Source organism: Barbus barbus (genome assembly GCF_936440315.1).
Source record: "Barbus barbus genome assembly, chromosome: 47".
In the NCBI taxonomy this organism is placed as follows: domain Eukaryota; kingdom Metazoa; phylum Chordata; class Actinopteri; order Cypriniformes; family Cyprinidae; genus Barbus; species Barbus barbus.
The window spans coordinates 8,077,243-8,896,728 of record NC_136725.1 but is presented as its reverse complement, the minus strand read 5'-3'; the positions used below and the strand labels follow the sequence as shown (position 1 = coordinate 8,896,728).

The 819,486-nt window shown below is 37.1% G+C and overlaps 7 protein-coding genes and 1 long non-coding RNA gene across 22 annotated transcripts; 3 read left to right on the top strand and 5 right to left on the bottom strand.

The window, feature by feature from the left end:
* The first annotated feature begins 18,249 nt into the window (after nt 1–18,249).
* LOC306865430 (opioid-binding protein/cell adhesion molecule homolog) lies at nt 18,250–365,276 on the top strand. 12 transcript variants are annotated; one of them, XR_013783863.1, is made up of 11 exons: nt 18,267–18,564; nt 259,744–259,834; nt 312,766–312,998; nt 333,718–333,843; nt 341,632–341,763; nt 342,361–342,481; nt 343,075–343,226; nt 343,514–343,549; nt 352,080–352,188; nt 353,244–353,312; nt 364,397–365,276. XR_013783863.1 is itself a non-coding variant. In XM_079410016.1 (10 exons), exons 1-10 carry the CDS (start codon nt 18,504–18,506, stop codon nt 349,587–349,589), a joined length of 1,131 nt encoding a protein of 376 aa, XP_079266142.1. In that variant the 5' UTR covers nt 18,267–18,503; the 3' UTR covers nt 349,590–349,730. The 12 variants fall into 12 exon arrangements, 9 of the variants coding, with proteins under 9 accessions (XP_079266144.1, XP_079266142.1, XP_079266145.1 ...); XM_079410016.1 differs by lacking the exons at nt 352,080–352,188; nt 353,244–353,312; nt 364,397–365,276 and adding exons at nt 349,090–349,167; nt 349,489–349,730; XM_079410018.1 differs by lacking the exons at nt 352,080–352,188; nt 353,244–353,312; nt 364,397–365,276 and adding an exon at nt 349,489–351,594 and having other exon boundaries at nt 18,250–18,564.
* LOC306865934 lies at nt 146,880–149,481 on the bottom strand. Its single transcript, XR_013783907.1, has 3 exons — nt 149,401–149,481; nt 148,551–148,642; nt 146,880–147,555 (listed from the first exon to the last, which is right to left on the bottom strand). It is a non-coding gene; the product is annotated as an uncharacterized lncRNA (long non-coding RNA).
* Nucleotides 357,976–512,929, bottom strand: LOC306865432 (opioid-binding protein/cell adhesion molecule-like). Of its 2 annotated transcripts, XM_079410027.1 has the most exons (8): nt 512,661–512,929; nt 431,395–431,470; nt 402,200–402,432; nt 385,351–385,488; nt 359,586–359,720; nt 359,380–359,500; nt 358,806–358,957; nt 357,976–358,531 (listed from the first exon to the last, which is right to left on the bottom strand). In XM_079410027.1, the coding sequence occupies exons 1-8, from the start codon at nt 512,719–512,721 to the stop codon at nt 358,428–358,430; spliced, it is 1,020 nt and encodes a 339-aa protein (XP_079266153.1). In that variant the 5' UTR covers nt 512,722–512,929; the 3' UTR covers nt 357,976–358,427. The 2 variants fall into 2 exon arrangements, with proteins under 2 accessions (XP_079266153.1, XP_079266152.1); XM_079410026.1 differs by lacking the exon at nt 512,661–512,929 and having other exon boundaries at nt 431,395–431,922.
* Nucleotides 512,930–558,623: 45,694 nt separating this feature from the next.
* Nucleotides 558,624–565,122, bottom strand: LOC306865359 (pannexin-3-like). Of its 2 annotated transcripts, XM_079409917.1 has the most exons (6): nt 565,056–565,122; nt 563,842–564,033; nt 561,858–562,000; nt 560,467–560,681; nt 559,651–560,384; nt 558,624–559,077 (listed from the first exon to the last, which is right to left on the bottom strand). In XM_079409917.1, the coding sequence occupies exons 2-6, from the start codon at nt 564,023–564,025 to the stop codon at nt 559,019–559,021; spliced, it is 1,335 nt and encodes a 444-aa protein (XP_079266043.1). In that variant the 5' UTR covers nt 564,026–564,033; nt 565,056–565,122; the 3' UTR covers nt 558,624–559,018. The 2 variants fall into 2 exon arrangements, with proteins under 2 accessions (XP_079266043.1, XP_079266042.1); XM_079409916.1 differs by lacking the exon at nt 558,624–559,077 and having other exon boundaries at nt 559,400–560,384.
* A 6,337-nt stretch (nt 565,123–571,459) lies between these two features.
* On the bottom strand, nt 571,460–641,436 carry LOC306866106 (homeobox protein PKNOX2-like). Its single transcript, XM_079411127.1, has 12 exons — nt 641,413–641,436; nt 627,274–627,345; nt 594,737–594,845; nt 592,496–592,632; nt 580,085–580,256; nt 578,763–578,948; nt 577,555–577,690; nt 577,054–577,151; nt 574,966–575,085; nt 574,308–574,384; nt 573,962–574,140; nt 571,460–572,771 (listed from the first exon to the last, which is right to left on the bottom strand). The coding sequence occupies exons 3-12, from the start codon at nt 594,821–594,823 to the stop codon at nt 572,527–572,529; spliced, it is 1,437 nt and encodes a 478-aa protein (XP_079267253.1). The 5' UTR covers nt 594,824–594,845; nt 627,274–627,345; nt 641,413–641,436; the 3' UTR covers nt 571,460–572,526.
* Nucleotides 641,437–642,270: 834 nt separating this feature from the next.
* On the top strand, nt 642,271–646,401 carry LOC306865402 (transmembrane protein 218). Of its 2 annotated transcripts, XM_079409978.1 has the most exons (5): nt 642,271–642,299; nt 642,393–642,431; nt 642,726–642,859; nt 642,950–643,052; nt 645,157–646,357. In XM_079409978.1, exons 3-5 carry the CDS (start codon nt 642,750–642,752, stop codon nt 645,289–645,291), a joined length of 348 nt encoding a protein of 115 aa, XP_079266104.1. In that variant the 5' UTR covers nt 642,271–642,299; nt 642,393–642,431; nt 642,726–642,749; the 3' UTR covers nt 645,292–646,357. The 2 variants fall into 2 exon arrangements, with proteins under 2 accessions (XP_079266104.1, XP_079266103.1); XM_079409977.1 differs by having other exon boundaries at nt 642,271–642,431; nt 642,661–642,859; nt 645,157–646,401.
* A 7,016-nt stretch (nt 646,402–653,417) lies between these two features.
* Nucleotides 653,418–666,455, top strand: LOC306865647 (roundabout homolog 4-like). Its single transcript, XM_079410376.1, has 19 exons — nt 653,418–653,704; nt 655,141–655,467; nt 656,948–657,105; nt 657,323–657,443; nt 657,525–657,663; nt 657,844–657,971; nt 658,869–658,984; nt 659,085–659,316; nt 660,484–660,605; nt 660,906–661,077; nt 661,164–661,349; nt 661,434–661,476; nt 661,873–661,988; nt 662,220–662,540; nt 662,618–662,725; nt 662,819–662,957; nt 663,375–663,629; nt 663,712–664,043; nt 665,543–666,455. The coding sequence occupies exons 1-19, from the start codon at nt 653,647–653,649 to the stop codon at nt 665,761–665,763; spliced, it is 3,294 nt and encodes a 1,097-aa protein (XP_079266502.1). The 5' UTR covers nt 653,418–653,646; the 3' UTR covers nt 665,764–666,455.
* A 4,482-nt stretch (nt 666,456–670,937) lies between these two features.
* Nucleotides 670,938–747,406, bottom strand: LOC306865646 (roundabout homolog 2-like). Its single transcript, XM_079410375.1, has 27 exons — nt 746,842–747,406; nt 729,926–730,252; nt 710,928–711,085; nt 709,812–709,932; nt 709,572–709,710; nt 709,066–709,193; nt 697,595–697,719; nt 694,926–695,097; nt 691,944–692,149; nt 688,088–688,169; nt 687,594–687,762; nt 684,044–684,210; nt 682,690–682,811; nt 682,359–682,575; nt 682,000–682,124; nt 678,700–678,877; nt 678,227–678,454; nt 678,065–678,104; nt 677,819–677,958; nt 677,427–677,702; nt 676,894–677,038; nt 675,047–675,268; nt 674,184–674,368; nt 673,908–674,012; nt 673,643–673,816; nt 673,276–673,418; nt 670,938–671,713 (listed from the first exon to the last, which is right to left on the bottom strand). The coding sequence occupies exons 1-27, from the start codon at nt 746,903–746,905 to the stop codon at nt 671,702–671,704; spliced, it is 4,170 nt and encodes a 1,389-aa protein (XP_079266501.1). The 5' UTR covers nt 746,906–747,406; the 3' UTR covers nt 670,938–671,701.
* Between the last annotated feature and the right edge of the window lie 72,080 nt (nt 747,407–819,486).

The following is an 819,486-nucleotide window of genomic DNA, read 5'->3' as shown; positions in this document are numbered from 1 at the left end:
TGAAGTTTTGAAGTCAACCAGGACTCTTCCTAGAGCTGGACTCCAGGCCAAACTGAACAATTGATGGAGAAGGGCTTTGGGTTGAGTGGTAGAGTGGTGACCAAGAACCTGATGTTCACTCTAGTTGAACTCCATGATCATATATGCAGATGGGAGAAACCTACAGAAGGACAAACATCACTGCATCTGGGGTTTATGGCGGTGTGGCCAAACTCAATCCTCTCCTCAGTGAAGACACATGAAAACACACTTGGAATTTGCAAAAAAGCACCTAAAGGACCCTTAGACTGTGAGAAACGAGATTCTCTGGTTTGATGAACCTCAATTCCAAGCATCATGTTTGAAGGAAACCAGCTCTGCTCATCACCTGCAGAGTGCCATGCCAAAAGTAAAGTGTGCTGGTAGCAACCTCATGCTGTGGGGCTGTTTTTCAGCGGCAGGGACAGAGGGACTCATCAGAATAGAAGAAAAGCTCAGTGCACCAAAATATTGAGATAGCCTTAATGAAAACCCAGTCCAGAGCATTCAGAACCTCAGACTGGGCAGAAGGTTTACCTTCCAACAGGACAGTGACCCTAAGCACACAGAAAGAGAGGCTTATAGACAACTCTGTGAATGTCCTTGAGTGGCCCAGCCACAGTCTGGGCTTGAATGCAATCAAATATTTCTGGAGAAACCTGAAAATGTGCATCTGCCTCCATCCAACCTGACAGAGCTTGAGACGTGAAATAATTGCCAAATTCTGATGTGTAAAGCTTGTTGTATTATACCCAAAAAACTTGAGGCTGTAAAGATGCTTCAGCTAAGTACTGAGTTAAGGGAATGAAGTCAAGTCTGTTCAAGTCAGGTCTTTTGGATTATGTTTTGTCTTTGTGTAAATAAACTGTACTTGGGTTCTCACTTCAACTCGCCTTCAGTTGACCATTCATTACAAAAAGAAAAGCAACCATCATTGCATTTACAGTTTGTACATGTGTGCCCTTTATTGTCTCCAGCTTTCCACCGTTCTATATGAGAGAATTAAAATAATAACAACAAAAATAATTTTAAAAAGTCACTTATGAATTGCCTAACACTGATGATGACTAACTTATTCCCCATTTGTAAGCGTCACCTACTGTTACCGGCTAATTAAGAGCCCATTTTCCACTAATCTACAACCCAAGTCTCTGTCAGTTACGAAACGACGGCTGTTAAAGCACAAATGTGCCACTTTACCACGAGTCTGGGCAAGCAGACGTTAATTAGCCTGTTCATAGAGCAATTTCTCATCAGCCCCCGCCCCACCGCCCCCACAATCCTCTGAGTCGCATGGGCTGCACTTCCTTATTACACACCTATTGACTCTCAGTTCAATAGAGAAAAAAAAACTTCTTAATGGACTCTGAAAGAGGAGTCATTTACAAATGATGACTGCATTATTAAATTGAAGTGCCTACATGGAAGTTTAAATGTAAGTGGAAGTGCATTTTAACCTGTCATTTGGAGATGCTATTCAGCCTATTCATGTCAGGGTCATACAGGCCTCACTACTAATAAACCCACGGCGGAGCAAATGAAACCCTGTTATTTGGCTTTATTGCAAATTGACACATAATTACAGAAAAGATAAGGAATCCTCACTCATTAATTCTCAGTAATATGTATATTCTAGATCTATCGGTAACGAGCAACTGCAAAGTTATCTTTCAAGTGAGCCGAGCTGCAGTTAAGCTATTTTTTAATAGCAAGAAATCCAATGTTTTTCAAGCGGCCCCTAGTTATGCTCATTTTTTAAATAAATAATATGTATACGTCTCACTCTAGCATATCTAAACCTTGTAAACTGCTATTTCCAACAACCACAATTTACTACAAATTATGATTTGGCGATTAAAGCATTTATAAACCGACAGGGAGGCAAACGTTGGCAGTGGTAAATGCACGAGGATGGAAGTTTCTTGCAGCCCTATTGAGCTACTCAGCACGGCTTTAAAAGCAGATAATGAAGAAATGGAAAATGGAGCACAAATTGACCCTTTCACAGCGTGCTCCAAACATTTGTATGGGTACCTGCGGAGGCCATCCCACTTCCCATCAATAAAATAATTTAAGAACACATTATACTCCTTTAAAAGGTCCCATTTGTCTGACCAGGTGATTTTTAAAAGAGCCTTCGGATTAGAGACACCCTGCCTCAGGTACTTTTAAATCAGAACACAATCAATATGACTTAGCCAAAGCTTTGTTTAAATGAATATTATAAAAGAAATGCAGGTGATTTCGCCAGAATTTGCTCCCTTTTGAATTTCAAGTCAATAGAAAAAAGAGTGGTAATAGACTTTTTTTTCCCCCTGGAGATATTTTATTCATGCGCTGAGGTGAAAGTCGCCCTTTTTTTTTTTACAGGAACATCTTGTAATTTCTTGTAATTGAAAATGCAATAGACAAATACACAACAAACGGGTCAAACATATGAGTATTTCTTGTCTTCATCTTGCCTTACAAGACAAACTCTCCATCTGTAATGCATGAGATTTCTTCTCGATAATTTTTTTTGCAAGTTCTGGATTGTAAGAGCTGAAAAAGGCACACAAATCAAAGATAAATGGACATCAATAGCCTGTTTTTCATTCCGGATGTGATTCTGACAGGTGGCAGGGTTTGGAAGTGTGTATTCGAGCGAGTGTGTGCGGATGTGCGAGTGTGTATGTCCAAAGCCGGGCTCTGGGCTGAGCTACGCACTAGTGATTTGGCATGTTAGTGAGTGTGTTGTGCCTAATCAGACAGAGGGGCCACGGTAATGGAGAGAATACAAGTGGAATCACAGAAACACACATAGAGGCAGGGCGACAGTAATACAACTAATTCCTCCTCTGTCTCAGCTGCCGCGCAGAACAAAATGGGGTCAAGAAAAGGTGCAGGCAGCTTCAAATGAACAGCTGTTCTCTGCTAACTGCATGGAGCGGCAAGATGGTGGCATACCAAAGCACCGCCGTCAGCCCCTCCCTCGCGCATCAATGCAAAAGTATGTATGTTCAAATAAGGCCAGGACCTCTGCATATCTCTCCAATTCTATACTTAATCATTTCTGACGCCTGCCCATCATCACCAGGTATGTGTCTGGAAACACTCAATATAGGCAGACAAAGATATGCAGTCAGATTGCTTTTGGTTGCCCATGTTGTTTGGTTGGGAGGGGGGTTATATCAGCAATTGCCTATTACAACGCTCCTCGTAGGCAAATAAGGAACCGGCCTGCGCATAGGAGAATCTTGGAATGGGGATACGATATCTAAGTCCTAGCAATCATAAGACAGACAGAGTTTAATGGAGTAATGAAACTGTGAGATTTGTGAGATTCAAAAGAACAATGCAGCCCATGTCATGCTCCTGTTTGAGGGATATGAGGGTTCGTGTTCATGAAATTGATCGCTACACATATTTTATATTGATGTTGTAGTTATGGTACATAGGGGCAGTGGAGAAAGATGGAATGGACTTTTTATTTATTTATTTTTAAAGAGACAAAATGTGCTTTAAAAACATATTTTAACATAATTAAATCTTTTTTACATTTTTTTTAATGATTTATTATACAACAAACTATGTATCCTTTTACTGTCTCTCTCTCTCTTTGAATGTGAGATATATATATAGAGTATATAAAATAATCTTTGATCAGATTTCTATACCTATCTGCATAAAAATATGAAAATGATAAAAATTAGAACATGTATAAACATATTTAAACACTTAAATATTTAACAGCATAAGCCTATATATGTATTTATAGGTGTGTTGTTAAATATTTAAAAATATTAAACTCATTTATTATACATTGTTATTATATTATAATTACATTGACATATTTAATGTCACACACACACACACACACACACACACACATGATATATTTTAGACATTTAAAAATGGACTCCATAATATATATAATATATATATATATATATATATATATATATATATATATATATATATATATATATATATATATATATATATATATATATATTACATAAACATTTACACACATATTTATGTACAAATAAGGCTGGATTGACAGAATAGCAACCATTATTGCATTTACAGTGTATGTATGTGTGGTTGAGCACATAGATTGCACAGGAAGCATATTTGTCTGCAAATACAAGAACCAGAAATCTTACATTTAATTTCTCCAATCTCATGTGCCCCCGCACATATAATTTGTCAATAGTTTATAGATTTTCCATAAAGTACAACAAACTTGACCCTTTCTCTTGGCAAATCAATTAGGCGCAGTCAGCCACTTAACGCAGAGGCTCTCTCATGTATGTCTCCAGTTTTGAGAGCGGAGCTCCATGCAAATATAATGTAAGACAGGGATGCATTAAGCCCTCCCCATCAGTCGCAATAATGGATTAAAGTCCGCAGTCGCTCCGCAGTTTGCCAGTCAATGTTCTTTATTTTCAGCATCAACCCAATTTCATCTTCTTCTGCTGCCTTTGGAAGCAGTCGATTTGCTGTCAATTGCCATCTCAGGCAGCGGCATTAATGCGCGCCCACAAAAGGATGACACACCGCATTATCACCTCACTTGCTTTCAAATTAGAGTGGACCACTGCCTCGGCGCAGCTTGTGACTGGTTAACACTATCAGCTATTTGTTGTGATTGGCCCTAATTCGCGGTGTCTAAAGATTTCATCAGGCATTTGATGAGTGAAATAAACCACTGCCCACAGGGAAATTGCTCTGATTAATAGAATTAGACATTGGAGGGGAATCAATACGAGAGAGGCGGTCACGTGGGGACGGGCCGAGCTGCCCATCATTTTGCCTGCCATTGGCTTGGGCTGCCCAGCACATGACACTTTCCCATTAACAGGCTCAGTGTGAGACTCAAGAAAGCGGGGATTAGCAGTCGGCTGATGCTAAGGAAAGCGCCAATCTGTTCGGATAAATGGCCGGACCATATGGGCCCCGTTGGACGTGGATTACTTCAATGGCCTCGATGCGATTCTTCTCCATGGAAAGTAGGGGAGCGATAGCAAACTATACTCTTCATGTGTCTTTTCATTTAAGGAGCGGCCTGTTCCTCCTCCATACATTTTTAACCACTTAAGTGCACTCAGAGGGGCATCGCCTCCTCCGCCGCACCTCTGCCCCCGACCGCACCACCCCTTCCACCCCCTTTGTGTCCAATCCCACTCTTTTACATTAAGAGCTTCTGTCGGCTGGTGACTTGCGTGAACCCCTTCGTCCATACGATTCAGCCATTACCGCGGGGCTATCGGGAACATCTAGTGTCCTTGTGAGAGGGGGACAGAAATAAACCCAGGCCCACTCTCTGCGGACACCCATAATGCCTCTATTCACTCTTTAATTCTCTTCCCATCTGCTTTCCCCAGATGCCTGTTGCCGAGATAGAACAGCTCATAAAAATGTAAATGAATTCTATTAGATTTAAGTGGTTGTTTGTAAATATAAGCCTGTTTGGCGTCACTGGTGTCAATTAGGTAGTGTGAGCGCATTCTTCTGCAGATGTTTAACTTAGCATGATGGATTCATTCAAACGGATGTTGTTTTTAGTCCTCTGGGTGCCCTGACCTAAAACCGAAAACTCAGAAGCTATAGAAACCTGGCTGATAATAGCAAAGCTATAGATGAGTTTTCAAAATTCGTTAAAAGAATTGCTATTACATGCAATTATAATAAAATCTATATCTTCTGAACAAAATTATAAAAATAACTACTAATAATATTCAAGGTAAACATGATTTCCATTAGAACACCTGCTTAACTTATAAAATGAATGCCCTCTGGTGGCACGAAATGGTAGTAAATTAAAGGCTAAACTCATAATGCAATGTATCATGCACAAGGTACATAGGCTATAATACATAAAAAAGCATCTACTATCGGTGTATTATTGTCATGCCAGTGGTCACATTTATTACTGGAATTTAAAATAAAGGTTTCTATCTTCATATATTTAATGTAATTTATTCAAGATTTGCTGTTCTAGAAACATTTTTATCATTGTTGAAAACAGATTTGCAGCTTAATATTTTTGTGGAAACTGTGATTTTTTCAGGATTCGATGTTTAATAGCACAATGTAACTTACATTTTTTAATGGTTCTGTAATTCTATGTAATTAAGTAGCTTCGATATTTTGGTAAATATTTAGGTCAGGTAAATTTTAGGATTTCTATCATTAATTATGAAACATTGGTTTAGTTGGATAACATTGGTTAAATATTTGTACTAATTTTTCATGATTCTTCTTTTAAGATATTTTGCTAATTTGGGTGAGAACATTATAGAATTATCTGTAACATTCTGGAATATTCTGTAAATTCTTTTTCTAGAACATTCCAAAACATTGTGGTACTAGTCATAAAAGACAAAAATCATCCAACGTACACTTCTTAAGTTGTGGACGACTGGCTTTTGGTAACTATTTATTTTACACTGTTGTTATTGTTTATGTAATTTTTAGTAATAACACATTAGCTTGTATAAGTTGTCAACATATTTGTTTAGTTTGCATTAGCACTGTTAATGATACACAAAAAGTAATCTGATTTTCGTATTCAGCGTGTCAAACTTCATAAAGAAACATTAAAAATAAAAGCCAAACAAAACTTTTATAAAAATTAGTTTCACAGTGTACTTCAAAGGAAGAGAAAATCTGAAAAACCTTTTTGTAACATTACATTTTTTTTTAATTAAAGCACTAACTTTTTTTTTTGTCCAAAGTCACTTTCACTACTCTCCTCCAAAAGCTGATTTATGCTCTTTGTTTCTCCGTTTCTTCGTTTACAGCAGCTAAACGTCTGTAAAATCCCTTTAGCTTATTTACAGTGTGACGAGGATTTGGACATCTGTGTGAAACGTTGTAAAACAGTAAGTTTGAGGTGAGGGTTTGAAGACACTGGCCTCTAGTGGTTATAAAATGAAGTGTTAAATTATGGCCAAGGCTCATTTCAATCAATTACAGAAAAATTATTATAATTTTGCTTACATTATAGTCAATGTTGATGTTTCTTTTTTTTCTAGGCTGTCAGATCAAATGACAGCAAGGGCTTATTAAAAATGCTAATACTCTGAAAAATCAAAGTCATGAGGGCTTGTAATAAGCAGTTCAGTAGGTGACGGGCCACAGGCGGTCAGATAGACAGTTTGTTTAATGCGTATCCGTGCTAGACATAGAGGCGCCCAGAAAGCTAGACATCTCACCCCTCAGCTGTCTCTCTTCTAGATCAACCGTCTGTATCCGTAAGACCTCTCACCCCTTACCATTCCCTCTGCATCACCCTCTAAATGAAGCTACAGCACCTTGTGTCCCGTATCCCAATTACACATTGGCTTCTGGTTGAATCCGCCGTGTCCACTCTGCTAATCTGAAATTAATGGGTAAAATCTGCATGGGATGGGGAGCTGCACTGTGAGATAAAACAGCAGGTGCTTTGGAGTAACGGTTAGAAAAACGAGTACGAATTAATCACTAAAGATTTGTTCCTCTCGCTTTCATCTTTAGTAGATCTGGAGTCTTGCGGTCTTATGGTCTTAACAGCACACACTCTCTCTTTCTCTCTCTCTCACACACACACACACACACACACACACACACTAGAAATGAATCTAGTGAGATGAGTAGAGAGGAAGCTGAGCTGCTTAGCTTTTGGCCTGCGATTATATGAGATGATTGAAGAATATTACCTTGTTATCCAGTAACTCCACCAAACTGCGAGTAAAAATTATATACTGAGATATTTCGCCTTGATTGATGAGCAAGCTTCTCTCGCTATCAGCTCAGTGATAAATAGGACTGGTGAAATTTGGGAATTATTGAGGATCCTTTTGAAGGGTATTATAACCAGCATCCCTGAGGGGAGTCTTTGTGTTTGTTGAAGAGCCAGTTTTGGCAATGTAAAATCGTTGAGAAGCATGATAACTCTGCCACCTCTTCGCTCGTTCTTCCTCTTTCTCTTTGTTGTTTTCTCTTGCTCGTTCTCTGAGCAAAGGCCCCCTGCTGCTGGAGAGAGATGGTCTCAGCATGATATCACTCAAACAAAAACTTTCAAGCCTTCTCTTTCTTTCTCTCTCTCTCTCTCTCTCTCTCACACACACACACATCATGGTCTGACAGGAGTGTTGCACACCCTGTGAGCTCTGGCACTACTTCAGTCTCATCCATTTAGCCTTGTGATTGCTCTGTGTATGTTCGAAAATCATTTAACTACCTGGCCAAAAACATTCACTAACACCAGACACCAAAACTGCTCCTTTCAGACAGTTTTATGGGTAGCCTTGGGTCAGTTAGACTTCCTCGAATTATGTAAGTGTCTCTGAGTAGATGGCAAATAGCAAGGACAAGAACTCTTATTTTTCTGCAGTTCACCACAGTTGCGCAAAATTCAGACTTGAAGAATTGGCTCTCTTTCAATTGATGAGTGATCTATCTATCTATCTATCTATCTATCTATCTATCTATCTATCTATCTATCTATCTATCTATCTATCTATCTATCTATCTATCTATCTATCTATCTATCTATCTATCTATCTATCTATGACCTAAAAATCTCAAACTTAACTTTTAAACAAGGCTTTATTAAGTCACCATTCAAAAAACCTTTCAAATTAAAAACTACAGTTATGCACAATTCTGCCACATAGGATAAAAAAAGTCATACTTTGAAAAACCATGACATAAATACTCAAGATACTAAAGAGATTTTTATCTTCTCAAAATCATGACTTTTCACCTTTTTATTCATTTTATTTTTATTTTGTTTTTGTCATATTTTTGATATACTTTTTATCTCAATGTCACCTTTTAGTTTTTGTATTATAATTTTGATGTTTTATCTCATAATACTGATTTGATATGCCATAATATATGACTTTTTTATTTAATACTTTTATGAATTATTATAACCATGATTTACCAAAGCATTTTTTATTATTATTATTCTTTCTCAAATACAAATTCAAATTGTGATTTTACAACCTGTTTATACCTGAATTCAAATTCAGTTTAAAATCTGGATTTTAATGGGAATTTACAAGCCATTCTAAATTCTAAATAGCACACAACCTGGCATTCCAGTTAAACTGTCCTGTGTTGTGTCTAAATTTAGTTTGTCATTTTCTGTGATTTTTGTAAAGTACAAATCTTTCAGGTTATAAAATTGAATAATTTAACAAAAAATTATACCAATATCCTACATATGTTTCATTCTTCTAAAGGGTGACTAAACAGACTGAGAGCAGCATGTTCCCCATGTTTCCTGTAAATGACTGCCTATGAGTCATGCTGCTCAGGGTAAGAGACAGGGAATTATAGTCCAAATGATTTCATGCCTTTGCTTGAGTCATTGTGTCCTTCACATGCATATAGAATTGAGTGTTCAAGTTAAGCTGCAATGCTCATGGGTAACATACAAAAACCTTAGCTGAACAGAAACTAGCACAGTTTGCGGTCTTTCTTTCACAAAAGAAACAAAGAAAACAAAAATAACAATTGAAATAACCATTCTTCTCCCCCAAGTTATGTTGTCTGCCATTTTGGAGAGTACCCAAGAACGTATTTGACATAATCAGCATTGTTTACGTTCGGGGGGAAAGTGCGCGCATGAACGAAAGCTATGTAATAAGCGTTGTTTAAGCTTACATGAAATCGTGCGTATCCATTGTGACTAAAACGGCAGACGACGTAACTCGGGGGAGAGAATGGTTAAGTAAATTGTTATTTTTGTTTTCTTTGCTCAAAAAAAAAAGGATTCTCGTTGCATCGCAAAACTGAAGTTGAGCCACTCATGTCACATGGACTGTTTTACCGATGTATTTACTACATTTCTGGACCTGATAACATTTCAGTTGCGTTGGTGTCTATGGAGGATCAGATAGCTCTCTGATTTCATCAATAATATCTTAATTTGGGTTCCAAAGATGAACAAAGGTCTTACGGGTTCGGAACGACATAAGCTTGAGTAATTAATGACAGAATTTTCATTTTGGGGTGAACTAACCCTTTAAGGGTGAGTAAATGATGACAGTTTTCACTTTTTGGGTGTACTATCCCTTTAAGGCGCCATAGAAAGAAGATTGTGAGTCATACAATCCAAAAATCGGACATTCTTCCAAACTGAGATACCTGACCAGGTTATCAAACCAATATACAACTGTAAATAGTGATGTATTGGCCCTATTTTCCAATCTAGTTTCTTTAAACATATACTTAATTACTTTACTTACTTTTGTCATTTAGCAGACGCTTTTGTCCAAAGCGACTTACAAATAAGAAAAAGTAACTAAAACTAAAAAGTTACAACTCTATAAATACTATCTACCCACATATTTAAGAAAATAAAGAAATTAAATAATAGAAAGATGATCAAAAATGTGCTGAGCTGCCAACTGCCAGGGCTGCTGTACATACAGGTACATCTAAAAAAATGTGAATATCGTGAAAAAGATCAATATTTTTTGTCACTCATTTCAGAAAGTGAAAACCATATATTATATAGATTTATTACACAGAGTGAAATATTTCAAGTCTTTATTTCTTGCAATTTGGATGATTATGGCTTACAGATCATGAAAACCCAAAATGATCAGATAAATAAAATAATCAGAAAATTAGAATATTACATAAGATCAATAAAAAGGATATTTTAAACAGAAATGTCAGGCTTCTGAAAAGTATGTTCATTTCTATGCACTCAATACTTGGTTGGGCCTCCTTTTGCATGAATTACTGCATCAATGCGGCGTGGCATGGAGGCAATCAGCCTGTGGCACTGCTCCGGTGTAATGGAAGCCCAGGTTGCTTTGATAGCGGCCTTCAGGTCATCTGCATTGTTGGGTCTGGTGTCTCTCATCTTCCTCTTGACAATAACCCATAGATTCTCTATGGGGTTCAGGTCAGGCGAGTTTGCTGGCCAATCAAGCACAGTAACATTGAACCAGCTTTTGGTACCTTTGGCAGTGTGGGCAGGTGCCAAGTCCTGCTGGAAAATGAAATCCGTATCTCCATAAAGCTTGTCAGCAGAAGGAAGTATGAAGTGCTCTAAAATTTCCTGGTAGATGGCTGCGTTGACTGTGGACTTCATAAAACACAGTGGACCAACACCAGCAGATGACACGGCAGCCCAAATCATCACTGACTGTGGAAACTTTTCAGAAAGTGAAACCCATATATTACTCTGTAAACAGCCACTCCTTTCAGTAATGACCCTCTGTGACTTACCCTCTTTGTGGAGGGCGTCAATGTTCGTCTTCTGGATCATTGCCAAGTCAGCAGTCTTCCCCGTTATTGTGGTTTAAAAGAACAAGAGATACCCAGAATTTATACTGTAGGGATGGTCATTAATTGATACTCAAATATAAATATTCTAATATTTTGAGATACTGATTTTTGACTGTAAGCTCCAATCATCAAAATTAAAACAAAAAAAACTATTGAAATGTTTTACTTTACATGTAATGAATCTAAAATATATGAAAGTTTCACTTTTTGAAATGTTACAAGAAAAAAAACTAACTTTTTCATGATATTCTAATTGTTTTGAGATGTACCTGTATATCCATCAATCATCTGCACCTGCTCTGTGGATGTGATTCCTATAAATAACCACCAGGAGACAGCCTTGTGCCATGTCTACCTATAAAGTCTAGAACATCGCTGAACAAGTCTACATGCAATAAAATATAGTAGTATATTATATCACACAAGTAATGACGAGGAACAGAACTATATAGGAACACCATAAATATAAAAATATACTGTTATATTTACCACTATGCAACCATGCACAAGGTCTTTTTTATGATTAAAATATATTCTTTTACACACATGGACTTGATTTAAAGAGAAAAAAAAAATCAAACAACCTCAAGGAAAACAACCTTTCTTGAGACTTACTTCATAATATTTTCTGACATTCATATGAGACTCTCTCTCTTTCTATTTTTTTTAAATAATTATTTACATGAAGGCAACCTCACATTTTCATTTTGGCTAGTCTGCACAATCAGGTCAAGGGTTGCCATGCTAGCATACTGTTTTCAATATTAATAATGGTTTGCATACAAAACTGGTTATAATAAGTCAGTATAAATACAGTATGTGCTCAGATTTAATTCATTTGGCCTTTTGCAGTGACTCACTCACTAAGGTAAGATGAATTCTCAGAGCTCACTTTGTTTTGAATATTGAACTCAATATTTTTTGCCTCCGAAAGGTCATTCGTAAAATCTTAATAAAACAGCCAATTTTGACAGCAAAATATAATCACCTTCCATTTTTCTCAAGCAAACGGCTGCACCACCCCGTTCAATCTGTGTCCTGAATCTCATTCGGAATCACCCTCCCTCTATCTTTCAGGATTTATGTGGACGTTGCTATAATATACAGCCTCTATTATACGTCCCCAGCTGATTATCATGGCAAAGTCCGGTGCAAATACATGCCAGAAGTGTTGCCTCATCCATCCCCTTTCTCGTGGAATCATTTACCATGAAAATGATTAATACCTTATAAGCCTCCCGAGAGCGCAAGCACAGTACCCATCAACTTGTCTAACAGGAATTAAACATTCATCAAAATTCAGAACACCTCCTTGTCATACAGAGCTGAGCCTTAGTGATGGAACAGCACAGGGGATCTCTGCGGTGAAGGAAGTTTAATGTATGCAAGACTATATTACTTTACTTTCAAGCATCTGAGAAAAGCATGTTGATTAAGGATCAGCTTTTATGATTAGAAAGAAGAAAAGGAGAGAAACTTGTTTTTAGATCAGGCCCCCCAAGAGCTGAAATCCCATCAAACATTCTGGCTTCTCCTGCTCTTTCATCTATGTTTCCCACCTGGAGGCCTGTAATTCCACTGCAGATACAAAACTGGAACAGATATTAACTGCAATGCATCTCCAATGCAGAATCTCCCATTCTCAGTGTCTCTCCAAGTTTTCCAACACTCCCTAAAAAAAGATATTAAGATAGTCCAATATCAGAACATCCCAGTCATTTTTAAATTAAAACGAAGGGCAAAATTTGCTCTTAGACTAGTAATGAGATGCATTAAGATCTAGAGTCATTAAAACTAGCAAAAGGAGACAGAAAAAGCATTTTAAAAAACATTGTAACATCACATGAACCTCAATTGTTTATCATATTGTACCAAAGTAAACAAAAATGTCCTGAAAACCAGACATTGACATTTATAAATAATATTACGAAGAGCTCCAACAATATGGTTTTCTTTTTTATATACAACATACTTCAATAGGACAATGTTGGCCTCTTGAATGTTGAGGTTTTTATGCTCTTACAGCTAATGTATGGCAAAAAAACACATTGTGTTCGGCACATCATATTTCTACTTCTCCCTGTTCTCTTTAACCCCATCAGAACTGATTTATGGCTCATTTTTGGGTCATGATCCATTGAGAACTACTGGGTTGTATATTGCATCATATGTAGACAAGATGGAAAAAATATGTTGTTAACCGTTTTGTCTCATAGGAACTACACTTTCAAAAGTAGCTCTATTGGATTTTTAATAGTAGTACGTGAGCTTTTTTAATGTTTTGTCTTGCCGTTTTTTTCTCTCTCTATCGTTTTCTCTCTGTTTTTCTGTGTCCTCAGGGAATTCTGAATTTCTGACAGAAAGATCCATTACCTCATTATTCATAATGTGTTGAAATACAATTTCACAGCTGTTTGTTTTGTTAGTGGGATTAGCTTTGGCATTAATATTGAAACTATCAATATAGACGGCATTTGGTACACATTCTTCCACTAATATGGTAGAACCATAATTCCATTCATTACGGGATATTAGATATGAAGCAGAATATATTGTAAACATGTTCTCTGTGGAACAACATAATCACATGAATACTAATCTATCTATCTCAGGGCTGCCAAGTTTTGAGTTCAACTTGGAGTGAGAATTCCCATGGCATTTTTCTGTTAATCTATTAATCTTTCCATTCTATTATAGCAGTTATATATGCATGCACATCAATTTTGACAAATTATATTTTTCTGCAGTTTCCTGTAGTGTGTTTTGGGACATATTCCATTAAGATTTAGTTGTTTTACCACCAGCCACCAATAGAAGGTAACAAATTACCAGTAGGGACCACTATAGTTTCCATTAGAATTCCCATTATAAATAGTAGACCATTACAAATTCTGTTTATCTGTGCTGACTATTTTTCTACCCAACCACTGGGTTGAGCCTGTAGGGTCATATACTGATTTCTGACAGAACCTACAAATGATTGTAATTTGGTAAAAAAAAAAAAAACAGTAGACAGCATAATTAGGTTTCTTTACTTTTAGAACATTTTTTTACGTCGTTAGCGTATGATAAATTAAAATGTAGATATTTATTGATGGCACAGCCATTCAAAAGCACAGCTTACGATTGCTGTTCAACTGCCCTGACAGACAAAATAAAGCCATGAAGCTTATTTGATGGAGCTGTAGCACATCTGAGAAGAATTCGCTGACTAATGTATTTGTCAGTCTCTCTGGCTAATGCACTTCAGGCTGTCCTCATGTCAGCCGAGACAGCAGTGATTTAAAGGTTCACAGAGTGAGCAAGGTGACTCTCTGAGTTTCAAGTGTCCCAGTACTGGACTCTCAAATGGCCTGGTACTTGAAACACTTTCCTTCATAGAGTTCCCTCCCAGCTTATACACTTACTCTTCTAGAGTCTTTCATTTCTCTAAGAGTGCTCTGGTCTTATAGTCTGCTCTATCAAATGCCAAAAGTGCAGGACAGACTCATCTGGAGGACTGAGATTCTCAGAGCGTTCTAACAATTCAGTTTGGTTGCTGTAGATTAACTGAGTCTGCCTGATGTCTGGTTATATCGAGCAACAGCTTTCCCTAGGGCAACAATACACGGATATATGCTGCCATTCTGCAGTGCCAGAAAGAAACCAATTTATTTGAACTGATATAACCACAACAAGCAGGGCTGAAACGAAAATCAACCAAGTTTGATTAGTACTAGAGTTATTTGAACAAACCTCAAGCCTTAGTATTAAACTAAACTTGCGATGTCTGTGCCTCAAATTCATGAGGTTTGTTGAGGGTGATCAGACTTACAATTTTCACTGAAATTGGGTGAAAAAATCCAGTAGCATTGAGTAGGGACTGTAAACATAAAAACAACCCAGAACTCCCTAGAATCATAGCAACAACTTAATATCCAAGCAGCCAGATTTACATCGTTTCTGAATCTCCATGCAGAATATACATTGTTTGCACAATCGATATGTTTTGTTTGCCATTCAATTTTGGTTCTGGCTCAAATGATCATTTACCTGTAACAAAGATTTGCTACTCATTCTGACTGGCTGAAGCTTATCAAGGTTGCAAGCAATGTATTTGTGTCAGAGATGTCAATGAATATAATCATCTTTATGCCATGGCTGGACGTACTCAGTTAAGCAGGATTGTCAAATAATCAATTTTTCCCGCACACTTAATTTTCTGCCAAATGATTTAAAGCAATTCCAACTCTGAATTGCTTAATGTCTTTTTTTTATTATTCATATGACATAAAGAGTTTCATTGACATTGGAGATGATGAGCAGTTTCACTTGACTGAGCTGGTAAATTATTTTTCACATTCGCATTCAAAGCCAAATTTAACGGCAAGTCACCTGCTGAGGTCTTCAAGGAGGAATAACGGAAAGCCAATATTACATGATTAATTTATGTTCACCTTTTGAACACCAGACGCAGTTACAACAGAATGCAGCAATCATAAAATATTTATTTGCTTTGTCAACCTGTTTCTGAAGTGGTGCTCCACACCTAAAAAAAACAATTAATTATAGTGCATCTCTAAAGGGGATGCTGTCCTTTTTTAGAGTGTTTTGCTGACATGAGGAAGTGTGTGCATGTTTTTAGATTGTATTAATGGCTCTTGGAAGTAGGCCAACATTTGTTCAATACACCAATTGGCAGGAGAAACTCATGTAATGTTTTTAATAACCTTCTGATGTCTCTCATAGGCCCAGTTCCTCAGATCATTAAAAGTACTTAGGAGAGACCAGGAAATTTTGCAAGTTGTAACATGGTCAGTTTAACCAATTAGAAATGAGCTACAAGGGTTTCTGAGTAAAAATGGATTTGAATGACCATATAACCATTTAACATTTGAATTGTAATTTATCATTAAGTGTAGTGTGTGTATACATACTCATACACAGAATCTAAAAAATTATTTGATCCCCTGCTGATTTTGTACGTTTGCCCACTGACAAAGAAATTATCTGTCTATAATTTTAATGATTTATTTGAACAGTGAGAGACAGAATAACAACAAAAATAATCCAGAAAAATGCATTTCAAAAAAGTTATAAATTGATTTGCATTTTAATGAGACAAATTAATATTTGATCCCCTATCAATCAGCAAGATTTCTGGCTCCCAGGTGTCTTTTATACAGGTAAGGAGCTGAGATTAGGAGCACTCTCGTTACCTGTATAAAAGACACCTGTCCACAGAAACAATCAATCAATCAGATTCCAAACTCTCCACCATAGCCAAGACCAAAGAGCTGTCCAAGGATGTCAGGGACAAGACTGTAGACCTACACAAGGCTGGAATGGGCTACAAGACCATCGCCAAGCAGCTTGGTGAGAAGGTGACAACAGTTGGTGCGATTATTCACAAATGGAAGAAACACAAAATAACTGTCAATCTCCCTCGGACTGGGGCTCCATGCAAGATCTCACCTCGTGGAGTTTTAATGATCATGAGAACAGTGAGGAATCAGCCCAGAACTACACGGGAGGATCTTGTCAATGATCTCAAGGCAGCTGGGACCATAGTCACCAAGAAAACAACTGGTAACACACTACGCCGTGAAGGACTGAAATCCTGCAGTGCCCGCAAGGTCCCTCTGCTCAAGAAAGCACATGTACAGGCCCGTCTGAAGTTTGCCAATGATTCAGAGGAGAACTGGGTGAAAGTGTTGTGGTCAGATGAAACCAAAATCCAGCTCTTTGGCATCAATAAATTAATTCGCCGTGTTTGGAGGAGGAGGAATGCTGCCTATGACCCCAAGAACACCATCCCCACCGTCAAACATGGAGGTGGAAACATTATGCTTTGGAGGTGTTTTTCTGCTAAGGGGACAGGACAACTGCACTGCATCAAAGGGACGATGGACGGGGCCATTGCCAGGCCCAGGGCACTGAAGCCAGCCAGGGCATTGGGCATTGGGCATTGGAAATGGGTCGTGGATGGGTTTTCCAGCATGACAATGGCCCAAAACACATGGCCAAGGCAATAAAGGAGTGGCTCAAGAAGAAGCACATTAAAGGTCCTGGAGTGGCCTAGCCAGTCTCCAGACCTTAATCTCATAGAAAATCTGTGGAGGGAGCTGAAGGTTCGAGTTGCCAAACGTCAGCCTCAAAACCTTAATGACTTGGAGAGGATCTGCAAAGAGGAGTGGGATAAAATCCCTCCTAAGATATGCACAAACCTGGTGGCCAACTACAAGAAACGTCTGACCTCTGTGATTGCCAACAAGGGTTTTGTCACCAAGTACTAAGTCATGTTTTGCAAAGGGGTCAAATACTTACTTGACTCATTAAAATGCAAATCAATTTACATTTTTTTTAAAAAATGCATTCTTTGTTGTCATTCTGTCTCTGTTCAAATAAACCTACCATTAAAGTTATAGACTGATCATATCTTTGTCAGCGGGCAAACGAGCAAAATCAGCAGGTGATCAAATTTTTTATGGAATAATCTTTTTCCCCACTGTACACACACACACACGTGTGTGTGTGTGTGTGCGTGTGTGTACAGTGGGGAAAAAGATTATTCCATAAAAATGGTAAACAAAGAATTTTGTGTGTAGGCGTGTGTATGCATGTATGTATATATGCCTACACACAAAATTCTTTGTTTACCATTTTTACTTTTAAATTAAAGCTACTTTAATCTACTCCAATTTGTAGCAGACATATATTGGAATATGCTATTAAAGTTGCAGACACATGGTGCAAGAAAACGGAGGTACAGACACTGAAATGAAATGTTCTAACGAACTTGGGAAATAGTGGGGTAAATTAATTTTCTAGGGACATGCAGGAAAATTAAAACCATTGCTAAATAACTCAACAACAGATTATTAAATGACTAAGCAATAAGACAAACGGCCTGAGGATATGCAGCGAATTCAAGATTTGGAAACTAACCCAAGCATTGCACTTCAAATGCACAGTCACATTTCTTGAGCAAATGAAAACAGCGGGTTCTTGTAATCCTGTGGAAGCCTATCCAAACAGCTCCATAAGCAATACCTCACCGAAGGAGGGACTTCTCAGCGCCTGCGTAGGTGAGTGAGTAAGTGCTTCACAGTTACTTCGAGCCTGGGACTACACTTCCACTTATTCCTCCGGATTTTCAAACTGGTATTTGCAAGAAGGGAAACAAACACGCAGATCTCACGCGCACTCGATCCGCTCCAGACGCCATGAAGAATCCCGTGTACTGGGTCGTCCTGGCTGGAATATCCATCGCTTTGATTCAACAAGGTAAGATGCATATTTTCGGGAGCTTTAAATATTATCCGGAAAGTGTTTTTTTTTTTTTTTAGAAGGAAACATCATTGGCTTTGAGCGGAGATTGTTGTACGCGTCTCTTGTTGGATGCGCTCACAATCATTGAAGCGTTTTATGCGGTTTCAAACTGTTACAATGGGCATAATTATGTTTGGCTTTTTATGCATTTTCAGCATTTTAGACGCAGGACTAGTGGTTTGACTTTATATTCGCGTTTGAAAGTTTTGTGAAAAGCGCACTGGCGATGGCGAGAGGACGCGGTTCTTCCAAACGCGTGCACTTGTTTTACATCTGCGTGACTGCGCAACAGTGTAATGAGTGAGTTTGGAGAGCAGCTCCCATCTTAGTTTCTGATCAACTGGTTTAAGTTGGTTACAGAGATAGACTGTGTTTTGTTTAGCTGAGTTAAGACGGCTTAATCTGCTGAGGCAATGAACCCGTGCTTAACATTTCCCCTGTCAGAAGGACGCGTTAGTTGTCTATCTTGCTTGTTACGAGTGAGATGTGTTTTGCTGTTGATGCATGATTTAATGGAGAAGTGATAATAATCATTTGATAGTCAATACGAGGGAAACATCATTAAAAATGTAAAATTCTGTCATTAATTTGCCTACTTACCAGTGGCGCCTGGTGAAATAATTGAGGTGGGGCTGGGGCACACTGGCACAGCAAACAATTTCACAATAACAATTCACAATAGATCAAAGCAATATGATTTATTGCAATGCAGACAAAGTTAACGAACATCTGATTACCTGTTTATTCATTAAATCATCTCCGATCAGTTATTTTACCAGTCTCAGTTAAATTTTGGATACTTCCATGACTGATACAAATCTGAGGATAGCCATGTACAAAAAAATCAATGTGGTGAAAAAAACCTGCATGTTTTTTTTTTTTTTTTTACTTGTACAGGAATTTTGCTCTTCTCTCCTTTTGATAGACAAACTTCTCAACTACTTTCTTATTGAAGTCAGGAATGTCTTTGAGCAGTTTCTTCTCAATAGAAAGCATTGCCAGAGCATTAAGGCGATCATGGGTCATTGTATTTCTTAGGAAAGTTTTGATCCTCTTCAAAGTAGAAAAGCACCTCTCTGACTCTGCTGTTGTCATAGGCGTGGTGATTATGATCTTGAGAAGACTGTCAGTCTCTGTGAAAGTACTTTGAAGATTGTTCTCAATGAAAAACTGGTACAGAGGAACTGCACCACTGCCAACCCTAAACTCAGGGTTCTCATAGATGAGGGACAGTTCTGTTTTGAGCTTGGCCTTGTTCAGCATGGGGTATGCCTCCACTGTTGTTTCATGTGCTGATTCAGGAAACGTCACACTGTGTTGTGGAAACAAATCTCCATGCAGCAATGTTGCACTAACGAGGTGCTGGGTGAAGGAAAACCGCTCCTTGGAATGAATCAGGATGGTATCACATACCTGTAAAACATTTTTATCAAAGTGATTCTGAGTGAACATAACATGCACATTATATTATTACTAATGTTTAAACTCCAGCATTCCTCATTGCACTTCTCCTGATCTTGAACTTGTTATTGGTTTCCTAAACAAAACAAGGTCTACAGTAGCATTTCAATAAATAAACCACCTATTTTCTGCTACATGTAAGGATATTATGTACTCAATTATTTTCCCATTTGTATGGATGACAGAAACGTCATCATGCTACTTGTGACTGATCAGCACTTTTTTGGTACTGTACATGACATGGCCCATCTGTTTTATAACTGTGATCTATACGTTTTATATACTGAGGCCAGCTACATAGCTTTCGTAGATTAGTCTTAAAAGTTAGTGATGTAATTATTTTCTTCTACAGTTCCTATCTTTTTTAGTCAGTTAAATTAAAAGTAGACTCAAGTTTACTGTTTGGCTGACTGCTAGTTGGTCAAGCTAGTGCTTAATATCTTAATACAGTGGCTAGGTTTATGCTACTGGACTGGTCTGATATAAAGTCCTTTTATTTCTCACCAAAAGATGTTATATCCACTTGCCCACAGAGGCAAGATAATGGCATGTGTTATACTATGTTATACTATAGTCACAAAATAACACATTTACAAAGAGTCACTGCAAGAATGCTTATGAACAAAAATTTATTTACATTTATGGAATAATTATTTACAATATAACACCCATACTAAACCTCAAACATTATGGATCTTGTTTTTGGGAAAACATAATACTTTTCACTCTCTTTCCTTGTTGGTATTTAATCATCTGTTTCTTTATAATTATAATCTATATGCCATCTTTTGTGTGTGTGTGTGTTTTACCTCTGTAGCTAGCCTCTGTTGTTCTCCTGGTCCCAGTGTCCTCAGTCACTTGTTGGGCTGGTGCTGCTGGTCAGATGATGCACTGTCCACAAACAGAAAGGGAATTGAGTCCCTGGTCCAAAAGATGTTAATAAATAATAATTAAAATAAATAAATAGATGTGCTCTATGGCAATCATTCATTTTGATGGCAAGGCACAATTAAGATTTCACAGACAACGAATCTTTCTAACAACAGCTTTATCACCCAATAGTAAAGGGTATTTACCTGATTGCTTGAATGTTGTTTGTGAATCCCTGGACAGCTGCTTTAATGTAAACAGGGTCGATGTTCCTCTTCTGCAGCTGGTTGAATAGCATGTCTACATTTGGCATGATCTTGTGAAACAATGCCAGGAAAAAACAGAAAGCCTCGTCTTCAAGCATCCTCACAAAACCCCCTGACTCTCTGACAGTTGAGGAATCAAAGTTCCCTGAGTCTCTGATGATCTGAAAACATTTTAAAAGGTCATCCTTGTGTTCGTACACAGTGTTTACAGCACGACTTGTTCCACTGTGTTATAGAGGCCCTGGGAAGTCTGTGCGCAACCACTTGGTCAAGCATGGCGATTCGCTTGGGTGACCTGGAGAAGGCGGCAGAAAATCCACCAAGGTCATAAAAAAAAGTGCCGATTCTGGGGATGTGTGATGTCGCCTGCTGCATGATGAGGTTCAGTTGATGCGCGTATAGCAGTGAACGTAGTGAGCATTTTTGCAGACGTCCATTATCTTACGCTGCACTCCGCCGGTGCTTCCTCTCATCACAGTAGCCCCGTCATAAGTTTGGGCAATTACTTCGTTTTTTTTGTCCATTTGGTAGAATGGTACTTAGACTGTCCAGAAGTGCTGTAGCAATGGAGTCGGCGTTTGTGTTCTGGATTTTAAAGAACCCAAAAAAGCGCTCTTGTATGTTACCATTGGAATCGATGTAACGTAGCACCAGCTGACAGCGGGAGGAAACGCCAGTCGTCTCGTCAGCTTGAATGGCGATGAAATCAGCGGCAGTTACTTCCTCCAGAATGTAATCCTTTACCACTGATAGCATGGAGTCCAACAGCTTGTTTTGTAACGTCTTTGATGTTCCCTTAAAAACGGTTGCTGTCTTAAGCTGCTCCTCTAGCACATTGTCTAGCGAGGCAACAAAATCCACTAAACCCCTAAAAATGCCAGGGTTGTCTGACGAGTCAGTCTTATCGTGCCCACGCAAGGCCATCTCAAAATCCGCACAAAACTTAACACAAGCAATTATCTTGGATAAAATATACCTGTTTTTATCCACCTCCTCGTTGTGTTTTCTTATCGCAACCCTGTGGCCGTCGTCTAACCGAGTAACAATGTTTACTCTTCCCAAAATGGCTAGTTTGACGGAATTATCCATGTGTGCCCTGGTGTTCTCATGTTTTCTTACTTTCTCGGACAGGTGCTTCATATCTCTCACTCCCGCAACTGTCCATGCTGGATCTGCCCCAGTTGCTTTAAACAGCAAGCACAGGAAACAAAATAAGGCATTAGCAGAGACGCATCCACATAGCCAGGCCTTTTTGGTGTACCAACGGGAAGAGTAGCTTTGCGTGTACTTCTTCCGTTTTTCGCTTGTCTGCTGTCTGATTAAGAGGTCAGGCTGATCTGGACCCAGCTCCTTTACCTTCAGTTTTTCTGCCAAATTTCTCCTCTCAAACGGACATTGGAGTAGAGATTGTACAGAGTTAGGTTCGTGTCCGGAATTACTAACACCTGAGTCCACCATTGTCACATAATTGAAAATTGCGCCACTACAGACCAGCCTTGATTTTAGCAGCTTGGGGCGACAGAAAAATCGCCCATTTCAGTTAAGATTTGAGGACGCTGATTGGCTAAATTTTATGTCACATCTTGAATATATTTATATCTTGAATCAGCATTTGACTAAATTCTACAAAGACCCGCCTCCTGTGGACGATTTCTCTATTGCCCCTCAGCTGAAATTGAGACATGCTGACAGGCAGAGAGGTCATATGGTGAAAACATTTTTCACAGAAGCTTTTCTAATATATCACATCATACAAATATACATTTAAATAAATTATATAATTATTATTTTGTGTGTGTGGTTCAGGGAGGGCGGCGCCCTGTATTAATGGCACCTGTTGAACAATGAACTCGTTATCAGTCTAAAAGACACTTGTCCACAACCTCAAACAGTCACACTCCAAACTCCACTATGGCCAAGACCAAAGAGCTGTCGAAGGACACCAGAAACAAAATTGTAGACCTGCACCAGGCTGGGAAGACTGAATCTGCAATAGGCAAGCAGCTTGGTGTGAAGAAATCAACTGTGGGAGCAATTATTAGAAAATGGAAGACATACAAGTCCACTGATAATCTCCCTCGATCTGGGGCTCCACGCAAGATCTCACCCGTGGGGTCAAAATGATCACAAGAACGGTGAGCAAAACTTACAGAGAATTGAAATTGTTACTCTCAGACCCTTGGTGCATACAGTTAACATTAAACACGTTCAAATACAGATAATACAGTTTAAACATGTACATACAACTATACAGCTATACAAATGAGGTCAGAGTTCAGAGTTGCATGGGGTAAAAGAGGGGAGGGGAGGGGGGGCAAGGACGGGAGGGAGTTCAGCTTCCTGACAGCCTGATGTATGAAGCTGTCCTTCAGTCTGCTGGTCCTCGCCTGGAGACTCCGCAGTCTCCTCCCTGATGGCAGCAGACTGAAGAAGCTGTGTGTCGGGTGGGTGGGATCACCTGCAATGCGGAGGGCTTTGCGGGTGAGACGGGTGCTGTAAATGTCCTGGAGGGAGGGGAGAGAGACACCAACGATCTTCTCAGCTGCTCTCACCATGCGTTGAAGTGACTTGCGGCAGGATGCGTTGCAAGCGCCATACCACACAGTGATGCAGCTAGTTAGGATGCTCTCGATGGTGCCTCTGTAGAAGGTGCACATGATGGGGGCAGGGGCTCTAGCTCTTCTCAGTTTGTGGAGGAAGTAGAGACGCTGCTGTGCTTTCTTGGCCAGTGCTACAATGTTGTTAGTCCAGGAGAGGTCCTCTGTGTGTGATGTAAGGCAACACGGAGTTTCAGCTCCCTCCATAGATTTTCTATTGGGTTCAGGTCTGGAGACTGGCTAGGCCACTCCAGGACCTTGAAATGCTTCTTACGGAGCCACTCCTTAGTGCCCTTTCTGTGTGTTTGGGGTCATTGTCATGCTGGAAGACCCAGCCACGACCCATCGGCAATGCTCTTACTGAGGGAAGGAGGTTGTTGCCCAAAATCTCGCGATACATGGCCCCATCCATCCTCCCCTCAATACGGTGCAGTCATCCTGTCCCCTTTGCAGAAAAGCACCCCTAAACCATGGTTTCCATCCCCATGCTTCACGGTTGGGATGGCGTTCTTGGGATTGTACTCATCCTTCTTCCTCCAAACACGGCGAGTGGAGTTTATACTAAAAACTTATATTTTGGTTTTATCTGACCACATGACCTTGCGCACGATGCAGGATTTTAATCCATGACGGTTACTAATGGTAACAGTTGAGACTGTGGTCCCAGCTCTCTTCAGGTCATTGACCAGGTCCTCCCGTGTAGTTCTAAGCTGATCCCTCACCTTTCTCAGGATCATTGATACTCCACGAGGCGAGATCTTGCATGGAGCCCCACTCCGAGGGAGATTGACAGTCATCTTGAATTTCTTCCATTTTCTAATAATTGAGTGTGTGAACAGGTCTTTTATACAGGTAACAAGTTCAAACAGGTGCAATTAATACAGGTAATGAGTGGAGGATAGGAGGGCTTCTTAAAGACAAACTAACAGGTCTGTGAGAGCCAGAATTCTTGCTGGTTGGTAGGTGATCAAATACTTATTTGATGCAATAAAATGGAAGTTAATTATTTAAAAATCATACAATGTGATTTTCTGGATTTTTTAAAATATTCTGTCTCTCACAGTTGAGGTGTACCTACGATGAAAATTACAGATCTCTCCATTCTTTGTAAGTGGGAAAACTTGAAAAATCGTCAGTGTATCAAATACTTATTTGCCCCACTGTATATGAAAAACAGTGGCCAGCACAGTCTTACATTTTTGTTTTTCCAAAAAGAAAGACAATCAGTTGACATGAGGGTAAGACAACAGAATTTTCATTTGTACATGTAGGTGCAGTATCCCTTTAATATTGATTGGTCTGGCCCACAATGATGTGTTCAAGGATATCTTTTTTTAATGTAAGTGGTGACTTTGAGGGAAAATGAAAATCAAAAAGGGACAAGCACTCTTTTCAGACTGGTTCTCAAGTGCTCGTAACAGAATTCACATACTCCACATCTGACCGTGACATGTCCCTCTTCAAAAAATGTTATGTATCCAAAGCAAATACACATACTTGTCCGAATAGCCCCCACTGTCTGCACAAGCATCTTCCACTAGTGTAGAATTAGACTCGTTGTGTTTAATGGAGGTTGTCAGGGGTTAAGTGTTTTTTTTTTTTTTTTTTTTTCTTTGGGACAGAGGGAGGGAGAGAGAACATGTCGTATGTTGCCAGTAAGTTTCCAGGAAGCTACAGACTCCCCTGCAGTGTCCAAGCCAACATCCCTCCAGGCCTGAACTGTCCATTGAACCCCCTGTCACTTTTCTAACTCTCTCTCAGCCTAGGCATGAATTATATGTCATTAAATTGAAATTTGGTGCCACAGCTGTGGTCCAGCTTCACACAGTGAGAATAGAGTACAGTGATTTAACAGTGAGAGCTTCCTTTTGAAATAGACTTCAGGATCATTGCTCAAGAAGAATCCAACTCATGAAGTTTAATCAGTGGTTGACACCACAGAGCATGAGGAGTAGACATCTTTACAATGAAAACAGACTCTGCAATAGTTGTAATTCAGAGAAATAGAAGTCTAGGGCTGGATGATATATTTGAAGTGATTTCGCTGACCATATGAAATTAATCAACATAATGAATGTCAAGGGGATTTTTCTTTGGCCATTAAGTTTCCGTATGTTGTCATTACACAAGTTAATCTGCATTTGTAACTGTAATTTTGTGGGAAAAATGACAACTTATAGCAGCCACATTCTTATAAACTATTCTATTTTATATACAGTATGGTTGTGTGTTCACTGAAATGTCCAACAAGAAGTGCCCTTTTTAACCAGGTGATGCACCAATTTAACAACAACAACAAAAAAAGTATGCAATGTTGGGCACTACACACACTTAACAATCACACTGTTTTCAGAGGAAGGGGTTATCAGGCTATTTATAGTTAAATGCCTTTTTTAACCATTTGTTATTGTAAAATTTAAATGCAAATTATTAAATATTTAATATTTTTAATACTAAATGTCATTGGTAAATTTCATTTTTTTAATTTAATTTAATTTAAATTAAATTATTTTTTTTTTCTAGTAAAAATGCTGTGGAATTTTTTTTTAAACTAGATTTTTAAAATCTGCATGGCAATAATGGCAATTTGGTTCAAGTGGTTCTTCTGACTAAAAAATATATTTTTTAATAGTGCTGTCAAAAAGGTGCTGAAAAAACAACAAAAAAACCCAAACATGCTCTTTAGTCTGAAGACACCCATTATAATGATATCAAATGCAGCTTCATCTATCCATAGTGATACAGTCCTGCTGAGTCTCAGCATGATGCGTTATTACGCAAATTAGACACATTAGGTGTTGATGACGACACAAAGTGGTGCTGATTTTAGCTAAGTTGCAAAATTACCTTTTTGCTAATTTGATCAAAAGGACAAGAGGACTCTCACATTTCCTCAAGTGGTAAAATGAAATGCTAGTGTGTGTTGTCATTATTTTGACATAGCCTTTAGGGCCAAAATTACCTCTCCATTTGTCTTTGTGCTTTTCACTTGCAATTACTTGGAGGGAATGGAATTTTGTGTTTATTGAAATGTTTTCTTTAATAAGTACACAAAACGACTCATTCAGACAAACTAATTTGGAAATCTCCACATCTGCAGGGAGTGCTGTGAAGCTACAGTGATTTTGGTTGTGATTAAGAATAAAACTTGGATTATAAAATGTATAATAGTCATGCGTCAAAACAATTTCCCATCTGGTGTTGGGTTTTGCATGCTTCCCATCATGGTTTTGGATTTTGCAAGTAAGTCATGCCTAAAAATTTAGCTGGCAGTGGCTATTAACTATTAAGTAGCTTTGGAGATAATTTCAGACCCTCTGACTTTTCCATAAGCATTAAAAATTCACAAGTAATGAAAAATATTACAACGTTGCCTTCATATACACTATATTGCCAAAAGTATTGGGTCATCCCCTTTTAATGAACATGACTACTTTAGTAATTTCTATGAGTATTTCTATGAGTACAAATCTTAATTTAAGCATATAATGATATTCTTGGGAGTTGTGTGCTTCTAATTTTATAACAGTTTGGACAGGACCCTTTTCTATTCTAACATGACAGTGCCTCTGTGTATAAGGCACGGTTCAAAAAGACATGATTGATTGAGTCAGTGTGGAAGAACTTGACTGGTCTTTCGAAATGCCATACGGCTGGAACATACATGCTCTTTCTCTTGAAGCATTAATAAACCTGTCAAACTCATCTCTGCTGCAATCACAGAAAGGCAGAAATTTTTTAACGCTGTCTGAGAAGCTGCACTGCAAGTTGTGTTCTGTGTGTAAATGTGTATGTGACAAAAAAACGAATCTTGACAACTTCGACTACATCTGGGTCTTATTAGTGTGGTTCTAGAGACTTCACAGGCAGAGGTCACAAATGGCTTCAAACCTAAATTATGAGATATGCCAGCACTGTTTTTTTTTCAAATGAAAATGTGACTAAAGTTATATATAACAACAAATATATGAAAATGATCCTTGTACGTATTAGTAACTGTTGATCTTGTTTAATTAATTGCACTGTTGTACACTAAATCCCTGTAATCTTTGGGTAAAGTTAAAGTGGATATTAACCATATTCAGCACATTCTTGTTGGGATTTACAAAAAAACAACTCTACTTTTCTTTTTTGGCTCAGAGGGCAACTATTTTTCTTATTCAAGACTTCTTTCACCAAAAACAGTGAGAATTAAATTTTACAAGACCATTTTCCACATTCTCTCTGACCTTAAACACCTTTTTTTTTGTCATTGTGCCTTTTAAGACTTCTTTGTAAATGCAGCATTTAATAGCATTTAATATTTGTGTTTCTTGCGGGTTTCGTTGGCTTGGCTAATCCTTGAATAATGGCATCTTTGCAAAGCCTGCATTGCTTTCTGGGATTGTGTGAAATTGAGTAACACTGTAAAAGTAGCAAAACAGAACTGAATTAATTTCTGTGGAATAGAAACAGTTTGAAACTCTTCAAAACTATGATTCAGCGGTTTGTTTGTCACTTCTCAAAAAACGATCACAGTTAACCTTCATTACATTACAGTATTTCCCATAGTACAGTGAACTCATTTGAAATAAATTTGAATTTGTTCATGAAATGACTCCTACTAGTGGTGTTGAAGATCAGTGTTGAGTGTGTTCTTCATCTAACAGATGGTGGATAGAGTGATTGAGCAGCACATGTTGAGAGACTAATCCTTCTGTTTTTGATTAGTATGTGGCCTCTATGAGGAGTGAAGAGGTAGAGTAAAGCTTGGACATTTCAATTAGAGCTATCAGGGATTGTGCCGTTACCCCACACAAACCCTGATTAAAAAAGCTCTGCTAATCTATCAGAGTGCTGCTACTCCGCTTTTAAGGAATAATGGGCGTTACTTGTCAATACAAAAGTCTTCCAACCGAAAATGGCATGTATTGGACCAATCAGCCTTTCTCTGTCAGTGTAAGCCAAAATGACTTTGAGCAGTATTATGAAACTAGCTAAGGTGGTTTTATATTACATTGCATTTAGAGAATTTTCATCATTATAGTTTCCAAACCTCCACCTCCTTGAGGTTTGCAAGTACACTGTCAACATATTGTCATAACATTTACATTCTCTGAATAAAATTTCAAATGCTTGAATTGAAATGAAAAGAAGCAACAAGCGTTTAAGGCTGAAATTACAGTTGACTCTGCATTCATTGAATAGATTTCCGGCACAAGTTTGCTTTGCTCGTTGAATTTCATGGAGGCTTATAGAAAGCTTGTTATAATTAATGTTAAATGCATGACTGGAAATCTTAATGGCCTTTTTGGGTCACTGTTGAAATTAAATTTCTCATTAATCATAGGCTCGGTTATCTGTTTTCTCCTCTTACAGATACTGCCTTATGCGGACAAATAGTTTGAAATTTCTTCCTCACACCGCAATTAAAGAAACATCCATCCTTATAGATATACAACATTCTCACCCAGAATAAATAATGCATTGATCAAACTCAAACCTAGTATACAAAGTCATGTACACCACAGAAATCCAGTGATTTATAGTCATCGTTTTGTGCAGAGAATTCTGTTAAATTCCCTGGTCGTTCCGCTTGTTTCTGTTGTATTTTCCATTAGCATTGGAAATGAGTAATTTCCACAGGCTATCAAATCACAATAACCTCTTTAGCAAGCTATGGAAATATTCTTCCCTTGAGAAGTTTTGTTATAAGTGGACCCTGCGTGGTTCAACATCTCGCCAGAGGTTGGAGGAATTCATCTCGTTGAAATCGATGATGTCAGCTCTCTTGTCATGCTCGTCAAACAAGATTTGTGACCCGAATCTTGTCAATATAAATATTTCACAGATTCGTAGGTCCTTTTTTGCCTCCTTAATAACATTATATTAAGTTAGGACCGATAATAGCTCATCTCATTAAAACTTGACACTTAATCAAGCAATGTTTGCAATCGCTCATTTGCATGTCCCAGCAGAATTAGAAGTAGTGGTTGCATATTTATCAGGATGCTTTAATAGGGATGCAAGCGTTCAGAGCACAAGATATAGAGCTCAGTAACTTGAATTTTAGACGAATATTGTTTTTTAAATCTTGATGTAAATGCGGTTTTCCCTCCAGGTTTTATTGGCTTTTTTTTTTTTGCACTAATGTCCAGGTCTATCTCGTTGTTTTTGCATTAGATTTTTTTCTTCTTCAGTATAACAGTATCTAGATTGCAGTGGCCACATTTGGACCATTTCAGATAACTTTGCCATGTCATTGAATAACCTGCATACTAATCTTTTGATTCACTGCAGTAGTCATGGTGCTGTTCAAGTCACTGACTACTTAATCTTCAGGTCAGCCACTAAATTATAAAATGAAATGCTAATACCTGTGGGTATAACCTTGGAAATTCAATATTCCCTCTGATATGAGCTAAGGTAGAGGTTTATGTAAGGAATGCTCAAGAGTATGTCTGCTACAGCTGTAATATAATAATGCTTCTCTTAGGTACTCACCTTGTATCCTGCTGTCTAGGTTTTATATCCTGTCTGCTGTGCACGAGGAGATTAAAGCATCGCAACACCGAGAGAGACAACAATGAGAAAATACGAGTTGTTATTTTCAGAAATTCTCATTTTCTCTGTCCTCTACAGTACAAGAAAAAAAAAAAGTCACATTTTAGCTGAGATGACAGAATTGCTGGTCAAAGCTGACTTTAAATTCTCAGACTGTAGTTGATTTTGAAATGTTTCTACTAGGGCTGCAATGGCTGCTTGATAAAACCAGGAATAATTGATGAAAATAATAAACAGTGAATTTATTGTCGATTACTTTGATCATTGCACTTTGTGAAGTTTTGACAATAAAATTAGTGCTGTCAAAATTAGCGCGTTAACGCAGGTGATTTCATTTTTTCAGTTTAACGCGTTAAAAATATTTAACGGCGTTAACACAGGGACGGGGCTAGTGTTGGTCACCCCACTCACAACTGCTGCCTCGGTCTCTTTTTTCTTGCTAATTTAGTCACAGAACGTCTTTACGAGCATTTCAAATAGGAGATGTTTCAGACGCGTGCTTCAACTTCACTTCAGCGTCGGCGTGAGTCAAAGGAGCGCGGAAACTGTAGCCTACTGTACTGAACAAAGGCGCTGCCGCACGTTGTAGCCTTTGTCATTTCATATCAAAGCGCGAAAGAAACGATGTGCATGCAATGTCGTGGTCAGTTAAGTCATGAAGGTGATTAAAACTGCCTTAAAACTGTGCTTGCGTGAAATATATGAGTCACATTTAAGAACATGTCTCTGAAATGGTTTTCAAAACTGTCCTGCACTTTCTCACTCATCTAACACACTCGTCAGATCATTAATAGAGACTTTAAGACCTGAAGTGGGTCAGAAAATGTAAAGTGAGTTGAGAGAAAACACGATGCGTGTCAGATCCGCCTCGGCAGCTCTTAAAGAAAAAGCAGGCAAAATAACCTATTAACCCAGCTGCTGTGATGTCTGTTCATCAAAGAACAAAAAAAAAGGAAATCAATAACTTTATAGCTTTAAGGACTCATCTGTATTTAATTTAGAATTTAGTGTTTGATAACTTTATTCAATTTCTGTATATTTCCTACTTGCTGAAGGGCATAGGTATAGCTAAATATGACATTGGTTATACTGTGTTTATGAGAAAATTGTTTAAAGTTCACTTAAATTAGAAGTTATTTTTATTAAAGTCTAATAAATATTAAAATTGATGGCTCTCAATTATACTGTAATGTTGAATGGCAATAGTCAATGGTTAAATATTAGGGAAAAAATAATTATTTTATAGAGACATCAATATTGGTGTCAGTGATACTGGCCTTCATTCATTAAAAAGATGCCATTAATCAAAATATACCATCTTTATGTTGTTTCTACATTAATTTGAAGATTAAATGTGAAATTAAATAGTAGTAGAAATTAAATGTGCAATATAAAAGTAGATTTAAAAAGTTTAATGTTAGGTGGGATTAATCGCGATTAATTTCAGGAAAAAATTGTGATTAATTAGTTAATTTTTTTAATTGATTGACAGCACTAAATAAAATACTTCCTTTAATTGTACTGTTATGCTCTTATCAGCATTTGACAAAAATAGTGCATTCTAAAGTGAGCGAGTGATTAAATGACGCTATTGTTGTTAAATTCAAACACAGCAGGTGGTCATGTAAATTTTTAAATGCTTTTAAAGTCGGCGCGCTATCTATTTTCTAATTGATCTTATTATGGACAATTCATAGACTTTCTTATTCTTTTCTTTTTTTCTTTTTATTGTTTAAAGATTAAAGATATTTTTAATATATATTTTGACCTATTTGACCTGATGCCAGATGCCAGACTATTTTTTTAATTTTGTTTAATTTTGGTAGTCTGATCACTTTATTATATTTTTAAGTAATAAGTTAAATAAGATATAAATCACACCAGATGGAGAGATTTTTATATTTAATTATTATTTACATATAGTTTCGTTTCCAGTTTTCTCAAACTTTTTACTTTGCATCTGGATGGTCATTAGTTGGTCTCTTGCACTTGTTAATTGCAACCTCACATACAGTGTGTCTCTAGTGGCCTAAACTGAACCACAGATCTCGGCCAGGTACATCACAGCCATCAGCAAAACATTCTTTAGCTGTTTCATTTAGTTTTTTCCTCTCTAATGTCTTTGTTCAAAGGATACCTGGAGCTGTTCTTTGATGGGTAAAAAATGACCTGCTGTATTCTTGAAAGTGGCATTCCAAAGGTGCTGGAATGCAGCTCATTAACTGTAGCTAGAGAGACGTTTGAAACTATGATTGCTGTTGATTACTGTGGTGGGCTGTGTAGAGTGATATTAAGATGTGAGAGAGGATCTGAAAATCATTTCATGTGGAATATATTCATAATGGAGCGCTCCGATATGCAGCCAGTCCATAACATCTCATTGCCTTCTCATCAAATTCAGTATTGTTGGGACAATGTCTTGTTATAGCTCTCGGAGAGCCGTATACATCAGGATTTAGTCGAGTGCCTTATTTCAGTAGCCTTTTCTGTCTGCAGTGATTATTCTTGTACGGTTATTGCAAATAAGCTTTAGGAACTGCAAGCTCAGCCTGTGCTTCTATTAGAAATGAGGAAGTTATTCTCACAAGAGGTTCGGAGGGAACATAGATCAGTGCTTATTGGTCCGTACATGGTTTTCGACAAAAGACAAGCCCCCGTTATGGCATCAATAATCCCACACCATACAGTGGGACGTACTTAGTTTAAAATAAAATCTAAATTAGGAAATCCCAGTAGCAATACTAGAAATGATTCACTCCATGGCCTGTTTGTATACTCTCTATTGAGCTTTAAAATCACTCACATATTTTATCTTTCCCACCAGATGGTGAGATTTCCAATTATTTATTTATTTATTTTTTTTCCACCAGTTTTCTCATCTTTTTGCTTTGCAGCTGAATAGTGTAGCTTCATAATGTGTGTATTTGTATGCACAGGTATTATAAGCGCTTTCATTTCATGTTTACCTTAGTATGCATGAGTTGATTGCTTTGGTTTCATCTCATTTCAAATAGTATTTTATCATTTTGCGTGATTTGTAGTCCGTTCCAGTAAAACTGTAATTAAAATTAAAATACCAATTGTAGATCAATCCTCTACTGTAAACTGACCTCATTGTTTATGTTTGGCTGTAGCTCTGAGATTGATGCATAAATATTATGGCGATGCCAATCTATAAAGATTAATTTGGTTGGTGTGGGTCTCGGAGAAGGCAAAGTTATACATTCAAGGGAGCATTTGGGAAGCCGCATTTAAATGCATGACTTTTCAGACTATTTTTTTATGGGAAATGAAATAGATTTCCTTCCAAACTTTTATTGGGTCATATTGAGGCTCTGCTTAAACGCCTCACGCAAATAAATAGAAGGCGACAAAGATTTCTCCCTCTTGCAAATGGTATTTACGGGACGTGGTGTTAAACAATTTGCAAAGTCGTTCAAAGGTGACGTATATTGGATTGATTTTTGTCTGTCCTTGGATAGAGATGTGCGATTAGCACCAGGAATAACAAGTATCCTCTAGATGAATTTGATCTCTGAGTGATTTTAATCAGGAAATGTAATGTTAGGTTTACGTAGAGATTAAAAGGGGAGGCTTGAATAGAAATAGGCGAGTGCAGCCTTTCCTCAGGTGAGCTGACAACCAGGTGCAAGTGGTAAGTCTCCTTTGCCAGCATGACTCCTCAGACAAGACAAGACAAGGAAAAACAGCACCCACGTATAACCAAGCCATGTTTTTCCGACACCTTAACTCATTCACGTAGGAGTGAGGGAGCGCCTGGTAGACACACTTTGTTCAGCAACATCCTGCACAAGCCTTGCTTATCTTACAATTCTGTATTTTTATCCTTTTTCAAAGAGTTGCATACATTCATGTTATGTCATGATACATAACAAGCTCCTATGGATTTGAGCCATAAACTTGTTTTCTGTTGTCCTAGGGATAGAAGTCGTATGATGAAAAACTTGTCGCAGTATGGCTGTGCTGCAGGATGCCGGTTTCTGTGGGAGAGTTAGAGAACAAAATAGGTTCCCCTGAGTGACTTGTATTCCCCCAAACAGGAAGAACCTCAGTTGAAAACTTCCACAGAATTTTCTTCCATTTTATCAGAATAACCAGTTAGAAGTCACTTGCTGTTGGTGCTAGTATGAAGAGATGCCTACACTCTTAAAAATAAAGTTCTTTATTGGCATCTATGGTTCGATGAAGAACTGTTAACATTCCACTGCACAAAAGATTCTTTATAGTGGTAAAAGGTTCTTCAGGTAATTAAAGGGGTCATCGGGTGCCTATTTTCCACAAGTTGATAGGATCCTTTAGGGTCTTAATGAAAAGTCTATAACATACTTTGGTTAAGATCTCTCAATGGTAGTGTAAAAAAAAAATCTAATTTTTTACCCTGTAAAATCAGCTGTTTTCAGCAAGCCATTCTAGTCCATGTTGCTTTAAATGGTAATGAGCTCTGCTGACCCCGCCCCTCTCTTCTGTGGGGTGACAAGCAGATTGCAAACTTTAGCCGCAAAACTTGCTAACTAGTACACTATTAGGAAAGACGATTTGCAAAGATTCATTAACCCTTTTACTCACTTCTTCTGTAGATAAAGCTGGATCACGAATGATTCGCGCGAACATAGATGCATTTAGGCAGATCGGGATCGGCACATTCCCTTCAAAACAAAATTAACGTTAATCCTCTGAGTCCTCAGCAGCAGATGTTGGGAGTAAATGACGACTGCTATATTCATTATTACATCCAACAACAAAACACCTCAATTGCTTAATCGGAGACATTCTTGTCTTCCCCTGCACCAGTCGACACAATTGCGGACAGCTCTCAGCTCACTCAGGGCGGGTCTAAGGTAAGACGGTCTTGTCAATCAACTATCGTGGGAGCGGCCTGTGCAGAACTACATCATAAAGACAGGAATCTCAGAACAGCCTGATTTGAAAAAGGGAATTTTAAAGGCAGCAGCTATTTGCATTAAGTATAAATAGCAATAGATGCTATTTACACCGAGTGAAAATAGCTGTATTTTTTAGCGATATGCTATTTACACTAAGTGCAAATAGCTATAGATTCTATTTACACTGTTAAAATAGCAAGGTTTTCTGCTATTTATGCTACTTATTGAAAATAGTGTCAATTATCTGCACCTCAGTTTTGCAGTACATTATAAAACCGTACACAATAATAACGTATTGAGAGTAAATTATAGTTTTAATTCAAATTATTAAATGGATGCCACCTTATTAGGACAATAAATCCCTCCCTACACCTACTTTTATTTTCAAATTTTTGATTTATTTCCATAATTTTTATTGAAAATAAATGCCTTTATGATGCAATATGAGATTTAAAAAGGGAGAAAAAAGTTCGGCAAAAGGCGGGCTCGAAATCGTGTCAATCGCGTCAAAAAGCAAGCGCTTTACCATCTACGCCACTGAAATTGATGCTGAACAAGTGTCATTTTTTTTAGTGTTGACTGACCCAATCACACGTCAGTGGGCGGAGTTAGTGTAAATAGCCTTTGCCAACAAGGCGGGCTATTTGCACTGTGTAAATAGACACTCCGAATTTTAAAATGGGGACTTAAAAAAAAAAAAAAAAAAACACTGGGTGGATTTTTATCACTATAGGATGGATTCAAATAACTTGTAAAGTGAGTTTAGCATCCGTTGACCCCTTTAAAATGTTCATCACACTATAAGACAAAAGGTTTTAAAACATGGCATTGCTTACTGGTTCCAGTCATTAAAGAGAGAGTTCACCCAAAAATGAAAATTTGTCATTTACTCATCCTTGTTTTTTTTTTTTCATTTTTTTAATTTTTTCATGTTTTTTTTTGTATGACTCACTTTCCTCTGTGGATCACAATTTATTATTTATTATTATTATTATTATTATTTTTTTTTATTTTTTGCCAATCACAGTTTTTGGGGGATCTATTTCTGCTATCTAAGCATCTAATTTTCAGTTTTTCTTTTAGCTGCACTAGTTTGCTTGGAGAGATTTGAAAATTGTAATCAAGATGTCATGGTTTTGAAATAGGTATTTTCTACAAAGCCTCTACAGTCAGTAAACAAAAGCTCCTCAGGGCAAGACAATGCAGTAGTGAAGACACCAATTTGTTTCTCAGTTTAAGGAGAAACACTTGTTAGTCTTGAAAAAGTCATGAAATTATGGAATATTTTCACAGCTGATCTGGCTAATACTAATACTTATTTTTGTTTAATTAAGATTAATAAATCAGAGTTGGTCCCTCAAATTTTTATCACAGTTTTGTTCACTTGGAGGACATGGCATACCTTGCCGTAAGCATGCAGAAACAGGCATGCTGTCAATAATCAATTAGCCTGCCAGCACCTCCGCATGAGCGCCTGAAGGAGTCAGCTCGAAGTGTTCACCTTCTCTCTCATTCACGAGTCGGTAATTTCAGCCTTGCTGTTTTCTTTTATTAGATAAAGGCCATAGGCTGTTGTGCTCTTTGTTTAATCTAAGGGAAAAGTTGGAGGAGAATTGTGCCATTCTGAGTTTAGCTGTGTTTTTAAGTTAATTGTACTGTAGTTGACATTTACCGAAGACCAATAAGGATAAAATTAATGTTAAATAAAGTGTATGGGACTTTTAAGTAATATTCATGTTTTATACAATCTCTATTAACGGCATCCATGGCACAACGTTTGTTTAATATTCTTCCATTGTAAGTGCATTTGTCATGTATTTTACAAGTGTTGACTCAATTTTCCTAGTCAATTGGCGGTCACAGCTGCTGTTGATAGAGCTTAAAGGTTATTTGTGTTATTTTCTGCATTATTAGAATCACCAAATGGAGACTGCAAACTTCTTCCTAAACACTGGTCCCCACCCAACTCTATTGGTTGATAAACGGATAGCCACGGCCCAAACTAACACCACTGGTTGAGTCAATGCTGCTGTTGTTGGGCAGGTTGGAATGACGTTTGATAGCACCAGAAAATCAGCCATTTTTACACTTCTATCAATATACAAATGGAAAGTTGTTTTTGCTTTTAGGTTTGAATGGCAAAGTATTTTATTTTTTTTCTTATCCAAGTATTTTATCCATATTTGATGTGCTCTATGTATGTGTGTTGATCAATGTTTGCGTGTGAATAACAACCTAAATGAAGTCTGTGGTGTAAGACTTAACTCGATTTCTTTTAAAATCTCTTTTTGAACATTTTGAAGCACTATTGGGTGAATGGATTTTCAGTGGAGGGGCGGAAATGTTGGTTTCATTAAAAATATTATGACCAGTTTTTTGAAGATGAATGAAAGTCTTTGGGTTTGGAATGACATGAGGGTGAGTAACTGATGACATTTGAGGTGATTTTAGGTGAACTAACCCTTTATTGATCAAACTAAAGTTTTTGACCTTCATTGAAAGTAGATAATGGACAGGAATTAATAAAAAAACAGGACTCTGAAAAGACATAGTTGAACTTGAACTCGCAATGTGTTGGAGCAGGTGTGCTATCCAATATGTCTCAACTCTGATGTGGCCCTAACGTTTTCTGTCAACATCTTTCTTTACAGTTTAGAAGCAATAGTCTTCCTGCAATGTTTGGACTGCACCTCAGTGTTTGGAGTAGCAGTGTCATATTGTCCTCTGGGGTAAGGTGAGTTTATTTTAGAAGTTCTGGACAATGCCTGCAAGGATAGAAAGGTCATGGAAAAGACTAAACGCCCTTATCTTGTTTAAAGTGTTTTGTGCTTTTGCTGGTCACACAAGGTTCCTCACACATGTATATAGAAAATAAGTACATTCATAATGAATGTTGTGCAGTTTTGCTACAGTATGTCAAAAATAACTTAATTTCTGAAATGTTGCCTATCGGTGACTTTGCTGTAAATAGCATAGAGAAAAATTAGCTGACTATGAATGCAAGAGACATAAGCTGTCCAAATGTTTGCTATACAGACAAAATACAGGAATAGAAACAGCCCTGTTGATGGCTGTCTGCATTGCAAAATGTCCCTCTTGCCTTTGTTTGGAAGGTCATTTCTATAAAGCAGCTTGCCGCCTTTGTATATTGTCCCTTTCCAATGTGAAGGATAAACCGAAAGGAATTTGGAGGGCTTATGGCACGGGTGGATGCTCATTAACATTCCTCCGTCATAATATTGAGAGCAGTTTCACCATTCTTGTGTAATAGAAAGTAGTTATCTGCCACTGGGGTTTGTTTGGCGATCCGTTCACAAATTAGCTGCCAAACACATTGTAAACTTCATATCAATCTAGATGGCCGTTAGAAAATGAATGACCATCGGGTTGTAGGTGAAGCAATAATTCACCTTAAAGACCCTGCACCTAATCCTGAATACAAATCAGCAGGCTTTTGGATTGTGATGGCGAGATCGTAAGAAAAAGGTTAGTTACTCTTTTTTTTTTTTTTTTTTTTTTTTTTTTGTAGGGCATATCATGGTCCTGGTGAACACAGATTCACTATAAATTCACTTCCAGTTATGACAAGCTCCAAGTATGTCAGGGAAAACTTGAGAATGTGAGTGTATTCCGTCGACACAGTTTGGTGATGAACTGATGGAGTTTTGACTCAGCGATGATGAAGTGGAGGGGCTGAAAGCATGATGGGTTTTCCACAGGACAGCGCTGAAGCAGTTTTTACAGCTTGTTTGAATAAATTTAGACTTAACTCAAGCTTTCTGCCAGTAAACAGGTCCTTAGGGTTCTTTAGGTTTAGAATGCTTCAACAGTTCTTCACAACTGTTAAATGAAAGACTCCTTCAACAATTAAATTAATGTCCAGAGATTTGTTAACTTTTCTATGCAAAGGGGAACTCGTGTACACTGACAAGTGAACTCAAAATAGATGCAGCAGTGTGTATTATTCTTCATACAGAAAGAAGAAAAAAGTTGAATTCTTAAGAGATTTGCAAGCGACTTTGAACTAGACTTGCAGTTAATTTTGTTTCTTGTTTAAGCTGAAAGAGAAGAAAAATTATTTGATAAATTCTTCCTCCAGCCTTGAAATCTCTCTCTCTCTTTCTTTTTTTTTTGTGAGTGAAGGTGTAACTGGTTGGTATGGCCAAGTTAGGCCTTACAGTGAATTCTTCATCCAGGGAAAAAAACATCTTTCTATGTTGATGACAATTCAGTAGCTGCCTTGTATCATGCAACATTTATTCAAGAAACATCACACGCTTTATAATATTTTCATTTTACTTTCATTTCACATCCCAGGTCTCAACGGCATCTTAATTGCTATGGGAATGCTAACGGTTCTCCAGTTATTATAGACCTCCTTGGTGGAATCCATTACTAGTGAAGTCATGCTAAGGCTTGAAATTCTCTATTCTTGTGGTTTATGAAAGCCAGGACAGTCACTTCAAAAACAATTAGCCTCTAATTGCTTTGACAGCTTGTGCTCATTAAGTTGTGATTTACAGGAGATGTGGCTCTGCAACGTCACCTGTAGTATAACAATTACATTTCAGCCTTAACGGCGAGAGACACTCCATGACTTATAATCATTTAGTAATTTTCCTTGCCTTTATTTGATGAACGAGTCACATTTAACCTTGTCCTCGGTTTTCAGACGAATACCGTAAAGACATAGCGCTGTGTTTATTAAGCTGTAGTGAAATGTTGGTTTGCCCTTCGATCAGCTCATTAAGTAAACTATTTAGTCTCGACATCCACTTGACTGGCTTTTGTGTTGCCGTGTCACAACATAGAGAGATGATCATTAATTAATAAGAAGAAACCTCACAGTTTCAGTATGGCTGCATGAATTTCCACACATCCAGGCATCCAGCAAGCAGGACAGGTGAGACAGACTGCAGGATAATCACTCATTCTGACAGTTGAGGATTCGTGCTGACGTGAGAGATTACGTCACACACCCCCCCCCCCCCACACACACACACTCCTCTTCCAGCTCACCCTAAATTAGCGTTGCAAATGGGCGAGTGGAGTTTGTCTGCGGTGGGAGGTGGCAGATTTAATCCGGTTAGGAGACACGCACAGGTGGACTGTAATCTAATCTGAGCTTTTCTTGAAGAATACACTCTTGTCCTCTTCACTCTATCGCTCCTCAAAAAGATATTTGGCTGCATATTTCATGAAACTCTTTAAAAAAAAAAAATGCAGCAGAACTTTGAAGTATGTACCATGACTGTGAGTAACACAAAACCCACAGGGACAAATATATGGATATGCATTAGTTATTCATATAGCATAAAGCATATTTCCAGCCCACTATGCTGTGATTAGTTTATTCTGAGTATACCGACACAATGTAATCACTGTGATTATGTCTCTTCGGCCTTTTATTCATAAAGCATCAGCTGCTGAGAGTAATGGCTTTACATAAGCTGCCTCTTTACTGGCTTGTATGTGACCTTTGGTTGTTGACATTTCGATGACGATGCTCTCTTTCAACCCACAGTCATCTGAAAGTATAACCAATATAATTTGCTGTTCTTCTCTGCTGGATTTATAGAAGATGTTGCATGTATCCAATGTAAGGATGTACAAAACTAAACAACATCGTATATAGAAAGAAAAACAAAAACTATTTGATCCATATTTATTATAAAAATGTACAATTTGATATACAGAGACAATTTGAGCTGTATTTATATATAAATGCAACACATAGATAGATGGATATAAAGTAGATATACATGTGTGTAATTTCAGTACTTAACTTTATTTCAGGTAATTGCTATTAAAAATTTAATTTATTTAATGTTTTCATCAGATATTTATATTTTATTTTATTTCATCTTATTGCAATTACCAATAAAGAAGCAAATAAAGAAACAAATTGTATTAATTAACAATAACAACACTAATGTATGTACTAAAAAAACAATTATTGTCAGTGTAATTATACATAAACCAATGTAAGCTTACCTCACCTTGCCCATTTTTTTTCCTGCTTGTATGAGGGCACTCCAGGGCAGTGTTATGCATGTATATGTGTGTGTGTGAGGCATTGAGACCAGAAAACACTGCTGCGAGGAGGTGACTGCATTACTGCGATAACAGGTGTATTGCTGATGGCAAAGCTGATCTAGAAATACAGTGGAGATATGACAGCCTGCCTGAGTGTGTGTGGTGGAATAGACGCTTGATATTTGAGAGCAACAGCAGGGATTCTGAATTTCAATACATGAGCATTGACTTTCCCTCAAGACCCCAGGTGTAGAGTAAAATGATTCCAAGCTGGCATTAGATTAATATTCAGCAGCGGCTCTTTGTTTGTGCAATAAATGTTTGCATGACATCAAACAAAGAAAACACAATAAATATAAATAAACAACAGAACAGCTATCGCCATTGCGGCGTCATTGATACTGCTTTGACATGCATTCATAGTGGTACGTTTTTGTGCTCTACTGAGCTGCAGTATATGAACAGCAAGAGAGGTTTGTGTTTCTGTTGTCCTCAGGAGATTTTTAAATTGACATTCTCATCTCACATTAATAACAGCTGAATACACTTACAAGTACATTAGAAGTAACTCACTGCATTTTGAAACGGTATAGACTTTAGGGCTTGACGCTTGCCCCCCCCCCCCCCCCCCCAAGGTTTTAAAAAACTGTAGTTTACTTTAGTTAAACTTTAATTTAATAAAATACAGAACACTAGATGTTTAAATTGCTTCAAGCATGCTTAAATGCTGATACCAGTAAAATCTATATGAAGACTTAAGATGCGAAAACCTGTCTGTCTGAGATTATTTTTTTCTTTTAAATGAATATTTTTATCTTCTATGTTTAGGTTCAGTAAATTCACTTTAATGGATAAGAAAAGCTTAGTCAATTAGTCAGTTTTTTTAATGCCTTATTTTCATAAATGTCCAATGATGTTTTATAGGAGCCTGATTAAAAAAGCTCATTTGAAAGAAAAATCTCAGACAGACTTAGTTTTTTCATCTGAAAGGGATATTTCAACCAAAAATGAAAATTCTGTCATTAATTACTGACCCTCATGTCGTTCCAAACCCGTAAGATCTTCATTTATCTTCAGAACACATACTAAGATATTTTTTCATGAAATACGAGAGCTTTCTGACCCTGCATAAACCGCAACGCAACTACCACATTCAAGACCCAGAAAGGAAGTAAGTACATCGCTAAAGGGTTACTCCAACCCAAAATTAAAATGACCCCAATGTCGTTCCAAACCCGTAAAAGCTTCGTTCGTCTTCGGAACACCATTAAGATGTTTTGGATTAAACCCGGTAGGCTTGTGACTGTCCCATTGACTGCCAAACAATTAACACGGTCAAGGCCTAGAAAAGTATGAAAGACATCGTCAAAATTTGGTGTGATTACTATTGACAGTATCATCTATCAGTGTGCCAAATTTTACAACTTTCCCGCAATCGGTTCTATGGGCTGCCATTGACTTTGCGGCGGAGGAAGAATAATAATAATAATAGGAATTCTAACAATAACAATAGGTGCCTAAGCTAATGACTTTATTAAAATAATGACTTTATTCAACAATTTCTTCTTTTACGTGTCAGTCGACACACGTTCACAAGAGTGCAACACTGCATGTAAGTGATGCTGCTGATGTAGGAGAAAATACATATTGCAGGACTAATTATAAAATCTGAAATGCATCAAGACTCTTATTTTCTAATGCCTTTACAATTGCTGGATGTTTATTCAAATAGAAAAAGGAGATAAAATATGTAATCTTACAGCCATCCAAAACATATTACAATATAAAAATAAAGTAAACACTGTAATAATTCATTAAAAGTCAGCTGAAAGCGATCGCTTGGCATAAATGTGTAGCATTCATTGGATTCATTGTAATGCTCACATTTGTTTAATGAAATCATAGCCTTTTGAAGTTTAAAGGGCTCATCGGATGCCCATTTTGCACAAGTTGATTATGATTCTTTAGGGTCTTAATTAAAAGTCCATGGTTCATGTTGCTTTAAATGCTAATGAGTCTGCTGACCCCCCCCCCCTTCCGTGGGGTGACGAGTAGACTGTAAACTTCAGCCGCGAAACTGGCTAACTAGCACATTATTAGGAAAAGCGATTTGCAAAGATTCACAAAAAAACCTTACACTCACTTCTTCTGTAGATGAAGCTGGATCACGAGTGATTCGCGCGAATATAGACACATTTAGGCAGATCAGGGATCGGCGCATTCCCTTTAAAGCGAAAATAACATTAATCCTCTGCATCTTCAGTGGCTTAGATGTCGGGAGTAACTGATGACTGCTATATTCATTATTACATTCAACAACAAAATGCCTCAATCGCTTAATTGGAGACATCTTGTCTTCCCCTGCACCGGAAGTTGACACAATGGCGGTTGGACTCTTTACAGCTCACTCAGTTCACTCAGGGCGGGTCTAAGGTAAGATGGCCTTGTCAGTCAACTGTCGTGGGAGGGCCCTGTACAGAACTATGTCATTCTGAGAGGGCTCTCAGAACATCCTGATTTGAGAGTGTATTTTAAAATAGGGATTTAAAAAAAAAACACACTGGGTGGATTTTTATCATTATGGGATGTATGTGCACACACACTTCCAACACACATTTATGTTCAAACAACTTGAAAAGTCAAATTTGCATCAGACGACCCCTTTAATAATAACATTAGGCTAATTGTTTTGCAGTTCCTGTTTTTCATTTACAAATTTAAGAACTCATTATTAAATTGCTGGTATACAAATTCCATAACACATATTAGCACACATGCTCCTGAATACATTTTGCAGTTAACACACACCTATTTTTAGCAACAAATGCAACTTGTCTCTGTCAAGTCCTGGACTTGAAGAGACTTGGTATACACTAGACTAGCTGGAGAATGTGTTTTAAAAAAAATAAGCCTCATCGACATGCATAGACGCATCAAAGGAATGAGAAGAATTTTGTCATTCACTCGTCCTCATGTTGTTCCAAACCTGTTCGACTTTCTTTCTTTAGTGGAAATCAATAGGAGAAATGTTTTTTCCTATTTTTCCATGCAGTTACATTTAATGGAGACCGAAGCTTTCAGTTTTCAAAAGGATTGTAAGAGCACCATATGTCTTGTGTGCTATAGTCTTCTGAAGCCAGTAGCTTTGTGTGAGAAACAGACCGAAGTTTAGTCATTGATATTTATTATTTTTTATGCTGTTAAACGTTTTGGGACACTTTGTGTGGAGGCGAGAGTCTGTAAGGGTTTATTTGTTTAATATATAATATTTAGACAGCTTACCGAGACAGAGAATGACAGAATCACTTCCCTGGAGACTTTGTCTCTCCTGTTTTCATATTCTTCAGGAGTAGACGGGTAAAATGAAGACAAGAACATCCTCTGCGAGTTACACTCAAGAAATACATCTTGTCTGAATATATTCCCCTGTCTGACCTTAGAGGTCCACTGACAGAAAGCATATTTTTGCTATCCATCTTGCCCTCAAACCCAATAAAAGGAAAAAAGTTGTGGTACCAAACTTGTGATTACCAAACGTGACCAATTATCTGGAGATTAAAGGAATTTTCAGGGTTAAATATAACAAGTTCTGTTAACATCATCTATCAGTTACCACAGAAAATAATTTTCACTCAGTTTTAAAATGTGTCATAAAATGTGTGAAGTAAAACTCAATGGAAATCATTGTGTTATCATACAGTACCACATTTGTGATAAAATATACAATTCATTTAAAAGTGTTTTAACAAAAGCTCAAGCTCCATATTTCTTTTAAACCTTTTGGAAGATCTTATGCCACAGACTTCCATTGCAAGTGTATTACTGTAAATCGATGTATTTTTCGGTGGTAATCAACAACATTGAAATCAATTTGTCAATAAAGCTCAAGTTGTATTTAACATGGAGTATGCTTTTATTATATGCAAGCAAAATATTTGCAGGTTTTCCTCAGAATGTCAACTAATTCACATTTTTCACCAGTTGTTAAATGCTCACATAATCTTTGGTATACTGTATATTCTATATTTGAAAGCATAAATGTTCATCTAATCAGCTTTACCCCATGCAAGATTTGATTTCTTCATCTTGAGATGTGATGTGTCGGCCATCAGGAGAGTTCTGAGATCTTTAGGTTACTGCAACTTAATTGGCTTACTACTTTGTGCAGCATAGATTGGATATCATCATGTAGGAGAGTAACTAGAGATACTTGTACTCCTTTGACACAGCAGATGCTGAACTAGTTCATTCAGTTGTTCTAGATGAGCTGTGATATTCTCTAAATGCTTGAAAGATGGTTCTCCATTTTTCTCACATAATGAAAGATACAGCATTCCTCTCAGGATCAGCAGGACCCCTGTGGAGAGAGTATGTGGTTCATATATCAGAAAATTTTCATGGACATTTAACACAAACCACTTAATCAAGAAGGGCACAACACCACATACATTATATGCAGTAATGTTTAGAAGGTTGGGGCCAGGAAGATTTTTAGGTTCCAGTTTATTTTAGGTACCTTTAACTACGTATGTACTTAAGTCAAACAATTTATGTACTATTTGTGTTCATGTCGAATTAAGGTGGGATATGTTAAACGTGCCATAGAATAGAAAACTGTATTTGGCATAGTTGAATAATAAGAGTTCTGTACATGGAAATGACATACCGTGAGCCTCAAACACCATTGTTTCCTCCTCCTTATGTAAATCTCGTGAATAAAAAAGACAGAACATAACACCGACTGTGATGTTACAGTCAGGATCACTAAAAGTTACACCCCCAACATTTGCATATACCCACCCATGTTCTAGGCCAGCCTCCAGCCGAACATCAGAAGTTCTGCAGGTATTGTGAAGAAACAAGCGGGGACAACAGCGAAAATGGTGGATCATGGAAATATATGTTATGTTCTAGGCTGTGCAGGGGATGTGATGTGCAGGGATGGGTTGGTGTCTGTATTCAGAAAGGCACGGAAAGCAAATAACGCGTTCTAATAAAATAACGCGAGCCACTAAAGGGACATGGTTCGCTCCTTGCCTGTTACATTACAGTACATAAGATTTCACTTACCACATAAACAGGGTAAGGAGAGATGACTGAGGGTGATGGCGAATTATTTACAGATCCTAAGCACCACTGACAAGCATCTGATCTTGTAAAATGTGTGGTAAGTACTGCCACTCCATAGTATAAACCGAGTTTGTGTGATTGCGAATCTCAAAAGCGAAAGTGAAGGTAAAAGCAATTGTACATTTGAAAGCAGTTTCAGTGCCCTGCATATTAATACCGGCTCCCTGATGCCCGCATTTTATATACAGTATAATTACCCGACGATATAACCGCGAGAGAAAGTATTGAAATATACATTTTCCTTCCTGCTGTATGAGCTACTGAAATGAGCCGCACTGTGAAACAGCCAATCAGAACAGAGCTCAACATTATTATTCATGACCCTTCCAAATAAGCCAATAACAGACCATTTCATTCTAGGGAGAAATCCTAGGGTTGTAAATGCATATGTAAAACCGTTTCTGGAGAATTTTTGCCCTTACCTAAGCCACATGCCTTCTATATAGATATCAGAGAACAATTTAAAATATTGTATCAATGCATTCTATCGCACCTTTAAAGGGATAGTTCGCCCAAAAATGAAAGTTCTGTCATTAATAATACACCCTCATGTCGTTCCAAACCTGTAAGATCTTTGCTTATCTTCTGAACAAAAATTAAGATATTTTGATAAAATTCAAGAGTTTTTGACCCTGCATAGACGTTCAAGACCCAGAAAGGTAGTAAGGACATCATTAAAATAGTCAATGTGGCATCAGTTGTTCATTTTATAAATTTAATAATTTTATAAAGCTTTGAGAATACTTTTTTCTCAAAAAAACAAAAATGACTTTTTTTCTTTTCCGTGTCAGTCTTTGACACATAATGCACATAAAAATGACTAATATACATAAAAATAACATTTTACAAATACACTAATATACAGCCTGTGGTTGGGCTATATAGCAAGTATGCCAGTATATTTATGAAAAAATATTTAAAAAATACTACTGTTTTTTTGGGGGGGTTTTTTTACATGGATTTTTGACAATATTCTGTTTATATCATAAAACTAAAGTACTTTCCCCCCAATAATCATTTAATTCCATCAACATTTTTTCAGTCTATTTCTTTAATAAAACATGAAAAAGACAATGTAGTGACCTCTTTTGAGGATGCAAACAAATGCAGTCATTTAGAAGCAATTAACAATACATGCTGTGACTCATTTGCTCATTCCACCTATGGCACTTTTGACTCTTGAAACTGGAGTACCATGAAATCTCTTGAGGAAAAACTGATCAGAGCTCTGACTGAAATCTTTTACTAATCTTGCAACTAAAGTGCGCATTGAGGTAATATAGCCCATTGATAAGATTTGTGCCTTTTCACATGCTCAGTTCATGTGTTCAGACAACAGAGAATCGTAGATAGCTGTTTGGTTGCTTTTTCATAAGACAATTCTTTGATCATTATGATTTTGGTAACCCTCAGTGGCTCATTGCTGTTTAAACTAGCCATATTGGGGATTTGTTGGATTTGAAAGTAGTGATTAAACCATTGTAGACACAGAAAGAGCAGCATTAAATTCCTCTCCCCTGTTATAAGCTGCACACCTGGCCCGTTGAAGAACGTCCTAAATACATTTTTGTTTGCCTCTGTGAGGGAATTAATTTGTAGGGTATTGTTTCGGTTGCTGTATGGGGAAATTGAGAGGTTGAGGATGTGCTGTAGGTTTGTGGTTCCACTCCCTCAGAGAAAGGAGAAAGGTTGGTGATTACCTGGCTCCATGCTGTTGCACATGGCTGTGCCTAGATCAGCCTGGCCAAGGGGCTTCTTGCTGCCAAACTGCAAATCAGTATTCTCCTCTGCTACGTTATGGCATTCACCTTCCCTACTGTGTTTCAGCACACGCGTCACACAGGGAACCAACGCCAACCAATTCTTTCTTTCTTACAGATTATGATCTCTATTAGAATGTCTAAAGGATATATTAGCTGTTCAAAAATGAACCCACATTCAACAACAACTTTAGATCATTGCAAGGATGTTTTGGTTGTTCTTTTGGATTTTATGGTTTGTTTTCTTAAATCCAGCCTGCAAATAAATGTTCTCTTGCAGACTTTTAATGTTATCATGTGATTTTTCTAAGGGGTTAAGTAGTAGCTGTAAATATTGGACTAGACTTTTCTTTAATGCAGAGAAATTATGTAATATAATATAATTGCAAATATAAAATATTGTATTTGTCTCTGTTATTATAATATTATACATTTTAATAAAATAGAAAAAATAAAGTACAATACAAAGAAAATAAATAAATGCATAAATATAATATAATAATAAATATAACAGATATATTTTTATTACCATATAATATACACTCTATATACACTCCCATTCAATAAAAAAAAGAATACTAATTTCACACAAAAAAACTGTTTCAAATAAGTGCTTGTCTTTTAAACTTTCATCAACGAATACTGAAAAAATATATTCCAGTTTCCACAAAAAATTTAAGTTTTCAACATTGATAAGAAATGTTTCTCATATTAGAGTGATTTCTGAAAGATCACGTGGCACTGAAGATATAATGTTGAAGTAATAATGCTGAAAATTCAGCTTTGACATCACAGGAATAAATTACATCTTAAAATGTATTGAAATAGAAAACAGTTATTTTTTATTGTAATAACATTTCACAATATTTCTATTTTTACTGTATTATTGATCAAACAAATGTAGCCTTGGTGAGCATAAGAGACTTCTTTCAAAAACAAAGAAATCATACGCAAACTTTCGAAAGGTACTGTGTATACAAATATAAAATGTAAATGTTTCGACTGTGCACAAAGTAAGGGTTGATATGTTTAGTTCTGCTTTCAAATTATGCATCTTGATTTCAAAGTGATTACTATTCTGTGCTCAATAGGATGCCAATTTGTTGCTGAAACTTTGCTCTGACTTCATTGCCATAGCTTAATGTTTTCTTTTTCATAATTAGAAAAGCTTAATGCTTTCTTTTTCAGAATGCAGAAACAATTATAAAGCCCCTCGGCAGCCTTGATTGTTTCCTGTCACCCCTGGCTCGTCATGCTAATTTTTACACAGAACATGATGAACTCCCAGTATTCACTAAGGGCAAGAGCCCCCACTTATCGTGCGTTTCCAAATCATCAGGAGTTCAGTTGTATGTATAATGGATGTCCTCTTTCCTGCTGCGTTCAGGTTGGCATCAGCGACAGTGATTTTACCATAAGAACTCCACTCGTTGCTATGAGTGTCTCATTTCCTGGACTTGTTACAAGTTGTTCTGGGGAGTAAAGTGCGTCATGCAGTGAGTTGCTGTCAGGGTTTTTCTAAATGAGTTTTCATTTGGCAACTGTCTTGGATGTCATATGGTGTTACTTATGGTAAATTTAGTTTTTTGGTGCTGGTCAGAGATTTTTTTTTTTTAAATCTGGTGTTTTGGTTTGGTTTGGTTGCACTATCCAGTCTGCCATAGGTTGGGTGTACTGTACTGCACATAAGAGACTACTTTCACAAACAAACTTTTAAAGGGTAGTGTATGTATTGTAAGTATGACTTAATGAACATGAGAATTTTTATAAAAAACATACCAAAGTATGTTTTAAAATTTGGGAAAGCAGAATATTGAAATTCTGACTGATACGATAAGCTGAGTATTATTTTCATGTAATGTTCTTTTTTTTTTTTTTAAGTGTGATTTTAAATTTCCCATATATGGTCTTGACATACAATGAATCCCATTTTCCAGTGAGCAAATTTGTCCAGTGCTTTTCTTTGTGAACAAATCGATTCTCAGGCCTCCAGTTGGAGCATTAAATGTGCTCTTTCACTCTCTCTTTCTAATTTATAAAATGAAGTGAACAACATCAGTCCAGCTCCTGTGTTTTGACCCTTCACTATACCCAATAACAGGACTTTCTCATTCTCTCCACTTCTCCCTCTCACTCTCCTCCAATCTGCAGTTGTATTTTGTCTCCGTCCAGGATTGCTCTGTATTTGGGGAGCTCTCGTGAAGAAGGGCTAATTTTCTCACTCAGACGGCTCTCATCTCAGCGCAGTGAAAGGTGCTGTTCTAGCACAGCCTCCATGATAGGAGCAGGTCTGCCTCCTCTAAGAGCCTGTTATTAATGTAAAGGTCAGTGCAGGAAAGGAGACAGGTGGTGTAGAGGACAAACCGTGTGCTTGCTATACTTCACATTACCGAAAGATAAAGTCAGAGATGAAAGTCTGGCTTTCTCCCTTAATCCTCAGATCGCTCAACCTGAGTTTACTGTATAGAATGATTTTTCCAAGACATCTAAAAAAAATAGCCTGTTGGGCATTACGGATACCAGCCACGTTCTTATAACTTACTTTTTGTCTGCTCTGAGACGCCGCAGCAGACCCAGTTTGTACGTGAACCGGCGTTATCTGGAAACTCCTTATTTGCATAATGCCTTCCGAACTTCTGATAAGTGAGGGACCTTTTTGTCTTTAATTGTTCACAGGATCATAGTATTAGGAAAATCCCTTCGAGGATGTGATGTTAGTGAATGAATGGCTGGATTATATGTCTGTTTTATTTGTCTTGGAGAGAAATCACCTACCGTGTCGGTTAGAAATATGTTTTTCATATCATACCCTTTTGTGCATTTTGACCTCATTTTAGATGCAAATTTACCACAACTTAGCTTCAGTTTTTTGAGTCTGAAACTTAAAACAAGGTTAACTTTGAACAAGGTCATGTAAAATGCTTTCACTCTCACCATGTATGCTTGCTCATTTTAACCCAATAAAAGCTTTGCTGAATATCCACTATATGCTTATTTTAATATAGTTCACCCAAAAATGACAAATTTTTGTTCTAAATCTTTGACTTTGTGTCTTGTGTGGAACACAAAAAATACAATTGTAATCAGTGAAATTATATTATTATATATATATAAAAAAAATAATTTTGGATAATTTAAGTAAAGCTGATGTAAAATACAATATGAAATGAAATAAAAAAAACATTTTACAATATTGCCTTGACATCTAACTGAAGATAAAGTTGAAGCACTAAAATGACTAAAATTGAAAATTAAATCTATATAGAAATAAAAGAAATTGAACATGACATAAGTCATTAGTCACGGCTGACACGGTCATAGCCGTGTGTTATCATGAATAAAATACACCTGTTGACCTATCAGAATTGAGGACTGGAACTAACCATTTTATAAACTAAAATAAATGCTACATGAATAATGCTGGAATAACACTGCAGAAAGTGGTCTATATGCCTTTTTCTGAGTCAAATAAAGTCATATAATAGCCTTTTGAGTGGAACAGACTGACCTTTATGTTATGTTATGTTCTGTATGATCTGAAAATATGCCTTAGCTGTCCTTAGTGTATTTATGAAAGTTCACAAAAGAAGTAACAATGACTATTTTGATACTGACAGGCTTTTATCAAATGATTAATTGAAAAGAGACTCAAAAGGATGGTTTGTTCATGTGTATGTGGTTATATGAACTACTTTAATGGTACTTTTAATGGTTCTTGTACGTCAGTTCTGAAGCTACAAGGACATTCTTCAGAATTAGTTCTTTTATATTTTACAGAAGAAAGAAAATCAGGTTTGGAATGACATTATGGTGAGTAAATGATAAGTTTTCATTTTTGGTTGACAAATGCCAGGCAACAATATTTCTAAGCACATCTATTTGCACTTTTTGAATCTGAATCAAAGTATTTATAAAGCCCATAATTATGCACTTACCTTTTATATAAATAATTTTCCTTTTAACATGTGTGACGCTTTCTCTCCCAAAAGCCACATGTAGTCCCTGAAAAGTCAAGTGTTATTTAAAGAGCACAGAGCAAGACGTTAGATCAGTTTGGCAGTCAGACTTTGATCAGGGGAGTTTGCGCTAATGGTTGCTGAGGTTACTACATGCTTGATGACAACGTAATGTCAGTCCCCACAGCATTACAGGCAAGGTGTCTAGATCACACTGAGCTCTCTTGACTACCTACGCATTTTAATTTTTCCTTCAGAAAGTTTTTTTTTTCTTCTAGTTCTGAGGATCTAAAACTGTGAATTAGTGTTGGATGGTGTTTTTGAAAATCTTTTTTTTTTTTTTTTTTCATTGAAAACATATGCTTAGGTTGTATTTGCAATAATAATAACTGCTGTACTCTATTTATGTGACTCATAAAGTCTGGGCTTTCACAGTGTGCCATGGTAGTGATCATTTTAGTCATGCAGATTAGATCACACTACTGTATACACAGAAAGCCCTAATTCAGTCATGTATTCCCGTCTCTTTTGATAGAAACTGGCCCACATTCAGCTTCAGTCAAAAAGCTGCTATGTTTTTATTCTTTGAACTGTTCATGCTTTCTCATGTTATAATTCCTCTATTATTTAGCTTTTAGTGCAGTTTTGTGTTGTATTTTGCTATTAGTGCAGCTGCAGTGTTTGTACAGGCTTTTTTCCACAAATGAATCCCCATTGTGATTGGAACGGTCATTGTCAATGCGATTAGCACATACTTAATTAAATCCCTATCAATTATAGAAGTTTTTGGCCATTATTTTGCCTCAGAATGTATGTAATTATTTCAGGGATTCTCATTAGCTACAATCTACAACATTGTCAAAATTATTAAATGATTACCTAAAAATCAACCTTTTTATCATTGTGATTATCTCACGAATCAACACGAAATGATTTGTATTACTATTTAATATTTTGAGATTCTGAAAATATTTCTTATAAACAGAGTTGGTGAAATATCATCATATTGCTGGATAGTCTCAAATCACCAGGCCGCAGAAGATCATAAAGCTTTGTTATCTATCTTACCATTAGTAATGGGCAATTATAGACGAACGCCCCTCATTAATCCTTCACAACCCTGGAAATGTTAATTTCATTTAGTGGCATCCCTACAGTGTCCAAACAAACTGAGCCATTGCTCTGTGAGAGTTAACCATCCCGCTGGACCTGTACATTAGCCTTTTGCGTTTTCACCAAACGGCCCGCCTGTTGGCAGACATGGGAAGGTACGACTGCCAAGTAAACACATTAACAAAATAATTCTGGGTTAATTGTCATGCACGGTGTCACTTTGGGCTGTTGCTGTGAGACTATTTGTGGGTATGTTTGTGAGAGAGAGCAAGAGCGACAGACACGGCATCATTGCTGTGCTGGATTGAGTATTCCTCCATGTTTACCAGTCAAGCTTTTTTGAATGGACTAGAAAAATAAGATGTTTTTCAAGATAATTCAGTTGAAAAAGGAGTGGAGCTTGTTGTTCGATACCGATTCAATGTTTCTTATTGTTTGCTGTGTGTGTATATTTTAGACGTTTTACAAAATGTTTAAAATGCCAAGAAGTCATTCTTACAACTACAGTTGCTTTTATAGTGCTTTTACTAAAATGCCACTACTCTCTTCAAGAACAAATACAGTTATTTGATGTTTGAATGTTTATGAATTTATGAATTGTTAATTGACATCAGGTTTGTAACATGATTAGCTATAAAAGGGTCTTAGAGAGGCAGAGTCTCTCAGAATTAAAGATGGGCAGAGGCTCTCCAATCTGTGAAAGAGTGCTTAAAAAGATTGTGGAATACTTTAGAAACAACGTTCCTCAATGTAAAATTGCAAAGGTTTAGCAAATCTCATCATCTACAGTGCATAACATCATAACAACAAAATCTCTGTGCGTAAGGGACAAGGCAGAAGACCTTTGTTGGATGCCTGTGGTCTTCGGGCACTCAGACAACACTGCATCACTCATCGGCATGATTCTGTCATTGACATTACTAAATGGGCCCAGGAATACTTCCAGAAACCACTGTCGGTAAAAATCCGCTGTGCCATCTACAAATGCCAACTAAAGCTCTATCATGCAAAAAGGAAGCCATATGTGAACATGGTCCAGAAGCGCCATCATGTCCTGTGGGCCAAGGCTCATTTAAAATGGACTGTTTCAAAGTGGAAAAGTGTTCTATGGTCAAACGATTCCAAATTTGGCATTCTTGTTGAAAATCACGGACGCCGTGTCCTCCAGGCTAAAGAGGAGGGAGACCTTCCAGAGTGTTATCAGCGTTCAGTTCAAAAGCCAGCATCTCTGATGGTATGGGGGTGTATAAGTGCATACGGTATGGACAGCTTACATGTTTTGGAAGGCATTATGAATGCTGAAAGGTATATAAAGGATTTAGAACAACATATGCTCCCCTCCAGACGACGTCTATTTCAGGGAAGGCCTTGTGCATTTTAGCAGTACAATGCAAAACCACATACTGCAGCTATTACAACAGCATGGCTTCTTAGTAGAAGAGTCCGGGTGCTGAATTGGCCTGCCTGCAGTCCAGATCTTTCACCTATAGAGAACATTTGGTGCATCATTAAATTAAAAATTTGTCAAAGATGACCATGAACTCTTCAGCAGCTGGAAACCTATATCAGGCAAGAATGGGACCAAATTCCAACATCAAAATTCCAGAGATTCATAAATTCAATACTCAGACGTCTTCAAACTGTTTTGAAAAGAGGAGGAGATGCTACATCATGGTATACATGCCCCCATCCCAACTATTTTGAGATCTGTAGCAGGCATCACATTTGAAATGAGCTCATATTGTGCATAAAATTGTAAAATGTTTCAGTTTAAACATTTGCTATCTATGTTCTATTGTGAATAAAATATTGGCTCATGTGATTTGAAATTCTTTTAGTTTTCATTTTATTCAATTTTAAAAAATGTCCCAACATTTCTGGAATTCGGGTTACATTAGATTGGATTAGATTAGATTATAGCAAAAACTGCTGTCAGCTGTTTTTCTTTTTGAAAACTACAACCCCAATTCATGAGAAGTTGAGGCATTTTGTAAAATGCAATAAAATCAAGAATCTGTGACTTGTTCATTCTCTTTAATTTAATTGACAAAAGTACGAAGAAAAGGTTTCACTGACCAATGTAAATGTATTTTTTTAAATATGAACAAATTTTGTTTTTGATGGCTGCAACACATTCCAAAAAAGTTGGGACAGAGGCAAAATAAAAGTGAAAAGGTTATAGAATATCAACATTAAACTGTTTTGAAACAGTTTCAATTGTTTTGAAACCGTAAGCAGGTGAATGGGTACTGAGGGTACCATGTTTGGGTAAAAAAAGGAGCATCTGGATCTCAGTCTTGGCAAGCAAAGCTGGATCATAGCTCATCATTTTGTGCCAAATTTCATGAGAGAAGTGTCAAAGAAATAAAAAATCACATTTTGCAATGCAAAATTGCAAAGAATTTAGGTCTTTCGCCAAGTACCTCACATAATATTGTGAAAAGATTCAGGGAATTCAGAGAAATCACAGTACATGTAGGGCAAAGCAGGAAACATCAGCTGAATGTGCTTGACCTTTGAGCCCTCAGATGGCATTGCAAAAGAAACCATCCTGCTGCGGTGTTAAATATAGCCACATGGGCTCAGGAGTACTTCAGAAAACCACTGTCATTTTCCACAGTCTGCTGCTGGATCAATAAATGCAACTTGAATATCTGTTACTCTAGGAGAAAGCTATACATCAATTCTATGCAGCGATGCTGCCGGGTTCTCTGGGCCAGAGCACATCTCAGATAGTCAAAAAGACAGTGAAAATGTGTGCTGTACTCAGAAGAGTCCACATTTCAATTTGTTTCCAGGAAAAATGGATTTCGCGTTCTCAGTCCCAAAGATCAAAGGGACCATCCAGACTTTCATTAGTGACAGAAGTAAAAGCAAACGTCTGTCATAGTATGGGGGTGCAGCAGAGCAAACCGCATGGGTGACTGACATATGTGCGAAGGTACTATTGACATGGAGGCATATATTGGGATTGTACAGAGATATACAGTCAGGCCCGTAAATATTGGGACATCGACACAATTCTAACATATTTGGCTCTATACACCACCACAATGGAAAAGAACAAGATGTGCTTTAACTGCAGACTGTCAGCTTTAATTTGAGGGTATTTACATCCAAATCAGGTGAACGGTGTAGGAATTACAACAGTTTGCATATGTGCCTCCCACTTGTTAAGGGACCAAAAGTAATGGGACAGAATAATAATCATAAATCAAACTTTCACTTTTTAATACTTGGTTGCAAATCCTTTGCAGTCAATTACAGCCTGAAGTCTGGAACGCATAGACATCACCAGACGCTGGGTTTCATCCCTGGTGATGCTCTGCCAGGCCTCTAGTGCAACCGTCTTCAGTTCCTGCTTGTTCTTGGGGCATTTTCCCTTCAGTTTTGTCTTCAGCAAGTGAAATACATGCTCAATCGGATTCAGGTCAAGTGATTGACTTGGCCATTGCATAACAGTCCACTTCTTTCCCTTCAAAAACTCTTTGCTTGCTTTTGCAGTATGCTTTGGGTCATTGTCCATCTGGACTGTGAAGCGCCGTCCAGTGAGTTCTGAAGCATTTGGCTGAATATGAGCAGATAATATTGCCCGAAACACTTCAGAATTCATCCTGCTGCTTTTGTCAGCAGTCACATCATCAATAAATACAAGAGAACCAGTTCCACTGGCAGCCATACATGCCCACGCCATGACACTACCACCACCATGCTTCACTAATGAGGTGGTATGCTTAGGATCATGAGCAGTTCCTTTCCTTCTCCATACTCTTCTCTTCCCATCACTCTGGTACAAGTTGATCTTGGTCTCATCTGTCTATAGGATGTTGTTCCAGAACTGTGAAGGCTTTTTTAGATGTCGTTTGGCAAACTCTAATCTGGCCTTCCTGTCTTTGAGGCTCACCAATGGTTTACATCTTGTGGTGAACCCTCTGTATTCACTCTGGTGAAGGCTTCTCTTGATTGTTGACTTTGACACACATACACCTACCTCCTGGAGAGTGTTCTTGATCTGGCTGTTGTGAAGGGTGTTTTCTTCACCAGGGAAAGAATTATTCGGTCATTGACCACAGTTGTTTTCCGTGGTCTTCCGGGTCTTTTGGTGTTGCTGAGCTCACCGGTGCGTACCTTCTTTTTAAGAATGTTCCAAACAGGTGTTTTGGCCACACCTAATGTTTTTGCTATCTCTCTGATGGGTTTGTTTTGTTTTTTCAGCCTAATGATGGCTTGCTTCACTGATAGTGACCGCTCTTTGGATCTCATCTTGACAGTTGACAGCAACAGATTCCAAATGCAAATAGCACACTTGAAATGAACTCTGGACCTTTTATCTGCTCATTGTAATTGGGATAATGAGGGAATAACACACACCTGGCCATGGAACAGCTGAGAAGCCAATTGTCCCATTACTTTTGGTCCCTTAACAAGTGGGAGGCACATATGCAAACTGTTGTAATTCCTACACCGTTCACCTGATTTGGATGTAAATACCCTCAAATTAAAGCTGACAGTCTGCAGTTAAAGCACATCTTGTTCGTTTAATTTGAAATCCATTGTGGTGGTGTATAGAGCCAAAAATGTTAGAATTGTGTCGATGTCCCAATATTTATGGACCTGACTGTATATACTGCCATCAAGATGATGTCTTTCATGGGAAGTCCTTGGTTTTTATATCAAGACAATGCCAGCTCTTTCTGCATGTTCAACAACAGGATGTTTTCGTAGACAGAGTAAATGTGCTAGACTGACCAGCAGATCGGTCTCCTATTGAAAATGTATGACCAATCATGAAAAGGAGAATCGGACAACGATGGTCACGGACTGCTGAACTTCTGAAGTCATTTATCAAGCGGGACTGGACAAACATTTTGCTGGCAATGCTTTAACAATTAGTATCCTCTATTGCCAAACAATGAAACATTGCAATTAAAAGGAAGGTTGATGTGACAGAGTGTTAAACATGCCTCTTTCCCAACTTTTTTTGGAGTGTGTTGCAGCCATCAAAATCAAAATTTGTTCATAATAAATTCATCAATCAAAATACATTTATGTTGGTCAGTGAAAACGTTGGAAATCTTTTCTTTGTACTTTTGTGAATTAAGTAAAAGTTAAAGAGAATGAACAAATCGCAGTTTCTTGATTTTACTGCATTTTACAAAATGTCCCAACTTCTCTGGAATGGGGGTGGTAGTGTGTTCCATAGATCAAAATAGCCTTTTCATATCACATATCATATCATATCATATATCAATCTCATATCATATCAATCTCACATCATATGCTTTCAGCTGTTTTTTTTTTATCTAGTGTGTTCCATAGATATTTTTATTCAGTGTATAAATAGAAGTCAATGTATGTCATCATGTATGCCAATGCTAGAACAAAACTTATATGCTTGATAAGTAATTTGCAAAACCTTGATACTTCTATGCTCTTCGTGCAATCGCAATAAATCTTAATGTTTAAAATGTCCACTATTTGGACAGTCCTGAGCACACAAAGCCTTTTAAGTGACGTTTTATTTTCCAAGGTGTCTCTCCTGAGGAGTATGAATTACTTGCAGGTTTATAAAGACATTGGTGAACTTACTATGCTGTGGCAACTGCTGCGCAATCTGGCTGGCTGGTGATTGAGAGTCCTGATCACCAGTTTTATTGGGGATGGTACATGCAGACGTTTGATGGACAATGGCCTTGTTTCCCCTCCTCCAACTGAAAGCCGCAATTGTTGATATTGGTTTTTGCCCTCTGAAACGGAGGGGTTCGATGATGTATTATTCTTGGGTGTGTGAAACACAGCAGGCAGTCTGTCAGAACACAACAGAGTTGGATGATGTTGGATTTACTGAAGACTTTAGGTATACATGTGTGGTTTCTGAAATGTGTCAGACAAGAGAAATAAACTCAATGGTATGAATATACAGAAGTTCCACAATAAACATTAACCCACTGGTCAGCAAACAATAGAAATATAACAACACTATATTACTATATAACATGGGCGCTTATGCTCTAAATGTCCACAAGAGGGGGCAATCCGCACGTAAACGCTGCATGAGGGCAGCTTACATGCCTGAACATGTCCTAAGCAGATGATCGCTACGTGAAACAGGAACCGTTGCGCAACTCGGATGCAATAACACAATGTACAGCATATACATATAAACATCTCACATCCAAGATGTCTCAGAAATACTTTTGAATAGACTAAATCAAGCAGGTGATACGGGTAGTACGATGCTAATCGGCTACTACTTAATCGATACAAGAATAACAGCCACTCATACATTGTTAACAGAAAATATAGACAGCGATCACTTACTTCACATGTACGCACACTGTAACCCAGTATAAACTTGAAGTCAACGTCTTACAGAAACACTGAACTAAATAGAATGAAGCTGCTGAACTCTCCGTCTTCTCATGTGCTCTGCGTCTATCTCTACCTACGATTTTTAGCTCCGCCTCCTCTTGTGACATCGCTGCCATGCTGTAACTTTGTGATTGGTCAAAATCGTCCGGGACACAGACACAACCGAGCCTTTTGTACAGCCGCCCCCGAATTCAGAATCTGAATTCGCTCATCTCACAAAGGGTCTATATTTTGTCTTAGTCGTCCTCAGGTAGGGCTGGAAGCTGGATGAGACGGGCCACAACTCGTGTGTAGGTCTTCCCCTTCACATCTGCATTGGCTGTCCGGACTTGACCATCGGCGCCTGGGAACACCTGAGTGATTCTGCCAACTGGCCAAAGGGCACGGGGAAATTGGGGGTCGATGATCAAGACTACATCTCCGATTTCCAAAGTCTTTTTCTCTGTTTTCCACTTCTGGCGGACTTGGAGATCTGGTAAGTAGTACTTCAGAAAATGTCTCCAAAAGTGCTCTGCAAGCAGTTGGCTATGGCGCCAGCGTCGCCGACTCAGGATCTCTGACTCTTGGTATATGACTTGAGGTAATGATGCGTCTCGGCGGCCAATCAGGAAACAGTACGGGGTGATCGGATCAAGGTCAGCAACATCAGAGGAGGTATACCCAAGAGGCTTTGAATTAAGGATGCCTTCCACCTCAATCAAGACTGTCCTCAACACTTCCTCAGTAACAGTCTGGGCTCCGATGGTCACCCTGAGGCCTGCTTTGATAAAGCAGATCTCTCTCTCCCAGCAGCCGCCGAAGTGAGGGGCGCTTGGCGGGTTGTATGTAAACTTGATCTGCTGATTGGCAAGGTGGCTCTGCAGCTCAACTTGAAGGGCAGCGAAGGCATCATTCAGTTCACGTTCTCCTCCCTTAAAATTGGTGCCTTGGTCACACAATAATTCATACGGTTTGCCTCGTCTGGCAATAAACCGTCATAGAGCCATCAGGAAATAGTCAGAATCAATACTGGTGAGAAGATCTAGATAGGTTGCCCTTGTGGTCATACACTTTAAGATGATGCCCCACCTCTTCTCGTTACGTCGGCCGATCTTAATGAGGAAGGGACCGAAGCAGTCCATGCCGGTTGAGTAGAAAGCTGGACGGAAGTATCTCTGTCTGGTGAGGGGTAGATCAGCCATGAGAGGGATTTCTGGCTGGCCTCTCCACCTCCTACACTCTGTACACTGGCGCTGGTGTCGACGGACAGCTTCACGCCCTCGTAGTATCCAGTACGTTCTCCTGATTTCTGCAAACAACCGCTCTGTACCCGGATGACGCAGCCTCTCATCATAATCCTTTATTATTAGTGCTGTGGTTGGATGTCGGGGGTCGAGGACAACTGGATGCACAGCATCTTCTTCCAGTACCTCACAGTGGTGTAAACGTCCTCCAACTCGAATAAGTCCAGTAGCAGAGTCAAGCTCCGGGGAGAGTGTGATCAGTCTGCTCGCGGATGATACTGGGTTCCCAGACTTCAGAAGACATAGTTCGTCGGGAAAGGAATCAGTTTGGGCTTGACAGAGGACTGCATGTTGAACATCCCTTTGGAGGTCAAAACTGGAGGTGTAGGCCGCCCCATGAAGCTCCTGCCCATAGGCATTCAGGCACTCTGCCAGCGTGTCATAGTGCTGCAGCTTAGCTGAGGGTGTAATAGTGGTGAATAACCCAGACAAGGATGACGGTCTTAGTTCGCAGCTTGGCACTTCAAGCGGAAAAGGAGGCTGCTCAGGCCAACTCTCTGAGGGTAGCTTAAGAAATGCCGGCCCCTGGCTCCACCGGATTTCTTTGGAGAGATCTCGTAGAGGCTTGCCACGAGTGATGTCGTCTGCTGGGTTGTCTGAAGATCTGACATAGCGCCAGTCAGCAGATGCTGTCATCTCCTGGATGTCCGCTACTCTTGTTCCCACAAACACCTTGTAACGACATGAATTAGATGTTAACCACGTGAGCACAGTGGTGGAGTCCGACCAGAGTGTAGTGGAGCCGATGGGAATTGTAAGCTCCGTGGTCAGAAGCTGAGATAACTACGCTCCACTGAGGGCGGCACATAACTCTAGGCGTGGTATGGATTGTTGCTTACGTGGGCAACTTGGGACCTGGCGGCGATGAAGGCCACCTCGACTTGACCCTCTTTGCGCTCTGTCCGCAGGTAAGCCACTGAACCATATGCCTGCTCCGAGGCGTCACAGAAGACGTGGATGTCGTATTTACAGAATTGGAGGTCTTGGGGTGATCGAGAGTAGCACCTGGGCAGAGATACCTCCTCTATTCCACTCAACTCCCTCTCCCACTCATGCCATGATGCAAGTAGATCCTTAGGCAACTGTGGATCGTCCCAGTCACGCTTCTTGTCCCACAGACGTTGTACTAGTATCTTAGCCCTTGTGGTGTAAGGGATAAGATAGCCAAGAGGATCATATTGGCTCGCTAGTACTCTGTAGATCTGACGCATCGTTACTGAGGAAGAGCGTCTGGCTCTGTGCTTGTACCGGAGGGTGTCAGACTGAAAATGCCACTGCAGTCCAAGTGTAGGCTCGTGGACATCTTGTTGGCCTTGATTGAGCCAGAGGTCACAGGTACTGGATCTGGATTCAGTGGTGAGGTGATTAATTGCAGATGGACAATTGCTGGCCCATTGTCGAAGCTCAAAACCTCCAGTGGCTAGAAGTGCTCGAAGTCAATCAACTAAGTCTTTGGCCTCTTGGGGGGAGTGAAGACTGTGCAAGCAATTGTCGACATAAAATGATCTCTCAATTACCTCTCTGAATTGGTCTCGCGGCTGACTATGATCCATGACGTGTCTCTGCAGGGCATACGTGGCACAGCAGGGGCTGCACGTGGTGCCAAAGGGGAGCACCTGCCACTGGTACACGTCAGGGGGTCGCTCAAGCTCCAAATCTCGCCACAGGAAACGGAGCAAGGGCATGTCACCGGGGAGCAATCTCTCATGTGCTCTGCGTCTATCTCTACCTACGATTTTTAGCTCCGCCGCCTCGTCCGGGACACAGACACAACCGAGCCTTTTGTACACCCTCAATGCATTCGTTCATTAATTATTCATCTATGTATGGTAAATCAACCAAGCTCTTTTCAGAACACATTAGCAGGGACTCTCTGCAGAGCCCAGCAACAGTGAAAAAGCATGATGATTCACAGAAATACTTATTAAAGGGTAGAACTAATGGTGGGGGATGGCAACCTTTTTGACACAGTACCATTTAGATTTTTTCTTGTTAATCACTGTGGCACACGATCTCTTCCCTTAATGATGAGATTTTGAGTCTCTGTCATTGAGTTTTGAAGGTTGAATTTTTCATTTTGAGAGTCAATGAAATGTTTAGTTTTTTTTTTTAGTCATGTTCTATTAATTTATTAAAATATCAGGACTGTACAACTGTAATGATATTATAATGAGGAATAAATGATTTTTAAGCTTATGTACTGCTTTAATAATTATTATTATAATTAATAATAATAACTTAATTAAATATTATTAATTAGCAAATTAATTGTTGTTGTTGTAAGATATTTAACATGTATAAACAATTGTCCCTTATTTCCCTTAATTATTAGTGCTGTCAAATGATTAATCGCATCCAAAATAAAAGTTTTTGTTTACATAATATTAGTGTGTACTGTGTATATTTATTAATACAATAAATATAATGCAAAAATCATATATTAATAAATATAAATACAAACAAATGTAAGAAAAATGTTGTTTGTATTAATATTTATATATAATATAAAAATAATATAAATATAAATTATATACATGTAAATATTTTCAAAATATATACTGTATGTGTGTGTATTTATATATACATAATAAATAAACATAGTAAACATACATATAAATTGATGTAAACAAACTTTGCGATTTAATCGCGATTAATCATTTGACAGCACTAGTAATTATATTTGTGTTACTATTATTTCAACTGCTTTAACATTTAATAAAACGAATAATAATAATAATAATAATGTAGTAATTTTGAAGTTAATACATTTTTGTTTTGGTCAAATGTTATAAACAAATATTATTATTTATAAAATATATAAAATATATTTTAAATATTTTTTGCTGGATGCGTATACAATTATATTTTTAGAATACATTTTCATGGATTTCATGAGTTTAATTGGTTGCCATTTCTAATTTATACTTATTTTTTTTAACTTATTTAATATAATTTTTTTTCATTTTGTGCATTCTTTTTTGTCATTGACCCTTAAAGCATTGTCAGGGATAACGTCTCCCAATTTGTACAAAGTATAAATCTGAATGTAAGAAAATCTGAGAAAACTATATTACTGCCATGTGCTCAAGTGCATCGCGTGATATTTTCCTCATTTGGCTGCATGGATGGTTTATCCACGCTGTGCAATTCACTTGAATTGTTCGCCTCCTCATAAAGCTCATAACTACATAAACGGGCTGCGTGAGGTTGAGGAAGGATTGCTGTAAAAGGCAATTTGGCATGCAGGCACAAGGAACGTCAACGTTTCGACAATAAACACCTAAATAAAACAAATGCATTTAGGATGTCGCTCTGATCACTTGTATGCCGATCTATAGGAATGGTAAGATTAAAAGCACATTTCCACTTTCTTTGCCTAATTTATTCATTTCCAACTTAGCAATTGGCTCCACATCCTGATCCCTTCGGTACATGTAACCCAAGCCCAGAGGCCCATGTGCGTCAAGATGTTTATTCGAAGGATGCTTTACCAAAAACGGAGGATGTTATCTAAAAGACAGGAGACAAGCCTAGAGGCAGGAGTGCTTATTTTTGCCAAATTACCATGCAGAATGAGCCACACTTGGCTGCAGGCTGAGTCACGGCAAAATTATATTAGCTTATTACGCAGATGCATCGAGTCTGACAGTCTAAATGTAGAGGAGAGCACCTCAGATGCCTAGCAGTTCTGGGACAGAGTTAAGAATCAGTGACTGCCAATCATGGGTCATGGAGGTGCAGAGAGGTGTCAGGAATGATGCTGCGGGTGCATTAAGAGCGAGTAGTGAGCGAAGAGCTGCTTCCCAGTCAGGAAATCCATTTTGGGATAAGTGCTCTCTTGGGAAAAGCTCCGAAAAATCAGCCCGTACCTGGACCTGTAATTGAAATTAAGTTAGCAGAAAGAGGTTGAGTTTGAGACTAAATCAACTTGAATTTTTTGCACTAGGAGTCAATGAGATGATTAAAAAACATGAAAAATCATGAAAAAAATATCAGGACTCATGTTATTATAACAAAGACGAAATGTACTTTTCAAAACGAATTTAGTATTTTCGCTTTATTCTATTTGTTTGTATTAATAATATTTATTATTATTATTATTATTATTATTATTATTAACAACAAATAAATAAATATATTAATGATTAAAACAGCAACAAAACTATTATTATTAATAATAATAATAATATAAATATTTATTAAAACTGGCATTATAGAGATTCAAATGTTTATATTTTTCCTCAAACTGCTTAAATTAATAATACAAATATGAATAACTAATAAATTATTATTATTATTATTATTATTATTATTTAAAAATGGGCATTATAGAGATTCAAATGTTCATAATTTTCCCTCAAACTGCTTCAATGAATAATAATAATAATAATAACAACAAAACAGCTCATTATTATTATTATTATTATTATTATTATTATATCATTAATTAATATTAATATAATTGCATTAGAGATTCAAATGTATTTTCCCTCAAGCTGCTTCAGTGAATATTATTATTATTACTTTTATTATTTTAACATTATTATTATTATTATTATTATTATTATTCTTGTTACTGTTTGTCAAATTATTAACAGTTTGAAAACTTTTTTAGTATTCCTTTTTTTTACACAAGTTAATAATGATTAAGATGTATACTCTCACAGCAGAAAGTGGTCAGGTTTGAAACTTGATCAAAAGTGGTAACTTTTTTTGAGCAAACCTTTACGAGAATCACTGTGTTATGTATCATTGTCATGTATATGTTTCATCCCTTCATCTTTGGGCGTGCCCTCTGTATTCTTTGATTCGGACTGAATGCAGGCAGAGGATCACCTGTTTGCTGAAGTGATATAAAGCCGCTATATCGTGATGAGGTCTGCTCCTTGTTCTAGAACAGCCGTCACAGCTCCCTGTGTGTGTGAACCGACACTTCTCTGCTCTGCAGTTGACCTTGTGGAAATTGGTGTCCGGGCCCTCTGGAGACATCTCGTCTTCGGTCACGTCTTCGGTCACCCTCGCTGCATATCATCTCTCTCTGCTGATTCTGTCACTTGCTGCCTGTCTGCCATGGGCAATTTTTGTACACCGGGCCCCATCTCATGTGAATGAGCAGTCATCTCGTGTTGTCTCTACAGTCGCCTCAAACGTTGTGGCTTTTGACAGGAAAAACCTGTGACCTTCTGAAATGACACATTCAGTACTAGAAGTCTTTCTGTTGAGTATATATGCTGTTTGATATAAGATAAGAGGTAATAATGTCGAGTTTTGCCTACGTTGTCAGGACCAGATGTCCCCACAAGGATAGTAAAACCTGTGATGTGTTCTAAAACTTAGCGAGCTGCCTGCAGCTTTTTAAAGTATAGACGTTCTCCTGACACAAAGGATTTTCCAGGCGGTCTGTAACTTAATTATGCTGCCTCCTCAGGTACTTCATTTTTTTTGCCAAATTCTAATTCAAATTCCCAACCTGGTCTGACTGTTCTGTTTTAAACGGCTAAACGCCAGTTGGCCAGGATAAAGCATACACACGTGTTTGTTTGTTCATTCGGCTACTGCGTCTGTGTACTTATGTTCATTTGCTTCACCAACTGTAACCTCCCATGGCACATTTAGTTCCACAATGGACAGGGACTTTTGCAAGGTTGACCACAGGATTAGGTCTGGCCTGAAGTTAGTTGTAATAATCTCACGTGGAAAAGCTAAGCTTCCGTTCTAAATCAACCTGCATGTTCCTGTCCCTGGCAGCGTCCAACAGGATCGATTACATTTTTGTAATTTGCTTCACTGGAAGTTGTCCAGTGAAGCCAATGATGAAAAATGACTTTTTAGACCAGAGAAATTATAATACATTTTCCCTTGGTGTTTTTAGACTATTCAATATGACAGTAAAATTTGATTTATTATTATTAAATAAATTATATTAAATCAAATATTAAACAAAATAATTGCAACAATATTATCGTACTGTAAAATAAAAACATTTTATTTTATAGTACAATACTAATTTTGACATCTTAAACATATGCTTGATTCAGAGTGAAGTGCGGCACTGTGTTTATTTGCACGCATACAGCTCATGATATGGTATTTCAGCATTTCAGAGCAGCTTGATTCGCATTAAGCGATATTGTGATAACAACGGTTTTATTTGATATTGTGCAGCCCTTGTATTTTATTAGAGTATTGATAGTTTAGCAACATGCCAACAGCATGTATTTACATCAACTGCAAATAAAGTTTCACATGTAGATCGATTAGTTGTATGTAGAAAGTTAAAAGTCACTTGCAAGGTTCCAAGACAGTTATCATGAAAACTTTTACAGTAAGTCACTTTTCCACTGTCTCCGATGTATCGCCCTCTAGTGGCAGACACAGAACTTTCGAAATAGTCATGAAGCAACATTACCTTCTCATTCATGATGATGAAATTAACAAATAATAAATGCATGAATAAATTTACACAAAACAAATAACCCTCAATACGGCTGAAAGAAATACGTAGTATGTTTTCTAGGGGTAATAAATACTGATTTCATGAGTATAAAATCATTATTAATCATAATTATTATATGTAATAGTGTTTAAAAAATAAGGTTTTAGTAGAAAATACTGTTTATTCTCACCCTGCTTTCATAGTTTTGATTAGAATGTATCACATCTGGTCTAGCAACAGAAGTTCAAATATTTTGGTGGATCCAAAATGCCTGCACACTCAGCTCTCCAATTACTTTGCGTTGGATATGAATGACTTCCAGTCTGTCATTTGTCGGAGATGCCTATGTTGGCAGCTCACAAGGTTTTGGAACGGAGCTGTAAAATCAGCTGAATTGTGCAGTCAACCCAACAGTATCTGGAAGAATGGCTTAGTTAGCATACCAAATAAGGTCTAAATGCAATTATAAAAATGCAAAAAGGGTCTTTTAGGGGTAGGGTTAGAAAATATCATAGTCTCTCATGGTGATAAAAACAAGTGCATGTGTAATACAAAACAAAGTTGTCCCATGTGTCGGGTAAGGAGATTAAGATCTCGTGTTTTATGAATTAGTGTGTCAGAAGTAAAGCTGAGAGCTGTGGGAATATGGTCATGTACACTGATTATCATACTGAAATATAAATGAAGAGACAATGGCTGTTTGTTTGCCTATTCGCCTAGTGTAATTAGAACAGCACAGAATGAAGGACTTGAGCAATGAAGAACCATTGTACTGTAATTCCTCAAGGGTTCTGTTCATTGTTTTTGGGGTTGATTAATTTGAGCCTCTATAACGAAGGAATTTGAGTCATTAACAAGCCATAATTGAGGCCAACCATGAACATGCCATTTTAAAGATCAAAACATTATCATTTACTCGCGTTCATGTCACTCCAAAGTTCTCTGGTCCTTATGATGAAAGTGAATGGACAAATGCTGCAAGTTCCAAAAAAGACAAAACACCATAAAGTAGTCTTATGACTGACATGAAAGGGAGTAAATAATGCCTTTTTTTTTTTTTGTCAACTATCCAAACAACAATGACAGAGCGTCCTGGCAAATGCTTTGGGCAGTGGCGTCTGAATCAAATTATCTTAAACTTGACATCTATTTTGTTGTTTTCCTCGTTGCCTTTCAATTTTTCAGCCAAACGCTTTTCTGTGAATTGATATTGATAGGTAAACCTTCAGCACAGATTTGACATGAAAGCTCGGCTGCATTCTGCCTCAACTGCATGCTGGGCTCAGATCATGTAAAGAAACGTGGCACCGCAGGTAGGGAAAGCAATTTCACAGCTCAAAAAAGTAGATTGTTTGGCCCATTGTATGAAAGCCATCATGCTGACTAACAGTAACCACTGAAAAATACATCACGATAGAGGTTGTCTTTAACTGGATGAATAAGGCTCATTTGGAATTTTTTAAAATACAATTAGTATGCTATATCTTACGACTAGATAAACCGCTTTCTTTAACAGTTGTACCAGTTATACTGCTGTTGTTGAACCGAAGATGATGCACGCTTACTTTTCCAGTCCTTGTTCAGGTCAGGAACAATCTTTTCAGCTCAGTCTTGAGATATAAGAGTGATTCGTAAGATTCTTTAAATGTATTTCTTATTTCCTGGTATCTGTTACACTCTAAAAAAATGTGCTATATAGCACTAAAAGTGGTTCTTTGCTTGTAATCATAGAGGAAACACTTTTGGTGCTATATAGCACCATATCTTTAAAGGTGCTATACAGCACCTTTGTCAAATGGAGAATCATATACTGCATAGTTGTTCTTCAACAAAAATGGTGCTAAACAGCACCAACAATGGTTCTTTGGCTCGTAAAGAACCTTTAAAAGGGGCTTAACAGGTTCTTTGTACGGCTATATAGCCCCTCAGTCATACCAAAGAACCGGTGAAGAACCACTGAAGCACCAAGATTTGGCACCAAATGTGATGATTACGAGCCAAAGAACCACTTTTAGTGCTATGAAGCACCATTTTTTTTAGTGTATTTCTTAAATCCATGATTTGAATTTGATTTAATTTAAAGCTCTGTGATGTCAGTGGTGATTTTTACTGTTGTTGTTCGACCTGAACCTTCACACATTACTATAAAAATTCTGACTGCCAATATATGATTTTGAAGTAGAAAATATGTTTGGAGCTCAGTACACATTCTCAATCAGCAAGGTTTGTGGCTTAATGTTGATTGCCATAGGAAATCTTTTAGATTTGTCACTCAGTTCAGCATTTTGCAACAAATTCTGTTGATGAAGATAAACTTGAACCTGGAGCATTCCTAAACAAAACTGCTTAAAAATCAGATAAACTTGTTATTGTACATTTGTAACTGCATCAGGCCCCAGTGTTACTTTTTGCTGACATTAAATGTTGCTCGCTCACTGTAAACATCATCATCTCTCTGTTCTCTTGGGGTAAATTATAGGTCTAGCCTCTTTCTCTACCAGCTGCCCTCTGGGAAAAACAGTAACCAGGGCCCATGAAAAAAAGTGCAGCAGTAATGTTTACACATAGTGGGGTTAGTGAATAGTTAGTATGAATTCCATTTCTTTGGTTTAGAAGAAATGTATATATTGTTTTCATTTGCAATCATTACAATTATTTTATTTATTTATTTTTTTTGTAAAATAATTAAGTAGATTAATTCAGCTTTAAAAAAGCCATGCAAAATGTCACACTTTTTTTTGTTGTGCAACCACACAACTTTTTACAGTGTGTCAGCGCTCATTTTTTTATGCCTCTTAGCATGACGGGAAAGTGAAGAATTGAGAAAAGTGGGTTATAACAGGAGCATGTCAGAGCATGTGCTCTACTCACCAAGACATGTCTGCTGACTTTTGCCTTTTTTTTTTAGAAAGATGTTAGAGAAGTGACAAAAAACTTTCAATCTTAAATATTAAGGCAGAAGAAAATGGGACACAAAAGGAATTGTTTCTCACAGATGTTTCACATCTCGCATGCTAACCACTAAACCACGATTCCAAATGTGACCCTGGACCACAAAACCAGTCTTAATTCGCTGGGGTTTATTTGTAGCAATAGCCAAAAATACACTGTATGGGTCAAAATTATCCATTTTTCTTTTATGCCAAAAATCATTAGGATATTAAGTAAAGATCATGTTCCATGAAGATACTGTGTAAATTTCTTACTGTAAATATATCAAAACTTAATTTTTGATTAGTAATATGCATTGCTAAGAACTTCATTTGGGCAACTTTAAAAGCAATTTTCTCAATATTTAGATTTTTTTTGCACCGTCAGATTCCAGATTTTCAAATAGTTGTATCTCAGCCAAATATTTTCCTATCCTAACAAAGCATATATCAATGAAAAGCTCAGTTATTCAGCTTTCAGATGATGGATACATCTCAATTCCAAATTGGCAAATCAAGTGTCCAATTTGACACTTAAGACTGGTTTTGTGGTCCAGGGTCACAAATGGGGATTCATTTTTGACCTTTACAGCGCATGTATACAATATCTGAAGTTAGAAGACTAAAATACTTTGAGAGAATATTGTATCTTATCAAGGTGTGGAGACACAATTAGGGAACAAAAGAAAATATAGCTGCGAGCAGCGATGACGGGCCCAAGCCGTCAGCATACGCCACCCCGGTGGCATCGATAAAACGGTGCCCAGCGAGCACACGCATCACAGTAACCTTCTGGCAGTTTGGTTTTAAGGGATACGGCAATTAAAGGGTTAATCCAAACCATCAACTCTGTGAAACACACACACACACAGAACATATAAAACTTTAAATTCTGTGAAAATTTATTTTTCATTGGTAGTTGATGTTAGTTAATGCATTTACTAATGCTAACAAATGAGAAATTATTATAGTTACCAAAGCTTTTAATGATTTATAAGCATTTTTTAATGATTTATTTTTCCATTAACTAACATGAATAATTTTTTCTAACACAAATTAATAAAGTAAAAAATATATTGTTAATATTTAATGTTATTTGTGAATTAACCAATGTTAAAAAACAACATTATTTAACTGTTGTTAATTTACATCATTAATAAATATATACCATTTAATGTTGATCAAAATCAATTCCAAAATGTGTTAATATATTATTAAATTTTAAAGTTTTATCTTTTGAACATGACTATTTTTCTAATATAAAAAATATTTTGTTCATTGTTAGTTCATTGTAAGTTCATACTTACAATGAAGAATTAACATGCTGTAAAAAATATATTTCATTGTTAGTTCATGTTAATTAATGCATTCCCTACTGTTAACAAATGAGACTTAATTATAAAGTGTTATCAAAACCTTTAATGCTTTATAAGCATTTTTTAAGGATTTTATTGAGATGTTTAAACAGACCCTCTCTCTCTCTCTCTCCCTCTCTCTCTCCCCCTCCACACTCACTGAACTCACACAGTCAGTCACCCACCCAGTCACCTACCGCAAACATTAGAAGCACAGAGACAGGAGAACTCTGATAGTTTTTAAATTTTCTCCTCCGCATAGTGTATTGTAAATTCATGAAATTAATCACATATCCTCAGACTGTATTGTTCTGTGTATGTAATTTTTTATGAAGTGTTTGGAAGCTGCTCTTAAAAGAAAAAAAGAAAAGAAAAGTTTTCTCTTTTTTACTGTAACTTTAATAAATTGCCATTAAATCATCGTTCAAGATATCCTAAATCCGTCCGCAATTTAGCATCTTCAGTATTTTGGCATCATAAGAAAAAATGTTTGGTGTGATTTACGTGTTTCTGTTTGGAGGAGTATGAATTTGTTTACAGCCTGTTTAAAAACAAAACCCACATTAAAATAAATATAGCCGACTTCCTGTTGGTCGTAGCTAATGACTGTAAATTAGAAAGTTGTCCGAATTAATAAGAACAATTTATGTACCGAGTTTGGTGTCTGTAGCTATCATTATATATATATAAACATTAATAATTATATACCATTTAATGTTGATCAATATTAATTCCAAAATGTGTTAATATATTATTACATTTTAAAGTTTATCTTTTGAACATGACTATTTTTCTAACATTAAAAAGATTAATAAATGCTTTAAAAAAATTGTTCTTTGTTAGTTCATACTATCATGGAAGAATTAACATGCTGTAAAAATATATTTTTCATTGTTAGTTCACGTTAATTAATGCATTTCCTAATGTTAAGAATTGAGACCTTATTTAATGATTTATAAGCATTTTTTAAAGATTTTAAAAAACAGACCCTCTCTCTCTTTCTCTCTCTCACCCAGCTCCTCAATCCACACAGTCACTCACACAGTCACTCACACCCCACCCCACCCCCACCCCTCACTCAGATGCAGGCTGGCAGGGAGCTCTCACTCAGCAGTCTAAGAGCTCTCTGATAGTTTTTAAATTTTCTCCTAAGCATAGTGTATTGTAAATTCATGAAATTAATCACATATCCTCAGACTGTATTGTTCTGTGTATGTAATTTTTTATGAAGTGTTTGGAAGCTGCTCTTAAAAGATAAAAAAAATATATATATATATTTTTTACTGTAACTTTAATAAATTGCCATTAAATCATCGTTCAAGATATCCTAAATCCGTCCGCAATTTAGCATCTTCAGTATTTTGGCATCATGATAAAAAATGTTTGGTGTGATTTCCGTGTTTCTGCTTGGAGGAGTATTAATTTGTTTACAGCCCGTTTTTAAAAAAAACCCACATTAAAATAAATATAGCCGACTTCCTGTTGGTCGTAGCTAATGACTGTAAATTAGAAAGTTGTCCGGATTAATTAGAACAATTTATGTACCGAGTTTGGTGTCTGTAGCTAAAACTAACCCCCTCATTTTTGACAAAAGGTGGCGCTATAGAGTGTCTCTTCCACGCCCGTTTATGAGCTTTTTCCAGTGTCTAACTATCATTAATACTGATATGTGTGTTGAGTTTCATGACATTCTAAACATGTTATCTGCCTCAAAATCACCAGAAACGAATTTTCAACTTTGACACGTTGCCATGGCAACATAATTTTAGATATCAATATTCCCTTCACAGTTTTACATCGGCCGTGTTTTGACATTATTCTGGTGAAGTTTGAAGCAAATCGAGGTAAAAGAAGATGCTGAATTCAAAGCATTTTGAAAACGACACACTTCCTGCAGCCAGTTGGTGGCGCTATAACTTTCAGTCATAATAGTCACATCTATCCGATCGGCATCATACAACGAACAAATCACTGAAGTTTGATCTACATCATACAATGTATGTGGACGTTATTAGGCATTTCCTGGGTCTCATTTTTCGCCATAACTTCATCGCCTCGCCACGGGCAAACCGTTCGACATATCAAAAATATCTTCGCAATTTAGCGTCCCCAATGTCTTGAGATCATGTTCACCTAGTTTGGTGGCAATCGTATGGAAATCCTCAGAGGAGTATATCAAATTCCAGAGCATGCGCTTTTTAAACAGCCCTGAATAGCCGACTTCCTGTTGGGCGGAGCCTAAGACATGCTGTGCGGAAGTTGTTCAGCTCAATGAGTTCTATATGTGTACCGAGTTTCATATGAATACGTGCAAGTATGTGTGAGCTATACATCAAGTTTTCTGACAATTTTCCAGGGGGCGCCGTAGAGCCCCTGTGCCACGCCCGGGTCCCAGCCTCAGCGGCGTCCTAATGGCCGCAGGTTCCAATGTGCGTGCCAATTTTCGAGAGTTTTCGGGCACGTTAAGGCCCCCAAAAGTGCCCGGATGATTGAAATAAAAAAAAAAAAAAATAAAAAAAAATAAATAAATAAATAAATATAGCTGCGAGCAGCGATGACGGGCCCAAGCCGTCAGCATACGCCATCCCGGTGGCATCGATAAAACGGTGCCCAGCGAGCACACACATTACAGTAACCCTCTGGCAGTTTGGTTTTAAGGGATACGGCAATTAAAGGGTTATTCCAAACCATCAACTCTGTGAAACACACACACACAGAACAACATATAAAACTTTAAATTCTGTGAAAATATATTTTTCATTGGTAGTTGATGTTAGTTAATGCATTTACTAATGTTAACAAATGAGAAATTATTATAGTTACCAAAGGTTTTAATGATTTATAAGCATTTTTTAATGATTTATTTTTCCATTAACTAACATGAATAATTTATTCTAACACAAATGAATAAAGTAAAACATATATTGTTAATATTTAATGTTATTTGTGAATTAACCAATGTTAAAAACAACATTATTTAACTGTTGTTAATTTACATCATTAATAAATATATACCATTTAATGTTTATCAAAATCAATTCCAAAATGTGTTAATATATTATTACATTTTAAAGTTTTATCTTTTGAACATGACTATTTTTCTAATATTAAAAATATTTTGTTCATTGTAAGTTCATACTATCAATGAAGAATTAACATGCTGTAAAAAATATATTTTTCATTGTTAGTTCATGTTAATTAATGCATTCCCTACTGTTAACCAAAGAGACTTAATTATAAAGTGTTATCAAAACCTTTAATGCTTTATAAGCATTTTTTAAGGATTTTATTGAGAAGTTTAAACAGACCCTCTCTCTCTCTCTCTCTCTCTCTCCCCCTCCACACTCACTGAACTCACACAGTCAGTCACCCACCCAGTCACCCACCGCACACATTAGAAGCACAGAGACAGGAGAACTCTGATAGTTTTAATTTTCTGCTCTCCATAGTGTATTGTAAATTCATGAAATTAATCACATATCTCAGACTGTCTTGTTCTGTGTATGTAATTTTTTATGAAGTGTTTGGAAGCTGCTCTTTAAAGATAAAAAAAAAAAGTGTTCTTTTTTACTGTAACTTTAATAAATTGCCATTAAATCACCGTTCAAGATATCCTAAATCAGTCCGCAATGTAGCATCTTCAGTATCTTGGAAGCATGTGAAAAAATGTTTGGTGTGAATTTTTGGTTTCTGCTTGAAGGAGTATGAATTTGTTTACAGCCCGTTTAAAAAAAAAAAAAACACATAAAAAAAAAAAATAGCCGATTTCCTGTTGGTCGTAGCTAATGACTGTAAATTAGAAAGTTGTCCGGATTAATAAGAACAATTTATGTACCGAGTTTGGTGTCTGTAGCTATCATTATATATATATATATATATATATATATATATATATATATATATATATATATATATATATATAATCATTAATAATTATATACCATTTAATGTTGATCAATATTAATTCCAAAATGTGTTTATATATTATTACATTTTAAAGTTTATCTTTTGAACATGACTAATTTTCTAACATTAAAAAGATTAATAAATGCTTTAAAAAAATTGTTCTTTGTTAGTTCATACTATCATGGAAGAATTAACATGCTGTAAAAATATATTTTTCATTGTTAGTTCACGTTAATTAATGCATTTCCTAATGTTAAGAATTGAGACCTTATTATAAAGTGTTATCAAAATCTTTAATGATTTATAAGCATTTTTTAAAGATTTAAAAAAACAGACCCTCTCTCTCTCTTTCTCTCTCTCACCCACTGGCTCAATCCACACAGTCACTCACACAGTCACTCACACCCCACCCCACCCCCACCCCTCACTCAGCTGCAGGCTGACAGGGATCTCTCACTCAGAAGCAGTCTAAGTCTAACTCTCTGATAGTTTTCAAATTTTCTCCTCTGCATAGTGTATTGTAAATTCATAAAATTAATCACATATCCTCAGACTGTATTGTTCTGTGTATGTAATTTTTTATGAAGTGTTTGGAAGCTGCTCTTAAAAGATAAAAAAAAAAAAGAAATGATCTTTTTTACTGTAACTTTAATAAATTGCCATTAAATCATCGTTCAAGATATCCTAAATCCGTCCGCAATTTAGCATCTTCAGTATTTTGGCATCATGATAAAAAATGTTTGGTGTGATTTCCGTGTTTCTGCTTGGAGGAGTATTAATTTGTTTACAGCCCGTTTTTAAAAAAAACCCACATTAAAATAAATATAGCCGACTTCCTGTTGGTCGTAGCTAATGACTGTAAATTAGAAAGTTGTCCGGATTAATTAGAACAATTTATGTACCGAGTTTGGGGTCTGTAGCTAAAACTAACCCCCTCATTTTTGACAAAAGGTGGCGCTATAGAGTGCCTCTTCCACGCCCGTATATGAGCTTTTTCCAGTGTCTAACTATCATTAATACTCATATGTGTGTTGAGTTTCATGACATTCTAAACATGTTATCTGCCTCAAAATCACCAGAAACGAATTTTCAACTTTGACACGTTGCCATGGCAACATAATTTTAGATATCAATCTTCCCTTCACAGTTTTACATCGGCCGTGTTTTGACATTATTCTGGTGAAGTTTGAAGCAAATCGAGTAAAAATAAGATGCTGAATTCAAAGCATTTTGAAAACGACACACTTCCTGCAGCCAGTTGGTGGCGCTATAACTTTCAGTCATAATAGTCACATCTATCCGATCGGCATCATACAAAGAACAAATCACTGAAGTTTGATCTACATCATACAATGTATGTGGACGTTATTAGGCATTTCCTGGGTCTCATTTTTCGCCATAACTTCATCGCCTCGCCACGGGCAAACCGTTCGACATATCAAAAATATCTTCGCAATTTAGCGTCCCCAATGTCCTGAGATCATGTTCACCGAGTTTGGTGGCAATCGTATGGAAATCCTCAGAGGAGTATATCAAATTCCAGAGCATGCGCTTTTTAAACAGCCCTGAATAGCCGACTTCCTGTTGGGCGGAGCCTAAGACATGCTGCGTGAAAGTTGTTCAGCTCAATGAGTTCTATATGTGTACCGAGTTTCATATGAATACGTGCAAGTATGTGTGAGCTATACATCAAGTTTTCTGACAATTTTCCAGGGGGCGCCGTAGAGCCCCTGTGCCACGCCCGGGTCCCAGCCTCAGCGGCGTCCTAATGGCCGCAGGTTCCAATGTGCGTGCCAATTTTCGAGAGTTTTCGGGCACGTTAAGGCCCCCAAAAGTGCCCGGATGATTGAAAAAAAAAAAAAAATAAATAAAAAAAAAAAAAAAATAAATAAATATAGCTGCAAGCAGCGATGACGGGCCCAAGCCGTCAGCATACGCCACCCCGGTGGCATCGATAAAACGGTGCCCAGCGAGCACACGCATCACAGTAACCCTCTGGCAGTTTGGTTTTAAGGGATACGGCAATTAAAGGGTTAATCCAAACCATCAACTCTGTGAAACACACACACACACAGAACAACATATAAAACTTTAAATTCTGTGAAAATATATTTTTCATTGGTAGTTCATGTTAGTTAATGCATTTACAAATGCTAACAAATGAGAAATTATTATAGTTACCAAAGGTTTTAATGATTTATAAGCATTTTTTAATGATTTATTTTTCCATTAACTAACATTAATAATTTTTTCTAACACAAATGAATAAAGTAAAAAATATATTGTTAATATTTAATGTTATTTGTGAATTAACCAATGTTAAAAAACAACATTATTTAACTGTTGTTAATTTACATCATTAATAAATATATACCATTTAATGTTGATCAAAATCAATTCCAAAATGTGTTAATATATTATTACATTTTAATGTTTTATCTTTTGAACATGACTATTTTTCTAATATTACAAATATTTTGTTCATTGTTAGTTCATTGTAAGTTCATACTATCAATGAAGAATTAACATGCTGTAAAAAATATATTTTTCATTGTTAGTTCATGTTAATTAATGCCTTCCCTACTGTTAACAAATGAGACTTAATTATAAAGTGTTATCAAAACCTTTAATGCTTTATAAGCATTTTTTAAGGATTTTATTGAGATGTTTAAACAGACCCCCTCTCTCTCTCTCTCCCCCTCCACACTCACTGAACTCACACAGTCAGTCACTCACCCAGTCACCTACCGCACACATTAGAAGCACAGAGACAGGAGATCTCTGATAGTTTTAAAATGTTCTCCTCCGCGTAGTGTATTGTAAATTCATGAATTAATCACATATCCTCAGACTGTCTTGTTCTGTGTATGTAATTTTTTATGAAGTGTTTGGAAGCTGCTCTTAAAAGAAAAAAAAAAAAAAAGTTTTCTCTTTTTTACTGTAACTTTAATAAATTGCCATTAAAACGCAGTTCAAGATATCCTAAATCTGTCTGCAATTAGCATCTTCAGTATTTTGGCATCGTGAGAAAAAATATTTGGTGTGATTTCCGTGTTTCTGATTGGAGGAGTATGAATTTGTTTACAGCGCGTTTAAAAAAAAAAAAAACCCACATTAAAATAAATATAGCCGACTTCCTGTTGGTCGTAGCTAATGACTGTAAATTAGAAAGTTGTCCGGATTAATAAGAACAATTTATGTACCGAGTTTGGTGTCTGTAGCTATCATTATATATATATATATATATATATATATATATATAAAATCATTAATAATTATATACCATTTAATATTGATCAATATTAATTCCAAAATGTGTTAATATATTATTAAATTTTAAAGTTTATCTTTTGAACATGACTATTTTTCTAACATTAAAAAGATTAATAAATGCTTTAAAAAAAATTGTTCTTTGTTAGTTCATACTATCATGGAAGAATTAACATGCTGTAAAAATATATTTTTCATTGTTAGTTCAGTTAATTAATGCATTTCCTAATGTTAAGAAATGAGACCTTATTATAAAGTGTTATAAAAATCTTTAATGATTTATAAGCATTTTTTTAAGATTTTAAAAAACAGACCCTCTCTCTCTCTTTCTCTCTCTCACCCACTGCCTCAATCCACACAGTCACTGACAGCCCACCCCACCCCCACCCCTCAATCAGAGGCAGACTGGCAGGAGCTCTCACTCAGCAGTTTAATAACTCTCTGATAGTTTTTTAATTTTCTGCTCTCCATAGTGTATTGTAAATTCATGAAATTAATCACATATCCTCAGACTGTATTGTTATGTGCATGTAATTTTTTATGAAGTGTTTGGAAGCTGCTCTTAAAAGATAAAAAAAAAAAAAAAATCTATTTTTTACAGTAACTTTAATAAATTGCCATTAAATCATCGTTCAAGATATCCTAAATCCGTCCGCAATTTAGCATCTTCAGTATTTTGGCATCATGAGAAAAAATGTTTGGTGTGATTTACGTGTTTCTGTTTGGAGGAGTATGAATTTGTTTACAGCCTGTTTTAAAAAAAAACCCACTTTAAAATAAATATAGCCGACTTCCTGTTGGTCGTAGCTAATGACTGTAAATTAGAAAGTTGTCCGGATTAATAAGAACAATTTATGTACCGAGTTTGGTGTCTGTAGCTAAAACTAACCCCCCCATTTTTGACAAAAGGTGGCGCTATAGAGTGCCTCTTCCACGCCCGTTTATGAGCTTTTTCCAGTGTCTAACTATCATTAATACTGATATGTGTGTTGAGTTTCATGACATTCTAAACATGTTATCTGCCTCAAAATCACCAGAAACGAATTTTCAACTTTGACACGTTGCCATGGCAACATCATTTTAGATATCAATATTCCCTTCACAGTTTTACATCGGCCGTGTTTTGACATTATTCTGGTGAAGTTTGAAGCAAATCGAGTAAAAATAAGATGCTGAATTCAAAGCATTTTGAAAATGACACACTTCCTGCAGCCAGTTGGTGGCGCTATAACTTTCAGTCATAATAGTCACATCTATCCGATCGGCATCATACAACGAACAAACCACTGAAGTTTGATCTACATCATACAATGTATGTGGACGTTATTAGGCATTTCCTGGGTCTCATTTTTCGCCATAACTTCATCGCCTCGCCACGGGCAAACCGTTCGACATATCAAAAATATCTTCGCAATTTAGCGTCCCCAATGTCTTGAGATCATGTTCACCGAGTTTGGTGGCAATCGTATGGAAATCCCCAGAGGAGTATATCAAATTCCAGAGCATGCTCTTTTTAAACAGCCCTGAATAGCCGACTTCCTGTTGGGCGGAGCCTAAGACATGCAGCGTGAAAGTTGTTCGGCTCAATGAGTTCTATATGTGTACCGAGTTTCATATGAATACGTGCAAGTATGTGTGAGCTATACATCAAGCTTTCTGACAATCTTCCAGGGGGCGCCGTAGAGCCCCTGTGCCACGCCCGGGTCCCAGCGTCTGTGGCGTCCTAATGGCCGCAGGTTCCAATGTGCGTGCCAATTTTCAAGAGTTTTCGGGCACGTTAAGGCCCCCAAAAGTACCCGGATAGTCGAAATAAAAAATAATAAAAAAAAAAAAAAAAAAAATATAGCTGCGAGCAGCGATGACGGGCCCAAGCCGTCAGCATACGCCATCCCGGTGGCATCGATAAAACGGTGCCCAGCGAGCACACACATTACAGTAACCCTCTGGCAGTTTGGTTTTAAGGGATACGGCAATTAAAGGGTTATTCCAAACCATCAACTCTGTGAAACACACACACACAGAACAACATATAAAACTTTAAATTCTGTGAAAATATATTTTTCATTGGTAGTTGATGTTAGTTAATGCATTTACTAATGCTAACAAATGAGAAATTATTATAGTTACCAAAGGTTTTAATGATTTATAAGCATTTTTTAATGATTTATTTTTCCATTAACTAACATGAATAATTTATTCTAACACAAATGAATAAAGTAAAACATATATTGTTAATATTTAATGTTATTTGTGAATTAACCAATGTTAAAAACAACATTATTTAACTGTTGTTAATTTACATCATTAATAAATATATACCATTTAATGTTTATCAAAATCAATTCCAAAATGTGTTAATATATTATTACATTTTAAAGTTTTATCTTTTGAACATGACTATTTTTCTAATATTAAAAATATTTTGTTCATTGTAAGTTCATACTATCAATGAAGAATTAACATGCTGTAAAAAATATATTTTTCATTGTTAGTTCATGTTAATTAATGCATTCCCTACTGTTAACAAAAGAGACTTAATTATAAAGTGTTATCAAAACCTTTAATGCTTTATAAGCATTTTTTAAGGATTTTATTGAGAAGTTTAAACAGACCCTCTCTCTCTCTCTCTCTCTCTCTCCCCCTCCACACTCACTGAACTCACACAGTCAGTCACCCACCCAGTCACCCACCGCACACATTAGAAGCACAGAGACAGGAGAACTCTGATAGTTTTAATTTTCTGCTCTCCATAGTGTATTGTAAATTCATGAAATTAATCACATATCTCAGACTGTCTTGTTCTGTGTATGTAATTTTTTATGAAGTGTTTGGAAGCTGCTCTTTAAAGATAAAAAAAAAAAGTGTTCTTTTTTACTGTAACTTTAATAAATTGCCATTAAATCACCGTTCAAGATATCCTAAATCAGTCCGCAATGTAGCATCTTCAGTATCTTGGAAGCATGTGAAAAAATGTTTGGTGTGAATTTTTGGTTTCTGCTTGAAGGAGTATGAATTTGTTTACAGCCCGTTTAAAAAAAAAAAAAACACATAAAAAAAAAAAATAGCCGATTTCCTGTTGGTCGTAGCTAATGACTGTAAATTAGAAAGTTGTCCGGATTAATAAGAACAATTTATGTACCGAGTTTGGTGTCTGTAGCTATCATTATATATATATATATATATATATATATATATATATATATATATATATATATATAATCATTAATAATTATATACCATTTAATGTTGATCAATATTAATTCCAAAATGTGTTTATATATTATTACATTTTAAAGTTTATCTTTTGAACATGACTAATTTTCTAACATTAAAAAGATTAATAAATGCTTTAAAAAAATTGTTCTTTGTTAGTTCATACTATCATGGAAGAATTAACATGCTGTAAAAATATATTTTTCATTGTTAGTTCACGTTAATTAATGCATTTCCTAATGTTAAGAATTGAGACCTTATTATAAAGTGTTATCAAAATCTTTAATGATTTATAAGCATTTTTTAAAGATTTAAAAAAACAGACCCTCTCTCTCTCTTTCTCTCTCTCACCCACTGGCTCAATCCACACAGTCACTCACACAGTCACTCACACCCCACCCCACCCCCACCCCTCACTCAGCTGCAGGCTGACAGGGATCTCTCACTCAGAAGCAGTCTAAGTCTAACTCTCTGATAGTTTTCAAATTTTCTCCTCTGCATAGTGTATTGTAAATTCATAAAATTAATCACATATCCTCAGACTGTATTGTTCTGTGTATGTAATTTTTTATGAAGTGTTTGGAAGCTGCTCTTAAAAGATAAAAAAAAAAAAGAAATGATCTTTTTTACTGTAACTTTAATAAATTGCCATTAAATCATCGTTCAAGATATCCTAAATCCGTCCGCAATTTAGCATCTTCAGTATTTTGGCATCATGATAAAAAATGTTTGGTGTGATTTCCGTGTTTCTGCTTGGAGGAGTATTAATTTGTTTACAGCCCGTTTTTAAAAAAAACCCACATTAAAATAAATATAGCCGACTTCCTGTTGGTCGTAGCTAATGACTGTAAATTAGAAAGTTGTCCGGATTAATTAGAACAATTTATGTACCGAGTTTGGGGTCTGTAGCTAAAACTAACCCCCTCATTTTTGACAAAAGGTGGCGCTATAGAGTGCCTCTTCCACGCCCGTATATGAGCTTTTTCCAGTGTCTAACTATCATTAATACTCATATGTGTGTTGAGTTTCATGACATTCTAAACATGTTATCTGCCTCAAAATCACCAGAAACGAATTTTCAACTTTGACACGTTGCCATGGCAACATAATTTTAGATATCAATCTTCCCTTCACAGTTTTACATCGGCCGTGTTTTGACATTATTCTGGTGAAGTTTGAAGCAAATCGAGTAAAAATAAGATGCTGAATTCAAAGCATTTTGAAAACGACACACTTCCTGCAGCCAGTTGGTGGCGCTATAACTTTCAGTCATAATAGTCACATCTATCCGATCGGCATCATACAAAGAACAAATCACTGAAGTTTGATCTACATCATACAATGTATGTGGACGTTATTAGGCATTTCCTGGGTCTCATTTTTCGCCATAACTTCATCGCCTCGCCACGGGCAAACCGTTCGACATATCAAAAATATCTTCGCAATTTAGCGTCCCCAATGTCCTGAGATCATGTTCACCGAGTTTGGTGGCAATCGTATGGAAATCCTCAGAGGAGTATATCAAATTCCAGAGCATGCGCTTTTTAAACAGCCCTGAATAGCCGACTTCCTGTTGGGCGGAGCCTAAGACATGCTGCGTGAAAGTTGTTCAGCTCAATGAGTTCTATATGTGTACCGAGTTTCATATGAATACGTGCAAGTATGTGTGAGCTATACATCAAGTTTTCTGACAATTTTCCAGGGGGCGCCGTAGAGCCCCTGTGCCACGCCCGGGTCCCAGCCTCAGCGGCGTCCTAATGGCCGCAGGTTCCAATGTGCGTGCCAATTTTCGAGAGTTTTCGGGCACGTTAAGGCCCCCAAAAGTGCCCGGATGATTGAAATAAAAAAAAAAAAAATAAAAAATAAATATAGCTGCAAGCAGCGATGACGGGCCCAAGCCGTCAGCATACGCCACCCCGGTGGCATCGATAAAACGGTGCCCAGCGAGCACACGCATCACAGTAACCCTCTGGCAGTTTGGTTTTAAGGGATACGGCAATTAAAGGGTTAATCCAAACCATCAACTCTGTGAAACACACACACACAGAACAACATATAAAACTTTAAATTCTGTGAAAATATATTTTTCATTGGTAGTTGATGTTAGTTAATGCATTTACTAATGCTAACAAATGAGAAATTATTATAGTTACCAAAGGTTTTAATGATTTATAAGCATTTTTTAATGATTTATTTTTCCATTAACTAACATTAATAATTTTTTCTAACACAAATGAATAAAGTAAAAAATATATTGTTAATATTTAATGTTATTTGTGAATTAACCAATGTTAAAAAACAACATTATTTAACTGTTGTTAATTTACATCATTAATAAATATATACCATTTAATGTTTATCAAAATCAATTCCAAAATGTGTTAATATATTATTACATTTTAATGTTTTATCTTTTGAACATGACTATTTTTCTAATATTACAAATATTTTGTTCATTGTTAGTTGGTTGTAAGTTCATACTATCAATGAAGAATTAACATGCTGTAAAAAATATATTTTTCATTGTTAGTTCATGTTAATTAATGCATTCCCTACTGTTAACAAATGAGACTTAATTATAAAGTGTTATCAAAACCTTTAATGCTTTATAAGCATTTTTTAAGGATTTTATTGAGAAGTTTAAACAGACCCTCTCTCTATCTCTCTCTCTCTCTCTCTCTCTCCCCCTCTACACTCACTGAACTCACACAGTCAGTCACTCACCCAGTCACCTACCGCACACATTAGAAGCAGTGACAGGAGATCTCTAAGTTTGAAATTTTTCTCCTAAGCATAGTGTATTGTAAATTCATGAAATTAAGCACATATCCTTACACTGTATTGTTCTGTGTATGTAATTTTTTATGAAGTGTTTGGAAGCTGCTCTTAAAAGATAAAAAAAAAAGTTCTCTTTTTTCTGTAACTTTAATAAATTGCCATTAAAACACCGTTCAAGATATCCTAAATCCGTCCGCAATTTAGCATCTTCAGTATTTTAGGATCATGATAAAAAATGTTTGGTGTGATTTCCGTGTTTCTGTTTGGAGGAGTATGAATTTGTTTACAGCTCGTTTAAAAAAAAAAAAACACATTAAAATAAATATAGCCGACTTCCTGTTGGTCGTAGCTAATGACTGTAAATTAGAAAGTTGTCCGGATTAATAAGAACAATTTATGTACCGAGTTTGGTGTCTGTAGCTATCATTATATATATATATATATATATATATATATATATATATATATATATATATATATATATATATATATATATATATATATATATATATATATATATATATATATATAAACATTAATAATTATATACCATTTAATGTTGATCAATATTAATTCCAAAATGTGTTAATATATTATTAAATTTTAAAGTTTATCTTTTGAACATGACTATTTTTCTAACATTAAAAAGATTAATAAATGCTTTAAAAAAAAATTGCTCTTTGTTATTTCATACTATCATGGAAGAGTTAACATGCTGTAAAAATATATTTTTCATTGTTAGTTCACGTTAATTAATGCATTTCCTAATGTTAAGAAATGAGACCTTATTATAAAGTGTTATCAAAATCTTTAATGATTTATAAGCATTTTTTTAAGATTTTAAAAAACAGACCCTCTCTCTCTTTCTCTCTCTCACCCACTGCCTCAATCCACACAGTCACTCACACAGTCACTGACACCCCACCCCACCCCTCACTCAGCAGCAGTGACAGGGAGCTCTCACTCAGATGCAGGCTGGCAGGGAGCTCTCACTCAAAAGCAGATCTGATAGTTTTTAAATTTTCTCCTCCGCATAGTGTATTGTAAATTCATGAAATTAATCCCATAACCTCAGACTGTATTGTTCTGTGTATGTAATTTCTTATGAAGTGTTTGGAAGCTGCTCTTAAAAGATAAAAAAAAAAAAGTTTTTTCTTGTTTACTGTAACTTTAATAAATTTCCATTAAATCATCGTTCAAGATATCCTAAATCCGTCCGCAATTTAGCATCATCAGTATTTTGGCATCATGAGAAAAAATGTTTGGTGTGATTTCCGTGTTTCTGTTTGGAGGAGTATGAATTTGTTTACAGCCCGTTTAAAAAAAAAACCCACATTAAAATAAATATAGCCGACGTCCTGTTGGTCGTAGCTAATGACTGTAAATTAGAAAGTTGTCCGGATTAATAAGAACAATTTATGTACCGAGTTTGGTGTCTGTAGCTAAAACTAACCCCCCCATTTTTGACAAAAGGTGGCGCTATAGAGTGCCTCTTCCACGCCCGTTTATGAGCTTTTTCCAGTTTCTAACTATCATTAAAATGGATATGTGTGTTGAGTTTCATGACATTCTAAACATGTTATCTGCCTCAAAATCACCAGAAACGAATTTTCAACTTTGACACGTTGCCATGGCAACACAATTTTAGATTTCAATATTCCCTTCACAGTTTTACATCGGCCGTGTTTTGACATTATTCTGGTGAAGTTTGAAGCAAATCGAGTAAAAATAAGATGCTGAATTCAAAGCATTTTGAAAACGACACACTTCCTGCAGCCAGTTGGTGGCGCTATAACTTTCAGTCATAATAGTCACATCTATCCGATCGGCATCATACAACGAACAAATCTCTGAAGTTTGATCTACATCATACAATGTATGTGGACGTTATTAGGCATTTCCTGGGTCTCATTTTTCGCCATAACTTCATCGCCTCGCCACGGGCAAACCGTTCGACATATCAAAAATATCTTCGCAATTTAGCGTCCCCAATGTCTTGAGATCATGTTCACCGAGTTTGGTGGCAATCGTATGGAAATCCTCAGAGGAGTATATCAAATTCCAGAGCATGTGCTTTTTAAACAGCCCTGAATAGCCGACTTCCTGTTGGGCGGAGCCTAAGACATGCAGCGTGAAAGTTGTTCGGCTCAATGAGTTCTATATATGTACCGAGTTTCATATGAATATGTGCAAGTATGTGTGAGCTATACATAAAGTTTTCTGACAATTTTCCAGGGGGCGCCGTAGAGCCCCTGTGCCACGCCCGGGTCCCAGCCTCAGCGGCGTCCTAATGGCCGCAGGTTCCAATGTGCGTGCCAATTTTCAAGAGTTTTCGGGCACGTTAAGGCCCCCAAAAGTGCCCGGATGATTGAAATAAAAAAAAAAAAAAAAAAAAAAAAAAAAAAAAAAAATAAATAAATATAGCTGCGAGCAGCGATGACGGGCCCAAGCCGTCAGCATATGCCACCCCGGTGGCATCGATAAAACGGTGCCCAGCGAGCACAAGCATCACAGTAACCCTCTGGCAGTTTGGTTTTAAGGGATACGGCAATTAAAGGGTTAATCCAAACCATCAACTCTGTGAAACACACACACACAGAACATATAAAACTTTAAGTTCTGTGAAAATATATTTTTCATTGGTAGTTGATGTTAGTTAATGCATTTACTAATGCTAACAAATGAGAAATTATTATAGTTACCAAAGCTTTTAATGATTTATAAGCATTTTTTAATGATTTATTTTTCCATTAACTAACATGAATAATTTTTTCTAACACAAATTAATAAAGTAAAAAATATATTGTTAATATTTAATGTTATTTGTGAATTAACCAATGTTAAAAAACAACATTATTTAACTGTTGTTAATTTACATCATTAATAAATATATACCATTTAATGTTGATCAAAATCAATTCCAAAATGTGTTAATATATTATTAAATTTTAAAGTTTTATCTTTTGAACATGACTATTTTTCTAATATAAAAAATATTTTGTTCATTGTTAGTTCATTGTAAGTTCATACTATCAATGAAGAATTAACATGCTGTAAAAAATATATTTCATTGTTAGTTCATGTTAATTAATGCATTCCCTACTGTTAACAAATGAGACTTAATTATAAAGTGTTATCAAAACCTTTAATGCTTTATAAGCATTTTTTAAGGATTTTATTGAGATGTTTAAACAGACCCTCTCTCTCTCTCCCTCTCTCTCTCCCCCTCCACACTCACTGAACTCACACAGTCAGTCACCCACCCAGTCACCTACCGCAAACATTAGAAGCACAGAGACAGGAGAACTCTGATAGTTTTTAAATTTTCTCCTCCGCATAGTGTATTGTAAATTCATGAAATTAATCACATATCCTCAGACTGTATTGTTCTGTGTATGTAATTTTTTATGAAGTGTTTGGAAGCTGCTCTTAAAAGAAAAAAAGAAAAGAAAAGTTTTCTCTCTTTTACTGTAACTTTAATAAATTGCCATTAAATCATCGTTCAAGATATCCTAAATCCGTCCGCAATTTAGCATCTTCAGTATTTTGGCATCATAAGAAAAAATGTTTGGTGTGATTTCCGTGTTTCTGTTTGGAGGAGCATGAATTTGTTTACAGCCTGTTTAAAAACAAAACCCACATTAAAATAAATATAGCCGACTTCCTGTTGGTCGTAGCTAATGACTGTAAATTAGAAAGTTGTCCGGATTAATAAGAACAATTTATGTACCGAGTTTGGTGTCTGTAGCTATCATTATATATATATAAACATTAATAATTATATACCATTTAATGTTGATCAATATTAATTCCAAAATGTGTTAATATATTATTACATTTGAAAGTTTATCTTTTGAACATGACTATTTTTCTAACATTAAAAAGATTAATAAATGCTTTAAAAAATTTGTTCTTTGTTAGTTCATACTATCATGGAAGAATTAACATGATGTAAAAATATATTTTTCATTGTTAGTTCACGTTAATTAATGCATTTCCTAATGTTAAGAATTGAGACCTTATTTAATGATTTATAAGCATTTTTTAAAGATTTTAAAAAACAGACCCTCTCTCTCTTTCTCTCTCTCACCCAGCTCCTCAATCCACACAGTCACTCACACAGTCACTCACACCCCACCCCACCCCACCCCTCACTCAGAAGCAGTCTAAGAGCTCTCTGATAGTTTTTAAATTTTCTCCTAAGCATAGTGTATTGTAAATTCATGAAATTAATCACATATCCTCAGACTGTATTGTTCTGTGTATGTAATTTTTTATGAAGTGTTTGGAAGCTGCTCTTAAAAGATAAAAAAAAAAAAAAATTATCTTTTTTACTGTAACTTTAATAAATTGCCATTAAATCATCGTTCAAGATATCCTAAATCCGTCCGCAATTTAGCATCTTCAGTATTTTGGCATCATGATAAAAAATGTTTGGTGTGATTTCCGTGTTTCTGCTTGGAGGAGTATTAATTTGTTTACAGCCCGTTTTTAAAAAAAACCCACATTAAAATAAATATAGCCGACTTCCTGTTGGTCGTAGCTAATGACTGTAAATTAGAAAATTGTCCGGATTAATAAGAACAATTTATGTACCGAGTTTGGTGTCTGTAGCTAAAACTAACCCCCTCATTTTTGACAAAAGGTGGCGCTATAGAGTGTCTCTTCCACGCCCGTTTATGAGCTTTTTCCAGTGTCTAACTATCATTAATACTGATATGTGTGTTGAGTTTCATGACATTCTAAACATGTTATCTGCCTCAAAATCACCAGAAACGAATTTTCAACTTTGACACGTTGCCATGGCAACATAATTTTAGATATCAATATTCCCTTCACAGTTTTACATCGGCCGTGTTTTGACATTATTCTGGTGAAGTTTGAAGCAAATCGAGGTAAAAGAAGATGCTGAATTCAAAGCATTTTGAAAACGACACACTTCCTGCAGCCAGTTGGTGGCGCTATAACTTTCAGTCATAATAGTCACATCTATCCGATCGGCATCATACAACGAACAAATCACTGAAGTTTGATATACATCATACAATGTATGTGGACGTTATTAGGCATTTCCTGGGTCTCATTTTTCGCCATAACTTCATCGCCTCGCCACGGGCAAACCGTTCGACATATCAAAAATATCTTCGCAATTTAGCGTCCCCAATGTCTTGAGATCATGTTCACCTAGTTTGGTGGCAATCGTATGGAAATCCTCAGAGGAGTATATCAAATTCCAGAGCATGCGCTTTTTAAACAGCCCTGAATAGCCGACTTCCTGTTGGGCGGAGCCTATGACATGCTGCGCGGAAGTTGTTCGGCTCAATGAGTTCTATATGTGTACCGAGTTTCATATGAATACGTGCAAGTATGTGTGAGCTATACATCAAGCTTTCTGACAATTTTCCAGGGGGCGCCGTAGAGCCCCTGTGCCACGCCCGGGTCCCAGCCTCAGCGGCGTCCTAATGGCCGCAGGTTCCAACGTGCGTGCCAATTTTCGAGAGTTTTCGGGCACGTTAAGGCCCCCAAAAGTGCCCGGATGATTGAAATAAAAAAAAAAAAAAAAAAAAAAAAAAAAAAAAAAAATATAGCTGCGAGCAGCGATGACGGGCCCAAGCCGTCAGCATACGCCACCCCGGTGGCATCGATAAAACGGTGCCCAGCGAGCACAAGCATCACAGTAACCCTCTGGCAGTTTGGTTTTAAGGGATACGGCAATTAAAGGGTTAATCCAAACCATCAACTCTGTGAAACACACACACACAGAACAACATATAAAACTTTAAATTCTGTGAAAATATATTTTTCATTGGTAGTTGATGTTAGTTAATGCATTTACTAATGCTAACAAATGAGAAATTATTATAGTTACCAAAGGTTTTAATGATTTATTTTTCCATTAACTAACATGAATAATTTTTTCTAACACAAATGAATAAAGTAAAAAATATATTGTTAATATTTAATGTTATTTGTGCATTCACCAATGTTAAAAAACAACATTATTTAACTGTTGTTAGTTAACATCATTAATAAATATATACCATTTAATGTTGATCAAAATCAATTCCAAAATGTGTTAATATATTATTACATTTTAAAGTTTTATCTTTTGAACATGACTATTTTTCTAATATTAAAAATATTTTGTTCATTGTTAGTTCATTGTAAGTTCATACTATCAATGAAGAATTAACATGCTGTAAAAAATATATTTTTCATTGTTAGTTCATGTTAATTAATGCATTCCCTACTATTAACAAATGAGACTTAATTATAAAGTGTTATCAAAACCTTTAATGCTTTATAAGCATTTTTTAAGGATTTTATTGAGAAGTTTAAACAGACCCTCTCTCTCTCTCTCTCTCTCTTTCTCTCTCTCTCTCTCTCTCTCTCTCCCCCTCCACACTCACTGGACTCACACAGTCAGTCACCCACCGCACACATTAGGAGCGCAGTGACAGCAGATCTCTGATAGTTTTAATTTTCTGCTCTCCATAGTGTATTGTAAATTCATGAAATTAATCACATATCCTCAGACGGTCTTGTTCTGTGTATGTAATTTTTTATGAAGTGTTTGGAAGCTGCTCTTTAAAGATAAAAAAAAAAAAAGTGTTCTTTTTTTACTGTAACTTTAATAAATTGCCATTAAATCACCGTTCAAGATTTCCTAAATCGGTCCGCAATGAAGCATCTTCAGTATCTTGGAAGCATGTGAAAAAATGTTTGGTGTGAATTTTTGGTTTCTGCTTGAAGGAGTATGAATTTGTTTACAGCCCGTTTAAAAAAAAAAAAAACGCATTAAAAAAAAATAGCCGATTTCCTGTTGGTCGTAGCTAATGACTGTAAATTAGAAAGTTGTCCGGATTAATAAGAACAATTTATGTACCGAGTTTGGTGTCTGTAGCTATCATTATATATATATATAATCATTAATAATTATATACCATTTAATGTTGATCAATATTAATCCAAAATGTGTTTATATATTATTAAATTTTAAAGTTTATCTTTTGAACATGACTATTTTTCTAACATTAAAAAGATTAATAAATGCTTTAAAAAAATTGTTCTTTGTTAGTTCATACTATCATGGAAGAATTAACATGCTGTAAAAATATATTTTTCATTGTTAGTTCACGTTAATTAATGCATTTCCTAATGTTAAGAATTGAGACCTTATTATAAAGTGTTATCAAAATCTTTAATGATTTATAAGCATTTTTTAAAGATTTTAAAAAACAGACCCTCTCTCTCTTTCTCTCTCTCACCCACTGCCTCAATCCACACAGTCACTCACACAGTCACTCACACCCCACCCCCACCCCTCACTCAGCTGCAGGCTGACAGGACCTCTCACTCAGAGGCAGGCTGGCAGGGAGCTCTAACTCAAAAGCAGCTCTGATAGTTTTTTAATTTTCTCCTCTGCATAGTGTATTGTAAATTCATGAAATTAATCACATATCCTCAGACTGTATTGTTCTGTGTATGTAATTTTTTATGAAGTGTTTGGAAGCTGCTCTTAAAAGATAAAAAAAAAAAAAATTATCTTTTTTACTGTAACTTTAATAAATTGCCATTAAATCATCGTTCAAGATATCCTAAATCCGTCCGCAATTTAGCATCTTCAGTATTTTGGCATCATGATAAAAAATGTTTGGTGTGATTTCCGTGTTTCTGCTTGGAGGAGTATTAATTTGTTTACAGCCCGTTTTTAAAAAAAACCCACATTAAAATAAATATAGCCGACTTCCTGTTGGTCGTAGCTAATGACTGTAAATTAGAAAGTTGTCCGGATTAATTAGAACAATTTATGTACCGAGTTTGGGGTCTGTAGCTAAAACTAACCCCCTCATTTTTGACAAAAGGTGGCGCTATAGAGTGCCTCTTCCACGCCCGTTTATGAGCTTTTTCCAGTGTCTAACTATCATTAATACTCATATGTGTGTTGAGTTTCATGACATTCTAAACATGTTATCTGCCTCAAAATCACCAGAAACGAATTTTCAACTTTGACACGTTGCCATGGCAACATAATTTTAGATATCAATATTCCCTTCACAGTTTTACATCGGCCGTGTTTTGACATTATTCTGGTGAAGTTTGAAGCAAATCGAGTAAAAATAAGATGCTGAATTCAAAGCATTTTGAAAACGACACACTTCCTGCAGCCAGTTGGTGGCGCTATAACTTTCAGTCATAATAGTCACATCTATCCGATCGGCATCATACAACGAACAAATCACTGGAGTTTGATCTACATCATACAATGTATGTGGACGTTATTAGGCATTTCCTGGGTCTCATTTTTCGCCATAACTTCATCGCCTCGCCACGGGCAAACCGTTCGACATATCAAAAATATCTTCGCAATTTAGCATCCCCAATGTCTTGAGATCATGTTCACCGAGTTTGGTGGCAATCGTATGGAAATCCTCAGAGGAGTATATCAAATTCCAGAACATGCGCTTTTTAAACAGCCCTGAATAGCCGACTTCCTATTGGGCGGAGCCTATGAAATGCTGCACGGAAGTTGTTCGGCTCAATGAGTTCTATATGTGTACCGAGTTTCATATGAATACGTGCAAGTATGTGTGAGCTATACATCAAGCTTTCTGACAATTTTCCAGGGGGCGCCGTAGAGCCCCTGTGCCCCGCCCGGGTCCCAGCCTCAGCCGCGTCCTAATGGCCGCAGGTTCCAACGTGCGTGCCAATTTTCAAGAGTTTTCGGGCACGTTAAGGCCCCCAAAAGTACCCGGATAGTCGAAATAAAAAATAATAAAAAAAAAAATAATAATCCTTAGAAGAACAATAGGGCCCTGCGCCTTACTGGCTTGGGCCCTAATAATAATATAGCTGCAAGCAGCGATGACGGGCCCAAGCCGCCAGTGCATACGCCACCCCGGTGGCATCGAAAAACGGTGCCCAGCGAGCACAAGCATCACAGTAACCCTCTGGCAGTTTGGTTTTAAGGGATACGGCAATTAAAGGGTTAATCCAAACCATCAACTCTGTGAAACACACAGAACAACATATAAAACTTTAAATTCTGTCAAAATATATTTTTCATTGGTAGTTGATGTTAGTTAATGCATTTACTAATGTTAACAAATGAGAAATTATTAGTTACCAAAGCTTTTAATGATTTATAAGCATTTTTTAATGATTTATTTTTCCATTAACTAACATGAATAATTTTTACTAACACAAATAAATAAAGTAAAAAATATATTGTTAATATTTAATGTTATTTGTGAATTAACCAATGTTAAAAAACAACATTATTTAACTGTTGTTAATTTACATCATTAATAATTATATACCATTTAATGGTGATCAATATTAAAAAAATTTAAAGTTTTATCTTTTGAGCATGACTATTTTTCTAATATTAAAAATATTTTGTTCATTGTTAGTTCATTGTAAGTTCATACTTTCAATGAAGAATTAACATGCTGTAAAAAATATATTTTTCATTGTTAGTTCATGTTAATTAATGCATTCCCTACTGTTAACAAATGAGACTTAATTATAAAGTGTTATCAAAACCTGTAATGCTTTATAAGCATTTTTTAAGGATTTTATTGAGAAGTTTAAACAGACTCACTCTCTCTCTCTCTCTCTCTCTCTCTCTCTCTCTCTCTCTCTCTCTATCTATCTATCTCTCTCTCTCTCCCCCTCCACACTCACTGAACTCACACAGTCAGTCACTCACCCAGTCACCTACCGCACACATTAGGAGCACAGTGACAGGAGATCTCTAAGTTTTAAATTTTTCTCCTAAGCATAGTGTATTGTAAATTCATGAAATTAAGCACATATCCTTACACTGTATTGTTCTGTGTATGTAATTTTTTATGAAGTGTTTGGAAGCTGCTCTTAAAAGATAAAAAAAAAAAGTTTTCTCTTTTTTCTGTAACTTTAATAAATTGCCATTAAAACACCGTTAAAGATATCCTAAATCCGTCCGCAATTTAGCATCTTCAGTATTTTGGCATCATGACAAAAAATGTTTGGTGTGATTTCCGTGTTTCTGTTTGGAGGAGTATGAATTTGTTTACAGCTCGTTTTTAAAAAAAAAACACATTAAAATAAATATAGCCGACTTCCTGTTGGTCGTAGCTAATGACTGTAAATTAGAAAGTTGTCCGGATTAATAAGAACAATTTATGTACCGAGTTTGGTGTCTGTAGCTATCATTATATATATATATATATATATATATATATATATATATATATATATATATATATATATATATATATATATATATATATATATATATATAATCATTAATAATTATATACCATTTAATGTTGATCAATATTAATTCCAAAATGTGTTAATATATTATTAAATTTTAAAGTTTATCTTTTGAACATGACTATTTTTCTAACATTAAAAACATTAATAAATGCTTTTAAAAAAAATGTTCTTTGTTAGTTCATACTATCATGGAAGAATTAACATGCTGTAAAAATATATTTTTCATTGTTAGTTCATGTTAAATAATGCATTTCCTAATGTTAAGAAATGAGACCTTATTATAAAGTGTTATCAAAATCTTTATTGATTTATAAGCATTTTTTTAAGATTTTAAAAAACAGACCCTCTCTCTCTCTTTCTCTCTCTCACCCACTGGCTCAATCCACACAGTCACTCACACAGTCACTGACAGCCCACCCCACCCCCACCCCTCACTCAGCTGCAGTGACAGGGAGCTCTCACTCAGAAGCAGCTCTGATAGTTTTAAAATTTTCTCCTCTGCATAGTGTATTGTAAATTCATGAAATTAATCACATATCGTCAGACTGTATTGTTCTGTGTATGTAATTTTTTATGAAGTGTTTGGAAGCTGCTCTTAAAAAAAAAAAAAAAAAAAAAGAATTCTCTTTTTTACTGTAACTTTAATAAATTGCCATTAAATCATCGTTCAAGATATCCTAAATCCGTCCGCAATTTAGCATCTTCAGTATTTTGGCATCATGAGAAAAAATGTTTGGTGTGATTTCCGTGTTTCTGTTTGGAGGAGTATGAATTTGTTTACAGCCTGTTTTTTAAAAAAACCCACATTAAAATAAATATAGCCGACTTCCTGTTGGTCGTAGCTAATGACTGTAAATTAGAAAGTTGTCCGGATTAATAAGAACAATTTATGTACCGAGTTTGGTGTCTGTAGCTAAAACTAACCCCCCCATTTTTGACAAAAGGTGGCGCTATAGAGTGCCTCTTCCACGCCCGTTTATGAGCTTTTTCCAGTGTCTAACTATCATTAATACTCATATGTGTGTTGAGTTTCATGACATTCTAAACATGTTATCTGCCTCAAAATCACCAGAAGCGAATTTTCAACTTTGACACGTTGCCATGGTAACATAATTTTAGATATCAATATTCCCTTCACAGTTTTACATCGGCCGTGTTTTGACATTATTCTGGTGAAGTTTGAAGCAAATCGAGTAAAAATAAGATGCTGAATTCAAAGCATTTTGAAAACGACACACTTCCTGCAGCCAGTTGGTGGCGCTATAACTTTCAGTCATAATAGTCACATCTATCCGATCGGCATCATACAATGAACAAATCACTGAAGTTTGATCTACATCATACAATGTATGTGGACGTTATTAGGCATTTCCTGGGTCTCATTTTTCGCCATAACTTCATCGCCTCGCCACGGGCAAACCGTTCGACATATCAAAAATATCTTCGCAATTTAGCGTCCCCAATGTCTTGAGATCATGTTCACCGAGTTTGGTGGCAATCGTATGGAAATCCTCAGAGGAGTATATCAAATTCCAGAGCATGCGCTTTTTAAACAGCCCTGAATAGCCGACTTCCTGTTGGGCGGAGCCTAAGACATGCTGCGCGGAAGTTGTTCGGCTCAATGAGTTCTATATGTGTACCGAGTTTCATATGAATACGTGCAAGTATGTGTGAGCTATACATCAAGCTTTCTGACAATTTTGCAGGGGGCGCCGTAGAGCCCCTGTGCCACGCCCGGGTCCCAGCCTCAGCGGCGTCCTAATGGCCGCAGGTTCCAATGTGTGTGCCAATTTTCAAGAGTTTTCGGGCACGTTAAGGCCCCCAAAAGTACCCGGATAGTCGAAATAAAAAATAATAAAAAAAAAAAAAATAATAATCCTTAGGGGAACAATAGGGCCCTGCGCCTTACTGGCTTGGGCCCTAATAATCCTTAGAAGAACAATAGGGCCCTGCGCCTTACTGGCTTGGGCCCTAATAATCCTTAGAAGAACAATAGGGCCCTGCGCCTTACTGGCTTGGGCCCTAATAATCCTTAGAAGAACAATAGGGCCCTGCGCCTTACTGGCTTGGGCCCTAATAATCCTTAGAAGAACAATAGGGCCCTGCGCCTTACTGGCTTGGGCCCTAACCAGTGTAAGTGCACGCTTCTGATATGTCATAACGTAAAATAATTTTAGTTATTGTTTGAAATCACTGCCTACATTATGAGAGAGGCTATAAAATTGCAAGTCTGCAGAATAATTGCAAAGCATGATGTAACTAGAAAAGTATATGTCATGTGATTGACCTCACAGAATAGTGTTTCAGACTGAAACGCAGGCAAGACGAATGAATGCTTTTACCCGACCTTTGACTCCCTTCCTTTCTCCTTATCTGTTCTCCTGAAAATAAAGTGATACATCAGTGTCCTCCATGAAGTGTAATTATATCTGTGGGTAGAGAAACATGGTGATAAACATTCTCATTCCATATCGCACGGTCAGGTTGTGCTGTATTTCAGCCCAGAGTTCTGACATGAGCATAATACCGTATGGAACAATGGCATCATTGCATTTGGCTTTGAACATGCTGTTCTCAGCAAGACACCTTGATGTTATTGATGGATTCTGTCTGTAATGATCTCGAATGGTGACATTCATTGCAGCTCTGACAAAATGAAGCCGTGGCATGCATATTTGCGTTCCTCTTGCAAGTACATATCATTTTGATTATGGCCCATAAATTCTACAATTTTTTTTTTTTGAATGAATCTGTCTATAATTGCTCTGTCACAGTATAATCTCTCTCTTTATTCTAGTCCAGAAGGATTTGTGATGACTCTTTTCTGCTCTTGAAGGCACATCCCCGTGAATCGAAATTATGCTTCATGTGCCTTCAAAACGGAGTCTGCATTTGGTATCTGTCACGAATCCGGCCTTGAACTTCCGTTTACTCACCACCAAAGATCACTCGCTCACCACATTGACTCTTGCACTACACTACTGTTGCATGTCACCCCTGGACTGCATTTCCTATCATCCATTGCACTGATCACAGCTGTCACCAATCACACATTGCACTGATTACACAGCTGATCTCAACAGACACAAGTCTTGGACTTCCTCTCTGTCATCGCCGAGTATTGTATGCACGTATCGCCTCTGGCTTGCTTAGTTGGGGACAATTCATTTCCAGCGATATCGTTGACCTGATTGCAATTTTCTTTTTTCATTTTACACTATTGACACACTATTTCCTTTTTTTTTGGATATTGTGCAGTTGCTTTGAAACAATTTACATTGTTAAAAGCGCTATATAAATAAAGGTGACTTGACTTGACTTGACTTATCGCTATCCTAGCTGATGGCCACCTTACGGAGCCTTTCGTGGTTTTCAAAGTCATAGCCTTGCCTTGCCTGTTTTGATTCTAGCCTGTGTATCTTGGTTTAACCCTTTGCCCTACTGTTTCGGATTGTGTTTGCCCCTGCCTAGATTATTGGCAGGGGCAAACACGTGTACCTGGATTATCTCTCTTTGCCTTGCCCTGTTGGATACTGTTCGCCGATGGAAGACCCACGCTTGTCTAAGGAATACTCTCTCTTGCCTCGTCTATGTCTGTTTGCTGTGTATCGACCAATGCTTGTTTATGACCACTCCTTTTAATAAAGCTTTGCAGCTGGATCCGCATGCCTCACACTTCTGACACTCCGTTACAGTATCGACTGTGAAAAGAAAGGGATTCATAGAAAGAAGCGCTCAGAGGCGTCACCGCACCACGGGACACAACACACACTTCTAAATAAATCTTCTTGGAGATGACAATCTTGAATTATCAGTTGTTATGTCCAGCAGCTTCTGTGTCAGTTAGGGGTTCGTGAATGATTTTTCCCAGCTAAATGCGCATTGTCAATGCAGATTACTAAATTATGTTGATGTTCCCTTTACACATATTAACCAGAGGCCTCTGGCAAATCATTTAATTGGCTATGAAGCAGGCATTCGATCTAGGTTCGTGTTCAATAAATTCATATTTCATAAACCATTTGTATTGCAGGTTCTCTAGAGTCTGCAGTACAAGACAGTCCAGACAGCAACCCATTACAAATCTGTGCCAAAGTTCTGCTATTCCCTTCTGGGCCAGGCCCAATAATGCCATGTAATTTCCGATACAAGGCAGAGACATGAAACTGAATTAGTAATTGTTAAATAGCCAGATCATGTATAGTAACTTCATCTTTACAAAATGAGTGTTGAGCAGTGATTTGAGCAGTGCATTTTTATCATGCTGTTTGAATTTTTATTTATTCCACTCGCTTTTACATATCAAAAAACAGCTTTCTGAAGATGATGTATTTTATTGAGCCAGATAAAGTGTTCTTAGCAGGTGGCAGCATAATAATGTCGAGAAATGGTTGTGGAGGATGGGAATGTGATTTTGTCAGAATACAATTTTCAAATGGGCATCAATGGAAAATAATTTAGTCAATAGCCACCTAAATTATATAGTTATCTAACCAGTTAATTTGTTTTAATAATATATAAGATATCATGACACACAGTAACATTGATGATTAAAACTCTCCAAGCTTCATCACTTGTGTCCTTTCTCTGTAGATCCTTCTTGGTATTTCAGATGTGTACTGTCCTGGCTTTGGTTGATCTTTCTTTCAAAGTGCAATTTGCATTCAGGAGGGGTTTGTGAGATGAAGAACAATGCTTTGTAGAATGTATCATAATAACACATCACCTTTTCCTTTCTTTCAGTCCCAGTGGCTTTAGAAACGCGTGGCGGTGTATTAAATTCATGAATCATCATTACAAGCTTGAGGGTTCTAAGCATCATTAGTATTCGGTTTGTGAAGATGTATTGTCCACGATTCGCTCTGTCTTTGCTTTCCATCCTCCAAATGTGCTGTGAGGATCCGGTCTCTACTAGTGAAATGCATTTATTATATTCCAAGGCCCAGATGTAGTTCTCTGCTTTATCTGTATAAAATACTCTATAAGGTGTTAAAGGAATAGTTCAGCCAAGAAATTAAAAGTCTGACATTTACTCACCTTCATGTCACTCTAAACCTGTGTGAGTTGAATCACAAAAGCAGACTTGTGAATATTGGTAGTCACTCTTTCTATACAGACAGAATGAATGGAAACAAACGATCTCAAGCTTTAAAAAGGACAAAAGCACTATAAAAGTGGTTTATATGACTTGTGCACTTTTATATACATCTTCTGAAGCTTTGGTTGAGGAACAGACTGAAATATAAGGTGTTCACTAAAATCTTCCACTTCAGTATGCTATTAACCTGCTATGTCATTTTAGAAACTTGACAGCCTCATTCACTGTCAGTATAATAGAAAAAATGGGCATTGTATACGTACATAAAACCCACTGTGAGAAATGCATACAGGTTTGAAAAACATGAGCATTAACATCTGCTCAAGCTCCCTAGCTTAGGAATTGCTGGTCTAGAGTAAGAGGAAAGAAAAGTATTTGAACACAGCATTTTAAAAAATGGCCATTCTAATGCATATTCTCTTGCTCAGCTACAATTAACCTCATTTTCCAGGTAGATGTGTTCGTCTTTGAGCATGTCAGTCATGGTTGTTTCAGTGTATTAAGCTCGACTCGAGTATCTGGAAAAGGTCAACACCGATAGAGAGAACGGTTCAGCTGGAATATGATGGCACTGACCTCAATCCTTCAGCCGGGCCGTAGTGTGATTGGAGGATAGAAAAGGCTAAAGAATTGATTAATTTTCCATCAATGGAAGGAATCTTGGTTCTTCACAGGTTCACAATACATTCCTTTTTCTAATATTGAAGGAAGAAAGTTTAAGCCTCTTAAAGCCATGTAGAATAATAATTCAGTGTGTTTTAGCGCAAGGACATGCATTAAGAACTTAAATTCACCTGTGAAATCTGGTTTTATAGATTCATTGGATAGTTATTTGTTTGTGTTATTGTGACGCAAATATCACTCCTGTCTGTTCTTTCAGTTTTATGTCCTTCATTCATTATTTACAATGTTCATTTTCTGTACTGTTTGTGTACAGCATAAAAGCATAAAAGCTAATATTATGCTTGTCAATTCTTTGGCATGCTTGTCAAGCCACAGTGGAACACACTGTATTCCTTTTGATTTTCTATTTCAAAAGGCATGGGAGTAAGCCTTTTGCCGCCTTTGACTATGAAATAAAGGAGAACTGGTCTCATTTTTCAGCACTTTCATGCTTTGCTATTTTCTAATAATCTGTTGGGGGGAGAGCATACGTATCACCAAATCACTGAAGCAGGGACTGATTCCTTTAGAAAAAATAAAAATACAAAAATCTGATCTCCTGTAGATAGTTCTGGTTGTCTGAGATATCAGATCAGGCAAGAATATTTCACTTTTCGTGCAGACTTTCTAAGAAATAACATTTCATTTTAAAGATTAAAGTAGACATAGCCTTAGCAAATCTCAAGAGCTACTCTCCTCATTCTGTATTTTTTGGAAATCAACTCTTAGAGTCTAGTTGATCACGGTGTCTAAAAAGGCTGGTTGATGATAAGTTCAGTGACACTTTTTTTTTTATAGGATACTTAACTGAAGTTCAAGATCTTCCTAAGTCAAGCCTTGCAAATGACATTTACCTTGGCAAATCTCAAGAAGATCCCAGCTCTCTCCATACTGTATTTTTTGTAAACTAATGATTTGTTCATCGGGGGGTCTTTATCAGTCTATAAAGACTGGTGGGAATTAGTTTGGTGAATTATTATTTAATTTTTTTTTTTAAAAACTTGGTTCATCCGTTGGGATACAGAAGTCCAGTATCTTCCTAAGCGAAGTCACACTTTCCGAATAACCTTTACAGTACCATGGCAAATCTCAAGAAGCGCTCTCCCAATAATGTATTTTTGGTAAACAACCTTTAGAATCTAATAGCCATTAGAGTCTAGTTCCTTAGATACTTATTAAGCTGAAGCTCAAGAGCTTTCGAAGCAAAGCCAAACTTTCCAATTTATGTTCCAAATGACATTTGCTGTTGAAGATGTCAAGAACCACTTCTCCCATACTGTATCTTTGGAAACCAATCCTTAGTCTAGTCCTGGTAGGAACTGGTTTGGCGGCCTTCTTTTGACTTGGTTTGGCTGTTAGAATGCTGAAGTTTAAGATCTTCCTAAGCAAAGTCAAGCTTTCCAAATGACATTTGCCATGACAAATCTGAAGAACCGCTCTCTCCATAATGTATTTTTGGAAATGAACCCTTATAGCATGCAGGGATCTCCAACCCTGCTCCTGGAGAGCTGCCATCTTGCAGACTTCAGTTCAAACCCTGCTCCAACACACCTGCCTGTAGTTACCCAGGTGTGTTTGATTGGAGTTGGAGTGGAAATCTGCAGGACAGTAGCTCTCTAGGAGCAGGGTTGGAGACCCCTGCCTTACAGAATGTAGTTCATCATGGTGTCATTGGTCTAAAAAAGCTGGTCAGAGTTGGTTTGCTGACTTTCTTTTGACTTGATTTGCCTTTAGGATGGTGATGTTCAGGATCTTCCTAAGCATAATCAGACTTTAAGTTACATGTTCCAAATTACATTTGCTATGGAAAATCTCAAGAACTGCTTTTCCAATACAATATTTTTGGAAACCAAAAATAGTCATCAGTTTAAAAAGGCTGATCAGAATTAGTTTTTATTTATTTTTTTTTATTTTTTTTCTGACTTGATTTGCCAATTAGGATGCTGAAGTTCAAGATTGTCCTAAGTAAAGTCAACCTTTCCAAATTACATTTGCCATGGCAACTCTTAAGTACCGTTCTCCCCATAATGTATTTTTGGAAACCAACCTTTATAGCAGGCATCTCCAACCCTGCTACTGGAGAGCTACCATCCTGCAGACTTCAGTTAAACCCTGCTCCATCACACTTGCCTGTAATTATCAAGTTGCCCTTTTACCCAGGTGTGTTTAATTGAGGTTGGAACTGAAATCTGCAGGATGGTAGCTCTCCAGGAGCAGGGTTGGAGACCCTTGCTTTACAGAATCTAGTTCATTATGGTGTCAAATGTCTAAAAAGGTTTGTTGGAATTTGCCTGTTAGGATGATAATAAATTCAAGCTTACCAAATTACATGTTCCAAATTACATTTGCTGCAGAAAATCTCAAGAACTGCTCTCCCTATACAGTACTTTTGTAAACCGACCTTTATAGTCTAGTTCATCACTATGTCATTCATCTAAAAAGGCTGGTCAGAATTAATTTGGCTTTTTTTTTTACTCTCTTCGAATATTAGGATGCTGAAGTTCAAGATCTTCCTATGCAAAGTCAAGCTTTCCAAATGACATGTTTACGTGAGGTTCAGTCGGAGGCCCTTAGGAAATTAATTTCAAGTTTATTCCAGCAGCTGTCCATATTATTATGGCTTACTCTTCCCACTCAGACCCAATCGTTCTTTAGAGAGAGCGGAGCGGGGCTTTCATAGCAAGCCCCACTAATGGCACAGAAAGCAGCAGTCTGTCTGATTACCATTGATTCCCTGGCAAATTCTTTGTTTGCTTTCATAGTGGCAACGCCCAAAAATGCCTCAGAGATTGAAATTGCAGGTCCTATCGTGGGTGGGTGGCTTTGTTGGTGAGTACCGACAAGCTGATAATAAAGAGACTGTCCTAGTCCTCACACACAGTTACCTGTGACTGCCCGCATCGAGTGGAGAAATACATTATTAAACTCAACACTTACAAACAAGTTAGAAAAAGCCAGGCCGTTTTTCTCATTCAAGGAGAAATGTTACTAAGGAGCTATTTTCCTCTATTGGATAATAGCTTTGCCTTAGAGGGGATTTGAGAGCTGTGCTGACATTATGTGCCCTTTCATAAGAGGATGTCTGGTGTGTATCACTAGACGGAATACCAAATTATAATGTAATGAATCAAAGTCGTGTTATGGCATATAACTTTGTGTACAATAACACAGTCCAGTGTGATTATTGTTCTGGGCATTTTATGGATTTGTTCACCAACATGAATTTCTTGTGTATGTTTGAGTATGAAAGTACATGTATATCTGTTTTCTCTGTTTGTCTATCCATTTGTTCATCTGTCTGTCCATTGTCGTACTTGACATTGTTCAGGGTGTTGTAGTTAGACAAGTTTCATCACTGACACACATTTCTCAAGCTTGTAGCATACTCACGGTTGCATCCCTAGAGTGCTAATATTTTAAAGCTGGAATGGAGGTTGGCACTTTGTCAGTGTGTGAAGCCTTCGACTTATAAAGCACACTGAACTTTCTTTAAGTTGTAAATAATTAAGAAGATGTCTCTGCCAAATCACTTCAAAGTACTGTATTTTGCTTTTTAACTTGAAGTCAATTATACATTTTAAAATCCCCTGGAACGAACTCTATGACTCGGTCCTTGATAGTCTGGGAATTCTGGAGTATCAAAAAATGTTCAAAGTTATCTTTTTAAGTACAGCATGTAAGCCTCATTTTGAGGCTTCTAGATTGGAAAGCGAATAGCAGGATACTCATAGATGATTGCATAATTTTCAGGAGCAACACTATAATTAGCATTATTAGAGCTTAATTAGGCCACTCAACAGACATGCAATGTCAAAACAGCAATGAGACAAAATAGCACATTGCTTTCGGACTCTAATATGAAACATCAAAAGGGCCTTTGAAACGTACCGTCGGAGATAGTGAAGATTTTGGATTCCTTGAGGTTCATCTCATTATTTTTTTTTTCGCCACATACTAGTCTTATCTGTCTATCATCATTTTCACAAATCACTAGACTTTGCTGGATAAATGCAATGTGTCATGATCACCCGAATAATTTGCAGACCTCATTAGTATCCTCTCAGAGATAACAGCCGGTTATAACAAGCTCCGTCACAGGAATGATTAAATGTGTTTGCAAATATTTCCACCTCTGAGCAGTCACAACAGTGTGTTTAGTCATGGGATTTATCCAATCACAAACCTCATGTAAATTCAAGGATTTGGTTATTCACATGGATGGGAACAACAGCTTTTCTTGTCACATTTGAAACGGGATAATTGCTGAGTTGCATTTGTAAATTCTATGCAAATATAGATCTTTGTTTTTAGAAATACCAGCGCGTTGCGTTCATAAAAATGTATTGCTGTCTCTGTGACCATTTAATTAAGAATTCCTCTACTCCAGCAAAGTTTAGATGAGTCAATAACTGTTATAACAACTTTCATTTAACTGTTGGAATGAGAAATTTAAATAAAGAAAGACAATGTTACATGGGTGTTGGTAGGGTGTTCCGACTTGATTTTTTGGAAATGGTGTTAAGACTGGTCTGTAGGCTGCTGTTAGAGCATTTCCATGACAGTCTTTGTTGTTGCTATGGCATTAAGTGCTTGCTCGGGGATTTGTGGTTCAAGAACATCGCTTAGTGGTTGCTGGAGTGTTTTGTGTAGTTGCTAGGCAATTGCTGGGTGTTTTGTAAGTGTAAATGTCATTAAAAGTAAATGTCAGTGTTGCTATGGTGGTCTTTGTTATGGCTAGGGTGTTGTCAGGCAGTTGTTACTAGGGCTGTGCAATTAATCAAATTCGATTATCATGCGCATCTAGTCAGTAAAACCGGTTTCTTGATTAGTAGTTAATCGCATCACCTGCTTCCAAATGGAGCGGGAATTATTACACAGAAGCGTAGTTCACTGACAAGCTAGGCAATTTCGTGCTCATAATCGAAGGCAATTCGTCTGCGATTATGAACGCGATATTGCCCATCTTGTCGGTGTACTACGGCTCTGTGTAGTAATTCCCGCTCCATTCGGAAGCAGGTGATGGCGATTTACTGCCAATCACTGAACCGGCTTTACTGACGAGATGCGCATGATAATCGAATTTGATTTAATTGCACAGCCCTAGTTGTTACTATAGCTTTGTTTTCATTATCCTTCAAATTGCACAAATTTAAAGTGCGAATTGAAAACATGCCCAATGGAAACGCATCAATTTTGCTAAAAATTTTTACGCTCGCAATTCGAAAAAGGAATATTTTATAAAACTGCATTGGTTTTTTTCACAATTACAGGTCACCTGGCGTACATAAAAATCACACGATCATTCTTTAATGTACTATAATCTCTAAGAAACACATCATACGTGGCCTCTCTCAAGTATAAGGGGCTTTATTGCTTGGATAACCCCTTATTTACACTGCACTACAAAATTTTATTATTATTATGTGTCTTAGCTGATTAGGTTTTATTAGGTGACTGGTGTTGCAGTGGTAGCTTTGTAGTTGCTGTAGAAATTCTTGGCGGATGCTAGATTCTTTATGGTTGCAAGTGTGCCGCTTGATGGTTGCTAAGGTGTTTTTATGTTGCTATGCTGTTGCTAAATTGCTGCTTATTGAATGTCTTCTTCTCCACCAAGGGTTTCATGGTTGAGTTCTTCCTGAGTCAATAAGTAAAGTAACCCTAAACAAAGCTCTGGTTTCTTTCTCTAATCCAGTTTAGTGTGCACAATGTGGAACTTTTGAGCTTCTGACACTTGGCATGAGAACCGCAGGTCTTGTCAGAACCCACCCAGAGACGTATTTAAAGTTGTGCTTTCTCCTCAGATTGAAGCTGGAGCAATTTCCTCCACCCTGCAGGAGAAGCTGGGGACTATGATTGATGTTATTCTCCAGTATGGCAGATTTTGATGAGTTACACAATCTTAAATGAAAAGTTTGGGGTGCAAAAATATAAAGGAGAGGAAAACGAGTACTAAATTAAAAGAAACCACAGAATGCCAAAGTGCTTCGGGTGTCTTGGGATTAAATTCAGTTCTCGGACTACGCTGGATCTTCGGCTGTTATGGAGGAAAGGACCTGCTTCCTAAATGCCATTTTGTGGGACATAAAGAACATTCTTTTATATGTAAATGAGTATGTAAAATACCGCATAGACCTACATAATATGAGTCGTAGGTCAAGTGTTTGAAAGGTTTTTACCCCATGTTTTACCCCAGTATAAACTTTTAGGACATTTATGCTTTATATTTCATTTAATATACCTACTTGAAAAATGCATACTCAATAGCTACTCAAATCTGACATGCTGAAAGCATGTTGTACCAAACTCCCTTTTACATCTGCATATATTGCAGTCCTCATAATTCAATGCATATCACCCAGTGGCACTAAAACAATTCTTAGTTAAGTAATTTTTGCTGCTTTTAGTCAACTTTCTCAGAGTTACTTGGAGTGGGAAAAAAAGACATGTTCTTATAGAGCGGTTGATTAATATTCCTGTCAGATTCATGCAGAACATTGTGAAAGACTGTGAATATGCATAGTTCAATCACTGTGTGAAATTTCATTTATACATGTAAGCTTTTTGGAAGTTATCTCCCTCAAACGTAATTAACCACCATTTGTCCCATCCAAAATTAGGATAAAAATCTATTGATTGTCACTTTGAAATGTTAAATTTAATTCCATTGTCTACAGTAAATTGCATTAACAGTCCAGCTTGCCAATTATGATCCATGTGCAACCTACCACTCAACTTGAAAATGTTATTTTCTCCGGCAGAAACATGTTTAATGCATCCTGATTGATTTACATTCACTTCAAGGCTCCAGTAATTTATAATTTTTTATTCTGAGCTCATCTCCATTTTCCTAATAACATCCAGGGTTTTTTTTTTTTTTTGGTCAATCATGGCGTGAGTGGCAGAATCCTTATGCAGCACATATATCTGCAGGCCACAATGTTTTCATAATCATATGCCTGATTTTATAACTTTTCTGTTTAAAACCTTCCAGCTTTGTCAAGATCTGCTCCCTGGATGCAAAATTATTTATGGAGAGATATTATATTATATTATTCAGAGATTCCTTACTTAACATAAATCCTTCCAGGAATCAGCAATTGCATTGACTGTATTACAATGCTGTTGCGTCATACTGAATATCAGGATGTGCTTTATGTTCACTCTTAATAATGAAACGGTTCTGCCAAACAAATATTAAAATAAACACAATAAATAAATGAGTGAGTGAACATGAAAATCCATGAACTGTTACAATAGGAAGTTGAAGTAGAGAAGTAGAGCTGCTCTTCCTGCATATTTTATGAGCAAAAATTCCCTTGAGGAAGTCTAAACAGCACAGATGTTCACAAGTAATATAAGGCGTGTGCTCGCTCATTTATCTTGCACAGACAAAATGGCAGTGTCCAACCGTTCACTTGCGATCACAGCTTAAGGGGCCGTTTGATTTCCTTGAGGTCTCGCAGTGGCATTTTTCAATAGGGTGTACGGGGACATGGTCTCAGAGTGCTCATTTCCTCTCCTTCTCCCTTGGATTGTGCTGGATGATGAACAACAGCCTTGCTCCGATATCCCCTCCAGCACAAGCCAGTTCTTCAAAGTTCTTCAACAGTTGTCCAGAACCACAAAACAAGAAGTCATCCACTTAGGTGGGCTGAGCAATAAATGTACATGACATGGTGATGTCTGCTGAGGAAAAAGCAGAGAAATAATGAATTAAGATTCAAATGGCAACTTGACGCTTTGTACAAATTATTCCCATCACTGCCATAAATTGCTCTAAAGTGAGAGAGATTCTCCAGCGTACACATTACAGCTGATGTATAAGTGGGGTGAAAGAAGAAAAAGGCTGCATAAATATCAACAGCGTGTTTAATCCCTCATGCCCATTTCGTTTGCTGTGAAATTCTCGTTCGCAACACACTGAAGCGTTTCTAATCCATCAATACTTAGGGTTTTCAAAGGAAGGTCCCTGAAGGTTCACCAGGGGGTCCTTGGAGAAGATACATAAAACATGGATTTGCCTTATATTATCTGGGTTTTCAACCAGGGTTTCACAGATCAGGAAATTACCTTCAGGGGGTCCATGGAGAAGATACAGAGAAAGCAAAGAGACTTTGTAAGTAATGATTTTTAAATACTTAAATACTGTAGTGACTTTAATGTTTTTAATGGAAGTTACTGTAGAATAGTGTTATCAAGAAAATCTAGCTATACTTGGGTGATAATGTATACATTATTGCTCAAACGTTTGGGTTTACATTTACATGCGTTCACATTTAGTTATTTAGTAGACGCTTTTATCCAAAGTGACTTTAAGCGACAATAGAAGCAATCAAAACCAACAAAAGAGCAACAATATGTAAGCGCTATAGACGCGATGGTTTAGTAGTTTTATTTATTTTATATTTTTTACTTATAATTATGTAACAAAAGATTTCTATTTTTAAAGGTCCCATGGCATGAAAATGTCACTTTATGAGGTTTTTTAACATTAATATGAGTTCCCCTAGCCTGCCCCCAGTGGCTAGAAATGGCGATAGGTGTAAACCAAGCCCTGGGTATCCTGCTTCGCCTTTTGAGAAAATAAAAGCTCAGATGGCCCAATCTGGAATCTTCCCCTTATGTCGTCATACGGGGAAAGGTTACCTCCCCTTTCTCTGCTTTGCCCGCCCATGAGAAAATGAGCTACGACCATGCGAGGAGAGCGAGAGACATCATGGCTTGCAAATGAGCGAAGCATTGTTTTTTGGCACTTCAGATCTGTTCTACTCTATGAACTGTAACATACTGTAATATAACTGAATGCCCAATGAAGCTGTTCACATTTACATATTTTCTGTTGTCATACATAAAACAAGTATAAATAGTAAACACGACCCATTAATAATACATGTTAACCCTGAATCACTCTCACTATACTCCTTAAATCCTGATTTATAATCGCAACATCATCTGATAAAGTCAATATACATCTAACTTACACTAAAAAGCGACTATATGCAGTGGTTTTGGCTATATTACTGTTTTGCGTCTGAGTAATAAACTGCGCATATTAACAGACAAATTATGTTCATATATAAAAGTCCAAACAGTCAGTAAGCGACAAGTGCTTGGAAACGCTGTTTTGTAAATGATTTATTGATGAGTCTGCTGCTTTAAGGCAAACTGAAAGCACTGCTTGTCTGCCGCTCGCTGCTCAGAACAGACGCGGAGAGAGGCGACACTGCGCTGGGAGAGTCAGACCACGCGCTCGCAGGGCAGTACTGGAGACATCTTTCAACTGAATCATAGCTAAGGTTTTTAAAAAAAATAAAAAATGTCGCTAGGTTTGTTAGTATGTACCAGTTATGGGGAAAAAAGCCACCAAAAGTTACTCTGAAAGTTACTAAATATTGTTCTAAAGTCGTCCTCGTGTGTGTGTGTGAGACGCGGGAGCTGATGGCAGCGGGCGGTGGATATTGTTGCGGCCCGCTCAGGTAAAGTCTATGTGTGGGAAACACTGACTGTATCCAGACACAATATTTTAAACTAACCATTAGGAGACGTCCTGCTGTAGCTGCTGAGTTGCAACTTCTTCATCTGGTGCTTCTCCATCCGGATCAGATTCTGGGTCAAACTGAAAAGCTTGAACGACTGCGTGTCTACGAGCCATTGCGATACATCCACTGTCAACATTAGCGCATGCTACCGTGGCCGCAAGCTGCAGGCCACACACCCACCCTCCACCTTGCCCCGCCTCTCTCCTCCTCATTAGCATTTAAAGCTACAGACACAGAAATGGCTCGTCCTAAGGAAAGCTCATTGTGGGACTGGCTCGTAGTGGCTGAAATGCTGCACCAAGGCTGAATTTCAGGAAGGAGACTTCAGATACAGTACTAGGGACCACTTAGGCCTATATAAAAGCATCCAAAAAACAGCATGTCATGGGACCTTTAATAAATGCTAAAATGCTAAAAAAAAATGTCAAGGTTAGGTTTTGCACAATATTTCACCTCAGTCAGCTCCAGAGATCCTTGGACAGCCGCCTTGTGCTGTGCCCTTTCTCTCCATCCTCATTTTATGTATATGCCTTAAGCGCTCGGGACACCGAAAGCAAAGAATACTTAATAAGACTTATTAACACTTAAGCTTCATTACAGTCATTTAATCTTTACTGACAGTCTTTACTGCTTATTGGATTCTTGTTTGATTTTCTTGCAATTTGAGTACATATTGGATAAGATGCCAGCATTGTAGCATTAGCATTAGCGATCCATCTCATCAGGACAGTGTGACAGATTAATGGCCAATCATGGCCAGGTCTTATGGGGCATTTTCTTGTTCAAATAAGAATGTGTGGGGTCAAGAAGTGGGAACGAGCATCCCTCTTCCTGCTTGTCTGATAGATTGACTGCTTGACACCGTCCTGACCTCTCTCTCTCTCTCTCTCTCTCTCTCTCTCTCTCTCTCGCTCTCTCTCTCTCTCTCTCTCTCTCTCTCTCTCTCTCTCTCTCTCTGATAGAGATCATCCATTTCTCTACATCCCATCTCTAAACGCCGTGTTCACTGAACAGTGCTAACACAGGGAATATTGTCCGCTTTCCAATTAAACTGTGAAGAAAGAGCTTTACTCGACCTCAACCCATTCTTGGTTTGAAGAGTGGCAGTGGGCTACTCATTGGGTCAGAATAAATATCAGTAGTAGCAGTCACTCTCTGACAGAACACAGACATGCTTTAGCGCTCCTGAATGCCCTCTGGTTTTCAACCTTTTTTTTTGTTGACTTTGATATTGATTTTTCATTGTTTCATTTTTGAGTGTTAAATTATTAACTGTCAAATTGCATTATGTATTCAATTGGCCTACCATTGCTCATTCTTAACCTTAAGAGTAAACTTTGTGCCATGGATATGAATGATAGCTCAAACTGTGCATTTTGTTTAGGTGACACGTAACAGTACTTTTTGAAGTGACAGACTTGCAATTATCACCTTGTGGAAGAATAAAAAAAATCACATTCACTTATATAGCAAGATACACTCGAGCGATAGAGACCAGAATATCATGGAAAATTGAGGGTGGACTTTCTTTTGATTTGGGCCAGTATTAAACCACCTTAGCACCACATAGCAATACCCTGGCATTGCAACAATCACTCATAATTTTTTAGGAATGCATTATATAGGGGAAAGCGGGGTGATTTGAGCCTGCGAGAAGTTGAGCCACCCCTTGATTCTAGGCAACCTTACACAAAATTGGCTATATGACCACAAATATATAATGAGTTTTTCATTTTACTCACCCTGTGAAGGAGAGAGGCCCAAGGGATAATTTATAACTACATTCATATTCAAAAAAGTTTTTTTTTGTTCTTTTTTTTTTTTTTTTTTTTTTTTCAAAGTATTTTTTATTTTTTATTTTTTATTTTCAAGGACTCTTTGAAATGCTTCTTGTGTCTGAACATTTACAAAACAAATATGAAAAATGTCACACATGTTTGTGCTTTAGTAAGTTATAATATGTATACTGGCTATACTGTTAGCTCTAAACTGCTGGATGATGCAAATCTGTTAAAATGGTAGGTGTGGGGTATGATTATATTTTTTATGATTTTTTATGATTATAAAGTATTACTTTACTGTGTTTCATTGTTATATTTAATTAATTTTAGACCAAATATTTTTTTATTTTGTTCTTTGTTTTGGACTTGAATTTGTCAAAAAAAATTTAAACAGGCCTTAAATTGGCCATTGAGATTATGATGAAATTACAACTCCCTGCATTTTATAACTCCCAATTATAACTCCCTGTATTTCCCTGCAACATTTATAAGTGGCATATTGAGTATATTAGCCCAGTTCTGTACAATCACTTGGCATTCATCCCTCCATCCATCCATACCTCCATCCCTCCCAATTCTTCAATTTGAACTTCATTTTGTTCTGATTTTTTTTTAATAAATTAAAAAAATGCCTTCAAAGTTGCGAACGCTATCTTTAAATAAAACTTAAGAAGTCATGGATCCATCCATCCACTCTATTATCCAGACCTCTTTGTCCTTATTTGAGCTGGAGCCTAACCCAGCGTCTTGGACGTCACAAGGCTCACACGTAGATTTTAAGAAGTCATTTTTTATTGAATTTCTCTTCCTTTGATATAACATGAAAATGTTCAGTGTTACTTCACCATAATAAGTGCCAGAGTTTAAATACATTGCTCAACTTGCCCTCGCCCTAGGGTCAATTTACCCCTCACTGGGGGCAAGTTGAGCCAAGAGACCAGACGGAAAGCCATATTTTGAAAGCAGTTTAATTTAGATTCAAAGTGATTATTTCTAAAGATGCACCACATCCTGCAATTTAGGTACATATCTAAGTTGGAGTCATTACTGTCATGTGCACACTTTAAACATACCATAAGTAAAAACTGGCTCAAAAGTAAAAAAAAAGAAAGAAATGTTTTTTGAATTATTGAATGGAATAATATATATTTTTATCTAAAAGGATTTTTTTTTTTCATTTTTAATGTTTTATTTTGACTGACTGAATTAAGAAGTGTATAGTTAATATTTTAGTTTTATATTAAATGTTAAGTTTATAGTGTAACAGTTTATTTCATGATCTCCTCACTGAAAGTGTTTAAAGGAATGCTACTTTTGACTTGAAATATCCAGCTCACCACAGTGGGATATTTTAAAATAGCACACATATATATTCTCAGAATAACTACTTCCATTAGTCCAGCGAGGATAGCTAACCCCAAAACACGTCAAGAGCTCTTATTTTAATGCCAGTCATGTGGAGACAAGTGGATCCGAGGACAAGATTAAAACGTGACATTCGTTAACAAAAGCCATCCTCCTCAAGTACTCAGAGACGGTCAAGCGCAAAATAACTTTGAGTTCTACGGCTTTTCATAAGCCTTTGTGCTGATAGCTAAGGTTTTGTAAATATATAATGCATCAGTTGTTTTGAAAGATTAGGCACTTACTGCAGTCTTACCGCTGAGTAATGATTCAGTTACCGTGGGGAGGTTGTGAACTGCGCTTCACCCTACGACAACCTCGAATTCCGTCTCATCCTCAGAAGCCATTAACTTTAATAAACGATTGCAGAGCGGTATTTCTTGGCTTGAGTCACCTGTATGTTCACATTCGTTCAGACTTGACGTATCTGAATAGGTAAAATGTTACTTTTTAACCACATTGCTTCACTAGGTGCTATTTTTTACACAAGCCATTTATATAGTCAAAACTTCTTCAGTGTTTTGTCACCCAGTGATTCATTCACAACTCTGACTTTGTCCTTCTGCCAGAACTGCCCTCCACAAACTGTGAATCATTTGGACATAGCTATCAGCGCAAAAGCACAGCGGGCGAAAAGCTGCACCTGGCCAGACTGAAACTTTTAAATCACTTTTATCGCCCTTCCTCGCACTCCCTCGCTGCGGCGGCCGTCTCCGCCTCTGTGAATCGGAATCCGGGTGTGCGGAAGATCTCCACATGGCTACTTGCAGATTGTAACAGATGACGCAGCTCACGAGCTGCATGTGGTGCCAGATGCACTGCTCCAGTCCCTCCATAACAGGCCCATTAGCCGGTGATTTAAGTCTCTGCTGGCTAATCTGTCATAACAACTGGCGCTGCCTCCTGCCTCATGAGAGGCACTGGTGCAGTTCCATTTTTGAGGCTCACGATTGGCTCATTTTCTATGGGTCCTGGGGCGCCAGGTCCATGAGGAACTTAATGGTCTTACAATGATTTTTAACAGCATAGAGGTTGGCAATTTAGCCCACACAGTGGTCCTGACAAGAGAGAATATATAAACTCTCGAATTGCTGACCTTCTGTTTACAGAGACTAACAGCCATCATAACTGCTAAGCCTTGATTTGTTCTTTTTTTTTTTTTTTTTTCCCAGACAAGATTTCTTGTATTGTAAGCTATAAAAAGGTATTACATTCTATAAAACTGCTGTGATTTTAGGTCTGATGTGATTAAGATTAATAAATGAGGGTGGATTCAGAGAGGCAGGGGCAGGTGCATATAATAGCCAGTGCTAAACTCACAGACAGGCAATGGATGGGGCAGCTGTCACTCACGGTGACATGTGACAGACTCCACTGCCGCCCACCTTAAATATAACATGGTGCACAGCTACACGGATGAGGCTGTCACTACTCTGATTGATAACATAATCTGAATCTAAGGCCACTTTCAGTGAAACATAGATTCAAAAACATTATAAACTATCAGAGATGTTTTATAAATGAATTGTTTTTAATGTTTTTAAAAAAAATACATTTCTTGTGCTCACCAAGTTTGCATTTAATTGATAGTGAAAAAGGAATATTATAAAATATTTCTATCTATCTATCTATCTATCTATCTATCTATCTATCTATCTATCTATCTATCTATCTATCTATCTATCTATCTATCTATCTATCTATCTATCTATCTATCTATCTATCTATCTTCATCATCATCGGCTATAATATTCAGATTCATGCTAGAACATGAAGTAATTTATTTTATCATAATAATTATTACTATTTTTTTTGTATTTATTATATTCACTAAGATTTTAATTTATAACAACTCTGTAACACTTTAGAATAGGGAACACTTATTCACTACTAACTACGACTTTTCCCTCAAATTCCTAAGTTGCTGCTTATTAATTAATTAGTAAGGTAGTTGTAAAGTTTATTTATTGGGTAGGATTGGGGATTTAGAATAAGGTCATGTAGAATAAGGCATTAATATGTGCTTAATTACTAGTAATATATGACTAATATTCTAGTAATATGCATGCTAATAAGTAACTAGTTAAGAGACCCTAAAAGTGTTACCAACAATTCTTATAATGTGCTTTTTGTGTTGTATTTTTTTAGGCTGGTCATTGCTAATCAAGAATGAATAATGCGACTGGCTGTTTTAACTGAATGGCGTGATTTATGTTCCTAAAGCCGCCGTATCGACTGTTTTGATTTTTTTTTTTCCTTTTATATTTCAGCAAGTTCTCTCTACTCCTGACATTGTCTCTGCTGATAACTGATCTGTGAGCTACCTGTACAGCCTCTCCCTAATTACCAGATATTTTCAGCTCTGCGTCCTCCTTTAATTGGCACTTTATTCACGAAACACTGTTTGTCGAAGTCACGTTTGAATTCCAAACCTATTGGAAGAAATGTTTACAGTGATTCTTCACTTGGCACTGCAGCAAGCTGTCACCCGCCGTTTGAGGATATATAATCTGTTACTTTCATCTTTAGACACTCGGAACAGCTATAACACCGATACGCTGTGTCTGGCGCTGCTCTGTGCGTTTTGTGACGAGCATGTGACACGTTTTCCCTCTCAGAGTTTTTGATATGTGCATGAGAAAGTGCTTCCACTACAGTCAGTGTAGATACTGGAGCAGGTAAACTCTCGCTTTCTGTCTCTCAGTCTCTCTCCCTTCCCCCCTCTGCCGCATTTCATTTGTCACGGCCTAAACTTATCTCACAGACGTGCTGAAATGCAGTGGGCTGCGTGCTGATAACCCTGCCAGCGCCGATGCTGCAGGCTGCTCCTCGCAGAGGGGAACCATCTGATACTTAATCGAACCTGACTCCACCATGCCCTTTGTGTCTTCTCTATTAATCACATAGTCTATATATAGACATCTCAAATTTGAATATAATCAGATCGAAATCATTCAGAATTTAGCCATGGCCTGGAGTTGCAGATTGCTTTGAACCGTCCTTGCTGCTGGCATACTCTATCATTACATGCCACAATAGTCAAAACTTATTTGATAGCACAGAAACACTCTCTCCTGTTGAATACAAACCAAGTGTTTGCAAATAGCCACATATACTCACTCACTGTGGTGACTTTTGTAAATGGAAACTGAAGTCTGAGACATTGAATATTAAAATATAACTGTGATAATTATAAAAATAAATGTTGAGAACCAAATCAGCATATTAAAATTATTGCTGAAGGATCATATGATTCTGAAGACTGGAGTAATGATGCTGAAAATTCAGCTTCGCCTTAACAGGAATAAATTACTATAAAAAATATTTTTAAATAAATTAAAAAATATACTTTGACTTTGAAATAAAAAACATTTTAAATTATAGTACTATTTTATTGCACTACTATTTATTGCATAACTTTTGATCAAATAAATGCATCCTTCAAAAACATTTAAAAAATCTTGTGTATGTACAGTATGTTTATGTATTTGATAGTTATTGTGCATACTACTTTGGTGTGCATGTTTACTAAATGCCTGTAGTATTTAAAACATTTTATTTTATTTTTATTTTATTTTTTTTACACACAATGAAATTTTATTATTTTTAGAATCAGAAATGTGTTGGTTATTGGCCTTAATGTGAAAATACTATTCAGAATTTCAGTGTATCCCTAAAATTGACTCGACATTTGATCTGAATGCCAAAAAAAAATAAAAAAAAATGTCAGGCTTATGAACAGCAAAATATAAAAATATAATATGAAATTAGTAAGAAAACTGCTAACAAAGTACGGTTTAACTGGAACCCAGGGAGCAGGGGAGCCCCCTCATAATGTTATGAGCAAATTATTATTATTTTTTTAATTAAAAATGGTTAAGCTTGCAATTATATTATGCCTAATAAGCCATTTTATTTCTTTTTTAATATAGTCTTCTGACGCAAGTTGACTCTTAATCTGTCTGCTCAATCAAGGATCATATCAAAACAAAAGCTTCATTAGACTTTCATGTACCATCCAACTCTTTAATAGGAATTAAGCAATGCATTTGCATTCATTGAGCCTTCACACTGGATGAGCTATTATGCCGTTATAGTGCATTTCCTCCCCAGGTAGCTGGTGGGATGAGCTAGAAAATGATGTAGCTCTTGGGCTTGGCATTACTCTTGCTCACACAACTGAATTAGATAGATTGAGTGATCCATCACAGAGCTCTGCTTCTCATAACCAAACTAATAAAGACGTTTTTAGGGGGCAGTTCAGGGACATGACATGCCCGTAATACAATGTTTGACAAATAGCATTCATATTTTTCCACAATTAGCTTGTTCCACATTGCTGTCAGAAGGAGGGTGTTTTAATTTTCTCTTTTCAACCGTTTTGTTGCTGAAATATTGCAGCATGGCGTTTTGGAAGAGTTATCTGCATTTCTAATAAGTGTGGGAGTTTTCCTGCATTTTGACAGCTGAGAATTGTAGGCAGGTCATAAACTTGACATCCTAAGCCTGTCGCTTTTGCAAAGTCTTATGAAAAAATATTGTTTTAGATTATAGTATGCATATTTTTGAATATTTTAATGTCTGAGCAGAAACTTCAACTTCCACTGGTAAAGTAATGGCTATTTAATCACTACGTTGCATTACGTATGCAGAATACAGCATATTGTATATACAGTATTATACAATTACACACGTGTGTGTGAATTGTGGATAACCATAACCATGTACCATAGCTGCCATTACTTTTCTTTGAACACTTCTGTTAATAAAAACCATTTTGCTTTTGCTCTTATTTTTTCCAGACATTACAGTGACTTTTTTAGATGTTAAAGCACCTCACTAATGTTTTCTATCTATATCAAATTTACAGCTCTGCCTTTTTTGCCATTATTACCTCCCCAGTACTAGCTTAATGTTCGGTGGTCTATCGCTCCCAGTTTGCGGTGATAACATCTTTTCCAGCCTCCTAATGCCACTGTCTCTCCGATTCATTTATTTGGCGCCAGACTGATTTTTAAGCCATTTCCATTAAGACACTGAGGGCAAACTGAAGATTTAGGAAAAAGGTTTGTTTGCTTTGTATTGTGCAAACAATCTATATAGAATAATGGCAGTTTTATCTCTGTTAACTATGATCGAGTACATTCTGTTTTTAAAAAGTGCTGCTTAGATGTACTGAATGATTGTCATATTCATGTACCATAGTATTTACACTTAATGGTTTAGCCATTCATTGGCTTTCTATCAACTCTGTACTTTGCATGCAGTATTTATGTTTAAAAAAAAAAACACTAAGATTTGGGCTTGAACCAATGAGAAGTGCTTTCCATTTTTGTATGCAATATCTATCCGACAGTCAGTAATTAGACTGCGTGTGGTTCGTCTGAGACTGTAACGTCTCATAGTTTTTCCACAAACATTATGACGCTTCTTGAACTGTACAGTCAAGAATCGTCACGACGCAACTGTTGTCATCAGCTAGACTAATGAAAAATGCTATTTACCGAAAGCTCGTGTTGTTTGGAGACAAGTGGCTATTTTCTGTAGTGCTTTTGGAGTCAGCTTTTGGAACACACTCTCACACGGCTGGACTACCAATTTGTCCACAGCAATCTCCTCATGGGGCTGATGCCAAAATGACCTTAGAGTATAATACATTCTCTCTCTCTCTCTCTCTCTCGCTCTCTCGCTCTCTCGCTCTCGCGCTGCTTCGTCTTCCCAGTTTGATAAAAGCAGTTTGGGAGGGTTGTCACTGTTTCACAGGCCTGCCTGAGGAAGACAGGTGACAAATAGACCTGCCCCATGGCACAGGATGTCCCACTGAGTGGATTGTTCTCTACAACTTAATGAAACTATCCATACACATCAAAGTGAAGTTCAGATTATGATTTCATGTCTAGCAACAGTCTGGTACAATTTAGAAAGGAAAAGTTATGTCATTATCATTCAATCATTGTCATATTTTTAAATTAATGTATTAAATTATACCTCATAAAATATAAATTTTAATGTTTTGATATTACTTTGATATTTATATCAGTCCAAATTATAACATTTATTGCTATGATCAAAAACACAATTGTTTTTAAGTATTATTAAGTTACTATTTGTTTGTTTTGAACAGTGTAGTAACATTGCAGAATTCTGCTATTTATTTAGTTTTAGGGCCAGATTTACTAAACAGGGCAAATTAGCGTGAGAGCGCAATACCAAAACAGCACCGATGGGCGTGGAAATTTCTGCGGATGATTTACTGACAACGCGTAAATTAAAGAACATAGACGCAACATTTCATTTCCATAATGACCAACGCAATATACCAAGTGCAACGCAAATTAGCATAAGGATATGTTCAGATTCAGATAATGTGGTGTTCTGGCATTCCAAATAAATTAATACATGTGGACAAAATCCTCTTTGTTCTACCACAAGCTTTCTGTTATCTGCAGTGCCTCCTCCTAGCAACAACAAATGCAGCCATTTCGAGCGCAAAATAGTTTCAGACATGCTTTTTTTGAGTGTTAAATAATGGCGCAAATACCAGTAATTTGACGAGCGCAAACATTAGTAAATCACGCTGCGTGATTCATTTTAATACTCTCCTCCCTTAAATTGTGTGTCTGAAAGGGACACTCTTACAAATGCGTTTTCAATAAGGTCAGGTGCAAAAATAACTGTCCACGCTGTCAGTCCTCTGTCTTGTGTGTCATGTGTTCCCGCCTCTTGTTTCCTTATTTGGTTTGTTTCCTGTCCTTCTTTAGTGTGATTTATTAGTTAATTATTGTCCAGCCGTGTTTGTCTAATTATGTATGATTATGCTGTGTATTTATAGTCCTGTCTGTTCAGTTTGATTTGGTCTGGTCTATTTGTTACTCCCTGGTGTTCCTGTCTGTGTCTGCCTTGCCTTGTCTTGCCCTGCCTTGATGTCTGAAGTAAAGACTGTTATTTTGAAGTTACATCCTCGTCTGTGTGTTCCTCGTTCCTCCCTGCTGTGTGCACCGTGACAGAAGACCAGACCTAAACAGTAAGCGGCACCCACTCACCTCGTTTTGTTTTTGTTTGTTTTTTGAAAGTTTTTGTTTTGTTCCTGTCTGTTTTGTCCCCTGCGGCAAGGAAGTCGCCACTCGTAATCCCGCATAGCCCACTGCAAGTCGGCGTGGGAGTTCGGCGGGATCACCGCGAGTGCCACGAGTCCGCTGGCCACGAGTCAAGCAAGCCCGCCAATTGCGGCTGTCCCAAGCCAGCCGCTCACCCAGCCCGCCGTTCGCGGGATATCACGCCACGGGAGATTTGGTCTACTCGTTACTCCCCGGTGTTCCTGTCTGTGTCTGGCTTTTCAGCGCTAATTCTTCACTGTGTGTCTTTAAATCCTGACTGTACAATTCTAACGCCAAAAGATGGTTTGCGCTGGGGCAAGCTGTTAGTAAATCTGGCCCTTACACTATTAAAATTGTATATAGATCATAAAACATGGAAAATTTAATTAAAAATATATTGTACCTTTCCAGAGTCATGTCGTTCAGCAGTATGGAACTGGTTTAAATCCTTCTGTCTGATACTGCAGAGAAGTTGAAAGAATTTGAAATGGGAGATGTTTCAAAATGAGAGGCTTGGGAGGCATTGGAGAGTGTCTTGAGACGGACTGGAGGCAGACAGCCTGCAAAAGGATCAGACGCTGTCAACTTAGAAATTAATGGCCTGTATTTCATGTATGCCACTCGCGAATTCTTTCATCTACCCAAAGGAATTCAGATTCTCATCAATATCTACGATCTGAGAAATCACAAATTTTGACATAGCCATCTTTTATCTATAAACACATCTGTATCTGGGTCTTCTATAGCTTCTGTATCCTAATTATTCCTTTTCATTTTTTGCAGTAGGATGTTACATAGATGGAAATGAGGACGCTTACATTTACAGTAATGCACCATTTTATATAACTTCCATCCATCACACACACAACACAACACACTTTTCATAAAGTACTGCAGTATCATATGAAACAGATTTCAGATAGGTGCTGTCATTCTCAATTTCACATTTATGCTGCTTTTTTGTTCTTGTCTCTTGAAGGAATACATTTTTTTTTTTTTTTTTTTTAAAGTCAAAATTAAAATCTTGTCACCATTTACTCACTGTCATGGTTTTTTTCTGAGAAGCAAAAAAGGACATTCGACAGATTGTCCAACCCATATTTTTTCCCCATAAATATAAAGTGAATGAAAACTGGGATTGTTCAGCTTCAGAAATGACAAATAGCACATTTGAAAATGGTTCATACTTGTGCTGTACAAGTCTACAGAAACATTTTTATGAGTGTTGTGAAGCAGTGATAAAACTTAGTTTTCAGAATATCAGTGACTTCATTAACAGTTAATATGAAATTAAAATCGATTCAATTTATGGTCTTAATACATTCCTAGTCTTTTTTGTTTTTTGTTTTGTTCTACTACCTCATTTGACTGATATGTGTGTGTGTGTGTGTAATATATATATATAATTTGAATCAAGCCAGTTCATTTAGAGGTTACCGTTTTTGTCAGAGAACTTCTCACATGCCCAACACTGAAGGATAAATACAGATTAAGTGCTTCTGTAATGGATTTAGAACATCAAAATTGTCAGTTGAACAGCTCATGCTTTTCATAGGTAATAGAATGGATTGATTATTAATGTCTTTTCTTTTGTCCAGGCCTGTAGACTTTATTGGAATCATACTGCGTATGTAATACCCTTAAATCCCGGCGTGATTATCAGTCATACTAGATTAGAAGTGAAGACACATCGTCCCAGTCAGTTCATGGGTGCCTGTGGCAGCTAGTATAAGTGTAAATGTCTACAGCTTTGATTTGTCTCAGTATCTGAATGCTTTTTGCCTTTTGGACAGTGTCCAATACAGGACTCTCTTCATTTAGTTCAGCTAAGTAAGACGCATTATGTGTACCAAAGAGTAGCAACGCTCATCTGTTTGGCCTGTGCTTCAAAGCATGTGTGCGTTTGGTGTCATTATTATTCTGCAGTGTAATTCTGCTAGAGTTCTTGCAGTCATCTTGGTGTAATTTGTGCTCTGACTCTGTTGTCATTCTCTGTTTGCAGGATACTCGTCCTTGACTGCTGTCAGTATGAGGTCACTTTCCCCACAGGGGACTGACCTGACACTATCCTCCAGTGTTTGCACACCAATATCGCATCTGTTTCACATACTCTGAATAGTTACCCTTCAGATTCCAAGGCTGATAGCTACACTGTCACCCTCATTGATTTTCTTTTTTTTGGGGCACAAGGGTCGGTTCAATCCCAGTGGGACTGAAGCGGTCAGAACGATTGTGTCTGTGTGATTGTCTTTATATAACATTAAAGAGAAGACAAGTCCATTTTTATTCTTTACAGTTGTGGAGCAGTGATTGGTCTGTTCAGTACTTAGAATGTCATTGACTCCAATAAAGTCAATATGGAATTGAAAATTGAAATAGTCTTAATACGCATTCCTGGTCTTTTTGTGAATGGGTAATTATTCTAAACTTCATCATGCACATTATACTAAAGAAAATTTCCACTGAAATTTGGATTTAAGTTGAGTCATGATCACCAGTCTAGACTAGTCAGTTCAAACTGTCACTATAAAAAAAGGATAAATATTGTCCTATTTCCATGGTGTGTATGTTTAGTTTTTTAAAAAGTATGAGCGGTTTGGTGCATTGTGACCTAGTTTTCATAAAAGCTCACGTCACTCACTGCCCCAACCTCCGAATCACCTTTAATTGTTTTCTCACTTTTCCCGGTGAGTTAACACGGGCAAAACTTCCTCAAAATATGCCGTCAGATGACAATTTCATGCACTGCAAATTTTCTCGAAGGAATATTATCAACCTTAAACTGTCCCATGACGATTTCCACAGTGCATATTGTGTTTTGATATCTGCCACTCCTAAACTCTATCTGTCCATCAATGTGCAAAAGTAGGGTATTTTTAACCCATAAACTGGGCCTAGACTGTCGCTGATGTCAGCTCAATATCTCACACCGACAGTAATGATGACAATGTCTTGTCACAACAGTGTGTCAAGCATAAGAATTTCATAAACCCTTTAAATCAGTCTCTTTTTTTGCCCTAAGGCCTAATGCTCTGTTTGCCGGAAGGCTTTTACGCTGTGCCTCAAATGATGTGGCACTGGGCATTAGTGCATCTGTACAAATTGTGTGCAATTGTGCTTAGCTTGCTGGATTTTATTGCATCCTTCCCTGTGCATTTAAGCATAAATACCAGTTCTGTCTTTTGTGCTTTTTTGTGCACAATTAAGCTTTGATTTAAAAGCATTCCTGTAGGACCTGTGGATGTGGTGTTTCTTTAAGATGACACTCAATGCACACTTGTTGCCCTAATTACTCAATTGAAACAGTCCTAATTGTCTAACAATAAGGACCCATTGAGAAACGAATGAGCCTTTAGTAGCAGCTTAGAGGACAGCATTGTGTCACAGTGGTTTTGCTGACAGTGGCTCACTCTGTCTAACAGCAAATGCTACTTGTCACTTGTCAAATGCATGGTCAGGGACGTTTAAGAGGAAAACAACAGTGCATCATTATGTGCATGGCTTGTGGGCTGAGTAATACCCATTTCGCTTAAAATACTCTCACTTTACCTCGTCATGACTCACAGATCACCTTTTGTGACAGTAGAAGTGCTCAGAAAATGTACTGTTGATTTCTTAAAAGAAGAGAGTCTGGACACACAAAAAGGTGCACTGAGGTATTTGGATGCACAGTAGTATTTGGCTACCTTTGCATTACTCAAAAAGCATTTTCCTGTCATCTTTTTCCCAATTGGACTTGGTTGGATTCTGTGATCTTATGCAAAACAATATTTTAATTATTGTTTTTAAACTGCTATTTCAAAAAAGTGAACTGTTTATATGAATGTCGGGGTAATTATAAATCCGCAGACTAAATGCGGATTTCAATCATTTAAACACATTATAAAAGTAGACTTAAATATATATTTCCTTATTAGTTAGTCTTGAATGGACAGCTGGATGTGACAACATATGTTTAGAACTATTAATTTGAGCACTGAACTCATAAATGCCTTTTTCTTTGTAGTTATTATTCTTTGTAGCCATTGTATCTCACATAATTTGTTTTGAAATCATAAAATGGGACACAATTTGCAAGTAATATTTTCCATTTTAAACTAATTGAGGATGCATGGTTGTTGAGGTTTTTTTCTATTTTCGGACATATAAATATTTGTTGTGAACTTTAGCACTTTAGCCTTTATTTAGCACCTAAAATTTAAACATGCAAATTAACAATGGTATGGTTCACATACCATTTTAATTTCATAACGTCTCTAGGTGGAGACTTAATTGTATCAGTTGTTTAATCAGGGTCAACTGTTTTCATGTTGACTGAAAACTATAACAGTTTGATCGAGTTAAAAATGGTTTATTTGGATAGATGTGCTTTAACGTCTCATGATTTCTCATGATGTCTCATTATGATAGGCTTGTGCTTAGAATTAAGCAGATTTTTCTCTTGGTAACTTGACCTTTGCAAGGCAGGCACTAATACACACAAAACACAGAAGGCTTTTTAGCTTGTGTGCCATATATGTGGTGTGAGAGAGAAAAGGTGTACTTTTCTTTCTGTTGACAGGTCCAATGCGTGCTAAATTGGTTAAGACATCTATCCAAGGCCAAACCAAGAGTTTCAGACGCTTTCGAAGACTCAAATGTATTTTTTCTTAGTCCTTCAAGGTTTTCAAGCAAAAAAATTGCTGGAGCTGCAGTTTAACTTTTTTGCTTTTGAAAAGGATGGCACCATATCAGACACTCTATTTAGCACATAGTGTTCCATTTTCTGTAGATATTGAAGGGATAGTTCACCCAGTATTTCTGCCAGTATTTACACCCTCATGTCGATTCCAAACCTGTTTGAGTTTCTTATTTCTTGTAAACACAAATGTTTATTTTGGAACACATTTCATTACATGGACAAATAGTTAAAAACAATGATAGAATTTGATTATAATCTTTATATTTATATATATTTAAAATGTGTATATATAGTTTCAGCCCCATTGATTTTCATTTTATGGACATTAATTTTAATTAATTTAAGTATTATCTATACTAATTTAACTAAATAAATAGAATATATTTCTTGAATAAATAATAGAGAAAGAAATTAATATAATATTTAATAAATACAAATTATAAAATGTGTGTGTATATAATATAATATAATATGTGACCCTGGACCACAAAACAAGGGTCAATTTTTCGAAATTGGGATTTATACATCATCTGAAAGCTGAAAATCAGCTTTCCATTGATGTATGGTTTGTTATGATTGGACAATATTTGATCTAGATACAACTATTTGAAAATCTGGAATCTGAGGGTGCAAAAAAATCAAAATAGTGAAAAGATTGCCTTAAGTTGTTCAAATGATGTTCTTAGCAATGCATATTACTAATCAAAAATTAAGTTTTGATATATTTACAGTAAGAAATTTACAAAATATCTTCATGGAACATGATCTTTACTTAATATCCTAATGATTTTTGGCATAAAAGAAAAGTCAATAATTTTGACCCATACAGTGTATTTTTGGCTATTGCTACAAATATACCCCAGCGACTTAAGACTGGTTTTGTGCTCCAGGGTCACATATAATTGTTACGGCTCATTTTATAAGGGTACGATGCGAACGCACAATGAAAAATGTGTACTGCGTTGTGATTTCTTTCTGTTCTAGACTTACAATGTGCTGTACAGGCCTTCATATCCCTCAGTATGGCAACTATACCTCATCTGAGAGTAGAGATATGCAGCCGGCTTGCACCTCCCAGGTAGTTCTTATCTGAGAACAGCACAGGTTGGCCTTGTCCGGAGGGGGGAGATCTGCCACCGTTTGCAGGTGCAAATACCTGCTGCTCTTTTTCATGCTTTTATTAAATTCTCCACAGGGTGGTCTCTTGCAGGTAAGCTTCGACCCACATCCACCTGGCTATCTTTGATGTAAACACGTGTGCCAAGAACATCAGCTAGCTTTGTTAAAGGTGATAAAGGGTTATGTTTTCTAGCGTTCCTTGCTTTTATCTCCTTGACAGATCCTTTCTTTCGTATGTATGCTATTTATATTACAGATTATTATTTTCCATTTTGTGCCACAAAGGCACCTTGCGAGGAGTTGGGCGTCTTGTTCCACTTTAATAGCTTGATGTCCTGTCAGTGTGAATGAAACATCTGTAGATTGTGAAAGCTCACCACGGGATCAACCTTCACCAGGGTCTGTCTCATGTCTTATCTCCTTCCCCTCTTTCTCGCTCTGGCGTTCTTCCTTTGCTCATTCTGTCTCCTCCCTTGTCCGGCATGATGTTCATATCTTCCTCCTCATGTCTCCTGTCAGGCAGAGTCTGTCGGGTAGGTGTGTGCATGTGTGTCATTCTTATGTGAGCTCAAGTTCAAGGAATCTCAAACCTGAAATATTCTTTAGTATTTATTATTTACTTAAAAGTTGTTTGCTATTTCTTGTGTTTTTATTTTAAGAGCTCATCTTTTTACGTATATAGGGCTGTCGAAGTTAACACAATAACACATTAAAGCATCTAATTTTAAAAAATCACCGTTCTGAAGAATATCCTGGTCGCTGTTTTCAATTTAATGGAGTAAATAAGAATTTGGCAGTCAAGCTGCAAAATGGCAGTGTGTACTATATTCCAAGTCTTCTGAAGTTATACAGTATGATAGTTTGGTGTTATGCAATTTTGACTTCCCTACTAGAGCCCTGTGTGGGACGGTTTTCTTTATCCTGCTTCTGCTGAATTTCGTAAGTTATGAAAGTGACATTTTGTTGTTTTTGACTGGAATGGGCTAGTTTTGTCACCTAGACCTGGCAACCCTGGCTGTATGGAGCAGAGCATTCATTTCAGAATTGTAGCATATGTTTTCCAACAGATCTAAATGATTTCTATTTCTATAAAAAGCAAATGATAGTGTGGGCGGTGGACAAGTAATATAATCGGTGTACATCCAAACACTGTGTAACACTAATTACCGTAACAAGCTTAGTGTTTATGTAACTCCATCATTCTTGTCACATGCCAAATCAAGGGACGGCACAACCCTGCTATATTTTTTTGACCGCCCTCTTCTGCCTGCAGTAAAGGTAAAACCGCCCGCTCCCGTGAGATTTGTGTTGGGTCCCGCTGCATCCCAATCCCATTGCAGCCCTCGAATGATTTGTTTTGAATTGATTTGTGATTTGATTCATTCTTTTGAGAATGACTCGTATAATCCACCATTATAATTATTTTGTGGCTATTCTAAGCTTGAATTCCAATTCCAATGTAATTCAATGTAAATAAAAACCGGTACTTTCCTCAAAATATCTCTTTTAGTGTTCTGCAGAAGGAGGAAAGTCGTATGAGTTTGGAATGACATGATGGGGTGAGTACAAATGACTGATTTTTTTATTTTTGGGCAAACTAATCCTTTAAATGCCTTGGCTTCTTAACTAGAGCGGACGTTGTTTCTTCTGTGTGCTGTACTTTGCCATTTTGATGGATGATGGAGGCAAGCTGGGTTATTCCTGGACTGGAGGTCCATCTCCTGCCTTTGCTGATATACTTGTCTTGGTTTAAGGGGAAATACCGTAATGCAGCCAGTATTAAAAGCGGATTAAACCGTCTACATCACAGAGCAACCTGACAAGGGCTCAAACTAGCAAGCTGTGTGCATGTTCAGAGGCAAATATGTCACTGCACCACCAGTCTCTTTTGTCGTCTGGGTAGCGCATGCCAGCCATGCTGTCTCCGTCTGTCTTGTTGGTGTTTTTAGAAGTGAACATTGCTTTCTGTGCTGCCTGAATGGAATTGTGGGAGCACATTTAGTCAGTGTAACAGAGTCTTCTGTGAATGAGCCTGTGATTCGTTCTGACTGCATCCCCATGACTTTCTCCTGTACAATAGGATTCAATACAACCCATATGCTCCAGCAATCTGTTTAGAAGAGCTTAGACAGGCTGGATTCTCATTTTTCTTGATGAGATCAGAGATGAGATTGGTGAATAACTGCAATTCTAGGGAAGATCAATCTTTCTGCACGCTTTCGTGTGATATTGATTTATTTTGGTGCAGTTTTTGACAAGCCTCATTAGTAGATAATTTTATTTGCAGCTTGATTTACATTTACAATTACATGACACTCATTCATTTGTACAAATATATAAATTTTTTCAAAATATTAAATAACTATACCTCATCTTAGAGTAGAGATATGCAGCCAGCTTGCACCTGCCAGATAGTTCTTATTTGAGAACATATAGCCTATTATGTATATAACTATATTATTATATATGTATATGTTGTTATTGTTTAGTTTCTGTTTTTCTGTTGTAGAATTTGTTTGATTTATCTAATAGTGAACTGAAAGAACAGAAGTCCATTAATGAGATTCCAGCATGTGCGCTCCATTCCACCTGAGGACTTCTTTTTGTGCCACATTGTACAGGTGGTCACCCCAGATTCCTGGCTCTAAATCCTCTGAACAAACCTCTGAAATCCAGCCTCCCTACTGATCCTTTCATTTTGAATCATCTAAATCACTCTTTACCTCACTTTCACTGTGGTGTTGAGCTCATCTCACTATTCTAGCTTGTCTTGAGTACTCTAAGGCTCCTTGGAAAAAAAGAGAAACCCCTATAAATTCAACTCATTACCATTTAAAGTACAGCTCACAGTGGCTCAAATATTTGTGCTGCATTATAATAGAATATTTCAAGTTGCTTTAATGCAGAGTGATTTTGAAGGTGTTTCAGGCCTGCCACTGTGCCCTCAGGGTCTCGGAGCTCTGGGGGATTGATTTAGACATACTGTGCACAGCTCTATGTCCGATGATGGAGTTGGTATCATCCATCATTCCTAAAAGAGAGAGGCCAAAAGAAAACCCAGAGATGTTGAAAATCAGACATGTTGCAATACTGGCTTGTTGTCACATTAGATTGTGTGGTGAGTGTCCAGGAGTCTTATGCAGAAACTATTTTATGGTTGCTTTAATAATATTTAATAAAAATATCTAATAATAATAATACAATATATGAATAATACTATATATAATACAAATATTATTATATGTATTGTGTTTAGTAGTATTTGGGCTGTCAACGATTTTAAAGTCGTTAAAATAGTTCAAATTCTGTCATTAATTTCTCACTCATATGTCATTCCAAACCCGTAAGACCTTCGTTCATCTTCAGAGCACAATTTACATTTAGATTTATTCATTTAGCTGACGCTTTTATCCAAAGCGACTTACAATTGCTATATATGTCAGAGGTCGCACGCCTCTGGAGCAACTAGGGGTTGTGTCTTGCTCAGGGACACATTGGTGTCTCACAGTGGATTCGAACCCCGGTCTCTCACACCAAAGGCATGTGTCTTATCCACTGCGCCATCACCACCCACCCAATTTAAGATATTTTTGATGAAATCTGAGAGCTTTCTGACTCTCTTTGTTTTCTTTGCACACAAATTGTTCTCGTAGCTTCATAAAATTATGGTTGAACCACTGATGTCACATTTTAATGATTCCCTTACTAACTTTCTGGGACTTGAATGTGGTGGTTGTATTGCTGTCTATGGAGGGTCAGAAAGTTCTCAGATTTCATCAAAAATATCTTGATTTGTGTTCTGGTTTTGAAAAATATGAGGGTGAGTAATTAATAACTGAATTAGCATTTTTGGGTGAACTAACCATTTAATGCTATATAATACTATTGCAAAAAAACAAAACAAAACTGAAAATGTGTTATTAATAATTCTAAAAAAAAAAATCTAAGTTGTTTGTTGTTGTTATTTTTCATTATTATTATTATTGTTGTTTAATTGTCTTTGTAATCCCAATACAATTGAGCGAGTTGGTCGAGCTGTACTTTTTTCTCCCCTCTTTTGTTTTCCAGTACTTCTCTCCATGAACATCTTATTTTAAATACTGGGGATCAGAGACTCGATTAATTCCTTTATCACATTTTTATCATTTATCTCACTAAAAACACTTTATTGATAGTCAATCGAAGAGCAAAAATTGTGATTTATGCACCAGTGGCAGCTACACAAGATGGATTTTACTTCACTGGAATCAAGGAGTCAGTGGCAATCAAATTACCATAATTATTCATTAATATGCAAATGCATACAGATGTTCGACGAGCAACAGATGTGCTCTTCATGTCGAGCAACACAACAATATGATAGACTGTGAAGGAGACAGCAGCATGAGCAGGCAAGACTCATTACAATGTGTCTGTCCATGCGAATCTGAAGCTGCAATTCTCACACATTTATTCGGCCTCTCCAGCACAGGCGCATATACTAAGAAGTTATGGGAGATTTACAAGGAAATGTAGCAGAAAGGTCCAGAATAATCGGCGTGAGCAGGGCCGGTTAATGATTCGTGGCTCTTCACCCACGGCTGTTGGATTGCAGGGGTAGCAGCTCATAGCAGAGAAGGACCAGGAATACGATCCTCCACCCTCAACGTATAATGAGCACAATCAAGCTGCTTATCAAACGTTAAACCTGCAATTTAACCAACGCAGCTGCACTAATTCAAAGCAGATTTCGCTCTTGTAGTACGTAAATGAGCGTTGTTTGAGGTAATTACATGTTTGTTTTTTTTTGGGATATGAATGTTGAGGTTCAAATTAAAACTGCATGTGGTGATAAGACTGTGGTGGATTTCTAGAAAGTTTATATACAGTGGAATCCAAGTCTGTGAGTGAGCTTTTATTAAAAATGTTCAGTTTTTTTTCATTGCAAATGATATTAGCAGCATGACGGTTTGAAAGTTGGACTGCAAAATTAGCATGAAATTGAGACTCCCAATGTTTAATGTCCTTCATTTGCTGCAAAAAAACAGCAGCACTCGAGCTGAACAAACTTTGGCATGAAATTGATCCATGATGATTTAAGAATGATACAAAGAGAATATTCCACTTCAGTTGAAGAAATCTGACCTTTTATATTTGCTTCATATATGCTTTATATTTTCCCCTAATTAAGTGTAGCCCAATTCTATCTACTGTATTCTTAAATGATTCACTTTAATAATGTTGCTTATAACGTTTTTAATCCCCTTTGAAATCCCATTTACCTTACTTTACTTGACATCATTTATATTTCATCTGGTTGACATTTTATCCATAGTGACTTACCAAGTGATTTTACTATAAGCACTACAGTTTCCCCTGGAGCCAGGTATCTTGCTCAAGAGAAAAAATAATGAATTTCCCATGAATTTCACTGAATTCTGGCACTTCTTTATTATAATATTGATGGTAATTCAGTGGCACTTTGCAATTTTTATGATTATCCGTGCACCACGGCATTTGCATAATGTTCCTATATTAATTAATTTATTTGAATGAAATGAATGGTGCGGTATGAATGTAAAATTTCTGGCTCTGAGATGACGCCACTAAGCCACACCAGCCTACTCGATAAGACAAAACTTGCAAAACTGATTTATTTTTTATTATTTACACTTGATTGTCATGCTTGACTTTGAATTGAGGCTTTTATTTAGTGTAATTGTTGTGGCGGGAGGCAGCGCAGGGGATGGCATCACAGTCAGATACCTGGAAATCTGTGTGTTTTTGTGGTGTAGGGTGAAGGGCAATTCTAAAATGAGAGTGCATGCTGTGGAGAAAAATGCTTTTGAGACAAACAACTACCTGTCATGTTTTGGAACACCCACTGGAAAGGAAACATCAGTCCTTTGAAGATGCCGCACAGGAATGTCCAATAAAATTCAGTTTTCTTATCCAAAGCCTCATTCTAAATCACTGTTATACTATTATTGTCACTATTATTTCGTGGTGTAATGGATGGCTTTCATAATGTTAGCTTGAACAATGCAACACTTTGCAATGCCATGCACAAACATTTCACTGTTTTCCAAGCTGAGTGGAGATAAGATTTCGTGTTTTAGAAATGTGTTCATGATATGCATGCAAATACAGCCATATTCAGCTGATGATGGATTTGTTATGATGTCTCAGATATCTATCTATCTATCGATCTATCTATCTATCGTTCTATCGTTCTATCTATCTATCGTTCTATCTATCTATCGTTCTATCTGTCATAAATGGCTGCCCACTGCTCCGGGTGTGTGTTCAAGGTGTGTGTGTGTGTGTTCACTGCTGTGTGTGTGCACGTTGGATGGGTTAAATGCAGAGCACGAATTCCGAGTATGGGTAACCATACTTGGCCACATGTCACGTCACTTTCATTTTCACTATCTATCGTTCTATCTATCATTCTGTCTGTCTGTCTGTCTATCCATCCATCCGTCCGTCCGGTAGTTTAAAATTTTTAATAGTAATTTACTGTTTAAAAAACTATTATTAAAAACTATTTTATATAAGTGGATATATATAAAAAAAATCATCTTGATGGAGGGATGTCAGAGCAGTCTTCAAGTTTTGTCTTTTTGATTTACTTTATCATCATATATGTCATATTTTACAGTAAAATATATTTTTTTATTGTAAGTATGTGGTGAGAATATGGTGTTTCCATTCTTTTTTCCATTACATAAATGCAATTTTTTTCTCCATTATATGATATGCTTTCTCTAAGGCAGTCTTGCAGTACTGTATGTGTGTACATGTACAGTTCTATGTGTGAGTGTGGACAGGCAAAGCCATCTAAACACAACAGAGCCTTTTGTCCTGACAATGTATACAGGACCCTCCTCTGCAGTGTGCTTTCTTGCCTCTCGTGTCATAACTATAAGACATGGGTGACATGCGTTCCCATCTCCTTTAATATCATGAGGTACTGCTGTAATGTTCGTTCTGTATGCGTGTGTATCAGGGTCGCCTGAAGGACGCTCGGACGTTACGCTTCTCAAGAAAAGATTCTCCATTGTGTGCTATAATTGAATTCTACTGGAGTTCAACTGGCTTTTCATTGAAAACTGTTCACTGTAAAGTCCTTCTGAAAATACATGACCGCAGATGGCTCTGATCTGCAGAGGCCGTATCGCACCTTTGATTGAACAAGTTCAGATGTGTTATCTGGCAACGGGTGAGTTCCAGATACATGAACTCATTTTAGTCCAAATCAGAAGCTCTCACGAAGCACGAAAACCAGAATTTAGTGACTCTCCAGTGACCAGTACAAATTAATAATCTTGGTCTGCAACAGTTATCACTTTGGAAAAGACAAAAAATAAACCTTCCTCTGGAAACTGTTCCTTGCTAATCTCAGAGCATAGATTTTCATAGACTTTTTACATTAGGTTTAAATTGGATTTGTTGATGCTAGTCCATTAAGTCAAACAAAATGTGTTTGCTGTAGGCTATACACATTAGCTAAAAAATACTTAAATATGAACTTTGTGGCTTTGTGAAATCGCGTTGTCATCAAAAAGCACAATTAAGAGCATACTGGATGCTCCAAAGGCATTGTGCATTCTTACTAAAACATTCAAATATTTACTTTAAGAATTAGCTCTAGTAATTTTATTCATTATCGTTAAGGAATGGATTAGTCTTAACTAGGGACATTGAAGGGAAAGTTTTAAGTTCTGAGAGACATGTGGCCTTTGTGTCTTTTTTCGGATGAAAAAATGTTTAATCTCATGTGGAGTAGTAGTGAGCAGAATAATCTTTACTTCAAAGAAATGCCTTTGGGTAATAAAATGTTGCTCCACTTAAAAACTACTGATTATAAAGTGAAGAGGGGGAAAACACAAGTGATATTTTCAAGTTCAAGTCGTTGTGGTCCAGTTGAAAATGCTATTTTATATTCATCACATCTCTTTAAAAGCAGTAATTAATTTAAAAACTGACAATAAATGTTGAAAAGTAGTGAAATACACAATTTGGGTGAAAACAAACTAATATGCGAGTAATATATATTGAACAGTATATGCAGTTCAAATGTTTGGTATTAGTAAGATATTTAATTTTTTTTAAGAAGTCTACTGTACTCAAGGCTGCATTTTTATTTTGATGTCTATCTTAAAAAAATATCTTTTTTTTTTTTTTTACTTATGCATCAAAGGATCCTGAAAAAAAATTGTTGCAGATTCCAAAAAAAAAATTAAGTTGCACAACAGATTCCAACATTGATAATAAATCAGTATATTAGAATAATTTCTAAAGGATCATGTGACACTGAAGACTGGATAAATGGCTGATGACAATTCAGGTTTTGCATTACAGGAATAAATTATATTTTATATATGTTAAAATATAAAACTGTTATTTTAAAATACAATAATATTTCACAATATTACTTTTCTGTATTTTTGATCTAATAAATGCAGCCTTGATGAGCATAAGAAACTCAAATCAAAACAAACATAAAAAACATTCAAAATCTTACTGATTCCAAACTTTTGAATATAAGAATATTTGTGAATAAACACTGAGGTATGAAAGTAAAGGTAATTTTTATCAAGTAAATATCTTACCTTGATACAGTCACTGTCAGATGATCAGATGGAAATACCATGGTATTTTGACATTTATAGCCTTTATACTGTCTCAGAAACACCATAGTGTTTCCTGCAGTCTATTTGCTGTCCAAATCGCAATAATCATAATGTGGCCTGCAAATCATAATTGCTGTCTTATGCCACTCGGGCCCGTTCAGCCCGAGGTTACGATGCCCTGTGTCTCCCTCAATCAGTCACACAGGACATCTCTAGCTGTACATGTGGAGAGAGGAAATGCTACAACAGATGAGGTCGCAACATGGTTCCCCGCTCAACATGAAATAAGTGTAGGCCGTCGTATATGTTTGAGATTCCTGTTTTAGGAGTCCAACAAAACAACCGGCAGGTGACAGAGGCCTGATGGGGTCTGTATTCCCCATCCTATTTACAGATGGATGGAGAGAGAAAGGGTGAAAGGTCTATTGCCATTTCCACATCCATTAAATAAGCTTCTTTATGTGCCGAGATCTGCTGACTGGCTTTGTCATCAGGGGCGGCGTTTCCGTATGGCAGAGTATGGCAGTCGCCATACCCTAGCTCTGTCAGGTGTGCTGTGGAAAATTATCCGAACTCTATTATATTTCATTATTATAATTTTAAATCACTGCTATTGGTCTTCATTATATGAAAAGCATTCAAAAGAGTTTGTCACTAAACTTTGTAACGCTATTGGATCCTCAAACTGTAACTTCACCCCGCTCTGGTGGACATTCCTGCAGTCAGCATGCCAATTGCACGCTCCCTCAAAAGTTGCGACATCTGTGGCATTTTGCTGTGTGATAAAACTGCACATTTTAGAGCGGCCTTTTATTGTGGCCAGCCTAAGGCACACCTGTGCAATAATCATGCTGTCTAATCAGCATCTTGATATGCCACACCTGTGAGATGGATGGATTATCTCGGCAAAGGAGAAGTGCTCACTAACACAGATTTAGACAGATTTGTGAACAATATTTGAGAGTAATAGGCCTTTTGTGTACATAGAAAAAGCCTTAGATCTTTAAATTCAGCTCATGAAAAATGGGGGCAAAAACCAAAGTGTTGCGTTTATAATTTTGTTCAGTGTATCTCAACTTTTTACAGTATTGTTTATTTTATTTTATTTTTAAAGGTCATAAATCAGTCCATGCTACTAATTATGATGCTACTAATTATAATCCATTTATTTTAGAAGATAAAGCACATCTATTCTGGCATTCTGAGAAGGATTCTCTCGTATGAATGATGTTTTGTAGGTGTTTATGGATGTTTTGTGATTCTACATACGCAAACATTGAATTATAAAAACATTGATTTTTCTCAAAAGGAAGGGGAAGGAATATGTATTTATACTGTAGATATTGAAGACCGTAAGATTGAAGCTGCAATTTGTTTTGCCCTTGGAAACTGACGAATATAGAGTGATTAATGTTCAGTAGCTTGAATTATTCTCTTGTAGATGAAGTAAAAACAGTGTGCTTGTGTAATAAAAAAAACCCCAAATAACTTACATATGAAAAATCACTAAGATATTTGATGGTTCTTCAGCGCAAAGTTTCTTTTGCTATTGATCTGTCTCTTTCAGTCTCTTTTTTTTTATGCCTGAAATATTGCTTCATACCCAGTAAGGCAAGTTTTCATAGTGATTTTATTAACAGATAAAATACATGAACATGTAAATAGTACTAGTATTATTATTACACTAGTATTATTGTCAGTAACTAATCTTTCTGCCTTGTATTTTTGCATTTAACATTTTTAATCTGTTTGTCTTTCTTACAGTTACGGGTAGACAATGTTTCAATTATAGGATCTTGTCGACAGCTGTCAGTCAAATTGTTGTTGCCATTGTTTATATTTCAGAAGTGTGACAGTAAGTAGTGTAACACCCTCACTCAAAGTAAATGCTGTTTAACTGTAGTTTATATGTTTGAAGCTCAGTGGAATGTTTTCTCCCAGTGTCGTGAGATCTTAAGTTTTATTTCTTTAGCTCAGTGGCAGTGCCAACAATAAACAAGCATCTGCATCGTTATTGATCGTTCATTCCTGCAAACACAAAACCAACCATCAATCGATGTGTTTCCCATTTCATTGGAAGCAAGCAGCCTCCCTTATTTTTTATTCTGTCTCAGAGGAGCACAAAAAAGTTAGATTCAAATTAGGGCTATATATAAAATATATATATATACTGATAATTCAAACTATAACAGGCAAGTTACGCATTAAAGTTCACTCAAAAAAGGAAGATAGTTTTCATTTACTCACTCTCGTGCCATTCCAAACATTTTTGAATTTCTCTTTTTCTTTGCAATACAAAATAAGATTTATGAAAACCGTTTTCACACCGGTTTTAGACAATATTGGATCCCACTGATGTTTATTGTATGGGGAATAAATCCTTCCATAGAAGAAAGTCAGTCATACAGGTTTGGAATGACATGACAGTGAATAAATGATGACAACATTTTGAATTTTTAACTGTGAGATAAAGAGTCTTTTTTTAAATCTCCATAACAGAATTGGGAGAAAAGTTTGAAATGTAGATAAAAATTCACACCTCATTACGTTATAAAAAGTAATTGCCTTTATTACATTTTTATCCTGTGGCACAAAAGAGGCTCCTATAATTATTTCATAAATTAATGTGTAAAATTAATATCAGTAACACCTGAATTTTATTGGCTTCACAGAAAACAAAGGCAGCTACTCTATTCCTGGCACCGGTTGTGTTGCAGATGGGCTGCTAAACCTCAACTGTAAATGGTTAGTTGAACCATCTCACGCATGCCAGTGCTCTCGAGGCAAATGAAAAGCGTTCAGTTTCTGATGGAGGGGAGTGGCTGAGACCGAAGCAAACTGAAACGCAGCCTTTGTCCAGTCTCTCTGGATGTCACTGTCAGACCCTGCTGAGAGGTTTTAACTCACTGGACTGCCTCATTCACTCTTTCGCTCAATGAAAGCAGAATTAACTGGCTCTACAGCGCCCCGGAAATTGATCCCCCCCCCCTTCCTTTTCTTCATCTACACACAGTTTGCTGGCACTTCATTGATTGTTGCGGCAGACAGAATGAACCCCTCATGGTTACTCTTGTAGTTGTCCTGTCAGTCAGCGTTTGATGTATATTAAGTTAGCAATGAGAACAGCGCATGGTAAGTATGAATGAAATAGAGAGGGAAAGAGAAAGCGAAAAATTTAAATTAAGAAAGGAACCAAGACAATTTCACGCTCTTAGTCCATCATCCACTTTAATACAACAATGCATAAACGTTTGCGTTAAAGTTTATTTCAAGTAAAAAATTGGATTTAAATTTATTAGTAATAATAATAATAATAATAATAATAATAATTTATTATTATAAATTAATTGTTAAATGTTTTTAATTTCTAGGAATTTAAACTTAAAAGACAAAATAAATGTGAATTATTATATGCCTATTTTTAGGATTGTTGTGTTTTTCTTTTTTTTTTTGCATTGTTTATTATTATTATTATTATTATTATTTATTAAAAGGGAGAGTTTTTAATTTTCCTTTCCAGGAATTTAAATTTAAATGAAAAAAAAAAAGTAAAATTTTTATATGCATTATTGCATTATTGCATTATTATTGCATATATGCATTATTATTATTATTATTATTATTATTATTATTATTATTATTATTATTATTATTATTATTATTATGCATAGTCAGTAATAATTGATCAGTTGGCAGTTATAGTTTATATATTTGGCTAAAAAAACAAAACAAAAAAAAGGTGATGAAAGAAAATCTCCAACTTGAAAGAAAAACAATCAACTTTGTAATATTTTCAAACGATCACACTTTTTGGAAATTCAGCATTTAAATAGCTTACTTATAATTGTTTTACTTGTGGTGATAATATGCACAATGAAGCATAATAGAAAATAAGTATTTGGCATTAATAAAAGTACATGCTTCACCTTTTAAGTAATTAATATGCTAATTCGATCTCTTATTTACAAAAAAAAACCCTGACATTGTGTGTCCCATGTGCACGAAGAATTTATTAAAGTCACAATTTTGATGCACAAATTGCATTTGAAAACTGTGGTGTTAACAAACACCCCATTGAACTTAATGAGAAAAAATTGTGTTTCCTGATTTTTTCGCCCATTTGCTTTAATGCCTTTTCCAGACAAAACAATTAATAATGCCAGGACATTTGCACGCAACCCTAGGCTATTCATTTCCAATCACCCTACCAGCTTCTCAAAGTACATCTATACTGTTCGGAAAGACACTAATGAGTTGTCCATAGACAGATTTAATGATTTGGAAAATCCACCTCCTGAAGTGGTTTCAGTGGCTGTTCATCTCAAGGGTATTCAAACTCAGTCAGATTAGTAAAATCACAAGAACTGACATGACAGAACTACATTGCTGCATCATAATGAATGTTGGATCGTTGTCTTTGAGATTCAATTCTAAACAGAACAAAGGCATGCTTGTATTGTGTTTGCAGGGGATGATATCAGTTAGCAGTGCTGTCACCGTGTAAGCTGACATTAGGAGGAAGTTTGCGAGCTTTGACCTTTGCTCTATTGTGGGGCATCTGCTTGTTTGTGCCGTGGCTGAAAAGAGTCCAGCTTGCAGCCTCTCTGAGGGACCAAAGATGGATTTCTTTACCACAGTCACATTCATGTCACATTGACACACACCAAGTTTGTACACAAACCGGCCACCAGTGTATGTGTATGCAAGGGGATCTGAAATGTTTGAGGCCCTGAGGGAAATAACAGCACATTTCATGAGAGCATTTTCTCAAAGAGATGTAACACTGCACGCACAGACATTCTGGGTCTGTCCGTGCCCAGAGCCTGTCCTCCGGGCCCAGAGCCTCACTGGAACTCGTATCCATTCTTCACATTTTCGTGAAAAGGGCCTGCCATGATCGCACGCTCGCTTTGAAGTAAATTGGTCTTAATTCAAATTCAATTTAATTAAAAAAAATTGTATCCTCATTTTGACCAAAGGTGTCCTTGAGCTGAGTTTAGGGTTTTTTTTTGAAGAAGGAAACGGATTAAAGACAACAAAAGTAGGCGGTGATAGAGGGAATGTCTGTGCCATTAAACCTTGTATTCATTTTCATGTGACTAGTTATGAATATGTTCACTGTTTAACTAGTTTTACCTAAACTCCTCAGCATTTTCTTAAACTGTTGCTCAGTCATGAAAGTAGTTGGCCTGCTAGTATAAACTGTCAGTTTAGGTTAATGCCCCGTATAACGTTTCTTACAGCAACACTGAGAATGCAGCAAATACTTGCGTTGTGTTATGACTTGTGTACTTAAAAAATATATAGTGGATTGAAGTGAGCAAGACGCGAGTTGTTTGAAAGTCAGAATGTCTGTTTCTTTCAGTAAAAGATCACTTCAGTACCACTTTTATTTATATTGGACATCACTGGACCCCCTGCAGTTTGCCTACAGAGCAAACAGGTCTGTGGATGATGCAGTCAACATGGGACTGCACTTCATCCTGCAGCATCTGGACAGACCAGGGACTTATGTGAGGATCCTGTTTGTAGACTTCAGTTCCGCTTTTAACACCATCACGGACACCCTTCAGAATAAACTGACACAGCTCTCCGTCCCCACCTCTGTCTGTCAGTGGATCAAAAGCTTCCTGACAGACAGACAGCAGTTAGTAAAGCTTGGTAAATTCACATCCAGCACTCGCACCATCAGCACTGGAGCTCCACAGGGCTGCGTTCTCTCTCCTCTACTCTTCTCCCTCGACACCAACAACATTTATTTTTTATGGAGTGGAGCTGGAGTAGAGTGATTATGGAACGCTTTCAACCTTTATTTTTTAGCTGGAACAGAGTGATTATGAAACACTTTCAGCAGAACCGAGAATACACATTTATTTTGTTTTGTTTTTATTTTTGTGAAGCTGGAGCAGAGTGATTATGACATACTTTCAGCAAGAACGACAATATGCTTTAATTTAGTTTATTTAGTTTAGTTTAGTTTTGTTTTTGTGGAGCTGGAACAGAGTGATTGTGGTACATACCCGGTCAATCCACTATGTTTGGCTCACAACAATACACATAATCAACTGACTGCATTTACAGTAGACTTGGATAGATAATGGCATTCAGGGAAGCGCAGCTATCTGAACAGAGAATGACTCTCTCAAAAATTTCTAAATGATGGATTGGGCTAAGATATGTTTAGTTTTTCTGTTGTTATTAATCTATGTTGACCTTTTAGCCAATCTTGGACCGTATTTAATTTCTAATGCTTAAACCGATACATATTCAGTGTTATTGTAAGTTGCCAAAATCATATAGGGTAGAGTGGGGGAAAACGCCCCCCCTTACGGACTGTGTAATACTTTTCTGTGCAACAAAAGTTAAATGTTCAGAAAAGTTATCATAGTTTTAATGGCAATGACTTAAATTATAAACGTGTCCCGAGTTTAAAATGTCCCGAATTTTCATGTTATTAGATTTTTAACAAAAATTAAATTTGTACCAAGGGGCGTTTTACCCCCACCTATGGGGCAAAACGTCCCCATGGGTGGGGTAAAATGCTCCTCAGTCAGACAAAGCAATTTGCTTTAAACTTTTACCGTAAAATCAGAGTACAGACAGTGATTATGAATTACAAAATTATAATAGCCTATTTGAAACATTTTGCTAGCTGATGCTAACTGGCTAGCTAACTAGCTACCTGATGCTAACTTGAGGTCATTTTTAAACATAAAATCCAAATATTTTTATTCAACCAACTAGTTAGAATATATTTGATGGAAACACAGTGGATTTGATGTTCAGAACAGAATAACTAGAATAATTGCTCATTGCCCCCTGGGGGTGTTTTACCCCACAGTGTATGTTTGGGGAAAAAAAAAAAAAAAAAAAGTAATTCTGAAAATATTATATTATATTTTTATTAAATAACACATACTCCCTATCTACAGTTCTATCTACTGTTATATTATATATAACTGTGATGTTCTACAAAACAACAAGCTTTAACTTTTAAACTTTTTTTTCTTACTGCTGAAAATTAGATCATTTACTGTGAAATGCTTTTCTCTCCAGTACATCACTGGTGTAAGCTTCACGGTGAAAACTTCTACATCACTCTCGTCAACGTAGACCATAGTTACAATAAAAATGTATCTTGACTTTATCTTGTGGTTATTTGGGGAAAAACAGTAGGGGGGGCATTTCCCCCCACTCTACCATATATAGCAGTGGTCTCAAACTCAATTCCTGGAGAGCCACAGCTCTGCAGAGTTTAGCTCCAACCAGCTCCAACTCACACCTGCTTGGAAGTTTCTAGTGATCCTGAAGACCTTGATTAGCTGGATCAGGTGTGTTTGATTAGGGTTGGAGCAAAACTGTGAAGAGCTGTGGCCCTCCAGGAATTGAGTTTGAGTCCAATGCTATATAGTATGAAGTATGACGTATGTATGAAGGATCTGTGCATTCTGGGTCACGCAAATAAAGATTCAGATATTTTGCGCGGAATGGAATTTTAATTATTAATTTCTTGATATTCTTGTATATTAGTGGTGTGCGATATTGACAAAAAAAAATCTCTATTTTCTGTGGGTGTGTTTTGAATGGTTTTTGCAAAATACTCGATAATGTCAAATTGCACATCGTTAAAGCAACAATTACGATATTATTGCAGGCGATATACAGGTCCTTCTCAAAAAATTAGCATATTGTGATGAAGTTCATTATTTTCTGTAATGTACTGATAAACGTTAGACTTTCATATATTTTAGATTCATTACACACAACTGAAGTAGTTCAAGCCTTTTATTGTTTTAATATTGATGATTTTGGCATACAGCTCATGAAAATTAGCATATCATGAAAAGGTTCTCTAAACGAGCTATTAACCTAATCATCTGAATCAACTAATTAACTCTAAACACCTGCAAAAGATTCCTGAGGCTTTTAAAAACTCCCAGCCTGGTTCATTACTCAAAACCGCAATCATGGGTAAGACTGCCGACCTGACTGCTGTCCAGAAGGCCATCATTGACACCCTCAAGCAAGAGGGTAAGACACAGAAAGAAATTTCTGAACGAATAGGCTGTTCCCAGAGTGCTGTATCAAGGCACCTCAGTGGGAAGTCTGTGGGAAGGAAAAAGTGTGGCAGAAAACGCAGCACAACGAGAAGAGGTGACCGGACCCTGAGGAAGATTGTGGAGAAGGACCGATTCCAGACCTTGGGGGACCTGCGGAAGCAGTGGACTGAGTCTGGAGTAGAAACATCCAGAGCCACCGTGTACAGGCGTGTGCAGGAAATGGGCTACAGGTGCCGCATTCCCCAGGTCAAGCCACTTTTGAACCAGAAACAGCGGCAGAAGCGCCTGACCTGGGCTACAGAGAAGCAGCACTGGACTGTTGCTCAGTGGTCCAAAGTACTTTTTTCGGATGAAAGCAAATTTTGCATGTCATTCGGAAATCAAGGTGCCAGAGTCTGGAGGAAGACTGGGGAGAGGGAAATGCCAAAATGCCTGAAGTCCAGTGTCAAGTACCCACAGTCAGTGATGGTCTGGGGTGCCATGTCAGCTGCTGGTGTTGGTCCACTGTGTTTTATCAAGGGCAGGGTCAATGCAGCTAGCTATCAGGAGATTTTGGAGCACGTCATGCTTCCATCTGCTGAAAAGCTTTATGGAGATGAAGATTTCATTTTTCAGCACGACCTGGCACCTGCTCACAGTGCCAAAACCACTGGTAAATGGTTTACTGACCATGGTATTACTGTGCTCAATTGGCCTGCCAACTCTCCTGACCTGAACCCCATAGAGAATCTGTGGGATATTGTGAAGAGAAAGTTGAGAGACGCAAGACCCAACACTCTGGATGAGCTTAAGGCCGCTATCGAAGCATCCTGGGCCTCCATAACACCTCAGCAGTGCCACAGGCTGATTGCCTCCATGCCACGCCGCATTGAAGCAGTCGTTTCTGCAAAAGGATTCCCGACCAAGTATTGAGTGCATAAATGAACATAATGGCCATTCTTTTATTGGTCGGATGAAATATGCTAATTTTTTGAGATTTGGGTTTTCATGAGCTGTATGCCAAAATCATCAATATTAAAACAATAAAAGGCTTGAACTACTTCAGTTGTGTTGTAATGAATCTAAAATATATGAAAGTCTAATGTTTATCAGTACATTACAGAAAATAATGAACTTTATCACAATATGCTAATTGTTTGAGAAGGACCTGTATATCGCACACCTCTATTGTATATACATATTTAACTTTTGCCTTTTGAACAAATGTGTGTATAATGTAGAAATGGAGGACTGATCCTCACAGAAACATGTCAGGCATGCACACGCGTACTCACACATATGCTGGCATGAATATTTAACACCCCAGACAGAGTCAAACCCTGTTGCCTCGCATTCCAATGTGCAATGTGTGATGTTCTCTGCCTTTGTAAACCTTTGCCTTTAAGGGTCCTCTTGGCTCCCCTGTGACTCTGCCAACGATGTGAATAAAGGGAAATCAGAACTCATGCCTTCCCATCTCACCTTGTAGTTTTTCAACAAGAGGGAGTGTCGATCTTTGTGTAGGTGTGGGTGTGTGTGTGTGTGTGTGTGTGTGTGTGTGTGAGAGTGAGTGAGTGTGGGTTTGTGTGCACACGTGAGTCACCACATCAGTTTACCTCCATCTCACACCACATTTTCTGTGTATTTCTAAACATCTGAATTTAATGGCATCCCTAACAACATCTCAAATTTCTTTTTTTTTTTTTAACACATTCATTTTATATTTATGATATTTAGTGAAGATGCGACTTCTGGTCCCCAAAGTGACCAATTTTCCCTTGAAGGTCAAATTTGTAATTTGTGATAAAATATACAGTGAAGAGACTTATATAAGTAAACCTTTTTATAAGATTATAGCACTGAAGGCATAATACCTGCAGAAAAGAAACTCATTACAGAAAACTTGCTTTCTGGCAAAACTGTAATAAAATCTAATATTTACAGTTCATTGCTTTCCTTTTGTAGTTGTGTAGTAAAAAATGTCTTTGAAATGTCTTTTATTATTATTATTTTAAAATAATTTTTAATCTTATATATTAAATATGAATACAGTTATTTACAATAAGTTCATGTTAGTTAACTGTAATGCATTAACCTTACAATGAGCAATATATTGCAGTTGCAGTATTTATGCGTTTTTGTTAATGTTAGTTAATAAGAATACTACGACGGCGTTTTAGTGCCACCTTAAAAAATAAAAAAAATCTAAGATTACGAGATTAAAGTCGTAATATTTCGAGAATAAAGTCGAAACTACGAGAATAAAGTCGAAATGTTACGAGAATAAAGTCGTAATATTTCGAGAATAAAGTCGAAACTACGAGAATAAAGTCGAAATGTTACGAGAATAAAGTCGTAATATTTCGAGAATAAAGTCGAAACTACGAGAATAAAGTCGAAATGTTACGAGAATAAAGTCGTAATATTTCGAGATTAAAGTCGAAACTACGAGAATAAAGTCGAAATTATGAGAATAAACAGTGACCCCAAAGTAATTGCAGACTACTACATTTCCACTGTAACCCGCATTGTCCCGAGCGACTGCGCGCCGACCCAGGAACAGAAAATGGACACGTCAAAGACATGCAGGTTTTCCTGCGCAGAAACCACACGGACAGTTACGCAGGAGAGAAAAGTTTTATGGATGCAGCACGGCAAATCAACGCATAGAGGCATGGTGGGGCATACTGCGTAAACAAAGTGGACAACTTTGGATGGACATCTTTCAGACCCTCAAAGACGATGGGCATTTCTCTGGTGATTTCTTGGATAAAAATCTTATACAGTTCTGCTTCTTGAACCTTGTCCAGGTATGTAACAATTTATTAGGTATTTATTACGATTACCTCTAAAGGCTAATCATACAGTAATATCCACTTTGAACTGAAGTTCAAATACTATAAACAACTGGATTTAACTATTATGTGAAGTTCAAAGTGTTGTTTATGCAAGGATGTATTTTGTGCATATAAGTTGTGCAGTAAATAGTTATAGATAAAATGGTGAATCATTTTTAGTGTCAAAATTCATGAACAATAACTTTTTTGGGGGGGTTATATGTATGATGGTGATTCTGCAGCTCAGTCTACATCCAGTTTTAATAATGAATGTCTTTATTTGTCATGCAGAATGAGCTAGATGAAGTTGTGAGAACATGGAACACCCACCAAATAAGACCACGACCAGGCCAGGGATTGCCCGCAGTTCGCCCAGTTCTGATGTTCTCTTTGCCAGAAATTCATGGTGCAACAGAAGACAAACTTAAATCTGTTCTTCCTCAAGAAGTGGCTGCTTGCAAAGAGGAGTGCAACCCAAAGGGGCAGTACCCCGTGACAAGACTGTATTTGAGCTCTGTGTTCTTCTTATGGAAGAAAAAGGATTAATTGTTCCTGTGGACCCATACCATGCAGCTGAACTGTACACTCTGTTAAGAAATGAGATACTAGAGAATATCTAGAAAGAAAAACTTTACATGTTTGTATTTTAATGAAAGCATAATTAAATTTGAACTCAGGTCTATATTACATTAGAGACCGTATTAAAATAGTATGTGTATTACAGTGTTATGCTAATATATTTTATTATGGGTGGTGATGGCGCAGTGGATAAGACACATGCCTTTGGTGTAAGAGACCCGGGTTCGAATCCACTGTGAGACACCAATGTGTCCCTGAGCAAGACACTTAACCCCTAGTTGCTCCAGAGGCGTGCAACCTCTGACATATATAGCAATTGTAAGTCGCTTTGGATAAAAGCGTCAGCTAAATGAATAAATGTAAATGTATTATCTTGAGTTAAGTGTAATAAATATTTTTAATGAACAGTTGTGGTGTATTCTTATACAAACAAGAAATTACAGTACACCAAAAACTAACTATAATCAACGTAATACATGCAAAATATTTAATATATATTTAAAGCTCATTTTTGGACGAGTTGCTACATAGAAACGCAAAATGGGGAGTTTGACAGTGTTGTAAATCATTCCAACTGAGACATCCTTGGGGAGTGGATTTAGCTTGAAATCCCAAACTTCAAATTCAAAATCAGACTCTTCGCCTTTGGTGGAGTTTCCATTCTGAAAGAATAATGCCTTTCCTTCTTTTAGTATATCATCATATCTTGCCTCAGCATTTATCTGTAGTTTTCTGGTCCCCCCACCTTGCCTTGCTCGAACCTGTTTTATTACACCATTTTCATCATGAAGCCACCCAATTTCAATATTTCGTTTGCATGATTTTGCTTTGCAGCTTGCTTTTTTGTTTGATGTTTGTGGCTCCTCTTCATCCTCATTTGCCGCCTTTCTAATCTTCATTTTTTCTCTCAATTTGTCAAAAAGACCCAGCTTTCGCTTTGCAGATGGGGTCTGATGCCTGCAAAAATGTATCAGGGCAATCCTGTCTCCATATGAGGGAAGGTACTTGGCCAGGTCTGCATCTTCCATAAGCAGGATGACTTCTCTGTCAATCTGTGAAAGAAGAGGGACATGCACGTTAACTTTTGGAACAAGAAAATCAATCATACTGTTTCATAACAGCTAAAAGGACATGTTATTAAAAAGAAGAACCAAATGTAAAATCTGGTCACTCAGATTTGATACAACTGTCAGGACAAATCCGGTCCTGCAGGGCCAATGTTATGCAGTGTTTAGCTCCATCCCTAATCAAACACATCTGAAAAATCATCAGGATTGCTTGAAAATTTTAAGTGTGCTAGACTTGCAAAATTTACATTTACATTTATTCATTTAGCTGACGCTTTTATCCAAAGCGACTTACAATTGCTATATATGTCAGAGGTCGCACGCCTCTGGAGCAACTAGGGGTTAAGTGTCTTGCTCAGGGACACATTGGTGTCTCACAGTGGATGAGGTCATGCTGTGATGTATCAATCTTCTACTGGTCACACGGTTTCATATGAATTTGCAGGTTAGAGTTCACCAAACTTATGGTTTCCACTCTCTCGGATTTGCATATGAAATGTAAGTTAATGGAATGAAAAGTGTAGTGTGACTGTCCCTTAATTAGGTATGATGGAGGTAAACTCTGCAGGACAGTGCCCTCCAGGACTGATGCTGCCCATCCCTGCAGTAGGTGCATGTTTAAAGGGATATTAGGTTGTGACAGGGCAGAGAAGTTTAGTTAGAAGTTTAGAAGTACTGTTATTGTTTACATGACAGGAGGGACTTTCACACTGCTTTAGTTCCAGAACTAAAAGTACAGTACTAAAGTACTCGGACGATTTTGCGCAAACTATTTCACAGTACCATTAAAAGGTTTCTGTGGTGCAAAAGGCCCTAGGGACTGTCTTTTAACAGAAGGATAAAAGAAAATTGAAAAAAAATTGTATTCTTATTATTTGTTATGTGTTCATATTTTATTTTAGTTGAACCATATTTTATTAGTTAGTTGAACCATATTCAATGTGCCTAATAACTTAATCAAATTAACCAAAACACCATACCTTTTGCTGCTTCATTGCTGTAATTTCTTCCTCAGGGATGCCTCGATCTCTTAGGAAATTGAAACTATCACTATTTTCCTCCATTCTTGGGGCTGCAAAGTAGTGCACAGGAGTGTTAAATTTAAATTGGATAACTTTAATATAATTTATAAGACTAGTGGGAAGAAACAGTGATAATGCATCTTTGGACAAAATTAATCTTTATGCCTTCTGCATGTATTTACCCTTTTATTTTTTTAAACCTTCAACAAATCCTGAAAATGATATACAGTACAGTACTGTGCAAAGTGTTTGGAATGTTAGACTTTGCTAAAGGGGGGGATGGATCCTTAAAAAAACTTTAGCTTTAACATGTTTAATATGTCCAAATATTCATTAGGTGTAATATTCCAGGGACATTTTGTATGAAACAGCTGTCCGATAACAGGTCCACACAGAGATCTGATGTCAACTTCATTGAGCAAGTCTGGGATTACATTAAGAGACAGAGGACACTAAATCAAACAACTGTTGTAACATATGACACGCACATATGTTAACAGTTCTGCGCTGTGACGCATTATCAGAGGATAGGGAAAAAATCCATGTTTCGTGAACATAGAGCTCGCACAAACGTTCACAAATTCAGCTCCGCTAACTTGATTACTAAATTTCACTGCCAGTGTTTTCTCCTGGTTATGATATTTAGCTACTGTATATGGTCAGTTAAGATAGTTAAAAAAACTCGATTGCTAGCATTAAAAATGCAATACTCTCGGTTTTAACTGCAACGTTATTGTATAGCCTATCTATTCAATTCCATCAAACTACATTAACAAATGTGTACTAAAGAGTTTTTAATTAAGCTTACCTTTTAAATGACCGCTGATGTTTGCAAGGCCTTCCGTAGAACTAAGAACTAACTGGCTCAGATGACGTGCTTAAACATAACAAACTACAACATTCACGAAAAAAATAAAAAAAATGACGACTTTATTCTCATAGTGTTTCGTCTTTATTCTCGTAACATTTCGACTTTATTCTCGTAGTTTCGACTTTATTCTCGAAATATTACGACTTTATTCTCGTAACATTTCGACTTTATTCTCGTAGTTTCGACTTTATTCTCGTAGTGTTTTGACTTTATTCTCGTAATATTTCGACTTTATTCTCGTAGTTTCGACTTTATTCTCGAAATATTACGACTTTAATCTCGTAATCTTAGATTTTTTTTATTTTTTAAGGTGGCACTAAAACGCCGTCGTAGAATACAACTAGGTCAGCTCGACTAAATAATATCAACAGAGACAACTTGATTTTAATAATGAATCAGCAAATGTTGATGTTAACATTAGCTGTGGTTAAAACATGTTGTAGAAGTGTTTTTTATTGTTCATGATAATGTAATGTAGTTAACCAATAAATACATAAATACATACATAAAAATGTCTCTCTGAGGTAAATTATTACATTCTTTAATATCTATAATATTAAATTATTGTTAATTTCAGATAAAATAAAATAAAGATAGGATAGTTTTTTTTATATAGAAAACTAATCAATACAGATTTTTATGGCTAATTCATCCTAGAATTAAATATTCTTATTAAATATGTGAACTTTGAGCAAAGCGTGTCTCCTCTACAGTCTGAGAAAAATCTAAGCTGTCTCCTCTCATTACGGTTTTAAATTAGGTGTTGAATGTAAATATGAATTCAGATTTTTTTCCCAATATCTTACTGCACCTTTTATTTTTTCGTTTTTTTCAGAGTCTTTGACATTCAGATGTGATTGTGATTTATGCAAAAAAAAAAATGTAACCAACACATCTGCCAAACGAAATGTAAATGGCGTGAATGCACCTGTGAAGCTAAATCAATTAAGACAGAGAAACTGAAATAGACAGCAACAGAGTGTGCATGTGGGGGACAAATTATTGAGTCCAGATGGCAGAGATGGAAAGGCCAGGTCGCTGGCAGAGAGGAGAGAGAAGAGAGACAGATGGGAGTATGCAAAGATCATAAAACCATATTATGCTTGTTATTATTGTTGTAATAGGCACTATAATGGCGCTTAGCGTTAAGCTTATTTTCATGGCTGGTCTACTGATACAGCAGTGCTGTGAGCCATCCTCAGTCTCAATTGGATTATGTAGATGTTTGGATTTGAAAAAAAAAACAGCAGATTATTTTGGCTCCACAATGACAGAGGCTGTACAGATGCAGACACCAGGAGGTTAGCCTACAGTAAACAGAAAAACAATCACAATCCTTCTGTACTTAGCAGTGAGCCACGGCTGTTGGTACAAACTCTTTATCCACGTATAATCCACACATTTATAAGACTCTGAAATTTTTGGACTTTATTAAGCAGAGCGCTTTGGGCTAAACATACCGAATGGAGAGAAACAAGAATGAAAATCCATGTATATTGTAGTTGACTACAGTGTAGGTATCTACATTTCCTTGATGTGTTGATTTGCAGTAGTGAAGGTGTCAGGACGTCCTCATATCCTGATGAATAAAACAACAAGTTCATAATTTGGCCAGTAGGAACACAAGCTGTCTGACATGTGAAATTATATGGGTGAGAAAAAAATGATGAAAATGTTGCAAAAAAGTGTCATGAATAATTTAAGAGTTTTTTAAAAATTCATCATTACCCTGCTGGTTTGAAGGTCACTGCCTGTTGAAAGCACACACTTTCTGTGGGAAAATTGTAAAAGTGAAAAAGAAATAGAAAAAAGATCAATTATTAGTCTCTGAATGCTGGTTATGATGTTTGTGGTTGAAATCTTCTGAAACAGAGACAGCATATAGCCCATAGAGGAGTGGAGCTCATAAAAATTGCATTGTTTTTAAGTTGGAATTGCTTCATACTGTTCTCATGAGCAGTAATAGTTCTGTTAGCTGTTAAGTACTATTTGAGGGGGGGAAATATTTTAAACTCATTTTAAACTTCTTTTTGTAACCCTTAATCCCTATGACACTAAAACTATACCAGCCAGTAAGTAAGATGGTTCTCAAGCAATGAGAGTGTGTGGATATTTTCTAAAATAATATTCTGTGATGTGTTTACAGGTATCTCTTTGCCATCTGACATGGTGTGAGAGTATCAGATTGTAACTAGTTTTTGTTTTCATTGTACCAAAGCCAAATTAATTCCTGAAAATAATATCTGGAAAATATTTTATTCCTTCAAAAATAATAATTATTAATTATTGCTGCTGTGAATAATTAAACATAACTAATTGTTATGATATTGCTAAGATAATAAGATAATGAATATGAATACACACACACACACACACACACACACACACACACACACACATATATATATATATATATATATATATATATATATATATATATATATGCATTTATCAGTGTGATGTTTTAATATTATATATATATATATATATATATATATATACACACACACACACACTTCCTTAGATCAATCAAAAAAAGGATTTGCAAAAAACAGAAAAGTTCTTTAAATCATGTTCATTTCTGCACTCAATACTTGGTCAGGACTCCTTTAGCACAAATTCCAGCATCAGTGAAGTGTGGCATGGAAACGATCAGCCTGCGGCACTGCTGAGGCACTATCGATTCCATATGGGGTTCAGGTCAAGCATATTGGTTGGCCAATCAAGCACAGTAATATAATGGTCAGAAAACCACTTGGAAGGTGCTAAATCCTGCTGGAAAAGGAAATCAGCATCTCCATAAAGCTTGTCAGCAGATGGAAGCATTAAGTGCTCCAAAATCTCCTGATAAAACACAATGGACCAACACCAGCAGACGTCACGGCATCCCAAATCATCGCTGACCTTGGAAACTTCACACTGGACTTCAAGCAGTTTGGATTCTGTGCCTCTCCAGTCTTCCTCCAGACTCCAGACCTTGATTTCCAAATGAAATGCAAAATTTACTTTTATCTGAAAAGAGGACATTGGAGCACTGAGCAACAGTCCAGTTCTTTTTCTCCTTAGCCCAGGTAAGATGCTTCTGACGTTGTTTCTGTTTTAGAAGTGGCTTGGTAGCCCTTTTCCTGAAGACATCTGAGCATGGTGACTGTTGATGCAGCTCAGTCCACTCCTTGTGAAGCTCTCCCAAGTGTCTGAATCAGCTTGGCTTGACAGTATTCTCAAGCTTGCGGTCATCCCTGTTGCTTATGACATTTTCCTACCCAATTTCTTTCTTCCAGTCAACTTTGAATTTACTATGCTTTGATACAGCACTCTGTGAACAGCCACACCTTTCAGTAATGACCTTCTGTTACTTACCCTCTTTGTGGAGGGTGTCAATGATTGTCTTCTGGACCATTGCCAAGTCAGCAGTCTTCCCCATTATTGTGGTTTCAAAGAACAAGAGATATTTTATACTGTAGGGATGGTCATTTAATGAAACTCAAATGTAAATATTCTAATATTTTGAGATACTGGATTTTTGACTTTCATGAACCGCAAGCTCTATTTATCAAAATTAAAAGAAAAAACTTTTGAAATGTTTTACTTTACATGTAAAGAATCTAGAATATATGAAAGTTTCACTTTTTGAAAGTTACCAAAAAAAGAACTTTTTCATGATATTCTAACTTTTTGAGATGCACCTGTATGTATGATATATCCATTAATGCTATCAGTTCTCAATTATTAATAATAGTTATTATTATCAGAGTTGAAAACGGCTTTTGCTGCTTAATATTGTTGTGGAAGTCATGATACCGACTTTCAGTATTTGTTGATGAATAGAACATTTGAAAGAACAGCATTTATCTAAAAATAGAAACATTATAAATGTCTTTATATATATTTGTTTACTACAGCTAGCTCGTCTGAGCATGATTATATCCATGCACATCGTGTTTCAGACTAAGAGAGCACCACCCTAACTAATGCCTGGCACGGACTTGGCAAAGGCCATTAGTGTCACGAATCTGGTCTGTAGACTTCCGTTTACTCACCACCAGAGGTCACTCCTCCATCACATTGACTCTTTCACCACACTACTGTTGCACTTCACCCATGAACTACAATTCCCATCATCCATTGCACTGACGACGCATATACAGCTGATTACACTAATCACGCTCACACCTGAGAATTATCACACACCCTACTTAAACCATGGACTTCCTTTTCTTCTTGGCCAAGTATTGTTCTTCGTATAACACTCTCTCAGTGTTAGCTGCCTTACCGAGCCTTCTGTGTGTATGTGTATGTGTATGTCTAGCTCTAGCTCTGAGTCTCGTTCTGCGTATAATACTCCTAGTGTTAGCTGCCTTGCCAAGCCATTCTGTGTTTTCTAAGTCTAAGTTTAGTTTGTTTGGTTTATAGTCTCGTTTCCTGCCCTTTTATCATGGATTTACCCTTGTCTCACCGTTTCAGACTCTGTGTATACCTCGTTTGGATTATTGCTCAGGTTATCGGACTACCCCTCTTCTCAAGCCCTCTGGATATTGTTCACCGATCGAGGACCCACACATGCCCTTGGATTGCTCTTTTGTCTTGCCCGTGCCATACCCGTTTGCTGGTTTTTTGACCGTACCTGTTATTTTTCTATGTTTATTAATAAAAGCTTGCAAATGGATCCACACGTCTCGTTCACCACGTTACAGATAGAAGTTCATTCAGAACACTCAGAAATCCAGCTCTGTTTACTACTAGTATTTCCTCAATGCTCATACATCAGCAACAGCCTGAGGAGGACAGACAGAAGAAAAACCATCTCTACTTTTTGTTTTTGTGAGAGAAATTCACCAATGGCTGCAAAGTAGCCCACCTAGGACATAGTATTATTTTGCTGCTCGACTTCAATGCTCTCTCTGTAGTTTATTCTCGGCGCGCTCACTCTTTGAAGTGTCTGTGAGTGATAGGCATGCTGATGAACTGTTTTTGATGATCTTGGCATGTGGTGGAATGCTTTTCCGAGCATTAATGTCTTACTGTTAAAATCAGCCGAGAAAAGGGCTGGCAACATAAAGTACTTATTCTAGAAACTGAACATTTAAACGATTAGCTCCATAGACTGCCTTAAAGGAAAAGAAGTTAACCAAAAATGAAAATTTGCTGAAACTACTCATCCTCAGGCCATCCAAGATATAGAAGAGTTTCTTTATCAGAACAGATTTGGAGAAATTTTGCATTACATCACTTGTTCACCAATGGATCCTTTGCAGTGAATGGGTGCCGTCAGAATGAGAGTTCAAACAGCTGTTAAAAACATCAAAATAACCCACACAACTCTTACTATCAATTAACATCTTGTGAAGGGAAAATTTGTGTGTTTGTAATAAACAAATCCATTATTAAGATGTTTTTAACTTCATATTTTTATTTTAAATACTAGTCCTCTATCCATAATATTGCTTTCTCAAGTGAAAGTCATCTCATCTGAATCAGGAGAGAAATATGCACAGACCAAGCACTGTTTACAAGCAAAACAGTCTAAAATATGTTGGTGGATTTTGATGTGAGAGGACAACAGTGATGGACTTTTTCACTGGATGAAACGTTATAATGGATTATGCATAATAACTTTTGATTAATTGATAATTGATGGAATGGAGGCATGTGGAATAAGCTCCTTATTGAATTATTTTGATCAGCTGTTTAAACTTATTCTGACGGCACCCATTCACTGCAGTGGGATCCATGGGTAAACAAGTGATGTATTGCTACATTTCTCCAAACCTGTTCTGATGAAGAAACTACTCCTTTACATCTTGCATGGCATGGGGGTGAATACCTTTTCAGCAAATTTTTATTTTTGCATGGGTTAAGTATTCCTTTAAGGAAATCAGGGAATTTCTTATAGGATGTTAAAATTCTGCTCACTTTTGTGCTAAAATACAGTAAGAGCAACAGAATGAAATGATGAAAAAAGCACAATGTTGATGTTTGGATAGTCTGGCTTATAACAGTCTTAAAATGTATTGCTCAGTTCAGTGAATGCATAATACAAGCAGTGATTTGATGACACTTGTGGCGGTGCTTTTAAAGGGGATGCAACTTCTTTGAGAGTGTTTACTGTGCAAACAGTACTGCATAATACAGTTAAGCACACTAAAACCCTCTTAGAAAACCCTCTCAGAGCTCAAAAACTGCTAAACTAGTCAATGTATGCTAATACGCTCTGTTAAGATGTTTATCAGATGTGTGCACTCAATGGTTTGCAGATAATTTGCTACATTCATGACACACTTGTTCTTTTTCATCCATTTTGTCTCATTTTAAACCCAAACAGTGTAATAATTAAACATTGATAAAAACCTGTTCAGTTTTAATAGCCATTCCTTCATTTTTTTGTGATGCTTTAATAGTTAATGTCAATACTCTCAAATTAAGACTCTCTGTTTGCTTCCATTGCAAGGCTATACATCTGCAGTTCTTACTAGATAAGAAAAAGTGGACCATTTCTTGGCCAGGCTTCACAGTAGTGTTCAATTGATCTATCTTCCAAATTCTCAGATTAAAAAACAAAAATTGTTTCCACCTCAACATGCCAGACTGTTTGCTGTAACCTCAGATGCAGCCATGTTGCTTTCGTATAGCTCAGAGCATCCCTGAGTTTAATTGGCTGTTCTAGGGAAGGCTGTAAACCACTGTTTTTGCTGTCTTAATGACCCACACACAAGCACTGGATGTATCTGGCCTTGTCTGTGTGGTGTTGAGAAAGAACACCATAGAAATTCTCACTGACTGGACCGTCGAAGAATCTCAGAATGAGCTTTGCAGCATTCTTTTTTTTCTTGACCTGCCTGACTCATTCGTCTCTGTGTTGTCAATGTGAGCAAGCCAAAAATCAATTTAATGCGTGCGTTTATTTTTTGTCTGTGGCAGTGCACTGATATACCATGATCCCGCTCTGCACTTTAAGTGTTGAATGGGTTTCTTATGTCCACTACATCAGAATGTAGAATAGTTTCTGGGTGCCTGATAGCTGATGATGGCAGACAAGTGAAATATCACAACTTTTTTCATTTTTTTATTATTATTATTTTAGTAATAAACAAACAAATTAACAGGTGCTATTTTATACACAAACTCAAATAAATTGTTTATACGTAATATGCAATTTACATTAAAGTTTTATATATTTATATTTATGCAAAACAGTAATATAAATTGCATATTACTTATTTTAAAAAATGATCTTCAGTAATATTGGTCACACTTTATTTTAAGGTCCAATTCTCACTATTAACAAACCATTAACTGTGACATTTGCCTCAATTAACTCCTAATTTGTGGCTTATTAATAGTTTGTAAGGTAGTTGTTAAGTTTATGTATTGGGTAGGATTAGGGAGTTAGAATGTGATCATGCAGAATATGTGATTTATAAGTATTAATAAATGGCCAATATGTTAATAATAGGCATGCTAATTAGCAACTAGTTAATAGTGAGAATTGGTCCCTAAACCAAAGTGTAACCAGAATGTTCAAGAAACAACAACAACTAGATAAAAAAGTTCAAGACAAACTTTAAGTTGGCTTGAGAAAGCTGGACCAGAAAGTTTGAAAAAGTTTGAATAATAATAGTAATGTTTTACATATAAAAATATATATATATTTGTATATATATATATCTGCTAAATGACAAAATAAATAAATATATTGTAATATTTTAAAATATGATACAAAGCAATTTACAATATACAGTTTATATCAATATATGTGGATATCTTTATTATATTATATTAAATTGTTAATATATGTTATTTTATGTTATAGTAATTTTAATATATTGCTCAGATAAATAATTTATATATGCATTTTAATTATTTTAAAATGCATAATAATAATAATAATAATACCACCTTTTCAAATACAATATCCAATAATATTGTAAAATATAATATAATACAAAAACAACAAAGCACAGTTTACCATGTACAATTGATACCGATTTATTGACATTTATTAATGTAAATGTATTCTATTCTATTCTACTCTTCAAATGTATTATATGCTGTTAGATTTTCGACTGCTGTTTTTTAAGAGCAAACTACCCCCTAGCCTAACAACAACCCCCTCTACAGCCCCCATTGTCTTGCCTATCGGACTCTTTTCATCTGGAGCGTGCCTACTGAGTGATACTTATTCATGCAAGCCATGAACTTCCGTCAGCAGAGACAAACACTCTTTGTAACTCTACTGCAATTTCTGTGGTGCTGTTGCACACCAGCAATGCTGAGGCAACAAGCACGGTGATCCGAATGTCTAATACATTTCAAATGCATTTTCAGATAAATTATATATGCAGGTTTGCAATTGACAAACAATTGGCAGACCCATCTCTCTTCACCATCAATTACACAGTCTTGGACGGCTGCCTATTATTGAAGGCAAATAAACAATGTAATTGACTAAGCAAAATCCTTGGATCAGGAAATTACACAGGCTGAAGTGGATGTGAAACAAAGATGTGTGATTGTAGCTCAGTGGTATATGGTGTTTTTTAGGGATGGAGGACAGGAAAGCAGCAGGTTCTCTTGTCTGGATGAATAATATTTTATTTCTTAAATTACAGACTCTGTGTGGAGCAGGTTTGAATGAATTCAAACAGAATTCAAACTCTGTCTCAGGGATGCTTGTATTTGTGATTTTATAGGAGCAGTTCACCTAAAAATGAAAGTTCTGTCATCGTTTACTCACCCTCGTGTAGCTCCAAACCTGTATGATTTTCTTCCACCTTTGCGACATACAAGGAGCTAATTTGCATAGTGTGCAATCAGTTTTTTTCCACTGAATAACGGCATATAGTGACTAGATATAAAAAAAAAAAAAAAGTATGGACAATGTAAACTTGCCGTTTTATGTATAGATTTACACAGCATACTTAATACAAGCTATGCAAATACCAGTAAACGGATGCATAATTTATACAATAACTTTCTGATGAAGGGTGAAGCAAGTACAACAGACAATCTTCAGGAGAATGTTAAGTAAAAAAGTAGAGCATATCACAATTTTGGCCCAGTGTTTTGGCCATTGTGTTGATATGTGGAGACTCCTGCTGAGCCAAGGACACTCATATCAGAATATAACAGAATACTAATGCTGTTCATTTAGGCTTCTAGACAGTTCAGCTAATTCACATGCAGAAATGTCAAGTTGCTGTTTTGGGTGGGGGGCCGGGCTAATAATAGTTGACCTCGACCTCAATGTTGACTATTAATTTGTAAATATCAGGCCTTGAAATAAGAATGTTAAAATCATTTATTTACATTTTTATTTCTATGTATACGTGTTGTGTCAAGGGTTTGTGTATCTCTAAGGGAGGTTTTCTGGTAAGATTTATTAATATATTTCCCTTTTGTTCCGGTCATTGCCTCCAAAGTTGAATTCATTTTCCGCCATTGTTGCCAAGTAATACTGCTTTCTTGCTTATTAACTCATTTCTAAATATTCTCATTTCCCCATTGGCTTAACATGACATTTGTATCAATTACATGTAGTTGTGCTATTCTCCACGTAAACCAGGGGACGGAGGCCAGATTGAAGCTGAGCAACAAAATGCTAATCAGACAAGCCGGTGGGGGGTGGGGGGTGGGGGGTGGGGGGGGGGGGACTAACCCATTCCGCTTATTTATTTGTGATTACTTCATTCACTACTGTAGCTCCAGTTTTAGTTTATGATTGTTTCTTCACTTTTATTCATTATTAAAACTAATAGATTTCAATTTGTAAAAACTTGATACTTTATCATTTCATTTTTCTTTTATAATCTCTTTCTAGTGCTGTTTATGTATAGATATGTACCTTTCAATAAGCATGTTGTTTTTTAAATACTGTTTAAATCTTTAAAATATGCTATAAAAAACTTTAACCTGAGTGAAATAATCAAAAACATGATTTTTGCTAAATTTACGACTTTCCCTCAATTACTTATTATTCTTATCATGACCATATATTTTGGCTTTAAAGATTTTTTTCAGAAATGATTAGGCTATGTCTCCATTGTTACTATGTAGATAGCAGTGGTAAATATCATGCAAATATCATGTATTTTTTAATATTAATTTTATATTGTACTATACTACTACTACTACTACTACTAATAATAATAATAATAAAACTACTACTAAAATTAATAATTTTATTATTACTAATATAATATGATACAATATAATATATAGGTATATTTAGGATGTAAATGTAATGTGAAATTAGCCTTAGTAAGACAAATTAGACCAAAAATTTACACCACCGTCTTTTTCATCACTGAATATTATAATGCACAGTTTTAGATGTGGTAGAAATTACACTTTGGCATGAATGATTCTCAGATTCTTATTTCTGGGATGAGGTATGAGCCTGAAGGTAAATATCATGTTATTTTTATATTAAATGTATACTATAGTATAATTGTAAAAAAAAAAATATATTATTATGAATATAATATAATAAATAATATAATATAGAAAATCCACCTTTGGAGATTGTTAGTGGAATGTGTAAATGAACTAGTGAGTGACTAGTCCACAAGGCCAAAAGTTCCCATAGTTGAAGAAACACCTTTAAATATTAATATCTTTGGGAGTCAAAAATGAAAGCACAGAAGCTAAAAATGTACAAAAGATGGTCAGTCTCACAGGAGCACAGTCTGGACAGCAGCATTGTTTAGTACCTGCAGCACTGTCAACCCGCCCACAGCTTCCTCTCTGCACATCACAGGTACAGAGCTTAGAAAGAATATTGGAAGGAAGGACAATGGATTGCGCGGGAGGCTGTGATTTAGTGTTTTCTCGCTCATCAGATTGCAGTGGTTGAGTTGGAGAACATTTCACATTTAGCTCCACAGTGGAAGGTTAGACTCTCCTCAGGACACAAATCAGCTCTTGCCGATGGAGTTTGTCGCTCTGTAATGTGCTGGAGTTCATTTCTGGGAGTTTTCATTTTTGGGACTTTCACTCCGAATCATTCACGTTCCCAATAAGCATCAAATTCCAGCTCATAGGAGCTCTTCTGGGCTGTAATAAGGTACAGTGGTTGATTGCACTTCCGAATGAAGGATCCTCCACATTGAAAGGAAATCATCCACTGATCATTCACCTCTCAAAATGTAGCCATCCCAAGTAACAAATGTCCTCCTGGGAAACGCTGAAGTGGCCAATTTGGACGTCATACATTGAGCTGATAGGAGCAGAGAGAATTTCACTGTCTTCTTTTTGCTGTCTGGATGATGGTTGCACCATTTCTTATTTTCTTTTTTCAAAGCTTTTCTATACATATAAGCCATTCCGGATAAGCCGTTTGTTTTTTATAGTTATTATTTATTTATTTTTGAATAGATGTTATTTTGAGAGCAAAAATACGAAGTTTTCTTTTTTTTTAAGATTCAGTGGACCAAAATATGACATGTAAATGTATGTAAAAATATGTAAAAAAGCAATATGAGTCTGAGACACCGTAGTACAATATTTCCAAAGTGCCATGATAAAAACATGGTACATTTTGGTAAAATACCCATTTAAAATAGGTAAATCACTTCATACATGAATGTGACCACAATGTGAGTGCAGCTTTTACATTTCCTTTCAGCAGCCTCTGAATACCAAACCAATAATTTGACAGTGTTTTCTGCCTTTTATTAAAATAATCTGCAGACTTTTAGGCTCATGCTCACAAAGCCATGACAGGAAGTGTAATGATGTCCTCAGGGAAAGAGCACATCTGAGTTGAATCTTTTCTTTGGATAAGAAATAGCTCATCCAAAAGTGAAACCACTACTCTCTCACTTTCTTTTCTTTAACTCACTCATCTCGTTACACTTGTAGGCTGCATTTCTTTTTTAATGGAACGCAAAGAATGTTTAAAAAAATCTTTGCATACACTTATTTTTTTTTCAGTTCACAGTAACTACAGACCATCATGTTTCAAGAGAGGATTAAAAAAGTACCATAAACATTTATATTTTATAAAAATAAATTTGATTTTGATTAAAATAAATCAAATAAAATGTAAATAAATAACAGCAAATGGCTTTGAAAAAAAAATCCATTTTCATTTTTAGTGAACAAAAAATTCTGTCCTTTTAAAATTGTCACTTCTGCACTTTAAATGTCTGTACTCTGTGAAGACTAACATTATGATGTCATATAGCAGTTAGAGATGTCTCTGAGTGTGTGTTTCTGTCCCACTTCCTGTTTGGAGGCTGATAGCAGCATTAAGGCTCTTCTGAAGGTCAGGCCTTAAACAGCTGTTTGAGGGATGAATGGGAACAGGTTTTTTGTGACCATTACCTCTGTTCTGATGGCTCTGTCTGTGTCGGCGTCCTGCTGTGATCTTACAGCTAGCGCTGTGCTTGTTATCACCCTCTGCAAATACTGGTGGCACACTTGTCATTGGTTCCAGCTCTTGTAGGGTCAAAGAAGGGTTACATAAATACCTTCAAGATGAAATGCAAACCTTATATGAAAGAGTTATGCTCAGAATGTTTAAGATGACAGCTAATACTTCACTTTTGACCATCATTTGACCACTGCGAAGTCTAGGGGGGCTTAATTGTTAGGCCACGAGAAGCCTTGTGGAATGTATTTAAAAAGTTAAATTCAGATTAATACGTGGTAAAATTTACTTCTTTTGAAGCTACACTAGTCAAAAGTGTAGTTTTATGTTCACTGAAAAGAATATCTTGAGAAATGTTGATAGCCTTGAAGTACTACACAACCCATAATCCTGACCTATAGGGAAATTTTCCTTGGATCCACCAGTCAGATAAATTGCCATTTCAGTATATTATTCAGTACCAAATCATTAATTAAACATGAAATATTAACCTTTATAGCTTTGTTTATAAGTAGAGTATTGTTTTGTTAGCAACATGCTAATGCCCAGTGTTGGGAAGGAAGTGTAATGGAAATGTTATAAGTTACCGTTTACAAGTTACCCTATTTATAAGTTGTCTAACTGTTTCATTTGATTACATTTTGATACATTTTCAAAATTTCTAATGTTTCAAGTGTTAATCATTTCCAAACATTTAGGCAGGGTTAACCTTACAGCAGGACTCAATACTGATTAGTGTGAGACTTTCATAATCCTTCTTCACTTGAATTAAGATCATAGTAATTTTAATTTTTAAGCACAGCCACCACAAAATCAGACTTTATCACCACTTTTTACTTTGAGATCATTCTGGGGTTAAATATAGATTTCTTAGATATAGAAATATAGATTGCAAAGTCTTTGCATAGCTATAAAAGGAAACACTGGCATCTAACAATGCCTTAAAAAAACAGTCAATCTTAAAAAATAAAGCATATACATATACCCAAATAGGAAATAAAACCGTTATCAAAGAAGCATGTGTCCTAAATTCCTGAAACATTGGTGTCTCATTTTTTAGAGCAGTCGATGCAGTTTGAGAATGAAATCAGTTATCTGTATGTGTGTGAAAATATTCAGATGTAACCCATTGTAATTGTTAAGTAACTGTAATTTGTTTACACTCTAAAAAAATGCTGGATTGACTTTTTAACCCAAACGCTGGTTTCAACCTGTTGGGTCATTTTATTGAGTTGTTTTTAATATTTTTACCCAGGTGCTGGGTTAATTATTTATTTATTTATTTTTTTTAACCCAAATGCTGGGTTTAGCTTGTTGGGTCATTTTATTAGATATTTTTTTTAATTTTTACCCAGGTACTGGGTGGATTTTCTATGGAAGCCCGTTTCCACCAATGAATAAAAAATAAAACAAGGTAATTGCGACTTTTTATCTCACAATTCTGACTTTTTTTCTCGCAATTCTGACTTTATAACTCGCAATTCTGACTTTATAACTCGCAATTCTGACTTTATAACTCGCAATTCTGAGATATAAACTCGCAATTCTGACTTTATAACTCACAATTCTGAGATATAAACTCGCAATTCTGACTTTATAACTCGCAATTCTGAGATATGAACTCGCAATTCTGACTTTATAACTCGCAATTCTGAGATATAAACTCGCAATTCTGACTTTATAACTCGCAATTCTGACTTTATAAACTCGCAATTCTGACTTTATAACTCGCAATTCTGACTTTATAACTCGCAATTCTGACTTTATAACTCGCAATTCTGACTTTATAACTCGCAATTCTGACATATAAACTCGCAATTCTGACTTTATAACTCGCAATTCTGAGATATAAACTCGCAATTCTGACTTTATAACTCGCAATTCTGACTTTATAAACTCGCAATTCTGACTTTATAACTCGCAATTCTGACTTTATAACTCGCAATTCTGACTTTATAAACTCGCAATTCTGACTTTATAACTCGCAATTCTGACTTTATAACTCGCAATTCTGAGATATAAACTCGCAATTCTGAGATATAAACTCGCAATTCTGACTTTTTTTCTCGCAATTGCGAGTTTATATCTCACAACTCTGACTTTCTCGCACCATAGCAAACCACTCTCCGTGTAAGGCTTTGCAGTACTTTGTTCAATTAGCTGAACTATATATTGAACTAGATGAATGTTGCGTCCGAATATGATTTTTGAACAAACATAAAAATTACTCATTATTCTTTATTTCTGTGTTTTGCGCTCACGGTTTGGACAGTACCATTACCGCCGGGCTTTCAGACACAACATTCTTCATTTCTTTATAGTTCTGAGTTTGAGGCAGCTTCTATCGCATTATTTTAATAACAGCTGTCAAGTAAAGAGCGTATTATTGTAACACGAGAGTGGATATATATGAATGCACGCAGGTGGATTTCCTTCACTCTCCATAAAGCCCGCTTTCATCTCTATGTTCTTGCTACAGAATTATCTTATCTCCTGTATTTAATGTTGTAAGATTAGATATCGACCAAGCAAGACATCCCCAATGAAAATTATAAATAAAGGATTCATTAATTTTATTATTATTATTTAGTCAATGAAGAGTTCAGATGCAAAAGCCATAAGTGCCATCTGAAATGTTATTCTAAAATGAGCATTTTTCTCAGGAACAGGTTCTTTTCATTGTCATTAAAGTAAAATAACTGAATATAAACGAAAAATACTAATTTTAGAAGAAAATTTCAGATGGCATTTAAGCTTTTGCATCTGAATTCTTCATATATAATTGACTAAATAATTTTCATTTATTTATAATTTATTTATAATTTTCATTGGGGATGTCTTGCTTGGTCGATATCTTACAACATTAAATACAGGAGATAAGATAATTCTGTAGCAAGAACATAGAGATGAAAGCGGGCTTTATGCGAGAGTGAAGGAAATCCACCTGCGTGCATTCATATATATATCCACTCTCGTGTTACAATAATACGCGCTTTACTTGACAGCTGTTATTAAAATAACGCGATAGAAGCTGCCTCAAACTCAGAACTATAAAGAAATGAAGAATGTTTTGTCTGAAAGCCCGGCGGTAATGGTAGGCTACTGTCCAACCGCGTCCAAAAGCCTTACACGGAGAGTGGTTTGCTATGGTGCGAGAAAGTCAGAGTTGTGAGATATAAACTCGCAATTGTGAGAAAAAAAGTCAGAATTGCGAGTTTATATCTCAGAATTGCGAGTTATAAAGTCAGAATTGCGAGTTATAAAGTCAGAATTGCGAGTTATAAAGTCAGAATTGCGAGTTTATATCTCAGAATTGCGAGTTATAAAGTCAGAATTGCGAGTTATAAAGTCAGAATTGCGAGTTTATATCTCAGAATTGCGAGTTGTAAAGTCAGAATTGCGAGTTTATATCTCAGAATTGCGAGTTGTAAAGTCAGAATTGCGAGTTATAAAGTCAGAATTGCGAGTTATAAAGTCAGAATTGCGAGTTTATATCTCAGAATTGCGAGTTATAAAGTCAGAATTGCGAGTTTATATCTCAGAATTGCGAGTTGTAAAGTCAGAATTGCGAGTTTATATCTCAGAATTGCGAGTTGTAAAGTCAGAATTGCGAGTTTATATCTCAGAATTGCGAGTTGTAAAGTCAGAATTGCGAGTTTATATCTCAGAATTGCGAGTTATAAAGTCAGAATTGCGAGTTTATATCTCAGAATTGCGAGTTGTAAAGTCAGAATTGCGAGTTTATATCTCAGAATTGCGAGTTATAAAGTCAGAATTGCGAGTTATAAAGTCAGAATTGCGAGTTTATATCTCAGAATTGCGAGTTATAAAGTCAGAATTGCGAGTTTATATCTCAGAATTGCGAGTTATAAAGTCAGAATTGCGAGTTTATATCTCAGAATTGCGAGTTATAAAGTCAGAATTGCGAGTTTATATCTCAGAATTGCGAGTTATAAAGTCAGAATTGCGAGTTTATATCTCAGAATTGCGAGTTATAAAGTCAGAATTGCGAGTTTATATGTCAGAATTGTGAGTTATAAAGTCAGAATTGCGAGTTATAAAGTCAGAATTGCGAGTTTATATCTCAGAATTGCGAGTTATAAAGTCAGAATTGCGAGTTTATATCTCAGAATTGCGAGTTATAAAGTCAGAATTGCGAGTTTATATCTCAGAATTGCGAGTTATAAAGTCAGAATTGCGAGTTATAAAGTCAGAATTGCGAGTTATAAAGTCAGAATTGCGAGTTTATATCTCAGAATTGCGAGTTATAAAGTCAGAATTGCGAGTTATAAAGTCAGAATTGCGAGAAAAAAAGTCCGAATTGTGAGATAAAAAGTCGCAATTACCTTGTTTTATTTTTTATTCATTGGCGGAAACGGGCTTCCATAATTTTCTGTAATTAATTGCTGGCAATTAAATCAAATTCGATTATCATGCACATCTCATCAGTAAAGCCGGTTCAGTGATTGGCAGTAAATCGTCATCACCTGCTTCCAAATGGAGCGGGAATTACTACACAGAGCCGTAGTACACCGACAAGATAGGCAATATCGGGTTCATAATCACAGACGAATCGCCTTCGATTATGAGCATGAAATTGCCTAGCTTCTCAGTGAACTACAGTTCTGTGTAGTAATTCCGGCTCCATTTGAAAGCAGGTGATGGCGATTAACTACTAATAAAGAAACCGGATTTACTGACTAGATGCGGATGATAAACGAATTCGATTAATTGCACAGCCCTATACTATATAACTATTATTTCACCAATAAACATCTAAATAAATACATCTCTATGGAAATTAATTATTTATTATCTCCGCGAGCGATCGCAGTTTGAGTATTGTTCTGTGTAACGTTAAATGCATAGATAAACCGTGCTGTCAGCAGGCATTTCATAATCTAGAATGACAAAGACATTTTAATAATTCTGATATAACATACCAGTTGAGAAATGCAATAAAATACAATGTTTTGTTTGTTATAGCCTATTTCAATATTCCAGAGAATATTATTCAGTGAATTACCATTATCCAGTGAATTATTCTTCACTCTTTAGCCTATTAAACAGCTTATAAACCTAAAACTATAGTTTAAAATGTTGATGACTCCTGTCCTTTATTTTCTCCATTTGAAAACATTAGACATTCTTTTGCTCATTGTTAATATCAGTGTTGCTGATGACCCTTTTTATAAATAAAATGTTTTTATTGTTGTAATAATAAAGATTAAATTTAGCATGAAAGACTGTTAATTTTCAACATTTTTTGTTGTTAAGATGACTGAAAGGAGGAAAACCTTAAGTGAAGTATGGACTTCACTCAGTTATTTATTTACTTTATAACAGTAAATAAATATCGGGCATCGGGCACATAAACATGCAAATAATTGGTATCGGTTATATATATATATATATATATATATATATATATATATATATATATATATATATATATATATATATATATATATATATATATATATATATATATAAAATCAATATCGGTCGATCACTAATTACAATACTGACTTTAATTTGATGTTAAAATATGTTCTCTAATCTCAGTACTGTTTGTTTATGGGCAGCTACGAGTGAAACGCGAGGCCGCGGTCTGAAGTTCGAAGTTACCCCGGTGAACAGCAACCCTTCACTGGCTCAGATTTCGGCGACACACCGGCACGCAAATTAACACTATTTAGGTAAAAAGCGATTACAGAGAACCGTTGAATACATGTAACATTTAAAAGTAGCATTTGAATTTAAATGTCTAAAATGCTTGTTAAATGAGTTGAAATGCACAGTATGTAATATTGTAAACCGCAATTCAATTTGTCTTGTATTTTGTCCATGCTTAATAAATGTTAATAAATGTACCTAACTTGTCTTCTACCACGCTACAATCCAACCCGCTCCTTAAGGTCGCAAAACTCTGGACTTTTGGTAGTGCCTAGGATAGCAAAGTCCACTAAAGGAGGTAGAGCTTTTTCACATTTGGCTCCTAAACTTTGGAATAGCCTTCCTGATAACGTTCGGGGTTCAGACACACTCTCTATGTTTAAATCTAGATTAAAGACACATCTCTTTAGCCAAGCATTCACATAATGCATTTTATAATCTTGTACTGTAGTATATCTGATCAAATGTACATTATTATTATTCTTTAGCTTGGGATGAACAAATCATTTTTTTTTTATTTTTTTTTTTTTTCAAATATACCTAGGTATATTTGATTTTGATATTGTGCAGTTGCTTTGACACAATTTACATTGTTAAAAGCGCTATATAAATAAAAGGTGACTTAATCTTTTGACATATTCTGTTGCCTCTAGTAATTGTGTGTGTGCACGTTTTATTTTCAGTCCATTTTAAATCAGCAATATAATAATTTTTAAACAATAGTTGACTTAAAACAACCCAGCATTTAACCTATCCAGCTGGGTCAAAATAACCCAGCATGTGTTCTGTCCAAAATTTACCCAGTGCTGGGTTGCCAAATAACCCAAGTTGGGTTGTTTTTTACCCAGCATTTTTTAAGAGCATACATATTTTTCTTAGTAACTGTAACAGACACAGTTACATTTATTTTGTAATTAAATTGCATAATTCTGTTAAAGTCCCCAGCGCAGCTAATGCCAAATACAAATGGAATCATTGGTGAATCGAGACTTTTGTGTGTTATATAAGCGACTCACTAGTTGTGAGATGTGAGGAATTGTTTTATTTATAACGATTTAAAGATTGAAGACCCCTGTACCAGGACACTTCCTTAGAAAACAGTAAATAGTAGACAGCAAGGCAGCTAACCAGGTTTTGCCTGTATCATATATGTGTGTATATATATATATATATATATATATATATATATATATATATATATATATATACATACACACACACACACACACACACACACAACATTAATTTAAAGAATTCCATCTTAGACTGAAATTTTCTCCCCTTCATAATTTATTTATACCCAACCCTCTCGGGTCTCCCCCTCCGGACACTAGGATTAAACTGCCACATTATGAATAAAACATACTGAAATGAATTCAGCACGGTCCAGAAATATTATCTGAAGTAAATCAATGTTTTAAACAAAATTCCCGGTGGCCTCAGGTGTATGTTTAAGGGAGGCAAAGACAAGTCACAGCGTAAAACCTTTCCTCAGTTTAATGTTTAGCGTTCGATACTGAGAAAATATAGCTGTTCCCAAGCACATCCCCAATCTCGATCTGCCTACACACATCTTCACTGCTTTACCGCAGAGCTGAAAATAAATGGCCTCTCTGCATCCCGGCAGACACCCATCCAGAAAAAAACACATTTAAAAGAGGGCATGTAAATCCTCATTGAGTGACTGCAGTGCAGAAGTTCGATATAAAAAAAAATACATACAACTGTGATGCGTCTTTTCTCGGGCGCTTTTGGGTACCAACCAGTGTGACCCTTATGTGACAAATCTCTGAGCGGCGAAGCTTATCAGAGAAACACTGCCAGCTTTGCTTAGCCTGGTACAGTTTTGTCTACTTAGAAATAGCGATTTGGTGCCAGAGTCCGGGCAAGATTAAGCCGTGGATGTTTATAATATCAGACAGGAGCATGCTCAAGCATTTGGGGGCTTTAAATCAGGCATGAAATTAATTTCCAAACCCTTTGCAGCAGAGGTGCGAGTAATAAGAGGCATATGCTTTGTATTGTGCATTTGTATGGCCCGGAGCTGATCCAGCAGGCCTTTAGAGTCAATGTTCGACGCATGTCTGTCTGACCTTAGAAGCGTTGAATCTCTTTGATTAATACGCCAAATACATTTTCACGAATAAGGCTGGAGTGTTATAGCGAGACTGGCTTTGTTGCTGTTCTTTGGTTGATATCTGTCTTCTTTATTTTGGCGGTATAGACCACCAGACGTCCTTCAAAAAGGGATGCGGCAATTAATCATTATCGTATCTGCTTTAATGCTTTTTTTATAGGCTTTTCCCTTTGGGATATTGTGAATGAGACTGGGGGAATTGGATGGAGATTTGATGGAAGCAGGATTGGTATCTGCATTCCTGTGAGCACAAATCACCGGCACCATAGCTCCCACTGATCTTTATTTCAGCAGTGCGTTTTGAATGTCTGTTGCAGGGTGTCAATGGGTCTTTAATGCTTACAAATAGGAGAAATTTTGAAGGTTGTCCTAGTTGAGGATTGTTGGTAAAAGTATTGTTCAACGTGCGATTTATGCAGTGCTTTCCATGATGTCTGAAGTCATATGATAGCTTTGTGTGAGGAACAGAACTAAATGTAAAACGGTTAGATGTGTGACACAACTTATTGCATCATTAAGTGTGTGTGATAGCATAAATGTATAATTTTCTGGCATATAAACCACGTCAGATTGTGTAAAGCCATCTGTAGAATATATGTTCATGACTTATTATGCTTTTTCCAATTTTCATATGAACATTTAGTGAAAATCATGCTTTGAGAATTTTATTGCTCTTTGCAATACTTGAGCATCCTTTTTAAGTCACTGGACAATATCTAAAGAAAATATAATTCCTAATGTTAGGTGTTTTGTAATGTCTCAATGTGATATTTATCTTTTTGTATTGGTCTTAGATTTGGTCAAAAATTGGTCCCAGATTCCTTAAATTTACTAGTTATGCATTTAGTTCTGGTAAACATTGAAATAGATAAATAAAATAAATAAAACATCTCTTAAAGCCATTACAGAACATCAAAAATCATAGTAAATAAATAAATCGTTCACATTGCCTTTGTTTTTTGCAAAATTGGTCTTTAAATTTACTTTTTAAGTTATTAGTTATAAACGTTCATATACTCTGTGCTGGCAAAATAATGTTTGTCTTAGATGTTACGTTGGTGTTTGCACTGATATTTTAAGGAATATAATCACAAGTGATTTGTTGTTATGCTTGACTTGCTTGTCTTTCTAGTCTGTATTTTCTGCTTTGTAGATAAAGGGGTGTTTAGTGACACAGAGGCCATCTTCTCCCTTTGAATTACAACTTTAATAACTTGTCCTTTAGCACTTCACCATATCTGTTTTCTCTTTTTTCTTTTTTTAATGATTGTTCCTTAAAGGGTGAGGCTTTCTTTCTGTGCTTCTCTGGGAATGTTTTATTCTAACAAACCTAATCAATTCTACACACAGTACAGTATGTAAACAGCGGATGTAATTATACGTGGCTCGAGTCTGAAATTGATTTTGCAGGCATACAGTGTATGTTTTCACATCAATGTAAATTTTTTTTTGAATAAATATTACAATTAATTTACCCCCACCACATACAGATGGGGATTGGATTAAAATGCTTCTCAGATCTCAAACTGAATGCATTTTGTGAAACTACACTGCGGATTGAAGACCTATGTTTAACTATCAATGGTTGAAATTAAGTTAGCACAGGTTTTTATTCAGCAAAATCAAATATAATAGTTGTAAAAAACATTTTGGCTTCTTTGGTTCATTCCTTTTGGCATGCTAAATCACTGAGGGCATCATTAACAGAAAGAATTTCTGTTTTGCATATGTAATTAACATAGTCCCTTGACTGAGACGGGAAGAAAGGGAGAGAGAGACTGAACATACCTGCTACCACAGCGAGATAAAGAGAGAAATATATCAAATCTGGGGCACATTCCATGCTGCGGCTGTTTTTGGCCACAACTTTCTTGTAGGTTTTCAGTTAGCAACATTCCTTTCATAATTACCAACATTCCTTTCACTTTTATCTATCCCTCTCTCTTATTTTTACTATATATGAATTTAAATGTATTAATAATTATACCTGTATAAAACATGGAACTTTTAAAAGGCTGTTCAATTTATTTAAAATGTTTTAAAAAATTATAATAATAAAATAAATATTATTATTATACTGTATCAATTGACTGATCCTCAAAGGTCCCTGCCAACTTTCAGTTTTTTTTTTTTTTTTTGCATACTAATTGCCAGTCTATTCATTAAATATTCTGCAGGGTAGAAATCTTTGTCTGATTGTTGAGTAAGAATGTTGTTTGTCCATTACCTAAAATGGCTCTTTACCTCCCTTCTGCTGTGCAGTGTTCTGCACTAAGAATTATGTTTCTTCTTCTGTTCAATTGCAACAATGTGTAATTTCCCTCAAGTGGTGCATGAAAAATATCTCTCAAATAGTCCCGCAATTAGATGAAATCTGCTTCCTCTAGGGTGTAATACCTGTTGCTAGTAGCATGCAGGACAATTGATAGTTGTAATGTGTTCCTGTAGCAACAGATAGCACAGCAGGTACATTTCCTTGCTCTCAGACCTTAAGCACAGCTGTTGTCACCTGAAAGGGCTTTTTAGACCCATCTGCCTTACTAAAAATGGTTCAAATTATGACCGTGTCCCAAAATATTCATGAAAAGCCACTTATGTTTGCGTTTACGGTCTCCTCAGTGCTGCTTGTCTCAAGTGTACCTTATATTCTATGACATACAAGTATTATTTCCAACTAAATGTGTATCTCTCTCTCTCTCTCTCTCTCTCTCTCTCTCTCTCTCTCTCGATTTTTCTTAGGTAAGACCACCAAATGTGGCCCAGCAAATATAAGACGCTGATGGTTTCCATGCATCTGGGTGTCAGTAGCTAAGTACCTTGCTTTTCTGTTTTGCACAGCTTGAATTGAAATGCTATGCTTATGCGTGTGCTAAATTAGAATCCATAAATAGATGAACGGCATATGGAAGTCCGTTGTGACATGGTGAAGATGTCCAATTACACACTGAGTTTTTCTCTATTTGATTGGCTGATGATTCTGTCACTAATGCTTGTAACAAATCAGATGTGACGTCTTTCATCAAAAGGGTAGCACTATCTGTAGTGCTGGCCTCTGACTTTTTTTTATGTAGGATATTCCATTTCAACCTCAACTAAACTAATCATATGCGATTTAGTGGACATTACACAAATGAAAATGATACCTAAATAATCAATAAAAACATTTTTCACACAATTTAATTTTTTATAGGGCCAGCAGAGAAGGCCCTGCTTCCCCTGACGGCCCACCACTGCGATAGTAATATAGACGAAACCAAAATTTTATTTTATACAAACCCATTTCAAACAAGGTTATCTTATTATCTTATTGTTACCTTATAGACTTAAGAATACATCCATTCCAGACAAGGAAGACGCTCTGATTTGAATGTACAACATTTATTTTACCAACCAAACATGTTAACATATTTGTTGTTGTCTTCTAAATAATGCCGCGAGTGGGGCTTGAGGAAGTGACGTCGCCTGCGTCTGCGCAGTGCTACCTGATGCAGCTCCTGAAGTGAGACACAGGAAACAGAAATACTGCAAAATAATAATAATAACGCGACTAAACGAGACAAAATAACTTTATAACATTTCGTTTCGTCTCGTTTTGGTCAACAAAAAGGAAGAGACATTTTAGCATAGTTTTTATTTTGTAAACCACATTTAGTCTCGTTTTTATTCATCAACAATATTGCATTATATATTTAATTATAGTCATCATCACATGACCAGCATTTACGTTGCGTCTCAACTCGTTTTCGTCACGTGATAATTGTTCGTTGATGTTGATATTTAGTCTTAATTTTCGTTGACGAAAGCAACACTACCAGTTAGTACAGCTTTCTGATTTCTTCTAGGCCTCATTGATCTTAGTTTATGTATATTAGTTTTTGGGGGTAAAAAATATTATTTGTGGAAGATTTTGACAAAGTTCACTAACCAACTGATGTGCATATGCAGAGATGTTCCAAAAAGGAATACAGAACCTGTGCTAATTGTAAGAAAACAAGTTGATAAAAAGATTGAATCCAATATTTAATAATAATAACATAGCCTAACAAGTAGTTTATATTTTTCACAAGTTTAACAATGTGGGAAAAATCCCAAAATAGTACAAAAATGATCATTTATTTATTTATTTTGGAAAGTCAGTAAGCTTTAGTCCAATGTGATAATCTTCTCCAGGTCAAAATGTCTTGTTAAAATTAATCATGTCAACATGCCCCACCATTACGTCAAAGGTCAGTGTGTGTTCAGTAAACCATATGCCTTTTTTTTAAAGGCCAATAATGAAGAATACTAGAAGTTTTTGTAGCAGTTTATTAGCATATACTGAACTTCTGTAACATTAAAAGTGTCACAACTAGATATTTCCTAAAATAATGACTACTACTTATTACTACATTTTGTAGATTTGTCTTAGATTTTAGATAAAATATGAGGTTCATTGTATCATTTCATGTGGTGGACGTTATCTGGATTTACTGTGATCATTATAGTGATAACTCAAAACACAGGAAAAAATATTATTAATTGGATAATTAATATCTCCTGTTGTCATTCTTGATGATAAAAATGTGTTGATCTCTTCTGATTCATGACTGTAATAATAGTCTCCCTGATGGAGAATCCTGGCCCAAGCATCTGGCTAACCAGCAGGTCTGTGTGAGGAATATATCAGTGTGACAGCCGGGCAATAAAAGGTTTTATTTAGGGTGTGAAAGCTGTTGATAGAAGGTTGTGGCAGTGTCCTTAAACCTGTCTCTCAGTGTGTAATTGAGAGCAAATCGCCAGTCAACCCCCTTTGAGATCATGATGCACTATTCATGTCTGCGTTGATTAGATCTCATGGGTGGCAGTGGACATGAGCGCTATGGGGACGGCCGTTATCATGACATGAGAAAAATTAAACACGTAAATAATCAGTGTCCGGCAGCTGCAGAGATGAGTAGGATAATATAATGAGAGAGCTGATTAAGAACACGCACTCGAAGGCCTGCAGTAATATAGACTGTAACAAGTGTCACCAATTTCTCCAATTAAGAAAAGGCTGCTAACACACCAGTGTTGAGGAGTAACAAACTCAAAACGGCAATCACACTTCTTCTGTGTTTTTTAGTGGAGTAATTCAGATGATCATAGTGAATCTTTTCTAGCAAAAAGATAATATTTCCAAGAGCACCGTGCTATAATTATCACATTTTGGCTACTGAGTGTGTGTGTGTGTGTATGTGTATATATATATATATATATATATATATATATATATATATATATACTGAACAAAATCATAAATGCAACACTTTTGTTTTTGCCCCCATTTTTCATAAGCTGAACTCAAAGGTCTAAGACTTTTTCTATGTACACAAAAGGCCTATTTCTCTCAAATATTGTTCACAAATCTGTCTAAATCTGTGTGAGTGAGCACTTCTCCTTTGCCAAGATAATCCATCCACCTCACAGGTGTGGCATATCAAGATGCTGATTAGACAGCATGATTATTGCACAGGTGTGCCTTAGGCTGGCCACAATAAAAGGCCACTCTAGTACAAAAATTATTTATATATATATATATATATATATATATACACCATTGTCATTCTTGTCTATACAATGGAAGTCAATGGTAGCTGAAAATGTTTAGTTATCGACATTCTTCAAAATATTTTCCTTTGTGTTCCATTCTAGGAAAAAAATAAAAATAAAATGTAGGTTTTAAATGACATAAGGATGAGCAAATGATGACAGGATTTTCATTTTGGTGGAATATCCTTTAAATTCTTAAAGAAGGTATGTAAATTAATAAATGTCACATGAATAAGAAAAGATTGCATGTGGGATTTCACATTTTTGCAACTGTTCTATAAACAGTAAGTTTATGTTGTTTGACTGATATTTTATGCACATTATGGATGGATATTTTGATCCATTTTTGTTCCATCAATGAAAATAGTTACAATGATGCAAACCATAGAAATCACATCAGGGCCGGCGCCAAACACAAGTAGCAGTGCCCCCCCAAACGAGTTACTGTGCCCCCCCACTTTCCATCCTCCCTCCTCCTTGCTAAACGTGATCGATTTTGAAAGCTAAAGTACCGATAAAACAGCGCACATAAGAAAGCGATTGCAATGCTCCGTGCAATCGACCCCCCCCCCCCCCCCAGACAGACAGTGCGATCGTCCTTTACTCCCCCCCTCCCCCCAGACAGACCGTGCGATCCTCCTTAACACCCCCCCCCCCCCCCCCCCCCCCCACCAGGAAAGATATTGCGTTAGCGTGATTTGGGCCAATATCCCCCCCCGGCGGAGGTGACCTGGCGCCGGCTCTGAATCACATTCTAGGTAGCAAAGTAATGTGGCCAGTCAAATATTACAGCAATGTTATAAAAAAATAACATATTAGTTCACTAGATCTACAATGGTTCTCTGGTGTTTTGCTAAATTAAAAAAAAAAGTATTTTTATGATTGATCATTCATGTCACTTCTAAGTAGCCTACTACTCAATCGAAAATAGAGAACAGTGCTGTAACTTTTAATAGTGAGCCACTGTGGAGGATATTAGTGTACTTAATCCTGATATATCAACTACAATACAGCCTAACTATTATTTGATGTCAACTCCAGAATTTGACACCTAAATCTTTGACACCTAAGGTACTTTGTTTACTGCTTTTGTAAGGTCTGTACATCGCTGAACATACAGTATAGATCAAATGAGGAGATGTGTCCAGAGACTAATTTATGCTTTTATCTGGTGTTTATTTATAGATGATAATGCTCAGTCAGAGATGCATTGACAGTGGCATAAAGTGACTTCTCTGCTCTGTAAAATGGGGAATTAAAGTCATAAATAACAGCTCCATGCTGCTGAGAAGACAAGCAGTTCATAACGGCAAAAACCTGTGATTTGACGTGTCTTTCATGAAGGCTTCTCCTGTTACTGTTGATTGATGCTTCCTGGGAGAAGACAGGGATTTTGTGGACTTTTCTTGCATCTGCAGTATTCAGTCTCTCCTTAACTTTCCATTAGACAATAACACCTCAAGTCTAATTACCTGCAGTCCTCAAGGTCAGTGTGAATGAGAAAGTCATTAGTGAGGTCTGTTCTCCTCTGAGCCGTCTAGGTAACATAATGCAATCAGGCTATTGGAACACCAAGAGTGGGTAAACAACTCAGCACGCCTCCTGCTACAAAAAAACATCCCATTATTCATCATACATGATTGTATGGACCCGAATTCTTATTAACTATAACTAAAATTAAAACTAAAACCATAGAAAAAAATACAAAATAAATGTTAACTGAATATATATATATATATAACAGTAGTTGATGACAGACAAATCATAAAAGCTGTGAAAATGTATCTTAAAAGATGTGTCTGTAAAATCACCAACAACTTCCAGAAAGCTGGGGCGATGCTCTGACAATCTACTGTCCTCAGGAGACTTTCACACAGAATTACAGATGCTACACAGCAAGATACAAACCTCTGGCCAGCATCAAAAATAGAAAGGCAAGATTAGAGTTAGCAAAAAAGCTTTATCTAAGTGATGGGAAAGCAAAAATGTGGAGAAAAAAAGGGAACTGCAATGATCCCAAGCACACAGCCTCATCTGTAAAGCATGGTGGAGGTGGTGTCATGGCATGGGCATGCATGGCTGTCTCTGGAACAGGCCCTCTCAACTTTACTGATGACTTAATGTATGATGACAGTAGCAGAATGAATTTGTACAAAACCATCTTGCCTACCAATATTCAAGAAAATGCCACTGGATTCATTGGGAAGTGCTTCATATTGCATCAGGACAATGACCCAAAACACCCTGCCAGTTCAGTCAAGGAATTTATAAGGGCAAAGAAATGGAAAGTCTTAGATTGCCCAAGTCAATCTCCAGATTTAAATCCGATTGAACATGAATTTCACCAGCTGGAGAGGAGAGTAAAGGCAGAAACTCCCCAAAACAAGCAACAATTGGGATTGGCTGCATTAAAGGCTGGGAAAAGTATTTCAAAGGATGAGACCAAGAGTCTGGTGATGTCTATGGGTCACAGACTCACTGCTGTGATTGTGTGCAAGGGATCTGCAACTAAATAATAGCTTTTAATCTTTCATATCTGCCTTATGTTCAACTGTCCCAATACTTATGCTCACATCAATGAGTGGGATGAACTCTTAAAGTGCTGATCTTAGCTGGTAAAACATGTATGTGTTAAAACGGCTAATAATAAAATGTGACATTCTGTAGTTTTGTCTCATATTCATCTTTTAATCATATTTTCAAATGTCTTGACTCCACAGCATAACATAAGTTATGGCATAACTTATTTTATTTCAGCTAGCTGCCAGGACATAATTTCTAACTATCTTTTAGTTTAACTTAAAGCACTAAAATAAAAAATAAAATAAATATAACTGAAATAAAATGAATATATAATATATTTGTATTTATTTATTTATTATATTTTTTTATTTATTTTTATATATTTTCTTGTTTTTTTCAGCTAGTTGTCATTTCTAGTTTAATTTTTAGTGTAACTTGAAGGACTAAAATAGCAAAAATCAATATTTAAAAAAATATTTAATTAAAGAATTTTAAATATTTATAAAAACTATAATAATTTAGTATTATCAGTGATACTATAATAACACAAACACTCGCATTATTAGCCATTCTAGTTTAGACATTCGAAAATGTGGGGTGGACAACAAAAATCTAAATAATATTCAAATAGAATGGCAATGACTGAATTATTATTACTATTTTGATTTCTTTTCAAACAAAGAAGCCTTAAAACTTTTATTTATTCTCCAAGGAGGAAATGAATGGCTTAATTTAATCAGTTTACTGTTCACAAACACTAGAGAGTTCACTTGATTTCACTTGATTTCTTGAAATATACTATAGCTCTCTTCAAAAGGAATATGTCATGGTAAATATGCTGAAGATTAGCGTCAAGGCGATCAGTTTATTATGTGATAAACCATTTCCATAGAAAAGCAGCTTATTTAGTGAAGTAAAACATCTCCTCCATTGCCTATTCAGACAGAACAGCCTCTTATCTCCATTTTGGGAATCTACATTGTTGAATTTTTTTATTATTATTATCTCTGAGGTTGTTGTGTTTGTCTAAAAGAGGGTTTTTAAATGAGTTTGGGAAATGGCGCTAGCAAGCTGAACTCGAACTTATGTTTCCCAGATGAACACCACGACGTAATGTGCACTAACCAATAAGCCACAGCTCTGTTACTTAGCAAAGGTAAATCTATCTAAAAGTTTGAATTTGTCATTTAATTCCCAGCTGTAAATGTTAATTTCTCTCTTTGCATTAGTTGGACTGAGATGAATACTCCCTCAATTAGCTTTCTAATGAATGGTTTTAATTAGCTCCTGATCTCGTTGCCAGTGTTTGCAGAATTTCTGCACAGCCTCAGATTTAAAAGGAAGGAAAGAAGGGAAAAAAAGAAAGAAAACCCCCCAAAAAGCAAAACTATCACAAGCAGAGCGTTACCTTTTTTGCATAACTAGCAACACAGTTATGAAGATGTGGGTGAGCATACTGATGAAATATGTTTGAATATTATAATTGTGTGTTTATCCATTATAATTGTGTTTGCATTGGTCTGAACAAATTTCCTATCAAATAGAGTGGGCTGAACAAGATGGGCTTCGGCTGTTTGACATGCTAGACTCAAATCAACGTCGAAAATGCTGACAACATCTCATTGCTTCATTTTAAATGGCAATGTCACTCCCTTATCTCCTCAAGTTCAGCACACACTACAAATCTGAGACTATAAACCTGTATTAGGATTTGATGATTACGTCTCAACTGCACCTTATTTCAAGAGGTAAAGGCAACTGAATCACGGCACACTAGCTTATTCACTTTTTGGGGGGCCGCGTATGCTAAAGCTAAAGTAGTCTTCCATAGGCAGAACTTTGACTAAACAAATTGTCCTCATTGATGCTTTTTCCGCCTACTTAGACAGGAAGAGACTATCTAACTGACATGTAAAGCGACTAATCACTGGTCATTTTGATGTTTGTAGTGATTAAGAACAGGGTTACCTAAAATTGATTATGCCACTATAGAACTGTGTAAGGGGGGGATGAAATAAAATAAAATAAACGAATAATACTTTTATATTTGTGTAACCTTTTATTTTTTTCTAAATTACCAGTGTTATTTTAGCATCATTGAGATACAATTGTAGATGGTATTACTATTTTGAATTAGAATATTTTTTAATTGAATTTTATTTTTATATTTTCTGCTTTCATGTTCTGCTTTCTGGTCATTTTTATTGTTTTTGTTTAGTTATTTTAGTGCATCAAGTTAAACTAAATGAAAATTACAAGTGTTGCCTTGGAAACTAGCTGAAAGTTTTTTTTTTGTGTGTTTTATAATTTTTTTATGGTTTCAGTTAACTAGAATAACCCTACTGGATATCTAAAACATATGTGACACTGAACTCTGGTCTCAACTCAATGTGTGTGATACTGTTATTTTAAAGAAAAGTGAACATACTGTAGAATATTCTTTTTGAATCGGCTGATGCACTATATTGATGTAAATGCCAAAGCTGTATTACACAGCGGCATATACAGATACAGATTCATAAAAGACCAAAAGGTTTAATCATAGGGTGCTGCAAAAAGATCTTCCTGTTCTTCTCCAGTTGAAATGCCATGCTTGCAGTTTCCTTTTCCAATTGTCTCATCAATACTAGCGAGCAGGAGGTTGGCACAGGTTGAGCACTCTGATGGAGGTTGTGCTTGCACTTGTCGTTTCAGTTGCTGCTTATTTGCTGTTGGCTGTGGAAGGTCTTCAGGACTTTTCTAAAACTTTCTAAACTTGGAGAAGAGCTTTAGGCATCTGGGATGCCAGAGGTTGAGATTCAGTGGATCAGAGAGAAATCAAAGTCTTATGTCCCTCATTTCTCAACAATAGGCCTGTGTGCAAACAAAGCACCTGTGTGTGTAGTTGCATTGTTTGTAACCTCTGGCTTGGCAAATCCAGTAAATATTCCTAGAATGCTGTGTTCTACACATCATCTGATTGAGTGGGATGGTGCACGTCAATATTTTCACTGAGCTGTCTTTGTGCTGTAGGTACATAATCCGTTCAAACGGATGGCTGGCTGTTAAAATTGAGGCGACAGTTTGCAGCCCAACAAGTTAATATTCATCCCACTGTTAGGTCTTGTTGTAAGGCAGACTTTTGTTCTGTTGTGTTCCATAAACATCGCCATGAATATTTATGAGATCTATACACACGTGCATGCTCAAAGAACCTTTATTATTGTATGCCCATACACTGTGATTGCGAACTCACTTACCCAATTGCTTTATAAGTGACCGTTTGTCTTCCATACAAAGATGAAAATAAACATGGGCTGGAGGTTTCATCAATCAGGCGAACAAATTATTTGAAAATATGTCATCTCGCATGCTATCACCCACATGTCTGCCCACATGAGATTCTTCTATAATACATTTTATGAAACTTGCCTATATATTCAGCAACGGTGCAGTTGTATACCATTTTATTTTTGTTTATCTTTATTAGACAAATTGAAAGGAATGCTTGGTAATAGGCTTTTTTTAATTCAGAAAAACACCTGTCTAAATTTTTGCAAGTAGCAACGTGATTTGCAGTGTTTTTCAACTCACAGTGTTCGATTTGTATTTATTTTTTTGAATTACATTAACTTTTTCTACACTTTTGCATCATTTGAAGTATCGATGTAGAATTTAGAGTTAAATGAAAAATTATTTTTTTATTATTCCTTCTGCTATATTGGTAAACATTTCAAAGTGCTAAAACATCATTTGATGGAAACAGCATTTACCTGTTGTCTCAACCTCATTGTCATAAGAGATTTAGTCAGATTTTCATGCTCTTTCAATCTACATGGTGAGAAAGGCCTATTAGTACCTAAATTGTATGCAATAGTACCTAAAAGGTTCAAAAGTGTCAGCCCCAGTGACAGCTTCTGTACCTTTTTTCTGAGAATGTGTCTTAGCCAGTATTGCAATATAAACCCTGTGAAGGGCGAAAGAACCCTGTCTTGACCACACATTCTCATTTACTCTTGATTTTGGGGTGAAATTCACTCTGTAAAGATAACTAGACTCTGGCCTTCATTACTTCGGTATCAGACGAGAAAAGCAAACCACGTTATGACAAGAGAATCGCTCACATTTGTTCAGTGACTGATTTCCTGCAATGCTGCGGTCACATCCCCATGTGAATTACAGCTTCTCAGCCCGGCAGGCTTGATGTGTTTCACATTAACTGGAGTTCTTTTTTCTTTCCGTTCTGTAGACTTAGCCATTGATAAATGTTACACAGTTTCTTAACCTTCTGTTGGAAGCAGCACCTCGACAACAGACCTTCCCTCCTGTCTGCAAGGGCACTGCACGGGTGGCAGCCCAGCCTAATGAAACAGATTTAGAGTCACTGGCGTTTATATTAACTCTGCACGGACCCGAGAAATATGCAGCAAACTAAATAAATCACGCCGCACCTTCCTCTTGCAAGCCGGCTTTAAGGTGCAATTAATCCAAACGAGGGCGTCCTCATCATCCATACTTCACGGACACACGGTGAAATTAGAAGGGGAGGAAATGCATAAAGAAGTAGTGCTCTGAACAGATCAATGGCACTTAATTGAAAAGAGAGTGATTCTAAACAATGAATCTGAGCGTGTTTTCAATAGTGGATGAGCCAGACCCCCTCCCTCCTATCAAAAGCAACAATGGTGGGTAAGGACTTGCCATCGATTTTCAACTGCAGTCCTCAGTCCTTTATTTCTGACCGCAGGCAACGTTGATTACTAATGAGGTGCCACAAGTTGCACCGTTTGATGAGTTTCAGTTAAATCTTTGTCTACCTTGCACTTTAATTTGATTGATTGGGTCAATTAATTTACTTACTCAAGCTCTTTATGAGACTCCTTTGTAAGCCTGAAGTATCTTTGGTTTGTGCTGGTTTTGTGGAATGGTAATGTGACACAATGATAGCCTTAATGGAATATTAAGGATTAGTTCTGGCGTGTTTTCAACATAATATCGGTGTATTGCATGCTGCTGATTAACACGGATAGAAAATGTTTGCAATCAATACACATACAGTATACTGCAAGTGTAAAGCGCACACACACACACACACACATACACACACACACACACACACACACACACACACACACACACACACACACACACACACACACACACACACACACACACACACACATATATATATATATATATATATATATATATATATATATATATTAAAAAAAAATGTAAAATTTTCTATTTCATATAAATACTGTTCTAAAAAAATTAAGTGTATTCAACACCGATAATAATAAAAATGTTTATTATTAAAAGAAAACACCAAATCAGCATATTTCCGAAGGATCATGTGATACTGAAGATTGGAGTAATGACTGATTATTTATATATATATATATATATATATATATATATATATATATATATATATATATATATTAGAAAAACAATATTTAAAATTGTAATATTTTACAATTTTACTGTATTTTGATAAAAAATCAAATGGAAAATCAAATAAAGTAAAAAAAAATAAATAAAAAAATTCAATTAAATTAAATAAAAAAACTGCCTTGGTTATAATTTAAGACTAAAAAACATTTTATAAAATGTCCCTTACTGTAATCCTTGGAGCAAGTTATGGTTATACTTTAAAAAGTTGTACATCATTAACATTTATTTGTTTCTGCCCACTGTATATCTGCTAAGTTTCCAATAGAAATGTATTCACTGCTTATTTTTGGTTAATACACACTGAGAGATTAATCAAAAATATTTTTGGTAGTAATCAACTGCATGTCACAGATATTATAGTTATTATTTCACACAGATTTAGACAATCTCAGCTATTCTTGCTAATGTGCTTCAGTGCCAAGCGTCGTTGCTCATCTACACAGTAGAAGTAGCCTACCTTCAAATCTGATGCCTTGCTTCTTTTTTTTTTACATTGTCAAGCATGAAATGCGTTCAGAGTTTGACTGGTAATTCATCACAGGGGATGGTGATGTAATAATTCAGCCACAGTAAATCACAGCCTTGATGCACCACCATGCACATCAGTTGATATTATACTCATAATTACAATGCATTCTGGGAGTACACAGTCAGGAGAAGTCATTTGATTTTATATACAACTGTCATGCCAGACACCTTGTAATGATGACTATGTGGCACAACAACAACAAATAAAAAATCTGCTCGGTTTTCCCCCAGTTCCCTCGAGTGTGTAGGAGGCAGTGGGATACTTTACAACAAACCCGCGAGGGAGGGCTAATTTTTAAACACTCTTGTTCTTAATGCATTTGGAAGCCGTTCTCCCATAATGCCTTCGGCGCTGAATCTTTGAACAAAATGGTGATTTGAACCTGATAAACAGTGAGGTGAATACAAGCCTGGCTTAATAAATTTCACTCTCTGAATCTCATTACAGAGAGCAGCTCTGCATACCTTGATTAATGACTCTCTCCTAATTATACATACAGTTTTGGAAGGCGTTTGATGATCTCATCTCCTTGGAAATATATCATTTTTTATTGCCAGGAGTCTGATATTGAGTTTCTTCGTGTACATATATGAGCTTATTCTGCATCGTAATAAGGTTGGATGGTTGAGGAGTTGGCACAGGGATTCCAGCTCCTGAAAGTGGGTGCTAAATATTAGTGCAGGTGGTTGTAAACCTTTTTTTAATGGCGGGACTGAGTCAAGTATCATGAAAATAGGACATAAAATCGATGCTGTATGAAATAGACTCCTTTCTCATAGTAAAAATAATGCTTTGGGCAGAATTTGTGGCTAAAAGTATCCAGAGGTGGAAAGTAACGAATTACATTTACTTGCGTTACTGTAATTGAGTAGCTTTTTTGTGTACTTCTACTTTTTAAAGTAATTTTGAAAATCTGTAATTTTACTTTTACTTAAGTACATTTTGTTTGAAGTATTGTACTTCGCTACATTTTAAAACGCATTAATTACTGAGTAAAAAAAAAAAGTACCAAAGTACCATTACTTTCTACATCATCAGCTACCTAAGCAATGTTTCATATCTAAGATTTATTTGCCCCCAATATCTGCCCCGTGCAGTGGTGTTTGCGAATATGCAGTACAAAACCATTCCAGACTAAAAATAAAAAGACAAAAAAATAAATAAATAAATAAACAATTGGCAGACATGAGAACCGGTGGGTGAAAAATCAGGCATATTTTTCAGACTTCTGTGCGAATATGACAGTGAGGGGGCTTAAAAATTAAATGTTTACAAATGTCAAGAAAACAAAATTAGTAGTATAGCGTATAGTGGTAAAAGTTTAATTACTTAATTATTTTATTAATAGGACCATTCACAGTTTCACATTCAGTATGTCCCATTTCATTGCATATTTGTTCTGTTCATTTTTGAAGCATTTTTGTAATTAAAGGATAATACTGATATTTTTTACAGTATAAAGTATTATTGTATCATTATTTGTGTGCATTAAACAATTTATACAAGTCAATCATAAGTCAGCCATTTTCATTATTTTTTATTATTATTCATATTTACTATATACAGTTAGGTCCATATATATTTGAACACTGACACATTTTTCAGAATTTTGGCTCTGTATGTCACCAGAGTTAAAATGAAACAATCAAGATGAAATTGGTGCGGACTTTAAGCTTTAATTCAAGGGGTTGAACAAAAAATATAACATAAAATGCTTAGGAATTACAACCATTTTTATACACAATCCTCCCATTTTCAGGGGATCAAATGTAATTGGACAAATAAATATAATCATAAATAAAATGTTCATTTTTAATATTTTGTTTAGAATCCTTTGCAGGCAATGACTGCCTTAAGTCTGGAACTTATGGACATCACTAGAGTCTGGGTTTCCTGATGCTTTGCCAGGCCTTTACTGCGGCTGACTTCAGTTGTTGTTTGTTAGTGGGTCTTTCTGCCTTTAGTTGTGTTTTCAGCAAGTGAAATGCATGCTCAATCAGGTTGAGATCAGGAGATTGACTTGACCATTGCAGAATAATCCACCTTCAAAAACTCCTGGGTTGCTTTTGCTGTGTGTTTTGGGTCATTGTGCATTTGTACTATGAAGCGCCATCCAATCAACTTTGCTGCATTTGGCTGAATTTGGGCAGACAGTATATCCCTATACACTTCAGAATTTGGGCAGACAGTATATCCCTATACACTTCAGAATTCATTCGGCTGCTTCTGTCCTCGGCCATGTCATCAAGAAACACCAGTAACCCAGTGCCACTGGAAGCCATGCATGTTCATGCCATCACACTACTCCTCCATGTTTCACAGATGATGTTGCTTTGGATCATGAGCTCTTCCAAGCCTTCTCCATACCTTTTTTTCCCTGTCCTTAGATACAGGTTGATGTTAATTTCAGCCATCCAAAGAATGCTTTTCCAGAAGTGGTCTGGCTTTTTAGATGTTTTTTGTTTGTTTGTTTGTTTTGGGCAAAAGTTTAATCTGGCCTTGTTTGCACCTTGTGGTGAACCCTCTGTATTTGTTCTTGTGAAGTCTTCTCTTGATTGTAATCTTTGACAGTGACACATCTATGGAGAGTGTTCTTCTCTCGGCTTGATGTTGTAAAAGGGTTTTTCTTTACCATGGAGAGGATCCTCCGATCATCCACCACTGTTGTTCTTCGTGGGCGTTCATGTCTTTTTATGGAGCTGAACCCCCCTAGTGCTTTCTTTTTTTCTCAGAATGTACCAAAATGTTGATTTGGCCACTCCTAATGTTCCTGCAATCTCTCTAATGGATTTGTTTTGTTTCACTTGTGTGGTGAGCTCCTTTGACCGCATGATGTGGGTTCACAGCAACAGCTTCCAAATGCAAATGGCACACTTAGAATCAACTCCAGACCCTTTACCTGCTTAATTGATATAGAAATAATGAAGGAATAGCCCACATCTGTCCATGAAACAGCTTTTGAGTCAATTGTCTGATTACTTGAAAAGGGGGAGGTACATATTAAAGAGATCTTTTTTAATTTTTTCTATAATTCTTTTTCACAAAATCCATAGGAAAAAAGAATGAATGAATAAATAAATAAATAAATAAATAAAAATGCAGATGCCATGTGGGCCTGCAGTGTCTTTTCTGGCATGTGGTGTTTTTTCTGGACCACATCAAAAGTTATTTTCATTATTTATTATTCATATTCACAAACAAACAAAACAAAACAAAATAAACAAACAAATAGAAATGAGAGAATAATGTCAGTTTCCAATAAAAGCTCTTTTTTCTGTGTATCCATTATGCAAGTTTTTTTTTTTTACTTTTTTTTTTTTTTTTTACAAAAACCATAGGACAAAAAACCATGCCGATTCCATGTGGGCCTATAGCGGGGGGGTTCAGGCATGTGGTGTTTTTTTCTGGACCGCATCAAAAGAAAGTGAACTGTATGACATTACCCGAATAGTGTATCCACACCCTTGATAATGCAATAGAAATTTTTTTTGGAATAATGTGAATTTTTTCCCCACATGCCGACACTGAAAGTAGCATGCAGTAGACCTCAAACCAAAGAATATAAAGGCTTTTTCTCAGCCTGAAGGCTGCCACAAGGGTTGAGCATCTGTAGTGTCGGTGGCCTTCAATGCCAGGCCATGGCAGGACCAAGCACATATGGGGAAAGAGACAAGATCCTAGTGACTACATTGTGTGGATGAAAGCGCACTGCAAACATGTGCAGTGACATGTGGAGTAGGTATGACACCGTACCGTGGATTTCTAAATCAGATGGGCATAAAACTCTTGCTTTCTGGGATAGCTGCTTAGCAATTAAGTAGGACTTCAAATGCAATCACAGGTTCCTTGAAATTTCCAGACATGACATTGCAGGCAGATCCAAATGCTATTGATACTATTACTCAACGCTGTTTACCATAAGCCAGTAGCAGGACATAAATCTCAGGAGAGGATCTCACAGATTGGATCCGAATGGGCCTTTAAACAGCCGGACGGCTGTCGCCATAACCCTGCTCAGCCAATCTATTCTCAGCGGACTGCTTTTAAACCGCCGCTTAAATTGGCAGTAACAGCCTGGAAGGTGTGTAAGGCAAATCAAGCAGCAGCTCTTAAACCAGACTGATGCATTAGTGTGAGAGAGAAGACAGGGTTTTGAAAGTGCGCTGCGGGTGATTTATATGGTTTTAAAAGTTTGATTAATGACAAGAGAAGCATATACATGCTATTTGTCTTTCATTTGTTCAAGAAACAAAAGCAATAGTGAAGTTTAAATTGAGGTGCAACCCAAATAAATAGAAAATGGGCATCCTTAAATTGAAATAAAATCGTAATGGCTGTCTGTTTCTTTGCATCTTTTTAGGATCTTTAGGAAGGGGTTAAATTATAATGAATTATACTGATAGTATTATCTTATTAGAGTATAGATTTATTATTGCTGTTGTACTTATTGTTAAATTTCAATATATTTGTAAACTGATACATTATAAATAAATTATCTATCTTTCTGTTTGCCTGTCGTGCATAATTAAATTATATAGAAAGTATTATCTTTTAATATAAATTATTTCTCTGTTAATTGATTCATATGAAAAATTCTATAAACATACAATATGATAGTGTAACACGCGTGCATACAAAAACCTCACTGGCTTAAAACCATTTTGTTGGTGAAAATACTGATGGCGCAATACTTTTTTTTTATTATTATTTTTTTTGCACAATACTCTTATATATACATATACAATACACACACACACACACATTATGTACACTCTTTAAAATGCTGGGTTAAATACAACCCAGCGCTGGATGAAATATGGAAAAACACAGTAGTTGGGTTACTACCCAGAAGGCTGGGTTAAACATTTAACCCAACCACTGGGTCAAAACAACGCAATAGCTGGGTTTTTCCATACTTCACCCACCGCTGGGTTGTATTTAACCCAGCATTTTTAGAGTGAACAAATCAGGATAATACTATAAACAATAAAAAGCTATTTCTATTTTGCTTTCATAAGTATGTGGTGTTCAACACTAAGGACATCTGCATCTGTTTTTTTATTTCTTTTTAAAATGAACTACACAGGAATGCAATGCTGAAATCTTGATTTTGTGTTAATGCTCCACTTTTTTGCTAATTTAAACCCATTCTTTTCTTTTATCTGTCTGTTGATGCTTGTAACCTAGCATTACCCTGAAATGACTGCCTATTTTGGAGAAAAAAATCCTATATGGCAATTTAAGGCGCACTAATTGAAAAGCAACAATTGCAGGGTCATTAACAAAAGAGGCAGATAAAACAAATTAAATTTCCCTTTGCCATGCTAGTTTCTAATGGAAAGGGAAGCCATCATACGGTGGTAAATTGCATTCTGTCAGACTGATTTTTTTTTCTTTTTTTTCAAAAGAACACAGAATGAATGATCCATGTATAAAATTCAATTGTGCATCCATAACTGAGACATTAACAAAAACACCTACATCAAAAGCCTGAAAGAAAAATGTGTGCTCAAACAAGCAGCAAGGCACAATAAATGTTGCGTAATCCTGTTTAATCTAGTCGAACTCGTATGTAGTGGCTCCGTAGTGTTTGACTTGATTATACGCAATAGTTCTGATGCACTTAATGAGTAAGGCCTGCTGTAACCATGGCAATGTTGCTGTTACTTTGTGCTTTGCTCTTTATGTGTTTCTTTCTCATTGTAGCCTGTACAGTATAATGAATGAGCCAATTGAATTAATTAAAAGCACATGTTTTATTGTGCAGCTGTGAACATTCCCATATTCGATCACAAGCTTGATTATTTCACTCACAAGCCCTTTAGGCATCTGAAGAGAAAGAGCTTATTTGGGGATAGTTACTTTCAGTGTAGTAAAGTAGATCATTGAGTGCCCTATCAAAGTGACTAATAACAGTTTAGAAACAGCAGATGTCTTGGGATATAGCCATTTAACTCTCCAAGATATGAGCCGGAGATCTCTGGGTGTAAAATAATTGAGATGTTTTATTTTTCATTTTTATTTTATTTTTAAATGTAGGAAATCATTTGCTTGGAACCAAGGTTATTATTGTTACCCAAACTGAAGCTATATATATACTGGCAACATTGGTCTTTTTTATTTTGTTTATCTTGAAGTACTGAATAAAATAAAATTGACTAAAATACTAAACATTTATTAGTTTTATTTTATTTAGTACTTCAAATTGTTATTGTATTGCCAGCATATATATATATATATATATATATATATATATATATATATATATATATATATATATATATATATATATATATATATATATATTAGTGCTGTCAATTGAGGACTGTGATTAATCACGATTAATCGCAAATTTAATATCCTAGGACTTACCTGTAAATGTGTTGAAAAAAGGAACGCATGACAAACTAATTTAAGGAAACATAACCTTTCACATCTCCGCCAGGTATGAGACATAATCCTTATTATTCTTTTGTTTTAATTCAGCCAGTATCAGCCTTTATACTGACAATAAAACGTTTACCAAGCCACATCACTTCAATCCCAGTATACATTTACCCAACTATTATCAAAAGTATTTCTAAATAAATACAACAAACCATTTTCTTGCGACCTTACATGAAGTATTATGACAAATGCATTATGAAGAAGAATTGGACCTGTTCTGCAGGTGCATTAGAGGCTAACATTAGCATCATGCTACATAAGACAATTTATGAGATTAATAGTACACTTTTACTCAGAACTCACTTTAAACCACCATCAAGTGTTTGTAATAACTTCCTTTTGTGATCACGTGTATATATAGACTACACTTTGGGCGGCCGTGGTACATTATAAAAGTAGCCCAAAAAAACGCAACCCACGGCTCTGTAATTTTTCCTGCGACTGTATTTTCAAAATAGCCCAATTGTGCGGGAAACCGCAACACTGGTTTGCTGTAACTATCACATATGAGTGCACATATCTCTCGCGCACTCTCTCTCTCTCATACTCGCTCTCTCTCTCTCCCCGCGTTCGCTTCACTTTTGTCGAGCCCGGCGCCTTATAATCACACAATCCCTTCGTCCCAATGTGCATACTATACACCCTATCTGCCCTAAATAGTATTGAAAATTACTAATATCACATAGAATTTAGGATGGATAGCGTGCACATTGGGACGCAGGCAATGATTTCCTTCCACGCTGCGATGACGGCAAAAAGTTGGGGTCAAACCTTATCAAACGATTAATTTGCGCTAAAAAATTATTAACGCGTTAAAATTTTTAGATTAATCACATGATATATTACTGTCGCTTTGATCGCTTAAATTTAAAGTGTCTTAATGCATTAAGAAATAATTTAAAAAAGCTAAACTCAGTACACACCTTACAGTGATAATATATAAAATGGATAAATTCGGTATACAGGTATAATATGCACTATGTGAAGAATTTCCCTCCTCCCCTTTTCATTTCTCTAGTAGCTCGGAGTTCCGTTCCACATCATTAATCACATGCGTTAACGCGTTAACGTTGACAGCCCTAATTTATATATATATATAGTTTGCTTGGAACCAGGGTTATTAGTGTTACCAAAACTGAATCTGTATGCTGGCAACATTGGCCATTTTTTTGTTTTCTTTAACTTAAAGTACTAAATAAAATGCAACTAATAAATTATAAATAAAAATACTTACAGACATATACAAAAAAAAAAAAAAAACGAATAAAAAGGTCAAAATCACAATATAAAAATGACTAAAACCTTAACTAGGATTTAAATTGACAATAAATAAATAAATAAATAAATAAATACAAATATTTCAAACTATTAACAAAACTATGAGACTGTGTTAAAATAACAATGCTGAAAAAAAGAAAGCTGAAACTGACAGAATCATGAATTTGAGGAAGCATGGTAAATAATACTTACTTACTTACTTTTGTCATTTAGCAGACGCTTTTGTCCAAAGCGACTTACAAATAAGAAAAAGTAACTAAAACTAAAAAGTTACAACTCTATAAATACTATCTACCCACATATTTAAGAAAATAAAGAAATTAAATAAAATTAACACATGCATATAACAACAACATTTCAATAATAAACATATCAATGAAAAAATTAAATAAAAAGCTACTACTATCCCTTGCCGGTGTCCCTGCCCGGTGGAGTCGCACGGTAGAGTCGATGGTCTTTAACAATAATAATGTTAATCATTTATGTATTATACATTTATTATAAATGTATTATATTTTTTTACATATAAATAAATGAAAATTATAATATATACACATATATATAAATAACATATGGTGATAACATAAGGTGATTTCGCAAGTAGTTGACAAAGTAAAAATGAACTGATGTGCACTATCAGGTTGGAATTTGAATGTTATTCATCCAGACAATTGAAACTATATATTTTTAAATATAAAATTTAAAGAATAATAAAGGTCATGCAATTAATCCATGCTGTTAGAGAGAGGTTTTGTCACACCTGCAGTGGGATCTCAATATTCCATTGTTTGTATTCTACCTTCTATTTAGACACAGCCCTTTGAATGCAAATAAAGGTTAAACAGGTGCAATTACCTGTTGTTGTGGGCTGATGGGAAATGAAAACCTTTATATTTATCCCTACAGATGTGAACCGCCAGTTGCTGTGAGATCCCTGCATAAAAAATACAGAATGTGCTATATGGCTTAGCTTTTCCCTTACACCCCTGTCTCTTGCTCTGCTTTCCTTCCCTCTTTCTTCCCTGGCCTCCTCCAACTACAATTTGAATATATTACTGTCGTTTGACTTCCCATTCAATCAAGAATTCTTTCGATTGCAGAAATTAATTACGGGAAAATTAAGGCCTAATTTTTCAAGGCTAGTGGAACAGTTATGACACTAACTGATGAGGCAGAAACTACACAAGGAGAATTTCAGTCTGCGCTGTGTTTTTCTGTTTATCTGATCTACAAGTCCTTGTTCTTTGAAAGTTTTTCTCCATTGTAGTTTGCAGTTCACTTTGCGCAAGTGTGCTTGCAGTTAAATGAAAGTCTTTGCCAGGAAACTCCCCAAATGATGTCATATTACACTTGGCAACATAATGGCTTCCTATCGATTTTTCATTGACAGATAAAAAGTGCAGTTCCCAAAAGCCAACAGTCAATAATAGGTGTATACAGAGCATTTTGGGTCTTTGCAAATCGAATTGACTCTTCTCAATATGGTGAAATGAGTTTGCAGAACATTAAAGGCAGGGTATGCAATTTTTCAAAAATGTTTTAGAAAACTGAGTCGGGGCCGAGTCCCAAAACAATCTTGTAGCCAATCAGTAGTAAGGGGTGTGTCTACTCGTGATGTGGAGGAGAGAGCGTTCAGTGAGCAGCCCAGCCGAGAGACCGAAAGATAGAGATGGTGGATAAAAAACAGAGGAAAACGACTGTGGAACGATAAGGCAAGAAGTAGGACCTGTTTAAATATCGGATCAGCTTTCCAGTAGGGGTGTGCGATTACTGCAAAGTTTGGTATCGATCTGATACCGAGTAAATACAGGGCCAGTATCGCCGATACCGATTCCGATACTAAAACATAAATTTAAATGACCAACAACAATTAAAAAAATGTACAATACTAATGTTAATATGACTAATATTATATTCACCTTAAAGCTACGTGGATATTATTTGCCTTTCTAAAAGGACTTTGCAGGCAGAGGAGCCCAGAACATGAAAGCAATAAACAGTTTCATGTTAAGCATTTACTCCCATAGAAAACCGCTATAATGAAAATTTAAAGTGTCTTAATGCATTAAGAAATAATTTAAAAAAGCTAAACTCAGTACACACCTTACAGTGATAATATATAAAAAGGATAAATTCGGTATACAGGTATAATATGCACTATGTGAAGAATTTCCTTCCTCCCCTTTTCATTTCTTTTGTAGCTCGGAGTTCCATTCCATCTCTCACTGTAGCCAAAAGTATCTGTTTGCCGCTTGCGCTCGGAGCCGCTGAGTCACGTGATGACATGACAACCAAACACAGCGTAGCAGGGGAGGAGCAGCAATGTTTGCATACGAGATGTGAAAAGAGCAGCATGTACACTCACAGACATGTCTACACTTTGTTGTATGTATTTAGCAATGTTATTAAGTGTATAGGAGAAAAAATTTAAAAATTCAAAAAATTCACCTAAAGTATCGATCTTATCAGGCTAGTATCGATCCGATACCAATACCAACGTTGATATCGATACTATCGATATTAGGATCGATACGCCCACCCCTACTTTCCAGCGCTGGAGAGAACTCAAGAAGCGGAAGGCCTGCGATCGGACACAGAGGTTGCTTTATTTCTTCTCCATAGGTGAGTCTACACCGGACACGCTGCGACACAACAGCTAAAGTCTGCCTACACTGGACGCGTGTATTTCAGCCGAGAATATAATTGTTTAAAAGTCAAATCTGCGGTTTATTTATAAAAACAGCGGCTATTTGAAAATGTGCTCCGCCGATTTCGGAGATGTGAGCTCCACGCGATCAGCGGGCGCTCAGTGCTCATGTATCCCGAAGAGAGAAGCATAACCTCTGCTAGTCCTTCTGACATTTGCCGTTTGCCCTGATGTCTCTGTAGTGGATAAACATAAGATATAATTAGTTTTGGGTAAATCTAACAGGTAATCTTTAGTCTTTATTCTGTTGTTCTATTAATATGTTTAAATGAAAACGAAAAGAGGCAGTTATGTTTGATATATTTTGTATGTAAACAGTGAGGAAGATTGCAGTAGCCAAGGCGAGCTGACTGATGTTATCAAGTACGGTGCTCTTTGCAGAATTACCGGACTTGCGTTGTTCCGTCTGCGGGATTCACACTCCCGAGTCTAACTCACACTCCCGAGTCTAACTCCCGAGTCTAACTTATGTTTCACAGACCTAATCGTTGCCTGGGTTGTGTTAGTCTCAGCCTCAGACGTCATGCCCACGGACCGGCTAAACGTCTGATGCATATGGCACACTTTTCTGGAAACACTTCAGGAATGTCGAAGTCGTCATCTGACTGGTTAAATTAAACCGGATTTCCGGGAGACGCAAGTGTCGCGTTTACATTCGGTCCACCGGGAAACAAAGATGCCGTGGCGCCAAACTCCCTCATGAAAGAAGAAAGCCGTCGTGTTACAAATTCTCACAGTTCATTTTTACTTTGTCAACTAATATAATCTTTAAAATACATCCCAGAGTTTCACTCACCGGTTTGTTATTGTGACAACATTTCCACACCCCTAAATGTGACGCTAAACGAAAAGAACGATGATTGGTTGTTTGACATGTCGGTCAAACGGCCTCATGGGCAAGCCTTGGCCAATAAAAACGGCCATATATTCGAGACCTTTAGTCTGAAGGTCTTGCTATGCGAGACTAGGGTTGCGTAGGCTACGTATATGTGGGGCGGGTCTATCAAAATAGGGGCGAGACCCTTTTGGGGTAGGGGGCGTGTTTGTTTTGGTGATTTCAAACATCAACATTGCCTTCCAGAAATTGCTTACCCTGCCTTTAACCTCGAACTGATAGGAATACTCACAATTACTTAGTTTGTACAGAGATTAACCTCAAGAGTCAAAACAGATGGTGTCAAAACAACAGGACAGACTAATGCATTGTCTCTTAGCAGCAGTTTTCCACATTTTTGTCCCTCTAGAACTGTTTAAAATAGCATTCCTTAGCAATATACTGCATTCCAAAATGTAGTCCCTTTATTTCATGGCTTATACTACAAAAGCATCACTACATATCCCTAATGGCAAGATGAAGCAAAACTATTTTTATAGAACAATTTCATTACAAAATCATTTGCGTGTGTGTGTGTGTGTGTGTGTGTGTGTTTTACTGTTGCACACCTTGAGCATTCATGTTAGCATTATCATGAACTGAGAGTTTCTACAGAGTTCAGACCTTATTGAACTCAGAAAGCTGTCTGACGTCTGAAGAGACATCAGAGTTATTCTTGAAAATAAAGGTTTTTTGGTGCTTGTAAAGCATTGAAGTTCATTCTGTGTAATGGAAGTTTTGCACGGTAAGATTTTACACAAATGGCAGGTTGATGAACTATATAGACAATATTTCTACTTGCATATTTATTCATATTCTTTTATATTTATCTTAGGTCTTAATATTTAAACTACTACTTGCATACAGATATTCAGACAAGCTGTATGATTGCAGGTGAGATGCTGTGTTATGTTTTGTATAACGCTTTGTATGTTTGCACAATTTTGTCATATACTTGTCTATTTTTATTGAAAATATTTCTAAAGATAGCTGCAACAAAATCAACCACCGAGTCTCCAAACAATGCATTGAAATGGTGCTTTTTTTCCTAAATGAATCAGAGCTTTTGAACAAATCAGTTAAGTAAATAATTCAATGACTTCACCGGCATCTTAATTTGCATGTTATCGAGACAGTATTCAAGCTTAGTTATCTTGAATTCTGTTTAGGGTGAATTCTATATTCAATTCTATATACAATTACTTGTTTTGTTCTTGAATAATCAGTATTTTGAACAAATCTGTAAATGATCCAGTGATTCACTCAGTCATTCACTTATGTTATGTTCATATACAGTGTTGGGGAAAGTTACTTGTAAAAGTGATTTATTATAATATTGCGTTACTCCTTAAAAAGTAACCAGTTACTTTATTAATTTTTATGGAAAGTAATGCGTTACATTACTTTTGAGTTGCTTTTTAAATCTGGGCAGGGCTTGCTTGTTTGTTTTTAAAATAAAAAAGTTTCATAACAAAAGTGAAATGAATACGCCTTGGGCTGAAGGAAATGTAAATTCATGTCTGTACAGTAGAGGGCACAGCTCACAACAAATTACATGAAGAATATGACGCAGGAGAAGAAAGTTAAACACTATTCAGCTATAACAAAAATGAAACAAATGTGTCATTTTTGCTTAGTATGGTTGAATTGGATCATCGCAGATCAGGTCAGTCGCAAAGACATTGGTTAATAAAATGGGAATAAATACGTAAATTATATTTGTATTGTTTAACGTATTTAATTAGTGCAGGTTTGTATAGTGTTCTGAGTTTGCATTTGACTGTTTTTATTCATTTTGTGGAATATTCTGTTTTTGTGCAGGTAAGATGAGTAAATGCATGTTGACATTTAGTCTAGAACTAAGCATCATGTTCACACAGTGCACACAACACTTCTGCATTTATTCCTGATTTCTCTCAACATGGCAAAACGAGAGCTATCAGTCAAGACATGGGAAACAAAGTAACTGGCATTGCTTGTTTGAAAAAGTAACTTAGATATTTCCTTTTAAATTTAAAAGTAATGCATTACTTTATTTATTTTAAAAAAGTAATCTGATTACGTAACTCACGTTAATTGTAATGTTACCCTCAACACTGTTCATACAGTACTGTACATGCATTAAAGCAGATTAAGGATCATTAATTGTATTCATGCAGTGCTGATTTGATTCAGTATCCTGTGTGTTGTTTGCGAGTAGCACCAGCTGCAGTATGTGACACAATATACAAAGTATCCATGGAACCGATGTCTTGCTTTGTTCTCTGTAGAAGTACACATGTAGGCAAGTACAAAGTCTTGATATTAAAGCATTCTGATTCCACTCTCACAGAGAGCCACTGAAGTGTTCTGGAGTATTTCTCAGGAGAGCGATAGCACAGGAACAAGGAAATGTCATGCAAGCTTTCCCCTAAATGTCACTTCATAAATCTGTTTTGGCATATTTTCCCGGCATCAGTTTCGTCTTTTTTCCAAAAGCTGGTATAAATGCAAGAAAGACTACAGTTTTTTACAAATACTACATTGTCAATTTTCTAGCATTTTCAACCAATAATGAGATTTCTAAATAGATGTGATATTGTTTAGGGGAGCGAGGGGCACAAAGTAACGCGGGGTTAGTTGTAACACATGTTTTTTAAATATTTCCACACATGCTAGCATAACCAAATTTACAGTATTTACTAGTTACCATATCAACATTATATAGAGAAAAAAAGTGCGCCAAAATTCTTTTGAAGGTATCGATGAACATTTATTTTACCACAGTAAAATTCTATTTCTGGCTGAAGTAAATTTTTCATCTTTATTACTAATTTAAAAAGAGACAAATCTGCTATTATTTTAATCTCCAATCTGTTATTTATCAGTTTAGATGTTTTTTTAATGCCTCGATAACTAGCAGAAGACACTAACTGGTTTTAAATTAAAGTTGCGCAGATGGGGTAAGTTGTAACACTGCGTTACAATCTGCCCTGACGTGCTATTCTTTGACATTAGCGATGTAATTCACACTATTTTATTTAATACATTTTAATGAGAAACGACAAGAAACAGGTGAATAAAGACTGCCAATCATTGTTTAATGTTCTGAAATTATTATTTCAAGACATGGAAAGCATTTTGGCTCGTTTATATGGGCCGTCCCAGGTATGGTTGCAATGTGTTCATTGTCAAATTCAAAAATCAGATTACTTTTAATTATTAAAAAATGCTATTATTTTATTTAAAATAAATAATTTTATTTTACTGACAAAATATTTTAGTTTACCTTGTATTTTTTTTTCATAAGATCAGATAACATTTTAGGGTGTCATATGGTCATGTTACAACGTGCCCCTCAGCTGTTACAATGTACCCCACCTACAGGGCATGTTGTCACATTTCACTTGCAATTTTTGAGGGTAAATAAAGAAAAACGTATACACTGTATTTATGAAACAAAGCCACATATTTGTACTAGACAAGTGTGAAATTACTGTGGATACAAAATTGTACTTTGAACACGAACTGGATTTACACAATTTGAGAAAATCAAAAAGTGTTACTTTGTGCCCCGCTCTCCCCTACAACTGATCTATTCGGTTAAACGTATTTTGCTTTATACCAAAGTTCAGTGAAACAAGCAGAAGATTCAAAAACATCAGACTGCAGTTTCTTGAAAAACTACACACTGCACATAAAGAACATAAAAGTACATAATATTATTGAACTCTTATTTGAACAAATGTAATCCAGCCACAATTAATAATAGATAGTATTCAGTGTTGTATGAATATAAAAATTCTTGCTGATATTGGTAGACTGATAATTATTTGATGTTAGGTCCAATAATTAAGTGTTTTAAAATGCTACCAGTGAATTTAGGCATTAAAATATGTAGAGTATGAGCAATTAAAATTAATTTTGATAATTGATTACCCACCGATGGTGGCTCAGTAGTGCACAACACAATGAAATCTCCACAATGGAAGCAAGCCAATGAAATTAGCACAGCACAATGGAAACAAGCTGCAACAAAACAATATTAGCACAGCGCAACGAAATTAGCACAACACAACGGAATCAAGCCGCAACACAACGAAATTAACGCAACACAACAAAATTAGCACAGCACAATGGAAACAAGTCAGAACACAACGTAATTAGCACAACATAATAGAAACAAGATCGCAACACAAAGAAATTAGCACAACAATAAACTGCAATACAGTGAAATTAGCACAACATAGCAGAAACAAGCCACAACACAGGAGCATGTAAAATTAAAGGGGTCATATGATGTTGGTTAATGTTGACATTATTTTGTGTATTTGGTGTAATGCAATGTGTTTTCTGGTTCGAGGTTCAAAAAACATTCTTTTCCGCATACTGTACACTGTTGTTGTTCCTATATGCTCCGCCTATCTGAAACGCACCAATTTTTACAAAGCTCATCGTTCTGAGAAGCGAGGTGTGCTCTGATTGGCCAGCTATCCAGTGCGCTGTGATTGGCGGAATACCTCAAGCGTGTGACGGAAATATTACGCCCCTTACCATGTTGTTATGCCGTGTCCCGGCACGAAGAGACTAAAACAATAAACGAGGCATTTGTTGCATTCAGTGAGGACATAATTACTGATAATAAAGACTTATACTGTCTTTTTACACATTGCGTTGCATTACGCCACGTAAATATAACACCATGTCTGCATTTGTGATCGTAGAAAAGCCAAACAAGCACTACTCTACACTGCTCAAAACTCGCGTTTGAATAGTCAGCAGCAAATTCTTTAAATATCGAAAGGTACTTACAGGCTGTGAGTCAGAAGAACCAGACTGTCCTTGCTACGTTGGAATTGTCCCACTTTATAGTGTTCACAGCCATTCATAGTGTTCACATTGTAGGCTACTCTCTCCCAGTTTCAGGAAACAGTCGCTGCACAATGCGCTGCACACACTTGAATATTTGCGTTGTACTGTTCTGGAACAGTGTTGTAAATATAACTTAACCACTGATTTCTAGTTGTGTACTCATTTGGACGGCCAAACAAAGTAGTTTCGCTTTCACAACGAAACACAGCATCTCCACGACATGGCGGCGGCAACAACAGTACTACAGCGAGAATAAAAGTTATGCCGCCTTTCATTGCGTATACGTTTGGGCAGTGTTATGCAAATCTTCCCACACCATGACGTAGACATAAGAATATTTCTTTGGGTTTGAGACTTTAATCTTTGCAACTTTACAGATATTATATATGCACAAACAGCTTGTAAAACATGAAATTGCATCATATGACCCCTTTAAATATCCAATACTGATTGACAAATATCTAATATATATACATCTACCAATAACCAGTATGGTTTTATAATGATCAAATATGATTATAATGACATCTAATTTAGCAGAAGATGATGTGACACATTAAATTTGACAAAGCTCACAGGTTACAAAAGGTAATTCATGGTCGTATGGGAGATGAATAGATGGTGTCTGTCTTTGTTCTCTGTCTTTTACTCTCGTATTCTTTCTGACTTGCTTGGCGCTCTTTCTCCTCTTCACTCTCTCCTCGTCCTCCATCTCTTTGGGAATAGAATCATCCATTTGCTCACTGCCACTTTCTTTCCAAGGGCAGACAGGTCTTAGAATCCTGATGTCTCACCAGGGAAAAATCTGCAGTCAATGTCATCAAACTTTAAACATCAGGCCTCCCGGTTTGGTCAGGTCAGGGCTGTCTATAGCTTTTGTGGCCACTGCTTTTTCCCCTGTATGATTCATATGACAGAGCTGGTATTAGCCATTCACTTAAGCTGAAATCCACTTTAAAGTCGGCTACTGCATAAATGGAGCACCTCAGTGGGGACTTGCTGCCTTTACAGTGTGCGTGGGGTCTAATTAACATTCACAAGAGCACAAGAAAATGGCTACTAAAGAGCTCAAACAGTTGGAAAAATTAATAAAGGATTAGTAATCAGATGGAGATTAAAGCTTTTATTTGGAAGGCTGAAAATATTCGATCATATTTACATGTGGATCATCGTTTACAAGACACCATTTCTTATTCTGTTTTCAGGAAGGCTTTTCTTCAGGGTGTTAACACTGAAATTGATTGACGGTCACCAACTTGTTACTTTTATGACGTGACCTTATTAGAGAATCACCCTCCAAAAATAAATTCCCTACATTTTGTGTTGTTTTCCAGGCAAATAGTCCAATGCATAAGATATTGAGACGTGTTTTCAGAGAATGTATCTTGAATCGATGTGTATTTTGCTATACTGCACAGCACATAATAAAGTCATATTGTCATATCATATTTTTAAGCACCGTATAATGAAATTAAAAGTGGGAAAAACTGCTAATACAGTACAGCAAAACACTTGTATCCAAGAAAAGTTTGTTCACTAAACTGCAATATTAATGTATCGTACTCTAATACTGTATATCCAGCCAGAAAGTATTAATCATAGTATTTTGTGATGCACCAATATTAAAATTCCGGCTTTTCTGAGGAAGGCTGAAGTTATTTGATGTGCAATACATGTGCAACACATTGTTTGCAAGGCAACATGTGTTCTGGAAGGTTTTTCTTCATGGTGTTGAAGGTGTTCACACCAAAAATAATTGGCAATCGCAAGTTTTTACTCCTTTTGTACTTGGTGAGTAGGTGATTATCCTGTTAGTGAATCACCATACACTACACTCCAAAAATGACTAAAAATCTTTCAACAAGATCTATTACTAACACTTCATAAGATTATGATTTTAAGGCAAGAAACATAAAAAGGCAAAACACTTGAATTCAAGATACATTCTTTGAAAACAAGTACATTTATCTTAAATCCACACTTAACATAAAGAATTTCAATAGTATTATATCATATTTGAACATGTAGTCCAGCCAAAAAGCATGATTTTCATGATTTCCATGCTTCGAGCAGTAAGGCAAAACACATTTATATTCAAGGTGCATACCCTGAAAACAAGTCCTTATATCGTATGCAGTGCTACTTCCCATGTAATTTGATGTTGTTTAAAGGATTTTTGACATTTTAACTTCTGGCCAGCTCAATAGTGCAATAATGAAGTGATGCTGGTGAGAAACTAGAGCTAATGTTGCCTCATAATGCCTGCTCTCATTAAAAATGAATGACTGGTGATTGGTTTGACGGGATCGGTTCTGTCAGATATTACATTATCAGCGTGGAAATGGCTGTACTAGCTGCAACACTCATGGCTCAACTTTTTAGACCAGCTTTGACCACATCTTTCCATGCTTTGTGTTTCATATTCTCGTCTGGATTTCATTTATGCATGGACATCAAGCTCAGCTGTCATTTTTTGACGTTTTATGTTGTGCTGGAGTGATGCAAAACTACTGCTCACTCAAGATGCTGAATTAGGCTTAGCCTTGGTCTAAACTTCTCACCCTCAGGCCTGTTTCACACTGCACACATGAGCAGCAAAGCAGTGCTACAGCGCAACTGTAGGCAGGTTCACGTTGTACTGACAGTATTTCTACAGCGGTGGGGCTCTGTACAGAACACAAGTTATTTCTGACTTGCTATGTTTAGTATTTCCCTTTATAACTGGAGTGAAAGTAATTTGAGAAATATTGCATCTTGATATTGTATATTAATCTCTTCAACAGTCCAATAGTAGGTAAATAGTTCTTAAATCGTCTGGATTCAGTCATGTTTACTGAAAATAAAGTTTTTCTAGTTTTTTAGTATCAAATAATGGGTGAGTATTCCTAAAATCCTATAACTGAAATGATCTAGTTAGTAGTTAGTATATATACTAGTACTATATTGGTTGTCGGTCGATATTTGAGATAAAAAAAAAAATAAATATATATATATATATATATATATATATATATATATATATATTCATATTGGTCAGCATTGGATCAATATTAGCTAATATTGGATATGTAATTGTGCATTCATTTTCCATCATCTTTGTCTTTGCCATCATCTAAGTTAATCTTAATAGAGTTAAGAACTCAAATAATTGAATAACACTATTGAATTTTAAGATCCGTGTTTTTTTAATTTATTCTTATTGGGCGATATTGTATAAATGATTGATCAGCTGATGTCTAATATGTATTTTTTTTTATTTTATATATTTTTATACATTTAGATTGTCTTTACCATCATCTAACACTCAGAGTAGATCTTTAAGAACACTAATAATTGAATAACACTCTCAAAATCCATTTTTGATACTTTGCATTGTAAGGCTGTGTTGTCTAAATTTACTTGATTATTTTATAATATTTTATTAAATTTGCATGAATTTTCATTTTTAATATTTTTTTCATTTAGAGAAAACAATAAATAATTATTTGTACATATTACATGCAGCATACAAAATTGTTTTGTTAATATGAAAATAACTACAACAAAAAATAATTACCTTTCATTTATGTAGCCAAAATTGTGTAGAATGTTTTTTAAATAGATTATATTCTAAAACAATTATTTAAAGAGTTTTGAATTTATTTATAGGTTATCAGCCACAGCAATAATTATTAGCTTAATTTAAAAATGTAATATCGGTTCATCCCTATTAAATAGGTTTACAGAGCATTTTCTCCATATTTTTTGCTGAGTTCAGCATGCAGTGCAACAAAAAGCGCTGAACATGTGCTCACTGCTGCAGTGTCACGCTGTACATCCTGTAACCTGTTTATGTGGGCGCCGAAATAAATATGCAACGCTTGCTCATGCACTAAGAAACGGGCCTTAGGGCCAAACCATCTTCAACCATCCGTTTAGGCTTCAAAAAGTGCTGAACATGAGGTGTTCTTTTGTCTGCTTCCAATCCTGATGGTCCTACCTGCCCTCTTCGAGAGGTGAGGGCCGCTATATTCTCTCTCTCTCTCATGCTCAGTGGAGGAAGCAGAGATGAAGCCACAAGCAAGAGAGTAAATAAATGGATTTTCCATCACTCTCTCTGTGAGGAGGGCAGCCTGCTGCTGCATGGCAGTGACACCGCTGTGCACAAAGTGCTTTGCAGCCGTGAGTTCTGTCCTTTTCCTTGAGCGCTCTGCGAGCGGGTCATCGCACAGCGAATGAGGAAGACTGCCAGAGTTTCAGGGCTTTTTGAGAGGCAGGTGAGCTAACGTTGGGGTCTCTGCGCTTCAAGGGTTCTTAATATTTCTGCAACAACATGAATGATTTGGTTCCCCTTTTTTAACTTTTGAAATTGATTGTAGTTTCATCTTTGGGGGCTTTTGGCTCAGTTACACTTTAGCCTAATTAAATGATTTTAGAAACTGAATTCTGGGTAATGTTTTTTTTTTTTTGGATAAACAATTAAGAAATTTAAGAGAATTGCTTTAACTGGCCAAGTAGAAATCCAATCAGTCTTAATTGTTTCTGTCATTCATTGTTTTCTGTATAGAGCATATGGTGTTTACACAGAGCTAAACACTACTGATGGGAACAGAGATGCTGAATGCATCCGGGAAAGACTCAAATACAATGAGGCATTGATTTAGAATGTTGCTTTATAGCGACATCTGCTGCCCAGTGGTGGTAAATGCATGAACTTTTTTATCAACTGGTGGTCTGTATATTTTATTAGCCTATGTAAGAAAATACATCTATATTATCATTTTGGGTGGCAGTAACTACTATGTGCTTACCATTAAATTAATCATTTGACAGTGCACTTACATATTTTACATTGTACTTATATATAAAAAAAATACCTGTATGTAAATACATCTGCAATTAATTTCTGTGATGACATTTATAATTACACTGTTGACCCATCCCTTAGACCTTAACCTACTCTTAAACCTACCCATAAATTAACAAATTAACAAATTAAAAATTAAACCAAAAATTATCTAATATTTGTAATGCATTTGTTAAATTGTGTATTTGTAATATATTTAAATATTATTAACATATTGTAAACTTTTCATTTTGAATTTATGTTTGTATATAGTATGGTTTATACTTCATACAACTTTAAATGTTAATAATGCTCTTATGTAAACATAATGCTTAAGAAATTATTCTAATTTGCTAATTTAGTGCCCACGTGATACTTTTTCCCCAGGATTCGAGTTCAAAAGAAGAGCATCTATATGAAATATACATTTCTGTAACATTATCAGTCTTTACTGTTACTTTTGTTCAGTTTAATGCATCTTGAATGAACGAATGAACGAATGAATGAATGAATTTATGAATGAATGAATAAATAAATAAATAAATAAATAAATAAATAAATAAATAAATAAATAAATATATATATATATATATATATATATATATATATATATATATATATATATATATATATATATATATGTTTAAATTTTTTTTTTTTTAATTGACCCAGACTTATGAATAGTATACTGTATCATGGCTTCCACAAAAATATTAACCAGCACAACCATGTGACACCTGAAGACTGTTGTAATGTGGGCTGAAAATTCAGCTTTGCATTACAGGAATAAATAACAGTTTAACATATATTAAACAGTTCTTTTAAGATGTAATAGTATTTCACAATATAACAGTATTTATTGTATATTTGATCAAATTAATGAAGCCTTGCTGAGCATATACTGTGATTAATTTCAAAAACATTAAAAGTATTTCAAAATTTTGACTAGTAGTGTATTTCATCAAGGACAAGCTTATCTCCAGAACCATGGATTATATGGTCTTGAACAAGTATAAGAGATTCACTAAAAGGTTTATTTCCCCTACTAGATCACTGACAACATATATAATACTTACTACATGCTGCATACAAATGATAACGCTACATAAACCTACAAAATATAAATGACTAACTACAATGGCATACTGGAGTTTATTTGTCAGGGAGCTGTCCTGGGAGAGAAGCACACATTCTTTAGTCTTCCTTTGAGAGTGTTGGCCCACTCATATTTGGCACAGAGCGGTCCTATCCATTATGTCAGATCGGCCTGTGTGTTGAGAAAGCACAACATGCTAGCCAATATTTTAGCTATTAGCATAGATATCGCCTTCAGGGACACGACCAGATCAGATACTGTGTTGCAATTTATTTGAAGCAAATAAAACGCCGCTTCTAGATTCTGGCTGAGATTGAGCTGAGAAAGGATGACTACATTTAAACAGCAGTGTGCAGTTATGTCTCTGTACACAAAATGACCTTTACACAATAGGACTAGTATATGTCTCATAAAATATCCCTTAGATAAAATCTACTTTATTTTCTCTCCGTCTTATTCATGGACATTTCAATTTGTACTTTGTGATCAGGAGTTGTATAATGACATATCAAAGTCACTTACAGAGCTGTCGCCCTGCATTCACCCTAGATTTACATTCTGTATGTTCTTTGGGACTTGAGTCGGTGCTACTGTATATAATGCAGAGCTTTCACTTTACTAGTTTAACAACAACTGCTGTGGCACATGGTAACAGGTTTAATTTTTATCTGCTGCACCTATACTTCAGCATTCAGACATAAAGCGGGATGCAAAGGTCTAAGGCCACTAGTGGAAATGCATGTATTTTGCAAATTTTTGTTCTCTAATTTAATGGGGGTTTTTTTCTTATTACAAATTGTATTGTTAGCATTGTTAGTACTGTTTAGGGGTGTCCCTGACTAAGGATTTTAGTCGAATTGGAATTTTCGAATCTTGCACATATTCGACTGATAGTCGAATCATATGTTTGGGGGCGGGGCAAAATACATGTTGCCATGTTTTGTAAACGCTTATACCCCACCTGCTCCTGATCGAAAAAATCCAGTCTTTCACTCTGCCTGTGTCAATTTGAGTCTTGTTAAAGATTTAAATCCCTGCCTCCAAGATGCTTCTCTGTCAGTCACGGATTATGGAAAGCGAAACTTAACTTAAATCTATAGGGGTGGTTGGATATATTTACGCACATTAAAATATTTATTTAAAGCTTCTTTCTTTTCAGATTCTTATTTACAGCATTATTATAATAGACTGTATCTTAACTTATTGGGAGAAAACCAGTAGTTCTATGTGAAATCAGACATTTAAGCACCCCCATATAGCCAAAATGGCATGATCCTAACACCCTGCGAATATTCGACTGTGAGATTGGGAGTAAAATCAGGCTCCTTCTATCGATGCATCGAATCGTCGACTATTCTGTTAAAAGTTAAAAGTACAGAACATGATCAACATGAACTTTTAACATTCAATTTATTGCACAAAATATGTATCTGTAGGCTTTCGATTTGTTTATTGTGAAAAACTAATTGATTAATTAATTTTAGAAATAGTATGTGGTTCTCTTTTGTGCAATTTTTAACTTTGTATGCAGTTTAACGTATTTTTGGTTGTAGAAAATGCTTTTATTTTATTTTCTAATTTAAGATGTTTTCCTCATTAGAAATTATGAGCATAACAGCCTAAAAATGAAAAAAAAAAAAAATGGACAAACCCAAATTAATTAAAAAAATTCTCTTTTTGCACTTTAAAGGTGTACTCTTGTTGATTTTGTATGCTGTTTAATGTATTTTTGGTTGTAGAAAATTAGTTAATTTTTCTAATGTAATGTCTCAAAGGTTGTCTCCTTTATTTGCGCTTTAAAAAATGTGCACATTTTTGACTTTGTACTTTTTTGTACTTTGTACGTTTCTTGTGATTGTGGTTACAATTTTATGCATAAACTCTTGCAGGCTTTAAACCTCCAACTTTTCTGCCACCAGCCCAGATCTAAGCTAGAGTAGGAAATATAGCAGCTGCTTTATTTACACACACACAAAAAAGAACAACTGTCACATAAGCACTCTGAAGAGCTTTTTTGTGAATGTTTATGACAGCATCTCTAAATGATTTTTGAAGTTAGGATTATACACAATGACTTCCTCATGAGTCACACTTATTGAAATAGTAAACAGAGACTTCACAAGCCCTGATCTGTTTTGTGTCCCACTTAAACCTGAGGGAGCAAAGCCGCTTAGCAAGCCAAAAATGTATACACAATAATATGCAATGAATAACTTGAATGGATTTAAGAAGGTAAAGCCAAGGCACTGATATTATATTAAAATGTGTCTTGAAGCATTTCAAATGATTTAGCGCTCTGAATTTACTGCAGACATGCTCTCCATAATGGATTATCTCTAAACGCATAGTTGGAATAAATTTGCAGTATGCATCTGAAAAACAAAACAACTTTCTATGGTTAATTTCATCTCATGGTTAGGAATGTCATTACCAGTTCTCATCATGTACTGTAAGAGCAAAGCTGGAGCTTACACATTCAGAAAGCTTGGACGAGACTACTTTTCTAGCTAGCATTATGGTTGATTATACTGCTTAGTTTTAATTGTTGTCATTGCCTGCTACACTTCAATTAAAAGTATTTTATTGGTCAGTAAAAAAATATAGCCACACCCTAAACTCACACCACTGAGCCAATGTTGCTGCTGTTGGGCAGTTCAAACAAAACAAAGCTTTTTACACTTTTTACAGGATAGAGCAATGGCTTACTTAGTTGTCTCTGCATATTAAACAGTGGTAAACAAAAATATTTTAACATTACAACTTGATTTTTAAGTTGAAAATAACCATATATATCTCCATTAAATGACTAGTTCACCCATAAATGAAGATTCAATCATCATTTACAGTCCAAGCCTTTATGACTTTCTTCTATGGAACAGAAAAACATTTTTGTCCATACAATGAAATTTAATAAAATCCCATACAGAATTTCATTTTTTGGTGAACTTCTGCTTTAAGGTCTTATATTACAGTAAATCCTACCAGTTCTAGTAAGCTGTGCCAGTATCAGCTTTCTCATTCGAAACCTTTGACCTTTCGCGCTGCCAAGCTAAACAACGTTTCATTAGCATTATCATTACCAACCGGCACAGAAAGACGACATCTACTATCATTCCAGAGGACCTCGGCTTCTCAGAGGTCATCTGTATTTGGACAGTGTTGTGTTCAAACTCTTGGTTGATTTCTAGAAAGCAGTGTCGCTGCAAATTAAATATTTCATGGAGGGTTTGCAAATGCGCTGTTGTATCTAAGCAACAGCATTGGTATGCGCTGTTCAGTGAAGGTTGAGGGTAAGGTTAATGGTGCGGTATAGACTTTCCCTGCGTGTCTGCTGTTATCAGCCCCGTGTGCTAAAAGTCAACCGGAACTTGGAGATTTAATGGGAATTCTTGCTCTTCTTCCTTCCCTTAATGACACATGCATCATTCTGTCACAGGATCAATGCAAATATGTATATGCCCTTTAGAGGTGAGATAGAAAGTCGGATAGAAAGAGGACGACACATTAGGAAATGGGAGGTTTGGGGACTTGTGAAGTAGTTGATTATGCAGAGTTATGTTAAACATTGAGGTGTGATAGGAAATGTCATTATTGGTAAGATCCTTTGAATTAGGGTTGAAATTAAGTATCGACACAGTAAACGCAAAAGTTACTGTACATCGGCGCCCCTTGTCTTTTTGTACAGTAGTTAAATTTTTTTTAGAGGGCATGAATAGTTTATTCTCATGATTGCCATTTAGGCAGATATTATATATTTTTTCTTGTTTATTTAATAATTTATTTGAATTTAGTTTGTTGCTGCCAATTTAACATTAATTTAATAAATTATTATAGGTTTAAATAAAATGCAATGTAAATGTATACATTTATAAATGTATGACTATATAATTACAATTATAAAATTCTGATTATACAACCCGAATTCCGGAAATGTTGGGACGTTTTTTTAAATTTGAATAAAATTAAAACTAAAAGAATTTCAAACCACATGAGCAAATATTTTATTCACAATAGAACATAAGAGAACATAACAAATCTTTAAACTGAGAAATTGTACACTTATCCACTAAATGAACTCATTTCAAATTTGATGCCTGCTACAGGTCTCCAAAAAGTTGGTACTTGGGCAACAAAGGGCTGAAAAAGCAAGAAATTTTGCTGATTTTAAAAAAAAAATTCAGCTGGGAGAACATCTAGCAACTTAATTGACATCAGGTCTGTAACATGATTAGCTATAAAAGGGATGTCTTAGAGAGGCAGAGTCTCTCAGAAGTAAAGGTGGGCAGTGGCTCTCCAATCTGTGAAAGTAAAAAGATTGGAATACTTTAAAAACAACATTCCTCAACATCAAATTGCAACGGCTTTGCCAATCTCATCATCTACAGAGCATAACATCATCAAAAGTTTCAGAGAAACTGGAGAAATTTCTGTGCGTAAGGTACAAGGCTGAAGACCTTTGCTGGATGCCCGTAGTCTTCGGGCCCTCAGACGACACTGCATCACTCATCGGCATGATTCTGTCATTGACATTACTAATTGGGCCCACTGTCGGTAAACACAATCCGCCGTGCCATCTGCAGATGCCAACTAAATCTCTATCATGCAAAAAGGAAGCCATATGTGAACATGGTCTAGAAGCGCTGTCATATCCTGTGGGCCATGGTTCATTTAAAATGGACTGTTTCAAAGTGGAAAAGTGTTCTATGGTCAGACGAGTCCAAATTTGACATTCTTATTGGAAATCACGGATGCCACGTCCTCCGGGCTAAAGAGGAGGGAGACCTTCCATCAGTTCAAAAGCCAGTATCTCTGATGGTATAGGGGTGCATAAGTACATACAGTACGGTATGGGCAGCTTCCATGTTTTGTAAGGCACTATGAATGCTGAAAGGTATATAACGTTTTAGAGCAACATATGCTCCCCTCTAGATGACGTGTATTTCAGCAGGACAATGCAAAACCACATACTGCAGCTATTAAAACCGCTATTAATGGCTTCGTCCGGGTGCTGAATTGGCCTGCCTGCAGTCCAGATCTTTCACCTATAGAGAACGTTTGGCACATCATTGAACAAAAAATACGTCAAAGACGACTATGAACTATTCAGCGGCTGGAAACCTATATCAGGCAAGAATAGGACCAAATTCCAATACCAAAACTCATAACCTCGATGCCCAGACATCTTCAAACTGCTTTAAAAAGAAGAGGAGATGCTACACCATGGTAAACATGCCCCCGTCCCAACTATTTTGAGACCTGTAGAAGGCATCAAATTTCCCTTAGTAATAACTTCCCTTCCCACAAGTATTTTTGTGACAACTGTGGGTAGGGATGCACCGATATGAAAATTTTGCCCGATACCGATAATTCTTTACAAATGAAAGCCGATGACCGATATGTTGGCCGATAAATTTAAATCAAAATTTTATAGCATTTTTGAGAGCCTGATTACAAAAAAGTCTCACCATTAAAAGCCATTAAACACTTCAACATAAATCAAACATAAAGCAGCCTTACAAATAAATAAAACAATGCTTAAATAATGCAAACAAGTCACTGGACAACTTTACTTAATGTTATATGTAAAAAAAAATGAAATAAAAAATACCAAAATCATGTGCTATGAATAAATTTAATGGAATAGCCTTATTTTAAACCATATTGTTGATGATGATAATAAGATAAAAAATAAAAGTGGTGGTTATTATTATTAATATATCAATGATTTTGAAAAAGAAGTATCTTAAATTAATACCACTGTTTCAAACAGCAACATGCAGTTTTACCTGCGTGCGCTGCTGAAGAGCTGAATGAACACCCTTAAACTGAATCGCTTATTATTTATACAACATAAACATAATATTATAAGTTATATATGTGCAAAAAAACACAAATGCACAAGTGAACTCGAACTAAGGATGCGCTCCCCCTGCAATAACGCGCTGAAACACGACAAATTAGACCAACGAATTCAAGACATTTTATTATAATAGTGTTCTCATTATGATATTATATATATATGATAGTCCCAATCATTGTTATTAATGTTGTGCATTGTTGTTCGAGCTGCGTGTGCTGAAACTTAAAAGCTGAATGAACACTGGTAAACTGAAGTGCTTTGCTGGCAGCTTATTTAACTCAAGGAAATGCATAATATATGGGATTAATCAGCTATTTATACAACACAAACTAAACATAATATTGCAATTTGTATGTACAAAAAGACGCAAATGCACAAGTGAACTCGAACTAAGTTACGTGCTAACCAGAATGTGTAACTTCTGTTGTGGATGCGTTCTTCCTGCAGCAACACGCTGAAATATGACAAATTAAACCAAAGAATTCTCAACGTTTTATAAAATGTTCTCATTATATATATGATAGTCCCAATCATATAGTTATTAATGTTGTGCGCTGCTGTTTGAGCTGCATGCGCTGAGCTAAAAATGATCACAGAAGCGATCTATTAACACTCTATTAACTTAACCAAACGAATTCTATAGGCCTATGAGAAAAATCAGATATATATGCATAAAATAAACACAATATTACAACTTACAATTGCACAAAAGGTTGCAAATGCACAAGCAAACTTAACTGTGCTAGTCATGAATGTGTAGCTCCGTGGATGCGCTCTTCCCATCACAACGCACTAAAACACGGGCGCACAAAGATTCCATTAATTATTTAACAGTAATGTTCTCATTATAATATGACAGACTTGCCCTGCACATGTTGCACTTCACTGTATTTTCCTTTTCGAAGTGATTCCAATAATATTTCAAGCAATTAAAAACCATCATGGCGAACAGTGCGCATCTGAAGTGCCTCTGCAGGAAATAATGCATTATTTATCGGCTTTAATATATCGGCCAAATTTTCTTATTGGTTCGATAACGATAACAGAAAAATTAACATTTAACGGCTGATACCGATATGGTGGCCGATATATCGTGCATCCCTAACTGTGGGATATATAATTAAATATAACTTAAAATAAATAACAATAAAAAACAAAATAATAATATAAATAATAATTATAGGTAAATGAACTTAATTAATTTTAAATGTTTTTAATATTTATGCATATACCTGCTCCCTTATTACAGGATTTAAGTATTGATGTGAATAATACTAATAATTTCAAAAAAAAAAAAAATACTATATTCATATTAATATATATATAAATTTAATAAAAAATATAATTATATAATAGCAATAATTAACATGTTAATTATTATAATAGTACTATATAATATTTATTTGGTTTTAATTAATATTAATAATAATTAATTAGCATATTATTGTTTTTAATTTAATCAACTGTCATTCCTAAATATTATATATATATATATATATATATATATATATATATATATATATATATATATATGCTCATCAATTGTATTTATTTATTTTATTTTTGTATTTTCTTTTATTTATTTTTTTAAAGAAAAACAATGTCCAGTATAGTAGCTGTCCAGGGTTATTCATAATTGATTGGGTATGGATCTCAACAGGCTGCAAGTCGTCCATGATGGATGATAAGCTAAGAAAGTTTGTGATGGCAGCGTCTGACAAATCCGACAGAGGGAAAACAAAGTGGAAACATGAACAGAGAACACAGGAAACTAATGATGACCATTGATCACCAGCCAGTAACATCAGCTCTGACACCTGCCATGTGCATGGGCCACAGGATAGATAGGCCAGTGTGGAAAAGCGGCGATAAGAAAAAAACAAGTGCGAATTTCTTGTGTTGTAAGTGGCTTAACAAGTGCTCTATGGTCTATTTCATTAATCTCTTCATGCAAAAAGTACAGAGCTGGATTTCAAAGTGATAATAAAAAGAGAGTATGCTAATTATCTGCACGCTGATGTTAAATCTTTCAGGTCTCCACTGAGGTGGAAACGCCACACTTGTTGAATAGAATTTAGAGTAATAACATCAGTCTGTAGGCATTTAATTTTGAGACCAAGGGTCCTATGATTTTTATCAGCACTGCTGGTTTCATATGGACACTTTTCTATCATTTTTCCATGGTGATAATAGTGGTCTCAGTGGTATCTGTGGTGCTGGTTATTTTAAAACCATCCATTAAAATCTGAAGGACAATGAGGCCTAAACTTTTACAACAATTACTACAACAATTTCCCCAAAGTTTCCTTATTATGGCACAATGGTGTGACTAAACTGCAGGAGAGACAGGCAGCAAGTCAGAGAGATAGACCGAATGTATTCTCAGTATTAGTCTGTATTAACAGGCAGAATACATGACACTTTGTCTGTGGGGTTCAGTGGATTGAAACTGTGAACATTTATCAGTATATGCTAGTTGACACATGCCTAGTGTCAAAACATTGCTTTCGTTCATTGCTTCATGAAACGTGACGCCTTTTCAACTAACAATTTATTATTGTAGGGTTCAGTGTTATAGTCAGGGGCAAGACAAGTTGTCAAGTTTTAAGAAGGAAAAATTCATAGACTTTCGACAGCAATCGGCTGATTCCCTTCAGTCTGCTCATTTTTATATGAAGGCTACACCAGGCCCCCTAATTTAAAATTTAATAGGAAAAAAAAACTAAATAAAGAAATTAGGGATATAACAATTCACTCTACTCATGATGCAATACGATTCACAACACTGAATTCACGATACAATGAAAAGGTGCATGGACAAAATACTGCACATTTCTTTGTGAAATTGAAATATGTCCAATAACAAAACTAAATTTAAATTTTAAAACAAACCCCAAATAAAATACATAAAACAAAATAAATCTCTTCCAGTGGCGGCTGCTGGTCTTTCAAAGAGGGGAAGCTCATTTTCGACCTAGTTCATATAAAAAACTAAGAGCTTTGTATGTGCTCTTTCCATTTAAAATTAGAGGCAACCACTGTATTTTAATCACGATCCAAACAAAGATGCTGCATAAATGTAACATGAACAGTTTTTAATCTAAATTAGACTGTATAATTTCAAAATTTGAAGCAACAACAGAATGGTCTGACTTTAGTTTTGTGAAACTATACTACATAAAACAAATCTGCATGAACCATAAACAGCAGATGGGCTGAATGAGAACGCAAATTCACTCTCTGCCAGCAGGTTGCGCTCATGGAACAGTGTCAATGTAGCGTTTCATTGGTTACTGCTTTAAACAAAGCAGCACTGCATTTAACACTACTTTAATATGCATTATACAGAGGCAAGATGAAACGATAATACCATCTATACTTTTCTAAAGACAGTCTGTTCCCCTCAGATACATTCATATAAACTCCTACACCCAATTGTATTGTGATTCATATGACATAACTCATTGTCACATATTTGTATCGATTTTCAACCGGCTCGTGATGTATCGTTATATCCCTAAAAGAAATGTTAATTATGTATACAGTTTTTAAAAAAGATATAAATATCTATATGTATATAGATATAGCTCATATATTTACTAAATTTAGTTTCAGTGTTTCTTGATATATATTATTTGAAACACACACACACAATAATCTACATTAATCTAAATTAATTAAATCTGAAATATAAAAATATATGTGTGTATATAATATATGTAAAAGTCCCAATATGTTAAATGTATGTATACAGAAATATATTTAATATACATATAAGAAATAAACACAGTCATACACTCTTACATACAGTATGCACACACACATACATACCAAAAACTTTTCTGCTTTTATTACAACTTGGAGTGACAATGTTTTTTACCATTGTGATTGTTAGTGTGCACCAGTTTCCACATAGTTCACAACAAATCAATTTCCCCTCACTTACAGCCGCTATTTACTGCAGTACAAGCATTTTGTATCATCCTCTGCCAAACAACCATTCATTTTGGTGGCATTTTGTTAGCAAACAGGCCAGTATGATGAGAATAATGGGCTTTTGCCCTTGTGTCTTCCTGCCCTGGATCTCACCAAACTGCATGTGAAAATTCTGTCCATTTCTATTTGAAAACGCCTAGCTTTTGGATTCAAAAGTAATTGAATAGGTTAATAGAATAGACATCGTACAACCAATAGACCAATCTTTCCTGCTTTCGCTATTAATTGAGCCATGCTAGGTTTTGTGCTGCGGGCGGCAGCGGGAGCGTCGGGCTGTTGGAGGGTTCACTGAAGGACTGGCAGATTGAATACGTGTGAGTCAATGTAATCAGTAGGAGCTCATAGGTGAGTGTGTATGATTCTTCAGTGAGTAGCTTAATAAGAGCTCGTTATCGTCTCACCGCAGGACCGATAACGGGTCCACAGGGACATGCTAATTAAAAGTGAGCTTTTCTAGGGATGAATTGGACCACGGCTGAACTATCACCAAAGTTCAGCCTGGAAACAATGGATTGGGAACTCTCATTATATCCTCTTTGTCCTGCCCCTTTTTCCATTCTGAACATTTCACCGTCACTAATTTGCAGTAAAAGGCGTTGTCCAGAAATGGCTTTATATTTCCATTGAAAACCAGTCAAATTTAATTTCCAGTGACCCTGCTGTTTCCTCAATATCCGTGTGTCGGTCACCAGTGTTTTTTCTGCCTTTGCACACTTGGTGGCAGTAGAGACTCACACCAGGATTCACAACCTGTTTACATTGCATATCATCCGGGGATTACACTCAGATGGTGTTTTTTATGATGGATTAGCAGCAGAAAAGGTCCTGCCGTGTTTTAGAGCGGGTTTGTGTGTGGTTAATCAGTGTTGACGGTGTTGTTGACATTGTCCCTCATCTCGAAACCATCCTCAAACATAACCACTGGTCACAAACAGTACTTTGTTATTGATCAGAAAATTCGAAAAACTCCCTCTTGGAAAAGAAGGACTTAAAAAGCAATTAATGTCAAGATAGCTTGAGTAAGGCGAGATCTCAACATGTAGAAAGCATGTGTGCTGTGCTGTGCTGTGGCAGATTTCATGAATGACGGTGTCCTCTGTGTTTAGTATTTGATCAGTGTGCCGAATGCACACTGTCAGTCATTAAAGCCCCAAAACCTGTTGGAAATCAAAGCCCCTCAGGTTCCTATTCATCTTAACACGGATGCTTTTAAAAAGATTAAGAGAAGCGGATCAGTCCATGAAGTCAGTTGGTTGAAGTGACACGTAGCATAGCCTATTAGCTGGATGTGCTGCAAGAGGTGTCAGATATGCAAAGATTCCTCCCACACGGTACAGTAACATGCACGAGCGACAGTCAGTAACCCGTCGCATGCTTATTTCACTGTCAGCACACCATTGATGGCTTGGGCAAGGGCTATTCATACACAAACCATTTCTCTTCTCGCTAAAATTGATTTAATGACAACATCTGCTGGCCACAATCGATGGCGCAGAAAGCAGTGTGCATTATGAAGAAGAGAGAACAGATAATAGAGGATCACTATGTCATTTCCATCCCACTGACAACATCCTTGAAATTAAATCCTTTCTATTAGAGCAGGAGGGGGGATCTGGGAGATGCGTTCTATGGAGAGAGCTGCAGAAAGTTTCATAATGAAACTCATCATTACAATCTGAATGGATGTTTTATTATTGCGCGCTGCAGCACGACTGTGTAAGAGCAGTTGCAAATTATAGGCATAATTTCATTTTTCACCATCTTGACCAACTTGCCTTTCCTGTGTGCAGATTCTGTTTATTTCCTGTGCTGGTGTTTGTGGGTAACCTGCTAACTTGTTTTTGTTAACACACTTTTCTCTCTCTGAACTCACATTTATGCTTGACTTTCACCAAAACAAATAGATGATGATTGAATCAGACAATATTATATGATATCCATCTGGATACTCAAAACTGTAGCTAGCTAAACAATTAACTACTCTATCCACCTTTTTCTTCAACGCGGAAGTAAGCCTATGGGTGAGACTTCCGGTTCATTAGCCGCTATAGGTAAATAACGAGAAGACTAACAACGTGCAGTAAACGATAAAACAGTTTGCACTTCATAATTAATATAATACATGAAAATAATATGGTAAGACACACCAATTTTCAATATCAAGCAGCAAAACGAACCGTTTCGTATAGTTAAAAATAGCTGGACGCAGATTAGGCCGGAAGGTAGACCCATAGAATTTACAAATGGCGGCGCCCATTTTTACGGCAAGAAAAAGGTGGATGGAACGTCGCTAAGCTAGGCTAAACTGAAGGCTATCATAAACTGAAAGTAGCTTGCTATACCTAAATTACTTCATTCATATTTATTATATAACTATAGAAAAAAGTAAAACTGCCTTTACAATGAACCCTTATAAAAGGAACGAAACATATGGAGACTTTGAGCTCAATGTGAAGATTTTTATTTTAAAATGGTTGATTTTTAAGGCATATATATATGGGGTTGGTAAGATTTTTCATGTTTTTAAAAGAGATCTCAAGTCTGCATTTTTGATTAAAAAAATACAGTAAAACATTTAATATATATATTGCATGAAAATAAATATATACATGTAAATATGTTCTGAATATATACTATATGTATGTGTCTTTATATATGCATAATAAATATACACAGTACACACACATATATTATGTACACAAAAACTTTTCTTTTAGATGTGAAATTGCGATTAATCATTGCCCAGCACAAAAAATTCAATTTTTTTACAGTTTAATGCATCCTTGTTTAATAAAAGTATATATCCTCAGTGCTTCAAAGCCTGCAGTTGAGTGTGTTTCTCATGTCATTTATCAGCCCTTCTGCGCTCGGTGCAACAGCTGGCTAATGTTTAATTAAACGTCTTGGTGGAATATAACACTGAATGCTCTGCACTCTGTCAGCACTCAGTTCTCCGGCTTTCGCACATTGGCTCCTGTTGTCTGCCGTGCCTCGGTATGGGATAATGCGATCTTGCAGGATACAGCAGCGAGGGTTTATTAGGGCCATGGCAGAGCACAGGTGTTGTACCGGAGAACGCTGGAAGATGACTGTGATGCTGGGATATAAGCTGACACCGGAGTCTTTTTGGATGCAAGGGTGTGTGTGTGCGTCTGTGTGTGTGTGTGTTGATCTGGTCAGATTTTATTTTGTGGACATGGCCAGATCCTCTGGTTCTCACAGCAAGAGCCGGCGGTTTCTCCCCAGCACAGATGTTTGAGCTCTATACGGTCATCTTGTGCCCCTTTCTTTGCCATACAGAATATTCTAGTACCATGTGGAACGTAGTATGAATGATCCACGGGGTGATTGTTTGGGAAGGGTGGACGAGTCTGAATATTGTGGTGAAGAGGCAGTGGAAATGACAGCTGGAATGCAGTAAACAAGAATTTCTCACCAACACAGGTGAACACAAGAGTAAATCATGTCAAGCTTCAGTTTTATGAGAGATCAGCTTGAGTCGCTGTGCAAAGAATGAAGTTATCCGTCTTTTAAAGAACATTTGTTCATGTGTTGACGCATTTCCTATTATTTATTTATTTTATTTTAATTCATCATGCTCCACTGACATTTTAACAAAACCTGGATATGAGGGAATTTGATGTAATGAAAGGCCATTAGGCCACGGGAAGTCGTGGCCTAATGGTTAGAGAGTCGGACTCGTAATCGAAAGGTTGCGGGTTCGAGTCTCGGGCCGGCAGGAATTGTAGGTGGGGAGAGTGAATGTCCAGCGCTCTCTCCACCCTCAATACCACGACTGAGGTGCCCTTGAGCAAGGCACCGAACCCACAACTGCTCCCCGGGCGCCGCAGCATAAATGGCTGCCCACTGCTCCGGGTGTGTGTTCACGGTGTGTGTGTGTGTGTGTGTGCATTTGTTCACTACTCACTGCTGTGTGTGTGCACTTGGATGGGTTAAACGCAGAGCACCAATTTCGAGTATGGGTCACCATACTTGACAATACGTCACGACTTTACTTACTTTTTTTAATTGTGGTAATTTTTGGACAGTTTATTTTAAGGTCCAATTATCACCATTAACAAGCCATTAACTACAACTTTTGCCTCAATAAACTCCTAATTTGCTGCTTGTTAATAGTTTGTAAGGTAGTTGTTAAGTTTAGGTATTGAGTAGAATTAGGCATGTAGAAATATGGTCATGCAGAATATGTGCTTCATAAGTGTTAATAAACAGCCAACATCTTAATAATAGGCATGCTAATAAGCAACTAGATAATAGTGAGAATTGGTCCCTATACTATACCTTTTTTCTAGTTTTGTAAAGCTCTAAAATAATTTTTTATCTTTATATTTATATTTATGTTTATATTTATTTAATATGATAGAAACTGATATAAGCAATATAATTTCATTTGACATTTCCATGAGTGCAAGATGGGTTTATTTTTTTTTTTTAATAGACGGACACAAGGCCACAAAAATCCAATTATGAGAATATTAAACATTAATTTACTTTCTTCTTTCAAGATTTTTCATTGTTTCCTCGGCAGTCAGTGTCTTAAATATTGGCAACGCTGTTTTGATCATTCTTCACGTTTCTTCTTTATTTTGATTTGTCATCTGATTTTTCCTAATTCATCTCTGAAATCAAGATGAAAGTGGACCCAGATGCTGTTTTTCTGCATATTATACATACAGTGCATACTAGATGTATTTTAAATATAGCTGCCAACCTCAACCCAAACTGATGACCATCACTACTTTCAAGAAACAAATGCAGACACACAAACGAAAAAATCATTCTTCTCTGCATTTCTCCTCTGCTTTAGTTTGCTTCCTAATCTCACAGTCTAATAACCCTGGCATTGTATATTACAAATATTGTTGGCTCTGTGACAAATTGCTTTTGTTCCCCTATTGTAAATCACTTTGACTAAAAGTGTCTGCTAAATACTTAAACGTAATTGACTATGAAAGAGGTTTTCTCTGGCTGGATTTGGCTTCATATCTCAAATGCCGCATCTGCACTCATCGGTACTGTATAGGCTGCATAAAAATAACTATGTCTGAGCATTCATATATGTGACCTTTATACAATTCTTGCAGTCGGGTTTGGTTGACACACGGCCTACTCCTCAGCCATCACACCACAGTAATTAGTGTAATGGAGTCATAGTTTCTTCTCAGAGCTGTGACAGTGTAAGAGGCGTCTTCGTGCAGACTGTGAGGACCTATAAAAGATGAGCTCTTAATGGTCTTGGTCTTACTGTAGCCCGGCAAAGCTGTGAAAATACCCCCATGAGAGCGCAGAATTAGTCTCTCAGTGGTTTCAGCACATTTCGTGAATTATTTGTGAAAGTTTGACGAGCCGTGAGACTGCAAAGTTGCGTTGGTCTCACCATTGATGGCTTGAGCCTGTTGTGCTGTCAGCATGTGACACATGCAAAAGAGTTTCAGGCTATTGCATCATGTTGTTAGGACATGCTGTTTTGATATGACACAAATGGACATCTTAAAGTTTTTTTCCTTTCTTGTGTGATTTGTTACATTGCTCATGTGCCTCGGCAGCAAACTCATATACAGTATATTTGTCCTGGCTTTGACATTTTTGTGTCAAAATTAAAGAAAGGTTGACAGTGTCTGTGCTATGCTCTTTATTACCATAAAAACTGTGTACCTCATTTTATAAAAGGTACATTAAATACACATCCAGTTGGGAGTCCATTGGGCTTAAAAGTTGAAATGTATAGATAACATAATTTGTTTTTTTTTAAACAGTATGTGTTATGAAAGTGACAAGGGTGAGCATTGATTAGGTGGTAATCAATAAATGAACGCTCTTTAATAAAACAAATATAATTCACTCTTGGTGAGTCTTTGCAATGGTAAGGGTGTCTTCAATTTCTGCATTAAAAATTCAGCATAATTGCAAGTCTGCTATTGCTTTTAACAGTTAAATGTTTTTATATTTATATAGAAAAGTAAGGGGGAATGCAAAAACACTGTTTAAGTGTGTTAGAACAAATCACCACAAATGAGTCATAAAGATAGTCACTTGTCGCCACCTATTGGCTCAGCCTGCAAAATAAGTTATTGAAAATCCCCACCAGACATGGCATTACATTTCCTCATAGACTTTAGGAGTTGGAGTGGGAGTGCATTACTGTACACACATTTTATGCTTATTTTAACAAACCGAAAAAAGCAAGACATTATTTTCAGTGGTAATCTACTAAATACACATGCACAGTCCTCTTAGGTGCTGGCTCTTTCATTGCCCACCTGAGAGTCCCAAATAGAGTATGCAAATGTTTACTAGTGGCCTGGTGGCCAAAATCACTGAAAGCAATCTCTAATGTTCCCTGTACGCAGGGGTCTATATTTAACATTGTAGCATACCCTCTCTTGCGTTAATAAGAATGAAAAGCCCTCTATGATATGTAAATACTGGGTGTCGTTATGAGGATAGAGTTTGTTGTTTAAAATTCTCTTGCTTGTTTTCTCCTACTTTGCATTCTGTTGAGGTGCCGCTTTACCAGGGTCCCATTGAGAGCGGTGACAGGGGAAGTTCGTCTCGTCTTCTTTTGCTTCCCTCAGCCCACTCTGTCTCTTTCTCTCTCCTTTCCTCTCTTTCTTCATGAATATCTCACATTAGACTGTGTGTGTGTGTGTGTGTGTGTGTGTGTGTGTGTGTGTGTGTGTGTGTGTGTGTGTGTGTTTGAGACAGATTATGCATCATGGGTTTTAATTGATCCCTCTGGGGTGGCTTCAGAGTGTTTTGGGGATTTAAGAACGCAAAGTTTGAACTCAACACTCTGATTCTCGAAGCCCTGGAACACACAGTGTACCTTCCTCACAATGCACTACATATTTACATTGCTGTGTTCTGACAGAACAGTTAAATAATTCAGTTGGAAATATGGCCATATGTTATGCAGCTGAACTATTGGTGCAATTTGTTCTTTGGATATTACAGATATTATACTGAGCAAGTATGTATATATATATATAGCAGTCAAAATCTATTCATAGTGAAAGATGTTATAGTGGTTTAAAAGTTGCTGATACTATCCTGTATGTGAATGGGTCCTAAGCAGTATAAGTTGGATATATATAGACGTTAGAACATCCTTGTTTGAGAAATATACACTGTGTATCAGCACAATGGGGAACACCATCCTAAGGGGAAACATGGAGGGAACAGATTTTCTATCTTATACAGTACGTCATTGACCCAATTGTGCAATGTACACAAATAGAGCAGAGTTTCTTTTCGCTTTGTTTGTCATTTCATGTATTACTGCTGTTCTACACTGTATGTATGTTCACACTTCTTTAGTCGTGATTTCTTGCTGAGAGAGCTCTTTGTGTTAAAGCCAATTTCAGGTTTGTTATGCGTGAGATAAGAACGTGTCAGCTGGTGATTGGCAGCATGCAGGTCTGAAAGACACTTGATGAGTGAGGTGTGCATGAAAAGAAGTGATCTGAACCTAATCAGCTGTCATGAACATAAGCACGTTCAAGGGCAAACACGACGCAGCGTGTGAATTTTACAGCTGTTCATCATGTTGTCTAGCTGCAGCTGAATTTGTGTGAATTTGATGAGTAAAACTTTTCAGTCTGAGGTGAAAGAAGCATCAATATTTTGTGTTAAAATAATGTGCGGTGTTGTATTGTTTCTAATTGGTGGAGCAGGCGTAATATACTGTAATACTTTCGAGTTTACTTGTTTATTTAATTTAATTTTTCTTCTTTTAAAAATACATTTTTTATATTTTTTGTTAGCTGGAACACATTGAATTGATCAAAAAGGTATTTATTATGTTTCAAAAGATTTAGATTTCAAATTAATTAGTTCTTTTAAACTTTTTGTTCATCAAAGGATTGTGAAAAAAGCAGCTGTTTTGATCATAATTAAAGATGTTTCTTGAGCAGAAAATCAGCATATTAGAATGATTTCTGAAGGATCATGTGACAATGAAGGCTGGAGTAATGACATCATAGGAATAACTTACGTTTAAGGCGAGACACTGCAGGTGAATACGGTAAAAAACAAAAAAACAACTAATAGTTATCACCTAACCCAGTTGATGGATTACATTTGATACCTGTAAAAATATTTTTTGTATTACAAGTTTTGTAAAATGTTAGGTTTAAATATGCAAATGAGGCATTATTTAACCTGTTAGCTAGCACCCCCCCCCCCCCCCCTCCCCCCCATTTTGGGCATCACAGCTGAAAATGACCTACCTAAATTAAAATAGTAACAGTTCCTGACAATAATGTGCTGCACACACAATTTAGGTATCTTTGGAAAGAAGACACTCTAGGCTTTACATTTGTGATAAAACATTTACATTTACAATGTACAGTTACATCATTTACTTTTACATCTTTGCATCATTGATAATGCTCAAAAAGATAAAAAGTTATAGACACTGAAGTACCTTGAAAAATGTTTTACCACACTGGATGTTTTTTATTTATTTCATATACAAATACATGAAATCAGTCCTGGAGCAATCCAGAAAAGTAATGTGTTGAAAGTCATATGTCTCATGAGTTTATATTTCAAATTTGAAGAAGATGTCATGAAAAATTAGATTCCTGCAATATTTTTTCTGAGAATATTTCTAGTCCCCCCCGTTTGAGGAAAAATAACCACCAAATGCATTGCAGAATTATACAAACTATTTTAGTCATTATACATACTCCTGCATAGTTTTTCAATTATAAAATAATAGGCAGAATTTCAGTCATCATATAAGTGATTTATTTGAGCACTAAAAATACAATAAGAATCATTTGAGTAATAAAAAAGAAAGAAAGAAAAAAGAATTAGCTTTGTATGTAGTACATACTATGATTGCCAGACATAAACTGATATTGCCAGACATGGTCATTGGTCATACAGTCAGTAATCACACGCTAATGTGCGTTCATACAGATGATAATCATGCAGATACAGCCACATTGCCCACAACACACACACATATATGAAAAATGTTGAAGAAAAAAAAATAAAAATTATTATTTGTGCAAAAAGGCGATTGCTAAGTTCCGCCCTGTACTGTAGCATACCCACACTGTATGCTACAAAACCGTGTCTTTTTTCACCACCAAGACGCTGCTTTTGAGCATAATTTATTCCGTAACGGACACAAACAATAACTCTCCCGAAGAAATGAAACAAAGGAATTACCATTCATATTACAACGTTATTGTTTCTTTGGACTAAAAGTGCTCTATGGGATGTTGTTCTGTGGACCCTTGCCTTTCTAACTAAACCGGGATTTCAGCAGTGGATGCGTTTGTGACTCATTATTACAATAATAATGGTAGGTACTGCTTTTTTATTATGCTTGTTTTGATGTGTACTGCTTACACAAATTTAGTAAATACATTCCTTATAAGCTTTCCATTGAAAAACAGCGATCTGTCATCAATGCTTGAGGCTTAGACCTTCAGAATGTTATAGTATATCAATATAGTTTGTCAAGATTAACTTTGTTCCATTTCATTTAATCTATTCGTAAACAATGACACGTGCAAACAAAGAGTGTTCAGTGCGCTGGCATCCTGGTGCTAGTTAACAGGTTTTAATGAAGCATGCACTAATTTGCATAAATTTCTAGTACAAAAATCTAAACACTGGATTAAGTCAGTTTCAAAATTCTTTATTTTTTCACATATAAGAGTCAAATGTTTTTAAAAAGGGAATTTTGGGTATCTCAGTATTTTCACTCCATGATTCAGAAAATACTTAGAACATAAATAAAATGGACATTTTAAATATGGATATTTTTCATATAAAAATGCATCAATTAATTACAGGAGGCTTTTATTTACCCCCTGGAGCCGTGTGAGGCATGTTATATTATGGATGCATGTGCTTTGACTACTTTTGGACTGTTGAACAAAAACACCCATCTACTCCCTTTCTAACGCTCGGAGGAGCAAGGACATTTTTTTTATATAACTCCCATTGGATTCGTCTGAAAGAAGAAAGTTATATACACCTAGGATGCGTTGAGGGTGAACGCATCCTAGGTGTATAATTGCAGATTTTTGTGTTTAGTACACTTCAGTTTCTGTGAGGATATGTGCATTCCTAACAGGACTCATCTAAACTACAACAATGACAAACCATGGTTCACTGCAAAACTCAGACAGCTCCGTCAGGCCAAAGAAGATGCTTACAGAAAGGGGGATAAAGCCTTGTATAAACAGGCCAAATACACTGGAAAAGGAGATCAGAGTGGCAAAGAGGAATTATTCTGACGAGCTAAGGAAAAATTTTCATCCAGTGATCCTGCTTCAGTGTGGAAGCATCCCCCAGTACTCTGGAGAATCAACACCTGGCAGACAACTTGAACGAGTTTTATTGTCGTTTTGAAAAATCACCCCACACCCGCCCTGAACACCTTTCCACACAACCATTAACACCTCCAGCAACCCTCCTCTCCCCCACACCTACAATTCAAATCAGCGAAGAAGATGTGTGCTAGGTCTTCAGGAAGAACAAAAGAAGGAAAGCACCAGGCCTAGACGGTGTGTCACTAGCCTGCCTAAAAATCTGTGCTGTCCAGCTGGCCCCCATCTTCACACAGATCTTCAACAGATCACTGGAGCTGTGCAAAGTCCCCTCATGCTTCAAACGCTCCACCCATCATCCCCGTCCCAAAGAAACCCAAAATTACTGGACTTAATGACTACAGACCTGTGGCCCTAACGTCTGTAGCCATGAAATCATTTGAAAGACTTATCTGAAGGACATCACCGGACCCTTACTGGACCCCCTGCAGTTTGCCTACAAAGCAAACAGGTCTGTGGATGATGTAGTCAACATGGGACTGCACTTCACCCTGCAGCATCTGGACAGACCAGGGACTTATGTGAGGATCCTGTTTGTGGACTTCAGCTCCGCTTTTAACACCATCATCACGGACACCCTTCAGAATAAACTAACCCAGCTCTCCGTCCCCACCTCCGTCTGTCAGTGGATCACAGCTTCCTGACAGACAGACAGCAGTTAGTAAAGCTTGGTAAATTCACATCCAGCACTCGTACCATCAGCACTGGAGCTCCTCAAGGCTGCGTACCCTCCCCGCTGCTCTTCTCCCTCTACATCAACAACTGCACCTCTAAAGATCCCTCTGTCAAGCTCCTGAAGTTTGCAGACGACACCACACTGATCGACCTCATCCAGGACGGTGGCGAGTCTGCTTACAGACAGGAGGTTAAGGAGCTGGCTGTCTGGGGCAGTCTTAACAACCAGGAGCTTAACACGCTCAAAACTGTGGAGATGATCGTGGACTTCAGGAGAAACCCCCCTGCTCTCCCCCCACTCACCATCATGAATAGCACTGTGACTGCAGTGGAATCATTCAGATTCCTGGGCACCACCACCTCCCAGGACCTGAAGTGGGATATTCACATAGACTCCATTGTCAGAAAGGCCCAGCAGAGGTTGTACTTTCTTCGCCAGCTGAGGAAGTTCAACCTGCCACAGGAGCTGCTGAAACAATTCTACTCTGCCATCATTGAATCCATCCTCTGCACTTCAATAACTGTCTGGTTCAGCTCAGCTACCAAATCTGACCTCAGAAGACTACGGAGAGTATTCCGGACTGCTGAGCGAATCATTGGTACAAACCTCCCCACTCTCCAAGAACTGTACTTATCCAGAGTGAGCAAAAGGGCTGGTAAAATCACTCTGGACCCCTCACATCCAGCACACTCCCTCTTTGAACTGCTGCCGTCTGGTCGACGCTACAGAGCTCTGAGCACCAGAACGACCAGACACAGGAACAGTTTCTTCCCTCAGGTAATCCATCTCATGAACACTCAACAATAAACGTGGAACACACAACTATAATACATTATCCATTCACCACACTCACTTATTTTATTTTTATTTCTCATTTCTAATATTATTCTTTAATTACCTGTGTCCTGTCCTGTTGCTGTCTTTCTGTTGCACTGTGGAGCTTCTGTCACTACAACAAATTCCTTGTATGTGTAAACATACTTGGCCAATAAAGCTCATTCTCATTCTGATTCTGATTCAGGTGTTATGTACAATTGGTGCTTCTTTCATGAAATGAAATATGTAAATATTACATTCCTAACCGAAAATATGATCATGCCTACTGTATTTATTGCTATTAGGAAAGTATTAAGGTGGTATTTCTTAAAATGGTCTTTGAGAAGGGAATAAATAACAGCAATGATTCAAGCAGTCTTTGCCGTAAGAAGAACTCAGCTTAGCTACTCTATTCTGTCATGTCTGGTTAGAAACCAGCCACTAATATATATTCATATGTGTCCATAGATTTTCTATCAAACTGTGTGTATTCGCAATGCCTGCAATAGTAAATCCGGTTAAAGGAGGTGAAAACATCCAATATTCAGGCCAGTTTTAGGAAAACATCCCAGTTTGTTCACTCGTATCCATAGCCACCAGTGTCGGTAAATGTGATATGAAGGTTTCTCATGTGCTGTATTTGCAGGAGAGAGCACATATACTGATGTATTTCACGCTGAACAGCTATCGTAAATAACACTCTACCATAACTGACTGCAATTCTTTGTCAAATATTACCGCTTAGCTTCATGTCATGCTAGTCTAGACTTGCCGGCCTACACTGCCTGCCAAGTTAAAGTGAGCACAAAGTTTAGTAAAAAAATATTTATTTTCGCTTGTTTTGACGTTATTCAATCCAGTAGAATAATTTAGTTAGCATTTATTGTCCCTCAGATGATTATGGATGGAATAGTTAGCTAAATATGAAAATAATCGCTTTCCCTTAGAACTGGTTTTCTACTTATCATCTTAAGTAGCTTCTTGGCATTTGAGCTGTGGGGATCCAAAAGCATTTCCCCTCTGCTTTCTCTGCGAGTTTTCCCTCCTTCAGATTGGGTTATATCATAAGTCTGGTTATCATGCTAATATTCCTTAGAGAGTGAGAGAGGGTGAGAAAGCTGTATATTGTGGCAGTAATTCCACATTATGTGATCCACAGGCATGGCTACAATGACACTGCTCTCCTGGTATTTTCTTTAATCCTCCCTCCATCCTTCCATCACTTTGAAAACTACTACAGTGAGAGAGAGGGGGAGAAAGAGAGAGAGCGCAACAGTATGAAACGCGCTCTGCCATCTGCTTCCAAAGGCTAATAAAAGCAACATCGTCACACTGTTAAATTATGCCTTTTAATGATTGTGAATGTGCACTGATAGTAGTGGTGGATTCTCCTCAGGAACCCGATGAACGAGTTGCGACCGACTCTGAGCCTTTGAGATGATGCGGAAAGTAGCAGTAATGCTTGATTTCAAATGTATTATTCACTCGTAAAAACTAGGTCTAGAACTCTGAAAACGTGTATGTTGATATGTAAGGGATAACTGACGTGGAATTATTAAAAATTTAATCCATACCCTAGGTGATGATGCAGTCATGATGAAAAGTGAACTCATTATTCCGCTTATTCCAGTTATTCCGTTAACCATATCTCGATGGTTTTCATGTAGGCTAGACTTCTTGAAAATATTTCTTATCCTCCTACTACTACATGTCTATTATAGGTGCAGTTATACCACACTATTCTTTTTTTTTTTGCTTTTGTGTAGCTCTAATTGGTTTAGCTGTAAAGGATATGCAAGTTTGCAAGGTACATTGAAATTAAATAATTTTTACTTAATTAAAAATATAGTGATTAACTCTCAAGAGCAGTCTATAAATAGAATAGATGTTTTAATATGCTCATTACGTTTTAAATGTTCAGTTTTTCATTTCCGTTATTTAATTTGCTTTAAGTTATTATTAAACTTTTTAGGTTGCTTTTAGATTACTTTTTACCAAACTTGTTTTAATCAATGAATTATAAATAACTTATTGCCATTGAGTGAATGTGTAATTGCGTAATCCATAAAAAGTAACTGTAATCTGATTATGAGCATTTAAAAAATGTAATATAATTGAATTATAAGTAGTTAATTTTTGGAATCTGATTACATAATGAAGATTACATGTAATCAGTTACTTCCCAGCATGAAGCGTTAACGTAAAACCATCTTAAAATTAGATAGTTTGTTTATTCATCAGAATATATTTGAAATTTAGCATTACATTGCTTGCCCACCAATGAATCCTCAGCAGTGAATGGGTGCCGTCAGAATAAAAAACATCACAATAATCCACACTTTAATGAACAAATTCATCATTAAGACGTTTTAAACTTCTCACCGTTGTTACGGTTAAAATACTGTGTCCATAATCCATAAATCACTGCATCTGAATCAGGAGAGAAATATGCACAGATTAAGCACTGTTTAGATGCGAAAACAATCCAAAACAGTTCTAAATAAATCAGTGTCAGTGGGTTATAATGTAAGAAGACAACAGAGGATAGATTTTTTTGCTAGAGGAAGTGTTATTTTGGATTATGAACTCATAGTTTGGCCAGAGGTGACAGTTTAAATTTAAAACACCTTAATGTTGGATCTTGCAAACGTAGCTTTTGACTTCACAAGCCTAGCTTTTAACATTTGTTTCTATGTTGAATCTTGAGTTGCACCCATGTGGCCCTTGAAGCATCAGCACTGCATTTCGAACAGTTAAAAGACTTGTCAGTCAAGACAAGCGCATGTTATTTTTCTTTCATTGCAGCACTTCATCTGTAAATTTGCCACTTCCCACCCTTCAACGCTGTAGCAGACCCTATGTAGGAAATCTCACCCCATAAATGCCATTTCATATCACTGCAGTCACTGAAGATGGATGGATAGATCCATAGAACGACATAACCCGTGCAGTAGTGTGGAGGGCGGCCGACCGAGGGCTGCCGGTGGTGGTGTGCAGCTTTTGTGTGTCTGTCTCATTTTACAATACATCAGCGGTGCACGGATTGTCACGGAGCCATTGGCGCCATCCATCCATCATGCCCCGTAACAAAACCATCAAACCTCAGGGATGAGGCCTCATCACAGGAGCCACATTAATCCCCAGCAGCCTTCTAACACCTAATGCAGGCCTAAGAGTGATAATAAAAGCATAACAGTATATCAGAGGAGCCTCCTCCGCCCCAGGGACTCGCTGCGGGATTACAGATGTACCGACTGACATTATTTTCCCTCCCAGCCCTTTTGGGATTCACTCTTGAATTAAATATTTGCACGTTTCACCTTCTCTTTTTGGGTTTCTCTTCACACTTCTGTCTCATGCATGCATGCATGCAGTAGTATTTCCTCAAAAAGGAAGGTGTGAATAGTCTAGGGTCTGTGTGGTCTGACTATGGGTTTGGAGTAGATCTGTTAAAATGTCTTTGAAAACATGGAGAGGGACAGGAAATTGTGTGGAGGTCGCAGGACAGACTCAAACCTGCACCACCCATGTATGCACCAAATCTCAATGTGTGTAACATACATCCCAAGTCCTGTCGTGAAACTCCAGATGGCGCAGGCTAATGGGACCTTAACATAAACTAATGATATTCACAGCATTAAAGGGATCATCGGATGCCCATTTTACACAAGTTGATATGATTCTTTAGGGTCTTAATGAAAAGTCTATAACATACTTTGGTTAAAATTTCTCAATGGTAGTGTAAAAAACACCTTCTTTACCCTGTCAAAATGAGCTCTGTTTTCAGCACGCTGATCTAGTCCATGTTGCTTTAAATGCAAATGAGCTCTGCTGACTCCGCCCCTCTCTTCCGTGGAGAGACGAGCAGACCATAGATATGTGTAGATTCCCTATTCGACCGCTTCAGATACGTTGACGCATCACCCATCATAATCAATGAATATTCAAAGATGTACAGGCGTATATCTTTACCTTACAAGCGTAAGATTCGCAGACCGTTCCAAAAATGGCGGATGGCTTACGTATCGCGGCCCATAGAAACAGACGATAATGAGGCATCTAGGTATATATATCTAAGAAGCATACTAAACTTCAGCCGCGAAACTGGCTAACTAGCACATTATTAGGAAAGGTGATTAGCAAAGATCCATAAAAAAACCCTTATACTCACTTCTTCTGTAGCTGAGGCTGGATCATGAATGATTCGCGCGAACATAGATGCATTTATGTAAAAGCTAATATTAATTATTAATAACGATTTTAATGTTGTTAATTAATTACCATCAACAATTTGAGTGAAAAGTTGAAGTAACATTTATTTATTTATTTATTTTTCAGTTGCCACCCATTTGCGTTCAAGAGGTACTTTGCCTAAAAATGAAAATTGTTAGCAGTAATTAACATTTATTGCAAACATATATGACATACATGTTCTTCTGTGGAACACAAATGAATATATTTAGAAAATTCCCTATACAATCCCGATTTGTTGTTTTGTATTATAGGGGAATAAAGTAAACATTCTTCTAAATATCTCATATTGTCTTTTGCAAAAGAAAAAAGCCAGGTTTGAAACAACATAAGGGTGAGTAAATGACACCAGAATCAGACAATCAGGCAGACAACATGCGTTCAAACATGACAACATGGACAGCAGGATCCGTGATGATCCATGAGAACAGAGGTGCTGTTTCATATAGTATCCTGTGATGACCCATCTTCCATCTTTTACAAACGACCAAAATATTGGCTTGGACGGGGAAAGGTATAAAAAAATCCCCAAGAAGGATAGATAAATAATGAACATTGTGGATCTTTGAGAGTGAATGATCACAGAAGCAGCACTGAGTCAAAGCAGCCCCTGAGGGCAAACATTATATTATTATCCTGAGTCACTGAGGATCATGGGTATCACTCGCATAATCTCCACGAGTATCTCTTTTCTCTGTGGCCGCATGCAGAAAAAGATTATTTTTAGGGGATGCTGATCCAAATGAATATCCCTCGCCTGCAGCGTTCCATCGCTGCCCCTGGCGACAGGATTATGGGCTGTCACCTACGGAGAAAGCGAGAGAACATGGCCCCATTCAGCGTCTGCCGCTCACGTGTGCTGTTTTAACGCAGAGAAAAGATGAGCTGTGCAGTCTCATCTTCTAAAATGGCATTACCCCTCTCCTTAATCCCTCAAATGGACCTGTGGGCAGTCGATTTGCAGCCACCCGGCTGTGAAGAGAAGTAATGATGGCTTATTGACCTGTTTGCTGTTTGAGCAACAAGGCCAGCAGCAAATGCAATAGTTCCTATTTCTCACGTGTCACGCCAAATACGCCGGCCTCCAGAGTCCGTTAAAGAATCACATAAATTTCAATAAAAGTTGATTCTTTTTTAGACCTGTGTGTCTAAGGTGGTCATTACATTAGGAGCGATTACTGGCCATTTTCTCTACATCTCTCAGCCTTTAGCAGCCTGTAATTAAATGGCACCTAGATGGTTTCATTCTTCATGGTTACAGAGTATTGACTTCGAGGGTAGTGTGTAATTTAGGGCTAGAGTGTTAACTTTACGGACAGTGATTGCAAAGGTTTTTGAAAGAAGAGTTGAAGCCTCAGATGATTATGGATCTGCACCAGATGTAAATGGTAATCAACTGCAGATAGAGTTCATCAAACTAATCCAAGACTCGTTTTTTTCATGAAAAAGTAATGTGTTAAAACTCTCAATGAAATACTGCTCTAGTGTTATTTTTCAAAAGTTTTGATATATCTTCAGATGTTATTGTGTTTTTCTACACACACACACAGTTTTTTTTTTTATGGTTTATGGGGGCTTTCCATAGGCTTAATGGTTTTTATACTGTACAAATCAAATGTGTTTTCTAGGGGGTGAGAGGTTAACATTTCCAGCAGTTTTTTTTTTGTTTTTGTTTTTTACCCCCAATAAGGATGTGTATATGTATATATTTGTGCGTATTTGCATACATACTATATTTGTATGTGTATATATACTGTGTATATATATATATATATATATATATATATATATATATATACATACACACACACACACACACACACACACACACACACACACACATATATATATATATATATATATATATATATATATATATATATATATATATATATATACATATACATATACATATACATATACATAAACACACACACACATATATATATATATATATATATATATAGTATATATGTATATTTGTCTATATCAGTGATTATTTTCATTTTAAGATCCTGGATTTTCAACTCCACCATATAAATATCAACATAATATCAGCTACCTGCCACCTTGCTTTCGAAATGCAAAGTATGCAATTAATATAATGCTGGATATATATGAAGTGAAGATGTCTCTGAAATTCTACAGAAACACATTGGCATGCATTTATGCATTTATATATTAAGTCCCTTAATGCCAGCAAACTATTTGAAATAACTTGAGTGGGAGCAGAAGGAGAAAATGGTTAGTTAGACAGGCGGAGAAAGAGAGATAGGGCGACTTTCTGATTAATATGTTATCCAGAGCAGCCCTAATATCTCTTTCTCTCTCCGTCTGTTTTAGCTTCTCTTCTTCTAATGCTGTTTATCTATCATGGCTGCCCTGGGGAGGGCAGAGGGGGTCAAAACCTCTGTGTTACTTCCTCCCGACCATCATTTCTGCTTATGGGGCTGTCACAGCCAAACATATCCCCTACCGTCACACTGCTGTCAGCTGACTTGGGGGGGGGCGTGCGGGAACAGGCTGAAATCCATATCCATCTGCACCGAAATGTATGAATGTCCCCCTATAGGATTAATGATGACATTTACCTTCATTTTGACTGCTCAGTCCAGTCTCTATAGTTTTCCTTGGAACGTTTCTTCCCCTTCAGCCCTTTAGAAATTGGAATTTCATCCTCAAAGCTCATAAAAGGGCTCCTTTATATATACTGCCCATCACTGTTGTTCGTCCTGAGTGCCGGTGAATTGGATTGCATGGGCGGATATTGCCTCGCCCCGATTTTCTTTATTTAAGACAACCGATGAAGGTCAAAGACAGTCCAATAAGCCGTGTGTCTCTCACCCATTTCAGGTCTGGTTGTGATAGAAAGGTTTAGGTACATTCGCTGACTGTAAGAGGTGTTTGAAACTGAAGAGGGAACAGCAGCAAATTGGCCAATTTGTAATGAGCGAGAAAGCCCTGGGCTAGAATATATCAGGGGGTGAGCCACACCACACATGACTCAGACTGCAGGCATTCGCAGAACGCAAACCCTGCCATGTATAGAACAAACGCAAGACTGTACTTGTGCTTAAGGCTGTTTAATGTGCATTTAAGAGAAGTATCTGTGGGAGGATAAAGCACATTGTGTTAATGTACGCTATTGCACTCACTGCTGACAATTACTTGGTATTGACGGCTCCTCTTGGAGACAATCACATACCTTAGCAACTGACAACATACAAAAAGGCTTTAACAAATGCTTAGAAACTAGATTGTTACATTTTCTGAAGAAAAAATGGAAAACTTGCCTTGGCATTGCTAGTTCAGTGTTTTAATTGCAGTGTTTTTTATTGGTGTTCTGAATGAAATTTTGTATTTAAGTATTCTTGTTTGTTTGTTTTTTTTGTTTTTTTTACTTTATGACAGTTGCTAGGGCGTTCAGTTGTTTCAGCATGTTGCTATGCAGTTACTATTTGTGTTTTGTTGGTGTTTATCACATTGCTAAGCAGTTACTATGGTGTTTTGAGTGTTTTCATTGTATTGCTATCCAGTTGCTAGTGTTCTGAGTAGCCATGGAGTTTCTAGGGTGTTCTGGTGATTTTTTTGCGTGTTGTTAGTGTTTTGAGTTTTTACTATGTTACTGTGCTGCTCTGAGTGTTCATCAAGATATATTTTATACTACTTGAGTTACAGGGATGGAAATTTTGGAGAAAAAACTTGAAAAGTGCTGTTTTCCCATTTTTGAATGGTCACCACTGGCACATAATGCAGCGAAGATTTCTAAAGTCAACAGATTTTACTAACAGGCCTACCTATCTCTGGGTAAAAATAGCATTATGATGCTGCCATCTTTCTGAAGCCATTTTTACCCCCTTGTAATTTGGCTCTGAATCTCAAGTGAAAATTGCCATTTTGACCCCCCTCTACAAAATAGCGGATTACTCAGTAAATATTCATCCATGACATTTAATATTTTGTCTTTCTTCACTATAAATGTCTGCATTTTTTCAGAAAAAACATTAGCAAAATCAAACATTTGAGCCGGGGACTTCTGGTTGAGTTGACACTGATTGACCCCTGAATGTTTTACTATGTTTCTGTATAGTTGCTGTGGTGCTCAGAGTTTTTTAATAGGTGGCCATGCACTTCCTGTGGTGTTGTGAGAGGATTTAGCACACTGATATTCAGTTGTTTTGTTTTTTGAGTGTTTTTAGTATGTGGCTATGCAGCGGCTAGTGTGTTTTGATATTAGCATGTTGCTAGAGGGTTCAGAGTTTTTTATTATTTTAAATATATGTTGCTATGCAGCTGTTGAGGTGCCCTGAGTGGTTTTAGCATGTTGCTTTGCAGTTGATGCAGTTATATACCAAATTTGCATATTTAAGGGATAGTCCACCAAAAAAAATTTTATTCTGCTATCATTTATTCACCCTTATGTTGTTTCAAACCTGTATTACTTATTTTCTTCTGTTGAACATTAAGATATTTTGAAGAATGTTGTAGCAGTTCCAATTCCCATTCAATGGACATCAACACTCTTCAATATATCTTCTTTTGTGCTTGTGGTTTGTTCATATTCCATATTGGTTTGTTCATAAGTATAAGCAATAATAGTGATACTAGTGTACTGTGAAATATTCAAAACGATTCCATATTCAGCTTTTCATAGTAAACAAATTGAGTTTATTTTTCTATGGTTAAAAGGCTACACTAGCGCAATACATCTATCCGCTAATTCTGCACGATGTTATCAAGCTATTTAGGACTGTTTACAGGAAAACTCCAGTTTGAATCCATGCCCTAGTTTGGAGTACTATGTGTATAATTGGGTTCCTCGCATGAATAAGATAACTGACAAGTATGTTAATTGCCACCTCTCCTCCCTAAGGCAGGCAGTTATTGAGGCCTCAGTCCCAGCGGACTGCCATGAGAACCTGGACGATATGTTCTTCACCTTCTCACAAGGTGACTTGCCCTCAAGGTCACAGTTTGTGAGAGAAAATCTCAAATCACCTTGACTGCTTGCCACTTTGTGTGACAGTTTTATCATGCCACAAGTTAATTCTAGGTTTTCTTGGCTGTGGAGGATGTGGTCAAGTGCTTTCGCCACTTAAGACAATCCGAGTCCTTGAGTCCTCACGGTGCACTTGATTCGTGTGGACTCCTGCTTTGTAAGTGATGAGGTAGCAGTGGTTTAAAAGGCAATGATTAAACAGCTTGTCACCGAATGGCCTAGCTATCACTCACAACTGTCTGAGAGTGCACATGGACTCACTCTACACATCTCTTTTTGATTTCAGATGAGGTCAGAATGTGCTTCTGTCCTTGCCTGACTTTATTCTCCCATTCAATCTCCTTAAAAGCACAGATGAAACACACATACTGATGTGTCATCATCTTGGTAATGTTTTCTGTTAGTCACCATAAACGTCACACTGAACTTAGGTTAGTCATGCAGTGAAAGAAAAATAAATGTAAAAGCGTAAATGTTGGTGTTTTAATCATAGTTTGGGAGAAAAAAAGTAGAATGGTTTCACCCAAAAACAAAAATTTGTTAAAAATGTCCCTTAGGCCATTCAAGTTGGAGAGTTTGTTTCTTCACCAGAACAGATTTGGAGAAATCTAGCATTATTTTACTTGCACATCAATGGATCCTCTGCAGTGAATGGGTGCCGTCAGAATGTCCAAAAAGCTGATAAAACCTCACAGTAATCCACAAGTAATCAACATGACTCCAGACCATCAGTTAACATTTTGTGAAGTAAAAAGCTGTGTAATTGTAAAAAACAAACAAATCCATCATTAAGGCATTTTAACTTTAAACCAATAATATTACCTCCACCAGTGAAATGAGCACATTTTCAGCAAATGTTAATTTAGGTAATTCATGTAAAATTAGGTTAGCTATTCATTCTAAGGGACTACATCATACAATTTCTTGCACCAAAAAGTTTTGGTAGTGTTTGTTCTTGTTTATAATCTTCAGTCTATAGAAATTCCAGAGAATGGGAAATTCATATGGGGGCAACGCAGATTTCGCAATGCATTCAAGTTGAGGCATGTTGATTCACTTTTTTGACCAGCTGAAAGCAGCTTGGTTTGAAAGTGACTTCAGTACGAGTTGTGCTTCATACATTGCTACACTATAGACCTTTTTTGCCCACAAAATTTAATTAAATTTTTACTAATGTGACAGCACCTTTACATTGTACTTTGTATTAAATTCATGCATTCCCTGAAAACTGAAACCAAGACATTGTTGTTGCTAACACCATCTACTGTTTGAGTATAGCATGACCCTATTAAAGTGTGTAATATGTCCCTCACTAGCACTACCTAGTAGAGTTACAGATTTCTTGAACACCTCTTTTCCCTTTGCCATTGGTTGGCCAAACAGTTGGACTGGCCCTAAACTCACGCTGGTGATTGGTGCATTTACTCTTTTTTTGAATGAAGTAATTATACAATTCGTTGACTCTGCATATTAAACTGGAATTTTAACAAGGAAAAGAATACACACAGAAAATACCAGTTTTCCCACCAAGATTATTCGGCTTTCAATTCAAGTGCACATTTTGCTCTGTCTTTGCGCTTTGAATGAAGGCTTTGGTCTGTATTACTGGCTTGTCTTACCTTTAATACCGCTTGAAAGTCTGACTTTGATCAATTCAAAGCCTCTTCATCATAAATTCAGACAGGTAGTCAACTATTCATATGACTGTAAAGCACATAGCCGCCTGCCTCTGTTGTCGTGACTGTGAGGAATCCCTCTTACTAATGAGAGACTTATGGAGAAAATCCGGTGAGAAATTAATGCTTTATGACAAATATTTTTTAGAAATGATTAAACCCTTCTGGTATTGAGTGAGCAAGGCTGCTTATTGACTCAAGGCAACAGACAGATTTATGGTAGATTTCTAGATTTGCCGTAAGTCCAGAAGTGATGTATAATTCACTGTTCTGGTCTTCACCTTGGATTGACTTTGTTTTGCAAATTTATTGCTTCGGAATTGCCCCGGCCTGCACTTTTTTTTAATTGAACATCATCTGACCCAGCTCACTAAAAGAAGCAGCAAGGAAAAAGAAAAATATGAAGTAGGTCAAGGATGTGGGAAAGAGAGCGCTTTTAGCATACTGAGTGTGCAGTTATTTTTCTTTTTTTGAAGAGCCAGTGGATCATTATTTTGAAGATTACCCTTTTAGCACTGCCTGAAGCTAATTTGAAAAGTAAAAATGACTTATTTTTAAAGGAATAGTTCACCCAAACATTTATACTCATGTTCATGTCATTTGAAAGCCACGTCATTCCAAATCCATGTCAATCCACACTGTTTTTTTTTTTCTGTGGATCATTTTGTAAAGAAGCGTTATAGACATTTCCAATGACATTTGTTCATAGAAAATGTCAACCAACCAACATCCATACTTTGATTTTTTTTTTTTTTTTTTTTTGTGATCTATTCCAGTGTGAACGGAAATGTTCTGAGGTGTGGAAAACGTGATGAACTGATCACCTGAAAGCGTTTTGAAACGCTGAGGCTCAGCCAAAACTGACTTGATGAAGCGATTGAGCCATATTGTGCTTTCAGTTTTAGTTCCTTTGACAGATACTGTGTCAAAGCATAATGCCCCTAAACACAACTTTGAAGACCATTTATGTTATAATAAGAAGTTGAAATATTAATTGAAAACGACACTTTTTGCCCAGAAGGACCCATTGTTTCATATTGTCATGTGATCATGATAATATCGGGACAGTTTTGCTATTGCGATATCACAATATTGATAATATCATATATAGCCTAGTAGGCTATACAGTATATATACAAATTACATACCAATTATTGTATATAAACTATAACAATGATAGAAATAATAAGAAATGTCTCTGAAATACAGGTAAACATACATAAAGACTAAAATTTGCTGAAGCTGTCTTGTAGACTCTATATAGATTTTTTTTTTGTGTGGTTTATTTTAGTATGTCACTAGATGCAACAGTTTCGATTTTGCATGGAAGCAAGGCTCTGCAGGTCTTTTGTACTGTGTAATGTATGTACACAAAACCTGTTCTATTTATTTTCCAGGGAGCAGGGTGAAAAAGAACCTTTTTTCCAGTGTGTAGTTTATGACAGCCTTACAAATGCTGCGCTTTTCAATGCAATTGCAAAATTGCATAGCGGCTGGCCTGAGGAGGCCATGCTAATGGCAGAGTGTATTGTAAAGTTGTCATCTGTCGTCACACATTTTCCTCCCATCGGGCTCTGTTCTTTGATGTGAGTTGAGACAGTAATGTGTGTTTGGGAGAGAATGGCTGCTGCTCTCGCTGAATAGTGGAGTTGACAGCACTCAGCTGCAATTGGACATGCAGTGCAAAAGCGGGTCTCTCTCCACAGCATCAGATCGCTCGCTCGCTCTCTCTATCTCCCTCTCAGTCTCTCTATCTCGTCCTAGCAGCTTGAGCTCTGTGCTGTATGGATTCTCTGTGTAAAGCCACCGCTTGCCTCTCTTCCTTCTGGTCGGACTTCACAGAAGGACACATGCCACAGGGCAGCTGGTGACCGCGCGGATGATCCACAGAATCTCTGACAGACTTGATATGACATCAGACGTGTCTGGCAGATGTGCACAATGGCGGATTTGGGTGCTAACGAATGCAGCGAGTACAGATTAATTGTGCACCACGGCCTATTCAGTAGGAGTGAATGTAAGAAATGTTATCTATTCTGTGAGATGATAGAAAAGGTTAATTGATACACTGTAGCAACGACCCTTTTTATAGAGAACTAATTACATGTCCGCATGCTGGCTTGATGTTGATGAAAATAACCAATTAAGCGAAACACGTAAAATATCTCACAATCAGCTATGTATAATTGGTAGCACTCACAAGTTTTACCTTTCAGAGGTTGCCTTCAAAAAATAACTAACATTCATCAAGGATTTTTGGCGGTTATTAACTTCAATACAGTTTATTAAAAAAATGGTTTTCTTCAGTAATTATAGGGTGTTGAGTGTGTACACTAATTATTGAGGTGCATCATGGGTGAGTGCACTTGAAAATGACCACTATGATTTTCTTTTACCACTTTCTGGTTTTTATCTTTTAACATACCTTATCATTTTTAGTCATTTGCTAAAGTCTAACTAGTAAAAAAAAAAAAAAAAAAAAAAAAAAAAAAATATATATATATATATATAATTTTTTTTTTGCTTATAATCGTGTTTCTCTGAAACTTCCAAAGTCCAATATATCGCATATTATACAGTAAAGGCCAAGATCACACAAAGAATGATACCTAAGATAACTATAACGATAACTATAGTAGTGTCCACACCAATGATCTGTTTGGCTGCTAACAGTTTGTTGGATTCTGATTGGCTGTCAAAATAATCTCTCAAAGTGATTCAAATATTATTGTTTTAGTTGTGGTGTGGACTATTCTCACAGAATTGGAACAATAATTAAAACTTTTTCATTATAGGTGTGAACAGGTCTTATGGACAGATACGATGGCTTTGTGTGACGAACACAATTGAAATTTAAGTCTCTGTTAAACACCAGTTTATCCCAAAGGCAGCGAGAGAGAGGGGACTCCAGATGGAGGTCCAGAGGTGAGCTGGTAAAGTGGGGAGCTTTCACTGGCTTCAGTTCATCTCACCTTTGAGAGATTGCCCTTTTGCCCCCTTTACACTTGAGCAGTGAAATGCTTCAAATGCCTCCCACACATCTTTACTGTGTTCAGCTGAAAGTGGGCAAAGGGGTCAGGTGGAGAATAACCCACTGTGATTTGAGTAGGTTTGGAGTACTAAGAGAGAAACACAATGTTCAAGAGCATGTGAGGGACACTTGTACATGGGATTTATAACATGTTTTGTCAGTCAGGTCAAGTAATACATTCTCTTTTTTCATATAAGCATGTAACTTCCGTAATGAGACTTACGTTTATTTTTTTAATAAAAGATTTTTCAGTAGAAAATTTAAGCGTTTTGATTCCCTAATTATCAGCAGTTATTGACAGCGGATTACTGTCACGTCAGTCAAAAGTGGGTGAAAAAAGGCTTCAGACTCGTGCAGCGAGAAAAGCGTGTCTCTTGTGGAAGCGCTTTGACTTTGGTGAAAAAGACAGCAGTTGTGCTTTGCAGCTTGAAAAACTTATTCAGATCTTGAATAAGTTATACAAGAATGTGAGCAATGGCACAATACTAAAATGTTCCCATTATAATCACTGAAGCTGTCAGTCACTGAAGTTCACACCTCTGCTTGTGCAGCTCAGCAGGAGCTCACTGTCTGTCCACGCAGAGTTGTGTATTACCATTATATTCAACAAAACTCCATGCACAATAAATCTTATTTACGCTCGCTGTGCTTTGTTGATTATAACGGGAGTGTTGTAGATTGTCACATCACTCACTTGCAGTGTTATATTGAGTGTTACCCTGTCTACATTGCATGTGAGTGGCATATCTAACAAAGAACTCCAAATTACTGCCAATGCTTTTGTTTCTTGGGTTCTAAATCTTGTTTTTTAGTGTCTGGTGATGTGTCTTCAGCACTCAATTTTCACCGCAAACGTAAGTGATGCATAAAACGAGCATCTGTGTTGGTTCAGACTGCTTAATACTCACTTGTTAGGACCGGTTTTTGTAACTGATTGGCCTAAAATACTATGTCTGTGATTAGTTATAATGCTCAACCACTGCAAAAAGGCAAGATGTTCATGATTCATGGAAACCATTGTAATCTCAGATATTTATAATATTAATTGCAAAACTTTGATTTTGTTTTGCGTGTGTGTTTTTTGCTTTTTAGTTTTTTGTTTATGCAGTTTATCGGTTAATACTGTATTTGTTTGCAATAAACAGATTTGCACTTTATTTTTTCAGATCTCTTCTCCACTGCAAAAATGAAATTTTGACTTGTATTACAATACAAATATCTAAGCATTCTTAAAATCTCTGTCAGAGTACTATGAGGCACATTTAACACTGACATACTAAACATTCCTCTAAATGCCACAGTTTTTCCTCATTTTACCATAAATACAACTAGAGAGATGGAAAAACAAATGTGGATTTGAACAGACAGGGAGCAGATATCACCGCCGTGTCTGACAGCTTTGTGTGATACTGTGTGTGTGAGTGAAGCAGAGAGACATTATGTGTGACAGCCCTTGTATCTGACACTGTTTGTGTGTGTGTGAGACTATAAGCCAGAATACCTCCAAAGCCTAATGAGGCTGTAGATCATCACAGCGTCTCCAGTTCGATCAATCCACAGGCGGGTCCGATGTTCTGTGGGTCTGAACCTGCTCTTATCAGCCAAACGCACTGGAGCACGACCGCACAGTCCAACCCCTCGGTTCAATACCGAGCCCAAATACTCTTTATTTTCTGGCAGATAAAGGTGCGGCTGGAGCATGAAATTTTGAGCCTTTTTCCCATTATTGAAGGTGTAATTTTGTTGTTACACATATTAGATCTTCATGGCTGGTGCGTTTCAATAGTCAGCACATTGGCTGTAAATAAAGCCGCCTTAATGAGATTCACTAATTGCTGATTTAGATTTATTGATTAGTTCCAGAGCTCATTTGCTTCTTAATTTGCAAGTTGAATATATTTTCAAGTATTTGTTCTTAAGTATGCAACACAACAAATAGGGGTTCATTTTAATTACAAATTAAAGAAATTGTTTGCTCAATTCTAAATTTGTCATCATTTACCAAAGTTGAGGTAGTTTTAGATGTCACACAAAGTTTGCCTTGACATAACTGATGGCTGACATGTGACTGAGTGCAGTGTTGCAGATCCTCATGCAAAGCTATTGTTTGACTACAGATGATTTGTAATGTAGTGCAAATGTTGTACGCAGTATTATGGTAGGGATGCACAATATTGGTAGCATATCAGTTTTTAGTCAATATTTGAGTTTTATTGTTATTATTGTTGGTATTGGCCAAGATTGTTTATTTAGTGAAGTTATTAACGTAATTTCGGGAGGAGTACACCCATCTAATCTTACAATTAATATCCGAGTATAAAAAAAGCCTATTACCACTTCCGTTGTTAGTTCTTTCAGCATCCCTCCACCTCCCCATCCCCACTTTTATGCATATTTATTTAATTTATCCTTCTGTCTATAGGGGGGGCTATCAGAGCTCGAGTAGAATATCCTCTCTGAGCCCTCTGCATCAAGCCAAATCATGCTAAGATTAAATGGGCACACGAACTCGTGAAATTGTGTATGCTCTAATATCCTCGACATCTAACGTTTACTTAAGAGTAATTGCGAAAATGCTAATAATTTAATAACACTGTTAAAGTAATAGATCACCCAAAAATGCAAATTTTCTTCAAATTTACTTATTCGACTCAGGTCATCCAAGATGTGGAGGAGTTTTTTTGTTGCTCATCAATGGACCTTCTGCAATGAATGGGCGCCATCAGAATGAGAGTCCAAGGAGCTGATAAAAACAACACGATAATCCACAAGTAATCCATTTTTAAGTTAAAACCATTGTTCCCGGCTAACATGCAAGTCCTGTATTCATAATATTACTTTCTTTAGTGAAAAAGTCATCTGAAGCATGTGAGAGCTCTCATTGTGACGGCACCCATTCACTGCAGAGGATCCATTTGGGAGCAAGTGATATAACACTTTCTCCAACACTTTTCTGATGAAGAATCAAACTCATTTACATCATGAGAGGGTAAGTAAATTTTCATTTTTGGGTGAGCTATTCCTTTAAATGTAATCTTTAACAGATTTCACAGGAAATGTAATGTTATTCATTCTGTATTTTAGAATGCTTTAATCCCAAAATTCAGTTTTAGCATTTAAAATAATTAGCTTTCATTTTGTATTCTTTTATTTGTTTATTTTGGATAAAACAGTATAGAAATATAGTATCTGTAATGTATCAGTTATTAATAATCAGTATCCGTAGTTTAAAGAAAATGTTTTGAGTGAACAATTTCTTTCATTTGCTACAATTCCATTCCTTAATAGGCTGCTGAAGAATTGCCCCCAGGTCAAACTGTGTCACTAAGACATTTTATTTTAATTCTGAACATATTCACCCAAAACAAAAAACAGAACAAAGGAAAAGATCTGTGCTTTTGTGCTTTGTTTCACTCAGGAAAAACAGACAAGATGAAAGTCTTTCAACAGTAACAGTCAACTCCTTTATCAATCTCCTTTATCTATCAGCCTTGAAAAGCACGCTTCTTGAAGTAAAAACGCATGTATGCATTGTTAATTGGCTGCTGTTTTTCATTTTCTGACTATAAAAAGTCTTGTCTTGCAGCATGTTCAACCACCAGATGTGCCACCAATTCAAGGTTAACTTGGACAGATAACACGAGCATCAGTAATTCTGGGCAGGGATGGGCTTCTGACTTTGCCGTCCCCAGAGGAGGAATTAGGTTTAATTTTCATGCCTCTTGTTTTAATGGAAATATGCTAAACAAATATAAAACACCATCAACAATTGAATGCAAATCTAAAGAATCACTTATTTATTTATTTATTTTTATCTGTGTATTACTTATGGGTTGATTATTTAAGGCACTCACTGACAGAAACATAAATTGTCTTTATGCTCAAGCTCATGACCCCAAGGCTTTCACAAATTAAACAATATTTTGTAAAGAGAGATGAGACAATGAGAAATGATTTGAAGAAGATTTAATCATAACCACTGAAGAGGGCGTGATTGGAATGGCTTTTCAGAAGAATCAGTTACACCCCGAGTCTTTGTGTCCATACATATTATTATGTATCTGTGTGTATGTGTGCTGTCTTAAAACCCACAATGTAATCTACAATATTTTGAAGCCAGCATTAGAAATTGCTCATTTAGAGAGTCTCTCTTCTAGTATTTTCAGTGATTCAGCACCTTACATAAACTGTGATGGTAGCATTAAAGGGATAGTTCACCTCAAAATGAAAATTCTGTCATTGTTTACTTATTTCATTCCAACCTGTGTGACTTTACTTCGTCTGTGAAACACAAAAATGTTTTGAAGAATACTGGTAACCAGACTGTTTTGATGATCATTGACAGATTTTATGGACAAAAAACACTGAGACGTTTCTCAAAATATTTTCTTTTGTGTTCCACAGAATGAAGTACTTTTTTGGGTAAACATTTTATATTGATTTTTTTTTTTTTTTTTTTTTGCAGCACAGCAGCATTTAAATATCGGTTAATTGGTTATTTGATCAGCAAATTGTTTATTTACATGCATGGACGGATGCACTAAAATGAATCACTTTCCACTGATGCATATGAAACAGGATATTGTTTCAGTTCATTTGGCTGTAAAGCTGTTAATGACACACAACTCACTGGAAAAAGTAGCTCATTACTGGAAAAGCTTCATGGCAGAAAAGCTACTGAACAAATTAACCACTTTTAATCACGGCCAAGAAAACTCTCAATAACCAGACTGTATGTAAAAGAATGGCAAGATATCAATAAGTTCAATAATTAAGCATAATGTTGGCGTATATTGAAATATTGGGTGATATGTATTGCTGTAATTACTGTAGATAAAGCAAGGAAATTGTGCCATTATGGGGCTGATAAAGGAGCACGATGGAATGGATTTCTGCTCAATTATTGTGTGGCTCCATTTACACATTTAATGAATTAAAAACTAATTGCATCACATGGGAGCTTCAGATAGACTGTACAAATGTAGATTTTGTGATGAATTTATTAATCACAAATACAGGAAATTGTAGCAGCTACTTTACAATCAACTTCGTACTAGAGTGTTACTGATCAATGAGACACTGAATGCTGATATTTCTTAGATTCAGGATTCTTAGGTCATTATCTTGAAGTGTGTGAAGTTCATAGTCTTTGTTATTTAGTCAGTTGATTAAATGATTAGTTTATAGAGTTGCTGTATTAGTGTTGAAAGTACCACAGCAATAATGGAAAGGAATTAAATCTGCCCCTGGTTCAAGTACTTGACTCCGGTCTACTCTTGTTACACTCCATCGCAGATGTTATTTCAATTCCAATTCATTTGTGTAGCACCTTTCACAATACATATTGTTTTAAAGCAGCCTTAGTGTCTTACAAACCCCCACGGAGCAAGCCAAGGGCGAGAGTAGCCAGGAAAAGCTCACTGAGATAGTTAGACAGAATGAGGAGGAAGACACCTTGAGAGGAACCAACCTCTGAAAGACAAATTAAAAAGTGAAGTATGCAGTTTCTGCACTACTAGTGTCACCTAGCGGAATTACAAAAATGAGGCATATTTTCAAACAATCCTTGCAAACACTCATCACAACCATTCTCACGTTGTGATATCTTACAATTTTTATTTTTTTCTGGGGCTTGACGGTAAAGAGTTAACAATTGAGTTTAGCTTACTATGTCGAGAGGAAACTCCTCAAGTTCGGCGTTTCGATTGAAACCCAAACATTCCATCAAGTTCTATACAAGCACCTCTTGTGTTTACACTTGTTTTACCACATTATCTGTTGCTGTATATTTTGGCATATTAATTACTTTTCCATGATCCCACTCCAGCTAATCACCCTATGGCTCAGCCTGCTACAGTAGCCATGCCCCAAACTCTCGCTATTGGTTGAATTGGAAAGAGACTGACAAATCTAGGTTGACACATCTCTCTAAATGTTTTTGTTGTGTCTGGGAGGCTCAATATATACACTATGGGGAGAAAAGCCCATGAATGACATACTTGTATTAGTGAATAATCAATAAACTTGGTTAAGAGAACATATTTTGCCATATAAATTTAATAAACTCCACCTTTAAAAAGATATGTACAAGAATATACAGCCACATGCTTGATTTTGAAGTGCACACTACCTAGTAGAGCGCACTACCACATACATGCAAATTAAAGGGATAGTTCACCCAAAAGATGAAACTTCTGTCATTAATTACTCACCTTCATGTTGTTCCAAACCCATAAGACCTTCGTTCATCTTTGCAGCACAAATTAAGATACTTTTGATGAGAGTTTTCTGACTCTGCATAGACAGCAATGAAACTGACCTGTTCAAGGCCCAAAAAGGTAGTAAGGACATCGATAAAATAGTCCTTGTGACATCTGCGGTTCAACCGTAATGTTATGAAGCTGTGAGAATACTTTTTTGTGCACAAAGAAAACTAAATTAACAACTTTATTGATCAGAAGACTGACATGGAAGAAAGAAATGGTTGGTTATTATAAAAGTCATTATTTTTGTTTTCCTTGCACACAAAAAGTATTGTTTCGTAACATTACGGTTGAACCACTGATATCACACGGACTATTTTAACAACACTGTAAAAAAAATTGTTCCAAAAAGTTGTTTCAACTTAAAAGAATTTGTTACTCCGCTGACTTGAATTTTTTAGTTTAGTCATCTTGAAATTTTAAGTTAAAATGTTAATTTAAGGGACTACTGGAATATTTTAGCTGTATAAACAAAATTTTAAGTCAGCGGGGTAACAAATTATAAAATAATAATAATTAATAAATAATAATAAATTGAAACAACAATTTTTTTTTTTTTTACAGTGAATAGACAGATACCCTAAAAGGAGACATATGCTGAGTATGCATTATGATTGGATGATATGGAAACATATAGGCTATGAATACTGAGTCAAAGTGTTTCTCTGTCACACACTCTGCAGATGCTCTGTGTGAATTATTGCCAAATTATTGACCATAAGATTTGGAAACATTTTTCCACAACACTGTGCGCTACAAAACTAGTATGAACTAGGTAGTGTACACTAGATGATGCGTACTTGCTGTAAAGAAGAAAATGTTTATTACAAGGGATTTTATATTGTTATTTGTACACTAAATTAAATGTACAAAATAATTTTCACCAATTTCCCAAATTAGTACTAAGAAATGGCAAGTAGCACTGAATTAAATGTGAAATTTAGAAGTAGAAAGACTGAAAAAGTATTTTCTTGTATCATACAGCTTGTATGAAAAATCACTTTTACAGTGTAGGGGTGTTGGAATATACCAGTATTGATGATATTTAAAAAAAAAAATAATAATAAAATAAATGTTGATATGTTGTTTGAGTGTCTTCTTTAGGTGCTTCACTGATTAACAAGTTACTCAAATGAGTGTTGAATCATTATCAAACAACAAAAATAGGTCTAGTTTTAACTACTTTGACACTCTGGTGAATGAGGTCAGCTAATATATTTCCTGCTGTTATTATAAAACTAATTATGTCTTCATTAGCATAATCTGCTAATTTGGTAGATTAGATTAGAAATGAATCACTATACTTTGTTCACCATGACAGAAAACAAAAAAAAACAATAGCCTTAGTCTAATAAATACACACAACAGGCCAGGAGGGGCTTCGTTATCTAGAAAGTAGCAGTTCCAGTTATGGAAATAGAAACCTTTACTGACGATAAGAGATGAGAATATTTCAAATTAGCTGCTTATTATGTGCAAAATTGTAATAAGAAAGGTCATTTAATTTCGATAGTACGGTGGCAATCAGAAATGTCCTCATAAGGGACGAGCAGAGGCTGAAGGGGAGGCGATATGCAATATATCTAAATGAATCATGCGCCGTTTGATCCGCGGCTGATATTAGATTTTCCTTCTCTCTTATTATTGGTCCTCCATGAATTGGCCGAGTGATATAAACACTGATGACAGCTTTAGTGCCGCCGACTCTGTGCATTTACGCCTGACCTCGATGTGCTGTTGCTCGGGGAATACGAGAAGTGTCTCACTGATAAAGCCACCTGCAATATTTAGATTTTTTCCTTTTTTTTCTTTTTTGATGGAGCCACAGAAACTGAGCCGTAATATACTTTCTGGGCCACGTCTGGGAGAGAGTGGCAGTGTTAGAAGTAGTCTCCCTCACAGACCACTGCACAGGAAGAAAATAAAGCGAAAATAGGATGATGAAAGAGAACCTGGTGGCGCTGCAGTGACATATCTCTGTTTCTAACGTCCGCCCTTGAAGGGAGGATGGCAGATATAGAAAGCCAAGCGAGAAGGGCGAGAGAAAGTAAGGTTGTACACAGGTAAATCAAAGAGGGAGAGGGGAATTGTGGGTTATTGAAACAAGTAGTTTCCAGCCACAAGTAATTCACCCCACAGATGATGACTTTCATAGCCCTGGACCAGTATTCGATCCTGTGGGGATCGGGAAATCTGTCAGAGAGCAAGTAAACTCCATTCCCACCTGTATTCTCATTTGCCTTTGATGACAGTGGTGCATCACATGATGCCGGTGGTTTGGCAGTGGCAAAGTCGATCCTGGCAGCCAAACCCACCGACCACACATCAGCTGCTATTACAGCCGCAAAAAAAATCCCATTATCCATTCCAGAATTTTTTTTTTTAATGTGTTATCTAGGAGTGTTTTAAGGGCCTAATGGATTTCTTATCTTTATTTTGCTCTGGATTTGTAAAATAAAATATTGTTAATTACTGCACTTTGAGGTTTCTCCACTAATCGGTTAATGTATTTACATATCCATGGTTTTTGTGAATAAGGGAATTTGAGTTTTTGGTCAGTAACTTCCTTTAGAATTGCTTTAGTACACACACACACACCAAAAAAAAAAAAAAAAAAACTGAAAATGAAAATTTGCTGAACAATTACCCACCATCCAAGACGTACATAAATTTGTTTCTAAATCAAAAAACAGATTTGATAGGACTCTCTATCCATAATATAATACTCCAGAGTATTATAAATGGAAGCAATGCTTTGAAGTTAAAAACAACTCTGTTTCTTAAAAATACACAGCTTTTCACCTCACAGGAAGTTAATTGAAGTTCTGGAGTCCTGTGGACTTGTGGATTATTGTGGTGCTTTCGTCAGCTGTTTGAACTCTCATTCTGATGGCACCCATTCACTGTACTTTTTCAGCAAATTTTTATTTTTGTGTGAACTATTCCTTTAATGGGTTTGTTCAGATTGTGGCAGTTGTGTAAAACAGTGACTGAGTCCTTTCGGCCAAACGCAGGGCTTAAACATAGACGTCTTTATGGGAAATTCGTCTTATTTATTTCTTCGAAGAGAGAGTTGACATTTTGAGAGAATCAGACGTTTGTTAGAAATAGCATAATTGGATCCTTTGGCTTCAATTTATAGCCGTACATCCAAATTCAGCTTTAGGATAAGTCTCTCCAGGTGATACTCTAAAATCCATTACCAAGTGTCACTTTGTTTCACTTTCATCACACAGCGAATGTCCTGTTCATTTTAAATTCTTTGAATGGCATACGCCTCAAACAAAAGCGTATTGCAAAGTGAAGGCATAATTATGGCTTGTATTTGTGAAGAAATCACAAATGTGTTGGGTTGCTAATTTGTCTGGAGGCATATCTAATATGACAAGTCTATTTAAGTAACTGCTGTGAATTCAATAGGAACATCTCATTACAGTCTAGTATGCTCTTTCCCACCGAGGAGGATCACCATGGCGATTAGAGAGTGCGAAGAAGCACATCATGTTTTGCATTAGTGAGAGACGTTGTCTACACAGTAATTTAATCTACATGAGATCTTCTTTAAGTTTTTAAGTATCATTTTAAAGCAGTCATGCGTTATTTGCTTTTTGCTTTATCGCAAGACAAGCCTATAACTATAGAAGCATATGTGTAGCTAAATTCAATTGTGCAATGTAATATGCAAAATGGCAATGCAATATGTAAAATGGCAATGTATTTATGTATTTAAATTTAAATTTTCCCATTCATATGTGCAACATTTAGTGCAAAATGAAAATTCAATTATATCATTTAAATTTTCCATTTTCTACACTAGTTTTAATATGCAAATTAAAAACATATTTTAAAGTTGCAAAATTAAAATTAAAATGTATTACCCAAATTGATTAGATATGTTTAACATGTCCAAGCAAAAACTGTAGCAAAATTATAATTTAAATGCTGTTTTTCCTAAATGCATCTTAGGGGTAGGACACTTGGGATTGCATTTTCATCATGAGACCGTGGGATAATTGTAGCAAAATGCAATGAAAGTTTCAAAATGCATTCTGAGCCAAAGGTGCAGCAAAATGGTGATTTAAATGTCTTTTATTTTTCTTAAATACATTGACACTTACATGTATGACGTTTCAATTGCCTTTTCATTAAATACCCCGCGATGAATATAGTTTAAGTCATTGTGGATTTGAAAATGCATTCCGAGCTGAGCACGCCTCCTAGCTGTCAATCATTACATCAAGGCGGAGCTCGGCAACAGGACACACAATAGGTCAATATTCACTATTAACCAAACGCTTTTCACCTGCCTGAACATCTCTCACCGTTTACACTCGGATTGATGCACATAAGCAAACACTCAGTGCTATTCTATACTTATTTACTACCTTACCTTATATTTTATTACTCTTTTATTTTTAAACCGTAAAATAGCGCGTGTTCCACATATGCTTCCATATATAACAATATCAACTCAAAACAAATGTCATGAAGTGTAACATAACTTTTTAATTATCATTTGGAATTTGTTTATATATAAAGTGACGGTAAAGACTTTTATATAAATTAAAATGTCATTTTTAATTAAATTTCTATTTCAAATAAATACACATTAAGCAGTACAACTTTTTTCAACATTGATAATGTTTCTTGAGCACCAAATCAGCATATTAGAATGATTTCTGAAGGATCATGTGACACTAAAGACATGGAACATCTCCTGAATAAATTATATTTTAAAATATATTAAAATAGAAACACTTATTTTAAAATGTAGTAATAAAAATAAAAGGTTCCAAAAGGGCAGTGATGCCATAGAATAAAAAAGAACCTTTATTGTTAAGAGTGTACCACAAACTTTGGATATTGTAAGACTCTAGAATAAAGAATAAGGACCTGAATAATATATTAAAGTAAAGAATAAGAATGAATTAAAATAAGACTTGAAGTAGCACTTGTGGCGTGTGGACCAATTTAATATTTTTATATATATATATATATAATTAATTTTCATATATAATTATTATTATTATTATTTTATATATTTGTTGTTGTAGTTGCATAGAAATTCTGTACAATTGCTTTTTTTTTGTTTTATTGTAAAAGTAACAGCATATGCATGAGGGTGAGTAAATAATGACATCTTGATTTCTATTTTTAAAAGAAAACTCCAGTAATACTCATATTTATCTGCATTTCCATTTCTGATCGTGTAATATCTCACACATATTGAGTGCCATAACATTTTGTCAGATACAGAAGAGACCCCTCAAAATGCTCTCACCTCTGCAGACTTTAAATGACAGCACTCCTCTTCAGTAACCAGGTAACCAATTTTAACCTGTCAGTTAAATATGTATGAAGAGCGATTGGCTAATCTGTGCTTGTAAATTAAATATGGCTGCATGGAAAGCCAGATGGCTCCGTGGTGTAGAGTTATTCGCGGTAATTTAGTATCTGAATTTAAACCAGTCAACGGAAAATGAGAAGTGTCTTGATTCGCAAAATTCTTCAAGGGGGTTCTGTTTGTGAGAGGTGTTGACGCAAGATAAAAGTAATTGCTGCAAAATGTCTGTGCTGTGTGTAATGAGCGCTATCTCTCTTAAACGTAAATGCCTGAGAGACTTTCGAGAACAAATACTCTTTCACAGCCTCTGTTTCAAGCAGAACTGGTGCTTTGAGGTATTTTGGAAACCATCTCCGCCAACTGGTTTGCAATACACCTTTTGGAATGTTATGCAAATGGAATGCTCTGTTTCATAAGACCACCACAGATGAAAGCGGCCAAAAGCTGGTTTGATGTATAAAACATGAATTACTTTTGAAGGTTTCACAGGTGAACAATAGCAGCACATCCTCCATCACTGAGCAAGGCAAACATTTATGCATTGGATACAGACCTGATCTGATATTACTCTTTGATGTGTGGTGTCCATTTTAAAAATACTTTGTAAAATTATTTTTGGTGATTTATTAATAGAAAGGGCTAAAGTCCAGGGATTTATTTTATTTAAAAAAAAATTTTTACTTTGATTTTTTTTTTTTTTGCAAAAAATGTTTATTGTTAGTCCATGATGGCTCAGGTCCATTAAAAATGATTAATAGATTCAACTTTAGATTTTTATAATGTATTAGTAAATGTTGAAATTAGAAGTATTTTTAGAGTTACCATTTAGTTGTATTAATGTTATATTATGTTGCTCACACTTGGTGCATTTCTCGCTATCAACAAATCATTAACTACGACTTCTGCCTCAATAAACTCCTGATTTGGTGCTTATTAATAATTGGCAAGGTAGTTGTGAAATTTAGGGATGTAGAATACAGCCATACAGAATATGTGCTTTATAAGTACTAATAAACAGCCAATATATTAATAAGCAGCATGCCGATAAGCAACTAGTTAATAGTGAGAATTAGTCCCTATACTAAAGTGCTACCATTATTTTCATAGAAAATAAAAATAATGAAGAAAGATGCACTTTTTATTTTCTAATACACTTGAGTCATTTTCTGCAAGTTTGCACCTCTTCAAAGTAAATTATCATACAAATGCTTCTCTGCGCTTATAATTCCCATTAATCTGATTTTATTTTTCATAATAGCCGCTAGTAAACTTCCCCCCTGCTTCTTAGACTTTATTAAAGATCACGCGATACACACAATTCCCTTATCACTGTTTCACAACAGGATTTGACTGGAGCATGAACCAGTTCAAAACATTTCAGGCGGATTTATTTTAATGAACCCAGCTTGTTCTTGAATGAGAGATTCAGAGAGCTGCAAGTGCTTTCTTTGAATACTCATACTATTACACTAATTATCTCAGTCACTGCTTACCTGTACTGCAGTCCTCTCCTTTGCTCAGGCTATAAAAACTAAATATGCTATTGATGTAAACACTTATGTCTTGCTCTCCAATCCATACAGTAAACTTATTTGTCCTTGAAAATACCCCTTTAATGGCTTGTTATGGCTGTACGTTGTTACAGTACCATCATAAAATATTACTGCCAGTGTTGCATATAGTATAACAGTATACTAGTTTGACTGCTGTGAATTAAAACCCCAGAGCATTATGACACGGTCAGGGCATTGTGTCCTTTATTACATAGTCTTTTGCCATGCAAAGTGCATCTGTGTCAGAACAATATTTGATGCTTTGTGCAAGCCAGTAGTCTGATCTGCAAGGTTGAAATGTATAGAATCTCACGTGTTACAAAAGAGAATGGATGGAATTTAATTATAGTAACCTGATTTTATCACACATCTGTTGAGTTTTCTGGACGAGCACCATCACATTCTGATTCTGATGATACTTTATCAGGGGATCTGATCTTAATAAAAGAGACTATTTATATAATTATATGTTAATTAAATCCTACATAGGTTATGAAATTACTTCAGGTAAAATTATGCAGTGACACACTTGGAATGACACATTTTACTAACCAAAAATTGTAAATATTCATATTTTTATTGATTTTTATTTTGAACTATTGTAGTTATTTTTAATAAAGGACAACATACATGTAAGATATATATACTAAACATGCCTATTTTGTTATTATCTTTTATTTATTTATCCAGCCAGCAAGATGGATGGATGGATAGATAGATTAAACATTTTATTCAGCAAGGATACATTGACTTGTTTAGAACTGACAGATAGAAACAAGTTTGTAATGTTAGAAATAAAATCAATTTCAAGCAAATTCTGTTCTTTTGAACTTTGTATTCATCAAAAAATCCTGAAAAAAATATCACAGTTTCCACAAAATATTAAGTGCAAAATCATTTTCTAAAAGATCATATCACACATTTGTACTATCATAATATAATATAATAGTAGCAACATTTTTTTAGTATAATTAGCATCCCTATTATAGAAGTAAATCACAACAGTAAAAATAAAGCCTCCAGTTTCTCTTACGAAAGTGTTCCAGCTTTTGCAATGACACTCCAATATAGAACAAGTTAGAAGAAAATGCTGTTAAACAGCAAAGCAGAGACAGAAAACCATTACTAGTGTAAGACAAAGAGGAGTTCAAGCAACATCAATCTCTGTATTGGAAAATAATGGTCACTTCCACCCCATAGAGTCGAATTGCTCTCGGCTACCAGCTTTTTTCCCATCTCTCTCAGCTCAGATTCTTCAGTTCCGGTGTATAGAGATCTGCCCGATCACTCATCCCAGCGTGTCACTATGTGTTGGATGAAGAAAAAGAGTGATTTAGCACACTAGCGTGAGCGTGTGGACATACACACGAAGGTGTACCGTTACATTCTGGTCGCAAGCCACTTGGAACTCTCACTTAAGCCATAAACACTGTTTTCACAGATATGCGAGGACACATATTATCCCTCTCAGAGCAGCATTTCAACTTGATTATTGTTTTTCAGCAGTACTCTTAACCCAGGCAATCATCGGCTAGGTGTTTTGAATGCTGAAGTGGGTTCTGTTTAGCAGGCTAAAGCAAAACACTGAAAATGACGAAAGGCCCTCTATGATATATAACTGAGTTCTCATAGTGACACGATATTACATAGCCAGCAGCATTGCACCAAATCAGCTGGGAGCCCACAAACTGGGAATTGAGCTGTCGTCCCACAAATGTTATTGAAGTGCCGTGCCAATGCACTAAAGTCAACATAGCCAGCAGGGCAGAGTTTAGCAGAGCTTATGATGTCTTAGTGAGTAAGGTTTCACAGCTTCAGTTTATACAGACGTCTTAACTTATAGTGGCAAAATTTCCCTGTTGAGAAAACCTTCAGGCAGTGATATATTTTTTTTATCTGGGTGTTTTCTCCTTCTCAGAGGTGGGGGAGTACTTCCAAATTTATGCTTTCCACCACAACTGACAAACAAGGTTTTTTTGTACAGTACTGGTCAAAGTTAGATTCAAGCTTATGACTCGAGAGTCTTACGCTAGAAACCAAAACTATTTCTAATTATATGTTAGTTAGTTTAAAAATAATATTTTTCATATATATCATATATAGTTGGTGTATACACTCTACTGTTCAAAAGTTTGAAATTAAACCTTTAATAAACAAGAATTCAAAGACTGGTAAATAGTGGAAGACATAGAATGTTACAAAAAAAGTCTGTTTGAATAAATGCTGTTCTTTCGAACTTTCTATTCATCCAAGAATAATGGGGAGAGGGGCCATTATTTTCAACCTTAATAATCTTTCTTAAGAACCAATTAAAGCCATCATTATCCAAATATAAGTCACCGTGAGGGATGTACCTGCCTATAACAATCACTATTGAAAATGAAAGCAAAATAGCAAACACAAATATTTCACTTCTTGACAGCAACCAGAATAGTTGCTAGCCTTTATTTTGAGACGAGGAGACTCACAGAAATAGCTGTAAAATTGAGTTTTGCTCAATGTGGCATTGATGTACTGTAAAAATAATGTGGCATTGATGTACTGGAATGACATCTCTATTGAATCTATTTTAAAATTAATTAATTTGGTCAGCAATGGATGCAGGTGAAATATTTTAAATACTTACAGTGATGGTTACACTCCTAATATGTCATGGTTTACTTTAGTGATATATTAGGTCCAAAAGTCTGAGACTACACAGAAAATCTAAAGGGGAGGAATAAATTATTGAATTTTTGTGCCAGTTTTTAATGGGGGTAAATGCAAAAACAAATTGCCAAAATTTCCAACACAGATTCATTACAGTTCATATGCATTTTTTGATTAGTTGCAAATTTATGAATGGTGACTTTTTACCAAGTTGCACTAACATTTTCCATTACGTCTTTGGATCAGCTGATACATCTCACGCCACAGATAAAGTTACATACTGATGATCTTTCTCAAGTTCTGCAATGAGACCTCATTATCACGGGCCCCTGGTGGGCAAACTTAATTCTTAAAGGAAGGAGGAGACCATCTGGAGCACAGAGTGAATTAGTCTGTAAGATACAAACTAAACAAGTAAGATGATAGACAGACAGACAGACAGACAGACAGACAGACAGACAGACATAGATAGATAGATAGATAGATAGGTTTGCTAAATAAACTGACCCAACTTTTACCATTTCAGAAAAATGAGTCATCCTCAAATGCCCTGTGTATATGGGCTTCTGTACACAGTCTGCTTCACTCACCACTTAGTAGGACATTTTTATGAAAGAAGAGTCTTCCCTCATTTCTGGTCAGAAACCCATACTCTGCATGCAGTTGTTTAGGCCACGGTCACATTGATTCTGGATCTGTAGAGTGATCTGTGAAGACACACTGGCACATTTGCATAGATGAGAGCCTGTCTGAGAGTCTAGAGAGAGAACATGTTGTGTTTCTTGAATTGCTCCTCTTGAAATGCTCTGGGCATTCTCATCCTTCTACAGGAGGTGAAGCTTGTTATGAAATAAGCGCTGCTGTCTTGAGTGAATTGATTATTTATGGCTGATGGCAGCAGGTGGTGTCTGAGAACATTTATGAAATACTGGGCATTTAATTTTGTAAAAAAGCACTATGTCAATTTAATGCTTTGAGGCAACTTCTAAAAAAATATTTATATCGTAAAATTAAGTTGCATGATTACTGAAGGGAAAAGGGTTTTCGGTCTAAATGTTGTAGCTGAAATCACAAATTGACACAGAAAAACTGTTTGGAATAATTAGGATGTGTGTGTATATATATATATATATATATATATATATATATATATATATATATATATATATATATATATATATATATATATAATTGCAATATTTCACACACACACACACCTTTTGATATTTTTGATTGTTACTTTCAAGTAGTTTAAATAGGCATGTTAACAATTAGAACACGTGTGTATCTTCTTAACCTTAAAATAACAGAAATGATGTGGGTATGTCATCCAGTTTGGATTTTCAAAACAATCAAAAGTAGGCTAGGTGCGCGACGCCCTTAATTTTGTGCTTCAACTTTCCTGTCATCTCTCTGTCTATAGAGCAGGGTTCCTCAAATCTTACCCTGGAGGTCCAATCTGCTGCAGAGTTTAGCTCTCCAACCCTGATCAAACTCACCTACCTGTGATTTTCTAATGATCCTGAAGACTCTGATTAGCATGTTCAGGTGTGTTTGATTAGGGTTAGAGCTAAACTCTGCAGGAATGGTCCAGATTTGAGGACCCCTGGTCTAGAGTCTAGACATCATTTTTTTCAGTTCTCAAAAATCTGGGTTATTTGATTTGTGATTTTGGGCAACAATGCTTAATTTTCTCTCTCGAGTGATCCTTGAACAGTCGTGTTGAATGACAGAGGCTGCAACTATAAGGCAATCGATGAATGTCGCTCACGCATTGCATTACTCCAAAACTCCATAAAATAGCCGCTGATTTGCGCGCTGTGCTGCTGCTATGACAACAGCGCGCGCTTTTTCCAACTTGTGCGTGATTTCCAGTCTCTATTCGCGGTGAGCAGCCTCAGGCTCTAAAAGAAAACCGAGCAACGGTCGCACAGGAGGGTGACTTTTTTTTTTTTTTTTTTTTTTTTTTTTTTTGGAGAAGACTGTGTATACTCGCACTGTACTGCACTGAGGAACCACAAACACCCTCCATATCCATTCACGCACAGCTGGAATGACATTTTGGCAGTTTCATTCGCTCTCGGGTCTCTTGCCTTCACTTCTTAAAGTTTGAGACAGCGTGTCAGTGAGGGAAAAGGTGGATTTTGAGTTCGGATATTAAAGGCGATAGGACCTAAGAAAACAGGAAGATTTAGGGCACCACTAAAGTGTACATTTCATACGTTATTTTATTTTACCCCCATTTCCATGGCGACGGCACGGCGCGGTCATCGATAAGCGCTCTGTACTAAGTACGCGAGGGATTTTGTTGTCTACCTAGGGATGAAATCTGGATTAGCAGATGAACTGTAATGGCTAAATAACGCGTTTCTCTTTTGGACTCCGAGAACTCCGCAGATGAAGATGGTTGTGTGTGGATGCTGGAGGAGGTGTGTGGTGATGAGTCTCAGACTGTTGTTCCTTCTCCCCGTAGGTCTGCCTGTCCGCAGTCAGGGAGAATCCCAATCCGATAACAAACAGATGGACAATATCACCATCAGACAAGGAGAGACGCTCTTCCTCAGGTAGGCGGTGATGCTTGTGCATTTATCATGCTGTCATGTTGCTGTCAAGTGTTTTGTGTGTCGGTTCATGACGTTAGTCAGCTGATTTTTTAAAGATTTATGTTGCAGGGTAAAGTGGCTTAGTTAGCTTCAAAATTAGGGACATTGTTAATGTGCTTTCTGTTTTCCTTTATAAGTTTTGGTGTACAAACTGAAAACTGTGGCGGTTCACTATAATGGAAAACATTTTTTTAGTGCTGCAATACATTTTTAATTAAATTCAAATGGACACAACCTGCAGTTCATTCCACTTTTTCAGCCACTTTGAATTTAATTAGCTTACTGAAGAAGAACATTAAGTTGAAACTTGATAAAATGCATATGAAAACTGATAAAATTTACGTTTTTTGTGAAAAATCAAATTGAAACATGTTTGATTACATGATGTGAACATTTGCACAGTGCAGAAAATATTAGAAGAAATTATCTTCTAAAACATCCAAGAGTAGCAAGGATGCAGCAAAGTTTGACTTTTCAGTGGAATAAGAAACCTGGACATTTTGTTGCTACTTTTTTCAAATGTGCATTACCTTCTTTGAGGCCCAGTTGTTCCCAAGTACTTTGTACTTTATGTTGGTCTATTTAAAGTTCTAAAGGAGTTATTTATTATTTGTGACCCTGGACTTTTGGATCTGAAAAGCTGAATAAATAAGCTTTCCATTGATGTATAGTTTGTTAGGATAGGACAATATTTGTCTGAGATGCAACTATTTAAAAATCTGGAATCTGAGGGTGGAAAAAAACAAGTTGTCCAAATGTAGTCCTTAGCAATGCATATTACTAATCACAAAGTAAGTTTTTATATATGTACGGTAGGAAATTTACAAAAATATCTTCATGGAACATGATCTTTACTTAATATCCTAATGATTTTTGGCATAAAAGATAAATCGATAATTTTGACCCAATGTATTGTTGGCAATTGCTACAAATATACCCGTGCTACTTAAGTCTTGTTTTGTGGTACAGGGTCACATATAAACAATTATTTTAAGCAGTTTGTGTATGTTTAACTCTTATTAACTAGCTAATTGTGTTCTGTGTGCTTGTGCATAGCCATAGTTTGTGAATGAAATTGGCCCCCAAAGTGTGGTAAATGTGACAAAATCTCCCTTTGGGCATGTCCTCAATTGGAAAAAATATACATTACTAAGGAACAGTGTGTGTGTGTGTGTCAGGTTTTGCCTATACTGAGGGGAACAAATGTCCCCACAGGGATAGTAAACCTGAATTCAGCTACATTGTGGGGAATAGCTAGCAACTTTAGTGAGGAATGCAACTTAATGAACATGATAAACAATGTCTTAATGAACATTTAGAAACTTTTCTGTAAGAGTTTGTTTTAGGTTAGAGGAGAGATACTGTCACTAGTTCAGCATAAAAATGATAGGAAGTCAATGGAAAATCCAAACAGAAAAACAAATCATGACAGAAAAACAAATGTTTGTTTGGGTGCAAAAGGCAGGCTAGTTATTTTGGTGACTAATGTTTTGGATCTTCATATGACTTATTGAAGGAACATGAACTAGTAACCTTTAGGATATTCTCATGACTAACAGGATTACACCCACTTTAATAAAGCTTAACCTCTGTGCAGGAATAGAAAAACTTGCTAGTGGAGATGACTGATTGACAATGCATTTAATACACAGTGTCTGCTGTTTACTTAGAATATTAAACATTAAGCCAGTGAGGGGGTGTATGATAAAACTGGAAAGGTGCATTGAGGCATGTATCTTTAAAAACAACGAAAATCTTTGTTGCACACAGTGAAGACCAAACTTTTGACAGATGCCAGCATGTTTTGTTGTCACTTAGGCTATAGTGTTGTTGTGCATTTTGAGTTTTAGGCCGGTGTAAGCCATGCTCAAAAATATATAAAAAAATCAGATTTGCAGGCCAATTTTTAGGGGAAAAGTATTCAAATTGAGGAGCAGTATGGGGTCTGGAATATCAAAAAGTCCAATTATTATGTTGGATACGTCTCAAAGCTGATGTTGTGATACATGGACTGCATTAACGATTGATGTTTATTTGAAAACAAACATTAAATCCTCTAAAATTACTATTTTATTTAATTACACAATTGTTTTAGCTTCAAAAAGTAGATTCATGCAGTCAACATGCCCTAAACATTTCCACAAAGTGACTGTCTTGATTTTAGTAATATGGCAGCTCATTCTACAGCGAGTTGGAACAAATCTTGGTTATTTAACGTATACTTGTATAAAAAATGTTGTTTCCTGCAGTCATGCTTTCTGTATTTGAGTGTTAAATCAAGCCTGTCCACAAATATATTGGCTTATTTAAAATTCCGCCAAAGTTATAAACCTTCGTTCAGATTGTACGATGGGTGCAGCAGTTTCACTGATGCATTGCCAGTCATTGTGACAGCTGCACAGTTTACAGTTATTGGTGTCATCATACCCGACCGCCCAAGGTGATGTTTTCAGTCATATTGCCCCCTCAGGTGAACATTAGCAGAAAACTAACTCTGGCAGTTCCAATTACTCTTAGGCCAAAAACACAATAAGGCCATTACATTAAAAATAAGATTCATTGCGCAAGTCCTCAACAGCGTGGGCTAAATTAAAGCCCTCTTACAGAATTATGTGACAAAATTTGAGGGAGTTTGAGAGCAGTGAGTGGGCGTTGAAGTGCTCAACTGTCTAGAGAGGATTATGGGATATGGCAATTTATTGGCTGGAAGACGAAGAGGAGGGCTATGGTTTAAAAGGTGAAATTGATGAGCAGCAGAAGTACGAAAAGAAATGACATGAGTAACAATTAAAATAAACAGCTGCTCATTAACAAATGTGCAGATGAGAAAATGTGGTTGCCAGAAGAAACTACAGGTCACAGATGACAGGTCAGTAAAATTTTAGGATGGTTTAAGCAATTAAAAGAAAACACGTTAATGAGGAATACAAAACAAGCAGCCATGAAATCACTAGCGTTGTGAGACTTACAATCCTAGCTTCAGATTTGGAGAGAGTAAAGCCTGTTTTCCCTTTTGTTGTGATTGCCATATTTGAAAATCTGTTAGGAAATTAACTAGCATGACAATAACTTTCCTGAAAAAAAGCCTGTTTTGTTTGTTGCAAAAAATAAATGAACTGTATCATATGGAAAAAGAAAAAAAACTACCTAGGGTATAAACCAACAATCGAAACGCAAGCCAAACTTGTCGAACTTAATGAATTTCCACATGCTACTTCCTAGCTCTATCTCTCTGGTCACAGCTGCCAACCTTTTCTCACTTTGCTATTTTAAAGCTGAGTTGATGCGTCTAGCCAATAGGGCTGCACGATTCTTGCTAAAATGTGAATCACGATTTTTCTCCATGGGAATTGAGATCACGATTCTCTTACATGATTCTCATTTTTTCAACCAAAATGTATTGCACTCAAGTACAAAAAAACAAAACAAAAAAAACCCACAGGACATTCAGTATAATAAAGTGCTGGATTTACAAAAAATTGTCTCTTTTCTTTATTTTAGACCCCTTAAAGTGAATAATTTAAAGCTTTAAGTTGTTGAACATGAGAACATTAACAATAATCAGTGTTTCCCACAGGTTTGAAGGCAATGTGTGGTGGTCAGCCGGGGGGGGGGGTTAGATGTTTGTCCGGGGGGGGGGGGGGGGGGGGGGTTGCAGATGAAAAGAACGATTGGATAGGGGATACGATTGGATCCCCTAAAGGGATTTCCTAGTTCCTAAAGGTTAATAATAAAAAAAAACTGTTAATAATTGGTTACACAGAACTTTATTACATTAATTCTCTCCTCCTCTCCTACTCTTTCTTCAATGCCTAACAAATCTATTTCTTTCTCTCCCTGACCTTGTCTTTCTGCTTGAGCAGCACTAGTTGAAGCCTGAAAATATTGTAAACAATAACAGAACTAATTACACTGGTCGGACTAAGCTCTGTTTCAGACTGATACCTCCGGTTCAGGATGGTCCTCATCCTCAACACGTGCCTTTTTCAGTCGCGGAAAATACTTTTCAATACTCATCTGGATTGAAGCAACAAACATTCGGTGTAAGAGTAAAGAAACGACATAATTTATAATACGTTTATTTGATTCACAGCTGCTACATATAGTGTTTTGACCTCGACAACCCAACTAGGCTAGCCTACATTTTACCGCAAACTTGCGACTAGTTAACTTTCTAAAGAAGGCGCAATCGCGTTTGCTAAGGGTCGGGACTTACAGTAACATCAACACACTGAAACTATTGTATTCAGAATATAAAATATTTTATAGCACTTTTTAATCTGTGATTGTGTGTTAAAAGTGTTCACGAGATACCAACCTTTCGCCAGCCGTCTTCTCTTCACAGATGATCCAGACAGAAGTGGTGTGCACGGAGGGGAGGGGCTGTGTGTGTGTGTGTGTGTGTGTGAGGGAGAGACGCGTGAGTGACAGAGAGATGAAGAGAGAGCAGGGAAAGGAAATGCAGTTGAACGAATTCGCTGCGTGTTTTAAATAGCGTACAAAAGAATAACGAAACGCAATATGTGACGGTCGGTATTGATTTATTTTTTTTGTTGGTCGGTGTTGAATCTGTGGCGGTCGGAATTTAATCTGTGGCGCACCGCCACAGATTCGTCTATGTGTGGGAAACACTGATAATAAATAAAAATATTCACATTCACACGGGGCGTCGGCGTCAACGCCTCTCCTTTACTTTGAATGGAGTGACGTCAAGCGTTGCCGAACTGAATTGTGGGTCCCTCTCGTCGCTTCACTGGCATTGCACGCGGCAGAAGTTGAAAGCTTTTCAACTTTTCAAGCGCCAACGCAGGCGTCAGCCAATCAGATCGCCTTATTCAAATACCCTAGCGCAGACGCTAGCCAATCCCGTTCATGCAGCACCAGAAAAGTATGTGATTGGCTGTTATCACTATGACGGCGCGTCAGCACCATGGTCAGCACCAAGCTTCAGACATGCCCTCCGTCAAGTGTTGAAGCAGTGCTGCGCAGAATGATCACCGTATGACATCAAAGTACCGCAAGAGCGATTTGAATGCATAGGATCCAACTGCTTTCTTATCGCTCTCGTGGTACTTTGATGTCATACAGTGATCATTCTGCGAATGCACCTATTGATTCCATTTAGGTCTGCCGCCTTGTTACACGTCATGGGAGTGACAGCGGAACGTGGCCAATGAGGGAGAGGAGAAAAGTGATCGAGATTTATGATTGATTGGTGAATTAATAGTGTTTTGTTATTGTGTGAGTGTGACCAATAGCGCGTGAATGCAGCATGATCTGAATGCAGGGAAATACACGGAAGTGAATCGCCGTCATTTAGAAAAGAGATCGCATATATGTATGAATCGAGATCGTGATTTTTTTTCCGATTAATCGTGCAGCCCTACTAGCCAACATCGAGAACCCTGATTGAGGAGTAAGATAAGTGGTTTATACTGTATTAAGGAATCAGACTTAATTAATCCTGGACCTTGGTGTTTAAATGTTGTCACCTGACTCTGTAGTTTTAGAGTGTATTGGATGGAAACAGCACTCACTTTTTCACTTGTGGTGGCTGAAAGGCCTGTGATTTATTGGTGTGCTGCTTTCATATCTTGTTAATACCACTGAGAGCTGGTACGCTGGCCTTGTGCTACTTGTTGAAACTCAGAGCAGCCAATTTCCTCTCTCCCAGCATTTTCACTCTCAACGTGGAACAAAAAACATCTCTGAGATTTACCTCAGCAATTTAGTAGGTGGTTAAACAGCATGAAAACATTCATACCATCTCATGACGGTTCCCGGAGAATGCTGCTCTCATGTTTGCAGGGAGTGCTCCTGAGTCTTCTGTGATATTATCTTCCAGCCACTTGTCTGTATGTTGTTGTTGACACCTGATATATCAGCTTTCGTTATCGCCAGCCTCCCAAATGCTGCTGGATAGAAGCAAATCCCTGCAATTTCTGAAGAGTCCACCAGGTTTAACCTGCATTTCAATCCAATTTTCTCTCTCTCTCTGTGGATTTGTGTTTATAAGGGCTGCATTATTCGGTTAGACGATAATATTTTGATTATTTTTATAGGTAAATGCAATTTGAACTGTGATGTGATAAACAATCAACACCTATTTTTGCTGTTGTTTGGGAGTTTGTGCGTGATGATTGGAAATTTTCACTACATTTGCATATAGTGTAGAAATAATTCCACAAGGCTGTCGGCCCTGACAGTACATGTGTTCTTTAAATCTGTTGTATTAGACTAAATGCAAATCAAACGTGAGTTTGGTAAGATAGCAATTCATTTAATCCAGATACATGAATCCCTAAAAATAACACAATGCATGAATTCCTACTAAACAGTATAAAGTACAATTGAAGCAGCAGCTCTCATGTTCCTGGTGCAAGTTCAGGGGAAAACTAAAAACTTGTGTACAAACAAAAATAAAGAAATTTAAAAATAAATAAAAACAAATCAGTTGAATGAATGACTCGAAGACTCACTCATTGAGTCACTTGTTGCTACCGTATTGATGTAACTTGCTGAAAGTTGCCCATTACTACATAGCAACTTATATTTTCTTCACAAAATGCTAATATCTAGTTTATTCTTTCAGTTCATGTTTCACTAAAAGCTTTTATTCCATCACTTTTCCAATTCTGAAATATTCGACAGAGGCGTAGTATATCATCCATCATAAAAAAAACGTCTTTTTAGATTTTATGCTTCATCTTAACTTCACCTCTTCCCGTTACTTCTCCTCAAAAATCTCAGCTGTGATATCTAGCAATCACATATTACTGTAGAAAGATCAAAGTTCTCTTGTATTAACTGAACCGTATTGGACGATCAGATATATTGTGAATATCTGCAGCAGAGACGGAGAAGAGAATAAACGGCAGAGGTTTGAATGGACTGCTGCTTTGGAAAAAAAATAAGCTTCTTGCTGATAAGATTGAGAAGGCGCTAATTTGATTTCACAGCGAGCTGCTCAACATTATCTGTCTAATTCCACTTTTCTTTACCTTACATCAACATTCTCTTGTCTCTCATTAAAGCCTAATCATTTGAGCCACCATCACAGGGCCAGACAGGAGCATGGGGTGCTGTCAGAATGAATGTCCATCCAGACGATTCAGAGACCCGGGATTAATCAGGGTTTTGATATTTCGGAATTAATTCGCAATGGCAGAAATGGACCTCTACTGATTTATTTTTTGGCTGAAAGGAGCTTGCGTCCTGCCCCGGTAAGGGGATGAAAGACTAGGCGCATCTGTTAACGAGTGCATTAACGACAGCTGTTTGTCACTCATTCCGGGTTTGAACCATAGGGGCATAATGACATTGTGGCGGCTTTTTGGCTTGGCCACACACCAAATGGTCCAACACCTTGCTGTCTCTCAGACCATTTCCTTTAACCAGACTCATTAACCTTTGAGAGGACAGAGAGTGAGAGAAGGAAAAACAAAAACAAGGCAGAAAAACACTGCGGGTGTAATCACACTTAGCCTTGGTTTTTCCTGTTTTTCTTTGGAACCTGAAATCACAGAAAGTGTCCTCTTCAAAAAGGTCTCCATCGTCTTTTGCTTTGGCTTTCTCTCGATAAGTTTGGCCTAAATTATTCATTTCCTGACCACGAAAGCAGCATTGTGACTCTGAAGAAATTGCATGTTTTCGATATCCATTACTTGCCTTTGAGAGCAGAGATGGGCCACTTTTGAAGTGAAAATGTGCCAAGTTATGTAAGTTATGTTTTTTTTTTTTTCACTAAATAGTGGATGTTTTAAAGCATACATCAGTTCTCGGTCTAGAAATCATAATGTTATGCTGCTGAACAGTTCTTCTACAACTTGTGCTTAATTGTGGTCAAATTTGGTGTACAAACCTCAGCAATTTGCTGTCTCGTAACTTGTACTGTATATATTGACATTATATTGACTGTTGGTCATGCTGCTTTGTCACTGACCAACCGCTATTGACCAATATGTGACCCTGGACCACAAAACCAGTCATAAGGGTCAAATTTTCATCTGAATAAATAAGCTTTCCATTGATGTATGGTTTGTTAGGATAGGACAATATATGGCTGAGATATAGCTATTTTAAAATTTGGAATCTGAGGGTGCAAAAAATCTAAATACTGAGAAAATTGCCTTTAAAGCTGTCCAAATGAAGTTCTTAGCAATGCATATTACTAATCAAAAATTTTATTCTAATATATTTACGGTAGGAAATTTACAAAATATCTTCATGGCACATGATCTTTACTTAATATCCTAATGATTTTTGGCATAAAAGGAAAATCGATAATTTTGACCCATACAATGTATTTTTGGCTATTGCTACCCGTGCTACTTAAGACTGGTTATGTGGTCCAGGATCACATATGAAGTATGTATGCTGTTGTATTTAGCTGTATTTAAAAAAGTACTTGTAATTGTCTGCTAGGACATTATCCAGTAATTTAACAGACATTTTTATTAACCCTAAAACATAATGCAATGAATTGAAAAAATTTAGGTAAAACACCTGTAAAAAATGAATATAGAAAGTTCCTTCATCCCTATTTTTACAGATTGTTTTTTAAATAGTTTACTTTTCTGGATCTAAATCTTAATCTAAAATTACTCTGATAGCAGAAACGGATATGCTGTCAAATTAAGTCTATATTTTCCAAATAAAATTTTAATCACTTGTATTGGATTCAGTCCAATGACAATTTAAAATCCTGTTCTATAATTTATATAATATCACACTTAATATTTTTCTCTCATAGTTTCCACGAGTTTGTATACATACAAAATAAGTATACCTGCATTTGTAGTTAAGGAAGGGCTTGTCATATTTGGGGTTTCTTTTGGCAGTCAAAAAATTGGAAAACTCCAGATATATAAGCTTCCTTCCCAAGATTTTTGCTCACTATTTAGTCTCAGGATGTTTTTTATTCTCTTGTTTTATTTGACAGAAACAATAACACATACATCAAGCTCATTTTAGAACCATTTCAAAACAACAAAAGCTTTTCTGTATTTATTCAGTGTTACCTAGCACAGGTTGCCAGCACTTCACTTCATTCTTAAAATGTATCCCTGCAGCAAAACACACTCCTTAGACTTGATATTTTGCCCACGCACACCTATTAGAAATTCCTGAATGCTGTTTGCAGTCTACTTTATCACCAAGGCCCAGAACTAAGTGGTTGATACCTGCATCCCCAGAGCTGGTGCTAGTGGGAGAGAGATGTTGGACTCAGCTTTTCAGCATGTCACTTTTTTCCTGCCAGATTGCGTCAGCGTGGCGAGCGGCTCAGGGCTGGCTAGTGCAGGTGTGTGGTGCTGAGCGCCTGTGGGGTGGCGTTGCTCCGGGCATCTGGACCGCAGCCAAAGGCTTTAGAGGTGGGAGACCGGTTTCACTGAATTAGGTTCTTAAAGGTCTAAACTCCGCCTCTGCAGAGCAAGGTTAACAAAATCAAGACTGCACACGCATAAACGCACACAAAACACATCCAAACACATACAGTATGATCACAAAAACCTGCAAATGAAAGTAGAGAATGCACAGTCCCTGGTAACATACAGGGATAATTTCTCTCACTAAGCATTTGATTGCATGCCAGATTGTATATGAAAACTCAGACTCTTTTTTTTTTTTTTTTCAGCTCAGGACAGAGATCATTAGGCATTAAAGAGCTATGTTTTTCTGTTCAGTGTTCTGATTGAACGGCCAATCACTCACTCCCTTGTACTCGTCAATTACAAGCATAATCAAAGTTATGTATAGACATAGACCATCATCATTTGCTTCCCTTCATTTGCTTGAATAAAAAGACTCCTGAGGCCTGGGTATTTTTAGTCCGCTGACGGGACTGGGTCTGTCGCACAAAGTGAAGCAATTTGCAGGAAGAATTTCCGTCTCTTGTTTATTTCTCGCGGGAGGGTCTGTCATTAAAGTGGCAAGATGTTCACAATCTGTCTTATAAGAGATGAAGATGGTATTTAATACATATTATGTCACCCGGACTTGCGTTCTGCTTTGCACCAAAATTGCCTAGGGACATCTTTTTTCTTAGGTCATGCAAACACACTATTCTGTAAAAAATTATTTTGGAAAATTACCTACTTTGGGGGGCCTCTGAGAAATTTAGTCCTGTCCAGAGAGGAATATCAGTGATGGCACAATCATTTTGACCCCCCCAGTTCACCGTAAAGTGCACAGAGCCTGCATAAAGTTGCTGTGTTTTTTCAAGAGCCGCTGTGATTTCCGTAAAAATCTGACATCCAAACAACTCAGTCACTGCCTTCAGTCACCATCCTGAGCACTGCCTTCCCTCCTTTTGCCAAACCCCCAGACAGCATCACGTCCATGAGCAACAACAACACGGAAACATGTCGAAAAGGTTCACTTTAACGGATGAAACCAGATCGGCCAATCTGTAACGTTACGTTACACACTCACTCAAAGAATGGACGATCTGACAGGATTTTTACTACGAGGTGGGTCACGTTTAACATGTATAGTAAAGACAAACTCACTGTGTCTATCTAGTCATGACGAAGATGTAAATGCATTTAGATTTCAGCAGGCAACTATTTTTACTGCTACAATATTATTCCAGCCACAATTAATCACAACAGTGTATACAGTTACAAATGATTATATATAAATCATCAGTTTTCTGTTTTACACACATGCACACATATATTATTTCATACACGACAGTCGTGAGATGCAAGAAATCTTCAGACGCGCCCATAACAACAAAAGACAATACTTTATTTAACCTTTTCTGATAAGAAGCGTGCGCTGCAAACGATTGTTTCTGTCCAGTCCGCTCGTTTTATTGCGTTTAACCACAGCTGTCGTCGGTTTTTGTCTGGCAGTGGCAGCAGGAAACATATGCAATCAAATTTCTAATTTGAGGCTGTATTAGGTCGATTCTGGCACCCAACATCACAACAAGATGATATTAGCTCCTTATGTACCCGAATCTGCGTTGGTTTGAATGGGCCACCTTCAGAGCAATTTTTCCTTTGTTTTGCTTCCAGCTTAGCCCGGTGACGTAATTGTGACGTCGGTCGGCCTAGCGGTGCGTCACTCAGAAAATAACAGGCCAAATCGACCTGTTTTTATCAGAGATCATGAGAAAGGAGCTGTAAAAATATATTGAGATGGATTTTGGTACTTATACCGCAAATATATTCTTAAGGACATCAAAACCTAAAATAAAACTCCAGAAAGGTGCACAATATGGGACCTTTAATTGTATACTTAATGATTTTATGATCATATTTAATAAAGTATATCCATACATCCATATTCATTTGTTAATAATTATAACAAGTATTGCTTAGATTAACCTACTTTTAGTGAAAAAAAATTGTATGCTATAGGAGCATCTGTGGCATTCATTCATTCATTCATTCATTCATTCATTTACTTCTGCATTTATTATTTTAGGATGTATTATATGTATGGTATATTTATAATATATGAGATTTATTTATAATAAATTATTTATTATAAAATATAAATCATGACAATAATAATAATAATAAGAAGAAATTTATATCTGATTTTAACAATTTAATTTAGGTTAGCATTTATATGAATGTGTAAGTAAAAGTGTGTAGTTTTAACAATTTTTGCTATTTTTTTTTAAAGTACATCTAATCAATGTAGTCTCCCTGTTTATATGATGCCATCGAATTTCATGTGTAATAATTATAAAAATGAGATGAAAATACTGTTTAATATTGTTTTTGATTAAGTATATAATGTCTTGCGGTCACTGTCATGTCAGCTATCTAGTTATGGAGGAGATGGGATGTCTTTTTTATAGATGTGGTGCTTTTTATATACCCAAACATGCTTGGAAAATAGTTACATATATACATTTTATCTTTAAAACAGAGCTGATGTTGGAGCCATGGTTTAGTAGTTAACACACTGTGCTTCAGTGCTGAAAGGGGCAAAATCTGCCTCGTAATGTTATGTTCCCATTCCCCCTTTCTCTCCTTATCATTTTCTGCCTACTCTGTACTCCACTCTCAATATAGAGTGGCAGAAAAAAAAAAAACTCAACGAAAATAGATCTGTGGAGGAACACCTGACTTTGTAGTTTCTTGGCGTGACTATCTGAGCTGCTATAATTAATTCTGATTCGCTGAACATGTAGAATGATAGACTATTGATTTTGTGTTGATGGCGAGATTGTACATCAATCCTGAGAAGGACTGATCTTCTGTGTCCCGTCAGTTAGTCTCTTTACCCCTCGCAGTAGCTGCAATTCTCCTCTGTTCACCCATCCAGCGCTTTAAACGAGAGTTATGACAGGCTGCTGTGACCTTCTTTAACTTTCAAGCCATTGCTGTCTTTTGACAAGAGAGATGGGTGAGGGGGGAAAAAAAGTTTTTTTTTCTTTTGCTGCAGAACCAAGAATCACAAAGCCTAGTAAGAATGTTCCAAAGACTGTTATGAAGCACTATTTTTTTGACGCCTCGCATGACTTTCTTATGCAGACGCACCTGAGAGAAGAACTCTATGCTGTATTTAAACATAACCCCATGGCTTTTCTCAACAAATTGGAGCTTCATACTTTCAAGTCTCCTGGAAACAGAAAAGCGGGAGTTCACACAACTTAGAATCAATCTTGAATTTCCACATCATAGAAACCCTCAGGGTTTGAGAGACAAAACTCTCTTTCTGTGCCGCAATGCTGAGGTGAAGCTCTCTGTGCTCTTTTAATCAGTAAGGACTCCAAGAGAGAGACCTCACATGCCTCACCTGCATTTTCATCATGCACTAATAATGCGGTAATCAAAAAACCCAAGGAACTTGTGCATGCAGCTTTTCGTTCCTGAGTGCTTCTCTGAGTAACATAACCTAACATTAACATTATAATGAACCTGGCCAATCAGAGAGTTTATGCATACAGAGCTGCATGCCACCTGCTGTTGATATCTCTATGTTTTGTAATTGAAAGTTTTAATATTATAAAACAAGGCTGTTGTTGGATTTTATAAAGAGTGGGGAACATTTATAGAAATTAATACTTTTATTTAGCAAGGTTGCGTTAAATTGATCATAAGTAACAGTAAAAACATTGATGAAATGATAAAAAAATGATTTAAAATGAATGCTGTTCTGTTGAACTTTCAATAATAATAACAACAACAGCAATAATAATGCACCAAATCAGCATATAAGAATAATTTCTGAAGGATCATGTGATGCTGAAAACTAAATTAACAGCTGCTGAAAATTTTGTGATTTTATTCTGAAATTGTGATTAATTGCAATTAATCGCACCTAACATTAAGGTTTTTACATGTGCTTTTATATTGCGATAATTTCACATTTAATCTTCAAATTAATGTAGAAACAACATAAAGACAGAATACATTTCTTTTATATTTGTTTAGTGGCATTTTTATGACTGAAGGTGAATATCACTGATACCAATACTTCGGATGTCTTGTTCTTTCTTTCCTAATATTTAACTATAGACTATAGCCATTCAACATTACAGTAAAATGATTTGTTTAAATTTAAAATTAAGTGAACTTAAAACAATCTTCACATAAACCCATTATAATAAATGCCATATTTACCTGTGCCTTTCAGCGAGTAGAAAATCTACAGAATTTTCAATAAAGTTATCAAACACTAGGATAAATTCTAAAATATAAATGAATACTTAACACTAGAAATCCCAGAGTTTTTTACCCCTCCTTTAGCCAAGTGGATGCTAACTGGCTAGTCTTTTGGCTATCATTAGCATCAATTCATGTGTAAATGTGGTCATTACCTGAGCAATCTGCAGGGGGGTTGGGGGTGTGTGTGTGAATGGTTGCTGGTGGCTTGTTTGTATGTGTGGGGGAGGGAGGGCTGCTAAAAGCAGAGAACTTCATTGACCATGTCTCACATTGGCATTGCCAAGTCAGCAGTCTTCTCCATTATTGTTGTTTCAGCGAAGAGATACCCAGAATTTATACTGTAGGGATGGTCATTATTTGAAACTCAAATGTAAATATTCTAATATTTTGAGATACTGATTTTTGACTTTCATCAGCTGTAAGCTATAATCAAACAAAAAACAAAAAAAAAACTTTTGAAATGTTTTACTTTACATGCAATGAATTTGTTTGTACTAAACTCATCTGGTGGGTTTGCTGCCAAAAAGCTCTTTTTTCAGTTTCTTCTGACCATAGAAGCCAGTGCCATTTGAAGTTCCAATCGTGTCTGACAACTAAATTTGTTGGAGTTTGTTTTTGGATGAGTGAGGAGAATTTTCCTTGAAACCCTCCCGAACATGTAGGTGATGTAGGGGATGTTTAAATGTTGTTTTTAGGTTTCTGACCCAAAGACTCAACTAATCTTTACAATTTTACAGCTGTGTCCTCTTCCAGGCAGATTTTTAACATCTTTAGTTGATTGGAAAGAATTTTTCAATGCTTTAACTAATTTCTTATTCTGCACATCAGAATTATATTCTTAGGTTTTACTCCTTGTGATGGATGATTAAGGGAATTTGGCCTTTGTGTTCCTCATATTTATAATCCTGTGGAACAGGAAGTCATGGCTGGACAATATCATACTCTTAGTCACCCTGGTGTGCTAAAAAATATAAATATGAATGGGAATATATGCACATACACGTACATATATAGCTACATATACGCGTGTGTGTGCTATATTACACAAGTCAAGATAAGGGGGCAGGGAGGGCTGCTAAAAGCAGAGAACTTGATTGACCATGTCTCACATCGCTGTCACTTGCGCATAAACTCCTTAGCCGGAAAACCACCATCCTCGGCACAGTCAACAAGATTCGCCGGGAAATCCCTCAATCCGCTAGACACACAGATCGCAATGAATTCACCACTCAGGTATGTTGCAGGTCTTTTGTGGTTCTATGTTTATGTGTTTCTAATTTTTAGAATCAACACCGCCAAGTGTGTCATTGTGTGTAAAAGTGCTATGAAAATAACAATTTATCTTATTTATTAGGTGTTTTCAACCACTGCTGCTACGCTGACGGCGTATGCGCCCAAACGGAAGAAGACCGTCTACATTCTTAGCAGCATGCACAGCGTGATTCAGACTGATAATACCACCAAAAGGAAGCCAAACACTGTCACCCTTTACAACACCACAAAGTGCGGCGTGTACTCACTCACTTTTTAATATTATTTGTAAATGTGTACAAATGGTTGGTTTCTTTTTTATTTTATTTTGTACTGTTTTTATCAATAAATCTCAGCAACAAAGGAAAAAAAAACATGTGTGTTGATTTCTCCCTAAGATGGCAAAGTGAAACACCAGTTTCCTTGAAGTGGCTCAGCATGGCCCCACATTGTTTACATAACAAAAGCAACTGTTCACAGCCAATTAAGGATATTAGCCTAAAGCCTTCCAGCCCATCGGCTGTCCTGCGGGTTTTATAGGTAGAAAAGCCAAATGGCTGCTCTCTGGGACTTCTAGTGTTAAAGCTACAAAACTTACTGATTTTCTCTTTTTTTCTTTTGTTCTTTGATTGAACAGACATCACAGCAGCTGGGTTATTAGAGTATTTGGCTGCTATTACTTTAAGAGCTTCCGCTGCTGAATGTGACGTGGATCTGACACGCATGCTAGTAGTTTCATTTGCATTTTAATATTGTAATTTTAATACGTTCTGCATCTAAATGCAACTCTTGTCAAGAAAAGAGAGACAGAAGCAGCAGTTGTTAGTGGGGTGGATAACCTTAGCTCCACCCCTGTATTAACTATATTAAATATTGGAATGGCGTTAAACTTGAAAAATTATTCACCTGCGTTAACGCGCTAATTTTGACAGCACACCCAAAAAAATAGCATAAATTACAAAACATTGTCCAATACACTAGTATGTACTAGTAATTAGACATTAGGTAAGGAATATTACAAAACTAGTATGAAATACCAAACTCATATAATTTACTGTACATGTAAATACATAATCATAAACATTTGATTTCAAAATGAGATTTAACTTCTTCAGTCGCAGTAGTGCCAAAGCATCATCAGCAGTTTTTAGTGGTTAAATACAATCTGATCTCTATTATGTGCTGTTTACACCTGTTGTGACAAAGGGTGATTTCAGAAATCATGTTTACACAGCAGAGGAAACTCTAGCGCTCACAGAGCCTCCTCCGCAGGATTCATATTAATGAATGTAATTCTGAGCTTCAATGACAGCGGCACTTCATAAACATCACAATAAATCTCTCCTGTACCTCTAACATGGCTTGTTGGCTTAAGAATATCACATTTTATTGGTTTTGTCAGTCAAGATTGGCTTTGTCAGTCAAGATTCTGCTAGTGCGATGTAACATGCAATACCTCACAGAGCTGAGATGTGCTATCTGGATGGCTTTAGTGGTTAAGGTTTGATTCTGAAGACATCTAGTCATTTTATGTATTATTTAGTGTGTTGAATATGATTTAGAAGAAGCTTGAAGGCTTCACTGAGATGATAAAATGGTATTATGTTATGGTTTCTGCATTCATTGAGTGTAGGTGAGGATTCTTGAGTTTTCAGTCCTTTTCATAATTTAAAGGCAATTTCGGTTCAACTGAATGGGATTTGTAGTACTCAAACCCATTTGAAGTTTTGCTGTTAGACCTCTAGGCCTCAGTAGTGCTGTGTATTTCTGTAACAGGTTTTATTCGAGTTGTCGATGTAGTTCCGAAGTATCATTTTGGAATATATTATTTTCTGTGAAGACAACACATGCCCCGATAACAGATTCATCCGAGATTGATTTGTAGTATATGTGCAAATTTGAATTGGAGCGTGTCGGCTAACACATGTGAGACACTAGATCAGTGGGTCCAGTGCTGTATGGATGACCTACTTATAATGCTGAAATCCAATTAGCCCACACTAATAATCTAGACTAAGTCCTGTGTGGACACCACAGATCTGCAGTGTAAGACATGTCTGGCTGGCAAAGTCTTGGTCTGTGATGGAAACGAGAACTCTACCTGATTTAATTAAAGTCAAAACATGATGAAAGGGACGGGTAAATTACCCATCGGTTTTAAATATTGCACACAGGTGAGCTGCCTCTTGACCCATAAGACATTATGACACACTCATAAAGCTAAAATAGACATAAAGAATGACATCAATTTAGCGTGCAGATCTTTGTAGCAATGTCAGACAGCTAGCCCATGTCCATGTCTAAATTAGTAGATATATTGTGGGAAAATATGCCTACTTATATATGTATACGTATGTATGTAATTGCACTTCTGCTTTTATAATTTAGCCTATTATATGCATGATATATATTTTATGTATATATACTATACATAATGCATAGAAAAATGATGTATAAATGCAGTATTATTACTTTACATATACATTTTTTATTTGATTAATATACTTGTATTGTTATATTGTTTTATGATGATACAATATAAATAATACATATAAATCGTAATTATTGTTATTAATAATAATTGTATTTTTATATTTAAAATAAACATATTATTTGTAATGCTTTGCACTTCTATATTATATTATATTATTATCAATCATAAAATAATACATGTAAAAGTATTATTATTGTTGTTATTCTAACTTTACACTTTTACATTATATAGAAGTGTCACTTATTTTAAATTATTTTTTATTTAAATTATTTAATTATTATTTAATTGAGTGCTCCAACTACCTCAAGAAGCTCAAACTCAAGCTCTTGTTTGGGGCAATACTGCCTATTTTACTGAACAACTGTGGGGTGCTTAGTTTAGAAATGACTCGCTTTATATTAAAGTACCCTAAACTGTGGTAAACCTCTAGATTCACATTGCCCTTGTAACTTCGCTGCCAGCTTTTCGCCACAGTTGCATTGTGTTCAAACAGCTCCACAGCTGATTAACAAATAGGCGTTTTTGTTTGTACATCTGTTGGGTTTTTTTGTTTTTTTATGTGCGTAATTGGAAGTGCTGAGGGCATCGGTTCAAACAGAACATCACAATGGCAGGCCCAGGGTTTCGCCAAGTCTCTGGTGCCCTTTCTGTCACTGTTGATTGTACGCTGGTTAATGGAGGAAATCCGTGTGTACGGGTGCAGCCTTCTGTGCTGTAACATTGGCCAGTTTGTGGATTGGTTCATCAGCTGTTCGGCCTGTCATTATAAGACAAATAAGAAGCACTTAAATGGCATTGGCTCCTATTACAGTCGCTTAACCACTGGGAATAAATGGCTGTACATTTCATTTTGCTTTTCTGCCGGCTCCAGCAGCTCTCTCTCTTCATCAGCATCGGCAGTAGGGCGATTTGCTTTTGTCCATGACTTGAGGCACTTAGTGCCAGTTCAACTGGAGCTTTATGTGTGGCTCTAAGATCAAACCCTTTCACGCGCACCATCCCGGCACTGACTTGAGAGCTAGAAACACATAAGATGTTATATATTTACCCTATGTGACACTGTATAATCTTAGCGTGTATGATGGCATATGCGTCCATGCCAGGAAATAAATCATCTAAGGCTAAAAACGGGCTCCCGCTGGTGTTGATTGTTTGTTTCTCTGTATGAATTTGTGATACATGTGCTCTTGCATCTGATGTTGCTGTCTGAAAGGCTCTCCCACGCTGTCGCACGATGCCCAACAAAAGCGTGTTTGCTGACGTGTCTCTCGTTTCTTGGCTGACGCATCTCTGATATCTCTGGATCGCACATCAATGGGATCTTTACTCTAAAGCAGGGGTGGGCAATTAATTTTCCTAAGGGGCCACATGAGAAACTTGGGCAGATGCAGAGGGCCATGGGGCATGTCTATGGGGGAGGGGGTGGAGTCTTTTTTGCCAGGAATATAGCCGTTTCCGGAATCGTATGCCTGATGAAAAAATTTATTTAAAACGCGTTCATATTTTAGAAAATGTAGTTAATATTTGCATCATTAATGAATTATCTTATCCACCCGCAAATAATCTGAATGAATTTTGTTATTACCCGACCCGCGGATTATCCACTGCGCCCATCCGTGCATCACTACTGCGCAGATATCAACAGCATCGCTGGGCTGTAGGTTGCCAAGTTGAGGGGACACATGGGTTGAAATTGGTATGTGTCGATTGTGTGAGAAGTATGTTTCATACAAGATCTGGCAACCGTGGAAAATGTTGACGTGATTATTCATATAATGAGGTTTGGGCCATACAAAGTGCGGGAGTTTTACCGGAGGCAAATAGAGCCAACATAAAATACGCCCAGTGGGTTTTTTTTTTTTTTTCATACAAAAGATTAAAGAAACGGGAGAAATACAGGAAAATATTTAAAGGGGATGATAGCTGGATAGAATGGTAAAATACGGGAGCATCCCGGGAAAAACGGGAGGGTTGACAGGTAGCCTATGCTCCAGAGTACTGGACACACCGTTAGAGAGAAATGCAACCCTCATACAGATTACAATCAGGAAATATTTGTTTTTGAATTGCAGGGTTTCTGCAGGATTTTTAAGATCAAATTTAAGACTTTTTAAGACCTGCGCAAATAAAATTAATACCATATGAGCGGGGTATGGCAATGTCTATAGTACCATATTAAACTGTAAAATTACTGTAAAAAGCATAATTTACAATTCAGATACAAGTTTTCACAAAAACAAAATGCTTTATAAAATGATAAACTTTACATTTCAGCATTTAAAGCATTTTTAAGTCAAAAGTATTAATAATATTGATTTTAACAATTATCATCAATAAATTATTAGATAAATTAATGTGCGAAAGATAAATTAATGTGCGAAAGTGGCAAAAAATTATATCTTGATATTTTCTGGGATTTTATCGATAACGATAAAAGTGTGTTATTGTGCTGGTATCTTAAAGATTACCATGGACAGCTGACTCCTGAATTGTTTTGATATTCTTCATATTTTGTGGCCAGTTCACAGCAGTGATAGAAATTAGTTTTATGGGCATTTTTACCTTTAAGCCGTTTTTTCTAAAAGTGTGCATCATCTTTTGAGTCAAGTTCTTGCATTTGGGCTGTTACCAAGCAAATGAAATCAGAATCAACAAAATGTATCTGTGCAATGCATCTGAAGTGGCATTTCGATGTATTTACACACTGTTTAATGCAGCTCAGAGGGACATAGAAAACTAACCTGCAGTTACAAATGCATAAATGATGTTTTGATATTTGAAACACAAAACGTTGAAAACTGATGTTTGAAATTATTTTTAAAAATGAAGATACTTGAAATATGAAATAAAACGGCCAATAGGTGGCAGTAAGTGTTTATAAGGGAGTCATTGCGATTGAACCAAATCATTTAAACGTTTGATTCATTCAGGAACGAATCACCGTCATGCTGCTCGGAGATGCGAAACAGCGCTGTGGCTGTGTTTGGAATTATTTTTGTTGTCGAAATGGAGCAAAAGCAGGAAATATGGTGTCTAAAACGCAAGTCTCTTAATATTAACTTATTGTTTATTGAACTGTTGCATAAAATCAATATCACATTTGTAATCATACTGATTTTTGAAGAAAAAAAAAGGCACTCTTCGTGTGATATTAACTATATGAAATGATATAAATATAGGCTATGCATTTTCTGTCACCGTATCTTAAATTATGTGATCATTCTAAATGTATTTTAATAGCCTGGCCTGAATCGTGCAGTGAAACTCGTACTTGCACTTGTAAAGCGCACGCGGTAAAGACAGAACACAAAGCAGCGCAGCACCGAACTTTGAACTTACAGCGCTCATGTTTATTTAATGAAATCATAGCCTTTTGAAGTTTAATCGTCACATTCAGCCATATCGCAATTTTTGTCTTTCCACCTCCAAATTTAAGACCTCTTGAAATCATAATTAAGACTTTATTGTACAATTTAAGACTTTTTAAGGCCTTAAATTTGATACAACTAAATTTAAGACTTTTTAAGACCCTGCGGAAACCCTGAATTGGTTCGTTTAAAAGTAGACACTTAAAATTTTCTAAAGATATAGCCTATTTTACATGTCTGTGGGACAGCCGTACGCTGCTGAGTTTCGGTTCTTTTTTCTGACGCGCTTCAGCTTCAGAGATGGCAGAAAGCGCGTCCTGCTTTCATTACTTTACAAAAGCAACGTTTTGTTATTTTTGAGTTTACAGAAATTCTTCTTCTTATTATTATTATTATTATTATTATTATTATTATTATTATTAATAAAATAATAATAATGCATTATTATTATTATTATTCAGTTTTCCCAGTTATGAACAAACAAATATATCACCAGTCAAAACACATTGTTGATGCTGTTAATATTAACAGTCATTTTATAAATGTTTTTCTTAGTGACTCTAATAGTCAGCTAAGATTTCAAAGCTACGCTTCTAATAGTCATGACCATCATTCAGTAATATCATATTTTCTCTAAATCCATGAAAAAGGAGTTCATGCCCTGAACAGCAGCTCGTCTGTGATGTAAAACGCCTGCTGTGGACTTTTATCTCTTCTTTGCTTCGTGTGGTCAGCAGAACCTTATCATATAAACAGCCCAGTGGTGTCTGTCCTTTTTAATTTCAAGCTTATTAGCAGAGGTTGAAATGCAGAATGAAAATGAAAGGGTACATTTAGTGTCATCAGACATGATCCTGTGTGAAATTGCCACAGGAAACAGCAGCTGGAACCATCACCATTTCCACATTTCATTAGAAATCGCTAATGTTTTGTTTACATGTTTGTGTGTGTTGCTGTCGAAATTTGATAATCACATCAGGTCTTGATGAAACTCAAGACTGGGGAGATTTAGGAAGCAAACATACGTGTTTTTGTGTTTAGGAACTGAGTCTTTTGTTAAACAGCTGTGTCGGAGAATCGTGCTGGCTTTTAACTGCATTGTGGGAATGAGGGATGAATCAACACACCATTCAACATGCTGATGATGCTTCAGGGACAATTCACAAAACGCTCTTTATTTCATGATTGCAGCATTTCAATGGCATTCTTGAACATTTTCCACTTGTTTTCCACATTCTGAGAAATCCGTGTCCAGGAACAAATGTGGTTATAAACCCAAAGACATTGTTCAGTGGATAAAATGTGGTACTTGATTGTGAATTTAAAAAAAAATTTTTTATGTTGGTCCCTATAAGGGAATTTTTTCCAAATTTTTCCATCTGCAAAGTAATTAAAAATAAGCTATTATTATTTAACTTAAATTGAACTTTTTTGCATATCTTGTAGGGGTGGGTGAAAAAAATGTATTCATATATAAATAGCGATTCAGTCTTCTAGTGATTTGCATCAATTCACAAATTTAAAAAATAATTTTTCTAGTTAATAATAATAATAATAATAACATTATGTTGTCAGAACAAAAAATGCATAACTCAACTGTGAGAGTTGTGTATTTGGCAAGGCATGGAAACGAACAAAACGGACTTCTATGGAGCCACTAAAGGGTTATGGTTAGCCGCTTGCTAGTGGGTGCTTGTTACATTACAGTGCATAAAATTTAACTTACCATTAGGGGTGTGCGATAGGACGATTTTTGATCGTGGACGATAAAAATGTCTCCACAATGTGCTTTTGGAGAAATATTGTATTACAGTGCATTCTGTCATATGCAGGTCTGGCGCCGCCGTATCAATATACTGTCCAATGCGACAGACATTCATATCAGTGTTAACTCAGCAGTAGAGTTACTCTCACGGCACACTGCACTTATTCGCAATCACAAAAGTACATTATTTGCATGTGCTTTAAAGCCTTGCCGGTTAAACATTTCAGTCACATGCTGTTCTGACGTGCGCTTTTTCTAAGCATGTACACCCAAAGCGCACGCACTAACCCTGTCAAACAGCACCTGATTTCTGAACTAAGTTATCTTTTGCCCTAATACTGTCAAAACATACAAAGTTTATGTATAGACTCAATTGGTTATGTCTAAAATGAAAGTAAACAGCTGAGAGAAAACGGGTGCGTGCTTGTATATTAAATCCGTGCATGTCAGTACTAAACATGCAGCCGACTGTCATTGAAGGGATAGTTCACCCTAAAATTAAATTTCTGTCATTATTTACTCACTCACATGTTGTTCCAAACCTGTATTCATTTCTGAACACAAAAGAAGATATTTTGAAGAATGAGGGTAACCAAACAGTTGCTTGTCCAAATTTGAATTTGATAGTAGGAAAAACAAATACTATGGAAGTCACTGAGGACCAGCAACTGTTTGGTTTTCCACATTCTTCAAAATAGCATTTATGTTCAGCAGAAGAAAGAAACTCATTCAGGTTTAAAGCAACTTTTGCGTGAGTAAATGATGGTATAAAAATAAAACACTTTCTTTTTGGGTGAATTATTCCTTTAATGTTAATAAAACACCAAAAAACAAAGAGAAAAATCACTCGCTACTCTTGACTGAAAAACATTAATACAGTTGCTTTAATAGGAATCAGTATATATAGTTTTATTTTTATATTTGTTCATTCAATTTCTTGAAAGCTCCTGCTAAATACACCTATTGTACCTAAAAATAAAACAGTTTGTTTTATTTGTATATTTTTTGTATTTGTAATGTGTATCGTTGTTCTCATTTTTTAATAAAGATAAAATAATGTAAAATATTTTTATCTTTGCCCACTTTGGCCTAAATATCTGCCATTCTTTTTTTATATTTTGTTACCTTGAAAGGCTGTCTTTTTAATAGGGAAATTAGTTTGGCTGCAATGCTCAGACAGTTTGCAAAATAGTAAAATCAACATGGCAAAACATCGTGAATCATGATATTTCAAAAAAAAAGAAAAAAGATTGTGATATTTTTGCCATATCGCCCACCCCTATTTACCATAAACAGAGTAAGGAGAGATGACTGAAAGGACGATGGTGAATGATTTGCAGATCATGCACCAATGACAAACATCTAATCTTGTAAAATGTGTGGTAAGTACTGCTGCTCCATAGTATACACAGAGTATGTGTGATTGAAATAAAAAATCTCAAAAGTAAAAGTAAAAAGCTAGCCCTGTGTATTAATTGCGACTCCCTGATGCCCGCAGTTTATATATACAGTATAATTATCCAACAATACAATTGCGAGAGAAAGCATTGAAATATATTTTCCCTCTCATCTCGTGTTTATTCCCTTCAGGGATTCCATAGTACACATCATTTCCTTTCCATACACGGTAGGGCAGGGCGGTATATCGAGTTTGTACGGTATATCGATGTATTTTTTATAAGCGATACGGTATGAGGCAAAACCATTTATATCGATATACAGTAGGCTAGTTTCAAACAAGCATATCTTAAAAAATAGCTAGCGGAGGACACAGACTGAACAGCTGTGGAGAAAATGCGTAATACAGTTTGTTCTAAACATGTGACAAGCTGTATATGAAGGACTTTAAAAAACTCGCAAGATATAGTAGCCTATAGCTTATAGTTTGAGTTTTAAGCGGCTCTGACAGAAAGGCTGTGTGTGCCGCTGACAGAGACGCTACTCGCGCTGTTTAATGTGTTTGAGATGTGCAGTTTTCCTAAATGCATAACTTACATTTCACAGGTATATTCTCCATCTGTAAATGTTAGAAAGCCATGGAAATATTTCCATTTTGCTGTCAGAAGTGCATGAGCTTACTTAATTGCGATTCTTTGCTAAACTTCACAGACTTCATTGAACGAGCGCCGCTGCGCGCATACACGCCAAACATACAGAGCGCAATGAAATAGGAGTGCAAAAATTTACTAAAATATAAATTTTTGCTGAAATATTTGTAGTTGGAAAATAAATTTGACGCATGTAGAATTTTAAGCCTACAAGTAAGTGTATTTGCATGATAGCACTAACAGTAAAGTGACTGTAATGGGGCAGCCTAATCAAAATAGCCTTTTTACTCAATTAGTCTTTGCTTTTTTATTATTTACCTTTTTAGTTTAGTAAGTTTAACTTCTGCTTTAAATGCATTATTTTAGTTTTTAGACTGAAATGTTACAATGTTAGAATGCAATGTAATTTTAACACTTTTTTTTGCACATATGCCTACATGGTTACATTTACTTTATTTGTTTAATCCAAATACAAAAGCGTGGAAAATACCGAGATATATACCGTATACCGCAAATCAACTGAAAAATACTGAGAAATAAATTTTTGCTCTTTTGCTCCCTAATACACGATATTCGGATTTGAATGCGAAGTGTAAAATATTTTAGATTTATTAGGAAGTTAATAGTTATTTCTTGAGTCAGGACTACCTATATTATAGACTGGTGTGATTTTGTATCAAAATACTGGTGCGTTTGACGTCCAGCGTGGGCAAACAAATTGATTGAAAAATCGCGATTTAAAATCGAAAAATCATGAATTGGTTTTTAATCGAATCGTGAGGTACCAAAAGATTCCCACCCCTAATATCTTAAGCAATACTGCTTATGTAAAAAATAAATAAATAAAAAAACCCACTGGTTTCAATCCTAACAATTATTTCCTGTTTTCTATGTACTGGCTCTGTCATTAAAAAGCAGCAAAAATGCCCCCTAAAAACATCTTTTCTCTTCATTAAGGCTCTCACACCACGACAGTCATTTACCACTGAGTTAAAACATGCTTGAAACCCCTGTGAGGCAGAAAAGACAATGCATTCCTTAGCATGACACATGGTCCTGTTGACGCATGGGATCTGATCTTTTAAGCGCTTTCTCTCACTTAACACATTTTTGCGCAGATGTTTTGGGAATTGACGCAGGCGGCTTGATCAATGTTCTCCCTCTAACTCTCTTCGGGTGTTTGAATAATCACGCTCCTACTGAAAAAAGAAAGCCTCTCGTCCTAGATTTCCCTGATGGAACTTTATGCAAATGATAAAGATCAGAGTCTCACGCCAGCGTCTTTATTTGTGGAACTGTACCAGAGCAGTAAAAGAAAAATCTATTAGAGAATCACTCAGTTATGTAAATTAAGCATTCAGATTTATTCATCATTCCAATTTATTTTAGCAAACAAACTCAAAAGATGCTGATGCTGCAGCTGACCTAATTTTAGCTGGAGTGAGCTGAAGACAGTGGTCAGAAATGCATGTTGTGTCCATTGTGTACAATTGATATGTAATCATAATCCATATATGACCTAAAAACACACTTATGTTTTTTCATGTCAGAGGACTTTGTTGGGTAATCTCTATCTTATAGATCTTTTGTTTGGTTTCAGTGACTGTTTTCTCATGTATTTCTTTTCAGAGATGTTGTTTCTGGTCCACTGCTTGTTTTTCTGTAAATCTAGGCAGTGATGCGTGATGTAAAGTGATATACAGTCTTGTCTCAGCGGTCATTGTTTGGATGTCTGAAAACATGCTTGTTTTAAAGTACTTTAAAATTTGAGTGGTTAGTTGTTTTTTGCTCAAAATAGAAATCACAAATAAATGTTTTTTATTTATTATTATTTTTTTTTTGATTAAAGGTAGGAAGTATATCTACACACTCCAGTATAAATTGTAGTGAGTTGGTGTTTTGTTTTTTGTTGTTCAAAATAGAAATCTCATGATAAAAAATATCTCATGCACAAATTGCTCATAAAAAAATATAGATATTGTAATAAGTGCATTGTATCAAATGATTCATTTAAATCTAAGTGCATAGTAGTTAAAGCCACTTAATATAAAGTGGGGCTGTGTTTTCTGTTTGTAAATATCTATACATTTTGAAGACTTCATGAAGAGTTCATACTCCTGTGTGTGTATGCGTGTGTCAAGTTCTTTCCATGATATCATGCAGCAGCATAGGGCAGACACCGAACCACAGAGCAAAGTTTGTTGGAGTTGGGAATCCAGTTCATTTCTAACAGTCAGGTTGTCAGAGACTGTGTTAAGTTCATGAAGGCTGAAACACATTCCCTCTTAATAGGAATCCCAAGCTTGAAGTGACATAAAATACATGAAGAATCCAGAACGATTTCCTCTCGAACCACTGTTTCAAAACATCTTCCAGAAATTGGCAGTAGTTTTTGTGAGTTCATTTTAAGTCCATTTCCTAACCTGAAAGTTCAGTCTAGCTCATTTAATAGCAGCTCACACCATTACTCGTTCACAACCTTGCTGTTTTCTGACTCAAACCAGTGCTGGTCCCTCAAGAGTCTCTTGTGGCTATAAAATAAATTCCACTGAAAAATGGAAAGGGTACTGCTAATTTTCTGCCTAGACATTATCCATTAATTTACTGACATTTCCTGCAACACTAAAACAATACAGAATTCAAAATATAGGCAAAATATGATACAAATAAATAAGGAAAATTCCTTCGTATTAACACAGTAGTATTTTTACAAACTTTTCTTTGAGTGCATATGTCCATAAATGTTAAACAATATTCTTCAATACATAACATCGGCTTGATTCGACTTCACTGCTTACTATGACTATTAGTTGAGCCACTAATATAATATACTAGTATATGTATATACTGCAATCAGTTTGCTTTGACAAAGCAAATGTAGAAAATATACTTTCAAAAGTTTAATATAAGTGCTGTATAGTGTATAAATTACTATAAGTTTCCTATAGTGGGCAGCACAGGCTACCCACTGACACATCTTGCCCCACTCTCCAAATCATTGTTTTTCCCAAACTATATGAATGATTTTGAATTAAAATTTTCTTAAACTACCAACAGAGGGCATCACTTCCTTTGTTGTCCAGTGTATCCTCTGATGTAAAACTTAACTGAGACATGTTCCTGTGATCATTATCCACACAAAGCTCATTTTGAAAACTCGTTTGAGGTTTTGAATAGCATCTAGTGTCTTTTTATGCATCTGTAACAAATTTAAGACTATACAGACACCCCCTCACCAAAGAGCTAAATATAATCATCTGCATATGAAAAAGAAGTTGCAAGTGGAGAAGTAGACAATGACATTTTCTCCTCAAGCTCCTCATAACCCTGCAGGCTGCACACTCTCCCTCGGTTCCAGCTCAACTAGAGCTCAGTTGTGGGAGGATTCAATCATTCAGCTCCCCAGAGAGCATGCTGGGAGCCCTCTGGGCTTTGACATGCGTTTAGACACGATCATGCTACTGCCCCTCATCTTAAGGGTCAGAAAACATATTGAATTTTGTAATTGATAGCTCACACATTTGTGCTTGGCACATTATGTGCACCAGGTCCACAATATTCATCTAGGAAAAGCAATATTGGCTGAATTCTCATCGACTCGATCTGAAGATGAAAAAAATCTACGTTATGTACAAGACCTCTTGGCACAGTCTAGTTCTCCCAGTATCAGTCATTTTTACCCAGAAGAGATTTTTTCTTAGCCTTCTAATCTAATTTTTCCAATCCCGTTCCAGAGCTTAAAAATTCCTGGAAGTTGCAACACAATGTTCAGACTCAGATCCTGCAGGTAGAGTGCTATTTTATAGGTACGCATGGCTGGTGGCTTTTGAATCGAGCGTTTGCACTTCAACAGCCACTGGCAGAATCACAAAAAGAACCCGAATTCAAGCACGCGGTGGTGGAAAGGGCCACTTCCTGTTCTCCTTGTATTTAAGTTGTAGCGAGCCACAGAGAATGTACTTGTGTACTGTATATTCTCTGATAACCTCACATAACAGATGCTGTACGTGGGAGTATCGGCACTTCCTAGCTTGCATTCACTTCACACCGCTATCTGGAGTTGCCCCACGGACTCCTGGCATTTGAATTGTAAACATCGACTTGCTTCCATATCTGTCATCTTCCGGTTTTTGAAAGTGTCTGTTTACTGCTGCCGTGGCTTTGCCTTGCCCTAGTCAAAATCAATGTTCATCAGAAGAGGCCAGAGGTCAAAGTGTGACTCACGAATCCCACTTTATCGATCCACTGTGAATAATTTAAGCCGGTTATGGGGTTTGCAGTAACAGGTGATGGCTCGGTTCTTCACAAGGGTAAGACGGAGAGGGAGGGGGTGAAGGAGAGCCAGAGCCAGATGAGAGGGGAGATGAGAGGGGAGAAGAGAAGCATGAAAGTGAGAAATAAAAGGAGTAGGCAGTTGAAAGCTGGTGTGGACAACACAACGAGAGTGGCGTTCAAGGCTCTGGTTTAGGGCTTGTGCTGTTTCTATTGGGCCTCCTCCACCGTTTTAGACCGCAACAGAAGATGACTGGGCTGGAACAGATAGATACGCAAAATCATGATCTCACTATTGTTCTATTCACTTTAATTGGACCATATGGCAAACTGAAGCAGCTAACAGTACTTTGATAGAGACACCCTCCTTCTTTCCGTTAGCACATGCTGTTTTTTTCTGTTTTGGATTTTGAGTGGGGAAAAAAAAGGAAAATTATCAAATTAAAGGATTTAATAAATAAACCATGCATTTGACGAGATAAAAAAAAACTATTTTCTCGCTGTGCTTTACTCTCAAGGGCTTTAATTGCGACTTGAAGACATTTTTTTTTTCCATGCTAAATACTTTCTTCTATCTCAGTTTAATCTGAAGAAACAACTATAAGTAAGCCATTATCGATTGATTTATTTAAAAAAAAGTACAGTGTGTAAAACAGTGACTCTGTAGCACAATAAAACATTTCTTTCTTTCTTTGAGCTGAAAAAAATAGCACTTAATAGCTTATGCTAATAAATAAGGGTTACCACAGTTGTCTGATTTGTCAAGCACAAACTCATCTTTGTTTAGCAGCTTGCTAGCTTATAGGGTGAACTCTGACTCTGTGGCAATATCAAAACATTCTGTTTATTTTTATTTGATCTTATCTGTCTTTTAAAAAATTGTACAGTGTGTAAATACTGTGACTTTGTTGCACTATGAGAACATTTCCCTGTTTGTTTGAGCCTCCTGACAACAGCAGCACTGGCTCAACCAATGGTGTGAGTTTGGGCGGGCTGTTTGTCTGACCACCCAAAAGAAGATGATGGGAGTGAAACAAAGGAAACCTGTTGTGAAACAAACGTTATTTGTGAAATTATTTTGCTTTTCAGTTGTGATGTTGGTTATTTGTAGGTTATTAGAATGCTAATTTGCTTTGGGTTCCCTTTTTTTTTTTTTTTTTTTTTTTTAAATAAAGGCCTATTCACAGCAAGGATGCTAACTATAACAATAGCTATAAAGTAGTGGTGTCAAAATTAGTGTGCTAACGCAGGCAATTAATTTTTTCAATTTAACGTGTTAAAATTATTTAATGTGTTAAAATTATTTAACGCCGTTAACGCAGGGCGGACCTAGGGTTGGCCACCCCACTCATAACTACTAATTCTGTCTCTTTTTTTCTTGACAAGAATTACATTTATTCAGTCGCAGAATGTCTTTACGAGCACATCAAACGGGAGACGTTTAAGATGCATGCTCCAACTCCACTTCAGCGTCAGGCGTGAGTCAAACGAGTGCGGAAACTGTACTGTGCTCGCAGCGCATGCTCTTCAATTGCACGCACAAAGTCGCTGGTGCGCGCTGTATCCTGTATCATTTCATATCAAATCACGAAAGAAACTACGAGCATGCAATGTTGTGATCAGTTAAGTCACAAAGTTACCAAAACGGCAATTAAAGCTGCCATAAAACTGTGCATGCATATGTTATAGGCTATATGAGCTACATTAAGGTCATGTCTCTGAAATGGTTTTCAAAACTGTCCTGGAACACTGGATTCAACTCGTCGTTATTAGAAGAGACTGAAATGGGTCCAACCTAAAATGGGTCAGAAAAGGTAGTGTTGAGAAATATTAAATATTTGAAATATGATGCGTGTCAGATCCGCGTCATGTTCAGTAGTGGTAGCTCGTAAAGAAATAGAAGCCAAAAACAACCTAATAACCAGCTGCTGTGATGTTTGTTCATCAAGAACCAAAGAAAAAGAGGAAATCAATAACTTTTATAGTTTTAAGGATTCATCTGTATTTAGTTTAGAATTTAGTGTTTGATAACTTTATTCAATTTCTGTATATTTCTGCTGAGGGGCACAGGTAGCTAAATATGACATTTATTATAATGGGTTTATGTGATGATTGTTTTTAAGTTCACTTAAATTAGAAGTTATTTTTAAAGTCTAATAAATGTTAAAATTGATAGCTCTTAATTATAATGTAATGTTGAATGGCTATAGTCAATGGTTAAATATTAGGGGGAAACATTTTTATAGGGAAATCAGTATTAATTGGTATCAGTAAAAAGATCAGAAAAAAATGTGCGATTAATTAGTTAATTTTTTAACAGATTGGCAGCACTACTATGACGATTTAATAATCATTCTAATTCAGTGAAAATGAGGAAGTTTACACCAACTACAACAAATAAGAACAATATCAGATTCCACTCGACTTAATTGATTACAAGCAAAATTAACAACACAAGTCAAAACTTGCATAAAAACATTGGCACAGAATTGGTCTGCTTAGTTGGTTCAATATACCGAATATTAAAGATTTCTTTGATCTGGTTCGAATATTACCATTAACCAGCAGTGTTATCTAGTGACCTGCATGAATCTAAGAGGCTTATGGTTAAATGAGACAGGAAATATTGGGGCTGATGTTTATCTTCTACGAGATTCATTTTCCATTAAATACTAATTATGATGGATCCAGTGCCGTCCCAGACCCCTATCTATTAGGAAGTAATCTCTCTGTGTTTGAATTGTACTTTAAAAGTTATGCCTGAAACTGCCATCAGAAGTTTAAAGCAGCGGTAAAATAGGAGTTCCGCTCTTCATATTTTAACAGGAACAGCAATTACTTTTGTGAATGAGGCTGCAATTTTTATATCCATTGCCTACACCCCCCACCACCCTTATAATCCTGCTTAAACTCTGCACAAGCAATTACGCCATAGCCCACTGCTTCCCCTTTAATGCCTCTTTCATCTGCCCGCACCCAGTTTTCCATCATTTTGCCTGATTAAAAGATGGAGGAGTGAAGCAAATTATGAATAGGTTGCTGAACCAATGAAGTTACCCTGAAAGAAGTAAAGTAGAGACATTTTAGGGTAAAAAGAGGTTGTTTAATTGTGTATATTTGCGCTTGGGTGATTACAGTTTGTGTGTGTGGGTGGGTTGTTTTTATTACTAGCGCTTTACACAAATATCCTACACTTCAGTGGCGGTGGCATTTTTTTTTTAAAGCATTAGAGACAAATCTTATGTGTTTTGTTGTGAGAACTATTAGATGTTGGATGAACTATTAGCTAACATAAAATGAACCTAGGTTAAGTACATAATGTCTGTATCCTCATGTCAAAATGGTAGTTTTGTTTGTCAACCCCTGTATACAACATTTTAAAATCATGCAACGTTTAATTTTGACTTAATCTATTGATTTTATGTTCAGTTTGTCATTCAACAAAGCTTGTTTTACATTTATACATTCAGTTTTGTATCTATATATTCAGACTTCTATCTATATTTTCCAATTTATGTTTAGGCTATATATTCAGAATTATACTATATATTCAGATTTACTTCTATATATTTACAACTTACATTTATATATTAAGATTTGTATCTATATGTTCAGATTTTATATAATTACTCCCTGCTTGGCCCTTCATACCAGTTAATGCTTGAATTAAAATTTGTATACTATAATTTATATACATTTATCTAATGCGTGTGTGTGTGTGTGTGTACATATATACAGGTCCTTTTCAAAAAATTAGCATATTGTGATAAAGTTCATTATTTTCTGTAATGTACTGATAAACATTAGACTTTCATATATTTTAGATTCATTACAACACAACTGAAGTAGTTCAAGCCTTTTATTGTTTTAATATTGATGATTTTGGCATACAGCTCATGAAAACCCAAAATTCCTATCTCAAAAAATTAGCATATCAAGAAAAGGTTCTCTAAACGAGCTATTAACCTAATCATCTGAATCAACTAATTAACTTTAAACACCTGCAAAAGATTCCTGAGGCTTTTAAAAACTCCCAGCCTGGTTCATTACTCAAAACCGCAATCATGGGTAAGACTGCCGACCTGACTGCTGTCCAGAAGGCCATCATTGACACCCTCAAGCAAGAGGGTAAGACACAGAAAGAAATTTCTGAACGAATAGGCTGTTCCCAGAGTGCTGTATCAAGGCACCTCAGTGGGAAGTCTGTGGGAAGGAAAAAGTGTGGCAGGACCGATTCCAGACCTTGGGGGACCTGCGGAAGCAGTGGACTGAGTCTGGAGTAGAAACATCCAGAGCCACCGTGTACAGGCGTGTGCAGGAAATGGGCTACAGGTGCCGCATTCCCCAGGTCAAGCCACCTTTGAACCAGAAACAGCAGCAGAAGCGCCTGACCTGGGCTACAGAGAAGCAGCACTGGACTGTTGCTCAGTGGTCCAAAGTACTTTTTTCGGATGAAAGCAAATTTTGCATGTCATTCGGAAATCAAGGTGCCAGAGTCTGGAGGAAGACTGGGGAGAGGGACATGCCAAAATGCCTGAAGTCCAGTGTCAAGTACCCACAGTCAGTGATGGTCTGGGGAGCCATGTCAGCTGCTGGTGTTGGTCCACTGTGTTTTATCAAGGGCAGGGTCAATGCAGCTAGCTATCAGGAGATTTTGGAGCACTTCATGCTTCCATCTGCTGAAAAGCTTTATGGAGATGAAGATTTCATTTTTCAGCACGACCTGGCACCTGCTCACAGTGCCAAAACCACTGGTAAATGGTTTACTGACCATGGTATTACTGTGCTCAATTGGCCTGCCAACTCTCCTGACCTGAACCCCATAGAGAATCTGTGGGATATTGTGAAGAGAAAGTTGAGAGACGCAAGACCCAACACTCTGGATGAGCTTAAGGCCGCTATCGAAGCATCCTGGGCCTCCATAACACCTCAGCAGTGCCACAGGCTGATTGCCTCCATGCCACGCCGCATTGAAGCAGTCATTTCTGCAAAAGGATTCCCGACCAAGTATTGAGTGCATAAATGAACATAATTATTTGAAGGTTGACTTTTTTTGTATTAAAAACACTTTTCTTTTATTGGTCGGATGAATAAAAGGCTTGAACTACTTCAGTTGTGTGTAATGAATCTAAAACATATGAAAGTCTAATGTTTATCAGTACATTACAGAAAATAATGAACTTTATCACAATATGCTAATTTTTTGAAAAGGACCTGTGTGTGTGTGTGTGTGTGTGTGTATATATATATATATATATATATATATATATATATACACACACACACACATTTATATAGATATATTGTCTGCTAGAAAACAAAATCACAAAGATTTCAAATAAATTTCAAAAATGCAAACATTTTAGCGTAAAAAAGGCTTATACTGTGTACTTTGATCTCCTGAGGTCAACATTTGTAGGAATGTTTATGTTGTCGTGGGTCTTTGTTATTGTTCTGTTAAGGGCCTTGACCTCTTGTGTTGACCTCCATTTGGACATCCCTCAGTGCAGGGCTGTGTTACAGGAGGTCGTGCTCTCGACATTAGCTTGAATAGAGCAGCATATGAATCACACAGATCACTCTTTATACTCAGATGATTGCATAATGTCTAATGGCTGTGGCACGTTTGATTTCACTCTCCTGTGCATGTATGACCTTTAAATGAATTTTGCTGCACTGGGTTGAATATAACCATCACTTATTTCAGACAGGCGAGGGAGCCAATGACGAGGGGGTCATATATCATAACTGTCTGAGCCAGGATGAGTGCAGAGAAAGTAATTGTGCTAAAGTGATGTTTTGTCTGCAGTTTTGAATGACAGCATCACATTAGCGGTCTTTAGTAGCAAAACTTTTCCTCCTAAAATATTCTTCAAATTACTATCAAACCTTTACTGTGAGTATAACTATATTACAAAGCAGTGAACTGGAATGAAGAAACTGGCCATCACAAATAACAGATGCCTTCAGATTCCTATATACTTCATGCAAGTTTTTGGTAATAAAAATGTAACATTAAAACAATGAAACTTTAAACTATTAAACTTTATATAATTTTTATATAAAGATTACATAATGTTATTAAAAACTATATAAGCATACATATTTTTGGCAGGTCATTTTTGCAACCCAAAACTGCAGGAAATAAACAAGAAATTATTGTTTTATTATTTGTATGTACACACACTCTCATACGCGCGCACACACACACACACACACACACACACACACATGCACATTTATTCACATATATATGAAAATAAAACATAATTGCTAATGAAAGTGAAGCGGAAGAATATTTAGGACCTTTATTTTATTTCATTATTTCTTTTTTTTTTTTTTTTTTTTTTTTACTTTTTTTTTTTTTTTTTTTTTTTTCTTTATTTTTTCCTATTTCTTTCTGATTCCATTAATGGTTCTGGAACTACATTGTGTTTTCCTCTTGTTAGTGTTCCTGTACTATAATGATAATTAACTAGTAACTTAAAGATCTGAGAAGCGCAGCTCATTGGATTATGCTAATCAAGTTCTAGTCATCTTTACTAGCAGTGTATAAGTCACTACCTGTTTAAATAAACATTCTTAAACACTGCTCATCATCCCAGTGTGACTTGGTTGGTTTGGATTTGCATTCCAAGGGCTTCTTCCGAGCACTTCTTTTCTGATTAAAACATCTGGCCGCTGCGTAGTTCTACCTGCACATCTGTTGAGAGCGAGAGCTCTGCACGAATCTTCTTCATCACAGAGGTAGCTGACAATCACTCTGACAGGAAGAGAGAGAGATGGAGGGGATGATTTATTAAAGCTGGAGAAATAGCCTGCAGACCACATCCAGACCGTCCGTATCATTCAAGACCATGTTTCAACCCTCGCAAAGAGCTGTCCGTTTCAGTGATACCGCTGCACCGCAGAACATTCCTTCAGAAAAAAAAGACAACGTTAACAGTGAGATTACCCGCCTCTACCTGCCGCCAAAAAGTCAGCAAGCACTTCCTTTTCTTCCAGCTCAGCATTATGCTTTTTTTTTTTCTTCTTTCCTGTCTTGACTTATCTGATAAGGTGATCCCAGACACATAAGATCGAGGTCTAGCTGTGTTGTGTAGCGGTAAATCACCAAGGACCCCAGCTGACGATAATTAAGGTTATTAGACATAAATACGTATGTGAGCCGCAGGGACTCGTTCTGGAGTGATGGCAGGTGTCGATGCTACTGCGAGTGTGCCGTTTAAAAATATTTCCTCTTAAAATATCTCCCTTCTGACATTTGTCTTTGCGCTCTCTGGAGTCGGAGCCCACGGAGACGGCAAAGACAGACCAGGCACATTTGTGCAGTCATGCAGCTCATTTTCCAACTCTGTATTCTCTACGGTGTGCATTAAATGGGGAATGCTGCATAACAAAGTTTCGTCCTTTAATATGAGGCAAAATCACCTTTTAAATGGCATAATGCTTAGTGTACACATTAAGAAATGAGACGTTTAGTTGCATTACCGTTTTTGAAGTTGTAAAAAATGTATTATGGCTAATTGGAATGAATGCAATATGGAGGATTGTTACTGTCATGTCACTGCTATTAGAAAGCTGTCACTGCTTATTATAAAAAGCAAGCAGAACAGGAAGATTCCCGCTCTGTCTAATTTAAAACTAAACCCTGCCTAGTAGGGTTAGGAAATAAGCAGCAGTTCTTATTCCCTCGTGGTTCCATTAAAATAATAATAATAATTGGAACACAATGATTTTTATGACATTTGGTTCTGCAAAAAATTCGAAAACGTCTGCGTTATTGTTGCGGTTATGCAAAATTCCATAAAATATGCACAACATATGGGATGTGTGCCTCAGAGCCATTTTAAACTTTGGCCTTATGATGATTTAATTTTATAACTATTAAATTAAATAATTTTATATTATTATTATTATTATTATTAGTGCATGAACAAAGAACTAGCAACTTTTGCTTTAATGATGAAACCTTAATTGGAAAGTTTATTTTGGAATTTCTTGGATTGGTTCGTTTAATGCAAATTAAATTTGTCACGCATATTTACATATTCACATAATAAATTCTAAAAATATGACAGTTCATCAAAATATTTGTATTACATATTGTGTATGTTTTAATTTATATATAATACATTTTTATAAATTTATTAGTGAGATTTCATTGCGTACAATAAATTATTTTGGTTTGTTAATTCTGGGGATGTAACGGTATGAAAATTTATTATCACGGTTATAGTGACCAAAATTATCACGGTTATCAGTATTATCACGGTATTGTTAAAATGTGCTGGAGATGTTCAGAAAGTACCGATACATAAATCACTTCACCAAGTTTTATATTTAAAAATTAACAAACAGCAAATAAATAGATTCTTATTCTAAAATGACTTTTTGTTTGCATAATCACTAAAACAATAACATTACCAATGATGTTCGGATTTTAAATGACAACTGGACTGACAACAGTTTAATAACATGTTCAAATATCTAATCTAAATGTTCAAACAAAGCTTTGAAAAAGTTTCATATAAAGGTAAACCTCACATTTCAGACTGTAAATAAAGATAAGGGCCATGTCAAAATGATAAATGATTAATAAACGATTATATGTATTTTATCAGCTCCATAAATAATTCTAGATAACTTATCTGAATTGTTTAAATGTGTAGAATCCACATAAGCTTTCATCAACTGGTCAAAATTAACAGCAGGGCATGCAAATTCGGTCTGTTTTTGGCCAGACAGAAACTGCACACAGGCTGAATGTAAATAAGTGTCTGTAAATCCACTCTCTGACAGCAGGTGGCGCTTTATATGGAAAAGCTGAATTACAGCTGTTTCCCGTGAACTCTGTGGACAAAGCAGCATTGCAATTAAGAACACTTCCTTTAGGTATTACATGGAGCAAAGATGAAAACAAAATGCCATCGAATAGTTTCTGAAGACAGTCAGAACCTTCAGAGGTACATTCATATAATTCATTAATTCATATATTCATTTGTATAATTCCCTCAGCGCTCTTTTAAAACCTCCCAGTTTTTCCGCCCTATTTTCACTCAAAACGAAACTACTCTGCGCGCTGTGAGACTGTTAAAACTGCGCTTTATACTGCACAGTATTTATTTATCGTCAGTTGTTCAAATCGTGGTAATCGAATTCGGTTTTAATGATAATTAAAATATGAAACGGTAATACTAACCGTGGGGAATTTTATCATGATTTATCGTCAAACCGGTAATCGTTACATCCCTAGTTAATTCCCTGCTTCAAATGATTGTATAGTAATCAGCGTGTTAAAATATGACTTCTAATGAAGTGTCAAATGGAAATGAGTAAAATGTGTGGGGTTTCTGATATGAGCTTCGTGGATAAATCCATTTCAGAGCTAATAAGGAGTAACTAGTGTAGGTGGTTATGTAATGTTCCTGTATAACATCAAATTCACACTGAACTCTGCGTTTCTCCCCACCACTCCTCGTCCGTCTTTACACAGGAATCAATGGCTGTTTATGAAATGTTTGTTTTTCTGCTCGGTAAAGGACAATGTGAATGATGATTCATATGGCTGACCTTTGCCCCGTCAGCCTTGACCTAGACTCAACACGAAAACTAATTGTCATTTCTAAAAATGAATAAAGATGAATGTCATGATTTTCAGAAAAAAAAAAGAAAAAGCCAGCTAGTTGTTCAGGGTGCTTTTATTCCATGGCCTTACACCCTTTTAGTTGAGATAGTTAACCTTTCTCAGAGTGACTCAGATAATCGTCCTACCAATGGTTTGGTCATAGACCTCCCCGTGCAGCCAATTTAGCCATGTCACAAAATGTGCGGAAAGGCGGTCTGGTAAATGAAGATCGATGAAGAGGAAGCTGTGGCCGTTATTTATAGGCCTTACGTGGTGGTTAGGCCTGACCTGCAGTTTACCCTATGACCTGTTGTTCCTGACCAGTGGCAGAACTGTGGAGAATTACACTGTTTTAGGTTTGAGTGCTCTACATTACAGTGTATGTAGGGTGGACTTCGTTTGGCATGGGATTGTAACATATAGTGTTATAGTGTGCCTGATTTGAAATGCAAAATAGGTTAGTGTGGCTTTTCTTTGGAAAACACAATATATACAGTATATATCAACTCAGAAGTTCAGGGTTACTAAGAATTTAGTTTTATAAAGAAATTAATACTTTCATTGAGCAAGGAAGCATTAAATTAACAAAAAGTGGCAGTGAAGTCCTTTGATAACATGACACACGATTTGTATTTCAAATAAATGCTGTTCTTTTGAACTTTCTAATCATTGAAGAATTCAGAAATCAGAAGTAAGTTACATTTTAAAATATATTAAAATTATATAAAAAAATATTAAATTTAAAAATATTAAAAAAAAACAGTTTTGATTTGTAATGTTTCATAGTATTACTGCTTTTACTATATTTTGGTCAAATAAATGCAGCCTTGATCAGCATAATAGATTAGATTTATTTCAAAAACTTAATCTTATAGACCCCACACTAGAGGTCTGCGCAAGACTATTTTTTTTTTTTTAGCTCCCACGTCACTCATCGACAACCTGCCTATTCTGTCTGAGGGCCGTAAATTCACCACCGGTACAGCCTGCTCTGAGAATCGTTATGCACATGCTTCGTGCACAGACCCCGCAAATAAAACACGTGAAGCAGAAAGCACTGGTTCATGCGTGCAGCGTGTGCATAATAGTCCTGAGTGCAGGCTGTACCGGTGGTCAATGAGAATAAAGCACAGATATGCTGTTCTGAAAGGGCGTCGGGAACAGGATATTGTTAGACCTCCCGCTCCCGTTCAAATTACACTAGAGTTACTGACCGCCACTGTGTTTTATTCCGGAATTTAATCCCATCTCGCAGAAATCTGGTCGGTTCCTGCGGGAGAGCCGTGGGAATGCAGACCTCTAGCCCACACTTCTGCAGGTTATATTGATACACCAGTAGGTGGCGACAAGTAACTGCCATTATGAGTCACTGAATCATGCATTCAGTTGATTTGTTCAAAATACTGAATCAGGAACTAAACAAGAGACTCTTTATGAGAAAGTCATTCAATTATTTATTCAATTGATTTGTTCAAAACACTGATTAATTTTGTAATGATTAAAGTTTCTTTCAGTTTTAATGATTCACGAAACTATTTAATCAACTGTTTAGTTAAAAAAAATAAAAAAAAATTTTTGTTTGTTTTTTTGTGGTAAAACAATTAACATTTTGCAGATACTGCAAAGTGTATATAAAATGTTGGTCATAACTGTATATATAAACTGTTTTTTATGTTGTTGTTTTTTTGTAGAAGAAAAAATTAGTTCAATTTACCCTGATCTTCAAATTCAAAACGTTTTCACCTCCAGGCTCTCATCTCATCTTTTTTTTCCCCTTCTGGAGCATTGGTGAGCATTCAAACCCTTTGTAATAGCTGTGTATGAGTCCCTCAGTTGTCCTCAGATTGAAAAGATGGATCACAAAATCATATAGTCATTGTTGGAAAGAGTTCAAATATGCAAAAGATGCTGGAAAACCCAAACATTTGTGGGACCTGAAGAACTTTTCTGAAGAACAGTGGGCAGTTTAACTTTTCAGGACAAACAAGGAAATCATGAACAACTATAAAAAAAACAAACTCACAAAAACAGCTGTGGATTATCCAGGTAACAACAAAGTATTAAGAATCAATACATGTATATGTAAGTATATAAAGGAGCAGTTATACAAGTGGAAATGACACAAAGTTTTGGAAGGTTTTTTTCCCGCTCACTTAGTGCGGAAGAGTTTGAACAAAGCTTGAGAATATTTGTTTTTAAGTTTCTTGTTTTTATTATTATTATTTTAAAAAAATTTAACTCCATATTTTTATTGCTGTGATCAATAGTATTATTATTTTTATGACTATTTTACTTACTTTTATGTAAAGCACTTTGAATTACCATTGTGTATGAAATGTGCTATATAAATAAACTTGCCTTGCCATGTGAATGAAGTTACTTTGATATAGATGTTCATTGTAAAAACACATGCACACAAATAATGAAAATGAGAGGTACATTACCTGAAACCCTTAAAAAAGAAGTCTCTGTAAGGCATGAAATGAGCTGAATGTTAATTGTCAGCTATTCCCTAATGACTAGCCTGGTTCACCAGAGCGAGGCTGGTACTGAGAGGGAGAGCATGTGAATCCAGCGCTCCGTCACCCTCTCAAGCCCAGACTCAATGACTTTGAAATTCTAATGGGTATTATTTGTAAAGGGCACCTTCATTTGCCTGACACCACTCCAAAAGACAAGGTGATTTTCAGCTAAGCTGTAATCCTCCTGCGCCGTGCGCCACAGAGGTTCGCCGACTTCAAATCAGTGTGAACACACAGCGGACCGGTCACACTTCGTTTTTACCAAAGCAAATCCAAACGATTATTTAATTGTTCATTAATTGCGCAGTTGTAGTATCGCTTGTTTCTAATTTTGGTTGCGCCGTGGTTTGTAACAAGGTGACTGTCATGCTTTTTGAAGATGCAATTAGAGCACAATTGCTAGTTTGTGTGGTATGAACACGTGTTGCTGGAGGACTGGAACCGTCTCGTTCTTGTGCCGTATGCTCGTGTTTTTAATTTTAGATCTCTTTGTTAAATTGCAACACACTTTTCCTCAGTTAGTGTTAATCACAGAAACATATGCGGAAAGGTTTTTATTTTTGTCCGGGGACAGACCATATATAAATATATCCATTAAATATTAATGATATGCTAATCAATCATATCCAAAAATCTATGTGAGCTAGTTGTTTACCGTGCATTTTGACCAGTATGTTACTAATTCAACCTCATCTGCAACTATTTACGGATGTCTGGGTGGAGGTGAGTAACGACGGGGCCAGAAGGATGCCTCGGGTGGTTTGGCCTTGTGTTAGACAGACCAGCAGAGAGGTAATTTGCTCCGCTCAGCTTGGTTCAGCCTGACTGCCATCAATGCAATCTGAGTATCTTGAGTGCACAATCTTATGGAGAGACGCAGAAAATCATATCAAATAGTGTAGCCTCTCATATTGCTTTCATCACGTTGTGAGTGAGAATGAGAGACAGAGAAGGACAAAAGCCCAGACAACAAAATAGAAATTGTGTGTGTGTGTGTGTGTGTGTGTGTGTGTGTGTTTGCACAGCAAATGGTCACAAGAAGAAACAGTAGCGAGTAGTGACAATGTCAATAGTTTTTTTTTTTTTTACTCATTCCTGAGAGATAGGAGAGGGCTCCTGTTCCCTTAACAGTTGTTCCAATACCTATTTCAAAGCCCAGAGAGAACAGAAGTACACAGATAGCATGCATCTTCCTGGGCCTTCTGAGACGTGCTGGATTTTAAAACTGGGACTCGTACCTGGATGAATACTTTACACAGAACACATCTATTGTATGTGACACATATTACCAGTTTATTATTTTAACTGGAACAAAATTCTGGCTCATAATCCAACAGCTACTTTGTTCCAGACAGTTGAAAGTTTAACGGTAAACTTTAAAGCAGAGAAATAATATTGTATTTCTATATATACTTCCATATATATTGGATAAAAAAAAATCTCCCTATATACAGTGTGTATATATATATGTGTATATATATGTGTATATATATATATATATGTATATGTGTGTTTGTGTATGTGTGTGTGTGTGTGTGTGTTATTTTTTTCATTGCGATATATTATCATTCATTATACTGTAAATGTATGGTAAGTATATCAATTGTAGAGCCTGATCTCATGACGAAAACGTACCTGTGGGAACTTTTTTTGCAAGACGCGAAATACGTAGCGCCATGCATATTTTGTGATATTTTCGATGTGAAATGACCACTGAGTGGTGCTAAAAGAATGTGTTTTTTTTCACCTGAACAGATGAACGTGCATATGGTATGTTTTATGTGATGTTGGTTTTGTACATGTCACCACAGTTCTTATTGAAAGTGAGTGGCGCTTTAGCTGTAATGCTCTGACATTTTAAAATAACGTACCATCTGCACTACACCTAAACCTACCTGATAGTATGAACAAAAGCTAATGTGACGTAAAAACGCATGATCACAAATGCACAATCGGAAGCATGCCATTTTAGCTTGTATTTCGATCTCTCAACTTTTAGCTCTTTCATCATGAGTCATGTTTTGACGGAATTCGTACACAAGGATTCCTAAGTCCAGTTCTGTGCCGGCTGACCTACCGAGCAAGCTTGTTATGTCCGGAAAGCGAAACATATGGAGCTTAATCATAAATGTGTACTAAAATGATCAAAAGTGCTCATTGTTTTACCCCCTCTAGTGTTAATTTCTGTTGGAAACTGCAGTGATATGTGTAGAATATCAGAGACTGAATCAGACAAATTTAAGATGCATCAGAACATTGAAACCTGAGGAGCTGGAATTCAGAGAGGCCCCAAGGAAACAGGACAATGTCATAAATTAGATTCTGGCACCACTAGTCTGAAGCAAGCAAACTAACCAACTTTTTCACAGAACAGCTTACAACCTTGAGACAAAAGAACACTTATTGATAATTCCATTTTGGGAAGGAGACCGTCAAATTTGGGGCAAATAATCAAGACTGATGGTCAAAAAGATGGCCATCACGTGTTCCACGATTGAATTCACAAGCTTCCTTAGACTGACTTCTCCCCCACATAGAAGACAGACCAAACCAAAATTCCTTTGTCTAAAGAACATGCCTTCGTTCTCCATAGAACTATACAAAGACTTTTTTTTTTTTTATATGCACATAAAATCATTCTAAAAGGACATTTCTATGCAGAACCCCATATTATGTTTGTAACCCACATATTAGACTATAATGTTTTAATCAAATATTACGTATGTCTTTTTAATCATTATTGAATAGCTGAAGGATTCCTATGCGTGTTTGGTATGTATGAGTTTGACAAATCATGCTTTTAAATGTTTCTTCCAATCATTTCTTTGTCAAATGTATCATAGTCTTGTTTAGAAACCATGTTCAAAAGTATACTTTGCAAGGGCCTGTAAAGTTCGGACCTCTGACTGAACAGATAACATGTTGATTTATTGATGGGGTGGAGAAACAAAGCAATACCCCGAGCAAAGACAGTATCTAATTGGTCAAGACGTCCAGATGGGACGGTCTGAAAGCCGAGTTTAAAAACTCAGGACACCATCAAACTCTCTCTTCTTCTTAAAAATGCTCTCTTATAACCTCTTGGTCCTCTCCCTTCTCCTCTTCTTCTCTTTTGCCACCGCGTCTTGACGCTGCTCTTTGAGCGTGCTCTGGCCCACGTGCCAGCTGCTACCATAATGAGAAGAAAACCAACCTAGTCTTTACATCCTTTTATTCTTTTACTTTATTTTATTTTCCGTTGTGAGTTTACTCGGTTAAGTTTTGCTGCCATGCCTCATCTCGGAGTTCAACTGGAGTCTGTGACAGCCTCAAAACTTCTACCAGCCACAACTCCATTGGCTTCCCAAGACGTCACTTCACGACTACTGAACTCTCAAACAATCAGACACTGCAACGACGACGACACAAAGGAAACCCCTTAACACAGGCAAAGCAAGTAACACCTCCAGGTTCTAATTGAATTGGTGTATTTAATATAAATTTTAGCCTCATTGAGAAACTCAAAGCGAGGGTTAAATAAGTGATTAATGGTTGTTCAGATCTATGCAATTGAACATATTGCTGGAAACTTGGGATTTCACATTTCCATTCTTTTAAACTCATCCTTTCCTCACTTTCTCTTTTTCTGCAACGTGTGAATGTGTGAATGCTTGTGTTCATGTGTTAGATTAGTTTACATGTCTTAGGTTTATATAAATAAAATCTTATTTATATTGAAAAGAGAAGTATCTTGTGTTTTGTGCTCACAAGTTAATGTCTTAATCTGCCGATCTTGTTACTGTGCTATTTAATAGTGTTTTCACTATATTTGGGATTTTAATATCCAGTGCAGAGTTTGTTATACGGCTCGTTCAGTGAATCGCCGTAACACTGATTCTGTTCAAATCCCTATAAAATCATAAATGATTCCCTTTGAGCTAAATTAAACTATTTCTTTAAATTACATATTAATATAAAAAAAATTTATTACGTTACATATGTACTCATTGGTACATATTTCACGTTTTACGAAAAGGTTCACACAGGTACGTTTTCGTCATGAGATCAGATTCTAATTGTATGGTAAATTCGTATACAATTTCATATATAATGTTTATAACAAAATTTATGCTATATTTCAATGACAAATATAAGATATATATATATACATACACACAGTGAGATCAATAAGTATTTGATCACCCTGTGATTTTGCAAGTTCTCTTACTTAGAAATCATGGAGGGGTCTACAATTTTCATTTCAATAGGTGCATTTCCACTGTGAGAGACAGAATCTAAAAATAAAAATCCAGAAATCACATTGTATGATTTTTTAACAATTTATTTGTGAATTACTGTGTCAAATAAGTATTTGATCACTTGCTTATCCGCCAGATTTCTGACCCTCAAAGACCTGTTATTTTGCTTTTAAATAGTCCAGCTACACTCTGCTCATGATTCTAAATTAGTAGCAACTGTTTGAGGTCGCTAGCTGTCATAAAGACACCTGTGCACCCCAAAAATCAGCCAAAGTCTAAGTAGCAACATGGGCAAAACCAAAGAGCTGTCAAAAGACACAAGAGACAAAATTGTAGACCTTCTCAAAGCTGGAAAGGGCTACGGGGCAATTGCCAAGCAGCTTGGTGAAAAAAGAACAACTGTTGGAGCAATTGTCAGAAAATGGAAGAGGCTAATGATGACTGTCAATGTCCCTCGGACTGGGGCCCCACGGAAGATCTCTCCTCGTGGGGTATCAATGATGCTAAGAATGGTGAAGAATCAGCCCAGAACTACACGGGAGGAGCAGTCAATGCCGTGAAGAGAGCTGGGACCATAGTTTCCAAGGCTACTATCAGTAATACACTAAGACGACATGGTTTAAAATCTTGCATCGCATGGAAGGTTCCCCTGCTTAAGTCAGCCCATGTCCAGGCCCGTCTGAAGTTTGCCAGGGACCATCTGGATGATCCAGAGGAGTCATGGGAGAAAGTCCTGTGGTCAGATGAGACCAAAGTAGAACTTTTTGGTCTTAACTCCATTCGTGTGTTTGGAGGAAGAAGAATGATGAGTATCATCCCAATAATACCATACCTACAGTGACGCATGGGGCTGGAAGCATCTTGCTCTGGGGGTGTTTTTCTGCACAGGGGACAGGACGACTGCACTGTATTAAGGAGAGGATGAACGGGGCCATGTATTGTGACATATTGTGCAAAAACCTCCTTCCCTCAGTCAGAGCATTAAAGATGGATCATGGCTGGGTCTTCCAACATGACAATGACCCAAAGCACACAGTCAGGAAAACCAAGGAGTGGCTCCATAAGAAGCATATCAAGGTTCTGGAGTGGCCTAGCCAGTCTCCAGACCTAAATCCAATAGAAAGTCTTTGGAGGGAGCTGAAACTCCGTGTTGCTCAGCGACAGCCCCGAAACCTGACAGATCTAGAGAAGATCTGTGTGGAGGAGTGGGCCAAAATCCCTTCTGCAGTGTGTGCAAACCTGGTGAAGAACTACAGGAACCATTTGACCTCTGTAATTGTTAACAAAGGCTTCTGTACCAAATATAAAAATTTTTGGACTCAAGTGATCAAATACTTATTTGACACCAGTAATTCACAAATAAATTGTTAAAAAATCATATAATGTGATTTCCTGATTTTTATTTTTAGATTCTGTCTCTCACAGTGGAAATGCACCTATGCTGAAAATTGTAGACCCCTCCATGATTTCTAAGTAAGAGAACTTGCAAAATCACAGGGTGATCAAATACTTATTGAGCTCACTGTATATATATTATTATTATTATTATTATATACACATATTATATTTATATTATATATATTTTTTTAATGTAATGTTTTTTTTTCTTACATTTTCACAAAAATAAAGTGCAAAAGCTGTCGGTGGGGCAATACCCTCTCAATTTACCGCTAAATAGTGCATGTTGGTGCCTTAAAGGTACAAACATACTTAAAGTGTACATATTTGTGCCTAAATGGTACTTCGTCATTGACAGTTTCTGTGTAGAGGCCATTTAATGATTGCCTGGTTTCTTACATGCCTTTTTACCATGCTTAGATGCCATTTTAAGACTTGTAACCTAATTTGTGAAATGAATGACACTGCTTCATTACGGGTTTGTGGTTTGCCTTCAGTTTGAATATAATTACCAGTGCCTCATACTTCAGTAGCAAGTTTTATACATTGATTTTATATATTACAAAATAATCTGCCATGAATGTTCGAAAAGATCATTATACGTCATTGCATTGAAATAGCAATATTGTTACACAGAACATCAATCAGCTTGATTTCAAAAGATGAAATTCCAAAAGGAAAATTTTACTTTTTTTATTAATATAATCACTTTCAAACTCTATCATTTAAGCATTGCAGTGAACTGATATCTCTTATATTTTGCTAAACTTTTAATTAAAGTGACTTTATTTTAGTCAGTGGATGAAATTCACACTTTTGATGAAAGCATTTATCCAGTGGGAAGCAAGACTTTTCTAAGTGGCCTTTAAAGTTTTCACCTCACGATCCAGCCAAGAGGCTGATAGATCTCCATAGTAACGCAAACCCTCACCATGTGATGTCGAGTTTTGTGGTTAAAAGGAGCAAACTAATGCCTTATAGCACAAATCAGCCCATGAACCCAAGCGCTGTTTCAGTAAGAGTTCAACAAATTACTCACGCTTGTTCCTCCAAACCTTGAAAATTTCTTCACCATTGTATTTCAGAGCTGAGGAGTTGTGAATTTCAATGCGTTTAAAATCTCCTAATGAAATAATTGATTAGCACTTTGTGCACTTGAAGACTTCAAAATGAATGAAAATAACTCAATCACCTTCAATATGCACTTAGGGAACTGAAGGAGGAATGAGTCAGCACTTACAATCAGAAACTGAAGCGAGAGAGCAACCCTCGGGAGTGAAATTTTTACACCGTACATCCAGCGTTGTACTTTGAAACATAAAAACAATCAAGTTGTTCCGTCTGTCTGTGTTGACAGTGTATGCAACACCCTGCCTCACATACAGCGACTCACGTCACGGTGTGTGTGTTTGGGACAAAAATCAATACATCCTTACCGTCCAGGTAGCAGCAATGTTCTGTCTTGGCTGTACACTAACTCCCTGACAGTAATGTTATTTGGAGGTAATCCAGTGTTATATATTATAGCTTTTTTTTTTCCTCTATAGACCTTTGATGCCAAATCAATCCCTCTCTCCAAAGTAAATTAATAATGAATGCCCTCTCTTGTTCATGTCATGAGGTAGCCAGAGGGGGCTGCGGAAAGATTTATTTTCAAAACCGCACTTGGTCTGATACCCAATATATTTTTGTCCTCCATAAGTACAGTGGGATATGCTTGATGCACTGCTAGCTGAAATAGAATTGGATCCGTGATGCCAATGCAGTGTGAATGAATAATCAAAGTAATTCTAAACTAACTAAAAAAAATCCAGCTAGAAAATGATGGCATTGCAGTAAAAATGAACTCCTCATGATCCGTACTACAATGAGAATAGTTGAACATCCCATAATGATGACGCAAAAAAAAACAAAAAACATTGTGTTTGTTCACAAAGCGCATGCATTTCGGTGTCAGGACAAAAATGGACGAGGGCCGTGCTTGCTTATTCCACATGCTTAATTTTCACCACCCTTGGATGCTTTCATTGCACTGAAAGGGTAGACACTTTATTTGGATTAAATTGGTTTGCTGTCTGCTCTTCTCTGATAAGGGAATATAAGGCGGAGTTATTTATTAATTTATGTATTTGTTGCATTGTGCTGATTCAGTGTGGTGCTATGAACATGCAGCTTAGACATGCTCTCTAGATGCGGCGCTACAGGTTTCCAGAAGGTTCTGACTGCTCAAGGTTAAGACTGAATGAATTGGATTCAGCCTCAGTGTCTTACCAAGAGGCTGTTATTATAATGCACAGCATTTTATGGTCATGCTGTAAATAATAATTTAATGCCATAGCTGAACCAACAACGTGCAGTCATCACAGTCCACATCGACTTAAAGGGATAAATCACCCCAAAATAAAAGGAATAGTTCGCTCAAAAAATTATATTTGCTGTAAATTTACTAAACCTCAGGCCATCCAAGATGTAGATGAGTTTGTTTCTTCATCAGAATAGATTTGGAGAAATTTAGGATACTCTGCAGTGAATGGGTGCCATCAGAATGAGAGCCAAACAGCTGATAAAAACCTTACAATAATCCATAAGTAATCTACACAACATCTTGTGAAGTGAACAGCTTATTTGCCTGTAAGAAACCAATCCATCATTAAGGTGTTTTAACTTTAAACAGTTGCTTTTGGCCAAAGTCCATAATCCATAACGCTTCATCCAGTTTAAAAGTCAATCCCCCGTTGTCCTCTGACATCAAAAATCCACCAACATGTTTCTTTAGAAATGTTTTGGACTGTTTTTGCTTGTGAACAGTGCAGATTTCTCTCCTAATTCAGTAGAGATGTTTTTTTCATTGGATGAAGCAATAATATAGATGAGGACCTGTATTTTGGTCTGATGCAACGATTTGAAGTTTGAAGTGAACAAAGAAAGTTATGCCTGTTTGAGTGTGAATAAATATTAAAGACACATCTCAGGGTGAACAGTTCCTTCAAATACACAGTCTTGCACATGTGCAGTCATCTGTGTATACATGCAAGCACACCAGCCGTGTGCAGCACAAGGCTATTTGAACAGCAATGCTCTTGTTTCCTGTATTATTTACCATATCATCCATGTCTACATGACGAATGTGCGAGAGCTTTGCTCTTTGATCCCATAAACTGTTTTATTAGGGGTTTCGTTCAATTACAGGTACAACAGCTGCTTTTGCTTTGCTTTTTTCTATTATTCCAGCCAACTTTGAATGCCCTTGAGTGTGCTTTGTTACCCTGTTTCACAACCTTGTGCTTTATACGCCAGCTGATGCGTCTCCTAACTCTCAACTAACTCTCATTAGAGTATTTGTAGGCTTAGGTTAAGGTTAGGGTTGGTAGAATGTTGACGTACTCGCAAAGTTGCTTATAGTTGGGGAACCATCAAAATAAAGTGTTAGCATATATTTAGCAGACATACTACTAATACTCCAATGATTGCTAGTTGACATGTAGTTGCAGAGTTACATAACAACAGCTGTCTAAAGGGAACCATCAAAATAATCAAACTGATATTAAAATAAAAATAGTTCAAAGCAATCTGATCTTATGTTTGAGAGAAACTGATCTGGGCTGTTTGAGAGAAAACTAAATACTATTATTATTATTACTATATTTATAAGTGGTCATTGATGGCTTTAAGTAAAGTAGCATAAGAAAGGTGGCAAGATATGAGACTTATAATAGGGAAAGGGGTGTGTGGCCAAGTATGGTGACCCATATTTGGAATTTGTGCTCTGCATTTAACCCATCCAAGTGTACACACAGTAGTGAACATACACCTGGAGCGCTGTCTAAGCGCTGTCTAAGCCGGGCGCCGCAGGGAGCAGTTGGGGATTTGGTGCCTTGCTCAAGGGTCTCACCTCAGTCGTGGTATTGAGGGTGGAGAGAGTGTTGGTTATTCACTCCCCCACCTACAATCCCTGCCGGACCTGAGACTCAAACCTGCAACCTTCGGGTTACAAGTCCAATGCTCTATCCACTAGGCCACGACTGGCCCGTACATTGATACATTATAACTGAGAAATATAATATAATATAAATATACTGGAAACAGCGCAACCAAGAGAAAAGCTATGAAATGAAGAGAATAGACTAGTGTAAATAATTTAATACACATTCAAGACAAAATATATTAAAACTAAGTTAGTGATTCTGATAGTGTTTAGGCCAGCAGAGAAGGCTTTGCTGGCCCTGGTGGCCCACCACTGCTAAAAATACACTGTATGGGTCAAAATTATAAATTTTTCTTTTATGCCAAAAATCATTAGGATATTAAGTAAAGATCATGTTCCATGAAGATATTTTGTAAATTTCTTACCATAAATATATCAAAACTTAATTTTTGATTAGTAATATGCATTGCTAAGAACCTTATTTGGACAACTTTAAAGGCAATTTTCTCAATATTTAGATTTTTTTGCACCCTCAGATTCCAGATTTTCAAATAGTTGTATGTCGGCCAAATATTATTCAATCCTTACAAACCATACATCAATAGAAAGCTCATTTATTCAGCTTTAAATCTCAATTTTGAAAAACTGACACTTAAGACTGGTTTTGTGGTCCAGGGTCACATATATTAGTGCTGTCAATCGATTAAAAATTAACTTATCACATTATTTTCTGAAATTAATCGTGATTAATTCCACCTAACATTAAAGTTTTAAAATATACTTTAATATTGCAATTATTTCACATTCATTCTTCAAACTAATGTAATAACAACATAAAGACCGTATATTTTTTATATTTGTTTAATTGCATCTTTTTTATGACTTATTTTTGTGCTTGTAAAGACGTTCATCATCTAAATAAACAATTCTTGTTAAGAAAAAAGAGGCCGAAGCAGCAGTTGTGAGTGGGGTGGCCAACCCTAGCTCCACCCCTGCGTTAATTGCGTTAAATATTTTTAATTCGTTAAACTGAAAAATGAATCGCCTACGTTAACGCATTAATTTTGACTGCACTAAGATAGATAGATATAGATAAATAGATCACACATTATTTGTATAAAACACTCTTTTTTTTTTTTTTTTTTTGTGTAGAATAAAATGTTTTTTTTTTTTGTTTTTTTTATGTAAAAAAAAATTGTGATTATCTTACATTCTGCCTTTTTTTTTTTTTTTTTTTTTTTTTTTGTGCCACAGAAATCACACATTACTGTTTTATAGCGAAGTACAAGGAGAAGATAGATCGGAGAGGGGCGACTTTAATATTTCTGCGTAGGATGCCCTGCAGTGTATTATGAACCCGTCCACTGGGAAAAGTCTTGATCTTTCCACTGATCTCCAGCGTTCTCATTTAGTCTATTATAAGATGAGGTGGAGGCCACTGCTGCAGTTTTCACTCTCGTGAAAACTAACGCCTTTGCTTGTACCCAGTACTTCTGCCCGCCTGCCGAGGGTGAAAAAAAGACACAAAGAAACACATTTACCTCATCTGTCCCTGGTGCTTTGGATTTTGCCCTCCAGAAGCTAAAGTAGTTCAGCGCTGCGCCTCTCACAGAATCGACTAAAAAGAGCTCGTAAGCATTATGACCATAATGGACTTTAATGAGCATTGAACGCCTATTATTCGAATGTGCGCCAAAGATTTTTGGGCTGTGATGCTATCAGAGATAAAACAAAGACTGCATGAAAATTGTCCGTGCGTTTTATTGAATGGTTAATCAGGCAAGTAATCAATTAAGCGCATGATTGCTTTTGATTTTAATAGCCCTACAGTATATGAAGAGGGCTTATTTTGGCCTCTGCTGCTAACTGTTAGGCATAGCTGTAATTAGACACAGCATGTCCTCATTTAAGGAAGGTCTGTAAGTAATTAGCATTGTATCCGTAATAAGGAGAGATGGCATTGTCTTTAAGTCGAAATCAATAAAAGGCTGTTTCCCCCTAGCCAGTTTAGCTTTAAATATTATCCGGGGGTCACTGAATTTAATAAACCCAATCTTCAGGAGGGTTTGGGGGTTTGATCTATGTCTTACCGTCTTGTTCTTCCTTGCTTGATATCTAGGGAATATATTCACGCTCGCTTCCGAAACAGATGCAGTTTTCCGGCGTACAGTACCAGGGGGACTATTTGAATGAATGTTAATGAATATTTGAATTTATCTTAATTGATGGATCCTGGTGCTTTGGTCACAAAGGGATACACCGGTAATAATTCATAGGGGAGCGTTTGCTCATAGCGCACATGCTAATGCTAAAGGTTGAGTATTCTCTTTGGTTCTCTCTCTTCTCTTGTAGTTGCTCACAAGGGGACTTTGTGACACACACAGCGTGGCTCAACAGATCAAGTATACTGTACGCCGGAGAGGATAAGTGGTCCATGGACCCCCGGGTGAGTTTGGTTACTCTGAACCAGGATGAGTTCACCATCAAAATTGAAGATGTGGACTTGACGGACGAGGGCCAATACATCTGCGCGGTGCAGACTAGCAGCAGACCCCGAACCACATCCGTGCACATCATCGTTCAAGGTGAGTTTGGAGTTTTCTGATGTGTCACAGTGTAGAGTGCTAAAGGCAAAAGCTTTCATGCGCTGTTGATTTATTTTTTTTAGAGTACTTCATTCAAAAATGGAAATACTGTCATCATTTTACTTATTCTCGTGTCATTACTTGTGGCTTTTTATCTAAAAAATATTGCAGAATATCCAGAGTGCCGTTTTCTGTAATGGGGATTGGAGCTGTGAAGCTCTAAAATGACAAACAGGGGTATAAAAATGACACACAAGGAGTCCATATGTGACCCTGAACCACAAAACCGTACATAAGTAGCACGGGTATATTTGTAGCAATAGCCAAAAATACATTGTATGGGTCAAAATTACCCAAAATTACGATTAAAAATCATTAGAATATTAATTAAAGATCATTTTCCATGAAGATATTTAGTAAATTTCCTACCATATTTTTTTTGTGGTTTTGTGGTTCATGGTCACATATGACTTCTGTGCTGTATTTCTAGTCTGATGCATCCTGATTATGAACTGAAAAGTTTAGGCTACATAGTAGAGAGATTTTGAGCGAATAACAATTTAAATTTTGGTCTTTATTTCACATAAAGCTATTGTATGACTTATTGTATGACTCATATTAGTGAATTTATGACGAAATTCCCTTCGTGAATTACTGTTGCAAAAAAATTATTGCCTGCAGTCACTGCACCTTAACACTCTGTATAGTCTACAGTATTTCTTTTGTATTTCCTGTAAGACACAAATTCTTGACAAGTGGAGGGTGAGTAAATAATGACAGAATTTGAATTTTTAGGTGAATTATAGTAGCTTGTGCATGTTTGTGTGCATATGCTGGATGTGCAGTCTGGGTGTTTGGACAGGTATAATAGCATTTTTAGAGAGGCCATTTTTCAGTATCAGTTAGAAACACCTTGAACTCCAGTTATGATATTGGGTATTTTAATGAAGTGGATAATTATGTAATTAATGCTGATTGTGTAAAACCTTGGGGGTGCATTTTTTTGCTCCTGATTTGTGGGTCCAGAGTTAATATGATTGATGGCAGTGTCATTCCTGTGCAGTGATGCAGTAAGTCATAACAGTGCCGACTGGAGGTACTGTACACTGACTAGAGATTTAGAGCACAGCATCTCGCTGCTGCAGAACTCCAGCTTTCATTGCAAAACTCATTCAGTAATATTGTATATGGGATAATCTTTTTTTGGTGGTTAACTGTTCGTTCCAGCTCTATTTCTCCATTGAATGATTAATGATTGCAGAAAGGAACTGGGCAAAAAGTTCTTCTAAATTGTGTTGGTATGAACATTAAGGGTGGCCATGATTTTCCAAAAGGAGTCCTGGATCAACATTCTTCAAAATGGTTTTTGGGGTGGGCTGATATTTAAGGGCAGAATAGCCAATCAAGAGCCATGGATATGAATGGAATGGGAATGCTGGGTAACTTTCTCTCTGTATAATATGGTGTAATAACATGGTATATGATCTTGGCATATTCACTATATCAATCTATTATTTTTGTCAGATTTTAGAGAATGTCTTTCATTAGCCAACTTGGCAAACTCATAGGGGATCCAACATGATCAGAATAATTTGTTAAAGTGAATGTTCAGTCATTATACATGATAGAAAGAACCGTTTGACTGTGTACCCTATTATATTGTAATTATTAATATTTTTCCATAACTTAAGCTACCAGGGCTCCAGACTGCGACTAAAGCTGGATGCACACTGTGCAATGTTTTATTTTTTTAAGTGCTTTAGGATTAGGGCTGTGTATTCTGGCGATACAATACGTATCACGATACAGGGGTTGCAATACGATATATTGTGATATATTGGAATATTTCTTATTTTAGGAATAGGATATATTTTTAGGAAAGCTGTCATTAAGAGCGCACCACTAATACAAACCTTAGCAATAAATAAAAAAAATTGTTTGACCAGAACACAGTTGGATCTGCATTTACAATAATCAGTCCCTGTAACATTCAACATTATTGAACCACTTTTTGTGCAGTACGAGTCAAGGGGGAAAAATTAAAGTGCTTGCTCAGGATCATTTAGTTAAATGTATGTATAAAATGTATTTTATAAAAAAGACCATATATATTTTTAGACCCTGCTTTAAAGGTTCACGGTTTAAGTTTACGATTGTAATATACAATGTCATAACATTTTGATCTGAACAAAAAATTACATCTGCTTAATATCAATGAAAAATAAAGTGCTTGCTGTAGTCCTAAAGAAAACAAAACAATTGTAAAACAATAAAATAAATACAGATGTTGAACATTCTCAGAACGTTTCAACTTGGATTTCACAGGTTTTTCCATTTTGTATTTATGTTCCGCGTTGAATCGTCGAGACCGTGACGCGAGCACCACCCCAGCTGCCCCCAACTTGAGAGAAAGCTGCAGCCGCGCAGCGCCCCTGCCGCCCGCTGCGCCCCGCGCAAAGGCTTTTTACATGGGACGCGACAATCGGCGGGACCGAGGTGGCATCCGCACCGCGGTCCCGGAGCGGACGTTACCACAAAAGCCCAAATGACGCTACACTTCAGCTTTGTACACCGAAACGAGAGCTGAAACAATTCTTTCATTCTCCATTACTGGCAGCGAAATATATTAACGCTAACATTAGTGGTGTGCTCTAATGCTAGTATTTCCTGTCACTGTTTAAGTTCAGAGATGAAAACTGTTCTCTAGCAGTCGGGAAATGAACTCAAAACTAAACAACTGCCATGAATCCTGTATGATATTCCGTTTTTGAGAATCGATACAGTATCGCCAAACAAAATATCGCGATACTCGGGTGTATCGATATTTTCTTACACCCCTATTTAGGATTGTACTTGTCAGACTGTACGAACATGATGATCATGTCACACTGTGGGATCTCAGTTGTTATTAATGTCAGACTGTACGACAGTCAAGATGTGTTAAAAACGGGTGCTTGCTAGAAAACTTGTCTGTAGTTTTACATTATCAACCTATAAACATTCAGTGACTGTGAGCTGCATTGCACGCGGGGCTGAAATGTTGGATATTATGAAAAGTATATGAACGGCGGCAATACCGGTGTATTTAAGAACAATAGTGTAAGCAGCAAGCACTACACACCCACATGAAAACTGCGGCGCAACCGGTGTTTATCATAGCAAAGGCAACACATCAGATGAATTCTGTGAGCGGAGGACGGGAGCGCCGTAGATTATGGTGTATAGAAGAAATGTCTAGCATTTATTCTGATCATGGCTTGTCTTGAAAAATGAAGAAAGTTTGATGTTCGTCATAGGAGAAGTCACACTGCAGGACTGTGCTCCAAATCTTCTGATACTGCCAGAATTTCGTCGGAGGTAAAATTTGATTGCTGTCGGTGAACATGTCAAACTAACGATCAAAGACTACAGATTAATTTTCAATAGCCTAGGATTATAGGAATCTTTTAGGATTTTAAAAAATGGTCTCAGAAGGTCAAATCATGGCCGAAATTGCACAGTGTGAGCCGGGCTTAAAACGGTCGCATTGCCAACCAAAAATATTAATTTGCTAACATAAAGTATGGAATGTAAAAGTAGATCATTTGTGAAACATCTTAGTATTTTTTGTTCATGCAATGAAAGTCACTGGTAACCAAAACAGATTCGTTCAAAACATGGATTCATTCAGAGAATGAACACAGTGTTGCTTGGAGATGCACAATGTTTCTGCTGTGGCTTTATAGGTAATATTTTTCAATGTCAAAATTAAACAAAAACACACACTATTGTGTTTAAAATGTAACACAATATTAACTTCTTATTTACTGAACTGTTGTATCAAATCACATTTGCACTTGTGCAAATCAGGACAAAAGCGCACTCATGTGATATTGCTCTCGCTGCTGGTGTGATATCGCTTATCATATAAATATGAGACAAAAATATATGAGAGATATGAGACAGGGGCATTTTTCCCCCCAATATCTTGAATTTTAGGGCATAACTGCATTTATGGAGTTGTTGCCCTGCTTCTTATTTGACAACATTAATAGGATGCATTGAGGAGGAGCCCAAACTACACTCAGTGGCCAAGTGATGCTTATGGCCCATTATATTGATACAGATTATGTGTAATGAACAATTCTTTTTGACTGTATATTTCAAGTTGGAAAAGACATTTAGTTCCCACTTTAAGTAAACTTTAGTTCCCTGGTCATCTACAAGATGGATTAAAATGTGACAGTATGGTTTGAATGTTAAATGTAAAACATAAAATAAAATAAAATAAAAAATAAAACACGCTTATTCTTTGGCACCTAAAAAAAATGATTTGGCACCTACGTTTTTTTTCTTATATTGAGCCAATGGCTCTTTACTCGATTTTTTATGTCTGGAGCCCTGGCTTGTGTTGTAGTTTTTGTCCTGAAAGGCAAGAAAGTGAAGAAAAAGTACCATAGACCAATGAGAGGAAAATAACTCTGAATGGGTTAAAGGAAGTCTAGTTATTAACTTGTGACTAATGGTTCAGACCTGGATTTGTGTTAGTTTATATGCTGCGGATGAATCTTTGTTTGTCGCAATTAGTCTCACTGACACATGGTGCTAAGAGAGTCTTTGATCCATAAAGGAAGAACTGCACACTGGGTTAGATGAGTTCATACTTGCGTCAGTGGAGAAGACTGCTCAATACATCATCAATTAAACCCAACTTGAGATCAAAGAATGGGCAGAATTTGGGAAAGAGCTGCACGAAATATCTCTCTCACATCTCTGAAAATTGTATTAGTGGTGTTTGCTGAAGCAAGCATCACTGTTGCTCAGTGAATATAGGATTTGAACACGTATTACTGTGACCTCATCTTGCATTGCTTTCTGCTTTAAACATGAATTATAGTTCAAATCATTTGGGTTTCTGAGAAAAGATGCACTATTACTTTTCTAAGTTGTGTAAAAATACCATGGACTTTGATTGAAGGACACAGATGAGCCATATGTACAGTAGCAGGGTTGAGCACCATTTTAAACTGAACTAAGAATATCTTAAAGGTATAGTAAACGATTTCTGAGAAATGCTGTTGAAAGGAGATTAGACTACGCACCAAAACACACTTGTAGCCAATCACCAATAAGGGGTGTGTCCATTCATGATGGGGGAGGTGCCTGTGTTGCATGGCATGTTTATGAATATGGGGCGGACCTATCACGATAGGGGTATGATCCTTCAGTCTGGTCTCATTGTTTATATGTAGGTATTAGTACATAACGTTTACAAGCACAAAATGTAAATTTATGTACATTTTTAATGATGCTGGAATGTACAGTTTAAATTACAAAAATAATTTGAAGTTTTAAATTACATAATTTAATATGTAAATATTGCTACATATTTTTTAGCTACAAAATAAAATATTTATGAATCTTTCATATCATTAAGATGTTTTTATCAACGCATTGTTATAATTGTATTTATAAGCCATTTAGATTGTTAGACCCCTCAACCTACCCCTAAACTTAAACCTTAAACCTCCCAATTTTATAGCAAATCAAAAAATAATTTTTAGCCTATTTTTTTTTTTTCTTCTTGATTTTACTTGATTTCTTTTTGTCTGGAGCCCTGGCTACAGAATTTACACATGCCAACATTTTTTTTAACGTGATGACATGTCATGTTATTAGAACGTAATATGCAGAGAAATTACCATTTTATTAACAAAATATCATTAATGATATTTTTATAGTTGCTAATCCAACTCCTCTATACCTAACCATAACTATGTCTTAAAAATATGTACAGTATAAAGAAAAACATGCCAGAAATATAAATTCAATCTCAATAATTTATTTATTGCAAAAATATCAAAAGTAGTACCAAAAGCAGTCCAAATGACGATGTGTTGCAGCCGCAGTCCTCTTTGGCAGAATACAGTAGGTTTGTGTGAGGTGCAGAGCAGAATTTAAGTTGTTAATCACTGAAAATATTATCCAGATTATTATCCTGATCCACTCCAAATGTGAGCATTTCTCATTCAAACACTCCTCAACAGAAACACAGCATGTCGCAAATTGTGATGGCGATGGCGAGAGCCAATGAATGTTTGATTTTTCTGCCATAAACCTGTTGTAAAGCTGCTTGAAGTGGCAGTTTTTGAATTTGTAACAAGCCCGTCAGTGCGGGTATTGCTGCTTATGGTTGCTGCTCAGGATGGTCGTTGAAGATCTCTAAATAAAAGCTTGAGTTTTGTTCTGTTCCTCGCAGTCGCGCAATTCTGAAGATTTGGATTACAGCGCACAAATAAAATCCTTTAGTAATTGTTGAATTTTTGGTGTATTTTATGGTACTATTGTCAATCACCACATGTCGGAGAAAACACCTTTTGTGTCCCATGGCAAACAAAGTAAATATTGCATGATAAGTAATGGTTAAACTATTGCTGAAATGTTATTCATTTTAAGGGTTGGAAGTGCAGTCTTGTTTAACATTATTTATTTTTCAGAATGAGTTGGCAGCAGAAATCACACAGAACAAAATGTTATCATATCGTATTAAGTAAATTTTTTAAAGTAAAAGTCGTGACGTATTGTCAAGTGACCTGCGTTTAACCCATCCAAGTGCACACACACAGCAGTGAGTAGTGAACAAATGCACACACACATACACACACACACACCGTGAACACACCCCCGGAGCAGTGGGCAGCCATGCTGCGGCGCCCGGGGAGCAGTTGGGGGTTCGGTGCCTTGCTCAAGGGCACCTCAGTCGTGGTATTGAGGGTGGAGAGAGCGCTGGACATTCCCTCCCCCCACCTACAATTCCTGCCGGCCGGGGGCTCGAACTCGCAACCTTTCGATTACGAGTCCGACTCTCTAACCATTAGGCCACGACTTCCCCTAAAAGTAAATGAGTAAGTAATCCAATTGAAAACAATACCATTGATATGACAACTGAATATAATAAAATGTTAATGCCACAATTAGAAAATTAACAAGGATTAATTTGTAAGTCTTTAAAGTTGTTCATACATTTAGGTGTTGTCAATACATCAGTACTGTATGTTGAATGCTGTAAACACACTCTACGCTGTTAAAACGCTCTACGTTAAAATGCTGTAAATACGTCAGTATTCTACGTTTTAGTGCCTGTGAAAACGTAAGTAAATGTACGAAAACCTAATTTGAAAGTATTGAAAAATGGTTTATAGGCCTTAAATATAGGGCTGTGTATTGGCAAGAATCTGGCGATACGATAAATATCACGATACAGGGGTTGTGATACGATATATTGCGATACTGTAAGCAAGGCGATATATTGGGATATTTCTTATTTTAGGAATAGAATATATATTTTTTAGGAAAGCTGTCATTAAGAACACATCACCATATGCAAACCTTTGCAAATAAATAAATAAGTAAAAATAGTTTAACCAGAACACACTGCAGAACACACTGGGATCTGCATTTGCAATAATCAGTCTCTATAACCTTCAACATTACTGAACCACTTTTTGTGCAGTACGAGTAAAGGGGGACATATTCAAGTGCTTGCATGATTCTTGAGTTAAATGTATGTATAAAATGTATTTTATAAAAAGAAAAATATATATTTATAGACTTTACTTTAAAGGTTCACAGTTTAAGTTTACAATTGATCTGAACAAAAAATGACATCTGCTTAATATCAATGAAAAATAAAGTGCTTGCAGGATTCCTAAAGAAAACTAAACAATTGTAAAACAATCAAATAAATACAAATGTTGAACATTCTCAGAATATTTCATCTTGGATTTCACAGGTTTTTCAGTTTGTATTTATGTTCCGCGTGGAATCGCCGAGACAGCGATGCGAGCACCGCCCCCAACTGCACAAAACGCCCCCGAATTACGAGAGAAAGCTGCAGCTGCATGGCGACTCTACCGCCCGCCGCGCCCCGAGCAAAGGCTCTTCAACACGGGACGCGGCAAGCGGCAGAACAGTGGTTGCGCTCGCGCCGCGGTCCCGGGGCGGACATTACCACAAAAGCCCAAATGGCGCCACACTTCAGCTTTGTATACCGAAACGAGAACTGGAACAATTCCTCCATTACTGGCAGCGGACTATATTAACGCTAACATTAGTGGAGTGCCCTGATACTAGTATTTCCTGTCACTGTTTAAGTTCAGAGATGAAGACTGATATCTAGCGGTCGGGATATGAACTCAAAACGAAACAACTACCATGAATCTTTCATGATTTTATTTATTTATTTATGATTTTTTTAATATCGATATTCCGTTTTGGAGAATTGATACAGTATCGCCAAACAAAATATTGTGATACTCACGTGTATCGATATTTTCTTACACCCCTACTTAAATATAGATTGAGGAAACCAATTGTTTCATTCCAATTCGTCAATCCCAATTTGCAGGGACCCTGAACATCATAGAGATTTTGGGGTGCACTCTTATGACTTGGACCAATAAACAACCACCTTGAATAACAGATACGTGACCCTGGGAATTAAGATTTATACATCTGAAAGCTGAATAAATGAGCTTTCCATTGATGTATGGTTTGTTAGGATAGGATTTAGGAAGGATAGTAGGAAGTTTACAAAATATCTTTATGGAACATGATATTTACTTAATAACCGAATTATTTTTGGCATAAAAGAAAAATTTATAATTTCGACATATACAATGTATTTATGGCTATTGCTACAAATATACCTGTGCGACCTGTGATGAATGAAGGGCAGAGTAAATTAAATTCTTCATTGAGAAAATAAAATAATATTTTTTAAAAATCACTTTAATCTAGGTTTTATATTTTTTATATAACAACTGCATAGCAACTGTGTAGCAATACCCTGGCTATCTTATCAACATAATGCTATGTTTGACATGGATAAGCGCCATTCAAATTTCTTTAGAAATGTAAAAATCTACTCTCCGTATTACAATATCATACTATAACAGGCAATGTTACATCAAGCACTTCCAGTTAGCATCATGCCATGTTTTGCTTTAGCATTCCCTATAGCACAATTGGTCAGATCCAAGTCATCTGCCCTGTTGCCTTGGCAACGTAGTTCCGGAAAATACTGCCTTGATTGAGAGAGTGAAGGGATTTTTCAGCACGGAGGTCAAATTCTGCACAATACCTGGACATAACAACGCACCACCAGAAATACAACTGTAGCCCAACAGTTACCAGACATCATAGAGAGCGCTGGATGGACTCATGGGATGCCTGATTGGTGTGCACAGCTGTAACCTCGGCTGGTGGCAGATAGAAAGAGAAAGGGGAAAATGTGTGAAAGCCCTCAGCTGCTCTCTGTCTTTACAGTGTAAACTGCACATTTGAATAGAGATCCAATTTGCTGCTCCGCATGCAGAGTCACAGCCATGCACTTCAAATTTATCACGAGAAATGAGTTGGTTATAGCCTGAATAAGCAGGTATTATGTAAACACTGGGAGTGGTTTCGCGAACACCTGCTTGTGACAAACAGCGTCAAACTCAAGCACCGTCGCAAATACAAATAAAGGACAGGGTTCGTCTGTCTCAGTGCCTGTGTTCATCACTAGAGGGCAAATATTTACAGCCACACTACTCGGTGCTGACCTGGACTATGGCTTGTTAAAACAGACATCATCAGCTAGAGATTAGCTCATTAAGGGTGAAGTGAATGAAGCCCTGCATTGAAATAAAATGTTGATTATTTAATATTGGATTCATCAGATTTATTTTATATTGGATTGTTAGGAAATTATATTTAAAAAATAAAATCTCTGCACTACAAACAAATGGCTAAGAAGAACAAATTAATTTAGTCTTTCACCTTTTCATCGCCATTTGTCCTACAGTCAGCCTTTAAACTGTAGGTTTAAAGATATATGTTTATAGGTTTATTATTGAAATGTTGTTATATGCATGTGTCAATTTTATTTAATTTCTTTATTTTCTTAAATATGTGGGTGTATAGTATTTATAGAGTTGTAACTTTTAGTTTTAGTTACTTTTTCTTATTTGTAAGTCGCTTTGGGAAAAAGCGTCTGCTAAATGACTAAAGTAAAGTAAGTAAAGTAAACCATTTCTTTAAAAAAGAAAAGGGGTGAGTCAAAAGTATCAATTATTATATGAATTTAAACACACTGTAAGCTTTTATCTTAATTGTTTAGATTTTTAGAAGGCATATTAGGGCATTTTAGCTATCCACCATTTCACATTTTCTTTATGTTTGCTGCATAAAAGAAATAGTCAATTTTCACATTGGTCTGAACAAAAACAGCTGACAGGCTTATTAGTAATGACTGTACACAAAGCAGATATGCTCATAAACGCTGCTTTAACAGATAAAATAAAAATACCATTGAAACTTTTCTGAACACGGCCAGTTCCCTTCAAAAATATGTTCATATAAAACATCCATTCCACGTTTTGGTTTTGAAACGTCCAATGCTCATTTATTCAGTGAAATCATAAAGACTTTTGAAGTTTAATCAAGTCTATTGCGATTCTTGTCTTTCTGTATTCAAAGTTAAGACCTCTTGAAATTATAATAAAGACTTGTACTATTTAAGGCATTTAAGACTTTCCATGGCCTTAAATATTATACAAGACCTGGAGACATCTATACATTTTTTTAATGAAGAATTAAAAAAATGAATCTCAAAACCTGACATAACAAAACAAATATCCGAATCCAGGTTGAGCCAAAATGAATTCAAATAATATAAAAAAATCAGATTTCAAACAGAATACAAAAGCTTTAGAGATAGATAAGAAAAATCTGAAGTCTAAGTTGGCAGTTGCTTCAAATATAGCAAAGGAAACTTGACTTTTTAAGTTCAGTCAAGACTTAAAATAAGTAAATGAACTCAAATCAACAATCTTGATTGCCCCACAATCTTTTGCCTTTATTATTTTTTTTATATAAGTTCTTCAAACTGTTTTTTTTTTTTTTTTTGTTGTTGTTTTTTTTGTTAACTGTGTCTACCATTTCTTCTACCAAGTTCCCTCAGGCTGTGACTCTCCAAATAGCGTTGTGCATCTAATGTCTCTGTGCTCTCTCTCTGAACATGTGAAGGCCTTTAGCATGCCCTGGCTACAGTATCCTTATCCTTAATAACCACAGGCGGTTGGGTGCCTTGGTCACAGTTATTAAAATCACGTTGGGATTCTTGAACATGCCCCTGCCATTTCTGAAGCCTTCAGGGTATTTATGGGTCCTCTAACAAAGTGGAATGTGATAACATGAATAATTACATTAACTAGGGCCTCCAGACAGGTCAGAGCATTAAGAAGACACAACGCTTCAAGCTGTTGCTCTTTATTAATGAGCTTCAGGTACCAGAAGCCAAGATCGGCCTTTAATGTAATTAAACGTAGTTTACTAATGTTAATGTTAAAGTACAAGCTGTTTTAAATCATTTATGTAATCTCCTCTGTTATTGCTTTTGAACTGTGGCTGTGAATCGATTAAGAATGTTAATTGAATAAATTACAAAATATGCAGATTGACCAAAGGAATCACATGAATATCAATATTTTCTTTAACATTATATAAAGACATTGCGTTATTGTGGCAGAGGTGTGAAGCATTTAGAATAAACATTTGAATAAGCATTCCTAATAATTCTTTAATCATAACTTGTGTGAAAAGGAATAATATGTATTGGTGTCTTTCTAAATGAATATGGTAATTTGACAGCAATATTTTATAGAGAGTGTGAATGTGAAATCACCATGACAATGAGATTTGACCATGCTGTAAGTTTCCGGGGATTGAATCATGACGTTGTACTTTAGTGCTTCATTAGGAAGTCCCATTAAACATCAAAGATATTTTCATCTCTCTGTTTAATTCTTTTTCAGTCTCTCTTCAAACAGTAGTTTTTTCTGCATACCATAACGCATTATCATCTGAATGTTATTTAAATGAAAACACCTTGATTTCAGTGTAAAAATAATAGAAGCGATCAGCATTTTCTGTTTTTCCGCACAGCCATTAATTTATGTTCTCCGGCACATCGTGTCAGCGTGGGAGGGAACTGTGCTATGATCATGTTTGCAGAGGCGAACCGTGTTAACACCAAAACTAATTCATGCTAATCAAAATAGCCGTGCTCCAGAGGTCTCGCTCAGAATACCAGACAAACCGCGGTATTTCCCTCCATGCAGTTGTTGATGTATAATAAGGTCAAGGAGAAACAAAGCCAACTCCTCCTAATCTTCATAAAGCTGGTCTGAGCTGCCGCTGCCATCCACATTTATGAGGGGAACGACTGCAGTTGCCTCGCGGCTGTTGGCTGCAGTGGCGCTCTCAGAATGTCTTCCTGCAGATGTAGCATGTCAGACACACTCACCATAGCATCTTTCTTAAGGAAAATCTGTTGGCCTCAGCATCATGTCATTATAGATTGGTTAGTGTTTGTGATGATCGGGAAACCTGTCTTGTTTATATTTTATATTAATTTTGCACCGATGGTTGGAGGTTTTAGTAGCACATTAATCACTAATTTCACCTTTAATGAAGATAACTTAAAGGTAAAAAAAAAAAAAGTTCAGGAAGAAACACTTTAAATAAACAGTTGACAAATTACTGCCCTTAAAGTAGGAAATGTGAAAATCACTCTCTTTGTACAGAAACGTGTGAACATATTATTTTCTAAAAAGCCTTAAAGCTGATATTTAAAACCCTTTTCTTGAGGGACTAAGATGTAGCCCATCTGCTTTTGTCTTTAATTTGTTTCAGTCAGATACCTAGAGGACAGGATTATATCCCAAACTGTGATGGAGAGAAGGTTCGCGGATTTTGGGATATCCTCCAAGCCAAGCAAAGTGCCGGGATACGTCAAAAGCTGCTTTTTAGTACAATCTCTCTCTCTTTTTATTTTTTTTAAGGAACGGAAATGCATCAAATTTGTTGTATAGGACATGCAGATGAAGCAAATATTCATTCCCTGATTAAAGACTTTGCATGGTAATCAGCGCCTGAAAGAGGTCATCATTTGCATGTCAAATTATCTGACATTTTCACTGGATGCAAACATTGTTCCTGCAGCTGTGTTCCAAATATTAGGGCTGTGTTAAGATGTTTATTTTGGTTGCAGACCATAGCCGTTTTTCATCTTTACATAAGAACAAGTCAAAGTCAAGTGCTGTTTGTACACAACAGAATCGCAACGTGTTATTTAATTTGTATTCACATTCATTGATCGTGTGCGACTATTGATCTTTGAAGAAAAAGAGAGCATAAGTGTGTAAAATATTAATGAATGTACATCAATAGAAATGAGTCATTTCATGAGAACTACCAGGAAGCCGCTCTAAACATGTGTTGTTCATGCAGAAATCAAAAATCTTCTCAGAATTATTGTTTGAAGCACAGCTTTCAGATATTTTTATGCATTTTATGCCCATGCAGGCAACCTAATTGTGATGCCTCCTAAAATATCTTGGTTTGTCCAAATTTACATTACATTTATGCATTTAGCAGATGCTTTTATCCAAAGAAACAAGAAAAATATTTACTTTTTTATTTTTATTTTCAGGAAGTTCATTACAAAAGTTTAAATAAAGCATTTATAAAAAATAACTTAATATAATTAAAAATGCATTATTTTACCAAATATTTTAGTGCGCCAGTGATATTTTTATTATCATTGATATACTATCGTAGTTTTTGTTAATATTTTGAATTATATCTAATGCTTATATTTTCAGTTTTCATTTTAAATTTTGGTGAAGTTTAGTAAGTTTTGTGTATTTTTGTAGTTTTTATTTGTATGGCATGGATATATATATATATATATATATATATATATAGTTTTTGTTTACATATTATGTGTGTGTGCTATTGATATTATGTATATATAAATACAAACACATACAGTATATATATTGAAAATATTTACATTACATGTATAAATTTATAGTCATAATTTATATTACATATAAAAATATTTCATCTGTAAACATAACGTATTATTCTTAAATATATACATGCATGTGTGTGTATTTATATATGCATAATACATATACACAGTACACACACCTATATTTTGTAAACAAAAACGTTTATTTTGGATGCGATTCATCGAGATTAATCATTTGACAGCACTAATTATATATGGTGAACGTAATTTCACCAAGTACAACGTGCCTAGATCAACATCCTTGTTGATCCTGGAACAACACTCCAATCAACCAATCAGAATTGAGGGATAACTTTTGCTCCTTATATTAATCTATTTGTTCCTCATTTGCTTTGGAACAAAACATAACAAGGCAACCAAATGAATAAATATAACTGTAAATCACAGTATTAGCTTAGTAACATCGCTCTTGAAATCAAATATACATTGTGAAGGAGTATTTCTGTTTATGCTGCCTATGTAGAGCGTTCCAAATCTGTCATTTATGTGGTTCCACGCTTAGGGTGCTGGCTTAGTATCCACCTGCCTTTTTTGGCAGTATGCAGCAAGGCTACTCGGTAGGTTTTGGAAGAGAGCTCTGCCACTGCTGGTCTTTAGGTTCTTGTGACAGCAACGAAACACAGATTGATTTCCTCCTCCCCAAACTCATCCTGCTTATCAAACAGAGTAGCGACACTGACATGTTTATTTTGCCACAGAAGACAAAAACGATATGTGGTTTTACTGTAATATGACACATCTCTATGACCATATGACAGGAATGAAGGGGTGGCATACTGGAAGTATATTTTCAGCAAATTCCCCTTGCAGATTCACTGGTTCCATGTAATTTAGTTCCTTAGCCATATGTGTCCACTGGCATGGTGTTGAGCAGGCGTTTTCAATTCGTTCTCCATGGGAGTTGAGCGACAGGCTCACGTGGGGGATTGACAGCGCAGCTACCAGTGTGAGCATCAAAAAGCTGAGAAATGTTCAGCTTTATTCAAATGAGAAAAGAAAAAGAAAAGGTGGCAGCCAGTTGCTGTGAGGTGAAGTCAGTCTGCCATAAGAGTTTCAAAATCTGCCAATAGCGCCGGAGTTACACCAGAAACTCTGGCGCTATTGGCAGCACATTGTTGTTGTATTGAATTCAGATTTTGAAAAATCGTTGCGGCTTGGTGAACAAAAGTTTCAAATGTGCTCATTCAAAAGTAAAGTTTGAGCTGTAATTGTGCATAAATATGATGACGTTATTGATCATATATTGAAAGCAATCATTGACCGTACTGAAGGCATGAGCGCTGCTGTGCGTTTTACAGATACACCTCCAAAGCTGCAGACCATTGATGTTTTAAGCAGTATTGAGTGGGTTTCTTCCACACCAGTGGACACTTGGGGTAAGAATTCATCTGCCTGGAATGAGGCTATTTGTTATCCTTTGTTGAATCATAAATATCACCAACTTATTGGCTCCTAACCGGTCGAATGTGACGAAACTAGTGCTGTCAATCGATTAAAAATTTGAATCGCGTTAATCACAGTGCTGGACCGTGATTAAGGAAACAGAACCTTTCACATCTCCGCCAGGTATGAGACATAATCCTTATTATTCTTTTGTTTTAATTCAGCCATTATCAGCCTTTATACTGAAAATAAAACGTTTACCAAGCCACATCACTTCAATCCCAGTAAACATTTACTCAACTATTATAAAAAGTATTTCTAAATAAATACAACAAAACATTTTGTTGCGATATTACATGAAGTATTATGATAAAATGCATTATTAGAATTGGACCTGCGTTAGAGCTAACATTAGCATCATGCTACATAAAATAATTTATGAGATTAATAGTACACTTTTACTCAGAACTCACTTTTTATATATATATATATATATATATATATATATATATATATATATATATATATATATATATATATATATATATATATATAGCGGCTATTTGCACTAAGTGTAGCAATGGATTCTATTTACACCAAGTGAAAATAGCATAATAACGATCTGCTATTAACACTATGTGCAAATAGTTATAGATTCTATTTACACTGTTAAAATAGCAAGATTTTCTGCTATTTATACTACTTATTGCAAATAGTGGCAATTATCTGCACCTCAGTATTGTAGTACATTATAAAACAGTACACAATAATTGAGTGTAAATTATAGTTTTAATTCAAAATATTAAATGGATGCCACCTTGGGACAATAAAGCCCTCCCTACACCTACTCTAACCCTACCTGATACTTTTATTTTTAACTTTTTGATCATTTCCTTAAATTTTTTTTGAAAATAAATGCCTTTCTGATGCGATATGAGATTTGAAAAAGGAGAAAAAAAGTTCGGCAAAAGACGTGCTCGAACTCAGGTCGATCGCGTCAAAAAGCATGTGCATTACCATCTACGCCACTGAAACCAATATTTAATGAGCGTCTTTTTTCAGTGTTGACTAACCCAAGTGTTGACCTCACAGATTGGGCGGAGTTAGTGTAAATGGCCTTTGAAAACAAGGCAGGCTATTTGCAAATAGACACTCCGATATATATAAATATGTGTGTGTGTGTATATATATGTGTGTGTGTGTGTGTGTATGTATATATATATATAGTGCGTTTTGTTTTTGGTTTTAATTGTAGTTAAAAGTTTAGTCATTTTTATTAGTTATTGCTAAAAAGAAATTTAAAGTCTGTTTATTATTATTGTTTTGTTATATTTCTATTTATTTTAATACTTCAAATTAAACTAAATGAAACTGAAAAGTTTTTTGCCAACTAGGTGAAAAAAATAAGGTTAAGTTTTTTTTTTTTTTTTTTTTTTTTTTTTTTTTTTTTTATTCAATTCTGATTTTATTCAATTCAAATTCTGATTTTATTCAATGTTATTGTTATTATTATTATTTTAGTGAACTATAATAACCCTGGTATCTATATACTCTATTTTTAATTTGCTTTAATGCTGTTGTAAGTACATAAAAGCCCCTTAATGAAAATAGAATTATGACTAGGATAAATGTCAGTCCTTTTATCATTTCATTCTTTTTTCATCTAAAGTAATTAGTGGGGATGATTTTATGATAAGTGGAATAATCTTAACTATATTAATGGTCCTCTCAATTGCAGCTGATCATCTTAATAAAGTGCTCATTACTGGATGGTTGAAAAAATTGCCAGTTGATCTGGTCTGCCAGCTTTTTGGCCCTTTGTTAAATTTGCCCCTAGCACGCTTTTCTGTTAATTTTGTTTTTGTAGTGTTTACGGTTTCGTTTTGCTAGTGAGATCATATACATATATGATCATCCATATCACGCCTTACTGAGGATTCCCATGTCTCAGCTAGGCAAAGCTGAGGTCAAATCTTGGTAATAGACTGTGATATGCCAAGTTATTTCTATTCAATTGCTCCTCCTGTCAACTGAAGATCCCTTTGAAGCTCAGAAATCCGGCATCAAAAGTAAGAGGATGGTACGACTCTATTAAAATGCAATTTAACATGCTTTACCTCATACGGAGGCTGGAGAATCCAATCTGGCGGGACAGACACACACACACACAGACAAACGGCCACGTTCCTTTACTGATTGTGTGAGAGTCTGTGCAATATAAAGGAAGAACAGTCATTGTAAGCTCTTTATTGGCTTTGAAAATGGCTTTGAGTTGCATTCCGGCCATCCATATCAGAAATATGGCTCACAAAGATACACGCTATCGTTCCAAGACACCAGTCATAAACGCAGTGATAGAATCATTCCTCACTCTGACTGTCATTGTCATACGGAGGGTCACGGTGCCGTTGTAAACAGTTCTCTTATTAACTTTCATATGGTTCCTTTGGTGACTGTTACAGTTTGTCGATAAACAGAGCTTGTTTGCTGCGGTTTTTGCTAGAGACTGGCGTTAAAGAGCTGTGTGGAGGCTCTAAATAGTGCACAGAGCTTTTTATGCTTTTCTTTTTTTCAGAATGACTTTGTTTGCCATATTTAGAACAGGGAGCAAAACACATTTAACATTCTAGGCTGCAGATAATCAAATGCACCGCTCTTGCCGTTGCCTGAAGATTTAGCATTTAGCATTTAGATGAAGTTTTTAGCATTTGATTTTTGTCCTGCATTATGCAAGTAATGAATTTCTTATAAAGTCTGTGCACAAATTCAGCAATTATAATTTCTTTAAGAAATATAATTAAAATAAGCTGTCAATTCTTAAAAATATTTCATTACAGCTAATCTCATAATAGTTTTGCAGTTATTGTGTTAGCAAATTCAGTTCTTTTTTAAAGGAAAGAACTGTAAATATAGTTTAAATTCTCAATGTGAATCTACAATAATTAAAAACATTTCCTGCAATTCTCTGTTCAAAAGTTTTGGGGTTTTTAAATATGGTTTTATTGGTTAATATGTTTTTTTTTTAATATGGTTGGGGTTTTCAGTCTTCAGTGTCACATGATCCTTCAGAAATCATTCTAATATACTGATTTACTGCTCAAGAAACACTTTTTGTCATTATCAATGATGAAAAGCTTTGTGCTGCTTATTTTTTTGTGACTGTGCAATTTTTTCAGCATTCATTAATAAGTTCAAAAAACAGCTTCTGTATCTTTTGTGACATTATACACTCATTTAATGTCACTTTTTAATGTAATGCATCCTTATTAAACAATAGTGTATGTTAAGATGTTGCTGTTGGTCTACAGTCGACAATATTGAGCTCTGATAATTACATTTCACTATACAAATATTAACTTCTGCTCAGCATGGTGTCTGGGTTTGATTTATAACTGTAATGTATTTTTGGACTAAACCATGTCTATGGCTGCGCGTAGGTCAGATTTTGCAGATAGACTGCATTTTAAATGTACTGTATGTCTGTTAAAAGCTAATTTTGTCTTTTAGCGTGTAGATTAGCTTTAAAGCTAACTGATATGGACTAAAATATATATATAAATAATATATAGAGGGAACAAAAAAGAAAACAATCAGAAAAGAATGTCTCTCTCTGTCACATATAAAGAGGACGTACACTTAGACTGACGTTAAATGAATTATTTATAGCCAAGAGTCTCTGGAGGAACATGTCTAGTGACTAAAACAGGATAAAACGGTGGTACTGCATGGCTTTGTTAGTACCTGTTCAGACGGTGACGGCAACCTTTGTTGAGTTGTCTCCGCTTTAAAATGTAAAACCAAACCTCTTGACAGAGTACACGTGTCAAAATAACATCTGCATTCAATAGCAGAACAGAACGTGTCAAACGACACTGGTATTTTTCTGATCATACCATCAGTGCCACCTATTATTACATTTACTGAGAACATCGTTTTTGAGCGCTTAATGATTATGCTAATTGTTTGAAGCAGCGTGCTCATACACTGTGTGTTTTGTTTTGTAAGGTTTCATGAAAGGAGATATCGTGCGTATGCCGCCTGAAGGCATTTATTGAATTAATTTTCAACGGAAGCATTTCTGCTGCAGCTCATAGTGGATCTTCATTTACAGTGGAGGGAATTAGCTAATGGCCTCTAAAGGACTTTATTCTACCGTTACGGCAGTCAAGTTAAACATATTTTGCCGGCCATCATCAAGGCAAAAGTGCAGGATGCTATCCAGAGATCGGAGACATTATACTGAACTGACCTTTAACTTAACTGACCTTTATGTTGCAAGACAATTTTTATAATATGAGCCGTGGTTTTGTGAGGAAAAGCTTGTAAAGGTATTGGAGGGATTCATGGTTCTGGACTCAAAATAGTATGTGTGAATCCTCAGTGTGCCTGTGCCGAAAACAACAGCTCAACAATCTTGATTCCTCTAAGACCCCCCCCCCCCCCCCCCCCCCCCTCCAACAAACTGGATTTCTCTTCATGTGAATATACATATTAACGTCTTCTTCGAGGTTGTTTTTAAGAAACGGGGGAAAAGGGCTGTCCACACTAAACTATTCACTACTGGCTCAGTAAGATCAGAAGATTATTACTTGATTATTTGATTACAAATACAGTAAATGTTATTTGCACTTTTAAAATAATTGATTTCCTTTTTTAATATTTAAAAATGTAATTTCTTCTTGTGTTGGCAAAGCTGAATTTTCACCTTCAATACTCCAACCTGCAGTGTCACATGATTTCTAATATAACACCCAAAAAAACATTTGATTTGGTTATTTGCAAACACATTCTCTGTGAGTGTTGAAGTAAATATTTAACACTCCTTTTGAAAAGTAGGCCATAATTTGCTCTCCTGAAGAGAGGATGTCGACACCCTTTACCGCTATTCCCTGTAGGGTAACTAAATAAGGTATTTGTAACATCTTTAGATTTGCTGAGTTGTAGACTTTTTGAGATCTGCAAGGCCCTCATAAAGACCTGAATTGTGGCTTGCTCTGCAGTCTGTTTAAATTGTGTTCAAACTGCAAAGGCAATCAATAAATCAACCCTGTGAAATGTGTCTAGTTTGCAATTTTTCAGCCCCAAATAGAAATAGTACCCAAGAAATATTTTACCGATTTTTATACTGTAATATTTATTTTTGATTTGAAGTTTTCCAAATCAAATCAAGCACAAAATAACATATGAATCATTTGGAAGAGAGGTTACTGCTTGAGAATTATCTATGATATGATAGAAAATGTGCTATTAATATTACATTTATTGAATGCTACATTTATGCCCTATGGAAAAACCATTGATTTGTTAATTATGACCGTGTGTATTCATGAGAAAGAGACTGAGTATCATGTATCATTATCTACAAGGGACATTTATAATTGAAACATATACCTATATATACTGTGTTTTTTGAGATATTATTTCGGTGTTTTACAGTTCCTCCAAAGATCGTGAACCTGTCGAAGGACCTTGTGGTGAATGAAGGCTCCAACGTGACTTTAATGTGCCTGGCTAACGGAAAACCAGAACCTGCCATTGGCTGGAGGATGTTATCACCCTCAGGTAAGATGCATATCATGCTTCTATGTGCAGAAAATATTTACCTTAATCAGTGAAAAGTAAGCAAATCTTTAGTCAATAGCTTTTGCCTTCAAAATAAAACCGCAATCCTCAATATCAGTCCAGTACTGCTGATGTATTTTCCTGTTACAAAGAACGGTGCACTTTTTTCCTTGATGATGCAAAATACTGCATCCCACTGACATATTAAGCACAGGTAAGATAATATATCAGGCGTCTTTTTCACTGAGAGCTCTGTGGATGTGTGTGTTTGTGTATGCACCAAATAAGCTGAGTGGTCCATTTTGCTTATCTTCAGGCCACATGAACAAATCAGCTCCATTTGGGCCTGTCTGCAGCTCTGTTCTGCTGTGCACCATTTCACTTAATCAGGGAAAAACTGCATTTTAATGCGCTATGATTCATGGGGTGCAATTGGACTGCTGTACCTGCTCATGCACCCCGCACACCCCCCATTTTCTTCCTTTGTGTTGTTACAAGGATCAGGTAATTGAAATGTTAATGTGACACAGAAGTGACTGCTCTGGGGTTTTTTTTTTGGAGATAAGTGAAAGAGTTTCAGATGGGATTCCATTATGATAATGGAACAGTTGTATGCTAAGAGTTTCAACTGCTTTTAGGAATAAAAGATCAGCTTTCAGAGCGAAGTTAGTCAAGTCAGAGTCTTGTTGGACCGCATGATCTGCCTGTTTTTTCCCAAATCATTTGGCAGGTGGACACATTTATATACTTCCAGATTTCACTAGATTTCTTAAAAGGACAGTTCAATTTAAATGGTAAAATCTAAAAGGATTTCCTTACCCCTGTATGAACACAAAAGAAGATATTTTGAGAAAGAAAAAGTTTTTTTTGGTCCATACAATGAAAGTCAGTGGAGTCCAAAGTTGTTTTGGAGCCCACTGATTTCATTGTATGGCCAAATATAATAGGATTAGTCCAACGAATCATTTGGTTTGTAATGCATACCGAACCGAAAACCTTGTACCTGAATGGTTCAATACGAATCCGTTACACCCCTAATATATATAGTTAGACCATATGCAAATTTGCTAGAATAATGCCCAAACAGCATGGACAAAGTGATTTTAGACACACATATTTTTTTTTTTTTTTAAATTTGGAATGTGCACTGATGAATCGTTGATAAGACCAGGAAGATACATGAAGGAAGTAAGTAGGCTTAATTTAGATTTTATGTTGACTCTACAACTAATCAAAAATGCAGACGTGGCTCAAATTAATCTCTGAAATGGTGGGGTGGGTTGGTGTTAATAACATTACACCACTAATAAATGCGATGGTTTTGTGCTGTTTGATCAATTTACCACTTCATTGGCTCTCAGATCTGATTTGCTTTTGTAAAAGCATGCCATGCTCTTCAAAGAGCTGGCAACCAGGAATCTTGATGGGGCTGGAAACAGTCGGAAGCTATCCAAACGACGTGTGAAACTTAATTAAGGCACAGACCCCCTTGTGATAAGATCTTAATATCTCGATAGCACCAGGATTGGTTGTCTTGTAGAGATTTGTTTCTTTTAAAAATTTGTATTAGAAAGACAAGAGAGCCTGTTGATGTCAGGCGCACCTGCTCCCTTGAGTATTCACCGTACTACAGTCATTTAGATTTACCGCAGCGTTTCCACATTGTTTCAATAAAGGTCTGAAATAAGTCTGCCAGTCACACTTAGTTCTGTAAGTACACATCTCCGACCTTTAAATGGCACTTCGCTCAAAGCCACATGGCTCTTTCTCTGAACTCTATATAGACTGAGAGATTTCATGATGTTACGCCGTATCTCTACGTTTTCTCTAGATTACGATCAAATCGAGTCCTTACTTTATCTAGATCCTAATCTAAAGAGGGCAGCTAGGCCTGCTATCATCCATTCTCATTAAAGAAACATGCAACAGCAATGTTATTTGTGCTTTAATGACTTTCTAGAGTTCACCTTCATGTGTAGAATGCTAACAGCAATATATCGCGATTTTGTCATGGAGAAAAGGTTGATGGATCATTTAATGTGGTTTAGATGGAATTTGTGGCAAAATGCGTTTACATAAAAAGCGCTGAAATGTGATTTTAAGGCCATTAGCGGCATAGTTTATGATGGGAAATTGCCGTAATTGTGCAGGAAATGTAAAATGAGAGTGCTGCACTTTTATGCATTTTCAGATTAGCCAAAATATTTTGTAAATGAACTCACTGGGGTCAGTGGATATTGACAGACATTCCAGTTCTGTGGAAATGTGCAGTTCTGTAGGCACACATTTTGATATTCTGTGACTCTGGCTATTAGCAATCTGAATTATGGATCAAGCCCAAAGTCTACAACAACTAAGAACTGAAACTTAGTACGAGACCAGTTGTTTTTGCTGAAAGCATGAATATTATAGTGAGCTCTTTTGTTGTTTTGCTAGAACAGTATGTGCTTTTCCCAGAAACCTTTGCATAACCTTACACTTCAGAACATCAGTGATTTATGTTGTGTTTCTAGAAATCCAAAAGATTTTTTTTGCAAACTTGTAAAGATACTTTTCCACTGATGCAATTATACTTTTCATTACTGTCTTTTTTTTCCAGTAAAAATATTTACCATCCATAAAATAAGAGGAATTTACTTGAGAAGCAAAATTGCACAATATACTATGTTACAATTTGAAGTATTTTCTTACCATATACAGTGTTGGCCAAAGTTGTTACAAAATTGTCAATGCAGATGGTTGCTCTGAGCACAGAAAATATCAGATGAAATGAGTCGTACTGTTTTTATCCACTTTTAACTTTAATATTTGGTATGTCCACCTTTTGCAGCAATTACAGCAGAACATATCTCTGGTACAGTGTTGATATATTTCCTGAAAACTTCAACACTAATTTCATCCCATGCCTTATGCAAGTCAAGCCAAAGGCTTTCCTTTGAATGTACAATAGATCTGTCCAGTTTATTTTCCAACTCGCCCCAAGTTTGCTTGATGGGGTCGAGGTCCAGTGTTTTTGAAGGGGGCCAGTCCATCATTTTCAATGTTCCAACAGATTCCTTCCGTTGAAGGTAGTTCCGGCAATAGTTTGTTTTATTATTTAAAAAAAAACAACTGAAACCTCTTAAATATGCGAAGTGTTCTAACAATTTTGGCCACCTGTACTTTTTTCTTGTTACATACATTTAATTAAATATAGTGATGTTTATGCTTAAAAATGCCAATGATGATCGAAAATTAACTTAATTTAAGATGTATTCTTTGCAAATTAGTTATCTTACACAATTTTGCTTCTGAATTAAATTGATCTTACTTAAAAGATAATCGCATGTAATATACTGAAAAAAGTGGCCTTTCTGAAACTATTTCATATCCTTCAGTATTTGTGGAGGATGTGGATAACAGCCTTCCATGTGCAAAGAAACAGTCCGTTTATGCTTAAAAGAAACTATAAAGATGATACATTAATGTTATTATCCCCTGAGGCTGTTTAATAGACATATTACACACTTGAATGAATCATTTGCAGGCTGTGCATGGTCTTTCTTTCATGTGATCAGAGCAAAACCCTTTGGTGGGAAGGCTTGTTTACTGATTTTTTCGATCCTCAAAAAGGGATATTCACCCAATCCCCTATTTCTCTCTCTCTCTGTAAAATCCAGTGGGCTAAAGATCAGAGCAAGCGGCATGTGAGTTGCATTGAGGCTATGGGAAGAGTTAACGTGTTGTTATTGTGTTACTGCGTTATTTTACCTTTGGGTGAGGAATAGGGTCAATAATGTTGCTAATTTATCATTGCTGCCGTTTAATCGACTTGAATAAACATTGTTTTTAATGAGCGTCTGTGTCCCAGGAGCGAACACTCCTATTTGATCAGTGCGAATTAGGGTTTTGGCTCAGTGAAGAGCACATTGTGTGGAGCACATTGCTTGAGGTTTTTATTGAGCTGTGATTGCATTAATCCTGTTTATAACCATCTATGTAATGAGGCTGCTGTGTGTTTGGGTTCGGCAGCTCATTTCAGGAACCAAATGATCCTCTGAGCACTAGCCCTAACTGCTAATACAGTTCTACTCTGCCGATCTCGCACACGATTTTTCTCTCACCCTCCCTTACTCGGTTCTGTGCTGACTCTAGTTATTTTCGAGAGGTTTTTTTTAGATGACAGAAACACAGAGTGAAATGAATGCATTTGGAGTGGGGTTATAGATTGATATTGCTCTGGTCGGATCTGGTTATGGTGTTTCTCTCTCCTGAGCAATGGCCTCGGGGGTTTAGAAAGATGCGGATCTGTGAACTGCTTTGTGGAATTGCAAACTACCCCATGCTAATGTACTCTGCTGTGTGTTTATCTTTTCATTCTCATTCTAGCTTGTATTGTCTGTCTCTCAAATCTCGGCCCGCTGTTCCATCTAGTCTCCATTCAAGAGCCGAATTTACCGAAACACCCAATTTTGCACATGCATTTAAGCTGGAGAGAATAACAGCAACCTAATTAAGATATTTCAGCACATTTATAAGGTGATTAAACTGGATTGTGGGTGGTTTTTTGCGCTGATATACTGAATACAAATGTAGCGCAAACACATTTGCACTCGTCGGCACACACAAAAGCAAATTTCAGCGTTAGTAACAGATGTGGCTTTCACTTTGCATTTTAAGTCAAACAAAGACTCAAGGACTGAAGATATTTGATGGCTGGAATCAAAGCAAGCCTGTCAAACTGCATTATCTTTGCTGACAAGAATCTCAGCTGAATAAAGCCAATAAATATCTGCAGGGCATATGTGTGACTCACACTATCTGTGTTTGTTTTCCTCGAGCAGATAATGCATTAAAGGTTTTGCACTAGTCAAGTCTGTATTTTATGTCAGTTAATATACCTTTTGTTTTCTAAATTAATAAACAGATTATTCTCCTTCAACCGACAATGCGGCACTTACCTGGATATAGATTTCATCATAGCCGTGACTAATCAAACAACCCATTGTATCATGCGCCTCTGATGTATTGGCAGATCTGGTGTTTGGTTCACATTCAGAACAAAAGCGGAGGAAATCAGGTGGTGCGGTAATAGCGTTCCTGCCCCGCTGCTCTGGAGGGATCAGACAGAGAACCTGTCGCTCGTAAGATGACATATTCAGCTGTGCCTGGATTGATTCAGCACCTTGCCCAACTTTGCTTTTCTTCTCTCTGGGGTTTTGTGTGTGTATGTGTGTACAACAGCTCTGCAGTATTAGTTCCTTGCTCTCTGCTTTGCTGCAGTACTTTACACTCATACTGGGCTGAGCTACTTTAGCTAGAGGTCTAGGACAGTCTGATAGTTCTAGATAGTGAATTTAAAACAGTGTCTCGTAGATTAGTTCCAGATTAGTTTTGCCTGCTATCTTATATAGTCATACTTTTGTATATCAGTATAAAATCTGTTCCAGTTTGCATTTTATTCTAGACAAAAAACACCTTATTTGACAGGAGGAGCCTGTCTGAGTGACAAGAAACAAAACTTCACTTTGCTTTGACATGCAGTTTCAGGGCTGCTTATCTGAAACAATTGATACAACAATAACAAACTGGCCTAGAAAAACTTGGCTAAGAAATTTGCTATTGTTAAATTTATGCTCAAAAGATTTAAAGGATTAGTTGCTTGTTGAACACCAAAGAAGATATTTATTTGAATATGTATTTATTCATTTATTCAAATTTTTGTCTAATGTCATTTTGGACCCCATTGACTTTAAATGTATGGGCAAAAAAAAAAGAAAAAGATTTGGGGTGAACTATACCTTAAACAATAAAAGTATTATATCAGATGTGATATGCAAATATTTTGAAAAATGTCTCAGGGTTGTTTTGTTTAGTTTTTTGTTTGTTTTTGTCCATTTAAAGCCAGTAGAGTGCAACATTGTTTTGGACCCCATTTACTTTTATTGTACGGTATAATTCACCAAAAAAAACTTTGGGCCAACTACACCTTCAACCTTATAATCCTGCTGCATCACATTTGATTGATTGGAAAATGGATTGAAAACTATCTTTTATTTATTTTTTATTTTTTTGTGAACTATACCTTTAAGTACTGATAGTTTAATAATCTAATTCTGTTTGTGGATATCTGCTTTCATTTCTACTTAGGGCCTCAGCCAAAACTAACTAAATCTTTTGGATAAGATATGATGGCACTAACAGAAAAACTTTCACAAATAATTAGTTCTATACAAAAGTGTTTGTGTACTTTGGATTGCAGTTGGATTGCAAATGGAGATTTCAAGAAGCTATTGTCACTTTTGTGTGCAGTATTCATCAGTGAGAATGCCATCTGAGGATGCGACTGTGGAGGGCAGCCTGCTTAATTTCTGTGGCTTTGGTTTCTCCATTAATAGAGTTGTTTGGTGCTTGTTCTATTTTTTTTATGACACCCGGTGCGATACTTGTACCATTTCAGCTCAAGAGGCATTTGATTTTAACTTGTGATAATATCACAAATCAAACAATGGGTGCACTATTGACTGACACTTATAATGCCATCGGGGGCCATGAATATATAAAAGCGGTTGCATTATGTAAGACATGCATAATGAATGTGCTTCAGGAGTGTATTGATGAAGAAAAAAACCTGAGATGTCAGTCTTCAAGTACTTCGCATTGATACAATCCTCCATGGCAGCCGTGAAACCCAAGGACCCTGATGGAAATAAATGGTCCCATTTTGTCAATCTTCGCTTTGATGGAAGACAGTCCACAATGCACCTGATGCCAAAGCACCGCATTTCCTTTCTGCTGGACCAGGTATCAAACAGCAATGGTTTGCATTTCATAAAGCTTACAACATCAACAACGTGCACTTTTCAGTGGGAAGCATCTTCAATGAAGAAGAAACTCTCCTTCTGTGGCTCAATTTGCAAATTGGTTCATTTTGAAGGTGTAGTTGATTGTTTGAATATAAACCGGAATCTTTTTAAACAACAATAAAATTATACAAGTGCCTTTTTGAGTAGACTTCAATCTGCTTTTCAGTGCAGCGAGGTGTGTACGGTGTTGTACGGTAATGAGCTTCTTTCTCCAGAGTGCTCTGTTGACACTCTTAAGGAAGTGCCTCTTTCTTTCTCGTTAACAGCCTCTCCCTGGTGTAAGACATTGTCTTTCAGAACATACTTAAGTGAATGCAGTGTGTTATTTTGCTGTCAGAAACTACATTGGGGACGATATTTATTTATTTAAGTCAACCGCGTATTACGGCTTGACGTTGAGAACTGCATCACATGGATCCCGTTCCACCAAAGTTTTTTTTTTTTCCCCAGTCTGGGTTTCGTGAACATGAAAAGGTGCCGTATGTTTTAGCAGTTTGACTCCGGTGTGTATGCGAAGACTTCAAAGCAGCTGCGCAGAGACTGAGACTCAGATTTGAATTGAATTGCATATCTCTAGTGTCGCCTTCTCCCACAATAGGACACAAGTGACTATAAATACATCAGAGCATCAGTATTTCAGGGACGATGAGGTTTGAATTTGCAAAGAAGGGCATCAACATGCTCTACAGTGTGGTTTATTGTACCCAAGGAAAGTACTGGGAAATCAGACACATTTCAGCTCTTCAGTGATAATGAGACATGCAGCATGATGTGATTTACCCAAGTAACACTTTGTTGTTTCAGGATCAAGACTCCTATCCAATCAATCAAGTCATTTGTTTTTATTCTAGTTGTGTTTTGAAGAATCATAGACAGCCCTTCTCTCTTTTGAGAGCTTTAATACAGATCATAACTAGTCATATTTTAATGTTTTCTTGTTCAGATGACAGCCTAAGCTCAGACAGCGAGGTTCTGGAGATCCCCTTCATCAGCAGATATAGAGCAGGAGTGTATGAATGCACCGCATCCAACGACATTGCAGTGGACACACAGACCGTTGAGCTCACAGTCAACTGTAAGTCTATTGTGAATGTAAATCAACATGCGCCACACATACATATGCAACATACAGTGGGGACCAAAAGACTATTAAAAATCATTTATTTATTTATTTTATAAACAAATATATAAAAAAAACAAATGCATTTATAATGATGTTTTATGTAATAAATCAATAAATCAATATTCAATTTTTAATTAAACGTCTCAAAATGCTAAATAAAAGCATCATACCTACATTTTAAGACTTGAACCTGTACATTTTTAGGATTTTATTTAAATAAATCTAAAATTATAATATGATTTGTAATGAAATGTCTCAATGCGAAATAAAAGCATTACTAGCATTTTCAGACTTTTACACCCCTCTTTATTTTACAAATTATCTGTATTTATTTATTTATTCACCTGTAAATAAACAGAAACTATTAGGATTTTATTGAAATAAATATAAAATAATGTGTAGCAAAATGTCAAAATGTGGTTTAAGACTTTTGAACCCCACTTTATGTGTACAATTATATTTAATTTGCCTGCTTGTTTGTTTGTTGTTTGAAGTTGCATTATGATACAGTACCTAACAGAGATCTTTTATGTGGTTTTGTGTGTTTAGACCCTCCCAGTGTTTCAGATGGCAGAGATGTTGGCGTGACCCTGGGTCAGAGAGGTGTCCTGCAGTGTGAGGCAGATGCTGTACCCGAGGCAGATTTTGAGTGGTACAGAGATGACAGGAGGTATGGCATATCACTTCAGGATATTCTGCTTCATCTTTTCCTTTCTTTGGGATAAAACCATAACCTTAATGTAACACTTGGTCTTATATGTGTGTGTGTTTGTGTACACTCTGTAATTTCCCAATTTCTCTTTCAGTTTACAGTTTCTTTTGTACTAGATGTGTACAGTAGCACCTAGTTCTTAACAAGAGTGTTCTGTATTTCCTGTATATCTATCAGATGTATAATATTGGATTTGACATTGTGAGGTGAAGGACAAATACTTTTCAGTAGTTGTACATGTATGAATAGATATGCTGTCATTTGTTCACTGCCTTTGGCTGGAATGTGTCTCAGTATGTTCTCTCAAACTATCTTTGATGTCAAGTGAAGAATAAGTTGACACAATGTGCAGAAGTGTGCGTGTGCTTGCCACTGCCAGTAATTCAATCCTGCAGTTTTGCCTCCTTTTAATGTATCCAGGCCTGCCGCAATCTGCGTCCGAAAATGTTGATGCTATCGTAAATGTAACCTCTAGCTTCAAAGCAAGCTCTGATGTAGCGTAAACAAGGCCAGGCTGATTCAAGTCTCCCCATTTGCTGACTGTTTCCCAGGATCTTCAATGGCTTTGATGGCATTGAGATCGAGGATGCCGGAGCATTTTCAAAGCTGACATTCTTCAACGTGTCCGAGGCAGACTATGGCAACTACACCTGCGTTGTAATCAACAAACTTGGGAGCGCTAACACAAGCATCATCCTATACGGTAAGCTTCAGTTGCTGGTTTCAGTCAAGTCTTAAAGTCTGTTTGGAGCCTCTTCACAATTCTTCAACAAGTTTTTAGTTGTTTTCTTTTTTTTTTTTTTTTTTACTTTCGTTCAAAAAAAGCTGAACGAAAGCAGAACTTTTTGCTGATAACGTTCCTGTAAACACTGTGAATTTTCCTTTGGTAGTTTCTGACCCGTTCGAGTATTAATCTTTGAGATTTTCATCTCAGGATTCTCCTTCGTTTGCTTTTGATTCATGTTTTTGTGTTTGTTTTTGCTGATGTAGAAATAATTGAACCCACTAGTTCGACGCTATTGCAAGGTTAGTAGAGTGCATGGGAATGTGGCCTCCTAAAGCATGTTCCAGCATGTTTAATACGCAAAGAAGATGCAAACATGGTTATTTTCACATCAACCACAATGTGACAAGGCCAAGTCGTTGATATGGCACTCAAGTTTATCGGCGAGGGTGGCTCACAAAATTTCCCTGATTTGAACAGGGTAATATAATTGTCATGCCTCGTCTGACAGAATATGATTGTCAGATTGTAAATTGGCCACTAGCTGTTCCTATTAAGAGGGTTGTTAGCTTAAAATCCCATTTTGTAATGTCAATAATATATTCAGCGCATTGAGTGACAGTCTGAATTGGCGCTCTGGGATTGGCGGGGTACTGACATGCCTCAATCTGCCTTCAGTCACTGTGGGTTGATGAATGGGTCTCTATTTTCTACAGTGTAGCCTAAACATGTTTCTCTTTCTCCTCTGTAACTTTCTTTCTTCTCTAACCTTCCTCCACCATGGCATGGCTTCATTATGTCAATGCATGCTCTCGTCCGCTGTTTGTAAGTATATGTCTGTGTCATATGATGTCTTTTGATGTTTGTTGAATTGTGAGTGCTTCATTATTACTCATCTGATGAGAAAAGTACTTAAAGGAAAATTGTCATCATTGACTTGCAGTCTTACTTCCATGGAACAGGAAAACAAATGGAATACTTTTCTCTAGCCATCAAAATTACAATGAAAAGCGACAGGACAAAACGGGCAGAAAAGCACCATGAAAGTATCATAAAAGTGGTCCATATGATTCATGCGCTGAAGTGCAGGTCTTCTGAAGTTATATAATAGTTTGAGAGCAGTAGTGAAGCTTGAAATGAATCATTCTTTTGAGTTGAACATTTTGAATGAATCAAATAATTCTGTCATTCATTTGAATTGGACTGATCCGCTTCTCAAGTTCTTACTGACACAGTAATCTCGTTGCAGTGGATTATAAATTCAATTTCAGTTTGTTGTGCAAAGCTATCGTATGGCTTCAGAACACTTGAAATATAACGTGTCTATTGGACTATTTTTATGATACTTTTATAGTACTTCTGCATTCTTTTTAAAGTCTAAAAGCTTCAGTGAAGAAAGAAAGTCACAGGTTACAGGTTTGGAATGACATCATGGTGGTAAAATGATGACAAAAATTCTTCATTTTTGGCTGAGCTGTCACTTTAAATGTGCATTTGCCCCTTACAAAAAAGTGCCATGGTCTTACCTGGACATAGTAACCTTGGTAATACACAATGGTTTATGGTGCACTCAGAAAAAAAGACAAAAGCTGTCAGTGGGGCGGTTCCTTTTCAAAAGGTTCAAATATGTATTATGTAGGTGCTAAAATGTACATTTTAGGTACAAAAGGAACAGGCCCAGTGACAGCTTTTGTACCTTTTTTTTCTGAAAGTGTACATATATCATACAGTACCATGGAATTACTTTAGCATTGTACTGCCACAGTAGGAGAGACCTCACGCAATTTTAAAAATTTTACTTTCAGACTACTGCAATATTTCCATCTTTTGGTATAAAACTGTGACTGTGCCAATAGTAATATTACCATCAATGCACTTACATAGTGAAAAATGATACTGAATTTCAGACAAGGAGTTAGGTTAAAATGAGTTCTATTGATGTATAGAAAACATCAATACATCACAATGCAGACATCAACCAATAAATCTCAAATAGCTGCAAAATGTAAGTAATGTCCTTGATTTAATACTTTATAAAATAGTTAAGTTTTTTATGGTACTGATTTTTGAATTTTATATGGTATATTATTTTGTTGTATAATATGTTTAAAAGCAAAGGTCAAACTGATACCTTCATTATTTGAAATATTTTACTAAAATATACTGATTGTCTGCTAACTCAAGAACAACCTTTGTCTAGATCAAAATTGTTCATTATGTATTTTAAAAATTACATTTCTTTTTAGTTCACTCAGCTTTTCATTACTAAGGTCATTTGATCTCAGAGTTAAGATAAAATGTTGGAAAAATGAGCAAAATATTAGCATATGATATCTTTTAGCTTACAATCTGTCAATAATATGTTTATTTAAAAAAAATAAAAAATAACATTCTCCTTTAAATCTCAAAATCATTTTATTTTTCTGACAAAACAGTGCACTTTTTCATGCAGATAGAGACTTTACCGAGGATATGCTGAATAAATATCATCACTCGAACTTGTTTGTGATTGAAAATGTATGTGTTATAATTGCCTCCGGTCTTTCCTACTTTTTTGTAAGGGGTCATTCTTCACCTGCATATGTTGTTGATGGTTGTTACTGATTTGTCCTTGCGTTGTCCTTTAATCTTTCTTCTCTGCCAAGAATAGAAATCTTGTCCTGGCTAACTTTTCTCCACTGTCTGGCCTAAAAAAAAAGTGTGGGATTGGTGACCATGTCCTCTCCGGAGAGTCATTAATTGCATTGAATTTGATTGTGAGAACCTCACATTAGTATAATTACACTTGTGCAGGATTTACTCTAAGCTGTGGCTGCAGGATAATTGGATAGCTGTCCCTAAAGAAAGCCTACTGTACTCTCCGAAATCCAGGGGAAATTAGACTTCAGTCTAAAAGGACCATCAAAGAGAAAGATTTAATAGACATCAATGCTAATACCATGACATAACATTTGTTTTGTCGGGACTGAATATTGCCGCTCTCTAATAGTGATCGTTCACACCAAACGTAAAGCGAAAAAGATGATTCAAACGTCTGTTCCAACCAAGAGTGATAAAAAGTCTTGTTCAATAGATGAAACTTTCCATCTGTTTGTGTATATATATATATATACTTGGGGTTGCATGACTACTGTTCTTTTACTTTTCTAATTGACTAGTTGGCCAAAAAAGAAGACTAGTCTGTTGTATTGTACATTAAATGACACGCCACATGCCATTCAGCCATCGGCTGTCCAAATAACAACATGTCTACACTGTAGAAACCAAATAGACTGCTTCCATTTTAATCAATGAAGTTGTCTACTTTTCGTGCACTTTTTATTTTCAATATAGACAAGCAATAACAAGAATATATCCCATGCAGCTTAGATGATGTTGGCAATATCTCCACTGCCAGACTCATGCTGCTTATGTTGTGATGAATGGTGTATAAAAACACCTCACACTTGCATATAGTTTCTGTCTGCCTCCAGACAGCATTCAGAACAGAGTGTGTGGGATTATGAAGGAACATGATGCATCAATATCACATTATGCTACAATCCGGAAGTGTTCTTCCAAGATGATTTCTCCATATTATTTCAAAAAGTCAGTCAATCAAGAGTTCTAAGACATTAACCAAGTCATAAGCATAAATAAATAGTGTATGTTTACGCAATTCGCAATGCTTCATGGGAGTTTGTGGTTGTTAATGAGCTCTTTTGCCTTGGATCTCATTTCTATGGTAACCATAGTTCCCTGAAGGGTAGATCCAAGGAGGATTGTGAGTAATGTAGTTCTTCACCGAAAATGTGGCTTTCAAACAAGATTTTTCAGTTATTTTTTATTTGTATCTTTAATGAAGCTGGAATCACACAGACTTGTTGCCTTTATAGACACATATTTCATCATTTTGATTGTATGGTAGGTCTGGCTTGAAAGGATTATATGTTAAAAATGAATTTCTCTATGGAGAAAATGAATGGGATTTCTTCTCTGGAACCCAGCTATTGCGTTCTATTGAGCAAACACAGCTGAAGTCATGTGATCTGTGAGTAGTTGACTCAGGATCAAAGAAGCCATTAGCAGAGCTAACTCAGTAGTTGACTAGACAGTGCAACCCTTAAATAGAAATATACACACATATGGAATTTCAACATTGAACATGTCTGAACATTAGCATGTTAGGTATTGTTACCATATGTTTGTTTGATGAAACTGACTAAAACTTTACCTGATGATATGGTAAAAGCAATTGTAACCCAGAGACTACTAGTGACTGTTTCCTGCTTAACTATAATACAGAACTGAATTTCACAAAACCAAAAATAAGTATATAAGAGTGCGTTTTTCAACAACAACAACAAAAAAAAAACCCCATAAAAATAATAAGACTGTGTTAGGACCATTTAAAATCTGTACTGCCATTCAAAAATTTGGGGTCAATTTTTTATGGGTATAAATTTCTAATCTTGAAAGAAATCTCTTTTGCGCCAAGGCTGCATTTATTTGATAAAAAATACAGTAAAATTGTAACATTGAGATATTATTACAAATTAAAATACAAATTTTCTGTTTTAAAGTGCCCCTATTATGGATTTTTGAAAATTCCCATTTCATGCAGTGTGTAACAGTTCTAAAGTGAATGAAAACATTCTGAAAAGTTTTAAATCTGAAAGTGCACCATGTATAAAGTTATTGTCTCTCAAAAGAAAGAGTCGACTCTGAATCATTGAACCGAGTCGTTTTTAAAACGAATCCCAAGCCGTTTCATGTTGACGTCAACATGAAACATTAGCATATTGCCCGCCCACTTGTTGCGTGCAGACCCGGGTTGGTCTGAATGAAAATGCAAATTCATTCTTTGCCACTAGGTGCAGCTTAAAAATAAAAAATAGCTGTTTCCCAGGTAATGCTGTACACAAAGCACTCACAAATACTGCTTAAAATCAAATCGACAAATCGGACCAATCACCACAGATTAGCGTCACTTAAAAGAGGGGTTTGGAAAAAATGAATCGTTGAGTGAAACGTTTGGGAGACGTTGAGCAAATAAAGTAAAAATAAATGCATATTATAAGAAAATGAAAGATTTTTTGACCTTTCATGCATGTCAACCTGTTGTTGGGGACTTCCAAAACCAAAATATGAACATTTCATAACCCATAATAGGGGCACTTTAGTGAAAGTAAAGTTAAGGCATCCTTGCAGAATCATATATATGTGTATTATGCTTTTTGTATCATTACTAATTAATAATATGATTTTAATATTGCATCACATCAGACTGCCGTACTAAACTCATATTTTCTCGTTTCCATTTTTTACTATGACAAATACACAGTTGTCTGTATGGCGTCTGAAGCATCTGTTCTACTTTTCTGCTTTAGTAATCTGGTTAAACTGCACCTCCAGTGATTATCTTGTTTATAAGCAACTGCAATTACGGCTGACCTCGGCGGTTGACTGGCCAAGGATGAGGCGTACAGTTGGGTAATAATGGTGAGAGCACAGGGAGACCGGATGTGCTGGTTTGAAATGAGAAGAACAGATGCTCCTACGTTACAAATGCGACCACTAAAGACCCTCGCTTAGACGTTAATCTGCCGAGCTGGAGCGCTTTCGTCCCAGTTAGATGACCCGCCACCACAGCAGAGCCAGCGGAACCGTGCCAAAATACTCTAGATCGACTTGATTAATATTTTTAGGCAAAACATCTCATTTAGACTAAAATATGTGCCTAATAGCACCAATGGGAATGATGTACTATAGTGAGTTCAGTATATTGCAACAGTACAGTCTCACTTCATATTGCATGTTGTGTCTTTCTATAAAGTGTTTTGTTATATAATCTCTCTTTTAGCAGACACGGCTTCAGTTTTAGAAATGACTTCATCCGATTTAGAGCAAACAGCCTTTGAAAACAATGCTTTGTTGGAAGGTTTGTGAAACACAAGCTACTAAATACTACTAATCACTACAAACTCATCAACAGATAGGAGATGCTATAATATGCTAACATAGATTTTAACTTGACTAGAACATAGCGGTTTAGCGCTGTAAAGCTAGAAAATGCTGACAGCTGACAACGAATGAAAGATAATATTGAGGAAGTAAGATAAAATCAGAAGTGCAGATGCGTAGGTGAGTGCCCTACATAAGAGTTCATGCCATGTTACAGAATGAAAACGAGGCAGTTTACAGCACAGTTGGAGACCGGAGCGGTTTTGCCTGACATGTGTGAATCTTTTCAATGCATTAGGACCCGGAGCAGTTCAGGATGGCAACAGCGGCACGTCAACGGTCTTCACACCCACCTGTCTACTTCTCGTCGTACTTCTACAACTCTTGCTCAAGTTTTGATGCCGAAGATGTTTCCAGTGGATAAAGATCACAGTTTGTGTGACATCGCTCTCATCTTGGAGTCACAAATCGTGCATGGGTTACCGAAAATGCCCATAAATGTGCATGGGGTACCCAAGTACTTCCTTTTAATAAAGTAATCATGCGTTTCTTTTGTTTATAATAGAGTTTAATAATGTAACTTCTCTTACATTGCTAATTGTCGCACAGTTTTGCCCCGCTGAATACGGTTTGTATTCACTAAAAGCAAATGACAGAGAGGCATGTTTAATTTGAAATATTTAATTTATTTTTGTGACTGTTATTTTTATTTGACTCTGTAACCCTTAAAAATTCCTATAGAATACAGTGTGATTGGGGTTTAAATCATTCAAGTCAAAGGCATGTGATAAGGAAGGGCATATGTCTCCTTTTTGTTCATTTTTTAATTGTCGCTACTGTATCATAACTGTACAGCCGATCAAAATAAGCAGCAAAAAAGACACACACGAGTACTTCTAATCTTTATTTTACCTTTAATACACACAACACAATGCAGTACATATCTGTTTGTTTTTATTTTGATATATTTTGATGACCAGAATGGCACAGTTGGACTATGCAGAACCATATAAAATGGATTTATTTACACCACAAAGTAATAAATCAGATGTTGGAAATATTTGAGTATATATGGAATGACACTTGGCATTTGGAGCTTGTTGTAGGTGTAATGCAAACTTATTGGATCCAGTTTGAAAGCCCAAAGAGCAATCTGCTAATACATGTTGAGTTTTTTATTTTTGTTACCACAATAGTTTTTCAAATGGATTTTGTTGAATTCTGTCCAGAGTTACACAAACCAAACCGGGCGCTTAAATGTTCATTATTTAAGCACGTTGTTCCTGCTAACATCTCTGTATGTATATGCATATATATAACTTGTACAAAGGGAAAATATGCACACTTGTTTTTACTAAAATTGTGAAACTGTTTAATACAATGCAATGTTTTCTATTTTTTGTTATTCCCTTTTTCTGAAGCTGTGTAATTTGTTTCTCAAATGGTATTATGGTAGATACCAGCTCATAGCAGTTGCTCATTGTGAAATCTCAAAAAAGTGAGAATTGATTTTTAAGTTGGTGTCTATATAATCTATATTGCGATTTTTATTTTTTTCCGGCTATATTTGATAGGATGTATGCCTAATGTTTCCCTTTTTTTCATTTAAAGGAATAGTTCTGCCAAAGATTAAAACTCTCATCATTTATTCACGCTCATGCTTTTCCAAAGAAAGGTAAAAGAGCCAAGACAAACAACTTACGGAAGAAAAAGAAATCTTACAGGTTTTGAAATGACTTGAGGGTGAGTAAATGATAGCAGTTTTCATTTTTGTAGGAACAGTTCTTAAAATATCATGAACCACATATCAGATGGAAATCAGTCTATCGTTAGTCCAGTGGATTTTAAGCACAAGTTGTATGTTAATGAAAGGAAATGTGGTGTATGTGCAGTTTAATGGGTGACGGTGTGTTTTCTTGCCCCAAACTTGTATTGTTCAGCATTATGGCATAATTTTTCTGTTTTTCTTTAAGATGTAGGGACCACAACCAGATTAAGAACAGTTCCAGATTAAAACTGTCACGGCAGTCAGAAATCCACATGTTTATTCCAGTATTTCAATTTAAAAACCTTTTCATAATAAACAATGTCTGTGAGTTCCTGTGTGGAAAAGAGTTTGGATCAAGGCTGATCCGTGTTAACAGAAACACAAGACTCATCTGTTCATGGCTGTAATTCAGTTCACATGTCCAAGTTGGTGTGAAGAACTGACTTCATTCCCATCATCCAACCTTTAAAACGACAAGCCTGGAGAAGTTCATTTTGTTCCACTGATCTCTGGTGGTTCCCCGGAGAAGTATTTTAACTCCTTGTATTGTAAAGAATTTGTTGTGTCATATATTTTTCCTTTAATGGAGATGGTGTGTTCATATTTAAGACTTACAATAATAAAATGTTGTATCTAAATAGAACTGGTCTGCAGTCTTATTGTAATACTTGAAGGAAGGATATACATGCACCTGAGTGGCCATATGGTCTCCTTGATATTTCGGTGTCATTGGATGTCTTGTGTACTAGTGTATAACAACTTGAATGTTTTTCAAAGTGGGTTTATGTTTGATCATTTTTTAATAGACAAACTGGTTGAAACTAGAGCAAATCCACACCAACACAGGCTGATTCAAAATCAATAATTCAAATCCCCAATTCTGAGAACACTTAAGCAGCACCTTGATCCTCTGTGTCAGTATGGTAAGTGTTTTAAAGGGATTTGACAGACACGGCCTGTGGGAGTGATGCACATGAGCTCGAGAAGGAAGCTGGGAGATCCATTCTGAATGACGTGAGAGCCGTCTGTGATTGAAGTTAAAGAAGGCTTCGATGAGGACTCTTAATTAAAGCCTTGCATTTCACTTTTTTTTTCTTCTCTCCTGTGATTGTTCATTGTAGATGATGGCTGTAGTATCACTCTCTGCTGCTAGTTAGAGAGGCACCAGGTGACAGACATGGCAGTGTGGAAGCCAATTAGGATGGCGCTGAGAGACAGCTGAAAACGCAGGTAAACAGCTGGATCAGCTTTACATATCTGAAAGAGAATGACGGCCACAAAAATATCAAATTGGATGGATGAATGTTGTATTTTGGAGACTGGGGTTAGATGTCACAAGGGTTTCTAGTGAAAGTGAGTAGAGGATTTTAATCAAATTTCCAACTGCACAAATGATTGTTTTTTCTAATCGGGTTTTTTCAATACGAGCTACAAAAATCAAATTCAAATCTGCTGAAAAATTGTGAATTTGATCTTCAAACCAAAACTTCCTTTATTGTCATTTTGGCGCAATCAGTCAAGAACAAACTACTTATTTTTGTATGTTCCCTTTTAAATTGTTGCTATTTCCTATTTATTCATTCCTTTTATTCTTCTTCGTCATCTTTATTATTTACATTTTGCTGAAAGCCCACTAACATTGTCAATAACAGATTATTTAATGGCAGGTTCAGATTGTGACAATTTGCCCCATATAGTGTAATAAGCATCCTGTTATTGGGGCATGTCGTCACAGTATCTATTTATCTTTTTTTTTTCTGGACCTTTTTCATAGCCAAGATCTAATGAATGTTTCTATACAGAAATGACCCTGAGACTATAAATATAAATTTACTTGGATTCCAAGACAAATTGTGGGAAGGTGTCGTAAGTAGAATTTGGCTTTTAACAAACAAGCAGCAGATGTTGAAATTGAATATTCATCGAGTTTTAAAACGGGGGTAGTGGAGGTGAAAAACATGTTATGTAACTTGGCGATTTCTTGCCAATCCTTTGTCTATAGGCTATTAATGTTCAACATGAAAACAAAAGATGGAAGCCAGGGAATGATCACATTTTATGCTTGGAGGTGAAGGTAGACAATCACCTCCCTTGAAGCAAACACAAGCCTGCTCTGTTCCTCCCTTCTGTACTCCTGGTGGACTTCTTTATCTTAGTGCCCAGGAGCAGCGCTCTGGAACATGCCATTAGAGCTGCTTATTCGGAAAGACAAATATGTGAATAAATAAGCATTTATACAGACCGCATTAACTTGATATGACATTTCTTGGCTGCATTATCTTTAGGACCACAGCCAAACCATGAGCGTATCGTCAACAGAGCAGGACCAGTGTGAGCAGAGATGTGCTAACAAGGTAAACTGGTTCTTAAAACATGTCAACACTGGTAAACTTGTTAAAAGTGCTCTGTGCAGTAGTTAAGCACAGGGTTAGGGTACAATGGCTTTTGACATCTTGAGAAGACTACATGAATAATGTTTCTGCTGCTAGATTAAAATAATAGTTCAGCCAAAAATACAAATTAGCTGAAAATGTATTCACCCTCAGGCCATCCAAAATGTAGATGAGTTTGTTTCTTCATCAGAAAAGATTTGTATTACAACACTTGCTCACCAATGGATCATCTGGAGTGAATGGGTGCCGTCAGAATAAGAGTTAAAACAGTTGATAAGAATGGTTTGAAGCAAACAGCTTAATGCTGAATCTCTTTATCACAAACACAGTTTTTCATGGATGGAAGTCATGTGGATTGAGGCCAGCTAAGATTACTTGAAGGATAGCACCTAATAAAATAGTTATAATGAAAACGTGTGTCCTTATTATGCAGAAACATTTTTTTTTTTTCTAAAAGTAGTAAAGCACTCTAGGTTGTGCTTCTGTATTTTGTGAATATAACCCTTGAGCCATGAATATATAACAATATAATGTGACCTTTGACCTTTATTGCTTAAGTAAAAGTAGGGATGCAGCGATGTTAAAATTCTGACTTTATTGATCATTATTTCCATGTAGTTGCTGATGAAGTAAAAAAAAATCCAATATTAAAATTCGATATTATTTTGGTTAAAAATAAAACACTAAAAAACTAAACTCAATAATTTCAATGAGATTTGGTAGAATTAGTTTTTAAAGACTAACATGGCAACATTTTAATAAGGCCCAATTAGTTAACATTGGTTAATGCAATAACTAATTAACTGAGACGCCAGCATTGCCTAACAATGAGCAATTGCTTTTTTAACGTTAATTAATAAAACACATCTGTACATTTTTATTCATTAAATAATATTAATACAAGTTTTGATTTTAAAAATGTATTAGTAATTAACATTAACTAGGAATAATAATGCTTTAGAAGTCATTTTCATTGTTAGTTCTTATTAACTAATGCAGTTAATTAATGTTAGCAAATGAAACCTTATTGTAAAGTGTTACCATTAACAAAGGTAATCTAAAGTTAAAGATAAGCATTCACAATTAAATATCCAATATCAATAACCAATATGGTGCTGAAAGAGTGTTTTAAAAGCTTCTATGACAGAACGTTAGATAACTAACAACCGCAAACTAGAAGAAAATATTCTTAACTTTATTACACAGAACACATACAACAGTCTTGTACTTGTTTTTCAATAGTAAAAAAAAGAAAAATACAACTACGGCTGTACATGCACATTGAGAGAGCTGTATGTTGCAAATGTTAAGGTATCATACACTTTACAATCGTAACTAGATAGAGACAGTCAGAAAAATAAATACAAACATACAATACAGTTTTGCAAGGGAGGTTTTGGGTGAAACACTGTTGCTATGATTAGATGCAGCATGTATACTTGCAGCAGTTTAAAATAACGCCAATCAGGTCAGCAAAAATCCAGTGTGCTGTTTTTGAATGTTTGCTATTTTGTTTCCCTCAGACGACAATAAATATAAATATATCGATTAAAAAAATAAAGCAAAACAATTACATTCTGAATTATACCTGTTTGTAACTTAAATGGATTTGCAATGCCATTTTATGTACACTACTGCCGATCGCTGTGAAGGTCGTAGCGCCACAATCTGTGGTTTGTACCGTTCATCCCAGCAGTTAAAATAACATCAGTCAATAGCATCTTCACCGTCACAATATTAGTGTTTTAAAAAGTTAACCGACATACCAAAATGATACTCTAATAATTTACAGTACAACCTATTTATGTACTTTAACCTGTTACAAAATTCACCAGAAATCATTGGGCAATTTCACTCCAAACACAACTGAGAAACTGATGATTAATGATACTTATCAAAAGATGATTTGATGTCTTTCGAAACCCTAAAATAACTCTATTTAATGAGTCAAACCGAGCCGGTTGTTTACAAAAACTCATCCCAAGCAGAAGTTTCCAGGGTCGATACTGAATCTATTCGACTGCACTACCACGTGATTTTTATTTTAATGCACGCAAGGCACAATGCTAACAAGGAAAAGGTGTGTTGATCTCCGCAATTACACCGTCCTCATATTTAACAATCAAATAAAACAAGGATAAATATTTGCATATATTTCTTTTTTTTGTTGTTCACATACAGCATTTTTAACGTACTGCATGTTGAAGAACAGTGTCGCGCTAAACGTAAAGAGCTCATGAATGTCATGATCATGATGAGGTCTAATTAATATTTAATCTCTGCGTTCACATGATCTGATATCCTTTTGAAAGAGCTCCGCCATGCTAACATCAGTCACAAAAACCATTCAGTCGGTCACAGAGCAGCGTCCTTCAAATTAGAGTGCGGGAAATTCACTTGGAAAGGTCGTTTACAATCTATGGGCATATATTTATTTCTCTGTGATGTGGCAGACCTTGGACTTGAATCATTCCTCTTCAGAGTGTTTGTCTAGCGCTGTTGACAGTGCTCACTGAAGCTGAATGCAGACAGCTCACAGACAAGGTCTCATTTTAGGCTGTAATGTTAGCCGTGTGGGTTGAGTGCTTGTGACTGTGTATTTCCTTAGAGGTACTTTTAAACAAATTTTCACCTAAAAATAAAAGCGTGCTCATCCTCGGGCCATCCAAGATGTCGATGAGATTGTTTGTTTTCATCAGCACTGATTTGGACAAGTGTAGCAATGTATCACTTGCTTACCAATGGAGCCTGTGCAGTGAATGGGTGCCGTCAGAATGAGAGTCCAAAACAGCTGATAAAAAATAAATCACAATAATCGACAATCCACACGACTCCAATCTTAACATCAAACCATTGTTAGCAGCTGTTTGGACTCTCATTCTGACAGCACCCATTCACTGCAGAGGATCCATTGGTGAGCAAGTGATGTAATGGTAAATTTCTCCAAATCTGTTCCGATAGAGAAACAAACTCATGTTGGACGGTACATTTTCAGCTATTTTTGTTTTATAATTTTTGGGTGAACTATTTCTTTAAGCTCCTGTACACTGCCGGCTACTGATAAGTGGACATTTCTTGTGGGTTTCCAAAGTCCCTTATGAGCGTGTTGATGGGTCGGCTTTCCTAGAGTAACAAGCACAAACGTATGGCTGCTAAATCAGCAGACTTATGAAAGAAAATATATGGAATATGAAATAGATGAAATCTGAGATTACCATATTCTTCCACCTGCTCAGACATGCACAATTTGACATTTATATGACATTATATTAGTGTGGAAATTAGTGCTAAAGATCACGGATAAATTGATGGTTATCACCCACAGATACGCAAGGAAATATGTCTATTACTGCGACTTCTTTGTCCTCAGAAGTTATTAAATATCATAATTTTATTCTCTCATTTGCAATAACAGTTTTGGCTTCTGTCAAATTTACTTCAAGACTCAAAAATACAAAATCATACACACTTAAAAGAAACTCAGCACCAAAAACCTGAGAAAGAAGTTGAAACTCTCCAGTGAGCAAATTCAATTCGTTTAAAACAATACAAATCTCTGGAAAGGGATTTACAACAAAATATACAATGACTGATGTTTATTTGGTGGTATTAATGTGACCTGTGGAGATCAAGACTAATCACTCTTTTGGACTTCAAAGTTTTCAGATCAGTTCCTCTGTCCAATTTGGTACGTTTATGATTATACAGCTTGCAACAGCTGTCGTCCTAAAGGGTCTTTATATGAGGAACAGATTTTAAGTAGCGTACATTAGGGCATACTGTCTGCATCTACATTAAAAACATCTCTAAGAGCAGCGTAAAACATATTAGACCAGGTAAGGAGTCTATCCTACTGCTTGTAACTATGTCAGCTCAGTACAAGAACACGTGCAGGTTATCGTTGTGATTCCTTTGTCATTTGAACACCGTCAATGGCAGATGAGCATTGAGGATGCACTATGTTTTTAGGAACTGTGTGCTATATTATATTGAACGCATAGATCTTGTGTGTGTGAACAGTATTTGCATACATCTGTACATGTACAGTAAATCAAATATCACATACAGGATCCCCAAAAACGTGTTTGGACAATTATGCCACACGTAATGCGTGAATGTCATTGTGTTAGTCATGTTCACCAAATAAACAGTAACATTATCACTGAAGTAATGGCTGCTGAAAATTCAGCTTTGCCATCACACAAATAAATGACAATTTTCTTTCTTTGTTTTCTTATATATATATATATATATATATATATACGCAGATATGTTTTAAAATGTTATTTATTTCTGTGATGGAAAAGCAGAATTTTTGTACTCTATTAGGTTGTAGTGGTGTTTATTTGGGTTTGTTTTTATAATAGAACTGTTAAAAAGTCAATGTTCATATTAAAGTTTACATAGGAGAAGTGATTACATACATCCACTAAAAACCACATTTAAAGGGAATTAAATGTAATTGGGAAAAAATTTAAGAGGATGAAAATGGAAATGCATGAAAAGTGAAGTAAGATAATTTGCTTGTTGATGCCATTCAGACATTTTTAAGTGTGACTCAAGTGTCCAAATAGCTTCTGGGCCCTCTGAAGCTTTTTTAAGATTTTTTATTTCTGTCTTTTTTGCTGTTTGTCATTTTTATCGATTTATTTTAAAAAAGAAAAAAGAAAGAAAAATCATGTTATTTTACAGGAAAACAGGACACCAGTAACCTCAATTCACACTGTTCAATACTGAGCAAAAAAACCATTCAGTTATTCACGATTACATGAATTTTTGCTTCTCTTTTCACTACAAAAGGTTGGAGAGACACATACAGTGATTCTATTATTATTTCTACCCAGCTAACAAACTGACTCCATTCACAGCCAGTTCACTGTTTCTAAACACGGTTAAATCCCAAAGCATCTTATTACAGACCCATAAACCCACACTGACACTTCCCTTCAGAAACCAAACATAAGGCAAAATAATTCAAATGATGACGATAATAATAACTGATAAAGTACTCTCCTTCTCTGTGTGTGGGACTGTGAGTCTGTGTGTGAACGGAGAAACGGACACGCTGCTTTAGCATCAAAACTTGCTGAGGACCGAAAGAGTTAAAACGAGAGTCAGAAGCAAGAATGAGCTGGTTGGCGATAAGGCTGCGTTGTTCACATCGTGTATCGCTCCGGGGCCTGCGGGAAGAGAAACCCTACACGTTAACAACCTCCCAAACATCCACCGTGTGTATCATTATGCATTATGCTGTTCAAAGAAATCGCTGCGAATGCAGCGCTCAAACACCATCAGAGTTAGCGAATGCCTCGGGGCGACAAGACGAGAGCTGATGTAATTGCATTAGGCAAATATTTGACACATTGAGATGCTCGTTGACTACGCCGAGTTACACTTGACATGGATTTTATGCATAAATTAACATGCATTTACTTATTAGAAGGAGCCTCGTACCGTACAAAATAATGCTGGTGTTTGTTATTCCCAGCGTGTTTATGGCCACGCAAGTGTAGTTCCCATAATCCTCTTCTGAGACGTTAAAGAACGTTAGCATGGACTGTTTCCCCTTGTTTTCGATCTTGACCCCGTTGAGTCCATTGAAGAGTCTGGAAGATTTGAGGTCAAGTTAGCAGTGTGTTTTAGTAAAAACTAAATCTACATAAGTGGACGGCTGACGGCGCAAATTAGCGCACCACTCAAACACAAAACTGTCTAATAAATAGACGTATATTCATATTTTGAATTAACTGGCTCTGTCCAAACCAGTGCTTAACGTTTGTTGAGGCTGGGGAGATCTGGCTTTGAATCTTATTTCTCTTCTTCTCTCTGCCTAAACAATGTCCTTTTTAAGTTTACTGTCAATCAAAAGTAGCATGCTGTAAAAAAGCAACTACATATTTTTCTATTTATGGGATGTTTCAAGTCATAAATACTAAGTGAATTAAATACATAACTCATGTTAGACCAACAGTTAGACCCATAGCTAGTCTGAACAAAGAATTATAAACAAAAAAACTGCGATCCCTACCTGCGCTCCCCCTTATACCACTGAAAATCTGCCAGAGGAACGGCAGACGCCTCGCACCACAAAACTCCCTTCTGGCCGACAGCCGTTCCTGTGCTCCGAGCTCGCGAAATGACTGGTGGATCTGTGAAATGAATTGCAGCTAATTGAGAAATTCATAAAAGCACATGAGAAATTGGAAATTGGTTTTAAATGAATGAGGTACTCACAGTTTACGGTGACCTGAACAGTCCTCACGTCTGGAGGCGAGATGTCGTTTGACGTGATGCAGTCGTACGAGCCGGACATGTCTTTGGTGATTCCAGTCATTTCCACATATTCGCCCTCAGTAATGATTCTATTACCTGTGTCAACAGACATAAGGTTAAAATAATTAACATTATATGAATTCATTATACAATTACTCTCAGTAAAATGTCTGAGGGGCTACAGTGATATGGTGGAGATAAACTTCTGGCAACATCTGTTACCACTCACAAATACTTTTGATATGTAATATTTTTATGCAGTATGACACAATATGGTAACACTTTAATATAGGGACCAATTCTAGCTATTTAACTTCCCTATTATTAATATATTGGCTGTTTATTAGTATTAATAAAGCACATATTCTGCATGACCATATTCAACATCCCTAATCCTACCCAAGACCTAACTCAATATGCAGCAAATTAGGAGTTTATTGAGGCAAAAGTCATAGTTAACGGTTTGTTAATAGAGGGAATTAGACCTTAAAATAAAGTGTGAGCCACAATTTAAAAAAAAAAAGTTTTTTTTTAAAAAGTCGTGACGTATTGTCAAGTATGGTGACCCATACTCGAAATTGGTGCTCTGCGTTTAACCCATCCAAGTGCACACACACAGCAGTGAGTAGTGAACAAATGCACACACACACACAGTGAACACACACCCGGAGCAGTGGGCAGCCATGCTGCAGCGCCCGGGGAGCAGTTGGGGGTTTGGTGCCTTGCTCAAGGGCACCTCAGTCGTGGTATTGAGGGTGGAGAGAGCGCTGTACATTCACTCCCCCCACCTACAATTCCTGCCGGCCGGGGACTCGAACCCGCAACCTTTCGATTACGAGTCCGACTCTCTAACCATTAGGCCACGACTTCCCCACAATATATACTATATCATTGTTTAACGATATAAAATATTGCATATTGTTTATTTCTTTAAATAATAAGACATTTTATAAAATATTAATACAAATTATATTAACGTGTAATTATTTATATTGTATTATTATTTGTATTAACGTGTAATTTTATTATTTTTTTAATATATATGTATATATTTATAATTTAATTTATATATTTTTAGGGGGGGGGGGGGGGGGGTTGCCTTTTTGTCTTTTTATGAGTGAATCCAGGAGGTTTTATAGCTTGAACCGTTATAGCGTGAACGTTGATTTAAACAAAATTGAAAAACTAATTCTCTCATGAAGTCTTCAAATAGATTTCAACGAGTCACATAAATGCACATCAATGTTTCAATTACATAACACAACCGTCTTGACATGCAATGAAGAAAGGTTTCGCAGTGCGTTGCATCAAACAGCTGTTAATGTTGTGGTGCCGTTTGCTGTTCTTTAGTGTTTTAGGAGACCATACTCCTAATTAGATCAGTTGTACCCTATTAAAGTGTCACAACCATTCACTTTCATTTAACTGTAACAGACTCAGAATCAAACCCATGCCAGCTTTTTTTGCTCAGGACAGAGGCTGAAGTGTCATAGTAGTGTCATAACCCCACAAGCATTCTTGCTTACTTTACTCCACACTGATATCAAGTACATACAGACAGTGTTCTGGAATCTCCGTCTTACTCTGCTGTGATCACTCTAAAATAAATCTAATTTATTCACCATTATCTCAATCTGAAGACAGGACAAGGTTGGTCTGGACTGACCCTCCGTTGCTGTTCTCTGCATTAAACCCACCTGTATCTCCGACTCTATTATCACGCAGAGAAATGATTCAGTTATTCCTCAGAGCGAGTGAAATAAAGTTTCACCCTCAGGTTCAGACAGGCAGTTAGTGCAAATGCCACTCACAGCACAAACTCCACATTATGCCATCTCATTAATACAGCCTCAGTCCTTCATTTAGTGAAAAGGTTGAGGAGTGGACTTAGGTTGTTATTTTGTTTCTAATAACATGGCCTTGGGGATTGTGCGAGAGGTTGGTAATTATGCATATCTCCTTATATGACTCAGCCTCGTCGTAATGCTTAAAAAGTTTGAGCAATCATTGAGAGGATGGTTCACCCCAGATTACGCTCAACATGCGACGGCCTTTCTGAGCCAAAGTCTGAAAATTACATTCCCTAATTTTGAATACAAGTATTTTTATAAGACTCTGTCCATTTGAAAAGGGACTAGATATTAAAAACTGGATTTGAGTGTGGACTCTAATGATGCAGCTGATTTCTACTCAGTGTAGTCAAGTTTTAAGGGAAAGTACTTCAAAATTAAACTTCTGTTATCATTTACTCACCCTCATGTTGTTCCAAATCTGACTTTTTTTTTCTTCAGTGGAAGATATTTTGAAGAATGGTGGTCTACACAATGAAAATGAAAGGAACAGTTGACCAAAAAAATAAATAAATGGATGGATGGATTTGTTTATTACAAACATGAAGCCTTTCACTTCACAAGGCGCTGATTGATTTGTGGATTATTGTGATGTTTTTATCAGCTGTTTGAACTCTCATTTTGACGGCACCCATTCACCGCATAGGAACTTGTTCTGATGACGAAGCACCTCCTCTACATCTGGGGGAGTACATTTTTATTTTCGGGTTGTTTTGGACCCCACTGACATTCTCCAAAATATCTTCTTTTATGTTCTACAGAAGCAAAAATCTATTTACTTTATTATTTGGAATATGATCAACAGGCCCAGGTGTTCAAACATCTGAACTTGTGAATCATCGCCAAGTGGTATACACTGCCAAAATATCTTTCCATATAACTAATAAAAGTTTTATTTCTTATTTTCACAAAAGCCTTGGACAGAGAAAAGAAGAAATGTTCAGCCAGAACTAATCAGAGCAATTTAGATGTTTGAAATCATCACACTCCCAGCAACGTTCTCGTATTACAGGTTCGTTTTCTATAGGATGTGAAACACATTTTCAAAAGCAACACGAAGAAATTCACAATCACAAGTGAAGGTCATAGTGTTTGGCCCTCTCTCACTTCATAAACTGTTATCAATGATCATTTTTCCACAGGCTACACTTTTACTGAAACAACTGCGGTTATACTTTTGACCCTGTTGTACTGTGATGCTAAGTTTTACAGAATAAGTTTCTATTCACACAAAGGGAATTATTTTATCCTACAACAAAGCTGCAGTTGTTTTGCTTTCTGTAGCTGTGAACTGGAAAAAAAGAATATAAACATACAGAGCAGCTCTAATAGTGTCACTTCCCGAGATGCATCGTTTTATTTATTCTCATGTAGTTTTCATTTATATTTAGCTATTAGAGCGGTCAATTTGATTTTCAAACAGTGATGGGGTTAGTGTAGATAGCCACGGTGAACAGCAATGATTTATAATGTTTACTTTAGAGACAGAAAGCAAACACCGGGCCCATAGCAATTACATCCAGCACTGAGTAATAATCCTGCTGCTGTCATGAGACTGTCTTCCTGAACAGAGCAGAAGATTATTAGAATGTAAAGGAGAACGACGGTGTAAACAGGAAAGAATAAATACACTGGTCTGTGCTGTCGGCGTACAGTCAGCCACAGGAAAAAGAAATGAGTGAGAAATGCTCCAATAACTAAATTTAGGAGATTAGGATCAAGGGAAAGACTCCATCTCATGTTACAGTCGGAAAGTAAAGTAGTTAATACAGATCAGACCACTGAAGCAGACAGGACAACATTAAGATAAGGCTTTATTTAGGAGATGTTTGACTTTATTAAGCTTGTATTATTAAATATCCGCACATAAGTGAATTAAGCTAACTCATCTTTTTAACATTACTTTTCCTCCCATTTCCTGTTCTTCCTGTTCTCATGTTCTTTCAGAGAATGGATGAAGAAAAATTGATTTTATTTTCCCAGACACAATGAATTTTCAGTCTCGGTTTTCATATAGATTTCATCATTGAAAAAAGTTGATTTAGCACATGACCAATCTGTATACATTAAACATTATTATTTTTAAAATATTCAGACCATATTGGAATTATAATGCACAAATCTATTTTACAAATCTAAAAATACAAATTTAACATTGGTAATTATAATTACCATAACTGCAATAAATTACATTTTAAAATATATTAAAATAGAAAACAATTATTTTAAATGACATTTTATTGTATTTTATAGTTAATTTATTGTATTTATCAAATAAATAACTTTGTGAGCATTAGAGAGTCGTTTCAAAGACATAAAAAATGTAATTACATACACTGCTGTAGATAGATAGATAGATAGATAGATAATATTTTTTAAAACATAATATTTGCACATCCCTAATTCCTTTAGTGTTTGAGTGTGTGAGTTTGTGTTTTAATAGCTGTAGTGGGAAATAAAAGTGGTTGAATTGAGTAGTGTTAATTTCTTTAACAAAAACTATGGCAGAAACTGTTTGTTGATGAGCTTTTTTCCCATGACTCAAATGAGACGATGCTGAGACGACAACAAGGTCAATAAACGATAATTGTGACTATATCAACAAACAATATCGTTGAGGATAAAAGACGACACTAAAATGTATCTTAAAAAAATGAATACTATGCAAAAATCTTTTTTATTACCATCGCCAAAAAGGAGATGAAGTTGTACTGCTGTACATGCCGCCACTACGTGAGATTTCATGTTTGCGGTTGCCAGATATCAAGTGTTCAAATCCTCGAATCAGAGCTTCTCTATTAAAAGGAAACATTTTCTGCCTGGAGTTTAGCTTAAATTGCAATCTGGCAACCATGCTGAAATGTAAAAATAAATTTCTCAAATGACAACAATCACTAATTCATACTCTCTTAAACATTACAGGAAAACCTAGATGAGGCAGTCAGCTGACTGGTATGCTGTAGCATTCTTTTAAAGAGTGTTGACTCAAAACAGGGGATCCATGCATGGAAGTGAAATTTTCCAGACTCTGAGGCACCAACGAAATACATTGAAGTGGGTCAGCGGCTTTGTGCATTAAAACGGGTCATTCAATATTTCCGGTACTGCGACGTGAAGCTAGCTAGGCCAATGACTGAGCTGCAAAAGCTGCATTGTATCATCATGACAATGTGTGCTTTAACACGCCGCTGCAGGCATTCTGGGCTTCTTCATCAACTAATAAACACATTATGGAATGACATTACACATATAATGAGATTTCAGTGTGCTAATGATTTCGTAATAAGCTACTGACCGCCATTACTGTTTGTCAACATACCTAATTGCGTTTCACAATTGTCCCTAAATGGACTACCTCCTTAATAGAAATTCAAATGATAATTACTTCAGATTGTAAAGCAATGACTAAGCTAATTACAGGAAGTCGTAATGTTTATAACAGGGAAAATGAGGATGTCACAAGGACTTTTCATTACATGCTGCAAGATATAAAAGCCTTTTCCGATTAACAGGTTTCAAAGAACCACAAACAAGGCTAGGAAGGAGAGATGGCATGCATCCTCAAAAACTGTCCAAAGACCTGCGGTGGCTTCACAGAAATGATATTTTTCCCTTCTATTGTCATTTTTTTGAAGACTATTGTTAAAAACACTAGCAGTGCTTTATCTAGCCTTACCCCGTTCAATCTTGACCTGGGCTCTAGGAAAGCTAGAAGGCGGAGAGGTCTGACATTTGGATGAGAGAGCAAGAAAGAAAGAAAAGAATCTGCAAGCGAGGTCCAAATTTAAAGAGACAGTACACCAAAAAAAAGAAAATTCTGAAAGTTTTAAAGGGGTCATCGGATGCCCATTTTACACAAGTTAATATGATTCTTTAGGGTCTTAATGAAAAGTCTATAACATACTTTGGTTAAAATTTCTCAATGGTAGTGTAAAAAACACCTTTATCCTGCCAAAATCAGCTGTTTTCATCAAGCCGTTTTTTTTTTTGTCCATGTTCCTTTAAATGCTAATGACTCTGCCCCTCTCTTCCGTGGAGTGACGAGCAGACCATAGATATGTGTAGATTCCCTATTCGACTGCTTCAGATACGTCTCGCATTCACCATAATAATCAATGAATATTCAAAGATATACGTACAAGTGTATAAATTGCTGTTGTAGACGCACACTGACAATGCGCTCAAAATGGAGGATGGTTTACGTATCGCGGCCCATAGAAACAGTCGATAATGAGGCACCTAGGTGTATATATCTATGGAGCATACTAAACTTCAGCCACGAAACTGGCTAGCTAGCACATTATTAGGAAAGGCAATTTGCAAAGATTCATAAAAACCCTTATACTCACTTCTTCTGTAGGTGAAGGTGGATCACGAATGATTTGCGCGAACATAGAAGTTAAATCCTCTGCGTCTTCAGTGGCTCAGATGTCAGGAGTAAATGATGACTGCTATATTCATTATTACATCCAACAACTAAACACTTAAATCGCTTAATCTGAGACATCTTGTCTTCCACCGCACCGGAGTCAGTCGGACTGTTTACAGCTCGCTCAGCTCACTCAGGGTGGGTCTAAGGTAAGATGGTCTTGTCAATCAACTATCGTGGGAGGGGCCTGTACAGAACTACGTTATTCTGACAGGAATCTCAGAACAGCCTGATTTGGGGATTTTAAAATAAAAAAAAACACTGGGTGGATTTTTATTATTATAGGGTGGTTTATGTTAATTTATGTTCAAAAAACTTGTAAAGTGAATTTTGCATCCGATGACCCCTTTAAAAATTTTGGCAAAGGCATATACAGGTGCTGGTCATAAAATTAGAATATCATGAAAAAGTTATACCATTCAAAAAGTGAAACTTGTATATTAGATTCATTCATTACACACAGACTGATATATTTCAAATGTTTATTTCCTTTAATTTTGATGATTATAACTGACAACAAATGAAAGTCCCAAATTCAGTATCTCAGAAAATTAGAATATCAATTAAGACCAATGCAAAAAAATGATTTTTAGAAATGTTGGCCAACTGAAAAATATGAGCATGTACAGCACTCAATATTTAGTTGGGGCTCCTTTGGCCTGGATTACTGCAGCAATGCGGCGTGGCATGGGGTCGATCAGTCTGTGGCACTGCTCAGGTGTTATGAGAGCCCATGTTGCTCTGATAGTGGCCTTCAGCTCTTCTGAATTGTTGGGTCTGGCGTATTGCATCTTCCTCTTCACAATACCCCATAGGTTTTCTATGGGGTTAAGGTCAGGCGAGTTTGCTGGCCAATCAAGAACAGGGATACCATGGTCCTTAAACCAGGTACTGGTAGATTTGGCAGTGTGTGCAGGTGCCAAGTCCTGTTGGAAAATGAAATCTGCATCTCCATAAAGTTGGTCAGCAGCAGGAAGCATGAAGTGCTCTAAAACTTCCTGGTAGACGGCTGCGTTGACCTTGGACCTCAGAAAACACAATGGACCAACACCAGCAGATGACATGGCACCCCAAACCATCAATTACTGTGGAAACTTTACACTGGACCTCAAGCAACGTGGATTATGTGCCTCTCCTCTCTTCCTCCAGACTCTGGGACCTTGATTTCCAAAGGAAATGCAAAATTTACTTTCATCAGAGAACATAACTTTGGACCACTCAGCAGCAGTCCAGTCAAGACGCTTCTGACGCTGTCTCTTGTTCAAGAGTGGCTTGACACAAGGAATGCGACAGCTGAAACCCATGTCTTGCATAAGTCTGTGCGTGGTGGTTCTTGAAGCACTGACTCCAGCTGCAGTCCACTCTTTGTGAATCTCCCCCACATTTTTGAATGGGTTTTGTTTCACAATCCTCTCCAGGGTGCGATTATCCCTATTGCTTGTACACTTTTTTCTACCACATCTGGTCCTTCCCTTCGCCTCTCTATTAATGTGCTTGGACACAGAGCTCTGTGAACAGCCAGCCTCTTTAGCAATGACCAAAGTGTCTTGCCCTCCTTGTGCAAGGTGTCAATGGTCGTCTTTTGGACAACTGTCAAGTCAGCAGTCTTCCCCATGATTGTGTAGCCTACAGAACTAGACTGAGAGACAATTTAAAGGCTTTTGCAGGTGTTTTGAGTTAATTAGCTGATTAGAGTGTGGCACCAGGTGTCTTCAATATTGAACATTTTCACAATATTCTAATTTTCTGAGATACTGAATTTGGGACTTTCATTAGTTGTCAGTTATAATCATCAAAATTAAAGGAAATAAACATTTGAAATATATCAGTCTGTGTGTAATGAATGAATCTAATATACAAGTTTCACTTTTTGAATGGTATTACTGAAATAAATCAACTTTTTCATGATATTCTAATTTTATGACCAGCACCTGAATATGCTATTTGCGGGTGGATAAGATAAATCATTAATGATGCAAATATTAACTACATTTTCTAAATAGGCTACAGAAATTTAATAAAGTGTAAATCAACATATTAAAGTTATTCAACAAAACATTATTTAGTCAAGAGCAGTGTGAGGGATGTTTGAGCAGCACATCAAAGAATCTTTGAATTTATACTTGGAATGCCTGTGGACTGAAAGAAAACAGCACTTGAGCCCCTGGCTGTTGAGTGAACGTCGTCTGTATTTTGCTGTCATCTCTCAAGAAGAGTGTCTAAATCCTCCAATCATGCCCTGGTAGGCAGCGGGTCACCATGGTTACACAGTTCAGTGAAACCGATCATCGTCGGCCCTCCACTCCTCTGCATGACCTTTCTCTCTTTTTAATCTCTTTCTGCTTCTTGCACACTTCAAGACGTGCTGCCAAACAAATAACTCGCTATGCATGATTTATGTACGAACGCATCTTCATTAAGCCAGTCAAAGTCAAGCCACACTAATTAAAACAGAGATTTGGTTTCTAACTGCCAATCAATTACTGCCTAGTTACGTGGCCACTTGAGAGGGAAGAGGCCATTACGGCTCGGTGGGATGTCGTTTTTACAATGGATGGATCTGCTCTCTTGGGTGTCGTTCTGCATTGAACGTTTGGCTCTTGGTGGAGTAATGGTGAAGTTAAGATGGGAGTGAGGCTCCTCTGACCAAATCTATTGGTTGGTACATACATCTATTCGATACTCTATTTTCTGTTGATCTTCTTCAACCCTAACAGTCCCAAGTAGTGATACTTATTATGCATTTTCTTTTATTCTCATTGAAAGTGTTTTCAGGAAGCCAGCGATTAAGGAAATCATGATTTTTATGCATAAACATAAAAAGAAATAAGATCTGATTGTGGCCCAAAGTCACTTTTTGTAGTTTACAGAGCCAGAGGCTTCCACAAAGACCACTCAGACCTTTTCTTCATGTAAAAACACTGAGAAATGCGAGGTAATAGAGAGATTTTATTTTCCATTCCATAAAAAATGAATTACTTATTAAAAGTATACAGTCGCACACTTTGACTTTGAAGCCTTTACAGTTTATTATACAAGCCTACCTATGCTCTGTGAAGTTTCCTGTAATATTTTTACATCTCACAGTCTCCCAGTAACCTGAAAATGCATATTGGCAATCCCCTAAAGAAGCTTGTTTCATTAATGTCTCATGAAAAATCATTCGGGGGGTTAAAAGGGAGATTAGCAAAGTTTTAGGATATGATACACCAATGCACTCAGCATTTTTTCTGCTTGATGGTTTCCCCCCTGATCAGTTTAGTAAGTCTCATCTATTTGTTCTACATATATTATTAATGGCAGCTAGGAAGATAAAAACTGGATGAAGGTGCGCCAACCCACTTTGACAGAATGGACACAGAGACTGAATCAGATATATATATTTGAGAAAATGACAGCGGACTTACAGCTGAAATCGAACATTTTCCAACAGACTTGGGCACTAATCGAAACATATTTGCTTGGTCTTAGAAATGTTGTGGGGGGGGCCTTTTCTTTTTTTCTTTCTTTTTATATATATTTTGCCATTACTTGTTGTACTCTGTATGGTTATGATTACTTAACCATTACTTATTTACTTATTTGTTTATCTTTTATTTATTTAATTTTTGTTAATATTTCAAGTAAATGCTATGTGTATATTATGTTTATAACAAGTTTAATAAAAACACAGTAAAAAAAAAAGAAAAGAAAAATAATTCGGAATAGTTTGTATGATTTACTTGACTTTGTTTTATGTGAACAACGTGCAAAATAATGCTACCTGCCAAGGCCAACTGTAGCATTTGCACAGTATCAGAAAAAATGTTAATTTACTGATTTTTCTTTTTCTGCTGTTGACACTGTTCTATCACTGCAAATGTTGGAAGCTAAGAAAAATGATAATTCAAACAGTTAGCAATGGTGTCAGCAGGATCATCTTGTTGAACAAGTTTATTTTGGAATAATGGCATAGCTACATACCATATAAATTAATAAATAAATGAAAATAAAAGATGGATTCTAGATTAAATTATTCTTTATTTTTGAGAAGAAAGAGATCCTGAAATGCTATGAGAGATATGAAACCAGCACAATGTTCAAGGACATTCCCGCCTTGCGGACATTTCCCGATCTTGTCACCCCCCCACCCCTCCCACTTCAATTCCTGTCTAAATTACTGTCCTGTCCTGTTAAAAAAGCCAATAAACGCCAAAATTATATCTTATATATGCCACGAAGTTGATGTGCCTGTAAAATATTAGCTGTAATGTAATGAATCGCTCTTGTCAACAGATTTCACCAGGAAGAAATCATCCAGCCACCCCCAAAAAACTTTGGCAAATTTGGGCCATAAATCAGCGCAGCCAAAAGCAAGTCAAGCTCTGTGCGTGCATCAGAGTGTTAATTCTGTCAGATAGAAATAAATAATGATTTATCACCAAGGCCTCCCAGCTTCTGCTGCCCCCTCCTTCGCTCTCTCTCTCTCTCTCTTCTCACTGGCGCGACGGGGAAGCATGACGCCGTCCCCTCGGCCCCATAAGTCACATGTGTGAGTATGTAATGGAAAGATAAGAGGGCAGCGATGCATCCAGGGAATACGTGTTCTTTTCAGGCTTCATCGACTATGTGACTGGTTTAATAAGATGGAGAAGAGGTTGATTGTGCTTGAAACACATGAGCATGGCTTGATAACACTGATTTGGGACAGGGAATATGAACTAGTTAGTATGTGACTCGAGGGAGGGATGCCACAGTTGCTGGTGTAACGCTAGAGCAAATTAGCAAATGTCTAATTTCACGGAAAGAAAATCTGAATTCTGTTTATTCTATGTTTACATGCTGTATATTCATTAAACATTTATTTACAGTACGCAACCTTTTGCACATCAATGCACAAACAGACTACGCAAATTATGATGCACTACATAGATTACTAATTATCTGTGTTTATTTTATCATCTCTATATCATCTACATAAATACATAATCGCAGATGTATTTCCAATAAACTGGAACTTTTTTCATTGGAATAAAGATATTTTGAAAAAAGGTCAGTGTCAATGTTGTCCAATGTTGTTTTGGACCCCACTGACTTTCAATGTATAGAAAAAAAAAAAAATTCATTTGTTTTTTTGTCTTTAACTGACCATAAGCAGCTCTAGAGTAACCAGAGTAAAAAGAGAAAGAGAGGGAGGAATGACAGTGGCAGTAAGACGGAGAGAGAGCGATGGGAAAACTGTCATGGTTATTCCAAACAAAGGCCTCTCACAGCTGAGACACTACAAAATGGAGATGCACACATCAGTCTGATTCCTCTTAACGTTTACAATCCCAGTTTCATCACATCACGAGGAGAGCTGCCGTTCAAATGAAAGACATCTGAACTGACAGGAAAAATGCAGAAATAATAACCTCAAGGTCTGCTTTTCAGGCTGCAAGTGTTTAGACACTTACTCATCATTTAAACCAGTTATACTATTCCCAAATAAAAAATAAATAAATCAAAGCTGGTTTAACTGGTTTCTAAATGTTGCTGGTCCTAGAAGGCTTTTGGTCACTTGCTGGAAGACCATCTTAAACCAACTGATTTAAGCATTTTTCCCTCTGTAGGAGAGTTAGGTACATTACTATTAATAAATAAACTACTTTAAATATAAAATCTAAATATTATATAGATATAGAATATTTTTTTTAATTTCTTATTGACAAGCTTTGTTTTTTTAAGTAAATTAGGGTGATGACTAAATAAACATCAAAATTACAATACATGTTAAAAATACATCTTTATTTACATTATCATGTAAAAATATAGTCTGGTTTTTGTTGTTGTTCACTGTAAAAAATGATCGTGATTTAACGGTAAAAAACTGTGAAAATGCTACGGTAAAAACCTGTTACATGGTTAACGGAAACTTCCTGTAAAATTTACAGGGAAAAACCGTAAACTGATGTTCCCAGAATTCCCTGCGTTCCATTTCAAATTCTGTTTGAATTTGACGTTTTTTCTTTGAAATAACTATGTTTCTTCTTAGTTTTTTCTTATCAGTTATGTTTATTAGGGTTGTATGTTACATCTAATGTTGTTAAATTAATGTTTATAGCATATTTCATTTTAAGGAGTCTCACCATGATGGTGTTTAGTGCTTGTATGAATGACACTGCATCTGCACCTTCTGTAAATGCTATTGTTTAAAAGTTGCTTGTGATGGGCTTTGGCTCATCATGTGACTTTCTCATCATCACCTGCATTTGGTGGTTATCAGTGTATTTCAAAAGAACAAAACAGATTTCAGTACTTTAATAGGTTGGTATATTAAGATTATATCAGTTAAAGAAATTACGGTATTTAACTGTAAATTTAAGTTAAAACCGTAAAACCTAAAACGTTGCTACTGTATTTTATACGGTAGAATTCTGGCAACCACAGCTGCCAGTATTTTACCGTGAATTTGACAGATTTTTTTTTACAGTGTTGTTTTGAATGAACTCTTTCATGTTCACCAATGCTGCATTTATTTGATTAAAAGTACAGTAAAAACAGCAATGTTGTGAAACAATTTAAAATAACTGTTTTCTTTTTAAATACATTTTAAATGTATTCCCAATAATGCCAAAGCTGATTGGAAGTTGTGATACCTTTTTCAGGATTTAATAAACACCTTTTTATTTTAAATATACATCTTTTGTAAAATCTTATGTCTTTACTGTCACTTTTGTTCAATTTAATATGCCCTTGCAAAACTATTGATCCCAAAATATTTAACGGCAGATACAACCTAGAAGGGAAAGGAGAGTTATTTTGAATTTTCGAATTATTTTGAAGTTAGTAGTGTTGCTACTTCGTTATTCCCCAATGCTATAGCTGGGTTGTGAAATTTCTCACTCAGTTTTTCTCCCTCAGTGGGAAGAGAGAAGGCCCTGTGTGAAAGCATTAGTCAAAATGTTCATCGTTAGCAAATAATGAAACAGATAATGCCATCTCCATCAGATGTTTCACATAAAAACCCAACACACACACAGACAGGGTTGCTCATTGCAGAAATGAATTATGTAACAAATAATGTACACTTGCAATTGTACTTGCAATGTCATTTTGCATTTGAAACACTATGCTGTAAATGATGCCTGTGCTAAAGGAAGATGCTGCATTGGCAATGCTCACTTACTGACGAAATGAATCCTTAACACAATAGTAGAGATAAAATATCTACAGTAAAGGCTTTAAAAGAGTCTCACAGTGACTACGCTCATGCCCGTCCCATCGGAGTTAAACTACAGTGGATTAGTCAGGCTTGTCCTGGCAGCTCTTCATTGATCCCACTGTTAATCTGACAGATAGCTGATAACCAGGCCTGCACTGCTGTAGGGGTCACATCTCCACATATATCCACAGCATAACTTCTCACAGGACTAACTACATGAATATATGTGCGTGTAGGTTATATAATATGTAGATATAACTAGGCCTGCAATTCTGCCAAAGCTCAGCAGATTTCTGCAAAATCTGAACTCCCATCATTCACATTATTCCGCCTCTTGTCTGTTTGTTTATATGTTTTTCCTCATTATAATTGCATTTTGAATAAATGTTGTTTATAAAACTAGATTTGCATACCCTGAAGGAAATACCCATGCTTGCAAGGCAGCAAAATAACAGTGTAATAGTTTTGGGTTAAATGATAGCTAGGAAAGTTAGAAATCCAAATAAGGATAGAGGGAGAGATAGAGAGATTGATATAAATATTATATACATGTATATTATGGCAGACTGGGGATCATTGACATACTTTTAGGTTTATTTTTAAACCTCAATTTCTATAGGCTACAAAAAAAAAAAGATGTATATGCGTGTGTGTGTGTGTGTGTGTGTAGATAAATAAATATTTTTTATGCAGTTCACTTGTTTGTCCAAGAGCTGAATCAAAACTGATGATACTGCAATTTTGTTTTGGAGGATAAAATTCACAAAATGTTCCTAGTTTGAAACTAAGATACACAACCACTTGTGTAACTGGACTTGTCATTCAAAACCTTCTGAAATGTAGGAGATGGGAGACATTTACTGTGTGGTGTTCTGTTTGCTAACATTAACATTAGTATTTTTTATATCTCTCATACTCTAGTTACCCATTGACCAGTGAAAGTTCAATTCTGTTGTTTTGTGTATTTCCAGTGTTGATCCTCTCAGTGTTGTGGCGTGTAAAATGAGGGTGCATTATGCAAAATCTCTTTGGTGACTACAAAAGCCCGTGCGAAGACTATAAGAATTATGGAGATATAAAAGTAATCCAAATGATTTCTCTTTAAACCAATTTGCTACAGAGGTTGTACCTGGTAGGCAGAAACGTGCTGCTAAAGCGCTTAAATGAAATCTCATTGAATTCGTAGTTGTAGCTGTAAAGGGAGCATTTACTTAATTAGCCTGTAAGAGAATAACGCTTATGGATGTAAGCGTGTGCTTGAGAGCTAGACTGAACCGGGGGAGATAATGCGATAATATGACAACGATGAAAACACAACACTTGAGATTATAGCTGTATCTGTGCCCGGCCCACATATATCCCACTCACATGATGAGAGCAAATGCACACATGAACATGCACATGATCACCCGCCTACACATAAACACGCACACAGACAAGCAACAAGCCCCTTCTGCTCCTTCTAGTACCTCTACTTTAAAGAGTACATATGCTTGGTTTCTTACTCGCATTTGACCCACATCCGGTTTCAAAGTGGAAAAAAATGCATGAAAATTTTTTCAGAGGAAACTACTTCCACTCTCCTGGCTGGGCTTTCTAGACACAGACAGAATGGGGACAGTTTAATTTGATGTATGGTGATACAATCACACCTTCTCAGCAGAGCAGAAAGAAAGGTTATGAGGAAAAATGATAACGCTTTATTTTACAAAGCCCTAATTACCACAAAATAACTACACAATTATCCTGGGGCTGCTCACCGGAGGTCACTTTGTGCTTGGAGCCATGGTGCAAAAAGAGACTACAATAATTACAATGCAAACCTGAGAAAACACCTTCGCCTCCGTCTGATAGTTACCAAATTCTCTTGAAGCAAAGCTTTTCTTCTGCTTAGCTGACATGGTGTCGCATTTGCACATTTCACAGATGCCTAAATGAAAGAGAGAGTTGGGAGGAAATATGAATTGGAGGGAGATGGTGTAATATCCGTGGCACCTGGTGCTTTTAAAAAGTGCCATTGTTTTTTTTTTTTTTTTTTTTTTTAACAGATCAGTTGCAAAATATGTACTAAAAATATAAAATTACTAAAAGATGTGGTGTATAATTTCTATGTAACTAGTATCACCAAAAATAATTGCAAAAATAATTTACAAATAATAATACATACATTTAAAAAAGCAAAAAATTATTACTGTTTTAGAACAACCTTCAAAGCCTTCCTTTTCTGCCACTGTTTTATTGTATTGTATTTTTTTTATTTTTTATTTTAGTCCATTAAACAGAATTCTCTTTGAAGCCACTAGTGGAACAGATGTTACCAACTCAGGCTCACTGGAAAAACGTGCCTGTGTAGACATTTCTGCTAAATAATATTGCATGGCTTTATGCAAGTTTTGCGACACTTTTAAAGTGAAATGTCCAGTGAGTGACACTAAAAGCTTGTTCGTTTTTTTCTGAAACAGATTCATGTAAGTCTGGCAATGTTTTATTATATGGTTGTTGTACATATCTTTGCAGTTTGGAAAGTAAATGTCCAGTGAGTGACACTAAGATTAATGCTTCATTAAAAGAAAGAAAAATGCATTTGCTGAAGAAACCCTTTACTTCTACAAGCCTTTGAGCTCTTTTATCATGTTTCATAGGAATCATACCTGATCACATTTCAAGTGCAATGCTGCACCGGGTGTGTTAACAAGCAAGTTTACTGTAAGAAAAGCCACACATACGGAGCTGGTTATGTAACACAAAAGTCAAAATGTACTAGTTTGCAAGTTGTAAACTATGGTAAAAGTGTTCTAAGATCATACCATAGTATTGTGCAAGAGACTGCATGAAAATATGTCACTGGGAATCTACAGTCTTCCCCTTTAATTATAATTTCTATAAAAAGGAATAAAAGTTTTACTGCCACTAGTTTTCAATTCAGCTTAAAACTGCAGTGAAATGTATCTATAGATATGTTTTTGTGGCAAATGCATGTTCTTCCAATAAGCCTATGTTGGATATTACACTCTTTACACTCAGTGAAGAATGGTGTCTGGGTGACATATGAAGATTAAAGTCTCTTGCCCAATGAAAATCAATCTTAACTACATTTAAATCAATGCTATCTGCTATCTGTATGGATTGTATATATTGAATAGTGTATATTCAAACTTAAAGCAAATCACAAACAGCAATAATAGTGCTTTGCTGTTATTCACACTTTTATTTATACTCTGATTGGATGGATGGATGGGTGGATGGGTGTATACTGCAATATGTAGTAGCCAGTGTGTACATGGAGCATTGTGAAATGCCATCTGAGGACAAAATGACTGCAAACTCCCAATCTCCCGGCTCACCCTGAGAGGCCTCCAACACCTCAAATCATGCAGTAATTTATTTCTGCCTTCTCTGCCTTTAACGATGGGCTTTGGTGCTTCCACATTGATCAGCCGCCACTTCTCCTCTGACTCATCCCTGGCTACTCCCCATGTTAGCATCAAAACTTAATCTGAGATCTGACATCAGCTCTCACAACCACACTTATTTAGATGTATGACCTTTCCTGAAAACAATGACCAATCAATAAGCAGCTTTGCTTCCTCAAAGTCTAATTAAAACAAGCACGGGGTGACTCAAAGGGCAGAGGGAGCTGGGAGAAACTAGCATATAATACATGACTGCTTCGTATGTACACATGACATTTACAAGAAGCATTTGTGTTGTTTGTTCTCTCTGTTTCAGAATGATCCATTCCTGAAGTTGCAGTAAAATGAACTAACTGTGATTGGTCATGCAGGTCAGATGGCCTCTTGCAGTCGAAATACAGAAGGTTCTTTGCTCGAATAAGCTGCAATGTGGATGAGGCTCGAGTTAAAAATCTGACCATGTAAAATTATAGCTTTCGATTCACTTGGATCTAGTGCTTTTAGAAGCAAAATAGAGGCAAAGTTTACAATAAACAATGTTTGTACCACTGCCGTGAGGAAAAAAAAAAAAAACATTTAAAACTAGTGGAAACTAGTGAAATTCTTCACAGCATTCATAAATAATGTCTTACTTGGATTAAGATAAACAACTCACTGAATAAACACAGATGTTTCTGTTTTGGCATGTAGTTTCTTTAGAAAAGTTTCTTTCAGGTGCAATGTGACAATTTTCCTGTGACAACCAATTTGTCTGTCCACATTTAACACAAACTGCCACACAGAAGAAATTTGAGGTTTAATATACATTTATAATGTAATATATGGCAAAAAGTCCTACTCCAGAGAAAGAGAAATATAATGTTTAATTTTAACTTCATAAATAGCCAAAATGATCAAATGTGTGAAATCTTAAATGTGATTTAAGTACAACAGGGGATCTCTTGAAAAACAATTACATGGTAAAAAAGATGTCAAAAGAATAAGAAAGCATAATTTGCTGCAATTAGATTTGTCACTCTCTGATTTTCAGATACCCTGGGTTCACTTTCAATACAAAAGCTGTCAGCAGAGCTTGAACAGAATTCTCTGGTAAATTAACACACATTACAAGTTACACTATTCTTTGTACTTGATTTGAAATTATAAACACTATGACTGCATGGATGTTTTGAAATGGATGCTGTTTTAGATTCATTTTCATTCTGCAATCTATAATGGGAGTTACCAAATAGTAAATGATAATTCTCATCAACTATACACATTATAGGTAACGCTGTAATTTTTTACACATTAAAATTCACTAATCTCCAAACAGACTCTCAGCTTGCAGTATGCAGTCACAGAAGAGAAAAACAGATTGACGAGTCTCATATCTTGCCACCGAAACTCTTCTGTTTGTTGCAGTGTCAGAATCAAAAGCCCGTGAAGGGATTTTAACAGGCTTTTCAAAGGGACACGCAATGATGAATTAGCTATGTTTAAAAATTAGTCAGAGTCGGACTCATAGGAGTGGCGCACGATGACACATTATTAAGCTGTTATGAAGCACTTGCATTGCCGAGTTTCCAGGCTGACGCTCCATCCAACTGTGTCACGGGGGGGCTGCCACATGGAGAAACCCACCGAGACCAATCATGTCAGGCAAAATGAGACTCCATCGCCTCCACGCAAAATATACTCCAGACACAGGCAGCGGCCATTGCAGCACCTTTGAATTATTAATGATCAAAGTTCAGAGCAGAGTTTGTTGGGTTGGTGATTTAGGCGGCCAAGCACAGAAAGCATCGAGCGGAGGTCTCGCACACCTGTCTGCTATTCAGCTGAAAAATGGCCGTGGTTTGACGTGCCTTTGAGAAACATTGGCACCGCGTGTAAGCTAATTTCTCCCCTTGACCCCCATTTCCTCTTCAGGCATTGGATTCTCATTTTTCTCCGAGCCATTGCATGTGGCCGTTGGGAAGCGGAGCTAAGCCTGCATTACCTCAGACAACCTCATCTGCAGACAAGCATTATTTGACATGGTCACTGAGGCATGGCTAGTTTCTTGCAGAATATTTGACTGCAACATACACAAGGGGAAAAATGAAGCACCTTCTTTTCTGGCTATAAAATGAGATTTTTTTTCAAAAACAAGAGGTAAGAAAATATGTTAAAAGGCCAATATAACTATGCTGGTAGAAAATCCCTGAAAAGCAGCATGAAAAATACATGAACACTTTTTGCTTTAATATAGATGTGACCCAAGAGCTGTAATAAAAACAAATTGCAATCCAATATGAAATAGTAATATTATTACTTATTACAATGTTCATGATGAATGGCTCTTGTGGTTTTAACCTTACAGATCAAAGGGAAAAAATACAAAGTCACATACATTGATTTTGTAAGATAAAATCACAATATGAGAAAATTGCAATTAAAGTAACTGTGAGATATAAAGCTGGATTTGAGACATATAGGCAATTTGGTTTGTTAGATATAGTCAATTGTGAGATGTAACGTCAAATTTATGAGATACTAAGTTCATGTTGTGAAATATAAACAATTAATATGTGAGATCTTAAGGCAGACTTGTGAGCTGTAAAGTCACGTTTGAGATATAAAGTCACAGATCTGATATATTACGTTGTGAAATACAAAATTACAAATGTGAGATCTGAAGTCACACATTTGTGAGATAGTCATTGTTCACACAATCACAATTTTGAGACACTAAGTTATGTGAGAAACTGTGTAAAGTCCCAATTGGCTTGAGTTGAGAAAAAAAAGACTGCAAAATATAGACAAAATGAGGTTCACTTGGATCCAGTGCTATTAGAAGCAAAATAGTGTCAATGTTTACATTAAACATGATGTTCGTACCACTGCCGTGAGAAAAAAAAAACTTGCTAAAACCATTCAAAACTAGTTGAAACTAGTGGAAAATGATAAATTCATTAATAATGTCTTACTCGAATAAACATAACTCAAAGAATGAAAAAAAGTTAACTGTCAAACCTATGAGATAGTCATTGGTGATATATAAAAGGTGCTGTGTTGCAAACAAGATATAAAGTCACAACTGTGAAATATAATTGACTTCAAGCCATTAACTTTTTTTCTCCACTCTTGAGGCAAAAGAAAAAACTTCCATAACTAACACTGATCAATTAATGTTGGACTCATAGGAGTCCAACATTAATTGGACTCCTAATTAATTGGACTCCAACATTAATTGGACTCCATAAATGTTGGACTCATAGGAGTCCACCCAAATCTGACCTCAGAAGACTACGGAGAGTAGTTGGGACTGCTGAGTGAATCATTGGTACAACCCTCCCCACTCTCCAAGAACTGTACTTATCCAGAGTGAGCAAAAGGGCTGGTAAAATCACTCTGGACCCCTCACACCCAGCACACTCCCTCTTTGAACTGTTACGTCTGGTCGACGCTACAGAGCTCTGTGCAACAGAACGACCAGACACAGGAACAGTTTCTTCCCTCAGGCAATCCATCTCATGAACACTCAACAATAAACGTGGAACATACAACTATAATACACTATCCATTCACCACACTCACTTATTTTATTTTTATTTCTCATTTCTAATTTGCAGATACTTGACCTGTACATACATAGTTGTCTATATTATATATTGTGTTTTTGCTGCTTTGTACATTGCCTATTTGGATATTTGTATATTATTCTTTTATTACCTGTGTCCTGTCCTGTTGCTGTCTTTCTGTTGCACTGTGGAGCTTCTGTCACTACAACAAATTCCTTGTATGTCTAAACATACTTGGCCAATAAAGCTCATTCTGATTCTAATGTTTAAATGGGCATGAAAGCAAGTTCATGGTGTCAGCATTCTGAACTTCAGCCTTAAGGCTTAAAAATGCTTATGCTGTGAAGCTTCAGGCCTTGTTTATGCGTGCAAATGCTAAACCATGCTTAACCAGCGATGTTGTGGAAATTCGAAACAAGATCGATAAAACAAATTATTCAGTACTTATATCATTCACACATATGCATCAGTGTGAAAACGGCCCCAATGTAAATAATTTTCTCCGAAGTGCTCACTGTCTTTCTCGAGTTCTGTACGAGTGGATGAGAACCCGCCAAGTACAACGGGAGCCCTCAGAATTAAACCCATTAGAGTGGGATATTCCCACTGACACGCAGCCTGTGGGTGCTCAAAACTGCGCATGATGAGTGCAAATCCATTTTCTAAAGTGCCAAATGGTGCAATGTCATCTGTAGGGGACAAATCCAGTCTGCCATATGCTGCGAATGAAGAACAGGCAAGCTACAACAACAGCTGGCCACTTGAAAACACAATTTTCATTGCTGCATCATGTAACTGCAGATCCGTCTAATTCAATTATCATTAAAGGCGTAAAAATATTATTCATGTACGAGTGCATGACAAGCATGTGTTTATACATCCAGCATTACGAGGCACGTTTACTCATGTAATGATATATTCGTATGAAAATAAAAGCAACTTTCTGTGTCCCAAATTTTTGCTTTCTTTGTTGCCCGTGACAGCTCTACCTCTGTAAAAATTTTGCCATTCAATGGGAACACCACAATATCAGACAGCTGTGCTACCGGCATGCCAATCAAATCATGACAATGCCAAATTAAAGGCCTTGAACTTTCCACTGCATGTTGAGGAAAAAAATCAGTTATCTTCAATGTCAGTGCAGTGCACTCAAAGACATTCTTCAAACTATTTGATAAGCACTTTTGAAAATGCATTTTCTGTTTCCAAAAAAGCATTACACCCTCTGAAGAATGCAACTGCCTTTCAAGTATTGACATCTTATTTTTATTTTCATGCCAATGTTTGTCAATAGCAATTTTCAGTGCTTGAATTTCTCTTGCCAACATAACAGGTTATGGAATCAGTTCAAACTATAAATTCAATTGCCCACAAAATGATGAAATATGCAATGTGTTATGGCAAGCTATTTAAATGCTAATTTATGAGATTAGTTAAATAAGTGTAACACCATTACATATATTTAACGCAATTAAAACATTTATCTAATTTGACATTAAACTGCTTAATTTTGCTCTGTCTTTTAAAGAAGTGTTAGAAAACAGCTCGTGTCCACGCTTTTGCCAAGCTCATGTGTATTCCGGTGTAAAAGAGAAGAACTTTCTAAATGTCAGTTTTATTTATTAATCAATCAATCACATTATTCATGATTCGTTAATCTGTCAGCATACATTCTTATGGTTATGTGAAGAATCTTTAACATCCACCAAACCTTTCCAATGCACAAAAGGTTCTTTATAGTGGAAAATTTACTTTATACTTAGAAAAAAAAAATGTCTCTTGAAAGTTTTTTATTTTATTTTTTTAACACAATTTGGTTCTGCTATGGCATTGTTCCAATTGTGAAATAAAAAGTCACAATGTAAGATGTAAAGTCGGGTTTATGAGATATAAAGTTGCAATTGTAAGGATATATGGGCCTGGTTTCATAGACATTTTGAAATTTCGATCGGATTGAAGGAGGTGGTTTATTCCTTTTCTAATACAATTGAGAATGCATGTAAACACTCGATTGAAAACCGAAACAGGACTGCGCATGTGCAGTGATGCAGAAATAGCGTAATGACGTATGATGCGCAGAACGAGCGGTTCTTCATTTTGCATAAAGTGTTGTATAAATGCATGTCCTGTCATTATAAAACTCTCTTTTCTCTCGACAACTGTTAAGTGGAGCAGGACAACCTTCCCACCAGTCCTTGTTTCGGATTCTCAGCCACAGGCAACCCATTTTGGGTGCGGGGAGGGGCATTTTTACTGCGTGATAAATATGAGCAGCACAGCACAGCGGTTTATATGTATATTTATCCAAAAATGGATAAATATTAATTCTGCTGTTAAAAACAAATAAAGAAACAGTGTAGGAGAGTGGTTATTCGCTGCACAAAAGCTTCTTTATATTGGAAAATGTTCTTCACACACACACACACACACACACACACACTCACGCACACACACACACACACACACACACATACACAAAGGTTCCTTTAAGAACTGTGAACGCAGTAGGCAGTGACGCGCCACGTGACGCACCCACTCACACCTCATGTTTGCGGCTGAATACAAATAATATTAATTTGATGGACAGCTATGCCCGTGAAAAGACTTCAGCAATCTGGTGGCGAGAAAATAAAAATAAATAAAAATGATGAAGGTAAATCCTCACTTTTAGGTACATTCATAATCCAGTGAAACTTTTTTGGCTGTTGACATTAATAATGTATTTTAATGTCCGTAATAATACTGTAATTTCACCACCACAAACACATCTAATATTCTTTCTGAGTTTCCATGTTCCCTTACGAGAATTAGCCATGGATTTACTACGCATAAAACCAAAAATCATGGTTCTTGTAGACATGGCACCCACAAATGAACCATGCTTGTGTTACTTCAAATAATAGTTTACAAAGAAGAATTAAGACAATATATATTTTTTGTGTGTGGTTATAAAAACAGACTTAAGCCAGCAACAGCCTTTAAAACAACATAAAATGCATTATATAAAAACAATGAGGCAATAATGATTGGTTAGCCTAATTAATAATTATATGGTTTCATTGAATAACACTGTTAAAATACATAATGTGATACAAAATAAACAGCTGATGTACATTGCATATCATTACAAATGCCTGCAAAGGGTGCCAAAGACCTGGTAATTGCTGCTGTTACGTTATACACTTCAAAATCTTTGATTTTTAACCACCTTTTTGTGATAGATGACACAGTCTCTATAATTTCTTCAACAAAAACATGTCGACATCATCACCCTTACAAAAATGAACCATGGTTTTATCTAGTAAAACTTCTTTTGCGTGATTTCTGAATTCTTGAGACTATAAAATCAATCAGACAACTATACTAATAAATTCATAGTCACCGGTAACTCTTTAGAGCTACAATTGTAATTTATGGTAACACTTTAGAATAGGGAACACTTATTCACTATTAACTATGACTTTTCCCTCAATAAATTCCTAAGTTGCTGCTTATTAATAGTTAGTAAGGTAGTTGTTAAGTTTAGGTATTGGGTAGGATTAGGGATGTAGAATAAAGTCATGTAGAATAAGGCATTAATATATGCTTAATTACTACTAATAAATTCTAGTAATATGCATGCTAATAAGTAACTAGTTAAGAGACCCTAAAATACAGTGTTAGCCAATTTATTTAGTTATTTACTTTTATATTTTATTAAAGTTCTACTTTAGTTTTTTTTTGTTTCTATTTTTTTGGGGGGACACAACAATACAATTCTGCTTAGGGTACCTATTTGCCCAGCAGCGGCCTTGGCTGAAACCTTTAAGAGTGTAAGTTAAAGTTTTCACCAGTAGACTCAGCAATATTTTGTCGTTCAATATACTGAAAAACTATTTTCTCATATCAGAAGCAGAAAGTCCACACACAGCCTGATTTATTGTGTTTTGCTTTGCACTGACCCTAAAGCTACCTCTAGTGTTAATGTTTCTATTAGGTTTGTTCTAGTCTTTCCAGTGATGGACTGAGACTAAAAAAAAATCTTTAGTCTGACCCATTGCAACATTTTGTCTGCTGCATTACTGTAGATTTATGTTTGTTTGGTGCATTGGGATAAGGCTGCTCATTACTGCTGGACTAGGATCAATTTCTCCTACCCAAATCCAAACCTTAGGTCTTATGGGGAAATCTGACTGTAGATCAGAAAATTGTCTTTAATTTGAAATGTTCCAATGTGCAATTCATGAAATAAAAAGATTAATTTTATTGAAACACTCAAACACCTCAGTTTATTCTTAGGATTGTGTAACTGAAGAAGATCAACATGTCGGCAGAGCAGCTGAACAATCCAGAAAAATTAATATTCAGGTTTTCACTTCAGCTGTGAAAGTTGACAGAAAAAAAGAGAACGAAACATCCCTCAACGTCTTATTTCTTTCATTAGGCTTCACACACAAATGTCAACACAGATAACGTCCTATTCCTGCAAGCTGGCTGACATTAAATGACACCGCGTGCACAGACTTTTATATTGCTTTCTCTGCAAAGTGATTTCGCAGACTGAATCCTTTCTTTTCTTGCCTGACTCGTGTACAGCTGTGGTTTCCATTATAACAGATAAATTAAAATGCAGCCAGTGTCCTGGAAGTCGGGTAGTGGAGGAAGACATGAATACGTAGTAAACGTGAGGGACTTACTCTTAGCTGTGCTGAGGCTGCATGACATTATTTGATGTCAGATCCAAACTCCCTTCAAAAATTGCCCCAGGATTCACTTTCTTTGTGTAAAGTTTGACATATGTCTAAATGTCTAATTGAAAGAAAATTATGAAGATTCATGTGAGGAGCCACTGCCTACTGATGAACAGAAAATGAGACATTAACATAAAAACTGTATGTTGAATGAAGCTGATTGAAACTTCTTATTATTTGCACACCAAAATTAGGTCATCTGTCACAAGATACAGTAGATAATTCAGCCCATGACCATGAGTGAGTTCAATATAAGACAGTTCACCCCAAATCAAATCTGTCCTCATTTATTCACACAAACCTGCATGATGTTCTTTCTTTCTTTCGTGGAACACAAAAGAAGACATTCTGAATTAAAATTTGAGTTTTTAAACACCAAAAGGGACTAAAAGCATCATAACAGTCCTCCATATGAGTCCTGTGGTATATCCCAGGACATTTTTGTGGGAGAAGTTCATGAAAACAGAATGTTTATTTTAGGTGAGCTATCACTAAATGTAACTAGTGGCATTGCCTATATAATTATGCTATATTTTCTGTAAACAGCCCTGCAACATAAAGGCAGATTTCCTTTACCTTTTCCGTCACCTTTCGAAGAACGGAATTTCCACAAAATGCTGGGTTCAGGTCGTCCGATGGCCAGACACATGAGGCTTAAGTTACTGCCCTCGTTCACTGAAACATCCGTGGATATGTTTACAATCCTGGCAGGAACTGCAAAAAAACATAATACAACACTGTAATCACACATTCGATAAAACGTCTGCCAAAAGAAATGTTGCCACTTATGTGATTAATCATCTATTAACAAAAAATGATGACATCATCAGTACCCAGAGGATGTTTTCAGTGTATTGTTATCTATTTTTCCCTATTTGATTTAATAGATGTGTAAGGCTGAACCCTGTTCACAAGCAGCAGATCCAAGTTACATTCACATTTTCTGTTTTCCCTAGAAAATTCTTATGCAAAAGTGTTGCAACGATTTTCCAGGACATGTCGTTATTTATATTTTATTAGGTTGTATGATTTTATAAGGAAAAACAAACATGATACAAGCAGTGTACAAAGCAAAAGAAAAACAGTTTTTATAAAAATATAGATCTCATATTCAGATTGTTGTGACTTTGTTGTGACAGCTTGGAAGATTATGAAATGCACTACTGTAGTATAAAACAGTAAAACCAGTAATATTGTGAAATAACTGTTTTCTGTTTTTATATCTGCTAAAATATCATTTATTCCTGTGGTTTTCATCAGTCATTACTCCAGTCTTCAGTGTCACATGATCTTTCAGAAATAATTATAATATGCTCAAGAAACATGTCCCATTTCAACAAAATCTCTGCTGTTTAATATTTCTTGTGGGCACATTTTTAGGATTCTTTGATGAATAGTAATTCAAACATAAAACAGCATAAAATAATAATACAATTATAAATGTTTTTACTGTCACATTTAGCTGATTTAATGCATAAAATTATACATTCTTTAAAAAAAGTGTTTATATACATAATTTATAGTTCTATATTTTACATTCTCTAATCAATAGAGACTGGTGTATGAACCATGATTCTAATTTGAATACTGTAATCTAGAATCCAAGGTCTGTTCTTTATAACACTTCTGACCACATTTTAATTAGGTGGTTATCCCCTAACAGTGAATTTGTTCTAAATTGTAACCCTTGAGTTTTGAAATCCTTCCAATTATAGAACCATACAGTGATTGAACTGATTGTACATCAATCAAATGATTCTTTAGGTTTTGTAGATAAATCTACATTCAGTCGATTAGTATTACACACATTATTTTTTGATTGACGTGATGAGATGAGCAGGTCATGCTCTGTTAACGTAATGTTGTTTATAAATTGACTGAAACTGGAAATGGTACCCAGACAGTCTGTCAGTTTTCTTGACTGTGTTCCATGTTTCATTCTGAATAAACCAAGCAGCCAGTATCTCAGAGATATTATTTAGTTGGCGTCCTATCGGCCCTGCCTCATATGGGAGTCTGCTATCTAGGTTGAAAAAGTAAATATTTTATGGTAAATTCTGTTTACTGAAGTGTTAGTGAGTCATCCAAGCAGGCACAAGAATTTTCTTAAGGGACATCACTCACTCACACACACACACAGGTACACCATCATGCACAAACACACTCCAATATGACTGAATAATTGATCTGCAAAAGAAGTCTGGACTGCAAGCCAAAAAACAGCTGCTAATACAGATACCGAGGTCAGAGTCTTCCAACTTTCTGCAATTTGACTGCTGATTCGCTCACGTGCCGTTAAATATTTAGCATATTAATGGCAATGATTCAGACAAATGTGTAATGGAAACCATAAATTAATTGTTTCAAATAAATCCAGTTATCCACGTAAGCCACCAGTGTATGACAATATTGTGTCTTATCTATCAAATCATAACAGCAGGGGGAAAGTCCTGATGGGACTAATTAAATTTTTACTCCAGAACAATCATTTTCTGTCTGTAATAAAATTGAAAATACTTCAAAAGTTTCACGAGTTATAGCTTAAGTGAGTCTGTGTGTGTGGTTGATCCAATGAAATTGGCCAAAATGAATTAAAATATAATTCAAAAGGGCATAAAAATGTATATTTTGTGTCTCTAATAGGGTTATTAACTTGTATAACTGAAACTATAAAAAGTTTATTACTTGAAATAAAATAAAGTTTAACTGAACTAAAATAAAAAAATTATATATATATATATATGTATACAAATTTACTAAAACAGAAAATTTAACAATAAAAAGGGATTCACACTATTAATATACATTATAACTATAATAGTATCTCAGTAATACTCAAATACCAGTGATCTCTGAATATACTGTATTTGTCCTTATTTAAAAAGTATTTAAATACTACATATTTGAATTATATATGTATTTATATATTTTAAATAACTAATCTAAGATGAATAATAATAACAATTATTATTATTAAATAATTATTATTTGTGGTTTTCTTTTCTATGGATTTTTTATTTTTGGAGGGCACAAATTCTGATCACATATTAAGTAACCCATTTCTGCTCATTTGTTTTGCACTTTTATGTATCCATGCAAGCATAAATAACTAAAATAAAATAATAATAAAAAACACTTAATAATTGTAAATACTAATTATTTAACTTAATTTGTAAATATTTACTGGAATGAAGAATAAAAATCAAGAATAAAAAAAATTATCCCAAAAAAACAAACTACATTTTTCTCAAAAAAACCTTCACATTCACATAACATCACAAGCAGAACGCAAACAGGGATTCATTTTGACTTGAGGAAAAGGCTAAAAAAAAAAAGTAATCAGTGTGGCTACGTTTGGTTATTAACCGCAAAAACTGGCATGTGTTTATACATACAGTGAGGGTAAATGCAGTAACTGTACCTCAGCTGTATTCCAGAGAGCACAATCACAGCAAAAGATGTGTACGAAAGCCCTTTGCTTCTTTCTGGTGAATATTTCATCCTGTGACGAGCACTTTCTTTGAGTCGCTGTGCTTTTCACCATCCCACATTCCCTGTGTTCTCACCACTTCCCTCCCTTACATCAAAGGTATTGTTTCATCCCTGTATCTCAATCTATAATTGATGGCTTCGGCTTTCTAACCATGAATCCCAAATTCAGGCCACTGTTTCAAACAGACCGGTTTGAGCTCCTCAAAACAGAGAGAGGAAAGAGTTCAGAGCATGAACAGGCAGAATGACTATGCTAACATTTTCCAAAGAGACACGCAAGTCCAGTTATGTAACTCAGGTTACCTCTGCTCAAGAGCGTGCGTGTTTGTGGTAAACTGCTGAAAATGGATCCATCACTCTCAGCCAATGATAAGCCTCAACCATCCTCAAGTTCATGATGAAGTATCTTTCTGTCTACCTACCCAAATTCCCACCATCTCTGAGCAATATCTGTATTTTTAATTGGACATGTGCTGGGTTAAAATAACTGCAGAAGGCAGAAAACCCACAGAAATCAGTGGGAGAAAAACTCATTCATGAGCTGCCTCTGGTGATATAGCTGCTGCTAATGTTTCACCCAGGCAAATTGCACTGGCTTCATCTCTACATTTATATTCTCATAACCCTACTGAATCTTTCCAATGGCTCATTACTGCTCTTTAAAATGAGGGAAAAAAAGATCTGCCTCCTGATGCAATGGTGGAAACTGAAGCATACTATATAGAAAACTGCAACAAGGGACTGGAAAAGCAGCAGCCATAAAATATGGCAACAAGGGAATGTTGAGTTAAAGACAAAAATGTAACCACTATAAATTTTGTACTGAACTTCCTCTAAGATCTCTTAAAGGATAAAGACTGGCAGCAATCAATTTCCATATGGCTTCCTATTCCGAAATGACAAGGCCCATATCCTTGGAGAATCCATTGGTCAAAAATGTGTCCATCATCAAATCACAAAATGTATTGGAATCATTTTTTTACATCCACCACTATGGAGTGACAGCGTCAATCATTGTAGACTATGCTGTAAAACTACAGCAATGAAAATACCACCAAAAGCCTGCGCCTCAATGTCTAAAAGATTGCAATGTCAAACCGCTGACGCCTGTGGGTTTTACGTATTGTCAGGAATGTTTCAAAGCATTTAGCATATCATTCACCTTGTATGCGGAAAGCTTTTAATAGATCTCTCAGGAAAAGGCAAGACATTCAGAGAAGCCTGTAATTTTGTAAAAGAAAACCAAAATGTCTTTTAAATGCTCCATTAAAAAGTCCATTAAGAAAAAAACCCTGTAAATCACATTTAGACCAATATGCACTACATATTATATGACTACTCTGCCTGCATGGATTTATTTATTATTTTGTAATATTACTGGTTTGTTCTTAGCCCAATGGGGAAATCAAACAACTAGGGTGTTTTCACATAACACATGCTGAGTGAACATTATGGTGTGTTTTGTGCAGTGATTGCCTCTTGACTCCTTTCTAATAACAATACTAATGAGTCATATTGTGCCATCAGAGCAAGCTACAGGTCTCAGAAAAGAGCAGCTCGTTTAGCCGCTTTCAGTTATTACAGTTGTGGAGAAAAGCAATCACCCCACTGCAATCCCATCTCTATCACATCTATCTGGCACTGCTGCGGCTGAAATAGCTCAAAACATTAACAATGGCACCGTTTCAAGGTTGATAAAAAGCAGGATTAATTGTCCCTTATTATCCACAGTTATTCATTAGACAGGTGGATTGTTACAGACATAAAGTTTGGTCCAGTTTGCAGCATATTGTGGCCCTGAACCACCTGCTTAGACAGGAAAGGTCTGAGCAATCACAGCTCATTCCACAATGCAACTCATTTAAAACTATCAGTGAATAAAATACAATACTACTGATTCATACAAACATCTGAGACTCGCTGTAGAAAAAAAAACAGAACTTGTGAAAAGACAGGACTAAATTTGTGAAATTTTCTGCTCTTCAAACACAAATAGTATATGATAAGAAGAAAAATAAGCTAATAATAATAATAATAAAAAGCTAATAACAACAATAATAATAACAAATTAATTATTATAACGCCATTTAATTATTATAAATATTTGGGCTGACACATATCAGAAAACATTAAACATTTACAATAATATTATTATTATCATTATTATTAATTAAATATTATAAGGACATAATTATTATAAATGACTTGGACTAGCACATGTTAGAAAACAATTAAACATTATTATTATTATTATTTGTAAGTAAGTAATAATCTCAAATTTTGTCTCAAATTTATCCCCTTTAGAGATCTCAACAATGTTTAAAATACTAAAATCAAGTCTGCAACAAAGATTATAACTTCTTATAAACTTGTCTCTTGGAATTCGGACACGACTAATTTCAATATTCAGACAAAAAAATCTGAGACCTAAACATAAATCTGATCTCTGAAGTTTCATTTGCTATGCTGTAAATCAGTGCTTCTCAAAGTCTGGACGCGGAGGGAATTCAATCCGGACCCGCTTCTATTTCATATTTCAAGAACACTAATTATATTTCCTACTTTGATAAACGCACGTTAAACTTGTAAATCATTTGTTTATTTATTCTTATTTTTTTATGTCTTTTGGAGAAGGTCCGAAATTGCAGGCGAGATATTGAAACTTTTCCTTCATGACATTTGTTGTCATCATGACATCTAGTCGGCGTATGACGTTTGACGTAATCGGGCGACATTTCACCGCTAATATTTTAATTTTTTTGTTTTGTTTTGCTATCACTTATATTATGGCAATTTGTCTTATAGTAGTGCCCAGTGTATACATTTATTTGTGGCGGCTTGTCACAATATCAAAACTGACCGCTACAAATAGATTTTCCAAAAGGCTTATACTTCGTTGAATAAACTGAGCACTGCGCGTTTCAAAAATAAAATGCTGCGCGGGTGTTTTTATATGAATGTATCTTTTAAAAGAACCGTCCGTTTTCTTCAGAAAAGCTTTGATGTCAATTTTCATTTGGTCTTTCCTGTAATGGCTGATAAAGTAGCGCTTATTTGATTACAGTCGTTACCGGGGAAACAGCTATATATCACGCTCCAACAGCGCCTCCTGCTGGCAGAGAATCAACTTGCATTTGCTAGTCTGCGGGAAACACTGGTGTCTGTCAGCAAACATAAACAAAAAAGCATGCTTCAGAACTGTTTTGAGAAGGTGCTTAAGTTTTGAGCCATGTATTATTACTATGAATTAGGCTACTACTACTATTATTACTATCTTGTGCCCTGCAATAACCATTTACGCAAACTCTCTTTTGATATAAAGGGAAAAAAAGAGAAAATCGGCCCAAAAAATCAGCATCATATATCGGCCATAGGCTGCCCTGATTTCTAAATATCGGCATTGGCCAGAGAAAAAACATTATAGGTCGACTTCTACTGATGACACTTAAATTAATTGTTTTGCCACTTTTGCACTTGTTATTAAAGTATTTTGAATGCAAAGGGAACCTTTTTTTTTTTTAAATGAGTGTTTATTTGTTATGTATGTTTATTAAAAACACGTTTTGTAATAACCAATTGTTCCGGACCTTTGACACTGATGAAAATTCAGATTTGGACCTTTGAATGTAGACTTTGAGAACCCCTGCTGTAAATGATTCTTGTAGCTAATGTTTAAAGACGTGAACATATGCAGATGCAGATTCTAATACCAAGCCTCCACAGTGCTATTTTAGCTATGATAGCGGAACATTTCGAAATGTGCTATTTCCTGCCTCATGTGTCCGAACTCCCACAAACCTGTATTTTCAATTGGCCTCGCAGAGGGTTGAAATAACTGAAGCAGAAGGCAGGGCACCTACAGAACTCAGTGGGTGAAAAACGAATTCCCGCACTGCCTCTGGTGATATAGCTGCTGCTAATGTGTCACCCAGGCAAATGGCACTGGTTTTGTCCTGCCATTTATATTCTCATAACCCTACTGAATCTTTTCAATGGCTCATTACTGCTCTTTAAAATGAGGAAAAGAGCTACTCCTCAATCCAGTAACAAGAGCTGAAGCTTATTACACAAATGTGCAGTGAATTGAGAGGCCGTCTTATCCCTCTCCCCAGGAAAGAGAAAGTTCAAGGCTAATCTAAAATAGAGACACATCATTACACTTGAGCAAACGAAAGACGATAATCCCGCTTGTTGTTTACAGGGCTATCTAATTAAATTGCCATACTTTTGCCCTCTGATACATAATAGTGTAAATGACATTCTGCTCATCAGGTAATACATGTTGAATGGATTTAATGAAATGGTGCAACAAAAGTGCTTTGATTAGGATGAACGTTCAAGATCTCTGTTTCAAAATCTAGCAAGCTGCCACGCTGCCAAAATAACAAACACAACTAACTTGGTTTCACAAACACAGCTACAGTACATTTCTTTTGTTTTCTGCTTGACTTTGAGTAAATGATGCTTTTAAGCGTGTGTAAACTCCTTGGTGCAAATGAAACTTCTGATGATCCTCTGCGCCTCCCATGAAGACCTCCAGCTAATGGAACATATGGAGTGCGATCATCACCTTTCATGCACTACCTGCACTGAGCCGAATTCATCCTTCCCCTTTTCCCACTTGAGTCGCACTTTTCTTCTTATCCTCACCGTTCCTTCGCTTGCTAACAGCCTTGGACTCCCTGCATGGCCTGCACATGTCTCTGTTTACCCACGCGCTGTCGTCTCTACCTTCGGTAGAGAAGGTGAAGAACTGTTCTTTTTTTTTTTTAAATCTGCTTCAGAAAAATCTGCATGTAATAAAAAAAAAAATTATACATTCAAATAAATAAATATATAAACATTATTAATAAGAAAACATAAATCATTCATTAAAAATTAATATAGAAATATACTGTATTTAAATATTAACAAAATACTGAACATAATGATAAATTTATAATGTCAATGCAGATACATAAGATAATATTTTTAAGAGTAAAATAATATCCCTTGGACATTACTGATGTTTCTGGTTTTAGAAAACAACATAGTACTACTACAGCAGCCTTAAAAGTACTAAATGATTTTATTGAATCAGTTGACAACAAGAAACACTGTGCAGCTTTATTCATTGATCTGTCCAAAGCATTTGATACTGTTGATCATACTTTATTGATACAACGTCTTGTCAGTATCGGATTATCTGAAGGTGCTATTGGTTGGTTTAATAATTATCTCTCTAATAGAACTCAGTGTTACAACTCTGCCCGGGAGCACGAAGACACGGAGACCAGGAGACGAGGAATTCACAAACACGAGAATCTTTAATCCAACTAGGAGCATGGGAGGCACAGGAAACACATCACGGACAGGGATGACAATTCAACGACCGACAAAACTAACTGAAAGGACTGGGGCTTATAAACACAGGATAACGAGAGACCTAAGGAGACACACCTGGGATCAAATTAACAATCAACATGAGGGAGAAACTGGGTCACAGAACACATGGGGAGCAAAACACAACAAAAACAGGTCCAAGATCCTGACATATCGCCCCCCTCCCGGAAGGTGCGTCCTCGCACCATAGAAACATCCAAAGGGGAGGGGCGGGTGGGAACTTGGGAGGCGGCTCAGGAGGAGGGCGGATACCCGGGAGGGGGCCGGCAGACAGAGACCAAGGCGGTGACGAAGGAGGGAGGAGCCAGGGAAGAGACAGGAGAGACCCGGAGCAGGAGGCGCTCAGCTGGACCCAGGCCACAGCCGTGACGATGGCCCACGGTGGAGCCGACGGAGGGAGGAGCCATGGAGGAGGGATGGCCGCCGACTCCAGGGGGCCGACCAACGGCGGCGGAGCAGGTGGTGGAGGAGCCCGAGGCGGAGACGGAGAGCCAACGAGCCAGGGTGATGCCGAGGATCCGGGGGGACAGGGTGGAGCCGAGGGCTCTGGTGACCGAGGTGGAGGCGGAGACCCGGAGATCCGCGGCGGAGCCGGAGCGACTGAGGACCAAGGTGGAGCTGGAGGGAGGAAGGAGCCCAACGGAGCCGGTGGGACGGAGCGACGAGGCGCAGCCAGAGGAGAGGAGTCCAGAGGCGATGGCGGGTCGACGCCCGACCAAGGCGGAGCCGGAGGGACGAGGGAGCCCGGTGGAGCTGGTGGATCGAGGAGTGACGGTGGAGGCGAGGGAGCTAGGAGCCGAGGTGGAGCCACTGGGTCTACGGACCGAGGCAGAGTCCGGGCCTCGGAGGCTGGAGGCGGAGGTAAGGGATACTCCAGCCCCGGCAACGCTGGAGGATGGCAGACCCACGGGGCTCGCACCGTACCGATAGAGGGCTGAGGGCGAGCGGGGGGGCTGCCAGACGACAGCGGTGGAGGAGGCAGGAGTGGGTGGGAGGGTGGGGATCTTCGAGGAGCAGGCACTGGAGGGCACGTGCGTGGAGCCGGCACTGGAGGGTACGTGCGTGGAGCCGGCACTGGAGGGCACGTGCGTGGAGCCGGCACTGGAGGGCGCTCTGGAAGCGCGGACACTTGGGGGCGCTCGGGAAGAGCTGAGCTGGACGGGACCAGTGGAGACGCAGGAGAGCTGGGCGGGACCAGCGGGAACTCAGGAGAGCTGGGCGGGACCCGCGGGAACTCAGGAGGCCTGGACGGAACCAGCGGGAACTCAGGAGGGCTGGGCGGAACCAGCGGGACTTCAGGACGGCTGGGCGGAGCCAGCGGGACTTCAGGACGGCTGGGCGGAACCAGCGGGACTTCAGGACGGCTGGGCGGAACCAGCGGGACTTCAGGACGGCTGGGCGGAACCAGCGGGACTTCAGGACGGCTGGGCGGAACCAGCGGGAACTCAGGAGGGCTGGACGGGACCCTCTTGCGAGGTGCAGGGATAGGAGGGCACAGACGAGGAGCAGGCACTGGATGGCACTGGCGAGGAGCTGGCACTGGATGGCACTGGCGAGGAGCTAGCACTGGAGGGACTGACATGCCCTCAAACTCAATCAAAATCCCTACCGGCATCTGTCTTTCCTTCCTCGGTGGTTCGGGGTGAACCGTTATAGGCGGCGGGATCCTCTTCAGCGCGGACGGCGCAACGTTCATCGCCCCTTGCGGCGGAATCCTCCTCGCCGCGGGCGGAACATTCATCGCCGTCTCAGGCGGGACGAATTTCTTTTGGGCGGTGGGTAAGGGCGAGCGGCGAATGGCGACCCGTTCTCCCCAAAACGGGTGGCCTGGGTAAGCCGCGACAGGCAGCCCAACAGCCCACGCAGAACGGGCAGGGGCGAGCCGCGAACGGCGGCGTGAACCCCCGCAAACGATGGGCACAAGCTCAAGCATCCTGAGCGGTGAACTCGTCTTCGGTATGAGGTCGGTCGTTCTGTTACAACTCTGCCCGGGAGCACGAAGACACGGAGACCAGGAGACGAGGAATTCACAAACACGAGAATCTTTAATCCAACTAGGAGCATGGGAGGCACAGGAAACACATCACGGACAGGGATGACAATTCAACGACCGACAAAACTAACTGAAAGGACTGGGGCTTATAAACACAGGATAACGAGAGACCTAAGGAGACACACCTGGGATCAAATTAACAATCAACATGAGGGAGAAACTGGGTCACAGAACACATGGGGAGCAAAACACAACAAAAACAGGTCCAAGATCCTGACACTCAGAGAGTGTATACAGGCAGATGGTTTTATTTCTAGTTCATTTTATGTAACTAAAGGTGTGCCACAGGGGTCGGTCCTAGGGCTGCTCCTATTTACTATATATATTAAAATAATATTGATCAAAATGTTAATAATACACATTTTCATTATTATGCTGATGACACAGTAATTTATAGTTCAGCGTCCACACCTAATCTGGCTCTTTCACAGTTACAGCTTGCTTTTAATATTGTTCAGCGAAACTTATTCGATCTAAAACTAGTTTTAAATGCAGATAAAACTAAATTTATGTTGTTTTCTAAATCAAAATCAATTCCTCATAACAATTCCTCATAATCCTCCTTCTATTATAACTTCTCAAGGTTTGGAGATTGAATTTGTGTCTCAGTATAAGTATCTTGGGTTTTTAATTGATGATGCTCTTTCCTTTGGCCCCCATGTCCAGCAATTGGTGAGAAAATTGAAAGTGACCTTGAGCTTCTATTTCAGAATTAAATCCTGCCTTTCCTTTGAGGCAAAAAAGAAGCTTGTTGCTGCCACTTTTATGTCTGTATTGGACTATGGTGATGTTATATACAGTAAGTGTCCAGATAAAATAAAATAAAATAAAATAAAAACATTTTTAAAATATAAAAATCTGACTTTTCAACTTTTAAAAGGGGACTTTTAATTTTTATTGCTGACATTTTAAGGTTAAATGTTGAATCAAAGTTTAAATGATGTGTAGTTGGTAGAAACTAGCTAAATTGAGAAATGCCCAGTCTCAAACATGCTTAAAAATTCATTGTATGAAAAAAATACAAGCTACTACATCATGTATGTATGTTAAAGATTGATATGTGTAGACTAGGGGTGTCCCCGACTAAGGATTTTCATAGTCGAATCAGAATTTTTGAATCTTGCCAATATTCGACTGATAGTCGAATCATATGTTTGGGGGCGTGGTCAAAATACATTACCAAGAGTCAAGTCAGACACAGTCATAATTACTGACAATAACACACAGGGAAAATGTGTAATGGACGACACGCTGATACAAGCAGGATAATGTTTTATGTTTTGATTAAAAGATTAAATTAAACGTCAGCCAAACCCTAAGAATTCACAATTTTTTTTTTACAATAGTGCTCTCATTATAACGTTATGTATATGACAGTTATTAATGTTCTGCATTTCTGTTTTGAGCTGCTCACGCTGAATATGACCAGTAGAATGAAGCTTTTGATAGCAGGTTTTTAATCAATGGGATTTAACTCATATAGAATATGCTTTGTTATTTATACAACATAACGTTATATTACAGCTTATAGGCTATCTGCACAGAATGCCCTGAATGCATAAGTCTCTTGTGGACGTGTTCTTCACGCAACAATGTGCAGAAACACGGCAGCTAAAGTAAAACTTCACAGCGTTTTATTATAATAGTGTTCTCGTTATAATGTTATGTATATGACAGTCCCAGTCATAGTTATTAATATTCTGCATTCATTGTTGTTCGTCCTGAAGAGGTAGTCACCCTGTACTACAATGAAGCGCCTTACTGCAGCGTAACTCAAATGTATCTTATACGAGATAAATAATACATAGGAGATATACACATAAACCAGCTGAAATGTTTTCAAATCGATAAGTTGTAACCTACCTGATCGAAAAAATACAGTCTTTCACTCTGCCTGTTAGGTCAATTTGAGTCAAAATTAGGTCAATTTGAGTCTTGTTAAAGATTTAAATCCCTGCCTCCAAGATCCTCTGTCGGTCACGGATTATGGAAAGTGAAACTTAACTTAAATCTATAGGGGTGGTTGGATTTATTCATGCACATTAAAATATTTATTTGAAGCTTCATTCTTTTCAGATTCTTATTTACAGAATTATTTTAATAGGCTGTATATTAACTTATTGGGAAATCAAAGATTTGAGCACCCCCATTTAGCCAAAATGGCACAATAATAACACCCGCGAATATTTGACTGTGAGACTGGGAGTCGAATCAGGCTCCTCCTATCGAAGCATCGAATCGTCGACTATTCGGGGTCACCCCTAGTGTAGACCACATTGTTGTTGTTTTGTTTATTGATTGATTGTATGATGACATATTGAAAATTGGGGACAATTAGAAACTGTGCTTTTCAGGAGTTTTTCATGGTCATATTTTGAGTGCATTGCTAACATTTTAGATGCGATGATTAAATATTTTAAATATGAAGAAGTAAATACTAATAGATTACCATATGTAGATATAAATAAAATTCCTATGTTCAATTTTAAGAAGTTTTTTTTTTTCTTAATTCTGTATATAGGCCTAATTATTCATTTTGTTTCTGGGCTGGTTGCTGCCATTTGATTATTACTGGAACAAAATCAGCTCAGAACATCAATTTATACCATGTTCTGTTTAGCAAATGTCAGATTTCAAGCAGATGGACAAACATATTGAAAACTGGGATTGACGTGGAAAATAAGTGCAAAAAATAAAAACAAATGATGGATCTTTGCATGAATCCAAAAATACCAACACCTCTCTCATTAGATTAGATGAGAATTTGTAACGAGGATTCATAATTTCATCTGGCATCAAAGCATCACTCAAATATGTTTGCTCAAGTCTGTGTCTGTCTGAACAAATCCTCCATGCAAAGACGTCTTGGGAGTCGTCTCACTGTTTCTTTGTTTTTGTACTCACAATTGTTTTCATTGTTATTCTGGAAAAAAACCAAAGAGGTTTTGTTGGTATAACAACAAGGACAAAAGTGCTCCATTTAACATCATCGACATCGCCCTGACCTTGCTCATTCTGAAGTGTTCCTCTTTCAAGAATCAGGTGATGGCCTTTATGTCATATTCTGCATATAGGCCACCCACATAACACTGCTCTGCAAAACACATGATATTGTTCATTTTGAGTTACACCGCACAGTTATAATTGTCTGTGATTTAAAATAAAGTAAATACAGTTTTTTAATGATCATTACAGGACATTGGCAAAGATCTGATAGACCAAAATCTGGAGATAATATTCAGTGAGAATACAGGGCCAAATTGGCTGCAAGTGAGTGCATTTCAACAGTCCCATTCTAGCCAGCTTCAGTCTACACACCACCTGTGTATGTCTGTCCTTTTGATGCTAGCTGAGAGAGACAAAACAGGTATTTTGTGAACTCATCCATTACAGATCTCACTACCCTGTGACCTTGAAACAAGCTAATGTGCTATACCCAGCACAAATATGCAAATAGCCCAAAACAGGGACCTATTCACTAGTCTCATATTAGCCTGCTTACCCTACACACTTTTTGATATTCATTTAAAAGACACTTCAGTTGAGTACTGGGTTTGGGTTAGAGTTAGTGGATTTTTGTGCACTGTGCTTTCCTAAACATAATCCTGAGAGATAAAATAAGATTGATTTATTATATCACAAAAACACTTTGAAGAGGTTGAATATCCTATTGAATATCCGGCATCTGAATATCATATTTAGTCATGTCTGATTGCTTTTTCCCAAAAACGATGCAGATGGATATTTTGTCTCTACTGAGTTTTCATATCGACAAACCTACAGTAGATGCTATCAAAATAATTATTCTCTTCAGTCGGTACAAATGTACCCTGAAATGACTCCAGTCAACATCTCCAAACAAGTTTGTTTATAAAGATAGTTTGTTACTTATGTATCACAGTAGGCTTAAAAGGAATATTTCACCTAAAAACTGAAAATTTGCTGATAAATGTATTCACCATCAGGCCATGCAAGTTTTAGTTTGCTTCTTCATCGGAAAAGATTTGGACAAATGCAGCATTACATCATTTCCTCACCGATGGATCCTCTGAAGTGAATGGGTGCCGTCAGAACGAGAGTCCAAACAGCTGATAAAAACATCACAAAATGTCACAAGTACAGAGTACAAAATTTCACAAGTAGAGTACAAAATTTTGTATTCTATACAATTGCACTGTCCTTGGAGCGGACCTGACTTACATTTCACTGCTGGTTATACTCTGTATAATTGTGTATGTGACGAATAAAAATCTTGAATCAAGTAATCCACACGACTGCGTTTGAATGAAACAAATCCATCATTAAGGTTTTTTATCTTTAAACCGTTCCTTGCCAAAATACCAGTCCATAATTCATAACAATAATTCATCCAGTGAAACACTCCTTACACTGTTGTCCTCTCACATCAAAATTCACTAACATATTTGTTTACAGCTGTTTTGGACTGTTTTTGCGTGTAAATCTGTGTACATTTCTCTCCTGATTCAGGCAAGACAAACTTTTCACTGGAGAAAGCAATATTATGGATAGAGGACACATTGCTTTTTTTGAGATGTTAATTGATTGACTTGAGTCTTGTGGATTACTTATGTCTTATTCTGATTGCTGTTATCAGCTGTTTGGACTTTCAGTCTGACGACACCCATTCACACGATTCATTGATGAGCAAGTGATGTAATGCTTCATTTCTCTAAATCTATTCTGATTAAGCAACAGATTCATCTGAATGACTTGAGAGTGTGTACATTTTAAGATAATTTTTGGATGAACTATTCCTTTAACTAGCAAGATTAGCATTTTTTGCACCAGCACTAACAAGCATAAACCTGAAACCTAAGCAGATTTTTTCAGCAGCAATACCCCTCTAAATGCAAGCACATCAAATGAAAACGTGTTTTCCTGCTTAGACTATAATGACCTTCATTTGTCTTCTGCATGTAGTGGTTTTATAAGAATAATGCTTTGTGTATCTCAGAGAAGGAGCTCAGAGGAAAACCTCAGGTTTCGAATTGCGCTGGACGCTAACCCGTTGCATGTCTCCTCTCGCATTGCATCTCATCGATGCATCCGATCGATACAGCGGAAGACGATGAGGCCATTTACAGAGACACGTACCTCTAGCTGCAGTCATCAACCACATAAATAGATGTAGCGCTGATACACTACAGGACGGCAAATGTGAAATCTAATGGCATGCTGTCCCGTTCGAAAAATGCTAATGAGTGACCTAAAACCGGAAACGGGAGCAAGCGTAAAATATGTTAGGACACTTAAAAACAAGCACGCAGATGTCAAGCGAGATATGTGAGAACCATACCATAGCCACTCTTTGAATTTCATCAGAGTTTAAGAGGAATACAGCCACACTTAATGACAGAAATAGACAGGGCTACAGTTTGTGTAGGCAGACTTTAGCTGAGCGTGGCAAGATTTAACATAGTTGAGACAAAGCATTACAGTAAAGGCACACCAAGACCCCATCTGTTCAGAAAGCTCTCAGATCCATTCTCAAGAACACTAGGCTGAAATTGTACACCACTCAGCATGCAACTATTGGGTGTAAGGGAAAAGGAGCCTGCTGCAAACAATTCAATATCTTAAGTGCACTTTTGAGGGCCACAACACCAGCTCTCCAGCATGCTTATGTTGTGCCATGCAGATGCGGAGTGCTGAACTACGTGATAAAACAAGGACGGTGAATGACTGATTTATTACACCTGAGATGAAGACTTTATAATTAATTTAATTGCAAGTTAAGCAGGAACTGAACAGGCGAGCCAAACTCCAATTTGCACTTTGTGTGTCTAATCAGGAAAAAAATAAGCACCTTACCTTGGTCTATTTGTTCATTTATTTAAGCCTGCAGTAATTAGTGTCAGGACAAAGTACTAAAGGTTAATGAGCATTTGATAAGGCTCCGTTTTATTACCTAAAACACTTTTTCCTACTGAAACGTGGGAAATCTGACACTTTTTCTGACTCCGCAGATGGTCTGAGAAACGTGATAAAAATGGCGTTTCTGTTTTTTTTGGCGCATATCTGATTTGTGTACCTCAAGCTGAGATGGATTTGGCTACAAGCGGCGTTAATTGTTTTTTGGACGGTGAATATGAAGGCGATCGACTGCACTGTAAATCACAACAAAGGTCTGGGTATCGACACTAGATTTAGTGAGGAGAAAACAAAGCCTCTGCTCTATTTTTCCGTTGCTCTCTGGGCTGCATGTCTTAAATCAATATCCATCAACGATTTTGAAATTACACCCAGATTAAATCCCAATTTCATCACCGAGAGTCACATCTGCTGAGTTTCATTTAATTACATCAGCCTAGAAAAGGAGAATCAAAGTTGTTCGTCAACCGTTATTTACCCAACCGAAATGTCAACAAAATCCCAAACCAACACAAAGCAAGTTTTTGACAAGCTTTTTTCATCTGCACATTAAATGATGTAAAGATTTCACTTCAAGAGATATGAAAAAATCCTCTCAAGATTTACCTTGTACGATGAGATGCACTTTTGTCGATTCTGGTTTCTTGTTCGTGAGTATGGAACACACGTATGGCCCCTCGTCGTATAAGTTCACGTTTATGATCTTTATACTGTATTCAGTGACTGCTGTGTTTAGGAGGACCACCCGGGGGTCCAAAGACCATTTTTCATTCCCTGTGAAGAGGATAGTGGTCCGGTTGAGCCATGCCACCCGTGATACTTTGTTGTCCACATTGCACCTGTTGAAAGACACACAAACAGGAGAGGATAAATAAGACTGCTTGCCATATGTTAAAGTAAAAATAGGATCCACAGGGGTGCACAGGGCTAGACGGCACCACCACATAAATTTAACAACTGAGTTGAATACATTTTGAGGAACTTAAATGAAAAGCAAAGTTTTATAATTTAAAGGAGGAAGTCATATTGGGCTAGTATGTCTAATTATCAGCTTTTTTAAGGTTTTTTTTGTTTTTTTTTTACAGTAGGATAAGGCCAAGCTAACTTCTACTTGAAGAAAAACAATGATTTATATTCTAGACGCAATACTGGAGTCCAAACCCTGAGCCTAGCCTTCAATTCAACAGACTTTACTGGAGAAATATCATAATGCCCATAATATCAATTCAGCTTGCTTGGAATACATAAACAGAAAAGGCAACAGGTAATATAAACAGATATCTGCCCGTTTTCTCTCCTTTTCTATTACAGATCTCGAGTATCACTTGGAAAATTACAATAGCTTTTCATCTCATCAATTTCAAATAGCCCTGAGGAAAAATTAGGCCAATTCTGGGCGATAGCCACCTTTCAGTTCAGAAGAATCTGGATGTGACACTACATTTGTCTCCTTCACAGGAAAGGACATTTCTTAAAACTGCAGAAAAAGACCTAGAGGCGTTTGCTATATTATATTATTATTTTTTTTTTTTTACCTTTTCTAAACTTTTGAGTGACGGCTCTAAAGGTTAAGACTAATTGAAAGTCAGAGCTACATATTAAAAAACTGAGGCAGCAATCCCATGCACAGTGGTGTGCTTTTACAAAAGAAAAAAAATACTGTTTTCATGGTGTTTATTTGTGATGTTCTTGCTGGCATTTGCTTTACTTGTCAATAGTTATTTGATATTACAATGGCACAGAATGTGCTGTGTTGACATGGTTTTCATCAATGACACTTTACAACGTGCACTGAGGATTTTAAAAAATGCCATTGCCAAACCATTCACGTCAGCATGCCAAAACACTGCAGTAATTCATATTAGTCTTTAAGAGGGCTTCACGCTCAAGGTCAAAATCAGTAAATGGATTATCAGACCCTTTACTGGTGAATTTACCGGCTCTGAAAATTAGTCAACAAGAGAGCGCTCTTTTGGCAAATCTGGAGGGCAACAATTGCAAGTGTGAAGTGAATGCTTTCTCAGGATATTCTTCAAAGGGAAAAGCTCATTCAGACTCTGTTAATCTATGCAGAGTGCTGGAGCGCAAGAGAGCTTGCAGAGGATTTGAACCATAGAAAACCACAAGATTAAGCTCCGGTCTATAATCATGCACGCTCGGCAGTTTTTGCTTGGGAATCACTGTGCACATTCGAACAATACAATGGATTTTTTTAAGTTTCAGTCTAAAAATAACCCCATAGCCGCTCTGTGCTTGGCCTTAGCACCTTAAAAGTGTTGCAGAACCTACTGTTCATATTGTAAAGTATTGGTGCTGTGGGGCCTAATTTCCCTTAGCTTAATGCTCACTTTTCCCTCCGTACTGAAAAATTCTCATAACTATCAGAAGAAGGTCCCCTAGATGTTATTACGAACATTAATTCTGTACCCAGCATCCTCCATCTTCCGAACCACACCGTTCATCATTCATGTCCCAATATGTGTCTAGTTGATAAGTGTGTGGATTTGTACCCTTATTCTGGCTGAGAGCGACAAACTGAGCCTTAAACACCAAAATAATGACATTAGCATGATGGGGAAAACACAGAGGCTGTGCCAAAAGTTAATTTTCTGTTCAAAAGTTACATTTTAAGGGGCTTATTGGTGAAAGGCTTGCACTGTGAATAAGAAGTTCATGGTTCCAATCCCAACGAGGGCACCTTCTCTGGCCGTTCTGAGCAGGACGCTTAGCACCTCATCTGCTCCAGGGGTGCTGTGGGACATATGATTGTGTGCTCGGAATTTCTGCACCTGCCTGTGACAGATTAGATTAGCAATATGCAAGATAACGAGTTTGCATAGTGGCTGTGGGAACTGGTGCAAAGTCCTACAAAATAAAGCAAAAAAGTTTGATTTTAAGTGATTTGAACAGAAACTGTGTCTCGACTTAAGTGTTTAAGAAAGGTGATTACACATTTCGAAAACAATTAAACTGTTACTAAATAGGCATGAGACTTGATTTGAATTTTAAAACATACAAATATTTATGTTTATGCAATAGCAGGTCATACAGAACACTGCATTGTCATCACACAGTATATGCTTCACATCAAACAGCATGCATACATTCATAATGATACATATCAAACTGTCGGCGCACACATTTACATATGCATATCAACCAATGGAGCCATTATAAATGCAATATGCTAAAAAGAAAACCACCCTCACTGTGCTTGAAATGACTGTCACTTAAATTTAAAGCCGAGGGAAAAGCATATAGATTTTTCCACCCTGTGCTAAAAAGTAAGAGGTGTTTCTTGGAAAGCAGAGCCTCCATTATCCAGCATTGACAGGCTGAGATCAGGCCTCATTCAGTGAACTAATGACTCTGTCACACCAGTCCCTAGCACTTCAGCCTAATGGACTGTCAGCCACCTTGGTGTGAGATCGTTTAAATGAAGAAATATCTTCTCAACTCAAGCATGTTATAAAATACATAGATTGATTACCAATATTTTACACAACACCCTTATTTAGAGACCTAAAACATATTTTACCTGATTAAAGCTTTCCTAAAAACATATTTTGCCTGATTAGCTTTTGTACTTTATGTAATGTAATGTATTGTGGAAAACAGCGCACATTTGAACAAGGCTTTTTGAACATTTCTTTCTGATTAAAACCATCTGACTGATTAAAAAACAGATTCACATACATGCTAAATCTTTAACATCTGCTTAGTGTCATTATAATATCCATATGGTTAATATTGGACATCATTCTGCATATACAGTCCCCTCCAAAGTATTGGAACAGTAAAGACAAAATGTATCTGTTGGCTGTGGAGTCAAGACATTTGCAAATATAATTAAAAGATGAATATGAGACACAACTACAGAATGTCACATTTTATTATTAGCCGTTTCAACACATACAGTACATGTTTTACCAGATAAAAGAACAGCACTTTTACTTTACTTTTACTTACTTTTGTCATTTAGCAGACGCTTTTGTCCAAAGCGACTTACAAATAAGAAAAAGTAACTAAAACTAAAAAGTTACAACTCTATAAATACTATCTACCCACATATTTAAGAAAATAAAGAAATTAAATAAAATTAACACATGCATATAACAACAACATTTCAATAATAAACATATCAATGAAAAAATTTAATAAAAAGCTACTACTATCCCTTGCCGGTGTCCCTGCCCGGTGGAGTCGCACTTTGGTGTAACACTTTTAGAGTTCATCCCACTCATTGATGTGAGCATAAGTATTGGGACAGTTGAACATAAGGCAGATATAAAAGATTAAAAGCTATTATTTAGTTGCAGATCCCTTGCACACAATCACAGCAGTGAGTCTGTGACCCATAGACATCACCAGACTCTTGGTCTCATCCTTTGAAATGCTTTTCCCAGACTTTAATGCAGCCAATTCCAATTGTTGCTTGTTTTGGGGAGTTTCTGCCTTTACTCTCCTCTCCAGCTGGTGAAATTCATGTTCAATCAGATTTAAATCTGGAGATTGACTTGGTCAATCTAAGACTTTCCATTTCTTTGCTCTTATAAATTCCTTGACTGAACTGGCAGGGTGTTTTGGGTCATTGTCCTGATGCAATATGAAGCACTTCCCAATGAATCCAGTGGCATTTTCTTGAATATTGGTAGGCAAGATGGTTTTGTACCCTTCCAAATTCATTCTGCTACTGTCATCATACATTAAGTCATCAGTAAAGTTGAGAGGGCAGCCATACATGACCATGCCATGACACCACCTCCACCATGCTTTACAGATGAGGCTGTATGCTTGGGATCTTCGTCTCATCGGTCCATAAACACAGTTCCAAAACTCTTCTGGCTCACCTTTGTGCTTTTTTGCAAACTCTAATCTTGCTTTTCTATTATTGGAGCTGGTCAGAGGTTTGAATCTTGCTGTGTAGCATCTGTAATTCTGTGTCAAAGTCTCCTGAGGACAGTAGATTGTCAGAGCATCACCCCAGCTTTCTGGAAGTTGTTGGTGATTTTACAGACATGTCTTTTAGGGTTCATTTTCACAGCTTTTATGATTTGTGTGTCATCAGCTACTGTTGTTTTCTCAGCCGATCAGGTAGTTGTTGGTTGCTGGTGTCGCTGGTGGTTTACAAACTCTTGATTTCTCCATGCCCTTTGTTTTTGCTATAGCTCTAATTCACTTGCTTTTTTCTTTTATCATCCAAATTGCTTGCTTTTCTCTCAAAGTCAGCTCCCTCATCTTCATCCTGGTTTGTGTGTATCATCATCGAATGCAAGATTCAGAATACAGAAGTAATGGATATAACTGATACGACACATTCCCTGCTTTTAATATCTGAAGAATTAATGTAACAGGACACAGCTGATCACTTAGAAAGACCTGTGAGGCAACTGTTACCATACTTATGCTCACATCAGATAGAGGGATGAACTCTAAAAGTGCTGAACTTCTTAGCTGGTAAAACATCTATGTGTTGAATCACCCAATAATAAAATGTGACATTCTGTAGTTTTGTCTCATATTCATCTTTTAATCATATTTGTAAATGTATTGACTCCACAGCCAACAGAGCAATTTTGTCTTTACTGTTCCAATACTTTTGGAGGGCACTGTACACACAAGGGGGAGAAAAAAAAACTGGTCTTAGAAGGTTTCCTGGTCCAACCTAGTCAAACTGGTCTAGTTTGCTAGTTTTAAACGGGAAAGCTAATTAAACAAGCTGAGAACCAACTTGAGAAATCTGCAAACCATCTGGTGTTTTTTTCCTATAAAGATCAAGTATATTCTGAGGATTTAACACTCTTAACTCTCTGTCTAAAAATCAATAAAAACTGATAACCTAAATGTAACCCTGGACCACAAAACCAGTCATAAGTAGCACAGCTATATTTGTAGCACTAGCCAAAACTACATTGTTTGGTTCAAACTTATCGATTTTCTTTTATGTCAAAAATCATTATAATATTAAGTAAAAATCATGTTCCATGAAGATATTTTGTAAACTTCCTACCGTGAATATATCAAAACTTAATTTTTGATTGGTGATATGCATTGCTAAGAACTTTATTTGGACAACTTTAAAGGTGATTTTCTCAATAATTAGATTTTTTTTTGCACCCCAGATTCCAGATTTTCAAATAGTTGCATCTCAGCCAAATATTGTCCTATCCTAACAAACTATACATCAATGGAAAGCTTATTTACACAAATCTCAATTTAAAAAGAATTGACTGGTTTTGTGGTCCAGGGTCACATATAAGGGTTAAATCTGTGACAAACATGCAGGGCACAACAATTTTTTCATGTTTGGGTGATGACAACGAGAGGCCATTTCATAAAATGACATCTGCCATATTTTTCATATCGCTGCTGTGCCTTTTTAAGATATGAGTGGGTCAGTGAGACTCTGTGTTGTGGGGATTCGGCTTGCAGATCATTGTCAGCAGACGGCCATGTGGTCTCAGGGTGAGATTAATGACAGGCAGGCTTTATGTGATGGGAGACTGATGAAGGCCATTACACCAGGGGCAATGAATGGTGGCCACTCTGTTTGGGCTTTCAGATAGCAGGGAAACAGAAATGATTTCCCCAACCAGACACAGACACAGACAGCACTGTTGAGAGTTTCATACTGGGATTAGCAGAATGTGGATATATAAAAAGGAACAAATACTGTCACATAGAAAACCACACATTAAGATGCAGTGTGAAATAGCATATACCTTCAGACCTTTTTGCTTTGCGTTGACAGAGGTGGAAAGAGTACGAAAGTATTTTACTCAAGTAAAAGTACCATTACCTTAATGATGTACAAGGAAAAGTCCCAGTCTAAAAATGTACTCAAGTAAAAGTAAAAAGTATCCCATTTAAAAATTACTTAGTTTTTAACAGTGGGAGGGACGCAAAAATGGGATAGACAAGGGTGTCAAACTCAGTTCCTGGAGGGCCACAGCCCTACACAGTATAGATATAACCCTAATTAAACTCTGGATCAGTTTAATTAGGGTTATATCTATACTAATCTAATCATTTAGGCTTATTTGAAAACTACATGTATGTGTGTTGGAGCAGGGTTGGAACTAAACTCTGCAGGGCTGCAGCTCTCCAGGAACTGAGTTTGACACCCCTGGGATAGGCCTATAAATCTCAAACTAGTTGTTTTTAATTAAATGAATCAGTTATTTAGAGTAATAAGACATTTGGGCTTTTACCAGGCAAATTAAATCAATATAAACAAAATCCATCTTTGCAATGCAGAGGAAACACAGAAGCTTCATCTGAAGTGGCATTTAGATGTAGTTACACACTGTTTAATGCAGGACATGAATGCATTTAAACTTCAGTAACAAATGCAGAAATAATGTTTGATATATATGATATATAAGACTAAAATGTTGAATACTCATTTAAAATTAGATATAAATTTTTTTATAAAATACAATTAATAAAAAGATACTTTAAATGTTAAATTAAAACTGCCAGTAGGTGTCACCAAGTCACTGTTAATAAGTGAGTCATTGTGACTGAACCGAATCATTTAAACAGTTGATTCATTCAGGAATGAAACACCTTCATGTTGCTCAGAGACGCAAAACACTGCTGTGGCTGTGTTTGGGATTATTTTTGTTGTCGAAATAGAGCAAAAACAGGCAATATGGTGTCAAAAATGCAAGTATGTTAATTAACTGTAAAAAAAAAAAAATTGATTTACTATGAACTGATATAAATATACATTTTCTGCCCCTATATCTTCAATTTTGTGATCATTTTAAATGCATTTTAACAGACTGAATCACGCGGTGAAAGAACACACTCTAAATGTGCACGCGCACTAGTCTAATATACTAGCACAAAATTCAGCTGTCCAATCATTAAAAAAAAAACTTTTTAAAATATAAACAATTTTTAAACTGTAAAACTATTTTACAATATTGCTGCTTTTATTTTATATTTGAGCAATAAATAGCTTTGGTGAGCGCAAGAAATTTCCAAAAAATATTTAAAAATCTTACTTTTTTTTTTTTTCCCAAAAGACCTTGCAGACCACCTTACCAAGGATAGCTAAATATTTTAGCTATTCTATTTCCAAGCAAAATACAAATACAATATTTCAAATGTATATTATTTAAATTATTTTAGAACTAAAATGCAAAGCAAGATGTCATATTTTTACTGAGAATATTTCTTGATGTAGTTTCTAGCCAGGGTGTTATGTATTTCCTGCAGATGCTTTCAAACATTTTTCCACTGCAAAAGCAAAAGCGTTTGCTTTTCTGTACCTGATTCAAGTCTCCTGAGTGAGCCGTGGCCCTCGTTTGAATTGAAATAACAGTACAATAGTACAGGCCGCCACTTGTGATTGCCACTTTTGTCACTGCTTTCAAGGTGGATGCACTAACATTCTATTTGTGTCAGTCCTCAGAGGATCCGTCTGAAGGCCTCAGCCCACCTCCATAGCTAACTAGTCATGTGGATGAATGGCCTGCAGAAGTATGAAGAGAAAATGCCATTTTTGGCCCATCACTCAAGAGCACGAGAGACAGACAAGCCCGATAAATGCTGCCGTTTGCTTTGTCCCACACAGCGGTATCTCCACATCAAAGACCCGAAGCTCCACCGGAAACTGTGCTGGAGAAGGAAAACGCCACATTGGGATGGAAAATAATACTTCAAACAGGAAAAACACTGCTAATAATGTTTAAACATTTACAATAGAACAATTATCTACCTTTTTAGCAGGTTTATCACATCATGCATTCCTTGGGAATTAAACCCATGACCTTACATTGCTCTTTATGAAATTCACTTCAAGTCTGAAATAAAGTGATAAAATTATTATTCTCTATATTATTTTAATTTCAATAAGTTTAGTTTTTTTGTTTATTTAAATAAATTCGGACTGTCTCTGGTTTCTAGTCTTCTATTTTAAATCATTTTTTATCTTCAAACACACACACACACACAAATTAAAATAAGCAGTCTTTTAAGGTAATATTTTATTTTCAACTGTTTCAAGTTTAACGTCGAGCTTGAAGCTGATTGATCTGTGGTTGTGATATGTATAAAACCTCAAGCAACATTGCATCCGGTAAAGACACATATAAGATTATTTATGAGACAGACAAGACTTTTTGGTACAAATGCTCTTGATAAGCCTCGAAGGACATAAGCGGAAGTATTCACTTGTCTATTTTGTGCACTGAATGCCACAATAAAACAGAACAGAGAGCAAATGCACCCTAAAAGGATAAAACTGTAGAAAGACATGAAGGAGAGAAAAACTAGGAGATGTTGAATATGCCTTGAAGCAAGGACAAGTCACTGAGTGAACAACATTTCTTAAACAAGCTACATACCACACGAAATCTATCAGTTGGAAGCATTTACGGAAAGAGGAAGCTGGTCAGGGAACTGTACTTTAGACTGTTCAAGAAAGCTGAAATGTTCAAAATTTTATACAGAAATAAAGCTTAAAAGAACGTTTTGTTCTCTCACCAAGCAAAATAGAGTATGTGCGAAAAACAAAAGTCATTTTCTACGAAAAGTCACCTTGAAAATATACTTTTTTCCTTTTTTTTTTTTTTTTTCCATTTTAGAAATGGCTGACAGCACTTTCACACACTCGCAAACATTTTATACAAAAATATCAGCATGAGGTGCTGCAGGTCACCACCACCAGAAAAGAGTTGGCAAAGTCTCATTTAAAGATGAAAAGAAGAAATTCCCCCTCCGGAAACATCAGGCAGCTGGACTCGAAACAAAGGATTCTGGTCTTAGAACCTGAGGGGGGTTAGCCAGCACTCCCTGCAAACTCTGAAGCATGCAGTAAAAAAGAGCTGTATGGAATGACAATCCACAGAATTTCCCCTGAGATAGATATCCAGGATGATCCCCTCTCTATCTGGACCCTTGTCTGTAGACACCTATTTATAGTTCCCGTGGTAATAGTCGGAAGAGAGGTTTAATCGGTGCATGCTCATTTTCAGCCTTCACGATGTTCAATATTTAAACCAAACCGCACAAAATGGTCATAGACTTCAAGACCTTATAAATGATTTTAATAAAACTCTTGGTCTATTCTGGCTCAGAATTTCATTTTTTTAATGTTTGTTGTTATCTTGTGGTCCAGCGCACATCAACTTGGAGAAGCAGGGTCAAACTTTTATTTCTTTCTGCAGGGTATATGATTACACCAGTAGGTGGCGACAAGTAAAGTCTTTATGAGTGAGTCATGGACTCATTCATTTAGCTCATTGGTTTAAAACACTGATTCAATAAAAGGAGCAAAACAAATGACAAGTCTTTATGATTGAGTCAATAAATCCCTGTTCACTTTACTGAAGTGATTCATTCAAAACCACTGATGTATACAGGAACAAAACAAGTGACTTTGATTACGACAAGTCGATAGATAGATAGAGAAAGAGCGAGAGAGAGAGAGTTGTTTTATTCTTTCTTTCCAGTGTGATTTTTCTGTCATTTGTACGTCAGAAATTTGCATCCTTTCCTGACCATTTCTCAGGGGTGCTGTGCATTTCTCTGTCTCCAATTGACAGCTCAAAATGTCTTCCAGATACGCATGACTGGGGCAGAATGACTGCCGGCAACGCCAATGAATAGAAACAAGTCCCCACAGCGTGAGAGTGAGAATGTAGATAACTGATAAAGCCAAGATACACCTACTGCCTATCATCAGCCTGATTCAATTCTGCTTTATCTAGCTGCAATGATACGATTCTGATACCTGATAATACTGTGGCTGCAGCAGCACTCTGGGCTTAACATTTATTTTTTATTTTTTTAGATCAAGTGAATGGAAAGAACATGGAGGGAGAGAATGAGAGAATGAAAGAGAAAAAAGTCATGAGCTGTGTGATTCGGGAGTTCATATGAGGGAAATTATTCTAATACTATGGAAAAGTAAACACACTCTTTGCACGACTAACATTTGCAATAAGTGCATAAGTGAATTCAACTCACTTTGATGTGAGAAAGTAGGAGTGACAGAAATTCAAAATGTTTTACAAGCACTAATGAAATCCGGTGAGAAACTTCCAGCAAGTCAATATTACTCTAGCAAAAAACAACATGCAAGCTTTTCCTTTTACAGAGGAGTACAGAGACCGATTCTCTCAGTTTAAATCTAGACCAAGCTGGGTAATCGGCACATGAACACAATTATGTTTACAAAGACAGCACATCTTTTATCTAAATGCAAAATCTCAGAGCGATATCGCCTCCACAACATAATCATTAACTCTCAATGCATGCAAACATGAGGAAACGTGGGAGGTTATTAGGCCAATCAAAAGCCAAAGCATGTGCTGCTAATAGAATCTGTACAGGTGGTCCAGAAAATGTCCAAGTCATTGTTCTTCTGATTGGTTGAGAGCAGCGTGGCGTGTCTAGCGGGCACAGGATGTAGGCCGTCAGGAGGCCTGATTAATCTTCATTTTCCTGCTCTGTCATTTTTAACTGTGATTCTCCAATCAGCCACTGCGACAAAGACATTCTGTGCAAAGAAACACTTGGAAGTAATTACCAGACTTAAAAAAGTGAAAAAAAAGTGTGAAAACTAGCACAGAATATGTGCGTGAAGATCTGCTGATATAGACCTATAGGGTTTGAAGAAGCCAACGTGTTGCGGTGGATTCATCAATAGCAATATCATTTTATTTAGTTTGTAATAAATTACAAAAAAGATCATAATTCATAATTAATAAATTAATTAATCCATTTTAATAATAAATAATAAAGCTTAATAGATCTTTTAGAAAAGCTTTTAACTGTGAAGACCTGCTGTTTTTTAAAAGTTCATTTCATTTCATTACTTGAGAAACTGATAGAACAACAGACAGATAGATGGAAGAATGACGCACAGATAGATAAAGATCGATATTAATATAATTTAAATAAAATAATAATAATAAAAACTAATATCAAACTTAAGTGGTGTATCAATATCATCCTGAATTTTACATTTTCAGTTTGCATTTCTGCTAGAAAGTGATAAATTCATCTATTTTATTACATATAGCATGTTATTTACTTTGAAATAAAAAAAATCACCTTTAAGACCAAATTATTTTTACTATCTACAATGACATGACATCCTGTTTTCTATAAATAATCAGCTCATGCTCAGAGTGGGAACATGGAGTCTGCACACACACACACACACACACACACACACACACACACTCTAAAGGTGCCAGGTGAAATGATAAATGGCAACCAGTAAGTGTACTGTCTGGGCGTCCACTAAGATAGTACGAAGCAAATCAGCAACAACTCAACAAAACAATATGAAATGTTTTGTAAGACCCCTGGAATGCAGCTTCAGCATGAGAGGAAGCACTGACTCCTGATCAGAGAGAACAAACTCTATCCTTCTCTCCTCTCCTTCCAAGAAAATCAATTTCTCCCTCTTCAGGCAAACCTGATCTGAGAAGGCTTATGGATAGAAGTGTTTACATTCTTTAGTAAAGCATTAAAGCCAAGTCAAAAGCCTTGAAGTTAGAAATAAAGGAAGTGAAGGACAGAATCGAGTCGAGTGAAAGAGCCAATGATTCACTGTCAACTGAATCCCTATCTCTCTACCTTCTGAACCTCTGTCTTTCATTTAGTTTCACCTTCAAAACACAGGGTCACGATACTGTATTTATACTGTATTAAGTAATTGTGTAAAAATGTCTAAAAACATTTGTGTGGAATTTCAAGAACATTTGAAAACAGATGAAAATTTGCCCCAAAAGAAATAAGAATCGCTGTCTAAATGCAGAACATGTCTATTTTACCATTAAAATATATTCAGAAAAATCATATTCATGTTCAAAAGTTTACGGTCGGTGAGATTTTATAATGTTTTTGAAATAAGTTCCTTTTCCTCACCAAGGCTTTATTATTCAGTTTTCAGTGTCACGTGATCTTTCAGACATTTTTATATTTCACTAAACTTATATCTAAACTTATCACTAAACTTATATTTCTGAAATCTTACATTTCAGACATTTTTCTAAATTTTCTGTGTGTGTGTGTGTGTCTGAAAGCCTAATACATTTTTCCAGGATTTCTTGATGAAGAAAAAGGAAAAGAAAATTTAAATAGAAATCTTTCGTAACAATATAAATATATTTACTGTCAACATCTGATGAATTTAATGCAATTTAATTGCTGAAAATAATCTTACTCACTGAAAATTTTGAATGGTGTACATAATTCTTAATCTTGATTTTTACATCTTCAACAAAATGTTTGCATTTCTAAAAGTAGCGTGTACCTTCGCAAGCACAAATAAATATTACTATACACAGTATATACAGTATAGCTACATCATTAAATAATTATTAATTGTATAAATGCAAGGTGTACACTTAAAAATGTTCCACCTAGTCTAAAAATAAGCTAATAAACACGTTCATTAGTAATGAGAAAAGTCCTAAACTTATAGTGTTAATAAGCATTCAGACTCTTTTTGGAAATGGATTTTCTATTTGGGAAAAAATAAACAGAATAATAATAGAAATGTCCTTTCCACTCTTAGAAAAAAAATTGTGACAATCCATTTCCTCTAAAACCATGAGGCTTTTGTGACAGCTGCCTATACATTAAAATCTATCCGGCCCACTCACCCACCACCAGATTGAAAACCATAGCAGTCGTACAGAAGGGAAGCCTGAACCCATTTCAGTTTAATTACAGCACATATTATTCCCAGGGAAAAACAATAGCCCCTTCAAACTGCCTGTGAGGTTTTACCTCTCGATGATTTAGCTCTCAAGACGTCAAACTTTCTGTCAAGCAAATACATGGGTTGCAGCAGCCTAATAGTTAAGATTCTGTACCGCAGACACAAAGATTCAGCCCCGAGCAGGAGTGGGACAGGAACTGGGGACTTACTAATATCACAGTCATGCTCTATCACCATTGTGCCCTTGAGCTGGGCACTTAACCTCGGGTTTCTCTGCAAGAAGTGAGCCTGCAATTAATCCACAGAAAGTCAGTACGGACAAAAAGCATGCTATGTGGTAACAAGCTAATAAGTTTGCAGATAATGGCCAAAATCCACCTACTCAGACTGTCTGACTAACAGGTAAGATTACTACACTTTAAAACTGATTATCAGTGAAGCCAACCAGATCAGAACTGACGTATTCTGCCAGTTTTTTGTGCAATACACGTCACACGTCAGCAAACCGACTGTGGTTGGACCGTGGACAAGCCGCTTGAGACTGAGACTGTGCATTACATAACAGTCAGAGCATGAATCTGCACGAAAAGACATTGATCGTGAACGTAAGCAGATAGTATCCTACATTATGAAAGTCTCCTAATGTTTTTGATAGCACAAAAATGCCTAATAGCCTCCAGTGCTTGACTTTTCATTACTTTGGGCTTTTGTTGATGATGGTCTTTGGAGACCCTGATACAATCAAGTTCACTTTTACTGCAGAGCTCTACCTAATTGCCACACCATTGTCTTCAAAGGAAATCCTGATGCGCACTAATCTAAAACCGCACTGCAATCTTTTATAAAACACCTGAGAGCCCATTCGTGTTCCTTTTGGAGGCCCTGGCATTTCATCAGTTCTCACGCACACACACACACACACACACATGGCAGGCAGTGCTGAAAGCAAAAAGATTGTATTTGCACCTCTAAGGAAACGAAGGCATGAGCAGAGGTTTGCGCTGCCAGGCAGTGATATGTTATGCTTCGTGCATGCAGTATAGGAAGATCCAGTCTTGTGAGGAAACAATTGCTATTCCATTTAAATTGCATTTTGAGTTTCTTTTGTTCTCGTTCTGCTTCATATTGAAATTACAGACGCCATGAAATTTGTATTAAAAGGTCACCCGAAAAGGGGTGTGCACAGTATTTCTTTTTCCTTTGTTCCAGTGCAAACCTTTAATTTTCTACAAAACAAATGCATATTTGTACATTGATTAATCTCCATTTGCACATGTCTATAGAGAAAGCCCAGAGGTCACTCTATTAAACTCCAAAATGTCATTAGTGTGAGTGGCATCTAAATTAGGACCACCCACTTCACCTTCATCTCAAAGAAAACATTGTTATTCAAAGACTGTTCATTGGTGATGAATATGTTTTAATGGCTCATTCTATAGTTACATTGTTGCGCCAGTAGTAGTTTGTCTTTATAAGTGAGTTTCTGACATTGAATCATTCAACCAACTCATTCAAAGCAGCCGATTCATTCAGGAACAAAACAAGCAACCGTGTTTGCGAGTGCGTCATTGAATCATTTATTCAGCCAGTTCATTCAAAGCCCCTCATTCGTTGAATGACACAAGTGACTGTTGTTATCAGTGAGCTACTGAATCATTTATTCAACGGATTTGTTCAAAATGCTGAATTATTCAGGAACAAATGTGTGTGAGTGAGCCATTGAATCAAACATTTAACCAGTTCATTCAAAACCCCTAAATCATTATGGAAGGACAAAAATTGTTGTTTTGTAATCAGTGACTTATTGAAAGATTCATCCAACTGATTTGATTCAAAAACATTAATTCAGGAAGGAAACATGCGACAGTGTTTGTGAGTGAGTCACTGAATCGTTCATTAAAAAAAGCTGATTCAGTGAAGAACAAAACACCACTACTGTGAGTTCTTTTCTTTCTGGCAGTGCAAAAACAAATTAAGTAACTATCAATTAACTTATTGTTTATTGAAATGCTATATTAAAGCAATATCACACAAACATTCTGCCTCCTTGTTTATTCTAACTGCACAGTGGTTGCTAGTTAGACATCTTTTGAACTAGCAATGGCAGAGTTTGGTCTAAGAAAGTAGTTCCACAAACAAAAGGCTTGGGTTTTGTGACACTCCTTGTTTTTTCCTTACTTATTTACATATCTTTCTGTTGAACATAGATATAAAAGCAGTACTTACAAGATATATCTTATGGGTATTTTCTCTCCACTGGGAATTTTTTTTCTTTTTATCATCATAATTCCACTAAGTATTTGCCCTAATGTTATTACATGACTTTATTCACACAACAACAGTGCATGTTAACCTCAAAAATGACAAAAAGACCATGAAATAGTGCAATAAAAAAAACTCCTTTTGTGTTCCATGGAAAAACATAACAGCATACAGGTTTTGAACAACATGATTTTTGGGTGAACTATCCCTTTTATGTACATAAGCTGTAAAAAAATAGATATATAACAAAAAGTACACAAGCATCTACTGCTACATGTCAAGAAATAAACACTTCAACAAACAAATCCGTTTGCCCGTTTTTTTGCCCACCTACAACCACTGACATTTAGACAGATGGGCCAGCGGTTAGTATTTTCCTCTCTCTATCTTTCTTGCTGTTGTCCCTGATCAATCAGAGATCCAGTCGGGCTTAAAGTGTGAATTAAAGGGAAGCCAAGATTCAGGTAAATCTGACAGGGTCTGGAGGATCTATGCCTGAATAACTGCACAGGCCGGCCTTGCTACTCTCTGCTTTCATCAGAACTTCAGGCATGAGCTGAAGTGAACCGTTAAAATGTTCAGCACTCAAGCTGTGGGTATGCACATCACGATTGCTTAAGACAAATACAGTCTGAGGGCTATTGAAATATAGCTACACACATTTTAAAAGCTATTATTTCCCTGATTCCCTTACAATCACTTCCTGTTAAACAACTGCACATTCAACTAAAACACAATGCCATTTTGATTTTGATCATTTTCAAATGTTCTCTAAAAACCTGAGGTGAATAAACTTTCAAATGTTCCAAAAAGAAATACAAGATCTATGTTACTTATAAAGATAACAAGTTCATAAAAACATTGAATCCAATATTTGGTATAAAAAAAAATATCAGTCATTTAATATCATATCATTTTTGACCAGGAACACCACAAGCGTAAAATCCCATATAAATCCTATATAAAATACAAATAAGTACAAAAATTATCAAAATATTTTGGGAAGTTTTAGTCTAATGTGATAACATTAACTAGCACTTTCAGAGGAGAAAAAAACCTTTCCAGGTCGAAATGACCAGAACACAACATGAGGTTTAAAAATTGCATTGTGGTTTCCAAGCCAAAATAAAACATAATAAAATATCTATTTATATTTATATCTATATCTATATAGATAATATCTATTTCTTTATTCACTTATTACCTCATCCTAAGCAAGGTGGATACATACAGTACAAAATGTCTTTTTAATGTAGAGTATATATTAAAATTCTATGCACAGTGAGAATAATAATGCATTTCTACTTCCAGGACTCATGGGCCTATGATAAATACGGCTTCAAACATTACCGAAACATCAAAAAAGTAAGAAAAAAGGCACCCTTCACATTCATATTACCATAATCTATTTATGCAGGAAATGCTTTATCATTGTGTATTACATAAAGCATGCACAGAAGCAAAAAAAAAAAAAAAACAATAGGCAGGCCAAACTGGTGAAAGTCAGCAAAACTTTGACTACAAACTGTGACTACTAATGTAAACTATTAAATCAATACAAAAGAAGACCAATTTAAGGCTTTTTACTTTCAGGGGATTGCATCAGACAGTATTTAAGAGATAATCAAAGTGTGAATGCTTTTAATGTCCCTAAAGGCAAAGCAAGCCTTCAACAGCATAGCTAGTCTCTCAGTCTGTCAATATTGGTCAATGCTGAGCTGCAGGCTTCAGTGCACATCAAAGTGCATCAGCTGACTTAAAACATGCTTTAGGCACTTACAGTAAACTGTGCAGAGAAAGCTTCTGTGATTGTCAAATTAAAAAATAAAAAACACACGCTCTCTGGCACTCCCAGGATACACAACACTTTACATTAGAAATGACTCTCAGTAATGAGACCCTCAGTGATAAAGCAATAGCAGAGTAATATAATCCATGTTGCTACATTTGCAAATCAGCATTCAATACAACTGTGTTAAAAGCTAAGTAGGAACAATCTTGTATTGCTCTTTGCACTTACACTAATGCTGTAAATAAATCAAACCAAGTGATCCTACACGATTATTGTGAAAATGACACCGTTGCAAGTGACAAAATCGAAAATGAGTTTAGTAAACTTTGTGACTTCAGCTTATCTCACACATTACAAAAACACGACTGCAAAGCATCAGATTTCAGAATACCTGCTGCAACAAAATGTTCAGAATCATCTGAAAGGCGTACAGATACATCAAAACTGTCACTATACAATACATCATTCATAAAAGAGAATATAGGAGAAAGTCATGTTAGGTGTTTATTGTTTTAGTGAAGCAAGTTTAATCTTGCCATATCTTCTGAAAAACTGCAAAAGCATTCATATTTGACTTGCTCAGCAACAACGGAGCACGCTGAATCACAGTGAGTGGACCGCCAGTTCCCGAGAGGGAGCAAAGCAAATCACAGATGATATCTAAGGTTGTGATTTATATCAATCAGCAGTGACCTCCCAGACACAAGCGAATCCTAATGTTACAGGAGTTGCCTACCTCCCATTCACAACAAATCAAAGGACAAAGCAAAAATAATATTTTAGAATATATAAAATTATACTTTTTTTTAGTAAGTCTTTTGATGTAAAAATTTCACTCACTTTGAGACACAGTAAACATAATAATAACTTGTATATTGTTAGTGATATTTCGAGATGAACACTTACCAGCCTGAAGCAACTTAGGTTTACTTGATTATCCATTAATCATTTTCTAGAAAATCATGTTGTGAGTGTGTGTGTCAAATGTGAGTATTAAATATGATACATTAGGCTTGTGAGAACCTCTCAATCATCATTCTACTGTACTGCTTTATAGATATGATCATAAAACTAAGCATTATTTTTTTATGTCTCTTTCTGAGACATTATTGAACGATATAGTGACAACTGATATTTATATGTATTTTATGTACTTAAGCTGTCTGCTATATACATAATAAGCTATTAGAATTTTATTTTGGCCATATAAATATCAGCAACTGCATGAAATTATATATTACTCATTTTTCTCTGAATAAATGTGGTGGTGTTTTTTTTTTTTTCTTCATCGAGTGTAAGCTCCATATTCTCACTATATCACATAAGAGCCATAAAAGCCTGATGTATGAAATATGAATTTTGTCTAAAGGTTCAATGAACTGAACATTGCCAAGCTGGAGCTGTGTGGTGAGAGAAAGACCAATCTATCAATACAGAACTTCACTGCCCCTGAAACCCCAGAGAATGAACCTTCTATAGTATAAAAAAAATATGTCTGAATAGGAAAGATCCTCATGTCCATACCAAACCTTTGGAAAAATGCAGAAGACTTCACAATATGTATAACTGTATAACCATGATACTGTAGTGCATTCATTTATTCATGAATTCACAAAATATTTTTTTTTGCTGTAATACCAAGCAGTGATGTTAACAAACTGTGAAAGTGAATTATTATTTTTTTAGATAATAAAACAAAAAAAATTGAATCTTCAAATAAACATTTCCCCAGAAAACGAATGCTTTGAACTGAGTCTTTTGGTAAAACTGCTTATTGGTTCTGTTAAGTAATAACCACGAGAAGAGTTCAGATAATTAGTGTGCAAATCATTAGAAGCATCACGTTAAACTTGAACCCATAAGACAGTGACCGGTGGAGCATTACAAAGAGAGTATGGCCTGCCCTTGCTCCTGTGCTAATTTTATAAGATGAGCACCCCAAGGCAGACAAATGAGAGCTGTGCACTCCACGAAGAATAACATCAATGACCGCACACATCCCATGACTATAGAGTCTCTTTCAGAGTGCTCCCTAAAATACATAATTTAACAGCAGACTGCATCATCACATCACTTATTGGTTATCTCTATATGCTGTATGAATACATATATAATGGTAGTGAATACCGATTGCAACCCCAAGATTGTCGGTTTATCCCATTTGATATAGCATTGTGCAGTATGTGTGACATGTAGCCTGATATTTGTGTGGATCTAATTATCTAATTAGCAAGAAATCATTTAAATGTGTTTTTAAGACAAGAATATCATGCAAGTTTTACTGCTTATGGTTATGACTCAGGTACGGTTTTGATAATAGCATTCTTTCTCTGTATATCTGCCTCATCCATATTTTTCATGCCTGGAAAAATATGAATATATATCATGCCTCAAATCTCCAAGTGGGTGGACTTGGAATAGGGTGGAATATAAGCAATACTTGTTTATTTCACACCGCCTAATGCAATTGCATGATTCAACTTTGTCTGTAGGGCTGAAGGCAGAACTACAGTTCCCAGAATGCAATGCAGCAGGAATAAATCATGCAAAAATAGCTTTACTGTTCATTTTTTACCGTTTACTGCTGTTAAGTCATGCGTGATGTTGTGTTAACTGAATCTATCTCCTTAAATATGTAATTGTTGAGTCTCACAGCCAGTGATTTGTGCATTAGATGTACAAAAAGGTTAGTTCACCTAAAATAGTTCACTCAAAACTTACCCTCACGTCACGTCAAAACTTTCTGACTTACTTTGTTCCGCAGAGCACTAAAGAAGACATTGTGAAGAACGTCTCAGGATTTTTTTCACCCATACAAATAAATCAATGTTATTTTAAACCTCACAATAATTTTTTGAAGTCATGCAGGTTGGAAAGTCATAAGGTTGAGTAAAAGGTAAGTCCTTGAAATACCCTGCAAACTGAATCAAATACTTGAGTTCAAGTGCCATTATGAAGAGTATTTGTCCATGAAATTACTCTGTCCATGACCCAGGCAAATATTACATGAAAGTACAAACAAAAAAGCACCATAAACGAACCAACAACCTTCCAACTGTAATATTCATTTCTTGCACACTGTAATTTACCACAATCATATCCAAGTTTTCCTGTTTGCAATAATATAATTTGAAAGCATATATATATAATGTACAGAAACTATTACATATCCGTACATGCCTCTTATGCAACCTCCTCCCTAGTTCTTTCGTTAAGCCGACTTGCAGTGATTTGTTGAGTTACATAAGACCGAAGCCATACCACAATACGAACAGACAGCCACAATACAGTTTGAGATAATACAAGCTAACTGCGTGAAAAGAGTGTCATGTTTCTGCTAGAAACACTATGCTGAAATCCCCAGTGCTGTAATGTTGATAAGGGAGATCACCATTGTGAGAAGCTTTCAACCATCTGTCACTCTGACAGTCGGGTCAGGGGGCGTCCACTTAAGACTTCATCATCCTGCCTGCTTCAGAGAAGGACCCTCAGTTCAATTAATAACATGGTATAGTGCTTTGTTTTCTGCTGTTTGATTTCCATCAGTGGTGCTGGTACTTGTTTAAGGCCTGAAGAGATCTGCATTCAGTATTTTACAGCAGTTAGGAACATAAAAAGTGTAATAAATAGACAATTTTCTTTAAGTCATTAAGTATTTTTGGTTCTACTGGCGACATTCCTTGCGTACGCTGGGTGCTTGTAACTCTAATTTTATCAAACCAGCAGTTTAATAAACTTAATTAAAAAGGACAAACAATTAAGTTTCTGTATTAGCCTAACATCTCAGGTTATGATCAATGCATTTACTAATAAGAGTGATATTGAATTCCTGAGTTAGGACGCTCTGACTGACAGCTCTTTTTCCGCTCTTTTAATAAAATACAAACAAATAACTCCTACGCTGGCATTAACATTATTTTTGCGGCCATAAAATTGTTTCCTGAGGGATGAACATAATTGGTTGTTTATAAATAAAAGCTAGAAATACCATTAAATGGTTGCGATGTGTCACTGGAGAGATCAGAGTAAACAACCTGTTTTTATTGCACATATTCCTCTTTGTGACAACACATGGATATTGGAAACCACATGAAATTAGCTGATAGAGTAGACTATCCATCTCTGAGCTTAAATCAACCTACAATTACTTTGTGGTTGTAATGGCTACCTTAACATTTACTAGAGAAGGTTTACTTTGAGCTTCCACAAATGTGCTCAAACCCTTTCTTACTGTGGAGAAAGGAAGCATATATACATAGTATAGATTTATTTGATCAAAAATACAGCAAAACAGTAATATTAAGAAATATTATCAATAGACAGATTTATAGATTGATTGAATGATAGACAGACAGATAGATAGATCTATCAAACAGTTTTCTAGCGTCTAGTGACACTACATTAATGTTGGCACTTTTCACTTCTTCTTAGTTTTTGTTCCGTGTCTTTTGCCACCAGATGATGAATAATCTCATTACTTCTATTAATTACTCACTTAATATTCATCACTTACATTAAGCCAACAACAACAACACAAAATTGAAGTGTTGCTGGCAAATTATGCACTGCAACCTCAGTCGGTATTGCAATAATTTGTAGACTTCTAGATGTTGTCAATCAACCTAGCGAGGCTTATGTATTTTTAAAACACTATCAAAATGCAACAGCTTACAGCTTCACACTACACCGATGAATCAGACGTTTCTTTTTCAGTGCTTTAAGGTCCAAATCAAAAACGTGACAACCTTTCACGTGCAGTTAGAGTGAATGGGCTCTGCCACAATGTTGTGCATTTTTCCCTCAAAAACACAAGAGGAAAAATGCTGCCTTAGAAATGTCTTGTTTTTTTTTTCAGGTAGAACCCATGGCTTCTGGCTTGGCTAAAGTCTGCCACCCTACATTTGCTTTGACTGAGCTGAAATGGCTTTTCTTTGGGGGATAGATAAATCACCACACATCTCCAGGTGTGCACAGGCACACAGCAGCAGTCGCCATTTGGATCGGCGCTACAGAGAAGTTGGGGCACGCAGAGTGCTCTGCCATCAGTGTGACAGTGTTTGTGACAGCTTGTCTCGTGACAGTTCTCCATTACGCGGAAGCTGCGCTCGTGATCAAAAGTAAAATACATGACATGACTGACGGCGATCAATACAAAAAAGACTCCAGATGTCCTTAATGTTCTTTTCCAACTGATTTCACCTTTTTGCTAAATTCTGAATTGTGGCACCAATACAACCATGAACTTACAAGATGTAACATTGCTATGGAAATGTATTCATTTCCATTTGCTTTATGTTCCCACAGTCAAGGTGATGGGTTGCTTTGAGATAAATGCAATTGTGAGTCAAGCTGATTTAACTGACATCTGCAGGAGTCTATAGAATCAAGAGTGGATGAACCAAAACTAACTGTGCCATATAACCGAGAAAATCTAAGTTTATTTGAATGGCTAAATTAAGAGAGAGGGAGGGGGAAAGCAGCACTTTGGGCTGACAGATGGTATGACACATTTAATTCTCAAGTGGTAGGGCTTCAAGTGGAAAAAAGGACTAAGAAATGAGGTCCAGAGATTCTCTGGTGTCTGTGAGACATTAGTGTGACACAGTTCACCGATCAGAAAGTCAAAAGTCAACACTTGCAGCATCTATTTCATTCTTTCCATTAATGCTTGATTTGTTTTATTTGTGCATTTTGGATCCTTAGTGCATTCACTGTGGCAAGAATATGATCAGCAACACATTATTGTAACTTCTAACAAATATTTGGCTTGTTTATTATGAACAGTTGACAGTGATTCAGATGTTGATGTCAGTAGGAGTTACAATATCCTATTAACTATTATCCAATAGCAGTTGTTCAGTTTCAGTTTTTGTTTCTTCAGTAACATGAGGTTTTTTTTTCATTATCAACAGATATGTTATTTAGAGAAACCAAAAGTGTTTTTACAGTTCAGCCCAAAGCCAAACATTTCAGCCATCAAGACTAAACGAATGAATGAACAAACGCTTAGTAATTAGATATATGCACATACAGACCAGAAATTATGTACATGTAAAAGAGTTGCAATGATTTACTAAATATAATTTCTCATTAAAAACAATTCATTTTCACATTGTTTAAAAATTGAAATATATATATATATACATTTGTATGTGTGTGTGTTTGTGTGTTATGTATTATTATAAAATGGATAGCACCATTCTTGGCTTGACAAAACTCTAATAAGGCACTCAAGGCTGTGTGTGTGTGTGTGTGTGTGTGTGTGTGTGTGTGTGACAACTAAAAATAGCATGTAATAATACATGTTCTGACAAAATGTTCATTGCTTCAGTCATTAAAATCATTGCTCATTTTAAAAACAATTTGAATGATAAAGTCAATATCTCATAAAAATGGATGAATCAGTGATTGTGAATTAATCTACTATAGTCACTATACAACTTTACACAATATAACAGTCTAGAGGGCATTATTTGTCACACACACACACAGGTCCTGGTAAAACCTATACGTGTGCAGTGTTGGGGAGTAACTATTGTATTGAAATATATTTCTTGGAAATATATCTGAAAAAACGTGTTCGTCTTATATTCAGGGTCTAGACTTAGACATGTCAATAATACATCCACAACAATAGGTGGCGCCAAACACACATAAAACGATTGTGCCATGAAATACGTAATGTAATGTGTGTTGTAAAGGTCGCGAGTGAAAACAAAAGAAAATACTTAGTGGCATGAGTCGTGACCAGTGTTGGGGGTAACGCATTACAAGTAACGCGAGTTACGTAATAACATTACTTTTTCAAGTAACTAGTAAAGTAACGAATTACTTTTTAAATTTACAAGAAAATATCTGAGTTACTTTTTCAAAAACGCCAGTTACTTTTTTCCCATTTATTGGCTGACAGTGCGCTGTGTGAACATGCTGTTACTGTAGTTCTAGACTAAATGTGAATGTGCATTAATTCATCCCACTCACAAATTAGTATTCATCTAAATTAATTAAAACTCAGAATATGATGCAAACCTGCAATAATTAAATATGTTAAACAACACAAATGTATCTAATCCCATTTTATTAACCGATGTCTTTGCTGCTGACCTTTGATGATCTAGTTCAACCATACTAATAAGCAAAAATGACTTTAGATAAACTAACAATTGTGCTTCATTTTTTTTTTTTATTGCTGAAGAGTGTTGAACCTTCTTCTCCTGCGTTCTACTTTGCAGACGTGAATTTACTTTTCCTTCAGCCTGAGGTTTATTCATTACACTTTTTGGTGTGAAAGGGCTTTTCCATTTGCTATAATTAGAACTTCTTGTATTAAAAACAATCAAGCCTTGCTCATATTTATAAAGTAATGCATAAGTAACGTAACGCATTACTTTCCATAAAAAGTAGCTAAGTAACGTAATTAGTTACTTTTTTAGGGAGTAACGCAATATTGTAATGCATTACTTTTAAAAGTAACTTTCCCCAATACTGGTCGTGACTGTCATGTTAGTCTGATGGGACCAAAATTCCTCTGTAAGTGATTTTAAAACATAAGACAGTGCCCAGATTTGAAGACTACAATAAGATTTCACTTCTACTGTTAATAAAATTTTGGTAGGCTACTATGAGACGGATAGCCTTAATGTTTTATAATTCAGATGGGCTACCTGTTATTTTTATGGTATATCAAAATGTGTATATTTTTAAATGTCATTGTTGGTACATTTTACCAGTATTCACCATACTTTCAAAACAAAAATTTAAATAGGAAAAATATGCAATATGAAAATAATTTAAGAAAAAAAAAACAAGATTTGGTTTTCAAAAAGCCTTTTTCCAAAAGGTACATCTGGAAAAAAGGGGGTCGTCTTATGTTCGGGTCAATACGGTAGTTACATGTAACGGAGTTATGTAATTTAATTACAAAATAAATGTAACTGTACTCTGTTACAGTTACTGAGAAATATGTAATTAAATTGCAGTTACTTATGAAAATGTTAATTATTATATTTGTCAAAGGGGGTTACATCTGAATATTTTCACACACATAGAGATTTGATTGATTTCTTTCCCAAATTGCATCGACTGCTCTAAAATATACCAATGACACCAATGTTTCAGGAGTTTAGGACACATGCTTGTTCGATAACCGTTTTATTTCCTGTTTGGTTTTATGTAAATGCTTTATTTTTTAAGGTTAACTGTTTTTCCAAGGCATTGTTAGATGCCAGTGTTTCTTGTCATAGCTGTGCAAAGATTTGATTTCAAAAACATTATCTATTAAACTGTATCTTATGATTTTAAATCGGCATGTAACCTTAGAACGATCTCAAAGTAAAAAGAGGTGATAAAGACTGATTTTGTGGTGGCTGTGCTTTAAAATTAAATTATTATATTCTTAATTCAAGTGATGAAGGATTTTTGACATCAGTGTTAAGTTCTAATGTAAGGTTAACCCTTTCTGGTATAAATGTTTGAAAATGATTAAAGGTCCCATGGCATGAAAATGTCACTTTATGAGGTTTTTTAACATTAATATGAGTTCCCCTAGCCTGCCTATGGTCCCCCAGTGGCTAGAAATGGCGATAGGTGTAAACCGAGCCCTGGGTATCCTGCTTCGCCTTTGAGAAAATAAAAGCTAAGATGGCCCAATCTGGAATCTTCCCCTTATGTCGTCATACGGGGAAAGGTTACCATCCCTTTCTTTGCTTTGCCCGCCCATGAGAAAATGAGCTATGACCGTGTGAGGCGAGCGCAATATTTATTTTTTCCTCGAGAGACATCATGGCTTGCAAACGAGCAAAGCATTGTTTTTTGGCACTTCAGATCTGTTCTACTCTATGAACTGTAACATACTGTAATATAACTGAATGCCCAATGAAGCTGTTCACATTTACATATTTTCTGTTGTCATACATAAAACAAGTCGTGGAAGTCGTGGCCTAATGGTTAGAGAGTCGGACTTGTAATCCAAAGGTTGCGGGTTCGAGTCTCGGGCCGGCAGGGATTGTAAGTGGGGGGAGTGAATGTCCAGCGCTCTCTCCGCCCTCAATACCACGACTGAGGTGCCCTTGAGCAAGGCACCGAACCCCCAACTGCTCCCCGGGCGCTGCAGCATAAAATGGCTGCCCACTGCTCCGGGTGTATGTTCACGGTGTGTGTGTGTTCATTGCTGTGTGTGTGCACGTTGGATGGGTTAAAGGCAGAGCACGAATTCCGAGTATGGGTCACCATACTTGGCTGAATGTCACTTCACTTTTTTTCACAACAAGTATAAATAGTAAACACGACCCATTAATAATACATGTTAACCCTGAATCACTCTCACTATACTCCTTAAATCCTGATTTATAATCGCAACATCATCTGATAAAATCAATATACATCTAACTTACTCTAAAAAGCGACTATATGCAGTGGTTTTGGCTATATTACTGTTTTGCGTCTGAGTAATAAACTGCGCATATTAACAGACAAATTATGTTCATATATAAAAGTCCAAACAGTCAGTAAGCGACAAGTGCTTGGAAACGCTGTTTTGTAAATGATTTATTGATGAGTCTGCTGCTTTAAGGCAAACTGAAAGCGCTGCTTCTTTGCCGCTCGCTGCTCAGAACAGACGCGGAGAGAGGCGACACTGCGCCGGGAGAGTCAGACCTCGCGCTCGCAGGGCAGTACTGGAGAAGGTAAAGTTTATGTGTGGGAAACACTGACCGTATCCAGACACAATATTTTAAACTAACCATTCGGAGACATCCTGCTGTAGCCGCTGAGTTGCAACTTCTTCATCCTGTGCTTCTCCATCCGGATCAGATTCTGGGTCAAACTGAAAAGCTTGAACGACTGCGTGTCTACGAGCCATTGCGATACATCCACTGTCAACATTAGCGCATGCTACCGTGGCTGCAAGCTGCAGGCCACACACCCACCCTCCACCTTGCCCCGCCTCTCTCCTCCATTAGTATTTAAAGCTACAGACACAGGAATGGCACGTCCTAAGGAAAGCTCATTCGGGAACGAGACTTCAGAGACAGTACTAGGGACCACTTAGGCCTATATAAAAGCATCCAAAAAACAGCATGCCATGGGACCTTTAACAGTTAAAACGTAAGAAATTTAGAAATGTAAATTTAGAAGTAATCAAAAATACTCAAATGTAATCAGTTGCATTACTTTAATAAAGTAATTGAAATAGTTACACTACTTATTACATTTTAAACAGGGTAACTTGTAATCTGTAACCTATTACATTTCCAAAGTAATCTTCCCAACACTGCATGTGTGTGTGTGTGTAATATAGAAGACACAAACACCCCCCCCCCCCCCCCCCAACACATATGTATTCAATATAAATTTTCAAAATTCTGTAGGATAACTAAATATAACCTTTAATAGAATGAAGTTCTCCACTGTATTTACTATTTTTATCTGTCTGTCTGTCGATCTATCTATCTATTGCGGTGGCTTCTGCCTTTTCTATGAAGAATCACTCTCAAAGTCTTGGGATTTTGATGCCAGAAAATAGAATTTATTATGTTTGTGAGAAGTTTTCTGCAGAAAAGATCTCCAGAATGTTTTCTGTGTCCTCTTTAAATTGTTTTTTCCTCTAGGCGTTCAATACATTTCCTACATATGCGTTTTACCTTTTTTGGCTGTGTTTTCCTTATACATACAATTCGATTCCTCCCTAGAGAGAAGGGGCCCCAAGACGTGTTATAGTAAGGAAAGAGGCCCCATTTATATTTTTACAGATGTGTCTTATCTCGAGGGTCTGCACATGCAGGCCTCTGACACACACAGGCATATATATATATATATATATATGATTATAATGGAAGAATAACTTGATATATAAATGGCTAAATTCACATAAATTATACTTGATTAATTCATATCTTGACTAATAAAAATCTTCTACACTTTCTATCTATCTATCTATCTATCTATCTATCTATCTATCTATCTATCTATCTATCATCTATCTATCTATCTATCTATCTATCTGTCTGTCTATCTATCTATCTATCTATCTATCTATCTATCTATCTATCTATCTATCTATCTATCTATCTATCTATCTATCTATCTGTCTATCTGTCTGTCTGTCTATTCATCCATCCATGCATCCACACATGGATGTATGCACATTTTGTTAGTAACACACACTCACACACACACAAAACAAGCATTATGCACATGAATGTCTCTTTATTCAAAGGTCTATACAGATCGATGGACTGTTGCCGTCCTCAATGGTTTTGTTGTGCAGCTTTGTTCCAGACAAAAATGACATTCTTTTAGACAGAGGTTCTGGAGACAATCGTCAAAGGACACAAGCACAGGCCACAGTCTCATGGTACACAAAACGGCCCCCGCTGCGGCTGGTACCACACGCAGGGCAAAAGCGAAACGAAAGAGGCATAAGCTACTTTACTCTCAGTCCCCCTACAGGAAAAACGACTGCCTTGTTACCCACATTTATATAACTTCACGGAATATCAATTAGAGCAAAAGTAAGGAAACAATTATGCTACTGTAAGTGTATGTGGGCGTCCACAAACAAGATTGTGTCTGTGTGTGACTGAGAGTAAGAGAGAATGAGAAATCAGGCATGAGAGAGATGGGAGAGGGAGAATGACTGAAAGAGAGGGAACAGAGAATCGAGTCGAACTTAAATTTGATTTTTTTGATGAACTACTTATCTAAATAGGCCTGCAAAACTGATTAAATAGACCAGACTGCATGCTGATTGCATCTCACCACGGATTCCCAAAACAACTCCATCAGAAAAATGAGACGTGCAAACAGCAGTCAGATTAGGCTAATAATAATTATATTTATAATTCAATAAAAACGAAAACACTTAAACACTTCAAACTAGTTTATTACTAACTAAAATGATTAAATGGGAAATTACACCTATCGATTAGCTACACAAACATTCTAATATTTGCAAATAGATCCAAAAAGCATTTAAAATGAAAAAGTACATAACACGAAAGGTAGCCTATACACACACACACACTTATCATAATGTAAATAATATAATCATTTACTTACTTCAACACAGCACTGTCTCCTTGTCTGACAGTGATGTTGTCCTTTAAATAAGATTCTCCGCTTCTCGCTGGCACTCCTGCGGGCACAAGGAACAGCAGTCTTAGAGCCACAACAACCAGGCATTTCCACTGCAGCTCAAAATAACCAATTATGCCCATTTTTTCCGCCAGAAACTTCCGTCCGCAAAGAAGAAGCTTATAACAGAGGGCGCGTAAATGTGATTCCCCTCGGAACGCAGCGTTCACTTCGTATTCCGTCCTCTAAATATCTCCAAAAGTATTTGTTTTACTCAGTGTTACTGACAGGAAATCCTTTAAAACGCTCGCAAATATTCCTTGAAAGTTTTCAGCAGTCGAGTGAAACGGTTTTTTCACGCGTTTTCAGACACTGAGGTGCTGTACCGAGTCTTCAGAGGCAGCACATATGTTACTCGCGCTCTCCGAGAGATGCGCGCGCTCTTAAAGATGCTTCAGCCTCGTTCTGAGCCTCGTCGTTTTCAAATTCACTTTAATTGGACCCGTATAAACTGAACGCGCCTGCGAGAGGATGTTCATGCGTGAACACCTCCGGGGGTGCTGAAACGGGTTGGCTGTGTGTGGACAGAAGCAGAAATACTCCTGGAGACAGAGAGAACGCGCTCGATGGTGCTCTTGTACACGGATAGGTGAGGAAACTGACTAGCCGTCGGTTCCTGTGTCTCCCTAACTAGAGCTGAACTCTGGGTGAACGCATGCGGAGAAGACACTGCACGCGCTGAGGTCAACAAAGAATGGGGGGAATATTTACACATTCAAATATCTATCTATCTATCTATCTATCTATCTATCTATCTATCTATCTATCTATCTATCTATCTATCTATCTATCTATCTATCTATCTATCTGTCTGTCTGTCTGTCTGTCTGTCTGTCTGTCTATCCCCTTCAAAACTGCTTTAAAACCAGCAAACAGGCTAGCTTAGTGCAGCTAAAACCATCTTTAGATGTTTTTATTTTTATTTTTCCGTCTGATTAGTACTGCATACTAAACCTAAACAATATGCGATTATGAAATTAGACTTGTGGAAAACACCATTTCAGCAACATTTAATCATTAAAGTGATTGTTTTAGCCTTGCATGAAATATAATCCATGATTAGGAGATTTCAGTGCGCAGAATCTCAGGAATTTATACCATATTATCATTCTCATTTCCATATACCACAATCTTCAGATAATCCTTAACTAATCACTGCACTTATAGTTTATGTTTACATTGATGGTAGATTCACTTCAGCAAAAGAAATGCAGAAGATAAAGGTTTAAATGGGGTTTATTGATTGAATAGAGTTACTAGACCATTTTACCAGAGACTGTTACATTAAAATGATGATGAACATGCCAAGTGGAAGTATGGCATAAGATAAGATTTAATTAAAAATATATATCTTCCTCTGATGCTACCTGGTACTTAAGAAGCTGATTTGATTCAAGTGCTTTTTAATTAAAACCTGGCTGACCTAAGCAAATTGTAGATCTGTTTAGCTAATTAGTAGTGTGAATCCACTCTTCAGTGAAATGAGTTGAAAATGATACCCTTGATTTGATAATAATTCTGGGAGAAGGGAAAACAACTGAAGTCTTCTGATCCTTAACACCTGAACCAATTGATTTAGCAGAAATGTGGAAAATCCAATCATTCGACCATTCATACCACCATTGTAGACACAATGAGCCAATTATCTGTCTTTGTTTAATTGTTTTTCGGTATTTCTGGAGGAAGCTCAGTTGTGCTCAATCCCAGAGCTCTGGGTGGGTGGGCGGATGAAAGAATGTTTCATTTCACTACTGTTTTTGTTGTAAATCAGTCACGATGAGTTCACATCTTTGTTATGAATGTATCTATAGTTAGTATTTCAATTCAGGTCAGTTCATGATCTTACACAATAATGTGCAATTGTGCATATTCAGTGTTAAAACGGGTCAGCAAGTAAATGGATGCTCAGATATGCATCATCAAGATTCACAAATTAAACTTATGCTTTGCTCTGCTGTAAGCAAATGGTCTTCCATAAACCTGCACAGTGCTACACATACAATTCATATTGCTCAGTGAACACCACTAATATAAACAGACATAAAGATCACCATGAAGAAATGCAAACAGAAAGAAGCCACAGAAAGAAAGAATACATGTGTCCTCTTGCAGAGACAGATACGGCACAAAGCGGGTCACAATGGCTGTTTGTGAAATAACTACAGTCACTTTTGATTAACTGCTGTCTGCCTTGTGCTGCAGTTCTGTTAGTTGCAGAGACTGCAATTACATAGAATTACCTATCCATCTCTGTTTAACCAGCTATCCATCTGCCAATACAAATTACTGGCCATTTTCTTTTCCTCCACGCCAAAATGGCCACAAACCCCTTTAAATCATAATGCAGTGTAGCAAATTGCCACATTAATACAGAATATATGGTTACGGGTGTGTGTTTAGGTCATATTATATTTTTGCATAAAATCCAATGCAATTAGAGTTGGAACTATGCATTTTAAAATATAGACTGCAATAGTGCCCACCCAGTTTTCAGAAGACTTGGTTCCGGAAGTATTCTTGCCATTTATTTTTTTTCCATATTGATTTTTTAAAAAGTCTTATGTAATGCATCAAATTTTTATTTCAAGCCAAAATGTATATGAAAATCTGACAAAAAAACCAAGGTACAAAACTGCATGCTTTAGTGAGGAAAAGATGGGAGTGTGCGAAGCAAAAGAACTATATCCTTGCGCTTTGCTCACTGCGACTCTGATTGGTGGAATTTTCTCTACAGAATCATGTGTACTGTAGGTTTTCTCAACGAATTACGCTATTAAACACAATTATTTGTTGAATTAATGTGAATAGATGGCTTCAACAAATGCATATAAGGTACCACCATTTGTTAATCTCAGAGTTCACAACAGGTTTGTCTTTAAAGGTTTATCAGTTATTGTAAAAAAAAAAACTTTCCCTATGGAGAAAATTAATTGAGTTTTTACTTTCAGAACCCTACTGTTGTGCTCTGTTTACTTGAGATATCTACTCTATTTTTTTAAATGTCAATCAAACATATATATATATATATATATATATATATATATATATAGTAGCGAGTCACTACAAATCTTGTAACTGTGACTCATAAATTGCTATTAAATCACAGTATTATGTGAAAATTTAACTATTTCGAACTATATTAGTGTGGTATGATGACATCATATCTTATGAATATCATATCTTGCTCATTATCTCTTAATTTCTTATCAAATGGCAAGATACAAATATATGTGCACTGCACATGTCTACATTTAACCTCAAGGTCAAAAGCAATTTGGGCCAGAAACTAGGACATTAGCATACCATTTCAACAACTAAATCTCTGGCAACTGCACACTTTGCGATCCTACCAGAATCAGTAACTGTATTAGTGGAGGCTGCCACTGTTTTCAAGGTAAACACATTTTGCCTTAGCTTTTCAATCAAAATTGTTACTCCGGTTGAGCCATTCCTGGTAGATAACATTAATTCAGCTAGATGCATTGGAATGAGAGCTAAAATCACTTCAGTTTGAGGGAAGCTATGTTGAAAATGTCAATTGTCATTCTGGATGGTTATGCAAATTATGTTGAGGGAGACGACGAGTTAATACAGCTGGTATAGCTGGAAATATCTGACGCTCAATCTCCGGTTGGCATTCAGAGTCACTCAAAACTAATCATGCGCATTCACTTTCGTACTGTCACCTGATGTTCAATGTCCCCGTCTGCAGTGTCTAGCGTTAAACTATCAATTTGTCAAATGCAGACTTGATAAAAAGTGACTTCCGCACATTTGTGCATGATTGTGTGTGTATGTTTTCTAATTATTGGTGCCTTAACTTAATTTTTGGCATGCCCCAGTATCTGTAGAGAAGGAAAATAGCTCTTTAACTTGCTTTTTAAACAAAAGGCCTAATTATGAATGCAACCTAAACAGCTGTTGCAGACAAATTGAACAAATTAGTATAGTTTTGCAAAATCCAACATCTCTAAAAGACTAGAAAAAGTGCTTTTGCACTCTATTATTAAACTATGTATGTTTATTAGTTGAAAAGCACTACAAATCCGTTAAAACTGCTTTTAATTTGTGCATTAATGGTGGAGTCTTTCTACATGGTGCATGATTACACCAGTAGGGGGCGACAAGTGAAGTCTTTATGAGTCATGTACTCATTCATTCATCTAATGATTTAATGAAACAAGGAGCAAAACAAGTGACAAGTCTTTAAGAGTGAGTCAATAAATCACAGTTCACTGATTTGATTCATTTGAAAACGATGTACACAGGGAAACAAGTGACTGTTTACGACAGTCAATAGATAGATAGATAGATAGATAGATAGATAGATAGATAGATAGATAGATAGATAGATAGATAGATAGATAGATAGATAGATAGATAGATAGATAGATAGATAAAATGCTTAGAATGTATTTATTAAAAGGTTATTTGTTGAGTAACAACACTAATAAAGGTCAGCTCGAACTGGCAAAGGTCGAACCTGTAATAATACAGAGGCAAAAGCAGGATGTAATCTTCACATGGCATTTCTTCCATGTTCAGTTTTCTTTAAAAAACGAATCCCTTCAAAACTATCTGGCTAAAGAATAATCCCCCAGTTGACCTTTCAGGACCAAAACTGAAGCAAAGCTCACAAAATCTATTCATTAGTGTCACAGTCTGAGACATGCGACACAGCCTGATTCTGAACTCCTTGATCCCAGAGTGCACCATTCATGCTTGTCACACTCCACAAGTTTGTCTGTCACCATTCAGACATGGATTTAAAGGGATATATAGTCAAAAATTAATATTCTGCCATTTTTTCTTACTTTCATATCCTTTCAAACCATTTTGATTTGATTTTCTTCTGTAGAACATAAAAGGAGATATTAGGCAAAATGTTCATGCTGCTCTTTTCCTTAGAATGAAAGTTAATGGTGACCAGGGGCTGTCAAGCTTAAAAAGGCACCATAAAAATTTCCCAACAGCAATCATTTTGGGTTTCCCTCAAATTAAGTTACTGTATGACTTGTAATACAGTATGCAAATCATATTTTATAATGTTTTTATTGCACATTTTGTAATTTTAGGAGCTTATCCTATCATTCACTTTCAATGTAAATGAAAAAAACACTTTGACATTCTGCTAAGCATCTGCTTTTGTGTTCCATGGACAGTGAAATGGGTTTGAAACAACATGAGAGTGAGTAAATGATGGAATAATTCTTTAAGCAAAACACTGAACCATATTCTATTGAATATTCATCGTGGAGAAAAAGTTCTAAACAGTCATCTTTAGACAATAAGACAGCAGTGACAAATACATTTGCATGAAGGAACTGCATCATTCACAGTGCACTGGTTTTCTAATCCAGACTGTGATTCATTACGGAAGCACTTGAGATGACCCCTCTATAGGCCCCCTGCACTACAGAAAACCTTATTCTTTTGACCCCAAGTCCCCAACTCAAGGTTATGTTTAAAGGATGCACAACAGCACCATTATCTTCAGTCTGGAGAATCTGTTTGAACAGAACGGAGCGTCTCTCCCAGAGGAGACTTGCTAACCTTGCAGTGAACCGAGGAGGTCTCCTTTCCTGTGATAACTTCTGCTAAACTAACAATGAGTGTTGCGTCCTTGGGTATATATTTCACTGAAAGACAAGGGAAAGGTGCTATTGTACAACTTGTTCGAAGGTTGCTTCTTCTCATTTCAAATTACAAAGTGGTGCGAAAACATCAAATCAAAGACTTTACGAAGAGGTTTGATGTATGTTCACAGTTACACTTGATCTAGGATGTTTAATTCCTTTGAATACATTTCATGCCTAAGCTGCAGTTTCCTCAAGGCAAGGAACAGATCGCACAGATGTTCTGCCGTCATGTCTTCTAGCTCTTAAACATCAAAACGAGTGAGAAATGAAAATATTATGGTGATTCTCATTTATTTTGTCTAACTGCTAACTTCTGCCATATAAGAAAGAGATTTTTTATTTTTTTTCATTTTGAGCAATACTGTTGACACCCACAAAGCAGCATGAGCAGCAAAACAGTAGCGTATTGTTTGGTGTTTTGCAAATATTCCTCCATGAAGTTCTTCTGTTTGAGACATGGAATTGTTTGTTGAAATACGTAACGAGGACCTCTAATATTTCTAGTAACCTGCTGCTTTGAGGACCAATGTGAACAAACAAAATACAATCTTTTCTTTGCTGGCACACCTGTTTCCATCACCATGCATGGTTTTGTTATAAAAATAAGGGACATGATAAAGTGACTAGCTATTCATGAAAGCTTAAAAGAATAGTTCATCCTAAAATTAAAATGTTTTCACCCTGAGGCCATCCAAGATGTAGATGAGTTTGTTTCCTCGTTATAACAGATTTGGAGAAATCTAGCATTACATCACTTGCTCATCAATGGATCCTCTGCAGTGAAAGGGTGCCGTAAGAATGAGCGCCAAACAGCTGATAAAAACATCACAGTAATCCCAAAGTAATCGGCATGACTCCAGTTCAACAATTAACATTTTGTGAAGTGAAAAGCTGCATGTTTGTAAGAAACAAATACATCATTAATTTACCGTCAAACCGTCATTTCTGGCCAAAGTACCATACCGTAATTCAAAATAATTCTTCCTTCAGTGAAAAAGTCCATCATCAAAATCCACCAACATATTTATTTAGAACTGTTTTCACTTGTAAATGGTGCTTGATCTGTGCATATTTCTCTCCTGATTTAGATGAGACAAAATATTATGGATAGAGGACTCCAGAAGCACAAGCAACGGTTTTTATTTAAATCTTAATTAATGATGGTTTTGATTCTTATAAACACACAGGTTTTCACTTCACAATATGTTTAATGATTGACTGGAATTGTGTGGATTACTTGTGGATCATTGTGATGTTTTTATCAGCTGTTTAGACTCTCATTCTGACGGCACCCATTCACTGCAGAGGATCCTTTCGTGAACAAGTCATGTAATGCTACATTACTTCTAATCTGTTTTGCCAATGAAACAACATTATCTACATCTTGAATGGCCTGAGGGTGAGTACATTTTCAACTAATTAATTTTTTTGGGTGAGCTATTCCTCTAAATAATATCACACTGAACAAAATATTCATTATTGCAATTCTGTTTAATGAGATGGTAATCTGCTTGACTCTTTGGTAAGCAAAGCTGTTAGAGTGAAGAAATTCACAATTAAATACAAAAAAAAAGACAACTAACAAATTATTTAAATGTGAAAATTTAATTAAATGTGAAATATAAAATTTATAAATGTGAAATTATAAAATTTAATTAAATGTGAAATTTCAAAACAAAGACTGAAATGGTATTTTCTTGTAAAACATACTCCAATAATGCTGTTTTATTTACAACTTTGAAAAAGTCATTTTTACGGTATATAAACGTGTTAGGAAGGCCCAAAGTTTGAATGGGTTTTAAAGGGACATCCTCTCCTGCAGTGCTACTGCGCAGTAATGAACTCCTCAGAGCGGTTTCACAAAATGTTAGTAAATTACAAGGCAATTTAAAATGACCTGGTGCCACTATTGCATCCATCCAGCCAGCAGACACATGTATTTCTATTGTTCAAAAATAGCAGCCTCCACTATCACTCACACAGTCTGCTGTAGTCAGTTAGGAATTCATTTGAGTCCTGACCCTGAAGCAACTGGACTGAATATGATGACAAATCTCATACAGGGAGCGGCTCATGGCCGGCGCATTTTTTATCTGTCACACAGTTGTGTCGGCATAGCAGGCATCTATTCACAAGCACCGTCGGGGTATGTAACCGTTTTAACTTCGTTTACTAATCTGCAAGCATTGAGGAAACAGTGCTAATGGTTTCCAACATGTTCATCGATAAAAAACAGAAGCTAAACCAATGGCAATGCCATCTATCTATCTATCTATCTATCTATCTATCTATCTATCTATCTATCTATCTATCTATCCATCCATCCATCCATCCATCCATCCATCCATCCATCCATCCATCCATCCATCCATCCATCCATCTTTCATCTTGCTCTACTAAGCTAGTACACTACTAAGTGTTCTAGTAAAGTGACTAACAGGCTAATAATGGAAGTGTTTGTGTGTACGTGTACATGACCCCTCTGATCTTTCCGGTCACTTCTGTCTGCCTGTTAAAAAAATAGTTATTACCCATACAGCTTCTAAAGACCATTTCTTCCTAAATTTATCATCACAAGTTTATCTAGGATGGCTCAAGTATTTCCCCCTAGAACCTCATGTGGCGACACATATGTGAACTATTACTCACATTAAACCGCCAAAATGAGTTTATCAATGTTTTATGAGAAGCATTTCACACAGAGGATAAAATATAATGACATTTCAAGTCACACGATGACCTGCACTTTGCCGCACATATGCACTGAAAAACAGCCAAATAATTTCAATGTCATATGAACACACTGAAATATAACTAATGCTATTATTAATTCACCTGCTGTTGCTTCTTTGAAGCCTTTATTTGGATGGATGGAATGATAGACTTAAAGAACTGAACAACATGGTAGATAGATAGATAGATAGATAGATAGATAGATAGATAGATAGATAGATAGATAGATAGATAGATAGATAGATAGATAGATAGATAGATAGATAGATAGATAGATAACTCTGTGGCAGAACAAGTGATTTCCACATGACAAAAAGGAAAGCTCTAAAAAAGAGAAAGATAAATTGATGTTAGCACAACTGTCCCTTATTGAAAACAATAGCCATACCCAGCCTTGGCCATTTGGCTCTGCTGGTCTATCTCAACATACTTTATGATTGATGGAGGTTTGCAACCAAGAAGCACTGTGTTGGCTTTATTGTGGAACCCTGAAACAGGTGTTAAGATTACAAGAATCAATGAACAGCCTATGGGAAATGGTTTATATGCATCGCAAAATGGCCATTTTACAATGTGGTACAAAAGCTATTATTGTAAACAAAAACTATTGATTTAGAACTATTCATAAAATAAATCTTTAATAAGGAAAAAAATAACCAATGCAAATTGAAATGTTAATTAAAATCAAAACAAAAAAACAAAAGAAAAACATAACTAAAATAGTAATCTACAAAATATATAATTGTTTTCATAGTCTTTCATCGCTTCAAGGAATAATCTGGCCTGTGTGTTTGTGTGTGAGAGCACAGCCCACCTGCAGATGGCGATACGGTGTGTGAGGCCAGTAAGATTATTGATTCTGATAGCAAAAATGAACCCAAATAAAACTGCACATTAGAGCCACCTTTAAGCCTGCAAAATGAGTGCAGAACTTTCTGTCATCTGTGTGGGTGCCAACACGTGACACACATCTGGCTAATACAATGCTATTGTGATTCCTGTGCAAATAACAGACTTCCTCAAAGGCTTAGTTTAGATATGAATATAAGCTCTGGTAATGTTCTGTTGACTCCAAAAATGGTTCTTCACATACTGTATATTACTTAACATTTTTTTTAAATAGAGCTGTAGCTAAAAAAAGAAAAAGAAAAAAAAAAACAATGAATAAAAAATTGATTGCAAACGTAAAATGTAAAATGAAAATGTAAAAAAAAAAAAAAAAAAAAAAAAAAAGTAACAGTTGAAAGTTGAAAATGTTAAACTACAGTAATCTTGTGGGGTAGATGTACACTCACTTTATCTAAAAATCTCCATATTTCCCAGAGAAAACAAATGCTAAGGATTGCCAGTATAATCCATTTTCCCGTTTAAATCTGCATGAACTGCTAAATTTATTTTGAAGCCAAGCCTCTGTGTAACCGACTCTGATTAAATCTGGGTTAGCTGTCAATAAAGATTAAAACACTGTAAGCTGTATTATTCTTCATACTCACGACCACATTTCACATTGTTTGTTCTTTAAGCTGTAGAATGTCTAATTAGTGTAAAATATACACGGTACAACCAACCCAAATGCATTTCTGTATTTGTACTGTAGGTGTATAATTACCCAAACTGCTGAGGTGACTTTTCAAATTAGTCCTCGTTGGCTATAATTGGACTCATTGTGCTAAGTAGTAATTATGAGCTGATATCATGCATTTTAATGCTGGAGATTCAAAGCAATTTTTGTTTTGCATGATACAGAATTGACTTACTATTCCTGAGAGGACAGTTTCAATGAAGTGATTAAGATGCCTTGTATGTTAACTGATTATTCTCTTTGACCTTTTCTCATTAGTGAACACAATTGAATTTGAAATAGTTTGTTTACCGATTACACAACATGTCAAAGAAAGTGACAGAAAGGTGGATTTTTGGTCCCTGATGTCCTGACGAGGTAAAATGACACTGTGGCAGACATTCACTCTACCTTCTACCCATACCAACAAAAATCCAGGCTTGGTTTGTGTTGATATTATGTAATATCAGAAATGTCCCCAAACATCATGTCTAACCCAGAGACAAGTAATTTTTCTGTCCACGCTGAAAGCAGAAATGCTGGCCAAACATCAGAGCCAGTAAGAACAGTGTGTGGGAGAGGTTTCTGTTTGCACCGGGGGGTCAAGGCCTGGCTGATTAGTAAAGCCCCTGCTGATAGATGCTGTATACAAAAAATAAAAATAAGAATTCAAAAATCAGATTTATTGATTACCCATGAGTTCATATGAAATACCAGAAGCAACATTTACTCACTAATATAATGAAATATATTTTATTTGTGTCAAATTTTTGGACAGATAACAGTAAATTCTGTGAATTGGATTAACCGATTCACTGAAAAGATTCAACTCAAACCATTGGGTCTCTCAAAGTTTATCCCACAAACTAAGGAGCACTGAAAATTTTAATTTTTTGTTTTTCAAATCTATCAAAACATGTTTAAAGATATGCATGTGTGTGTGTGTGTGTGTGTGTGTGTGTGTGTATGTATGTGTGTGTGTGTGTGTGTATATACTTATATATATACACACACACACACACACACACACACACATATATATATATATATATATATATATAGATATCGCGTGCATAATTATTATTAGGCACGTTGATATTCTGATATTTCTTCCCAAGCACATTTTACCAATTCCAAACCACATCAATCTTAATAACTACTATTAATTTTGTATTTAATCATTTATAAGTGATATATAATTGTCAGATGAAATGAGACAAAAAAAAGAGGTTTAACTCAGACTGAAAAGTCAAAAATTATTAAATCCCCATAAGAAATATTCAAAACTAATGCACTACAGAAATGAATTGCACTGTCCTTGGAGCGGACCTGACCTACATTTCACTGCTGGTTATACCCTGTATAATTGTGTATGTGACTTAAAAATCTTGAATCTTGAAATTGCAAAGTTGAGACATGACCATTGGACAGCAAAATGTTCACTAGGTCAGCGGTGTCAGAAAAAAAAGAACAGGTGGAGAAGAAAAGGTACATGTTAACTGCAAAAGATTTAAGAATTAATGTGAAGAATTAGGTGTAAAACCATCAGGAAACATTTAATCCCCAGCGTCACCATTTTCCAGAACTACAACCTTCCTGGAGTCCAGAAGTGCAATGCGTCAGGTTCTCAGAGACTTTGCTTGGGTAACAAAATCCTAAACAAAATGACCCTCACTTAATAAGAATAACATGCTTAAGTATTGTGAAATACATTAAGACTAATTTTTTTGTAGGCTTTATGAACAGATAAGTAGTGAGTGACTCTTGAAGGACCAGCAGAGAATTTATCTTCCAGAATCTGGCAGTAAGTTAGGAGCTCATTTTTAGTCCATCTCCCATCCTGAAAAGTCTTGCTGGTATCACTGTTGGACAATGTTACTTTAGATTGCTACACTTTTTAATGTTCTATTTTGTAATATTGGCACTGTTTTACTTTTGTACTACATTTTTTTTTTCTCATCCAATACATGCATTTTGCACAAGTCATGTGTTTTTTTTTATCATTCATTTTCATTCTTTTGAAAAGTACGACCAATATATTATACTTTTGTGACAAGATTTTTGAAATGACAAGGGAGAGCAAATGCCAGAATTGAATCTACTGTAAATGCCTGGAAACGGAAGGGGAACTACAGATACTCTCAGTGATCTTGAACCTTCTAGAATGAAGTGTATTAAAGAAAATGACATTTATTAAATTAAATCATGAAACAAACATATCCATGGACTGTTTTTGAACTCTTTCCTGTCCTTTTCTTCAGAATAGATTAGTCATATAACAAATAACCTGTTGAAAGGAACTCGGAACTCAACAATGCAATATTCCCCAGAAAAAGTGACTTTCGTTTATATTAGGCTTGACAAATTGGAAAGCATTTGACAGGCTCCCTTGATCTTCATTGACTTTCATCAAAGGTTGCAGACTGCAGTGAAAGACTGGGGATTACTTTGGAGTGTTTGGAGGCTTTGGTCTTAAATTAGTCATGGCTTAGAAGGCAGTGATTCTTCCACCGATTTTAAAGTTCACTCGGTCTACATGTATACAACATTAAGAAGATCTAAGATAATACATCATGCATGAGCATTGTTCATAGACTGAGGGGCACATGCTGTGCTTAAACAAAACCAAAGGAGAAGGATATGAAGTAGGCTGCAAATAGTGATACAATATTGTATTAGAGGAACATTTGGGGGTAAATATTATGTAGGTCAAAACATCAGAAGCCATTCTGGAGGAACTTCAATATATACTAGAAAGTTTTCATCAGCTGAAGCGCAAGCTTCTGAGCTGTAGGCATTTGATGTACACAAAAATGAAATGCTAAATGTACTGTACCCACCCTTTTGGACTTGGGGTGGAGGAAAAGCAGAAAAAAAATAACATATTGATAAAAATCACTGTTCTCTTCCAGCGTGAGTGATGTTGTTTTCACACTGTGCAGAAATGCACTATTGATCAGTAAGCCCACTACATTTACCTTCATTTTTCTACCTCGGCACACCGCAGACAGAAATCACTCCCGCTTCCAGGGCCACTTAACTTGCCCTTTTGAGGGAGAAAGGGATAAACAGTGTATGCAGAACGGACCGAGCTCGCCCCAACCAACAACACCGCCCACCGTAATGGAGTGTGTTTGACCAGCAGCGCATGGAATTGGTTCCTTCTTTTATTAGCAGGATAAGAAATCTGTGACTACAAAACAGGCAGCGAGTGAACATGAGCAACAAACGCATGAGAATGAGAGTGATATAAGTGAATGGATTTACAAAGCTTTGTCACTTTAACTTGGATAAAAGCATCTGCCAAATGACTAAATGTCAGGAAATACTACTTCTTATCTTCAAAGAAAAGGAACAAAAATGAATCTTGTACGTTTATGCACAAAAAATATTCTTAATAAACAGTGGTATAAAGGTATAATTGCTAAACAGTATTTTACTACACATCATTTTTTCTTGAGTTTCCAACAACAAATTGCATATGCCTTTAATAATCAAATAATTTATTAGATTACATTTCTAAACATCATTTTTTATTCAAATGTTTTTATCATTATTTGTTCTGTTTGATTTAAACGTCATTACATTTCAAAAGATTTTTGTTCAAAACTAAATAAAAATAAAAATATACAATGAAATAAAAAATAAAATTGATTTTAATTTAATGTAATCTGCTATGAGCTTAAATGTTAAAGCAAAATATATGATGTGCAATGAGTTTTAATATCATGCACTTTTTATGAAAATGAATGTTTTTAAGGGTACTTTGAAATCTTTGTTTGTCAAAATACACTAAAAAAGTTTTTTAGATTATTGGAAAATGTTTTACATTATTTAAGCATTTCTATTTTTAAAAAGAAATGTTACTTTGCCGTTTCTTTGTAAAATTTACTAGAAATCTCTGAGTGAAATTTGTTTTACTACCATTTTTTTTCGTTGTGTACAATTAATGATGGAAGAAATCACTAGTCAAATTTCACAAATATTTACATAATCAAGTAACACATTGAATTAAATCTAAAATTTTGAAGAAGAAATACCAAAATAGTATTTTCTTGTAAAACACACACCCGATAATCTTTGCTTTATTTCCAACTTGTTTTATTATATTTCTATTGAACAGACAGAGAAAGTATTTTCTGCAAAAATGATTTTCTTAATTGATGTGCCAAAACATTTTTACAATAGTGATTAAAAAATTAACTTTGCAGAAAATGAAATGAAAATTAATATACAACAACCTCGACAAAATGCAAATGCAGTACTTCAAAACTAAACTCACAACGACATCCACAGAATTCCTTCATAAAAAATGTTTGCTTTTGAAATCTCGCACTAATTTGCCAGTTGTACCTTGTTGTGAAACTTTCTGGATGCATATGTCCAGCTGGAAATGAGGAGGTGAAGCTATTTCACCCCAAACTTAATGCAATATCACACTTCTGCTCTACTTCCCCCTACACTCGGCCGGGGAAATGCCTCTCATTTCCACTTCTTCAAAGCTACGGTGTCCTCAAGGCAGAACACAGCCCCTCTGCTCCAGCACGTCACCCAGACTAATAAGCAAAAGCTGTCCTCACTGGAGCATGGGCCGCAGCAGCCACAGGAAGAGCAAATACAGACCTTATCATGAAAAAATAATCTCTGGCTAACTGTGGCGGGAACCCTGTAGGATTGCACCTCCGCTGCAGACAACTGGTGAGATTACCAGAGAGACCGGAGATCTTTTGCAGAGCCATCTTGTCCAATCAGACCGGAAGGGATTGATGCGCAGCGGGGCGAAAGGGGTTTCTCCCACAAGCAAGCTAGCATCTTGCCTTTGGGCTGGAACACAATTCTGCTGAATCATGATTAAGACATATTTAATGGGGGGCTTATCGTAAGGCTCAACATGAGGCCATATGTTTCTTGGCTCAAGGAAGTTACTTATGTATCTCATTCTGTTTACTGCTCACTAGACCAAGTCGCTCTTTACCAACCGCCACTTTTATTTATCCTGCAGGGCATTGGGATTTTCAGATTTTAAAAGTTGTTTGTAGTGAAGTATTTTACATTTGAATTGGAATGGGGGTGTCAGAGCAAATGAGTTGTAGCAGATGTCGTGTCGCCGTCATCAGCAATCCACAGGACCACCTTCTCCACCCCCATTCCATTCAGATTTAGATTCTGTCCCATTGTGATACTTGAAGACTTTGAAGAAATTTATTTTTATGATGAGACTCCAGCACACTTTCATGAGAATACATTTTTGATGACTGCTGCTACAAAACACTGAGATCTAAAAGAATAATAGACAGAAACGCTCTCATAAGAAAGGGTAAATGAGAATACTGTTAATTAGCTATCTCTGCACCTGTGCCAAATTACTAATGGAAGCCGTTCAATAAAAAAGAAACAGAAAATAAAGGTAACATAATATATTACATTTATGTCAATAAAATAAAAAAATAAATAAATAACTACTTTAACAATGGCTTTTCAGTTCAGTTAAATATGTGATCCATTAAAGGAATTGTTCAGACAAAAATGTGATCCTAGACCACAAAACCAGTCTTAAGTCGCTGGGGTATATTTGTAGCAATAGCCAAAAATACACTGTATGGGTCGAAATTATTGATTTTTCTTTGATGCCCAAAATCATTAGGACATTAAGTAAAGATCAAAATATTTCGCTTGAGGAATCGTTATTGTGGACTCGTATTTAACAGAAACAATAGTTTAAAGTTAAAATGCCTTAATGATGGATTTGTTTCTGACAAACATGCACATTTTCACTTCACAAGACATTAATTGTAATGTTGATTACTTGTGGATCATTGTGATGTGTTTAGCAGCTTTTTTGATTGTCATGCTGACGGCACCCATTCACTGCAGGGCAACTGTTGGTGAGCAAGTGATGTAATGCTACATTTCTTCAAATCTGTTCTAATGAAGAAACAAACTCATCTACATCTTGGATGACCTGAGGGTAAGTATGTTTTCAGCAAATTTTCATTTTTTTGGTGAACTATATTTTCAACAATGACCCCAAATAACATGCATTTTACTACATTAAATAACAGAATACACAAGCTGCATTTATTTGCATATCACACATTTTTATCCCTCCAAAAAGGTTATAAAATATAAAACAAGAGAGATATATGCTGCCCTCCAAAAGTTTGGAAACACCCCAACCTTCCTAAACCGTCTAACAAGACAATGACCCCAAGCACACTTCCAAGCTGTGCAAATCCTATTTGGAGAGGAAACAGTCAGCTGGCATCATGTCTGTCATGGAATGGCCTCCCCAATCACCCGACCTCAACCCAATTGGGCTACTATGGGAGGAACTGAACCGTGATGTCCGTAAGAAGTGTCCAACCAGTGTGAATCATCTTTGGGCAATCCTTCAGGAGGCTTGGAGTAATATACAGTATCAAGTCAATGTTTGAATAAACTGACAGCTCAGATGCCCAGATTATGCAGAGCTGTAATAGCTGCTAATGGTGGATATTTTGATGAATGGAAAATTTCAGATTTTTCTATGTATAAACTGTTTTATGTTTTAACTATATGTTTTCATAGTTTGTGTCGTCCCTTATCAGTGAAAAATTATCACAAATTAAAAAGGATTCATGCCAATATTGTCCAAACCCCCACTTTTCTAAAGTTTTGGAGGGCAGTGTAGGAAAACACTTTCTTTATAGGTGCATATTTTGGTGTTACCTGTGTGAATTTGAGGAACTAAATTCATACATACAATAAAAATCACCCTGGGAGCAGCTGAATAAAAGTAATTGCAAAAACAGCCCAGAAAAGAAGTAGTTCTGAGAAAAGCTCTATCATTTCTTTGCAGATGCCACTTGGCTTAATAATTTCTTTCTAATGCAGTGAAACTCATACATTTTTGAGTGTGACTTAAGTGTCCGGTTTTGCTTTACAATTTGCATCTAATTAAAGTGTCACAAAAAGTGCTAGTAATTGAAAACAAAGATTAGGAGCATTAAACACATTTTAGATTAGGCATTACAGTGTCCTGTAGAAACAAGGAAGAACTTGACTCAAATGAACAGCTGGCTTTCTGATTTCATTTCATTTCAGTGTCATTGAAGCTTTTTGAGATGTCCCAGATGAATAAAAATCCTGACTGATGAAGCCAATAGTTTCTGCATTGTGCCATCTCGGTACAGATGAAATACAGCTATTCTTCAATCTACTGTTAAAGACTTTATGAATAAATGTTTTCAGTTACCGCAATAAATGAATAAAATGACATGCCAAAGTAGATGAACTTCACCAGCATTGTAAGATGTTATCTTACAGTCAATATGTTTACTACACAGCCGCTCCAAACCTAGATAAGACGTCTGTATCTGGGAGAGTCATACACTCAAGACGGTGATTCCTCAATTGTTTGTTTTTTGATGAAAACAGCTCAAAGTCACATGGATTTATTTGGATGTTTCTGAAACTGAGAAGGAAGATTTAATCCGCCAAAGATTATATTAAATCAACGAGAAAAAACTGTTTTAACTTGAACACAAACTATGCATTTAACTATGTAGGCCCATCACATTTTATATAATATATATATATATATATATATATATATATATATATATATATATATATATATATATATATATATATATATAATTACATATTTAATTATTGCAGATTAGTATAATATTCTGAGTTCTCATTTGACTGTTTTTATTCAATACCGAATACTGAATCTGTTTTGTGTTGATGAGATAAGTAAAAACATGTTCATATTTAATCTATAGTAAGATCATGTTCACACTGCGCACACAACACCTCTGCAATTACTCACGATTTCTCTCAACATGGCAACGCGAGATCTGTCAGTCAATACATGGGAAACAAAGTAACTGGAGTAGCTTATTTGAAAAAGTAACTCAGCTATTTCATTCTAAATTAAAAAGTAATGCGTTACTTTACTAGTTACTTTAAAAAAGTAATCTGATTACGTAACTCGCGTAACTTGTAATGCGTTACCCTCAACACTGCACAGTGAGAGAAAAAAACTGTTCTTCCACATCAAGAAGCCTCAATGAAAGAAGCTGTCAGAGGTTGTCATTATGTTTTTATACTTAGCTCTGTCGTCTTTTCTCTGAAGCAAAGGAGGTATCAGAACTGCACATTTATACATGCTACTTGGTATGACCTCGTTTTGCTACTGCTCTTACAGCATGTTTTCATGCTACACAAGCTTTTTTGAGAGGAAAATATTTAGTTCAAGAGATGACTCATCAACCTATTCACTCAGTTGACAGCAGAAAGCACCTTCCCTACCACTCTCTCGCCAGCTCTGTTTTTCTACAGCCAGTTGGTTGGTAATAATGGCTCTGGTATTGATAGAAAACCAGATGATGCTAAAGCAACTTGAAATGAACTGAAGTAATATAGACAGTCAGATGTTCTTGCTTTCACTGAAGCACAAAATGTTCTCTCAAACTTCACGGCACTAAAGGGCTGCTAACAATGAAGAAATGATTTATTTAAAAAATCAATTGCTCTCAACTGACTGAATGGAGAGCAAAAGGAAGAAGTTTCCTGCTACTCAGTTTTTTCTCCTGAAAAAAAGAAAAGATCCCATAATCTCGTTCTTGCTCCACAAAGCGTTTGGTTTGGTATTCATTGCTGTGGTGTTGGTGAAAAACCACACTGTGCTGAAATGACACCTCCATAGCTTAGAGTGTTCCGTAAGCCTCTTCCAGGGAAGACACTGGCACATCCCAGAAGCCCTCTCATCACAAACACGAGCGTGTGCCACAGATAAGTCATGCTCCTCGGCGATTATGCCGTAAACACCATTTCTCCCCCTCAGCTGCTGAGATTCTCTGCTGTCTCTCTCCTCGGTTTCGTCGCCGAGGGTCTCTCTGCTCCTATACAGATTTTAATTGCTTGGCAAATAAAAAAAGAAGGTACCGACAGCTGAGACAGGCTTGCTGAGCATACGTGGATACCGAGACCGCCAGGAGGCAAGCGAGACCTCAATAAAAGACCATGCATTAGAACCGATTTCCACATAAACCAAATGGACAGTTTGATGCAAGACACTCTCTAAGTTAACGACTGCCAATGCTTTCAAGTCAAATTTGTGGCCCACTCTAAAAGGTCAAATATTGAAGTAGAGTAACTGCCTGCAAATTTGACGCCACATTAATCTGACAATCAAAACAGCTCTCTCTCTGTCAAAGTAAGTGTCTCTCCTGCTATATGCGAATTCCTGTACTTAGTGTATATTGAAAAACTGTTTGAAGTTGTGCAGTATAAATATCTTCCCCAATATATTACATCCATCATATAGACCTATGACATGCTAACAACTTTCTCTGGCTTTGTTGAAACATCAAGGGACAGTTCAACTAGACATTACTATTTTTAATTTACTTTTATCAATTACTCACCCTCCTGTCATTCAAAACCTGTATGATTCTCTTTCTTTCTGCAGAACATAAAAGAAGATATTCTGAAGAATGTTTCATCTGTTTTTGGTCATTGTTACATTGTGCACTTTTTGTTGCATTTTGTAATTGTTTCTGTTTTCTCTATTTTCCTTGTGTCTTTTGAGTTATCAGATCGCCGCTGATGTAATTGTTTCTCATCTTTTTCCTCGTGTTTTATTTATTATTTGATTTTTTTCATTTTTGGTCTGACCGCTTGATGAGAGTCTTTATTCTTTATATTGCATATTACCCCTAGCATACGTAATATTCATACACTCAAAATCAATGCGTTCAAAAACAAGAATGGATTATATGGACATTATATGGACTATGCTTTATTCAAACTCTGTACAATGACACTAAAGTTAAATCTCAAAAAGCATTAGTTCATCTGGGTATTGCTTTCTTAAGGCCACTGCACACAGAGTCCGAAATTTTCGTACATTAAAAAATAAATACGACCTGTGTCAATTACATTTACACACTGAATCCGAAACGTTCGTCCGTCATAAAAAAATTCGGATCAGGTTCGATTTTCAGCGTTTACGCATTCGTAGCATGCATTTTGATAGGAAAGGATGAGTACAAAAAAAAAAAAAAAAAAACGCACTTGTCATGCTATTTTAATTTTTTTTTCATACAACACTATAGGATAAATTTAACAAATGTACAGATTTAATGCATCGTGTACTTGGGTTTCAAGTAAAGTGATAGTAAAGATATTTACATAGTTACAAAAAATGTATTCTGATTAAATCCTGTTATTTTGAACACTTACACATTCACACTCATCAACAAGGCTGCTTTACGTGAAGGTGAGTGCATTAGTTTTGAATTGCAGGTGTTTCATATATGAGATGAGATCCAGCTGAAACCAACATAAGAGATATCTTTCAAAAACATGCAAAATATACTGTAGCTATGCTAAAATAGTCTAGGAAAAGCATGCATATTGGAACACACAGGATTTTTTAACCACAGTTTATTGTGTGTTTCCTCTTTGGGAACTCCAGGACATGGTAAGTTCAGCCAAGTTAAACATGTTCCTAATATTTATTCACGAAAAGCACAAGCGCATTATTCAAGTAGATAATACGTCTCCCCTGCTGCTCCCCTCCATCAGCTCAGGGCAGCTACATAAGCACAGAATAATCACTCTAAGTGATCTCACTATCAATAAAGCAGCCAAAATATTTACCTGTTAGATCCGTTACCAACTCTAGAAAGGGAATTTGTGGAAACACGAGGCTCCTTTTGTTCAAGCCTTTGTGTTTGCATGCAAACACTTACGGGATGATTTTAAACCATGGTGCTAATGGTTAGTAAATTAATAGCATGCTGTGTAAAGGCCTGTGTACTCCCTCAGAGTCCTGGTACTGAGAATTAAGCCCATCCTCAGTCCAGCTGGGCAAATTGAAATCTAAGGTATGCGAACTGATAAACTACAGCTAGAGCTGCTTTATATAATCAGCCATGTTTTTGATGTCCATTTTGTTCAGTATTTTTAGCCACTAAAGGGAATTACATTCTCATTAGCCTCTGTTTCTTATCGGAGAAAAGAGGTGCATTAAGTATGCAGTGTATAAGGTTTAACCTTCATTTACTTAGCTCACTTGGCTAGTTTGTTTCTACTCTAAAGCACAAGGGAAAGAATGAGGGAGGGTGAGCGAAAGGTAAAGTTCTTAACTGTAAGCCTTTACCATTCGCTTTTCATTTTAGCTACAAACCTACGATCTGAGACGACACTAAAACTTTGGATTTAGAAGCTAATTTAAACCTTGAAAAAATGTAAAACAAACAAATTGTATAATGCAAAATGAAGAAGAAAAATAAGATTTTGTACTGTTTAGGTAAAACAATCAATTATCCCTAATACATTCATATAATAATGAATATCATTGCATTAGATACAAAATGCAAACAAACGATGCTAACAAACAGATTTGTGAAATATTTAGATTGACAAGTGTAAGTAAAAAATATTAATGCTTAAGATGCAGTAAAATACCACATTAAAAAATTCAAAGCATACACTTGATTAATTTGAACTTTTCACTCGAGCATGTTTAATTTACTTTTCTTTTAAGAGTAACACTAAATGTGTTGTCCTTATCTAGACACAAAGGTGTGTTAAGCAGCAGCACAATGTTTTTTTCAACTCATACTTTTCAAATGTTGTTCAGTCCCAAACACATAGCTGGTATTATGGCCATTACCAGCAAGGCCTCAGTCATTTAAATGGTGTATTTCAGCATTAAAGTTACTATTTCCTTCCAGTTAGCAAAAAATAACTTTTAAAAACACGAATATGTGAGCTCATCCCCCTCTGCGTAGACAGGGGAGTTCTCACAGGAAAGTCAATCCCGCATCTCACTTGGGAAGCTCACCCATGTAGAAAACAACGTGGAGTCGCATATCTCCGCAGCGCTGATCTGCCAGACAGCGTCTCTCTCCTCAGCTGAGTGGAAATGATAGGTGAACATCGTCTCCGCACGCCGCCGCATGACGTGATCCCTGTCAGAGTCTTAACGGCGCGCCACATGTTCTCCCATCAGGCTACCTTTGGTAGAATCCGCCCCCCGCCCTCTAATAACCTGAAGCCAAGTGAGCAACATCTGATATAGGTTTCCAGCTGCTGAAGAGTTTGTGGTCGTCTTTTATGTATTTTTCATTTAATGATGCACCAAATGTTCTCTATAGGTGAAAGATCTTGACTGCAGGCAGGGCAATTCAGCACCCGGACTCTTCTACAACGAAGCCATGCTGATATAAAAGCTGCAGTATGTGGTTTTGCATTGTCCTGCTGAAATACATGTCGTCTGGGGGGGGGGGGGTCGACGACATGTCAATGCAAAACCACATACTGCAGCTTATATAAAACAAATATATAAAACTATATAACTATAAAATTATATAAAACATATAGCTTTCAGCACTCATATTGCCTTCCAAAACTGCCCATACCGTATGCACTTGTGCACCCCCATACCATCAGAGATGCTAGCTTTTGAACTGATCGCTGATGACATGCTGGAAGGTCTCCCTCCTCTTTAGCCCGGAAAACACGGCGCCCGTGATTTCCAACAAGAATGTCAAATTTGGACTGGTCTGACCACAGAACACTTTTCCACTTTGAAACAGTCCATTTGAAATGAGCCTTGCCCCACAGGACATGACATCACTTCTGGCCCATGTTCACATATGGCTTTTTTGGCCTTTTTGCATGACAGATCTTTAGTTGGAATCTGCAGATGGCACAGCAGATTGTGTTTACCGACAGTGGTTTCTGGAAGTATTCCTGGGCCCATTTAGTAATGTCAATGACAGAATCATGCCGATGAGTGATGCAGTGTCGTCTGAGGGCTCAGAGACCATGGGCATCCAACAAAGGTCTTCGGCCTTGTCCCATACGCACAGAGTTTTCTCCAGTTTCTCTGAATCTTTTGATGATGTTATGCACTTTAGATGATGAGCCGTTGCAAGTTGATGTTGAGGAACGTTTTTTTTTTTTTTTTTTTTAAGTATTCCACAATCTTTTTAAGCACTCTTTCACAGATTGGAGAGCCTCTGCCCATCTTGCCTCTCTAAGACATCAATTTTATAGCTAATCATGTTACAGACCTACTGTCAATTAACTTAATTAGTTGCTAGATGATCTCCCAGCTGAATCTTTTCAAAATTCCTTGCTTTTTCAGCCCTTTGTTGCCCCTTTGAAATGAGCTCATTTAGAGTATAAAGTGTAAAATTTATCCGTTTAAACATTTGCTATGTTCTCCATGTTCTATTGTGAATAAAATATTGGCTCATGTGATTTGAAAGCCTTTAAGTTTTCATTTAATTCAAATCTTAAAAAACTACCCAACATTTCCGGAATTTGTACATCAGGTTCAGATCCATACTGAACTACTGCCACAAGGCACAGAAATCAAAACAGGGACTGTGGGTTTAAGAAGTTTAAACTTCAACTATGATCAAAATGAAAACATAAATGCACATGGAAAACACAGTGGTATCTTTTAAAAGCAGAAAATACACAGAGTTCAGAGCAGTGCAGTGCAATCCATCTGAACAGAACACACAGAACAACATTCACCATCTGAGTGATTCCAAAAAGCCTGAGTACTTACGCCAGAAAAACCATTACTGGTACACACACGATGAACAAAGAATATGGAGAGGAGATGATTATCTAAACTAATGCAGACAATGTTCACACTTTGTGTAGTGTTAAAAACAGAAAAAAAAGTGCAAACCTACACTGACCAACCAGGAACAATATTCAGCATTTACAGAATGTTACATTTGTTTGACAGCTTAGTAATTTCTTCCTCTTTCAAATGTTTTACCCTGAAGAAACGAATAGGGCTTTTGAAATATGTTATAAATGACAAGAGATGAAGACTGCAGTCATTTCATCTGTTTTGGTTTTTACATACAAAAGCTATGTGTTGGGGCCTTTTTTGACTTGCAGCAGAGTATTGATGCCATTTTCAGGAAGTGGCATTTAGTGGCATTTGCAGTGTCATCATGTCATTCTCCAATGCAAAAAAGACTACAGAAAACCAAAAAATCAAACAGAGTTTGGTGAGAAGTGCTTGTTTATGCTACCAAATGCAAACACTGTAGTCTGTGATTGTAGTGAAGGAGTACACTGACATGTCAATAATCTACAGTAAATGAGTATAGAAAACTATATGATTATATATTATTATCATCAATAGTCAGCAAAAACAAGATATCACATGTTCTTGACCACAACTGTGCCTTCAAGAAGTAAAATTTCAAAAGCAGAAGTTTAGAGCAGTGCAGTCCACGTGAAGCATCTCACTTTTAATTCCAGCAGACTGAATGTGTCTATTGCAATAGACATTCCCGTTACACAGGATGGATAGAGCAGATGAAGAAATGATGGATATCTATGCTAATGCAGATCCTCGAGACAGGACAGAAACAAAAATCTCATACACCAGAAGACACCAAACACCTCAACACACAGGTGATGAGACGCCTTTCATTATTACACACATTTTATATGTCATATGAGTGTTTATAATAAATTTAACTTCATGTATGTAGTGTGTTTAGAAAGTGACTGTGTGAGGACGAGAAGCTCCAGAGCATTTACAGTGTGTTTGGCGATGCTGTGTGTTCTTCTGCTGACTGCAGTCGTAGTGCTGGGAGTCAAATTCAATAAAAACTGCACAGAAGAGACACACCAGCAACTAAACAAAGAAGAGAGAGCTGGCTTATCAAATAATTGTGACCTGATTAAACAAAGAGAGAACATGGGTAATCATATTAAAACAAAAATGTTTTACAGGATGCAGTATTAGTAGTTAATAGTGGAACTGGTTGTGTTTATAGATGGATGGGTGTGCTATCAATCCAGTCTTTACTTCATCTCTTCTGAGAGGAAGAACTGAGATGATAGCAGAACATACTGTCAGAAGAAAGGAGCAGATCTGATCATCATTAACAATTATGAGGAACAAGTGAGTGAAATAAGAGCGGAGGAACAGATAAATCTCTCAAAGGTGTTGGATTGTAAAACCTTGTGCATGCCTGTAATGAATTATCAAAAAAAAAAAGGATTTTCAGATGTGGGTGTTGCACTCAAAAGTGGAGGAAGATAAATGCGAGTTGCTTTCAAGGTTTAAGCAGACTAAATGATTGGAGAAATGCAGTTTATAAAAGATCCAACTATAACATTTCAATTAAAAGTTATGAGTTACAATTTAAATAAAATTATTTAACATGTACAGTCGTGGTCAGAATTATTAGCCCCCTTGGTAAATATGATCAAAGAAGGCTGTGAAAATTAATCAGAATTTTTAATCCTTTTGATCTTTTATTTAAAACATTCACAAAAAGCTAACCTTTCATTGGAGAGTAAGAATTTAAAATAGGGGGAAATATCATTATGAAATAAATGTTTTTCTCTAATGCACATTGGCCACAATTAACGACACCCTTTTATTCAATACTTTTTGAAACCTCTATTTCCCAGTTTAACAGCTCTAAATGTTCTCCGATAATGCCTGATGAGGTTAGAGAACACATGACAAGAGATCAGAGACCATTCCTTCATCCAGAATCTCTCCAGACCTTTCAGATTCACAGTTCCATGACGGTGCTTATTCTCTTCAGTTCACCCCACTCATTTTCTACAGGGTTCAGGTCAGAGGACTGGAATGGCCATAGCAGAAGCTTGGTTTTGTGCTCAGTGACCCACTTATGTGTTGTTTTTTTAGGTTTGTGTTGAATTATTGTCTCGTTGGAAGATCCAAACATGGCCCATTATAAGATTTCTAACAGAGTCAGTCACTTGCTGATTTTTTATCTGTTGGTATTTGATAGAATCCATGATGCCATGTGTCTAAACAAGATGTCCAGGACCTCCAGCAGAAATATAGGCACACAACATCAAAAATACAGCAGTATATTTCATTGTACACATGGGGTACTTTTTATCCCTGTGTTCACCAAACCCATCTTGAGAGTTTGCTGCTAAAAAGCTCATTTTTTTAGTTTCATCTGACCATAGAAGCCAGTCAAATTTGTTCCAGTCATGTCTGATAACTGAATATGCTGGAGTTTGTTTTTGGATGAGTAAGGAGAATTTTTCTTGAAACCCTCCCAAACAGCATGTGGTGATGTAGAGGCTGTTTGACAATTTTTTTTTTTAAAGGTTTTCTGACTCAGAAACTCAACTTTTCTCTACAATTCTCCAGCTGTGGTCCTTGAAGAATCTTTAGCTAATCAAATTCTCCTCCTCAACGTGTATTAGGATGATAGAGACACACATCCTCTTCCAGGCAGATTCATAACATTTTCTGTTGATTAGAAATTCTTAATTATTGCCCTGATGGTGGAAATGGGAATTTTCACCCTCTTTTCTTAAAGCCACTTCACTAATTTGTGAAGCTCAATTATCTTTTCTGCACATCAGAAATATATTCTTTGGTTTTTCTCATTGTGATGGATGATTAAGGGAATTTGGACTTTTGGACTATTGTTTTTCCTCCTATTTATATTTCTGTGAAACAGGAAGCCATGGCTGGATGATTTCATGTTCATAATCACCCTGGAGTGCTCACAATTGTGAATATGAATGGGAATATACTTCAGAGATATTTTACTCATAAGAATTTCTAGGGGTACCAATAATTGTGTCCAGCGTGTATTTGAGAAAAACATTTATTTCATAATGAGATTTTCCCCAATGTTCAATTGTTTTAGTTCAATGAAAGGTTAGATTTTTCTGATTTGTTTTTTAATGAAAGATCAAAAGGATTAATAGTGCAGGTTTATTTTCAGAGCCTTCTTTGATCATATTTACCAAGGGTGCCAATAATTCTGACCACAACTGTATTAATGAATCATTCACAAAAAGATCAGTAAAATGCATGTAGAAAATGGGTGAGTTTTCATTTCAAGCACACTCTAATCTAAGACTCATGTCTGGTTCATTCTGCTAGGACTTTATTAAAAGGGTTCCTGGTGATACGGGAGTCTGGATTGGTCTGAGTGACAGAGATGTAGAGGGCACATGGAAATGGGTTGATGGCAGCAAAAAGACTTCTATGTAAGAAGCCACTGATTATAAGCCTATCTAATAAATCATTCTCTGAGTATCATATCACACAGAAAGCAGCACTGAACATCTAATGTTGATCTGTTGTTTCAGGTTCTGGAGGTCTCCAGAGCCAAATGGAGTTACAAACGAGAACTGTGTTTTGGCTTATGCATCAGGGTGGATTGATCATCGGTGTAATGAAGTATTTAAATGGATCTGTGAGAAGAATATTTAATGTGAGTTATTACATGAGATGCAAGCTTATAATACATAGAGGAACAATTATGTTTGTTAAATACGTGAAACAACGATCAACTGCAAATGTTTTGTGTGTGTGTGTGTGTGTGTAAACTGTGTATTCTTCAACAAGAAAAAAAATGGTGTTGAAAAAATGTTCACTCTGAAATTGCTAGTAAATTTCACAATGAAGAAATGGCAACACATTGAGTTAAATGTGAAATCTTGAAGTAGAAAAACTAGTAAAAACTACTGTTTTCTTGAATAATGTAATCCAATAAAAAAATTTTTTGTAACTTTGAAAAAAATACCTTCATTATTAAATCACTGAGCAAATTCATTTGTGTTTCTTTATATGTTTTTTGTGTTTTTTCCCTATGGTTTTATGTAGTTTTAATTAGCTTCTACACAACATTCTGGTATCTTGATGCCAATATAGCAGAACAAGCACAACAGTGTAGTTGAAGGAGTGTGTTGTAAGAGGCGCTGGAAAGAAGAGACTTGTAGGCGTCTCTCATCACCTGTTCGCTTTCATTAAGAGAGATCATTCCAGAACCATACCTCTCTGATCCCTCCAAGGATTAGACACCGCTTGTCATGTTTCATGATTTTTCCCTCAGCTCAAGTCATTTCAAGGAGCCTGAAGTAAAGTGGGAGCAATTTGGTGAGACAACGCTAAAACGTACAACCGTCGCTGTCCATTTTATGTGCGAGCTGTCTGGAGATGAAAGGTCTTTTTGCAGATCAGACTCCCGAGGCACAAGGTACTCGGCCTTAGGGCTTATGAATACATACAGTATTTCTAAAGCTATACGTGACTTAAAATCGTCTTCAGACAGACATGCTGGGCTGTGAAGTAAACAACGGCTTTAAAAATCAAGAAAACGCAACAGAAACTTGAGCCGACTGTCGAGTCACAGTTTGACGCACTTAGGAATGGTTATTAAACAGCACTTTCTGCTAAATGAGGGGATGAGGGAGGGTTGTGGAATCCGAAAGAGAAAGTCACATGAAGAAATAAGCTACTGACATCAAAATGGCTGACACACCAGCCGTTTAAACACACTAAAAACAGTCACTGTCATTCTTACTGGCGCAAACATGTCTCATGTCTATGCAAATTAGGCCCATTAGATTATGAGACGTCATTTTAGTGACTTTCATCCTGTATCATCAAAACATCACTCTTGTTCAGGTGCTCAACGGGGTCGTGCAAAAATCTGATTTGAAAAAATGCTTCCCTTCAGTTAATAGTGTTATTTTCAATTGATGTCCCACAGGAAATTAATTTCATAATGGCAAGAATAGAAATCTATCACCTAAATCCGATAAAGCTTCAAACTTCAAGGCTTTTTCATAACTTTTAAATAAGGATTTGCCAAGCCAATGTTCAAAGTTTGTCTTAACAAAAATTGATTTGACATTTGAATTTCAATCATTTCAATTCTAATTCTTTACATTCAATTTTGAATTTTAATTGTGCATCTTGTTTGTTATCTCAGCTCAAATTCGGGAATTTAATTGGAATTTAAAAGGCTTTCTCAATTCAATCATAAATAGTGCACAATCATAGTGCTCAAAAATATTTACCCAATAATTTAAACTACCATTCAAGAGTTTGGAGTATGATTTTTTTTTTTTTTTTCTCAAAATCACAAAATTTCAGTTTCCACAAAAATATTAAGCAGAATTATATTAAACAAAATATCAAATTATTAAACTGTTTACAACAATAATACAAATAAATGTTTCATGAGCACGAATGATTTCTGAAGGATCATGTGACAATGAAGGCTGGAGTATTGGCTGCTAAAAATCTAGTTTGGCCATCACAGGAATAAATCACATTTTAAAATATTAAACTGTATTTTTGATCAAATAAATGCGGCTGCAAGTATAAATGCATTCAAATATCTTACCCACCAAAACTTTTTAATGGTAGTGCAACAGTACAAATAAAATAAAACACATTTTGGTTAAACACTGTGAAGTCTGGATTGGTCTGAGTGACAGACATATGGGTTAACATGTGACTGGTGAGGTGAGGGATGTTTAACCAACAGTTATTTATCAGAAGTGTGTTCAAATCAGGTATGTGTTCAATTAGTCAATTCCAGCCCTTAGTAAAATCTTCCATGAAATGCTGCCTTCCATAAAACTCACCTGCAGGTGCAGAATAAACATTCAGATAGTTCAGCTGTTGATGTTGCAATGTTGTTGATGACTAAGTTTGAAAGTGGATGACTTTATTTGCTGGTTACAGATATTTACACACAAACAGAGCACGTATCTTCATTTGATATTATCCCTCATGAGCGGTACTGCACGGCACACCTGCGTGGCCCAGGAGGGGTTATTATTTACATCTGTTGCACGGTGTAAATAAACATATCACTCTGGAGGCATGGAAATAATGCTATCCAACTGGAATAAACCGAAGATACTCTGAAGTTTGTACAACAAAGCAATGAGAAACTGAAGGACATCTTTCCCTGGGCTGTAGCTGAGAATTCTAGAACTTCAGCAGGGTTTGTGGTCAGTCGACCCTTGATTTTTCAACTTTCACTTTCAACAAGAAACTTTAATAATCAATAAACTGAAAAAAAAAAAAAAAAAAGAGCTTTTACACTTTAGCTGGATACAATGTGTCACATCTGTATATTTGTGAAAACAGCTGTTGAAATACTGATTAGGCATTTAAATTGTCCATTGCTCCTGCATCTAAAAGTGCGAGTGATGATATTTTGGGGATTTTTAGCTTTTGCCATCCCTGGCAAACAATGGAAGTTCAGCAGAGCAGAACTTCTAGAAAAAACAACAGATTAAACACTGTGAACAAATACAATTTGCTGAGTTCAAAATGAAAATGACATCCCAAAATATCACCATTTTAAAAAAAAATGCATAAATTAATACACAATACATCTTTATCAGGAATCTAAGACGTGGAATTATAAGCATGGAGACATTTTTAGAATAATAAAGATCTAAAAGTAAATTCATCAGGATATTGTGAAAAATTAAATGTCATAATGATACATTTTCAATGGCCTTCACATCAGGGTATTGATGGCAAAGGCAATGGGGCTCATCCAAGATGCCTTGGGAGTAAGAACGTGTTGGAGATAAAAGCGCACCGCCTCCCTGCCTCAGACTAGCTTGTGCCTCCATTCTTCACTGACAAGCCACCATTCATAACAGTGTGCATTAAACGTGTTGCACATACCTAAATGTTGGGGCTATAAAAGTCTTTTACTGTTAAATGTATTGGAAATAGCACAGCCGTGCAACAATAGATTCACAAACCGTTTTCAGCTGCTACATCAAATCTCAGATTTTTTGACAAAAGTGCTGCTTTGGAATTCAAAACATGCTCTTTAAAAACTCATTTAAAGTCCTCTTCTAAAGTTTAGGAATGTGACCGTGTTCAAAGAGTTAGGAAAATATTGTGATTTTTGGCTTCAGAGCCAGAAAACTGATTATACAGGCAAAATTGTGTAGCTCCTCAGGCAACAAACAAATCTGTCTCTTACAGAACGAGGGAGTCACCCCTTAAACACTCTGTCCTAAATCTAGAGTTAACTGCCTCTCTTACAAGAAAATAATCGCAAACATGAAAAGTATAAATGAGGTCTCTTAAAATCAGCAATGAAATTAAAGGAATAGTTCATCCGCAAATGAAAACAGGTTTACAGAAATTTAAAATTACATCACTTGCTCACTAATGGATCCTCTGCAGTGAATGGGTGCCGTCAGAATTAGAGTCCAAACAGCAAATAAAAACATCACAATAGTCCACAAGTAATCAACACAACATCAGTCCATCAATTAATGTCTTGTGAAGTGAAAAGCTGTGTGTTTATAAGAATTAAATCTATCATTAAGGAGTTATAACTTTAAACCTTTATTTCTGGCCAAAATGCAAGTACATAACCCACAGTAATGCTTTCTTCAGTAAAATAAATAAATAAATAAATAATTTCCCCAGTTGTCCTCCCATATCGAAATCCACTGACATATTTGTTTATTAACTGTTTTGGATTTCTTGCTTCTATGGTGTTAGATGTGTGAATTATTGTGATTTTTTTTATCAGCTGTTTGGACTCTCATTCTGACGGCACCCATTCACTGCACAGGATCCATTGCAATTGATTTTTTCCTAAATCTGTTCTGATGAAGAAATAAACTAATCTACATCTTGCATGGCCTTAGAGGGTGAATACATTTTCAGCTAATTTTAATTTTTTGGTGAACTATTCTTTTAATAAACTTCTGTTTTTGTGATACTCCTAAGAAGCAGAACCCATCAAATCATGCAGTCAAAAGACTCAACATGAACACAAATGTTTCCCATCAGTGTCTTCCAAAACCAAACTAGCTGAGCAATGTTAATTGTTCACAATAATGTGGATAATGTATAACAACAATTTTCTCATTTAATATTTAAAGAATTTTAATCGGAACAGCTGAGACAGTTACTTATTCCAATTTTAAATTGAATTAACACTTAATATTCAAATAGTAAAAAAAAAATATATATATATATACAGTATAGCATATATATACATATATATCAAATATCGTAATGAATATAATAATAATAACAACAACAATAAAACCAACAAAAATAATTCTTCTAGGGTTCTTCCTAGAATATTCAGATTAAACATACTGTATTTTTTCCCGTATGGATTTTATATGTCACTACACCATTTTAGGAAGTCATTCATATAACTACCTTTTTGAATACTAAACCTAGCTCTGGTAGCAGAAACAGAAACCGAGGGCTGAAAAACTCTTTTAAGCCTCAAATCTTTGTGTTCAGCCTCAAAGCCAAGCGGTCGACTTGTATTATTTGCTCTCACCAAACAGAGGCACCACACAGAGTCTTATTCTGTTCTTTTCCTCTTCCACAGTTTTCTGTCTGCAGATGAGAAGTAGGCTGAGGCCTTGAAAAAGTCCCCGAAGCCCTTTGCATCAGCAGCGTGGCTAGAGACAAGAAAAGCTCTCAAGGACTGAGAGCTTTAATGATATGTTTGCCACTGCAACTGCTCACAGAAAACTGACAGGGCCACCGATGGGGGAGTTTCACATCCTGTTAGAAGACGTATGAAATTTGCCTCATAATTTTTGTCACTTTTCATCAAAAAAAAACCTGTTATAGAGAGCAACTGCTGAGCTTACTGCAAATGCAAATATTCTCTTATTACTGATTGGCCAACAACATGTCATTTCGAGGTGAGAGACCTGAAATAACATCTTCACAAATTTGAATTATGAATGTCATCAGTCATCTTCTTTAGCTATAGGAGTGTTGAAAGGAAGTGTAAAAATCTGTCAAGGTAACTACAGGAATGCTCTCCCCAGCTGATGTCTGTGGATAAGGTTTGCTATTATCATGACAAATTCACTGTGATGAATGCACCCACATTCTTGAGAATGCTGTGGAGTTGGATGGTTTTGACAAACGTCTACCTCAGGCTTTTGAAGCACACAACAATAAGCAGCATTCAGTGGAGGACAGGAGTAAAAATCACCTCTATCAATTATAGAACAATGCTTCTCACATACTCTCCAGGTGGTTTAAAGGACTAATACACACTTCTGTTGAAAAGTTTGCATCTCTTTGGTTTCTCTTGGGTATTTTTGGTCCGGAAAAAAAAATAGAAAGTGATCCATTTAGTCCTGGTTCATTTTTAACACTCTACCTAAAAGTACCAAACAAAAGGCATAAGGATAAGGTCACAACATGACTGGACCACTTTTATGATGTATATTTTACTATTTAAGTTACAGAGCATGCAAAACAATGCTGTGTGCTGGGCTAAATGTGCTCATTGTACATGTGCACTTAATATGGTGGGTTTTTTTACCAGCTGAGAACTCACAAAGCGTTTATAAATTGTGTAAAGGAGTCAAAACAGAACCAGGAATTGATCTAACCACATCCACAGTTTGTTTAGAAGCGGACTGAAAAGGCGAGTCCAAAAGAACAGCATTTATTTGAAAACTAAAGGTCTTTACTGTCACTTTTGATCAGTGCACCCTTATTGAATAAAAGTATATATTACTAAGTAATATTACCGAGCTTAAACTTTTGAACAATAGTAAATATTAATTGCATATTTTCAAATAATATTTTTTTTTATATATATATTTATAACATTTAACTTCTATTATTTCATTTCAGGCCTAATTATACATATCCTCAAATATAATGAAAGTGACGTGACATACAGCCAAGTATGGTGACCCATACTCGGAATTTGTGCTCTGTATTTATCCCATCCAAAGTGCACACACACAGCAGTGAACACACACACACACCGTGAACACACACCCGGAGCAGTGGGCAGGCGCCCGGGGAGCAGTTGGGGGTTCGGTGCCTTGCTCAAGGGCACCTCAGTCGTGGTATTGAGGGTGAAGAGAGTGCTGGACATTCACTCCCCCCACCTACAATCCCTGCCTGCCTGAGACTCGAACCCACAACCTTTGGATTACGAGTCTGACTCTCTAACCATTAGGCAACGACTTCCCAATAATATGAGCTGATGTAGTTTTAATTGTACAGTGTAACAGTCTAATTGCTTAGACTGAGAATTTATTTGAATAAATGGCTATTTAACATTAAATACATTATGACTTCAGTCAAATTGAGGTTTAAAAGTAACCTGAAAAAAAGACTTGAAAAAGGACACAGAAAAAAAATCATAAAAAGAGAAGAAATGCCTGTGAAAATCAGCTTTTATTTAAAAAATAACACACTTTCTGATTTATTTATAATTTAAAATGATATCTTTATATGTCTATAATCTTTATTTATGTACGTCTTAATTCAGGAATGTGAGATGAATGAACGTCACACAGCACTGACCAGAATGTGGTGTGATTAAATAGAAAACGAAAAACCTAATGCCGATACCTGGAGGTTCTGATGTGATCAAAGGTCAACACTTGACCTGCAAAGTTTGAGAGCCACGGTTGTAGAACGTTGCCGTTTGTAAGTAGGACTTGCAGTATTCTAGAACACGCTCAAGTTCAAGAGAGGATGTAGAGCATATATCAAATAAGACACCGTATTCAGCTGTGTCACGCCTGGTCCGAACGTCCCACAGTCACTATCAGACCCGGTCTCACTGTGACCTTAGCAAAGCGTCCTCACCTCACCTCCAGCTAATTTTCCCCTCGCCTGAGGCTACTTGTATTCCCTCGGTTTAATCCTGCCACCAGCGGATGGTCTGAGCCCCAGTTAACGCTTGTATCCTATTCACTCTCTCCCCTTCTCTTTCTCTCTCCATCTGCAGAGTGTCTCTGAAGATTTAACCCAGCTCCCTAGTGCCTTATCAGTACATTTTGCTGTCTCCCCTTTTCAAGGTGCTCCGCATTTGCCGAGACCTGACTCAGGCCCCGAGGAGCTCGAAGGTCGCCAACCCGCTCGGTCCCCGAGGACCATCCCGTGTGCCCTTGAGGATAAACAGCCCTTCAGATATAAATAAAAATCACAGTGGGCATCATTATTAATAGATGTCGCCCCACTGAAGACACATGCTAATCTATTCACCACATCTCTTTGAAGTAGCAGACTGATCTCGGGGCAGATTATTTATAGCGCTAAAGATGATGCAGTTTTAATCCCTCCATCATTGGCTGGATCCAGTGGTTAGTATGAGGTCAGACCAGTACTCACAGAACTAGCAAAGCTTGTGCTGCATGCTACCTCGGGGTATTACGGGGTTTGATAGAAGTAAAGAAATCTGCCTCGGCTCCTCAAGAGATTCGGCAGAACTCTTCAAATAAACCGAGGCTTTTTAAACTTATGATGCGACACTCCGGCACAACGCCATGTCAATGGATATGCATATGTATAACTACACAAATAGACATGGCGCATTTCAAAGAAACAGAAACGATTTTGCACGTAGTTCTGCAAAATAGGTCATTGTCATTCTGTGCTAAATGAGACGGTGGTACGCCTTTGCCCCCCAGTGGATGGTAAGTAAACTGCATTGTCTCTTGTTTGTCTATGCTGCAGGAGAGATGTGCTTTCGAAAGAGTTGCTAATTGAATAATGCATGCTTGTTTGGAATCAGTATGCATAACAGTAATGTTATTCTACAGTCAAGTGCAGAATGAAGAGAAGTGCTGTATAACAAGTGGGCCGTCTGTCAGAGATGCTGATATGTAAATCAATATTGAAAGATTGTGGATGTTTTTATTAACATAATCTAATATTGATTTTTTTAGCTCGTATGTATCTTAATATTATCTTAAATATCTTTAGATTATAAGAGTATAATCTTTCCAATCCCCAATCCACTACTTCTGATTTGTCCTGTTCATTTATTATATAGTGACATACAGACCAAAAATAAAATATATAAATTAATAGAGAGGCACTTGACACCAAACATGACTTAATATAGAAGAATTCGGTCCACCATTTCTTCTTTATGTAAAACAAAATTAAATAAATAAAATTAAAAAGACAAAAACATTGCCAATGGAGTAAGGGAAAATACACTTAATTTAAGAATTATTATCTTACACGCAAAGATTTTGGAGCACATTTTTTAAAAATCATGTTTAATTCAGTGTGTTACTTTTTTAATTGTTTGTGAAATTTACTAGCAATTTCAGAAGGAAAACTTTTTTTTTTTCAGCATAAGTATAAAGTTCTCAAATCAAAGTTACCAGTATGACCAATGGCCACTCTGACATAACTTCCACGGTTACTTTTAATGCACATTTTTATGCAATCAAAAAACTTTGAGTAAGAAACATCAGATTTGTCAGCTCAGAATCATATCCGAGCAGACCTCATTGCTCGTTACCACTGATTAGAGCGTTTAATGTCTAGATTGATTTTTATCTGCAGGAGTATCATTCATGAAGCGATGCACGATGTGATATACGAGCAAAGGTACGCCAGCATTTTTAGTCAAAGAAATTAATCTGCATGCTGCTCTCCAGCATATCTATCACACCGCGTCTAATAATTCACAGCAAAGGCGTGGCCGTCACACACTCAGTAGTTATGTAGCACATTAAGCACCTCAAATTAGGCAAGGGATCGCACCCTTGACTCACTACTGACAATTAGTTCATTCTGCCTCTCCATTAAGGCCGGATGAATGACGGGGATGAAATTCAAATGGCCCACTCCTCTAGTTAGCGGCACTGTCTGGCAATCTCACAGTGGGTGATTTACATGGAATTATCCCACAGCTGGCCTAATCGGGTCAAAGACCTGTAGGCTGTAACAGTTCCCCACATACCTCAATGCATTAACACACTATTAAACAATATTCACGCTTGAGCGATAGCAGCGATCAGGTGGTGGGACCGCAATGAATTCTTTGATAAGAGGTCTGTGCGTTCGCAATTTAATGAGATTGCTCTTTGCTTTGGAAAGTGGCAGTATAATGTTTACTTTTGCACACCTCAGTACACAATAATAGTTTGTGTACAAACATGCCAGAGCCTGGGAGGAATACGACGGCATATAACAACAGGCAATGATTTGCACAGTGCCGTGCCTGTGTCCTAAATGAATAGGGAAAAATTCCAAAATACAGTTTGTGACAATTGGCTAACCATAGGTGGCTTGATTGAAATTACTGCCGGCTCCTGGTTTTTGACATTTCTTTCAGCTAAATCATTGAATTGTGTTCCAACAGAGCGAGAATGTTGCATAATGAAATCGGTGATAATGACAAGGTGCCAGGGAGGGAAGTAATCATATTAATACACAACACACGTATACAGTAATCTTTTCATGCACAAACATCCAAACTTCCTTGAAATACACCATTCAGAAGTAGTTAACCATACGCTCGTGTTCTCATTCGGCTACACAGCAGACATGGCACATTACAAATCTCAAGAAGGCATCTAAAATTGACCATTTCTAGAGTTAAGAGGACAAAATAGCAACACGAACAGGGGAAGGTTTGATTCCCAAGCAGCAAAATGATGAGTTTCTCTGTGTAGGTATACTGTCTGTCAGACAACATCTCATAGAGATAATAGCATTGCAGTGGAAAGTAAATGGAGTTTGTTAAAGCAGGTGACAGCGTGGGGTGACCTTATCAAAGTGTGATAAAGAGGAAATGGGGACAGAAATCAAAATAGCAGTGGAGAAGCGGCCCACCACAGCTGTTGCTCTCTGCGTTGGATGTGGAGATGGCTTGGGCTTTCTTTTTCTGGGTTTTGGTGGTAGGGAGGGTTGTTATTTGTTACTGAGTAGAATGAACTGCTCTGTTGAAAAGTGCTAAAGATAATGCCACCCACAACAACACATGAAAGTACAGTTAATAGAGATATTTTCATTTCTTTCTGTAACTTTGTGAATGCCATTATCAACATTATGACAAACTACACACAAAGACTCCATCAAATTATAATGTAAAAATAAATGTATTATCATTTCTTACTATATTACATAACCAGTTAATTATCTATTCATTTATTAAAATTAAACAAAGATACAAAGTAAACGTTTTGTATTATATAAATGAATTATGAACAATATATTACAGTGTAAAATTTCAAATAAACACATTATAATCAATGTATTATTTATTATAAATACAGTAGTACATATGGTATTTATAATAAGCAGTATTTAAATGAAAAAAGTAAAATAAGACAAATTAATTACATTTATTATACATTTTTAAATTCTTCAGTACCACTTTACAATAAGGTCTCATTTGTTTATGCATTAATAAACATTATCAAACAATCAACAATATATTTTAAATGTTAATGTTAGTTAATAAAAATGTTCATGTTCATGTTGTGCATTAACTAATGTTAACAGATACAATTTTGATTTTAATAACATATTTGAATTTGTTTTAAGAAGAATTGTTAGCGATAATAAAATAAAGTAAAAATATAAGCTAATATATTTTCTTTTATCATTCTTATAAATTATAATATAATGTATTTGTTTTTTTTTTTTTTTTTTTTTTTTTTTTTTTTTTTTTTTTGGCCTGTCAGTAACACAGATAACACATGACAGTACGTATGTGTAGTTATGCTATCATCATTCACAGCCTTTTTTTTTTTTTTTTATATATTATTTTTTTTTTATTAATTAATTAAATTTTATATACCCTTTTATTTAACCATACTATGACCGACAAGACCAGGGGACAGAGAAAACAAGAGAGAGAAAAAAAAAAAAAAAATAATAATAATAATAATAATAAAAAAATAATAATTATAATTATAATGATAATAATAAAAATAATAATAATAAAAAAAAAAAAAAAAAAAAGGAATTAGAAAAAAAAAAAAAAAAAAAAAAAAAAAAAAATTGTGGATAAAGTCAACAGAGAAGGGGGAGAGAGAGAGAGGAAAAAAAAGAGAATGGGGGATAGAGAGAGAGAGGAAAAAACAAAACAAAAAAAAAAAACAGACAATTTGCTTCGATACCTGCTGACAAAAAGAGAAAACAACAGAAGACACAACAGAAGACACAACATCAGAGAAACTGCAGCAACAACCAACATCTGTATGAATCACCATAAATTCTAAATGTTAAATGTTATTGAGCAACACGCATAACTAATATTACAAAATAAGTTTTGAAGCAACAGCAGATCAGAACAATGTGTGTCTGTGAGCACCCGTTTTTACACCAATGTGAATGCTTGAGTGTACACCTGTGTGTGTGAGCGCGCTTGTGTTCATAAGGTTCCTCCATGTAAATGTTTAATAGTGTGTGTGTGGGGAACAACAGCCCCATCCCGCAAGGCATGAAGCAGGCATGGAAGAGACCCAGGCCCCAAACATCCGGAGGCCCCCCAGGGCACGGGACCCCCAGGGGAACCACCGCAGGGACAACTGCGGCCCCCACCCAGAAAAGGGCAGAGGAGAGCCCGAAGGTGGGACATCCGACAGCCACAGTGTAGACACCCCAGGGTGCCGTGGCGGCAAGCCCGCAGGCTCCGCCGGCAGCCGACCACACCAGGGCAGACCGAGCCCTGGGCCCGGAGATCCAAGGGCCCCCCACCCCCCAACCGGGGCCCAGCAAGGCCAGTAGGGCCAGGCCCCGCCAAGCGACCGCCGAGAGTGGGCCAGCGCTCACCCGAGCATCCTGCCCCGGCGCGAGAAACCACCAATGCACCGGCGGCATCCTCCACCGGCAGGGCATGGTGGTGGGGTGGGGGTCGACTGAGATGATGAGTGAGGTGGAGTCTAAGGCCCGACCTGACACATAGACGTAGACGAACAAGCACACATATACACAAGCATACGTTCCCACCCTCATGCACGCAACGAATATTCTCACCCTCGCCCCACATGTAGACACACAAAAATGGATATCAGGGGTAGACAATAAGGGAAATTTGCCACTGGCCCTCCGGGCCAGTGTCTTTTGAAGTTCACTGGCCCAGGTCAACGCGTCGGGTATTGATCCCAATAATCACGAAAAAGAACAGTTTGCTTGAACAACATGAATAACATTAATTTTTTTTAAGGTAGGTTTAGTGCAAAGTGCAGCAAAACTGTGCAAAAACATGAAACAAGTGCAAATAAACCTATTGCATAGGATTCATTCTCCGTAGTCACACAGCAATTCATTATATTATGTTCATACCATAGGTTTCATCCACGTTAACTTTTCTCTAACTTACTTGTCTGCATATGTGGGCATTGATCTGCAGAGCTCACAGTAAACCTCTTTTTTTCTTGATCGTAGCCCAGCTAGGGGTGGGCGATATGGGAAAAATATCATATCACGATTTTTTTTTAGAAATATCACGATTCACGATTTTATCAGGATTCTTTGTCATGTTGGTTTTACAAGCTGTCTGAGCATTACAGCCAAACTAGAAAGACAAAGCCTTTCAAGGTAACAAAAAAAAAAAAAAAAGACATGGCAGATATTTAGGTCAAAGTGGGCGAAGATAAAAATCTTTGTCATCATTCTATCTTTCTTATTAAAAAATAAGAACAAAGATACACATTACAAATACACATAATATACAAATAAAACAAACTTCTTCATTTTCAGGTACAATAGGTGTATTTAGCAGAGCATTCAATGAAATTGAATGAACAAATATAAAAATAAAACTCTACATAGACTGATTCCTAAAGCAACTGTATTAAAGTTTTTCAGTCAAGAATAGAGTGATTTTTCTCTTTGTGTTTTGTTGTTTTGTTAACGTTAAATGAATAGTTCCCCCACAAATTAATATTCTGTCATCTGTCTGTCAATTCTGTCATAATGTTTTATTTTTATACCATCATTTACTCAAAAGTTGTTTTAAACCTGAATGAGTTTCTTTCTTCTGCTGAACATAAATGCTATTTTGAAGAAGGTGGAAAACCAATCAGTTGCTGGTGCTCAGTGACTTCCATAGGATTGTTCTTTCATATCAAAGTCAATGTGGACCAGCAACTGTTTGGTTACCCTCATTCTTCAAAATATCTTCTTTTGGGTTCAGCACAAGAAATTAATAGAGGTTTGGGACAACATGTGAGTGAGTAAATGATGACAGAAATTAAATTTTAGGGTGAACTATCCCTTTAATGACAAGCGGCAGCATGTTTAGTGTCCTGTCCCTTTAAGAGCTGCACGCATCCATTTCTCTCTTAACTATTCACTTTCATTTTAGAGATAACCAACAGTCTGTATGTAAACCTTGTGTGTTTTGACAGTATTAGCGCAGAAGATAAGTTAGTTGAGTAATCAGGCGCTGTTAGACAGGCTTTTTAGCGCGCGTGCTTCAGGTGTATGAGCGCACGTCAGACCAGCGCGTGAATGAAACATTTAACCAGCAAGGCTTGTGTGCAAATAATGTACTTTTGCGATCGCGAATAAGTGCAGTGTCCTGTCAGAGTAACTCTACTGCTGTATGTCGTGTTGTACAGTATATAGAGACCGCGGCGCCAGAACTGTATTTGACATAATGTGTGCTGTAGCACGATACTACGATATTTCTTCAAAAGCAGATCGTGGAGACATTTTTATCGTCCACCCCTAAGCCCAGCCAATTCCAGCGGTCTCGCCACTGGGGCTGAAACTTTCTCTGCCTTTTCTTTTCGTATTCCCTTTCGCTTTCCCTCAATTCCTCTGGTGATTTTCTCTTCCTTGCCTTCTCTTTTTTACCCGGCGTTTGGCCGGGTGATGGGGGTTTCAGAAACATGTAGCCTAGCTTAATAGTAGCTATAGGTAGGTGCTGAGCAGCAGTGTGCAGTTTGCGCGCGTAACCGCGGGAGCGAGCATAAACCCGCTGCATCTGTAAGGCTGTCGGGATCACGTAACCTGCTAGCGGTGGTTACCGAGACGATTTAACAGAAATCAAAACACAGAACCACAGGTAATTAATGTGAAATTAGACTTTTTTTTTTAATCGAGGCATTATTTTTACTGGCCCCACCGGGCTAGTGGTTGGAGCGATCTGGTGGCCCTGACGGTTTTAAAAGGTTTTAAAAGTACGTCCGGGCCACCGGGCCAATTATATTGTCGACCCCAGGATATGGTACCCACACTCACACTCCCTATATGCACTCTATACTCCTAGATCCAGGCACCACCACCCCCAGAGGGGTAATCAGCGCCCGATCCCGGAGCTGAACCCCCTTCGCTCTGGCGTGGGGACAGGAAGACCACCCCGGTCCCCGCAGCAGCAGAGAAGACCACCAGCCCAGACCCCGACCGGGCGGCCAGCTCATCCTCGCAGCCCCCGGCCCCGGACAGAGAACAGAGAACAGGGGTGTGAGATAAAAAAAAAAAAAAAAAAAAAAAAAGAGACCCCATGCTTCACCTCACCCGCTCAAATGTAGTGTTGGTGTGTGTTGTTCTAAGTTGTTCTATTTGTAACATGTAATAAATTATATTTTTTTATTTTTACTATTTTATTTAAATAAATTATGAAAAATACATTGATTATATTATCATTTTAAATTTTAAATAAAAAGTTAATCAGTGCAATATGTGTTATAAATATTCTGTTATTTATTCATTTTATGAATATTAAAATTAAAACAAGTCAAAATAAGAACAAATATTTACACTGCCCTCCAAAAGTTTGGAAAAGCCCTAGAAAAGTGGGGTTTTGGACAATATTGGCATGAATTCTTTTTAATTTGTGATAATTTTGCACTGATAAGGGACAACACAAACTATGAAAACATATAGTTAAAACATAAAACATAGTTTATACATAGAAAAAACTGAAATTTTCGAATCATCAAAATATCCACCATTAGCAGCTATTACATCTCTGCATAATCTGGGCATCTGAGCTGTCAGTTTATTCAAACATTGAATTTGAATTGGCAATAAATTGTTGAAGCTATTAAGGTGTGCTGACCCAAAAATCTTTTAAAAACCTGGGCCAAGTTTAAACCAGTAACCAGGCATCACAGCTGGCAAAGGGCATGTCTGACTTTGACATGTATACTGTATATTGCCATTATTATATTTTATTGCTGGTCTTCAATGATAATGTCAAGTTACTTTAATGTATTTGCACCAAAAAAAATATAAGGAATTATGCTGATATCGTCCAAAACAACACTTTGCCAGGGGTGTTTCCAAACTTTTGGAGGGCAGTGTACATGTATTAATTATTGTAATATAACATACAAATTAAAAAAAATCATGTATTTTCTTTTGCTCATAATATCATCATCATCATCATAGAATGAAAAAAAATATTAAAAGGTGTTCACAGATGGCATGTATTCCAATGAAATGTCAAATCTATTTGAAGACTGTCTCAGTTCTAAGCATCCAGTGCCTTAAGAACAAGCCCCGGGCTGTAAGTCACACAAAGTAAGTTGCCAGCTAGAAGAAAGTTTGAGGAACATAGTCTCTTCTCCCTCGCCTCTCACAGTGCACAGTGGGGTTAGATCTGCAGGCACCGGGGGATCAGCTTGACACAGACGGTAAACCAGTACGAAGGAGGTATCACAGGTAGAACTTCTGAAAAGAGGTGAGAGAGTTCAGGCCCCCCTCCATAGTTAGGATGCTTTGAGAGAGACGACTTCTGCTTGGTTGCTCAAACCAGACTTTATCCTGTACACTCATATAAATGATGGGAGACGACAGGGGACATGACTTGGTGATCTACATATGTGTCCATAACAGCATTCATAGTCAAAAGAAAATTATCGTGACCCTATCAGTTTATGATCAATGGGTTCATTTTGTAGATGTCTGTAGTCAATTTTATCACTATAAAAAATGGTCTGTATTGTCTGTAAAGTTTATCACTATAAAAAAAATAAAAAAGTTACAAAATTCAAGTGTATTCAAGTAGCATAGACTGAATCCAGCAACATTGACCTGCAAAAATAACCTTTCACCTTTTTTTGTCCATTGTTTTTTCATCCTGTTTTTGAGATTGCACTCTCTCCCTTCATATATAATACAGCAACATTTTTACCAAACTTAACCCTTGTTATGTTGGGGACGTTTTCGCCCACTATGGAGTGCTGTTGAGTCTTAATTTGGCCACAACTTTCTCTGCGTTTCAGCAAATGGAATGATTTTTGGTGACAAATCTTATTTTGACACATATTTGGGGAAAATGCTTTGAAAATTTTCAAAAACTCAACAATACACTGTGGGCAAATTCACTACCTTTTCGTTATGTTCGGGGTGAAAACATCCACTACATTAAACTGCTGTAAAAATTTATCAGATAAATATTTTTTTCAATTTTTTTTACATAAATCTGTTAATCAACCTCAGTCCTGATCAAAACTACTAAATGTTTAAAAAAATCCAGGATTTTTACTCTTTAATTGCCAAGTTCATAAATGATGTCACTGATTTGGAGGAAAAAACACACAAAATGACTTCAATCTTCAATATAAAAAGTGATTGTGGACTGGATATTTTTTTACCTTTTATCACAGTCTTGGACATGTCAAAGATTAGTAACAACATTGGCTTTGATGCATTGTTAGTTTTTGTGCAGCATCAGATTTAATTTTTTCTCCCTCATTTACTGTTCGTGGCTGTTTTTGACCCATTGACTTCCATTATAATGACATTTTTTGATTGCAAAGCCATGACACCATATAATCATGCATTCTTGATTGTTGGTGGTTTTCCCTGTTGGGAAGAGGTAAAATTTGTAATTTTTACTGTTGATCACCAGGTAGCGCCATTAACCCTTTAGATAGGCCTGTGCAAAAAAAAGCTTAGTTTCTGGCTTTAATATGGAGTATAACAGCATATTATAGTGTGTGTGTGTGTGTGTGTGTGTGTGTTTGTGAGAGAGAGAGAGTGTGTGAAAGAGACCTTTGCGCACTTACCTTGATGTATCTGAGAAAATCAAAATATGCATAAAAAAGTTGTCACAAGTGACAGTGGCACCCTGGAGTCCTTCTGTCATCTCTATAACGACACGCTTTCCCTGACCCACCTCTGCAGCATCACCTGTCTTACCCAGGTAAATGTCACACCTCCAGGCATAGGATGTGGCAACATCAGCAGTCACCCAAATGTTTAGTCCATATTTGGCTGTTTTTTTTGGCATGTACTGCCGTAATCTGCATCGCCCTTTTAATGGCACAAGCTGCTCACGTAGGCATGGAGATCTGCGGAGTCCACCCCGGTCCAGTTTCTCATTGTGCAGCGCCCATGGAGATCGGTAATGCTGACAATGAGGTCAATCATCTCCTCCGTAAAAAACTGATTGAACAAAGAATCCACGTTCTGGACCCTTGCGATGGCATAACGCGTCGGCCCTGGAGTCACGCCTCTGGCAGGCTGAAGAAAGGGAGTTACCTCCACGTTGGCGGAAAACCACACTTTGCCGTTTCTCCCAATCCACCCAGATCCAGGATCCTCTGAATCCTCCTCGCCTTCAGTAGAAGCTGAGAGGATGATGAGGGTGCCACAACAAAATCATGATCTGACTCTCCTGAGTCTGTGGTGTCAGAGGGAGAAGACAATACATCCTGCAGCTCGCTGGAGGGGTCGGACTGCATAATCATTTCTAAAACTTCGGTACAAGTCAAGCCCTTTCTCATGTTGCTTGCTGCTCTTCTCACCATCAAATGACCAGCAGGATGGAATGTAATCCACTTACCTTGTTTTTGTTAAGTCTGTACTTCTCACCATCAAAAGGCAGCAGGTGCATAAATACACTTACTTTGTTTTTGTTTACTCCATGTAGTTCTGAGAGCTGAGGTGCATATTTAGATTTTCTCAGATACATCAAGGTAAGTGAGCAAAGGTCTCTCTCACACACACACACACTATAATATGCTGTTATACGCCATATAACTCTATATACAAGCCAGAAACTAAGCTTTGTTTTTTTGCACAGGCCTATCTAAAGGGTTAATGGTGCTACCTGGTGATCAACAATAAAAATTACAAATTTTACCTCTTCCCAACAGGGAAAACCACCAACAATCAAGAATGTATGATTATATGGTGTCATGGCTTTGCAATCAAAAAATGTCGTTATAATGGAAGTCAATGGGTCAAAAACAGCCATGAACAGTAAATGAGGGAGAAAAAATTAAATCTGATGCTGCACAAAAACTAACAATGCATCAAAGCCAATGTTGTTACTAATCTTTGACATGTCCAAGACTGTGATAAAAGGTAAAAAAATATCCAGTCCACAATCACTTTTTATATTGAAGATTGAAGTCATTTTGTGTGTTTTTTTCCCCAAATCAGTGACATCATTTATGAACTTGGCAATTAAAGAGTAAAAATCCTGGATTTATTTTAAACATTTAGTAGTTTTGATCAGGACTGAGGTTGATTAACAGATTTATGCAAAACAAAATTGAAATAAATATTTATCTGATACAAATTTACGGCAGTTTAATTTAGTAGATGTTTTCACCCCGAACATAACGAAAGGGTAGTGAATTTGAACAATACACAAGGGTTAAACAGATATACTCCAAAAGGAATTAAAGAAAACAATTAAGATTTAATAAGATTTGAATGTCATGGGGAAAAAGACAAGTCCAGACACAAACACGCATTTCAAAAAGACACTTCCGTCACAGCCCTCAGGTGTCAGTTAAGGTCAATGAAAAGTCTGAGTCTGAGTCATTGCCTCATCTTTATTGCTCTTTTAGTGAGAGAAACACACTGACTACAAAAAAATGAGGACAGAAGGTCTAAATATAAATGTCAGTTGATGCTTTGCTTCAATAGAAGATTTTATTACGAGGCCCAGACTGACATTTTTGCATTGATTTTAAAGAAGAATCCAAGAAATGGAGAGTAAATGTATGGTAATACTTCAGCTTAAGGAAGACATATTTACTATTAACTATTACTATCCACGGTAACACTTTATTTTAGGGCCTCTTATCTAGTTGCTTATTAGCATGCATATTATTAGAATATTAGCCATGTACAAACCCGATTCAAAAAAAGTTGGGACACTGTACAAATTGTGAATAAAAACAGAATGCAATGATGTGGAAGTTTCAAATTTCAATATTTTATTCAGAATACAACATAGATGACATATCAAATGTTTAAACTGAGAAAATGTATAATTTTAAGGGAAAAATAAGTTTATTTTAAATTTCATGGCATCAACACATCTCAAAAAATGTTAGGACAAGGCCATGTTTACCACTGTGTGGCAGCCCCTCTTCTTTTTATAACAGTCTGCAAACGTCTGGGGACTGAGGAGACTGTTGCTCAAGTTTAGGAATAGGAATGTTGTCCCATTCTTGTCTAATACAGGCTTCTAGTTGCTCAACTGTCTTAGGTCTTCTTTGTCGCATCTTCCTCTTTATGATGCGCCAAATGTTTTCTATGGGTGAAAGATCTGGACTGCAGGCTGGCCATTTCAGTACCCGGATCCTCCTTCTACGCAGCCATGATGTTGTAATTGATGCAGTATGTGGTCTGGCATTGTCATGTTGGAAAATGCAAGGTCTTCCTTGAAAGAGACAACGTCTGGATGGGAGCATATGTTGTTCTAGAACTTGGATATACCTTTCAGCATTGATGGTGCCTTTCCAGATGTGTAAGCTGCCCATGCCACACGCACTCATGCAACCCCATACCATCAGAGATGCAGGCTTCTGAACTGAGCGCTGATAACAACTTGGGTTGTCCTTGTCCTCTTTAGTCCGGATGACATGGCGTCCCAATTTTCCAAAAAGAACTTCAAATTTTGATTCGTCTGACCACAGAACAGTTTTCCACTTTGCCACAGTCCATTTTAAATAAGCCTTGGCCCAGAGAAAACTCCTGCGCTTCTGGATCATGTTTAGATATGGCTTCTTTTTTGACCTATAGAGTTTTAGCCGGCAACGGCGAATGGCACGGTGGATTGTGTTCACCGACAATGTTTTCTGGAGGTATTCCTGAGCCCATGTTGTGATTTCCATTACAGTAGCATTCCTGTATGTGATGCAGTGCCGTCTAAGGGCCCGAAGATCACGGGCATCCAGTATGGTTTTCCGGCCTTGACCCTTACGCACAGAGATTGTTCCAGATTCTCTGAATCTTTGGATGATATTATACACTGTAGATGATGATAACTTCAAACTCTTTGCAATTTTTCTCTGAGAAACTCCTTTCTGATATTGCTCCACTATTTTTCGCCGCAGCATTGGGGGAATTGGTGATCCTCTTGCCATCTTGACTTCTGAGAGACACTGCCACTCTGAGAGGCTCTTTTTATACCCAATCATGTTGCCAATTGACCTAATAAGCTGCAAATTGGTCCTCCAGCTGTTCCTTATATGTACATTTAACTTTTCCGGTCTCTTATTGCTACCTGTCCCATCTTTTTTGGAATGTGTAGCTAAAAATTAGCTGTAAATCCAAAATGAGCCAATATTTGGCATGACATTTCAAAATGTCTCACTTTCAACATTTGATATGTTATCTATATTCTATTGTGAATCAAATATAAGTTTATGAGATTTGTAAATTATTGCATTCCTTTTTTATTTGTAATTTGTTCAGTGTCCCAACTTTTTTGGAATCGGGTTTGTATTAGTAGTAATTAAGCACATATTAATGCCTAATTCTACATGACCTTATTCTACATCCCTAATCCTATCCAATACCTAAACTTAACAACTACCTTACTAACTATTAATAAGCAGAAAATTTGAAATTTATTGACGGAAAAGTCGTAGTTAATAGTGAATATGTGTTCCCCATTCTAAAGTTTTACCCTATCCACTATATCCCGGACGAGCCCCCAATTTATGTTACGACTGTCTAGGGCAAGGGTCGGCAACCTACGCCACGCGTGCCTACAGTGGCACACAGAGAGAGAATTGCTGGCACGCGAGCAATAGGGAAAAGTGCACACTGATGTACATTTTGAGGTAATAACTTCTCATAGTCACACAGCCTGGTAGGAGCTGTAAATACTATTAAAGTGTGAGAATTAACTTGCACTAGTCTACGGATGCACACACGACCGTTGCACATACAGGTCCTTCTCAAAAAAGTAGCATATTGTGATAAAGTTCATTATTTTCTGTAATGTACTGATAAACATTAGACTTTCATATATTTTAGATTCATTACAACACAACTGAAGTAGTTCAAGCCTTTTATTGTTTTAATATTGATGATTTTGGCATACAGCTCATGAAAACCCCAAAATCCTATCTCAAAAAATTAGCATATCATGAAAAGGTTCTCTAAACGAGCTATTAACCTAATCATCTGAATCAACTAATTAACTCTAAACACCTGCAAAAGATTCCTGAGGCTTTTAAAAACTCCCAGCCTGGTTCATTACTCAAAACCGCAATCATGGGTAAGACTGCCGACCTAACTGCTGTCCAGAAGGCCATCATTGACACCCTCAAGCAAGAGGGTAAGACACAGAAAGAAATTTCTGAACGAATAGGCTGTTCCCAGAGTGCTGTATTAAGGCACCTCAGTGGGAAGTCTGTGGGAAGGAAAAAGTGTGGCAGACAACGCAGCACAACGAGAAGAGGTGACCGGACCCTGAGGAAGATTGTGGAGAAGGACCGATTCCAGACCTTGGGGGACCTGTGGAAGCAGTGGACTGAGTCTGGAGTAGAAACATCCAGAGCCACCGTGTACAGGCGTGTGCAGGAAATGGGCTACAGGTGCCGCATTCCCCAGGTCAAGCCACTTTTGAACCAGAAACAGCGGCAGAAGCGCCTGACCTGGGCTACAGAGAAGCAGCACTGGACTGTTGCTCAGTGGCCCAAAGTACTTTTTTCGGATGAAAGCAAATTTTGCATGTCATTCGGAAATCAAGGTGCCAGAGTCTGGAGGAAGACTGGGGAGAGGGAAATGCCAAAATGCCTGAAGTCCAGTGTCAAGTACCCACAGTCAGTGATGGTCTGGGGTGCCATGTCAGCTGCTGTGTTGGTCCACTGTGTTTTATCAAGGGCAGGGTCAATGCAGCTAGCTATCAGGAGATTTTGGAGCACTTCATGCTTCCATCTGCTGAAAAGCTTTATGGAGATGAAGATTTCATTTTTCAGCACGACCTGGCACCTGCTCACAGTGCCAAAACCACTGGTAAATGGTTTACTGACCATGGTATTACTGTGCTCAATTGGCCTGCCAACTCTCCTGACCTGAACCCCATAGAGAATCTGTGGGATATTGTGAAGAGAAAGTTGAGAGACGCAAGACCCAACACTCTGGATGAGCTTAAGGCCGCTATCGAAGCATCCTGGGCCTCCATAACACCTCAGCAGTGCCACAGGCTGATTGCCTCCATGCCACGCCGCATTGAAGCAGTCATTTCTGCAAAAGGATTCCCGACCAAGTATTGAGTGCATAAATGAACATAATGGCCATTCTTTTATTGGTCGGATGAAATATGCTAATTTTTTGAGATAGGAATTTTGGGTTTTCATGAGCTGTATGCCAAAATCATCAATATTAAAACAATAAAAGGCTTGAACTACTTCAGTTGTGTTGTAATGAATCTAAAATATATGAAAGTCTAATGTTTATCAGTACATTACAGAAAATAATGAACTTTATCACAATATGCTAATTTTTTGAGAAGGACCTGTACTAGGCGTTTCAGATCAAAGCCTCAGCATCTAACAGCGCTCGTCAATCTCCAAATGTCTGAGATCCAATCAAATGCCAATCAAATCAAAGTAGGCGGGGTTTATCTGTTCACAGATGCTGAGCGTGAAGCGTCAGTTTAACGTTGAAATCATTTAATATTTGTCAACTGTTTTATGATAGAAATGTTAAATGACCGACAGCTATATCCAGTGATGCAAACTACTCAATTTTTTGCCATTTTGAGAGAGAGAGAGAGAGAGAGAGAGAGGGGAGAGATGTGTGAATTGTATTAATCTGTCTCTCTCCACAAACAATGAAGCTGAGTTTAGTTACTTAAAAAAAACAGCAATTTTACCCCCCTCGTTGCTGAGAAATATAATGTAGTGATTCAGTATCAATTAATAAAAGTCACGTGGCAGCGCTGACAAGAAGTTTATGAGCTTCTGAATGTTACTTTTTGCACAGCGCGATCTCCAATCTCTGTGTGCGAGTGGTGTGTGTGCCCGCGCATCAATTAAAGCACCGTATTAATATAGAACAGTGATTAAACTGAACGGTTTTAATGCATTGGCCTTGTCAAACCACATACAGTGGTGTTCAGAACGGTCAAACTGTATATCTGTTATTCAAGAAATTTTTTAAAAGTTTACAAAACTATTTATGAAAAAATCTTAAGAAACTATTTGCATGAATATTAAATAGTTTTTTAATAGTATCTTTTTTAAAATGATAATGTACTGTATAAATACAGAATGCATTAAAAAAGAGGGGGGAGGGGGGTGGTATTGGCCCAGTGGTTAACCAGAAAAAGTCCAAATGGCACGTTATGCCGAAAAGGTTGCCAACCCCTGGTCAAGTTAGATATTATCCCGGCTCGTCTTTTTAAGGATGTTTTCTCTACCATTAGTCATATGGTAACCGCTATTATAAACAGCTCTCTAGCCAAAGGTGTCGTTCCAGCTAGTTTTAAACATGCAATTGTGGAACCTATGTTGAAAAAACCTCAACTTGATCCAGAAATGTGCAGTAACTATCGACCGATCTCTAAACTGCCTTTTATCTCTAAACTTTTAGAGAAAGTAGTTTTCTCACAGCTCCAGTTTTATTTGAATTCTTTTAATATTTTGGACACGTTCCAGTCTGGCTTTAGATCGTTACATAGTACTGAGTCAGCTCTGTTGAGGGTTACAAATGATATCTTGCTTTCTCTAGATTCAGGCTCTTGTGTTGTGCTGGTTTTGTTAGACCTGAGCGCTGCATTTGATACCATTGACCACAACATTCTTCTTGAAAGGCTAGAATATATGGTAGGTGTCAAGGGCACTGTACTAAAGTGGTTTGCTTCCTACCTCGAAAAGAGGACTTTTTCTGTAAATTTTGGAAATTGTTCCTCGCCATCTGCGCCTGTTTTGTTTGGTGTGCCCCAGGGATCTATTTTGGGACCTTTATTGTTTTCCCTCTATATGCTCCCCTTGGCCCTCATTTTTCAAAAGTACAACATTTCATATCACTGTTATGCAGATGATTCTCAGCTTTACCTCCCAGTAAGGCTTGACACCACTGCTCCATTTGATGTGTTATTGGAATGTGTAGATGATATCAAGAGGTGGATGACAAATAATTTTCTGCAGCTAAATGAGGATAAAACAGAGGTTTTAATTCTGGGTTGTCCGGCAGATTTCTCTCCTGCTTTGAAAGCCCAGTTAGGTCCTCTCTCAACGAATGTATGCAAACAAATCAAAAACCTTGGAGTGATCTTTGACTCTTCACTATTCTTTGATAAACAAATTAGTGCGGTTATTAGAGGAAGCTTTTTCCATTTAAGATCTATTGCAAAGTTGAAGAACCTTCTTTCAAGCAAAGATTTAGAAGTTGCAATTCATGCATTTGTAACATCACGATTAGATTATTGCAACTCTCTTTATTGTGGTCTTCCTCAATCTTCACTATCTCGATTACAAATTGTGCAAAATGCAGCTGCAAGACTGTTGACTGGGTCTAAAAAGAGGGATCATATTTCTCCTGTTTTGGCATCCCTTCACTGGCTTCCCATTAAGTTTCGAGTTGATTTTAAGATTCTTATGTTTGTTTATAAGGCGTTGTCTGGCTGTGCACCAAGGTATATCTGTGATCTTATTGTGCCATATTGTCCTGCTAGGGCACTCAGATCTTCAGATCACTTGCTTTTAAATGTGTCACGAAGTCGCTACAAATTAAAGGGTGATCGGGCCTTTTCTGTGGCTGGGCCTAAGCTTTGGAATGCTCTTCCTTATCATGTGAGGTCTGCTTCTTCATTGGACATTTTTAAATCTACTCTGAAAACACATTTTTATTCCTTAGCTTTTGGAAATTTGTAATTGTTGTTTTTTATAGTGTAGTCCTGCTATGCACTATGTACAGCACTTTGGATCAATTTTTATTGTGTTAAATGTGCTTTATAAATAAAGGTTGTTGTTGTTGTTGTTGTAGGGTCTACAAACAACCAAGAAATAAAGAGGTTGACTTAAGGAGTGGACCAGGACAAAATAACAAACAAAAATAGCTAAATTGATACCCTCTAAACTACCCGAAAGAAAAGAAAATACATCAAAAGAAAATACAAAGAAACTTCCCTAAATCCCTAACCCAGAAACATGGATCAAACGATGTATAAAAGAAATGCTGTCACACTCCCTTCTTCCCTTAATATTTACAAGTGGTATTTACACAATATTTACAATGGAAAGTCATTACGCAGAATAATGTATTAATATGTGCTTTATAAAGACTAATAAACAGCAACTATGCTATTACTATGCATGCTAATAAGCAACTAGTTAGTAAATAGTGCTCCTTAATCTAAATTAAAACTACTGGCAGCTGAAAGTGCAATGAAATTATGCAATATTATGTTTAAAAAATATTAACCCTTTGGGGTCGACAAACATGTCGGCGCATTTTGGGGCATCTTCTCATGATAACGCCGAAAATAACTTAAATTACACTTTCAGTTTTGATTGTACAGATAAGAGCAATACATCAATCGAATCTTGTGTTTGTGAAATGGATGGACACACGAGAGGTGTCTGTCTGTTCCACCATCCATGCTGCTTATACAGGAGACACTGTGCAGAGGAGGGTGAAAACAGAAAATGGATGGAGGACAAAGAGTTTTCAATGTTCTGCACCTGTGACTGCCTACAACCAGCACATGGGGGGCGTTGACCTGTCTGATCAGCTGTTGCAGTACTACAGTACACAGCACAAAACAATGAAGTGGTACAGAAAGATCTTTCTACACTTCTTGGACATTGCTGCCACCAATGCTTTTATTGTACACAAAGAGCTTTATGGCACCATGACCCACAAGGAGTTTATGGAAGAACTAATTGCAGAGCTCTGTGGTGTGTCACAGAAAACACCATCAAAACAGACCAGTGTTCACCATGTGCCAGTTCCAGGAGCTGAGCAGGCCTCAGATAACACTGCTGGTCGCCGGACCTGTGTACATTGCAAAGCAAAGCATGGTAAGAGGCAGGTCACTACTTGGAAATGCCAGGTATGTGATGTTCACTTGTGTGTTCAGCTGAAAAGGAGTGACACAAAGAGTGGCACAAAGATGTATAGCTGTTCAATTCTGTGTACTATGTGAGGAGAGTAGATTATACATAGGGTGTAAGAGTGGGCTTCTACAAACCTTACACCCTTTTTTTATCTTGCACTCGTCCTGTTTACACTTTTTTTTGTGCACTGTTTTGCCCTGATTGTGTCTTCTGTACCACCACATGTTTCATGTGTAAATTCAACTGCAGTATACATATAAGATCATCTGTGTCCCTCTGTCCTCAATCCTGGACATTTTCTCAGAACTATTTGAGCAAGTAAGTTATACACAGGGTGTAAGAGTGGGCTTCTACATACCTTACGCCCTTTTTTATCTAGCACTCTTCCTGTTTACACTTTTTTTTTTTTTCCTTCGGTACCACTATATGTTTCATGTGTAAATTCAAGTATATGTCTTCAGTTATATGTAATAGATAACTTTTTCAGTAGGTTTGCTATGTGTAGCTTTATATAGATTACAGAGTCATATACAGTGCACTGACTGACTGGAAGCAGGTAAGATTTTTTTTGTCTTGGGAGCACATAAACAAACACTTTGGAAATGCCAGGTATGTGATGTTCATTTATATATTTCAACCTTATATATTAGTCACCATGTTTGCTCTTTCTTTGTCAGATCATTGCGGTAATCACATCCTTTTGTTTTCTCATGCAGTTTCTGCTGTCTCCCGCTTGCCTGCGTTCAAGTTTCCTGCCACTGTTTTGGATATTGCACCCATGATTATCTTGACTCTTCTGTTCTTCTGATTTGTTTGTTCCTAATAAACTGTTTCACTGCACTCGTAAGTGAATCTCAAGTTATTTTATGTGATAGTTATTTTATGTAGTTTTATATTCTAAATAAACTACAAACAAAAAAGTATATACATTTCTTTTTTCCTCACATACTTTCTTGTAGCAATTCCCTTTCAGTCACACACCTGACTGAATGGCTCATTATGCAGCTCATTATGCGGGCCTTTGTCTTCTCAGGTGCGAATCACTGCATTGATAACGTCTCGATTATGTACGTTACCTGATGGAGGGAACGGAGACGTTATGTCGTGACGACATTAGGGGATTTACCTGGGAGCCCCGATCACCTCTGATAAGAGAAAACGGCAATGAAATTGGCTAGTGGATTTTGCATACCTGAGCCACTCCCCGTGCATACGGGTATAAAATGGCGACAGGTGCATCCACTCATCTGGTTTTCCGCTGAGGAGCCGAGAATGTGTCCCTGGCAACCAGCGATGATTCAGGATTGTGGCATGGGGGCATAACGTCTCCGTTCCCTCCATCAGCGAATGAGGGTTACGTACATAACCGAGACGTTCCCTATATGTCGGTCATTACGAGTTATGTCGTGACGACTTTAGGGGTCTATGGAAAGCACCACAACCTGAACCCCATCACAACCTTGTGGCATGCAGATGTTGACAAGCTAGCGCGGGTCAGACAAATGCCATGCAAAAGGTCGCAACCTTCCCATCGCCCCAGTGCAAATTCGCTGACCTTGGTACCCACAGGGACCAGAGGTGAGTACATCACTGCTGGAGATGGCCAAGCCGCTGTTCCTTTCCCCACAGAAATCGGAAGGGATTTCAACCTTCAATGAAAGATAGCTTCAAGTCTTTCCTATTTGATGTTACAGCTTGGCAGTAACGACGGGGAAGCGGGCCTTCCGGAGAAGGGCGCTACGGAGGCCACATCCTGCCCGTAGGGAGGTGACGTGGAGACACTGATATGGACTGACCCAGGCCTGGGGCAGTACTACATATGACTGGACTGTGGCAGATCCTACCTAGGTGTAGGGAGGAGGGCTGCCGGCAGAGCCTGACAGAGTACTCTGTCAAAGGGAAGACACAGGTTTACCGAGAGGGAAACCTTACCGTGGAAGAATACACATATGGGATTACCCGAAGGGAATCAAGCCATATGGACACCTAGCCCAGTCCAGGGGCTGACCGGAGACCCGGGCAAGCTAACACCAGTACTGGGCCTGGCGTCAGACTGCTCCGCCCAGTCTGACTGCCGGGGGTGCTGGAGGAACTCCACCAGGGTTCGCCGTCCGGGGAACTGAACTGGAGGAGGAAAAAGGCGCTCGTATCCCCGGGTGAGGGGGAATGGCGTAGCAAGCATGACACCGGCCAACTCTTCCCGCCACTTACCTGTTACCCAACACACAGGAAGAAACTGGCTCAACGCGGAGACTGTAAAATCTCATGAAGGTGTTCGGTGTTGCCCAGTCCGCAGCTCTACAGATGTCTGCCAAAGAGGCGCTGTGCGCCAATGCATAGCAGGAGGCAACACTCCGTGTAGAGTGAGCCCTCACCCCGAGGGGGCACGGCTCGCCTTGGGATTGGTACGCCAAGGCGATGGCGTCCACTATCCAGTGGGCCAACCTCTGCTTGGAGACAGCCTTCGCTTTCTGCTGACCTCCATGGCAGACAAAGTGCTGTTGAGAGCTTCTGAAGCTCCGGGTGCGGTCCACGTATATGCGCAGCGCTCTTACGGGACACAGCAACGCCAAGGCTGGGTCTGCCTCCTCCGAGGGCAGTGCTTGCAGGTTCACCACCTGATCGCGGAAGGGCGTGGTGGGAACCTTAGGCACTTCAGTGCATAGGCTTGCCTAGTCGAAGCAGCTCTAGCCTGAGTGATGGTGTCGACCACAGCCTGTGGCAGGCCACTGTCTGTCGCGTCCCATCCAGGAGCCACACATGGAGGTTCCACAGATCTGGATGCGGGTGCCATATGGTGCTGAGCCCCTGAGAAAGGAGGTCCTTCCTCAGAGGAATGCGCCAAGGAGGGGCTGTCGCGAGGAGCATGAGTTCCGGAAACCAGGTCCGGGTGGGCCAATATGGCGCAACCAACAAGACCTGCTCCTTGTCCTCCCTGACCTTGCAACGATCGTGGCTGTTGACGGAGGACAGGAAACAACTGCAACCAAGAGGACACGGCGGGAACAGCGTCTTTAAAAAGACGCGAACCGACCATGATTTGCTCTTTTAGGAAATCTGCTCTTTTAGTTGAAGTGCCCAGGGGAATCGCTGCAGACAGGGACACCGCTGTTCGCACCATGACGCCAACCAGAACAGCTTCCAGACAGATGATGAATGGCTTTGTGGAGATCAACACGTTCATCCACTCGGCTCTGAAGCAAAAATCTGATGAGTGGATGCACCTTAACCTTTTATACCCGCATGCACGGGGAGTGGCTCAGGTATGCAAAATCCACTAGCCAATTTCACTGGCGTTTTCTCTTATCAGAGGTGATCGGGGCTCCCAGGTAAATCCCCTAATGTCACGACATAACTCGTATTGACCGACAGATAGGGAATGATAGTTCACGCCCTCTCACATAGACCCTTTCTACTCAAAAAGTGACTTAGAAGTTTTAGAGTAAGATGATTTTCTGATCATTTTGAAGAAAAAATTCTAGGTTACAAGATCCAGTTTTCAAAAGTCTTGTGAACAAATATTCTGTTTGTGCTTTATGGCCTTATTTCAGTGGCTTTAAAATTGTACTTTTTCACTAACCACACATAAACATTGTTTTCTCAAAAACACAATCGCGTACATACATGCTGCTAACATATTACTGTAGCCTAGTTTGTGCTGAATACAGTGATTTTAGACTTTAATCATTAAAATGTTTATAAGTAACTGAAAAAAGCACAAATGACAGGGCATGTCAAAACTTCTCCGGGGCCCCAAAGCACCCTTAGACCCCAGGGGGTTAAATGTATGACATGTAAGGAGGGGGGGCGACGAATTTTATCTTATGATTTTATTCATCGATTTTTGTTTCTGAAGTTCTGCAGGCACAGAAAGCTCTGGGCAAGTGTGGCAGCTTCTAAATGACTAACAGCAAGACAAGTAGGAGGTTTGATGCAATTCCAAGAAAAATAAAGAATGAAATCATCAAACTATTGCATTACAAAAAGCAATCGCCCTAATCGCACAACAAACAGAAGAGGGACAAGGGCCTACGGCATCCAAATACAAGGAAAAACAAGAGAACATATGCCAGAAGATGTCAGTGTAGTGCAAGATAAACGGTCAGAAACCATTAGGAATACAAATGGCAAATTAAAACCTCAGTGTATCATTCTCGTATTATTCATCTCTAAACCCCAGTATGTCAAGGTTTGTCCTGCTGATTACCTCAACCCCCTTCTGCTAACTCTCCCCTCTCCTCGGAGAACCATCAGAGGCAGCTTCTTTGGCAAGCTGCTCACAATTGATTATGTGTCTGCTTTTAATGAATATGGGGATGATTAACAGTCCCATATCTCCTGCAATAAAAGGAAAGCTTGGTGTACACTGATAGATGAGAAGTTAAGCACAAGAGAGAAAGCAAAAGGTAGCTCACTGCTGTCATTGCCTCTGCCAACAGACTTCCACATAAACCGGCACAGGGTTGCCAAAACAAGCTTGCTTCATTCATCAACAGCTCTAATTAGGTTGTCGAAAGCACTTATTACATTGAGAGCACAAACCGTTCAATCCTAATGGGAGTGAAAGCTATTGATGGTGGCTACTGCAGATACAGAATTATTAGAACTACAGGAATGCCAAATTGACTCGAATTTAACAAACCTGGCAACACTTTTGGCACAGAATTGTTAGCGGTGTGCAAGGAGTGTTTCGAAAATCCGATACGGTGTTTAATCTGGTTATTAAAATTATCTAGTGAGATATTATATCATGCTAGCTGATGTATTGATGTTTTATGCACTCCAACAGTGTATTTTTGTACTTACAATTTAATTATATCACAAACGTGTGCACTATGTGATTCAAAATTGTGAATCTATTTTATGTGAGACAAAAAAAATCAACCCTCAAAAAAAAAAAAAAAGTTAACTGGTCTAACTGAATATATGTTACATATTAATTCAATAAATAATATTCAAATTATAAGACACATTTCTACACAGTTAAGATTATTTGAACTTAAACACTGCGACTCTCCAGCAAAACTGAAAGACTAACAAGTTGCTTCGAACTAGACATCCGCTATTTCAGATAATGCCAAAAGAAATTATTCATGATGTCTTAACACAAAAGGGTTATCTTCCAAGTGACATGAATGTAATTAAGGTAAGTTGTGACAAAATGACAAGAATTGTGTTGCTTTAACTAATTTTTATTAAGAACACGCGGTGAAGGTATATGTTTTAGAAGAGTAGCTTAATTGGCCAAATTTGTGAGTTGAGAAAACTTTCTTATGTCAGTTTGCCAGCATGATTGCACAAGAATAAAAAAGTACTGCAAAGACTAAGCTGTATTTAGTTGGGAAAAAAACAATGTTGTAAACTAAACAAAACAACAAAGTTTTTGCTCTGAAACAGATTTTTGGCTTTAATTGTTTTAGAAAAAAAGTAGTAGTTTCAAAAAAGTAGTTACAAAAAAAAGGTTTCAAAAGTAAAAAAAACAAAAAAAAAAACTGAAAGATTTTTTTCCAAAAACAGCTTAGCCAACAGTTGCACAGGATGACAATATTTTTTCAATTGCAACATATATTGTCTTTTTCAGGACTTTTTTTTTTTTGCAACTATATGCATTATTATTTTGTCTCAGTACATTCTGACGACATTTAACCAGTTCAGACATTAAACAATACACAGACAATGACAAGGATGTATAAATAACTGTGATTTAGAATCAATAGAGTCATTAGCTTTATTGTTTTGTTGAAATTATTGTTTCCTTTGAAGCCCCCATTATTGTGATCAATGAGAATTGGGAACCTAATGTACCCTGCTCTTTTCAATAAAATTTCTCTTTGAAGAAGAGCAGACTTTGTTCTAAAAAACAGACTTAGGTCCTACAATGTAATAATACAATAACATAGTCAATATAATGGGTCAAAATATGAACTTTCTTTGAACTTATAGAGCAGTTTTGGCTAATAACAGCTTGTTCCTGACCTAACCACACACTCCACTCATCACCATAATGGAAGCCCGATTACCATTGTGCGAGATTGCTTAATTACTTTGAGGCAATGAATTTACTGGAATTCTGAACTCGTTAGGGTTTACAGTGTAGGTGTGAGTTCAGACTCAATTATACAACAGTTCTCAGTGATGAACCTGCTTCAACTCTACAACCAATCTCACAAAGCACCAGACACCCAGATGAATGACTCGGAGGTTCTCATATTCTCACCTGTCTCCAGCCTGACATTATCTTCATGTGGAAGAACTACTTTGATGTTATCAGCCATGACCATATGGGTGTGAATTTAACCCAAGCAGAGATTAGACCCACCTGTCTCAATTCTTGTTCTGCCCTTAAACCAACCTCTGCCTTTACCGCTTCATTTTGTCAAGGAAATTCTAGGAGGAAAAACTAGATTTTCTTAAGTTTGCTTGTGGAAAACTCATGACTACAATTTGATATATGTGACATGCATTAATTTGTGGTTACTTAGATGCTACAAGATTTTAAAATGCCTTTTAAATTCTAGTTCAATTAAATTCCTGAATTTGAATGAAAGCCTATGGTAATAAGATAATAGGATACAAAACTGCAATTCAAATCTGAATGTAAGGAAGTGGAGTTAAAATTAGAAAATAAAAAAAGTAGAATTAAAGCCTGACAAAGCCTTATTTGAATGTTTAAAAATATACGGAAAGAGAGAATAATACGCTCTATAACAATATAGAATGATGGCAAATTTGATATTACAATATATACACAAAACAAAAGAGTGACAGACAGACAGACAGACAGACAGACAGACAGACAGACAGACAGACAGACAGACAGACAGACAGACAGACAGACAGACAGACAGACAGACAGATAGATAGATAGATAGATAGATAGATAGATAGATAGATAGATAGATAGATAGATAGATAACAGTGTCAAGCAATCTAAACTGGAGAAAAGGGGATACAAACGTGGTCATATTTTCCAATATGTAGTGAATTGCAGAAACACCCGACCCTTCAACCTTCTGTTAGCCTTAATTGGAAATCGCCCCATAATTTCAGGTCATATTCATATTCAAGGATACAGCACTAATGCTGCTGAAGGGTACACTTATTGGCAATTACATATGAGTCCTCGTTCCTCCCAAGGTTTCTTCTTCATTCTACTAAAAAAATATTCAGGAGTTTTTCCTTGTAATTGTCACCAGCTCACTGGGGCTTGTACGGCACCATTCTTCGTAAAGCATTCTTGGAACCATTTGTATTAGGAAAAGTGCTCTACAAATAAATTGAATTGAACCGAATTTACCCTTCATCTCAAAATACCTGCACACATGAGCACACACAATATCCCATAAGACAAGAAAAGTTTAACAGTATTATTCACAGTACATTTGTTTTTTGTAAGTCAATATCGTCTCTCTGCACGGAATTTGATATCAACCTACTACACAAACACAGCTGCGTGTCATCATCCATTTGAGTCTGATTAAATTTCTGATTTAATTCAAATTAGAATTATTAGAGGTAGCAAATTATGTATCCTGAGAATGTAAAATGAAAGGCACAATCAGGATTATTTCCTGAGAACGACACAGTCTTCTGAAGAATGCCTCAATTACGGCTGATTGCTGGGAGCTGTGAGATCCACACACTGATTACTGACAGTGGCTGCAGATGCAAGCCTTACCTCACATGACTGACCACTGCTGGCACGTCTGAGAGGGAGACCAAGCCAGCTGACAACACAAAACCCACAGCAATCTTTTCACTGCTTATATCTGCTTTAATAAACGAACAGAGGCCAGAGGAAAGCTTACAACTCTCATGCACACAGCATATTGATATAGTGTTTTTCCCTATAGATGAAGTTAGTGACGTCACACAACAAGCATCAGGTAATTTATATATAAGATTAAATTGCTGTGGTTCCTCACACAGGTGCTTTAGTGATGAATAACCATGTGATGATTCATAATGAAGATATAAAGCTGGCTTTAAACAACAGACAAAACCAATAACAGCTTTATGCAATATTGGTATTTTGCATATTTATATGAACTAGTGTTGATATTGTTATTTAAGACTAAAATTAAAACAACAAATACAAAAAAAAAACATAAAAAATAAAACGCTACTACTAATAATAATAAAAGATTACATTATTATTATTATTACTACTATTATCATTATTATTACAAAATCTTAATTTACATGGAATAAACCTAAAATAAAATAAAATCTCGAGGCGGCAACAGAGAGCCGAGGAGCCAGGGTGAAGCCGAGGATCCAGAGGGATAAGGCGGAGCCGGAGGCTTCGGCGAATGAGGTGTAGGTGGAGATCCGGAAGGCCGCGGTGGAGCCGGAGTGACAGAGGACTGAGGTGGAGCTGGAGGGAAGGAGGAGCCCAACGGAGCCAGAGGGACGAGGCGCAGCTGGAGGAGTGCAGTCCCGAGGTGGAGTTATGGGAATGACTGACCAAGGCGGAGACGGAGAGACGAGGGAGCCCGGCGGAGTTGGTGAACTGACGGGCTCCCGTGGATACTCCGGTCTGGGCCTCAGCGGCTGGAGGCAGAGTCGAGGGATCCTCCAGACTCGACGCCAATGGAGCTGGAGATGGGCAGACCCGCAGCGACCCCACACCATGCCAAAATGAGGGGAAGACACCGCTTAATTTGTTTTAGTTTGGTCCGGTATTCTGTAATGCTGGTGTCGAGGAAGGCACACGAAGACGAAGATAAATCCAACAATTCGTTTAATAGCATCGAAGAAGAAGATAGCTCATTCAGACGAGGGGTAGACACACAACAATCCAAACGTAATAGCGGACACCGACTAGCACAAAGGAGTGGGTTTAAATAAGGCAGGAATTGATGTGATGTGATGTGATGTGTTGACACACAAGGTGCAGAGGATGAATTAATAATGACAAAAATGAGAACAGGAACAGGGACATAACCAAATATGGGTACAGAGGGAGAAAACACAACAAGCAGTCCATGTGGTGTGACAACATGAAAATACAAAAACTTAAATTAGAATGCAATATGAAAATATAAAAATAAAAGCTAATTTCATATTCATATATATATATATATATATATATATATATATATATATATATATATATATATTGGTAGTATATAAATAATACTAAAATAACACTGCAGTGAATGCACTATTTTCAGTAAAACTTGCTTATAAGTGGTAATAAATGGTTGGTATATTCATTTTTTTCTGGTATGGAACAAAGTGTAACTTTGCAGATGCTTTTTATCTGCCATTCATCTTTAAAGAAACAGTTAAATTAAGTAGCAACATTATTAAAAACTGCAGAGACAAAGCTTACATACTTGAATCAATAGAATCAATCAGTCGGTCTCTGGAAAACCAAACACACAGATCCTGCATACATTTACATTCCATAAGAGCAAAAGTTTTGAAAATAACAGATTGTTGCTGAAGTAGGATTGGTCAATTGTTAAGGCACGGTTTAGTTAAGGTTCAGTTAGCTATGAGACAGTCTGCAAATCTACTGAAAGAAACAATAAACCATTGTTTGAACTGCATATAAGCACTCATTTCAGCCCATGATGTTGAGTGATGCAGATTTGTGATCAATGTGCTAATATTCTATTTATTCTATATACTCTGATGAATCTCATCAGAGCGCATGGCGTTGAAGGAGCAATCAAACCAACTTATCTTTAATAAATGCGCTGGTGTCTACCAGCATTACCTGCATTACTATCTAATAGACCGGGACTCCTTTGAGAAATTAAATAAGCTCCTGCAGGACCCAAAAAGCATATTAATAATGAATCGCTCTTAGTAAACATGAGTTGAGTTTGACTGCAGAGCGCTGCAGCATTCAGCTGTACATTCATTTATATTCCTTTACAGTTCACCAGTCCTGCTAAAGTGCCTTTTAGCATCCCTAAAGGAATGGGATGTCAGCACTAAGACTGCATTCGTGACAGAGGTTTAAAAAGTGTTCCTTAGTGTTCCCAGCTCTTTGAGATGACAGGGCCACTGCACCTATGAACTTGGTCTTTTATTCTGGATGACTGTGACAGGAAAGATTTTCCATAAAGCCAGTGTCCGGATAGTATCTGGAACGCTATGTTGGATTATAGTTTCATGAATATTAGCCTCGACTGCAATGTTTGATTATATCAGATTATCCCACATGCCCTAGTACAAAAAATAATAAGGACTTCCTTAATGTATTATACATCGCAGTTTAGCACCAAACATACTGAAATTGTAAGACTAATTTGTTTCTTTTGCTCAGTCCTATGTATTTTGCAGTAGGATAAAATGGTGAATTGCAAAAAAAATCATTATATTAATTAGTATTCTTGTTGTGGTTTTCCATTAACTATGTAAACATCTAATCAGATGGATTTATTAAAGAAGCAATATTGCATAAATTATTAAAACTTGTTTTTAGTGAGTCTATATTAAGATTTTCTTGTTGCCGTCATTAAGTCATTAATATAAAAAAATTTGTAAAGTTACCAAAAAATATCGGTAACACTTTACATTAAGGTGTCATTTATTAACATTAGTTAATTTATTAACTAACAAGAACAAACAATGAACAATGCATTTATTACACTATTTATTCATATTAGTTAATGAAAATACAGTTGTTCATTGTTTATTCATGTTAGTTCACAGAGCATTAACTAATGTTAATAAACACAACTTGTGATTTTAATAATGCATTAGTAAATGCTGAAATTAACATTAACTAAGATTAATAAATGCTGTAGAAGTATTGTTCATTCTTAGTTCATGTTTACTAATGCTGTTAACTAATGTTAACTAATGAAAAAATTTCTGTGTATTTGGTTCAAATAAGTTTATAAAGGATGTCCTCTTTCATTTCTAATATTTACATTCAATATACATATAAAGCTTGCTTGCCATTTTGAATGATCACATTTGTTTTCTAAATGAAAAAGAAAAAACTGCTCTGTAATTAAAATTGGAGACATCAAGCACGCTGTAATGCGCATTGAAAAGAAAGCACAAGAGGAATACGATAACAATTTTGCACAACAGATATATAAGTATAGGCCAGCTTCTCGCAGCGCTTGCAAATATTTAAAATTATAGATAATCTTGCATATTTACATTAATTACATATCATTTGGATGAAAACAGATCAGAGACAGTGACGAATCTTATACAAAAAAATGCAGTGACTTGTACCTAATCTTGACAACACACTGAGAAGGTCTGTGTCTACAGGGAGAAAAAAGACGCCGCCTGAAGAAATGATGGTGTCATCTTCCATCAAGTAAAATTCCTCACTGTGAGGTCAGGAGTTAAATGTGTCGGTTCTAACTGCCTCTCGGTTTAGGTAGTTATGCTTCTGCCTTCTGTCTGCAGACTGTTTGGAGAACAACATCGTGCCCCTTTCACAGCCCTTTCTCTACAGGCCCATCTGCTCTGGCATGCCATGTTCAGCTTCAAAAATACTCAATCTAAGGTTGCTCTTTTTTCCTGATGAAATTTGTCTTTTTGCCATGTCTCTGGAGGGTAGAAAAGGGTGGTGAGTAGACCAACATAAAACAGCAGACAACATCAAAACTTAACTAGTGGTATAAAGATTCTTCTATCTATGTGTTCAGATCAATGGTTCTCAACAACTATTGTACGTTCTGACAGGGTTGCAGACAGCAGGGGGAAAAATTCTATATGCAAATAATGAACCATGAAGTAGGGAAAAAAGCTTTATTTATGCTTTGTAGATGACATCAAAGTAACAGCTATACAACAACAACTAAACTAACTACTGTATTTTGGTGCACATTTAGTAGAACCAAGTCAAATTAGACAAATCCCAACATGGACAGGTTACATCTATAGTAAAAAGTAATATATTTAAAATACATTTATTCAAACTAACAAATATATTAACATTTTCTGACATATCGCTTGAGACTTACTGATATAAAATGTTGAATAAAACTTTATTTGGGGTACTACTTGTGCACATTGCATATTTCTTAATATTAAGCCTAAGATTTGTTTTAATGTCACTACTGATTAGGTCTTAGAATGATCTTAGAATAATATTGGCCTTTAAATGCAAGTTATTTAAAGTGTACCTAAAGTATACTTGCAATAGTAATACAGGTTTTCTTACATTTCACTGCTGGTTATACTCTGTATAATTGTGAATGTGACAAATAAAAATGTTGAATCTTGAATAGTTCCACTTTACCACAATCAAATATACTTAATTACTTCAGCACTACTTCAAAAGTACAAAATTAGTTGTTCCAATTTAGCACACTTTAAGTATACTAGTTTAGTAGGCCTATATCAAAAGTACAATTGCAGGGTATTTGTATTAAGTACATAAATGTATTTAAAGTAGACTTAGCATGAAATAAATGTTTTTCTCTAATGCACATTGGCCACAATTAACGGCACCCTTTTATTTAACACTTTTTGAAACCTCTATTTGCCAGTTATATTTTAACAGCTCTAAAGTTTCTCCTATAACGCCTGATGAGGTTAGAGAACACCTGACAAGAGATCAGAGACCATTCCTTCATCCAGAATCATTCCAGATCCATTAGATTCCCAGATCTATGACCGTGCTTCTTCTCGTCAGTTCACCTCACTCATTTTCTACAGGGTTCAGGTTAGAGGACTGGAATGGCCATAGCAGAAGCTTGGCTTTGTGCTCAGTGACCCATTTTTGTGTTGTTGTTTAGGTTTGTGTTTGGATTATTGTACAGTTGGAAGATCCATACATGGCCCATTATAAGATTTCTAACAGAGTCAGTCACTTTTGGATTTTTTTATCTGTTGGTATTTGATAGAATCAGTGATGCCATGTGTCTAAATGTAACACCAAGCCAGCAGAGGGAGCCCTCACCCGAGTACTAACTGCATGCCGCTCCCTCTGCTTTCATTTCCTGTTTGATGACTTTATAAGCCAGATCCTGAGCACATTACAAACTGCAATGTATTGCCAGTTTACCTGCCTTACAGAGCTTTTCTCCATTGCATTATCTCTGACTGCTTACCTGTGTGTTACTCTGCCTGATTACCTTGACTTCTGATTTCCTGGATTTGCTCTGTTTGCCTGATCAGACTGATGTTTGTGTTTGATTCTTCTGCCTGCCTCCTGACCCTCGTCTTCTGGATTGACCCTGTACTGGTAAACGGATTCAACTGCTACTCTGGTTTTGACCCTCTGCCTGAATTACTCTGCCGTTTCTGTCTGTTGCTAATCCCTCTAATAAACTTCTGCGAATGGATTCTAGTTCTGCCTCTGCATCCTCCTTACACTAAACAAGATGTCCAGGACCTCCAGCAGAAATATAGGCCCGCATCATCAAAAATACAGCAGTATATTTCATTGTACATATGGGGTACTTCTTATCCCTGTGTTCACCAAACCCATCTTGAGTGTTTGCTGCTAAAAAGCAATTTTTTTAGTTTCATCTGACCATAGAAGTCAGTCCCATTTGAAGTTCCAGTCATGTCTGATAACTGAATATGCTGGAGTTTGTTTTTGGATGAGCTAGGAGAATTTTTCTTGAAACCCTCCCAAACTACGTGTGGTGATGTAGGTGCTGTTTGACAATTTTTTTAAAAAGGTTTTCTGACCCCGAGACTTGCATTTTCTGCAATTCTCCCGCTGTGGTCCTTGAGAGAGTCTTTAGCTACTCAAACTCTCTTTCTCACCGTGCATTAGGACAATATAGACACACGTCCTCTTCCAGGCAGTTTCAAAACATTTTATGTTGATTGGAAATTCTTAATTATTGCCCTGATGGTGGAAATGGGAATTTTCACTGCTCTAGCTCTTTTCTTAAAGTCACTTCACTAATTTGTGAAGCTCAATTATCTTTTGCTGCACATCAGAAATATATTCTTTGGTTTTTCTCATTGTGATGGAGTATTAAGGGAATTTGGACTTTGTTTTCCCTTCTATTTATATTTTTGTGAAACAGGAAGCCATGGCTGGATAATTACATGTTCATAGTCTCCCTGGAGTGCTCAAAATTGTGAATATGAATGGGAATATACTTCAGAGATATTTTACTCATAAGAACTTCTAGGGGTTCCGATAATTGTTTCCAACGTGTATGTTCATATTTACCAAGGGTGCCAATATTTTTGGCCATGACTGTGCTCTCATCTTGGAAAAAATATTTTTCACCAATCTGAAAATACATTACATTACAATGTTGTAATATATAAATTAATTTGTAGCATTTAAACGATTGAAAAGAGATTTTAAATCTAACTAATCAAAATAGTTTGGAATTTTAATATTGGCCATTTATCAGTTATGAGACATACATTCACATTTATGCACTTGCAGTATACATACACAGTTCATTGCTCCATGCTTTCGTTGGGAATCAAACCAATAAGCCTCTACTTTTTGAGCTACAGACCTTATAATACGAAAATAATCATTTATTTAATTAAATATCAGTGCATCCTAAATACAAGGTAAAAGAAAAATAGACCCATTAAATACGGCATGTGACCAAATATGGGCTTATGTATTTGTATTCTGAAAAAAGTATAGATCACATTAGCATACAGGGATTACAGACAGAGATCCAAGATAAGCCAGATGAGACACATTCCACTCTCTTGGCAACAGAAGCATGGTTCCATCAAGGGTGATGAGAAAAGATAACTTTATTATTTGAATGGCACGAGACATCCAAGCCACCTGGAGTCAAATGGTCCTCATTGATGCCACACGGTAGGTGGGTACCGTGTGAATGTGTGCAGTGGTCCATGATTTAGCCACTCATTAGATCGGTGGTTTGGCAGGCAGAGGTATTTGCATGCACTCTGTCCCGCTGTGTAATTTTGAGGATGTAATTGGTGCTGGGTTCTCTGGCCTCTATCCTGAGAAGCCATCTCTTCCACTAGCTTACAATCAAGCATCTATAACGATAGTTTGCCACAGTTGAGAGCATGTACTTCAAACAAACACAAAAAGTTTGCACTGAGTGAAAATGGGTAGTAATCAAACATCATGCAATGTTTAGGGGTTGTTGTTTTACACGGGAGTTATGTGCCTCGCTCAAGGTCAGGTCTTGAACCACTAGGCCTGCATGAGATTTTACTCTGGGTGTCATTCATATTCTCAGAGTCTCCACAAGACATGTGGCAACAACTTGTATTCTGTCAGACTTGAGCTCAGCTATCAATACAGAACATAACAACAGCGTCAAAGACTTTTCACTGAAAGACTCAAGGACATGACATTTTCCCACAAGATACATGGTACATACTGGAGCAACGCTCACAAAAGTACACATTTGTACCTTAATCTAAGCCTAAAGGATTTACTGTATATGAAAAGTCAGTTAAATAAAAATATGCTACCTGTACGCTCAACCTTTACTAGGGCCCTATGAAATCAGTTTTATTTTTTCTCAAATTCCGTTTTATTTTTTTTCAAATTCCGTTTTTTTCGGATTTTTCGGATTTGTTTGTTTTCTTTTCACTTCTAAGCAGTATTGACCTTTAAAAATTCAGTTACACAAACTCACAATTCAGCTTTTTTATTTAAACTGTTAATAAAGCACATTCAAAATTCTCCAAAATTCAGCCAAATCTCTGGCCAAAAATAACAGTAACATGAAGGTAACAGTTACAAAGTAGGGTTGATGAATATTAAATTAAAGAATAATTGTAACCATGCTGCAGGGAGACAGAAACATTGAAACAACGATATGTGCCTGTCAGAACGCCAACACAAAGACATATTACAGCCTAAAAGTATACTGTTAACCCATCATCATTTGTCCGCTGTGGATTTAGCTTTGTTCTTGAGATGAACTTTTGATATCAAATGGTCGTTACATGTGTCTTTGCGGGTCCAGTCAACAGTATGTTGACAAAACTTACAAAAAAGTTGTTGTCCAGACTCATAGTAGTCGTTGGGGTATTGTTCAGCCTGGTATTTAGCATTCAATTGAGAGTTTCTTAATTTTTTCGACACCGTTATCTTATCAGGAGCCACTCGCTTTGACATTTTTTTCCTTGCGCGGGAACGTAAGGACGTATGGTTACTAGGCAACATGTTTAACAATGCCATTTGGCCACGGTTTAGGTAGAGACCTTTCTACGTTTGTTGTTTTAAACTGAAAAAATGAGAAAGAGGTAAAAAAAAAAATTTTATTTAATATGTCAACAAAATATATGCATATTCCGTGCGATTCCGAGAATTCCGTTTTCATGTGTAAATTCCGTGATTCCGTCCGCGTTTTCCGCATCACGGAAATCATAGGGCCCTACTTTACCTTTACTCCCTTAATCCTTTCAAAACATACACTTTAGGTACTAATATGTGCTTTTAAAGTATTAATATGAACATTTAAGATACAATATGTACCATTTAAGGGTAACAAAGACATATACCTTTTAGCTTTTGTACCTTAGCATACCACCACAGTGACAGATTTGTACCTTTATTTGAGAGTTTAGTGGTAGATAAGGTACAAAGGTGCTGCACCAGAATAAATCAACATTGTAATTAAAAAAAAAAAAAAAAAAAAAGAAATCATTAATGTTTTATTTTAGTCCTATTGCACATCCATTATGAAAATTAACCATAGTTTTATTGTAGTAAAAGTGTAGTAACTATGTTTTTTTTGCGTACTGATTACCATTTGCATAACCACAGTTTTACTACAAATACCATGGTTAAACTATGGTTAGTGTAGCAAAACCATGGTTAATTTGTGGTTACCATGGTTTAACTACAGTAACCATGTTTTTTTTGGCTTTATTTGTGGTAAAACCATGGTTAATTTTCATTAAGGGATGTACATACTATGTACTTATTATAGTAATTACAATAACTGAACCTACCTAAACCGAACCTTAACCCATGTAGCTACCTTGTATGGTGACACTTTATGTTAAGGTCCAATTCTCGCTATTAACAAACCATTAACTATGGTTTTTGCCTCAAACTTCTAATTTGCTGAGTTAGTTAGGTAGTTGTTAAGTTTAGGTACTGGGTAGGATTAGGGATGTAGAATATGGTCATGCAGAATGTGCTTTATAACTACTAATAAACCGCCAATATGGTAGTAATATGCACTTGTTGTCCACTAGAAGTAAAATATGTGTTTTAAAGGGTTAGTTCACCCAAAAATGAAAATTTTGTCATTAATTACTCACCTTCATGTCATGTCGATACATATATTTACGCTTTGATTTGAACGAAAACAGCGCATCCGGTATGCAGCTCAGCTCAGAACTCAGAAGAGCGTAAGCAGTTTCCGTCCAGCGGATATTCTCCAAAATAGCGCTAGGGTGACGCATAAAGTCTTTTTTTTCTTTTGCGCACAAAAAGTATTCTCGTAGCTTTGTAAAAATTACGGTTGAACCCCTGATGTCACATGGATAATTACCGATCTCCTTGCTACATTTCTGGACCGTAATCGTGTAAGGACCCTTGCTGTCAATGGAGGGTCTGAGAGCTCTCAGATTTCATAAAAAATATCTTAATTTGTGTTTTGAAGATGAACGGAGGTCTTATGGGTTTGGAACACCTGTGGGTGAGTAATTAATGACAGAATTTTCAGTTTTGGGTGAACTATCCCTTTAAAGCAAAACCAAGTACGTAGAGCTTTCCTATCACAGAAACACTGCTGTATACTGGACAACAGTTTTTCTATATAAAGCATGCATTGTTAATTAGCTAGAGAGACAGAGGTTAACTAAAGAGGACACATGTAGGTGGAAGAAGCAACCAATGAAGCAGTAACAAGAATTCTCAACATAAATCTATATGGTACTCCAAACACAGTCTGACTAACATTACAATTCCCATAACACCCAAGAGCTGTGCGCATTTAAAATTCCACCTATTCTGAATGCTCTGTGCCTTCCATGCACTCATAGTACATTCTTTTTGAGTCATATTATTTTTCTGTTACATCTCGCTATAGCTCAGAGAAAGAAACAGCTGTGAACATGAAGGCAGAGGTCGGGCAGACCTTCCTCACAGCCATTTTGCTTGTTCCAAACGAGTTACTGTCTTAAGGCAATTTCAGTTCAGTTGAAGGTCCCTCTTTATTTGTCCAGCATAATGAATCAATGCTTTTCCAAAGCATTGGCAGCATGCTAGAGCTGGCAGTGCAATACCAGTGACCCTGACATGAGTATGGGGCAAGGTCTTCAGTCAGAGGTCTTTGCAGGTATCTGTCCAGCATAATTAATCAAACCTTTCCCAACAAGATTGATACAACTAGGGAAACAACATAATATGTCATTTCAAAGATTAAATGTTTCATTAAAACAACCCAGTCTGCACTAAAAACCTTTTAGAGTTGCAGTTGAGGTGTTAAAATCGAACATTCGTGGCCTCATTATGTCACTGAAAGTTACTTTTCCAATTCACATTAATTAAAAGGAAAAATCGGATTCAGAGCAAGTAGCGCACCCCAGCTATGCCGCATGTTCATTCCCCGAGGGGACGAGGCGCAAAGAGAACTGACTGACATGGTTTTCCTGTTGCTTGAAATGATGAACAAGGCCACAGCTTCAAATTCAGAAAATACACATCACTTTGCAGATTGCATATTAAAATGCGTTTTTACCACATTTCAGTGAGCATATGAGAGTAGGCAAAATGCGTTTCCTTTTGCTTGAGCACTGCTGCCTCGTTACACATTCATGAGGAGTATTGAGCTATGGAAATAACAAAGGAGATTTGAAGACCTTTAGTTGAACACTTTGTGCGTCTAAAATTCTAATTCCAAAACAGATTACTTGAACGTTTCTCTTCCATATGCTTACGCCACCCATATAAAAGAGTAAAGGCTTTCAAGGTTGGTTAAAGGTGAACGACACTGATATTTATGTTTTCATCAGTTTGCATGGATGCATTTTTTCATTTTAACGGGTATTCAATTACAAACACAGCATTTGGTGGATAGAATCAGCTACTCTGCAACAGCCGTAGGGCAGACAGGGGTCAGGCACTTTGTTGAAGACAGAAGACTAGTAGGAGGACTTTTTTTTACCGGCTGACTTAAACACTGTCAGCACTCCAGCGCTGAAGATCAAATCAATGACCTTCTGAGCACTGGGCTCCATCTTCATAGTGATTCTACAGTAGACACTGATCATGTGACCCTAATAGCTCATTCCCCTTCAACCCTCCCTGCAGACAAAAAACAGTTTGTCGATCAATAGAAGTGTGTTTCTATGTGTATTTATGTTGTTCTGTACCACGGCAGCATTTTTCATGAAATAAATAGGAAGTCACCATTATTTACATGAGTACAATCAGTTTGAGAGTTAGGTGAACATCTGGATGCTTTGAATCTGGGACAAGACATCCTTCCCTCAGTGGGCAGTAACCAAATGAGACTTGTTTACAGATTGAGAGGTTGGTGGGAAAATTACAGCATCCGCCCGCGATACAGTTTCATCACTGCATACAGATGGCGCTAACATGAATATCCTAGTCTGATTATCATATGGTGAGTTTGGAGAATGTTTTATTCCGTACAGCAGTGTAGCAATGCAAAATTAATCCACATATGCTATTGATAAGATAGGAGAAACAAAACAAAATGGAATAATGACAGGAAATAGGAAAGGAAAAGGTAAAGTGAGTAAGAGAAAGGAAAACAGGGGGGAAAAAAGAAAATTAAAAGAAAATACCAAAAATGATCACAGGTAAAGAAAATGTAATACAAGGAAAAGAAAGAAAGATATGTGAAAGGGAAAAATGGCATTAAAAGGTGTATGAGAAACTAAATAAGGAAAAATAAATAAATCAAAAGGAAAGAAATCAAAAACAGGAAAAGGAAAGAAAAGAGAAAATTAAAATGTAATACAAGGAAAAGGCACAAAAAGATAAGGAAAAAGGCAAGTGAGAAATGAAATCAGAAAGAAAGAAAAAAACAATCAAAAACACGTATAGCGAACAGAAAAAGAAAACGAAAAAAAAGGAAAGGCAAGACAAAGGATAGACCAGATAGAAGAAATAATCCTTGAATAATTTTCAAGGACCTGAAACATGCTTTGAAACGGGAGGATGACTGTTCATAATTTCTAATACATTACTGTGTTTTGAAAGAAAAAAGGCATGAAATTTGTGGGCAACAACCTGACCTACATCCCTTGTGATTAGACTGTGAAATCAAGCAATGAACGAGTTGAATCTTAATTAAGTGGAGGAAATTAGGAGTAGCATTTTACATGATGCATTTCATAAACAAGACAAAGGATAACAGCATTATATTCATTACAATCCCCTGACAATGCAACAGATGACATGGCTCCATTTGTCCCTCATTATATAGTGACTGTTTAGGGCTAAAACAAACCCAAACAAAAAGGAGCCAGTGACATTGCCCGCTAGAAGATGTTCCTTTTTAGAGCGATGACATCAAATGTTGTGCAGATTGCCCTGGAAAAATTGCTTTCGTCCAATCACAACGGCCTTTTCTGTAGTCTATCTGACAGAATACCCAAGAGCCATGAAACACTAAATGCAAACTGACAGCTGTAGGAATGCGGGATCAGCTGCACTCACTGATTGGGCTAAAACTCTCTTTTTATTTGATTCACTTAACAGTGCATTTAATATCAAGACTAAAAACATGTTTCTTCCATGCACTTAATGACAGTAAAAGTTGATGCTTGTCAGGTATCATCTGTGGTGCTCATACCACTCAGTTATTTTAGATGTTAAATAGTCCAAACATAGTCACAAATTGCACAAACGATGTTTGTTGCTTAATAAAGAGAAAATTATTAACATATAATAATTAAAAGACAATTTGCATCAATTCTACAGGGCAAAGAGTGTCAAAAACAAACGAAGAGAAAATATACAGGTATTTAAAGAGCCAACTGTTTGTACCATTTTCAATAAAAATGTACTTAACTCAAAAAATGTTAATAAATATCTTAATTAGTTTTAGTTTTTTTTAAGTTCATATATTTAAAAAGCATGAGACTGCCATCATATAAAAGTGATGATGGGAATGAAAAGTTGACAATGCACAAATGAAAGAACACAGCTGCAGTAAAACTATCAGAACTGATGATAATCAAGTGCATCTTATCCACTAACAATAGCGCAAAATGTCTTAAGGCATGCTTTTTTTTGGTCATTACATAATGGTGCAAATACCAGTAAAGCGACTACCGCAAACCTCAGTAAATCATGCTGCACGATTCATTTAAATACTCTATAGTCTCAATTCTGTGTCTGAAAGGGAAACTCCTACAAATGAATATATGCAATAAGGTCCATGCTTTTTCATTGTTAATGTTTCTTAAGTAAATCCTGACAGTCATTTTTAACTCCAAATGAGGGTTTGTGTTGGTGCAAGCTGTTAATAAATCTGGCCCATAGTGTATTGAATAGCATAGTACATCCAAGCAAAGAAAATGCGCATCATGTACTGACTGGTAGATGCAATAACAAACAAACAGATATCAAAGTGTGATCATATTTTTGTTAACAGATGGTAAAGGTGCAACTGATGAGTGCCTGAGGGCTCCCTGTGTGGACAGCTTGTAAGCATTAATCAGACCTACACACATTAATTCAACATCAAATTCAATAAACTTTAATATGAAAATAAATTGATGGTGTGACTGTGAATAAAATGATAATGAATTTTATTGAAATATGCCAGGAGAAATAAACACATCAGCAAACAACAAGGTGACTTTCATGCCGTTTGTGTCCATGCAACGATTTTAATCAGCATGTCTATGTATGGTTTGGGTTTAATAAGATTTTTATAGAACTTAGTAAGAGACTTTTGCACAGTCTTTGTGGATGAAAAATCAGTCAACAAAACTGGCAACGTATTCTCAGGCTGCATGCGAGTATTTAATCTGGCAACCGCTGGTTTCTTTATTCCAGTGCCAGTGACCAGTAACATACCTTGCAGGACCTTGCCCTCCTTAAATTCTGACCTATATAGGAGATATGTATTGTATTATTATGCTTCAAGTAAAATAATATTGATTTAACTATGTTAAGACATTTTACGGAAAAAAAAAAAATATTGCAAAATACTAAATATAAAAAAGTTTGCAGTGGAGAGCTAAAAGTTTATTTTGTTTGCAGTACAATTTGCTGTTTAGCCATGCTTCAAGAGTATCAACAAAATATGTCAGAAAATATTAATAATAATTTCCAATAATATTGATTTAACTATGTTAAGACATTTTACGGAAAAAAAAAAAATATTGCAAAATACTAAATATAAAAAAGTTTGCAGTGGAGAGCTAAAAGTTTATTTTGTTTGCAGTACAATTTGCTGTTTAGCCATGCTTCAAGAGTATCAACAAAATATGTCAGAAAATATTAATAATAATTTCCAATAATAATGCCAAACAGTGGCAGGCAGTGTGTACCTCCATGAAGCCTGCTTCCTTGTGTTGAATGGGCTTATCTGCATGGAGTTAAACTGGAGAAAATCTGGACAGCCAGACAGCAGACAACAGGAAGCCACATGCTGGGTGCATTATCTGCAAACAATCCTTCAAAATTGCTTTAACCTCCACAAGAGCAGAAACTGTCCAGCCCAAGTTGTGCATGGCCAACCAAGTAGATTGGGCACCAAATGACCAGAGCTCAACAAACCATGCCACTCTTGAAGGGCACGGGGCTCTCGTGATGGCATATGGACACCAGGCTCTGCGGCAATCCAGTCTGCCTCGCCTGCATTCCCCCTCCCGTCCAGGCCTGGACTGTGCAAGGATGAGTGAACACATGTTTATCTGTCTATAGTAGGTATTAGGCTGGGGCAATATTATTTGCCATTTTCTTTTTGCTGAGCTTTCCGAATTGCCACTTACGTGCACATAAAACATACATGCACATACTGAGTTGAGTCAGAGGGAAGGAAGGAACGAATCTGTCATGGGGCACTCACCACCTCTGGCAAGGTCACACAAACATTATTTTAAATGACAGCCCAGTAGAACAGGGGCATTAGACAACACTCTCAGAGCATACCAACTACCCCAGAGGATGTCCTCACATGATGTTCAGAGCACGCGTTTGGGACACATACAAAATAATAAAAAAAAGACAATTTAAAATTTAAATATACATGAAAAAATTGCTTCAGTAGTTTTTAATGGTTAAATAATAATAATAATAATAATAATAATAAAGTAAACTGGAAAAGTAGGCTTACTGTCAGAAAGTTCACAGTAATCAAAGAAAAACAAAATAAAATTATTTACAGTGACACCATAAATTCTGTACTCTTCACAGCTTATATATTATATATGTATGTATGTATGTATGTATGTATGACATTATCTATTGTCGCGTTTAGCTTTTATTTTGTTTATTTTTTTAAATCCATTTATTTCAGGTGCTACTTTAACAACAAATGCTTTTAAATATATAATGATTTTAGAGATTTAGGGGGTCTCCATGCACTTTAGCCCATAGTTCTGTGAATATGAATATCCAATAACACTTTAGTATAGGGACCAATTCTTACTATTAACTAGTTGCTTATTAGCATGTTTGTTAGTACTTACAAAGCACATATTCTGCATGACCACATTCTACATCCCTAATCCTGCCCAATACCTAAACTTAACAACTACCTTACTAACTATTAATAAGCAGCAACTTAGGAGTTGTTTTAGACAAAAGTCGTAGTTCATGGTTTCTTAATATTGCGAATTGGACCTTAAAATAAAGTGTGACCGAATATTCTTAGTTTTTTATCCAAAGTGATCACAGCTTTTTGTGAGTAACTCTCACATACTTTCTTACACTCATTCGCTTCACTGTTCACAAAAAAAAACAAAAAAAAAACTTGTCGTGAAACCAAGAGAAAACTGGAACGGTAAGAACGCATGTGTCCTTTAGCTGCCAGTTTGATTAATAGATCCATTTATACAGAATCAAAAACTGTAAAGTGAAGCCCTGCAGCAGCTGCAAAATATTTAGCACCGTGTACAGTGTCATTGAAAAGTCATTTGATCAATCACTGCCACTGATTTTTGATAAAGTTTTGACCAGATGACTCTGGATAAAATCTGGGCCAACTACAAAACCATGTGTGAAAACTCGCATGCCAAGTGCATCGCATTTTATTTGAAGTTCTGATCGAGGTCTTGTCATCTGCACCATCTCAGACTTTGATATTGTTGAGAAGCAGTAATCTGCATTTTGTTTACTCCATAAATATATTACCATCAGCCTCTGTCAGAATGATTCTGTAAGATGTTTCTGAGTGCCTGAAAGATGTTATTTCAAGGCTCATTATGCCTCCAAAGGCTGAGGGAGCAAACACGAGTTTCCAGAAGCACTGAGCTGTCAATCATAATGAATTACTTATATTGTTTACAGCTGACAAAAAATCTATTGTTTCTGTGGGTGGAACAATCTCACTGGCCTGAAAGTTACAACAGGGATGATGTACCACTCTCAAAATGACACTTTAATGGGGGCCATCAAAGTTTACTGCTCAAAAGCATATTGAGACTTTGAAACTAACATGCTTTAAGTGCCAAAACTTTGCAGAAATCTTTAGGCAATTACTGGTTTTCAGATGGTCAATGTTTGGCTGAATTATTCAGGAATGTACATTGGTATATAAAGTAGAAGTTAAGTCAAAGTTTTACAATACCACAGATCTGACTAGTCTAATCATGGTTGCATAACTTAAACTGATGACACAAAGAGTAGGGCCCTATGAAATCCGTTTTATTTTTTCTCAAATTCCGTTTTATTTTTTTTCAAATTCCGTTTTTTTGGATTTATTTTTAGCCCTTTCGGATTTTTCGGATTTGTTTGTTTTCTTTTCACTTCTAAGCAGTATTGACCTTTAAAAATTCAGTTACACGAACTCACAATTCAGCTTTTTTATTTAAACTGTAAATAAAGCACATTCAAAATTCTCCAAAATTCAGCCAAATCTCTGGCCAAAAATAACAGTAACATGAAGGTAACAGTTACAAAGTAGGGTTGATGAATATTAAATTAAAGAATAATTGTAACCATGCTGCAGGGAGACAGAAACATTGAAACAACGATATGTGCCTGTCAGAACGCCAACACAAAGACATATTACAGTCAATTAATATGACAATATTACAACAAATAAACAGTCATATTACATTCAAAATTGTCCTATATGTGCCGTCACAGAACGAAACGGCACAAATAATTGGGGTGGAGATGGGGTAGTGCGAAAAAAACTTAGCGTGTGTTGATGTGCAGCCTAGAGTTTTCTTGAGCCGCTCCCGCTGAGTGTCTGGCCATTACCGCCCACTCCCGCAACGTGTGTGTCCTGCTCCCGCAAACATTCTAATATTGTATATAATTTTCGCGCTATTAATAAGTGAAATCACATTTGAATGAGCGCTCACAGTTAACTTTCACTTTCGATTACACGATCACGCACACTCTGTAAAGTGAGCACATCTTTACAGTGCGTGAATTAGACACGTTGATATTCTGATCATATTTATTTCCAAGAACATTTTACCAATTCCAAACCACATCAATCTTATCAGGAGCCACTCGCTTCGACACTTTTTTCCTTGCGCGGGAACGTAAGGACGTATGGTTACTAGGCAACATGTTTAACAATGCCATTTGGCCACGGTTTAGGTAGAGACCTTTCTACGTTTGTTGTTTTAAACTGAAAAAATGAGAAAGAGGTAAAAAAAAAAATTAATTTAATATGTCAACAAAATATATGCATATTCTGTGCGATTCCGAGAATTCCGTTTTCATGTGTAAATTCCGTGATTACGTCCGCGTTTTCCGCATCACGGAAATCATAGGGCCCTAAAAGAGGCAGACTAAGCAGACAAATCTAATCTTCAGATGCAAAGAGGTTTGTTAGAAAAGTATGGATTGGGGTGGAAAAAATACAATCTTCTTATGATGTCACTAAAAATGTCTGCTGTATAGTGTGAGGAGACCACGATAATACTGGAGAAACATCTGTTAGCATTCACATTCATCTCTCTTGCTTTTGCGTGACAGGGGCAGGAAACCTCGGAACAGAACTTTGAACCAATTGTCTGTGTTAAGAGCACTACTGGAAAAAACAAATAAAATGTCATAATTACATACAATTATTATTATTATTATTATTATTACTACTACTACATATAGGACCCCTTATTCAAGACCTGTTGAATCAAGATCAGGTTATTTCTAAAAATTAATTTAGTTCAGAATTTAAATTAAGACTTAAGACTTGATTTTTATTTGCAAAGCAATGATCCAAGTGTTTTTTTCCACAGTTATTTATATAATTTCTTTAGTTCCCATTGATTATGAAATTAAATCACAGCTCAAGGCCTAACTGTGATCAAACAGGGGCCGCCGTTTGATGGTTAGCCAACACATTTTGGCAGTTTGCTAATTAAGTCAAAGCAAACAACCACCTGTGATTAAAAGTATCAAACCGGTGGCTCCAGTCCTGAGGTATTTACCTCTCTAAACCACTACCTGAGTCTATTAATTAGGCAACCTGGAAGGAAGAGGTAATTTATTAAATCATATGACGCAGCACATACAGAATGGAGCATAATGACCCTGATAGTAGGACTTTTTCTGCTTTTATTTGTTCGTTTTCTACTTTTGCAATCACTACAGAAATTCTCAAAGAGGTTACTGCAATAAGAGAAACCTTACTTCTTTTAAAATTGAGTATTGATCTGTGTGTATGCGTTTCTGTGTGAATGCAGAGAATTTGAAGTTCAAATTTCAATTATTGTGACCACGACTCATATTCATGCCTTTTTCTTCTTTTTTTAAATCTCTTTTTGCTTTGTATGCTTCAAATGTCTCTGTAGCCTAAAAGCCATATATTGTGCCTGAGGTAACCTGTAGATAACAACCTAGCTTTTTATTACCTTCAAAAACACTTGCACATAAACTCAAGACAACCATTACAATGACTTTGAAATGTAAAGCATGCAATACGCCCTCACATCACTCATAAATAAATCCTCCATATAAAAAAAGTACTTTCCTTTAAATCAAAAGTACAGATAGTAATAAAATGACATTTCAATTTCCGCCTTTACTGGAAAACCTGCAAATATAAGCTTATCAAAATGCCGAAAAAGAACTCCTTGTCCTCTGATGTGACTCATGGAAGCGAGTAAACGGTGACTGCGTGATGCTTTGTGCTTACTCTGTTCAGTTTGTCTCCACTGTCATTCTCGATTAGCCTACCTGAAGTGAGTTTCGACATTTCTCTGGGATGTCCCTAGGGTAAAAATCACCCTCACGCTGCATGCAACCTCTAAAGCATCCCACTTCTTGCAACTTTGATCACATTTGAAATGCACCATGCTTAAAGAAGACTTGCTTAGTTCCTAAAATACATCCATTCTCCCCCATATCCCAGTTTAGGTTTAAGCAAATATCGTCTCCCCAGCTTGAGCATGCATAAAGCAGATGATAACAGTACCTGGATAGACAAGCAGAGCAATCAACCACACCGTGAAGATAAAGCAGGCAGGATTGCACATTCTTCAAACTGTTCTCTGGATGCAGCAGCTGGTGTTTCTTCCTTTCCCTTTGCTCTTCTGCACAGAAACACAACCACCTGTGTTCTGTTTGCTGTTTCTTTGATCACCGGGTAATTACAGCAGAAAACGGCTTATTTTCACCCTTGGATAGGCATGGAGTGGAGTGGAGGCAATTTAAATCCAGCACAAGTTAAAGCAGCAGAGAGACTGAGCTCCCATTGATTATTTTCATAAGCAGAGCGTGTTCAGCGGGCTGGCGGAAGGGAACGGCCCGCCCCCTCTGCGGTCTGATTGGACGAGACTCTTGGCTCTCTGTCAGCAAGGGGTGTCTCTCTTTTTCATGCTTTGACTGGACCACTAATGCAAAGCTCTGCAAGATGAGAGAACGAGCCGAACAGCATCTTCAATAAAACTGGCGGCCAGCCTCCTAATATTTGGTCTGTCACCACAAACTGACAGACACGTCTGGAATTGCTCTTATATTACGTTGGTTCTATTTAAAGATCGTGCCTTTCTTATTTGTGTAATTGCCTGCTGTCAACTCTGAGTATTGGGTCCATGCCAAGACGCTGAAGTCCCTTCACTCAGATAGTCATCACTACGCTGACAAAACTCTCAAGGTGACCTTGGGCTGCTTCCGTAAATCTCTAGCTGCAAAGATTAACAGTGTGCATCTCATCCATCCTCAATGCATCTGAATAAACAAAAACAGATCTAATTATTGTTCAATTATGTTGTGATGTAAAAATGTCTCCCAGAACCATTTATTATCATTTCAAATGACATCAATCACTATATCTGTCAGAACAAACTGACTCTCTAGACCACCAAAACAAGATCAATGTCAATTAAAAGCCAATGACATTCAGTCTACTAAAATAAGATTCATAATGAAATTTTAATTAGTCTTTTCGTTATTTGTTTTATTTTTATATATATATATATATATATATATCTCCACTGTCATTGGACAATGAACAGTTAGCCAGTTGATGATGAATACTGTGACAAATTAATGGCTTAGTAGTTCATTTTAGTTATGAACTAACGTTAACTAATAGAACCTTATTTTTAATATATATATAATTCTCACTATTAACTAGTTTCTTATTAGCATGCCTGTTATTAACATATTGGCTGTTTATTAGTGCTTATAAGCACATATTCTGCATGACCTTTTTCTACATTCCTAATCCTACCCAATATCAACAACTAACAACTACCTTACTAACTATTAATAAGCAGCAAATTAGGAGTTTATTGTGGCAAAAGTCGTAGTTAATAGTTTGTTAATGGTGAGAATTGGACCTTAAAATATCGTGTGACTGACGATTTTCCTTGTTTTTAAATGTTTTAATATTTAAAACAGCTGAAAATCTCTGCCAGTAACTACAAGACAAAATACATTTTCATTTAAGATACACATAAATAAATAAATAAATAAATAAATAGATTAATAGATTTTTTTTAAAATATATAAACTCTAAAAGTAGTAAATAATACATTTAAAAATGCTGAAGTCACATGTGGGACTATCGGGGATTTAATTAATTAATTGAGATAATTTGTGTGTATGATTAAAAAAAACGCAGTAACTTTACAAAATGGTTTAATTTGTTAACATTAGTTAACAACAATACATTAGTTTACATGAACTACCAATGGGGGAAAAAAATTTAAGCATTTTTTATTATTATTTAATGATTTTACTAATACATTACTAAAAAAAATTAAGTTTCTGTTAACATTATTTAATGGACCTGAGCTAACATGAATTAACAATGAACAGTTAGCCAGTTGATGATGAATACTGTGACAAATTAATGGCTTAGTAGTTCATTTTAGTTATGAACTAACGTTAACTAATAGAACCTTATTTTTAATGCATAGCATTAAAAAAAGCATTCATCATTGTAAATTGTTTAAATATTGTTATTTTTGCATTCAAACATATTGTGAAAGTCATTATATTTATGCAGAAGTTATTCTCTAGTTTTGTGCTTCTTAAGCTACCATAACTTAAAATTTAGGTAGTACTTCAAGTAAATAATTTAAGTCACAGAGGTTCAGCTGAAGGTTCCTGCTGTAAAGTGTAGCAGCCAAAATGAGAGAGGGGGGAATGCAATCGGGGCATCAAACTTGTGTCCCCTTGAGAGCCCAGCGGCTCTTTTGTGTGACACAAAAACGTGGACCATCCACAGCGGCACAACTCTGACAACTCAAAGAGAGTTGTGTGTTTAGAAAGCAGTCCAGGATATAACTCAAATCACACAGTCTTCACACTCAAATATTTGATGTACTTTTTAGCCATGTGGGGCTAGATTATATAAGGCACAGATCCAGATGAGTGAGTCTATCATACATTGTTTGACTGCAGAAAAAGACTGCAGCAATAACTATAATTTCAAATATAGCAAATATTGAGTTTATTGATGACAAACATTGTGCAGAATTGTTATCATCAGCCTTCTGCAATTACATTTTAGTGGAACTACTGTAAAATGACAACTAACCTCGCTTGAAATCACTTTGAAATACAACCTCAGTGCAGGTTACTATGAATTACAAGTACCATGGTACTGCACCATAGTTCTTCCACAGTACATTTTGTAAAAGACTTTACCTCACAAACAACCTTGTGGTTGATTTACTGTATTCTAAGCTGGCATATCAAACAGGACAAGATTATTTCATTACAAATAGTTTGCTGTTGTGCCTCAGGGTTCATGGTTTGTCAGTGGAAGAACTAAATTACTTATGCCTTTAGACTCCTATGCTCACTTCCACCACGCTCTGCTCAAGTGTGATCTCACTTCCAGGGAATGTCGTGAATTCTTTGAATATTAATTGCACACTTACTGGCATGTTATGAATTAAAAATGAGCAAAAGCAGAGGGTTTAATCGAAATATTACCCGAGCTCTTAACAAGTCTGAATTGCACTGCAAGTACTATTAACCAAACACTAAATCAAATCCAGCAAGGTCACCCAATTGCAAATTTTTAATGGTGCAACTGTCTGGCTAATTCAAAATCTGCCCTACCTGTGCAGTGTCCCGAAGAGGCCAACTGCGATAGCGCATTCACAAGCTGCCCCACGACAATAACTCACACTGGAAATATGGTCCATATTTCACAAAGATTGGATTGGATTGGATTCAATTTATTGTCATTGCACATGTAGGTACAAGGCAACGAAATGCAATGAAGAAGAAGAAATACAGCATAACATGAGGAAAGAGAGGAGAAAAAAATTGTCCTCACACTACGTTCCTGAACGAGAGTGCAGTGTGAGAACAGACAAAAAACCTCAGCATGGAGCACAGTCAACACAGGAACATAACTTGCATAGTAATCCTAGTTCAGACGAAACAGCCATCCGGCCAGCAGCCATTCAGCGCAAACACACGGACCCGTTATCACCTGACAGGATGAAGCGACGAAGGCGTGGGATGGGGGTAGGGAGGTGTATGAGTGTGGGTATGTGTAAGTTCGTGTGAGTTCGTATGCCTTGAAATCCGTTTCACCAGCACTCCAAACCAGTCGACTCAGTTCGCAGGTTGTGATGCGACATAGCAATTGCCATGGAAACGACCTTGGACAGAGCACAAGCGCCCGACAATAACAAGGTGTTTTGATAGGGGGAGGGAATGGAAGAAAGAGCGTCTCCCTGCAGTATTCACAGGAGAGTTGATACCAGAGCGGCCTTGCCAAGCCGTTCTGTTGTGGGAAGCCGGAAAGAGATAAGATTGTTTTGTCTTTGGGCGAACAGATGTCTTCCAGTTTCACAGCTATTCTCATTGTCCATTCTGATCTCCTTGTCCATCAATTTTCCTTTCCAAAGCCGAGAGCCTAGCCGTGATCGAACCCATATTGCGGTTAATCGCCTCTGTTTCAGAGGCGACCGCTCTGCCTACAGACTCCATCATGACGGGCAGCCTTGAGAGGTTTTGGATAGCCAGTCCCGTCTCCTTAATTTTCTGATAATTTAGGGCAACGCCTAATCCAAATAGCAGAAACCCAGTTATCATTGTTCCGAATAAGAAGATGTCTTCAATGTCCTCCACGGAGAGAGCCGCCAGACACACGACCCGCCATCTCTCCCATGCGTCCATCGTGTAGCCAGCAGCAAACGTCCCAGCGGGACATTCCGGTTCTCCAGATCCCGCTTTCCTAGTCGAGAAGATGGTGTCAATTGCGTTGAGAGACCAGTTGATCAGATCCATAATTTCGGTTTTGTAAATAGTGCAGCGAGAGTCTCTTAAGAAGGACAGGACAATACTAGAGAGCAAGCAGGGAAGTTCAGGAGGGAGGGAGGGAAGAAAAATGCGACCGCCTTCGAACAGAGCCAAAACGAGAAAGAGCTTATCAAACTGATGTATATCAAAATTTGGTGCAAATGCCACCAAACCTTTCAATTCTTTGAGGGAAGCGAGTAATTCTGAGAGTAACAGAGCACCAGCCAAACTGATTTGCGCTGATTTGTGACTGCGTGTTTTGAGTTTGAGCTCCATCAAGTTCATTATCGTCTATTTTCTATCTTAAAAACAATTTTATACACTATAATTTTCGTTTCTATAACGTGTGAATATATCCCCTATAGCATTCTAAAACAAAACCAAAGCGCCTTGTTATCACTAGTTTTATTTTGATTTCTCAAGTCTGCTATTAGCTTATAGCCCGTTAGCATCGGCAGCGTGGTAGCCGCTAATCTCGCTTAGATTGCTAATACTCTATTCACACACTCTTTCACTGTTACTTGCTTAAATGTCGGATGTGTGTCTACATTTGAGTGCAGGTAAGGACACATTTGAGCTGCATTCGGTGCAGCTGGAGCTGGAGGCCGTGGAGAAGCAGGCCCAGCTGAGAGAGCAGAGAGCCGCGCTGGAAACTTCCCGGGCTGATGCTCACAAGTCCGGGGTAAGTATACAGCACGCTGCTAACACTCCCACCACCTCTACTCCGTGTGTTTCTCTGCACAGACCCTGTGCAGAGCGGAAGACGCGAGCCAGGCCCCGGGCGACGACCTCTCCCCCTCTGCCGCCTCCGGTCTTCGAGATCTCCACCCGGAACGGCTTCGCTCCCCTCCGCGAGACGGAACGCGACGCTGTGATCGTCGGAGACTCCATCATCCGGCACATCCGTGCTACGTTAGCTGAAGGTAAATTGCACACTCACTGTTTTCCCGGTGCGCGTATTCTAGATGTTTCTGCGCAGATACCCGCGATCCTGAAGGGCGATGAGAGCATCGGTGCTGTCGTGCTGCACGCGGGGGTTAACGACACCAAGCTGTGGCAGACGGATACACTGAAGAGGGACTTCAGGTGCCTGATCGAGAAGGTACGCAGCACATCGCCCGCAACGTCGATCATCGTGTCAGGACCGCTTCCCACGTATCGACCAGGACACGAAAGGTTCAGTAGACTGTTTGCTTTAAATGAATGGTTATCGTCATGGTGTAAAGAACAGAAACTGCTCTTTGTTAATAATTGGAATCTTTTCTGGGAGCGTCCTAGGCTTTTCCGTGCTGATGGCCTGCACTGTCGGAGTCGGAGCAGAACTCCTGTCGGACAACATCTCCAGCACGCTACGCTCCATCTGACTAGTAAGCCAATTCTCAAATAACTGCTATGATGACTTTTGTTCTACCCACTTAAAAGATAGAAGTACCTGCGTTGTCCAATCTCTACAGACTGTGTCTGTTCCCCGAATAGCGAGGTCAAAATATAAATTGAATGCAGGATCTAGAAAAAATCTGATCGTGATTAAACCAAAAAACAAAAATTTTTAAAGCTTGGGCTCCTAAATATTAGATCACTCGCACCCAAAGCAGTCATTGTAAATTAAATTATCACAGATAATTATTTTGATGTACTCTGCCTGACTGAAACCTGGCTTAAACCAAATGAATATTTTGGTCTAAATGAGTCTACTCCACCAAGCTACTGTTATAAACATGAGCCCCGTCAGACTGGTCGTGGCGGCGGTGTGGCAACAATATATAGTTATATTCTTAATGTTAAGGTCTCTGCACACTGAGTCCGAAATTTTCACATGCATTTTTTCGCATTCGCAATCTTAAAAATTCGTCACGCACAGAGACCTTGCACACTGAGTCCGATGCGTTTTAATTAATCCGTTGCGAAAAAATTCGCAAAACTATACAAAATGTCTTTAAGTAGTGAGGATGATTTTGTTGTCCTCTCTCTTTTTAAAAAAAGAAAAAGAAAATATTGGGTCCATCCAATCCTTAGATTGCGCAGAGAGGAAGTTTCCACCTCCTTATCAAAGAGCTGCGGGATTATCTGGAGAGATTCAAAGTTTATTTCAGGATGTCAATGCCTCAGTTTGATACTTTGCTAGCGATACTGAATCCACATAATAAAAAGAAGACCACCAATGAAGACCACCAATTTCCGTGAACCAATTTTTCCTGAACAGAGACTGTCTGAGGTATGGACACACACACACACACACACCGAACTGCGGCATCGGAAAGGTGCGCGCCAGGCATAAAAAATAGGCTACAGCAGTTCTTTATATTCTGTATTCCTCAATTTGTTTGACATAAAGTGCTCTGTGCTGCAAGACGAAGTGTATTCATTTGTCTGACACTATTTTGTATTTCGGCTTTCGCTTGTACGGTGGCTCTGAATGGTCAAAACACCTTCTCAAAGCATCTCAAAATGCTTTATACGGATGCGAAAAACGCAATAAATCGAACCCGATCCGAATTTTTTTTTGACGGACGAAAATTTCGGAGGCAGTGTGCAAACGTGATTGACAAAACGTGAGGTCGTATTTATTTTTCAACGTGCGAAAATTTCGGACGAAAAATCGGTGCAATGGCCTTTACTCAGAAAACAGGATACAGGAGGTTTAACTCATTCGAAATACTTCTGCTGAATGTTGCACTGTTAGATATGCAAAAGAATTCTCTCCTATCTCTTGCTCTGGCTACTGTGTATAGACCGCCAGGGCCATATACAGATTTCCTAAAAGAATTTGCAGATTTTTTCTACTTTTCGGAGATTTTAACATTCACGTTGATAATACAAATTATGTGTTAGGACTTGCGTTTACTGACCTAATAAACTCTTTTGGAGTCGAGCAAAACGTAACCGGGCCCACTCATCGTTTTAATCATACGCTAGATTTAATTATATCGCATGGAATTGATCTTACCGATATAGATATCGTACCTCAAAGTGATGATGTTACTGATCATTTCCTTGTATCGTGCATGCTGCGTATTACTGATATTAGTTATATGGCTCCGCATTATCGTCCGGGCAGAACTATTGTTCCAGCCACCAAAGACAGATTCACAAATAACCTGCCTGATTTATCTCAACTGCTCTGTGTCCCCATAAATACACATGAACTAGACGAAATGACTAGCAACATGGGCACTATCTTCTCTAATACATTAGAAGTTGTTGCCCCCTCAAATTGAAAAAGGTTAGAGAAAAACATACTGCGCCATGGTACAACAGTTATACCCATTCTCTCAAGAAAGAAACTCACAATCTTGAGCGCAAATGGAGAAAAACTAACTTGGAAGTTTTTAGAATTGCGTGGAAATGTCCAGCTATAGACAGGCTCTAAAAGCTGCCAGGGCAGAGCATATCCGCAAAATCATAGATAATAACCAAAACAGTCCAAGGTTTTTATTTAGCACAGTGGCTAGATTAACAAATAAACAGACGCCACCCGATCTAAATATTCCCTCACAGTTTAACAGTAATGACTTTATGAATTTCTTTACTGATAAAATAGATAACATCAGAAATACAATATCAAATGTAGATTCTACTGCGTCTAGTATTTCAGCTTCATTCATCGCACCCAAAGAAAAACTGCAGTGCTTTACAACTATAGGACAGGAAGAGCTAAATAAACTTATCAGTGCATCTAAACCAACAACATGTTTATTACATCCTGTACCCACTAAACTACTGAAAGAGTTGTTACCTGTAGCAGAAGAACCGCTTCTCAATATGATTAACTCATTGTTATTTTTAAGTCACGTCCCAAAACCATTTAAGCTGGCAGTTATTAAGCCTCTTATTAAAAAAACCACAACTAGATTCTATTGAACTGGCAAATTACAGACCCATTTCAAATCTTCTGTTTATGTCTAAAATTTTAGAAAAAGTTGTGTCTGCTCAATTGTGCTCCTTTTTGCAAAAAAAAAGATCTCTATGAAGAATTTCAGTCAGGTTTCAGGCCTCACCATAGTACAGAAGTGAAGTGACATACTGCCAAGTATGGTGACCCATACTCGGAATTTGTGCTCTGCATTTAACCCATCCATAGTGCACACACACAGCAGTGAACACACACACACACACCGAGAGCGCTGGTTTGTCCAGAGAGCGCTGGACATTCACTTCCCCCACCTACAATCCCTGCCGGCCCGAGACTCGAACCCGCAACCTTTGGATTTCGAGTCCGACTCTCTAACCATTAGGCCACGACTTCCCCCCAGAAACTTCACAAAATTACAAATGACTTGCTTCTTGCTTCAGACCAAGGCTGCATCTCATTGCTAGTATTACTTGATCTTAATGCTGCGTTCGACACTATAGACCATGATATACTCATAGATCGCTCACAATGAATACTGCCCTTGAATACTATACTGGAATTCAAGGGCAGGCTTTAAAATGGTTTAGATCCTACCTGTCCGATCGCTACCACTTTGTTCATTTAAATGGGGAGTCATCTCAATTATCACCAGTAAAGTATGGAGTGCCACAAGGATCTGTCCTAGGTCCTCTGCTATTTTCAATATACATGTTGCCTCTTGGTAATATTATTAGAAAATATGGGATTAGTTTTCATTGTTATGCTGATGATACTCAACTATATATCTCAACAAGTCCAGATGAAAGTTCTAAACTAAGCTAATAGATTGTGTAAAAAATTTAAAAGATTGGATGACCAATAATTTCCTCCTATTAAATTCAGATAAGACAGGGATATTACTTATTGGACCAAAAAACAGTACACAGAATCTCTTGGATTACAATTTGCAACTAGACGGATGCACTGTTACGTCCTCTAAAGTCAAAAATCGGAGTGTTATATTAGACAGCAACTTGTCCTTTGAAAATCATATTTCCCATGTTACAAAAACAGCATTCTTCCATCTTAGAAGCATTGCCAAGCTTCGAAACATGCTACCTGTTTCTGATGCAGAAAAGCTAGTTCATGCATTCATGACCTCTAGACTGGACTATTGTAATGCACTGCTAGCTGGTTGTCCTGCATCTTTAATAAACAAGCTACCGATAGTCCAAAATGCAGCTGCTAGAGTTCTTACCAGCTCAAGAAAATATGATCATATTACCCCGATTTTACAGTCTCTGCACTGGCTACCTATTAAGTTCCGTATCATTTACAAAATATTATTACTTGCCTATAAGGCCCTAAATGGTTTAGCTCCTGCGTACCTAACTTACGCTACAATCCAACCCGCTCCCTAAGGTCGTAAAACTCTGGACTTTTGGTAGTACCCAGGATAGCAAAGTCCACTAAAGGAGGTAGAGCTTTTTCACATTTGGCTCCCAAACTCTGGAATAGCCCTCCAATAATCTAGATCCAACCCTTAAATGATCCGAGATGACCGAACACCTGAGAAAAGATAATCCCAACCCCCCAGAGGACCTCAGAGGATGCCAACGCTCAGACAACATACAGAATTACCAAATTTTGCCATAAGTTAAATATATTAAGGTTCTGCAATATATAAATAAAAAAGTAAAAGTAAAAAGCGCTATACAAATAAACTTGAACTTCAACTTGAACTTTGCAGATAAACTAGATAGTAATTTCACAGTGTCCCGTTTGCGATCCTGATATGAATCATAATTGATGTTCGCGCTAGTAACATTTGACAAGGACAAATTCTTTGAGGGTTTTAGACAAGCCTTTTTCAATGATTAATACTGCTCAATAATCAGAATACTGATGACACGTAATTAGGCTTATGATTAATTTATTTGAGATAACAAAATTATGAACTAACTTGCCCTTCAAATAACTTAAAGTAACCAAAGTAATGTTTGATCCCCAGTAGACCCAAAATGTCCCAAACAAGCTTCTCAGCCAAACCAGGGACCCCAACTAAATAAATAAACATATAGATATATAGATATAGATACAGAATTTTCTTGAATAAAATCTCAAAATAACTTTCATTAAGAAGATACTATCTTCACATTTATTATACATTCTATAATTCTTAATATAATAATAAGTTGGAAATTAACTTATTATTAATTAATTAATTAATTAATTAGAAATTTCATGGTTCTTTTGGGGCCCTGAGAAGTTCAACTTTACATTTGGACTACTGACATGAAAATGACTACCTCATGAAATCACTGATCTAACTGATCCTGACAATTAAACCCTCAAGTAACCCCAAATATTTAAAAAATATCCCTGACATGAAAGCCTAAAGAGTGAAGATCTCAGTTAAAATAGTGTTTGATCTTGGAAATGCTTTGAAAGTCTACTACCAAAAGACATTGCATTCTGCCATCTCAGTCAAAACACTGGTGTATCAAAGAGGAGATTAGTTGTTGTTGTTTAATAAATGGCACACCCATTATAGACATCTGTGGGATGAGAAAGGTTTGATTTAAAAATCAACTCGGTGTTGACCAAACACGCACACAGCAGTTTACCTGCTGTGACCTTGGCTAAATAACACCTGTGTCCATTAGGCTTGGGCGGTATCCAAATTTTGATACCGTCAAACCTCCTCCCTATTTTACCTCGGTATACGATATTACCGTGAATAATAAACAAATTATGACGTAAGGCTCAGACAGCGTCACCAAACTGTTGGCTTGTGCCTAAACCGTTCAGAAACTGAATACTGAAAACAATAACAAAATAACATGCACAACAATATTAACAACTTTTATTAGCAACAAATAGCAGTTTATAAAAAAGTGCAAATACAACAGTCAAACAGAATTAAATTAACAAACAGTTTTCGCGCAGAGACGCGCACACAAATCAATTAAATTAAATCACACTGCCTGAACAACTTTTAATAACAAAGACCAGCTTATAAAAAAGTGCAAATAGACCCACAACAGTCAACCAGAGTTGAATTAACATAAACATCCATATTATAAAAAGTATTGCAAAGCAATAGGCCTAAATAAAAACTTCTTTCCAGTCTTCTTTCCAATATTGTTTTTAACGAAAACCAAATAAAAATACCTGAATCAATTAAATAAATAAAAATAAACAGTGCGAATAGGAACGAATGGCAAGTGGCATCAAATCTAGTCAAGATTTTTCGCTAGAAAAACCAGCATGTTTACTTTGTCCGGCTTTAACAGGGCACGTTGTGGCCCGACAACTTTACCTGCGGTGCTGAAAACCCGCTCTGATGGTGTGCTTGTGGCACAGACGCGCAGGTACTTTCGTGCCACTCGCGACATCTGGGGAAAACACCCGGCAGCATTTTTCCACCAGAGAAGTGGGTCGTCTCCTTGAGTAACTGGCTCCAAACAGTAGGCTGTTATTTCAGCTCCGACTCGGTCCTCTAAGGTGCCGATGCCGACGGGACCTGCCATTGCATCGGCTTTTTTTTTGCAGCATACTTCCCAGAGTCATCTTTTTTCGTGAGGGTTCGGGTTGCGCCTCTTCCTCTTCCACTCTGATGGCCACTGGACCTGCTGCCTCTAAGCTCACGATCTCAGCCTGTAATTCAGCCTTGGTCTCAGCCAATGCGTTGTCATCCGTCTCATATCCTCCACGGTAACGAGGGTCGAGGAAAGTGCATTTTCGCATTATTTTGCGCACTGAATCGGATTCATGCTTGGCCTCCAGCTTTGTTAGAATTTGTTAGACTTTGTTAGCTGGAGGTCATTTTCTGACGCAGCCAACACATTGTCCCTGCAGAGCTGTAGTATGGGGAGGATACAGGAACTGGTCACATAATTTTCTCCTGACAAAATATCAGTGAAGTCACCGACTGGTTTCAGTGCTTCGTGAACAGCTTTCAAGACATCCATGTCCTGCCAGGTCAGGGACAGGCTGCTCCTTCTGTCATCAGACAGGACGTGTCTGATCGCTTGGGCCTGCTCGAGGATGCGCTCCACCATTGCCAGTTTGGAGCCCCAGCGAGTTGCGCAGTCCTGCCGATGGATGGATGGATGGATGGATGAATTAATTAATTAATGAATGATGAATAAACGATTCAATGAATGAATAGGCCTAAATAAACAAATGAATGAATAAATAGGCATAAATAAACAAATGAATGAATAGGCCTAAATAAACAAAATTAGTTTATTTAGGCCTATTTATTCATTCGTTCATTTAACGAATGAATGAATGAATTGGCTTAAATAAATGAATGAATGAATAAATAGGCCTAAATAAACGAATGAATGCATAAATAAATAAGTCCATTAATGTATATTATTCCATTTGGTCAAATTTGCATGCACATTTTTTACAATGCATTTTTAGGCATTAAATAAATTATATTTAATATTTAATCCTTGTCTCCTATATAAGTGCATTGTTTTTTTATGACGTATAACGGTATTGAAACTGATACCGTTGCTATTTTTAGATCCCGCGGTATACCATATTACCGCCCAAGCCTAGTGTCCATAATCCAGCAGCTGTTTTATTTGAACGTAGGGGTGTTCAAGATGACGATTTTTGATCGTGGATGATAAAAATGTCTCCACGATCTGCTTTTGAAGAAATACTGTAGTATCGGGCTACAGCGCACATTATATCAGCTGCAGTTATGGCGCCGCCGTATCAAGATACTGTACATCGCCACATACATTCACATCAGTGTTAACTCAGCGGTGGATTGCTGTTCGCAATCACAAAAGTATATTATTTGCGTGCGTTTTAAAGCCTTGCCGGTTAAAGGTTTCATTGAAGCGCTGGTCAGACATGTGCTTTTTCTGAGCGCGCACACACTAAAAAGCATGTCTAATAGCGCCTGGATACTCAACTAAGTTTTCTTTTGCGCTAATGCGGTCAAAACACACGAGGTTTACATATAGACTCAGTTGGTTATGTCTAAAATGAAAGTAAACAGTTGAGAAAAATGGATGCGTGCCTGTTAGATGCGAGCAGGTCTTAAAAGACAGGACACTAAACATGCAGCCGACTGTCATTAAAGGGATAGTTCACCCTAAAATTTTATTTCTGTCATTATTTACTCACTCACATGTCCCAAACCTGTATTAATTTCTTTCATGTGCTGAACACAAAAGAAGATATTTTGAAGAATGTGGGTAACCAAACAGTTGCTGGTCCACATTAAATTTGATTGCAGGAAAAAAAAAATACTATGGAAATCACTGTGGACAAGTAACTATTTGGTTTTCCACTTTCTTCAAAATAGCATTTATGTTCAGCAGAAGAAAGAAACTCATTCAGGTTTAAAACTAATTTTGAGTGAGTAAATGATGGTATAAATATAAAACACTACGACAGAATCGACAGACACATGACAGAATTTTTATTCATTAAAGTTAAAACAACAAAACGCAAAGAGAAAAAATAACTCCCTACTCTTAACTGAATAAAATAATACAGTTGCTTTAATAGGAATCAATCTATATTGTGTTTTATGTTTATATTTGTTCATTCAATTTCTTGAATGCTCCTGCTAGGCCTATTGTACCTGAAAATAAAGCACTGTTTGTTTTACTTATATATGATGTGTATTTGTAATGTGTATCTTTGTTCTTATTTTTAATAATAAAGATAAAATGACGACAAAGATTTTTATCTTTGCCCACTTTGTAATTTCACTTTCCAATTTTGTAACTTTGAAAGGCTTTGTCTTTATAATAGGAAAATTATTTTGGCTACACTGCTCAGACAAAATAGTCAAACCAACATGACAAAGAATCGTGATAAAATCGTGATATGATATTTTTTGCCATATCGCCCACCCCTATTTGAACAGATATCAAAAACTCTGATAACACGACTCCACCCTCCCTGGAGTAACATGTAACACACTCTAAAATCAGCAACTGCATATTTTCCAGTTTACAGGACCTTTTGAGTCACAAATACTAATAAATGTAAATTATTTGAAGCTACATAAACCCAACTAGTCAAACAGAACTAGTCTGAACAAAGGTTTGCGAGTTCCCAGCATGCATCAAGAATAAAATGCAGCATGAATAAATTATGCAGGTACTTTTATATGTTTGGTTCACTGTTTGCTGACTTTTTTGTTTTGTTTTGTCTAGTGCTGTCAATCGATTAAAACATTTAATCGCGTTAAACACAGTCATGGACAATTACGATTAATCGCAAATTTAAAATACTAGGATTTACCTGTAAATGTGTTGAAATAAAGAAATGCATGACAAACTAGTTTAAGGAAACATAACCTTTCACACCTCCGCCAGGTATGAGACATAATCCTTATTATTCTTTTGTTTTAATTCAGCCATTATCAGACTTTATACTGACAATAAAACATTTGCCAAGCCACATCACTTCAGTCCCAGTACACATTTACCCAACTATTATCAAAAGTATTTCTAAATAAATACAACAAAAATTCTCTTGCGACCTTACATGAAGTATTATGACAAATGCATTATGAAGAAGAATTGGACCTGTTCTGCAGCTGCATTAGAGCTAACATTAGCATCATGCTACATAAGACAATTTATGAGATTAATAGTACACTTTTACTCAGAACTCACTTTAAACCACCATCGAGTGTTTGTAATAACTTCCTTTTGCGATCACGTGTACACTTTGGGCAGCCGCGGTACATTATAAAAGTAGCCCAAAAAAAACATAACCAACGGCTCTTTCCCGTGACTGTATTTTCAAAATAGCCCAATTGTGCGGGAAAACCGCGACCCTGGCAACACTGGTTCGCTGTACCCTTATCACATACGAGTATACATATCTCTCCTCTCTCTCTCATACTATCCATCCTATCTGCCCTAAATAGTATCGAAAATGACTAATATACCATAGAATTTAGGATGGATAGTGTGCACATTGGGATGCAGGCAATGATAGATTACCTTACGCGCTGTGATGACGGCAAGAAATTGGGGTCAAACGTAATGAACCGATTAATTTGCGTAAAAAAAATATTAACGCATTAAAATTTTTAGATTAATCGCATGCGTTAACGCGTTAACATTGACAGCCCTAGTTTTGCCATTATTTACAGTTGTTGTTGATGTCACCATTTTTTGTGGTGTTAAGGTCTACATGCAACCTTCTAAAAATAAATCCCAGATATCTTTACTTTGTGACTACATTATTGCATCATTATGAATAAAAGCATCATTATGAAAGTGTTAAAACTACAAACAGTAATGTTTTGTATCGTATGCAATCATGAATTCATGGAGTTACATTACAGCTGTATAATATACATTCAAAAAGAATTAATCTTTTTTTTATTTACTCAATTTAATTAATAGTAAAATTCCATGAAATTGAATTTAATAATACTAACATAATTTTAATTTAATAATTGCACAATCCTTAATTATTCAATTAAAATACATAAGGATTACTCAATTAAATTTTGTTGGAATTTTACTATTTATTGCGTAATAAACTGCGTATATCTAAAAAAAATAAAAAATACTTTTTTGGAGTGTACAGTTTGTTGTAGTTTTTCTATAAAGAAAAAAAGGATTAAAATAAATATTTCTAGTAAATAAAAAAAAGTTACTGTTGGGACATCTATAAATCAATCTTTTTAATTATATGTGTATTTGTTTACATATTCTTATTTGCATTTTTACACTTATATTACATTATTTTATGAAGAAGCTAGTCATCTAAATAAGCACAAACTGGAACCAGCATTTCTCAATTTGGCTAGAACAAGGAAGACAATATTACTGCTTCTATGAGGTTCCGTACTGGGAACTCAAGCTTATCACACAATGTGTATTACATTGTGAGGTAGTTGGTGAACTAGAATTACGCCTAATTCACAGAGATCCACAATTTCCCATAATGTGCAAACCTACTGTATAAAGAAGCAACTGCTTTTTTCTGATTTCAATCAATTTCAAGCAGCACTTTTGTTGCATTATAAAAATATTAGTTTTGCTTCTCAGATGACTCTTGCCCTTAAAATCTTATATTGAATCAATTTCAAACAGTTCCCTTCATCCTCCCAGATAGCCATGCAGTGAGTCTCATGCTCAAGTTAATAGCCACAAATTGACCGGCATCCATCAAGGCAAACCAGCATTGTATTTGTATATTTGTCTGCGTGTGAGAATGAGTGGAAATGGCTGCGTGTAAGCTCTTCGAGCTGACTTCAGTGCTGTGTGTTTGATCTACTGTGGGGCTATTAACTCTGCACTCCAGCAGTAACACAGATGGCACCAGCCTCTCCAACCTGATTCCACCCCTGAAGGAGAGATAAGAACGTGTATACATAAAAAGAGAGACAGAATAACTATTTTTGGACCAAAAGTTAAAGAAATAGTTCAATCAACGATTGACATTTTGTCATCATTTACAGACAAATCACACCAATAGCTATAACAATCATGATAAAGATATAGTTTTAAAAATCAATCTAAATGTAAAAGAATAGCAGAGTCCATGTCACAACTATAACAACAACGTCAAAGAGGAACGATATTTCTGGAAACACTTTCACAATGATTGTTTTTTCCAAATGATATGTGATAAAAACATTGACAATACAAACAGAATCCATCCTGCTTTAAATAGCTTGAACTTTTAAAGTGTCAGACAACATCACTGCAGAATTCATTTATAATAAACAGAACATTATGGTGTGGATGCTGATATAGTTATTATGTGAACAGACCTTTAAATCAACTTTACAAACCCGTATGCTCTCATTTATTTTCTCTGTGAAAAATAAACAGCATAAAAAAAATAAATGAGTATGGTTCATGTGCTGTATTTCCAAGTCTTTTAAAACCATAGCTTTGAATAAAAAACAGGCCAAATAATAAGGTTTGTTTGTTCCTCACACAAAACTACTGTATGAAAAAAGTGAAATACAACCAAGACAGAAAGAATGAATGAATGATAAATACATTTATTTTCAATAAATACAGTTTCTTTTTTGGGCTTGACAGATGTGTTCAGTACGTGTGTAAAGATCTTTCAAATTTTTGCTTTAGATTTATAAAAATCTATTGACATTTTTGGTCAACTATTCCCTTAAAACAAAATCAAAGGCCTTATGCGTTTCCATATCAAAAAAACATTTGTATAATAATAAAAAAAAAAAAAAAAAAATAAAAATAGTAAAACACTCAAATAACCGGTTCAATTGTTGTCAAACTGATTACGATTTAGCATCTAAATTGTGTGACGAGTCGGCTGCCTCCCCCCTGTCCATCATCACCACCCCGTCCCGTATTCGCCGCCCTTCACCAGGCTCCCGACGGGAGTGGGTGTGTGAGAGAGGAGGGACGCTGGATACTCACGGCTGGCGGCATGTGATGAGGCGCACCTGATGTGAATGGAGCCTCGTCACCGCCGCTGTTAAACTCCGAGCGCGCCTCTCCTCGGGAGACCGGTCTCTTCCCCGTGCATGCACGCTGGTGTCCTCGTGGGTCCAGGAAGGGTGCGTCGAATAGGACTGCCGCACCCGTGAGACGGCTGACGGGCCAGGATGCCGGGCCGTCGAATCCCCCAGAAGCGCCGGGAACCAAGGAGATGGAAGGAGCCGCGCACGAGACGCCGCCGCCACTCGCTCCCGGCCCCGAGAGGGGAGCGCGTGCGGCCACCGGACTCCGCCCCTTCCCTGGACCCTTCCCTTCTGAACACTACCTTCCTGCACAAGCCCCGCGGCACAACGATGACACCAGACTCCCCGTTTATTTGGACACTTTTTCCCCTTTGGACACTTTATTTTATCCCTTATTGTTTAATAAAAACCTCTCCGAGGCTTGACGCCACGCCCACTGTGTCTGTCGTTGGCTCCTCCCGCGACAATTGAAATTGAATTGCTGAACTGAATTGATTGCTGGAGTCACACAAACAGTCTCATCAAGGACGAATTTAAGGTAAACTGTGGGTCTGCCACAGTTAAATTTCCTCTTTCCTGCAGCCTCTTCCTGCTGCTTATGCTGCCAGTTTGTCATCTGAATGTCCGGGCATTAGCAAAAGTGGCCTAAATTAATTTGGCAAGAGGAAGAGGCAGATGGAACATGTAATTGTAAAGGCACAGTTTTGGCAGCCTAAAAAGACATCTTAGAAGAATTAATATTTTCCCATGGTTAATAATTTTTTTTTTTCACATTCCCCCCCTCCTTGATTCATTTCAAAACAGTTCTCTCATCTTAACAGTGCAAAACAAGCTGTGTAAAACCTTAATCATACAGTACACGTGATGATGGAAATTGTTTGAATATAAATTTTCAAGTAAGTTAACAATAAGTTGTCACTCTAAATCTCTAACATACAATAAAGTATTGTCAGCTGTCAGTAATCCTCCTACGCAACATGAACTATTCACTTTATTAAAATAAATTATTCAGACATGGAAATCATTTTAGTGTTGACTTGGATGCCACCAATACCAAAATTAATCCACAGGGGAGACAAGATGAAGAAAGACGCACCTTATAGAAAGTAGAAAAACATCATCCCAGGATCGCAAAATATCATCTTATTTACAGAAAAAGTAAGTCAGATACTTGAACACGGTTGTTTGAAATGACGTAGCCTGACATGTTACTTCTGTTAACACACTTTTATGTCCGTTGCAGTGACAGTGTGTGATTCCTCCCTGAGGGTTTACACTGATGCTGGAGTCAAATAATTCAAATTTTCAACCCTGGATTTCCTTACAAGTCTCATTTACATTTATGCTTATAGCAAACACTTTCTTTCCAAAGCAACTTACATTTCATCTTTAGAATAAAGAGGAGAGGTGTTGGAGGTTTTAACCTCAAAAAATTAAAAAAAAAAAAAAAAAAAAATTATAAAATGAAATAAAGTAATAGCTTTGTGTGAAGAACACTTCAATTCAAGAATGTGAGCAGATCATTAAAGAAATAGTTCACCCCAAAATTAAAATGTACTCACCTTCAGGTGATCCAAGATGTAGATGAGTTTGTTTCTTCATTAGAACAGTTTTTTTTTTTTTTTACATATAGCAGCAATTTGGACTGTCATTCTGATGGCACCCATTCACTGCTGAGGATCCACTGAAGAGCAAGTGATGTAATGCTGAATTTCTCCACATCTGTTCAGATGAAGAAACAAACTCCTCTACATCTTGGATGGCCTGAGCATATTTTCATTTTTAGGTGAATTCACTCTAATTTGGAAACCCACTGGTTTCATTGGTATTTGTTCAGTACCTGTCATCTGAATTTAGCTCAAAGGGATAGTTCACCCAAAAATTTAAATTCTGTCATTAATTGCTCACCCTCATGTCGTGCCAAACCCTTAAGACCTTCGTTCATCTTCGGAACACAAATTAAGATATTTTTGGTGAAATCAGAGTTTTCTGACCCTGCAGACAGCAACATGTTCAAGGCCCAGAAAGGTAATAAAGACATTGATAAAATAGTACATGTAACATTAGTTCAACCTTAATTTTAAGTTATGAAAATACTTTGTGCGCAAAGTACAACTTTATTCAACAATTTCTTCTCATCCGTGTCAGTCGACGTGCGTTCACAAGAGAACCACAAGTGCGTGGTAAAGAAGGAAGATTAGAAATTGTTGAATAAAATCGTAATTTTTTTCTTTGCACACAAAAAGTATTCTCATAGATTCATAAAATTAAGGTCGAAACACTGATGCCATATGGACTATTTTAACAATCTCCTTACTACCTTTCTGGGACTTTAACGTAAATTTGTGTTCCAAAGATGAACGAAAGTAATTAATTAAATGACAAAATCGTCATTTTTGGGTGAACTAACCCTTTAATCTGGCCGCAGGAAAATCACTAGCTGTCATATGGACTACGTTTTTGCACCTTGTTTTGGTGTTTTGCCATTTATAGGGCTTGAAAAATAAATACATCAAAATAATACACAAGTATAAATCAAAATTTGCGACATGAGGGGAAAAATCATTTTGGGGTGAATTATTGCTTTAACTCAGAGACAAAGTAATCAAATATCCACATAAGAGCCAAATAATTTACCTAATCCAAGATTTTCAGAAGGATTAAAGAAGAAAATTATGAAAATGAGTACTAGCAAATAAACGGTTTAAAAAAGCCAAATGCTATGATCTGTGTCCTTGTGGGAAATAAAAGAAAGCTCATGAAACTCGCTTGATACAGCCACTTCATCTTATACATCAGTAATCAGTCTGAGTCTCTGCAAATCCAAAACATCGTGGGTGTAAACTGAGGGGGTGGTGAGAAAAAAAGGGGGGAAATAGTGTCAGGGCGGTAGACATTGCTCTGGGAGTTGGCGTATTCAGCTCTGGGCTGTAGGAAGGGAACACTTCAATGCTGCAAACCTCAGGAAAAAAAATGCTTGCAAGAATTTACTTGTAACAAGTCTACAATATGCTCACAGGATACTAGAATAATGCTCAGGTTAGATTGCCACAGAACTTGTTTAAAGTCATCCAGAATCAATATGCATTTTCTGAATCTGTGCTGTAAAGAGGCTCTGCATCATGTGGCAAAACAGACAGTGAATCTGATGACTGTATCTTTGTGTATCAAACACATAATCGCACAATAACACACAGCTGGCAATTTCCTAATTAAAACTACATGTGATTTCAACTTCCGAGGCAATTCAATCACAAATGATCTACCAAGATTACAATGACTCGTGTTGTCAAGAAGGAATAACGTAAGTCTGGAATGGCGTATGCTTACTACACTATATACTTTGTGGTATACAGGGAAAAAAAGAAAACAACAGCATGAGGGGGAAAAACATGGAACGTGGGCAGCAGAATGGGAAAAAACTAGATGTTTTGTGATTTGCAGCATATTGCACAAGAAACAGCATTCCAAAAATGCACGACACGAGAAGTGAGCACAGCAGTCAAACATGTCCGTAAAATGCATGTTTATATAGAAAAAGAATGGAAAAACAGCACAATTAAATGCAAAAACCTTTAAAGACCTACTCCTGCATGTTTGATATTTCATGTTTGCATTATGGTTTCAGCTGAAAGCTTTTTATTTAATTTACCTTTTTACTTTAAATTATATTAAACATGTAATAATAGTCTACTGGTGTTATACTTTTAGTCATTTTGAATTGAAATTGTTTTCTATTGTTTTATATATACATTTTGTCAGATTTTTTCTTTACATTATTTCTAAACTTATAGAATAGGTTCAAGACAAATCTTGAATCTTTTTTTTTTTTTATTAAATAAAAAAATAGAAACATATAATCCCAGTTTATCATTTCATATATATATATATATACACAAGCCAAATACCTCCAATGATCTGTGTCCTTCTGGGAAATAAAAGCCAGCTTATAAAATTGTGCTTGATTCAGCCACTTTATACTATACATCATAGAAAATAATTTTTATAAAAAACTAATAAAAAGAACAAAAAGCACATAACAAAAAATAAAAACTAATTCAGAATATTAACAAATAAACATAAAAACCTGTTTTGTTCTGTATTATGCAGTGAAAACCTGGACCACTTGAGATGAATGTGACTATAAATTTGAAAAGATTTCAGTGCATGAAATATGGAGTCGGTTGAGTGCGGCATGTGTGTGTGTGATGATTTAGCAGTACAAACAGAGACACGACCACCATTGTGGCTCCCACCTCTCTGGGGGGGCCGATTGGCTGCCTTAAGCCATCTGAGCATCCAAACCCCCAGCCTATCATTTCATCATCATCATCCCTCATCACTCAACCGATCCCTCACTTCACCCCCTTCCCTCGCCAAGCCTGTACCATCATTTCTCAGTGTCTGTCTCGCCCTCAATCTCTCTGCCTCTCTTTGATTACTGACATGTGATGTCTCATCCAGCTTAGAGATTTCTCTGCTGAGCTGCCACTCGAGTGTCGTTTAACACACACACACACACACACACACACACACACACAGCCCTCAGCTGTGGCACAAGGCATCTGCTATCTCAGACAGTCATGCCGTGTTAATGTACGCACAGAGCGTCTCGTTCATTAGCAGTGCCGGAAACTGTTGAGAAAAGGCTTGTTGTAATTTCAGCAGCATTCTCATCCCTACACTTTTTCAAAACCATTACCTAATATTCTAAATGTATGCATTATTAGTTCACAGACATGCTCAGAATAAGATAAATGTTATAACTTCTAAATGTCAATACAGTTATATAAACATGCAATATGGTAAAAGAAAAAAAAAATTATATCAATTTTAACAATACACATTTTTTTTTAATATTTGTAATTAATTAAAACAAGCCAAATACTTCCAATGGTCTTTGTCTTTGTGGAAAATAAACGTCAGCTCATGAAGCGGTGCTTGATACAGCTATTTATTGGCATCAGGGGTTCCACAAAGAACCTTTAACATCCATGGCAGCTTTAAATCACACTAAAGGTTCTTCATAATGGAAAAAAGGCTCTTTAGAGTATTAAAATGTTCTTCACATGAAGAAATAACTGCTATTTTAAGCTTTGTTCTTTGAGGAACCCATAATGGTTCTTCACTCTTAGAAATGTAAAAAAAAAATGGGGTTTTCACAGTGAAGCCATTGGGAAAAACTGTTTTTTGGTTCCTCAAAGATCCTTTCAGTGAACAGTTCTTAAAAGATTATTTTCCTAGTGTGAAGAACATTTTATTAATAAAAATTCCCTTTTTCCACTACAAAGAACCTTCAATGGAAGAGTTTTATGGATGTTAAAGGTTTATCATGGAACCATTGCTGCCAATAAAGAACCTTTATTTGTTTGAGTATTTTTAACTAACTGAGTCTTTAAACACTTTTATGAGCATTTATTTTTTTTAAATTGCATCCTCTGCATGACTCATTGAGCTCTCAGAAACCCAGTAGCACTCAAAGCTTTATTTTCGGCACTGATTTAAAGAAAAGAAAACATATCCAAAATCTGTGTCTGTGATCTATACAGTACGCCTTACAGTAATGAGACTTTTGATTGTCTCCATTCAGAACACTCCTTCAATACTCCCAAAAATAACCAACCTTATTTTTCCATTTCTTCATGCGTGCTGATCTAAGGAGAACGGGCAGACTTAATGCAGAATGACAGAAATCTTTTTACGGACTTGACAACAGCACATATTTGTCTCTTGAATTCAGAAAGCGGACTTTGATTTGAATGGAGATGGGGGAATAGTGTACTTCAGAGTATCTTAAACTACTTCTCTGTTCTGTTTTTCCCTCTTTTCATTTTGTGACAGCATTTGACGCTCACTTCTTTTTCAGTAAGTTTAAACAGTTTTGTCGCCATGTCATCAGTGAGTGAAACTACTAGAAATGGCCTCAAGCTGTATGATGCTTTAATTTTGTTTGTGCATAGAAACAGCTCAGAGTAGTATGATCTTAAAATATAGCATATAATATTCACTGCCATAGTAGGAGCTAATTAAGAGCTAATCAAAAATGTTAGCAGAACTGTGACCATACAATCACAAGATCAGAAACAAAGTCATGTTCTCTATAGTTAAGGTCAAGTCTAAAAAAAAAAAGGAAAAGCTGGTCGAGGGTTAAAAGTTTAGCTGCAGGCAACATGCTTACAAAGAGGAAAAGATTTAGGATCCTTGCTGGGTTTTGAACTTCAGGTGGACCTTCCGCTGTCTCAAGATATTAGATCAAAACATAAGACCCATCCGATGTCTATCCGATGTGAAGGTCAAGGCTAAATTCCACAATCTCCAGCATAATTTACCAGAAAAACAAGACTTATTGCCATGGAACAACAAAATCATTGGGCAGACATATTTAGAGACTTTCAAAGTGCATGCATGAAATTTCAGTACAATAGTTTTAAGATGCAAAATCAATCAAATAGGCTAAAAGTTTAATTACAACGCTTATAATTACAAAAAACTCCAACTTCAGCAAGAAAATTGTCTTAATGATTTGTAATGACCATTGAGTCTAACAAAATCAAACCATTGGGCCTCCCAAACCTTTGCAAATATATTCCATCATTTGGGAATTGAAAGACAAATTGAAAATTACTTTTTAAACTTGTTACAGGTATTTGAAGGTTCTGTGGAAGGAGCAGCTAAGCCTGCTGACAGGGAGACAGATGAGGCCTTCGAATCGAGCTGTAATGACATTTTCTGCTTGCTTAGTTTGCTCCCTGTTGGCAAGAGTTCATCATGCCCACCCGGTGGGGAAGCTGTCATCCAATTTAGAAGAACATCCCAAGTAGAACAATTATTTTATAAGAACATGCGGAAAAGATTATCAAGTTTAACAAATCAAGCTGTGGATATGTAATAGTCCCAAACAATATTATAGGCAAGAACATTTGGCTATGCCAAAGTGATCCTGTGTATCAGACAGGTACACAATTAGTTGTCTAGATGGAAACTTGTAACTTCAGGCTGTGAATTGTATCTGTCTGCACAATCAAACCCATTTTGAGAAGTTTAATTCAAAACTCTTCATTTTTACTTGTCAGAATTGTTTTAAGAATGCAATTGCCTCAAAGCATTTTTAGCAAGAATGTGTTTCATAGCAAGAACTCAGTTCAATTATGAATGCTGTGCACTGCAAGAAACATAAAAATGCCTGGAATCAGAGCTTGTTATTTTTCAAGGTAAAAATGAGCTGAGATGTAAACTAAAAAAAATTACGAATCCCGCAGGGATCATAAAACATAAACAACTGATTTAGATGTGTTTTTTTTACTCTGCACAAGATTTGTGATCCTTTAACCCAAATTAACATGCCTGTCTTCAAGAGTTTGTTTGTGCATTAAAAAGTCAGTGAGCATCAACTCTGCAAACTAACATTAAAAAAAATATTTCATTAACGCTGGCACATGATTGGCAGACCGATTAGCACTTGTGTTCAAGGACGTATAACAAATGAAAGTAGAAAAACAAACATCGTAATAATAACGGTAATACTGATAATGACATTACTTATTATTAGTAAGGCACAAACATGAAAACGTGAAGCTGCTGTGTCAGTGAAAGGTCTGCGAAACAATCAACTTCCATTTTCCAGGCCCAACAAAACACCCAAACACAAAATGCTATTACTGCAAGATATCATCTACTGTCATTCTCTTGAGAAATCTCACCTAATTTTCTGGACATGCGAACAGAAATGAAACAATAGAGAATTTAATTCAGTTGGCTATAGGTTGGTTCAAACTAACAGAGAGGTTTTATTGGTAGAACTGATGCTTGTCCTCTGGAGAAGAGGAGCTGAAAACAAGAAAATTATTACAAGCTACAGTATGTGCCTGAGCAAAACAAGATGCTCTTTTGATCACATTAGAGTGAGCTTAGCGAAAAGTGGGACATGATTACTTGCCATTTAAATATCAAAATTTTATTTTATTGCAAATGTTTTAATTGAATCATACCGGATGATCCAAATAACAACTGCATGGTCAATTGCATTATATTAGGCTACATTAATGGACCATGCATTTGTAATTTAACAGGGATCGATAATAAGAAAAGTCTTTTGAGCACCAAATCAGCATATTAGAATGATTTCTGAAGCATCATGTGACACTAAAGACTGGAGTAAGGGCTTCTGAAAAGTCAGCAATGCCATTAAAGGAATCAATTACATTTTAAAATACAGTTCATTTATGTTGCAATCTTTCAGAATTTGTGGGAAAAAAAAAACTTGCAGATCCCAAACTTAATATGTGCAGAATACAATTATGTAAAAATAAAAATTAAAAGGCCCATTCACACCAAGAACAATAACTATACGTCCACAACAATGCACAATATTGTTCTCTTTATTATAGCCACACAAAACTTTTGTCATCTGCCAGTTTAAATGCTCAAGGTCAGTAAAAGTTGTGGATTTTGATTGACCGCCTAGCATGGCTTGTGTTCAACATTGTTTAGTTTTTTTTTTTTTTGCTTTTTTACAGCTGCTGGGTGATTGAGGAAATTCCGTTAGTATAACATTCACACCAGTAATTTTGCTGAAATGAAGTGAGACAGGTGGAGGAAAAGCAGTGAGATATGGAGAGAGGCATTGGAAATTGTATAGCCATTCCAAGTTGGAAAACAACATTGTATTCTTGGGTGTTTTTCTCAGTTTCTGCACAGCTGGCTGATTGGGATTCAGTTTTGTGTAGCACATTTCCTCTTATATGCATAATTCACAAATAAATTTGCTCAGTTGTGCAGCCCTACAGTTCGGGTCACTATCTGCTCTGACTCTCTCCAGATGAGCTTGGTGACATGCCACACATGCTCATTGACACCTGAGCACACCCAGCGGCTGTCCAAATCAGCGCTACCTCAGATGAATCATGAATGCGCTGAGCCATTCAGCTAAAACCCAACACTAAGATCAACTTCGCAGTGCCATTCATCAGTCTTTTGGTATTGAATATAATCCGTATGAACACTCAAGGATTTTGGGGAGGAGACTGGAGCAGTGTGACAAACTCAATTCCTCTGAAGTTTTCTCTGGTTGAAGTATCTGCAAGTCTGAGCTAGCGGAAAGAAAAGCAGAAAGCATGAAGCCCCCAATGGTTGGGTTTGCTCAATGGTACACCAGCACAGAGACGTGTGGCATTATGCTTTCAGGTTGGACGATATAATCAACGGTGTCTAACCTACTAATTAAGCGCACAATGGGCAAACCTAAGAGTGTGGTGTGCTTACAATGAATGTCACTTTGAGTAAAGGGGGGCTCAAATGATGTGTTCCATGATACCAAAGCAGCAATGAATAGTAAGGACACAAGCGCACACAGGAGACCCCCCATAAACCCAGCACCGCTAATAGATTTTTCACCATGCGTTATGTAGAAAACTCCTGCTGTGAAATATCTAATGTACCATAACTAACTTGCTGTGCCGTTACAGCGCCTTTTTGCCACCGGGGAACATGGTATGGTTTGGTGAATCAAAGGCAATGAAAAGAACCATTTTAAAAAATGTCTACAATTGGCCTACACAAGCAATGTAGTTTATAATAATGCAATGTCACATGAGGTGGCCCTGCCCACACTGAAACCTCATTGGAACAAAATCCTGCTCATGTTTATAACTTAATCATCAAATTAGTATGAAGAGATATAGATTGTATAAAGTTGAGAAAATAAAACAAAAATATCAGGTCCGGTGACAAATAACCTGTCTGAATTCAAATTGCACACATATGGCCTACATGCAAAAATGTATGCTAAATCAAATTTAGCAAGGTATTTCTAGAAGGATTTTCTGCTATTTATACTACTTATTTCAAACAGTGGCGATTACCTGCACCTTAGTATTGTAGATTATAAAACAGTGTCCGACAGCTTATCAGAATTACCGGCCCGAGCCCGTCTTTTTTTTTTTTTCCTTCTCCCAAAACACCTTATACTACTGTTTCAGCTATTAAAATACTTCAGTTTTGTATGAAATGGCAAAGTGATTGTATTTTGTTTCGTTATTTTATTAAGTTAATTTAGAAAAACGTTTGGAGCTTTTTTTTATTCGTTAAATGTAAGTTTTTGTTTTTTAAAGCAACGACCAAGCGGCCAGCGGCAGACAGTGAGTTGATCATAGCCTATGTTTGATAAATTTAGCCTTCTCAAATCATCACGACTTGTCTAAAATTAAATCTATAGCTGTTATAAAATAGCTCCACAATGTTAGTTTAAACACTTAACCTAGATAAATGTGCACTGACGCATATCCAGTCATTTGTGCAGAGAGTGGAAGCTGAAGCGTGCTTTACAAGACATAGATGCGCCAGAGCGATCACTTGCATTGGAAATATTTCAAAATATGCGTCATTTTTGCTCATAAAAGGTAAGAGTAATAGGCTACATTGTTCTGAACTGTAAAAGGGTCTACTTTTATTTGTGTGCACTAACAATATCAACAAAACATGCTTTTATAAAATAAAGAAAAAAAAAGCAGTTTCGATTTTGAGCAGGAGCGCTTCTGAAAAATTCTAAAGGCACATCCAATGAGGAGACGGCGAGTCAGGATCATCATCAAATGCATGCCATGGATGCTCCAAAATGCAGCTTTTCCAGCAGAATTGGGAACTTTTAGTAACCACGCTCCAAATTCTCCCTGATGCTCTGCATGGTCAACTGTCACCTGTATGCTAATGCATGCGAATATGTGTTGGGTATTGCGTAGGCGATGTGTAATATTTATAATATAGACCTAATCAGTATTTCATACAGTCGCCATGTGTGCTCTGCACGTATATGGGAACAATTAAAGGAGAGAAGCTAAACGAGCCAGAGTCCGACCAGAGCCCGATCTGTAAAAAAAAAAAAAAAAAAGTCCCGAGCCCGGCCCGAATGGACTCAGCGTGTCAGGCCCCGCCGGGTCCCGACAGGCTTACAGACCTCTACTACAGAGGGCTGAATTCAAAGACACCCCAAAAATCAAAGTGAAACAATAATGCAGCAAGCTAGTCCATTTTGCTGAAACTTCATTGCAGCAACTCAAAATGGTACTCAGTACATTGTATGGCCCCCACTTGCTTGTATGCATGCCTGACAACGTCGGGGCATGCTCCTAATGAGACGACGGATGGTGTCCTGGGGTATTTTCTCCCAGATCTAGACCAGGGCATCACTGAGCTCCTGGACAGTGAGGTGCACCCTGGCAGTGTCGGATGGACCGAAACATAATGTCCCAGTGGTGTTCTATAGGATTTAAGTCAGGCGAGCGTGGGGGCCATTCAATGGTATCATCCTCCAGGAAATGCCTGCATACTCTCGCTACATGAGGCCGGGCATTGTCGTGCACCAGGAGGAACAAAGGACCCACTGCACCTGCGAGGAGTTGGACTGCCTGTGCAACCTCTGTAGGTTCCAGGTAACACCTCATGCTACCAGTAGTGACACTGACCTTAGCCAAATGCAAAACTAGTGAAAAACGGTCAGAAAAGATGAGTAGAGAAAAAATTGTCAGTGGCTTCCACCTTTAAAACCATTCCTGTTTTGGGGGTCGTCTCATTCTTTCCCATCTAGTGCACCTGTTGAGCAACTATAGACCCATATCAAATCCTCCTTTCATAGGCAAGATAATTGAAAAGGTAGTTTCTAATCAGCTGAACAACTACTTAAAGTCAAATGGATACCTGGACAATTTTCAATCTGGTTTCCGAGCACATCACAACACAGAGACAGCACTCGTTAAGATAATAAATGATATTCGCGTCAATTCTGATTCTGGCAAAATATCAGTGCTGGTACTACTAGATCTTAGTGCTGCGTTTGACACTGTCGATCATAACATACTTTTAGAGAGACTGGAAAACTGGGTCGGGCTTTCTGGGATGGCACTCAAATGGTTCAGATCATACTTAGAAGGGAGAGGTTATTATGTGAGTATAGGAGAGCATAAGTCTAAGTGGACGGCCATGACATGTGGAGTCCCACAAGGCTCAATTCTTGCACCGCTCTTGTTTAACCTGTATATGCTCCCACTAAGTCAGATAATGAGGAAGAACCAAATTGCCTATCACATGCTATGCTGATGATACCCAGATTTACCTAGCCTTATCTCCAAATGACTACAGCCCCATTGACTCCCTCTGCCAATGCATTGATGAAATTAACAGTTGGATGTGCCAGAACTTTCTTCAGTTAAACAAGGAGAAAACTGAAATCATTGCATTTGGAAACAAAGATGAAGTTCTCAAGGTGAATGCATACCTTGACTCTAGGGGTCAAACAACTAAAAATCAAGTCAGAAATCTTGGAGTGATTCTGGAGACAGACCTTAGTTTCAGTAGTCATGTCAAAGCAATAACTAAATCAGCATACTATCACCTCAAAAATATTGCACGAATTAGATGTTTTGTTTCCAATCAAGACTTGGAGAAACTTGTTCATGCCTTTATCACCAGCAGGGTGGATTACTGTAATGGTCTCCTCACCGGCCTTCCCAAGAAGACCATTAGACAACTGCAGCTCATCCAGAATACTGCTGCCAGGATTCTGACTAGAACCAGAAAATCTGAGCATATCACACCAGTCCTCAGGTCCTTACACTGGCTTCCAGTTACATTTAGGATTGATTTTAAAGTACTTTTACTCGTTTATAAGTCACTCAATGGCCTAGGACCTAAATATATTGCTGATATGCTCACTGAATATAAACCAAACAGACCACTCAGATCATTAGGATCGAGTCAGTTAGAAATACCAAGGGTTCACACAAAACAAGGGGAGTCTGCTTTTAGCTATTATGCGGCCCGCAGTTGGAACCAGCTTCCAGAAGAGATCAGATGTGCTAAAACATTAGCCACATTTAAATCAAGACTCAAAACTCATCTGTTTAACTGTGCATTTGTTGAATGAGCACTGTGCTATATGTCCGAACTGACTGCAATACATTTTATGTATAATCATTTTCTTTAAATTTATTTTAAATCATTTTCTATATCATTTTAAAATTCTTTGTTTTTATTATTTTTATTTCCATGTTTTATTGATTTTAATGTCTATTTCACTTTCTTTTATGTAAAGCACTTTGAATTACCACTGTGTATGAAATGTGCTATATAAATAAACTTGCCTTGCCTTGCCTTGCCTACCTGTTGTTAATTTCATTAACACCAAAGCAGCTGAAACTGATTAACAACCCCCTCTGCTACTTAGGCTGGCCACACGCTAGACAATTTTAAGGCCGATTTTAAGCCCGATTTGCACCCCCGAATGATCGGAGAGTGTGGCCTGATTCGCAGCTTTTCGCAAGCTATTTTTTGTCCAAACAATACTCTATTGTGTGGTGTCATTACAATTATTTAACTGCTCCCGAACGAGACGGAGCATCCCCGAACTTAAATCTTAAATATCAAACACGTTGACGTACCAGCGATAGCCGGTGAGAGCGAGCAAGCGTCACCTACCACATGTTGCGTGCTTCTATAGCTGAAACTTGGCAGCCACAAACATGCAATGAAAGCAGAGAACATCACCCATATTCTTTTCCATACTTTGCTTTTCACTGTGAAACAGAACGAGTGCCAGGAGAGCCAGCTGACAACGTTGATTGTCCTCTTGTTTTTCTTCTCTAGTCACGTTTGATCTCGTGAGTCTCCGTGAGATCACGTGTCACTGTGAAATCGTTCCAACAATTGACAAGTGTGTGGTCTCACAGTCTGGTCGAATTGTATAGTGTGTGCGTTCAGAGGATTATAAGGCTAAAAATCGGTTGAACTGTCTTCATGTCTGTGGTCTCCCATGGTTTTACTGACCAGCCAGCTTTAACTGACCAGATCAATATCTCAGGAGATTAACTGACTTGATGCTATACTCTGATTAAAAAGTGTTCCGTTAATGTTTTGAGCAGTGTATATAACGTTTTGTGTTATGTTTACTGTTATTTCAAAAGGTTTGCCAGCAAGATAGGAAATTAGAAATGTAAAAATAAAGTGTCAATGAATTTTGACGCACATCACTAGTCATAGACGTATGGCAACACAAAATAACGACTTTTAAATGTCTACATATTGAAACAGCCTGATGTCATATTTGTGGTTTTGTTTTCCTCCAACCTTTAGGACTCAAAATAGTGCTAATGCTTGGGGGAAAAAAACCAAAAAAAAAAAAACCTGTATGGCTTTTCCAGTTGACCTTGTTTTATGTTTATTCTGCTTCATTAGGAAACTAGACTTTTTTACACAGCAGTGACTTTAAAAGCTAAGTGAATTTGCAAACTTAGTTTAATGGTTATTGGGCTGATATTAGCATACCTGTCAATGAAACGGCAAGGAATGTGTTAGTCCCACAGATGAGCTCTTGATTTAAATTAATGCCAGTACTTTTGGGAACGAACCATAAAACAACCCATTACAGAAGGTAATTGCTCATTAAAAATGTTAGATTTCTATCCTGTGGCCAGCACAAACATATCTGTAATACATTCGAGACTCAGAATTTATGAACAGCACAGCAAGCCAAAAGTCTTCCAGGGTGATAGCGTAAATTAAAGAGGCATTTGCACATTGAAATATACACAAGAAAACCTGCCCAAACGTACTGTTTTATGAATGCTAGAGTCAGTGGGAGTTTTACATATTACAACTAAAGCCAACTGTCGTTCTTTCTCTTAAGTCCATCTTAAAGTTGAAGTGGGGTTTTCAGTCTCATGAACATCACGAAATTAATCTAAAACTGAGCCAGTGTTGAATCATTCCTGATGGGGATGCTCAAACAAAAACCCGTTCCAAAACTGTGGTTCCATACCTCTATGACTTATTTATTTCTGTGAAACACAAAAGGAGGTAATTAAATGAATCTGGTTGGGTAAATTCATTAAATTTGCAGTAAAGACTATAATGCTTAATAAAGCATCCAAAAGTTTCAGCAAAAAGTGCATTCAGCTCGCTAATCATTTTCCAAGTGAAAGAGATCATTGCTATGTCTTCTATGGTGTTTTGAGCATTTGCTATAGGCAACTTTATACAGTAGGTGTTCTAAGGTTTGCTAGGGCATGTCTAGGTATCTGATGTTCATGCTGGCTGCTAAGGTGTTACTATAAATCGAATAAAATAAAACAATACATAAAACAAGCAATCCTAATATTCCACCCAACCACAGCTTTCGGTTAATATGCAGCACAGTAAACAGGACAAATAATAATAATGATAAAAAAAATTAAATAATTAAATTAAAAAAGGTTTTGGGGAGGGTCTGAACATTCAACCAGCCAATTTTGGCATCAGCACATTCTGCTAGGCTTGATCAGGTATAATCAGTTTTGTACAGATTAAAGCAACATTAAAAGACACAGACTTACCTTGAAGATGCAACTACAAGAGAGACTACAGGTGGTAAATCAGACAGTCTCGGCTCGTCACTTTCCAGAAATGAAAGTTTTGCAGCATGCAGTAAAGACACTCCTGAAATCACTTTCTAAAACCCAAAAAAAGATAGATGGGGGGGAAAAAAAAGAAAAAATATTAACAGTCAGAAAAAATGCATACCAACTGTCACAAAAGAAAGAAAGAAAACGCAGTGAAAAATTCCATTCTCCATTATCTGGAAGGATTTGTTAGTGAGTTTTCCACATGTTTGTAATGAATGAATGTGTATTACTGAAATTATATGTACTCGTTTAGGCTTGGAAATCACAGTATTGATACTATGATGATCTCTTTCCTGATATTTCCAGGTTTTTCATGTCACACTCCTACTTCCTTTCAGCAGTTAAATCAGTTTTTTTTCTATTCTATTCAGTCACCACAATATGATTGGCCAGAACAAATAAAGAACAATGTGTGCACAATGTAGTGCAGGGTAAAACTTATGTAATTGATGACCATGCATTTCATCCACTTGCTCGTTAAAATGAAATGGCAAAAAATTCATTAATGATTATGCTGCATGGCTGGCTCTTTCTGTTATTATTTTTTGACGTTTCAACAAAAATCAATGAATATTTACATTGATTATGGAATATATTCTTGAGAGGCCTGGCAAAAAAAAAAAAAAAAAAAAACACTAAATAAATTCACTGAGAAACAAATTGAAACAGCCCATGCTGTTCTGCCCCACTGAGCACAGTCTGGTGTTTTTGTTAACCATACACAGAAGATCCTATATGCTGTACATTCACTCCAAAGATGCTATAGGCTTATAAAACACAGTGATAAATCAGTGTTTCCCAACCTTTTTATTTTTGTCGTATATAGCCACATAACTCCATAAGTCTCAAGTATTGTTCTTAATTACATTCAAGCGAAAAACAATCAATGAAGTGAAAAACAGCAAAGCAGCTTCTTCCAAGATTGACAGAGTTTGAAGAATATAGAATCTGCCATATAAATCCATACCTACATGTAATCTGCAATATAAATTTATTTATTACACGGACACTGATTGGAATGGCCGAGACAACGGATTAGATGAAAAAAAGAAGAAAAACATTGCAAGGTTTATGAAGAAGTGCAAATGACATGCCTGCCTATGCACATATGCTCTGCTACAGGTGTGATCCTGACTTCCGAACCTAACACTTATATCTTATATTATTTCGTTTTCTTAAGAAGGAATTGTATGTGTTAACCTGAATGTGTAAATTGAGTTCTATTCAATCTTATGAAAGCCCTAATGTTCATTTACATGTAATTTCTATTTCACAGGTTTATAAATAAAATAAAATAAATCACTCCTGATTGCGAATCACCTCCCTGCAGTTTCATCATAATACATTGAAACTGACACAATATTAAAAAATAAGTGCATTGTGACTGACAGCATTTATGAATAAATTTGAATTATCATACAATAGCTACACTGTGCTACCTGACATGGCCTTGCAGTCTCACCTACTTACTTTCCCTGTTTTCCTAGTATGGATCTCAGGTCCTCGTCTAGAATGTCTGCACACTGTTACCAAGGAGACTGCACACCCACATCCTATTGTATTTTTGGGAGCAATTAACGTACCAAAGACTTGTTATCCTTTTTTTTTTCCTACGTGATTTGATGTATTTACTGTGGGAGCAAAAGGTCTCAAACAATGAAGACTAAATGAGACAATTCTTTTATCTACAAATTAAATAATCCATACAAGTTTTCCCACCATTTCCACTATCTAGGCAAAAAAAAAAACACGATGTCTTAGCAAAGACACCTTCATTTGAGCAACTGCTCTGTCTGGTGGTTATTTTAAGTATTACGAGTGAAGATCAGCCTGTAGGCTATTTCAAGACTGACCTAATGTGAACGTAATGAATAGTTTTAGTGAGGTGGACAGAGTTTATCTATCTTTATTCTTTATCTGCATTACGTCACAAGTATATTCCAAGCCTTATCTAACACGAGTGTGACACGTTTGACCCGCTTGAGTGCGTTTGGCCAGTCTGGGATTACCGCTTCGAGCAAAACTCAAATTTATATTTATGAATGCGTGTAGATAATCAGTAAACAGTTTAAGGCCATAATAATGGAATCCTTTAAATGCATTCACTTCTTCTTGATATACTGAATTTTCAATGACATTATCCGAAACCATTTCCGACTCTGGAGAGAGAAAAAATAAAACTAGCTTTTTTCCTCGTTTAAAATGCCACTTCAGGGAACTATTATTATCAAAGGACATCAAAGCATGACATGCAGGTGCTTCTCTGCAATTGCTGTGGTCTACTGGCCAATACTTTATAAGCGGAACTGCTTCAAGGGCTGCTTCATACTGGCATTGTAGATTCAATCCTTAAAGGGTTAGATCACCTAAAAATGAAATATTGTCATCATTTACTCACCCTAATTTGAGTAAGGTAGTTGTTAAGTTTAGGTATTGGGTAGGATTAGTGATGTAAAATAGTTATGCAGAATATGTGCTTTATAAGTACTAATAACAAACAATATGTTAATAATAGGCATGCTAATAAGCAACTAGTTAATGGTGAGAATTGGTCCCTATACTAAAGTGTTATGTGGTTATTTATTTTTTGTAGAACATAAAATTAACATTTTTAAATATTTTTATACCATATTAGTTGAAAGTAACCATGGGCTAAGAAAAAAAAAAGTTGTCTGTATTACTTGTGCACATTATTGCAAGTCTTCTCAAGTCATACAAGCAGTTTGTTTGAGAATTAATACATTTGAAGCTGTTATTCTCTAAAAACAAAAAAATTGAAGTCATAAAATCATAAACTATTTAATATACATAACCATTCAAGACTCATTATTTCATTCAGTCATTAAATGCATTTATTTTATTGATATTTCTATTCAGCAAGGTCACATTAAACTGATCTAAGGACAAATTACATTACACATTACAAAAGATTTCTATTTCAAATAAATGCTTATCTTTTGACCTTTTCCACTCATTAAATAATCATAAAATGTTAGACTGCACAACTGTTAACATTAATATTAATAAGAAATGTTTCTTGAGCAGCAAATCAGCATATTAGAAGGAAAAGATCATCTGACACTGAAGACTGGCGTAACGGCTGCTGAAAATTCAGTTTTGCCATCACAGGAAATTATATTTTAAATTAAATAGATTTTGCGCCAAAGCAGCTATTTTAAATGGTAATATTCCACAATATTACTGTTTTATTATATTTATGGTCATATAATAAATGCACATCTTACATATCCCAAACTTTTGAAAAGTAGTTTAGTTTAACAGAAATGTTCTTCTTTTGTGTATGATACAGGACAGTATTATTTGATTTTTATTATTATTACTATTAACAATTAAAGTAAGAACAATCTTGTTTTGTACAAAAGAAAACAAAAAAATATATTTCTGTGTTTGTTTTTGTTAACCCTTTGTGTGAGTCTGCCTCCCGTAACAGTTTTGACTGCATTTTAACCCTGAAAACCTTATAGCTAAAAGGAGGACAAGATATAACTCGTGTAATTTCAGAATTTGCTTTTGGTGATGACAGCTGTTCACCACTTGTTGTTTTTTTCCCAGCTGTACAGCACAAGGTTTTGCAAACGTTTTTTGTAAATCACAAGTGTACGCCTCTGAGCCCAGAGCAGCTGCTTTCTTCCAGGTGTCAGCGGGATACCACAACATAAATATTTAACAAATATATTTACATTCACGTACATGCGCACACACTCATTTGCAGAATCTCTTTGGGAACTATTGTGATTGCTGCGAGTCGGGCACGTGGCCAGTCTCTCAACATGCACACTGCATCAGACCAACATCCTGTAGCTCTTGCAAAGTCGTCAGTTTCATTTCTGTTCTGCTTTTACAGCAAAACTGTGATAGAGGGCGAACAAGAAGTTACCAACTTTAAAGCATAACAAATACGGTATGTGGTTCACTCCATATGGTTTGAAAAACTATAAGATATGTAACTTCTGCTTATTGCCTGCATTTGAACATTAACTGTGTGTGTATATATATATTTTAAACTTCATTGCTCTATAAAATGCATTGTATTCTCATTAAACTTCTAATATACTTAATTAAACTTGCAATAAAGGCAACAGTTATTCCTAAAATTTGAAGATCAATGTGTTTATTCTCAAGGGCATGGGCATGTATTAAACATTGGCCAGGATATTTGGCCTTAGTACCTTTTGTAATATCCTTATTTTAGTACTCGTCATCACTGGGATAACATCCCAAAACCTGCTAAAGTCTAACATCAGTGACAGGCTATACTTAGTTTAATTAATTTTGCAATATTGTTCTGTATGGTCCCATTGTTTCTTTAAACAGTTAATATCGGTAAATGTTACTATATTTAAAAAAGAAAAAAGTTTATGTAGAAATAAAAAAATCAACAGATTAACCCATTATGTACCAGGGCTATTAACGTTAACTAAAATGGAAACAAACTAAAACCGTAACCAAAATTAAATAAAAACTAAATGATATTGATATTAAATAAAATAAATGCTAACTGAATTATGCTTTATAAAATACAGAGAACTTTTTATTTCAGCATTTCTAATTTTAATTTAGTTTACTTCATGTACAAAATTAATAAGACTTAGTTCACACTGCAAGCTAAAGTGGCCCAAATCCGACATTTTTGCCCAAATGTGACCCATATCTGATTTTCTAAACAGTCTAAACAGCACAAATCCGGCCCAGGCCACTTTCATATGTTGACCTAAATCGGATACATATCCGATGTTTTGCAATGCGACTTCAGTCTGAATGGCCATGTTGCATTTCATGCGATTTTTATGCCATTGAAATGCGACAGACGTCAGAATTCTGCACTGGAGGAGGCGGGAAGATTAAAATCATAATGGCAAACTTCGTTATTTAGGCTCCGATTGCACATTAACTTAAAAATTGCTAAACACACGCTAACACAAGCAGCATCCATTTTTATTTCCGCAAACACAGTGCACTGCGTCTGACGTCACGTCTTCTTCTGCGCATGTGGGTCACTTCAGGGCCGTATACGGTTCACACGAGACTGGCAGATGGCAGTCGCATTTAAATGACAATGTGAACAACAGCGCAAAAAAATCGGATCTGAGCATTAAGACCTGCAGTGTGAACTAAGTCTTAAATTGGAGAAAAAAATATATATATATTTTTTCCAGAACTCTAATAAAACTAAAAGTTAAACTAAAATAACACTGCTAAACAACATTATTGTAAAATTTTACTTTTTATTAGTTTACAAATAATATAAATTGAAAATAAAATACTTCACTGTAGTTTTTTTTTTTTTTACTTTTTGACCCACATAAAATTAGAGATGCATCGATCCGATACTCCGTATCGGTATCAGCTCCGATACTGTCATTTTCTGCGGATCGGGTATCGGTCAGACGAGACTGATCCAAATCCGATATTGTGCATATACTATTGTGTTATTGTTGAGCCCCACGAAAGGCACAAAAAACATTATAAAGCACCATAAAGTTTTCGTGCACTATATTTCAAGTGTTCTGAAGCTGTTCCATAGTTTAATCTGAGGTTCAGATGAATATTTAAGTCGTTAAATTCAAGTTCAGGTAAACTCTTCTCTCCGCCGCGGCTGTCTGTCATCCTCCATTCAGCACGTTCGGTTACTACAGTCAAACTCTCTTCAAGAGCGCACAGTAGCTGAGGTTTAAAACTGTTAAAAGAAAAGGATCAATAAACTAACGCACAGATTTAATACACTACGCATCAATATCATTTCCCTTTGTACTTTTCTGTGCGGACTCAGATAGCGCATAAACGCTTTGTGCCGCTCTTTATTGGAGCCTTTCATTTTATAATACTTTTGTGCAATTAAAGATTAATAGTCTTTCTTGTTCGGTCCTATCTATCATATGTTGTATCTATCCACTAACCTAGTTTATAGTAGTATTTTTGTCATAGATTGATTTTTTTTTTCATTAAAATGAAGTTATCTAGGCTATATGTAGATTGTGTTTAACACACAAAAGAGTGACGATCAGGTCAACACACAGAAGTATAGAAATTCTAGGCTACATCGATTAAAAAAAACTGCGCTGGTATCGGATTGGATCGGTATCGGCAGATACTCAGAATTTTCGGTATCAGATCGGTTCTGAAAAAAATGGTATTGTTGCATCCCCACATAAAATATCCAAATATATTTTAGTTTAATAAATAATGTAATAGTTTAATAAATATCTTTCAGTATATACCTTCACTACATACTTAATTAGGCTATTTTATGCTTCATAAAAATATACATTTTAATTTAAAAAAAGAACAGTTTTTAAAAACGATCTAAGATTTGTTTTTTTACTTTGTGCATGAAAAAAATCTAAAATTTTAATTCAAACTAAAAATATGTTCAATATAGAAATCAATTACATGTTTATTATTATTATTATTATTAATTAGTATATCTGGACACCAAAATGAGCATCATACCACACCTTACCCGTAGACACTAAATTGTGTAGATAGAATAGGGTCTGTCGGGACCCCGATTATGCATTTTCAGCGGTTCTCCGTGATTACCAGTTATGACATTGGACCCAACCTTGCTCCTTCCTCTAGCTCTCACACATGAGTTGTGTGAACAGGTGTTCCTCTTCCCTGCCCATTATCAGCCTCCACACAGATGTGAAGCCGCTGGGAATAAACAGGGAATATCTTCACCTCGTACACCGCTCTAAGCAGGCTGTCATTCGCCTTCACTTCTGCTTTGTTGAATGACTGCAAGGTCAGCTTCTCCCCCCATACAGGTTGACATTACACCGCTCAGATAACACGCATTCTCTGTGCTGTCACGGCTCAGAGGCTGGAATACAAAGTTAATGTGCTCAGACTAAAAAAAACGGCTCTGAGTTTGAATCAAACTGGCATTTCCTTTTAATCTTTGACGAGGGCATCTGAACTGCGATACCTGAAAATAAACTTGGTATGTGCATATTTATAGAGAGTGTTTTCTTCAATCTGTGCAACCTTAAAGCAGCAGTTCCTTAAAAACGAGGTCTGAGATATCGATCTTGTCATCAGCTCATGCAGAGACCCAATAATGTACGTCGTGCCACGGTCTAGATACTTTTCACCTTCTATTTCAGCTGTGGCGAGCAGCTTTTAACAACAGTAATCAAGGTTTCCCAGGCAGCAGCAGAGCATGACAAAGGTCCTTGCTTATTGTTTTCCTCTCTGCCTCTTTTTCCCCCCCAGCTCTCCTCTCTCAACAAGATTAGAGATCCATTACTGAATCGTGTCGGGCCTAAGCAAACAGAGTCCCGGTTTCCACCTCATCCCACTTGGCACACGCAGCATCCATCATCACACCAGTTCACTTCCCTTGATACCAGCACAAAAAGCCCACATCCGTCTTAATTGGACATTAGCTGGAAATCACTGGCAATGCTCAACCTTTGCTTCGGTACGACAACAACAGATACAAAGGAAACAAACAAATTGACGAGAGGAATAATTAGCTGTCGTTTTCCATCCCACCGTTTGTACTCACCAAGCTCTCTAGAGAGGAGGAAAAAAGATATCAGGAACTAATGTCAGTAGACCACAAACGCAAGGAGCGAGAAAGATGGGAATTTGAAAGCAGCAACAGGGCTTAATTGGATAATGGGAATGAATCACTCAAGAATGGTTTCAATTAACTATTGCAACTCTTGAGAAACCCTGTGTAATTAAAGATGGAGCACCACTTGTCTTCCGTTTGAAAAGCGTATAGGGAACTTGTACCCGATTATATTCTATTTTAATGGAAGCGTTAATGTGTTCCTAATCATTTATCATTAAGAGCAAGCATTCAATTTCTGTACCACTAGCGCCACCAAACACAATGGGAAAAGGAAGGCTGAATCCGAAATCACACTCTATACTCTCATTCACTATTTCCTACTACATTACTCAAGTTCAAGTTAATTTTTAGCATGTTTAATAACAGCCAAACGACTTACCACAATGCTGTACAAAGGTTCAAGAAATCTAAAGGAAAAAAACAATTAAACCAATTCAAATTAATAAAAAAATTAAAAAATTTTCCCCCAAGCAGATTTCCTAAACACTCCACTTTTCTGCCATTGGATAAAGAACGCATAGTCCCGCCCCAAACTCAGGGGGCAAATTGCAGTGTTGTAAAGCTGAGCTAAAAATCATTGACATTTCTAGTTGAGCAGGCTTACTGTTTAGTTTCAACAGTTATTATCTTTGAATTAAACCGTAAGACAATTAGGTTTGTGCAACTTGTGGTAAATGTATGAACTAGCATATCCTTCCATGCTACTGTGAGGAAAAGCAAGAATGCAAAAACATCTGTGAGCAATGACAGATACACTGAACTGCAACTAAATTAAAAATGATAATGACATGCTTCGTCTTTAACTTATAAGTAGCTTTTAGCTTATCAAGCTACAGTTTCAGAGTAGCTTACCCAACACTCATTAATGCTCATTATTGCATTAATCTATTCTAATGCATATTAAACTTTTCAAGTGCACAGTTGTCTTCCTCGTCTGTCCCCTTTTCTGTAGCACTTCCCTAAAATAAGTAGATTTTGAACTGAGATTTCTGTTATAGACACTTCTAAACGTTATGTTAATTGTTATTTATTATAGATGGGTCATTCTTCATTTGTGGTGGCAAATGGTGTCCCTCTACTTTACAACAATTGAAATAAACTTTAAATACCAATAAATCATAAAATGTTTGCATGTTTGTATTCTGTAACAATTTGTGCACTGTTAATAGGCCTAGTTACCTTTTTTGTTTTAAAATACATATTTAATTGAGTTTGAGAGATTGTATTTGTAACAAAATATGGATGTTCCCACCATACCTTAGAGAGGTATCATGGAATGTAATTGCAACAATGTAACATTTTTAACACAAATAAAGTGGTTATATTGTGAATATAGATTTTATTTAACATGTACAATTTAATTAAATTGTTTTACAAAAATACATATTTTGTTATATTTTTTAAAAAAAAAAAGTTCCAAATTCATGTCTGTGGTGTTACAACAATGGATGTAAACCCCAAAAGGGAGAATGTTATTTGGACTACTTCCTGTGTGTAAAGGTCACTGCTGTGCTGGTTGATCTGAGGGGTGCATGGGGAGTACATGCTTTCTTATTAATTTTCTTAAATTGATCTAAACTTCTGACAATTTCATGTGTCACACTTCATTAGTGTCTGTGGTGTTATGTTGATAACTTGCAGATCTAACATATTTTAATCAAAATTTTGATAAATACATACTTATTAATATTTCCAAAATGTCCCTTGATCTTGAAATCATCATGATGGCAGCCTCCATTTTAAAAAATATAAGTGGCTGTGTCACCAGTGTTTGACTGAAATTATTTAAAAAAATCAACATTTTATTAAGCTTTCATTTTAATGGATATAGCATATTAAACTAATTTTAAAGGGGGCATAACACACAGTTTCACCTAATCTCATGTTAATCTTGAGTATCTGTAGAGTAGTACTGCATCCTTCATATCTCCAAAAAGTCTTTAGTTTTATCATATTTATAGAAGAAAGATTTTAGCTTTACGATTCTCTCCGGGAAAAGCCGAGCTCCTGGAAGCGCGCCGTGGGCGGAGCTAAAGAGTGACGAGCCCTTGCGCCGATCGCGAACAAAACAGAGACATTTGACGCCGTTTCACTTACCGTCTGCGGTTCTGAATCAGGACCGGGATCTTTTATAGCTGGGACTGCTACATCTTTCAGTATCAAACGATGTGCTAATCCAGGTCGAACTGGGCCTTGTTTATAAAACGTTTGTGAACAAACACACTCGCGAAACTCCATTGCTGCCCCGAAAAACAAACTCCATCCACTGTTCACGGGTTCTTTTGGGACGCTGAAACAAGGTTATCATTCCCTTACAACCAAAAATACACTTCTTTAGAGACATTTTTGCCGAGCAAGTCCAGTAGCTCTGCCGGAAGAAGCGCATTGAAGGGCGCGCTCTTGCTCTCGCTCTAGTCGATGCGTGCACGGGCGCGTCCTTGAAATGCCCATATAAGGAGTTCCACCCTCGTTTAAGTCAGCAAGAGCCATGATTGAAAAAAACTTTATGAAACTTGGCACAGAAATACTCCGTCATACTTCTAAATCGTTTTTTGAAACTTTGGCCATGCTTAGCATGGGAATCCGATTCTTTAACAGTGTAAATAACTCTGAATGCATGAAACAGCATTGCACACCCCCCCCCCCCATTTAAATGCATAACAATATATTTTATTAGAAAAAAAACAAGCATTTTTACAAATTCTGCCTCTCATTTGCCGTCATATGGGCCTATCATAATGAGCCATATTTGGATGCGTTTGTAAAGAAATGTGACAATGGGATATATCTGGCTGTTTATTTACATCTTGAAAGTTTTTAAAAAGTCTCTTTAGACACATGGATTTGGCTGCCTTACCTTAGAGCCGACAATGATTTGTGCCACAACTGTGCACCTGCAGGCCTTCGCTGGTCTTTAACAAACTTACTGTAGCACGACCTAGTAGACACATTAAGCTCCGCAAGCGGGTCAAGTCTAAATGTTGTACAAGTAAAATAAATGTATAAAATAATTCATATTTAATATTTCATTGGAATAATACATACATATATGTAACACATACCTGTACATATGACAGTTTATTTCAACAAATTAAAAAAAAAAACTTTAAAAACGATTTAATGATTATTTTACGTCATGACGTTGGTAGTCACGTGGCCCTTTCCGATCCTGGTTTAATATCTAAATAAATGATGGTGTTACAGCCCTAATTCAGATAATGAAATTACTAGGGTGAATTCGGGTTATTCAGTCATCTCAGTGTGAATTCACCCAAACGTCCTCTAGATTGCATTTATTTATCCTATACTTCTTGTTATTAAAAAGAATATATAGGTCTATGTGCTGAATTGAATATATAACTAAATCCTGCCCTCATGTGGACATAGTCTGTATTTTATTTTTCGCTTAAAATCCCATTTAGAACAGACCAAATACAGAATATCAGCACCATCAAGGTCTTTTATGCTTTCCAGTCCTATCTGTTTCATATTCATGAGTGGGCTACATACCTGTAGCATAAAGACCAAAGGCCTAATGACTTTCCAATTAGCGTTTCTGTTTTTGCCCTTTCAGGCTTCTCTTCTCTAGAGCTGATTTACTGTTTGCTGTTCTGGTCTCACCTCTGAAAAGACCATTGTGAAATCCTCTAGGCAGATCTCTGCTTCAGTACTCCATCAAACTAATTGAGTTCCTCCTGGCTTTCAGCAGGCTCATTAACTCAACTCTGATCACAGGGCAAACCGGTGTGAGTCACCAACGATGGTATTAATGGTGTGTTACTCAAGTGACCCCTTCTCTCCATCGGTGCTACAGTAAAGAACACCGCCTCAAATTGTCGTCCTTGTATATGACGCTGGAAGCAAGCGTATCAGTGTAGATCTTTGAAGTGTGTGGCTCTTGTTTAAGCTACTGCAAATATGCACAGATGTGACCCCCTTTCATGCCTGATTTGAAATTGTTTATTAGATTCAAACGACTAGCATCTAATTTACACTTGCTCAATAAGATCCAGACTGTTTTGCCTATTGCCCTCCTCGGGTTCTGTCTGTGGCCATACTGTGAGAATAAAGTGTCTTTGAGATCAAACATTGGTGCTGAGCAAATGGATCTCACGCAGAGAGGGCAGCAGATGGACTGGGCATGGGAACAAGGTAGCATCTCTCCAAACAGACTTTCAATGAGCCACAGCAAAAACAGGAAGAGGCCGATGATAGTAAATGATGTAAGGGACACTGGGCTTTTACTCCACTGAATACTTGGGGCTCTATTTGAAAGTCAATGTCTGCTCCTTAAAGTGTGATAACTTGCCTCAACCTGATGTTTAATAACAATATTCTTATCCTAAAAACAATGTTGACCTTTTAGTTAAATCTGTCTTTGTTTTATAGTTATCTAAATCTGTATCAATACTGTTTACCCATAAACTGTAGTGAAAAATATAAGAAATTCACTAAATTTATCCAAAATATATCAAGAATTGTGTACTGCCTAATAGTAATTTGGAATAAATGTAATTCTAAAAAAATGCTGTTGTCCTACATCTTCAAAATCTTGACTGGAATGTCTCGCAAACTTATTGTCTTTTTTTTAGCTTTCAAACTTATTTTCAGTTTAGCGCTCCCAATATGTCAAATCCACATTTTCAGTGCTTGGATGTGTGAACTTTTAAGCAGATACAGTAAAACTTCACATTGAAGAAGGGGGAAAGTAACATCTTTAAAACATAAGATACAGAGCCATGGTCAACTGATAGCTCTCTGGGAATAGAAACTTGAGAAAGTCTGGCAATTATGGGACAAGTTAATTCTCATAGGAGAAGGTGATATTTCTCTCGAAGGAACAGGAGATGAGTGTATAAGTCATGCTATTCTGTATGTATAAAAACGTGAAATATGCTCATTTATAGTTTATTTTTCATGTAATGACATTTTTTAATGGGAAATATATAATACTGGTTCAAAAGTTTGGGGTAGGTAAGACTTTTAATGTTTTTGAAAGAAGTCTCTTATGCTGACCTAGGCTGCATTATTTGGTAAAAATACAGTAACGACAGTAGCATTGTGAAATACTGTAACTATCTTCTATTTGAATATATTTTCAAATGTAATTTAGTCATGTGATGGCAAAGCTGAATTTTCTGCAGCCATTACTGCAGTCGCTTGATTCTTATCTGCTGATTTGGTGCTCAAGAAACTACACTAATGGGAGGAAAAACAGTTGTGCTGCTTGATATTTCTTTGGAAAACATGATATATTTTTTCTTCCAGATTCTTTAAAAAAGTGTTTTTTTTTCTGACCCTCAAACTTTTGAACATACACATAATGTGGAAATGAACAAAGAAAGCACAAATACAAACAAATTTTATTTCTCTATACTTACAAAAGACAACAAAAGGTCAAGTAAAGCATCCAGTTTTCAAAGAAGTAAGGAATCCACAAACATCAGATAAGAATGAAAAGAATAAATAAAGATATATAAATGCTCAAGTTTAAGAAAGCTAACTATTGGAGGCTTTTCAAATTGTCAGTACACACTTTGAGTTTTTATTCCTGAGGTGATTTGTGTAAGAAATCCATAAGAATGATTTTGAATTCAGATATTTTTATGATTCTGGACTGTCAGAGGAGTTCTATTAGATGTTCTAGTCTATCCTCATTTTTATTTCATCTCAGAGGTTTAGCTGTTCTACGGGGCCCTCTAGAGTCTGACAGTGCTGCTTCAGTCCATTGGCCGGTGCTTTAGGCAAAACAACATGTTGTAGTCTCCTGCAACTCATGGTACCCCTGGTGATTAGGCTCTGTAAAGAGACAGAGAGTGCTGTTAGGGGCATACATTTTGGGTGAAAACCTGATGTTAAGTGTGGAAAAATAAAGTGCACAATGCAGCTGCTAGAACTCATGAAGAATTGTTTTTCTTTAAAGCCTCCTTTAGAACAGATCAAATTGTTTTATATGTACATTTTTTGTAATATAGATTAGATATATTAGCAATGATTGCCCAGACGTCCAGAAAAGTGGTACAAATTAGGCCTATTTGAGTTTTTTTTCACTGATTTTAAATGTGTAATTCAAAATAATAGGTTATGGAAATATGGTAAAAATATTAGCCTTTTTTTTTTTAAAGAAACAAAAAAACACAATGTGCGTTGAGAAGCAGATTCATATTTAAATGCTATATATGGGTCATTTTTTGGCATATTATCTCTTAACACAAAATGATTTTCACACATACAGTAGGGACACAAATGATTTCCAACACCATATGCCATAAATTTAAGTCACTTTGATGATTTTCTGAACGTCCCATATGACAGCCACGAAAACGCTAATGAGCAGGATGCGTTTAAGTATATAGATGAGAGTGACTGTACCAAGCGTCATGTCTTGTTCCACAAGAGGGCGCTGCTCTGGAGAGTTCACTGCATTTCCTCTAGCTGCTCCCAGCACAGTCATGATGTCTACTAGATTGAGTTTGCCCTCTTCTCTAGCCTCTCTAATCTCCTCCTCGAGCTCCTCGGCGGCCTCAGCGGCCTCCTCGGCCTGCTCCCCCATCAGCGTGCCGTTAGCACCCTTCAGCCGAGGAGGCGCGAGTGAGCAAACGGCCCTCAGGCGGCTGTACGATTGCAGCTGTGCTACGTTGGCACGCAGGAAGAGGAGCAGCACGTTGAGATCGTTAAGCGGGCAGCCCAGTTTCTGACCGCTCATGAGCCCCAATCCGGGCAGCACCTCGTAAAGAGAGAGGAAGGTTGTGTCCCAACAGAACAAACGCAGCAGGCTAAAGAGAACAATAGGAGCTAGCAGCACATAGACGGCACCGTTAGCTACGCTAATGACCTGGAACACAAGTAGGCCAGTCATTTTACACTGAACTAGCTCAGGCACCCAGGTCCGGTCACGCAGGAGGCCGGTGCGCACGAAGCAGCTGAATTCGTCTTGTAGAAAGGCGGAGAGGTGGAAGTAGATGAGGTATAGGCATGAGGCAGACATGAAGGTCAGGAGCAGGAAGCCTCGCAGGAAGAGCATGCTGACCAGGAAGTAGGAGCCATGCTTGCACTGCATGTATCTCTCCAACAGGGGGTACTCAAAGTAACGCTTGCGCTTGGCTCTAAAAAGACAAAAATAAAACATTTCATGTTTAATATCTATTTTTGAAAATAAAATGTAAAAAGGTTCAGATTTGCATGTACCTCTCAAGCTCAGCCTGAAACTGCAGTGGGTGTTCTGATTGCTGTTTTAGGTCCAGGATGCTTTGAGCCAGGCGGACAGAGCGGTTGTAAGACTTGTCCAGCTCATCGATGATGAAGAACAGGTCAGAGGTCAGGCTGGGCACGGCCAGATACCGCCAGATCAGAGCCGGCAGGTACATCATCATGGCCATGACCAATAAGGAGTATGGAAACATCTGCACAAGCAAGACCAAAACCAGTTCCATCACGAGAAGTACAGTTTACTGCAGATTTTACCACAGAGTACAATAGTAACAAGTATGCATGTTTTTACTTATTTATTTTATTTATGTTTTTTTTTCATTCATTCATTTAAATGTATTTACTTACTAAAATATTACTTATAATATTTGTATTAATATGTATGTGATAAAATTTGTGTATGATTTAATATAGGTTTATAATATGTGACTCTGGACCACAAAACCAGTCGGATAAATTTGAAATTGAGATTTATACATAAATAAGCTTTCCGTTGATGTATGGTTTGTTAGAATATGACAATATTTGGCTGAGAGACAACTATTTGAAAATCTGGAATCTGAGGGTGCACAAAAATCGAAATATTGAGAAAATCGCTTTTAAAGTTGTCCAAATGAAGTTCTTAGCAATGCATATTACTGATCAAAAATTAAGTTTTGATATATTTACAGTAGGAAATTTACTAAATATATTAATGGAACATGATCTTTACTTAATAATATTTAATAATTGATGTGTGTTTACTTATTATATTACTTGTCAAATTTTATAATTTTTTTACTCATTTATTTTTAATATTAATATTCATTTACTTATTCAGTAAAAGGTATATGATTTATGTATTTATTTTAATAGTAATATTTATTTGTATTATTATTTATCTATGATATTACTATTGATTTACTTATTAAATAAAACTTTTACTAATATTTATTTACTTATTCAATAAAATAATAAATTTATTTATTCATAAAACTTCTTATAAGTATTAATCTCTCACATAAATGTACGATATAATTAAAATGGACACAAATGAGATAACTGTTGAAAAAGTAAAAGTAAGAGCTATAAAATTCAGATTTTTTCATAGTTCACATTCAGGTTCATATTTAAACGTGTGGCTTTAGAATCTAAAGTTTAGATTGCAGACTAGAACAGATCTAGTTTCTGATATCTTCTAAAACTCCATATAAAATCATATAAAATTATTTTATTGAATAAGTAAATAAATATTAGTAAAAGTTTTATTTAATAAGCAAATCAATCAAGAGAGAAACTGTTTCCAGTTGCTTTCTATATTATGACACTGTCTATGAAAAACATTTTAAAAAATGTAATTTGTCATGTAGTTTCTAATTGTTTTCACTCACTTTATGTACCCACAGTGAACGTTCTTCTAAGTTCCCATCTGTGTCAAACTCATGGTGCATGAGCGAGTCCCAGCAGTACGTATCCACATATGCTGCCTGCTTTACTGTGAAGTTGTTGGGTGGAAAGCAGCTAATCTGTGGGCCTGGGAGGAGAAACAGAGAAAATGAACATGCTCAGCCTGAGACATAAATGACAGTATTCTAGCATCACTTGATGCTTTATAAGTGCAGAATCTGTGTGGCATTTCTTTAATAGCGCTAGATCTTTTCCAGGGATACAGAGGGTGAAACCACCAAGGCAGGCAGGAAACACCCTTCTGTGGAGAGTTTTGCTGCCTGGGCGAGAGGGTGTTACCCAGCTGCTGAGAGGAGGCCAAGCCCTTCTTTATATCGACCACTTAAACATCTGTGTCTCCCTCCAAAACCTACAGTCAGCCTCCAATTTACTGACATGCCCCAACCCACGGCTATTACGGATAACTGAGCTCCACCGAACATCTCTGCAAATTATATGATACCAAACTAGGAAAGATATTCATAGACATCTGAGTTTCCTAAAAGCTTCCATCTTAATCTATTTATGGCAATAAATATACAGTGGGCTCAAAATCTTTGAGACCACACTGAACATCAATATAAGATGTAATATATATATATATATATATATATATATATTAAAGATTTTGCAGGATTATGAAGTAAATGCAGTTGTTATTATATTAATAGGAATTACACCAGGATATATATTAACAGACATCTGCTTTTCTAATTAGTTTCAATCTTAATCCATTTATGAAAATTCATTTAAACCTGGAAATGAAAATGTATAGCCTATACGCTATAATGTATATACGAAGTGCATATACTACGAAAATGATGAAATTATATGTAATACAATTATTAGTTTTACATATTATAAAATAATAGTTAATTCTAAATTATATATAAATATAAAATCTAAATTGCATCTATCTATCTATCTGAATGTTATACAAATATTATACAGTATATAATACATATATTAATATGACTTATTCGTATTTATTGAAAATAAAAATAACTATTAACTATAAATATATTAAACATTAAATACATAAATTATATATAAATATAAAATCTAGATTTTAACTAAATAAACACATTTGTGATATTGGTCATGTGATCATGTGAACTACTTTGGGCATGGTTTCCAAAATGCCTTTTGGATCATACTAAAGTCTTGCTAGATAAAATGATCATCGTTTTTTTAAGGTTGATAATATAAAACATTTTTTCCACAAACTGCATTAGCATGTGACACAATTTTTCTTGCACTATAAAGTTTGTGTTGATGTATCCTAACAATAACATGAATGTTGTCAGACCACTATCAGAAGCAGGGAGAATCAGTCTGCTTGCCTTGCACGTCTCACTTTAATTAGCATATCTTCTCGTTAGTCTGAAATAGAGAGCTGGGAAAGAGCAGACTGACTGTAATTATAGACCCTTGTCATCTCTACACGTCTCTCTTAATCATCCTCATGCCAATTAACATCTGTGTGAGCTGATTGCAGACCAGCTCTAGAGGAACTGATTGCAACCTCAAAGTCAACTGCCTACACAAAACAGAGTTCTCTCCAATGCACTGCTGGCAGGGAAGCTCAAGTTACTGGCATTTATAGCCAGCAATTGGCACCCATACCAGTCACAAAAGACTTCTCCCCGGAAGGCAACTCCAGTTGGTTTGCAATGTCATATAAATTGCTAATAATCATTAGCAGATGCTTAATTCTCATATTTCACCACAGCTTTCCTTCCTAAGCAGTGCAGATAGCGCTGTCACCTCAGATGAACACTAATTACATCCAGCGTTCCATCGGCCCAGCCCTCAAGCTAATGGTCAGTCAATTAACTCAAGGGTTTGTGAAATTACTGCAGTGCCAGTGCCGCTCTGATGTCCTGTGATTCTCGCACAGACACTAGGGAGAAGAAAAGTGCTGCTAACCGATAGAAATCTCTCTGGCAAAGGCCATGGACACCAGAAGGAGCGGCAGGCCCACAGAAATGAACTTGATGACTTTATCCAATGGCAAATCCAGCTCCAGGTGTCGAATGCGATTGTCCCCATTACTGTCCCTCAGCAGGGCATCAGAGAGCATTGCCTGGGCGGCCATGTTGGCGATAGACATGCTGGCAACTGTGGACGGCAACAGAAAAGACCAAAGATATTCTTCTGGTTAAACGTTTTTGTGTTTAACCATCTGTGCTGTCATTCATATAGATATTTTACACAAAATATTTCCATTAACATCAATATGAATGTATAAAGGACAACTTTTTATCGAATAGCACTTTGATGATGTGGTTTAATAGCAAGCGATACAAGAACACATATAATGAATGATTAGTCTTACTTACAAGATAAAGTATCAAATTATGCCTTCCATGAAATTATTCCATTAAACAGTAATTATGTCTTCCATTAAATATGTTAGCAGCAGTCCGAGTTTGCATTAACCAAGCCATTGATGTACTGCCACTTTAACATACAAGTGTTTGAATATTGTGCTTTTTACACACTGCGTACCTTTTTTTAAAACGGGTTAAAAAAAAAGGTACGCAGTGTGTAAAAAGCACAATATTCAAACACTTGTATATTAAAGTGGCAGTACATCAATGGCTTGGTTAATGCAAACTCGGACTGCTGCTAACATATTAACATATTAACGCCGATTTTTAACCCTGGAATACCCTGAAACGATTCTCCGTAGCACCAAACAACCAATCAAAAATAGAATAGCGTTTGCCTCATTCAAAATTCATAAGCTTTGTACAGTCATCTAAATTTTCACATACTTTGAAGGCGGGAAAGAAATGTCAAACATAAAACGAATTAATTGGAGTGACGAAGAGTTTTGTTCTTACGGTTGTGGTCTGAAAATCTATTCAGGACAAATTAGTAAGCCCAACAACAACGACACGTGCCATTGATGTATTTGTCAAATCAATATGCAAATCAGAATAAATGAATTCGAATGTTAAACAGGTAAACGTGCAAAACATACACACAAAAACGTTAACCTGTTGTTTACAAATGTACAGTAGCCTAGTTCAAGGCTGTAAAATATGAAGCTTTTTCATTTTAATCAATGGTTTAGAATGATGCAGGGTTAATATATTAAGTGTGAAAAAAAACTTATTTGTGCACAATTACAGTACCTTATGAATCCCTTGTCCAGTAGAGGAATGGCTCAATCCAGCAGTAAACTGGTCCTGAGGCTGGAGAGGAGAGGGATGCTGGCATGAATCTTAAGTACTGGAGGAGGTCTGAGCAAAATGAGAGGCTGTACTGGGCTGGTTTACAGGGTAATTAAAAGAGTTAGAGAGGACTTTTAAGCCTGCTGGGGCAAAAGCAGAGAGAGCAAGAGGGTGGAGATGGACTGCAGATCTACTGAATTCCCTTACATTCTCATCAGCCTCGTGGCACCAGTCCACCTCAAATGTACCCAGCTATGTGGCTTTTCTCGCCTCTGTCATTTCCCAGGTTATTTATATTCTCCAGCCCTGAACAGCCCTGCCTGTGCAGCCATGCTCAAGAGTGCATGTACAAGAATCCATAAACACTGTTATTTCAGATGCATACAGACCTTCACAAAGTTTAGAGCTACTTAGATTGTTGTTTAACCCATTCATGCCCAGAAGATGTGTATTTGAACATACTGTGCAGCTTTTAGGGATAACTTTTATAGAAACCCATGCGAACATACAGACTGAGGAGTTTGCAATCTGAGTAATCATCCAGAAATCGCCACATGAATTAAACACCTACACATGACACCATATCCAGTGAGTTGTCTACTCATACAGTAGGTGTTTTATAACATCTAAAATCACCTAAAAATATTCACAGACGGAAAAAGAGTGGAGACTTCACTTCAGCAACTGGAGTTGCCAGTGGCCTTGAATAGGTTTTTTTTTTTTAAATCCTTGCAGGAAATCATGAGGTTTTATCTTTAGTCACAGCTAGAGCTTTTTATGAAGCCTAACATTCTTTATAGTTATTTAGGTTACAAAAATTATGATCAGAGTAACATTGTGGTTTAAGTAATTGTCCCGGCCTTGGATTTATAAATATTGATATTGCTGTAGTGTTGCCCGTAAACCAATATATATATATAAAGAGTTCATTTGCAAAAACTGATAACTCTGTTTTTAACAATTCTCTGAAAACATGCTTTTTCATTGTGCAGTCCAGTTAATCTTAATCAAATTGCAAGTGATTTATTTTGATTAGGTTAAAAAATAACTTTAAAAAACAGCTAACTAACACAAAACATGATAACAATAAAAAACATGATTTTTGAAAATTAAAAAAAGTTATCTGTTTTTGCAAATAAACTCTTCATATATATAATTTTTTCCCCACTGTGTATATATATATATATATATATATATATATACGTATATATATATATATATACACACAGTGGGGAAAAAAATTACTTGTCCCCTGCTGATTTTGTACGTTTGCCCGCTGACAAAGACATGAGGTCTATAATTTATAATTTTAATGGTAGGTTTATTTAAACAGTCAGAGACAGAATAAAAATAAAACAATCCAGGAAAACGCATTTTAAAAAAGTTATAAATTGACTGGTATTTTAATGAGTCAAATTGATATTTGACCCCTTCGCAAAACATGACTTAGTACTTGGTGGCAAAACCCTTGTTGGCAATCACAGATGTCAGATGTTTCTTGTAGTTGGCCACCAGGTTTGCGCACATCTCAGGAGGGATTTTATCCCACTCCTCTTTGCAGATCCTCTCCAAGTCATTAAGGTTTTGAGGCTGACGTTTGGCAACTCGAAACTTCAGCTCCCTCCACAGATTTTCTATGAGATTAAGGTCTGGAGACTGGCTAGGCCACTCCAGGACCTTAATGTGCTTCTTCTTGAGCCACTCCTTTGTTGCCTTGGCCATGTGTTTTGGGTCATTGTCATGCTGGAAAACCCATCCACGACCCATTTCCAATGCCCAATGCCCAATGCCCTGGCCCTGGCTTGCTTCAATGCCCTGGTCCTGGCGCTACATGGCCCCGTCCATCGTCCCTTTGATGCGGTGCAGTTGTCCTGTCCCCTTAGCAGAAAAACACCCCCAAAGCATAATGTTTCCACCTCCATGTTTGACGGTGGGGATGGTGTTCTTGGGGTCATAGGCAGCATTCCTCCTCCTCCAAACACGGCGAGTTGAGTTGATGCCAAAGAGCTTGATTTTGGTTTCATCTGACCACAACACTTTCACCCAGTTCTCCTCTGAATCATTGGCAAACTTCAGACAGGCCTGTACATGTGCTTTCTTGAGCAGGGGACGTTGCGGGCGCTACAGGATTTCAGTCCTTCACGGCGTAGTGTGTTACCAGTTGTTTTCTTGGTGACTATGGTCCCAGCTGCCTTGAGATCATTGACAAGATCCTCCCGTGTAGTTCTGGGCTGATTCCTCACCGTTCTCATGATCATTGAAACTCCACGAGGTGAGATCTTGCATGGAGCCCCTGTCCGAGGGAGATTGACAGTTATTTTGTGTTTCTTCCATTTGCGAATAATCGCACCAACTATTGTCACCTTCTCACCAAGCTGCTTGGCGATGGTCTTGTAGCCCATTCCAGCCTTGTCTAGGTCTACAGTCTTGTCCCTGACATCCTTGGACAGCTCTTTGGTCTTGGCCATGGTGGAGAGTTTGGAATCTGATTGACTGATTGATTGCTTCTGTGGACAGGTGTCTTTTCTGAAGGTAAGAAGCTGAGATTGGGAGCAGTCCCTTTAAGAGAGTGCTCCTAATCTCAGCTCCTTACCTGTAGAAAAGACACGTGGGAGCCAGAAATCTTGCTGATTGATAGAGGATCAAATACTTATTTGACTCATTAAAATGCAAATCAATTTATAACTTTTTTTAAATGCGTTCTTCTGGATTTTTTTGTTGTTATTCTGTCTCTCAATGTTCAAATAAACCTACCATTAAAATTATAGACTCATAATTTCTTTGTCAGTGGGCAAACGTACAAAATCAGCAGGGGATCAAATAAATTTTTTCCCCACTGTGTGTATACACACACACACACACACACACATACACACACCTTGAATTAATAGGTTTTATTATAGCTATTTAAATTTTTATTTTATTGAATTTTTTATTTCAGTTTTAGTTTAGTGCTTCACTTTTTTTGCCATCTGTTACAACCCTGTCTTTTGGTATAAAGTTTTTGTTGTCAGAGATGGGCACAAATACATCAAAATGTATTTAAAATAAAAGTTGAAATTGAAGAGGTGGCTCTGGTGCGGTACACATTTTTTTGTATGTGCTATTTGTATGTGCTATGCATTATGACAGCAAAAATCTTTATTACTACTTGGATATCACACTTTTCAATTAATTACATTTTGAGTACATTTATAATGGGTCTGGTTCTCATCTTATTGATGAACAGGTATTGTAGTTTGTGAGTAAAGCTGCAAATTTCACCATTAACCTCAGATGCCTCTGTAATAATCCTCTGATATCTGTCTGTTTGTAAAAAGACAATCACACTTGGGCTTTAGTACAAGGCAACTGTGCCTTATGTGAGTATGTCTTTAGAACAATTAAAAAAATATATATGTATGTATGTATATTTATACAGTCATGGTCAGAATTATTGGCACCCTTGGTAAATATGATCAAAGAATGCTGTGAAAATGAATCTGCATTGTTAATCCTTTTGATCTTTTATTTAAAAAATTCACAAAAATCTAACCTTTCATTGGAGAATAAGAATTTAAAATGGGAGGAAATATCATTATGAAATAAATGTTTTTCTCTAATACACATTGGCCACAATTAACGGCAGCCTTTTAATCAATACTTTTTGAAACCTCTATTTCCCAGTTTAACAGCTCTAAAGTTTCTCCTATAACGCCTGATGAGGTTAGAGAACACCTGACAAGAGATCAGAGACCATTCCTTCATCCAGAATCACTCCAGACCCTTTAGAGTCACAGCTCCATGACCGTGCTTCTTCTCTTCAGTGCACCTCACTCATTTTCTACAGGGTTCAGGTCAGAGGACTGGAATGGCCATAGCAAAAGCTTGGTTTTGTGCTCAGTGACCCAGTTTTTTGTTGTTTTGAGGTTTGTGTTTGGATTATTGTCTCGTTGGAAGATCCAAACATGGCCCATTATAAGATTTCTAACAGAGTCAGTCACTTATTGATTTTTTATCTGTTGGTATTTGATAGAATCAGTGATGCCATGTATCTAAACAAGATGTCCAGGACCTCCAGCAGAAATATAGGCACACAACATCAAAAATACAGCAGTATATTTCATTGTACACATGGGGTACTTCTTATCCCTATGTTTACCAAACCCATCTTGAGAGTTTGCTGCTAAAAAGCTAATTTTTTAGTTTCATCTAACCATAGAAGCCAGTCAAATTTGAAGTTCCAGTCATGTCTGATAACTGAATATGCTGGAGTTTGTTTTTTGATGAGCTAGGAGAATTTTTCTTGAAACCTTCCCAAACAACATGTGGTGATGTAGGTGCTGTTTGACACATTGTTTTAAGGTTTTCTGACACCGAGACTCAACTATTTTCTGCAATTCTCCAGCTGTGGTCCTTGGAGAGTCTTTAGCTCAAACTCTCTTTCTCACCGTGCATTAGGACGATATAGACACACGTCCTCTTCCAGGCAGTTTCAAAACATTTTATGTTGATTGGAAATTCTTAATTATTGCCCTGATGGTGGAAATGGGAATTTTCACTGCTCTAGCTCTTTTCTTAAAACCACTTCACTAATTTGTGAAGCTCATTTATCTTTTGCTGCACATCAGAAATATATTCTTTGGTTTTTCTCATTGTGATGGATGATTAAGGGAATTTGGGCTTTGTTTTCCCTTCTATTTATATTTCTGTGAAACAGGAAGCCATGGCTGGATAATTTCATGTTCATAGTCACCCTGGAGTGCTCAGAATTGTGAATATGAATGGGAATATACTTCAGAGATACTGTATTTTACTCATAAGAATTTCTAGGGGTACCAATAATTGTGTCCAATGTGTATTTGAGAAAAAAATTCATAATGATATTTCCCCCCATTTTAAATTCTTATTATCCAATGAAAGGTTAGATTTTTGTGAATTTTTCAAATAAAAGATCAAAAGGATTAACAATGCTGATTAATTTTCACAGCCTTCTTTGATCATATTTACCAAGGGTGCCAATAATTCTGAGCACTACTGTATATCTTTATCATTAGCATTATAGTTATCTCTGTCTTGGGGTACACACACACAGAAAGCTGCTTATTACTCATTTATCCATGTTTCTTTATCACTCTGTTGTCAATAGCTCCTGCCCACTAAAAGCTCCACAGATATATTTGCATACCACGATGATATATAAATGATATATAAAAAGTTCAATCGAATTACACTTTATATCATCGCCGACATATGTATATTGCCATAGCAAGCAGTAATTATTAAAGTTAATGAAGACGTTTGACTAGCTAGTTGATAAAACAAAACAAAACAAAACAACAAAAAAACTTAACAATACTGACTAGTTCTAATGTTCCCCTTGCTAGTGCTTTTTTTTTCCTTCATGCTATTGCTAACTAAATGCAAATCTGAATGTTTTTCCATTTTAACCTTAATCAACATGTACAACCGACCATGACATCCTCACCTTATCGTATGCTGCCTTCACAGGCTATCCCAATTGTTTATTTTTATTTATAATTTTTTTTGTAAATATGACTTTTCTATACATGAATGCCTTTGTCACATTTTCTACTTTCTACAATAATATAAGATTTTCCCAGGAAACCTGGCATCCTCCACGATTCCTGTTCTTTCCAACAGCAAAGTACTTGAATGCGACAAGCTTGTAATCAGGACTTCTGAAATTTGAAGTAGCACACGAAGGCAGTATTCCTTATTTCCTTACAGGAATCCAGAAAATGTCATTACCCAATTCTAGATGGAGTCATACAGCTGCAGTTCACATGAATGAAAGTGGCATGTTTGAACTAGTTGATACAGGAAATCAGCAGTCTAATAAAGAGGTTGATTGGCAAAAAGTATTTGATGTATTTTGAAAATACAAAAATACTAAGACTAAATGTATTTAAATATAAAATAGTATTTTGTATTTCAACTACATGTATTTGAATTACTGCCCATCCCTGTTTGTTGTATTGTATTGCATTGCTCTGTTTCTTTTTTTCTTTTCCCTCTCACTCTCTCTGCTCTCTCATAGGTAACATGATGCTGTTTTCATTGTTTGGTCCCCGACCGAAGTGATTTCTTCTTTAATTTCTTTAATTTCTGGGAATCCATTACCAACCTTATCTTCATTATGCCCCATTCATTCCCTAGACTCGGGGCATAATAACATGTAATATTATTATTTTCCTTTTCTTTTATTATTTTATCTTAAGTGAAATGAAGCCATTTTTTTCAATTAATTTTAGCTAACAATAACAATCCTGCAACAAAATGGTGATCATTTGATCATTTAGCAAAAAGTTGCATGTATTTGTGGTAGCTATATATTAGTTTGCAAAATGACACCCAGGTCCACTAGAGTCATATTTTTTAATTATCAAAAATGATCTACTGAAACACAATAGATTATGACAACAATGTATACAAACAAATAATTAAAAAGCTCCCCTATCATCACTTGCTCTGGAAGAACCATTTAAAAAAACAACCAAGAAAAGGATAATGAGAAACATGTACTTCACAAAGACCAACTGCAATAACATTCAGAAACATCCTGTCTTTTCTAAACATCACATCAGAAACAGGTGATTAAATCTGTAGACACAATAAGCTGAAAAGCTCAGAAATATCTTCACAGTTTTTGTTTCGTCCTTCACATAAAATAAAGAGGGGCGTTTCAGGGTGGGATACGCACCTGTAAGTATGTCTCTCTTTTTTTTTTCCTGCAGTGTTCTTCAGTAAATGTCATTTGTAGGTCCTGCGGTTTCAGAAGGGCACGAGAGTTTTGTTTCCGTACGTGTAAGAGATGCTTGGCACTCTGCGTCGAGTCTCCCAACATGCGTTTGTTTTAAACGAGGCGGACAGCATCCTTGTTGATTGTGCCACTGCCTTTCGACAGTTTGGAAAATAAATATGAAGTGTCTGGGTAAAATGCATCACTATCAAATGTACATACATTGTGCTGTCAGGCATTTAGATTGTTTCTTTTTTAATCTTCGAAGACTGAATATTTCATTAACTCTACAAAAATAAAAATAAGAAAAAAGAAAGAAACATGCCTAAAACATCCACTCATTGCATGGTTATCAATATGACTGTAAGAGGGTAGACATTATGTCATGCTAAGACACCTGAGAACCAAAGAGACATATAAAACAAAGTAAGGCTTAAATGGATTATATGTGTGAGAGTAGCATGAGCGCTTGGCTAACAGCCCAATATACAGTACAATGTTCTTCTGTCCTCCTTCCAATTCTCACTTTAACATGAATTTCATTCATTCATCGAGTCCTTCCTCTTCATTCTGATTGGATGTTCCACGGCACTTAGTGTCCACTGGAAACCTTCAGGCGGTGTTGAGATGTGTTGCCATGGGGATGAGTAGGAGTTAAGTCAATTTTGACATTTTCGTCTATCTGATCCTTTATTCAAGTCCTTCGTTGTGGTTGAGGTCCAGATCTCTCCGAGCCATCTGTCTGCCTCCCTCGATTTCTTCATCTTCTTCTTCTTCGTCTTCCTCGTCGTCGATTCCCTCCTCTTCCTCCTCTTCGTCGTCCTCCTCCTCTGTGCCGTCCATGGAATCCTCGGTTCCTGCCAGCATGGCTTGCTGCATCGCCAGTGTGGCGGAGTCTGAGGACAGAGACTGCAGGCCGTCCATGCCAAGAGAATCTGACAAACATACACACAGAAACACAAATACGGATTTTTTTTAACTAACAGGTATTACTGTACACTGCCAGGAACACTCATCCATTTAAAAACAAAATTGGTAAAATGCTCTCCAAGTCTGTATTTGCTTGATCAAAAATAAAGTATAAAAATGTAATATACTGTTTTCTTTTTTAACATATATTACAATGTAATTTTTTTATTTTATTTAAAAACTGAATTGTCATCATCCGTTACTCCAGTCACATGAAATTCTTCAGAAATCATTCTAGTATGCTCAACATTTATTATTATTACCAATGTTTTTTTTCATATTTTCAGGAGGCTTTCATAAATAGGAATTTCACAAGAACAGCATTTATTTGAAATAGAAATCTTGTAACATTATTAATGAAATTCTAAAAAAAGATCAATTATAAACATCTTTACTGTCACTATTCAATTTAATGCATCCTAGTTGAATAAAATCATTACAAACCCAAGCTTTTTAATAGTAGTGTGTATATATATATATATATATATATATATATATATATATATATATATATATATGATAAATGTAATTTATTATATGTCAAATATGCTATAAACTATAATGCCCATTCCATTTCAAGCCTAAAAAAGTGACAGAACATATTAAAATCTCATGGAAAAAGTCATGAAATTTTATAAAGTAGATATTCTATATTTAACTTTGATAGAAGAGTAATTGATTGTTTAAAATCTCTAAATTAATTATTTAATAATTAGCATTCTATCCCCCGCTTTCACAGACAAGGCTTAAGCCTAGTCCCAGACTAAAGTGTAAGTCTGAGCTGTTTTAACTGAAAGAAACTTGCACTGACTGATCTTAAAATATATCAGTAACTTTGTTTTGTCGCAAGATGCACACCAGTAATGTTTTTTCTAAGGCATGTTAATAAAAATGACTTCAATTTCCTAGTTGAACAATGGCCTAATCCTGGTTTAGTCTAAACCCTGTCTGTGAAACCGGGCCACTATGTCAGTAACATCTGCAATTAAAAAACAGAATCAAACTGAACTGAAACACTACAGTCTTCTGTAGAACTTTGTATTGCAGAATTCTGAATTTGTCTCATATTTGATGCAGTTTGCATTATTGATTCTCTTATTTTCCTGTTTATTTCCCTTTGAAACACTTGACTAGAGAATGTGTTCATATTACATACTGTCTGAATTGTTTGTGGAGTGGGATCCGTGTGTCTGCAGGACTCCAGCTACAATGGAGTCGGGCCAGAAGCGCTGCGTGGGTCTGTGCTGAGATTTCATCTTCTTGGCTTTGGGAGCAGGGTCAGGATTACTGGCATCCAGCATGGGCTGCAGTATACGCCTGCGGGCGTTGATAAACCTTTCAAAACACAGGAGAGCGTTAGAAAAATGACGCGGATAAGACACATATCAGGATTTCTGCTGGATACTACGAGTAAAGCATATACAAGTTTTGTGATTTTGTTTGTGGCCATTAGATGGCGCCATTTTGCTGTGAATTACATTAAAAACACCAGTCGCTCTTACCAGTTGTTCACCTGTAATAAGGTAAGATTTGTTTGTGCTGCGATCTGTCTTTTCTCATCTTCTGTAGGATACGGATGCTGGAAACCAAAAAATAAATGATAAGGTATTATTTAAAAGGTATATCTTTATTTTTAGTCTTTTTAAGTAAATGTACATGTTTGTATTTATCTATGTAAAGGAAAAGGAAAGGAAAGGATGTGATGTGTGGCCAAGTATGGTGACCCATACTCGGAATTTGTGCTCTGCATTTAACCCATCCAAGCGCGCACACACACACACAGCAGGGAGAAGTGAACAAACACACACACCGTGAACACACACCCGGAGCAGTGGGCAGCTATTTATGCTGCAGCGCCTGGGGAGCAGTCGGGGGATTGGTGCCTTGCTCAAGGGTCTCACCTCAGTCGTGATATTGAGGGTGGAGAGAGTGCTGGACATTCACTCCCCCCACTTACAATCCCTGCCGGACCTGAGACTCGAACCCACAGCCTTTTGGGTTACAAGTCCTACTCTCAATCCATTAGGCCCCATGTTTAAGTTCTAATGATTTCAGATTCAGAACCAGATATGATTAAAATGAAGTGCATTTTAAACTCCCCAAGCCTCTCTTTGGTTTGTAGGGCAACAATGTAAGAAGAAAACACTTCCTTTTTCTCACCATGAGATGCTGGAAGAGCCAGGAACGCATAATGTTTGTGGCATGTTTGGGAAGGACGCCTCTTTTGTTTTTTGATTTCTTGTCATCGCCGTCCAAGAGTGAGGACAAGTCCAGGTTCACCTTGGAAGGAAGAGAGAAGCGAGACGAGAAAGTGAGTGGGGGAGAGGGAGGGGTAGTTGCCATGGAAACAAAGAGAGTCGCCAGTCACCATTTCTTTGGCAGGGGCAGGAATGCCTTCAGTCACCATAGCAACGCAATGGGAGTAGTGATACCTAAAATTAAAGCCAAGGAGGGTACATTTACTGAAGCCTTTCATCAAGTAAAAGAGCTGCGGAAAATGCAGTCAATTTTTCTCTTTTCATCAAACCTATTTTACGCTCTGAAGTACGATTAATGTAAGGCGAGCGGAAATGCAAAAGAGTTTTAACGGATGCATGCTACATTAACTATTTATTTTCTTTCGGTTTACGCCATTCTGAGACTGGCATATTAACATTTCAGAGAAGTTTAAGATGCGTAATCTGCGAGAGCTCTGTGTGCGAATAAATAAATTAATAATAGAAAAAAAAGGAAAAATTAACATTTCCACTTTGAATATAAGGATAATTAATTTCATGCTACCATTGCCACTGAAAGCCATAAAAAGCAGCAGCTCCCCACTGATTTAAAATTTTTTAAATAAATAAATAATAATCAAGCTCTAAAAACAACCTCCTCATTACATTTGCAGCTGGGTGTCATGTGGCTCTTTCCCCATTCCTCTACACACACAAACACACACACACACACAGTGTGTGATTCAGGAAGCAGGGTGAATTAATTGGAGGTTTCATGCAGGGGTATTATTACTGAAAGCTTGTCGGAGATGTAGCTACGGGCGGAACTCTATTCCCAGCCTGCGTGTAGTGAAGCGCCTCGGCCCAAAGTTGGGTATCCACACAGGCTCCAGCTGTCTATCAAACCCCAACTCACCTGACTCATAGATGAGGCATTAAAATACAAACTAACAGTTCTAGAATTCCTAAATAACATCCTGTACACACTTGGAGAGCAAAAACATCATGATCTTAACTACACGGCAAGCATTAATGTGGAATACCAATCAGATTGAACTTTGACTTCACCAATAAAAAAAACGAGTAATAAAAGAGGAAAAGCAAAAGAGTATATGCGTATATTTAAATAGTTATATATATATTTAAATTTTTTAGAAACAAATATACATAATATACATTTTATTACATTAATTAAATTCTTTAATTATACTTTTATCATATTTTCTTTATATATACACATACATATACATACCTATAAATAAATATATAGAAAATTCAGATTTAAAACAAATATTTTATTTAATAATGACAATTTAGTATTTTCTTATAATTTATTTATTTTCCCCATTTTGTGCTTTAATGATACGATTGGAGAAATAAAAATGTAAGGCAAGCAAAAATGCAAAAGAGTTTTAACGGATGCGTGCTAAATTCACTATTTTCTTTTGCTTTACACCATTCTGAGGGTTTAAGATGCTTAATCTGCAAGACCTCAATATGCGAATAAATAAATAAATTAATTAATTGAATTAATATGAATTCATTTAAAAAAAAAAATCTAATCTTAAATGTGTAAAACCATTCTTACATTAATTGTTGCATTCACTAAATGATTAATGCATGAATGGATTTATTAATTATTTACACAGAATTTTGTTCTGCTTGTGTTACATGAATAGGCCAATGCTGCTCTAAATTAATAGGCCTCAAAAAAAGTCATCATTAGCAGGCATCAAAATATATAAAACAATAAATAAAAGTGTCTGAAGCCACGTAAATGCATAACAAATAATATTTACATACTATGCATATTTTAAAAATCTATATTCTTTAATATTTAATATAGACAGAAAATATAAAGTGGATGGATACAATGTCAGAAAACTTCTTTTGCTTCTTTGCAACAGCAGCGATTCAGTGTTGTAGACATGGTGCCGTAGTCTAGACATTTCTAGACAGATTTCTAGAGTTTCATTAGCTGTGAAGATACAGCCCTGTGAGCATGTGTTGTCTGTCGAGCGGTTACCCTCACCTGATTGTTTTGGATTTGGATGGTTCCCTGTGGTAACCCCTGGGTCAACACCTGCCCCTGTGAGGTAACCATTGCCACCGGCTGATACAGCGTCCCACCTGTGGGAATCAGTCACAGACACGGGAGCGCGGTTATCACACACTATACCTGCCTGTTGAAAACATACTGTAATTACCCTGCAGCACAAAAACAAACCATTTCACCTCCCTTTCACTGCACCACAATAAAACAAAAGGGTATTCAGAGCGGCTCAAGAGGAGAAGGAGTTCTTGTTTTGAGGCTAATTAGATTGATTTCACAGTAAATACACATTCTTTATTCACAATGTGAAAGTATTGTTCTGTGTAACCAGAGAAAATTAGTAAAGAAAGAGCTATATAAATGTAGATAATGTACATGGAAGTCCGCATTTGCTTCCATTAGATGTCATGAATTTGGAAAGAAAAGCTGCGATCTCTGAATTTATAGCAAGCAAAAGGGACTGATGATTGGCCTCCTCACCTGAGACCACCTGAGAGTTGATAGTGGTCATGGCAACATTGTTCTGTTGCAGCGAACCGGCAGGGACCACGATCCCAGAGGGGTTTATCATGCTGGAGACAGAGGTGAGGGACGGGGATGAGTTCTGAAGCAGGTCCTGAAGAGGACGACGAAACGCTGGTTAGTGTCCACATTTCAGTTTCTTGGGAAAAGTAATTTGATAAAAAATTATGGCTGCCAATTTAACATGTTAGTTTGTATTATTAAAAAATAATCAATTGCTAAAACTATTTTTAAAAAGACAACAAAAAAATAGCACAATTAAAAAAAATGAGGGTTGGAGAATTAATGTTAGTGTTTAGTATGATTAAAAATAATAAATTGTAAATATTGTAAATACTGTAAAATTGTATATAAATAAGAGATCAATAAATAAAATAAAAATGAACCCTATATATATGTATATATATATATATATATATATATATATATATATATATATATATATATATATATAGAGAGAGAGAGAGAGAGAGAGAGAGAGAGATCAATAAATAAATAATAAGAGATCAATAAATAAAACAATAAACAACAAAAAATGAATAAACTAAATATAATGGTTTAAATGATCTTGTTTTTTTTCTCTACAAATTCACTGCCATTAAAAATTTTGGGGTCGGTAAGATTTTGTAGTTTCAGAAGGAAATCTCTCAATTATTCTAATTTTATGCTTAAGAAGCATTCTTATTACTATCAATAATGGAAATATTTGTGCTGCTTTATATTTTTGCAATGCATTCTTTCAGGATTCTATGATGGATGGAATGTTGATCAATTTAAAGTCTCCTTACTGAATAAAATTGAAAAAAAATAAAAAGATCTTATTGACCTCAAACTTTTGAACAGTAAAGTATATGTGGTTAATTCTGATTAATCCGAACATTTGATAGGCATTTTAATTAAATTGTAATCGATTGACTGTTCTACATGAAACGTCCAAAAGTGTGTACTTTAAGTCTTCTCACGCAGAGGTCAGCAAAGTTCAGCAGGAACAGCGAGGGCAAGCCAGATGTGACCTTTTGCATCCCCGGGAGAGGAGCTTGTGTTCGTGCAAGTGTAAATGTTACTGGTGTGAGAGTCTGTGCATTCATATGACACTGTGTTTATGTGTTAGAAACAACCTTTAGCCTTTAGACTGAAGGTCTAGGGAGATTGTATTTGTGAGTGACCTGCTGCAGGCCGAGGTTGGTCTGTGATGGTGAATACGGGCCGCCCAGGTCGTTCCGTAGCAGATTGTCACTGTGCATCTTGGTCTTGAGGCAGGTGATGTAACGGTTGCAGAAGTCTTTACAGAGCTCGTTCACCTTCTCCAGCTCCAGCAGGTGAATCCGCAACACCTGTATCGCCTTCACCATCTACATTACACAAAAGTAGATACAGGAATCAGTTTAGGAAAAATGATTGAATTAGAGTGGTATAAACCAGTGTATTTTTTAGTGTTTTTTTGAAGACCTATGTATTGTGCACCATTTTCATAATGCTTTTTTTTATCATTAATTGTATGAAAAAGAGCAGCCAGGACATTCTGCAAAATAACTCAATTCATGGAAGAATATTACATGGATCTGAAACTACATTAGTGTGAGTAAATAATAATATTAATAAAAAAATAATTTGTAAATGAATTATTCCTTTCAATCAACTACAATCACACAAGTGCTTTTCTCACTTTTTTCCCCCACAATTATTTGAGGTTACCTAGCCAGCCCTCTCTGTCACTATATGCCTGGTTGTGTTGTTTAATGCTACAAACACTTTTGAGTTCTGCTGATACAGTTGGACACGACTGAACTTTCCGTTCCAGCTACCCATTCAAACAGTCACCGCCCAAAGTCAGAACTCAAGGACGACCAAATGGGCTAAAAAATGCTTTGCCAAGGAGGAGATAAATCTGCCAATTACTGCAGCTCGTTTAATCAGGGCTCAGTGCCATCTCTCTGAGGCGAGAAGGAGGCGCAGCGCGGGCGCTATAACTGTCGCGGTGAAGAGTTAGTGAACGGAAGGCCCGTGTGTGACCAGTGTGTCGTAAAGCACACAGATGCAGAGTTAATTGACTGAGCAGTGCTAGTCGGCCGAGCGCCCCGGTAATGATGAACAGTGACCTTTTTCCTCCTCCTTCCCTTAATTTCTAATTACTGTTAACTGTCTTGCAGGGCACAGAAGAGGAGAGATGATGAATATGAGGAGGAGAGTTAAAGCAAAGAGAACAATAGAGAAAAAAAAAAAAGAGCTATGGACAACAGGTGGCCGAGTGCCATTGTGACTAATACTACTGATTTTTTATTTTCAATAAAATGTTACTTAATGTCATATTTCTAGGCTGCTTAATAATTAAAGTACCTCAAAAGATGTATAAAGTGCAATTATGCCAGCAGAGGGCAGTGCAGATGTGACATTTCGATATAAAGGAAGTAAACAGGTTTTTAAGAGCTGAAATTAGAAGCACGGCAGGTGATACAAATGAAGCCACAAGAGCCTAATGAGTGCTTACCAGGTTGTCTAGTTCAGGGTCCTCGCTGAAGAAAGGCTTGTGGTCCTGTTCTTGCTGGTGGACGAAGTTCTCGATGTCGACGTCAAAGCTGGCAGAGGTGATGCATTCTGATCCCTGCGTGGCTTGTTCACACTTCTCAAACAGCAACGCCAGAAGAGGAAAAAGAGGATGCCTGCAGGACAGAGATGGCTATTATTATTTTTATAGCATGCAGTATATACAGTATACTGTGGGCAGTATGCAAATGTAAAAAGTCCCAGATGACTTGCTAAATTCAGAGCTGTACAACTAGAACACACTGTGTGAACTTGTATCCCATAATGCCATGTGCTTGACTCATCCTTTCATTTTAAAATAACGTAATGAAGCCAGAAGAAAAAACAAGTGGTTTTTAACACTCCCTATTGACTCATATTGATTAAACTGAACTTTTAATCATTTTTACACAAATTTGGGTTCCAAATTCAAAATAACTTTTTAATTGTAAAGAAATGATTTCTATATGCAATAGACACAATTCAACATAGGATGTGTATTATACTACTTATTGAAACATACATTACAGTTCAAAAGTGATCAAACACTTTTACATTGATACAAATTTTCTGATTTTCTGTTCAACTTTCTATTCATGAAAATAAAAGCACCATCGTTTAAACAAACATATTAAGCAGGACAACTTTTTCAGCATTGATATAAGAAGAAATGCAACAAATCAGCATATTAGAATGATTTCTGAAGGATCATGTGACACTGAAGACTGGAGTAATGATGCTCAAAATTTAGCTTTGATCACAGGAACAAATTACATTTTAAAATATATTTAAATACGAAACAATAATAAAAAATACTGTATTTTTGATCATATAAATGCAGTAGTGGTGAACACAAGATACTCTTTTCATAAACATTTAAAAAATTTCACCAACTCCAAATTTTTAAATGATAGTGTATATCCTTTTATACACCATAATGTTTCACATATTCTGTAGGAAGTTGAGTATATATTGCACAGTATGCAAAAAGCAGTATTTAAGCAGCATTTAATATGTTAACCAGAAAATAACCAGCTTCTTTGCTGCAGGCAGAACAGAATATATAATCTGTCATCTTCATCTGATTGTAGGCATAAGCTCCGTCTAAAGGTTTCTTCTAGCAAGTTGACATTTGTCATGTTAACAGCATTAACATTTCCTGTATCATCAGAGAATGAATATGTTTGCACTGGTTTAAATCTGTCTAGAGAGAGGCTTCTGCTGAAGAGCAAACCTAATGAAAGCTCACTCAGCTCAGCTTCTTGAAAGCCAAGCCTAGCCTGACATGCAGAACTCTGATTTAATTAATAAGAAAACAATATCACCACAAATGATTAAGGGTCATGCTTTTCCATGAATACTCTGTCCTATATGCTGTCATAAGTAATCCAGTAAGATCATAAATTGAAAATTGATTAATGATCAATGATCATTGAAAGATGGTTGTTTAGAAGTGTTTTAGTTTCCATTTGTTGCTGTCATGGTAGTGATCCTGACTGGATTTATACAATATAAATATCACTGTGTACAATATTTTCACCTTGTAAAAAGTCAAATATTTGTTTATGGTTTATACAAGTGTATAAGTTCATGTAAGTGTGTAAGGTCAGTAAGATTTTCACATTGTAATAAAAAAGCCTCGTTATTCTCACCAAGGCTGCATTTAAAGAGGTCATCGGATGCGACATGCACTTTTATAAGTTGTTTGAACTGAAATGTGTGTTGGCAGTGTGTGTACACAACCACCCTATAATTATATAATTTTAATCTCATTAAATCATTTCCCCTTTCTCATATCAAGTCATTCTCAGATGCCGGTCTGTGTGGCCCTCCCACGATTGTTGATTGACACTAGCGTTTTACCTTAGAGCCGCCCTGAGTGAGCTGTCATCAGTCCACCATTTTTTCGAAGCTGGAGCTGATGCAGACAATAATATCTCATAAGCCATTGAGGAGTTCTGTTGTTGTAATAATGAACATCGCAGTTGTCATTTCTCCCGATATCTGAGCCGCTGAAGACACAGTGGATTACCTTTGTTTTTGAAGGGAATGCACCCCCCGATCTGCCTAAATGCATTTATGTTCGCACGAATCATTCGTGATCCAGCCTCACCTACAGAAGAAGTAGTATAAGGCTCTTTTATGAATCTTTGCAAACCGCCTTTCCTAATAACGTGCTAGTTATCAAATTCCATTGCTAAAGTAAACAGTATCATGAGAACGGCTTGTTACCTCAAGGAAGAGGGGGCGGGGTCAGCAGAGCTCATTAGCATTTAAAAGAACATGGACTAAAACGGCTTGCTGAAAACAGCTGATTTTGACAGGGTAAAAAGGGTGTTGTTTTACACTACCATTGAGAATTTTTAACCAAAGTATGTTATAGACTTTTCATTAAGACCCTAAATAATCATATCAACTTGTGGAAAATTGGCATCCGATGACCCCTTTAAGCGAAAAATACAGAACAAACAGTAACATTGTTTTATTTTAATGTTTTTAAAAGCCATTACTCCATTATACAGTGTCACAATATCCTTTTATTCTATTATTTTATCTTATTATTCTATTTTATAATTTGGTGTTTATTATCAAAGTTGACAGCTGTGGTGCTTAAAATGTATTGTTTCCACAATAATATTTTCCAAGATTATTTAATGAATAGAAAGTTCAAACTAAAAGCAATTATTTGAAATATTTTCTAAGAATGTAAGAGTTGTTACTTCCACTTTTGATCAATTCAATGTGTCCTTGGTGAAAATACATGCAAAAAAAAACAAAGTTGACTCCCCAACTTTTGAATGGGAGCGTATGTTTCTTTAGTCACAAATAACAATTCCTGGTACATTTTTGAATCTGTTCAATGAGGAGTCAGTTGCAAACTCAGTAATGACACTGAATGAGTGAATCTTTTAATTGACTCTAAATGAAAAGATCCTGTTCATAACAGTCATTTGTTCCCAGATCGGACACATTAGCTTGTGCTGTGTTTGTTGTTGTATGCAAGAAACACTGTCAAAATTGTATCCAAAGTAGTGCCCTATCCTATCCTATCCTATGTGGGTTCCTGTGTGTATATATGTATTGTTTTTTTCTTGAGGAGCCAGTTTGAGAGACTGAGAAAAGCTGTGAGACTGGGTGAGGGGCCCATGCAGGCTCCGGCTGTAACCCACCACTCTCATTTGCAGCCTTTAATAGCTGGCTATATTAGACTCTAATCTGCCTGATCCCAATTTAATGCCGCTCCCTCCAGCTGATGTGACAGGAATACTAAACAGGCTCGCAGTGCTGAGCAGCGAGGCGATCTGCACTCCCTCAGGGCTCGTCCCGCTCCCCTCCGCTGTGCCAGCCCCTCTTCCTCTCTCCCCTTCCCAGTCACACTAAATCCTGGAGGGCATGGCTGGGTTATCTCTCCCCTTCTCTCTCTTCACAGGCCTGGATCATAACCCGGACACAGCCCTAAAGGCCCAAAGCCAAAGGATGCTATCAATTTAGCTCTCCGAGGATTTGGCAAGTAGGCTGAGGAACAAACTACCCAGAAATTAGAGCATAAAATCGAATTGGAAAGTTAAGCCACAAGGCACAGGTTCATCCGAACACTCACATTCCCTGGAGTGAGTCTAATAATGCTGCATTATCTTCATTAGGAGGTTATATTTCATAACATTCATCTGCAGCAGAAACTACGTCTGTTTTTTGGAACCTTTAGTCATGCCTTGCATACAGATGGGATGATGGACATGAAGCAGCTCTAATTCTGAACATAACATTTCTGATTGCATTATCTCAGACGACATAACAAGCGCAGTAAAATCTTTGTTACTAAAGATGGCCAGAACACTTACAGCAGTTACTCTATAAACTAATTGCCTCGGTTGTTTCAAAGGCTAAATGAGGTTGGAAAAACTCTTAAATGTAATCTGATCTCTCTGAGCAACTCCAGACTTTTAAATCTCTTCATCTATGCGTTCTGGGTGAGGCTGTGTGCCACAAAGTGCCGAGCTAATCGGTTAATCTTTCAAAATGTGCCGGTTAAAATGAAACACTTAATGCTATTTGTCTTTAACCTTTAGTTATCATCTCTCAACTCTTGCGGGAAAGACTGTCCAGACTGCCATCCCTCAAATGTGAAAGAGTGGGCTCGTATAACTTTAAGCAGAGGGGCCATTAGAAGGACTTTTACATTTTATGATAGACGAAAAAAGCAGTTGTTAGAATAGAATAGAACTTTGAATTCACTCATCAGATAATACAGATCAAGACGTGTACAAAAAAGTGCACTTCAAATCACAAACGAATAATTCCAAAGAGCAGGTTACTGCAAGGAATACAGTTTGGTTCTGACTGACTTCCAATGTATGGACTGAAATACAAAGGAATTTAATGGAAACATTCTTGATTTAATTTTTTTCTCCCTGCAGATTAAAAGAAAGTCATATGGGTTTGGAAAGACAATTTTTTTTATTTTTGGATGGACTATCCCTTTAAGGTTTGAGAAAGCAAACAAAACGCATAAGAAAATCAAACTTTAGTCACTTTGAATTCACAGTGATTTGTATGAGCAGGTTCTTGTAAAGAAAAGACTTGTCAGACTGAATCAATGAATCTGTCAGAGTAGTAAGTGAATTAACAGCGGACTCACTTACTGAACTGCAGCATGGCTTCAAAATGAACAGAGAACTGAGTAATGTTGGCTTTAAATTAAGTTTTAAATTATGAGTGAAAAAAGGTCCAAAAACAAACACACCAGTAGTTCATATCCCCAAACAAATTATGACTTATGAGCAGGTGGTTTTAATGAAATGAAACTTGGATGAAGACTCACTAACTCCAGACTTAAATAAATAATTGTGTATATAATATTTAGAAAAAGAAAGAAAGAAAGAAAAAACACCACTTGAATTCAGGACCACCCATCAGATAATTTACATCATGACACGTCTTTTTTTCTACATATATATTTTTTTTCCTTTTTGCTGGCTAAACATAAAAACAAACTATTGTAATTCAATTCACAAACAAATGATTTGTATGAGTAGGTCCTTGTAATGAAATTAATTCTTCAAAGACTTCAGAGTTGTCAAATTGAATCTGTGGTAATCAAATTATAAGTTTCAAAAACAAATACAGTAGTAGTCCAATTCACGGATTCTTTTAAGGAAATGAAATAATGAATTAATGAAGACTTACAGACTTACGAACTTGAGACTTAAAATAATCAATTGTGTACTTAAGGTTTAAAAAAACTAAATAATAGAGAAAATAATAAATAATAATAAACAAACTAATAGAAAAATAGTAAACACAATTACACAATATAAAAAAAAAACCATGCTGGAAACACTAGATTTAAATAATCAGTTTACAATGATAATCCTGCACTTTATATTGATACAGTCATCTCATAGCACTGCGTCTGTATGCTCCTGAAACTACATAAGGTACCTAGGTAAGGTGCCAGAACAGCGAGACGTTATCTGCAGTGCAGAGGTCTCAGGACGGAGGGAGCTGGGGAACTATTAACCCATAAAAGTGTCATTTACCGAGATAAGAGTCAGCAGAACTGATCCAGCGAACTGACGAATAAATTCAGACATGGCGTTTTTATTTCCATTCAACCAATACTAGGTTTCATCATCTCAGCTAATGAAAAACTTAAAGCTTAACCTAATTGGGTTTACCTGTTTTTTTTTATTTCAAGCTGAATTTGTCATGAATATTTCAGTGTAGTGGTCTTCAAGTTAGAAACCAAAGCCCTCGAAGATTAAAAAAAGAAGTAAACAGCCAATAAATAAATCTTTTCTAAGAAAACGAAAAGCACATCAAAGCAATTCCGAGTCCAAAAATAAAGCTGGACGTATTATCATGCTAGCTCGAGCTGCATTTGTTTTGGTAGCGTGGTGGGCCACCCACGGGCTGCTGGGGAGATGGGGGTGTGCGCTCTGTGTGCTCACCCGGTATGTTTGCCATCCTAATCAGGGCGAGCCAGTGGCTGCTGCCTTTATTAAACCCAGTCTGGGGTGCCCTCATGCTGAGAGCGCTCACACACTCATTCACATGAACACACACTCCCTCCTCCAGGCTACATGTCTGGAGCTCAACCTGTATGGGGGGTGAGCGCGCACACACACGCACACACACACACGCACACACACACACACACACACTCACCACTCGCCATCAGGGTTTATATGGGACCCCTACTGCTGCATTTCAATGAGTGGCGGTGTTCTTTTTCAATGCTGTTTTTACCGCTCTCTCTCCTTCTCCTGCGAGGTAAAGGCTAGCTGTGGCCTGTTGTGATACACAGACGGCTCTTATCATTGGACCACAGTTGTGAATTTACAGGTTAAATACTAGGGGTCTATCGCTACACGTATTCGTACAGAACATTTTCGGGTTTTCGGTATGGTACGCATGTGTACCGAACAAATACAGAATTGTTTTAATCACTGCACAAGTGAAACTTCATTGGAAAGCCCAGTTTTTTATATTGCTACTTTTGATTAGAAACAAATTCTCATTTCAAATGATGTCAATCTTTTTCAGGAAATTCAAACAATAAATGCCATTTTGACGCTCTTTGATGTGGCGTGACAGATCGCTGTATAAACGCCTCAGTTCAAATGGCATCCCTTGCTCTGTACTACTAGATTTAATGCGAAATAAACATGAATGAACATCTCATGTCTTACGTAATCGCTCGATCAGTGTTTCAACCATGGAAAGACATCAGTAAAACAGCTTACCACGTAGCATTTCATTTACCTCAAGTCAGAAATTAAGTCTAGAGAAAAGCATTTCATGAAATATTAGACTATATACTCATATTTTACTTCACCTGTTAATGTCTTAGTTATTTACTGTATATTTCAATAATTTTGTTATGAAACAAGTTATGATAGCCACTGTGTAAATGAATATATTTCAACAATAAATAGAAATTTTATAATTTAACATTTTTTGCATACAATTTTTTTTGCATTCAAAAGTTGAGCGTTGTTTATTATATTTAAAAATAAATAGTAATTGTATTTTACTAGTAAAAGTTTGGGCTCTGTTGTTAATTGTAACCTTACAATGTAAAAGGGCTCACTATAGTTAAGATAATAAGCTAAGGTAGATTAAAAATATTTAATTATAATTTAATTTATTTAAAGAAAGATCAATTTGTTCAGTAAACCACTGTTTAATAAAAAAAGCACTTTTATTTTGAGTTTTTTCCCCCTACTGTACCAAAACCATACCGAACCATGATGTCAAAAACAAGGTACCCAAGTGGCATATTTGTGTATACCGTTACATCCCTATTAAATGCAGAGATTCCACATAAATCAATCAGAAAGGTGAAAAATGAGAAAGAGTCACCCCCATGACATGCTATATAGCTGCTAAGGTGTTCAAATTGGTTTGTGTTGCAATATAGCTGCTATGGTGTTCCGGGTAGTTTCTAGGGTGTTGGCATGTGGTTGTCAGGGTGTTATTATACAGCTGCTGCTATGGTTCTCTTTATGTTTGTGGTTGTTAGGGTATTTTGTGTGGTTTCTAGGGCACTGCTACTGTATGCATTTCTTAGCTGGCCTGGATGCTTTGTAAAATGTTATGTGGTTGTTTTGGGTGTTTTTATAGCACTGCTATAATGATCTGGGTGGTTGATAGGGCATTGCTACGGTATGTAGTTGCTAGGCTGGTCAGGGTGTTTTTTTAGATCAATGCTATGTGGTTGCTAAGGTTGGTGGTTGCTAAGTCTCTATGAAATAATGTTCAAAAGATACAGAGATTTGAGCAGCCCTTAGCAATAATACTGCCTAAGAAAGCACTGCTAACAACTTGAGCAGCTCCTGCTAACACGAACACACACGTTCAATCTTCAGACAGTCAGTCTATGAAGTTCAGAACACTCTGCACCCTGGAGACACAAGACAGGATGAAATTTTACTCCGATATAGTAAATGTGCCCTCAGAGATTTCCTTTGAGTACCATTTACCATAACCTGCCAGTTACAATGTCAAATATACATCCTCATGATCAGGACCGACTCGCTTTCAGGATGAATCTATGGCTCAGAAAAGACGACTCTTCTGTACGATATAGAAATCTCAGCACCATTACTAAAAGAGAGAGAGAGAGAGTCGTTAAGATGTTGGGCACCAAATGACTGCGAGAGCTTCCCAACAGCGAATGTAAACAGAATTTATGGTGCATTACAGCGACTGAGGAGAACTGGCTCACCATTTTCTCTCTGGCTGTCAAATTAAAAGCACTCCTGTTGGGACTGATATGCGCTGCTGCTACTGCTGGGTCTACTAAAGCTGTTCTCTAACTCTTTCCTTTTCCTTTTCTTCTTTTCTGTTTGGTATTCCATCTTTTTCCCTCGATTTCTCTCTCTTCCGTCAGTCTAAGACACTCCTGATCCACTGGAGCTCAATGAAGACAGCATGACTGTGCACCATGAGACCAAAATCCAGTATCAATGCAAATCCACTCAGCACCCGCCAATCTGAGTCATGGCGAGAAGGGAAAGACATATATAAACCCATTCAAACATTTCAATACCCTAATATAAGCACACCTTCGGGGGTCTGAACACTATACATAAACACAAATACTTCAAAAGACGGAGGCTGAGAGGCGTAAAGCATCAGGATACAATTCTGTACACACAAAACAGCTTTGTCTAAACTTGAAGGATTTAACATGGATTATAATGGACACATATATTGGTTACATTAGATTTGCTTGTAATAAAATTCTAATTTATTTCATTTTGACATTATAATAATAAGAGATTAAGTTATAATTAATTTTCCTGAAGAATGAAGGATTGAAAAACATTATAAAAGCTTGACTATATATACACATACGCTAGGTTTCTTTATTCAGTTCACTCATCAAAATCTTCCCACCTGAGTTTCCTTTCCGCTTCACTCTTATCATTGTGGAATAGTGCTGAATTTTTCACCCGCAGGAACTTCTTCGGATACATATTACAATTTCATCTCCTGGATGCTGGATTTTATTGGACCTAATTTTGGATATGTCGCAAGTACCCCACAGGAAAGAGACCCCCTGCCATGTTTCTAATAAGAAGAGAAGGTCTCGGATGCTTTAAAAGAGAGTGCAGTAACTCGTTAAGATAATTACTGTATCGCACATTTATTCCACTGTTAATAATTAAGCAATGCACGCCAGAGCATAGACTCCACAACTCAAACTCGCAAAACTGGCAATTAGAGAAACGAGAGGTGCAGAAATAAACACCAACCTTCCAAATTGAATCAAAACAATACATGAGGATACACTATAAACAAACAGATACACACACAAAATTATGCTCTGTTAAATACCCACAATAGTTTTGGAAGTGAGATACCATGTTGCTTTTTACTATACAAAACAAATGCAGAGCAAATCTACTGTAAAAAACAAAGATTTTTTAATGCTCACCAAGGATTCATTTTTATGGTATGATCAAGAAAGAAGTCATACTGTGAAATATTATTACAATTTAAAATGAAATACAATTTAAAAATGTAATTTATTTCTGGGACAGCAAAGCTGGTTTTTCAGGGGCATTGCTCTAGTCTTCAGTGTTACATGATCCTTCAGAAATCCTTCTAATATGCATTTTTCAAGAAACATTATTATCAATACTGAAGACAGTTGTGTAGCAGAAACTAATAGAAAGTAAAAACAAAACCCAGCATTTTTCTAATATTTTTTGTTATTATGTAAATGTTACAATGTAAAAGTTTTTATTGTCAATTTGGATCAATGTAATGCATTTAATGAAATTATCCATTTATTAAAAAATAAAAATAAAAATAACTGATCCCAAACTTTTGAAGTGTATAATGCAAAGTCAGCTTATTTTGCTAAAAAAATGAATATATAAGCAGTATAGAATCAACATGTACATGGTTGCTTGGCCAATATAACACTGACTCGTCAATTATGAGAAATGCATATATTTGCATTTATTATGAAGCAACTAAATAAATACTTATTATTTAAGTAGCAACATTTACATTTAATAAACAATACATTTCTTCTTTATACACAATAAACTTAAATTACATTAAATTGCATTATTGAATATTTGCACTTTAATTGCATTAGACACCTGACAGCACAAGATGTCAAATCTAATACAATTCTCCTTGGTTTCTACCTCACCTGTGCGCTTTCATTGTGCTGGTGTGCGTTTGGATGAGAATCAGAACAAGTTATGAGCGAAGGCTCTCTGCTGCTCTCCTTTGAATATTTAAAGCACTTAAGATGTGTCATGTAGGATGAAACCAGAAATCTGCATGTGTGTGTGAGAGAGAGAGAGAAGGTTGTGAGATATATACGCCGAGTGAGAAGCTGAGTCTGTGCTTGAGTATATGTGACTAGGAACGAGGGGGAAGTAGGAGCAGACACTGTGTGTGTGTGTAGTGTGAATGTAGGCTGAGTCTAGGCTTTTTTTTCACACCGCCTGCAGGCCGCCTTCGGCTGGCTGCTCACATCAAAGGCAGCTTTTTCTCTCTGAGGAGCTGAGAGACTGAGCCCCAGGCCTGCCCAGGCCTTCACAGACCTGCCTCAGGGGTTAGCGTGAAACCACGGGCCTCTGCCACGCCGCCGTGAGACACCGCTAATCATAGCCAGCGCTGCAGCCGGTCGAACGAGCCCTCGCGGCTGCCTTCAGACAGGAACCCACGATACTACGATCATGCGGTAGATCATGCGGCTCACAAACAGCCGCGCTGTAATCAACCGGGGAGGGGAGGTTTGGGAATGAGGCTTTAAGTATTTAAAGTGTCAGTGTGCCATGTATTATTTACTTCATGAATAAACGAGGAAAATATGACTTATGCAGGCATGTTGCTATCCAAATCAAGCATCTAGTCTGTATGCTTGTATTTAGATCAATATGTTATGAGGGTTTCAAATCACTATAAAACTGCATTATTTATTTCTGATGGAACAATGGTGTACAGGTACCTACTAGGGGTTGAATGACTTCTGATTTTTTTAAAGTCGACTTTTACGTGATGAAAGTCGAGTCGAAGTCGACTAGTCGCTGATGACGTCATTAATGAACAAATAAGTCTGAAGCTTTAACATACACCTTGTGCACAGCTATGGCCTATGACACAGCGCTGCTCACATGGCTATTGCTATAACAGCTTATTTTTTATCAGTTCTTTCGTCTTTGGGTCGTTATATTTCTCACACATTTCTGCTTGTTCTAAATCAGATACAGATAAGTAGCACAGTAAAGATTACATTCATATGAATGAATGCATTGGTGAGAGCGATTGCGTGTGTGAATGAATTCTACCTGGCAGCGTCTCTCTACTAGTAGAGAAGCTGTGGGATTTAGTTATTAAGAAATATATGCTTGAACTTTTTAGTTTCAACTTTTTTTTTAGTTTAGTTATTTTATTAAGAAATCACAGAACAGTAATGACAATACATTTCCACGCTGAATGATTCTGTGTGCACGATCTGCACGTGATGTATTGTACGCGCTACTGTCTGTAGCCTGTTTGTGTGTGTTACAGTGCAGCAGCGCATAGATTAGAACAGCGATTAACTTACCTGTACAATAAGCTTCTTAAAACGTGCATTCTCCCATTCAATTTCGAGCATCCAGTAATATAATCACACATATCTTGTGGAGCGCTTTCAGAGTATGTATTAATTTGTAATTTTAACTGTTTGGAAACGGAGCATAAATGTGGATTTCTTATACTGTTGCACCCTCTATAGGACCAGCAACTATTCGACGTCAAGCCAAAAGCGTCATGGCAGAGCACTGATGTCGACTAGTCAATTAGTCGGTGCAACCCCTAGTAACTACATAATATTCACTGGGAAAATATGGAGGAACACAAAACTTTCATACTTTGGCATATAACTACACACTACTGTTTCAAAGTTGAATTATTTTTATTTTTTTATTTTCCATTCATCAATGAATCCTGCATGTCAAATTTATCATGTTTCCACTAAAATATTAAGCAGCACAATTATTTTCAACACTGATAATAATAAGAAAAATTCAAATTATATCTGAAAGTTTCAAGTGACAGACGACTGGTATAACGGCTGCTGAAAATTCAGCTTTGCCATTACAGAAAGAAAATTACATTTTAAAGTATATTCAAATAGAATGGCGATGTATTTTTGTTTACGCATTTGTACTTTTCCAGTAAGCAACCACCTTGCAGTGCCCTATTCACCAACTAGAACAACCTAGCAACTACATAGCATCCTTGCATCATGTTTTGCATTTGTAAACACTGCTCACATTTTCTTCAGAGAAAGGACAAATCTAGATTTACTTATAAATGATGTCCTTAATAAGATGCTGCATTAGTGCATAATACTCACCTGTAAACGGCTCGTTTGTCTGACTCCAGTTGGGCCTGGGGGTCAAGCGTCACACTGACCTGTGTGGCCCCTGCCGCCGAGGCTGCAGAGAGGTGGACATGCTGGGCCTTTGAGTTTTGCTGCGTAGTGCCTGTCATCTGAAGAAATACAGAATACAAAATAACTACAGATCTGCAGTGTAGACCATATTACACAAACATATTTAAATAGACTACTTTTACAGTACTTTTTTGTCCATTTAACTAATCAATCTACTAGCATTAATTGCCTATATATTAAATATCAGTGTAGTAATGCCTATTTATGGATAATCGAGTGATCCAAATATTCTAGAAATGAAAGGTACTTCGTTATAATCATTTGGGATTATTTTCTGTTTTATTTGAAACTTTATAGACAATAACCAAAATAATAAGAACCAGGGGTCGACCGATATGTGTTTTTCAGGGCTGATGCTGATAACGATCATTACAGATCAAGTCAACCGATAACTGATATTTTGACCGATGTATATGACTGGTGTAAAAATGAAAATTAATGTCAAAATTAAGAATAACAAGGGCTCTGAAAAAAATCTTTTTTTCTTAAATGCTTTTAAATTATTGTATCGGCAAATCGGTTTGAAAAAATTACCGATATCGATTACCTTAAAAATGCTTAATATCGGTGCCGATAAATCGTTCAACCCCTAATAAGAACATTACACAGTAGTTTCATTGAAACGTTATGATTTCAAATTCAACTAAACTTTGCATTTATTGGCAACCATGAACAATATTTCCTTATATGTTCAATGGATTACCAAAAAAAAAAAAAACATAACACAAGTTTGCCAGATCGTTAGAGCGAGTAAATGAAGATCATTTTCCTATTTAAAACTATTAAACTATTCTTTTTAGATCAGAATTAACAATGTTGAACACCAATCAGATTCTCTCTATTTTTTTTTATCAAATGAATTGTGTCCTTTCCAGATATTTTGGATTTTTTTAAAAAAGAATTTAAAAACAGTTAATAATTGCTGACAGATAACTGAAGCTAAAAAAAAAAATATTTTGAGATGGCGAAAACCCATCCTGCTTTTACCTCCTCTGCGCCAGTGGGCCAAAGATGCAGTTCAAGATCATCTTGCTCATGTGCATGTTATTGGTGGCTCACAGCCAGGCACTGTCATCTTATCAGATTTAGCTTATGAACGCTTGACTTTTGTGTTTTTTAATGGGTTATGATGCTTTTTTTAAGGAGCTATAAGAGCGGAAATGTGCGCATAGTAATCTAGTTTGTTATCTTTTCTGCGACAGAGGAAAAACGGCACACGTCCAGATAAAGTTCTAGAAAAACTTAAGACAAAAGCTAGCAAGGAAACATGTTTTTTTTCCCCCGGCATACATATTCAGGAAGGCTCTTCCACTGTCTCTGACAACACAAGACAATGCAGCATATGGTCTCATTAAAATCTGAAATCTAAATTGAGGCACTTGACCCCTAAAATATTACGTAGGTCACCTTCTGCAGGAAAACGTTCCACTTAGTCATCAAATAAAACTCTGGCAGTCGAGGTGGGCAGAGGTCTCGCCCTTTAGCAATCGAAACACTGTCAAGATGAACAAATACCCTGTTTAGGATGCATTAGTGGGAGAGAGAGTACAACTTGTCTGTTGTCTATGCTTCCCTGTCTCTCCTGCCCTGTTTTTCTCTCTTGTGATGCTGCTTTGAAAGCAAGCCACCTCCTGTCTCCCTCCCCAGAACAAAAATGGTTTAAGGGAGGAAGCTGGAAGTCTTAATCCCAGCCTCAAATAGGAAATAAATTAGCTTCTTCACACTTAACTAGCTCTCATTTGCATGTCTCCACCAGCGCGCTGCTCTTCTCCCCAGCCTCTAATCCTCAGGGCGGAGGGAGACAGCAGCCGGACAGGGAGAGGGGGCTCTGGGACAAAAACGCTGCTCTGTGTCCCTCTGATTAACTCAGGACTAGCACAATGAAGATATGACATTGCACAGAACTACAGTTGTACCTTTCTGACAGCCACAATTTGAGAAAAAGCCATAGTTTAGTGTAAAAACTTTGCTGAAAAAAATAAAACAAGCTTAAACAGTATATATATTTTTCCTTATTTATTTGTTATGCTACTGAGGTGAGTGAATGTATTTTAACATTTTAAATGAACAGTAATATTACAATAATAATCAGTATTATAATCAATAATAAAAAATAAAAAAACGGTTTGTTTGTTAACTGACCTGTTGGCTCTCCTGGTACGATGGTGGAGGGACGCTCTGTGTGGCCATCATGGTCAATGCTGGTGCTGGGGACACATGTTGCATCATGGGATAGCTTCACATGGAGATCCTGAAGGAAACAAAACAGTTACATGAAAAATTATGTACAGCCCTGTTTCATGATCAAATTCATATCTACTAGCCTACTTACCGGAGGGAAAATAATTTTGCTTTTTTATCTTTTATAGCAGACTGCATAATTTTAATTAATAACACTGATGAAAATATATAAAGAAATATATCATTGCAGCTTTCCTCAGTTCTTCACTGAAACAATTCCATGACACACCACTAGGTTCTGCTGTACTTAAACTCACAAAAAACGTTCATACAATGTTGTAGTTCAAATAAAATAAAATAAAAACCTTTCTGAGGCCAGGGAACACTCTGCATCAAGGTCTGCATACAAACGCTATTTGTAATTTGTAGTCCTATGGATTACAAACCGTAAGGCAAAAATGTTTAAATATAAAATACCCAGAGTGTCCATTTAATGCAATTCTGTACACAAAAATTCTGACATAATATTAGAATTTACAAATAAGGTCACTAAATCCAAAACATTAGCATCAAGTTCAAGCAAGACAATCTAAGGCATCGCCGACAACCCAGTAAAAACTGTTAGCACTACATCTGTCCAGAAAACCAAATAAGCACCTTGAGGTGCAGGTACATGATGAGTTAGTTTTTTCTAAGGTAAACATGACAACCCCAGCAGGCCAATCAGGGGCTCATTAGTTATGTTGTCAGAAGAGTAATTGACACTGGGCAAGGGAAGGGTGGACTCCAGAGACGGTGCACTGTGGGAAACTCTGACTACAGATAATTGGCCCCATGTTACTGCACATGGACCCCTGAACCCCATTTCTAAGTGAAGCTTTATCAAGTACAAATGTTCTGTACTCTTTGCTCACATTTTGAAATGACATAAAATTTGCACTTTTTTCCCATGAAGGTTTTCTTGTTTGAATTTTTAAATAAATAAATGCAACATTTCTTTTCAAGTTATATATGCTCTTACCAAGTCTATTACCTTAAACATCTTTGAATGTTGGATATTGTCTCTCCTATATTGATTTTCACATCAGTCTAAGTGCCAACCAAACTCAAGAAGACAGCTGTAAGCATTTAAAACTATATTCAACTTGCTGAGTCTTTCATAAAAGTGTCATTACAGAACCTCATTGAAATCATTCCCAAATTAAAATGATCATTTCAGACAGTTTGACCCCCTCAAAACACGGTCTTCAGTCCACCTTTGAGCTCCAGGCTTTTAGTAGCAGCCCACAGATGTAAGAAGCAGAAGCTAACAATCGTAAAGAATACTAGAAATACATAAGCAATCATATATAATTACTCTGAAAGAACAGTACAATCACATCTGCTGAGTTAATGTGGATGGGACCTCTGCTCCATTCGGTAATTACACGAGACATAAATCACTCATTTAAAACATGACCTATAAAATTCTTTCTGTGCTTTAGTAGTAGTAATTTTCTCTCTTGAGAACAGCTTGTTAGCTCTGTCTATATCTTAACAGCTTGAAATCAGGCATAGAATTGTGTTTATGCACATTTTCCAATTGTTTGCATCAAAGTTTGCAGCAAAAATTCTGTGGACAGCAGAACAAGAGGATTGTCAAGACGATTGTGGGAAAATCAAGGAGACACAGAGCAGAATCCAGTACAGAAGCCAAGTCTCTCAGACGGCGGATAGGATGTAACCCTCCTCAGACAGCAGACAGACAACAGTTCGAGCGGGAAAACAGGAAAGATTTTTTTTTTCCCTCGCAGCTCATCTTCAGGTTGGCAGGAGTGTGTGGAAAATGGTCGAAGGGGCCAAGACAAACCAAACAGCTATTTTAAGGAGATCGCGCACACACACACACAGTTTTGGGTTATCCTGATCATAAACACCATCAGCACCTCTGCGCTCGGACCGTTTCATGTTGGACTTCATGGAAACGTGAGGAATTTTCCAAGCACAAATTAGATTCTGGCTTGGCGTTGCATATTTTATGAAGCTCGTCCAAATCATACAAATTGAGAACGTTGTGTGTGTGATTTGTATACTGATTACACACAACGCCTGTGTTCTCATTCCAAGTGCTATCAGCCGAAAGGCATCTTCGCTGTTATCTCGCCTCATTTTAATTGCAAATTTTGTGAGCAAGTTGGTAATTAAATGGAAAATTGCACATTAATTGATGAGACTAAAGATAAAGCAATTCCAATTATTGCACGGTATTTTAAGGGGGCCTCTCAAGTCTCGGTCCCTGGAGTGGCATGGTACCCACAAGCAGCATCATAATAATAATGCATACACACCGTGTACATTGGGTAACAGCTCTATCCACAAACCTGTGTTTACAGACATGGACAGACACACATACGCATACTTTATAATGCGCAAAGAAACCTCCGAAGTCTCGGCGGGTGAAAGGCATACACTGATTAAGCCTTCCGGCTTGCTCTTTTAAAACACATCATCACACCTTCTGACTTAACATACCGGGTATTGATTTCAAAGCATTGGTCGGTGCAAACACATCGATCCGTTCATTGATATACAGTCAGAAATTCTTTCTCTGTCATGCACCCGATGGCCTAAACAGCTGCATATCTGTTAGGACATGCACTTTTACAGTAAGACAGGAAAGCAATAAGAAAGGAATGAAACCTTTGTATAAGATATCAGGATGTTATTGGGGAAAAAAAGTTGGGAAGCAACACAATTTTCATTTAACTAAAACTAAAATGAAGATATTAAAGTAAACTATAGGTAAAATTTGAAGTCAATTGCAAAACAAGTTTATGCATTTACACTACAATACAAAATGGGTTGTTGGAATTTTTGAATTAGTCATTTAAAATTAATATTTTCTCATTTTAAATGTAAATTAATTTTAAAAAGTGTAACTTCAGACTTTAGTGTCACATGAACCTTCAGAAATATATATTCTAATATGCTAATTTGGTGCTCAAGAAACATTATCAATGCTGAAAACAGCAGTGTTGCTTAATATTTTTCTGGAAACATTTTTGTGGTCCAATTTTTTTTTTTCATGAATAGAATATTCAAAAGAACAGCATTTAATTTTAATTGTATTTGTTTGATCAGTTTAATGCATCCTCACTGAATATAAGTAAAAATTTCCTTCTTTCAAAAAATGTATGTATGTACGTAATTGCATTTAAGTCTAAAAAACTAAGCTATAGCTCCTTTGGGTAATAGTGTATTCATAAAGAATGTTTTCACATTAAATAATACATTAAAGTTGTTACAGACTAAAAAGTATTGCAGTGACACCAAAAAAACAAAAGTTAATTTATAGCGAACAAAAATTATGTAAAATTAGATTTTTTTAAATGAAATTTATTTTCAGAAGTGCATGAATCATAAAAAAGATTAAAGAAAATGTACTTTTAATATAATAATATTTTTATTAAAGCATAAAATAATTGAATTGCAAAATAGTAAATAGTATAAAGTTATTTAATTACAGTGTTTCATGAGAAACCGTAATAGATTCAATTATAAATGAGACATACAATGCAGCAGCCTTTAACTTCATGGCTTGAGCTCATAATTACAGCTGGCAGGGAGAGCGTTTTAAAGGCTGGGGAAATGGAAAGTAAAGTGGGATGTATTGAACATGTCTGGTGTGTGTCTGGGAAAAAGGGAGAGTTTGAATGTTAGCCTTCTTCCCATCGATACTGCTCCGCCAGACCCTCACCCACAATCGTTTGACTGTTTGATCACAGTCGATAATTAACGCAGCCACCTGACGGAAAGCTGCTACTGACGAGGCTAATAGAACAATGTCAGAGACGCTGCTTAGTAATGACAAAGCCTGCATGCTAATTTGGAAACTGAAAGTATATACTTCACTGATGATGAAGACGTTACAGTAGTATTGAGACACACAATAATGACATTTTGTCACAAACTCTGTCTTAGCATTTAGCTGAGTTTAAGAATTAAACTAGCCTATATAAAATAATGTCAAGATTAGTAATTCATTATTACTTAACTTCACGGTTTGTATGTTTAAAAACTGCAGCTTTAACTGCATTCACAAATTTAAGGTGGCATTTAACTAAACATCTGCAACTACTCTCGCTATCAGCTACAAACAAATGATGGAGAATGGCCATGTATTGAATCTCTCAGTCCGAGACACGCATCCTTGTGCACAATGCTGAAGGATCAAAGATGTGTGTGCGGGCAATGACTTCCTGTTAGTTAGAAACATCCTTTGTGGACGGGCCGCAGAGAGCTCCGCGTGCAAGCCGGTGCTGAAAAAGAGCAGCAGGTTTTTTCTCCTTTAAGCAGAAACAGGTGAGCTCTGAAGTACAGGAGGAAGTGGTTCGTGGTTTATAGACCCCATTCATCATCATCCACATAGTCTCCCTCTGCGTCTCACAGCTAGCCCTCACATCTGGGAAAAGGGTGTTTTATATATCTGTTTACCAGGCAAGCTGGCAGGCTGAAGAAACAACAGACCTTCACTTTCTCTTGAGACACTTCCAACGTGGCACACCGCTGGACGTTCATTCTAAAACTGAAAACAACTACAATCGTTTTATTTATAGGTGAAGTGTCACAAACAAAATATATACATATTTTTGTTTTGTGACGAAAAAATCCTTTAAATTGAATCAATATGTCATCAGTTCATATCCATCCTATTTCTATGTAATAAACTTTCTATGAAAATAACGTATTCACAATGCGACTTACACATTCCGACTAGCATATAACTTTTTAAAATGGTTTTAAAAGTCCTGATATGCTTACCAAGGATGCAATTATTTGATCAAAAATAAAGTAACAATTTTTGATAAAATATTATTACAGTTTAAAATAACCTTTTTTCCAATTTAAAATGGCAATTTATCACCCTCATGTTGTTTCAAACCCTTAAGACCTTCATCTTCGGAACTCAAATTAAGATATTTTTGATGAAATCCGAGAGCTTTCTGACCCTGCATAGACAGCAATGCAACTACCACATTCAAGGCCCAGAAAGGTAGTAAGAACAGCGTTAAAGTAGTTCATGTGACATCGCTGGTTCAACCTTCATAAAATTAAGTTCTGAGAATGCTGTTTGTGCGCAAAGAACACATTTTTTCTCTTCCGTGTCAAGATTTGATGCACGCTCATGACAGTACCAGTGTTCCGAAGATGACGGGTTACGAACGACATGAGGGTTTGGGATTACGGGTTACGAACGACATGAGGGTGAGTAATTAATGACAGAATTTTCATTTTTGGTTGAACTATCCCTTTAATATCAGTGTTATATTTTTCCTGTCATATTTTCAATAACAGTATTTTTTTAAACTAATTAACTGCCACAATGCGCATTGTTCTTCTTAAAAAAAGTAACATTTTCATTAGTAATTTTGTCAATCAAAGTGAGAGCCCCACCCTATAATCACACCATTGGCTGAGTCAATGCTGCTGTTGTCTAACAAACAATGTTTTGAAAAAACTACAGTATTTAGACTTCTCAGGGGGAACCAACCTGTGAAAGACTTTCTTACAGTTGTTTTAGCATATTAAACTGGGATTGAAAGAATTTAACCACCAAAAAAAAAAGAAAAATAGACACACTTCTGCTGTAAAATGAATTATTAGTATGAATCAACAGTGAAAGACTTCGTGGCAAACTCCAGCACTGTCCTCTGTGCCTAACCTGAGGAATTGTTGATCTTCAAAGCGAGAGCGTGTGCCGCTGCCAAAAGTGTATCTGATTGTGATTTTCCTGGCTCCTTTTGTATGTATCCTGTGCGGAAGTTTGTCAGTCACAGATGCTGCGGGGAATGCAATGAATAATTTTAAACAGTGCGCGTGTGTCACAAATGCCCAAATATCATGAATCTTAATGTCCTGAGTCAGGGCTTCTCCAAAGTGAATACATAAAACCGGCCCACCTGAATACATTTACTACATTAGAGGTCCTTCCGTGTGCAGACTTGCAATGCGTTGCGAGCGCGTCCCGATGCGCGGTGGGAGAGGAAAAGGACGGTGATGTGAGGTTTGATTAATGAAGAAGGGAAAAGGGCAGTATGTCGGAGCAGAACCCCTGCACGGGGACGGAAAAATCCAGACCAGGTTCTCAGGCCAAACACAAGAGCATTTAGACGTGCAAACATGCACCCCAGGGCTACACACCTTCAGGCAACATGCAGCCTTCATATACAAACACACACCAGTGTAAAACAGCTTGGGAGACTCAGTGTCCCAGCACTGCTCATTAACCTGTAGGAACCGCAGGTGGAGGATTAATCTCTGATATTCATGAGCTAAAATTTTCTGTGTGTGTGTCTCTCTCTCTCGCTCTCTCTCTTTCAGCTACTCTCTCAATGTTCAAATTATGGCTTTTCATTTGGTTTAAAGAGATTTCCACAGATCATTATGAAAAATTAAACTTCCCTCATTATTTACAGACCTTGATTTTATTTCTTCTGCAAAACACAAAAGAAGATATTTTGAAGAATGTCTTAGTTTTTCTGTTTGTTTGGACCCCATTGACTTTGTATGGGGAAAAACAGAAAACTAACTCTCTTCAGTTTTCACTTGAAATAGAAATGGAAATTTGAAACGGAAGGTCAAATTCAGCACATTGCTTTATGGGATACAGTATTCCACACAGCCTGCGCTGCTTGTACATCGACAATTTTGCAAAATTTACATTTACATTTATGCATTTAGCAGACGCTTTTATCCAAAGAGACTTATATTGCATTCAAGTTACAGTTTTTACATTTTATCAGCTTTTGCTTTCCCTGGGAATCGAACCCATGACCTTGGCGTTGCTAGCGCCATGCTCTACTATTTGAGCTACAGGAAAATTTAAAAGGTTATCTAGAGAAATGCTCCAAGAAAATTTGCATTCTGTGCATACTGTATGAATCTTCATTCACCATTCATCCAATCTATCTGCAATTTCACTTGCCTTTGTATTTATGCTAATGATTGTTTGGATATGGTAGATCTAGAAATAATTCCAAAGTGTCCTGCTTTTTAAAATTAGATTAAAGTCTTCGCTGAAATGGGTGTTGCGGAAACTTACTGTGTGGGGAAATTTTGTTATTCCCAGAGGCCCGATGGTTCGCATGCAAATGACCTCATTAGCATAGCTAAAAGCTTTTATTATAATTAGCATTTTCTCAATAGACTGCACAAGTATGGAAGGAATGAATCCTAAAAGATTTGCACGTTCAAAATTGCATGATTTCTAAAATACAGACATGACTTTTGTATAACTTTGAGGCTTCAGAAACCTGCATCAACTGTGCCCTAAAATCAGTCTAATGCTGGTGATACTGTATGGAACTGCAAAGGATATCCTTTGGCTTACTTTCAGTACACTTCCTGGTAAGCAGCTGAGATAAAGGAGAGGTGTGCACGTACAACACGTAGACTGGTTCGACTGTATGACAAGCTAAGAGGGCAAAAAGCTAATAGCTCTCTTTAGAACAGAATTCAATGCTGCTTGGCCTCATCCATTAAACGTAGTACATTGGCAATCTTTAGAAAATGCACCAAAAGCTTAATTTCAAGTGCCCTTAGATTATTCTAACTTTTATGTGCTTGTGTGGGAGTGTGAACGGTGTGTATCATTCTGTCACCGTGTTGCAATCGCATCTTGATGTCATTAGTGCACACAAGAGCGAGCGGCCGTTCCCGCCGATGACACGCCATGGTTGCGTTTCCGGAATATTGAAGGCTGGAATTCCGCCGAAATTGGAACTCCTGAGCTCATAGAGAAGGAAGGTAATCTTCAAGAGCTTGCTGTCAAATCGGTTTGGTTGCTCTCATGTTGAGTAGAGATACGGGTAAGAGGACAGTGTGTGCGTTATCTCGCTTTCCCAATCTGCAGGGCTGTTTAAATGGATACCTCCTAATCTTACCACGAGGCATGCAGCTCTGTCGCTTGGTGAGACTTGCGGGTGGATGCGGCAAAAAACCTGAGAACCCGTCTGTGATAAATGTGTCGTGAGATCAGAAAGCAGTTTGTGCTAATACATCATTCTGTAGGAGTCGTTTCAGCAGACACATGTTGAGTGATTCTTTGACCGATGGAAACGGTGGCCACTTATGCCGTTTTTAACCCATTTAGCACGTCATCCATCAATTTCCACTCAGCTGCTGTTAATGCAATAGCGTGACATGCCTTGGAAACAGGCCAGTTTTAGGAAGCATAAAAGCAGCATAAAAGAAATCAATTGTAAAATGTTTTACTCACAAGCTCTGAACTAACTAACTAAATAACTAACCTAACTTACTAAATATTATTATTATAAATTTTGATTATATTATATTTATTGTGTGTTTATATGTATATATAATTACAATATATTAAATAATATTAATGCTTATTTCAAATATGAATATATTTAAATACATATTTTACCATTTTAAAGACATTGTATTTTTTATTTTTTAACACATTTACAAATAATTTTTTTCTTTTATTATCAAACACACACACCCACACCATTTACACAAGTTTAAAATATGTTTATTAATAATAAATATATTTAAACAGCTTATAAAATGTATAAATTATATATATATATATATATATATATATATATATATATATATATATATACACATTATATATATGTATGTATATGTTTATTATTTATTATCAGTATTATAATAAAGTATCATGTTAGAAGTTTCCGTGTATAATTTATAGCAATAAAGATAATTTTTGTATTTATAACACACAAACACAATGAACATTATAAGTCAAAGCAAAAAAGAAAGAACTGCAATATATTTATATATGTGTGTGTGTGTGTATATATGTATATATATACACATACATACATACACACATTAGTGCTGTCAAACGATTAATCGCATCCAAAATAAAAGTTTTTTTATGTAATATGTGTGTGTACTGTGTATATTTATGTATATATAAATGCAAACACATATTTTGAAAATATTTACTGTATGTGTGTGTCTTTATATATACATAATAAATATACACAGTACACACACATATATTACATAAAAAAACTTTTATTTTGGATGCGATTAATCGTTTGACAGCACTAATGTGTGTACTTTTACTTTTGGAGGGCACTGTATGTATGTATGTATGTATGTATGTATGTATGTATATATGTATGTAATGTATATATATATATATATATATATATATATATATATATATATATATATATATATATATATATATATATATATACAGTGCCCTCCAAAAGTAAAGTCAAAACTGCTCTGTTGGCTGTGGAGTCAAGACATTTACAAATATGATTAAAAGATGAATATGAGACAAAACTACAGAATGTCACATTTTATTATTGGGTGATTCAACACATAGATGTATTACCAGCTAAGAAGTTCAGCACTTTTAGAGTTCATCCCTCTATCTGATGTGAGCATAAATATTGGGACAGTTGCCTCACAGGTCTTTCTAAGTGATCAGCTGTGTCCTGTTGCATTAATTCTTCAGATATTAAAAGCAGGGAATGTGTCGTATCAGTTATATCCATTACTTCTGTATTCTGAATCTTGCATTCGATGATGACACACACAAACCAGGATGAAGATGAGGGAGCTGACTTTGAGAGAAAAGCAAGCAATTTGGATGCTAAAAGAAAAGAGAAAGTCAATTAGAGCTATAGCAAAAACAAAGGGCATGGAGAAATCAAGAGCTTGGAAATCTCCAGCGACACCAGCAACCAACAACTACCTGATCGGCTGAGAAAACAACAGTAGCTGATGACACACAAATCATAAAAGCTGTGAAAATGGACCATAAAAGACATGTCTGTAAAATCACCAACAGCTTCCAGAAAGCTGGAGTGATGCTCTGACAATCTACTGTCCTCAAAAAAGTCAAGGAGACTTTGGCACAGAATTACAGATGCTACACAGCAAGATTCAAACCTCTGACCAGCACCAAAAATACAAAGGCAAGATTAGAGTTTTCAAAAAAGCACAAAGGTGAGCCAGAAGAGTTTTGGAACTGTGTTTATGGACTGATGAGAAATCATAATGGAGGTGTTGTCATGGCATGGGCATGCATGGCTGTCTCTGGAACAGGCCCTCTCAACTTTACTGATGACTTAATGTATGATGACAGTAGCAGAATTAATTTGTAAGGGTACAAAACCATCTTGCCTACCAATATTCAAGAAAATGCCACCAGATTGATTGGGAAGTGCTTCATATTGCATCAGAACAATGACCCAAAACACCCTGCCAGTTCAGTCAAGGAATTTATAAGGGCAAAGAAATGGAAAGTCTTAGATTGCCCAAGTCAATCTCCAGATTTAAATCCGATTGAACATGAATTTCACCAGCTGGAGAGGAGAGTAAAGGCAGAAACTCCCCAAAACAAGCAACAATTGGAATTGGCTGCATTAAAGGCTGGGAAAAGCATTTCAAAGGATGAGACCAAGAGTCTGGTGATGTATATGGGTCACAGACTCACTGCTGTGATTGTGTGCAAGGGATCTGCAACTAAATAATAGCTTTTAATCTTTTATATCTGCCTTATGTTCAACTGTCCCAATACTTATGCTCACATCAATGAGTGGGATGAACTCTAAATAAACTCTATGTGTTGAATCACCCAATAATAAAATGTGACATTCTGTAGTTTTGTCTCATATTCATCTTTTAATCATATTTGTAAATGTCTTGACTGCACAGCCAACAGAGCAATTTTGTCTTTACTGTTCCAATACTTATGGAGGGCACTGTATATATATATATATATATATATATATATATATATATATATATATATATATATATATATATTAGGGCCGGGACTTTAACGTGTTAATTTAGATTAATTAATTACACAACAATAACGCGTAAAATTTTTTTAACGCATTTTAATCGCACTTATTTTTGCACCGCGGAACGTTTCTCACTGGATGAGTTTCGGCGGACCGATTATACTGGAGCACCAACTAGCGTTCAGAATTCCAAGAACGGACTTGCGTTCTCGTGGAGACCGGTCTTGCCAAGCTTCCTTGGAAGAACGAACTCGGAAGGACACGAGAACACAGAACGCACACTTATGAGAACTGAGATGTACTGCGTTCTTGCTTAACTGACCGCATAGTCTCAGCATAAGAAACGGCCAATGAACAATAAATATTACAAAATGTCATAACTTATTAAAACATTTCATACTATTATAGATATTACTTTCATATAATTGTATTGTTTTATTTTACAGCGTTATATGTTTTACTGTTAAGATTCATTTTAATATGCCAATAAAAATGCAGACTTTCTCCGGGTCTTATAACTTTATTAAAATTAACCAAAACAAAACGCTTTCAACTTGAAGAGCCGTTAAGTATTTGTGAGAGCGACTTTAAAGCTTACAGGCTTCCGTACACCGGCCACCCACAGCGTTTTCTGGGATTTCTAACGGCTCGATTCTCTCAAGTCTGCACTCGATGCATCCTCAGTTTCAAGAACATATCCGGGCACTTTCATGCATCCTCTGTACTTGCGTTCTTGAGAATTGGAACTGAACTTCGACGGTTAATGATGACGTAGAACGAGAACACAAGGACTCAAGATCGCTGAAGAACGCATATTGAGAAACAGCCAAAAACAAACCACAGTGAACATGGACAAAGAAGCTGATGAGACCGCTTTGGTTGGCCCTGTGGATGGGAAATTTAAAAATCCATATAAAAAAACTTACTTCTCACTGTTCTCAGGTCAAATATTTATATGCGATTAAAATGCGATTAATTTCGATTAATTAATTACAAAGCCTCTAATTAATTAGATAAATTTTTTTAATCGAGTCCCGGCCCTAATATATATGTGTGTGTGTGTGTGTGTGTGTGTGTGTGTGTATATATATATATATATATATATATATATATATATATATATATATATATATATATATATATATATATATATATATATAAGTAAAACAAGAGTGCATTGTGCCCCGGATTGCTATAGCTCCAGCGATGAGGATAAGAAATAAGGTGCTATACATGTGTTATGCCACGAAAGAGACAGAGCATAAAACGGCCTTGCCAGGAATGTGGCAGTAGGATTAGGGCAAGGGTGATCAGCATGCGGAGGATTCAAACCCCTTCCATTCCTTCCTTAAAAAAAGAGAAAACCTCAGGAGTAAGTGTGTGCGCTCACACACTTACTGAGTGTGAGAGCCACGGGGGGTTAACGAGAGGGGGGATTATCACACACTCTCTCTGACTGCTCTGATTGTCAGCAGTTTCCTAATGAAGAGTTTAAGTTTCAGAAGAGGCTGCAAGGAGTCTCTGTGGCAGGCATGTACTGTATGTTCGGACTGGCCAACAGAGCCCTGTGGGGAGGGTCAAATGATCGGCGCACGCTGGACACTGATGAGACATATGGCTAAACTGTTAGAGTCATAATCTATCAGCTCCGGTGAAATTTCACAGTATTTTACCGAACACAAAGGCTCGCGAGCGGAGTGCAGCTGTTTAAATCTACACAATTCATACGGGATCTGTAAGTGTGAGGTAAAGACAAGCCACTGAGGCAATGTTAACCCAATAACAAGATGTTTTACTTGGCAAGAGGAGACCTATCTATCTATCTATCTATAGGTCGCAAAACTCTGGACTTTTGGTAGTACCTAGGATAGCAAAGTCCACTAAAGGAGGTAGAGCTTTTTCACATTTGGCTCCCAAACTCTGGAATAGCCTTCCTGATAACGTTCGGGGTTCAGACACACTCTATCTGTTTAAATCTAGATTAAAGACACATCTCTTTAGCCAAGCATTCACATAATGCATCTTATAATCTTGTACTGCAGTTATATCTGATCAAATGTACATTATTATTATTCTTTAGCTTGGGTTTAACAAATAATTTTTGCTTAGATGGAACAGCAGCTATGCTAATTATGTCTCTATTTGTTTCTCTGTTTCTGCCACGGGACGTAACTAGGAATTACAAAAGCTTCAGTCTGGATCCAACCCTTAAATGATCTGAGATGACCGAACACCTGAGAAACGATAATGCCAACCCCTCAGAGGACCTCAGAGGATGCCAACGCTCAGACAACATACAGAAATACCAAATTTTGCCATAAATTAAATATATTAAGGTTCTGCAATATATAAATATATTGTGGAAACTTAATTTCCTGTAGAGCTGCTTTGCAACGATTTGTATCATAAAAAGCGCTATACAAATAAACTTGAATTGAATCAATCTATCTATCTATCTATCTATCTATCTATCTATCTATCTATCTATCTATCTGTTTGCCTATATTTCATGCCCTACACTTCTTCCTGGAAAGAAACAAGGAAGAACATCTGGAACACAGGGAGAGCAAGGTGCCCATGGAGTATTTCGAATGCATGAATTTAATAAACTCCATAACATGATTCTTTAAAATGTTTATAAAACTCTTTCTACACTTTCTGATTGTGACAGGAGCAGAGACGTCCTGAAGAGCAGGTTTAACAGGGAGAACGAATCACTTAGAAGAGAGCATGAGATGAGACCAGTGGAGCAAAAATGAGCATGGTGGGATAATGAGGCGATGTTTGCTGCTCTTGGCCGCAACAGCTGATGTTTGTCTTTGCGTAGTGCCCGGAGCTACGCCGAATGGAATCCTTGGAAACTCCAAACAATCCAATATTAAATTTCCTCTGCAATGCCACAGGGAGAGAGAATCATGCGTGGGGGGAAAGGAAGGCAACGAGATGAGAGGAGTGAGAGAAAAAGCGACAGAGAAAGAGAGAGCGAGTGAGAAGATGAGATGCCAGGGGGGTACGGAGAAATTGAAAGAATGAACAAGAGATACCAAGAATATTCCGGGATAAAAAGACAGGCTATATTGAATGGAAAGTCTCTCTCTGGCCATCTCCGGGTCTGAGCCAAGTTTCGAACCCGCAGGTGCATCAACAACTGTGGCGGGCCGATGGCTTCCATCAGATATAGTGTTACCATGAAAGCTTCCATGTGCGCCTCAGGGAGACAGACACATTCCTTGTGTATCTATAACATTTAATATAACCCTCAGCCCAATTTATGACTGTTTATTTTACTAAAATGGTAGCGTTCTTCCATCCAAAGGGGCCATTATCTAAATCAACGGTGCTGGTATGCCATGACTAGATCCACATGGAATCTCTACAAGAAACTAAATTTTTCCTTAAATTCAGAGCTACAATTCATGAAGGTGTTTGAATCCCTCATCCCCAATTTGATTATGCTTTCAGTTAATAATAGTATAAGTTTTACCATATTAAAATCCACCCCCTGAACAATGGGTGTGAGAGTGCTTTAAAACTTTACTTTCTCCCATTTACTTTACTTCTACTTCCTATTTTCATCCTTTACTGTGGGAATTTTCCTAAAGTAGAAAAAAACAACAGATGAAATATACTACAGGTGTGGTCACATTTACCATTGCTCTTTGAAATCCAGTCATTTTGATAGGAATCCGATAGGAGAAGTTTCGCATGAGTTTCCCACGCAGATTTCACTCATGTTCGCATTGGTCAGAACATGGTTTAGTTTATACATGGCCGTTTCCTCCGAGGAAGCAAGGAAAGCAGTGCCTCCGCATGATAAAAAATTGTAGTGCAAAAATAATACAATGGCTTTTCAATATAACATTAAAAAGTGTATAAATCACTAGTTTTCCTAAAAAAAAAAAACACTGTCCAACAGCGACACCAGCAGGTAAAGTTACTGCACCTCTGTTGTTTCCCCTGAGCCCATTGAGCTTTAACAGACCCCCTAAAGCGTGCTGTGGGTTTGGTGGGGGGTTACTGAGAATGGGGGAATGGGGGAAAGTCACGTCAGAGGAGGCAATGCCTCCATCGTGATATGATTGGATATGACTGGTTATGTTCGGCTGTGATTGGATCATGCGATATATCCCGCCTCTTGTGTTTGTTCAGCGAATCAGTCTGAATGAACAATATAACGGCGTTGATGGGATGACTATAATTTTACAAACCAAGTAAACAACTCACATATCTAAGTTAGATATAACCACTTTGTTACATCAAAATAAGACTTAAAGTGGCCTTAAAACATGATCTCTGGGAATTTTTAGCGAGTGATCATTTTCAGGGACGTGCACAGGGGGGTTGCTCAGGTTGCCCTGGCAACTGCCCATATGCCCTTTTCGACTCACGTTTCCCTTCCGAGGAAAAAAAAACAACATCGTACAATGGATGCAGATTTTCACGTAGGCCTAGATTAATAATAATAATAAAAATAAAAAAAAAATCGAAAAGCCTCATTCACTTCTATTCGGGCACCGAAAGTGAAAGTCAGTAGGGGAAGGGCAAATTCTGTTTACGTGGCTGCTGCAGCGCTGCACGTGACGGGCACCTGAGCTGAGCCTACATGAGCGGGCGCGAGATTGTCGCGGTGAGGCGTCTCATATTGAGCGATTTTTGTGAAGATATTTATCAAACAAATCCAGTCTTTTGCAAATAAACACAATCTGCTTTGCAAAGAAAAACTCAACTTTCAAACAAACGCAAAGTGATTTTCAAATACAAAACTCTATTTGAGAGAAAATGCAGAGGTGTGGACAAATATATGTATTGTGTGTTACAACTGTGAGACTCATTTGCCTTTTTATGAGGAAACTTGGCTTGATTTTCTCACAAATGCGACAGGCTGATTTTCTCACACGTGTGCGGGCAGATTTTCTCACATGTGCAATTGAGCAAATTTCTTTTCCAAAACAGCAGATGGCGCTGTCGGTCAATTTATGCTAGTCTCCCGAGACCTGAAACACCTCTTTACCTTTTCAGACCAATATGAGTGGGGAACAGGTGCGTTTCTGTCTTACTAGATCTATAATTAACCATTTAGATTTAGATTTTCATAAAGTGACCCTACTACAGTGTCAGTGAAATTCACAACAAGTGCTGTAAAGTTGTTAACATGATTGATTAGCTCAAAAATCAGAGGTGAGGAGGCACATAGGGCAGGTAGGCCTAAGTGATGATCACCAAATATGAGATGAGAGGACCATGCTAGAAAGTATAGGGTTAAAGAGCTGCATGCTAAATAATTGTAATCTAAAAAAACAATGGCTATTTTAGAGGTCATTTCAAAGATCTTGCCTGAGCAGAAAATAATGACTTGATAGGATATTGATAGGGATATTGATGTAGGGATTTTCATGACTCAAGTCATGTTTTTCTGTGTTATTATTAGTAGTAGTTAAGGTGATTGAGTGCTGTATTTCAGTGTTTTACTTCTTTGTGTATATATATTTTAATAAAGACCCTGTTATTCTCAGTCCTTCATATAGCCCGTGAGTTGTTTTTTTTTTGGGGGGGTGCCCTTTTTTCAGGTCAGAGCAACTGCCCCTCAAAATTCCTGTGCACGTCCCTGATCATTTTATATCATTTTGGTAAAATTTACAAAGCTTTTATGACTGATGATCCACTAATATCCAAAAAGAGTTAAAAGTTAACTATTAAAAATAATTATTCACAAATAAAATATATCGTTTAGATTGTTACTACCTAGAGTTATTATTTTGGAATAAATGTAAACTGCTTAAAAACACTAACTTTGATGAGATTCATACTTGGCTTTAATAAATAGAATATTGATTAAATTGTTAATGTAAAAATATAAAACATATAAAAATATAAAATTACAGTTAATGCAACGACTGTAAAATCATAACCTCTGGAGCAACCCCTGTGGATATGTTGACTCCTTTTGAAGCCCAACTATACTTCTATATGAGGCTCATGAAGGTGTTTTGTATGACACATAGTAAGAGAATGTGTGCGTGCATATACGCCAAGCTCAGCAAACACACTCCAGTGGAACCCCACGGTCAGGACGTCTCCTCTCTAACGTACACACACCGCAGCTATGCAGACAGATCGCCCTGCGCTCTCACTCCCAGCCTCTCTGGAGGTGTACAGAGAGGCCCTGGCCGGCCCCAGCGCTCTGCCCTGGCCATCTGGAGTACATTAGGGATGGAGGGATATTGGATTCCCCTGCCGTGGCCGGCTGGATGGGTGGCCCGGCCCAGCGCAGCCCTTTTCAGCAGCCCAGCATGATTGATAGGAGGCCTCACTCACTGACTCCCGCTGCAGTCGCCACACACTGTGACCAGAACACACACGCTACTACAAGCACTAGCTCCAAAACTATGACACGTGTACGCCAAACTGTGACACGCTGATGCCTGAGGAGATCGGCATGAGCAGACACGGTATAATGGGTGGTACTGTATAAAGTTTTATACCACCTGATTACATAACAGCACTTCATAACACCAGACCTGGGCTGCGAAACACAACAGATGTCGTCAATAAAACATGAAAGTTCATCACACGCAATAAATCAGAGTACTGGCTACAAAACTAGGATTAACCTGACAAATTGGCAGCAAAGTCAGCTGTAGTACATTTATATTCTGCTTGTATAGCTTGGTTATACTCATAAAAGCAAATAATCTCTCGAAAGCGAAGAGTACTTCCTTAGGAATGATCAACAAAAAGTTACAAAAGATCAACACAACAAAAATGTTACAAAATGAGTAAATTAATTAATTATATTTGTTAACCCCTCCATTAATTATTGCGTTTGACATGATAGATGTTTGAATGATACAACAGTGTTTTAATGTCATGTTAAAAGCAAATCTCAAATTTCATACCCTGACAATAATTATATTGTAATAATACTTGAATTATTATCTCTTTATTCTCTCTTTACCATTATGAGAACAAAGACGAATGTTAAATTAAATAACATTTAATTGAAATTACAATAAAATTAACATTGTCTGAATAAAGCATAATATTTTTAGGGGACAAAAGTATATTATGCAAAGAAATGTGATTATCACAATATAAACAAGGTGCATTGTTTTATCTTCAAAATGTTACAAATATATTCCTGTAAAATATCTATTTTAATATTACTTTCTAAACATTATAACTCATTTCATGACTTTTTATGACTGAAACTTTTATGACTCAAAATATTAAAAATTTTATTTATGTACAAGGCCTATTATGAGATTACAGAGAGAACACTTTAGATTAAGGAACACATATTCACTATTAACTAAGAGTTTCCCCTGAATATACTTCTAATTTGCTGCTTATTAATAGTTAGTAAGGTAGGTGTTAAGTTCAGGTATTGGGTTAAGGGATCTAGAAATGGTCTTTCAACAACTAATAAGTACTAATAAAATTTGCTAGTAATTAGCATGCTAGTTAATAGTGAGATTTGAACCTTAAAATAAAGTGTTACCAAAATGACTTTTAAAACATTGACTTATCTAACGACTTTTTTAAATGTTTATTTTAATACTAACAGCACAAAAACATTGTTGTAGAATGAAAATACATTTTCAATGTTTTTGGCCGACTGAAACATTATAACCTATTGACCTAAAGCATCTATGTACTTGTATGTAACCATGCTGCGCAAACTTCGACTTCATGCAGCAATGCAAGAACCTGTAATGAAACATCTAGAATCTCTAAAGAACCATATGACCAACTCACTAACCTTGAACAGTGAAGAAAAAAAAAAATATATATACTATATATTTTTTGGAAGATTTTATTGAACTCAAAATGCTGCACAGATCCATTAGAAAAAAAAAACTTTTTAGGAGTGAAGGAAAAAAAAAAGGTTAGTACAAGAAAATGTAAATGAAGTTTGCATGACTAATTGCCTGAGATTATAAATATAGCCTATATTAAAAGTTCCTTCAAGTGCTCTGAAAATATCGCAAGAACGATTTCTAAAAGCAAAAGTTAAAGAAAAGTAATCTTCGCCCACAAAGTTGGCTAATAAATTGTCTTATGTCTGTGATGCATACCTGCACAGCACACACCTCAGGTTAATCCCTATCTCATAAACGACAAGAAGAGAGGAAGAAAATTAGTGAACGCGGCAGAGACGAGGAAATTTAAAAAAAAGAAAGAAACAGGCGACATTTCGAGTAAATGGCATCCAAAACCCACTCCAATTATCTTTGGCAGCCATGCCAGGGAGGCTGACTTAATTAAAGTGAGTGGAAAGGGAAGGGGGGGAGGAAAGAGAGAGAGAGGGAAGAAGCGATTGAGGGGGCAGAAGAGTGCGTATCAGCGCCAAGCACAAAGCCGAGCACCACCGCCGTCCACCACTCTTTCTCTTTTCAATTTCACTTCAAAGGACCAAGGCAAGAAATCATAAAAAGGGAGAGCGAGACGTTTTTTAAGCAATATAATTGCACTATTCATATCCGGTGTTTTTATCGTCATTCAGATAGGACAAAAAAATACATAAAAAGAGACAAAAAAATGATTTTACTCGCCGCTAAATCCCCAATAATCCTCTTGTGCTTTTCCAAGTCTGCCTTCGACGTTGACCTTTTCGCAGGAATCCTGTTGCCATGGAAACTCTCGCTGCGCTCCCCCCAAATGCACATCATTCTGTACATATTTCCGTCATCGCTCTGACAGAATACTCACGGTTGTTTAAGCGCAAATGTAGCTTGTTTTGCCCCCTAAACTCTTGACTAATCATATTAGTATTCATAGCGACTAACTGACCGCGTTTGCATACGTGATTAACAGCGCACACTAACTCGCGAGTGATGTTTACAACATCTAAACAACTTCCATTAGCACTCAAATGAATATTAATACACTAACTTCTGCTGTCAATCTGATGCTAGCTGAACTTTTTCATGCCTGGTCGACCCAGCTAGCGTGATATGGCGTATCTCTCCTTAGCTCATCAACGCTTCGTCAGCTCCTCATGTAAATGAAATCTTGAGTATGAAATATATAGACAATGCCAAACAGGAGGCAGCTGGTCGCTGAGGGCCGTCCAGAAGGACTGTGGGTGGCAGATTTATAAATTCAGCTATAATGTGTGACTTCAAAAATAAACTGCTTTTAACAGAGGACAATGGCTGTTTCATAACTGCAAGATGATGTGAGATGTTGTGATTTCAAAGCAACTTTTTATTACTGTGAAGATACTATAGAATACTTGATGTATAAAAAGAAAAATAAAAAAAACACATTTTATACTACAGGGGATACGACAATAGACTTTAGATTAGGGAACACAGGTTTCCCTCTGTAAACTCCTTATTTGCTGCTTACTGATTTTTAAGTAAGGTAGTTGTTGTAGTACAACCCGAATTCCACAAATGTTGGGACGTTTTTTTAAATTTGAATGAAATGAAAAATAAAAGACTTTCATGAGCTAATGTTTTATTCACAATAGAACATAGATAACATAACAAATGTTTAAACTGAGAAATGTTACACTTTTATCCACTAAATCTCAAATTTGATGCCTGCTACAAGTCTCAAAAAAGGGGCAACAAAGGGCTGAAAAAGCAAGCAATTTTGAAAAGATTCAGCTGGGAGAACATCTAGCAACTAATTAAGTTAATTGACATCAGGTCTGTAACATGGATCTCTTGATGGCATGGGGGTGCATAAGTGCATACGGTATGGGCAGCTTGCATGTTTTGGAAGGCACTATAAATGCTGAAAGGTATATAAAGGTTTTAGAAAAACAACATCTATTTCAGGGAAGGCCTTGTGTATTTCAGCAGTACAATGCAAAACCACATACTGCAGCTATTACAACAGCATGACTTCGTAGTAGAAGAGTCCGGGTGCTGAATTGGCCTGCCTGCAGTCCAGATCTTTCACCTATAGAGAACATTTGGCGCATCATTAAACAAAAAATATGTCAAAGATGACCACAAACTCTTCAGCAGCTGGAAACCTATATAAGGCAAGAATGGGACCAAATTCCAACACCAAAACTCCAGAAACTCATAACCATGATGCCCAGATGTCTTGAAAAGAAGAGATGCAACACCATGGTAAACATGTCCCCGTCCCAACTATTTTTAGACCTGTAGCAGGCATCAAATTTGAAATGAGCTCATTTTGTGCATAAAATTAAAAAAATTCTCAGTTTAAACATTTGTTATTTTATATGTGTTCTATTGTGAATAAAATATTGGCTCATGTGATTTGAAAGTCTTTTAGTTTTCATTTTATTCAAATAAAAAAACATGTTCAAAAAATTCCGGAATTTGGGTTGTAGTTAGGTTTGCTATACTGGGTAGTAGGGCTGGGCGATACGAGCAAAAATTCACATCTCTGTATTTTTTGGCTGATTTGCGGTATATATCTCGGCATTTTCTACGCTTTTGCATTTGGATTAAACAAATAAAGTGAATGTAACCATGTAGGCATATATTATGTGCAAAAAAATCACATTAAATTCTAACATTGTAACATTGCAATCTAAAAACAAAAATAATGCTTTTAAAGCAGAAGTTAAATTTACTAAACTAAAAATGAAATAATAAAAAAAGCACAGACTAATTGAGTAAAAAGACTATTTTGATTACACCATTACAGTCACTTTATAGTTAGTGCTATCATACAAATACACTTAGATGTAGGTTTAAAATTCTACATGCGTCACATTTATTGTCCAACTACAAATATTTCAGCAAAATGTATATTTTAGTCAGAATTATTGCGTTCCTATTTCATTGCGCTCTGTATGTTTGGCGTGCAGTCTGAAGTTCTTGTTCTAAATGCAGTCTGAAGTTTAGCGGAGAATCGCAAAGCAGAAGGCTCATGCACTTCTGACAGCAAAATGGAAATATTTCCATGGCTTTCTAACATTTACAGATGGAGAATATACCTGTGAAATGTAAGTTATGCATTAAGGAAAACAGCACATCTCAAACAAACACATTAAACAGCTCAAGTAGAGTCTCTGTGTCAGCCTCACAGGCAGCCTTTCTCTGACGGGGCGAGCGCGAGTCGCTTTAAACTGAAACTATAAACTATAGGCTATTATATCTTACAAGTTTTTTTAAAGCTCTTCATATACAGCTTGTCACATGTTTAGAACAAACTGTATTAAGCACTTTCTCCACAGCAGTGTCCTCCACTAGATTTTTTTTTCTTCAGATGTGCTCGTTTCAAACTACTGTGTATCGATATAAATGGTTTTGCCTCATACCATATCGCTTATAAAAAATATATGGATATATCGTACAAACTCGATATACCGCCGAGCCCTACTGGGTAGGTTTAAGGTATCTAGAATATTATTAGGCAAACTAAGGCTTTATAAGTTGATATGTGCTAATAAACAGCCAATATGCTATACGCATTCTAATAAGCAACTAGTGAATAGTGCTCACTAATCTAACGTTTCTCCCAAATTTCTATAAAAAAAAAAAAAAAAACAGAAACAGTTGTAGATGATACATTTTTCGCCGCAACCTCTGACTGATACCAATAAGGTGATTATAATAAATAATAATAATAAATATTAAATAATGAAAATAAATGGCAGATTCTAAATTATTTTTTTTCTAAAATAATAAGTGATAAATCTAAATTATTAATTTAAAGTGAATTTAAGCATCACAACATTATAATGTACAGTATAAAAAAATTATATTCACTTTGATATTGGCTAAATATTATATTTAATAGTATTATTATCAATGTGGGTTTTTTTTAAGCATTAGATGATGCAATATTATTGTAAAAAGGGGGAAATCAGCATCCAATTGAATATCCAACATCAAATCATTTAACAAAAAAAAGTACAGTGCTATTTTAGAACGTTTAGTACCTGATTATGCTTTTTTTCAGTGAAATTTTGTGTGCAAAAGTGCCAGAACTGTTCGCCCCAATTTGTTTTTTTAAAATGAGTATTACAGGTTTTGTGCCTGTTTGGATACCTTTTTATATATATGTAATATCATTGTGGCTGCTGCAGGATGATTTTTTTAATGAACCTTTAGATTTAAAACGATGTTTGCAGGCTGAGCTCTGAGAGAGGCTCTATGGGCCAGACTGCTGTGGGCCAGAGCTGGAGCCAGGAGATAAGACCGACTCCAGCCAGCTTGCTTTAGGGGACAGCAAAAGACTTGACAACCACTGTTCTGTTTGGCTGAGATCATATTGGTCTATTTCTTCTTTCTCTTGCTCAGACCAGACCACTTTCTTCAGTCTAACTTCCAACATTTAACCCCTTCTGTGTCTCAATTACTTTTCACTTCTACTTTGTGTCTTCTCATGTTCTATCCTTTTTTCCTCTTTTATTATACAGTGCCATGAAAAAGTTTTTGCCCCTTCCTGTTTTTTTTTTTGTTTGTTTTTTTTGCATATTTGTCACACTTAAAAGATTCAGATCATCAAACAAATGTTAATATTACACAAATATAATTAAAAATAAGTTGTGGCCTAATGGTTAGAGATTTGGACTCGTAATCCAAAGGTTGCGGGTTCGAGTCTCGGGCCGGCAGGGATTGTAGGTGGGGGGAGTGAATGTACAACGCTCTCTCCACCCTCAATACCACGACTGAGGTGCCCTTGAGCAAGGCACTGAACCCCCAACTGCTCCCCGGGCGCAGCAGCATAAAAATGGCTGCCCACTGCTCCGGGTGTGTGTTCACTGCTGTGTATGTGCACTTTGGATGGGATAAATGCAGAGCACGAATTCCGAGTATGGGTCACCATACTTGGCCGTATGTCACTTCACTTCACTTAAAATAAATACAAAATGCAGTTTTTAAATGACGATTTCATTTATTAAGGGAACACATCATGCCGTGATCTAAAGAAATTCAAGAACAGATGAGAAACAAAATAGATGACGTATCAGTCTGGAAAGGGTTATAAAGCCATTTCTAAGGCTTTGGGGCTCCAGCGAACCACGGTCAGAGCCATAATCCACAAATGAAGAAAACTTGTAACAGTGGTGAACCTTCCCAGGAGTGGCTGGCCTACCAAATTTACTCCAAGAGCACAACGACGACTCATCCAGGAGGTCATAAAAGAACCCAGAACAACATCTAAACAACTGCAGGACTCACTTGCCTCAATTAAGGTCAGTGTTCATGATTCAACAATAAAGCCTCTTTCACATGAAGATTCCGGAAAATACACGGATAATGTGTTCCGGGAATCATCCCAGGATTGTTTGATTTTGGTTCATTCACACTGCCAGTGATTTTCCGGAATCTGTGCGTGCGTTCACACACAACCCGTAAAGACCCCGTAAAGACACGTGACATTTTGTGACGTGTATAATGAGCCGCACACCATTTCACTAAACTGGCGAACGATTTCAGCTTCAGCGCGGATAGTGAGGAGCTCCGATCGCTGCTTCATTCCAGTTTACACATTTTTCGTTGTGTGAATGTTAATCTGCCTTCAAAACACCCGGTAAAAGAGTCGCATGATAACGCGCGTCATCAGCCTTTACGGCATTGGTTCTGGCTTTTGTTCACACAGCGCTCGTTCCGGGACTGAACCCGTAATGTTACTAGGTCCCCAACCCGGGATCGATCCCGGGACGTGTTTGTGTTCACACAGAAGACACTCCGGCAATTTTCCGGGACCAACGTGCAGTGTGAAAGGGGCTTAAGAAAGAGACTGGGGAAAAATGGCATCCATGGGAGAGTTCCAAAGCAAAAGCCATTGCTGACCAAAAAGAACATAAAGGCTCGTCTCACCTTTGCCAAAAAATGACTTTTTGGCAAATATTCTGTGGACCGATGACACAAAAGTTTAACTTTCTGGAAGGTGCATGTCCTGTTATATCTGGCGTAAAACCAACACAGCATTTCATAAAAAGAACATCATACCAAACATGGTGGTGATAGTGTTATGGTCTGGGGCTGCTTTGCAGCATCAGGACCTCAACCACTTGCCGTAATTTGTGGAACCATGAATTCTGCACTCTATCACAAAATCCTGAAGGAGAATGCTCCATTGCTCTTCCTCTGCTCCATTTTCCCTCTCTTGGTGTAGAACATTCCGGTGTGTTGAGCTCAGAGCACAGTGCTCGGCTCTCAGAGGCAGGATTGTTCTTGTCGCACAGGCCCAAAGCCTGTTGCCACGGATACCGCCATACCACAGATCTGACCCTGGAGAATTGAGCTGCTCACCCTCAGCAGGAGCCACTGGCAGCTGCAACACAGCTGTTAGCGCCGGGACAGGGTTACTTTCTTTCTTCCTCGCTCTGACTCACCCGTTGGTTCAGTCACCCGCTCTCTCATTTCTTTATCAATATCTACAAAAAATATATCCATGGGAGCAGACAATTCAACCTAAGGCCCTCTGTTTCTTGTTAAAGACAACATAAAAGCAAAATTGACCCCATTTACTTTCTTAATGAAAATGTTGCTGCTATTATTGTGCATGATTCATCAGTGCATGTTACTTTAAAGACCAAAAATGCTTGCTTTCATAAAGTTTCATCAAAATTTAATAACTTTTTCTGCTGATGTAACCAAGGGGTAAGGGGAAAAATAATATTAAGACAGTATTATTGCTTCCAATTGTAAGTCGCTTTGGATAAAAGCGTCTGCCAAATGACTAAATGTAAATGTAAATGTTCTCCCTGGAATACCTGATTCTGATTGGTCAGTTGCAGTGTTCTATAGTCAAATATTTGAAAATAATGACTGCTAAACTGTTTAATTGACCGCTGCCCCTGGCAAACAATTATATAGCTGTGCTAGTTTTTTTTCTCTCATATTATTCCATGGTCTCTTATAAAAAAATAAAATAAAATAATTCTTTTATCATTTTGTGGAACACAAAAGGAGAGATCTATAACATCCAAGCCGTTCTTTTTCACATAATGAAAGTAAATGGTGTTTTGTCTGTTTTAAACCTTTATAGTTTATAATCATCTCATTTTGTATTCCATGGAAGAAATTAATGTTATACAGAGTGAGAAAATTATGAATTAATATTTTACTGTGAATTATGCCTTTAATGTCAGTATGGTCCATTTATGTGTTTATTTAATACTGGTTATAGAATATAATTTGAAATGCTAAAACAATCTAAAGCTACCCTGGTTGGGAATTTCACTGATCTGGTAAATTCAAAAATAAAAGAATACTATTTATTTACCTCTTTTTTTGTGATGACTGTACTGACTGTACATTATACCTCACATATTATAAGCTTAACATCCACAAGTCCAACCAAGTTGTGATTATTTGTTTTTTTTAAACCACTGAATATTTTATTTCATTTGGTAATATGTCATATCAGTCTCTTTCATTCACTCGTTTACTTGCTTCTTCACCAAACTCTCACATTCACTCTTACCCTTTCCCTGAAAAATTCCCTGGCAAACTATTTCGAAAAACCAGAGCGGTGACTCAAGTCTCCCATCCACATCAATCACGAACATCCCACGGTTCTTCACTCTATCCATAGCATGATACATTAAACCGTCGCTACCCAACACTCAAATCAAAACAGATGTTCCCCTCTAAATTCTAAAATTACAGTAAATAAAGAAACATAGGATGACAAAAACATAGACCTATTTTTCACATTGCCAGAGCCTATCCGATGTCATATTATGGTTAGATGTTATGGCTGGAAGCTATGCCTTTTATCTAATCAGGGCATAGATTTTCCTCTTTTCCACCTCGGAGATAACCCGATTACACGGTAACACGGTCTCTGAATCAGTTTAGCAGCTGCCCTGTGGTTGAGCACAGATCTGTATGCAGTGGTGACAGGTAGAGCTAAACTGCTGCTAAACTCATATAGAATATTATTTACTCTGCCTTAAGATTTGCTTAAAATTTGCTTTGTTTTACTGCTATGTAAATCAACTTTTTAATTTTTTTTTTATAGAAATGTTAAAATTGAATTCAGCCTCATAGAGAATACTAATAAACATGGCCTAAATGCCATAAAACTGTATTTCAAGGGGTCCTAGAATAGAAAGTGTAAAAAATCAACTTGCTGAAAAAAATAAAATAAAATTGACAGTATTTCTACTCTAAAAAATATTCTCATTCTGCACTAAACAGATTTTGTCCAATCGAATGTCTCTATTAAGAGAATGTCATGCCCACAATACCATTACAATTGAATAAAAAGTAGCAAATCCTGTTCATGGCTATGACTTGGCAATTAGAAAATGATGAACCTGTCAATATGTTCTGCCCAAACATCCTGTTTAAGTAAAAAAAACTTCACATCTGCATTTATCAAGCTATTTTATGTGATCTTGAATTATGGGAACAAAATAATAATAAAATAAAAAAAATTCTACTTATATAAATTATATTGTGCATACAAATAAGAATTCGCGATCATTTTTAATGAACTAAAGTGGTATCTTTAAAGTAAAACCGTAAAACCTTATGAAAAATATTACATTAAAAAATGAAGCATGGTAAACGACAAAAGCAAGTGTGCACAGCTAGTGTTCAGAAAGTTAGAAGAGCATCTGTTCTCAGTAAACATGCTGTAGAGCCAAACCCTGAAAATACTAACAGAGCAATGCGTTTGTTTTAAGCAGAACAGCATGACAAAAGACAGTCAAATCACCCAGCAAGGAACTGCTATCTATGTCAGGTTGTTTCTATTAGTATTAGCGCTCCAAAATGACTGTCTGTCTCTGTCTTACACACACAGATATAAATCTGAGAGATAAACAAGGTTTAAAATTAAAACACACTTCAGTGTTTCATGGGTTAGCTTTAAATGAACATTAAATCTTTCCTCTGACGTTGATTTGAAGAGCTGTTTAACATCTATATGACATCCAGTCAGACGTGATGCCGTTTTGCATCTTTCATCATATCTAAACAGTCTACTCGTGACATAAAACTGCTGCAATGAAAAACTAACAACTGAAATGTGGGAAATGTGATTTGTTTTCAGATTGCTGTCAAGCAAATGCTGTTTTCAGCTAGAAGTGATGCACACTTTAAAGTGCTAAGTTTGGCAAGCGATTTATGTTATCTAAGAAATCTGTGTAATCAGATTGACATGCACAGATTATCACAAAATCTTCACTGTTATTCCATCTCTTTCATCTTTTCAAGCATGCACGTTATGTTGAATCTTAATGTGTTTGTATGTGTATCTATCAGTTACATGCACGTGGATGTTTGCTTAGCAGAGCGCGTATGTTTTGCGTGTGTCTGTGCATTTGAGAGATGCAAGTGTGTGTGTCTGCATTTCTAATAGTAAAACAGTAGGGTTGCGCATTCTTGTCCGACATAACTTAAGACAAGCAGACACAGAGAAAAACGCCTATAAAACTCTCTCAGCCTCTTCTACTCCATCTGTTTTGTTTTCCTTCCATCTCTCCTTTTTGATGAGCTGGGTCTTCAGTCCCCCCAATAAAATCCCATTAGCTCTTAATGAAGTCGAGCTCGCTGCCTCGCGCCTTCACCTCATTTAGCACAATTGTCTGGCAGCCATTAGCACGGAGGCAATTACAGCCGAACGGCAAGAGTAATTGGAAATGCCGACAGGGACCCCAAGAAAACGGGAATAAATAAAAAAAAAATATTCAACCTAATAAGCCTCTGTTGGGTTGGTGGGGGCTGCTAGGCTAAATCAACATAATGCTAATCGAGGCTGATGAGGAACAGACTCGGGGTGAAGGCCAGGGGTGGTGGAGATGATGATGATGATGATGATGATGAGGCTCAGATTGTTATAGAAAGAGCAAAAGGAATCATACTAATCAACTGCTCAATGACACAAGGTACTGTACTGTTAATGCCCACCTAAACTGATGCTATACGAAAAAAAAAAAAAAAGATTAACCACTATTAAACAGCAACATGAAATCAAAATGGACCACATTTACTACGTCCAAATGTGCACAATTCATAAGAAAATAATATAAATCACAAAAATAATGCCAATAGATAAAATAAAGTGCATGATGTTTGACACAGAAATTAGCAAGTTAAATGTTTTGCAAATGCTCTTTCTGCTGCCATAATAATAAATTAACAACATTAATAATATTAAATGCAGGATTCACACAACTTTTCACCAATATATATTCATTATAATAATGTCCATGTTTCATGAATTATAATGCTTTTCCAGGAACAGAAATTACAATTTTAAAATTCCACAATATTTTCCATGAAATAATGGTAACACTTTAGAATAAGGATCACCTATTCACTATTAACTACGACTTTTGCCTCAATACATTCCTAATTTGCTGCTTATTACTAGTTAGTAAGGTAATTGTTAAGTTTAGGTATTGGATAGGATTAGGGATGTAGATAATATGCTTAATTACTACTAATAAATGGCTAATATTCTAGTAATATGCATATTAATAAGCAACTAGTTAAGAGACCCTAAAATAAAGTGTTACTGAAATGATATGTTTTTAGTATTAGAATCTGCTGAAATTAAATGTTTTCTATGATTTGAAGTCAACTTACAAGTTGACTTTAGTTCAATGTACTTTCATGATGGCAAAAACACATTGTAATGTGGCATAAATAATGTAGGCGGGACTTTGATTATAAAAACATTAAGCTATAATATTATTAGTTAGTATAATTTTGCCACAGCCTCGATTATTTCAGCAGAAAACTGATTGCAGACATGGAGAAAATGATTACATTTTAAAGAAAAAATAATTAAGTCTATAATACATTTTTTTTCCCTTTTGATTAATGTGCTCTGATGCATTGTGCATGGCTTGTTTTGATTTCATGTTTTAAATAGAGCTTTCTGGAAATCAAATAAACAATGGTTACATTCCACGCAAAGGACGCTGTGTCAAGCCAGTCCTTGAATAATGAACGGACACACGGTGATCTAGGTGTTGTGTGTGGCCTGCTGGTACCAGAAGCCAGGACATATCCCTTGACTCCTCACCCTACTTACTCACATCAAACTGGGCAACTGGTGGCAGAAACCTGATCAGAGGGGGTAAAATCAGAGGGCACCTTTCACAAGAGCTGGGCAGACTGCCCAACGGTCCACAGGAGGGGGCAAAGAATAGGGTCTGGTTGGAATGGTGTGTGTCTGTGATGCGTGTGTGAAGGCGTCTTGGCACTAGCTTTCCGGAGTCGGCACGGGAAACAGAAGGTCGAGTCCCACAATAGTCTCCCATGGGGCATCCACAATACCAGCTCAATGACCGCAGTCAACAATACTCTCAAGGCCTTTTATTCACAGAGTTCAATGGACCAGACACACCCAGAGGCACTTTTCTACACAAAACAAGATCCTGGCACACACACATACATGCATATTCATACTACGTTATATAAATGACAATATTGCTTCTATAAAAGAGGCTTTCAGTCGTGGATCTGTCTAGAATCACTATTTCACAGCACAGGGGACACTGCATTAAAACTTAGCCATGGTTCAAATTAGTAAATTTGTATAAGTTGATAAATAAATAAACAGTATATTAATACAATAAAATAGCATTTTGTGAAATTGCACACAATATAATAATGTTGTATACAATGCTACAATACATATTAACCTACTATAATGAATCTGTGGCTTTAAAAAAAAAAAATGATTCATTTAAATGACTCATCCAAGTGAATCAGTTTGAACAAATCATCACACAGGTCAATGTATTTGAATTAATCATCTAAGTTAACCAATTCATTAAAAAGAATCCGACTTCAAGGATCCATTTTAGGTGAATGTGTTTGAATACTAGATTAGTTTGGGCAACTTCAAATCTGCTTATACAAAACAATATTACAAAAAACAACGCTGCTTCTTGTTGGAAAAAGTGGCTTATAATTAAAAAACAAATCAGTTTTGAAGGTAGCTGAGCTTCTGTTATGCTACTACAAAGTTAATAGCATCACTACATTTATTTGGTTGCTCCCAGCTAAGATTTGACATAATGTACAATAAGTTAATTCACTTCATCTTAGTTGTAATACGAGACCTGAGGAACTAATATTGATCACTTGAGTTTATGAAAAATGCGGTGAAAAGACATTAAGCAAGGCATAGTGAGTGTAGCACAGGGCTGCTACTGCAAAAATGAAAAGATGTAGGCTCCTACCATCTCTCTTGTGCTGTGCTTTCGCTCCGAAAATGTTTATTTGTCTAAAAAGATCTACAAACAATCACTTCACTCGACAGGAGAGAGAGCTTTCCAGTCAGGAGGAGATTTAATTAGGGAAATCTCATTAGGTTTAACAAAATTAAGCGTGAAACAATCCTCGGCAGGACTCCGAGAGGGAGAGGGAGAGAAAGAAAGGGGGAATCTGGGGTTATGAGCGGTTAGAGCCAGGAGGATATTGAGATAGTCACTTCCATGCTGCTGTGGGGGAAAATGGCTCTAGATACCCAGCTGTTTTCACACTCAATTAAAGAGACTTGCCTGGCTTTTACCCCCTCTGAAAAGCAAAGAGTTAACCTTTCTGCATATTGCTGCACACACAAATGTATCCTACAGACTCGGCCTCTCTCACTCATCCACAACGTAATTCCACCCTGAGCCCACGAACCATTAAAGACACAAATTGTGTTTTCGAACAAATTCGCACTCTATAAGGACATAACAAAAAGTGCTATTAAAGTGAGGAAACAAACTCTTAAACAACACAGCCGGAGTGATTGCAGACGAACAGCAAGCGCTGGAAAATTCATTTCGAAAATCATCTGTAAAGGCCCAATTCTGACTAAACCAGCAAGGAATAACTCAGCGACTCCAGAAGAGCAATATCACTGCAGAGAAATCACAGGTTTGTATAATATAGGCAGCTCGATAGGTGACACTGCATATTTATCAGCCATCTTCAAAAGGGTGAGAGTATTTTATGTGCTATCAATGCTAAAAAAAAAAAAAAAAAAAAACTATAGAAAAAGTATGATTATGAAAGACTGCACTTAATGCTTGACTACAAAAGCTGTTTGGCGCATTTGTGAAAACAACCTCGATTTACCTTTCTCACTTTAAAATGGAAGAAAATAATCTGGTGACAATCATGGCTCTGTTCCAACACCTAGTGAGTTGCCTTGCTGTCTGCTGCCTACATAAGCAGCTGCTAGCATCCTAAAATGAAACTGAACCTCATAAATGGTGAACTGAGAATGAAAACTGAGGCAGTGCTGTTGCACAAAATAGCATTTTTCACATTAAGTGCATAGTTTACAATTAATTTCCATGGAGTTTGTTGTTAGCATGTTGCTAAGTTAACTCTAATAAGCATAAGATATTAACAGCTCAGACAAACATTTGTGTAAAACAGTAGTTTTAGATTTAGATTTAAGTACCTTGTACTTTTCAGTACTAAATTAATAGAATTGAATGAATGAATGAATGAATATCTAGATAGATAGATAGATAGATAGATAGATAGATAGATAGATAGATAGATAGATAGATAGATAGATAGAATGGATGATAGAATTTAAAATAAACAAAACTATGATATGATGAACAATATATAGAACAACTGAATGATATAACAAAGAAAGATAGAACAGAATAATAAATGGATAGAGTGAAATTTTACCCAACCCTGATTTTAGATGACCTATAACAGCCTTTGCATTAGGGGCATGTCTATGATGCCTAAAAATACTGCCTAGATAGGCAGCTTTGGAACAGAACACGTGCTTTTGAATGGACATGGAAATGTTGATTTAGGAACTTACAGTTTGCTTGTTCTCAGCATCGGAGCATCTGAAGTTGGAGTCGGTCCGACAGTGCACTGCCCTGCAGACAGTCTACAACACAAGAAAATAAGCCTTCTGAGTACAGTTACATCTAACAGCCTGCATTCTAAAAGCCAACCTGAGATCATTACTCCAGCCGCATTACAGCACGACTTGTAAAATGAGCAGAAATGTTGATTTAGGTATAAGCAACACTTAGGAAAATGTTTTTTTCTTTTTGCTTAGGAAAATTGGGATCTTTTTTTATTGACGCGGTGTGATACCCGTGGGCCTGCTGACCCACAATTTGAAAAGTAATTTGATATTTTGCGTGAAAGTATATGTATGTGTGTGTCCTGCTGTTCTGGCTTAATAGAGGCTGTATGTGTGTGTGTGAACTTGGGTAGGTGGGCAAACAAAGATAAAGACAGAGGCGGGAATGGCAGGAATGGCGGCCAGCCCCCCACGCTTCAGTCTGTCAGTACCGGTTCGTGTGAAACCTTTCTCGGGTTTCTTCCAAACTACAAAGAAAACATTTTAGGGTTCTGTAATCCCTCCCGCAGCCTCCCAAAGCCCCAGAGCCCTCCACACACATACAGTCCGTAGCCCACCTCCCTCTCCCCCTCATGAGACCTGATCTGCCTTCCTGTTGACGTCGAAGTGAATTAGAGCAAGGATAGCGCAGCGGCTCCCCCCGGGGGGCTGGAGGGCTAATCATGCTGTTCCTCACCATCCTCAGAGGAGGCATTAGCGTTCCTGTTGCAGCAGACCACCACATCAACAGCACAGGGCCCCTTAACAAACAACCAGGACACCACACACACACAAACAACTTATTTACAGAAACACACACTAATAGGTCCCTCATACACACCACAGTACCCTTCAAACAGTACCAGATGAACAGAAGATTTGTGGCTTGCCCTTCCCACCCCTCACTGAAACAGCCAGTGAAAGTTGAACTTTAGGGTAACCCTCTTTCCCTAATACACAGAGCACCTCTGTGAAATACCTAATTCCAGCCTCCCTCCGTCTCCACACTAACCTCCTGCACTCCCTCCAGCCGCTCTGAATAATGAATCTACATATAGCGAAGGAGACGGTTGAGGAGACTTTACACCTTGACTGTGTGACTGACCTGATTCCTATCGAGATGACTGTGGCTTGGCTTTCTTATGTCTGATGGTCTCATAGTCTGATTCAGTGTTATTTTAGTCTTATTTCTATAGTATTGATTTAAAAATGTATTTTATATAAATATGTATTAATACAGCATTAAAACAGCACTTTTAGAGTTCATCCCACTCATTGATGTGAGCATAAGTATTGGGTTCGAAGCAATATTGGTTTATTGCATCGAACATTCAGCTTGGTGTGAACAGGCCTTTAGTTGTACTTTAACAAAATAAAACTTAGTACATTTCATTATATTATAGTTTAGATATTTTACCCGTGCCTGATTGCTTTTTGGACAAAGAAAAGTTTTTGTGATGAATGTCAATGCTAATAGATAGCCTTCTCCATTGTTACAGTATTACAGTATATAGCCCTCTTTAGATCCTCTTGTCTGTTTGGCCTTGACTGTCCTATTAAAATAAATAGGTAACATGTTAGTATAGGGATCAGTTCTCACTATTAACTAGTTGCGTATTAGCATACTAACATACTGGCTGTTTATTAGTACTTTATAAAGCTCATATTCTGCATGACCCTATTCTACATCCAAAATTAGGAGTTTTTTGAGGTAAAAGTTGTAGTTAATGGTTGTTAATAGCAAGAATTGGACCTTAAAATAATGTGTGCCCAAAAAATATGACTACACAGTCTACTGCAGTCATTAGATCAACACATTAAACACCATGACTCATCTCAAACTCTAAATCCTCTTGATTTTGACCCAAGAAATGCAAGGTTTAGGTGGTAATTACCCACAATGCTTTGCCAGTAACAGCCCCCAGCTGTTCAAAGACTGCGAGAACATTTGCTGTTGGGGGTTTAGAACTTCCTGTTACTATGACAACCATGGAACAATTCATATTCCGTGTGTCTCTCCTCTAATAAAGTGTGTAACATTAGGGCGTAATTGTATTTCTGCACAATATATGAAAAAGCCCTTTGCAGCGAGAAATGCCTGATAGCAGTCGTCAAAAACGTCTGCAAGAATGACAGCCTCTTTGTCTTTATTTGTGTAGAAGATTGTGACTTGGCATCACAAAATTATTCAAATTTGATAAAATAGTAACTTTTGAATATGGATGGCAAGCACAACTAACCCCAGTGCCAAAAAACAGCGCATATAAAGATTCAATATTCAAAAAACTTTATTATCTATCAACCAGTGATAGAAATTTGTCTTAGGTAAAAGACTCACACACAACACACAACAACCAAACCAAAATTAATCCACAAAAACACTTCGAAAATAAATGACAACAAACCTAAGATACAAGATCCTGACAAAACTGCTTGGCCTCATTTAGAATAGAAATTGCAGTAGGAATAAAAGAATTACTATAACCCTTCCTTCTGGCCAAAGGAGTTCTAAACCGACAACCTGATGGGAGAAGCTGAAAGAAATAATAGTTTTCAACTGAAAGAACGTTAAACCAAGAAACAATATTAAAGGTTATAACTGTTTCCACAAGTGGCCGATACACTGTTAAGATGTCCTATCTTACACTGAAGCCCATTAACTTTCTCAAAGAGATAATTGCTGTTGAGCTTTCTTATAGACAGTATTTGCCCGCTGTGTAAAAGATAGATGTTTATCAATCTCAGTGTCCAAAAATGAAAAGGTCTCAACCTGCTCCACTACCTGCCCCCCCTCCCCTCCCACAACTTCAGTCTTACTTATATTTAACTGCAACAAACTCTCTAAGAACTGGAGGACCATGGAATCAACAAATTGCCTATAAGTATCCAGGGATTGCTCATCACTCATACAAGCCACCAAGGCCATGTCATCAGCATATTTCAAAAGTGACCACTGATATCACATCTCATATATATAGAAAATAAAATAGGCGATAGCACACAACCGTGTGGAACCCCTGAATTCACAATAATACTGTTAGATTTAAAACCACACAGCCTGACATGCTGAGGTCTATTTTTATTTTAAACTATCAGCTTTAAAAGGCATCATGGCGGAGAACCTCTTTAAGATCACTTATAGTAACTTATGGAAGTGTGGCAGGACCAAGGAGGTTGAGTGGAATGAAAGCAGAATTCCTGGGAATTAGAAGGGATTTAGTGGACAATAGCAGGTATTCCCACTAGTGTAACTAGACTCTAGTTGGCGTCACGAGAGGCTTAAACTTCACATTAAACCAGTTTGCAGCTGGCACAGGAGGCAACGCTAGACACAACAAGAGGAATATGAGGCAACACAGAGACGCATTAAACTTATATATATATACACACTGAGAACAAAACAAATGCACAATCTGCATGAAGCAAAAGTTTATTTTGTTACCTTTTCAGACCGACGCACAAACTCACAAAACAATATTAGCGCTTAATGAAGTATATGCTGTGCTCTCCGTGTCAAAACAACACTTTCCCACTCAGTGCATAGCACATTTCGCTCCATCTGAATCTTGGAATATTAGCCGCAGTCTTCTCTACATTAGCGAGCTATGGAAATCCAAACAGGAGAAAGACTTAACTGCTAAAAATATCTTCAGGCGTAGCAATGAGACAGGTAGATCCAGGCTCTTATCCGAAACAAATCCTTCTAAATCTTTTAAATGGCACATCACCTAACCATGAAATTTTTATTTTCCTCAGACTTTTCAGAAGAGTTTATGGGAACTTCAAAACCTGTAAAACCACCGACCTCTGAATGGAAAAATCACACATTTTTTTAAAGGCGAAGATGTCACAGCAGCACTAGATTGCAACAGAACGGCCATATTTTAATAAATAAATGTAAACTGGTTGTTTCATGATTGTTTTCAGAAATACTGAATTTAAAACTTTACTGATTTTCATCAAATAAACTCGGCCTTGATGAGCATAAGAGAGTATGCAAACTACTCTCTTATGCTAATCAAGGCCGCATTTATTTGATGAAAAATACAGTAAAAACAGCAAATTTGTGAAATACTGTATTTTTAAAATTTAAAATAACTGTTCTATTTTAATATATTTTCAAATGTCATTTATTCCTGTGATGGCAAAACTGCATTCCTCCAGTCTTTATTGTCACATGATCCTTAAGAAATCATTCTAATATTTAAAAAAAGTCTAATTTTTATAAATTTTGACAATACTATTTCCTTATTATACATCCTATAATTTAAAAAAAGTCTATAATTTCTTTTTTAATTTTACCAAAATTATTGGTAAATATTACAAATGAACAGTATTATTACTAAAACTAACATGACAAAAGCTGATGGTCACCTTGCTGTGTGGAATATGCATCATATGCTGTTTCGTTTCTCTCCGCTCACCGGAGCTCTCTGGCCCTCAGCCAAAATCCAGCTCCCATCTGCCCAAACCCAGACACTCTCTGAGGCCTGCAGCTCGCTCTGCTTCCTGTCCTGGGACTTCAGGAATGAGAGCTGGGACGCGGGAGAGTCAGGCAAGGAGCTTTCAACAGATTACCTGGTTTAAGATGATTTTCATGAGTCTGCCGCTTACACACAAGATGAGACACACACGTGCAGGCTCATGGAAACACATATGTGCAGTCTAAGGCCAGAAAATCAAGTATGCAAGCATCAGTGTTAATACATTATAAGTGTGCAATTGAACGTATTTGAACGTATATGCATTCTTGCATTACTGAGGCGGTAAAACACTTAATCTGTAATCAGACCGTAATCTGTCGACACTCTTACACCAGATGTGTTAGTTTCAGTTCACTCAGCGGCCATCTTGGTACTGTCCCCAGGCAGTTATTGTTTATGTAGGTAATAGGCATACAAGTATTTCACATTTATGCATGTGGCAGATGCTTTTATCCAAAGCAGCACTGCATTCAAGGTACACATCAGTTATCAGTTCTTGCTTTCCCTAGGAATCGAACCCATGACACTGGAATTGCTAGTGTCGTGCTTTACTGTTTGAGTTAAATAGAATACTTTTTGAGGAATAAATAAAATATAAATTTCAAAAAAAATAAAAAAGTTGCCTTGTCAGCTACCTGAAAAAAGTTTGCGTTGTAGTAAAATTACTAACTGAAATAAAACTAAAACTGATCACATCAGTAAAATCGGCAATAAAATAAAAAGCAATTAAAATAGAATAAAAAAGTCTTAACTAACTTTTTAATTCACAAAATAAAAAAATAAAACAAAACAAAACAAAACAAAACAAAAAAAAATGTACTCACTTGCTGAGTAAAATTATCTTAACACAGTTGCTCCCCCTGGCAGTAGGTCAGATTTCTTAAAAAAAAAAAAACCATGCACATATGATAGTTTATGCTAATCCCTGCTTTGAGATTGAACAGCTATTTTGTTCATTGTGTTTAACTCATTTCAGAAACAAAATCCTTTCACCACAATGACAATAATATCCTTATCTTGATATTTAATCTAGCTTTTAATTTAGTCTAAAGTACCATTTATCAGGTTTTCCGCTGCCACTGAAGCTGTATAATACTTGTAGGTTTAGGAAGGACAGTGAGGAATTCCCCTACCATATATGCATTCACCATGACCTCTCGCTCTGTTTTTCCACCCTCCTTCTCTAACAGGAAGGAAAAGGTTAACCCTTTCGCTCTTGCTCAGGCCAGTTTATTGCTAAAGTCAGCTGAGCTAAAAGGTGTGATGAGCTGTATTAAGTGTCTATGGTGGTTTATAAATACCTCTGGAGCGCATACAACCAGCAGAATTGTGGATAACACAAATATAAAAAGCAGGTGTATGCCATATTTTGCATTACTGCCACCTTCTGCGCTTTGCTTCACACTTCTGTTCCAAATCCAGCAAGCATGTATTAGCCACCTGGGTGCACGGGCCCAACTACTCTCCCTAACGGTGAGGGCATTCGCTGTCCTCGCTCTTACCAAAAACTTGTGTCATCTTACCCTGGCTATGGCAGATCGCCACATGCATGCGTCTACATTTCCCCCACACTCTGGGGCAGCAGCTGTTTATGTTTCACTTTTAGCTCAGAGCTGTCATCAGTCCTTTCTGAAGGGCAACGCTATAAAGTTCTAACAGTCAGGGAGCACGAGATTGTTTTCCACGGAGTTGTGGTCGATAAATGGCTGATGCATCGCTGATCAGTCTCCTGGCTGTTATCGCACCCAGTGTTTGCGAGCTCGCATTAATATCATCCCCCATATGGCAAGTGATGATTTCTCCGAAGACCATTTCTAGAGTTTCACACAAAGCGGGGCACAATTTAGTCTGCTATATTTATCTCCCTCTAAGTTTTCAATTGAACAGTCACCAGAAGTCTCACAGCCAGCAGCTGGAGAAAACTGAAGTACAGGCATCTGTCCGTAAGATCATCAACTAGTCAATTCCATAAGGTCACCTACACAGTAGAGTTTACACTGCATTAGAGCAGAAAATCCATTCATTTCAATGGCGTAGGTGCAGTGCAAAGAAAAAGTGGAAAAACATAATACAATAAAATATAATCTATACACTTTTGATATAATATAATATAATCTATACATTTTAATTATATAAGAAATATATTTAATAGATGCATGCATATATAATATAAAATACTAATTAATAATAAGTTAAATTTAATAATTAATATTATATATATATATATATATATATATATATATATATATATATATATACACACACACTGTGTATATGTGTGTGTGTGTTAATGTTAATTATATTTTATAATATTTTTATATTCTTTTTATACACACACACCCACACACACACTTATCTGGGATGATCACACCTTATTTGAAGTAATACTCAAGTGTAAGGCAAAATTTAAAATATGGATTCTCCTTCTAATAACATTAATTATAATTTAGGATAATACAAAAAGAAAAACTTTCCAAGTTTGGTGTTGATGCAGAGGACTTGCTGATGAGGCTGTGGGGGTACATAAGACCAAAATGGTTGGGAACCGCTGCAGTAATGTGCTAATTTATTGTGAAGTAACTGCTTTGGGAATAAAAGATTGTTTAATGTTCAGAGATATTTCCAAACACTACAGCCAGAACACGCTCAGTCTGCAACCTTTTATACGTTTACACTCCACTTGAAAGGAAACAACTTTATGCCTTATGGGACCCCTAAAAACAAACCCGAGCGAGAGGCAGTGATATGTGGTTTAGCATAGTTGGAACATCCATTAGAAAGCCAAAAATATGTTGTTGAGGCCTTTTGTTGGCGACTGCAACCGCCTCTTAAATCTGAAATGACATGAGGTTTTCCCAAAACTGTCGGCACATACTGTACGAACGCAATAAAGCAGCTGGTGTGTGTGAGCGTGTGTGTGAAATCTCTCATGTGCTCGAGGAAGGCAAAGCACCCCACAGCCTAAAATCGTGCTGCTTATACTGATGTATCAAATATCACCCACCAGCAGCGCTAAACAGCACTGAGCTCAGAGGAATTCAGATATAATGATGAACACTCGCACTGTTGGACTGATAAAAACAAGTATATATATAAATAGATAAATAATAGACGAATTAGCAACTTTTCAACACTAAATTGCTTTTCACTTATTAGAATAAATCATAAATCATTTAGGGACATTACAACACTTTACAAGATTATTCTGCAACCAGTGTGGTACAATAACACTAAGAGCCTCCCTTGAGAAAAGTATGTTTTTATTGATGCTATGAGAACTCCTGCATCATTTTGATCATAGAGATATTTTGAGCTACAATATTAATACAGAAACGAATCTCCATTGAGATCAGAGCAGTCACCGTGGGCCAGCTTTCCACACATTCCCAAATCCATTCCCCCTGACTTATGGAAAACAATTTCCTGCTGTTTGCATGCATTCTGCATTTTCCCCTCCTAAAAATGTTCCTGGTAGCCTTTTTGACCAGAGTGGATATGTCCGAAGGAGAAGGGAAGCCCAAAATTCCTTGCAACTTTGTGTTTTTTAGTATTTCAGCAGCTATCACAAATAAATACATAAATATATATAAAAAAATTTATTAATGTTAAAAAAAATAAAACATTAATCATTTCGAATAAAACTGAAAACACGTATTTTCTCTTAAAATATCTGCAATAATTTAACCATATTTTAAACATTATGAATAAATCAAGAAAGTTTTCTTCTTTACACTGTAACCTTTGTCAAAGTTTTTCTACTTCAAAAACTAGTTTAATTCAGGGTGTTTCTTTGTGATTGTTTGTGAAATTTACAAGCAATTTGTCAATTAAACTTTTTTTGTGTGTATTAAGGACCATTTTGCAGTGCGAGTGTTTAGTTGAGGGCTTTTGATGATAAATATCACTAAGCAGCGTTTTCTCAAAAATCTGACAAAATAAAAAAATACAATATTTTGTATATATACACAACATATATTATTTATAGATCTCTAGATGTATAGGATTAAAGGATTATTCAAATGATCAGTAGCCCCTAAGATATCCACACTAAACTGGAATTAGTGGTCTCAGTTGAAAGAAGAAAAAAAGAAAGAAAGAAACAGTTTCCAAGAAGAAAAACTTTTGCAAGCTGTAAATCAAAGATTAAAGCCACCGGGAAGCCAGGTGCTTTATGACGTTCCAGAGGCTGCTCCATCCTAATGAATTTTATTAGAAAGTAAAAAAAAAATAAAAATAAATAAATATTTTCCTAACAGTCTTGGCAAAGCAACAGGCCAATAAAACTAGCTAGACCACTTTGCAAATAAAACTCAAATCCATTTATATGGATTGATGTGCATTAATAATCCTTTTAAAGCGAGTGAATTAGACGCTATTCAGGAGTCACTCACCATCTCTACAAGGAAAACCATTCCAATGCATTAATAAAGGGAAGAATAACTCAGTCTTTGCTGTTAAGTGATTTCTGACGCCATTACAGGCATTTTGCACACATACAGCTAGCGATCAATGGCTTTCAATAGCTCTGAGCTTGAAAGAGGATGATGGAAACGTGGGGGGTTCTGTTCGAAACACAACAAAAGATGAACAAATAGATCAGCGGGAGAGGAAACTCCGATATAGTTCAGTGTCAAAGGTCCAAATGAAATCAGGTGGTTGGAATCAATGGTGGTCTGTGCTTGAATGCTCCAGAGGACAGAGCAGGAAGTGTGAATGGGAGAAAAACATGCCTTTATGAATGATGTCATTGAAACGGGACGGAGCGAGATGCCACTTTCGGAGAAGATGGCTTTTACAGTAATAGATGAGAATTCAATGCACTATTTCAGCTCTAATAAAAACGCCGCACTCCAAAAGACAGGAGAGCGAAATGCACACAATGCACCGCTGGAGAACATCTATCTCTCTCCAGTCGTGCCAAATGACACCAACATATGAAATGAGTAAAACATGTGAGAACTACAATTCTCATGCTCGCTCTAATAGAGAAAATATTAAACATCATTCTCTCTCAACCTTAGTCAAGCACTCTCCTGCCTCTAGCACATTATTTTAATTTGACTGGTTATTATACTCATGCATATATTTATATATTTAGAGGGGGGAAAGATATGAATTGGTCTTGGGTAGGGTTTTTTTCCCCCTACTTTGATCTAAAACAGAATTCAAATAAAATATTTTCAACCTTTGTCTGTGTTGAGAAAGTACTCAGAAAAATAATCAATTCAGGATTTGGTGGAAGTGTTCATGTTTCCCTCAGTGACGCTGAGTACATTTATTTGGATTATCAGCATTCCACTAGAGATAAGAACAAAGGCACTTGGAGGTTTACAGTCTTGTTCAAGGTTTTTAAATTTAGAATTAATAATAAGCTGCTGCTAATTTGACTCTGCTTTTGATCCTGGTGAAGTAATTATTTTTGTGCTTATGAACAACTTTGTCTGTCATTTGCGTGAGATAATAATAATAATAATAGAAAAAACATAAAAATAAAAAAAAAACATATAAAGTCACCTATGTTTTTTCTAAAGAAACATTGTTCTGCCAGTTCAAATGTCACTGCAATACATGGGTGGTTGTCAGGGCATTGGTGTGCAGTTGCTAAGGTGTGCTCAATACTCATTGGTCAACTTCAAAAGATCCCACCCACAAATCACAATATGATATTCTGATTTCTAGAATTGGCTTGGCTCCCTCCTGCAATGTAAGTCTAGCAGATTTTTTTCTAGGAATTCTGCAGGCTTTTTTAAATCAAACTGAAGGCTTTTAAGACCTTTTTATTCTGCACAAATAAAATTACTGTAAATTACTGTAAAAATTATTTAAACATTTAGGACCAAATAATACAAATATTGTGATTCTTGTTTTTTTATTATTTTTATTTAAGATCTCTTAAAATGATAGATATGACTTTTCTTATACAATTAAGGATATTTAAGAGTTTTTATGACCTAAAATTGAACTTTTTAAGGACCCACATTTGATGAACTGCCAGGCAGGGTCATTATAGTTAAGTAAAACTAAAACCATAAAGAAAAAAACTTTACTTGAAATACAATAAACATTAAGTGAAATAAAATACAAACAACTTTTTTATATATTTCAGCTTATTTCAACATTACTCATTTTAATTAATGTGATGTACTAAAATAACTAAAACTAAAAATTATGAAAACAATATAGACATATATTAAAAAATGACAAGACACAACAAATTACTAAAACTTTAACTAAAACGGAAAATATAAAAATAAAAACTGATTCAGATTTGTAATACAAACTATAAAAATATCTCAGTGATACTAAAATAACAGCTAACTCACTTCTCACAATTTCAAGTATTGTACCACGCATGTGTGTAGTACAAACTGTGTGGGACAAATTACATGCAAAATTTTAGTGCTAAATATTTCTGCTTTTAATTGTTATTTTTTAAATCTTTTTTTATTTATAATTTTGTTCAAGCTGTTTTAAATGCTGCAGATATAGACACGAATATAAAAGATAGTCAAGAGTAGATTTTCATCAAGTCATTTGTCATTTGTCGACATCTATTTAAGTGCATGACAAGTGCTGACATGCACAGCAAAGGACGACTTCATCACATTTGTAAACATTAGATCATTGCTTCTTTTTGGAGACTGGTGTTTTCAAGTCTCTGTTTCTCGTAAATCAAATCAACGTCAGTTCCAACACATCATGCCACGTCTCTCTCCGAGGCCAGGGTGACATGAAAACAGCACGGCCTGTGATGTGAGCACCAGGCTATGGGTGACCGTTAAGTGCCTACACACGTGTAAATCAAGCAAATCTTCCCCTACCTCCAGATCCCAGGAGAGGAGTTTGACCGCTGTGCCTAGCGGTAGGAGAGCAGCATAGCGAGGTCATTTGGATGCACAGCCGTCCAACGGCAATAACAGGCCCACACTCCTCAGAGAGACATCAGGATCAGCAAAGGCTTAGCGGAGGAAGCCTGTAACAACAGAGCTATGTCTCTGTGCATCTAAGAAGAGCGAAGAACACTGTAGCCTCATATCGCTTCACCTTGAACACACAAGACTCCAGCAGACTACAGGCTGATGAATAATTCTCATTTGAGCCTGCATTTTTTATTTTGCACAGATGCAACGAGTATCTCATTAACTGTCAACAGACAAACAACATGTGTAAGATCTGAAGATGAGACCTGTAGAAAATGGGCGTTTGAATTATTAGTGCTATGGTTGGCATCAAAAACGCCACATTAGAACGGAAGACAATTTTCTAAATAGCTTTATACAAGTCAAGAAGCATCACGATTGGTTTACAATATTCTTTTTGCTCGGTTTACTTCCCCATTTAGGGTGACTGAGTCATTTTATTAGTGATTAGACCAAAAGAGCTCCGGGTCCTGCGGTATTGAACCTCAGATTGTAATTTGCTCATAATGTGGAGAAGGGGAATATGCAAATAAAGTCGGAGTATTTTGTGTTTGCAGTTTTGCCCCTGGGCAGCTTGTCCCGCGACACAAATCATCAATTAAGATCCCAGCAGGGATCTCTGCATTTAAATTAGCCCCATCCAACAACTTTTATCTTCCAGACAAAACATTACAGCCTCGTGATCTCTTGCACCGTAGAAATAAAACAGCTGATTAAATTAGATTTGACTTTGGGCGGAAAATGGACATGCAATGTCACTCTTATATTGTCTCGTGTGTGTTTAACAGATGCTACAGCCAGTTTATGTCATAATATTTCTATATTTCACACTAAAGAAATTCAAATCTGCACTTTGTTGAGGATTGCAGCCTACTGGAAAGACTAAGGTGATCACATTTATGTATTTGTAGAGAGTGTTATTTAATTTAAAAGTGTTAAGAAAGTGTTTTATCAACATGCATTCAGAATTTAGCATTTAGCTTTTTTTCTAAATGGTATTGTGAAAGGTGTTAACGTATACTTCAGATACATATTAAATTAATTCACTCAGAAAAAAGGATTTGAGACTATTTTCTCACCACATTTTTGCAGAGAATGGAACTCAACATCGCAAATGATCTAATTAATGTATCAATTACGAAACAGTGCTCACTTGCATTTATTCTAATATAAAGCATGCCTGAAACATTATCTTGGATTTCCAGAAAGTGTAATAAATATAACTTTGTACAAATTTATTTGTATTAGATAAGCTTGCAACTTTACAACGTTCCCAGATTTTCAGTTTCAGCTCTGCTATTTTATGAAGAGAATCCAAATTTTAAGGTTTAATGTCAGAAACAAAAGTGAAAACTTTTACAAAGGAACATATATATCCAATGAATTTACTCGTTTATAATACCATGTAATGGTCTCTGCGACTCAAACGGAACAATAAGCTTCATGTTTTACAAATCAGAGGACAAATCTATGAATTCACAAGAGAGTAATAAATACTTTACCACATGATTTGCCATCCGAACTATAAAAAATACACAGTACGAATAAGACATGTAGCAGCAGCAGAAATAGCCATTAAAATGACACCTTTTTTAAAGTAATAGTTGAACTATAGATGTACTAGAACCCACATCAAACATATTTCTAATACTTTTTACATGTGTTTACTGTAGTCAATTGCCTACAAGCAAGGGGAAATAAGACATTTGGGGGCAGGATGTCCACAAGCACCATAGAATGTAAAATATAAAAAGATGGAGGACCTTAAAAGTTCACAGAGGTTCTTTCAAACAACATCTTTCAACCAAAAACTTAAGATTACAAGTTATTTTCAACTGTCGCAAAATAGTCGCGAGGTGGTAACCATAGCAACAGTCCGCCGCTCAAACAGTGTTTATCGGACGATTCATAAACAAAACGTAAAACACATTATTGTTCATTAAACGTTTATGATAGATTCACATACCACAAAACATTTTCAAAATACGTTTAAAAGGTTGTTATTGGTGACAAAAAAAAATACGCGACCCAAAATTTACCTACATTCTTTAAAAAGTCATTGTAAGCTATAATTTGCAAAATGCAGGCAAACTGTGTTTTTATTTTCTGAAACACTACTCTGATAATGTGCGATAATCTGGCACAAGATCTGAATGCCATATAAACACTAAGCAATAACTTGTTTCAAAACTGAACAGTCATAAACGAACACTAAAATACAAATAACTCATTCAAAGCCAACGAGACAGAAGAATAGCTCGAAACAAATCACTAGCGATATCAAAACACATCACAATTATAAACATACATTTAGATGCGTAAGTTATATTTTGCGCGTTATGAATATGACGAATCACTCAGGTATCCCTATGGAAGAGACAATAAAATGCCCTTTAAAACCCAACAAAAATGTCGACACAAAAATTACCACCACATTTCACAAGTCCCCAAACAAAATCATCCAGAAAGACTCCCCAAACTGCACGGCATCTTCTCTCGTCTTTCCTCTCTTCCTCCCTCCTTCTATCGCACTCGTTCTCTTCCTCCTCCTCCCTCCCGCTCACTCCCTCTCTCTCTCTCCCTCTCTCTCTCTCTCTGTCTATCATTCTCTCCCCTCAGCCCTCGGCCAGTCTGTATGAATAATGTCCTGCCTTTTGTAATGAGAGCGTTCGCTCTGACATTGAAAATGAATGACAGCTTACCTGAATGCCAATCTTCATCAGACTGACACCAGGCTGACAACACAGCCTATACTCCCCTACACAAGCCGTGACGTCTGCCATATCAGACCCCTCCCACCATCTCCCCCCTCGTACCCCTCGCTGCCGAGCGTACACCTCCGCGGTTCCTCTTCCACTGGCGTTATTCCGTGCCGAACACCCCGGGCCCTGCACGCGCATCTCCGGTTCGTGAGCGGCGGAGCCCGCTGGCCCCCTGTCGGCATCAAACGACACCTACATTCGGCTGCAGGTCGCCTTGGCTGTTCGCCTAGACGCAAAGCAGAGGAAACCTATTTATCTGTGCCACAAGAAACGAGAAAATTTGCCACTTGGTCAAATCCCAAATGTATGTTTAGTTAGTTATATACAAACTTAACCAAAATGCTACAAGCAGAGTCACGACTGAGAAAGACTAATCTAGATCAAATATGCTAGGAGTATTCTTTTTTTCTTCTTTCTTTTTTGATAGGAATCCAATCTAAAACGATTTGTACATGTTCCTGTATACAGGCTCACAATGTGATATTACTCAAACTAAAGCAACAGGTTATTAACATTAATTGTATTTTATATTGTCATTGTACTGTAGCCAAGTAAAATATAACCAAAATATTATATATTCAAATGAAGGTATTCATAATAATGGATGTAGGCCTGCATTTGCGCGCGCACACACACACAGACAGATGCCAGTTTGAAATCCCTATGCGATTTTATACAACACTAATATAATTTCACTATAACTAATATAATTTCATTATAACTTGTAGTTTATGTGAATGAGTATTCACATAAACTACAACTCCCAGCATACTGTTCGCTAGATACTGCAACCTGATTGGTCTATTCGCAACACAGGAAGTGTGGAGGTAAACAGAAGCGACGGTGTTTCCATGGAAATATTTTATACTTTATGCAGCGTGTATCTTGTCGCAAATCGGTATTTATTTTATTTTTTTTAGAACTACGCAGTTGGTTCCAGTATCCGATTGTTTTATGAGGTAAATATACAAACTGTTTAGAGTAAGTTAGCCGTTAAAGGTCTGCAAGGGATTAGTTTGCTGGCTTAAGCTTTAATGTTTGATCAACTGCACGCTTCCCACCGTTTACTTACTAATTAAGCTAGTTTAATTGAGTTTAAAAAGCAGCAAGTGTCTAGGAATAGCAGCCAGATTAAGATATACGCGCCACATGGTTTGCGTTCATAACATCATCTTGATATACTTCCAGTGGATTTAGCGCATGCATCAATCACATCACGCTTCCTAAACACAAGAAATCCATCTCTCGTCCAGCTGCAGGCCGTGTGAGGGGTGAGGATGGCCGATGTGGTGTTAGGCGTTGGGACAGGTGTGTTTATCATCGTTTTAATCTGGATAGTGACTCTCGCGCTCACCATCGTTCTGTCGCGCGCAACCGGCCCAACAAAGTAAGAACATACTTTCAGGTTTTCGACACATGCTCTGTCTGTAGTAGCTCTATTGTATCATGAATAAACACGATGTTATCGCCTCACCAGGTTAGGAATCATTCCTATATTTCTTCTGGCGCTCACCGTCACACTGGTTTTAGTGTTCTTCCCGCGCGCCCCTGAAGTTCCCTCTCTTGAGAAAGCAGTCCAGGTGAGTGCAGTAATATTTGCATAATGTGCTTTATTATAAATATAAAGGAATTTTCCTAGCCTTGCCAAACTTGCAAACAGACAAACAAACATATGAAAAGCTAATGTACAAGTGATCTGATAAGTAGGCGTTAGGTTTTTCTTTTTCAATTCTGATATTCATGCTTGAATAGAGAGTTAGGTTCACTGTGCAGCTCTCTGTGTGAGTTATATTTGACAAAGACATGTGCTTGTTTATCTCTCCTCAACAGCAGACGAGCACAAACACAACAGCTTTTTTCCAAAGTCTGTCTTTGCCAAAACCAGCGCTCTGAGCTGCCAATTCACCCTCTTGTCTTGTCTGCACAAACAAAACCCAAACCATTTACCTTTCAGTCTTCAATAACACAACAGAAACATGTTGACTGAATCAAATGTTCCCCTGTCTTCGACCTAAAATTATTAGATTACCCACTGGTACATTTGGCTTGATACATAGACTTGAAATCTCACAAGTTGCATAGTGTAGTTCTTTTAATACCTTGCAACAGATGTTCTCAGATTTACAACTCAAATTTTTGTTATCAGCAAGAGGTGTTAGGAAGACATGCAAAAACACCTTTTAGAAGTTGATACCATGTAGGTTAGTGCACGAAAGATCAATTTAGGAATGAATATAAGATCTGATAGTGGAACAACAGAAAGATAAATTGCATAAAACAAAACAGCATGCAAGTCTCTCATTACTATAAGCACACATGTAGTACCGTACATTGTGCAATAGTCTCTCATTTGTGCATAGCGCCAAATCCATGTTACACCCGTTGCTGATTTGCTTGCAGCAGGTATGACTAGATAACAGTTTTTTTCTTGATAGGTGACAGTGTATTGTATGAGAAATGGGTAACCCCTCGCTGTTGTACAAAGGAATAATATCACAGTGCCAATTAGGCCAGCCCCAAACAGGAGCTCACTGCCGCACATTCGATGCCACATTAATAAAACATGGCCTCTGCTCTGTGCTTCGCTAGCCGGCTAATTGGCAAATTAGAAAGTGAGATGCGTTAAACGAGAGAACACTGCATTCGCCTGAGACAGAGCCCCCTGCCACATACACATGCACAGACACACAAAGACATCTCTCTGTCTGTAGTTTAATGTAGGTTGTGGCCTCTCCCATGGTTTAGGCCTCATACTCTAGTTCAGGTCTGTAGGGACACAGAGCGTTGTTAGTATGCAACACTATCACCCTGTTCAGCTTTAATTCATGGAGGAAAAACAGATAGCAGAGTAAGAAATAATGGCAAAAAAAGTTATATTTTTCAGAAGTATGATCAAATAAAGGCAAATACTGCTATATATATATATATATATATATATATATATATATATATATATATATATATATATATATATATATACCGGTATATAAAATTATTAGTAATGTTTAGAATAATTAAGTTTAACAAAACCAAAAAAAAAACTCATCCTTACCAAGGCAGTGTTTGTTTAATCAAATATACAGTAAAAAAAAAAAACGGTGATACTGCAGATATTTTTTTTTTTTTTCTATTTTAATATATTTTAAAATGTCGCTTATTCCTGGGATATAAAGCCATTACGAATGTCTTCACCTTTAATCAGTGTGTCCTTGCTGAATGAAAAAGTGTAAAAATCTAACCATTTCTCATAAAGTGTATGTATGTATATTAGTGTCTATGGCAGGGGTAGGCAGCGTCGGTCCTGGAGTGCCGACTGTCTTGTAGAGTTTAGCTCCAACCCTAATTAAGCACACCTAAACGAGCTAATCAAGGTCTTCAGAATTACTAGGGCTACAGGCAGGTGAGGTTTTTTTCAGGGTTGGAGCTAAACTCTGCAGGACAGCGGCACTAGGACTGAAGCTGCCTACCCCTGGTCTATGGTCTAGTGAGGTGTCTCAGTTTGCAGTTAAATTTCTTAAAAGAACCCTGCTGACCTCTAGTGGAGAAAAGCCCATTGTACTGAATGGATTTCCTGTTAATTAAAAATATTAATGGAAACATCAAAGCCCTCATGGCTTTAATTACTTTCCAGTAACTGTATAATATGTTAAATAATTCACGCTGTAAGCCTGTGATGTTTTTCAGATAGTGGATATGTTCTTCATCGGCCGCTACGTGCTTCTGTCATTGGTGAGCGTGGTGTTCTTGGCAGCCCTGTTCATGTTGCTGCCCTTACATTTCCTGGAGCCCGTGTATGCCAAGCCCCTGAGAACACACTAGACCATGAGGCTTCATGTGCCAAACTCCTACAGATATCCCAAAGCGGGGCAGCCAACCTGGCAGCACCGTCGATCGAGCCCCGCTTGAGATGAGAGGACAGCAGAAGGTTCCAAGGCTTTTGTCGTCTTGTCCAAATCAGAGATGTCCACATCTCTCTGAGAGCGCAGCACAGAGGGGTCTGAATGCAGCATGTGCAGTGCTAACGTTTTCAGAAGGGTGTGGTGGGGTAAAGTTTTGTATGTCAGATATGTAATTGGAAAATTAAGTTTGTTTTTCTGAACCTTTTTTCTGTTTTGCAGTTTTGTCATTTTAAATGTAGTGTATTTTTACTGTTGAAAATAATGAATACATCTTAATTTTATGTCAAACCTTTTTAGTATTTGTTTCTTTAATTAGTGGTGTTTGCTAAGGAGAGCATTAGGATTAGGGTTTTTTCACAGTGACCTAGTCAACGATTCCTTTAGACTGGTTTTGTGAACTGATTATTAAGTCAATGAGTCAAGCTCTTTCACCAGTTAAGTCTGATTCATGAGTGACAACTTGATCAAATCATTCATTGAAATGATCTGATGTAAAACAAAAGATTAAGTCCCCAATCCAACATCATAAGCATCACTATTGCTCACTATTGGTTTTTTTATTTGGCGATAGCGTTTTTTTTTTTTTTTTCAATTTTGACCCGTAACTCATCCATAACCTGGCATCTCAAATTGTGTGCTGCATTGAGGAAAGGTGCTGTTTTACTTTTTGAAGTGATTAGACATACTTTTTTTTCTTGTGGATGATAAAAAAGAAAATCCCATTTAATAATGCCAAATGTTGAGCGCACATTATTATAACATACCTTCTTAAAAACTGCTCTTTATTTAACATCTATGGAACCTTTCCGTTACACAAAAGGTTCTTTAGCTTATTAAAATTTTCTTTGTGCTATGAAAAATGGTTAAGAAATGTTCACTGAAAGGTTCTTTGGAAAAATCGTTCTTCTATGGCATCAAACCACTCTTTTGGAACCTTTATTTCTAAGAACATAATACACAAACTCTTTAATAAACAGTGCTCTCTTAAGACTTTCCTCTTATCTTTCTTAGGTGTTGCATGTGCGTACTCAAACTGCGTCCTTTGTGCTTTTGTCCATGCTTTTGCAATAGAATTTAATTATTTTCACTCCTTATAAAAGGTTTTTACTAATTTTGTTGGGTGAGAGTGAACTACATCTGGAATTCTTCAACAATCAAAAATGGATCTTTAATTTACTTGCAATTAAATATCATTTAAAAACATTATTTAAATGTATTATGTAAATGTGCAGGAATGAGGTGATGGATATAAATTGCTTCACAAAACCAATTTTACACTGCAAAATGCACTTCAGTTATAATCACTGCATATTTTCAGTGCCTTTGCTGCATCATTTGGTTATCTGCAAACTCAATTTCACTCATTCACAGCTAAAACCAGACAAATTTCATTTTCTTGGTCCCATATTGACATGCTAATTTCGGCCTTATGGAAGCATTCTTTAAGACACTGTCTCACTCTCCACACAATACCACAAAGACGCAGGGAGCAAAGTTGGGCGGTCCAACAAAGCTTCAAGCTGCGCAAGTTAATTATTTTGTTCTTAACAAGGCGAATACTCTGTGTGGGTCCTTTGTTGCTTCAGACGTTTACTTTCATTTTCATAAATCTCACTTGGAGGCAAACTTCACAGGGGAAAATGGAGGTCGTTATTGCTTATTATTTTCACAGGCATGTTGTACATGTGTGCTGTGATCCTGACAGCATGAAGACAATAAATAACAAGCTCCAAGCTGGATATAAAACATCTTCGTTGCGGTTTCACCTGCTAAAAAGTCATAAGCAGCCGATCAAACGTGTGTGACAAATCCAACAAGACATTAATAGTCCAGAGCAGAATCTATATGTTTGGCCATTGCAAAGCAGCTTACTTAGTTTTGGTCATGCAGAAAAACTTGGAATATCCGGGAACTCATATATCCGGAGGTTCTTACAGAGAGAGATTGTGGGAATGTGAGCAAGAAGCGAGGTGAGGCCATGTCTCAGTTGTGCTAGCTCAGCCTCTCACCCCTCAGGTCTTCGTGCGATCCTTATTTAAAAGTGGGAAGTCCGACGGGACGTGCAGTGAAATTCCAACCAGTGCGATGAAAGAGAATCTAATGAATCAAATCCAATCCTATTAGTTCCGGCCCACATCGCAACACTGAGGCCTTTCTGCTTGCTGATCGGCGATCTACCAGAGCTTGAGAAACAGGGTACCGGACGGATGGACTGGTACATGAAATGAGTTGTGTAATCAACCCAAAGGATCACAGACACATTGAACGGTGTCTATGTGTACGATATAATAAAATACAAGAGACAGTGACCTTGAGAAATTGATTTTTTTAGAAAAAGAGTCAGTTTGAAAGGCACTGTTTTTTAGGAGCTCTTCCAAAACGAGTATGTCTATGGAAGGTTTCCAAAAGAAAATCAGGTAGAAGTCACGTAAATACTATCACATGATAATCAATGTTTTAGTTATCATATAAAGTAAGGACAACAGAAATAAGGAAGCTCAGAGTTGTCGGCGAAGAGGAAGTTGCATAGCTGCTGAAGGTGGCTGAGAAATGCAATTCGCTAATGTACCGCTTTGTAATCCATGACTGCAAAGACACTTGACTTATTTTTGTGTCCTTTCCATTTCTTCCTGTCATTTTTCCTTATTCCTTCTTGTTGTCCGTGCTGGTAGTGACTCTCTCTCTCTCCAGGGAGTGGGAAAAACGGCAGAACAAAGCATCGGAGGGAGCAGGGCTCATTGGGAGTCTGAGCTGGAGGCTTTGTAGGGCAGCCAGCTGGACATACAAAGAGAGTAAGAACGAGAGAGAGAGAAAGAAAGCAAAAGGGGGATGCAGAGCCGGAGAGGTATAAGCACGACGCAGGATATGGGTGTGGGTGCTGCCGAGGCTCGCGGGAGAGGGGGAGGGATGAAGAGTGGAACAGCGTGAACACTAGATCCTGCTTTGTGATCCACTCATGCAGAACTGTTGCCCTCACACCCCTGGCCTTCTATTCTCCAGCTCTGAGCTCTGCATGCCCACCCTTCACCCCTCGCACCCCCATCTCCATCCCTGAGAATTTTTAATCTAATCAGTGTTGGATAAATGTTACTCGTATAAATTGTTCCATTTTAGAATCTGTAAAGGATTCCTAAGAAGAATGGTGCAAGCATCAACAGAACTCCTGTTGGTTGTTGTCGGATGCAAAATGTCTGAGGTCGGTTATAGGTGTGGGGTCAGGTAAGGGTCAAATATGGGTGCTAAACTGGAAGTCAAACAAAATGAAATGATTTTACAGTAAACTAAAATATTAGGAATGTGTTTTGTGAATGTGCAAATTCAACTGCAATGGGGCTGAAAAATAAAGAAAGATAAAGACATGAATATTTTTAATAATAGTATATTTATAATGTTTTATATTTTAAAATCAATGTAATAATTATTTTACATTTTATTCACTTTAAGCGCGAATATTTGTTGGGAGTTTTTTGGCAAATTTTTGGATTTGAAACACTGCATTCCGATGGACCTATTCAGACCGAGGGAAAAATTCGCCCCAACAATATTTTTATCTAAATTTTATTTAAAGAGGTAAATATTTGTTGTTTTGAAACGCTGCATTCATCCAATAACAGAACAGGGTTTTTTGAAAGTAATGCATTTTTGTTTTCTTTTCGCCCAATGAAACTCACAGACCAAGATATAAGCTTTTGTTTTGCTTTGATTCCAGGGTTATCATTCTCTACATATCCACTATCCTATATATCTTTATGATGGCATAAGAGTCTCATTTTTTTCGACCTACTTTTTTCTCTCCGTCTCTCTTTAGGAAGATTAGCGTGTTCTCCATCCCCCTGAGCTGAAGATTAAGGCACAGTTTAAGGGTCAGTGTGAGCTGGAATAGCCCTTTGCAGGTCCACCCTGACACCCCATGGAGGGCTGAAGCGTGGCCATTTTTGGGTCCTCACCAGGGTCGCTCGACATGACCTGCTACCTGGCAGGGGGTACAGTGAAAAGAGAGCATTGAATGAACAAGTGACTAGTGTTTGAAATGCAAGGTCATGGCTTGCAATATGGGTGGTCAGTGAAATCTAAAATACATTTGTTTTAGGAACTTGTTCCACATAAAATACATTGCTCATTTCTCAGAAACAGCTGAACGACAAATAAGTAAATATGTTTTATGTTTATTTTTAGCCACTTTTTTATGTAGGACACAAAATATATATTTTTTATGTAGGACACATAATATAAAATATTATGGCCACTCTTTGCAATATAATGAAAGTGAATGGGGCTGTCAATCATAGAAAGTAGCATAAAACAGACTTGTGCTCTGTATTACAAGTCTTCTGATGTCATGTGATAGCTTTGTCAGAGGAACAGATTCAAATTAAAATTCATTATTCACTAATAACTCTCCCTGGCACATTTATGAGATTAGTAGTAGTGATGTCCAATTAGTGAATTAATCATTCTTTTGAAGCAGATATTTAAAATTAATTGACTTGCCTGATTCACAAAATTGGCCAGAATGATTCATTCACAAATTAAACTGATGCAATGATTTGCTTGCACCAGTTAACAGCTTGCTGGGTGGGAAGTTTATGAGTCAAAATTCTTGTCCGTTCAACACACAAACGTATTGTACATCAACAGAATATCTTAAATAGAGTCATCTGAACCATTTTTGATACCTTTTTGAGAGATTGAAGATACAAATTTTGCAGAAACAAGTTCACCCTGGTGTTTGTGTATAAGAACAATGCTCTTGTACATCTGAGGTAATATTTCTATCGCCCACATCTCTGCATGTGGTTTACAGTCTTAAATGAATTGGGAGTTTTGTAGAATTAAACCCCGAACAGGTCAAGTCTGTTAACTCAGCATGTTTCTTCTGTGCTGAAGCAGCAGGACTGGTGAGTGGAACACAAGATCAGACTGCATGAGACAAATTGCTTCCTCTGTCCCATTTGATTCAACCTCTGTGATGAGTGGGACACATACTGTGTACGCAGAAAGGTACAAATTTCTCCCTTTTTGCTTCGTGAACGGTGAAAAATCTGTGAACGTTTGTGAACCAAAAAAGAAGAAAGAAAGATAAAAGGCCCGTGTCTTCCCTTGTCCTCTTTGCTGCTCAGTAATCAAATTCAACTAGGTTTCTGTTGTCTGATAATTGAAATGTTTAAGTGTGAAAATCGAAATGATCTCTACTTCGAGTGAAACGTCGACAAATGAGAACGTTCCAGTTGCATAAGTGATTCGGTCCGCTCACCTCTCCTCTCTGCATAAAACAGAAATTGTGTTGAGAAAGTGCGAATCCCCCACAGACAAAAGCCAAAGCCATTGGAGAGGGTCAGTTTTGTTTGAAAACACTCCCTCTCTCATGCTTTTGAGAGAGTAGCTTGATGCAGAAATGAAGGGTGTCTACTTCTTCTTTTGTGGTATGGGCCAATAGCAGTCAGGCAATGTTTTTTCGGCCGTTTGATGTTTTAAAGAGCGCAAGATTTTGTCATTCTGAAGAATTTGATCAGTCGACTAGCAGACACTTGATTAATGGAACTGATCCCTTTCGGTATGGGAGATCCCCTTCCATCCCCTCCCCGTTCGCTCCCGGGCCTTGTTTTCCGTCTTTGGGACGTGCAGAACGAATGACACAGATGTTGTTGGAGGAGACAGTCCCCGTCCCTCTCCTCCTCTCCCGCGCTCCCAGCATGGGGCCTGAAACTTGTTTTTCAATCATTGTTTCCGCCAACTTCTTTCCCAAAAGAGAAAAGCGAGGCGAGAAAGAGGAGGGAGAGAGTGGAGGGAGCGCTAAATAAAAGAGGGAGGGAAAGTAAATACAAAGCATTTGTGGAATATAAAGAAAAAACATTCTTTATAACAATCTCCTGATAATTTAGCACCACAAGGACTGTGGGGAGAAGGGTGGATCGGTCTGAACTGCATTTGGGATGGTGTAGTGGAGGGTGCAGAGCCAGAGGAGAGGAGCTTTAAGCTGAAGATGCAGGTGTCAGCATGGCTGCTGTGGGTGGCATGGCTGTGTACCTGGACCGAGGCGGCACGCCAGTGCCAATGCCAGTGCGCATGCCCACCTGAGGAGCAGGTGGCGCAGAGATCAGAGAGGTCGGAGGGAAGAGGGCACCTTCGCCATCGCCTGGCGCACCAGCGGGCAACACACAGGGACAAGGCCCATCGCAGGAAAGGTAAAACTAATGGATTTTTTGGGGAATATAGCACTGCTAGGAAAATTAATCATATAAATTATATTTGCCTTTTAGTTAAATTTTTTGTGAAGAATAAGCACTCAAATAAATAATCAATAAATTTGGAGAAAAAACAAAACAAAAAACTTTTTGTCATTTTTATCCAGGACCAAATGGGGATTTTATTCAGCTTTTTTTCTATTAACCTAATGGCTTCGGCAGCTGATTTCAGGCGTATCAGCATGGGGTCCAAAGCATGAAATCAGAAAGACAGTGATAACTTGATAAAGTCTTTTTCACTTCATGATTTTCGCTTGTGGACACTCTTGATTTAATTTACATGTGAAGAATTTATTAAGTCAGGGTACCATAGCGCATTCAGTTTGCATGACTATTTGAAGTTTTACTGTTTAAAAAGCTTTTGCTGTGTAGTTTATGATATATTTGACCTTTTAGTGACTGGCTTTTGGAAACTGTAGGGAAATGATTAACAGGGAAAAAGTTGCTGTTAAACCCATTTCCTCTTCCTTTGCTATTCTTGGTATAGAATTTATTTACTCATGTTTTATTTATTTGTAAAAAAAAATCTTCCCAACTGAATCCAACTATATTTTTTATAACATGAAATATAAAATACATATTTCGTTTTGTGTTTCAGCACGGTACTACAAAGTTTTATTTCTGAAGTCTGGACAATTCTTGACCACTTGTTACTTGTTACTAAAAGCATGCTTTATTCCTTACTTTAGTCAGTTTTGGTAAAAAAATAAATAATGTTACGCTCAAACTCAGACACTGTTAAGGAATTGGAGGAGACTTATTTATGGGTAAAACGTGCTAAGAAGTTACTCTGGGTGCTAAATCAGCCTGGAGTTCTTTTGCGGTGCTGCTTTAATTCTGTGTTGTGGTATGCAGCTCCATAGTCCCTCAACATCTTTTGTTAGTTGCTGAAAGCTGGTGATCCACAGGCCATCAAGGCACTGCTCTCTGGATCAATATACGTGTCCATCAGTGTGGCCTGCTCTTTTAGGCCACACAATGGACAGTTCTCTAAAAAGCACTTTATTTATATGTGCCTTTCGAGAAAATGAACTGCTGCCGCCTCTGCTTTTCTCTCCTATCCTTTTCTTTTCACTTTCTGTTTTCTCCTCTCTCCGTCTCAACCCCTCAGCGACCGTATTTACACAGACTTAATAGTAACTGGAATTAGCAAGTGTTGCTCCTCAGTGTTGTTTCAGCTCTACAGTAGCAGCTGTCAACTTTCACCTTTTGTTTGCTCTTAACTTTTTTTCTAATCCTTCGGTTGTAATTATTTAAGAAACGTATTGGATCTGCAGCACAGGTTTGTGATATATTGGGACAAGTTTGTTTTATGTGGGAATATTTCATTCTGATTTTTTAATGGTCATATGGTTGGCATATTAAGCAATTTGTGCAGCTTAGAAAGGAAGTTTTTGTTGGCTGTGAGGTCTACTGCTTTCCTGTTTCTGTATGCTGTCATCACAAACATTTGATAGAGGTCTTCAGAACACACATTAAATTACTAACTCAACTAAAAGTGAAATTATGCATGACCACCACCACCACCGACCATGAGGTGACAATAAAAGTAGTCTAGAAGTTGTATAAAAAAAAAGTGGATGTAGTAGGCTATAGAAGAAAAACACAATTTGGCCCAAGTATGTCCCATTGGTTAAACTATGCCGTCTTGAATTCAAACCAAAACATAAACAGAGAGCAAAAGCACGACTTCAGGAAACTTTAGGCCACACGTGTGTAGTTTACCTCACCAATTGTAGGAGCAGTTAGTTAGCGCTGGCTCGTCAGTCATCAGAGGTCATCAGCTCCTGCTGCTTGCCCCAGTCCAGTCCAGTCAGTCACCGGGGCGGGTCTCCATCCGGATGGCGCTCTGTTCAACACTCATACTGAGACGACAGAGACATGACTGTGAAACCTGTAGATCTCAACTCAAATGCTTTTCCGTTATATAACCTGGGAAACTATTCATTTTCGTCGCGGATTTGTAACGCCGATAGTCTGACAGAACAGCGATGCGTTTGTTTATCTTCGTAGATTGAATTCGACGTAAAATGACGAGACACTTTATCAAGCTTTGTTGGGTTTTTGGGATTATTTATAATATTGAAGGTAAGCACAAAGTAAAGCCTAATTAACTGTTTTATTCCAGCGTATAACGTTAACTGTCGCAAGAAATCCTGTAATTCAGACAAGCTATTTATTTATTTATTAATTTAACAAAAAAAGTGATTTCAATGCATAAAATGATTATTATAGAGGCAAACGATATTTTTGTCTGCTTGTTTTTTTGCGACAGATACGGATACATGTAATTTTGTTATTAATGAACAATAATAAATATCTAGTTTTATTTAGGCTACTGGTTTTGTAACAATAATTAAATGAGGAATTTGATTGAATTATTTCGATATTATTATTGAGATTATGATGATAATAATAATAAAAGTGCATAATTAATTTGTTTTGTAATCTAAATGATCACAAATTTGAATGTTCCCTTAAGAATAGATGGATGTAAAATGTTAATTACGCAAACAGTACATGAAATGTTACTTTATCTTTAATCCCCGTCGTCTTTCAATGAAAGTTAACATTTCAGTCTGTAATTCTTAATTTTGTTACATGTTAAAAGTATACGATATATGTAAACACATCATTTTAAAGTTTTATTTACATGCTCGCTTTTCAGCTGTTTCCAGAAGGACATAGGCCTGTTTATAATCTAATACAGAATCCATCTTTATGCACAAAACTGTTTTTTTTAAACAACAAGCTCCTCAAAACCCCATGTAGAATGTCACACTATACTGTGGAAAGTGTAGCATTGCTTTTTTGCAAACTTCCAGCATTTCCCCCAAATTCCTCTACAGTGAAAATGACATAGCAGGACTGTGAGACTCTTGATTTCCTCTCTTTCAGGAAACTGCCCCATCAGAGACAATAGAAACTTTTAATAGTAGAACACATTTTTGCCAAGAATGTAGCGCTCAGATTCTCTATTGTGCACTTCACCCTGAAATGCCTCCTCGTTTCATGCATGAGGAAAATACATAGTTTATTTCAGTTTATGTTTAACAACATTATTTATGTTTATTATTAATTAAAGGGCCCCCAAATCCGACAGACAACAAGGAGTTGTTGTAAGACCAAACCAAATGCTTTTTTTTGTTTCAAGGACACCCTCTCATGCTCATGTGATTGGCATGTTTTGGCGTGAGAGTACAAAGAGACATTGTAGGACATTGTAAGTGGGCCAATAATAGCAGTGGGCCATTCCTGCACTTGGTGCACAGGTGACGGATGTCCTGTTGGTCTACGACTTTGTTTGTGAGTGCTGGGCCTTTGTTCCTCTCATAGTGGGAAAAACAGCCTCCTGCTCTGACTCCGTTTCCTTTCCGTACAGGAAATGTGTTTCCCTTACTCATCGTGGGGTCATCTAGCCATCCTAAACAAAAGAATTCACTGACCTCTCCGGATTGGCATTTGAAAATGTATTTGTTTAGTGGAAGTCACTGTTGTTTGATTCATCCTTTTCGTTTCCCCAGGTTCCAGGCCTGTTTCAGACAGCGGCCTCCCCCGTATCATCCACCATCCCTCAGATGTGGTTGTCCGGGTGGGCAGTCCGGCTACTCTGTCCTGCAGGGCGGAGGGCAACCCTGAGCCCACCATCCAGTGGCTCAGAAATGGCCAACCTCTTGACACGGACAAGATGGATGCGCAATCACAGCCTATCGTTTTGCCAGAAGGAAGTTTGTTCTTCTTCAGCGTCGTCCCTGGCCGAAAGAGTCAGTCCCATGAAGCGGTGTACGCCTGTGTGGCTCGCAACAGTGCCGGGGTCGCGACGAGCAGAAATGCCTCTCTTCATATAGCAGGTTTGAATCATGACAAAGCGTGATGCTTTCTAATATTAAAGGGATAGTTTACCTAAAAATGAAAATTCTGTCAATATTTACCCTAATGTTGTTCAGAACCTTTCTTCTGTGGATCATGAAAGAACATATTTTCAATAACGTTGTCCATACAATGAAAGTCAATAGGGTCCAAAGCAATCTTGATGGTCAGTTTCCACGTAAACTCACCTGTTTGAGGCCGACAGACCTTGATAACAATGAGTGACCCATCTAGACCTACTGAAGGAACAAGAGAGCGAGGAAGCTTATTAAGATGGTTCATGAGATTACTAGAGATCAGATGTCAAAGTTTGCCCTCCTGCCCGAAACAAACAGAGCACTAATTGAGCTCTGAAAGCATGCTGTGTTTGTAGCCCAAACAGATTCCTCAGCTGGCTCGTTTACTCGGCATTCCACTGGATTGGAGCAGGACCAGATTGAGACATTAAATCAATTGTTGCACACAATAAATTTGCGTTTTGTTTACATCTATTCACTGCTAGATCATTTGAGACACGAACAAGCTACGTCAAGAGAGTTGACAATAGGCCTTGATTACTAAAGCAAAAGGGCATTAATGAGAAAAATTAATGAGACATTTGTTCTCTGAAATGTAGCAACTGATTGTTAGCATTTATATTCAAATTTTGATCAGAGACTGACCTTTTAAACTACCTTCAAAATAGGGGTTGGTATGGTTTTATTCAATGGCTTTGAAGGCATATGCTCATGAAGGCAGCATTTATTTGATAAAAAAATACAGTACAAACAGTGCAACTGTGAAATAGTTTTACAATTCAAAATAACTGTTTTCTTTTATAATATACTTTAAAATGTATTTTATTCCTGTGATGGCAAAGCTGAATTTTCAGCAGTCATTATTTCAGTCTTCAGGGTCAAATCAGTCTAATATGCAGATTTGGTGCTCAAGAATGTTTCTTCTTATCATTAAAGTTGAAAACAGTTGTGCTTAATATTGTGTAATGTGTACATAAATCTTACTGTCACTTTTGATCTATTTACTAGTGCTGTCAAATGATTAATTGCGATTAATCACATCCAAAAAAAAAGTTTTTGTTTACGTAATATATGTGTGTGTACTGTGTATATTTATGTATATATAAATACACACACATGCATGTCTATATAAGAAAAATATGTAACGTTTATATATTAAATATTTATATATGATATAAATTATATGAAAATAAAATGTAAATACTTTCAAAATATATGCTGTATGTGTGTGTATTTATATATATACATAATAAATATACACGCACATATATATTGTAAACAAAAACCTTTATTTTGGATGGCTTGACAGCACTACTATTTACTGCACCCTTGCTGAATAAAAGTATTAAGTAAAAAAAAAATCTTACTGACCACAAACCTTTGAACAGTAGTAACTATATTATATTATATATACACTCATTCTGACCACATGTGTGATTTTCAGCTCTGCGAGAAGAGTTCCATGTGCAGCCCAGTGACGTGGAGGTGGCGGTTGGCGAGGTGGCTGTGATGAACTGCAGCCCACCTGTTGGACATCCTGAGCCCAATGTAACCTGGAGGAAAGACGGGATCCTAATCAACAGCAGCAATGAACATTACACTGTGAGCGCAAAACATACTCTAATTAGACATTGTTTTCTTATTTAGTCGGTTTGATTTATCGGCTAAGGTTTTTTCTTGAGAGCCCTTCCATGTGTATGTCTGTAGAGGGCAGTGTGACACAGAAAGTGTATCACAGAGATAGACCTGTACCTTAGGACCCTGAACATTGTTTTGTGTGCCTGGATGACAGTATATTTCTGCATATCTGCATTTATAGGAACTGAATGGTAAACTGATCATTGCACCAGCCCAGAAGAATGACTCTGGAGTTTACAGCTGTATAGCCTCAAACATAGTTGGAGTGAGAGAGAGCCGAGCGGCTCGGCTGTCTGTATTAGGTAAGACTCTATCTTTGCTCTAAAAGAGTATGAATAACTTATTAAAGCATGGAGACTCATACATCTGACCTTCTTCCTCAGCTAAGCCAGTGGTACTGCGTAAACCAGAGGATGTTTCAGTGCAGCTTGGAGCGTCTGCACAGTTTTTCTGCGAGGCTGATGGTGACCCCATGCCTTCTGTAGAGTGGAGCAGAGAAAAAGGACCTCTACCCAATGGCAGGTCAGATCATGTTTTAATAATATAGAATCAGTATATAGTATTATAGTCCCCCTGCAGTAGTTGAAAGAACCTCCAGGGGTCTGCAAGCCCCCAGTCACTAACTTCATTTGCATACCATAAGGATTATGAAATTCCTTACAATTCACATTCCTAATCTTATATTACAATCGCATTTTCCAGATATTTAATCAACCCCGACCACAGTCTCCAAATCCACTATGTGACGGCTCAGGACATGGGCAGGTATACCTGCACTGCGGAAAATAAGCTTGGGGTGTCTGTGGCCAGCGCACAGCTTCTTGTAGAGGGTAAGAATGCATGTTATCAGTCAAGTAACAGCACTTAAAGGGATAGTTCCCCCAAAATGGAAAATTCTGTCATTAATTACTCACCCTCACGTCATTCCAAGCCTGTAAAAGCTTTGTTCAGCTTCGGAACACAAATTAAGATATTTTTGATGCATTCCAAGAGCTCTATGACCCTCCCATAGACAGCAAGGGTCCTAATAAGATCAAGGCTCTGAAATATAGCAAGGAGATCGTTAAAATAATCCATCTGACATCAGTAGTTCAACTGTAATTTTACGAAGCTACGAATACTTTTTGTGCTCAAAGAAAATAAAAATAACGACTTTATTCAACAATTTGTCTCCTCCGCGTCACCCTATAGCACCATTTTGGAGAGTATCACATATGTAAACAACGTATGCTGGTCTGTGTCAGCAGCACCGTACGCGTATACGCTGTTTACGCTTTGATTTGAATGTAAACAACATCCGCGTACATACGTTGTTTACGTATGTGATACTCTTCAAAATGGCGCTATAGGGTGATGTGGAGGAGACGAATTGTTGAATTAAGTTTACATTTTTGTTTTCATTGCACACAAAAGTTTTCTCGTTGCTTCATAAAATTACGGTTGAACCACTGATGTCACAAGGATTATTTAACGATGTCCTTGCTACATTTCAGAGCCTTAATCGTGTTAGGACCCTTGCTGTATATGGAGGAGCAGAGAGCTCTCGGAATGCATCAAAATATCTTAATTTGTGTTCCGAAGATGAACAAAAGTCTTACAGGTTTGGAACGACATGAGGGCGAGTAATTAATGACAGAATTTTCATTTTTGGGTGAACTATGCCTTTAAACCTCTTCCTAGCATGCCATTTGTTGAGATAAGTGATGTCTGGCTAATATATGTTACAGACGTAGGAAGCACCAGACTGAGAGACCTACACAAGGAGCTGTCTGCCTTACGCGTGAGCCTGGAGAACGTCACAGTTATGAGTACTGCCTCCAACATGTCTCAAGTCGCGTGGAGGGTAATGCAGCTCATGCACCACACTTTAAATAATTGTATTTTCATTTTAAAGTAGCATCATGTCATCAGTGTTTTCTCTTCTGTTGTCTTTCTGTTTGTAGTTACAGTCGTCAATGTCACAGCCTCATTATCTTGAAGGCTTTGAGGTGCTGTATCGCTCTCTCCTGCCGGCCAGCTCAGACTGGACAGCTCAAAGGGTTCCTCAGCCTGGCCTTCACACACATGTGGGACCTCTGAAGAGAGGCTACAAGTATGAGTTCAAAGTCCGACCCTATGGCAGCAGCTTGTATGGCAGGGAGAGCAACACCAGACACTTACGAGTACCAGAGATAGGTGAGAATCTAGAACATTCTTTAAAAAAAAAGGACAGTGGTCAGTGGTGGTATCATGGTCAAAGATGGTAATACCATGCTGCTTTATTAATGATTACCATATATCATAGGAAGTCAGTCGCCTAATGGTTAGAGATTCGGACTCGTAATCCAAAAGTTGTGGGTTCGAGTCTCGGGCAGGCAGGGATTGTAGGTGGGGGGAGTGAATGTCCAGCGCTCTCTCCACCCTCAATACCACGACTGAGGTGCCCTTGAGCAAGGCACCGAATCCCCAACTGCTCCCCGGGCGCCGCAGCATAAATGGCTGCCCACTGCTCCGGGTGTATGTTCACGGTGTGTGTGTGTGTTCACTGCTGTGTGTGTGCACTTTGGATGGGATAAATGCAGAGCACGAATTCCGAGTATGGGTCACCATACTTGGCCGTATGTCACATCACTTTCACCTTCGTCACTTTTGCATGGTACTCCAAAGTACTTTAATCCAGGGTTGTTATTATTATTAACTAAAAACATGAACATTTTTGTTACTTGAACAAAAGCTTTAAATAAAATAAAATAAATTTAAACTAACATTTAGTTTAACTTGAATGCTAAAATAACTAAAACTAATAAATAAAAATGAACAAAAACTATATAGGCATATTTAAAAAAACAAAATAAAAATTACAAAAAATACTACTAAATCTTGAGCTAAAATAAAAATGAAACAGAAAATATAAAAATAAAATAATAATAACAGAAACTATAATAGTATATCAACAATATTAAAATAACACTACTATGTAACAGAAGTCATGTAACTTCTGATAGTTAGCTCTTTTGTACTTATGCACCGTCATTCAAAAGGTCAGCGTTCACCTGACACTGAAGACTGAAGTATTGATGCTGAAAACTCCGCTTTGCTATCACAGAAATAACTTACATTTTTTAAAATATATTAAAATAGAAATGGTTATTTTAAATTGTAACAATATTTCACAATATTAAAATTATTTTTAATATTAATATTATTATTTTATTGTATTTTTGATCAAATAAATGCAGCCCTGGTGAGCATAAGAGACTTTTTACAGAAACAGTTAAAAAAAATGTACTAACCCTGAACCATTGGACTATTAAAACAAAGCTGTCACCATGTGCTAACTGTAACCATGTGCCTTGTTCTCAGTCCCCAGCGTGCCACCTCAGGATGTGTCCATAACAATGCCCACTGACCGTAACGACACTGTGCACCTCAGCTGGGAGCCTCCACCTCATGACGCTCGCAATGGAATCATTCAGGGATATCAGGTATTACTAGCGTAAAGACACTCATTGTGAAACAATGCTAATAATGCCCCGAGAGGCTGCTATAACACTTCAGAGAGTAATTAGAGTCACTGTTTTTATCAGTCCTAAATTAAGTTTCTGACCACAAAATTTATGCTCATTTTCCGCTGATGTGTTTTCTTTGCATTAGCAGAGACTGCTGCACCATTACAGTCTATTATTGTGATATTGTCAATATCATGTTGACCTAAAATCATATTAAAAAATAAATAAATATATATAGCCGCCTGCTTTATTTTACCATGCTGTTGTTTCTGACAGGTGTGGTGTGTGGAGTCAGGGGAACAAAAGTCTTTTAACTGGACGGTGGACAGTGGAACACACAGTATTGAGATCAGCACACTGCAGCCTGGAAAACTGTTCTGGGTCACGGTGGCTGCCGTTAATGGGGCGGGAGTGGGGGTCCAAAGCAACCCATACAAACTGCTCATAGGTAAGCGAAGAAAACACTACGGTATAAAACAATAATTCTAAAGCGTAATCTACTCAGTATGTCACCTGTTGTTCTTTTTTTTACAGAGTCGAGGCAGGAGGCGACACCGTATCAGACAGGCATACTCAGTATGTCTCATTTCCTTGCTGTGATTAAAGAGCCGGTATTCATTGGCAGCGCTGGCACCCTCCTGTGGTGTGTTTTGATGATTACTGCTGTGTTTTTGTATAGGAGACATGTCAGACCCACCAACCTGGGAGGCAAACACTCAGGTAATCTATAATAAAGTGTCAATTTACTTCCTTTTTTCTATACACACATAGTCATACAATTATAATTGTCTGTTTCATTTATAGGCTTATATAGACTTGAAAGTGAAGATCTCATCATCAAACACAGGTAAAATATAAGATGTTTGATTTAAAAATACAGTAATGAAAGCATAGTACATTGATGATTTCTATAGAGGATCATCGCTGTATTCCACGTGACAAAAAAGATGTTTTGATAAATCTAAATTATGAGATAAAAAAAAAAATGTATGACATACTAATTGGCAATTATGAGATAAAGTCTTCTTGTATTGTATTTTTTTTAGAAGTTATTTATCTCATAGTTATGGCTTAATATCTCATTTGTCAATATACTTTATCTCATCATTTATCTAAAAATTTTAACTGTTTATCTCATAATCATAATTTACCAAAGCATGATTTTTTTTCTTATGTAATATTATATTTGTAAAATAGGCTTCCATAAGTAACTGAGTCACCATCCTTATAATTTCCTTTCTAGAATGGCGGCACCAGACTCTCCGTGGATATCTGAAGGCTGGAGGCCAGATTCCAGCAGTGAGCCCAAGCAGGGCCTTTGGACCCCGAGTCAAGAGAACTCTGGCTTCCGGAGGACCAGTAAGTCACAATTTTAGTTAAAATACATTGTAATAACCTTCCCTCGAGTTCACTTCTCTTTTTTTTTCTCTCGTCATCTCTCCGGATGACAGATACGTCCTTATAACAACCTTCAAAATACGCCTGTCACCCCTCAAGTCACGACTCTGCAGAATCCTTATCAACTCTAATTACCGTTGACATCTTGGCACATTATGTAAATAAGTCTGTTTTTTACCTCCCTACTGACAGCTCTGCCCATCTCGGCTAAAAAGGACCCCAACCCCCTGCGGTCAGCCGTCCCGATTGTACCAGATAATTGCGGCGTCTATGGCACCTTTTATGTGGATCTAACCGGCAATGGACTAAAGACATTTAATAGTCCAGGTCGCTGTCCCAGAATGCCTCATAGCAAATCTCAGCTGCATAACTCCGAGACCGTTCGGATCACCGAACCCATCGTCAAAACTGCCGTTGTGAGGGAAGTGCAGGCATTGCCATGGAAACGTGCCCTCCCTGCCCAGCCCAACATGGGAGTTCTGAAGGAATCGTGGGAGAAAAATTACAAGCGTGGTGAGACATTTATTCGTTCAGCCAGTCATTCAAATTAATTTCGTCCAGCTGTAACACGTGTTGTTATCTACTTCCAGAGCTGCATGCGGTAAAAAGTGCCCCATTAATGCCCGTGAGTCAACAAGCACGGGCAGTGTGCAGTGCACCAAGTAACCATCAGCAAAGATTCAGTCAGCACCCTGCAGGTTTGAACATCAGCGTGTCTCGCGTTTAATATGCTATTCTCATTACGCTGTCTATTTATTAGAACTCTTCTAAGCTGGTCTACATTCCCTCAGGTGGTGTATCAAAGTCTGTGAAGCCGCTGAGTTCTCCGCGTATCCTGGACTACTCTGCCTCTCTGCAGCTGGTGGACATCTTACCCAGCCCTCCGCCTCTTCCCATGGAGGACAACCACAGCCTCAGCTCAGAGGAGGAGTGAGAATCACACCTACACACAAAGCAAAATTTAAATGTGCAGAGATTTTATTGCTCATTTATAGCCAAGTTGAACATGTTGGTAAAACTTTATAATAAGGTTCAGTTGGTTAACTTTAGGTAATGCATTAGATATCTTGAAGTAACAAAGAACAATATTTTTTCAGCATTTTTTAATCTAAGTTAAAGGAATAGTAATTAAAATTCTGTTATCTTTTACATACGCCCATGTCGTCTAAACCTCAATGAAGTTTCTTCCGGCTGGAGGCATCATTGTACAAGAGAAAGAAAATAGTGGATAGCTGAAAGGGACACAAACTAGACACAAAATAGAAATATTAGGTGTAGTGTGCTAGCTAGTATGAATTAATTTACTGGTCAAAGGAAAAATTATTCATGCACTCATATATCCCTCAGGTCTACCAGATCCACTAAGTTGACAGTTGACATTGGCTCTCAGCAGTCTGTGTGTGCTGCCTCTGGGCTCCAGGGTCCCGCTACGGTTACTACAGGCTGTCCAACTTACCACAGCCCAACCCAGCCAAGCCCGACCTACAGCCACCTGTCCACAGCTTCCTTCTGTCTGTCCACTGATGACTACCAGGACACCACGCTCAGTACTCAGGGCCACACTCATTACATGGAAATCAGCCCCAAACCACAGGGGCAAAGGTAAAAGAACACCTGTGTCCTGAGAGAACATATATGTGAAGGGAGTATCAAGACAAGGGCTAATTGTGATGTCTCCCAACAGTGCATCCCATCAAAGTTCTCCTTCAATGCCCCGTCCGTTCTCTCCCACACCCACGTTTGGTTACATCTGTGGGCCTGACGACCAGGAGATGGATGATGAGCAGGAGTCTCAGGCAGTCGGCCTCAGGAGAGCCACACTGAGGAGCATGCCCTCATCTTGTTGCAGCGAATGGGAGGGTTCGTTGTGGAACGGATGGGGTTCGGTGTCCGAAAGCAATGTGACGAGTGCTAGAACAAGTATCATCAGTTCCTCTGACTGCTCGTTCATAAACGATGCAAACTTTGCCCGCGTCCTGGCTATGACAGCCGAATCCATGAGTGGTACTTTATCAGGCAAGTTAACTCTTTTCAGCTTCTGCAGAATTAGGTTGTTTTCATTTGAAGTTCTAAGTTGGCTAATAGCAAGTACAGCTGTATTTGCCAGAAATGTCCACTAGGTGGAAGAATCTGCTCACGCAGTCGATGCTCTATCAGCAGCTCCACACAGATTCACCACCCCTGAAAACTCTGCTAATTTCCACAGAAATGAAATTAAATAAAATAAAAGTGGCTGTTAAATGAATACATGTAAATATTTTGACTCATTTTAATCTAGCTTTCAGGTACGACAAGTTTGTAGTACTCTTACATCTTAAGATATATTTTACTTTGTTTAAATGTGTTCTTCAAATTTCTACAAACTTGTAATTTATTATAAATTTGACCACACAAGTTGCCAAAAGCTGTGATCACATTTCACTTTACTTTGCTGCTCACCAGCTTTTCTCAATTCATCACTGTCAGTCACTAGTTTTTCCAGCTCCGCAGGGCTGTAAAATTATTCTGCATCATTTGCATAGTCAACAAAAAAGCATTATGTAAATACTTGCTGCAATTAAGTTCTTTTGAAATGATTCATAATTATGTAAGACATAAACAGTCTATACAGTGCAACCAAAGTATTTTGGCACTTTAGTCTCACTTAAAAATGTTTTTATGTCATTGCATTAAATAACAAGGCATGAACACAAGTGGCTTTTATTCTATAGAAAGACAGCACAAGCAAAACGTATCACAAAAAAGAAGTTTGTTAGGTTTTAAATGATAGATGAAGACCATGCTTTTGGACACTCAGGTTGTCAAATTTTAATGGAACATGTTTATAGTTAACTTGATAAACTACACCTGTCTTCAGCTTGAAACCAGTGCATTATAATAGCAAAAATGGCTCATAACAATGAAGTTAGTTCTGAGAAAAGCTCTAGCATTATCTGATTTGATATTTTGTTATCTAATGCAATCACATTCAGACTGTTAGAAGTGTTATTCCAGTGCTTTTGGGGATCGTTGCATAACTAGATGGGAGAACTGTATTTGGGAGGAGAATTTTGATCAGATTCACGGGGCACTGCAGCATTACGCTTCCCAATGAGACAGTGAAAAATAGCAGCGCTACTTTGGTACAATGAGAAATAATGGGATTTGAGGGCCTGTCTGCAAATTGTCTGAGCTCCCCCACCATCCTTTCTGAAGTTTCAGCAAATCAATCACGGCTTTCAAAAGAGAAACCTACAGGGACTTTCCTCTCTCCATTTGCTGATTGTTTCCCCCTTTCACTTTCTCCCTGTCTATTATTCAATCTCCGTGAATGCATCAGGTTAAATGACTAGTACATTGTAACCAGCGCCGTTGTGCGTTATCATTCAGTGTAATAATGGTGAAATTGGCTTGTACATCTTTATACGTATTAACAGATTGCTTTTCTTTGTGTGTTTTGTACCTATGTGCATGCGCATGCATTCATCTCCCTTGATTTCCTTCATGATGTGTGTGTGATCCTGCATTTTCTGCAGATTTCTCCCCGCCTGCATCCCCCCTGAGCGTTCTGTTCCCCCCTCGAGAGTGTTTTGGAGAGGTGGAGCCACTGCCTGTGTGGGACTGGAGCACCGCGTGGGTGGAGGAGTTGGAGGCCCAGTTTAAAGCCTCCAGAGAGGCCAGAAGAACCCCCACATCTAGCCGACACTCAGGCATTGAGCACTGGCGAGGACATCTGGAGACCCCTTCGCACCGATGATCAACTTGCACATGCCTAGAGGTCGTTTATGGACTACATTTCCCTGCGTTCCTCAGGGCAACCCCCCTTCCTTGTAGTTTCGACGGGCTTGGGTATGTGTAGCAAGGTCAATTATATAGAAGAAGAACACTGCTGCAAGGTACAGTAGGTGCAGTTTATATGCCACATATGGACAGTTGAGTTGTACCACACTATAATAAAGACTATTGTACAGGACGTTTATATTGGCATACAAAGAAATGTAAATAAACCAATTTTATTTAATAATCCTCCACATACGATTTTATAAAATCACATACGCTTTTATATGACAGAGATATCTAAAATACACAGGAAATATTATACAAGACGTTTTTGTATTTTAGAAGTCCTTTTTTATTATTTTATAATTAAAATACATTTCTTTTTTATTCTACATTGAAAAATGTTAGTTAATTTTGCATTTGAATTGGAAAATAATTGTACTAAATGTTAGAAATTTTAGAACGATTTTTTTACATTTTTATTGTTGATTATTGTTTTGTTGTATGAACGTAGTTTGTTCCGTAGACATACTGTTTTAGCTGTCAGGTTTTTTTTTTTACGTATGTCATAAATATTCCTCAGAATTGCTGCACTACTAAAAAGTCACAGTTTAATTACTTCTATTTTTACTAATTGCCTTTTTAAAGTCAATAAAAAGATTATAAGCGAACATTTTAATCGTAAGTATCTGCCTCTCGGATCACTATGACATATGTTTGTGTTTGTTGCATTTGTGTCCAACTGAACATGTACGGCCCTCCAGAGCGCTAATCCTCACCGCAAGCTAGCAGCAACAAATCAGACAACCCTAGACACCCGTTGGACACACACACACACACTCTCACAGAAAACACAAGTGACCATGGCATGACTGCAGAGGGATTATCGCTTGTCCCCTTCTCTCTCTCCCTACGGCCATATGCTTGGCACAAAAACACACCTCCCCCATTACACACTTTTATGCGTGTGCACACAAACACAGTTCAGATCTACAGCCTTGAATTTGTCTATGGCCAAAAAGGCATCTTTTTATAGCCTGCTGGTAATCCTTTGACCCAGTTTGCCATGCAAGAGCACACTAAAACGGTACCAAGTTTTGCTTCTCTCTTGCTCGGTTTCTTTCATTCATTTGTCACAGAAGAGCACCCCACATTTGTCTGCAAGGATTATTTTGCCTGAAATAATTCTCTCTTATAACTTGATTAGGTTTTTAGAAGTACTTCTGATCAAAATGAATGCTGATAAATGATTGAGATTAAATATTCAACAAAATTTATGCATTTTTTACCTCAATCCACAAGGTAAAAAAAAGTCACAGCTGTGAGATATAGTTGAAATTATGAGAGAATATGCTGCAAATACAAGAATTGGTCACAATTGTGAGAAATAGAGTGGCAATTCTAATATAAAGTTACTCATATGATAACAAGTAACAAACATGACAAAGTCCAAATTATGAGACGTAAAGTTGCAATTGTGCAATATAAAATTGCAATTATAAGAAATAAAGTTACAGTTTTGAGAAATAGTTGCAATTATGATGTAAATCCACAAATAGAGGAAATTAAGTCACAATTGTTAGATATAAAGTCGCAAATATGAGAAATAAAGTTGCAGTTGTGGGATATATAAAAAAAATCAAATACAATAAATATTAACAAACTTGAGAAATAGTCTCAGCTTATATAAATATAAAATTGCAAATATAAAATTGCAACTGTGAGGCATAAAACTGCAAATATGAGAAAGTCAGAATTGTGAGAAATTATGTTACAATTATGAGATAAAAAGATGAAACTGAGAAAAAGTTGGTATTAGGATATAAAGTTGCAAATGCTAAAAATTTCAGGCACAATTGTGACAGTCAACTGAGAAATAACGTTTCAATTGTGAGATAGAAAAAGTCACAATTGTTAGATATTTAAAAACTGCAGTTATGAGAAAAAGGAACAACTTTAAATAGAAATTGTAAGATGCAAAAATGTCCTGTTATTTTTATTATTACTATTACTACTATTGTCATTTTGTAAGGTGGAAAAAGGCTTCTATAAAAAAAAGATCATTTCAAAAAGTAATACCTCACATCTGCTCAACAATCTGCATAACTCGAGGTATCATTCAGTACCAAAAAATGGTACTGCACCAAAGTTTAATACTTAATGTTTGTTCAAATGTCAGTATAAGTGATGGCAATAATAATGACTTTAGCAAGTAACACTTAAAATTCATATGCCAGGGAAATTTAAAACCAAACGTCATTGTTTCCAAATTTCTGTCAGACCATTTCTAAATTCTGTCAGCCCCAAATGTTTCCAGGAATAGTTAGCACATGGGACAGATTTGCATTGCGGCTCTAAATTATCAGCTAAATTGACATTAATGTCCAACACCTGAGTCATCATCTCTCTCGACTGCATCCGTCAACACACTAAATGAAAATTAAAGCCCCTGTGTAGCGCGCCATCCAGTTGAGTGGGCTTACCCGGGGTCTCGTGCCCAGTCGGAGGTTCAGAAGACGGGTGTGTGTGGAGATGAGAAATGGCAGAGTGTTTTGCACAGACCCCATGGGATCCAGCCTTCTGTTGGCCTTCACTGACCCAGATCTGCCCCGAGAAAGATTAAACTCAAGGGTCCTTCTGTTCCCTAAAGCCTATGCTCCACAGGCAGGATACACAAATCCAAACAAGTTCGACTGGAGCTGTGGAGAGAAAAGAAAAAGCATTTATGTGCAATTGGTCAAGAATTGCAGAGATTACACCAAACAGTTGACTGCGTATTCAAGAACCTCTCACGGGCCGATGGTTTGGTTTATCTCGAAGGCGCAAACATTGCTCACTTGCCACATAAATGAGTCCTCGTACCTAGCTAACAGCCTGGCAGCTGTGCGACTCTAAAGCTAATATAATTCTTTTCTCGTCTCTAAAGAGCATTCAGCCGTTTTAACCCGGTGTTCGTCGTAAAACATCTTGACATTGATTTCAAAGTCAAATGCCAAAGCTGCTGTTTTACTAGCTTGTTTGAACATTGTCCTCTTGGTTTTAATGTGGCAATTGCATGTGCTTTGCATACATTAAATGAACAATGAAGTTGAAGGCATCCATCTCAGGGTTCTGTAATTAACATGGAAATGGGAGAATGGTATTTTGACTGTGTTTTGCTCCCCTCTGGCCCTCCTGGGCGTGTCTCCACTGACACAAAGCTAATGAATGAGCTAGTGATTTATGGGTAGTGGGTCTCCACTTAAGGAGGAGTGCGTGTCTTGACTACTTGGTCTGAATTCTAAGGAGACCTTCAAAAGTGAAAGCTCAGATGATCTCTGTACCCTTTACCTCTCTCAAGAAATTGCGTCCTCCGTGTGATCCACCTCTAGAATTGATTCATACTGAAAATGATAATCATGAGAAGAGCCTTCGACTGGCTGCTCAAAACTTAAATCCCATTGTTTGAGGCTTCGAAAATCTAATAGCACAAATGAGTACCTACATGGTTATGATTGACCAGAATGGAATGTGTTATTGGATCAACAGCCTTGTTAAAAAGGGGTGTTTAGTTCCAACTTGCTCCAACAGCTGCTTTGAATGTTCTAGCAATCATACAGACCTTACTTAGCTGGTTGAGGGTTGTTTAATTAAGGTTGGGGAGAAACTCTGCAGGAAACTAGACACCTTAGGGTTATTTATTTATTTATTTATTTTGTACATGAATAGTACTCTTCCAGAATTAGGGTACGGGTGGGAACTTGGCCCGTTCTCTCTCTCTGTGTGTGTGTGTGTGTGTTTTTTAATTAATTAATGGAACCGAATGACACGTTTTAATTTGCACCGTTCTGTGACAGAGACTTGCGGTTCTTATTAATCAACGCTGCTATAAAATCTACAGCGTAAAACGGGAACATACTGTAGTTCAAATACAGAACGAATGACTCTTGTGAGCCGGTTCTTTGTAGTGAATCAAATACATAGAGCGCAACCAGTGTACATGATTCCCGAGTTAATGAATTAGTATTAGTGAATCAAAAACAATAAGCACAATAAGCGTAGCGGGATGCCAGAGTAATAATAATTGATTCTAAAGAGTCGGTTTAACGTTAGTGGATCAAAGCAAAATAACATATGGGGTAAAGTCCGAATCTCGAACGAATGACTCAAATGAGTCGACTCTTTTTAATTAATCAAACACAATTTTACTAACTGTGATATTTAATTCACAACCTGTTAGTCAAATATACACATCAGCATTTTAAACAGCAGTACTAAATATATTACTAGATATTTGCTGTTTACTACAGTTATATTAATGTTTATTCCTTAAAATTAATATATCGTTAATGAATCGGAACACCGGGTGTCCTGACATTTTATCCTAAAGTTACCCGATTCTCTTTCCTTGCCAGGACCAAACATTATGGATGGAAGTGTAACGTTACCGGAGGTAACGTAAAGAGCGTTGTTTATTTTTATATTCTCCTTTTTTCACTCATTGTCTATATAAATACACACTGCTTTTTATGTCTACATGTTTTTCTCACCTCAGGCTAGCGAGTCTCAGGTGGGAGTGATTCAGTCTTTGTTTTTCTTCTTTCATTCTTTACCGTCTACTTGCTTTATCTAACTCCCTGTTCCTTTCTCCACACTTGTGTTTTCTTCAATCCTCTTCCCCACTCCGTCTTCGCCCCCCTTTCTCCTCCTCAGCATCCAGTGTTGCCCTGGAAGAGGTAATTTCATGCCCCTCAGTGGCGGTTCGGGTTCAGCCAGGTGCACGCGCGCCTGTTGTAACCGTGGAAACCGAAGATTAGAGGTCACGGAGTAGTCCCGCCTCGTCTTTGTTGTTGAAAACTTGAGGCCTGAATAAACTAAATAACGACCTAACTACATAGCTAATTAATTACTTTAATTATTTAAAAACTTTTAAATAAATTTTCAAAAAACATTCATACCATCAATTATATTTAAAATACTACTAAATCCATTAAAAGTTGTTACTGAAAATAAAATGTATGAAATAAAAACTTCTGTTTTTCCATTTAGTTTAACTTGATGTACTAAAAGTAAAACTGAAATAAAATGAATAAAAACTATACCCTACATACATTACAATAAAAGACAAAGTTAGTCAAATACACACACAGATTCATACTAGGGCAAACCCATATAGCTCAGCAAATGCATTTTATTTAAACAAAACAACAAGGACTACCAAAAAGTTAGTCAAAGGAACATAATTTTGGTTTTTTGAATGAAATACATTTCCTCACAATCTCCAAAACACTCCTTAAAAAAAGACAAGTACAATCGTTCACAACAGTCGTCAAATGACAAACTCTCTTGGCTCTGAAAAGAAAGAGGGGAAGAAAAGAGCACATTCTCTTGTGACCGCAACGACGGGGATCCACAGACGGAGACGAGACGGACAGACAGAAGCGTCCTCGGCTCAGTTAGGTCGTGAGGCTGGCTGTCTAGCTGGCTGGTCAAACAACACATATTGTGCTTTCTATTTTTATTTTTTTGTAGTTGTTCTCCAACACAACGAGAGTGCAATATTATGCTTTGAAATGCTGCTGTATACATTTCTACAAAAGGTTGGCACATTCAGACATTAACTTATCTATAATATCGGAGCTTTTAACATGATTTCATTTCTTCTTTCATGTATAAATACAATATACTCTTCTTTCCTGGCATCTGGACCCCATGTAAAAAGCTTCAACGGATGATTATTTACAGTGACAGCGTGATGAAAAATGCCCCCATGAAGGTCATAAATAACAATAAGAACAATAATTAATAACGTAATCAAAAGTCCCAGATTCACGCTCTGAAATCTATACACTCGTCCACTTCGGTTCTTCTCTTCAGCTTCCGAATGAAAACAGAGGGATATCTAAGTCAAACTTCCTGCGTCTCACAGCCTTCCCTTATCTCATCTCCTGGAAGAGAAGCAAAGGAGAAAGAAGATAAACTTTTAATTTAAAGCTGACAGAATAATATGTTTGATGCAAATACTGGCATTTGAAAGCAGCTTAGACCAGTTTGGACCATATAGATGGGTTTTATATGGAAAATGCTGGTCATTATATCAGCTCTACCACTGTAAATGTGGCCAAAATATATCCTACATTGGTAGCTAATGGTTTAACTGGTCATTTAAACTAGTCAACCAGCTTAGCTGGTCTATTCAGCCCATAATTGTAAAAGGACAAAAGAAAGCCTTTTTGGTTTGGTATGTCTATAGATGACAATGCAGCAGGGATTGTCCATCATGTGACGTGACAAGATCTGAGGATGCAGAATAAAGGCAATCTTAGGGGCAGACCCCTTCTCCCCTCTCTCCGTCAAGCACCTATTCACGCTCTCTGTCCGACTGGAAAGATAACGCTAACCACCGTGACAGGACGGGGTAACCCGAAACTCTCTCCCTGGGGAATGTATAGCCCTCTTTTATGTGGCCTGTCTTTTATGTTCCAGAGGGGGTAACCTGAGAGGGGGTCACACATCTGAAGAGACGCTTCAGCCCATATGGAGTGACCTTAGATCTGAATAACACAGTTCCCATCACACAACTATTCATGTCTATAGGGAAACACTGTTAAAAAAAAAAAAAGAGTGTTATGGCCCCTTTAAATCTATCTATTTATTATGTACAAACAATAACCAAAGATCATTGCTTATTTTTTTACCGGCATTTAGAGCTGGAACTCTTTGGTTAATACAGCAGATATAGTAAGGAAGAATATGACAACATTTTCTAAGTGTGTCTACTTTTGTATTTGAGAGCTGTAAAACTTGGTTATAAATAATCCTGCAAGTGTTCGATATGAGAAAAAAAATAATTTTATAGACAGATCATTCTGTTGTAGCATCTCTTCTGTTATAAGTTCTCCAAGCAGTGGGGAAAGCACTTCAGAGGAAGTGTCTGATTGCTGGCTAAAAGTCCCGTGCCTCTACAGAACACTTACACTATGTGCTGAACAGCCAGATGGACAGTCTAGACTCATCCACACTTAGTCAATTCTGTCTCACCAGCGAATCAGCATTAAGAAAAGATAAACTAACGCACATGTTTATGAGGCTATGTTTGACTAAGCTTGTCTAATGTTTAAGATTTAGGATTTGGGAGGACGAGGATTAGTCTTAAATCAGTATTATTTTTGTCTTGAATTACTGTAAAAATATATGTGAGAAGCAAAATTGTGTAAGATAAGACGTTTTGTTGTTTCAAGCATAAAACAGAAAGCTGAACAATTTGACCAAATAAGCATATAATAAATAAATTCAAATATATCCTTACAAAACAAGTCTTAATATAGCATGTCATTGTTTTATAAAGAAGCATTTTGTATAAATTAACTACAGTAAATCATTTACATGCATATTTAAAAAATATTACTCTTGTTTTAAGGATTATTAGATAATTTTAGTGGATAAAAAGACAAAAATACTGGATAAGAAAATGATTTTCTACAGTATGAGGAAAGTTACTTGGTCTTACATCATTTCTCTTCCTGCTCGTTCCATGCCCCCGTGATCCTGTTGACCCCCGTGATGATGAACTTCCTGTTGTGGAGCAATTGCTGGACATCTGACCCCGAGACAGGAAGTTGGGCTTGTTGTAAGGAATTAAATCATCCTCTGCTGTGAGCCACATAAACAAAACCATAATGTTAGGGTTCAAAAGTGTATTGATACAATATAACGTTCATTAACTTTAAAATAAAAAGCCTGTCTATTTAATCCTACATGCCTATACATGTATACATTTAAAAAATAATAATATATATATAATAATTGTGCCTTTAAGTTAAAAAAAATAATAATTAGAACAGCATTTAAAATTAAACTGTCAGGTGTTTTCTAACCATCTATCCATCTATGAGAAGAGTTTTTCCGATTGGGTGTGCTCTGTTCTCTCCTCTCCATGGAGGAATGGGAGCTGCCCACTCTCTCGAGGGACGTCTGCCCACATTCGAATCCCCCTACTTGAGCACAGTCGACCTCATCTTCAGGAGGCGGTTCAGGTGGAGGGGGCAGATCTGCAGAGATGTGACCAGCATGTTAAGTATGCAAGAGCAGGATAAATGATTAACTAACTTCATTCTGGAAAAAGCCTGGTCAGTAACTCACCGCCTTGTAGTATATCTCTTCGATATTGACCGCTCTTGGAGGTTTTCTTCTTCACCTTGGACTTCTGCCCAGGCGGTATGTGGTCTGCAGAGGGCCTCGCTCGACCTGAAAGGGAGCATGAGACACCACAATGAAGCAGCTAAAACAATTGTAGCAATTCTAAAAGTTACTTTAGGTAGAAAATATCTAATTATATATCGCTCTGATCATGAAAGTTGTATTTTACTTGAGCAGCAAAACGTCTGTGGTACGTTTATGTAGAAAACGGAAACACACCTGGTGTGGCGTTGCTGATGTTCTCTACACTTTGGGCAGCTCCTTGGCTCAGATCCCGTTTGTGTGCTGAGCGGTGTGGCACAGTGTTGTCAGGGCACTCCTGATTGGCCGACAGGTTTGGGTTGGACTGGGTTAGAGGGGGGCTTGGTGCTCGTGGCACAGGCACTGGTCCGCATGGCAACCGGCTGTCCACAAAAAAATGTTTGGTCAATTAGAACAAAGTTCGACAGCATGAATTTTGCTAGATATGCAGTAACTGAAATGCGCCCCATTCAATGGATCTCTCTGTTTTAACCTAGATCTGCAGCCAATAAGACACACAAACACTATTATATGAACTCATATTAAATTGAAAACATAGTAGGCCAAGATCAGCACTTTGTAAAAGTAAATGATCTTTCTAAACTTGGCACAACTGCAGTCTAGCAGGAAGCTTAATGAGAGTCTCACTATTTGCTCTCTGCTGTGGTAATATACAAATATGGACCTGCAGAGGAATAAATTATTCATAAAACAAGTTTTCTCCTGCAGGAACAAATAATAACACCGCAAAAATTCTCCTAAGAGAATGAAAACATTAATGCAGAGAACTAAAATGCAGGAGAGCAGTTTCCTGAAAGATGAAGGATTGCTTATATTAAGTATTTTAAAGCGAACGTCGCCTCAAGAATAGAGCAAATGTCGTTTAGCTGCATCTTATCAAATTTAATTTAGAACAAGCAAATCTTGTTGACAAATGCCCAACTGAAACTGTCAAAAAAGCTGAAAATAAAAGCGTAATAAACCCTGAAATCCTGACCTGACAAAAAACACTAATGCACGAAATAATTGCGAAATATTATTTGAAGGTGTATATGTCTCACCGTGCTATCTGTGGTTGTTCGAGCTGGTGCAAGCGTGGTATATCGTGGCAGTGGCCATCGTCTCTGGGAGATGGGGTTAAGGTGGCGGTGGACTGGTGGCTGTAGGATGTGGTGGGGGAAGAAGCCTCTCCTCTAGGAGGAGGAGCGGGACCATCCTCAATCACGCTGTCCATAAGGTAAGTCCTATCTGGGAGAGGAGGACACCACTCTTCCTCATCGGACCTGAGTGAGAAGAAAAATTGCGATGTTATTTACAGGTCCATAGCTTTAGAATCTTTCTTAATAATAATAAACATACTGAAAACACATAAAATTTGCCAGAGCACATATTCTACCCGCCAGCATTATATTGATTATTATTAATATACTGTAGCGTCAACTTTTCTTATCACTCGCTTGCCCTTCTCACTTAGAGTGGGAGAATAAGTGACTATTTCTGCTCTATAACTAAATTCCCTCATTTTTAGCAGAGGGTTAAGTTACTCCAGCACCTCTGTGCTAAATCAATGACGGCACACTCATTATGATTGCCTGCTGCAGTAATCACCAGGTCAATGCAACCAGTGGCATATCGATTCCTACAGCTGTTGTGTCAAAAGAGACATCCTGGCCTCCAGATAACAATATGCGTGATCTTTTAGCTCTTGCGGGACCAATCCATGCAAGAGCGATGGAAAATAAATTAAATGCAGTGGCATTTTGAGTGACACTGTCTCAATGTTATGCCTTGGGCAATTTAAGGGCAAACCGCTGAGCTGAATGACACCTACACACGGCACGCTCTTGGTTTATGTGGATGCTCGATATTTTTGATGAGTTCTTGGGCCTCGCTGAGTTGAAGGGTGAGTTATTAAAATTATAGTCATATTGCAGTAACAGAGCTGATGCTCTTGCCTTCGGGCTGCCACAAAGGTTAACCTTATGATTCATTAGCTCATCACACTTTTGAGGACTAATCATGAAAATCCAGTCTGGCTGTGAGTGTTGCATTGCGTGCTTGTCCCCTGAACGACGTCTAATGCTCGGAGGAAGGAACTTGAGAAGGGTTGTACCTATCACTGGCTAATGCGGTTACTGCGGGAGGCTATGTCAAGGTTATCGGATTCATGGATCTCCACTGTGAGTCAGGGCTGGTTAACCGCTGCGGCTAATGTGACTCGCCCTTGGTTAGTGCCCCTCACAGGCAGCCATTGGGCTGAAGTGGCAGCAGAAAGCAATAAGAACCCCGTCAGCGCCCGCGGCCGGGGCATTCTGCGGCTACTGCTGACCGCGTGCTTCTTTAACAAGAAACTAATGTGATACAGACCAGGAAAAGAAAACATAATTCAGTCAGGCCGTCATGGGGAAACAGGCCAGATTCAAGGGTAGAATATCGCTAACTTTGTTAGCCTCTATATACAGCCTTGTCAACAGCAATCAAACTGCTCTGGCCCTGAGAATTCTGAGACTGTTCCTGGAACAATCAGCACAACCTTGTCCAGAAGGCTAAGTAAGGCCATGTTCCCAGCTAGCCAGCATGCTGCACATTGGTAAAAGATGTCGTCATGTAGACATGGAATTGAAGTTAAAAACTAAAATGAATTGCTGAAATTGTGTTTGTGAACCTGGGGAGAGACTTGAGATTTGTTTTGTATGCCAAAGTGCTGATTGAGACACTTTCTGGGCAGCTATTTTCTACAAGTTCAGCTCCTATATGAGTTATTCTCAAGATTTTTTAAATAACATGTCAAATCACTATTAGTATCGAAATTGTGACATTTTAGTTAAAATAATGCTAACTTTATTTTTCAGGCTGGTCAAGCTGGCACAGCACTGAAATCAATCTATAGCCTTCCAGTGAACTTTACCCCATGTCCTGGATTAGTTCATTATCATCTTCCTCTTCACACTCGTCCAGATCTCCAGATAGAGGTGGTGGTGGCAATGCATCCATCCAGTTGAGAGATGGAGTTTTCACTGGCTTCCCCATTAACTTCTGCTTTGGTTGTTTTACTGTAGAAAAGCAAGCAATTTTGCGAATAACAAAACACCTTTATTAAGCATTGTTATAGTTAACTACATTAAAAATGTAATTAAAAATAAATTTTCAAGAATTGAAATAAACCTGAAATCAAATTTAAATAAAAATTAGAAATGCTGCCATGGCAGTTAACTGAAATAAGTTTAAGTACTAAAATTACTAAAAATATATATATTAAAGCTAAATAAAAATGAAAAAAACTACTAAAAATGACAAAAGCACAAAGTGACTAAAATTAAAATGAAAACTTAAAATGTAAAAATAAAAGCACTATAATAGTATATAAAAATACTAAAGTAACACAGCCAAGCACAGCATTCATATTAGCACTGAAGGGAACAGATAAGACTGGAAAGATACCGTTATCAGTCTTTGAGCGGTCTGGCTGGGCATACTGAGCATTGGAGGTTCCAGGCTGAGTCATCCAGTGGCTGCCATCTTGTTCAGGACTGCAGGGCGCCTGGTTGGTGAAAGGCATGATGGGAGTGCTGGCGTAGGGAGTGGTATGTTGAGAGAACTGAGCAGAGAAACTGCGCAGGTCCTCGCTGGTGGGATCAATAGTGCTGTAGATGGGTCCTTCGTTGGAGTCTGTGCTGTACTTCTCGTTTTGGTTGAGGTAATTAGATATTCCCGCCTCTGAGGAAGCGATGGTAAATTAATTAGGGTTTAATTAATGAGACTCTGTGGAAACTTAGTGTTAAATTAATTTAACAGTACAGCCGGTGGTGTTGCTCTATAAAAGCAAGTCTTACCATTATAGTATCTCTCCGGGGTGTCATGTTTAGATGTACAGCAGTTCACTGAGTCTTTCCCGTTGTGCACAAGATTGGTAGTAGGCCAAGAATCAGCCAGCCACGGGTAATTTCCCATGTTAGCACCCAGCATACCAGGTCTAAATATCCAGACATTTCCAAAAATATCAATAAGTATAGAATGAACTAAAGTCACTGTATTTACACTCTGAATTGATGCATTAAGAAGCTAAAGGTGCCATTTACCTTCCATTAAGTCCAGAACTTTCTCCATGTGGAAAACCAACTGTAGAGAGATAAAAGAAAGAATATATATATATATAATGCAACTGATCCAAAAGCTGATAGTATATAAATATTAAAATAACACTGCTAAATCATTATTTTTATGATTATTGCATGCATTACCCGCAGGTGTGTATGCAAATGATGCTGTGTAATGGCTGAGCTCTTTTCTCTTCTTCCGTCTGCAGTAGATCCACACGCTGAATCCCATAAGGATTACCCAGCATGCCCCGCCAATGCCTGCGATGAAGGCAGGCTGCTTCACTACGTCTGTGATCTGCTCAGCCAGACTTACATTCTCGTCAGATTCGCTGCCTCCACCTGTGACTGTAGGCTGCTCTGCAGGCAATTCTGAAAAGGAGAGAGAGAAATAAAAGAGAGCAAAGACAGATCAAAGAGTTACTCAGACAGAATGTCTTAATAGGACTCAGCTTATTGGAAAGAATTAAGCAATTTAGTCTCATAGCGGGACATTAAAAAGCAATCAAAGAGAATTTACACAATTTTTTTGTACTTCAACTCCACAAGCCCATCACTCTACTCTTTAATTCTCTCAGTTTTTAATAGTCACGGCTGGTTATTTGGCGAACACTCACTGATAAGCACAGATACGGGCTGGCTGTGTGCGCCCACTCCTGCGCTGGTCACTGCCGCCACCTCCACCTGGTACAACACGCCGGGTAAAAGCCCCTTTAATAAAGTCGTCAGCACGCTTCCATCCACCGTCTGATTGATGTGGTAGCGCGTCTGAGAGTCGTTACCCAGACACCAAACCTGAAGAGAGATAACACTTAGATCTGAACTTAAAAATACTTAAGTGTCCTAACTTGGTCCTTGACCTGTAAGACTGACATCTGCAGAAGACACCAAGAAAGACACTAGCAGGAAAAGTTCAAGCGGGAGTCCAATTCTCTCTCACCTCCCCTGAGCCCATTGAGTTTTAACAGACCCCCTCTAGCGTGCAGTGAGTTTGGTGGGAGGTAATTGAGAATTAATAGGGGAAAGTCATGTGAGAGGAAACAATTCCTCCATCATGATCTGACTGAATATGTTCAGATGTGATTGGTTCATGCTATCAATCCTACCTCTTGTGTTTATGCACATTCCACGTTTGTGAATCAGTCTGAATGAACAATATAATGGCGTTAGTAGCTATGTTTCCATCCAAAGTTACAAATTAAGCTTGTGTGCAAAATTGGAATATTGCAAAACATTTGCGAATAAAGCACTGTTTCCATCCAGTGAGTTGAAAAGATCAAAATTGTCACTTCCTGATGAACTTTCACAAAATATCATGAAGAAAAATTACATTTGCTGCCATAGGAGAAGGCACTATATCTAATAATTTTTGTATACAATAAATTACGAGCTTCAGAGCGCACAGACAAAATGCAGTCATGTTATCTTATTTTCTGAGCCTGCTGTTTGGGAATGTAGTTTTGGGAGTTAATTATGACGAAGCACTTTGACGAGACTTTGCTCAAGCATTTTAGAATGACAAAACTAGCATTCCAGATGCTGTGCAATGAGATCGGTCCATTAGTTTTATACTGTCCCACTGCAAATTCACATCTTTTTTGATGCGCATTAAGGAATTTATTCAGTAAAGGTGTTTCCGTCAGTTTATGCGCATGTTTTCTAACTTAGTTGAGCGCATAAGTTTTTTAGAATTTATGCACTTTTTTTTTTTTTTATGCAAAATTGTAAAGTAGTTCAAAGTTAACTATTAAAAAGAATAGCTGAAGATAAGTTCACAAAAAAAAAAAATATTGTTTAAATTGTTACTGCCTTGAGTTATTGTTTTGGAATAAATGTAAAATGCTTAAACACAGTACATTACAAACTTGATGATTCATACTTTTACAATAGAATATTGATTACATTGTTAATGTACAAATTTGTGTTGTCGAATGATAAATCGCATACAAAATATATTTTTTTGTTTACATAATATATGTATGTGTACTGTGTATATTTATTATGTGTAAAAATACACACACATACATGTATATTTAGGGAAAGTATGTTATGTATATTTAAAATGTTATGTAAATATATTTATATCTAATATAAATTACATGATTATAAATATATACATGTAAATACATGTACAAGTGCAACTCAAAAAATTTGAATATCATGAAAAATTTATTGATTTATTGTAATTTATTTCAAAAAGTGAAACTTTCATACATTCTAGAGTCATTACATGTAAAGTAAAATATTTCAAAGTTTTTTTGTTTTAATTTTGATGATTAGAGCTTACAGCTGAGTCAAAAATCCAGTATCTCAAAATATTAGAATATTTCCTAAAATCAATCATAAAAAGGATTTGCCAAACAGAAAAGTTCAAGTTCTTTAAAGTATGTTCATTTATGTACTTATACTTGGTCAGGACACCTTTAGCACAAATTCCAGCATCAGTGAGGTGTGGCATGGAAGTGATCAGCCTGTGGCTCTGCTGAGGCACTATTGAGCCTTCAGCTTGTCTGTATTGTTGGATCGACTGTTTCTCATCTTTCTCTTGAAAATACCTCATAGATTCCATATGGAGTTCAGGTCAGGCATGTTAGCTGGCCAATCAAGCACAGTAATATCATGGTCAGCAAACCAGTTTTGGCACTGCGGTCAGGTGCTAAAGTCCTGCTGGAAAAGGAAATCAGCATCTCCGTTTCCAGATGGAAGCATAAAGTGCTCCAAAATCTCCTGGTAGACAGCTACATTGACTTTGGACTTGATTAAACACAATGGACCAAGATCAGCAGACGTCATGGCACCCCAAATCATCGCTGACTTTGGAAACTTCACACTGGACTTCAAACAGCTTGGATTCTGTGCCTCTCCAGTCTTCCTCTAGACTCCAGACCTTGATTTCCAAATGAAATGCTAAATTTACTTTCATTTGAAAAGAGGATTTTGGACCACCGAGCAACAGTCCAGTTCTTTTTCTACTTAGCCCATGTAAGATGATTCTGATGTTGTTTCTGTTTCAGAAGTGGATGGTGGCCCTTTTCCTGAAGACATCCTAGCATGGTGACTCTTGATGCACTGTCTCCAGCTTCAGTCCACTCCTTGTGAAGCTCTCCCAAGTGTGTGAATCGGCTTTGCTTGACACTATTCTCAAGCTTGTGGTCATCCCTGTTGCTTGTGCACCTTTTCCTACACAATTTCTTGCTTCCGGTCAACTTTGCATTCAATATGCTTTGATACAGCACTCTGTGAACAGCCACACCTTTCAGTAATGACTTACCCTCTTTGTGGAGGGCGTCAATGTTCGTCTTCTGGACCATTGCCAAGTCAGCAGTCTTCCCCATTATTGTGGTTTAAAAGAACAAGAGATACCCGGAATTTATACTGTAGGGATGGTCATTTAATGAAACTCAAATGTAACTGTTCTAATATTTTGAGATACTGGATTTTTGACTTTCATGAGCTGTAAGCTCTAATCATCAAAATAAAAATTTTACTTTACATGTAATGAATCTAAAATATATGAAAGTTTCACTTTTTGAAATAAATTACAATAACAAATTAACTCTTTCACAATAATTGTTTGAGATGCACCTGTATATATATTTTTTCTGATAGTGTAAGTAATGTCTATTTAGCCAAGAAAATGTGAGTAGGACATGAATTTACATTTGATGTAAAAATGTTGAGGACATTAAAATAGAAAAAGTAATTAAATAATCAATGAAAATTAAAGATAAAGCTAGAATAAATATTGAATTGAATATTGAATATTGAAATATTGAATAATCAAATCAAATAATCTGCTGACTGTATTGTGACATATCATGCAGCATTTTTACTTTCACAAGTTACTTTTTGCAGCGTGTCTGGTTGGAATATATTAAGTTTGTTTTGTTGATTGACTTTTGCAATCTAAAATATACCTTATACTCTTGGATGACTCCATTTTGCATCTCACTGGGAGGAGGCTGCCATGATACACTGATACTTGAGCTGTTGCTGAGCTTGACTGTTGCCACGGTTACAGCACGAGGGGGGGCACTGGGAACTGGAAGAGAATTCAATTAAAATGACATTTTGAAAAGTGAGTGTCCTTAATAGTAAATCTACATTAGCCCTCTCCGTAATTTTATTTGCTTGAATGTAGTGATTCATCTTCATATTATGTACAACAGAATAGAATTGAGTCGGGCTGGGCTGAATGAACCCGAATTTAACTGATTAGAACAAAATTAAATTGAAGTGCATCAAATAGAAGCTGAAAGAGCTGCAGATATCTCACCCTCCTCTGGCGTGTGAAACGTCAGCAGGCGGCTGTCCATGCCCTGGAACTCGTTAAAGTAGGGTCGTATTTTAATCTCGTACTCTGTGCCTTTGAGCAGGTTAGCGATGACAGCGCTACGCTCTGTTGCAGCTTTCACTTCCTGCTGGGACCAGGAGCCGCCGATAGTACGATAAAGCAAACGATAACCCTGGATGTACTGAGACTGTCGATCGACCTGACAGATGGAAAGAGGGAGGCAGAGACAGAGAAATGAGATAAGGTGAGCTGGCAGGAGAATCATAAGGCTGGCGAGGGGCTGATTTGGAGGACAGATATTGGCAGCACTCACGATCCAGCTGATCTTCACGCTGGATGCCGTCAACAGTGCTGGCTCGTGAAGCTGCACAGCCATCTCTCCCAGCTCCCTCTGCACCTGTCGATGGTCCACACCTTGGCCTGTAGGACTCACATCTGCAAAAGACAACAAGAAACATCCAATAGTAACATCTTTAAATTGTGTGTCTGTATGAATATAGAATACATCAAGAAAACTGTCAAAATAATGGAGTCAAAGATAGGTCATATTTTATCTAGAACCCACCCCCACCCCCCACAAAAAAACCCAAGAAAAATAATGCATTTTATTTTGATTAAAGATAATCAAGTTCAATTTTTGTGACATTATTTTGTGTGAAAAATTACGGTAATATAGAAAAACATTTATATAATATATAAAGTTCGAGCTTGTGTGAGTTCAATTCAGCCTTGGTGTCAATTCAGTAAAGATCAATTCAGCCTTGGTGTTACAAGGAACCATATTGAAAGTTATTTTTACCAACAGCTCAATTTATATATATATACATACATATATACATACACACACACATATATATATAGGATAGGACCAAATATTGTCCTATCCTAACAAACCATACATCAATGGAAAGCTTATTTATTCAGATTATGTTTATATCCCAATTTCAAAAATTTGAGCATTATGACTGGTTTTGTGGTTCAGGGTCTCTTTCTCACACGCACACATGCGCGCGCACACATATATATGAAGACTTAATTTGCAAAAACAGATAAGTCCGTTTTTAACAATTCTCAAAAATCATGTTTTTTCATTGTGCATTCCAATTAATCTCAATGAAACTGCAGTTGTTGTTTTTGTGACTAGGTTAAAATATAACTTTAAAATATAACAACAGCTAACTAACACAATAAACACAATAAAAACATGATAACATAACAAAAACATGATTTTTGAAAATGTATCCGTTTTTGCAAATAAAATCTTCATATATACACACACACACACACACACACACACACACACACACACACACACACACACACATAGTACCTATTTATTTTTGAAATTGTAAAATGATTATATATCATGGTATTTTGTTGTACTTGATTTCATTTTTGTTGATTTTAATTCAAATAAAATAAAAATATAGACAATAGATATACAATATTTTTCTTCTGCTTTTGGTGCAAAATATGTTTTCATGATTAGATCCAATCCACACTGAATGGAATTGATTAAGATATAATCTGTAAAAACAGGCACTATTATTTTGCTCTTCACATGTAATTTGTTTGTATACTTAGCAGTTATACAACATATAATTTGTATTACACTGTCACACATTTTTAAAGATCTCATAAAATTGATTGGTCTCCAGTGTACAGACCTTGTGTGCGTACGGGCTCTGAGATGGGGCTGGGGTCACTCAGGCCATAAGCATTGACCGCCCGCACAATGAACAGGTAAATGGTATTCGGCGACAGTCCAGTGACCGTGTGCTTCTCCAGCTTCACAAAATCTGCAACCGTTTGCCAAGTACTGCCTGCTGATTGGCTGAAAAAAATAGACAGAAAGATTATAGAGATTACATTACTACATTAATTATTCACATTAATTCCATACGTGTTTGTTTATGCTCTACAATATCAAAACCAGCAAATTCATACAGCTCAATCTGAATAAAACATCAATGCAAGAATGTTTTGTCCTATATTTGTCATGAAGCTGTTGCACGGCATTAGAGAGAGGAGGGTTTAACAGCAAAGTCAATGTCATAGATGTTTATCTGCACTCTTTTGATTGTCATTACATGTGTCTGTTTAATGACCCAGCTCTTCTGTGATGCTATACTTGTAGCCTTCGGCTTGACAGTGCATGGCGTGACTAGAAAAAGATCTCTGCTGTGATAGATTTATTTATGGCACAGACTAGGCTTGTCATAATACAGTGCATGTAATAAATAAATAACACCTTGGATACTGAACTGAGATTTTATTAAACAAACTGAAAACATTGGTTGATTCTGTACAGGGGTACATTTCAGCTTCAATTTAAGAACACAGCTTTTTTACTGACATCCAGATCACACCTAAGCATACAGGAATATGAACTCGACTTAATGAGAACCAAGAGAGCTACTTAGATGTGGCATACAGGTGGGCAAGATTCATAACAACATGCATCCCCATCTAATAAACAATGAACGTTAAGCACAGACATCTGTCTGTGCCAGAGGGTTTTGGGATATTCCTTTTCACTTGTCTGTGGTTAACCATCATCCTTGTTTAGAGCAGCGGTCACGTGCAGTGTTTTCAAGGTTTATTTTCCCCGGTGGCAACTCCTGCCGCAGACACAAAGCCAATAAAAGCCCGACCTGCACAATTAGGCCAAGCCATAAATGCTGGGAACCTCGTAAATATTCCTTCAGCAGCTCTCCGATAGGAGCGATAAATCCAAGGTCACTTTGCTATCAGTTGGGATGGAAGAAACAGGGAAAGGCTGAGGCACAGACAATTCCCTTTTCTCCAGCAGGACCGTGATTGGGCTCTTATAAACACCTGCATAAACGTGCATATATTCCAAAAGTGGGCCACAACATAAACATTTTTTCCCTGTGTCAAGGTGTCAAAATCCTAAATCCTCCTCATCCGCAATCTTAGTTCTTTTCCATCCCTCACTTGTTCTCCACCTCCCTTTCCCAGCGCTCCGTGTTCCACAGCACCTCAGGGAAGGAAATTTTATAGCAAACACCCCTTTCAGCCCCACAGCACTCTATAAAGAATCAATTTTAAGGATGTGGGGCCATGCTAACTGTCACCCAGGGGGCAAGGGAGAGGACAGAGACATAGTGTGTGTGTGTGTGTGTGTATGAAATAGAGAACGGATGTGTGCGTGTGTGGTTCTCTACATCTCTGTTGCTGAATAGCCCATTTGCTGTCTGCCCTCCCTCTAAGGACTGCAGGACCTTGGTTCTGTAATTAGAGGTAGCCCCATTTCAGCCAGCCTACAATAGCTTGAAGAAGTGTCTGTGTGGACTACATCTGAATTCATTAGCATGTCATACTGAGACCCTCAGCTATCAGAGTGAGAATATTTCTCAAGCTATGCTTCTAAGAACAAACCTGTATGATGGCCTCTTTTAGATTACCAATTAAATAATTGTATTTTTGATCATATCAAAGCAAATCATTACAATATAAATAGTTTCCATGTTTTACTGAGAGAATACTTTAAAAATACTTTAAATACTTTGAAAGCATATATTCTTTAACTCATTGTATAAAAGTAAAAACAATTTTTTTATATATATGTATCCTATTAGAACTCCCAAGAGAATAAAATATGCACAATTAATCTAATAACTTCCAACAAGTTTTTAAAAAGCAAAATCAAATTCAAAAATGTGTTAAACATTACTGAATTAAACTGGATGAGCCTGGTAGATGCAAGATCCAAAAATGGCCTTTATCAAATAACTGCAAATAAGTAAACACACAGGTACGTAAACACACACACACACACACACACACACACACACACACACTTACATATATTTTAAATTATATTATGTTTCATTTATAGTTTATATATATATATATATATATATATATATATATATATATATAGTTCTATTCAATTTTACCAAGCAAGCTTTTTTTTTAAATAATCTCACTGCTCCAATTATTCTGACACCTTGTTTATTATTTTGCCATGACTGTCACACACATTGAAGCTCCATTATTGTGCTTAACCGGGTTCACCAAGCACATTTATCAAAACTACGCTGAAATAAAACAATTAAGAAATTGTGATGATTCCAAACTATGGAAGCCCGTTTACGTCGCTTATTAAAAAAAAAAAAAAAAGTTTTTATTTTTTCAGTTTACATCTCACAATTCTGACTTTTTTCTCAGAATTGTGAGATACAAACATGCAATTGGGAGTCATAAAGTCAGAATTGCTGACAATTCTAAGAAAAAAAGTTAAAAATACAAGATTTGAACTGCAATTGTGAAACAATTTGTCAGAATTGTGAGATATACATTCCCCATCAGAATTGGACTTTATAACTTGCAAAGTCAGAATTGCGAGTAAAACAAAAAATCTGAATTGCAAGATATATACTCAGAATATCTCACAATTCTGACTTTATAAATCACATTTGCGAGTTTATATCATTTAATTGTGAGAAAAAAGCCAGAATTGCAAGATTTAAACTTGCAATTGTGAGAAAAAAAGTCAGAATTGTGAGATAAAAACTCATAATTAACTTTTTACATTTTTAAAATTTGTATTTATTTATTTAGTTTTTTATCATGTGCTCATAACTGCCCCAAAACGTAGCCTGCTCTAAGCAACAACACTGTGTGCTATGCCGATATGCAGAGGTTAGCCAATCAAAACAGAGGCCATTTACATAACAGGCACCGTTGCAAACCTCTTAATAAGAGGGCGGAAAACAGCCAAGTAAAGCTAAATTACTAAACTGCCACAAGAAACCTAAATGTATGGAATAATTCAATAATTCATAAAACTATATCCCCTTTAAACATGCCAGAGTTCTCCAGTCCATGTCTGAAATTAAATTGTAGAACACCAATACCATTGCTATTAATTTAGATGTCTCTGGCAGTAGGTTGCCGCCTGAGGGGAGTGATTCTTGTAGGAGGCAGGATGTGAGATGTAAGCGCAGGATGTAGCTGCCCTCGCATGACTGTGAGGAGCAGTAGAGCGGGGAAAAGGGGTCAGGGACGGGGCAGTCACGCGCTGGTATTACCCCGTCTGTCACAGCTGACCAGCGACGCTAAGACAGCGACAGTAAATTAATAAAAAATGAAGAATAGACCCCTGTAGTAGCCTCTGGCAAGAAACAATATTATCTTGACTAGGAAGGAAAACAAACAGGATGGAGACGCTTACAGAGTGCATCAGCTCACCTGAAAGCCTCAATGATGTAAGAGGTGACAGCCGCTCCGCCTTCATGTGCGTTCGGTTGCCAGGTCAGGGTCACGCTGTTACGGGTCACATCAGTTACGACGGGCTTCTGGGGTGGACCGGGCAGCTGGTATGGCTCTGAAACTGGGGCTACAGAGAGGCTGCCACTCTCTGTAAAGATAAGATTAGGATATAGCATGCCATCCAAGTTATCATTCTGTGAGGCATGGTTCTGTTTGCAGAGTCTATCAGAAAACTCTTGGCGTTTCTGTATTAGTCTAGATTTATAGGAAATTAAAATAGAAATCAATACTGAACAGGAAAAATCTGATCTCAGGTCAGTACTACTCTAGTAAATAGACGCATATATCTACTGAGCAAACTTGCAATGGAAGCGGCTCCCTCAGTTTGAAGATGATACGATGCAGTATGTCAAGGATAAGGACACATAAAGTGATGATGGAGCACTTGTGTGTGTGTTTTTTTTTTTTTTTACCTTTTACTGTGAGTACACCACTCCAGCTCGTTTCTCCACTCAAACTGGAGGCAACACAGGTGTAGGCCCCAGAGTCCGTTTCCTAGCAACAGCAGGCTCAGGGTCAACATTTGTATGGATAAACTCGAGCACAATGCATTGCCTCACTCCGCTTGGAGCAGCATGGAAATCTTGACAAATGAGCACAAATTCCTTGAAATTGCCTATTATTTCGCAGTAATACAGGTTCAACAGTTATTTTTTCCTATTACTATTTAAATTAGAGACAGGAAGAAAATATTGTGTTGTTGTGAAACCCAGTGAGCTCGTATGTTGGCATATTATTTACAGCATCATAGGCATGTACCAATACAGAGACAAAATAATTACTTTTATAACAGGCAAACTATAAACAGTATCTTTCACAAAGAATGAAGCCCCACAATGCATTGCGACAAGTGTAAAAAAAATTAATAATTCAAGACGGTGGACAAGTTGAGAAAATCTCTTTTTTTTCAGGATTCTTTAATCAATAGAAAAGTCAAAAGTACAGCATTTATTTGAAATAGGAATCTGTATAAATGTCTTTATTATGATTATTCATCAATGTAATGCATCCATGCGGAATTAAAATAAATAAATCTTACTGACTTCAAACTTTTGAATGGTAGTGTATGCAAATGACATTAGACAGAAATCAATATGCAACTGTCTAACCCATTAAACACTTTAAAATCGCAAGTCACACTGAACAGTTTAATCGGCTGAATCCATCAGAGTTTGAGATTGTTTTCATACTAGTGTCTCTGTAAGTCTAAAAATCTTTCCATTCCTTTCAAACTGAATTTTCATCCATCAGTTTGATTTAAGATATTCGTGTCTATCATCTGAGTTAGCATGGGTGTACTGAATGTGCAAAAAGAAAAAGGAAATACAAAGACAAATTGGCGAAGGCGAGGGGCATTAAATTTTTACCACAGGGCCGAGGGGAAAAGTCAGGGAGAAATTGCTTACGACAGTGAGAGATGTAGTAAAGCTTTTCTCTTTCTCTCTCTCCTCGACAGCGATCTAATAGTGCTGACAGCTCAGGGGCACCAATGACACGTCTGAGGATTTGACTCATTGGTGATGCACACATACCATGACCTCGAATTGCTGTCTGCTTACTTGTGATGTGTCTTTTTCATCTTAATCTCATTTTTATGTCGCATAATGCATGCTAGCATGAGTTAAACAGCAGCTGATGTAAACAGCAGATTTGAGTAGAAAAGCCAGAAAAAGTCTTGTCTAAAACTGAACCCATGTATTGATGAGTAGCTTTATATCCTCAGGCAGTACAGGAGTGCTATTTTGGTCACTTATGAATCTCTCTTGGGAGGAAGAGAGCAAACACAAGGTGTAGAAACAGTTTTCTATGTGACCTCTTCCTCTTTTAGTGGATAACCTCATTGGTTAGACCTCTGGTGTGCTGGCTAGTCATTGGTGGAAAACTGGAAGAGCTCAGAGAGGTAAGCAACTGGGCATCGACTGATTAATCATGGATGGCAGCTCTGGGCTCAGCACTAAACACACACTTAAAAATGCATGAGCGGAAAGAGAAATAGGGAGATAAATAATTTGATAATATGCATTCTATTGCATCTACTTATTTAAAGGGATAGCTCAACTATGAATCAAACTTTATGTCATTCCAAACCTGTATGACTAACGTTCTTCTGTGGAACACAAAATATGATATTTTGAAGAACGTGCTGGTCGCTCTTTTCAGTGCAACTACAATGAATGGGAACTGAGGCTTTCAAGTTCAAAAAGAACTCAATAGCACAATGTTATATTTCAAGCCTTTTGAAGTTACACAACAGACTGTAATATAAGTCACCTGATAATGTTTCCCTGAAGTGGGCACTGCAATCAGTTCTTTGAGTCAGTTTAACCGGAGAACCAGATTTGTGAAAGATTCTTTTGAGTCAGATCTTTGAATGAATTGGATGATTCAATATTAGTTGATTCAATTAAACATTTTGTGAACTGAATCAACCGATTAATTGAAAAAATGATCATGTATCAGACTATTTTCATTAACTCTTATAAAGGTGACAAGAGCAATAAAACCAAGTGTATTAAAATGTTCTAAAATAGTTCATTTAAAACAAAATATAAACATTTGATGAAACTAAAACTAAAACATAAACCTAAAAAAATAAAGTACTAAAATGACTAAACGACAACTGAAATAAAAATCACCCTGACTGTGAAATAAAAACGAAAAATAAATTTATTAATAAAAAGAAAAATGAATAAAACACATAAATTACTATGCATTAATAAAAACTGAAAAAACTAACAAATAAAAGCTAATACAAAATATTAATTAAAATGAAATAGCATAGAAATAATCATAATAATAAAACACTTGTCTGTTCCTCAGACAAAGCTACAGTATCATATAGCTTCAGAAGCCTTGAAATGTTGTGTACAAGTCATATGATACGCCTTCATGCTTTTGCTTTTGTCATTTTAGAACTTGACAGTCCCATCCTCGTCCACTTTTTATTATGCTAAAAATACTGTCCCAGGATATTCTTCAAAAAATCTCCCTTTACAACAAAAAAACCTTAGAGGTTTGGAACAATGTGTGGGAGAATAAATAATGACTGAATTTTGGGGTGAACTATTCCAAGCTATTAGTTTTTCTCAGTCCAACAGACAACCACTCATTCTTTTTCACATTTCTTTTTCCTCACTCCCCTGGCACAGTCGAGAGCAGGCAGTTTCTGGCGATTCTCCTGGTATAATGGCACCTTTTCACAGCACTCTCCCTTACTCTCTTCCTTCCCTCACACACTCACATGCTACCATCTGTGTAAACCCCAGTCTCCGTGCCCCCTTGTGCTCTCCCATCATGCCGGGGTAATCGTGGACTAAAGCGGGCCAACAGAGGCACCAGACCAGAGAGGACAGGGCCAACACCAGAGCCAAAGATACCCATCTGAACAAAGCATGCAAAGTTTAACAAGCCAAATAAACACAACTCAACACAAAAGCTTAAATTCTCACTGATAAACGAGGCTGCTACTTAAATTTGGACAAATTTTTTGGCGTGAGCTGTCCGTAAAGTCACTGCACTTAATATCAAGGGCACGTTTAATGTGATGCAAACTTTGCACAGAGTACAAGGTTGCTGAGAGTAGCACATAAAGATTGCTAGCCTCCCCACCTTTCTATATCCCAGAATGAGCATTTAATTAAGGCATGAGTGACTGTTAATCATTCCCGGGCACAATCAATTAAAACATCAGGTCTGTTCACGGCAGTGCCGCGACCTCAGGTGAAACCTGCAATCGCACACACCCCTGAGGCCTTGAGGAATGGATTTCATTAGGCCAGCATGCGCTAACATTAACGACGGCACATACTCCCATTACAATCATAATTACCGGTTTTATCGGCATTCACAACTCTCGCATGAGCGGCTGGGTCACCCCGAAACCGTCCATGGAGCAAGTATTAAAATCGATCTGCTAATTAAGCCTGCCTGTTTGCTGTAAACTCGATTGCGCGTTTTATGCCCCCGCCATTGATCGGATAGAGGTAATGACATTTTACAGCAGTCATCTGTGTCTAAACGTCACATCGGCGTGTCTGAAAATGCATGGCAAGTGAAATATGTTCATATGGAATATTGCATGATAGCATATGGTGTCTGTCAATGAAAAGAGCCGTCTGTGATGAGACATGCACTAAAGAGGGCTCGATTCAGTGAAAAAAAAAAACACGTTAATATCGCCTGGGTATTAACATTTTACAAAATAAAAGCAATAGACGCTGAAAAACTGACCCTCGTGAGCACACTTAAACAATATCTTGACTGAAGTACCTGCAGTGCTGTGATTTGTAAAGTGCCGTTTTCCATTAAGCTAATTCGCTCGTCGTTGCCCAGGATTCTCTGGCCGTCGCGCTCCCATTGGATGCTCGGAAGAGGGTTGCCCATCACATGGCACTGCAATTGGGCCGTGGTGCCCGGAGCGAGTGTCTGGTTGGCTGGTCCTTGGCGGATGATGGGAGGGATCCGGTCGGATGGAGCTAAGGGTGAAGAGAATGAGAGAGGCGTGGGCCACAAGAACCAAATTTGCATGTAACACCACCAGATCATCCACCTCATTCAAATTATACACAAGAGATTGTTAAAAAAGGCACACTATGAATTATGCTAATTGATATTCTGAGAGTAACATGATGGTAAAATACAATATCATTATGAGATGCAATGACAAAACAAATACAATTGCCAAAAAAAAAGTATCAAATGTCCAGCAAAAGGTAAAAGTAAAGGGGGAAAACACTGAATTTAAGTGGCCATTTATTTCACACTCTTATAGCCTGCCAAACAGAAAAGATCAGTAATTCATCTGATTTGAAATAGATCAATGACACAGGCCTCTGGGTATAATCTGAGTCATTGTGCAGTTATAAACTCTTTTTGAAATTAATGTATAATGTTATTGCATAAAGGAACTGAGCCAAATGCATTTTAACACCTTTAGCAGGCCGTGTTGTGTTATAATAAAATTATTCTGTGCTTTTAAGCTTGCTGTACAACATTTATGGGTCAATAACTGGTAAAGATGGATGTACTCCAAAGCTGCATGGTATTAAATAAACAAAAGTTCCTCAAGAAGATTATGCAGTTTTTATGAAATCATCAGCGGTAGAGGTGCTCGGACTTGTTGTGAGTAGTATATATATCACTATACTAATATCGATCAAATAAATGCAGCCTTCTTTCAAAAACAGAGAAAAATCTTAATGAACCAAACGTATAAAAAAATGGCTTTAATTTTTTTTTTTTTTTGGGGGGTGGGGGTACTTTTGAAATACATTTAAAAAAAACAAAAAAAAAACATGGAATCATGTAAAGCTATAAAGGAACTGCAATTTATTTCAGATTATTTCCACTGTCTTCATTAAAGGTGCACTAAGCAATTTTTGAAAAATGCTTTTGACCGCAGTGTCGGACCATGTCCCAAAACACACTTGCAGCCAATCAGCAGTAAGGGGCCGTGTATTGTAATGACAGAGAGAAGAGAGCTCTCAATTTGAGTGTGCAGGACAGATATTAGCAGATTGACTATAAATAGAGAGAATTGGAAGATTAAAAAAAAAAGAAGAAAATATTGGAGGAACAAAACATTAAAAAGAAGGATTACGATCAGGCAAGAGGTAGGACCTGCGTAAATATCGGAGCAGCTTTCCAGCGGTGGAGAGAACTCAAGGAGTGCGAAGGGATCGAATCGGATGCCAAGGTTGCGTTGTTTCTTTTTGATAGGTGAGTAACGTTGATTTTGCATTGCTTCACACAACTTATCTGTGTTGCTTTTGTTTAAACATGCTTGTGTGTCATCTTCGCTTGTTTCCGCGATCGTCGTTATGCCAGGGTTGTGTACGTACATGTGGGGCGGAGATATCAAAATAGGGGCGAGGTCCTGTTGGGGTATGGGCGTGTTTGTTTTGGTGCTTTCAAATATCGAACATCGGTTGCACCTTTAATAAGCATATTTATGTGACCATGTTCATATACCTCTTATGTACGTTCTTACAACGTCGAATGGAAAAGATGGCATTTTACTGCACTTTTCCACACAGGTAGTTGTAAAATCTGTCCAAGTTGAAATGTATGCGGCAATATAGCTTATAAAATGCATGATAATACATATCAACACGGCACTCTAGAATAATTACAGTCACCCATGTTCTTCTACAATTTATTCTCCCCTTTCCTCTCATTCAGCTGCATCTCTTTCTATAGCCCAATGTGATGGCTTAATACGGCCGTGTTTCCATGAATAATGTATTATTTATTTGTCTAGAGCTGTAAAACCTACTTTCTATTGACCTAGGTGAGGAGAAAAGTCCATAGATAAATAATTGATAATTCGGTTACTTTAGCATTCTCATTTGAAAAAACAAGGACCTGGGAAAGGTAGCCTGCATCTCTGACATTTTCCCTCCACAGTGGTAAGAGAAAGAAAAGACCATAAGGTCAGAAAAAAGACGAAGGCTGTATCGCTCAAACAAAACCGAGTTGTGTTTCTACACGATGTGAAATTCATAGGCACGAGAACCATCCTTGTGTGCAGTGACCCTGCACATACATATGTCCTTCCATAGATCATTTCATCATGTATCCGGTAAGTACATTACAGCAAACATCAGTCAGATGATGCCAACATGCCAGGGACGTCGTCTTTAGAGGCAACAACAGGCATCAGGGGTTTCTGCGAAATGTGATTATATTTCATAAGCCTGATTTTTTAGCAAACCTACAGCAGACTGTGCAGATATTGGACTCTTGGCGAAGATTTTTCATGTGATGTGCCTAGACTCGGTTTGGTACATGTGCACAAACGTGGAGTACACATAAACAGTTTATCCTGTTACCGGGGAGCATGACGGAGGCGGCATATGTTCCTGGGGTTATTTGCATAGCTCGATTGTGCCCTGTCCTTTCTGATTACGTCTCCAGAGCTTCCTGCTGTTCTCTCATTTGCAGAAGCAGAAATTTTAATTTGGGGTGGCTTTGAAGACTTTTTAATTTATTTTGGTTTAGAGCAAAAAGGCTACGGTGGGGTGAAGCGGCAATTTGTTCAAACGCAAACAAAAATATTACTCAAATCTTTGTGATAAGGCTTCACACAAGCAATTCAATTACATGTACAGTTCTGGACCTTTAATGTAGTTAGATTGATATTAAAATATCAATACAAGCTGACCGCTGGTGTTTGATGGAGCTGGTGGGGGTGTATGAAAGGGCAAGTGTATGTGTGTGTGTGTCCAAAGGTAGTTTGAAGTATTTACTCACTGCTTTCCACCTCCAGCAGGGCTTTGGTCAAGATGCTACCTGCCACACTGATGGCCTGGCAGATGTAGTACCCAGAATCCTCGCTGTGCACATCTGTAATGGTCAGCTCTCCGCTTAACGACACAGAAAAACGGCCTGACTGTGAAGGTGGCTGACTGGGAAACAGCAGGACCTGTTCAAACCACACAAACACTGTTAAACGCTATTAAAAGACTAAATGATAAATCACATCTTAAGTTGATGCTTTTTTATCTAGCTCAGATAACTCAGAAATAGCTTAACTCACAAAAGACCATTATAAAACTTATTCATTTCTGTCCTTTTTCCAAAAAATAATCACAGTTCCACCTAAATCTAAAGTCATTTGAATAGCAGATGAATCAATCACCAGCTCACATCAGTAAAACTATATTAATGCATCACCTATAAACTAAAGGCTAGATTTGGACTATTATAATTAATACAGTACAGTTAATTGACATTAGTGTATATTAATAATATATATATTTTTAAATGTGTTAAAATGATCATCATTTAAAATATTATAAACCAATGTGCATTCACTTATCAAATAAACATTTTATTGCTGTTATCTTATAAAAACAATAGCTCATTATAGACTATGTGCAAACATGTTTTTACCATGTTCAACACCCTTAATCACAAAAAAATAATTTTAACATGTAATTTGCTGGTCGTGACCGATACAAATTACACATATATTAAAAAAGGATATGGGATAATCAGTCCACTGATATCATTTATGACTCATCGCTATCACTTAGATTTAAGTGCTTGGATGAAATGGCTGATTTGCATTTACATTAATAGAACATCACTGTGCATTCAATGTGATACTCGGGGATGAATTTAGTTGACCGCTGAGATTCACGGCTGAACAATAGCTGGGTTATCTCAGCTGGTGTTTTAGAGAGGGGGGTTAGGAAAAATGACAGATACACAAAAGACAAGGCCAAAGGATTTTAAGGAGTCTTCCTCCTTTAGCATGAGACTGCAACTCTGACAGCTGCCCTATTGTTCCTACTTGGCCGTGTGTGTGTCACTGTTTCATTTTTGGGGATAATCCAGTGACCCGCTCACCCCAGCCCTCTGGCTCTGACTGGACTCACTCTCATCCTCAGTTCTGTTCTATATCTACTGACCTCAAAGATCGGCCACACAGAAAAACAAAGAATGGATGAGAGATTAACCGGAGAAGAGTTCATGTCCCGACGTAGAGGGGATATTTGATCACCTCTGGCCTATGACACATTCTGCTCAACAAAAAGGAAGGATGAAGGCATCTAAGAAAGGATGGAGGGAGGGATATGGGGACTGGCTTCCTTCCTGCGAGTGCTTTAGAAGAACCAGAGGCTTATATCTTAATTTCTTCTGCTGTGCTTTATTAATAGAGACATGAGTGTGTTATCTAGCTGGGCCCAGGGACATGTTCTATCCTCCTCTGACCCAATGAGGAGACATGCATGTGAACAAGCTCCTGCAGAAATCCCAGAGTTCATTCTACCCCGGTGAATGGCCTGTCACCAGTATCCAAACTGGCTGCAAGCCACCCTCTCTCCATTTCTATCTCTTTGTCTCTTTGACTCTGAAAGTCCTTGGACAGTTTAAAAAAACAAAAAACCTGTGTAATTCTTGTTTCTTATAATCATGAAAGCCAAACATTAAATGCTCAGCTCATATTTAATTAAAAAACAATAATTATTTTTTAAATAATATTTGTACACTGATTAAAGTCATTAGTTATTATTATTAATAATAATATATTATTTATTCATATATATGAAACACATTATTTATGATTTACAGATTTCATAAACACACACACAACACCGATTTGAGTTTGAAGAGCCAGTTATGCATGATCAGCTGTCAAATGTATTGTGACATGTAATCATATGTTTGCTGTCATGTCAGGAAACATATGATTACAAGTGAAAATACATATGATTCAAAAACAGAAAGCCACACAATTTGTTTTCAGAGCAAAGGTGCTTCTAGAGAAACTCATCCTCCAGGTTAGTTCAGCTAGATAATGAAAAATAAATCCATCGGATTCCCAGCCTATATGGGCACTAGACTTGCCTTCCCACTCACAATCTTAGAAGTGTCACTCATAGATCCACAGTGTGCTAACATCTTGCATGATAATACATATCGAGTGACCTCAAAAAGAATTTGGTCACTCTGGCCACATTTTAAAAATGTATTAGCATTATATATTTTAAAAAAATGAAGCACGAAAATGTATTTTGCACTAAAACTTTGCATAACCAACTGGTGTCAAGATGATTGTTTTTCTTTATACTATCTACTATCTCTAATAATTTACTTTAAATAGTGTGCCTTAAGAGTCAAATTATTTTTGAGCCCATTGGTTGAGCCCAACAGTATGCTAGAATCAAAATTTTATATTTGAATTTCACACAGTTTTTGATGAATTCAGTAAGAAATGCAGTTTCATCTTTTAGTCTTCAAATCCTTTCAAAACTGTGCTTTGTTTTTTACTAATATACTCGGTCACTGCCTTAGAGTTGGACACTTTTTTTAAGCAAGCACAATGAAAGTACCCGCAACATACCTTGATGTGTTTTTTCACACTGACACTGTAAGGGTTCCCTGGCGTGCATCTGTGTGCCGTTGTCTCTTACCTGACTGCCTTCCTTCTGCCAGAACACAGCAGGAGGGGGATTTCCCTTCGTTCCACAAAGAAAGGTGACAGTACGGCCTTGGGCAGAGATCTGATCCCGTGGACGCACCACGATCTGAGGAGGAACTGAAGAGGAGAAAAGAAACTTATGAAGCTGCAGATCCACACACAACAAATCAAGGCCCCTACAGAGTCTATATGAGCTTCTGGAATGTTCTGCAATCTATATAACTCCTCCAAGGTGAGACTATCCTACGTTTACACAGTGGCAGTTTTTTTTAGTCTAAACTTGAGTCTCCCAAGGAGCAGAACCATGTGTGTTAGTACTGCTGGTGGCATGCAGTAAAGCTGTCATAGCTGATACTCTACATGGTACCACATTCTGGTACCAGTTCTGCACAAGAAGACAAGGTTAGTGTAGAGTGTCATTACCATGCAAACAGCACTCTGAGCTATGAAGTCTGTTTAAACAAAGTCAAAGGTCATACAGTAACCCTAGCTGAATATATGTAACAAAACCAACACGGACACTTTTACCCATAAACAGTTAGGATTTGCTCTGAAAATCACGACCAAACTAATCCACATCATATTTCAGGACTGTTTTGACATGAAGCAGGGCTTTTGAAAACTCAAGTAGGGTTATAACCAAATAGACATAATTACTGAAGGCAGAGGTTTCAGTGCTGGTCTTTCTGTGCAGAGAGAGGTGGATATAAAGAGCTTAATTATTATGGAAACCTTTTCTTCTCTGTGCCTGCAGAGATACTTTAAAGCACATGATAGCACATCTGATGCAGTGCTGAATAGCCCTTATCTTGTGGGGGATATGCAGGCATATTGAGAGCAAATATACATTTATATATAAGTAATCTGGCCTCTTTCCCCTAATGTACATTTTCTGTTCACTAATGAGTGTCTGGATATAAATGAGGACCTCTTAAACTCTCAAGAGCATCATTGGGTGGCCACTGGGTTCATCTCATCTATCTCTAAGCAGATCCATTCTTCCATCTCGTTCACTTTCTCTCTCTCAATCTGTTTGATGAGACCTTGTTGGCTTTCTTTCTGCTGCGGCTGCTTGGTTCTTGCCCTTAGTGTGAGTTTGATCAATGGATGTTCTTGATGGATGCTAATCTGCTGGTCTTATCTGCCCTGCGGCCATCTTTCCACCCAGCAACATTACGAGGCCTTGAACAGTTTCAACCCAGACCCAACACATTTTCTTTTATGTGAATTAAATCACTTAAATCCTGTAAAAATGTGTTAAAAAAATGATGCAATTTTTTTAAAATGTTGCTTGAGACTCGTGTTCAGTTTCGTTCTAAATATCTCTTTTCATACTCAAGAAATGTGCCTGAATGGGGTCAGATGAACTCAAAAAATTAGTTGAGCAAGTCGATTTTTGAGTTGTACTCAAAAATATGTAGTTTTGCATATTTTTACCACATATCTGCCATTTTTTGTGGATGGATGGATGGACGGACGGATGGGTGTGTGGGTGCATGGATGGATGGATGTTCAGTAAATTCCACATCCCATCATTTCAATTCTAACTCAACTTTCTGTCAGATGTGGCCAATTCACATCAAATTCTTTCTCATGAATTCTTTCTCATGAATTGAATGGGAGCCAGTTCTTCCATTCTGAATTGTGCCCAAGCCTGATAGGTCTTTTACAGGAACAAATTCCTATATTAGTAGAGGATGCTGCATCATAGACAGGGTTTGGAATTTTTGCATCGAGGGTGGAATATAAACTAAACTGATGATTGGCCTTCAGTTGTCAGAGTGCGGCTGGGCTGATGGGTATTGATTATTTCCGTGCTATTGCCCTTTATCAGGTGCCTGTGAATGTGCAACGCTGTCACCTTTAACCTTCACCAGCTAATTGATTTCTCATCCTCCTTCCCTCTCCTGTGCAATTTTTTTTGGTAGCGTTTCACACACGATTAGAGTGACGCGTCGGCTCTGACAACACGCATTTATACTCAGGAAGGTCTTTCTCCTTTAGCTCACCTTACATTTCCCACTAATTCATCAAGCCGACGGGCTGATAGCGTTTTCACCCTCCCTACTAATGTGCCTAACAAACTGCACTCTATTTGTCTCACGATCTACCACAATTACTCTTATTCCACCCCACCACTGGCTTAGTCTCTCCTTTTTCTATTTCCTTTAGTCTCTTTCATTACAAAAGTCAAAAACAATCCAAAAGATGCAATCTGCCTAAACGCAGCTGTCTCAGATCAATTTTTCTGATTGGCTCCCTGCTTGCCTGCCTGCCTGCTGGCTTTTTCTCGTAGACTCTGTCGTTGAGCGTAGGCTGCATCACAGCTTGGAGGCGACAAGCATGTTGAAACAGAACAAGGCCCAATAGGGAGTCTGGCCACAGGGGTCATTGAGGTCGCTGTCCAGAGGTCAAGCAGGAGCCATATCTCTGACCCTGGAGGTCAAATTTGAAACACATCCCCTGTCGCTATAATTTGGGACACTAGTCTAGAGAGACCTCAGAGCAAACTGGAGAGGTGATGATACCAATTTCCTATTCCCCCCGCATTTTTTACTGTATTTCTCACCTGGGCTGATGCAAGGACTGAAATATTGACTTAATGCTATGTATTACCCCAAATCTCATGAGTCTTCTCTCTGAATATACAAAAATGAATATACATGACTGTGAATATATATGGGGAAAATGAGATGTTACTGAAACACTCACTGTCTCAAGAGATTTCACTCTAAAAATATGTAGCAACAAGAAGTGAATGCGACTAACGGAATGTGCCTTGGGCTGTGATAAATAATTACCAGTTAAAACAACATTACAGAAACAGCATGGAGTTTTGAGAGAATGGAGGTGTCAGATGCATGCTAATGTGGTATGACAGGAAGAAGATTTAGGGAAAGGGTTTAAAATATACATAATACCTCTACCAGCACCAAACAGACCATGATTTTTGAAGACAAATCAAGTGGATGAGAATGCCAGTTCATAATGAAAAAATTATATAAATAAAAATAATACGTTTGCAAATTTATAATAATACTAATAAAATTGGTTGTTGTTAATATTATTGCCAGGGATAAAAATTCATAAAGTCAACTGTAACTTGCTAGTTATAGACATATCTATAGATATAAAGTTATATCTTAATACATCCATTAAGATATCAAAGTCTCTTCCTCAAAATATCAAAGATGATACAAACAATAACATAAAAAACTACTACTACTATAATAATAATAATAACTTTTCTATTTTTTTTATTAAATTATTATCAGGGATAAACTAGCTATGGAGCGAAAAACCCATAACTACTCAGCCATAAAATGAACTACAACTATTCCAAGTTATAGATAGAATGCCATCTGTTAAGATGTCTATAAGTCGTTCTGGACATCTCTTCCTTGAAGTATCACAGATGGTGTATTTGACGGAATAGCAGTAGACATAGCTGTGAAGGTGCCAGGCTGGCTGGCTGGCTAGTGACAGGTCAAAAGTGTCACTCGCTCACATAGGCTAAACAAAAGTGATGAAGCTAAAAATTATTCATGGAACTTTGTTTCCTCCCAAAACGGACCACAACATGAGCAAGGATCCAACACCTTCCTGCTCCCTCAGGGAGAGTTGGTGGTTAGTAAATACACAGCCACAAACTCGTATGCAGATTCACCGCCAACAAAACGTGTCTTCAAACATCGCGTCTATCCCCCAGAGGGACTCGCCATGACAGGCAGTTGTCAGCGTCGAACAGTGATGCGGACAGAAAGTGTGGAAGGGCTATGCTTCAGTGCTCAGCACCGCAATTAAAACCCCCTACATGCAATTAATTCAGTCTTTAGAGTGTAACCGATTAAACGCTTTACAGCATTGCAGGTTATCTACACCAATACAGGGCATATGTTTACAATGCCTAACTAAGCAGCCATCTCTGTCCAGCAATACCTGCCAAATTTATAAGCTGTATATTTACTGCATAATCAAAACGAGAGCGTCATCTGCATAAATGTGGTTTCCCAGAGAGCTTGTGCTGTTTTCAATACTCCCCCCATGAGGATACAGAGTTTGGAAAAGGACCTACTTTTTTTAGGACAGCTTAAAATGAGCACAGTTGGAGAAGCGCCTCAGTGCATCGGGATTAATCTGGTGTAAATCGCTGCTACATGGGTTTATTTCATATTTATTGTCTCAGCTCTTAGACATGCAAATGAAGTGGGCAGTTGAGGAAACATGCCGTGGATTATTTCACAACGCTGTGCGAATGATGAAACGAATCCGTCATCTTTAGTGGAAGGAAGACAGAATCTCTTCCTGTTTCTCCTTCGCACAAAGTCTGACTAATCTAACCCGGTGTGTATTAAACGTCTGGCTTTTCCACTGAATACAGAATGTTCTGACACTTATCTGGCTTAGAAGTCTAAAACTAAGTTCATTTTATAACTATGTTGCAAAACCCAAAATCTAGTTTTTCACTGTCTACATAGGCACCTACTTTAAGAATGTGTGAAAAACACAAGTTGATTTCAAGAGAGTCTAACATTAGCAAGTTACTAACAACTTGAGTCAATAATAAGCACACAGAAATTACACAGACACAAATATTAAGTATTGTACTTTCAATTAGATAATAATAGTTTTGTAGCTATGTTTTTCAGTACTGAATAAAATACACTTGAAAAGGCTAATTGCAATGTGTACCACTGTACACTACTGTTCAAAAGTTTACTTTTTTTTTTTTTTGAAGCAAGGACATATTAAAGATTGTTGCAAAATATATATATAAAAAAGATACATTTCTTGAGCAGCAAATCAGCATTTTAGAACGATCATTGAAGATTGGAGTAATGATGCTGAAAATTCTGCATTTCAAACCAAAAGAATAAATTGCATTTTAAAATATTTTAAATAGAAAACACCAACTTCAATTGTAACAATAGTTCACAGAATTGCTGTTTTTACTGTTTTTGCTCACAAAAAATGCAGCCTTGGTGATCATAAAAGACATGAGAGATGAACAAAAGATTTCTTAAAAACCTGCTTCCTACCCATGTGAAAGAACAAAATCATAATTAGATCGCTTTAATATCTCCATTGATTTCCCTATAGAGCAATGAAATTAAATGTAGATCATATTTGCATAATGTAGATATTTATGTAGATAAATGTAGATATTTGCATAAATCTCCAGCATTTTGGATTTTTAACATTTTAACATCTTCGTAAAACTGAAAATAACTGAGATTTGCCTTGAGCTGTTTATAACAAACATATGAGCAATAAAATCTTCCTTTAGGTAGTGTTTGCAACAGCTTTGACACTGGCTTCTATGCCTAAAAATGTTGCCTAGGTGGGCAGCTCACTAGGTTTTGGATGATATTCTTTAAAAAAACAAAAAATACTACAAAACAGTTTGAGTAGCTCTAAAAGTACATTTCCCAAACTTTCAATTAAATGTAACTCATCCAAGACGCAAATAACAAAAGAAAAAATAAAAGCACAAGTCGGGTTGTATGAAAACTACCACCCTGCAGGGAACGGTTTCGTTTTACCCATTAAAAAGAAGCAGTACGCGCTTGCATGCCTCTGAAAACATGTTCTTTCTTTCATTCTGCCTGTCTATCGGTCTGTCTGGCTAACACTGAAGTGCTCCGTCAGCATCAGATATAGTTGTTTCCACTTGTGAAAAAGCAGTGTTTTTCCTCGACAGAAATATCATATCTGGAAATTACTTCTCGGTCACAAGTACTCCTCATTGTGCCTTAAGTTAAATACAGTTCTCACTAGAAAAACAAAGCAAGTGGTACAAAATTCAATTTCTAAAAAAGCCAAAAGTGCAAGTATTTATTTTATGCTATTTATGAACACATTCAAGGGTAAAACGATTGTAGGCTTGGTGACTTCGCAAAGCTTCAAAGCCAAACCCAAGAGGTTTCTGCTGACAATACAGAGTTGTTCTAGCTAACTGAGTGGGCCACACTGCACAAAACCATCTTGGAAAAAAAATCAGTTCCAGATCCCTCAGATCTTCTAGAACTCACATCCACTGAGGCATTATAAGCACTGCAGCGGTAATGGTCAAGCTTTGGAGCAGAGGACCTCTCTTTCAGCGTATCTGTAATTTAATCACATTTTTCTCATAGTCTGGAGTGAAAGGACAGAGGTCACTCCTGCACAGCGCTAGATAATGACCTTTTGTAAGTTAAATCTCCTCAGTAAAGAACATCCAGAGCAGACAAAACCCAGTCACACTTCAAAAGCCTCTGAAGTTTCAAATATGTCGTTTTTGACAGTGAAAACCAATGTTACTGCTCTGCATATCTGAATTAATGAGCTGGACTAGAATAGAGACTCATTACTTATGTGTGTAGAAGGGATAGTTCAACCAAAAATAAGAATTCTGTCATTATCCCAAACCTGTATGACTTCCTTTGTTTTGCAAAAAATACAGAAGATGATATTTTTCTAATTTATCTGTGCTTTTTTTGTCCATACAAAATTAAGTATGGACAGTTTCTTTAAAATACCTTCTTTTGTGTTTTGCAGAAGAAAGACACATCATGACATGAGGGTGAATAAATGACAGTTTTCATTTTTGTGAACTGTCCCTTTAAGTGGGCAAAAAATGACAGGCAAATAGACCAGAGGTGAATGGCCAGCGCAGGATCTTAACCCTGTCGGAACCAATCACAGCCTCCAAATCATGTGAAGCACAACCACACGCATGCAGAGAAATGAAATGGAATGGTACTTACGAGATGGGCCCACTATAATGGAGGTGAGGATGGAGAGAGAGACAAAAAATGGATAAAAATGAGATGAGCGAACTGGAAAGTTGGATTTTGTATTTAGAACATGAATGAAAAAAAAAAGTCTGGGTGATTAATAAAACACAAGTGGGATGAAACAACAACGGGCAGCAGTGACAGGAAAAGGAGATGAGGAGGAAGTGATGAGAGAAACTCTAAATTATGTTTTGTTCATGTCATGTTGGAATTACCATAATTACACAATGACTCTGAGCAGTTGACATCATTGGACTAGCAAAAATATGTTTCAATGACAACACCCATAACACCAAAAATGATGCACATGCATTTTTGTGGTTCATATTATATGTGATACTTAAATACTTAGTTATACAATATATAAATCTAACACTTACTATAAATATTTAAATATATTAATATAATACTTTCTAAAATACTTTAGCTTATATATATACAATATCTCACAAAAGTGAGTACACCCTTCACATTTCGGCAACCATTTTAATGTATCTTCTCGAGGGACAATACTATAGAAACGAAACTTGGATATATTTTAGAGTAGTCAATGTGCAACTTGTATAGCAGTAAAGATTTACTGTACTCTGAAAATAACTCAACATACAGCCATTATTGTCATAAAAGCTGGCAACAAATGTGAGTACACCCTAAAAGTGATAACAGCTATATGTTGTTTAACCATGCAAAGCCACATGTCCTATTCATCATGTTCATGTTGTTGTCTGCTTGACAGGACCATACAAATGTGTGTATCTTGTATTAGAGCAGTTAAAATTTGGTGCTTTGAGTACAATTCTCTCATAATGACCACTGGATGTTCAACGTGGCACCTCCTGGCAAAGAATTGTTGAAATACATTAGAATTGTTGCTCTCCACAAATACCCCCTTTCCACCAGCAGGAACAAGGTGCTAGTGCAGAGCCAGTGCTATTGCCAGTTCTTAGTTGGTTCAACTGACGAGCCCTTTAAAAACCGGTTGCTTTTCCACAGGCTAGAGAGCCAATACAGAGCCAGGGCTTACGTCACTGAATATGTTTCATGTTTCGATTCACTAGCACAGCAGCGCCAAACACAACAGACTTGTTCGAGGTGCATCGGCGCCATGCAGACAGATCGATCCATTGGCACACAACACACAAAAGCACCGCGAGAGCGATCCAAAAGCATAAAGAGCCGTCAGCTTTTCAGTCGCTCCCGCAGCACCCCGATGCCTCGCACCGAACAGTCCGCGCAGCGCCGATCCATCCCGGACAAGCCTAAACAAACTATCAACAATGGCAGACATTGCTTTGCTATTGATGGCTTTGCGAACCTACATCGGCATCCAAACACGGCGAATCAAACGTGTTCGTGTTTAGCTGCTATTTCAAATATGGCGGTCAAAAGTTTCTGTCGTCTTGTTGGTCACGGTAACCCCGCCTCCAGCCCCTGACGCAAGTGGTTCTTCCTTCTAGCACTGGAACTGCCTTGGTGGAAAAGGGGTAAAAGATGGCCTAGGCTAGAAGAAGTTCGGTAACACCCTGAAACTGAGTTACAGTACAGTGGCCAGTGTCATACAGATGTTTTCCAAGATGGGTTCCACTCGGAACAGGCCTCGCAAGGGTTGATCAAAGAAGGTAGGTCCTTGTGCCGTGGGTCAGGTGCAGAAGCTGGCTAAAAAAAATGGCATATGAGTGCTGCCAGCATTGCTTTAGAGCAGTGGTTTTCAAACCAGTCCTGCGAGCACCCCCAACACTGCACATTTGTAGGTCTCTCATATCTGACACACCCATTTCGGGTCTTGCTGTCTCTAATAATGAGCTGATGAGTTGAATCAGGTTTGATAGATGAGGGAGACACAGCAAATGTGCAGTGTTGGGGGTGCTCACAGGACCGGTTTGAAAACCACTGCTTTAGAGGTTGCAGAAGCGGAAGGTCAGCTTGTCAGTGCTCAGACCATACGCCGCACACTGCAACAAGTCAGTTTGCATGGCCGTCATCCTAGAAGGAAGACTCTTCTGAAGCTGGCTCACAGGAAAGCCCGCAAACGGTTTGTTGAAGACAACCTGTCCAAGAGCATGAATTACTGGAACCATGTCCTGTGGTCTGATGAGATTAAGATAAACTTGTGTGGCTCAGATGGTGTTCAGCATGTGTGGCGACGCCCTGGTGAGGAGTACCAAGAAAATTGTGTCTTGCCAACAGTCAAGCATGGTGGTGGTAGCAGCATGGTCTTGGGCTGCATGAGTGCTGCTGGTACTGGGGAGCTGAGGTTCATTGAGGGAAACATGGATTCCAACATGTACTGTGACAATCTGAACCAGAACATGATGCCCTCCCTTCAGAAACTGTGCCGAATGGCAGTTTTCCAACATAATAACGACCCCAAACACACCGCCAAGATAACAACTGCCTTGCTGATGAAGTTGAAGGTGAATTTGATGGAGTGGCCAAGTGGGTCTCCAGACCTGAACCCTATTGAGCACATGTGGAAAGTGGAGAAGCACCATGTGTCTAACCTCCAGCAGCTCCGTGATGTCATAATGGAGGAGTGGAAGAGGATGCCAGCAACAGCCTGTGCAGCTCTGGTGAATTCTATGCGCAGGAGGATTAAGGCAGTCCTAGATAACAGTGGTGCCCCTACAAAATATTGACACTTTGGACACGGTTTTGACATGTTCACTTAGGGTGTACTCATTTTTGTTGCCAGTTATTTGGACAATAATGGCTATATGTTGAGTTATATTTAGAGGACAGTAAATTTGTACTTCTGCACATTGACTACTCTAAAATATATCCAAGTTTCATTTGTGTAGTATTGTCCCTTGAGAAGATATACTAAAATTGTTGCTGAAATGTGGGGTGCACTCACTTTTGCGAGATACTGTATGTATATTAGTGCTGTCAATCGATTAAAAAAAAAAATTAATCGTTTTTTTTTTTCATGTTTTTTTTTTTTTTATTAAATCGCGATTAATCCCACCTAAAATTAAACATATATACTTTTATATTGCAATAATGTCACATTTAATCTTCAAATTAATGTAGAAACAACATACAGTATATTTTCAATATTTGTTTAATGGCATCTTTTATTTTTTATGACTAAAGGCCAGTATCACTGACACCAATACAACTGATGCCTCTATAAAATTGTTTTTTCCCCCCTAATATTTAACCAATGACTATAGCCATTCAACATTACAGTATAATTGAGAGCTCTCAAATTTTAATATTATATTTAATACACTTTAATAAAATAACTTCTAATTTAAGTGAACTTTAAACAATCATTGCATAAACCCATTATAACCAATATCATATTTAGCTACCTGTGCCCTTCAGCAAGTAGGAAATATACAGAAATTGTATACAGTTATCAAACACTAAATTCTCAAATAAATATAGATGAATCCTTAAAGCTATAAAAGTTATTGATTTCCTCTTTTTCTTTTGTTCATTGATGAACAGACATCCCAGCAGCTGGGTTAATAGGTTATTTTGGGTGCTGTTTCTTTAAGAGCAGCCGCTGCTGAACTTGAAACGTATCTGACATGTATCGTGTTTTCTCTCAACTCTCATCATCTTTTCTGACCGACTTCAAGTCTTAAAGTCTCTATCAATGAGTTGACGAGTTGAATCGGGTGTGTTAGATGAGGAGACTCGTGCTGGGCTGCTCCAGGACAGTTTTGAAATCAATTTCAGAGTTCTTAAATGTGACTCGTATATAACATATAGCCTAATACATGCATGCAGGTTTAAGGCAGCTTTAATCGCCTTCATGACTTAACTGACCACAACATTGCATGCACTGTGTTTGCGCTTTGATATGAAATGATAAAGGCTACAGCGCCTTTATTGAAGAGCGTGCGCCGAGTACAGCACCGTTTCCGCGCTCATTTGACTCGTGCCTGACGCTGAGGTGAAGTGGAGTGCACATCTGAAACGTCTCCTGTTTGATGTGCTCGTGGTGATAGAGCCATTTTAGTTGTTTTCAAATGATATTAGAATAAACATATTGTAGAAGTCAGTGCTTTCAAAACAAGATAACAACTAACAATTTCAAGTTTGGAAAAAAAAATCAAGTTTCAAGTTGGAAAACTCATAACTATGCTAATTTCAACATGACATGAACAGGAATAAACTCATGTTATAGATTCCTTCTGTCTAAAAGTGAAGCCTACAATGTTTCTACAAAGCTGTACTAATAATATTTCAGTTTCATTCGCATGTTGAATCATCGTCCATCAGCTGTCAGGTGAAATCATTCACAGCAAGTGTGCTGCTATAAACATCTATTAAGTGTGTAGAATATTCTTAATGCGTGCATGCTCTCAAGCCCACAGTCATGTTTTATGAAGCAAGATGTGCCTCTAACCAGATGGAATTATGTTAATTGCATCTGGCAGCTTTAAATAAATGGCTGTTGCCATAGCACTTCACTCTTGTAATCAGCAAAATGCAAGGCCAGCACGTGTGTGTGTGTGTATGTGTGTGTGTGTGTGGGCTCCGGCTAATACAATTCAGACTCGGTTGAGCGTGTGTGAGAAAGATGCTAAAGTCAGAGAGAAGAATATAATATAATTATTGTCAAATCCGTCAGATGTGCTGCTGTGTGGAAGTGTATGTGTGCGTGTGTGTGTGTTTGAGAGAGAGTTACTGAGCTAAGCATCATTTGTGCATCTGCACAGTTGTTGTAACTCACCGTGGACCTGAAGTGTCCCGGATGCTTCGGCTTTGCCCACGCTGTTCTCAGATAAACAGGTGTACGAGCCTTCATCTTCAGCCTTCACCTGAGTAAGACGCAGGCTGTTGTCGGTACGGATCTCAAACCTGCCAGGAAGCACACACACACAACAAAGTTACTCTCTAGTTAGTGCCTATAAACTGAGTCCCACTGTTCTCTGCCAGCTGTATCAGGAAACGTTTCGCTACATTAGATTTTAACACTGTAATGCTTCAGTGTGATTAACATCTGCTGCTAACAGTGTTTTATATATGTTTTATTTTTTAATAAATATATTGTCTTATTACATAATAATATATATATATATATACACACACACACATACAACTCGTAGTACTAGTAGTAGTAGTATTCATATTTTGAATAAAATATAATTAATTTTGTTTTAAAAATTTAATTAATTAACTTCTGTCTTTTATCATATTGATAATGCCACCATTTTATTGCTTCTGATTGAGTCTTACCTTCCCCGAGGCAGTTCTCCTTCCTCTTTCCTCCAGCGTATGGTGGGAGTGGGGTCTCCTTGAACCTCACACTGAAAATCCACTGTGTCATCCGCAAGGACCACCTGATTAATAGGTCTGCGTACAAACATGGGCCGCTCTACAGGAGAAAGAATTCCCAGAAATATTCCCAGAGAAATCAATATGAGAGAGAAAGAGAGAAAACGAAAGCTATGGGATAAAGTAGAATTACAAACCTACCAAACACTACAAGCTCAGCAGGGTCACTGTCCTTCTCTCCAACCATATTAGTGCCGACACACACATACATTCCTGCATCGCTCTTCCTTGTGTTTGAGATCATCAGCTTCCCTCCACGGATCTGTAAGGAAAAGTACACCACGATCTGTCAGGGGTATGCATTTATAAAACATCTAAAAGAAAAAGACACTAAAATCTGAGTTGGTCCCCACAGGAAGCCAAACATGCTGTGATGTTTTATGAACATGGTTTCTGGGCTCCAGAAAAAAGTAAATACTAAAGCAAAAGCCAGTTTGGTTGTTTATGAAACACTTGACACAGAGAGCACAGCCAAACTGATACATTTAAAGTGCTTTAATAGCCCATTTAGTCGAGTGGCTGTTAAAAGAGTCATAGACGGACAATGAGAGTGATAGAAACAAAGAGACACAGTTGTAATGTTGAGAGAACAGAGAGATATATAAATATATATTCATATTTGTTAGTTTGTGTGAGTTATTAAGAGTAATGACCTCTTTGAACTTCTTCCTTTATTTTTCTAAATGTTACCATACCAACGCATGTTTTTGTTTCTATTCACAACTGATTTGTTTGCATGCTTTGTCAAAAAAGTGCATTGAACATTGAGTAAAGTACAAGTACACCGTGATTCATTCTAGACCCAATCAAAATTGAAATAAAATGCATTTCCAAAAATATATATATATGAAAATGTTTTTATACTACATAAAACTGTATAAACTACTTGGTTTAGGTGTGTAATATTTGAAGAGTCTCTAATTGCTGCATTTATTTGATCAAAAATACAGTAAAAACTGTTATAATTTAAAATATTACAACTTAAAACAGCTGTATTTTAATGTTAAAATGTAATTTATTACTGTGATGCAAAGCTGAATTTCTCAGTGTCACATGATCCTTCAGATATGACAATTTGGTGCTCAAGAAACATTTCTTATTATTACTATCACCAGTGTTGAAAACATTGTGCTGCTTAATATTTTTGTGGAAATAGTGATGCGTATATATTTAGGGTTCTTTGATGAATACAAGAACAGTATTTATTTGACATGTATTTTTAAATGTATAGAGAGAAGACAGAAGACAGAATTTCACCGTTATCCTCTCGTCCTTGTCGTTCACTTTCACATTGTTCCTCTTCCAGGAGATAGTGGGTTCTGGGTGGCCCCGTGGAGGGATGCACTCCATCACTGCCGGCTCCCCTGCAGCCACCACCACATCACTGGGGGTCTGTCGAAAATCATCCCGGAGAACTGAAGAAACAGGGAGAAAAGACAGAAATAATCAGCAACAGGGATTGGGGATCACTATGAACATAACTCCACAAACAGCTACACTTTACTGTGCAGTAGCATTTTGGGATATTAGTTTAGTGCCATGCAATCATTTTGTTAGTTGGTTTTCCTGGTTTAATTTGTTTGCAATGCTGTCCTGTTCTCCCCCTGGTCTTAATTTGCTCACTGTGCATGTCGGACTAATAAATAATGCACTGTTTCCTCTTAACACATGACTATGAATAATTAAATAATTTAGACACTGGCAAAAATCACCCTTATTTTGTTACTGATACTGGGGAAAAAAATGTCACAAACAGAACACAAAAATGACAGTGTGCGCAAAAACACATACAGCACATGCAAACGCAAAAACGGCAACATAGGCAATAACCAGCAGCGCAAATCTCCTTCAATCGACCTTCTCACACCTTTGGGGCTGATGATATCAGTTCCCCCCCTCATCAGGATTTCCATTTTATTGCCATTTATCAGATTCCTTAGTGCCGGCTCTGCCAATACTTTAATCTGACCAGTGCTCTATCAACCCCTCTAAATCGTTCTGCAGCTGCACGTTTCCAATTGGTGTTTGAGGCCCAGAGCGAAAGGTCTGCGTACAGATAGAGCGTATGAAGTGGAAGGCTTTCGATACTGTGCTGGATCAGATCCAAAAGTCAACCAAACTACGGCTCTCTCACTCAGAACACAATATCCAGAGCTCAGACAGCAAATAAAATCCACTGAAATAGGACCCTGTGGGTGGTGATGGCGCAGTGGATAAGACACATGCCTTTGGTGTGAGAGACCCGGGTTCGAATCCACTGTGAGACACCAATGTGTCCCTGAGCAAGACACTTAACCCCTAGTTGCTCCAGAGGCGTGCGACCTCTGACATACATAGCAATTGTAAGTCGCTTTGGATAAAAGCGTCAGCTAAATGTAAAATGTAAATGTTTTAGTCAGCAAGCCATGAGAGAAGGAAATTTAAAAGTTCCCTTTATAGCCAGAGGGAACAGACTGAACTTGAACACTAAAACAGGCAGCAGACACTAAATAGTGCCTGAAGAAATTCTGCTAGCAAAATCATATTGGGTTTTTTTTTCTTATCTTGATAAATCAGCAATTTCAACTTTCCGTTTTTCATTCACTAATAGTTCCATTTCAATTTCAGTCAGCTTCACAAAATGAGAAATTTATAGAAGCCTGTTTCAGAATAAAAAAAAAAATTTTCCTCACAAAAACGTCAGAATTCTAAGTTCATTCTGAGCTTACATCTCACAATTCTGATTATTTTATTTTATATATTTTTTTATTTACTAAAATTCTGACTTGTGAGATAAAAAGTCGTAATTACCTTTATTTGTTATGCCGTAGTGGAAACAAGCTTCTAAATCATTCTAAAAGGGGGCATGTGCCTACAGTTGGTAATTAGCATAAGACACGCCCACCCCCATATAAGGGTATACCACAAAACCTCAAAAACTCTTCAAATTTATTTATTCCAATGATGCTCAAGGCCAATAGAAAAACAACAAAGCATTTTCATATAGAACATTTTTATGCAGCATCTATCCTAACAGACATACTAACAAAGACATACTGTATAAATTATTTCTTATTGAAAAAAGGACAGACTCAAACACAATTCTACACATTCTGCTCTATGATCAGGCACTACAGGTCCCAGGTCAGCAGTACAGTTCTCTTATTTTTAATTAATACCTTCACAAACAAGAATCTCTATTTACTGCCTAATTCACTCTCTTTTTGAGAGAGTGCCCCCTGTCTCGTTTTGTCCTTTTCTCTTGACTGACGTGAGCCTCTCCAAATTCTGCAATCCAACCGAACTGACAGAGGTCTGATAACATCCGAAGGCAGTCATTTCTCTCTCTTCCCATCCATCTTTTTCACGCTCTCTCTCGACCTAAACACTTCACATGTCTCCTCAAAATCACACAATCTGAAAAAGTTTGAAGACTTCGAGAACTTTTTTGTTTTAGCTGAAACTGACATATCAGTAGTGTTACATAAACGTTCAGAGCATAAAGACAAGATTTCTGAAGCTACGGAGGTTGAGCTTTATACCATAATTTGCACATCAAGCCCTAACGATGATGAATTAATTATAGAGAGATGATAGGGTAAAACTTTTGCATATTAAAACAGTCCAAGTAGTGGTATCAATGATTATTTTGAAACACTATTGGTTTCTCAATTCTAGAAAGCACTTGTGGGTTTAGTTCCAGTACATTAAATTCATTTAGAAGCAGTATCTAAAGTCAACATAAATAATACTTTATTACAGATATTAATATTGTGAATTATTAATTGATTTTATAATTTTATTTATTTACATTTTTGAAAATATCCACAAGTGATTCGGGTCCATATATATTATATATAATAACAAATTACATTTTCACAATCCCACTGTCCTTAAAATGATCCCATTACACTAGCATTTTAAGCTAAACGCGTATGAGTGTTATGAATATTCTCCTAAATGGAAGACATTAGTTTTATCTGCCAAAATCTATCATTGTCATGCACATAATAGATCGACGGCACCACAGTCAAGGTTTGCGGCTTAGGGACACTGGCTGTCCTTTACCACCGCAAGCGGTTAGTGAGAGTTTGATGCTATCTCAAGGTCCCTAATACCTCTTGATGAGCAGAGGAACCAGAGTGTTTCTGCGGTGGGTCCTTGAGATTAGAGTCACAAATCTTTAGAGGCACTATGAATCGATATAATGCGAGATTTATTATAGCCGAAACAGACTGAAAAGCCATGGATGGACAAAAAAATAGCCTGGCACCAGCTGAAATCAAATTTGTTTCTGACTATTAATTATGGGTGAGAATTAATTGGTGCATAGGATGTGTTTACGTGGGCGTAAGTGAATCAGCGTGTACGCTTTCACTTTAGGATGGATAATGTAAGGCCATTACGTCTAAATTACTGCATTAATGTCGCTACAATGTCATCATGGCAGGCGGGAGGGTTGGGTTTGATGAATGAAGCTCTCCGAGCTTGTGCTAGTGAATATATATTGTTGATGAATCCAAAGCAGGACAACAGAACAGGCAGATATTAGCGTCAGCTATTGGGGCGCCCCTCTTTGCACCTCTAATGGATGTCTGTCAGCTGCTGCCGTTTTAATTTCCTTCCCTTCAAATATATGCGATGGAGTGGCATCAGGCTTGAATATACATTACACTTCATGAGGATGTCGTGGTGAATGATGGTGGCATTCCTGCTTGACAAACATGAGTGTAATTGGAAGTCTACTGATGATGCATTTTAAAATAGGAAAAACCAAAGCCTGTTGTGGCAATCAAATTTCATTAAAGGGATAGTTCACCCAAAAATACAAATTCTGTCATTAATTCCTCGCCCTCTTTGTGTTCCAAACCCGTCAGACCTTTGTTCATCTTTGGAATACAAACTATGATAATTTCTGATGAAATCCAAGAGCTTTCTGATCCTGCATAGACCGCAATGCAACGGACACATTCAAGGCCCAGAAAGGTAGTAAGTAGATCGTTAAAATAGTCCATGTGACATCAGTGGCTCAACCGTAATTTTATGAAGCTATGAGAGTAATTTCTGTGAGCAAAGAAAACAAAAATAACAACTTTATTCAAAAATGTATTCTTTTCCACGTCAGTCATCACATACATTCTGAAGTAGAACGTCCATCTCTCTTATTTCATTGTCTGTGTATTCTGGATCAAATAAGTAAGGCAGGGCAAAAAGTTGCAAGTCATCCACTCTGTTAAAATCTTCAGACATGTTTACGAACACTGTTTTATGTACAGCATGCATCTCCTGTTTGTAAACAAGGCACAGCGCATCTGGGTTCCTATTTTAACAATGTCCTTGCTACCTTTCTGAGCCTTGAACATGTCAGTTGCGTTGCTGTCTATGCAGGGTCAAAAAGCTCTCTGATTTCATCCAAAGATGAACTAAGGTCTTACAGGTTTGGAATGACTTGAGGGTGAGTAATTAATGACAGAATGTTTTATACATATATATATATATATATATAATAATAAAAAAGTAAAATAACTGTTCTGTGCATCCTTTCATGGCTTATTGCTTTATTAGACACCAAAACAACATCAGTAATGTTTCAAAGCAAGTCTTAAATATCTTGACAAGATTTTAGTCAGCAGGGCGCTGAGCGGTAGTCGAATCTATTTGAGCAAGTCTGAATCCCTGGCCCTACCTGCGGCTTTAATTAACCTTCGTGAACCGGTCCCGAAACACACTGTATGTGAGCTTTCAACTAATTAATTTCCCCACACACGCACTCACATCCATATAAACAGCATTGAAGAGGAGAGTCTCGTGGGCTTATGGAAATCTAATGTTACCCTGTCAAGCCAACAACAGATCCAGTTCCCTTGAGAGAGATCTGAGGGAAAATGAAGTTCTCGTGAACTTTCCCATTGTTGCCGCAAATACAGCTTATAGTAAACAAGCAAACTCACTATAATTAATAGAGGGGCTTGCTAAGCCAATAAAAAGTGAGTATCATCTTCTCTTGTTCCTATCTTGACAATCATGACCTTAAGATAGGGTACAAATGACTCTAACATGTGGGAAAGGGTATAATTTCAAACTAGTCCTAGGCCATATCTAACCAAGAGAGCTTCCACAAACCCTGATTAGACTGCCAATTACCCATAAACCCTAGGGATGAAGGATTAGAACTATGACCTTTGACCTCTTATGCTGGCCTCAGGGGGAAACCCCCTCTCCTTCTCTCCATCTTTCTATCTTCTCTGAAAACAAAGTCAGTGTAATCCTACCCGTGAGCGCTGCAGTCCACTTCAATTACCTCCCTCGGCTGCCACTATATAGCTGCATTCTGTGGGGCATGGCTAATGAATCCCCCGACTCACAACCTTTCCCCTCTCAAAAATCAATTCTTCATCCCCAGTCCTTCATTAATTTTAAAGTCGGATCTCTGACATTGTAAGGTATCCCTTAAAACCGCCAGCATACGACTCTGCTGGGGGCTTTCACTTGCACCCAGTGCAGCTGTCTATACAGTAATGAGTCTGTTTGTTTGAGTCACTAAGCGGCAGGTGAAAGGCTTTTTACGAAATCAATTCAAAAGCAGAGACTGGTTTGTTTGAGGTCTTTTTCAACATTACAACCAGTATGGATTGCTGAAATGTGTAGTCCAATCTGACCCACTGGTTGTTTTTATGTTTTTTCGAGACCTTTTTAGCTTTAACAAAGCAGAAGTTTAGACTAAACGCACGAATGCATCCACTTAGCAATCATTCAAACCTAATGAAACGGTTTATCGTCAAGCGTGTTCAGGCACTCAAAAGCATGTTACTTTGTTGCCTGAAAGCTTGTGTGTTTTACGAGCCCTCATAAATAAAATCTAATATTCAAATGTTCGAGGAGAAATGACAAATGGCTCTCTCTCAGTGATGAAAGGTTTATGTTCGCAGGGGCGCTTTCAGCATTTGAGTTGGTCATCTGTCAATCTGTCCTCTCCGCATGAAGCAATCCGTCACACGCTCAGACCTACACATAGACAAGCACACACTGAAGACGGCTTCATCAAAGCAGACATGGGCTGTAATCTCAGCGCGTGATCGTTGCGAAGCATTAATCTTATTAAATTCAGGTCAGGAAATCCCTAACCGTGTCAATATCAGTTTTACAAGTGCTAATCCACGTGCCTCGATATTAAAAATCTGCACTGCTCCTTCCAAGGTGAATTTGATTTACGGATGCACAGGTGCCCAATGATGCATCTTACATGTTTATGATTTCATACTATTTAATTAATCTCACTCCATTCGAGCTATGTGTGTTTAGCATGCGTAATCAGGTGAACAGGTGGTAGTTGACTGGCAGGCTATTGATTTATTTGATTGATGAGGTATGATGCTAATCATTATCTGTGTGTGTGGACATATGGAGAGCTTTAGGCCTGTCCACTGGCCCCTCAATCGTCTCATCTTCTTTAAATGGCCACATTTGTCCTCCAGCCCCCTGGATGTCCACTTATCCACAACAGACCATCCCAGACCAGGGCAGACCTGAGGCAGGAAAAGGGAAAAAACCTACCACTCAGGCAGACACCCAGCACCACTAAAAAAAAAAATTCCTCAGGGACCCTCGGTTTTTGAAAGAAGTCTTTTATACTCAAAGCTGAATGAATTGATCAAAAATACTGTAAAAACAGTAATATTTTGAAAAATTATTCCAATTTAAAATAGCTGATTTCTATATTAATATATTTTGAAAATGTAATTTATTCCTGTGACGACAAAGCTGAATTTTCAGCAAGCATTACTCTAGTTTTCAATGTCACATGATCTTTCAAAGATTTTTCTAAAATGCTGATTTGGTGTTTAAGAAACATTTCTGTTGTGCTTAATTTTATGGAAACCGTGACACCTTTTTTCAGTATTTTTTGATGAGTAGACAAGAAAAGCATTTATTTGAAACAGAAATGTTTTATAACAGTGTAAATTAATTTAATGTCACGTTTGATAAATGTACCGCATCTTTGCCAAAAAAAAGTATTAATTTGTCTATTTTTTAATCGTACTGTCTCCAAACTTTTGATCTTTAGTGTATGTATCACATGCATCCCAAGCCACATATTTATGCACTATTCTATGACGTTTTGTAGTATAAATAGTGTGAGTAGTGTATTCACACTGAAAATTTCAAAAAGAAAACGTGTACTTTAAATACCCGGATGATGCACTTAAAAAACGAAAAAATGAAGTGCGGGATGTTAAACACTTCATGCACTCAACTGTTGTAGCTTTGATTACGTAGCAAAGGGGGAGGGGCTATCTGACTCAGAGTATGAATGACAAAATAACTTTATACAGTTCATACACTACCTGATTGAGTATATAGTGCATAAGTACATAGTGTTTAAGTGCATACTGTATAGTGTCTCATTTGGGATGCAGCTATAGATAGACTAAGAGTTTGAAATGCTGCATTTGGTGCATAAAATTGTACAGACTCTTGTTCACAAGGAAACTGAAGAAACATGCAAACATATTCATAAAAATATGTCCTGGGAAAAAGCTGGGTCCTCAAGGGCAGCCAAGTATTGGCTGAAAATATTATAGTGAGATATTTAAGCAGTTTCTCTTGAGCTGTCTGAGTGTATGAGTGATTTCCTTCTGTTCTCTGTAGTGATTTGTGGCGGCCACTAAGAGTTCCCTTGTGGAGTCAACACAATTACAGCAGCTTTGAGAAAGAGTACTTCTCTTGAATGCACCTGTCTCTGGCCCACATGAAAGGACATCTCAATATCTTCCTCCAAATCTCTGGATAGATGCGGCTAAGCCTCTCCCCTGCAGTCAGTTATAACAGACTGGCCCACAACTGCAAGCAAAAGAACCTGAGGAACTTGTGACATTTTGAGGAATTTAAACTCTAATCTTCTCTGCCATCAACGACACTTCTGAGGATAAGAGGATCTAGATAAGGTTTCATATCTTCTGGCTATGAGATGCCAAAGCAGCTTGGAAGAGCTTGGATTTCAGAGGTCTTCTGCAGTCACATTAGCATCAGTATGGCCCGGTGCCAAACACATCTGTTGGTCGATGGACCCACGGGCTGGACCGGCTCCTGACAGAAGTTGGGGGGTGGTGGGACAGGAGCGAAGAGGGGTAGAGTGGTAACAGGGGAGTTGGGGGGTTGGATCTGACGCTCGAGGCACGTGCAGCTTGGACATCTGTCCTTCTCTACTACCCCCACCAGCTAACATCCCCACAAATACACACTATAGTGTACACACACACACACACACACACAAGGAGAGATCTGCTGCCTTCAACGTTTCATCATCCCAAACCCCGATAGGATCAAAGAAGACTCTCCAGACATAATGAGCCCGGTGCGAGCTCAGGGCAGAAGCCCAGACTGATATTGCCTTGGGGACAGTGGGAAATCAACGCTGCTTGTACGTCATATTCACTTTTTTCAGTCTCTTTCGGCTTTTGTTTGCAGTGGCATTAGCATGTGCGTGTTTGTCATCATCTCGACGTTCATTTAGATGCTGTCTCTGCTGCTTAGCCATCACCTGAGTCCTGTTAGAACACAACAGCTGGGATCCCTCGCTCTCTCCGTCTCTCTTTCACAGCTGATTGATGAAAAGCATCTGGATGCACTGATGTGGTGACTATGCAGGAAAAATATTTTCCTCCATGTGTGAGTTACGCTCTGACCCACCAGGCTGATGTTAATATTCAGGTACAGTCACAGCTTAATGGCTAAAAGTATATTAAACAGGACAAACAACCCAAGTGAAAAGGCTTAAAGTTAAATTACCAATTTTGTGTGGTTTCATTGATCAGCCCAAAATGATAAACTATTTCTAACAATTTTGGTTTAAATCGAAAAATGGAAATAAAGCTAAACACATATAAGCAGTTGAAAAAAGTAAACATTTTCTACATAAAATAAGCAAATAAACAAGCAACTTAATAAATATAATTAAGCAAAATAATAAACTGAAAAAATAAAATACTAAACTAAACAAACAAAAAAGGAATAGAGCAATTATTTGTTTTATATACATATATACACATACACGTGTGTGTGTGTGTGTGTACATGTGTGTTCTATAATAAATAAATAAATAGAAATAGCAATATTTGCTACAAAAGTAAATAACTGAAATGTATGTGTATATATGTATGTGTGTGTATATATATATATATATATATATATATATATATATATATACTTAAATAAATAAACAGTATATGCAATATTTGCAACAAGCCATTCAAAAACAAGTACATACCTAAATTAACATTTAAAATATCTGCAATAACAACATGCAAGAAGTAGATAGCTAAATATACCAAATTTATAATATCTGCTATTAAAAAAAGATACAAAACACGTAAATAAGTAACTTGTAAATAAATACGTACAAAAGCAAGAAACTTTCTAATTAAATGCATTTTTTTTTACCACTGCTGTCTTTGGCTTGCATGTTCTGGGACACAAGTCAGCTTTACAATGCTTGTAAACCCTTAGTTGCAGCGGCAGACAACGTGTCAAGAAATAACAGTGATATTTCATCTTTTTACAACCCAAAAGCGCTCCCCAGCACCCCTATCCAGCCTGATGAAACGATATGCATTCTATATGAGGGACGGGAAGAATGAGAGATGGAGAGATGTATGAGACATGCTGCCAAGGTGCATCATTTCAAGGCTCTTAACTGTCCATAAACAGGCCCGTCTCGTCTTCCCCGAAACCTTTTAGCCCTTGCCATGTCAGGGTGACAAATTGAAGTTATAAATGAGTATTCTTTATGGGCAAGGCCGCATGTGCAACGCTGGAGGTGGGTGTCATTATCCAGAAAAAGAGGAGGAGGAAGAGGGGGGTGTTTGACCGACGGTGGGATCCAGAGGCACAGAGCCTGAGGAATCGACTCTAACCTCCACCCCATTCACTGTTAATCACTGTCCCACCAGCAGCTGCCTGAAGCAGCCCATGCTAGCTACATCAGGGTGCGCCAGCCTCATTTAAATGACAGAGAGGTGGTGTTTTATACAGAGGAGACTAATGAAGAGATGGTCATCAGGGAGGGAAACAATCTAGTCATTTCAAATGTGCACTCAGACTGCATAAAGATTCAGTAAATGGTTTAATGAGAATATTCCAATGGGTTACGTGCATCACATAATCTTTCTTCTGAAAAATGTTTAGAGATGTGTTCATGTCTAAATCCTTCAGAGCCCTCTATAGGAAGTTCACAAGATTCAGCTCTATCTACAAGTTAAATCGCAGACTCGCTCGCTTGCTGAAAACCCCTGTAAGCTTGCAGTTTAGCGATCTCCACTTCGATATTCCATTATCAGAAAAGTGCAATTTATCAAGTGTTAATTTACAAGAGAGAGAGAGAGAGAGAGAGCTGTGTATGTATGAATTATCACTGTTTTACCACATTTCTCTATTAACAGTGAAGCTGTGGCTTTAATTCCTTTAGAAACTATAATGCTACCAGCTCCTTGTTGAGAAAGATAATGTAGCTCTTCAGCGATTAAGCTATTTTATTGATAAAATTGCAGGGCTGTGCTAAAATGTAAACATGAAACATGCTGTATGCCATTACCTATATTTGTACTGTGGTACAGTTATGTAGGCCCTTTACTATGCAGAGGTCAACTGCCTGATCTGGCTATAGTTAGCAATGGCCCTATAGTATGCAGTGTTTAATTAACAGCTGTTTTACTAAATTCTGCTGAGGTGAAATTCAGTGCAGTCCTGTATCATGTTTCGTATCGTGGCCACTGTATCGGGATAAGTATCGTTTGTGACTTTGCTGGTGATACATAGCCCTAATCTATACAACTTTCTTTATTTGGTGGAACAGAAGATATATATATATATATATATATATATATATATGTGTGTGTGTGTGTGTGTGTGTGTGTGTGTGTATATATGTATATATATATACACATACATATATATACAGTGCCCTCCATAAGTATTGGAACAGTAAAGACAAAATTGCTCTGTTGGCTGTGGAGTCAAGACATTTGCAAATGTAGACAAAATTACAGAATGTCACATTTTATTATTAGCCGTTTCAACACTTACATGTTTTACCAAATAAAAAGAATAGCATGTTCAGAGATTGATGTTCACTCATTGATGTGAGCATAAGTATTGGGACAGTTGAACATAAGGCAGATATAAGATTAAGATTAAAAGCTATTATTTAGTTGCAGATCCCTTGCACACAATCACAGCAGTGAGTCTGTGACCCATAGACATCACCAGACTCTTGGTCTCATCCTTTGAAATACTTTTCCCAGCCTTTAATGCAGCCAATTCCAGTTGTTGCTTGTTTTTGGGGAGTTTCTGCCTTTACTCTCCTCTTCAGCTGGAGAAATTGGTTGCTGGTGTCGCTGGTGGTTTCCAAACTCTTGATTTCTCCACACCCTTTGTTTTTTCTATAGCTCTAATTGACTTTCTCTTTTCTTTTAGCATCCAAATTGCTTGCTTTTCTCTCAAAGTCAGATCCCTCATCTTCATCCTGGTTTGTGTGTCATTATCGAATACAAGATTCAGAATACAGAAGTAATGAACTCTAAAAGTGCTGAACTTTTTATTTGGTAAAACATGAATGTGTTGAAACGGCTGATAATGAAATGTGACATTCTGTAGTTTTGTCACATATTCATCTTTTAATCATATTTGCAAATGTATTGACTCCACAGCCAACAGAGCAATTTTGTCTTTACTGTTCCAATACTTTTGGAGGGCACTGTATATATACACATACATACATATTTTTTTATTAATTAAAATAAAATAATAAAATAACTTGTAAGTACTTCATCTCGTCCGTTTCAGCTCTTCAACAAAACGTTTGATAGCTTTGACTTTTTATCAGAATAAATAATCTAAACTAAACCAGACAAGCCTTGCATTTTCTCATCTTTGATGTCAAATAAGAGGTCAGCTCCAAACCATTTACATAACCTCCCTCACGTCCCAATTTCATTGTATTATGAAGCGTTTCGCAACAACTGAAGCTACAAAACCACTTGAATCAAGTGTTTTGGAGGGAAAACAGCTGCTCGGTGGGTGGCTGACTGTCTAACACATTCGCCCTACTGTAAACTCATCATTATTCAGAGCTTGGGTGCACTGCGTGTGTAAACCGTTACCAGCCCCTGCGCTGCTGGACACAACGCTGGCCCACAAAACGCCTGAGTGGAGAACAAAAGTAGAGTAGATAAGGGGATGAGGGATGGGAGGATCTCTGTATTGATGGCACATCCAGGAGGAGAGCCCCAGGCCCCCCCATAGCTGGTCTTTTTGTATGCAGATACCAACAACAATAAGTCCATTAGTGATGTGGTCAAATCCTGCGTGTGTGGCCGACCACGGTGGAGGCTAATAGAGACATGGTCTTTGGAAAGAAAGAGGATTACTTTAATCTAGTGATGGTCTGCACTTCTGAAGCTTAATGAGAGGACGGGACTCAACTCTATGTCTTCGTCCATCATCACCCCCCTTTTCGCTAATGAAACGTCCCCAAATAGTGATCCACAACCATCTGGGGAAACTGAAATGTCCAACTGTCCAGAATGAAGCAGCAGGTGATCTGGGACTTATTTTAAATGTATTTGCTGATATGACATATATTCAAATTATATATTATTTTGTATGTATTTTTTTTTAGCAAGACTGCAGCTGTTGCTGGGAGCTCTGGAAAAAAATATAATTTTATTTGGTAAACACAGCCAGTTCTTGCCCGAGGATGGCTTGAGGTAGGAAAGCTGATGCAAAATAAATGTATTGATTTTAAGAGAGGTACTTCCTACGGGAATGTGTATAAAACAAAAGATTACCCAATGTAATACATAGAGAAATAGAGAAAAACATATTTGGACTTGACGCTGCTTTTGAAGGAGTTAAACGGCATGAAACCTGCATCAAATATACTGTCAAAAGCTTTCAAGCTGTTGTACAAAAACAAGTAGAGAGCTTGTAAATGGAATTCAACAATCACGAGAACAATGTCTGAGATAATCAATGTGCCACCAGCAAAGATGTTACTTGTTTAATGGATTCTCAATATACTGCAGAAATCGAACGGGGTATGAGCCTACGAGGCGAGTATAGTGCTCTTTTACTACTCCACACGTGGTACTGAAATCATAAGAGGAGACAGGGCTCAAACTCAGTAGAGCAGTCAAATTCTGAGCGCGCTCTGCATGATGCGTCAGTGCATATCAGCGGGACAGGTCTCGGCATAAGGCTTGACGTTGAAGCCTTTCCTCGCAGGGGTTTGGGGAAGGATTCTTGTTCATCCAAAATCCTCTGATCCTTCAAGGTGAGCCTGTCTGCTAGAAGGAGCAAGGAAGAGCATTATATGCTTTTGAAACAGACGTCACAAACGTGCACAGGCCTTTTTGATTAGATTGGTTGATATTGCTTGATGAAATTGAACTGTCATCATTTGTTCCAGAATCAGTTTTTGTTCAAAAGACCTTGAATTTTAAAATTTACTAGGAAAAGACCTGGCCTGGATTTGTGTTACTCTAAGGGGCCAAAACCAGTAAAAGGAAGTAAAGGCCAACGGAAATGTAACCGCTTAAGCAAGTATTGCTTTTGCTGGCAGTGTGTGTGTTTCTATGCTCTCCTACCTTCTAAACACAGACCAATATCCTGGGCCATTGCTCTCTCCCATCTCTCCGATGCCAGCTGGCAATGCCAACGAGAGAGAGGCAATCAATCATCCCAGGGCTGGTGCCTGCACAAACTCTCAGGTTATATGGATTGCACAGACACATATGCAGTGGAAGGAAAATTATTTAGCATGCCGACGACCGGTTCCCATCAATCACAGCACTTAAACAGGCTTACTAACTTCATTTTAAGCTTAAATGTTGTTTCCCCACTCTACAGATCTGAGGTGTTTTAAAAATAAGGCTAAAGTTCAGATCTGGATAATGGGCATTTTTTTAAAAAATATGCCATCCTACAGGAAGCCTTTAAACTCACCTTGCAATTTAGTATGCCAGTAAATTACAATTTTATGATCTCTGTTAGGAAAATGAATAGATGCAATTAAACAGTCCCTATGGTGGTCAGGCTCTCCCAAAGGCAACAACAATGATTACACATGCATTTAACCACAACCACAGTGTGAAACGACTGTTCCATGAGGGACAGGAGTAAGCAAAAGTGCAAATTAAATGTAATAAACCGGAAAGTTTAGACTCTAAAATCTAATTGGATGAACCACAATGTGTATGCAACTATTATTATCATTATAAACTATATTACTTGGCAGAAGAATTACTTGTGATTATTTATTATCTACTATCATTGAATTGTATTTAGATGTAATAAGAGGCCTAATTATTATAATTATTGCTGTTTTTATTATTACAGTATATTTAGATTGATTTATTTAGATGATGATGATTAAACGTACTAATAATAAATGTAACTACTAATTCTACATTCAAACGAAGTAACCTGAGTGTAACTACAGAGAGACAAATGAGAGTCGTTGATGTCTCAGAGTTGGTGGCTCCCTAGAGGTGGGCTGCATTGTCCCTTGTGTCCCTGTCTGCTCTGGTCATAACCCTGACTATATAAAAGCTCACAGATGCACCCCTGCTTATCAAGTTGAGTGGGGGTTTAGTCTAAACTCCTCCTTGCACCACCTGTTGCTCATTCAGCTAAACACTCTCTCTCTTTCTCTCGTTTCCATTTATGTTTCCATCTCTTTCTTTTTTTTCTGTCCCTAGTTTATTATGACTATCTTTACTGCATATCTCTCTTTCTCTCCCTCCAAGGTGGCCTTGTGTTCATATGTCTGATCTGTGTTACTTGTGGCTGGCTTTAAAACATTCATTAGGTAGTGAGAGAGTTAAATAGCCAGGGGACAGAAGGTCTGTGTCGCCCCGTGTCCGAATGACCCCACCCTGTCAGCAGTCTCCCTGACCCCTGGAGTTCGACGGGCTAAGTGATCTCATTATTACTGCACGGACACACACGCAGCCACATGCACGTCTGGACAGACCGAGGTCAGCTTTATGCAGTTGCTGGTTAATACGCATTTGCTAGAAAAACGCATTTGCAACTTGGCACCTCTTTGGGAAATTCAGAAAGATTAATAGCTCACATATTCCCAACGAAGGCTCTGGAATAATAAATCTACTTTGTGGATGCATCTCATCAAAGTCTGAATGAAGTTTTAGCAGCTTTGCGGGACTGAAATTGTCTTCTGAGTCACAGAAATCTGATTTATGTAGGGTGTGTCGATGCATTAGAGCTACAGTAAAAGACTGCTCAAATCTAATTAAAAACCTTTACAACGCTCTTTTCTGCTGGTTTCATAATCAATTTTTACTGAGGAGTTTCAAGTCTTAACTGCTCCAGGCCACCCTTCACCACCCACACGAGTCTAGATCCAAGGCAATAAGGTTAATAGCACCGAGGGCAGGCAGCCCAGAGGGGGACAGCATGCCCTACTGAACATAAGCCACTATTACTTTAGTTTTGTCCTGGACTGAGGGGCTTCACATAAATAGGCTTATCTGTCAGGATGTCTCCAGCTTAAACCCTAGAGGTGCAGAGTGACCCATAAGCAAACCCTACCATCTCCAGCAGAATGGCCCAACTCAGGCTTTCTGCGGACCTTACTGGTATTTTTAATATTTTAATATTACATTTACAATATATTCAATTAATTATTAATATAATTCATTATAATTTAATGATTATTAATCTATATTATTATTAGATATGATATATCAAAATATTGTTAAATTAAATAGAAAATAATTAAATGGATAATATATTTATAAAAAAAATTATATTTAAATCTAAAATAGTGAAAACATTCTTGTAATGAATATTTAGTATATATTATTAACGAACTATAAATAAACAAAGTTAGCTAAATATAAACTTGGAAAAAAAAGGAAGGCATTTAATAGAATAGTTTTTGCTGTGGTGTCGAGAATCATGAAATTTCGACTAGGTTGCTGACATCACAACAATCCTAGTTACAATTCAGTCCAAACTGGCTGCTGACCTGTGTTTCTGCAGTACAACAGGTTTTTGGGACCCTCCCCATAAGTGGAAAAGTGTCAAAGTTTCCAGCCTCTCACAGCTAATCAAAACAGAGATCAAGAGTATCATATCTTCCTTTCACCTGTTCATTCCCAACATTCCATAGAACAGCTGCAGTTCCGTCGTCACCTGTTCTCCTGGAAACCAGTCCTGACCCCAAAACAACTTTCATTAGAAGCTCCAAATGGCTGATGTTTACCCATAAGCCATGCAAAAGTATAAAGAGGGGCGACTCCAAATGCTGAGCATCATTTAAAAAGTAATAAACCACAAACCACAGATGAACCATCACAGATCCATTCCCTTTCATCTATCATTTAACGTGTGAGAGTTCTGTCACTGTAAATCATCCCAGCTCCGGCTTCATCATCTGAATAATGTAACTGTGCCTAGATAACTCATCACCTCGACCATAAATACCGCCTTCAAAAAGCAGCGTATATAAACAGGCTGTTAAAACACTCTCTGGGAATTTGGTCCCTCCCACACATACTGGGCCAAGAGCCTGTTTATTCTCACCAGAACATCTCGCGTTTGACCGAAGATCTGTGCCCTCCTAATGTATGACACGCTGCCTGCTGGTGGCAGATCAACACGCCTGGCATATGGGTTCCCTCCTTCTCCTTTCTATTTATCTTTCTACCTCCCTTTCTCGCTATATATATACCTCTCTCTGCCAAACCCCCAAAACCTGTGAACCAGACAAGCTCTATGGCTGGCAGCAGACCCCTCATCCCCGTCTCCCGCCCACCACCTGGCTGATGGAGCCGTGCCACAATGGAGAATGATGATCTCCATGCAGAGAGCTGGCACTATGTGCCCAAATCTCATCACCACAATGCCCACATAGCTTATTCCATCAAAATAAAGCTATTCTGAAATTGTATTGCATTAAAGGGGTATTAAAGGGATAGATCAACCAAAAATGGAAATTCTGTCAGCATTTACTCACCCTCATGTTGTTCCAACCGGTATGACTTTTTTGTACTGTGGAACATCAGAGAAGCTATTCTGAAAAACAATGAGTTTTGGACCCCACTGACTTGCATTAAATGGACAAAAACAGTTGCCAAACTATATTCTTTTTTTGTTCCACAGAATTCAGGATTGAAACAACGAGTTGGGGTGTAAATATGGGCTTTCATATGTTAATGTACCCGTTATGATGTCACAATTAGTTTAGTCTTGCATAAATAGCCTCAATGAACTAATTAGGGAAATTTGAATTGTAAATGGAAGTATATAATGATTATATATCATATTTTAGACTGACAACATACTGACTAAGCTATACAATCAATGTATATTTTATCTGTGTGATTTTTTCTTGTTTTTGGCCACCATTCCCTAGAGGAAATGTCACAATGTCATCTCACAGGAGAGCCAAACATATCATAACTAATGATATAGGCCACCTGGATGATGGGGGCATGGATAAAGGACAGGACAGACAGTTGGCAAGGATGTGCAGTTTAGGAATCTAGACCTAGAATCAACTCCTGTGGGGTTCTAGAAATATTTGTGTACCAGAATTCTTTCCACTGCGCACATTTAGTCTATAGTTAATGATAATGACAGTCTCGTTTGAGGAACATAGACTGCAAACTTTTCTGCTCAATGTGAGAAGAACTCATCCAAAAACCTTTCATTTGTAGGGGTAAGCTTGGGAATTTCAGATGTTTGATTATGCGTTTAGCTTGTTTTCGGTTCACTGAGGTAAAAACATATTTTTTAGATACCGCTGTAAAAGAAGTTACCGAGACATACAAATTTCCAAGCACTAAATTGAGAGTCTCTATCGTATTCTGGATGAAAACCGCAACTTTGGAAAACTAATTTTCTCAGCAACAATAAAAAATGTTTTATTCAACAGACCATCTGTTCTGTAACCCTCATGGATCACGATCTTACAATGAACTTAGAGTTTTGAAACACCACAGTGTCTTTTAGGCGCCGGATATCACTAATGAATGAATCTGAAATGTAGGTTAATGGTTTTGGTAACAGCATCTAACAGTCAGTCCTATAATTGAATGAGTTATTGTTCAAATCCAATCTGAAAAATATTTGATATGGAAATATCTGAGAAATATAACTTTCAATGCTGATAAGAACGAAGAAATAAAAATCAAACTGAAAAGAAATCCAATCTGAAAACGCTCGTTGAGAATGAGAATAAATATTATCATGAAGCAAATAACCGTTATTTCCAGCTTTGGAGAGCTGCACCAACTTCAATCAATCCTGAAGACATCAAAAGTAATACAGTTTCTTTGCTTTCCCTTTTAAATAAAGATACAGCAGCTCAACGGGGAGGTTCAGATCCTAATTAGATAGCAGAGTGTGAGTGAATTGTAAATGCTTTGGGTTTTGAAGCGTTTTGCAATAAGAATGCATGGAAGAGGAATTTAATAGACAGGATTTATGAGTAGCTGGAGACCGAATCTGCGCTCTGGCTTTGAATTGTGTGAGAATGGTGCTATTCTTTCCAAGCGGTACCAGAACACGGGGACTATTATGTCTCGCTGATATCTCAGAGCAGATGGTGAAATACTCGAGCAGGTGAGGGATCTGTCCTTTGACGACACCATTTAAGGTCTGCAGGCCACCTAGAAATGATTCTGTATCAGAAAGCTCTGCGGTCGCATGACAAAAACATAACATTGCAGAAGCATAATGAAATTGGCGATAATCTAATGACCAAAATCAAATAGTGCCATCAGCATTTAATTAGTGCGTATTGGATATGGGAAGCCCTGCTGTTAAAACCTGGAGCCATTCCATGAGAAACACTGAGATGCTGGTGGATTTTTTTTAAGCTAACATCTGTCACCTGGAAGCCGCCAGCATTACGCTCCTCTCTTGGCTATTTCTGGGGTTGAATTTATCTCAAATACCAGCTTTCATCCATCTACATTAATACCACAAATCAGATTACCTCCTCTAAAACTAACAATGACCTCAGACCTCACTCCATCCAGGGACGACGGTTATGGGCCGCCGCTGCGAGTGGAAGCCTAAACAAGATCGAGTGGAGATGGAGGAGAAGGGAAAAAATGAGGAGAGCAGGACAAAATGGGAAAGCTTTATAGAAGCGGAGGAAAAAAGATGAGCACTGCGGAAATTTGCAGTCGGAGAGATTGAGGAAGAGAGCGCGAGGCAAGGATCAGAGTACAAATGAGCTGACTTACTTGCGACCTCCAAAGAGGCATTACGGCTGACGGCCTCGCCCAAGTAATTCCTTGCTACGCACACGTACACTCCTTCGTCAGGCTTGCTGCGTCTTCCGTGAACAATTCGGAGGAAGAATAGGGAACCGCTGGGGAGGAGCATGCGGTGGGAGCGTGGATCCTCACGGTCCGTTTCGACTCTCTCGCCATCTTTGTACCACTCCACCATAGGGGTAGGCCGACCTTCGGCCTTACAGTTCAACGTGGCGGGCTCGCCCTTGGAAACAATGAGGTCTGAGGGGTGTTCGACAATCCGTGGTGCGGCATCTTCCAACCTCGGCCGAGATCCTATAAGAGAGAGAATCGGTGGTCACTATTTGCATTACATGCAACTGAGAGAATTTGGTATAAAAACAACTGCAATAACAAAATGTCTTTACTAGATGCGGTAACATTTTATTTTAAGGTGTCCTTGTTACGTTACCTGTAATATTAATATTATAATAACAAATTATGCATAATTACATTAAGACAAACCCTAATCCTAACCATATAATAAGTACATATAGTTAATTAATATTACTCAGTACTTAAATATATACCTACACTGTAACAAGGACAACAAAATAAAGTGTAACCCCAGATGCGACACCGTGTAACAAGCAATACAATTATAGTTGTGAATCTTTTTGATTCACGATTCACTGCTTTCTAATTTGACAGTTTTTGCAAATTCAACATACAATTCGATTCAATTTTATTAACAGCAATTTCATTCAGCATTTTTAAAATTTTTATATTCGTATAATTCATTATATACTTAACTGTGATATATACTGTGATACCTATCATGTATCTGATCAAGACATATAAGAAATAATAAGTTTATTACCCCAAAAGGACTTTGGACAGAGTGGAAAACGGGAGTGTTTGTAAATAAAATAAAATTGTAAAATATCATAATAAATGTAAAATAATTCCATAATGTACATATGCAATTTTATGTAACATTATAAATGATATAAGTTAGGGATGCTCAAGAATTGTAAGAATTGCTGTAAGAATTTTGAACGATTAATACAAAAAAAACATGTCGCGTCGGCCTATAAGTCGCATTTTATTATTTCATTCAGAAAGAGGCAAAATGTTTACAAACATTATAATAAACACTGTAAACATAGCTACGCTATTTTAGTTCCCCTCACTCCACAACAAATCCTTTCAGTTTAACAGTATTTAGAAAAGAACAAGAATTAAAAATATAAGAAGCTATAGCTATATAAACGACAAGCCAAAACAAATTAATTTAGGCTAAAACAAAACTGAAACCAACGCTGGGTCTCTCATTCGACACAAAATCAAATGTTTCCGTATTCGCAATATATTTTTTGAATGTCAAAATATTATTTATTATGTACTTCACTTGCATTCCAATATCCACGTAAAACAAAATGTTTTGTAACATCACGGCATTACGGTGATAACGCTTAATGGCACAGATTTTAGGCTACTACATATTTAAACTGAGCTTTAAAACAGTTTTTTTCCATATGTTTGACTGACTGTAATGAACAGGCTGCATTGTCAAGGTAGCAATGCTTAACTGTGTGCACGCAAGGGCATAAATTCTCACTTACAGCTCTTAATTCCAATTGGAAGTTAGCCAATGAGATGCACAGTCTTGGATCCAGCACCTGCTTTACCAATGCCATCTTTGCAAGTTGATTATTCATGCCACAGTTGACAAGGATGTGAAATATAATTTTTGCCAATACTCAGCTAGGTAAAATTAAGAAGTTATACATATGTATTGCTCATATGCATGTCATAAACTGGCATGAAAATTACATGCTCTAAATTCAACAGCTATCAAAGAAAACAGAAATTCATTTCAATCCCGCAGTAGCTGGAATACTAGGATATGTATATATAATTTGTCTTCTGTTTTAAGGCGCATATGAATTCATGCTGACTGCCAAGGGTTTTTTGTTTCACACAGTTGTTGAGGGGGGGGGGGGGGGAGACACCGGTGGTATGGTAATTCAGGTAGGCTTTCAGAAAGCTATGAAATTGCTTTTCTCTCTCCCAATTTCAATGACAGTGTGGTGGTGGGACAATTACGGATGAATAACAACAACACAAACTGATTCTCAACAAGACCGGGGGATTTCAGCCATCGGGAGATATCTGGGGATGAAAGTGAGTTATTGTGCATGGTGATTTTGGAAATAATTACCGATCCTGGCGGCAACAATTATACTGGGGTTTAAAATTTGTGACAGGAGAGAGACTGATTTTCAGTAGTCAGAGTGAGGGATGGTGAAAATATCTTTGAGTTGGAAATGAATCACATGTGATAGCTCTAACAAAAAGCTACAGACATCTCCCTGGGGAAACGTCCATCACCACCTCAAAATACACAAAAAGTTACACAGGATTATGAGGAAAACACAGTAATACATTTCACGCACATGGAGATAAACTGTAATCTAACAGTCCTCTGTTTACACCAGCAACGTAGCATTAAAAATAGTGCTTTTAAGGATTATTTCTTACCATTCAGATCTGCAAAGCTTTACTTTGCTTTATTACTTCATATTCAGTCGAGTGGATAAACACCCCTGGGCCAAAGACTAATGCAACTTAAAACAAACCCATTTCCCAACCACTTTACCCCAGCCATGAATAACATGACACAATGACCTTAGTAGTACATTGGGCTCCATCCACAAGAGATGGCAAAGGCCAAACCGCAAGCTTTGTGTTCACCTCCGAATCCCCAGAACTGTTGCCCTTCCACTCTTTCAAAACAAAAAGCCCTGTGGCCCCGCTGGGTTAAGGGAGCGGAGACTGCCAGGGTTTGGCTAATAGCTTTTAGCGGACTGCCGAACAGACTGCGGTTGGCAGGGGGTGGAGGAGAAACAGTGGGGTAAGAATCCAAGAACAGGTTTATAAATAAAACAGACCAAACACTCCCGACCTGCCACAGAGGAGATGTAAAGCAGGGAGAGAGATGGAAAGTAAAGACTGAGCTAAACGCCTACCAAAGTAGAAGCTATCTCACCTAAATGTGACCTCGAGAAGACCTGGGGGACTTGGGAAAATCTAAGAGAGCGACTGACTGTGCATATAGAAGTGGAAAACAACATCTGGAAAAGCTGACTAATCGTTCGCCCTGAGCTTTCGGAGTCTTCTAGACCAGTCGCCCATTATGAGGTGCTAGAACTGCTACTTAAAAAAACAAAAAAAAAACAAGTCCCATGATGGGCGTTTGGGGGATTTTGACAACTCTAAGGAACTCTGTGGTCTCACACCCTGTCAGAGAAAATCAACCCTCTGGGAAACACTTTAAGGGCCTTCTGAGGCAGATAACACATCTCCAAGAGCATCTTTTATATAACAGCGCTTGGAAATGAACATTAAAATGTCTCTGGTACTGACAAGGTAGGAAAGAAGTGCTCAAATAAGGAAGTGAATAAGGCAGAACAAAGGTGATATAATTTTAATAACCTCGTCACAAAAGGCTGCTTGGCTCCACTGTGAATTGTGGGAAGTGCTTTGATTTCTGGTCGCCGAGTGAAATAAAAAAGACAATCTTGCCTGCATTAATTATTAATGGTGCTCACCAAGGCAAGTCACTCTTTTTCAAGTACATCTGTACTACAGACATGAATGATACTTCAAACCATGCGGCTTGTTAAGGATTAAGTGATCAGACTCATGTTTTTCACATAGCAGACCATAAAGTTACAGGAGGAACCTGAGTCATATGGTGGGAATATCATGGAGACCTTTAACTTTTAATCTTGGCCAGTAAGTAACCACCTAGCAACCAAACAGAATACCCTACCAACCACAGAAACTTGTCAACAATGACTCAGAAACAGGGTTTTTGTTATGCCTTTTAGATTCCAATTTAGGCTAGTTCCAGAATTTTAACAGAATTTTAATTGAGGTAGCATCGAAAACAATATTCAAATTTGAATCAAGTACAATTAAAATGTACAAAAAAGGAATATAACTTATTTTAACTAGAAAAGAAATCTCATTCATAGATAGATCAAAAATCTAGGCTAATTCTATGTTACATTAGTAGCACAACTTCAGTCCAGCTGTTAAGGATTACATCCAATACATGCTGCTGAAATTAGAGCATGTCCTATCTGGAAGAACCCATACAAGTGACAATCTCACTGTGTGACACACTAGTAATGGTTCCAGCAGTTAGATTGATTCAGGCATAAAGGGAGGTGCTGCAACTACAACTCATCTGCTCTTAAAGGCTTCAAGCCCTTGTACTGTAATAGGGGTTTGACCTTGTTATGTGAAGGAAGAGGGGGGAGATACATGCATCTGGCTATCCTTCTGATCAATCCCAAGGGGCTTTTAGCACTAAGAATATTTATCTCCAGTGTTGGGGGGAGGAAATAAGATCTCTAAACATGGCCCAGCTAAACAAAGACAGATGATGCAAGCCACGTTGCAGTAATAAGACATGCTCTGGGAAATTTTCACAAACAGCAAGTGCAGCGACATATGCAAATATTCAGAGTCTTCCAAGAGAAGGTGTCAATGCCAAAGGATCTCCATGACAACCGTACAAGGAAAGGTCAGATGTCGATCTAATAATTGTCTCCATCCCTTGAAGTATGTGTGAAAACCTGAAAGTCACAAGAAGAAAGATGAATTAAGCAGTTCTAAAGAAGCGCAAATTAAAATGCAGGAGGAATTATCAGCGCGGGAAAAATTTGTATAAAATCTTGAACAAAAGCCTTTTTTTTTTTACTTAGATGAATAAGACAAGATCCAGAAGAACTTTGACATCTAAAACAATTTTGCAGCATGTCAAACTTCATTATTACATAAAAGCACAAAGCTTTGATGCTCAAACCACAAAGTTTAACACCAAAGACAAAAATGGCCAACTTTCTTTCTTCCAATTCTCATCTGCAATTCTTTTGAGTGGCTTCCCGCCCCCCTTAAATAGTTGATTATTTTACAACCTCACCCATCCTTTTTTCACTGGAATGTGGGAATTGATTTGCAAATGTGCATTCATTACCCTAAGTTAAATTAAGAAGTGTGGGGGGGTGTTCCTTTCGACATTCTTTCTTAACCGATCTGTTTTTTTGCATTTACAAACAACAAAGGGGCTCTTGAGAAAGAAGACAAACCCGGGGTCATAAAGCAACGCTCTTTGCTCCTGCAGCTCCTGACGGTGAGAGGACAAAGTGAAGCTGGTCACATGCAAAAAGGAAATTACACAGGAGCGCTGCTGTTTTCCTCTGGGACGAGTGTTTCTGCCTGGATCAACCCTGCGAGATGGGAACCGGGATGGATTAAGCGCAGTGCCAAGCGCAAAAATTCCATGACAGCTTCTACAGAGCAACCTGACACCTTTAGGGGTTGCGGCAAGAGCTGCTTATGTGCTTCCTGCTTAAGAAACAGCAAAATATGTTGTGTTTACTGCAGGGGATGAAGAGGATTTCTCATTCCAACAGGAAGAGACAGCATCGAGTCACGGAGCCTTAGCAAAACAAAGTCTGCGTACAATTGAGGGTTCAGGGGCTGTGTGTCCATTACATGAGCTTTGATGTTGTTCAAAGAGATGAAATACTCTCTTTGTTAAAATAGTATACTTGTATACAGGGGATTTAACATGAATGCAAATGGTACTTGGTTAGTAGAAAGATAGACATTCCTACTTACTGCACAAAACACTTTGTGATATATAACCCAACCCAATCCTTAATCTTTAGAGCGGTGCAAATGGGACTTCCTGACCTTATCTTCACGCGAAGGCTCATCTGACCACTCCATTGCTTTAAGAACCTTCTCACTTCACAAAATAAACAGTACTTCAAATGAACCTTCTGCTGGGCAGTGGCAACATTCAGCTGAAGGTATTGATCCCTCTGTGGATTCCCAAGAGAAGACTTGGTGGAAAAAGGAGGGGACGTAAATACGATTCTTTCAGTGGTTCGAACTGTTAGTGAGAATCTCTTTAAGTGCTGACCCTAAACCCTACGATCTCAAACAACACTAAGCTCTGAGTTGCCTCAGGTGATCAAGCCATTGAGGCGTAAAAAAATAACCTCCTGATCACCCTGGACTTGCCAAACTAGCTCATTCCTTTAGTATGAGGGCATTTTTAGTACAGGCTGCAAGGAATCCTTTGCTCTTCTCTGGCAATAGCTGTCTTTTTGTGTTGCCATATACTCAGATATGTATCAGCACTCTGAGACACATTTGCCCGGGTTCATTCAGATTCTGTGAACCCTCTCTGAATGCGGTACAAAAATACCACAGTCTGTTTTCCCTGACCTCCTGTAATTCAAACTCTCCTCACCAAAGAAAAACACATCTGGAATACATGTCAATGGCATATTGCATATCTCAAGGGGGTGTCGACTTGTCCCATAGAGAAAGAAGTAGGGAATAAAAGATAAATTGTGCATGGTGGCGACAGTGGAGCTCCGGCCCATCTGCTCAGTGTTGTCTGAACCTCTTCAGTGCCCCGCTAATGGAAGTGGCCCGGTTGGGGTGACCAGCATACCGCGACTGGTTGAGATAGCATCAGCTTCCTGGTCCTCCTAGCAGTGTACCACGTTCCGCTGGGTTAATCCCACCAGGCACTTTCCGCTTGACCCCAACATTGCTAGGTGAGGCCCACACTGAACTACAAATTTAACAGGAAGTGAAGTTCCAGGCTGAGGAATCTGACTGTACAGCAGATCTAGATGTTTTGCCAAACCTGATATTTTTTCTGCTATTCACACCAGTCGCATTTAAGCACAAGCGAAGTTCCCTTTAGAAGACCGCCTCGTCTCCTGATCCCTTAAGACTGCCATTTTTCAGCTTCAGGTCAAATTCCATTGAAAAGGTAAAACAAAGTGTAAGCGGGCTTTGAAGTCACTTTCTTCATCAAAAATAATACAGCCGCTTTAAAATTCTTTCAATCTTCAATGGCCGGGGCCTTCAATGAAGAGCCGACCTGACTATTCATGAACTGGATCTTTGAAAGTCAAACAGAGAGAGATGAAAAGGACTGGGGTGTAGTCAGCACTGTACGGACGGGCTTCATGTTAAATACATGCTCGGGGAAAGCGTGCATCGAATGGGACGATGATTATGCCTTTATTCAACATTTGTCTACTCCCAGAACAGCGGGAACTCTGCATATCTCCCCCTGACATCCAGAAGATAACATATCACATTCAGGATGTATTCTTGTTGCTTTGATGGCTGATGATTGCAGGAGGAAATGACCAAAATGAGGGGTAGGAAAACCCCTAGGCTTCCCTTAGCGCTGGACTTAACCTGTGAATGTTTCTGAAGATCTGCAACATATGGCACTGCGCTGGTGAAATACACAGCTGAATCGCTTTCAATTAGTGACTCACACATTTAACAGGTTTAACATTTAAGTCAAGTGGTGCTCGTCGAGATGGTGGGTGTTTTGCATAAGAATGACTCACTGGGACAGTAATAAACATGAGCAGTCCTGGCATGGCTGGATACAAGACTGACATGTAGGCAGGGAAGAATTTTCTTCTTGAGAAAGGCATATGAGATAAAATACTAATTAATGGACTGCATAATAATGATGTGCATTCATATGCTGACAAAGTGAATGCACAGCTTTAGCAGCCAAATTAATAAGACTACTTTCCATTTTTAGATTTAAAACAGAATATAATATTACGACAAATTTCAGATGAGGTCAACTGAATGCTATGATACACTGCTAGGGAGTGCAATGGCAGTTTCAGACTTTCATGCTTTGGTAGTGTACATTTTTAAAATTTTATATATATAAAATATCAAATGTTTGATATGAGATGAAAGAGAATTCCCTCAGGGAGCACTTTTGCCCTATTTTGGGTAACTGGGGCATTTCTGTCACTATTGGTGGCAGTTTTGCCCAAAGCATTGGTTCATCTCTGACTCCAGTCTCAGAGCTAGAGACTGAAAATACTAAATTTAACAGTTAATTTGCATTCTTAGTCTCTCTACTGCACAAATCGTTACGAGAAAACTTCTAAAATTCCACTAAAATATTTTGTCATTACAACAGGCTAGATATAAAAAAAAAAAAAAAAAGTAAAAGCTGTAATTTAACTAAAACTATTTGTAATGTAAAATAAAAAAAGGTTTAAATATGAACTCAAAACAGTAAAATTTATATATATTAGGGGTGCCCCCGACTAAGGATTTTCATAGTCCAATCGGAATTGCCGAATCTTGCCGATAGTTGACTGATAGTCGAATATTTTTTGGGGGGTGTGGTCAAAATACATTACCAAGAAACAAGTCAGACATTGGACAATCATAAATACTGATGTTAACACACAGGGAAAATGTGCAGCGGACGCCACGCAGATACAAAAATAATGTTTTATATTTTGATTAAACGATATAATAAATTTTTTACAATAGTGCCCCAGCTAATAAAATTACGTAACTGTTACGTAACTGCAACGTAATCTGGTGACTAAAGTTACATCGTGGCGACCGGAAAAGTGAAAGGTGCCGTAACTTTGTGAGGTTGCCAGTAAGTAACTGCGACGTCGTGGATCAATAGTTGTGTGCTGGTAATCAGTTGGTAATTTTTTATTATTATGTATTTTCTATGGGCGGACATGCAGTAGTTAAACCTAATTTATGTCCTCATATGCCCAAACTAATGTAAAGGCTGTTTCAACAGCTGTGAATGATGAATACACACTCGAAATGAACTAAGTTAATTTATTTTGAAAAACACACACGCATGGACAGTAAAATACACTCAAATTATCTATAAAAACATAGGATATACAGCAAAATATGAATGAAAGCATTCAGTGCTCAGAATCAATATAATAATAATAATAAAGAACGTGTAAATGATGGTCATAAAATTACGTGGATGCGATGTTGCAGTTACATTGCCAGTAAGTAATTAAATTACCAATATATTATCAATAGAGGACATATCTGGGACGTGCTTGGTAATATTACGATGTTAGGAGGACGTACTGACAACGTTGTGAGTTGGTAATTTGATGGTAATTAAATTGCGGACATGTGACGTCGTAGTTACGTTGTCCATTGGTAAGTCATGACATTACCAAAAATTACCAATACGTTATGTAACTGTTACATCATGTGTTAGCAGGGGCTCTCATTATAACGTTATGTATTTGACAATTATTAATGTTCTGCATTTCTGTTTTGAGCTGCACGCGCTAAAGATGACCATATGGATGCAGCAAATTCCTGCAGTAAGAGAAACTATTTGGCATAGAATAGAGCTGATAATATCAAAGTCTTGCCACACGTCTATGGAGACACGAACAACAGCCTGTTAACACTTCAATCGCTCTGACAGAGACAAAGACAAAGAATATTGACAGCACGGAAAAACTTTCACAACATTCTTTGCATTGTACTCAAGGACCAATTCCAACTCTGTCAAGCTGCGATTTTGATCTACACGACCATTAAACAACAACCGTGCACGTAATGTCCATGTCTAATAGCCCTCTGAACCCAGCAACTGTTATTTACTGAAACAACACAAAGATCACGACTGATGAGGATAACGGGGACTCAAAGCCAAATAGGAGCAAGAAACGAAGTTTAACAGCATGAAAGTGTGTAAACATAGGCGCCAGGAGGGAAGAGAACGAGAAAGGAGTGTGTGTTAATGAAGGTAATCTAATAGCAGTGCCCATGCAGATAGAGACTGAGTCATTAAATTGGAGCTCCTGATGAGAGAGCACACATGGCCCTGGGCCCTTTTGTTTACAGTGTGCCCAAACACACACTTATATACACTATTAGCCGGGTCTGTTTGCATCAACTAGTAAACAGAGCGAATAAAACACAGACCAGAGGTCTCTGTTGCTCTAAGGACAACACAGTTGCACCATGTAAACACTCAAAGCACAAGCCAGCTGTTTAAGAGTTGGAGTGCGTTGTTACTCAGTGTGAGAGTGTGGTAATCTAGGCCCAGCAGGTCCCGATAATGAGCAGTCATACTGTGTTGTTTGTCAGAAGGAATGGATCAAGAGGAATATCTTAATTTTTTTGTCCAAATGTGATCCGATAATTAAAAGAGTGGCTGAGCATTCATGTCATGGGAACTGTGCTCCAGGCCTAGAGATACTAAGCATTCTTCGTCTGGGTATGTAAGTGGTATGTTGCCTTGGCATGCAGGTTGCCCCTGCAATGCCCCACAGCTTCTTTCCACACACTGGCACACAGATAAACTGCAGAAGCCACTTGAAATTATCCAAAGTCTTCAACAAGCTTATCTTAATAGGTATATTTCCATGTTTAAAGAGTGGGAAAGAATGAGTATGCAGGGTCCAAAGTTAAAAGCAAGCACCAAATGTGTGCAAAAACTGGCTTTGGCAAGGAAATAATAGTTAAAATAAAAGTTAAACTTGGTAGTAAAACAGCTTTATTATCTATCCTTCGAAAGGTGTGGAAACAAGTTCATGTTGGACCTTGAAGGTGTGTTTAACAGCAATTTCTTAAACAGAGTATTTTATTGAGAAATGAAAAAAGCTCAAATTTCTTTCATCTTTGAGGGCAAGATGAACTTGGAGAGAGAAAAAAAATCAGTCCAAAAAAGAGCAAGCTATCATTACTGTGATAGCTTGCTGTAGGATTAGGACAAAGCAACAAACAAATGCAGCTATTGCATGCATTTCAAAAGCTCAGACTTTAAATAAATGTGTTTCTTAAACTCAAACATACTCTATATATACACACTTCCTAAATTAAGCAGGTATTGTTTTTTTTTTTTTTGGTATTTCATTTACATGGATGATGGATGAAAAGACAGGAATAATGTGTGTGTGGGGGGGGGGGGGGGGGGGGGGCTGCTACACTTACAGACCAATGTGTGAAAAGCCCCATACTGGAAAGATCCCAGAAAACAATCATGAACTTTCCTTATTGACGTTTTGTTGATATAAACCACACTGACTACTATCGAGTTATTGGATGGGAAAGAGAATCGCCAAACCACCGCTGTAGGGCATGTCAATATCGAAGTGGTGAGAAATTTTCTGATTACATACAGAGGCAGTTATACTTCTTGACAGGGAAGCTTAATATCGAACTCAGTCAGGGTTGGACTGCTAGATAGAAAAAGTCATTCATTAATGAAAGATACAATCTATAGTCATTTAAAAAAACAGCCAAAGAGAGTCAAAAGTAGGTTATGCACTTTTCCTATCAACAGCTATCGAAATGAGTGATGTACTTGCAGATGTCCTGATAATATTTCTACTTGAACCAATTAATCCTTGTGTCACTTTTCCAATCCATGTTTGCACAATTTACTCAACAGCTCTGCAAACGTAAAGTAAGCTACCACTTCAAGAAAACAAATCACAGATGCATATTTAAAATATATGAATAACTAACAAATTATACTTTAAACTACTAGTCATAGTTTGGCCTCTCTGATTGTTTGTATAGTGCTTCTCATTTGGAACATGGCTTTGAGGGTCACCACAGCCACTGGAACTAATGCGTAAGGCCATTAAACTGTCTTCATCTGCGGCCAGAGACACATGGTTGGACAGATTGATGCCAAGGCATTGTGTTGCATCCCCATTCACCCCCACACAGCAACGCCAGCAGAACCAACGTCTTTAGGGTTCAATTCAGACTTCCTGTCAACGCTAGACTCCTAAATCCAAAGCCGTATGTGTTTCTGGTTTCCTTACTTGACCAATTAAAAACCACAAAGAGGAGGTGATAAAATCATGCTATTTTGGGAAATGAGTTACGCTCTTGCATAGTGAAATATGTGCTTTTAATCAAAGGTGTCACTTTTTAAAGCACATTAAAAAGCACATTTGTGGTGCAGCTTTGATAATTCTTAAGTAATATCTCGACAACAACAAAAGAGTGCCGGAAAGATATTGCCAAGCTGTTTTGTCTCCCGGCAAGGATCCAGTAAAGAGTGTGAATGTGCCGGGACAGAAATCAGACTGAGACATCAGAGCGTGCTCAGTAGGAGATGCGCTATTTATCTCCCTCCTTATTGACAGCCTCTCGACAGCACACTGTTTACACAGAGGAGACAGGGAGTAACTGTGCAATCGAGAGGGAGACGCAGACTTCTCTGAGTCACACCTCTCATACACACACGCGCAAACATGCTTCGCTTCTGATCTAAGGAGCGACGACAGTCATGGAGACACAAGACATCAAAATAAGCTGTCGTGCATGGAGGGAAAACCCTAAATGACACATTTTACGCAGAAAGTCGCAGAGCTTTTGAAATGCTGCCAATCAAACGCTTATACAGTATAGGATGTAACAGCTACAGATCCTTGCATGTTAATTGAAAATACAAAAGAAATGTTGCGCTTACAATAATTTTCTCATTTTAAACTAAGGTTCTTTCTGGTTTAAAGGGTGTCATTACAGAGTGAGTCAAAGGCCGGCAGCCGTTAAATGCATGTTTGGGGACAATCCGGGAAGAGCCGACAGCTGTTTGTGGCTGTTAAAATTACTTCAAAAGGAGCAGAGTAAACATAAGTCCTCTTCGAACTACAAACGTAACATAGACAAACAACAAGTACACAACAATCACACTCAGAAAGGATCAGTCAGCTATAAATGAAAAGTTGAAGTGTAACTCAATGCCTTCTTTCAAAACCCTTATCAGGTGTGAGAAGGTGAGAGGAGATAGCCAGCGGCCCTCGCCACATACCTGAGCTGGATTATGTCAGAGGTGTGGGAAAAGAATGGGACAATGATAAATTCAGCTTCACCGAACTAATCCAGACTCACTTTTCGGATGGTTTTGAGCCTGTTATAAAAGCTAGAATTGGTTTTGGTTTGACCAGATCTGCTCATGAAACAAAAGAAGAGCACAGTATTGACAACACAATTTAGATTGGACTATAGATCTAGTCAAATAAAAGGTTTGCGTGTCATTTCATCCCTCGTCTGACGGCTGTGCTGCCCTTGATTCAGTGGCAGATTTTGTCAGCGGTTATATTGGAGGACAGATCTCAGAGGCAATGTTTACTGCCCCATAAAACAGAGCTTCTGTTGGCCAGCACTGCCAGCAATACTAAAAGACTGGATGACGCATGCTCTGATTTGTGACTGCGTGTTTTGAGTTTGAGCTCCATCAAGTTGATTCTTTATCGTCTATTTTATTTATCTTAAAAACAATTTTATACACTATCATTTTCGTTTCTATAACGTGTGAATATATCCCTTATAGCATTCTAAAACAAAACCAATCAGGGCGCCTTGTTATCACTAGTTTTATTTTGATTTCTCGAGTCTGCTATTAGCTTATAGCCCGTTAGCATCGACAGCGTGGCTGCCGCTAATCTCACTTACATTGCTAATGCTCTATTCACACACATTACCATTGTTTCACTGTTACTTGCTTAAATGGCGGATTTGTGTCTACCTTTGAGTGCAGGTGAGGACACATTCGAGCTGCATTCGGTGCAGCTGGAGCAGGAGGCCGTGGAGAAGCAGATCCGCGACCTGGTGGAGAAGCAGGCCCAGCTGAGAGAGCAGAGAGCCGCGCTGGAAACATCCCGGGCTGACGCTCACAAGTCCGGGGTAAGTATACAGCACGCTGCTAACACTCCCACCACCTCTTCTCTGTGTGTTTCTCTGCACAGACCTTGTGCACCCAGGACGCGATCTTCCCAGATGTCCTTCACTCCGGCGCCGGAACGCCACGGACCCTGGGTGTACCAGCAGCAGAAGACGCGAGCCAGGCCCTGGGCGACGACCTCTCCCCCTCCGCCGCCTCCGGTCTTCGAGATCTCCACTCGGAACCACGTCGCTCCCCTCCACGAGACGGAACACGACGCTGTGATCATCTGAGACTCCATCATCCGGCACGTCCATGCTACATTAGCTGAAGGTAAAGTGCACACTCACTGTTTCCCCGGTGCTCGTGTTCTCAATGTTTCTGCGATCCTGATGGGCGATGAGAGCATCGGTGCTGTCGTGCAGCAGGCGGGGGTTAACTACACCAAGCTGCGGCAGAAGGAGACACTGAAGAGGGACTTCAGGAGCCTGATCGAGACGGTACACAGCACATCGCCCGTGGCGACGATCATCGTGTCAGGACCGCTTCCCACGTATCGACGAGGACACGAAAGGTTCAGTAGACTTTTTGATTTAAACAAATGGTTATTGTCATGGTGCAAAGAACAGAAACTGCTCTTTGTTAATAATTGGAATCTTTTCTGGGAGCGTCCTAGGCTTTTCCGTGCTGATGGCCTGCACCCCAGCAGAGTCGGAGCAGAACTCCTGTCGGACAACATCTCCAGGACGCTACGCTCCATCTGACTAGTAAGCCAATTCTCAAATAACTGCTATGATGACTTTTGTTTTACCCACTTAAAAGATAGAAGTACTTGCGTTGTCCAATCTATACAGACGGTGTCTAACAACTATAATAATACGAAAATTACCATTATCAATTGTGCTCCTTCTTGCAAAAAAATGATCTCTATGAAGAATTTCAGACTTGCTTCTTGCTTCAGACCAAGGCTGCATCTCATTGCTAGTATTACTTTATCTTAGTGCTGCGTTCGACACTATAGACCATGACATACTCATAGATCGATTACAAAACTATACTGGTATTCAAGGGCAGGCTTTAAGATGGTTTCGATCCTACCTGTCCGATCGCTACCACTTTGTTCATTGAAATGGGGAGTCATCTCAGTTATCACCAATAAAGTATGGAGTACCACAAGGATCTGTCTAGGTCCTCTGCTATTTTCAATATACATATTGCCTCTTGGTAATATTATTAGGAAATACGGGATTAGTTTTCATTGTTATGCTGATGCTACTCAACTATATATCTCAACAAGACCAGATTAAACTTCTAAACTATCTAAGCTAATAGATTGTGTAAAAAATGTAAAAGATTGGATGACCAATAATTTCCTCCTATTAAATTCAGATAAGACAGAGATATTACTTATTGGACCAAAAAACATTACACAGAATCTCTTGGATTGCAATTTGCAACTAGACGGATGCACTGTCACGTCCTCTAAAGTAAAAAATATTGGTGTTATATTCGACAGCAACTTGTCCTTTGAAAATCATATTTCCCATGTTACAAAAACAGCATTCTTCCATCTTAGAAACATTGCCAAGCTTCGAAACATGCTACCTGTTTCTGATGCAGAAAAGCTAGTTCATGCATTCATGACCTCTAGACTGGACTATTGTAATGCACTGCTAGCTGGTTGTCTTGCATCTTCAATAAACAAGCTACAGATAGTCCAAAATGCAGCGGCTAGAGTTCTTACCAGCTCAAGAAAATATGATCATATTACCCCAATTTTACAGTCTCTGCACTGGCTACCTATTAAGTTCTGTATCATTTACAAAATATTATTACTTGCCTATAAGGCCCTAAATTGTTTAGCTCCTGCGTACCTAACTCGTCTTCTACCACGCTACAATCCAACCCGCTCCCTAAGGTCGCAAAACTCTGGACTTTTGGTAGTACCTATAGCAAAGTCCACTAAAGGAGGTAGAGCTTTTTCACATTTGGCTCCCAAACTCTGGAATAGCCTTCCTGATAACGTGGGTTCAGACACACTCTATCTGTTTAAATCTAGATTAAAGACACATCTCTTTAGCCAAGCATTCACATAATGCATTTTATAATCTTGTACTGCAGTTATATCTGATCAAATGTACATTATTATTATTCTTTAGCTTGGATTGAACAAATCATTTTTGCTTAGATGGAACAGCAGCTACGCTAATTATGCCTCTATTTGTGTCTCTGTTTCTATCATGGGATTAACATCCCATGATAACTAGGAATTACATAAACTTCAGTCTGGATCCAACCCTTAAATGATCTGAGATGACCGAACACCTGAGAAACGATAATGCCAACCCCTCAGAGGACCTCAGAGGATGCCAACGCTCAGACAACATACAGAATTACCAAATTTTGCCATAAATTAAATATATTAAGGTTCTGCAATATATAAATATATTGTGGAAACTTAATTTCCTGTAGAGCTGCTTTGACTTGTATTGTAAAAAGCGCTATACAAATAAACTTGAACTTGAATACCACTGATCTAAGCATAATTCAATTCAAGCTATGCAAGATTGTGGTTCTACAGAACCAGGGGTCCTGAATGCAGACTAGAGGGTCCAAAATAATATATATATAAAAATATAGAGTTTACATTTTCATGGAATTTCTTACTCTTTGATAATTTCTGCATTTCTAACTAATGGCCTGTCCTTCATCCCTGAGTCTGAATGAGGGGTCTTTGGGACTGTAAGGGTTAAAAACCCCTAATACAGAGGAAAAAGAGTTTGCAATAGAGAATAATAGTTAAATAATGAAGATATCCCTGAGTAGTTTTTCTATATTATGCACTCTCTCTAAAAGAGAATCGCCAAATTCAAGGTCTGATCTGTCCTAGAGTGAGTGTATTTACTGTAAACTGGGTCAGCTGGACTGTTTTGCCCATATGTTTATGTATAAACTGTATAAACATCTATAAATCATCTGCTTACATTAAAAGCATTGTATATATGCCTTTTAAGGACACATGAGATGCTGTGTAATACAATAAAAAATGGGTTGACTTTACTATAACTTAAGGAGAACATCTCAACCAAAACATGTTGACTGTTTGAATATTAAAAACACTGCAAAAAAATAAAAAAAATAAATAAAAATGTTCTGCTGCTGTGTATGAGTTCTGTATCTATATAAATGATGTGCATTATCACCGTACAACCGAAGCAACTACAATACCTCACAAAATACCACCATTCATAAGACAATATTTACGATTAAAAACACCAGAGAAGATGTCGACAACTATTCCACAATGTTTTGCGATCATAATCCTCATATGGCCATCTGTCGTGTTGTATTTTCTCCATCTTACCTTGAGACAAGCAGATGATGGCAAACGCAACGAGCAGCGCATCTAAAGTCCTGCGAAACTCCATCACCCTCAGATATAAAGTCCACTTCAGTCGCCTTTATCCGGACAAACAGTCCTTAAAACCACCTCAAAAGCGCTACAATCCGGTTGAAGTGCGAGGAGACGCGTTTGAACAGGCGGTCACATTGAAGAACTTTACAAACTAGACCCAAAACACAAAAAAACTGGGTAGGATAATCTGAGCATCACAAATACTCCATAGTCCCGTGCGCATCCTGTGCTCTGATCTGTACAGATAACGAGTCAATGTAGCGGACAGATAAGAGGTGATGCTCACAGTCCGTCCAAGCCGCTCTTACTTCCTCCAAGATTCATTTCACTGGCAAAACATTCTTTTCTCGTTTTCCTATGGAGTATGGAAAAAGTATCCGTTGTTTAATAGCCCCTGCAGTCAGATTTCCATCTCCGCCGCTGCCCCGCACTCTTCCCTTTGCTGTGAATGAACGGATTTACTACTCTCGCGTCTACAGGCGACCGTCTCGTGGCTCAAGCCCACCCCCTGACTACCTTTAACAGTTACCCACACTGGGGTAACAGCGCTCTTAAAGGGCCAGGCGCTTCATTTCGCTCAACCATATCGCTGTGAGTCTCAGTCACCACTGACATTCATTGTATCATTCCATTCAAGAAAGTGAATGGAGACTGAGGCTGTCATTCTGCCTAACATCTCCTTTTGTGTTGCGAGTGATTAAAAGATAAGAATTTTTATTTGTAGGTAATTCTTTTAAAAACATAACAGTTTTAGTTGATCAAATGTCTTCTGAGAATATATCCTAAAACAGCATTTTAGCTCATTTAAAGGAATAGTTCACTCAAAAATGAGAAATCTGTGGAAATGTCCATGTTTTTTCCTCTCTGTGGAACATAAAAAAGGAGATATTTTGAGGTATGTTAACTCTGCTCTCTTCCATACAGGGGAAATTATTTGAGAAAAGGTTTCTTAACTCCAAAACGGACAAAATAAAGCACCACATCTTCTCAAATAATAACTTGATGTTAATTTAAATATATTTATTAAGATACAGCTCAAATTTAAAAATATATAAATACATGAATGAGTATGGATTTGTTATAGATTTGGACTTTAGGATCATTTTAATAATCCTTTTATGGTGCATTTTTTGGAAACTGGCAACCCTTCGTTCCCAAATCACTGTCATTGTATGGAAAACTGCTGCCAGAACATTTTACAGAATTACTGCTTTAGTGTTTTTTAATGTGTGAGTAAATGATGACAGGATTTTCATTTCTGGATCAACTATTCATTTAAGAGCAACTACAGTGCTATATATTAATTTGAGCTTAATGAACAGTAAAATGAAGAGCCTGTAGGTCAAGGTGCAAGAAAACAGTGCAATTCATTTCACTATTACCTTTAAATTCTGTTCCGTCTCCAAAAAAGCAGCTTCAATCAGTCCCTGAAGACTCCGGTCTCTAAGCAAATCATCAATCACAGAAATGCCATTGTTTCATGGGAATGTCTAGATCAGAAGTGAAAAGCAATATCAGAGGTATATCAGTGTGGGATGAGGTTCAGACAATGAGACACGACACAGAAGACCCTCTGTCTGCGGCAGGTAATGATGGCAGATGATAACGGTGGATTCAGCCCTGGCAAATAACAGCAATGAATCACCAAAGAGGGAAAAGAGGGCTGTTTTGTATTCACCGCATTTCACTCTTTCCATCCCAGCCATTTTCTCCACTATAATGAGACTGTATTTGTTAAAAATTAACCGGCAAATTGCATTTCATGTTGATTTCAAGACTGAAAGCTCAACATGCAAGTTAGGGGTTGTATTTATCTTAATTTCCCTAACGTGATATATTCTCTTCCATTATGTTCACAGTGGAGGACAGTCGGCACCTGGAGTACGCAGGGAGCTTTTGGAGCAACTACCCTTGATATTGTCCTCATGTATGATGCATGAGCAAGTTTAACTTAATTGCAAAAACTGATTAATTGAGCTTCAGCATGTAATTGAATAAAACATGATTCCGTTTTCCCCTAAATACATTTCATCTCTCTTATGACTGATGCAGCATGCTCCAGCTACGGTAAAACATGTGTGTGCAGTCTGTGAATTTAGCTGAATAATCACATTAGCGTGAGAGTTATGGCGACATCACATCATCACGTCTTAATGATGCCATTAAGCAACAGTCGCAGGAGTATGCCAAGAGCAGGAGTTCGGAGAACATCGCTGCAGATGACAGAATATCATTGAATTCATAAAAGCTAACAATGAGTTCCTAAATCTTTCTCACATTGAGGGGAGCAAACACTCTGCTGTTGTGTTATTTAACATCTACTTTATTCGTCTGAGAACTATAAAATATTTGTGGCGAGTTTTATGCAATAAACACAAGATTGTTAAATCAGTTTTTTTTCCTTCAAAGAAGATAAATGACAGTGAAAAGCATGCCTGAAGCAATCCCTTCACATGAGACATCCACTAATTTACACACCCAATTGAAAGATGCCATTATGTACAGGCGATCCAGAGGCTTTATCAATATAAATTAACTTAACCTCTCAAATAAGGTGGCAGCAAAACTGACTTCAAATTTCTCAATTAAGCTATGCAGAGATAAAAAAAAAAAGAGAGAAATGCACCTTGGTGGCAATGTATCAGACATCATCATATCAGTGTTGAGCAATCAGCACTGACAGCAGAAAACGTTCTGAAAACGCTATAGCACTATAAGTAATTAGCCCATCCACCATACAGCCGCTTATGTCTGTGCCAGCAAAATGTGATTTATTACACTGATCAGCCGCACCATGAACACCTGACAACTCACACTGAACAAGGGCCAAGCCATCTGACACTGTGAATTTAAAGCTCAGCGCATCCCAAAGAACAAATGAACACACAAATGTGACAAATTCAAGTGTTTAAAGGAATATTCAGAGATCGGTGGAAGTTAAGCTTAAACTACAGCATTTGTGAATATGTTGATTATTGGAAAAAAAAACATGCCATTTTAAAAAAGTAAGTCTGGGTTACAGTGCGGTACTTACAATGGAAATGCCATATATATATATATATATATATATATATATATATATATATATATACATATACACATACACATATACACATATATACATATATATATTGTGGCCAATGTGTATTTGAAAAAAAATATTTATTTCATAATGAAACCATTCGTGAGACCAAATCAAAATTTAAACAACTCACAGTATTACATTGTCATGGCAATGAAGTTATAAAATTACATATATCTTTACACCAAACAGGTTATTAAACAATTTTGTTTTGACAGAAAACCTGTAATCACTCATAGTTTGTTTGTTTGTTTGTTTGTTTATTTATTTTTACATTTTGTGGATAAACTATTGAAACTGTATATATATATATATATATATATATATATATATATATATATATATATATATATATATATATATATATATATATATATATGTATATGTGCTTTTACTGCTTCAATATTTATGGATATATATATATATATCCATAAATATTGAAGCAGTAAAAAAAAAATTGCTCTGTTGGCTGTGGAGTCAAGACATTTGCAAATATGATTAAAATATGAATATGAGACAAAGCTACAGAATGACACATTTTATTATTATTTACTATTTTAGAACTCATCCCACTCAATGATGTTAGCATAAGTATTGGGACAGTTGAACATAAGGCAGATATAAAAGATTAAAAGCTATTATTTAGTTGCAGATCCCTTGCACACAATCACAGCAGTGAGTCTGTGACCCATAGACATCACCAGACTCTTGCTCTCATCCTTTGAAATACTTTTTTGTTTTGGGGAGTTTCTGCCTTTACTCTCCTCTTCAGCTGGTGAAATTCGTGTTCAATCAGATTTAAATCTGGAGATTGATTTGGGCAATCTAAGACTTTCCATTTCTTTGCCCTTATAAATTCCTTGACTGAACTGGCAGGGTGTTTTGGGTCATTGTCCTGATGCAATATGAAGCACTTCCCAATGAATCTGGTGGCATTTTCTTGAATATTGGTAGGCAAGATGGTTTTGTACCCTTCCAAATCCATTCTGCTACTGTCATCATACATTAAGTCATCAGTAAAGTTGAGAGGGCCTGTTCCAGAGACAGTCATGCATGCCCATGCCACGACACCACCTCCACCATGCTTTACAGATGAGGCTGTATGCTTGGGATCATTTGCAGTTCCCTTTTTTTCACCACATTTTTGCTTTCCCATCAGTTAGATAAAGGTTCATCTTTGTCTCATCGGTCCATAAACACAGTTCCAAAACTCTTCTGGTTCACCTTTGTGCTTTTTTAAAACTATCTTGCTTTTCTATTTTTGATGCTGGTCAGAGGTTTGTATCTTGCTGTGTAGCATCTGTAATTCTGTGTCAAAGTCTCCTGAGGACAGTAGATTGTCAGAGCATCACCCCAGCTTTCTGGAAGTTGTTGGTGATTTTACAGACATGCCTTTTAGGGTTAATTTTCACAGCTTTTATGATTTGTCTGTCATCAGCTACTGTTGTTTTCTCAGCCGATCAGGTAGTTGTTGGTTGCTGGTGTCGCTGGTGGTTTCCAAACTCTTGATTTCTCCATGCCCTTTGTTTTTGCTGGAGCTCTAATCGACTTCCTCTTTTCTTTTAGCATCCAAATTGCTTGCTTTTCTCTCAAAGTCAGCTCCCTCATCTTCATCCTGGTTTGTGTGTGTCATCATCGATTGCAAGATTCAGAATACAGAAGTAATGGATATAACTGATACGACACATTCCCTGCTTTTAATATCTGAAGAATTAATGCAACAGGACACAGCTGATCACTTAGAAAGACCTGTGAGGAAACTTTTCCAATACTTATGCTCACATCAGATAGAGGGATGAACTCTAAAAGTGCTGAACTTCTTAGCTGGTAAAACATCTATGTGCTGAATCACCCAATAATAAAATGTGACATTCTGTAGTTTTGTCTCATATTCATCTTTTAATCATATTTGTAAATGTCTTGACTCCACAGCCAACAGAGCAATTTTGTCTTTACTGTTCCAATACTTTTGGAGGGCACTGTATATATATTAAAAATGACAATATATTTAATATATTTTAACAATATATAAAAAAATTGTCAAATTTGACAAAAAATGGAAATCCTCAAAAGCATTCCCATAAAATATTTTTACTGTAAATACGTTTTTAAAATAAAAGTAAATTTATTATTATTATTATGAACATTATCATAAATGTTATTACATATATTATGTTAATTTGATATTAATCCCAGAATATTTATTTAAAGGAAACCAAGACAGACTACTTCAAAATAAAAAGTGAATTTTGCAATGGCAAAACAACAAAAAAATACGCTGTGTCACATCCTGTTGGCATTCACAAAGACCTAAAGCACATATCGACATGCTTTGTACATGTGTCCGGCATCTGTTCCTGACAAAATCCCCATAGAAAAATATTGACTGCCCATCAAGCTGCGATCGCCATGGAGACTGACAGAATGCTGTGACCAAATGACATTTAATGCGAAAAGCAATACACCGAGTCCATATGTAACGGAAAAGGATCTGACTCCCCCACACGCCTAAAGCAGTGTTGCATATGACAGTTGAGGGAAGGATGCCAAAAGACAGATGAAATGAAAAGAAAGTGCACAAAGGCTTAAAAAGAAACAAAAGACCTGGCAACAATGTGTTTATTTGCTGTCTTTTGATCGAGAACAATTTGCTTGATTATACACAATGGCCTGAGCATCAAATCAAACACAATCAACTATGCTCTGTTTGGCCAACATAAACCATTCAATGAGAGAAATCTATGAAATGTATTCCATCTCAGATGCATGAACAGAAAAAACACACATTGGGATCCTCAACCTGTTAATTCTAGCACTGGCCCTTTAAGATGCACCCATCTTATTATAGATTAATTGATTAAGAGGGTGTGGCTGGAAAATGACAATATATCTCCTCATTGATCTGCTTTTGAATGAGATTGGCTGCTACTAATCATCCCGGGGGACACGGGTGCACATTTTTACGCCCAATTTCCTGTTGCTCTTCAATGCATTAATATTCCACTTTCTCTACCTCTGCCTGCCTGTCTGTCATTCTCTCTCTCCCCCTGTTTCTGTCTATATCGCTCTCTCTCTGTCTTTGACTTTGAGCCCCTCTGTTTGAGGCCCCCTTAATTGTAGCTCTGTGAAGCGAGAAGGTCCCTCTGTTCTCCTCCACCATCCTGAAAGGGGCTGAAATTGGTGTGTATCAGACGAACGAGCCCCTTCTGTTATCGTCATATGCGTGGTACAACACCACAGACTCGGGAGGAAGTCTGACATTAACCCCTTATGTGTTAGCAGGTCCATTTTTCAAAGGAGACGACTGGTTACCGGCCACATTCTTGGCACAGAAACTACGTAAGGTCGACTTGTACGCACAAGCCTCTCAAAGGTGGCTGCTAATTGGATAGCTATGAGAATATACTCGTTTTTTGAGATAGATGAGCTTAAGTCTATTAAGGTGCAGTCAAATGAGCAAATTTTAGCATCAATAGTGTAGCGATGTAATACACACAAACCACTTTCAAATCAAGCAGCTTTCTGTTGGTCCATGCGGTGATTCTATGTGACCCACTTGAAACAGCTGCAAAATTTGAAATGTTCACTCACTCACTCTCGATCACTCAGATTCCTATTGGAATTCTCTGAGCAAAGGTAAATGGGTCACATTTTCAAAGAATAGCGCAAATTTTTGCACACTGGAACTTTTCTCGTAAACTACCTGAAAGTGTTTTTGCGTGTTTTTAAAAGTGTTTAGTTTCTAAACTTATTTTATTAAACATGTTGCGGTCGCAAATGAGCTGTGCTGAAATGCTCTTGAATCTGTAGCGAAATCTGTGAGCTCAAATCTTTCACCCTAATGCGAAATTCCCAATCGTGTAGATTCAATGGTAAATGTGGCCTTTAGCATTTCAAATCGGCGAAAAAATATCACATGATTTTGTACACTGGAACTTGTAAACTGCCTGAAAGTGAGGAAGTACATTTATCCGAATGATTTTAAACTTATTTCATTAAACACATTAAGATTATGATGAGCTGTGCTGAGTTGCACTTGAATTCATTGCAAAAACTTCAAGGGGAAATCTTTTGCTCTTATGTGAAATCCTCAATCACTTAGATTTCTATTCAAATGACTGGATTTTGCCCACAGAAATTCGCAGATCAATGGTAAATGTGACCACACCTTTAGCATTTCAATCGCAAAACTGAGAACAGCACATATTTTTGCTCACTGTAACTTTCTGGATCACTTGTAAATTACATTTTTCTGATTAATTCTAAACTTATTTCATTAATGCATTGAAATTGTGCTGAGCTGCGCTAAGTTGCCCTTGAAATATTTCACTCTCACACAATTGTGCATATTCCTATTGAAATGACTTGATTTTGCCCACACAAATTCGCAGAGCAATGGTAAATATGACCACACCTTTAACATTTCAATCGCAAAACTGATTTCTAAACTTCTTTCATTAATACGTTGAGATTGTCAAGCTAAATTTCCAATTGCAAATGAAATGACTGGATTTCACCTACAAAAATCTGCCAAACATTGATAAATGTGGCCACACCTTTAGTAACTGTTGACTAACTACTACTTTGTACACTTTTTAGGAAGACCTGTGCAGGTTAGCCAGTAATTTAGTCTAGAGATGTACTAGCGACTCGCTAATGATATGTTACGCATCCTCTTTTTCCCTTCAACTTGTGCTGGAAAATTGGAGCTCCCATCATTTCGTTTCCCTGGAGATGAAATGACTCTTCTAATTCCACAGTCTGTAGCTGGATTCAGGAGGGAGGTGACAGCAATTACAGTCCTCAACGGCTAGTAGCACTGGGGAAATATGCTCTGACACATAGTCTTTGGCTATAGCTGGGTCCGGAGTTTATTGTTTAAGTGGACTCACAATATGCATGTTTATATATCTGAGAATACTCATTACAGGCGATTCCATGCTGTTTGCACTGGATAACGATGTACAACAGACAAACGGCATCTCCATCACGGATGGGCTACAGAAAAGCTTTTAAATATGCAAAGGGTAACTCATTTGACTGCATTGCATATTGACTAAAATGCAAATTAGTGTATCACAACATGGCTTCTGCTCTCAGTTTCGGTGTGGGAGGCGACAGAGAGACAGCGAGAAATCAATGTTATCAACTGGCAGCTTATTGCACTTATGCAGGTGGGGATTTGTAGCGGATCTGGAGATGGGAATTCATATTCAACGCCATACTGATTCTGATCAAATATCAATGCGATTCAAACTTATAATATGCAATTAACAATCTATTTTATGTTATATTATTATATATATATTTTTTTTTACAATAAATTAAAAGTTAATGTGCTGTGCATGGTTAACACAACAATTGATAGCTAATGCAGCTTTAGATCCTTTTCTATGAAAATTATGTTATTTAAATTCCAATATTACTTAAATTACAAATGCATAATATACAATAATATATAATTACGAATGCATAATATATTGTCACCATATACATACATACATACATACATATGTATGCATGTATGTATATTAATAATGTAGTATGTATAATATTTTAGCATTTTCTAAACTGATTAGGCAAATATTGATGGTCTAATACATAAACATATTTTTTTTAATATGTTTTATAATATCCTGTTTATTTATTTTGTCATTCATTCAGTGACTGGTACTAATAGTCTGCTAATTATTTTTATGTTTAGTGGACAATACAAATATATGATATATAAATAAATAAAATAATAATATATACAATAGATTTATAATGTAATATTTGTTTTTGGCCACTAAACATAAAAATAATTAAGTAATCAGTACCAACCAAATAATCAATGACAAAATAAATAAATTAACAGTATATTATAAAACTTTTTAAAAATGATTGTTGCCATATATATAGACTATCAATATTGGCCTAATCAGTTTTATGCAAAAACACAAAAATATTGATTAATACCCATGTCAACAATATGGTTTATTATGTATATATTACATTTTGCATATATTTTGCATCCATAACAGTAATTTAAGTAATATTACAATTTGATCACCATTACAGGGACTCATAGAAATAGTTAACAGTTAAGTTACTGTATTAACCATACATGGTTCATTGCCTTTTTATTCGATGTGGGAAAAACACACATAAATAGCTTGGGGAACAAAGTCTGAATTCTTAATCAGAATCAGTTTGGCACTGATAATGAATAAACGATTAAAGTTGGATACAACATGTGAATTTTTACATTTTTTTACAATCCCTCTAAATAGGCTTAAGAAACACTGTATGTATAAAACATAATAAACTGGCTGCATTAAAACTGTACATGTAAGGCAACCTTCTTCATTTTTCCCTTTGTAAGTGTGAACTCTTCCTCCAGTGATCTGGTCCAGTGGTGTGTCAGAGCTGGAATGCTCTGGTTGGTATAAGAGTGACACTACTGTTAGCTCTCTCAGGTTGTCTGCACTGGACGAAAACTGCTCAGGAGTAAAACTCAAGATGAAGGCAGGGTGGGCAGAGAGTAATCCAGCACTAGAACATTCCTAAAGCCTGTTTACAACATGGAGAGTTTGGCCAGGGGGACTTAGAACATTGCTGCACCAAGCTGGGACCCAAAGAATAAACCCACTCTGACACAATGGATAAACACCAGTGGGAAGAGAGTAAGGAGGAATGAAAAGAGAGTCATAGTGAGAGAAATGGAAATAGAGCTGGGAAAAAATTAGAGTGAAAAGTGTAAATATAAGCTACACAGGCTTGGTGAGCACCAACAGAAGCACAGAGGGACTATGTACCACAGTTGTGCCAATTAAGCCTGTGCCAGCTTTCACCATTAGGCCCACATGTTGTGTTCTGCTGATCACGCTTTATGTAAAAAGCAACCACGCATGGAGACCTGCCCATCCCACTGAGAGACACAAACCCTCACGGTCTGCTGTGCAGAGAGACTCTGATGAGAATAACCCCCAGTAGGATTTTCCCAATACACATTTCCTCCCATGTGAAGAATTCTGTTTCCTCCTGTTCAAGAGAGGACAGGGATTTCACTTCGGGAAATAGGGTGCTTCAGATGTGAGGTATGATTATGAGAACTAGAGAGAAGCACTGAAGCACAAGTACAGAACGAAATTCCTGATAAAAATAGTAAACTATTATGGTTGCTCACTAAACCCTAACCATAGAAGAAACAAAAAAGCAAAGTATGCAGTTTGCTACTAGTTTTCTAACACCATGTCCTAATTACACGCGACGCCGCGACAAAAGGTATCCTTTCCATGTTAATCAGAGTTTTTGTCCTAACTAGCTGAGACAGCGACACACACAATTCTATTTTAGAAACGGTTTCTATTTCCGCAACATTGCGGCTGGAACAACAACATACAAACTATATGACAGTAGATAATCTTAGGTGATTATGTGCTTTATTCAAAGTTAAACATGTCTAATATCAGTTTAAATATTATTTTGTGTGACCTTGTGGCCATACTGAAAGGAACAATAGATCGTTTTCCTTAGACCTTGAAGATAAATTAAAACAAAGATATACGTTAAAACTGTGAACTCAATGTGAACCAACAAGTGTATTCCATAAAGATGGTATCAGTCACTCAGTATGTACATTTAATAATATTAAAAAGGTTTAATATTAATGAATTAGATCATAAATTTATCAATTTTGTTGCGAGTGCAGTCTGCCCACACACGCTTCTGATTGGCTGTCATATTTAATTGATTCGCGTCACGTTTGGTGTAGACACTATAATTGCTTGTTGTGTCGTGTGTAGTAAGGATACGGTGTAAGGCCACATTTACACTGCAGGTTTTAATGCCAAATTCTGACTGGTTGACTATATCCGATTTTTTTGACGTCCAGCTTACATTATTTTTATTTTTTTTAAAGTGACCCATATTTGATATCTGCATATACACTATCCACCTTATCAACGCATCATCCACGTATAACGCAGAAGTAAGGAGTTTTCTGTGAATGTGTGACATCCGGTTCATTAGCCACTGTAGGGAAGCAGTAAAGAGCAGTAAACAGTAAAACTGTTTGCACTACAAACCAGTGTGCTCATAATTAAGATAAAACATTAAATAATATGGTAAGAAACACCAGTTTGCAATATCAAGCAGCAAAACGAGCCGTTTTGAGCAGCTAAAAATAGCTGGACACGGAAGACACCAGAAAAAAATTGAAATTTCCAAATGGCCACGCCCACTCTTACAGGAAAAATAAGGTGGGTACACTTGGCGAAACACGCAAGGAAGACCCGGAAACAGGGTTGCCAGGTCTGCGTAGCAAAACTAGCCAAATTGTTATTTAAAACAGACTAAAACTACCAGTCACATTTCTTTCTTCAGTTTCCCCATCCATCAGGGGTATTCTCCGTCTAATCCTCAGACTGAAAAACAACCCGTGGCAACAGTGTAAAACTAGCAGAATTCTACAGGAAAACCACAGACTTGGCAACAATGCTTGGAAAAGCGTCCATGTTAGATGATGTCACATTGCTTTTTCAGTGACGTGTGTTTCAAAAAAAATTTGCCTATTATTTCCCTTTTTAGTTTCTGTCCTTTTTCATCATTCTGAATTCCTCAACAACTGCATAGCAGCACCTTGGCTATCAGTCACCGTGCATTTTCCATGAAAGTTTATTTACTTTCATAATGTTTTTGGCTATTATTTCCCTTTTTAGACCATATGTGTCACCTTCTCTTGTTAGTGTCCTGTTTTTGTTATTGTACACCACACTTTCTCCTAATAGTGACATCAGAGGTGGCCTATACTACTGTCCGTAATGACACCTGCACACACATAGCTTTCTCCTGATTTACAGCATCTCAGTAAGCTGGACTAACCTCTGTGTGTGTGCTACAAAAATGTCTCTCTTATTTATGGACCATCGAGCCCTGCCGAGAATGCGTGATGCCTTGGGGAGCGTCCCAAGCCTGGGAGAGAGTGACGGGGACCGTCCCCTGGGCCACCAGAGGCCAAATTCAAGGCTGCTGTTGTTTGGGAGACAATAGCCCATGCCTATCACCAAACCGGGAGTCAGATGTGCTAAACACAGCAGATTGGGCCTCAGGTCCATCCCAGAGCTCACTGCCATTGTGAATAGTTCTTACTTTGAAATATATGGTAATGGCTGGACACATAGCCTGCGCCTCTCAACCTCAGTTACAGACATCGGCACTGCCCGTAACCCTCCCTCTGGGAGTTATAACAAGTTTAAGGCATGTCTTACGCTTTCACACAAGAACAATGTTAGTGTAATGACACAAAGAAGAACAAACATTTCATTTCACAGGGGATGGAAAAGAAAAACAGACAAAGAAAATTTAATTTAATTGCCATTTCTTACCATTGCTGCCATATTAATTTCTATTTTCTAGTTCTTTTAACATATGGGTCAACACAAAAGGAACAACGGATGCAGTTACGGATAATTAGCCTTTAGATAGCAGGCTTTTAAAGTCGTAAAAGGCCGTGTTTTAAATAGACTACTCCGCATCTGATTGGTCCACACCTGTTTTGGCCGCTGTGGGAGCAGGTGTACCTAACATTTAAGGGTTCAGAGTTCAACATCCCTGAGGTTAACCCCGAGAGTGAAAGCGCAAAGGCGTCGCTAAACCGCAGACTGGGCCAAAAAACGCAAAGCTGGTGAGCAACCGAGGCTCAGCAGGTCTAAAACCCTGCTGACAGGGTGTATGTATCGTACAGCTGTCCGGTTTGTCAGTGGGGACACATTTAGCCAAGGCTTTCATCACCAGCTGAACCCTTAGAGCCTGTGTATCGCCTTATCGTCACACTAAACTTGTTGTTAAGGCTTACACTTGAAACACAAGGGATGATGGGAAGGAATGTAAACAATCTGGGAAGACGTTTCAGTAACAGATCTTTCATCAGGAGGTCAGTGTATGCACATTGTCACAGTAGCAGAACGTTTACCTTATGTTACGAAAGTGCAATCTTCCATCTGTATTTGCAATATCGATGTGCTAAAATAGTCTACACTTCAATTAGTGATGCATCTGCTTGTGTAAATATAGAAGAACAGATTTTTACGCCTTCAGAAATGCATAATTAAAAAAACATATTCAAAAAAAGCTTACACCTACACATTTACTAGCTAGTAAACTAAATCTTGTCTGTACATAAATGTAGCAAATAACACAATATTTCTCAAAACATTAAGACTGCTAATGCACCGCGTCCTCCTCTCATAAAATACTGATATTCACTGTACTTTTATTATTATTTTTAATTTGTAATAATTTATATTAAAATGACATTTTGTTAAATACTAATACATCTCTGTCCTTCACCAATTTTTCGAAATTAATTCCATTTGAACTGAAATATAAAGTTAAAACATTTTCCACTGCCACAATTTCAAAATCATCTCATTTTAATATCTGCATTATGAACTGCAATTGGTGTACTTGCATGCATTAATTTGCCTCCATTTAAAGGGAAAGGGAAGGGAAGTGGTGTGTGGCCAAGTATGGTGACCCATACTCGGAATTTATGCACTGCATTTAACCCATCCAAGTGTACACACAGTAGTGAACATACACCTGGAGCAGTGGGCAGACAATGCTGTGGCGCCTGGGGAGCAGTTGGGGGTTTGGTGCCTTGCTCAAGGGTCTCACCTCAGTCGTGGTATTGAGGGTGGAGAGAGTGTTGGTTATTCCCTCCCCCCACCTACAATCTCTGCCAGACCTGCCACTCGAACCCACGACGTTCGGGTTACAAGTCCAACTCTCTATCCATTAGGCCACGACTGCCTTAAAGGTACTGTATGTAAGTTTTTGACTGTACTAAAGCATAAAAATACCATAATATGTTTGCAGATATTTAAGAAACATGCAAAGTTAACATGTTTATCTGAAAAACAATGCTGCAGTCAGTTATTCTCCTTTGAAAATGTGTGTTCTGGGCCGGAATGTCGGTCTCTGTTTTGGTTTGTGAAACTCTTCCACTGCCAATTGCCAGATGCAGGAAAACTATTGGTGTCGTTAATCTGGCAACCTGCGTGTGTGTCAAGTCTGAGGAGGAGGGGCCAGGTAAAAAAACCCAGTCCAATATTTTGAATTTGGACTGCAATACCTAGTTTAACCGCTATCCTACATACAGCACCTTTAACCATCTATAGTCTCATTTACACTGCAAAGCCAGCAGAATAGCGGATGCGATATTCTTGGTAGCCATTGGTGGCAGCATGGTCAGAGTAATGGTATCGTAGGGAATCCCTCTGTATCTTCAGCAGGTACCTCAGGGTCATGAGGGTTTCGCCCCTTAACCTGTACACTTCACCTGAGCGGGGCAGCGAAGACAAGATCAGCCTTCACCTGCAAAAGGATTCCACTTACGAACTCTCATCGACCACAACCACCTTGAGCTAGACTTGGCTGCTGCTGCTATCTCCCCGGTGGCTTTCCTCAGTCTTTTAGGTTCCAACCCAATCTTCCGTAGGAAGTAGCGCACCGATGTCAACTCGACTACTATGATGGTTTTTGTGCTCCTGGACAGAAGAACCATATCTGGTCTAAGTGTAGTCGTCACCACCTCTTCTGGGAGGACAAGCTTCTTTTTAAGGTCGACTTGCATCTCCCAGTCAGATGCTTGATACAAAATAGAGGGCAGAACTATCAGTTGTCCTTTACTTCGGAAACTTTTCTCCTTGCTTTAAAAATATATATTGCTTTAAAAATATATACAGTATATATATATATATATATATATATATATATATATATATATATATATATATATATATATATATATATATATATATATATATATATATATATATATATATTTTTTTTTTTTTTTTTTTTTTTTGCCTTGGAAGAACCCTTTCTTTTAAGAAATACAAATTTAGTTGAACTCTATAGTAATGTGCTTCAAGGCCTTTGAGTGCTCTGCCAGGTCTAGATCAGAAAACAAAAGTGTCTCTAAACAGATCTACTACGTTCATTGCTGTCTATGTATCTGTCTTGTCTCCACCTTCTCTCCCCAGGCCAGCAGACAGCAGACAGTTTTAAGTGTACTAATGAGTCATATTAGAGTAAGAACGTAACCAAATGTCAGAGGGAGCTTAAGGGGAGACTAATAAAAAGATAATAAACTGTATCTGGGAGTTCGTTCTGCTGTCACAGCCTCAGCACTGGTGCAGAGTTTATTATAAGACCGACACAAGTTTCGTTTTCCCTAATCAGGCAGAACGACCTGGTTTGAGTCACCCCAAATACATCTTCATCAAAATCCAAATGCGGAATGGAATTTCACACACATCAACAACTAGCTTCAGACCAGGACGCAAAGTCACAGACAGAAAATGAGAGTGGTGGAGTTATTATGTGTCTGACCTGGAAGAATCTGGCGTGATGTGAAGTTATGGCCTGTCTGGCTCAGAGCAGAGGACGAATGGAGGACAAGACCTGGATGATCCTATAACTCAAAGACTTTTATAGTGCAGAAATAAACAGTGTGCTTGAGGAAAAAAATGTTCTCTAAAGGCAGAGGGTGCATGGGATTGGTCCTCAAACAGACTGAATCTTTAAACACTCACACATGAATTTCTATGAGGAAAAAAATGAGGCTGCAGAATAAAAGACTGAATTACATTCATACAATGAGTCTTGCTTTGAAGGATGTACAGTCCTATTTAAAAGTTTGTGGTCAACTTTTTTTTTTTTTTTTTATAAATGAAAACTTTTATTCATCAAGGATGCATTGAACTGATCAAAAGTGGTAGGAAAGACTTTTTCAAATAAACGTTTCTTTTTTTATTATGTTCTTTTAAATTTTTATTCTACAAAGAAAAATTCCTTATATCAAAACTTAATTTTTAATTAGTAATATGCATTGCTAAGAACTTAATTTGGACAATTTTAAAGGCGATTTTCTCAATATTTCGAATTTTTTTTTTGCACCCTCAGGTTCCAGATTTTCAAATAGGTGTATCTCTGCCAAATATTGTCCTAACATAACAAACCATGCATACATGATATATAAATGTCAATTTCAAAGTTTTGTGGTCCAGGGTCACATATTAGAATGATTTCTGAAGGATCATGTGACACTGAAGACTGGAGTAATGATGCTGAAAATTCAGCATTGCCTTAATGGGAATAAATTACATTTGAAATATATTTAAATAGAAAACTGTTATTATAAATTGTAATAATATTTCATAATATTACTTTGTTTACTGTAGTTCACATCTAATAAATAGCATTTATCAAAGAATTTTTGACACCCAAAAAAAATCTAATAAGTGCTAAAAACCTACAGCCTAGCAATATTTCATTATCATTAAATAAAATTAAACTCTAACAATGAGAACTGGGCATTTTAGCATTAATTCAACTAAAATGTAATGCTTGGAAATGTTTTAGAACACAAATGTGCTAGCTGTAAAAGATACAGGAACAACAAACACACAGGGAGGGCGAGAGAAAGCTGTGTGGTGTAATGTCTGGTTGCATGGATCAGCATTTAGACTGACCTGTCCACACATGGGAAGTGCCATGTTTGCACTGTTACGGGATAGCTGAGATACCCAGCTGTCTGTCCATCTCTTCACCCTTGTGACTTCTTCTTAGATAAAGGCCCGAGGCCAGCTGTACACTGCCCATCACTGTCTCTCATATCAACACACACTTATTCAAACACACACACACACACACACACACACACACATATATATACACTTTGTTGTATAACGGTCACCAAACCTATTAGTCCATCTGGGTATCTGGTGGTGCGCCGGGTTACAAATTACACATGTCTGTCCCACCCACACAAATAAACAACAAACAAAGCCCTCGCCTAACGAGCTCATTTGCATATTCCCTAAATCCCAGCCAAATTGAGCAGACTGCATATTGTTTTCCCCATGGCTGCTGTATCCTCATGAATCCTTATGCACTGCGGAGTGGAGTTTGGACCATGAACACGCACACGTATACAGACGCCTTCTGTCACATGACACGTGCCTCACACAGGCTGCTTTTGTCTCTGCTCCTGTCAATCACTCAAGCTTCCGCTCGAAACACGGATATCACACCGGCAGCTGTCTCGGTTTAACCCCCCACTTTTGCTCATGGAGTCGTTCCTGACCTTTGACCCCTGCTCTGTGAACAGCAGACTTGCACAGACACCTCTTCATATGGAAATCATTTAAAAAGGTGAACCGAATCACCTCATTAGAGTACAAATAAGAGCTTCCTTTATTTGGATATTTTTGAACAGAAAAATGCAGAATTAAAAGGCACTGTATTTCACTGTACTTTTTTTTAAAGGATGTTGAAAAAAATGTACATTGCAGGCTTTGGTTTGATTGCATTCATACACTCGATTTCTTAAACGAAAAGATGTTGAGGGCCTAAGTGGATTTTCTTGATTAAATCAATGTTCTCCTGCAATTCTCTCTTTTATGTTGCCAATTCGTGTCTGACATCAATCTGTAACACTCCCAACCTTTCTGAATAAATGTTATTCCCTATATACAGCCATTTAAATAATGCAGCTAGGGGTTGCTTTGGAATGCCTAGCCACTTCTCTTTGAGTAATAAGTCGTGGTGTTGTACAGGGGCCATTATTATGTTTGAATACCATACACATGCATAAAGAGAAATACTTCTACATTAGAGAGCACATTTAACTGTGCAACTGGGGCAATAATTGGCAACTGCTGCTTTCCAGAAAAGCAAGAGTGGGTTTTTACAGCAAATGAGAGTAAAAAAAATGTTTTTTTTTAACCAGTTTTCTGTGTGCATTTAACCATGTGTTTACTGTGGTAACAAACATTTTAGTACAGCTATTCACATTAAGTCTAAAAAAATGAAAGAGTTGCACAAGATGACTTTAAAATAAATCAATTCATGTCAATGAACTCTTTCTGATTCTGAAATACAATAGGCTACTGTGATTTTCTTTTTTTTTCATTCAGGTATAGAAATTTCAGCAAATTACAGAAAAAAGAGATAATAATAAAAATGCAGGTGTGAATGTTTGTCTTGTAAAGAAATATAGATAAATATATGATAGGAAATGCAATATTTTGGATATATAGTATTATAAAATATTTTTTTTGTAGATAAATATTGCATTATATCAATATTTAGTATAATAGTTCATATAGTGTATACACACACACACACAGATATATATGTATATATATATATATATATATATATATATACACACACACACACACATACATACATATATATATATATATATATATAAAATGTTTTATATAGTGCTGTCAATCGATTAAAAAAATTAACTAATTAATCACAATTTTTTCCTGAAATTAATCGCGATTAATCCCACCTAACATTAAACTTTTTAAATCTACTTTTATATTGCAATAATTTCACATTTAATCTTCAAATTAATGTAGAAACAACATAAAGACGGTATATTTTTAATATTTGATTAATGGCATCTTTTTAATGAATGAAGGTCAGTATCACTGACACCAATATTGATGTCTCTATAAAATAATATTTTTTTCCCTAATATTTAACCATTGACTATTGCCATTCAACATTACAGTGTAATTGAAAGCCATCAATTTTAATATTTATTAGACTTTAATAAAAATAACTTCTAATTTAAGTGAACTTTAAACAATTTTCTCATAAACACAGTATAACCAATGTCATATTTAGCTATCCCCTTCAGCAAGTAGGAAATATACAGAAATTGAATAAAGTTATCAAACACATGTTCTTAAATGTGACTCATATATTTCACGCAAGCACAGCTTTAAGGCAGTTTTAATCACCTTCATGACTTAACTGACCACGACATTGCATGCACATCGTTTCTTTCGCGCTTTGATATGAAATGATAAGGCTACAGCGTGCGGCAGCGCCTTTGTTCAGTACAGTAGGCTACAGTTTCCGCGCTCCTTTGACTCACGCCTGACGCTGAAGTGAAGTTGAAGCACGCGTCTGAAACATCTCCTATTTGAAATGCTCGTAAAGACGTTCTGTGACTAAATTAGCAAGAAAAAAGAGACCGAGGCAGCAGTTGTGAGTGGAGTGGCCAACACTAGCCCCGCCCCTGTGTTAACGCCGTTAAATATTTTTAACGCGTTAAACTGAAAAAAATTAATCACCAGCGTTAACGCGCTAATTTTGACAGCACTAGTTTTATATATATTTTTTAATGAATATATAATTCATATTTTGTATATATAATATATAAAATATATTTAACATAAAATATCATATTTGAATATATATGTGTGTGTGTGTGTTTGTGCGTGTATATATTAAAATATAATATTTTATATTTTCAAAATAAATTATAAATTATGAGGTGATGTAATCTTCAAATTCAAATTTTTGCATGCTGATTTTAAGAGCTCAGAAAATGACTTAAACTGTGCTGTTGTTTTGGTGTATTATAAAAACAGATTTGTTTATTGTGAATAAAAAAATAAATTTAGTATTCATCAGATGACACAGCGTTGTTCCTCTGGGTTATCTTAGCTGCAAGCATCATTAGTCAAATCAGATTCAAATGCAGCTGCCAATAAAAGAGATTTTTTTTTCATACAAAACACAAGAGATGGACTCACTCACCAATCTACTAACACACGCATATACATCAGGACAAGCACAACTCTCAAAGGACCTGGAAAAAGCTGTGCAAACTGTTGTTTTGTGACTACCGCACTGCTACAAAACGTGAATACAGATGTGACATTTAAATATTATGACAGAGCCACAAGTGTAATCATCTTCAAAGTTAAATATTGAGGGGCGGATTAAAGCTGACATTACCTTAATTCCTCAATGTCCCTCATAAAACAAGGGCACACTCCATTTGACAGGCCCGGACGCCTGGCTTAAAATGAAAACCACTTTCAAACAGCTACTTTTCTCAAATTTCAACATAGCGACGAACGCTAATGGTTCTCACACCGCCGCAAGGTACCAATTATTAGATAGCACATCTGCTTCCCAAAAGACTTTGCTCTAAAATCAACAAATATAATCATGCTAGCTGAGATCTAATCTATCTAACAGACGGTTTGAGGGGAGAATACAGATTTTGCTAACAAAAAACAGCATTATGAAATTCAACTGCCTTGTAAGGGGCAGTTAGATTCATCCCGGCTGCATTGAAATGAAAAGGTTAATAAACAAATTAAGATAAAATCCTTAATTAACATGTTATTCTAGTTTCCCCTTCGAACCCCAGAGGTTTACAGCAACAGTCGCTAAGAGCGAGGAATTCTGGCAATGCGCAATACTCCAGGCACACTTATACATAACTCGTTAATACCACAAACAATATCGCACCACACAAACGCGCGCACACAACCTCCTGACGTACTGCTGCGGGGCAGTTTGATAATCAGTCCTCGGAGGGTTTACCACGCACGGAGACAAAGGAACTCGCTATGCACACACACGTACACAGAGATATCAGCGTCAAACATACATGGAGAGGCGTGCAGGAGGCGAGGCTGTTAAAAATTACAACAAAAACACCTGAGTCAACCCATAACCCAGTAAAACCTGTTTTCCTCCATGAGTCCTTAATTATCAGCCAGAGAAAAGGGAGGTGGAGGGGGGGACAAGAGAGAGAGAGATAACTGCAAAAATACCCTCCTTCCTCTGGTGCGGCACACCTAACAAACTGAGCTGCTGTGGTTATATTTAGCCACTTAATAAGACAGCTGGGACTGATTGGATCTCTGGAGCCATTCAGGAGAGCAGAAGCTCATGTCCGCTGGGCTTCTAGCAAACAGTCTTAAAATGCCCAGTTAATATTTATTTGCATACTTGGCACTAATCGGACAAGCTGCAAATTATAAAGTATGCCTCTCTCGCTTGCTCTCTTGCTAATTGTGGCACATTTTCGCATCAGTGTCTATTGTTTCTCATTAGAGTCCAGCGCAAACAGCAGATCTGGTTGGTGTGTGTTTTTTGTCAGAGCCAGATTTTAGGGAATGGAGAGGAGGGATGCTTGGGCTGGGAAGTCCGAGCGGTTGGGAGGAAGCGAGTGCTGCCCCAGGAAACGGCATCGGTCCAAAACGAGCTTTGTGTTTCTGCCAGCTCGGACTGCAGACCCCTGCATTGTTAGCAAACAGATCTGACTCTCTAGCCGATGGAACAAATTAGCTGCATTTGTTCACTTCTCCTCTCTGCCCTTTTGACTCTGCATGTGATTTTAATTTACAAGCAAGTTTTCCTTAACTGAGACCATTAAAACAAAAAGTTGGCCTTGTTTTTGCAAGCACTAATATCAGTGAGGGTTATTCGGGTATATTTCATGAAGATGAACTACCTAATGAGACCTTACTAATGAAAATGTTATGAATATTTGCTTGTGCAAAAAAATAAGCATATTCTGGATGGTTGTCAGGGTGTTGCTAGGCTGTTCTGGGTGGCTAGGTGGTTAATTAGCAAAACTTAACAGGAGACTTTCTTAATTTTCAAATCTCATACAACAATTTATATTTTGGTCTCACCAAAAGCTATTATGTGACTCCAGAAGAATTGACACTTATCTTCAAACGTTTTGGATCGGTAAGATCTTATGATTTCTTATGCTCACTAAGTGAATTTATTAGATCAAAAATACAGTAAAACAGTGATTTTATTTATATGAATGCTCTTCTGTTTTAATATAAAGTGTGCTACAGCTGAATTTTCAGCAGCCATTATTCCAGTCTTCAGTGTCACATGATCCTTCACAAATGTTTCTAAAATACTGCCTGTTGTTAAAGAAACTCATTATTATCAATGCTAAAAACATTGCTTAATATTCTTGTGTAAACTGTGATTCTTCAATGAATATAGTTCAAAAGAACGACATTTATTTGAACTATATTTCTTGTAACTTACTGATCATTTTAATGCGCCCTTGCTGAAAAAAAGTATTAATTTATTGAAAAAAAAAAAGTATTTTTTTAATTAATCATTAATGAGTTCATTTGTATTTAATTCAGTTGCTTTGGGCAAAACATCCAATCTTATGTAGCAAAAAATAAGGGGAATCTAAGGTTGGACATGAAAAAGATTTTCCACTTCCAAAAAAAGAAGAGCATGAAAACTTGAGCATCATTACTCTGTGATATTCCAGTTCTCATTTTCCACTTTCAATATAAACATGGCTATTTTTCACCTGATTTACCATCTACCAGGTAAAAATCGCCAAGCACACCCCCCAAAAAACTTTTGTACTGATATTATGAGTCATGAATTCTCAGGGTGTTCAGATATCCTCACTCTCAAAGACAAAAAGGAAAGATATTGGCTTTTTGCAGCACAGTAATTTGCTCAATGGTTGCGATCAAAGCCTATGCATCTGCCAGGCTGCAATGACAGTGTATGTGAATGCATTTTCTCTCATGTAGCTCCTGTCCAGCAGGTCTTTGTGGAGGCAGCTGTAGTGTGAGATACCTGCAGAGTGCTGTAAAATTAACTCAGTGAATCTCTTGCCGCTGTCACACAAAGCATCTCCCATTCACTTTGCATTCTGCACCTGGCCTCAGCAGAGACCTCCTGATTAAGAGGATCATTTGCAGGCGGGATGCTCATAGAAAATAGCACAGCGAGTGTGTTTGTGCATGTGTGTGTTGCTTCTTAGTGGGCAGATTACAAAGAGAGACCACTGCACACTGGCTTCTTGTCTGTCCCTATGGTGCATTGTCCCTGCCCTCTTTCCAATGTACATCCACCATATACACACCATGGCCGTAGCCGCACATTCTCCCGAGAGGGAGTTCTATTGATCAGGCAGGCATCTCCCTAATTAAGCTTGCGACCAGAGGAGAGAAAAGCAGGAACAACGGGGAGGGGAGACAAAGAGAGTGAGGAAAAAAGTGGAGGAAGAAAAAAGCTGTATGCATTGAGACCAGGCGCACTTGTTGTTCAGAGAAGAATGGAGGTGGAGAGAGGGGAGAATCATTCTGACAGTGAAACGAGAGAGAAAAGTGTTAAAAAGAGCAGCCGCTCTGCAAAAACATGAACACGTAACATCCAGGGAGCGTTAAAGGGCTGCTGACAAAACCAACAGGAAACTTTACTATTTGATTCTGATCGTCTTCAGGGTTTTAAATGCTCTTGGGATTCAATTAAGAGTGACAATTATCTCATTCACTGTTTCTTGGCTCCTCTGCCCCCTCCAGGCACAGAATGTGGTGATTCAGAGAAAGACAGACAGAGAGAGAGCGATTTTCCCCTACGTAATCTTTCTGCTTCTTAGATAAACTGCTCTTGCTCTCACCCAAAGGGAAAGTGGTCGCTACAATGCATCCCAAATGACAGTTTAGAATGCAAAAGCAACTGCGCCAGAGAAACAATCGAACCGTTCCTAGTTACACCGCTATATCAAAGTCATGTCGAGTCTATTATTATTATATCAGACTAGGTAAGAAAAACAAGGAAATATCATTCCTCTAGCACCACAACACCAAATTATAATGAGTCTTGGTAAGAAAATGAGGCTGTGAGGCATAGCAGTACAGCTCATTTAATGCTAATTGCTAAAACCAATAATGATGTAAAGATTACTTTTTCACTTTTCATACCTCCACATCGAAGAGATTTGAGGGTAGGACTACTTGAGCCAGTAAGCAACTGCCTTAGCAACACCCTAGCAACCAGCATTCTGAAAGTAATGAAAATTCCCACCATTTTCACCACATCTGACATTCTGTGTTTTTTTAATAACCTTCTGTGATGGAAATGGCATTTCAAAATTTGACTAGGAATGAGGCAAACATAAATATGTATTTAGATTAAATTACATTTTAAAATATACGTAATCTGACTAGTTACGTTTTATTGATTGCATGATTACATATTATTCACACAATTGCAATAAATTATTCATAATTTATTGATTCTCCCTAATTCTTCTTTTTCATCTTTTAAATATTCCTTTCCACTTATATACATTAAGAAAATCCTCCAGTTTTGTGGACATTCAGACAGAGATCAGTCATTAGTCAGGTGGCTACAGAGCATTTGAACACGGGATTTACAAAAAATCATTTCAGATTTAAGAAGTGTTTGAGCATTGCTTCAACTACTGATGAACAGATTTAAATTATCACTCTGTAGGTTGCTATTTCAAATCAAATCAAATCACTTTTATTGTCACATCACCACAGCACATGTGCCTTCGTGAGTGAAATTCTTGAACAATGTATTACTAGGCTTTTGTCTTTCAAACACATTAAAATGCACAAATTCACATTATTTGTGATTTACATATAATGCAGGCATTCACAAATTTTTTTGCCATCTGAAATTCGAATATATTTACTTCAAGTACCCTGAGATTTTAAAATAAATATTTCAATAATTAAATTTCACATTTGCATGTTCACGGTTCTCTGTTGGGTTAATGGTCACATGACATGCAAGTAAACAAATAAAATATATTTTTTAGTAAGTGTTTTATTTTGATTGATGTTATTCTAAAATTACTTATTTTAATTTTACAGTTTTATAATTTAATTAATTATTAGTTTTTCATTAAACTCACGAAGCCCCTGTAGTTCATTTACAAACCCCGGTTTGGAAAACCGTGGCGTAACGAAATGTTTAATGCACTTCATGTTGTTAATTACAATGATAGAATATATTGTTCTATACGTTGTATTTTTATATAGATATAGTACAAAAGTCGTGGAAGTCGTGGCCTAATGGTTAGAGATTTGGACTCATAATCCAAAGGTTGCGGGTTCGAGTCTCAGGCTGGCAGGGGGGGAGTGAATGTCCAGCGCTCTCTCCACCCTCAATACCACGACTGAGGTGCCCCTGAGCAAGGCACCGAACCCCCAACTGCTCCCCGGGCGCTGCAGCATAAATGGCTCCCACTGCTCCGGGTGTGTGTTCACGGTGTGTGTGTGTGTGTTCACTGCTGTGTGTGTGTACTTTGGATGGGATAAATGCAGAGCACGAATTCCGAGTATGGGTCACCATACTTAGCTGTATGTCACGTCACTTTCACTACAAGATTATCCTATTTAAATCAATGTGATAAATGACTTGGGATGGATTAGTAACCTAATGGATTAGGTTACTAACTACAATTTTAGTCATATATTTTGGAATCATTAACGGACTACAACTTCTAAGTCTTCTTATCTATCCAGCACTGACTAGAAGTGATATTTACCTTCATTTTTTTTTTTTTTTGTATCTTCACACATCACGTCTCATATTTTATGTCAACCTCTTCACCATTACCATTATCTCCTTTGTAAACAAGTGCACTCTGGGTAAATGATAGGCCAATTGTAATTTTTATGTGAATAAATGTCTTTGTTTTGGATCATTATGTTTAAAAAATAAATTTTTATTCTTTTTTTTTATATAATTTATGATTGAAAGTCTGGCTCTGGCAAATAAAATCCATACTAAACAGAAGAAAGAATAAAAGATGAAGGCTTAATATAAAGTACAAAAAAAAAAAAAAAAAACTGCGATCCCAATCTCAATAACAGTGCGTGCAATTGAAGAAACGCCCGGTTGTGCATATAGATGTGACCAGGGACCTTAAGACTACTGTATTCAACACAGCATCGTTTTCATTCACGTCAAAATAAATATAGCATCTACTATGACAAACTTCCACTGTAGATGCCTCTAAACACATTAAATAACATATACTAAATTATATAAAATAATACATAAAGTAGTTGATTTCAAATTGCTAATTATAAATATGAGAGGAGCTCATATTTATCAAGTCTCAATGGTTTCAAAACCTCTTGCAAAAAAAGCAATATCTAACACAACAAAAGCTGTATGTTCTTGACAAATGCAGTGATTTGGCTTGCTGTGTGGATCAGATTGGGTTGTATACAGCGTGAAAGTCTGGATAAGAGCTGTCAAACACATTATTGTAAGAATGAGTTTGTATGAGTGTTTGTGTTTCACCCCGAGACACCAATGCATCAGTGCTGTCTCTCCTGATCACTGATTGCTCCTGATGCTAATTTGATGTGCTGCGGCTCATCAAACCATGCTGCCCCACTTTCAACCATCCTGCAACGCTAAACAAACCTAATGCAGGCTTCAAAAAGCAAGAGTAAACATCAGAGAGCGGCTTTCTCCCTCAAGCAGCCCTCGCCAGGCACACTGCCACCCTGCCCGGGCACATCGCCTGCCTGCCATCACAGCTATCCGTCTGAAACCGGCCTGCTAATTACTGCTGAGAACCGACAGAATAGAAGAAGAATAAAGTTAGCAGTAACTCGCAACAGGCACAATGTCTGAAAACCACAGTCTTGATAAACAAAAAGTTGATTAAAATGCAACAGATAATTTGTTCAGTGTTGCTGAAGTACCGAAAGGCTAACTGCTACACTAATGAGGGAAGTATTGCTAACAGCTAGAAGTAAACAAAGAAAAGGCTGTGGAATGAAATGGAATTTGTCTGTTCTGTCTACATGAAGATGCTAAGCTGTTTAGATCAAGCAAGGCTTTTACAGCAGGAAAGTGTTTGACATTTCTTACTGGAACAGGAAGTTTAGCTTTGACGTTGCAGAGCTGTCCCATTTTTAATAAGCTTTAAACATATCAGGAACCATTATTAGCTACTTGCTACAGTCGGTTGCAAGAGTGGGAGGGAATTCATTCTAATGAGCAATTGATTTGACAAAATAAAATAAAATGTACACACCCTTAAATACAAGATGAAATAGCATCAGTCTAGCTGTCAACAGTGCTGTTACTGTTAACTAAAACTATTTTTTTATCCTTTTTAATACATTAAAATAAAGCTGAAATAAAATAACTATTAGATGGTGTTATAATGAAGCTTAAAATAATTCCAACTTCATGAAAAACAGAAATATTTTAACTGAAATATTAAATTTTAATATTAATTATTTTAAAATGTATTTTTTATTTTAAAAAGTAATAAAAGTGACAAAGGCACAAAATTAATATATGGGTTTTTATTATTTATATACTCTTATAGAATTTCTTAATATTTTAAATTAGCATTTATTTTTGTCTTTTCAGTTCATTTAAACTTAAGTTTTAGTTTAAATGAAAACTGAAAACATAAAAATAAATGCTAATTTACAATATTAAGAAATACTATGCCAGTACATAAATAATACTAAAATAATACTGGTTGACTTGTCATATGAGGAAATCGCCATAAGGGCAATGATGACAACAGTTTTGAAAGAGGTGGTTCTGCATGATGGTTTCAAATCAAATTAAAATATAGCTGCAAGCAGCGATTACCGGGATTCAAGTGTTTTAGGTATTTAAGCACGTTACATATTATTTAGCAAGCACGTAACAACTAAATCAATTATTAAAAAAGCATTTTTGGCAAATTCAGGGGATTTACCATATAAATATGTTTTTATAACGTTTATGACTGTTATAGCGCCAGTTGTGGTCTGATCTCCCTAAAACTTTGCATGCTTGTTTACAATCACCTGTTGCATGTGCTCAGTGGGTTTTGTGAAGTTTTGAGCTTTCGTTTAGGTTTTACAGCCTTTTGGGTATATTTGGACAGGCCCATTTTCTAGAGGACCCCGTTATAGCTTCCCAAAGGGTAAATTTCAACATGTTTTTGATAATTATTTACCTAGAGACTCCAGAGCATTGCACTGCAGTGTTTTTTTTCCAGACTGAGCGAAAAACCTAGGACTAGTTTGCAAAAGTAGGTTTTTCACATCTTCTCAAACATTTAAAAATCGGTTTGATTGACAGCAGTGGTTCCAGAGGCAAAGTTGTTCGGAACGAGGAGGTCTATCATACGATACGAATATCGTGTGTATGTGCGGAAAACCATGCTATGTATAATCGATTACGCCCTCAAAAAATGTGATGTTTTTTGGAGAAACGCAAATATCCCCATAGACACTTGTGGCATTTTGGACCAAGGCCGTATGCAGCAATTAGTTACCTAGTCTCAGCCATTTTTTTGTTTTTTCCCTCTTATAGTGCCACCATGTGTTCAATCTCCGTGATTTTTTTACAGTGACCTCAGCTTGAGCTCTTACGTAAATGTGCCAAGTTTGGCGAAGATATCTCATTCTGTTCAGGAGTTATAGGCATTTTACTAAAAGTGGCCATGCCCCCTTCGAACGTTTTGGCATCCCTTTGACACGGTGAGTCGAAAGTTCAACTTTTTTTTTTAATTATTGATATTTACTCTCCAGAGAATCTTTCCGCATTGGTTTTGTTCCAATTGGGTGAAAAACCTAGGGCTAGTTTGCAAAAGTAGGTTTTGCAAAAACTTTGAAATTCCACCAGAAAATTTGCTCAATATCAAATCTGAGGCATGTCTTTTGTCCGGCATGAGCCAAGGATTCCAGACATTTGAGCCTGCGACTACCGGTTTAGGAGTTATGGGTGATTTTGTACTTTTGATCACTGTAGCGCCCCTGTCAGGCCGATTGGGGCGAGCCTCTGTCACGTTGTAGGCAGTGTGAGTACTACCATCCCTCCAAGTTTCAAGTCTCTGCGACTTACGGTTTGGTCTGCACGATCAGTTTTACATCGAAATCGCTCATCCGTGACCATTCTAACAATTACACTAGGGTTTCAGCGCTACACGCTTGAGTCCCTAATAAACTACATTATATTTTGTAAACTCTGTCCTCAAAAAAACCAATATGACAATATTTTTAAATGTTTTGCTGTTGGGCAGAGTCTATATAATTAAAGTTCATTTTAACTGAAAAGCTGAACTGTGTTCTCAATAGTATTTTCCATAACTATCAGGTCAGGACAAAAATGTTCAAATGTCACATGTTAAAAATGTATGCAATTTATTAATTACTATATTTGTTGTCCAAAACAATGATATTGTACCTTTTAGAGTTTGCTGTTACATTAATTATTTTATTTTACTTCAATAGTTTTGTTTATTGTGACAATTTAAGCCATATAGTGTGGCAACATGCCCCAATACCAAAAGGTAAATGTGTGTGCAATCAAATATACTTTAGTAGTCAATGCTTTAAGGAGTTAAACACTTTTTCTCAATACTTCTACTTGGAGTAAACAACTAGCCCCAATCTACTTGTGTAAGAGTACAATAGCATGACCTCAAGGATAGCAAACATGGACTGACATCCACAAAAGAACTCTATAAAATGATAAAAACACAACTCGGACTATAATTGAATGCAGTTTTGCACACCGCAGTCGATGGATAGTGTATTCCAGTCGAATGTTTACCTTGTAGCTGTGCTGTGTAAACAGAATGAGAACAAACAGCTGATGTACTTCGGAGAGATAGAGGAGCTCGCGGCTTACATCACTGGCTCATATGGATTTTGTGCCTTAAATTGCGGGTGACCTTATGATGTCTCCAAACGGCTGGAGTTCATCTTTCTGTACACAACCAGAGGTAAAATAGAGGAGAAAAGGAGGAGGAGGAGGAGGGGAAGAGATGCAATTCTGACAGGGGAATATGAGAGAGGGCGATAGGGGGAAGGGAGAGAGAAAGACAATGAGAGGAAGAGAGAACTGATGGACGACAGGTTCAACAAATGGCAATAAGTCCATGAACCTGTGGCTTCAGCACCTCAAGAGCCCATGAACTACACAAGCACGCACACATGTGGCAACACTCATGAAACATTAATAATCTCTATTGATCACGTCTGTCCTTCACAGGGTGAATGTAACACATGCTCTCGCATACACAAACACTTACAGACGTGCCACATGGGACTCCATCCAAAGCTATTGAGTTAAATAAAAAAGAGGAAGTGCCTTCATGTTGATTTCTTCTAAAATATCCGTAGCCTTCTCTTTCTTCAATATTGTGTCTCGCAGCTTCAGAACTGAGGTGTCAAAGAGACACATTTCATTTATCGCAGGACAAGGGGAAAAACTCTTCAACATCTATTGCTTTCACTATCTCCCCATTTCCCACAATATAATGCGGTGCTGGCGACCGCACAAGGTCACGGGCACCGAGAGAATTAATATTTCATTCTTTATGGGTCTCCTCCCCTTGCCGTTCTTTGGGACAAAATCTATTTCCAGGGAGAAAAGGATAAGAGATTGGAGAGAGTGGCTGGCATGAAATGTGCATGAAGGAAGACCTCTTTCACAAACTTATTAGAAATCATAGGAGTGTGTGAAAAATGAACTCAAGAAAATATTTGGTTGTGGAAGAATGAACAAAGTTTGTGTGATCTACTGTTTTTCATGTTTAAAAGTTGCATATCATTCATCCCTTTACAAGGGAATGTAGATGTTCTGTCAGTCAGTACAGCTTCCTTTATGCTTTTAAGTAAAATCGAATACATGCAGCTATCTTAAACAGATGGTAATGGTTCTGAATGCTGACTAAGCAGTGTATGTGAGTTATCATTTGTGTATGTATGTATGTGTATGTATGTATATATATATACACATACAGTGCCCTCCAAAAGTATTGGAACAGTGAAGACAAAACTGCTCTGTTGGTGGTGGAGTCAATACATTTACAAATATGATTAAAAGATTAATATGAGACAAAACTACAGAATGTCACATTTTATTATTGGGTGATTCAACACATAGATGTTTTACCAGCTAAGAACTTTTAGCACTTTTAGAGTTCATCCCTCTATCTGATGTGAGCATAAGTATTGGAAAAGTTGCCTCACAGGTCTTTCTAAGTGATCAGCTGTGTCCTGTTGCATTAATGTCATAATGTGTAATCGATGATGACACACAAAAACCAGGATGAAGATGAGGGAGCTGACTTTGAGAGAAAAGCAAGTGATTTGGATGATAAAAGAAAAAAGCAAGTGAATCAGAGCTATAGCAAAAACAAAGGGCGTGGAGAAATCAAGAGTTTGGAAACCGCCAGCGACACCAGCAACCAACAACTACCTGATTGGCTGAGAAAACAACAGTAGCTGATGACAGACAAATCATAAAAGCTGTGAAAATGAACCCTAAAAGACATGTCTGTAAAATCACCAACAACTTCCAGAAAGCTGGGGTGATCTACTGTCCTCAGGAGACGTTGACACAGAATTACAGATGCTACACAGCAAGATGCAAACCTCTGACCAGCTCCAATAATAGAAAAGCAAGATTAGAGTTTGTAAAAAAGCACAAAGTTGAGCCAGAAGAGTTTTGGAACTGTGTTTATGGACCGATGAGACGAAGATGAACCTTTATGTAAGTGATGGGAAAGCAAAAATGTGGAGAAAAAAAGGGAACTGCAAATGATCCCAAGCATACAGCCTCATCTGTAAAGCATGGTGGAGGTGGTGTCATGGCATGGGCATGCATGGCTGCCTCTGGAACAGGCCCTCTCAACTTTACTGATGACTTAATGTATGATGACAGTAGCAGAATGAATTTGGAACCAATATTCAAGAAAATTCCACTGGATTCATTGGGAAGTGCTTCATATTGCATCAGAACAATGACCCAAAACACCCTGCCAGTTCAGTCAAGGAATTTATAAGGGCAAAGAAATGGAAAGTCTTAGATTGCCCAAGTCAATCTCCAGATTTAAATCCGATTGAACATGAATTTCACCAGCTGAAGAGGAGAGTAAAGGCAGAAACTCCCCAAAACAAGCAACAATTGGAATTGGCTGCATTAAAGGCTGGGAAAAGTATTTAAAAGGATGAGACCAAGAGTCTGGTGATGTCTATGGGTCACAGACTCACTGCTGTGATTGTGTGCAAGGGATCTGCAACTAAATAATAGCTTTTAATCTTTTATATCTGCCTTATATCTTGACTCCAATTTTGTCTTTACTGTTCCAATACTTATGGAGGGCACTGTATATATATATATATATATATATATATATATATGGTAAATTTGTCATGTTCAAAAATAAAATTTGTTCTCTGAATGACTAATTTGCTTTTTAAAACTCCTCATATGAATGTCTGCATGACATTCAGTTTAGACCTTTTGCAATGAGAATATTTAGCGTCCGTGGTATGAAAATGATCTTTGCTAGACGCAGCCAGAGTGAACAAGGCTTGAGAGAGTTGTGAGTGAGGGTACGAGCTCAGCCTGATCTGTTGCCAGATCCAGCTCTTACAGGCATCTTTGGACTTGTCTTTTGCACTTAATTTTACACTTTAGAAAGTTAATAAAGTGGGAAAGTGCCGTTTAGGGACAGATTTGAAATAATTCTGGTTTATTTTTATTTATTTTTAGGTTTTTGTTTGTTTTAATAGCAATATCTGGCAACACTGTAACAAGTAGGTTACAGAATGAAATGAAATAGCCTATGCAAACACTAGCCATGAAGAAGTCTATGCTATGCCATTCATAATAGTAGTTAAATTTTCACAAAGTCATGCTAAAAACATTCATAAGAGCATAAGACAAAGTTATCATCTATACAGCAATGATTATTAATAAAAACTATAACAGTAATATGTATTATTGCATGAATAATAAGCAACTGATAAAATTATCCACCCCATAATAAAGTATTAACAAATTTTAATGCAATGTACCGAGAGCACATGCGGGGGGGACGGGATGTTTAGGCGCGCACTGGCGTTTTAGCTAACCAATCTGAGCCAAATGCGTATTTCAGAGGGAGGGGTTTCATAAAAACAGGAACTGCTTTCAAATGAGAATGTTCAAGAATGAGAAGGGACAGAGTGACAGAAAAATAAAGTGTTTTTTTTTTTTTTTTAAACGAAGCATTAACACATGTTAGACTGCGCCCCATAATCAAGCCTAGAAAAAAATCTCAACCACCCCTTTAAATGACTTTTTTCCCACATCAATCTACACCCCATACACCATAATGGCAAAGCAAAAACAGAACTATCACAACTTTTTAAATGTATAAAAAATATCTGAAAGAAGTACATTGCATAAGTATTCAAACCCTTAACTTGGTACTTAGCTGAAGCACCTTTTATAGCCTCAGTTATGTTTGGGTATGATGCGACAAGATTTGCACATCAGCATTTAGTAATATCTGCCATTCTTCACCTCACCTGTTCACCTCTCAAGCTCTGTCAGCTAGGTTGGGGCAGATACTCATTTTCAGCTCAAGTAGAATGTGATGCGATGAGTGGAAAGATCTTAACAACACAAATTGCTTCAAAGATCAGCCAAGGAGTCATAGCGTTTGATGTTTTTGATGTTTTGTGTGTTCAGATTTTCCTATAACAAAATATATACAAATTAATAAATAGGGACATAGTATACTTAAAGTATGATGTAGAAAGAAAACTTCAAATACATTTTCAAATAATACCCATTCAATTGAATTTACCACAGATTAGCTTCACTCAAAGTGTGGTAACATTTGCAAGCAAATTGAATGCTCCTGAGCTAAATTTGAACTGTCCCAGATAAGGGTATGAATACATATGGAATGGAATCATTTATCATTTATTTAAAAAAAAAATTTATTTGCAAAGATGTTAAAAACCTGTTATTTGCTTTGTCATTATGTTGTATGTAGATTAGGGAAAAAAGTAATTTAAAGCAGTTTAACATAATGCTGCAACATAAAACGAGGAAAAAAATGAAGGGGTTTGAATACTTTTGAAAGGCACTTTACGTGTGCGTGTGGGAGTAAATTTTAGTTATATTATATAGTAATAAACTATATATATATAGGTACATTCTACTTGGCTCTCAAATTGAATTATCTTTAGCTTCTGCATATTAATTTGAGCGGCTGGATGAAATGCAATACAGAATGTGCTGGTAGAGTCATATTTGACACACTTGCAAATTATAACCGCACACGAGTGAAATGAACTACCGTAAGGGCCCAAGGGAGCAATAAACCCTCTGACTGCAAACATGCTACAGTTATGTCAAAAGCAACCTTTAGGATGACAGCCCACCCAGCAACAACACTCTGCATTTCCATAGCCAGATGTAACAATTTGATTAGATCAGGTTAATTGGCCTCATCTGCCTGGGATCCATAAACATCGTGTTCCTCTCAAATTGCAGCGCTCCTGTCAAACTAGCTAAATTCTCTCCGCGGCGACTGTCGTACAGGATGTACACAGATGGATGGACTCTGAAATGTAATATTTGGGCCAAATGCGATGGGTCTGGCCCAGCAGGAGATACAGAGTGGTACCGCAGGCACCGAGAGCTATAACACACAGCGTCCAGCTAATGGACACCATTACAGTGCTTTCCACTCGGAGAACTCAGCAGGTTATATTTCATCTACATACTCTCGCTGCGTACCAGATGTTGGCCCTCATATACGCACACAAACATGCCCTGTGTCATTACTAAGGTAATGCCTACAAGTGCAGTGTGTTTGCTGAGTGGACTGAGGCGGTAGGCCACAGCGGGAGTAGTGAATACACACACACACACACACCCGCTCTGCTCTACTTGCTGCTGCAAAGATGACCAAGCAACGAGGAGAAATGTTCAGTGTTTCGACTTGACTGGATTCACCTCTGCCTGGCCCCCAAAAGGGGAGGAGAATGAGATGAGGAAAGAAAAGAGCAGAGAAGAAGGGTCTCACTGCTAGGGAAGGGTTTGAGAGACTCAGGGGCTTCATAGCCGGAGAGATCGACATGTCAGCAGCTCACACACACACAAACATAATACAACATGCCCATGCCCATGCCCCTGCAGGTACTTCTGTAATGGTTTCACCTTACTGTGCTTTCTGTTGACACTGTCTGTTACAGCTGCTACAGGGATGGACTTGGCCTAAAAACAGCCCGGGACTTGCCTGCTAATGTATTATCTAGCTCAGAAGCTTTCAAACTGGGGTCTAGAGGGTTCTAGGGGGAAATACATATTTTTAGGACTATCAAAGTTAACTGTAAAACTTTCAATTTAATGCCAAACAAAACACACACACACAAATACATATGAATTGAAGTGAAAATGACAATTTTTTTTATCTAAACATATAAAAAAAGATACACGCAGCAAATGGTAATATTTATGGATAATATTTTAATAATTTGTGTAAATTTACAGTACAGAAACAAAAAAAGGCCAGTACATATTGTCTGTCTTAAATTTTTCTACAAGAGAGACAGAACAAAAAAAAAACTGAATGAGCAATAAAGTGACCGAAGGATGCAATGAAAGAACAATATGATTGAGCAATAGATAAAGTGGTAGAATTATATATTGAACATATTGATATATTGAATACACAATTACACAAACAAACGATAGATAGACAGAACGACAGACAGATAGATAGATGGATAGAACAATAGACAGAACGATAGAACAATAGACAGAACGATAGAACGATAGATAGACAGAACGATAGAACGATAGATAGACAGAACGATAGAACGATAGATAGACAGAACGATAGAACGATAGATAGACAGACAGACAGAACGATAGAACGATAGACAGACAGACAGACAGAACGATAGAACGATAGACAGACAGACAGACAGAACGATAGAACGATAGACAGACAGACAGAACGATAGACAGACAGACAGACAGAACGATAGACAGACAGACAGAACGATAGACAGACAGACAGAACGACAGACAGACAGACAGAACGATAGACAGACAGACAGACAGAACGATAGACAGACAGACAGAACGACAGACAGACAGACAGACAGACAGACAGAACGATAGACAGACAGACAGACAGAACGACAGACAGACAGACAGAACGATAGACAGACAGACAGACAGACAGAACGATAGACAGACAGACAGAACGACAGAACGATAGACAGACAGACAGAACGATAGAACGATAGACAGACAGACAGACAGAACGATAGACAGACAGACAGACAGAACGATAGACAGACAGACAGAACGACAGACAGACAGACAGACAGAACGATAGACAGACAGACAGAACGACAGACAGACAGACAGACAGAACGATAGACAGACAGACAGACAGAACGATAGACAGACAGACAGAACGACAGACAGACAGACAGACAGAACGATAGACAGACAGACAGAACGATAGACAGACAGACAGACAGAACGACAGACAGACAGACAGACAGAACGATAGACAGACAGACAGACAGAACGATAGACAGACAGACAGAACGACAGAACGATAGACAGACAGACAGAACGACAGAACGACAGAACGACAGACAGACAGACAGACAGACAGACAGAACGACAGAACGATAGACAGACAGACAGAACGATAGAACGATAGACAGACAGACAGACAGAACGATAGACAGACAGACAGACAGAACGACAGACAGACAGACAGACAGAACGATAGACAGACAGACAGAACGACAGACAGACAGACAGACAGACAGAACGATAGACAGACAGACAGACAGAACGATAGACAGACAGACAGAACGACAGACAGACAGACAGACAGAACGATAGACAGACAGACAGAACGATAGACAGACAGACAGACAGACAGAACGACAGACAGACAGACAGAACGATAGACAGACAGACAGACAGAACGATAGACAGACAGACAGAACGACAGAACGATAGACAGACAGACAGAACGACAGAACGACAGAACGACAGACAGACAGACAGACAGAACGATAGAACGATAGACAGACAGACAGAACGACAGAACGACAGACAGACAGACAGAACGATAGAACGATAGACAGACAGACAGACAGACAGAACGATAGACAGACAGACAGACAGACAGAACGATAGACAGACAGACAGAACGACAGAACGACAGAACGACAGAACGACAGACAGACAGACAGACAGAACGATACACAGACAGACAGACAGACAGACAGAACGATAGACAGACAGACAGAACGACAGACAGACAGACAGACAGACAGACAGACAGACAGACAGACAGACAGACAGACAGACAGACAGACAGACAGACAGACAGACAGATAGATAGATAGATAGATAGATAGATAGATAGATAGATAGATAGATAGATAGATAGATAGATAGATAGATAGATAGATAGACAGATCCATACTCAATTATTCTTTACCAGCCATATAATGAAAGTAAGTTTATAAGGAGGTAAGAAGGAAAGAAAGAAATATGAAACGTGTTACTTGGATTTTCCAATCAAAATCACCTGAATGCACATCACATCATAATTCCGACTTCCAATCTCCCTTGGAAACTTTTCAGGAAGACTTGAAGGCAGAATTACAAGATACACACTAAGTACAATGAATTCACAAACACCACACACACACACACACACACACAGAGAGAGAGAGAGAGAGAGAGAGAGAGAGAGACCAGGAGCACAAAGAGGTAATTTCAGCAAATTCAGCCGTGTGCTCCTCCAATGCCTAATGGCGGTCCTTAACTGCAACATCTGTCTATCTTTCCCCCTGGAGGACCACACTTGTTGGGTGCATTTGCTTGTTTTGTCTGCACTAACCCTTTTACAGTCCCCATTCGGTTTTATGGTGAGACAACAAAGACATGTTCTAGGAGGGAGGATGAGGCTTGGGTGTTAAGAAGCAAGCAATCATTGACAAACAATTTCAGCTATAATTCAAACTTTCAGCACTGGGCTTTTCAGCCATACAGTGCATGAACAAAAATAGATTTCTGCTTTTAATAGAAAAATAAAACTGAAGTAAATGAAATGAGTTTTATTATCTGCCCATTTACTGCAAAAATGTAAAAAATATGACCTCAATAAATTTATTTGTTTTTAAATCAAAATATTCCTTTAAATCCACTCATTATTTCATCATATGCATTATGTAATGAACTTGTCAGACACAGCAGGTTAGTGAAAGAACAAAGGTGTTTAATAGTGAATCTGGAATCGGAAGAACTGAGGGGTTGGTATTCTTGAGATGAGTAGAAGTCAATGGAGTTACAGGAGACCCGTGAGCCGGGATAAACTCAGTCACTGTGTCTTTGACAGGGATGATGACAGCGGGAACCTCCAGCGTGCAGGGGAGTGCTCTGTGTGCCGTGATACGTGTCCAGTGAGTGGTAACCACAACAGTGTCCGTCGTCGAGCGTCTGGATCTGCGGATGGGGAAGATGAAGAGGAGCAGAACAAGAGGTAAGTTTCAACAGGTAAGTATCGTCAGGTAGTATACTCAGCTATGAGTCTTGAGAGCGTCGGTCCTTGTATGTTACAACAAGATCGGACACTGTTGTGATTGAGGAGAGTGCTTTTAAGTGTGTGGTGATTGTTCGCTGATGAGGTGCAGGTGCGGGTGATTAGAACTCTGGTGACGTGGATCGTGGCAATTGGTTGAGAGGAAAGCCTGGTCGTTCTCTGACAGTACCCCCCTCTCCACGGCCCGCTCCTGAGGGCCGACCCCGGCGTCGTGGTGGTCTACCTCGTCCTCGAGGAGCAGGGCGATCAGGATGGTTGGAATGAAATTCACTTAATAGATCCGGGTCAAGTATATCATCCCTGGGAACCCAAGCGCGTTCCTCTGGGCCGTACCCCTCCCAGTCGACTAGATATTCGAGTTGACCACCCCGACGCCGGGAATCCAAAATCTCCTGGACTTTATAGATAGCACCGTCGTCAATGATGAGAGGGAGAGGGGGTTCCTCGACCGGACCAGGCTCTGGGGAGACAGAAGGAAAATACGGCTTGAGGAGTGAGACGTGGAATGTGGGGTGGATCTTGTAGTGTGCAGGTAGTTGTAGTTTGAAGGTTACCGGATTGACCTGTTCCAGAATGGTAAAGGGGCCAACGAATCTGGGACTAAGCTTGCGGCAAGGCAGGCGCAGCCTGACGTCCCGTGTGGAGAGCCAAACCTTTTGTCCTGGATGATAATCAGGTGGGGTCGAGCGACGAGCATCGGCGGAGATCTTTTGCCTGCGCACTGCCTGCTGAAGATGGTGATGAGCCGAGTCCCAGACTCCCTCGCTCTCCCGGAACCAGTGATCTACCGAGGGTACGTCAGATGGTTCTCCTGACCATGGGAATAGGGGAGGCTGGTAACCGAGTACGCACTGGAAGGGAGTGAGACCAGTGGTGCCTTGCCGAAGGGAGTTTTGAGCGTACTCGGCCCAGCCTAGGAACTGGCTCCAGGAGTTCTGGCGGCCGTGACAGAAGGTTCTCAGGAATCTCCCTATTTCCTGGATTTTGCGTTCAGTCTGCCCGTTGGATTGAGGATGGTATCCAGAGGTCAAACTGACGGTCACACCTAGGAGAGAGAAGAATGCTTTCCATACCCGTGATATGAACTGTGGTCCTCTGTCGGAGACGATGTCCTCCGGGATTCCAAAGTAGCGGAAGACGTGGTTGAAGAGTAACTCGGCAGTTTGTATAGCGGTGGGTAGTCCAGGGAGAGGAAGGAGTCTACAGAATTTGGAGAAGCGATCAATGATGACGAAAATGCAGGTATTCTTATCTGAGAGTGGTAAATCAGTAATGAAGTCTACTCCTAGGTGTGACCATGGACGATTGGGAATGGGTAGTGGTACCAGTTTGCCAGCAGGGAGATGACGTGAGCTCTTGGATATCGCGCAGTCGGGACAGCCCTGAACGAACCTCCTCACATCCCTTGCCATGTTTGGCCACCAGAAGCGATCGCTTAGCAGCGAGAGAGTAGCGTTGGCCCCTGGGTGGCCTGTACCAATGGATGTATGCGAGGAGTGGATGAGAGGCGTGCGTTGAGTCCGGGGTACATACTGGCGATTCGGGGGACAGCCCGGCGGATTGGCCGGAGGAGGATCGGAGACAACTGGAGGAGAGGTCCATACAATGGGGCTGGCAATAATGTTGGTAGGGAGGATCCCCTCGGGCTCATCGGAGACCTCTTCTTGAGAGTGAACCCGGGACAGGGCATCAGCCTTGATGTTACGAGGACCTGGACGGTATGAAATTTTGAAATCAAATCTAGTGAAGAACAGCGCCCACCGCGCTTGACGAGGATTGAGCCTCTTGGCGTCTCGTAAGTACTCTAGATTTTTGTGATCTGTTAAGACTAGGAAGGGGTGGTTGGCTCCCTCCAACCAGTGTCTCCATTCTTCTAACGCTAGCTTGATAGCTAGCAACTCACGGTTTCCGATGTCGTAGTTCCTCTCCGCCGGGCTGAGTTTTTTAGAAAAGAAGGCACATGGATGGAGTTTCGGAGGGGTCCCCTGCTGCTGTGAGAGAACCGCACCCACTCCGGTAGTAGAGGCATCCACCTCTACGGTGAAGGGTAAATTGGGTTCGGGATGGACTAGGAGTGGTGCGGTCGTAAAGGCTTCCTTAAGGCGGTTGAAGGCGTCGGTCGCATCTTGGCCCCAATGGAGAGATTTCTTTCCTCCCTTCAGGAGGTCAGTGAGGGGACTGGTTATGGTGCTGTAGTTACTAATAAAGCGACGATAAAAGTTAGAAAATCCTAAAAATCTCTGTAGTTCCTTGATGGTAGTGGGTTGGGGCCAAGAGGTGATGGCTTCCACCTTCCCCTTGTCCATGCGAATGCCACCATGACTGATGATGTACCCCAGGAAATGAACGGTTGTTTGATGGAATTGACATTTTTCGGCTTTCAGATATAACTGGAACTTTCGTAATTGCTGGAGGACCTCCGCAACGTGTTGGCGATGTTCGGCCAGGCTCCGGGAGTAGATTAAGATGTCATCAATGTAGACCAACACAAACCGGGGAAGGAACTCCCGGAGCACCTCATGCATGAACCCCTGGAAAACGGAAGGGGCGTTGACGAGGCCATAGGGCATGACCCGATATTCGTAGTGGCCAGTAGGGGTCACAAAAGCGGTTTTCCATTCATCCCCTTCCCTGATGCGAATGAGGTTATACGCGCTGCGGAGGTCCAGTTTGGTGAAGATGGTGGCACCGCGGAGTTGTTCCAAGGCTGCTGGGACAAGAGGAAGGGGATAGCGAAATTTGACAGTTATCTGGTTGAGCTTACGGTAATCGATACACGGACGTAGACCTCCATCCTTCTTTGCCACAAAGAAAAAGCTGGAAGCAGCAGGGGACGTGGACGGTACAATATAGCCTTGATGGAGGGCTTCCTCGATGTACTCCTCCATGGCCTTCTGTTCAGGTAGTGAGAGGGGATAGATCTTTCCTCGTGGTACAGGCTCACCCGGAACCAGGTCAATTGCACAGTCCCATGGCCGATGCGGTGGAAGTCTGGCAGCTCGCTGGGGGCAGAAAACGTCACTGTAAGAAGAATACTCAGAAGGGATATCCACGGATCTTTGATCCACAGGACTCTCGATAGTGGTGGCATGTAGGGGAAGTGAAACGGTTGCCCAATGAGTAGGTCGAGGTAAGTACGGGAAACATTGAGGGAAACAGGACGAACCCCACTTTAGCACCTCGCCAGACTTCCAGGACAATATTGGATTGTGTTTCACCAGCCAGGGCAGACCCAAGATGACATCAACAGTTGCCTCTTCCAGTACCAACAGGTGAATGAATTCTTGATGGAGTTGCCCTACGCGAAGCTGCAACGGTCCAACACAATTCTCAACAAGATTGGGAGTGAGTGGCATACCGGTTATGGACTGGATCTGGTAAGTGGTCTTTGTCGCGGCGATCGGGAGGTCGAGCCTTCGACAGAGATCGCCGGAGATGAAGTTCCCGGCCGAGCCGGAGTCGAGGAGGATGGTAACTGGGAGTGGAGTAGAGTCTATTATCAGATGTGCATTGGAAGTTAAAGGGTTCATCTTGGGAAAGGTAGGTTGGATGCCACTCACCGCAAGTCGAGTGGGACGTTGTGGGCATGATGAGATTCGGTGGGTTGGGTCACCACAGTACAGACACAGGTTGTTAGCGATTCTTCTTTGTCGTTCTGAGGGGGACAAGCGAAACATGTCTGTCTGCATGGGTTCCGGTGAGGGTCTGGCCTCTGGCTGGGAAGTTGGAGGAGTAGCAATGGCAGATGGTGAGGGAGTATCAGAAAGACATGCCTTCATACGGTTCGAGCAGCGGATGGCGAGCTGTATAAACTTCTCGAGCCCATAAGTATCATCATAAGCAGCGAGATGTAACTTCAACCGGGGGTTTAAGCCTTGTCGGAAGGCAGTAAGTAGTGCAGGCTCATTCCAACCGCTCGTGGCTGCCAGGGTGCGGAACTTCAGAGCGTGTTGATGGATAGTCGATGAGCCTTGACGTAACTTAAATAATTGTTCGCCTACCGATGAGTCCCCCGGTGAGCTGCTAAATACTTCTTTGAAGTGGGCGAGAAATTGGACATAGGAATGTGTTGCGGGACCGGCTTGGCTCAGGATCGACTCGGCCCAACTGAGGGCTGGTCCCCGGAGCGAGGTGACCACAAAGGCAATTTTTGCTTGATCGGAGGTGAACATCTGAGGATGCAGATCAATAGTTAGTGAGCATTGTAACAAAAAGCCATTGCACTCCTCGGGATCACCTGAGAACGGCGCTGGTCGGGCCATGGGACTGGCGAACATGATCGGTGAAGAAGAGCTGAATGCGGAAGTGGCTGGAGAAGGTACTGGAGCTGGTGCGGGAGGAGAGGTGGAATGAGTGAGGATCCTCTTGAGTGTGTCGACAAGTTCCTGGAAGGGATCAGCTGTACTCATGATGTTGCTGTCCTGGTCCGATCTTCTGTAATGAACTTGTCAGACACAGCAGGTTAGTGAAAGAACAAAGGTGTTTAATAGTGAATCTGGAATCGGAAGAACTGAGGGGTTGGTATTCTTGAGATGAGTAGAAGTCAATGGAGTTACAGGAGACCCGTGAGCCGGGATAAACTCAGTCACTGTGTCTTTGACAGGGATGATGACAGCGGGAACCTCCAGCGTGCAGGGGAGTGCTCTGTGTGCCGTGATACGTGTCCAGTGAGTGGTAACCACAACAGTGTCCGTCGTCGAGCGTCTGGATCTGCGGATGGGGAAGATGAAGAGGAGCAGAACAAGAGGTAAGTTTCAACAGGTAAGTATCGTCAGGTAGTATACTCAGCTATGAGTCTTGAGAGCGTCGGTCCTTGTATGTTACAACAAGATCGGACACTGTTGTGATTGAGGAGAGTGCTTTTAAGTGTGTGGTGATTGTTCGCTGATGAGGTGCAGGTGCGGGTGATTAGAACTCTGGTGACGTGGATCGTGGCAATTGGTTGAGAGGAAAGCCTGGTCGTTCTCTGACACATTAATTTTAAACAATTTTACTGTAACAGAAATTGCATATAATTTTAGCCAAAGAAAACATCATTTTTAATTATTTGCAATAATTGGCACTGCGCCGGGTGTCTGTTCAATGTTTGTGTTTGTGTGTGTTTGTTTGTTTGTGTGTGTGTTTGTGTGTGTGTGTGTGTGTTCACTACTCACTGCTGTGTGTGTGTGCACTTGGTTGGATTAAATACAAAGCACAAATTCCGAGTATGGGACACCATACTCAGCCAAACATCACGTCACTCACTCACAAAATAATATGCAATAAAAAGTCATGTAAAACAGTAACAGACCAAACTTTATCCATAAGCATTCAACTAAATATCTATTAAACACATTAAAAATTTCAACAGAATGTAGCACATTCTCACGACAACAGCTTATTCACATTGAAATTTACATATTCTGATTAATACGTAACTAATTTCACTAATTTGAGGTTTCCATCCATGTATTTTTACACTTTGGGGTAAAAAAAAATGTGGGATAAAAACTCCAAAATATAAGTACAATTTCCAAAAAGTACATGGAAAAATATATTTATAAGATTATTTATAATATATTTTAAATGATATATTGTATTATAAAGTAATATCTCGTGACTTTCTAATTTTAAATCATCTTTTGTTTCTGATTATATGAATATAAAATATACTGTATATTATATTATATCTTTTCGTTGATTAAGTCAAATCTGCATAATCTAGTATAATTCAAGCAGTCTCTGACAGGAAATAGCCAGCATATAGATTGCTCTGCTTCTATTATGTAGGAGGTAGTAACAGAATCCCACTGTCAATGCAGCACCATAATAATGTTTTATGGTTCATTCTTATCTGCAATGCCTTCCAGGAATCAAAAGCACCACACTTGCCTGCCTTCGCCTAAATCAAGGATGCAGCTCAGGGCTAAGGGTGTTGTGCTGCACTGCCGAGGCTGTTGTCTTTTGTCCGCCGCTCCTCGCTAATAATAATATAGCAGCCGTGCAGGAGCGGAGAGGATACATCCTAATTTGCGGATGCTGATTAGCTGTCAACAGAGGAACGGAGAGAAATGACCGCCCCCTCTGCGCACCAGAAGCTGCAGGTACAAAGACTTTAACCCTCACACCTCTCCTCCTCACCTCCATCTTTCTCTCTCTCGCTCTCTGTTTGCAGCAGTCTCTCAAGGCCTCTGTAATTTATGAGCACAGCGTGAGGTGCCTGTATGGCTCACCTGTAGGTCAGAGCCATTCAGTAGCATGCAGAGAGATAAGCAACAGATGATAAGCATGCAGAGAGGTGTCTCGCAGCTTGACCACACAGTTCCCTGCGGTCTTCGCTGCATACAAACACACACACACACTTATAGAAAGATGCATGCTCTCTCTACTCCATAGGGGACACAAATATCCGCATTCACATTGCTTGGGCATATAGCATAACCTGATTCATATAGCTATCTATCTATATATAGCTATAAATATATAGCTACACACACACGTTATAAACATAAAACATAAAAGAGAACATATAATAAAAAATGTTTTCGTAGTTTGTGTTGTCCCTCATCAGTGCAAAATTATCACAAATTAAAAATGATTCATGCCAATATTGTCCAAAACCCCACTTTTCTAGAGCGTTTCCAAACTTTTGGAGGGCAGTGTACATATATATATATATATATATATATATGACCAGTCAAAATTTTTGGATCGGTGAGATTTTTTAAGATCACTTCTGCTCACCAAAGCTGCATTTATTTAAGCAAATAATTGAAAAAACAATAACAATTGTGACATATTATCAAATACATTTTTTTTTTTTTTTTTTTTTTCGGATCCCAAACATTTGATTGGTCGTATATGTACATGTATATATGTATGTATATGTATAAGTTTGTATGTATATATATATATATGTGTGTGTGTGTGTGTGTTAACTAATATTTTTTATTAAATGAATGCAGCTTTGGTGAGCAGAAGAGACATTTAAAAACATTAAAAAAAACTTAACAAAAATCTTACACACACAAATATATATTCATATTATCAATAACATCTCATATCACTGGCATATATACATATTAGGGGTGGCACGGTACACAGATGTCACGGTTCGGTACGTACCTCGGTTCGGGGGTTACGGTTCGATACAATTTCGGTACAACAGGGAAAAAAAAAACATCTACTTTGCTCAGTTTCTTTTATTTTGATGTGAAAATGCTAAATATTATTACATGTTATATATATATAAAATCTGTTTTGTTTTCATTGTGAGTGTACACAAATAAAAGCAGACCTTTAACTACAAGCAACAGCACAAATAAAAATACAATAGAGTAAAGATACAAATAAAATAATCAGTGATTTTCAGGGGTTTTTTTAGGTACAGAAATTGAAGTACGATTAAAGTAATCAAAGGTAAAACAGCATTGCATATTTGACTGTATAAATTAAAGATTACTCTTTATTAAAGTTACAAAAGCGATTCAATCAAGAGCAGTGAGTGATTTCTTTGTTGTTGCTGTTTATTTAATATTAACTGTCACTTTAAGAGAAAGCACTGATACTGTACGCCCAGCCGGCTATGTCTGCTATAGGATACTTACCAAGACGGGCATTTTGACAGAATTTTGTGTGAATTTATCCATTAAAACACAATACTTCAGAGAGAGCTTCATATTTGCGCGCGTTCTGAGGCGCAGGTTTGTGCGCTTCTGATGAGCGCACGCACAAATCTTCTCACTGCGCGCGCGAGCTCGCGTCCTCTGGCTCTTAAATATTTGAGCTGGCAAAGCTTGCATGACTTTAGTCTAAACACCGATATCAACGTGTGCTGTTCAGGTCTCACCTGTGCGCGCGCTATCAGCACCCAGGTGATGACGGAATAAATGCTCATATTCCAGCATACGGCACTCGCATTGAACAAGAGTGAATGATTTGTCCACTTATTTTATTTTTTTTCTTTCTCATCGCTGTTGTTATAATGTACTGGGAAGCCAGAATGCGCATCCATTAACAGAAACATACATTAGCCGAACCCTATTTGTTTTACGTGTTATTTATAACAAACCACATGCGTTGTCAGAATTCAGTTGAACCGCGGTCCTAGAAGAGTGCGGTTCGGTTTTTTTCCGCGAACCGTGCCACCCCTAATACATATAATAATGTAACTTAATTTACAGCAAAATAAGTAGTGAAGTAGATATTTTATTACATTATTAAAAATGTCTATAGCTGTGTATGTAAAAATGTATATCTAAATCTCGATAGATAGATAGATAGATAGATAGATAGATAGATAGATAGATAGATAGATAGATAGATAGATAGATAGATAGAAAAATTTGTGCAGAAACAATTTTGAGTCAGAAATTGCTTGTACATTTCACAAACAATTACAATGAAATAGCAAGTAATACATTTAATTAAATGTAATTTTTTAAATAGAAACACTCCAATAATCTTTATTTTCAAATTAGAAAATTTTATTTATTTATTCACTCATTCATTTTACAGTGTAAATATAGATACATACATAAAGGTGGCTAGCCTAGTATAGCCCTGTAAGGGTCCTTCTAAAAGACAGACGTGACCTTGCAGTGCCTGATGACATCTTGCATCTTAATTAATGTAGAAGATCTGAGCTGAGTCAAACAGGCCCATTGGGTCCCACTCCCAGCATGAGGGGGAAACAGTGAGAGAGAGAGAGTGAGAGTGAGAGAAAGAGAGAGAGAGAGAGAGAGAGAGAGAGAGAGAGAGAGAGAGAGAGAGAGAAAGAGAGAGAGAGAGCCGATTGATTTGGTTCAGGAAAGGAAAAGAAAGCTGATTTCACTACGAAAATGAAGTAGTGATGTGGAAATGTCCAAAATCAATCTCTATTATCAACCACTGCTTGAGCAATTAGCCCACATAAAACAGCCTGATGAATCGGCTTGCTCTGCCGTAAAAGAAGAGAGGTTAGTAATTGAGATGAACCTCTACATTCGGCTTCGCTCATTACACAACCCACAAAGACATTATTCAGCAAGCATTCAAAGAATGTATCAAAACAATATCAGGCACAAAATGGCATGAAAGAATCCAGGAAATTCAATTGGTTCTGGGTTTCATGGATCTAACTTGTAAAATGTCTTGTACGAGATTTCATTTTAATTTCATTGCCAAATCATGAGACAATTTCAATGCTTATGATTAAAAATTTTACAGTCACTGTGGCATGAATGCAATCCAGTAATTGCATTAATCCAGTACTTTGTAACAGCGCTGCTCGATTATGGCAAAAACAATAATCAATATTCAATAGTCAATAGTTCAATAGTCAATATTGTAATCACGATTATTTAACACAATTACGAGTGGGCCATATGACCAAAACTTTATGAGTAAATTATTTAAAGATAATAATAATTATTTAAACAATGATAAAATGATATTACGCAGCGCCTGAAAATAGTCCTCAGCTATATCATAACTAGTTACTTAGCTGGGGACTACTTTCAGGCGCTGCGTAATATCACTGCGCCTGCTACACCCATGGTACGGCAGCAAACAAAGTTCCTTGATTATTGCGCCGGAATGAGAATGTAGTTCCTAGCCATATCAGCCTAGAAAATCGCAACTTTTCATTTTCCATCAGTCTTAGTACACGATGTAACTACAGAAGTGTCAAGTTTTAAAGAGGAAAAATATCGAGACTCTTTGGCCATTTTTGAGTGAGAAGGTCTAATCAGATTCAATGATCTATGCTAAGCTGTGCTAAACGTGCTACCGCCAGACCGGCTGAATGGATTCGAAAATGGTAAAACTCAACTGTTTAACTCTTGGGGAGTTGGAAAATGAGAGTATTTAAAAAAAGTGGAGTGTTCCTTTAAGAGCCGCACAGATCCAATTTACTGTGACACACGTTCATTCTCACATTCACGTACTTTCATTCTCAACTCTTTACATTCATTAATATTATTAAATAACCAACAAGGGGTTATGTGAATAATCACTAAGCGCCACATTTGGACACATTTGTGTATTTGATCGTTTAGGCACACACCTTGAGCTAAAAGTTGAATTTACATGTCTGTGTTCTGCATTTCGTATTTGAGCGCATGCACAGAAATCCTCCTGAGGAACAGCACAAGTTCTCTTTTGCGCTTTTAAAAACATGAACAAATCTAAATCAACTTTAATAAGTCAAACACGTCCCATTTTGCAAGTGTCACGCTATATGATTTTACGGATTTGCACGTGAAATTGGACTTATATGGAGGAACGAAAGTGCACAGCTGGAAAGATGGCAGAAAGGGGCACAATAATCATTTTACCTCTATTTTATTTTCATAATCATTGGAGGTCGGAATCTAAATCGAAACTGTATTTCTGTAATTGCACAGCCCTACTTTGAAATAATCAACAATTTTAAAATAAAAAAATGCTTTAATTCAGTAAAATCAAGTCCCACCCTGCATTTGTTCTAATTCAATATTCAGTTTCAGTCACAAATATGTCACAATATGAAAATAAAATGGATTATGGTAATTCACATTGACTTTAAATGCACAGAAGTCAGCATTGGCATATCCCACAGCAATCTGATACATGCTGATCTCCAGTGGAGCTCAAGACTTCTGTGCATTCGGGGCTCAGAATTGATCCTAGACTGAGGCTACAGCCACTACAAGAACACAATAAACCATTGGGAAAAGACAGAGGGAGTCGAAAAGATGCAGAGACCCACAACAGGGGTTCAGAACAAGCCACAGGCATAACTGCAAAGCAATGCATGAAGTTCTAGCAATCAAGAAAGTTGAGGTCTTCAACTTGCTAGTGGTCTTGGAGCACTAGAGAGAGTTTCTTCTTTCTTTTTCGCCTCCCCGTCTGTCTCTCCCTCTCTCTCTTTGTCTGCCGCATCCAAACCACAGGAACATTCCAGAGCAAAGTTCACCCTCAGAGGAGATCGATTTCTACCTGAGGCGTTCGTTGAAAGTGATGTGGATCCGCTTGAACTGGATGTCTGCTACACTTTGGAAAACACAGGATCTCCGGTGTTGTGATGTGACGCTCCCCCTCTCTTGTATTTTATGCTCTTTTCAAAATGCTTGAACAGCAGGTTTCTCTCAGATATTCTGCTTCACTAGCACTCTACCTCTCATTTCCAAAGGCTATGATTTAGAAGATTCCAGAATGGAAGCTTAAAGTCGCATTGAAATATGCTATTGGGTGAACGCCGTGAAATAAATCAATTCTAGCCATTGTTAAACTTAAATTATTAGAGAACTCAAATACGTGGGTATTATGTTGAGTAAGGGGACAGGTAATTCACAGGCAGCGCAGCGTAAATCCTTCTGGCTGTCCTCAGAGACTTAATGTGACTATGAATAGAATTCAATCTGAAGCAAACTGATTCAGGAACACTGTGTGAGTTGGAAATATATGATGGCCTGTGCTATGCTCTTGGGAAAAGAGACCCGAGGTTAGCTTCAAGATTAGCATTGCGCTAGCCTCAGGGGCAATTCCCTCCCTAAATTAAGGAATTTCGAACATTGCATTTCTCAAACTCATACTTTCAACGGCAGGAAGGCAATTCTTCGGGAATTTATGGCACGCGTGGGTGTGAGAAAGGGAGTTGGCAATCATCGCCGCGCTTATCCCTAAATCTCATACAATACTTTTTCCTCCAGCCCTGTTTATGTTTCGCATTCCACATACAGTATGTCTTATTGATTAAATCGCCTCTCAATTTCATCGCAAATGAGTCCTCAAACCACTCGCTACCCGAATTCAATTTCGCAGACAACTGCGGAGAGTAACCCTAATGGATTATTTTCCAAATAGGCTTCGGTCTGTGTTTTAAAGCGCTTGTTTAATATTTCAGCAACCCCCATGCTTCTGTTTTCTGTATTGATTTATTTCCGAGTTCCCATACACCCCTATATAGCGGGAGACAATATATTACAGAATTTAATACCTCTCAAGGACCTCATTTCATTTTTGAAATGACCAAGAAACACTTTCATTTCCCTGGACTTGTGGATTCATCACAGGCGCTCCACATGGGAGATTCCAGAGATAGTATCTGAGGAAAGGGAGAGAGCGAAGAAAGAACAGAGCGGGAGAGACCTGTAAACAGGATATGATGTAATTTATCTTCTACACTGCTCACGCAAATACAAACAAACCACTACAGGATGTTACACCTATCTCTTCCTCTTCTGACTTTTCCAGGAGCTCGGTTGGAGCATCCGGTAACGTTTGGCCTGTTTTGAGGATGATTACGGAGTTGGCTCAATCTTCCTGTAGGATGGGAGTTGCGTTAAAAACGAATGCCCCAGAGACTGATCTGAGATCTGCTCCGCAGGTGCTGAAAATGAAGCCTGAAGGCCAGAAATCACCCAGAACAGGACTGTCCTTCCTGCTCGCAGTTCAGCGCAACACCTGTCAAACTCATTAAGCCTGAACGAGAGCCAGGAAACATAATCGGCTATCTGCTCAGACACAAATCCCCCACAAGGATAACAAGCTACATATCGTATCTCGGTTGCAGAATGTCCACGTCGGTTTGCTAAGGCATGCATTAATTTGTAGGAATTCCGTCCTAATCTTTTCACACAAACTCCATTGCAGACGGCATAATGGCATCTTGCTCTTATTACTGCAAACGGTGAAGTTAAGAGTTTAATCCGTTTGTCCATTTGGGTGATTACATTCATTAGGAAAAACTGAGAGCTGCTAATTACATTAGCTAGATTCAGTGTGAAATTGCATTAGGGGCTTTTCAGTGGCCTGTGAGTGAATACACCGCCACACTAACGCACACACGCACATGCATTCATACATATGCAAACACTGCAAAGAACGTAATGTAATTTCAGTAGTTCATTGCAGAGACTGTACACGTGACCTGAAGCTCATATCTTACATTGTGGCTACACTGGAAGCTGCAAAGCATGACAAGAGAAGAACAGAAACTAACCATAGACCAATAAAATGTTAGCCTGAGATTAGACTAGAGTTCTTGGTTTACTACTTTCTTTTCCATGGAAATACATTAGCAAAACGTCTTTGTATGCGCTATTTAGGAGTAGTGTGTGTGTGTGTGTGTGTGTGTGTGTGTGTTTTAATTAACATATTACTTTTATATTCATATAGTTAGAAACAAAAGATTATTTAAAATTACTAAGCCTGAGTGCACAATTTACAAATGAAAATTAAATTATATTTTGATATTTTAAAAAAAGTCAAGATAATAGATGAAAATGAAATAAATTTATTTTAGGTAGAGGGGGAATAGACAGATAGATGATAGAGGCAGAATGATAGAACGATAGAGCGATAGATAGATAGAATGATAGAACGATAAATAGAACAATGGAATGACAGAACGACAGATAGATGGATGGATGGATGGATGGGACAATAGACAGAACAAGAGAACGACAGAATAATAGATAGAATACAGTAGAACGATAGACAGGATGATAGATGGAACGATAGAACAATAGAACGATAGACAGACAGACAGACAGACAGACAGATAGATAGATAGATAGATAGATAGATAGATAGATAGATAGATAGATAGATAGATAGATACAACGACAGACAGACAGACAGACAGACAGACAGACAGATAGATAGATAGATAGATAGATAGATAGATAGATAGATAGATAGATAGATAGATAGACAGATAGACAGACAGACAGACAGATAGATAGATAGATAGATAGATAGATAGATAGATAGATAGATAGATAGATAGATAGATAGATAGATAGATAGATAGATAGATAGATAGTATGACAGATACAACGACAGACAGACAGACAGACAGACAGACAGACAGACAGACAGATAGACAGATAGACAGATAGATAGATAGATAGATAGATAGATAGATAGATAGATAGATAGATAGATAGATAGATAGATAAAACAAATAAATACAACTGTAAAAAATATACCCAGGGATCAATCTCACAACTTAAGCATGTCATGATCTATATAGAAAAAAAAAAACGTTTTGACTCCTCTTGCTTATAGATGTTCACTACACAATATCAGACGATAACATAACAGTACTTCAATCTATATCAGTCAGTCACACATACTATATCACTTTCACATACTCAAGCAAGAACACGCGAGTGCCACTACATACTGTATCGGCCAAGCATTGATCGGTCTTGGACGTGCCTGTGATGGCAACAGATGCTGAAATGAGCAAGACTGCAGAATGGATCTGCTGGGTTGTGCTCAGTGGTGCAATACAGAGGGCAAAAGTCTTTAAGCCTCTGCCCAACAACTCTCTAAAGCTGTTAAAGACCAAGAGCTTTGAGCAGGAAAACATCAGTTTGGTCAGGGAACGCTAGCCGTTTACAGTGTTAAGCAAACCTTGCAGAAGCTCAGACTTCTGGAAGTTGAGTTAGTTTTATTCTTAATGTAAAAAAAAAAAGAGGGCTTCATCTGAATATAACCAATCTTGAAATATTTTACACATAACCATTGGTAGCTATTCAGGGCACTGTCATCATCTCTCGCTGTTTTGCCAAAACGCATTTCAGCTTTTTAAATGTGTGTATCGTGCTGTCATCTCCCCGTGCAGTTGCATTCGCCTGCTAGGCTGGAATAATTTAATACCTTTAGACTGCATGACCACATCTGAGCTACATGGAAAGAAAGAGTGTGTGTGAGTTTGATTGTGTGCTGTTATGTAGCTACCTGTGAAGAAATTGGGTGCGCTACAAATGACAGACATTTACGGACTAGAGCTTACAAAGCAAGGCTCTGGGTACTGAAAGCAGCAGCCAGGAACAGGAAAAAGGTTAGAAAGAACAGGAGAGTATGCCTGAATAGGTTTGAAATCTCTGTGAAATTGCTAGCAGTCATTTCAATTAGGTGCACTCGGACAGCTTTTTTTCCCTCATTAAAAAGGTTTTACATGCAAGTACTTCTGAGAAATGATGTTTAAAATAATGTACATGCACATGACATAAGAATATAGTAATTTCAGTGGACTAATAAAAGCTGTTTTACATGGAGCAGGTACCCTCATGGAGGTAGCCATTTTGAGATCACATGACCAGCAAATAATGGACAAAATCATTGATAAAATAATTATCGAATTTACAAAGACAGTATTTAATTAATTATATTTTATTTACATTTTTAAAATTGTACATTAAACATTAAAATTAATTGAATAAAAATGACTAACACACATTTTATTAATAATTTTATTATGAATTAATAATTGAGTACTGTGTGTCTGACACCACATTACAAGCTAGCTTTGACGTAATGGACAAAAGTTGTTTAAATATATTAAGTTTACATTAATAAACACATGATATTTGTAACAGAAATCACTTTAGATGGATAAGAGAACAGATAAATATAAAAATATTTTTTTAAAAACCTATATAAACTGCCAGAACAGCTTTGCAACATAAATGACCAGCCGAATACTACTCACTTAATTTACCCTCTTTAAGAAACGTTATCATTTATCATCTGTAGATGTCCTTTATTGACAGCCATTCAGCTGTGAATTCTGACTAAATATTTTAAAAATATAATTTACAATTCGAAATGTAACACAGACTATGAAATCGATTTTCTTATATTCCCTGACGGCTTTTCAGCTCCCATTGACTTCCATTAAATGTTTTATCCATACAATGGAAGTCAATGGGAAACAAAATTGTTTGGTATATCAAGATTCTTCAAAATATCTTCTTTTGTGTTTTGCAGAAGAAAGAGAGTCATAAAGGTTTTGAACTTCCCGAGGGTGAGAAAAGGATGATTTTCCTGTTTAGGTGGACTATCCCTTTAAGAATATAAGTAATTGCTTATAAAGTCATTAAAAAGTGAATAATAATAGTCTACATAATAATAATAATAATCAACATCCCTAAATATGTTAACAAATATTCACATAGGTAAAAGCAGAAACGCTAAGACCTATACATCTCACAATCTATAGACCTTTCTCTCTTTCTCCATCTCACACACACACACACACACACACACACACACACACACACTCAGCTGCACAGGGGAAACCTGATCCCAAGATCAATGATGGTGGGAGAAAAATCAATAAGATCCAATGAGGGAAAAGGAAAAGAAACACCACAATATCGGTGCATTTATAAGATTGGAGACTCATTACAAATAGAGCTACATTAAAGATAAATAGTGATGGAAACAAACCAACAATGAAATGCTAATGAATTCCATATAAATCTATACTGCTAAGATTAGAGGAATATAGACATATCATCACATGATTAATGTCCAACACCACTGCTTGCGTCTCCATTATGCAGCACATTTAGCTTTATCCACACGAGGAAGGTCAACTATTAACTCATCCCCCACATATTATTCCCATTTGCCGTATCACTTTTCTGCGTCTAGACTGCTTTTCCTGTGTAAAGCGACCGAGGTCTGTCTGCGTGTGGATGGAGATGATGGTTTGTATTCCCTCAAGCATCTCTCACATATGCCTAAAATTCACATCTGAGACTCGCTCTCCTATTACAGCCCAAGACAGACAGGTCAGCGGTCAAAGACAGGAGGCTTGACACGAGAATAAGATGCAGACATGCATTTACAGACTGTGTGAACACAAAACAACATGAGTTTGTCTCATGCAGAACTCTGCAATCATACGCATGAACAAACTGCGACAACAAAAACATACATATGCTTAAAACGACACGTTTAAATGCACATGTGCACATCAATCACCGTTTAGCTTCCTTGGTGGCTGTTGACAGAAATAGGAGGGGTTGAATGTGCATATGGGGCAAGAATGTGTGTTTTGTGTCTACAATGTAAAATAATAAGTTGTAATAAAAGGTTATTACAAGAAAAAAAAAAAAAACATTTAAATGTTTCCATTTGAAGGCACATGAGATTTCTGAGTCAAAATTGCCTCAGAGTAAATCCTACACCAAATTACTTTCAGTTTAGGACATGAAAAAAACCTGATGTGCTTACTGAAGTAGAAAAACTGTATTTTTCTGTAAAACGCACTTCAATAATCTTCATTTACAACTTCCAAAAATCCTCTTTTATCAAAGATGTTGCTATTGTAAATGATATAAGGTGGATATCCAAAACAGAGGCGGGACTGTCGGTGGGGATCAAGCCAGAACCCGCCCTCTCACCTGTCAATCAACACACACAGACCCGCCTCCTTGGAGGAACAAAACCCCAAAAATCACATCCATCAGAATGTATAATAGTAAAGTGACTGGCATATTCTTGGTTCAGTGTGCACCGTCTGTTCCTTCATGACAACGTTTTTGTTCAAAATAATAAGTCAATTATTGGAGTTCTTTCAGATATACTGTGCATGGCAAATCTTTAAATGCGTTGGTTGCAGTAGAACGTTATGCTTTGGGGTTAAAGAGGCTGGTATGATCTTATGAAGAGATTAATCATCTTACAGATTGTTTAAACTGTCTTTTCTGTGCACACAACCCTCTATTTGACTGAGCACCAAGTTGCTTGGCAAGCTAAGCCGAGCATCAGAGCCCAAATTGGACTCTAAATATAGACTTGGAGTAAACTAGATGAAGATGGAAATGATGATTCATCTCAGTTACTAATCTTTGGTAAATAAAACAATCACTCGTAATAAACAGTATGGTGATTATAACTCAGCCTCTGAGTATAGTGAACACACAAAAAACCCTAATTAAATAATGTACGAATTACAATCAATTCACACACTATGAATTAAATATGTATTGGCATGTTTAATGCATGTGTGTTTAATTGACATACATTAATTTCCTTGTAACTGACAGATAAAAAAATCAATAAATGTTTTTAAGAATCATTTATGTTTATAGAATATCGATGAAAGGACAAACCATTTGGGAAGCTGTTCCTAATTATGGCTCATTATTACAAACATTATTGCTGCGCTCTACTGGTCAGCTGCATTAAACACACTCGAGTGATGAGGAAAACAACCTCCTATACATTCCTACAATATGTTCATACTCTTCAGAAATTTCTAGGTTTAACATGTATGCACACACAACATATTTAGTAGCTTTATGTCTACTCTAAATGCAGCCATAAATGATCAAACAAAACTAATATTAATAATTTGTGAATTGCATCTTTCATAGTAATTCATATACCCTTCGATTAGGTATTTCCTTTGTATTTACTACATTAAGTCATGATCATCATGGTGTCATGGTGGAAAAAGCTGATTCACTGAAATGGATAGTGGGTCTGAATGTTTTAAACTTCCACAAAGGAAAAGAATAAGGGAATAAAAAAGTGCCATGACACCCCAGACAAGCTGCTAGCTGTGTGAATATGCTGCCATCTGATGGCCATGTGGGCAAACTGCTTTTTATTCCCCCTTCCAATGGTTCTTTTGGGGCATCGTGATGGAAGCAGCCTACATAATGAAGGCTGAATGTGAAATTAATTAATCTCTTGGGAATTCCTCTGAGCATCTGTCTGCATAAAGAGGAATATCTTGTACACATATATTTTCTATGAGCAGCAACAAAATGAACATCACTTTGTTTAAGGGCAAAATGTTGTCATTTGTTATTAACCAGTGTATAAGCCATTTATTCAGTGCATTATACTCAAAGCATTCTATTCATTGTATTTGTAAATTAACTTTTCATTTAACCATTAAACATGTTAAAGAATGTCTTGTCCTGTGAATGTAAAGAATGTACTTTTAAATAATGCACATTTTAGTTAGTGTAACTGAATTTAAAGCACATGTTTTGCATGAATAATTTCAGGTTAGAGTTGTCGCTGTGCGCCCTCATGTGCTCATCTTGAGGTAGCCTACTACAAACACTCAACATATCACTAACAGATATTTCTGTCATTTGGCCACAAGAGAGCGACATCCTCTCATGGTCAACTCGGCACAAATGCTCTCTCTTTCTGACACTAATAATAAGGTTAAACTCTGGCATTTCTATGAACCGTATTTTGAACATCAACAATGGCAGAAACAAAAGCCCAGAGTCCCACCTCAGTGTGCTGTATTTTAATAGCCTGCAAGCCTTCTCATCGAGCAGCGCTATCCAGACTCAATCTCCCACTGGGTCGAAGTGCATCAGGCTGTCTGGGGGTTAATACCTGCTCCCCTTGGCCCAGCTCCGTCTGTCTGGCCGCCACAGCGGGACTGGGCAACGAGCTCCCCGAAATGTCACCCAACCACCGGCCGCTTTGATGCGCGGCTCTCTGAGGCGAACTCCGACCCTGACATTTTCTTTCATGTGCAGAGGTATAGTTTTGGGTCTTTTAAATGCAAAGCGACGGTATGGTGAGTGAATCTCTGAGAGAGAGAGAGACAAGTGCATCTCTCCTTCTCTCCCTTTTCTCTTTAATTTGAATGGTAAATGCTTTAGCACGTAGGGCTAGGGATTCAGAGACCCCTTACCTTTTTAAAGAATAGCATTTAGAAGTCGCTGTGAGCCCCCTAATGTAATTATAAGAGCGAATTTATCAAAGCACCCCTGAGAATCCGTCTCTGCGGCCTACCTGTCTGTCACACGGTGGGATATACAGTATGATATTACCGGGAGTCTGTAATGCTGATGCTAAATCATGACTAAATCATATGTTGAATTAAACAGTATCTTAATGTTTAATGTTAATAGCTCTGAACCCCAATGCGCATGGAGGATTGGAGCTCAGCTTTTCTAAAGCTGTCTCCTCAGATTGTCTCAAACTTTATACACAAAAGGAATATGCATGAAATCCACTATAATCCCTGAATACATTTAAAATGATGAAATGTTAATTGCCCAGCTGACCTTATCCTATAGTAGGCATGTCAGTCTCATATCAGCAAGTAAATATTTATTTAAAAGCGGCGATACAGCACATTGTGCAACTCAACTAAATTTAATCTAATACATGTCAGAAACATGGGCATTACTAGTGATGGGGGCAGTTTGGGAGGGGGTTGTGATGTCACAAAATGGCAAAGGATTTGCTCATGAATATTAATTGGGTTGGTTTGTTTCTTTTCCCTTTTCCTTCATTTTATGTTACTGTGTTTCAATGCAGTGATGTTTCTTTTCCTGCAATAAAAACAAAATGGCTTAAAAATATATATATTAATTGGGCTATGCAAAAATTAACATTATTTTTGTTTTTTTACTGTTTTGATAAATAGCCTGTACTGATATTACTGAAATTTAGACATCAGTATTATGCGAAATGTGTAAAAAAATAAAATAAAATAAACCTTCCACCAAAATAAAAAAATTAAAAATAAATAAGAGGAATTGATTATGGAAGTCATAAGAGAGACAAATGTCAAATTTGCAGTCACTCTCTAAGCAGCTGCATCAAAAACCCCAGGTTTCAAGTTTTAAACATAAAAACTAAATTTTATAAATTAAATAATAATTTACGACGAAGACTGCTACTACTACTGATAATAACAACAACAATAATAATAATAATACATTTAATTAGATTATGGTGTTCACAGCCTGAAATAAAATGGTCCATTAACGATCAATGTGAATATTTCATCACTACTGCCCCCTTGTGGTGAAAAGGAAGATGATGCAAGGGTGCTTTGAGAAAGAGGAAAAAACAGATCAGCATAAGAAATGACCTGCATCATAGGCTCACAGACATAAAATGAGATATGGGGTAATTTTGCCCATGTTTTCCCCCCAATAAACTCAGATTATTTCTGCTCCTCGAACACTTTCATTAATTTCATTATTGCAATTTCATTTAATTCGTGAGACTTAAAATGTTTTCATTGTGTCCAAATAGATCATGACAATAACACCTTTATTTTGAGTCACTGAAGAACTCAATCTGACATTTACTGAGCTGTCATTTGCTGAGGTCATGTGCTGTATGTTTGATGTGACAAATCAAAGAAGAGACAAAAGTCTTGTGCATCTGTTCCTTGCCCACACCATTTCATCTCACCATCATGAGTTATTCACTCAAATCAATAGATGCTGACCTTTTATAAAGACAGCGTGTCTCAAAAGTCAGCTCCCCACAGCCAGCCTGAATCCAAATGCAACCTGTGCTAAAACCATCTGTCAGGGTGGGCTTAACACTGCAGACATCCTACTGTGTTGAGTGTCGATGTGTCTTAGATGTAGAAGTCAGAGTTTTATAAATTTAGTTAGGCACTCTGAAGCTAGTCGACTGCATGGTCACTGTGATTTCACCGCTTCAAAACTGAACAAAGCCTCAAACCTAGTCTCATAATCAAAGAGCAATGCTAGTCCACCTCAGGGCCTGTTCCTGTGACAAATGAAAGGTCCTGTAGTTTAATTTGTCAGGTCGACAAATCTCTTTTGTTTATTGAAGTGATTGTGTTTTGAGTCAATTATAACATGCCATTTGGCCATGTGGCTAAAGCTATACAAAGCTACAGAATCCAATTATACATGTTTATCACTCTACCAAACATTTTTGCATTTTTCACAAGTGCTAATGAATAAGCTGTTGTGCTTATTGAAGTCCATTTAATGGGCCAGATTCAGTTATGAAGTAGCTAAGTGCCTTGGTAAATATTCAATCACAGTTTTCTAGTTATGCTAAATACCTGACTACACACTATCCATCAGTGTCTGAAAATCTCATTTTGCACCTCACTGAATCACTTTAGATTCAATCTGTGAATCTAAATGTCTCAAAAATATATGATGGATGATATACTGTAGAAAATGTGACCTTTCATTTCAAATGTATTCAGGAGTTAAAGGGATAGTTCACCCAAAAATGAAAATTACGTCATTAACGCATACGTTTTCTATGTTGTTTACGCTTTGATATGAACGAAAACAGAGCATCCGTGTGGTGCGGCTGACACAGAACAGCATACGCTGTTTACGTTCAGTCGATACTCTCCAAAATGGCGTACAAAAAGTGTTCTCGTAACTTCGTAAAATTACGGTTGAACCTCCGATGTCACATGGATTATTTTACCGATCTGGACCTTGATCGTGGTAATTACATTGCTGTCAAAGGGAGGGTCATAGAGATCTCAGAATGCATCAGAAATATCTTAATTTGCGTTCCGAAGATGAACGAAGGTCTTACGGCTTTTGAACATCATGAGGGTGAGTAATTAATGACAGAATTTTCATTTTTGGGTGAACTATCCCTTTAAGATGTGGTCACATCAGCGAAATTTCGGCAAAAAAAATCAATAAAAATCTGTGTGCGAAGCGCGAAACTCCCAGTCAAGTGGAAGTAAATGTGACGCACCTTTAGCATTTAAATTGCGAAGCTACCAGAAAATAGTGCATACTTTTGAATGCTAGAACTTTCTGGATCTTTCGTAAAACTACCTGAATGTGAAAAAGTAGTGCTTTAAACAGCAAAAATGACATTGTATTACATTTCGCTGACAGTATCTCAACATTTCATTATACACATTTGAGATTGTGCTGAGTTGCGAAGGAGGATAATCGCGTTAAATTAAGTGTGACTGAAAATGACCCGACGAAAGCGAGTGGGACAAAGAGAGAGCTAGAGAGGGAGGAAGAGCGAGAGAGAACGAGTTCACCTAATACACTTTAAGAGTGGAATAATGATGAGCTTTGAGCCGTCGAATCTCATTACAGATGTGTGAGAGGGAATCAGACCAGATCTTATCCCTCTATCTACACATGGGAAAAGGAGAGGAGAAGCACTTTGGTTCACACAGTCATCAGTGGTGACACACTCCTTTGCAATCACACACACACACACACCTGAAAACCTTTCTACATTCAGTGGCCTGCTGGGGTTGAAACCTTCAGGTCCGGGATTAGCACTGTAATTGGCCGCAGCAGGAAGCTAATGTGGACTCTCAAAGGTGTAGGACAATGACACGGTGAAAGAGAAAAAGAGATTAGTCACCTGCAACAATGCTTCATTAGTTTAAATCCTAACCTGGTGCGATAGCCAGAACCATAGAAACCCACAACACTGCTCCATGTACAAGCATGTACAAATAAACACAGTCTCAGAAATAAATTATCTTTAATGTATCTTTACAGAACAGTGCTAATAACATTATAATGCTCATTTTGTCTAACATTCCTATTAAGTTAAATGCAGTGAAAATATTTTTGGGAAACGTCTAGTTGTAAAATGTTTTAAGAATATTTCTCAATGGTCATACATACGTTAGATACATAAGAACATTCTGTTTTCCTCATTAAACAAACTTAATGCTAATGTTCTCCTTGGAACGTTCACTAAATGAGCTTCAGTGTCAACAAGTGCTGTCCTCCACAATCAGTGAGTGAGCGCCACCATGAAGCTCAAGTGGCTTTAACAAAACAATTTTGTTGTTCCTTTGTGGAGGAACAATTTTCTAACCTCCACCCAATCTGCTGAACCTATTACAGCCTTCAAGAAACAGCTGAAGATACCTAATCATGGAACCACTACCACAGACACCAGTGTTATCATTAACTGTAATTAACTAATAAAAAACATTAAAAAAATATTAAATAAAAAAAATGTATAAATAAAATATAATGTAAATAAAATAATTAAATATTAAATGGAAAACTTAAATGAAAATGAGAAATATTGCTTTGGCAACTAACTGTAATTATTATTAATAATAACAACAATAATCATTATTGTTATTATTATTATAACTGAAAAAATAAGGTAAATAGAAATATTTTAAAAACAAAGTAATAATTTGCAAAGCACATAAAATTTGTAAAACTAAAACTAAAATGAAAATGAAAAGTGATCATATAAAAACAACATTTTATATATATATATATATATATTTATAAATAATAGTATATAAATAATACTAACATAACACTTATGTACTACTTTAGCTTACTCTTTGGTTTTGTGTATTGATTCTATATATCAATTCATCATTTACTCACCCACATATGTATCATTCAAACCATTGAAACCAGAAACATCTAGTCAGAACTACCAAAACTTTGTACTTTATTTCATTTCATTTTATTTTTAATTATTTATTTATTTATATTTTCTATTTTGAAGCTTGACAGGTCCACAAACAACTACTTTCATTTTATGGCAAAGAGTGACATGAATGTGAGTATATTTAAGAGAGAAAAAGTGAAGCTGACACATACTGTAGATAGTTTTCTAAAGATCCATGTACTTTACAAAAGCTTTGACTACAGCATCAAGACTTCTTGAAACCTTTTAAGAGTGATAATGCGTATGCTGTACTTGTCTCAAAAGCGCTCTAGAACACAATATCCCAGGCCTTTGCAGGTGAGCTATTGGACGGCATCATCCCCTGAAGCTCTCCCAGAGGTGATACAGCTGGACTAAGTTGGATCCGACCTTTTCCCCAAATCCAACTTTCATTTAATCCTCCCTGCCTTGTCGTTTCAATCCCTTCCACCCCACTTTCATCGTCCTCTGGCAAAATGACTAGGCGAGATTCTCTCGCACGTTCCTCTCCTAACACTTGGCCACTCCGCTCTGCCGCTGCTATGGCAACGCGTGCTCCCTGAGCGAGTCGGAGCCGGGTCGCTCTCAGCCAGGGAAATCAGACTAATAAATAGCTTTATGCTAATGTCCAGGGCAGCCAGAGAGTGTAGCTGGCAATCCTAATACACTTATTAAATTTCGATCAGATGCTGGGACACAGAGGGCATCTCTGTCGGCCTCGACCTGTTCTGACGCCATCACCCCCTCTTTCTCAGACACTCGAAGACTTTCCGCTTTGCTCTTCTCTCTTGAATTGTTGTGGATCTGGCCGCTTTGAGCAGAATAAATTCCGTTCTGAATCTGGTACTCGAGCTCCCTTTGCCCTGTACCTGATTTGCACTCCAGCATTCTGGGTAATGTGTGCTATTGTCTCTCTCTCTCTCTCTCTCCAGCCCTTCTGGGATTTTCAGCACTGTGAGGATGCTCCAAAGATTTTCCCACAATCCTCTACACTGAGGATCTTACAGGTTCTCTGCAGTATCACAGAGACTGAATACTAATCAAGCGTTTTGCCAACAGTAGTATCTTTCTCAGGTGAACACACCCTTTCTTTAAACAATCAACTACTGACCATTATGGAAGCCCATTTCTGCCACTGAATAAAAAATGTAAAAAAATTGTGACTTTCATCTTGCAATTCTGACTCTTGTGAGAATTGCGAGATATTAACCTGCAATTGTGAGGTTTTTTTTTCTCAAAATTATGAGTATAAACTTGCTGTTGAGTTATAAATGTAGAATTGCACAATATAAACTCACAATTGCAACATTATATCTCTAATTATTAGATAAAACTCACGATTACCGGCTGCTATGATGTTATAGGTGATTAACACTAAAAGATTAAGGTTAAGTATGAGCAATAATAATGGTGAGGCTTCCCTTAAGAAACACCACTAAAAATCTACTGAAACAAGAAAGAAAAAAAAAGCACCAGTCAATGCATTGTTAAGCTGTCACTAGTTTTTAACTGATTTTCACACATATATATATATATATATATATATATATATATATATATATATATATGCTAATTTTATTTATTTATTGAAAAATATTATTTTTTTTTAACAACAGATCAGCTGCAAACTAATACCGTGGCATCCTGCTATATTATTTCAAAAAGATTATTCATGCGGTTTTTAATTGCGAGTCTACCTGCATATTTTCTACTTTAAAAATTAATTTGTCACACAGCAGGACTATTTAAGAGCAACTGCAAAAAAAATAAACAGTAATTAAAACTGGTGAAAATCTTCAAAGAAATGGTTACACCAACAAACTTTCTTTTAAACACATTTTAACCTATCATAAAAATGGACATGTTATAAATCAAAACATCATGTGCTATGATTTATGGCTGAGGATTTAAAAAAATGAACAGCGTGTGTCACCATCAATGTACTATTGCAAAAGCATCCTCTAAATTTAATTTCTCAAGCATGGACTCTGCACTCTAATCTGCTGCTATGTGACAGCTCGATGTGTAATTATTCAGCAGCACAGCGTGTGAAGATTAGTTTACTGTTGTTGTTTATGCTCACTGTTTTCTCAGATTTGCAGCAGTCCTTAGAGTGATTATGAGTCAGATTATTAGAGCTGCATATGTTACAATGTATGGCACAGCACAGCTTTACACACATTATTAACAACACAGGAGAGTGTGTGAGTGTGCATATTTGATAACAGAGGGTTTTTTGCTGGCACATCGCTCTGCTGCCCCCCCTCACACACACAAACACACAGACACACTCCGATGAGGGAGTGTGTGTGTGTGTTTGTGTGTGTGTGTGTGCAAGCACCCAAGCAGGACTGACACTGCTGCCCTCTAACGACTTAATTAGTGTTTAAGTGTGAAATACACATTGATTGGCTTGAAAGAGGTTCACTGCAGGCCTCGGCTCTCAATAGACAGAGAGAAAGATTCATCCATCCTGTCCGCTCTCTCTAATCAGTGGGCTCTTAGCGATACAAGTTAATCAATCAATACCCACTGCAATCACATCCTGACAAAGACTAAAATAGCCCAGTGGAAAAAAAAATCCACAGCCATAAATCACAACACATGATAAACTAGTATTACACATGTCTACTTATGCAACATCACAATGAATATTACAGGGACTTATGGTTGAAATAATGTCCATGATATTTTTTCTCAATATATTTATAGACTAAAATTAATAGAGATGTATAAGAGAGTACATAGTTTCATACTACATACTTTCTATAAAGGTCTTTACCATTTGTAATCACAATATGCATGTACAAAAACAAAAATATATTTAAATGTTTAAACATGTATTTATTCCATTTATTTTACATTTTGACTAGTCTTTTAAAACCAGTCTTAAGTGTAAATTTTTCGAAATTGAGATTTAAACATCATCTGAAAGCTTTAATAAGCTTTCCATTGATGTATGGTTTGTTAGGATAGGACAATATTTGGCCGAGATACAACTATTTGAAAATCTGGAATCTGAGGGTGCAAAAAAAATCTAAATATTGAGAAAAATCGCCTTTAAAGTTATCCAAATGAAGTCCTTATCAATGCATATTTCAAATTAAAAATTAAGTTTTGATATATTTACGGTAAGAAATTTACAAAATAACTTCATGGAACATGATCTTTACTTGATATCCTGATGATTTTTGCCATAAAAAAAAAATCAATAATTTTGACCCATACAATGTATCTTTGGCTATTGCTACAAATATACCCCAGTGACTTAAGACTGATTTTGTGGTCCAGGGTCACACATACATATATAATATCTATATGTACACATATACATATACACACATATATATAATGGTATAATACATATAATGTTTGCCTACAGAACCACCACTGGCTCTGCACCTCTTTACCTAAATTCATTACTTCAGACTTATGTGCCCTCTAGAAGCTTGCGTTCTTCAAGTGAACGACGCATTATTGTACCATCCCAAAGACACACAAAAACACTTTCACGGACTTTTTCATTAACTGTTCCCATCTGGTGGAATAACCTGCCCAATTCAATCCGTGTAGCCGAATCCTTACCCATCTTCAAGAAACGGCTAAAAACGGTTCCATCTTTACTTGACCCTCTAACTCTAGCACTCTCTATTCTAATTTAATTTTATCTATGTCTTTTTATTAAAAAAAATAAATAAATAAATAAATAAATAAAAATTAATAATAATAATATTTATCTGTACTGCGTTAGGCTAACTGAGACTTGTAATAGCACTTGCACGTTGTCGCTCTTTTGTTGGTTTTGATTGCTTATGTACTCATTTGTAAGTCGCTTTGGATAAAAGCGTCTGCTAAATGACTAAATAAATAAAATAAAATAAATAAATATATATTCATTAATATGAATTACAAAAATTATTCTATGATTAAACACAATCACTTTCTGCATATTGACTGTCGATGTTTTCAAAATATTTATGTAAACATGCTGAAATCTACCAAAAAACTAAGGACAAGTTATGAGATAAACATTCAATGCTTTCATCTAATCTTGCATGCCATTAACTCGCCACAGTGAAATTATTTCAACTAATCTTTCAAAAAGAACATCTAATTTGTTAAACCGCTTGTGCAAATCAGTGCGCCTGCATTAATATTCATGATGGTTCTGTTCACACAGTCTGCAGTAGTACAGACAATGGAAAAATAAGTTTGCTTTTTTACAAACTACCCCATTGGTAATGTGTGCATGCAAATGGATGTCATTCTATATGTCCCTCCGTTTAGCTCTGTAAACAATAATTTTAATATGCATAAATGCATGTGATTTTAATATGCATAAATGTATGCAAATGTAAGTGTGTGTGTGCATGAGTGAACTTATGCACATCTGTGTGTATATACACGAGGCTCTCCATTATGGCTAGAGGAATCACCCTCATTTGCATAAGAAAGCAGAGAGGCAGATGTGTAGGGTTGCAGACCGGACCGTTTGGCGGCAGGCAGCATGAGCTTCTGTCATTGACTTGTGTCAGACAGAGAGAAATAAATTAACTCAGCTCTATGTAACAATGAGGAGGAGGGTTTGGGGTCACGACCCCTTTCCTTGACCCCTCCGTCATCGACACAGTGAGCCCCACACTTTCATTGACTTCACGCCTACTTGAGTTTCCCCCAAAGGACCGAACAACAAGGAATGACACCGTGTTCAATTCTGCTCACAGCTGAATTACTCTGCCACAAATAAATTGATTCAATATACAGTGCTGTAATTGAAATATCTAATACATTTTTTAGGGATTCTCATTGAAGGCGATGTAATGGTATCAGCATACAGTGTGTAATATAGTCACAGAAAGACAGAAATACTTATTTGCAACACTGCTAGGTTGATTGACAGGTTAATATTGAAAAAAAAAAAACAGGACAGGACCACTATCATTAATCTTACTTGAGGCACATCATTTTGCACTTATACATACATAAACAAGCACACAAGCAAATTAAATTAAATTACACAAGCTTTAATTAAATTAAATCTGATTCTACTACTTTTAGTTATTAATAATGGAGTGCATTAGTTGAATTTAAATAATATTTAACCTACGGTATGTACTATTAAACATGGGGGTACTTAATTACTGAGATATATTATCTACATCTATTTCCTTCTTCAAGCCCACGTCTGCAATACCCTTCTTAAAATCCACAGACTACTGAAGAAGTTGAGAAGGGTCATTTTGAAGTCATTTGCATATGCATGCTAACACCGTTGGGTTGCCAGGTCTTTGGAGAACCCGCCTTTCCTGCGCTAGTCACCTTCACACATGCAGATGGAGTCAGTAACTGATTTCCATGCACGTTTTGATATGTACATAACTCTGCATATCATCCGGAGCCACGGGGGCTATTAAAGCCCTGGATTAGCTTGTCAGCGACAGGGAGGAGTTGTGAAGGATATAGAGTGAATAAGTTTGTGTCTGATTAAGCTTGAGGGAGCTCATCTGTCCGCCCAGGAGCAGAAATGACAGTCATTTGCTGCTACATGACACATCGCTCCTCACAATGTTATTCATAGCCTGACGCTCTGAAGGACTGATGTAGGGGAGAGAAATCGCTTGAAATAATGTGAGAGGGAGAGAGATGGAGAGACATATAGATTAGGTGGAAGAAGAGAAGAAATAGCGTGTGATAGATAGATAGATAGATAGATAGATAGATAGATAGATAGATAGATAGATAGATAGATAGATAGATAGATAGATAGATAGATAGAAGAATAGAGAGATAGAGAGATAGACAGACAGACAGACAGACAGACAGACAGAACGACAGAGAGATAGAGAACGATAGAGAGAACAATAGATAGATAGATAGAACGATAGAGAGAATGATAGATAGATAGATAGATAGATAGATAGATAGATAGATAGATAGATAGATAGATAGATAGATAGATAGATAGATAGATAGATAGATAGACAGAACGATAGAGAGATAGAGAACAAGATAGAGAACGATAGACAGAGAGAACGATAGAGAGATAGAGAGATAGACAGACAGACAGAACGATAGAGAACGATAGATAGATAGATAGATAGATAGATAGATAGATAGATAGATAGACAGACAGACAGACAGACAGACAGACAGACAGACAGACAGACAGATAGCTAGATAGATAGATAGATAGATAGATAGATAGATAGATAGATAGATAGATAGATAGATAGATAGATAGATAGATAGATAGATAGATAGATAGATAGATAATGGATAGATGGATAGATGGATAGATAGATAGATAGATAGATAGATAGATAGATAGATAGATAGATAGATAGATAGATAGATAGATAGAGAGATAGACAGACAGACAGAACGATAGAGATAGATAGATAGATAGACAGACAGACAGACAGACAGACAGACAGATAGACAGATAGATAGATAGATAGATAGATAGATAGATAGATAGATAGATAGATAGAACGATAGAGAGATAGAGAACAAGATAGAGAACGATAGACAGAGAGAACGATAGAGAGATAGAGAGATAGACAGACAGACAGAACGATAGAGAACGATAGATAGATAGATAGATAGACAGACAGACAGACAGACAGACAGACAGACAGACAGATAGATAGATAGATGGATAGATGGATAGATGGATAGATGGATAGATAGATAGATAGAGAGATAGACAGACAGACAGACAGACAGACAGACAGACAGATAGATAGATAGACAGACAGACAGACAGACAGACAGACAGACAGACAGACAGATAGATAGATAGATAGATAGATAGATAGATAGATAGATAGATAGATAGATAGATAGATAGATAGATAGAACGATAGAGAGATAGAGAACAAGATAGAGAACGATAGACAGAGAGAACGATAGAGAGATAGAGAGATAGACAGACAGACAGAACGATAGAGAACGATAGATAGATAGATAGATAGATAGATAGATAGATAGATAGATAGATAGATAGATAGATAGATAGATAGATAGATAGATAGAGAGACAGACAGAACGATAGAGAACGATAGAACGATAGATAGATAGATAGATAGATAGATAGATAGATAGATAGATAGATAGATAGATAGATAGATAGATAGATAGATAGATAGAGAGATAGACAGACAGACAGAACGATAGATAGATAGATAGATAGATAGATAGATAGATAGATAGATAGATAGATAGATAGATAGATAGATAGATAGATAGATAGATAGATAGATAGATAGAGAGATAGACAGACAGACAGAACGATAGAGAACGATAGATAGATAGATAGATAGATAGATAGATAGATAGATAGATAGATAGATAGATAGATAGATAGATAGACAGACAGACAGAACGATAGAGATAGATAGATAGACAGACAGACAGACAGACAGATAGATAGATAGACAGACAGACAGACAGACAGACAGACAGACAGATAGATAGATAGATAGATAGATAGATAGATAGATAGATAGATAGATAGATAGATAGACAGACAGACAGAACGATAGAGATAGACAGACAGACAGACAGACAGACAGACAGACAGATAGATAGATAGATAGATAGATAGATAGATAGATAGATAGATAGATAGATAGATAGATAGATAGATAGATAGATAGATAGATAGATAGAGAGAACGATAGATAGATGGACAGACAGAACGATAGAGAGACAGAGAACAATAGAGAGATAGAGAACGATAGACAGAGAGAACGATAGAGACAGACAGACAGACAGACAGACAGATAGATAGATAGATAGATAGATAGATAGATAGATAGATAGATAGATAGATAGATAGATAGATATAGATAGATAGATAGATAGATAGATAGATAGATAGATAGATAGATAGATAGATAGATAGATAGATAGATAGATAGATAGATAGATAGATAGATAGATAGATAGAGTCTCTTTATCTGATATTATCTTCTCTTCCTCTGCTGAAATAAAGACTGACCAACTGAACTATTTCAGGCTGCAATGAAAAGGTCAGATTTAATGATGGGTGATTGAGGAATTAACCTCTGTCACTTTAAAACTGTGTGTGTGTGTGTGTGTGTGTCTCAGCACATACGATTAGTGTGTTAATGATGGTGGAAGCCTTTGGAATGGGCACAGATGTGGGGCTGATTTGCATTCCAGGTTGTATTATGAATAAACATAGATAGCTGGATGTGTCCATGCTGTTCCATTTAGATTGCATATCTGACAGCTGAGGAAGGAGGCATTAAGATTCTATTAGCTGATAAACTGTAGTACAACAGAAGTCACAGCAAAAACAATTCTGGAAAGAATTGCTAGAAGTAACAAAATCATGTTCTATATGTGTGCCAGAAATCAGCTTTCTAATTGCAACTGATAAACATAGATATGAACCACTTCACTTTTACAGGCCTCCGAGTTCTATGCAATTCTAGCTCAATTCCAAAACCTTAATAAACAAATACAAGCATTTACAACAGTTATGAATCCAGAACATTCTTGTAATTCACACAAGGGTCTTGCACAGGTGAGTAACTAATTACTGCAACTAAGCTATTCCTTTTTATAATTTGCCAGAGTAAATGGGTTCCTATCCATCTTTATCCAATTTAAGACAGCTTAGAAAAAAATACCATGGTAAACAGTGTTTGATTATAAAGTAAGACTACCATGATATATTTCTGAAGAATTTGTCTGAAAAGCATTTTTTTACTTTTTTTCATTCCAGTTATTCATTCACACAGCAGAATGTTGACAAATCTGGACATGAATGAAGATGAACAAGCACCAAAGCATGATAAATGTAGAAGGTTTGCTGCCCTAAAGATGCCTTATTTAAGCCTGGAGGGAGTAAAAGACCCGTGAGATGAGTGAGGGCTGAGCCCACTTGACCTCTCTGAGCACACAAACACATACATTAGCACAGTGGGATTATAACACAGCCCCGCTACCCCCGACAACAACACAGCCAATTAGAGAACATGGGATCAGCCCCCTACTGCGGTATGGATTAATAATAGACAAAAAAGAAAAGGAAAATGAAAAAAATATATATATACAGCTCTTCTGTGCTGCATCATCGCTTATAGACTCAAAAGCTACATGAAATTACTTTACAAAACTAAGTGTGAATGCAAAATGATGTTTATACTAAAGTACAGCGCAGTATGGAAGTGCTGACTCGGCTTTGACTGAATCAAACCTGCCAAATTATACTGCCTCAAATATACAGTATGTTTGCGAACAAACTAACTGAGATTTATAAAGCGAGAAGACGGCCTGTCACTGCTTCTGACACACATTGAAACCGAGTGGCCTCATTAAAATGTGTATATTAGACCCATTCACACAATCAGCGCACAATAGGACGCTGCGTTGACGTGAAAGCACAGGAATCCATTGGAAACCTCGTAGCCACGGCCTCAGGTGCAATGTGCTTCCTCACATGGCAAAACTCATTTGCTGTCACTATTCATTGTAGATTCATGAATTTATATTCATTGTCAGATTAGTCACTGAAATAAGCTGTCATGACAGGCTGGACTGTCACCGAAAATTTCATTTCCTTGCGTCGGGTCAATTACCATTCTGAAAAACAGAAAAAGTTACACAAACCGAATCAAAGGGGTCTGGACTTTCATTTCAGCAAGCTGGGATGAAAAGAAACACACAGGAGACTTTTGCAATCAAAAAGCACCAAATATGAAAATCGAAATGCTGCAGCAGAAAACAGAAATTAAGTTGTTTCATCCTCAACAAAAAAAGACAGAGAGACACTGGTTAACATTACCCTCCCCCTTAATAAAAGATTACCATGGTAAACAGTTATTCTCCTTGTTTGTAGTCTAGTTAAAAGTAGTTAATGTAAGTTACCACAGTTTCAATGTAGTGCCTATTGTATTTTGGCAGAACATATGGTTAGATTGGCACCGTTACACAAGGATTTGTATAAAAAAAATATTTATTTAGCATTGCATGACAATACACAGTCCGTTTAGTTTTTTTTCAGATATGCCTAGAAAATGAATGGATATTCAGGGGACGGAAATGCAAGAACAGCTAACAGAAACAAATTTTTTTTTACACCATATTAATAAATTCTCATTCTCAGCAAAAAAGCTAGATGCAGATACATGTAGGCACATTGGTCAGCTATGCATTACCACAAGAGTCCTATAGACACTGTGAATTCACCATTACTTCCTGTATTAGTTATCAGGCGCTATTGATTTCCCCCGTCTTCAATTAGTTTAGAGGGTCAGCAGCCGGCTGAGTACTCATTTCATAGAAATCAGCACATCGTATTGGTGTATGCAGTGGAGAAACTCTCTGGTTATCAACATGAAATGCACAGATAGAAAGTCAGTATCAGGTGTAATACTCTCACATTTCTTTATTTACTCAGAAGCACATACACACACACACACAGAACCTTGCACATAAACACAAAGTGCTTCCTGAAGCTATGAGAACGAATTCTATATTCATTTTAGCAAAAAGGTGCAAAAAGGTGGGAGGATGAAGGAAGAAAAGATGA

What these genes read in the sequence shown, in the direction of transcription:
- LOC306865430 (XM_079410016.1), top strand. Translation starts at nt 18,504, where the DNA reads ATGAAGAATCCCGTGTACTGGGTCGTCCTGGCTGGAATATCCATCGCT. An exon ending in CATCGCTTTGATTCAACAAG is followed by an intron (nt 18,565 to 259,743) that starts GTAAGATGCATA and finishes TTCTCCCCGTAG; the next exon opens with GTCTGCCTGTCCGCAGTCAG. An exon ending in AAACAATGCTTTGTTGGAAG is followed by an intron (nt 349,168 to 349,488) that starts GTTTGTGAAACA and finishes TCAATGCATTAG; the next exon opens with GACCCGGAGCAGTTCAGGAT.
- LOC306866106 (XM_079411127.1), bottom strand. Translation starts at nt 594,823, where the DNA reads ATGATGCAACATGTGTCCCCAGCACCAGCATTGACCATGATGGCCACA. An exon ending in GACAAACGAGCCGTTTACAG is followed by an intron (nt 580,257 to 592,495) that starts GTGAGTATTATG and finishes TCTGTCCTGCAG; the next exon opens with GCATCCTCTTTTTCCTCTTC. An exon ending in CTCCACAAACAATTCAGACA is followed by an intron (nt 572,772 to 573,961) that starts GTATGTAATATG and finishes TATGTTTGTCAG; the next exon opens with ATTCTCTTGGCATGGACGGC.
- LOC306865359 (XM_079409916.1), bottom strand. Translation starts at nt 564,025, where the DNA reads ATGTCTATCGCCAACATGGCCGCCCAGGCAATGCTCTCTGATGCCCTG. An exon ending in TGCCAGAGAGATTTCTATCG is followed by an intron (nt 562,001 to 563,841) that starts GTTAGCAGCACT and finishes TTCTCCTCCCAG; the next exon opens with GCCCACAGATTAGCTGCTTT. An exon ending in TTTCAGGCTGAGCTTGAGAG is followed by an intron (nt 560,385 to 560,466) that starts GTACATGCAAAT and finishes TTGTCTTTTTAG; the next exon opens with AGCCAAGCGCAAGCGTTACT.
- LOC306865432 (XM_079410026.1), bottom strand. Translation starts at nt 431,552, where the DNA reads ATGGGCATAATTGGTTATTTTGAGCTGCAGTGGAAATGCCTGGTTGTT. An exon ending in GGAGACAGTGCTGTGTTGAA is followed by an intron (nt 402,433 to 431,394) that starts GTAAGTAAATGA and finishes GTCTTTCAACAG; the next exon opens with GTGCAATGTGGACAACAAAG. An exon ending in TTCGAAAGGTGACGGAAAAG is followed by an intron (nt 359,721 to 385,350) that starts GTAAAGGAAATC and finishes CTGTTGACACAG; the next exon opens with GTAATAGAATCATTACTGAG.
- LOC306865647 (XM_079410376.1), top strand. Translation starts at nt 653,647, where the DNA reads ATGACGAGACACTTTATCAAGCTTTGTTGGGTTTTTGGGATTATTTAT. An exon ending in GCAGCAATGAACATTACACT is followed by an intron (nt 657,106 to 657,322) that starts GTGAGCGCAAAA and finishes CTGCATTTATAG; the next exon opens with GAACTGAATGGTAAACTGAT. An exon ending in CCCAAACCACAGGGGCAAAG is followed by an intron (nt 663,630 to 663,711) that starts GTAAAAGAACAC and finishes GTCTCCCAACAG; the next exon opens with TGCATCCCATCAAAGTTCTC.
- LOC306865402 (XM_079409977.1), top strand. Translation starts at nt 642,750, where the DNA reads ATGGCCGATGTGGTGTTAGGCGTTGGGACAGGTGTGTTTATCATCGTT. An exon ending in CGCGCAACCGGCCCAACAAA is followed by an intron (nt 642,860 to 642,949) that starts GTAAGAACATAC and finishes TCGCCTCACCAG; the next exon opens with GTTAGGAATCATTCCTATAT. An exon ending in CTCTTGAGAAAGCAGTCCAG is followed by an intron (nt 643,053 to 645,156) that starts GTGAGTGCAGTA and finishes GATGTTTTTCAG; the next exon opens with ATAGTGGATATGTTCTTCAT.
- LOC306865646 (XM_079410375.1), bottom strand. Translation starts at nt 746,905, where the DNA reads ATGGAGTTTCGCAGGACTTTAGATGCGCTGCTCGTTGCGTTTGCCATC. An exon ending in GTTTCACACGCCAGAGGAGG is followed by an intron (nt 682,125 to 682,358) that starts GTGAGATATCTG and finishes ATTCTCTTCCAG; the next exon opens with TTCCCAGTGCCCCCCCTCGT. An exon ending in AAGAGATATACTACAAGGCG is followed by an intron (nt 673,817 to 673,907) that starts GTGAGTTACTGA and finishes ACATCTCTGCAG; the next exon opens with ATCTGCCCCCTCCACCTGAA.